Source organism: Grus americana, chromosome 20, assembly GCF_028858705.1.
Source record: "Grus americana isolate bGruAme1 chromosome 20, bGruAme1.mat, whole genome shotgun sequence".
NCBI lineage: Eukaryota > Metazoa > Chordata > Aves > Gruiformes > Gruidae > Grus > Grus americana.
The window spans coordinates 1,909,440-2,995,414 of record NC_072871.1 but is presented as its reverse complement, the minus strand read 5'-3'; the positions used below and the strand labels follow the sequence as shown (position 1 = coordinate 2,995,414).

Sequence of the window (1,085,975 nt, the reverse complement as noted above, 5' to 3'; positions counted from 1 at the left end):
GGATGAGGTTGTGCAGCAATTACTGGAGCAAGAGACTGGGTCTGACTCTGTGCTTGTCTTCAGTAAAGACAACTGAAAGTATCACAGTGCTCTTGATGTTATAGGGGGGTGATGAGAGGCAGATCTGGTCCTGAAAATGTAACAGAGCTGCATTTCACAGATGCAGAGAAGTTTGCAGAAAGTTAGCAGGATCTTTCAGTGCTTGGCAGGTTTTTGTTTTTCTCAGATGAGAATAAAATGTTTGTATTAAGATTTAACGATTTAAGCATTTTAGTTGAATGCTAATTAAAGTTTTGGAATTCAGTCCTGGAAAGTGCTCATACTTGTGCTCTCAGCAGAACACTTCAGTGTAGACCTCACTTCAAACAGGTCCTTAATTGCAACCAAAAGCTTCTAAAAATATGTGGCCACTTAAATACTTGAGCATTTTTAAGCAGAAACAGAGATAGTGCATGAGTTTAGGTACCTAAGCAATTCTGCGTCATGGCATTATATGAACAACTCAGTAATGTAGATTTGTCGAGTGTCAATATTTTTAAAGACTCACTTGAACTTTTACTTAGACTTTGATCCTTTGTTACTATACAGATTAAGGGAGTTTTAAGCTCCAAGTAACTTCAACTTAAAGGTTGAAAAACTCAACAAGCAACAAGAACTTCAGCATGCATTTTGTTTAGGTATTACATAAAGTCACTCAAAGGATAACAGTTTCCTTTAGAGGGAACTAAAGAATGAAAGAGAAAACAGTGAAACTGTGTGTGAAAAAAAGCCAAGTCATACACTCCCAAACTTAACTTGTGAGATAATTCAGATAATCTGGTTTTATACATCGTAAATATTTCTTAGAAATGATATGTTTTTACTATATGACCCAAATCCTGTCAAATGGACAAAATGAATGCATTGAACAACAGTAACTGCAACACATAATCCAGGAAATAACACTCATATCTGCTCCCGTTCCTTAGCAAAAGTTCTAGCTTCTAACAGCAAGAAAGTGTTTTCTTTAATGGTTTTTAGAAGTTCATATGCTAAAGTTGGTTTATCCTCCAGGATTCTGAAATATTCTGAGTCTACTCAGATCAAATAATGCACCCCTGTTTGATGGGGACCTGTATTACTGAGTATGGAAACTCATATCAATCATAATACTATTTTTTTTTTCTGAAAGAACAGGCTCCAATTGGGAAGAAAAATATCTGTTTCTCAACTCTGCATTAGCGATTGCTCACCAGAGAATCAAAATGAATAGATTATGTTAAAGGCAAAAGGGAATATCACATAAAAGAAACTGAAATTGATAATTTTTTTCTTTTTTTTTTTCCCCAAAGCTTGCAGGGCTCAGCCCCACAAGGAAAACCTATGTCCCAGAAAGTGCAAGCCACAAATTTTTCATCAAAGTCACATTTTTTCTCTTTCTGGAAAGTACCAGTTTCACTGAAACACTTATCAGCAGAAGTTGCTGAGACCAAGTTGGAATTTCTGGTCAAAACCACAGAAAGACCAAGACACTAATACAAAATATCCAGGGGACCTGGCTCTTCCCAGGAGAAGGCAGGAGAACATGGCTGCAAAGCCTTACACCAGGTCCCCTCTGATGGAGGAGTGCCCCAGCAGACAGCCCCAATCCCCGATGCTACACTCTCTGCTACCACCAACAAAACAGCCCCTGCTGCTCAAATTTCTGTTAGTTAATACAAGAAATTGATCCTATCGGGGTGTCCCTCTCCTTGGCTGCAGAGTAGATGCTTCCTTGCTACCAGCAGGTTATTTCTAAAAAGCACAAAAGTGCTAAGCAAGGAGCTAAGTGCTGAGGACCGAATCTGGGAGCTGCTGCTCAAGATGGCCCCGTACAACTCCTCTGCTGGAACGGCTGGTGGTGCAAAAATTACTGATTTCACCCCAGGGAATCAGTAATGCCTTATCCCTGTATCAGAGGTCTAGTAAATGGGTTTCAGTTATTTGATTTGAGGTTTTGGAGGTGATGGGAGAAGCTCTGGAGAAAGGCCTGGAGAGCTGCAAATACTTTCAACGTACAGGAGTAATTTTCAACCCAGATTCCACATTTATAGTCCATATTTGTTGGAGCCTCCTGGAAAATCCATCACTGTGTAAGTCACCAGAGGAGGAAGTACCCATCCCTTCCAGATTTTGCAAATCATCCGCTTGGAAGAGTGCCTGGAACATCATCAGTCAGCTAAAGCAGCACCAAGAGTACTCACCCTCACTCACATTCATAAGTATTTTCCAGCTATGCCTCACTCCCCTGTTGACATCAGGCTCTTATTCCTCTCTTAAAAACATAGAAAACCCCGGAAAATATGTTCCAGGTCTTTTCTTTTCTGCACAGAAAGACGCAAAGTGCGAGGTATTGACCAGTGCTTCCTCTTTCCGTTTCCTCGAGTACGTTTCTCTCCTACACTGATTTGCTTTGTGCCAGTGCTTTACAGTCTCTGCTACCTTCCTCTCTGGCTTCCTGGGGAGTCTCATGCAACTGAGAGGTACCCTGTCTCGAAAACGGAGGCAGACAGAAACTCTTTAGCAGAAGGGCACTGGGACTGGGACAACTGCCTGCTTCCTCTTTGGAGAAACTCTCGTAGGAGTTAAAGAAAGAAGAAAATTGTTTTGCAAGTTGAAAGAATGATCTTTTAACTTGCTAGAGCTCAGGATGGATTTTGGCTGGGGTTTTCCAAGGAGGTCAAAACAGTCCAGTACAGAAGGTACAGCTCAGAAATACACTGACATTTGCATAGCACTTTTTTAAAAATATCATATTCCGGTTCATTCCCAGCTCTGCCACTGGCTCAGTATGGCTGTGCCTACACCAACCTGAGGGCAGGGTTCGTCTTGGGCATGGTGCTGGCATCAGGCAATCGCAGTGTTGGATGCTGGTGGTACAACACCTGCGGGGGTTCAGGGTATAACAAATCCCATACCCAGCGGGATGCTGGGGCCATCCCAGGAAGGATTCGGGGACCAGTGATGCTGCTACAAGGCAGGCAGTGTGGCTACCCAGGCTCATCTGTAGGCAGATGATTTCCTAGCCCATATTAAGGCTTACTTTTCCTTCCCATCCCTTGCCAAATCTCACGCTATATCCTGCTGCTTATTTCTGGTTTATCTCAGACCATTGACAGCATGGGACAGCAAAGGGACAGCAAAGCTGGAGTCAGGATCCAGCTGACATCCACATTCAGCATGTAAATGCATCCTCTGCAAGCTCTGGCAAGTCAAGGGCAACCATTTAGGCTGTCTCCATTTTCACAAGCACTGCTGGAGGTGCAGCCTTTCCCTATCACAAGTGAGTCTATCACAATTCAACAGCAAGACTTTCATGGCAACTTGCACACCATGCAGGAGAGGATCCTGCGAATACATCCAAAATCTCAGTGATGGAAAGAGGCCTATGACCAAGTCTTGTGCAAGTGGAAGATGTGTTTGAACACAGGCAATGAAGAACCCTGTAGTTTCTGATATAACAACATTTGACATTACCAGAAAAGCAAAAAGTGACTAAAGAATGAGTGCATCTTATGAGACATGAGAAAGCAATTGCTATTCAGTCTGCTAATAGGTTGGTTAAATGTGTCCTCTCCTTTTCAGGCTTTACTCTGTGACAGAAGAGGCAATGATACCATATTTTCCACTTTCTTCTGAAACTGAGCAAGGAGCTCCATTGTGAAGAAAGGGGGGTTGAGAAGCACCAGAGGGAAGATCAAAAGCCCAGGAGCTAAAAGAATTTGCCTTACATTTTCCACACTCCCCTTTTATTCTTGGCTTCTTGCTCAGATTCAGATAAATCAATTCACACAGTTGTGGTGGGTTGACCCTGGCTGGGGGCAGGTGCTCACCGGAGCCACTCTGTCACTCCCCTCATTCACTAGACAGGGGAGAAAAAGTATGGTCAATACTCTAGGAGGTAAGAGAGCTGGTCAATATTCCAGCACCCCTTCCTCCTTGCTCAAGATGGGTGCGTCCCAAAGAGTAGGAAATCAAGCAAAGGAGGCAGGAGACCTGCGTGGCTGAGCAAGCAGCTCCAGGGAAAACTCAAAGGGAAGACGGAAGTTCTATCCTGTAGGCCGTGGAAAAAGGGACTGCCCACTTGGGAGGAATATAAGGATGTAGTCAGAGAATGTAGGGATGCAACAAGGAAGGCTAAGGCCCACTTGGAATTAAATCTGGCAAGGGACATCAAGGACAACAAGAAGGGCTTTTTCAACTACTACAGCAGCAGCCCGAGGAAGCCTAGGGAAAACGTGGGCCCGCTGCTGAATGAGGTGGGTGCCTTGGTGACGAAGGATACAGAGGAGGCGGAGTTACTGAATGGCATCTTTGCTTCAGTCTTCGCTGCTAAGGCCGGCCCTCAGGAATCCCAGACCCTGGAGGCAGGAGAGGAAGTCTTGAGAAAGGAAGACTTTCCCTCGGTTGAGGAGGACTGGGTCAGAGAGCATCTAGGCAAACTCAACATCCCCAAATCCATGGGCCCTGATGGGATGCACCCACGAGCGCTCAGGGAGCTGGCAGACGTTATTGCTAGGCCGCTCTCAGTCGTCTCTGAAAGGGCATGGAAAACAGGAGAGGTGCCTGAGGACTGGAGGAAAGCCAGCGTCACTCCGGTCTTCAAAAAGGGCAAGAAGGAGGACCCAGGAAACTGCAGGCCGGTCAGCCTCACCAAACTGCAATCAAAGCGCAGCAAAGTTCAGGAGCCCCCACGCAGCGGTTTGAGCTTTTGCGGCGTGTACGCGTCTGAGCCGCAGAGCTGCAAAAGCTGCCGGAGTGTGACAAGAGAGCTGAGGAGCACAGGGGCAGCGGGGCCGATGTCCAGGCCTCTGCAGACCTCCCGCCGAGCAGGACAGCAACCTGGCGTGCCAGCCTGAAGTTTGCTTTGGAAGAGGTACAGCACAGCAGAAGAGGTATAGCACGGACGGGGAGCTGTTTCCACGAGGATGAGCTCGGAGGCGAGGCCAGAGCCGGGCGAGCCGCGCTGCAGCTTCTGGAGCCCGTGCCGCTTACCCAGGCCCGTGTTCCCCCAAGGCACGTGATGATCCTTCACCCGATCAAAGGCAGGCCCGAAGCCGACGAGGGGCTTTTACCACGATCTGACTTTTACTTGGGGCTTCTTCCCCACCTATTTGGTCTCCTAAAGCGCACCTCTCCTCCGCTGTTGTGCACTTTGGTGCGCTCCTTGCCCTGGCTGAGGAGGAGCTTTTGGGCAAGAAACCGGAGGGATCTTTTGCTCAGATCCTGCGCGGGCAGTATAGAAAGTGTTCCGTCTCTCAGTCGGTGCAGGAAGGTTTCCGTCTCTCAAGAGTGGCAGAGGGAGAAAATGGTGATTCAGCTCTTGCTTTATCCGCAGGCAGAGACTGCGTCCTCTCTGGCTCTGGGCAAAGCGTAACTTCAGGCTGCTCGGGAAAGGAGCAGAGACTAACAATGATGTGGTGGGTTGACCCTGGCTGGGGGCCAGGTGCCCACCAGAGCCGCTCTCTCACTCCCCTCATTCACTAGACAGGGGAGAAAAAGTGTAACAAAAAGCTTGTGGGTGGAGATAAGGACAGGGAGAGATCACTCGCTAATTATCGTCACGAGCAAAACAGACTGATCTTAGAGAGGGCATTCATCTAATTTATTACGAAGCAAAACGGAGTAGAGGAATGAGAAATAAAATCAAATCCGAAAACACCTCCCCCCACCCCTCCCATCTTCCCAGGCTCAACTTCACTCCGGGCTTCAACCTCCGCCCCCCGCTCAGCGGCACAGGGGGACGGGGAATGGGGGTTACGGTCAGTTCATCACACGTTGTTTCTGCCGCTTCTTCCTCCTCAGGGGGAGGACTCCTCTCCTCGTTCCCCTGCTCCAACATGGAGTCCCTCTCACGGGACACAGTCCTTCACCAACTTCTCCAACGTGAGTCTCTCCCACAGGGTGCAGACCTGCAGGAGCAGACTGCTCCAGCGTAGGTCCCCCACGGGGTCACAAGTCCTGCCAGCAAGCCCGCTCCGGCGTGGGCTCCTCTCTCCATGGGTCCACAGGTCCTGCCAGGAGCTTGCTCCAGCGCGGGCTTCCCACGGGCCACAGCCTCCTTCAGGTGCCTCCACCTGCTCCGGCGTGGGGTCCTCCACGGGCTGCAGGTGGAATCGCTACACCCCCTCATCCTTCCTCCATGGGCTGCAGGGGGACAGCCTGCTTCACCATGGTCTTCACCACGGGCTGCAGGGGGATCTCTGCTCCGGCGCCTGGAGCACCTCCTGCCCCTCGTTCTGCACTGATCTGGGTGTCTGCAGAGTGTCTTACATCCTCTCACTCCTCTCTCCGGCTGCAAAAGCTCTCCCTAACTATTTTTTTCCTTCTTAAATATGTTACCACAGAGGCGCTGATTGGCTTGGCCTTGGCCAGCGGGGGGTCCGTCTTGGAGACGGCTGGCATTGGCTCTGTCAGACACAGGGGAAGCTTCTAGCAGCTTCTCCCAGAAGCCACCCCTGTAGCCCCCCCCGCACCAAAACCTTGCCATGCAAATCCAACACAACAATCTCCTAACAGCACAGTGACATGCTCATGGTGCCGATCTTGCTCATTCCTATTTCACACGTGTTTAGACATGCCTGTGAGGTACAGCATCTAACTTCTGCTGCACAACCACAGTGCCCTGAAACAGCTTCTCTCCTTTTCAAAGGGCATGAAATATTGAATAAAAAAGAATCTTCACTTCAATCAAACATGCAAAGGAATAGCCAACAGCCCACTTGACATTGCTTACGTTAATATTTTCATTTGCAATAACTCAAGGTCCTGTTATATTTCCCATCCTAGTTTCTTTCATTTGCGCCTAAATCTGCACTGTGCACATTAAGGAGCCGTGCATATGCTTCCTGCTGCTCTTGGCACTATTGCTGAGGTACTACCAGATATTGCAAAATTAATGGGACCTTGCCAGGGATCTGAATGGCTCTAGGACTTTGGCCAATCCACCAAACAATTATCCTGTTTCTGGCAGGAAGGGAAGATTGGCTTTTGGGAGAAAAACTAAGAAAAGGAAGGGTGAACATAAATAAATTACTTCACACAGCCCTTGGGTCCAGATCCATCCTAAGCAGTGTGACATAACTCAGCATGCCCTCACACTGCACCCACCAAAAAGGAAGGGGAAAAAGCAAAAGGGTATTTCAGCTATGGAGACATAGTTTTGCTGCCTCACCTGACCCTAGTGCCCCTTCTGAGCTGCCAGAAATGGCCAGCCTTTTGTATGTGTGGTTTCCTGCTGAAAAGACCTTGATTTTTGGGTAACCACAGATATGGAAGCACTGTGGGAAGGTCTGGGCTTCCACTGGTCCAGCAAACCAACCCCTCTCCTACAGCTTGACTGTGCTTTTGGAGACAACCCATTCCCAAATCTTTCCTGGGATCCCCCCAGGTCCTCACTCTCATGTGCCTAGGCTGCTGCCAAGCCACATCTGGTATGTGGACTCCTACGACATGGAAGTCCAATTGTCATCACATAGCCCACATGTTAGGTGAAGCCTCCTGCCTCCCTGGAGCTGTATCATCCTTGGGGAAGGCTGAGTGGGCTCTGCGTGTAGCTCAGTATCCACATGGTGAATGTCTCCCTTGCCCCAGAGGAGGTCAAAAGGAGGTACCCCCTGCCTTCTCAGCCCAACACACACTACAAAAGGCAGAGAAACCTCTCTTGGTCCCTGAAGGTCCTCTGCATGTACCAATGGGTCTCTGCTAGCAAGCTGTGCCGGCAGAGCTCCACCAAATCTATGTTTCTGGTGACTCACAGCAGTTGCTGTTACTCTTCCTTCTGCTTTCTCCGTCTTTGCTCATGGTCATCATTTCAGTATTAGAAAAATAAAACAATGACGTATGTAACGTGTATTGCTGCCTACCCTGCTGACCAGTATTGCTTCATTCTCATCCTTGCTCTCTCTTAATTGCATGGGGCCACCTCTCTTTTACATCAAGCAATTGTTATCAGTGCAGTTGTATCTCAAAAGACACCAAAACATCTCCCCAGAAAATCTCAGATAAAGCAAGTTACCTGGTATATAAACTTATCTGCACTGATAACTGGACCCATGCCAAACCAATAAACAGAACTACATGTTGAAAAAGCGTTGATTTGCTGGCCACTTCTCACAGTTAAGCTAAGCAAAGCTGGAGGAAGTTAGCTCAGGAAATAGTAGGAATTTGGCTACATAACTAAGGATTGTTTTTCACTTTGCACAATATCTGAGATGTGAGTAACTTGATACTACAGTGGTACTATTGAAATGTTTATTAATAACATTCCGTCTTTAATTAATCTATGTCCTTGGCTGAAAGAATTAATCATGTTTACTTAGATCTTTGGGGATCTCTAGCCCACCCTCCTGCTCAAAGCAAGACTGTCACTGGCACTAGATCAGGTTGGCCATGGCTTTCCCTAGCCAAGGTTTGAGAGCTTCCAGGGGAAGGGATTCAGACCCCTCTCTGATGGCCTGTTCCTGTGCCGTATCACTCTCTGAGTGAAAAAGGTCCTCCTAACATCCAACGTCAAGTTCCTAAAATGCAGTTCATGGCTGTGAATAGCCCCTGAGTATATTATCTGGCATTACCAAGGCTTTTTGGCTCCCCTTTGCCAACTAAACCAGCCCAGCTCCCTCAACCTCTCCTCACAGGTCATGCTACCCAGGACCCTGAGCATCTCTGTAGTCCCCATGGTGCCCTCTCTGCTTATCCACATCCATCTTGAGTCAAAATTGGACACCATAATCCAGATACAGTCTCACCCTCACTAAACGTGAGGGTCTAACAACGTCCCTCGGTCTGCTGGCCACTCTCCTCCTGACTTTTATCATGATATAAAGAAACTGTCTTGTTTTCTCATCCACACCTACAATACCACACCCTAATTTGGTGGAATGACGCCTGAGTCCAAACTTCATCAAAAGCTGTAGACTACCTTCCACTTATTTCACTGGATTGGAACCAGGCACTCATTTTACTGGCATTGCCATAAACAATGACACTGTCAGCTGCCCAGAGCATGAGTTCGAATTAGCCCTCCCTGCATATTGATGTTTTCCCCTGCCTGGGCCAAATGAACAGTGTCACCCCACGGGGATTACAGAGAACATTATCTCTCGTTGTTTCCCCTTCAAGTGCAGGTACATGGAAATAAGTTTATTTTAAAACCCTTTTCCTTTGGCAGCTACGCAGCTCCCTGCAGCTGTAACAACGCCCACGTCATTCCTCGCTGCCTCATTTGTCAGGGAGATGCAGAGTAGTTTCTCTGCATGGAGGTGGCCTTCTCGGCCGCCTCCGGACATGGTGGAGGAGAGGAAACACTTTGCAGAGGGTGTGTTGTGGCAAGCAGTGGGACTTTCATCCCATGTGGTCACATGCGTGGGCTTCCAGATTTTTACTCTTTTTTTTTTTTCTTTTTCCAGCTGCAACTTTACGCAAACCATATATAGAGATGGAAGCAGGTATTTTTCACTGGAAATGTGAATAATAGTGCAAGAGCATAAAGCTTTGCCATATTTCTAGAACTATCCTCTCCTCCCCAGAAGAAAGATTTGGAATTTTTCCACCATGGCTGAAGATTTTTGTTAATTAAACAGGGTTGCCCCTCTTTCCTAGGCTCTGCTCCATCAACAACAATGTAAGAAAACTGAATGCAGTCTTCAATCAAAAGAAAAAATAAAATTGCAATTTTTTTTATAAACATTTTCTGGCTTAATAAATTCTCTGGTATGTGTTAATCACGGACCACATCCTTATTAGGGGTCAGATGAAGTCCTAGCATGCTGTGTTTGACAGCTTTGTCCCCAGAGTGTTCCCTGCAGGAAATGTGCAAAGGGTGGCTGTTACGAAGTGTCCTCCCTGCAAAGTTCAGTTTGTTCAAAGTGACCCCAGCATCATTTCTGAGGCACTAAAGCTTCTGATTCAGCTCAGACATAACACACCCCTTCAGATGGTGTTGAATGGTGGTGGAGGGGTATTGATGTGGACTCGTGGCACCTGTATCAAGGCTGTTGAAGGGTGCTGTGATGCTGACCTGAAACACCATACAAAAGTCTCAAATGGTCTCAAAGCTGGACTGACCAGATGTCAAGATGCAACCAAGAGATGTTGGCACTCCTGGACAGCACTGTGCAGGCTGCCAGATGTGAGAGAAAGGGGTCAACACCATGTAGGAGCAGAAAAGCACAGTTTTTTCTCTTAAATTTCTCAGCAAAAGCCCTTTTGAGGACACTACGCAAAGACCAACACCTATTGGTATCAGCAGATGCACTGAGAGAGCAAGTTGTGTAGCTCTCAAAGTGCAGACCTCAGCTCAGGAGGTTGTCCCCAGCTTTGCTCGCTGCAAGCACACACTGGAGGAGTCTTCGTGCTGTTGCAGCTTGCCAAGGAGAGCAGATCTGCTGGAAATGGTCTAGGGGGAAGTACCAAAAGGTAAAGCAATCCACCTCTGCAAAATCTGGCATGTGTGGAGAATGCCTAAGCCCGATCTCAGTTCCAAGCTTTTACATTTCCACAAGTAGTAATTTCTAATCTAGGCTTTTCTGGAAGAAGTGATAGATAACCAGACGAGCAGTTAAGGCACTCACTGGGGTCCAGTCCAGCTCTCTATGGTAACCTCAGAGGACATATGGAATAGCTCAAATGGCAAATATGAACTAAGATCCATAGAAAATAACATAATGGCAACATAGATATGACTGTACCATTGGGTTTATTTCACAAACATTCTGTTGATTGCACCATATTCATACCAAATTTATCATGGAATAGCTTAAAATTCTGCTTCTATTTTTAGCACATCCCTTTTCTAAATAAATAATATAAATAAAGACACTGCACAGGAAAATAATGCACAGCTGTTTCTGACCAGTGAAATCAAGACACAGTAGACAACTCTGGAAAAGTGCTTGTGCATATTGTACACAAAATACTGTTTGTATTACAAAAAAACGTTCCTTTTCTCATGGGAACTGTCTCATGCTATGACAGCGATGGGTTTTATTTTGTCACTACCAAACTGAGATGATACTTGGAATTTCCTTTCTGTGGGCAATGTTCAGATGTTTCACTTTGTTTTCTTCCAGTATAGAATGAAAAACTAAAACCTTTTTCTTGAATAGAATTCCTTAATTTGTCAAAGATTTAACTTCAGAAGAGTGCAGGTGTTTATAATTTTGACCAAGACACAGAAAACAACTTGATTAGATAAGTTTGAAATTAAGTCAAATTAAGTCAAAATAGGACAATCAAACACTATTTAAATGAAAGTTATGGATGATTATTCTTGACAAAGGCAGTGCCATTCCTCCAAGAGTTTTCAGTTCATTCAAGCAAAATTTTCTTCCAGAGGAAAAATATTTTAATCAGAAATATTCTGGTCATGACATGGCTCAAAGTGAAATGTCAAGGGATGGTTGCACTCTGGGGTTGAAGTTTTGCATCTCACCCTCTTTGCTTAGCTCTCTGAGCCATGTAACAGCAGGCTGTGCTATGCCTTGGTCTATGGTGCTCATTTTCTCTGCTGTTTCATGTTTTTGACTTGGGTGCCAGATGAGCTGATAGTTCCAGCGCATGGCAAAGGCTGGAACTGGGCAGACTTCTCTGTTAACTCCAGTGAACGGGTTTGCAATCAGACCAATAGAAGAGACCTGTGAGCTGACTGATCTTGAGTTGCAAGAAATTTCCCTTAGCAGTGCCAGCCCAAGTTTACTTTCAGTTGCTACCACTCCTCTGTTCTGGACACTCCTCCCTCCTTTGCATCCTGATGCATTTTGTTATTTTCATATTATAATTGCACCAATCATGGTATAACCCTTTGGTGCTGCATGATTTGTGTGCACAGCACAAGACAACCTCTATTCAAATGGCCTTGCAATGGACCTGAGAGGTGATGATACATTAATTTTGTGAAGCTGAGCATTGAGGCAGAGACCATTGTGTGGCAGCTAGATTTTTAACAGCATTCCAGCACCTATTTCACTGACAAGGATCGAGCACAATTTCTAAAAGCAAATAACTATACTACATAAGAACCATTCCAGGTGAGTGTCACTGCATTGGCATTGAGGAGCAGCATCATATTAACACGGCTGGTTTCCCAATAATGTAAAATAACAGCACAAAAAAAAAAAAAAAAGAGTCCTCTGAAAAAGTTGTGTTGGCTCCCTTCTCCCCAGTCATTATGGTAGACAGCATAAGTTTTGTGTTACATGACCTGGGAAGACTTAGAAAGTATTTCCACACTATGGCTGCAACCCTTAACAGTACAGAAATTAATCTAAACAACACTGATATTACAGGTGAAAATATCATTAGCATTTAAGAAATGCCTGTTACTGAAGAAATATACTTTAATAATAATAACAATAATAACAATAGTAATACTAGTAATAATAGCAATAATAGTAATAACAGTAATAATAATAATAACAATTTCTGATGGAATCCTCAAGTGCTTCACAAATAAGAGCCCAGTATCATAGTCCATATTTTCCTATTATAAATTCAAAGCCCGGACAAGCAAAGCACCTGGCCAGTGGAGAATGCTCATTTTTAAACTGCAGGTCAGAGCTCTGTCCTTTTCCTCCTCTCAAGGGCATTTTATGTAGTAACTGTAGCCAGCTCTCAAAAAGGCTCTAATCATCTTTTAGCCACACACTTCATCTGTGTTTATGCTTTATGCCTGATGCTACTTGCATCCTCCATGCCTCTAGTAATCCTCACTGAGTTTTCCTGAAACAGGTTCAATTGGGCATGCTGCTACAGAGATGCTAGAGATATATATATGCTACAGCAGTTTATAGTTATTTCAATCTTTTCCATGGGAGCTCAATAAAAATACTTTGAAATCAAGTGTTCAGCAGCCTTGAAACACACATTGCTGACTAGCCATTTCTGAAAGTCTTTTCCAAAGATGATGGTCCCCCAAATGGCCATGCCGCAGCACGGAGATGAACTGTACACCCCAAGTGCACAAGCCAGCATTGGGCTGGCTGGGGAGCCACAGTCGTCCCAGAGCGGGAGGGCTGCCCTCGCTTCCAGACTTGCTGCATAGTATCCCCTGGCACTTCAGGAAGAGGTGGCTCATGGCATGTTTTTACGCACTGTGGGTGCCAGGGATTGTGCAACGATGGTGGTGATTTCCAGGAGCAAGATGACTTCCCTGCCATGAGAACAGCCACTACAACGAGAACAATTCACCCTGTTTATATTAGCTGGCTGCTGCGAGCAGTCAAGCACAGTTCAAACCCATGAATGAGGAAAGGGATGGATTGCTTGGTACCCACAAGCAGCCCACTTTGTACAGCAGTGTTGAGACATGCGGTCGAGCAGAGGTGCTGTAGCCTCCTGGATCGTGCCTGTGGCAGCACAGTTTGAGACAGGCATGGAAGAAAGTGAAAGAACAAACCAGACCTAGATATGAGAGAAGCCTTTCTACCTTAATTTACTAGTTTTTTGTCTACCAAAGGTCTGTGATTTCCATTAAAGTCAATAGTTACTCATTCTTTGTACTGATACCATTTGATCCCAAATGCCCTCTCATTACTCATTCTAAAAACCAGTCCTAGATGATTCATCAAGGAAGAATTTTCCCTTGAATCCTCACAACTTTAGGTAGCTCCTCCAAAATTCAGAGGGCTCAGTGGTGAGACATCATTCTGGGAGTTTGGGGTTGAGGACTGAAGAATAGAGGAAGAACACTCAGTGATGTTAAAAAAAAGGCTACTGGAATGACCCAGAGGGCAAGGGAGGAGGGATGAACAGGGAAGGGATGAATTTGAGAAGATAAGGGAAATGGTGTGACTCAAAAAAACAGTGGGAAGTTCAATGGAGAAAAAAAAGTAAATAGAGGAGCCTGCTAGCCTAGGCAGGGAGGCAGGAATAGCTTCATGATTTGATCTCATTCCCTTCCTCCCATGAGGTAAGGCAGGCAGCTCTGCTAAAGGGTAACAGGATAAAGGAAGCACAAGGACATTTTTCTTCCAGCATCTGCTTGAAATGAATGCACACAGACAATTTATTTCTATCGAGGTTGGTTTGCTGTAGAAGACAGTAAAACATATGACATAGAAGTCACTACGATGTCCCTCTCGTGGTTTTCTACAGCTTCATTACCTTAACATTATTGCCTTTTGTCAGCACACAAGATGATGTAGGATGTTTTTCCCCACTTGCTATACTTCACAATTTTAGATATCAGGTAAAGTTCTGGGAATGACATGGCAGCCTGTGTGGTATTTCTGCAAATGGAAGAGTTTTATTACACATTACAGGTAGATGTTAAAGCTTTCCACAATAATTCACCTTCCAGCAACTAAAGAGGAGAGTTTAATCAATAATAACTACAAATAAATGGGCATTAGTCCTTCAGCTACAGCCAATACCATGCAACTTGTACATGACAGAGAGACTAGAACACAGGGCAAGATTATTTTTCAGATTTGAGAGAAGCCATGTTATTCTTGCTTGATCCATCTATGATAGCATAAGGGAAGGAGAGAGGGGGTGACTTGTGACAGTTCTCTCATTCAAAGTAGTTTAGTAAGTCTTACACAACAAATCCAAGTACTTCAAACTGACCCCTAAAACTGAGTTGCTCAGATTCTCCAGGTATTTCTGAAAGTCCTGGTCCACATTCTTCAACTTGGTAGTAGTGAGACTTAAGGACAGAAAAGAAGAGGCTAAGGAAAAGAGGCTAAAATCCTTCTGCCTGCATCTTCTTTAATTTACCATGGCAGCTCGCAGTCCATCTGCGCTTCCCTCACACCTTCCACGTATCTGTCCCCTTCCCACTTGTGGAGCTGGGTGTAACCAGAAGGGAAATATCTGTCCTTGGGAAGTCACTTCTGTGCCTGGAGGAGCAGGACATGCTTGGGTCTCGGGTGCCTTCTGGAAGGCCACATCACTGCTGTCTTATAATATGGCCACTTTAAAGCATCCATGTGTAAGTTACATGATAGTTATATGTAGCAAGGTGAAATTAGGTGAGGAACATAAAATATTTCTGTCATGTTTCTTCCCTCACACCCCTGGATATTTTGTCTGCCAGAACTATTATTTTCCCCAGCCTACAGTCTCATCTTGCTTCTATTTTTAGATTACCAAGGCCAGAACTTTATTGATCATTGCAAAACCAGAAGCAATTTGCTTTTAACAATTGAATGGGGGAGAGTATCAAGGAACAGCCTTTCTTTATAAGAGACCTGCATGTCGCACCTCCTGCAAGCCTACTTATAAGACTCAAAAATAAAAAATTCTTCCTATTGTCAATGGTAGTGTGTTAATTTATAGGGTTCAAAACCCATCAGATTAGATAATAAAACATTCCAGAAGCTGAACACTTTGGCAAGCTAATGGCATGACATCCATATGTAAGTAACAATGACTTTAGATGAAAGTATCAAAACACACTGATGTTTGACCTGGCAGGTGAGATGCACCTACAGATAGGAGCTATATGACTGGGCATAATTTTGTGATAAGGCACAGACTGTGTCATTTAGTTGAGCAGCTATTTCTCAGCATTTTCCTCACATAATACCTTTCACATCAACTACTGTCCTTTAGTTTTGCCATACCACAGAGGTTGCAAGTGGGGGAAAATAACAAGCTATTAGTGAATTTTGCTTTTTCAAATAATTCTTTGATCACAGTTTAAAAAAAAAAAAAGTAACTTTTACTGCTTGATTTCTGTATAGGTTGACCTGTATCATCTTCTAGGAACTATAGCTCAGAGTTCAGCTCTACAAAAATAATGAGTTTTAATCAGTGTTATCAGGTAGTCAAAAAGTCAAAGTTTTGATTTGATAGTCACATCCTGTGTCAAGAGATAGCGATCCTTCTAAGAGCCACCACTGTACTCCAGTAACCCTATTATTTCATCCACCAGAAATCTCGGCTCCAATGCTCAGTGCAAATCGTTTCTACTCTTTCTCAGCAGCCATTGACTCACTGGCTTTGCCCTCACAACAGGGCTGGGAGATGGGGGCTGTTGTGTGACTCTTCCAGCCTCACAGACATACTGGAGCACGTGATGGCTCTACCTCTTCATTTGCATGCCCACACTTGCACGTCCCTGAGAATTCAGAGGATGGAGTGGTCCCAGCTCTTGCTCTGGCCTGCATTGTGGTCATGGACTGAGAGCACGCCTACAAACCAGGAACAGTGCATATAGCAGAGGGCTCCTCATCCCACAGATAAGATTCTTCCATGAGATCCCAGGGGAAGAGATGAGGGATACAGATCTGTTGACAAGTTTCAGGAATTGACTCATTAACTTCCTTGGCACTTGAGAAAGGCTCAATTAAGAAGCAGCAAACTTCTGACCTCAGAAAGCAGACAGAAACATTAGCCTCACAGAGAATCCTACCTGGAGCCTGCATCTGAGGCTGGGCTGTTCCAACAAGTCTCCTTCCTCACCCACTCAAGATGTAATTCAGCCTAGGAAGCTGACAGAGCAATAATGTCTTTCAGTGAATTGCCTCATTAACCACACCCCGGCAGTCTGCGCTTTTGCTGAGAGGACTCCTCTCACACTCTTCCACCATCCCAAGAAGGTAGGCTTCAGAGGTGCAACTTCATCCTAATTACACCATTACTTTCACCAAAACCTGCACAGTATCGGAGCATGGGTGCTGTAAGCCACTTTCTTGGATGTGACAGACCCACTTTCCCACCTCAGGACCCCTAAACCCAGATCTTAGTGGCCTACCAATTACCAACCCCCACCAGGTCCTTCTGCACAGGTTAAACATGAGATTTGGCCATCATATCTTCCACAGATCTGGTCTTCCCAGACGGCGCTCTCGTCCTTCTGCCACATCTACCCACAAAGCCAGATGTGTTCGTAGTTCAAGCCTGTCCCCTGCCCACCTTAAGCATTCTCCTCTTGTGACAGGAACCTCACTCATCAGTTCATACTAGCACCAGGCTCATATAGCCCCTCTACATACCCAGGTCTTGGGCAGTTCCCTTGAGTGGTCCCATCACATTATTACTCACTTTGGTAGTCTGCAGTTAGGTTTGGTGCACACAGTTATTTTCTCCCTGACCAGTACTTGGGCAGTCAACCCTCTGCATGTGCCATAATGTTGTGGCTGTATGTTGTCCCAAGTTAATAGCTAGCCAGGGTAAGCTGCAGGCATACTCTTGTAGCTTGATATACTCTTCCAACCAATCATGGAGGGAACTAATTCCCAGTTCCCCAAATGATTCCAATTATGAGTCTCAAACCAAAGCCTTAAATCAAATTATGAATCTCAAAGCAAAAAAACTCAAAGCAATTGCGTTGGAAGACATGCATGCAAACACATAACTGTGCTGATAAGAGACTTCCCTCCACACAAATGTCACATCAGAAAAACAGGAGGAATTTCCCAGCTTTACTCCAGACCAAATGGTGCATCTCAGGAATGCACCGGTTTTTCCTTCAGGGAAGCTACAGTTTTGTTCAACTTTTATGGGCATCAGTCCAAGTAAAATAGGCCTAATCTGCCCAAGAAAAGCAGATCTCAGGAACTGTTCATACAATACCTGCATTTCACAGGTGTTGAGAGGCCTGGTGAGTTAATATTGACAGAGCACTTAAGAGTCTTTCACAGTGAGAAGCCACATAAACACTCTAGATAAATGCTGCATAGAGCTAATCTGATTTTTCTGGTAATTCTATGAAACTCATATGATTTTGCTCTTCTGTTCAGATTTTCACAGATCTTTATATCATCCCTGAAACATGAATCTGTTCAGCATTAAATATAGCAAAGCTTAAGTGAGTAAACGCTTGAGTCAGTCCCTCCTTGCTCACATTTGTGTCACTTCTGCATTTGAAGCCATGACAACATATTTTGTGCAACATGAAAATAATATCCCCTCTCCCTTTGTAATTTTCTTTCCCTAGTCCCACTCACCTGTCATGCTAGTATGAGGTCGTGGCTTTCTTTGCTCACCATAAGTAGCATTTGTCCACTGATAGCAGAGGCCTGAGACCTTTACAGACTTTATGTAGTGTCTCTTGTTTTGATCTGCATGTCTTGTGCTCTGGGCTGAACCACCCTTATGAATCACAATGAACTTTATCATATATTAATTTAACAGAGCAGCTTATACATTGCAATTTCCAGGGACAAAAATCAAGGTCAGCCCTTGATGGATAGATGGAAAACAACCTTAATGCTGGCTGACAACTAGTCTCAGATCATACACCAGGTCATATAGGCAAAATTTAAGGATAGTTTTGCAAAAGATAAACATCACCCTCCATGTATCCAAATACATATCTACATACCTACCAAAGGGCTGACCCGGGGAGCAAACTGTCCCCCTAGCAAGAGATGAACATCTCCTGTATGCCTGGCAACACTCCCAGTGTTTGTTAATCGCTGCTCAGCAAAAAAGGAGAGACAGAAAGCTTTGAAGCACAAAGAAATTGACTGTGCTTTGTTGTGCACCTTACAATCTGGTGTTTCTCATCTTTACAAAGCAATATTTGGGCTCCACTATCAGGAAAGATTTGCTTTCATTAACAAATAAGGATATTTTAGACAGGAGGAAAATCAATAAACAACAAGCAAGTATCCTTCTGCAAGGTAAATTATATGAGTTCAAGCTTGGTTGATATTAGTGCCTGCATCTTTTTTCAGTGTCAGAATAATAAACTACAATTGCTTGTCTGTACTTCACATTCAACAAAAATGTACCTGTGGTGGATTTGTAATCTCTGTGTCAATAGAAGTAAAATCCCTTTGTATTAATGAAAAAATTATAAGATCATGCAGTCTCTCACAGGGCCTCTAAGAGAGGGGGACTGAAATACTAAAATCAGCCTAAAAAAATGCCATGTACAATCTTTGTGCCTTTCTCAGCCTGCTTTGCTTCCAAAATGTGTATTTGCTTCACAGATTCAGAAATTTAAAAATGGTCTTGGAAAACTTTCCCATGCTATTTCCAGCTTTCCCATGCTATTTCCTGAAATTTCTCATGATACATCATGTTTCTGAGAACACCAGTTTGAAGATCAGCTCCTGAAGAACAGAGATGGAGAAGCAAACTGACTCTCCAGCCTCTGTTGAAGTGCATTCATTTCTTAATCCCTAATTTAATTCAAGGTAGGGTAAGAGTTTTGTGTGGGCAAGCAGGTTCTTCAGAATTGCAGCCAACAGAAAGGGTGTGTTGGAGGGAGGGGAAAAGTGATACAAGCGAGGAGTCTCCCACGCCAAGTGCACAAGACAGCTGCCAGCAACCCACTTGGGGATACTCTTCCACAACCCACCTGGGAAACCATAAAGGTGTTATTCAAATTACCAGGTTTCTGGAAAGGACAAATAAGTGGGCTGAAAGGCTCAGGAAATGTGTAATAATACAGACCAAAAGAAGGAAGCAGATTGAGCGTGGCTTCCTTCAATGTGGGCACTCATCCTCTGCTGGTCATAAAGGTGTATCCACACCATTCTGCAGCTGTAGCCTCAAGACCTGGCACAGTAACTCCAGCTATTTCCTACCGTTGGAGTCGTGACCAGGCACCAGTATCAGGGAGCCACAGTGGAGTCATCTCGAGAATTGTCCCAGTGCTGCCTGCTGCCTGCAGCTGGAGATCTACCACAAGGGCATTTCCACAGGCGTGTCCCAAATCTTCCCAGCCCTGGTGCAGATGTAGATCTACAGGGCAAACATATACAATGTTCCCCAAAACATTCCCTCAGCTTCCAGCAATCAGAGGCCCAAGGACTTACTGAGACACACAAATTCTGAGTACTTAGTTCCCACAGAGAACTCCTCTTCTATAAACATATCTAATATGTTCTTGAACCCATGTAAATTTTCAGCAGCCACAATAGCATAGAATCATAGCATCACAGAATGCTTTGGGTTGGAAAGGACCTCAAAGATCATCTAGTTCCAACCCTTCTGCCATGGGCAGGGACACCCTCCACTAGCCCAGGTTGCCCAAAGCCCCATCCAACCTGGCCTTGAACACTGCCAGGGAGCCAGGGGCAGCCACAGCTTCTCTGGGCACCCTGTGCCAGGGCCTCACCACCCTCACAGGGAAGGATTTCTTTCTAACATCTAATGTAAATTGACCCTTCTTCAGCTTAAACCCGTTAGCCCTTGTCCTGTCACTACACTCCGTGATAAACAGTCCCTCACCATCTTTCCTGTAGGCCCCTTCAGGTACTGGAAGGCCACAATTAGATCTCCCTGGAGCCTTCTCTTCTCCAGGCTGAACAACCCCAACTCTCTCAGCCTGTCCTCATAGGAGAGGTGCTCCAGCCCTCTGATCAACTTCGTGGCCCTCCTCTGGACTCTCTCCAACAGCTCGATGTCTTTCTATCCTACAGAAAGGAATTCTACAGCTTAAATGTGTGTGCGTGTGGTGTGTGTGTGTTGGGTTTTTTGGACCTCTCTCTTGCTGGTTTAGATTTTCAGTAAGTGCTAGAACCCATCCTAGCATTATTTAATTGGTTCAGGTGATAGTGGCCATAAAGACCTGGCAATGAAGGCTGATCATAAAATTTATGTGCAGGTTCCTGTGATGTTCACAGAACCCAGCACAAACCAAGCTGTAGACATTCACACCAGTTAATATCACTTGTAAAATTCTGGTCTGCTGAAGACTGAGCATCCTGTCCAAAACCAGAGAGAGGACTTCACTGGGGTTTCTTCTTGTACAGTTATTAATTAAATTCTCTCCATCCAAAGAGGTGCTTTCTCGGTATCATGATGCTCACTAACAACTTTTGTACGGTGACAGGCCATAGGCCAATGCATCTCAAAACTCACAGGAGGTTAGCTGCTTCTTGACCATACCCCTGTACTAGTGATCATTACCCTGTACTCAGCACTGGTGAGGCCACACCTTGAGTACTGTCTTCAGTTTTGGGCCCCTTACTACAAGAAAGACATTGAGGTGCTGGAGTGTGTCCAGAGAAGGGCAATGAAGCTGGTGAAGGGTCTGGAGCACAAGTCTGACGAGGAGTGGCTGAGGGAACTGGGGTTGTTTAGCCTGGAGAAAAGGAGGCCGAGGGGAGACCTGATCGCTCCCTACAGCTACCTGGAAGGAGGTTGTAGCCAGGTGGGGGTCAGTCTCTTCTCCCAAGTAACAAGCGATAGGACAAGAAGAAATGGCCTCAAGTTGCTCCAGGGGAGGTTTAGATTGGATATTAGGAAAAATTTCTTCACTGAAAGGATTGTCAAGCACTGGAACAGGCCGCCCAGGGAAGTGGTGGAGTCACCATCCCTGGAGGTATTTAAAACACACGTAGATGTGGTGCTTAGGGACATGGTTTAGTGATGGACTTGGCATTGCTGGGTTAATGGTTGGACTTAATGATCTTAAAGGTCTTTTCCAACTAAAATGATTCTGTGATTCTATGATTCTCCTGGGCAAGCTGCTAGTTTTGGTGCAGTCCTTCCAACCTTTCAGCACTGAGACAAAGGCAGGTGGCTTTCCCCTCACCTCCTCTCTACCAGTCGTACAAAGAAGCACTGCAGCCCCTGAGCCCTGGTGAGCCCATGTCACCTTCCAGCCGAGCTCCCACCATCTCTCCAGTGGGGCCCTGAGGTGGCCAAGCTTGTACCAAAGGCAAGTCCTGCCTCCAAGGTCCGTGCTGGGGAGTCATGGTCTCATTGCATGCCTAATGTAAGGCTCTAATTGCTTCTCTCACACATATCCTAGGACAGCAGGGTCTGGCTCACTGCCTGGGGAAGGAGAGCTCTGAAATAAGTGCGAGCAAAGGGTACTGGCCCTGTGTTTGTTTTTTTACCTGGTGGGAAATGGTCCATAAAGCCTCTGACAAAGCAAGCCATAAAGCTATTAAAGAATGGCATGAAGGGCAAAATATTTGATAACAGAAATGTGGCAGGAGATGTGTAAATGAGGAATAAATACATCCCAATGTTCATCTAAGAGAAAAACAGGGTCAAATCAGCACTGGGAAATTGTCAGCACATAGAGAGACATTAATTACTCTCAGATGCAAAAGCTAAAGTTCACTATCTTTCCACACACGCAGAAGGACGTAGCAATCCTGAGATCAATTTGTGCTGACTTCTCTTTCTTGTTGCTGCCCTTGGCCAGGGCCTGATGCCTGGGATGAGGTTAAGTGTGACCATACCGACATACACAACGTGTTACAATATCTCAAGTAGAGTGATCCTTCCTTTTCATCCCAAATAATGATCTGTTCCCCAAAGCATAAGGACTAAGAGCCTGGATTTAATTATCTCTGCACTTACCCAGCTAGAGGGCTCTGTCTTTTGCAGAGCTATTCCCTCTGTAGCTCCACAGCTATCTCTCTGCTTGCTGTACCAATGAGCCAAGTCTGACGTCAGAACCTTTTCCTTTGTAAATAGGTTTTTAAGAACTGGAAAAAGGCTGCAGCTAAATAAGAAATACAGTGGGAGAAGTTTGGATCTGACACAAACCTTCCATCATAAACTTCCTTACAGCAGAGACCTTCGTAAATTCCTGCTTCATCATGCAAATGACTCTTTCTCATCAAGCTTTGTCTGAAAGCATCTGGGTTTTGTTTCCTAATTTTTCTCTCTTGTGAATGTGTTCCTGCATGCTTTGGCAATGCCCCTGCAGTGTGAGGGAGCAGGAGCAAGGGCAGCAGTGGAAATGGCACCCTGGCTCTGCTCAGCTCTGGCTCCGTTTGCCTGGCTGGCACGCAGCCATGCCACTTGGCACGCCAGCAGCACCCTTCCCCAGCATTTCAGCCACGCCTGGGGCTCTTTTGGCAGACTCATGTCTATGGGAGCAGCAGGCCTTGTCTGAGGAAACATGGGGCATCCCTACAGGGAAAGAAGAAAACTCCTACCCCCCAGGTTCTTACAGCATGCACTTCACGTGTCAGTGGCAGCCTAAAACTTGAAGCCCTGTCTCAAAAGTGAAACAGGCATGACACAAAAGCATGCCTTGACACACTGAGCCTCAAGGGTTTGAGGGCATATCAGGGCAACAGGAGTCAAATCCTTGAGCTAAGACTATGTCATCACTGCCCTGCTCGGGGAAATTTGGAGTCTGGAGCAAGTGAACAAGATCCCCTGATCCCATTGCTCACACTTTACAACTTCTGGGCTGCACCATTCCCTGAGAAGGCAATAGGAAAGGGAAAGTCCATCTGTGCCCAGCTGTGATGTATGAAAGGAAGGCAATGACGAAGTCATTCTTCCCCCAATTCATGCCATATAATCTTTTCTACAAAATAACCAGGAACTGCACTGTATAATCAGATTTTCTTCATTTGTTTGCATTTGCCACATAGAAACATGCATCACTGATGCTGTTTTGTGTATCCTCAGCAACCTCGCAGTGTTCAGAAAATAGTCTATCAGAAGCAAACCACAGCTAGCTAACAGGCACGTAGAGCAGGGAGGCTGATGCAGAGCAGAGTGGAAATCTCTCCTTCGTTGGATCATTGCTAGGGACTGTCAACAGCAAGGAGAAAAACAAAGCCCTGGATCATGAATGGAATTCTTTACAGAGCCAGCTTCCTTGTATGTACTGAAACAGATGGGAAAATGTCCAGCTTACCTGTCCCTGAAAATACAAATGCATTCTTGCAAAACTTGAACAAGACGTCACTCCAGCAACGGACAGGAACGAGCAGTGTCTCTGTAAATACATCTTGTACTCAATCTAGGAGAAAAACCTTATACATCTGACCTGATTATATTATTTCCTGCTGATACTGTCTGTTCCCTAAACATCCTCATGAATGAGGAGCAGAGTTCAGACTTTGCACCCATGCACAGGTACGTTGTGTGAATCTCACCTGAACAACATCCTCAACTGATGTGCACTGGTTTCACTCACTGATTTCAACTCATCTGTACCACTGTGGTCAGAAGTAGAGCATCTGCCCCACAGTATCTTCTTGAAAACCTTGCCTGGAGTTTGGCTAAGAATACTTTTCTCAGCTTTGTAATCAGTTGGGCCTGGGCTATTGCAAATGTAAATGGTAAATGGTCTTTTTGATTGACAGAACAATGTTTTCCACTGTTTTTATCATGAGCTTTCTTCCATATCTCTGCCTATTTTCTGATCCTGGGAAATTCACTGAGAGAAAAAGTATAAGGAAAAGCAGAGCGCATTATGCCTAGGAAGGAGTGAAGACAGTAAAAGGGTCTCAAATCACCAGAAATTAATTTCCAGGAAAATAAACCACCTTGTGTTGCTGAGCTGCAACAAATCGTAAGTGCGGGAAGCAAAACACCTTGGTCAAATGTAGAGAGTTCTCCTAGATGAGAACTAGGGAGCCCTGCACCTGACCTCTTCTGGTGTCAGGAGAGATTTGGAGAGACTAAGGTGCTTTTAGTCTCTCGAAGACTAGAAACTAAGGTGCTCTTCCCTTGTCGAGTTGGTTCGTCCCTGTGTCATGCTGCAATCTTATCACTCTGTCATCAAAAAGGTGTACATGTTACTTCCTCCTGGGTTCCAGTCTTGGGCAAACCAAGTAGTCTCCCTAGGGATCCACAGAACAGAGGATGAGTTCTTCAAGGGTCTGTGTGCCACAGGGACCATGCTAGATTTCAGTCTCTTTGCTCAATACATTGCATCAAATTTATTCTAGGAGACCTTGTGCCCTTACATTCCTCTCATGCCATCTCACTTTGTCCCAGTGTACTCAGTATAAGAAGTCCGGTACAGTGCAAAGCATTCTGTGTATTATTTGCCTTTCTCTCCTTGAAGTAAAGGCAGAGGGCTGAAGAAAGGTTACTTGGGCACCAGAGGAGACCAAAACTCTGGTCTGTCTGTGTCCCACCTGGGGTCTTGCTGCTGTGAAACATGTCCTGGTAGCAGTAGTAGAAGGTGAAGCAGTTCAGCCCAGCAACAAATGTGGTGCCCGGTGCAGCCACTTTAAATTCAAGAAATTCCAGGTTGTCTATGTCGTACTGACAAGCACCATGGTTTGCCACAGCATACGCAAGGGGATAGACTAGGATTTGCCCTGAGAGGCTCTTCTGGAGACCCTGTCATGGCTCAGCTCCTATCTCACAGCCCCCTGCCTCCTCCGCAGCCATGGGTGGAGACAGGGAGCAGCATCCCTTTGGGCCATGACATTCCTGCAGCTTCTGACACCACGGGAGTACCGCCCAGCTGATCATCTCGCTTCATGCGTGGGAGGGAAACGTGCTTAGAGGACATGTGCTGTATGGCAGAAGAAGGCTTTCAGCAGCAGAGAGGTGGGAGGTCACAGCAGGGACAGAGTGGCTGGAGGTGGGGAACCATCCTGCACCCTCCCACTCCTTCCTGTCACACATCATCCCCTGGCAAGGGGCAGCTCGAGGAGCTGGTCCCTGTCTCCTCTCTGGTGACAAACCCAGTCTAACTGGGTAACATTTCCACATAGTGACCAGCTACGTCCTACTTCTGCTTATTGGTGGTCAGGAGTTGTGTAAGAGTAATGACTGACCTGAAAAGCCCCTCCTGACACATACCCATACCTGACCATGCCTACGGCAAAACCCTCCCACAACCCTTGTGCACAAAGGAGGACATGGTGCTGGTCATGCTAAGATGAGCCCCCCATCCCTCTGCCTTCCCTCCAGCCCTGCTGTTCTCAGCAATCACAACCAGCAACACTTCAGTTTATTGGATGTCCACGGGCTGACCCTGCTGTAGTAGAAATTTCCACACCACTAGCACCCCCTGCTTTTTCCATTCCCCTTGCCCAGCTCAGACCACAGGCTGGCAGAAGCAGGCGTTGCCCGTTGCTCCCTGTGCAGCGAGCCAAGTGCTGGGGGGTGCGGAACGGCCACACCAAAGCACAATGGGGAACCACCACTCAGACCATGCCAGCAACTAGCAACCACAGCATCGAGGCAGCAGCAGCAAGAGGGAAGGATAAAATACCAGCCTGGGAGTCATGACCAGTGCAGAGACCAGGTCTCTAGTGGGAGACTCCAGATGACCTAGCAAAACAGCGAGCGGTAAGGATATGACGGGATTAAGAGGAGCAAATATCACATGCTGATTCTCCCTGCAGATTTCTCTAATCAGTAGAAACTAGTCAAGGATCACAGGCTGGGACATGTCTGACATGAGCAGGATAATTTACCCAACAGTCAGGGATGAGAGCTCAGCTGGGGGCAAACAGGGAGCAGCAGGAGAAATTTAAAGAGCACCATGACAGACAGCCAAGCAGGACTGCCCCTGCCGGCACCCTGCCTGCACAGGCCCAGCTCCGTTCACGAGAAAGAGGAGCCCATTGTGGTCACCGAAGGTCACCATTGCCTGTTCTGCAGCTGGGGATGGCCGGGAAACGCTCCAGGCAGGAGCACCCTGCGCAGTGCGGCACAGCCAAGGGCGGCCGGGCAGCAGGAGCCCAGCGCTGGCGTGGGAGGTTTGCAGACCTGGGTTTATTCTGGCTGCTCTAAAGCTGCCTTGCTGAGCCCTCTTGGGCAAGTCACCTCCTGGCAAATGAAAGGCACGCGGTGTGCCAGATGCTCTCTGGAGAGGAAAAAGAAATGTCTCCTTCCTTTCTTGAGATTTTTGAGAACAAATTCTCAGCGTGGCTTCACGAGCCTGTTCCCGTCTCATCTCAAGAGCCCAGCTCTCGCTGTCTGAGGCTTCAGCTACTCATCCTCATCCAGCCAAAGGTTTGCAGGTCACACACCACTGCCAGAAGTCTCAGGCCGATAAAAGCTCTTACGAGCTGTTTTAACTCAGAACCGACTCCACTGGAATTCCTTAGAAAATAATAAAAAATTAAACACCAGGGGGGTTGCTTACTTACAGGTTGGGGATATCTGTGGCTGGTTGCTTGTAAGGCACGTGCCTTGAATATACATTAAGCATTTTGTGGCACTCACAATGAAGAGAAAATTAACTTTGACACTCATGGCCAAAATATTAGTATTAGTTTTTTAGTATTTTGCCCTAGAATAAGCAACTGGGACCCCGGGGGGCGGGGGGGGGGGGGGAAGAAAAGAAGTCACATCTCTACACAGCACTTCCACAGAAATATGAGTTTTCTTTTCTAAGCAGCATCTTCCCACTCATTCTGTTAAATTTATGATCAATGGAGCAACACCTGCTCCAAAATCACATCTGGGTGTTGTAAAAACAAGGAGTAGTCCTGGTCCTCAAGGTTTTACAGCCTAAATGAAAACAAACAATGAATTAAAGAAGGAAACAAAGTCAGTCACTAGCCTAAGGTCACAAAGGAGTTACGTGGCTTGGCTGGGAATAGAACACACGTCCTTTGGAGCTTTACCAGCTCTCCTGTTCCATCTCCCTAAAACATACTGGGTTTCACTATTTCTTGCTTTCCCCTTCACACTTTCTCTTTCCCTGGCCTATTGCCTATCCAGTCTGCTGGCAAGGATCCCTGTCCCTACCACTGACAGCCTGTCATCCTTACTAAATTATACATTCTGCTCAGAGCATGACTTTTAGCTTTCTAGTATATCAAGAACTGCACTGGATTATTGTAATAGGAAGATTTCTAGTAGTGTTATCAAAGTGCAAGTGATAAGCTGAATTTTTATTTGGCTGAATTTTTATTTGGGGGGGGGGAGTTGCAGGCAGACTGGGACATGAGAAAATATTTTTCTTTCTTTGATATTCTTTTGTAATAACACAAATCTGCAATGTTTTTCATGGGGAGGCGGGGTAAAGCAAACCTTGTTGCCCTCTCACTAAGAAGTAAGTTTCCACTCTGTTTGTCTCCCCAGGGAAAAAGGAGAAGTTTCTACACATCAGTGTGTGGGTATAAATCAAAGAAAGTTTCAGTTTTGATGAGAACTATGTTTTCCCAGGAAAAAAATTTCCAGTTTCAACAATCTGGATAAGTCTATATGGCAACATCTCCACTGACGGCTCCCGCCAAGCCCTTCCTAACCCCTGCCAAGGCTGCGGATGGAGGGTGGGCTGCTGCTGTGTGGCAGGGAGCGAGTGTACAGCTAGCCTTCCCCGGGGGAGAAGGGAGCCCCTTCCAGCTGGACCTGGGCTGCTAGCTGAGCTTGTTTCTCCTAAATCAGTTGCCAATAGGCAGCAGGCCCTTTTAATCAGAAATATCAGCTATCGATGAAGTAAGATGACATAAATTTTTCCCAAGTGAAATAAGACACAGCTTTTCCCGGTAATGATAACAGGCTCCTGTGAAAGCACAATTAAATAGAGTTTGGAGAGGACAAGCCCCACAGCACTAAAACACCCTGGTTTAGGCCTGACCCCGGACTGTTCGGTGCAAAAGGTACTTTGAGCAACCTGCAGCCTGCTGCAAATTCTGCTAAAACATAGGAACGGAGCAATATTTCAGAGAATCAGACCCCTTCTGGGGGTCACTTGTGATACCCCTGCATTCCCTAAAAGGCTCGTCCCCTCTCTCCCGCGACTGTGCTGACACTGCTGGGCTCTGGGACACCGCCTGCTTGCCTCTGCTGCCCGCTCTCGCTCTACCCCTGCTTCTCACTTTCACTCCCATTGGTTTCATGTTCCCTTTGCCATGCGGAAAAGCTTTCAAGCTTATCCAGCCCAGCAGCAGGGTTTATCCTGGTTCCACCCACTGGGACTTTCCTAGCTTCCTTCTGCACAGCGAGGGGGAAAAAAAGCCAGACAGAGGCACGCAGCAGGCACCTCGGGGAGCTTGGGGAGCCGCGGTGCTCTCTTTCCCTGAGCTAGGTTTCTATTGTAGGCGGTGCATTCCTTGGGAGGGAGGGTGTGTGTGTGTTGGTGCCTTCCCACACTCGGGGCAGCTCTTATTTAATGGGGGTCTCCATGCAGGGCAGACTCCAGAAGAGATTTTGCCGTTCCCAGTTCCCATCCAGGAACAGCAGCAGCTCGCACGCCAGACGCCGGCATGGACCATGTGGCTGAGATAAACCTAGAGGAGGTGGCTCCTGGGACCAACCAAGCCTCCAGGATGCACCTCAGGGAAGATTTGCGGAGGATACGGTGCGGGGTGCTGCTGTGCCTGCTCTCCGTGCTGCTCCTGGCGCTGCCCACTGCCTACCTGCTGGTCGGAAACCTCCGAGCCCCCAGCTCCTGCGCCAGCCAGGTAAGAGACTGACGGCTGATTTCTGTCCTGCCATGCTGCGAGGAGGAGAGCACCGCGTCCCGCATCTCCAGGGTTGGGTTGGTTCTTTTATTCTCTTTATGAGTTTCTCATGTTTAAAGGAACATCAGAAACTTACTGTTATATTCCTTCTTCTTTTTGCAGACCAAATCTGCCTGGCATAAAACTTATTATTGTTTGGTCTTTTTAACTAACGGTTTCTGTTCCTCTTGTCTTAATTTCACTAAGGTCACAGTACAGTGCACAACTTTAAAACTTTTATTGACATGCTGCAGGAAATGCTTAAGAAAAATCACTAGTTGATGGAAATCGGTGTCTCTCCACTGATTCCAGACAGATTTTGACACTATGGCTCATTTTCCTCCTTTCTTTCGGGTTAACTCTGAGACTTTCCCTCCCAGTGTCCTATTTCAGCAAACATCTGCTAGCCACACCACTGATGTGTGCGGGTCAGGGACCATCATCCATCACTGGGTGGACAGCTACAGCTCTCATAATATTATTAATGCAATCTGCTGCAGAGAGATGATTTGAGCCAATTAAGGAGTCTGACCCTAAATTTCGCATCCCATTTTTTACTCCCCATGAAAACTTTCTCTAGATCCAGGGATCTTCTCAGCTCTTCTCCTTTGACAGACAGCTAAAGTTGCTTCGCTCCTAGCAACACAAGCTTACTGGTGTGGATGCTTCCACTGCTCTTCTATGCCACCCCACTCCTTCCACCAGACTGCAAACAAGTGCCTACTTCCACTGTAGACTATGAATTCAGCAGGACTGCCCCGTGCTACAAGGATACATATGTGCATATAGGTGTAAGGAATTAAGCTTTGAATTTTAACTGGAGGTCTGAAATCCCCCAACTAATTAGCCTGCTTGTTATATGCTCACTTAGGAACGGCAAAAGAAAGCAATGTTAGTAAGTGGCCTCAAAGGCAGATTTCTAACCTTGCACACTTTTAGCCTGCGGATGTTTAGAGAGTGTGACAACTGTACCACAGCTGCGCGTGTGCGCGCTCTCGGCTGCACAGAGACGTGCTGGCCCCCGTTTGACCTCAAGCCTGCACAGCCGGCATCTCGTGCCCAAGCGGTGCCAGCTTCTGGGTGCAGCATCTTCTGCGTTACCTGGTTATAACTTCATGCACAGCTAAAAGGAGATGCGGCAGCCCTGGGCAGTACCTCAGACTGTTAAATCTGCCAATTTCTTGCACATGTGAAAGTGCATGTTGTTGCGCTGAACCTGTTACTGGTATTTAGGTCACCTAGAGCAGGTGTACATGGAGTGGAGAGACTCTTTGGGCAGTCTCAGCTGCATTGCTCTTTTTTCGTGTCCTGCAAGGTTGTGCATAGCAGAACAGTTCAGTTCTTGAAACAATGTTAGAGTGAAATAGTAATAAAATGTTAACCATTCGATTGGACTAATGGGTTCCTGGCTCATGACCCTGTTGGCAGAGTTAGCGGAAAAAAGTATTTTTGTGAGTGGGTTTGGCTTCTTAAAAAGAAAAACGCAATGTAACCTATTAGATTCGGGCTAGCCTGGGCTATGCTAGTGTGTATTTCCATGCATATGCGCTGAATTATTAGCATGTAGTATTCCCACAATGATGTAACGAGGTGATCAGATGAGTTACAGCCTCTGTGAGTCCCAGTGAGGAAGAGAAAAATCATCGGGGCTGGCTGGCTGCCCGCTGCCTTCGAGCCAAGCCCGGTGGGTGGAGTGCCCAGCTGCAGTTCAACTGGATCCTGCATTTTCTGAATTTTTCATTCACTCCACTGGTGACTGACTGCATTGCCAGTGTTGTCCAGCAACAGAGCACGGATGGGTGGATTTGTCTGCCTGCGTAGCTTTCTGTTAATTCCCCAAAGAGCTGTGTCATGGGCTGAGCCCAGGTGCTCAGTCCTGCGACTCGGCACAGCTGTAGCCTGTTTCAGTCCATGGGACCATTTCTGGGCATAAAGGCTCTCGGGTAAAATGGCTTTTTGCATTTTCTTCTGCATTTGAAGTGTTAGAACTGGATTGCTAAAGGATGCCTTCTTCATGTGCCCCATTGATAGTCCAAATCAGGAGGACTAGGTTGGGACGAGACACGTGTGCCAGAGCTCTCTGTGGCACCGGTTTTGGGGTGCGGATGCCCTGGGCATACCGGGAGCAAGTGGGCAGACCTGAGTTTGCACCAGATGTGTGTTTGCTTGCTGACCCATGCAGCAGCAAGCCCATGAGAGGAGTCCTCTCATTACCCCAGGGCCGGAGCTCAGCCCACACATGCCGAATTATCAACTTCTCCTGCACTGGGGACAGTCCTGGGAGGAGGGAGGGACTTGGCAGCTGAGAAGCAGACATAGTAAATTCCTGAGCCAGTCCTTCCTGGAGCAAGGAGGAGGAGAAGGGGAGCCGGGGAAGGTTAGTGCAACAGGGGTGTGCCTCTTTGATTTGCCTGCAGGATGAGGCAGTTTATTCATCTCTGCTTCTGTGTGGGTGTACATGGGGTCATATTCTGCCTCTGAAAGGATACAAACTCACCTTTTCCTCTAGAAATGTCCCTTTCAGGAAAAAGCAGGGCAAGTTATGTCATTACAGTGACATGTGTGAGCCACCGGTTCTCTCTCTTTCATGGTATGCTACATCTAATTTGTCTGATGATGGTTTCCCTGGACACCTTCCAGGCTAGCTACACTGCTTCCCTTTTGGAAATAGAAATCACTTTCTTTTGCACTTCAAGACAGAGCGAGGTGAGGAAATAGGGTTCTTTAAGGAGTAACACATGGCTTGGATTATTAGCAGGAAATCTATAAAAGTCTCTAGAGGTGCCCTTCCAGAGGCAGGGCCAGGGTTACGGTGTGTCTTTCCCCAAAGGGAAGCCCAGTTTCAGTCTGAGTGCATAAATCTACCATGGGAACGGCACAGCAGCCAGGAGAGCATCTCTGGCTGCCTTAGCAGCCTGCTTAGCTAGCCCAATAAAGCAGAGCACCAAGTCCTGTGGCCTCGAGATGTTGGTACTTAGGCTTATTTTCATGGCATATTGGCATGGCAGGACCACAAGCAGCGTAAAGGAAAATTCTAAAAGCTGTCCAAAGGGTTGTACGTGAACTTGTGTGCCATGTCAGCCTTGCAATGGAGAAGGAAGGAAGCTTTGCAGTACAGGAGGGACTTTAGAGTCCTAGCAGCTTCACCTGGATCCCATCCGAAAGGATGAAGCCGGAAAGCTAGCAACAAAGCTCAGAAAAGGACTGCCAGAACCATAATTCATGCAGAACCAGAAGCCCTAATGGCTTGCCCAAATGGGAAAGAGAACCTGAAATGGCTTCCTGATCTGCAGGGAAGGAGAAATGCCTGGGGACGAGCAGTGAGCATCGCACCTAGCCCCAGGTGGGTGGGATTCCCCGTCCAAAAGCCAGCAGCAGTAAAACTCCTAACTGGCCATTGCTCTTGATGTACAGTGTCCTTGTGGGCAAAGAAGCCGGTGAGCACATGCCCTGGGTACCTGCTTACACTGGGCATGATAGTCCAGCTGAAATATTCCCACTGAAGCCAGTTTGTACTGGCACAGGACAAGCCCCTACCAAAAATGCCCAGCCCAGGCCATGCAGCATCTCCGGAGCTAGCAAAAGTGAGGGTGTATCTACCATGTATGACCTGCAGAGACCCTGCCCGTAAAATAGCGTCTGGTGCTAAAAATGGAATGGATGGAAGTGCTGGGGATATTTTGCTTATTAATCGCTCTGCCTGCAGTGCCAAGCTGCTTTTCCCAGGCAGTTCTCTATCGGATACCCCCGGCCCTTCCTGGAGGTGCAAGAGGCAAAGCGCAAGAACAGGAGATGTTCAGCCCTTCTTTTTGGCTTTAGCAATATATGGATATAAATGCACTGGGGTTTTTGGACATTCTTGGTATCAAAAAAAATATAGAAGCGTTTTGCATACCGCAGTCTTCAGAGTAATTAGAGCCGGCCATCCAAGACATTGTTTGCCTGCAAGTCAGCTGTAAGGTGGGATTTTCAACATCACTCAGTGCTGGTTAGTCTCTCCACAGTAACCAAAGGGAAAATTGAAGCCATGCTGTGAACTTTTCAGAATCACAGCTAAGCAAGAAAGGAAAAGAAAGAAAACCACTAATTGTGTAAATGATCTCTCTGTTGTCTCATGCTGCTTAGCTCTCCCTCACCACCTCATCTACACCATCAATGTACAACATCTGTGCCTATTTAGGACAAATATTACTAATACCTGGTCATTATGTAGCACTGTCTAGTGCTAAAATAGCTTCTATAGGAGGTTTAGATTTGTATCCTTATCAAATAGCACAATTAGGAAAAAACCTCAAACATACCTTTGCCAAGCAACAGAATAATTTCACACCTTGCAGCCCCCTGCTCTGTCTACTGCATCACACTGTCCTTTAGCATCTGTGAATGCAGCTCCTGCACCTGGAGTTTCCTTCTGACCAGTACACTGAGGTTGCATAAAAAGCTTCTCCCCGGTTTTTAGTCAAAACCATTCTGTTATTTTTTATAAAGAATCAGAATTCTTCTTGATATCCTTCCCGTTTTCCCATCACCTCTGTATCGCAACATCCAAGTTTATATAAAGTACTTCAGCAGAAGTTAGGCTTTAAATATGTAAGCAGTCCCACTGAAGTTACATGATTAAATGTAGGTTTGTGATTGATTTGTAGCTCACTGCAGTACTTAACATCGTTAGAAAATATGTCACTAGAGAAATACATAGGAAGTGTCACATAAATAATGGTGTAAATATATGCATATACACCTGGCCAAAAGCAAGGGGGAGTGTTTAAGGGAAATTCTCCACACCGATCTTGTGTTTCCCACACAGGGAAGGACAAAGTCACCTGGCTATGACTCTGTGTCAGATCAAAAGTACAGACATGTTTAGACACCACAGCAAGCAGACAGGACCTCGGAGAAAGTCATTAGTCATAGTGAAATGCCCAGACATCTCATTGACAGCGCAACACCATTTCTCTCTTGTGAGCCACACACTGAGCTTTTGCACCACCATCCCTTCTAGGTGACATTTCCTGCAGAGCAGCAGACCGCTATGGCTGGGCTATACATCTGTGTACAGGTGGGGAATGCAGGGGGGAAAAAAAAAGAGAATTTTCCCTGCAGTTTTCCTTCTCCATTTTTTTTTTCCAACTGGAGCAACTATTTCTAATTATGGCTTTCTGCAGGAGCACATGGATGTTTACTGCTAGTAAAACATTAAAATATCTTTGGGCTTACTAGAGCAGCTGGCAGTCCCCAAACCCAGGCAGCCTGACTCTTCTCCCACAAATACTCTCCTCCTCCTGGCCAATATAAGTTATCTATTTTCTACTTCTCCTGCAGTATCTGAAATTTGTGAGACAGTCACCAGGAGATAGCTTCATCATCTACATGCTAATACTATTTCAGCCTGTTTATTAAAGCAATGTGCATCAAATCCTTAGCTGCAAGCTGATTGGTGGCAGTTTATTCAATGTATTTATTGTAGCTGTCCAGGAAACACACCATACCACACCAGCGTGCTCCTCACAAACATTGTGTGATAAGGGGTTCCTGACAGCCCTGATAGTCAACCCTGACCTGGCTGCATAACCCAGACTGTCTCCTTTCTGCAGCCACACTGTTGGCCTAGACCCGCAATGAACACATAAGGGACGCTCCTCACACGCCAGGGAGGTCAGATCCAGAGTCAGCATCCCACAGCATCCTCCAGTTAGGACCCACAGGCTTTGCAGGCTGCCGTAAGAGGACCAGCACCTGGTGAGAAGCCACCGGCCATGCCCAAGTGTGATTCAGAGGGACCAGCCCCAGTAGGCATGTGGCAGGCAGACAGCAGCTTCCTTTGAAGTGCTCAGCCTATACGTCAGAACTGCTTGGCACAGCCCAGGGCCATGCCCTGCTGCCATGCAAATGCATGTTGGCACGGGAACGTGTTACGAGTGTGCTGGTGTTCAGCTCTAGAGCAAAATGTAAGAGGCAAGGAAACACAAATGTTTGCAAAACCTTGCCTTCCCTCGGTGCAGTGTCAGCGAGCCGCAGAGCTCACCTTCTGCCAGCTGCACTCTCAGACCTGCTCAGCTCCTGTCCGTCTTCCAATGAGGCAACCCAAGATTCCAGACAGACCTAAGCAACAGACTAACAGTCTGAAATCACACAGATGCAGAAAGAAAAGCAGGTGAAACAGCAGCTCTGTAGCTGATACACCTCAGTTAGTCTTTTCGCTGGTATTATGGATGCACTGAGCACCTGCAAATGCTCAGACCTGCTGAGTCTTGAGACAGGGAAGAATTGCTCGCATTGCTTTGCTTGCTCTGTTTGCTCTGCACAGATTGAGGGACAGAAGCATCTCTAAGCAGCAGAGGTGCTCCAGCAGTGCTGGATGGAGGCACCGTCACAAAGGATGGTCAACGATGGCTCATTCACTCTGGCCACTCTGCCAGTCCTCCCCCAGTTATGCCAAGGGCTTGTCAGCCTCTGAACAAGATGAGTTTAATGCAAGCACTGCCACAGGATCCCAGGTCCTGTCCCTGGCATCTTTTCTGAGACGCAGGCAGTTTCAAACAAACAGCACGAAACTTGCAATGAAGCAAAGCCCTGTCAGGACTTGTCCTTTTACATAAAAACTCTATCCGAGGTCGATAATATTACTGTAGCATATTCCATTTTCTGGGATAATGCAGACCAGACCCTCTGTGGAGGTACTGTATACCCTGGACCCCTGAGCTAACTGCTTGCAAATGTCTCCTGCAGGTCACAGAAGAGAGGGGCTCTCGCTTTCTGAAGCAACGGGCAGTACATACTGGTAAGTTTGCCATTCCTTTCCCCCATCCCCAACACCTTTGTTTACCGAGGTTTTGCAATCACTGCTGCAGCACCCTGCTGGCAGACGCCTCCCCATCTGCCTTCCTCTCTCACCACCCAAATCCTTCCCGAGCCAAACAAGCCAGGGCAGACAGAGGCAAACCTGGGCAACAAGATGCAGGGAGATAACTGGGGCCGTAGCGAAAGTGCAAGCATTTCTAACCCCAGGGCTGTGCAAGCTCGCTCCTTCTAGCGCAGGCACAGACCTTCCCAGCAGCTCTCTGAGATTGGTGTAACTCCCTGAACATGCAAAAGCATGGATTTGGGAGCCCATGCACACCACACCTCCCCTCCGTTCGCCCTCCAGCAATTTAAGACATGGCCGCAATGTGCCATGTCAACACCACAGCAGGCCTGACAAGCTCGGTCATTTCCAAAGGGATTTTATTACCTCAATGATGTCAATAAACAATCACGGCAAATAACTCCTGACTCAAACGTATGCAGAAATGGAAAGGGGCTGCACACATTTCCTCGGCAGCATAGATCGCCGCTCACATCTCAGTGACTTGAATAGTAGCAAACATCATAGAATCATAGAATAGAAACATTGAATGGTTTGGGTTGGAAGAGACCTTAAAGATCATCTAGTTCCAACCCCCCTGCTGCGGGCAGGGACACCCTCCACTAGACCACATTGCCCAAAGCCTCATCCAACCTGGTCTTAAGCACTTCCAGGGATGTGTTTAAGGGAAGTGGGATCCTTACACACTTTTTTTCTTTTTTCCCCTCAGTTACAGATACACTTTCCAGTGCAGAAAAGCCAAGAGCGCATCTGACAGGTAATGCTTGTTCAAAAATGAAGCGTTTCCCACAGGTATTACAGCAGATGTAGCAGTGCAATAACCTTGGTTTATATGGGTCTGATAGGATCAGGTATTGCAGGAAACATGGGGAAAATAATCATCAGCTTTGCCTTGTTGACCATGACAGATTTACAGCAGCCTGTGTTTGTAGAAAAGGGCCAATGAAGGAGGTAGTTGACAGAAACTTTTCTTCTTGTCACTTTTCCAAGCCATTTATTTCATTAAATGAGCAGCTTTTGTAACTGAACTTAAATATGTGCCTGGTGTATTAGTAATCTGCTGAATCCTCTAGAAAAGGCAGTGGAAAAAGCCTAAGTGAGCCCTCATGGAGCAGTGAATTGGGAAAAACTACCAGGTTTGGAGCAAAATCAGGTCAAATAAGACCAGTTTTAGGGCCCTTATTTTTCTGCAAGGTCTGACTTGTGCCACACACCTTATTGCCATCAAATAGTCTTCTGGTTTTAGTGAGATCATCTCTGACTCACATTGGAGAAAGCAAGGGAAAAGTTTGTCCAGCTGAACCCCTCCAAGGCCTTATCTTGTGTTAGGAAGGTGAGATCGCGAAGCAGGGTGGGCTGCCATACATTTCTGAGGGGCTGCCAGCATTTGCAAGGCCACCATCTCACCATCTCAGCCTTGAAGGTCTAGCTGTCATCACACCAAGGACACTGTCCTGAGCCCTTCCCCATCCTCACCACCTCCAGCCACATGGAAAATTTAGGTATTACCACAGAAGAGGAAAAAGTTCATAGCTGGTTCCCATGTGGATGGAGTTGAGTGCTGAAAGGCTCTCCAGCTGCTCTGACCGAAGGCAATTTATATCTCTCAGAAATACAGCTCACTGCAGAGGCTTCCCCAACACCCGGTGTGTTGTCCCAGGGGAGCAGTTCAGTAACTTGAAGCATACAAGAAGTGGCATGACATTTCACAGAAATTCACCTACAAGGTTAAACCAATCAGCATTTCAGGGCTGATTTCTTTCCCAGCTTAGTTTACTTTCCCTAATCCACAAGCTCCTTCCTAATGCGCATCCTTGGCCCCATCCCCTTTTGCACTCAGGTTGCTAGAGCTCCAAAACTAACCTGTCCTTGTTCAAAAATAACATCTTTGCTTAAGTGTAACTTTGCAGGAGCAAAAGGACCATGTCTGCTAGTGTAAGTGTCCCTGTTTCCCCTGAGTCCCCCCACGGCAGAGAGACCCAGAGGTGCCTGGTACAGCCGACTCGGAAGAGCAGCTGAAGCACTGGTCTGCTGATGGGAACTTCACTGGGTTGCACAAAAGTCTGGTTGCCACAGGGAAGCACCCAACAGTTGCCTTCAAAGTTCTGCAGCCCCCAGCCCCATTTGCAAAAATTCCTTCACTGTCATTCCCAAGCAATCTCCCGTCCTCCTCAGCCTGCTGTTTTGGGCCAGTCACTGTTCGCCATAGCAAGGAGCATGAAAAGGAAAAAGCTACAGTGATTTTATCACTCCTTTTCTGTACAAAAAAGCTACTCCCAGTCTGCTGTGCTACGTAGCCATCAGGGAACCTAATTTCCATGAGCTTATCTTTGGCCTTTTTTTAGCCCAAGCATATTTTTGGTGCTGTACCCTGTGGCAATGAGTTCCCGAGCTTAACAGTGCATCACAGTGAGAAAATATTTCCTGTTATTTTAAACTTGCTGTATAATAGTTTCTTGGGTGCCACCCTGGTCTTCTCAGAAACCATGGCTCATGCATAGAAAGTGAAAAAGGAATAATTATTCTTCAGATGTTTGTTACATTCCCCCACCTCAGGTACCTTTTTCAAAGCGAAGGTGGCAGACTACAAACTCTCACTTGTAGGAAATCTATTCCAGATCTCTATTCTCTCTGTCTTTTTCTAGTTTTAGGCACATATATTCAGATGGTGAGAGCACAGGAGTGAGAGGAATGAGAACTAGCCACAGTACTTTCATGGGAGTGCACCACTGAATTAACAGTAGTAGAATGACTCAATGTTTTGGTCTGTGTTCCTTCATGATGAATTTTCCACCTGTTTTTGCCCTTTTTAACACATACAGAGCATTCTGAATGTATCCAAACTGGCATCAAGGTGTCCTCTCCCAGGGTGGCTATAGCTAGTGAAGAATGGCAAAATCCATGTGAATACCAAGCTAGGACTTTTCTCCATTCCCATTCTCTCCTGTGCATTAATGTACATTTGGTGCTGACTGCGCCATGCCATGCCATCATCCCCTCTCTGACTTACGTGGTTGCACTTTGGATCAAGATGCAGACCAAGGCCTATTCCTTCTCGTCACCAGCCTGTGGCATGGCTGGATGAACTGTGATGCAGAAGCCCCATCAAGTACCTGGCTTGCATGTATCGTGTTGCCATGGTATCTGAGCACTCCACTAAATCTGGGTAGAACATCGCTTTCTGGTTCCACTTGATTGTTGGAAGTAATGACCTTTTAAGGACAGTTATTAAACTCCCAGGGCACGATCTTGAGCAACAGAGACCCTGCAGCCATGGGACTTTGCAGTACATGCTGTACAAGGGCTTTACTACAAGAGGAGACTCAGACTCTAATCTCTTGCTGAGACCAAGAGTCTGGCCTCAGCGTACAGCGTTCAGTATCAGGCTGTCACACCAGTGAGGACTAAGAATTGTAGAAACCCCACAAGTTCAGCAATATGCCACAAAATGTACCCAAAAAGTTGCCAAGCAACAGGGATTCTCCAGCAAGGGATTAAATCAAAAGGGATTTGGGGAAAAGAAAAGTAATTTCACATGTAAGGGATGCCAGAAATTTATAGTGGATGGAAAAGTTGAAGGAACTGTAGCAACAAATCCTTATTAAAAGCAGATTTTATTTAATTCAAGAATTAGCATAATATGTATATTTGCAGGAAGTATAGCTCCATATATTTATGAAATAAATAAATTACAAGTACAAAGTACAACTGCTGCTAGAAAAGGAGCTATACTGTATTCAAAGGCACTTGAACAAGCATTTTTTTCTCTTGACCTATATTGGAAGCATGGGGAAAATTAATTAACTTGAAAATAGAGAGCATCAATAGAGTGAGCTTTAACCTAAAAGGGAGGTTATAGCTTTAAAACTTAGAGTTGCCTAATTCTGAAAGTTATGAAATCATGTACTTCATTTGGGATGCCTGTTAGTTATAAAAAACATTGAAGAATTGAGTGTCATTGACATTTTAAATGCGTCATTGTATGAGGAAAAGAATATTTCACATGCAGCTTCTCTTCAATTTTTCCCCAAAATTGCCAAAATGGAAAAGAGCCCAGGACATTTTCTGGAAATATTCTAATCTTTTCTGGTCCTTCCCATCTCAAACAAGATTTCATCTGCTACCAGCTGATCTCTGAAAGGTATTACTCCAAGGTCTTGTAAACATTAGAGTGACCCAAATGCTGCTTTAATTTTTGTCAGGACTCACACCAGTCCCTAGACACCCGAGAGGTAGATGAGGATGAAGGCAGACCATGAGTACTTTCACTTTCTTTTATTCCTCTCTCTCTGTATCAGCTCCATTGGCTCTAAGCCTCATAGTCCCTATAATACTTCTATAATTTAGCTCAGCTTGCTATCACAATCCCTGTCTATCATTCTCCCGCACAGAAATACTCTCCTCATGTACTTTGCCTCCTGGGGAAAGATCAGAATGATTTGATACTTCAGCAGCACTGACAGGCAGGCTGAAAGAAAACAATTATTTTGTTGTGTTACTCAGAGAATATGCAAGAAATTGCACTCCTAATACCTTCCTGTCTCCTTACGGATCATTTATTTCCAGCAAAGAGAGGGAAATGGATGCCACTGGGAACTGAGCATATTAGTTTTTCTGAATCTCATTTCACCCGGAATAAACCTAATGGTTATTGCCAAGAGAATTTCAAAGCTTTCCCTTACCTGCATTCAGTTTCCCTCCCTACCCATGCACACACACCCCTTCCCCAAATACTGAATCAAAATCAACTTTAAACATTAACTCAAGGTCATGAAAAAGATCTCATTTCCTGGAAGTCAGTTACTTCAGTCTTTCTCAGCATTTAACATTAACTTTCCAGGTTCGTTTTAATACCTGGCAGAATCTTAATGGGTTTCATCCTCTTCCTTTTCACTGCCTCAGCTGCCGTTATACCACAACAATTTTATGTGGCAGTCAGGAAAGAGCAGAGAGAACTCTTTTGCTTCCCTGCAGAAAAATGAATAAGTACTAGGGCTTATTCTGGCTGTCCTGTGAAATTAAAAAGGCAGAGGAGAGGCAAAGGGAATAGCGCAGCAGTTCCCTGATTCTTCCCCTGAGATCCCTGCAGCCAGGGGAGCATCCTTGGCTTGGATCAGACTAACGCTGGGGTTTGGATTAGAGCTCTGCTTGTAATCGGCTAATTACGAGGCTGGGAAAAAGTCTGGAGGAAAGCTGAGGCTAACACCAAGCTTAGTGTTTTGTTCCAGCAAAGTATTTTGAAAAAAAAAATTGAGATAAAAATGGTGCTGAATATAATGTGTTGCTTTGGAAATGGGTCTTTTGAAGCACAGTGGGGTCTTCTGGGTTTTTGGTAAATTCAAATGACACTGGTAAACCAAAGGCAATTCTACAGCAAAAGATTTCATTGCAAACACTGAGGAAGAAAAGCTTGAGACAAGGGCTAACAAACCCTAACATCCTTCAGAGGAGACTTGGCAGGAGGAGAAGTTCAAGTGTCTCAGTGCTTGCTGATAGATCACGCTGATCATTGTGAAGCTTTTGCAAGCCCAGTAGTATCTGTCTAAGAAACACAATTGCAATCCATCGCTACTGAAGAAAATGATGCTTTAGTATTTCTTATTACTGTCCCAAACCATTAGGTACAGGCATGGTACCCATGCGTACAATTGTCCCAGCACTGGTTTCACTTAAGGACAAGGTTTTTACTCTGTAAATAGGTAAGACAGCACCCTGGACCTGCAGGGTAAAGCCATCTGTATTGCTCCACAATGCCATGAGACTCAGTCTTTAGGAAGGACAGTCTCATCATTCGGGATCTGACCATAACCAGGACATCCAGTCGCAGCATACCCCTTCAGGCACCCTGTACTGGCCAAGGTCTTCCAAAAGCATCCTTGGCTTTCACTCCTGATTGCTCAGATCTGGACACCCTATGGAGACCCTCCAAAAATATCACTGGACATTTGGCCTGCAGCCAATTCATCTCAGTTTTCAAGCTGTAAAATAAGAACATCTCTGTCCTAGCATTTTGATTACCCTACTATTTAAATTGCTTGCCCTTTGTAGTAGAGATCTCACATTACATTCAGCAGCATATCCCCGGCTGTAGCAAACTAATCCACCTCTTCTCCCTCTCTCTTCCTCCTGCAGTGAAGAAACAAGATCTCACCAACACCGTGGGAAACCATCTGCCAATCCTGCAGTGGGAAGACAAGCGAGGCTTGGCCTTTACCAAGAACAACTTGAGTTATTCCAGCAACGCACTGGTGATACCTGTGTCTGGGGACTACTATGTCTATGCTCAGGTCACTTTCCGAGGGCCCATTGAAAATTACAGTAAAACTAATTCTGTCACTGAGATCATCACCAAAGTCACTGACAGTTACCCTGAGCCCACCCAGCTGCTGACTGGCACCAAGACGCTCAGTGAAAAGGGAAACAGCTGGTTCCAGCCCATTTATCTGGGTGCTGTGGTCTCCTTAGAAGTAGGAGACAAGCTAATGGTCAACGTTAGCGACATCAAGCTGGTAGATTACACTAAGGAGCACAAAACTTTCTTTGGTGCCTTTTTACTGTAGGTCCCTGGCAGCAGCTGGTGGGGGCTTCCCTTCAGGGCCCTGGTGTGACCGCGTTGGACCTTGGCTTTGTGGGTGTGCGTCGGGGTGCGATCTCTGTACTGTTATCCTTCCTCTGCACTGTCATTCCCCTGCAGCTCCCTGCAGCCTTAAATTAAGGGGTAGGGAAAGCTGAAGTCGCAGGTTGAATTGAAACAAACAAACAAAAAAACCACAAAACAAAACAGAAAAATGAAAAGTCAGATTGGAGGAAAAAACATATTTTTGAAAGTAAAAACTGAGAGCTCTTCAAAACTTCGTAAGCTAGGGAGGAACAGTTTATACCTGTGGGTAGGAATATTGTTCTTGAATATTGCAGCTATGCTACATCACTAGTTCCACCTCCAATGCACAACTTCCTCAACTCAAAAAAGTGTTTTGAACTTTCTCCAGCACTTCCAGTATAGTTTTGCATGACCCTTCTTCAGATTCTCAGTTCTAAAAGGTAATTACTTTTCATCATTTCCTTATGAATAGATTTGCTCAGTACTTTGCACTAACATAAGGCTCAGATTAATCGTTAACTGCTTAATTAATCCCTTCCAACTTCCCTGTAAAGTAGATTAAAATTATATCTTGTGCTTTGCAGAAGCTACTTGAAATTTTTTTTCCCCAAGAAATTGTTTACAGTTCTTTAAGTCAACATATAGCCTCAAAACTTTATGTGAAATTTCTAGGGAACACACACAAACACTTTCTGTTTCAGCATGAAAGTGGAATCTCCCTGCCTGGTCCTAACATTAGGAAAACAGAAAAGACAAGGCAGAGAGAGACACGCAGCAAAATTTTCCACACTTTTTAATTCAACCACTGAAATTCTGAGAGTAAACCTCTGCAATATTTTGCTTTCCATTATGTTTAATGCAAAGCAAGTGCAACTAAAGAAATCACTGTCTTGGTGCTCCCCCTTGCAATCATTGTCAACGCTGGAGCGGTCCCCTGACCACAAGGGACTCCCCAGACTTTCCCTGGGTGAAGGCTGACAACCAGTAGTCCCTACACAAGACCAAAAGACCAAAGAGACAATCACGGCATGGCACAGCCAGGTGCGGAGCTCAGGAATGTTTAGTTTCCCACCTTGCACTTATTTATTTTCATAGACCTTACTGTTTCTCAGGGAAATTCCCCAGCTTTCCTTCTCCTCCCACAATAAATACATCGCTGACAATGACTCAAGTAATGTTCTCATAGATTTGGACTTTACACTCTTAACTTCCAGGAGGTCTCATGCCTGAGCACCTACCACCCAGCCGCTCTGCAATGACCAGGCTTCACTCTCTGCAAGTCTTTCTCTTTCCTGCCTCACCTTATTGGATTTCCTCCAGTTTCCACTTCTGGGCCAGAAGTGACAGCAAGGCTTGATTGCCTAGTTAACGTTTCCACTTACAGCCACGGTGGGGCCGAAAGCAAACTGTTAGTGTTGGGGAGGCACTGAGGTTGGGGAATACGTAGCACTGGGGATGGGGGATTGTAGCTGAAGAGATCAAATGGGCAGAGAAGTTCTCTGGTGGAGACAGCCTGGAGACTGTGTGTGATATTGCAGCCCAACCAGCAGTGAGACCAGGCTGTTTTGTCCACACTGAGCCTCTTCCTAGCAGGAGACAATTTATTACGATATAAAGATCTGTTTGAGCTGACAAGGAAAAGTCCGGAGCACAGAGAAAGACCAAGGCACACTGGGGGTGAAGGGAGAAGAGGAGCAGAGCAGGAGGTGGGAGATCCAAGCAACACCAGGATCTCTGCCTTTTCATGGCTTGGTGTAAGCAACTTCATGGTGACAGCATGGCTATCTATACCTCTTAAACCTAGCAGGTCTTTTATGTAGTCAATCATCTCAGAAAAGAAGGCTTTTTGGCCATCCTTCCCTATTCTGCAATTCCTGGGTCCCATAGTAGGTCTCAGTCCATCACTGTTTTATCTACACTGAAACAGCATTAAACACCTCACAAAAGCTCAGAGGATATCATCTTGTCCTGCCCTTCTTTCCTCAGTGGGTATCTGTCTTGCTTCCAGATTCTCCTTGAATCTAGTCATTGGGTGTTGATCCACTATACAACACTGTGCATCTAGGAGACCTTGCCAATGTCCCCGCATCAAAACCTCATAACAGTTTGGCTTCCCATCCTTTCTTTGACTTGTCCTTCGTTTTTCCCCACATCTCAACTGTCTTCTTGATCCCCTTCTCCCACGGGCACCTTCCTGCCTTCTTGGCCCTGTCCATTAGGTGTAAGGACACCTCTTTGTCCAAATCTCATTTTCTACATGTAACTTCTCTCTTACAATCACACAGAGAAAACTGGCACCTGAAAATAGGTCAGGATGGCAGAAAGATCCTGCTAGCAGGTGCAAATGCTCTTGGTCAGAAAGTCCCTCTCACATCTTTATTAGCTAGATTCACTTCCATCTTTAAGTCCTTACTCCTATGTTTCCTCCACCTGTTCAGCCTTTTCTTTTAAGCTGAAATTGAGACGGGAACAGTTATTCCCCATGTATCTGTTAAGCACCTAACACACATGATCTGGCCTCATTACTTCTCAGAAAGGGTGTCTGGTCATTCAGCTCCTTGGCAGGACTGTTTTTACCGCTCAGAACCACCCCCCACCACACTAAAATCTGGTGAAATTTTGCTCTCTTGGCAGTTCAAGACAAGATTACTCTCTGGGAAACCCTAAGACTTTTCTTATCTCAGATTTTCTAAAGTGTTCTCTCAACACCCCACGTTGAGTCCTTCTGAGCTTCTGATCCTTAGTTGTGTGCCCAAAATAGGATCTGAACTCATGACATTTGCAGCTCTTGCAGACCACCGCGTAGGGCACTTTAGGTCACTAGCACACGAAACAACATGGTGAATCTCATAAAGGGAAAACTTAGAAGTGGCCTGTCCAGGACAGGTGATTCTCAGCAACTAGGTAGGAAAGCTTCTGTGAAGTGTATATAGGATGAATTTGGTTTATCCTTGGAGAAAATGGGGGTGCAAATTTCTACAAATGAGATGTAGCATTCTTCTGGGGCCATAACGCAATCCTGATAGGCTTATACAGCAGATTTCCATAAAAACTATCTAAAGTCATCATCCCTTAATGCCTGGTGCACTGAATGATGGTAAATATGAGGTCTGGGGGAGAGGAGTGGTGAGTGCAGGTTTTGGCATACAATAAAAGAGCCTTCTGTGGGATATATACACATATATACATAGACATACATATATATTTGTGCATATTCCATAGAAGTTCTAGGAAGCCCATTGGCAATAATGAGTCCTTCCTACCACAAGACAAATAATTTGTGTCCACTGTACACTAATGATAAATTTCACAAGCAAAAAAATTGCCTGCTGCAGCTCCATTACAGGTGTGACTCTCTTGATCCATTATCCATGGCACAAAAATATTTATTTTCATCCAGTTAGAACAAGCTTTTGCACCCTGTCACACACACCAGCTTTTAGCACACTTAGCACACTAGCACATTTTATATGACAAAGTAATATATCTGGCATTACTTGTTTTAAAGTGGTGCAGGCATATTAATCCACACATCTATCCTAGTGGAAATTCTCTCTTTCTCTCTTTTTTTCCCCTCTCAGTGCTAATAATGTTTCTGTACCAGTGACCAGCAAATATAATAAGTGTGCAGGGGCTGATTCTGGCCCTGTTGTATATCAGATAGTCAATGTCATGAAGTCAGAGTAAAGCCACTTAAGTGAGACAGAGGTCAAGCTTAAAGGGAAATATCTCAGACTGAACCCAAGCTGTGGATTCTCAGATTTTTCCAAAGCTAAATAAGGACAGAAGTGTTCTCAGAAACTTGTGTTTATTGAATTAGAAAATTTTCTTTAACGTAAATCATTTCTGGAGATGTGAAAATGCACATGCATCAGCATTTTCAATTGAATGAGAAGATGATGAAATCCAGTCATGTGAACAAGTGACCTTTCAGTCTGTGGTCAAACTGAAAATATGCTTTGTTTTGGGTGGATGTGAAACTAAAAGAGTTATAAGAAAAAATCCAAGATGCAGAAAAAGGGTGAAATAGGCAGCTCGTGCTAAAAGAGTTAAAAATATATGATTTCAGGTTTTGACCCTTACATTTCTTGGCGGGGGGGGGAAGCACTTTTCAGAACAATACGATTGAAAGAAAAAATAACAGATTTTTTTTTTAATATGAAGTCTGATAAAAATATTTTAGTTCTTCAGAATTCTCTTCTTCCCTAATCTCTTTGATCCCCAAAAAACTAACACTCAATATATCCTAAATTCATAAAAAGATTCACTTACCTACCACTTCCTTTCCCCTTAACAAACAAAAAGTATTGGTAAATAAACATTAACTTTCTCTCCGTATACATACGGAAGCAAATTTAAATCAAGCTATAAGGATCACAGCTGCAATCTTACCATCGTATACTTGTGCTGTACTTAGTCCTGAGCATGTAGCTACAAGGGTATCATTGTAAAAGTGAGCTCAGTTTTCCTATTTGGTGTATGGGATGAGTAGAATCTATATTGCTCCAATTAAAAGTGGATAAAAAGTTTTACCTATGTTTACTCTCAACTGCATCATTATAGGAACAACCCCCCAAATCAAGGAGCGCTTACATGGACCATCTCCAGCACATGTATGTTGGCAGGATTAGAGTCTAGAGGTGGAAAGTTGAAGGTCACATTCCTTAGCAAATTATAACCCAAATGACAAAAAGGATGCTGCTGAGATGATTTTGGACATAAGAGTTCAGTGGATATTAGGATGACCCAGACCCCTGGTACAAAGGGACACTGCCAGGCTATACTGAACCGCAGCACAGACCAACTGGAATGGATTAAGGTATTCACTTGCGATTTTCAACACTGATATTTCAGAATTTTGAAGGAATCTCATTTTTCACCTCTGTATGGTATAACTGACCACACTGCGCTTAGTTTTATTAATCTCCTGAGTGGCCCATCATTTCAGATGAGAAATGAGGAGAAAGTTCATTCTTTAGAAGAATCAGAAAATGTCAAGAATTTTTGCCCAGATCTGGGTATTAGACACCAGTATAGCATTTTGCTATTGTAATGTATTTTCATATAAGTGACTGTTTATTGTCTTGTGCTTCAGTGCTGATATGTGTCTTTACCAGTAGAAGTGACTTAGCTTCTTGTTTCTAAGTTTTATGATAATAAAAATGCAAGTTAACTGTGATAACTTCTGATCCCGGTCCCCTTCCAAAAACACTAACCAAATAGCACACTTAAGAACAATCAGCTAATACAGCCAGATAATGCTGCTGCATAAGAAGCCTATTTTGTTGTGTGTTAATGTGTGAATGATTGTTATTTTATGCACAGTTAGAAGTCCCTCATCAGAGTGAGCTCATATTCAGACTTTCCCCCCAGAGACTTCTAGAGACTTGCATTTCAAAAGGCAAAACGTAAAGGTTGAGCAGATTTTCTTTTTCAATCCCTTTTCCCCTTTGCAGCGTGGGGAACAGCTGGTTCTCTCTTTTTGTTATTTCTTAGTCTATTTTGAAAAAGAAAGTCCTACGGAAAAGCAGCGCTCATCAGAAAGTGCATTCCAGCTGTACTCTCAGCCCGCTGAGTCAGGGAGTGATGCTCCCCACGGAGCACCCAAGGGAGACAGGAACCACATTACCCCAGCCACCTTTGAAAATCAATACCTGGCCAAAAAGCCAGGTTTGACCTATCTACAGCCATACATAAGAATGCCTTGGCAGCTTGGGAATCGAGCATTTCTGAATGCTCTGCTCCTGGCTGTCAGGCACTACCCAGCTAGGAAATTTTGGTCAGATGTGAGTCAAATTCTTGTTAGGAGGTAGCAGAGCTCTGGGCACCCTTAGCCCTGTTCTACAGTGAGCTTTGCTGTCCTTACACATTCAGCATAATAGCAGCATCCACTGGATATGTATTTCCTGTCTTGGGTAGTGTTATCGCTGTTGCCAAGAATGCAAATTCTTTCTTTCCGCTAGCAGAACTGAGAAACATTCTCCCACTGGGCGTATTTTTTTGTATTTCCACAATTTCTGTTGTTTTCCTGGCTTGAACTCAGAGTATCGTATTTAAATTCCTTCAGAAGAGGTTTCTGGTTAAGGGCTCTGTGCTCTGGATCAAGGAAGGTTTTCACTTGAAAACTCTGATGGAGGGCAGATGTTTATCCTGGTTTCCATCCACTTGCAAATACCCAAGATGCTTTGTTCGGCTGTGGGTGGCAGCCTCTGTGTATCAGCCAAGGGATAATTAGACAATAAGAAGAAAGCAATCTGATTCCATAACACCAAACAGATGTTGATTTTTTTTTTTTTAAATCCAATAGCTACCTCAAATATAAAAGAATAGCAAAAGTAAATTATATTTTTATTATTATTATTATCTCTTTTAACTTGAGCTAACAAGAATTCACTTGTTTTATTGCCATTTTACTCTGTGCTTTGCACATATAGGGTATTAGCTTGAGTTAACATCTCCTCTGTGGTCTCAGTACACTGGCACATACAGTCCGTCCACTCAAGCACTGTGCTTCATTTGGCCTAGCTCTAATCATACAGAAGGCATCCGTTCTTAATAAATTTCTAGGCTCCCTCTCTAGCGAGGTGGAAGAAGAGGCACATTTCTGAAAGGCTGTGAATCCTAGGGAAGGTGGTGATAACAGAGGCGCTTCTCCCCCAGGGCTGCAGAGGGATATATACAGTATTTTTCTAGCTAAAAGCAAGCAAGATGATAATAGCAGCAGTCAGTGAAAGCAATAATAGCACTGCACTCATTTTCTCAGATGTCTGGATAAAGTTGCCCAGCTATTGCCTGGGCAGACTTCCCATAGGGTTTAACGTTAACAAATATATACGTGGGCACGTATCTTGAGGGAAGGGAGAATGTCACTTTGATATGATGAAGCTGTTACTCCATGAAATTCACCCTGCAGAGTAGGACACTACTCATGAGCAGTTAATGTTCACAGCTCTCATCTGTTGGCCAAGATACCCAACCACCGCTGGATCTGCTACTTGCCAGCTTTGTTCTTGCACAAAGACCCCTCTTCCAAGCTAGGGACAAGTTCAATGTCACAGTTAATACGTCCAGCTCTTGGGAAGAGCCTTGACTTCACTCTGGCAGGGCACAAAGACTCTGTCTCCTAAGCATCTTGCAGAACGGAGCACAAACTGAGATGAAGTAGAAGTGATCTGCACTTACAGGAAGGTCCTATGCAATAAAAATTCCATCTCACACACAGGCAGCTGAATGAGGGCCGTGTTTTCTAACACACTCAGCATCTATCAGACAGGTTCTCAAAGGAAGTGAGGACTCCACTGTTGGGTTTCTTTTTGAGACCTGGTGCCAAAGCTGGGTCTTCAAAAGAGCAAAAAGAGGAGCCAAGTTTGTCAACAGTGACAGTTCCAAATTCATTTTGCGTTATAAGTATTATTGCTAAATCCCTTGGAACAGCATGGAAGACATTGCCTGAGATGTTATAACCTAATTCATTAAGCACCATAAGTCAGGAGCGTTTGGGGTTTTTGCTGAATTACGAACTAAACTAGCTTTCCAGATGCTCTCATTCTTGCACAAATCAAGCTATGTTCTTTTATTGATTGTAGAGTTTTATATTAAAACGTCAAAAGAGCACTGAAAATGTTTGCTGCATATTTATTGGTACTGTACATACAGATGTCTTAATTTTATGTAAGAAATTGTAAAAATCTTGGTATAGAGTTTAGATCTATTATACTTAACACCTATTTCTTTTAGAAAATAGCTTTGATGCCTTCTGACAATGAAGTTTATAGATAGTTCTTTAAAACATGCTTTGTGTCTTAAAGCAAAAAATAAAAGCATTTCATTTGATTCATATTTATTCCTGAGTCTTTCTTTATTCTAATAAGCATCCACCAAGTGCTCATATTTACAATTGTGAAGGGCAGACGTTTATCCATGCCAAAGTGGTTGAAGTGTGCTGCGTATTGTGTGTTATACATGTTTTTTCAGATGTGTAGGGGTTTTTTTTATATATAAGCTGTTAATCACATACAGAATACACACACAGAAAATTATTAGTTCTAACATTTCAAGAACAGGGAAATTAAGGCCTATTCATCTGAGAAGAAGTTTCAGACATTTTCATGAGCCTTTAAGGGCTTTAATTAGAGAATTTTGCTTCAGTGGCATATGATTGAATACTGGGACTGTAAGTTTCAATTCCACACAGATTTAAATTTTTTTTCTCTAAACATAGCTGAATCTGACCTTCATTTTTAAGAGTGCCCAACTCTCACTGACAACACTCCCGCCCCCAAAAAAAAAAAAACGAAACAAAAAAACCCCACTCAATGCATCCCAAAGATGATGCACCTTTCTTTAGAATGCAAGACTCCCAATTAACTGCTGTCTGCTCAACAGTAATAAGATTATTTAGTAAAACCTCACCGTGTTGCAAGATTTCTTTAGAATTTCAGAATAGTGGAGCAGAACAGCATTTGTGATTCAAAAAACAGGACTTTGTGTGGATGAGGTAAATTGCTAATTCTCACAATAGGACCATTTGACCAACCCCATAAATTGCTATTTCTGTAAAAACACCAAAGGTAAAAATAATTCTGTTTTCTACAGTAACAAATTTTGTTTGTGGGTGTCAGCTAAAATTACAGGGGTGGCTCTGACCTGCAGTCTGCAAGTCAGGTGTTAGTCTGGCTTCTTCTGAAGTCTGAGATGGGTCGACTGTCTCTCAGGGACCATCTCCCTTTATCTGTTAATTCCAAAGCACTTAGAAACATTTCAGTGCAGCCAAGGTTAAGAAGGAATCACACCCTGAACTTCATTTCCGAGCTGAACAAGTGCCTGTTTGTGCCCCCCTCAAAAGGCACCTCAGCATTTCCCAGAACCTGAAGCTGGCTACTGCACCAGCCCGTGTGGCTGTTGTCCTTCAGCAATTAACATGACAGCAAAGAATCTGGCTTTCCCCCTTCTCTCCCCGCCTTATTTGACCAGAATAAACTCGTTAGTTAAACACGGGAGCACTGTCCTGTACGCCAGGAGGGGAAGAAGTTCAGCGTTCCCTGCTGAACACCCAGCCAGTCGATAACTGTAAAGGCACATCAATATCTCCCTGCGTTTCGAGTTAATCTTTGCAGACAGGACATAGAGGCACACTTCTGCATGCAGACACCGAAGTGAAAGAGATCTATTAAGACATAATCAAGCAAACAGCTGCCAGGGCATGATTATCTGTGAAATCACACAAAAGAGATATTTGCTTACTACACTTCCCTTCTCTCATCAGTGCCTGAGAGCAAAGGATGAAAAATTACATCCTTTCAAAGCGATGGTTAGCAGCAAGTGCTTCCTATGCCCTAGCCCTTTAGCAAGATGACTTCAGTTTTGCAGAAAAGGAAGTGGGACATCTGTATGTAAATCAGGGGAATCTCTAGTGAAAAAACAAGGAGATATGAAACAACTTTTTGCTATAACAGTGGGACTGTTCCTCTTTGATACTGAATTATCTGGTGAGAAGGTAGGAAAGATATTACAGCATGTGGAAAACTCCAGTATCTGTGTACAAATCTCTAGGTCCACTGAAACTAGACAGTGCCTAGGGGTCTGCTACCACTGCCTTATGGATGGTGGCATCTCATTAGTTTACCTTCAGAGATCATCCCTTTGTACTTCTCTAATAGAGGAGTTGAGGTAGGAGGATTGAAAAGAACCTTTTCTTTACTCATAGGCTGCAGCTAATTCTCATGTAGGCTAAAAGCATAGGACTGATCTCCTGCGTATCATATTACTGACCCTCTCCAGTCATAAAGTAGACTTTGATGCTTATTCATTAGGCATGGTCTCTTGAGAAAATCTGCTATTCATTAGCCCAGCTTCTCCATTACAATCCCAATTTCAAGAAGGCATTTATGCACCCATTCAAAGCCAAGTGCATAACCACAAACCTTTTTTTTTTTTTTTTGGCAAGCATAGCTTACTATGAGAGTAGTTTCTTGCCTCAGTGGGGCACCATGGGGTCATGCTTTCAGGCTGTAATTGCAGCAATGACAACACAGTTCTTTAAAGAGGCTTCACTTCATTTATTCTTGTGGAATATTCCCAAGATATAGCGAAGCAAAGCCCACTATTTTTAGGGCAACTATATTGGGTAAAGAAAAGCGCTTGCCACAGTTGCCACAAGAAATTTCCATGTCATTTCTTCCCAGAAAAGACTTACTGCATCACAGGGCGGATCTCCTAAGCATTAAGGCAAACTATCATGCTACACCAGCACCTGCTGTATAGTTTCTGGAAAATCCCAGAGGAAGGCATGCACACTATGAGAGTGGCTGCAGTGAGTCGGCTGTGACAGCAGTGCCACCCATACCCAGGCAGCAAGGTATGCTTCCGCCCGCACCCTATTTTCCTGTATTTTCTGTAACCCAAGTCAGATCACCACACACCCAGAGCAAGGAAAAGGGGACACCAGGCAGGTCCCTGGGCCACCCCAAGCCCAGCAGTTCTGAGCTACGTCATTTCTCCACCCTCCCTTTAAGCATGTGCATTGCCAGGACACAAAGCTTCGAATGCTAGAGCTATCTGTCTTGATTTCATAATTAATGGGGTTTTATGCCCAGTTTCTGGTGGGCTAAGAAGCTAACTGATGACTTCCTATGTTGGGGCTGTGGCACCTCACAATAGTCCCTGCTCTCTACCCCCTCTACTATCCCTTGAGAAGGAACTGCATCCCCCAACTCCAAAGGTTCCCAAGGTCCCTCTGCTCTCACACAGGACACCTTTCCCTTTGCAGTAGAGGATATACATTAGACTATTTCTGGTGGAAACACATCAAGGCTCATTCATTTAGCCTAGAAATCAGCAGAAGACTGACAACTTCAGCTCACGCTTCACAAAACACCAGTCATCTCTGAAGGGGTCCAATAGCCTTTATCGGCCGCAGGAATCACTACCCCAGCGTGTGGGAGTATCCCACCTTCAGTGGCTTTCCCCAAGTTGTGGGTAAGCAACCCTCTGCCACTCAGAGGCCAAAAACTCAATGGTTTAACCTATTACAAGTACAGTACTGGTAGTGGGCAGTGCATTCAGCTCAGGATTCATCTTCAAAAATACCACTTTGGTGTGAGGAGATAGCAGCCTCAATGGAAGTTCTTGGAAAAGGTTTCTCCACTCAAAAAATGAGAGTTTTCCCTGGGGACAGACAGGATCCTCACAAAGCTGGTTCCTCTGGCACAGAGGTCCCTTCCTGAAAGGCCTAACCAGAGAGGCTCTCAGAGCCCACGACCCTTCCTCCAAGAGCTGTACCACTAGAAAAGGATTCTTCTGAGCTAGAGCTTTCTACATGACAGGAACTGCAGGAGCCAAGAGCATTGCTAAGTCTACGGACGACTGGAAAGCGCACACCAGAGTAAGACCTAGGAGGGAACCATTTCACACCCCCATCTCACCTCTGCCCTGGTCTCCAGGGGGAGGACCTCCATGCCAAGGGAGCAGGCAGGAACCACAGCGTGCTCTGCCCAGGCTCCCAGAGGGTGCACAGAGAGCACCGTGTCTCCCTTAGACAAGCCGTCCAGACAGGGCCCATGCCTCCTGACAAGCCTGTTTGGATTGATACAAGCCGTGCTGCCAGCCCGTAACCCAGACAGAGCATTCCCCCAATAAATGAAAATCTGAAGACCCTTAAAGGCGTAGGGAACATCCCAAAACATCAAACCAACAGTCCGTTGAGGCCAGCTCTTGAACAACAGTGGCAGAGGATGCTGTTTAGGGAGAACGCAGGGTCTTTCATTTCCCTCCTATCCTGTTGCATGCACACTCACATCTGCCATAGCAATGGCTTCAGAGGATGCATCTGTACCTACTCCCGTTAGCATTAAACTCATGAGTAACAGGTCCGTGAACAAACTAATCACTTTCTAAACTTTTTGGTATTATTTGCTCCTTCAGTTTCCTGCAGCAGATTCCTCAAATTCTTTGCCCGCTGCATAAGAGGACTCTTACCTGTTTCAACCTGAAGATGAGAACAGCCCTTGAGCCTGGGGCTGCAGCACTCACCTGGAGCACAGGAGATGTGAGATCAGTGTCATCCGGGACAGGTTCTCCTTTTTGGCTGACGCTTTGGAACATGACAGTTGTGTGTCAGCATTCATGGTTCCAGTTGTTTATCAGTCAGCAACCTGTACCACATGAAAGACACCTCATCAGAAACCACAATCACACCCTCTCTCCCTCCTATATGGATACAGTGGCCAACCTGTGTGTCTTGGCTACCAGACAAGTCCTGGAGCCACAGGAATTAGCGTGGATGCTAATAACCCACAGACTGGTTGGCTTACGGCTCCATGTGAGGCCATCCCTCAGTGAGCAGAGGGCTCCTTACCAGGGCCCTGTCTCAAAGGGGCTGCTAGGACATCTTTCATCAAAGAGGTCCTGAGTAAGCAATAGCATCACCTAGCTTCCGGACTCCAATAAAAAAATACCACTGAGCAAGTGTTATTTCTTTTTTACCCTGCCATGCCCCCATTCTTATATATCATTAATCTCTGCTCTGTGAGACAGAGAGAAAACAGAGATCAGCCAGGGCATCGCTAGCTTGTCACTATTTTCCCTTTTATGGGCTTTCCCATCTGGCTCTTCAGCAAAGCCAAACAGTTCTTATTTCCGTTCCCTTTTTCCCCCCTATTCCCTTTAGGGCAGGCAGTCACAGAGCCAGGGAGAGCTGGGAGCCCACCCTGCAGGGCTTTGAGAGCCATGCTCCAGGCATTAGAGAGAAGCGCAGCAGAAGGCTGCGATCTGCCACAGCTCAGCCTTCCCACACAGCTGAGATTTACAAGGAACTTCAGGAATCACGCCAATAGGCTCAGACAGTAGAACATCTCCTAACTCACTCTGTAGTCATCACTATTGATTCCTTATGTGGATAAGGACCAGAGAAAGTCTTTGGCTGAAGCAGCAAAGCACTCTCTCAACTCAGAGTCACAGGCAACAGGAAACATCATATAAGCATTAGCCTGAACTATTGCGTTACTTGAACATTTTTTACTCGAGTACTTAAAGGAGCCAGAACTAAGTAGCTAATAAATAAATAAAATTACCATAAGCAGTCAGGGTCCCCTTACAATCACCCCAAATAATACATTATGCCTCAATTTCCCTCCATACCTTCAGGGATCAGCACGTTCAGACACCTGAGCCCCACCACACACCAAAGCACCTACTGCAGACACACCCCCCCCCCCGCATCCTGCAGCAACCCACCCCCAACACAACCTCCTTCCTTTCCCACTCCCTCTATCATCTTCCTCTCCAATGCACACACCTGCAGGAGCAGAGCAAGGCAAGGCTAATGGGGCCAGTTAGCTCTCATTAACACCTTCTTGACCAAAGCAGGTGTTAGCCACCCTGTCAGCCCACCTGCATGTGTCACTGCCCTGGGAGGATTCTCCAACTCAACACAGGCTCTGTCTGGGTCTCTCTGTACTGCACCCTCCTCTTCAGGAAAATACCACAGTCAACAAAATCACACCAAAATGCTTAAGCACTGCCTTGGTGCTTTCCATAGTCTTCTGAGATGTCTAGGATCCCTCTCCCCTACTGCAGAACCAAGCCACGGGCAGGTTCCTGTTCCTATAATTACTTTTCTGCCTGCACGTTTGCTCTGATTTGTACACGGTGAAGAAGAACCTGCCATTAGACTTCTGCACCCTCCTTGCAAATGATGCCCTGATCCCCATCCACAGATGTCAAAAGTCTCTCCCTTCACAAGTGAGCTCCATGTTTTCAATAAGAATATTTACTGATTACATCAGAGAACGTATTACTTGTACGCTTTGTTTTCTCTGTCTTTACAGCCTTCCCTTTATGTATTCAAGGACCTAAAGCAGCGCCCGGTGATATAGCCAAACTACAATGTCCTATACATGACAAATTAAATTAGTTATCAAGAACGACTTCCAGACACCACCGTGAGCTCTGATGCAGTCACTCAAAATATTACTTGTTTTCTTTGGAATAGCTGATGTATTCCCAGAAAATCAGGACCTTTTCTAGCTGTTTACTCAGAGGAGGTACTGATTTAACTAGACTCAGTTGGTCTACACCAAGAGAGTAGCCGAGGCTCATTAATGTATTTGTCCTTCTATCATTCCTTTAAGTCAGGGAAAGTCCATTTTTGCAAATGTGGAACAATGGAGACACTAAATGACTCGTCTGGAGTCACACAGGAAATTTGTGGTGGGGAAAGAAAAGGGAATCAAACAGGTCTTCCAAGCCCCCCCCCCTTGTCCCCTAACCTCTTCCCTGTTCCCTGGCACCCAGTGGGGGTGTGTTGGTCAGGGGATGGTGAGAGACCCGGCTTGTATAGCCTGTCTCATAGAGGCTCTGCGGAGTTTCCCCTCCTACATAGGCTGAGTCAGTGGTGGACACTGCTGTCACCCCGCTCTGCAGCACGGGCTGTGCATCCACCCACCTCCGACACTGAAAAGCATCGCTCAAGTGAGAAGCAGGAGCAGACAGATGAAGGAGCCCAGGAAAACCAAGTGCAGCCTTCTCTGGGGCCAGCACAGAGCCTGGACTTTCACTTGGGTTCCCTGATACTCAGTCATCTGCAGTGGAACCACATTTGGAGATACAGAGCGGGAAATCTCCAGCCCAGTTCCTAGGCACCTGGATGGGGCTGGGACCTGCTGGCTCTGCAGCATGCATGGTTTTTAGACCAAATTCCCTTGGGTCTGCCTGTCGTCACTGGAAAATGCTCTCTACTGGGGGGAATACACTGCACTCAGGAAAGCTGTCATGCATCTCCCCATGCTCCTGCCCAGTTTTGGGCTTTCCCCACAGGGAAACTGGAGATAATGTTGGCAATGTTCCTCTCTGGATGAAGGAATCCATCCGCTGCTGGAAACATTGCATTGGGGGTGGGGGTAAGAAAGCAAATGAGTTTTCAAAAGTAATTTTTTCTAGCCACTAAATTCTCAGTCTAGAGGTTTCTACTTTGAATTAATATGGGCTGTCTCTGCTCTAGGATTAAAGTTATTGATCCAGTCCTTGATTACTGTCATCCGTCTTTGTTCCTGGACTTATCATCATCCATGCAGGGTGAAAGTGTCTAATTAGGGACTGCAATTTACAGTCTTACTCCAGAGAGTCACCAGCAAGGAAGCCATCAGCATGCCAGCTGGCTGCAATGTCTTCAGGCCAGCTCGAGTTAACAGGGAGCAGCACCACTCAGGAGCCTTCAGGTGGGGGGCACGTGGAGCCAGGCAGCCACCCAAAGCCTGCAGGGAGGGTGACCCTTTCAGAGCTCAGGGCTTCCCCAACATTTCCCCTGGGATCCCACAAAACCACTGGAGTCACAGGGACAGCAATAAATCCCACCTGCAGTTTCTTAGATTAATAAATATCTGTCCCAGCTTCAAGATTTGTTGTGATGCACGTGAACTTTTATGAAGCATTTATTATCTAGCAAAGTGGCTTGATTTACTTTTAGCAATACACATTTCCTCCTGGTTATCCATTGCCAGTCCCTGGGGCTGAGCCGGGAGTAGCGCAGAGCCAAGGAGATGTCAGACCACGCTGTGCGCCATGGCAGAGCCTCCAAGGAGAAAACTACTGGCATGAAACACCTTCATCAGCTGTTGTAACAAGTAGGAGAGATGTGTGCCAGTGAATAATTACCAGGGGCTGTTCAAGAAAGCCATGTGAAGTCCCCTAAATAACATTCCCATGAGTATTAAGAGGGACTGCACATCAACCACCCTTACCAGGACAGGACAGGCTGCCAGAGCCTGCATGGCCATTGCACAGAGAGAAGCCCCGATCCTCTCCCGGATCTCATGCAATCCCACTGGTGTCAGAGGAGGTTTTCACACTGATGCAGACAACTTGACGTCAGCCCATAGCTGCCCTCACCTGGGTCAGTGAGAAATGCAAACTCCAGCTGTTTCTGCTCGGTCCCGAGCATCCAGATACCCCATCTGAGGAAACCATGACGGTTTTGAGACAGTATTTATTCCTAGCTGGACTTCACCTTGGTATGATCTCAAGGCATGACTGGGTTACACCCTTGGACCCATTAATTAGACACAGTTTATGGGACAAGAAATGCAGTCATGTAGCAAAAAAAATTTGAGCCAAGTGAAGACTTGGCAACTTCTGCACTCAAGAGATCAGGGAGAAGAGCTGAATTAGCACCCCACCTTCTGCGGTCTGCCAAACCAGAGAAATCTACGTTTAACTGTGCTTGCTCCTACACACTGCACTTGTCATGCGCAGGAGAGCAGCCCCTGCAACAGGACCCACTGCAGCATCTCTGCTCCTGAGACACCACAGCCAGAGAAAGCATTTGCCTTCCTGGAGCACCACCAGAGAGGGGAGAGGGAAAATCTTTAGAGAGGAGCCTGACTTCCAGGCTTATGGCAGGACAGACTCAGCTCCTGTCCCCTAGGAGTTTTATGCAGATTATGTTCTGAATTTTCCAAATAATGGGGTTTTTTTATAGGAAGCTTCAGGATTAAGTGTCTGAAGTATATTTTTCCTTGGTGATCTTCTTTCATTTTTCCAATCTCTCTTAAAATAGAAACTACCTGAACAATGTCTGACAGATCCATAAATCCTGCACGCTTTTGGTATGATATTAAGGTTGTTATTCTTTTGGGAGTTTTGGATGTTGGACTGAAGTTCTATTTTTGGGAAGATTTGCATCAGAACAGACTGTCTAATACAGTGAGTAAAGCCTGGATGACTGCTGGAGGGCTGGCTGCACAGCAGCATGACTGCTGGCTCTGGACCATGCAAAAGGCCACCTGGACTTTAGCTTCTGCCCTGACTGCTGCACCACTGGCATCTGGGGGAGATGCAAAAGGCACCAACAGCGAAGGTCTGTCCACTGAACACTGCTCTGGGGACAGCATTGCTGAGTGATTGACAGGCTCAGTGGAGCACTGACCATGCTGTAAGAGACATGAGGGTGTGGGAAAGATTCCCGTTTTCCGTCTGGTTTTAGCCTAATTTGATCAAGTGTTCACACACAAAGGGTCTTAGGCAAAATCTCTCCTTGAGCAGCTCCTTGCTATCAGTTTTGTCCTCAAATGGACTTTTTAAAGGACAAAATATTTCTATGACTTTTTTTTTTTTAAACTCAGAGTGACTAAATAAACAAAGCATGCTGACTAAACTCACAAAAACAAGGACATGAAAACTGTGGTGCCCTCCCTGTCCATGTCCTACGCACAGACAGAAAGAATCCCTGCAGTTACCCCAGGGACTGAGCACTGTGGACATCACCAGGACCTTTCATCCAGGACCCCAGAGCATCCTTTCAAATGCTCTCCCTTCCCCAAACTATCTTAAGCAAAATTAGGGACTTGTTTGTTAATGTTGGAGCCAAGATAACTATGCAAAGGGGTGTGTTGACCTTGGCAAAGGAGGAGGAGGAGAGATGAGGTTAAGCACGACACAGAAGTGCATGGAAATGGGTGGGGGGAAAGAAATGGGGCAGCCAGTGGGCAGGAGCTGGGAGATGAAGCACAGAGAAATTAAACCTGCTTCCACTCTACAAAATAAACACATAGCAAAACCAGGAGCTGAATCTGAGTTCACGCTTCTCCTTCAAGACCATTGTCCCTGAGCACACTGGGATTTTCATCTTGGTATGTTTGGTTTGGGGTTTCTTGGGGCTTTTCTTTCAGTTCCTTGAGATGGGCAATTTCATTCAGCTAAAAACAAGTGGTTAGCAATTGCATCAGACTTTCAAAATGCAGCCTGACACCTCTGACACCTCTCCTCATGTAACTGAATTGCAGAACGTGTGGAAAGCCCGAATCCTACGATTTCTCATCGACTGAAATGCAAGAGGCTCTGGAAACCTGCGTGGCAGCACGGATGTCGGGATCGCTTTCTCACTTGAGCAGAGGGCTGGAAAGCTGAGAGCAGCAGAGAGCAGCTCTCACCTGTGAGCCACTCACCGCTTGCCCGGGGCAGGGACCTGCCAAGCAGCTGCACTCAGATCCTGGTTTCCCCATCTCTGGTGGCAGAAACAGCTGGATGGATCCTGGTGAATTCTGTAGCCGGAGTTACAGAACAGCTTTTTCTCCTGGGAAGTTACCTCTGAATCTCCCTGACATGCTCAGGGCTGGTTCTGTGTTGGTTTAGTCCAAACCTGACATTTCAGAGTTTGAGGCTTGGGAAAATGTGGTATTCACGAGTAGCTACTGAAAACCTCACTGTGCTGGCATTCAGGAATCCTACGTCCTTTCCCCACCTCTAAAAGTACTATGCCAGCTCGTATCTTACAGAGTTTGCTTGTCCTCTTTCAAACCCAACTTTGAAAAACACGGGGGGGGGGGAAAACCCCTAAAATATATACTTCTTTCTGTATTTTCTCCCCAGGTAAAAGTCCTCACAGCTTTGAAACATTTAAGCTTCAAACATGCAAATCTATTTAAGCAAGAAGGGAATGACAGGTTGAATTCTTACAAAGTAAGGTTTTTTTCTGAGCATGTTTAATGATGGGAACACTGAGAGACTTGTGGTCTCGAAGTCCTGGTTTACCACATTCGAAAACAGAACTTGTACCCCAGGGCAATTTCTGACATTTAGGGTTTCTACCTTAAAGTGGGATGAAAACTAAAAATATAGAAGTTCACTGAATAAAGACACCCAAGAATTTTTTCTTTGAAAAACATGAAATAAAAACTACTGTAATTTCTAAAGAAATGTATTTCCTTTCCAATGTTGATGTTTCCAAATGCCTCCCCCAGAAATATTCCCTTATCATAAAACCAGAAATTTTACTCCAAAAGACATTCCCATGAAAAATACCCAATTCAATGTATCACAATGTCTCATTAGGTTTATTGTTTTAGGTGAAAAGCTTTTATTCAACCCAGAGTTCAACATTAGATCCTGAACCCTAGTGAATGTTTAATAAACATTTTCAAACCACTGCACAGAAGCACCTGACGTGCCACAGAGAAATACAATTTATAATTATAATTAATTTAGTACCCTCACAGTATGTCTGTATTTCAGTACCACATCATCCAGTTCATACTGAATGACAATGAACAAACATTGCAGACATTGAAGGAAAAGGTATTACATCGTGGAGGAGGTATTTGTTAGCTTTATGCATACTTTTGCCACTGACAAGAAGCCAGAAAATGACTCACGTTATTTGTCAAGAGGAAGAAGCTTACAACTGAGAGCCCTGAGCATATAAAAAATGAAATGAGAAAATGAGAAAGAATTGGGAAACATATCAGCCAGCAAACAAATTAAAAAAACCAGAAAAACTTTTGAATTTTACAAGGTAGTTTCCTGCAGATTATCTTTTAGGTCATCAAAAAGGAAAAAAAAAAAAGAAAAAGTAGAGAAACCTTTGGAAAAGCAAAGGTGAATGAGCAGAGAGGAAAGCTACCCACAAAATCACCTGTTTTCTCTTTCTGCTTGTTTTGCATTAAGTAACATACCAACTCACAGTTGTAAATATACCACAGGTTGAAATTTTGGTTAAAACTATGAGGCGAGCATAGCCAAAACATGCAAAACCTGACAATTGGATCGATTCCAACCTCAGCAAATTATTGACGATGGCTGTAAAGTTGGGAGCATTTTCCCCCACTTTTTGAATGGCAATATTAATGTCTGCTTTGACCTTTAACAAATAACGTCTCCAGCAGCCAGCTAACCTGCAGGGACCACCAAGTGACACAGTCAAACTCATCTTTCTTTTACTGTGCTCATTTGAAGCCTGCAAGGTGGGGCTACTCCCTGGACTGAAGCCTCTACACAACCATAAATAATTACTTTGTCTCACGTTGCATTTACCAAATCTAATTGCCTTTGGCTTGCAAAGGACACGTCTCTCATTTCATTATTCCTGGCTGAGTTTTTTTGCTTAGAGTGCTGCCGTGAGATGTTTCTGTGGAAACACTACTGTAGGAAGAGGGACCTTAGGGAAAACATGGGAAGTTTGGGGTTTTTTTGCTATTTACTCTTATCCTCATCTTATCTCATCAATGAAATGGAGCAGGATGATGTATTTATAGCACATGATGATAAGAAAACATCTATCAAGTGGTTTTCAGGTGGATTTGCTTAGCAGACACGCAGGAATCTGGCAGACTCCTCCGGCCACTGGTGGGTGTGACATGAATTCAGAACATACCAGGGAAGTCCTGCATCAGTGGGAGCTAAAGGCAGGGCCACATGCACAAATGGAGAAGTGGGATGTCACAGCCAGCAACGTGCAGCATGTCAGCCCAGTGCAAGGCAGTGGAAGTGTTGAGCTGAAACCTCACCGTCAGTAAACAGAGGAAAACAGCATCATCACAGACTACTTCTTTAAAAACAATATTCATGAGATTACAAATTTGGATCATAATATGAACCAGAGATAAGACTTGAAGTGGTTTGGTTTTTTCTTTTCTTATTTTTTTTTCTCTTCTTTCATTGAAATGAAAGACTAAGGCACTCAGTACGTGATCCCAAGCCCTGCTTGCCTGCCAGGGACACATATTCCCCACCTGCCCTGCAGCACTCCATGCTGGGTATGATGTAGCTCCAGCACAGGGACTTGGAGGCACGGGGCTATGAGCAACCCTGGACACACACTCATCTTGGGTTTGTTCCTGCAGCTTCAGCCCAGGAAGTGACACAACACCAGACAGGGTCCTCAGCCACGGGCAGTCAGAGGAAAGCTGACGGGGATATTTGCCCAGGCAGTGCATTTCTCAGGAGGCACAGCCACAGGAATACAGCCCTGTCCCTCCCTGGAGAGCCCTAAAGAGGCGCTCTCCCTTGTGGGGCAGTCACTGGAGACTGAGCACATACTTTCACTGCGTGCAGAAACAGAGAACTGATTGTTTGTTGGCTTTTTTTTTTTCATTATTTACAGCAGTTCTTGCAGGTTTCCATTGAGTTAAATGCTACAACAAAAATCAGAGCTATGATTACCCTTAAGACCTTGGAAAACCAACCCATGACTTAAGATTCTGCCAGTGCTGCATGCCAAATCGGTGGCTCTTCTATAGACATCTGGTTTTAAGAAGCTAAACATCCAACACTTGCTTATCTTCAGCCAGATTTACAGGGCCTGGTGAGCTCCTTCACTGATTGCTAGTGACTTGTTCAGAGCCTAAGGAGTCAAAAATGTAAGAAACAACCAAACCAGAAGCAAAGAAGATGGTCACAGAATTCATCCATGCCAAAGCTGGATTAGCAATGAAGGCTCATGACTTGCAGGTTTAGTTTCCAGTGCCACTTTCCAGTTCTTCAACCTTTATAATATCCCTTGTTCTCCCTTTCTGCAGCTGGACCTGAACTCCACCACCATCAGCTGTGCTTCCCAAAGCTGATGGCCACCATGAAAAAGCAGTGCAAAAGCATCCCAAGAAGATCTGATAGAGATGAGTGAGGGCGAGCAGCTTTGCCCAGCTTCAGGAAGCTTTATTGCTTCAGGAATGTTGCAAAATATGAGCAGCTTTGGCCTAGAGTGAAGAGGCAGGGATTAAGGAAACCACATGTACATATGGAAACTTGACAATCTGTAGAGCCAATATCTCTCCCTCAGGAGTGTAGAAAACAAAGACAAATGTTTTCTTGGCTAGGAGAAGCCAGAACAACTTTCCAACAGCCCTTCCAGAACAGTTCATAACACTGTATTAAACAAGTGATGCAAATCTGCTATTACACTGACAATTCTTAGAAGTAAACACAAGCATCCTGACTGTGGTTTAGGTCTAAAGGGAATAAAGAGAGGGTTCACTCCCTCCTGTCTCTCTTGGACACCAATTGCTAGTTCAAAATCTTTCCAGAACAAAACTGAGTCTACCAAGAGACTGGGAAGTACTTCTCAACATTGTAGTGTTTGTGCTTTGGGGTTACTAGAGGATGCCAGACCCAGAACCACCTGTTCCCCTGTCCCCCAGAAAGGACCTCTGGATGCACAGGGGTATGACAGCCCTCAAAGCCTGTTGTCATTCCATTTCTACTCCGTGTCAGACACAGAACAATGTTTTCAAGGAACTGAGTACTTGGTCAGTCCCATCTAATTCTTAGGGAGGTCCAACTGAGTTGAATCTGCTGACCGTGGAGTTCAGGTTGCCCAAGAAAGCTAACCAAAAGAGTTGTGGTCTTTTTTGGCACAATGCGAAAATCCTTCTCAGATATCAAATTGTCTTTCATTTCTTGTAGATGCCATCAAGTGATCAGCAGAGGTTGTTCGTATCTTTGGTCAGAGACCAGAGTGATGGATGATGCTCAATTTGTCCTCCATCAGTTCCAGGAAGACACTGGTTTTCCCTCAAGTGTTCTGTTAAAACTGGATGGGAGTAGGTGACCCATTGTTCTAATTGCTAAGAAACCTAATGCAATTGCCAATTAAAATGCCAGGAAAATCAATTGCTTTCCCTCTTGATTCAAAGGTCTCACCTATCTTCAAAATGACCTCAGCGCTGCCAGCTGCTGAGTATTCTCCTGCAGAACCAACATACGTGATTTCAGAGACATGCTTACCTGCTTCAGAAACAACAAAAGAAAAATAGCGTCATTTATGCATTGCTTATTTAAATGACCCCACTATAAATACCACTGTGTAGGTAGCAGCAAGCACACCTTGCCCTGTGGGCCATCCTGTTTCCTCAACAGTATAAACTATTTCAGACAAATTACACTCAGAAACCTTAAAATGAAACATTCCCTATTCAATAGTACAATATTTACAGTCAATAGACTACATAGCCTCTCCCTTCCTGTTGCAAACAGCATCCCACATAGGGATTAATCATTCCTCAGAAATAGTACAACTGATTGCAGAGTTATTGGCACTTCTCCCATCTCATCTAAAACAGGGAACTCTTGACATAGCTTGAGTCATCTTCCTAGTACTTCTTTTCAAGCCTATACTCATCTGCTTCCAGGTGAGCGGACTTCTGATTTTCAGCTAAGATGACTTTGACTTCTCCAGCTTTGGCCAAATCAAGTAGCCTGCAGAGGAGGAAAATAGCTGGCTGTAATTTAGTACAAGCTTCACCCCACTCCAATCAGCACAGCTGATCAGGGCACAGCAAAACAAATTGATTTGCCTTGATTTGCTTTAATAGAAAATGTTATTTGTTTTCATATTGTCTGGAATTTAGCAGTATTATTCAGCAATTAAGAGTAGGAATACTAAAACCAGAGACAGCGTAAACAACAAAGATCACTGGTTGAACTGACATTCATTTTTTTTAGCACAAAAACTCCTTTCTGTGAACTTGCCTATTAAATAAAATAATTTTCTGGCCTGTGTGTCCATTTTGGATATGCACTTACAGGGAGGGCAGTGGCAAAACATTACAGCTGAAGCAACGGCACTGTCCTGGTGCTTGAACAGGAGCCACACTCCACGCTTCTCAGTTGCAAGGCATCAGGCCAAAAATTTTTTAAAAAATAGCACATTCATAATTAGAAGGGTATAACTTCACTACCTATTTTCTTTTTCCAGATGCAAAACTGTGTTTTTACTTGCATCCTAGCAAGACTTGGCTTTGTCCAAAAGAAAGGAAACCATAGTCAAACAAAAGGGAGGAATAAGAGAGAGAAATAGAGTTTCAGCAGTGCATTGAGCTGCCTGACCTTAAACACCTGAGTGCTAAAAACACTCACCTGAGCAGAATCAGACCAGAGACTGAGATCTAAACCAAGTCTGAACCCAAATATGACACAGTTGTGTGTCCTGTTCAAAAAATATGGATAGGCAGATGGACATACCTTCGCTCAGTAACTTATACCCCAGCCTTACACAAGCTAGGTATTCCCAACAACTTCTTGCAGCAAGCTAAATGCCCTTACAAGTCCCCAGATCAATTGCACTGAAACAAAACTCATGGGACATTTCTGTCAAGTACAAGCAACTGCACAGTTGAAATTAGATCCAGAGCATCTATGAACATGAAGTTGAGGTGAGAATATAAATTTGAATCCTGTTCTCAGTGAAGCTCAGTCAATGATTCACCTATGAAATGGAGTCAAAGGCACAAAGACCAAAAATAGGGATTCAGGTCAGGGACCCAAAGGCAAGTTCTGCTCACATTCATAACCTAAATCAGGATCTATAATAAAGAAAGCTCTTCCTGGTGCCATTTTTAATTTCAGAGAAAGATGGTAATTTTAAAGACTACATTGTAGAAGCAAAAATTTTTCAAAACCAGTTTGTGTCTACTCATCCCCAGTGCTCATTCACATTAAATAAGCAGTTTCCCTTGGCTTGGTCTCTCTCTTGCATTACTGATATTATGCATGAGGCAAGAGCTTGAATCACTTCCAGATGAAATTACAGAAAGCTGTGTATAATTAAATTTCTACCAACACTGAAGCAAAGGATTTAGTTTTTATTATACCTGCAGTGACTTGAAGTTCTTTACTGAAACTTAGAGACGGGAGAGGGATGGGTAGAGGAAACTTCTGATCAGCTTGAATATGTTTCTACTCAGCAAAAATGCTTGTGTCCAACTCCAGAACACACTGAATAAAGTTCACCATTCTGAAGTAATAAAGACTTTTCTTTTAGAACATAAGACTACAGTTCAGCAGCATACACAATCTCATCAGGATTTCACAAATTCACAGAACGGCAGGGGTTGGAAGGGACCTCTGGAGATCATCTAGTCCAACCCCCCTGCTAAAGGAGGATCACCCAGAGCAGGTTGCACAGGATCACATCCAGGAAGGTTTTGAATCTCTCCAAAGAATGAGACTCCACAACTTCTCTGGGCAACCTGTCCCAGTGCTCAGTCACCCTCAGAGTGAAGTTTTTTCTCACATTGAGATGGAACTTCATGTGTTCCAGTTTGTGCCCATTGTCCCTTGTCCTATCACTGGGCACCACCGAAAAGTCTGGCCCCTTCCTCTTGAACACCCGCCCTTTAGATATTTATAAGTATTGATCAGATCCCCTCTCAGTCTTCTCCAGGCTAAACAGCCCCAGCTCTCTCAGCCTTTCCTCATACCAGAGATGCTCCACTCCCCCAGGACACCATTGGCCCTCTTGGCCACGAGGGCACATTGCTGGCTCATGGAGAGCTGCTTGCCCACCGGGACTCCCAAGTCCTTCTCTGCAGCGCTGCTTCCCAGCAGGTCAACCCCTAACCTGTACTGGTGCTGGGGTTGTTCTTCCCTAGGTGCAGGACCCTACACTTGCCCTTATTGAATTTCATTTGGTTCCTCTTTTCCCAATTCTCTAGCCTGTTCAGATCTCACTGAATGGCAGCGCAGCCTTCTGGTGTGTCGGCCGCTCCTCCTAGTTTTGTATCATCAACAAATTTGCTGAGGGTACACTTTGTCCCCTCATCCAGGTCATTGATGAATACGTTGAATAAGACTGGACCAAGCACTGGCCCTTGGGGCACACCACTAGATACAGATTCCATCTATTCTTGCCTGTACAAGGTCCCATCATTTGCTTGACTCCCTGATTCTAGTAGAGCTTTGCAGCACTGCTTGAGTGTGCCACATTTTAGGGTGAGGATGTCTCAGAAGACCAGTACATGCCGTTTTCCAATCCCAAGCTGAGGTTTTGTGGTTTCTTGAATGTTAAATATATCACCAATAACAGGGGGTTTTCACACATGTAGTAACCAAAACAGGATGTCAGTTTATGGGAGGAGAGGATTTCTACCCGATATATGCCTTTGGGTCTTACATCAGATACTCTGTGGCACTCATTGTTTTTTTTTTAAATTCAGTTGCAAAGGCACATTTTATTTTCATAAAGCTATTCATGATAATTGCATAAATTTAAAACATCCTACAATGATATAATGGTGGGCTACAACAAATGAACTATTAAAACGTACAGCTTTTATTGTATGCTACAGCCTTAATTGTTCCAACATTATTAAAGACCTGCACTGTGCTTTCAAAGGGGGAAAGATTTCCAATGGCACGTGGAAGAAATGCACCAATTCTATAATCCCTCAAGAAGTTATCAGACTCTGAAAATCCAATAGATTAAGTGCTGATTTAGAATTGTTTTCTTTGTTCAACTTTTGCTACTTTTAAATCTTGCAACTATTAATTCCATCCTGCTGGAGAATTTAAAAGAAATCTGATTTTTCTTCTGTGGAAATTGCATGTAGCCAGTGGGTTTTCTTGAACAGAAACTCAGAAAATTCTGCATGCAGTAAGTGAAATTCACTCAAGAGGAGTCTAACACCCACCCCGGGTTGGAGCAGGCAGAGAACCAATGCTCCTGGACTCAATTCCTTGGGGCATTGCCCTGTGCTGGCTATGGGCTCAAGCTCAGTTCTGCTTTGGCATAATGGTAGAAAATCACATTTCTCATACTCCGTAGGGAACTTTTCCGTAATTAAATGAAAAGAAGCACCAAATCACCAAGCATGTGTCTTGTATCAGTTCTTTTGTCATTAAGACAGCTGTTCCTGTTTCAGTCCTGTAGTAAAAAGGAAGCCAAGCTCTGCTCAGTTATTGTTCTCTAAATGCTTTACCAATGCCAACAGATGTCAATGAAAAGCTTTACAGATCCTTCCTCGGGGTCCTCTTTGTACACAGCTTCTGGGAGGAATTCAGACATGAGATCAGCAGCACCGGGAATCCCCGTATCAGCTGAAGCCCAGTGGATCTTCCCCAGCAGACAGGAGATGTAGGAAGGAAGGAGGGACATGTGTCTTTGGGCTGATAGGAAGCCAGGTCCATCTTCCCAGAAATGCTTTCCACAGAGGGACAGAAGGGGGAAGAGGAAGCAGGGAGACAGGGTCAGGGAGGAAAGAGAGAGCAAAGGGTGAACAGAGAAGCCTGCATTGTCGAGAGAGCTGACTATGTCGTAATCAAAAAGCTGCCTTGCACCTTACCTTGCCCCAGTGACATCCATACCCAGTGGCGTAATTTCCATGTTCCTTTCAAATCAAGCAGGGACTTAGATCCTTGGGGTTGAGTTTGCAGGTGAAAGCTCATGGAAAATTTTAGGTTCTTGCCCATAAGTATAAAAAAACCCCAGACTTGCTTAGGGAAGGAGGGTGGAAACCAGATAAGCATGCCCAAAGCAATGAGTGATAAAGAGAATATGCACAGACAAATATTTGGAGCTTCTCAAACAGGAAAAACAGAGGAAAATCTGAAGGAAAATGATACATTTAAAATGAGGAGCCTTTTAGTGTGCCATTTAAATTATTTTCACATGATATACAATGAACTGAAGTGATATTCTCTGAAGTGATATGATAAGTCAGTATTGTATGTTTTGTTCCTTCCGCCATAGAGGAACTATGGAACAACAGTATTTGTCAGGGTCTCAGCCTCTGTTTGTTGCCATGTGGAATCAGGGTCCATTATCAAAGGCAGTGCAGAGATATGAAAAGACTGAGAGGACACAATACTAGTGCCTTCCAAAAGACAACTAAAGACAGTGTGGTGCTGGGCCAGAGCCACAACCCCTCTCTCTGGAATAATCGCTTTCCACCTTTTGGGGCCAAGGACCCCAGATCTCTGTGTGCGGTGGGAAGGGCTGAGTGTGACCCCCCTCAGCCAGAGCCAGCCTCTCCTGCCCCCCTTGCCCTAACTGCACAAGTATCTCCACAGAACAAGCACCACACCTTTGCTGCAGAAGATGAATGTACCATGGGAAAAGAATAGGGGAGTTCAAGGACATCTTTAATGCTGTGAGTCCCTAGGTGGCTTGTGCAGATCTCTCAGTAAGACCAAGATTTCAGACCCATCTAGTGCCTTAATCTCCAGTGTCCTTCTAGGTACCGGTGTCTGCGCTGATGTTGGATATGTGACAACAGCTTGCATCACTAGTATGGTCAAACATCCACTGCTACAGAGCCTGAAAAGCCAGGGTTTGCAGGCACCATGACCACATGCCTGCTGGTCTCCAGACTCACCAGGCAGCGGGACATGAGCTGGTCCTTTCCTGAGGATGTATGCCAAAACATCAAATGCAGCTAGCAACGTCCAGTCTCCCGAGCTGTCGACCAGAGCAGTGAATGAAATATCATGTCATACTTGAAGGAAACATCATCAAAGACCTTCCAGTAAACATTGAATGAATCAGAACTTCCCAACAAAAATCACCAGTTTTCTTTCCCTTTCACTCAAAATAAATGTGTGGTCTCTGGCCTTTTGAATTAACAACTGGTAGCAGAAGAATGTATACGTGAGCCATTGGTCAAAGACCCCTCAGGTTTCCCATGAACAGTCCTGGGGGAAACACAATCCTGGGAGATGGAGCCGTGCTCCTGACACAGAAAGGTCATCAGTCCACACTGACCACAGAGCAAAGTTGGACAGCTGGGAGTCTGCGATACAGATCTCAGTCATAGCATGATCTTATCTGCTCTTCTGTTAATCCTTCCAGCCATGGGCTGGTTTTGGAGCTGAGGTGGGAAGACTTTACAGGCTGCTGCAATATGTCTGAGTAATAAAAGCTGCAATTTTATGTGTCTCATACAGAGCATCTAGATATGACAGAGGTTTCCCTGAAGAATCTTAGGAAAATAGGTAGCACAGAACAATAGAAGTAATAATTCTTGAAATGGGGTCATTATTGTAACAAGATTACAAAACAACCCATCTGGTTCTTAACCTTTAATTCTAGTTGAGGGAGGAAGTGAGTCCATGATGTTTGCCTGCAGCCATGCATGTTCTGGGTTTGTGACAGGGCCCTGCCATCTGCAAAGAGATGTGCTGGAAGATGCAGGGCTGGCCACGGTCCATTCTCCTTCAGTACAAGGGTTGCCATCCTGGTATCCAGCTCACAGCAGAGCCTGGGGTAAGAGCAGGGCAAATCGCTACCGCCCGACACAGCGCTGACTTGCCAGCAGCAGGCGGCTGTCACCTTCTTCTTTATGGGGATGGAAACATGAGGAGATCAGAAAGGTCCCCAAACTTTGGTGTCATTCATTCTCAGAAGGGAGACGCCACCTTGCCTTGGCTTGTAAGCATCAGATCAAAAGACTCAGAAGTATCCTGAAGTTTCCAGGGTGTTGTTTTTGCATATGTGCACAGCCAGGCAGCCACAGCCACGTTAGCAAGTCGTCACAGACTGGGAAACCTCGAGTGTGTTTAACAGACACCAGGACTTGTAAAATAACTGATACTGGACCTGGTCCACGGTTTGACAAGGGGGTGAATTTCCCAGGCCTGCCCAGGCATAACGGACAGCATGCAAGCGAGGAGGTGTTCTGTCACCTCCCAGGTTCTGGGGGAACACCGTGACAGTGGCGCTGACCTCGTCACAGGCATCTCCAAGAGGCATTGGGAGCAGCATTGGCAGGACATGGACTGAGGGGCTCAGGCTCCCGTCAGCATTTGCAAGGGGATGTTTTGTTCCCCTTCTTCTGAATTTCAATCAGTTAATTGTGGTCTGGACCTCACGAGGCACCATTCAGCCATGTTTACATAGTTGTCCCCGAGATGTCAACATCATCTCTGATATTTCCACTGTTATTAGCCCTGTGAAGCACTGAGTTCTCCCACCATTTGGTCACAAATGTTTGCAGAGTTTCAAGGAAATTGAAGTGTTAAGCCATGACTGCTGGAAACAACCACCCCTGCTTAGATGAACTCAATTGCAACATTTTCCAGGACATCAGAACAAACCAAACAGAAATAGCATGCAGCATTTTCTGCTTTTTGAGTGCTGAAGACATAGATCTCCCAAAAATGAAAGTCCTGACATTTTAAGGTCAAGACTCCAACATGCTGCAGCTGACTGAGGATTGCAAAAACAAAATGGTGGTTTCAGAATAAAATTTTAAAAGTGCTTAGGGAACATGGATGCTTAACTCCTGTCTCCCGTGAAAATCCCAAACACACCGTTTCCAACTTACCCTTTGCTGCGCCAGCCTGCTCCCAATAAATAGACTGCCAGCTTGCAGCATCAGGACCACTCCTGGGGAATAAGCTGTCCTCCCAAGCAGGTCCATGCTCCGTGCACAGCTGAGATGGTGATCTCACAGAGCGCTGAGGCATGAGTCACATATTCACACCATGTACAGCAAGAACATCCCACAAGGAGCGGCTGGTAACTGGTGGCTGGGGGCGAACGCCAGGCAGGGTACTGGGCCCTGAGCGGTACGCCTGGACGGCAGTCTGGGAGAGCGTGGCACGTACTAGTGCATGTTATCACAAACGTATGGCATGGCTTATAGAGTCCCAGGTACGTCTTCCTGCGTCTTCAGCTCTGGAAGAATTACAGGAGAAAGACTGGAGTTTGGTTGACATTGGGATTCAGAGCAGGCAGAGTGGGAATTGCTCAAAACTCCCGTTCCCTGACACCAAAAATGCAGCAGCTCCAAAAAGCTTCAAGACTTCATTTTGATTTTGCTAAATGTCTGTATCAAAATAAGGATGGAAATAGAGGACACCTTTTAGCAATGCCTACAACTTCATGTAACCTGAAAGGAGTGGTTCCTTGTACATCCCGTTGGGGAAATTTCCTGCAGCCCAGGGCCAGGAATGATTTGTGCGCAAGAGCTATAATGTGAATAAAGGCTTACAGACAAGGATGGGTGCCAGCCACGCTCGTGGCCAGTGCTCTCAGCAGCTGGACCTTGTCCCAGTCTGCAGGAAGGAAAGATGAGAAGTAACTGCAGCAACCATAAGGAGCAGCTGTAAGGAGTCTGAGTTGCAAAACCTCTGAAGCAGAACTGCTCACTTCCCAAATGCATCTGCCAGGCAGTCAGCACGGAAAGGGGAACCTGGCTGCAGAGCAGAGACCTGGCAAACTCAGAAACACTGCAAAGAGGGGGGAGAGATGAAGCTGAGCCACGGACATCCTTACCATAACTGTCTCTGCATGCTGCTAGGGGCTTGGATGAGGAGGAATAACACAGCCTGAAAGACTTTGCAGTCAAGGTGTGGGTTAGTCTGGCCAGGACTGATCTGAGTTTTATTGCACTGGTCCAACACGTGATTGAAATGTGGGAAACATGGTGCCCTCATAGTTACCCACAGCACAGGGACAGGAGTGTTACAGGGGAGAGGTACAGCAGGAGGTGCAACTCAGCCATCCATCAGCTCTAGGGCTAAGAGAAAGCTGGTGACGCTGGATGCTCTGCAGACTAAGGAAAATTAAATTAAGTCATCTTGTTACTTGTGAAATTACTTCTTCAGCCCTGCAGGACAGACTGCATGTTACAGCAGTTTTGGTCTGAAGCAGGAGGAGTTGCTAGCAAGAGGAAACTGCTAGGAAAAGGCTGAGTAAAATCATCCCCACAGCTAAAACACAGGTCAGGCATTTTAAGGTAGTGGCTTTCCAGCTGAGCTATGAAATGTTTGAAATGTCAATGGCAAGGGTGTTGCTCAATGCCCTCTCTATTTGTCACACCTAGTCAGTGCCACTTGCCTGCAGGCAGGCGATCGAATACAGAGGCCCTCTTGCCAAGGGCACAGCCCAAGAGGAGAGCAGACCATCCTCAGACGCTGTCTCAGAGAAGCCCCCTCTGCTTAGGTGAAAAGAAAATAGAAAAGCAAACTTTGTAGCAACCAGCAATGCAAACCCTGTTGGTTTTCGACAGTCTCCTGGTAATATCCAGGCAGAAGAACCTTATGCACGGGGATAAAGTTACAGACAACTTGGTTTTAGCTCACGTGCCCGTATAGAACCCTCTAGATGCCTTCTGTGGGAAGGAAAGGAGCAGAAGTGAACCTCGTGGTTGTTTCTTGTGGGTTGAATTATACTGTATTGATTGAATCACTTTTATCTGAAATCACATTACAGCCTTTTCCTTCAGAGCTTCTTTATGGCACAAAGGAACTAAACTGCAGCAGCTCTCCCTCCCTGGCACACCCCCAGAGCAAGGGTGCACGCACAGAGGAGACCCTCGCAGCTCAAAGGACTGCAAAAGGGAAGAGAAACGAGAGGCCAAGCAGAGCAGCTGAAGCAGCACTGACAACACAGCCCTGGCAGAGAGAGGGAGTTTGGAAACAGTGAGCCAAGAAGCTAATCAGCCTTTCTTTGGCTCCTTGTAGGCTCAGAAAATCAGATTTTTATGAACAATCACCTATTTCTCCTTTTAGGAGAAGGGGGCTGGCCACGCAGGCAGAGGAGGACACACATCACCCTACGTGCCACGGCCGTACCCACTGCTGCTGCAACCACCTTCACCTCCCCTGGTCCAGGCACCGTCTGGCTTTGGGAACCTGCCCGTAGTTTCCGGTCAAACCCTACGCAGAGGGCTGCGCTGGAGTACTCCAGACTCTATAAATCCTGGAGCCCTTTATCTATCCCTCCCTCTTCGCAGTCGTTTGTGATGCTCCAGTCAAGCTCACAGCTCAGCGTGGGACATATGCATCTTGGCTGGTGTAATACTTTATTTCATTTCTTCACCTATTTAACACCAGTGCATATCTTTGAAACAACTCAGGTGGCCAAAGAAAAGCAAGGGGCTGCTGCAACTCTTTCTTCTGCTTCTGATGTTCATCTCAGCTCATAAATTGGCTGCAATAATATTTTAGTTATAAAAAATGAAAATATAGCTTTCCCATTGACCTCAGTACTATTTTGCTGAGGAACAAGCCTACTGACTGCCACTGAGCAAAAGGGAAAAGGCAATTATAAGAGATGCCTGGATGAATCTCCTGATCTGTCAATATTTCTGATTAAGATAAATTTTGTTGGTAAAAGCAAAGTTCCAGGCCTGAGAAAAAGGAGCCCAAGGCCATTAATACCAATAGAAATTGGACCACCAGACTCATACAAGGGAAGGGCTATTCAGCAGTGGGGAGGGATGAGAGGGGGAGAGGCTGGAAGAGAAGCTCCATAGGTCTGTAGAAGAAATCAAAAGAAAGGGGAGAAAGGTAGGAGGAAACTGTCTTCAAGGGAAGCATTTAGTAGGTCACTCCTCTGGGAATCAGCCCCTCATCAGACACCTGAAAAGGGATGGAGTTAATAAAGAGCAGCTGTCAGAGTTTGAAGATTGGCCCTCTTTTTGGTCAGTAACTGGCATGCAAAGGCTAGGGCTTTTATTAAGAACTCTGTGGCCAGGTAACTCCAGCCCAGCCCAGCCCCAGAGATGTTCCTGCCCTTTGGGAAAGACAGCAGATAAAGCCAAGCTGTGCAATCTCGGTTCATTCCTAACTTCAGGGAGCTCATGACAGCAAGCATAGGAGATGACTTCAGATCTCACTCCTCTGGCATGTCAGACCATCACTCTTATGGTGTGATTCCCCTGGTCTGGTTCCTCGCTGGATATTTTTTGCTGTTGTTCCTGGGAGTTTTGCCAATGAATACCAAGTGAAAACCTGTCCCGTGGCACACGGTCCTTGTTCATCATATCTTCTTGGGATGCGCCAGAGAGTAACAGGGTTAAACTGTAATGGGAAAGATATGAGCTGGGCATTAGAAAATGTCCAGGTGCAAAGAGCAAGGATAGGCTGGTACCGATTGTTTGGGCAGGATGGAGTCTCCTCGGGCAGGCTTTGAGACCCAGATTTATAAACTTACTTCAGGAATACATTGGTTTCCTCAAACCTGCCTGAAGAAGGGATAGCTGCACTTCCAACCCCATTTTCTGTGATTCTCTGGCCACTAAGGGTTGTTTCGGAGCCCTGGGTCCAGGCACGCTCTACCCTGCCCCTTACCCTCGCTAGAGGAAGGGGTTAGAGGAGAGTTTGCTCTAGTGCAAGGCTTTTTGCTTTCCTCTGCAGAGGAGCTCTCACAGCTCCTCCCTCCCTAGACAGACTCCAAAACCAGACTGGAGACAGCAGGGACATGGTGGGGAAGGCGGAAATATTTTCTCATAAACACCCCACCGCTGGCTCCTCCAGGAAAACCTTACCAGTAGGATCCACCTGAAGATGTCTAGCAGCCGTGCTCCCACCTACCAGAAGAGCAGAATGGACAAGGGCAGTGCAGTTTGGTGCTCTGTGGCCTTTTGCATGGTGCATTCAAATCCTGCGGCTGATTGGAAGGTGGATGGCTTCTTTCTGAACGCCCTTGACAAGTGCAAGTCTGTTTTTGAAGGTGACACACTGGAGACAATCCTGGGTCTCTGGCCTAAGTTTCTTCTGTATAGCTGCTAATGAACACTCACCTCCTTTCCAAGTTCCTCCCGGTTCTGCTGCGTTAGCCGGCAGAGCAGGTTGGGTTTTCTCTGGTCTGGTGGCAGTGAGATGAGCGTCATTAAGAATTTTAAATGAACTAGGTTTTGAGAAGTCCAGTGCATGGTGCTTCCTGCAAATATAGTGCAGATACACAGTGATTTCACAGCACAAAAGTGCAAAGATTTTGCAAAAAGTAGCAGGAGACTGTAGAAAAACTTGGGAGAGTTTTGCTTGAAGCTGGACTGAAGGCTGTGTGTACATCCTTGTTACTGAGAAGCAACTCAGATGGTTTCTCAAATCTAACTGTACCAAGGAAAAGATCCATTTGCTGTTCCCTATCTTCCTCCCTGACGAAGCTGCTTTGGTGACCTGAAGACCGCTCCGCTCCCTGCCTTGCAAGGTTGACACTGGACGCTGGCTTGGACAGACACCAACACCTGCAGCCTCCACCTCCAAACTGGATCCAGCCCACCCGCCCCAGCAAACAGCTCTTTCCCTCCCGTCCCCGATAGCAGCAGGAGCATCGGGTCACCCCCGTCCCTGCAGCCGCGGTCGGACTGCGCCTGGGCAGGGTGGCTGCACGCTGCCAGGATCCCCTCCTTTCCCTGCCCCTCCACGAGCCAGCGCTGGAGGTTTAGCCAGAATTACAAAAATCCATGAGAAATCTCCAGTTTTGCACCCGACTGTACTTTATTTTGCCGGTGCAGGGATCCAGCTTTACATTGTGGCACTGGGAGACAACTGCATTTGTGACTCAGTTAATAAATTTATTTTTCCGATCTGTTGTAAAATTAAGACCAAACCCATTATAAACTTTTTTCTTCTTTTTCTTCCTAAACACAAAATAGAAAATTGGGGAGGGGTGGGGGTGGTGTCAAATTAAATGTTCTCATGGGAATTAAACTTTTTATCTTTTTTTTTTTTAAATCCAAAGTTATCTAAATTTATCATTTTGAAATGTAACATTGAAACATTTTATACTGAAAAATGTTGAAAGGTAGCACTTTGGCTTCAAAAGAAAAAAAATTCAATGCAGAATATGACAGATTGTTCTGTTGACCTAAATTTGAAATTTCAATGGATAAGCTATTCATAAAAAAAACAATCTTTCTCAGTTCTAATTAGCACTAAGTGTTACCATTAGTCAGGTGAAATAATTGCAGTCTTGAGCTTTGAACAAAATGCAAAAGTGAAATAACCGCTAATGCAAACAACTTTAAACAGTCTGACAGAAGTCTCCTTGCCAGGATGTCGCAGTTTCATTAATTGTCCATCAGTTTCCCAGAGTAAAACAGAAGGCTGCTACAACACTCAAGAACACCACAATTGTTTAAAAGCCCTTTTAGACCTGCTAAAGAAGCAAGAAAGGGCACAAGTCCTCAGGCTTTCTCTTGTGTTGGTTTTTAAAGGTCTTTAGAAGTGCTGATGGAATTAGAAAACCACCAATGAACAACAAGAAACTTAAAGGAAAAGCCTAGCATTTTAACAAATTGCTTACACAGGCACATGCAATCCCACGTAGATCTTACAGAAGATAGTGCGAGTGGAAATATCACAGTTTACTTGGGTGAACTGGCTCTGTTGCAGACTCAGGGTACCTTCCCAGGCAAGGTCTCTGCACGGTGGTTCCACACATGCTGTACCCACGGGTGCCTGCCAAGCCCCTAGCTGCAAAGCCTCTGGGCATGTCGAGGTGCAAGGCTTGCACTGCTCTTTCTTGGTCATCAGCTGAAAAGTACTAACAGCAGCAAGTGTGGATGCTCTCTGAATTTAATCAGCCTTCTGTTGCTTTAGTTTAAGCAAATTTAATTAAACCTCAACTAAATTAATCAAACCCAAGCAAACCATACACCAGTTTGAAGCAGGCTGGGGAATTGAAGTAGCTGGAAATTTCAGATGTCTGGAAACATTCAGAGCACCCGTAAAGGTGGCTGTAGGGGCTGGTCAACAAACTTGTGTAAAGAAAACAAATGCTAGTTCAGGAGGGACATGCTGAGTGGGGCATCATGAGAAGGCAGTACCAGCTCCTGAGAGAAATCCCATACTAGATGGGCAGAACAACCACAGAATGGTCCTGAGGAGCAAGGAGATGTTCCTTACCAAAGTGAAGCTCTCCAGTTTCCATCCTCTCTCTAAACTAATTAATCTGGACACAGAGACTATGGTAGCTACATCGGGTATTATTTCCCACAGTACTTTCCACTGGTGTACCTGGTGTTTGCTTCTGGGTTATGTGAGATGAAGTTATTTAGATCAGACCTGTACCAGTTCCAGAAGTCCCTCTGTGTCTCTTCCAAGGCATTGCCAAGCCCTCCTGCAATTGCTCAAGACAAGACAGCGATGGGAGACCTCCAGCCTTTGCATCTGCTCAGCCTTCTGCTGAGAGAATGAACTTAGATCAAAGACCAAGCCTTATTACCAGGACATCTGGGAACAGATAGGCAATGAACCCGTTTAGATATCCTCCAGGGAAGAGAGGTGGGGATGGCCGGGAATGAAAGAGGTGAATTGCATGCAGCCCTGGAAACATTTAGGTTCATTCCTCAAATGCCAGAAAATGCATGAACCCCTCCCAGCCATTGCAAACTGTTGAGGAGATGGGTGCAGACATGAGGAATGTGTTCAGGTGAAATATGCCTGAATTTACATCAGTTTTACTCTCTGCAAACATGCCAGAGGCAGCTGTTCTTGTGCGGGGCAGCGTGCCACGTGGAGGAAACCCCCAGTGCCCCTTGCCAACCATTCACAAAACACTCAGATTCATTTTTTGAAAGTGTTTCCCTGAATGACCCTTTGGGGAACTTAGCTTTCTATTTTATATTTATTTATAATATAAATTAAATAGGTAATATCATGTCATAAAGGAGAAGAATAACCTCAGCTAACTGCCACCTGCTCGTGTGAGAGTAAATCCTTGTCCTTGATGATTAAAACTTCCATATTGTTATCAGCAGTGGTATCTCTCCAGTCCTGACAGCCCTAGCACTAACATTAGATTTCCAGCATGACAGCAAGGTGGGCAGACACGTCTCACAAACTCACCTTAAAAAGTCTTGTAAAAAAAAAAAAAACAACAAAAAAACCAAAACCCATTATTTGCTCAGCTATCCAGTTCCCTGGTGGAAGAAAACCCTTTCTGCTTCTGCTTACATGATCAAAACAGTCTGGCTCATTTTTAAACAGTAAAAATATAAAAGAAAGCCAGAATTCAGAGTGCAAAGTCCAGCTTGTGGACACCGAATGCCTGAATGCTGAGCTGAGACCCTGAGAAAATCTGCTTCACAGTTTGTTCTTGTACCAGCTGACAAACTGAACCACTGAGCTTAAAAGTGAAAAAATTTGTGCATACACTTGTTTGTGTGGGTGAGAAGGGAAAACAAAGCAGTTAACCGTACTGACCATGAAATGGCCTTAGGGGCTCGTGCTCCAGCACCTGCTGCTGTGTGAATATTCTCCACGCCTGCACCCGTCCTCACCACAGAGCGAGAAACCACCATGCAAAGATCTCCAGAGCCCGGCTGAGCACCTCGCTGGGTTTCCTGTCATCGCTTTGTTCACCGCTGATTGAGCGAGAAGGTGGTGGAACACTCCAGGATCGGGGCTACGAGAACACAGCTCTGCTCATTTACCAGCCTGGAGGGAAAAGTGGAGATAACCCCTGAAGAAATATTTTCAGAAAGCAAGGCAAGATGCTGAAGGGTTGATTATGGAAATGGAGATCCAGCCCTGAAGACCTTCACTCTGTCTACAGAGCACCAAGGGAAACTGTAAGGAGACTGCAGTGGTATTTCTGTTTTCGTTTATCTAATGGGGTTTATAGAAACAGGGCTAGCTAAACTTTTTACCATCAAGAGCTGAGGCTGGTTTTGCACCACTGCATACCCTTTGGAAGAAATGCATCTGTGCAAAACAAGTGTGAAACAGTACCAAATCAGAGCTTCCCACTTTCACTGGTGGGAGTGTTTTGCATTCACTTTCTGCTGGTACCATTCATGGCAGATGGGCAAAGTCAGGCTGAATTTTCATTTTGGGATGAATAAGTCACCGCCAAACCTGTCTAGGTCTCAGCTAGCCTGTTGCCAATGGAGAGCTCTGATTTGTGTGCTGTGGATGGCTGTGTGAATAAGTGTTTTTGTGCCCTGAATGAATGCTTGAAACCATGTAAGAAAGCTATAGTGAAATAGATGAAAGAATAGTTACTTGTGCTAATATTTGTAAAGCGTTTCCAATCTGTAGGAGCACACAGCTGTACTGCAGGAATCCATATGCCCTATCACAGCAAACTGGTGTTTTCACTTCTGACAAGGCAGGTAGAGTTTGTGCAGTTCGAGATTATTTAGTGCTCTTTCTAAGCATGGAGAGGAGACTGGCGGGGAACCTGAGAAATTCACTTCATTTTATTCTGTGCAGAAAAGTGTATTTCCAGGGAAGGTATTACCAAACTTTCCCTCCACCCTCCTGTTCTACAGCTTGGGATTTGCAAAGTGTGAGGTATTCTGTGCAACTATTTGAACAGATTGTCTTTCCTTCAGAAGAAAAATGGAAGATGTATTTCTACATATTCTAGAGAGAGAGCACGTAGTAAATAAAAACAAAGAGATATGTCTTTCCTTGGAGATACGTAGGTATATCCCAGTAAATGGAAACAATAAGAATAGGGAATCTTGTAAAAGCTGGACAATGCACCCTAGGGCTTTGTAGTTTTATACTTTGCTTACTCTGCAAATTGCATTTCCAAATGCCTGTTTCCACTCAATCGCCCATCTGAGATACTTGCATCTATTGGGGTTCAACCTTGATGGCTTTCCATGTGCCAACTGGAGAGGAGGATCAACTGTAAGATGACAAATCCTCAACATGAAACATCAGCAGAAGCATCCTGAGACAGGCAGGGAAAGCTTTGTTGGTGGCACCCACACCTGCTTTTTTGAAGCTACCAGCCTCCATGTGCACAACAACTGCCTGCACAGAGGGACCACGCCAGCAGCTTTGTTTCCAGTTGCCAAGACTGCAGAGAGGTTACCACCAACTGTACTTTTCAGAGTGACTTTGAAGTTGTTTTTACAAAGAAAAGAAAAAACAAACCAGCCTCACCGGGAACAGGCACAGGAAGATGTGACAGTGTGGGAGGCCAAGCCGAACCCAGCAGAGAGGGCATCACCAGCTCCGCGTGGCTCTCACCGGGACTGGGCTGGTCCCATCACTGTGTGACTGAGGGTGATACCAGCAAACAGCCTTGGTCCTTTTCTCCAGGCTGGGAGAGGTTCTGGCCTCAGCACCTCCTGCCCAGGCTCTGCAGAGATCAGGTAACAGCAGGGCTTTCAGAAGAAGGGGAAGCAGAAATGGTTAAAATATGGGAAGAAAATGCAAGTAGTGGTGGTTAGCTGAAGCCAGCCACACTGGGCTTTACAGATGAAGGGGAGAGCAAGAAGGGGAACAGTCAGAAAAAAGTTTAGCCAAAGTTCAGAGTAATGAAGCTGAACGTTGGGCTAGGAGCTTTATCCCAGGACAACCCCAGTTACCTTTCAGATAGGCACCACGGGGGCAGCACAGGAACCTAACTGATGACTTTGGAACTGTAGAGCAAGAAAGCTGCATCTTGGCCTCCAGCAGGTCTACCAGCACGTGGAGGAGGGTGTCCCCAGGACAGTCTAGCACAGAGGATGGAAGAAGCTGTTATTCTTGCAGATATGTAGCTGAAGAAGCGAGGGCAAGAAACCAAGAGAACTATGGGTTTGATTCTGCTTCTGTTGATATTGGTGCAAATCAGAGGCAGATCCGTGGTGCAAGAGCAGCAGAAGACCAACAAGCTCTGAATCATGGTGAAGATTAAAAAAAAAAAAAAAATTAAAAAAAAAATCAAGAACGTAATGAAAAGTTTTGCGACTTATTAAGATGGGACTTTTTCTTTGCATCCTGCTATGTGGTACCACCTGGATCATCACAGCAAAAGAGGCAGTGGTTGACAGGGATGCTCACTGAAGCAGCAAATGCCCAAGCTAGTCACTGCCAGATCTGGCTGCAAACCACCAAAGTCAGCAGAAGACCAAAGCAGCCTTGTTGCTGTGTACAAACAACTTCCCAACTGACGTTTCACTGCCCGCAGCCTCTGGGCATCTCAGCTCAAAAATTAAAACTTCCTCAGCAGATGTTTGCGAAGTGGGGCACGGCCACTTGGATTAGGAGAGTTCTGAGTCAAGGCAACAGCGGGTGCATCTTGTAATGGAAGGATATTTCTCTAATTGAAAGAGTTTCCTGGCTCTGACGTAACTGGGAGAATTATTTCTCAATGTGTCAACTTTACTGTCAAGCCACAGCCGCATGCTCACTGTAAAGGCTCAAACTTGTCTTGCTTACGCCATAAGCATAACAGTTATTTATAGCTGGCATTTACACAGCTGCCACTTCCAGAATACCTAAAACCTTCCCAATTTGAGGGTGTTCCTGCATCCTCTGTTGGGGATGCAGTCAAGGGATGGAGAGACACCAGGGCTCAGACTCGGCCCTTCACCCAGACTGTGACAAATGAATTATTTCCGTGGCAGCCACCTAAATCCCAAATGACTGCCTTAGCCTTTCATCTCTTTTTGCTGTGGCTAAAGGTAGACAGAGGTGATGGGAAATGATGAAGAGGTGCAAAGTTTTGGGCACTTTGCATGTTTACCTGAGCAGCAGAATCTTCTAGAGATTGCAAAACGAGTCCGGAAATTGCTCAATTACAAAATTTCTATTGCTTTCTACTTCCAGTCAAGCTAAAAATAAAATAAAACCTTGTGCCAGGCTCATTTCTGCTGCAACCGCACTCATCTCAGCAGAGTTAAATGCGGGCGAGCATGGGCCTTTACCATGTTGTTTTTCAGCAGCACAACTTCCAGTCACAGCCAGAACAGGGAAACGGAAACCAGTGGTGAGCCGGCCAGCCCCAGCACCACTCCTCTGCGCTCCTTACCAGGAGGTCTCCGCATCCCCAAAACTCGCCCCATCTCCTCCTGCTCAGCACCAACACCAAGGTGGCTGCAAGACAGCTATTAGCAACGTGTGTTTGAAAGACCTGAGGCCAGACCCAGTTCAATCCCACTCCTGTAAGGTCCCGGCTTTGTGTTTAGGCAGGGGCTGGATGCTGCTCAAGGAGTTTTGAAGCTCTCTTGCTTTTGCAGGGCTCTGTCCTATAGCCTTGCCCTTCCTCGACTTCTACAAAATTGGCATATTATTTTGTTTGGTTTTTTTTTGCTTGGAGATGATTCATTTCTCCTGGAAGTCCCATGCACCATGTGCTGCAATGGGGAAGAAACTCTGTTGTTTCACCCAGGGCAAGAGGCAGTGTTGATCAACATGCCGGACAAATTGTAGGTGCTTCTGCCCCCAGCAGGTTACAGCTGTAGGTGTGACAGACCTAATGCTACTCAGGTATTCCTGACCACGAGTGTGGTGCTAAGAGTCAGGAACACGGGATACCAGCCAAGATACAGGGATTCTGGCTGGACGCTCTTTTTCCAGGTATTTCTCCATTCCCATACAATGAGATCCCCCACAGTGGTATTTTTTGCACCTGGGATATGCATCCCAGCAGCCTCTCTCAGCAGAGCTTGGGGGAAAGGGCAAAGCCCCCAGCATGGGGCCCTTTTGCTGCAGCAGGTCCCACAGAAAGTGATAGGAAGGAGACTTTGACCTCTGGTAGCCCTAACTTCTCCGGGGAACAAAACACAAGCAGCACAAGGAAAGGCTGGCTGTCATCCCACGTGGCAGCTGTGTACATTACAGAAACCATGGAAGGGCCTTAAATGTCTCCTAGGAGAGTTTCTGTGGTGCTGAGAGCTGGCTGCATCACTGATGTAAGGGGAGAAGGGAACAGGTTTCAGAAAACAATGGGTCAAGTACCTTTGAGGAACTGCTTGGGTATGGCTCTTCGTTCAGAGCATCCAGTGAAGCCCTTCCTACCTACCCCTGGGCTGCCTTCCCATCCTTCAAGGATGTATCCATACATCTAAGGGATGTCAGAGAGCTACACTCAAACACAAAACCTTACAGAGTTATTTCTAAACAGACCTTTGGGAGTCCTCATGCTCTTGCTGCATGCAGTAGAAGATGCTGCCTTGGAGAAGCCTCCAGCATCGTTTGACATCCACAGCACACTCCGCAGCCACCACCACACTCACAGAAATGTCTCTGAGCACTGCAAAAGAGAAACCTCTACCAGCATCATACACCTCCAGCCTGTTTTGAACCCAGTCCTCTCCACCCACTGCCACGTGGGGATGGGCTCAGCCAAGCGGAGAGGGTTTGGGTCTCCCTGGCTGTGTTTGAGGAGGCTGCGTGCTGAGCCTTCCCCAGGGCCAAGGGCAAATGTCTAATGTGACCAGGTCCAGCAAAAGGAATCAGCCATTTACTGTTTCTAACCCAGTGGCAACCTGTTACTGTAAACCTTGAATAATTGCAACCTAAATCTTATCTGGCTTGGTGGAGGCACTTGCCTGCCTTTAGCTTTTAAAATAAGGTGAAACCACCAATATTCTGGTATCGGCGCTCAGAGCTTCAGCCAAGAGGTTTAATGGTTTGTCTGTTCCCAAAGCCACAGTCAAGCCCAGAAATAAGAGCAGTCCCACCAGACTGAGCATACCCTAGTTTCTATTTTGGGTGTGAACTTTCTGCTCTAAGTTTAGACCAAACAAAAGAGATACACCTAAACAGGATTGGACTTTCTAATGAGCATTTTGCTGAGAGGTTATTGCTCTGCACTGGGTGACAGGAGAGCGGGAACTGAGCCAATTAAATGACAAGCAAATTACTAACAAATGAATGGGAACACGTCTACATGGTCCCTGTGGTCAGCACACTGGAAGGAGGTAAGGCTCAGCTCCCACTGCAGAGATTTCATAAGAATTGAGAATTTAAACCCTTGCAACGTCTAGCAGTGGTAATTATATATCACACCTCAGATGAATAGAAAACATTCCTCGACATCTTACGGTGTATCTGACAGGGTGAACAGGAAGCTGCGCGTTCCCCTGGGACAGGATGTGCAGGTCACCTGCAAAGAAAATATTGGATAAGGTTAGAATGACATGCCCGTGCTGAAATTTCTCCAACTTTTACTTATTTTTCTAACCAGTTCTGAGTCGGGGCGGGGGGGAGAAAGAAAGAAACAAACAAAACCAAACAACAAAAAAACCAATCTTTTGAAACTAAAGGCAGGAAAAAAAGTATCTCAAGTCAGGCTCCTGCCGATGTTTACTGAGAGCGTTCTGCTGCCAGGTTGATTTTGCAGCCCTTCGGGAAGTTCCTCCGCCGGCCAGCTGGCAGCAGGGCTGAGGTCTCCATCCTTTTCCCCTGCAAAGGCTGAGGTGGAGCCGTTGCTGCTTTGAGACTTGCTGGCACCAACAGCAGAGCGTTTGTGCCAGGCCCAGAAGTTACTGCATTTGGTCTCATACCCACTTCCCAGCAGACATCTCAGTGCACGTACAGTGGGCAAGGCTTTATAGGTGGTACCAGGGGTATCAGTGTAAGGACACTTAATTTATGCATCCAAAACAATAGCGTCGTAACCTCAGGAGAGTCACATAATTGGACAGTTTCCGAGTCTGATGCCTCATACCCGTTTACCACAAATGACTTCAGCAGCCACTCATTAAATCATTTCAGAAAATGCATGGAAATATTAAGCAACAAAAAAATTCCACCGTATCTTTCCATTCAGTCAGATATACATATATACACATATTTTTGGCTGAAAAAACCAAGCAAAAATGAGTTTAAACGTCATTTGTACCTTTGCGGTCCTGGTAAAAGTCCCCCGTCCCTTCTTTGGCTCTCTCGGTTACAAGTTCACAGAGAACAGGTACAGGGGCTGAAGCTTATTCAGGAAATAAAAAATTAGGTAGAGGGGAAATTCGACAAACAATGCACGATTGTTGTTCTGAGGTTAGGTTCATCGCCGAGCCTTGGGACCGCTTCCCAGCACATCGTGCCATTTTGACCTTCAAGATAACCGCACGAGAAAGGGCTTTTCAGCACTCTGAATCCTGAAATGACTGACTCTGCTTACTCAGGCAGCATCCTCCTGGGCAAATTACTCACTTTGTCTCTCGTTCTGGTTTCTTTGCTTTCTTGTTCGCTCTGCAGCGTGACTCTGGAAGGCACCTTTGGGTCAGGCTCTGCCGTATCTTCATCACCATTGTGCTGCTCTCTGTTCAAAGAGCACATTAGTCACTTGGGTACAGAAAGGGTTAAGCCCAACACTCTGCAGGACAGTTTTGTGCAACCTGGTCTGTGTTTGCTTTTACGGGGGATTTCTCTAAAGAGGCTTTATTTTCCTGGCTATCCTTAGCAGCTCTTACTGTTCACCCTTTCCCTGAAATCCACCTGATCAGAGAAATACCTACAGACCTTGCAATAACTGCTAATAAATTTGTCCCTTCCACACCTCTGTAAAGTGTGAATCTCTCTGACATGGAAAAGGGTTTAGTGGCAGGGGAGTGCGTTTCCAGAGCAGAAATGACCCTTTTACCAGACATCCCACCCAGCCCATCCTTGGCACTGACCCAAAACCTGGGACCCACCAGGAGACTGCGAGGAGGTTCCCCTGCCGCAGCCTGAGGGAGCTCCCAGCTGTTGGGCACATCTGGATTTTGACACGGGTGTTGCTCTCGCGCCACAGGGAGGCCCAGAGCTTCACGGCACGGTCATCTCCTGCGTGCCAAAGAAGAAGTGTCCTGCCACCAAGCTCCCTCACTGCTGGAGCCTCCGGTGCCATCCCTTGCTCTGGCACACTGGGTGCTCCGCTGGCCCATCCCTAGAGCCCTTCCCCTTCTCCCTTCCATGTGGCCACCATTCAACCCGGGGATGCTTCCAGCAGACACCTTTGTTCCAGAAAGGTGAGCAATAGTTTCCAATCAGCCAACTGTGATGGCTTCATTAAGTGATTCTTATCCTTTCAAAAACGGCAGGCCTGAACCTTTTATTTGGGTTCTTGCTTTTTGTCCTGTCACTGCTCTGCCATGACTGAGCCTCGTGCTGGAAGGGTTTCAAAAATTGAAATGTATTTTTGAATATGTATCCAAAAATGTGCAGGTGCCCCCTGGTAACCTCTTGGCAAAATTATGTACAAACCATAATTAATTTATGCTGCCCTTGAGCCAGCACTGCAATGAGAGTCCTGCAGCCCGCAATTTTCCTCTCACTCAGCTTTTAAGTTCTTAAAGAAATTTTCTGAATTTGGCACTGAGCCCAAGAGAGATGTCCTGTCTCCCAAAACAGCATCTCTGGGGGGAATGCATCCCCTGAAGAGCTCTGCAGACCCCTCTCCACCAGCCTGGGCGGTGAGGTGAGCTCAGCCCCCCATGGCAGGGAAATACCTATTTCCTAACAGGTATTTCAGCTCCATCCCTAGTCCATGTTATCACTGCACTGGCACTAATATCACACAAAATGCCCATCAGCTCTCACCAGACAGCTTAAATCTACCTTGAACCTTGACTTTCCTCAAACGTCACTCATAGCCAAGGCTGCAGGTCCCCACCTGCTCAAAATCTGTTCAGACTCGTACTCTCTCCTCACTTTTACTGTAGAAAGGGCTGGTCAGGATGATCTAGTCGGTTTACCTCATCAGCCACAAGATTTTCCTAATTTTGCCGAGATTTTGAACCACCTCATGAAAGTTGATATACTTTTTTGTTTGGCACTCAGTGCAGGCTCAGATTCTCACATCAATTGCCTGCTTTAACATGAGCCAGAGGTGTCTGAATATTTGCACATGAGATACCTGAAAGGTTGATAGACAAACAGTTACTAACCTCAATCACACCTGTTTGCTTTGTTACTTGACAGTGGCAACTCTATTCATCAGCAGATCAATTATGCTAATAATGCTCATAAATAACTTTCCTGTTTATTATAATTGCATATTGGTGTGAATGTGACTTGTCTTACATGCTGATGTGCAAGATCATTCATCCAGTATGAACTTGGGCAGAGTTCTTGAACCTGATTTTTAACCTTTAGCTGATATACATCAGGGATAATTCCACCCAAGAAAATGGAACATTTTTTCATCCATTTGCCTTTGTTGCTCTGCATCTGTTTTAAGTTTTGAGAAACTTTATGAGTGCCCATTTTTACCTGTCCATTTTGGACTTTTCCCCATCCCCAAATACTGTCGTATTGTGCAGGACCCTCATTAACACGCAGGCACCACTTGTTTGCCCCCAGGAAACATGCTGTTTGAAAAGCACAGTCAGTCTAAAATACTGCATCTCACCGAGGGCCAGGACTAAAGTCCTGCTTTCATCACTGATTTCCCCCCTGAGCAAAAACTGGTTGCTCGCTCTTGGTACGCCTCGCTTTACGCACAGCTGTAAGACGGAGATGACGCATTTTTCTCACTTTGGTGATTCACATGTGATGAATCTTCTTGGGGCAGGGACCTCTGCTTGCTGACAAGGCACCGCAGACTCATCCAACCCAGCCTGTGACCTACGTGCCTGTGATGGGGAGCATGGTCACCCGTGCTCCCTCCCGACTCACAGGGACTCTCGCCACCTCCGGTGGGTGAATGGGTTTGCGGAGGATCTGACTCACCCCTTGCTCTGCCCTGCACCCCGGTGACAGTCCTGCCCTCGACTTCCCAGTGCTAAGAGTTCAGGGCCATGGAAATGGGAAGGCTCAAAAGAAAGAACCCCCTTAACAGTGTAAGGTGGCTAAGTGAAGTTGATTGACTTGTGCACAAACAGCTCTGAGAAGGCAGGCCGAGTTTTAACTTGAGTTGGCATCACCAAAACAGCTCACAGGAGATATGGTACCCGCAGTGCCCAGAGCAGCCAGACCAGACCCCAGCCGGGAGCACCGTGTCCTCCCAGAAGACCCAGAGAGTGGCAGTGCCTCCTGACAAAAAGCTTTTCTGAGCTTGGAGTACATCCCAGCAGCTGTACATAACAAAAAGAAGAAACTGCACATCCTCCTTTTGGATTTTAAACGTGCTGAACGGTCTGTTTGGAAGTACCAGTCTCTGTCCTTACCACTGCTCAGGCAGCCCTTGTACCAAAATTCGAAGCTAACCCTCTGGTACAGAGGCAAGTCTCTGCTCTTAACTCTACCCTTGCAGATACACATCTGACCGCTTTGCTAGGAGTGTTTTTCAGCAGCGTTCGTAAGGTGACTTGCAAAGGTCTGATAGGATCCACTGGCACCCTGTGCCGGTGATATTTTGTGTGACACCTTTGCACAGAGCTGACACGCCATTCTCCCACTGCCCCAACAGTACTTGCCATCTCCCTGAATCCCCCTCACCTCCCGTCTTTTCCTAAAGAGGCTGATTTTCTGCTCCTCTGGATGGACACCGTAGATCTGTGCAGAGAAGGGCTGTTTCCCCTCTCCAGCCTCCCGACGCTGCACCTTATCGGCACTCTCTTACAGTAGTCCTGACCCATATAATACACCTGGGCATCAGCAATGCTCAGTGCACTAACAATAAGGCTCATAACAGGTACTTTATGGGCTAAACACACAGGAATGTGTTTATCATTACCTCCTACAGATAAGGACCTGAAACACAGATAAACCTGGTGTGTGCTGGAAGTCCCACATGCATCACCCGCCGCCGCACGTGCGGCTTGCTCTGTTTGAGGAGTGACTCCCTAAGACAGCTTTTACTTTTTTAAAAACATCTGTATGACTCGCTGAGAGCATCCCTGAGCATTGCGTCCAGTGAAGCATCATCAGTCCCTGGAGGCACATTTCTTTTTTCGATCATCCCTCAGGGCCAAGGCCTGAGGAAAAAAAAAAAGTGTTTAAAAGGATGGCGTGCTGAAAGACAGACACTTCATCTCTGATGCAGGGCATGCAGCCTGCTTACATGAGCAGATGTGGAACAGACCTCTGCTCCAGCAGCACTTGTTTTGCCTTCAGCCTTCTCCCCTGGCTGCGTCATTAACCTGGGATTTCCACTAAAGCACAAGAGCTATAGGAAACACACCTTGTTTGCTTTTCAACTTAATAAATGAACCTCATTTTCCAAATTGCTGTTTTGGTTGGCCAAGTGGAAGCTGCTGTTTGAACAGTAAGGTGCTTATCTGAACACGTAAAGCTCTTGAATAAGCTGTTCCAGAGTAGCGAGCCCAGATCCGGTGGCCCAGGCTATTTTTAAGTTCTCTGTTTTATTTAATGCAACTAAATTTTCACGCTAGCCCAGGAACTCAGTGCTGGATCTGGGATATAAATAGAAATGAGTCTCGCAGGCTGAAAAAATAAACCAGTTTGAGATGCCTGGTTCCAGCTATCTGCATAGAGCCCTCGCTCTTGGCACCCAGACAAGCAGCCAGTTGGAAGGAAGGACACAAATGTCATGGCTAACGTGACCATCTGCTCTGCTGCTTGGCTTTGCTCACCGTAAGCAAACCCACTGTGATGAGGTCACCTGTTTATAAGGAAAAAAATGTCTTGTCCAGACCAAAAAGAGGTTTGGGAACTCATCCCCCCACGTAGCTTGGCACCCTCTTTGGGACAAAAAGGCCCATGCTTACACCAAAGTTTGCTCCATTTCTGCTGCAAGCTGCTTCGGTTTCCCAGTATCCCAATGAGAGGGACTGGGCAACTCTGGGTGTTAAAACTCCCTTCCCCCCCCCAGACCATGGATACACAGAGAAAAAGATGGGGGGAGAAAATAAAATCCAAAAGCTAAAGCAAAGCATAGGGAAGAAAATATTATATGTGTGGCACCAACAGCTACAAGAGAATTGCCAAATTTCGTTAGCTTCCCAAAAGGCCTGCCTGTTTCAGCAAGTGCGACTGCTCAGAGGATTCGTTTCCCTTTTCAAAAACTGGAGTAAACAAGGATGCTGCCAGCTGGCAACCAGGGAAAAAATCTGCACAGGGATACATCCACCCAGCAGCACCCTCCAGAAAAGCTGTTTTCTGGAGCGCATCATGGGAAACCACCACGTCATGCATGTTCTGGGCACGTTGCACCAGCAGCTGACAAGCACGTCTGCACCAGCCCTCGCCTGTGCTTCCCCAGAGCTTCCACGCTGCCCCACGAAGGTGATTTTGGGTGGGTTTGTATCAACAGTGCTGGGGTGTCCCTGGGACACCCCCTTCTGCTACGCCAGGATTAAAGTCTGGGGATGAAAGCAGCTCTGCTCCCTGCAGAAGGCACACAGCATCCATCGCTGGTTTGGTTCTGCTCCTTCTGGCACTGCCAGGAACTCCCAAGGACCAACCTCTCCCTGCTCCTTCTTTGAACTGGCATCTCCCAGCGCAGCCACAATTAGCTTTTGGCAAGGAGTTGCACAGAGTAGTAGTTAAAAATGGGGTTAAATGCTTTGTGGGTGGGATTCAGTGGGGGAGGCAGCGTGCGTGCTTCCACTTCAGCAACAGCAAACGGAGAAGACGACATTGTAGCTGTATCCCTGCAATCACCATGGGCAGAATACCAAAGCCCCCAGCTCCCACAGAGTCTCAAAACACAGGGAGAATTTTCAGAGCAACTGGCTCCATCACGGAGAAAGCCTGTGATAAAGCCTGGATGGAGCCCAAATTGCCCAGACCCCTGTAGCCACAGGACTCTGCACCCCCTGGCATCAGCAGCCTCCAATCTGCAGAGGGAAATCACACTGCTGAGTTTTCTCTGCCTTTCAAGCATGTTGCAGTAGCTTCTTGACACAGTAATTTGTAACACAGATTTTCAGTACTATCTAGGAGTTAATGCAACCCCGTCTTTAGTGCCAATGGACGAGATACAACAGAGCTGCTGGAATGGATTATGTACAGAGCTTTTTACCAGCAGACATATGGATGAATGCAAAATAAAAAAAAAACAAACCTCTATCTAGCAGCCTATCATAGGAAATGAATTCTAAAGCATCCTCCAGGAAACTACAGTGGTGGCAAAATTCATCAGAAAAATATTTAATCTCCTCAGTACTTTGTCATTTTTGTATCCCATTTCTCAATTTTTTTTTTTTTGTTGGGTTCTTACAAAAGAAGAATAAGAACACTAATAGTGTAAGGTGACCAATGGAAAATATGAGCTAGCTGGGGTTATTTCTGTGAACAACTCTAGTAATGGGCTTGAACATACAGTGAAAGCAGTGATACCATAATTCTTAATAGGTATATATTTAGTAATCCAAAGTCTGGAAGGAGATGATTAATTGCCTTTGTAGGGAATTACTTATTAAGATTTATACCAAGGAGGAAATAACATTTTCCTGGAATCAATGCATCTTTACTAATATGTTGAAAAAAAAGGTATTAATAATTTTTTGAGACCTCTCTTTTGACAAAACCTGTAACAGCCCAAGCTGCATCAGCCATTTAACTCCCAGCCGTGCCCTCTTTCCCTCTCCCACCTCCTGCCCTACCTGTTGTCACTTGTGAGCGTGACCCGGGGCGGGGGAGGGGGGGGTCAGGGCTGCGCAGGGAGCAGCAGCAGCACCCCAGGACCTCCGAGACCCTGGTGCTTGGGGTCCCGCACAGGCACGGATGAAGAAGACCCACAGCAGGGTCGTGCCGTAGGGCAGTGCGAGGCCACATGCCCTGGGAGTGAGCTGCTCCTTGCACAACTGCCCCAGGCAAGAGCTGTGACATGCTGTGTTTTTTTGTCCCATCAGCTTCCTCCAGCCTCCCTCACAGGTGGTGCTTTGCCCAAATAGAATAAAGCACGGTCTCTGCCCCCCCAAAATGCTTTAGCTAATCAGACGTGAAGGAAATGGAGAAATGAAGCCATTTGCGTAAGACCACAGTGAGAGCAGAGCCAGGAGTGGAGCTGGCATCTCCTGCCCTACCCCGGGCACCCAACTCTTGTGCCTGTTTAGGAAACCTCCCACACTATTTGTCACATCCTCCATGTCTGTCTGGTCTCATGGTGAAGGAGAAGAGCAAGGATTAAAAAAGAAGGTCAGCTCTGCGGGGGTGCTGCATGGCTCCACGCGGAAGAGCTGAGTACGGCTGGCAGGACGGTCCTGCACCGACTTGTGCATCACCAGACCGTGCCAGGTAGCAGAGGCCTTTTGGTATTTCTTTACCCCAGAAGACATCATCTGTCCCTTACAGGGGTGATTCCTGAACATCTTTTATTTCTGAATTCCCTCACTGCTGTCTGGGGAAGCTGGTTCTGGAGTAATTATCTTTGACACGGAAATCAGATAGCAGAGAGGAGAGGCTGGATGAAAACCTCTGCTTGGGAGGCTGAAAGTGCAGGCAGCAAGAGGAAGTATCCCGTGATGATAAAGCACAGATCTGGGACAGACCAAGTACAGCCCAGCCTCAAGCATGACAGCACAAGCACATCACAACACAGATCTCAGTCTTTTCACTCATCTTGCCACAATTAACTCTAGTGATGAGATTTTCACTGTCTCTATTAGACCGTTCACAGGATTGGACCTACAGAGACAGCATCTGCTGTGCAGCATGGGAATCTCTGCTTGATTTTTTCTCATTACCCCTTGATAGTTATTAATCCATTTTTCCTAGGAGCACTTTACTCAGAGACACTGGGGACAGATTTTGGGATCAGGCAGAAAGTCCTGGCTCTGTCACTCCAGCACAGAAATTGCCACAGAGATGGGACAGGCATCATCAACTGCCGTTACCTGCAAAGGAACTTTTCCTGCCATGCAACAGGGAGAGCAAGAGCAGACTCGAGCTGGCCCATGCACCAGCAGTTTTGACTTGGCAGCTGGTCCTCAGAGATCTGGAGCAACAGCACGTGTTCCCTGTACTTGCAATCAAGCATGACCGATGCATGCCTTGAGGTCTCATTTAATCCCAGTTTCCTGCTCTGGCTCAGTTAAGCAGAGCATGACTCTTGCTCAGCCCAGCTTTTCTCATGTAGCAACAAAGAGGCCCTGTTTTCTCAGGCACTGAGGTCAATCTCACACCACAAAGCTTCAGCCAAGACAAGCATCACACATCATTTTGCCCAGCCCTTCTGCAAGACCCATCATCACCTTCATGTGCAGCATTTGCAAAGAGGTGAGCGACTCCACACAGCACGGAGCAGACAACCATCAGGTCTCATCACCATGGTCACGCTCAGCACCATTGCTGCTTGTCTGGGGTCTATCTGAAATCTCTGCAAAGCCCCCGAGTTGTGACGTTCTTAGTGAATTTTCAGCACTTCCTGATTCCGGTCAGGCAGAATATCTGACGAGAAGCAGCTTTCCTGCAGTCAGCCTTTTGGTTTCAGGCACTGTGGGATCCCCAGTGATGGAGACTATGGGGCTGAGGGCATTCCTGTGCCCCATGTCCCCTCCGTGGTGCCACGTGCTGAATGTGCATCTGGGTGGGACCAGCTTCTGCCCCACAATTTTGCTCATGGACCCACCTCCTGCTGCCATGTCCCTGTGCGAAAAGGGATGCTGACTTAGCCAACCTAATTTAGAAAGTGGTTTCATCAACTTAACCTCCCTGCACTAAGGCTAACGAGTCACTTGAAAGCAGCTTTCCCCTTAGAGGGGTTAGTCAGGCCTTTTTTGGGATTTTCAAAGCCTCACAACCCACAGAAGGAGTCCCACTGGAAGGCTGTTAGGTGGTTCTGAAAATCCCACTGTTGGTCCACTCTGGGATTTCAGTATTGCAGAACCTTTGGCTGGCTGGGCTCTTTGCAAAGACATCAATTTCACCCTCTAATAGGCACAGAAAACTTGATTTCAGCCTCACTTACGATGCTGTAAATCCAGGCTAACCTTATTAAAGTCAAGGGAGCTGATGCTGGAGACTTAAAACTACCGTAAGTAAAAGTCACATCAGGTCTATGCAGTCAACAGCCTGGCCCACAGCCACCCCGGGTTGATTTGTAAAGCAGCCCACAGAAATTTTTCTATAAATGTTCCATTAATGTTAACAGCTAAATCCCTGGCCTGCTTTAAAAATCTCACCCCTGCCTATGTTAGTAACAACCGTTCTTATTTAATTTGCTCCCAAAGCTGACAGACCACACCATCAGTGGTTGCAAGCTGATGTAGTTCCTTTGAAGTCAATCAATCACATTTATTACTGTCACTACCAGGAGTATAGTTAGTGCCCTGGCTAAGGACCAAGTTTTTGCACCATTCCCCTTTCAACGTAGTGAAAAAAAATCTGATCAGAAAATACCAAAGACTTCAGTGCTACAACTCCTCCCTCAATTTTTCATCTAAAATTCACGCCATGAGTATGAATTTTGGTGGGTTATTTTCTCCTTCAGCAAACAACTTTTGAGGCTTTCTAGTATTCTCCCACCACGAGAAAGATTTTTTTAAGTAAAACGCACCCTGACGCATCAGTCCCTGGATTCTGCCCAGCACAGCGGGTATGCTGGGCAGTATTCACCAAATGATGCGGCTTATTAATAGGAAGAGAGTGGCCTTTTTTTCCTGAGCTAAAAGTACCAAGCCAACAGCTGAGCACAGCCCTGGTCCGTCCTGCACTTAATAAATCCTTTGGCACTGATTTCCCCGCGGTGCCTTGTGATGGGGAGGGAGCCCGGCGGGGCTCAGAGATGCCCGGGTAGGGTGAGCAGAGCTCAGCAAGGCACAGTTCACCCCACACCGCTTAAACTTTCCCTGGTCCCTGACTAACCATGTCCCAAACCTAATACCCAAAGCAATGGTTTCACTCAGGTGAGGAGGAATTAAATACCATTTCGTGTAAATAATAACTGGCTATTTAAACACGACAGTCTGACCCAGAGGGAATTTCTTGCCTCAGCAAGAAAGCCCCGGCATTTCCTATTTGCAGCCCAGAAGATCCTTGTCTCCTGTCTCGCCGGTCCTGCACCCTAACCACCAAACCGCATGGCCCCAGTCATAAAATAACCCAGGAGCTTCAAATGCTCAAAGGAAGAGTGCAGCCATTCATTAGTGCTATCACTGAGGGCTCTGATGCAGCTTTCTCGTTGTTTCAGCCTGAAAAAAAAAAAAAAATTGTGGTCCAACCACAGAACAACATGCAGTGTTGTCAGGCAAGACACTTCTCTTTCCATGTGCTGCTCTAGTCTCTTTTTTATTACTGGAAGCTCTGCTGTGTGTTATGAGCCACAGTTTATCGTTGGAAATGAATCTGGGGTCACAAAAAAACAGAAGTCAGAATACTCAGTCGTGAGCCAAACGTCCTTTGCTCATTTGGCTGCCCTACAGCACCGTAGCATGATTTAATCACAGATGCAATTCCTTCCTAATAAAAATCTGCATCCCATGAGATCTGTTACAAATGTAGTGGTAATATCCAAGGACTGTGGATAAAAACCTTCTGCTGGAATATTTAAGGATCCTGATACTAATTTTGGCTTCAGTCAAAACTAGCTGATGTCTTGAAGTCAGGAGCTCTCGTTCTTGGCGATAGGTGAACCCGGATGCTGGCAAGGAGGGAGGAAGAGCGTCTGCATCACGTTCTGCCATGACGTGCTCCAGGCAGCGGCTGCCGAAAGGACGGACGGCTCCCTCGCTCTCCCACGACCCGCTAAATCCAGCCTGGGGACTGCTGCATGCTGGTGTGGTTGCACTGATGCCCACGCCGAGTGAAAAACACAACCACGGCTTGTAGAGAGAAGGCAAATTTACGCTTCTAGATGGTTTCAGATCATGTGAACAGTCAGTTTTCGGTTTAGTTCATAACGTGAACTGACTGAAAATCTGAAACCGGAAAGTAATCAAAGAGAAGCAGAAGAGTGGGCAGCTCATAAAGGAAAAATAAAAGGCACAATAGCAAACTCTCCCCATGCAGAAAAATAGAAAGTGTTACGAAGAACCAGCATATTTGCAACAAGAAGTCTTTCAGAAAATCAGAATGAGCAATACAACACCTAGAAATGAGGATATGTGGGTAAATACTGTCTAAGAGTGGCATAAGTATTTAGTGATAAACTCAAACGTTGAGATGCAAACTGAGATTTAGACAGAAAGGGTTAAGAGAGACAGTAAAAAAAGGGGGTTTCTGCATTCATGAGAACTAAGAGGAGAAGGAAACACCAAGAGCCACAGGGAAGGCTACAGTATTAGATGTCCTTATTGTTTCAGTCTTCAGAGGAAAAAAAACAAGCTTAATTCTCACCAGCTGCCCAGCAATGAGCAAAAAATAAAGACTGTATATATTAAAAAAAAAAAGCATCCAATATTTGATAGCATTTAATGGGTGAAAGACTCCAAAGCGCTAACAGCAATCCCAAAATCTCCTTGAAGGCAGTGGTGACCTGGGGCCAGAGGAAGGGAAGAGCTGAGCCAGTCTCCCAGAAAGGTGGAGTACAGCGGAGCGTGGTCAGGAAGACGCAACATCAAAAGGCTGAAGAGTCTCTACATGAGCCCTCTGAGGACACTGCAATGGCAAGAGACAACCAAATAGCACTTCTCAAGAGCGAGTTGTGTCACATAACAGCCTTTCTGTCAGCTATCTGTCCGTGTGCATGAGAAGGAAGCCGATGTATCCAGTTTCACCAGGGTTTTGAGCACTGGTTTGCATGTATGCCTTTTTTGTATGGGTTTTTAAGGCTGCCCTACGTGACAGCACGCTGCTGAAGAAGATGCACACAAGTCCTTGCAGCTCTGACTTGCATGTTCACTCATTTGTATGCATCCAGAGAAGGTGCAGGGGACAGTGATCTTTATCCTGTGCTTTGTGGGCAAATTATCTCAAAATACCGTTCCTTCAGAGGTTGCCAGTAATTGCTAAAAATGCCCAGCCAAGAATGATAACCGCAGCAAGGCCAGGCCAGGCGATGGCTCCCATGCCCTTAACATGATTAGCAAGCACCAGGAGGTTAAATACACCCCGAGGGATCTCCTCCATCAGCTTTGCTGTCAGTATTTGCTCAGAGCGCCTGGGGATGAGCCAAGCTGGGCTGGCACTGCTGCCACCCTTCTGCCCTCGCTCCACGGGGGATAAACCAATCCACCGTCTCTCCCTGGGGCTCTTACAAGCCCTCCTTTCTCCTGAAACCCTCCCCACGATGGCTGGGCACTGTCCATGTCATGGTTATCAATTTCTGAGTTGCACTGGTGTCTCTCTTGCCTCTCAGCAAGGATGTCATCTTGCCAAGGGCACAGGTAAACAATTTTGGGGGTGTTTTGCCATGAAAGGCTTGCAGTCACTTTCATCTGTCCTCAGACTTGCAAATGCCAGGACCAATTATTCAGAAATATGCCTTTTGCAATTACTTCATCCAGGCTGGAGAGGAAGAGCTGGGCTGGGCCAGTGGCATGGGCCCGCCAGCAGAAATGAGCACCATGCCACAGCAAAGAGGTCAGCAAGGTGACAAGAGCCAGTCCCATCCAAGGAACATTTGATTCAACAGGAATTCCCCACCGTCAGTGCCAAGAACAAAGCATCCGGAAATACAAGATGCCAACTTTGGCTCCAGAAAAGCTTTTCCCTGTCTTGTTATCTGTAGTCATGAATAATTTGCATTGCAAGTGTCTCATCGGCTCCTGCGCACCAAGACCCCTCCGTCCCTGCATGCCGGACCTCTGGAAGAAAGCCTTGTTTGGACTTGCTGACATTTTGCTTATGCCTTGACTCCTGACGCCAATGAGGTTTTCTGACACAGTGCATCAGTCTGCCTGTGGTTGTTTTTCAGCACTTAAGTAAACAGCAGCAGCACCATGTTTACAGAAGCGCATTTTGCCTCCTTGCTGCCCCGCAGCCCACTGAGCTGCTCCAGAGCAGTGGCCATGATGCTCAGCCGGTTTGCAGTGACCCAGCCCTCTGGGTGCTAAGTATCACCCTTCCTTTCTTCTGAACTGGACCAGACCCCTAAACCCATCTCGCCTAACTTATTTCCTCCTAAGCAAGCAGGTGTTCAGAGAAAGGTGCGATGGTGCAGCTAAGCTGAAGTACTGGGAGAAGGGCAGGTGTAGCGATGCTGAGGGTAAAATCCACCAATAAAATTGTGAAAATAGTGGGAATTTAGCTGTGGCCACATCGCTCCTTGTAACAGCTCTAGTTTCATCCACACTGAAGTTATCTTCAGGTCTGTCTGCAGAATCCACAGGTCACGGAGGTGGCTACAGTGGAGATGCTCTAAAACAGAGTCAGGCTGATGGCTGGAGATGAGATCCCTCATTAACTTCACAAGTAAATGTTCTGTGGTCATGGGCAATATCAGAGATTTTCATGGATGATAGGTTGCCTGCAGCCCATGGATTAATTTGAGGACTAATTTTTTTCAGAGGTGCTTACACTTCTTGAGAAGGAGAATCAAGAGGCTGAGAAGTCTCATCCTCAGAAGAGCTCAGGTCTCATGTCAGCACTCGGATAACTGCCCTGCTTTTCGCAAAAATCCTGGAGCGTTGGGTGCTGCGCTTTACAGAAAACATGGACTCAAGTAGCCTGATACAAACTGCAAAGTGCTGAGCACTTATGACCATAATTTGCTGCTTACAAGGGGACTAAGCTGTTCTGAAAGCCCAGCCCAGATTATGGGTTTCAAACACTTGAAAATCTGTCCCTGAGCTCTTAATCCAGTTTATGGGCTCATCACAAATGGACCTGAGCCATTCTTGGAAGGAAAACTTGGCAAAAGCAGGCTTTCTCCACTGTATGAGTAGAAACAACACTCAAAGCTCAGGCCAACAAATCTAGAATGGGGAGTAATTAAAACCTGTAACAGCCTCTCTCCATGAGGGAAACGGTGATATTGGGACAGCAGCCAGAGCTGATTGCACAGGAACAGGACCAACACCAAAACTCACTTCTCAGGTTGCTCTCTATGCTGCACACCTGGATGGGAGCTGAACGCTCCTCGGCTCCAGTCGAGCTAAGCCTGCTTGTGCCAGAGAGCTGTCTTCTGCGCTCCTACCAAAACCAGCAGGTTGTGCATTGATACCTTCAGCACCAGCAAACATCTTTTACCGCTGCAGAACAAGGCACAGGACCGGAGCTCAGTTCTCCTCTCCTAACAGCATTACATCCATACAGTGCTATTGAGGCCAATAGAGTTTTTCTTCCCCACTTAGCAGGAAGAAAAACAGACCTGAATGTGGCTATTCTTTTTTAAAAGTCTCTTCTAACAATAGCTCTCTTTCACTAGCTTATTTACTGCCCATCTGTGACTCCAAAGTAAAATCTGTTCAGTTGTTGATCTAAAAGACTTCCTTTCACAGCTAAGCCTCAATGATCCTTGCTGTTCTCTGGCAGCCAGAGTTCTCTCTCGATTGCCCACATCAATAAACCATACATTATCTATGCTTGAATTTTGTTAAGATTCTGGCTAGCCCTGCATGAGATAGAAGAGGACTCAACTGATGTAGTCTTAGCTGTGCTGCTCAGTAAAACTGGTTGAAGTAGAAAAAATAGCTCAGATGGATTTTTGCCATTAAAAATCAACTTGTCTGATTTAATACATGGATGGGAACAGATGCACTGATTAAAGTCATGATTGTGGAGTCTCACACACCAGCAAGGCAAATATGAAGTAGAAGGGCCTGAGAAGTATTTGCTGCAAATAGACGCGATGAGTGCCATAGGAGAGCACCTCTACAAACGCACGGGCGCCTCGCTGGGAGCAAGCAGAGATGTTCTCGTAGGCCAGGAGGCCTCAGGCAGCGCCAGATGTGCAGAGGCAGTGCGCTGCAGGACAGCCTCTCCTCCAAGGCCTCTCGCCATCTGCCTTTTCTCTTTAGCTTAGCACCATCTAGAGGGATGCGTCTGCAAACCAGTCAGCTCTACAGCGCACATTTGGCAAAAGATAACACCCATCTGAAACACATTGGGTTTGGAGTCAAGGGGATACCAAACCATTGAAATCAAAGCCTCAGAAGAGCGCTTTACTCCTCCAGCCACCTTCGCTATTTCTTACAGCACAAGGCTGTGATGCGATCATTGCCCTTGTCCTGGTGAACTCTTCTGGTCCTCCAGAGAGGATTGGAGGGTGAGGCGGGGGGGTTTTAGGGTGGCAGGTCTGGAGGGCAATGCTCAGGGTTTGGACATTTTTTCTTGAATTTATTTTTTTTTCAAACACCTACAGATCTTGTATCACACACACCTGCAGGCTTCAGTAACATCTGATGATAAGATGGGAGTCCTCGATGGTTTAGAGCAGAGGTTGTTCTTCATGTCCAGTCAAGCCTTTGCCTTTGACTAACACCACACAGCAGCATGACAGGACACCAGCTGAACTAAAGGTTTCTATGCTGCATTTTACAGCTTTCAGCCCAGCGCATCAGAGCTTACTCAAATCTCATGACATGGAGGACCAGAGCAATACTGAGGGTGGGGTGGAGTGATGTTAGCTCCTCTCTATCTCACACACTGATCTTGCACTTTCTTCTGCAGCAGCCCAGGCTGCTGACTTGCAATGCCGTGAGACACAATACCTGCACTCCTTCAACCACATCTCTGGCCAACCTTACACAATCCCAAGGCAAGGCCATCGAAACCAAAGTCCAACCTGCCTGAATCAGCGAGTGCTTGGTTTGGAGATAGGAAGCACATTGCCCTGGTCAAAGGGCAAAGCAGAAGCTTTCAGAATTCACCTGACTTCGAGATTAAGGAACACATACCAAGCATAAACAACAGCAAGGTTTTGCAAAGGATGCACAAAATCTGCATTTCTCTAGTAGCTGGCTGCAGTGACCCCAAGGACAAAAGTCAAGCGGTGCTCTGGAGGTGGTATGGGGGAAGGACCTTGGAGAAACCAAGGCCAACGCTGCTGCCTACATCTTATCTGCTGGGGATGTCACCCTTACCTTCCCCTGCCTACAACAGGACACAGTATAAGAGGGTTTGAAGGTCTGGCTGGGGGAGGGAAGAACATTCACCTCCCTGCAGTGTTCAGATGGCAGCAGGAAAGAAAGGAAACATCCCCTTCTTCACCCCCTGCTCCACACAAACAAAGTGCACGCTGCAGCAATGCTCTCCAACTCAGCTTAGAGATTGCAGCAACGGATTTACCTCCCCACATCTCAAACCCAGGTCCTCCACCAGCCACAAAGCACCAACAGCGGTTCCTCCTGCCAAGGCCAAGCTGCCTTTTCAGCATGGTCTGCTCAAACTTCCGTGCCGCTGCCCAAAACCAATGCTCAGAGTGCTTCCACCCTCCCGGGAGGTGCAGGGATCCCACTCCCGGCACAGCACAGCCCTGCCCAGAGGCAGCACCGGGCTGACCCTGCCTCCCCGCGCGTGACCGGGTGTTGCTGGAGCAACATCACCACGGGAGAGACAGAAGGAGGAAGCCGGGCTGTACAGAAATAAAACCACTGCAGAGCTGACTGCGAGAGGAGAGAGAGGAAGAGACAGGCTGCCTGGAAAAGACAGCTTTGCTGAGCCCAGGAGAAAATGGTTTGAGTAATTATCAACGGTAAGGAAACCTCTCATTTAAGGCAAGAGAGCTTAGAGGGATATCTGCATGGTAAATACTCTGCATATTTTATGGCCTCAGCTTGTGGGGGGAGGAAGGCTGGTGCTGGAGTGGTTTGAAGCACAGCCAGGAGACCAGACACTGTAACTCCCGTTAGCCCATTAAATCCAGTCCCCTTCTTTTCCTCTGTCACTTTTGCCCATGACATGCCACGGGTCCAGCGCAATCCCCAGCCAATCCTCCTCTGCAGGACCCCCAGCTCACAAAGAGGTCCCTCTCTGGGGAGGGATATTCAGGGTAGCTGGTGTTTTGCATTGCTGCATGGAGCAGACAGGTCTCCCCTTTCCCACCAGCCTGCCGCTATGTGGCCAGGAAGATGGGGTCCCTGTGCAGCCGGGAGCACCCGCAGCCACCACCCTGCCCGGCGCAGGCAGCCCCCCGCAGCCGCCACCAAAGTAAGTCAGCAGCTCGCTGGGGACGGGGACATCCACACACCTCAGTGCCGACCGTGTGGGGATGGAGGGGCCAGGGCTTGCCTGGGCTCCCAGGGTGGGGGGCACCTCCTGTTGCTGCCTGCTCTCTCAGGCAAGCTGCCCACCGGGGAGATGCACTGAGTCCCCATCCCTCCCTGCCTGTGCTTCAGCAACCGTGGTCTTCCTCAGAGCCAGGCGCTTTGTCTGAGGAAGAACCGTAACAGGTAGAAGTTGAGAAAGTTTATTTTCTTTCCTGCTTTGTCTTCCCTCGCTGGGTTTTGCCTTTAAATGTCATGGCTGCATCCCAGCCCCTGACAGAGAGGATGAGCAAATAGCAGCCTTTGGAAGGGAGGAGGACAGACTTACTCTGGGGGTAATCAGAGTGGTGAGTGGATGTAACCTGCTGAAGCACCACTTCCCCAGAGCTACATCTCCCTGGGGCAATCTTTGTTATTTCAGGCATCCTGCTAAATTCCAAAATGCATCACCATGCACCCCAGTTGGCAGCGAGAGATTTCTGTCCTTGCTGCCAATCTTCCCCAGCCCCTTCCTGGCCCATTTAAGACACACAAATCACTATGACTTTGCAGATCACTCATGCAATATGCCTGAGAGCAGCTGCTCCTCCTGGCTGCCCCCGATTCAGCACGGCAGGTTTGGCAAGGACCTTCCTGGCTCCTCACCCCTGCCCCAGCCATGGGGGCTGCTCCTGCCAAGGAGGGCTCACCGGGGAGCTGCTCCTGCATCGCCCGGCCGTGCTGCTCAGTTGTTAAAGCTTGCTATCAAAATTAAATCATTTTTGAACAGCAAATGTAGGAATCTCAGCATGGGAAAGACCTGCCTCTCCAATACCAGTTTCACTGGTTCGGCTGAGTCACTCCTGGTTGCAGTTGTGCAAACTCGCTCAAAGCTACACCCAAGCACAAGCGCATTCCCGGGCAGCTGCCGTGGCGGTCAGGTCATGCCCTGTGGTCTCCTACCTCAGCCAGGAGCTTAGGGCTGTCACAGGAGACTCATGGGGAAGACACAGGGCTGAGCCATCGCCGCTCAGCTGCTCCCCCGTGTTGTGTGCCAGGGGAGGAAAGGGAGCTGTGTGCCAAGGGGGTCCTATAAAACCTCCAGGATATCACCTTTCCCCTAAAACAACAGCTGCATCCTTAATGGGGGGATGAGGTGAGGCAATGGGCATGTATCTCTTCATTAATGCCTTAATTAAGTGCATATGAAGGAAAAGCAGAGCATTAGTCATTTGGCCTGCAACAGGACCCAGGACTTTGCAGAGGCCTGGAATGGGAAGAGCAGGGCAGGCACTTGGGTGTATTAGTGAGAGGAATCCAACTCCTCCGTTGAGCAAAGAAGTTAAGCTCCTTCTCTGCAGTTAATTGCTGGGTGTTTAATTGCAATCAGGGGAGCTGCCCCAGTTGGCACTAGCAGAGGGTCCGGCCCTGTGTCTTTCTGGCAGGTTGGGCGCAGCAGCCCCTCAGCTGCTGTGGATGCAGGGGGCTGCACTGGTGCGAAGGTGGTCTGCACCTCTCTTTAGCAAGGAGCAGCACCCCAGGGAAAGCTGGCCCAGGACAGGGCACGAGGTGTGTACAGCTCAGCAGAGGACAGATCCGGCTGGGAAATGTGGGTGATCTGGAGGCACTTTTGGTGTCCAGGTCACAGCTTGGAAACTGCGGAGCTTTATCCCTCCTTGGAGCAAGGTGGGCTCTGCTGGAGAGCTCTCTGCGTCATAAACCTGGCCTGACTCCCTCACGCTTACCTAACATTGCTTACGGTTCCCATCAGGAGGTTTTTCCAAGCACCTTGCCAGTTCACACCCCAGCCTTGTCCCTTCAGCAATAATCCTTCCCCTTGGCTAATCCTGAATCCCCCTCTTTTCTCCGATGCTTGTGCATGTGCAGATGTAGAGGCAGACGTATCAGCAACACCCCAAGCAAGAGCCTCACTTCACAGGAACAGCGACCCCATCCAAGACCAGCCCTGCAGGTCCTGAGGGTAAAAGCCCTCGTGGTCTTTCCCTGAAGACCACGAGCTTTCTTCCCACTGATGTCTCCAGGGAATCCATTTGCCGGGAATCTTGCAGCCCAGGGATTGGAAAATATGAGCAGATCCCTCCTATATCTGCTCTCAACACAGAAGCACAATGATATAAAATGTCCTGATCAGTCTCTTGTTATCAGAATTTTCTAGCTGGCAGAAAAAGAAGATTGCCAATGTGTATCAGATGCTTCTGGCACTTTTGGGCCCTGAAGCACCAGGGGGAGAACATGAGCCACTGCATCCTAGCCAGCAAATCGGATTTTTATACTGTGAAACCAAATTGTGCTCCCAATGATATTGGTATACATTCAGAAAATTTCCATAAAGGTAAAATCAGCTCCTGAGCTAGAGTAAGGAGTCTTAGAGCTTAGGCCTGTGGGAATCCCATGATGTTTCGTACAACCCCCTTCCCCACGCCCAGTAAACTGGTGAAACTGTCCTTAGTGGGCAGCCAGCATCCCGCCGTGATGCACAGCACCCACAGAGCAGAGAGCTGCAGGGACCGCAGTCGGATCCCCCCCTCCAGCAAACCCTGCACCGTCACAGAGAGCAATGACAGCAGAATCGCAAACTCCGCAGTGCGGGGAGGAATCTGCCCGACCCCTTCCTGTGACAGCCCAAGCTGAACCAGAAATAAAGATGGATGGAAAGAGGCTGGTTGGGAGCATGGTGTTTTTTCTCCTGGAAGAGATTTCCTGTCATTGCAGTGTTTGAACAGACTGATGCTTTGGATCGTATGTTGGCAGCACCAGAGCTCACTGCTGAGGCTTGCTGCTCGTGTAGGCAGAGACGGACCTTGTCTCACCATGGCTCGTGATAGAAACAACAGGGGAGGGGGCAGAGTCATCCCACACGCCTGGCAGAGCTGGCACTAAGCTCCCAGGGTTCAGGGAGCTCAGCCTCTTGGTGCCACCCTGAGAGATGGTTTGGCCTTCCATACCAAAGACCTTTCTGGTACAATATTGCATGAAGGGGTGATGCTCGATGGAAGGATGGGATGTACACAACGGAGGGATGTGCACAAACTAGTGACCTTAATTTTAAAACCCTCCTGGCTTTGTGCAGGGCAGGTGTCCCATGCTGAGCTTTGTTAAGGTGGAAGAAGCACGAGCCTGGCCCAGGGGAATGTGGGGCTCTGTGGGAGGTGGGGCGGGAGGAAAGGTGGGCAGGCTGGGGGGTGTAGAACAGACCCGAATCTCCCATGCGTGCTCAGCCACAGCAAGGCTGGAATACACAGACCTTAGGACTCTTTATTCTGACCATTGCCACTTCCTAAGACAGCTATCCCTACCAAACTGCGTGGTTAGGTGGTCAGGTAAACATCAGTGCATGCCATCACCTGGATTTCATGGAAATGCCTGGCTCTGGGGACAGAGGAGGACACCAGCAGTTCCCAGCCCATACTGCAGTTCTCCATTCATGGGCACCACCTGAGCACACAACCTCTTGTAGGCTTACAGCACTTCATTTCCCATTCCCTCATGGACTCCATGCAAATGCAGAGGTCTCCTGCTCACCTCTGGCTCCTCTTACATGCTGTGTCCAAACCCACTGAGGGAAAAGGAAAAACGAAAGAAACTGCCCTGTCCCAAAATGCACCAGAAAGGGGAGTCTAAGAAGAGCCATGCTCCGGGATGCCCTACACAGTGCACAGTGCCTTCTTTAAGGCCTCATCCCATGGATCATCAAGATGTCCATTACCCTCCTCCCAGGGGAGGCAGCAGAAGCGGTAGGTACCGAGCACTGTCCCGAGGTGGTTCTTAAATGAAAAGTTTGCTAAGTCATTGTCTGAGACATTGTCTATGTCTGTCACAGGACAAAGCTCCGTGTCACCGACACAAACATAATCCAGAGCAAACATCACATTTACAACATGGCTACACACAAATTTTTCCCTGTCTTCCTTGTACTAAAAAAACCCCACGTACTCCATTTCGAAGGCGTGGGGCTCGCACCTGCAGGGATACCTGGCAGCTCTCCGAGGCCCCCAAGTAAAAGCAGTGGGAAATCTCCCACGGGAGCTCCAGGCTGTCCCTGGATTGTTTGGGACCCCCAGAGCAGCTCCTTCACACCAAGCCGGTGGGGAGGCAGAAAGTCTCAAAGGTAAGCAGCTTTCTGGTCAGTGTCTTGCATGTTTTATTAGAGCCCTATTTCCACTCGTTCATCCAGATAAGTCCAGGATGAGCGATTACAGCCCTCTCCTCTGCCCCACAGTTTCTTCACACAGTTGCGTACAGAGAGCTTTTATTTCAGTGTTTTCCAACCCTCTCCGGTCACCTGCCCATGAACCAGCTCTGGTGTGTGTTGAGTGCGGTGGTCTCGATGAACTGACAGAGACAGGGGACACTGCTGTGCTCCAGGTGCCCCCCTGCCACGGCCCGAGGGAGGCAGCCAGTGACCAGGAGCCGGACGTAGCATCCGCTGAAGATCACCAGGAGCTGCTGGGCCATCACCTGGAACAAGCACGAGAGGTGTCAGAGCAGAGCATCTACCTGCAGGAAGAGCGGATGATACACTAAACACCGTTTACTCCCTCGTTCAAGGACTGTCCTCGTCTGAAACAGGACAGGAGCCAATGGCATATATATAACTGTCCCAGATCCCCTTCTGGTCACAGCAGTGCGGGCACACTGTCCCCGCAGAGGAGTGACATGAAATGACCGCTTGCTGGTGGGTGGCCGGGGAGCCAGGCTGCTTGGGGACCTGCCTGCTCTGTCACTGCCTCCTGGTGCTTTTTTTTGCCTGTAGACAGCCAGAGAGCTTCAATCTGCAGGGATGTCATCTGCACCAAATTCACTTAGTAACGGTGAGTAGAAAACTGTAAAATAAATCAAAATCATCCCTTTTGAAGCTTCTTGCTGAGCGGGAATGAGGACACATTTGTTGCTCAGCATGGCACAAGTCTTTGAAGGCACGTGCCATGGAGGAGACAGAGGCAGGGCATGGTCATGTCTCATCCCCAGCCCGGACACAAGTGCTGGGTCCCTATATGGACCCTGGGGAGATGTTATCTTCCAAATAGGGACTGCCGGCCACCAGCAAGGAAAAGCCCAATCCATGAATTCCTCAAGGATTAAGCACTAGCTGCTCAGTAAGCATTAACTGCTCAGCAGTGTCAAGGCTGGAGAAGGTGTGTGTGGACCTCCAGGCTTCCAGGTGCTTCTACAGGTGAAAAATGAGGTGAACCCCATGGCTGGTGGCTGCTGGGATGGGTTTCGGAGTCGAGGTGCCTGGGGAAACGATTCGGCACCTCTGTCTGTCAGGGAGGAATATTCGTCCCTACCTCTGGTGGGCCCTCGGGAACGAGACAGAGCAGCTCGTTGCATGTCACAGGCTTTTTATTTAGGTTCACCCCGCTGGATAAAAGAGGGGAGTCTTCACGCAAAGCCTCTTCCTCTGTCCCCGGGTCGGGCCGAACCACCGCCTCCATAACCACACAGAGCTGGTCCAGGCTGCGCCGCAAGTCTGACTGGAAGAGAAAGAGATTTGGGGGATGTCCAAGGGCAGGTAGAGTGCTGTCCTGGGGACAGCCTTTAAAGGACACGATTTCCTCCTGCACGTTCTTTACTCCCAGCAGTTATCATCCCAAGAGTAAAAAAGGCAGCACTGGCCAAGAGCCGTGCCCAGCATTTGGAGCTGAGTGTCTTCATCCTGCTGCCATCAGCTGCCTCTTGTGCTGGTGACTACTCCCAGCAAGACGGTTACAGCCTGGCACGGAGAACCTTGTCTTTAAAAACTCTATGGGTTATATCAGCCAATATGTGAATTGGTGTGTAGCTGTCTATCCCCTGATCTGCATCTGTTGGGAGATGAGCAGCCCTGAGATTTTTTGGAGGGCTGTACCCCATCACCTCTCATCCCACGGCTGTGGTCAGCAAGGGCAATTCAGTGCAGGACAGCACCGTGTCTGTATAGTACACACCCGCATAAAGGAAAACATTTTCAGAAGGCCAAGAGGACAACATTTTTGTACAGTTAACCCAGTATAGTGTTTACTTATTCCTCAGGCTATCCCATTTATTTCAGGAGGACAGCTCAAGGTGTCAGCTATTTCAAGTTGTGACACATGCTTTCAAAATTTGCCCTTGATTCTTGATGACTTTCCTTTGTTAAAGTTGTACAGTTAATTATCCAGATATGCACATACCACAGGTCCTAAACATATTCCTGCTGAACTGGGCACCGACAGATGCAGTTTACCCACCTCCCAGGCTGTCCAGCTCCCAGTTCACAGCAGGGGATGCCCAGGAGGACACTCACTCAGTTCTCCTTGCCCACCTGCACCCCACGAAAGCCTGGGCGTAGGCGTGGACATGCATGTGTCACTGCGGGAGCTCGAGCTGCGTCTGCTGTCGCTTACCTCTCGTGTCCTCTGCAGGTCCGCGATGTGGGCTGACAGGGACTGGAGGCAGCGCTCTGGGCTGAAGTGCACGAACCACAGCTGGGATGGGCAGGGTTAAGGAAGGGGTCTTTCCGTGGTTGCCCCTCTGCAGCCCTCTGCCTCTGTGCGGATCGTGGTACAGTCCTCGCAGGAAGCAGAGCAAAGGCAGCTGGTGGCTATGGGATGCTCAGGACACAGTCAGGAACCAAATAACACATCTCAGGGCTGATTTTAAGCCAAGAGGGTCTGGGCCAAGACAAAACCTCAAGCTAATGGGGAAGAGAAGAGGGGTGGCAGGGAAAGGGGACATTGCCAGTCCTCCTCACACAGCCTGGGGGGGGTGACAACTGGGCTAACCCAAGGCCATTGCCATCATTCATCTCAGTGGCCTTAGATCTAAATAAACTGGTGGGTCACAGTGACTTAGCTCCCCTAAACTCCTTTCTGCTTTCTTCCCTTTGTTTCTAGGGATTCATTCCATTTATTTTTACAAAATGTACTGTACTTGGTGCTTGTCTGCAGGACGGAGGCACTGTTTGCAAAGAGTCTACCAAGAGCAACATGTTGGGGATGTGAGTCCTGCCAGCCTGGAGAGCAGCAGCCCCCCAGAAGGCAGCCAAAGGTCTGCCCTTGTATATCTACTCAAGCTGCCATCATCAAGGGGATTGAGGAACAGTGTAAAAGATAGAGAGTTGAAACAGATCTGACACCAGAACAGACAGAAAGTGTAAATCCTTGGGTTATTTTCTGCTCTCAGGCAGTTCTGGGACACGTGGGTAAAGGTGAAGGCTCGTTGGATTAGTCCTCACTTACTGAGGTGCAAAACTGCTGGCCTGAGCAAACGTGTAATTCAGGTTCTTAAGTGTTTCCTCCTCATTCTGCATGACTTCACCCCTGCCAGCCCTCCTGCCGTACTCCCTGCCGCCTTCTCTGACCCTGTGTTTCAGCCTCGCTTCCCTCTCCATTTGTACTTCATGCCTCTCTCTATCTATGGGGAGGTGTGAGGTCCACCAGCAAATCTGGGAGACAATCTCTCTCACCTTCCTGTAACACTTTAGTGTAGTTTTAAACTATCTTCTTTCCCCTAAATCTTTGTCTAGTGCAAAAGAGGTATTTCTGAAAAGCAGCAAATGAGCCCAGGGATGGGGACTCTGTTTTTCTTTGTGTTGTTTGTTTGGTTTTTTGCCATAGGCACATTGTTGTCACTCTGCTCATAATAAGAATCATCACTGTCATGTAAGTATAATACACTTTCAGAATAATTGTCTGCCCAAAGGACTAATCCCACTTCAATCTTTTAGACTCATTATTTCCAATTGCCTTTGGGTATATCTCAATCCCCACTTAGCAGGAGAATAAAAAATACCCAATCCCTCATGTCCAATAGGAGAAAAAACAAATCCTAGAAATCCCACCCTCTGGAAATCCTCATGGATCATAACATCAATAAACACCTCCACATCATTAGCTTCCCAGGAAGGATACGAAAAATTCTCTACAAAAAGGATACTTGTAGAATGTTGTGTGGCCCATCCAGGACATCTGTAATCCCCAGAATTAAACTGTGTTTGATAAAGATTTCATTGACAGCTGCCAGCCTCACATCTGTATTCATATTTATCTATTAAAAAATGCAAGAAAAAATTAATGTGCTCTACAGCAAAAGTTGGGCCAGCCTACGGCTACAAACTGCAGCTGGATAGTCCCAAATACCACATCTCTGAAAGGAAAACCGTGACAAGAGCTGTCTGCAGTCAGGGAGGATTGTCACCAGCCATCAGTATTGGCCTAGCCACCGCTAGCAGACGTCTGTGCGGACAGAAATCTCACTAAGGATTATTTCTCTTACAGACAAGATGTATGAAGTAGAATTGCCTTCCAGTATCACATTCTCTTTTCCATCCCCCAGCAGTCCCCAAGTGAAGGACTCCTCTCCTGAACCTCTGTGCACCCACACATTTGCCAGCTTTCCCCTTGGAAGAATCGTTGCACAGCTGTCATTAGAGGCTTGCTCCAAAATCCATTAAAATCAGTGCAAAAACCCCTCTGGATTTTGAATCAAGCCTTTCCAATATTATTCTTCAGATCACTCCTTCGAAGTTTCCATACCCCTGTGACTCCTGCAAACAGAAGCTGACAACAACCGAGCAGTGGATGCTGCAGGCTGGTTGCCTCTCATGCTGACATCATCTCCCTGTTACCTTCTACTGCCCAGACTACCTCGGGTTTATAATTTTATTGCAACTTCTATGGGTTAGGAGCTACCTTTTTGTTCTGGACCCATTGCCAGGCAGGTGCGGTGGGGGCCTGGACCATGACTCCAGGGCACTGCAGCGACACAAGTAAACAGTGCTGTTAATAGCAACAGGCAGACAGGTTGCAAGGACAGATGCAGGGCAGGAGCCGGCTCTGCTGGCGAGCCCTCGAGGCTTCCCACCAGCCGTGGGAACACGAACCGCGCTCTGCGAGGGTTGCTTTATCTCCAGCAACAGGCGATTTGAGCCAGCCTGCCAGGCTCCAACACCTACGTTTCAGGCGTTACGACACCTAACTTGGCTATGTAACACCCCTTGCCTGAACCCGATCTCCAACCCTGCTGTAAAAATATTCCTTCCTCCCCGGATAATTATGTTCTTCGCATGCATCTAGGAGACGGCCCGGATCCCAGCGCTTTGGTGGGAAGGAGACCTGCTCCTCACGCTCTGCATGCCCGCACGCAAGCAGCCTCCTCTTACCTTCCTCTGGTGACGATCGATAACCAGTATCACAGCTACAGTCACTGCTACGGCGGCCAGGGTCACCAGCACGCTGGCCTCCCAGTAGCGCCCGAAGGAACACAGCTGGACTGTGGAGTAGATGTTTGTCCAGAGAGACACGTAGAAAACCTGTAAAAATCCAGAGAGACTGATGATAGTCACAAAACTGTGAAAGTGAGAAAAGTCACAGGAAGAAGAAAATTACCGGTCCCTTCTCCCAGGGTAATGCCTTACCATAAATTAAGTCACATGAGATCTTCAGAGGGTGAGAAAGGACAGAAGTTCTTTCCAATAATAAATAGGGGAAAGAAAGGACTAGAAGGACTGAGTGAGCGCTGGTTTATTGTAAAAAATTACCAAAGACAGAGAGTGAATTATTAATGATGATTCATACCTAGGAAGGATTTCAGCCGAGTTCTTCCATTTAGATAAGAAATGCACTCACTGAGGCATATTGATAATCCTTCTAACAGTCTCCGTATTTAGAAAGCTCCTATGTCAAAGCACTCAAGGTGGTGCAGACACTACTCAATTGCAATAACACTCGAATGGTGGACGCTGACACTGGGCTCAAGGACTACACTAAGGGCTGACAGACTTGGCCTTTGCATACAGACAGGCAAAACTGAATTCATTTGGCCTTTATTTCAGATAGCATGCATTTGGGCGGGAGATTGCCTAGAAGCAAATATGATGTGTACCACACAGCGTGCCACGGCATCATCTTGCAATAATGTAACTCATTTGCACTAAACAGGCACCAAAACCCTCAAAACACTGAGCTCCAATTCTTACAATATTAGTGAAAGGAGGAGGAGACTTGTATAATGACTATCCAAAAAAATAAATGCAACTAAGACAAAGGAGTCAGATTTTATCACATCCTCAGCATGCTGCAAAGTATCAGCCTTACAGTAGATGCTAATGGTTGGGGTCTCTGGAGGAGCTTCTCTCACCAGAAGAAAAGCAAGACTAAGTAACCAAAGTTGACTGGTCCATTGGTCTAATTAGCATCAGGACCAGAGTATCTACAGATCTTTAAAATCAAATTAAAAAATAAAGTCTGATGGAGGTACTACTACTCCAGCCTATGCTGATTATCCAGCCACAGACAGCCCGCTTCAGTGGGACTACCAGGAAGGGGTTGGAGAAGGTGCCCTGCCCTCCATCTACAGAAATTCTGTGGACTGAGTTTTCTGAAGGAGCCCACTAGAATGTGTGAAAATCACTATCTCCTGCCACTCAAACCTCTCTCCCTCCCTGGCCACAAGAACCCCCGTGTAGGTCTTGATGCACCTCAGCAAGTCCATGTCTATGGCAAGCCTGCAAGAGACCCTGCTGTCCTTACCACAGCGATGGCTATGTGGAACGCCCTGGAGTTGTAGAACATGTACCGTCTCACTTCAGGCTTCAGGACAGCATCCTCGATTAACCTTCTCCACTGATCCGCTGCCACCTGCTCAGGGAGAAAACAGCAAACTAGGGTCACCCTCCAGTTTTGGGCTCCTAGCCCCATCAGAACCAGCCCGGGCAGTCATCATGGGGCCAGGCTGGCACTGCAACTGAAAGCTGTGTCCCGGAGCACCCTCCCACAGAGCACACCTCCGATCTCATCCATACAGCTGTCACAGACCAAAAACTTGTGTGCTTGCCTCATTTGCAGTGAGTAATATCTCCCTGAAAAGTGCAGGGAAAGTCACAAAGAGAAAACCACCTTTTTATGACAAAGGATAAGAGAAGACAGATTGTCCCAGGAACACTCCATCCCATCAGAGTGACTTTCAAGCAATTCACTCGAACCTATATTAAATGGATTTCTTCATGGAGGTTTAAGCCAAGATCATTACAGTTGACTTGCAGTCCATGGGGAATAGACTGAAGTTGAACTGAAACAAGCCACTCGAACAAAAAAAGAAAAGAAACGCTGTGAGTGATACAGGTGAAATGCAAATGACGCTAATCCAGCTAGCATTCACTCCTACAGGGTCCTCAGGGGACATTACGCATGAGGAGATTACCTGAACCCCAAGGGACTTCAGTTTCTCTGCACAAAGCTCCATGTCAAAGGAGGTGGCTGAGCAGTTGTTGTCCATGCTGAGCACCATGAGCACCTGGCCATTGAGCGGTTCTGCAAGAGCACAAAGGAGTCATGAGCATGGCTCTGGCACGGGTTTTTCTCCCAGCAGCTAAGGACCACGTGGCAAAGGGAAGGCTGAGGAATGCACACCACCCTGACATGTTGTAAATGGATCCAGAATCCCCCCTTGGACATTTCTAAGAACATCACAAAGAGCTTTGGAAGCAGCACAGCAGCCTGATGTCCCCTGTAAGGAAACAACCTACAAAAAGGGAGGTAACCCCAAACACATTCCAGGAGTGAGCAGTCAGAGATAATGTGATGCTCTGATCTTCAGCAGGATAACATCTTGCCTCACTGATCCCTAACTGAAAGGACAATGGACTCAAGCTTCTGGGTGTTCCTAATGATATCTGCCTCAGAGAGATCCCCCATCGCCTACTTACCCCTCCCACTACTAGAAAAAGCTTGAGCAATCAAAGCAAGGTGCTTTCCAACAATCATGTTGTCTGGGACGTGGCAGGGCTGCTCTGGAGCATGAGCTCCATAGGTCCTCCAGCATTCAGGTCCCTGCTCTCGCAGTGCTCCTGGGCAGCATGGCTCTGCTCAGGGCTCTCAGCTTCCCAGTTTCAGCTAGGGCTAGGATCAGAGGTGTAATCTGGAAACTCAAGTTGCAGTCAGGAGCCCAGAAAGTGTGAGGACAGCCTGCCCTAGATTTGGGGAGCCGACTGCTCGGAGCTGAGGTAGAGCAGCCTTGGAGCAACACAAGAGAGCTGTGATCTCCAGGCATCACATTTGGCATTCATCTAGAGTTTACACAAGCTGTGCTACGTCAAGAGGAAGAGCTCGAGTCTAAGGAAGTGGCGTGTTCAGATGAGATCCTGTTTCACTGAGATGTTTCACCCAGCTTTCCTTCCCCTTTGAAGATCCACGGTCAGCCAGGTGTCCCCTGGGGCTGCTCCTCCTGACACTGCCTGCTCAGTGCTCTCCCAGACTGCTGTGCCGGCCAAAACGCAGCATGTTACTTCATGTTTAGTTAATTTTGCAAATGAGGTGCTGTTAACGAGCATCTTTGAAAAATCTGTCTTCTGTTACTTTCAGGGCGCTGTACTCAGTGCTGCCTTTCTCCTTATCAAGTTGCTCACTTACCTTTTACCCACTGCAGGGATCCATCCTTTAAATCACTCTTACAATAGAGGATGGAGGAAAGTGACCCATTTTTCTCAATTCCACCAGTTTGGCTTTTATGGGCCATGCTGAAGGTGCCTCTCCTTGAGGCACTCTATGTAGTATTGTCAGGAATTCAGCACTTTTTGTGTATCCACCTTATCTTTCACTGCTAAGAAACCCCGATTCAGCCCCAAGGCAGCAGGCAGCCGATTGCTCTCCTTGGGGACCAGATTGTGAAATCTTCATTCACGCTCCCACTGACGACTTCCTTCAGATCTTGCTTTCCATGAGCGAGGAGGCATTTTCTAGCCCTGAAAAGAGGAAAAGAAAATCCCAAGTCTTGCAGATAGCAGCAAAGAGAGGGTAACAGCACAGATCACTTGGGTGTACTCTGCTCTTTGGACCCCACTCCCTGTGGGTTTTATCACCGGGTAGGTGTTAGCCAGCCGTAAGTGCAGTACGCACAGGCTCGCCTTTTGCTGCAATTACTTTTTTTTAATAGGTGGAAAAGTTCTCCTTAAATATTCCATAAATTATCCCAACAGCCTTAAATATTCATATTTTATGAACAATTAGCCCAGGAACAGGCAGGATTCCTCCTTGCAAAGCCAACAGGTTTTTTGCTACTGCTTTCAGTGGGCACTTTCAGAAGAAAGGGGAGCCGGTGTAAATGCCCTTTCCTGGAAGCAATGCACCCTGCTCAGTGACACAGCGGATAATTCCCCACCACACGAAGGAAGCAGTGCAGATAAGGAAGAAAAATGCATCCACCGAAGGCAGAGGCAAGCAGAGCTCTCACCCAGCAGCAGCAAAGCCTTTGAGGGTCTCTGCTCTCCTTTCCCCTCTCCTCTCTGCCGCGGGCGGTGCCAGAAGATGACGGGACACATCCGCGCAGCAGGCAGCATGCCCACGGGTTTTCCAGACAAACGCTGCTGACGTAGGTCTCTACCCTACTGCCAGGATCTGTGGGTGGCTATTAAAGCAAATGCTTGGAAGACTCTGAAGTTTACTTTTCAATTATCTTCTGCTCACGTGGCTCAGCTGCCTCTGTGCTGGCTTTACAAAACTGTCATTTACTTTTTAACCTCCTCTCCGTCTTACTTTTGCACCAGGCTCCTGGTGCAAGTCTCCTGGTGTTTGGTCTCTCCCGGAGCTCACCCGCTCTCCTTCCAAAGAGGATTACTTTATTTTTGACTGATGGTCGTTGCTGCAATTACCCCCTTGCACAAAGCCGGGACAGTCACCAGTTGAAGGACTGTCAGAAAGGAAATTGAGGCAAGAGAAACAACACCAAAGGTTCTTCTGATCGCAGAAAAACCCTGAAGAGGGCTGGAAACTCACACTTAAAGGAATCAAGCCATGGTACACATTGCACAAGAGGTGTGCAGTGTGTGTGTACACGGGATGGGCACAGCACCTGCTCTTCACCGACACAGGTGAGGAGCGATTCTGCTCTAGGTTGAGCACGACTCTCCAGTGCGATTTCCTTGCAGAGCATGGGCAGGCACGTGTTACACAGCACGTCTCCCAGCACCGAGAGGTGGATTCAAACAGTGAATTTTCTCACTCCTTTCCCCTTTTGCCTTCAATCCCTTCAGGTTAGCGTCAAACAGAAGGGAAAATGGAAAACAAAACAGAAAAGCCCGCACAGAACAGCAGCAAAGCAGAGAGTGAAACAAAAGGAAAACCTAATAAAAACCTACCACCCTGTTGTTGCTGCTATCGTGTGAAGTTAGAGATGAATCAAGGCTCTCTGGCTCAGAGGTTGAGAGTTTTGAGTCCCTGGAGGCCAGTCCCCAGGAGATGACGGTGAAGGGTGCGGCAGGGTCAGGGCAGCTCAGCCTTCCCCAGCGCATCTGGGGGCTGCAGGAAGGAAACAGCCTTCCCCAGCTGGGACGGGCTTATCTGCAAAAGCAGCTTTGCTTTTACCTCTTTGTGCAGCATAGACTCGTTTGGCTCTGTTGACTTTTACTGCAGAACAACTACCTGGTTTTGTAGATGGGTCCCCCCAAATCTTCTGCCTCCTCCTGTGCTAACACAAAGAGCATCCTCTCATCTCCTGCACTGCCCAGGCTCTGTGTCTCTCTACATCGCTTCTTATTCTTTATGCAATACCAACATTTCTCTGGTGACTTTGCCTCCTTCAGGCTATGGACCTTCTTTTAGGACACCTCCAAGCCCTAGCTAAACAGCAGAGAAACATTAGAAACATTCAGCAAGTCCTTCTGCTTCATTTCCAGAGCGACTGGCAGAGGCTTACCTTGTCCAGCTCACCTCCTGCTCCTGGGGAGCCAGCTCAGCTCCCACCTCCTCCTCCTCACTGTCCTTTATCTGCCATCATCCCACCGCGCTGCCCAGGCGCTGTGCAGCCCCACCGCTGAGCAGGGAGCTCTCTGGTCCCGCAGCCCCAACCTGTGCCAGGGAAGGTTGTTCTCTTCCCTGCGTCTCCCAGGGACCAGGGACTAACCAGGCACAGCTCACCCAAGGCAAGAAGCCTTCGCCCCCACGCTCCCTCTCATTACACGGAGCTGCAAGCACCAACTTGCAAAATCTCCCTTGTGCATGTGACTTTTCCCCTAGGCGCGTTTCAGAACCGTGGTTTTAACCCTCTAGAGTTCCTCAAAAGTGCTTTCCCACCGAAGACATGGCCTTGGGAGGAGGTCCCGCCACAGGAGGTAGGCTCACCTTTTGCAGGGTGGGGGTCCAAGAGCTGGAGCTGGACCCTAAAGGTCGTGAAGAGCTGAAGAGTGGCACAGACAGAAGGCTGTCCTCCTCCTCCTCCTCGATCAGCAGGGCAGGGCTCACGAAGTACAAATCCCACAGTTGCGTCAGGTTAGTTGCCATGAATATATTAGTCAAAGCCAAGCATCGATGAGGGGGCTGGAGAAATCAGAAGATGTGAACGAAGATCTCAAGGCTGAGAGCGGGTCACTGCATATTTAGCAAAAGGTCATGTTAAAGCACAGAGAACCAGGGATAACGTGCTGGGGGGAACTGTAACCCTCCTTAAAACAGGAGGCTGCGCTGATACAGAGGGCAGGTGTGAGTTTCCTCTCCAGCTGCTGGACTCGGAAGAAAAGCAGTAGGCTCAGACAGACGGTCAGACAGACCCCCCTCAGAACAGCCTCATGTGCTGGGAAAGTCATTCGCTTTCATGCAAAGAGATAATGCTGAGATACCACAGGAGAGAAGGCTCGTCAGCCTGGGTTCACATGGTTTCACCAAAAGCTAGAGGATCCATGGAGGCTAGGAACAGAGTGAATCAAGTATCTCAGCGACTGTTAGTCTTAATGAATAGTTAAAAAAAAAAAAAAAAAAAAAAAGGCAAACCAAAAAAACCCCTGCATTGCAGTACTGCAGTGCCTGTGTACCCTTCCAGGAGCAAATGACGTTCTTCTCTTGGAGGGACGAATTTCTGCAACCCTGCTTGCTCCAGACATTGCTGAGCAATGTGTTCATTACATCATGTGGCTGCATGGGGGACAGAACTGACTTCAAAACCGCTTACCCACATGGGATCTCGTTAGACTGGAAACTGGCAACTCACATAGTAACGTCGTCCAGGTATTGAGAAAAATCAGGTAAATCTTCTTGCTGTTGTTACCAGCTCAAGGCCCAGTTCAAATCCCCACCCAAGACAGGGCCATGCAAAGCTTCAGGTTCTTTTGCAAATGCTCCTCATCAAAAGCTTTGGCTTCGTTTCCTCCTCTTCTCGCCCACACAAGGATCCAGACAGAGGGAGAAGATGACGGCTAACATGCTTAGGAAGAGCACTGTCAGCTCACTGCAAAAAAATGCCTGGGGCAAAACTCTGTGGGGGCAATAAACTTGAAAGAACACTCATAATTACCTGCAGCACATCCACCGTATGCCTCTTGTTTAAGCAAGACGTGCGTGTACAGGCTGATCTTGCTCTTTTCGGGGGGGGGGGGGAGTGTAAAAAAGAAAAAGAAAAAAAGCTAATTCCAAGTTTAAAGCAATCCCACTTTTGCTGCTCTGAAACAGCAAAAAAAGCCCACACACTATTAAATCTTTAGAAACTTTTAGACTTTCTCTCTGAAGATTTCCAAAGCATCTGTTTCACACCTATCTAAGGAACTGAGGAGGAAGCTCCACAGCAGCTTACACCGATCTAAATGGAAGACAAAGTTTTCCATTTCTTTTTCTGAGATCATTTTCCACCCAGCCACCTCCCTGAACTCGCATATCTGGCCCAAAGGAGATGACGGATCTGCAGGTTGGGTTGTGTGGAGTCAAGGTCTCCTAGCCCAACTCTTCCTGACTTCAGGAGTCATCAAGCCACATGCTCAGAAACCTTTGGCAGGTGTTAGTTTTCCAAGCATCTTATTTGGTGCGTAATTTTGACACTTTTGTTAGGCAGGTGAGATCCTGCCAGGTATCTTCTCAATCCAAGCAGGTATCCTGTAGCCACAGGTCCCACAGAATAGTCTATAAAATATTCAATGATTAATATATTCCAATAAACAACACAGTTTAGATGCTAGCTGGACAATAAGCTGCTATCGTATTTGCACGTCTTTATATCTGCTGGGCTTCTGAAATGCAAAGATGTGTCTGCAACATTCCTATCCCACCTATTAGTGGCCCTACCAAAACTCGAGTATTAGAAATTTAACCCTCTTAAAGCCAACAGGGAGAACAACAAATACCAAGTCAATCAGTAAACTAGAAAGAAATTTGGAGAGAGGCAAAGGCTCACAAGAAACAGGGAACTATTTGACTGTAAAACAGAGAGAGGGCACTGGCAGGATCCCAGTGCAGACCGGAGATGCCTCTGTTTTGCAGAGCCCAGCTGACACCCTCTAAAACTGGCCCTATTTAAAAATGAAAGTCTTCCAAAAATTGAAATGTGAATGAATGAATGAAACAGAAGTGAATGAAAATGCAGACTTCTCTGCTCCAGCAAGCATCGTGTCGGCTGTACGTTCAGCTTATGCCGGCTGGCAGGGGATTTGGGGATTTGTTTTATACAAACGAGAGTTAAGGCAGCTTGAGGTTCGCCTTGAGCTTTGTTCACTGGTATCTGTGAAGAAGCAAGTCCTGACTTAACATAAACCCACGGCAAAGCTATTTGCAAAATCTCTCTCTCTCTCACTTCGCTTGCTCTTTGCCTATTTTCTAATTCCCAGTCTTACCTCTCTGATAATTAAGTGATGAGCTCCCACTGCAGCCTTCTCGCATAGGGACACTTTCACTCCACCGCCAAAGGAGACCTCGCCCGTCCTTCCAACACGATGAAACCAGCTGCCAGGGCCACGGTTATTAGGGGACAAAACCCAACCGCACGACCCCAGGACATGGGGACAGAGGACTCAAGCGGTGGCGATGCTGGAGCCTCTGCAGCCCCTCAACAGTCCTGCTAAAAAGCACTTCTAAACTAAATCTTTCCCATTTCAAATGAAGGTGATTACTTCTTCTAGCCTCAGTGAATCTGGGGAAAAATTAAACTTCTGTCCTCTTGTAAACAATCTCTAATTTATTTCAAGACTTGTCCATTCTGTGATGGACGCTCTAGACTAAATAATCCCTTACCTCCCCGTCTTCGTCGCTCTGAGCAGCATTTGCCAGACCTGCCCGGGCCCTCCGATGCTCCATTCAAACAATAACTCATTCTCACCTCTTTCAAAGCTCAGCGTCCAAACAGGACACAGAGACCTCACCACATTCATGAGCGTAACAACTCCTTCTCACCTCCATCTTACCTATCACTGTGCTGTACAGCGGTGACTTCATTTTAAAAACACCACATTTGCTGAATCTGGGGGAGTTCACCCTCATTTTCACAATTTCTGCAGTGCTGTGCAGCTGGTTATTGATTGCTTGGGTTTTGTGTATTTGATTTCACCTTTCCTAGTTCAGCGTTACGCTTCTCTTCAGGGAATCTCATGCTATTGGTTTCAGATCATTTCTCCCATTTATCAAGATAATTTTGAATTGTAATTCAGTCCTCTGTACTGTTTGTATCTCTTCCCAGCCTGCTGCCCTGGACATATATTATAGCTGCACTCCCTATGCCATTATGCTGCATTAATGAATATATTACAGGGAACCTGATTCCAGTAAAAAAAAATCTGCATTTGAAGTGCTTTCCCAGACGAACAGTAACCACCGATACCGCCTGTTCTCTGGGATAACCTCATCCTCCGTCATGTTCTCAACACCATTTCTTAGATCACTCTTCACTACCTGAAGTCCCACCCAGACGTATGCTCATCAGCCTGCTTTTTCCTATACTGACTCCCAAGATCATATTTCCTCTATATATTTACTACATGATTCAATACACTTTCTTGCAATATTTGAAACACTGATAATGCGACTGTTACTCCTGCTTTATTTGCGGTAGTCTGCGTGCAATTGCAGTTTCTCCCTACATAAGTCTTGTTTGTGGCTGCAGCGGTGAGGAGCAGCCAGCACAGGCAGATCTCATTTGCTTTTGATGAAACTGCATTTTCAGTGGATAACTGTTCTTTTTTTTTTTTTTTTTTTCCCCATTGAGCCTTAATTAGGAGAACATAGCTGTTGAAAGCCTTGTCTTGCCCTTCCCCTCTTCCTGCACACAAAGTCTTTTTCACAGACTCTGGGTTGTGTTTTGGGTTGGGTTTTTTTTGTCAAACAGCTCAGCAAAGCTGACAGATTGACAGTCATTAAATATAAAAACTTCATTTCACAATATCCTTAAATTACATATTTCAAATGAAAAATGACACTTGCTTAAGGCATAAAATGTGGTTCTTGGGGTTTTTTTCCCCTACTTCTGCCTTTTTCCTATGAAGACTTAAAGTATTATTCTTTTTATTATGGTAATGTAAAACCTCTTGTATCTCAAATTAAAATAGGGAAAGCTTGCTATGTGCCTTGGATAATGATTCAGCTATTGATCCAGCAGATGCTTTATTAGATTATTTTGAGACAGCCAAATGTAATTTAATACCTATTTATTTTCTATTCCTATGCCAGTCTGAGATACAATCTTTTCTCCATGAAATTAGTACTTTCTCCTTTCAACCTCAAAGAAAGATTACGCTATGCTCCTTTCTCGCATTAGTTTGGGGAGCTTTTTCAACAAAACATTGATCTTGAGGGTTCTCAATAGTCTTTTTTACTTTTAATACTTTGAAGCCAAAACCTCAGCTGGGCTCAGTGGGTTCTAGGCTTGTCTTTGATTATGCATTAATGCAACAACTAGTGATGTCAGATAAAAGGGAAAGATTCCAAATGAGGACAATAGAGACAAAAAGGAAAAACAAGCAGGTTTCATACAGGCAGAGAGAAGGAAGAGGAATGGCATTCCTTTCACATAGTTACAGTTGTGGAGACCAGTGACAAGTGGTGTTGCCCAGGGGCCGGGACTGGGACCAGCACTGTTTAACATCTTTGTCCGTGACATGGACGGTGGGATCAGGTGCCAGGAAAAGCTGGAGAGGGGCTGGTGCCAAGGGCAGGGAGTGACAGGCCAAGGGGAATGGCCTGAAGCTGCAGGAGGGGAGATGGAGATGGGATGTGAGGCAGAAATCCTTCCCTGTGAGGGTGCTGAGGCCCTGGCACAGGGTGCCCAGAGAAGCTGTGGCTGCCCCTGGCTCCCTGGCAGTGTTCAAGGCCAGGTTGGATGGGGCTTTGGGCAACCTGGGCTAGTGGAGGGTGTCCCTGCCCATGGCAGGGGTGGCACTGGGTGGGCTGTGAGGTCCCTTCCCACCCAAACCAGTCTGTGATGCTATGACTGGTCTGTACAAGGCACATTGACGTGACCATCTAGCAGCCATCGTGTCCCCAGAAGGCAGAACGAGGAATGGCTCGTGCACCTCCAGCAACACTGGGAAAATTCAGGGTCCTCTCTCATGGTTCTGAAACTGTCCCAGTCAAACTGCCTGGGGACCTTCTAATAAAGCACGGGCAGCCAGAATTGCTCCCCTCCTAATGAAAGCGCTCTCAAACTCCTGGACTCCAGAGAGCACTGGGGTGATTTCCCTCCTTTATTTCTCTGTTTGGACCCTGGAAAGGGAGGAAGGGACAAGGGTGGAGGGATCTCTAGAGGGGAAAATTACTTTCTCTGAAACAAACAAACAAAATTTTACAAGTTAAATATCACACAAAATGCTCCTAGAAAAGTAATTAAATGGTGATTGTTCTCATGCCACAGGAAACACCACAAACCAAACGCTGGAAGAAGCATGCTCCCCCGCTGTTCTACACTGTCTGAATGACTCTTCCGGCAGCGGTGCTGCCTTGCCCTCTGCCCAACGTCTGCAGCCCCTCGCGGGGTCCCCCAGGTTGTGAACGACTGGGAAGGACCTCCCTGCCATCACTGCACGCACCACATTTCAACCCTCCTGATCATCGCTACACCTTTCTCTTGTGCTTTTGGATTTAACTGCAACAAATGCACAGGGAATCAAACCCATAGTGGCTCTGAACTGCCCAAAAAAAAAAAAATCAAGCGTTGTTAGAGCAGAGGTGGCAGACCTGAGTGGGACCGGGGGCTTCGATTTCCCCTCTGCCTCCCCGAGGGGTGCTTAGCTCTTTAATCGCTCCTTAACAACAGGCGGCGGCGAGAAGGAGATGCCGACCTTCAGACCGAACAGCACAAGCTAAGTGGGGAGCAAGCTCTGTCAACACAAACGTGCCTTAAAAACGGAACTCTGGCTTCAAGCAGCACAAATCCATGTCCTAATTGTACCTCGTAGTGCACGTTAAGCCGTCCAGATGACACTCATATTCTGGTGTTAATAAGCCATTTGTCCATCTGGCACTCGTACAGATGACACACCTTCTCAAGGGTGTTTTACAAGTGAAATGTATCAACTCTATAAATATACAGATAACGTCCAAAAAGAAATTCCACAGAAATCAACTACAAACCCTTGTTGATGAACATAGACATGACCAGAGCCGAACGGCACTGTGTGAATCCCAACGTGCCTGTGCTGATCCCAGGAAAGCGCTTGCTTGCAGTTTTCACGGGGAAAAGCGAACAGCAGTAGCCACCCAGTTGACATTGCACAAACAAAACAAGACATGAGTGCTGACCACTTCTCACCTCCGTACAGCACCAGGGCTGCGAGTGGGCTGGCAACCGGATGGTGTTTCTAGGGGCAAGAGCTCAAATTAAGGGAATCAGACAGCAGTGTATGTGCCCAAAGCAGCTTCTGGCCCTTTCTGGGTACAAGAGCAAGCTATGGCTCGTGTACACGGGAGGATGCAGACAGACCAGCAGCAGGGAGACTTCAGAGACAATTTTGTACTAGCAGCTGAGGCAGGTTTTACTCCAATTAATCAAACTTGTAGCAGAAAGTTTAGAAAAAGCAGATTTCAGAGGCAAGAAGCCACGTGTCCAGCTCCATACCTCTGTCAGTGGAGGACTGTTCCCTGCAGAGTATTCTTCTGGCACAGTCTAGCTTAGGCACGAAGATCCCAGTAGGTGTCCCTTTCCCAAGGCATCACAGTGTAAGATGAGAACCTCAATTTAAAACAAGATGCCCCCACTGCAAAGCAAGCCAGCCTTCCTGGAGAGCAGTAATTGGAAAGACTTTCTTCTGTGCAAAGTTAGAGTCAGGTAATTCTCAACATTTAAGTTTCAGGGAAATATTACAGATAAATTTATATTCTTGCAACACATTGTTCTAAAGGGAGAGTCTTCACACCACCTTTTGCCAAGAGGAAATAATCAGGGAAGGGTTTTTCAATTTCTCCTGCCTCTTACCATTTTAGAGAGTAGGGATACAAAATCCTCACTAATAAAGGGAAACTGATGAACCAACATAAGAAAGTGGGGCATACACTGTATTTTTTTCCAGACAGAGTAGCAGTCTGTTACTGATAAACAAATGGGATGAAATTGCTAATTACAGCCTGGAGCTAGGAGGACTTTTATGAGGAGTTCCATGCTGGAGTTTGAGCACCTGTTCTCAACAGGAAGAAATGTTTCCTCTCCAAAGGACAGACTAGAATTAGCATGGCTGCAACCTTTTATGAGGCCATAGCACCGCTCCAGTCATTAGACCAGACTGATTAAAACTGCTTTGATCCTGTTCCCCTTGTACCAACCTGGCTCTTTCCCCAGCCTGGCACATTTGACTTTGCAGAAGGCTTTTGTTCCAATTTTACAACCCATTTAATAGCTTGAATTCCTAAATAGGTCCTTTCAGAACTACGGTACACTACCATAAAATATGACACCAGGAGACACCATAGCAATCTCCTCTTTCATTGCCCTGTGTGACTGCAGGCAGACGTTCATTTGTTATGACTTATCCATCCTGCTCTCCTCCCTCCCAATCACCATCAAATTCTAGAGGTCCAGGAGGCTTTTCAATGCTACGCTGAGCGCGTGTGGAAATGTTCTGAGGAACAGCATCAAGGCTTCTCACTTAGATCCCCAACTGCATGACTCTTGGGGCTGATCAGATACATGCTCATCGAGGTCCCTCTTCTGCAAAAAGTCTTAGATGGAACCCAACAAAAAAGCAAAGCTACATTTAATACTCTTCTGGTGAGAGAGGGCGAGGAAAAAACTGCTGAAGTGTGAAACCTCTTGATGTATTTGTGTGTACTTTTGATTAAAGAGATACAAAGCGATGCACAGACCACCTCAACACACTCATTTCACACTGTTCCCGGGTACAGCAGGATGCTGCAGGATACAGTATGACCTTGGTATAAACAAGCAGTGACCAGTACCTGACAACAGGAAGGATAATTACTGCCCAGCACCTGGCTATCAAACTATTTTAGTGAACTGGCAACATTTTATTTTCCCTAATGGTCAGAAGAACATTTGTTCCTGAAGGTTTTTGGAACGATCTGGCAGGTAAAGCGCATCAGACAGGAGCCAAGAGCCCTGTGATGGGTTTTTAACTTACATGCTGCGACCTTCAGACATTTGCTGTGTCTCTTACTCTTTCTTTTATCAATACTTGATACTCATTCTTCAGAGTCCAGACTCCCATGCAACACAGTGAGACCTGTCAGTATTCTCAGAACAAGTTAGCAGGAACAAGACTGACTAGAGACTTTGGAATTAAGTAAGTGTTTTTACTTTCAAATGTCATAGTGCCAGACTCGTAACTCAAGCTAACAGCAGAATATACAGAGAATATTCAATACAGAGAAACTCAAGCACCTGAAAATGATCGGCCAGCACTGTACTGCCAGAGAATTCTTCTTAAAAGGTTTGACCCCTATACAAAGGTTAACACCACACCGAAAAATGCATTTTGGTCAACATGAATACAGTTGCACAGGTCTAACAAGTACTGACACCACCTCTCCATTTAAACCTGGCCAGCATCTCTTTATTCTTCCTACTTCTCAGAGGAAAACCTCTCACTGACTACTATCCAGATAAAAAGGGAGCATTAATGACGTGCCAACTTGAATATATATTTAATAACTTAGCACAGATTTGAGACATGGCCATTTAATGTTTGAATAAGCTCTGAATTCGTGTCAAGAGAGAAGCTAACAGAACTCCAACAAGATATTGATGACCTACAACTCACTGAAATAATTTAACACATTTACAAGAACTGTTAAGGTATGGCTAAGAGCTGTACATTCCACCTGAAGCTCAGACATTACTACCAGCATTTCCAGTATGCTTATTCCTTCTTCCACTACTACCCATTGATGCGGTAATTCACATGGATTTCAGGTTTGATGTCACACACTAGTGACAACAGCTGCGAGAGGACCACCTCGCGGTTCTTCTGGAAGTTCTGCTGGATCACGCTCATCTTTTCCTGGGTCTCTTTCTCAACTTCAGTGGTGCAGCTCCCATGAGATCCAAGTGCCTACACATAGCAAAGGAAAGAGAAAGCTGACGTGGGACTAGTTTGACGAAGAAAACACTAGGCCTAGCTCTGTATTTTGTTATTCGGGACTGTCTCAGTGTATCTCAACCGTTAATCTTCGCTGAGGGAAGAACTGCATTTAAAGAAAAAAAAAAAAGTTCTGTTGGATTCGCTGCTCAGATTTCCAACTAAACTTGCCCCAATTTTATATTTCGTCCACAGCCTGTGTCTTTTATCCTCTCTTATTCTTTATCTACCAGTTTAGAGCATGAGCTTCTAAAGAATGTCTGAAATAAAGGTCCTGCTGTACTGGCAACTGGAAGTGGGAAGCCCTGAGCACTACTGTACTAGATAGTTTAAGAAAATTAACACCCATGATTTAGTTTAAGCACAGTCTTCACATCATCCCATTGCTTCTACCCTTGGAGAGCCTTTATGAACATCTCTGCCTTCCTAACACTACTGTATGCCACATGATACGCACAGCAAGGAGTCTCTCAGAGGTTACAAGGTCCTTCTCGGCCCATCATCAAGGGCAGAGAGACCAAATTCCCATTGTAAGTGTGGGGGGAAAAAAGGCACAGAAAAAATATGCTGAAGGAGAGTAGCATCGTGGGACTCCAATTCGAAGAGCTTCTCTCTCTGGAGATGGATAAATAAAACAGAACCAGATGACAGGCAGTGAGGTCCACTTTAATAGCCTGGAATGGCCTGATATCATACACCTAGGGAACCAAGCTAACAAGTGATTGCTAAAAATTAATCTTAACCTACTGACACAAAGGCTATTATGTAGGAGAACAGAGGAGGTGGAATTGTGCTAACCAGAAGATGGACAGAGGGCTGCCAGCTCATTTTCTGAAGATTTCAGAACTGACAGGGGCAGCCAGGCAGTGGAAATAACCTTGGCTAGTGAAGGGCCTCAGTTCTGTGCCTTTTGGGAACACCCTTTTTTGCTCAAAAGGAAAGGAAAACACACCCATTGGGATGCAGCAGGCAACACTGCTAAGCAGAATACAAGCCTTACAACTGCTTCAGCAAGAGACAGGCATCTACGAGGCGAGTGGTTTCCATCACACTAGCATCATAAAACCTGCTTGTCACAGAAGGAATGAGCTTGGTCTTTTTTTGACACTGCTGCATCCACCAACTTTAGGAGGCTGCCACCCATCCAGGCACCAGCCAGCACAAAAGCTTATTAAGCTAATTCACTGTCACTCAAAAGTTCTGCCTGTTGAGATGCAACACACAACGTTCTGATTCACTTCCACTGGTTTTTCCGTGACACGTGGCTGTGCCTCAGAGGAAGGCAGTTAGGGAAGTGCTCCTCAAGCAACACATCCCACCCCAAGGGCTGCTCTCAGAGCAAGTAACCCCAAGCGCAAGGCTCAGGGGCTAGGTATGTAAACAGGGAATGATCTAGAAAACAAACCGCTGCTTCCTTGGCTTTGAACTCCTTTTCCCTCTGCAGGCGGTACTGCTCAATCTCTGCCTGGGCTTCTTCTTTTGCCTGCTTCAGCCTCCGATTCTTTCCTGTTTCCAAAGGACATACCAAACAAAATAAAGAGAGAAAGCATTGAGAATGTATTTCCCCACACCTCTTCAGCTACCTGATGCAAAACAATCACTGTAGCATTTGCTACTGCAGCAGGTCCTTCTGTAGGAGGCATCAGCAGGGCACCACGCACCCTTGTGGCCCCTCCAGCTGTGTGGTGTTAGCCCACCTCAGGAGCACGAGGCTGCTCTGCATGCCACCAAACCATAGCCAAGCTCACCATGCAACAAGCTCCCACCAGCAAGAACTTGAGAGGTTCTCCAAGCCAGTGGCTGCATTAGGCAACCTGCAGGTCTGGCCTTGTTCATGTGAGTGTGCAACACCCCTGAGTGATCCCAAGGACAACAGCAGAAAGCACATTAAGTCTTAGTTTTGCCTCAGGCCAATTGTGCAATTGGGAAAAAAACAACTACTGCATCAAGTTCCCCTCTTGGACTTTCCCCCACACCTTCCCCTCCAAGGTTATCATCATTAGAATGAGCTACAACAAACCGCTTCTCACAAAACAGTCAAGGGGTAGAACCACAACACAGTGCGGCTTCATTGAAAAAAAATAATGAAATGCTCAAAGCAGAAAAATTTGTAAAGGTGGGGAGCTTTCTAACCAGGATTTCTCTCGCTTAACAGGAAAAGCTAACTTGCCTCCTCAAGGAGTTCTCTGAGCTCTACAAAACGTCTAACCTCCAACATGGAAACACACTGTTTTCATCAAGAAAAAAAAAAAGGAATTTAAAGGTAGGAAAGATGCAGACAAGCACAAGCATCCCTCAACCGAAGACCCTGCTGCCATGAAGGACAGGGGTTCGATGGTGGCCTCCCAGGGAGCAGTCCCACCGGGCCAGGAGTCACCGAGCTCCTCCGAGACCTGCACAGGCCTCTCCAGCTACCGGCACGACGGGCCCCCAGCGCTGCCAGGGCGCGTCCAACTTCCCCGCTGATCCCCTCACCCAGGAGGCAGCTTTCCAGAGGCGCAGACCACCGCTGCGCTCCCAGGCAGCCCCCCCGGCACCCACCGCTGCCCCCCGGGGCCCACAGCGCTGCCGGCGCCGCTCACGGTCCCCGAGCCAGGCAGGCACTGCACCCCCTCGCACAGCGGCCCCCACGGACCGCCCCCAGCGCTGCCGGGCGGCCCCTCAGCCTTCTCCCACCGACCGGGCCCCCGCACCAGCAGCTCCCCCTCTCCCCCGAGGCGGCCGGGCCTGAGACGCCTGAGGCGGCCTGCGGTGCCCGGTCTGGCCTAGCCAGCCCTCAGGCCCCCACAGCGGCCCGCAGGCCGCGCCGCCCCCGCGGCGGGGCAAGACCGGGCCGTACTCACGCTTGCGGGCCTCGGCCACCTTCTCGGCGGCGCGTTTCTCGGCCTGCAGCAGCTGCTGGATGCCCTGCGACTGGCTCGCCATGGCGGCACCTCCCTCACCGCCCCGCCGGCCCCGCCAACGTCACTGCGTCTGGCCAGGCCCCGCCCCGGACCCGTCTCCTCCGCCCAGGCCCCGCCCATTCCCCGCCCCGGGCTCCGAGTGCGGGGCTGGCCGGTCCGCGGCTCGTACGGCACGGCCCCGGCAGCCGGTGGAGCCCGGAGGTGGTGCCCGAGGCGCTTTGCATTGGTTTCTCCAGTGCTTGCGTTTCCCCCGGCCAGAAAATAGGTTGAAAAGCTGAAGGGAGCCTCCCTTAAAACCCTCCGGGAAGGCAATGATGGAATTTATTTGTCTTTGGTTTTATTTACGTCATTTTTTAAATCATCGGCCTTGCAGCAAACCCAGAACGCACATTGCCGTTAGCACCAGGCTCCCCCACGGGAAGCTTTGGTCCCGTGTGGGCAGTAGCATCTCCTCCCCACTGCACGGGACGTGGGGTCTCAGCCCCGAGCCCGGAGGAGCTGCCCCATGCACAGGGGAATTCATCATCACCCAGGACTGGCTTCTCTAGGGGCTCCAGGGGACCCAGGCCCCTCTTCTTCAACCACATCTACTTCACCCCAGGCCCACCCGGCCCAACCCTTGGCCACCACATCCCAGGGATGATTGAAACCCCTGAAGGCGGCTCCCCCGACACTTTTGGAGCATAAATTACAATTATCTGCACAGACAAAGCGTCAGAGCCGTGACAGTGACTCACATCACTGCAGGGAGGAACGGGGGGCTGCTGGTATGCTGCTTCTGTCCCCGGTGAGGGAAGGAACAGGAGACAATGAATCAAATGCATATTTATAGTGCAAATAGGAGTTACGAGTGTTTGGCAGGGTGACCTTCATCTGCGCCCAGTGATTAACTAAATGAGCTTAGCGGGCCTGTCCATCGAGCATTATACTCGATTCAGTAAAAGAAAGATAAAAGATGAGGAGAAGAGCTGTGATAGTAAATCTGGGTTTTGAAGCAAGCCTGGGAACTGGTGGTTTGTGCATGGGGAGCGGGAACAGCCGCTGGGTGCAAAGGGGTGACAGGCGTCCGCCGTGGCACCGGCTGCTCCCGTCGGGCGCGGGTCTGTGCTGGCAGAAGGGAAACCCAGCAAATCTGATCCTAAGTCACCTGCCACAAACAGGGCAGGTTCAGCCGAGGGGATGCGGCTCAGGCGCTGCACCGGTTATCGGTGAGCGCGGAAAGGAAAGGACAGAAAATGTTCGGATTCAAAATACACCACAGCAGCTTGAGAGGTGGTGGGGTTCAGCTGGGCCAGATCCAAGAGAAATAGCCCAAAAATGGAAGGCATCTCATCTGGCTCTGAGCCTGAGCAGCCCCCTCTCCCCTCTCCCCAAGCCACCAAGTCATTGAACTCTCCCACAGACGCCCGCAGCCCTCGGGCGATGCCTTCCTCCCATTCCCATCTACAAACTCACCATCCTCATTAGCTGCTGCCATTTTCTCCGGGATGTTCATCTGCTGCTAATTAAAGCACTTGAGCTGAACCCACAAATTACCCCGCAGCAGGGTGCTCTGAGGGCGACGCAACGCATGGAGCGGGGTTTGCAGCAAAGGGGCCAAAACGGGCTCAGCTCTCCCCTAAAGTCACCGCGGGCACCGGGGTGTTATTTTCCTCCTGGATGATTGCGATTTTCAGACTCACTGCTTCTGTCTGTAGGATAACGATGATAATGATGCCCTTCTCTGCCCCCAGAAATATCCTGGTTATGATCACACTAAGTTTTCAGACAAAAATCCCTCCCAAAGCACAGCTTCGGGTTGACCAAAAACATTTGATGAGTTTTCGGTGAATTCATTTTCATGGTTAACAAATGAGGCAAAAATAGCTTGTATTTAAACCAACCTTTTGTCTAGTTGCATCGCTTTTTAGTTTAAGATTGCTCTGAAGCTAATTGAAACCTCATGGTGTGCAGCACGTGAAACACATGTCCATCTAAAAGCTGTTTGATCAACTTTATGATTCACTTAAAATTTTGAAAAATCACTTCTCACTTGTTGCAAAAAAATGTGTTTATAATTCTCAAACCTGCATTTGCGTAAGAGACCTGCCTGTACAGCTTTCATTCTATCAGCAGTGGATTTATAATTAATTAGCATTACAAGTTCTTCTGAACTTGGCTTTTATTCCCCCAGATTCATTGTACATGAGCTTGTCGCTCGCTATTACAGAGAAAGCAGCTATTGCTGAAACTGATGCCAGCATCCCGTTATTCGTCCAGCGCTGATTTCTTAACGCTGTAAACTTGACTAACCCTAAATTTCATGTACCTCACATTCAACGAAGACTGAGGCTAGTCCTGCTCTCTCCCATGGGAAAATAAACTGCTAAAATGTTTCTGGCACAAAACTACTTCCCCTTGTGCTGCTCTGCCAGGGCTGGGGAATAACTCAGAGCACGTGAATCCTGCCCGCTCTCTGCCTTCCCCCTCACCCTGCCGAGACTCCCGTCTCTCTGGTTATACATGAAGATATTTAAGCAACATGAAAAGTTTAGTATTTTAGAAATACCGTCTCCGTATCTGCAGTCTGTTGGGATCTGAACGTCCCGATGCCCGAGGAGCGAGGAGGAGTGCTGGGCCAGGGGAGGGCTCGGGGCTCACATGCCAGCTCTTGCCAGAAAGGGAAGAGCATCCTGCAGAGCTTGAAGGAAATAAAAGCATTTTATTTTTTGTTGGCTGTTTCTGCAGATCACATTAATGAAAGTGAAACTAAGCACATTTCTTGTTTTCTTTTTTTTTCCCCAAAAAAAGTTTGTTGGGTTTTTTTTCTTGCAAGTATTAAAGACTGATTTTTATTCTGGAGTGGTGTCTTTTGCCTTTCTGCTTTTGTTCTAAACTGGGTCATAACTCTATGCATGTGTTACACTGGTTTCTGAAATATCAGAAGATGTTTCTGGAATCAGGAAGAAAAAAAAAATACAGTTTTCCTTTGTTTTTCTTTTAGTTTCCAAGCACAGAAAACATGTGCCATGTCTTATGATCCTGCAGTCATTAAGGATTCCAAGACACATTTCATAAAAATGAGATTTTAAACATAGTGTCTGGCTTCGTTCCAGATCAGGTAATTACATTTTTCCTCTCTAAATTCCCCTGCACTTTCAATTGGATACGTTATTATTCTCCATTCCCCGACTTAAACTGTTATGCTGTGCGATTGTCTACTCTTTTCACAAGGTTTTGTGTTGAACGCCTGGGTACCAAACTGGTTTCTCTCTTCTGAGGTTTAATTCATTAACACAAATCACTTTGAGGCATTGAGATGATGCAGCTGTTGGTTGTTGATAAATGATCATTGGTTGGTCGTTAAAAGACTGCCAATGAATAATTATTAATTAAAATTCATAGTTTGGAGGGATAATTTAAAGCCATAAACTGAGCGTTAGAAATCTAAGCACAACAGAGCAGTAGAATTTACGTACCAAAATCAACAAAACCTTCAAGTGCCCACGTCAGGACCCCTTGACTGTACCTGACCTGCACCGAGAATTTGGCCCAAATATCCCACAATCAGAATGAATCTTTTATTTTTTCATTTAGATTTTCTTTATGATCCAGGGCAATTTAAAGCAGAGAGTAACCCGATTACAGTGATGGAATTACACCAGAAGAATGGACTTATGTTTATATTGTAAAAATTGATTTTTTTTAAGCAGTTCAAGAAGCCATACTTCTGGTGTCAACTCTTACTATCTTTCTTTGGGAGAAAACACGCTGCTTTGGGGTGCTGCTAGGCTTGTTCCAATGGTTTGTTTGGAGGCTCCCCGAACTTCACCGACCGAGCAGGGTACTCCCCCGGGTTACCCTCTCCCACAGCCACATCTTCATCGCACCAAGCTGTGCCGCAGCCCCCTCTCCGCTGGTCTCCCAGCTGATGAGCACGTTCCCCAGCACTAACCAGCTGCTTTTGGAGCTTGGTACCAAGGACCAGGTGACGGTGGTGCCATCAGGCCATAGCACAGCCTTGCTGCAAGGCACCAGCTCCTGTCGGGCCCCATCCTTGGTACCCAGCACAAACCCACCCTTGCCTCATCACATATAGCAACAGAGAGCTCAGTTTCACATAAATCAGGGTCTTTTCATGAGGAAGGGAAGCTGGCAACTCCATTTATGTATTCTTCTGTTGTGATGAAATGTCAGTAGACCTTATTAATTCCTCACGTACCAAAAGAAATCTCCATTCACATTTCCTTGACATCTACTGGTGTCCATTCGTAATCAGAGGTCGAATGTCCTTTGCAAGGGACATGCCTGGAAACTTTAATCCGTTGTGTGATGAGTGACTGAACGCTCTCTGTGGGGCTGTTGCCTCCGAGTTACCAACTGCAAGTGCGTCCAATGTTTGTGAAGCCACTGGGGTCCCAGCATTAGGGAGCACGACCACGTGGCTGTCATGGACTCAGCCACATCCATGCAGCACCCGGGACTGGACCAGGATTTTAGATATGACAGCAAAACAAAGTCCTCTCAAACACTAGTAAGTAGCTTCTCCTGGAATGGGTAGCACCAAAGCTTTGACTGCTGAAGGTAACTATAGTCTTCCTCAGCTTCTGCAGGAACAAGAACATTGCTCCTGCTCCACTGGGAAGAAACACACAGTCCAAAATTGTTTTCCCTACTGTAAAGGATCTCTTGGATTTTCAGTTCAGCTTTCTCTGCCCCAAACCACTGAGTAATGCCATTGTGTACCACGGTACATCCACTGCTTTCAGGTGGCTGAATTTCAGTGGCGGGTGAAATAATCCCTGCACACGTAGATTGTTTGGTGCTTTGAGAGATGTTTGAATAAGCGACACACCGCAGCATAAAACTCATTAACAATATTGCTTGGAAATATCAAAAATGTCTGAGGCCTCAGTTTAATTTGGATGCTTATCATAGGCTCTAGAGAAATGGAAAAATGTGACAATAACAACACTGCAGCTGCGATGCCAACCAGCTTCAAGCCGTGGTGGAGAGCTGGTGTAGTTCTAGGCCACGAGGGAAGAAGATGTGGGCGCAGGGGGATCCTTCTCAAACACTTGTTCAAACGAAAGCGATGCTGGAAAGATTCCGAGTGACAGTGTCTGGAGCTCTAGCAAATATCCTGCTTGCCTCTGGGGCCTGATGAGATGTATAACAAGAGATGCTGATGTGCAGGTTCCTCACGGGACTGCTCATGTCAGTCAGCTACAGGACTCCTGCCTGCTAAATGAAGCAGATTTTCTCCGTAAAGAGTCAGTGGAGCAATGGACCCTTCAACCAAATGCTCCAAATCGCCCCCAGGAAGGGGGAACTTTCCTCACTCCCAGCTCAAAGTTTGGAGCCTGAAGTGAGACAAAAAACAGCTCCTCAAGTAAGGTTTTTCAGAGGTATATAAGCACTTACGCATGCAGATAACTACCTAGTGGAACTAATTTGTTTACAACATTCATGGAAAAAATCTTAATAACCAATTTCTATATTTAGTCTAAATGCATTTGGAAAATCTGAGCTCTATATCCCCGTGCTTACTGGCCCCATCCACTCATGAGGGGCTATGGGAAGAGGCCAGAAATAAACTGACAGCCAGCACGACCCTCCTGCAGTCCTGTGTTTCTGCCAAACAAGACCCAAAGGCTGCTGGTCTGCTTTGGCAATGCTGTATACCCATTTTTGACTCTTAATTATCAAAGGCACAGTTCATCACAGAATCAAGTCTACCCAGTTTACCTGAAATACCCCCTTGTTCTCTTACTGCTCTTCCCTCCCCAGATCAAAACCCTACTCCATCCCACTTGTTTCCATTGCGATTTGCCAGACAGCTCTCAGCTGCAGGGAAAAAGAAAAATCAATCTATTTTTCCACCACCTCATCCATCAGCTTCATGCTTCACCCAGCATCAAGCCTTCTGTTGCCAAGATGAGTTCTCCAGCAGCTGGCCGCCACCGAGCAAGCCCAAGGCCATTTGGTTTGCTGTATCAGAGCCACTAGCACAGAGGCTGAAATCATCTGCCCGATTGTGTTATGGGCATGGGAGACGAGTTCGGGCTCTGTGTAATGAAATCGCAGTTCAGTAGGTTTCAGGACATTAATAGTGTGATTAACCCGAAACAACCACAGTAACAAATTGATTATCAAGAACAATAAATCATCTTACACATATAGGTAGCCTGGAGGTTTTTTTGCATTGGAAAGCCGTGAATGTCTACAGGACCAAAACAACCTCCAGCACAGAGCAATACCCAGGGAAGGCCAGACAGCACTGATTAAACTATTTTGGAAATGCAGAAGAGAAAGGAGGAGAAGACTACTGGCTTTTACATCTTTAATATCGGGGCAGAAGTAATGAACAGCTTGCATCCTCATCTCCTGCCCCTCCCCACCCCTACCTACTGGCCAGTCCTTTTCAAAAGCCTTTGGGACTGACTTTATGGGGTCTGGAGCCAGGACAAGATGTGGCTGCTCTGGGCGTGAAGAACATGGGCAGGAGTGTGGCTGCTCCAGCACTGAGCAATCCAGAGCCTGCGAGATGCACTGAGCTGCTGAGAGATGGGCTGGGCCCCTGCATCCCAAACCCTGCGCTCTCTGGATTTACTCACGCAATTTTTCATGCACAGCCCTTTGAACGCCAACTCCGGGCTATTGCTAAAGGCTCAGCCCAGCTGAATCCTGCTGCCTTCCCACCAGCAGTAACAGGATTCCAGCGAGGCTCACTGTGCTGCAGTGTCTGAAGAACCTTAAAGCATCAGAGACCCAAATCTCAGTCAATGTAAGCCACAGCTAGAAAGCGAACTCTCATTTCCTTTGAAGCACAAGTGAATAACTCCTGTGCGTGGAATATAAGTCATCTGCTCACATCTCCTGATCCAGAGAGGAAACATTGAGTGAGCCCCGAGAAGGGCTCTGCTCGCACACATGGAGGATGAGTTATTGTCTTGCCTTGGTGATTGCACCTTTTGTCCGGAGAGGTTCATTAACCATCTGCTGTTGCATTGCAATGCACATATCTGCATCCAAGGAGCTGGAGGTGAGCGTGGCTAAGAGGGAACAAGGATGTGCCTCTCAGCCTCTGACACAGGCTATTTATAACATCAAGGAACACTTCAGGTGATAATTTGCAAACACCATACACAGGAACAGCGGCAGGGGAAAAGCCATTGGGCTTGGGGTTAGCAGCCAGAGCCCTCTGCTGCACCCAGTCACTACGCACGTGCCAGGAGGCAGCAGCGGGGCTTACGCTACACCGGTCCCAGGGCAGACCGGGGCTTATTTCACTTCCAGGCATCTCCTGGGTACTCTCAAGTGTACTTCAACTGTAGCACCTCTGTGGGAGGGTGCTCAGGTGTTGCTGTAACTCAGAACCCCCCATCCATGTCCCTTCCATCAACTCTGATCTGCACTGGGAAGCAGATACCAGACCTCTTCACAGCCCTTCCGCCCTGGCAGGCTCTCCAGCGCACAAGGAGTTACGCAGCTGCTCTGTGCTCCTTGTACCGAGGCTATGAGTTGAGCAGGAGTCTTCATATAGACAGATGGGACAAGAAATGCCAACTGCTGCCGTTAATAAGTCAAAGCAAGTCCAGCCATACAATTCAAATTGCTGGGCCACAGCTCACTGCTTTAATTTGAGAATAATTTACAGCCAGTGACAAAAATTAGATCTAAGCCAAGGAGATCGCTAAGGGACTAAGCCAGGGTAAGTTGGTACCACGCTGTCTGTTGACCTGTGTTGATATTGGCATCAGGGGAGAGACAGCCTGTGACCCCTTTGGGCTTTGAGACCCATTGGAAACTGCAGCAAGGCTCCCACGCTCCCCGTCCCTTACCTCCTTCCTCCCAGGAGGAGAGTTTTATAGACACATTTCTGGGCCAGGAAGAATCCAGAAAGAAATTTGGTATATGGAATCTGTTGCACATTGCAGTGGTGGTGGAGTCAGGACATGAAAAGACTGAGATGGCAGGTGGGAGAACTTGTCCTCTTCCAACCTTGGCAGCAATGCTCCCGGAGAGGTGAGGCTCACCTCTGGAAGAAGGACCAATCACTCCTTCCCATAGCATGTTTGGCAGAATAGCTTCCAGTTCCTTAATGATTCAGCTCTGCTGCCATCCCCAGAGCCACTGAGTCACTGCAGCACTTCTCCCATCAAGGAACTGGCAGGTTCAGTGGACAAAACATCTTGTGGATTCTTGGACACGTGCAGTGTAAAGGCCATAGACTTGGATCCAGTTTCCCCAGCCCCGCGAGCCTTTCCTGACAGACAGGGCTCCCTGCAGCCCCACTTTGCTGCCGGGAACAGAGGACGGAATTAGAGGAAAGAGTGATCCATTATTTTGGTCTGCCAGTGATGAGACACAGGATCCCGAGAGAGACATCACAAATTCATCTTGCAGATAATAGCATGATATATGAACACAAGCAATTACTTCGAGAAGGATGCAAGCAGTTAGAGCAACACTGGGCCATTGGCACAAGGAGCAGAATCCTTGTAGCTGCGATGTAGCATGTAGCTCTGTATTCACCCCCAGCCTGATCTAAGACCTGACAGCATGGATCAACAAACCCTATTGATTTCAGGAGGTTTCATGGCAATCCTAATGCCTGAAGCAGAACAATGCTCCTATAAAGACTTCTTTGCTTACTTAGAGCTTTAAAAGCATCACTTGGGTTTTGCCAGTATGCGTGAGCTTGCTCTTTCCTTTTCTGTTGGATTGATCTTTTCATTCCTTTTGCAATCAATACAGCCAGGCTTAGAAAGAAGATAGTTATGGAGTTCAGTGGCTAGCTCTGATGGCAGCACTGGACTACTGCTCTTTGGTTTGTATCCACCTCCATTTGTGAATGAACAGACCCAAGGGTTTGCAGGAGTGGGATTTTTCCATGGCTTTAAGAGGGTCTCTGTGGTGGTGCAGCCCCCTTGGGCCACTTTGCAATCCCAACGTTGTGTTCTTGTCTTGTTGGGACGATCAGACACTCCCCAACCATACCTGAAACTCCTGCTGCCTGGATCATAGCCCGATCTGGAAGGTACTAGAATTACCTGACAAGAATTGTAGCCCAAATAAAAAAAAAAAAACCACTGACCAAAGTCCATCATCTCACTATAAATAGCGATCCTACATGAGACCCTTTGAGCTCTCCAGGATCGCAGCGGGCTGTGAGCCAGTATCTCCCCCTGAGCTGGGACACCTCTCAGGGTAGATTTCATGAGGATTCAAAGACTGTCCACCGACAGATGCCAACAAAGGAAAAAGCAATTCACTACAATTCACAAAGAGAGAAAAATCTTGACCATAGCTTAACCTCTGCATCTGTGTTTGTGATATGATTTAGAAATCTGTCATAAGTCTTGTGTGAATCTTTTTATTTTCAAATCTTTAACTAAGTCACAAAATTGATAACAAATTTTGTTCAATCACTTTTTTTAATTGGCTGATAATTGAATGTCATTAAATATCATGCAATCTCATCTTGTGATATACCGTAACAGCGTTAATAAATCTTGATTTCCTGCTACCTTAAAATTGTGTCAAATTAATTTGCAACAAATTGGTGTAGTCTGCAGGATCCTAAATCAGGATTTGTGACAAATTGGCATAGTCAACAGGTTCCAAAATCACTGTTTGTGACAGTCTCCCACTTAGCCAAAGGGATTCAATAGTGTTAGATACCTTTGATACACTCATGTGATCTTCACAGATGCTGAAATGTTCCAACAAGGCAAAACCAGGCTTTTAAAACCATTTGTGCATCTATAGATGACACTAAGTGCCACTTGGTGAGAATCTCACTTCTGGGACTCTCAGAATAGAGTTCCTAACTCCTCATCACATACAAAGAGGTGAGAGCCTCAACCCCTTAGGCCTTGCCCATGCACCGGAGCTGCACACACTTAACCACGTGTAAATAAATCAACACCCACTCTTACTAGTACAAATACAGCTGAGATTGGCAGTAGCTAGCGCAGAATGAGCACAGAGAAGGCAATCCCTAACAGCAGAGGCATCTTTGTGCAAGTAAAACGGCATTTGCTCAGGAGCGGTACCTTGTATCAGCATCACCAAACAATCAGGGCAAGCCTCAGGTGATGGACACATGAAGTGAACCCCGAGATGCAGAACTGGAACAATGTGCATCTCAGCAGCTGCCTACAGATGAGGAGGTTGTGTCTGGGCATCCAGAGGCAGGCAGTGGGAAAAAGAAACAAAAAAATGAGGAAAGTGAAGTTGATTCATCCAGGGATAAAGTTGCCACTCCAGGTGTACAGACCCATCATGTTTAGACACCTGCCCATGTACCTGCAGCATTTTGAAGTGGTGACAACTTAGTTTGCCACATGTTAATCCACAGTCTGAATGACACCTGTATACAAGCAAAGTCTGAAACACTTACGCTTTGTACCTTGCCAAAAATCAGCCTTTTACTTCTGTGTTTAGTAACCTTTATGCCCCAGACATGATATTGGTGAGTCGCCAGTGTGACAAGACAGAAGTCTCAGCATGGTGAGACTGTCCTGTCAAGGCAAGGATGGAGTGTGGTTGAGTTATCCACATCTGTTTTAGTCAGAGCTTCTGGTGGATTTACGTAGCAAAATAGCACAATCAAGTGGAGGTCAAACATACATAAAAATGAAAATTCTTCCCAGGTTCTTCACACCTTCATTGTATACATGAAGCATTAAATGAGGACCCATCCTCCACTAGGACCTTTGGGTGCTGCAGCAGTTTTAACAGGCAAAGCTCTTTACTTCTGGTACTTGGCAACAACTTCTACATATTAATTTTCACAAGACTTCCACAGATCCATTTTGTATAAGCAAATGCACATTAGCATCTAGCACTGCTAGAATTGACATCCTTCTAGGTCTAACCCTGTGCAAGTCACACACAGAGTTTCCCTTCCAATTCCTGCAGTGCACTAAGCATTCACCTGATCTACATGGCTGCCATCCTTCAACCCTCACACTCCCCAAATTTCTGGGGAGCAGCAGACATTAGATAACAGTGACAAACCCCTGCTTTCTCAGCCACACACTTTGTAATTCAGCCCGAGCAGTAAATTAACTCTACACAGCCAGCTCTTCACTGCAAGAACCGTACCCCAGACCGAGGTCTAAGCAAGCCTTGAGTGGTGTAGGAGCCTTGAATTCCCTCCTAGGGATAAACATAGGGAGAGCCCATCCATATCCTGTGCTATCCAGCCTCTGTCTCTTTATATCCACGTCACATTGATTTCATGACCCACCTCTTGATGTAGCCTAAAGTAGTCCCTTTGGAGCAGTACATATCAAGCGTACCTGGCACCAGCAGCACAGCTCCTGCTATGCTACTTGCTAGGTTGGTTGTTCTCCCCAACATAAAACACAGTAAAGTGAATTTGCAATAAAAAGGAAAAAACATGAGAAGTTTCTCTTTGCAATCACATTCTGCTCCTGGGTAGGATTCCAGCAGAGTCCAAACTCCAGCTCCATTTCAGCTAGCCCAGCAAGGGGATTAGATCAAAGTTTGCTTGTTCCTACCACAGACACCTTGGCCATAGCTGTAGGAAACCTGGTCTTGCTACTGTTATTGATACTGAAAAATACATTTATGATGGACAAAACCATCCCTTCAGTTCTGGCCTGAGTTTATTGGTGTAGGAAGCCTAAGCCCTGGGATTTTGGTCAAGGCGAATATGGTTTGTTTGTCTACAATGCTCCAGCAGGTGAGATTCAAAGCAACAGATATGCAATTATCTGCTACATCCGTGCCTGGAGTTTTGTTTAATAATGGACAACTGAAACTCCTTGGTGGTCCTCATTTCAGGTGGTGGCAGTGTTCTGGCATAGAAGGGGGTTAGCTCCTGATTGTGTTTGTTTTCTGTGCAATTTCCTCCATTTTTAATAAATATGTTTGTTATCAACCCCAAACATTTCATATATATAGAATTTATATATACGCATACATCCCTTTCATCCTCTCCCTCTAATTTAGAGAGCATGTGTAACTGGGGGCTGACACCCTGAATGAATTGCATCTGGTTAAATGAGATACCTTATGCAGTCAGCTACATATTTCATTATAAAATGCTCAGACTTTCCTGTTTAAATCCCTTTCCCATGAATGATGACTAGTATTTAAACAGGCACATAGCATTTTCTAAAGCATTTTATCCACTTTAATTAAAAACTAATATTTATAGAGCAAGGCAGGTGTGCTACACACCAAAAGAAAATAACAGTCCCCTCTTCAGGATTGCTAGTGACTTTCTGCAGTAACTAGCATATAATCACAGTTAAACTCGACTAAGTACTATCGATTGTTGTCTCTAATAGAGGATATGATTTTAAAGAACTTGCAGTACCAGACTGTTCAAGCTCATTGTATTTATTGATTGAGACTATGAAGACTGTAATCACATGTAAAACACAAGGTTATTTGTCATCCATTGCCTATTCAGAAGGAACATCCAATGCTGCCTAAATGAAATTAAATCAGTGCAATCGCTGCTGTGGAAGGACTTTGTCACCATCCCGTGACTACAAACTGGAGTGGTGGAGAGCCCGCATGCTGCTCCAAGCATGAGCCAGCAGACAGAGCTAGCTTCTGACCTCTTCTGGGAAAACAGGAGGTCAGCAAGAGCGAAAGCCCATGTCTTGCACAAAACACCTTGCCACTAGAAGTGAGAGGGGAGACAGCATCTGACTTCTGGCGCCTGTACAGATGTACAACAAAGCAACACTCCCAGCTAACAGGCTGGTGGGTAGCATCTCATCCAACATCAAAGGCCCAGAGTTTCCTCCTCAAAACTGAATCTGGCTGTGGAGCTGGCTGCAGGCAAACACTGAGAATACAGACTTCACATAAGGGAGTGAGCCACATGTTCAGCTTTAGGATAAGAAGGAAGTTTGTGGAACACCACCTCATATTTTAACCCACTCTTTTAGCTTGCCTCTTCCTGTCTAGTGACTACCACTGTTACTCTGTCCAGCATCCCGAGTCTTACACACAAGAACACAGTTTATTGGTGATCACAATCAGATTTTTTTGCCGTACCATATTGCATACACAACCATAGAAACTAGCCACAGCGTCACAGCTATAACTTTGGTAGCAACTGCCAGGGAACAGCAAAAAGGGGGCTGTTGCACAAGGGAGGGGGAACAGGGAGCAAAGGGCAGCATCCCCACCAGGCAAGGTGCAGCATCACAGTACCCGTGCGAGAAGAGAGGAGCTCTAGGCTGACTAGCAACCCATTGACCCCCAGACAGGCCCCTAGGCAAATGGCCAAGAACCCAAAGCACAAAACAGCACACTTCATACATACAACACAACTTGAGTAAAGGGCTGAGCTTAAACACCTCACCTGAGCTTAAACACCTCACCTGAGGCAAGAGGTGAAAGCCGGTGGGTGGAGACCCCGGATGGTGCAGCCAGGTGCAGCACAGGGAGAAAGCATACCAGAGGGAGGGAGGACACTTCATCTGCACAGTCCTACCCTTTTGCCAGAGTAATTAAGTATTTAATTTGCTTATTAAGCAAAATCAGTCCTTAAAGGAACTCCATCCCTGTGCCCCTTGTGATAGGGGTGTCAGTGACCCCTGTCACTGACCATTGCCATCTCTTCTTTCACCAGATCCTCCCTCTGCTTTCTCCTTGTCTCTTTTCTTCAACTTCACTAAAAATTTCCCACCACAACCTCATTACAGATGCTTTTACCAAAGAGCACCTGCATGATTTAATGCCTTTCTGGTGTCTGTTAAATCAAGTGTCCTACTTAAAGAAGTACTAATTTATCCTTGCATGTTCCTGTCAGATCATTAGCCATGTTGACTTCTATGCTATTTTCCACTTAAATCTGGGCTTTAAGTGTTTTCTCTCTCAAATTTGTTCTAAAGCATTGTATGGCATATATCAAATAAAAGGTCCTCTTTGCTGTTCTTGTGCCCCAATACAACAGTGCTAGGGATGTCCTCCTGCACTGTCCTGAAGTGACAACGTAGAGGTGAGCTGCCGTCTGCTGTGGATTGCTGTTTATAGCCACAGCAAGCACGCAGCCTTTTGCAAAGTTGGGCTTCCTATCTGTGCCTTCAGGAGAAAGAGGTGATAAGAGTCTAGGGCTTGGGGAAAACAGAGGATCTATGGTGCAGGAGGTTGGTGGTGAAGTGTGCAACACTATGGACAATCCTTATTTTGGAGGATGTGTCCCTGATCCATGTGACCTGAATCAGGGAAATTATTTGGTTCTTGGAAGGCCAAAGGAAGTTCAGTGGTGTTTGCAATCATGGTTTTGACAAAAATAGTCCTCTACGTCTCGCTACTGGCTTGGAAGGGCATAGTCACCCATGTCAGAACAAGACACAGACAATTCTGATAGTGTGAAAGATTACTTTTTGCCTTTGTGCTTCTTGCATTTCTTGTTATAATCCTTGCAAAGTCCCCATCTGCAGCGAAATAAATAGCAGCTCAGCACTTCCAAGGTTAACAATGCTAACAGCCTCGTGGCCTATCTGTCTGCATTTTTATGTGTATCCCAAATGGATCTAATTTACCACTTAAACGCTCTGGTTTGTACCAGGAAAAAAAAAAAAAAGCTGCCTTGGTCAAATGCTAGGAAATATCTCCTAAGACACAGTGCTAAAATGCTGTGGAACAGGGCTCATTCTGCAGGGAGCGCAGCTCCTGGAGTTAGAATCATAGAATCTTTAAGGTTGGAAAAGACCTCTAAGATCATCAAGTCCAACCGTCAACCCAACACCACCATGTCTACTAAACCATGTCCCGAAGTGCCACGTCTACATGTTTTTTGAACACCTCCAGGGATGGTGACTCCACCACCTCTCTGGGCAGCCTGTTCCAATGCCTGACCACTCTTTCGGTAAAGAAATTTTTCCTACTATCCAACCTAAACCCCCCCTGGAGCAATTTGAGGCCATTTCCTCTTGTCCTATCACTTGTTACTTGGGAGAAGAGACTGACCCCCACCTGGCTACAACCTCCAGGCTAAACAACCCCAGTTCCCTCAGCCGATCCCCATCAGACTTGTGCTCCAGACCCTTCCCCACTCCGTTGCCCTTCTCTGGACACGCTCCAGCACCTCCACGTCCTTCTTGTAGTGAGGGGCCCAAAACTGAACGCAGCACTCAAGGTGTGGCCTCACCAGAGCCGAGTACAGGGGAAAAGGATGCTGCGTACAGGAGTTGCAGGATGCTGCGTTACCCAACCTGCACGGTGCCACCAAAGCTGCAGCCTCAGCTACAGCACTGACCACTCTCAAGGACAAATTCATTTAAACGGTAACTACTTGTGCCAAAACTCAGCAAACTTTCTGTCACTGGGAAGCTTGTTGTTTGAAACTAGTGCAGGGAAGGAAGGACGTGTCCTGAGCCAGCGAGGCTACGGACACTACAAGCAGGAAGGGTGGGAAGCCAAGGTGGCACTGGGCACCCTACATGTCTGTGTCCCCAACAGCACAGAAAGAGACTTGCAAGCTGCAGATGGGGACCACCCTGTCCGAGATGCTTCTGCAGCTCTGAGAGCTGCTTCCGAGCTAAATGAGCAAAGGGAACAGGAACCATATCTACATGTAGCCCAGGCCACGCAGCAATGGAGCAGCGGCCATCCAGCTGCACCAACAGCGCATTTCCATGGAATATTTTGTTTAAAGACTCGACAGCCTCAAGACACAGCACCTTCTCCTGTAGAAATCCTATGAGGGAAAGCAAGAAGGAGGTCAGGTGGTGGAAGGCTTCAAGCCCTGATGTGTATTTATTGGTAGAAGGCGAGCACCTGGGAAAGATGGACTGGGGGCTGTAAGAGGGGAGGGCAGTATTCTGCTGCTCCTGGTAGAGCTCAGGCAGGAGAGTAGTGGCTGCAGCTGCCTTGGGCTTTGTTGGCTGCAAGAGTTAAAATTTTGTAGGGAGCTCTGGTTTAAGAGTAATATCTTCTCAAAGCAGTGAGAAAATGTGGCTAGATAAAATGAATTGTTCTGTTCTTAACTTTGCTGTTCTCTCATCTGTACTGGCTTGTGCACAAGGTGTTGGAGTTGGGGAAAAGCAGCTGCTGAGTGACTGCAGAGCCTGGGGAGGTGAGCTGGGACTTGGGCAGGCCCACCAAAGGGAGGTGGGGGAGAGCAGGAGCCAAGTGTTAACACAGCCCCTCTTTGGGGATGTAAATTCAATTCATGAGTGGTGCTGGATTCCCGGTGCAGCAGTGTGGTTGTCTTTACATCCCTCCTTCTTGTGCCCAAGGGAAAGGAGGGCATCAAGCGCTGTCTGTCTGTCTCTCTCCCTGCCCGTCAGTTGGCAGCTCTCCTCCTTTATCATCCTTGCAAGTTTTATTGCCAAGTTTTTATGCAAAGTAGAAAAGCGTCATTAAGTGATGCTGAAAGCGTGCCTCTGTTGATGTTAGAATGTGACAACTATGTAAGTGAGCAAAATGTTCTGGTTGGGTTAATGCTTTGTACAAGTTAAAATTGCCTCTGTGAGGCATAGAGTGGGGAGAAATCAGGCCTGGAAAGGAAGGTGAACTGACTGAGTCTTCAAACTGGGTCTGTCTTAAAGCTGGGAAACAAGCCCAGACATCCTCGTTGTAAGTTTAATATCCAGCTACACATGCCAAATGTCCTCTGACTTCTCTTACAGAACTCCAGAGAGCAAATCCAGAAGGACAGTTGTGTTTGCTCTGGTACGTCAGCATTTCTTGCAGTCCGTGGACACGCAGAGCTTGGTTTCATGACACCGTTGGCGTTGTGCTGTTGCAGCCCTTTGGGGTCTGGTCCTCAGGCCGGATCACCAGCTGGTGTAAATCGGGCAGCTCTGTTGCAGCCAAAGGTGCTGTTGCATTTCATACCAGGTGAGATCGTCCTGCACTTCCTTGTGGCTGGAAGTCCCTCTGCCCATCACCTCCAGCAGCATCTGACCCATAGAGCATCAGCTCAGAGCAAATCCTTGTGGAAGAGAACTAGGAGCTATGTTCAGACACGACGAACAACTGGAGCAACGCTAACCATGAGCTGGGTACCCAGATGGTCTAAAGAGACCAAGGCACCCCTGGAAGAGATCTAAAGAATTGGGGCGCTAAGGGGCTTTGGCTTAGAGCTGCTAAAGAAAGCATTAAATGGAGACCACTCTTTGTGTGCAACTCCTGCCTCTGTGGTGGCTTCAGCACAGAGTTAGGATTGGGAGCAGGATTTTTTTTTAAGATCAGGTGCTTCAATTTCTTCTCCAAAAGAAGTGCTCTGCTGTTAGTGTGGTGGGAGCAGAGAGCTGGGGCAGCATGTCTGCACCTCCAGGGGAGTCTGCTCTAGCTGGGCAGTTACAGAGAGCAAGAGTTTCTTCAACTGCTAGCTGCCTCCATGGGGGGAATTTGCAAATTCTGATTCTTCAGCTCCAGATGTTAGAGGAAAAAAAAGCACTGAGATGGGGAATCACCAATTAAAGCCACATAAGGCTCTGGGCCTTGCGGTGTCAGGACCCCTTCAGCTGCTTTGTCTGGGAGGTGATTCTCCTGGGCCGGTGCCTCAATGAATCCCCAACACCTCAGAGCAGCTGCTGCCCCGAAAATGGGGTTGGACAAGGATTATAACTTGATTTTTTGTAATTCCTTTATTATGAAGGTCTCCAAAGGTTACAGAAATGGCACCTCTGCACTTGAGTCTTGCACTGGGAGCAAGGATTTGGTTGCTTCTCTTCTGCTTATGCCATGTAAAAATTGTTTTCATCTACCTGCTGATGGGCTGCGGTGGAAAGCAGAGCACAGGATGTATAACTGCAGAATTTGTCAGATAAACCAGTGCTTAAAATATCCTTCCTCGCTGCATCCCATTACATCTCTTCTCCCTGTTGCTTGTCTCATTCAGGATACTATTAACTCAATCGCTTCAGTCATAGCTCTGCTTACAGCACAGCATTAAGTCAAAATAGAGCAACAGCTGCTTGAGATGCAACAGAATTCATCTCCACTTCCTATTAGCTGGAGGTCGTGGGCCCACACTGGGAAGAAGGTAAAAAGCAATTCATATAAGAAAGCTGGAAAATTAAATCTGTTGTACTAAAGAGGAAGATTTAGGCCACACAAGAATCCATTTACTCCAGTAGTCCCTGCTGTCATTCCTGATTTCCAGCAAGGACGTGATGACAGGGAGATGTTGGCTGGAGGAGGCAATCTTCATTCAACTGCCCAGGTGAGCAGCTATTCAAAACTTACTATGAATTCAGTTATCTTAATATAGCTTAGGCTGAATGAAGATATTTTTATTCCAGGCCAAATGAGATGTTTTTAATGTCAGCTACTAAATTATCTCGTGTAATCTAGTTGCTGCCTCCTGCTGAAGCAATGACTATCTGTGCTTGGGAGAGACAGAATAATTTCCCTGTGAACATCTTCAGAGCAGCGTGATAGTGACCTTACTCTGAGACTCATTGGAAAGGTGCTGCATAGCAACCAGGAGCAGAAATCTCTTTTCCAGCCCAGGGTAGAGTCCAAGAGGCAGAATAGTCCAGGTGAGGGACTGGGATGTTGGGCTGAGACCTGTTGCTGGCTCTGCCACCAATCTGTGGAGGGATCATTTTGTCACTTAGCTTTTACCTAGCCCTTATCAGCTTTTATTTAGATGAGAATATCATTAATAGTATTTAGGGGCAGGAACTGGATGAGGTGGGCAGCTTTAGCTCAGGCTGGTCATTGAGGAAATGCTCGCTAGCTGTGCCCACAGACTGAGACCAGCTTCCACCTTCAATGTGTTGGCTCTTGATGGCAGAGGGAAAGAGGATGCTGTATTAGGAGCAAGCCTGAGGCTGAGCATCCTTTTCTCCTCTTCCCAAACAGCAGCATTTCCCTCTTCTCTCAGAGCAAGTCGCTGTGAATCGTTCCATGTGCAGCATGGAGCAGTGATTCCTGCAAGCCCTCCATCCACGCATGCCTCCAGCTGCTCGTGCATCATTGCTGCAAAGATCATGGCTGCTTTTTTTGTGTCTTCAGCTATCACAGGGCTGTTCATGTCCCCATGGGATGCGGCTGGGATAAGGGGCTTGAGCTTGCGGTTGGGTTTGGCGTCTCTGTGCCACATCTCAGGCTCTGCAGCGGAGCTGGAGTGTCCTCACACACCTGAGTGGCTGTTGTGGTAGCGCTGTGTTCAGGGTGGGTGGTTTGTATCTTCTGGATTAACCACGTTATGGTCCTGTAGCAGCTTTGCTGCCTCTTAACACCAAGTTATATCGGTGAGGGACGGAGCCCTTCTAACTCCCTCTGCTTCCACAGAGCGAGGTTGTTCTTCAGGTTAGACAAAGCCTGGCTGGCAAGTTGCTGAAAAAAGACTGGGCACGCTTTAGCCTCTGAAAGTGGCTGTTGGAAAGCGGCTTGGGCTGAGCAAACCCGGGTACTTCAGCATCTCCAAAGAGATTCAGACTGGGGTTATGCAAAGGGTGTTTAACATTCACGGCAGCGCGCTGGCTGCTGGGCTCACTGCGCTTCGTGCATGACTGCTGCTGGGAGCTCGGGGAGGGCCACAAAGCCAGCTCCTAGGAAAAGAATAACATCATTCAGTATAATAATCCTGGTGGCTTTACTTTTTGCATCTAAAACGATGAGATCAGGTGCCATCTAGTGTAAATCCATTCTCTTAATGCAGATGTGACTCCATCCAGGTTTCTGTAATTTCTTCCTTTCCCCACTTTGATATGTAAGGTCTAAAATCCACAACTGCTGTAACAAAAGCAATTCAGCCCTTCCCCTGGGAGATCCTGCAGTAAAAGCCTCTCCAAGTGCCTGCTGGTGCTGTCTGCAGGGCTAAAGGGAGGACAGCAGAAGCACAGAGGTCTCAGGCTACACCACCATCTATTTTACAGCCCGGCTGGGGAGACAAAGCAGGAATGGGATGGGATGGATGTACTGTGGGGTTGAATCTGGCTGGGGGCTAGCGAGGGCGCTCTGGGCCGTCCCTCGTGCTCCTGGACAGGTCTCTTCCCCCTGTAGCTTCTGCAAAATGATCGTGGAAATAGCTGGAAGAGTGAACGGGTCTGATCCAGCCTGCATTGAACTCAGTGGGAGACATTCCCTCCCCTTGGAGAGGAGCAGGAGCGCTTGTGAGTAGCGCTGTAAGGTAGTGCTCTGCCCCAGGGTTTCAAAGCATAAAGACTTTATTTGACGTCCCTACGCTGCTGCTGAGTAGCCACCCCGTCACCAACAGGTCACTGGGCAAGGAGGGCAGAAGGCTGAAACCCCCTCTGGGGATAGGGAGGGCTGGTATAAATACAGCCGCTACCGATTAGGGAAGGATGTGTCCATAAATATTTATTCTTGTCACTCCTGCTAGTTGACTTACAAGAAAAATTGGCTGCTTCTGCCTGCAGAAGTGTTTTATACTTATTTAACTGGAGTATGACTTGACGCACTGAGATGCGCAGCCACAGACTCGTACGTGTACCGGTGCAGTTCTTCCTCCTCATGTGAAGGTGACTGGGAAATATTCAGCTTAACTCTAGTCTGAGATGTAAAGTCATGTTGAAAATTAGGGAAGGATGAGCTGATGCCTTCGAAGCTCGTGCCAGGGGAATTCCGCTTTCCTTAGGGCACGGGGAAGGGGAGGGCTGGGGATCAGTTCACCGCTGCCACGTGCGAGAGCTTTGCTTGGAGCAAATCTGCTGGGTTCAGAGCTTCCTGGGAAAGCCAATCCAGCCTTAGGGGAAGAGAATAAATATTTTAAAATGTAATCAGAGTCATTGGGGAAATGTGACAGGATTTAAACGATGACATAACACGCTTGTCTTGTCTCTGCTGTCTGTGCTAATGAGCATGAATTGAGAGCATTAGAGATCTATCCACAGGCATTAGTGTGTGTGAGTCAGGGGATCACAGCCTTAATTAGTCTCATCCTCTACTGGCAGCCAAGCCACTTGCCCGTCCGGTGCAGCCAGAAACGCCGTCCGGTGCTCTGCAGTTACGCAGGCTCCAGCACAGCACCGTGCTGCCATCCGTCCTGTCTTGAGGCTGGACCTACACCTGGTTGTAGGGGGTTTCTTTGGTTTTCATCTCCCTAAGTTTCAGAAATGTTATGACAGCTCAGACTTTTTTGTTTTCTATTGGACATTTCTCACTTCAGGAGAACTTTCAGCATTCCAAGCAGCTTTTTTTGCTAAAGCAAATATTTGTGCCACCAAATGCTTAATTTCTACAAATAAATGAGTTTTGGGCTGGAGGCAAACAAAGCCTGCAGGGAAAGAATCCAGGATTTAAGCTTGTCCTGGCTTTCCTTCCTATCCCTCTGTGCTCCTAATTCCGCACTGTGGCCTTTCCAATGAAACCTCACAGAGCTCCATCGGCAAGATTTGGCATGGTAGTGGTATGGCTACTGATCTGTGGTGGGAGCTGGGGCTGCAGCTGCTGGGCCAGCCGAGCTCCTCAGGCTAGAGATCGGTCCTCCGGCACCTCTCAGCATTGCCCGGATGGTATGAAATTAATTCCGAAAAAGAAAATCAAATGGCTGATGTGATTGATTAGGTGTCTTTGCCTTGCTACATTTAATCCATGGTAGCGGGTATTTATTGCATTATATACTACAAATCGATACTGATTAGTACCTCATTAACCTTTTCTGTTCTTTTGATTGTCTTCTTGCAGTCTTGTAGCAACAGAGCACAGAGCATCCCTCTCCAGCCCAGCAGAGATGGATTTGTAGGCTGGAGATGATGAGTGCTGATGCTTTTGATGAGGAGTGTGACCCTGCAGCCCTATTACTTCTCTAAGTGGAGGAAACGTGGTGTAAATCATCCTCACCAGGAGAGAGATGCTCATGGGAAGGTTCACTCACCTCCAGGCTCCCACGACATAAGCCGGCAAACACCTCAACCCCGTAACGCTGTGGTAAGGGTTGAACAGGGAGCAAAACCCTCAGCAGTGCAAAACCTTGTGTGTGGTGAGTATGCCTGAGGAAGAGCGAACTGCCGGGTGCCCTGGCAGTATTTCAGGGTTGTCACAGCATGAGCGAGTTGCTCCCCGGTGAGTTTTTTTGTGTTGCATTTGCCCCTAGGACACGGGACAGCCTCTATTGTGACAGATGCAAAGAAAAGCAGAGGGTCTCGGGGAGCAGCTGTAAGGAGTAACCGTGCGTTTCTCCCCAGATGTGTTTGTTCCCCCACATCTGTGCAATCACACCTCAAAGCTGAGCCATCCCGCTTGCCGGGCCGAGTTGTGCTCCTGACGCAAACCTGCGGGGATAGCGTGTGCCACCGCAGTCAGTCAGCTGCAGCAAACGTGGTCAGCCCATAAATCCTGCTAGACTGACAGGCTTCCACAAGTAGTAGACTTAGATAAATTTATTTGAATTAGATAAATGTCTTCAAATTAGATTAGCTCTGTGTGATTTTGTCAATTCTCAGTGTGAGTGGAGCCCCTGAATTTCCCACCCGCTGGGAGGCTGAACGTGTGCAAATGAGCTCTGCGATACTCGGGTCTGTTCTGGAATTGTCAGATAATTTAGTGAGCTCTTCAGAAAGGGACTGTCCTTCCCCAGATCCATTGGGTACTCTCCAGTGAGAGTAAGCATCACAGCTCACGCATGATGGGACCGAGAGCATGTCTGTGCTGGCGAGGGGCTGCTGCGCTGGCTTGGGGGCCTCAGCTGCAGCTCCTGGAGAAGTCGAGGCTCTGGTGTGCAGACACCTAGGATGAGAATAATTGGGCCGCTGGGCTGGGGAAGTGATGTACCCAGCAGGAGGAGAATTTGGGATTGGAGGCATAAATAAGGCACCCACTGCATGCGAGTGTGGTGGTTTAACCTCGGCTGCATTGCAGGTGTCCACCAAGCTGCTCTATCACTCCTCTCCTCAGCAGGGCAGGGAAGGGAGAAAAATAAGATGGAAAAAACCAACCCCAAACTCGTGGGTCAAGATAAAGGCAGTTTAATACAGCAAAAGGCTGCGCACAAAAGCAAAAGATTATTCTCTGCTTCCCATCAGCAGGTGATGTCCGGCCACTTCCCAGGAAGCAGGGCTTCAGTATGCTCTGGAAGACAAATGTTGTTTAAAAAAAAAAATCCTCCATTCCTTCCCTTATCTCTCAGCTTCTTATTGCTGAGCAGATGTCATGTGGTATGGAATCTCCCTTTGGTCAGTTTGGGTCAGCTGTCCTGGCTGTGTCCCCTCCCAAGATCCTGCCCACCCCCTGCCCGCTGCTGAAGCGGGGAGAAATGTTGGAGAGACAGCCTTGATGTGTGCCGGCGCTGCTCAGCAGCAGCCAAAACACCGGTGCGTTATCAACGCGTTGCTGGCTACCAATACACGGCACTGTGAGGGCTGCTGTGGGGAAAATTAACTCCATCTGAGCCAGACCCAATACCGCGAGGTGGACCCCAAATCATGCATAAAGGCAACACGGAGGATAAAGAGTCTGTGCCCTCCCCTCTGTCAAAGCATCCTGTAGCTGCACGTGCAAATCAAGCTGGTCCTCCTCTGCCACCCAGCTCATCTCAGTGAGAATATTGGACTTGTTTGATAATTTCCACTGTTAATGTAATCAGCCTAGGTCCTGTGGAGCTAGTTACTCGCACCCCTAAGGCTGGTTCCTTCTGCTTGCGTTGCCTATGCCACCGCTCCAGAGACTTCACCTCTCATGCCTGAGGACAACCCACCTTCATGAACAGGCTCCGTGTCCTTTATACACCGAGCAGTGCCCAAATCAGAGACCAGGCAATGATAAAGGCTGGTGTTCCACAGCAAGTCTTTGCTTTTTCTGTCCGTAACATCCAGGCCCGCAGCGTGACTTACAGATGATTTGTGCTGGGCGTTTGAAAAAAAAAAAAGCCGGTGACGCAAGTGGCTTTTTCTTTCAGGCATTTCAAAAGGGACTGGAGAGAACGTAAGTGCAAGAAATTGCTGGAGAGGGGAGGAGGATTGCAGCTCTTAAATCGCCTGGCGTTGTGGTGCGGGGTTACACTCAGTGGTGTTGGCACAGTAGAGAGATCCCTGCGGGCAAATCTGGGTGAAACTTCTTTTAGTTGGAAGGGCTTTTTCACCAGAAAATGTAGCTTTATCTAAAGCAAATGCTTTCCCAAAATGTGATTTTATTTAAATTTGAATTGCTTTGACTTTGGGTTTTAATAAGTGTCAAAGCATTCCAATGGCATTAAACCAAAATATTTCTAGTAATATAGGTGAAACTATTGCGCTCTGATTTGATTAACTTTTTTAAACCAGGCAGTATCTAAATGCCTGATAAACTGTAATCCTGTGGTGTCCACCCTATGCAAACAGTATGCCTCCATGGTTTGAAGCTAAAATTCTCATCTTTGATCTTCTCTCACACGATGGAAAACAACAAATTCCCACCCAATTGAACCTGCTTCAGGCTGGCTTTGCTCAGTAACAGTCCGAGTGTGGCACTCAGCAACATAAGCATAGAGATTTGTAGGTACACCGAAGGATTTAAGAAGTGTGTGAGTTCCATGCCTCCTCTGCCTGCTTTAACCGAGCTCTTAAGTATCTACTGCTGGCTGTTCGCTGGGACGCGTCAAATTGAACTTGGTCTGATTAAGCGCGGCAGCGCCCATCAATTGGAAACATTCCCGTTGCGACTGGATTACATTTGTGCGCATAACTCGGAGCTTAGAAATTCCCCCTTGAAATCATGGTTTCTCACTGCTCCTAGGGCTTTTCTTTAAACCCGACTTCTGCCTGTTATACCTGGAGCTGGAGAGCTGGAGCACGCGCCTCCACTGTTTGTGCAGCACCCAGCACGGTGGGAAACTTGTGCTTGAATTGTGCTGGGTTCAGCTTTACTTCAAGACAACTGGTGAGGTGGTGCCGGAACACAGGGTACCCAGGACTTCTGTTAGAAACCCCTCATGATGCTTTTTCCTCTGCATTGGCTGTTTCTGTAGAGCACTTCACTGCAGGACTCAGCAGATTCTCGTCCGTGCTGAGGAAAGCACATGTTCGAGCCGCACAAACCAGCCCAGCCGGCCAGGGACAGAGGATTGGGAGCCAATCTGCTAAACAGGGATTTAGGCAAGAGGCAGCCATCTCCTAATACTCTCTTAAGGAGCCTAGCAGCACAGGCAGCTGCCGTTTCTTCCCTGGCTCTCCTCGCAGTTCAGCTCAGTCCTCCGACTCTGCAGCAAGGTATTTCCAACCAGAATTATGTTTCGTGGTCTTCTTGCTACACTGCCTTTTAATTAGGAGCACAGCTGCTCTGGAAACATGGAGCTCGCTTTTCAGAGAGTGCTCTGGAAAGTGATTACAGTGGATTAAAGTGGAAAGGTTAGGCAATTTATTCATCTGGCACTTAGCAAATGCATTGGATTATTTTGTGCTGCAAGGATGATTTAAAAAAGAAAATTAATAACACCTTTTCGGCTTTTGCTAGCTTTAAGGCACTCTGCTGTGCAAGCTAGGTGTTGGATCTGAAACGCTGTTTGAGAGTTGGGCTACGGTGTCCAGCTGCTCCAATTCAGCTCTGAGCTGCGTGTGAGGGTGCTGGAGCTTCATTGCCGGTGTCTGTGCAGCAAAGGTCCAGTTCAGCCAGGAGCCGCCCCAGGATTGCACACGGACCCTTGGCGTTCATTAATGTCCCCTCCAAAGGACCACTTAGCTGGGTGTTTGCAGAGTAATGTTGTTTTTCCCTGGCATTGACTTTCCATCCTGAGCACTTGCTGCCGGCTGCCCAGCTGGCAGAGCTCCCTCTCTGAGAGGACTGCTTTGATTTATGGTTGTAGGAATCTGGCCCACTGAGCCACGTAGCCCTACGCAGGTATCGCGAGCTGCTGCAAGGCATTTGTTCAGCAGTGGTACTTGTGCTGAGAATGCTTAGGGAGGTTTTATTCAGGTGTGGAAACACTCCTGTGCCCCAGAGCTGGATGAGCCCCCTCTTTCCCCTCTGGCCCAAGGCCATGTTCTGCTCTGTCTCAACTGCATGGCTTAAGCGGTTAAAGCAGTGGAAAGGATAAAGCCCCTAGAAATTAATCAGCTTCACTTCAAAGCTGAGATTCTACGAGAAGATCTCGATCCCTTTCTTCTCCAAAGGAAAAGCAGCGGGGGTCCCTGCCTGGACAGTGTAAGATGGAGATCCAACTTGCACAAAGTGTGAACAATCTAAACCTGTAAAACATCTGGGGATTAAAACTTTGTAAGTGTTCTGTGAGCAGAAACTAGAACAGGCATCGCACCCAGCCCTGCTCCAGAGGGATGTCTCGGAGTTGTCCTATGGCAAGTAGCAGCTGGCTGGGGCATCCCAAGGACGAGCAGCTTCTGCTGGCAGGGCTGTAGTAGCAGCAATAAAACACAATTATTTCCAAATGCAGCTACCTGTGTGGATCTTGTGCGTGTTTCTGCTGGGTAGCATTGGGTTGAACTCGCCATGGGAAACTGGCTTTGTGAGAGTTTCTGGAGTAGCAGTTAAAATATTGGGGACCACACGCTACGGTGGGGCAGCTTCGGTCGTGGAACATGCTGTGGCTGTGGCACTGCCGTGCTCTGCCGAGGTGGGAAGGACTGGCTGTGCTGCTCCAGCCTGGGGCTAGCGCAGGGGCAGCTCTGTCTGCATCCGCTTGTGGGGGCGCGCTTGGTGTCTTCTCACAGGATAAAGAAAGGCTGGAGATGCTCAGACACTGCGCTGTGGGAATAGTAGTACTTTAAATAGCGGAGACTTTCAGCGGGGTGCTAAGCATTAAAATTGTGTTTGAGTGCAGTTTGAAGACATGCAATACCTTGTTTGCCCTTCTCTTATTTTGTTTGGCTGATGTAGGCGTATTTCTGTTTTTACTCACTTTGCTGTCCTATATTGTCCCTTTTTCCAGTAATGTTGACTGTTCCATCTGCTTATTTATCACCCACAGTTAGAACCCGAATTTCCATTAGCAATCATCTGCTTTGTTTAGTTTTGCTTAAAACAAGGCATTGAAAGCTCCAACAAAGCTTTAATACATAAAACTACTTGTAATGCAGCTGTTAAAGCTCTTCCATCATATCCATGAACAAAATGAATTCTATTGCTATCAAGATGCATCTGATAAATTAGGCTTAATTCTCCTCTACTGCAGCGGACAGAAGACACTTTACAGAAGACAGAAAGATTTCAAATATCTGAGATGGAAAATGGTCTTTGTTCAGTGCTCCAGAGATGCAAAAGAAACTAAAAACTCACGTAGTAAGAAAGAATTCATCCAGCAACTGGAAAAGCAGTCAGTCTTGGGATTTCTGCACTGACTTCTAATCCTGATGCTTGACTTTTGGGTCTGAAGTCACAAGTTGGGGGTGTGGAGGCAGAAAAGAGGGTGGCTGGGTGTGTGGCAGCATCCCAGGCGAGAACGTGCTCCCTTGAATCGCACCAATCCGCGCTCTGGTTTGCAATCTAGACCACCGGGATCCCTCCCAGGAAGGGCCTCTCTGGGGCGGCTGGCTCGGCCAGTATTTGCTAAATGAAGGGGGGTTAATTGTGGGGAGTTTGGGTTGGACTCCGAGCCTGACATCATCAATTGCTTCAACACCCTGTCAGTAACGCCCGTGCCTGAACCCCGTTGACTTGCCATTAAAATGGAGCCTGTGCTGAAGTTCTCTGCTGAACCGCAGCTAAACGGGTGAGTTACCAGCGGTATAACTCACCGGCTGTACCTGCCAGGGCTATAGCGAGAGTCCGCCCTCCGGCACCCCGGGCAGCGGAACCGCAGCCATAGCGGGGACGGGACGGCTGTGGGCTGTTCTCCCGGGGCGCCGGCCCATTCCTCCCGGCGCGGCTGTCCCGCGTGAGGTGGTGGGTGCTGTGCGGGGTGCCCGGCCCCGCGTGGGTGTGGAAACCCTCCTGCGGGACGGACGGGCCCGGGAAAAGCGATCCGCCCCCGCGGGAGGCCCGGTCTGAGGCCGAGTGGAAGGACTTTCTGTGGCCGCCGCCCGCCCGGACCTGCCGTTCCTCCAGCGAAGCAGCTGCCGCCTCACGCCGGGGCCGGCTCCCTGAGCGAGGTGGCCGCCGTTACCGCGCGGCTCACCCCTGCGATGAGCTGCAAGCCGGCCTCAGCCCCGTGCGGTCCTGGGGGGGCTGCTCCCGCCCCGTCAAACCGGTACCCCCCCCCCCCCCGGTGGGGCGCGGTAATGAGCGGCCGCGCTAATTGCTGCTCCCGCGGGGGCGGGGCGCTGGGGCGGGGCGGGGGGGGCGCGGTCCCGCCGCCGGGGCCGCTCTGTATAACCCGTCTCCCGGCAACGGCGGGCACGTCACTTCCTGGGGAGCCGCCGCGAGGTGCCGGCGAGCGCGCGTGCAGGTGGAGTGGCGCGTGCGGTGCCGGTCGGAGCGGCGGGGTCCGGAGCGGGTCGGTCCTGGCCGGTCCTGGCCAGTGCGGCGCCATGAGCGCGGAGCTGGACGGCGTGTCGGTGCACTCCTCCTCCTCCTCGTCGGGCTCGCTGGGCTCGGCGGCGGGGCCGGTTCCGCGGCCGCTGTCGGCCAACGTGCGGCGGCTGCACCAGGCGCTGACGGCGCTGCTGAGCGAGGCGGAGCGGGAGCGCTTCATCCTCTGCCTCAACGCCTACCACGGCCGCCGCAACGTCTGCGACCTGGTGCGCTCCCTCCGCGCCCTCCTCGACGGGCCCCGCCGCCGGCAGCTCCTGCCGCTGCTCCGCCTCGTCCTGCCGCGCTCCGACCAGCTCCTCTTCGACCAGTACACGGCCGAGGGGCCCTACCTGCCGCCGCCCGGCCGCCCCCCGCCGGCCCCCGCCCCGCCGCCGGTGGTCCCCGGCGAGCTGCGGCAGGTGACCCTGCGGCGGAGCAAGGCCCACGAGGGCCTGGGCTTCAGCATCCGCGGCGGGGCCGAGCACGGCGTCGGGATCTACGTGTCCCTGGTCGAACCGGGCTCCCTGGCGGAGCGGGAGGGGTTGCGCGTCGGCGACCAGATCCTGGGTGTCAACGGCAAGTCCTTGGACAGGGTGACCCACGCCGAGGCCGTCAAGGTAAGGCGGCTCCGGACCGGGCTGCGGCTGCTGTGCCCGTCCCGTCCCGGCGTTTGGCCGCCGTGCGCTCCGTCCCGCCTCCCCCCCGCCGTCCTGGGCTCTGCTTCATCCCCGGCCCGCAGTGAGCCCCGGCCCGCTTTGCGCCTCCGGAGCCGGCGGGTGTGCGTGTGTGTGCGTGTGTGTGTCCCCGGTGCCTCCCCCCCTGCCCCGGGCGGTGTGGCTGTGCGCCCCGTCCTGCTTCACCCCCTCCGGCTCTGGTCACTGCTCCATCCCGCTTCACCCGGTGGGACGGGAGCCCCTGGGGTCCCCGTCTCCGGGACGCGGCGGTTTGAGGGGGGGGGAACCTGCACCCCCATCGCTGCGCGGAGCCGAGCGGCTCCGGGTTTGTATCGCGCCGCAGGTACCGGGCTCGTCCCGCCGGCGAACGGGCACCAGCAGTGCGTGAAGCCGAGCCGGAAAGTTTACAGCGACAATAACGGAGCCCGCCGCCGGCACGGGCGGTAATTAGCGGCCGGGGTCAGCTCGGCAGCGGCTGCAGTTCTTGACGTGGCAAGTTCGTTCCCCTGGGCCAAGCGATACTTTATTTTTTATTACAACGTCTCTGAAACGTAGCGATGCTGCTCGTGTCTTTCTTACAGTCGAGGACGCTTGTGGAAGTTGGAAATCTGCTTGAGCCAGGTTTTAAAGCATGCACTTTAGCCGCTATACCGTGTTTTCTCCTCCCAAAGGTGGAGAAACTGAGGCACGGAGAAGCAGAACACCGCTCCCCCCTCCCCAGGACTGCCTAGTGCCCAAAGCAGATCCCAGGTCCCCGCTGACTGTCTCAGGGGAGAAGGAGAACAGTTACACAACTGAAGTGCCCCCCCGGCTCTTCCCGCAGCGCGTTTCCATACGTCCCGGAGACCTGTTGTACACAATGGCTGGGGTGCTACCGATTAAAGCTTGCATGGAAGGCTGGGGGGGAGCTCCATAAACTGTGGGGTTTTCACCTGAAGCCGACTGTTTTGAGGCAAAATCCATGTCTGACTGATCCAAATCCCTCACAGATACAATCCCGTGGCTGGTGGGCTCAGCTCAGGGGGTTCCCATGGCACAGCAGTGCCAGGCACAAACCTATTGAGCTGGAGAATTGAATTTTAGGGCTGCAATTTGTAGGCAGTGCGTGGAGAGCAGGAATGTGGGGTGATGAGACTGTTTTGCAGCTGTTTGTGCTTTAATTCTTCCATAATAAGCTAAAGCACTTCTGTTGGCAGCCTGCTTCATGTGGTGCGTTCCTCCAACGGTGCATTAATCTTGCATGGCTTTGAAGAGCATCTTCACAGCCAACCTGCGTGCTCCCTGCCCCGTCTTTAAATCTGTGCCCCAGGCAAGGACACGTCTTCCAGGCTGGAAGTGAGTTCCCAGTGGTCTTGAGACCAGAGGAAAGATTTGTAGGAATTCTTTTATTGTTGTTGTTCCTAATGACAGGACAGCAATGGTGTAAGCTTTCTGAAGTTAGTCTGCAATTTTGTGCCCTGAAGATTGTAAAAAAAAAAACCAAAACAAAAACCAACACCAAAAAACCAAAAAAAACCCAAAAACCACCCTCTATTTTTGGCTACAGCATTGGGATGGGTAGAAACCAGGTGTCTCTGGTCTGCTAAATGACTTCATCTCTAATTCAACCCACTCTGCTGGGTAATTCACATCACTTTCTGTTTGTTCTCTAATACAACGTACATGATGTCTTTCTTTTAGACACCGTTAATATTGAGTGAAACTAAGTGCTTCCTGCACAGAAATAATTCCTGTAGGATGCAGTTTGCCAAGGGGTTGTTCTGTGACAACAGCTATGTTTTGCTAATGTGATCTCGATAGGAAAAAGAAGCCTAGAAATGGTCTGTTTGTGAGGTGAACTTCTTTAAACAACAGTTTCATCGCTCACCCAGCTGTGCTGGCGTCTTCTGGACCTCCTGTGCTCATGTTATGTCTGGGAAGGGTTTAGGACCCACGTAGCAGTGGTGGAAACATCTTCCTGGGGAAGAGTCGTAGAGTGATTTACAATACAGCTGTAATAATTCCTTTGGAGGTCTTAAAATGAAGCAAGTGCTCATTTGTCCTTGCATGCTGTATTTGGGAGGGGGGGAAATGAAGAGTGGATAGCCTTCAGCGATGCTGAAGGGCAGTCTTTGGAGGATTTCCCTGGGGTTAAGGTACAAACACTTCAGCCTAATGTTTTGGACATTGTGCAGGGTGTCAGAGCTGCAGGGATGAGAGGTGGTGATGTACAGGGTGGCCTGATCCTGTGTTCTCTGCTTCCCCTTGAAGCTGGGGATCTCGGGCTCAGCCTGGGTGTAAACGTTAACAGCTCTGCAGGGGCTTCTGCCCGCGGTCTGGTCCGCTCGAGCGGAGCAAACCTCACCGTGTCCTGCCGCCCTCGCTGATGTCTGTTGGTCTGCTCTGTAGTGGAGCAGGGGAGAGAGAAACGTTGGAAAAACAGGCTTGTACCAGAGCTGGGTTTGGTCCTGGAATTTGTGCATACGCTGTACTCGGGATCAAATGCAGAGAGGGGGAAAAGGTGAGCAGAGAGGGGCTTTCTTAACACAAAACCACGGCTGCATAGCTCGATCTCCCAAACGCTGTCTGCCCGCTTTAGGCGAGTAGATGTGAACTCCCTCTCTGGCAGAAGCTGTCTGATTAACGCACAGCTCCCGTTCCTGCGTGTGGAGCGATGGTCTGGCTCTCCAGCTGCCTGAGGAGGAGCACGTTCCCGTGCTGTGCGTCCATCTTGACTGTCCTGCAGCGAGAAACTGTCTGTCTAGGACAGCGTTGTTATTCATAATATGCAGAACATGGCGTTGTGAGAGAAGTTGTCAAAGCTTGTTCTTCAGGGCATAAGACGATTGCAGAGATCAGGAAGGCGCTCGCACTGCTGGCCTGGCTTGCTCCCAGGCACGTCGCTTGCTCACGGGTGAGCGTGACAAACTTACTGAACCAGAAATCAACTTTCTGTCTGTCGGGGTGCTCAGAGATGCCCAGCTGTGAATCCGAGCAGCGAGGCAGCTCTTCAGATGGAGCAGTGAATAAATACGTAGCCTTAACTTGTTTGTGCAGTCTTGTAAGAGCATTCACGCAGGAGTTACTGCATTCATTTTAGGAGCTGTGATAGCTCAGTTGTCATCTTTTTGTGCATATCTCCAGCACCCTTTGCTAGGAATGGAGAGGTGCTGCCTGTGGGGTAGGAGAAATTTCTGTCTTCTGCCTTGTTTTTTCCGGCATTGCTCAGAGCCGTGATGTACCAAAAGCAGAATTGTGGCACCAAATGAAAACTGCCATGACGCTGGGCAAAGAGGACAAAAGTACTGAGCTGCACAGTGTCCCAGCTGAAAACTGACTGGTGGCCTGTGACCAGCGCAATGGGGTTTGGAGATACTCTAGTGTAAATTAGATAAAAAGTCGGATTCTGACTTAAATGACAAGATTACTTAAGCACTCCAAATCAATTCACTTAATGACCAGCTGCTTAACCTTTATGTGAGTAGTGGTGTTTTATGCCTTGTCTGCTTCATGCTCTCTGTTTCATCCAAATCAAAATTAAATGACTCCATTACAATTATAGCTCTATCATTCCAGCATTCAAGAGTGCACTTTAGCGAAAGATCACTGTAATTTGAATTATGGTGTAAGTGGAGAAGTTTGTATTGTCTGTCATATTTTTAGAGCTTGTTTGGCGTTCATCAGCATTGCTTTATAGTACACAGTTGATACTGTAGTAGTCATGCTGAAAGTTTGCATTGATAAGCCGTAATATTTTGTCCAGAGTAATTACAATAGAGGTGATTGTGGTTTTTGACTATCAAAACATTACACAGGAAGGTATTTCCCCTCTGCTCTGGGGCTTGCGTTAAACTTGCATGTCCTTTCTCCCCTACCCCTTACTTTTGTAGCTTTGCAGTAGGTTTTTATATCCTTTAAATCATTTAGGGAGGAAGGGGACCAGAGAAAGTGTAAAGTGTCATGACTGATGGATCACTCCTGATTGAGGATTTGGCTTAATGAGCTACACCAGCCTCAAAAGAGCTGCACAGATTCCACCATTTGCCTTGCTGTGTCTCTGCTTATTCTGGGCAAATCCAGGTGAGCTTGATCAAAATAACCAAAACTAGACTAATTTGTGTGCATTGGTCTCAGGGAGCATGTTTCTTTCATCTTGGTGTAGATCTGTGGTAGCTTTGCCAAAGTCGGCGGACTCACATCGGGTTTGTTCTGAAGGAATAAGCTACTGGCAGAGTTTGAGTTTGCTGTCTTGGGTTCTTCAGAGCGGCTTTGGAGAGAAGCTGCAGGCACGGTGGGGCCAGGAGAAGGCTTGTGATGAGGCAGATCTGCTATGGACAAGGCAAAGGTCTCCAGAAGGCAGCGCCGGGCTCTGCTCCCTGCAATGGAGGGGCATCGCATCGCCAGCCACTGCGGGCTCTCCGCTCAGGCGGAGGTTTTCACTCCTTCCAAACCGGCAGCCTTTCCATCGCCTCCTCTGATAGCGTCAAGTGAGCATTTAAAAATAATTAAAAGGAGATTAAAATTCTTTTTCTGTTCTATTCATTTGGACTTTCATGACTGCAAACAAGGTGATCTCTTCAGAGACGGTAATGTTTCATACGAGGTAGAAAGGGCTCCAGCTGCTTGTGCTCTGGGCGCTAGTGGTGTTGCTAAAAGATGACCGAGAAATGACAGAAGAGATGTGCAGCCCTGAGCCTTGGAAGCATATTTAGAGCAATTTTACCTTCCGGGCAGCTTACAAGAAAGCAAATCTCATTTCATTCTTCCTTGTGATGCCCAATTAATTGATTATCATTATCTGAGACTGCTTATTTGCTGTAGTCAGTAATCACCGCTGTACTGTACAGGCATTGTAAGAGCTAGCGGGAATGAATGCAGCTTGGTTTCTTTGGTTGGTTTTTAACCCTTCCAAGTACTTGATCTTGTGGACCATCGCACGCAGTCGTGGTTGGGATGAATAGGGAGTGAAAGCAATACATCATTCCCTGATTCTTTAAAGATACCAGGCTTGTTCCTTTAAATGCCTGCTTGCTTGTCTCCGTATTTTTAGAAGCCACTGACTGATCCGGAGGCTAGAAACCTCTCCCCTTCCCAAGGGGTCTCGGTAGCTGAAGCATGGAAGAGCAGGATGTGACTAGCATCTACCTCAACAGTTACAGGAGTAAACTATTCCTTAGTCTCTGGGTTTGGTTAGAAACAACAAAAAAAAACTGTACAGGAAAAAGCACCTGCAGCTTAAAACGCAGGTGCTGTGCAATGCCACAGGCTTCTGCTCTGCTGCTTTGTCCTGCGGTTTCCATTTTAACTTCTGTAGCCAGCTGAGCTCGGAGGGAGAGGGTGGGAAGTGTAATGTCACCAGGATCTGTCCCTAGGAAAAAGGGGGAGGGAAAGAGGTCGCTCTTGGACTTGGAGTCATCTGCATTTTAAATTACTTCTAATGCTCCTTAAAGGGAAGGGTTCACAGCAGTGACAGAGCGTAGATCTGGCAAGTGATGTTCTTGGTGCGCGGTCATCAGGACCTCACCTGGTACTGAGAGCCCGACCGCGGGCTGAGCGGCAACGCTCCATTGTCACTGCGAGCTAATCTGAGCCGATCAAATTAATACCACGTGTAATTTGGCGAGGGCTGAACTTGGATGTGCAGAGAGCATCCATGGGAATGTGGGTGTTTTAGCTGTTGCCCTGGAGTTAGGAGTAGGTTCTATTTGCTGCTCTGCCACTGACTTCCCTCAGTGGGCAAGTTACTTAGTCATCTGTTTCCCTTCATTACACCAGCAAATTGCAATCAGCCCTAATGAAATCAAACGACATTATACTGATACGAAAGATTAGAATGAAGTCCTTAATCTCTCCTCATAATACAAGGATGACAGTACTTGGCATGGGTATTGGCTTGTTCGTCAGGGTTAGTATTGTTAGGGCATCCTTGAGTTCTTGGAGTATAAATGTTATTGAGTGGGCTTCTTGTAAATAAACATTTTTGCCTCAGTAGAGAAATTGATAAGATAAGCCCAAGGATAAAAGCCTGTCTTTCCTTCCAGTGTCCATTAGAAGAAAACAAAAGCATTAGTGTGCAGCATAGCTGGTGAGTTAAAATATCTTTTACTCGGTTCCTCTGTCCTCAGGGAAGATGATGGATTTTCTTGACACTTTCCTCAATGCCATGTCTGCTCGGAGAATTATTTGGCTCTAAATCCCCTCTCCTAAACTGACAATGCAGCTGCTAAAATGATTTGGCTTAGTTTCTTTTGACTGGGTGCTCTGTGAATTTTCCCTGTCACAGACCACCAAGTGCTTAATAAATACAGGCGAAGCAGGAACCTGGGCAGCCTGGAGGAACTCTGTTCCTGCCAGCTTCTTGTTGCCGGACTCAGAAACCGCATCCGAGACTCTCGGGGTAGGATGTACTGGTGGGGAAGGCTGGAAGGGTCTCTGCGTCGTGCAGGCGCTGGCTGGGTGTCCTTGGTGCTCAGTCGTGTCTAGGTGATCTCCTCACATTGATTCTTTCAAAGTTGGTTTTTTCCATCAAGTAACTAACCATATCTAGACGATATGGGTTTGGCGGTGGTTCTCAGGATATTTTTCAGCACTGGTTGGTGTGATGTGGAAAGCCAAGAGAAAATGGGGGGTAATGTATTGATCTAGATTCCCCTCACGCACCCCCCTACCCCAGACAGCACCCGGACAGCTTTCCAGGCTTGCAGTGAAATAGAGCGTCGTTCTTCTGCTCTTTTTAAAACTGTCCTGGACTTCCCTGAGGGATACACCGGGCAGTGACCAGCCTTGAGGGGGTGGGGTGTGACAGAGCTGTTGTCTTGAAGCGGGGATAGGGGGAGTCAGCCCTCGGAGGGGTTAGAGAGAAGGCCCTGGAGCTAGGATTTCATTTGACCTTTCCAGGTGAAAGGGACATGGGCTTCCTGATGCCTTGGGGCTAAATGTGCGCAATCACCATAATTATGCATCAATTTGCATGCATTTGCATAAGTGCCACTACTTGAAAGCCAAACTGCTGTCACCTTTGCCTTGGGAGAGGGGGAGAGGTTGGACCGTACCTCCTGTAATTCCCATTTATCCTCCTGCCAGGGAGGCTGCTTCACACCCTCCATCCCCTGCGCTGTGCTACCCACCGCTTGCCTCTCTGGCTCCTCTCCCCCAGCCCTCCATCTGGAGTGTCTCCGCTTCCCGTCATCCCTCCCCCCCTCTCTCTCTCCCCACCTGCCTCTGTGTCACCTTTTTCTTGTACCAGTTTTCTTCTGTTCCTGGCTGCGCGTCCTCCCCGCGCGGGGACGAGCCGTTTGCATACGTCAGTGCCGACGAGGCTCCCGGTTCCTCTGCGCGGGAGCAGTTCCCTGGTTGTCAGGCGAGATGGGGAGCGGATACACTTGTTCCAAAGCACCTTTACTGCGGTCTGGGGCAGGGGACAATCTCTCCCTATGCATTTTTATGGCACCTGGCAAACTTGGCCTTAACCAAGGTGTGTAGTGGGAGCCGTAATAGCTTTATACTTGTCCTGCCTGCAGAGGATCCCTGGAGCAAACTTCTGGGGACAGGCAGGTAGTGCCTCTGCCTCTTGTCTTCTGCTCGGTCCTTTCTGCTGGCAGAGAAACCACTTAGCTGATACGGCTCAATCAATCTCCCTGTAGAAGGTCTCGCAGCCCCCTCGCCTCCATAGTGGACACGGGGAGCCTCATCGTTCCCACTGGCACCGAGATGCTTTTGCTCAGTCTAGCTGAACCCACGAGCTTAAAACTACCTGGGTCCAGCAGGAACCCCGCAGGATAGCGCGGGAAGCAGGGGCTAGACAAACTTCTGCAAATTGTTCCCTGCATGGGTGCTGGAGCGTGCTGTAAAAGCTCCCTCTGCCTCCCTCCTGTGGTATCTCTGCATTTCTTTCCCTTTTATTTTCAAGTCCGTGCCTTACTTTTTTGGGACTTGGCGCAAAATTGCGTGATACTTCAATGATTGATAACCTCCGCACCGACCTTTGTGGTTTGCAAATGGAGCGAGCGCTTGGCTGCCCGTTATCCGAGCAGCCCAAGAAGCCAAACAGCTCTGGCAAGTCTATTATTGCCGGAAGAAAACAGCTTGCGTCTGTAGCAAGGGGGAGGATGGCTCATATTTAATGCTTCTTGTATCAAACTGTGATCTACCCACTAACGGAATGAATTGGAATAGATTGCTCATTTCATTAGCGGCAAAGGTGAGTGGGCTGTATCCGTACGAGACGCATATTTTATTCAAGCTGCCAGAAGAATACCGGTGATTAATTGCCATTGATTTGACATCTGTGTTCCTACTGGGGGAATTTTTGAAGGCCTGGAAGATGCCTTTACACAGCCTTCAACCTTTCGACGCCCTCCAGGTGGAAAGAACAAGGGGAAAATTCTGAAGGCGGGAGAGGAAAGCCTTTGGTAATGCAAGATGTGCCGGGCAAGAGTGGCCCTGCACAGGTGGGTTTCGGGAAGGGGGGCAGCTGTTGGTCCTGATCTCAGCAAAGAACGTGCTGTATTGGGCATTGCGTTGGGGTTTGGGTTTTTTTAAAAGGTAATAACTGTGGGTACATGGGATGTGCGTTTCCTTTTTTATTATTATTTTAAGCAATCTACTTCACTCTCAAAGGACCTGATAGATAATTAAATAGTGTGTTGTCAGGACATCAGTGGCCTTATGGAATCGATCTGCCCTTCTCTCTGGCACTTGCTGCTTCTAATAATATTTCTAGGCAATTGGTGACTGTTTCCCTGCTAAATGTTTTGGCATTGATCCCCAGATTCAACTAAATTATTTCCTTAAGCTTGTCTTGTAGCAGGTGTGCTTGCACGCTGTGGTGCCAGTGTTAAACCTTTCATACCACGGTCTTCAAACGCATTATAGGTGGGGCAAAGCCAAATTTTATCTTGAGTCTGGAGTGAAACACGGCAGCGCTCAACAACGTGTAGCAAGTCCCTGAAATGGCTCGAGGAAGGAAATGGAGATGCAGTTTGCACTGCCTGATGCTGCAGCGGGGATTAAGGAGGTGGAATTATTTTATTTAATGGTCCGCTGCAAATGGGTTAGGTTCAGTATGCCCATCAAATAACGTGCTTTCCCAAAGAGCTTGCAGGCTGAATATACGCTGTTGCTTTTGGGGTGGTATCTCCGCAATCGCTGGACACAAGACAGCTTGCCTGTCCGTAAGGAAGAAGTTCTCTGTTGCATTATTCCCATCCAGAGCTTATCCTTTCTCTCTGTCGGTCCCTCACTTTTTTTAGATGAAAATTCTGGCCTGAAGAGCTTTTCCTTCTGTCCCAGGGAGTTGGGGTGACCTGCTTCACGGGAAGTGTATTGTCGTGTGGGCTGGTGTTGCTTTATAAGTAGGCCTGACAGCAAAATCGAGGTCAGTGGACTCGTGCCAGCTTGCCGGTGGTGTGACACTTCACTGGGAGCGGGGAAAGGCAAAGCGCTAAACGTTCGAGCAGCAGCTAGGCTGCCAGGCACAGGGACCAGCAGCCTGAAGGAGGAGCAGGGTACGGTGGTGGAAACCTGTCAGAACCCCCCCACTGCCAAGGGGTCACTGCAGCTGGCCAAAATTTCGTGCTCGGATGGGTGTTGGGACCTTCTGCGAACATGTTCCAGGAGGCCAGGGTAGATGCACAGTGTGGGAGAAGCTGTTGTGATAGAGCTGGAAAATAAAAATTCCTGCCGATTGCTTGATGTTCAAGGAGACCAGCTGGAAAATGGGTCCTGCCCTCTGCTGTAGATATGGTCCCTGCTGGCCAAAATGCTTGTGTGATGGCAGGGAAAGATGTGTTGAAGAAGCTGCCTGTGTGGGTCCCTGCTCTGTCAGTAATGAGCACCTCTGATCTCCAGATTGTCAGTTAGCTCCTTCTCACCAGCCCTGAGAAATTAAATTAAAATGAAAGAGGAGAGAGTCGTCCTGCTTGCTGGGAGAGCTGGCAAAGATGAGGACTCTTAGGGCTGGATCTGCCCTTGGATACTGGTCTGAATCTGCCCATCCAGGACTTGTCCCAACCCATGTCCTGCGGGTCCCAGCTGGCTTAGCAGGGGGAGGTGAAGGCCAGTGGTCCTGGCAGTGCAGAGCTCCAGCCAGGGGCTGTATCTGGGCTCTGGCCGTCAGCACGGTCTGCCCAGGCTGCTCCTGGGGCATGCCAGGACTCCTCTCCACGCTGTGGCCCTGGAGAACAAGGCTCTCTCCTCTTGCTGAGGAGGGGGCTAAGGCAAGCAGTGGCTGTTGTGCTCTCCCATGCCCTGACATTGACCACCTCCTCTCCCTGTGATGAAGAGCTTTGTTGCTGCATCCTTGGCTTGAAAACCTTCCATCCTGCCCGAGCTGCTGAGTCGCCTGTTTGTAATGCAGTTGTCATTGTCCCCTAGCACCGGTGTGTCCCCAAGGGCTTGCAGAGACACCCATCGCCTCTCAGCTCAGCCCATTAGCCTTTGCTCTTGCCTCCTTAATGATTTCCATTTTTGCAGCACCTCTACACTCAAAGCACTTTCTTTTATTAGAGGCAAGATTTCCACCTCAGTTCTCATTCTGAAGCAGTTTCCTTGGGTACTCAGCACCGAGCTACAGCTGTACACTGAATTGGAGAGGAGCGGTGCTGTGAGAAGCGCTCTGCAGCCCTCTGGCTTAGCCAAGCCCAGCTTTGCTTCTGTTGTAAAGCGGGTGGTGAGATCCTGGCCCAGTGGTAGCGCAGCAGTAGGCTGCACCTCATTACTTTAGTAGCAGGCACAAATGGCCCCATTAAATCTACTCTTTATCCCAATCCTTAGCAATAAAAATTGTCAGGACCAAGATGGTGTTAAGAAATTTATGGCAAATGCTCTGTTATGGTGGTCGCTTGGATTCCTCATGGGAGCCGGTGTTGGGGCTAGAGCATCCTTTAGAGGGAGGCTTCTCCCAGAGCACTTCATAATGGACCTGAAGAACAGCTGGCAGGAGAGTCATTATCATGTGCCGCTAACTTTCCAAAGGTGCTGGATGATCACGCTCAGTGGATGGGAAAATTACCTGCAAAACTTCTTTGGGATGTCAAATCAACCTTGTCTGCTCCAGACTGAAAGCTGCTGAGAGCCTGATGGAAATGTGTATTCGCAGAACCGAAGGGATGAAATGGGGAGGAGCTGCTGAGGGCACCTGTGTCTCATGTGCCCCAAGCTGGGTGTGAGAAAGTCTTCCTGGGTTTGTCTTCTGTGCCTGGGTGGAAAAAGCAGATGAACCAGCTTGGAAGGGACTCGCTCTTGGGGTTGCCTCAGCATTCTTTCCAAAAGCGGATGATTTGTCAGCCTCAGTGCAGGGAAACTGAGGCACTGAAAAATGGGAAGATCCTATGGCAGGAGTCAGTGGCAGGATCTGTAACAGCTGGAGGTTTTTGGCTCCTGCTCTGAAGGCTGCACCCTGTCAAAGCCCAGGGATGGTAAATAGAAAAAGCCAGCGGAGGCTGATGGCTTTGCTGGCGTGGCAGCTGTGCTGGGGATCCCAAGGGCTGACCTGTAGGCTTTTGGGAGCTGGTTGGGCACAGGGGGTAAGCCCCTCAGGTCAGGGTGGTGTTGGTTTTCCATGTAGGATGGGAACAGGCCTCAGTGGAACCGGTGAGTCAAAGGCTGTGCAGTGCAGAGATGGTCCCTTTCCATGGGCTGCTGACCCAGCGTGTCCCTGCCAGACGACTGCACCACCCCAGGAAGGAATGGCCTGTTCCCAGCAGGTCCTGTTCCAGAGGTCTTCTCTATACCACCGGGACCACCAGTTTTCCTCTTTGCCCCATGAGTAACAGAGTTCATGTCCCCAGATATCAGGAGGGGCACTCTTGCAAACCAGAAGATGAACAGATGCACCAGCCTCGGTAAAGCCGGGGGGGGGGGAGAAAAACCCCAGCGAGGGAAGTGCAGCGTTTCTTCCCGTGCAAGGAAATGGGCAGTAGCTCTGTCACTTGGAGCTCACCAAAGCAGTTGATAGTGATTTCTGTCTCTGTTTGGATGTATGATGGAAGCTTCTCCCGTTTGGCTTGCCTGATGCCTCATCACTCCACAGCTCTGCATGCCAAGTGCTTTGTTAAAGTCTAGTTCAGTGTGTGGATGTACAAAGGTTTCATAGGGCTGTGCCAGATCTCGTTCCCGTGCCTTCTGTGTGCGGTCTGTTATCCGTGGGAAAACATTGCTTCTCATCTCCTGTCATAGCTCTGTCAGCTTTAGTTTAAATAGCTGGTAGCTGCCTAGTGAACGAAGGAAGCTCGGATGTTTGAACAAAACTGACTTTAGTGCTCACCGGGTTGGGGAAGCGGTTTGTGGTGACTGTCCTGTGAGTTTGACAAGACTGCGGTGGCCAGAGGGAGGACACGGGTGGTGCTGAGCAAGCCTCGTGCTCCTCAGCCTCTGACTCTCGTGCTGGGCTTCTTCCTCAGACAGGAGCTGTGCTCTGGCTTACTGGAGCAGACGTGCTTCTAGTGGAGGTTAAACACAGAGATTCCTTGGGCTATTTGTGCTTGCAGCTGGAGGATTTACCTTCTGAGCTGATACAAACCCAGGCTTATGCTAAAATTAATAAAAATAAATAATATCTTCAAATTGATGCAAGCTCTTATAAATAGACTCAGATTACAAATAATTTAGCTTACAAATGTGCCTCACTAGTTGAATTTCAGACCTTTGCTTAAGCATGTTCTAGGCAGAGGCTTAAATGTTTGCTCATTTAAGCACATGCCTGAAGGCCGTGTTGAATCAGGGCTGTGGGAGACTGTCTTCTGGGGAAAAAAAAAAAAAAAATCAGCTGATTAACACTTTTAAATGGTCCCATAGTGTTGCTGTGTCCAGTCAAACAGCTACTGCTTTTTACCTGTGTGTGTCTCCGTGGTGCCTGCAATGGTGTGTTATATATCTGCGTATGGCGTATACATCTACATGCCACTAGACACGTGTGTTCTGTGTGGTTTGGGGATGTCCAACGGCCTCTAGCTCTTCCACCAGCTCCTGGCTGGGTGAAGGGTTTGCTCATGTCATGGCCCTTCGTTATGTCATGGGTTGTAAAGCTGATGAGGAGTTTAACCGGAGGGGACGGCAGCTGTACGGAAGGTGCATGTGGTGGCGGGGGCCATCTGCTGCAGGCTGAATCAGGTGGGGCAGGGTGGGAGCAGACAGGGCTGAGGTGTAGCCTGACTTTTTTTAAAAGAGAAAAAAGGCAGGTTGGAGTTGCACTGGGAAGCACTGAGACTCAGCCACACACCCGGGCAGTGTCACCGAGTAGATGTGACACCATGCCAAGAGAGAGGGGCTCTCGCCAGCTTTCTCGGGGGTTTGTGCGGCCACCTTGGACAAGGTGTTTCCTGCCTTGCTTCTCCCCTTTCTGCCTGCTCTTTCACACTTGTGTTTCTTGAGGCAAGCACCGTCCCTTTGAGTGTGTTTAGCACCTAGCACTAGGGCAGGTAACTGGAATCCTTGCCTACTGAGGTCAGTGCCACTGGCTTGCCGTCGCTGAGCTGCAGGGATGGTCCCACTCTGCCTCACAGCAGTAAGGTAAGTCCTTTGTGGGTGCTACTGTGGTCACCCGAAAGGTGCAGTCACTTTCCAGTGCAGGTGGCTTGGAGGGCAGCAGAGCTGTCCCCTGAAGGGCTCCTAAGTGTAGGGAAGGCCCCTGGTGGGATGCCATTGCAGTCCTGCGCTAGCTCTTCAGTAGGCATTAGTGTTGGGGGACAAAGACTGCTGGGCAGGAAACTGCTTCACTCACCGAGTCCTTGAGAAGCCTCAGTAAATGTATAAAGGACTAGACAGTGTCACCACCCTGCCTGGTGCAGTTCTGCCTGCTGCTGGGAGAGACCGTCACCAGTAACGTCCCGATGGGCACCACCAGCTCCTGTTTGCTCTGTCCACTCGTGTCTCCTCTTGTGCTGCCGGGGAGCCCTGGCCCAGCCTGCTGCCTTGAGCCAGACGGCTGCTCTCGTCACCTGCCGGCTCTCTGCTGTCACCTTCATGCATAAAACATCTCCCTGTTGACTGCAATCCCATCTCCTGGTGGCCTTGTCAAGGGAGCTGCAGGGGGGACATAAAAAGCCCCTTGTAAATCTTTGGCCTCTCATCTCTGGAAATTTTACTGTGCCTCCAGAGAGCAGCTCCGCTGCAGGCCCTGCTCTTTCAGGGGATGACATTTCGCTGAGGCGCTCTGCCTGCTGCCGGCCTTCAGCAGCAACCGCTGCCCCATCCTCAGGACGGGCTGTGAACGCTCCCTGGCACGGAGCTGGGGACCCTGCCTGCACTTGCTTGCTTCTCCTCTGCCTGGTGTCTCTCCTGTGTGGTGGCAGCCCCAGTGGGTTATCTTCGGATCCCCCTCCCCTGCCAGGATGGGTGCTCTGAGGAAGGAGGAAATGGGATCCCTGCATCTGTCCTAAAGAGACCCTCATGGGAATGGGGTGACAGTGAGTGCAGGGAGAAGGAGGTGAGATTGAGATGGGGTACAGCCCCCCCAGAAACATAGCGGTCACTCTGCACTGGTAGCTCTAGAGTAGATGAGGAGTCTCCCTGCCACCCCTGACTCATTGCTCTGGAGGTCAGATCATCCTGAGCCTGTCTGCGTGGGAGCTTACGAGGGGGCTTTGGGTTGGGAAGCTGAACTGTGCCTGCAGGACGGATGGGCCCCTGCGCCGTGGTGCCCATTTGGGAAGGGGGTCCCAGGGTGGGCAGCAGGCTCAAATAGTCCAGTGAGACTTGGGCAGGTGGTAGCAAGGCTGAAGTGAGGTGAGCACCTCTGCCAGCCAGGCTGGGCTCCGTGTGCTCGCAGGGAGAGAAGAAATGCGGCAGGAGATGTGTTTGAGGGACCGGAGGAGCTAAGGGGATGGGGTATGGAGGTAGTGAGCAGCCCAGGACGTGGAAGTGCTCTTCAGTTGCTCTGATGGGGCTGCTGGTTTTGCAGTCCTCGTTTAAGCTCTCCGGGCACGTGATGACCTTGGGAGCATGTGACAAAATTGCAGCCAAATTGCTGTATGTGATGGAGGTGCTGAACTGGGAATTGGCAAGCTGGATTCTCTCTGGCTCTGCAGGGAGGGACAGGAGAGTTGCCAGGTCAGAGCTGGGATCCAGCCAGCCCAGTATTACTGGCGATATTACTCTTTACCGAAGAGCTGCCTGTATTAGTTCTTCCTGGTCATGAGCTTTGCTCAACAGCTTCTCTGCTTGGTGGGAAGAAGGGACCTTGCAGGAGTAGCTCATCAAAAGGACGTATATATGTTGGGGGGGGAAAACCCCCAACCCAAAGCACCTCTTTTCTGAGAGCAGATCTGGAGTGTTGATGTTCCTGAGGGCTCAGAAGGGCTCAGCACTTACAGCTGTCCCCAGGGAGAACTCCAATGTTAATTGAAGTTCACTATAAAGCCGATGTCAGCTTCTCACAGTGGAAGCTGGAGGAGCAATTGCAAATGGCCTTATCTGAATCTCAAGGTCATCTCGGTGTATTAAATGTATTTATTAATTATTGTGTTCATTGACTGCTTGTGCTGGGGAGGCAGCTGGTAATGAAATGCCATGGGAGGCTGAATTTCTGGGAGCGTTGTTGATGTCCACTGAAGGCATCAAGAGCCTTTCCAATGGCAGAGTTTGGGGCTGAGCTGAGGGGACCAACAGTGCCGCTGTCCTCCAGCGCTGATCCCTGTCCTGCTCTGGCTCCTCTCCAAAGCTGCAGAAACTGCTCAGTCTCAGGTTCAGCCCACACTGGGGTCCCTCCTGGCATGTCACTACCCACCTTACCTCCTGCACTCCGCTTCGCTCTGTTCTTTCCCTGGCTGATGGGGAGAGCATACTTCCTCTGTCAGCAGCAGCAGCTTTGCCTTTTAATGCTGTTGCTGTTCAGGAGAGAATAGAAAAATTCCAGCTCTTCCACTGGCTTTTTACGTAGGTCAGTCATTCAGTTGGTGGTTGCAGTGTAGCTTGAGATCTTTCAACCTCAAGGAAGAGCAAAGCTGTGTCACCCCAGTGTCCTAGGGCAGATTGTCCTTCCCCCTCTGTAGGCATTAACTCCCTCCTCTCCTTGGCTTGTCTTCCAGGTACTGAAAGGCTGCAAGAAGCTGAACCTGTCTGTACATTCAGTGGGACGCATCCCTGGGGGCTATGTCACCAACCACATCTACACCTGGGTGGACCCACAGGGCCGGAGCGTGTCCCCGCCGATGGGCCTGCCGCACCACCAGAACAGCTCCCTCCGCAAGGACAGCGAGAAGAGGAGCCACCTCCAGCTCCTGCAAGAGGGAGATGAGAAGAAGGTGAGTAAGGGGGATCAGTCACAGCCCTGGGGGCCTGTCTGTAGGTGCCAACCCTCTTCATTCCCCTCATGCTTTTTATTGGTGTGATTCTGGGCTCCGTTGGGATAGCCTGCCTTTCTTTATGAAACAGTAGATGCTGGTTTTCTCCCCTGGTCTGCAGCTTTCCCTCTGTCTCCCTCGAGGAGTCCTGTAGGACAGGATGCATTGGCTTTGTGCCCATTTGACACAACTAGCACCTGAGCTGGAGACAAGGCTTTGACCAGATGCAGACTTGTCTGGTGGTGGGGGTCCTGCCAGGAACAACGGCCAACCCAGAAGCTGCTTTTAAGGCTTTTCCCAAAGAGGTTATTGTTTTGGCTGGAGGCCCGCTGCCAACATGGTCATTGAGAGGTGGACATAGATGTTAAGTTCAGCAGGGTTCATGAATTTGGAGGGCTAGATCTCAGAGTGCTTTACTGCTGCTCTTCAGAGGTTTCAGATCTTTCCTCAAGTGTTTCTGTGAGGCTTTCTTGGGTCTCTTGGCAGTTTTGTCTAAGGTTAAAAAAAACCACACCAAAAAAACCCAAAACCAATTTTTCTCTTCTAAAAAGGCTCTAAAGTAAACCAGATGATTTTCCTTTTCTATGTGGGGAGAGGCAGGCTGAGCCAGGAAGGGCCTGGGCAATGGCTGCATAAAAAGCCCTGGCAAGTGAAAAAGGAGCGGGGAAGCGAATGGCTTTCAGAACGGGACCTGGGGGAGCTGGTGGCGTCTGGCCAGTGCCGGCCACTCCAGCAGGGCCTGGGTCTCGGGCCTTTGACAGAAAGGAAAACGTTTCGGCACATCTAATTCCCAATCCTCTTCTCTTACTGTGAGCCTGCCCTCCTTTGAAATAAGCCTTGTTGTAAGTGAAGCCAGCAGAGGATATTTTCAAGCTGCAGTATCTGATCTTGGGGATTTAGTGTCTCTTCTCCCTCGTGCTTCCCGTGCCCAAACAGGCTTAGAGACTTGTAGATGCAGAGGAATGGTGCTCAGATGCCCTTGCAGTGAGGCACAGGCTGGAGGGGCAGGCTCTGCTCGCTCTGCGGTGGTGATGGACAGGGAACCTGTTGATTCTTTACAAGCAGGACGTGGTATTGCCTCACCGGCGTTCACGGGATATCATACTACTGTCGTATGAGTGAGCAGGGCACTCACTTCCCAAAGGCACAGAGTTGCTTGGAGCCATGACATACTTCCATCCTGTTATCCAGAGATCGCCCTGGCTGCCCCCAGCACTCTGATTGTGTGCTCAAAATGTCTTCAGCTCCTCCTGGAAAGGATGTGGAGGGATCTGTAAGCTAGAGCCTCCCACCTCAGCCAGAGAGGGGAAAAAAATCTAATACAGGATGAGGCAGTTTGCTGATGAAATATTCATGTGGGCCACAAGGGAGAAGGGCCCATTATTTTTACTTTAAGGAGAAGAGCAAAGCAGCCGCTGCTGGCTTTCTGGTGTCCCCCACCCCCTGCCACTCAGTGTCACCTTGATACAGCTGGCAGCGACTCTCTGAAGCTGTAGGTAGGTGTTTCTCTGCACGCCGTTCCTTTAGTCTGTGCTGCGTAGCGACGTGAAATGCTTAGCAGCCTGCAGCTGTATGCGCCCCTGCCCAGTGCTTGAGCCTCGCGTGGCCCCAGACAGCCCCTTCCCGTCGTTCCCTAGGGAGATGGGATCGCAGGTGCCCTAGCTGTCTCTGGGCAGCCTGGCTGCTGCGTGGGCTGGCCATCAGACCACAGAACCCTCCGCTCTGTGCTGCTCCTGGTCCTGAGCTTGTCAGGGTTGGTTCCCAAGGGGTGCACAGGAAAATGAATCCAACTGAACTTTGCAAGTTAAAAGAGCTTTAATTACAGTAGCTTAATCTGCTTTGGAAGGGAATGAAGCCAAGTTGAATGAAGGCCACGTTAAACTTCGAAGAGCATCCATGCTGGGCTTGGCTGCTGCTGGAAATGCTCACTCCCAAGGTGTGAGGGGGGTCCCACCTCCAAGTTGCCCACTGTGTCACCATTCTAGCTGAGTTAGGCTGCAGGACCTTGGCTTGCAGAAGTGGCTGTCCTTGTTCTGACCTGTGCTTCCCTGGTGCTCTTGCTGTGATGCCTCTTTGCGGCAGTGCTGCACACATGAAATGCCCAGTCTTCATGGTGCTACCAGGTTGTGGCTTGCTGCCTTCAGGACCTTTTGCCCAGGTGTGAGGAGTGGTGAAGAGCCTCGCACTCCACCTGACTCTTCCAAAATCTGAGCTTGTTCTTCCATTCCTTGGTGCTGCTTCACACAGTCAGGCAGCCCTTTGACTTCTGGTAGTAGAGGATCATGCTTTGACCCCAGGGCAAGGGGTGAAGGCCCCTCTGTTGACCTGGGAAGAGCCAGCTACAGTTGCAGGAAATGTTTGAAGCTCACAGAAATGGGTGCGTGAAGAGCTGGTGCGGAGGGCAGTGCTGGCATGGTGAGAACAGGCAGTATTCAACCTTTTCCTGGCACTGCTCCTCCGTGGCATGTCAGCAGTTGACATCGGTCGCTCTGCTGTTCCCATCCTGCCCCCCTGTGCCACACTGGCATGTACCGCGCTTCTAGCAGAACCCATCAGCTGTGTGTTGTTTCAGTTGTGGGATCCCCACGTGGCTCTGCGGGTGGCCCTTAGCTCCCTCTGCTACTCCAGCCTTGACTTCTTCCGTCAGGCTCCAGTGTGCCTCCTGCCCTGCTGTTGCACAGCTCTTGGCACTGCCTGGAGGCCTTCTCCTTGCCCTGTTGATGGGTCTCCATCTTTGCTGACCACAAGCATGATGCATTTTTCTCCCTAGCCTGCTGGCTCGGTGGTTCAGAAGGATTTTCAGTGGTAGCTGTTAGCACTGATGGGACCCGAAATTGCTCAGAACAGCACCCTGACCCCTCTGCTCCTTGCACTGCCCTGAGCCTGCCTCCAAACCCAGCTCCTCATCACGGTCCTGCTCGTTGGTGTCAATGTGCAAGGCCTGGGATGCATGTTGTGATAACCTCCACTCCTGAATTCCCCTCTGTAATACCAGCAAAAGAAATTTACTGGATGCTACAACTTTTAAATGACCAAGGCCACCCAGACGCTTCTGTATCCAGAGGTGCCTTGCTTTGCCGGCTGATGGGGAAAGAAAGCCCCACCGTGATCAAAGACCGGCTGGCAGTGAGGAGAGCCTGAGCTGCCTGGCAGATTTGAGAGGGGTTATTTGGTGTGACCGCCCGTGTCATTTGTCTGAGCACGTGCTTCAGGGCATGAATGAGCTGAGTGGCTTTGTCCTGACTTACTGTGCACCATCGAGAGATGAAAACATGTCCCAGAACACGGGAACAGCCTGCCTCTAGTTTTTGCTTTTTATTTGTATGTGTAGATATATATTTAACTGTTGAAAGTGGAGTCATTCTGTTCACAAATATCATGCAAATAAATGCAACGTATCCCTGGTTAATTCAACCCAGTCACCCAGAATTGACAAGTACCCCCGAGGGCTATTTGATTTCTGGATGGTTTTACATTCCAAGGGAAGGGCTGGCCACTAGTTGGTTATTTCCCCTGCACACCCCCCCTCCTATTTCTAATCGATCTGAATGTCCTGGAATACATATGCGAAAGCTTTCAAACAGACGCTGTTTGGGAAAGTACAGCAGAAATCAGACTTCAGCCCTACAGCAGAAGGCTGAAGAGATGTAAACCAGCAAGTTTAATGCATTGCTACAGTTCAGTAAGCCTGCAATGCTACTGTGCTTAAGGTGATATTTCCAGCTTTTGCAAGGTTAAATTCAAGGTTGGTGGAAGCATCCTACATTCATCAGGCAGCAGAGATATCCCTGTCTGGCTACCTTTCCCTCCAGCACATCTGTTCTGTGTGCCTGTAAGGATGGGTTTTGTAGCATAGTTTAACAAGTTTGCTTATCTGTAGGCAGAAGCATTCATTATCAAAAGGTTTGAAATGGAAACCGCTGCTGCTGGCGTGTGTAACCGATCCGTCTGGTGGAGGAGGGATCTGGCGTGTGGCCGTGTACCTTCCTGGAGCAGGCACCCGGATGATGGGGTGAAGGCGTGGGGCAGATGGGCTGGACTGGTGTGCAGCTGGGGCGGCTGGGCTTGCAGCTGACAGGTCAGTCTGACCTCCTCAGAAAGCTTCGCTGTAGCACAGGTTCAGTGCAGAAGGCAGCCAGTGTTGCTGGCCTAGGGCTGGCACCTCCTTCCCCTTGGCTTTCTATCGTAATGTTGTGTGGACGCTGGGATTCCTTCGCTGTCAGCTGCGGAAGAAGCCATTAGAGGGCTTTGGGAAGTTACTGGTGGGCTGTCAGCTGTCTGCTGGCTTTGCTTTCACCATCCTGTTCCAGTCAGTGGTTCTGGGCCAAAATCCACCTTGCACCAAGCTTGGGTCAGAGGCTATTCTCTGTGGATGAGCAGGCAGTGAATGCTGAGATCTGGGCCAATTATTCAGTGTAGACCTGACCTAACACGAATGATATCTCGTGAGAAGGCACAAGAAGGGATGTGAGAATTAAATGGAACGGAGGGACGAAGGAGGTGCTGGCACATATGCACTTGTGGTTGTGCACATTATTGCAAATCTTTACACTTTCCATATCTGTGGTGTCTGTGGCAGGTTGAAGAGATGGCCATATTTCCCAAGTTTTGCTATTACTAGTTTTGTGCGGTAAGGGCATCCCTGTAGCTGTAATCAGTGGATCCAGTGTTTCATCAGAGCCTTGCGCCCGTCTTCCCCATAGGTGAAGTAGCCAGTGGTGGTGGTCAGTAATAAGCATGAAACAAAGGGCTTGCACTAGTGCGAAGCTCTGGTGAAACGTTCTTGGAGCCACCGGTCCCCAGGACGGACACGGCAGCAGGTCGCAGTCCCCCAGTGCCATCCCAACAGAGGATGTAGCTTTTTCTTGCTGGAAAGATGAGACCTGCTTCCAGTGGTCACCTTGTGCTTCACAGCAGTTTGATTTTTATGATCTGTCCAGGCTTAAGTCGTCTAGATTTTCTGCAACAGCAAGGACCATTTGTGCTGTGAATTGTCATTGATGCACTTCTGGGATCAACAGCTTATTTCATTAAAAGCACTTTGGAAACCATCAGCCAGCAAAAACTCGTAGGTGCTGCTGAGCTGGGAGGAAGATGAACTGTGCACAATGTTCTGTAAGTGTCGGACTGCTAATTCTCTGAGAAATGCCACTTCATCAACTGAATCGTTGCTCTGATGTGCTTATTGCCAGGGGAGCTGCTTATTCCTTTAAGCTTTTGGTGCAGCAGAAGAAAGAAAATAAACGTAAAGAAGAGAGTGTGAATGTCTCCTTGCCTTCAGGCAGTTCTGTATTCAAAAGTAGCTATAATTATTATAAAAATATATATAGAGAGAGCTGTAATAACATTGCGTGGCTTGAATGTTTGAGACACTAATGGTGACTACTTGAGCATGAAGGATAAGAGATGCAAGAGAGATAAGGAAGAATTTCTTTCTATTAGATCGTAATGACATTTTCAGTGTGAAGTGATACAGCTCCCCATGTCTCTCGCTGTTTGCTTGCTCTGACCGTGCTGGAGTTTGCTTTGGATGACAGCTGGAAGCCTCTCCAGGCTCCTTGGGGGTATGTGGTCACTCCCCGCTTGCCTGCAGGTTTCCTCTGGTGACTGGAGTAGGTGAAGCGACCCACTGGTCCCCCAGTTCCCTGGGATAAGAGGTTTCCTCCTGCCTCGGGCCATCTGTAGCACTGTCCCGGCAGACTTACCCCCAAAATGTCCCACTGTCTCAGCTCACCTCGCCTCGTGCTGGTGGGCAGCAGCGCCATCTCTGTTATTTCAGGTACGTTAAGGAGAAAAAGCACCCAAAAGTGATAATTGTGCCCCAGGGCTATGGGGCGCTGCGTGCGTCGAGCACTGCCCGGTGGGGAGGCAGCCGTTCGGCTCAACAGCAGCGTGGCCGAGCGCTGGGCAGCCCCGCCGGGATGTGGGACCGGGCCCCGTGGCAGAGGACGTGGTTCAGAGACTGTCCTGTGCCGCTTCTGTTGTGGCCCGGCTGTCCCTCTGCCCTGAGGGTCACCTCTCAGCCGTGGGAGATGCTCGCTGCCCCAGCGCACAGCTGCTACGGGAACCTGTTTGCAAATCGGCGTGCCGCGTGGGGATGTTGCATCGTCAAAGGCAGCACTGTCGCCGCACTAACACTAAACACGCTCGGAGGTGGCTGGCGTGGTGGCTGTGACAGCCGAGTCCCCTCACAAAGCCTGCCCTGCGAGGGGGGTTGATGTTGAGGCGGCTCAGGTGGCTCTGGCTCCGTTGGCAGCTCTGACTCCGCCGCTCCCAGTTCCTCAGCTGAAGGGTCGTGAGCTGGCTCACACGTTTGCAGGATGTCTAGACACAAGCCAGTGGGGTTCCCGTGGCGAGCAGGAGGAGGATGAGCCCTGCGAGCCTCCTTAAATGTTGTCTTTGTTGTATGGTCGCAGTAATGGCATGGAAATAGCTGTCGGCATGGGTGAAACCTCAGCCGCTCAGGCGGCTGTGTGCTGAATTGCAGCGATGCAGAGTAATTCTTGTCTGAAAGAGCTTTTCCTAATGGTAAAATTGAATCTGTCAACAGGTAATTTCATAAACCCAGAGACAAGAAATCCCATGCAAGAATCGACTCAGAGCAAATGCCTTACTCATGACGGCATTATTTTTCCTTCATTTTCTGCTACAGGAGGCAGCAGATGTTTCAGTGTTGAAACTGAAATTAAAATTGTGACCCTGATCTTCCAAATGCTTCTGTGTTGTACACGCAGGAGTAGCGTGGGGCTGGACGCGGCCTCGGTACGGCATAGGGGAGGAGGTGGGGACTGTACAGCGTCTGTGCCACCGTGAGCCTGGGAGTGCTGGCCCTTCTCAGCAGGGTCGGGGGGGTTACCTTGCCTGGATGTGCTCGGTTCCCCCCCCCCCAGAATAACTGCACAGCCAGGCTCGCTGCCTCTGTTTTAGGATGGCGTTAGGACAGCTGAGCTTCAGCCTGGCAGCAGAACGGGGGAGAGGGAGGAGGGAGGAAACGTGACGTGGAACCAAAATGCCCTCTTCTGGGTCAAGACTTGCACGGAAGTGTTAATCGTACGTGTACAAACGTGCTTGCCCGAGTGCAAAAGCTGAAGCAGAAGGGCTTGGTCTGGGAAACGGTGTGTCAGGGGTCTGTTCCCAGGGGGCCCGGGACCGGTGCTCTCCATCGTGGCAGGATGAAGTCATGGTGGTGGGACCCACTGGAAACAGCAGCCTGGTCACAGGGGACATATTTAGCTCCCTCCTTGGACACAGCTTGGCCTGTGCTTCACTGTCATCCCGCAGGTTCCCTCCCATCCCACGGCCCTGTCTGGAGCGTGGGCTTACGGCGTGGGAGAGGTGCCCTCGGTCGGGATGGCAGCGGGTGGGACAAGGCTGTGCTTGGGGCAGCCGGGATGATGATGCCAACCAACCCCACCTGGCACCGTCCCTGCGGTGTGTCACTGGAGACAGCCTCCTGGAGGCAGGAAGCCCTTGGGAAACAGGGATAACCGGGGAGACCATTTGGCACGCTAAGTCCTTCGCACGGAGTGACTCAGCCTTTGCTTCGTCCTGGCAATCAGCTTATCTCTGGGTTTGGCTCCTGAACGCTTTCTCTTCCCGGCTCTCTCGTCACTCCCCAGTCTGATCAAACCGAGCCCTCTGCCTGCGAGCGCTTGCTTTTTCTCAGCTATTCCCTAAATCTGCGGTTCGTCAATAAGCCGAACGCTTATTGTGGTTACTTCCTCTGGCCCCTGCTGCTGCCACGCTTTTCCCAGCCGCCTGAGTTTCTCTTGCGATTTCTGCAGGGTTTATTTGGAGAGGCGTAGGTATTAGTTGATTAAGAAATGCAATTAAGCTTTCAACAACCCAACTTTCTGGGACTGCCAGCAGCGACATATTTTTAAGTAGTGCTTAGGTGGTTTTTTTCACGCAGCTTGCGTTTGGGGGGAGGAAGGTCCGTTGGACCTTTATTGCTCGAGGCCGTATTCATTGCTTTCTGCTTCTTGAAGACCGGTACGTGCGTAAACAAACCAGCTCACGCAGCAGCACATCAGGTTTAGGGGGAGAGGGAGTATCTTTTACTCGATCTGATGATAGCGGGGTGGGGAGAGCAGCTTCTCAGCTTTCGGGATAGTGTTAAAGGGAAATGTAAATGTCTCGATACGGAGCTACCCCTCCTGTTGCTAACTCCGGTGAAGTGCCAGTATATTTGTTGTCCAGGGACTCCTAGAGAGGGGAGCGTTGCCGTTACCAGTCTGTTCTGACCCTGATCTGTGGTTGCATGCACTTGGCTGTGGTTCTGCTACTTGTATTTTTCCCGACACTGGGGAATTTTTAAAAGGTATGGCCACGGTGTGGTGAAGAAATTACAGTAGAAGGGAAACTCTAAATGTCCTTAGACAAACAGGGAGAACACAGAAGGACTTTGGAAAAGTAGAATATTTTTCTGGTTTTAAAAAAAACCTCAGTGAAATGTTCTATAAAGTAATCATTCCATGTCCAGAGCAACGTTTTCATGTAAAGACAAAATTAAACTGCCCTTGATTTTGACAGGTGAACGCTCTGTTGGGTGGGTACAATGCCCAGCTCTCCTCTCCAGCCTGAAGCGTGAAGGTCTCTTTATGGCTCCTTTATAATGCTTCAATCCTTAAATTGTTTCCAGCACTTTGTGCATCTTAAAGCAGGGGAGGGACTAACCCAGGGAACGTCACTTTTTGTAGAGCCCTAGACAAAGATGCCGATACGGGTGGTTAACGCCTTACGGTTCTCACTCTCCGGCTTTCCACGGTACAGCCGTTTCTGGAGCGCGGGGAGCAGAGGGCAGCGGTGCCGTGCTGAGAACCTGCCGCCTTGGTGGGATCACCCCGCCTTTGGCTCACAGATCCATAAAACACATGCAGCTGAGGAGGCATTAATGCAGTTACCAGCCAGTTGTAATGCCGGTATAGAAAAGTAGGAGCTGTTCTGGCATCCCTTCCTTGAAGTACAAAATTTTGCAGTGTATAGTCCTTAGGTGGATTTACGTCCTGCTGCTGGTTTCTGTCTTGCCGCTGCCCCACCACCAAGACAGAAAATGGGTTTTCAATACCAGACTCTCTAAGGCTGGGCTGAATTCCCTGCATGATGCTGTGTTCTTCAGAAAGGCAGGTTAATTAGTGACTCCAAGCTGGAAATGACTTTTCCATGCAGGTAAATGCATAAGCTTTTGATTTGACTTTGATGAAGAGTTTTAAATATAAAAGCTGTTCACAAACAGTCCGTTTCTATCAGTGTGAAACACATTTTGGCTTTTCCCATTTGTTTTTATTCCTGCTGTCTGCTTTTCTTCAGAATTGACTTAAAACTTGGGACAAAAGCAAAAAAAAAAAAAAGAAAAATACCCACCCCAGAGTTATTCATTTAGAAAATGTCGTGCAGCGAGTGAACAAAGGCCATTTTAAATTGAGACTCCTCGAGGGAGCTAAACACAGGCTTGCTCATTCACTCTAAATTCTCACCTGGACTTTCATATATCATCACGCCCTCTGAGTAGGAGAGGTTGGAAGAAGGCAGGTGGGAAGCTGGCTAATAGCTCTGGCGTACCTTGCAAAATCAGCCCCGCGGCCAGCGTTTGGTGGGGAAAACAGCTGTCCAGATGTGGCGTGGTACTTCAGCCTGTCAGGGGTTCGTGGAAAATATTATCAGCATCTGGTGGAGTATGTGCTGGCTGTTCTGGGCAGGATAGATGGAAAATCTGTCCTAGCGTTATTAATTAGAGCTAATAAGGCATATGGCTGTGCGGAGGAGTCCTGAATGCCTCCTGCGCCTTGGGCAGGCGGGGTGCTGGGTGGGGCGTCCTGCGTTGCTGCACAGACTGGTGGCTGCTGCCGGGGTGGGTGGAGGAGACGTGGTGTGAGGACCAGCCTGGGCTGTGTTGGGGTCTTTCCCCACTGCAGCCTCTGTCCTGTTGCGTGTTCTCTGTGCCCTTTCCCGAGGGGAGGAGTGCCTGCGGTGGCCCCTCGCCGCACAGAAGGGGCAGAGAAACGGAGCTGGGCTCCAGTCTGGATGGGTGTGGGTAACCACTGTGCGATCACACATTTGTCCCAGGACACGGGTGGGCAGAGGGGAAATTCGCAGCCGGTGCTGACTGGCACCGCGCTGTCAGTGTCCGTGGCGCTTTGCGGATTTCTGTCAGCCGACCATCCACCCCGGAGATGCATCTGTAAAAGGAGAGAGCTGAAAACTGCCGCAGATCAGCGTCTCCTCTGGTTTCTGGTTGTAATTCTCCCAGGCCACATGCGCTGCCCATCCTGTAGCTGAACCTCTCAGTCCTCCAGAGCTGGCCTTTCCTTCTCGTATCGCCCACCGCCTGCCCTGTCCCGCAAGAGCTGCCCTGCCTGGCCGAGGGACGTGGCGGGGGTACGGCTATCCCGTGTTCCAGCCGGCCGTGTATCCTGCCTCTCCCTTCGCTTGCACGCTCTCCTCCTCGTGTCGAGGATTGCAGAACGGGAGCAGAAGGGTCCCTTTGGTGCTGCTTTGTCACTCTGTGTCCTGTGACGCCTGGGGCTGGTGTCAGGGGAGGTGCAGTGGTCCTGAGCAGCCTGGCCTGCAGCCAGAGACCTTAACAGCAGCTCCTCTGGCCCCTGAGCGTGTTTGCCATAAACTGGAGTGAAACCTGTAGCTTGTTTTTTTCAGTTGATGTTTTTAGTTGCTAATGCTGGAGCTGACGCTGCCTCCTCTGCAGGTGAACCTGGTCCTGAATGAAGGGAAATCCCTGGGCCTCATGATCCGAGGAGGGGCTGAATATTCCCTGGGCATCTACATCACCGGTGTGGATAAAGGCTCCGAAGCAGAGAGCACTGGCTTAAAGGTAAGAGTGACCCCGGGGTGGGAGGTAGAGCTTCGCACGCTGTGGCTGCAGGGCCGTGTCGGCACGTAACTGCTGCTGGTCCTACCCCTCTGTCCCCAGCCGAGCAGGGCTCTCACTGGAGCGGTGAGCGTTGCGTTTCTGGGCACAGCTTTTCAGGGCAGGTTCTTTGGACGTTTTGGATACTTAAGCCTAGAGGGAGCAAGGTGGTTGTGCAGAGAGAAATGCGGCCTTGCAGCTTCTGGAGTGGGTTGTACTTGCCTTCTGCCTTAGCACGCCCCCGCACCTGATTTCTCCCCCTTGAGACAGCCTGGGGATGTTGGTGTGGATATCTAGGAGTGCAGCCCAGACCTGGCAGGTGAAGAAAGTCACTCTCACCTCCCTGAGCTGGCAGGGAAGAGTTTTCTATTAAAGATCCTGGTCCTGTGCCCTCTTCCTGCCTCTCGCATCCAAACCCATTACGTTTGGAGGTAATGTTTTGCGCCAGGTGCTCTGAGCCTGCCTGCAGGGAACGTGTTTGGCTGCCGCAATGAGAGGGGGCCAGGCTTGCTGCGCTGGGAGCAGGTGCGTGCTGGTTTCCTCCTGCAGCATCGGCATTCACAAGGACCGTGCCCTAACGGGCAGAAACAGCGGGATCGCCCTCGGTGACAGAGCAGAGCTGATCTGTCAGCAGCCTGGCTTGGTGTGACCTCCAGCTCCCTCCATAGTCAGACTGGTTTCTAAAGGATGCTCTGTGGTTTGGCTGGGCCCTTCGGAGGCTGCACTGGTCCAGAGTCCCACAGTTTTGCTGCGGACCTCTTGTAAAATGAGATCCTACATCTCTTTCATTCCACCGTGTACGCATGCACACACATCACCTCCGAGCTCCTCCAGCCTTCCTGCTGTACTAGGTCTTAGGAAAGGATGGGACATCCTGGGACCTCAGCTGTTCCTGGAAGAGGCATTTGGAGTTAGAATTTTATATTTTCTAGGGTGTTCACCAGTAAAATAAGTTGAAAAGGGAGCCATTGGACTTCAGGTGTATCTCTGTGCTAGTCATGAATGGGACATGTTTGAAACTCAAACTCCTCAGGCTGTGGGATTTTACTTCATCACTCAGGATTTCTTTCCTGGTGTGGTTTTTTTTTTTTTTTTCCCCTCCCTAAATGACCCAACTCCCGGCAATCACATCATGCCTCTTTTGCTTCTTCCAGTGCAATCCCATGGGCTCTGAGAGTTCTTTCCCTATTCTTTGTGTCAGTCGGGACTTGATGGATGTTAAACTCCCTAACGTTCTCTCAGTCCCCTGAAGTGGTGCTGGACGGCTGAGGATCGAGGGGTAATCTGCTCTGATCCCCTCTCTGTACTGTGAAGTGATATGTTTCTCCCTTGATCACCCCTGGGCAGTTTAGGGCTAAGCCTTCAGCTTTGCTCCTTTGGCCCCTTAAAGTCGCTTAAATCCGTTAAGTCTGGTAGAACGAAGAGGCTGGACGGTTTGGTGGAGGGGGCTGTGATTTGGGCTGGGACAGATGCCTTCCCATCCCTCAAGTTGCTTTGGCACAAAACCCCGAGCATGGGGGTCACCAGGGTTCCCTTTATAGACAGAGGGGAAAGAGGGAGACGTTTGTGGGGGGAATGCAACCACTTCTGAGCTTAGCTGTCTGCCGCAGGCTCCTGTTTCTCTCTGCTGACTCTTTTGGCCACAGAATGAAAATGCTGAACTTGGAGGTTTGGCTCAATCAGAGCCTTAATCTCTCTCTTAGGCCCTTAGCAGGGAAATGGGGTTTGGACCCTGCCGTGTGAGAGGGTCACTGGGGCACTAGGGACAAGGAGCACCCTAGGGAGATGGCTGACTCTTTCTCAGGACAGCAAGAAGTGAGAGCTGCTGCTGGAATCTCCCTGCAGACCACCCTTCTCTCCCGGAGCATCCGTTGCTCCTCGGGGCTGGCCACCTTGCAGCCACTCTGCCCGCACGCCCGGCCGGGCTGCACGGCCGTCTCCCGGGGACGTTAGCGCACGCTTGTTCGTTAGCGCACGCTTGTTCGTTAGCGCAAGGTTGTGGTGAGAGGCAGCAGGGACGGTGTGCTGGGATGTGAGGATTTCAGGACAGAGATGATAAGAGGCACAGGGCAATTTTTCTGCCTCATGGAGCAGGAGAGAGAGGGTCTGGCTCGAGCTGCCCCGGGCATCACACGGGTGACTCTGCTGAGCCAGGGGACCCGCCATCTGAAGCAAGCCTGGTTGTCCCCAGCACCTGCTGACCCTGTGCCAGAGTGACAGTCTCCATCTCACAAACACCAGAAGCCTGAAAGATTAAAGGCAGGAAAAGAAAAAGAAGTTGCGTTGTTTTCCTGAGGTTCGTTCTCTTTGTTTCATGCTCAGTGCTTCCATACTGCTCCAAATCCCTCTCTTCGCTGCACGGGGAAAATTGCTGCTTTTCTTGGCACAATCCACCGGCCGGTGAGCTCGGCACAGCTAATGTCGCACTGCAAACTCGTACACACGGAAGTCAGAGCAGGGTTACGCAAGGCTTTCTCCCTCCACCTCTCCTCTCAGAAAATAATCACACGCACGCTGTAGTCGAAGCACCCGGAGCGCTGTGCGCTGCTCCTCTCCGGCCCTGCCGAGCAAGGTCCCTGTTCCGTGGCAATTGTTTGCACATCAGAGCCTTCGCTTATTGATTCTTTATATCTCTCTCCTTGCTCTTCTGTTTTCTAGTAACTGATTTGTGCGTGCCAGCAGGCCAATGCTTTTCTGAATGTCAGGCTTTATGTGATTTCAGATACGTGCAGATGCTTCCCACCCTGATTTGTGTATGCTGCAGACCGTAAATTTAGAACTGCTTGGAGGTTTGGAGATAAAGAAAGGCCTTTTATGTTCTGCTGTTAGACGCGATCGGGTGTAAACTGCATCCACGCTGCTTCAGGTGGGGGTGGAAGGGATGTGATATCACGAGGAGGGAAGAACTGATGGGTAAATGTGATTTCCAGATAATTCATTGCTCTCTACGACAGAAAAATTGTGGATTTGTTCAATGTGGGCTCAACCCAACGTTGCTGGAGTCCATGGGAAGGCTCCTGCTGACTTCCCAGGCGGTGGATGCTTCTGTGGGTTGTTACCAGATTTGGAAGAATCAACTCGTAAACAGACTTTTCATTTTAGGGAAAACCTTCTTGCATCTATGGCACCAAATCAGAATTTTTGAATGCTTTAATAACACGGTTTACATTTCCCTTGAATTTTGATTAAAGGGTGAACAATGCGGTATTGAAACCCAGTCAAAACCGAGGAAGTTTCTCTCAGGCCCGAAAGCTAAGCTGGCTTTTGTCTGCTACAGGACCAGGGGCTGTGTCCTGAGAAGTGGGGCCCGGAGGAGATCCAGCCCCGCTGATGCGGGTTTGGGTACCCCTGCTCTGCTCCCGCCGGCCACGTGGCCACGAGGCAGAGCGCTCCGCAGGCGCCAGCGGAAAACAGGCTGGATCGCTGGAGTCAGTCAAGAATTAAATATTCACGCTCTCGGCCTTGGCCTTCTTTATGTTTATTCATTCATGAAACTTCTGACAACGTGTTCTTTGGGCGTATTTTAAAATATGCTGCCTCGGTGTAAGTTCTCAGACTGAAAAAACGCGGGTTAGCAGAGGACTGCAAAGGAGGAACGTGACCCAGTCTCGTTTGCTTTCGGCGTCTGTCCTTCCTGCCTCCTTCACGATGTTCACAGTGATGCCGTACAGGAGCTGGGCTTGTTCTGCTGGCGTTTGTGGCTCTGCTCAGCCCGATTTCTTCCTCGTTCATTTTTTCTGGTGGCGTATTTTGTCAGGATTTTTTTTTAAGCCTTTTCTTTTTCTCTCCTTGACCTTTACATCAGAAATAGCAGATTTCAGGTAGCTTTCTTTGAACAAACAACTCAGTATTGAGTTCCCTGCGCAAAGGCTGCGGTAAAATGAGGCTACCACCATCCACGTATACCCGTTTACAAGAGAAGGAGAGAAGAAGACTGTAAATAGGAAGAGGTGAATGATTTTACATCATCGGTGGCAGTCATGAAGCTGGCCTCTTGAAAACCGCCTTGTGTTTTGAGGTCCACACGTAAATAAAGATACTGAAAAACAGAAGATGATAAAAAAAGCCTTGTGGCTGCCTTGGAGGGGAATAAAGTATAGAGCGAGAAACGCGACGAGGAGGTGCGTGGTTGTGGTACGCCAGATGTAACCTTTGCACTGGTCCTTCAACGTGTCACCTTCATGGGGACGGACGTTGAATTGCTCCTCTTCTGGGCGGCTACCAGAAACCTCCCCACCGCAGCGCCAAACCCGCTGCCTGCCCCAAGAGACAATCTCCTCTCCTCGTACGCTTTCGTTTCAGTCTGTGTCTGCTTCGTTCCTCGTATCTGTACTGCAAGGTGTTTGGGGAAAAGAACATGTTTCCAGACAGCGCTTGGCACCCGCTGTTCCCTTGCTTTGCTTCCAAATCTGTCTCTGATCCTTCCAACGGGCTGTGTTGGCCTCGTTGGACGTGGATCATCTGCCCCGACCTGTTTCCCTCCTGGGGAAGCTGAGCACCTCCTTATTTTTTCTTAATTTGGCCATTTCCAAATTGATTCATTCTTTTTCCTGCCCATATTTTTGATTTTCTAAGGTCTGCTTTTGGTAATTATTTGTGCTAGAGTGAGACTCCTTCTACTTTAGTGGTAGCTGCAAGTGTAATTTAACCTCTCTTCTAGCACGTTAGTGGCATTAAATAAGACTAGTGCTGGTGCCAAACCATTTGGCATCCTATTAGCCCTGTTATTCCCAGCTCAATTTGGTGTCATTTAACATTAACTCATGTTTAAAATCTCTCACCTATTTTTCTGTCTGTGTGACTGAATTTCTCCCAGAGCCAATTTTGATTATTTTTTTTAGAGACTTTAGGTGCTCAGAACCCTTGTCTTAAGCCCAGCAAGTTTCTCTTGACTGCACCTCCCTTTCCCATGTTATTCTCTCTGTCTCCAGAAAGAGGAGCCAAGCCCGTCACCGAGGTCTGTTATTTCTGAACTCCGCTTCTTGTCCGCGGTCTGTCACCTTTTGTGTGTCATGTTCAGCCCCTGCATTTCAGGGTTGATTTTTCCCTAGGAAATGAGAATAATCCCATTTTCAGCAGTGGTCAGGCACTCAGCAGGTCCTGTTGTGTCCACCCACTGTTACCTGAGCACGACTGAAAACTGGTTCCTGAAATATCCAGGGCAATAATTTTTCTGTGTTTTATTATAACTTTTTTGTGTCTTATTATTATTACTTTTATTCTGTGCTGGTTTGGAGCTGTGCAGACAGCGAATAATTTGCCAGGGTCAACGTTTGGTTTAATAGATAGTTCTTTTGCATCTCTGCAGTCTTTTGTTACCTTCTCAGTTGACCTTGAGTTTGTTAAAAAAATAATTATCTATGTTAATTAGCAAAAAATCCTTTCCGGCTCTAATAGGAGCCTATCATCAAGATAGGCTGATTTGCAGGCATTCGGGCTGTCCAACGATTCCCTTATCTGCCCTTCACCACCAATTATTTTTGCTAGGTCTTTTTTTTTTTTTCCTCCTGCACGAGGTGCTTAAACTTACTCAAGTATTTCGTGGCTGATTGTTCTCACCCAGCAACACCAGATCGAGGTGGTCTTGTGCTGGGCACTATACTAACGGAGCACGAGAGACCAGAGAGCCGCGAAGGACTTTGGATAAATGTTGAGGCAGCGATGAAGGACAGACACGGACAGATGAAGTAGCTTGTCCAGGGCCCCTCTGGTCTCCCTGATACGACGAGGGCTTGCCAGGTTCCTTTTGATCCGCTCTTGAAAGGAGAAACTAAAGAAAGGTTATTAAATCTGTATAACGGTCTTGAACAAAAAATCATGAAAGTTTAATCCCTGATATGGAAAACTATTAAAGATTCATAATTGCAATAAAACTATCTAATCGAATTTGGATTTTCATTGTTTCAGTGCTGCAGTGAGCCCGGTGCTCCTTATTTTAGCAGCAAGATCCCTTCCAGTGGATTGCCCAGTGAATTAGAAAGACCCGAGAGATGATATTCGTTACACCTGAATGTGAGTTTCTCTTGGCAGTTTAGGCAGTCGCATTTTTCTCCCTCCCTGTTATGTTGGTGGGTCAGCAATTCTCTGATTGTTGGTTTAAAGCTGATGGAGCTCGAAAGGAACCTGAGATATTTGTGGAGTCTGATGGTTGGGAATGTGGTCGTTTGTGTCCTTTACCTTCCCTTGGGCTCCCTCCCTTCCTGTCTCTTGGTCTCTGTGGATCAGCTCAGGTGGAGCTGGCTGCCTCTGGCTCTTTCTGCAGCTGGTTCACAGAGGTGAGCTGGCTCCAGGCTGTCTTTCAAACCAGGGAAGTTTCACATCTCTAGCGTATGATTTTGGCAACCGATCTGTGCTCCGCAGTCCGCGGGGGTAGGTGTGAGTATTCCACCCTGACACAGCTCTGCTCTGTGCTCTCTCCCCCTCCAGCCCGCCAGTGCAAAGGGCCACCATCCCCTGGTCAGAACCTGCCACGTCCGACCCGTGCCCAGTGCTGTCCTTCATCCTTCCCCAGGGAAAGTCAGAGAAGGGGAAGGGCAGCCAAGAGCCAGCAGCTCCATTTGCAGGACCTGCTGCTTTGGGCATCTTACTGGAGCCAAAGCAAAAGATGGTGAAGTGGGACCTGGCCTGTGCCAGCACCAGGGCCCTGCAGTGCTGTTAGAATCATAGAATCTTTAAGGTTGGAAAAGACCTCTAAGATCATCAAGTCCAATCATCAACCCAACACCACCATGTCTACTAAACCATGTCCTGAAGTGCCACGTCTACACATTTTTTGAACACCTCCAGGGATGGTGACTCCACCACCTCTCTGGGCAGCCTGCTCCAATGCCTGACCACTCTTTCGGTGAAGAAATTTTTCCTAATACCTAATCTGAACCTCCCCCGACGCAACTTGAGTCCATTTCTTCTTGTCCTTTCACTAGTTACTTGGGAGAAGAGACCAACGCCCTCCTCACTACACCCTCCTTTGAGAGTTGTTGCGATGCATCTGGCACGTGCTCCCCCTTCCCTTTGAGCTGCAGGCTTGCATCAGCCCAGCTTGAAGGCCTTGGCTACCTTCTTGGCTGGCCAGAGGACTGTGGGTCTATCTCTTACCCACATCATCTCTTTTGCCTTCTTAGCTGTGCAGCTGCCCCGTTAACAGCGGTTATGAAGACAGCAAGCAGAGGGCATCGGCTGACCCGTGCGAGGACAAAACTCAGGGGCCTTTGACAGTGGTGTTGGTAGGGATGGGGCTCTCCTGTGCTGTCACAGCCCTTGCTGTCCCCCAGCCCTTCTGTGTGTCACAGAGGAAGAAACTGTCCCCAGAACAATGAGGCAAATCTGCTCAAGGTCGCTGGACGGAGCTGAACACAGACCGAGCTCTGCTGCCTCCAAGCTGCATCCACACTCAGTGATCTTAAAGGTCTTTTCCAACCTAAACGAGTCTATGATTCTATGTTGCTCTTGTACCAGGTCCTTTTCTCTCTCGATGATTCAGAGTGTCCTTCCAGCCTCACTGAGCATCCTCTGTCCTTTCATCAGAGGGAGGGGTAAACAGAAGCCCTTCTCTGGCTTCTCATTATTGCCAGCGTTATTTTGTATAGCTCCATCAAGCTCTCCACACATTATCTCTTCTCTAAATTTAACAGGCTTAATCTTTTTGATCTGTCCTTTCACAGGCACCTTCATCTGCCACTAATCATTTTTGTTTCCCATCTCTAGAACTTTTCTCTCCACATCTCCTTGCAGGGCAGGCAGAGATGTAACCAGGGAATGCAGTCACAGCAAGGTCACACGTTCACTTAGATATTGTCACTACTAGTTTTAGAGCTATTTTTGATAGATTTCTTACCATGGTTTCCCATCACGTTTTTTTGGTTGCAGGCTTACTTGATCATTCTCCCGTCTGCACCCTGAGCAAAGTGGTCCATGAGCTGTTGGTTATAGTCTTTCGCCTGTGTCCTCTCTGGTCATTCAAGAAGCATCGGTCACATCTTGGCCAGTGGCAAAGCCCTGCCTGGTTCTTCAGAGCACCTTTACCTGCCCCTTCTGACACCTCTAGTCTGAACTAACCCAAATAATTGAGTGTTGCTGGTAGATCTTGACTCCCTCCTGGGCTTGGTCTCACACTGCTGCTGCAGGCATCTGAGGATCTCTTCCCCACCTTCTGGATGTTCAGCAACCCTCAGGTTCTTCCATTCCTTTGCATCTCTTTATTGCTTCTCAGGGAGATCCTGAGCCATCTCTCCCTCTGCATCTATTTTTGTAAGGCCAGAGGAGCATGAAGGTCTCTATATGTGACCCTCCATGGCCCTGCAGCGGACAGGGGGGAAGCTGTCGTGCCTCCTTGGCGCTTGGAAACTCTGCCGCCGTAATCCCTTAAATAGCTCGAGCAATACTATTTGCACAAGTGCCATGCAGCGGATTTAGGGGATTTCTTCTGCCCTCCTCTGGAAAGCGGGCTGGAGCAAGTGAAGTGCTCCTGGAGCTTTGTGCTGCTCTGAGGCCGTGCCACCTCTCTGCTGTGCCTGCACGAGGCACGTGGAATTTTCTTGAAGACTCGTTTCAAAACAAAACAAAATGTTAGAATAATTAAACTGCTGCAGTCTCCCCTTGAGGGCTGCTGGGAGGACCATAATTCAAGGAAATTGTGTTTTTCCTGTGCTATTGAGCCAACTTTGCTCTACAGCAGTCTGTTTGGGAGGTGCCCTGGTGCCACGGGAATACAAAAAACCTGGCAGAAGTGGGATGCTGAGACCACAGCAGGGTACGAGAGGGGCTGGACCGTGGCCTCTGCTTTGATGGTAGCTCCCAGGCTAAAACCCTCTTGTCCGAAATGGTCACTCATGCTGCTGTTGAGACTCTGCCTTATGCTCCCGGTTGCACCCTTGGCTGGTTACACCACAGCTGGGACAGCCTCTCACCGCTGGGCCACTGTCCCTGAATGTGGCTGCTGGCAGGGTCAGACCCTGCTCACAAAACAGCCTCACGCCAGCAGGACTCTCAGGACTGGGATTTGCAGCAGTTCCAGACAGCCTGAGGTGGGTCCTGCTGCCCCTGTCACCTCTGACAGCTCTGCTAAGCCCTGTTCACTTCTGCCACCCAGGGACTCTCCACCAGCTCGCTCTTCTCCTTCTCTCTACTTGATTTCTCACGAAGGTCACCTCTCGGTGATCTGAACGGTGTCCGTCACGCCACAGACCTCAAGACAGCCAGGGTTGTGATCAGGGGTCTCTCCTGGCCCGAGCGGCAGCATTTCTCTCTGTCTTTTCTTCCCTGTTCTTGTGCTGTCTCTGCTGAGGATGTCCTCGCGGGGATGCCTGGAGGAGCCACGGTCGGGTTTTATCAGCGCTGTGTCTGACACCGTGGCACGGCCGCTCTGCCCTCGGTTCCCGCCAGCCCTTCACCAGATGCACTAGTGGAATGGAAACGTTGTCTCGGGAAGACAAAGTTAGAGCAGTGGATGCCTTGACAAGGGGTCCTGTTAACCTTGAAGCCTCGACAGTTGTTGGATCGGCCATCTGGATGCCACAGGCTAGCAGATACCAAGTGGGAGTGTGCGTGCGAGTGTGCAAGGTGCCTGCGTGTGTCAGTCCTACTGCCACAGCCCCTGGCCTTCCCTCTCAGCTGGCAATGTTGTGCCTGGAGAGTAGCTGATGTGAGCCTGGTCCTGTGCTCTTGTGAGCTTCAGCGTGGCTGTAGCATAAAACAGAGGTGATGTCCAAGTGTGGGAGCTGTGCTGTGATTTCTGGACCAGGTGCTGCCTCCTCGGACCAGCATCTGGCTTCCCCTCCGTGCTGGAGCAGTCACTGGATCTCTCGTGCTTTACGCTGAGCTGGGCTTTGCCGGAGTTGTCCCGTTGTCCACTGTTTCACCCCAGCAAAGTTCAGGGTAGCACTGGTGGAAACTTCTGTGGCAGCGCAGTCACAGCCCGCCACGTTGAGGTGGCAGCGGTTAATCGTGGCTTCTCATGGGAGTAAATGATTTTAAGAATCTGGAGCATTAATCTCAGTCCTCCGAGGCTTCCTTGACGCAGCGGCAGAATGAGATGGACTGAGGTGAAAGGATTGTTTTAACTCTCCATGTTTTTAGCCTTAGAAATCCTTCCTGCTCCCTCTTTTCTCCTCTTCTCCAGGACGGAGGTGAATTATTCAAAGGAGCGTCTCATTCTGCTTGTATTGCAGCATAAAGAAAATAAGACTGTGTTTTGACAGAGCTGAACGGAAGCCTATGGTTAAGCAAAGACACGAAATCGTTTCAGAGAGGTGGCTTATCAGAAGCAGGGTGAATTGTGGCATGGGAGTGAGGAGGAGTGGCACTGAATGCCCTAGAAACAAAGAGAAAGAGGAGCTGGGATGAAGGGGGAAATGCCAGATGAGTGCTGTGAACATGGCCAGGCTGTCAGGGAAGCTCCTGATTGCAGCAAAAGCCCTGGCCCCAAAATGAAAGCTCTCAGGAGCAGCTGTGGAGGAAATGGGAGGAGAGGAGAGATGAAATCCAGCTGTCTCAGATCCTACAGTTCACAGAGAGTTGGAGACTCTGGTGAGTTACTCAAGCTGAACCCTCCCTGTTGTACACGAAGATCCAGAGATTTGGGGCTTCCACAGATGGTTCCTGGCCTCCCAGATCAACAGGAGGCATTGGGGCTGGAGGTCTTGATGTTCTTTGGGGGCTGTTTTAACCAAGTTGCTCTACGGATCTGGTTAATGGAGGACCCTAGGCAGATTGATCTGACTTGGGATGTTAAACAGACTCATCCAGGCTTCACAGCCTGGTCCTTCACTGGCTGTCAGCTTGAGTGCTTGGCCTCCAGCCACCAGCACTTGGCCCCTCTCCCTCATTTTTCTTGATCCCTCCAATTGCTGAGTCCCTAGTTTGGTGGTGGGTTAGACTGAGTAGTTCCTCCCTGGCTGGGAGAGGAAAGCACACTCCGAACAGGAAAGCCCCCAGGGCCTGCCAGGCTCACCCCATCCTGACTCTACAGGTAGGAGACCAGATCCTGGAGGTGAACGGCAGGAGCTTCCTCAGCATCCCCCACGACGAGGCGGTGAAGCTGCTCAAGTCTTCCCGCCACCTCATCATGACGGTGAAGGACATCGGGAGGCTGCCCCACGCCCGCACCACCGTGGATGAGACCAGGTGGATAGCAAGCTCCCAGATCGGAGAGACCCTCGTCAGCTCAGTGGGGTACGTGCTTGGTACATCTCGGGCAAGCTTGAGGTGTAGGGCTGCTGACCCAGAGCTCCCGTAGGGAGATGGCATCTCTGGCCTGTAAGGTGGATCAGGTCTGGACAACAGGCTGCTGCCTCTTCCCTGTTCTTGCCCAGAGAAGCTGTGGCTGCCCCTGGCTCCCTGGCAGGGTTCAAGGCCAGGTTGGATGGGGCTTTGGGCAACCTGGGCTAGTGGAGGGTGTCCCTGCCCATGGCAGGGGTGGGACTGGATGGGCTGGGAGGTCCCTTCCAACCCAAACCAGTCTGGGATTCTGTGATTCTCTCAGGCCAGAAGCTTTTAGCTTACAGTCACAGAGAGGAGAGCACATAACAGACCTTGTGCCATGGATGGGTGATGGGCACGTGGCGCTCAGTGCTAACTGATCTTCTTCCTCCTCGCAGGGCAATGGGCAACCATGCTGCGGAGGCGACAGCCAGGGTAAGAGATATCAGGCCTTATATACGAAAGGGATGCTAGTTTTATGAGGACTGGTGGGTTTTAACTGGCTCTAGCCTTTCTCCTCCCCACCTTGTGTTGCCAGCTGCGTTTCTACCCAGTGACATAATGGGTAGCCCCTCTCCTGTGCCGCTGGTGGGTCAGTTCTGCAGCACATCTGGTGCCTTCTAGCCTGGGAATGATCGCATTAATGGGCAAGGGTCAATAATCACACAATGGGCAAAGACCATGGGGACTCCCTCCGCCCTGCAGAAGTGACCATGATGCCTTCTGCATGGTGGCTCTCTGGGGCATGACAGCTCCTGGGATCTTCCCCACCCCGAAGCAGAGCTGAGCCAGCCCTCTCCAGCACAGCAGCCCGTGACAGGGCTGCAGCAGCGGCAGGGACTTGCCCAGTGCTGTGACTGCAGCTCTGTGCCGGCATGTCTTCTCCAAACGCCTCCTTGTAAAGCACGTTTCTTTTAAATAGAAATGAAGCAGCAAGGTTTCACAGGTGGCTTTTGCTGATAATGGCTTTGCACTGTTTGCTGGCAAAACATGCTCCCCAGCCTCAACTCCTCTCGGTGTCTCCGGGATAGTCAGGGTCTTGCCTGGCTCCATATCCCTACGCTGACTGTGCCAGCACTGCCTGGGAGGGGAACAGCAAGGACTTGCTCTTAGAAATCCCTCTCAAAGAAAAAAGCCTTTTATCTGCAGCCAGACATGTCTCTCCCTGGGACTCCTCTGGTTGCCAGTGGCTCTTTCTTGCCCAAGGTCTGCTTCGAGCTTGCGGCGGGGGCAAAAGTGCCTTTTACACCAGATGGGAACCTTGCCTCTGCCAGGAGGAAATACAGCCTGCCCTTAAATCAGAGCTGGTCAAGGGACAGCATCCACGCTTGCTGAGCAGAGCTGGGAAGCTGTTTTGTTTATTCAAGCGGTGCTGCATAAACTCGTGGCAGTGACAAGTAGTGACACTAAGTGAGCAGCCGTGCTGGTGGATCCTTGGGGGTACCTGCCTCCGGGCATTTTCGGCATCCCCCTTCCAGTCCCGCTTTCCAGCTTCGCTGCAGGTAGTTGGGTGAGAGCAGTGGTCTGAAACGCCGGTGGCTTGTGCTGGTAGGCAGAGCCCAGAGCGAGGGGGCAGTTCTTGGTCCTGCCTGTGCTGCAGGAGGGACAGCTGCCCTCCTTTTTCAGCAGCTGATTCCTTGGCACCCCAGGCCAAAGCCTATCTCCTGTCTCCTGTCTTCCCCAGCCCGTGTTTTACCGGGGCCTGGCCGGCTCCCAGGTGACACTGAGCAGCATGGTGAACCAGACCCGAGTCATGCTGGAGGAACAGGCCCGGCACCTGCTGAACGAACAGGAGCGGGCGACCATGGGGTACTACCTCGATGAGTATAAGGAAGGCAACATCTCCGTGGATGCTCTGGTCATGGCGCTCTTTGAGCTACTCAACACGCATGCTAAGGTGAGGCCCACACCAAGGGCAGGGACAGCTTCTTGTGCCCGGTGGGCTGAGCAGAGCCACTGTCACAGTGTGGCTCGGTGCCTCTGAGGTTGTCTGCTCAGGGTCAAGGGTGAGGGTATGAAAGCAAAATCCAGACGTAGGAGATACTGGGGGAATCGGGCTGGCGTTCAGTGGCAGAGGAGCTTCTGGTAAAGGTTAGGACCAAAGGTCCTCGTGCGTTACCTGCTAGTACATCTCATCACCACTGTAGAAGAGCGTGGGAGGATGGGTCTTCGCCGACCCAGGAATATGGTCGTGCTCCAACCTCTCTTTGGTTGTCTGTCTGCCTGGCCCAGTTCTCACTGCTTTCAGAGGTGCGGGGTGTGATCTCCCCGCAAGACCTCGACCGCTTCGACAACCTGGTGCTGAAGAGAGAGATCGAGTCCATGAAGGCACGGCAGCCCTCGGGGCCCAGCATCGGCACCGACTCCTACTCTATGATGTCCTACAGCGACACCGTCTCTTCCTCCAGCAGCCACTTCACCGCCACAACCGTCAGCTCAGCCCGGGTGAGTCCCTCCTGGCTGTTCCGTTTTCTTTCAACACTTGCTCCTGGCAGCGCTACAACAACCTCACTTCCCTGGAGTGCTGTGAAAGCACTTCACCCCTCAGGAAACCCTGTTCAGTCTGCTTCCCCAATGGATTCCCTCAAAGCTTTTTTTTTTTGGGGGGGGTTTGTTTGTTTTTTCCTTGCCACCCAATGCCTGCCGCTATTAGCCAGCGCTGGCTGTCGCTTTTAAATCACCTCCTTAAAGACACTGGCTGCCTGTTCCCCATCCCAGTGGGGACCGCAGCGGCCAGGCCAGCTGCCATTCCTGTCCCAGCCCCTGCCCACTCTCCAGCGTTAAGCGGCAGCGCTCCCACGTCTCTCTGCCAGGCCTTCATTGCACGCACCGTCTAATTAAGTTATCGTAATCACCTCAGAGTGTGCAGGCATACAGCCCTGAAATTAATTTCCTAGCCGTAAAATGCTTTTCATCATAAATGCATTAGCAACCTTGGAAATTAAAACCTTTGTGAAAAGAACGGGTGACAATGGGCTTTCTGCTAGTTTGACAGCAAGCAAACCAGCCCACGGCCGGGGAGAGTGGGATTGTGCCGCGGAGAGCCCAGGCAACACAGCCGGCGTGGGGGAGAGGCGGGGGGCTTCCCCGGGGCCGGGTCTGCCTGTGCAGTTCTGTCCAGCCTCCCCAGAGGCCTCGGAGAGTTTCAGAGCGTCAGAGCCGTGCTTTTGTCCCGTTGACTTCACAAATACCCATAGGAAAGCCATCTGCTCTGTTCAGGATGGATTACAGCGAGATCCTTTCTGGATCAGGGTAAACAAAGCGAGTTCTGCGCTGCTCTCCGAAGGTCTGCTGGGAAAATCTTTCTGAAGTCTCAGCTGGCTGACACAGGTCTGCCAGGACTTGTGCGCTGAGCGTGACACCCTGTTCTCGTGCTGTCCCCGTGCCTGCGGCTGTACCACTTGCTTTGGGCGCACCGTGCTCTCCCTCCTGCTCCATGACACCACGTGCCAGGCATGGCTGCTTGGCCTGGGGGGTGAGCAACGGCCCAGCCCCGCCTGGCACCCGAGCCCAGAGGTCAGGGAGGGAGACTGGGATGCTGTTCTGGCACAGCACCTCTTTCCATGGGTGTGAGAACGTGCACCCCTCTGAGCTCTGCCACGGGTGGTGGGAACGCTGACGCTCGAGATGGTTGCCACCACTGCTGGCCAAAACAACTGCCAAGCAGAGAGCACCAGCTCGTGGTGGATGGTGCTTATCTCAGCTAGCAGGAGAGAGGGGAGGGGGGCAGAGCTCCCCAACTGTTTGCTCTGCCCTGCTGTTGCCCCCCCCAGCACCTCTCGCAGGGGGGCTCGTTTCAGCTGTCGCCATCGGCACTGGGTGCGGCTGGACGTGGATTCTGCTGGGTGGGTTTTGGGGGAGGAGGGACGTGTTGTGCCAGGATTTGCTTGTCTCACTCATTTGTTCTGCATCCTCCCTGATGTTATGTTTTCACTTTTGTGCTTGTTTTAATCTGCTTTTCCCCTCGCACGTCCCCAGGAGCGGCTCTTGTGGCTAATAGACCTGATGGAGGTAGGGGCTGTCAGCGAGACGGGGAGCTCGAGTACTGCGGTTGCCATAGTAGACGGGTTGAGAGTGCGTGCGAACGTGCGTCGGGTGGGAGGCGGGTACAGGCTGTCCAGGGGCCAGCATGCGACTCAGCCGCGTGAACAGCCGCCTCGTTTCACCCATCTCTGCCTTTTCTTCCCGTGGCTCTGCTGAGCCATTCCAGAGTTCCCTTCCCCAGCGTGGCTGCAGGCCCTGGTGCTGCAGTGCAGACACGTTTCAGCCTTGAGCCGAGCCCAGCTGGTACCAGCGTCCTGCTTGCGCTAAAGCAGCGTTGATGCCTGATGGACCCCAGACTGCCCTTCCTGCCCTGTTGCCTGCTCTCCCTGCTGCTGTGCTCTCTTGCTGTACGGGCACCCTGGCTAAATACCAGTAGGCTGGTCACATCCCGTCACGCATCCTCAGGGATGGGGGAGAATTTTCTTTACGGGCCTTGAGTCTGCAAAAATCTGTGCCCCGGTGCAGGAGGGGTCGGTGTACTTGCATTGGGCATGTTCAGCCTTGGAGAAATCCTCACACAGACTTTAGAGAGGGTAGACCTCAAAAATCCCTCTGCATAACAGAGCCCTTGGTCGGGAGGAGGCTGAGAAGAGCTGCAGGCTTGTGCCCCGCAGCGCAGCTCCGTGGGGCAGAGTGCGTTCCCTCCTTGTCTGGGAGGAGATCGCGGGGGTCACTGGGCTGAGCACACACAGCGAGTGGTGGGGCCGAGAGCTGCCAGTGCTGCTTTGGGAGAGGGGACCTCTGGTAGCCATGAACCTGGCCCAAAAGCCACATCCCTCTGGGAACGGCACTTGCCTAGAAGAGGGTGGCTGTAGTGTTCCCAGACACAGTTTATCGCAGGCACCCTGAACCGTGGGACACGTTTCTTTGACTACATGACCAAAGGCAGCAACGCTAGACCGGGCTCCCGTGGGTTGGTGGGTGAACTAATGCCAAAAATAAATAGTACGAGGCTGATCAGGACCTGCTATGCAGAAAGTGATTCCGTTATGGGATGCTTGGAGGTGAGACTAAGCTGTGTTTGATGGTGCCACCCACAGATGATGTGTGTCTGCCTATCTAAGTGTCACCCTCACCTCTTGTAAATCGTGGATCTCCAGATGAGTCCTGCAAAGCAGAGGTTAATTGTAGCCTGCCATAATCAGATGCGACTTGTCTGATCAGAGCAGTATGAATTTCTAATCGCTTACAAACAAGGCAGTCTAGCATTGCCTTTGTCCCTGTCCCAGCCCTCACTGTTAGGATTATGGAATCGAAATCCCTGTTGATTTCATTTTTCTCCACTGCCTCCTAGCAAAGACGCTGCCATCCACAGGTGCCTTCTCCTCCCAGGGCCTGATTCCACAGGCGCCGACTTGCTCCCAGCTCCCTGAAGCTGCAGGATTGGGCCCAGAGCAGTAACCCAGTTGAGTTGCTAGCCCCTGTCCATCTTTGGTCTCCGTTTCACAAGCAGTAGGAGTAAGGAGAGGATGGCACTGAGCAGTTCCTCTCTCTGGAAAGTGAATCTCAAGCACGAGAGCCCACAGCCTCTTTGGCAGCTGGCAGATGATCTCCGTGTCCCCAGAGGGAGAGCAGAACGAGAGCAGAGCAATGGGGGACATCATCCTCACCTATGTCCACCGTTACAGAGCTGCTCCAGCTCCCGGCTGTCCTCTGACCCCCTCCAGGACAGGCACAGACGTCCCGTGTGGAGGGTTCCCGTGCGCGTGGCACGATCCCCTCGGGCCATGAGGATAGAGGCAGAGTGAAGCCACCGCAGGGGTGTCATTGCGTCACCCTCAGAGCCCCCGAAGTCGGAGAGGTCCGTGCTCAGGCTGGGGCAGGGCCAGGGGCTCTGGGGCTCCTCCAGCCCCCCAGATGTGTTCTGGGGTGGGAGAGAGGAGGAAAGCTGGGCTTATTCTCAGACTGGTGCGGTTGTTCAAAATTTAAACCCTGCGGGAGTCAGGCTGAGTAACTCTGCAAAGCTCTTGTTAGCAGGAAGTGGAAAACAAGGGACTCGCTTGGAGCTGCGAGGTTAATTAAAGGTTGGGTTGTATTCCCCAGGGAGGTGGCAGTTTCTCCACCACTTAATCTGAGGATGGAAACTGCCTGTCTGGAAGATGCTGTCCAGCTCCATTGCTCCTGCCCTGGACTCTGTGCAAGATAGGAGGGAGGAGGATGAGGCTTTGGGCAACCTGGGCCAGTGGAGGGTGTCCCTGCCCATGGCAGGGGGTTGGAGCTAGATGATCTTTGAGGTCCCTTCCAACCCAAACCAGTCTGTGATGCTATGACAAAAGTTTTCCAGCTGCATTGTGCAGAGGGGCTGGAAGGGCCTCGCCTGGCCTCCAGTTTCTGTAACTAGAAAATAGATGGGCTAAAGGAGCAGAGAGTCGGTAGGAGGGAGCAGCCTCCTCAGTAAAAACTCATTTTTCAGAGCAGTGGCACGTGGCTTCGATGGGTCTTCCAAGGGAAATCCAGGAAAGCAGAGTCTTAAAATAGCCAATTCCTGAAAGGAAATGTGCTCAGCTTAAAAGCCATTACATTTTATAGCCCAGAGCAATTTCTATTTAATTGCTTTTGCCCCCAAAGTACTAAGCTTGGGGAAAGGCAAATCCCCTGCTTGCACACTTCAGCAGAAGAAAAGTGCCCTGAAGAGGAGGAGCAGTGTCGGTGGCCCTGGCTGCGTGGGGCGAGCAGAGCCGGGGCAGCAGGATGAGTGCTGGCAGGGAGGGCGCGGGGTGCAGCCGGCTGTGCCCACCCTCCCTTTGCCAGGAGGATTCAAGTCTCGCTGCAGACTGGTCCCAGCTACGGGGCCTGGGCTGGGACGTGGCACACGATGGGCCTGGTGTCGTGGTGATGGGCACGGGGTTCAGCAGCAGGACTGGGGGAAACGGCACTGGCAGAATTTTAGGGGGGCATCGGGCGGACTCTTCTCTCTTTAGTAGTGATGTAACCACGGCTATCTGACGGCAGGCTGCTCCCCGTCGTATCACGGGGGTCTGGTCCTCACGCGTCTGCCAGTGAACTCCTGGAGGCAGGCTGAGGCTGGCAGAGGGAAGAGCTAGGGACACCGAGATGCTCTCACGTGAGGCCAGGCTGAACTGAAATGCCACCGTCTCCGCCTTGGCTCCTCTCCTCGTGCCCGCAGCCATTTGGCTGGATTAAAGGCTCTGGGCAGCAGCTGGAGGTGGGCTGGTGCAGGGGGAGGGTTAGATACTTGGGCAGCTTTCTGCAGAACAGCTTTCTCCTTAGAGGAAACGATGGCAAAGGGAGGGAGCTCTGCGGCGAGCGCGCTGGTGCAGTTTGGTGCAGTTTGGTGCAGTTTCTTCAGCCCTGCGTTTTGGCAGGCTGAGCGTCTCTGCTCCTTGGCGTCCATGATGGCACTCGAGCTTTTTAAACTCATGGGCACTTCAGGTGAATCCGAAGTCCTACTGCTAATACGCGCACAGCCCAGAGCAGTCCATGATCCTTTTAATCAATATGAAGGCAGGTCATTTCTGAAACAGCCCAACCTGCCTCAGGCGCGTGGTATCGCCCCGTCCTTCGTGCCAGCGCTTGGATTTGCAGAGTCCTGTGGTGCGTCAGCTCTGGCCGAAGCCTGATCTTTCTGTCGCTGCTGCCGTGTGTTTCAGCCAGATCTTGTCTTCTGCCCTGGCTTGCCGCACGGTCGGTAACCCAAGAAGGGGTAGGGGACGTTTCTCTTTCAAAAGCCACCTGCCTTTACATTGGATTAATTGATGATAAAATCAGCCCTCATCAGAGGAGGGAGTGGTTTCCCAAGCTACTGCTTTCCCTGTTGCTTTCTGAACAAGCCATTTCTTTTAGTTCTCATTCTCCAGGGTTTCTTCTGAAGCCACAGAGATAAAAGCACTTTCCATCAATGTTTTTGCTGCTTCTCTAATGCTCTTAATTGTCTCCTGTGTCTATTTTGGGACGCTAACATCTCACAGGCACAGCGGCAGCCTCCAGCAGATGGGGGAAATGCAGATGCACCAACATTTCAACTAGGCAGTTGTTTACCCTGCAATAAATAACACACAGTTAAACACAAACTGTACCCTGCCCATTCCAGCACAAACACACAAACATCCCCGTGAACGTGACAGAAATGAAGTACACCCTTTGTGAGCAGCGGCAGACGCTTCTCCGGATCAGGGGTTCCTGTGGGAGGGGGGTGCTGAGTCTGGGTTTGCTCTTGCAGGGGAACCAGGCGGAGCTGGGGATGTGCACCACCGCAGCGCATCCCCCAGGAGACTACCTGGGGCAAAGCCACGGCTCTGGCCTGGACTCAGGACCAGCTGGGTTCAGCCCTGTTCAGGCCAGGCACGGCTCCCTGGGGCAGAGCTCCACACCCAGCCCCCTCCGCACCCCCCCAGCTCTGCCCTCCCTGCTGGTACGTAGCCAGGGTGCCCGTTTGCTCTGCCCGACTGTGTCCCGTGTCCTCGCCTTGGGTCCATCCTGACTGACAGCTGCCCCTGCGCAGACAGACTGACAGATTCCCGAAGCCCTTCTTGATGTCTGGAGCTTTGACGTCTTCAGAGCTGTGATGTGACATTTTCTAATGACATTTTGACTCGTCAAGAGAAGGCTGTGGCAGCGGCTTCTATTTGCATCTGAGGCTGACTGCTCTGCTTTGCAAGGGAGGGAAGTTTTAAACTTGTGCATTGCCCTTCTCCTGGGAAAGATCCAGGTATGGAACCTGCGGCCCTCAGAGCTGGTTCCTCCCCTCCCTCCAAATGAAACACGAGGAGCTGAGAGTTCATTAAGAGGAGCATGCTGCTCCGCTACAGAGGAAATTGCCCTGGTAGGTCAAGTTCACAGCGTGCTTTGAGCACGCAGCTTAGCTTGGGAGAGTCGGTTTCCCAGCCATGTTGCTTTGCTCATACGTGTGAGTCTCTAGGGAACCTCCCAGGAAACCAAAACCTTTGGGTGAAAGACTGGCCTTGCGTGGGGGGTTTGGGCAACGCCGTGTATCTCTCTGCATGTTCCCTGCCACGCTGGCACTGTGGTGGTTGCTCCTTGCTGCTGTGACCTGGTTTTCTCTTCCTTCTTTGCCCTGTTAGAACACATCAGAACTGGAGGGAGGTGGAGATGGCCACCAAAGTAGCATCAACACCCTGCCGGACATCTCCCTGGTAAGGCACTACGCTGTGCTGCTGCGCCTTGGATGGGAGCTGGAGGCAAATTGATGATACCGAGTCTTGCCTCAGCTTCTATAGCTCGTTGCTACATCACGGGCCCGTGGATGTCACTGCAGCCAATTAATCAGACCAGTTGGGAAGAAGGATGCTGGCTGGCTGGCTAAGAGTCGCATCTGTGCGAACCAGAGCAGAAGTTGGGTAGTTTGTCCTCTAATTGTCCTCACTTCTGAGTCGTGTTCTTATTGCCAGTGAGGTCAGAAAGGTGTTTCTATGAAAATCGGCTCATTTTGCCACGGTCACTGTGAGAAGGCAGGTGCAGGTGACTGTGGGCCTGGGGAAGTTCTTGCAGCAGAGCATGGTCTCCTAAAGGCTTCTGTTCTTGGTCTGGCAGGACGATCTCTCCTCCTTCCCAGACGAACCACCCAACTTCAAGCCTCCACCTCCTCCTTCAGCCCCTCAGATGCTGGACCCCTCTGCTGCCCAGCACAGGAACCCAGGGAAAGACAAGCCCAAGCGCCCTTCCTCCGAGTCCTCTCAGTCAGGCCTCTTCTTCGTGGCCCCTCGAAACCCCACGCCCCCTCCTAGCCACCCTGAGAAGGACACGGTCAGCATGACTTCCACTGCTACCACATCCACCGAGGAGTCTGCCCCAAGCGCTATCTATGCCACCATTTCCCCGGCCCTGCACAGCTCCAGGAGGCAGATGGATGCCCAGCTCTCCTTGGTCAGCCAACACCCCATCGGTCCCTTCCCCAGGGTCCAGTCCCCAACGAGGTTGAAGAGCCCACCCCCAGATGGCCCTGCAGCCGGTGGGCTTCAGAGCCCCCCTTCCCCATCCCCTCCTCCTCCCCCGTCCCACCCGGCACCCCCCCCACCGGACAAGGGCAGCCCGCAGGCCGTGGCCAACCAGCATTTCATCATGGTGGAGGTGCACCAACCCAACAGCGAGCCCGACGTCAATGAAGTGAGGCCATTGCCCCAGGCCAGAGGTGGGTGTCACGTTATCAGCCACGGGGGTGAAAAAACCCCTCTCCGGGGTGTTCCTCAAGACAGAAACAGGAGAAGAGACACGTCTCAAGGGCAGGAACTGGGGGAGTTGGAAGAGAGGGACCTGCAGCCCGAGCAGCAGACTTCGTTGCAGGGCTTTCCCTTCCTGGTGGGGATGTGGGCTGGCAGCGCCTGCCGGGGAGGCTGCAGGGGCAAACGTTACAATTTTGGTTCAAATTCCAGGTCAATGTATTGTAGGGTAAAAGCCACAGAGCCTGGATCGGTGTGGCGACGTTTGGTAGCTGTGTGTTGGGTTGCTTTTTTTTTTTTTTTTCTTCCCCAAGGTGAATTTTCAATTGCAGAAAACAGCTTGACAGCATCATGGCCAAAAAAAAAAAAAGTGAAAATCCAGGAAACACATGAAGCCCTTCACAGTGTTCTCAGCAGTAGTGGTGTTAATCTCCAAGACAAAGCCCTCGGCCCTGGGTTTTGGCATCGCTGGAAAACCTGCGAGGGCCCGGGCCAGGGCAGCCAGCTCCCCATCAGCATTCAGCACGCTCGTCACAGCCTCCCTGCGTCGCCAGCGCGATTCAGGCTGACCTTTGCTTAAAGACCGAGCTCTGTTCGGCAGTTGATTACGACTTCTCTCTTGTGTGGGCATTGCTGCGTTCATAAAAACTGCTTCCAGCGGAGTTTTTAAAAAAAAAAAAAAAAAAAAGCAATTCGGGGATTTTTCCATTAACTCCGTATTTTGGAAGGAAAAAAAAAGTCTTAACTGTGCCCACACAGAACTTGGGAGTCAGCTGGATCCTGAGCACGTCCCGGGAGAAGTGGGAGTGAGGGAGGAGCGTGCTGGGCTCCCCGGGTCCCCCGAAAGTGGCTCTGGGGGGGACCACCAGCGGGTGGGAAGGGTGGGCTGGGGCACCCCCAGCATCCCCCAGCCCCTCCGGCCCCCACGGCAGTGCCCCGTTTGCGGCCGGGCTCCGCGGGGCCCGATGCGAGGGACGTTGTCGCCCTCCTGCGGCACCGCCCCCCGCTGCAGGTCGGTGGTTAGTGCCGGGGGTGGAGGGGGGCTGCAGTGCCTGCCTCCCTGGGACCCCAACTCCTCCGCGGCCCAGAGCCCATCTCCCGCGCCTTCAGCCCTCGCCGGTGCTGTCGTACCGGTGTTCCCACGCTCGTGTCCAGAGGCAGAGGCTCGGTCTGCACCCGGGGTCCTCAGCCTCGGAGGGGACAGAGCCCCTGCCTGGCATCGCCTGCTTGCTGGGGGCTGGCTGTCTCCTCCCAAGCCCGGGGTTGAACATGGGCTGCCTCACACTGGGCTCCGGCAGGATCCCTGAGCTCGTCACCCTCTCCTTCCGTCCCAGTTCGGGATTCGGGTTGGATCCTGGACCGGGGTTTGAGGCCGCTCGTTCCTTGATGCTCCCTGTGCACAGCTCCGCTCTTCAGGAGGGGTCCGCTTGGGAACCCCGCTCTGAAGTCCAGGTCTAAATCCCAGGGAACCTGCCCAGCCCTGGGAGCGGGTGAGATGTCCTCCCTCTGGTCCGTGGCCCTGTGGGTGCTCGGCTGGCCGCAGAGCTGCGCTGCCCGACCTCTAACAGCCCTCGTCTCTCCCCAGCCTCCACGCTCTCCCAGCTGTCGGACAGCGGGCAGACCCTCAGCGAGGACAGCGGGGTGGACATCGGGGAGGTCGAGATGAGCGGCAAGGACAAGAGCCGGCAGCCGGTCCCTGGGAAAAGCCGAAGCCTCAAGGCGGCTGCGAGGAGCGAGGGGGCAGCGGAGGGGGTCTCCAAGCCGGTGAGGCTGGGTGCCCAGGGGTGCTGCCATTGGTGGGAGGTGGGCACCCAGGGCTGCCAAGGGGCAGTGCTGCTCCCCGCTGCCTCGTCCAGCCATCTGCCGGTTCTGCTCCCTCTGCCTGCAGGCAGCAACCCCTCCGATGGGTCATTTATCCTCTTGTTTAATGAGCTGAGTCAGCTCCCTGGTGGGCTGAGCTGTGGGGAAGGGAGCCAGGAGCGGCCGAGGTTGCTGTCCTGGGTAAACGCAGTCCCTCCCAGCTCCAGCGAGTGGTTACTTGGGACACGACAGAGTTCCTGGCTCTGAGGGGACATCCACAGGGCACCGTGTCCTATGAGTGAAGTCACCTGTCTCCCAGAGGGGAAGGTGACATCAGGTATCAGAAGTAAATTGAAAGGTTTCTGATGGTGGCGAGGTTGAGGGGCATAGGCAGGCAGAGAGCTGCTCCGCTGCTCCCCAAGCCCTTCCGACCTGCACACGGTTGGGATCTTGGATGTCAGGAGTCAGAGAGCGACTGCAGGCAGCGTGGCTGTCCCTTTCCCGTGGAAGCCTGCCATGGGTGACCCTGCCTGCCGTGGACTCCCGGCCAAGGGAGTGTAGCAGGCAAGCGGTGCTCGGCCTCCCTCAGCAGCGCTGCCGTCTCTCCCCGCAGCCGGGGCTCCTGGAGCCCACCTCGTGTCTGATCCGAGTGTCCAAGAGCGCACCAACCTTGGGGATCGCCATCGAGGGTGGAGCAAACACGCGGCAGCCGCTGCCCCGCATCGTCACCATCCAGGTAGGGCAGGCTGAGAATGGGAAGAACTCGATGCACATCCTGTCCCTCTCCTCCCTGGACGTCAGGAAAGCCCTTCAGCCATGGCCAGGGTGCAGTGGGCAGCCCTGCCCCGGGGTGGGGGTTGGAGGTGTGCCTTCCCCCTCGATAGCCCTGCATCTCCCTGGGCATCAGGGGCATCGTTCTGCTGTGGGGGCTTTCCTGAGGATTGCATTTGTGTCCCGTGGACGATCCCGTACCATAAAGCACGTCCTGGGAGCCAAGGGTTCGCTGCAGACGTTTCAGAGATGGTCTGGGCAGCCCCAAAAGCTTGGCTGGTGTCTCCAGATGTCTGGAAACTCCCTTTTTCTGCTCAGAGGATTGCGGGGGGGGAATGGTGGATGATAGCTGGGGGCCTGAGCCCTCGGGAGCTGTCTTGCCACACCGTTTCCTCTGCTGTTACTTGGGGCAAAATTCAAGTTATTTACAGCAAAAGGCAGAGCTGACTGCGCCTTGGTTATTCTTGGCCATCCCAGCTGGCGCTGCGCTCCAGGAGCAAGCAGGAGGGAAGCCAAATTCATCCCCTCTTTCCGAAATGTGATTTAATTTCCATCGTGTTCACCCTGACCCAGTGTTCACCAGGTCAGGGTAAACATGATGGAAATGAAGTATTTCCCATTTTCCCAAAACTGCCTGTATTTCATCCCTGGGTTGAGCCAAGGGGGATGGTGGGGGCATGAGCTGACCACCTCTCTTCTGCAGCGCGGGGGCTCGGCGCACAACTGCGGGAAGCTGAAGGTGGGCCATGTCATTTTGGAGGTGAACGGCACGGGGCTACGGGGCAAAGAGCACCGGGAAGCCGCCCGTATCATCGCTGAAGCCTTTAAGCTGAAGGAAAAGGACTACATTGATTTCTTGGTCACAGAATTCAACGTCGCCCTTTAGGAACCCGAATGGGTTTTTGGGAGCGTGGCTTGGGACAGGGAGCACCCAAATGGGGATGAAAGGCAGCGCCGAGGTGTGTAAGCAGCATCCCACCACGCAGAGCCCTCGCCCGCTGCGCCACCCTGCACGTACAGACACCCCCATCTCGTCCCCAAATGTCCCCTCACCCACCGCAGCCTCTCAGTGCCTGGGTAGGGCAGGCTGAGAACGGGCAGAAATCAGTGCACGTCCCTTAAAGTCTCCATCCCTGTCCTGTCTGGGGCAGGGGGGGCTGCCCTTCGGGGATACCCTCTCCCCCTTGGCCAGGCTGGGGAGCGGGGCAGGAAGATGGCGGAGGTCTGGGTGTCCCCACTGTCATTTGAGTGCCACACGCAGAGCAAGGTGGGCCCGCGGCTCAGGCCGGAGGGGTTTTCGGGCGGTTGATGTTCATGCCCAGGCGAGTGGCACAGCCACGGGGTGGGGATGCGGAGAGAGCAACCGGAGGCCTTGTAAATCGCTGGCAACGTCGTCGTATTTATATATACAGAGCTTGTGCTTTTAATTTTTCAATAAATCTATCAGGTTAGAAAAAGGGTGGGGTTGCGGGGGTTTCTTTGGGGCTGGGACGGGGGATGGGGGGGGGGGGCAGGGCTGCCTGCGGGGCACCCCAGCACCGGCCGGGCAGGTGGGGGTGCGATGGCGATGGGCGTCCCGGCGGGGCGAAACTGCCCCAGCCCCATCCCCTGCCAGGGCCGTGCCCGGGGACGGGATGCCGTGTCCGTGTCCGTGTCCGTGTCCGTGCCCGTGCCCGTGCCCGTGCCCGTGCCCGTGCCCGTGCCCGTGCCCGTGCCCGCGGCAGCCCCCAGCCCCGCTCCGCCCCACCAGGGGGTGCCCGTGCTGCATAAATTATGACGATGAGAGCCACCCGCCGGGGCTCTGATTGGCCGCCCGCCGCGGGCTATGCAAATGTGGGAGAGGGCTGGGTTTATGCTAACGGCCCTCTCGTTCTCCGCTCGGCGGCGCGCGCGCATTGGCGGGAAGCGGCGGGATGCTAATGAGGGCGCAGGCCCCGCCCCCCGCCGCCGGCGGCCCGCGCTATTGTCCGGCGGGGCCGGGCCGGGAGGAGGTGGCGGCCGGGGCCGGGCTGGGGCCGGGGCTGCTGTTGCCGTGCGGAGCCGCCCAGCGCCGGGCGAGGAGGGGCCGGCCGGGCCCTCCCTGCAGGTGGGCAGCCGCGGGGCGCTCGCGGGGCAGCTGTTGCATGCGGGGGGCGGGGGGCGCCCCTCCAGCGGTGCCGCCCTCGGGCCAGATGTGCTTCCCCCCCCCCCAGCTGTGTCCCGGGCGGGGGCCGGCTCAGGGCGCGGGGCCAGCGCTGCGCGGCTGCTCCCTGCTGCAGCTGGAGGGAGGGAGAGAGCCCCGGGGGCACCGCTGGACGCACAGCTGGATGCACAGCTGGGGGTGCGTGGGGCTGGGGGGTCGCATCCGGCACCCCCGGCTCTGCTGAGCCCGGCGCCGGCAGGGCTGGCTCGCAGCTGGCAGTCACTTGGGGTCTCCGGGCGGAGGGGGGGAACCCCCGCCCCGCCGGGGTCCCCGCGGCCCCGAGATGCGGCGGGAGGGTGCGGGACACGCCGCTGCGCCGCTTCTCGCCACTCCGCGTCCTCCCACGCCACCAGCGCCTCCGTGGCCGTGGGGAAACTTGTCGTAACTTTTCTTATTCTGGCGGTTCCTCCCCACCCGGGGCCGAACCCGCCCTCCGGTTCGTGCGCGGGCAGCGCTGCCCGAGGTGCCGGGGGTGGGGGGTTCATCCGGCTGCCGGGGCCGCGGGGGGCGGCACGACGCCAAGCCCGGGGCTTGCGCAGGGGCTGCGGGACGCGAGGCCGTGCCGCTGCCTGCTCCGAGGAAGTTACAAGCGCTGCCTTTAACTTCAGTTCCTTGTTTTATTTAAAGGGCAGCTGCGAACGCGCTCGGTTCCTTAAAGTCAGCGGGTGCCAGCCGGGTGTCGCGGCTTTCCCTCGCTCTGCGGCACCTTTCGGAGCGGCCCAGCCTGGGGTGTCCCTGGGGGTCCCTAAGGACTCCCCGGAAAGCGTAGAGGTCTTCGCGCTGTTTACCCAGCTCCAGCCCATCGCTGGTTCACCCCATCACACGTTCTTGCTGGCGGCTTCTTGGGGCCGGCTGCCCTCCCGTATCCCCCGCCGCCTCCCCGTGTCCTCTGCTAATAAGGGATCTCGGTGCCACCGGCTCGGCCGCGGCGGCAGCTCTCTCCAGACGGGATTAAGGCCGCCCTTGGCAGGCGTCGCGGCCGTCAGCAGCCCCCGGCTCGCCCACAGGTACGTTGGGGTTCGGCCCCGAGGTGGAAACCCGCAGCTTTCCAGGGCAGGCCCTGGGGACGTGGGGACATCGCTGTCCCCGGGGAGGACAGGGCCCTGCGTTGGGAACAGGAGGGTTCGTGTGCTGGAGGAGGTGGGAAAGCGGCTGCGGGAACAGCTCCGTGTCCCACCATGGGGCTTTGCTTTGGCGCAAGTGATGGAGAGATGCCTGCTCCACGGGGTTTTGGTACCTCTCCGTGGGGATGTGCCGCCACAGAGGGGCTGGGGGGGGATGTGGCCCCTCCAGGCAGAGGAACTGAGGGGACACGTGGGCTTTGGAGCGATGGTGTAGTAACGGGCGTGTGCGCTTTCAGAGGACGAGGAGGGTTTGTCAGGCTCTTCCTCGCTATGACGGTTCTTCCCTTGTTTTAATAGGAAATAGTGCAAACTAAGAAAGCGTTTCCGCTTCTCTGCTCTCTTTCATGCTTATAAAACGGGACTCTGTGGGCTTAAAAAAAAGGGATTCTAACCCAGGAATTCCTCCCCCCTGGAGTGCAGACGCCCCTTGCCAAGTTTCAGCCCGAGGCTGTTCTTCTGGCCTCCTTCAGAGCCCCCAGAAGAGATGCTTTGGATGGCAGCGCTGATGTGCGGTTCCTGCTAAGGGGCTGGGACAAAAAGGCGAGCTGAGGCGAGGAAGAGGAGCGTGGGGAGGCTGCGAGAGACCCACGCTTCCAAAAAGCAGCCCTCCCCAGCCCTCCCCTGCAAGTCACCAGGAGCAAACATCAGCCCCTGCTTGCTTTTAACCTCTCTTTTTAGACACTCAAGCAGAAAAATGTATATTTTTTTTTTTTTTATGCTGTGCATGCATGGGCAATACCCCCCCTGCAGAGTTCTGGGCTGCATGAGGATTCAGAGCTTTTTAGCTAAAATACCCCTGCAGTTGGAGGTCTCTGGCTGCAGGCAGGGCTGCTGGCACTGCCTGCTTGCCTTCTCGGGGTGCTGGGGTGCAGATCCCTGCGGGGATGTGGGTGCTTGGCACCTCTGGGAGATGAGTCGTTCTCTGGAGCTGAGTTTGGTTTTGGAGCTGATGGTTTAGGAAAATAAAATAAAATAAAATAAAATAAAATAAAATGGGACACGGGGGGGGGGCTTTAACCCCCCCCTCCCGGGTGAAGGATGGCTATTTTATTTTGGGTTATTCCCCATCGCTCAGGGGATGTCACCTTCACGCCACGGGGATGGAGGTGGGGGGTTCAAGCCCCCCCCCCAACCCGCCTCCTCTGCCCAGGGTTGATGAGGCAGCGAAGGCAGAGTGACAGCAGCCCTGTCCCCCGTCCCCCCCCACATGTCACCAAGCCCTGGGGCGGGAGATGCGGCGTCTCCTCTGCTGTCGCCACTGATAAACCCAGGAGCGGCGACGGGGTCGAGCGTTGCTTCGTGTCGGCCTTGACTGCGCTGCTGTTCCTCTGCCTCACGTGTGCAATGAGTTGGGCGGTCTCAGCCCTGCACCTCCCTGTCCCACAGGGGTTTGCAGAGCAGGGGGAGCAGGACAGGGACAGGCTCGCTGTGGTGGAGGGTGAAGCTGCCTGCAAAGGGGATCAGATGTTAGGAGCTGTGGGCAGGGACAGGCAGAGGCAAACCCTCCTGCCTGCTGGCTAGGCAGAGACCTGGCAGCACTCATCGCTGCCCTGAGCATCCCTTGCCTCGTCCGAGCACTTCCATCCCCCAGGCGCAATTCGGGACAGCCCTGGCAGAAGAGGGGCTGAGAGTCTCAGGCAGAGCAGAGTTCAGGGGTACAAGACGTTTTCTAGCTGAGGCTTTTAAATTTCTTTTTAGCTCTTTCTCTTATTACCCTGTGGCAAAATCCTGGCTTCCAAAGAGCAAAATTTTAAAAAAAAAAAAAAATATATGTATCTACGCACACGCACACACTTGGGATTGTTTGCATTTGCATTGTGGTTCCTGACTACGTACCCACATCATTTTTCAAGCTTTTCTGTGCTACCATAAAAGCGAGCAAGTCACTTACTTAAACAGGAAAAAAATCCAAGATTTTTCTCTCTTACCACCATGACCATTGGTGGAGGGACTTTCTGGGAAAGCGATAAACGTGGCTGGATTTGCAAGCAGATCCTGCAGACTGCGGCTGCTGCGGGCAGTGCAGCCCAGGGGCTGCTGCTCAGAGACGGGGTGATGGCCAACGGGTCTGGGCTGGGCAAGATCCGGGTACCGGCCTGCCCACACCAAGTAGGAAACGGTTTAACCCTCTTCGCCCCAAGACGACAGGACCCACGGGCTCCCTTCACCCACCGCCCACCCGCTGGCACCCCCCCCCGGCCTGATGTTTGGGGCTCCTCGTCTCTCGGGGATGCTGCAAGGCTCAAGGGGGGTTGGGGGGCACTTTGGTGCGCTGCTTCTCCAGGCCAGGATGCAGGCAAGAGCTCGGCGCTGGAAACATCCCACCTCGGCGAGGGGCTAAAGCCAAAATCGCTCTTTAGCTGCGTCGAGAAGCCACAGAGCCTGAAGCAACCCGTGAGCATCCTCCCTGGTGGCAGCACCCCGGAGGCAGGAGAAGCTGTGGAGCATCTCCAGGTGCACAAAGTGAAGTTGCCTGGCCATTGCACAGGGAAAAACCTCCTGCTAACTCCCTGGGAGGTTTGCAAAACTCTAAGGGATGCTTTGGGGTTTGCTCCGGGTTTGCTCTCAGCCCGTAAAGCCCCCAGGACGCAGGCAGGGCTGGGAACACGCTGCTCCCGGTGCAAGGACAATGTCTGAGGACCTCGATGTCGGGTGGTACTGGAAAATAACCCCCAAAACCCCACTAAAGCGGGATTTAAGCCAGGGGATTTGCAGATCTGAGGCTTTGGGATGGGTTAGAGGACTTTCCTGGAGCATGCTGCTCATCTCCACCATCCCCGTGCCAGCAGCACCCCCAAATCACCCCAGCACCCCCCTCAGCTAAACGCAACCACCCTGGGGACCGTGCCATGGTTTCCTTAGCAGCCGGGAGCTTGTGCAAGCTCTCCTCCACGTGCCACTAATTACACAGTAATGAGCTGGATTAATTGCCCACCTGCAAATATACCAGGACGCATCGGGGTGCCTGGTTACAGCCACAGCGTTCCCAGGGCTATGAGCAGCACCTTGGGGTGGGTGCCAGGCGGACCCCCCCTTGGAAATCCGGGATATGGGCGAAGCCCATATCCCGGATTTCCAAGGGGGGGTCCGCCTGGCTGAATTTTGGGGCCATATGATTGAATTTTTGGACCGAGGAACATACATACACACCCCTCCCCCCCCATTTTGCTTCAGCATTTGGCTTCAAATTGGATTAAAAAATAAAGGTTTTGTTTTAAAGCAGCGCGGGATGAAGGTTCGGCCCCCGCCGCGCAGGGCCTGATGGGGTTAAAAAATTTGCGGCCGCCTGCAAACTCACAGGAAGCACCAGAGCATGGTTTCCTACTTCTGCAAAAGCCCAGCTGCCCCGTAGGTGCAGGAAGATTTTGGGGTGCTCAGAGGGAATGCTGATTTGGGGACCCCACCAGGGATGCTGGTAGAGGGTGAGCGTACCCTGTGCGGGGCCGGTTGCTCCTCCATGCTCCGGCGTTGGGTTGGGGATGCTGCCGGTGATGCCGGCACGGTGCTTGGTACTGGTGCATGGGCAGCCGCCACCTCCAGCACCCCATGGCCAAAATTGGGTTGTGGGGGGCTCAAAACCAACCGAGGGGACGTTGCCGGGAAAACCCCGTGGCCTTTCTTGCTACCCGTGGTTGGGGTTTTGGCATCTGGCGTCTCTCGAGCTGCCGCTGCGGTTCTGGGAACCCCGGCACACCGAGGAGCGGGGCGAGGGCGCGTTCCTGCTTTTAGTTCATCTGTGGCGTGAGTGTGCCAGGCCTCTGCTGTGATCCCTCTTGCTGTCACCCCCCCCCACCCCCCAGAGCCAGAGGGGCCTCAGGGTGCTCCCACCTCCCCTGGCACCGTCCTGCGCCATGGTGGCATGGCTGACAGTCCCCAGGCCGTGGCTGCCCGGGCAGGGTGACATCCAGAGGGTGACAGCACAGCCTGGGTGTCCCCCGCTGCCCACCCCAAGGGGGGAAAGGCCTTTTAGGGTGGCCCTGGGGGGCTCCTTTCCACGGGGACCTGCGGGGGCCATTGTGGCCATGGGGGATGTGGCAGCTCTGGCTTTGTGGTGCCGATGGTGGGATGCCGGGGGGGTGAGGATGTCACCCCCCCATCGGGGGGTTAGCTCTTGTCCCCGGGGTCTGGGGACAGGGGAAGCCCCAGCAGCAGGGGGGACACACCTCGAGCAGAGCCCGCCGTGTCCTGCTGAGCATCCCCCCGTCTCCCTGGCCCCCCAGGATGTGGCGGCGATGATGGGACCCACATTCGCAGCAAGGAGGTCCCCGGCCCACAGCCACCGCCGGGCCATGAAGCGACGCAAGTGACGGGGACGCCGTGCCCGCGGGCCATGGCCAGCCCGGCACCATGGCTGCGCTGGACACAAACAGAGCTGACGCGCTGGGAGGGAGAGGAGGAGGAGGAGGAGGAGGAAGACGAAGACTTTGAAAGGCGCATGGACGAGGATGGGGTCATTGGCCTGGGGGAGGATGCCGGGAGCCCACCGTGGGGTGAGTCCTCCCCTCCCTGCTGCCCAAAGCCCCTCGTGGGGGGGACCTGGCTGTCCCTGGGGCCGGGGGGGGCTGGGGGCACCGGCTGGCTGGCGGCAGCCCCATGGTGCTGGTGTTTTGCAGGCGACGGTGAGGACCTGGAGGAAGGGTCCCTGGCAGAGGAGGGTCACTGGCATCCGCGGCGGGACCTGGAGGAGGAGGAGGAGCAGGGCAGCTCGGGGGGGGACGAGGGGCCCTGGGGAGCGGAGAGCGATGGGGAGCCCTACCCTGAGCTCTCCTACGAGGGCCAGTGGGGCTCGGGGTCCAGCGGCAGCCCCGAAGTACAGCGGGATGGCCGAGGTGTCTGCCAGCCCCGCAGCTGCAGCACGGATGGTGGTGACACCTCGGGGCTGTCGGACACCAGCCCTGGCCCCGCCACCCCGTCCCGCTGGCACCGGGGCTGGGGCACGGCCGGGGACACCGGCGGGGGGCATGGGCAGGGCTGGACCCCGAGCCGGAGCCTCCAGCTGCGCCTCTCCACCGACGACCCCCGCCATGCCACCAGCATCGAGCCCGTCCCCAAGCCCCAGCCGGCTGGGACGGGGCTGCCGGCCCCTGGCACTGCTGCCTTGGCACCCACCGGGGAGCCCTGGGGTGCTGGGACCCCCCCTGCACCCCGGCTGCACGACAGGTCCCGGGTGCCCAAGAAAGCGGTGCCCACAGCGCTGCCCCCCAAGCCCGGCTGGCATTGGTGGTCCCTGAGCCCCCAGCAGCGGCACGCGCGCGGCAAGGAGACGAGGGATCCCTCGGGATCGGGCACCAGTGCAGCCGATGGCACCCAGTACGGCCGAGGGCGGCTCAACCACCCCCTGCCCGACCTCTCCAAGGTGGAGGCGCGGGTGAAGTTCGACCAGAGCTACCGGCCGCCGCGGGGCCGAGCCCTGCCCGCCCGCCCCAGCGCCCCGGGTGGCCCCATCGGCTTCAAGTCCCCAGCCGAAATTGTCCGGGAGGTGCTGCTGAGCAGCGGGGAAGGGGTGTCCCCACAGCCCCCCGCCGCCGCTGGGGTGCCGCAGGAGTTCAGTTCCCCCAGGCAAGCCACCGAGCTGGTGCAGCAGCTCCAGGTAACCCCCAGCTTACCCAGTTCAGCCAGAGAGACCTTACTGGGAGGGTCTCTGGGGTGGGGGGGGGACCAGGGGGTGCAGGCAAACTGGGGATGTCACCAGCCCATTGGGTCGGCCCTGCATTACTGGTGGGGTTTGGGGCTGGTCACCCCTTCCCAGTTCTGCAAGGTGGAAGGACCAGGCGGGGGTGTGGGCAGTGCTCAGGGCTGGAGGCAGGGATGCAGGGGTGCTCGGGATGCAGGGATGCTCGGGATGCAGGGGTGCTCGGGATGCAGGGATGCAGGGGTGCTCAGGATGCAGGGATGCTCCGGATGCTCGTGTCCGCCCCAGGATGTTGTCCCCTGGGATGCTGCCCATCCCCTGGGAGGAGAAGGAGGCTCTCCCCGCCCCCACAGAGAAATGGGGGCCACATCTGCACCAGATGGACCAGGTGCTTGGCAGGGAGGGATGGGTTTCTGCACCCCAGGGTGTCCCCCACCCATGGGAGCCCCCCCCAGCCGTCGTCCCCACGCAGGGATGCCTCCCTCCGTGCTGCGTCCCCCTTTGCTCCCACCCCTTGGGCATCCACTGAGCCCCCATCCCCGCACTGGGTGCCGTTACCCGCTGCGTCCCCTCTCCATAGGACGACTACCACAAGCTGCTGACGAAGTACGCCGAGGCCGAGAACACCATCGACCAGCTGCGCCTGGGCGCCAGGGTGGGTGCCAGGGCCGGGATGGCTGCGGGGGGGGCGGCTTCCCACTCCGCTCCCCCCTCCCGGGGTTATTCAGGGTGTCTTCCTCCCCTGGCCTGGCTCTTCCTCCTCCCGGGGAGCTGCGGTTAAGCAAGCCCAGCCTGGAGCGGGGGGGTGAGGCTGCTGCAGCACCCAGAGCAAAGCCGGGGGCCGCCATGTGCCCCCCCCACCCGATGGGCTCCTTTCCGCACCAGGGAGGTGGCTGAGCCAAAAAGGCCCCGAAATGGCGGGGGCGGCTGCAGGGCAGGTCACCAAAATGGCAGGGCAGTGGGCGGAAGCACGTCCCGTGTCACCCTCGCCGCCTGCCGCCCTGCACCACTGCACACGTGGGGAAACTGAGGCAGGGCTGGTGTCCGGCTGTGCCCCCCGCCCAGGCTGCGCCCCCACCTTTGCCCCCCCCACCTGCCTGCTGTCCCTGTGGGGATGGGTGCCTCGGGGTGCCCGAGGGGCACGGCTGGGTGGGCAGCGCTGGGGTCAGGGTGCGGAGTGGGTGCCCAAATCCCCTCTCCCCGCCCCCAGGTGAGCCTGTACGCCGACCCGCCACGACCCAGCCGCAACCTCGCCGTGGGCACCGTGGGCACCGGCTGCCAGGTGATGGCCCTCAGCATCCCGCAGCCCAGGACGGCCACTGTCAGCTCGGCCCCGGCCCCCCCGTCCTTGCCGGGTGGAGGTGGGTGGAACCGTGCCCCCCCCCCGTCCGGCTCATCGCCCTTCTGCTCTGGTTTTGGGGGGGGGGATGTTCAGCCGAGACCCCATACCCACGGCATCCCCACAGCGTGTGGGGGGACTGGTGCTGCGGGGGGGTCCCCAGCATCACCTTGTCCTCGTGTTTTCTTGCAGCTCCAGCACCAGGACCGTCAGACCGGGGGGGATCACCCCAGCCTCCTTCCACCCCCCCACCCAGGGGGGGCTGCCCCACCTGCCCGGGGCCGTGTCGCTGCTCAGGGACGCAGCTGACACAGACGCTGGCGGGACAGACCCACAAGCTGCAGGCGCAGGCAAGCCCCGGGGTAGGGGGGGTCACACGCAGGGGGTGGGGGGCTGCAGCGGGGCTGGGCTCAGCCCTTTCTCCCACCCAGGTGGAGACCTTCGAAGGCTGGATGCGGGCAGGGACCCCCGCGCCCCGGGAGCAGCTCCAGGTGCGTCAGCCCCTTCCCGGCACCCCCACCCTGGGGATGCGTGGTGGGGCTGGGGGGGTGGCGGGGACCGGGGGCCGAGCTGGCAGGTTGGGACATCGCCGCCCTTGTGCCGCAGAGGTTTAGGAAGCTGAAGGATGCGCAGGATGCGCTGGAGCGGGCGTACCTGCGAGCCCGGCAGCAGCACCCGGGGGCCTCGGGGGACTTTGATCCCGACCGGTAGGTGTCTGGCCCTCCCGCCCCCTCCCCACCGGTGAAGCCCCAGACCCCGGTGCTGCCGGCTGCCGTGCCGCGGGGTTCCGTGTCTCCCCAGCACTGACGGTTGCTGTCTTGCAGTGCGGTGGAAGGGGAGATTTTCCGCCTGGGGCTGTGCCTGGAGGAGCTGAAGGAGCGGCTGGAGCCCGGGGCCGGGCGGCAGCTCCCCCCGCAGCACCCGGCCCAGCCCCGCTGCCCCCCGGCCCCTTCCCCACCGCTGGCCGCTGGCTCCCCGCGCCCCGAGGTGAGCTGGGCAAGGCTGCAGGGGGGCAGACGGGGCTGGGGGGTGCAAAGATGCTGGGGTGGGGACACCCTGCTGCGGCTGGGGTGGGGGTCAGGCTTCTCTGACCCCCGCTTGGTTGTGCTCTGCAGAGCCCCGCACTGGCGGAGGGTCCCCGGGGGACAGCGGGGGACAGCGAGGGGGTGACGGGGCGGTTGCCCCGGCCCCTCTGGCATAAGCAGCTCCGAGTGGAGGAGGATTTCGGTGACCTGCTGGCACAGTGAGTGCCCTCGTGGTGGGGCAGGGGAGGGGACGCAGGCAGGGGGTGGCTCCCCAAAGCCACCAACTCCTGCCTGCGGGTCCCCTCCAGGTACAAGCACTTCAAGTCCTTGCCGGAGTCGCTGAGCCTGGAGCAGCTGAGCCTGGCAGAGAGCGGGTCCCAGGAGGAGGTGGATGGACCTGCAGCAGAGGACGGTGGCCCCAGCAAGGTCCCCTGCAGGACACAGTCACTAGAGGAGGGGGCTGATCTCGAGACCTCCCGCTTGTAAGTGATGTGGGAGGACAAGTCCCCCAGGCAGGGTGAGTGGGAGGTTTTAGGTCAGGTCTCAGATTTTACATTACTGCCATTGATAGGCTTCAGAGTTAACAGCCTCCATGGGAGAGCTGGCTGCACCAGGGCATTTCCTCACATTTGGGGTTGCTCTGCCCCATCGCTCCTGTTCCATCCTCTCCCCACAGGCACCCCCCAGAGAGGAGAGCGGCGCTGCTGCCCCCCGGGGAGCCTCCACTGCCAGGGGACACGCGAGGCCACCTGTCCCTGGCCACTGCTGAGGAGCTGCCAGCCGCAGCCAAGCCCCCCCTGGGGCTCCCTGAGCCACCGCGGGCACCCCTGTCCTGTCGCAGCAGTGGGGTGGGCAGCACTGCTGCCCAGCACCGGCCCCGCAAGGTGAGTCCCCCGGGACTGTGGGTCCCCATCAGCTGGCACCTCAGACTCTGCTGGGGGGTCCTGGGAGTGCTCAGCACCAATCCTGGCCCCCCCCACATTGCATCTGCAGGAGCAGCGCATCGTGTCACCAGAGACAGACAGTGGCTTCGTGGGCTCGGAGGCCAGCAGAGTGTCACCCCCTGTGCACACCCCTGAGCACCGGCTCCCCAGCACTGGGTACGGCTTGGGGTCCCTGCCCTTGCTTGGGGTCCCTGCCCTCGCCCGGGGAGGGGAGGATATAGGGACACAGGCTGTCTGCTCTGTCTGGGGGGATTTGGGGCATCGAAGGGGAGCAGGGATGGGGGAGAGGCGGAGAGGATGTGGGGAGCAGTGACAGGGTGCCGGGGGGCTTGGAGATGTGACCCACAGCTGGGGATGAGCCGTGGGGGCTGCCTGCATGACCCATCCCATCCCCAGGATCCCCGGCTCACTGGGACCTTCCATCCCTGTCCCCTCGACCCTCCGTCTGTCATGGAAGAAAGAGGCAGCCCCGCTTCCCTCCGAGCCGGCACTGATGGGCATCTACCCCACGGGGGGGCAGGGCGGTACGGGGGGGCCCCGCCTGCCCCCCAGCACCCCCTCGCAGAGCAGCTCCCCCCCCCGCTGGGCCGAGAGCGTGGGCAGCGAGGCAGGACCCAACGGTGACGGAGGTGAGTAGGCAGCGTTTTGGGGGGGGGATGTATCCCCGGGGAGAGAAATTTGGGGAGCCCTGGCTCTGCGGGTGGAAGAGGCTCTGGTTCACGGTGTTTCCCCAGCCCCCCTGGGGTGCTGCCCTGGGGGGGGCCTCCAGCTTGCTGACTCTGCTCTCCCAGGTCTCTCCTGTGGGGGGGACACCCCCACGTCCCACACCACCAACCTCGGCTCACCATTGCCTTCCTCCTCCCCAGCTCACACGGACTCGGAGGCGGAAGGCAGGAGTTGTGCCAGCGCTGGCAGCCGCCCCCCTGCCACGGCCAGGGACCCAGCCAGCCCCCCGCCATCCCCTGAAACACAGTCCCCCACCCCACTGTCCCCCGACCCGACTCACTGTGACCTGCTGGGCTCACGTCTGGAGCGCGAGTGAGTGTCTCTGTACCCCCCCCAAACCAGGCTGACACCCCCCCCCTCCCCGGGTGACACAGGGACCCTGCCAAGCAAAGTCCCCAGAGGCACCAGTGTCTTCTGCTGGGCAGCACCGGGTTTTCCCTTCTCAGAGAGCCAGAACCTAGCTGGGGCTGAGTCCTCCAAACTCGTGACACATGTGGGCTGGCTGAGACTGGACCCCAGCCCAGGCTTGGTTTTGGGAGCGTCACAGCATGAGCTACTGGGTCCTGGCCAGTGGGATGGGGACAGGCGCGGGGTTCCGGGGGGGACGGGGCTGGTTTCCCCCCGCCAGGGTGCCCAGCATCAGCCAGCACTGTTGGGAGCCTTGCTGGCTGCGGGCGCCCCTCACCGTGGCATCTGTCCTGTGGCAGCCAGGCCATCCGGGCGCTGCGGGATGAGGTGTGGCGGCTGCGGCGGAGGCTGGAGGAGAGCCTGCACCGCTCCCGCAGCTATCCCGAGGGAAAAGCCGCCCCCCGTGCCGCCCCGGCCAGGAGGCAGCCGGTGGCCAGCAGACCATCGAGGGACACAGCACCCGCGGGGTAGGTGGCAGGAGGGACCTGGGGGGGGGGGGTGGCAGCACTGTGTCCCAAGGGCATGGGGACACCCCCAGCCCCAGCCCGTCCCATTTCTGCTGCGACCGGGGAGGGGTTGGGCTCCGGGGGGGGCCGGCAGCGTGGCTGCACCGAGGTCAGGGGGATGCCTGAGGGGACACTGGGGGGGCCGGGTGGTGACAGCACCTCTGTGCCCTCCGCAGGGAGCCGAGCCCCCCGGTGCGGGGCAGGGCGGCCCCCGGGGTCGCACCCACGAGGAGGGGGAGGTCGGCATCGCTGCGGCGGGACAGGCCGGAGCTGGACCTCGGTAAGCGGGACCCCGCCGCGGTGGGGACGGAGGGGACAGCGGGGACACGCTCCTCCCTGCACGCCGCTTCCCCTTCCCCAAACGGAGCGGGGTGCCGGGGGGGGGGGGGTGCTGCGGGACCACGGTGGCCCCGTGGGACCCAGCGGTGCTCAGCCCAGGGCCACATCCTGCAGATCTGGGGCTCGGACCCGCCGGATCCCACCCCGCTTCCCTCCCGTCTGCCGCAGCCTCCGAGTCGGATCCCTTGCCCGCCGGGCCCCCGGCCACCCCCTCCCCGCAGAAGAGCCCTGGGAGCCCCCCGGGTGCGGTGCCGTTTCGGGGGCAGCACACGGGTGGGTGCCAGCAGCGGTCGGGGCCGGGGGGCCGAGGGCGGCCGCCCCCGCGTTGGGGTCCCCGGCCGCGCTCACGGTGGCTTTTGACAGGGACGCGGTACCAGGCGGTGACGCCACGCAGCGCTGCGGCACCCCGAGAAGAGGCGGGCACCCCGGGGTGCCCCCGGTGCCGGGGGAGCCGGACAGCGTCGGGTGAGTGGCCCCGGGAGCAGCCCCCAGCCCCCTCTGGGCTTCCCTGGTGCCGCTAGCGGAGCTGCTAATGACTCGAACTCGTTAATGACGGAGGTTTGGGGGTGGGGGGAGCTGTGAGCTCTCCCCACTGCCCCTTGGCCGGACCCCCCCGCTCCTCGCTGCCTGCACCGCTGGTGTCCCGGCCCGGGGGGGCTGTGCCCGGCCCTGGCCTTCAGCTCCGGGGGAGCCCGGCCGGTCCCGGGGAGCAGCTCAGGGCCGGGCTCTGCCGTGTGCCCTGCCTGCCTGGAGCCGGGCGCAGTGCATGCAGAGTGCTTTGCAGACCCCCCCCTGTTTTGCAGACACCCCCCCCTTTTGCAGACACCCCCCCTTTTTACAGACCCCTTCTTTTGCAGACCCCCCCCCGTTTTGCAGACACCCCCCTTTTGGCAGACCCCCCCCTTTTGCAGACACCCCCTTTTTACAGACCCCTTCTTTTGCAGACACCCCCCCCTTTTGCAGCCCCTCCCTTTTCAGCCTCCCCTTTTTGCAGCCCCCCCCTTTGCAGCTGCCCTTGCATGGAAAGGCCTCTGCCTCCTGTCCCTGCACCCCCAAACCGCTCGGCTCTTTCCAAACCACCCTTGCTGGGACGTTCCCAGGGACACACTCCTCTCTCCGTAGCCGGCTCCTGGGTGGGTGATGCAGCGAGGCAGCCCCGGCACAGCACCCCGAGGAGGACACGCTGCCCCACTTGCCAGGCACCCATGGGTCCCCCCGCACCCAACAGCAGGGACGGAGCCACGCGTGGTGGGTGACAGGGGTGGCACATGCTTGGCACGGCTCGTCCCTGCGTGGGGCTGGGGTGGGGGGGGTGGGGGGGCAGGGAACACCCCTCAGAGCTCTGGCATGGCGCTGGCATGCTGCTCGGGTGCAGAAGTGACAGCCAGCAGTGCCACCACCCTCTCCCCGCGGGCACGGTGTTCCCACCCGGCAGTGGCAGCCCAGTGTGGCACCGGGGGGGGCTCACCCAGGGCTGCCACTTGCTGCACCCCATGGGGTCATCGAACACCCCTGGGAACATCTAACTCCCCTGGGGACATCTAACCGCCTTCCTCCCCACAGCAGAGCGTGGCCCCGGTGGTACGTCCCCCCCAGACCCCCACGTTGGTCCCCGAGCCGAGAAGCCGGAGCAGCCGGGACTTTGGTACCTGGCGGCCAGCCCTGCTGCCACCGCTGCCATCGGCTGCCTGGCACCTGTCCCCCTCGTGCCTTACGCGCCCTCCGTGCTGTAAGGATGCTCTGCGGTGGGGGGCCGGGGGGAGGTCAGCATCTCCTGGGGGAAGGAGGGTGAAGCCAAGAGGGGCTGTGCCCGCCCCAGCGACCTGCTGGTTTGCCCACGGAGCCCAGCACCCGGCTGGGAGTGGGGTCACGCAGCCCCCTGCTCTTTTGGGGAGTGGGGGTCTGCATGGGGGTGAGCACAGGGAGACGGGTGCTGGGGGTTGGAAGTGGATGAGGTGGGGGAGAGGGATGAAAAACAAGGCAGAGTGGAGGCACAGAGCCCCGGGGGGGCACAGCCCAGGGAGCAAAGCCCAGCCTGTGTCCCCTTCTTCTCCCCAGCTACTGCTCCCCAGCGGTACCTACCTCAGCCCCAGCTTTGGCCGGGGTCCCCCTCCAACACGCCGCGGGGCACTGGCGGGCAGAGCATCCCCCCCGGCCGCATGCCGCTGGCCACCACCGCTGCCTGACCCTGGACCTGGAGGGGTTGGAGGAGCTGAACCGGTCGCTGAGCCGGGCCGTGGAGGCTGCGCAGAGCATGAGGCTCACCACCACCCGCATGAGCCGGGCGCTGACTGCCGAGCTGAGCCGAGCACGGGACCTGCGGGGCTCCTGCCTCTTCTGAGGGTCCTGCTGGCACCTGCCAAACCCTCCCTGCCCTCGCAGGGGGCAGGAGGAGGAGGATGATCCCCCCATCAGCGTCCCCACACTGGATGCTCCCTGCCAGATCTGGGGGCACCGGGGCTGGAGGCGTCTCCACGGGGTTCTGCACCAGCTCCCATCACCACCCCGCTTGCCCTGGACCTCCTGCCTCGCCTGTCCGTCCAGCTGTCCGTTTTCAGGACCACCCAAGCTACAGGAGGGGGGTAAGACATGGGCAGAGGTCACCCAAGATCTGCACCGCCCTGCAGCACCCTGGGGTGCGAGCACAGCCCTGGCAGGAGGGCACCGTCCCCAACGGGGTGACCCCTGCATCCCCCAAGGCAGACGCAGCTGGGCACTTCTGGGGATTCTCCAACTTTGTGTAGGTCCTACTGCAACACGGGCCGAGCCCCCGTTGGCAGCTGCGTTTACCTCCGTGCCTGCGATTCCCTGTTCAACCCTTTCCCAGCCTCAGGCATCCTGCGGGGGCTCAGTGCCTGGGGCTTGACCTGTGTGCCCCCCGCCCCCGTCCTTGGACTTGAACCGAGCCAGATCCTCCCTGGGAGAGCTCTTCTTTTTGGGGGTTTTACATGAATTTTTTTTTTTCTCCAAGGTAGCTAGCAAGCAGCTAGCTTTTAGGGTTGTTTGATGATCTATAATATGTGTGTGTATGTATATATATGTATCTGTATAGATACATAGATATGGTTTGGGTTTAATTTCCAGCGTAATCCTTCAGGCATTTGAGGTGGTGTTTTGTTTTTTTTTTTTTGTCCATCCTTGGATGTGGCCACCTACAGTGTTGTCCAGGCAGAAAAATAGAAGGATTTGGAGTTTTCCTTGGAATTCCCAGGGGATCTGGGCTGGTAGAGGAAAAATTGTCCACGGAGACCAAGGCGCGGGCAGGATCGGGCCCCAAGGGGTCTGCAGAGCCCCTGCACCTCCAGGCTGGTTTTGTAATGGGTTTTCAGCAAAATAGATGTGTCGGTGCAGCCCTGGGAGAGGTCATGGCACCTTGGAGGTGGGTGCTTTGCACCCCACAAACCCTGGGGGACCCCCCCCCAGCACCAGGGGTCCCACGTGGGACCTGCACCCCATGCCCCTGGGATGGGTCTGGCCAAATCCGCCCCCCCTCCATCCCTGAGCATCTCTGCCTGCAGTGCCCCTGGCTGTGTTTATGTAGGACCTACCTAAAGTGCCCGTGTCAAATTTATTTATTTTTGAAATTTTGTTGTTGTTGTTGTACAAAGACCCACTTTGGGGGGTGGGGAATCGCTAACGCCCCCCGCGAGTTACTCAGGTCTAGAGCATCCCCACTGAGCCCCAATCCTGCAGCCAGCCCGGGGCGGGGGGCACTGGGGGGCTGCCCTGGGGGGGAGAGGGGTGGGCTGGGGGCACGCAGGGGGGATTTTAAAGAGGATTTATGTGTCCCTGGTTGCATCTGCATGTACCTGTGTCACGGCTGCGCTGGAAGCCGTGACCCCCCAGCCCAGCCGGAGCGTGCAGCGGTATTTAACTGTCCCAAATGCAACAGCCAGGAGCAAAGATGATGGGGGGGGGGGTTCCGCATCTCCTATTTTGTAATAACCAGCAGAGCCATTTCGATGGTATTTTGTACAAAGATAATTGCCTATTTTTTTGAACGAAATAAAAGCGGTTGGTTGGCTTGTGGGTTTCTCTTCCTTTCCAAAGCGGCTCCGCGGGCAGGTTTTGGCGTCGCCACACCAGGATCTCTCCCTTGGAGGCATTTTGGGGCTTGGTGAGAGTATTTCCCCACGGCCTTCCCTCGCCTGCCTGGCCCCCGAGCAAGCGGCACGGCACAGCCCGGTTGCACTAGGGATGGAGATCGCTTTTATTTAGTCACTCGAGTGCTTTAGTACAGAAGAACAGATATACAGAGATGATACATGTTTGTGCTTCAACACTTTCAAACATTTAGATTCCAGTAATTTCAAGGTAAACAAGTTCCAAGACAGACTAGATTATTTTTTTTTTTAAAGTTTTCCTTTTTGATAAATTATTTTTTATATAAATAACTGTAACAGAAAAAAAAATAATAATGTTCAACATACAAGATCCTGAAGCATTTGCATTGCTAAACCGAGAAGGAACTCAAACGGGGTGGGAGGACCAAGGAGGAACCAACAAATATCAGTGCAATGATACAGCCTTTGCCCTAAAAATATATATTTAACTTTATGGGCAAGGAACAGACGGGGAGAGAAGGGGGGGGCTAACCATCAACAAGGCAAGAAAGAGAGATTTTTGGGGAAGGAAAAGGGGGTCACAGCCTTCAGAGGGAGAGAACAAAACGATGGACCCCAAAATATTGCGGTGCACCTAATGGCAGGGGAGGGCGGGGGCAATCCTTGGGTGTAAAAATAAAAAAAACCCAACTAAAATCAGAGGTTTGGTTAAATCACTATACACCAAGCTTGTAAGAACGTCACGAGACACAGTCATTAATATACACAGAGTCCGGGGGGGGGGCCCAGAGCGGGGGGGCCTCGGCACGCGCAGAAACGCTTCACCACGGGACGACACGAGCGGAGCCGGGCACGGGGCACCCAGCTTCCGTGGGATGGATGGAGAGAGAGAAATATATATATATATAATTTTTTAATTTTTTTTTATATATATATATATGCATTTGAAGGAACACCCGGAGGAGGAGGAGGCCGGGCCGCAGCAGGGCAGGGGAGCGGCCGTGCGAGCAAACAGGCCCAATCTCCAGGTTTTGACCATTTTGGTCCCTTTTCACATGGGAATTGCCACAGCATGAAGAATCCCAGGTGTGCCCCCCCCTGCCCCCAACTCCCGCCCCAGATGTTGGCGTGCACATCTGGCAGGACCGCCTGCCGCCCCAAAAGACAAGGGGAAGGAGCCGGCAGCGGGGACACCACCCCCCGGCCGAGAGCAAGCAGCGATGCGAGAGCTGAGCCCAGCCCACGGCGCCTGCCTGAGCAGAGGCTGGAGTGATGGTGCTGCGTCCGTCCGTCCGTCCTTCCATCCACACAGGACCCCAACGAGGAGCGAAACTTTCGGAAAAAGGTTTTTTTTTTCTGGTTTTTTTTTTTTTTTTGTCGCCATCATTCGCTAGCAATGGGCAGATGGGTTACTCAGCAATGAGATCCTGGGTGCTTCAGATAGCTGCAGCTACAAATATATAGATTTTTTTTTTTTCCTTTTCCTCTTTTAAACACAATGCATCATCGGTTTTTGTAAGATTTTTTTTTTTTTTCCCGGCTGTTATCCCCTCCCTGTGGATAAAATGAGATGGGGAAGGCGTCGGGAGGGGAGAGGGGGTCAACACAAGAACAAGAGAGAAAGCTGGGCCGGGCTGGGGCCGGGAGCAGGATCGGACCCTGGGCTGGGCGCCCGGCAGGGAAGGTGAATTCGGCATCGAGTCGGTGGCAGCGTTTCCTTTTAACTGCTGCTTTCTTCCTCTGTTTTATTGAGTTTCTTCAGCGTGTCCAGCAGTTTCTGTGGGGTGAGGATGTGCGTGGACCCTGCGGGGGCAGAGGAAAAGGAAGGGGCATCAGCGATGGCTTTGGGACCCCCCCGTCACACCCCGGCCACCGGCCACCGCTGTTCCCGGTGTCCCCCCCCCCACCTCAGCGAGGCCTTACCTGGCGGCGACGGCCCCGCGCGCCGGTAGAAATGCTTGCAAGAAAATGGAAATCTATGGGGGGAGCTTGGGGGGAGCGCGGATAACAGGAAAGGAACGGAAAAGGAGAAATGGAGATGTATGGAGCTGGGGGGGGGGGGCGGGAGGTGCCCGTGCAGGGGGGTCGTGGCCAGTGGGATCACTCCCAGCCCCGTTGGGGACGCCCTGGCCCAAAAGGCAGCGGGGTGCACGGGGCAGGGGGTGCAGGCAGGCAGCAGGCAGCGGCCGGGCACCGAGGGACCTTTGGCAGGTCCCCAGGCTCTCCCCCCGCCTGCGCAGCAGAGCATCGCTGGGTCAAAGGGGTGGTCGGGGGGAACGGGGGGGAGGGAGGAGGAAAAGGGCTCTCGCCTTCTGCTGCCCCTTGCTCCGTGGTTGCCTGGCACGGTGCCAGCGGCAGCTCCCAGCCCCGCTGCCCACAGCCCGGTCCGTGCCCCGACGCCGCCGTGCCGCCCTCGCAACCTCCCCGGCTCCACGCAGACCGACACGTGGCAGCGGGGGGATGCCACAACGGGTCACACCGGTAAAACCGCTGGCAGCTTAAACCCCAGCGTGGATTTTGGGGGTCTGTAATGTCAGGGGGCTCCCGCCCGCCCAAGGGCACCAAGTGCCACGAGAGCAAACCCGAGCTTTCCCATGGACTCGGGATCTCAGCCCCATCGCAGCCCAGAGCAGGGGGGGGTCACGGCAGCGCCCAGCCTTCGCCGTGGGGGACGACAGGGGCCAGAGCTGGGACAAGCGCTGGGGTCCTCCCCGCGCACCCACCGCTGCCCGCTCTCCCCTGGGCACCGATCCCCCGGCCCTGCTCCAGCCGCCCGCCCCGGGCAGCACCCCGGGGTGCTCCGGCCCCCTGCCCGGCCCCGGGATGGCTCTGCCAGGCAGGCAGGACCCCGACCCGCCGCCCCCGGCCCCAGCGAGGGGGAACTCGTGGCATGAAGGAGCCGGCCAGGTCCGGCCGAGAGACATGGCAGAGGGATGATGGAAGCGGCGCTGGATGCTTTTCCACCTGGAAGGAGGAACTGCAAGCATTTTCGTATCGGAGAACCAAATGGAAACGAAACCCAAAATAATAATTAAAGAAAGGAGGAACGGAAGAATCAAAGAAAACCCTTCGGGGAGGAAGAGTTTCTTTTTCGTTAGTAAGCTGCCTTTACTTGGTTTCTTTGGCTCACTCCATTGCTGGAGCCTGATCCTCAAATGATACCCTAGTAGAGTCCCTGAAGTCGGGGTGCCTCAGGTCCATGAGAAATTTGGTGGGAGTGAGAATGTGAGTAGAACCTGCGGGAGAACAGAGCGGGGCTGACGGCTGCGCCAAGACACCCCCCACCCCCATTTTTCGGGGCGAGGAAGGACGCGGTTACCAGCCGGAGCATCGTAGGCGCATGCAGGGGATGGTCCCCGGAGAGACGCAGGATGAGATGGGCAAAAGGTGGGATGGAGCCGGGTGGCCGTGGTGGGTCTGGGGCAGGGGGGACACGGCCAGGGGCTGTGGGAGGTGATGGAGAGGGGGCTGCTGCCCCCAGGGGACTACAAGGAGCAGGTGAGATGCCAGCAAGAGGCTCTACCAGGTGCCTCAGGCAAGAATCCAGGGACCAGATGAGACGGTGAGGGGCTCCTGCCCCTGCCCTACAAGGTGTGTATCCAGCTGTGCTTCCCCGGGGAAACATTAGGGGACCTAAAAGCTCCTTGCTAACATCTGGCAGGGCTTCCACCATGTCCTCCATGCCTGACCCTCGGCTCCTCCAGGAGCACAGCCGGGGTGCTGAGACTGAGTACGCAATGCACGCTGCACGTGTGCAACAGGAAAACGCATCTCGTTGCATTGCGTGTGCAACAGGACACGCAGCGCATGGGCAGCGGGAAAATGCATCTCCAGTTGCACGCGCAGTGCACATCGCGGTTGGCATGCGGTGTTGCATGCCTCTTTTTACTTCATTTTTTTCTCCCTGTAACAACCCCGAGGATGAGTGTGCAACACAGGTGCGACAGGAGCAATTCGAGCTGCAAAACCCCCTTCCCTTTCACCCAGCTCTGCGGGAACAAAACCAGCCAGGGAGAGGAAAAAAATGGGAGCAAAACTGGGGATGGGTGGAGGGACATATCCTGTCCCTGGGGTGGGGGACACAGGGATGACGCCAGGTGGCAGGAGAAAACATTTCCGCAGAGTTCCAGCTCCCGCAGTCGTCTGGAGCCGGGAATTTGCGGGATGGCGGAGGGAGCATGGGATGAGCAGCCAGCGCGACGGGGCGCAGGGTCTGGCCCCGGCTCCCACTCACCTATTAGCACTTCCCACTTGCCGCTGGCTTGCGTCACCTCGTAGGCGCAGCGCATCTCGTTCATGCTGACGCCGCCCAGGATGAAGATGATGAGGCGGGGGCCGCTTCGGTACTCGCCGGGGGCCTTGTTCTTGTGCCAGTGGCCGTAGCGGGCACTAGAAAGAGGAAGAGAAGAGGGATGAAGGATGGGTAGGAGGATGCTCAGCAACAAACTGTGCGTTGAATTCACATCTTAAATAACCACACGTTAATTAGGTCCCAAATTGTTGCTAGAGCAGGTAAAGTCCAGCATCCAGCCACGAGAACTGCTCTGTTACAGGTGGGGAAACTGAGGCACGGCATGCCTGCATGGCCGCAGAGCAGCTCACACTCCTGCTGATGCGTAGGGCCCCTCCGGGCAGGCGAGGGATGGACGCTAACGGTGACATACGTACCAACGTATGGGGGCAGGGCGGGGGGCGCGGGGGACCCACCTGACGGCAGTGGTGCTGAAGGAGGCGGAGGAGCGGGTGGAGATGTACGGGTAGTGCTTGGTGTCCAGCTTGTCATCGATGGCGTCCTGCGGGCACAGAGCCCCGGGGGGGGGTCAGCAAGGAGCCGGGCACAGCCCCTGGCCCTCGAACCGCTCTGCAGGGCTGTGCCCGGGGGGATTGGCCCGACTGGGTCGGGATCCATTTGCATACATCTGCATTTGGAACGAGTCGGCCCTGTTCCCACAACAGGGTGCACTTGGGGGGAGCAGGGTGGTGCATGGTTGCTGTGGGGCAGCGTGGGGGGGCTGCAGGGCAGGGTACGGGGTGAGGCTTGCCCCCAGCACGGGGTGCCTGTGGAAGTAGGGTGAGGGGGGGAGCAAGGCTGGGTCCTCTTCTGGGAAGCTCAGGGGCGTGAGCTGAGCTGGAGGCTTCACCCCCGTGATCCACCCCCGGGGTAAGGGACCTCAGCGGTGGAGGGCCAATGCCATCGCTGAGATGGTGGTGAGATGGTGGTGAGATGGTGGTGAGATGGTGGTGCTCTGTGCAGCCCCCTCTGGTCCTGGGGATGAGGTCTGGGGGTGCCTAAAGCCATCCTGGGGGGAGTTTGCACGGACTGTGGGAGAGAAAGGCAAGAGCTGGCGTTACGTGTGCTTTTGGAACTCAAGGGAGCCGGGGCTCTGCTTGTCACCGGTGCTGGGAAGCAGAGGTGGCACTGAACTGCAGTGAACCCACTCGGGGCCAGCATGCACGTGGGGGCCAGGAAAACCTCCCAAAACATCCCAACCTTGTTGCAACTGGAGGCAGCGAGCAGCCTGGAGGGCACGTGTCGGGGAGAGGTGCCAGGGTTTGGGTGGAAGCACCCAGCTCTCTGCAGGTCCCTTCCCGGGTGGTGCTGAGGTCCCTGCTCCGTGCCCCATCCCTGTCCTTGCTGGCTCACCTCCATGATGTCCTTAATGACAGGGGTCCATCGGGAGAGCTGGTAGGTCTGCTCGCTGATCCGCTCCTTCCGCTCCGGCTTGCTCCGGCGGCGCAGGGTGGACTGGGCAGAAAGAGCACAGGGACACCCCGAGTCACGGGGGCTCCCGTGGTGGGACCAGGGCCACCCCAGAGGGGTGCTGGGGGCATCCCGAGGGGGTATATGGGTGCCATGGTCCTTCCGAGGGGCAAGGAGGGCCATGGGGAGCGGGAGGTGGACACTCACGTCTGTGATGATGGGCACCCCGAGGTGGGCCATGTTGGTGATGATCTCGCTGTCCTCTGCCGGGATCTGAGCGTGCTGGATCAGCTTGTTCAGGTTCTCCTCGGTGATACCTGGAAATGCAACGGGAAGATGGTGTCCACTTGAGAAATGTCTCCCGGCAGGGACGTGGCCCTTCCATCGTCACCTTAGGACACTTCGCTTGGTGGTGGTTGGGGAGCCAGGGCTGAGCCTTTTGATTCGGCTTATCTTGGCCAAACTCTGAGCTGTTTGCCACTCAGAGCTGCCTGCATGTCTCGCCCACCCCTGCCCAGGTGTCCTCCTCACCGTTCTTCAGGAAGATATACAGCAAGATGATGCGGATCTTGTCGTAGGTGCTGACGTTCCCATCCAGCAGGATGGGGACGATGGCCCTCATGGGGTCCTTGATCTTCTCGCCTTCAGCATCAGTGCCCATGGCCAGGTCCTGCAGAGACCGCACAGCTCATCACTCCTCCACCCATGGCTCAGTGCTGAGCTGTGGGGCAGGAGCTGCCGGCCCCAGTTGTCCCTGTGGGGATGTGTGTGGGGGGTGTGGGGCTGGGGGAGCTGGTACCTGTTCAACTCTGCAGAGCTTGTCCACCGTGCCCTGGTAGTGCTTCATGCAGTCCTCAGCCAGGTGCAGGTGGGTCGAGTACTGGGGAGACACAAGCGGTGTGGTCACCGCTGCGGTGCTGGCAGCAGCCGAAGGTCCCCGTGCCACCACCCCCCAGCCTCAGCCCCTGCCCATGGCTGGGGACTCTCCGGGCACAGCTGCCATCACCCGCTCCTGTGCAGACATCTCCTCCCCTCCTCGTACCTTGCTGAGCTCCTTCTGGTACTGCGGCATCTTCTTCAGCATCTGGGACAGGTCTCTCATGGTGGTCTGCGAGTGAAGGGGACATGGTCACTCACCCTCAGGGACTCAGGGACCATGAGCAAAGAGGGGATGCCCCCACCAAGGACTTCTGTTCCTCATGCGAGCCCCTCACGGGGGTTTGGTGACGCCTGCCGTGGCACCGCCGGGTCTCCTCTGCTGCAGCTGAGGGGCAGGGAGGGGGTCTGCCGCTCTGCAAACTGGAGTGCCAGGGAGAGAAATCCCCCCCAGACCTTCCCCTGGGACCCCCGTGCACTTGGCTGAGGCTGAGATGGTGCTTTCAGCTTCTGGCCACTTTGACATCCTATTTCCAGCGGGGTCCCCTCACTGCCACCGACTCGGGGTCTCCGCAAGGGAACCGGCCGGGGTCAGAGGCAGCTGCTGTGGGATGGGCACGGACCCTGTGCCAGGGGAAAAACGAGCCCCGTGGCGCAGTGCTCTCCCAAGGCACCACTTCCCCAGCCCCAGGCGTAGGGCTGGCACCCCACGGGCATCTCCCCCCGTCAGGGTCCTGGGCACCCTTGTCCCTTTGCAGAGGTCCCCACCAGACATCCCCCAGGAGACTCCTCCACCGTGTGCCAACCTGTGCTGAGCCCCCCGGGTGCCCACCCCCAGCTCAGCGAGCGCAGTCAGGTCACCTTATCGCCTGTGTTCATCCTCTTGCTTGAAGAAAACTCCTTCAGGGACCGGGTCACCTCCCTGGGGAGAGGAGGAGGACGCAGCCATCAGCGGGGAGGGGACCCTGACAGCGGGGTGGGGTGGCAAAGCCGAGCCGACATCCCACCCAGCCGGCAAACCGCCCCACAGGGACACTCACTGGGACACCTCGGCGATGTGTTTGTGGCGCAAGGTGACCCACAGGTCGTCGTCCTCGTCCAGGAGAACCTCCTTAATCCGGGCTTCCCCGATGCCGCTCGTCTCGTACCTGGGAAGAGGACGGGGGGCATCACGGTGGGGCTGGGGCTGGGGGGCATGTGGTCCTCTCGCTGCCTGGGCTCTAGGGAGGTGGGGGGACATGGGGGGACATGGGGCCTCTTCTTGGCTCCACCAGCAGCAGGGTGAAGTTACTTCAACTCGCTTTCACATCTCACCTTCTTGTACCCCTTCAACTGCTAAATCTTGGGAAGGGGCCAAGGGTTGAAGGCTGGAAAAGCCCTTTTTGCATCAATCCTGCCCATCACACCTCCTGCCAGGCTGCAGGCAGGAGTGGTTTCTCCCAACCAATGACTTGTGATGGATGGAGGGATGCTGAGGCTCAGACTTCATGGCTGAGCTTCCAACTCCCACTCGAGGGCTGGACTCATGGGGCCCATTGGGGTCATGGGGACGGCAGCACTGAACTCACTTGTAGACGTCGTTCTCGATGGGCAGCAGGTCGTAGCTCATTGCCTGGAAGGTCAGCTCGTGCAGCACCGGGGAAGCAGGGTCAAAGCCACGGTCCAGGATGAGGAGCTGGGAGCGAGCCTTGTCCGGACCCTACAGAGCCAGGAGGAGCCGTCAGCAGCGGGGCCGGGGGCTCCTCCAGCCCTGCAGGCGGTCAGGAGAAGCTGGGGCCATTTTGGGGTCCCCGCACGGGGTCTGCAACTGCCGCGTGGTGGAACTTGAGCGGGACTTTAGGAGTGAAGCATCACCCAAGCATCCTCCCCTGGGGCTGCTGGCACCGTCCCTGCTCACCTCGCCCATGGTGGGGTCATCAGCCTTGTAAGCGTCCAGCTTGTCCTGGATGAGCTGCGCCAGCATGGCGTTGTCCTTGTAGTCCCTGGAGGAGGCAGGAGGAGAGGTCAGCTCCCCGGGGCGGCTGGCTCTCGCCAGCATGGGATGGGGAGGAACTGCTGGTTTCCCTGTGCAACATCCTTGGCTCATGGGAGAGGAGGGACCTGAGCAAGTTTTGTTGCCCATTTCCACCTCTCCTTGGGGTGCTCTGCTTTGTCGTGGTGCCACCTGGATTTTAGGGTCCCAACCTCCCCCGCTCTGCAGAGCATCTTCAAGTCTGAGCCTGTTTTTACACTGAGCACGGGTGTCTGTCCATCCCACCGTCTCCTCCATCCCCACGCCCTCACCAGCACCAGACACAGCACGGCCCCACGCTCGGCACGGCCCCGGCTCCATCGCACTGCTGGGGCAGAGGGGGGGTTGCCGACCGCACTGCCCTTACCCCCTGTACCGCACGGCCGGGTACTCCTTCAGCGTGGCGCAGAGCGTGGCGATCTGCTCTGCCAGGCGCTCCAGGATCGGGTTCTTCATCTGGGCCTTGTGGGGGCTGTAAAAGCTTTGGAAGGAGTCAGCCGAATCCAGGGAGTAAACCTGGGAGGTGCAGCGGGAGGGAGGTTAGAGGGGATGTACTGGGGGATGTCTGGAGGAGAGAGGCCCCGCAGGACACCCTGGTGGGTTTGGAAACCAGATTCAACCCCAGACGAAGGTCCCCAGCCGAGCCTGGGACCGGGCGGCAGGAGCTCATGATGCTCAGGGCATCCCGTGGCTGCCAGCTCCGGCCCCGGCTCCGCGGTGCGGTCCCTACCCACGTGCAGCCACCCAGGGTGAGCAGAGGAGGCGGGAGAACCCCTGTCCACAGCAGCCCCCTGCTCCCAGGCAGGGAACCAGAGACCCAGGGACAACTGGGGACACACTGCTCCCTGCCCGTGCCACCAGTAAAGACCAGAAGCCAATTTGGCTGCGTGTGGGGATGCCGACAGGTCATCTTCTGCCTGTCTGTCTCCCCAGAAATGCTGAGGCTTGAAGGGTTAATGGCACCAAGCGGGTAGCACCATCTGTCCCTCCCTGTCCCCCTCGTCCCCATCAGGGGCAGATGGCACGGGGTCGGCTCCCCGCTGCCCTTGGCTGGGGGGTGCAGAGCCGGCCAATGCGGCTGCCGGCACGGGGCCAAGACGCAGCGCCTGCTAAATCCCCTGCGGCGGATCAGCCCCGAGACTAATCGAAGGAGACAGGGAGGAAGAGCTGAGCGGGAGGCGAGGAGCCGGCTGGGGGAGAGGGGTACGAGGCTGTTACACAAACCCTGACGGGCTGGAGAAGGACCCAGAGCATCCCCCATCCGTCCCATCCCCTGGACCACCCCAGTGGGGACGGTCCCCAGCCCAGCCTCACCTGGGACTCGGAGGGGAGGAAGGCAATGTTGATCTCCGTCAGGGTTTTGATGACCTTGGCAGCGCGGGATTTCACCAGCTCATTGAAGAGGGCGTCAGGGCAGGCTGCAAGGGGAGGAGGAGGGTAGAGCTCAGCATCCCCGCAGCCCTCCATCCCCACTTGCTTGCACGTGTTTTAGTGACAGGGACCCTCCCTCCCCTCCGCTGCTTTCTTGGAGGGCTGGCTGCCTGCAGCGCCTGCCCTGGGGCGCAGGGGTCCGGCCGGCCGTTTGGGAGCGGGTGATGGAAACCACCCGTTGGCACTTGGAGCCGCCCGGTGCCACGGGCAGGATGGGGCTGTCACCCCACGGTTTGCTCTTTCGCCCTCTCTGCTGCCCGGGGGATGTCAGCGGGGAACTGGGGGTCTGGGGTGCCTGGGCAATGGGGTGGGGGCCGTGACCCCCAGGTACTCACAGTCAGTGAAGAAGACGTGGGCAGCTCTGTACTTGGAGGTGGGGGGATCCTTGAAGTCGTTGATGAGGGAGTGGATGGACTGCAAGAGAGGAGGGACCGGCTGGGCTGGGCACGGTGGCACTGCGGGCGTCTCGGCAGGGTCACCCAGCGCCCTCCCTCCTGGCACAGGGGAAGCTCCGCACCTCTGGTCCACCGCCCCGGCGGCACCGCTGGCCTCGCTGGGGCCAGGATGCCATCCCAGGGTGGGCATCCCCCTGCCTCCCCCCAGCCAAAGGCAGCGCCCCACATATTCACCTTCTCGGAGGGGGTGATGAGATAGACGGCCTCCAGGCTGGGCAGCGGCTCCCGGCGCTTGTTGATGTCTTCCACGACTGGGGGGGAAAAACAGGAGCTGTGGCGGGGGGGTGCAGGCGGGGGCACTCGGCTGCGCAGGGTTGTTCGATATCCCACGGCAGCACGGGACCGGCCCTGCCAGCTGTGTCCAAAACGTCCCCAGCCGCTCGCCTCTGCACACCCGGGAGCCAGGGCAGGGGCTGTCCCCACCCTGTCCCAGCGCCGTGGTGTCCCACCGGGGCTGCATGTCTGGGTGCCCGGCAAGGTCCCGGGGGGGCAGTGGATTTGTCTGCGTGCTCCCGTGCTGCGCTCGCCTTGGTTTATTCTCACATCCCTCCGCTGGAGGGGACCACCCGGGGGTGATGCTCTGGTGGTACCCAGGCTGGGGCAAACCCCCGCTGCCCCAAACCCCTCCCGATGCACTGCCTGGGGTTTCCTTCTCCATCCTGAGTGCCGCAGCGAGCTATTTATAGGGCTGACATAAAATAACACCTGGTCTCCTCCTCAGACCGAGATACTGCCAGGACACAAGGTGTTCGGGCTCCTCCGGCCTCAGCAGGCAAGGAGGGAGGCTGTGAAACATCAGCCTGGCACCGAGACGGTCGTCCATGAGCAACGGGAGGCAGCGCGTCTCCATCCCAAGTGGGATGGGGCTGGGTGGGGGCCGTGCCGCCGCCTCGAGTGGCTTGTGCCAGCCTGGAGATGGCTTTGCGGGTCCCCTGGTACCGAGGGAGGTTTTGCCCTTCCTACAATGAGGTTTGCGAGAGATGGCTGGGACGCCGCACTCACTTGTTATCCCCTCCGTCATGATGTCGGTCATCTTGCAGCAGGAGGAGAGCATGCGCATGCTGAGCTGGTCCACCACCAGCACCTGGGGAGAGGGGCTGTGAGCCGGGGGCATGGTGGGCAGCCAGGGACCTGCCCTTCCCCACCCCTTCCCCACCCTTGGGGGGTCCCTGCCCACACCTACCCCCACCCTCCTTCTCCTCCTCCTTTCCTGCCCCGCCCCAGGGTTTGGCTCTCACCTTCCATTCGCCCTTCTTCTTCACTTTCCGGATCACATCATGCATAATCTCTGCAAGAGAGGGAGCGTGGCGGGGAGATGAGCACCCCAAGTCCCCCCCTCTGGGGTGTGAGCACCCCGGGGCCCGTCAGCAGCAGTGGGGTCTGTGCCGGGGATGCCGAACCCCCCACCCATGTGCGGGGCCACAGAGAGCCCCACTCCCCCAGTGCCTTTCCTGGGGACGTGGGGAGGAGATGGGGGGTGGGTTTGGGGTACCCAGGGAGGGGCGGTCACCCCCAGCCCCGTTTATGTCTTGGCATTAACAGACAGAGCCCATGCCGGCTGGTGGAGGGTCGGGGGGTCCCTCTGGAGAGCTGGGGGGCCACCCCACACGTCTTGGCCCTAATCCAGAGCACCAGGAAAACAACAGCGGCTTAAGAGCTCCTTTTAGAAACAAGAATCAAGCAGCCTGAGCCTGTTCCTTGTAATCCCCCTCAATCCCATTCCGCCTCCCGCAGGCACTGGGCTTACGCAACCGGCTGGGGTGGCAGCACCCGCGGGTCCCCCTGCACCCCTGGTACCCCTCAGGGCTGGGGCCACCCCGTGCCCATATTCCTGGGCACAGACACCCCACTTCTGCCCGGGGCCAGCCTGCGGGCTGCTCCACGAGGGGTGCAGGTTAAAGCCACGCGAGGAGGTGGCCCTGGCAGCGGGACGGGGATGTCACCTTTGGGGCCGAGTTGCAGGAAGGTGGTTTTGAACCTCACCAGAACAGGTACTTGCCCTCCTGCCAGGCACACGTGCTGCCTAAACATCTGTGTTGGGGGATACGAGGTGCCCCCAAACCCCTTTTGCCCTGGGGTATGAACCAGCACCCCTCGCGGAGCAGGGACATGCTGGGGAACTGCCCGGCCAAGCCCAGGGGACAGGGTCTGCATCTGCGAGCAGCCACGCCACGGCCTCCCCTTCTCTCCCTCCTGGAGGGTTTTGCTCCGACCTTCTGGTTCCAGAGACAGGGATGGAAATGCGCAGTTAAAACCCAATTAAGAAATTATTTTAAATTAGAAAATGCAAAGGTGCTGGGAGATGGTGGTGAGGGTGTCGCCCTGCCTGCCCCGGCCTTGGGACCCTTCCCCCATGGGAGTGACGCCAAGGGTGCCAGTCCCCCAGGTAAAGCTTGACTTGGGTTTATATGGGGCAGTTCGGGGCCCAGATTTGTCCCTTTTTTAGGCTTGAGAGAGGGGACTGCCCTGGGAGCACCCAGCCCTAAAAACTCCTGCTTTTGGGTGATGCTGAATTTGGGCAAACCTCCCCATGTTCCCAGCTCCCCCACCCGCTGGGGATTTGTCCAGGTACGAGTGGCTCGGGGCCAGCCGGGGCCTCGCAGCCGCCCTGCGCCGCATGGAGCATCCTCACTGGGAGAGCTGGGGCCCTGCCAGGCTGGGCATGGCCATGGCCCCCCCCCCGTGGGTTTCCCCACACTGCTGGGCTTGTTCACCGTACTAGCACCCAAATCACCCTGCGGTGAGAGGCTGTAGCCCTTCCCAGGGCACTACGGTAGAGGCTGGTGCCAGCAGGGATAAAACGGGAGCCCGCGAGCATCGCTGGTCGGTCTGTCCTGCTGTAAAACTTGGAGGCAGCCGTGCCCACGGTGGAGGACAATTCCCACTTCACATCCATCACCTTCCCAGCGACATCTGCCTCCGGGGAGCCCCAGAGTGGGGCTGGCCATGAACCTGGGGTCCTGCCTGCCCTTGGTCACATCCCATAACCTCTCCATCAGTAAAGGGGGTGCGGGGCACCTCCGGGCCAGGGAAGAGGCGATGGAGCATAACTGGGTACAGACGGTCTGTGCCCCTGAGCCCCCAAGCTGGATGCTGCTGCGGGGGGGGGAAAGCTGCTGCCTGCACCCATGTGCACTGCCCACCCGAATCCAGGTCACCCACGCAGCAAAAAAGTGAAGCGGGAATTGTCCTCCACCGTGGGCAGGAGCCGGCAGCGAGGGCTGCCTGCGTGTGCCCGGTCCTGCTCTCCGGTCCTTCACCAGTGCAGGAGTGGGGCTGTGAAGGATGTGCCAGCGCATCCCTCCTCTTCATCACCCACGTTTGGCTCCTTCCCTGGAGCAAGGCTCCAGGAATAACGGTGCTGTTTACAAGGCAGCACAGCACGCACATGCCCTCTGTCCCACACCAACAACCTCCACCGCAAACGACGGGGAGTAAAGCACAGCGGGGCCGTGACGGTGCACCACATGCCGGGCGGCGATACAGGCCGGGAAGGGGTCAGGGTCTGGCTGTGAGCAGCCAGAAAGAAACCCTGCCCCGGCGATGAAAATACCGCTTTGCTCTGGGGCCGGGAGGGGAAGGAAGGAAGGAGGCTGGGAATGAGCGTCCTGGGGCCAGGGGAAGGTGCCGTTGGCGCAAAGGTCCCCACGGCCGGCTGGCGCGGTCCTCCTGGCACCCTCCGTTGGCGGCAGTGAGAGGGAGATGGGGACCCAGGACAGGGGAGCACGGTTGGACTTGATCATCTGAGGTCTTCTCCAACCTTAAAGATTCTATGATTCTATGAAAAGGGCTCCCTGAGGAGCAGCCTTGGCCAGCCCTGAGCTGCTCCTCAGCAGGGCAGCCACTGCAGGGGACGTTTTGTGCTCAGAGCTTGGCTTTGCGGGGACTCTCTGTCCTGCGTGGGTGCGAGCTGAGCTGGATGCGTGCGACAGAGGGAGCATCTGCCCGGCCATGCACCTCCCAGCGCCAAAAGTGCGGTCACGTCCCCTGGCCTGATCCTGGCACCAAGGTGGTGGGCCTCCCAGAGCTGAAACGGGGCACCTCCGAGGGTGACAGCTCTGAGCTTGGGGCACCTTGGTCAGAGGTGGGCACACACGGGTACCAGGGGCCAGCCCTGCTCCCAGCCTGCTGCAGAGCTGCCCTTCCCTAAACCAACGTCCTCTCCTGCCTTCCCACCGGTCAGATCTGGCTGCAAAGCTAAGTGGCCTCCAGGTCAGCTCTTCCAAGCCAGCTCAGAGCCTGGGCAGGAGCAGGAAAGAGGCAGATCCACAGAGCATCCTCAAAGAGGCTCCGGGGCCCTGGCAAAGCACGGGAGAGCAGGAGACAAACCCGAGCAACAGCTTGAGATTACAGTGTCCTGTTTGGAGGAGACGTGGCCATGACCTGCACCTCCTAGGTGTCCTTGCAGCAACTATTAAATCCCCACGTTAGGGAAGAGTGGTCTGTTAGCGCTCGGGTGGACCAAGAGGGCAATGCTAAATGATGTGGGTGGCCAGGGCTGGCACGGAAAGGGGGAGGATGTGGGAATTATGAGGTCAAAATGTACAGTCCAACAGGGTACAGCTGCTCCCTGGGGCTGTTCTGGCTAATGTGGCTGCTAGCAATGGAGCTGGGGCCACAAGACCGAAAGCTTGACCAAGGCCAGAGTTGAGAAGACACCCAGACCCATCCTGAGAGCAGGGCAATTTCTCAGCAGCCTCTCTGGCAAGGGCACATCTAACCAGGAGAAGGGATGCCAGCATATACGAGTCATCCAGGATGAGCAATGCCAGGGAAGGCATCCTTGAGCCAATTCCGCACTCAGTTATAGGATCAGCAAGAGACTCCCAGGAAAAACAGCAGCTCCTCTGTTCCCCGAGGTCCTCAAGTCAAGCCTGGACACCTCCCGGGAAGCGGTGCTCTCATGTCTCCACATTAGCAGGTCAGATGTTGCTGCCCGCGTCCCCAGATGGTCTGGCCAGCCAGAGCTTTTGGGCTCTAACATCAGTTGGTGACTATCAGAGTCGAGCTTTTCATCCTGGAGATAAACCAGGTTTCAGGAGAAAAAATGCGTATGCATATCTCATCCAGTGCCTTCAATACTTGGCTTGTCTGGACCTACCATGCTGCATCTGCTTCCTTCAGGCTGGAAGAATTTTAATTACAATTTCTACCGAGAACAAGCAATACAGGCAGCTCTGGACTTATCCTCCAATGTAGAGACAACGTCGGTGCCTACGGCCAAGGAAGCACATCTCACCCACGAATGGAGGGCCTCCAGTGCTCTTGAGTAATATGGTCCTAAAAGTGCAATCATGCAGATGATGTGCTCGAGAGCAGCCACCTCCCCCAGCCCACCACCTGCAGTTTGGCTTGTTCTTGTGGTGACACGTGGCATGAAAATGACCCACTGCATTGTTTTCAAGCAGGGCCAGAAGCTGGTGACATGGTGGCCTAGTAGGACTCGAGCCCATACGTCACTCCAAGAGGCTTAGCCTGCGTTATTTATACCGAGCTGGCCGGGCAGCCTTTCTCCAAGCCTGCCTTGCCTCTCTTGCTCACGGCAAAAGCAACCAGCCCCATGTCAACTGGTTCTGGGGGAAGAGGGCACTTGTGGGCACTTGTGCCCACACCAATAAAGCCATGACCAGCTGAGACAAACTCCTTCTGGGATGTGCCATTACCCTGCTTCAGAAAGAGCCTGAAACCTCATGAGCAGCCCTGACCTCCACCGGTCAGCGGAAGCAGTAAAACCTTGGCCACCATGCCATCCTGGAGCACCAGGACGGGCAAGGGATGCTGCGGCCAGGGGATATTTCTGCTCTAGCACTGACCCAAGCCTGGCCTGTGCCAGTAGTGATGGCCAAGCCCTTCCCTCCTGGAGCAATGCAGGAGGCCAAGCTCCTGCTGCTCAGAAATGCTCCTTTGCTGCCATGTCCCAGGACCTCACGGGCTGCACACCTTGGCCTGACGTGGTAAGGGAGGATGGAGTTGCTTTATGGATGGGCAACAGGCTGCAGGAATTGCCCAAGGTCCTACAGGAGATGAGTGGTCCTAAGTGTGGGCTTTTCCCTGTCACAAGCAGGGCTCAGTCCTTTCACTCTCCTCATGTGTCCTCTGTTTTGGGTTCCAAAATCCCAGAGCAGCTCTGGAGAGCTGGATCACAGAACTCCACAGTGAGGTTTGCTCGAGACCCACTTCTAAAAAGCTGTCATGCTGCATCTCCAAGATGAAGATGTTTGGCTTTGGGTTGGCTTGGCAACTGCTTTTTTGCTGGTTCATTAAGTAATTGCTTAAGACAGTGTGAATGTTACATAGATACAACCACGTTCGAATGTAGAGCACATATCTACCTCAGAACATCCTCAGTCAGGGATCTCCAGGTGCCAGTGTACCATCTCCAAGCAGTCCCCAATAAAACAGGCTTCACGGACCAGAGGATGGCAGGAAGGTCATCAACCCCATTCAGGACATACTGAATAATTTCATTTACAGGAGGCAAAGCCTAGCTGATGTCCTTCAGTGTGGCTAAGAGCCATCTCAGGGACGATTTGAGTCTGGAGACCACTGTGTCCGTATACCAAGCATGTCTCAAACACATCCTCTCCAGCAGTCTGTGTCCCGAACACCTATTTTTCTCACTGGATTATTTCTGGTGCCTACCCGGAAGACCTCAGCCCTTCTGGAAGACACATGCCTCATGTAGGAACCTGCTGGCAGTGCAGCCCAGGTGCCATCTAGCTGTACTAAGTCCTGCATGGGCAGAATTGCTCAGGCTCAGCTTCATCCTTCCCTCCCCAACCTTGGATGAGGTGAACTTTGATATTTTCACATCCAGAGCAGCACCGCACGTCTCCCTCACGGCCGCTGGTGAAACATGCCACGTGTCGAAGCCACGCCAAGCAGTATTTGTGTTACTCTGGGGAACCACGCAGCGCTGCTTTGCTGCTGGGGCTCTAGCTTCAAGGATTAGTCATGGTAATCATAGTAACCTGTGATTAATTCCTCCTTTTCCTATTTGCACTGCTCTCATGAAGGATGTACGTATTTATACCTACCAGCCAAAGCCACGGGAAACCTGCATAGCCTAGAGAAAAGGAGGACAGAGACCTGGAGGTCTTGAACTCTTTAGAAACTGAAGAACACACCCAAAAGGAAAGAAGGGAAATGAAATGCAGGATCACACCCACGAATCACTCTCATTGACTGCGCTGGAGAAACATGGTAACAGTCATGGGGATTTTCACTGCGGCATCCCTCCTGGCACACTTTCCTTGGGTCTGTACAAGGATCTGGGAGTTGAGCAGAGCTTCTCTGTTTGGGTAGAGTCAATGGGCCAGACTACCTGGCAGACCATGCCAGGTCCCTTTTGAAGGCATCACCCTTCACTAACACTTGTCCTCTTCCACCAGGTGTTTCCATCTGCTGTAACCTGGCTGTCAGCGGCTGTAGGTGCTGTTGGTGTAGCCAATTTTGGCAGCGCTTCAGTGCCAAGAGGAGCCAAGAGGTTTCCTGCAGCAGGACAGCATGCACAGGGTGTCACAGCGTCCCAGAGGGGAGGTGACCTTCTCCCAGGGGTAAGCCACGCTCTCCTACGTCTGCGGCTGTGACTTTCTGAGCTGGTTCTTCTCTGCCTTGAACCAAGAGGGAGCGAAACACCAACAAACTGGGGCTCTTCAGGCTCGGTTCAGTGGGAATCCAGGCTGGGCTGGACTCCTGTGTCCACATGAGCTGAGCTGGTCCAACTCTGAGTGATCTTTGCTGCTCCCTTAGTGGCACAACATCAAAACATCTGCTGGGCTCCATAAATGACCCTATAGCACATGTGTTAACATGCGTGTGTACACATTCATGTGTTTGTGTGTGTACATGGGCAAAGTGGAAGCCCACAAATTAATGCACACCTTCAGCTTGATCTATTTTTGTACTCTCCAAAACATGAGAGCCAAGTTCCTTCCCGCACCATGAGTTGGTGGACACAGCATCTGCTTCTCAGTGTGCAAATAAAAGGCATGTGACGATGATTCTCTTTTTAAATGTGTTGATTTTGTGGGAAGAGGGAGGAAATCTCTTCTGGGATAATTTTCCTGAGAGGTACAGGGGAATTAGATCCAGACCTTACTTTTTTTTAAGAGGGAAAGAGTTTAAGTCCTCTACATCAGTGTTTTTTTCAACCTTCTCGCACACGCAGACACCGGTGGGTGGACAGACCTGCCAAAGTGAGGTTTGTCATTCTTGGTAACCTTCCATGGTCACCTACAGGCAAGTATTTCTCAGCCCCTGGTGTAGAGCACGGTTTGGAGACTGACATTGCTCTGCACTGTGTGGGAAGATAAGCCCTGAATTTTGCATGTATTTTTTTCAAGCTTTTCCAACACAGAGCTGATGTTGGAGGCGAGACAGACTCTGGTGACAGGGCTAAAGGCCCCAACAGAGGCTTTGCCAAGCACCCGTTCCTGTACCCACACGTCGGGCAGGCGGCACCGTGCCACCCTTGAGACTCCCCAGAGTCGGGGATTGGGAGGGTGGGCTGCCCAGGAAGCGACTGGCTTCAGGGTCTGCTCCCACCCATGGGGGACAGGGCACAGAGACCCTCTCCTCCTCACCCAGCCACTTCACCCGCACACCAAGATCCTGGCAGGGCTGGAGGCTCTGCCCCCGTGCAGGCAGGAGGATGCAACGTGCATCCCTGCAACGGTCCCACCGCAACCAGCCAGTCCCGTGCCCTTCACTGCCTCCTCTCCCTCTGCTCAGCAGAGACCTTGCCAGACCTGGCTCTGGGGCAGCACACGAGCCTTGTACCCTGGGACGGGCTTGGAGCATCCTCAACCAGCAGCATCTGGCCCTCGAAGTCTCCCTGTGCCCCTCAGCAAAGGGGTGGTGGGAGCAGTGAGGTGCCCCAAGCAGCCTGGGTGAGTCACGTACCGGCAACCCAGCAGCAGGTCCCCGGGGCCCCCGGCTGTGCCCCACGGCTGGCAGCAGGCTGGCAGCCCTGCCCGTGCCTCCTCCCTGTCCCAGAGGGGCAGCACAGCACCTGCAGCTCCGCATGAGCCTGGGTCCCCGAGTCATCACATCCCCGCAGGGGCGGACCCTTGAGAGGTACAGATGGGGACACTGAGTGACACGGTACGGCAGTGAGTGCTGTACACGGGTGCTGAGGACCCTTCAGACCTTGTGCAGGAAGGATTTAACCACGGGGCCCCTCGGTGCGGCTCTGGCAGGCAGGCACCCAGGCACAGGTCAGCTCTGCGGGACGCCGTATAGGCAAGGATGCTCCGTGGGAGGATCGGCTAGTGTCCTGGGGGAAAGGTGTCTTCTTGCTGTCTCAGGAAGGCAGCAGGGCGCTCCCTTATCCCGGGGCTGCTCTGCTTCTCCCATCTGTCTGTGACAGCAACGGGAGCAAAAGGAAGCCCTCGGGGAGGTTCCTCTCCCCTTGCAGGTGAAGGGATCCAGGGGTTTGCAGACCCAGCACCAGTACCACCGCTGTGTGCTCCCAGCCCTCCACGGTGGCAGGCACTGCACAGGTGACACCCTGCAGCATGGCCTGTCTTGCCTTGCTGGTGATGGTTCAGTGAAGTAAACCCAGCCTCCTCCTCCTCCTCTCCACTGCAGGGTGCTGCAGGAGAGCGGGGACCAGGCTGGGCAGGAGAAGCTGAGGGCAGGCTGTCCTGAGAAGATCCAAGGAGGCCTTGGGGCAAGAGAGGATGGGAGGAATATCCACGCGGCAGGGGGTTAGATGAAGATTTGGGGATGGGTGTCCTCAAAGGTGAGACCAGCTCCCACGCTTGGGTGAGATTTTTCTAACCAGCACCAGAGCAAAGCGACTGGTTGTCCAGTGGGGTTCCCTGGGAGGTGGTCACAGAGGGAGCAGAAGACACACCAGGAGGACCTGGTCCTTGAGCATCACCTCTGGGGCCGAGCACACGCAGCTCCGACCCCGGCCAGATGAAAGCGAGTCCTGGAGGGATGCAGCCATCGCTGCTGGATACTGCAGGGAGGCACAGGGACAGCCCCCCCCAGCACACACCCCACGGATCTGGGGGGTGACAATCCGGTTCTGCTCATCTCCTGCAACACTCACCCACCTTGTCCCCCTGCCCACCTCCTCCCACCTCTCCAGGGGCCTCCAAAACCTGTCTTGTTATGGCACCAGCTGGTCAGAAGAATAATCCGGGTCTGGAGGGAGGCCAGGGCAGAATGCAGCTCCGGGGGGGGGCCTGGCGGAGCGAGCCATGGCAACACGGCAGCATCCTTCCTTCCTTCCCTCCCTCCTTGGGAGGGAGCCCAGCGGAGATACCCTGCCCCGGGGTCAGCCCCAGGCTTGGACCTCTTGCTCCTTATGAGCGAGCACCTTCTCCTGCAGGTAAACCTCAGGGGAATCCCTGCCCGAGAGCAGGCTGGCGCAGCGAGGGAGAGCCGGGGAAATCTTGTGCCAGCCGCAGTGGTGCCCAGGGAAGGGGGAGGTCTGGGTACCCTGCAGACTGGTCCTAACTCTGGGGGAGCAGCTCCAGCTAAAAACAGCCCCACAAGGCAGGAACTGACCCACCAAGACCAGGAGCTTCCCAGGGCAGCCTGAGGAACACCTCCAGCCCCGGTGGGTGGGGGGCTGGACCCTGCAGGGTTGCTCCTCCGAGGGCCCCATCCCTCGCTCCTATGCAGCATTTTGCCTGCACAAACCCCGCTCTCTCCTTCCAGACACCCACGCCTCCCCAGTAGCCCTGCTATAGCACTGATGCCCAGCCACCAGTTACCATTTTCAGTCTGGAATGGTATTTTCCAGGGAAGAACAGAGCAGTTTGTTACTAAACCCTGAAGGGAAGGATTGAGCCAGATTTCCACAATGCTGCCTTGAACCTCTGTGTGTGTGTCTGTGTGTGTGTTCTCTCCCAGCCTATTCCAGCACAGAGACAATGAATGAAAATAAGGGACACGCAGTGGCGCTGGGCTCTGTCCCCCCTTTAGCCGAGGGCACTGGATGATCTGGCTGGGGCCCTGCCTGGGGGGTGCGTGGGTGGCTGGTCCAGCTCCCCCCCCCCCACCCGGCTGGGCTGGGGGCAGCCCCTCTCCCCAGTTCAGCTGCGAGACGACCAGCCCCCCCAAAAGAAAACCCAGCAAAGCACAGGAGCCAGCCTCCCCCCCTCCCCAAAGCTGATCCCGCAGCAGAGGAACACCGGGGCATTTCCCCGCCTTTTCCCTTTCATTTTGCAGCTGCCTGGGCTCTAACCCCCAATGCAGCACCCCAGGGTGCCGGGGGGGGCGCAGGGATGGCGCAGCCCCCCACCCCCGGGGCAGGGGAGGACTGGGAAGAAAGCAGGGACATCAATCCAGGGGGTATCCCCCCCCCAATCACCACCCACCCGATCACACCACCAGCCCCGGCCGCACCATCTGCAGCCTGCGCGGGAGGGTTCCACTGCACAACGCGGCGGCTGCCGGAGCCACCCCACCCGCGGGGATTTCACCCACGTACACACACCCCCCCCTCCACACACACAGAGATTATACACCAGCTCCCCCCCTCCAAAAAAACCCACCGAAAAAAACCAAAAAACCCCACCCCCCTACCCTGCCCCGGCTGGCCGCGATGCCACGGAAATAAATCATGCGAGAGGAGCGGGGAGGGACGAGAACGGCTTTTCATGGCTGCGGGGAGCCCGGGGGAAGTTTCCACCGGTTCCTGCCGTTTCTGCTGTTGATTTAGTTATTTTTATAATGCGGAGTTTTTCGCTTTAATTTTGCTACGGGGAAGGGAGCCACCACCACCACCACCACCACCCCCCCTTCAGCCTCGGGCGTTTTGGAGAACACCACCCCCCTCCCGCCATGGAGCCGTTGAAAATATCATCTTGCAACAGCCGGGGGAAGGAGGAAGCAAACCCGGGGCTGCTCCGTTCCCACCCGCCTGCCCCTCCCCACCCCGCAGCTCGGCCGCCGAAAATAGCACGGCAGATCGCGACCCCACAGGGCGCAGAAATGCCCCGGAGGGAGGGGGGGATTGCGGGGGGAGACGGGACACGGCCGCCCCGGGATCAGGGAAGCGAAGTCACGTCCGGGAAAATAAGAAAAAAAAAAAAAAAATGACCGTGAAAGCGGGATTTGCTGCAGACAAAGCCGAGAGGCGCCCGGCCTGACACCGCGGCGGTGCTGGGGGGGGGAATTCTGCACAGCCGGACATCTCTGTCCGCCCCCCCCCCCAGCTCAGACCCCCCGATGGGGGGGGGGGGGGCGATTGGGCTTTCCTGATTATGCTCTGATGGGGCGGTCGTCCTTCGGGCATTTAGGAACCAGAGGCGGAGGGGGGGCCAAGACTCGAGCGCCTGTCGCTTCCCTCTTTACCCCCCCCTCCTTCTTCCACCGCCCCCCTTCTCCTCCCCTCAGCACTGCAGAAAAATCCCAACAGCCTCAACACCCCCCGCCCCCAAATAAAACAAATAAAACCCAGAGGGAGACAGAAAGCGCCGACAGCCCCCTCAGCCCCCGGGGCCAGCTTGTCCCCACGTCCTGCCGGCTGCCCCACGGGGGTGTCGCGTCCCTGTCGTGTGTCCCCCCCCCGCCGAGCGCTGATGCCACCCCCAGGGTCCGTATTGCGCATCCGCAGCATCCCCCCACCCGCGGAAAAGGGGAGCCGGCCCCTGGTCAGTTTCACCCCCCCCAGGTCAATTTCACCCCCCCCAGGTCAGTTTCACTTCCCCCCCCTCCCCGCGGGGTGCGTAAGTAACGCGGCCGGACGCGGATCTTACTTTCTCCCACCACAGCCTTGAGTCCGATGGGGGCCATGTCTCCGTGCCGGGGGGGTCCGCAGCGGCTGGGGAAGGATATTGGGGGGGGGGGGGCACACACACGCACACACAGCCGGGCGAGGCTGCGGGTGGCGGGCGCAGCGCCGGGCGGCGCAAGGATGCGGAGGGAGGGAGCGGGGGGGAGAACGGGCGGGCCGGGGCGGGGGGGGGGAGGGCAGCGGGCTCTGGCGGCCGCGGCGGGGCTCAGCTGACTGCGCGGAGGGGAGGGGAGGGCCGGGCCGGGCCGGCGGGGGGGCGGGACGCGCGTCACTCCGCACCGCCCCCGCACCGCCCCGCTCCGCAGCGCAGTGCCCGCCCGCCGCCTCGGAGCGCCCCCTGGCACCCAGCACCCCCCCCCCCGCACCCGGCACAGCACCCCCCCCTTCCCCGCACCCCCTCACCACCCCGCGCCCCCCCAGGGCTCAGCTCTGCACCTCCGGGTTTATTTTGCCAGCGCCGAAGCAAAGCTCTGCCTGCGCCCCCCCCCGCGCTGCCACGGGGCTGTATGAAACCTGCCCCCCCCCAGGGCTGCAGCATCTGCCTGGGGGGAGAGACCCTGCCCGGGACAGCGGAGAGGGGTCCCTACACTGTCTCAGGCTGATTTTCCAGCAAAATATCCCCCCCCCCGCCAGCCACATGCAGGGGGTGCAGACACCCTGTGACCACCCACGCACGATGGTGAAAGGCCGGGGCTGTAAATCTCGGGGCAAAGGCTGCGCACTGCCCAGGCACCCGGCAGCGCAGCTCCTCGTGCCCGGGGGGTGCTGCAGGAGGGGGGGCTTTTCCTCCGAGCTGGGGTGCACGGGGTGCGCCGGGGCTGCCGGCTGCTGCGGTTGGCCCCGCGCTGGGTCCGGGGGCTGTGCCGAGGGGATTTGGGTGCTTCTGGGCTCCCCCTTCCAAGCCCGGGCAGGGTGTGATGGGGTGAAGAGGGAAAAATGGGAAGGGAGGTGGGAAATGGTGCGATGCTAGCGCAGAGCCTGAGCTAACAGCAGAGTGCTCCAGAGGCAGGCTGTGCCCGCAGGTGTGTGTATATATATATATATGTACGGCCATATAAATGTTCACCCCGTCACGTAGATGCAAGGCAGGACAGGCGGTGCCTGGGGACACAGGACAGCAAAGGAGAGTGTGGAGGGACAGCAGGGTGACAAGGACCCGCGCTCTGGCCCGGCCACGTGCATTCCCAGCAGCCCCAGGTCAGGCAGACGTGCGTCTCAATCCTTTGCTTTAAAACCTGTTCTCTTCAATGCTTCTTTAAAAATAAGCTGCAGTTGAGTTTGTCAGAGCTGCCGGACTCTCTGCCAACCACAGGCTATAAATACCAGCAGGCTGTTTAGGAGCAAGGTATTTATATTGCTTTCCCATCTCCCTGTCAATCTGCCTGGTGAGGCCGAGCATCGCCGGTCTGCAGGCAAAACCACAGCACGTGTACGGAGCCGCGGTGAGCCAGGACCTGTCTGCTGGGGGTCCCCGCAATGTTCCCCCCTCTGCCTTCAGGGACACTCGGCTCCTCGGCAGCCAGGTGCTTCTCTTGCATCCATCACATCTGGCAGAAAAAATAAATAAAGAGTGACTCTTGCTTCATTCAAAAAATCAGCAACCAAACCTTGACCATCCCAATCCGCAGGCTGCGTGGGTGCAGGCAGGGTGCCAGGCTGGGGAGGGAGGCCTTGGAGGTGAGTCCTGGGAGGGCAGGGACAGAAATGTCCTGCAGATGGTGGGGTGGAGAGAGGGCTGCCTGTGGGAAGGATGCTTTGGCATCGCCTTCCTGACAGCAGGGGCTCGGCCCCATCAAGTACGGGGAACCCACGTCCCAATGTCCAGAGACCTGCTGGCTTTGGGGCGAGATGGGGGCTGGAGGCTGGTTCCCACTTGAAGGCATCTGCTGGGGTGCAAAATGCTTCAGGACGGTGGGTTGTCCACGCAGGGACCATGGGCTGTTGGTCACAGCCCTTGGACCCTTGGAGACCACCAGGAGCCTTTCCCTCTTCTGCAAGGGGCTCTGGGTGAGGAGCCGGTGCCACGCAGCCCGGACCCCCCAGCACAGCCGAGCCACAGACAGTGTGGTCCCGATGCATGCAAGATGTCACACACAGGTAAGGGAACGGGAGCAGCATTTCCTCACCCCCCTTTCCACCGCAGGGCTGACAAGGAACGTCAGGGTGGATGGGGAGAGGTGGTGGCTGCTCCCCTTGCTCTGTTCTGTGCTGTCTTGGTCCAAGTGATGTGAATCCAGGTAGCCAGGTCTGGTGACTGGGACCTCCACAGCGAGCAGCGACTGTTGGCGTGGGATTTAATCCTGCCTGGATAACGGAGGGACCAGTCTCTGGAGCAGGAAAGCAGAGGGAGCTGGCTGAAGCTGGTTTTCCTGAAAGCCAAGTTTGAGAATGTCTGTGGCACCAAGGGGGGAGTTGATGTGGAAGACGCTTTCCTGAGCAGCCCTGGGGCCACATCCTGATCTCTCCTTGCTGGTCTCCTCCTCCTAAGGCATCTGGGCTTGGAGGCCTCACTCAGTGCTTTTACAACCCCAAAAGTTCAGTTCAAAACTGTTGAGATGCTGGAAATGTGTTTGAGTGGGAGAAATGGGGATGTCCGGCAATCCCCTGAGTCCTGGGGCTGGGGCTTGGGGTGAAATGCCAGCAGCTCCCACTGACCTCCTGCCCACCTTCCCTGGGGACCAGGCAGTCTCTGGGTGCATTTGGGAGCTCAGGGGCACCCACAGAGCAGCTGTGGGAGAGTGTGAGTGTATCCCTAGGCCCCCTCCGAATTCCCCCAGGACTGCTGGCTCACAGGCAGGGCAAGTATCTTCATGAGCCCTGGGGCTGTCCCCTCCTGCAGAGCTCCAGGGAGGGGGAACCCCCCCCCCAGGCTTCATCCCACTGGGGAATGCATCCATCCTCAGGGAGTGTGAAACAGGGACTCTGCTTCCACCCCACCCTCAGTGCAGGCAGAGGCAAACAGGTGACGATGAAGCCAAATGACTCGCCCCAAGGTCGGGAACGTGTCCCAGGGCAAGATGGCTGCAGGGACAGGGAGGGCCCAGCGTCACCTGTTGCTTTTGTCCCCGTGAGCTGCCTGGGCGAAGCTGCTCAGGGTTAATAATCTCTGAGCAGCCCGCGTTTTCGCTGGAGGCAGTGAGGGGTGATGGCTGAGCAGAGATATTTGCTCTGGGTGCAAGCAGGGCCCAGGCTTTGTGCTTTGGGTTTTCCCACTGTTCCCAGCTGTTCATCATTGCTCAAACGTATTTTCTTTTCCTTTCCCCGGTGCAAACGCCAGCGCAGCAGCTGCAGTGCCCCAGCACCAGGGCTTGCACGCTGTGATGCCCACGGTTTGGAAGTGGGGCAGAACCCACGGGTCAGAAAACTGCTCTTCACAGTTCCCCACAGCAAGGGGCAGCGCCAGGGCTGCGTCCTGGCCTGATCCACACCAGGAATAGCCACCAGAGCCAAAGGGGCTGAGACCACTGTTCCCGTGTTTATTGGCATCCAGTGCCCATCAGCGTGGGCTCCCCGGGAAAGCCGGGCAGCTGGCAGAGCCCCCAGCCCCTCCTGGGTCCCTGCAGCAGCCTGCAAGCAGCTAGAGGGGCTGGGGAGGCATTGCCTGTGCCGTGCCCGTGCCATGCCCCACGCCTGTGCCAGTGCCCGTGCCCCGTGCCCCATGCCCTGTGCCCCATACCTGTGCCACCATGTTTTGTACCCATGCGCCGTGCCGATGCCCATGCCCTGTGCCCATGCCACTGCTGGTGCCCGTTCCATGCTGGTGCCGATGCCAACGCTCGTGCTGGTGCCGGTGCCATTCCCATGTCCATTCCCATTCCCGTGCCCATGCCCATTCCCACGCCCGTGCCCGTGCCTCCAGGCTGTCGCACCCTCCGCAGGCTGCACCGGGCCGGCCCCGACTCCCCGCCAAGGCCTGGCTGGCGGCGACCAGTTATCCCAGTCCCGACCAGCAGAGGGGAATGGTGATCCACACGAGCCACCAAACTGCACCCGTGCCCTCTGCAAGCCCCGGGGGGCTGCGGTCCCCCGGCCCTGCTGGTCCGCTGGCCCTGCACGGCGGGGCGCTCGCAGGCGGGGTGGGTGCTCACCCACGGGGGTGGGTGGGGGTGACCCTCCCGGGCACACCCTGCCCCGTCTGCTGCCTGCACAGCCCCGTGGGACTGGCTTGTGGGTTTTTTGCAGGGTCCGGACCTGCTCCCAGCTGAGGCCAGGCTCGGAGCTGGTGCTCTCCATCGCTCTGCCATGAGGCTGCAGCTGGGGCCGGACGTTATTGATCCTGCCCGAGCTCTGCCCTGATTCAGCAAAAGCCGGGGTCGAGGCAGGCCTGATTCAGCACCGCTTAATCACCTTGTTATCACGGAGCGCTGCTCCGGCACAGCAAATCCCTCTGGAGTCAGTGGGACTGAGGGTGCAACAACGCACAGGGCCCATCCCTGCAGCCACGGGCACGGCTGTGCTGCCCTCGGCTTTATCAGCACAAGTTTTACTGTTGCAATTTTACAGCTGTTAATTGCACCAACACCAGTTCCTGCGAAGGTGAGCAGCCCCCGGCGCACGAGCAGGAGCACACGTTCACACCCTTGTTTGCCGGGTGCTTTTCCCTCCGGCTCAACCTTGTCTTGCTCAGAACCTGTGCCGCAGCAGAGTCCCTTAGCAAGGACAAGGCTGATTCACTTCCGAGGCCTTAGAGGTGACCCCGGGTGGGTTAGCATGTGGCTGTCCCCCCGTGGATGGGGACCTGTGCTGGCTTCCAGGGCCACCGGAGAAATGCATGCAGCTCTATTTGCACCCTGAACCCCCCCTGAGCTGCACCTCCTGCCTGCAAACACCCCCAGGCTCTTCCCCCAAAGCGATCGGGTTTCCTGGTGATCCGGCTGAGATGGAAACAGATCCTCATCCCCGGGGTCAATGAGAGTGAAAGGAAAACTCCACTGATTGCTCTTTATGTCAGAGAAAGGGAAATAAATATTTACTGGGCTGAAAGCTTTATCCTGCGACGTACTCCTGCGTGTAGTGGTTGCAGTAATTCAGCAGGTCCTGAAGGTGGTAAGTGATGGGGAACAGCCTGTTCTGGGTGCTCTGCAGGTGCATCAACCACCTTTGCTGCCCAGAGGTCAGATTTTACACCATGGTAATGACTGCATGGGAAATCCAAGGGGAGCAAGGCAGGGGTGATCCTCCCCGTGGGTACCAAATCCAGGGGGACCAGCTGAAGGGGCAGGAGGGGCAGGGAGCTGAGCACATAGACCCCGGTAGGCTTGGTTTGACTGCTGTGAGCATAAAAATACCCCAAATAATCAACTTTTTTTTTTTTAAATGCTCCCTCAAGGACATGGATTGGGGCATCAGGATCGTCCAGGAGATGTGCTGGGTCCCCGGGAGGGTGAAGCAGAGCTTTGAAGTACTTTGCTTATCGTGGTGGGCTTCTGTACCACCCTCAGGCTTCACATGCGCTTTGAGGGATTTGCTGATTCAGGGACTATCTCAGATCGCCGCTGCCATCGCTGTGGTCCCAGGCAGCTCCCTGAAACTGTAAGCACGTTTATTCTCCTAGGCAGCATTCAGAGGGAAATCCATCATTTTGAATCTGGGATAATTCAGCCAGCTCTGGACAGATAAGCATTATTTCCATCTGTTTAGTGAGATGTAATTAGCTGGGATGATTAGACCTTATCACAGTGTAATTTTTTAAAACTCCATATCTGCACAGTCCATAACGGGAGGGATGTCTGGGCTGGGTTCACTCGCAACCCCGGCACAGGGGGCAGATCTGGGGCCGGGCTTGATAAACCCATTTGAGCTTCATCAGCAGTGCAGGAGCTGCTGCCTTTGGTTTCCCTCTGCTCAGGGCTGCCGAAGGCTCCTGAACCCAGCGGGGCTCAGCTCCAGCCTCGGCAGCGGCATCACCCGGAGCAGGTGCCTTTGCAGAGGGATGCGGGGAAGGAGAGCAGGGTGCTGCCTGTGCTGCTGCGTGTCTCTGCGCCAAAGGAGTAAGCCTCCCTAGCACACAGGCAGGGTAAAGGGGGATGAATTTAAAGATACCCTCGGGGAGGATGGGGCCAGGAGAGGAGGCAGGAGAGCAGTGGGGGGCTGCGTCTGCACCCCTTGCCTGGCCACGGTGGGACGGGGCTCAGCGCTGGATCAGGGTAAGGCTGGGCTTTATCCTGCGCTGCTCCCAGAAGCTGACAGCAGGAGAGGAAGGACAAACCGTCCCCGTTCCCATCCCTGTCCCCATCCTCCTCAGGCACACAGCAGGACGGTGGGGATGGAGGAAACCCTGACCAGGACCACGTTGGGGGCAATCTCCTCTGCACGTGGGAATACATCGAGAAGCGCTCAACGTGATGCCACTGCTGAGCTTTGAGCCTCCAAACGCCTCCTATCACGACACTACCCTTCAGATAACTCCTTTCCTTTCCCCCTCCCAAGCTTGAGCAGCTGAGCCTGCCTCTGCCACCAGCCAGCGTGTGGCAAAAGCGCGGCTCTGCGTCACTGCTCGGTGCTGACTAATGGTGCCGGGATGTTGTGCTCATCTTCAGGTGGTTTGTCGAGCCCCAGAAACGGCCTCCAGTCTCTGTTGACATGCTATTTCTGCATGCCACAAATATAACCTTCCTGTTTGCAAATCAACAATATCAATGCTCTCTATTTTTTACCTCTTAGGGTTGGGGTTTTTTTATTTTATTTAAGAAATACGTCAGTGGGCAAAAGAGACAAGTCATGGCTCAGTATGTAGTGCTCCAGTGCTTACGTGGATTGATTTTTTCAAAAATAAGGGTTTTATCCCACTTGCTTGGTCTATTTAGCAGGACCGTGTGTGCACTGCCTAAATCATATTCCATACATTGCTTCCTTGAAAGGAATGAAGCTTGGTTTCTAATAATGAAGTTATTACCATGGGTAGATATTCATATTTTTTTCCGATTTGAGGGAGATAAATGCATTTTCCTCACCTTTTAAATACCATCACCCCACTAAGGCAGACTTTCAAATGAATTGAGAGCCAGACTCCTCGGGGATCAGTGCTGCAGAAAGTGTTTAAAATTCTCCAGTGGAACAATTTTCTATTGGAAATGAGATTCCGCTGTAGCTAAATTTCCCACGAGAATCCCTTGATTTCAACAGCGTTTTGGCCAGGCAAACAAACTGCAAACAAGCCCGCTGCTAAGGGTAAACTCTTCTTACGGGGCATTGCAGAGAGAAAAAGGTAAATCTTTTGGCTTTGAAATGTTTTTCCCTTTGAAACGACTTGCAGAGGTAAGGAACGTGTCAAGATGGAAAGGGCTGATGTGTGGGGAGCACCCTTGGGGGGTGACCCCAGCCCCAGCAGCCCCCGGCCGCAGCCCAGACCTGGCTGCCCTCGCTCCTGCGGGTGCTGGGGCAGATGCAGGGTGGCATCTCGATGCCAGTTGATGTCCTGATGTTCTTCAGCCTCGTGTTTGGCTTTAGCAGAGCTCAGCCTGGCGTGGGAGCACCCACATTCCTCTCCACCAGGGAGGATGCTTGCCCTGAGGGAGACAGCATCCTGGCACGGCGGGGGGGGGGGAAGGAGCCCTGGGGGGGGGGGGTGTCCCCATGTGTTAGTGCCAGGCGGGCAGTGGGCACCGTTTCGGGGCACGGCTGGTGGCAGCTGGCAGGGAGAGGTGTGAGCAGCCTCCCGTCCCCCTCCCCAGCAGCCTGCAGCCTGCCAAGAAGAGCTATTTCAGGCAGGATAAACAGGATGCCTCGCTTCAGGGCTGGCCACCTCCACTCCTCCCTCCCGCTGCCGGGTAAACAGTCCAGCCCAGGAAAAGACTCGCAGCACAACCTCAGAGCCGTCTCCATGCCGGCTGGTCTGGACCTAGCCAAGCAACCTGGCTGTGGTTGAGCTGAGCTCTGCCCAGCCCAGCCCAGCCCAGGCTCTCAGTGGTCTGGAAGCATCCGAGGACCGGAGCGATCCCAAGGCGTGGATCCACCTCGGCAGCGAGTCCCCGGAACCACCCTGCAGCTGGGAACAGCCTGAACTTTCTGGCCGTGCCGCCACGTCTTCCACCTTCCTCCTCCTCTTCCTCCCTCGGTCACACCCCAACTGCTCGCTGTGCCCAGGGGTCTGGGAACGATGCAGGCGAGGCCTTTCCTCCAGCCGGATCCTGCCCAGGCAGCGCGGAGGATCCTGCGAGGGCTGTTTCCGCCTGTTGCTCGGGGGAGAGGAGCTGCAGAACAGCAGAGGAAGGAGGAGCTTTTCCACGGCTTCCTCCAGCTCCCCAGCCCCGGCTGCTTCCCTCCCTGGTCGAGCAGCCCTGGGCCCGGGCGCTCACCCACCCGGCGCCCCACGGATGCAGCCAGGCAATCTGCAGCCCCCGAAGTGTGCGCGAGGGGATTTCGCTGGGTTGGCGGAGCGTTACTGGTTCTCGTATCCCACTTTGAGTGTGCCCTCCAGCTCCCCAGTGATGCTGGTTGATCTGGGAGATGCCAGCCCCCTCCTGGCTTCCCCCACCCTGGCACAGCGGGGCCAAACACCTCCTGGTCCAAAATCTATGGCTGGAAAGCACTTCAAGGCAACTTGGGGTTTTTCCGTCCCATTCTCCCACACGAGGAGAGCTGGGGGAGGCTGGGCAGGGAGAAGGGCCCCCCACCTGCCTCCCACGCTGCCCCACTGCCCGGCCGGCCCCCAGGGCTGCCCTCCACCTTGGCATTGAGAGGAGCTCAAGGTCGCGGCTGAGGAGGACCTGGGGTGAGGCGCAGGTAGCGAGGGAGGAGCGGGTGTTGCAATCGCCCCGTGAAGCAATGGCAGGAGCGGGGGGGGCCGCTGCCAGCACGGAGCTGGTTTGCCTGGCGCCAGCAGCCGCGGGAATTGGCGTGGGTCCCCGCGGCGTGTGCGGAGGGGGGCACAGCGATGCCGTGCGAGGATTAACACCGGGCTGAGCCGCCCCCCAGCAACCCGGCAAGGGAAGGGGCGGGGGGGGGGGCAGCCCGTTGGGGCGGCACAACCTCTCTCCTTGAGCCTCCCCCATCCCCCAGCGAGCAAATTGGAGCAACTAATTACAAGGAGGAGGGACACACACACACACGCACAGGCCGGGGGCGGCGGGCGCTGCCCCCCCCGGGCTCTGGCGCGGCTGCAGCGGGGCGGTGCGGGGGGAGTGGCCGGGGGAGGCCGGTGGAGCCGGGGCTGCCATGGGGCGCCGAGCTGCCTGACCGCCCCGGGCGCTGCCTTCCTCCTCCTCCTCCTCCTCCTCCTCCTCCTTCTCCTCCTCCTCCTGCCGCCGCCCGCCCGGCCCGGCCCGGCTCTGCTCGCCATGGGAGATGTGGTCTCCACGCACCTGGACGAGGGTCGCCGCCAGCACATCGCGGGTGAGCTCCCGGCGCGCTTCCCCGCTCCCCTTATCCCCGCCGGGCTCTCCCCAACCCTCGCTTCAGTCCGGGTGGGGACACCCCCCCCCCCGCCGTGTTCCCGGGACCCCCCCCCGCCTGCCCTTCCCTTCTCTCCCGGACTTCAAACTTCTTTTTTTCCCCCTCTTTTTTCTTTTCTTTCTTTCCACCACGTTGCAGTTTCCCTGTGTTTTCGCCTGTCCCCTTGGCTGGGCACAGCCCGGGGAGGCGGGGGAGGGGGGGGGCACCCGAGATGCCTGTCTGCTTCCCAAATGAAAGGCTGGGTTGTGCCGGGGGTGTTTGTGTTGGCTCCGGGGACCGGGGAGCGTGTTCATGCGCTGAGCTTCCCCGGGCTGTGGGAGGGAAGGGGGGGAGCTGGGCTCCGGAGAGATGCTGGCAAGCCGGGTCCTGTGCGAGGGAAACCACTGTCAACATGGGATTTGCTGGGGCTGGGCCGGCAGATGAACTTTCTCCTCCTCAGCAGTACTGGAGGATCCCTAGGGAAGCCCCCCCCTTCCCCCCAAAAGTTGTGAGGGGTGTGTGGAAGGACTGGCTGCACCCCTGGGGTACCCCGGGATGCCCCAGACCTGCCCGGGGGCAGGACACAGCAGTCCCCCCGCCACTGCTGTGGGATGGGCAAGGGTGACAATGTGGTTATTGAGAGCGCAGCCATCCCGGGGCGTCTGCCCCCGACGCAGGATGTCTGGTCAGTGCCGCCTGGGAATCGCTGAACGTGGGATTACGGCTTCTGTACAGGCACGGTTTTGTGCAAAGGAATGGCTGGGAGGGCGGTGGCGGGGGGCAGGGCTGCTAATTGGTGCCTGCGGTGACTTGACCCCCATAAGTGGGGTCACCCCTCTGTCAGGGTGCTGTGCCCCCACCCGAGCTGCCTTGCGTCACTTGTGATGCGGGCGCTTTGCTCCTCGGGGCTCCCTAGCAGACGGGACTTGACCTCTGAGCCTTTTCATGCTCTGTCTTCAGTTTCAACTCCCCAGGCTGAAAAACCCTCCTCTCCGCTGGGTTAAGCAACCCCCCCGCGAAGCCGCACCTAGTTGGGTGGCACAGAGGAGCGTGGCTTCATGCTGGACCTTGTGCGCTTTGCAGAGAGATCAAGGGCTCGGGGAGCGCTGGGGTTTTGGAGGTGGCTCTGCCGTATCTTTCCTCCATCTCCACCATAAAGCCATGGGAGTGGCTCTGAATTCCTTTTTCCCCAAGGACTTTGGGGAAAAAGCTGCCGTAGGTCCGGCACTGATGGAGCAACGTGGTACAGTGGTACAGCTGCCCCGGTACCGGCACACGGACTCAATGTGTCGTGGCATATAGTAGAGCCCATCTGCCTTGCCAGGCTGTGCCGTCCTGGGCCGGCTGGCAGGAATGCTTACGTGGTATGTGGCTCAGCAGGACGCCGGCAGGTTTGCGAGCTTTGAAGGAGAGCTTGTAACGCGCTGTAGGGTTTTCACGTTGCATAGTTAAATCTCGACGCGGCTGATCCAGGGGGCTGCGCCGGCTCGGGTCTGTGCATGACACGGTGTCGAGTCTTGCTCTCCGCAGCACGTTCGGGTCCAAAGCACTTTAACTTACTGGTTCTCCGTACAGAGACCACTCCCCGTCCAAGCCCTGTGGTCTTAATCCTGAAGAGCCTGGGAAGCATGACAAGGAAAAGCCTGGCTGGATTTCCTATGCAGGAATCTGTCTCTGCTGGGCCAGAAATTAGGTGCTTGCAAGGCCAGGGTGGATGGCTGCACCCTGGCAGGGACCGAGCTGTTACACCCGGGGGGTTCAGCTCATGCTGGGGGCTGCTGCTGAGTTTTCATGGCGAAAACAGGATTCCTGTGAAACAGGATTCTGGAGATTAGGTTGGTACGTGTCCTGTACCGTGCTGCACCTCTGAAGGTTTGAGGCGAGTAGGGGGGACCCACACCTGTCCTGGGACACCTCCCTGGGAGAGACTGGAGCCCACTGGGTTCACTAAGCACCTCTCCGCTTTCCGCCCAGGCTCCTCGCTGGGTGAAAAGCCCCCAGAGCTGGGAGGGGCCGTAACCCAACAGGCAAGGCACGACTTGCTGTCAGGCATGCAAAGCAATGCGGCGGGGAAAACTCCGGGTTTTCCTGCCTAGCTCAGCCTGTTCTCCGCTGCCGCTGCTCCTGCCGGCGCCCAGGGAGGGATCCATCCCCTCTCCAGGGCAACTTTTCCCAGCTGACCTCCCAACTTTGGGGAGTTTGGAGGAGCTGCCCAGGCTGATGTGCCCCCTTATTGCAGCAGGGACGGAAGCTCTTTGGGCTTGGCAATGCTCCCCGTGGCCGCAGCCCCCTTGCACCAACAGAACTGTGCTGGCTGGGTGTGCAGCAAGCCCTGGGGCTGTGGGGAGATGGTGAGAGCCTGGGCCAGATCCTTCCCTCCCGCTGGGAGCGCAACTCTGAGCGCTGCAAGTGGGTTAAAGGCAGGAGGGAGGTGGCAAAAAGCCTTCCCGTGGCATGCACAGTGCTGTCCCCTCTGCATCGGGACCTGTGCCATCAAAGCCGTGCTGCGAAGATCCCATGCCGTGTCCCAGCCCACTTGGTGGTGGCTGCAGTGAGGCCAACCAACCTTTCTCAGAGGTCACGAACCACACGTGCGTGAGAGACTTGTGTGTTGGTGGCTCAGGACCAGGGTCTTTCCTCCTGCTGGTGGGGCTGGACCGCTCTCCTGCTGCCTGAGCAAGGGTGCAGGCAGCACCCCTGCCAGCACTGGGGATGCTCCACTGTGCCGCAGCTGACAGGGCAGCCCAGGGGGTGTGATCTGCATCGGGGTGCTTTTCAGGCAGTGCTGTCTGCAGCTGCCTCCAGGGTCTCTACGACCGGTAAGTGCTTCCTTCTGCCGCCTTGCTTTGGACATCATCCTGGCCTGAGTCACCCAGCTTGTTTGTCAACACCCTTCGGCTGCCCTCCTCCTCCTCTTCCTCCCAAACATGGGTTGGGAATTGCTCCTGACCTGCTCCCTGCTCCCTGGAGCAGGGACTGGCTCCCCCTCCTTGCACAAGGACACCCAGCACGGGCATCATCGCTTGGCGACATGAGGGTGGCAGGCGTGGGGTGTCCTGCCAGGGCTCCCGGGAAAGCCGAGATGTCACTGGGTGCCTTGGGTTTTTGCACAGTGTCCCCTCCTGTCCAGGGCAGTAGCTGCCCTCAGCAAGGGACTGGATGAAGCTCTTCCCTCACGCTGGAATAACTGCTTCCCTAGTGTGTCCCAGCCCCATGGACCCCTTCTCCAGGGCGGTGAGGTGGGGCATGGCTGGCGGGAGCTGGGTGGTCCCGGGCAGCGGGCCCGGGGGGAGAGCCCAGGGATGCAGCAGGAGCGGCTGGGTGCCTCCACGGCCACAGGGATGGGGACGTGGGTGGCAGCACAGGGAGGGTCCCTGGGAGCTCACACCTTGTTCTGGCATCTCCAGGGAGTCGCCAGCCTGTTAATTGCTGAGAAAACCAGCTATTAATTTGGGGTGGGACTTCTACAGACACCGGCCCTGGCCCACGCAGCGGTGGCAGAGATGACACCGAGCCTCACCCCTGGAGCAGGACCCACAGCCTTTCCGCTCCAACAAGTCATGTCGGGCATTGGTGGCTGCATATCCCTGATGCCACCGAGGAGCATCCTTCTCCTGCCAGGAGGCTGGGTGCCGACGGGATGGGTTGTGGGGTCGGGTCCGGAGGTACCCGGCAAATGCCAAAAGGCGCCTGGCTGCGGTGTGCCGCAGCGGGGTACATTGCCGGCAGCGGGAAGAGGTTTGCCGTGGCTTCCTTACGCTCATTTCCTAGCCTTGGCCGCAGATCAGCTCCAGCCAGCGTGGGAGGCGGTGGCTGCTGCTGATGGGCTCTGGGGTTGGTCTTGAGGCTGAAACCCTCACCCTGCCCCGGGGGGGTGGCCGATGCAGGGAGGCTCTGAGGGATGGGCCATGTGCTGGAGATGTGGAGTGGTTTCTCATAACGAAGTGTGTGTCTTCTTTCATCGTGAAATAAATAACTCCCCTGGCATGTCAGGGCTCCCTGCCAGCAGGGAAGGGCTGGTTCTGGCAAGCCAGGGCTTACCTGCAGCCGTCATGTCGGGGCACGGGGTTTGCTCAGAGCCAGCGTGTTGGGGCAGGGGACATCTGTGGGGGCCGCTTGTGCCGGTGGCCTTCCCACGTGGGCAGGAGGTGGGAGTCCTCCCAGCCCTGCCTGTGCTCAGCCCCGGGGCAGAGCCTGTCATCCCTCCCAGGGGGGGCTTTCCCCACCTCCCCCAGCAAGGGCTTATCCAAAGGCTTTGCCTTGAGCAAGCAGGGACACGCACAGAGGGCATCCCTGCTCTGCCTGGGAGCAGGAGGGCTGGGGACAGGAGGAGCAGAGCCGGCATCACAGCTGAGAGCTCTCCTTGGGGCCTCGGGTCAGCCCAGGGAGAGAAAAGCACCCTGCAGACCAGGCCCCCCCCAGCTGCAGTGTCAGACACCCCGTGTCCCATTGCAGGGACCCAGCAAGGGAAGTGCAGCCAAGAAGTGGGATTTCCCAAGCCTTTGCCTCCCTCCTGCCCCCAAATTGCTGCAGAGGCTGGCTCTGATCCCAGGGAGGCTCAGCACACCCCATCAGCTCTGTCCCACCCTCCCGGGGACCGATGGGCTCCTGTCCTTCTGCCCAAGCCCTGTGGCAGGTTGCAATGAGCTGCTGGCTCCCACCCCTGGCTCTGCCACAGCCACGGCACTGCCGGACTGGCCCCACGCTGGGGACAGCAAAGGTGCCACGTGGGCATGGGGACAGTTACCCAAAGAGCCCAGGGCTGGGCGTGCAGACAGCCCTGGGCCGTGGGGATGCGATGGGTGGTGGGTCCCATGGACAGACCCTGCAGCCGGCCTCGTGGGCAGGAGTCTGGTCCCAGCCCATGGGGAAGGAGCAGCGTTGGACCCATCCGTCCTGTTTCCACCCCTCTTACAGCATCCTGCGACCAGGCTTTATTTCACAACGCAGCCGGCAGCTGCCCTGCCCTTGCTCGCAATGACTGGGGAGATGGGGGGAAGCAGGAAGGCTGGCTGCTCGCAGGATGGGGCTCTTGCCTCCCACACCACCAGGACCATGGGCTCAGCGTGTCTCGGAGCTTTTCAGCAGGCAGAAGGGCTGGAGGGAGCCAAAGATGCTTATCCCTGGGAGCTTGCCGGGGCGAGGTTTGAAGGCAGGTGAGCACCAGCTCTCCAGCACGAGGCTGAGCACCCGCTTTGCCCCTGCAGGACCCAGGTCTGGTCCCACCACCCAGTTTGCAGAAGGCATCACCGCACCCTTGGGCTGCAGCCCCCGGAGCCCAGCCGGTGCCCGGCCGTGAGATCCCCAAGCAGCGGCTGTGCCCTCTCCCAGCCCCGGGCTGGCCCCAGAGCCTTGCCCAGCGCCTGGATGTGCCCACCCCAGCTCCACGGAGAGCCGGGTGCCAGGGGGGCCGGGAGGGGAGGAAGGGGCAGAGCAGAGCCGCTCATGGCAAGCAGACTTCCTCTCAGCCTTCTGGACCGGAGGGGAGGAAGGAGTAAAACTCCACCTTTTCCCCCTTTTCAAAGGGAAAGGGCAGCAGCGTTCAGCGCAGGTCCCAGCTCCGTCTGGTAGAGTATGGTGCCTTTCTCCGTACCCTGCTGCCCTGCCCTGGCACGGATCTGTCCCTGCCTGCAGCCGGGCTCCCAGCCCCACTCTGGGGGGCTCAGACCCCTCTGCTATAGGAATCCCTGGGACGGGACATCCCCGTGCAGCAGGGATGGGAGGGACCCTCTGCCCTGGAGCAGGCAGGGGACCTGGGGCAGGACCTCCCTCCCCTCCTGCCACGTTGGTGGCTCCTGCGGCACAGGACGCTTGTCCTGGCTCCTTCCATCTGCCAGCTCTGCTCGGCGCTAGGCATGGTGCCCCTTGGGGGGGTTCCCTGCATGAAGGGACATGCCCCAGAGCTGGGGTGCCACTGCACGGGGCAGGAGAGCGGGGCTGCCAGCTCCCAGGCACCCAAAGCAGCGGTGGCTCAGCCGTGGGAAGCATCCTGAGCTCTGTCCTCTGATCCCAACACATGCAGGGCGTCACCTGAGACCAGGACAGAGCCTTGCCTTGGGAACGTCCCCACATTGGGAACATCCCTGCTTTGGGGACATCCCTGCCTTGCTTCTGCCTAGGAGCTGCTTTGCTCTGCCAGCTGCTGCCCACTCTCCTGGTGATGCTCCGTGCCACTGGGTGCTGGCTGCCGGCCCCACGGGGCAGGTGCCCACCAGGCCAGGGTGTCCGTGGTTCACCAGGGGCCGTGGTGCTTCTGGAGCATCCTCAGCTGTGGGACACACCGAGCCCGTGGACACCCTTGGCCAGGGCATCACCCTCAGTGGGGAGCAGGGAGCAGGCGTGGGGGGCATGGTGTGGGACGGGCACTGTGGGGCAGGTGGAGACCCTCTGTCCTGCCGCGGCCTTGCGGAGGAGCCGGGCATAGGAACCCCCCTGGCAGCAGGGCCTGCGGCAGAGCCCAGAACAGGCTCAGGGCTGTTTTGTTCAAATACCTCTTGGGTTTTGTTTTTTAGGGTGGGTTTTTTTTTTTTTTTTGGTGTACATAAAAGTCTTTGTTTGGTCTCCTCCTGCGGTGCTGGATTGGGTTTCCTGCTGGCACCGGCCAGCTCAGTGGAAGAAGAGCGTGCCAGGTTCAGCTCCTCTCCCTGGGGCTGGGCACGGAGGGGGGGCATGAGGGGGCCAGCTGCTCGTCCCCTGCTGAGCACCGAAGCATTTCCTGGGACATCCCGGAGCAAGGACCACCCACCCCCTGCTGTCCCCAGCACCCGGAGCATGAGGGATCCAGAGATGCCCAAGTTTGATCTGTCCCCTTTGCCTTGGGGACCCCCCTGGTCCTGCAGCTCCCAGGTGCCGCGGGGCCCCGTGTGGGTGCCCAAAGGACGCTGCTGCCGGTGCACCACCCCGAGCGGCACTGCCTGCGACCCGCCGTTGACTCAGCCGCGGTGGGGGTTGCGCCACGTCGGAGCGGATGCAATGCTGCCGCGCTGGTGCTGGTGGATGAGCAGGGCCTTATCTGGGGAGGGGCGATGCTGGGTCCCACCCAGCTGCAGGGAAGCACCCCCCCATGGGGGGGGAGCACCAAAGGGTTGGCAGCTCTTTTCCAGGCCGACCAGGCACTGCTGGGACCCTGGGGGACAAGGGACGTGTGGGGTGGTACGACTGCAGCCAGGATGAGGGTAGTGGGTCCTGGTCCAGCGTGAGATTTGGGGTGGTACCCAGCTTGAGCCCCACTGGGCAGGTGGCACTTTGGGCCGGGGTGGGTTTAGCCCAGCTGGGGTGCTGCGTGGACACCTGCACCCCGCGGCTTTGGAGCATCACCCCCGAAGGCAAGGCTGCTCAAAAGGGAAGGGACAAGGCAGGAGGGTCTTGCCCAGATCAGGCAGGGTTGGGTGGGCAGGAAGGATCTCCTCCTGCCCCTGTCCCTCCGAGGCTGTTTGAGCAGAGAGGTTCAGGGCAGACATCTTGCGCTGGGTTCAGTCCAGCCCCAACCGGCTTCTCTGGAGACGTTCAAAGGCCCCGAACGCTGTTTGTTCTTCACATGCACATTCCTTGCACGCAGCCCCGCAGCAGCCTTGTTCCCGGGCAGCAGCGGGAGACCGGCATCCACGCCGCGGGAAAACACCCGCCGGCACGTAGCCGGATGCTAATCCCTTGCCCGCTGGGCTGGATGTGGCCCCGAGCTGCGGGAGCAGGGCTGATGCAGGGGGCTGAGTCCGGCTTCGCGGTTGGGACTGGGGAGCAGGAGCAGCGGGTGAAGGGTGTCCGAATTGAGAGTGCTGTCGGGGTTTTTCGGTTGTTCCTATGCTGAGGAGCCGCTGCTGAATGTGCTGCTTCTTTTTCGGCCCCGTGGATTTCGTGGTCTGCTTTAGATCCTCCTGCGGCCGTGCCGGGCACGGCTCTGCTGCGGCAGGTTTGTTTGCTCTGGGCAGGGAGGGGAGCGGCGTTGTGCAACCGCCGGGGCTGGGCGCGGTGCTGGGAGACAGGGTGGGTGCTGCCACGGTGGGGACAGACCCCCCCGGGAGCATCCCCAGGGACACCCCTGAGGATACGGGGTGCTGCCGGCAGTCGGGATGGGGGATGCCACAGGGTGCTGGGTGCTGGTGAAGGATGCAGCACCTTGCAGGCAGCGAAGCGGAGCGCCGTGTCCCCGATGGGTGCCCCAGCCCTGAGCTGGCACTATGGGCGCTTCTGACTCATCCGGGGGCAGAGCCGAGCGTGGCAAAGGCAGGGCTAGAGAGGATGAACCGGTTCAGGCCTGGGCCCATCTGGTTTCTCCTCCGAGGCTCCGCCGCCTCATCCCTTCCTGCTGCTCAGCCCCCCGTCCTGCCCACCCTTCCCCGCAAAGCCGTGAGTCAGAGGGCAGCCGGCTGCTCGGCTCATCCCCGGCACTGCTGAGGGGGTGGCAGGATGCGTCCCCTTTCAACCCGGCCCGTGCCTCTGAGCTGACTTGTAGCTGCAAATATTCCCGATGGATTTTGGAGTAGTGCCGGAGCTGGGCAGCGATCCCCGTCCTGCCGGGTCTCCCGGTGCTGAGCTGTGCCCTGGGTGCAGGCAGCAGTGGAGCGCACCAGCGCTGGGGAAGGCACCGGGAGCCGCCTCTGCTCCCTCTCGGACCAGAAATGCCCTGGGCTGGTTTGGGGTGGGTTTGTGTGAAGGGTGTATTCGGGTGCAGGGAGATAAGGGGGGGAACTATCGCCGGTCTTTGCTCTCCCCCCAGTTTGTTTTTCCCTGTTTCAGCCTCCCCTGGTCTGTATGAGAGGGGAAAATACAAAGGGCTACCGGGTCAGCCCCCGGGTTTTGCTGTTATCAGGAGCAAACCCTCCTTCAGCCCCTTCTCTGCCACCCCGGGTGGGGGCTGGGACCCGACTGCCCCCAGCCCCGGCATCGCCCTGGGAGCCCACGCTGGAAACCTCCTCCCCGGGGGACGCGCAGGGGATGCTCAGCCGGGCTGAGTCAGGCCCATGGGAAGGAGTTTGTGTTTCTGGGTGGAAATGAACTCAGATTCAAATTCCAGAAACCCTGAACTGCCGGCTGGGGCTTAACCCTTTGGGTGCACCCATGGGTGCTGCGGGATGCTCACGCGGCTCCCTGCAGGGACATGCAGCGGCTCTCGGTTCTCCTCGGTGCCTCGTCGACAGCGGGATCTCTTGCACTGTCCCTTCGGCTGGTTCTCTCTGCGCCACTGATGCTCAGCCTGCCCGGAGCCATCGTGTGCTGTCATGCCGCCTTTCCTAAAACCTTGTAGGGAGAAGCCTGCGCTGAGCCGGGCCCATGCTGCGCACCCAGTCCCTCTTGTGTTGTGTGCCCCATCCCCGGGGTGCTGTGCACCCCATCCCCGGCATGCTGTGCACCCTGGGCGGGGGATGCCCAGATGCACTGTCTGCGTAGTGCCAGGGTTTGGGACATGTGAGGGCGGCCGAGGGGCAGCGAGCAGCACCCCTGGGTGCATTTGGACCAGGCAGCGGTGCAGGATTGCTGCAGCAGCCCCGTTGCGAGGGAGGAGTGAGGCACCCTTGGCCCAGCCAGTGGCATCAGCCTCCCTGGGGTGGCCTTGTCCTCGGTTTCCCTTGCTGGAAGAGCCACTCTCATTGTCCTCCCGGGCCACTGGGAAGAAGCGGAGCAGCCCGAGAACGGGATGCGAGGGGCAGGGAAGAGGCAGGGGGTCGGCATGGGAAAGCTTTGGGTGACTTTCCAGGCAGCGCGTGCACCGCGGTGCTGCCCATCCTCCCCGGCACAGGCGGGATGCTGGTGGCTCCGCTACCCCCCCGGCATGCCGGGCATGGGAACCGCCGGCGAGGTGGCTGCTCCCTGGCACACCGGGGACAGCCGGGGATGCCACGGGGCTGTCCCGGCAGGCAGTGCCCCGTCACCTCACCGCAGGCTGCCGCACCCCTGCCCGCGCCTGGGAGCCGGTGGCCGGGTGCAAACGGGCTCTTTGCGTTTTGCTGCCTTTATCTGGGTGGAAATCAGCTTCTGTCCCTTCGTACCTCCCCAGGGTGTGAGGTGGCTGCGCTGGTGCACCGCGGATGTCCCTGTCAGTGCCACCGGTTCTGGGGCTGCTGGGAGCCTGCGCTCCCCCCCAGCAACCCGCCCCCGCTTGCTAATCATTCACTCGCTAAATTAGTGATTAACTCCTTCCCTGGCAGCCTTGGCAAGCCTGGCTGTGCCAGCACACGCTGCTCACGGGTCCCCTGCCAGCCAGATGTCCTACGGGCCATTGCCACCACGCCACGGGCCACCACCACCGTGGCACGGAGGGACCTTCACTGGGGTAGGGGCACCCAGCAAAGGGACGTGATGGCATGGCCGCTGCTCAGGAAACACACACCCCCCCCCCCCGTGCCATCACCCCCTTGCTGAGCTGTCAGCGAGGGGACACGGGACTCCTGCGTGGAGGCGGGGGGAGCTGGGGCTTTCCTGCCGCCCCGCTGAGTCAGGCTGTCCCGTGGGGGCCGGGGGAAATGAGCCAGGCGAGGTTTCGTCATGAGTGCGGGGGGCCACAGCTCAGCTGGCCCGGGGGCTCTGCTTCAATGAGCTTTTTTGTCTTTTATTTTTTTTCTTATATTTTTCTGGACCGTGGTGAAAATTCCCTGCCTCCGGTGAGGCATCCCTGCGGCATCCCACAAAGGCTTCAGCACCCTGCTCCAGCTGCTGCTCCTGCTCCCACTCATCTCAGCTACATAAACCCAAGGGGGGGAAGGTTGGGATTTGAAAGGCACCTTCATCCCCCCCCAGAACATACTGAAGCAGCAGCGGGGGGATGACAGGGTCTCAGGGTGTGTCTGGCGTGAGGGACGTGGGGCTTTGGGCTTGCAAAACGGGATGTGGGCTGGAGGGAGGTTGCCGATGACTGTTCCTGCTTGGACTGGTCAGACGGTGACTTCCAGCCTCCCTGGGGTGCGCGTGTGTGTGTGCGCACAGGCGTGTGTGTTTGTGCATGAGTGTGTCGCACGGACGTGCAAGGGTGTGTATGTGCATGTGTTTGGAGTGTGCATGGGTACATGTACGTTTGTGTGTGTGTGTGTGGCTACACGTGCTGCTTCGGGCGTGAGCAGCTCAGCTGCAGAGCACCCAGCGCCCACCGTCCCCGCACCGCCCCGTCGGGTGTGTTTGGGAGAGCCCCGTCCCCCGGGGCGCAGCCGGGGTGCTCGCCCCCAGCCATGCAAGCTTGCGGTGATGCCGCCCTGCTCCGGGCTTGGGGACCAACCGCTCCCTGTCCCTCGGGGGCCGTGAGCGTGGTGGTGGCCATGCCCCGGGGGCCAGGCAGGCGAGCCTGGGGGCAGCTGGGGAGCGGGAGGCAGCTCTGCATCCCCGAAGGCACAGCTGCCAGGACCTTTGGGTGCAGAGGAGCAGTGCACCCTCCCCTACCTTTTCCCCTTAAGCTTTAACCCTTTGCTGCCCACCCCAGATCCTGCCACATCGGGAAAGGGGAAAGGACATCTCCGACCTCAGCTTAGCGGGTATCTGGGATGGGGCACGGGGGGATGCTCATCTGAAGAGCAGCTTTGCTGAGCATCCCCGGCGGAGCCTGCCCAGTGCTGGGGGAGGCCGAGCTGGTCCCCAGCCCCAGGGAGCCACCTGGGCTGAGCCATGTCCCTGTCCCCACCGGGCTCTGTCCCGCCGGGGACTTGCTGTGATGCCGCGGCAGCCCCGATCCTGCAGATACCTCCACAGGTCATGGATGAGTCGGAGGACGGCGAGCAAGAAGGGCACTACCGTTGCATGGGGGCTGAGAAAACTGTGCAGCAAAACCTGTGACCTCCCCGCTGCCAGATCTGCTGACTTTACTGGCCACGGCCTGGGCTATTTAAAGCATCACTCTCATTTTCACATGATTTTTGAGGGTAATGAGGCAAAGTAGCTCCGGCCACTTACTTGTGCTGGCAGGGCTCTCTGAGCCAGGGGCTGCCAGGATGGTGCTTCTGGAGCCCCCGTCTCCCCACTGTGGTGAAACAAATTGCAGGCAGCAAATACAGGCAGCTGGAGGGAAGGATACAGTCAAAGTGTCCATGCTGTTCTCCAGGCGATAAGGTGTCTGGGCTAGACCTGGAGCTCATCGCTCGTTTTTTCCCCTTGGCTTTGCTCTAAGAGGTGCCAGAGCTGGAGCTGGCCGTGGCCGTATGGGAGGTCAGGATAAGAGCTGGCTTCTGCCTTGGTCTGTGCACGCGTGGGGCTGCTGCTGGTGCTGGAGATGCTTCCATGGGCAGGACGCAGCCAGTCCAGGCTGCTGGACCAGCTTGGGCAGCTTGCCGTGACTTTTGGAGTCCTTCCGAGGGTGAGATCCACCTCCTGCCCTGGTTCAAAGGCACTAAAACTGGACCAGGGCTGCTCTGGCCGGGCCGTGACCTCTCAATACTCGAGGGCTGCACATGCCTTTGGGGGTGCAACCCGCATCGCCGGCGGCACCGGCTGCTCCGGGGCCGTTTCCTTCCTGGCCAGCCCGTGCCATCGTGCTGGCGCTGCTTTGGGCTCGGTGACGGCTGCGGTGGCACGACCGGTCGAGGGGGTGGGAGGGAGCAGGAGCCGCCTCTCCCGCACGGTTTCGCCCAGACAAGCCTCAGGCGTCATCCAGGACAAGGGCAAACCTGTGCTGCCTGTTTGTCCCCCTGCCAGGGTGTCCCTGGGAGCTCCTTGCCCCGCTGTGCCCGGGGTGCTGACGGGGTGGGTGTTGGGGAGGGCGTGTGGGTCCCTGGGCACCAGGCAGGGTGGTGGTGGGGGGGGGTGCGGACCTGATGTGGCGTAGCTGGATACGACTCCTTGCTCCCCGCATCCCGCCCAGCCCTGTGTCCAGCCTGGCCGGGGGGGGGGGTTGCTCGGTGGCTGGGATGCCCAGGGCCCTTTGACTCCCCCACGCCGGGCAAAGCTCTGCAGAGCCCCTTTATCGCTGCCTGCAGCCGCCACGTGCGGCTTAGTCATGGGCACGGCTGGGGAGGGAAGGAGGGGAACCCGCGGGCCGAGGAACAGATGAGGTCTGTGATCAGAGGTGCCGGCGCTGGGGCTTCTGCTGAGCCAGGCGCTAGTGTGGGTGGGTGCCGTTGGCACCCTTCTGCAGCCACAAAGCTGGTGACCCCCCCCCCCCCGCCCTGCCTTCCCAGGAACCAGAGGGATGTGCCGGAGCCTGCGCTGGCCCGGAAACCCCGGCTGCCCGGGGACCGGCAGCTCTGCACAGCACCGTTTGCAGTGTGCGGGACCCGGCGTGATAGGGACCGTGGTGGTGGCACCCAGAGCAGTGGCAAAGCACCGTCTGTAGGCGGCTGGGGACACCCGGCACCACCCTGCGAGGTCCCTGTGCGTGCAGCCAGCTTGCCAGAGCACATTGCCGTGGGTGTCCGAGCCCACACCCAGGACGGGGCGGTGGCTGGGTGGGAGCCAGCCGAGCCCCATCCCTGCCAAGCCCCACCACGGCCGGCGGGGAGTTCGGGTGCGGGGCTGGGAGGAGGCAGGGGACGCAGCTCCCCAGGACTGCCACCTGTCCCCGGACCCCTCCGGCTCAGGGCTGGACACGCAGCCGCAGCAGCTCGTAGAGGGGTGGCCGCTCGTGGGTGGCCTCGGTTGTGCAGCCGGGGAGGAGGGATGCGCTCGGTAGCCCTCAGCACTGCTGGGAGGTTTTGTTCAGCCCGGTGAAGGAGCCAGCGGGTGGTTTAGCCAGTTCCCGTGGGGGACACTGAGCCCCACGCAGGGTGCTATGGGGGTGGGGGGGTCAGGGCACCCACCGGCATCGTCAGCGTGGGCTTCCCATCCTCTGCTCTGAAGCGAAGCCCGGCTGTCCCACAGCTAGTGGTCCAGGTCTTGCTGAATCCGATGTCACTTTGTGCCACCTCCTCGCCGCACCTCTGGCCACCTCTTCCCGACCCCCCCCCCCGCCCCGTGGGTCCCTCCCGAGCCTGAGCATGGTGGCTGGTGGGGCAGCCAGGGGCCGTGCCAGTGGGCCACCGGGCAGGGAGTATCAGTGCTCCCCAGCATCGCCGCTGCACCCCGAGGGGCTTGTTGGGCTGGGGGAGATTTAATCACCTTGGATATTTCACTGCAAATCTTTTGTTTCAGTGTGTGCAAGGAATTGTTTTTTCCTTTTCCATTTACTTAAGACCTCCTAATTGGCCCCGTCGTTAATCAGGGAAGAATGAGTGACTAAGCCGTCTCGCCTGCCTGGGGACGGGGGCTCTTTTTTTCCCATGAACTGAAAGGAAATGAAACCTCAAAATGTCCTTTTAAATCTCAGCTGTCAGCATCGCTGCCCAGAGCCCTGGCCAAAATCACAGAGTTTTGTAGATGGGAGTTGCAACAGAGGTGCGGCGTGGACGCAAGCGCGGCGTGACTGCGAGCTCTTTCTTTTCCAGGACAAAATGCCAAAATCGGGGGTGAAGAATTTCTCTGCTGGGACGAGCAGGCGTCTCATTCTTTGCTGCAAAAAAAGGTTGCTGAAATTTAAAGGGATTTTCGGCCCCGGCGTGGCGAGACACTGGCCTGCGGCGTTTGCTCCTGTTGCGGTGCTGGCAGTGCCAGCATCTCTTCAGGGATGGTTTTATCTGCCCCCAGCCGCTGTCCTCTGGCGGCATTTTCCTCCGGAGCGGCTCATCCCATGGGGATTTGCAGCACCCTGCAGCAAGCTGCTCCTTTGTGCCAGCTTGGCTGCGAGTGCGGCTCCGGCGCGGCTGCCGCTGGAGGTTTTGGCTCCCGCCGAGCTGTGCCGGGGCCGGCGCGGGGGGTCTGTTTTGTCTGGGTTCGTGCCCCCAGCATGGTGCTGGCTCCTGCGCTGGGGATGCAGAGACAGCATCGTTCCTCCCCGCGCCCATCGCCAGGGCTCTGGCAGAGGCTGAGCCGTCGGAAATAGTTGGAGGCGACTCAAATTCTTTCCCTTTCACAGGCTCTGGGGCAAAGTTGAGAGTGAAATTCAAAGTAGAGGCCTCGTGTGCCAAAGGCAGCTCCGGGGAAATTGTCTCCCTGGACCTGTGATGCGATGCGATGGGGTTCTTCGTGTAGGAGCCTCACGTGGGGTTGAGCTGGGGTGGGGAGAGGGCAGGGTGCCTGTGGGGCAGGGTGCCTGTGGGGCAGGGTGCTGCGTGGGGCAGGGTGCCTGTGGGGCAGGGTGCCTGTGGGACAGGGTGCTGTGTGGGGCAAGGTGCCTGTGGGTCAGGGTGCTGTGTGGGGCAGGGTGCTGCGTGGGACAGGGTGCTGTGTGGGTCAGGGTGCTGTGTGGGTCAGGGTGCTGTGTGGGGCAGGGTGCTGCGTGGGACAGGGTGCTGTGTGGGGCAGGGTGCTGTGTGGGGCAGGGTGCCTGTGAGGCAGGGTGCCTGTGGGGCAGGGTGCTCTGTGGGGCAGGGTGCCTGTGGGGCAGGGTGCTGCCTTGGAACTGCCGTTGGGATGGAGGGGATCTCCTCTGGTGTGGGGTGCTGGGGGCTCCTGGCAGCTCAAGCTCTCCCAGCACCTCGGGCTCCCCCCAGTCTGGAGACAGGGGTCCTGGTGGGGGTCCCTGCCTCGCATGGCGGGGGGTGACATGGGGAGCGTGGTGGGGGCCGGTCTGTCCTTCCCCCTTCGAATGTCCCTGCTGCGTGCACGGCCCTGAGCACCGCTGGCTGCAGAGCCTGGAGCCACCCAGCCCCCGTGCAGGATGGCCCTTACGGGGGCACGGTGGGGCCGGGTGGGTGTGAGTGATGCTTGGGGCTCAGCGGGGGGAATTGCCCCCCAATTTCAGCTGGCCAAGGTGGTCGGAGCAGGGCTGGGGAGCTGCACAAGGCACGGGAAGCCGGCAGCATTGCCGGAATCAGCTTAATGTCAGGAATTTCCTGCTGGGGAGAAGAATCCATGGCATTAATGTGAAAGGCCAAAAAAAGATTATCCTGACCCCAAATTAGTCCCTGGGCTGGATGGGGAGGGCAGATGGCAGCGGGCTCGGCCGTGGCCCCCCACTAAACCCTGCTCCCGCGGGCGGGAGGGTGACGGGGAGGGTGGGTGGGCAGGGGGAAGGTGTCCGAGCTGGGTGCTGGGTGGGCTGCGGCAAGGAGACCCCCGAATCCAGCCCCTGCCTCACGCGGCTCTGCTCTCCCCTTGCAGAGAAGACGGGGAAGGTGCTGGGGGAGTTTTGCCGGTGCTACAAGGAGCAGTATGGCGTAGCGCTCTTCAACAGCGTCCGCTATGAGATCGAGGGCAATGGAGGGCCGCAGGCCCAGCTGCTCCACCGCAAGGTAAGAGCCCGGCTCTGCGCAAGGAGCCTGGAGCTGGCAGGGAGCTCCATCCCTGTGCCTGGCGAGCACGGACTGATGTCCTTCCCAAAGCCCGGGCACGTCTCCTCTCCCTGTTCCTCCCTGCCGGGGCAGGATGTAGCCCCCGTGCCACTGGTCCAGCCCATCCCCGTGGCGTCATGCACCGTCTGTGCAGCACCTGGGGCTCCCCAGGAAGGTTTCCTATCCCATCCCGTGCAACGAGCACACCCAGCAAGCAGAGACAGGGCTGGCTTTTGGCTGCAGCCCCCATGGATGAGCGTGCTTGGTGCCAGGGCTGGCAGGAGCTCCCGGACCCCCCCGTGCCCAGGGAAGCCCTGAGCAGGGTGTGCTGGGCTGTCACCCCCCTGCTCCTGGGTGCAAGTGATGCTCCAGCCCAGGCAAATGCCTGAGGAGGGGTAGGAAGAGGAAGAGGAGGTGGCCCCAAGTCAGATCTCCAGCACCCGCCTTTCCCTGCCCCCCCACCATGGGGCTTGTTCCCTGCGGCTCTGGCACCCACGGATGGATCCTGCCCTCCCCTCCTGCCTCTAAAGGCAGATACACGCTGGCTGGGGCTACTCACCAGCAGACAGGGTTTGGGGTGCCTCCCTGGCCGGGTCGGTGGAGTCGCTGTCCTGTGGGTGCTCCTTGAAAGCAGGAGGAGATGTGATTGCACATGGGCATGGGTTTCTGCTTTGGTCTGGGGCTTAAAGGGGTGGTTTTTTAAGAAATCTAGAAATTGCATCCATGAGATCAGACTTCAAGCCCTGGGTGCTCACAGCGGTTGTCTCCCTGGCCCGTCCGTGAAGGTGACACCTTGCCCAGGCACCTGGACGTGCCCCATCTCCTCTGAAAGCCGCCTGGGTGCTGGGTGTGTTGAGCAAAATAAAGGTGTGGAGGTTCCTGGGCAGGAGCCGAGCGCCCAATGTCCTCAACAAGGCGTCCCTTGGGTTCCTCGCAATTTGGCAGATGCCTCCACCCCCCCTGGGGGTATGTCCATCCCAAGGTTGGTTGCTTCATTAAAAAGCTCCAGCAAACAGCCCAGGAATGTCTGAGGAACGGCGGCGAGGCGAGGAGGTCAGGGACGCGGTGCAAATCTTTTAAAACACCAGTGTATAAATAGGACATTCCTCTCGCGCGATGTCCCGTCTGCTGCCCGTCCTCTGCCAGGGTCCCGGCAGTGTCACCGGGAGGTACTGGGGCTCCAGACACCGCGGGGACCTGCGTGTCTGAGGGGTGGCTCTGCAAGGGCCCAGGAAGAACATCTCCTCCAGCTGGGCTTTGTGCTCCCCAAATACACCCAAAAAGTTGTGGATGTCAAGAAGATGCAGAGTAGCGTCCTCTCTGTCCTCAGGCGGGTCCAGCTGGGATGTGGCATTTGGTTTTTAAATTCTATTTATTACTTTTTTTTTTTGCGATCTCTGTGGGGACGCGGTGCTCAGAGGCAGCTCCCGCAGTGACACCAGGGGCTGGTGACCCTCCTGGGCTGGGGGGGGGACGGCTGGGCTGGGGTCCAAAGCCCGGCTCAGTCACCTGAAATGCCAGCAAGAAGCAGCAGCGATGAGAATAAGGAATAAACATTTCTGCCTTTGGTCTCTCCAGCAGCCCAGGTGTCCCCAGCCAGCACCACCAAAAAACTGTCCCCGAGCATCCTCTCTTCTCGTAACAGCCCCTCCTGGCTCTCCCAGCCGGGCCCCAAAGTTGACATATCTGGGCTCGGATCTCGCTCCCCATCGCTCGCTGTCCCCACGGCAGGGATGCAGGCATCCTCCACCCGCGCGCTTCCCGGCCCCCTCCCTGCCCAGCCTAGCAATTTGGCACATACCTGCCTGTCCCAAATATTTGCCGGGGTTGGGTGGTGCCGCCTCGGTGCCTCCGCTTGTGCGAGGAGGGTGTGCGAGGAGGGGGCGGCTGCGCCGGGGCTCTCAGGACGCTGGTGAGCAGCCGTTCCCTGGCCGAGGGTCCCCCGGAGCCCTGTCAGAGCTCAGCCTGGATTTTATTTCGTTAGCAGCCGGGCTGTATGACCTTGGCTGCCTTGGGCAGCGGTTTGGAAGCGAGTTTATAAGGGCTGATTCTCCTTGGGTGACCCCCCCCCGGGAGATGCTGATGGGGGCTCCCAGAGCTGGCACCACGTTTCTGCCCCCATCCCCGCTGGTGGCCTTGGGGTTCGGGCTCTCACCCCTCCCGCTGGCCCCCAGCCCTGCAGGGCTTGCTTCATGCTTTCTTCTCCCCCTTCCAAGGCCTTTGGAAAGCAGTACGGAGCAGCGAGGTGCTGTCGGCCTGTTTGCTGAGCCAAGCTGCTCTCAGACCTCCCTACCACCCAAGGGGGTGCGGGGTCGGGGAGTGGTGGGGGGCTTGGGGAAGGCAGTGGGGTTCCTGTGAACCAGGAGGTGGACAGAGCAGGGAGAGGAGAGGGAAAGGTCCTGCACAAGGGTCCTGGTGCTGGAGCATGGCAGGACCCAAGCCCTGGCTGATCCCTCCTGGTGGCCACCATGGTGGATGGTGGGTGGCCACGGCAGGAGAGGCGGCTGCCGCACGCTCCTGCCCTCACGAGAGCTCTCGGCTCTTGTTTATGTTCCTTGGATCATAAAAATTCTTGGGACGAATTCTTGGCTCGCTCAGCCAGCCTGTGTTTGGGATAGCGTAAACTTGCCAGCATGTGGGCCAAAAGGTGCTGGAGAGCTGGCGAGGGGCTGCTCAGCCCGGGGGGGAGCTCAGGGGCGCGGGATGTCCTCAGCCTCTTCCTGTCGCTGGTCCTCCATGAAGTCCAGAGCATTTAAACATCGTCTGGTGCTGGGCTCTACAGAGTGGCTTCTTGTTTTTCCTCTCCCATGTCCCATCTGGAGACCATGCCAGGGCAGGGCTTGGTTCCTGCCATCTGCAGCTGGCCTCTGACCCACACCCTGGCAGGACCTTCTGGTTGATGCCACTACTGAGCAGTACCACGCATGCTCCTGCCTGCCCCAAGCCGGGGAAATCACAGTAGCTGAGATTGGAAAGAGCTGCTGGAGGGCTCTGCTCCAACCTGCCGCTCGGCCAAGTGGGGTCACGTTGCTCAGCTGAGCTTGGGGTATGTCCTGGGAAGGAGATGCCAGGGGCAGAGGTGTGACCGCCACCATGGTGAACACCACCACGTGCGACTTCACTGCTGTATGTGCAGCCCCTCTGAGGTTTTCTAGGGCTGTGCGTGTGATACCCCTCAAAGTTGTCACCCAGACACGTTATTCAGCCACCAAAATTCGCAATGCTATGGGAGATGGTGCAGTGCTGAACTTGGAGACCCTCAGCATAGCCCTAGTGCAGAAAACCCCACCCAAACCACCACGAATGGACCTTGCTGAGCTCCCCGTGCCAGGCTGTGGCTGTGGGATGGAGGGGTACCCAGCTGCCCCTCTCCCTGCCCTCCCCGTGCCACCCACTGCATGTCTCTTCCCCGCAGGTCCCGCTGGAGGACCACGTCATCTACTCGGGCAACCTCTTCCAGTACATCGAGGAGAACAAGAAGTGGAGGAACCGCTTCTGCGTGGTCCCGCACAACTATGGCTTGGTCCTCTACGAGAACAAACTGGTGAGGGGCATCACTCTTTTGCCCATCTCCAGTGGGCACAGCTCCAAAGGGGGACACCCCATTTCTGTGGTGGCATGGCCGTGCTCCCCATCATCCATGACCCATCTTTTTCTGCTCAGGCCTATGAGCGAGACCTGTCACCACGCGTGCTGGTCAACAGTGCAGGCTACAAGATCCTCACCTCCGTGGACCAGTACCTGGAGCTGGTGAACAGCAGCCTGCCTGGTGAGTGGTCCTGGTGGCTGCGGGGCAAGGAGGGATGCTTGGGGTCCCCTGCACCCTGATGCTGCTGGACATCCCTCAGGGACCTTTGGGAAGGGGTGGATTTGAGATGTAGCGTCCCTGGGGACCTTTGGGAAGGGGTAGTTTTGGGGTGTGGGGCTGTAGGGAAGGCGAACAGCCCCATTCCTACACCGTGGGGTGTAGGATGCCGTGTGTGGTGTCTGCTGCTCAGGTCCTGCCACAGACACTGGGGAAGGAAGGAAAATGTCTGCAGCTCCATGAGAGCTGCCCCAAGCTGCTGCCACCTCCCTTTCCTGGAGAGTGCTGGGCGAAGGCAGCAGCTCCCGCTCCTCCATCCAGACCCCCGGGAGGCCCAGCCGCCACCCTGCCCACCATGCTCCTGCCCCGCGTCGCTGAAGGCCAGGGCAGCCCCCAGGGAGCTGCTAAAACAGCTTGCGTAGGGCAGCAAGCCCTTCACCGGTTCAGGGCACGTGCCCGACAGCAGCGGGGTCAGGCCAGCAGCTCTGGGGAGGGTTTCACGCTGCAAATAATGATTTTTATTTTTTTGGCCCCCAATTTTCACTTCTGATTTCCTTTCTGGAAGAACGAGGCTTTTCGCTCTTTTTTTTGCCCTCTGTTTTTGATAGAACTCACAGCAAAGCTGCTGGGGAGGAGCTGAGGGGTCTTGCGTGCCCCTCTTCCGCCCCCAGCCCTGAATGCTGAGGCAGACGGACACCCCCGACCCTGCAGCATCCCCATCCCTGTCCTGCCCCACCTGCTCCTCAAAGCATCCTTCTCCCCTCCGCAGGCGTGACGCCCAAATCGGGGCACTCCCCCATCCTGAAGTGCCCCACGGATTTCCCCCTCATCCTCTGGCACCCCTACGCCCGGCATTATTACTTCTGCGTGATGACGGGCAAGGAGCAGGAGAAGTGGCGGGCAGTTTTCCAGGACTGCGTCCGGCACTGCAACAACGGTGAGCGATGCTGGTGAGGGGGGGAGACACAGGGCGGGGGGTCTGGGGTGGGGAGAGCATCATCCTCCTGCTCCGGAGAGGGTGCTGGGGACCCTGCGGTGGTTGGGTTGGGTTTTGGGCCGGAGGGGATGGTTTGGAGGTCAAGAGGAGGAATTGGGTTGGGAGTTGTTGAGCGTCATTGAGCATCTCATCCTCCCTCTGAGCGAGGGTGGGGCGGGAGGGATCCAGCCAGGATCCATCCCTGTGCCCGGCTTCATCCCGCTGCCCGTAAGGAACGCGGCGCAGGGCAGGCAGCATTTGCAGGAGCCGGCACGGAGCCTGGCTCAAGAGACGACCTGATGCCTATTTTCCACCCTGAGGCAGAAAATATTTGGTAATTAATGTCATCAAAACTGCAAGCCCCACCATCCTGCGCCTCCCTCCCTCCGCCAGCACCACCCGGGCTCCGGCGAGCGAAGGCAGAGGGGGTGCAGGGCTGCGAGGGGCCGGGGCGGAGGCAGGACCTGCCTCCCACGTCAGCGATGCTCTGGCAGGAAAACACGATTTTCCTGCCTGGCCGTGGCCCGTGCGCTCCTGGGCTGAGACCCAGGTCTCGGCGGTGCCTTGGATGGCGAGAAGTTTCCTGGGGAAGGAGGTGCCAGCGCCGAAACCTGCTGAAAATCGGGTCTTTTAGTGGGCAAAGAGCGATGCTGCCTGTTTCTTTTGTGCTTCTTTTCCCCTGGGAGCTGCACGTAACCTTGGTTTTGCCCGAGTTGCTGTTTAGGGAGCAGAGTAACGGGGTTGGACCCGGAGCCTGCGTTTCAGTGGGGGTTTCCATCCTCCCATGTTAGATTAAAGCTGAATGCTTTGCTCTTTCCCTTCCTTTTGGTGCCTCTCGCTGCAAAACACATCCGCACGCTGTCGGTGAGCTGGGGCCGTCCGGGCTGGTCAGGATGAGCGTGTCCCCGCAGCCCAAAGGGCCTGGGCTGCTTTGGCAGGGGCTGGGCGCAGTGACCCCCCCCCCCAGGCCGCTCATCCCCCCGGGATGCTGCTGAGCATCATTGCTGCACGCAGCTCAGCACCCCAGGACCCCCTGTGCTTGCCGGCTGAACCCACAAAGCCGGGGCGCTGTGAGCAAAGCTAGCTCCTAATAGAAGAGGAATCAACCTCTCATACTAACAAAGAGCTGATTTTTTAATTTATTTGTCTTTAATTCCACCCCCCTGGCTGCCGGGCGCTGCTGCGGGGGAGAGGTGTGAGCCCTTCCGCCATCCCCGCTGCCAGCCAGGGCTGTGCCATTAAATCCTCTCCTCCCTCTCAGCGTGTGATGAACGAACCCCCCGGTGGGCAGCGGCCCAGGGCAGGTCGGTGCCGGTGGGTTTCTGCATTTCCACAGCCCGGATTTCTCTGCGAGACGGTTCTTCCCTCCCGAGCACCATTTCTGCCCCTCACTACTCCTGCAAGGTCCGAGCTACTGTTTCAAATCCCATGAAAGCTCTTTTGTTGTTGTCGAGCAATTTCTTTTTTTTTTTTTTTTTCCTAAATTAGAGGCTCTGTTTCTGCCTCCGGTTGTGATTAGTGTGGGAAATTTCACCTCCCTTTTTAAGATTGTATTTTTGTAACACCAGCTCTTCTGTAAGGACCGGGGACGTGTAACATTGCTCCTCACGCAGGAGGTGTCCCCGGAGCCCGGGTGCCCTTGGCTGCTCCGAGAACGTCCCTTGCCCTGTCTGGTGGCAGCACCCACCCCGCGGGCTCTCGCCCCTCGTTGCGGTCAGGCTGCCCCGTTCACCTGTGTTTTGGGCAAAAAAAAGCGGCTTCAAATTCATGTTTCACCCTTCCCCTTGCGAGAGGAGATTATCCTGTGCCGTGAGCAGGGTGGACTTTGAAAAAATCGAGGTGTAGCATCGCTCTCCGGTGCCGGGTACCCCCATTCCTGTGGTGCACCATCACCCCGGGAGCCTTTCCAGGATAGAGTCCAGGCTTGGGTGGTTGGTTCCCATCCCTGACAAGGCGAGCTCAGATCAGTGCTTAATTAACTGCATATTAATGAAGCAAACTCATTAAATTTGCCCTGTGCAGTGGCACGGTGCCTTTTTGCAACCAGCCCTGTGTGCTCGTCCCTGGGCAGGGCGCAGGGCTGGGGACGGGTCCCCGCAGCCGGAGCCCACTGCATCCCCGGGCTCAGCCAGGGACCGCTGACCCTGCTGGGGCAGATCCAGGCGGCTTCTTGGGGGGGGGATCCTGCCCCGCTCTCTGCGTGGTTTGGAGGATGAAGTTTGGCCATAGCGGCTTCTGGAGAGGGACTGGAGCCTGTACCAGGCTGTCCCACGCGGGAGGTGATGCTGAGCTGCAAGGAGCCGTGGATGGAGAAGCACCGGCCCCTGAAAGCTCAGCCCTGCTCTGGCTCCCGCTCCCACCGAGCACTGAGAAAGGGTCAGGCTTTATTTTCTCAGCGGTTTTTTCCCCTGTATATTAATCTGCCCCTTAGGAAAAGCTGCTTAGGCTTGAAGTTAAATGTAATCATCTTAGAAAAATCTGTGTGCTTTGGAAAAGATCTGCTCACTACCCCGGGCTGGCCCTCCTGGGAAGGGAGAACCCACCCCTGGCTGCGTCTCCCCAGGACAGCGGCTTGCTGGGCGGTCCAGGGCCGTGCCCCTCCGCTGTCATCGCTGCGGGGATGCTCTGGGCGCAGGTTGGCTCAGCCATCACCAGCCACCCTGGCTGGGTCCCATCCCACCTCCCTCCTGCCAGGGGGCCGGGCGTGGGGAGGGGAGTGGGGGTGCCAGGGGGGGTTCACTCCCAGGAGTGTTTCTCTCCGGCTGGCAGGTGCCTCTGCTGCCAGACCCTGGAGAGGCTGGGACAAGGCAGGGACACGCGTGGGACGAGGCAGGGACATGCGTGGGACATGTGCCAGCAGCTCCCAGCCTGTCCCGCCTGTCCCCATCTCCTCCTCCTCCTCCTCCTGGCACGTGGCCGTGGGCTCCCAGCACCCTGCCTGTTCTCCTGATGGGTGCCGTGGGAGGGTGGGGGTGAAGTCTGAGCCCTCCTCGTGCCGCAGTGACGTCTCGGGGGCTGCCCAACCGGCCGGAGCCCAGCGTGGGTCCCGCAGGGCTGGCTCTGGGACGGGGCCCTGGCTCTTCCTCCCGGGCTGCACCGCTGCCTGCAGGGCCCCCTCCCTCCAGCCCTCCCCGGCTGCCCCCTCCTGTGGTGCTGGTGGGCTCCCCACGCAGCACCGGGGAGCACTGACCCCCCCCATACTGGCAAGTCCCTGCTCCTGCTGTGCCTTTGGGGCTCAGCAAGCCCCTGGGTCCCCGTACACCATGGGGGCTTCCTGAGCCCCCCATCCTGCTGCACCCCTGCTCCTGATGTGCCTTCAGAGCTTGCTGAGCACCTGGGGCCCTGCGCACCATTGGGGTTCACTGAGCCCCCCATCCTGCTGAGCCCCTGCTGTCCCATCAGGGCTTGCCGAGCCCGCAGGTCCCCGTGCACCATCAGGGCGTGCTGAGCACCCCCCCATCCTGCTGACCCCCTCCTCCTGCCATGCTGTCGGTGCTCACGAGGCCACTTTTGCACCATCGGGGCTTGCTGCCCCCCTGCTCCTGCTGTGCCATTGGGTCTCGGGGTCCCCACGCGCCCTCGGGGGTCACTGAGCACCCCCATCCTGCCAAGCCCCTGCTCCTGGGTGCCTCCCTGCCCTTGGTCCAGCTCTGGGGGGGATCAGTCTGTGGACAGAGTGGGGGCACCCCAGCCACCGGTGTGTGTGGGAGTCCCGGTGACAGCCCTGGGCTCCTCGTGTGTCGGAGGGTGTGGGGGATGCGAGGTACCCGCTGCAAGGATGAGTTGGGGTGCTGCAAGCAGCTGGGCTGCCCCTTGCTCCCCCGGCCAGGCTGCTCACTCGCCCCCCCCCATCCCCTCGCCAGGGATCTCTGAGGACTCCAAAGTGGAGGCTCCAGCCTTCACAGACGCTGTCCGCATGTACCGCCAGTCGAAGGAGCAGTACGGCACCTGGGACATGCTGTGCGGCAACGAAATCCAGGTGAGGACCTGTCCCCGCTCCCAGGGCTGGGGTAGGGGGGGGTGCAGGCTGAGCAGGGTCCCCAAAGCCTCCTGCCTTTGCAGGTCCTGAGCAACCTGGTGATGGAGGAGCTGCTCCCCGAGCTGAGGACCACCATCGGCCCCCGGCTGAAGGGCAAGGCTCAGGAGCGCCAGCGGACTTGGATCCAGGTGTGGGGCTGGGGCTGCCGGGGGGGGGGGGGCACACACGACATCATCGCCTGCCCTCTCCCTGCCTGCACTGCCTCTGCTTTGGGGTCCGCGCCGCCGCCTCCCTTCCCTGCCAGGCTCCGTGCCCGACAGCTTTCCTGCCCGGCGCCGCCCCCCGCGTCGCCCCTCTCCCGGCCCCCGCCAAAGAAGCTGTCTTTATTCTCCACTGTGCCTTTTTAAAGCTCCTTGTTGTGCCCCTGCGAGCAGCCCTGCCTGTCCCTGCCTGCGCTGCCTCGTCCCTGGAGCCAGGGAAGCAAACAGGAGGAAGCCCAGCCCCGGAGCAAAGCCCATCCCGGCTATATTTAGCGAGCCATTTTTAGAGCAGCACAGGCTAAATCCAGCCCAAACCCTTGCAAAAGACCGAGGGCTCTTCAAAACTGCCTCGTTAAAACCTTAAAAGCCAATAGATAATTACCACCAAGCTCATAATGTGCTACTGGAACAGCCTAAAAACGCACAAACGCTGCTTTTTCAGTAGCTGCGGTCTTAGCTGCAGAGCTGGGAAGCTCGAGGGTGGGGAGGGAAGCCCGGGGCTGGGGGGGAAAGGCTCTGCCTTCCCTTGGCCCCGAAATCACGGCGTTTGGCTGCAAAGTGAGCGTGAAGCCTCAGCGAGCAGCTCCATCCCGCTCATGGGGTTGGCTCCTGAGACCCCAGGCAGGCTGAGGGGAGCAAGGCACGGCTTTGAAATGGGGTCAGGGGCTCTTCTGCCTGGACCACCAGCATCCCCGGACCTGCAGCATCCCCAGACCTGCAGCATCCCCAGACCTGCCTGGGGCAGGTTGGCTGACAGAGGCAGCGCTTGGCTCTGTGCTCCTCAGGAACCACTTTGAAGCAGCTTCTGCACCGTCGGGGCTTCATCTCACCCAGCTGGGGGGGGTCGCTGGTGTGGAAAACCTGCTGGCAGGCTGCGAGGAGGGGTCCGGTCAGAGCACGGGCGAAGGCTCGGCAGGTCCTGCAGGCATCTGGTGCTGGAGGCGATGGTTAGTGGGGGCAGCAGGAGGTGTGGGGGGAGCTGAGCACCCCATCTCTCTCTTGCCAGATCTCGGATGCCGTCTATAGGATGGTCTATGAGCAGACCAAGGCCCAGTACGATGCAGTGATGGCCAAGTGCGAACAGGAGCGGCCCCAGATGGAAAGCACCATCCGCACAGACATGGACCAGATCATCACTTCAAAGGAGCACTTGGCCAGCAAAATCCGAGGTACAGCCCCGTGGGGAGATGCATCGACATGGATGTGTGTGGCTGTGTCCATGACCGACTCCTGGCATGGCATCACCACTGTTCCACCAAGGTGTGGCTGTTCCTGGGGTGCAGCATGGCTCCTGCCAGCATGGCCTGGAACCCCTGGGGAGATGCCAGCAGGCACAGTGGCCAGGGTGCACATCCTCACTGGCATTGTCCCAGGAGGTGGGGGACAGGGTGGGCAGTGACACCCCCCCCCAAAGCAAGGCAATGGGGCAGGACTGGGTTCAACACAGGCGGAGAGGCCCTACAAGCACCCTTGTGTTGTCCTGTAAGTCTGGGAGACCTCTCCTGGAGGGGCTCGGGGAGAGGGGCAGGTCCCCCTCCCCAGGGTGGGTTTAGGACCTGATTTGCAGAGCCAGAAGGGCAGAGGAGGAGCCTCACCATGCTTACCCCCATTCTCTGCCCAGCCTTTGTCCTCCCCAAAGCGGAGGTCTGCGTCCGTAACCACGTCCAGCCCTACATCTCCTCCATCCTGGAGGCCCTGATGACCCCCACGAGCCAGGGCTTTGCCGAGGTGCGGGAGGTGTTCTTCAAGGAGGTGACGGACATGAACATGAACATCGTCAATGAAGGTGGCCTGGAGAAGCTGGTGGAGGTGAGACCTTGCTGGCCGGTGGGCTTGGGGACAGCCGGTCCTGCTGCCATCCTCAGTGTGGACAGCGCTGGGGGACCCCAGAATGAAAATACATGGGGATGAAGCCCGTGTAGGGTGGCACGTCCCAGCCCTGAGTGTGCGGAGAGGCTGTCCTGCCCTGCTGAGCTTGGCTTTATCCCCAGTACATGGAGAAGCTTTCCCACCTGGCCTTCCACCCAGTGAAGATGCAGTCATGCTACGAGAAGATGGACCAGCTGAAACTGGAGGGTCTTCAGCAGCGGTTTGATGTCTCCAGCACGTCTGTCTTCAAGCAGCGGGCCCAGATCCACATGAGACAGGTGGGACAGGGACCGGGGTCCTCCCGTGTTCCCCTTGGGTTGAGCACAGAGCACTGGGGAGCGGAGGCAGAGCAGGGAGCCCAGGCTGGTCCAACCCAGGCACAGCTTCGGCCAGGACGTGTGTCCTGTCTCAGGGACCTTACGTCGCTGGCACTCAGCTAAGGGTGTGTGGTGGATCTGGCCATCCCCTTTGGACTGGAGCCCACAGGTGGGCAGCGGCGTGGGGCACCCTTCCAACGTGGACTCAGCACCCAGGCTTGGGCGTCCCTTTGCCAGAGCCCACTGGCACCAGCAAGGCCAGTAGCCCAGTTCTGGGGTCTGATCCAGCCAAAGCTGGAGTGACATGTGTGCAAACCAGCTTAGGGCACCCCCTGCCCCCAGCACTCTCGGTCCTCAGGGTGGGTCCCGTGGATGCCGCGCTGGGACGCTGGGGACCATGCCAGTGTGAAGGCTCATCTCAGTGTGGCAGTGCCCCAAAAGACCCCCCCCGGCCCCATCCACCTCCATGGTGGGTCCCTTTGGGTGCTCCCCCGGCCCGTGCTGACCGCCTGCCTCTGCTCACAGCAAATGGACGACGCCGTGTACACATTTGAGACGCTGCTCCATCAGGAGCTGGGGAAGCTGCAGGGCAAAGACGACTTGTGCAAGTCCATCCAGCGCATCCTCGAGAGGGTGCTCAAGGTGAGGGGTGGTGGGTCGGGGGCTTCGGTGGCCTTCAGGAGTCTGGGGAAGAGGACAGGAGTGACCTTACCGATTTTAACAAAAGCCTTCTGGGGAAATACTTCTTTATATTGAGATTTTCATGCATTTGCTGGGATGTGGGGCAGGGGAGCGGGAAACCACCTGGAGGAGCCAGGTCCCCTCTACATCTACCGGGGGTTCAGACTGACCCACAAACCCTTCTGCAGACAGCGGTGGAGGAGCCGGCTCTTACCCGGGAACTGGCTGGGTGCAAGGGGCAGGGGAACCTGCTCACGCTCGTGCAAATGGGTGGGGGTGGGCAAACCACAGGGGGTTGTGCCCGTGGGCAGGGGAGCTGCCAGCCCACAGCCCCTCGCCGACCGGGGGCTGCCCTCACTCCGCAGAAATACGACTACGACAGCAGCACCGTGCGGAAGAAGTTCTTCAGGGAGGCCCTGCTGCAGATCACCATCCCCTTCCTGCTGAAAAAGCTGGCACCGACCTGCAAGGGGGTAAGAGAGCAAAGTCGGGGTGGGGGGGAGGGAGGACCACCTCCCTCTGCAGAGGGGCTGGAGCATCCGTCCCTCCCGTGTCCCCCCCCGGCTGAGCAGCCTCTCCCCCCACGGCAGGAGTTAGCCAAATTTCAGGAGCTGATCTTTGAGGACTTCTCCAGCTTCATCCTAGTGGAGAACACCTACGAGGAGGTCGTGCTACAGTCAGTGATGAAAGACATCATGCAAGGTAGGGTCCTGCCACGCCAGGGAGCCTGGACCCACTCAGGTCTGAGCCCTGGGGGGGCTCCAGCACCCTGGGGTGGGTAGTGGGTGCTGGGTGGAGTCAGCGTAAGCCAAACCTGGGCTCAGCAGCACCTGGAGGGCCCGTGATGGGTGCTGGGGACTGCATGAGGAGGGGGTGACCCTGTGCAGGGGTGCTGGGGACCATACGGGGAGGGGGTGATCCCACGTGGGGTGCTGGGGCTGTACCAGGAGCAGCTTTCCCACCTGGCCTTCCCGCTGGCAGGGCTGAGCGGTGGGTGGGATACTGAACCCTCTGCCTGGCTCCCTGCGCCCTTCGGCCAAGGGGGGGGCTGGGCGAGGTGCCCCGTGCCCGCAGCCCATCTGACGTCTCTCTCCGTGCCCGCAGCCGTGAAGGAAGCAGCCGTGCAGCGGAAGCACAACCTGTACCGCGACAGCATGGTCATGCACAACAGCGATCCCAACCTGCACCTCCTGGGCGAGGGCATGCCCATCGACTGGGGCGAGGAGTACAGCGGGCAGCCTGAGGCCGAGCTGGCCGCCGACAAGCGCCGCAGGGCCAAGCAAGTGGTGTCGGTGATCCAAGACGACGAGGGGGTGCTGCCCTACGAGGTGGGCGCTGAGGCGCTGCTGCAGCCCGGCTCCCCGGAGCCACGGGAGCCGGAGGAGCCGGACCGTGGGGCAGCGCCCAGCTCCCCAGCTGGGGTGGAGGAGATCCGGGAGGCGCTGGCGAAGGAGAGCCTCGGGGACGGCGTCAAGGCGGAGGAGCGGCTGACAAACGGTACCGACGCCACACGGGAGAGCGGTGCCACCGAGGAGGGGGTGGTGGCGGCAGGGTCTGTCCCCGGTGGTGTCCCCCCGCAAGGTCCAACCAGCGAGGGGGCCGGGGTGCGCTGCACCACAGCGGTATCGCCTGCGCCTGGAGCTGAAGTCCCATCAGAGGCTGGTGTGCAACGCGCTGCACCGGCATCACCCGTGCCAGCATCACCCGTGCCCAGAGCCGATGTCCCATCAGGGGCCAGCGTGCAACACGCTGTGCCAGCGTCACCCAAACCCGGAGCCGATGTCCCATCAGAGCCTGAGGTGCCCCACGCTGCACCAGCATCACCCGCACCCGGAGCCGAGACTCCATCACCATCCGCCGGGACAGCTTGCCACCAGCCGAGTGACAAGGAGACGGGCGAGGAAGTGGCCCCCCCGAGCGGCGAGTGCAGCCCCCCGCAGCCCACGGGCACGACAGAAAGCAGCGAGGGGGTGCAGACTGAATTCTAGCCCCGGGCCCCCCCTCCACTGCGGACTGGCCCCAGTGATGCCGGGGGTTGGGGTAGGGGGAATAGGACCTGCTGCGCTGCCGGGGATGGAGAGCGGCGCTGCGGGAGAGGGAGGGGATGGGAAACACCAAGACCTTATTGCCTAGCTGGGGGATCCCCGCTGCTGCGCGGGGCTGGCCACAACCAAGTGGTCCTACTGGGTCAGACTGGGGGAGGCCGCCGGCCTGGCACAGGGCACCCCCGGCACTCTGCTCTGTCCTTCTTCTGCCTTATTTTCTTCTTTTCTACTGAAGAGATGCTTTAGCTGCCCCCAGCATGAGTGCCCGGGCTGGCTCGGGGGGGGCTGGCACTAGCCCTGCTGTGGGTGGGTGTGCGGGATGCTCCCGGCTGCCCCGGGGCTCATCCCCTGCCCCGGCCCGGGGGGGTTCCTGGGAGCCTGCCCACCGCCACCCCACCCAGCTGGCTCCAGGAGTGCCGGGGGGAGCGGGGACCCCGGGGGGCGATGGAAAACGGGACGGCGGCCAGCGGCACGGCAGGGATACAGCGGCACTTGACCCGCTGCCGATGGGGCGAGCGCTGGGGCAGGTGTGGGCGCACAGCACCCACGGCCACCCCTCACCCTGGGGTCTTCTAGCAGCTGTTCAAGTTCAAAGTCAGAACTTAGAGGGGAAGGTGGCACTCACACGACGTCTCCAGCTTTGCCAGGCAGGGCTGGGCCGCCTCCGGGCTCAGGCTCCCCCGTGGCGCAGGGATCCCGGCTTTTGCCCTCCGGAGCTCCCCGGCACCGTGCGCGGACGGTTTCTCCGTCTCTTGGGCTTTGCAAGTTTTGGCACCTGTGGTGACGGTCAAGCAAAGAGCTGGCACCCCCAGCAGCCCTGCCTGCCCTGGGGAGGGGGACGGCACTGGCGCAGCCCCCACTGAGAGATGCTAAAAGCCCCTGAGCTGGTGGGGGCTAGCAGGACTCGTGAGCACGAGACGCGTGTGTGTGTGCGTGTGTGCGTGTGTACACAGAGCAGGGACCAGCACCCCCACACTCACCCGTATTTTAGGTGCCGCTGTTTCTGCCTCTGAAGGGGGGTGCCCAGCCTAACCCACTCGGGGAGGCCCCCCAAAGTGCCTTGCTTTGGGAACTTAAAACCTGTCTCTTCCAGAATATTTTATTAAGAAAGTTATACAAATGTTTAAAAATATGCTTATAATAATTAATAAAATGGAAAAGCTTTATTTAAAGCCAGAGGAGACTGTCCGTATTCCTGACCCCCCCCCGGGGCTGTGCTGGAGGGGTAGGGCTGGTGCTGGGGCCCCCCCACTCCCACTGTGACTGGGGGGTGTCACATCCTGAGACCACCCTGCAGCAGCACAAGCCAGGAGCCAACCAACCGAGATGATTTTATTAAAAGGGGTGTCCCGAGGAAGCAGCAAGAGGCACCCGCAGCAGCAGCTTCCCCTCAGCACGGCCACACCGATGGCTCGGGGGCTGCTCCGACCCCATCCCTGAAGCAGTGTGCGGGGTTTGGGGGGGCAGGGGGCAGCAGGACCCCCGCCATCCCCAGAAGGCACTGTGTGAAGTGAAGAGGGGCTTGGTGCAGGGCAGCTCTGGGCAGGAGGGCAGCGGTGCCTGTCCCCAGCACGTCCCCTTCCCCAAGGTCACTGGGCCATTCCTGTTCCAGCCAGGATGAACCCCCCCCCCCCAGAAAGCAGCGGGGGTAGGAAATGCCCGGCACCCCCCCACCATCATCACCCACCCAAAGTTCCCTGAGAGCCGGAGGACAGCCGCCAGCCGAGGACGGTGGCAGTGGCAGAGCACCGGCCGTGGGGCTGCCCCCCACCACGGGGGGGGCCGGCACCGAGGGTCCCCGCAGCGAGTCCCTGGGGTGCTGCGTCCTGCATAGCGTGGGGACGAGGACAGACCCAGCAGAAGTGACAGCGGCTATTCCAGACAAAGTAGCAGGAGGTGCGGAGCACATCGTCCACCGTCGCCGGGGGGGTGCCTAGCCCCGACCGAGCAGGGGGTACACCATGAAATAGCCCAGTGCGGAGCCCGCGATGGCCCCCAGGAAGATCCAGGCGTTGTAGGACATGACGGCCAGCATCACCATGTAGCCCAGCACCACCTGCACCACGTGGAACAGCGTCTGGCCGACGTGGTACCAAAACCAGCTGTGGAAGAAGATGGGAAACCCCATCAGCGAGGGGCTGGGGCAGCCGGCATTCCCCCCCCGCCCCGCCAGCATCCCGGAGCGGCCAGAGATGGGATCGGGGAGTGGGGAGAGGGACGGGGGCTGCAAACAGCAGCGCAGGGGGAAATCCTGCTCCAAAGGAACGGGGAGGATGTTACTAAGAGGTTGGCAGTAAGAGCAGCCTCAGGCGTGGTCTGGGATTAAACACAAGAGGAAAAAGCCGGGCTTGGCTCCAACGGCTCATGTCGGGACGGAAGCGCCCAGGCCAGCCTTGCTGGGGTGCCTGAGCTGCTGCTTGTGCCCACCCTGGAACCACGAGGAACCTCCTGCACCCGCGGTGGCTCCTGGGGGAATGTGAGCATTTAAGACAGCTGAAAAACACCCTGGACATCTCCCAAAGTACCTGGGGGGGCCAGGATGTCCCCAGGGCCACCTCCCGAGTACACACACCCCTTTCCTGGGAGCCTACTACTCCACAGCCGCCTCTTCACAGCCTTTCTCCCCTCCTGCGCTGGCCCAGGGGCCGTACCCCCATCCCTGCGCGCCCCCCCGCCCCGTCCCACCAGCGGGGTGCAAAGGGGGGGTCCTGTGGTACCTGCCCTGCACAGTGCCGGTGCCCCCCTCCTCCGGCTCCACCACCGACTCCCGGCTGAGGCTGCGGGGCAGAGCCAGCAGTGCCCACCGCAGCAGCATGGCCTTGCCCATCTTGACGGCTTCGTAAAGCATGGACAGCAGCAGGATCACCAGCACTGAGAGCGCCATCCCTGCACAAGAAACAGCCCGCGCTGCCCATCGCCACCCACCGGCGGGAGACGGGGTGTGGGGGTGAAAGGGGGGGGTGGTGGGTCCTGGCATGGAGCGCTTGGGCACATCCATGGGATAAGGGGAGGTTAGGAAGGCTCCTGGGGTCTGGGTTGGGCTGGAGCGACAGGCAGCAGGTTTGTGAAGCGTTGGGAAATGGTGCATTGAGCCCAATGTCCCCTCTAAATTCCTAGGGAGTATTTTTTGGAGGGGGTTGCTCTGAAAAAAATAAGCATCTTTGCATTGACTTCACAAGAATATGAGGGTTAAAATAGGATGCTGGGACAATAATTGAAAAAAAAAAAAAGTGTAAAAGAAAACGGGAAGCTGAGCCATGAGTGAGTGACCTTGGCGGGGGTGGTTGGCAGGCCTGGGGGGAGGGATGGCTCCTGCACCTCCCTGCCCATTGCTCTCAGCTTGGGAGGATCGACCCCTACCCAGGGCATTACCAGGGCATGGCACCGCTCATCAGGGCAGGAGAGGGTCAGCCAAAAACAGGCAGTGCCCTCCGAGCTCTGGGGTGAGTGGTGTGTGGGACCCCCCAGGGCTCTGCCCCGACCCCCCCACGCAGTACGAGTCCCAGCGTTAACGGGTGGGGACCCTGCTCTCCCCCATGCCAGCCATCGCTAACGCTGCTCCTGCCAGAAACGCAAAGCCACTGCTCGTCTCTCTGCCCCGCACCCTCTTCCCCAGGCCGAGAGCACGGCTGGGGGCAGACAGACGGACGGACGGACAGATGGACAGAGGGGCGTCTCGGGCCCGGCGGGGGCTGGCAGCCTACCTGCGGGGCTGTGGACGCTCCAGAAGTCAAAGAGCAGCACCACCGTGTCCGAGAAGTAGAAAGACATCTGGAAGAGAGGCCAAGGAAAGAGCGGCGCTAGGAACCGGCTCGGGGTGATGGGGCAGACGGGGCTGGGGCACCCGCATCTCCATGTGCCCACCACCCCGCAGGGGTGAGCCCCGATGCCGATGCTCAGCTGGGGTTTTACCAAACAGTCCAATTTTTCCCCCTAACTCCTGAAACCGTAAAAGGAACTTGCACTGGAAATCAGAGTCATGCTGACTGGGTTTAACTCTTCCCTTGACTTCTAGCTGGACAATTTTCACCTCTAGCAGCAGCTCCTGCGTGTGTCTGGGCTGGCGAGAAAAAGCCAGACTTTACTTTGCGATAAAGAGAGATGAACCCAGGACTTCATTAGCCTGGATTTGAGAAGGGAAAGTCCCCGGGACACAGATGGAGGCTGGTGGACACTGTCCGTTGTGGTCGGAGCCCAGCCACCCTCCGCTCTCCTCTGTCTCCCAGGGGTTCCCCTGCCATCGCTGGGACAGGCCAAAGCACCCAGAGCCACCAGCGCGACCGCGGCTGGTCCAGCGACACCTCCCTGGCACAGAAGCGTCGGTCCAAGCACTGTCCGTCTGTCTGACCTAGGGCTGCCGGGACCTACAACGGCACCAAACCCCCCTGTGACACTGAAATAGGAGGAGCAAGGACTGCTCTTGCGTAACGAATCCACCTACAGAGCTGACACCACAGCTGCCAAGTCTTGCTCGTTTCAGCACTAAAAAGGGAATTTTGGGGGGGGTTTTCCTCCTCCCTTTGGTGAATCTCTCTAGGTAACGTTCGAGGGCTCGCCCCCTCTCCCCCACCACACCGGTCTGGCTTTGGCCATGCGTACCCGCCGTTACTGACACCAGCAGATGCAGCCGACGGGACCGGCCTTGGCCAGAAATACCATCCAATAACCGGGTGTCCACGCCGCAGACAGGTTCTAATTACACCCTTCGTCTGCGCGTTACCCAAAGCACATTAGCACGTCTAATTAGCTCATGCTTTTAAGCTTCCTTTGGCAACAGATTAATGATAATTAGTCTTTAAATGAAGTTACTTCTCCTTTGCAGGGTTCACCCACAAGTCTGCAGAACCATGTAAAGAGAAGGTAACTACGTTAGGGACAGGGGAAGTGACCGGCAGAAGAGCCCCTCACTGCACCAGGTCTCCAGACTGGGATGAAGCCACATGTCTTCGGGTACCCAGCGTGGCCCTGAGGCCAAAACGATGCTCCTTGGGGCCAACAGCCCCTTGCTCCTCTCCTATAGCGATGCTATACAGTGTTCTCCAGAGACAGCATCTTGCTGGGTGAGATGTGTTGTGCGAAGGTCAAGAGAGCAAGTCCTAAAAATCTCAGTGCTATTTGCAAGAGGGGAATTACGCGGCTGGGACGATGCGACAGGCCCAGGGATGCTGGTGGGAGGGACGCGGTCCTGTCCTCACCCACCTGCCCACACAGCAGTGATTCAGCAGGAACCCGGGTAAGGCTGCGCCCAGCTCCTCCTCTGCACCTTGCAGGTATTCGCACACGCAAATAAAGCTGCTGAAAAATATCCTGCGCTGCCTTAGCTCACGGGCGCAACACGTGCATTTAGCAGCTTAATCCACCACAGTTTTGGGGTTACTCTTTGGCATTAAGTGAAAAACCAGCGGTGCCTGCGCAGAGCAGTGTCAGGCTGCCTGGCGCATCCCCACCTGCTGCTCCGGTCCGACTGGGACGCCCGGCCCCGCACGTCGGGACGAGCCTGCCTTCCTGCAGCACACAGACCCCTCGTCTGCAAGACAGCACGACGAGCAGGACACCGCCCCGGCCAGCCCGAGCTGCAGCCCCACGCTGGGGACACAGTGGCCCGGGGAGACGTTCCCACATCGGGATGCTCCTTGGAGCCGCTCTGAGCAGCCCTCGGGATCTCGCAGGGATGCTGCTGTGGGGGGCTGGTACCAGCAAACTGGGGGGCACCCAGGAGTCTTAAACATCACGTCTGAGCTCAGAGCACGAAGAAAACCTGCTTCAGGGTGACGGTTTGAACCCTGTGCCGTGACTTGAGCTCCCGCTGCGAGTGCCTGCTGCAAGCCTGCACCCGTGACAGCCCCTCCGTGGGCAACGGGACACCTCGGCGTGGGGTAACGCGGTGGCACGGGGGTGCGAGGAGCAGGCAGGCAGGCAGGCAGACAGACAGACAGACAGCCCAACCTGTGCACGGCCCGCCGGAGCCACCGCGGGAAGCACGGGGGGAAGCACGGGGGGAAGCACGGGGGGAAACGGGAACCGGGGCGAAACGGGAACCGGGGCGAAACGGGAACCGGGGCGAAGCTGTGGCAGGAGGACGCGGTGCCGGAGGGTGAATGGCGATGTCGCAGGCTTTAAATAGCGCTTGTCCGCAGGGAGCTGCGGGGTTTCAGGGGTGATTTACGGGAGCACCCGGGCTGCGCCCAGCCCCGAACCGGAGAAGCTGCGGGGCCGTGCCCGGGACTCACACCCGCCCCCCCCCCCCCCCCCCCCCCCCCCCCCCCCCCCGGACTGCCCCGGCCCGGCTCGGCTCACCTGCATGGCGGCGGTGCGGAGCCCGTCCCGGAGCAGCTCAGCCCGTCCCGGTGCGGTGCAGCTCAGCCCAGGCCGGCTCGGCTCCGCTCAGCCCGTCCCGGTGCGGCTCAGCCCAGCTGGGCTCGGCTCCGCTCGGCCCGTCCCGGTGCGGTGCAGCTCAGCCCAGGCCAGCCCGGCTCGGCTCAGCCCGTCCCGGTGCAGCTCAGCCCGGCTCGGCTCTGCTCGGCTCAGCCCGTCCCGTCGCGGGCGGTGACGCGCGGCGCGGAGCTCCCCGGGAGTTGTAGTGCGGCGGGGCCGCGCCAGGGACACGCGTGGGCGCGGCGGGCGGGAGCACAGTCCGTGTCGTGTCCTGTCCCGTCCCTCCCCCGCACCCCCTTCCCACGCCCGCACCGTCTCCCCGGGTCAGCCCCGGCCGCGCAGCGGGGAGGGGGCTCCGCATCCCTGGGGCAAGGGGGGGGGGCCGTCCCCCGGGGGCTTCGCTCCCCCCTCGCTCCGTCCCTAACTCACTCCTCAGCAGTTCACGCTCCCTGCGCTACCACAAGGCCCCTCAAAGCGTTCACGAGTGTTTCTGCTGGTTCTCCCCACGAAAGTGGGGTATCACCGAGCGTTTGAACCCCAGCTGCCCTGCAGCTGCAAAATACAGATTTTTTAATTTTTTTTTTCCTGGAGAGAGGCAGGACAGACCGAAAGGGAACTTTACTGCCCAGCACACAGCTGCTCACTCCTGGCTGGCACATTCTGGACATCTCCGTCACAGCGGGGAGCAGGAGGAGGGAGCTGGAGCTGCCGCTCTTTCCCCAAGAGAAAGGGGAAATGGGTGCTGATGCCCTCAAAGACACCCAGTGCCTGCCAGCGCGTTTATGTGTAACGCCCTGCTTAGGAAAGAAATACGGGGTTGGGTAGTGAGTGTATTTTTCCTTATGGCCAGAGAGGTGGAATTGGAGTTATTCAGGGTGCATTTGCTGCTTGAATTAAGAAAAAATATTGGATAAACCCACCAATGTGCTACTTCTTGTTAAAATCTTTTCTCAAATGTTTCTGTCAAAAATGCACATACAATCTTGTTGGCAGCTGAAACTCCTCTGGGTTCTGGCCAGCATGGCTGGCAGGTGAGGTGTGGACTGTGCACGCCGCTTTCCTCCTCTGCAAAAATACAGTGGAAAATGCTGCTAAAATGAGCAATTTGAGAAATAAATAAATAAATAAAATTCCGCCCTGAAAAAATGTTGTGTTTGCTATCACTTAACAATCTGTTCTGCTTCTCTCCCCAGGACCTAACACGTGCCTCGAGCTGGAATTTAATTTTCCCTTTGCAATCTGCTGCATGGGGGTCTCTCACCAGCACCCAGCACCCATGGGACGTGCCAGACCCTCGGTGCTGCCTGACCCCCCGCCTGCGCTGCAGCCAGACCGGCTGCAAACGGCTCCTCTTCCTCTTTCACCTCCCTGCGGGGAAGGGAACTCTCTGCCCGGCTGGGATTGGGGTTTCAGCTGCCCCCGTGACGATGCGCCCGTGTGTCCCCACGGCTGGCTGCAGGCCAGGACGGCCGTCACACCATCGCAGGGCAGAGCAGGGGGTGGTTTCGCAGAGGCAGCTGCACCCCGTGAAAAGCTGCTACGCCAGGGAACGAGCTAGCAAAGAGCGCTACGTCTTGCACACGCAATTTGGCATTGCTTGAACTGCTCCCTAGGCACTGTGCACCCCCAAAAGCTTCATCTGCTGCTCTTCTTGATCCCCGGGGGCAGGGTACGGCCCGGCTGCCGCACCGCTCCACGGGCATCGGCATCGATGCCCGACCTCACCTGGACACGATGCGGGCAGCCTGGGCACACGTGCTGCAGGACAAGGCAGGCAAGCTCCGCGCTGGAGCCTGAGCAGTGAAGGGTGCTGAGAAAACCAGCGGTGCAGCGCTGCACAAAGCCAGCTGAGATCTGGGGGTTTGGGGGCCGTGCACCAGAGAAATGGGGGTGCTGGTAACACAGCTATGGCTCGGGTGCCACACGTAGAGCTCTGTGCCCTCGGGACTCCCCTGTACCCGCCGGGGCCGAGCAGCCCAGCGATAGCAGGGCAGTTAGGGGCAGGGGAAACGCTGCTGGGAACAACAGCCACGAGTAACGGCGCTGCAGCACGGCAGCCAAACGGCTCCGATCCCTGCCCCTGCCCGCCCACAGCGACGCTGCCTTAGCACAGTCTCGTGGGTCCTCTGACCCCCACACGAGTTACAGACCCAAAACCGAGCCAGGACTTGGGGGGTTTTTGCATTCTTCCCCCCTTGTCAGTCCCCGATGCCTGGCTGGGGCTGGTGGCAGCCGAGGGCAGCAGCCTGCAGCCGCTTCGCCCTGCGGAGAGCACGGAGCTGCCTGCCAGGGCGCTCCAGGGCCGCTGCTCAGCCCGGTCCCGGGGGGACGAGGCTCCAAGCATTTGTGCACTTCACCGAGGCAAAGAGAAGCCCCTTTCCTTCCCCTCTCCCAAGCTGGCAGTACTTTTGCTGGCTGTTTTTTTTCTTTTAGCAGACAGTTCCCAGTGGTTATAATTATACGAGCCCTCCCCAATCAGTCATTAAATTAGCACCTTCTGATATATATATATAATATATATATAATTTATAGAGAAATGACTTTTGTAAACAATATTCTTCTACTCCAGAAGGAAGTGTAGTCCGTGGCATAATGCAGCTACAAACACGTATCTCAGAAAGAGGAGAGGCAGCTCCGGGGAGTGGGTGGGAGCCCTGTGCCACCCCCAGCCTCCGCACATGTTCCCAGCGGGACAGTTCTTGGGTGGCAAGGGAACCGGCCGGCTCGGTTTGGGTGTCACCGGTTTCAGCTGAAGCAAACTGGTCCGACTGTGAAACCAAACTGGTGCGAGGCATCACCGTTGTGAAAGACGGCCAGGTCCCGCAGCGGCAGCAGGGAGAGCTCCTCCGTGGTGAACTGGAAGATGGTGTCGGTGATGGAGGACTCGTTGTCCAGCTGAAATGAGCACCAGGGGCAGCTGAGCGCACCGAAAGCCTTGGCTGGTGGCCTGAAGAACCCTCTCGGAGCACCCACTGTCCCCTTCGCAGCTCCAGTTGCTCCTTGGTGCACCCAACAGCCCTGCGGGCATGGCCTGGTCTCCATCCCCAGCCCCTCATGGCTTCTCCAGGGAGGTGGCCTCCCCCATATCCCCCAGAGCCCACCCTGTCCCCTGCCACATCCCAGCCCGCTCCCCAAGACCAGGGAGAGGGTGCTCACCATCCCCATCTCCATCCCACCGCGTGAAGCCTCATCTACCAGCTCTATCTCAAACTCTGGGGGTGCAAACATGTGCGCCAAGGGGCTCTGCAAATGTTGGGGGGCTCTTACAGGCATAGAAAAGGGTCCGGCCACGGCCAGGCTTACCACGCAGCCTTGCAGGCTGGCTGCATAGCTCTGCTCCCGGGAGTCAGCCAGGAAAAGGATTTCCTTCTCCGGCTGGGGCTGGCCCGGCTCAGGCGCTGGTCTGCAGGAGTACGAGACCTTCTGGGTGGCCAGGCGGCTGTGCAGGCGGAGGAAGCGGAGCTGCACCGGGCTGGCCCCCGCGTACTCCAGCTGCAGGGGCAACGAGAGAGGAAACCGGGTAGCGGGGGCTGCTTGGAGGGGTCTGTGCTCCCCCCAGTCGAAAACTGGGCAGGATTCAGCTGTCCGCTAAAGCACGGGTTTGGGTTTTTTTGCAGATGTCGCATCCCACTGTGCACGGCCAGCGGGACCCTGTGCCTGGGCACTGCCCCACCACAGGCACTAGGAGACCCTGACCCCATGAGATGGGCTTCGTGTCCCCTCAGCTGTCCCGGCGGGGCACTCACCAGGAAGCCCCCGGGCAGGGTGCTGAACCACTCGAAGGTGTCCTCGGAGGCGTAGGCGCTCAGCCAAGCCTTGATGGGGACCTGCGGGGAGCGGGGACCATGTCACACTGTCCCAGCAGGGGATGGTGGCACCACCAGGACAAGGAGCCAGCTACACTAACCCATGTGTGGGACCTGTCCCTGCAGCCTGGTCACACGTTGTGACCAGGATCCTCACCCCAAACTGCTCCAACAGCTCCCTGCGATGGCAGCTGTCACCATGGCAAGGGACAGGCCACACTGTGCCCTTCCAGCCACACCAACCCCTGTCCTCGCCCACTCGAGAGGCAACACAGGGCTGAAGCTGCCCCACAAAAGCCACCCCGTACCTGGTTGTGGACGGGGGCTATGCAGGTCTCACCCCCCGCTGTGAAGTTGCAGAAGGCCACCAGCGCGTCCTGGGGGCTGCCCTGGTTGGGGTCGATGTAGTATTGCCCTGGAGGGAGGCAGAGGGGAGCTCCTGGCACCTGGGTTTTGGCACAGGGAGGATGCCACGCAGTGCTGTCCCAGCTCAGCTCGTGGCACATCCCTGGCTGCAACCTCCATCCTCCTGGGATGCCGGCGGGCTGACATCCCGTTGTTCCAGGGATGCCCATGAAACCCGACTGAGCTCATCCCCCAAATCCTCATCCCATCTTAACTGCAAAGAGCTGCCCGTCCCCCCACATCACCCCCAGATCCAGCCACCCCTCCCCAACATCCCCAGGGTGGGGAGGACTGGCCAGATCCAGGGCCAATGTGGGGGGACCCCATGTGCACCCCAGTACCGTCGGGCAAGCTGGGGTAAGCCAGCAGCAGCTCCTTGCAGGTGGCCGCCGGGTTGGTTCTGGTGCCGTTGGGATGCTCTACGAGGGCTTGCAGCTCCTGGCTCAGGGTGTCCAGCAGAGCCCGGACTGCGGTGTAATTCAGGTGGTTGGAGGGATAAATTAGGTGCTGAAAGAAAAAGTGGGGGGTATAGCCAAGCTGGCATTAGCTCCCCCCTCTTGTTTTGGCCAGGAGCATCACCAGGTGCTCAGGGAAGGGATGTGACATGCAGGGGACAAGGACAAGCGTGGTGGGAGAGGGATTAACCACACCTGCTTGCTCTTTGTGCAAGGACCTTGGTCCTCGAGCACAGAGGACGTCAGCAGCAGCAGGACATGGGACAGCATTGCTGTCAGCCCCTTCCCCCCAGGGTGGCACCCACCGAAGCAGGGATGGAACCCCCTCGCCCCCAGGCAGCATCGCTTCTCCAGTGCACTCACCCGCAGCTCCTCCCTGGACAGCATCAGCGTGGGGCCGCTGGGACCGGGGGGGCCGGCAAGACCCTGGGTGACAATACAACGCTGGCGATGCTGGCTGCTGCCCACGAGCCCCCCGCCACGCTCGCAGCTCCTCCAACGGCGCCAGCAGCCAACCATCCCCGCGGCACGGCACGGCGGCACCTCGCTGCCAAATTCGGGGAAGCAAGGGACCCAAATTTTGGCACGAGGACGTTAGCGGTTCCACTTACCGGCAGGCCCGGCGCACCCCTGGGGCCCGGCAGCCCCGGGAAACCTTTCAGCCCCTGCCAAAGGAGGGAAGAAAAGCGAGGTGGCGAGATGCTGCCGTGCCGAGTGGCACCCCGGGGTGCCCCATGGGGCCACCCTGCACCCCAGGGAGAGGGCAGGAGGGGAGGGTGCCCCGCAGCAGGGCCGAGCCCAGCACCCCCAGGATCTCCCCCTGCTTACTTTGGGTCCGGACAAGCCCTGGAAGAGAAGGACAAGACCCAGCTAAGAGGGAGGCAGGCAGGACTGAAGCCCCTTCCCAGAGTAAGTCCCGTGGGACCGGGAGCGAGCCCCAAACCTGCTGGGAGGGTGAAGGACTCACCGGTGTCCCGGGGAAGCCAGGGTGTCCCCGCGGGCCAGGGGGGCCAGTGTCACCCTGCGGAGACACCGGAGGAGGTCAGGGTGCTGCACGGGGCATCCCCCAGCCCTGTGTCCTTCTACAACCCAGCCCCTTCCCCAGCTGGATTTTGCAGAGAAAGACGAGGAATTCACCCCAAATACCCATCTCGGTTCCTCCTGTTCCTCTCCACCCTGCCCTTACCTGCTGTCCTTTGGGTCCTGGCATCCCGGGGACGCCATGGGGTCCCGACTTGCCCTAGGAGACACGGCAGGGTGTCACACAGGGTGACGAGTGACCAAGGGGAGGGAGGAGTAGAGCAAAACCCTTCACGCACCTTGAAGCCATCGTCCCCTTGCTGGCCCAGGTCACCCACGCTGCCCTTCTCGCCCTAGGAGAGAGTCAGGAAGAGCTTTGGTGGCAAAAAGGAGGGCAGAACCCCCCAGGACAGCAGCCCGGGCAGGGGGCTTTGCCCAGAGGGTGGATGTTGGGACCCCTGCTCCAGTGACTCCATCGGTGGTACTGCATCGGCAGGCAGGGGAGGCGTGGGGGTTTTGCTTGCTGCCTGACCCTGGCAGGAGATACCTGCCTGGGGACGATTCCCCAGGCCAAACATCTCCTGGCCTTCAGCGAGCAGCTGGGAACGGGAAATTCCCAGTTAGGGCTGGCTGCAAAATTTCTGAGTAAACCCCTTTCGATTTGGCAGAATGACCGTACCCGTGTCGCTGGGGAAGGAGGAGGCGTGACGCAGCGTCTGCCTCCCCTGCTCGGCTGCAAAGGTAAAACTCAAAGTATTTTATCCCAGACTAAAATAACATTCAAGAAAACCTCAGAAGTTCTTAGGAAACACTTCGAGAATGTAAAGAAATTTCCTAGTGTGCTGAAATCTGGTGGAGCAGGGGAAGAAACCCCGGCAGAGCAGCTGCCCGCAGCCTTCCCTCCGCCTGCTCTCCCGCGCTCTGGCCTTGCTGAACGCCCTGGACTTTAGCTTCTGCCACCGCTCATTTAGCTTGCAATAGATTTAAAGCTTTATTTATTACCGGGGTTTCATTTTCCTGAAGGATGTGAGCAACTACCCGCCGCCAGGGACTGCTTGTCACTCTTATTTACAGCCGTGCGGCTGATGGATGGGGCCGTGAGGATGTGCTCGGCTTCCCGGGCCAAGGTTGGATCCAGCAGCTCATCGGTAACAGCACAGAGGAGGTACGCGCTCGTGCTGCGTCAGCATCAATGCTGCGAGCAGGGGATTAAAAGACTGTACACGCTGCTGCTTGCAGCTCCAGGAGGATGGAGAGGCTGGAAAAGGACCTGGTTTGGGAGAAAGTCTAAAGGTCCCATCTCCCAGCACCCAGGGACACAGAGACCAACCCCCACCAAGGGATGCTGCAGCGATCAGGGTTCAAGAAGAAGGGAATAAGTGATTGCATCCAGCAAATTAAATGCTAACCTGTGCCCGGAGTCCCCGCTGTGCCTGGGGCTCAAGTGCCCGGTATGTGTCACCTACCTTGTGTCCTTTCGGTCCAGGGTCTCCTTTCATGCCCTTCAGCCCTGGGATGCCCTAAGAGAGAAACGATGCAGCACCGCATCACTGAGGCTGAGCTGCTCCCTGGCAAGGAGGGACCTCGCCACAACTTCGGGTGCTGCAAGGATTCTGAGAATTTCAGGCAGTTTTAGCAACTTTGAGTCCTTTCTCATCAAATCTTTGATTTTTGCTTTCAGGAGGATCCCTCAGCAAACCCCATCCAAAATGCAGTCCAGGTCCCTCAGCTGGTTGTAGAACATCCCAGCTTTGTTTTGTGAAGTTTCTAAAGCTGAGATTTTTATTTTAAATAGAGAAAAAAACAATTTCCAGTAATTAAAAAAAATATTTGAGTAGGTTTTTTGGTCAATGCTGGCTGCTGCAGTGCAGCCGGTCCCTCTAGCCGTGGCAGTTCCCTGGGAACATGGGGACAGTCCTCTGCAAGCGCTCAGCACCGCCAGGCATCAGACACTTAACTGGAAGGGAAGTATTTGGCCTCTAGAACAACATGTTGGAAACGATGCGATTTGCCTGACTGCACGCGCGCTGCTGGGCTGCTCAACGGGGGGGAGCAGGCAAGATGAGAGGGATGAACCACGGATAGAAGGAACACCTAGAAACTTCGCTCGTTTTAAATGGGTCTCTGCTGCGGTTGTTCGCAGAGTGGGGTTGCACGGTGGTACCCGCGGGGGCCAAACAGGGAGCACCGGCATCGCGAAACCTCCGAGTGAATACTCACGTAGGGTCCTTGGGGGCCCTGGGGTCCTTCTGGCCCCTTGTCACCCGGGTAGCCCTGAAATGCAAAAGCGAGAGACCCTGGCTGGTGAGCAAGGCAGGAGCGATGCCCCGGTGCCTCTTGCGGGGAGAGCAGCCCCTGGGGGCTGGGGGTGCAGGAGACCCCCTCCTTGGGCTGGAAGGGCCTGGGGACCCAGAGCCCTCCAGCTACGCAATGCCCCTGTACTGGCTTATCCTTTTCTAGACCCGGGCTCGGGCAGGTGGGAGCACCCCTGGGCTCAGGAGCACCCCTGCCAAAGCAGCCCTCGGCCCGGCGGGGCAAAGCCAACCTACCTTGGGTCCGCGGGGGCCTCTCGGGGGCCGGTGGCCCACCTTGCCTCGCTTGCCCTGGGAACAACAGATTAAAGACTCAGGAGCAATTCAAGCCTGTTAAAGGCACTAAGCCGGCCGCCTCGTGTCCCCCTCACTGCCCGCCCAGGGATGCTGAGCCCCCAACAAACCGGGGCCCCTCTGCAAGACCTCCGTGGGCTCCAAGAATCAGCCCCACGGTTCCCGCTACTCTCCATGAGGACAACGGTGCCATTTACCCGTCTGCCAGCTTCTCCGGGGACCCCTTCTTCCCCTTCATGCCCCACATCGCCCTAGGGGAAGAAGAGATGGGAGCCGTGGGTCAGCAGCAGCCCAGCCGCATCCTGGACTGGGACTGGGGAAAAGGGGTTGCTGCCTGCGGGGAGATGGGGACAGAGCTCACCAGGCACTGTGGGACCCTGGGGATGCACACCAAGGCCACGGTGCAGAGCTGCCCAGCGAAGGGGAGGTCCCCTGTCCCCCCCCACAAGGGTACCTGAGCCAGGATGGAGGCAGCCCTGTGAGGCTGGAGGGGTGCTGAGCTGGGGAGACCTGCCAGCCCCTCACCCAAAAACCAGCCCAGGCAGCCCAAGGGCATCCAAGGGCTCCGTGTTTGCCAGGCACTGATACGTGGTTGCCTTGACAGTGGGGAGAAACGGGCCCCCCCAGGGCGATTCCCCTGGTTTCTCTCCACAGACCACAACTGGTGGCCGGTCCCCCTCGGGTGCCATCCGCAGAGCAGGATTTCAGAGGTACCTTTTCTCCTTTGCGACCTTTCCGCCCTTTAGGACCGGCTTGTCCCGGAGACCCCTAAAATCCCAAAGGAGAAGGAAACCCCTCTGTAAGGATGCTGCGCCAGGGATGTCCCCTCCCGGTTTCCCTCCCCGCTCTCGCCACGGTGCCCACAGGAGGATGCTCTACGCTGAAGGCTCCATTTGAGATTTTCACCCCTCTGGAGCTGGCTCGGCAGAGCGGGGCTGCGGGGTGTTTCAGGGGGAGCAGGAGATGCTGCCCGTGTGGGACCTCACCGCGGCCGGGAGACCCCAGCACCCCGCTGCCCGTGCCAGGAGCACCAGCGTGGGCTCCATCCCACTCCTCACCGTTTGCCCCGGTTTTCCCGGCTCGCCCGGCTCCCCTTTCGCACCCACCAGGCCCTAGGAAGGAAAACGAAAATCAACCCAACTCTGAAAATTAAGCTCCAGGGTTGTTCGCCCAAACGCCAGGCAGGCTGAGGGGCACAGACCTGGGCTGCGAGAAAAGCCAGAGGCGGAGAAGTGGAGAAGTGGGGCAGCAGAGGAGCCCACTCACCTCGGTGCCGCTCAGCCCCGTGGCTCCGGCTTCGCCCCATGGCCCGAGAGGACCCTGAGTTCATTTGGGGACAAAAGGGGAGACTGGCATCAGCTCCGGGTTACTCGGGGGAAGGCAGGAGGGCGAGTACGGAGCCGGATGCTTTGCCCTGGGGTCTGGGCTGGGGTTGTTCCCCCCGCAGAGCTATGCGGCGTTGGGCCACCCTGCAGGGATATCCCCTGCCCGTCCCCGTGGCACAGAGGAGTTACCTGCCGGCCCGGCTCTCCCTTGGCACCCGCCGCTCCTCTGGCTCCTTCGTGCCCGGGGTAGCCCCGGAGCCCAGGGACACCCGCGGGTCCCCAGGCACCCGCTGCACCCTGCGGGCACACAGACGGGGGCACCGGTTACACCCCAGCCCAACCCCGTCTGGAGCAGGGGCCGAGCAGCCGCCCCTCGAGGGGCTTCAACTACACTGAGCGATGGACGGCTCTCACTGCCGGCTTTGCAAATCCCCCCGGATTTTATTCCACATCCCGACCTCTGCCAGCACAAGCAATCGCCCGAGTTAAGGACACGTCTTGCCTGGGCAGAGCGGCACTGCAACATGGGAAGACTGAGATGCAAATGGGATTTATCGCGCAGCCGAGCGCAGGGCATCAGTAACGCATCTGTGGCTCTGTGCGTGTCAGGACCACGACCACAAAATGCTCCTGAACACAGGGTGGTTCCTGGAGCCCTCTGACCTTCCGGACACTCACGGATTTGGTCTGCAAAAGCAGAAGAGGGGGGAGCCAAATGCCCCGGACCTGTCTCAGGCAGAGTCCGACAGCCAAGCGTTAATTGCGCAACGGCTGCGGCGCTTTTGCATGGGTTTTAATAGCTGTATTAAAATGCCTTTAAGGAGCTTTGGCTCCAGGGAAACCACAAAAACGATGACTCGGTTACAAAGGCATTGCAGGGCAGGACCCAGGAGACACGGCCCGGCTCTCGGGCTGGCACAGCTCACTCTGTGGCCACCCCTCGGGTGACACACAGCCCCAGCCCGTGCAGCGACAGGCTCCGCTGCTTCATCACAGGACGCCACCAAACCTCTTTCCCAGGGAAGCTTTGCAGGGGCAGGGCCGGTACTCACCACTGGACCGGGCTTGCCGCTGTCTCCCTTGACTCCATCATCTCCAGCGAGTCCCTGCGGTGACGGTGGGGATTTAGAATAAGAAGAATTTAGAATAACCACATGCTTTGCGCTCAGGCCCTTCGCAAGCATTTTAAGCATCCCCTCCTCGCACCATGTTCAGCTAGCCGAGGCACGTGCCCAGGGAGCACCCGGGAACCGCGTGGGAGCGAACGCGATGCGATAGCAGGAATGGGTCTTCCACAAGGCATCCCTGGGGGCCAGACTGAAACCGTTTGATTTTGGGGCGGAGGCACGAAATTACGTCCTGGGAGTCAGTGCCAAGATGCGAGGCATTAAAAACCCCTCCTGACTCCTGAGTCCCCTGGCCTGGGCAGTTAAGGGGCAATAAATCCTTTGGGCTTTGGTTTGTATTGAAGACGGTGAAGCAATGGGAAAGTCTTCGAGAGCTCCTGGCTCTACAAGACCCCGGACATCAGTACCTCTAATCCAGCAGCACCAGCGGGTCCGTCCATGCCTCGTGGCCCTGGATCTCCCTGGGGAAGAAGGGGAAACAGCTCTGTCCCCGGCAAATCCCTTCCTTGCCTCGTTGACTTTGGATCTCAGGCAACAAGGCAGGGAGTGTCCCCACGGCAGGTCCTCCAGGTCACCACCCTGCCCAGGTCTGACCCAGCTCCTCCACCACAGCCAGCCCCACCGCAGCCCCCATCAGCCGGAGGCAGAAAGCAGAGCTTGGGAAAAGACATGGAAAAGGCGTTTCACCCGGAGATGAAGGGTTGGGAGCCATCACCCTGCCATACCTTCACTCCATCAGGACCGTCAAGCCCAGGAGGACCTCGGAGACCCGTCCCACCCTGTTCAGGGCAGAAGCAAAGGAGCCCCATTGATTCAACCTTGCCCAGTGCTCCCAGTCACAGCCACGTCCCCCCGCCCACCACGCCAGGTTCGTGATCAGCCAAAACGGGAGGAGGGACACGAGCTGACTTACAAACCGTCCTCTGGCTCCAGCAGGTCCCGCAGCTCCAGTGACACCGACCTGGCCCTGGGACGCAGAGGGAGACGTGCTCAGCAGGGCTGGAGGCAGCCTTAACCCCGACTGCCCAGCAAGCCCAAACTGTCCCTTTGTGCCAACGAGACCCAGTTTTGGCATCATGCTCGTGAGACATGAAACTCCCCAGTTATGGAGATTTGCCAATTCCTAGTATTTTCTGCAGCTCCTGAAGGCCAAGGTCTCCCACCGGGGGTGAGCCCTGCTCTTTGGCACCCAGCACCCAACGGCCAGCCTGCGGGCATGCCGGGAGCCTGGTGGGCTGAGGCAGCCCCTCGCTGTACTTGCCAGCAAACCTTCTTGGCCCTTCTCTCCTTTATGGCCTTTCTCTCCGATTTCCCCCGTGGCAGCTCCCGGGCCAGGCGCTCCAGGAAGGCCCCTGGGGCCGGCATCACCCTGCTCAGGGATGGAGACAGAGGTGTCACCGGAGAGAGGAGAAAGGAATAGCAAATAAATGAGCTTCTGCGTGGAGATGACGTGTTTCACCCTCTCGCTGGGTGCCGTGGATAGAATTTCACCCTAGGGTGCTCAGGAGAGGTGCTGATGCCAGGTCTGAGCCCCACATCTCCAACGGTCCTCAGCCATGGGGGCAGCCCTGTCCTGCTTCTGCCCCCACCACACCAAACTGAGCAGCGGAGGCTGAGCAGGCTACGGGTGTCCCCAGGGTGCTGCAAGGCGTTAGAGGCACTCCTCACCTTCTGTCCCTGCGGTCCTGGCTCGCCCGGGTCTCCAGCATCACCAGCGTCGCCCTGCCCAGAGGGGAAATATTGGCATCGGATGCAGCGGCTGCTCCCCAGCCCCGTCCCAGGGCAGGTTAAAAGCCACGCTCTGACTTCCAGGGGCTTCCCCACCCTCCTCTGGCTCGGATTTTGGTGCTGGGTAAGAGATGGCCCTGCAGCTTCACCTGCACCGGGAGGTGACCCCGGCCGTGATCCACGCTAGCCCAAAAGCCAGTGAGGACAAACTGTGGAGCACAGCCAAGCAGCAGCTCCCCCAGCACGGGGACCCCAAAGCATCAGCCCCCTCCTCCCACCGGGGCACCTCAGCCCATCTGTGGCGAAGCCGTAGCACGGGCAGATGTTCAGAGCCAGTGCAGCGGGTCCCCATCCTGTCCCCTCGCCCTGGCGGATGACACCGGTGGGCAGCCGTGACCACCCTGGTGTCACCCAACACACATACCTCCTTTCCTTGCTCCCCGGGCCTCCCCAGTGGCCCCCCTGGCCCATCGTTCCCTGGCTCCCCAGGGTCCCCTCTGATGCCCGGAGCTCCACAGGTTCCTGCATCTCCCTGGACAGGACAAAGACGACCAGGATTATTCTTGGCTGGCTTTTCCAGCTGACCCTGCCTCTGCCCTCCACCATTTTGCACCATGCAGCAGCCCCAGCTTTCCTCGTACCAGGTACCAAAGCTTTGAGGAGATCTGCACCCCCCAACCACACCCAACAATATAAATCCCCAGGCGTGAGGATGCTGGCGGGGGATTTCAAAAAGCCCCATGTGCATTTAGGTGCCGCCAGCGGTATCGCCCCAGCACCCCGCGGGAACCGACCTGCTCGCCTTTGGGCCCCGGCTGACCCTCTGCTCCCGGCGGTCCCGGCAGTCCCTGGGGAGGAAACACAGAGCCTGGCTCATTGACACCACGTTACCCAAAGCCTTTAGCTCAGCTAACGTGGGCACGGCTTTAACCTTCTGGATTAGTTAAGGATCAAGGACCACCTCCCCTCCCGTGCCCGCAGCAGGCAGGAGCAGCCCCAGCCGAGGGAAGGACGGGCTGCCCCAGCTGACCTACCTGCTCGCCATCCAGCCCGCTGACGCCGGCCTCCCCAGGATCTCCCACATCGCCCTGCCAGAGGACACCCAGACGTTAGGACAGGCAGTGGTGGTCCTCCACCCCACCGCCCTGCACCACGCACGTAAATCCCCATCCCACCAGGCAAAGCCAGTTGGCAAACTGGGAGGCACGCTTGCACCTACAGCCCAGGGGGGTGGAACCCCACTTTGGGCAAGCAGAGCGACCCCAAGGCTCTGCCTGCACGGACTCAGCTTCCCTGTCCTTACCTTCTCTCCTCTCGTCCCCGAAGGCCCTTCAGGTCCGTTTGGACCTTCCCGTCCCTGAAAACAAACCGTCCATTGTCAGCAGCAAGGCACTGCACGAACTCAGGAGCCTTCGCAGCTCCCGAGAGTGGGTGGCAGGGGGCTGCCAGCACACCACGACCCCACGGGCAGAGAAACCACTCGCAGCTTCTCGAGCCCCTTGCACCAGCTTCCCTTTTCCTTCTTTTCCTGCAGGTGCTTTTGGGATTTCCCTTAAAAGTGTTGCAAAATTGCTGCCCCGGGTCCTACGGGCAGAGAGCAAATGGCCGAGGCAGGAGGTGGTGCTGTGCATCAACGGAAGGAGCCACATCTGCACTCACCGGGTACCCAGGCGGGCCAGCAGCACCAGCCGCTCCAGGAGCCCCCGATTCTCCTGCCGAGCCAGGCTTCCCGGGGACGCCGTCCAGCCCCCGCACACCGGGAACACCCTACAAGACCGAAAGGTTGCTTAGGCACCCCGAAATGCAGCCGCACATGCAGAATTTGGGTCATTCTCTGCCCCACAACCACTCGGGGGATGAAGCTGCCTCCAGAGTGGGCACCTATCCTTCATCCCATGGGACATCACCCAACTTCAGCCTACAGAGCATCTCTGCAAGCTACAGTTCTCCCACTTACAGGCAGCCCTGGAAGCCCTCGAGGACCTGGGTCTCCCGCTCTGCCCTGAAACAAGAAGGATGCTCGGCAGGGTGGTCACGGCAAGGAGGCACAGGGGACCCCGAGCTGGGCAAGGCTTCGCTCGGACAATCCCCGTGCGCCCAGGCCACCTTAAGGGTGTCTGCAGCATCAGGACAAAACCCAGCCAGCAACAAGCGGGACCAGGGTCCTGCCTGCTCCCGCAAAGGGCTCTGGGATCCACACTGCTAAGGCTATAGGTAGCACGCGGTACATATTGCAGGGTATCGCACATCCGCAGGGGACGGCGGCAGAGGGAGCGGAGCAAGCCGGGCGCACGGGGAGCACAGCGAGTCCTACCTGGGAGCCAGGAGCGCCTCGCGGACCAGGGGGACCTGGCAGGGCCTGGGGGAGGACAGTGCCATCAGAGCCCCACGCCGCAGCCCCGACTGCTCCCCTCGCCCCAGTTCAGCCCCTTGATGCCGGTGGCAAAGATTTCCCATTTTGCCATACCCAGCCCAGCAAAGGTGACTTGCTCAGTGCTTCTCCGGGGCGCTGGAGCTGCCCAGGGCGGCAGCAAACAGTGCTCACCTTGGGACCAGCTTTTCCTGGAAATCCCGGTGGGCCTTGGGCTCCCATTTCTCCCTGTTAGGAAGCAAGAAAGATTTCCCTTCCTCTGTATGTTTTAATGCAGTAACGTCTTAAGGAGAAAAAAAAGAAAAACAAAGAATTGCTGCCTGGCATCTTATAACAAGCCACAGGAGTCCGGGCAGTTGAAGTGCTGGAGAACCACCGGTTCACCCAACGTGAGAGCCACCTCCAGCCGTTCTCCTGCCACCCCTGCAACCTCCCTGGCACGGCTGACAGAGACCGTTCGTGGACACCACCCAAACCCATCCATTGGATTCAACAGCACAACCCAAAAATGTTTCTGAAGCCTGGACTCCCACCCCGAGGCACCTCCTCACTGCCGTGCTGGATTTCCCAGCCCTACCTTGTCTCCCCTGCGCCCCGGCCTCCCGCGGTCACCAGCAGGTCCCGGGTACCCCTGGGGAGAACACAGCGTTAGGAGGCAGCCGGGGCCGCCCGGCACCTCTGGGGTTTTGGGAGACGGCGGCTGCTGAGGCTGAGCTCTCGCCGGGGGGAAAGGCGGGACCCCCGCCCCGCAGGAGCCCCGCAGGATGGCGAGTGCCTGGCTGGAGGCAGCGCTGCCCCGGCGAGCCTCCCCCAAACCCAGCCGCTGCCTGCGGGCAGGCAGGACCATACCCCCCCCACCCCGGCAGGTCTGTCACTCACATAGGTGCCGACAGGTCCCTGCGGCCCCTCCGAGCCAGGCTTGCCAGGCAGCCCCTGTCCGGTAAAACGAGGGCGTTAACGAACCTCCGCTCCTGGGGTGCGGCAGGCACCTTCCCATCCTCAGTGTCCACGCCTGAACCCACGGGATCCCCCTGGGTGTCCCACGGCAGCCAAGAGGCTCTCGGGGCTGTTCATCACCATCACTGCTCCAACCAGCCCCCCAGCGTGCTCGTGGCCCCCCCAAGCCCCAGCTCTCACCTTTGGGCCCTGGAAACCTGGGTCTCCGTCAGGTCCAGGTTGTCCCAGAGAGCCCTTTGGAAATATTTGGGGAGAAAGTGTCAGTCAAAAGGCTGAGATGTCACGAGCCCCACCGAGCCACTTCTGCTGCCCCTGTGCTCAGGACAGGCATCACCTGGTCCAAACCAGGTTGCCAGGGACAAACTCTGCCACCGTGGCCCATCCTGGTGGCTCCTGCACACCAGCACCCCATGGCTGGCTCTCCGGCAGGGCTGTCACCAGGGAAGGTGACGATACTCGCTCTCTGGGTCACCACCAAGCCCAGCTGAGAGCAGGCTCTCAGGGAGTTCTTCCGGCTGCAGGAGCTGCTCTGGGTTTCCATCCCAGCGGGCAAGGACGTGGGACTGTCCTCCCTGAACCTGTACCACCCATTTCCACCCAGGATGGAGCAAACGCTTCGATGCCCTCTCAGGACCACGCTGCTATTCGGCCACCCAGGTGGGAAGGGTTTCCACGGGCTGCCGTCCCCCAGGGAGATGCGGCTAGGCTCAGGGAAGCTGCAAAGTGCCTCGGGGAGGCTGATTCCTTGGGGAAATTATTCTGCTCTTCCCTAGCCCCAGCTATTTCTGCCACTGAGGCTTTTTTATGTCTTTTAAGAACAAGTTAAGATCAGGTCCTACAGATGCCCTGATCCCCTGCCGGTTCCCAAGGCGGGAAAGTCCCATATCCCCCACCAGTGGCACCAGTCCCGCTGACTTCCCACCTAAGAAAACACAGATTGCATGCAGAAGGAATATCTTTTTTTTTTTCCTTACTATCGATCCAGGAGGTCCTGCGTGCCCACGGCCCCCCTGCAAGCCGGCAAAACCCTGGGGAAAGGGCAGAAGATGAGCGATGGAGGGAGGGCAGAAGCAGGAGGGATGGAGAGGCTCCCCAGTCCGAGACCAACCCAAACCAGAGCATGGTGCCCGGGGCAGGCGAACGGCTCAGCCTGTCGAAGGCAGCGCTGATGCTTCCCGCTTCAAACCAGCTCTCTGGTTTCTCGCTGTTGAAGCACCGCGGCTGTGCGCGTACACGCACACAACGCCCACACGTGCGGCTAGAGCGCGCTGTGCGATGCTGACAGCAAACTCAGAGGTGCAGCTCTTTGACCCAGAGCAGAACGTTTTTCACATTATGTTTTGAGAGAAGTGCCAGATTTTTTTTTTCTTTCGCGTTTCAGAGCAAACATAAACAAATATTAGAAACCCTGCAGAAGGGAAAACTTGCTGCCAGCCCAGGTCTTGCTGCTGGACCTGTTTTGGATAGCAGCGCCAGTGATGAGAAACCATTTTGCAATAGCCAGTTCCTAAATGCATGGCCCCATTCCCTCTCCTCCACCCTTTGGCAGGATTCTCAGCAGGTCCCTGCCTGCAGCCGCACCCAGCGGAGCACCCTCCGGCTGGTCCCGTTCCATCAGGGCCACCCACCACCTGCGCCCCATCCCATGGACATGCTTTTGAGGCACATCCCCAAGGGGAGAGAGCCGAGCAGAGGGGAGGAAGGACAGAAATCAGACGGCCATGCAACTCTACTCACCGGTGGTCCCCTCCTGCCCGGGCTGCCCATGGTCCCTGGGGGACCCTGCAGGACAAGGCAGGTGATGATGAGGATGGGGAGGCAGACGCAGCCTCTCCCAGTCCCACCACGCCACCCCAGAACCAGCTGATGCACATCGTGGCAAGGTCCAACACGGTGTCAAGGGTCTTGACCGGCATGGCCATGGGGATGGTGGGGTTGGGAAGTCCCCTCCACGTTGGCCTCAGCTCCCCGTCTCGATACAACCCGCCGCCCCAGCCCTCGCCCGCAGTCAAGTACAGAGTGTAGGATGGGAACCTGTGTACCAGGCTTTCCTTCTGTGCCTTCTGCTCCCGGGACACCCCGCAAGCCCTGGAAGGAGAGTGTCATCTCAGGAAAGGAGAGCCCCACAGCAGGGTGCCCCCACCAAGGGCTCATCCATCCCCAGTGCTCCCCTCCAGTATTAAAAGCTGGCAAACCAGCAGCGGCATGGTCCCCAGGGTGCTCGTCTGGTCTGTTTTGAGCCCTGGGCTCGTTAGCGCACGGCTCATCCCCACACAGCTCCTGCAGCTCCTCCCTGCGCCAACCCACCTTTGGATGCGATCGCTGGGAAATAACACGAGTGTGGGAGGAAACTCGTTCCCACCGTGAACACCTCGATCACGGTTTTTTCCCCTCTTGCCCCAGCTATTTATTCCCGGCTCCTTCACCAAACACGACACTAAATAACAGAATTTTCTTAAAAAGTTGTTATTTCCTGAATTTTCTACGCTCAGGGTAAGAGGCAAATCGTGGTGCTGGGCAGGTGGTTTGTCAAAACACTTCATGCAACGTGCAAACGCCTGAGCTGCTTGTACCCAGCTTATTCCGTGCCCATCCCCAAGCAGAGCCCAACCCCCTGAGCCGGCCGTGTCCCGGGATGCTGCCCTCTCCGAGAGCTGGCTTCCCCGCCCCAGCACTGACGGCGCCACGCGCCAGCACGGGCACACGTGTCACCTGCTACTTACGGGCAGCCCAGGGACTCCGACCAGCCCGCGCTGACCCACGCGGCCCTGGAAAACAGCAAGCGTTAAGAAAAGCGTCTTTCTGCCAGCAACAATGCTGCAGATTTGGAGGCAAAGCTGGTGCCCGAAGATGCCACGGCTCTTGGCCCCAGCGCATCTCAAGCCACCCAAACACTCCAGGGTTCTTTCAATCTCCCACAGCCAAAGATGCTCCAAGATTCACCTACAAGTACCAGCACCCCATTAGTTACCCGGGCTCCCCGCGGTCCTGGGGTTCCCTTCGGGCCATCAGGTCCTCGTCCTCCCTAAAATTCACGCAAAGGGAAACACAGTCATTTTAGGCCACCCTGCAGGTCTCCCCCAGCCCCCCAATCCGGGCGAGCACCAGGGACTCATCCAGCCGCCACCGCGTCGGCAGGTCGGTGCGTGGCCTTAGCGGGCGCGGGGACGCCATGCACGGGGTGGGGGGGCCAAGGGGCTGGGGACCCTCCCCGGAGGGACATCGCCGCGCTGTCCCCTGGGTGCTGGGACCCGTGCTGGAGCTCACGGGGTGGGGGTGGCCGCATCCCTGCCCTCCACGCGAGGATGAGGGCAGCCCACGGGGAACCCGGGGACACGATCCCCAGCGCTGACCTTGGGTCCCTCGCTGCTGTTCAGCCCCGCCGGGCCGATCTGGCCTTCCTCCCCCTGCCAGGAGAGAGGAGAGGGGTCGGCCAGAGCAAAGGCAGCTCTGACCCTCAGCCACGGCACCCACCGGCCCCCCCGCCTCGTGCAGGGGAGAAACGCAGGGAGCGTGGCCAGAGGTGACGTTAATTAAATGGCAGTGTGACCTGGGGCGCCAGCCGAGCTTCCGTTATAAAACCGGCCAGAAAAAAAAGGCTCGGCGGGTTCGGCGTTGGCCCAAAACAGCACAGTTGAAAATTTTTATTTCCTGCTGATCAAATTAAAGGCAATTAAAGGACTGACGTGCCGAGGCTCCTGCCCACTGGGATACAGCCCTGGCAGGGCAGGCACAGCCCGGACCCCAGCTCCAGACCGATGCTGTGTGAAGGCAGCGCAGTTGGCCGGGTGGCAAAGGCACCGCGTGGCAGCGAGATGAGTCGTGCTGCATCTCCGTCTCTTGGAGAGGTGGGAGGATTCATTTCTCACCCTGAGGAGCGAATCTGAGAGCAGATCTAGGCAGGCATCCCAAAAGCCCTCTGAGGGGGGGGGCATCACATGCAAGGGGAGGCTGCAGATCAGAGAAGTGGGTGGGAAAATATAATCCCCCCTTCTCCTTTTCCTGAGAAGCTGGAAACCACTAGTGATAAGCAGCCAGCCTGGCTTCAGTTCCCAGGCAGAAATATCGATCTGCAGCTGCGTTTGTCCATCCTGACAGCCCGTTCGGAGCATGCACCGCAGGAAAAAGCACTCTAAAAATTGTGCTTTGTTTCTGTGGCTCCTTGAGCGCTGCTGTGCTCGGTTCTCGGGAGCTGGGCAGGGTCAGGGCCAGGCAGAATAGCTGGTGAGAAGCAGGGCAGCGGGCTGGACAACGGCAGCCCTCCGGAGCTGCCAGCACATGCTCCAGGAGGCAAAGGAGTCGGAGAAGAGCATCAGTTCAAGAGAGCGATCTGTAAGCCCTGTGCTCTCAAGATACCTGCAAAGGGTGCTGACCTGCAGCAGGGACTCAGTGGGAATTTGCAAAGACGCTCAGGCAGAGGCAGCTGGGGAGAGCTGCCCTCGGACCTGCTGGAAATCCCCTGCCTAAAGCTGCTCTCTCCTCGCATCACTGAACCCACCAGCTAATTTCGGGTGACTGATGGGGGCACAGCCAGAGGGGTCTGGAGCAGCCGGGTCAAAGCTCTGCCGGCGCCAAGTGCTGCGGTGCTGAGGGCACCTGCGACCCCGAGGATGGGGGCTTCGAGCGAAGCTCCCCATGGCCGAGCAGGGGCCAGCGGTGCCCGAGCAGCATGGATGGAGATGCCGTTAGAGGGCTCCCTTAGCCCGCACCAGCTCCCACCGCCCCAACGCGCAAGAAAATACCAGTACTGCTGCCAGGCGGGCGAGGGGCAGTCCAGTGCCTTCAGCCCGCAGGAGGAGGAAGAGGCTGCACAGGGTGGCAGAGATGCCCGGGATACTGGAGGGCAGCTGGGATTAGGCAGGGGGAGAAGAGGGACCCTGCAAATCTGCGGCGCTCGCGCCAGCGGCACTGCAACATGCGGCTCTTGGGCAGGCGGGAGCGCTCAGCCCGGGCAGGGCTTGGGCCAGGCAGCACTGCCCACGCTGCCTGCGTCCCTCAGGGCTGCCCCCTCCCCACACCACCCCCGTCACGGCATAACGCTGGGCACACGCGTATCCCACCACGCGACACCCCGCACCAGCCGCGGCACTCACGTCTGGTCCCCGGGGCCCCACCGCTCCTCGGGGGCCGGGAAAGCCCTGCAAGCCGACCTGCCCCCGAATCCCTGGGGGCCCTTTTGCTCCTTGTGCTCCGCAGGGACCCTGGGAGGAACGAGACACAGCACGTCACAGCCGGGCTGGCAAACAGGGGGGACAGCCGGCGCCGGGGGCTCCCCTGCCAACGTGCAGTAAGCCCCCGGAGAGCCCGCGTCTCGCTGCCCTGGCTCTCTGCACACCCAGCCGCTCTGGGTGAACACCCCACGACCCTCCTCCGAGAGCATCCCTGGGGCACCGTCCATGGGGGAATATAACATTTTTAAACAGCCAAAGCCAGACGGAGCAGGGAAGGATGGAGCAGGGGCGGCAGCGTGGTGGGATCAAACACAGCCCGAGCTGCCCGGCTCTCAGAGTCCCCAAAAACAAATGCCCGTGGGCCTCTGGACACCCACACCAAGCCCTCCACCGGCTGGAAGATAGCACATCTGAACAACAACAGAGGAATCCCCCCGCCAGCCTGGTTCGGTGGTACCTTGTCTCCTTTGGCTCCCAGGTCTCCCTTGGCTCCACCTGGACCTCGACAGCCCTGCAAGAGCAGCAGAGGTGGAGGGTACGCTCGGAAACCCACGCTATGCCACTCCTCGCAACCAAAGCGTGCTGCAGGCTGATTCTGGCACCACAGAAAGTTTTGCCCAATACAGAGCAGGGTTTTCCTCCCAACGGGCTGGGAGCAGGTAGATGCCGCATCTGCTCCTCATGGCAGAGGGGCTCCAGAGCTTCTGGGTTCATTCACCACCAAACCGTCAGCGTCCCCAGCACCCTGTGCCAACCCCGCTCCCCCTGCAGCAGCCGGCGGTGGCATCCCAGCTGCACTGTCCTCATACCAGCACATCGATGACCAGCACCTCGTCCTCATTCCTGTGCCCGTTAACCCAAGCTAAAGCGCTCCCGCTTCCCCTGCCCCTCCCCAAAGCAGACGGTATCTTAGGACACACTGTCGCGTCTGAAAGCTCTTCTTGTTACAGCAAGGCAAGCCCAAGCACAGCTCTGCCTTCCCAAACTGCAGTTGTCACCCATTCAAAGGTCAAGTCCAAACACAGGCAGAGAACACGAAGCGGGTGCTTTGGGCTGCTCTAATGCGGCTCTCCTGCATCCCAAGCAGGGATGTCGTGGGTGCCATCACTCACCCGCTCTCCTTGGGTGCCTTTTGAACCTGGCAGGCCAATAAACCCCTTCAGAGAGAGACACAAAGTGCAAGTTACAAAAAAAAAAAAAAAAACCTCACAAAGGAAAACCCCCTCATGGAGGCTGACAACGCTCCCACGGTACAGGGACGGGGAGATGCTGACAAATGGGAGACACCAGTTTAGCTCTGCAGAGCTGCTGCTGCCACGGTGGGATTTGCTCCCCAACAGGGACCAGGAGATGCAGGAGCCCTCCCAAGGCTGCCCCCACCCACGCAGCAGCCCCCAGCACAAGGATGAGGTCCTTGTTACCATCCAAAATGCACCACCCACATCCCACCCTGCATCCCTCATCCCTTTTGCAAGCGCCAGTTCTCAGCTCTGTGCGTCGGGGTTTCAGCGCCTGAGAAGCAAATGCACCAAGGGCCGTGCTCGGCTGGGACACCGGGGGTCAGGCAGGAGGAAGGTCCAGCCTGGGCCTCCTCACCCTTTGGAAAGGGCAGCTCAGCACCCCCACCCCTGGGGAAAAGGGGCGCACCGAATCACGCATCAGGGAAGGGATAGGAGGGCCGGGGCTGGGGCGTCTCTGCTGGGAAATCCGTAGGGAAAAAAAAAAATAATCAAGGTCTCTGCAAGCAGCAGAGTCAGAGGAGCTTTGGAGTTTGGAGACGAGGAGTGTGGCTATAGGGATGTGGCCGTCATCCCCACCAGCCCTTGTGCCGCAAACACCGTGGTAAGCTTGGGGTGGCGAGGGGGAGCAGGGCATTCCCCAGCAGTGCTTTGGGGGGCTACGAGGGGGTGATGAGAGCACCCCGCACCCAGCCACCCGCTCCCACGGACTTACCGCAGGGCCCTCCTGTCCCGGCTGTCCCCTCAGCCCAGGGGCACCGTCTCCACCCTGCAAGAGGAGCGCAGGATCAGCTCGTGCCACGCTGGGCAGAGAGCACCCAGCCCCACCGCATCCCCTCCCCGGGGCTGCCAGGCACCTCCAGGCTCCATTTGCAAGGTCTGCTGCAAATGCTGCCCCCCTCTCCCCTCCGAAAGCAGGGGCGCCTCACCCCACCTCTCAGGTCCCTCCTCCACGAGAAACCCTCAAGCCCGGGCTTCATCCCCACCAAGGTCAAAGCAAACCAGCAAGAAGCTCTTACGGTGTCTCCTTTGGGACCAGCGGATCCCTCGTTCCCAGCCAGACCCTGGGGAAAAGCAAAGGCACGGGAGGTTTGGGAGAAGAGGGATGCTGCTCACTGTCCCGCTCTGCGGGTGAGACCCCAGCCCGGAGCAACCCTGCCTGACCCCCCCAGGAGCTGCCTGTCACACCCTGGGGACCACCTCCCCATCAGCTCCCCCTTCCCTTCGCCCCCCCCGCTCAGAGCAGGGGCTGCAGCCAGCAGCCTGCCCATGGACACGGCCCTTCCCACCCCCCACCCGCTCCCACCCGCTCCCGGGTGGCCACAAAGACCCGCGGGGTCAAGGGCTTCGTGCCCATTTGCCAAGCACACGGGGACAGGTCCCAGCAGCTCCTTCCTCGCTCAGCAAGGAACACCCGCACCTCGGAGACAGCACCCGCTTACCTGCGTGCCCCTGGGGCCGGGGGGGCCGCGTCTCCCCTGCAAGCCCTGCGGTCCCTGCAAAGCAGCGGGGGATGAGGAGCTGCTGTTAGAATGAAATCCCTGCACGCGCCGTGCAAAACCTCTCCTGGGAAATAGCATGCTGCTGAGCTCCAGGGGACCCCCCATTGCTGCGAGGGGTACAGAAGGGATTCCCGCCCCCATCTCAGCCTCTTTGCAGATTTTGGGGTGGGTTGAGATCACAGCCCAGCTGGAGGAGATCCCCCCCGGGCTGGGTGACCCTCAGGACACCCTCCCATCCCAGCACCCCCACCAGCCGCCCCAAGACACCCCGTCACTGCGAGGTTTGCTCCTCCCTCGGTGCAGGCAGGTACCGACGTACCTTGGGGCCCCGGGGGCCGGGCAGACCAGGAGGACCCATTTCTCCCTGGGGAGAGAGCAGGGAAGGGACGGGGTGAGCGCGGCGGCTGGAGATTCCCGAAGAGCAAAGGGGGAACGCTGGGGCAGACCCACCTGGGAGCCGTTGACACCTCGGCACCCGACCGTTCCCGGCTGGCCCAGCTCTCCCTGCAACGCGAGAGCGCGCTCAGCCCTGCGGCCACGTGCACCACGCAGGAGATGGGACGGGGCCCCCAGGCACCTCCCGTGGCAGCCCCGGGCTGGTGGGGATGCTGGGGGGGGGTTTACTGGTGTGCGTGAGTTTTAACACCATTTCTCCTTTTGTAATTCCCCCCCCTCCCCTCCCAGGAGGCTGCATTTTAAGCAGATGCATCCTTTTCAGGTGTAAATCAGCAGAAGGGATGGAACTGGGCTGGACATGGTGGCACGTCCCAGCCTGCCTGTGGTGGTCCAGCCCCTCCTGCTGCGAGCCAGACGGCAGCAGCTCCCCCAGCCCAGCCACTGCCCGCGTTCCAGCAGCGGTTTGAACCAAAAGCTGTGACTTACCATGGGGCCGGCAGGGCCTGGGGGACCCACTGAGCCACCTTCTCCCTGGAGCGGGAGAGAAAAGATGCCATTCTTCTAGCCTGTCTTGCTTTGATTCTCTCCTTTTAGCCTTCACATCCCAAATTCCCTTTATCTTTGCACCAGCTACTCGAGGTCCCTTCCAATTGCCACCCAACCAGCCCCGGCTCCCCCACTCCCTTCATATTGGAAGGTGCTTCCATTCACCACCACCAAACCACTTCAGTTTTCCTTTTAAATCCCCTGCAAACCCTCCTCTGGGCTGAGATGCCTCCCAAAGATGTGGCAGCAGTGAAGCTATCGGCATGCTGAGAGCAGCACGGAAAAACCTAGGTGCTGTCAGCCTGGGATTCATCTCAGCTGAAGGTGGTCACCTAAAATAAACCACGCTGCAGTGTGCTCTGCTGAGGCCCACTGCCCGTCATCGCCAGCCAGGAGAACTCGCTGGGATGCAAATGTCCACGTGGGAGATGTCGGAGGTGAGGGGAGGCTCCTGCATCCGACATGCAGAGGGCCAACGTGCCTGGCTGCGCCAGGGCAATGTCCCCATTAATAAGAGCCGCCTCCAGGACAAAGACACTGATGCAAAAATATCATGAAGATGTAGTTTAGGTCCATCTTTCAGGAAAAAACAAGGAAAAAACAAGGAAAAAAAAGAAAAAAAAAGAAAAAAAAAGAAAAAAGAAAAAAAAAAGAAAAAAAAGAAAAAACAAGAAGGATTTTGTAAGAGCAAACCACAAAGTGGTGCCAGCGACCTGCAAAGCCCAAGCCCTCCCTCCTCGGACCCGTCCTTCCAGTGGGGAGCAGCAGGCTCCTGGAGCCGTGGTGCTGCTCAGCACCTCTCCGGGGAGGGCTGGTTACCCAGAGAAAGCAAAACCACTCACCTCCGGCCCCACGGGGCCCTGGAAGCCCATCGCACCCTTCAGACCCGACAGCCCCTGGGAGAGAAGTCGGGAGCGGGGTGTCAGCAAGATGCCCGCCCTGAGGTGCCCACCCCGAGGTGGCAGCTGCCTTTGTCCCAGGCCTTGCAGGAGGGGTCATGGAGAACACAGAGACCACGAGGGCTTTGCCCAAAGCCAGGAGAACGTGGGCTGGAGGCAGGGATAGAGCTGGGCGCCATCGCAGAGCAGCAAAGGGGTCGGCCCAGGAAAGGGGATGGAGGGAGGGAGCAATCCCGGCACGGCAGGACACGAGACACCCCCAGCTTCCCCGTTAACTCACGTGAAGCCCAGCAGGACCTGGCAAGCCGTTCTTTCCCTTCATCCCCTGGAAAAGCCAAGAGCAGCCTGAGCGATGGAGGAAGAACGTGACCTGGGGCCGTGGTGGGGAAGGAGCAACCCCCTGCCCGACCCAGGCAGGGCTGCGGGAGCAAGGACAGACATCCTCACCTTCGCTCCCTTCTCTCCTTTCTCCCCAACTGGTCCAGGGTCACCCAAGAAACCCTGAAATAGGAACAACAAGGACATGTGAGCCACGGCTGGACCATCAGGAGTGAAACGTGGCTGCTGTGCCCCAAAGGACTGTCGGTGTGCCGCAAGGGCTCTCCACGGCAGCGCTGCACCGGGTGACCGTGCCCATCACCTGTGCCTTGGAGGATGCCACGGTGCCCTGAGCTGCGCACGGCGGCAGTGGGGAAGAAAAAAAAGCTTCATGGGCCCGTGCGAGCGGCGCAAAGCTTCGTGTGTCTGCAGCTGCTGGGTGCTCAGGCACAGAGGTTGAGCCCATCTGTCCGGATGCTGGGATGATGCTCACGGGCAAGAGGGTACAAAGTACAGGTCAGAAAAGATACATGATAAACCATGTGGGATTGCTGTTTCGAAAAGAAGAAATTGGGTTTCAAACCCCCCAGATTGATCAGACCTCAGGAGCACAAAAACTCCTGGGCAGCTCTAAAAAATATAGCTAACACCTGCCTTAAGAAGACTGGGAGGGGGGAAAGGAAAAAAAAAAAAGGGCAACAAACCACTAGCGTTCACTTTTTTAATGGACTTTTTATATCCTGGCACAGCCTGGAAAGGAACCGCAGCGCCGTGCACTAGCAGCCCCCGCCGCCGCGGGCTGGGACAGCTCAGAGCACGGGGTGCAGCGGCGAGGGTGCAACAGGGTGGAGGGTGGCAACAGGACATCCCACACCGTAACACAACATCAGGCTGGCACACGCGTGCCCGCAGGCTTGGGAGACGGTGGGTACCGGGCACTGCTGGTGCAGTACCAGTGAAACCAGTAACAAAAAGCTCTTGCTGCTTGGCATTAAGTGTGCGTGCTGGGACCGGGGCTGGCACCAAATCACGCACGCGAGAGCCAGCTTACCTCTTCTCCCTTCTCGCCAACCAGTCCCCGGTCTCCCTGGAAGCCCTGCAGTCCCTGCGGAGAGTGAGGAAGGAGCAGTGGGTGCTGAGGGGCTGCCCAGCACCTCCCACCCATGTCCAGCTCCAGCCCCCCCCCCCCCCCCCCACTGCGCCGGCAGCTGCTGCCTCCTGCCCACGGCTACCCCAGCGCAGGCTCCCGGGGGGCTGCTGAGAGCCCCAAACCTCTCGGCGTGGTCCTGTCCTTGTCGCTATCCTCCAAAAGCCCCCCGAGAAAGCTCCCAGCCCAGGAGCGTCGCCCGTACTCCCCAGGGGTTGCTGCCAGGGGTCTGCATGAGGGCAGGGACCGTCCCACCGCCAAGCGACCAGCTTTAGCAGTCCATAACCGCTCCCCCTTCTTTCTTCCCCCACCCCCAGTTATTTTCTCCCGTAAAAGCAACTAGGGGGTTCGGGTGCAGAAGAGCAGCCCAGCCCTGGTGCTCGGGCCGGGCACAACGCAGGGTCTGCAGCGCTCAGGTTATCCCAGCTGCACCTTACCGCACACGCCTGATGTTTTACAGCCCCTTTTTGGGGAGAAACACGAACCCGAAGGCACTAACCCAGGACTGCCTGGCTTCACAGGCTTAGGAGGAATATTTTAGTTAAAGGAGGCAAGCGAACATTAAGAGCGGCAGCGTTAGGAGCCCCTTGTCTCCTGCCCAGGGCTTGGGGCTGCAGCTTCCCCAGCCCGACGCCGGCCATGCCATGGCCCTGCCTGCTTTCCCGCAGCTCACCTGCTCGCCCGGCAGCCCCCACGGCCCAGGCTTGCCATCCAGGCCAGGGAAGCCATCCGAGCCGGGGTAACCCGCACGTCCCGGCAAGCCTTGGAGCCCGGGTTCACCCTGGGGAGAAGAAAGCCAAGCATGGAAAATTAAAAAAATCCACATCATGGTGAAACCAATAAATCAAACTGAGCTCTGCCCGCCTCGTGCCTTTGCAGCAACACCTGCTAAACACCAAGTACCTCACAAGGGGATGGGAAGGGCTGGTGGGGGAGAAGCTTCGTGCGTCCATGCGAGCATTGGGCACGTGGATCTGCCCAGGATCTCTGACCAAAACCATGGGAGAGTCACAACCAGCGGCCGTACAGCAAGAAACAAAGCGGAAGGCAGGGAAGAAGCAATGTGTGAAGAGAAGGTAAAGCGAAAGCGCTCTGCATCTGCTTCTTGGCTCTGGGGCTTACGCTCAAAGCCATCTCTGATGCTTTCCCACACCCAAGAGCCTGAGCAGATGCTCTGGACTGGGCATCACCAGCTAAAGCTTAGGGGCAGGGTTTTTTACCCCTTAGCTCACAGGCAAACCTGAACTAAGGCAGGATAAAGAGCAGTCTGGAACAAAGAGAAGACATTTCCCTTCAAATCACTTTGGATTTCTCAAAAATTTTGGAACCTTTGGTCAAGTCCAAAAACTGGACTTCGTTTTAGTTTGTAAAGTCGGAGTTTGAAGGAAGAGCAGAAAGACGCAGCTGCCTCAGTTACTTCTCAAATGAAGAATTTGGTTGCGAAAACATAAAAGCTTGTTTTGGGGAGGTTTGCTTTTCCATCTCCCTCCTCCAAGGGCTTCAGCATCGCACAGCCAGCCCCACGCATCCCCCGTGCTCGTTAGTGGCCATGTATGCTGGGGGCACCCAGCCCAAAAGCCAGCATTTTTGCCCCATTCTACCTCCAGTCCCAGCTTTGGGGAATATTTATTGTTATTTGTAATTTTGCAAGAGAGAGACCTGGGCTGCAAGGCACCTCTGGCTGCGCTCCGTGGCAGGCGAGCCCGAGCAGATGGGCCAAATGCAAAACAGACCACGGGCAAACCCAACCCGACCGTGTGCTCAGGGGCTCATGCAGGTGGATGAAATCCCTCCTCCTCTTCCTCGCCCCTCATCATCCCACCAGCCTCCCCCAGGCAGTGGGAGCAGAGAGCCTGAACGGGCATCAAAGACCCCTTGGGCCAAGGTCTAGCAGAAACGTGAACCTTAACAAAAACCACCCCAGACTGGTCAAGGGCTGAGTCCAAAGTGGAGCTGAGTTTCCCTGCTGGAAACCTGACACACAAAACCTCTGGCAGATGCCAAAGGAGGAGCAGGAGAGCAGGGGGCCAGGGCTGCAGCTGTGACACGGCTCCCCGAACCGAAGACATCAGGCTTGCAGATGGACTGTGATGGGTGGAAAAATTCCTGTGCTAACCCCCCCGACTCCCCTCGCAGATCCTGTTTATGTGAAGATGGAGAATAACTTTGGCACCTTTTGGTTAAGCTATGCCAACAGACTCCAGTGTTTACACTCAAACGGCTTAACACAGCCAGTGACGCCTTCCAGATGCTGGCAGCTGGTAAAACACTCTCCCTGGGGTGCATCCCTGCTGCAAGGGAGCGGGGCTGGGGGTGACAGGACACCTGGCAGCAGGACGTGTGACGGAGAGCAGACGCACAGCGCCTGATGGCATAGCTGCGTTTCTTGCCCAAGATATCCACTCTTATCTTTTGCCGTGAGCTTTTGGAACTCAAAGGTTCAACAGAGCTGCCAGGAACCAGCCTGTGTCCCGCTCGCCAGCCCATCCGAATCCTCCTGCAGCATCGATCCAGATAAGCCCAGCCTGTCCCGAGCTCCTCTTCTCAAGTCGGAGGAAAAGCCACCCCAGTTTTGGAAAAGGAAGATGCGATGACAACGAAGATGGCGGGAGGAAAGGGAGGTGACTGCTGAGAGGGAGCCAAGGGGACCACGGTGCTGCAGTTAAGGTCGCCGGGGAGATGCTGTGCAGGATGGGAAACACTGGAGGGCTGAAGGAAGACGATTGCCCCAGTAGATGGGTGGGCAGGGAGATGAGGAGCAGCAGGGATGGGTGCTGCTGTCCCTTCGGAGCAGCCCAGCAGCAACCAGGACAAAGGAGCGAGAGGCAGGGGGGTGCTGGGGGACACCTGCACATCGGCTCGGTTGAGAGGGACAAGATTTGGGATGTACCAGCTCTTCCCACGAGGGGTGGGTACCAGCGAGCACGGGCGGGAGAGCAAGTAGAAAGCTCCAGCGATGCTGGGAGATCCAGACATCTGCTCTCCTTTCCTCTTACCCACGGGGCGTCCCACCCCCCCAGGCACCTGGGCTCGCTCGGCCCCGGGGGAGGTGGCCAGGTGCCGGGAGGGCACGCTGCACAGAGCTCGCACATCCCTTCGGCCAGAGCCGTGGGGAAGGAGGCGGGTGGTTTCCAGAAGGTGACAAAAGGGCAGAATGCTTTTGGGACAACCGTGCCAACTCGTGTCCACCTGCCTGGGAGGGCATCGGGTGACGCACGGCAGAGTCCAGCACCCGAAGGGCCTGTGCTGAGCTGTCACCCAGCCCATGCACCTGCTGGAGCGGGGTGCTGCAAGCACAGGGCAAGGGGCTGCAGCACGGGCTGAGACAGGGGAACGAGCCTGCGGTGAGAGCCACCCCTGCCAGCCACAGCAAGGTCCCCAGAGACAGGACCGGGGCGTCACCTCCCACGTCCCTTCAAACCAGGCACACGTTTCCTTGCACAGCGCCCAAACTGTTAGGGCTCCGCCTCACCCAGCGCCCCCGGGTTTGATCCCAGAGGAGCAGGGTCTCCGAGGGTCCCCAGGACAGCCCCGAGGGCACGCTCGACCTCTCCAGACCGGGCTCCCCTCGCAGCCAAGCCCCCCCTCGCCCCGCAGGCAGGCACCCCCACCAGCACCCCACTCACCGCGTACCCCCGCCGGCCCTTCTCGCCCGGCTCCCCCGGATCTCCGCAGGGTCCCTGCGCACAAACAGGGATCGAGTCAACGAACGCCTGCCCCGGTGCCACCCGGTGCTGAGAGCAGCCCCGCGCCCTGGGGGCTGTCACGGGGAGGACGACAGAGGCACCTCGGGAAGGGCAGAGCCGGAGGATTCGCGTCCCTCAGCACACCCCCCGCCTTCGCAGGCTCTGTGGCCAGGGCAGCTTTGGTTGCTTTGGTGCCCTTCGGGAGGTCAGGACGGGGGAGTTTTGCCTTTATTTCTTTTGCCTCGTGGCATTGAGGCAAAAGAAGACCCTGGCGACCCTCGTTCGCAGAGGCCAGGCCGGGGGGGAAGCATCACCCAGCAATCCTGGGGGCTGCGGACCCAGCAGTGCGGGGCTGGCCCCACACACGTACTGCATCAGCCGTTCTCTGGCTTGGTTTTGTGCCTCCGGGAGGGATCCACATGGTCCCCATCCAAACACGGGGGCAGGAACCCGATGCCCAGGTGAAGACAAAACGGCACCGTTCAGCTGGCAGAGGCAGAGGGGCCGGGGCTGCGTCTACCAGCTAAACCCAGGGAGTTAATATCAAACATCACCCGGCTTTCGGTGGGAAGCAGACGAGCAAACCATTAGGCTTCTCTGAAACCCAGTCCCAAGGACCTTAATTACAGCACGCCAGAAGGCACCGGGCAGCAGAGAACTTTCTGGGGCAGCCCAGGACCGTGCAGGTGCCTGGGGACAAGTGACCCAGGCCAGCCGGGGTGGCCACGGGGCCATCAGCACCCGGCCGCCGAGGGGACACCGGGGCTTTTCTTACTTACAGGTGCTCCTGCCTTCCCTGGATGTCCTGGGGGCCCGGGGGCTCCAGGTTTTCTCTGGATTAAGAAGAGAAATGTCGGTAAAACAAACCTCACTGACAAAGTGCTTGGAGAGAGGAAAATCCAGCTGACCAAGCTGAGGAAAAACCAAACCACAGAAACTCACTTAACAGCGATACTCACCGGCCAGCCTGCATGTAGAAGCTGGTAAAACGATGATTGCTGAAAGGACAATGGAGAGGAAACAAAACGTTAAAATAACCCACCCCTAAATCCCTTTTTGTTGGCATCAAAGTCTTTTTCGTGTTGCTTGGGAAGACACAGCAATGAACCAGTCCTCTAATTAATTTTTTTTTTAATACTATGTGTATGCAAGTCACGGGACAAGGCTTAATCTGAGGACTACGCGTAGGAGATAAGGAACTCCTGGCCTCATTAGCAAATGAAGACGGAGACCCCACTTCTGAAATTTGCTGAAATTCAGCTCCCCCATGGATGCCCGAGCAGCCTTGGGGCACCAGAAATGTTTTGCATGTGCAGAGGTCAGCAACATGTTGTTGGTGAGCGCAGGTACCGTCATACTTAGCCCAGATTGGACTAAACCCAGCAGTTTGCCCCAGGTGGGAACCTCGTCCCGACCAGCCCCGTCTGAAGCCCCACATGAGCAGATCCTCCAGCGGCCGTGGCCGGCAGGCTTGCTCCTCGCTGCTCCCAACAGCCAAATCTTTCATGCGCCTCCGATTTTTTAGAAGACTAGATGACCACAAAGAGGAAAAAAAACCCCACCCAAAAGCCACAGGGTGGGCTAACCCCATGGTAGTCACGACTGACCCCACCGTATTTCAAAGCCAGTGCAAAGGTCCTAAAAACTCACGGCGCAGCCTCCTCTCCACACACTTCCAAGTCTGGTTTCCCCAAGTTTTGGGAGATGCCCAGGAAACAAAACAATGTCTATCTCCAACTACCAGCCACCCTCCTGCCCTCCCAGCAGCAAAAAAACGCAGATACTCAAGAGGCAAAATTCACCTTTCCTCCTCCTCCTCCTCCTCCCCGTGGTGAGCCCAGACATACGGTCCAGGCAGCTCCTCCAAATCCCGGCTTGCATCAAAGGCTAAGAGAAGCCCCCCCTTGTTCATCACCCCAATCCCAAGCAGCTGGAGGGGCAGGATTCCCACGTGCTCTCCAACTTCAGCCTCGGGGATGCTGGGAAACCCCCTCCTGTCCCCCCCCCGATACCAGAGGAAAGCCAAGGAACTCATTAACGAAAATAAACACAGACCTTTCAACATATGGAAATATTTGTAATAATGAGCGGGGCTCTCGGGGGCAGATGACGGATGGATGGATGCGTTTAACTAGCTCTAACGCCGCACCAGGCATCTCGGGTCCTTTCAAGCTGATCCTGAATTGATTCTTGTGAGCAAACGGGTGCAGTCCTTGCCAGCCTGCAGGGCCAGGCCATGGTCCTCCTGTCCAGCGAGTTCTCATTTCCCTCAAAAGCTGCTCACAAAGACTTTTTAGGGGGGGTTGGAGCATGGCCAATGCTTTTGCCTTGTCTCGGGAATCAGTGAACTCAGATTCACTCAGGACAGGATATTATTTCATTAGGCTTCAAAAAAAAAAAATCCAACCTTTTAAAAAGGGGAAAAGAAAAATCCCACAGGAGACCTGAACTCGTATTTCAGAACACCAGATGCCAAGGAGAGGGGAGAGAAATTAATTGCCTTCTGCAATTTCAGCAGGAAATAGTCGGCACTTTGCTCGCTGCAGCTCTGGTCGGCAAGGAACGGCGTGCCGGGAACGGGGATGGAAAGCAAACAGAGGGATGGAGCCTGGGGAGTGATCGCCGTATGGATCTGTCTTCCTGCAAAACTCCAGCCTGAGAGCAGGGCAGAGAAAAGCCTTCCGACAGCTCCGCAGGGAGCAGCTCACGCCTTGCAGCCCAGTCTTGGCCTCCCTCCCCAGCCCACCCCAGGGCCATAAAGCCACGCAGACACAGAGCCGCGTTAGCTGCCGACCTTTCAGTAGCAGGAAATCCCTAAAGGTTGCCTCCTTTTTGCATGGAGCAATATTTTCTTTTGCTCTAAGGTTACCAGCTCTCATTTCCCAGCCTGACCTCTTGCTTTTAAAGGTATTGGGAGAGATAAAAAGAATGGACTCTAGCGCTGCAGATTAAACTCCCTAATAACTGCGGGAGCTCCAGTTCTCCTTCCTCCTTCCCCAGCTTCTGGGACTCCACCACTACCGAAGTCAACACTGCCAGAACAAGACAGCAACAGCTCCTGCCCCTCCAGTTACACTGAGACAATTTCTTGGCCAACCCCACGACTGTCAACATGTTGTGAACGAAAACGCAGGACGGGCTCGGGGCAGAATCGCAGTGGCCTTAAGCTGATTTCGCTCAGTTCCCATGAACAGCAAAAGCTTATTTCATCGGGAAGGAGCAGGGGAGGCTATCGAGCATCCCAACAGCCATAACTGCTCTGGGACAGTCACCCGTGTCCCTTGCTTTCCCGGTCCATCACACTGCATTACGTCCCCCGCCCCGAGAGGGGCTTCCTCTGACCTGCGTTTCCAAAGGCTGAGCCAGCAACGCACCCCAGCAGCCCAGGATGCCCCCCCTGCAGCCCCCACAGCACAAGCGCTCGGTTCCCAAGAGCAGCGCTGTCCCAAGCCACAGCATTTCTCCAGCAAGTTGTGGGGGGCCGCAGAGGCAGACAGCCCCCCCATCCTCACAGCAGCCAGCACTCAGCTTTTCAGCCCTGTGCTATCTCAGCGGAGATTAGCAAAACCCAGCCCGTGGCTTTGCACTCCCGTTTCCTGCTGCCGAGCAAAACGCCGGCGCTGCCGGGGTCATACGGCTACAGACACAATAGCCCAGCAAGGCTTTCGGGTGCCCCACGCCATCCTCGCCAGACGCTGCCTTCCCCTCGAGATCGGCACTTTGCCAAAAGCCCCGGGCCAAGCGCCAGCACGCAAACCCCCCCGGGAGCCTGCGGCCAGGGCCCCGGCAGCCCTCCGGCTTCGGCTTCCCAAACGCAGACGAGAGCGTCTGCTCCGTCCAGCATTCCCAGCGCCTAAGCACCGAAAGTGGTGGTACACCAAAGAAATCACCGTCTGCGGCAACATCCGTAGGTGTGAACGTTTCTGCCCGCAGAAGGACAAAGCCTGAGGTCCATTTCCAAACGCAGGCAGAAAAAAAAAAAAATGCAATTCTGACTGAGTGTGCAAAGAGCCCTGCGAAGTGCTGTAACCGTGCCCTGACAGCAGGACATGTCACTGCCCCTCTTCACAAATGAATGAGTTGAAGATAATTCAAATGTCCTGCCCAAGGTCATTAAAGCTTTTAGAGAGCCGGAGCACCGAGCCTGGCCTCTCGCCGGCCCGTTACTCTGCCCATTGCACCAACTTGCCCGGCATCTGCTTCGAGCGGCCGATATCCGGCCAGCTACAGTCCCATCGCAGGGACACTGCAGACGCACAGCGCAGAGAGCATCCCCGCTCAGGGAGCTCCAGCCCCCGGTGGGTAAAGCGCCGAAGGCAGTTAGAAACCCAGCGCCTCCAGCCATCGTCCTGCCTGGCTCAGGCCGGGCTCCAGAGGGAGTTTGAAATGAAGCTTAGTCCCGGCAGTGGCTGTGCTGCCGGGGAACCTGGACGAGGCTGGCTGGGTCGTTGCAGTGATCGCTCCCGTGGTGCGCGGAGCTTTGCAGCCAGCCGTGCAGCAGCCAGAGCACTTCTGCCTCCCCGCAGGTCTGCCCCCACTCCTGTGCTCCCCACAGCAGCAGGGTTCAGGTGAGGAAATATCTCGGCTCGGCAAGAAGCTTGATGGGCACAAACCCTGTGAGCCAAAGCCGTGGCACACGGCCGGGGCCCGGCAGAAAACAGGAGCAATGCTTTGTAACCGGCAGCGCCGAGGGGGAGAGGGGCTGCTTTCTGCACGGCTTGGATCTTCTCTGGCCCATGTCCTACAGAGGTAGGGCATGAACCACCCTTGGGAGGTCCATGGATGCGTGTGGACCACGGGGACCCAACATCTCCCAGTCAGTCACCAGGGCAAGAGGGATAGCTGTGTGAGCACGGCTGTGAACAGGGTGCACGCTGCTCCCATCTCACCCAAGGACAGCTGCCCGCAGAGCCGTCCCCAGCAAGGTGCACCTCTCTCCTTGGCATCCTCCCTCTGCCCTCACATGCCTCCCCCGACCCTGTCCTCCTGCCCCGCAGATCACGAGTCTCGGACCACTGCAAACCCTTCCTCCCAGCTCTCATCCCAGCAGAGCAGAGGGGCGCCTGCACGGGAGCTGTTGGGAGGTGTAAGAGGGGCTCCTCATGCGAGCTGGTGTAAGAGGGGCTCCTCGTGCGAGCTGGTGTAAGAGGGGCTCCCCGAGCGCTCGCCCACCGCGGCTGTAACTCACCGTGAACGTCTGCCAGTCCTCCCTAGAGTTCCTCCAGAGGACGATGGTGGGGACACCAGGGATGCCCGCAGGGCCTGGATCACCCGGGGGGCCCGTGCGCCCCATGGCTCCAGGGTACCCCTAGGAAGACAAGGGCAGCTCCTGAAAACCAGCCAGGGGTCTAACCGTCAGCACCGGCTGGGCACGGGCTCTGACTCAAGCCAGCCTCTGAGCGGAGCCCGGTCTAGGCACATTCCAGGGTTCAAACCAGCTCTTAAGATCTAAATAACCCTGACATCAGGGGAAGCAGAAGGCGTGAGCTTCAGACGCACGCGCCTGTGACCGGACTCATCTAAATGCCACAGGTATTGAAGCTAACGCGCACAGAAGTGGCGTGACTCAGGGGCCAACGAGTTTGCCCCTCCACAGCTTGGGAAAGACGGGAAGTGCTGCGCAGAGGGGGTTAGGAGCACTCTCCCTGGTTTACTGATGGGGGATCACCCTTAACCCAGAGCATCTCCAAGCATCTGTTGGTGCACGAGGGAACGCTGCGTGCAGCAGGACACCCAGCCGTGCCGTGCAGGCTGCTGTGCGCTGGGTTCCTGAAGCTGGAAGGGCAGCCGTGGGTCTGACCGAGGCGCTGCTGGAGGGCAGATGTCCCTCCAGGATGAGCTGGTGGAAATAGCACGGGGCTGGACTTTGGGACACGCCAGCATCCCTCCTCCAGGTGTCCTGAGCTAAAGCTGCTTCATCTCCCTGCTCTGCCGCCTCTGCAGAGCCATGAAGTGGCTCAGAGGAAAGACAGCAGCTTGTCCGCTCAGCTCAGCCCTGAGCCTGGGCTTAAAACACCCAGTGAAAACAGTTCTTTCCCCTTCCAAACGCACAGAAAGGGCCACCAGACTGCAGCTTCAGAAGCTCACGCTGCCCTCTTGATGAAAAACACCCAAACCAACCCAAACCACCCGTGGGGTTTACCCTACGCCCCACCCCGTAACTCCCCCGTTTTCCTGGATACTCACTTTGTCTCCTTTGGGTCCCACCAGACCACGTCTCCCAGGACAGCCCTGAAAGGCAAAGGAGGAGAGCTGTGTCACCCCAAAGGGGGACCCCCACAACCTGGGGAGATCCCAGGGTGGCTGGGTGACCACTGCCACGGCCATCGCGGCCCCAGGGAGGCAGGAACCGAAACAGCTGATTCAGAGCAAACCAGCAGCACCCAAAAGACCGGTGGGGTGGAAAGTGCACACTATTTTATGGGGTTTATGCTGCTCCCTTCCCAGGCATCAGAAAGCAGCTCTGCTCGGCCAGCTGAGCGGCGCAGTCCTGCGGCATCCGTCACAGGAACGCCCAGGCCATATGGCCGGGGAGCAGGAGCACATTTCCTGACACCTGGTGAGGAAAGGCAGCGTGTCAGGGGGGAAAAAAAAAAATCCCATCAAGCTGGACCACGGCCACACACTCAAACAGTAGTTTGGATGAGGACGCAAACATCTGCGGCTTCTAACTTGCGTGAGATCCGATCTAGCCATCTCTAGTTAAAAGTGCGCATTTTGGCCAAGCGGCGACCCCACTTCAGGGCTTACCGAAGCATCTGTCTGGACAGAACCAAAGTCAGATGGGAGATCCCGGCTTTTCTCGATGAAAGAAATCTACCTGGAAGATGTCGGCAGAGACCGATCACGCGCCGGGCTGCAGCACAGCGTCTGCTGCAGAGCTGCGGCTCTGATGGCTTCAATTACAGCCGCTGGTTTTGTTCTGAGCTTGCAAACAGCCTTGCCCGAGCCCAGCAGCAAGCCTGGGAATCCACCCTGAATTAACACCACGCCGGCACATGCACGACTGCAGCCCTGCAAACGCAGAGGCAGCCCCGACCTCGCTGCCTTGTGCCGACGGGATGGGTAAAAAGGCCAAGCGGCGTGTTCAGAAACAGCTCTGGCACTGAGGGATGCTTCACCAAAGGGACTGTTATCACCCCAAGTGCCCAGATCTGGAGCCCACGGGGCTCTGTGCCTCAGTTTCCCCTCCCCAGGGGCTGAGGGCCATGTTCTGCGAGCTCAGCTCAGGTACGGCACGCGTTCGTGCCAAACGGCACACACATGGTGCTGGCAACTCTGGTCTGATTGTCAAACCTTGGGTATTAGAATCATAAAATCATGGAATCATTTAGGTTGGAAAAGACCATAAGATCTTAAGATCTCTCCTAAGAGTAAACCTAACGCTGCCAGGTCCACCGCTGCCGAAGGAGGTAAAATAAAGCAATTCCTGCCCGCTGTACCCAACATTAAAACATGCACCCAAATGGGCAGGGACCCCTCCCAGGGCCTGGCAGCCCCTCTGTTCAGCCACCCAGCACCCCTCCTTTAAGGAGCTGGCTGCGTGCTGCTGAGAGGCCACTTCTGCAGGAAGGTACCCACTGGGGAGTCACTGGGATTTTACTGGGAGCACCACGTGCCCGTTGCATGGTGCCTGGGGACAGGCTCGTCCTCTCCGCCCTGGGTGCAGATATAAATTAGATCCTTCAGTAAGTCCTGCCTCCCCCTGATGCCCCTCAACAGAGCTATGGGGTCCAGTCACCACTTCTGGGTGCAGCCTCTCGCTTACGTCCTGCATGGACACCCTAGGTCCTGTGCCCTCGGTCCACAGCTGAGATATCTCAGGAGCCGATGGGGTGCTCAGCGAACCCTTCCTCCAACGCAGCTGTCAGTGCTCCACCAAGGACACTTAAATGCACCGGGAGCCTCTCTGAGATGGCCAAAGAGCCGTTCCTCCTCCTGCTCCCCCCCAGGCGCCGGCCATGGCCACCTCCAGCATGAACACCAACGTCACGAAGCCAACGCGTGCAGTCCTAGGGCAGGGTGGGGGGACAGGACCAAGCCACAGGTACAACAGCACCCCCTGAAATTTGACGGCATCTATTTCCCTCCCTTAAGCAGCTCCCAAGCCGACGCCATTTTGTGCAAACCAAAAAGAACGATTCAGAGCACCAGGAACAGCGAACCCAAGGGCTGTAACATTTCAGGAGAGAAAAACGAAAACCAATCCAAGAGATCTCATCGAGAAGGCAGCTGGTATTTTGCCCTGCAAACTGCAGGCAGCACCGCTCTGCAGCACCATCCTTCCTCCTGCAGCGTGACCCGACGGCTGCAGCCCTGGGTGCTGCCCAACAGCGGCCGGCTCCTGGGAGGAAAGCACGGAGAAGGCTTTGCGTTTGCCTGTTGCCCGAGTTCACGCCATCCCCAACACCAGATGCCTCCAGCAGGATTCAATTTAAGCTTACGAATCGAAACCACATCTCTGCTCCTAAACAGCCAGCGCTAAGTTTGAGTAACAGAAACCAAAAAAAAAAAAAAAGAAAAAGAAAAGCCTGTGGGGATGTACCGACAGCTGGGAACCCCCATGAAACACTGTCTATGAAAGCCAAGGAGCTTTTGAGTACTGGCAACACAATGAAATCCCTGCAAGGAGGATTAGCAAGATCATAAAAATCAGCAGCTTTTAAAGTAAGAAACACTTCCCACTTCTCACAACATGTTGGTTTTTTCCCCACCAATCTCTGGTGGCTTTACAGTGGATGATGACTGGGATGGGAACTGAGGACACGTGGTCTGCGGGGTCTACAGTCCAAAAACGCCCTGAACAGCATTAGGGCACGATCCGGACTTGGCAGGATGATAAACCAACCTCCATCCGTACCTCCCGACTGGAGCAGCGACTCAAAGTGTTTTTGCAAAGGCATAAAAATCTCTGCGGGTGACAAACCAGACGTACACGAACCTGCACCGAGGGAGAGGACCCCTCGCGTGGTGGGGCAGGGCCGGAGATCTGCGCCCCGCTGATCTCCCTGATCGACGCTGCCAGTGAAAGGGGAGGAGAACAACCCCACAAAAGTGAAAAGGTTGCTGCTAAAACCCCATTAACTCCAAACCTTTCCTCTAAGAATAGCGACAGGCGGCACCTTCAGCCACCCACCGTGCCTCGTGCCCAGGTCCCGGCTGCAAGGCTGCCCGAGGTCACGCAGTCAGAGGGTGAGCCACAAGCCCAGCACGCATCACCACCGCCAAAACCAGAGGAAAGGCAAAGTCCCAATCCAAAAGGAAAACCTCCAAATTCCTTTTAATGAAGTTTTCCAAGGCACAGGCACCGATTCTGTGCTTTCCCTTCCACAGGATACATTTAAACACCCAAAACATCCATCACACCTTTGCTGGCATCACCACGAGCATGGGGCATGGCATCAGCGAGGCGTGTGGGTATGAATTCAGGGTGACCGGGCTGGGCAGCAGCCCCAAAACAGGCTCTACGTGCCCAGACCCCCCCACGGCTCAGGACGGCCGAAGGGGCTCGGTGGGACGGAGCCCCAGGGGGGCAGGAGGACCTTTGGGGACCAGCAGCAAGGGCAGAGCCCACCTGCCCTCAGCCCTGGGCAGCGGTAACGAGACGTCAGGAAAGGCTGCCAGGCTCAGCACATAATTTTAGCTAAAATAATAGCTCTAACCATGCACGGCATGTGCCACTGCAGAGCTTCAAGCCTACACCCACCTGCGCCAGCATCTCAAACCCAAACTCCCAGTGTCGGGATGGAGACACTTGTACCTGTGTTTCTAGCCAGGATGCTCACGACCAAGAAAAAGCCCATCTCAAAGCTTTCCATGGGAGGGAAAAAAAAGCAATTCCCTCCTGGCTGGTCCCCTCCTCATGCTGCCTCCCCTCCCGCCGGCTGACAGCAGGGCTGTCAAACCCCGTGACGTTTCCTCCACTCCCGGGATTTTTTCATCCTTCAGCAGCATCTGTTCCTTCTGCCATTTTTTTTCTATTTTTCCAGGCAATAGCCACAGCAACAGGGAGATGGCTTGAGGGGGGGAAGCTAGCAATCCTAAATTTAACCATTTTCCTAGGAAGCCCGGCTCATATCGATGACGAATTTGGTGCCAGGTCCCTCAAACACAGCTGTAGAGCCAGCCGTGTGTGCAGACCTGCCCTGTGGCATCCAGGTGAACCCCCAGGGCAGCCCCGGGCTCAGGGCATCCCAGACGGGTTTCACATGGGGGTCTGCCCAGGGAGGAGGAGAAGGTGCCCGTGGTCACTTCTGGCAGTGGCACTGGGTAAATGAAATGCGATTTTCTGGAGGAATTGTTAAGAAAATTTAACCAAATTAGGGAAATCATTTCGGCAGAAGAAATAAACATGGGAAAATACGTAAAAACTTTTTTCAGCTACTTCTCAATGAAGGCTGATGACCTCTTTAAAGATTTATCTATGCCAAGTTTATTGGTTTTTAATTTCCCTTTTTTCATCCACTATAATGGATGAATAATCTCAAAAATAATCAAAACTTATTTCAAGACAAATTCAATGCTTTGCTTTGAACCACCACAAACTTTGGGGTGTCGCAGCAGTAGAGAAGCAAAGGACAGCGATGCCAGCGGGGCCGCGGGCTGACACCTGGGGTTTGCTGCGGGGACAAGGGCTGGAGGAGATGGCTTGGCCCCGCTCTGAGCCCCTCAGCCTGCCTCTGGGCAGGACCAGGGTGAAATGGGAACCAACAACGTGGTTAAATGACTTGAGACCATCTCCAGGGCAGGGGGGGTAAGGGAATCATCAGTTGCCTCTCCAGTTGCCAGTGAAGTTTCTTCAGGGACATCAAAAAAACCTTCTCGCAGGGCCAGGCTGGTGCACAGCCCCACGCTGCCCGCACGGAGCACGTTCCCCTGCCCAGTTTCCCCAGCAAGGTGCTGGCACCACAGCTCAGCAGCCTGCGCCCACCACCCACTCCGGAGGGGAAGATGCACCCCCGCCCATCCCTCCCCTCCTCAGCCATCGCCTCCACTCACCGGCAGCCCCGGCGGTCCCGGCAGCCCCGGTGGTCCCGGCTTCAGGTGACCCTGCTGCCCGTGTGCCAGCGGCGAGATGGGGTGTCCCGGGTGGGCGGTGCTGTCCCCGAGCCCCGGGACAGCGGGGCTGGCTGAGACCGGAGGATGCTCCGGGACACCCGCCGCTGGCCCCGTCCCCAGGGGACCTTTGGGCACGTTTCCTTTGGGGGCAGCCGCCTGACGTGCCGACGGGGAGACCTTGGCGAAGGTGGCAGGCACGTCCAGGTCAGTGACGGCATCGCCAGGTTTGCCGGGTGAGAGCCGCCGCAGGGTGCCCGCATCACCCGTCAGCTTCTCCGTGGTGACGTTCTCCTCCCGGGGGTCGGAGGCACGCTCCTTCTTGGTTGCTCTGTGTGTTTTGATGGAGGGTCCTGAGTGGATAAAAGCACCATCAAGTACCCAGGCATGGCGACGGTGTGCAGGAGAAATGGAGGAAACTACGACTAAGGACTCACCGGAGCTGCCAGCGACCCGCGGGCTGCTCCTACCAAGCCCTGGCCTGCCGGGGCCGGTGATTTTATTATAGGTGGAGTTCAACAGCTCAAAGCCTTCATCCTCAATAGAAAGGCTGTCCTCCTCCTCAGCCGACGGCATCTCGGTAGCAGAGAGCGAATTCAGGGCGCTCCCATCAGGCTGGAGGTTGAGGGTCTCCTGGGCATCCTCCCACGTCCAAGGTGGCCCCAGCGTCAAATCTGAATTGGCGAGTCTGGAGTCCTGAAAAGGAAGAAGGAAAAAAATGAAACTTGAAGTTCTCACCTTTTCCCCCCCCCTTCCCTGCTCAACACACTTGTGCTTCATTTCCCACGTGCACGAACGCTGCTGCGGGGGACAAGGCGGCTTGCGAGCCCCAGGCAGGACCCCCCGAGCTCCGGGTCAGCCGTCAGCAACGGGCAGGTCAGTTCAGCAGCTACAAAACCAAACTCGCCCTCCACGAGGGACACGAGCCAGTTGTCGGTGTGGGCCCCGCTAACATGAACCTCCTTCTCACAGTCCCCCTGCAACGATCCCCACACAAGTTCCTGTCCTGGAGGGGCACCAGGAGCCCATAGCCCGGTGACAGAAATCCAAGCTTGAGAGTAATTATTGAAGCAATTAAAGCAAGCGTATAGGGCTGCTCCGGGGATCGCTCTGCCCCTTTGGCCTTTGATTTTGCTGCTTCTGCATATTTCAAGGCTCCTGGTGGTCTCGGGGCAATGGTGCAGGCAGGTCGCAGGGGAGCTCGCAGCCCCCACCACACATCGAGCAGCTGCGGCAGTGGTGCTGGCCGAGGGTCGGGAAGGCAGCGCAGACACGGACCCTCACACGGGACTCGCACTGTCTTCAGCTGCCACGATAAATGGTCCCTGCAGGACAGCGCAGGTCGCAACGGCTCTTTCAGCCCTACAACCACCAGCGCAGCCCGGGCACCGCCCACAGATGGAGAAAAACTTGATGGAAATATCTACATTCAAGACAAAAGCGCTGAATGTGAAAAAGGAGTTAACTTTCCAGAGTGACCTGCATTTAAAATGCCCATCAATTTCACATCCAGCAGCAGTGTCAGCGCCTCAGACTGGGCTTGCACACTGAGCCACGCATGCACAGACCTAGGGTTGGGTTGGCTGGTGGGCGTGAAGGACCTTTGCCTCTCCTGGAACAGCTGGCAGCATTTCCATCAGCCCTGCACCTCCTGCTCAGGGCTTGCTCCTTGCTCCCACCGAGCTCTATGGGGCAAGGACAACCCAGCACATGGCACCCAGAAGAGCTGGATGGGACCTCAGCCCTGGCTGGTGGCTCCTTGGGGCTGGTGCCATGCAGCTGATGAAGAGATAGTCTGCAAGAAGTCACTAGAGGGAGATGCAGGCCCATGCTTGCCTTGCCGGGCTGCAGAAGGGGAGCAGAGAGGTACGAGGAGATATGGAACACCCTTCCCATCGTCCTTCCCATCTGTTGATTGAACCCATTACTTGACTGTGATTCTGCTCTGCACCACAGACCCAAGATGCATGCTTGCTTGGGAGCACCAAGGTGGATTTGCATCAACAGCAAGTAGAAAAACCCAACAATTTCACTGCCAGAACTGGTGATTCTGCAGGTAAAAACCCAATGGTATTGGTGGGTCAGGGGAGCCAGCTCCGGCCAAGCCCCACTTCTTGGAGGGCCTCAGGAAGCAGAGGAGCTCCAAAGGCAGCAGGAGGTTCTGAAGCCTTTGCTCTGCTGCTGGATGTCGTGCCATCGGATTGGAGATTTCTGAACTCTTCCCATCCCAAGTGGGGAGGAAACCTGAAAACTTTCATTTTTCAGTTTTCAAATATCAAGCTGAAATGCTTTGCTCTCAGCTGTGAAAACTTTTTTTTGGGGGGACTCTATCTTTGATATATATAATTTGTTACAATTTACTTTTGATTTCAAGGTTTCATGCACAAGCAATTTTACAAGCTAAAACACATCTCAAATCAGAAAAAATGGGGTTTTTTTAAAATATCGAAATGAAGTATTTTGACAACCTCTTTTCCTTTCCAAAATCTACAGACTCTTTCCCCATCAGAAGTTCTAACTAGGGCAAATCAGCATCCTCCTAAAGGATCAGCAGTGCCAAAACCTACTGCTGATACCAGCCACGGACACAACCCCTGGACGCCTCCACAGAGCACCTCCACCCTCACGCCCACAGGAGGAGGACGGCCAGGCCCACAAGCCACCCATTTTCATTAGTCCCTCTGGTGCTGTGGTACGTAAAAACACGAGGGATGTATCTAAGACGACGCGTAGGTACCAGGGGAACCCAGCCTGGGTCACGTCCAGCTCTCACGTTCCCTGACCCCTGTTGCTCTCTAATCCCTGCAGCTGCAACTGAGAGGGGCTTGGGGCCAACCACCCCCGGCTGCCCTTGAAGCCGTAATACTCACCACCCAAAGAGACAATATTTTTTCTCAGCCGAGACAGTCTCTTCATATAGAGAGTTTTGGAAAAACAGGAATATTCCCACTTCCTCAGCCCTTAACACAAGTTCTTCACCCTATTTGCAGGCAGAGACTTGACCCCCCCAAAGGGAGAGGCAACGGCAATGTCGGTGTGTCGGTGTTACTCCGCTCCTCTGGCCAGCGCGATGTCCCAAACCAAAGGACCAGCGTTCCTCCATCACCGGGATTTTTATGCTCCAAATGGCACCGATAGCTGTATTTTTTAAGAACGGTGTCTACAGGAGGTGTTCAGTAGGCAAGTGGCAACCTAGCACCAAGGAGGAAGGGCTGAGAAAGCTCAGGATGAGACAGAAAAGACAAAAAGCAAAGGAAATAGAGATGGCGAGTGGGAAAGCAAAGACCAGAGGTGAGCAGCCAGCCCCTCGTGCCCCAGAGCCCTCAGACGAGGACCCACGGTCCTGCCTTGCAGACTGGAACAAACCCTGGATGTAACCAAAGGGTAAAACACATAAAACAGGAGAGAAGGGAGAAGCGATTTAGCAAAGGAAAAGACAGCCCTAACTCATCGCCAGCCAGCTCCCCTTAGCCGGCTTTAGCAAGTCGATGCTCCCAGATTCTCCCTCGGGCACTACCCGGCCCACGGTTCAGTCTCCAGGCGAGCTGGAGCTCGTTACCATCGCAGCCCTGAAGAGCAAGGGAAGGTAAGGACTGCGGTTCCTAACCAGCACCCAGCGTCTGGGTAAAATTCAAGGGGATTGAGAAAAGTCAGCGGCAAAAGCTCTGCACAAAGTCATCGGAGCACAGCACCCCAAGGGGACAGGCTGCAAAGAAGCTGTTTGCACCGAGAGAAACGCTAACCTACAACAAACGAGCCTGCGGAGTTTGATACAAATTAAAACATGCTGCCAATTAAATCACAGCGGTTTTGCTGCCTTCGAGGTGGAGGGAAATCAGGCTTCAAATCACGAGAGCAGGGAAGCAGCCAGTGCCGCTCAGCCGCAGCATGGGCAGGCTGGACCTGGAGCATCACGGCAAGCTCTCGAGTGTGGCCAGCTGGCACGTCCCTGCCCTCGCCCGGGCGTCCTGGCCAGCCCGTGCCCTCTGCTCGGAGATACGGGAGCCTGGAAAGCTCCTGGCAGCGGTCGGTATGGAGAAGCATTTGCAAGCTGGGCAAAGCTCACCGTACGGGCACACTCTGCACCACGTTAGAATTGCACTGAATTTTTTTTTTTTTTGGTGCTAGAGTAGTTTTCAGGCAGATCGGGGAGCGGCACTGACCCAGCCTGCGGTGCTCAGAGCACAGCGCTGACTGCTGGGAACAGGACCCAGGGCAGGACAAGCCCCTTCCCTGCTGCCTTTAGATCAGCATCAGCTAATCAGAAATTCCATCCAGAACGTAGCAGCTTTCCACCTAACCACTCACAATTGTTAGAAAAGAACCAGGGGAAGAGCGTTCCTCCCCTGTGACAGCATCCGCACAGCCCAGAGAGCAAACCAGCCCTGCCAGCCACCTTCTCTAACCCCAGCACGCCCACAAACCTACAGCCTTCCTCATGGAGGTAAGATCCAAATCTCAAGGAAACCACAGACATCGGCTCATCAACCCCTCGGGTATTTTTTTTTGAACCCCAAAGTTGCTGGAACAGAGGTTGAAGCCATGTAGCATGTGGGGAAGGTGAGGACAGAGCTGCCAGGCATCAGCTTTACCCACTGCGAGGTCAGATTTGCAGCACCCTACGGCAGTAGAGGCTCTCAGGAGGACAAGGCAGGATCCTTTGGTGCTCTCCCATCGCGCACGTTATCAGGGACGTACCTTCCCTCTCCTTGCCCCTGGGCCCAAGGCAAAACGGGGCTGTGAAACTGGAGCCGAGGAGAGGCAGGAACCTGCCCTTGCTACAACGGGCTTTCTCCTCCATCTCCACTCCGTAGCCCCTTCGCACACAGCACAGTCATTTCTCTCCTCTTCCCTTGCCACGTAGCACTACCGACCGTCAGGGAGAGGGAGCCCCAGGGGATTAATGCTAGTTTCTATTAAAAGCAGACACTGTTCATCCAGGCTAGCCCCCACGTAGCCACACATCACCCACCCGACGCAGAGACCACCGCTGCCCCGAATTAAATTACTCTTCCCAACTATATCAGAATCAACGGATTCAATTACATGAGGGTGAAACCCTTCAGATGCTCCTTCAGTGGCACATATAAGCCAGATCTCAAACCCAGCTGAGAGCCCCCCGTCATTAGCTTTAACTTGGTTTGTGGTCCTGTTTCTGTTTAAGCAGGATGACTGTGAGCTGGCGGTGGTCAGTAAAGAGCTGTAACACACAGACTCTACAACAGCACTTTTTTTTTTTTTTTTTTTACTAATACCATTAAAAAAACCTCCCTAGTTTATTTTACAAAGTCCTTTCGGGCAAGAAATCAAATAGAGAGTTGCAGAAAAAGTGTTCTGGCTAAAACTCAACTCCATCATTTGTACATCTTAAAAACGGTTGAGCTGTTAATTATGAGCAACCACATTCCCTGCAAGGTCACCTTCCCACAGAGGATGCGAGAGGAGCCAAAGGGGAACCGAAGGGACCTGCAGCCAGCTGGTTCTCCCTCCTCAGCCCAGCGGGGCCGATTCCTTGCCCACCCCCAGCAAGGAGACCCGTGTCCACCTCGGGAAGGGACCCGCAGAGCACGGGGCAGACCTGACGACTCTGCAGTTGAGGTGCCCTCGCCTCTACCCACAAACCCCTCAACAGACCCAGGAAGCTCATGCTTGGCCATAGACCCCACTGCTGTCCACCTTCCCAGCACCCGGCTCCTGTGGCTTGTCCAGGAGGAGTTTCTGGGTAGTTTCAGATGCTAATTGCTCCTATTAATGCACTACAATTAGCAGCCACTAGCTCACTTTCCTCCCTGAACAATGCAGTCCACAGCCTGCATAATTTGTTAGCAAACCACGGCAAAACCGGTGGCAGCTCCACACCGCACACTCCAACATCTGCCCAGCAGATAAATTTAGCGTTATTTGTAAACCTCCAACTCCAACAGCTGGAAGCTCAGTGAAGAGCATCTGAAATACGAAAGGGGCTGAAAACTCATCTCGGGGGGAGGCAGAGGGAGTTCATTAACCTCCCCATCCTCCTCCTGGCACCGAGGAGGTTTGGAGACAAGGACCAGGCGTTAGATGCTCCTCCACGAGCCTCCTCCCGCAGCCACGCTCGGTAATGAAACCCTCTGCAACCCCAGCTGCATGATTCAGTTTGGGGTTTGGCACACAGTAAATCCAACAAGAAACGAGAGCTGGTGGGGGCAGGGACTTGGCCTATTCGTAAGTTCCAATTAAAATAGTTTTTAAATTTGACTCATTCCTGGTTAGCTTTGGGGTTTGTGATTTCCAGTCCTGTTTTGTAGCGGGGGTGTGGAAGACCTCTTCAGCCACCCCCAAAGCAAATTTCTTGGCTTTTTATTTTGTACCCAAACTTTTTGTTCATGAACAGACCTGCAGCAATGCAGGAAATGAAGAAAGGGGTTTTCAATCTGAAAGTGAAACGTATTTCATTTGAGACAGAACAAAAAGCAGTGCTGAACCCTGCCGCAGGCTGCTGCGACCGGGGTACCAGGATCTGCTGCAGGGTCCCATCTCCCGTGGCACCCGAGCCCCCAAACACGCAGGAAACTCCACAACAGGCACCTTCTCCTTTCATTCAATAAGGCACCAACAGCTTTTGGGGGAAAATAAGGGCCTTTCACTTCCAAGCTCCATCTTGGAGACCATGGACCTCATCACCATCTCCCACCCTAAACCCCCAAGCGGGATGCGCAGCTCCAGCTGAGCCAAGTGGGCGCCCACCGAGACGTGGGGCTGCAGGATGGTCCTGCTCTCACCTGGAGCTTCCTTCTAGCCGAGGCCTTTGCTAATAATTAACAGTAAGTCAAGGAAATAAAAGCACCCAACGGAGCCATAAACAGGAGGATTCGGGCACTAGGTCAAAAGCGTGCACTGGCGCAGGGAGCTGTGGGAAGGTGCAGAGGGCAGGAGCAGCTCCAGGCTTACCTACTGCAGGGACTCACCACTTGCACAAAGGACAAAGACGGTCAAGTTCAAGGCACGAGCTGCTGCAGCAAGAGAAAAACCTTGCTGGATGATTCCACATCCCCTGCTCACATGCAGAAGAGGTCACATGCAGAGCCAGCCGCACGCATCCATCTCCGAAACGAGCACCACGGCACCACACCCAGGTGTTGACTGCACAAGGAGCATCTCCAGGGTGAGCAGGGGCCTGTCCTGGTCCCCAGGGCCCACCGGCCAGGAGGTGCTGGCAGGTTTTTCAGGATATTTTCTCATCTGCAGCACTGGCTGCTGCCATGGAGACTGGGCTCAGGCTTCCACGTGAATGCCTGCAGCAAGAAAGCTCTTAAACTCACTGGGCTGTTATGCAGGGCTCTGGTTTGCTGTTGTGGTGGTGGTTTTTTTTTTTTTTTAATTCTGCTATTAAACTGCTAAAAAAGAGAAGCCACCTGATGCCTGGATGTACCCTGAAGTCCAGGCAGAGAGGCTGCAAAGGTCCCATCAAATCCATTAAAATAAATCAGCAGGGGCATCGCTCCCCTCAGGAAACCAGGGGTGAGGTTTCTAAACACCCTCCCTTCACCCCATCATCGCCGGTAGCAGACATACTCAAACGGTCTCCCCCAAGATGCTGGTACGTGCTTGTAAAAACTTCCTCGAAGGCGCCATAAAACCGAGTCCCTGATGCAACCAAGCCTGCCCTGACATCACCGGCCATCCACCCCCCCTCCTTAACCGGAAGGAGAGTTTGCTCGAGGTTTGGAGCCCACATGGGTGCTCATGAGCATCACCATGGTCCTCCCTGCCTGGCTGCGGTGGCGTGACCGGTGCCAAGGTCTCCCGCAAAGTCCGAGGAGCTCCTTTGGAGAGAACCTCAACAGCCCCGTTCCCCGTTGATACGCCCCAGACAAGCCCCGAAGAGGGGGACAAACGTCAGCAGAGATACGTGACCACCCGGTGACCGTCATCGCGGGACAGCAGCTCCCTTGAGGAGAGCAAGGTGGATGTTTGCTCTCTGTGCAGCAGTCCCCAGAGGGGGTAAAAACCACAGCCGTTTCTTTGAAGAAAATAAGAATTTATTTTCTTCTCTCAAAAATTAAATTGTGAAGTAGCGTGGTTTTGATGTTATGTTTCTGTTGCTTTTGGGAGTTTTCTTATTAAAAACAGCTTTCAAACATAGCTTTAACGCTGAAAAAAAAAATATAATCAAAGTACTTCAGCTTTCCAACATGACCTGTATTTCTCCCTCCAACCAACAATTTTGCCAGTTTTGATCCAAGTGCTGATTTCCTTAAAACACATTTTGCGGCAAATGAAACCACAGTATTGAAAAGTTTCAGCTACGGCTGCTCGTAAGAGAACTTGGTGCCTCAATCTGTATGTCTCAAAGAGGAAAATTAATGACAGATATCAGCACCTCTCCGCTCCACGGGGCATCGCAGGGGTTGGATCGTTAAGCCCACGGGCATCGTTAGCCAGAAATCATTTGACAGGCAGGGGGACCGACGGAGGTCTGGCTTAAGGAGATGCTGGAGGTCCTGCCTCGTGAAAACAACTCTGCAAAGCCACGAATTTAAAAGCCAGTTCCGTCAAAGTTAGGTCACCTGTGGAAAAGACATCTAGGCAGGGCTGGCAGACGGCACCGGGGAGGAAGAGTCCAGCGGGAAGCCAGGACTTACAGCCTGAGCTTTGTCCTCACTTTCCTAAAACACCAGGTTCAAACGTTCTTCTTCCCCAGATGTTATTACCCGCGAGCTGCGAGGCACGGCAGGAGCCGAAGCGTTCAGGTACTCGCCAGGCGAAGCCAGCGCAGAACAAATCCGCAGGACACGCACCAGCCATAGGATGCCAATTCCCAGCGGGAATCCGGGATCCAGCCCCGGCAGCTGCACTAACGCAGCCTTGAATTCCTACACATTGCAGACGAGCGTTTTATAATTCAACGTCAACGTCCAGCATGGGAAAGGTCTACACTGGAAACTCTCATCTGGTGAGCCCAGGGGAAACGGGTCTCGAAGCTAAAAGTTTCTGGTCTCTTAGGCACAAGTAATCACAACTGAATTATATTGGTTCTGCGTAAACAGAACAGAAAGCCAAAATCAATAACATACACGCTTGCTCCTTTAAATAGGCCAAATTTAGAGAAGAACCAGCTGAGAAAGGCAAGTTGGGAACTGCTTTAAACAGCTCAGGAGATGTCCAAAAGCATGAGAACTGAGGCAGGAGGCATGCGGGTTTAAAACCCCCAGAAATTGGATATGGGAAGTGGGGGAATGAGCACAAACTGAAAGCAGCCATTAAGGGTGCTAAAACAGAGGGGAAAAAAAGGAATCTGGCATGTGATAAGCAATGCAGAGTCTACGATTTGTAGGAAATCGACTTGGACAAGGAAAATAAAGACGGGAGAAATCTCTGACCCGGGGTCCCTATTGCGGCCCCCCGCCACGTGGAAGCAGCCGCATCGCCAGCAGCGGCGTGGGAAGACGGAGCCAGAAAAGCCACATTTCTGTCCACGTTTGGGAAAAGCCAGATGACATAACCAGATGACAATGAAATACTTTCCATTCCAGAAGTGACAAGGAGGAGGAGTTTCTCAATCCCATCCTGATAATTCAAACTAAAAAGCGTTAAAATAACAGGCTCTCCCGAACACGAGCACTGATTTTTCAATTTGGCTCAGAAAGCTGGGGAAGCTCCAGGGGACTGGGAAAAGGCTTTATGTTGTGCCAATATGCCAAAAAAAAAATAAAGGCAAACAGGAGGCCTTGAGTAATTACAGACCTCTTCCCTCAAGCCGAGCCCAAGCTAAATAACAGAGCAACTGATATGGGGCTCATTAATAAAGAAACCAGATAATGTAATTAATGCCATGGTTTTGAAAAGAGCTGCCGTGGAACTAACTCGGTTTCTTGCCTGAGGAGATTAAGAGTGTTTTGTTGACAAAGATAACAGCGTCGATGTAACTATGCTAAACTTCCATAGGGCTTTTTGGTTAGTACGACTTGATACTCTGAGCTAAAAATTCAACTGACTTCCTAGACGGCGAGCAGGTTAAAACCCAGCTTGGAGCATATCTGCCTACAGCAGCCCAGACCACTAGCGGAACGTGCTGCCCTAGTTTTCAGCTAAGTCAGGCTAGGTAAAATGTATTTCAAAGCTTAGTGTCTTCTCTCGGGAAATACATTTTTGTTAAGAGAAGCCTCTTCTATCCAACAGACAAAGGTACAATGTGATTTACAAACTCGAGATCAGAGAAAGGCAATTTTAAACTATTTTTTCCAGCACATCTAGCATCAAGCCCCTAAAAGAGGCTCAGTTATGGGAAAGTTGAAAAATCAAGGCTGGACTCCTCGCTAAGCACACCGCAGTGATTTAAAGGAGGAATAACTGCCAGGAAATCCTAGGGCTATGGTCAGCAGGAGATCAGGTCGGATACCATTACACTGCTGGATCTGCAGCCCCCACAGCACGAGGCTGAGGGAGGCGAAACCCTCCCGGTGCCCAGCACAGCCTTCCTCCGCTCGGCACCGGCCATCGCTTCCTCGGAGCGCTGCACGGGGCTGCAGCCCTCAGCTGAGGCATCGCTCTGTCCTCCGGCTGCTTCGGGGCAGAAGTGCAGGACCTCGCGCCTAGGAGACGTTTGCTTAATCGAAACTGGAATAGCTCAGCCCAGGGATCCCCCGCGTCACTCCATCGCGTAGCCAAGGGCAGCAATTTTTCCTCACAAGCGTCATAGGTGGCACCCGGGGGCTGGATTTGGGAAGCGAGTTGTAAACTTAAAGAAGATAAGTGATTCCCTTTTGGAGGACCGTATGAGATGCCTCAGCAGTGCCCTGTTTTCGCAGGGGGACGGGATGGTCAGGGCTCCCTGGTATCCTACCTAGGGACTCAAACCAGAGCAACCCAAAAGCTTGAACATCCCTGCCCGCTCCACATCCAGGGGCCACATTCAGACTGGGAAGACTCTGAAGGACTCCCCGTCACACTCCCAAACAGCACGCGTGCCTCTTCTCCAACAGCCTTTTCCAAAGGAAAAGCAGAGCTGTCCCGGTTTCAGCTGAGATAGAGTTAGTGCTCCCCGCCGGAGCCGCTACGGGGCTGTGCTTTGGACTGTAGTGCTGGCAGCAGAGATGCTGTGTCACACAGAGATGGTGTAGTTACTGCTGAGCACTGCTTACACGGAGTCAAGGGCTCTTCTGCTCCTCACCCCACCAGTGAGTAGGCTGGGGGTGCACAAGAATTTGAGGGGGGACACAGCCAGGACAGCTGACCCCAACGACCCAAGGGATATTCCAGACCATATGACGTCATGCTCAGCATATAAAGCTGGGGGAAGGAGGAGGAAGGGCGGAACGTTCAGAGTGATGGCGTTTGTCTTCCCAAGTCACGGTTACACGTGATGGAGCCCCGCTTTCCTGGGGATGGCTGAACACCTGCCTGCCGTGGGGAGCGGGGAAGGAATTCCTTGTTTTGCTTTGCTTGTGCGCGCGGCTTTTGCTTTACCTATTAAACTGCCTTTATCTCAAGCCAGGAGCTCTCCCACCTTCACTCTCCCGATTCTCTCCCCATCCCACCGGGGGAGCGTGAGTGAGCGGCTGCGTGGTGCTCAGCTCCCAGCTGGGGTAAAACCACAACAAGAGCAAACCCCATTTCTAAGTGACCCTGGGGCAGAGAGCAGCCCTGCTGGCATTGCACGCAGGAGACGTGGCCGTCCCCAGCACATGGCCATGAACCTGCAGCAGGACACGAGACACTGGTGGAAGTGCAATGTCCCATCAAGTTGCTCGAGCAGGAGCGGAGAAGCTGCCAGTCAAGCCAAGCCCGTGCTGCAATTCTTCTGGCATATGGCAAGCCATAAAAGTCAGCAAGGGTGCAAAAACTGAACCTAGGCAGAAGGTCAGATCATAAAAGGTTGAAGAGCAGCTGTAACTCTCACTAGAAGACGCCTCCTGGCTTGGTTAGATGGAGTAGCACTTTATTTCTTAAATAAAGCCACTGCGCTTCAGATCAACATATTCCTACCACTACATTTATCACACAGTGATTTGAGTTGCAGTCAGTTATTCAGAGACACCTTATCCTACCCGAGAAACTGGTTTCAGAAGTCTTCAGGTGGCTGAGATATTAGAGCTATCAGAAACGAGAACAACCATCTCCACATAACACCTGAGAGGAGCAGAGACACTGCTGGGCTCAGGCTGTCACCCACGCCTCCCCCACCAGCCTTCGCTACAAACCCACAGGGATACTCGGAATTAGCCCAGGTTATCCAAGGAGCTGGTAACCCAAGAGGTCGAGGGAACCAGCGGCAGTTCCCCCATCAGGGCTTGTCTTAGGCGGGACAGACCAAGCACAAGCCTTTCATTGACATCTAAATACTGACAGGTATTTTAAAGACCAACATCCAGAGTACATACGTCTCCCAACTTACACAAGCTTCAGACTGCTCTGATTTTAAAGAAAGGATGCCCCGGCAGTATTTCAGCTTTAGGCAAAGGTGCTAACTAGAAATTAGCAACTAAATCTCCATTTACTGCTTTCAAAAATTATTTTTAAGATGGCCCTTCCTCCTAAAGTTTAAGTAGAGCCAGCATTTCCTTTGCCACAAGAAAGTCTAAGCTTTTTTCTCTTCTTTGCAAATGAATTCTCTTAATCAAGAGCACCACGTTGTGATTTGCTTTATTCAACTGGAATGTTTCTTGGTATAAACTAAAACTAGCAAGAAAGCCCTGCAAAGTAAGATCTTTTACTCTGTATACTGGATATTTAAAAACCTCAACAAAAAAGAATTCTTAGTTAAAACACAGACTTGGTAACACACAAAACCTCACAAAAAAAAAATTTTTTTTGCCATCATCTAGGTCATAATAATGTCCAAGCTCGTTTTGCTCCATGTTCTCTGCTGCCACCAAGCATTGCCTGACCCAGCAGAAATACAGTCATGAATCGTGCCACACAGGAGCATCTCCTCCTGATTTTGCACATGCTTAAGCAGAAGCAGAGACAAGCACTTGCCCAGCACGCTCTTCTGCTTCGTTTGGCCTCCTGCTCCCTGGAAGCGTTTCTGAAAAATTACTCGCAAGGAGCTCCCCGGCTGCTGGTTTACACACGCCATAAAGCCCGACCAGTAATACCAGCCTCACCCCGCAATTTCCCTTTTGAGGTTGAAGGACAGCCTGCTGTCTGCTCGGACATTCCTCCCAGCCCATCACCATGGATTCAGGCCGTCCGGCTAACCGGAAAGATGCCACACTGCAACATCAGATTCTCGCCAAGTTCTAACAGCAGAGTCCAGGCTGAAAATTTAAAATCCTGGCAGAAGTGCTGAGATGCTAATAAGAGACCTGCCTTGGGTTTATGAAGACCACAGAGAATGGCAAGGAGGAGGAACGAGCGGTCCCCGCTGCTGAAACGCTGTATTTGAACACACAGTGACCGTGTCAGACCACTCCTGAGCTGTTACTATTTCAGGAGCTACCAGCAGCTGTAGGACTGAATGAGACCGAATGAGTAACTGCAACACCAGTTTGATTCAATAACAAATGTGAACAGAGATGCCATGAACAATCTGAGCATTTTCATAGAGATTTCAGGGCATTTTAATATCCAGAAGAAATCTCAGAAGTAGGTTGAACTGTCCAGATAATTAAAACCGTGAAATTTTATCTCTTTGGAAATCAGTGAGATTTAAGCTTTATTTGACTTTTGATTGAATGGCTTTAGGATCCCAGATTAAATTGCTTTGGCAAAAGCCATTCAGTTCAGTAATCAGCTCAGCCCTCTTGCTCACATTTAGGACAGGCAAAGAGAAGGCAAAAGGTAGGAGAAGTGGCTCAATGCCATCCATGTCTCAAACAGTTCTCATAAATTACAATCTACTCAAAAAAAAAAACCCCACAAAAGGAGTAGACTGCAATTGAGGTACACATTAGGCTACCATAAACAACTAATCTATTGCCTTCATCCACCGACATCTTCCTCCACCATCACCCTAGCCCTCCATAATTTTTTACCTCTAATTAGCAATTAAGGAATTCACCAATATATTTAGTTCTAAATGAACAAAGGCAGGGAAAGTGTAACTACAGACTATAGCTTTGGATCATCCCTGCAGCAGAGCTGATCTGCTCTTCGTATTCAAACTGTAACACATTAGCAGTGCATTTTTTTCTTTTAATAAATCCAAACGTCAAAGATTCCGAGGCGCCTCTGGTCCTGATTAAGTGCTTGAAAAATAAACTTGTCCCAAATCCAGAATATCATTAGCCTTCCCCTGTAGACCCATGAATTCCACCACTTTTCTTGTTACTGCCACATCTCACCAATTCACACCCGTTGCTGGGGGAACCGCTGCCAGCGAAGCCGGCCGGCAAACGAGCATCGGATGGGGGAGCACGTCCTCAACAGGATCCGTCGGGACTCGAGGACTAATTGCAGGGAGGTAGAGACCACCTTTCAGACATGCTCGGGACGAGTGATTTTTGCCATTTCAGTTCATCGTCACCACAACCCAACCCATGAGCAGCCACATCAGCGATCCAGCAGCACGCTCACCGGTAAAGCCTGCCTGCTGCTGCAGGGCTTGCGTCGCGATTAGACCCCGGAGCGGACGGTATGAACCCCGCTGCAAAAGGCCACTTGGTCACACATGAAGCAGAGTTTGCACAAAGGAGTTAGCAAGGCGTAGCCGGACACTTTAAGCCAGGCGTGGGAACAGATACCGTCCCCAAACGGTTAACAGCAACGCCTGGGAGGGCGAGGGGAATACAGAGAGGAGCCCGTACCGCTCAGTAACACACACACACAAATGAATCTCGATTTACATTTGCTGGCAGGTTTCCCCCTCAGGATGTCTGTTTGCATGAACTCAAACAAACAACAAACCTTGGCTAGAAATCCCAGCTACAGCAGAAACAAAGACTTGCAGCCTGCCTCGCTCGGAGCAATCCCTCACCCCGCCTGCAGCGCGCAGAGGGGCTGGAGACACGCTCCGAGCTCCTGCTGGGTCACACCAGCTCCGAGGAGGCGATGGCAGCCCCCAGCCCCACGAGCACCGGTGGGACTCAGCAGCAGCCATCCCTCTCCCGCCGCCAGACTCCCTGGGGAGCCACGCCAAGGAACACGATGCTTTGTGACCCCCAGAATCCCAACCGCCTGCTCCCCCTGCAGAGCTTCAGCCTGTCCCACCCCCTCAACGGTGGCGAGCAGCAGCAAGCCCTCCCCAGGCAGACATCCCGTCCCACGCCTGGGCAGCAGCAGCAGCCATCCAGCCTCCTGCTTTCTCCTGTACCACGCCGAGACCTGCCGCCCTGCCAGCCTCACCATTTCCTTCCCTCCACGCAAACGCGGCCGCAGGCAGATCCAAACGCACCCCTGTGCACGCAGGGCCTGACCCATCTCATCACCACCTGCATCCAGCCACCCCTCCTGGGCTCAGTGCAAACCCTCGGGAAGGTCACCTAAACCCACCTTGGCCTCTGCCAGCTCTGAGACAGGTCGAGTTACCTTCAAACCGTTACAGAGAGAGATTGCAGTAAGGAAAACTGCAACGGCTTTTTACCCAATTGCTCATTTTAGCAATTCGCTTCCTCCGGAGACATTATGGTGGTGAGACATACCAGAGGGACACGGGGAGGGGTGTCCCCTGCACATACCTCCTGCAGCAACGCAGGAGAGTCATACCTGAGCAGACGAGTCCTGGATTTCATTGGTTTCTTTTGGCACCTAGACAGTTGGAGAGAGAAAGAGGAGAAACATCACTGCCTGAGGACCTGCGCTGACTTAAGCACGTGCTTACTGTCGGCTCCAGGACTGGAGAGCGCGTGGCCTTCGACAGCACAGGAAGCATTGAGGGAACGCACACTGGGAACCAGTCTGTTCATAGCAACACGGAGGAAGAGCTTTTGATTAAACCTATCAAATCTGTGGGTGGTTTTTGCAGTTTCTTTTGGTTTTGAAGCTAATCAGTCCCGCGGAGGGGGCCAGCAAGGGACGGGAACTGACGTGATGTGGGGCAGAATTATCCCGTGGGTTCCCACTTGCAGTCAACTTACTGATGTTTAAAATAAAACCCTCTCCCCACTGGGTAAGCCGCTGGAGCCGTTCTGGTGAGTGCTCCAGGCCTACAGAGCACAGCACAACACAGTAAGAGCAGTTAAGAGGAGCCCATCACCTTGCAGGCTCAGAGGACACATCTTGTAGCTTTTAAACCAGAGATTTGTCCTTACTTCTGAGCTCTAGAGAGTGAGTCCAACTTATCCTGAAGCTACAGCCAGTACCTAGGGGCTGTCAGCATGAGAAAGGCCAGGTAGCACTCAGGGGATGACCACGGGTTACACGTGCTGGGAGCTCAGACACAGCGGTCTCCCTTAGAGCAGGCAGACAACCAGCGTGACCTGCTCCACAGTACACACTCAGCCCTCTCCGCATTTACTCCCTGGCAAAGCCAGCTCCTAGTTAATCCCTTATGATCAGTGCTGAACACTGTAATAAAAGTAAAATCCACAAAACTTCTATTTTCTAGCAATGCTGACAAAACAGAGGAGACCACCTTTGAAAGGACGATGCACCAAAGGGTGCAACGCAGCAATCTTGCTGGGGGCGAGCAAGAATTTCAAAATGATGTACAATTCCCGAGCACAGCTTTTACCCTCTCCCTCCCAAAAGCAAAGCTCCAGCTGCAGCATTACTCAACAGCTACTCCAAACTTTCCTGTGTTAAACACATGAGCGCTTACAGTCATACACACACACCCAAGCCTTCTTTGGCTCAGAAACTCTCCCTTTAACTCATTCCCCCTTTGCACCAAACCCATCTATGACTTGAAGGGAGGGTTTGGGTGGTGAAAGAACCACCACCCCATGTGCTGGCCACCATCACCTCCTCGCATCTCAACTCCAACTGGAGACCCAAGTACTTCCAGGCTGAATTAACACCCTGGGTTGGCCCCTTCCTTTGAATCGTGTTACACCAAAGAGGAGCTTGGGCCAGCAGCCCCCAGATCTGTCAGCTGCCCTCAGCCACACCTCTGGCCAGGCTGGCGAAAGCTCCCACGGGGATCCGAAACGGTTGAGGTTGAAGGAGCGTGTGCACGTTGAGTTGTAGCTCCGGCAGTGCTCGCTGGCGGCTGTTGGGTCTCCCATCATGAAGGTCAGTTGCTGCAGAGAACCCTGGAGAGGAAGACGCACAGAAACCATAGCTTACCCACGTGCTTCCTCCAGAGGAGAGGGAGAGGTCTGGAGTGGGGGTCTCCAGCCTCTCACAGCCAGGGACATCTTTACAGGATGCTTTAGGCAACCAGCATTCACTCCCCATCTTCAAGAGCTGGATGCAAAGATCCTGTGAACAAAGGCTAAGAGCCAGCAATGCGCAAGCTTCTCGAGTTAAACGGTGAATATTCAAGATGTGCTGAGCACACTGCAGGATCAGGCCCTTACTATTCACCTCCAAAAGAGCATCCTCCCCTGGCCTAGCCTGAGCAGCACCCAAAGGGACCCCTCGACAGGCTGACAACCGTGCGCCTGCAGGCAGCAAAGGCTTGCAACTCCACCGTCACCTCCCGCACTCCCGGCCCCAAAGCTCTCAGCAAGGGCTGCGCAGGCTGGGTGCTGCACAGGCTGGGTGCTGCTCTCGCACTCCAAAAGCCCTGTTGAAAACAAGGGCGCATGAGGAGAGACACCAAAGGAAAATATTCTGTACAGGAGACGATTTACAAAGAAAAGAACGAAGCACGATATTGGACTCCCAGCACAGACCACCAGACAGAGGAGGAAGGTAGACATACAGAGACGCCCGCTTGTCTGCAGAAGGCAAAACATCAACCTCCAAGGTTCTGCACTCGTCAGAATGCAAACTGACTCAAAAAGGGTTTCCCTGCCGTACTAGACTGCCACCACATTTCCTTCATTAAGCTCAGGGTGACTTAACTAATCAGTCAGCAACACGGCACCACTGACGCTGGAGCAGCCTGACACAACTAACCAGAAGGAACATCTGAGCTGGTTCCATCCACCCAGTGGTCCTCTGCCACCTCCCAGCAGCAGCAAATGCAGGGTGGAGTGTGTCCAAGCTGCCAGGTGACCTCTTCACTAAGTGAGCTGAAATCTTCCTCCCCAGGCTGGAGGTGCAGCTGGGCAGCCCACTATAAACCAGGGACAAGGAGAGAGCTACCCCACAGAAATAGTGACAAGCTTCAGATTGATGACACAAACCAGGGGTTGGCCTCAGAAATGCCACTTGGGCTTTTTCTGTAAGAGCCCTCAGCTTCTGTGTTTGGGGTTGACCATCAGATATGTTTCAACACAAAGCCTGACAGCCTTTGAACTTATCAGGCGTTTAAACAAGGCCATCTACTTTGACTCGCTGGGAATCCTTTGCTTGTAAAGTCCTCAGAGGAGGGACTATCTTCAACACATGCATGGGACAAGCTCCCCAACCAAATGCTTTGCATGCTGACTGCACAGATGACTTCTGTAACCTAGAGGTCTCTACTGCTGACCTGACTGCTGGCACTTGTGTTGCCCTGACCCAAAAGCAAGCACTTTGCACAATTCAAAGCCTTTGGAGAGCTCGCCGTCTCCATCCATGAAAATAAATGGGGTGTTTTAGGAAGAGAGGACAATGGATTCCTTCAGAGGGAGCTGCAACCTCACTTCACGCAGCTAGAGCGGACCATGTCCTCAAATACAGCCCTGACAGGTCTGCCCAGCTCTCACCTTGAAGGGGATCTCAAAGGACTCGATCAGGCCTCCGATGACGATCAGCCCCTCAGTGTTCACTCCCATCCCAAAATAATTGGACCAGCTCACTCTGTCCACCAGCCGACAGTCCACATGCAACTCCAGCCTCTCCACGGAGATGCTGAGAGCAACTTGGTGCCAGTGTCCATCGCCGAGAAAGGAAACTGGGAACCTGCGTGCCCCGGAGGGGGAAAGGAAGAGGCACAACATGAAACTTAGGTCCCACACCTTAGGCAGGACTAGACTTCACCCATATCAGCTCCCAGGGTCCCTCGTATCCATCCTGAGTACAGATGCAAAAGACAGTAGAGATACTCAGTCTACCTTATTGTCACAAGTACGCACTATCGCTTCTCTTCCAACACGGGAATGCTATTTCTATCCAACTGATTTGGGCACATCTACAACCAGTTGAGGTGTCTGGGAAATTATTGGTATTTGTGTCTCTCCCCACTTGATTTATCCCCAGGTATCTGAACCTTTTTGTTCTTTGCTGTTTTCCAGATCTGCATCATTTTGACAGAGTGGAGTTAGGCAGTGACCACCTGTGCGTGCAGTCGCACCACCAGGTCTGAGGGACCGTCACCCAGGTTGGGGGAACATGACCTTGATTCAGCTGAGGTGGCATCAGAGCAGCACTGCTCAAAGGCCCTTGTGGGAAACCTTATCTCTGGCCTCAAAAGTAGAAAAGGAAGCATGAAAAGGCATTACAAAAGGCATCTGAGCTGGAACTTACTCGTAATGTCTCCTCCTCGTGGTGACAAAGACCAGGGCGTACTGGCTAATCCTGATCTGGAAGAGCACGTGGCTCTGATGGCTAAGGATGGTCACTAGGCTGGTGTCCTCCTTCAGCGAGTACCTGAGCTTCATCAGCACGCTCAGCTCATCTGCAAACCTAGCAGAAAGCAGCAACACAGGGCATCCTGCAGCAGCTGCTGTATCACCATGAACTGCCCTCTTAGGACAAAAGAACCCCAAGCCACAGCACAAACGAATTCAACAAGAACAAAAAAGCCAAGAGCAAACAATCATTCAGGTTGTAAGGTCAGGTACTCAAAGAGAAGCAGCCAGGCCAGAATTAGTATTGCCCCCATAACCTTAATGCATCCCTTGAAGGGGCAATCTCAGCACATGCTTAGGTGGCTGTGCATGATTTTCCATGGGACTCCTGTCCCGTCCACTGCTAAGGTTGGATGGTAACCCTCTTAACAAGCAGCTCCTCAATGCTGCCTTCTCTCACCATGTCCAGTGTCCTTGCCCACAGCAAGCTATAGCCCCGTATCAAGTATGGCAAAAGTCCGACCTGGTCTATGCCTCCACAGACCAGTGCGCTGGCATCAAGCAATGCTGATAGATAGGGCTGTGTTGCCTCTTGCTCTCTCCAGTTATGTGCTGGAGCAGAGAGGTCTTCCTGATGGGAACACCAAGAAAACACATTCCTGGAAACGGTCAGTCAAGCACTGTGCTGATGTGTCTTCCCTGCACACAACCAAGAAAGATGGAAGAAAGGGAAGAAGCACTGAGCTCATAAGAGCTTAGTTGTCTCATGTGTTGTCTTCTCATTGTTATCAAATGGGGTCCTAAAGTAGCCCTTCAAACCAACAAGCATGCATGAAAAGCTTTTGAGGACTACCACCCCAGCCCCCTGAAGGCAGCCTACCTGTCCCCAAATGCCTCCCTCGTCGGGATGTTGAGGGTAGCGTACTGCCCGATCTCCAGGATGCTGCAGTTGGCTTCATCATAGCCAAAGGAAACATTGCTGAGGTCCTGCGCACGGGAAGTAATTTTGTCCAGCAAGTTCACTTCATCTGCATTGGGGGAGAAGAAAGAGATGCTCAGTAGCTGAGATACCTTCACTACAGGGCTCTGCTCTCTTCGTTCTTCCTATTAGACAACAGACAAAACCCCCAGGAATAAAAGAATGCAATTTGGGGAAATTAAAATAATTCACAAATTCAGTAAACTCGGACCAAGACAAACATTCAGATAACTTCAGAAGCAGCCAGGTGATATTTTTGAAACAGAATACGTGCTTTGAGGCCAGCGTCCCAAAGACATGAAGGGTCATTCCTACCCCAGCAGTGGTGGTACCTTTATGACCATATAGCTGGGATACTCAGGGCTGTAAAGCAGAGCCTGGGACACAAATGTCCTAAACCACAAATCCTGGATCAGCTGGGTACAGAAAATCCCGCTCAGTCCTTTCCCAAGCTTCCTTGTTGAAGTTTGCCCAATTTCAATCAAGAATTCCCCTTTCCCAGCAGGCAGAAGGCCCGCTTTCAGAACTATGCTATGAACACGCAAGATGGTTTGAACTGGGCGAGAGCCCCTGGTCTGGGCTATTTGGCAGCACCGTCACCTCAGTCTCATGAGGAGCTTTTACCTCCCTTGGTGAACAGAGACATTCCCTTTCCACGGTCATACTTTAATTAAATAATCCTTCAACTACAGAAACACCTGAACAAAAATTTGTTTAAAACCACAAGGTTTCTTGTTCCCCTCCATTCACAAAAAAAAAATAAAATTGCAGACATCTGGCTTTACCCAGACACACTGTTTCTACCCTCCAAGACATCTACAACCAGGTCCCTCCTTTCTCGTCATCCCTTTATGCTGCTGGGCAGCACGGCAATAACCCTGCCACCTGCGAGGGGTGGGGACGAGGGACCGACCCAGGGCAGCACCCATGGGCTCAGCCTTGCAGGAGGGGTCTGGATCACTCCGGACCCACAGCCCCCTTACTGGGAGGGCCTCGACAATCCCACTTGATGAGTCGTCAATGGGAATCCTGCCACTAGCATCTGCCATCACTTGGGAGGCATCCGGCCTCTGCATTCAGTCTAATTCCCACTGTCGATGAGGTGTGAGATTTATTTGAAGGCACATGAACAGCCTCAGGCATGCCGCAGCCTGACAGGAGATATACACACCGTAGAGATCCGCTGCTCTGGAAAACAAGTCATCAATCGAGCAGAGAGCTGCTTTGATTCAGTTCGGATGCTAACACAGCAGTCCCACCACCAACTCCTCAGAAGATTTTGCAAGGGAAAGAGCCCTGTGCTGGAAAGGATGGGGGTCCTGCAGGAGACGCTCCCCACACGGTCACAGCATCGACACGTTCCCAGGCAACTCTCAGCTCAGCAACATGAACGTGCAACAGCCTTTGGCAGCAGGAACATTGCAAAAATGGCACCAAGCCAGGCAGGGTGCAGGGCTGAGCCCCTCGGGGATGTGAACAGTCATAACCCCGAAGTGGTATGAGTTGGCAGAGTTCATCAGTGTCGCAAGTGATGTGCATGCACAGCGTGGGGAATTAATCTGAGACCAAACACAGCTCACTGAGGGGAGAAAAAAAAAAAAAAAAAAAAAAAAGAGTACCAGGAATGTTTGTCCCTTCTCATTCCCAAGCAGTTTTGGGGGGTGATTTCCCAGCTGCTGGCACCAATGGGTGTGCCAAGACCTGCACGTTCCATCTCCAGGGGCTGCAGCCCTCATCCCCCATCAGCTTTGCTGGTGATTACAGGCAGACAAGTGTGAATCCAGGGGATTCTATCAGGTGAAGCACCTTCCTACACAAGCTGCAGCTGGGGGTTAGTACTAGAAACAACATGCTTACACAGAAGTTTTCCTGGGCAGGCTATGGCTTTAACACACAACTTGAGGATTTGCTGAAAGTTAAACCCATGGTTCATGATAACATGTGCATCTAGGGTTAAAGTCAAGCACATGCTTGGTTCTTTCACAAATAAAGTAGCAGAGACTCCTCTCCCCGTGGTCTGAGAACTGGAGGTAGCTGGAGAGTGATCACAGGGCAGGGGTACACTGGCAGGTTTGAACAGCCAGGGTTGGTGGTAGCGTCTGGACCCCTCACCAACCCCAAGAGAAGAATTTGGCATAAAAGAAAAACAGAATTAGGAGTGAAATTAATGAGATCTCAAGGCCCAGGCAAGGGGATGGTAGGAAGCACAACCCATCACAGCCGAGGGAGCAGTGCCCACAGCGTGGAGCACCAGCACACATTGCACCTATCAGCCAAGGGAGAGACGAGCTGATCCCACTGCATGCCCAGAGGAGCTGCGCACCGCTGCAGCCTCTCCCATGGCAGCTGTCAGAGCCTGACCATCATGGGAAGGATTTAGTCGTGTTCCCGTCCCTATGGATGACCTCCCTATGAGCACCTCTCTACACGTTTGCATGCACACAGGAAGGGCAGAGCCAGAGCCAAGTACAGCCCCCGCATGATGCGGGCAGTTCAGAGGATGATGCCAAACCTCTACTGGAGACAAGCAAGGACAACCAAAAGGCAACAGGTCATTTCAATCCCCAGAGAGGGTCAGCACTTCCATCCTGGCAACCCGCTGCACAGTTATACCCTGGGCAGATCAGTCACTGCAAACACCACTCTCCTCTCCCCGGCTTCCCCCGTAAGCCAGAAGAGAAATGTTGCAGTAAACGATGCGCCTCTCGGGCGCCAGCCCTCATGCAGCCCTGGGGAAGCTGGAAAGCAGATGCCCTTCTCCCGCTTTACCAGCTCCAGACTGCAGCTCTTCCACATGCACTGCCTTTTCTTCCCACTCCCTGTTCTCCAGAAGCAGCTCTCCATGTATTTATTTTAGCCACATCTGGCTAGTTTCTGCGCCAGCGGGGCCTCAGAAACGCCTGCAGCAGAAACCCACGTTGCACGAGCCAGCAAAGCATCACATGGGATTGATCTACTACAGACACTTTGAAGACTGTCTTGCTGCAGTAGCTGCAGCCCATGGCACCACGCTCTCATCCCGGGGCAGAAGCTGATGCACTGTGAGGTTGTTTATGACACAGGATTTGGTGCTCAACCAGCCTCAACACCAACGCTTGTACTTGCAACGTCTCCCCAGGATTAACTAAGGGTCAGCTCTCCAGCCTGACACTGCTGGGTTTCTGGTTGTCACAAAAACATCAGGGATTTACTTTAAATTTCAAAGCAAGTTTATTTTCCCCTCTTTGCCTTAACCTCTGGGAGCAGACGTGCTGCTTCTCAAGGACACAGAGTATGAGTACCTGTGGAAGCGATTCTCAGCTGCAGGGCCTGAGTCACCAGCTATCGGAGATTGGGGTCACAGCCCTTCTGGGAGCAGATTGATCCCAGGCAGGTGGATGCTGAGGATGCAGTAAGTGCAGTCACTGCAGCAGAGCCAGAGACAGGACAGATGATACATCTGACACAGTAATTACATGTTTCTTTAAAAAAAAAATCTTGTTTTCTCATGAGCTTTCAGCCTTCCTAGGGCTCAGGTGCCTTATCCCCACAGGCATTCACCCCACTGCCTTGCCTCACAGCCAGCCCTCCCCATCTCCTTCCAGTGGCCATCAGCGAGCAGTTCTGCTCACAAACGCTCTTTCTACCACTGCTGAGCAACCTCCACCACCGGCATGCTCCCACCTCCACCCTAGAGGCCATGCTGCCCAGGACCCCAGCGGCAGGGCTCGCACCAAGCCGGGCTCACAGTCCAGCTGTGTTTGCATTGGGCTCTAGGCTTGTGTCCTTCCTTGCTCCCCTGCAGAAAAGCCAGGCAAGACTGCCCGTGGTGCACATTCAGCATGCCAAACCAACATCTTTGCTATTCAACCTCAACCCAAAAGCCTGCAGGATGGCTATTTCTATACTGGAGATTCCTGGAGTTCAACAGCTGCTGCCAAATTCAGCTTGCCTCTGGGCTCCCAAAGCAGCGCAGGAATCTTCCCAGGCAGCCCAGTGCCAGGGAGACTTGTGCACGGGCCAACCTCAGCAAGGACAAGCACTGGCCAGCAGAGCCAGAGCCAAGAACGTGGCACCCCAAGCTTGAAGTTAACCCGCGGTCATCAGGGTGCCGAGCATGTTCTGGGAAAAATGCTTCCAAGGATGGGGAGTGCAGCAGTCAGTGCAAAGGCAGACACTTACAAAAAAGCTATTAGGGATACAGCACGGAGCTGTTGAATCGCACCTCACCAACAAACTGTGGTGCCTCGTGTTGTGCCAGGAGGTCTCTGCCTCCGAGAGCCCAGAAACCATACCAAGAGAAACAGCCAGACTGACCTTGGGCTTTAGTACAGACATCCCAGCAATCCTAAGCTCAGGCTAGAGGAGAAAGCCAGCAGAGCCTTGCAAAGCTCAGCAAGGGAAGATGCACCCTCCAATTGTCAGCAGCGTTCCCTGGATCATCATTACCTCCACTGCCTTGGTCTGAGCACACTGGTGCACTGTAAGAGATGGTTATTTAAAAGCCTATGACATCTTGTTTGTTTCCTTTGTAAAAAAGTTAAACAGTAAATCCAAAAAAAATGCATGCACCCCTTTTTCAAAATGAAGTCACTTAGAAAAACACACAGAAAGAGGGATTAAAGACTTTACCCCACCACTGAGAAGTTATAAACAAATTCCAGCTCAAACATTAAGCACCAGCATTTCCAGGATAAAGGAGAAACGAAGGCAGAGAGGGGCTGCATACGTCCCTGCACTGCTTGGTGCCGAGGACTTTGTCAATGTGTCTCCATCAGGCCACAAGCTCCGTATTTTCAGTACAGGGTTCTCCTGCCCTCATCAGTCTTTTGGCCCCACACAGAGTTAAAATTCCCAAGGAACAAGAGGAGAAACAGGAAACAAGGGCAATGCCCTGGTCAGAATGGGGACCCAGAGGACAACCCCAACGGTAAAGCCATCCTTGGAGGAGCAGGGTGGGCAGACAGGGAACCTTGCAGAGAGGGATTTTGGTTACCCCGCAAGGCCAATTGGGAACACGCCTGGTGCACAGGCACCCACCAGCCTGGGAAGGTGCAGGGAGCACCAAGGGCCAGCTGCTCCCCAGGGGCTGGGGGACCCCAAGGGTGGTGAGCACAACAGGCAGCGCCAGCCACCGGGAGCAGGGTCCACGGGCGGCCCCAGGCAAGGCTAGCCATGGGCCAGGTCCAGGGTGCCCCACAGAGCACAGGCAAGTGCAAAGGGAGACAGGGGCTGGTCTGGAAACAAGGCTACAGCGTGGGTTCAAAGTCCACCCAAGAGACAAACATACAAGGGGTTCTACCAGCAGACAAGCAACACCCAGCACAGGTCCATGGCCCATCCAGGAGGCAGAGCTGGAGGCAAGCACCCCACACCATGGCTGAGGGCACAGGGCTGAGCTTAAATAGGGCTCCTGGGAGGAGGGTGTGGGTGGAGGGACCAGGTGAGGCTGTCAGGGCAATTAAGGCCCATTAAGGCCCATTAGTGCTCTCGGTGACCAGATTGGGTTCAGCAGTGCTCCTCCACCACCCCATCCTATCCCTGGGGCTGCATCCCAGAGGAAGGTGTTCCTGGTGGGGGGCATCCGAGGTTGCAGATACAGAAAAGCAACCATCTGTGCTTTCCTCTGGCTCGCACGCCGACGCGAAGCTTATACTCAGCTTTAGATGCTCCCCAAAGGACGGAAATGAGGGAAAGGGAATGATATTAAACAACATAAACCATAACAGGAGCCCTGGGAGAGCTCCTAACAGGGTCTGTCAGACTGAGTCACTTCCCCTGGATGCAGCACGGCTGGTTGGGACTTGAAATAACTGGGCTGGGCCAGCCCTGGTGCCTGCTGGCTGGTGAATGGAGCGTATGACCTAATGGGTCTTCTCCCTCTAATTTCTGAGTGCCTTCCGAAAATGTCCTGCCAGAAGTCTGCTTAGGATCACAAGCCATGCACTTCAAACTCTAAATTACAGAGGCTTGTACGTCATAGCTAGAATTTAATATTAAAGGTTCTCTGCATTAAGTGATGGAAAGAGAGGACTTTATACTGGGGCAAGGGTTTCCTGGCACCTCACACCCCTGACACCACCACATTAGCACAGGCGTGGTCTGTAGCCAAGCATCCAAAACAAGACAGCCCTCCCAAAACACCGATGCTCCTCTACTCCCCTCTTGATGGCTCACACTCCTCTACCCTTTGCCTCTTGAAAGATGTTTTTGGGCTTGGAGGTTGTGCTTGACCTTCTCTGGACCAAGAGGACCCAAGATGGCAGCTTTGTACTTGTTTGGACTTGCCTGATGACTCTGCACATTGAGTGGACAAAGTCAAGGACACCTCGGTAGTGTTGTGTTTGCAGGACATCAACTCTCCAGCAGCTCCTCCTGCTTCTATTTCTATCCTAGCATTGCTTGTAACGTAAATAATGTCCACAGCAGCCATCCGTGTCACCTCCTGCGCCACGTTTGTCTCCTACTGTTCCCATTTCCCTTGTCACCTAATAATTTCTTTTTAAGGGCAACACCACCAGCCACACGAGACGAGGTTTAAGCCGAAGCGCACACAGCTTGCGGTGATGGACCTGCATTCACAGGGTTATACAACAGGATTTCAACCTTCGCCTCCCTGCTCTGGAGAGCAGAGATAATTTGGTTTTGACCCAGTGGCTGCAAGTTGAAGGGGACAGATCCAAAGCAGGAAGAAAAAGCACATTTCTCACCGAGAATGTTGTACCTATTAGTGGAAGAGTGAATGCAACCACCCACCCACAGAGAGGACAGAAAACTTCAGGGAAGCGAAACCTTTTCAGAAGAAAGAGCTAGCCGTACACATTGTTTAGACAGGAAAAATCAGAGCACAGGCTTCTTTTCAAGCTCGTTACGCAGATCTGCAGGCGTGCTGCCACTCCTTTGTACGGGCCCAGCACGGGGGGCTCTGCCGGGATGGGGCTTTTGGGGACAAAGCCTGGGGAGGAGGAAGGGCCGCTGGAAGTTGAGGATGACCTCGAATAAGGATACGCTGGCTACAAGAAAAAGTAGGCCAAGTGGCAGAAAAAGAAGAGAGCCCGCGAGAGCAATGGGAGCAGGAAAACAAAGAGTTTGAGAGTTGCTAAACCCACGATGGGGGCTGCGAAACCAGAGTGGCCACGGGACTGGGGAAGTGGCCACAGTGACTGGGGTGGGCATTTAAGCCTTCAGATCATCAGGTCTCCTCTCTGCAAATGCCAACTGCCCAAGCCATGACATGGTGTGAAAATCTCATCCCATTAACTGAAAGAGCATTTCCTGCCCTGTAAGGACACGGAAAGGCTTTGCAAACACGGAGCAAATCAGTGTCCTGACAGCTGAGAAACAAGAGTCCAAAGACCCTTTTGAGGGAGGCGCTGGGAAGGCCTGGGAGGAAAGTTCACAACGGTTAGCTGCTCTGCAGGACTTGGTGGCCTCACTTGGGTTGGGCTGGTTTTGTTGGGGTTTTTTTATAAGAAAACAAAAAAGAAGCCACTTCCAACCTTCCCAAGACATGTACTGAGAGATCCCACACAGCTCCTCAACCACCTCCTTCCTGTACCAACCAAGAGAGTTAACCTCAACCCAAAGCTCCTGGTCTGTAGGAAAATGCTCTGGGGTGCTGCACATCACCCCAGCCTTGCACACCCCTCAGGTCCCGGGCCACACGCACACCTGGTGTGTCTCTGTCCCCTCTTCTCCACTTACCCTCCCCAGTTCCTCCTTTCTCTGCTCTGCGCGTGCATGTCCTGTCCCCTCCGACAGCAAATGCTATCGGGTCAAGCTCAAATCCTCACTTTACTCAGGCCAAACACTGTGAAACTGATGTTTTATCTATATTCACGGCTTAATAGGTTTAGCTAGAGGGGTATTTTTAAATGGATTTCATTTAAACCTGTGCAAATCCCCGCACAGCCACTCTTCAATCTGTTCAAGTCTGCCTCACAGCAATTAAACTTAATTACTGAATTACAGTGAATCAGCATAAACCACATCTGAATTGGTCTACAATGCCTATACAGAGGATTCTGTGGGATTAATTTAAAAACAACTAAAAAACATACTAGTAAAACTTGTGTGACACTGAGTGGGGACAGGTCCCAAAAACATTGGCCCTCACTGTCACTAGTAAATAATCTGCTTTTTGTTGCTCCATTGTCAAAGTAAATTGATAGCAAATTCTGCAAACTATCACACTCCAGGGGCTTGTTTCCAGCACCAGCTCTCCAAGAACCTCCCTCTCTGTTGTTTTGTTTTATAGGGTTGGAAGACAGACACGTAAACACACACAAAGCCACTGGAGAAAAGCAACAAAGGGATAATGGTGAAAACCTCCTCTGGGTGGGATGGCCAGCACCGAGCCCATGGCACAGCCAGAGTTTGTACCCCTGATTTTCAGCATCCTCTTGTGCTGACGGAGAGCACACGCACGTTGGTGTGCTCACACACCCCCCAAGCTCCCACAGCCAAGGCTGGGTCTGGATTTAACAGACTTCAAGGCCAGGGCTACAGGGAAGTCCCTCCAGCCCCCATCCCTGGCTCCAACAGCAGATGCTCGCAGGAGAGGACAGGAAAAGGGCAGGAAAAGAGCGAGTCTTTCCTGCTGCTTCCTCCCAGCTCCCTGCAGCGCGAGGATTTGCTGAGCCAAAGGCAGCGTCCGTGTTAGCAGCCGTCAGCGGAGACTCAACCTCAAGTCTCTCCTGTCCTGGGGAGCACGGGAGGATGTTCTGCTCAGCTGGCTGGGCTGCCCAAGAGATCCCTGAGCACACCCCGCTTGCTTTCTCTCCCTTGTGAGCTTTCACGATGTTTTGTGAAGTCTTAAACTCCTCCTAAGGCAGAATGGGATGGTTTGTTAAAATCTCAGCAACACGTTGTGGGGGGAGCAAAGCTACAAGCAGCACAGCAGCAGCCCCTTCACAGGCTACGCTCTCCGAGCAGCGGTAGGGAGGGAGGTGGAAGGGTTTGGTTCAGCTCCTAACTCTCCTGTCTTCACCAAATGACAGGAGGATCAGCAAAATACACACCAGAAGCTACAAAACTGAAATGAAGAGGTAGAAGTGAGCGAGGCAGAAAGATGTCTTGCAAAAGGAAATGCAATTTCAGAGTTTTGAATGAAGCAGCACTTCGATGGGAAATATCTACTTTTCAAATACCTCGGTCCCCTTCTCCATTACAAGTTGATCTTCACAAATGTTTCTCCAGCTTAACCTCCCATTGCCTTAGACGAGTTATTTTAAAGTCTGGCTGAGGTTCAGCTCGAGCTATTATTTCAACAATGTTGAAAGTGTCTTGAGTAACAAGGGAAACGGTCGGGTTAGTATTATCTTCTGCTGCAGACATACACATCTGGGAGAGATTACAGCCTGAGAAAATAAAAATAAATACGTCCACAGAGCCCATCCTGGGAATTCCTCTCATTTCAGCAAATAAGGGCTTGGTGCACCCCAAAACCAAACCTTTCCTCCAAACTCCCCTACTCCCGCTCCTTCCACTAGTGATGAATTGGTCCATTTGGTTTAGTCTAACGGCGATTTTAAGCTGTACGTATAACGTCACCCAAGGCTGAGAAACCAAAGCTTACACCTGATATCGCTGGCGATGTGCAAGGCAAGCCAGATCTAAGGCGATACGCCCAGATGTGACTCCCGGTGAGAGGCAACCAGAAGAAGTCTGATCGTGTGCCAGCAGCCACCCGTCACACCGCGACAAAGCACACGTTGGCTCGGGATCTCTGCGGCTCCTATTTTCCACGTTATAGTCAAAGTATCAAAAAACTGCGGGAAAGTAGCGGCAGTAAAACAGCGCAAGGTCCTTTGTGCTTTCAGAGCCAGGGCACCTCACGTTCAAACACCGACGCTGCCTCATCGGGTCAGACAGCGGCACCCACGAGTGCAGCTTCGTTCCTGGTAGCGGTCACAACCGCAGGGAGCAACAGCGGATCCGCCCAGCTGGCGTAAAAAGGAGCCTCAGGATAACAAATCCGTGCAGACCGTGCCCACGAGCATCCGCACAGCATCCACGCGGGAGCAGGGCTTGTGCCGTCCCCAGCGGTACACGCACGTCCTCGCCGACCGAGATCCCCAGGAAAAACGCCAACCGAACACAATATATCCAAACCGCTGCTGCTTCCTAACCTGCGCTGCTCGAGCACATCTACCTACGTAGTGGCTCACCCTGATGATTCAGCCCGTTCCCCAGGTTTTCATTTCCTTTTCCACATGATCACAGCTAAATCGATTTTCCTTTTGCACAGGTGAAGAAATGAAGCAGAGCTAAAGTTGGGAGGCACTGTGAAGATATGTGTTGAGATAAGTAGGATGCACATGTGCATATCCTAGTCGAAGGAAAGAGCAATAAAAACCAAAGTTTTTAATCTCAGCATTGACCAAACCGATTGCTATTTTCTTCACTGCAGCCAAAAAAAAAATCAGAGGTAGTTTTCCCTACCCTGGCTGATTTTCACCTCTCAAACTCTGCTGCCAGCAGACCCGAGGGGCAGGAGTCTCTGGCAGAGCTAGAGAGGCGCAGGCAGAAGGGCAACCCCCGTACGAGCCAGCGATATCCCGACAGCGTCCTTCCAAAGCTTTCACCTTCCGCGTGCTCGCGGGTCCTCTGCCGAGCTGCCTGCTCCGCTCCTAACATCAAGCCCTGGCAATCGCAACCCCCTCCTCCTGCTGGGTCTCACCGGATTCACCACAAACTGTTTTATCAACCTCCCTGCAGTGGCCCAGAAGACTAACTGGCCAGAGGAAGGTGAGGGAGTCAAGACAGCTTCATTTTCCAAATTTGCTAAGAGCCGATGACTTCACTCGGGGAGAAACCATCTAAAGGTTTGGCTCAGGTCACTCCCGCCTCGCTCGCCTGGGCATTAGCTTGTTATTGCATCCCTGCAAGAGGAGCTGCAGGATGGGCAACGATCCTACCCAGAATTTACTGTGCCCTTGGCCTCGCGCCCTCCAGCCCCATCACACGCTTACGCGCCCACAGAGCTGGCAAATTCACACTCGGATCAGTTTTGACTTGTACAAATTCACAAATTCAGGGATGACAAGACGCTGGAGGAGCAAACCGCAGAGGCTTTGAGCACGAGACCCCAGCGTTTGCGATGGTAGATCGTGCCCCAGCCAGAAACCCCTCGGGGGGGCAGGAGGAGGACACCTGGTTCCACGTTTAAAGCTGTGTTTGCAGCACACCAGCCTGCAGAGGAAACCTTGAAACCGTGACTCCGAAGTAATCCACGGTCCCGAAAGCGCAGGGCAAACATGACAGCTACCCCCACGAAGCGGGATGCACACCAGCACTGCCCGTCCCGCGGGCCCAGCTTTGGAGAGAAGCTGGCACTCAGGGAAGGAGCTCGAGGGCAAAAGGCAGGGGACACGCAGGGGACACGGGGCCGGATGCAAGGCTGCCAGGGACACGCTCCCGTGCTGTGCCAAGCACGACGGGCAGAGAGCCAGGGCCCCAGCCATGGCCGGGCTCCCGGGCACGGTCTGCTGCCTGCCTGGCAGCGAAGGGACCAGGGATGCTTCACAGGAGCTCGCTGGAGACGCGAGGTCCCGACTGCTGGCAGGGAAAGGCAACTCCTGGCTGTTTTTCTCGAAAGCTTGGGGTCTAATGCAAGAGACTCCCTGTTGCACAAGTGTCTGGCAAACCTGCTCCCTCTGTCCAAACCCATCCTAACTCAGGGAAAGTCTTTCCTAGCCATGCCTTCGTTCTGCAAGGTCGATTTTCCCCTTGAAAAGAACAGTTACAGGTCAGTGCACGGTTTACCTTAGCTAAAATACAGCCGCTTCATGCTGCAGTTCATCACTTTGGAGACACTGGCATTCCGTGCAAAGCAGCAAGGGTCCCAGGCTGAGGGAGAGGTGACAGACAGACACTGCTCCCATGAGCCCACGCCTGCCCCAGCCTGCGGGAGCCGGACCTGCCTGAGCTGAGCTTTGCCATCGCGCCTTGCAAGTGCCTCTGCCGGCTCCTGTTACTCAGCAAATGACTAATGCCCGAACCAAAATTAGTACAGTGCACTCAATTACAGGGAAAGTTTTCCACTGCAGGCAAGCGAAGCACACGGCGCTTTGCGGGGATCTATTTCTGCTTCCTTCACTTTCAGATATGCTGTTGCAAGGGTCTGACCTGGTGTTAAAATTCATCTGATCAGCAACGATGTTCTGGAGGTTGTATCTAGCTACCATGCATCGTCTGCCCCAGGGGACCTGCAGAAACAAAGAGGAACGAGAAAGAAGCACAAGAGCCTCCTCATGCACCAGCCAGCGCCAGCACAGCCTGGGGCAGAGCGGGACGGGAACAGCAGTCCTGACCTTCCCCGCATGCTCCCTGCAACACAGCTCACAAGAATAAAGAAAAAGTTAAAAATGAGTGTTTCCCAGACTAACAAGCTGACATTTCGCAGCCAAAAAGCATTCTGATTTTCACCTCGGGCAAAACATGTGCAGGTTTGTGACTCATTCCACACTCACGGCTGCCAATTTTCCTGCACAAACTATTGAATTGTTGCGGTTTCAACCTTTACTCAACTCCTGAATGCTCCTCCAAGTTCTTTATGCTCGGCATTTCGCAGAGCTACTCACCTCCCACCTCTCCCACTCTGCTGGTATTTTTACACCCAAAGAATCTTTGGGTGTCTGTGAGCCTTCAAGTTTTATTGCAAGCTGCTCGACGCCATGAGCTCACGATTTCCTTCACATGGAGAGAAGCTGTCAAACCCCAAACTGTGCTGGAGGCATCGATTCAGCACCCCCCAGGAGGGGCTGACCCTCTCAGCACTCCCTCGGCAGACCTTCATCCACCATGGCCGGATCCTGGGCAGAGGGCGTGAGGATGACCATGGACGTTCCACTGGGACTGAAGAAGCCTCCTGCAACTTCATTTACGGATGAGGTCCCAAGGAGGACACGATCAGGACATGGGCACAGGTCAACCTCTACAATGGAGATATCCACCCCTGTTTTCTCCCCAGGGTTCAAAATCATCTTCCTCCCTGTGAAAAGCATCCTGCCCAAAGGTTGGTCCATGCCCACTCCTGTATCTTCTACGTCTAAAGCTGCATTGGAGCATCCTACCCACTAATAATCTCTTCCCAGCTCAAATTAGGTTTTCCTTTCTCTCCATTTCTTTACTAACCTAGAGAATTTCCCAGGGAGAAAAACAGAGTTTCCTATGCAGAACAACTCATCAAAAAACAGTTTTCAAGCCTTTTTATTCATCACAAGTAAAGCTGAGAAAGGCAGAGGTCCCACACGCTCACCCATGCACGCTGCCCCTGCACAGCCCACCTCAGATAACAGTGCAGATTTTGGGAAAGCCTCAGACACAGAGTTGACAAGTCTTGTTTTAACAGCAGGGATGTATCTGCCTTGCAAAAAAAAAAAAAAAAGATTAAAAAAAAGGTGCTCTTCATTTCTCCCGCTGCCTTTGAGCAGGGGAAAAACACATTCATTAGAGATGCACCACTGCTCTGAACAGACGACACTGAGAAAATGCTGGATTTGGGATGTGGGGGAGGTCTCAGGGTTAAACGAAATTGCTGGAAAGAAAATGGTGTCAAAAAAAAATGAAGGAAAATAAGCCATTTGGAGTCAGCCTAGAAACGAAGGGTTTCATCTTTGTCTGTGGATGAGTTACCTCCTTCTTTTTTCTTTTATTCAGTGCAAGTTAACTTTAGTTAACTGAAACACAGACAGCTGATTAGAAACCAAAAGCGAAATTTTGTTTCTAAAGCCCTGAGACGTCAGGACATTTCCAAAACCAAAACAACCCCAACAAAATAAAACAACCAAACCCAAACTTTCTTTGCAAATCACCAGAAAACCAACTGTTTTAATGGGTTTGACTTTCACTCTCACTTCCCGATTTGAAATTATTCGCCCAATTAGACCCAGTTTCACAAGCCCTGCTCCATCCACCCCCTTTCTCACCACATGCACCAGGTCACCAAGCAACACCTCTCTACTACCAGGCTCCACCAAGTCCATCGAGGTCCATCAGAGCAGATCCTCAAGCTCTCCCTCCCTCAACTTCATTCTTCCTTTACCTTGAAGCAGCCAACCGGAAGAACATCCCCAAGTATATTTTTCCTCTGTGTAGACATATCTTCTGGTTTAGTGCCTCAGCACCATGTCTGATAACCTCTGTGGCAAATCATGGAATCTTAAGGTTGGAAAAGACCTCTAAGATCATCAAGTCCAACTGTCAACCCAACACCACCATGTCCCAAAGCATCTACATGTTTTTTTGAACACCTCCAGGGATGGTGACTCTACCACCTCTCTGGGCAGCCTGTTCCAATGCCTGACCACTCTTTTGGTGAAAAAATTTTTCCTAATATCTAATCTAAACCTCCCCGGCACAACTTGAGACCATAAAATACTTGGCTGCATCTCTATTCCACTTCACTTGTAAATCACCTCCAGCACAACGTACCCTGGAGTGGTCAAGAGGACCACCCAAATTACCGTCTTTATAGACACACACAGGTTAGAAGACACCAGAACTCCTCCGGTATGAACTTTACCCATAACCCACCCTGGTATCTGTTCAGCTTCACTGAAGTGAGCAGTGCACTCTACTACTGCCCTGCCACCTCTATTCAATGATGAGAAAGGAGAAGAAAAGCTGCACCCGTGAGCTAACTTCCCAGACTGAAAAAGAATGGTTTGCTAAACTAAAACAATATATCACATACCGCTCCAAAATTGCCAGGAATTATTTTTTAAGCCATATATTGTATCCAATATCACAATGGGAGAAATCCTTCTGGTGGAAGGTTTCAAGGTTTCTCTTTCCAAGACATTAAAATGTCCCCAGGTTGTGAAGGGCAATCCTTACCACCTGGTCTTGCATCTTACTGCCAGCAAGTAAGATAGCCACAACAAACTGCAGAGCAGCGGGTCTCACACGGTTCCTGGGAGCGACCCTCCAAAGGGTCTGGGCTTTGCGAGCTGCTGAAGAAATCCCTGTTCTGGGCAACCTGGAACTAGCAGCAGTGAAGCTCAAGGTCTCAGTCAACATGGACCAGCTTCTGTTGGCAAAGTGGGAGCAGGGTGAGGAAGGTAGGTAAGAAGGGAAAAGGTTTATTGCTGGAACAGGGCTGGTCAGGGCAGTCTGCTGACCCATCTACACTGGTACGTCCATCAAGGCACCGTGTGGAGGAGCTGGTGTGGCAGGACATCTTCAGGCACCCGCACAGCATCTCCGTGGGACAGGCAAATCCCTTGCACAGCTCCTGGACCAGGGTCAATGTCCAGCGCCCACAGCTGACTCGGGAAAGGCAACCCCCCATTTCCCAGCCCTAGGCTCCACCACTTTTTCTTCCCAGGCATACGCTGCAGAAGCCCAGAACAGATGTCCAGCACAGGCACAAGCAGCCAAAGCATCTGACAACAGCACCTTGTGGAGAGCACGGTCCCAAGGCAGGAGAGAAACTGGGATCCCACCAGACCTAGATCTCCTACGCTTCCAAAAACCCTCTCCACATCTCACTTGTGATCTCCTTAGACATGGACAACCCCTTGCCACAGCGCAGCTCTGCTCCTCCAGGTGCTCCCAAAAATACCCCTAACGAGGAGCACCAAAGGTACAACAAATACTTCTCTGAGGCTGGCGTGCTGCAGACACCGCGGGGTGGTTGCTCTCGCTCTCCACACCTGCATTTCCTAAGGGCAGAGAACATTGCTTTCCTGTCTAACTCCAGCGATACCTGCTAGATTTATTCCGATTGCGACGTGCAGATCGCTGCGAGCACAACTCTCGCAGGGCTCCTCCAAACTAACCGGGTGAGTTTATTTTCAAGTCCTCACGTTCAATGTCCTAGAGATCGCTGTCGCAGTCTCCCACGCTGGGCTCACAGCGGTGCTTCCAGCCTTTGCAGCGCACTTCAGCGCTCTGTGAGCAGCGGGACTACACGAAGAAGTGACTTTCCTCCTTTTTTTTTCTAGTTTGGAAGTGAAGCAAACAAAAAATAATGTAGAAATTGGAGTTGGCTTGAACTGCTGTACCTTTTACACCAAACCTCCAGCAAAATAAATACTTTAAGGAATCAGCTCAGCCCTACATACTAGATTGTATTAATTCACTATAAAATCTGAAAAACATAGGGCCAAATCACAGACCTACAAAATGAATGGAGCCGTTCCCTCCCTGCCACAGCCCAGGGAAGAGGACGCTGCCTTAAGGTGTGGGACAACCAACATTAAATACCTCTTTTCCCTAAAATATTCGATTCCTACATTTCAAGAGCCTGCCTTACCCTCCTGTCATGACTGCCTTAAGGGACAGTGAGACAGACTGCAGGCAGCTACGATGCATGGTGAAGTGCCAGTCCCTCCTGGAGAAGGAGCAACGGGCAGTTCCTTTTCCACAGAAAGCCACAGAGGAAGGAGACACGACCACCCGTCCTGGTTGAGGTCTATGGAGCCCCACGTCACGGCATTCAGCAGCAAACTGTCGATCATGCTAAAGAGAAACCCTGGCTGGGGTGGGGGGGGGCTCCTTGAGGAGCTACAGATGAAGCTTTGCTCTGCTTGACTGCAGCAGGAGCTAAAAAAGCAACAAATCCAAACACAACAGCAACCGTCACCCGGAGATGTCAGTAATCTCCTGATTATTGCACTGTGCTTTCAGCAAGCAGTTCTTGTGCTGCCTTTGATATGGCAATTGTTGATGTTACAGGCTTCAGCAGAGACAACTACTCTTTTACGCGCTTAACCCACTTTCAGGTTTGAGATCAGAAGAAAAATTTACTCATTTATCCAAGCAGAGCACCATGCATCCCTTTATGCTGTGGAAAACCTTGATGCCCATCCCTTTCTTCTGTAGAGCAGCAGTAATGGACCAAGACCTCATCGTTCCAACCCACGCACGACCCCACCAAACAGTGGCCTCCTTCAGGCTGCTTACGAGTCAGGGCTTGAACTGCACGAACCTCTGCTCTCTGCAGCAACATCTGTACACTGGTATTAAGAAAGAAAGAAAAAAAAAAAAGAGGAGCAGTTAATAGGAGCAGTTCCTGGTCAGGCAGCTCAAGCCCTCTCCAAGCAGGGAGGGAGGAGCAAGGACAGTCCCACGCTGGTTCTGCACATCAGCCGGGCTCTGCCTGTTCCATCAGGCCATTTATCTCGGTTACTTCCAGTCCTATTCTGCTTCAGATCAGCATCCCCAACCCGCTTGGCCTGGGCCCCGTGGGAATTCCAGTAAAGGCCAGCAAGGAATATAAAAATGAAAGAAAACCACATTCAGGGAGATTAAAGCAGAGAAAAGGCAGCTGTGTGCTGTGCAAAGGAGCAGGGCTCATTTTCCTGGGGGAGCGCTCGGGGTGCTCAGTGCTCGGCCAGCACCGGCCGGGAGGGCACCTCGCTGCTGCAGCCAGGTTTGAGCAAAGGAGTTATCCCACTGCTGGGGGAGACGTGCGTGTGCTGCACGTGTACGCCGCGAGCACAGAGCACGCCTACAAGCCAGAGCACGTCTGCCACCACGCCGTGAGCCACAGTCACACGGAGGAGGGAGTCCAGGGGCGCCTCTGTCATGCAAGAGTCACAAATCGGGAGCAAGTCTCCACGCAGATTATGAGAAGCTGCTTGAAAATTAGCTCTGCCACCCTTGCACCTCTTTAACGTGCAGTGAGGACCTCCATGCAGAGAGGAAGGCTGAAGAGGGCTGGCTCCCCTGGGACAACGTCAGTCCGTACTCTGCCCAGCTGCAGCAGAGACATGTTCACAACGTGCTTCTGCAAACTCCTTCTGAAGGGGGAAAATTAACACAGCAAATAATAAAAAACCCAAATGCACAAGTTATTTTAATTAGGATCAGGAAGGCATTTCAGGGTGAACGCCCCAACCGTCCCCACTTACTGTACTTCAGCTTACACTGCAGAGCGGTCTTGGACCGCACAAACGGACGCCTTTCTGGTGACACTAAGCCAGAAGAAGGGCTGCGGAGCACATTTAATGTTCTCCAACATGAAGGGTATCCGGTGGACTGAAAATCCAAGGCAAAAACCACAGAAACCCATATAGAGTGGACACGGGGGCCTTGGACCTGCTGCTCTGTGGATCTGCTTTTGGTAGAGCAAACTACTTGCTGACGCAGACAAAGCCTTAATGCTCCAGTTGCTGGACTCATTAACAGCTCTGAATCTCTCTTTAATTAACTTTCCTGAGCCTCACAGCTATAGAGAAAAGCTTGGAAAACTCGACTGCTAATGGCTCAACCATGAAAAGCTGAATGCAAAGATTCAGAGGTGATTTTTATTTATTCTTTTAAAAGAAAAGAAAAAAAAAGATGAAGTTTTAAGCCAGGAGTTTATTATCCCATCCAGAAAACCATGCAGCCCATCTCCACCCCCAGGAGGAAGCCGTTGTCCATCCACCACATCCCAGCCCTGATGAAAACTTCCATCTCCCCACAAGACTACGACCAGGTCAGTCTGGCCAGCCCCGCAGCACCCCCCATGCCGGTCTCTGCTCCCTCGTGCCCAGCCCCAAGACCTCCTCTCTGACAGCAGCAAACGCACCCATGGGTTTGTCCCACAGATGCAAGATGTAGGAACTCCCATCTGCGGTGATCTGTCCTCGAGCAACGCATCACCTTCCCCTGCTCAGGCACCTCCAAAGAGTGGTTCGGGTGAGGAACAGCCCTGGGGACACCCCCCCAGCTCACAGCAGTTGCAGAGATCATGATCCAGCCTCTCCCTGCCCAAAGCACCACCGCTGCCTCACCTCTGCCGTGCCACAAAGCACAGGGTGCCTTGGCTCCCAGCTGCTGGCACTGGCCGTGGGAAGCATCTCGGGGACCTCCTGGCTCTGTGGATGGATGAATAATCCCCACCACCCCAGGACCACCCACGGAAGAGGGGGAACTTCTTTTCCCCTTCCCCCTGCATTGGCAGGAAAGGACCACGCCACGGCCAGGGGACAAGACATCAGGGTACGTGAAGCTCAGGCCACACAACATCGTGGCTGCTGGAGGCATCAGGAAGGGATTAACCAAAACTAGCTGGTTCCCTCTTCAAAATGCCCCTGAAGAAGAGGTCCCGTTGAGCTCCCTGGCTGGGAGCCAGGAGTACACAGGAACCAAGAGGAGATCTGGCTCAGTCTTCACAGGTAGGAGTCATTCTGGATCACTCCTTGCCCTGTGACCGTCAAACCCTTGATAACCTCCAATGCAGCCACCAAACCCTTTTACTGGAGAAAACTTTTCCTGAGCAACATGAAAGGAGGAGGGATGCACAGGCCACCCCTCTTCTTGGCAATCACTTTGGAGGCAGGGTCTCCCCACCACCAGCCACCACGCCAGGACTGCAGAGCAAACACGTCCCAAAAGGGCAAGCGGGGCAAGGGAGCCTGGGGACAAGGCACAGTCTGTGTAACGTCACTGCAGCTCCACCAGCCCCACCAAGCAGCACATGCCTGCCAGATGCTTCACATTTTGGGAGGAGAGGTTCAGAGGTCAAGGTCACAAGCAATGCCTGACTCCGTTCTTTGTGAAGGGGCCGTGCAGGGGGAGAGGGAGCTGGGAGGAAATACCAGCCTGTGTGTGTAAAAACCATCCAGGGTGGGATTCATGGTCACGTTTGCACATGTTTGGCTCAGGAGAGGCAGGAAGCTGCAAGGCATGGGGGTCCCTCAGCTCAGACGAAGGGCTGGGGAGGAGGCAGAGCAGCACAACATGCCGGGACATGGGATGTTCCTTCCTGCATCGCTTTAATGCCTCCCCGAGAGCTGCAATTGCCCGGTTTAGGATCAGCCTCCAGCTATCGATGTTCCCCCTCTCTTCCTTCCCTTCTTTGTGGGAATGAAATGCTGCACTGGGAGTTGCAATTCCCACATCGACAAGGCTTGGAGCTCCCTCCGTACCCCAGGACCTCCTGGAGTGTGTCAGCCCTGTCTCCCCTTCCCTGTCCGAGTATCAGCTGGCGCCTTGTACTTGAAAGGAGAAAGCTGCAGTCTCTGACGTAACCCCAGACACTTCTTTCCAAGACTCAAGACCAAGTTAAACTAAACCAGACTGCGCTATCAGAAATAAGAGCCCAGACACAAAGGAACAGTTTCGGAAATGCCACTCATGGCTCTGCAGGAAAATGGTCACCCAGCAGTGGTCATCTCCAGGTGGCCCTTTCAATGGCCTGATCTAGATGGACTTGTATTCCATCATCTCCAGGACTGTCTTCCAACATGAATTATGCTATGACAATCTCCCACTCCTGGATGTGGGTGACACACCTCCCCTCCGCCTCCTGCTGCTGCATGTGATGTTAAACAGACCTGCAGTATCTCCACAGCCATAAAACTTGATTTCTCACAAGCCCAGCTCTTCCAGAGAGCAACAAGCAACTACTCCAGTAACACCAGTACTGCTTCTGGGGCATAGTCACATGCTGCCCAAAATCATGATTGTCTTGTATATTTTAGACTGAAAAATATAAAATCCAAACCATTAAACCACAGGAACCAAAGATATGACTTCTAAGCACTGTCTTCTAAAGCAAGCATGCCTGGGATGAACAGCGAGGCACAGCATTTTTGCTGCTTTAGTTTAATTTCAGGTCACTTGTGCCCAATCAGCATTCATCAAATGGTACAAGACTGGTCACTGAGCATGGGATCTCCTCCTATTTATGCATTTTCAAGCTAGGGAAAAAACCCACTGTGATCTGGTGTCCTACAAAGAATATGCCAAAGAAGATCTCCAGCTTAATTCCTCCTTTAAGACCAACAGCTGTGGCTGAATTTGAAAAAACATCTTTCCCTGTAGGAAAAACATCTCATCTAGATTTAAAGTCCTGCCAGCAACTGAAGCTCTACCACAACCATAACCTTGAGGTAGGCCAGGAGTGAATTAAATAATATATACAATCAACATATGGGTTGTTACAGCTAATGTGGGAGGTTACAATTAAAACTGGCAGAGCTGTGGAAGAAAATTAACAGCACTTTTACTGCAGAAGGTGTAGGATTCCCCAAAGTCCACTCATTCGGAGAGGAAAACTATGAGCAAAGCATTATAAAATGAACCCATTAATAAGGATTCAGAAAACTGCCTACCCCAGGCAGGCGCCTGATCTCCTCAGAAGGACCCACCAAAAGAAGTTTTTGCTCAAAGCGAGTTTAGCACCTTAAAGGCTTACCCTGCAAAGGAGCGAAACATCGCCGACCTCTGCCGTTAAAGCACAGGACGTGGTTTTGCAAGACCTGCCTGGTCCAAGCAGGATGACTTCTGCTTCCCCAAGTACCCGGGGAGACGGGCTCCACTCCGGTTCCTCCTCAGCAAGCCAGGAAAAGCAGCTCAGGGGTGGGCAACCAGCCCGGTAGCCCCCACCTCTTGTCCAGGTTCAAGCCAGCCCGAGGGAGCAGAGGCGAGCGCTGACCCGCCTGGCAACGGCGGCGGCCGATCGACAGCCACCAAAGCTGCCTTCAGCCCCGAGGGGTTGGATGGGGCTTTGGGCAACGTGGTCTAGTGGAGGGTGTCCCTGCCCATGGCAGGGGGGTTGGAACCAGATGATCTGTGAGGTCCCTTCCAACCCAAACCAGTCTGTGATTCCATGCCAGGAGCCGGTGCAAACGGCACAGCAACTAGAAAGGACCCGGCTGTGAACTGCAGCTTGGGGGCATTACGTACACCCTCACGCGCATGCATTTCCCACTAACAACAGGGAAGGAGCACCTACCTCCTCCGTACCGGCCCCAGAGCAGGTCTGAGGCAGTGGTGACCTGCCCCGGCTTTTGTGGCTGTGATGCATCCGTCCCCGCCACGGAGCACGGCAGTAGGAAGGCTGGGGGTAAATGCCCAGCTGCCTTTTGTTGCTGCCTGTGGAGCACAGGAGAGCTCAGCGTGGCACCTGCCATCTGCCCCAGGCTGAAATCTTGCTCAGACACTCCCATGCGAGGAACCGAGGCTGTTCTCTCCTCCCAAATGAGTACAAAACCTCCCAGCTATTGACGTGGCAAAGGAACAAACTGTGCAGTTTGTCATTTAGGTTGTGGCAGGGCCTCGATTGCCCGGGTTTGCTCCGAGGCCACAAGGTAGAAACACAATCCTTGTGAAACCAAACCGAACCTCTTCACGTGCTGCGGGGAACAGAGGTCCCTGCACCGACCGCCCTGCCCTGGAAGAAAGCAAGACCCTGCCATCAGCTGATGGCAGCCACTGAGTTCCTGCTCAGTCTCTGGCAGCCACACCGCAGAGCAGCTCTGCCGCGGTGCTGGCTGCATCCAAACCTCCCTTAGAGGATCCGTAGGGAAAACGTCACAGAGGCACCGAGGAGCGGGCTGGATGCAGGCACAGGCAGCAGTTTCCAAGTGATGGAGGAGAGCAAGGCCACCCGGCCAAAAAGCTGTTCTTTACGTCGCTCAAACCCTACATACAGGGCGTGCATCCGCTGGTTCTCCCTCTCTCTCCCTCTTCCCTTGCAGCCCACTTTAAACTCGGCACCCCGCATCCTCTAGTCACTGGCCAGGGCAAGGAGGACCACGTGGCATGATGGAGACGAGGTTCTCCGTCTCCTCTCACCCAAATCTTTCACTTTGCCACCCTCAAAATTACAACATTCAAAATGCTCCAGTAAGGGGGGGAAAAAAAAAAAAGCACAGGAGTTGTTTAAATCTGCTCACGCAAAGCTCGCTGCCAGAAAGCGAGATCCAACTTCAAAACCCCTCTGCATCGCTAATGACCTTTTAATAGCTCTCATTACAGAGCATCTCGCTCAGCACTGGTACATCCCCGCCTGCTAAAACAAAGACCAGCATTTCCGCAGGCAAAACCCAGCTGTTTAATTGATCCATTCAAGGACTTCAGAAAAGTACTAACAACGCAACTCTGTCAAACTAAAGGTTTCACTCCCGTGCGGCAGATGCCTTCGTTGGATGGCAACTCATTTAACCCGCCTCTCTCGTCAAGCATTTCCCACTCCCAGTGGAAGCTGCCATTAAAAATGTGGCTTAGAAACAAAGGCTCAGCAGCAGGAAAGCAGAAAAAGTCATAATAAAACGTACCTCTTTCACTCTGAAAGTCCATACTTAACCTGCAGCATGCGCTCCTACTCAATCTTGAGCATACACACACCTGATCGTTAGTAGAGGCATACGAGCGCCCCAAAACACCTCGGGTCTGGGTTCCACAAGGTGCTGTACACACAGAGAATTTCCCAATCAATTCTTCTCATTCCCATTCCCATCCCTGCAACTCTGTGGTCTTCATGCCTCGGGTGACTTCAAATATCTCTGCCGATTTACCCCTTTTGCATCACCCTCAGCTCTTGCACTGCAACGCTGCATTTTTCCCCAACTGGTGGGATCTGCCCCAAGAAGCCCATCGATTCCTGCTTTTCTCCGCTACGATCCAGAGTGCTCTGCTGAAACTGCAACAGCATAAACATTGGTGCTCACAGGGGTACGGAGAGAGGGAATGGATAAGCATAAGACAGAGTGAGCTGGCAAAAAAACCAGCACTTCTTCAAAACATCATGTCTAGCAGGTTTAAAAAGAAAAAAAAAAGAGAAAGTGAGGAGCTAATGGAACATAATCTACTGCCTGGCTGCATTTTGTCTTGCAAGAAATGGCTCAGAGCCATTACAGAGAGTAAAAGCACACATCTGTCTAGCACCACTCCCTGCTTTACAGACAGAAACCACGGGCAGAGAAACACAGCAGTCAGTGCAGGGCCACAGCAAAGCAGGAGATCCAGGAGCCCCATCCCACTGCTTCCCAGTTCAGCCCAGCTTCAAAGGCTACAGATGTCTCATTTCCCAGGAATCACCCACCACAAAGCCAGTTATCACACACATGTGCACAGAGCCCCTCCACCAGCAAGCTCCCACACAGGAAGAACGCTCAGTAGCTGCTTGGTCCTCAGCTCCTGCCCAGACATCTGCTCCCAGGTGCTCTCCAAGTCGGGGCACTGGGCATCTAGCATCCAGTCCTTTCCCCACCAAAAAAACCAACAAACAAACCAGGGATACTAGACTAGCTTCTGCCATCAAACACAGGCAGAAGCACTGGTGTGACCACTCCTGAGCCTCTCCCCACACTAAACCATCCCTCCCCCAGCACCCTCCCCTGGTTTCCTGCCAGCTTTAAACAGTTGGGACTGGCTGCGGCGATAAGGATCAGCTGCATCCTCCTCCTCCACAGCTGCCCGCAGTTCAGCAGCAGCAGAGATTACCCCTGCATCTGTCACGGATCATTCTGGGACTCCAAAGTGCTTTAAGATGTCTCCACAATATATTACCTACCTGCTTCTCTCATTTCTTCAAGTCCCGACGGAAATATTTTATGTTTTATCTAAACGTATCAACTTAGAATACCTCCATCTTCTGCAAGTGGGGAAGCATATCTCTGCATAATGCTAGTTGTGAGGGTAGTCAGCTTTCAACAAATAAAAGTTAATTACCTTTCTGTAGGTTGGGTTTTTTTCCTTTAAGAAAATAGAAACTGCTATTTGAATGATTTTAAAAGACCAAAAATAAAAAAAAAGAAAATTGACCTTCATTCACATGCTGTTGAAAGCAACAAAAATCAACTGTTTTCCCTGGGCTAAATCTGTTTGACCTGTGCCCAACCCCAGTCATGCCCCCCTGGAGGTTCCGGCGGGGATGAACTCTGCACGCCGGCCCTACGGAGCCGTGACACACAACAAGGAGCACCAGGTGCCGCAGCAGCAGCTCCCATCCCAAGCGCTGGGTCCCCACCACCGAGCAGAGCTCCCAAGTGAACATAAACGCAGATTATGGGGCTCCTTAGAGCAGGAGAAGAGGAGGCTGAGGGGAGACCTGATCGCTCTCCACAATTACCTCAAAGGAGGGTGTAGTGAGGTGGGGTTGGTCTCTTCTCCCAAGTAACTAGTGAAAGGACAAGAGGAAATGGCCTCAAGTTGTGTCGGGGGAGGTTCAGATTAGGTATTAGGAAAAATTTCTTCACCAAAAGAGCGGTCAGACATTGGAACAGGCTGCCCAGAGAGGTGGTGGAGTCACCATCCCTGGAGGTGTTCAAAAAATGTGTAGACGTGGTGCTTCGGGACACGGTTTAGTAGACATGGTGGTGTTGGGTTGACAGTTGGACTTGATGATCTTAGAGGTCTTTTCCAACCTTAAAGATTCTATGATTCTATAAAAAAAGGCTATATGCACACGGAAGTTTCACAGCACCCTGGGAATGAGCTAACACCCCATGGGAATGTGCTTCAGCCTCGCTCCACGACTCCGCTCTCAGCAGTAGCATCTCCTGCCCACATTTTTTCGGTGGCAGGAAGGTTACTGTGCCATTGCGTGGCAGATGCCTAGCCTCTGGGAAAAGCACCCATGTTCACTTCCCAAAGCGGTGCCGGAAGCTGTAAAAGTTACATGAGCTAAGGAGGTTTGGCCCTTCCTTTCCACGAGATGCGCTGCCCCCGCTCACCACCAGCACCAAATCCGCACGTCAGCTCTCTGCTGCCCTGCGGGACTGGCTGGGAAAATACATGAAGCACTTACGCAAGCGGCTGCAGCGATATTTCAAAGCTCACCCTTTGGGGCAGCCGGGGCCAGCGAAGGCTCAGCCCCCGCAAACCTGCTACCAGCCCCTGATGCTCAACAAACTCCAGTGAGAAATCCCAAGCCAAGGGGAGACGCCAGCATTGCCACCCATGCCTCGATGCCTGGTTGTGATCAGAGACTGAAATATCCCCGCCCCAATCCGTCTTGTCTCAGAGCAGAGAAAACCTGCTGGCAAAAAAAAAGAAAGAAAAAAAAAAAAAAAAGACGTATGTTTTAAAATAGCCAGAGAGTGATTTTGGATAAAAAAAGAAGAAATTCTGACATTCTTCCCAAGTGAAACAATTTGTATGAGATCTGTGGAAACGGACCATCGTATTTCATTTGGAGGGAGCTCAGTGATGGCCTTCATCGCCTTGTGGAGCTGTATTCATTCCCAGGATGAAGGGACCCCCTCTCCTCCCTGCTCACCCCGCTTGACCAGGACAGGGAGGGAGAAGCAGAGCGGGGCAAGGCAGCCCCCGAGGAGCCGATTTGGTATCACCTGGGCCATATGGTGACTTCTCCAAGCTGGAAGTGGTTTTACTGGGGTTGAACTGGCCTGCAGTGACATATTCTATTTCTGTTTTCTCAATGGAAAAGCTATGTATTTTTCTAAGGGAAAATATTATGTAGAAAAATCTCAGCATCTCAGTTGCAGAAAGTGCATTTTTGTGTTACAAACACACCGGAAAGACGTGGGGGAAAATGTTTCCAGCTAGCTCTGATGGTTGGGGCTAGATTCCCTTCCCAACACATCTCCGCTGTCTGCCAATTGTTTACTAATCACTCCCATCTTTCGAATAATGAACTAATTTACAAAGAACTTGACTGTATCAAAAAGAAAAAAAAAAAAAAAAAGAGCAGTGATGCCCTCACAGGCCGAGCTGCCATGGGGGATGCTGTGCACACTCGGAGCAGCGCAGGCTTTTTCAGTGCAAACATCTTTCCATCCAGGTACATTCCCACATCCCAACGGGCATCATGCCTCTAGAAAACCCCAGCTGCCTCCCCCTGCCTGGGGAGCCACAAAGCTGCACGATCTGCACTAACACCTTCCCTTTCTTAAAAAAAAAAAAAAAAAAAAAGAGAGACAGAGCTTGGTAAACCTAAAAAGCAAGCTGTGTGTGTCTAGAAGGGCACAATCACTTTTTGCTCCTCATTGCAGATGCTGAGAGGGACCTGGAGGAGAAGCACCCAAGGATGAACCTGCTCTGGGAAGGACGATGCCATGTTAACAGAGGAGTATTTGTGTTAATGCCAGTCTTAAGCTTCTGAGAAAGTCTTGTGCAAATTAACTTGATGAAGTCTTTAACGAGCTCGGTTATTCAATAAAGTTCCAGCAGCGCAAGCGAGCTGGTGCGCATCACCTGGTGAAGGCTGGCACGATAGCTGGAGCTTTCCCTGAGCCCCAGTTCTGGGAGTCATGGGAATGAGGCAGAAAGTCCTCTTCTGCTCTGAAAAGAGGATTTATGAACCTGCTTCCCGAGGAAATAAGTACAGTATCTGTGTCTCGGTACTCAGGAAATAAATATTAGATCCCTTGACAAACTCTTCAAATGTTTTGGCCTGTCAACACTGACGGAAAGACTTGACAACCTGCAAGCGGCGAGAAGGACACTTGTGTGAAGAGCGATCTTGGCGTAGCCATCACCGCTCACACGATGCCCAAGGCAATTCAGAACAGCCAGAACAACCACCCGCCCCCCCGCAGCACCCTGCACAGCTTGGCTGAATGGCCTCAGAAACCCTCCCTACCCCCCAGCAGCCCAGCCTCCCCTGAAACCTCATTAATTACCCACCCCATTACTCTCTCTTCCCAGGAGTGGATCCCCATGCAAAGGCAGGAGGGGGAACTCCACAAGCAGCTCCCCGTTTGCCCTCCCCAAAACCTCCTGCAGCAAGAATTCCCCATTGCAGCTCCCGTGGGCTTTAGAGGAGGAACCGAGCCAGATTTTAGGGCGATGGCCTCAGCAGAACACATCATCCAGCCCTGGCCACCACACAGCGGATGGGAGGGGAAGCAGAAAGTAGAGGTTTTGAAGATGATCAAAGGGCTGGAGAACCTGCCTTGTGAGGAACGACGGAAGGAGCTAGGTCTGTCCGCCCTGGAGAAAGCTCGAGGGGACCTCATCTCTGTATTCCAGTTCTTAAAGGGCAGCTACAAAGAGGACAGAGACTCTCTCTTCACAAGGAGTCACGTGGAGGTGACAAGGGGAAAGAGGTACAAGTTGCATCAGGACAGGTTTCATCTTGATACAAGAAAGAATTTTTTTCCCCCGAGAACAATCAGTCACTGGAACAACCTCCCCAGGGACGTGGTGGAGTCCCCATCGCCGGAGGTTTTCAAGATGCAACTGGACAGGGAGCTAGACAATCTCATCTAGGCTCCCTTACCCACAAAAGGTTGGACTAGATGATCTTCTGGGGTCCCTTCCAACCTGGGTTGTTCTATGATCCTGGTGTGGCAGCCACCCAAGGGTGAGCAGCACTGGCCATGCTGCATCCCCACCCCGCAGCATCCCAGGGGGAAACCCACGGAGGACATCGGGGCTGTTGGGAGCGAGCAGGGATGCGGAAGCGTTGGAGGCAACCCTGCTCCCAGAGAGCCAGCACGTCTCCTCGGGTCTCCTTGCCCACTCCCAGAAATGCTGTCCCCCAGCAGGCAGCATGGGCAGAACGGAGAGGGAAAGGAAATTTAGGGAAAAGAAATCCACCTTATGGCAGCAAATCCTGGCGCTCCTTCCCGCAGACCTGCTACAACCCATCTATGAAACCACCGCGGCAAATCCCGTGAGACAAAGAGACTCGTGGCCGCAGGGCGAGGGGCTGCTGCATCCCTCCGTCCCGCTGCCTGCCCACCATCCACCCGGCCAGCATCGGGGCCGCGCGCCCGGGCACCCTTGTCCCCGGCGGCACCAGGATCGGGGCGATGTGACCCGAGGCGGCCTTTAACCCCGCAGAAATTACACTGCCGGGAGGGATGGGCGAGCTAGGCAAAGTTCCACGTGGGTAATTAGTGCTGCACTAATTGCCATCATTGTGGGACGGAGACGCACTGTCAAGGTTGACATGCCCTAAACAGAAGCTGATTTTTGTCACTGTGTTGCTCTCTTGAGTTCTTGGAGTGGGAAAGGCAGGGGAGGTCGGTGCTTAAGTCCTCGAGAGGTTTTTTCCTTAATTGCTGACCACAGGAGAGCAAAGCTTTTCAGCCGACTGCTCCATCACAGGGGCTGCAGGTTGAATGAAGCCTTTGCACAATGAAGCGCCTATGGGAACGAGGAGTCCCTTTGCCACCAGCTGGCAGTCAGGAAGCTTGTCCCTCTGCCAATGTCACCATCTGCCCCCAGCGAAGCAGAGCCCACGGCAGGACCCGGTCTGGTCGCGCTGCTACACCGCACCGTGCGGCTGGCAGAGCCAAGGATGCTCGGCCTCTCGCTGAGCTCTCCCACGCTCGCTCTGCCACGTGAAGGAAGGGGACAGGCCCAGCCTTGCCAGCCTGGTTTGTATAAAAATAGGGAGCAAAGCACAAAAAAGAAATAGTATTCTTGCTATGCGGTGGTAGGTTGGGGTGAAGAGTCTTCTGCTCTCTTTTTAGCTGAAGGAAATGAGGTTTCTGCGCTCGTGTCTGCCCCCGAAACGCTGCTGGGCTGGACAGGCAGGAGCAGGGAGAGACCCTTTCCTCGCCTGCCTGGGCAAGAGCTGCAACACCGGCGCAGACCTTCTCAGATGCCGGAGCATCCCCGTGGAGGGGGGCTCCATCCTCACGCCCTCAGAGCCGAGCCCCGAGTCTGCACCCAGCTGGGGCCACGAGGACCGAGCCCCCGGCACCCAAGAGCCCCCAGGAGCCGCCTGATACCCATCACCTCTCCAAAGCGGCTCCTGAGCTTTCCTTCCCAAACGAGCCTCACACGAACCAAAACCCCAGAGGAACGAACGCTCCCGTACGCCGCAGCGACGAGGGGAGCGGGCTCCTCTCCGTGGAGGCTGAGCCGTCACCATGCGCAGCTACCGACAGTGGCACCCCAGCCAGCATCCCTGCACAGGCTTAGCGCCAGCCCCACGGCCCCGCAATGACTACAAGGCTTGTGAGAGGGAAGATTAATGTTATGTGTATATATAGCACATACTGAACATACACAAAGAGCTCTGGCTGCTTCGGACGGGGGTGGAACGACGTTACGTCAGCCCCCGCGGCGCAGCCGGGACCTCAACCAGGAGCAGATGGCGGCTCCCCCTGCAAGAAATTAGGAGACTTTTGGGAGCCAGCCCTGAGGCAAGGGGTGGGGACAGCCACCCCCAGCTGCTTCTCACACCAAACCCTGTGTCACCCCCCAAGACCCCTCCACCTGACTGGAGGCAAACCTAAAACCAGCCCAGCCCAGCTTAAGGGCTTGAGCGCCGGGAGCCGGAGCTGCTTGCGGGCACCAGGCTTTGCCTGGGAGAGCAGCGAGGTGTCTGTCAGTATTTTGACAAGGACAGGCACTGGTTTAGGCGTTAACAGTGCACAGCCCAGTTGAAACTGTTTATTTTTCCACGGGCGCGATGCATGTATCATCTAGCTCAACTCCCTGGCTAAGTTTATACGACCGTAAACCTGCAGCATGCAGGCTATCCATTATGCTTCTCCTCCAGAAAGATCTTCCCTTAAGGAAAGGCACTTATTCATGCTTGAAACGCTCTCCCAGCACACTGGAATTTAAATGTAATGATTTCCACCTATTACAAGCAAGAAATAGGGGCGCAAGCAGCGCTAGCATCCCTTGGTCCTTATTTGCTCTGCACAGTGCAACACGTGGGGACGTGGGCTGCCAAGTGCCGGAGCCGACCCAGGGCAGGATCCGGACCTGCTGGCACAGAGGGAGTGGGCACTTCGTAAAAAAAATCAGCAGGAAGAGAGAGTTTTTAGGGAATGAGGCTCCATCGCTTGCGAAAGGTTTGATTTTATAACTTGGTCTAATCTGGAAGGATTTCTTGTGGGGATGCTGCCAAACTTTAAGTCTGTGCTCCAGCTTACAGTACACGCTGAAGACAGGGATCTGGGAACTGCTGGACAGTTTGGGCTAAAACGTTTCAAATAATTCAGCATGAGACACATATAACAAAGCCTTTTCGATCCAAACAGCTCAAGTTTGGCAAAGTTAAACACCACAGGAAAAAGCACCATTACAGCAGCTGTCCAGATACAGCAACCCCAGGAGTGGTACCAGCTCTGTGCACACACACACCCCCACACCCCCCCCAGTGTCCCTGCACCCCAGTGTCCCTGTCCCTTACAGCTTTGCCGTAAGCATCGTGTGTCCCCCATCACCGCGGGAAGAAAGCAGTGGCAGGTGGGATGGCCACGTTTGGGGGGGACAGCGTGAAAACACCCAGCCCGTGCCACATCCCAGGTCAGTGCCTTCTGCTCCAGACACGTCGGAGGAAGTTGGGGGCATGTCCAGGCTGGGGTTCCCAAAGCACCCAAGCAAGCGGGCACCCGACCGCACTGAGTTCGGTGCAAGTGGGGATACAACCAAGCAACCAAAAGTTACCAAGGGCAAGTGACGGCATTTGTGCCACGTGCATTTGTCCGAGGGAGAGCAGCAAGGGCTCCTGCCTCCACCCACCTCCTCCCAACTCCCGGACAAAGGAACTGGAGGATTTCAGGGTGGAAAAGGGCTCTTTCATCAGCAGATAATGGCTGGAAAGTGATGCTCAGCAAACCCAGACTTCAGATGAGGGGGGTGTTTTTCAGCTACAAGGGCAACCGCTCACTGCAGCCTGCCCAGGAACGTGCCAGCTTCTCCGCTGCTCCAAGTCTTCACGCTACGACGGGACATCTTTCACATCACATAGGAAAACAGATGTGCTCCTTCAGACCCTGGTGCAAAAATCACCGCACCAAGTTCTCCAGGTTTTGGTTCTTCTTTTCGCAGGGGAGCGGAGCAGTCTGACACCCCCCCCCCCCCCCCCCCCCCCGCTCGCCATTTCTTCCCCCCCCCCGAGGAATCATCGCAGCCCTGCGGCAACCCCACCTCCATCCTTCCAGCCCTCTTCAAATGGACCCAAAGCCCAACACCCCCAGGCTGGCTCTCCCCTCCGTCCTCTGGTGCAGAAAACCTCGGCTAAGAGGAGCACACGAAAGAGCCCTGAGATAAAAGCTGCCTTGTACAATATCCTGAAGTTTTAATCGTTCGTTCTCTGCCTTCACAGAGGCAAACAGCCACAGATGCTCTGTGATGGGGATAGAGGCAGTGACCCCTGTATTTATGCCACTTTAAATGCACAATGTAGGGTCTTGGTGGGGTGTGGGGGGGAAATAATACCATATAATTGCCTGCTTGAGGACTCCAGAGTAACGTGTGTGCACTAGAGGGTCAAACGCAGGTGACATGAGGAGTCTAAATCTGGTATTTCTGGATTTTTAAGCAATTTGACTTGCAAACTAGTTAATATTACCATCACTTTCTAAGCTTTATATACACACACACGAAGGTGATCTATATCATATAAAACACATGCTACCGTACATGCACAAACAGTACTAACGCATCACAATTTATGTATGAATTTGCACATTTACATTAGGTTGACTGTTTAGTTTACAAAGTCCACGTACACATCCTAATCACAAGTACCCGATAGCGTAAGACACCAGATCCGAGGAGCCTTGCTGCACAACGCTGTATTTGACATTTAGGAGTACCAGACCTCCAGGAGGATAATTTACTGAAAGACTACTTTCACCAACCCTCGAGCAAGAAATACCATCTGCAGGAGCCAAGCGTTGCATTTTCAGATGCCACTCATCCCTTAATTAAGCAGATTTTAATTGGGCGACTCTAAGCTTTAATTAATGGCAAATTGTTCGTGCGCATTCATTTTTGGGTCACGTTCCCAGACGGGGGTTTTCTGGGTTGGTTTGGGGAGTTTTGTGTTTTGCAGGGCTGGGTTGCAATTATGGTTATTGCACTTTACGGGGGGGGGGGGGAACCCCAGCTCCCAGGAGCCCCGGAGCCACCGAACTCCCACCACACCAAGGAGGTTTCCCACTTTCCCCCTCCTCCTTCACCAGCGCATCCCCCGAGCAGTGAGGTCAGCTCAGCAAAGCCCCGGAGACATCCATGTTGTGCCCGCCGGTGCCAGCACATCTGGGCACCGGGGACACGGAGAGGGGATGCTCAGCAGCAGCCGGGGCTCACGTAACCCCATGGCACTGCGAACTCAGAGGAAGCTCCCAGTGCCCCCACCATCACGGACCCAGAGCACTGCGAGGGGTCTCGGTCAGGAATCGTTACAGCTCAGACCACCAAAAATAGGTGCGAGTTCAATAATTCAGCCTTGGGAAGGAGGCACCCGGGGCTTTGCCTACCCCGCACAAGGCACCGTGCACGCCAGCTCACATGCAGCTCCACAGCAGCAGTGTTCACGGGGAGATCAGCTCCCACCCGCTGCCTTATAATGCTCCCCTAAAAATCAACCTCTCCACCATTTCCAGGCTGGGTTGATGCGCCGGGTAATGCGTGGGTTAAGGCTCGAGGGGCGGATTTGATTCAGTGCAAACGCTGTTTGCTCAAAGGGCACGGGTGTGCTCTAAGGGAGCAGTGCCCACAGAGGACGTGACACCAGGCATCCCCATTCCCAGTGCGCCGGAGTGAATTCCCACTCGTTTCTGGCACCCTCGGCCCTCCTGAGATCCTTTTGGTAACAGCTACGAACAACAAATGGTGGCAGCCCAGTTTCCCGCCCAAGATGGATTCACCTCCTGTTTTTACAACCCGAAGCCCCAGCTGAGGCTCATGAACCTCTCCCAGGCACGAGCCACACAAACCACTCTTCCAGCCTGACACAAGGGAGGAGATGGTGCCACCCCCGTGACAGCAATACTGCAGAAATACCAACTGCTTGCTACCCTGACCCAAGCAGAGGTCCAGGAGTCATCAACAAATCATTCAATCCAGGAGGCATTGACTAAATCATCTAATCCCGACTAAACTGGAGTGAGGAAAGAAGAAGAAATGGATCCTAGTTTTCTAATGGATCCATCTAAGAAATCCTAATTTCCTTCCAGCCCTAAGGTACCACAAACACCACACGCTGTGTCCTCTCCTCTGCTGCTGCAAGGAGCAGAGGGACCACGCAACCTCAACAAGGTCCTACCAGCTTTGAACACCAACTCCCGGCTCGAGTCAATAGCTGCTCTCTCCTGGCACTCACTCCCTGCTTCAATTATTTCCCACTTGACTCGGGCTCAGCGTGCAAAGCACCTGGCCAGCCGCAGGAGTGCCCGGGGTCACTGCTCCAGCTTGCAAAGCCAAGCCCAGCTCCAAGCCTAGCTTTGCAGCCGGCTGCCCCTCACTCCCCATCCCTCTCCTTGAGGATCCCTACTGCAGCTGTGCTACACCGACCTTCCTCGGAGCAGAACTGCACCGTCAGTAGGGCCTGGCTGAAGAACAAAAGCCTCAACCCTGAAGAAGTGTCTTGTTTTATGCCAAAGCCTGAGAAACCCGCACGTTTGGAGCACCGTGCCTCATTCACTGGCAGCATCAACAATAAAACCTGAAAACCTGCCTGAGCTCACGACCTTTACCAGCCAGGGCAGCACTGGTCAAAGGGTCACACACCTCCATGATGCTCAGTCAAATCCTCCTCAGGGCTGCCCCATGACCCAAAGGAAATAAAAACATATCATGAGCACGAAGCTTCCTAATGCTGTTACAGCCAACTGGCACTTCCAGCTCTTCCCTGCCCTGCCCTGCCCTCTCCCTTCCTGCACACAGCCCAACGGAGTTACCACCCCCCAAGTTCCTCATTTCGACCCCAAACTCCCTGCACCTTATCCCCACTTGGATTTTGCTCCAGTTCCAGCCCCTGGAATGCAATTCCCCGCTCAGTCTCCCAGGCTGTGAACCGGATCACTCCAGCCTTGTTTTTGAGCCAAGGTTCAAGTGGACTTAAGCTCTACTGAGATCAATCAGTGGTTTCCCTCTCAGAAACCCATTCCCACCGATGTGGCTGTATTGAAGCCTCTGGCATACTCTAACCTCGTCTAAACACGCCTGGTTTTGGCCAGGGGTTTGCGCAGTGAACAGGAGCATGGGGTCACCGCCTCTGACTGGGACCCGTACGCATCAGCACAATGCAAACGCAGCAAGAAACGTCTTAGAAACAGTCAGCGCTTCCTTCAAAATACACATCCTTTTTTATAGTCGCTTTATCAGAGTATCGCCATCCCCCGCACAGCCCATCGCTTCCCTGTGAAGAGTCCCAGCCCCACGCCCCAAGCTTTGGAAACAGTTGGTCTTCCTGAGGCAAACCAGTGCTGCGCCCCATTTCACGGGCTGAGGGGCCTGGACCCTGCTGCGTCCGTCCCAGGGGGAGCCGGCCAGGGGCTCCTGCCACCGGGAGGGACGGGACTCGGCGTTCCCAAAAGTTTCATTACAAGTTTCAGGACAGTGACTTGGTGACCAGATGCAGAGGGGAAGGCCGAGGGCCGCGGAGACGTGCTCGGTGTCCCAGATATAAGAATAGCTCCAGCTATGGCACACACAAGCCCATTATGTTCTATCACACACCAGAGAAGCCCTGCACAAACCCCAGCAAGTCCTGCTGCTCTGTCCCCGCACGGAGAGGGACACCGTGCCCTGCTCCAGCGCTGGCCCTGCCACCGAGACCCTCATGGCACACTGAGACCCCCCCCAAAGACAGACCTTCCCTGCCAGCCCCCCACACCGCCCGCCCGCTCCCCGCAGCCCACGGGGGATGCCATTCGCAGCGGGGAAACCCCTTTTTGCCCTCAAATCAAGTGTGGCTGCCCCGCGGGAGGGGTCCCGGGACACCAGGGGGTTCCCCCCACGACCCCGCCAACCGCCGCCGCATCCCCGCCGAACCCCGGCTGCTGGCGGGGGCCGGACGCGCTCCGAGCCGCCCCCCCCCCGCCCCGCTCGGGCGGGCACCCGGCGGCAGCCCCGGGCTCACAGTGCATCCTAGCGGGGACCGCCGCACCCAGCATCCCGGCCCGGGGGCTGCGGGGAGGCGGCGGGCTCCGAGCCTGCGGGACGCCGCGATGCCCCAGCCGACCGCATGCGTGGGCGGGGGTGGCGGTGGGGGGAGAAATAATGTGAGAACACACCCCCCCCCCTTCTCCCCGGGGTCGCTCCCAGCCTCCCCCCCCCCCTCCCCCGGTGCCGGGGTGCCGTCCCGCCGCCGCGGTGCGCTCCTACCTGGGTGCAGCCCGGAGCCCGGCTCGGGGGGCTCCAGCCCCGCCGGACACAGGGGCAGGGAGCAGAGCAGCGCCAGCGCCAGCGCCCCGCAGCGCATCGTGCGCCCGGCCCCGGCCCCGCCGCATCCCGGCCCGGCCCCGCCGCCGCCGCCGGGGCAGGCACGGCCCCACCGCCCCCGCCCCCGCCCCCCTCCGCCCCGGCCCGCCCGGCGCTGCGGGGACCCCCGCACCCTGAGGGGGGGCACCCCCTTCCTTCCCTCCGCCCCCTTCCCCGGACGGACGTCCGCAAGGGTTAACGCGCCTTCCCGCGGGCGCAGTGCTGCAGGGGTTAATGCCCCTTGCCCCCCCTCCCCCCCAAATCAGACCCCCTTCCAACGTCCCCCGGCGCTGCAGGGCTTGGAGGGGGATCCCCACCCCCCGTGTGCAGAGCTGCAGGGCTCAGCACACAAACACACGCTTGGACCTCAACCGGGTTCTGCGGGGGTTAATGACACCCCCCCCCCATGTGCTGGTTTGGCCTCCATAAGCAAAGGAGACACACCACACCCCCCAAATAAAAGTTCCTGCAAGTGTTTTTCGGGGTGCTTTGTCCCCCGACCTGCTGACTCGCCCAGGGGGTACCTGACCCTGCTCCCACAGGGAGATGGGAACGTAGCAGCTTCCCGACGCGGTGTTTGGGGGTGAGTGAGGGACCCCAAGTCTCCTGTGAGAGCCGTACTGGTCCTCTGGGTTTACCCCCCGCTCTCCTTACCCAGCGTCTGGGCCAGTTCACCCCCTTCTTGGCATAACATGGGTTAAACCTCACCTTGCCCAGGTCCTGCCCAGCCCTGGAGCCACAACAGCATCACAGTGGAAGGTATCTGCAGACAGATACCCCAAAAGTGAGTTTCCCCAGTCACCATCCCAGACAGCCCCACGTCTGCACGAGTGCTGCCCCACGGCAGGCCCTGCCCTGTGCTACACGCTAAGCTCTCTGGTATCACTGGTGGCACAGACCCTGCCGCCGCGGCCACGCCGCTTCCCAGGACTGCTCTGCTCTGTGTGACAAACCCCTGGACGCTCACAGAAGCCGTTTCGGCGTTTTGACTCAGGCCCACAGAGGACGCAGGCTCACTCCCAGTCCGTGCTAGTGTTTTCTCTGCAGCAATCACTCAGAGACCCCCAAAAATATGGGAACCTTCAGCAAGGGGCATCCAGACCCACCGGCCTCCGGGTGGATGTCCCTGCCAAGCCCCCGTGGTGTCGCCCGGCTCTCATTTTGCTCAGAGGAATACGGCACCATGGCAGGGGGAAATTAGGCTTCTGTAAGCTCCTCTCTTTAAGTCCCAATCGCTGCTTGATCCTGGGGAGACGTGAGCCCAGCTGGGTGCAAAATGTGCTGCGCTCACCCCGCTCTGCCCGTTTCCAGGCCCTTCCCCTGCCACGCACTGACTCAGCTCGTAGAGGAGAGGAAGGTCAGAGACACTCAAGGAGTCATTCGCTTTGCCGTGTAGAGGACTTTATTTGTGAAGAACATGTGACACAGGTTTGGCTTTCCTTTCTCAGGTGTTGCTGAATCCCACCGATTTCCACGGCTGTGACCTTCTCTCCCAGCAGCACATCTCCCGTGGCGTCTCTTGGCTCTGTCCTGCAGCCAGGCTCTGCTGTGGGACACGCGACCGCCTCGCGGCGCGGAGACTCTGCCCTCCGCTCCTTTCACGTACCGTCATCCCACTGCAGGAGCAGGTTTTTTTAGGTGGATCACCTGCAGAACCAGGTCTTTTAAACGCACTCCACTCCATGACAAGGAAAAACACCAACCTTGTAAAAGGCATGGATTTATTCTGCCACAGTCCTGTTGGCTCAGCTCAGCATCATCTTTCTAAACACGCTACCATTTTGCTGAATCCCGTAACACACCCACATCCATGCCCCTCCCCAGCCTCCTGTGAGAAAACAGGGTTTTACACCCCTGTGGGTATTTTAGACTTTTGTGCAGGAGTAGCTGGGCAAGTACCGTGCCTCCTCCTCCTCCTCCTCCGTTTGTGCTGTGCTGGGCAGAGAAAAGGCTGCCAGAAACAGAGAAATAATAAAAACAGACACAGACAAAGCCAGTGCTAGGATATTCTGTTTCAGAGCAATGACAGAAAGTGGAGATGAGGATAAAAACGAATAAACTACGGTTATTGATACTGCTTTCTTTGACTTAACACAGCTCTGCTCCCTCAGCACGTCCCAGGCTTCTCTGCGGGCGGAGGGGCTCTGTTCTGGTGTTTCCATCGGTTCGCTCCAGAGTTGGTTTGCTCAGACCTCCCTTCTCAAACAGCCTCAGCAGCTCCTCCGTGCTGACTCACCTGCCTCAGGACTTCACCCCCACAAATATTTGCACAGCCTTATCAGAGCCACCCTTCTCCGTCACTGTGCAGAGCTCCTCACAGCTACCACCATAAATCAGTTCCCGACCTTTCATCATTTTTGTTATTGCTCCTTTGCTTTGAATTCCCGCCAACGAACCAACGCACCCGCTAGTGAGATGCTAAATTCCCAGTGTCACCTCACTAGCACACTACTAGGAGCCCGTGGATGTAAAAAAATCACGCACACGTCGGTGATTTAAAATACTGAGACACGAAGGAGGCAGAGTAACCTGCAAGAGCTCAGGAGACCTTGTCCTTGCTTCTGTGCTCGCTTGCTGGGTGACCCTGGGCAATTTAGTCCCCTTGAGGTCTCTCAGTTTCCTTTTTCTCATCACATGAAAATGCAAACCCAGCCTCTTTTGCAAAATATTTTGGAATGTGCTGAGGGACAGTGTCGACCTGAGGCTCGTTACTATGATCAGGCACTTTCTGAAAACGATGCTTTCTGCAGCCCAGAAAATACCAGATCTACTCAGGGCTGATCAAGAGGGGTGAATTCCACTGGGATGAGTAATTCATCACCTCGGAGGGCACACAGGAGTCTACGGGCACCATCTGCAGATGTGGCTGGAATGGGGACTCAGCCAGATGACGCTGGGTTTTCCTGCTCCGGGCAGTACAAAAGGCCAAATTACCTGAGCACCTCGGGCTCAGGGGTATTCAGTGCCTCACCCTGGGGTTTCTGCATCCTAAGACAAATATTTCAGGGAATGACCCTCAAAGAGTGGCAAGAGGAGATGAATCAGCCTTTTCCCATTTTTTGTTTCCCTAGAAAGTAGAAAAAGGCTGAAAATGCTTCCCCCTAACGGTAAAACGAGGCGTGGGGTGCTGTCTTCGGAAATACTGATCCGGATTGTATCCGCAGGGCTGTGAGTGGAGATACAGGGAACGGGAACGCAGCCGCATCTGCCAGCAAGATGTGCCCCTGCGGGGAAGAGACCTCGTGCAAACCCCGTTGCCTGAATGGTGTTACACCGGTCATGAGAACCAGGCAGCACTGGGGATGAGGTACAAAAATAGATCCATTTTGTGGCGTTCAGCTGAACTCAAACCAGAGCAAAGCCAAACCAGGGTGTTTCAGCTCCAGTGTCTCTGATATGGGAGATGCTTTGAGTCTGGCAGCGGGGACCCTGCTGGCTCCAGCTCCTTCGCCCTGGGACTGGGGCAGTCCCTGGAGAAGCTTTGGGTGCGTTGCTGCTGTGGCCTCGTGGACCAAAAGAATACAACTGAAATAAGCAGAAAGAAAGAAAAAAAAAAGGCAAAAAAAAAAAAAAAAAGGCAGAACGCTGCCAAAGGGCTGTTAGGATTTGAAAACACATATGGGATTGTAAACTGGTTTTGGAAGTCCTCTGTGATACACATCCAGAGGGGAGAGGTTGCTCATCTGGTCCTCCAGGCAGATTCCAGCTCCCCAGATGGTTGTGGTGGAACGAATACCACGGGGGTCTCTGCTGAAGTCAGCGTGCACACTGGTTCTCAAATTGTGCACTGCTTCTCAAACCTTCTGTTGTACACTGCTCAGACACTTCTCAGAAATCTCCATTTCTCCTGTTTGTTTGGAATATCTCAAAAATGTAATAAAAATCCTACTCTTCTCCCCTACGCTCCACTGTCGTCCCACCCAAGAAACCCAAACCCTGTACAGACCAGACTACAAGTCAAGAGAAGTTCTCCTGCTCCAAACTGCGCTAATAATGTACCCTGTGACCTCAAGCAAAACCATTTTCTTCCCGTACTACAGCCTGACCGGGTGGTCAGGAAGTGGAGGACCTTCTCCTTGCATTTCACACAATACCCGAATCTCAGGTGGGACCTTGGGTGGTCTCATCACAGAAAAGATGCAACAAGAGAGAAGAAGAAGAGTTGAATGCTAAAATAGACCTTGTGCTCTGAAGAGTACTGAAAAATGCAAAAATGCTATGGTCCTCCCTTCAGCAGTGCTCTACAGCTGCTGTTAATCTTTCTTGAACATTTTATGGAAAGTCCTTGGCATTGGCAGAAGTGTCACCCCAGCAGACCCTGGTGAAGGAGATGCACACAGTGGATTTCTCCCCCGGTAGGGAATGAGGGTGGTTCTCCATTTATCCAAAGAAATAAAAAGTTCCTTCCTCGTACACCAACAGCCCTTGGGGTTTTTCTTCTGCTCAGTGCAAGCCTTGGGAGTAGGGGCTTCAAGATACACTCAGCAAGTATTATTACGATTGATTTTTTTTTTTTTCTACAAGTGCTCTGGACACGTGGCAAACTCCTGACACCAATCCAACCCCACGTGCTGCTGATTTCCATGCCTACCTGAGGTAGCACCAAGAACACTTGCTGGGAGTGGGTTTAAGGTTTAATAAGGGTTAATGCTGACGGGAGCCGCACGGCCAACATTCACGCACACCAACAAAAGAAACATCTCTCTGTTAAAACCCTCAAAGGAATCAATCACTGCTAGGGTTTCTCGTAACCCTCAACTTAAATGATGCGATTTTGCTGCCTGTTGGACTCCAGGAACTGTAATCTCCACACTGGATCCACATTGCAAAGGCAAATTTGCAAACAGCTCCTTACTCAGCCCGAGCGTCCGTGCAACCTGTTTGGAAACACACACAGACGCGGCCAATTTCTTACAGCATCCCAATTCGGGCTAAACTAAACCCAGTTTCACACCGGATCTCACGGGCTATCGCTCAACGTGGTGGTCGAGCCAAGCTGCCTCCCGCGGGTCTCTGCTAGCCAGCCCGCCGGTCTCCCGGTCACTAGGCACACTGCACACACCATCTTTGAATTTGTAAGGTTTTTTGCTAAGTTTTTATTTTTAATTCAAGGACTTTGCTTCATACAAAATGTAATTGTAGAAACAACTGCAGAATTCAAAGTTTGGCTGATAAATATTACTCAGGCAGCAAACTAGGCAATCACAGAACCTTTTTTTTTCTTTTTTTTTTTCCCCCTTTTTTTGGGTAAAGTTCCGCTTGTGTTGCATGGTTGGAACTTTTATAATTTTTAACACTGTTTTTTTAAATATAAAGTTTTGCAACAAACCCCCAATTTATATCAAATATAATTAAAAATTAACAACTGATGAATACATTGTATCAAAAAAGTACGAAGATAAACATTTTCCATGCACATACTTTTTTATATATATGTATATATGTATATATTGTACATGCAAACATTACTTATTCAAAGTACAGCCACTACGAGACTGGTTCTGGATGCAGAAAACTGATCGGTGCAATTCAAGTTTGGCAACTCACTATGAGGATTCTCGGAAATATCATGTATGCATTGAAGAGACAGCAGAGAGGCTGTAAAAAAAGGTAGGAAAAGGGTTATGAACAACTGTGGTCAGGCTCGTCTGTCACTGTCATCGGCCCCTATGAGGCGGGTGGAGGATTAGACAACTTGAGGTTCTTCTTCGTGTTCTGCCTAAGAACTGGAGTGACCCAAGGCCATCGCTTGGCTGTGCGCTTCCGGATGGGGTGTTAGTGCAGGGCTGTGGGGTTGGGGATCTGACACGGCAGAGGAAGGGGAAGGGCGGAGTGGAGAAAAAGACAAAATTATTCAGTACAGAAAGACATCTCTCTTGCTTTCCAGGGTGGGTACAATGTTTGCATGCACTGTCAGAGAGATTGCGTTTCCCCTCTCCTTTATGTCCTGGAGTAAAATAGGAACGTATTCTTTAAAATTTCAAATAAAGTGTTTGTGCCTTCGTATAAGGAAAATGTATAAAACGTTTGGTCACAATCATGCTGAAGCCTGAAACAGGAAAAATCCAGCAGATAAAGCTACAGAATGGATGAAGGTCTTTCTGACTGTTGGTGGTTTGGATGTGTTTCCGAACGTGTCATCTTGTTGCATAGCCCTCCGTTTGCAAATTACAGCCGTTACCCATGGCGGACCTCTGGCTACCGCACTGCCTTTATTCAAAGTGCACATAAACACAGAGACAGAGATACAGACAGGAGTTATCCTTTAGCAGAATCCAGGGATGAGATTGGCCAGAGATTAGTATTTAGTAACGGGACCAAAAAAAAAAACCAAACCACAGAAGGAACCGAAAACAGGTTGAATTTCCTCAACAGAAGAGCTACAGGAGATGTGAAGAACCACCCTGCAGCAGACTGCTCCCCACCTGAGGCTGAAAGACTTTTGCTGAGAGCACAAGAGACCTCCTGAGCGTTTTGGTAGCATCCCATACCCCCCAACCAACCCAGCGACAAAACGAATCACCAGGGTCCAGCAGGATCTCCACCTGTCCCAAGCGACCGCTTCGTCTGGAGAAGTTTCACAGTTCTGGGGCTTTGGTAGATCCTCTGAAAAAATTCATCTGTCCAACCCTCTCCTCTTTCCTATCAGTTTTTTTTTAGTGATGCGCTCGCCTGGCACCTCCCACTCTTCCTTCTTTAACCTTCTGTCAGTGTACTACGAGTCCTCTGGCCGCCCTGCGCCCCAAATCAGCCCGGCGACGGTTCGTCAGACCCACGGACGCAAGGTCCTGCCCAGGCTTTTCTTTCAGCGCTCCCTCCCCACCGGCACATCGCGTTTGCCCCTTTCCCAGGCTCCAAGTGCAGAAATCCACACGTGCACAAAAGCAAGAAATCATCCAACGCAAGAGGCATTGCAAGAACACAGTAATCTCATCCCTGAGAATCAGAGTTAGAGGTTTTGCTTATTATTATTATTATTTTTTTTTAAACCTTCTCTTAACAGGCAATAAAAACAAGACTCTCTCCAACTGCCCTCAACACAAATTATGCACCGTGGAACGTGGCCAGAGCTCTCGCAGCCCAACTGCGACTTGACGTGCAGCGTGAAAGACGCTGCTTCTCCTGCAAGAGCTGTAGATGCTGTACTTTTCCACCTGCATCTCTCCCGCAGGACCTAAACACTAGTCAATGAGAAAAGGCCGGTTTTGTTTGCTGCAATAATCACTCCCCTCCCACCAATAAAAGTATATATAAAATAAAATTAAAAAAAAAAGAAGAAAAAATAATAATAAAGGCCAACAAAACCCAAACCAACCCCAAAGCATGGTTGCCTTCCCCACTATAAGCTTCCAACCTGATACTTGAATCACTGTTCATAACGCGATGCGGGGCGTTGTGTGCACCCCGGAGCGTCTGAGATGAGCGGCTCCTCCCGGCTCTGCCCTCCCTCCCCTCCTGCCCCTCCCCACGCTCGCCCAAGGCCTGATGCATCAAAGCAAGAGGTTGCATCATCGCTGTGAAAGATTTCAAAGGTTAGGCACTTAGTAGTGAACAACTGGAGCATTCGGTAGAAACGGTGGGACCTGGAATGACAATTGGACTAATTCTCTACATAAAGAGTATTTTTTTCTTTTTTTTTTTTTACTGTACAATTTACAAAAATGCACACAATGAAAAGTTAAAGTTCTATCTAATAGCTTGATATAAAACCAATAACATTTCTTCTTCTCACCCCTATGCTTTTTCCTTTTTTCTTTTTTTCCCGAATTTTTTTTTTTTTAAGTTGTTTTTTGCTAAATCAAGCTTATATTGTAAACAAGACAAAACAGTGAGGGCGTGTTGCGGTCGACAGGAGAGAGGGACGGAAAGAAAAGTCTCAGCAGCAAGGAAACAGTCCTTACAAAGTAGCTCTCTTGTGGCTTTATCGTGTGTCAGTGTGAAGGACCCGACGTCAGTGAGTAAAATAAAAGAGATCCACGCGGCAGCGGTGGCAGAGTCCCGGCTGCCGGAGCCCTCGGTCAGCTCGGAGGTGTTGCCACCGGCTCCGCTGAAAAGGATTGCTGTGGCTGAACATCAAGTCCCAATGGACTGTCCTTTGTTCTGGTCTGTGGTTCTCCTCTCCCATTTTCTTGGGTAGATCTCTTTCTTCTTAGCGGTGAACGAGATTAAAACGCGGATGCGATCTTTGTTCGTGTGTGTCCGTTTGCAACCCCCGACTCCCACCCTGACCGGGGAAAAAAAAATATAGTAAATTAATTAAGAAATAGCCCCAACAAAAACTGCGCCAATCTCAAAAAGGATCGACAGTCTGCTTTTTTCCGCCATCGAAGGTAAGGACCGCTCTTCTCTCGGCTTCTCGCGTGTTGCGGATTTGGCATCTGGTGCGTGTTTTTGAACTAGACAAGGCAGTAAGTAGGGAGGTGGGCAAGGGGGGGAAGAGTGAGATGCGCTCCCCCTGCTGCCTTCCCCCTGAGGAGGGAGCCTTCTTCCTCGATTTGTCTAGTGAAAAAAAAAAAAAAAAAAAGGAAAAAATAAAGAAAACAAGAGGAGAGAGGCTGCAGGAGTGTCTCCGGACCCAGGGGCAGAGCAGTTCTCGTGGCGGGGGCTGCCCCATGGGCCCCCTCCGGCCCCGGGCACCGCGCGCGTCGGAGCGCACAGCCTTCCAGATGATAAAACTCATCGATTTTAAACGCGCACACCTTGAAGGGTTTTGCCACGCCGCTAGCACCAGTCATCCTCATCGGCTTCGTGGTAGTAACTACGTCCTCTGGTGCCAGTCCCGGGGCCCGTGTTGAGACCCAGCGTGTAATGGTAGCCGTTGGGCACCCTGCGGATTTGGTGAGACTGGGAGGTCAAGGAGGAGACGTAAGAAGTCCTTGAGGACCGTCCCGAGTTGGTGGCCACCGCCTCCTCGAAGGTGAGGGTGTCCTCCGGCACCGCGCGGTAGGGGCTGTCGGCGTCGTCGCGGTGCCCCAGGTAGGGGTCGGAGCCGATGCGGGCCACCGCCGGCGGGGGCGGCTGCTGGTCCCCCCGCAGCAGCGCGTTGTGCTCGGACAAACCGCGGCTCAGGCGTCCAGGGGAGAAAGTGGGCAAGCCGGTTTGGAAACTGGTGAAGTGCACGGGCGAGGAGTTAGCGGTCTTGTAAGTGATGCTGGGACGTGGGGTCAGTGGAGTCTGTGGGAGCTGCCTCCGACCCCGGCATGGGGTACTAGCACCAGATGTCGACAGCAAGGGGCTCCCATTAACTGAACCACTGCCCTACATAAAAATTGGAACAAAGCAAATCAAAAAATAAAAAAGGGAAACACCAGACAAACACAAAGGCAGGCAGGTATAAAACAGAAGGAGAAGCAACAGAAGGGAGAGACAAGTCACAAGAGGAAAGAAAAGCAAAAAAGAGAGAGTTTAGACAAGCACAGTTAGGGGGAGGAGGTTCTCGAGAAATAATTCAACACGAGATGTAAAGAGCTGGAGAACTAAAGTTCTGCGAGCAGTAAATAAGAACAGAAACGATCAGAGCATCAGTAGGACGCAAACTGGCAGACGGCTCCAACAGAAGGGGACACTGTCCGGAGGGAAGGCATCCACATCATACACAGGCTCGACATGCGCCTTACCTGAACTAGGCGGGAGCGGCTCAAAAACCTACGGGTTTGTGGGGTTGGGTTTTTTTGCAAATAAAATTTTGCAAAACAGCGCACACTGCTTTGGGGCAGATTTTTGCAGAACTTCACCCGATGGTTGTGAATGCTGATGTTGGGGATCATTTCTGTGGTGAAAATTGGATTATGTGGGAGGAGGATTTGGGGGCAGACTATTTTTTTGTAGTTTTGGGAATGAAATGCATTTTGATTAAATAGCCACTGTCTGAAAAAAACAACAAAAAGCTTTTTGAATAGGCTTTAACTAACAAACTCCTTAAACAAAAATGTGTTCACCTTCTCTTTAATACTATACATTTGATTTTTGAGTGATAGAAGAATCTGGCAGCTTCCTGGGTTACTAATCGTGATGTGGGAGTAAACTAAGCTGCAGTGAGTTTAAAAAAATGTCATGAATGAGAGCAACGGGCATTTGTTTTGACATTTCATAGCATCACAGACTGGTTTGGGTGGGAAGGGACCTCACAGCCCACCCAGTGCCACCCCTGCCATGGGCAGGGACACCCTCCACTAGCCCAGGTTGCCCAAAGCCCCATCCAACCTGGCCTTGAACACTGCCAGGGAGCCAGGGGCAGCCACAGCTTCTCTGGGTACCCTGTGCCAGGGCCTCAGCACCCTCACAGGGAAGGATTTCTGCCTCACATCCCATCTCCATCTCCCCTCCTGCAGCTTCAGGCCATTCCCCTTGGCCTGTCACTCCCTGCCCTTGTCACCAGTCCTGTTTATGTTCTCCCAGGGCAGTACACGAATAGCCCTGCGAGTATGTTTTAAAAATCGCTCAGCCTTTTGTGACCTAACATTTTGAGACCAGACCTCTAATTTTTAAAGAGCAGCTTTTCCTTCCTCTAAAAACATCAGGTTGTTGCTTGTTGGGCTATCAATCAATGCTTGTTCTGCTCTGCCTGGGTTTCCCAGCACAGTTCTCAGGGCAAGCCCGGCAGTGCTGGAGGCTATCAGCCCAGAAGCTATTTTAGCTGCCGTTGCCGTGAGTCGTGCCACGTCTATCAGAAGAAGAGGCAATCCCCGCGTTATCTTGGGGTGCAGAGCAGCGTTGGGTGTCACTCACTGCAGCCCTGCTCTCCGCAAGTCATGGGGACTACTATGGCATTTGCGGCTCGTGCTGCCGGGCCAGTGACCCACGTCTTTCACAGCCTGGAAACCAAGTCTTTGCCTTTCTCTTCTTTCATTTTTGCCCTCTCCCCTCTCTGGCTGCCCCACGTTTCAGCCTTACTCTCTGCTACAGACCCATATTCCTGTACCAGGCACCTGCCTCCCGTCACCTGCCTCCCCATGGTGATGGAGGAGATGGTGACCACCACCCGGTGACCTACCATGTCCCAGCATCCAGGGGAAGATGCCCAGCTTTTTCCAGGGTCCTGAGGCTGAGCACCTCAAAATTACAATACTCATAAAAGAAACTACAATTCTTACAAAAGAAAGCAGAGCTAAATTGTTTCGATAAGTATTAAGCTGCCCAAAAATGGTTTCTGCAAGATTTTCAAACTTCTTTTATCCAGGACCAATTCAGGAAATGGTCTTGATTGTAAAAGAAAATCCAATAGGCTCCTTCCTGCTGAAGCATTTTGAAATTCCAAGAACTTTCATCTCATTTAAAAAAAATGCTTTTCCCAGATTCGTCATGAAATGGGATTTGTATTTAAAAATTCACCTGCATTGAAAAGGAAACAGTGAAATAATTTACAGAAGGTGCATAACATTTCTATGTGGGTCAAGCATTGTGAGTTGACCCAAAGTGAAATGTTCATGGCTTGGTTTTCTTGTCTCCTTTTTTTTTTTTTTTAATTAAAAAACCTCCAAAGAACTTCTTTTTGAAGCAAACCTGTTCTGATTTTTGGTTTGGCTCTAGCTGGAACAGAGCCACCTTGTTGGCAGGGGGAAGCTCAAGCCAGCCTCTCTTTTTGGTATCTGCAGGGGCCTCCAGGGACTTGGTGAAACGTGCCGGGCCAGGGCTCCTGGGAAAAGCTGCATCTCCCAAAGAGAGGGACCGACTAACAATGAAAATACTTGAGAGTTAACAAGCACCTTGTTATCGAGCCAAAATAATGCAGGAAATGGACTGACAGAGCTTCTTGCAGACACCTTATTAGGACAAGAGGTCTTCAGCTGGTTGGGACAGAAGTGATATGCAGTTGGACTGGTTTTTTAATCTGTTTTTGTTTGGTTTTGTTCGTTGTTTTTTTTTCAGAACAATCAGGGGATGTATTAGCAGCTCCACTCAAAGTCAGTAACATGTAGGTGGATAAAATACATGGACACTGAAACAGGCTTTCTCCTCCCTGCCTTACTCAACCCCCACGGGAGGTGGGGGACAATACAGACTTCACTGGCACCGGCGGAACAGGTTTATAAAAGGCAGCTGATGCTCTAACGTCCATAAACTATGGGAAGGTTTCAGTTTTTTAATTAAGACATACATGATATTTAAAGTTCTGGTAAACTGAGCATGCAAGAAAAGGAGAGGCATCACGCTAAAAATCAGTGCCATCTTCCTGTCTCTCAAACCAGAGGGAGAAATTAAGAAATGGAAAGAAAAACTCATCTGAAAAATCAGATGGAGGCCAGTCAGGGACTGCAGCAACTGGAAATGGAAAGGACTTGTTAGGCTGCAGCTCCCTCTTGCTATGGCCACACACAGTCCTGGGTGCACCAGACTTCACACCGATGTCACCTCTCCTCCCAACAGCATGACTGTGCAAAGCGTGTCCCACGCCCTGGGTGTCTCCAAAGGCTGTCAGCAGCCCCTGAGCACTCACTGCAGCACACGGTCTCCAAGGCTGCAGCCTGGATGCTGCTAAGGACCACGGCACGTGGACACGCAGGGAGGGAGAAAGGCACGGGAAAGTGTAAGGAGACAGAAAGCTGCTCCATTTTGCAGCTGCAGGGACACTACAGAACCTCTTCATTTAAATCCTTCCCCTGGGCTCTAACTCTTACCAACGCAGGATTTCCTCCCACTCCCCACAAGCTGATGTTCCTGCAGGGGTTCAGGGCTGACAGCATCGCTCATCCCTCCTGAGACACCCAGCTGGTCACACACCAAATTTAGGGATTTTGGAGAGTGGCCAGAGCCTTCCTCCCAGCTCAGTGGCTGCACATTGCTTGGAGATGTTTGCAGGGATCGTTCTGGCCCAGGACTGAGCTCTCTTCCCTTCCACCCAGGTCCTACCTTCTCCTACATTCCCCTTCTCCCTTATGATTTCTTCTCCCAGCTAGAGAGCACATTTGAAGATTGATGTGACACTAGGGAAAAAGGACTTTTTCCTCAATTTTCTAGAACATTAACCTGGTCCACAACACGGGACAACCCTGAAGCCCATGGAACAGCAGTTGGAAAATCCTGCTAACATGAGCAAACCCTGCCGAAATCACAGCTCTGGCTGCCTGGAGGCCCCATACTGTATTACATTGGCTCATACTGCAATGGCAAGGATTTCTTTGGCCATCACCCAATGTTTGTGGCACGGGGCAGCAGTAGGTGCTAGATTAACACAGCTGGCAGGGGAATGGGTCAGCTCAGTTGCCCAGGTCCCACGCCACGCTGCCAGCCTGCCTTGGCTCAGATAGACTTTCTCCACCAGCATCAAGAGCTGCCAGTTCTCAGGTCTCCCAGTTTGCTCTGCTGAAACCGTGAGCAAGGGTGTCCTTGGCTGGGGGTCTCTGTAGGTGGCTACTAAAGAGCCATCAAGTGACATTTCCATCCCTGTCCTGGATGTGAAGGACCAAGCAGGACCTCAAACGCTTTACCTCCTACTGCCCAGCCTTTCCTCTTCTGGCTCCTTTATTTTAAACAAAACATGGGAAAGGTGTGCACATCCCTGGAAGACCTTAAGGTTCTTTTCCCACCCTGCATCTCCTCACCTGTCTGTGTGGACCTTGCTCTGGCCCTCCGTTGGGTGAGGTGGGCCTGCTCTGATCGGCAGACTTGGGGTGAGAACGGTCCCGGCTGCCATAGCGGTCGCAGGAGTAGAAGCGCTGCTTTTCAGAGGAGGAGGAAGAGTGCTGCTTCCTCTCTTGGGACCGGCCACGTTCCTGCTTCTTGTCCTTGGAAGAAGACTCACCAGACTGGGCCACTGAAAGAACAACATTGGTTGAGGATCACCAACATGGGTGGAACTTTCAAGTGTGGGGCAGGGAGGTCCTGCCATGCAGATGGAACCCCAAATGACATCAGATGACCGCTGTGCATCCCGAAGGGAGGAGGACGAGGGACAAATCCTTGTTTGCAAAGCACTTACCAGCTTCTCCATCGGCCATCTGATGGGGGGACCTGTCCAAGGACTTCTGCTTCTTCTCTTTCCGCCGGTGGCAGCGGTGGTGATGATGGTGATGCCCTTGCTCTGGCGGCATGCGCTCCAGGGAGTACTCATAGAGGTGCATGGCGTGTGGGCGCTGCGGGGTCAGCGTGGAGACGGAGCGCTTCATGGGGCTTGTGTCCGGGATGGGCTGCAAGGCAGATGGAGGGACACAGAGCAGGGTGAGGGCAGGCACTGCACTGTGCTCAGCTGCTCGGTTCCCAGCATGGGGAGGGTTGTACAGCGAGAGATAGGGGCAAGGAGGGGAAGGAGAGAAGTGGTTAATTGGATATAACTGGAATGGGCAGAAGGACTTGTGGAATGGTAGAATTAGTGCTAAATTTGAGGAGCAAATGTGATCTCCGTTTGCTGAAATGGGCTTTACTTTTAGCAGAATGCCAATCCACAGGTACCATGGGCACAGAGCGGTATGCAGCACTTCACACCAAACACAGCGTCACAGGAGTCAACAGTAGATTAACAGGGGCATAGTGCAGCACAGTAGCCAAGCGTCTCACAAAGATAATTCTCCAAGACTAGTTTCACCCAAAGCTGCTTCAGGGCCTATAGTTATCCCAAAGCAACTCCAAAGAGGAAAGCATGAAAGTGTTGCTGGGCATCACATGGAGAGGGACAAAAATCAGGAATAAGTGGGCAACGTACAGGCCAAGCCATCGAGTAATTACTGCTATCTCCCTGCAATTGAAGACAACTCCTGTCAAACATTTAAACCCTCTCTCCTTGTCCCACCATTACCCCTTGAAGTCCTTGTGGCTGGGACAAGCAAGATAGCATGTACGTCCTGCAATTCTACCAGGATACCTCAAAAAATGACTACTTGGGTTTGCTATTGCTGTTTTCAAATCATCTGTGGCTTGAGAGCCAAACCTCTGTGTGCAGTAACACAGCAATGGACATTGCTGTACAAAGATGGAGAAACCATGACAAGTGGACTGCAGGACAGCTTTCTCACAGTCTTTTCCTTCCCTACTGCCCAGTAAAGGCATGAAGCTCAGAAAATGAGGACAACCCCCATGTTTTCTTGGCTCTGTGGGGGAGACAGGGCTTCATCCATCCTCTGGAGGCTTCCCTGGGTCTACCACTGCATCAAAGCTGCCCGGCAGAGGAAAGACCTTGGAGCACGGCGGTCCAGCCTGACAGGGAGGGAGCTCAGGATGTCCTCGGGTCCCTCATCTCTTGCGCTTGTTTGGATTCACAATCCAATATGTGCCTCCAACGACTGTTCTCACTGAACATTTACTTTGTTCACTGTAACCTTTCCAAAGAGCCCTGTATTATTTTTACTATCTATGCTATTTTATTTGCTCACCCTGAAATTCCGATCTCTGCTGCCCTGTGATATTTACACAGTGCAAAGCCTGTCATTTCACAGCTCTGCTCGTTATTTTGAGTGGAAAGAACCACTCTCCCTCCCAGTGGGCTGTCACGGGTGGATTATCTTGCATGCAAAGATGCAGTCTGGGCTGAATTTTTGTTTGCTGCTCTCCCTCTTGCTAGGCAGTTACCCAAATTTTTGGTGCTTCCCGCTGGAGGACAAGGTGGAGTGCTGGAGCTGGAAGGTTTGTCAGAGGCAGAAGGAAGCCACTGCTGGGCTGGGGGAGCACAGCACAGCCTGCGGCATTGGGCACCCCTGGGGTCTGCACCGGTTTAGTTAGCAGGACCATGTTGTGCTGTATTTGTCTCCTCCCGTGTTGCTTGCTGTGTGCACTTTCTGTGGGCAAGAAATTCTACTGGAGGGCTTCATGTTTGTGCTCCTTGCTTACTGTTGAGCCTGAAGATGGAGGAGGGCAGAGTGGTCCATAAACTGGACAGTCAGGTTCAGGATTTGACAGATATGGGCAAAAAAGTGAAAAGTGAAAATACTTCCCACTAAAAACACTTATCCAGATTTCCAAAATCTACACAGGAGCTACCAGACAGATGATGACAGAAATTTCCCAAAAAAAGCCTGCCAAATCACTAAGAAATTAACTTTTCTCTTTGGACTTTGGACCTGATCCTGTGCTTATCCTGTGCTGATCCTGTGGACTGAAGCCCCCACTGACACTAATAGGAAGTGGCAAAGCATTGAATACCCTTTCCATAAATCCTGACAATGCTCTCGTTACGTTAACGGAGCATGCACAAACTCCCCACAAGCCTCGGGAGACTATACCATAACCCTTCAGAGAGTTACTAATTGCTTCTTCATTACCAAACCGATTGTTTTCACTTCCTAAATTCCTGTGTAACAAGGCATACAAGAACAAATAAATAAGCAAAACAAACAAACAAAAAGTCCCTTCTATTACAGCGTGCGGCGTGCAATTGTGGATCGAGGGAACTGCAGCAAAGTGGAAAGAGATAGCAGCTGCGTTGGTGCAACATTGGACTCCAAATGAGAAGGGAAAAAAGTAAAGGGTTAAGGAAGGTTAATTATTTCTTAACATAAATTTAATAGGATACAACTTAGTGCAAACTACATACTGCTAGGTAACTCCCAGGTGACCGTGCTTTGCTCCTCTGCAAACAATTCGGACAAGATGAGAGACATTATTTGAAGCAGCCCCACAGTACAGCCATTGTCAGACATCACGGCAGATGTGCAGCAGACACGATGACGTCAAGGGAGAGGAGGTGATGGGGGAGGAGGACAGCAAAGAGGGAGGGAGGAGGTGAGATTGAAAGCATAGGATTTTTTTAAAGTGGGAACGTAAAAAGACAGAGGAATGACAGGCAAACAGAAAGGGAGATGTCCAGAAACAGAAATATTGCAAATAAGAGTTATAAAGAACTCAAAGTTTGGGGGAAGCAGAAGCAGCACGTGAGAGGGAGGGTGGAGGGCATGGAGGGGGAAGACACACACAGAAAGTACATCGGTTATTCAGCTGAAGCTACAACCACCAAAACATTGTATTATTAAATGAGGTTAGACCCACTCAGCTATTATGGGCCTGATTCATAACGAGATTAAACAGCTTACACGTGAGGCAGCTGTGCCCTGGGGAACACGAACCGTGCTTCTGCGAGAGACTCACTGCTGGAAATATCTGACTGCAAGGGAGAGGAGCCTCCCAAGGAAAGGCTCGTGCTGCCGGCCCTGCCGCTGCCAACTGCATTGCCTTGGAAGGGAAGATGCTACTTGTGCTCTAGAATAAAGGACAACTTTGTCCTGGGAAGCGGGAAGGGAGGGAGTATGGGTTTGCTTTGGTGTCTGTTTCTTTTACTGAGCATGTTGAGTAGTGTTCCTGATAAGGCAGAGGATCCCAGCTCTCATACAAAGACTGCAGTTTCTGAAGTCAGCTGGGAAATTTGCTAGCCGATGAAGTGTAGCTTGTGCCAGCCTGAGCACATTAGCAAAACCATTACATCTGTTGGAAGCATTGCTGTGTATGCAATACACAGGCTTTTGGGTTTAGGGTGCAGAATTTTTTTCACGTTCTGCTTCCCATGGAGAGCAATGGGAACAGCCCGCAACCGTGGGCTGCTCGCTCCTGACTCTATGAATCAGGCCCTTTGAATGAGAGAGACACAACTGTGAGTGGTAAGATGTTCTGACACACAGGAGGCAGGATGGTGGCTGGAGAGCACCCAGGACAACAAGCTAGCAATGAACATGTGAAATGGCCAAAAAATGATCTGTGAAAACCATGACATCCTACGCACTAAATAGTGTCCACAAGTTGCTGTAAAAGTCAACTCTAATGATGATATTTCTTTACAAGAAGTTAAACGAGAAAATTCCTCAATAACATTTTACTGACCAAAATCACAATACAGTATATGCTAAATACTATGAGAAAAGAAAAAAAACCAGGGACGATGCTTAGTGTCTCAATGCACCTTCTACGCACAGGGTCCCTGGTATTTTCTGTACCTGCTACATTGATCAAAGAGAATCACAGCACATTTTCAGCTTTTTTTATGGCCAGGGCAGAGGAACATGCCTTGACTGTCTGTCTAGATAAATGGCACACAACTGCCAATGGGAAAATTATGCCTTCCAGGAATAGAGGCTGGCAAACAATATTGGCCCTGGTTAATGAGAACAGCCACTCTTGGGTAGGTAGTCATCAGTTAGCTACCCAAACAGAGGAATTCCTCTGGATTGCTTTTTGCTGCAACCAGGGATGAATAAAACTGCAGACAGAGTGTCTACACACGAATACCTGCCATTCAAGCACAAAGACTGGGTACCTGTCTCCAGGTTCAGCAAACGTCTCTTAAAACAAATATTCACAAGCAACTTCCAACAACATGGCAAGCAGAGGGAAGATACTGAGTTCTTGACCCACTCTCAGTCTCCCACCGCCAGCAAAAAGTCCCTTGCTCACCTGAGTTTCGGCAGCCAGGCGCGGCATGGAAGCCGCCCGCCCCTGGCTCTCCAGGCCTGGTTGGTGCTCTCCGTTGGCAAGTGTGGGGCTGATTTCCCTCATTTCTACCACCTGATCAAACAAGAAATGGTTTCAGTAGCAAGAACGTGAACATCAGCTTTGAAGCCATCATCTGTGCAGGCTTCTGCTAAGTTCGATTTAATTGTGAAGAGAAGCTGGGAGGAGAAAGACTAAATTAAGAGCTGCTCAGGTTTCTCTAGCTACAGCATTGTCTTCAACAAAGACAAGAGTGGGCCAAGCTCTTCCACCAGCCATGGCAATGAGCACCAGCTGTGACCTGTGAAACCCCTCATCTGAGTTTGTACACTAGTGACAATGGGATTGGGACAATGGGACAACTAGGAAGAGATAACTTTAAGTAACCTATTGCAGCAGACATATAATTCCACAAAAAGCGGGTCCACATGTACAGCTATCAGACTGTAGAAGATATCAGATTTAGCTTTTCTCCATAACATTCCAGCAAACTTTGGGTTATAAGAGAGCGAGCAATGCTTGTCTCAAGGGACAGATCTATTGTCTACTGCATTTGACCCTGTCTTCACCTGTTTTTTCTAAAATTTCTAAAAATCTACTGCATTTCTAAAATGTACTGTATCTCACCCTGTCTTCACCTGGTTCCTTACCCGTTCAATGGGGATTTCTTCTGAGTGGCCTCGTTCAAAACCTGGTGTCCTGGTTTCATAAAACACATCCTGGGTGCGTTGGGTCCCCCAAGAACTGGACTCTTTGATCCCACCCTCTGGGGCTGGTCTGTCAGAAGGAAAAGAGGAAAAATAACTCATTTGCAAAGCGATTTTGCTGACCTTATTGTGCTGCAGGCAAAGCACTCAGGTACCCTTTGAGGTTTTACTTATGAAACGAGTTGCAGGATAGGCACAGCTGCTATATGGTGAAGCTATATGGTCCCCTGGGTTTTGCCAGGACCACTTTCTATATAGCCTGAAGATCCCATGAGCAACAAGGAAACCAAACCAGTCGGCACATTATTTTTTTTTCCAGTAACTGAGGAAATCAGCTTCTGCAGCTCAAGTTCTGATGAAGCAGAATGAATAATTTTGGAGTTCAGGCAAATTATGTATGCAAGACCAGTTAGTCAAATAGCCCTAATGCCATTCGTCAAACATCTGTGGCCATGCTGAAGTACGTTCACTGAATGTAGAGTGGTACAGATGGCGTTGGGTTTCACTGTCGAGTCTGATGTTGGTTTCCCCGTCAAGGTTATTCAGGACATTTAAACCTCAGGTGTCTATCATTAAAAATCCATAGCACTTGTGACCCAGAAGAAAGTCACCTGAAGAAGAGCAGGAAATGGAGAATCGATTAGGGATCACTGTTACTGTAACTGTTTGGTAAGCTCTCTGTGGAGGTATTGTTTTGCCCAAAGAGAAAGAGCCAGATTCTGTCCCGGAAAATCTCAAGAAGCTCCTGCTGTAACCAAGTGCTATGAGCTTGAGGGACTTCTTTGATCCCAAGGACCTTTTTACTCCTGAGAACTCACTGGTGGTTGGTAGGTTTGGGCTTGCTTGGTTGTTTTGCAATGGTCCCAAATTCCTGTAAGCAAACTCACAACTAGCCACAATGAAAAGCTCTCCAATTAAGACTCAAAGGACACCATTAAGAAAACATGCAGCTCTGAAGAACCCAACACTACCACCACGTGGATAACTGCACCTGAGGCAGCAGTGGGAAGCAGACACACAGAAGCATTTTGGTAGCCACCGGTGGGAAATTGTCCCAGCCATGGCGTGAAGGGGCTGCTGGTCTTCGTGCCACCAGCTGTGCTGCCCCATCTCCAGAGCAACTGAACCAGCAGTGGTCGGGGTTGATGCATACACCCAGCGTGCCTCTTCTCTGCGTTACGGCTTTGCTGAGGAGGTCTTGGGATACTCACAACGCGCCCCCGTTGTTGAGTGAGGCTGAGCTTTTCTGGCGAAGGAACGCCTTTGCATTGCTGAATGCTGTGGACTGGGTTTGTTCCAAAGTGGCCTTCAGCGGGTGGAAGAGTGACACCGGTCCAGGCTGCGAAGCACAAGGAAAGGTTGTCAGAGACAGAGCCATGTATGGAGGAGATGGCCTGCAGTATGTGTTCTAGTTAATCAAATGTCCACTTTGTCACCCTGAAAGATCAGCCCAGCAGAAAGCACACTCCAGCCTTCCCGTAGCTATAAGAGGCTTTCAAGGACAGTTGCTGCCCTCAGCTTTGCACAGGCCAAAATTGTGCTGCAATCCCCCTCCCCTCTCACAAAGTAGATGTCAAAAATATCAAAAGATGCGACCAATGGGGCTGTGCAATTCAGGTGGCACATCATGACACTGGGTCTGCTCAAGCCTCCCATCTGCAAGACAGACAGATAAGCCATGCTGGAGATCAGCTGGATGATCATCCTGAAGTCAGTAGGTATTTGTCCCGTCAGAAGTCTTTGGGGTTTCAATACCAAGCCAGTTGCATGGAAATATTTTCAAGAAATTGTAAAAATCTTCAAATCTATTAAAGCCAAAATGATTTTGAATAATTCCCATTTTCCAAAGCAACTTCGACATTTTAGAGCCAATCATCAGCTTTCAATAATTTGTTGGTGTCCCAAAGAAATCTTTTGGTGTTCCCCAGTCCCTAGGCCATTTCTGAAAGCAGGACTTAGACTGCCAAATCGCTTGACGTTTTTTGGAAAAGATCTTTCCAGAATACTGAAAAAGGCAACCACACCATTTTTTAAAATTTTCATTATTTTTTTTGAGAAAAAGAGACTTTCAGGAGAGGTTTCCATTTTTGAGACAGCATTTTCAAATCCTGCCTGAAGAAGCATCCTGACTTTCTAGGTGAAACGTGCCAGTGACTCTCATGAGAGCGGCGCGACGTGGGCAAAGAGGCTGCCCAAGAGGAGGACAGAGAAGGACACCTTTTGGCTGAGTACCTGGCACAGGCCTCCGGGCGGCTGGTGGACTTGTTCCCTGCTGTTCTTATTCTGCTTGTAGAAGTCGAATATCATCAGCGCTGCATAGACCTTCCCCACAGTCATCTCATCGGCTGTCACAGGACGGTGAAACACAGCAGAGACGATCAGGTGAGGAAAGGGAAAGGATGAGGAGAAGAATAAGCAAAAGAGCACAAGGAATAACAACAAATGGGCGTGAAAAACAAGTGGGAAGAAGAGGTGACATTAGAATATAGAGGCAAAACAGACACAGAAAGGTGGAGGAAAGAAAAAAGAGCAAGAAAAGTTACAACGGATGTCTTCAGATCTTTTGCCTGTTGCTGCCTTTCACATCAGAGAAGGATGGCCCTTGTCTCTAGCGCTCTGTGGCAAATATTCACAGAGACCATGTAGGGAAAAAACAGGCAGGAAAACTCTATGGCATTGTAAGCACTGCCGACAGAAGAATTGCTAAATTAATACCAGATCCACAGCCAGCTCTTTATCAACAAAGAAGCCTTATTCCTATTTCTTTGAATTACAGTCAACTGGGCCATAATGGGCTAATATACATTTAAAGAGTATTTCATTTTTCCAGATGTCTTTTTTCACCCTCACAGCCACGCTACCAGCCGTTCCCTGCACGGCAGCTGAGCACTTACTGCAGAGCAAAGAGTTAAAGCACCAGATATACAGGCATCAAGAGAGGAGAGGAGGAAAAGACTTAAGCAGTCACTCCCCATTTGTCTTAATTAACAATGCCTTTATTGCTCTGCACTGTTTCTCATTAATCAGAAACCCAGAGCCCTTGTCTTGGCCAATCAAGATAATGGCAAACTTTCCACTTTCTCAGTGCATTTGCCCAGGACATCATCAAGTAACACCAAGGCTTTCAGCCCCAAAATACCTCACTTCTGATTCTGTAAGTTCTCAGCAAACTTTAATTTTCTTCTCCCGGTTTTCTGGAGCCCAGATGGTAGAAATTGCTCTCCTGTCCTGTAAGGCACAGGCTGGAGCTATGGAAAAGCTCTGGAAAAGGCCACATGGGGCATCAGTCCCTTCTTGGCATGGGTTTTCTTTTTTTCTAAGTACAGGAAATCTACCGTAGCATAATGAAATACATGCCTAGATGTGACCTCAGTTTCCCTACTCCTTATGTGACTGTGGCATGGAGATGCAGGCTGTGAACCCCACAGAGAGGATCCCTAGGAGCTGACCTACACTTGGTTTCTTTGCTGCACTCTAGATGACTGTGCACCTAGGTGGGGCTGGGGACAGAGCAGGCAAGGAGGGAGAAGCCTGCTCTGGGCTTTTTAGGTGGCTGGGGTGGGTTGGGTGCTTGCTGATGAACCACTTACGTTTGTGAGGAGGCACCAGCAAATCCAGAGTCTTCTGGGACAGATTGGGCCAAACCAGCGAGATCTCCTTTCGCAGCTCAGCGTCACACTGGTGCTGTTTAACACCCCCTGCAGAAAAGGAGAGAAAAGGTCACATGAAGAAGAGCCAAAATCCTTGTCCTTTCAGTGCATACCACCACTTACACAGCAAGCACAGGAGAAGGCATTTCCCCCGCTCTCATTTCTTGAGAGCACCAAGCCAGCACCAGCCGCAGCAGCTGTCGCAAAGGGAACTGGTGACCTCCTCCGTGACAAAACTGTGTGAACTCAGCAGGAACCATCATCGCTTCTACTTGCTAAACCTCTGCTGTCACTTGGGGCTTAAACTTAAGCTCAGACTTATTCTACCTAACTTCTCATTTGGGGTGCTGGATAGCATCAGCCGAACGCAGCACACCTCCCGGGTGTGATGCAAAGGACCCGGTCTGAGGTGCTAGACTACGAGCAATGCCATGATCAATTATAAACCCTCTCCACCAACAACTCTTCCTGAAGTTTTTGGCAAGGAGACATAAGCACGCTGTTCTGTATCAGCAGCATCGAACAGCAGCTAGCTCACAACATAAACCAGAAAGAGCCGAACACAGCGGCATTATTCAAATGGCCAAAGTGAGGTCTCAATTCACAAGTGGAAAGTGATTAAAGTATATGTAAGCCAACAGGCCAGCTCCCAGATGAATGCACCGCACAGTAGGCAATTAAGTAGTTCATCTGAATGACAGAGATTATTTTTCTAAGAGAAAAGTAATGGGAGGAGGCTCTGGGTACTCTGCTACATGGTGGTTTGAACTCCCACACCGAAACTCATTAGGGAGGGTTTATTAAGGGCCTGTTAGTCCCATTAAAGACTCAATTAAATGTAGCACATGAAATCTATTCAAACCAAGCACATAACAACAAAACAGGTCAAAAACTCACAACCCGCAGCAGATATAAACCTTAGAAAGACTCCAGCGCTATCAGCTGAGCTCTCTTCTCTGGTTCCCTTTCAGCGTGCAGCCAAAAAAAGGTGGGGGGAGCCTTTTTCAGTCAAAAAAGGCGGTTTGAATTGTCATTTCAACTCCTGTTTGAATTGTCATTGCTGACAGGTAACTAGAGTCCTAAAATAATACAAACTTGCAGTGTCCTTATCTAGAGTTTATTACTAAAATAAGGTGCTGGCCCCTAAAATCCCAGGCAGTCCTAAATGCATCCTTAGAAATGAGTGTCTGATACCCGCTGTCACTCCCTGGGGGAGTCCCGGTGACCTCAAAATCTTGTCTTCTTCCAGCAGTGCTTACCCAAAGCATTAAAGACAAAGTTTAAGCAACATATGAGGGAGGTAATTAATACAGAGAGGTTGAATGGCTGGCCTAAAACCACTTAGAAAAAGCACAACATCCTAACCCTGCCCTGCTCTTTGCTGGTAAGAGCATTGTTACCTCCTGTTAGCTTTTAAATTAGGTATAAGTGTTTTGCCTGGTCATGCCTTCATTCTGACCCCAGCCAGCCCGATTAAATAGTGTAACGACCCAGAGAAAAGGCCAGTATATTTTTATTACATTGCAATATTTAATTGGGAAGTCAAGTAAATGCCTGATTAAACACTTAAATAATTAAATTTTATCTCAAGGCGGAATGCGGTTCACAGCACTTGGAGAGGAAGCCAGCAGACACCAATTGGAGAGGAAGGGCTGGTTTTTCCCCTTCTGCTAGAATAGTTTGGAAAAAAGTTGTGGAAACTCTCATTTGTGTTATACAGCAACGAGCACGTGCACAAGGCTTTGCCTCCAAGAGCTCCCAACCGGGATGGCCAAAGCTCTCCACATCTCATCGACAGGGATGCCAGGATGTGGCCACCCCAAAGGCAGAGGGATGCTCAGGACCCCTCTCTGTTGCCTGTCCCCAAAGCTCCCTTGTCCTCAGGTGCTGGCAGAGGGCAAGCAGGCGATGGGAAAATAAGATTTCCACCTGGGGCAGAACTGCTGTGGTTTCAGGACACCAAGCCAACAGATAAGTTGGGGTTTGAGCCCACGTGTGCTGCCAGACATCACCTCCCTCTCACCTGAGGCGAGTTTGATTTCTAGGGCAGTGCGGATCAAGGCCATCAGCGTGGACGTGAAGTGGACGGTTAAATCTTCAGGTGAGATCGGCATGTTCATCCGCACCAGGCGCTGGAGAGAGAAACGCAGTCGCTGTGAGTGTGGGTCAGGATTCCTCCCCCCTCCCTTCCCTCCCCCATCTGCGAGCCCTTAGAAGCAGCCAGATTACAAACGTGTGTTAACTTTTCGTGCACTGAGCTAAAATGCATCTTCTCCATATAGATGTCAACTCCTTTTCAGGAGCAGGTCTGAGATGTAACGGTGGCTTTAGCAGTTAAACAATTGGTGTGCCAGCATTTGTACTGCAATCCTACAAAGAGAGTTCTTCCAAAAGGAGCCCATCTCACAGCCTGGTACCCTGCTCCTGACAGTTTCCAACTATGTCTGCAGCCTCCAGATGTGTGGCTGGTACCCATCACCCCCGCCAAAGCAGCATGCTCAGGAGTTATAAACCATGAAGCCACCTCTGCCATCCTTTCCTACACCAGCTACCTTCACCTATATTCTGGTTCTACAACAGGAGCAATAGCAACAAATGGGACCTGGCACCGTTGAATGAAGTGAGATGACAGAGGATTTGTATCTACCATCCAAGGATGCAGCTCCATCCAGAAAGGGACTGCACCATGGAGCAGGATGTGCGGAAGGCACTTTCAGTAACGACAACAGGAGTTGTGTGAGTGGTCGTACAGGAGCTGTGCAGTCTCTGGAGTGGTCCCGTGATGATGCCTTTTGTACAGAGCCAAAAGCACACTTGAAAACGCTTTGGGACTGGCTGCTAATAGCTAAAGGTGAGCAATATCCTTTTTGTTGGAGACACTTGGGTTCTGTCTCTTATCTCCTTTCCCTGTAGGTATCCCAGGAGCTCTGAAGGTCTTCTCCATTCCTTCCAGTGAATGGGCTACACAGCTCCATTGGGACCTTACCCATAGGGGAAGGATTAACATGAGCAGGACTGTCATTTCCCCCAATTATGTTCTTTCAGTCTGAACACAAAATAGTTCCTCAGGATCAGTGTCTTCCAAGATCTTCAGACCTGGTAGCAACTCCTTCCCCATCACCAGTCAGGACCACCTCTGATATGGCAAACTCATCATTCCTGTAAGCAATGAAGTACTTGAGATTGCTTTGGCAAGCTGTGGCTCCCTTACCACCGCCAGCAGCAGAGCATGTAAATGCAGACAGAGAGAAGCACACTCCTTGCTGATAACCTTAGCAATGCATTTGAAGGGTGGATTTCTTCTCTTTCAGCAACCTAATGATTTCTCAGCTCCTCGGCTTTCACAAGCTGTTTAGAAACTTCCTTGGCCGGAGCCATATCAGACAAGCCTCTGTGTTTCCGTTCTCCGAGGGTACCTGCAACCCGAGGGAGTCACGGGGCGTTAATTTGTCTGAGCAGAGCCTCGCAGCAGCCGGTAAAACCAAGTGTTGGCTTGGCCTGGGCCCCTTGCTCGGGAGGGAATTTCACCCCCATCTGAAAGCTGCTTAGGCTGTTATTTTGATCCCTATCGCTGTACAGAAATCTTCTCTTTGTTTAACAACAGCCCAACGTGCTGCTAAGGAAATTTAAGTGCAGTCAGCAGTGGACTTCAGACTCACCGAGGCAGCGAGCTGCCGCAGCAGAGCGTGCACCCGCGAGGACAGATCCCACTTTGGCTCTGTACACTATCAAACTGTGCAACGTCAAGGGCTGTGAATATTTTTCAGAGATGCAGCGTTGCTGGTGCAATCCTCCCTTCAGATGTAACTGCAGTGGCTCGGGCTGCCCCATGCAACCCCGCTCACCCTCCTTGCTGGCCTGGGGAAGCTGTGCGGCAGGAGCACCTCTGCTCATGGGCAGTTTTTGCTGGTGAAGGGAAACAGAGCGTAGCCGAGAGCAGGGACCTGCCTGGAGTCTCAGGCGAGGTGAGAAGCAGAGCGCAGCAGAGGGCTCGGTGTGAGCCCTGGCTCCTTCTCCTATGCTCTACCCAAAACCAAGCCAAGGCTGGTGAATGAAGACTTGTCCGCCCTTTCCATCAGGTTAGCCTTCCTGCCTAGAGAAATCTCTGACACAGGTTCCCAGAGGTATGAGCTGAGCTGCCTTAGGCATTTTGGTGCCCTGAATGAGGTCAGACTCCAACCCCGGTACCTTCTGCCAGGCCAGCAGAAATCATTTCCCCCCAGGTGGACGTGTGCCGGTGCTGACGGAGGGCACTGGGCACTGGTCCAGCGCAAAACGTCTGCTTCTGAAGTGAGCTGACATTCAGCTGTTCGTTGAGCCCTGCCCTACAGCCTTCCAGGCAGAGGCCTCCTTATTTATCTTAATACACCTCTTCGGATCTCATTGCATGCTGCAAGGACAAGAGACTCCTGTAACAACCTACCCTGTGTCCTGAAATCTGAGACGAGCCATTGTAATCTTGAAGAGCTTTCTTAAAGCATGCCCAGAGGTTATCTTCCATGGCTGACAAGCCTCAGAGATAGGGAAATCAAAGCCAAGACTCTCCTCCCTTTATGATTCAATGACAGTATCAAATGCTGGCAAGGCCACAACAATTTTTTCTGCTCACTTGTGTCAAATGAAACAGGATTTTAATTCAGACTTCTGCCCTCAGCACACAAAAAGTTACAACAAAATTATTATATCCACCCGAGCCCACAGTTACCGCTTACAGAGATCCCTCTGAATCCCAGTTCAGTGGGAGAGTTAAGGGATGGAGAGAGAAAGAAGATGCATGGAAGTGAAGAACAAGCAGATGAGAAGTACTTCCTCCCAGGAGAGCTCTATCCTCACAAAATCTAGTGAGCAAAAAACATTTTGGGACTGAGATGTCCCAGGTCCCCCAACTGCCTTTCTGGAACAAATTACCAAAGGGAATGGATGTGGAACACAGGCCACATCACAGCAATGCCGTATGAAGGCCTTTCCTCCTAAATTTTAATCAGGGACAAAGCATTTAGAGGGAGATTGTTCCAAGGGAACACACACTTGCAGGAAGGTTGGCTGAGCAAAAACTCACCTGCAAGTGCTGAGCAGGAGTGCTGCAAACAGCCACCTGGAAGAGCCTCTCCCCAGACCATGTCCCTTCCCTCCTTCCCACACTACCCTCAGCATTTTTTTCTTCCCTATACGCAACCAGATCAACCTGGACACCTTTAAGTCATTGCAATTTCCAATCTGAGAAACCATCAGCCAACAGAAAGCGTGGTGGTTGTGCAGGTCCTTGCACATCTCGCAGCCCCTGGCTGGGGACCGCTGGCTCTAGCAGTCACGTCAGGAGAGGGGAGGCTTGGGTGGGATGTCTCCTGCTCTCCTCTCTATTGGGGTGGCAAACCAGGATGCATCTCCCTGTCCTCCCCTGGGACAGGTTGTTGGCAGCCAGTTGAGGAGCACTTGTGTTGCAAGGTGGGTTGCAAGTTGCACCTACCAGGGCAGAGCAGCTGCCCATTTCTTAGCCAAAAAAGCCATTAAATGGGACAGAAGTGCCTTATAACCTGCTGCAGCTAATCTCAATGGGCTTCAGCTACAAGCCACCCCAGATCCCTCCCGACATCAGTGAAATTGCTTTCTTGGAAGCAGAAATTGAGAAAATATGTTGCTCAAATAGATATACCACATTTCTGGGAGAGATCCTGCTGAAGATGAAGCAGTTGGGAGAAAGGAATTGATTCATCTTTGAGTCAAAATAGCTTTACCATCACACCATGTGGGGGAGGCAAGGGAGAAGATGGTTTGGTGAGACATGCTCACACCATGTCCCCGCACCACCATTGACACCCAGAGGAGCCAAGGACTCAGCCGCCCCAGAGGAGGGACTTGGCACCTGGACGTCCCTGAGCATCGTCTGGTGTGTTTTCCTAGGGCCAGAAACACAACTGAAAGACTGAAATTGCACACAAAGTCTTCATTTCCCCCCCCAGTATTATAAAACACCCTTAAACATTAAAATATTTCCTTCCAACATGTGCAGAGCAAGAACTTTCAATCCTTTCAGAGCTACTTTCTAGTTTTACCTAGATTTTAATTTGTTTACATTTCTACAATACCCATGTAAAAGGAACTGGGATCCAATTGAAATTAGTAAAATTTCCCAAAGTCAAATATTCCAATTGACCCAAAAATTGCTCTTTGAAAAATTAATGAAGAACTTCTGATTTTCATCCCTAACCAGGACAGAAGAGACAATGTCAATGTTTTTCAGACAGCATGGGCAACAACATGGTTAAAAAAGCCTGACCCAGTTGGTTAGCCTGTACACAGTTTAAAGCAAAATTAACATCTCCCCACATTTTTGCTGTTTTTCAAGCTGAAATTGCACTTCAAGGCCATGCCTTATCAGTTCCTCATGCTTTGGAATATGATGCAAAAATTTGATTAAAAAATAAATCTGATTTGAATAATTTTCCATCTTTCTAGACCCCAAAAGGAAAACATACGAGCCTGCTGATGCAGATGGCAGGGGACCCGATGCTTCCCCTTGCACTAGTAAAAAAACTTGCATCACTTGGAGTGCCCTGAGAATTGCCAGCCACAAACGAGGGCTGTTCAGGTGAGTTAATAACTGAGGACCATAAAAAAAAAAAAAAAAAAAAAGATAAAGATAAAAATCCCTCCCAGGTGCCCAGACCTGGCAGGAAAGGGATCCTCTGCTCCCCACGCTGCTCCTCATCCTCCTCTCTGCTCCGATTTCCTCCAAGAGTGTTTGAGGAAAAGCAGCCGGCAGCAGATGGAGTCCCCGCTCCTACTTCCCAACCGCGCTTGGGGAACCCTCCTCCAGCCCTTGATTTTAATTAGGTGGTTTCGGAGTCATCCCCCTCCCGAGCAAGGGGAGCTCGTTAATGTTTCTGCAGGAAAAGGCCCCAGAGGCAGGAGCTGCAATATTGTCTCTAGAGTCTCCTAATTAACTCTGTGCGGATAACGAGGTAGTAACCGATTACAGCCAGGGTTAGGGAGGCAGCGCTTTTTGCTCCAGTTACTTGTGTGGTCAGGAGGGGTGCAGACACCCCTCAGCTTCTAGCAGTGATTTAATTGCAAATAAACAAACACATCGCTAACGAGAAACCAAACCTTTGCGTCAAGCAGAATTGACAGAATTTATGCCCTTTCAGCATTTGGTTTCTACAGCTCTTCTGCTTAGAAACTTCTTGGACAATGTCAGAATAGGCAGGGAATGTGTTAGAGAAACGGGGGGAAATTCATTCTGGTGTAAAAAACCAGGATAAAAGGTCTCCTGCTGGCTCCCAGCCTGACCCAGAAAGTGAGCACTGAACAGAAATATCTGCACTGTAAATTTTATTCACTGACGCATTTGTCCCAACGTTAGCAGGAAGAGGAACATACTGAGCTACTGCCAGGAAAAGTAGCTGGCACCCCGATGGATTTGAATTATTAAGAGCACCCCATCAGCAGCTCCTGCGCAGCCTCTGGGACAAGGGCTGCTCTGGGAATGATCCCCAAATGCGAATAAATTTGGGACAATGGAGCGCTGCTTGTGGGAAATGAGGCTGAGTTTGGTGAATAAATCATTCGCTATGAATAATTCACCCCAACCTACTTGTAATTATTCTACTCTCATTTAACTCTTCCATTGGCTTCAGAGAGGCTGGCCATCGCCTTCCTCCCTCTCGTGGCCAACAGAGGATTCAGGTCTGTGCCCCGAAATGTGGGCTCTGTCTCTGGCCCACAACCAGACCTGCTGCATGGTCATCCCACCTTCAGCAGGTACAAGAGAAGAGATTTAGCAGCGTTGTAGGCATTTCCTTCTCCCATTTTTCTCTAGAGATGCACACAAAACTGGGGTGCAGAGGATGGACTGACTCCAGATGATGGAGGTAGAGTTGCCAGAGCTGCTGCTCTGCCCTTATTGCTCCTACTGAATAGCATATAACACCCCAGGACCCGTTGCTATAGACAAGCTGATTCTGCCTAAGAGGCCTCAAAGTCTCAATGGAGACTGTCGACAGCATGAAAAAAACACCACCCTCATCTGAAAATGGACCAGCGATTACATTTCAAGACATCAGAGTGAAGTCAAAGTGGGTTTTTTCCCTCTTTTCATCTCACCACATAGAAGAGGTGTTAAAATTCCTATCCTTTACCCTTTTCTCACCCTCCCAGTGCAGGATAGAGCTCTCCTGGTGCCTGAGCAACGTGGCTGGAGGATCCCACGCATGCACCTCCAGGCAAGCAGCAAGCCACGCGCGCAAAATTGCAGAGGCTGGTCACGCCGACCAAGGAGAACAGTTGAGAAAGGGGAACCAGAAAACAGCAGAAAGGAAGGACAGCAGCCAAAGAGGCTGCAAAGAGGGAAAAATCCAAACAAAACAGCAGTGTGCACATACAGAGAAGGCAACACAGACGAAGACAAGGGGAAAACACACAAAACCTTTGCAAACACAGAGAACTGAGAAAATATATATGGGAAGAAAAAGGGTGAACACATGGGGCAAAAGAGCTTTTGCCAGACAGAAAAGTTAGGTTCTTTAAAAATCTTTTGGTTTAGAGGAAGAGAGCAGAAATAGTGCAGAGAGAAAGCCCTGGCTGCTGTCGGCACTGACCGAGCTACAGCTGCAGGACGAGGGGGCTGTCCCCCACGCTGGCTCTGCGGGGAGGTGTGCGTGGATAGGGGGGGCTTGGCGTCCTCCTCAAGTCTCCCATCAACTGTGGGAGGACAGCAAGAGTGACACCGGGGGGGGGGTGGGGGGCACCCAGCGGGTGAAGGGCAGGGGGGTGCTGCGACCCACACGCAGCCGTCATCTGGGGGAAGATGCTCAGCACCAATCTGTCTCCGTGGATGTGCTGTTCCTAGTGCTGCACGTAGAAGCGGAGGAGGGAGGGAGTGAAAACTGGTGCTGCCCCCCGTGAGGGTTTAGTTTTATCAGCTGCCATAGCTGGGAGTGGGGGTCAGCCCAAGCTGCAGCCTTACACCATGGGAAAAATTCAGATCTGCTCTTAAGTCCATATTTCTGTAGTTTGGGGCTCTTTCATAATGTGCAAAATAAATCTGATCACCTCCATGCTCAGAGAAATCTGATATTTAGCCTAGGTTTGAGCTGTTTGACTTGAACCCATCTCTACTTATGGTTCAGTCATACACAGACACCTTTTAGAGGCTTCTTAATAAATGGGTAAAAATTAAAGATATAAAAAAAATCAGGAGTCTGTATTTTAAAAGGAAACCATTCATATGTACCTAAGTGCAGTGGATTTGTTCTGCAAAGATGGACAAATTAAATGATACCAGCTAACTCACAGGGAAAAGACAGGCTAGGGAAGGCACATCTGCGGTGCCTCTGCCCGGGAAAGTCTGCTCCAACAGTTGAGAACAATCACATAGAGGCAGAGAGACACAACACTATGAAAATCAGCCAAAAGGCTTGTTTAAAATGCCTATTTTAACACATCACCTTTTTCATCCCCTTTTATTTTCTTCCTTTTTTAACTGTACAAGCTTCAGGGGAAAAAGAAAAAAAAAGAAAAGCTTTACGCTTCTGGTACGCACGTGTGAGCACAGAGCAGATCTGCTTGCCCAGCTGCAAACACCTACTGCCGGGCTTTCAGCAGGACACAGCTCCATTTTAAGCCAATGGAACCTCACAGGTGCTAAAAGGAGGCATTACTTCAAAATCATTGGGTTTCTGCGTATAATTGGTACCTCTGTATAGATGTTTATCCATCTACTCCTCTATTGGCAATAGCCGAGACCTGGGAGCTGGCATGTTGATGTAGCTGGGTTTCTCAAGCTTGGTTATGGAATGGTGGGTATGAATTGCTCGTAATAGAGATGCTCTTTTCAATCAGCCACCAAAGTGGGCAGAAACAAATCAAAAGGAATATAGAAAAGAAATCTAACTGGCTAGCTTTAAGGTTACGTTTAATTTTCTTTTTACTTTAAATCCTAACACACTGAGGAAGGATCTTGTAGGAAGCTGTATCTGAACCTCTTCTTGCTCCTAAGTGCCCTACTTAAAGGTTTAGCTTGAGTCTCTTTGCAAAATCTTGCTTTCATATGGCCTTAGTGAAAAAACAAGCACTATTGGAAGGGATGTTGTGATCTGGATCCATTGCACCAAGGACACTGGGGTACAATAATTAGGCTTGGTGATGGCTGAAATGACGTCAAAAGCAAAAAAACCCACCCTGTTGAGTTTGATGGACGTTCAATTCCACCAATGCCAAACCTCTCCCTCCAAAACTGTGAGGTGTAATGGTAACAGCTTCCAAGGAACTGCCCCTGCACATGCAAATTTCCAAGCACCATGCGAGCTGTTGGGAGAGCAGCATGGCTTCAACTGGTGGGGTCTGAGTCTGCTCCGTAATTTTGGCTCTGTGTCCATCTGAGTTTCCACCGCATTCATCCAAGCAGTGTCTGAAAGGCAGCAGCTAGCAGCCTTTTAGATAGAATCCACTTTTGTGGTTCAATTAAAAAGTTTTTCAGAATAAACAATAAGTTTGAGTGATTTCTTCATCTTACTGTCTTAAATGTTTTCTGTTAAAATAATTTCTTTCACAAGGGTATTTAAGGAGCCCTTCTGGTGTTGCCTCTGTTTAATAGCTTGCTAACTCCTACAGTACTGCCTACTCTAATTACTCCAATCTAATTAAGAGGAGGAAAAAACCAACATACTACTGAAGGGCTAGTGAGAATGGATAGTCAAAGAGCTGTAGAAAGATAAATGGGGATCATATTGGTGGGGTAATCTGCTCATTAGCACCCTCCCTCCCCAAATTAGCCTAAATGGAAGCAGAATGAGAGAGGAGAGAGAGAAACACTGATAGAGATAGCAGACACATACTTAGAAAGACAAACTGATGTGCCATAGTTTCAAAGACCAAAAAAAGGTTACAAAAAAAAAAAAAAAAGAGGCAGAAGATCCAAAATCCAGTCTGCTCAGAAAGCAGAGAAAGCACCAGAAAAGTCCAGGAGAACAACACTAATGCCACAGAAAACCGGCACCCACTTCAGCCACGGCACAAAAGCTGGTGGTTTGGCAGGAGTTTCTAGAGGGGTTGGTCTACCTTATAGGCAACGCGAGCAGGGCATTTCTTTCCGAGGCCTAGAGGTGGGGACATGTGTCTCAGCATCTCATACATGTCTGTGTAACTGATGCGCCCGCTTGGAGTCAAAGGGAGGGAGGCAAAAGCAAGAGCACACAGAAATCAAACCAGAGCGGGTAAGGGGTGGAGGGGAAGGAAGGGGATGGGGGAAAAGGCAACACAACAGAGCAAATGAAAAGGAGGAGAGAGAAGGGAAAGCAGACAAGAAAACAGAGATCAGGTTAATCAGATTTCTCAGGAAAACAAAACCAAAACAAAGAGGTGGGTAAATAGAAAGGTTTCTCCGCTTCCGTTGCTGTGTTTCAGTGCCCAACGTCTCCTCCCCACTGCAGGGATGTCCCATGGCCAGAGCCGCATCTCAGCACGGGGTCCCTGCGGGGAATGATTGATGTCTCCGCTCGGGTGGAGAGGGTGTGGGGAGAGCTTGGGTTCGGCTGGGCTCTTTGTGGGGGTGGAGGGACGCCCCCCTTCTCGGCCCCCCCAAACCAGTCAATCAGGAGGCTGTATTGACCATGCCAGGGAGAGCTGGTAGGCAGAGTTATGGGACAGGGAGAGATGGGGCTTAGAGAAAATGTTCAGCTTTCCTTCAGTGAATAAAGAGTTTGGGTTTCAGGTTAGCCTGTGGGCTACGAGAGAAGCAAAAAGCCAGTTCTGGTGTGTTTGCTCAGGGGACAGACTGGGACTGCTCTGACTCCAAGCCAAGGGTGCAACTCTGCAAAACCTCAGCCAGCCTGAATTTCTCCTCCAGCCTGAACTCAGGTTTGACAAACCCAGAGCCCAGCACTCAATTGGCAGGAAGGTGGTGGAAAGGGGACCTGTTTCTCCCTTACGTTTGATGGGGCCCCTCTTTCCTCAAGCCAATATCAACTGGTTGTCTCCACCACTGAGAGCAGCTGGCTGGCCTGTGTGTTAGAGGGAACTGGGGATTGCAGAGATTTGGGAAAAGGCCCTTAGCCCAGCCCATTACTACCTTCAGCACACGGTGGCGGTAAATAAAATCCTGCCCCGAAAAGCAAGAGATGCAGAAACAGCATGGAATTCTCCTGCTTTGCCTTTTTCTGACTACTGAAACAGGGAGCATGGCTATGACAATCTCATTTTGTTCTCCCAGCGAGCTGCCTGCTTATTATATCGTGCAAATCTGTGCTGCCTGTCATCTGAGGAGACCTGAGTATATTGCAGCATGCTATTAGTTCATGTTTAACCCCCGGAAAAGCAGGACAGTATTATCATCTCCACTGTAGCAGGAGGAAAACCAAGACCTAAGCACCCCCAGGAACCCCCTTTCTCCAGCAGGACAGCTACAGCAGCGGGCACCCCCACACCAGCCCGCTGCCCTGACGTGGGGCTCAGTTCCTATGTAAAGCACTGATGCAGGAGGGGGTGGAAGAGAGAACTTACCAAGCCAAAACCATCTATTCCTGTCCTTGGTAACTAACACAGTTAAAATACCACCCGGGTTTTATAGCCCAGAGCTAATTTAAAGGCTGCTGAGAGACACAATTTGTAATTACAGCCAATGGCTTCTCCCCCCCGCCGCCCCCAGCTTCTCCCTTCTGCCCCTGCTCCCTGGCTTGGAGGTACAGGCTCCCTGCCTTCTCTGCAACGCTTGGTAACTTCATCCTCACTCAGGTGTGGGAGACACTGGGGCTGGAGTGAGAGAGAAAAGTGAGCTCCACTTCCCTCTCCTGCATTTTCTGTTCTCTGTGCACTGAGTGCAGGAAAATCCCTGCCTGGAACTGGGACCTGACTGAAGTCTGCTGTCATCCTGTGCTGATTTCTTGGCAAGATCTGTCCTTAATTCCCCACCTCAGCTCCCAAGCACAGTACACTTTTCCTGTGCCACGAGGCAGGAGGTTTCAGTGGATGTCCATCGTAGCTTACAATCTCAGAGACGTAATTTTGCTCCCAAGGCAATCTCTGGCTGTAGCACTGCAAAAAGCTCATCCCTTCATCTCTCCCCAGCCTAGGTAACCATCCCATTTTGCTGCCCAGTTAACCAGTGCCCAGATCAAATGTCTTTTCAGCTCAGGAAAGGCTCATTCAACTGGACCAACCATGCTATGAAGCCCAAACAAAATGGACTTGTTACTCCCTAGAAATCTTGGGATGACATTTCTCTCCGGTGTGTATATATGGAGAGAAAGTGCTCAGATGCTGTGCTGCTCCTCACCAACACTTCCCACCGAGACCCGGCAGGATGGAAGCTGGAGGGTTCACTGTCTCATAAAGCTGCCTGTCTCCAGCCAGCTGGGGTGTGGGAGTAGACGGGGAAGAGATGCATTGAGGAAAAAGGAGGCAGTCAGTCAATCATTCCTTTTTTTTCAGGCAAGGGGTTGTTACATTACAGTTTCTTTTCGGTACTGTTTGCATTTGCACTTTGGAGGGGGTAAAAAGAAACAAAACCAGAACTGAAAATGCTGGAGGGAGTCTCTGAAGTTCCAAACCTTGTATGCCAACCTATGAGGGCACTTCTTTCCTAAGCCCAGGGGTGGAGCAATTACACGTAACAAATTGTACATATCCTTATAATGAATCCGGCAACTGGAAAGAAAACATCAGATGTTATGACAGCAAAAACCAAGGGGAATCAGTTTTTCCCCAGGCAAACAGGAGAAGTTGGAAGGGCAAAACATGCTGAAAAGAAAGGTTAGTTTGACAGCAACTGGGCTTGCAACAAAGGAGACACTTTAACAGAGAGAGAGAGAGAGAGAGAACTTCCAACTGCTCAGCAAAATCCATATCCTTGGATTTTCTTCCGTGAAAACCTCAGGGCCACGTGCAAGGCTTTCCAACCATTGCATTTTGTTACCTTTATCACTACTGTGTCATGTCCCTGTGCCTGAGCATCTGCCTCCAGACGGCCCCTACGCACCTCCCAGGTGCTGTGGCAGCCCAACAAAACCAGCGCCTGCAGCACGCAAATAGCCCATTCAATGGATTATTACTGGGACTCAAACTAGCTGGTTCAAAAGAGCTTGGGAACCTTCCCCTTCCCCTGTTACCACCTACGTAACCCCAGCAGGGCTGCACTCTGCTTCGTGGGCAATAAGCCATTTGCTGGAAGTCCAGAAACTGCCGTCTCGAGAGCTGTCCTGGCCACTGGCACTGGGAAAATCCAGCCTTCGTTACCAGTAGGTGAAATCAGACGCCTCGAGGCGGCTTTATGGTGTCTCATTAACTCCCAACAATATTTTCAGCTAATTTAACAGCAGGATTAGCTTTCCTAATCTTTTGTAACCAACCAAATCATGTACAAAAAGAGCTGTACTGAACTTCACAATGACCTCTGAAGAAAAACGAGATGATTTGGCTTCACTGTGTTTATTTTGGTATGCTATATAAAGAAGGCTGGAATATTTTGGAATATCTCCTTCAATATTACTGCTTTTTGGACGTGAAAAATTAAGGTCTATTCAAAACCTTCACAATCAACTCAAAACTATTAATTCAGAAACAGATCAAATAGAACTGTGCAAGTCTTGGCCGCAGGCCTAATCGTGGTTATAAAAAGTATATTGGTTTAACTGAGTCAAGAAGTTTACTGAAATTTTAGAATGGTTTTGTAAAATCAGCCTGTAGAAAATCTGTATGAGCAGTTCCCTGAGCTCCCCAAGAGTCTGTGGAAGGCTTGAAAACCCAAGCCCAAATTGAATCGGAAGGTCATGGCAGCAAATTATGACAAATTAGGACAAAGAAGGATTCTTTCCCAGGTTGTTGAAATCTGTTTCAGTTTTGTTTATTTTCATCAGCATGCCGTTTTCTCGGCTAGCTAAGAAAAAGCTCTCCCTCGGGAGCACCTGCACCTCCTCCCGACCGCTGAAGGTGCTGCCAGTAACATGTCCCTCGGCTCTGGGGAGCAACTAATGGGAATGGGATGGCAAGACCAACATTTCCAGTATCCCTAAGGGGTATGCACTGGGAAGGGGGGGTATAAGAGAGATAAAGCGCTCACTTTATATATCTTGAACAAATAAAAGCTCATAGAAATCCAATTTTTTTTTCTTTCCCAGCACCATCCTTAAATTCCATGTTTTCACTCCTTTCCTGATTATTTCCCCCGGACCAAATCTCTGTGCGTGCCCCATTTCTCTCGCTCTCTCTTTTTCTGTGAGCCTAAGGCTTCTGCCACCCTTAAATCCAACAATTTCCCATACTTACCCCTCCTGAGTCTGACACGTATCTAGAACAACAGCTGCTGGCTGCTTTTTTTACTTCCTTTTAAATGTTCTTCCCCAGAAAAGCTTACAGAAAGTTGGATTTTGTAACAAACCCAAAGGTGATATTGGAAATAGGTATGTAAATACACACACATTAAGCCTATGTTTAAAATATTATCTATATAACAAAAGTATAACAACACTTATACTTTTTACCCACGCAGCATCTTTCATCAAGGGTCTCAAGCTACGGAAAGTGGACAAACACTGTAATTCCCTTTTTCTTGGGATAATCAAAGAAGAGACCTTGAGAGAGGTCATCAATTAGTGAAATATGGAAGCAGGAACCAGCTCACCTGCATCTAAGCATAACACTGCCTGGGAGTCTTCTTTCTTGCCCATTACGCTATGGTGATTATTTAGCATTCCCCTACACGTGCTCCCTACACTGGGAGCTGAAATGCTAAAAGGAGATGGCTGATATGGAAAACAAAACTTAGATCGACATTTTCTTTCAGGGAAAAAGCCCTGTGCCTTCAGATCAAAACAGGGTGTGCTGCTGGGAGCCGCACCTTGAAAGACAAGTTACTGAGTCCATGGATAGCTGTTGTGAAATACTGTGTCCAGAGCTTCACGGGGGTTCAGCCCAAATGACCAAAAGAACTGTTCTAGCCTTAAACTGTGAATGGATTTCAGATTACTTTCAAATTGCGGAAATGTTAGTCCCACTTATGAAAACATCAGTGATTTCAGCGGAACTATTCGCACATGGAAAATCCAGAACATGGATGTGTTTTAGGATCAAGCCTCGAGCATCATGTCTTGGCTGTCCTTCGGTTCGCGCTTCTGCCCCTGGTCACTCTGCCAACATCAATAGCTTCACACCAGAGCAAAACGGGAACGAGGTTAGAGAAAACCAGAATTAGGATCTGAATATGAGACGTATTTTGTGTTAACAGCTCTAGACGTGAAAAGGTTTGGCCACTGAGCGACTCACCAAATTTACCCTCTGCGCTCAGAGTTAATAGAGCAAGCAAATCTTTCTGTAAACTCTGTGCTTGTGCCTCTTATGGGTGGAGAGTTCCTGAACACATAAACATTAAAAAAGCACATTGATACTCATTTTTCCCTTCCAGGTGTGTCACTCCTCCCACGGATGCAAATCAGAGCCAAGACTATTTTTTAAGGGCACTCCCAAGTTTTCAATCTCATTGAGATTTTCTCATGGTAAGAAGAGACAGGACTGGATTTGAAAAATAAAAAAAAGAAAAAAAGCAAAAAAGCTATTTACTGCCTGCCAAATACCCACAAAGGACTTGTCTGTGTTACAGAGCACGTGGTAATGAAAATCTGCTTGGAGATTACAAGCTGCTAGTATGTGTGCAGTACATAGGCAGGCTCGTAGTATGGATGGCTTTGAGCTAGTTAAAATCACACACAGTTCAGAGAAATGCAGTCGTTTTGGAAGAGGTTTACATTTCAAGTTAGCCTAAATCAATTTAACTGAGATTTTAAAGCAGTTTAATTGCATCCTAGCAGGGAGTTTGAGATGCTGATTATATAAACGCTTTCTGCATCTGTCTCTACTGAGGGGAAACAAAAAAGAGTGGAAAGATTGGAGGAGTTGGAGGCAGCTTCATTACAAATACAGAGGAGATTCATTGCAGAGTAACTCATGGGGAGGAAAATGGATACAAAATTAGTAGGGCTTTAAATTAAAAAAAAGTCTCCCAACAGGCAAATCCCCAAGCTGCAGGATATCAAAGAAATTACTGCGACCTGTATCTCAGTGCATCTAGAAATGAAAATAACACAGTCACCAGGACTGTTGTGCAGTAACTTTCTCTGGGCAATGGAGAAAAGCAATATATTAAAGCCAGTCTTGCTCTAGAAGTGATCACTGGTCAGAGCCGTTCCCTCATTTTTAAAAAAATTCCTTGGGTCTGCCACAGCACAGTGCCACTCCTCCGCTGCAGTAGTACTTAAGCCCAGGACGTGCAGCTTTCCCTGTGAGTGTCTTTGAATAAGAAAAACAAAGAAATAAACCCATAAACCCAAACACCTCACCGTCTGGCTGTGAGAAACCCATTTCCTCCTTTAACACACATATATCAGGAACATTTTATCAGAGGCTTGCTGAGAACTGAAATGCTTCCAAAGTTAGGCTTAATGCATTTTCTTCTTACTATTTCACACATCTTATGTTTCAACTGCAAGTCCACAAGGTAAAATATTACTTAGAAGAACAAAATTCCCCTCTACAATTTGATGTCATTAGAAGGAGGCTTCCAAGATCAAAACATTGGGTTTGATGAGAAATTTCTGTTTAAAATAATCACGTTTTCAGCAAACGTCCCTTACGTTGAGAAACATCGTGTCAGTCCCTGCTGCCTCACAGGAGGGCGAAAGCAAACGATGAATTCTGAGCCTGCAGCACTTGACTCAGATGCAAAGCAATGGGGTAGATCCCTGTAAGGGAGAGATGGAACGTTGAAAACTTGAATTTTTGGGTTTTCGTGGCCTCAGGTCTCTGCACAGGATTTGTGAAACCATTGAGGCAGTTCTGAGCTAGGAGAGAAACGCTGCACGAGTGGGATGCAGCGAGGCTGAGCCCCACAAGTTACCCAGAGTGCTGCCAATGGCAAGACATTCAGCGTATTTTTATCTCCAAACTGGGATGCAGAAACCAAATGCAATCAACGCTGCTTTTGGAAATGCTCAACATCTTTCCACTAGGACATTTAGCCAAGAACATTTGAATTTACCCTATTAATTTTGGGCCGTGTGTGTGTGGGGAGGAGGGGGCGTTTGCTTTCTTGATTTGTTGGTTTGTGTCCATCTCGTGTCTATTCGAAGGAAATGCCCTTGTAATGACATCAGGTTCGTTCATCTCCAGTGCGCAGTGAATTGAACTTGAAGCATTTACCACCAATGTTACCTCAAGCTGTGGAACTGTTTTCCTTCTGGAGCTGTACTCACATTAAAACAGGCTGTCTGTGTGTATAGGTATGGTATTTATACACAGTGTATAGCTTTTCTTCCACATACGAGTATAACAGCGTACATACCAGGCAGCTGGGTCATATTCAGCCCAGACACGAACAAACTCATCCAAATGATGGGGCCCAAGGATGGAGGAGTCTCTCGTCAGGTATTCGAAGTTGTCCATAATCACAGCCACAAAGAGGTTTAACATCTGCAGAGAGGAAGCGATAACGCAGTTAGGGAGAAAAGAAAAAAAAAAAAAAAGCTGGAAGGGGAGAGGGTACGATTCCCTTAGTGGGGTGTGTGGTTTCTATAAGAACCAGCTGCACCCTGGAGAAGAAACTCCACAAACCGAGCCCTGGGGACCCTGCTGTCACCTCCTCCTCCCAGCTCTGCAATACGTGGCAGGTTTGCCATGGCTTTTGACTGGGGACAGTTTGGCCGCCTCCCCATCAGTGTTGACGCCCTCCAGCACAACCCATCCCAGAGCCCGATGGGCTCAGCACCTCTCCCTTGCCCCTTCCTCACCCTACGCCAGCACAGACCAGCACACGGGCTGCGGCAGCCGCTTCACCAACTGGGTGGTGCGAACTCTTCCAGCACGTTCTTATCAAGGCACATCAAGACAAGAACAGCTAGAAAAAAACCATTCTTCAGCCTGAATGTCCTATTTTAGACTCATAACAATTCAAACCTTCAAAGGTCCCCAGAAAGATGAGGGACAGCGAAACACAAAGGCTCCTAACACAGACCCCGGCAAACGCTTCTGGCATATAAAGATTCTCTTATTAAAGCCAACGGAAGAGTCACAAGGATTTCAATGGGAAAAGATCAAGCTGCAGCCAGCAGAATGGAAGAGCAGGAGGCAGGCAGGGACAGATGCTCCTGTGTCGGATAAAGACCTGAGTGGCACAAGGCCCCTTTCTACCTCTGTTGTGGCTTTTGTAGGGAGGCTGGGCTGCTGCCGCGAGCGCTGCTCCTCTGCACCACGCTGAGCAAGGAGACCCACGGTGAAGAGCCTGTGAGCTCTCGCACTGGGCTGAATGGAATTAAACAGAATATGGACGTCCCTGGCTGGTCTGCTGGTCGTTAGAAGAAAATCAGGCAGAGGAGTTTGGGGGTTGTGTAGTTTTAAATAATTCATATTCCTGTGTGATCTGGAGGGAGGAAGGGGTCTTGGCTCTTGCTGGGACACACAATTCACCAGTACAGATAAGCAGAGTCCGTAACAAATCCCCATGTCACCACCAACTGCTGATCAGGAACTTCCCAGATACATAGTCCATCTATTTCTTAGAACCCACCCCAACAGAAAGCGGGGATCCGAACCCAGCCCCCAACACATCAATGTCCTACACCAGGGCACCGGGGTTCCTTACACCACCCAAGGGTCTTCTCCAGGCCACGCTGTACAGCACACGGCTGCAAACAAGACTTCTGCCTCTGCAGCAACGTGCGTGAATTCACTCCTGCGGCTGAGCGTGAAGGCTCGAATGCAGCACTACACCAAACAGCTCTGCGGCGTTTGGGGAACCTGGCCAGTACTTTGTGTCCCCCCGGGGTCTTGGATGCTGCAGGGTCTGTGTGCAACCCAGCCAAGACAAGCCCTGGGATCTCGGTGCGGTGCACCATGCGGTGCGGGACAGGGATGTCCAACCCAGCTCTCAGTAAGCTGCTCAAAGGCTGGAAGCACTGTAACCATGTCGGCAGGGCTCACTCCTGTGCTGCGGGTACCCCACGTGTAACACGGTACCCCCAGAGCAAAAGAGACAGCAAAACTTTTGCGAGTTTGCCCTTGCTCCCGAGCCCTTTCCGTTACTCCCAGCTCCAGCTGTGGCTCAGTACAGTTTTCCCTTGCGGACAGCAGTTTCTGAAGTTCCTGGTTTAAATTTTCAATTTATATTTTTCAACAGTGTAAATTACAGGAGGAAAATTATGTCAGGCTGGATATCTATGAAAAGCCAGAAACAACATTTAAAAACAAATCAGTTTTATCCAACTGCCCCCCGATCTACAGTGTAACAGCATCGAACAAACCATAAAAACGTGCCCTCCTGGCAAGACTGCAGCTCTAATGCTTTAATCGCTTGTGGGGAACCACATGTTTCATTGCAATGAAGTGCTGAATGCATTTTAAGAAACGAGTTACAGCCCTGTCCCGGAACAGTCCAGCTGCTTGGCTTTCCGCTCCCTATTTTTGGAGCCTGCCCTCCCTGCCTTTGCTCTTCGCGAGGGCTCTCCCCACTCTCTGCCAGCAAGCCCGGAGTGTGGTTTCATGGGGTTTTCCCGGAGCGTTGGGCCCGGGACAAAGCTCATGCAAAGCTGTATTTTGCACAGATGTGCTCCAGCCTCCAATACTGCTACTGCATTTTGAGCAGGATGGCTGATATGAGCCAGGGAATGTGAGTCTAGGGAGGTGGTGTTTGTTTTTTTTTTTTAAAAAGAGAAAGATTTAGGAACAATAATGCACTTGAAAATAATAATGAGAATGTCTGATGTTGGGTTAGGGATTTGTACAAGGAAAAAAATTTGCTTTACAATACAGAGTGCTGAAGGAATCAGTAAATGGAGCATTAACTTTGTATAAGCTTTCAGGGCTCCATGTTTTTTAATATATGCAGAAGAAATAAACCACGGGATGTCAAAGGGGCAATGGCAGTTGGACAAAGGATCTCAGTAGAGGGCATTGAAGTTGGTCTATCTATAGCCAGCAAACTGCCACGTGTACCTCTTTTTCCTGGTTAAAGGTCTCTGATGGTAGCAGGGATTAGCTGCACAAAGCATCAAATCTTACATTTTAAAGCAAACTGCACGTAGGCTTGATCCGTTGCTTTTTGGTACATTTCAGAGCCGCGACTTTCATCTCATCCTGCTTGAAGTTTAATTGGCTCCCTGTCCCTGGTTTTCCGTTCCTCTGTCCCAGTGATGCAGGAAAGTGAACCAAGCCCCAAGAGCAGAGAGCTTTTTATGCGTGCAGGTGCTCAGAAAGACACTGGCACCTATTAAAGCTTAGACCCAGCCCCGTATGATGGCCAACGGCACGAATCAAGTACAACAGTTCTGCGTGCTTTCATGTCTAAATCTTTCCTGGCACCATTGCAGAAGAAAATGATCATTGCATTTATTTGACAAAAAAACCTCTCCAACAAAACCAACCCAAAACTCAAGGCATCAAATAAGTGTGATGCTCCCAGCTGCCTGCTGCAAGCACTTCTGAACCAATGTTATCTTGGCCATTCTCACCCTGCCCTCCCCAATCCCCTGCTTCAAAGGGCCATGTTACAAATCAAGACAAAACAGATTAATGCTTAATTCCAAATATTAGACCCCCTGAGGGAAGAAAGATAAAAACCTTCCCTCTAAACTAATGACTAAATAATCTCTTTGGGGATTAAAGGGATTTTATCACCAGGATGATAAATGGTTTTTAGTGCAGCTGCCTTGTAATGTTGTATAAATCATAATCGGGAAGAAGGAGGAAGCAAGGGGGTGGGGAGGGAAGGGCTAGGGGGGAACCACACCGTCACCTCCACTTTGGGAGAGATCGGGACCCACTTACCAGGAAGGAGCACAGGAAGATGAACGACACGAAGTAGAAGTACGCGAAGTCGCTGCCACATTCGTTTTTGGTGAGGCCAGAGAGTGGGTCGCAGGCTCTGTTGCTGAGGCACGACAGCATGATCTCGTGCCAGGCTTCCCCCGTGGCACTCCTGCAGACGGGGAGGGCAGAGGGTGAGCTCATCCGGCCCCCTCCCAGGGGGGCATCCACCTCACATTACCACTGTGCCCAATTAACTCATTTAATTAGAAGGAAGGTTGTCTTCAGGTGGAGACTATATTTACATTAGGAATCTGAACAGCTGACATGGAAAAGAAAGGAGGAGGAACATCTCCCTCTGTCACAGGGGGGTAAAGGGAACCGAGCAGGCTCAGGTAGGCCAGGCCTCATTGGTTTTACAGAGAGTAAAGCCAGACTGATTTAAACATGTCAAGTGCAAAGGGCAAATGTAAGTAAAACAGAGTTGAGATTGTTTCCTCTTGAAGCAGCTAGCATTTCTGTCACAGCGCTGGCTGCATACACAATGGAGATGATGGGAAACGAAGCCAGGCTTTTTGACTTGAACCTCTTATTTCCTTTATCAAGCAGATATAGAAATACCAGGATGGGCTGGTTGGGGGGTACCATTTTCATGACAGTCTCCTGGGTTTTCTTAATCATTTCCCTCCTCCCCCTGTAACTTCTACTTCTACTGTAGGAAGAAGAAGGGCCAAAAGGAAAAACTTTGGAGTCCCAGAGGGTCTGTCCTCAAAATAAACCACCCTCTGCAACGTGCACGCATGGATCAGAAGCCGGGGGATCCCCATGTTTGCTTAGTCTGACTTCCTACATAACCTCAGATTTTCACCTGTGATTTCTACTCTGAGGTGCTTTTAGGGGCATCCCTCCGCAGTGCCATGAACAGCCCATCCTGTTCCAGGCTTGTTCGCAGCCATGCAAATTTGTACACAGAGCTGACTCACAAGCTTTCCTCCTGATCTTTCAGAAAACTTGATGCTTACTGTAAACTGAAATAGCTTCCAGGCTACTCAGAATGATAATTCCCTTGTGCAGAAACCCGCTGCCCCATTGCAGTCCTGCTGCCTCTGCCCTCTCTGTCCCACTGCAGCTGCTGCATGGGGCCGGAAAGGGACCAAAAGGTCTGGACACGAGACTGAATAATTATCCAGTTTTATTAAAATTCAGAGTTTTGAGTCGAGTGATTATCCTGAGCTAGAGAGGGCTAATTTAATTTCCAGCTGGCTTCACAGAAACTATGCAAACCAAATCCCAGGCAAGATATCCAGTTGCAAGCACTGCGTAATCTGCAGCACCCAGCCTCGGCGCGGCCGTCAGGTGCTCGCGGGCCAGAGCAGTCATTAACTGCTGTGTCTCCACACCACACATCCAGATAAGTGAAACCTTCCCCAAGCTGCCCCAATTTGGAGCAAGGCCTGCACTTCGTTTTGGCTGGCTCTGAAAATGAAAATCTGTCATTTCATTGATTTTTTTTTTTCTTTCATTTGAAAATGCTTTGTTTCCAGGCAGAATGAACGCAGATGGAAACACTTTCCCTCTCACGCAGAGGTGGCATTGACATATGAAATGTTAGCTTGTTGGCAATACAAAAATGACCGACTAAAGGAATTCTCACTTTAAAAAAAGAGTAAAAAATAATAGTAAGCTTCACAACAGGAACCACATCGATCAGTTAAACCAGGAGGTTTCTGTCTTATATTAAGCTTCTGCCTGAGTTGACGTGGGGTGTCACAGCGCTGGGTGTCACTTTGTGGAGATGCTGGGGTGTTGAATCAGATCTCTCATGTTCGGAGATGTGCCAGGCCAACTTTTAATGCCGAGCAGGAGGAAGCAGGAATGGATGTTTTACTCCAAATACCTCCCTTAGAGGATGCCTAAGTCTCAGCAGCTAAACTGGCATATGGGAAAATAAGGATTTATTTATTGCTCACATGCAAGTCTTATGGTATTTTATACTCTACTTACCTGAACAAAAGCATCAGGGCTTGGAGGAAGGTACGGAAGTTATTGTGCCGATTAATGGAGGTTTCATCATCTAGTGCGATGTTTCCAAATACCTGCCACAGAAAACAGAAGCGATTCAGGCCAAAGGCATCCTCGCGTGGACATTGTCAGTAAAGGTAGATTGAGTGGACTTGGGAGAAAAGCAGGAAAATAATTTTTCCTGGTTCAAGGGATCTCAAAAACTAGAATAATTTCTGTGCTGAAGAGAGAGAGATAAGAATATGTTGTGGAAGATCAAATGGGGAAAAAAAATCAGTTTAATGTGCTGCTTCTTCGCCAGACCCTTTCCAAAACCACAGTTCAGCTCCAGCTCAGGCCAAGAAAACTGTCTCATTTCTTTTCAGAAAAACTTCTCATTTCTCCCTGCTCTCAGCCTCTTGACATCCCTTTTATGTGCTTCCAATTTAGCTGGCACTGGACTTTTGCCCCATCCTAAGTCAGGTGTTGCTCTTGCCGCACCGGCAATAACCCATTTGCACCCTGAACCAGCGGGACAAAACCAGGCTACTTATGCTCAGTATTAAAGCTAAAATTTTACCTGCATGCCAATAATGGCATAGATGAAGAAGAGCATTGCAATGAGGAGACACACATAAGGCAAGGCCTGTGGAAAAGGAGAAGGAGGTATTAATGCCAGCAAATGCATATGTCAGCCGGTAGCATTTAATTCCTAGGCAGCACTCTGTTTTGTAGCATTTGTCCTTCAGATGAAGGAGCTGGGAAGAGAATATGAACAATTCTGGCAGTCTTCAGAAAACGAACCCCTGGAGCCTGGTATTCATGGATCAGAAAACAGTCTGGGCTTTCCAAGGGCTCCCTGTACATCCTTGCAAGCAGATAAGCAGTAAGCAGGGAAAACACAATAAGAAGCTCCGCAGCAAGCACTGAAGGTACCGGCAGGCACTGGCACTTTCTATGCATAATTGCATGAACATTAATTTTTAATGACCTTGCTGCAAATTTAGTATGAGGAAAAAAAAAATATGTTCAAGAAACAAGTTCCTGCTCTGAAACGGGCACAGACTGCAATCCCAGAAGGACAAAAAGATTCTGTTTTAGCAAGAAATCAGCGAAGGCTACAATGTAATTATGTCACCCAAGCTGAGAGTAATAGCTACTTTCCGCTCAGGCTAAATGAATGGGTAATTAATGCCTCTTAATTAGTAATAGCTGAAAAAATGAGAAGTCTTGTGCTAGGGCTAGACTGCGTGACACTCAGGGCAGGAGAGGGGTTTTGCAGCCCCCGGGGAGCCCAGTAGGAAACACGGTGCAAAGGGCTGGCGTGGTTTCTGCTGGACACCCCTGCACAAGGGACACGGACCGAGCGCTCAGCGCTGGGGGCACAGACAGACATGCAGCTCCCCGTGCAGCCCAGGAACCATCCCGGCTCCGCTTCAGGGGCAGTGCTCTGCACACACACTTTGCAAAGGGTCGGGATTGTACTGAAAAGGGCCTTGGCTGAGCCCCTCTCCCACCATCCAGCCAAGACTACAGAGTCCGAGGACACTCTCCTGAGTGGGAACATCTTATTATACCTGCAGACCCCACATCTCAGCCTCTGGTAGAGGCATCTCCTGGCTGCAGGGTTCCTCACGAGTTACAAGGTGAGAGCAGGAGCAACACCACCTCCATCCACCCTCGAGGAAAACACGATCTAACAAATCTAAGGCGCTGCAGCCCCCCACTTCACAGTCCCTTTAGCTGCTTGATGGTTGAGTGAAAGCGTAACACAGAAGCTGGATGCAAGAGCACCAGCTGCCTGTCTGGTGTCTCCCAAACGGACGTACGGTGTAACAACACTCACTCCCAGCCCTGGCCATGGGATAACAGCATGGATGCCTGAAGCTCTTCTCCAGGTCACTTGGAGAAAGAAGCAATCGCTATGTTCCCATCTCCACCCTCCAAAAAGGTTTTGCCTCTATAGTCTAAAAGGTCTAATAGAAACTTCCCTCTCAACCAGCTCTGGCGCAGAGCAATAGCCACGCTCATGCTCTGCTGAAACCAGTTCTCCATCCCAGTTGTCTGGCAGCCGGCACGGGGCTGACCAGCACTCCCAGCCTGGGGTGGGCAGAGCCACCCAGCATCTGTCTCCAACTGCAGGACAGAAATGCCTTTCTTCTCTTAAGTCTCTTCCATTTTTGGAGAGAGCACACTCCTCCCCACAGTTTTATCACCTAAAATAACCTCTCTGCATCGTTTTGACTCAGACACCACGCTCTGCATCCCACCGCACCCTGCGTCGTTAAATACCAATTGCCGCCATAACGCCTTCCAGAAAGCGCCATGCAAAATACCCTGCCATGGCACTGACCTGCAGACAAGCTCCTCTGAGCTTGCGACAGCACCCAGGACATAAACCATCACCTGCAGACCTCAGAGCTCAGCCCAGACGGCGGCGAGACCCTGTGCAGAGCCAGAGGCATGGTCCCTGGGCTCACCATGTGCAGCGCAGCACCCCGCCAGCGAGTGGGAGATGAAGTTTGCTGGCTGCAGGCTAGTGAACAGACCCATCGTCAGCCACCCCCTGATCTCGGTGTGCTGTGCTTTCCCACATCACCTCTCTGCTTGCATTTCTCTGAGAGTCCTGCGAGATCTCCGGAGCCAGGGAGTGCGAGTGCTTTCTGGGCGAGGGTCCACGTGTGATGGGGACTGGGGGTCTGCACCCTGCAGCTGCGCAGTCAATAAATACTAGTGTGCTAGGGCTCAGTATTAGTGCTACAAAAGTCTGATTTCAGATTAATGATCTCCTCTCTGCACTGCAGAACGTGAGCATGCCCCATAACCAGAATTAAAACACAACAAGCTGTGGAAAAGGGCCGCAACCCAGCTGAGAGCTGTTAAAAAATAACCAGTTTGGGGGCACGTGGGCCCTTATTTAGATGTAGAAAACAGCTATCTCAAAGCTAAGTGCAAGTTAAGAACTAAGCTGCTGTAAGGCAGTTGTTTGATGGTCACTCGGTTCAGAAGTCCCCTGCGCCACAACGTACCAGCTGCCATGACACGCTGAGGCTTGCTGGGAGGGAAGGCAGGGGTAAAGGAAAGCGGGGAAAGCAACTCTCTCGACTTTAGAACAAAAAATCCACATGATAAAAACACAACCCTGTGTTATACAGGTTCACAGCTTATATTCCCAAAATACAATGGCTTGGGTTTCACTTCTATCAAAGTCTACCAAGAGTGAAACCCAGTGCAAGCAATTTAATCTGGCACTCGCTGCAGGCACATAGCAGGCATTAAGGTACTTATTAGTCAGACTACCGTTTCCCTATGCTAATAGCTGAGTCTTGAGATTTTGCCATAGGGATTTCATGGTAGCTTTGTGCACTTGCTGCGAGTCTGCATCGGTAGCCATCCAGCTTTCAGACTCCCAAAATGCTCAGCACCTGCAGTGTTTGGGGGATGTTCAGTGCAAATCAGTTAGCATTTCTGCAGAATTAATATTCCTCTAATTGCTTTGCAGAGGTGCAGAGAAGCTGTTCCCCTGGCAAGGGGAAGAAGCTCTTTGGTACTCAATGGATGGTGCTGCAGTTGGGCCAAGCGTTACCATCTCCCCACGTCTCTTCCCTGCCTCCCACCTGCCTAACACTCACCTTAAAAGACTGCACAAATGTCCAGAGCAAGATGCGGATAGTGTAACCCTGGCGAAGGAGCTTGATAAGTCTCGCTGCCCTGAAGAGCCGCAGGAAGCTGAGGTTGATGAAGTTGTCCTGCGGAAAGTAAAGGTTTTGTGTCCTTCAGAAATTAACGCGATTAGAAACCACAGCCCGCAAAAAAGAAATTAAAATTACCAGCTTCACGATCTAAGCAGCAAATCGGCCACCAGAAAACCTTCCAAAAGAAACATTCGTCAGTGCAGATCACTCCACATGCAGCAAGTATGAGAAAATCCCTCTCCACAAGAGCCCTCCCCTCTGCTACTGGGTCAATGATAGAAAAGGAAAAGGCCCTTTCACGCTGTCCATGGAGGTCTTGTTTTCTTTGAGTAAGGCAGATTTTTCTCCCCCTAAAGACTCAGGGAGAGGTATTGGTGCCACATTTTCATTTTGTAAAGAACGAGGTTGTTTTGAAGTCTTGGTCAGCTCGCTTTCTACAATGAATTGAACTTAAGCCAAGACAGTTGCAAGGGATTGTGTATATAGCCTCTACCGTAACAAAGAAAGGCATTGTCCAGTGAAGAATAAAACATCCTTGAAAGAATGAGGATGTTTTCTAACCTGGAGGTTTTAAATGTTTATACAACATGTGACTGGACAGGCTCATCAAGGAGAAATGGCACCAGCAAGACCGTTTGGAAGATGGATCAATGGCAGCAAATCAATTGGGGACGCTGAGCGTTCAACAGCAGGAGGGTGCCTTAGGAACCTGCTGGTTTTTTAATTATTATTAAATGTGCCTTCGCAGGTGGATCAAAGAACTGCTGGAGACAGATTCTGATTTCCATTTGTTTTGTGTGATTCTTCCCACCCCCCCCCCCCCCTTTTTTTTTTGTCCTTCAGGGAAAAGAGGTTTCTTGCCCCAATGAGCTAATCTAGAGAGGGTTCTTTCCAAAACAAAACATGCAAAAGCCAGATCCCTCTTGCCCTCCTATTTTAAGGAGATAAAAAATATCCCCCCTTTCCCTACTGATTCCAATTCACTTATTTGTGAATCTCTGTTCACAGCCACGTATTTGACTGAGTTAGCTAAAGAGAGAAAGCATCCCACTTTAAACTATCAAGCAGTAGAGTGGAAAATATAATCATAAGGAGCTCTTGTCGGTAAAGATGAGCAAAAACAGTCTTTCCCTTGTATTATCATTTTACCGGAAGACACCCAGTCATATTGAACTGACCCACGTTTCTTGCTCATTTGGCTACAGAGCTCATGCTGAATTTGGGGGGCTTGTTGGATCTATTAATTTATTTAAATGCCAGCTCAGTTTTGGGGCCATTAGCATCACATTCCACCAATCCCATCAAAGAGTTCAAGAAATCAGTCTCAGGCATGCACTCGGTTTCTCTCATGTTAAAAACGCAAGCAGCTCAGAGTTAGGCACAGACCGTATATCAGACTCAATCCTCAAATAAAGAGAAAAGAGAAAAGCACAGGTATGTTCAATGAAAGAGCAGACGACACTGAGCTCATTCAAGTCAGCAACAGAAATCAGCTCTGGCAGGCAAAACACAAGCGAGGATTCCCCTGGGTTGTTCAAGGTCAGTAAAACAGGCGCTAAAAATTCAACATTTGTGTCTCCATCAGCTTCTGGTTTATTTACCACATCGCTTACGTTCCCTTCACAAAATACTGAACCTACCTAGGTAGGTAAGGGCCATCTAAGGCCAGGGGGGCAGAGCAGGATAACCGGGTGCCATCCCTAATCCGGTCCTTCGGAAGCTGTTCCCCTGCGCTGGCAGCGGGGCCGGCCGATGCACCTCCACAGAGCAGTGGCAGGGGGGGTCAGCACAGGGCAGAGGTTTAACCCAGAGCCCATTTTAATCATGGAAAGTTTGGATCAGAGCTTATGTGTAATGTTCATGGCGCTGGGGCGTCAGGCCTGCAAGTCTGACGAGTTATTACCTCCAGAGCAACGCTCAAGCCAGATCTTTCCTGTGCGCAAGCCTAACGCTCCTCCAAGGAGCACGTGCACGGGCAGTGTCTGCAGGATCCATCTCTCCGCAACTGAACCTGCCTTACCTCCCTCTTCCCACGTTACTGCAGCTTAACAGCAAGAACATTGTTTTGCTCAGACTTTGCTATAATCTCATAATCGCAGCTGACGTGATGCTTAACGTCTGCTTTGGTCGAGGCTGACTGCAAGGGCACGCTTCGTACAGGCTGTCCCTGTGCTGCAGGAGGCTTTACACAGGACATTCTGTATACATGCAATATGAAACAGGGGCCCAAAACTCTGCAACTGTGTCTATACCCCCCTACTCCCTGCAACTTGGAGGGACATGCACTCCGTAACCTTTTATTTTTTTCCCCAGCCCCAAACCCTCCCTGTTTGACTCATGCACTGCCATTTTCTACAGCTCTGCGGGGAATCACTCGCAACCCAGGAAAATCCACCATCACCACCACTCACAGACCGTTCGAAGGACCGTTCTCTGCGCTGTTCGTAGGCGAGGCAAAATTGCACACGCTTGTGATGTATGGAAGGGCTCCGCGTGTGTAACCCTCGGCACACCGCGTAGAAAACCCGTCCTTCGACAACTCAACTGTCCAGGCAGGTATTAGAATTGCATGCAGTTAAAGGGGAAACTCCACATTGCAATATTTCTTGGCTATAACAGTCTTACACCAATTTTCCTCACACTTAGCCACCTCTGTAACGTGACACAGACATGATCAACTTCTGGGTTATCGAGGTCTGTCTTTCTGTGGTTTTGTTTGCATTTCTGTTGCACAGATGCTAAAGGCTGACTGGTGCTTCACAAGAGCCACCATAGCTTTATGATTTTATAATCCACCTGAGGATGAGCAAATTATGTCTGAAAAACATTTCCCCTGGCCTGCCACTATTTTCCTAAAAGAGGGGGTGCTGGTACCGATGGCACCCCGCCACCCGGCAGGCCCTGGGGGTCTGGGCACAGCCAGCCATCACCACCGCTTCCCACAACACTGAAGCTCAGCCGGGCAATGCATCCCTGGAGCAAACTGCAAAGCAGGAGGGAAACAGGGAGAAGAGACATCACGGATAAAGAACTGGCCTTGACTGCTGTCCTGCCATGGGCAGCCATTTACCCTTTGTTAGGGTGCTTTCCATACTAAAAAGCAGAAAAAGCATGAAGAATAGGGAATAGGGCATAGGGCCATTGCCCAGATCTGTTCCTCCAGCATCTTCAGCAGCAGAGTGGTTTCTTCCCCAGCACAGGAGCTGTGCCTGCCGTCCGCTGGGATGCAGAATGAGCTCCACCAGCTCAGTAGATTTAGTGCTTTGCATTTTTAAACTCTCAATGGGAATATGAGGTTTTTATGCCATGGCTGGACGTGCTCTGCAGGATTTAGCGAAGGAGGCTATGTTACACTGCCACAACGCAATAAACTCAGCAGAAGTTGGGCTGCTCATCTCTGCTTCTTCCTGCAGCCCAGCTGCAGAACACAACCGCCCCCCAGACTTGAAACTTCAGGCTTCTGTCCCAAAAATGAAGAGCTCACCCAAAGTTGCAAAGAGCTGTGGGAAGAGGAGTCTGACCAAGGCAAGAATGGGATCACTCAGGAAGCTTTGGCAGTTCGCTTCATCTGGCATCAACAAGAATTAATCCAGTCTGCTAAGGAACTACCATGGAGGAAATGGTTGTGTTCCCATTTAAATGTCCGTGGCATTGCCAGTTCTGAAGAAGAGCTACTGAGTCTTGCACAGCGTCTTGGCTTCCTCTGAAGCTTAGGGAAAACCCTTGCTGATTTGAAGAGGCTGAAGATTTTTGCCATACTTGTCTGTGTCGTGCGGAATCTGCCGTTACAGGCATGTCACATCATGTCCTTTCATCCTGAGCCAGGAACACTGGAAAATGATTTTATAAATGCGTGATGCTCAGATCTCTCCTTGTTCCCTACTACCTTTCAACTTTAGTGCTTCATTGTAGGCTCCCGTCATCTGCAGCGGAAGGAGGAAGGCAGCTCCAGAGGGCACCTTGGTGCTCCAAAGATCTAACTTGGATGCCTTGGATGCTGAGTGATGGAAGGAGCCTGGACCTGCACATACGACCACAGAGACAAACTGCAAGATGAGCATTTAAACCTTTAACCTGCAACATGGACGGCAACAAGGCCAAAATCCGGCCAAATGGAGATAACCTGATTTATCCAGTATATTTTCATATGCACAGCTGATACCAGAACACTTATCTCTGCTGCCTGGGCCAGGGGTGCTCCAAGGTGGGTTGTCTGAAGATGTCCTCACAGCTCCCGCACATCTGTAATGCTTCCAGCCACTGCCGCACACGCAGAGGATTCCCTTCTCAGATTGCACTATGCAAACTTTTAACTTATACATTGTCATTTTCTTCTTCGCTATTTCCTAGGAGAAAATTTCTCCCTGTAACCCTCCATGGAGCTTAGTTGCAGTCTGTCATGAAGATTCACTCTGATTTGTTTCTTAACAGCAACTGTGCAACAGAAAGTCCAGATGTTAACACAGATCTAAGAGCTGTTGTCAGGTGGCCAGGCAAGTATTTTTGATAAGCTTATGGTCTCATTTGTATTATTAACCATAGCCAAGACAACTAAGAGTGGAAATATATATATATTTTTTTTTTTTTAGATTGTATTTTTTTTATTCATCCTCCTTTGCTTAATTTATGATTTGCAAAGACAGAGGCCAGTATTTCCAAAGGCATCTTTGGAATCAGGCACTAAATTCCCAGTGGGATCTGGTTCCCAGTACTTTTCAGCCCTGTTCATAACATGGCTTATGCATTTTACTTGAGATGTTTGCTTTTGCATCCAGGGACTCTGTGTCCACTGTGGTGGCAAAATGCTTCTATATGCTGGTATCACAAAAAGTTTTCAAACTGAATAAAAATCACTCTTTCCTAGGATTTCTCTTTTGAGGGAAGCAAGTTTGTAAACGCCTCAGTAATTTTTTTTGCCTTACAATATAGTGTAAACCATGGGCTTAAAATATCTGTAAGGCAGGCCTCTTAAACGTACCGCTTCCCTGTGCGGAAAGCTCAACACACCTCATTGTAAAAAAAAAAAAACCCACCAAACTGATTTCCAAGAACTGAATTTGGTACCACCACTTACAAAACGAAGGGTTTTCCCAGCCAGCCAATCTTCTCTACTCCGGGTCATCCAGAAGCATCCTTCCCTCCTATTCTCATTCAATTTTCCACCAAAATAAAGCAAGTGTCAGTCTCCCCTTTATCATTGCCAGGTGTAACAAACAGCGGAGAACAGGCTATTGGTAACTGCATTTGCCTCACGTCACCAATTAGCCAAGGGGAAGAAGATGCAGAACAGAAGCCAGTTTTGAGGCACGCTGCAGTGAGGCTTTTTCACCAGTGCAATCGGAAATCTCATCAAAACGAATTAAATTAAAGAAAAACGAGAGAAAATAAAAGCAGAGAATTTAAATAATTGTTTAAATTCAATGAAACCAACCGTGTCCTATATGTGATGTTTTCATGGATGGATATTTGCAAGATTATTTACAAATTTATTTTTTTGAGCAGCAGGTGCACAACATACAGACGGAGACATGGTTTTCGCATTGTATGTTGATTGGATGGCGTGATTCAGCAGGTAGATAAGGAAAATAAAGAACAAAACAGGAAACAAAAGAGAAAATGAGTAATCAGGACAAGCAAAAAGGAAACTCTGAAAATTTCACTGGAAAAAAACTGTTGGGCTTTTGGGGGTGTTATTTTATGATAATTATATAAATAAAAAATGCTTCAAACCAAAACAGATTCTGAGATCCTAAAGGTAACACAGACGGTGCAGTAGTTATTTGCATTTCATTTTGTAATGCAAATTGGGAGACAATTCACAAACACTTCTCAGTATGTTTTTTATATTTCCAGGCATAGAAATAGATGTCAGTTTGCCATACACCCATTCGGCCTCCTGAGGCCAGCCGTGTCTGCAAGGACACCTTCTCCTTGATGCCACCTATTTTACTACTTTACTTCCATTATTGGGAGGGTAAAAAACTGACATACGTAGTTTTGCCTAAGGAAATAAAAAAAATATATATTCCACTGCATTCACAATGTAAATTACATATGACATGACTACAAAATCAAAATAAAGCAATTAATCAACACTTTTCTTTTCCTTTTATCTTTACTTTTCAGTGGGTTAAAAGTACCAGTGCAACAAGGCTGGTGGAAGCCTAGTCTCTCAAGATGAGACCGCCCAGGTGAGCAGGTTTATTTACCTTGGAGAACATGTATAGCTTGAAAACACAGGCATGGAGAAAAACGGTGCTCCTGCAACTATTTGTGAGCCTGATCTCCAAGTCATGCCCAGAAAGCATCCCCTCTCTGCAAGGAGCTGGAGGGCTCCAGGGGTGGCTGTTACGGGGACAGACGCTGACAGTCGAGTTCACATTGTGGCTGTGTGAAGGGGTAATATCAGGGCTGAATGCACGGGGAAGGACTAACGGGGCTGCCACCCAAACATCCCCACGGCTGCCCATCAGCCGAGGAGAGCCTGGAGCTGAGGAAAGCAAACGGAGAAGAGAGCATCCTCCGTTGGGGATGCAGCTCTGAGTTGTGATGAGTAAAGACCTGCTCTCCTCTTTGGTTATACTCAACTCCATAACGGTGCAGAGAGCTGCTGCACCCCCGGGCATGCACCGAGCCAGAAAGTTGAAGTGGGGTTAAGCATTTTGTGTGGAGGGGATGTTCATCCCGGTCCTTAGCTACTATTCTCTCCTGCCTGGAAAAGTAAAGGGCAGAAAATGACAGGGCAGAGGCAGCCGGATTAAAGACTCAAGGCCGTACACCTGATCTGTGCTCTGCAAACGAGGCACCCACCAGTCCCTCACCTTGGTCCCTGCTGTTTGCAAAAGGCATGCTTGCTATCACTGCATCAGGTTTGTCAGCCCTTTTCTAAATTTTTTAATTGGTGCTGAATTCCAGAAGTATTTGAGTGAGTTAGGTGCAATTCCAGTTGATCAAAATAGCAGGTTATGTATTAAAAAGATGGTTTAAAGTGTAACTCTTCCAGGTTATACATGCACCGTGCCACTGTCCAGGCAGCAAAACAGTCCTGGCGTTTCCCAGGCAGCCTTGGGACGCTTTGGGTTTCCTCTTACGCACTGTGGGTCAGAATAACACACGTTGCAACCTATTGCGGAGCCAACAAAACGGGACCAGAGCAGAGCGCTGGAGCCTTCTGCGTGTTTTCCACCCTACGTGCCATAGCCTGTCTGCAGGACTGGAAGGAGAAGGCGGCTTGGAGTGACAGTGGAGATCCTGCTACAAGACTACCTCCACCACATGCCACTGGATGAAGCAAATGAACTGCTCCGTGAAAGACATCCTGAAAGCCATTAACAATTCTGTTATAAATGTAATCTTTGGGGCACCATTGCAAATTCCCACTCGTGTCACTAAACATTGATTCTGAGATTTGTGCATCAATGTCACCTTTAAGCAAACTAAACTCCTAATGCCTTTTCAGGAGGCCGTGCACGATGCATTTGAACTCTCAGCCTGTGGTCCCTGTCCAAGGCCAAGAGGTGGATGTGAGCAGCTTAAGGAAGCGTACACCGGTGGCTACAAAAGCCCTTCGGTGCGCATGAACGTGCTGCTGCAGATGGGCGCGGGCTGGAGAGAGATCAGAGAGGAGCTGTATGACAGAATTTTTGAAACACAAGTCTAGCAAGAAGGTGTGTGTGTGAGGAACCTCTGGGCACTCTCTGTCTGCAGGGGAAAGGAGACATGATGGCTATACTGAAACGCTGCAGAAGGGGAAGATTCAGAGAGCGCAGCGCTCGAGTAGGTCTATGGATGGACACAGAGGACCAAGAGTTCAAGGCTGGAGTGGTACATATGGCTCTTGTAAAGACATGTTTGTGAGCAGCTTTGTGTTGGACACACTGCCAGAGGAAGCTGCTGAACTACATGAGAAAGTCCTCTCTGAGGTTTGACTTAATGGATCTAGTTACTCATAACCCAAAACCCTCTCCATTACCACCTGGGAGGATAATGGAAGGAGTATAGGTGCTTGGGAGCTTGACCCTATTGGAGTTTACTGACTGGTTTTAGAGGTAATTCAAACTGCTCTCCAAAGGCATCCCCAAATTGCTGCTATCTGATGCTGGAAACCAGAGAAATTACTGCAGAGCGGAAGGGGGATGCCATCACTCCCAGCACCCTTGAGGTTACTGCGTCAGTGCCTGCCAATTCACACGAGGGTACATGGGAGAACATTTACTCTCCAGCCCAAAGACCAGGAGAGGGATGGGGAACTTCTGCCTACGCACTAACTCTCCTACCCCTAATAGCTGGCCAGCAGCACCAAGGGACAGCTGCTGCTTCCAAAAAGCTGGGGATGTGCGTGTACAGCCCCAGAAGTGCTGTGGCTTTGTCTTAAATTCGGTGACGTATCACAGCCCAACCTGATCAATCCGTAGCCAATTCCCCAGGTGCCAGACAGCCTTGCCGAGGCTGGGCCACCCCTGTGGGAGCTGGAGGGAGACGCAATGGCCTGTTAACCGGGCAGGGACCGCTACCTGCCGAGCAGGGAATGCGCAGCACCGATGGCTGCTCTCTGCCTGAAAAAATAGCTGTACAAAGGAGGATTTAAAAAGAGGCATGTGGGCTTCATTTTGCAAAGGAGACACCTTCCTGAAGGAGAAGATACCAATCTCGGAGAGACCACGGGCTCCCTTACCATGTGCAAGATGGATGCGTTGCTTCCTCCCAGTAAAAGCAGCCAAAGGAGGGGTGGAAGAGAAGCGTCGATCTCTGCTTGTGGCTGACTTGCAAATGTTTTCATAAATTTTCAAACCAAGGCAAAGGTTTGAGTGCCTGACTTTGGCAAGCAAGCGCATCCCATGACAGAGGGAGCGGAGGCAAGCACCCAGTACCTGCCTATGGTGCAATAAGTCTCCTAAGCACTCAGAGAAGTGGTAGCCAGACCTTGCGTTTGATCTGAGTGACTTTACCCTGGCTGTAAGCCATGCAAAGAAAACAAAAGGTAATCCAAAGTCTACGAGATAGGATTCACCGACTGTTAAATGAACACCATTCGTGCAGGGAGTAAAACTTTGGGGGTTGGTTTGTTTGTACCAAGGAGGTTAGGTAATAATATATTTTGTTAGAAACAGTAATATGGTCTTCACCACCAGCTGAATGTCCTGTAAAGAAGTCTGGGGAGCATAGTTCTTAGCACACACAAAACAGATCTATAAGCAAATCCCAGGAACTGAGAAAAAAAAAATGGTAAAGTTCAAATTCATCACATACAGATACAGCATCATCAGCTAAAACATGCATTGGGAGAGGAGAGGAGCAATTTATAAACTGGATAATATCAGGCTGTCAAGGCTTGAGTCAGACATTTGCTGCCCTTATGGAAAAATCCTCTAGAATTTAATAGCAAGTTTGTACACTTGTAATCTACAGGACTCGTTAGCAGGGAGAGAGCAGTCATTCTACAGTTGTTTGTTTTAATAATTGCCCTGGCAAAACTTTTGTGCATATAACAGAAATGCACCGTGGTCCCCCCAGTGCAGACTGTGCAGGCTGATGAGTTTCTGGTTGTTTCTATGTTCCCATCACCTCTCCCCTTCTCACTCCTCTTATCACCTTCACTCTGCCCCATGACCAAGATTGGGTAAAAGCCCCAAGGGACAGACGTGTGTGTGTGCCCTGCAAAGCACCTCACACTATCAAACAGCAGTCTTCACCAGAATCCTTTTGATCTTTTCCCTCTATTAAATTCAACAGGATTTTTCCATTAGTAGGCAAAACCATCTCGGGGTTAGAGTCGTTTGTTGAATGAGAAAGAGAGATTGTTTCCCGGCAGAGTCACTAGCACTGGTGTTCCCATCGTGGCTTTTTGCGTGAAAGTCTTTGGGGCAGACAGCCGTGCTCAGCTCCATGGAAGGAGCAGAGCTAATGGAAACAGGCTGCCGGGTCACCCAAGGACATCATCACACGATGAATCCCAGAGGCAGCTCTAGGGAATAAGGCTGGTAGGGAGAAGGTGCAATGTCTTGACAGGGTACAGCTTTGTTGGTAAATGAAGCAAATTGAGCAAACTGTACTTACCGCAATCTCTGTTACTAAAATATCAGTAATACTTCCCAACACTGTTACAAAATCAAAGACATTCCAGGCATCTCGGAAATAATTCTGCCAAATGAAAACACAAGTGGGACAGAAAGATCCAGGGGTTATTTTTTGTTTGGTTGCTTTGAAATGCACATCATGAAATTCAAGCATTTCAGGTAGAGAGGAAACAGTTGAAAGTAAACGAGGAAGGCACATACCAGCACACCAAAGGCAATGATCTTCAGCACACATTCCATTGAAAACATAGATGTAAACACAATATTCAGGCATTTCAACATTTCTTCGTATGCTTCTGGAGCATCATAGAACTAAACCAGGATGGAAGAAAGGCTGTTACTGGAAGATCAGTTACAGAATAAAACTTTCCCAACTGACTTGCCTGACTGCAAGACTCTTGCCCTTTTTTAGTGCCAGATGTTGTGCTCACTTCAAGCAAGACTTGGGGTTACAGTATGATTATTCGTGCCAGTCCAGAAGCACACCATTGCCTACACGTTATCTTAATGGGGTAGCTGGGGATACACCCAGGATGGGGAGACCATTGCGGGTGTACATCTCACTGTGAGCAAAGCATGGACCAGGAGGGAGAAAAGGCATTTTCAAAACCAGAGGACAAGTGCAGAACTGTGTTTCTTTCCAGCAGACCCTAAGAATATGGCAAGCCCAGTTCCCATCCCACTGGCCATACGCTGAAAGGGCTATGAGCCAAACCAGCGCTGTGCAGGGCAATCCAATTCACGGTATCTCATCACAACTAAACCACCTCCCTTTGGGGACTGAAGGAATCCCAAAAGGCCTCTATAAACCAACATCAGGGAGATGAGAAGTGGCGATTGCTCCTGCTGATCCCCCCCCAGCTCCCACGGCGAGAGTACAAGGCCTCTCCAGCAAACACCACATTGGCTAGCCCAAAATAGCAAAGATTCAGTAACAGCCCACTAACCTTCATCATTAGGACAATGGTATTGAGTGCAATCATGACCATGATAAAATACTCAAAGGGAGGGGACACCACAAATTTCCACATCTTGTACTGAAAAGATTGCTTGTTCTGAGGCATGTAGCGGGTCAGTGGCTTGGCACTTATGGCGAAGTCTATGCAGGCCCTCTACAAAACAGAAATGGGATGAAAAGAATACAAAAAAAAGGCCTGGCAGTCTCTATCACTTGGGATATTGTTGGTAGAGTGAGCGGAGCATTTAGTGGAGGATGGTATTTCCAGTGTTTCTCACGATGCAAGTACTGACTACCCCTTAAAATGCAGCACAGGACCCCCAAATTGTAACCACTTCTGGACACTTGCTGAAATATTAAACCCCACAACGCTCCTATGGCCCCCTGCAATCCTAGGAGACAGCCTTCCACATCCCAGCAGGTCCCAGTCCCTTCCCACTTAGGGAAAGGAGTTACAAATCCACAGGATCACTTCAGAAAACACTCTGCCAGTTCCTCCTGATATGTAATTGTAGAAGCTGGAGGACGGGTAAAGATGTTATCTGTATTTTTAAAAAAAGTATTGTGAAACCCAGGTATGTTCTCACACACAGCAAAACCTGTCCAGCTAATAACATTTCATAAAATGTGAACTGAACTCAAACAATAAGTTATCCAACAAATATTACTGGGTGAACTCTCGAAGACCCCCTTAGTTGGCTATTTCTGTTCACATTATTATGAGTAAAAAACCGCATTAAAAATTGGTTTCTACCCACAAGACATTTTGATTCTGGAGCATTTTCTCATCTTGGATTTAGATAAGAATTCAAAGTCTTAACTTAGTGCAAAAATATTTTCTGCTCAGTAGAAAAATAATGTGGGTAAAGCATCTCTAAATATTCTGCTTTATTTTGGACTTTTTGTTCATAGAGACAAACAATGCACTAACTAATAATTGATTAAGAAGTAATCTCTTTTCATCAAAAATCAGGTTCCAGTTTCAAAATAAATGAAAAGAGATGGTTCTTCGCACAACAGGTCATTGAGGCTGTGGGGCCCCAGAGGAAGGATGCTGCGGATGCTAAAAATCTGCATGGATTCAGGAGGAAACTGGATACATTCATGGTAAAAAGATACACAGATGCCGCTAACTACAGAAAAAACATGTCCAATTCAGGAGGTTCCTGAGCTGAAAACTATAGTATTTGCTAGGACATTAAATAAAAGCCTGATATGTGCTTGCCCTGGTTTTACACTCTTCCCAAGGCATCTACTTGCTGTCAGGAGGACATCATCTCAGCCAGACACAAAACTGGCCTGGCAAGAGAAGTTTTCCTTTGGGGAGCTGTAGCAATTGTAGCTCAGTTTGCTTTCCGATGGCTGGCCTCTAAAAGGCCAAAGATTTCTGCTTCCTTTCACACCTACATGCTTGAGCTAACATGCAAGTCAATATTCACTTTGAAGAGCAGGTGTGGTCCGCAGGGACGTGTGACCGTGCTTAGTAACATGCAGCATTCGGGGGCTCTTCCCTGGTTTTGTTTTTATGCAAAAGCTGAAACAGTCTGTAATTTGTTTGGTCTCTGCACCACACACCCTCAGGTAACGACTGCTCTAAAGCCCCCCACGGCATGGGAGGGACGAGGAGTGGGATTCCACCAGTACCAAGGTACTCTGAGACCCCAGGTGCTAACTCCGGATTCAGAAGACGCAGGTACCTCGTTTTTCTCGAGGCTGCACTCTGACATCACTTTATCTCCTTGCTCTTGGAAGGTGATGATGATTAACGCCACAAAGATGTTCACAAAGAAAAAAGGGAAGACGACAAAATACACCACGTAAAAGATAGACATTTCCATTCGGTAGCCAGGGCTGGGACCCTGTTCCTCGTAGGTAGCATCCACCGAGTGCTTCAGCACACTGCAATCAAGCGCAAAGAGAGAAGAAAAGTCAATGAAATCAATGTGAAGCACCAATGACACCCTGACAGTCACTCACTGGCCTTCACTCAACGTGGAGGGTTTTCCAGATATGCTCAGGTCAAACTCACTCCCATCTCTATGGCTGGGAAGAAGTTTTTCTTGAGGATATTTTTAGGGAAACCCTTGCTGTTTTCACCATTCTGCAGAATGATGGAGATTTGCTACATACAGATCCACTTATCCCCCTGGCCAAGGGGGGAGGATACAGTTAGATCTGGCTTCTCTTCTCTGGTCAACAGGGATGAAGTAAGGGTGGGAAAAGAAAGGTGTTGATGATCTCCAAGTAAGGGGACACAGTGAGGGACTGGAGAAGGGAGATTGATGCTGTATGTTTTATTCTCTATTTTATGAAATAGCTGAATGTGGAGGACAGGGAAGGCCTGCCATGGAGAAACCCTGACCGTGAGTTGTACTCCACGTGTCCCTGCAGAAAAGTGTGCCAAAATAAAGTCATGTGCTGAACAGTAAATATAATTTTGGGACTGTCATACCCAGTGTACTTTCAGCATAGGTCACAATACTTTTTCTCCTCATTTTCTTACATTACCGTTATCAATTTTATACCCAAGAACAGCGTGCAAGTCCAAAAGACTGGAGCAAATAAGCTGTTAAGTACTGAAAACTGCCCTAAGCATCCTTGTGCAAGCTCAGAAGAACGTCGAGAAAAATGCAGAGCCCTGCCTGCTGATTCACCCAATAATCACACAAGGGGAAGTAAAAGCTTAGCTGATAAAAGACTTTTCTTATTTCACAGGTCACCTGCCATTTACGTGTCCCTCAGAGCTGTGGAAAGCTGCCGTTACCTCCACGATCACTGACCCTCCAGTCCCGTGTACTCACGTTGGCCACCCTTCGCCTGTGGAGACGGTGAAGAGCGTGAGCAGAGCCCAGAGCACGTTGTCGTAGTGGAACTCATATTTTTTCCATTCCCTGGGCTGTGCCTCCACCTCATTTTTTTCATAATCAAGGTACTGACCCCTAGGAAAAACAGAGATTCAGACCAAATGAGAGAATTAAAGCAAATCAGCCATTTCATATAACTCACTGAGGAGCATCGAAAAGCCCCAGTAGCAGAGCCCGACTGTGCTGTGTGTTAAAGACAAATCAAGAGACAGCCCCTAGGTTTGTAACAGAAGTAAAGGCCATTTTTGAGCCATTTTGAGTGACAGGAACTGGACCTGCCATCTAGAAATGAAAGAAATTGTAATCGGGACATTCATCCATCAGGCAAAGATGGCAATTAACAGTATGCTGGCCCCCAAATTGTCTGACCCCACAGAAAACTGCTGCTTGATGGGGAAAATCTCTGGCTCCTACTTCAGAGTTGGATCTAACTTCTAACTGGGTCCTGCACTGAGGGGCTGAGGGACCTGGCATCTGGAGAGTTCCTCTCCAACCTACACTTTTCCGTGATTTCACATTTCTGTCTGTACTGTATCTGTGGTATTGCAAGGAAGAACTGCAGCGACAGCCTCCGTGGCTGCTGCATGCATGTGGTCCCACCAAGGACGTGCCCTGTGCTCGCAAGGCGGCAGGAGAGGGGTAACACAGGCAGACCTGGACAGTAGTGAGGATGCGCTTTGGGTGCCAAGAAAAAAGGTGAGAAATATGCACATTGTGGTGAGTAAAGCACCTTGACAGTCTGCTGCAAAGGACACAGCATGACAGGGCTTTTAAGATATTCAAATACTGGCCCCTTTTCTAGCTAATTAGGAGCTCTTTAACTTCCTACTGATTCAATTCTGATTATTTATTCATTTATTTATTTATTATTTATTTATTATTTATTATTTATTATTTATTTATTATTTATTTATTCATTTATTTATTCATTATGTTTTTCTATATGAGCCCTAAGAATCAAGGCAGCAGGTAGAAAAAGGAGTCACACCATGCCTTCAAAAACCCTCTACCTTCAAATCACACCCAGCCCTCCCTGGGAAAAGGAGCCCACTCCCCTGTGTCATTAAGCACTTGGGTAATCATTTGCTAGATCAGAGTAAGGAACGGTGCAGGTATTGAAACACCTCCAGGGTGATTGTGCTGAAGCATTGCTTTTACTTACAGGAGACTCATCAAGCTCAGCCGATACCCAACTGATGCAGCTTTGGGACAGCCAAGGGAGCTGCTGCTGCTGGAGGAGGAAGGCCAGGGTCCCCCCCGCAGCCCCTGCCCCAGGCCATACCTGCAGTCCTTCTCCAGCTCCTTTGACTCATCAGTGCAGTAGAAGAATCTGCCTTTGAAGAGCTGCACGGCAATGACGGCAAAAATGAACATGAAGAGCATGTAAACTATGAGGATATTGAGGACGTTCTTCAGGGAATTCACCACGCAGTCAAAGACAGCCTGGGGATGGAGGAGAACAAGGTTAAGGGGTTGAAAAAAAGAAAAGTGCATCTAACATCTTGCCATCTAATATCTACGAACACTTGGGAGTAATTACCCAACCTACGACCCAAGCATGGTTTCATGGACTTGCACACCAAGGGTTTGACCAAAAGTCATACTCCAGCTGTGAGAAACAACACTGGCTTCCTGCATGTCTCTCTTTCTTGGTGAGTGTGGCTGCACCACTGAATTGTCTGGTGCTGCCCATAAAATTTATAAAGGCAATCGCAGCTTGTGGAGATAAATATTAGTCCTCAGCAAATATTTCCATGGGCAATTATAAAATGAAAAATGTACTTGTGTTTAATTTATTCCCAGTGGATCGGGAAAAACTCATCAAATATGTTACTTGTTGACTGTTATTTGAACTGTTTGAATAATAAGGAAAATATACCAGATACAAAACTACCAAATGCTTCGAATAATATTTTTCTAATGAATTGTCTATCAAAATTAAGTGTGACTAATCTAGTCAGCATATGTCACTTCTGAACTCCCTGCAAAGAAATTCTCAAATACATTTATTATTTGGTTATTAGTCACTGATTCGTTGTTACAAGTAATTCTCAGTTTAATTTTAGTGTGGGAAGTTTGTCATAATAATAGAAATTGAGCAGTCTTACTGCCCAAGTGCAGGGTTCGTACAATACTGTTCCTGTTTCTCTGAATGGAAGCGAATAATTCACAAAATTATGCTCCTGATGCAACCCAGAAATCCTGAATTAAAACACTGGAAATATCTCTAAATCACCCCATTAATCTTGCTGATTGTTGCATACTAGACCACATCCAGAGGAAAAAAAAAAAAGAAAGAATTTTGAAGACAAACCATATGAATATGACTCCTGCTTCACGAAAAGATTTCTGAATAGTTCTTTAGAAGTGGTAAAATTACTCTGTAAAATGGCTTGAAAATAAGACAGACGTTCAATAAAAAGCAAGCATTCGGCATCCTGCTGTAGGACTGAGCTACTGTTGACTGTTTTATGACCCAGGAGCTGTGCATTTCACATTTCTAAACAAATAAAGACCATTTTCTACATTGTTCAACATTGCTCTTCCTTATCTTTTGAGGTAAATTTAGTATGCATAAAAATGCATAAAATCAAAATTATTTAAGCATGAATTGTGGGTAAGGACAAAAGCAAATCTATATAACAGCTGACCCTGATTTTTATGTGCCAATATGTGAAAACAGGAATTGTCAGACATCATTTCACCATTGCAAAAGCACCCATCGTTTTTTCCTCATCTCTCACAGAAAAGAGCCTGCAAGCAGCAATGCCACATGAAGATGTTCTACAATAGGTACTCAAGAGCTCCCAAAACTCAGAAATGATTAAATTTTGTAACTCCTTCCATTCTCTGCTTCCAGGGGTTGGCTGTATCTCAGCATTCTTAAAATGGTGTTGAATAAGTAACCACAGGCCATTACGTTCATTTTACTTTGTAACTTGGTATTCTAGAGATGAAAGGGTACTGCTATAAACCCCTGCACTATATATTCTTTAACAGAAAAGATGAACAGACTAAAAGTCCTCATACAGCAATGACATTTCACTTTAGACAGACTGGAAAATCTTGCAATACTCATATCAAGTTCTCTAGGGAAAGTCAAACACTCCAAAATCTATTTTCTCCTGTGTCATTTCTAAGAGCATCACACTTATGAACTGTAATTTAATTTATTTGCATTTTTTCTTTTCTTTTTTTAGAAGTTTGATTTTAATGTGGATTCACAATAATTCATAATATTGCACACAATGTTTGCAAAAGAAACAAGTGTTTGACATTTGCTAAACATCTGCACAGCTATTTTTATAAATGTGGCAAAAAGATTAATTGCAACAAAATAAAAGGAACAGAAATAACTTGGATTAAGTTCAGTCCATCAGCTTCCACTCAGATCGGTTGCAAACCTCCAGAGAAGGAAAAATTTGTGGTTATTCTCTAACCTTTAGTTTTGGCAGCCGTTTAATGGTCTTCAGCGGTCTTAGGACTCGCAGAACTCGCAGTGACTTGATTGTGTTGATGTCCTTGCCTTTGGTTCCTCTGCAAGGGATAAAAGGCACAAGAACAACAGAGGGAATAGTTTGGTCCTCAGGTCACTAACTAGAATATCTATAGGTACCCAGTGTGGTTTTGGTTGTGGGATTGTTTTGGGGGTTGTTTTTTACAGGTTTTGGGTGCCCTCCTCACCACGGATGCCGACTAGTGAGGGCACCAGATGAATGCTCACTTGAGATGCGTTAATCACAGCACAGGAGGAAGGCTGTGGGCAGGACGAGGTCCTTGCAGCGTTCAGCCACATGCCCTCTCCAGCCTTCACTCACTTCCTAGCTACTCACCGAGCATCGCCCAGGAACTGGTGACCTTCCTGCCCCAGCTCCCCACCCAGGCAATGGTCACAGCCAGGGCAGCAGCACACCAAGGCTCAGTACAGTCATCCCAGCCCCAGGCAGAAGTGAGAAAGTCACACTTGGCTCTCCTCCCTCCCAGACAGGAGGATGTTTCTCCATGTGCTTCTTGCACTTCTCTGGCAGGGACGTTGTATCTAGACAAGCAGACAGTGACCAGAGGGAACTGGAGCCTTCACGGTGAGGGACAGAGCTCTCCCAGGGACCAGAGCTGCTCCATGCCCGTACCCTCATCCTCGAGTCTCTCTTGGAAGACATGCTACCAACCCCATGCGGGAACATGTAATATGACGGCATATTACATGCTTGGAACAGTGCTAGGGCAACTTCCCACTTACGCATGCAGGTGCTGTAAGTCACATTCTGGTTTTAGTTTTTAGTAAAACTGAGTGCAAGACACGAGACTGTTCCTCTTGTTACCATTGAGGGGTTTTGGGGGAAGGACATAGTTCCTTTCCTCGTGCAATTCCAAAATAAATAAAAAATAATTATTTCCCCCCCTCCCCCTCCAGGACATAGTTACATCTTCTTCCAACCCAACAGCAAAACAATGACATTCCCCTTCATTTCATATGAAGTGAAAAATGGGATGAAAATCTTTAACAGAGTTTTATTGATGACTAAACGTTTGGGTCTGAGACTGCACTGAAGTAACACAGGTGTGAATGAATAACACGTTGAGCAGATGCTGATATACCTATTCTATGCTTTTCCAGTTTCCTAAACGTTTCTCTTTGACAGGAAAGCAATAGAAACACAAGTAACTGGAGAGACCCACAAGAAGTATGTGCAGGTAGTGGACTGCAAAGCTTCCCCCACACCCTGCTAGCAGCCAGCCCGATGCACCATCCTAAGGGACAAGCACTGAGAGGGGAGGAAACTACCTGGTTTCGTGGCTGGCTGACCTTGCTCAGCCCTGGAAAGTGTCTTTTTGCAATCTATCCACTTCTAAAAGACTAATAACTCGATACTAATACTATACTACTCCATACCAACACTGGACTGGAATCTGCAACCTAGAAACACACGTTCCTGTCTCCAAACAGTCACTGCAGATGTCCTGAAATGCAATAAGCAGTGACACACGTGGAATTTTTGGAGAGCCGTGGGTTGTATCCCAATGACATTGAACACCAGTTGCCTTTGCACAAGATTTAACAGAAATGGAGAAGAGGGGGAACAGAATGGAGATTTACCTTTCCTCTCCCTATCTCCTCTTTCAGGGCTGCTTCAGAGCCATTTTCATCAGCCACACATGGATCCTGACTGTTGGCACAGCTCTAAATCCAGGTGGTTGAGATGCAGCTCATGGAGTTACAGGACCAATTTAATGCCACAGAAGAACTATTATATATTTGAAAGAAATCGGGTTTTTATTGTCATTAAAGACCCTGTAATCTGGTCTGGATAAAGCAGACACTGCCAACATAGCTTTTACTGGCTTTCTCTTTAGGTTTTAGCATAACTGAAGATCTGTCCCATGTTTGGCTTCACATACTTGCTTTCAAATCACCAACTCAAGCAACAATCCTGCCACTGTCACTGCAGCCTTGTCACCATAGCCTGCAGATGAGCCAGCCAAACCGGAGCTCACCTCCTCCCTGGGCATCCTTAGCAATGCCCTGGATGCAAAACAATTTGTTCAGCCTCCTGAGGAGGACAGTCAGTGGCAGAAGGGAAGGAGAAGTTGAAATAGGTTACGAGGAAGGAGATACTACCAGGCTTGGCCAGCCAGCTCACCCCCGTGGCTGATGGTCACCCAGCATATGCCCATCACCTCGGCTGCCCCTGTTGCTCCCTCTGCCTTCTCCACTCTGGAAGGCCAAGGAAATCACTTGGGTTGCTCCATGTCTCCCAGCCATTTGGTGTTTAACTGGGTGAGGAAGACAGGGCAGAAGGGGATGAAGAGAGAGGAACTGAGGAAAGCAGAGGTGAGAGAAAAGTGAGAGGATTGAGGGACATGTGGTTGGGGCAGTAGGAGAAGGAAGAAAAAAGGTGGGATACTTTGGCCCAGAACTATATTCAATTCTTGATCATTTGTGGCCACGTTTCTGGTTTGTAGATTAACACACAGAGCCCAGCTTAGCAGCACAGCCACTGGCAGGAGGCAGCTGAACTAATAAACATCCACAGTCCTCACCGGGGTTCAAGCAGAACCAGAGAGTATTTCTGCACGGTGCCTCCCAGCACTCCCGATTCCAGATCTAAACACCTATTTACTACCCTGCCAGGCATTTGCGCTAAATAACAACTGTACTAATAAGATCTCCTGGAAGTGAAGTTCAAGATGAGAACAGACACTTGTTGGCTCAGAAGGATCTAGCTCAGGTCTCGCAGGGCTGGCTCCAAGCCTGAAGCAACATCCTCTGTGGACTTCGTATTTCTGGGAAGGTTAAGCAGACCTGCTGGGCACTAGTGAATAGCTGGGGCAGAGCAAACCCTTCTGCCCGGCTCTGAGAGGGAAAAAGCTGGTTTTCCCTCGCACGGGGAGGCGTGCGGATGACTGCACTGATAGCTGGGAGGTGAAGGGCAGGCAGCTCCAGTCCTACAAAATTCCTTCTGCCTGAATGGAGGACACTAAGAAGAGTTGGTTTTTTTTTTTTTAAGACTGTGAGCCAATTAAATATTAATGTTATTTATGATCTAAGTCATATAGAGAATCCTGAAAAGTCATACTTTTTTCTTGTCACAGTAAGGTTCCTGCTATAGGAGAAAGCTTTTTCAACAAACTAGTACTCTGAACTAGAGCGATGCAAATTGCATTTTAATTAAATGGAACTTCTGCAACTATTTCAGCCTGTCAAATAAAACCTTGAGGGTTGTTTTCGGTGTTTTTACGAACCCCCTCTGCCAATATTGGTTTTTTACACCGCTAATACAAAGCCAGATGTCCCACAAAATAAAAGGTCCAGATGGAACTAGAATTCAGTCAAAAGGTGTATACAAATACACATCTGACCAGAAGATTTCTCACAACAAAAATTAATTGCTATGGAAGGATAAGATTTTAGGTGACTACAGAATAACAGCTACAAAATTCAAAAGAGCTACAGAAGAGCAAGTAGGATAAAGACAGACAGCAAACAGAAGCCCAGTGACTTAAAAAAAACAAACAAACAAAAAAACCGAAAAACCAAAACAACAAAAAACCAAACAAACACCACAAGAAAAAAAAAACGCATTAGGTCAATTCTGTTTGCATTAGGCCAGTTCTGTTTTTTCTGGGGCTGTTTGTTGCTCATTTACTTAAAACATTAAAAATATTTTAAAAGAGCTTGGCATGGTCTTTTTTCCTTTAAAAAATAAAAGATCCTTTAAAAAATTAATAGTTCTTTAAAATGAAAGCTTCTTGTTTCTGTAGCTCCTGCCAGCAGCTCTGATTTCATGTAACATGGGCCTCAGAGTCATGTCATCAAATATTCAGAGTAGGGTGGAGTCACCGCCTTCTGCAATTGCCTGAAACCCCCAAGGCAGAAAGCGAATTCCTCCACCGCAGAGTAAATGAGGTCACGCAACTCTGCCCAAGCACAGAGCCCCCTCTTCCAGGGTCTAAACGATCTGGTTTCCTAGAGAGAAGAAAGAATCAAGTACCCAATTTCCTGGACGACATCAAAGACCTTTCCTTCCATTCTCTTCAGTGCATCTCCGGGTTATCTGCTGTGGAGGAGCCCTCCTGAGCTCCTGCCCTGCTCGGAGCTGCGGCACGAGACGATGCAGCTCTGCCTCCCCCTCCATCCCCAAAGCAAAGCTGCGCTGTACCGCACCAACAACAAAACCGCCGCCTCCTTGCAGATGGTTAAATGCAACTTTTGCTACCTCCTTCTTTACAAATTGCCCCTGCCAACATCTCAAAGAGCTCTCTATGCTCTGTTCTGATGTCAAGGACTTTTCACCAATGTCAGGGGCTGACAACCTGAATCCCAGCTGGGTCGCATTGCCCAGAGGGCACAAAATTAGTCCTGAAGCTTCCAGCACTGCTGATGTAGTTTAGAGGTGCAACCCTCAGAATAACACTAAAACTGCTTCTTTAAACCTAGTTATAAAGATTTTCACAAATTGCAACTCTCACATTAACAATGTACCTGCTAAATTATCCCTTCAAACCTTTTTGGTACAAATATATCTGCTTATCATAGTTTCTGACTCTCTGGTCTACTTGGCTTTCTAGTCTGCTTCTATCCTCTGCTTAAAGAAAATCAGCATGAATGAGGACTGTTAAGGGAAAATACATTTCACTGAATAATGAGCAATAAAGGGACAAAGGAGTCAATGCAATGGGTGTAACATGGTTCGTTTCCACAGTGGCAAGTGTGTGTACACACGTTTGACAGGCATAACAGTGCAGCAAGAGACAGGAATAACATATTACCCCATGAAACTCCTAGAGAGAGATTCCAGCAAGAAGAAGACAAAGAAAGAGCAGAGTCAATGACAAACAGAAACATAAGGCTATACAGTGCACCCCATGCACATACAGATATGTGCTGGCAGATAATCCCATCCCCTGTCCCACACCCACCAACTCAATATTCGTAAAAATAAACAAGCAAGGAAGCAACAGATTGGCTATACAGCATATACCCACACATTCCCCCACAGCGCATCAGCCCTTCGACTGACAAGCAGACAGGGCAAATATACTTTCATCCTCCTGACACTTTCGGAGGTAATAACTTTGATTGTTTGGCAAATGGCTATTTGCTTTTTCAAAGAGGAGCATGAAGTTCTGTGCATCTCAGCCACCTTTCTCTTGCTGAAAATGTAAAAATGCAATCTCTTTGCTGCTATTCATCAGCTATTTCTATTGAATAAGTAGATTTTACACCTGGGGCTGGTAAATTTTGATGACAAATTTACGAGCCTGCTTTAAGCTTCTCTACCTTTATTTCCCTAAAGACTAAAACATGTCCGTGTGTTTGTGGCATGTTTATCTCTAGAAAAAGAGAGTAATTTCCCTTTGAAATACATTGCTAAATGGAAGACATTATTACCATCATCATCATCAGTATTATTAATATTTCTAGCATCTCACTGGGGCTCTTGCTTTAATTTTTTTTTTTTTTAACTGCAATAGCTTCTGAAGGGCTACAGGCAGAAGGTAGACTGATGGCTGGTTTGAGAGGCTGAGGTGGATTTTATGTCCCTTGCAGCAACGACCGATACCATCTCATATGCCTAAACAAACATAGACTGTTGCGATATTCCAGATGGAAGGGTTTCAGGGAGCTCTGTTTTTCCCAGGTTTTCAGTGACATGTCTATTCAGCAAGAGGTTGATTCACGTCACCTTCACTGGACACCAACAAAGTCAAGAACGTTCATGAATTAAATCACACCCACTGAGTGGCAATCATGTATTCTTGCATAGAGACACTGGTAACAGCCACTTTAAATACATTTTTACAGTGACACTGATGATAAGTGACAGGACTGCAGTGTTTGCTAGAAAAAGCCCACTAACAAAACAATGAAGATTACCCAGTTTATTCTCCAAAAGCTCATTTTCAGGATTATCAAAATTCAGTAGACTCCGTGCGTCTGTCTGGTTTAACCAAACAACTCGGTTGAGCTAAGGACATGACTATCCAATTTTCATCTGAACAGTCTGAGACTTGTTAGTATTCATAACTGGACTAGCGGGAACAGAGAGCAAGTTATCTTCTATGAATGACTGGATTTCCTGCTCTCAGATTAGACCAGAGATACTGCAAGTATTCTCTGAATTGGATGTCAATGCTCTCACTGCCAGCTGAAACATGGACATGCAGAGGTTGCAGTCATAATAAAAAAAAAAATCACAGAAAAAATTCAAATTTTTCCAAGTCTCAGAAATAAGTTTGACTTTCTTTAATCTGGGAGACAGTAAATAGGCAGGTAGGTTTTGTGCATTTGCTTTTTGTAAATCCCTGCTCAATACTTACTCAAAGAACATGTAAAATAGAAGCAGCTTGGGGCATGCTATTATGAAGCACAGTCAGGGAAGGTACAAGCAATTTACTTAGAAGCCGATGAGGTGCTGTTAGATATTCATGGCCCAACGCGAGCAATAGAAAACCTGAGCACAAAAAGACTCAGAAGGATTAAAAATTATTCATTTTAATCCATAACTTGTCCAAAAGAAAATCGTGTTCAAAGAGATGATGTTTTAAAGGCAAACCCTGATGTTTGTTCTCACAGCGCATGGAGCTGCTCTGAAGGGCTCACAAAATGCCCCTTCTCCCAGTCTGCCTTGAAAGCTTGAATTCTTAATGACAAAGGGAAATTCTCAGTCAACCACAGACTTGAGTAATATTGTTTTGCAAACTATTACTTGTGACTAATATTATTTTACTTTTATACCTCTCTTCAATTCAGAGGAGCTCTGTTAACTTGCTAAACTTTTTTTTAGTAAGTTTTTGCTTAACTCAGTCTGATCACATCCAGTTCTGAAAGGCGTTATGCTAATCTATACGCAGGGAAACTAAGCCACACACATGCCTAGTCAAACTTAAAGAGCAAGCTGGTTTTGGATGCCAAATTTTAGGTAAGCAAGACATTCACCAGACCAGCTGACAACCTTGCTTACAACAGAGCGTTCAGTTCCTCTGAAGAGCAAATTTCTAAGGAATAGTGACAAAGAAGGGTAGCATGATGTTGAAAAACTTAAATTGGGCATGACTTGGTCCAAGGTCAAAACAATTCTTCGGTGTAGGATTGGGTGCAGAAAGCCCAGACCTCAAAAAATTGCCACTGTCACCTCCACTGAAGGACAGTAAATGATGTAGTTTGATCATCTAATCATTTACAGGAAGGATCTGGTCACGGCTGACCAAAAAAAAAAAGAAGTACAGGACTAAAGAATTTGAGTATATGTCTTAAGGTGCATTTCCCCTGTTCCATCTTTAATACAATCTATTTGGAAAAAGGGGAAAAAGAGAATGGTCGCTCCTCAGCTGGCTCAAAAATCATACCAACAATGACAATCCTATCTCCTTCCGTTCAAGTGCTCCATGGTCAAACTAGCTTAGATGGTTCTTATCCAGAATTTGCTATGAAGAATGGAAGATCTAAAATAGACATCTCACAGCCCTGATGTGAACGGAACTTTGACACCTCAGAAAACTCCTGAGAAGTATTCCAGACCACCCTTACCAGAAAGGTCTCAGTAATTTTTTATGCTGTGAGGGACATGGCAATAATTTTCATCAGCAGAGCACCTAAGAAGAGCAGCGGCTATGGCTGTCTGCCTAAAAATTACTGTCAATTTAAATATACAAGATATGCTTCCGCAGTTCCTTGACAAAGGTGAATGCTTTTTTCTCATTAGCAAGTAAAACACTGCTAATTTGTTCGGCTTCTCTAATCATCACGTCAACAAACAGGTGACTGGGGTTTGGGCATGGGCTGCTAAATGTTCACGGTCATTACTCAAGGCTAATTTAGCAGAAGATGAACCGGCCAAGTCCTGTAGACTGTTTCCAGGTCACCTCCTAGAATTTCTAAGGAAAACATTTGCAATACAATTATATGATTATTCTGTGGTCCAGCACTACAAGTGAAAAATTTTTTTCCACCATCCTGAGCTCCCCAAATTCTGAAGAACCCGCATTGTTCTTCCTTTGGTCTCTTCTGAGAAAAATGCTCAAACTAAAAGCTAATCTTCATTTTTAAAAAGCAATTCCTCTGTTGCTCAAAATCCTCCATAACATTAAAGCAGCACATGGAACATTATTTAATGTCATAAATAGAGAGCAGTGATTGAGGGAGGGAGCAATTAGGCTTAGAAGTGAAACTCTCTGGAAATGCAAGTACCCTGAATGAGAGAGGAGGAAGAGGAGAGAGAAATATCAGAGGTATATGAACCAGAAATATCTATGACTCTAGAAATAATGTTTTGTAAAGAGTTCACTGAGCTATCAGCTGATTTCATTTACTATTTTTTCAAGTAAGAACAAATTTTAAAACAATTGCCTGAAGACAGAAGACTGCCACAAACTGTTATAATGTGTCCTTGAAAAGAAGTTGGCCAGAGGGTCACAAAAATCTCTGTTCAGTGTTTGACTGAACAGTGAATAGACTCACTCTAAAGCTGGGAGAATTTTCAAGACATTCTACTACACAGATTTAGGGATTTTTTTTTTTTTCTTTCGCCCAGCTATGAGATGAGATAAAGGACAGAAACTGAACATTTCGCTGAGAAATGGAGCCACAAACACTAGCTCTGTGCCAGGATCCTGCCTCTGCAACTTATTTCCTAGAAATTGGGATGTTAAGGAAAATGTACTTACGAGAAGGCAAAGGCCACCAAGGCCCCACTGACCACAATGAAGTCCAGGATATTCCACAGGTCACGGAAGTAGGAGCCAGGGTGGAGTAACAGCCCCAAGTCAATCATCTTCAGAGGAAACACATCAAAAGAAAGAGTTTCAATAAAACAACTGCTAAATCAGCACTACCGAGGTACACAGGTATGTCCTTGATCAAATGACCCTTCACAAACTCTTCTTCAGGGCTTCACAGCAGCAGGGTAACATCTAGAGGCTTAGTCAAGCTGCTCATCTCTAAAAGGCGCAGGGAGCTCTGTCCAAACTAGAGCTGACGTCAACAAACCATAACCAAAAGCATGAGAGACAAACGTACTAAGTGCTACGTAGGATTCTTTGCACAGACATGCATTAATTTATGGGAACAGCAGTCTGTGTGTGAAACGTTCAAATAGTTTAAGTTTATTCTACCCCAGTCCTACCAGACATTAGTCAGAGGTAACAATTGGCACAGGATATTATGCAATAAAACACAAAGAGAAGATGGGAAGACCCACAGCCACATGCAAGAGTCAAAGGAATACACCTGCCCCAGAGCACTTGCTGGAGGATGCTGCTCAGCGTGGAAGCCTGGCCGGCATCTGCACGCAACTGAGCCTCTCCTTATGCTGCTGCTAAAGATCTTCTAGACTTGAGTCTCAAAGTGCGTGCTAGACATTTTATCTGCTTTTCCGAGAGCTCTACAGCTACCCAGGTAAGGTTGCTTTCCTCACACAGCTTCTAATCCTTCTACTGAACAAACAAGGGAAAAAGTGGGTTTTATTCTGCACCCCTTTTGCATCTTGCTCTGACAGTAAAAACTAACTCCACCATTACCTCAAGAATAAATCCTGACATTATAAGAATTGTGCTTTCTGGAGAGTTACTGCCCCACAGTTTTAGCAAAGCCCATTACCCTGCTGAGTAAAATAAAAAGATAAATTCTCAATTTTTTGAAACATGACAAATCAAGAATTAGTGGCTATTAATATTCCCGGATCAGCATCAAGGGAAAAGGGAAGAATCAGACATGTCTCAGTAAGGTCTATCGGCTCCTGTGTCCTTAAGCCACGCACGGACATTTCTGCATCAGGCAATCGCATTTCTTACCCTCCTCCACAATCACAGCTACTAAAGATATCCTTACATTTCTCCATAAAACGTGACATTAAGGAAACCAGGAGAGCTGCTACAGAAAGGCCTCTGTAGTGCACTGACTGCTTCCGAGTGCTGTTCCTGAGTTGGAGCTCTCCATCCCCACCGCCTCTCCAGGCGCCCCAGGGAGATCTGTCATGCTCCGCTCTCTTTCTCCAGCTTCCCAGAGTAGGTGAGTGTAAATCTGAAAGGGGAGGTGAACCTTTCTGCTTGGAAAAATTCTTACCTTGATCACCATCTCAAAGGTAAAGACACCCGTGAATATATAATCCAAGTATTTCAGAGCCTAAATGGGAAAGAGGAATGTGTATTAGAGGAGACTACACACTGAAATAATCTGCTCATGAGCAAAGAGTAAAAAGTCTGTTCTAGCAATGGTCTATTTGCTACAATGGGTAAATATCATCTGATGGGAGGCTTTCAAATAGTTTAGGCACAAACTTGAATCATCAGATTTAAACAGCAACATTTTTTCCAGTCCTTGCCAGACTGCAGTATGCATCCCCATGGGATGCTTCAGTGCACCTGCAGATATGGCAGGTCTAATAAGGCAAAATGGATATTTCAAATAGAAATATTTGAATACCCTTTCCTAAAGAGTTTATTTGCCAGCACCTGAGTAGCAGCCTGGGTTTCTCTTCTGCTGTAGCTGATGATAGTATTATTAAAGACCTTGGGAGAGTAAGAGAGTGATAAAATCCTTTTTGTAAAGCTGATTCCATAGTTATTAAGGATGAGGAAGAGAGATTGCTCGTAGCTACTTCAGCTTATTACTGATATAGAGATTCATGGATCCTCTTCAGGAAAAAGCTAATACTGACCAGATTCAGAAGCAGGAGGCCAGGCCAGGCAATTCCTGCTCTGCCCTGCTCTGCTGACTTGTGCTCTGAAGCAATTCAGTTCCTTAATCTGTTTAAGGGGTGGATGAACACGGACTCCTCAGTACACATCCTGGTAAAGACAATACCAGGCCATTAGAATATCTATAGATCTCCTAAAATTTAACATAATTCTGTGGATGGGATGCACCTATTCAGAATCAGATTCATATGATTATACATAGTGAATGGATATAAAGTCAATATAAATATCACGATATCCACAAACTGCAACTATCTACATTGATGAGTCCAAAATTAGGCAACTGTGTTCTTGCAATTTCTATACTTAATCTTCAGTTCTGTAGAGGCCCTGTTGTCCATGTAACTGTAACCAGCTGTGTGCCAATGTCCTCATGTGAATGTGCTTGAAAAGAGACACCAGCAATCTGCTGCATGAATGCTCCTGGGCTCCATGGTCTCATGTAAAAGGCGGCACACTCCTACTTCTGCTCGTAACAGTATCCATCTATGAAATCTCCAGGTTTGGTATGACATGGATAAGCAATTTTTTTACTAATTCTAGGAGACTGCTACCATGCCCCACCAAGATAAAGAGCCATATCTGTTTTTGCTTCCTCAGGCTCTGCTCTAACAGGAGCAGGGGATCTCAGGACAATCTGAGCCCTGGCTTGTGACTGGGGAAGCCTTTCCCATTGCTGAATGGTGTGTAAGCTTTGCAGGCTTCTTCCATGCAAGTCACACCAGCCAAACAACCAGTGATTTCCAAGTTCTCAAACTCAGATGTGGTTGAAGCAGCAGAAAGGGACAGGAATTGCGAGCATTTTGATAGTGGAACAAGCTAATTTGAGTATGTTATTAAAGAAAGCTCCAGCTTTGCACTTCCAGTGCACCATGTTATCCTTTGGAGATGGGAATGGACGTGCCACGTGCATAACTGCTGGGAGAAGCAGAACAACTTTATTCTGGCCATGTCGGTTGACACTCACATCGTTCCTTGGTGACTCGGCTTGGACAGGGTCTTCTGCAGCCAGGGCAATGCTGCTGAGGGCTATCACTATGAGGATGACCATCTCGAAATAGCGCAGGTTAACGATGTAGTGGAACAGACGCCGAATCCTACAAACAACATAAGCACATAGGAGGGCTATTGCAGGTTCTGCAAGTCAAGTACTGTGGTATGAAAGACTGGCAGAAGGACGACATTCATCAGGAATATCACCTTTAGGATTCCTAATACAAAAATGGTAAGGAAATAAAAACTAGGATCAACGTCTTTAAACTCCAGATTGCAACAGATCTATGGTGAGATTTAAAGAAAGACATTTAACATCTCTGCACTGCTCTCTAGCCCTCTGCAAAGTAATGGCACCTATCAAAAGGGCATTGAGAACTTTCAAGCATTCAGACTCAATCCTACAAATTATATTTATATATGCCCCAATCCTTTTCACTTTGAACTCGCAGGCTAAAGTCCTGTGAGTTCAAAACTAGTTTTGAAATCCTTTTAATATCAACTAATCCCTTTAAAATTGAGATATATGCTATGCACTCTGAGACTCTTAGCTGAAACTGGCTTTGTAACTATGAGTATTACTTCTAGCAATCTCTCTCTTGCCAAATAACTCTGCCTGTACTTTATTTTAAGATATGCTTTATAAGCTGCACAAATACTTTACAGTAATATATTTGATTACTTTAACTTAATTTTTTTCTTCATAAATTGTGTCCAAGAAAAGTGACAAATGCCTCAATTTCTAAGCAATGCAAAACTATTCACAAATTTCAGCTAATAACTCTATCTGATCACAATTCACAAATACTTAACTGCACAGAGAATTCTACGTTTGGACCATATTTGTCAGCTGAATAAAGGACTTAGGTTCTGCCTGAAAATCAAATTGTGTGCGTAACTTGCCAACAACCTTGTTATCTGAGAATGTAATTCAGTTACTATATCACATTTTCTCAAAGCAAATATCTGAACAGTTATAATTAAAATTTATTTTTCACATCTACTTATATATTCCTTTTCTCTGGATTTCTAATGGAATCAGAATGAAAAAGATTTACAAATACCAAGGAAACAGATTTGATATAAAATAACATGAAGAAAAGTGCTTTTGTGGATCCCTTAACTCTGGTTATCAATCTGACAGAAAAGGATTATCATCTTTGTGCTCTATGCATCCATGGAAGTGAAAGGCAACATTTTCAATAACATTTATAACTGTAATTCATGCATCAAACTCAATTCATCAAAGAAATAACAAGTCCCTATTTTTAGATCTTCATCATTCATAACCAGCACTGAAATACGGGAGCATTTGTAAACTGCCAGTGGTGCTTGAGAAATCATTTTAAATGCATATCTGTTTTAAGAGGGTGGGTGGCACTTGGAAAATAATACATTTAATTTATGTTTCTCAGAACTGTTTTGCCCACTAGCAGCACCTGGATCATGTGTCCCCAGTGGGGCTTGGAAGGGAGATAGTTAGCAATAGATGTGGTGAAAACCTTCATACCCAGAAAGCAGAAAGACCTCTCTTGAGAAGTTAGCACCAGCCAAAACACCTGAGGGCATCCAGCTGGGCCTGCATCTTGCCCAGAGGAGGAAAAACAAGTTGCTGACATTCCTAGAGTTTGGTCTTCGTCTTGTTATTTCCCCTTCGCCCGGTGTTACGATACCTCTCTCCCTGTGAACTTTGTTTTTTCAATGGTCTTTCAGTACAGTTTTTGAGAGAGTGTGTACATGTGCTGGAGAAAACTGCAAGATGACTGAAACTACATACTAAATCCTGGACTATGAGGCTCAGGTCATAAATGTAGGATGAGGTGAGACAAGACAGCATACATATGAAAGAAAAAAGTCTTGCTGCTTCTCTGTCTGCCCAGTCCACTCCTCAGCTCAGACCCTTTTGGGCTTGGGACCATCTAGCTTCCCACTCTGCCATGCCACCTTTGGCATTTTGCAGCTAACACACTTTTGGTGGTCACTCCACAACAAAAAGACTCAAGCCAGACCACGGCTTCCACCACAGATGCATTTCTGATGTCAAAGATGAACACACAGAGCAGCCCATTTTGTTCCAGGATGTCGCAGTCCCAAGTGGCAGGAGGTGTAGGAGCATTCATTCTTCTCTTGAATCAAGTTCCCAAAGGAAGGGCCCAAGTCACAGAATCACAGAATGGTAGGGGTTGAAAGGGACCTCTGGAGATCATCTAGTCCGACCCCCCACTAAAGGAGGATCACCCAGAGCAGGTTGTACAGGACTGTGTCCAAGTGGGTTTTGAATCTCTCCAGAGAAGGAGACTCCACAACCTCTCTGGGCAGCCTGTCCCAGTGCTCAGTCACCCTCAGAGTGAAAAGCTTTTCCTTGTATTGAGATGGAACTTCCTGTGTTCCAGTTTGTGTCCATTGCTCCTTGTCCTGTCACTGGGCACCACTGAGAAGAGTCATAGAATCACAGAATGGTTTGGGTTGGAAGGGACCTCAAAGATCATCTAGTTCCAACCCTTCTGCCATGGGCAGGGACACCCTCCACTAGCCCAGGTTGCCCCAAGCCCCATCCAACCTGGCCTTGAACACTGCCAGGGAGCCAGGGGCAGCCACAGCTTCTCTGGGCAACCTGTGCCAGGGCCTCACCACCCTCACGGGGAAGAATTTCTGCCTCACATCTCATCTCCATCTCCCCTCTTTTAATTTAAACCCATTCCCCCTTGTCCTGTCACTACACTCCCTGACAAACAGTCCCTCTCCATCTTTCCTGTAGGCCCCCTCAGGTATTGGAAGGCCGCAATTAGATCTCCCCGGAGCCTTCTCTTCTCCAGGCTGAACAACCCCAACTCTCTCAGTCTGTCCTCACAGCAGAGGTGCTGACCCCTTCCTTTTGACACCCACCCTTTTGATATTTGTAACTATTGATGAGATCCCCTCTCAGTCTTCTCTTCTCCAGGCTAAACAGGCCCAGCTCTCTCAGCCTTTCCTCATACCAGAGATGCTCCAGTCCGCTCATCATCCACCTTCGCTGGACTCTCCCCAGTAGTTCCCTGTCTGTCTTGATCTGGGGAGCCCAGAACTGGACACAGAACTCCAGATGTGGCCTCACCAGGGCAGAGCAGAGGGCAGGAGAACCTCCCTCGACCTGCTGACCACGTTCTTCTTAATGCACCCCAGGACTCCACCTTAGGTATCTGAGCGTGCAGAGTACAAACATCTAGGATCTGCAACAAGTCTACCTGAGCCAGAGAGAAACGATCATATCTGCACCTAGCAGATCTCTGGGTTGGCAGAATTTTCAAACGCCCTCCGTTGCCCTGCTGAAAATGACTCACAGGCCTTCATGCTACAATTATTACAACCCCTGCTGCTCTTGTCTCGTCCTGCAGCCCTTCAGAGCAACACATTCAGTATTTACAGGCTTTGAGCACAAAGCTCCCCATGAGGCAGAAATGCCTGAAGCAGAAGAAATGCTGTAATCCCAACAGATCCCACAAGCTGTACTCTCAGCCTTGGCAAATAAAAAATATTCATATTTTCCCAGAAGTTCAAAGTTTTTAGTGATGCAAGGGTACTAGTAGAGAAAGAACACGAATTCCAGCTAAGGAACCTGCAAGAATTTGTTGACATGAAAAGCAGCCCTCAACCTGCTTCTCCTGATAATATCTTCTCCCAGTGACAGTCTGTACTCCCACCCTTTAGTGATCTACAACTGAGCAAATAGCTGCCCACCTGACCATCAGCAGGGCAGTTTAGGAAGGTTCTGCCTAAAGCGTCATCTTTTCCCTATACTGGCAATCTATTCCCCCAGGAAAGCCCAGCTGAAAGGCAGCATCTGGTCCGCAACCTACATAAGCTTTTATTTAATTTCCCAATGTGTTTGACTGGCAGAGATGAAGATCAAGCTAACGTTATTGCTCTGAATACCCACACTCGAAACACCTGTAACCCGTAAGTGGCATTACAGAGGCAGAGGACTTACGGATTTGTAGGACTTAGGATGAACATGGAACTGTAAGGCAAGATTGGTTTAGGCCCATTCTTTGTCAAGTCATCAACGTCTTTCTTCTCCTCTGTTTTGCTTTCAAATTCAACGTTGTTCACTGAAACGTGAATTTAAGGAAACAGAAATGAGAGTGTTAAAAACGTATCCGCAGTCTTCACACAGCAGGCTGCCTGCAACAGCTGGATATGCAAACAACGCAGCTGGGATAGCAAACAGCCTTTGAATATGTTGATTAAATGTGATGAACAATCATTTGATTATTATCAGCACTATTTACTACAGTATGATGTACACTGCAATTATACTCCTTAACTGCTGCACTGATGAGCAATGTATCAGAAACGGCCAGGAAATGAAGATGCCCAGTGCAGACAAATCTTACACTTATTTATACAAGAGCTGCCAAACTGAGGATGGAAATCCCATTCCAAAATATGATAAATGATTAGGGAGCGAGGATCAGCTAGGGATCCATGGAAAGAAAGATGGTAAGTCTAACCAACCGCATAATTCTGTACCTTTTCCTACAGATCGGTAGCAGGGTTGTCTTTGGAAGGTGTAAAAGAGCAAATTCATAGATGAGCTTTAAGAATTTTGGGGCTAAAACTGCTGAATTTCCCAGCGTTAGGAACAGAGACTTGGAAGGGGCTTCTTGGACTTCCCAGCTCTGCACCTGCATAGTGCACCCCAGTTTTGGCAGAGCTCCCCATGTATAAAGGTGTTGAGCTCCATCTCACATCAGGTTTTTAACTTACACGATCCCTTTTTAGAAGATTGTTCTGAACTTCGCTCCCAAAGGTTAGAAATACATTCTTTAATTTCCATCATAACTTTACTTGCAATGGGTTTATAGGATAATTTATTTAAGCTAATTTCCAATATATGAACTGGAAAACATTTTATGCTGCAAATTCTCTTCTTAGACAGATATCTATACTTGTCTATTAATTCACAGAATCTAGAATCAAAAAACTCCACCCACTTATGTGTTAGGTGAAAGTTTTTTATTACTTTTTATTTTATTTTGCAGCAAAATGACATTTCATTGTGTGTGAGTGACATATTCAATAAACTCTTTACTGTATCTCAAGCCAGATACACAGGAAATGGCCAGGAAAGAGAGAGGTTGATAAATTGTGATTGACAGGAACTCAGTATTGCAATATAGTAAAATTACCATTTTAGAAAAAAGAAGAAAGAAAAAAAAAAAAGGACAAGTCTTGTGTGGCTGACAACATGGTGAAAAAGCATGTAGAGAAACAGCTAGCTTTGGCTGAGCCTCTTAGAAAGCAGAGTCCTGACAGCCTGTGACCTAACGTGGATCTCTTGGATTTCATACTGCACCTCTCCTTGGCACCCCCAGCTCTCAACACTTCTCCAGGCTGTGCCTACACTGCCAGGGATGAGCCACAAGCTGGTCAGAACAGGCTGGGTGGCTGCAGAGCAGATCATGGGCACAATGGTCTTGGGACTGTTTGCAAAACGGTGTAAATCTACACTGACAGACCCAAGGCTCTGGAAAAGGACAAGCTAGGATGGATCTACTGAAACTGAGAGGTGGTGGATTGCAAGAAGCTCTAAAATTACACAGTGTGCAGGAACCTGAAGCAGCAGGGTCACACCAGGGACGCTGTGCAGCCATGAAAGACCTGCTGCTCCACAGTGGGGTCAGCAATAAGACAAGAAGTGTGAATTCAGTCTGTGGGCTTGAATGCAATGCCACTGCTTCCTCTGTCCTTTGCTGAGGGGTCTGTGGCCAGTCAGGCCCCTGGGACACCAGGGGAACTGTAGCACAGCACTGCTGGGATGACAGCTTGCAGCATGGCAGCAGAGGAAGGTGATAAAGCAGGGGACCTACTCCTGAGCTCACAACAAGCTCTTGACTGGTTTGCTGCAGAAGTTGCTTATTTTGCTGCACAGCTCTCAGTTACTACATTTTGTTGTTTTTCTTGCTCTTCCTTATGGAAAGATACATGGACGTGCTCTGGTGAGCCACCTCCAGGGAACCTTACATAGTGTTTTCCAGAGCCACCAGCTGACTCTCACATTTTTGAGTTCCTGCAGGCTGCATGAACTGTATAGCCTATATCAACATCAAATTCTCCCGTCCATCTACTGCAAGGATGCTGGTGGCCAGGAGAGCCCCCATCACCCAGTGTGTGCTGCTAGATCCTTGGAAAGTTAGCTCTTTTCTGGCAATTTCATAGCAAAAAGCAAAGGCACTCACTTGGTATGACAGTGGTTTCCCCCGGTGGGGCAGTGATAGTGACAGGGATGTTCACAGTGGTGGTTTTGTCCAGAGGTGGCTGAATCATCCGCGTCACATTTTTCTGGTTGTCAGCATCTTCTGGCTGCTCCGGGACTTTCTGCAGATAGGTGCTGGGAAGGGTGTGCACAGGGACACTCACACTTCCACTAGCCTCAATCTCACACTGGTTCTCCCTAAGGCAGAAAACCAGATTTTATTAAATATGATCCAAGAAGGATTCGTAGAACATACGTACCCTGATGCTGCACCTCTTGCTAGGTTTCATAGAGTGTTTTCTTCATGGAAGTCCTTTGCAGAAAAGTCACAGACTGCAGGACAACTTACTGATAACACTTTCTCCTCTGAGACCTTCTGAACCAACATCCAAGCACAACATTAAGAGGAATGGTGCCACTCAACATCACTTTATTCAATTTAATGAGACTCGGAACTGAGGTTCATAAGCAAGGACCACTTGGCACTTGCATGTAACAGTGACATTAGCTTTCCAGCATCAGCTGGTTTCTGAATGAAGTCTGACATTCTGCTTCTTAATGTTCTCCTGAGGGATTATTTAAATCTGGTGATTCTCTTTTCCAGTCCTAAACTGCTCTGTAACGTTGCTGTTAAGTTGCTAAATAGCTTCTGCGTTCCTCTGCAGCAGTGGCTATATTTCAGTGAGGAGGAAAGCGAGCTTGTGCACATGATCAAACTAAACAGTATGCAAAGTGTTTTGAAAACCATCTGAAAGGAAGATAATATAGACAGGAAAATTATTATCTCAGTGCCACTCACAGCTCTCCATGGTGACATGAACTCTGTTCTAAAGAATCCCAGTGAAATTTCTTTTCCATCATACTAATAAAGCTGAAAAGGCAATCTATCCTTCTTTATTAACTACTCTAAATGCTTCATGAGTACTATTTTTCTCACTTGACTTACATAAGAATTAAACCAAATGAGGTACATCATTGTTCTTAATGGAAGAAGCCACATGCTGTAACAACTGGTGATGTAGCTGACCATCTCACCATAGAAAAGGAAAACCATAGGGCTATAAAAGCAAGACTGCACGCCATTTAAAAATGCATCCCTCAAACATCTTTCAGAGGCTGTGAAATTCACTCTTCCACGTTATGTCCTAAAGGGCCTGTTGGTATTTACACCAAGGATAATTCCTTCCTTAAACCTGAGATATTCTGTGGGCCATCATGGACCAAAATCATCTTTGGGAGCTTCTGTCAATACTGATTTAAGCAAAATGGAACTTCAGGTTACGGTGGTAGATGATGTGAGTGCAAGAACAGCAGAGAATACCATGGGAAGGGGAATAAGTCATTTCCTAAAAGGTGTTTGGGGTCTCGTGCCCTCCGGGCTGTCTCAGGGACACGTCTGGCCACGCAGCGCTCACTTACTTGGGCTGATGATTCCGGTGCTCCTTCTCGCCAGCCTCCCCTTCCTTCTCCCCATTCTCCTTCTCCACCGAATCGTACGTCGACAGCGCCCTGTTCCTGAACCTGTGCCGTCTGTGAGGCTCTTCTCCGTTCTCACCCTTGGACCCAGGCTCTCCTTCCCTGTTCCCAGACCTCGACCCTCCCCGGTGCCGGGAACGCCGCTCGCTCCTGGCCCCATTGATTGTCCCGTTGCCTTCCTTGCCTTGCCGTTCGGCAGAGTGACGGTGAGTCCGATGCCTACGGTGCTCCTTCTCGACACCTTCTTCCACCGACCCTCGGCGATGGTGCCTCTTTCCCCCTTCCTGGCCCCTGCTGCGATCACTTTTCCCTTCCTTACTCCCCGCTTCCACCTCCTTGCTGCGGCTCCTGTGCTGCCTGTGTCGCTCCTCCTTATTGTTGATGCCAGATTCCCCATTCTCATCCTTGGTCACATCACCCTTCTCTTGCTCTCCCAGTTTGTCCTTATCCCGATGCCGGTGGTGCTTTCGTGGAGCTTCTGCCCCATCAGTAGAGCTGACTTTGGTCTGCTCCACCTCCTGCACATCCACAGGGCTCAGCTTGCTGATGTTGTTCCTCCCGTCGCCTCTCGGCTCTACCACCAACGGCCGATCCAAATGAGTCTTCATGTCTGGCCTGATGTGAAGGGTGGTAGCGTAACGCACCCGCTCCTCCGGATCCAGCTCGTTGTACAGCGCCTCGCAGCTGGCTCGGAAATTGTGCATCCGGATCTGGCTGGTCCTCTGCTCCCAAACGGACTTGGATTTGGAGGAGTTCTGCTGCTTGCTAAGGAGGGGAGGAAGGTGAAAAGTTAGTATCCAACTTTGCATGAATTCCCTAAAAAGCAACCAATAAAAAAAAAAAAGAGGAAATTTTCAGCTGAGATGGGGGATTAGAGGGTTTAGCCAAAGAAACTACAGGAATGGAGAGAGAATGGCTGGCGGAGAACATGAGCAGGGAAAGCCAGCAGGATCAGTGTTAGTTTGCCCCCACATATGTTAGACAGTATGAAACAGGCCCTCTGGAAAGGAGTTACCTTGATTTCTAAAACGTAACCATCCCCCTTAGAAGCCTCAGGTATGGCCTGAAGGGTTAAAGTCTCTTGCGCACAGAAACCGTACAGGACAGCCAGAGCTTTCAAACAGCCTACAAGGCTCCCCCATGATTTACCGCACCTTTGTCCCCACCTGGAAATATCTGGATGAGCAACTTAGTGGCAAGTAAAAGAAGTTAGATTGGCAGGAGGAGCAAGGGGAAATTAAATCTGCCCCTGAGGATTTCAGCCTGAGCACCCTGGCACGAGCCCCCTCCCCTGACAGCCAGCCAGAGGGGTCACTTCTCAGGCTGCGCTGCCCCGTCGGCTAATGGCCTGGGAGAGCCGTTGTCCTAAACCCACAGCATCCTTCCGAGGTGAGGATGGACCACCCAGCCCACAGCATCACCAGAGTCCGGAAAAGTACAAGTAAGAAAGGAAACTTGTTCTGTGTACTGTGAAAAGACCCCAGGGACTCAGGGTGTCATGCGTAGATACAGATGTGATGACAGCATCTTTATTCCCTGGAGAAACCTGCTCTTTTCTGCCTCTGTCATCTATTATGATGAGGATACCTCCATTGGCATCGCCTTAACGCCTTGATTTTTCAGCACAGCGCTTGGTTTCTGATGACCACATGCAAATGGGTCACCTACCTAGTCACTGTAGGAAGGGAAGGCTTTTTTCCTTTCCTCCTAAAGATTGCAAGTCAAATTCTGCTTTTGCATAAAACCAAAGTAAACCAGGCTTCCAGGTCGGAGTCCTGGATTTACCTGGTAGAGGTCAGCACCCATTTTCTTCCTTAATGAAACAACTTCTAACAAAGAAGAAAATAATTTTCCTTCCACCAGCCTGCTCAGATGTCTCCATTTGCTACACGTTACCCTGACCTCTGCAGCGCACAGACCTCCAGCACTTAACACACAAGGCTGTGGAAACAGGGAGACAGACGCATTTTTCCTTACGCGCTTTCTGGGCTCCCCTGACAATAGAAGAAAGCTTTTGCGTGTGTACGTGCTGATTTGGGCTGTCAGGGTCCGTCGCCGTGCACAAACCCTGGGGGGAGGCAGCGTTCAGACGGGCTCCCGCCGCGCAGTGGGAGCTGTCGGAAAGGGTTTCCATCGCCGAGCTCTGCAAGGGGATCAGTTCTTTACGGAGGGTGCTGCTGCTGCCTGGTTCTGCTAAAGAGGCAAAAACCTACTTAAATGGTCACTGCAGATGGGATGAGCGCACCCAGGGAGATATGAAGGATCTGATTTAATCCAGAAATCAGAGTGAGCACAGCTAATCACCAAAACTAAAAAATCTATATACCCCGTTCCCAAAAGGCACATTCTGGACCAATTTTCCAGCAGCTGAGTGCCCCATTTACACCCCAGCAGAATGAGTGACAAAAATCACAGTTCTAAACGTAAATGATACCAGAAGGTACTGGGGACATAGCTTAGAGCCCTACTCACCAAAAATCTCACATCTGCTATCACTCTTCAGCAAATTTACTTGGTTTTAGAAGGAATTAAAGGGTAACATGCAAAGCCTCCTCCGACTGCCTGGACCTGCCACCCCGTACAAGGATTTCCCATGGGAAGCCACGTGCTCTGCCTCTGCAGCTCTCCATAGTCAGCAGAATCACAGAGAGATGGAGCTGCCTGGGACGGTGCCCCAGGACGTCGTGCGCATCCTCCAGGATGGACGGGGCACCTCGCTCTGCAGTGGTCCAGATCTAGATCTGCTAAACCAAACTGGGCTACAAAAAGGAACCTCCTCTTCAGCACACCGGCTCAGGGAAACAAGACAGCTTACAGACGTGTATGCGCATGTCTGAGTGCTGCCTTGGTGCACGCCACCAAATGCATTAGTTCTTGGGGGACATTTCTCACTTCATAATGAAAGTCCTCAGGGCAGGGACCGGCTTCTATTTTGTGCATTGAACAGTGAGAGTGAGCTGTCAACACTGAAGTGATAACTAGTAATAACGGGTTGGAGTTGGGTAGCTGCCCTTACGCTGACTGAAGCCTTCAATTTATCTGCAAACCAAGAGCGCAGAGAAGTGCACAGCCGCCTACTCCCCATGCACCATCCTGTGTTCCATTTCCATGGGACACGCACTGCGCAGATGGGACACGAAGCCTCAGCCTCCCTGCAGAGAGCCTCCAAAGCAAACCCCACAATAGATCATCAGGCAACTTTCACAGATGCAGCCTCTCCATCAGTGCCTGCACTGAGCCCATCAAAGCCAAGATGTAAAGAAAAATCTAAATCACCCTGGATGCAGTAAGGAGGAAGGTTGAAGATGCAGGGCTGGTACTCTTCACACAGTGCAGAGGAGACTCTCAGAATCTGCTAGCTCTGACACAAGATGTATCGCTTCAGGAGGAGTTTTTTAGTTGTATTTCAGTTATACCAAGAACATAAATCAGCCTTTAAATTATCTCTGAGGTGCTAAAGCTTCCACTACAACACACAGCCGCCCACTGGCTTTGGTTGCTAACAAGTCAAAGAGCAGGAGGTTCAGAAGTAATGACTGCATCCCTTCCTCCTTCTGCATGAAAAGACACAGACACACAAAAAGAAGAAAACAGAAAATATATAAAGTGCAGTAAAAACACAATCAGAAAATGTGAAGCCTGCCTGCAAGCTCATTATCATACTCAAACCAGTCAAGAACATCAGGAGCAAGTGACAGTGCGCATAACGTCTGCTGTAGGAAACAGAACTGAGCACGTCAGTCCCTCTGGGGACAGTGTTTAGGGTTTTCAGAGCCAAAGTGGCAGCAACTGGAGGGAATGTGTCGTCTGCTTGTCTAATTAAATTTATCTGACTCTCGCTTTCTACAACTTCACGCAGCAACTGAACACGGACATACGTGACAGCTTCTCCTCTCCTGTTGCTCTGCTGTACTTCTTCGCAGAGGAGAGCTTTTGAACTTATTTATGGCACAACAGGAACGTCACCTCAAAACAACACACAGTTTCATTACAACTGCCCGCCTATGAGGGAACGGTGCCTATACACACAACACGGAGAACTGCAGAAGATACAGACAGGGCAAAATCATTTCCTCTGCTTCCTCCAGCGTTTGGTCCAGTTAATTATTGAGAGCTGTATGAATTGGGGCAGACACTAACCATCTACAGTACGAGCATGACATGCCGCAGCATAGCATCGCTTGTCCAAACTGATAAAAAAATGAGCCTTTGTGATAACAAATTTTTTTTCCATAAGAGAAAACTATTTATGAAGCCAACTGCTTATGTGAAATCCTGTTCAGTGTTGGCTTCTTAAAATCCTTCTGAATCCATTAAGAAAATTGCAATAATCACTTCTGATTTACAGATATAGTACAAAGATTAATGTTAATTCACTTTCTTTACAATTACTTCCCATCCCTGTTTTCTGTCTACAGAATATTGCAAAGTCTTTGAAGGGTACTGCCTATATACTCAGTTTTCAGGTCCTCTGTGCTTGAAACATTGTAGTAGATATTGCTGCTAGTACACTTCTCTGAGTAGCTCCACTGGTTTTGCTGGATTAAGAAGCCAGCAGTCAAAAAACTCCTGCCTGTGGCTAGAAAGAAAACCATACAACTCATGAAGAATCAAATAAAATTCATATTAATGAATCAGTGACTAATGTTGGTATAAATAAAAAATACAACCAGTCAGATTGTGTAGATTGTTCAAGAAAGGAAAGCATATTTTTAGTCATATTCTAATCTTAGGGTATTCCTTAATGATCAAAGTTTTTGTTATCATAACCTTTTAAAACACTGCTTCAGCTAATGGCACTTTGCTTCCCAGAACTACTGGTTTAATCAGCTACATAAATGCAATCCTTAAATTTTGCTTTAGTAAATAATGAATGAAAGCTGACTATGAACATAATAATTTGATGTTAAAAATACCTACATAATAGATTGTGGGTATGAAAGAATATGTTCCGATTACAGACGAAAGAGAATTTCTTGTTAAAATACAGTTTCAACAAAAAATGCAACGTGAAAAACCTTTCCACTAAAATCATATTTTCTGTTCATAAACTTGGAGAAGCTCTCTCCACATTTCAATTTTCCACTTGGAAAATACAATGAGGCATTTTAGTTTGGGGTAGGCATGCACAAAGCAGAATGTTTTATCTCTGTTTGGTTTGATAAAACAATTTTCTTCCAGATGAACTCACCACTACTGTTTAAATTTGCTTTGCCAGTGACCCCGGGAGTTGCCGCATGGATGCTTTAGCACCTTTTCTTCTTTATGAGCTACGTCTCCCGCCTGAGCTCTGTCAAGAGATGCACGGTGCTCTCCCACTGAGCTGGTGCAACGGTGTGCATCACAGAAACGCCATTACCAAGGACTGCTGCAGAAAATGCTGCCCAGTCTCTTCCAATATTATTCTTAAATTTGATTTTTTTTTTAATATATATATTAGAATTTTTGATATTGCAGTTTCTCAGAAAGAAGACGTTTGCTTTCATAATATTTCTCCTAACACCCATTAGCTAGAAACTCTAAATATAGAATGTGGTCTAAGCCTAATATAATACTGGCCATATATCACATACTTATGTTCAGAAACTCGCTACTGAAATTTGAAATGCCTTTCAAACCATCACAGATGCCAACTGCTTAGATCAAGAAAGTTCACTAAACACCACATTTTGCATTTAGTGCATATTATCATCCTCAGATTGAATTTCCGCTCCCTTTACCTGCTCTTTTGGGGAATTCGGAGAACTGCAGATACAGGACTTGCTGACCGCAGGTAACTGGTCTCAGCAGGAGGAAGGAGCTGAGACGCCAGAGGGGACAGAGCTGAGCACCACTGCAGATCTTTTGGGAGCCGCTGAGCCCATGGGCACACACGGCTCCACAGCTGCAAGCCCTTTGGCTGGTGCCTTTGGCCAACGTAGAGCCAGAAAGTTTCCAAGGTGTGTACCAGAACAGAACTTAGGAAAGCTCTAGCGTTCAGTTACCACTCCCACGAGGTGTCCGTGGCCACTTAAGAGGAGTGGAAATCATTATATGCTGCTGCTTAGAGTTTGAAGACAGCTGCGTCACTTGTTTTTGTACAGATCTGAAGTGATGCAAAGTTCAGCCAAGCCAAAGCTTCCTGGCGTTAATGTAGAAAACCTTTTACTGCTTTCAGCTTGAAGGTTTTTTCCGACAAGAGCAGCAGAATGATTTCACTCAACCATAACTCACCATCCTACTCCTTATTGCTCTAATAAGAAGAATTTTCTAATTGTTTTCAGTAAAAGTACATCGCATACTAATTGCAGAAGTATAAATATGAGGCTTAGGTTTTACGCACATTCTGATCTTAAGAAAATGCCATAAAATATTTATTCCGTCTCAAGTTATATTGCTATCATTGGTCACAAGATCCATTTTCAGACCTCAAGATTTGTTTTCTATTTCAGTTATGAATTGTGATCAAGTAATTGCACGCTCAGTAATAAATAACAAGGTGAGAGAGTTAAAACAGAAAAATGAAAGTTAAAAGCCACATTGCTATGGCCTGATTTAACAAAAAACACACGGATGTTAAATATGTGGAACCATTACCTTCTTCTAAAATCCAGTCAAATTACTTTTACTTTAGAGTATTTTTTCCTTCTGCAGTGTTCATGCCACACTCTCCAGATGATGTTCTGGCAATTACACTGCAATGGCCCAGACCAGACTCTGTTATGGACAAAGTCTCACCATGAGCTCCAGGTTTTGATAAAAACCAAGACAAAACACATCAGGGAATGAAATCACAGCCCCCTTTTTTTCACTACGAGGATGGAAATAAAGCAGATGGCCCAGACAGTGAATATACAAAAGCAAGCGATAGAGATCAAGAACAACTTGGGTTCTTGGATGGCAAATGACAAATTCATCCTGGTAGAAGATATTTAAGCTTTTTCATTTCCCTCTGTATGCTATCAGCTTGTCTACAGCTGGAAGGATGCAGCAGAGACATGCTGTGATGGTTGGGGTGGGAAAGAGCTGCTCAAAGAAAACCAAGTTTTGTTCTGGAAAACGAAACAAAACAAAACTATCTGTGGCAGGTGCAGGTGTTCAGCACTTCTGGAAAAAAAAAATTCTCCAACTTTTGCTTTTTGCTTTATTTACCATTCTAGAAAGAGCCTTAAGAACATGTCATTTTTCATGTCCAAGCAATGACTGACACCTCTGGATCCTATTAGGAATAAACAATAGCAATACAAAGAAAACCTCAAGTTACCAAATGCAGCGGTTTGGATTTCATCAGCCATTGTGATATGAGAAGGATTCATATGAAAATTCAACACCCCAGAACTCTTAAATGGAAAAATACAACATAATTATGCATTTAGCTGTATGCCATCACCTATGTACATATAAATCAGTTGCCAGTTTCAGTATGTATTTTAGATAAATGCTGATCTACTTAAAGAAATACAGCATATCTGTATTTAATTACCTCTCCTCAGTGAATTAAAAATGGATTTCATACTGCTTGCATTACTTCTATCATAAATTTGTTATAGCACAAAAGCTTGGAATTAGCACAAGAAAATTACTCACTTTGAATTTTTTTTAATTATTTTTTAAATTTATTTTTAAGAAACTAGCTCGTTTTTGTCCTCAGTTTCTTACCAATTTAGAATTTATTTTTTTAAGAAAAATAATCAAAGAGAGAATATGGGGAAAAAACCCAACCCTCTGTATCTCAAAAGATTTTTGAATAAGATTTGTCCTTTCAGAACGGATGACCATGATTTTGCAGATCTGGTTCTTACCGATATTACTGATATTTTATGCTGTTTGAGCAACTTAAGGAAGAAAAAGGAACAGGGATTTTTTTGTACCTTTTAAAAGCTCTTTTATATTAGTAGATAACTGTTCACTTTTCATCTGTGCACAAAAATGAGACCACTTATCTTTCAGTATAATTACAGCAGTAGCACTCACACGGGGTAGAAACAGAGTGATATGAAAGCATCCTGAACCCATACCAATATTCATCCAGGGAATGGGAGTCCACAGTACCTGCATGTCCCTGAGAGGAATTGTTCCAGTTAATCTATTTGAATTTAAATTAAAAAACACATTTCTAACAATGACATTTATACTGAGTAAACAAGAACTTCAGATATCTTTACACTTCAGGGGGGCTCTACTGATGCTCTGGGATGGCTGCTACTTTTATATATTGCATACTGTTACGGGGTCCAGTAATTTATTTAATCAAAACAAGGGATTTATGCTGTGGAAATGCTCTTTAGATACCCACAGAGAAGAAAATGCACACTCAGCTCATCTGTCAAAACCGGTCCTGGTTTGCATAGGAAATCACAAATTACTGCCCAGACGGTGCATAGAAATGTTAAAGAGGATGAGAACCCTCAGTTACAGCTTTTTGCAGTAAAAATTTATTCTGTTCAGAGAACAGATGTGAGTCATATCAGCAAAAGAAGCCTCTATCATACCTTCTCTATTGCTGGTGGGGAGTTAGCAACAGACCTCAATGGCAAATGCCTCCTTCCAAAGGAGTTTTACCTGCAATTTGATTTCATCCTTCTAAAAGACAGCTCTGTCTCTGGAAGTTTGGAAAAGGGGCCTAATTCTTCATTCTGTCAGGCGTTATTCCTACCTGTGCAAACACTGCCTCGGACTGGTTTGGTGCAACTCCTCCTGGAGTGAACTGAAGTGCTGGGGAGATGGCAGCTCTCCTTCATCACCACCTTTAACCATCCCCTCCCTCCTGCCAGGCGTAAGGCAGGGTGAAGAGATACCCAAAGGGCAGCAGACCTCTCTCCACACCTTTCTGCCTGTCAAGACTCCCAGCAGCCAGGAAATCCAACCGGAGAAATGAGCCAAACACTGCCTCGGTCTAGTCTACTCCCCTAATTTTCACTGTCCCACCCCTGTGAGATCTCAGACCTTAGCACAGACATGTCGCACCTATTCAAACATCATGTGAGCTAGTCACAAAAGTTCAGTCTTGGTCACAGAAGCTAAAGTCACACATCATATCAACATATTTTTAATACAAACATGTCTAAGATCCATCAATGGACAGGGACCCCCAAAACACCCAAGGAAAAAGGAAGACACCAGGAAGCTGGTGGAAAAACCTCCTTTGGTACCTGCTACAGTGCACGTAAGGATAAACCCATGCGTGTTTGAATTGCACTTACTTGTCTCTCCAAAAGCATTAAAGAAGAAAGATAACATCAAACGGTAAAAGGATAACCCAAAGCAAAGACACTAAGATGAGTTGATGACAAGCTGATGACAAGTTTTATTGTATTAGTTGGCAGGGAACAACGGTCTTTTCTACAAACCTGCATCGGTGTCAAAGCACACCCGTGATTCACAGCAAAGCCAGCAAGATTTGTTTGTTAGGAAGTGTGTGGAGTGAATGGAAGGTCTACCACTGTGTTTGCTCAACCACGGGTACATAGGAGCTTGCCGAGTGCCTCATTTTCACAATATCTGTAGCTTTAAGCTCCAGCTCGAGAAGGTTAGAGAGCACAGGCATAACCAATGCCCTCATGAGTATAAGTTTCCCAAGGATGTTTTCCAATTTGGTCTCAGTTGGGCCCTGTTTCCAGAAGTTTCTTTTAAAGTCCTTCTCCAGCTTTCGTTTAAAGAATGCACTCATGGTGGGCCCCCGTTCTCCTATTGAACCATAAGTGCAAACACTGGTGGAACATCAAAGCCATCAGCCCAGCACATAATAAACACAGAGAACAAAAATACAAGTGAGAACAAGACGAACCATCAAATGAGGGCAGAGGGGTAAAGAGGGAAAATAGTTAAGGAAGGAACAAAGGAAAATAATTAAAGGGGATGGGAGAAAAACAAAGGAAGGAAGGGGAGGGAATAAGTCACAGTCAATGTACAAAACACTACAGAGTTGCTCACAATCAAATCAAAAGCATTATGTGGCAATGTCGCACACCTTCCAGTCCTTCCACCATATGTTGGTCTGGAGGCTTTCCACAATGATGGGAATGATTTTTGGAAAAAACAAGGGGGGAGTGAAGGCATCAGGAGAAGGGGAAATAGGGAGGTTTATAAATATAGAGATATATATCATAAATCCATTTATTGAATATCGTAACAGAGAGCAACTCACGGTGAATTTACGCTGGAGACTGACGAGCTGCGAGATACAGTACCTCGAGTTTGCTTTACAAAACTGCACATGCAAAAACAAAACAAACAAAGAAAACAAAAAGTGAGAAAAGAAAAAAATAAAAGAGGAGAAGAGAAACCATAAAAGACATTGGGAGGAGACTCATACAGGCTGTGTCCTATCGAATGCAGACTGCAGCGTGCATCTTGGTAGGAGACCAGGCAAGCTTCAGAAAGTGTGGAAGCCACAGACACACCACCTTCTAGTTAACAGGGAAACAACCAAAGAATCAAAAATGGAACCAAAAGGGAAAAAAATTAAAAGGTGAATCAAAAGCCACACGATGATATTAGGACTTTATGCCTCCATATGCTATACTCACACAATGAAAGTCCTCCGCAGAAGCCATCTTTAGGACCTCAGGGTAGAGGTCTTTGTAGAAACAGGTGGTGAATGCTTTTACAGCTGTGCTGCAAATAATTATTTCCAAGTGGGAGCAGGATGCTAATTCCCACTCTGGCCCTGTGACATGAGGAAGAAGCCTTAGCACGGAGAAGAGCACGGGCTGGAGGGAGGAGCCTGGGCCACATCCAGAGAACCAAAATCCACCTTAGCCCCAGCAGCTGGTGCCAGGCTGGTTCTGCTCGGTCCCTACCTCGGATTTGCTCTTCAGAGGAACCTACCTCTCTCCTCTGACAGGCACAGGGATATGCCTGAGCTCAGACCATCTGAATGTGGCTCACCGGGTCTAAAAACCATAGGTCTGCTACAGCTTAGGCAGGGGATCACACATTATTGAAAGGAGCTTGTTTCAGTTCAGAAGTAATTTTGTAGATTCTCCTCCATCCGATGTTTGTATAAACACCGTTCTACGTGTGTGTGTGGGGTTCTAAATACGGAAATTGCTGAATTACACAGAAAAAGAGTTTATTCTTCCTTTGGCAGGGAATCTACAGAAAAACAGGATTCTAAATATCTTGACAGATCTTGGCTTGAGGCGCTAATTTCTTCATAGTTATAAACAATATTTTTTATAAATCTACACCATCCGAGGAACCCTCCCCAAGACTGAAAATAAAATCCCTTCATCTCCTGCATTTGCCTTTTCAATTGCAGCATTTTTTTTCTCCTGCTTCCATGAGAGTTTTAATCTGTTAACAATCAATATTAGCAAGCCAGAAGGTCCAATTAAAAATCTAATGTTCTTTGGATATCATATAAGTAGAGTTTTAAATATACATTTACTTAAAATTGATGGATTATTCTGAACAGAAATGTTGGCCCAGGTAAAGCATATAACACAACAATCCAGAGGTCAAGCAACCTGGAATGAATATAAGAGAAATTATGGAAGACATCGTAAAAGTTTTGCTTGGAGCAAATAATCTGCTGAACAGTCAGGTATTTTGCCTAAACTTCAGTATTTCTACATTTGTACCGTGCCAAATGAAATGGGAGCAGGAGTCAAAGTGGGGTTGGCATGCCCAGCTTGTTTGCCAGGAAAATTATTGTTTCCAGGTTTCTCAAGCTGGGGATCCCTTTACTCTTTGGCTGGATGCTGAACCCCCAGGATGTCACCTAAAACCTGCAGAGAACAAGCCCTTGGCTGCACAAATGCCTCAAGTGTAGGTAAGAAATTTCTTGGGCAAAACAAATGGAAAACTTGCAATGGAGGAGAATGTACTGGGCTGCCCTAATTTACCTGAGAGTCAGCACCAACACGGTGTGATACCTGTGGAAATTTTGCTTTTAACTGCTGAAAGCAGATCTCGACATCCCTCGGCAGGAGGCTTGAATGAACCTTTGTGATTATCCCTGCCTCGTTTGGTGCAGTGCAGGACAGAGGCCATGCTCTCATCCTGCCAAGTATCCTTGTAACTTGGCCAGCCAACATTATGCAAGTCCTGCAGCACTCCAGGTCCTCTCGTCTGCTCCCGTTGCCAGAGTCTGCTTTTTCAAAACCGTGAATTTGACTAAATTTGCACTGGAACTGCAGGGTGTAAAGCCACAAAGCAAAGACAGCCTCCTTTTCCAAATCGAGATGACGAAGTATTTGAGCTTTACTCATTGCTACTTACCATCCGTGAGGGACAGAGTACAAGAGAGTGTCTTTAGGTGCAGCTGAGTCACCGTTACACCAACAGCAAGGGCAAAAAGGTAAGCTAACGGGAGGAATCACAGTACCTCACACATCAACACACTTCGGGGAAAAAAGAAAGGGAAGAAATCACAAGCCAGCAAGAGAAAAAAGAACACCTCTTCTAGTCTACACATCACCCAACACAGGACGTTTCATGGGCTGGGTGTTCAGGCACACTTCTTGCTGGGTCCTGTTGGGTACTGACAGCCCAACAGGCATTTGGAAACAGATCACAGTATTCCCAAGACAGAAGGAAAATATGGAGCCTCTGAGATGGAAAATGTCCTGGAGAAACAGAGCAACTCCCCCACCTTCATCCCCAGACCTGTACAAAAGGGACAGACACCTCTGAGAAGTCACAGTGAAATGAAGTGCCACCTGCATTTGCTCTTGGCACATTTCTAATTGATAGTCAACTCCTTGACATTTACAGGCAGTACCCACCTGTGGGCACGCAATTAAAATGTAAACTGCTTTGAACAACCATGTGAGGGACCAGCAGAAACCAGTCAGAGCCTGGAGAGAGGAAGAGGTCTTTAGAGGTTGGAAGGTTGTCCTGGGAAGCACGTGTAACTTTGAAAACCAGTAGTGGGCAATTCTATAGACACTGTTTAGCTCTGGTGTCCACATTGCATGAACTGCCTCTGCCACTTTCTACAAAGTTTCATCCACTGTATTGGGAAGTTCTCCCATCCAGAACTCACACTCAATAACCTGTGCTTAAATAACCTCCCTGGGTCTGGTGTAACTGTAACCCATTACTACGTGGAGTTAAACCCCCAAAACATAAGTAATAAATGCAGAACATTTCACTTGGCATGACTTCAGCATAACTGCTTAGCAAGTTCCTACAAATTTAGCATTTGCTTGCTGTTGTGATAGCTATTTTAAGACTTTTCCCAAGAAAAGGTGAAGAGGCCATTAGAAAATACATGGGCTCTGGGTGCCTGGGTGAGCCACAGGCTGTGTCCTCTCCGGCTGGTCTGCTGGCCCGTGCTGGGCCAGGTGTGCTTATCGCAGCCCCTTTTGTACGGGCCATTGGTGCATCTCCGGCTGCAATACAAAAGGCGGAGGAGGAAACCAAACGTGGGGAGTTCAGGCTTCAGGTTAGGCAAATACAGCAAATAAAACCGTGTTTGCACTGGGCTCTTCATGCCACCCAGGGGAATGAGCCTGACTGTTCTCCCTTCCACCGACACCTTTCCAGTGGGATTGCAAAGTGCTTTGTGCATCTGTCGTCTGTGTAATTGTGCCCTTCCCCCCCGCCTCTGTTCTCGCCGCCAAGGAAGCTGCACCAATGGTTTGCTCTAAAGACCCATCGGTCTGCCCAGTCGCTCAGTTCAAGAGGCTGAGTGGTTTAAATGTTGCACGAAACAGAGGGTCTTAAAGACAATGCTGGGCAAACTGAACAAACCCAGAAACTCACCTCCAGAAACAACAAAGCAAGGAAAATGCTAAACAGAAAACACACACACACACAAAAAAAATCACAAAAATAAGAGTGAAACAATGGACTCAAATTAAAATGCAATAACACATGTTAAACAGCTGTTCTGTTTTAAACCAAACATTGCAACAATAACAAAAACAACGTATCATCCTAGCTTTTAATCCTGAAAAACCACAAAAGAAAAAGGCTCATTCAGGATAGAGTTCACCAGGTGAAAAAACAAACTACAGTTGGACAAATCTGTTCACATTAAGTTCCTTTGGTGGAGCAGAAGACAAACCTGGGAGATTGATGAAGTAGGTGCTACAAACCAAATGCAGGTAGAATATTGCAATAAAGCATTTTGAGACAGTTGCAAGGCAGATGACATCTCGACACCACTGTAATAATGAGTATATTATTACAAGAAATCCCCATGACACTGTAGCACTTCACCATCTATCAACCACAGAACAATTCGTGGCTCACGCAGCAGCCTATTGCACATGTAAAGGTGAAGGTACCACTTTGGACCCTCCAACCAGGCTGACACACTAAATAAGCAACCAGTTTCTTAAGCCTAGGAAATTACATTTTGCAACTGATGCAATAAATTGAACATTTCCTGGAGCTCAATTATGAAGAGAGGCTGGAATGGCAGAGGAGAGAAGAAGAACTGGTGCAGATAAACTGCAGGCACAGGAGCGTACAAACCACACGTGCACATTGTATTCACACAGGAAAAGACGCCGGAGGCGGAGGAGCAGATACAACGCTACAGAGTATGCAATGGTCTGGAAGGAGGCTTAGGGGAAGACACACACTCACAGTCCGTTGACGTAGGACTGACAAGGGAAAGAAGCAAAACAGCAAGCACAGCACCTTGCCGGTGAAACAGCAGAACAACCGATATGACTTTTCACCAGACTCGGCCCCAGGACAACTTTATCACCTCTGCGGGAGGTGGACAAGCACACTGGGAACATGAACATCATGACTAAGGAAATGCAAGTCATGGTGCCCCCTGCTAACACCTGAGAGACCTGTTTTGATTGATGCAGGTGGAGAAAATGTTGATGTTTTCATAACACTGATCCATGCTATAGCTGCCTATTGTTTCAAAACTTATGAAAATAAAATAAAATTACAAATCCACAAAAATTATTCCTTAGGAGAAAATAAAAATATAAACTGATAGGTAGTCCCACCTTTGCAGCAGGCCTTTGGTAGCTTAGTCCCAGTTTTTCCCAGCCCCTGCTCACCACCCGCTCAGGGGTACAAAAGCTCTACAAGTGTTTGCTTTTTGCAGTGACATTTCCGTATGCCAAGAATCCCATTTTCAAGCATGCCCAGCACTTTTTTATTCTCATTGTATCCAGCTCTGAATTGCATCAGAGGCTCGATCTGACAGGTCTCGCCATCAACACGGCATCTGCTCCATCTTCAGGACCACCGTGTATCTTAAGACCACAAGAAATGAAGTAATGGGGTGCATCTGGCTGTCAACCATGGGTCCCTATCATCAGCTCTACTGTACTGGATCGAGATACCTAAGGGATAGGTGCGACAAATCTGAAAGCTGTAGCTGCTAGGCCCCTTGTGAGTTCACTATGGATGTATTTATGTATTAAACAAATTGCTTCAGCATGCATTCATTAAATATCTTTTGGATCATCAGCCAGCAATCCATCCATACACCGATTTCTCTCTGCCAAAACATCTAACTTTCTCCCTTGCCTTCTCTATGTCATTATCCATTCGGTCGTCAACCTATCGACCTCAACGCATTCTTTTTCCAGACTAAAGTCCTGTGAGCTTTATGAGTGACCTTGTAAGCACCTTGCTGGCAGAGATAACGAGAAGTCACGCGATGGTTGTTAGATGGTGGCTCCCACACAGCGTGCACGATGTTGCCGTGGTTAGTAGATGTGGAAGTGATTGACTGCACTTTCAAATGCGTTCATTTGTAAGCCTAATTATCTGCCTGTACAAATGTGGCAGGTACAGATCTAGGCAGATACATTTGAGATAACACAAGCAGAAATCCACAATTTTGTACTCACTTTCAATTGTGGTCACAAAACTGGCCCTGTGATATTGAAAACCAGGTGAAAGCTTGGTGAAAAATCACGGAATAAGGTTATTTTAAGCAACCAACAATGTGGTGTGAAATCTTAGCTCCGTTAAAGTGGCTTTTTTCCCCTCATTTCTAAGAAATCTTCACATGCACTATGCTTTTGATTAAAAAAGAAGAAAATAAGCATCATTATCTTGCATTTTAAAATAACAGTGCCAGGAAATTCATCAAAGAACAAGAGCAAATATCCTCATTTGACTTCTTTTTGACACTGGACAGGAAATCATTGTAAGAAAAGGATTATATTCAAAACCAACAAACAGACATGGCATACATAGGAGCTGATTAAAGCAGTAATTGCAAAATAAAATGGTAAGATGAATAAAATAGTCAAATTAATAATATTCTTTTCCTTCACATATAATGAACTGGCTCCATTTGGCGTATTGTCTTTGATGTAGTGGATTAAACTCCTACTAACAAGGGTCTCAAGAGCTTTACAATGAAGGATCAAACAGGGATCCTGCTGTATTTCAGATACTTTGGAATAAAATTGAACAGGAAATTTCTTTTTCTATGCCTCAGCTTCTCCAGCTTTTGAAGGTTTCCCCTGCAAAAGGGAGCTGGAAAATATCAGCAGCTCTCAGTAAAACGCACAATCAAATTTTTTTGATGCTGGAAGTCCTGATGCTAAAATTCCAGAAGAGGCAAATGAACCTTTAAGAAGAACATGCTTTTTAGTAAATCCATTCAAGGTAGGCATGTCTCAAACACAGGCCCATAATCCCATGCAGGCAGAACTCTGCACTGACCTCAGCAACATCCAGACAAGTATTTCCACCTACATAGCAACTTTTCACTTCAGTTTAGACCAGTGTATATGAAAAGGTGAGCCCCAAGGCAACATTTTCTAAGGATTCCAATATCACAGAATCTGTGCATATGTCCACATCCACGCAGAAAAGCCTGCATCTGAAAATGCAAATTGATATTTCTAGCTACAAAGCAGCAACTGTTCGCATACGTGATTTTATTCAACCCAGCACTCTTTCAAACAGAAAAAGAAAAAGAGCATTCAAGCATATTTTTCAGTCTGATATTTAGGAGGATGCCTGACACTTAAATTCTCAAAGCAGAGATCATTAAAGAATAGTTAATACATTATATGCACACATACCTCTCGTAATTAAAAATCCAAAGTGAAATGTTAACACTTCACCTGGTGAAATCTATCCTAGGACAGCTTAAAAAAATCCTTCTAAAATACAGTTATAGCAATGCAAAAGGTGATGCATTACAAAGAAAAACAAACTAAAAGGAATACTTAATTAAATTCATGGTTAAGCGATCAGCACTGAAGTATTCAGTCAACCTAAAGCCCTGTCAGTAACAGAGATGGTATAGAAGGGCTCACAGAGTACTATGGGATGCTCCACTTGAATAGACATATGTCGACACTGAAAACCAGAAACCAAATGATAAAGTTCCCAAATAATAAAATAATGCTTACGCGGCTATGGAAATGTTAGCTGCAGACATGGGGCTGACTTCTGCCACTTCCTTGGCCTTTTGCAGGGCGAGCTTTTGGTTGGTGGCTTCCTCCATCTCCTCTTCGTCCTGGTGCAGAAAACCAAGAGAAATCAGAGCATGCATCATGTAACAACAATAACCAGAGCTCCCCGCGGCACGAGTCATACGTGACTGTCACCCCCACGCTGCAAAAACAGTGGAAACTCATTAAAACAAGGCAAAATTTCATAACTTCTTGCAAGGACCCCCGAGCAGGGCCTTGGTGCCGGCAACAGCAGGCCAAGATGAGAAATGCAAGGTATGGTCAAGTGCTTGGTGCATTGTTACCAAGAACACATCTCCCTTGCAAAGCTTTTTTACCTCTCTTGGGTCTCCTCTTGTCACTTAGCATTCGGGTAGGAGACCACAACAGAGCAGGGAGAGACCTGACCACAAACGTGACATTTCTGGGGTGAAGTGAGCCCCATTTATCTTGGTCTTGTATGTATAAAAACACTCTAAAGCTTACATCCTACTGAAATGTATGAGACAGGCTCCTAAATCACCTCCTGTGAGGACAGGCTGAGAGAGTTGGGGTTGTTCAGCCTGGAGAAGAGAAGGCTCCAGGGAGACCTAATTGCGGCCTGCCAGTCCCTGAAGGGGCCTACAGGAAAGATGGAGAGGCACTGTTTATCAGGGAGTGTAGTGACAGGACAAGGGGGAATGGGCTGAAGCTGCAGGAGGGGAGATGGAGATGAGATCTGAGGCAGAAATCCTTCCCTGTGAGGGTGCTGAGGCCCTGGCACAGGGTGCCCAGAGAAGCTGTGGCTGCCCCTGGCTCCCTGGCAGTGTTCAAGGCCAGGTTGGATGGGGCTTTGGGCAACCTGGGCTAGTGGAGGGTGTCCCTGCCCATGGCAGGGGTGGCACTGGGTGGGCTTTGAGGTGTTTTCTAATCTAAACCAGTCTGTGATGCTATGATTCTATAAATCCTTCATGACTTCTGGCCAATGTGACTTTTCTGAAAGTTTCAGGATTTAACTGGTCCTGCTTACACCAGTTTTACCCCAGATATTTCCACTTATTTCAGTTGAATCACTGAGGACTCACAGGGTGAAAAGAGGAAGGAGGAGACAAAATGTAGTCTGTGGACTTGAGTATAGATCAGAAGGATGGTTATGTTCGTGCTTTCTGTATATGCCCAGATCAAGTGGATTTTTAACCTCTATTGGCATTGCAAGTTCCCACAAAGTATAACTGTGATTTACTTCCTCCTACCTGGTGTAATGACAAAAGAAACACTGCTCAAATGCTACTTCAAAAACTACAGGATCTTAAGCAACAAGATGAGGACAAAAGGCAAAGAAACAGCCTGGTTCATCTTCAATGGTCATCTAGGTTAAACTTCTTTTAAACTCAGCACTGTCAGCATCACACAAATTCAAGGAATAACCACACGTCAAGATGACAGCAGTCACAGGTTCTTCTGTCAAACCTTATGAAATGCCATAGGTCTACTTCTGCTCTTCAAAGGTAATGCTGTGAAAGAGTTATGCTTAAAATAATGAAAGCAGACAGTAAGACATCTAGCTTTCAAATAGGAAGTCATATAGATTTATCCATCCTGAATACCATATGCATAAGTAATTCCTTGCTCTGACTTTGGTGTTATATGCTTAAACTGAGTTAATTTTGAAAGTAATTTCCTTTTCTCCTTTTGAAGAAAAAAGCAATTATAGGAAATTAATTTAAAAAATCTGCTACCAATCAAGTTGTTTTTTTTTCCTTTCCAAATATTAGCAAATCCATAACAAGTAAATTCATACTTTAGTGAATAAAGAACCTGAAACAGGCCATGAAAAAAGCCCTTCTGAACAATTACACAAAGTCAATATTTCTCAACTGCAAACTTCCTGTAAATTTATCAATAATTTGGAAGCCTATTATAAATAAAGGGTATCTGCAGAATATGAATCTTTTGAGGAATAAGGCCCCCAATAAGAAGGCTTTCAAGGTTTTCCTTTCATTCTGCAGGTATCTTCAAGTTGTTTCTTCTCTTGAGGACTCTCGAGCAGTGTTAAAATCACATACATTCAAAGGGTCTTGATTTTCCTTTCTGTGCACCCAAAGCACCAGGTGCAGTTTTTACCATCTCTTTAAAATTTGTAGCTTCAACTCCATTCTCCCCGGTGCATCCGTAATTCTTCTGGATTCGATATCTCAAAGTAACAGCAGAAAATATCCTTTGTCATTATAAACGCAGCCGTCCCTAACTCAGAACAAGAACAGTCTTTAGCAGATGACTGCTTAATAACATTTCTGTAACTCCTTCCATCCAGAGATTGCAGATCACTACAAAAATTAATTAATTTTTTGCCTGATATTTACAGTGTGAGGTCTCACTGGGGCACAGGCTCACCTTGCTCTGCTTGAAGTGTGACGGTGCACGACTGAAGCCAGCTCTGAGCAGCGATGGCAACATCCATCCATCCATCCATCCATCCATCCATCCATCCATCCATCCCACCTCCCACCAACAGCCCAGACTGTCACTGTCATTATATAGGGTCAAGTGCATATAAAGGCCCTGCCTATAAGGTCATCTCTCTCTCATGTTTCCTTCCTGTTTTCTAGAGCTCTCAATCTTCCTTTAAACCACACAGTTCATCACATGGTAAAACCCATCTTCGGTGCTACCCATAACGATGCGCATAGTTAACGCTGACTGTTCTTTATTAAGTTCACCCAATTAAAGCCCTCTCCATTGGGGAGGAGGAGGAGGGGTCTTCATGGCTGTTAAGACTCTTGTTCTTGCTGCTCACTTCGGTCCATTCTTTCTGGGGAGTTCTCAACTTTTTAAAATGTTTTTGTATATTTTTATGTAATTTCACACATCCTTCCTATCCCACATTGCTTGTTTTTATGCTGCTTTCTCGGGGATTGCCGGCAGTGCGCAGAGGTCAGAGAACACACTTTGTGCTTTAGGATATTTAGGAAAATAAAGGGTCACTTGTGGTGGCTTTACATGCCAGTTTAATGAGGATGAAGAACGAACTGCTGCGTGTCACTGGAGACATTGTGGAATGGTCAGCGGAGAGAAGATTTTAAAAGCAAATTTTGGGGGCAATTTTAGATTCCACTCTGAATAAGTGAACAAGAAGAAAAACCTGCCAATATATGGGAAAAAAACTAGAGGGTAGGCAACCCAAAAAGATTCAAGACAGTTCTGAGAAATCAGTAGAAATGAAGTTGGCAGAGTTTAAGTCAGTGGTAAGGGAGAACGAGCACAGGAAGAGGAGGAGAGAGACCTGGGGACAGCGAGGTGGAGGCTGGAGAACAGATTCTTTCTATACTCAAAGCAAAGATGATCATTTCCCCCCCCCCCCAAAATGAGTCATTCCAAAGTACCGGTGAGTTTTGTAACAGACATTGGATGATCAAGTTAAATATAGTTACAATTCTTATAACTTTTGTTACAGGTCACAAGGCCCAGCTAAGGCTACTGAGAAATGTTCAAATGCCATGATAAAAGAAGTCCAAATTAGCATCCAGAAGTGGAAATGTTGGTTGAAATGTTTCGGTCCTGAAGGTTAGCTGGAAAGTTCTGTCTTTCCAAAATAGAGGCAGTTGCAAACTGCTTATGGTTTTCCCACATTATATGCAGTACTGATCTCAATTAGTTTTACAGCATAAATGTCAAGAATCTCCTGAGATCAACTGACTCCTGAGTAACTTAATTATATCTCTGGGCCATTTTTGGTTTTGCATGATCATATTTACTTAGCAATAAATCCCTCATTCTGCAGGTATGCTATGTAATTGAATTACTTTTATCTTTTTTCCTCTTCTTTTGAAAGCCCTAGTGATTTTTGGGGATCATAAATAAAATTAAAGTAAAAAAGAGTTTCTCAAGGAGCTTTATGATTTGTCAATGCTGCTGAATCCATCCATATTTAATTATATCTTTTAAACATCAACATCGTCAGGTTTCTAACCGTCCCAGTCAGCTGCTGAAATATTCACAAGAAAGCACTAAAAGAATTAAGAAAGAAGTAGGATGAGCTTCGTTATCCAAGAATTGTGATCCTCCCTCTCAGTACACGCAAGGGATGCCTGTAAACCTCCTGAACAGGCGGGGAAGATGCATGCCTCCAGGCTGGAGATTTCTGTGGGCTTTAGGAAGCACAGAAACAGCTGAACTGCTGTAAGGGAAAAACTTCCCAGAAAAAAAAAAAGCCACTGAGAGGCATAAACACATCCCTGAGCTGCATTATAAGAGAGGAGGGATGCAGAACAGGGTCTCAGAGACATAGGAACATTTATAAAACACCAGAGAGCCGCCAGCCTTCTTGTACAGTCTGTGCTGGGTATCAGCTGCCAGCGAACAAGGCTCCAGCCAAAGCTGGAAGCTGAAGCCAGTCACACAGCTCCACAGCAGAGAAGGAGAGCAGGTAAAGAGAAGCTCAGCTGCGACAGAGACGTGGATTTTAACTGGGAACGGTTGGCTGCTTTGGGCTTCAGCAGCTGGAGTGGGGTAGGAAACTCCTAGAAATCCCTGTGCTCCTGAGCTTGGTGTTGCATCGCGTATCCCCGAACTACTGCACCTTCCTACAGCTCTAACAAGAGAAAGCATCCTTGCCAGCTGCTGCATAAGCACGTGGTTAGCAATCCTCTTACCCTGTAAGGAGTATATAAGCTAAAGCTTGTAAAATATAACGGCTATGATGGATACGGTGCTTCTTTTGCCACTAGCAGGTCCCTGTGACTTACAGCGATGGCAGCAGCACAGCCACGGGGTGCGCATGTTTTTATTCACTCAGTGAGAACAAGCTAGAAATGTGCAAACAGAACCTAATGCTGCCTCATAAATACAACTGACTATGCTACAATGAGAAGTGAAAAGTATGTAATAATATGAATACAAACTGCAGCACTTGCAATCCTTCCTGTGCGATACTGAGGCTGTAAGAGTTTCTCTATAGGGAATGCTCCGATATAAATCTGCGCATACAGTAAAGTTACATCGGTGTCATTTCCATCTCGTGGCAGGACCTGGCTTTCTGCCTGCGCTTGGGCTGGTGCTTCAGATTTCTCTTGCACCTGGTGAGAGGCAGGAAGGTTATAACATCTTCACTGAATATTCACAATAGCCCCTGCAAGTTGTTTTCCAGGGAGTTGATTGGAGAACGTCAATTCTTTGATTCATTCCGAAACTCAGCAAGGTATGAAACATTAGTGTGAGACAGCAAAAGCAGCAATACAACACCTGCGTTTCCCCATGTCTAAGCTTCAAGTCAGCCAAAACCTGTTAATTGCTTCGCCTCTGCTCTTGAAAACAGCAAATGCTACGAATGCCTGTGCACGTCCGTGCAGCAGCGAGATGAGCAATGCCCACTGCCCACTCTGTGATAAAAGGAAACTAAGGAACACAAAAGAGTTCACGGAGACAAGCCTGAGTGAGAATAAACCCCCAGGTCCCTAACAGGGGTCTGTGCAATACAAACTGGTACACAGAGGTATGGCATGAACAGGCTCTGGAGGAAACCTCAGGGTGTCTGGAAGGGTCAGTAAGATGCGCTCTAGATCTGAGGTCCAAGTTTGAAGAAAGAGAAGTCTCACACATACCTTGGTCAGCTCTTGGGCATTTGCCAGGTTGTCAACAGCGATAGCCAAGAAGACATTCAGGAGCGTATCTTTTGGGGAGCAGCTAAGGAAAAAAATCTTCACACAGCAAATACAATGAACGGTTCCCCTTCTGCTGCCACTACTCTTCTTTCCCCACTTGCAATCATCGGTCTATTATGGATCGACCCCCCCGCACCACCGCTTTGTCTTCATTTTTAGCTCACCCGCTTCTGCTGGGAGCCAGCTCTGCAGCACAGCAGGTGCTGGACATCCATTTCTCTCTTCCCCAGCACATATCCCTGGTGGGATGCACACGTGTGCTGAGCAGATGGGCTTTACAACACTATAGGTGCAAACGGTACAGGACCCCACAGTGGTCCTAGAGACACAACAGCCCCTGCTTTTTCTTTCCAGAAGATCCACACCTACACTCCTGCCCGTACACACATGCACAGAGGACTTCACCTTCATTTTTCCCTCTTGTTTAAAAGGACAACCAGTAGAGCTCTGGAAACTGGTCCTTTTAAAGCCACCATTTGCATAATATAAACATATAGCTATATAAAGGCATTGGGTACCATGAAAAAGTTACGCTTAGATTACGTACTGTTGGGAGGAAACTATCATGACGTATCACACTGAAGTCGATATGACAATTAAACCACCGTGGACATCCTCTATCTTGAATGCTGCATCATCATGCAGAGCACAGCTACAGAAGAGCCTGTTAGCAGGACACCCAGCCCGAGCTAATGAGCTCTGCCGGGACACGGGCCGTTAGCCCAGGCCGAATTGCACATACCCCAGCTAAACAACCGCCAGTGCCCACGCTAGCCTGGGTCTCTCTGCAGAGCACTGCATTATATCACTAAGACATAACATTTCCCTATAGTTATTTATTCATATTTTATTTTCATTTTTCCACTTAATGATTTCAGCTATTACTTGTCCCTTCATAAATTTTATTGTTGTTATTCCGGCTACGCATCTGCAAAACAGTCCCAAAACAATTGTAAATCAGATACCTTTGCATATGAAAGGGGAGCAAGCAAAGCAAAACCAAGCCTCTCCAAGAAGAAAATGCATTTTGCTCTCGCACATTACCTGGTGACAGGAGAGTCACTCACTCCATAGCTGCGTAAACCTACGATTGCTCCTCTAAATATGAACATACACAAGCATGAAGTTGATCTCACGAGTCTTTATCCTCTGGAGATTCACAAAGGCTTTAACAGCAACGCGCTGCTACCGTCTTTGTATTGCACTGTCCTCACCGGAGCCAAATATGAGTCTGGGACCAGATGCGGGTCCCCATAAACTGAGTGAAATGATCACAGGAGCTTTAGGCAGCTAATTAACCCAACAGAAAATGACTGGATGTGTCCCCTGCTTTGCTCTGTGTGTTGGAAGCAAGGCCCAAAGCGACGCTGCAGCGACGGCAGGACTGCGGGACGGGGGCAGCGTCCTGGATGCGATCACTCAAGCAAGGGGAGGAGAGGCGAGGCGTGAGCTCCCAGCGTGCTGGCAAGCCTGCAAGGAGATTTTGGGAAACCCTGGCCTCGGTGCTCCTTTGATTGTTTTTCATTTCTCAGAAGGATGCCTGGAGGATGCATCTGAGGTTTCTCTATAAACAGAGGAGCCAGGAGTGGTGAAAGGCTGATTCATCGGCTGCAGTTGTCTCTGCTGAACAGGAGCGTGCCCAGAAATCCTCGTGCTCCAGCACGCTGGCTGCGGGCACTGCTGGCTGCGGAGCCATTGCCACACATTGGCACGGCTTCAGGAGACTTCCCAGGGCAGCCAGGGACCAAAGCTGGTCCAAACAACCAGCTCAAGGCCGCTTTGCTTTCCCTCTCAAGAGCTTTCACCAAACATAATTCAGCCAAGACTTCAGAACCAGACGCTCATGTCTCTAATTCCCATTGAGACGGGCGTCTCCAGAGCCTGAATGCCTATCAAAACTGGAGACTGTGCTTGTGACAGTGGAAAGCAGGAGTTGTATTTAATCTCTTCGGATGCATCTGCATCCAGACTACCAACCCCCACAGGGGATGGAACGCAGAACCCTGGGGTTTCTCCAGGCAAAGGCCAGGTCATCCATCAGGTTTTCTCTGTGTCACATAACACAGGATGGAGGTTTTTATCATGTGAAGATGTTCCCTCTGGGACAGACAGAGGTTTGAAACGTGACGGCCATCAATCGCTCCTTCCTCTGTTCCAGCAGGACCGCAAGGAGCGTGGGGTGGGAGCACCTCAATCCCACAGAGCCCAGCAGATAAAGAACAAGAAAAAGGGAAAGATGGTGCTGAAATTATCACCTCCCTCCCACGCTGGAGTCAGAGCTCAACCAACTTTTCATCTGCAAAGACACTAATTTCCCCATTTCCTTTTAACCGAGGGTTGGCAAGAGGGGACTGTCACTCCAGGGGGGCTGGGGGTGCAGGCAGGGGGGCTGGGGCGCTTCTGCCCATGGCACCGTCGGGATGCCGGCACTTTGGGTTTCTTCCTCTGGGGTGCTTGCAACACACTGGAAATGCTTCCAAGCCTCCTGTTCTGGGAATAAGCGTCTCAGTAATAAAACTGTCTTCCTACCCTGCCTCCTACACACATGCTGAAAATGTCTTGTGTAACATAATCAACCACTGGAAATATAATTAATTTTTTAACAGATCAGGCTGGTTTGATCCATCTCCAAGCAGACACAATCTGGCAGAATGGGGTGTTTCTGCCCCAAGAAAGGTCCCTCAGCCCTTTCTGCAGAGCTCAGGGATTCCCAAATATCACCCACCTCCAGCCCCCGGTCCAGGCTGTAGAACCCGGGCAGACCCACGGAGCTCGCTGGCCCCCAAGCCGGCGGCTGGTGCTGAGAACGGCTCTCCTGCCCGGCAGCTAAGGGCACGGGGAAGGGCAGCAAGCTCCAGGCGTTCGCAGCTTCTCATTTCAGGCTCCTCTGCAGTTTTTCATGGTTTTTTTCCTTTTCTTTCCTCAACAGATGCATCAATTTATCAATTAACCAGATAACAATGAACACAGGCATGGTGTAATTTCCTAGAAAATGGGCCAAATCCTGCTGTTACTCTAATCATACTACTTTCATTAAACCATTTCTGGCTCCACACAGACTCTCTGGAGCTGGGAACGTAACGTGAGAGACTTCTGACTTACAAAAACAAAGTTTCTGGATCTTTTGCTTGCAATAGTCCCTTGAAAAAGTAAATGGATTCAAAGAAACAACTGAGTGCAGCAAGAAGCAAGGGAAGCTGGCACCCAACCACCATTCTTCTCTGTGAAACAGAAAAATTACAATGCTCCAAGCAGCTTTGGGAAAGGAAAGGAGTCCCTTGTGGTTAAAAAGAGCAGGTTTTGCAAGCTGACCCAAATTACCAATGCTGGTTCTCTAACAAGATTTGATCCAGTTCATCTAAAGTCTTAAAAATGAACTTGACAAATGCCAATGTTCAGAAATCTTTTTTATCCAAAAATAAAACCAGTCCCAGCAGAGGAATCGAAGTGCCTTTCGCTTGGCGACTGATCAGCCTCCGGAGTGGGTTAAGACCAATTTCAATGGTAGTGATACAAAAAAAATGACACCAAAAAGTCCCACGTAAGAAATTCAGCCACGGTGAAGGTCTGGTGCAGAGAGGGCTGGTGGCAAATCCACACTTGACAAATGAAAAAAAAAAAAAAAATCCTCTGCATAAACAAGCACGTTTTTAAAGATTTTGGAGGGAGTTCTGCATTGCAGAGGGGGGAAATCTTTGTGAAAGGGAGCGTGACTGTAATGTTCAAGTCTCAAGTCAGAGCTGAAAAGACAGTTCCTATTAATCTAATCTATAATCAAGCTAATCAACAACTTGGACTGCTCTCTCTAGGGTGTCCTCTTGGGCTGTGGGGCTCTCCTTGGGAAGGTGAACTCGAGACTCAGACACGTACCTCACCCTGCACACTGTCTTTAACAGTACAGTGCAGCATCATTAACATTGGTAACTATTTTACTTCCCACAAAAAGGCAGGACTGGTCTTTTCTGGTAAACTAAACTTTATTTTCAGACATTTCTGGTTATGTTTTGACAGCTAGTGATAACTGAAGTCCCTGGTAAGTCACACAGTTCAGCTTTTCCCCAGAGATAAATGACTGCCTGCTGCTTGCTCTCAGCATCAAAACCGTAGCTAGTGAAAAGCAGGGGTAGCAGTGACCTTACCGAAATACTGTTTGAAATATCAGTGCAAGCATTAGCGGGCTTACTGCTGCAATTCCCACGGTAAATAGGCAAGGAAATATTTAACCCCTCATCCTCCACCACAACCTCCAGCACTGGATCTCCCCACCTGCCCATGGTGTGTGAAGGTGAACAGGTACACGTGCGATGCCGAGAGGCTCTTACAAGCTCTCTGTGAAAGCAGCTGATGCTCTCAGACTAAGTTTCTACAGAGACAATCTGATCCAGGTCTCTAATTCTGCAACAGGGATGAAAAATCTCCATAGAAATTAATAGATTTCCTTCAGGTTCATAACTCTGATCACTAGTCGCTGGTGAAAGAAGTCCTCTAGGACACTGTAAAAGGGTTTCTGAGTGTTGTTACTGTTCATGTCTCTGCACGTTGTGCTCACAGAAACCCACCTCCACGAAACTCACCCCCATCTGCGGGATTCAGGGAGAATTAGAGAATCACACCTGACGCATCCTCCTTGCTAAACGCAGAGATAGTGCCCCAAAGAGTGCTCCGGTTGTGCTAAACCTGTGCCGCCAGCATGGACTGGGGGCAAAGGGGATGAGGGGGGCAGTGGAGAGGGTCCCGGGGAAGCAGCCAGGAAAGCCACCTCCCAGCTCTCCTCGGCAGCAGCACGGCAGAAGGGAAAGCAACACAGCTGGTCTCTGCCAGAACGATATTTGGGGAGAATGTGGGTAAGGTTTTGACTCACCACTCTGCCAGGGCAAGCAGAGGTAAGTACCAAATTCGTGGCAGTAGGTGAAGCTGGTCCTTATTCCCTCCTCTTCAGCATCCCCTGCTCTTTCCCTTTAAAGAAAACCAAAGGACAAGGGAGAAGCCCCCTCTTTGGATTAAAGGTGCAAGAAGGGAATTTATATCCTGTTCCTCAAAAATGCTGGATCTTAGCTGCTCTAAGGTTAAAAGTCTCTCTCTCAGCCCTGCTGTCAAGCCTGATTATAGCTTAATCTCATTTTCAAATGCCAAGCCCTGAGGATTTAGAGATCTCCCTCCCTCCCGGCTCTCCACTGACCCAGTTTTCCACAGCCTCGTGTTTCTGGAAGGGGCCATGCTGCCCACCACGAGGTGCATGGCTGAGCATAGCTGCCGAGCCAGCCCAGGCTCACGGCTGCTCTGGTCTGACAGTGCATGTCAATGGGATAAAGCTGCAGAGACACGCTTGTGTGACAAGCACCGCTCGCATGTTGCCTGCTCCGCTGTTCCTTGTCTTGGTTCCTCATGCTAACAGGGAGATTTCAGACAGAGCAAAGGGACGGAGCCCTGCCACGTACGCGCTGACGTCCCATCTCTTCTCATCCTGACCCCCAGCTGAAAGGGTCTATGTCTATAACAACTCCACGTCTCTAGCACAAGTACTGCCCCCCACATACCCCTCCCTTTCTCCTAGGTACCCAGCCGATTCTGCCAGCCCACACAGGACTCCTAGGAAAAGACCAGTGCTGGGACTGTAGCTAGCAAGAAGGTTCACACTGCTGGGAAACCCTCCAGAGAGCTCTCAAGCAGAGCGGCAACGCTCAGTGTTATTATCCCCATTTTACAGAACAAACAAACCAGCCGGGCTGCCTCATATATGCAACAGTTTTTAAGTTTCCATTTTTAAGGATGCTCTGTTGATGATGACTCCGCACAGCTTGTCGCTGCAGCCAACAAACATCTCACACCAACAATTTTGTACCTAGTTAATGTGAGCAATGCTACGCAACATCAGCCCATCAGCAGCCTCCATCATGAAGCAGGGACAGAGCCATCACAACTACTCTGCTCTGCTGGGTCTTCTAATCACACCCAGCTGTTAGGTCAGAGAATCTCTTTGCTCATTTCTGTATAAAATACAGCCTCCCTTTCCAAATCCCATCTCCATGTGAATGTTACGTTCTTCCCTCCTTAGACGTCTCTGGGGACATAACACACGTCAGAGCGCTGCTGGCTCCCCAGAAGACGTTTGCGGGGGGACACAAGCTCCCAGTTTCCTATTCTTCTCAAGAGATTTTCATGACTAAAAGAACAAAACATCTTCAGTGACTTCATGTGTCAGGCCATAAGGAGGGGAGATTTAGACATCAGGAAGAAATTCTTCCCTGTGAGGGTGCTGAGGCCCTGGCACAGGGTGCCCAGAGAAGCTGTGGCTGCCCCTGGCTCCCTGGCAGTGTTCAAGGCCAGGTTGGATGGGGCTTTGGGCAACCTGGGCTAGTGGAGGGTGTCCCTGCCCATGGCAGGGGTGGCACTGGGTGGGCTGTGAGGTCCCTTCCCACCCAAACCAGTCTGGGATTCTGTGTTTTCCCACAACATAAATTAACTCATAATAGGCCATTTTTAAGGTAAAACATGAAAATTAAAATGAATTAAGACTATGCTCACATTGCCATCAGAAAAGTGACACCAACATGGACAACTTACCTACACCTCTTACCCTGGGTGCTGCAAGAAGCAAAGTTATAGCAATGATTTGGTTTTAAAAAGTGTAAGTAAGGGTGTGAGAATTTAAACAAAATTAGATATTTCTACCACCCCAGGAAGGGTGTGTGTAAGGATACAGTTACCAAACAACGTCAGGACGATGAAGTAAATGGAGGAGAACATCCCCGAACGAACGCCACCCTGCGATTCTATCCCGTGGTACATCACCGCATTCCAGTCTTCCCCCGTCAGGATCTGCACAGGGATATTCAAGAGAGAAGAAGAAAGGGTGACTCAAAGGAAAGACAAAGTAGGTGAGGTCTGGGGGAGGTAGGCAGCTTGATGCAATCCAGGACTGGTGTCTGGGAGGAACACGGATGAGCACATTAGTGTGTCAGACTGCAGTGCTGGACATCAAACCCCCAGCCCTGGGCGGTCTCACCCCGGGCTGGGGGCAGCTTTCTCCTCTGGCATGGGCTGAGGAGTGAGGACCACTGCCCCATTCCTGCCCCCTCTTGGTTACGTGCTGCCCACCTCTGACCGTAGGCTCTCGTGCAGGCAGAGGAAGTAAAAGCCACATTCCAACGCTTCACCCCCAGCAAAATTTCTCCCCCCTCTCCATTTTTAAGTCATGCAGAGATACCAGGTGTCAGCAGCTCCATGCGTGGCATTTCCCACAGACGTAACAGAACTCTGACCTCTAAGCCCAGTGCCCTGAGTGGGACCTCTGCCAGCACCAACTCCTTTCCTTCACTTCATCCAGAAAGGGTTTGCTCAGCTCCCCCCCGACCCACACACTCTGTACGCACCGAGTGACTGCGCATCAGGAGGACAAACTCCTGCAACTCCCTTCCCCTGTTCCTCTGTTGCTCAGGGCTGCAGACAGCCTTGCTGCAGCTGGTGCATGCGTGAGCATGACTCCAAATGCCAGGCACACCTGCAAGGTTTGCCAGGGGTCTGCACCGCAACGGGTTCTTCTCCAGGATTCCTGCTTGCCAAGGACCCCCAGCCACCCAGATGGCCACAAACCACAAAAAAACCCCACACAACCCCTAAGCAGAAGCAATAACCAAATGCGTGTGAGTGAGGACAGATGAGGGGAGGTTGAAGGGGAGACTGTTCCTCCTGCGTCCTTGCACAGAGGCGAGCACAACCGCAGCCTGGCTCTGCAGAGCTGTCCTGGCTGCGGGCTCTGGATACTGACCCAAGGCTAATTAGCAAACACATGAATAATAGAAAAACTAATCATAAGAAGTGAAAACACCTAAGACTCAAATAAGCCTTGTCATGCTAGATGCTAATTTTGCACCAGCCTGAATTGCCTGCCATTGCTGGTTTTCACCAATGACTGTAACACAGCAACATTTTGGGCAGATCAGCACTTCATCTGCCTGCCATGGCAGAGTCGAACGATAGTTAGTTTTAGTACATTAAAACAGGCCCACTGGGATGTGAAGCTCAAATTCCTAAATAGGAAGTTGTCTTTGTGTTCAGTAGAAGAAAAAAAAAAACCACAAACCCAAAAAAACCCCCAAAAAAGCCCAAAGCATGCTGTGTATTGTAGTAATCAAGTCCCATGTGCGTGCAGTATGCTCGAAACAATTGCAAATTCCAGGCTAGTCATCAGCTGCTGATAGAGGGAAAATTTCTTGCTTCAGGGTTGGTGCTGATGACAGGAATAGGCTAAGGGCAAGTATAGACACAAGGACATACAGTGCATACACAAACTTCATTCCTAAATGCACAATCTGGTCTCAAATAATTCAGAGACCAGAATTCAGCCTAACTCACACCACTGGAGTTACTCTGGATTTACACCAGAGAACATGAACCAGGGCACGGGGCTTTTAACTCTGGCACTCAATTATGCGAAATACTGTTCACAAACTTCCATTCACATCATTTCCATGAATTCACAACTGTTCCTGCTTTCTGGGAACAACCATAAAGTGATCTCTGTTCACACAAACATTTGTGGAAATGGAAACTGGTGGGAACACTTCCATGCCCTGCAGAAGCCCAGGAGCTGCAGGTATCACAAATTACAGGCTGCACGTAAACAAGTCCAGCAGGTCGGGGTCTGGGTTCAAAAATCCAATTGGATTATTTTGGAAGCGGAAGAAAAACTTAAAGGGGAAAAAAAAAAGAAATGTTTTATGGAACTTTTGCAGAGATATAAATAGTCTAAACTAACCAGCCTGCCTGGGCAGGACTGAGGATGCTCTCCAAGGCCCTGGCAAGAGGACAGACACCTTGACCTTCCCACTGTTTGCATTGTCACCCATCAGCTGGAGGAATTACTTAAGCAATTAGGTAGCAGCCCTCAAGGACCAGAGCACGTGCAGTGAATAAAAGTTTTTCTGCTCTATAAAGTCTCCGTTTAGGGATGCTGTAAGAACTTCTTGCTACAGGTGAGAAAAGGAGCATTGCAGAGGGAAGGGCACAAGTGATGAGGACTTTGGAGTAAGGTGAAGCCCATTTTGTTTTTCCCTGGGCCCAAAACCACTTTTGGCTGTCCCAAATGAACGTTTTGTCCAGTGCATCTCAGTATTCAATACCTAGGCTTGGCTGAGGAGCCATCAGGCGATGGAATAAAAGCAGCTGTCAAGAGCTGTTGGGAAATCTTAATGAACTAATGAGCACATTAATGGTGGGAGACACTCAGCTGCAGAGGAGCAGTACCACACCATTTCAAAGGGCTGTCCTGACAGTGAGATGTTTTCCTGAAGAAGGGCTGAGTAAATGCAAAATCACATCAGCTCCGTGTCATATCTTGCAGACAGGCCAGTGAGGGCAGCCCAGGCACCTGGACATCAAACCGAAGCCAGGTCTGCTCCCCAAGCCTCGGCAGAGCTGAGGTTTGGTCCCATCCTGCCTCCACGACTCCTCATCTCCTCCAGCCGTCACCGGTGCTCTGCTTCTTAGCAGCCGGCAGCGTGTAATTATTTACAGAGCATGTATAGTGAACACAGGTCTTTCTGCTTTATAGAGTCTCTGTGCTTATGGATGTCGTACACGCTCCCGGCTCAATGATTGCTGCAATAGGGAGATGCAACTCGCTATTTTTCATGTGTATATACATAATATATACTTTCTTGGGAGCCAGGAGCTGGAGAAAAACACATGATGCTCTTCCAAGGGAATTTAGGGAGAGTGGGGCTCAGTTGCACCCAGCACTGAGTTCAGCCAGCTGCTGGGCAGACAAAACGTGTCCTGGGAGTCGCATGACAGAGGACCGTGACCCAGCCAGGTCTGCTGAAATAAGATGGGCTAAGGCAGGCTGCAGCAGACTTTGTTTAAGAGTGCTTCTTAAAGAATCTCCAAAGGGGTTAGGGACGGACAGGGCGTATCTGGCTTTATTATATGTTCAAGACATTGAACGCATTCACTGAATGATGCCACTCTGCTCACTAGAGCAGCAGCCACACAAGCCTGCTGGCTCCCCTGAGTTTACGGAAGACGAGGTTAGAAGAGAATCCAAAGCCCACACTGAAGAAACGTTGACACGGTATTTGCAATTCAGGGGAGCGGTGGGGATGGACTGGGAGCAGAGGTTATTGAAATGCCTTTGCGAGGCTGGACTGAGTTAATTCAGCGCTGATGGTTTTGCTGGTTTTAATTCATAGCTCTGACGTTTCAGACAAATGTCATAAAACCAACAGTGTTTTCCTTCATCCCACAGCCACTATGTTACAGGGGTATTTATCTCAGGAGTAGAAAGGAAATATTTCAGCTAAGTATTCTCAAGAGACAGCTATAGTCCCAAAGCAAAATAACATCAAAATTTCCAGATGCTCATATCCGGAGCCCGACTCAGGTGCAGTTCCGGCTCTGTGGCAATACCTTTCTGTTTCTTTAAGCCTTTTCTTTGATGAGTACTAAAATACTATGCAAATATTAACTTACCATGATTTGCAATATCCTGTGAGGTACTGAACCTGCTTCACATCTGGAGAGAAGCAATATCCATATGAAGCTGCTTAAGCAGAGGTCACAGCACTCATTGTCTTTTAGACTCTTTTTCTGTTTTAATCCAAAAATTGTCATCAAACCTTTGGGGTTTTGGGTTGGTTTGGTTTCTTCCTTTCCTGCAAGTCTTGGCTTGAGCCCACATCAAAAATTTGTGTAGGACAACGCTACAAGTGCCAGGCAGTCTTTCATGGACCTGCGTTACCTGCACGCGGAGCAGGGTGCAGCATCCCTAACTCTCTACTGACACATCTGAAATAACTGTTTTTAAAAAAGGCATGCAGAGAACAGCTGCAAAATTAGGATCCTAAATCTGAACATTGCATCTGCCAGAACTGAGACTTCTTCCTGCCATCACAGGAACTCGCCCAAGGCTGATGCCTCTTTCTGTGCTCCCCCATTGATTGTAATTCTTATCCAGCATTATCTTATCTTGAGCTATTACTGTGCAAAATGCTACATTATTTCCCTACCGCCTGGAGCTAGCTCAGGCTTCTCTCTTCATTAAATTACGGCAACCGCAGGAGAAAGTGAGACAGGTCACCCACTCGCTGGCTGTAGGATTTCTGACGGGCAGGGGCCTTGGAAGACGTCAGCCTGGGCACGCACAGCCTTTGTGCTCGGCACAGAAACGTCTATTTTATCAATATTTTATCAATATTTTTTTCCTAGCAAAAAGTCTTTTGTTCTAATTTCCCTTAATTCTATGGCATTGATTTTTAAAGATGCTTTGATTAGTCAGTGTAGCAAAATACCTGAGAAGGAAGGATGACTTCTATCCTAAATTCCACGGGGGTTTTGGGGACCTCTTTGCTCCCCATAAGCAGGAAGAGATGCTCAGTAATTTATTGTCTAATGCTGACTCGGGACAAGGGATGGCTTTACCTGGAATACTGTGAGGATGGCGGCAGGGAAGGTATCGAAATTTGTGGTTGGTGTTTCATCTTGGAAATTGAATCTAGAGAGAAGAAATAAAAACAAGAGCAATAAGGGACAAGCAACGCTCCTGCAGTCTCATAATACCTTGTAACCGGAGTCGGAGAGCAACATTTGTTCCACCTGGCAATAACACCCCAGGCAAGCACAGCGGGGAACACGGCGTCTGCGAAGATGCTTAACAGAACTATTAGCAGAAACTCAATTTTATTCCCGGAGAAAATTCTGATGCTTTGAAATTCATTTTCATCCACAATTAAAATGAACGATCAAAATCTCAAATACTTTTTGTGGAACAAACCATTCCAAGAAGTTTTTGTTCTCAAGCGTAGAAGTCAGTTGAAATGGCCCTCTTAGTAGGTCATTGAATTTTAAATTTTTTGAGATAAAATAGTGGTTGATTTAAAAAAAAAAGTTATTTCATTTCAAAAAATACACTTGAGTTTGAATGGTGATATTGTGATTGTTCTTTTCATCACAACTGACATTTCTTGGTGAAAAACAAACAGATTCAACAAAACTATGTTTTCCAGCAGAAAAATATTCTAAGTAAAAAAAAAAAAAATCCTGTTGCCCTGGCTCTGAGGAAAATAATTTGCCTTTCCCCTCCCAGCAGAAGTGCTGCCTCCCTCAGTCCTGTTTCAGGGGTCTGGGTGTCCATGGGGCCTATAGAACGATACAGGAACTTTGAATTATAGCAAGTAGAAAGAGTTTCAGACAAAAACACCAGAACAGGAACAATTCTCCTATAAACCAGAAATCACACCTCAGCAGCCCGGAAAGACCGACGTCTGCACCCCGGATGGGGCTGTGAGGAGCCCTGCAGCCCCCCTCCCCCTGGGTAGTGCAGGTGATTGCTTTCAGATAACCCCTGACGGGACGACGATTGATTAGACTTACTGTCCTCCAAAGAGCTGCATCCCCAGCAAAGCAAACACCACGATGAACAGGAACAGCAGGAAGAGCAAACTGATGATGGACTTCATGGAGTTCAGCAAGGAGACCACCAGATTCCTCAGGGAATTCCAGTACCTGCATTGGAGATCAGAGCAGCCAAGAGATAACGGGAGCGGGAGAAGAGCCTTCAGTGAGAAACTAAAACGATCTATTTTCTTATTATAAAAAAAGGAAAAGAATGGCAAGGATTATCAGCATCTTTAAACTCCCCTCTATGATTGGAAAATACAACTGAGTGGCAAAATCTCAGGTGGTCACCTCGGTGCACATGTACCCGTCTGCAGTGAAAGGGTTCGGTTTAGTTTCTCAGTAACCCCTTTCCTGGTGTAGATTTCGACCTTTTTGCCTCTTCCCATCCAGCATGGCAGTCAGCAGGGGTGTCAAAACCAGGGATGTACGGATATCGTCAGGGTGAGACTGAACGTGAGGACAGTGAACCCCTTTGTAAGACATGAATCAGGAGTAAACAGCCCATTTCCACCGGGACGCCTTTGCTGTGTGTCCTTCCAACTTATCGAATGCCAGTACCCACAAGCGGACTTAAACTCACCCATGCTCAAACGTTTCTGCAGACGTTTAACACACATATTCATGCACAGCCACACCTTCAGCGTGGGGCAATTCAGCCACACACTTTAAGCATCCAGGACTAAGCAACTGCCTCAGAGGATGAAAACAAGTCCAGGACATTAACTCCAACACGGCAAGAGGGAACGGCTCAGCCGGAATGCTGACACATCCAAGTTGCATCTGGCCAGATACTGAAGTCAGTTTGTTTTTATCTCCCCCGTCCCCCGAGACGGCTCCTGGCACACTCGCCAGCTCCGGGCACATCTAGTGACAGCGTGCCAGGGAGGGTGCTCAGAAACAGCTCTCTCTCCTGGCTTTATTGCCCTGCTGAGAACAGGCAGGGAGCATTTATATTAGGAAAACTAATGAATCGGAAAATGCGGAAAGAGCTATGAAGCAGAGGAGCTCTTTGACGATCTCCTTTTGGGCAGACAGGCACACAGAACGAGGGGGCTGGAGCGGGCAGTAGGGAACGAGTGATGTAGAGCCATTTCCTGTGTCCTCTGTTGAAAGTTTTGAGTCTGACACCATGGGGGGAAATCTTTCTCTCTTTTTTCCTCCAGTGACTTGTCTCGTTTCCACTGCCCGGCGCTGGGAGCTGCCATGCAGAGGTCACACTCCGCAGCAGATGCTCTGTCCTCCTGCCCTGCGTGTCCTCCGGCTGCAGTTTTGGGGACAGACCCATGCACTGAGCTCCTTCCTGCAGTGCAGCTGTGGGTATCCACCAGAAGGAAGCCCATGGATTTGTCTATCTGCTGATGGGGGGAGCAGCTCAAAGCTTGAGTCAGAAGAGCAGAAACACCATCTTTTCTCTTCTCTTTGTCTTCATTTTCCTCCTCTGCCTTCCCCCAGGTGTAGCTCTGAACCACCCCACGTTTCTCTGTGCTGAGGATCACGCAGGCACATCGACCCCAGGAGAAGAAGGATCTTGCACTCCCTTTGCACCCATTCCAAGAAAAGTTACGTCCATAATACAGTGACAGAGGTTTCAGGGGTAACTTTGGTCTCTTGGGAGGATATCTTCAATTGAAAATGTTGCAACCAAACCTACTCAGGGTTAGCCCCTAAGCAAAAGGGGCTGAGCTGCTCTCCTGGGAGAAGGAGGAAGGTTTGCTGATCACACAGCTCTCCCCAGCTTGACACAACGGCTTCAGGCAAAATCTGCCCCAAGCAAGGGGTTCGCAACTCACAGTTATCACAACCGGACACAAAATATATGTGGAGGCTCTGTCTTGTCCTGGAATAGCTCAGCACCAAACCCTGCCTGGCTACAGGGTGCCAGGATGTAATGAGGAGTTGCATTTCTACAGGTGCCACTCCCATGCAGTTCTGTCCTGACACGTGAAGCTGTTTTCTCCTTGTCCTCCTTGAATTTTAATCCCCCTTTGGCTGCATCCCCTAGTAGTGTCACCTTTCAGGCCAGCTGTAATTTAACTTTTTAACTATTGCACCGCTCTGCTGTCTCCAGTCACTCTGATTTGGGACACGTGAATCAAAAGGTCTAATGCCATCGATTATTCAAAGCAGGTGGACTGCAACTGGCTTCTGTTAAACACGGGGGGGGGGAAACCCAACCAACCAACCAACCAAAGCAGAGAGCTTCAGAGAAAAATTGCTATGAAAGAGATGGAAAAAGGGAAGAAAAAGGGAAAAAAAAGGAAAAAAAGAGGGTCAGGATGTTTTCACGGTAAAGACTAATGAGTAGCAATCCGTGCCTGGTGCCATCACTTTGGTCGCTCTGCACGAGCGATGCTGAGCTGTGCAGCTCAGGCGCTGGGATAACGTACGGCCGAGTGAGCTGGGGGGAAACTGGCTCCTGGTAACGCAATGAACACATTTCTGTCACATCAGGTGGAAAATCCACATAATTAGGTCATCAGTGGGGTGAGAATTTCACTCGCTGTCCTGAGAAGGGGGAGAGCACTCAGCTTGCTCCCTGATATGCTTTGCTAAGTTAAATTGAAGGCTTCATCTTTTTAGTATGTTGGCTAAAATCCTGACTACTCAAAATTTGCAAAAAGATTATTTTTTACTTGCAAAAAATCTCAAAATTTTTTACAAGTCCAACATGCAATCAAATACACTAAATCTCAGTAGCTCTGGACAAAGTTAACTGCTGACAATTAATTACTATGAATTTGCTACAAAACCTGGAGTTTTCCATAAATAAGATTAGTACAGTAACATTTTGGGGGCAGGCGCCCATCTATTTTGCTGGACATTTACTGAATTTTATATTTCCAACCCCTTTGTCCCACAGTACAACAAACCACAGTTTCTCACACGGATCTTGGATCTGCGTAATTAGCAGATACAAATCAGCAGACCCTACTGAGTCAACAAAACCCGTGCAGCTTGAATAACTGCAGAAGTACCTAGTTACTTCAAATGACTGTTTTCCTCAAATGTGATAACCTGTGCTTTATCTATTTGAGGTGGTTGGGGTTTTTTTTGGAGGGGAGGTGCTATTCCTCCTTTTGTTGCTTCAAACCAAGAACAAGGAAGAGAGTGATGGAAAGAGGGGAGATCTGAGGAGGTAATGGTGTAAAAAAAAAAAAAAAAAAAGGTGGAAAACAGCAGCAAGAGCGCCTGAATACGTCATCAATTTCCACGCCACAATCTTGAAATCCTGCAGAAATTGCTCTAGATGGATTTATAAATCGCACAGGAGCCGTTTGCTAATGCCAGCACACATTAACACAACACATGAGCATGAAAACAACTGGAGAGCTGTGGCAACCCAGCTCTAGTGGAAATTCAACTTCACGGGAGTGAAAATTCAACTTCACAGGCTCAAGACTGAAAACCTCAGACATTCCCAGACCAGACACAGCACAAGCAGCAGCATCACACTTCATAGTTGTGTCAACACAGCGGTCCAGGCACCAGGATTTAGGATCTAGCAATAACCAGGGTATTTCGGTTTTCCAGCACCTAAATACTTAAGGAACTATCACCAGATTAACAGCAGATAAAGACAGTGGGCGGTTGATGTGGCTTAGAAAGTAAATAACAAACTTTTTTCTCTCTTACCACAAGACACAAGGGATCAATCACCTCACAAGATTTTTGTTTTAAGCAAGCTTAAAAGCAGAGAAAAGGAGGATGCTCTCGTGCAGCCCATCACTACGTCGTGGAGCCCTCTGCCTAAGGGTAGACAAATCTGGACATAAGGCTGGGAAAAGGGCTGTTAAAAGGCCTTGTGGATAGAAATACAGGTTCAGGAGCTCCCGAAACTTTCAGCTGCCAGAACCCCAAATTACCCAGCCAAGGAAAGGGCAATTCTGCACCTGCAGTTTTCTTCTGCTCCTGCCCCCCATAGGGTGAGTGCAGACATAGGACGTTAGAACAGACAAGACCTTTGTGCCAGCTGGCACAGGGGGGTTTGAGTTTGTTTTCTGGGGTTTCAATTTTTTTTTTTTTTTTTTACAAGTGTGGAAAGCCCTACTGCTTGCTGTGGGGCTGTTGATACAGATTTCATATATTTCATATGGTGCTAAAAGTCTAATGTGAGCAGAAAGGGAGCTGGGCTTACTTTGTTACTTTGAAAATCCGGAGCAGTCGAAGCGCTCGCAATACGCTGATGCCAAACGAGGTGCCTGGTTTCACTGCAGCCCAAATAACTTCAAATATACTTCCCACGATGACCTGCAAGAAGAGTCCATTTTACATAAGGCAAAACTTTCGCTTAGTTCTTTGTGGTGCTTCTAGAGAGGCTGAGGACAGAACAAGAATCAGAGCGTGGGCTGTGATAGTTTTCTTATGAAGGCTTCAGCAAAATTATGAATTAGCCAACAGCACTAAAAGACCTAGAAGTGGGACAGACACATAGGAGATCACAGATAGGAAATTGTTGCTTTCTTTTCTAGCAAGCAAACTGCCTTAAAATAACCTTTTTTGAAGGACACCATACTTTGTTTGTTTTTACACTGGCTCAACTGCAAATGTCAACACTTCATTTTCCCACCCCACGCAGTCGGTCCGTACAGCCTGCAGAGATGCAGGGGGACGCTGCCCCGTCCTCCCCTTCCCATCAGAACCACCGAAACTGCAGTACAGCAAAGCATTAGCTCTGGGCAAGATCTACCAGAAACTTCTAACAACTGAGAGTCTTTAGGAGAGCGATTAACGTAATAGCAATTAAGAGATCCTGCAAAGCCTGTAGCACGCACATCCAACCATCTGCCAGGCCCGCAGCCTCAGGTTATTGAAAAATTGTCCCCGATCAAGTGGTTTTTTAAGTTTTGTTTTGTCTGTTTGTTTTAAAGTTGGCAGAGAATTATCCTCAAGTGATAAACAAATCTTCCCTGAAATCCTTTATTACTAAAAGGACAAAATACTAATGGGTTAAGCACAACTGGAAAGGGCAATTATATCCACACAGGTTACTGCACAGTTAATAAGAGAAGACAGGCATTTCGCTGCCAATCGCTGTTATTACTTGCATTAACCCAACATTTCAGAGCTCCCACGGACCATGCTCCCCAGTTGCGCAAAGCACACCATAAACACGTTATCACCGGACTCTAGCGAGCAGCTGCTTTGTGCTGTGAGAGAGAGTGTTAACGGGAAGTCAGGGCAAGCATACCTGAGTACCCGAGCAGTGTTGGGTACCCCGAGCAGCTTGGAAACCCCTTTCATAAACAGAAACCTGGAGGTCTTAAAAATCAGCAAATGTAGTGGGAAAGGGAGACATACAACAGTTGCTCATCCAGTCACTCCCATCACAAAAAGAAGGAACTAAAATTTCTCTCCCACAGTCTATGACTCTTGGGAATCCCTCAGCAAAAACCTTTCCTTAAACCCTCCACTTGTTACACTGATAATTAATTTTCCTGGCATCTCAACATGGCCTCCTGGGAGTTGTTGCACATGAGACCCCACTGGACCATTTCTCCCAAGACCGATGTTGCCCTGATTTGTTGTTTCACTTTTTGCATTTGAACAGTTTCATCTTGATGGTTTGTCAAACTAAACTGACTACAGATCTGTGTGATGTTCCAGTGGGGGTGAAGTAGTTGAATTAATTCTGGGGGCTGGAAGGTGGGTGAGGAGGAAGAAACATAGCTAGAAGTAGGATCCCAGTGGATTCTCTAAAGAAGGAAAAATTAAAAACAGATCAAGAGCTTTACCTCCTGGGAAACACTCGGCAAAGCTTATTGCCAGTGCTGCACTCACCATAGCAGGACACAAAGCAGAGACACCTGGTAGGTTTATCTCTTGCTTAACGCAAGCTCCTAAATCACCCATCCCTGACCAGCAGGCACAAGCTCTTCTTGTTGTGGAAGGAGCATCCTGGATAAAGAATCCAGGGAAATTGGCAGCCAGTGTGGGGGCGAGCTGGCTGCAGTTCGGAGTCTATTTGATGTATTGGTGAAGGACGACAACCTAGTGTCTGTCACTAGGCAATGCAAACAAGGCGATGCTACCCTTCACAGTCTAACTAGGCAACACCAATTCAACGAAAGCCGGGTGACAGCCCCCTTGTATTCTGTGGGCACACGCTTCATTCCAGCCTTTGCAGGACACCTTGCCAGTACAGTTAGAGTTCTCCACCAGTTGGCTGCCTTCAGTTGAGGAGAGCCTCTCTGCCCCTCTGCCAACTCTGAACGTGCAGACTTACATGTTCTGCGTTATCTTACATCATCTGTGTTATTTGTGCTCCAGTTTCCTCTCGTGACAGTTACAGTCTGTGCACTGTCCTTTGGGCTACGCAGCCAGAAAGAGCGGCACGATGCATTTCCATGCTCTGAGCACCACCAGCTGCAATGGACACCCCAGAGAGGAGAGCCCCACACTCGGTGCAGCCTGATGCAACACCTCAGTCTGTTGGACACAGGTCATTCTTGGGCTGGATGGTTTAATCTCGAAGTCTACTTAGCTCTGAGCATTCCTGCTGAAACTGCCAAAAAGAGAAGTTGGCTCTACCTGTAGTCTTGGATTTAGAAGTGGTCACATACCAAAGGTAAGAATACCTCCTCCTGCCTTGCAGAAGCAGAGCTGAAGCAGGGAATTTTGCTCCATGAGGGAAAAGAATCACTCCCAGAATTTTGGCAGGTAAAGACTAGAAACAACAGACTAAATCTTGGAGACAAGGGCTGGGTGATGCATACAGTGACCTGAACTCTTTTCTCCTTGCCTGTGCCTGCATCATAAGCTTCATATCTGGTTTGTTAAAGAAACCTTATAGACCGATTCCCGCTCTGGGATGCGGTGCTCAGCTCACACTAAAGGTAAGAGAAGCAGAGTTAACCTCTGTGAGGACAGATTACAGCCCAATAGCTTTTAGTGAACAAATTAACATCTGCATGCAATGTTCTTGGTTAAATGGAGTCAAAACCGGCCCCACTCTTCACACTTCAAAACTACAGTTTTAGCACGAAGGAGAGAGCCTGTACTTCTGCAATACAGGGGTGTGAGTTATTGCCTTTCTGTCACCTAATCACGTATTTAGACTTCTACTTCTGGGCACTCATGTCTGAAAAGTGCTGCCTATGTATCTTGAGGTAAAGGCCATTAAATAGATGATAGGGGAGGCGAGCAATAAGATGTGTGGGGGTTTTTGTCCTTCAATCACCTCGTTTAAATGGGAGCAAGAATCTCTCGGTAATCAGAGCATTTACTGGCGCTGATGCTGCGAACACCCTGTAGCTTGCCAAGGAAATGAAATCCCCAGCTATCACATTTCTTCAAAAAGGATGATAACGAGGGGAAGCTTAATGTGTTTCACTGCAGCTAATTTATACAATGACTGCTCCCCGCAGAAGACACACTTACAGCAGCATTTCCCATACGCACCCTTAAACACCCAACCCCATACGATAACGGGAGAGCCACGCACTTTGTCCACACAGCTGAAGCCTACTCACCCCAAAGTCAAAGCAGTTGAATGAAGAGTGGAAGTAATTTCTTGGCCCCAGTCCATACATCTTCAGAGACATCTCAGTAAGGAACAGACCCAGAAAAACAAACTCTGCGAAATCTAGAAACAGGAAAAGAGATTAAATTAGTCCACAAGACCTTAGTAGGCAGATCTCTTCATGTGGGGAACAATGGCAATTTTTCACAACACAGACTGCCTCCTGCCAGAAGAAAATCCCTTTGCAATGGCAAACAAGACCCTGAGGACAGTTTCATGTAATTATTTCTATATGCACATGAGCTGTATTCAGCTTTCAAGAACTGTGAAGGCAATGTTTCATGTGTACTGTGGGAAGGCTGGTACGAGCATTAAATAATGTTCTCATCATCTTTGTAAAGGAATTTCAAAAGAAGGCTCTGGATCTAATATTCTAAAGGTCTAATTTAATTGCACAGATAATGTTTTGCAAATATGTGTTTGGGACTTCCGTACCTACATGAGACAGGCACTTTTGGGAGCAGAGTGTAAGCTTTTGTAACATCCTCTCATGATAAAAATACCTTCATACCCAACAGAACTGCTGCTTCTGAAAGCTCATATTCAGAGGTGTTGTATCTACTGTTAGCACATAGCCACATTTATTTTTATTATGCCTGTATAACCATATAATTATGGAAGAGCAAGTTCTGTTTCCTTCTGCTTCACATATCATAGGCAAATAGGCTGTGAAGCTTTTGATGGGAAAATCTATCACCTATGATGAAACAAAGGGCAAAAAGAACATAGCTGGAGACTCCAATTTCCAGATCAAGTTTTTAGGACTTGAAGCTACAGAAAACACTGCCTCTGGCATTTTAAGTCATGCAAGTTTAGATCTGGAGTCCAATAAGCAACAGAAACAATGGAATGTTAAAAACAAACACAAAAAAGGGCAAAAAAACCTCCACACTACCAAAACAAACCAGGCAGCATAAGGCAAACCTCTCCTTCTAGAGAAAAGATGAGGAAAAGAATCAAACTTCAAAGGGCAGAGATTAATCGCATTGCTTAGTGCACTGCAGAAGGTCCTGTGCAGATGCTGCAGGAAAGTCGCCTTCCGTAATTTCATTTTTTCGATTCCAGGAATGATAAAGACAAGGTGGTATCAAACTTTTCTCAAACATGCACTCGGACAGACAAGGGGCAATGGGTACAATCTGTAACAAGGAAAATTGCAGCTAGATAATCCTGAATCCCAGGTGCTTTGTACACCTCCTGCAATATGTGGCTTCAGCTTAACGAGTGTGGGGCGAGAGAGCAGAGGCAACGAGGGTCCTTTCAAACTGCATGGCTTTCACTCCATTCAGAGCCTTGCACATTCATATGGAGCGAGCGTGGTTCGCCCAGATCCATCTCACATTGCTGCTTGTCTTTTGAAATTGCTTGAAAAATACAGCTTCAATTATCAAAAAATAAAAAGGGGTTTTAAATTTTAAATGAAAGACAGTCATGAAATATCATGGGCATAATGTTAACTGAAATCCAGGAAGCATTAACTAGATGAGAAAGGTTTTATTAACACTTCAATGAGGAGCCTACAAGGACACTTCTGCCAACATTTGCAAAAGGGGAAGAAATACCAAGAGGGTATTAATTTTAACATATGACCCACTCTCCTTGAAAATAAGAGCAATATCATTAAAGGAGATTATCAAGGGCAAAGTGTTCACATTTGAGAAATAAGGGGACAAAGCACGAGGTCTGCAGGCTTCTCAACCTTTTTCTACCAAGAGGTAGGCTCCATCCGCTGGATCTCAGTGCTCAGGGGATGGCATGCTCACATGAAGGAGCAGCACACCTCCATCGCCCTTCGAGCCTGGAACTTGCTAGGAGAAGCATGTTCACACCTGCACCATGCTACAGCTTTTCTCTCCTTTCTGACATCAGACGCAACAGCTCAGTAAGCAAATAGTTGTTTCCAACACAAGGGATCCCAGAGTAGGGAGTTATCCGCAGTTACATTGGCAATCCATCTGACTATACGAGTGCAGAGGGTGCTAGAAATGCACCAGGTGAACCAATGTCAGGCATAAAATGAGATGGCTGACAAGTCCAATATCAAAATACAGAAACTTAAAAACCGCATGTTCAGTGGTATTGAATTTCCTTGCACATAATTAAAAAGATCACAGTTGTGGAGTAGTAAGAATGTTTAAATTCTTAATTATTAATAGCTGGCCCTGTAAATCAGAAGCTTAAACCACCTTCAGGCCAGATCTTGAACTTCCATTCTGCACCCTACGTACTTTGCAAATACTAAGAAACAGAAGGCAAAACTCCCCCAATAAAGCAGATGCATCTTCTCTGGGCGTGGAAGAATTCGCGCTGCTGCTGTCACCTATTTCAGTCATTAGCCCAGAGGGAAAGTTTGCACCAGCATTTGTGCTGACAAGAGTCTCTGCCTTGCTGGGAAGTTATCGCTCCCATCTTCGGTTTCACGCTCAGCAGAGCTCAGCAAGCCCGATGGCGCTTATTGGAATGACTTCAGTGTAAGGTCTCCCTATCACAAGGATTGATATCAAACCAACGCTTTGAAACTGGTGGCCTGCTTAGCAGACAAAACTTTAAATTGTAGGGAGGGGTTGTAGATCAGACCTACAGAAAGCATTGCACAGCCCCCACTTGCATCATATCTCACTCTGGAAGGGAGATTCTTATCCTCTTATCTATCCACCAGACTCACCTTTCAGGTACACCCTGTATTCTTTCACAGAATAACAAAAATACTAGGTAGGGGTTTTTTACTGTAATTTTCACCAACAGATCTCAGTACACTTTGCCAAGACAATTACCACCCTTTCAAAAGAAGAAAAAGGAGGAAAGAAACAAGGATTAATGCTCAGTCATCCATCCAGCAGAAGCACGGGCAAAAACCAGGTATCAAGTGCAATGTTCCATCATCGGACTGGCACATCCTGCAAACACGTGTGCAAAACTAGAATATCATAGGAGAAAAAGCAAAAGCACTAGAAAATGCCATCTCTAAGTAACAGAGAATCAAGAATTATTTTTTTTAAAAAAAAGCAAACAACAGGAAACATTAGAAACTCAGAACATCCAAGAAACAACATCCTTCTGCTGCTCTTGAAAGAACCACCCAACTTGTCCTTTCACAGCTGATGACTTCCATCTAGATCAGAGTTCAGAACAGGCAGCAATAGCTGTATTTTAGCAGGTACCAGATGCTACAAATCATAGCACTGTGAGGACAAGGGATGGAGGCAAAGAAAATATGGCCATAGTGAACTCCTTGGGCAGAAGGCATTGACTCTGAATGAATCAGCTTCTCCAGTGGACAGACCAGAAACACAATTTCTTCTGACATGGCCCTGCCCATATAATTGAAAATGCAATTTCATTGTTTGGATCTCCTGGTATTCAGACCCCACATGTAATTTAATCTGCCTTAAGCAGAAGCATTTTGTAATGTGATTTAAGGAAAAAAAGTTTGATACAAATACTCTTATTTAATTTCAAATTTGTGCTATTGGCAAAGGCTGTGTTAGCATCTTTTTGCCCCATACATTTGAATTAAATAGTTAGCGGCTCTTTTTTGTCAATCACCCATGGATTAATTCCATTTCTGCCCCATCTCCAAGTCCAATGTCATTAGGAGCAGGTGTCGAGCCTGATGCTTTGGCTTCCTCTCCTCATCCTCCTCGCACATTGAACCAACCAGGAGGAGAACCTTGGCGAAGTACAACTTCCTCCTCTTTGACAAAGCAGATGTGAAATGTTCAACAGACATAAATAAATATGCTCGGTTCAGAAAGCCTTTTCCTTGCAATTGCAAATGTTGCATATTTATGTCAGGGAGCTGGCTATCTGCTTCAAAGGCAAACACAATATCACCAAAAAAGGCCTAATTGGACCAAACACATGGTTCAGCATTGCACGGCATGCAGGAAAGACATTCTTAGGCCATAATGGCTAAAATACTGTTTTCAAATATTGTATTTATCAGAAAGAAGACATTCTGGATCTTGTTTTTAGATAGATATAAATTTAAGAGCAAGTTAAGGATCACTGTAGCGTTAGCTGGAGAAACATGGAGAGCGCTGTTTCGTGAAGGGCAGCCACAGCAGAAGGGAAGACCGACGAGAGGGCTCCCGAGTGAAACCTTACTGATCCAGTCCCAAAACGTTCTCACCAAGGTCCCTAAAGCCCACCCCACAGAGGGCAGAGCGCTCTGGCTCCAGCCTTCTTCCACAGCTTTATGAAGAGGAGACCACCACCAGCACCATCTCTGCTGGCCTCCTGCATAGCACAGGGCACACAAAAGCATTCTGCTGTTTCCACATCAGGTTTGCAACTTCTGTTTGAGCTACAGCACGTATTTTACAAGGGCACAGTCCTGACTGAAAATCCCTTAACGCTGCACCTGTGCTCAGTGCCCACATTACGGATTTCGTTGGTCTGTTGCCCTCAGTCGAAGATGCATTTTGCTGCTACTAGATCTCAGTAATGCTTTTCTCGGCTAGATTACAGAGCTGTCTTCTGACAGAAGTCTCTTCTTTCTGAGAATACTGGCAACGCTGGAAATTAACGCTAACAGATGACAATTATAGGTGGCTGCATGAAATATAGAGTTTTATAGGGAACTGCAACTTATGTAACTGAAGGTCTATGCTTCAGTGAGCAGAACATGCCATGTGTCCATGTGCAGTATGAGAAAACTCCTATTGCAATTTGGCACTGGAGTCCTTTCCATGCAGAGAAGGAAAATCTCTGATCTAATTTGGGGATAATTACAGGGGCATAAAGTATGACCTGTTATTCATCATATCCCAAGAATTCAAATAATTTTTCATCAACTCTTTCAATAAGACTAAAGAAATCCCAAGCCACTTTCTAAAGCTCCTACAGTTCCTTTTCCAAAGCAGTTGCAGCAATATGGAATATCAAGCAGAGAAAGCTAATCAGAACAATTCAAGAACAGAAAAGTTGAAAGAAAAGACCAAGGGAAAAATAAATCAATGCAGACCCGTAGGCTTTTACCAACAATTCTTTAAGTAAAATTAATTTGTAATGTAATTAAACTTTTCCCTGGAGGGACAGGTATAATTGAATTAGAGGTGCCTGGACAGAGTTTCAGGGTTTAGTGGATCCTCCCAGACTTTACCACGCTCCTCTCCCACTGCTACTGTTCACAAAACTCCTCAGCTCATTTCTAAGCACCTTCCATGAAACAACAAAATCAGAATCAGCTACTTCTCTCTTGCTCTACATCAGCCTAGCCACGTCCTGCTCCTTTGTAGCAAGGTTCACTCATCACAGATTAACTTTAAAGCCATTTTTAAACTCTGTCACTCATACAGTTAAAGGATTTTGCCAAGTATTTCCAGGAGCTGTTTAAAATCCCCTGGTTTTATGGTATCTTGTTCTGCCTATACCTAATGGATTTGTGCACAAATCTTGGGCAGAACAGGGCTTTCAAGCAGCGCTCCTTGAGGGCTAAACCGCAGCAAGGCTCGTTCACAAATGTGTTTACTACAGGGTTGATCAGGCTGGCTGCTGATCAGTGCACTCAGGAGCGAGAGGGGCCAAGTCCACTCTTACCATGATTGCAATAACAAAACAACCAGTTAGTCCACACAAGGAGTAAAATATTCCCTGCGTTCACTATTAAACTTTAGATTAGTAGGAAAGATTCTGCTGCGAAAACTGTACCATCCCTCAGGAAAGCAGACAGAAACCTTTAGTTCATTACCAATGCAAAGACAGGCGTGAATACAATACTACAGCTCATCACCCTGAAAAGTTGGGAGGGTTTATAAGTAGGGGACTTTTCTAATTTAAGAGGTTGAACTAGTAAGCCTTTTCAGTGGATAGTTCTCAGAAGTTCTTTGTTCAAAATTATGTTTAAATAGGTTTCTTCCCAGAGTTTCCATTACACTATACTGTAAGACAGACCAGAGACAATCCTCCCCAGAATGAGCCCACGGCACCTCTGCTTCTCGTCTTGGAGAAAACTATCCATGGAAAAAATGGAAGAAAACAAAAATTCTCTTGAACATCTTAGAATTTCCATGACGACCATTCATTCTGCATATTTGGCTTTTATTCTTTATGTCACAGTAGTTAATCTTGTACCACTCCGTTTAAAGACCCAATGCTTATACATATATGAGGACATCCACAAAACCTATGATTCCTCCGACATTCTAGTTTTGTCTGTGACCCACCTCCGTGTTGCCGCTCACCAATTACAGTGTTCTTTCTAGCAGTGTTTATCTGCAGCCACTAGTATTTCTTCTAGTGAATCTAAGAGATTGATTTGTTAAACACCTGCCCAGGTGTTTCCTTATCGACAAAGGGCATACTCAAGTCTTACAGCAAAAGGCAGAGCAATGGTGCAAAGACATTTAGAGCGCAGAGGAGACACAGGACAGCACCTATGGCTGGGGGACGCTGAGGATTTAACTCCCAAGAACACACAGTTCTTTGGTGCTTTTCTGACTTTCCCATTAAAAATAACCCAGTGGGATGACTCGTTCTTAGCTAGGTGGTACCCTAGCGCCAAGAAATTAAAATATGCTACCCAAGTTTTTCTGTAATTAATTCACAGTACTATTCCCTATTTTTTTTTTGTCTTCAGCTGAGGTAGGTTGGGACTCTAATTTGTGGCATCTGTCCCAGATATGTTTCCCACCTGGAGATGTACCTTTAATTCCAATCAACAGAAACATCCCTTCCAGCTGTCATATGAGCATTAAGTAGAAGTTGCTGGCTCACGGATTTCTTCATGTTTTCTCAGAAAAGTTACCACATCAAGTGTTCCTGAAACTGAGTTTGGAAATCTGAACTCGTCTTTTTTTTTTTTTTTGAGTTGAAAGACTTAAAGTGGTTTTTCTAGATGTTTAGTCCTAAATCAAGAGGAAATCCTAAGCCTCAAACTTCTAATTAATCTGCCAATCTAGCTTATTATTTCCTCTGTTAAATTTAGGAAATGAATATGCAAGACTGACTCCTCTGTGTAGTCTCTGTCTCTTTTCAGTCTAAATCTTGCAAAAAAACCCCCAAAACCTGGAGTTGAAAGAAGTTTCTGTCCTTCTTATTGATCTCTCATTATAGTTCCAGTTACCTGGTGGTATTAAATATTTCAGGAAACATTAATAGGGAGGTTTTTGAAGTCAGAGCAGCTAGTATTCTTGACCTCTTAGTTCTGTAAAAAAAAAAACAAACTTCAAAAGTTTGCTTCCTTATAATAAGGTAAGACCTGAGGATCTGAGGCTAGAAATATTTAAGTATCTAATTTATACAGAAATCAAGGAAAATTAGCTAGGTAAGTATCTTTAATGATCTAAGACAAAATTATTAAGTCAGACTGTTTGAAATATTTTGGGGTTTTTTTTCCTCATCTTCTGTTCTCTTGCTTCAGAAGTTTTACTTAACAAATTCTGAACTAGCCACATCTGAATATCAAGTACTGAACAAAAGATTTGTTCCTGGCTGTTTCATAGATTCAGAAGTGGCCAAAGCAATGGCTCTGTCTTCAGAAACAAACTCTCCATCCCTTCCCTTCAGAAGGAAAAACTTGCAGTGTCCCACTTTCAGTGTCACCATATTCTTACCTTACCAATTTCTACAAGTTTTCCGGCTCTAGAGTCATAGCCTACAACCTTCATTAAAATAAACTAAAAAGCTCTCTCACCTTCCGTATTTTTTTAAAACTGACTCCATGAGCAAGTCTGCAGCCTCAGTGTGACACTGGGATGTGATGGCTCTGATTGCAGAAAGTTGTCTCCATTTATTATCCGTCATAGGACAAAACAATATGCAATTTTAAAAACAAAACCATACTTCAAAAACACTTATAAGACTATCTGAAGTATAAACTGATAGGTGACCACAGGAACCAAGCTAAAATAAAGCTTTGCACAAATACAGTATAATCTTCTATACGGTATTATTTCTGTCACTACTGCACGTATTTTCACAGAAGGGCATCATGACATCTATTCCATCGAATCACACACCATTATTAAGGAAGACACGATTATCAAAAAAGACCTTCTGTAAAGTTGCAACCTTTTAAAGAATATGACAATAATTGCTACAACCGTAGTGAGTTACTGTATGACTCTATAAGCACAGACAGACATTTTTATCTCCCAAGTAGCAGTGGCCATTGCACATGTGCTATCCCAGGGACATCAGAGCTGGCAGAGCTTTACGCATGTCCACAGCAGAAATTACCCACGGATGCAGATCAGCTGCAAAGTGGCAGGAATTCCACAGTTCCCCGGGCAGATGCTGATTAGAGAGAGAAACCTGCCTTTATCCAAGAGCTGTTCCCCCTCCTTTCATAAAGCCTGCTGCAGAACAAGTCCTCCTGCCCTGTTACAAGATTTAAATGTGGTTGAATCTGAACTTTCAGATAATGTTTAGGATGACATTCCCATTTCAAACCAGTATCACGTCCTGGTGGATTTTTTCTGAATTGTATGACTCAATTACTCTTGAGTTACTAGAACTACTCATACAATGCATTTCTGACTCTCCTCTGAGGGAGGCGTAGGAACTCGAAAACCAGACCTCACGGAGATGTGACAGCAGTGCTCATAGCAATCAAAAATGCAAGACCTCATTAGAGGAAAGGTGGAGTCCCTGGTACTCACACAGCGCAGTGGTGAGCTTCTCCGGCTGGTCGTAGTGCACCATCGCGACGCAGAGCGTGTTGAGGGCAACCACGCAGAGGACGATCCAGTAGAAGCTCTGAGCTTTCACCATGCGCCGAATGAAGAACCGGAACATTTTCTCTTTCCTCCTGAAGTAGGACGAGCTCTCATTCTTCCCACTCTTCAAACTGGCACGGGCAAAAGGAGACCCTGGGACAGAAAGAAGATGTCACCACACCACATCCTGACAGGTGAAAGGCTTGGAGGATGTTCCTGGGCACACAGACCCTCTTCCAAGCACCAGAAACACTGCGGAGCAGAAAGCCGGGCACATTGACTATGGGCTGAGCAAGGGCATCTTGCTTGCAATGACATCGTGAGGGATGAAGACTGAGATTTTAAAACTTCATGAATGAATGCCCAGCTCCACCATCTAAAGAAACTGGGCTTCCAACCCTTTTAAGTAATCCTGGTTGTCCCAGTTTAACTCATGACTTTTGGGCTCCTGGTTGACTGGAGGGACACAAAGTACCAGGCACAGTGCTATTTTTGCCCGTGGTGTGGAGCTCATCCTCTTGGAGCTGGGTAGCTGGCAACAGGACAGCTGGTCCCTATTTCTCCTGCTCCAAGGACCAGGCAAAGACTTAGCCCTTACTACTGAGTTTGAGTGAAGCCTCCTCATTTTACTGTCCAATTTCATGTATTTCTACAGCAGAGGGCTCAATCTGTCTCTATGCAACATATTTTGGACGCAGCTACTCGTTTGTGTCTATTCTGCCTAGATCAGCTACATTTCGACTCTGGTCTGAAACCCTGGAAGAGAGTCAAATGTTTTAACAATAGGAAGCTGACGGAAGAAATGATTTCTAATGTAAGCTCTCCCCCTGTGGTAGCAGGGACTGTTCAAACAATGAAAAGGCAATCTCCGGCCAGTGCTGAGGCAGGAGAAATCAGCACACGTTAGTAATAAACGCATGCATCCGTTGGAGTTCCTCAGCAACAGCCGCAGACACTGTTGCAAGCAGGGCAAATCGTGATTGCCGCAGGCTGTCCACTACCTGTTTCACGCTGTGCTGGCACCCCTCAGAAATTGCTAGCGAACCTTGTTTTGAGATGGTTTGTGGCAAGGTAATGTGCTATCGCCCTTCCGCACCATGGGATGAAGCCTCCCAGCAGAGTAGGGCTGACCAGGACACACACCGTCCTGTCTTGGACCAAGCACTGTGAGAGCAGGTGACTTGCATGGGCTGTCGTTGGAGATGGCTGAGTTACACGAACAAAGTGTTCTGGCTGCAGGAGCCAAATTTTTGAGTGTGCTCGCTTACATTTCAACACTTGGAAGAGGTGGGAATCTCACCCCATTTCATCCTGCAATAAAATCGAACACAGCACCCGTAGAATGGATGAAGCATCCAGATGTGACGGCAATGGGTTCTCCAAGCCTCACAGCTACACAAAAGCATGCTGTGCCGTCTCCCCAATAGATAGAAAGCTCTCTGCTTCATTTCACATTTCTGGCCATCCACCAACACGCCAAATGCAGAGCTGGCCCTGGCCAGGCTTTGAACAAACTCCTTGCGGAAACGCTCGGTGTGCTGCTGCTCTGTTAGTTTGATAATCCTCCCTTTGGCAGTTTGAAAAAAAAATAAGCAGCATAGTGCTCATCTACTGCTTTTAGACAATAAAATGAAGTACGGGTTAAGATACAGGCTGCACCATATCGTAATACTGTTTAGAAGGTTAAGACCTTTTGGATATTAAAGCCAGTCTCTGCTCTCAGATTTGCATGAGAATAGTCTGCTGCCCTTTTGACCCCTCTCTACTGATCTTCCAGAAAAGAAAAGCAGCAGTATTTAAACTGATCTAAATGGAGAAAACATCCACTTCTCCAGACTTCTCTGTCTGAAATTCAAGACAGTGTGCTGTGTCTGGTATAGCATAGAGGGTGGGAAGCCAGAAGGAGCCAGCATCTACTGCTGCATGCTTATTAGTGCAGAAAGAAAGGCTGAGAGTTAGGAGGAAAGAAAAGAATAAATGTTAAGAACAACTCCAGAGAACACACTGGGAAATGTTCACCACTATAGAGCTTTATAATGCAATTATAAGGCTCATTGAGGTACTTGTGTTTGAATTAAAAGTGCAACGTGTTCAGTCAACGGCCAGCAAGAGACCTGTCAAAGTCTCTACCACTCTGGTCTGCATCTTCATGTTGCACTCAGTAATTATATTGTTAGTTCTTCTACAGTCCTTATGCTCCCATCAGCAAGACATTATAGGAAACCATCCAAAAAAACCTTTTCTCAAAAACATATTCTTCATGCATAATTGCCCATATGATCTGATTGTTTATGTTATGCAGAGTTTCAGCCTTTTCAGGAGCCTGCAGAAGGATCTGCTTTATCCATTTCTTGTTTTCTGCCTTGTTTCATGAATCAAAATCAAAAACACTTTTCCCAAGTAGGTGAGCCACTCGCAGAAGGTGGAAAGCACTGCTGTTATTTTCCCTGCCATATGCTCCCGAGACAGTTCCCAGCTCTGCATCAGATTATCCACGAGTTCAGATGCTCCGTCATCCGTTGCCACCTGAAATGCTGAATTCAAAGATCTGTTTGCGTGGCATGGGTGCCCAGAGCCTGGAGGGACTTGGATATGAATGCAAAGATCTCATAATTATTGCAAACATGAACAAATGTTCCAAAAATGACCCATTCCTTGTTATCCATGCAGGCATTTGAGCTGCCCAAAATAAAACAAAACAAAAATTCACACAGTTTCTGCATTTTTGCTCTCTTTCAGCAACAAATCTCTCATGGAAGTGTCAGCAGTTTAGCCACAAAACCTGCAGCCTGCTCAGCCTGGGGGATTGTGGCAGTTCAACAGTGGGTGATGGTGTCAGTAACGTGCTAAGCAACATTCATTTCCTGCAACCAGGTCTTCATTTAAAGAGGGGAAAAAAAAAAAAAAACCAGCAGCAGCTGTAATCTCTTAAAATGTTAATGCCAAATTTCCAAAGAGCATTTGAGGCTCTCATGCTTGCAAGCATATATGGACATGTACTCTCAAATGTACTGTTTGTGCTGCTACTCGTATGCATCCAGGATTTGCTGCTTTGTGGTAACTGGGGTGCCAAGACATTTCTTTGGAAGATAATGAGAACATCTGCTGCTTCAGCAGCAAAACAAAATACAGACTCAGACAACAGGGACAGGAATAAGCAAAATAGCTAACTCCAAAGCAGACAGAAAGATGTCACCCCAGACAGCAAGTAAAAACCCACGACTGAAAGGTCTTTCTGCTGATGTCCGAAGAGCTCCCGTTAGACGGGGCGCTGTGTGCTCAGAGCCTGCCCCCCATTGCCAGCCCCTGAGCTGCCTCTGCCTCTCCACCTGGCAACATCTCAGGAGGGAACTGGCTCCCTGTTAACCGCAGAACAAGCAGTACCTCTGTAGCCTGGTGGTATCTTATTCTCCAGAGCTGAAGGTACCAAATTCGCACCATCAATGCTACGCTGTGAAGGGTGCCACGCTCTGCATCAGCGGTATGTGGGGCATTGCATGCACATGGGCGTTTATCTCTGTATCTGGCTTTTAAAACGTGGAGAATTGCTTTAAGACCTTCTTCTCAGGCAAGAATGAGAGAACTAGTGCCACTGCCCAGCATTTCCCAGTAACCATTCACACGGCAAAGGCTGCAAAACCATAGGCTGTGCATGAGTGGCAGATGTGACTTAAGTGTCCACTTCCTCTCCTCCCTGCAGCAGATGAGGCTTAGCAGTATTGTTTGATGTATTTGGGCTTCATTAGCATAAACGAGCATGTTCCAAGCAGAATCACAGTATGGCCAACACAGCATGGATTCTCCAAGCGTTTTGGCAGGGCTCTTTTAAAGGGTGCAACATGCAACAGTTCAGCAGGGCAGCGTGGGGGAGAGGGTGAAGCCACGAAGCCATTTGCTTTGGTAAGTTGAGTGCTGCTGCAGGAGCAGCGATAGTTCTCCTTGAAACCACAGCTTCTGGAGCCGCTCAGAGGAAACGTGGCATGAACAAGTTTAGGTGGAGATCTGAACCTCAGGGAATGCAAAGCCAGTACTCACCAACGGAGCAAATGTCTGTGAAATGGTCCTCACCTTCTTCAGCATGAATCAGGTCATTTTTGCTCTTCTTTATTGCAGCTCTTTTCAACACTGTGTGCAAATTAAAGAGAAAATGCCCCGTGAGCATTCAGAGTGGATTCCCTCTCCCCCTCCCTTCACTCTCCAGGGCCAGCATTTACTTCCCAATGCCAGCTTAAACCTCTCACACAAGGGTAAGTTGGAGCAAATCAGACAACCTACAACCTTGCAGGGCCTCTGCGGGCTTCGTCGGCAGGGTCGTTTATTTATTTAACCTTCTAGATCTTGAAGGTTTGCCAGGCGCAGGTCTGCACACTTACACTTCACCCCAGCAGATGCAGGAGGGTGGGGGAGTCCCTGCAGCTGCTGGACCTTTTAGCACAGCAGAAAGGCTGGGCAGGGTCACTGCATCTTTCCGAGCCCCAGTGGGTTATGAGATGAGTGCTTCTATCCATTAAAAACATTAACTCTGTTTACAGTCTGCACCATTAAGAAGTTAGCATTTATGGTGCTCGGATACAGTTTACCACGGAGCAATGCCTTAAGCAGCAGAGATGCTATGTCGAAAGCAACTGCCACAAATCAGTGAACATACTCTTAGCAGCACTCCCTGGACAATTCCTTCCCTCTGGGGATGTCGTAACTCTTTGAAAACACACTTTGTCCAACAGCATCTTTTGTGGGGAGGGTAAATGTCGCTACACCATGTTACTCGACAGGGAAAGAGAACTGCAGCCTAAGGCTCGGAGAGGTCTGCACCATTCACCCGGTGCACGAGAGGTAACGCAGAAACAGTGTGGACGCCGGGCCCACGACCACCTACCTGCAAACCTTGAGAACTAGCAGAAAAAAATATGTTGATACAGTTTTGTAACAGCTTCAAGACATACAGTAACTAAGCACCATTTGCTATCAGCAGTAAGACACCCCACGGTGTGGTGATACATACTGTTCAGTAGGCACACACAGCAAACCCACTCACTCTGCAGCGACTGCCCTGGGGGTAGGTTTGTACAGGAGGATCCCCTCACCCTACACAAATTTCCCTGCCTTGACAGAGAAACGGATGCACTTCTTCCTCCGCAGCTAAGGCAAGCGTTAGTGCTTTTGTCGCTTCAAAGAAACACCCAGATCATCGCCCAGGTTCGGAGAGGCTCGAAGAGGAGAGGATGCTCTGAACCTGTGGTCTGGATCCCAGGTTTTTTTGGTTTTGTTTTTTTTTTTTTTTTTTTTTTGCAAATAACCACTTTTGCTCTTTTCTTCCCCACCCAGCAGTAGGTTGAATCCTCAGTCCCAGCAATACCAGCTTTTGGGTCCTCAGGCCGCATCTGTCCCAGTACACTTCAGCATATCCAGGGCCATCCCAGCACTGGAACATAACCAGCCCTGGGAGCAGTTTTACAACACTCCCTGGCATGAATTGAGCACCTTCTTCCTTATCTTCCCTCCCCAAAAAACTCTGAGTGTGTTTAGCAATTACGTCGTGCCATCTCTACAGGCACCTTGGATGCGATGTCCCCCTGTTTTGGAGACTGAGGGCAGTTTACCAGCATGGGTGTGGGCTGCTCCACACCAGGTGGCTTCAAGGCTGGGAACATTGCCGGGCTCCTTTAGCTTACTGGTATAGAGGAGCCTTGGTATACCTGGGTCTTTACTCCATGGCCTGCACCCACCTCTAGTTCACTTCCACCACTCAGCTTTTTGGACTACTCTTCCAAACACTCGTTTCAGCTTGACGCTAACAGCCCTGGCTGCACCCACGTGCCGGACAAACTTCCCCAGCGCACACACACCCGCACACACACACGAAGATTTGCCAAGCGCACCTCAGCCCTGACCTTCTGCAGCCCCAGCTCTTCCATCCCCGAGTCCTCCCCAAGCACAGGTCACCAGGTTGGCCACGGTGGGCTAGCAGCCGGACGTCTGATGCCCCAAGGAGCCGCGTGGCTCGGAGCAAGGTGTAAAAACCACCCGGGAAGCATCGCCGGTGACCTGGGCGCGTGGGGCTGCGGGGGAGAAGCACTGCCCCGCTGTGCCGCCTAAGCCCCTGGTGATTTGCAATCCACTCACTGTTGTAGCTGCTGCCGCTGCTAGTCTCTGCCGGTGCCGTGCCTTGTTGAATCGGCCCTTCCGAGGCGGCCCTCCCTGACAGTGAATGGGAGGAGAAAAAAAAAGAGGAAGGAAAGGGAGGGGAGGGGAAAGGAGGAGACATGGGAGGACGAAAGATGGTCAGAAAAGGGAGAGGGAAGAATCTTTAACTGAACTTTGACTGGCTGTCGCATCCTAAGAGCTCATTGGTCTGGAGGCACAGGGAGAGCGGTCCCCGTAGCCTCGCTGCACCTGCGTCCGAAGCTCGGTACCTCCAGCCGTCCTGCAACGCTAGGGTCACACGTCGGAAGATAGGATCACCACACCCTGTTATGTCTTACTGCTTACAAGTAACAGGGGTCTTAGTCTCTTTGTCAAATCCGTTTGGAAACCTCGGTTTAGAGCCCTGCCTTCTCTCGGTCAATGCATTTCTCTTCTGGCATCCGCTCTGCAGCCTACCCCCGCCACAACCTGTGTGTAGACACGGCCAGCCATGCTCGGCAGAGGCTGACGGCTGTCCCTGTCACGCTGCGGTCCCACAGGCAGCGTAGGGACCGACCGACCCCAAGGGCAGATCCCCATCCCAGTGTGGCGTGTCACATAACTGCTCATCATTCACCTGCAACCTCAAAAAGACCCGATACGGGAAAAGGGACTCTTTAGCCCAACTTATGCCAAGTGCATGCAAGAGCGTGTTCCTCACACCCTCCTGGTTACAATGGAAAGCCATGTCAGTGTACAGCAGGTGAACCTCTCACATATCACAGGAGGAAAACTGCACAGCAAAACTACCTACCGTCCAGAGGAGATTTCTCTTCTGCATTCTTGTCCTCCTCTGCCAGCATGACCTCCTCTGTAAAAGGAAAAACAGCGAGGTTCAACCTCAGGTTTACCACATCCCAACTCTAAAACCAGCTGAGCTGGATGCAGCTCACCAGCCTCCTCCATTGCATCACCCAGTTACACCAAATCCATGGAGGAAGGGATGGCTCAGAGAGCCGTGTTTCCTGCCCTATGCCACCCTGGCACAGGGGAAGGAGGCCAGACAAACCACTGAAGACTGTAGCGCTTCCTCCATGATTTCCCTCTTCGCAATGAACCACCCACTATAGTTTCTTTACCCAGCTATCTGGAGAGCAAGAACTTCCTTCAGACCCGAGCAAGACCACAAGGCTCCACAACCAAGAGCATGGTCCCTCACGCTCAGGCATGTTGGAGACACTGTTTGAAGAGTGAAACATGCTCTGCACCCAGTGCTGCTCTTTTCTCTCCATCAAGAAGACCAGGGCTCCAGCCCAGGGGAAACAAATCTCATGGCACAGGGTAAGACAAGCAGGGCTGGCTGCTGCACGTCAGCTGTGCCACATCACAGGGCACAGAACGTCACCAAGCAGCCACTTGATCAAATCTTTGTCCAAATAAAATCCACAAGTAGCCATGTGGGAGTTCTGGCTAGTGCTGTTCAGACTGTGCAATACATGCAAGACCACCACCGTTGGTTTTCCATTGCTGTATAACTCATCTCCAAAATACAAGTTCTTACTTTTCTATAGTAAAAGAATTCAGAAAACACTGAGAAAACCAACCCCCCCAAACAGACTCATTTTTATTTACATGAAAGAGAACCAAATCTCCTGAGGTTTCACAATGCAAATGTCATCACCCGAGTCAATTTGCAGTACACACCACACTGCGACAATACTTGAAACTATGCAGTTCATACAGTCTGAACCACAGATTTTAGCTTGTTGTTGTAAAATTATGTAAGGATTTTCTTCTAAAGGACAATCTAAAGAAAACAAAATATTGAGTTGGCAGCTGGTAAACTGCACACTTCCTTGTATTATTATAAATGATAAATTCTTTCACATGTCTGGCATAGATGTAATTTGGGATCTTACTAAATCATCTGACATTGTGTTCCCAAAAAATTTTGCTTTAAAGTCCATTTAAGCCAGCTTAGATAGAAGGCTAACTTAAAAACAAACAAACAAACAAAAACCCGCAAACAAACAAAAAACAAATCACAGGCCAAACATCAAAGTGTGTAGCTGAAAGCCGTCTGGAAGAATACTAGAGGGATCAGCACAAGCCTTATGTAATCTCTTTATTAATCATCTGGGAGAGAGAGTGAACGATACATTAATAAGACAACAAACTGAGAAGGCTGAAAAATAATATTCAGGACTGAGGAAGACTTGAAAACCAAGCAGAGGATAACACAACAAGAAAATGCAAGCCAGTGCACCAGAGACATGGAAGAGGGTAAGGAAAGCAATGGCACTCAGAGAGGGTTAAAAAGCGTCAGGTGAGCTAACAACTTTAAAACGCATTAAATCCTTCCCAAAACCCACAAGCCAATACAATTCAGGTGTTCTCCAAGGCTCCTTAAAACAGATCAGAAAACTGAAGTGGGCTTTTTTGATAGTTCAAGAGAGAGATCTCTCAAACAGGCACCTCGGAAACCCAAAGGTTCTTCCAAAGTCTTGTCTTGGGAAAAGCTACACTGGTGTTTTGGGGCTAAAAATATAGAAGGAGTCAAACAACAATTAATAATGAATATGGCCGGCCTAAAACTCGTAGAAGGGATGGTTTAGATATGGAGACCTCTTCCCCACAGCAGCTGGACAAAGGGCCTGCAAATGTGAAACGCAAAGCGAACCTGTGCTGGCAGGAGCACGAGCTCAGGATGCTAATACAGCAGGCATTTTCCTGTAGATTTTTTTAAAGCCTACATTGCTTATGGAGTATGATTTTAAAAGCTTTATGACATATCTGAAGATGATATACCCACATCGCTGCGCAGGACTATGCATAAAAATGAGCGTAGGTCCCAGTACCAGCAGAGTCAATAGCGCCACGCAGATGCGTCTGCACTGTTTTGGATCCGGGGATTAGTTCGGTCACCAGTGCTTTGGGGTTCTGCATTTTGAGCTCCTCTGTACAACGCAGATATGGGTTTTTTCCTACACTACATTCCAGCAAAATGCAGTAAAAACTAAAACCATTTGGAGTGGAGTGTACATTTAGGTCTTGTGACAAAGAGCAAGCAGGGAAAGCAAACCCATCCCAGAGGAGCTCTTCTGCCACCCCCAGAAAGAGGAGCTGACTTTTAGACAGCATTTGGTAATTAAATGGACTAATACAAGCTACTGCAGGCAGCAGACACACTGCCATGGAGGTGGTGAGCAAGGAAAGCAATGAGCCAGCAAAGGTCAGAAGACAGGCAGCTGTTCTTCAGGGGCTACACCCAGGCAAGTGCAATGCAAGAGAGCCGTGTCTGCAGAAGGAAGATCTCAGCCAGACCCAGCACACTTACTAGGCAATGCTCTGAGGATTGTTGGTTTCAAACAAGTCTTGTTTAAAAAAAAATAAAACACTTTAGGAAAAAAAGACCCTATTCACTTAGCTGGAAGCTCAGTTCTGCACTCGATTCCTATCAGTGCAGGAAGAAAATCATTGTGCTGGTTCCTTTCAAAGACCTCTAAGTAGGAAAAGAAATTCTTCTTTTCCCCTGTTTATGAGTGGCCCCTTGTTTTGCATGTTCCTGTAATAATTAGTCATGACTCTCCACTGTCCTTTGGGCAGCATGGGAAGAGCAGTCCCAAGTCCCCAGATCACCTCTGTATGAATACATAATCATTGGGGTTTGCCATGGGGTACAGGTGCCATCTGATGTTCCAGTGCCACCCATAGCCCCACTGCCAGACTGAGGTTTCAGAAACCAGTGTGATAAATGTCAGTGGGACCTCAGAATTTGTCAGGTGTGAGAATTGGATATCAACGTATCTTCACCTACAAAGCACCAGCTCTTTTGAGACAACTCTGCAAGCCAGCTGAGCCTTTGCCCCAAATTCAGGGCTCTGAATTGATGCCCAGACATATTTCCATCCATAGATATACCCCACCAGGGCCCAGTTTTACTGTTCCCTTAAAATAAACAAAACCCAGGTTTCACCTGTGCAATTCCCTCAAGCTTGACTCTCCTCCACCATTGCTCCCCAGTTGTCTCCCTCGAGAGAACTCCTGTCTGTCTTGTATCCTCTGGGAATCCGAAGGACCACATCTACCCTAGTGAGGCTTTACACGGTTTTTAAAGCCTGCAAAGAGACAGCTCAGCAGACCAGTCATCATTGCTAGGATTTTTTGTATTTTTTTTTTTAGCATAAGCAGAGGATCAGAAGTTGCATTGCCTTTAGTCATCACTGTAACACAGAGAGTGAAAAAGATAATTAGAATGCCTGAAGAAAACCAGACGGTGCCTCTACATTAGAAGAAATGTTCAATAAAGAGTATCAGATCAGCAACTTCTAGCCTCCAAACAAAGGCGCAGGGTCTTCGCTAGGATGTCAGAGATAGGTGTCTCAGCAGTAAGATTAATTACTGGTCATTAAGTACTGACAACACACAGCATGTTACAGGACTGGAAATAAAGGCAACTTATACTGAGGAACTGGCAAGCTGAACAAAACAGGCAAAGTAGCAGAGAAACATGGTGCCTCTTTGGCATGGGGAGATAGGACATCGTGGTCTCAAAAGTAGAAATAACTCACGTTCAACAGGCAACGGAAGTTAGAAAAAAAAGGAAGAACTGGATTTAACTGCTGAAGCTTCAGACTTGCTAAATAGGAAAAGCAAATAAAAATGCATCCCTTAGAAGAAGCCGTCACACTCTCACAGGGACTCTAATTTGTCTTTCTGGCAATTATCCTCCCTTGCTATCTCACACACATTGCTGCCCTTTTTCATTAATGTAGGTGTCTTTTCCCACAAGGGGCCTGTTGCTCTGTTTCTACAGAGAGCTGAAACCTGAGGTTCACAGAACTTCGTTGTCTCAAGGAATGGCATTCAAGATACAGAGAGCTGGAAGAGAGAGGTTAAACCCATTCCCAAAGCCTGCTTACTCCAGGAGAAAAGAAACACTCAGAATCAGTGCTGTGTGAAAGAGATGGTCTCGGAAAGAATTAAAATGCAAAAGACATGCAACTTGATTAGCTCTGAACTGAAAGACTTCAGTCTCTGAGCAAAGTGTTTTCAAAATGATGTATGTCCTTGTAAGATAAGAGATTCATCTTCAAAAAAGAATATTTGTGGGCTTATAAGCGCTTTGCTCTGTGCAGAGAACTTCTAGTTCTCGGCGCTCTGTTGGAAATGCAGCATGACAGCCTAACAGTTGCTACGGTTTGGAGGAGTTTATTGGAGAGAGCAGTGGTGGCAAAATCATTTGCACAGATTACATTGCTCGGCTTCACCATTTTTTAATTCCTCAGAAAGGCACAATTTCCAATTGACTTGCTACCGCCTTTACACAGAGCCCAAGGAAAATACGAAACGAAGAGTAGAGCCTGTCCCAGCATGCAGCAGGTGGAACAGGACAGGGTTTGCTCGCCACCAACAAGACTTTATTTGACATTGGCTGGACTGAAGAAGAGGCATTTGGGGAAGAGAACTGTTGTCTTGTGCCTAGAGGAGCAACACAATGCAAAGCTTTGCTTTTTACACGGGTATCAGCTGATTTCTAATGGTGGGAAAAGTTGGTCCCTTTAAAGAATTTACTAAAAAAAAAAAAGAAAAGAAAAAGAAAGATAGTTGATTTTTTCCTTCAAGATTAAATTTAAGATTACAGGTCTGTTTCTAACTGATCCATACAGTTCACTTCTAAATGGTACAGAGAGTCGATGCTTATGAGCTTGACATGGCAACTACCATATGAGTTTTTAGCCTAACTTTTGTGAGATGCAAGAAATGATAGGCTCTGATCGTTGCTTCAGGACTGTAACTTGCACTAGTTTTATAAGACTGAAAATCTTACAGATTTGAAGACACAGATTTATAAGTCATTTAAGGTGGAATGATATTTCTTCTTGACATCCTCAGAAAGATTCTACTCAGTTACAATTTTCCTTCTTAATCTTGGCCTCATGATACAGGAATTTTACATGAAATCACTTGTTATCTCATTCGAAAGATTTAAACCCTCCTGCCTACCCTATGTATTCATTCTTCAACCTGCACCTGAGAAATAAATCTAGAAACTTCATACCTGGCCTCTGTATAATCCTAAGTGAAGACAGTCAATTCAAACTCTAAAGAAATTGGCCAGACCGTGGGCTGATTTTTTTCTTTCAAGTCATGCATGTCAAAATTCAGCACTTCAGCACATTATCTGTGTTATAATTTTCTCTTTCATTCCCCAACCCTTTGTTAAGAAGTCATTTGTTAAGCACTTCCTCAATTAAGGCTTCCTGTATTAAGTACAACTCACACAAGTATTTGCACATTAAGATTGTCACTGTTTAAAACACCTTGCTATAGATCCCTCAAGCAGATATGCTGCTGACTGTATCAAACAATCCACATTTAAAACAGCCTGAGCCATGTTTGCTTCAGTTTCTACCACAGCAGCACTTCTGGTGATTTATCAACAGCGAGCCGGCACCAAAAATCTGTCAGCTGTGCCAAGGTACCTCCTTGAAAACTGCACAAGTACTTTTTATTAATATTTTCTTCCTTTTTTATACTCTTATTTTACCACTAGAAAAGATTTAAAAGTACCACCAGGAAAAAAAAAAAAGAAAAATGTCAGAGTCAGTTATTCAAGAGCCAGGCTATTAAAGAAGTTTCATTCTTACAACACAAATCTAAGACAAGTCATCAGACCAGGTCTGGAACACGCTCCAGTCAGACAGCACTCAAGAGGTAGAAAACAAAGACCCATTGTTCTCTTCTGAAGGACTAAACAGGCTACAATTTCAGTATAAGCAAGGGTTGATAGTAAACAACTCCAAAATTCTATCTGAAACACCTTTTTAATGCAATATGTACAGCAAGAGATAATATAACATCATTCAGGTTAGGAGTAGAGAAGGCTGTGAGAAACATTAAAGACTCTCAAGAATCATCAATAAATGATGAGCACAATGTTAAATTAAAATCATTGTTGACAAGTAGGAGGTAGTGTACAGATGGAGGATTGATTTTAGCCACTCCAATACTTTCCTTGGTCCTAAACCAGTTACCGCCCTGGAGGTAAAAACTTGAGCACTCCCGAGAGCAAGGAAACCTCCTTTCCAGCTCCAGCAACTACTCTGAGTACGTAAAACATTACAGAGCAAACCCAATCAGATTGTGTATTAAGATGCCACTTTCTGAATCACTGGAATACAGCTTTCCACTCTTCCTACCTCCTATCAAAAATAAATGAGAAAAAAAGGAACAAACAAAATGCTCAGGGAGGAGACTATAAATGTTAGAAGCCTGGAGAGCCTTCCATGGGAAGAGAGGGGATTGAGCAGATTGGTTCTGCATCCTTTAGAGCAGACAAAATAAGATGAAACAAGGGAGAGCAGAGAAAGAAAAGTAATAAAAAGAAATACGAAGTGCACTCCTGAGCTCTTCCTCTCACCACAGAAAGGCAACATATTTAAAATCAAAGCCAGGACATCCTGTTTGGTGGGTTGGTTTGTTCTTTTAAAATCAAACCAGCTGTTGACATGTGGAACTCCTTTCTACAAGACTCAGTGATGTTAAGCATGCTAGAAGGATTTAAAAACAATTAGATATTTGCATGAATAATAACAAAATCCTCCAGAGTTACATTACAGCGGAATACCAAGAGCTTTTGCTCTTTTTTTTTTTTTAATGCAAACAGGTTATTACATCTCACTGCCCAGGGCTGCTGCAAGAGATTTCTGTACAGGCTGGACTGTCTGTGACCGTCCTCCCTGGGTGCCTTCCTGCCCCCACCCAAGCCGCTTGCCTTGGCCAGTGTCCCACACACAGTCCTGGACAAGGAAGACTGATTATCCAGTTTGGAAATTCATGATCCTTTCATAGCTGAAATCCTGGCCTCTAAAACAGAAATGGGAAATCCCTGTCGACACCATGGTCCCAAATTTCAGCGCCTGAATCTTTAATACTTGATTCTCTGTTTTAGTTGGCCTTCATGCTACCTTTTGTATTCAAAGATTTACTAACACTGCTAAGTTGATTTTAATTATTGCTATTATTCAGCTGTACTAGGAAGCTTTTTTAATATTCCTATTGTATTTTCAACAATGCCTTTAGAGAATGTTTTTATTATTCCCTGATTCAGCTATTTTGCATATACTTTCCTGTTCTAGAAAACCTTCTTCATCTTATGTTATTTGGCGAAATAAAAAGATGGGCATTTTACAGCAGTTTCACTCTATACTGATGTGGCATTTATTCAGCACTGGCAGCACAGAAATAGAATAGCCAGCCATTCCCACAGGGATGCAACGCTGGAGCAGAGATTGGCTGTATGTTTTATAACTTCTCCACCTCAACTTTCAGACAAGTTCAGCTAATGACCTCTGCATAGCTCTTCTTGGCAGAACAAAATGAAATGAAGCAACCCACATCCCTGCAAGGGAATTCTTGTCTTTATTTTACTGATGGGGAGACCAGGAGTTAGAGATGGAGAAATCCCAAAAGCCTTAAAAGCAAGATGGCACTAGAGCCAAGGAAGAACCACGGTGCGCTCTGCTCCAGCCACTGGATAAACCATTAATTAATTTGAATTTGAGGTAGCACAAAAGCTGTAAACAAATGGGAAGACAAATTAGAAATGGAAAGGAAGGTGAATTTTTTTTTTTTTTTTTGGATCCTACAGAACCACAGAATGAAGTGTAACCACACTGAGAACAGTTGCTGTTGGGCAGTCACAGTGAATAAAAGTCCATCAATACAACTGGCACTCAATTGTCACTCTGTATAGCGCTACGGGAAATAACGGGTTCGAGCCACAATATAAACCGATGCTACTTTTTTCCTATTTTACATTTCAATGCTTCAGGCTTTGTCCTCTCTGGCCAGGTTGTCAAAACTCACATCCAGACCACTGCCCTCCTGGGAGGTACCGCAGCCGCCCCTGCAGTGCTCCCTCCCTGCCAGGGGACCTGCAGCAGGGCAGAGCCCCGCTCCCCTGGGAACAAGGGCTGGCAGAGCGCTTCAAAGGAGAAAGAAGCAGCAAAGCAGCGGGAGCCATGTGAAAATGCTCTTCCAAATACTGGCACCCGGGCAGTGCACGTAAAACAGAAGCTATAAATCCAGACAAAGAGCCACTTATATGCAGAATAGCACCAGGATGCTCTGGCCCCTGGCTTGTTCACAGCTTAGGCACGTGCAACGCCGCAGTGAGTTCTGCAATGAGTTGCTGTGAGCATACAATTACTTGCTTGCACAAGCACATTTTAGCACATCAGGCCTCTAGCATCAGTATGGATTTCCAAGCAAGGAACGACGACATGGCTTTCAGTGTGGTGCCAGCCCATGGTCTAGGAGCACCACAGAGTGCCAGTTCTGGCACCGGTCTATCGGCTGACGTCGGGTGAGTCACTATATAACGTTGTACCTCAGTTTCCCCATTTGTAAAGGGCAAGCATGAAGCTGACTTGCCTAGAAAGGCACTTGAAAAATCTATTTGGGAAACCATCACTTCTTTTGCTCCTCATCATTGTTTGAAAAGGCATTTTCACTTTACTCAGATGTTTCGGCTTCTCAGAAAAGCAAGCACAGAAGCACATTAGCCCCAGAAGTTTTCTTGGTGCTATGTGAATGAATTACATTGTGGTTCTGTCAATATATATATCAGCTACTCTATAACGCAGAAAGGTTATTGGTAATCTTTACTGTCTGATAAAAAGGAAAAGAAAAGCATGCTATTTTTTGTTAAATTAGTGCATTTGGGTCCTTGTTAAAGTTGCTCACGGCTTGCAATAAAGTGCAATGTTCAGTTATAATAGTTATAAACCAACGTTAATATGTGCTGGGGTGAGTTTCATACAAGTGATCTCTGTAGCTCATAAAAATGACACTCCAGTGTATTTTACCATCACAGCAAGAGAGGCTTATAAAACAGCTGTGGTGGAAAGTAAATAAAATATATATGACTCGTATAAGGGAACAGTTTCCCCACTGTGGAGACTTTGGGCACTGTATCACTTTTTATATTATACTGTATTAAAACAATTGCTTTGATCTCAACAATAAAGAAAGTTGGCCCAGCTCCTTAATTTTTGGTTAACCAAACTGGGATCTTTTGCAATAACTTTAGTGTGACTGCTCAGAAACCAGCCCAACAAAAACAACTCGTGCCGGCTGGGCCCTTCCTTGTCTTGGGTTACCTCAATGACCAGCAACACCGGGGACTAGTTCTGGGGCCCTCGTCCTCTGCCATCACCAGACTCTACTTGCCACAAAACATACTGAACCAAGATCAAGAGATTTCTCGCCTTACCTGCTTTGAAGATCCACTCCAAGTATCCGTTTAGTTCCCGTTCAATTTGCTGCTGCCTACGGAGTTTCAGGAAAGCTCGACGATTTTCTACCCTCTCTCGTTCTTTGGCAAATTCACTGTGGAGAGAGAAGAATAAGAAAGCACGTGTCACGAGTGGTCAGGGAAAAATACGCAGCCCTTCTTTTGCCTTTCAGACTGTATTCACAAAGCTTATGAAGTCGATGGCAGCAGTAGTGAGTGGAAACCACAGCACACCACATGTTGTTGTCCAACAAACTACTACTTTGTGTAGCTCAGCTGTTTCTCCACCTCTCTCATCCTGAAAGAGGACTGCAGACTGCCATGCCCACACACTTCTTTTGTCCTAGGGCTATTACGAGATCCTGATGCACAACCACATACACCTGTCCAGTCATGCAGTACAAATTATTATCCCCAACACCAAAACCTGTCCTCTGTCTCTCTCCACACCATTCATTCCACAGCAGAATTTCCTCCGGAAGCACAATATTATGTTACAGAGACACCATCACTCTTTTGGTGTTGGAAGAGATCTACTCTTCCCTCTAAGCCTTTCTTCAAGTTTTCCCAGGCTTAAGATGACTTTGACAAACGAGAGCTGCAAGTGAGGATGGGTACTCTGGGGTCAAGGTGAAATAGCCCAGATGCTCTGGGTTGAGGGTAACAATGATCCTGCTATTTGCTAAAATCACACGGAAAGTAAGTATCTTGATATCAAACCATTAGAACAGGACTGTACAGGAGAGCCAGAAAGTAATGTTCATCCAATCATCGCAAAAATCCTGTCCAAGTACATCCTACTGCCTAGTTTGAAATGGTGCTGAGACAACAGTGCAGCCACCACCCTAAGACACCCATCTACTGTTTATGGAGCTCTGAACCAGCCTCTGCAGCCCCTCACTTTGAGCACACACTGGTGTGACTCCCAACAGAAGTTTAATCTATATGGTTAAATGTGGGATGGGGCTTTTGTCCCTCATGTACACCAGCAGTTCATTCATTCTCTCATTTGACATCTTAACTCTGCTGTGTCCTTCAAATCTTCAGTTAACTGTTAATTGTTGCAAACCTGTAGTTAACCACTTTTCTTGACTAATATATCACCTAATTACCTGTTCGTTACCCACACATGTTCCTCAAAAGCCAACAAGAAGCAGGAGATGGGAGGAAGGTGGAAGAATGGAGGGGGAAAGGAGCTGCAAGTGCCAGACAGCTTTATATTCAGTCTACACTTTACCCTTCGAGGCTGACATTTTTGCTTCATTTGGCAGGACTGTCTGACCCACGGAGCAGGGACTGCGGGGAGAACTTGGCTCAGCACTGCGACGCACACCGGTACCAGCCACTGATGTGAGATCTGTCATCAGCAGAACCGTTATCTTGATTTTGGCAGCGCATCCCAATCTCCTGACTCCCCTTCTCCTGTCCCCCACCTGACAACACAGCCCATGACCCCATCCTTGAAACAGAGGAAGCCAAAACATCTCTCCAAACCAACAGCTCCTCCTTGGCATTCGGCATGTGTCTGCCGGGCGATTCAGGATCCTGCGCGTGTCAGCTGGATTGCCGATTTTCTCCCTCTTCCTTTTTAATGTTCTCATTTCTGGTTCAGTGCCCCATGGTTGGGGCCACGGACCTCCTCTCAGTTTTGATTTCTTCCTGGAGAGGGAGGAATGAGATCAGACAGCACAAGGTGACAACATGCATTTAAATTGCCAGACGTGGAGGGGCCACGCTTCCCGCGTTACAGGCTCGCGTCACCGCAAATTTCCCAGAGCTGGGCTGTGCTGGATGGGAGCAGGAGGCAACACACGGCGGGGAGTTTCATGAAGGACTGGAGAGGGCAGGAAGGACAGCAGATGAGCCATGGCACTGCTCCCTCAGCCCTCGGGAGCGACCAAGGGAAAGTTTTCCTTGCAAAGCCTTTCGTCCTCTGCCAGGTCCTATCTGGCCTAAGGAAAGTAAAAGCTACCTAGGACTTGTCCCTTTAATCTCAAATTTAAACACATCAGAAAACGAGGGAGAAACTGTGCCAAGTTGCAAATCTTCAGTAGTTTTTGTACAGCCATGCACGCTTTTCACAAGACATGAGTGAGGAATGTTGCTGAGGTTAAAGCCACCTGCACCCTCCTGTTCCCTGGAGCTGGCAGGTTTGGCCCTGCTGTAGAAGCTGGGGAGGAAACTTCCAGGAGAAGACAGTACCTTGGGTCTCTGCTCATGGAATGCCTTCTGAGTACTACAGAGGTGTAGCAAAATCATCCAGGTTGAAGTCTGGAGGGTCTTGATGTATGGTCTTCTTGGCAGAGGAATGCACCACTTGCTCTTTGCCCTATCTCCAGGAGAGAGCTCTGATGAAGCTGGAACTTGTCAAAAGATTGTGTTTTTCTTTATGAAATGTATTAATAAAAGCATGTGTGTCTCTTCCACTACATTCATCACCATTCAGGAACTGAAACACTCCCCGTTTGCAGCAACTGGAAAACTCCCAGAATTTCTGTTTGAGAGCTTTTCAACAAAATTTTAGAACATATTCAAAGAAAAGGGGGGAAAATTGTATCAAAATGTCATATTTCATCTAAAAACATTTCAGCTGAAGTTTTCCTGTCAGATCTAAATGAAAACACAGAAAGTCCCATGGGAACATTTGGTAGCAGTAAATAAGTTTCCTCTCTTATTCAGCATAATTTCTATTTATGCCACTGACTTGCAAAAATCTCCCAAATCACCAGAAAGGAAACCTGAGCAGGAAATATGCTGCCTTCCATCCAGCTTTACCTCTCTAGGACTTTCATCATAGCTGGTCCTCCACACTTTGGCCAATTCTGGAATGAGTAATAACGTTCACCCGTTCTCATCCTTGGCTGTTGTCAACCACCACGTGCCCCAAAAGCCCTCCAAAATATTAATCTTTCAGCAGTGTCCAGATAGGCATTCAGAGGAGAAAAGCTGAAAGGTCGGTACTCCTACACACAGCACGGCAAGAAGAGACACGGCTTTGGAGGAAGCCGTCCTCTGCCTGGGTAGATGACTACTATGCATTTTAGTTACAACATGACAGTTGTGAATAACTGATTCTATAGAGACAGCAGGAACAAACAGAAATCAAAGAAAGGGCATTCATCATGGAAACCACATGCCATCCAGTCAAGCTCAATGTGTCACATTTTTCATCTCAAGAGTGGTCGGTGCTTAAAGTCACCAGGAAAATGGATGATTGTTGCCTGTCACCTTGGTGGGTGGAAGAGTAAAATAAATCTTGGTGTAAATATGCACTGGAATAGCCACTTCAGGGAAATTCAAGAGCCCCCTCCCAGCCACAAGACAGACAAGGTCAATTCATAAGTAACCACCAGGGCCAGTAACAGACTACAAACCAATGAAATTCTCACAAGTACTTTATCCACGCAGGTCTTAAATTAAAAACACTGTCACAGCAACCAAAAAGTAAACAAAACCTCCCCCACCAACAAAAAAACCTCACAACCTTCATCCCCCGAGTCTCTGATTAACCTTCCCATAGGACAGCAGAGAGCTGAGATGAAGCATCACGTAATGCGTCTCCTGGTCTCGGGTTTCACGGCACACTCCCAGGGCCAGCGACAGCAGACCTGCTGCAAGACTAATCACACCATTAAACCTCTGCAATTCAGGTTTTCTGCTTAGAAAGCAGACAGAAATGCTTCCCACTCACAGGGAAGAGGCAGAGAGAGATGATATAGCGTCACTGTCATTGCTACCACTAATAGTGCTGATGATTAGCAATTCGAAATAACAACGGAGGTAATTAGCTCCTCATTCAGAATAATACCACTGAGCTACACATGATCTCATGAAACCTCAGATCTTAAAATGGGAGAACACCCTTCATCTACTGAATCTAACGCACTGTTCAGCGTGAGCACAAAGAAGCACAGATCTCAGAAGAACTACACCAAGGACTCCTGGAAAGCAGCTGTAAAGAACTTTTGGAATTTTAAGTCTAAAACAAAACAAAGCAATCAGTTTTAGGATTAGCTTCATGTCCAGTCCAAGTACATCAAAGGAACGAGTAAAGTTGAGCCTGGATGGCCTGTGACATCAAGAGACATAGTCCTGCCTGGAGAAATGCAGCCCTCAAGAATGGAGAGGAGCCAGATAATTCAAGTGGGTGAGCTGCTGGCGAAGGAACCAGCCAGGAGTGCAGATGTTTGACTGAGTTACTCACAGGCCAAAACAAATTCTCCAGGTGGAGAAACAAAATTAGCCAAGACAGGAGGCTTAATTTGTAAGCTTTGTTGCTTGAATGTGGAGCAGTGCCCAAGAACAGATTTTATACTTGTCAGCAGCCTGTTAAGCAGCCCACATCACTTGGGAGCAGAGAGGGACAGGCTGGAGGTAGAAGATGGAAAACACCAACTCCTCTGGCTGCCTGACATGCGAGTCGGAGGAGCATCAGTGCGGGAAACGTGCTGGAAGAGTAGCAGTGGTACAAAATCATAGGTGTTGTGCTACTCAGCGGCTGCCTGGATGAGGAGAGGTGAAGCGTTAAAAATTCCTCACTGTTTCAGTCCACCCCTTTTACAATCAGCAAGGAAGGAACCTCAGAAGAACCTTGGTGCCCATTATCCACCTAACTTTCAGTAAGCTTTCAGCAAGAGCAACACCGAGGCAGGAATTTCTGTAAGAGGCTGCAAAAACACTGCAGAACATTATTGCAGAGATAAGAACGTGCACCTGTAGCACCCCAGACATATGAGCATGCTGGATGATAAGAGAGCTAAGATAAATGCAATACTATTTGCATTTTTCCGTAAACCCAAATCTCTTGTGCTCTTGGCAGGCTGCAACCACTTGCTCAGGGGCAATGCATCACTTATGAGATCCTCCAGAGTGCCTTAGGGTAACTTCTCAGCACAGGGACCGCACACAACCCCAAGCCTCCCAGCATCCTGAGAGCATCCACATGCAAGCAGAAGCACTTAATTGCATTTTAAGTGTGGAAGTCCATTTCCTACCATTTCTTTTGCTTAATCAACTGTGAGAAGGAAATAGAGAAAGAGCCTTCAGTTAATTTTTCCTTTCCCTCCCAGGTCTGCTTTTGGTGCTGCGGTTTACCGCCTTGTCCTAATCCAACCAAATCCCAACCGCCTGGATGAAGCCGGTTACAATAACATGGAAGGCAGATTCCTGCTGAGCCAACTCTCCTTGTGCTCCTGCCATTCTGTAGACCCTGCAACACTTGTGTGATTGAGTTTGCTACCTCATACACACAGACCTGCAAAGACCCTCGCGGCTTACTTCACCAGGGTCTGATCCAGTTAATACTCCTAACACTTCATTCACTAACCGTATCAGCATCCATGTGTTTATAGAAAAGCAGATTCTTGCTCCAGGGAAAGAATTTGTTCTGCAGGTTCATATCTCTGTCTTTTGTCTTCCTGGAGAACAGTAAATCTTTGATAAGGGGAAGACTCTGCTGGATGCAACAAAAAAGCCCAACACCTCTATGACTGTAACTGTTTATACAACTAAGGACACAAAGCCTCGGCTATGCTAAACATTTATTTTACCTTCTGCAAACCTGTTCTTTGAGAGGCAGAGGCAGCAAGGGACTCCTAGCAGAAAGAAAAAGAGAGAGCCCATGGAGAGTGAGCAGGAGCGAGATAGACAGTGGGGAGTGGAAAGAGAAAAGCAGATGTTCGGTGTCCTGGATGCAGAGGCAGGAAGAGCCTGGGGACCTGCTGAGCATCCTCACCCCTCCTGCGGGTGCTGATTTAGGGCAGCACAGAGGGAGGCAGGCAGGACACCACATAGGAAGGAGGGTATCTGAAGCATAACAAAGCTCAGGATCTGAGCAGGGACACCATCCTCCCTCGATTCCTGAAGCATTTTGCTTCAGCAGGGTGCACTGTCACTAGGGAACCATCATCAACAGCAGCACCAGTGACTCTTTGAACTCTCTTAGAGATTAAAGGACCCACCTCAGCCCACAACACATCTCCAAGAGCCTGAAAGGGGCTTCCAGGGAGGCAGCAGCAGGAGAACAGCAATCTTGCAGGCATGACGCCCTGAAGGCAAGCCACCTCAAAGGCACTAAACTTCGGTGTTTCTCACAAAAGCTCCTCTAGGAGAGGAGGAAAGGCAGCCACAGCAGGGGCTGAATTATTCACAGCAGCACACAGGAGGCGAAGGGAAGGGACAGGGGAGAAGAGAGAGAGAGCATCATTGCCTTCAGTGCACTAACCTGGGTGGATGCTGGTGAGTTAGAAATATAGGTGGAGGGTAGAATCAAATTTGGCTTAGGAAAGAAAAATATGAAGACAAGTGTAGGGTCCCAGACCCAGGGAGGAATAATTCCAAGCACCAGTACAGGTTGGGGGTTGACCTGCACAGAAGGACCTGGGAGTCTTGGTGGACAACAAGTTCTCCATGACCAGCAGTGTGCCCTCGTGGCCAAGAAGGCCAATGGTACCTGGGGTGCATTAAGAAGAACGTGGCCAGCAGGTCGAGGGAGGTTCTCCTCCCCCTCTGCTCTGCCCTGGTGAGGCCACATCTGGAGTTCTGTGTCCAGCTCTGGGCTCCCCAGGTCAAGACAGACAGGGAACTACTGGGGAGAGTCCAGCGGAGGGCTACAAGGATGATGAGGGGACTGGAGCATCTCTGGTATGAGGAAAGGCTGAGAGAGCTGGGGCTGTTTAGCCTGGAGAAGAGAAGACTGAGAGGGGGCCTTATCAACGCATATAAATATCTAAAGGGCAGGTGTCAAGAGGATGGGGCCAGACTCTTCTCAGTGGTGCCCAGTGACAGGACAAGGGGCAATGAGCACAAACTGGAACACAGGAAATTCCATCTGAATATGAGGAAAAACTTCTTCACTCTGAGGGTGACTGAGCACTGGGACAGGCTGCCCAGAGAGGTTGTGGAGTCTCCTTCTCTGGAGAGATTCAAAACCTGCCTGGATGTGATCCGGTGCAACCTGCTCTGGGTGATCCTAATCTAACAGGGTGGTTGGACTAGATGATCTCCAGAGGTCCCTTCCAACCCCTGCCATTCTGTGATTCCGTGACGAAATAAATGCAGGAGTAAACAGAGAAGCAGTGCAATTTCCGGCTGCCTGGACAAGAGGTGTCATGGCCTGTAGCTCTGAAGATTCAGACTCGAGAGGACATGGCTCAGCTGTGTCCATAGCAGGCACCTCACACCCAGAAGGGCCACAAACAAAATGAGATATCAGCAAGGACATCAGTTTCTATACCACAGCATCAGATATCTTTACCACAGTAAGCCCCAGGAAGACTTTAGGATGCACCAAGGTATGGTTATTCTCATTCACAGACAAAATCCTTAAGTGGGAAAACTAAAAATAATGTGATGCCTCTGCCTGTTTTCTGATTTGAAAATGTGAATATAAAGGCATGTAGGGTATTGTTAAATCACTGGTTTTAAATACCTCTAAAAATCAGGCCCAGGTCACCACTGAACATAGGCAAAGTGTATTGATTAGAAAGTCCATTTGGAACAAGAAGAAAAAGGATGGAAATGTATCTCATTTGAGCAAGAAGAAAATCTGAGGGAGGTGAAAGCAAGTACCTCCCAGGGGCACAGAGAGATCACACGAGAAAGTGCTGGAACAAGTTGAACCCAAGCAACTGATTCACCTGGAAAACCATCAGTAAGAATTTCTTTATGCTGGTGACATTTGATACCTGTAAGACTTTGTTTTCCTATCCATAAAGGTACTTTGCTGAGAAGTCAGATTTTTGAACCTTGTTATTAAACAAGGAAAGCCCAGAGGAATACTGAGATTTCTCAGAGCTGAAGATGACAAAGGTCTGTGGTTCATCATCCACCTCAGGTTGTCCCATCAACTGCACAAAATCCCAAAGACACACAGTGTTACATGGTTTTACCTCACCTGGAGCTACAGCCAGCCAAGATCACACTGGGCATGGTTTGAGGACGCATATTCATCTCTCCCAGACTGAGTCCAGACATATAGACCCAGCTGGCTGAGCTGCTTAACCCGTCCTAATATCCACTGCTTGGGAGTGAAGACTGGCTCAATCAATCCTGCACAGCTAGAGCTCCTTCTGCTTCCTCCTCATTGCTCTAAAGAGGGTGAAAACATAGCTCTCCTCAACCAGCTGATAAAGGATCAAAATATCACGGAGAGATTGATCTCTCAGCACCGAGCCAGGCTTCACAGTCACTTTTATCACTGAACATAACAGGAAGATGCTTCAAATGCAAGTCAGATATGGGATACATCTTGCATTTCTAGAAAGAGAAGAGGAACAGCACAGAGGTGAAGCCTTCAATGCATCTTCCTTCCTTTTGTCTTTACATTCAGCTTGTTCGGATTTCACTTTGATTCCATCTAATCCGATTTGAAATGCTGTGAGTGCCACAGCTGGGCAAACCTAGCTCGAAGGAGGCAATAACAAAGAGAGAAAAAGGAATTAAAAAGCACCATTTATCTCAGAATCGGCCTACTGCAATTGCTGGATGAACCTCTGGCTCTGTTCATCAAGTCTTCACCCTGGAGTCAAAGCAGAGGCCCCAGGAAATTCAAATTTAGGTCTCCTATGTATCATTCCTATACCACAGGCTTTAATTTCCATTGCGGCTTAACAGAAGGGCAAATAAAGGTAGTCCATCTCTCCTATACTAACCAAAAACACAGAAGGAACAAAGGATCCACATTCAATAGGACATTCAGCTTGATGAGACGAAGCTCATGTGGCAAGTCATTGCTCCCTGGCCCCTTCTGCAAGAAACACACGTGCTTCTCCCACATTTCTTGTTTGCAATGACAGCTTTGTCAAAAAGGGTGATGAGCAAGGAACAACAGGAGAGAACATTTTTTTTTGCACTGTCTTTCCCCTCCTTTTTATGCACAGGGTGGGGAAAGACTAAAAGCAATGAGAAAGCAAGCAGAATCTCATATCTTTTCATGATGCAGTTCTGCTGCTGCAAATAATTAACACCAGCCAAAGTCAGATCACAGCAGGTAACAGTGAACTTGGAACAAATTTGCAGGGAAAATGAATGATTGTCTCTGTAATGAGGGAGAAGGAGGACAGAAGAACACTTTGCCATTATGACAAATTAATCAGCCTGATTCTTCTCCAGCCTCTGCACATCTTGCAGCCTGAAGTTTTATGATCTCAATCTGGCAAAAATCCTCAGGATAGGAAAACATGTCATGAAACTCAGCAGAGCAAGTCACCGAGACAGCCAGTTCAACGGGGCTGTGCTTCCTCCCAGGGAGCTGTTCTAACAGCACAAAAACCTCAGGGACCCAAGGTACAGTGATCAGAAACAGAAATCCCCTGGGGAGTGTGAGCACACGACGGGGAGTGTTTAACGGGCCTCTGCCCAGACAGCATCACCCCACACTGCAGACTGCTCAAAACAGGGTGCAGCAGTGAAGAATTAAAGCACCGTTTACCCTGACCCTCATTTGCCTGCAAGGTGCCAGCACGGTCTGTAGCTGTATCCCTTGCCAGGCTCCTGCTGTCACAAAGATGCTGCATCCGTTCAAAACATCTCCCTGCAGTTCTTACACCAGGTGGTCTCATACAACAAGAGGCAGGTGTTGCACATCTCAGGACAGAGCAGGTCTGGACCATGTTATGGTAATACTTTAGCAGGGAAGATGCAAACCGGCCACTGCGGTGCCTCTCCACGCTTGGTTATTGCAGCCAGATGAGTAAACCTCAGGAAAGATCATTACTCTTCACTGGCTGGTCTGGAAATTCCTCAGGCTTCACCATAAATATTTGAGGACATGACAAGCAGCATTTTTCACACTCAAGAGACACAGACTTTCGGTATTCAAATGCATCATTCACAGTGCACTGCCCCTCTGGCCAGCACTCCTGCTGTCTCGCCACCCTCAGCACTCCCCGCCACTGCGTGAAACAGTGCCAGAAAGCACTTAGCCTTGAAATAAGTTAAATCATCTTCCTCACAGCATCCCATGATAACGTTTATCCTCTTTGCATTGTGTAATCAAAACAGTCACAAATGTATTGTACAGAGTCATCCGGCTCGTTACCAGGCAAAATTAATACTCAACAACAGCCAAGCAGTAGAAAACTCCATAGTCGCACCAGCCCACCAAGAAAGGTGCTAGCTGGGCTGAGAAGAGACTGAGGGCTGGCAGAACAGCAGCAGGAGAAAACCAGCATTGGTTATCACTGCTAAGGGATGGATTCTCCCCCTCCACTCTCGTGAGACCCACCTGGAGTACTGCATCCAGCTCGGGGGTCCCCAACATGAGGAGGACATGGAGCTGTTGGAGCGAGTCCAGAGGAGGCCACAGAGATGATCTGAGGGCTGGAGCACCTCTGCTATGGAGACAGGCTGAGAGAGTTGGGGTGGTTCAGCCTGGAGAAGAGAAGGCTCCGGGGAGACCTTAGAGCCCCTTCCAGTCCCTGAAGGGGCTACAGGAAAGCTGGAGAGGGACTGGTGACAAGGGCAGGGAGTGACAGGCCAAGGGGAATGGCCTGAAGCTGCAGGAGGGGAGATGGAGATGGGATGTGAGGCAGAAATCCTTCCCTGTGAGGGTGCTGAGGCCCTGGCACAGGTTGCCCAGAGAAGCTGTGGCTGCCCCTGGCTCCCTGGCAGTGTTCAAGGCCAGGTTGGATGGGGCTTGGGGCAACCTGGGCTAGTGGAGGGTGTCCCTGCCCATGGCAGGGGTGGGACTAGATGGGCTTTCAGGTCCCTTCCAACCCAAACCATTCTGTGATTCTACAGAACACCAGGAAATAAGGTGTATATGGAGATGGCTTCCCATTTCTTGGTGCCAACACCTGCCAGAGCAGGACGGCAGAGGGCTGCAGCCTGCTAGCAAGAAAACAGTATAAAGGTAGAAAAAGAATGAGTGTTGGTCAGGACTTCTCATGTTAATGGGGAGTTATTTTTGCCTCCTCACCGTAAACTGCAGAACCATGTGCAGAGTTCAATAAAAAAATTTATCAGGCTCATCATAGGGCCAGAACTGGAGCCAAATCCCATGACATCCCAAGTGGCAAACAACCCTGTGTTCAGGGAAAACTGAAAGGCATCTGAGGTCAACCCTTCCTGGCATGACTTGGAGCCAGAACATTCCCATGGTGCCACCAGAGGCAGCCAATCTCTTTTTCTATGGAAAGGTTGTATTCCCTGTGATGGATGCTTTTTTTGCTACCTAAGTCACAAAGAGTTTACAAATAATCTAGTAGTAAGAATAACCACCCACCTCAGTCAATGCAGAAAGATGTTTCAAGAGAAATATATTATGGATACAAATTCCTAAACGTTTTCATTACTGCTGTTGCTCCACTCTGCATTGGAAACCTTGCAAAATGGTACCCCAATTTCTGGGAACCAAGGTGCACGACTTTCTGAAACAAGATTGGCATGAATAAAACTTTGTTTGTCTTTTGGGTGGATGGATGGTTCAGCAGAACTTTAACCAGCTGTCTAATCTTCCCCCCCCGCCCCATGTCTTTTTTCCCCTTTTTTTGTGTCTGTGGTATCAGGCTTGGGCAGTCACCCCAAGATGCTGCCCGGCACATGGATGGGCAGAACACATCCTGTGTCTGCCCATCTTAAGTAGGCAGACTTCTACAGTTCATGTGAAGAAGCAAATGAGCCTACCAAATGTCTTAATGCTATCAAAGGAGAGAGAAACCTCTCCTCCTGCTTCTGCTCTCCTGCCCCTATACAGTCCTGATCTTCTCTTGAATCAGCTATGACGCTCAGTAAAAGCTCCTCCAGAAGAAAATAATCTGTGTTTTTCTGCTCTATCAGTTTCTGCAGGGCTGTTGAGCTTTATCAGCTCATGGAGGGATCAAGCATCAGAGAGGGAAAGCAGAAAGCAGGAGGAATACATAGCGAGGAGTAGAGAGGAAAATGCCCGACAAGGGACACAAACCCACATTACCACTGCTCCACAGCAAACGGGATGCTGTGCTCCTGCTGGAGAACCCCGCATCCTCTGTAAACAAGCACAGGCAGTTCCTGGATTGTTTCAATTGCGGTTCACCTGTATATCTATGACCACTGCAGTACTCCAGGAAAACTCTAAATCCTACCTTATTCACAGCTAGAGAACAGCACAGTCTGTCTTTGCATGTGAGGTGCAACCTGGCAAGGGGGAGCTGCTACCTATTTCCCCAGTCAGAGACCCACCTTCAGCACTGAGGTGAGCAGGTATGGCACAGCATCCACTGCAACATGCACCTTTTCTAAAGACATAGGAGAGCTCAACATCCCCATTGCACCATCAGAAATAAGGCGTTTGCAATACCTCCACACCCGTGTCCTAGGATCATCGGGGAAATCTAGATATTCGGTGGCACAAGCAGAGCCGAGCTCCGGCGCTGGCAGCCTGGCCCCCAGTGCTTCCATCAGGGAGGGGAAAGGAACAGAAGGCACGGCGCATCATTTGGGGAGGGTTTTAAATATTAACCGATTACAAGGGCATTGGCAGTGCTTTGATCAGCACGCGTGAGGAAGATGCACTGTACAGCAAGCAGAGTCTCATTTAATCTGAATTAAGGAGTCAACATGTTTTTAGTTATATCTTTAGCCAGGTACTCAGAGGTTTTTGTCCTATCAACTGTGGCCCAAGATTGTAGGTTATTTTTATACCAAGTTTTTACCAACACTTAGAGATTTCCGCATCTCCCTGTCACTTCCCTGCCTTTGCTTTTATTATAATTCCAAAAGAATCAGCAGAGGGGAAAGGTTGTTTGCTTTTTATTTTAAAACAGGTATCATCTCTTCTGTAGAATTCTGTAGACATTTTGCTAGCAGATGAGACTCAGGATCCTAACCGGGTCAATCTATCTACACTTGCTCAAACAGACAAACCCTGGAGCTAAGCCCACTCATATTAGCTATCTGCCCAGTGTTGACACGGGTTCACAAATAACTACAGAAAGCCAGAAACTTCTATTAAAAGTTACGGCAAAACTCTGTATGATCTAGTGTCAGTAGGAAGCTCAATAACTTGTTGCCATTTCAGACTATTTATATTGCCATAATCCATGACAGCATCTGCATGCCTACTTCAGAAATTTGTAGCTTCCTTATTGCCCAAAACTAACAGCAATGAAAAATACTCAGGTAAAAGCTTTTTCTGTGGCTTTCCAAGGTACAGACAGTGGCATGCTGCAGCTTAACCCCCTAATGCTGATGATATATGTGGCAAAGTATTGGAAAATAACATACAACCTGAGCAACAGGGGCTCAGCAATGACGATCACACACAAGCCTAGGAAAGCAGTGACCTAACCTCAGCTTTGCAATAGTTTCCAGGGGTTATTACATCCCCTCTTTCTAACCCGTTGCTCCCTCTCCGTAATGCACGGAGAAGGAGAGCAGAGCACTGCCTCGCTCCCACCCAGGATAATATTAAAGGCTGTGAGGTGCACAGATCATGAAAATAAGAAGCAGCTGAGTGATTGCTGAGTTAACCCAGTTCACGGGCTATTTGTAGAACCCCTAACCCCAAATCAACTTTGTTTTATTGAAACAGGAATGTGGGATATTGCCAAGAGTGTCTGCTGCAGGAGCCACTAGCTGACACCGTCACTGACACTGGATGGCATAATGTCCTCGAGCAAGACTGTACCCTATGGGACTCAACGTGCATTTGCCAATGACCCCTTCTCCATGCTCAGACAGCTGTGCAAATAATCACCTCCAGCAGAAAATTTCTTTCTTTTTTTTCTGCAGTGCTGTCTGGGGCTTTTGGCTAGAGAATAATGGCAACAGCGTCTGCCTTCAGAGGGGCTTTCCATCTTTCTGGTGCCTTCTTATCGCCAGTCCATTCAGCTATACCCAGTTTCCTTCATCGCTCAATAGCTGCAAGCCCTCCAGCAGCCTGCTGAGCAGTGTGGTCAAAACCTGTGCTACGATGTTTATTTTCTTCAGCCTCTCCCCAGGAATTATTCCAGCCAAGGACGTCAAAACACTATGCAAAATAGAGTTTAAAAGCTTCCCTCTGTGAAGAAGATATCATCCTTACCACTAACAAAGGGAAACCTGATGCACAGAGCTGCATTTTTTATAGAAGATACACATTTATATAATAGTCATATTTTGCCCCAAGCATCAAGAGAATTTCAGGAGAGCCAGACAGAGGTCTCCATCTTTTGGTCACCAAACACGTTTGAATCCAGCACAAAGGAACAGGAGCCTGCAGGCTTCTGAGTTTTGTTTTAAATCACAAGTATCGCTACAGCCAACGTGGGCTGACCCCGCTGTGGAACGAGGAAGATGAACTACCTAACGAACCACACTCAGCCCTGGCGCTGGCGCTCGCTTTAAATCATACGTCAGACAAGCGCGGTCACGAAGCTCTCCTTTACAAAGCCTCTGCTGCAATAGGATGTCTGACGAATGGCTTTGATCAGTTATTGATCATGACCATTATTCTTGGACTGAAGGAACAGCAAAGTGCACGACATGGCCTTCTCCGTGACCCTCTCTTGGCAGCACATCTCCCAGACCTCGAACAAAACTGCACTGCTGCCTCCATGCTCCTGCCCCCAGCGTGTGCTTTGAGGACAAGGATCCTTACCAAAATAATGAAATTGAGCATGAGTCTATTCTTTGGAAAACATTTTTCTTTCTCTAGTAACTTAAAGAGAAAGAGCAAAGGTGCAGCACTGAAGGGCTTTTACCACTCGGCAGCATTAACTCTTTTCTCTCTTCCCGTGCTGCCAAGAGCCAGAAATAAATCTACATCTTGATAAATCTATATAATCTAGATCACCTGGATAGGCTAAGAAGAAACTATGTGCAAAATGAGGTGCCAAAGTCTAAGAGCTTGCAAACCATTAAGATGAGTTAGGGTGTTAATTCCAGATCAAATTTCCACAGACGCTGGGGACGTTCCAGCTAGGCTTCAAACTTGGCAGCTTGATCTCTACAATGGCCTGAACCCAAAACTCATATGCAAGAAACACCGAATCCTTGGCTGACCCCCAGGATTTAAACATCAAGAGACCAGTGTGTCCCCAAAATCCAGACATTGGCTTAAAGAGCTAGAGATTTAAAACAAAAACTAAAAACTAAAAACAACCACCTGAGATCCTTTAATTGCCATTTGAGCTTCACATTTCTGCGGGCTGCACAGTTAGACCAAATGCACTATGAACACTTTGATGTCCAGCTCCAGCACTGCAGTATTTATACTGGCATCAGTGGGCTCCTCATGGGTTTTCAAGACAACGCAGAAGTGCCAGCTGCACAGACCCAAGTCAGTGGAATTACAGGGAGTTCACTCAACTCTCGGGTCTGCATTCAGAATCATCTCAATGAATGGTTTTTCACTAGCCTATCCCTCATCCTGTGGCTCTATAGTCTTATAACAATACCCCACTGCAAGAAAAGGACAGGGTAGGAAATGTGTGAAGGGGGGCAGCATACAGTGCGATGTATCACCCCATTTTCTCTTTTTCAGAGACATCCTTGCACAGTGCTAAAACCAACACATCTTCCCTTTTCGTATCCGGGTGGAGACAAACAAGTCATCAGTGCCTTACCCTGATAAGACGCCCAGCACCAAGTTGAGCATGAAGAAAGAGCCAATGATGATGAGAGGGATGAAGTAAAGCCAGTTCCAGGTATTTCCTGCAGCATCATTTGTCTGGAAACCAAAAGAAAGGGAGAGAGAAAAAAAAATATTAATCAGCTTCAGAAACAAAGTACCATACAGAAAGTGCAGGGCAGAGGGCAGGGGAGATTCCCCTCAGATTTCCATAGGGCTGTCCACCACTGATGTACTGGTTAGTTCTGTTATGTTCACTGGTTCAAATGCAAAAGAACTGATGAACCAGCTGATTGTCCCACCATGCACACCAGAGTTTGTTGTCAGCTCCAGCGAAAAGGTTCATCAGCTCCAGGCTGAAACTGCTGCAGGGCCAAAACATGCTTTTAAGTGACCTGCCTTTGTGCAGGCTTTCTACCTCAGCCTCCTCCCTCCCCACCTCAACTCCAACTTCCCATGTGCTGAGCATCAGGGCCGTATTTACATCTGAATTGAGACACACAACAACGGGAGGGAACCACAGCCTTCCGTTACTCTGTGCTGCAATTAAGGCAGAGCGTGGCACCATGCCCGGAATCTGTGCATACACACAGAGCAGGAGAAGACAAGAAGTCTGCAAGAAAACAAGGCATCTTCAGAGTGATTGCAATTCCACATCTGCTTACTCAGCATTTTGGGCTTCTGTCATCAAAACCCATCTGAGGCTCCCTGAGTAAGCAGCAGTCTAGATTAAGGGGAGGGAAGGGTGGTTTATTTTATGACAAAGTTTCTGCATTCATCAACCACAAGGGAGCTCTTTAAGGAAGTGCTGAGAAGTAAAATGCCACATGGCCATTTACCGAAGCCAAGTGCTGAAAAAATGCAAATTCTTCTCTTGTGAGTGCAGAATGCAGCAATTTGAGAATTTTATGTTGGGCGTAAGGGAGGGGGAAAGGCAAGCAAAAAGTAAAGAAAAGGCCCAAAGACATTCTCCTCCTGCAGAGGGTAAAGAATAACACAAACACAGAGCTCACCTGCCTGCCCAACCGCAGAGGTGGCAGAGACGACGAAGAAGCTCTCTCAAACATCAACTTGCACAAAATGCATTAATTCTAACTGATATCGGTGCCTTTTACTTATTATCTCTACTTTTTGGTCATCAATCATATTTGCAAGTGTAATTTTGCTTGCAGAAGGATTTACAGAAAGAGGAAGGGCTTGAAATGCACCCATGAACGTTTCAGCCATGCGGCTGCTTGATGCCACCTCGAAATGTCACTGCATAAGCAGAAGTGACTCAAACAAGCAAAACCAGCGTGTGATGTGAGTGACCAATGTCATAGGTAATAACACTTAGAGCACCAATGTAAGTAAATACCTTCTGAGACGTTTTTATTATGGTGCATATCTGCACACATTCTTCCTCAAGGAACATACTCCGGATCAAACACATGACAAGCATTTCTCCAAATAGAAAACATCTTCAGAAATATCTATGTCAGTTGATCAGTGACTCACCCAGGAGGAACAGGGACTAACTAACCTCGCCACAACCCACCCCTGCTAAAGGCAAAATCAGCGCATGACAGACAAATGAATTTGAAAAGAAAACAGGCTGGGAAAATGAGAGCAGAAAGACAGGGAAAATGCTGTGCAGCCCAATCTCTCATTACAATTTTTTAATGCCTTTTGCAATACCTGTCACCCCACCCCAGCAGCACCCACTTCTTCATTCACTGTTTTGTCTTTCCGTTCCTCTCTGCTTTTAGCTATTTCCTTTCCCCGTTCTCCTCACCGTGTCTCTACAGACGGGTTTGGAGGGAATGAGGACGCTCGTCCTCAGTGCTGCTTCTGCAACACATGGGGAAAGCGCCTGGTACAGCCCTCGCCTGCTCTCCTGGGACTACAGAGCAAAACCCAGGGTTTATATTTAGAGGCTGTTCTCCAATTCTCATTTCATCGACCGAGGTGACAGCCCTCATGCCTCCGGTTGGAGCAAGTGCATCCCATTCAGCCAGGCTGGGGACTGCCATCAGCCAGGCAAGGGGGGCTGGAGAGCCAACCCACAAGGAAGAGCTCGAGGAAGGGAACAGATGGGAGAAGGGAAACCACATAAACATGCAAAGAGAGTGCAGTAGGTTCATTGCTGCCAAATGATCGTTTATCATTTATTTATTCATTTGAAGCCCAAACTTGGCGACAGATCCACAATTCCATGCCACAATCAAAGCCCTTAAAAATGAAATGTGCTGAAATACAACTAATTAACCACCCTCCTCTGAGCATTTGCTAGACTACCTTATGCTCAGGGCAGGGCAGTGACTCGCTCTGTTTGCCACACAGAGATCCAGGACAAACTAGAGAGCAAAACACCAGGCAAAAGGACTGACAGAAAACCTTTCCTGAGAAAGCAGAGCCCTTACGGACATGCAGCATCTTTCCCAGTGCTCCCAAGCATGCTTGAACCCAGTCACAGTTTATGGCACTGGCTCTGCCATGGTGAGATGCTTTAATGAATCAAACCTGTTTGCTGCCAGGAAAACCGAACTCCTCTCCTCCAAGGAAATGAAACTCCTCTCCCCAGGGACCTCTGACCGTGCTGAGCAGGAGAGGCAGCCCTCCATCTGCAGAGCCACTGGGGCTTGGGCTGCGGCCCAGCTCTAGGCTTGCTCGTTAAGCAGGATGAGCCAAGAGATCAAATCAATTTTTGTGTTCCAGCTAAAACATTTCGCTGGTGTAACACCTGGCTGACTGTCAGTGCGACTTGATCCTAACCACAGGTCTAATCCATCAGGGAAGAAGGAGAAGCAAAATACTTGTTGCAACATGCCAGAATTACATCCAAATACAATAAGGGCTTACGGGAGGGCTCCCTTGCTGCTCAGGAGCCGAGGAGCTCACCGGTTTGCAACAGCCGCAGGGCTCTTCACAAGCACCTGAACGGTGCCCACATCAAGCTGAAGTCTTGTTCCAGGAGCGCCCTGGGCATCGAGCAGTTCACGTCCCAGCGGGAGAGGCGCTGCACAGCGGGAAATTGAGGCACAGGAAGATAAACAGACCTTTTCAGGGTCACAGTGGAGACCCAGAGATCTGTACCTCAGGCACCTAAAGCCCAAACGAACCCTCCAGCCCCTAGCGTGCTTTTCCCAACAAGCCCGGCTGCCACAGCCCCCTCTGCCTAACCTCTGCCCAGCTCCGAGCTGCTTAGCTGCTTCTACCCCCTGACCTGGCACTTGTATCAAGATGCACCCGCTATGTCAATTCACAGCTGGTGCCTCCTTTTCCCTTCATCTTTTTTTTTTTTTTCCTCCTCCCTAAAAGTCTAACCTAAATCCCCAACAGCATCCTTCCAGCCTCTTCCATGTGACTCTGCTTCATCATCCACCCTGGGCCCTGATGCCACTGCTCAGCAGGAGTGCCCAGGTCACATAAAGGTTGTCCTTTGGCATCCAGCTCCGTTGGCTCTCTGCACAGTTGGCTTTAAGCACCTGGGGGCTCTCTCCTCCCTTTCACGCAGCACGGAGCGCATTGCCGGGATCCCCCAGCAGTGACACGGCCATCTCTCTGCAGCGGCAGGTGGGTGAATACTGGCATCTAGAACAAATGCAGAAGCTAAAAGGCTTCTGTCATGCAGGGAGATTAATGCCCTGAGCTCCCAATACAGCTGAAGAGAACGGAATGTACTCCAGCAAAGCACAAGATACTTCCCCACAACCAAGCCTTTTGTGACTTGTCCAACACCAGAGAAAGGCCGGTATTAATGCTCACTTTTGTCTCTCAGACAGAGCGAGCTGTTAGGCCACTGCTTCATTATGTTAACAAGATGGCAGCTGTGTCTAATTATTAATTCATTTAAAGATATTTTTTGAAACAATTGACTTGAAAGCAGCCTACTGCTGCTTGCAATGTGCTACAGAGACCAGAAATGCTTTAATATTACCTTTCATCTTCCTTTCTGCAGCCCTGGCCATGGCCCGCATTCCCAGGGCATGCAGGGAGGCAGAGCCCTTGTACCTGGCTGCCCCGAGATGAGTTTCTCGTGTTGCTGGAGGTTCTTGCTGCTGCAACACCAGAAGCAGCTCTGCTCCAGCCAGCCCCATCCCATCACCATGAAAAGGTCAGCAAAGCCCTGCCTGCTCCGACATCCTTCTCCCAGCCCACCCCCATCCCGGCAGCACAACGCCGGCTCTCCAGGGACCCCACCTACTTTCAGCTCGGTGTTCCCTGCGGCTGGGGCATCACCAGGGGAGCCTCGCAGCCTGCCAGCCTCACGGCCAAATCCCACACGCTGCTGACTTCAGTCAGGGCTGATCAAAGGGAGCAGGAGCTGGTTTGGTAGGGGAAGGAGAATGTAAATACTCTGCAGCACTTCCTTGCCAGCGAGGCTCTCATCAGCAGTAGGAAATTATTGGGAAAACTATGACAGCCCCTGCAGAAAAAGACCCAGCAGCCCCAAGGAAGGGAAGCCTGTGCAGTTTCTACCAAGGTTGCTTGATCACGGTTTGCATCAGTGACGGGATCCTGGTTCTGAAATCCCAAAATAGCAAACATGAAATTAAGTTAAATTTGGTTTACACACAGCCTTGCGAACAGGCAAGCGACTGCCTCTGTTCAGTGAGTGGAGGTATCAGGACATTTAGAGACTGCAAGTCAAACACAGAATAATCCCCAAAATCCTGCCCCCCCCTCTTTTCTCTAAGCAGACAGCACAGCTGCCCACAACCTCCCACTCTCCTCCGGCTTCTGCAGCACACCCTAAATCTCTACTTCATGTGGCGAGAGGGACGGGGATTCCCACGTACCCAGGCGTGGGTGCCACTGACCAGCAGCCAGCAAACGGCGTGCTGAGGCCATGCCGCAGGGAGGAACCTGAGACCCAATGGATCTGCAATCCAGAGCAGCAAACAGAAGACCTGCCACCACTCCGCAGTGCCCGCAACCCCATTCAGTGTATGCCAAGGACCAAACAAGCCAGGCAGTGGTAGCACATGTTTAAATAACATATTCAAATAACCTATTAAACGCTGCTGAGCCTGATTAAATCCTCTTGGGAAATACAAAAGTGGCAGAACAAAGACCTTTGCTACAGGAAAATGCCGGGTGGTGCACGGCAGGGACTGAATGCCCTGATCAGAGACTGTTGTCCTGCAATGAACCTAAGCAAAAAAATCTCACGTTTCAGCTCCCAATTTCCAGGTTTCTGATCAAAACACCACCATTCTCTTTGCCCTTCTCCAAAAATCATCGCTGTCTCCACCTGCAGTCCCTTTATTCCTGTACTGGGACGGATCTCCATGCACAAAGCTACACCAGTTCAACTCTATCACCACAGACCCACATGTGAACACCCTGACTTCACAGTAAGCCTATAATTAACACAAATTATACAGACTTCCTGATGCCTGACTTGCACTCAGGAAGCTGCTGCACAGGGTGGAATGTCAGTGCAGGCAGCTGCCAGGCACTGCCCATGCAGGGGGGACTAACCCTCCACGGCAGAGCCACTTCTGCACCTCCACAGGTACAGCCACCATGATGCAAACTCACTCCTGCTCGCAGCTGGAGCTAAGGAGATGCACTCCAAGCTTTGTGGCTCAGGGATGAATTCCCTTCTGCTACTGCTACGGGTGGCAGGCACCCGTCGAAGAGAGGAGCCGTACAGCAGCCTTCACCAGAGCTCCTCTGCCAGCGCCTAAAGGCTGCCAAAATGCCTTTATAGGTGTTCGTTTGTCAACTTTGGAGCTTCAAATGAGGCCTTAAGGGCAGCGCCTATGGAACTGCAGTCACAGAACATCCTACCATGTACCAGTACCGACTTGGGCACCAGACCCTAGGACAAGGTCTAGGCTGGTCCTGTGCAAAGATGCTGCTTTTGGCTCTCAAGCTGTTAGAAACCCATTTAGGCTTAGAGTTACTTCACTTTTCTACCAGGAGAGGAAAAAAAATTACTCTCTTTGCCTCTGAACAAGGAGTCGTTCTGCTGCTCACATGAGTTTCTTCTTTCAGCCACTTTTGACTGGAGTAGCAGCCCTGAGGCAGTTGCCCTGGATCGCCAAGGAAGAAATTTTGCCATCGCTTTGCTCAGCGCATTGCCCATCAATGGGGGGGGGGGAGGCAATTAATGGGCCAACACGTAATCCTTTGGAAACATTTCCAGAGTGGGGTTCAATAAGGAAGGGATCTAATTTGACAGATACAGCCAAAGCTTAAACACCACAGACCATTAGCTCTCTGCTACATTCTTAATCAAAATGTATAGTACACATAGAGTTTACTCACTTTAATCTAATCAGTGGCAGAGCCTGACTTCTTTGGGGCAATTAAAGTGTAATCTTCCCTTAGATAAGCGCTTTTGCACTGGGGAAAACTCTCTCAGCTGTCTCTGAGAGATGAACTCTATTTACCCTTCATCTGATTTTTCACAATTTTCTCCTCGCCACTTCTGTTAATTAGCAACACTATTTATGGTTGATTTATTTCTATCTGTTCCTATTCTTAGGATTAGGTGAACACAGAAATTACCAAGAACGGACCCAAATATATTAAAAGAATTTACAATGAGCACATGGAGCCCTGCCTTACCCAGCACATTTTCTCTAGGCACCAAGTAACTCCTGCTGAGCTCTTCATCAGAGTCAGACAGACCTTGCACACAAAGGTATAAGGACAGAAAATCCAAATTTGCTGAGAAAAGCCATTCTGACTTCAATCTGTGGAATCAATGACGACCTACTTTATTCACAAAACAGCAACAGACTCAGATGGCATTTAAACTGGTCACTTCTCTGGGATGTTACACACTCCACATTACCATAATATCCCAAAGTGTCGATCTTCACTTCTGGGAAGTGCAAAGTGCTTTCACAGAGAGAGAATGAGGTATGCAGGCTTTTATGAACTTAATGGGTTCAAGTCCAAATCTAACTCACATCTGAAGTCCCTGAATGCATAGCTGTGGTCAAGCATAAGCTTCGCCTATTCTAATTAAGAAATACTCATTATTATTTGCACTGTATTTGTAGGCAAAAATCCCTGGTGGAAAGTCTGGACCCCATTCTGCTGAAAGCCCTGAAGAAAATACCTCTGCCCCAAAATTCCAACTTAATGGAATGTAGGCCAATGTATTTGGCAGATTAGAGCATGACACACTTGGCTTCCCCCCTAAAAAGGTAACCTCAAACCTAAAATCTAGCAGGACATTGAATAGCTTTATTGTATTTCAGGTTTTATTTCAAAGAAAGATGACCACAAAAGGGGGCTGGAGGGATTTTTGTAAACTTCTTACAATATTGCAACCTTCAGAAATAAGTCCAGGAGTCTAGGAGATAATGAAGGGGCCTCAGTCTCCCATCAATAACATACTGGGAAGAGCTGAGGAGTACAGCATCTTCCTCACCTCCCTCAGAAAGTCATACCTTAACATCTCATTCAGTAGAGCTGTGAAATACTTTCTCTCTATTCCATTTATTCTATTACCAAAAAGGTATTAAAAAATATTACTTTTCAAAAGTATTCATTTTTCTCCTTTTTTTTTCCTACTTTTTTCCACACATCTCTTTGTATCAACTGAAAACACAAGAAAGAAAAAAAACAATTTTTTTTAAAAAGGTTTTCATCTTTTAAGCTTTGTATAGTGTTTTTCTGCCAGAAACACCACCAAGCCCTGCACTGAGGAGGTCTCTGTTGCTATCCCCAGCTTTACAGAAGGTGAAATTGGGTCACAGACAGATCAGAGTGCTGCTTCCACCTTTCCCAACAGACCAGCAAGAGAAGCCTCATGTCTCCAGTCCTGACCCAATGTGCTGGCTTATACAAAATACCAGAATCTGCAAAAAAGCCTTTCCTCCCCCACCCCCCAGCTGAAATACAATCTTGTCATAAAGTCAGTCCAATAACTTTGGTTACTGACTTTCAGATGTTACAGTCCATTTGCAGAGAGCATCTGGTGTTCAGCTCTGCAGGGATGTGACAGCCGGGGATGGGGGAGTGCTGGCGATTGACCCTTCTGAGCAAAATTAAACTGGCAGAGAAATGTATTTCCGATTGATGCTCAGGGGTTGTACCACCCGCGGGAGGGAGATGACAGAGCACCTGCCTGGTGTGCTCATCTGTGTGAAGGATAAAACTAAAATGGGTTGGTTAATGAAATTAGCGGTCAGCCCAAATCACACTCCTGCATGTTGATGGGCACAGCGAGACAGGATTGGACTGGGGTTCAGATGCCCCCGCTTGAGCATCCCTCCTTTTGGGATCAGCGGGTTCAGGTCCGTTCACAGCAGGTGCCCTTGTATGTAGAAAGGGTGAACTGGAAGAGCCCCAGTCCAGCAACCTGCATGGAAATTGGAGTCAAGCTTAAACACTACATATTGTGGTTTTGTCTGCTTACACATTCATTGAGGAAAACTCTATAGCTGGAGGGTTCCATGTGTAGCCTGGGACAGACAGGATCTCAGGAAGCTCTAAGGTCCATCTGAGGTCCAGCTAACAACTGAAGATTGAAGGATCTCCTGATCTCTTCCTAGAGCACATTATAATTGTGCCTCCTGTGCCTTTATGGTAGGTTCCAAGTGGGTTTTGGACACTAAGATGCATTTTGTAGCAGAGGGTGTTTTCTGGAGGCCCTTTGGGATGGGGTACCTGTTGTCCTAAGGATCAGCATTTGTAAGAAAACTGTTCAGAAAGCCCACTGGCCTCTGCACTCCTTTATTACAGCAAAACTTGGCCAAAGGCAACCAAGTATTCAGTTTGAGCAGGCATAGCGCTGAGCTCTCTGGAAGAGGTGCTCTAAACTCTTGGCACATTTACACTCAAATCAGTGTTTTTGAGAAGATCCTCTGTCTTTACAGATGGTCTTTGAGCTATTCCACTCTTCCTTTTTTCACCTTCAGGGTAGAGTTCAGTCCACTTCACTGCTGTAATAACAATTCACCTTGTACAAATACCTCCAGCTACTCCTTGGACCCATCTATAACTCCTGGTTCCCAAGTGGGCATCACATGAAAAAGATGCACAAAAATACTTGGAGTCTCACAACACTGAGGTTGATGCCGTTTTGAAACAAAGCCACTTGCTGTTTAGAGGAGCAGAACACAGAGCTGTTCACTACCAGGATCAAAAACAAATCCAGAGTATTTCACATCCTGCAAGCAAAAAGCAAACTACTCCTGGCCTGAGACCACACACAACCCTCTACTGCAGACTCTAAAAGGCAGAACCAGCTACGGATAAGGGGTGAGACACCAGGCCTGGCATTAGCTCTTATCCCCTTGGGCCAAGGGCCCAGCCAAATCTGTAATAAGCCTGGGGTGCTAAAGTTAAAGCATCCCTTCGGTGGTTGGGACCTGCATCAGGGCCGGTCCAGAGAGCAAAGGGCAGCGGCCACAGCGCAGCCACGTTCAACGCAGCAGCAACTCGTACCTGAGTAGGAGGCAAGAGGAGTTAAGCCTGATTTCAGAAAATCACCCTGAAAGCATAACTTAATTTGCATTCACTTTATATTCTCAGAAGCCACTGTCTTACTGTCACTGGCATTATCATCACACCAGAAAGAGTAATTGGGAAAGGTAATTTCCCCCCACCACCACTTCTAAACATGCCTAAAGCAGGAAACACTGTGAAGTCCTGCCTGCCCTGTGCCTTCATGTCAGGCAGCGGTGCCCATCCGCACCGTGCAGCAGCGCAGCTCTGAGAGTCCTGTCCCACGTTCTGCAGAGAAACCACTGCTTTCCAGACAGAGCCAGCGCTCTGTAGAGATGATAATGCAGATCTTGCTGCTTGTCCATAGGGCTGGTTATCCTCTGCCCTGACACAGCCATGCTGCTTCTAGCCCAAGAGCTCCCCCGCTCCACATGCTCATCCCCGTACCCTGCCCTGACACCCAAGGTCCCAGAACCACCACCACAGCACATTTGAATACACAAACACACCATACTCAGGTAACAAGTGTGATACAAGTGCCTTATGCTTCCCCAGTGGACATACAGGTAGCCTAAACATAAGGTGGAGCACATCTACCCCCATCGCAAACCAGAACAACGTGCATCCTCTGCTCTGGGAAGAGAAATCCCTTTCGCATAGCAGGCAGTCAAAACGGAGCAGCAAGGGCAGCTCAGGAGGTATCTTCACATCAGAGATGAGAGGGCAAAGCTCCCATCAGTTTCCATGGGGCAGGAAATCCAGGTGGAAGCTTCAAGCAGAGGAGATCATTGTTTGAAAAAGTAAATACATGCAACAGGAAAAATAAATTAATACACTTAGGTAAGTACCCCTTTGGGTTTTGATACTTTAAGATTCACATTTTCTATCTTGTCTTTCCAATGACAAGAGTTAGAAAGTCCCAAATAAGAGAGGAAGGGAGCTACAATTCTCTCCAGCACATAAATCCACTATCCGGGCTTTCAGAGGAAAGCATCCAAATGCATAAAATCAACCCAAATAGCAGAAGACTCTCAGTAAAATCCTAGAAGCTGGCAGCATTTTAATCTTGCTACAATACTACTAGCTGTGTATGAACACGTTTTAACCATAGTCGTTGCATGCAGTAATAATGTTAATTCAGCCAAGTTTAAATAGAAGCTAAATCCCTCCCTTTTTTCCTCCCTTTCTCTAGCCTTACAGAGCTGGGGAGACTGAAAAAGCGAAAAAGCAAAACCACTGATATTTTATGCCTTGATCTGAAGGCTTATGGCACCAATAAATCAATACGTAAATATGCTAACAGGATTTCTTGATAAAAAATTCATTCTTTCCCCAGGTAGTGTGGACTCACTCAGCTGCTTTATTCATGAGTGTGCCTGCCTGGCACTGTGAAAGCTCTTTCATTGTCAAAAATTACAGCCTGGCCAAGGGACTCTACTTTTTTTTTTTTTGTTATCTCTCCTCCTCTTTATTTTTGAATAGCTGTGGACTTCAATTATGAATGTAAATTTGGTCTAGGCAATTCCTATTGGAAATAGGCAATACACATTCATGATAAGGAAGGTCAGACCTATGGTGGAGGTACTCAGGAGAAAGCATTACCCCAGCAAACACCGTCCTGTGAACCCCACCGGGCAGTCATGGCAGTCAAGCTGTCTGGAACGTGCATTTTACATACATGAGCACATTCTGCAAGGTCATGTAGTAATATAATGGCACAATGACAAACCCAGAAAGACCAAAGTTGTAACCAGAGACACCCAAAAGCAACTCATGGGCTACTTGCAACCCCAAGACCTGTTGTTTAGCTACTAGTCTTCAGCTGTGACAGTGGATGTCGTGGTTTAGGCCCAGCCGGTAGCTGGGTGCCACGTGGCCGCTCACTCACCCCTCCCCCAGCGGGATGGGGAGGAGAAGTCTAACAAAAGGCTTGGGTCGAGATAAGGACAGCAAGAGATCACTCACTAATTACCGTCACGAGCAAAACAGACTGAATGTAGAGAGGAGATTCATCTAATTTATTACTAGGCAAAACAGGGTAGAGCAATGAGAAAATACAATCAAGTCTTAAAACACCTCCCCCCACCCCTCCCATCTTCCCGGGCTCAACTTCACTCCGGGGGTTACGGTCAGTTCATCACACGGTGTTTCTGCCGCTTCTTCCTCCTCAGGGGGAGGACTCCTCTCCTCGTTCCCCTGCTCCAGCGTGGAGTCCCTCTCACGGGAGACAGTCCCTCACGAACTGCTCCAACGTGAGTTTCTCCCACAGGGTGCAGACCTTCAGGAGCAAACTGCTCCAGCGTAGGTCCCCCACGGGGTCACAAGTCCTGCCAGCAAACCTGCCCTGGTGTGGGCTCCTCTCTCCACGGGTCCACAGGTCCTGCCAGGAGCTTGCTCCAGCGCGGGCTTCCCACGGGCCACAGCCTCCTTCAGGTGCCTCCACCTGCTCTGGCGTGGGGTCCTGCACGGGCTGCAGGGGGAATCTCTACACCCCCTCACCCTTCCGCTATGGGCTGCAGGGGGACAGCCTGCTTCACCATGGTCTTCACCACGGGCTGCAGGGGGATCTCTGCTCCGGCGCCTGGAGCACCTCCTGCCCCTCCTTCTGCACTGACCTGGGTGTCTGCAGAGTGTCTTACATCCTCTCACTCCTCTCTCCGGCTGCAAAAGCTTTTTTAACTCTTTTGTTTTCCTTCTTAAATATGTTATCACAGAGGCGCTGATTGGCTTGGCCTTGGCCAGGGGCGGATCCATCTTGGAGACGGCTGGCATTGGCTCTATCAGACACAGGGGAAGCTTCTAGCAGCTTCTCACAGAAGCCACCCCTGTAGCCCCCCCCGCTACCAAAACCTTGCCATGCAAACCCAACACAGTGGACTGAGACACTGCCTTGGTGATGACCACAGCGCTCTGCCCACAGCCACCCAGCAGTGCCATGGGAGCATCTGCACCAAGCCAGACCCATTTATCTCATCACTCTCAAAAGCAATGTCTAACAAATAGCAAACCTCCCCTACCTGAATTAAATATCCATCATAAATCTAAAAGCCAAATAGCTAGCAAGACCAAGTAATTCAAATAGTTTCACCTAAATATGACTCAAACTGAGATGCTAAGGGGGCAGCCAATTGATCCAGCTAAGCTCCAAGATATTCTACAATTCAACCCTGCACCGCAGGTGCCTCATATAGTTATCGTCAAGTCTCTTTTCTCTGAGCATGCAACTGAGTTCTGTTTTCTGAGAAGGGGGAGAGAGCACTGCCAGGTCCCCACGCAAGGTTAGCGCAGAGGCTGGTTGGGTTGGGTTGTGCAGAGTTTGAGGAAGGGTTGATCAAGCGCTGCTTTTGAGTTTGAAATTCTTGGAAAGCAAGAGTGCTTTACATGTCATTCATTGCTTGCAAAGACTCATGTGTGAGTCAAGTTATACTTAGAATAAATTTGATGCTCTCTTGATATGCTTTTTTTATACTGCAATGCCAACCAGCAAGGCTTCAGGTATCTGCTATCTCTCACTGAAGAGCCAAAGCTGTCCCCAAATGTAGTCCCAAAGCTGTAAGGAGGGAGGAATACACACACTTATGTGTACACACAGACACACGTATTTAGACCTCTGTTCAGTTTGGTTGCTCACAGATATATGCAGTATTTACATAAGGATAAGGATGCAGTCAGAGCAAAATATAGGTTTTGTTGGTCTAGTGAGTAGATGCAGAATAAACTTTTCCTCCCACTCAGCAGCCCTGTGGCCTGCAGCCCCTAACTCAGCAAGACAGAGCCAGTCATATGGACTGATTCCCAGAACACTGAAGCAATCCAATACTCAATCGTTTTCTGACTTTGAACACAGGAAATTGTGGATCAATGCCCAAAATCATTGCAAATAATGACAGTCCTAAGAATAACGTGCAAGCTTCCTTATCGTCTTAAATGCAGATCTCAATTCTTCCTGAAAGAATAAAGCCTATACACCTCAAGCACTGATTTTCCCCTCCAAACATTGCAGGCAAAAGCTTCCCAAGAAATTTTCAATAGCTGAAAACTGTTTAAATGAATTGATTCCATTATATAAAATTATAACAATGGGCTATTACATGCATGCGTTCTTCAGCAGAGAACTGGGATTGTGCAGAGTATCGATCTATTTAGGTTGAGCCACCTTCTCGTTTTGTCCTCTAATGAGACTACCTCCAGCGGTACAGCTTCTCTCCCAGTCAATTATAAACAGAAAATATCCTCGTAGATACATCTACCACTCACAGAACTAGCTGGAGCTGGGAGCTTGATCACACAAACTTCAGAGCATGGCAAAGCCCCCGAGTCCTTTGTCAATGCAAACACAAGTCCACAGCTATTTTATCACTACCATTTTCCTGTTTCAGACAAACCAAAAAACAGTTGGTCATTATCCTCTCAGCTCCATCTAAAGATGTTTCACAGGGGTTATTAAGACATTTTAAATAGAAAAGGACTGCCTGCTAAAGGAAAGAAAATATTTTTCTTAACCACAAGTCTTGCCAAATTGTTTGAAATTTGAATGAAAACTGTCTGCAAAATTCCAAATTTTAAGTGTGAAAATATTTACTATAGTATAAATTCATTAAGTCTGCAGAAAATTATGAGACTGGCCCAGAGCTGCTCTTCTCTGTATTCCAAGAGTCTTCGCCGGGAGGGACACTGCCAAACAACAAAAGGTTTTGCCATGGACCATGTGAATAAAGAAACTAACCCTAAAAACAGGGGGTTTTTTTGTTCTGTTGATGAGCAGGTGATTTAACTGTTATTAAAACACAGTTTCAAATGCTTCGAATTACACCTGCTTCCACCATGATAGCCAGTGGAAGTTCTCCAGCTGCTTGGGCTGTATCCTGAGCTCTTACACGGCTACAAACCCATGCAGATGAACTCTCACTTTTGCATGACTTTTCAGTCTGGACACTAGACAAGGTGACTTTGATCTAGAGTTTCTCTTGTTTCATGAGCAGTGATCCTGATTTGTGCAGTTACTGGGCAATTTTCCTCCTACAAGGGATTTGCAGAGCATTTCCTGGATTTTGACACAAAAAACCACAAGAAAGAATAAGAAAACATTGCGGGGGGGGGGTGTGGGAATCTGAATTAAAAATTTCCTACTTGAAAATCTCTATAGTGCTGGGAATTTTATCTGTTGGAGGAAAAACAACAGGTTGCCCAGAAAGGTGGTGCCCCATCCCTGAAAATATTCAAGGCCAGGCTGGACAGAGCTCTGAGCAACCTGATCTAGTTGAAGATCAGGCAGGGGAGTAGGACTAGATGATCTTTAAAGGTCCCTTCCAACCCAAACCATTCTGTGATTCTATAAAAAGAAGGAGGGAGCCTTGCATGTCACCAGTGCTGACCCTGAAGGCAGGCAAAGGAGAACGATGGCACCTTCTGCCAAAGAGCAGCTTCAACTTCCACCTTGTTGTAGCACCCTCAACAGATTGACCACAGCAGACCTCTGCCCCAGCAGACTGTGCCCTGCCTCTCCACTGCCAACACAGCACAGAACACAGCCCTCACACCACCCATCTCTGGAGTTCTCCAAGCCCAGCGCCCCCTGAGCTGCCTTGCACCCGCACACCGACCATCCCGCTCGTCCCACCACCACATCACCCAAACACACCACCACACCAACACACCAATATTGTACCCGTTACAGCAGCTTAACTTTGTTCCCCTCCTGTACCCCAGGGCATGTGGTCTGTGGATTAAAGAGCAGAGACTTTCTCCCAGAGCCCACGCACAGCCAGCCTCTTCTGTCGGGACAACCTAGCAGCAGGTATTTTGGGTTGTTGTAGGAACTATAAGAGCAAATAAAGTCTTCACTTCTGGTTTTCGTAGAAGCGTTCTTTTGTTCTCTTCCACTCCAGCCACAGAGGTAGCAGTCATGGCATAAGCAGGCTGGCATACTTCTGAAAGCACACAGCTGCCTTTTTCATCCTGCGTAGGAAAGCAATTGTTGGGCATGCAAGAGAGCTGCTTGTACCCTCGATGCTATAATGTTGCCAAGCTGCAAGTGAATTTCTTCAGCTGGAGTTTTCACTTCCTGGCAAGCGCTGATGATTAAGCTGCTGTTTGGTGAGATTTTCTTTTCTTTTCAGAGAGCAATTGCTCTGTTGAAGGGGCTCTTGAAGTTTGTATGATATATGTCACTCTCCTGCTGTATATCTTAAACGTCTCCTATTAAACCTGGAGGAGGCCACCCCACAGTCATTTTGAATATACCTTCACTGAGACATTAAATAAAATGCAGAAGATTCAGTGAGGCACTGAAACTCTTGCTCAGCTTTACACAAGTGCTTTTCTGAACAGAGTAATTTGCTGAATCAAGGCTGAAATGTCCCAATCCTGTTAGCCTTAGAGAGAATGTCCATGCGGGCACAGGGTCAGTCTGTCTTTCCAGACAGATGGAGACCCAGGCATGGTCAGATACATGCATCACACCCATCTTGGCATCTAAATATTTCAAAGCGATTTTTGCCTTAGGCATGCTCCACGTTTTCTATTACAGTCTCTTTGGATTTCTGCAAAACCTTCCAGATGAGGAAGTATGCAACGCCTGCCATGCAGTAACACTGCATCCCTAAAAGATCCGGGAGTTCAGCCCTCTGGCCCTCCGAAATCCAGGAGGAAAGCAAGAATAAATGGATATCAGCCAAGGCAGAATCTAGACTGGTATAAGATTGTTGTACTGACAGCTCGTCATTCCACGCAGGATCCATCAGTTGTACAGATTCCTCCATTTACTGTGTGTTTCTCTCTCACAGGGGCCAGCAGAGCAGCTCAGCTAGGCACAGGAAACTTGTGCTGCTTGTTCAGTGATCTCCAAGGCATTGGTCACCCCTAAGTCAGTCTCTGCCTTCTGCAGACTTCCAGTACCTGTTCTGCAAAAGCACCAATCCATAGTCTAGGCTCTTCCCTTCTTCTCCCCCAGCTGTTCACTATCGCACCAATCCTGGCCTCAAAGCTGCTGCCAGACTCTTGGCTGTCTGCTCCTAATCCTGCCATTGCTGCCCAACATTCCCGTAAGTGACTGGGGATAACCGAAACACAAGAAATCAACATTAGCCCCACAGCAGCAGCGAGAAACTGGGAATTATCTATGACCTTTGTGTGCACGTATAAGATGGCTGATTCTTATTAGCAAATTAAAGTCACCCTAACTCAATAGTGAATGCAATTTAACATTAACAACATTAGGGGATTTCCTTTTCTTTATGAAACTGCAGGGAGAAAGAGAGCACAATTACATCCATGGAGCGCCTTCGCACAGCACAGGAGCTCAGGTCCCATCTCCATCATGAGTGCACGACACTAACACACTACACGTGCACTGCTGGCTCCGTAACGCAGCACCTGGTCCCAGCCGTCTCCTTCAGCACTCAGTGCATTTCCAAGAGCAAACGCACAGTGACAAGACAAGTTCAGCACTGGTGAACACCAGGTCCCAAGGGTGATCTCTGCCCAAGACAGGGCTATAGGAAATTTTACGCTATATATGTAACCCAGCTGTCAGGCAGATGCTCTGTGCTCTTGGCTCTAAGACACTCTAAAAACCTGAGAGGTCAGAACAGGCTCTTTGCTACGGACAAGGCGGTGGTGGCACATTTCTTCACACACCTTTAAGCATTGCTTGCTTTACCATTGCTATTTTTTTTCATCTGTTTCCTCCTTACTTCCCACAGTGTGCTGCATTATTAGATCTCCAGCAGGGCTATGCCCACCTCTTTGAAGACCCAGGTAAATCTTGAGGCCCTGGCCACACGCTGTGTTCCCAGAGAGCATTTCAGCTCATGCAACACTACCAGGAATTCTAACTGAAAGCAGAGCACCCTTGTTTCCATGCTGCTTTTGTGCAGCTCTTAATGCCAAACGCAGTATCAGTCCCCTGGTCTGTTTTGGTGGTACCGATCTCTTTCAGCCCTGCGTCCTGACACCCCACGTTCAAACGGAGCAAAGCTTGCCCCTGGGACACGACAGAGAATGCAGCGTGAAAGAAAGAAACCTCATCAGAAATGTGTTGTGTGATTCAGAGTGGCAAGACAAAACTTTTCCTTGTGCTTACTCTTCCTGTTAACATAATGTAAGGAAAGCACTTCAGCCAATTTTTTCCCCTTTTCCTGTCTGCTCACGCTTTTGCTGGCTAAACAGTTTTGTTCCTCAATATGTTAATTCAGAACAAGGAGAGCTGATACACACACACGCACACAAACAGCAATCAGAGGAGACTGAACCCATCCTAAAGCCCCTCCAGCCACTAACACGGCAGGCTGCCAGCCCCAGGACACACAAATATCACTCTAAACAAAACTTCACTTATTCTCATCCATCTCAATATCTAGCAATTATGGATTTGTGCTTTAGTGGACTGGCTTCAGGTCACTTCTAACAGACAGCAGCACATTAGGTGTATTAGGAGAGAAGAGCAATTTCAAAGCCACCTTCATAGAGTCCCACAGGCTTTGCTATTGCATTTACTGCTATACCAAAGTAGGCATGACGGTCACACATTAGGAAAGCCAAGTGCATAACCTCACGGGAAACCAAAACTATGAGCAAAGGGCCAGCAAAAAGCCACTTAAGTCACCTTTAAGCTTAACTGGAAGGTTTAAAAGGTGCTGAAAGCGTGGGGGCTCTTGAGCCCAGGAGGAATCTCACAGGCAAGCAGTGAGTCAAGAGAAACCTTAATCCAAGTCCCTGAGATGAGAGGATGCTGCTTTATGTTATTTATTTCCCTTCTGCTTTCTGTTGCATATTCACCTGCACCCTTCCTCCACCTTTCAGGAGGGTTTTGCACTGGATACCATCTCATGGTCCAGGCAGGTGGTGTTAGTCACATCCAAATTCCTCCTGAGGAACATCACCTTTGATCCCTAAACTTGCAGTTATGACTGATGAAGACCCAACATCGATGGTTCAATCTTTATAGATAAATGCCCCCATAAAGGGATATGTGACCTCTCCAAACAACTGGCTCAAACAGATTCTCTTCTGCCCCTACAAGCGCTGACACATCCACCATTGGGCTGGAAATGGAACAGCAATTATATCCCAACCTTCCATTTCTGATTTTATGGAAATCAAGAAATTCAAAGACACAAAGGGGAACAAAAAATACCAAATGAATCATAAGCTATTCTAAATTCAGCGAGGGTAAAGTTCTAGTTGGGATCCAATTTAGGGTAGACTTACATTTTATTTGAACTGTTCATTCCTACTCACAAGCATATTAGGTCATGCCCAGTCCACAGTTTTGAAATACCCACCGGACACTAATATTTGTCAGTAGAAAATAGAAGAAACATGAAAATCTCTTGCCATTAAGATCAAAAGAGAGTGAGCGTACACTTTGACATTTCTCCTTTCCTGCAAGGAGTCCCTATTTTGCAAAGCAAATTCCACCATGTAGCTTTGAACTCCTGTAGAGAACAGATAAAAGGTGAAAACCCAGCTCTTTGAAAGTCAACATCAAGACTTCTGCCAACTTCAGATGAATCAGGTTTGACCTGTGATTTTCTGTAGGAGAACTGGGACCACAAACCACACTCCTCAGCTCTTTGGAAGCTCATCATGCACCTCCACTGCAAAGGCATGACTACAACTCATGGAGGGGTATAGACCAGCTAGGTCAAACAGTGCTGGCTGTATAACAACCACAGCAAGGAGCTCAAAAACCTTCCTAATTCACTGAGTATACAATGGAAAGCATTACTCTCCAAGCTAACCACAGCTACAGTGCTAGGTCTACCCGAGCTATCTCATTAAAGGCTACCAGTGTGTCTCTACTCTGGTTACAGGCTTTGTAATGAATGCTTCTACTTAGCATAGTAAAAGAATTGTTTGAACTAAGAAATTCATGGGCAGGCACAAGACTTTTCAGGCTCTTCTCACTTTGCAAAACAAGGGGAGCTTCTCATGGTAATCAGGATAGAAGGCAGGGGAGTGTTTTACCATGGACAATAACGTTCTTGCATGGGAAAAACTGAGAATTACTGCTATAGAAGAGGAAACCAGGAGTTATACTATTGCCTCTTCAAAAAGTTTCACACCTCCAAATAGCCTATATTACCAATATGCAACAGATGAAGCACTGTCATTCACAAACACTAAGCATGTAAACAAGATGATCTAAAACACCATTGTATAATTTGAAAACTAGATTTGGAGGAAGATCAGGCCTCAGAAGGATTCATATCCCAGGACATCAGTTTCTCTTACTGAGCATCTGCATTACTTCCTCACATCTCTGTATTTGTCCCCAATACTCAGCCTCAGTTTTCTTTACCCAGACTCTGCACCTTAGTTTGCCAAGAACTTGGAGGCCATCACTGGAAATGTTCTCCTCCCTCAGCAGTGCTACCATCCTCAAGCTCCAGCAGCCACTGGTTATTGTCCGACAGCTATGCTTAAAGCCTGATAACAAGTGCAGCATGGTAACACTTAGCATATTAAAATACTTTATGGGAACTAATAAATAAATTTACATAATGGTGCCAAGACATAATCTGATCACCAGTTACCACTTACCTCAGTAATGGCTTGCTCATGCACAAGCGAAGTGGACGCAGCAACCCTTGCTGCCTCACATCACCCCCAACCCAGTGTGATGCTCCAGGTGAACACTACTGACTGCAGAAAGTGCCCACCCTGAGCAGCAGAGCCCAGAGCAGAGACTGTCAGCACCACCAAACCAGGATGCAGAATGGTTGCATCAACCTGATGCAGGAGTTGGTTCACATTGCTGAGAGGCACAACTCCTGTCACGGGACCAGCCTGGGACTAAACTAGTCCCAGCTGCAGAGGAGTCAGGTTTGCTACTCTAGGACATGTTGTACTTCTGCAGCGTTGCTGGCCACAGTGAGCTGGTGCTCTAGGTAGGTTTGTCCTTAATTTCACAGTCCAGAAGATGATCTGCCAGTACTGCAGGGATCTCTGATCTGTCTGCACTGGATTAGACTTAAAAACTGTTCCCAACACCAGACTGTGACACCGAGTCCTCCCACACCAAGGAAAACAGTTTAGTTACTCTATATTAATGCACTCCCAGATTGCGTTGAAGCCTCATATTAACAGGAGGTAAGTGCACTCCATTTGTTGGAGAAAAGATTCTTTCCTGTCCTCAGGACACAGCAACTTCCCTAAATGACCTGTTGCTCCTTGGACCTTTCCGAGCAGAAACAGGCCACAGCTGACAAATCTGCAGCTCACAGAAGTGCTGGTTTGGAACAATTGCTCTGATGCTGTTGTGCTGCTGATTCAGGAAGGAGTTTTCCCCAGCTTATTCTTAAAGCATTTCACCCAATTGATGAGTCAGTCTTTTTGCTTCAAGCATAAATCACCTTCCAGATAAAGTCTTGCTAGAAAGCTTTCATTGGCCCTAATTAAAATGAAACTCTGTGAAAGTATAAACAGTGGATCAGCAAGGAAAAATTGGGCTGAGATTTGTGAACTTGCATTCCCCCTGCCCTCCTAACTCCTCAATTTATCACAGGAGGAGTAGAGAATATTTACAAGTAGATTACTTACTGCAAAGCCTAGCCTTTGATGCTATTTTTCTCTAACTCTGTAGGAAGGCTGCATCTGGACCACATATAAAGTCATCTCAATCTTTTGGAAGTGACTGAATAGCCCATCACAACGAACCTCTCGCTTTGGAAAGACCTGAGCCAAACCATCAAACTCAAGCCCAGGCTCCTTGTTTCCTGAACCTCACTTTACACCAAACTCTTCAGCTTGCCTGATGCCACCACAGACCAAAGCAGCTTTCAGGACAGAGCAAACTCTCTCCCTTGGTTAAATTAATGCTGAACCAGTAAAGCACGTCTCACCCTGTGACTGACCCCAGTCATCACCACTGCAAACTAAAAAAACCTAACTCTTCTGAACACCCCACAGCAAATGTAGTAGCAGGAAAAGAGGAGCAATAACAAAGCTCTATTGATGCGGAGCAATCAATCAATCACCATTTTTCAGAAGGAAATGAATGGCCCATTAAGGAAGCAGTCTTAACCTCAGCTTCCCCGTAATGGGTCTTGGTCCTAGACTGCCTGGCATCAAAGACATTTCAGCCCTAAGAAGGGACCTCAGTGAGGCTGTCTGCTTTAACAGCAGGAAGGCAGAGGGTTTGCACAAGCAAGGCAACAAACGTACCCCAACCAAACCCAACATGTGGCAATGGGCACACAAAGGGAGGGGTGAAGGAACAGCAGCCTTCCCTGCTTTCTAATTAGTTAGTGGGAGAAAAATCACCAGCCTTTTTTCTTACTAATGCATAATCACAGTTTAGATAGACTGCACCTTGCCTCTTGTGGTCCCACAGCCTTTTACAAATCTTAATTAAGAAAAACATTGAAAGTAGGTTCACAGCTCGGTTCTGATGAGTATCCTGCATCAGGGGAACACTGGTTTCCTCGAGGAGACCAGAGGCTGGGGCTGGCAGGGAAACTAGCTCCACCACTGCAAAATTTTCCTGGCCCAGAACATTCTCCTCAGCAATGGAGAGCCCAAATGGTGAATCAAAGCTCCCTGAACAAGTAGTAACCTCTGACACTCACCTGCTGCCTGAGCCTAAATATGCTGGCTTACTTCCTCTCCTCCACAAACCATGGAGAAGGAGATATGTTTGCTTACCCCACTGTTCAAGTTCTGGATGCAAGAGGCAACATCTTCTAGCTTCTTCCCATATCAACCCAGCATGGGTCCAGTAGGGATCCAGCTGATACAGGCAGCATTAATGTGCGGTTACCAAACTGACTGGTGCTGGATGGACAGACTGATTGCATCTCTGTTACCTCTGCACAGTCTGACAACTGCATCCGCAAACACCCACCATGCTGGGCTTTCAGTCACTGCTGCAGTGTAGTTTGGGCTTTTGTTTCATTTTTAAATTTGATGAACTTAGAGTAGGCACAGAAGAAACCAAGACGAAAGCCAAGCGGCCAGAAAACAGCAGATGACTGAAACTGTGAAAAAGTTAAGGGCTGCACAGAGTGGATCATCTCCACCCACACCTTTTCTCAGCTCCTAACCTACAAAAGCACAGCCATCTCCTCAGCAAGCAGAACAGCACGGGGAGGGGCGACACAGCACGCGGGGCAGGGCCAAGGGAGAGGGGGCAGAGATGGCTGCTGGCACTAGTTACACGAACACCGTCTGCCGAGTGGTCCTGTGGCACGACACACACCACTTGCTCTCCACCCAACAAGCAAACCACCCACAGACCCTCATATCTATCAGAGACATGAACCCACCAAGCATTAAAACCTGAGCTGGGGTCTCAGACAAGGCTTGACATTACACAACAAATACTCAACTGCATCTCACCCAGATGTCTGCTTCCAATTAGATTAATGGCTATCTAGAATGATACTATAATAGTTTTCAAAGCAACCCCCGAAATCAATACCCCAATAGTTAGTTCTGGTTTTTGCATGCAGTACAAAAGGCAGTTTGGGAAAAGATGATCTAATACACCACGTATTGATTAATCAATTCCGCCAGGATGCTAATGGGCTTTTCTTACAACAGTTGGCACTAGAAGGACAGAGCAGGATTGCTGAATGAAAATGGGAGAAACTGGTTGTGTGATGAACTTTCAGGGTGAGGGGAGGGCATGAGTGGGGAAATGGGCCCTTCTAGAGATCGCTCTAAGTGGGAGGAGACTAGGAAGAAATGGAGGAACTGAGCAATGAATGGAGAAGGTAATAAAACAGATATATTGGCTTCAAACACAGCAGAATTGTACCTTGCAATTTACTGTGGTTGATAATAATAATACTTTCCTGTTGCTACAGAAACCCTCACAGGAAGGTCTGCGAAAGAGCCCAGCATGGGTCTAGAGTCTATAATGAAGGAGACTGAACACTTTGTAGTCCTACCGGCCAGTGAAATGGTCTGGAGGCATTATTAATGCCTACCTTAGTTATTTTTCCACATTGGCACATCTTGCTAGGACAGACCATATATGCACAGCTGTCAGATTGTCCTTCCTTCTGCAGTCAATGGAAAGAAACAGCCAGCGTAGCCATACGTTGTTAATCATCACCACTCGCTCTCTCCTTCCTGCCCCTGTACTTGGTAAAGTTCTTTACTACCATAGAGAATGGAAGTACAAAACAGCTGGACCATCCTCCAGACCCAAACCATAGTGCTTTACACCCACTGTAGAAACATGTGAAGATCTAAGCAAACCACAAAGCTGGGGAGAACAGGTCTGCAACAGATACAGATCCCTTACAGCTCCCAAAGAGCATCTGTCACACATATTTGCAAGGACGTATGATACAGATGCTGGAAACAAGCTGAAGGGCTCTATTCCCAGCCTGTTAGCAAGGGTTAGGTGCTTGCCTCAAGACAGGACACCTCAAAAGGGTAGGTATAAATTACAGACACAAGAGAATCACACTGCCTGAAAGACAGCAGAGTCGTTCAGTTGTTGCTAATCGGGTGAGGTTGCTCTAATCTTTGTAAAATTTGAAATAGTAAAACTGACCAAGAGGTTTTGACCTTGAGTGGCTGTGACAGTCATGGTGCTGGCTGGCAGGAGGCACAGCCAGCAGAGACCCTAGCAAGGAAATTCAGCCTGGTGTATCTTCTCCAGAGCCAACAGAGTCATGGCAGGCATAAACATGACTGACAGGGCTTTGTAAGATCGTATTGGAGTTCCCAAAACTAGTGCTGGATCTCGGTGCTAACATCCAGCTGATGCTGTTCATTGGTGTAGATTATGAATTTGATCCTGAAGGCTAGACCCAGTCAAGAGATGAAACTTTTAAGTTACAAAATATTAATGGAGTCACTGGTTTTGCCACCCTACATTGTGCAATTTGGTAACTGATTATCCGTGGCACATTGTGAGAACATGTTCCTGCTCACCCCCCCATTCCTACAGCAGAGCACACCAGCATCTTGGAGCAACGTACACCAATTCTTACCCATGGCAACACCACACTGACACAAGACATCATGTTCCAGGTAAGTAAATCTACAGCTTCAAACAACCACCGCAGGCCACGATAGTAGTTCAAAGGCTCTTACAGGACCTGCAGCACAAGTCTCAAGAAAATAGGAACAACCTTCCTAAAAAGCTGGATGAAGTGCTAATCAATAGGGGAAAAACGCACAAACTAAATTACTTTTTTTCCAGAACAAACTTTTCCAAACTAAGTCAACGCATAACAGCACCCCAGGAGTCCTACAGCCCCATCAGTGGACTCACATTGTAGAGGATGTCGGTCCATCCCTCCATGGTGATGCACTGGAAGACGGTGAGCACAGCAAAGAGGATGTTGTCAAAGTTGGTGATGCCGTAGTTGGGCCCTTGCCAGTACTCCCTGCAGGTGGTCCCACTCTCACACTGCCTGGCAGGAGGCTCCTCTCCGCAAGGAAAATCTCCCACCTCGTCACCTGCACAGAAGAACAGCAGGGAGAAAAGTTACCGACTGAAGCCAGTCAAGCAGTCAGTGCTGCTGCATCCTCCTTGCGCCACTGCATGAATATAATTTGCATTTCAGGCTTCCTTGTGCCACTATGGGCACGTAAAAGACATTACACTCATGTAATCATTTTTATACTGCTGAGACAATTTAGTGGCAGGATGGAGCAGAGCCATTCCTGAAGTGCCCGTAATTTATAGTTTGCCCCACTGTTCAGTCATGTCACATATGAGAAACGCCACAAAAAACCCCAGTGCAGTAAAAGCAAGGGCCTGGGAACGGTGCACACTTCAAGCACTGTGAGCCAACGATACACCCTCATACAGCATAGCTGAGTGCTAAATACTGGCACTATAACCTGAAAGCAAAAAGGCAGGTTCTTCACCAGTGCCCTAAGTAAGAGCTGCTTGTGGGTAGCCCCCAAATTGTCCAGATACAGGTGTTAGAGCACAGCTGCATGAGGAGCCAGCCCCTGGCTTCCTCACAAGGCGGTACCACCACAGCAGCCTGCGAGGTGGAGTAAGAGCTCCAGCCCCGCTGTGAGCTTCGCATTTCTGCCCCAAAGGACAATGCTGCGGAGCGCAGGTACACGTGGCAGGGAAAGCATCCAACCGTCAGATTATCTGCAGCAGGGATAGATTTTCTCTGCTGAGTTTCATTTCAGACCCAGAGAAGGCAAAGGAGGATGAGTCTGTCATAGTTAAGGACCACAGGGGATGACCAGAAGGGTGGCCAGCATCTTCCAGGGTTAGCTGTGAAACCTGAAGCGTTGCAGCCCTCCGGAGACGTTGTGACCACCAACAGAGAGCAGTCTGGAAAACTCAAGTGCTGGGTTTTCAAAGTAAATAGGTATACTAAGTAATATTCCTATTTACACAGAGATGCAATTCGGGAAATATTAAAGGGTTTTAAAAGTGACACGTTATGGTAATGGAGGAGCAAACTGCACAAAATCAAATTCACCAGGGGGAAAAGAAGATCAGCACTAACAATAATAAGAAATAATCATTCCATAGAGCAAAGCCTGCAGGAAGAAAACAAGATTGCCACTGTGGCTCCAAGATATATATATATATATACACACACACACACACGTGTGTGACGTTTTCCTGTTGACTCAACACCTCAATGCGGGGCATCTCTCTCCAGCTCCCATATGGGTCACCACAGGCTTTCACAAGGGCTTAGTGAGACAAGCCTGCAAAAAGAGAATACCGAATCTGGCTCTTGCAGACCATTTGTGACCGTGCCTTAACATAGAATCCAGTTTTCTCTCTGGCCTTTTGTTGCCACGTAATGCTCTGAAAATACAATGCGCATCTACTACAAAGTGTTAGAGATGGGTTTTTGGTTTTGGGAGGGGGGGGTGGGGGGGGTGTTTGTTGGTTTGGGGGGGGGTTGTTGTTTTGTTGTTTGGTTTTTTTCTTTTTTAAAGATAGACTGGAACTGGTGCCTACCCCCATAGCTGGGGAAGAGAGAGAAAAGGGGAGTCTCAAGGAAAAATGGGAAACCAATGTGATGTCCTCCTCTCCTGGAGCAGCTTCAGGGCACTTGGGCTGGGTCAGCTGCAGAGGGTGGCTGCTTAAAAATAATCCTGTGTCAGCAGAACAGGACAGCATGGAGGATGCAGGGATAGGAAAACAAGTAAGGCATCCACTGGAGCATGTGCTGCCGTTAATATTTACCCATTTTTCATTCAAATAGAGAAATGTTTCCACTAGCTCAGAATAGTCTGTCAGGCGGAGTGGCAAAGGCCTTGAATAACCCTTTTGCCATATTTTGGTCCCCAGCATCCCTCTTCATTGCAGTTTATTGCTGACCTACCCAGGGATTAGCAGGGCTATAGCAACATTTGCTGTTGACACCTCTGCTCGGTTCCCTCCCCAACGCACTGAAGTAACAGCTGGTGCCTCTCATCTGGCTCCTGATTCCAGGAAAAATCCCAGGAGTTTGCTCACTTTGGGGATTTGGAACAGAAACAAGCATGAGCAACTCCTCCTCCAATTTGCTACCCTCTGACAGAGGCATCTCTTTAATGAGGTTCACATTTCCACACTTAATCCAGGCTTTGGAGCCCGTGGTATCAGACCTGGGCTTGTTAATGCACCTCTCTGGAGATGATGAGCACTTAGGTTTTAAAAGGCTCGGCTGATGGCTTTGTGGGATGCTCTGCTGCTCCACTCACAAGGGACCGCAGCGCCCGGAAACCTCACCGCTCTCTGCCTTTCCAGAAACACCATCGCGCCATTTCCCGACAAGCAGGTGGAATCGATCCCCATAATTCATCTGACAACCAGCTCGTTAGCCCTTGAGAAAAGCAGGGGCCGGTGCCTGTAAACACAGGCGCCTTCCCACACCGCACGGCGAGTTGATTCGGGGGGAGATGAGCCCGGCCGCGCCGTGTCCTCCCACCGAGATGCCAGGTGCTGTGATGCAGAGATATGCAACACACAACAGTTTTTGGCTGCGCTCCCAATTCCTAGCTGGGAGCCACCCAGCAAGCAAGAGTCACTTACACACGACATTACACGTGACAAAAATCTGTTCTTGGTCCCCAAGCCTGGCAGAGAGATCCCTCAGTCACCACTGATGTCAGAGAGTTGTCTGCAGAGAACGCAAACAGCTTTGGGTTTTATTTTTCCCTTTTACATTAACTAGTTTCCATGCGAAGAGGGGAGAAAAAAAAAAATCACTCTTCTCTCTAGCCCACTGGCTAAAGTCAGCCCATTGGCGAGAGCGCCTCAGAGCTCAGCCTGCAGCCGCTACCTGCGAGGGATGCAAAAAATCACCCACCTTGGTAACAATTTAACAGTCCTGAAAATGCTCCTAAAAAATGCAAACCTGTTCATAATTGCTTGCTCCCCGCCATCTCACCAAGAACGCCTCTGCTCCCTACGCACCTGTATGGTCACCGTTGTTACCCCTCTAATTGCTGCGGGAGCCCCAGAGACATTGCAGTGGGCTGAGACCTGCTCTGCTTGGCATGAACACACATGCCCCACAAAAAGATCTTCCTGGCCCACAAATCCAGCCCAAAGATTCATTTCTTCCAGGAAACGTCGTGCTTCGCTCACAAGTCACACCACCTGGCTGTCCTTTGCAAGTCGTGTTACGTTTTTCTAACATTACATAGGAATACAAGCAAGGAAACAATTTCACCCTGCTCTTGCAAAGCTCTGTGTAAACTGAATATATTAAACTGTTTCCCTGTTGCTGTTCGAAAGTGAAGGATGCCCAGAGATTTGGCAGGGATGTCATTTTATTACCATTTGAATGCATATAAATAAATCAGTATTAAGACCTATTAGTGATAATCACTGAAAATACAAGACTGTGTTTTAAAGACAGTCAATTGTACCTTAAATTGCAATCTTTTGGAGACAAGAACAATATTTTCATCTGTGGATAGCCCAGATAACCAACATGTATTAGCACTGCTATAAAGGAATATTAAAAAATTGTAGGGGAAAAATTGGCTTTTCTTGTGTTTTGTGGAGTTTTTTTGTTTGTTTGGGGTTTTTGGATATTTTGGTTGGTTGGGTTTTTTTAAATTGGAATGAGTTCTGAGCCAGGGACGAGCAGCTGGCTTTGCCATGGCAGCCAGTCCCAGCCAGGGGTCTCTGGGCATTACTCCCCTCTGCCTCCATCTTCCAGGGTTTATCACTCACTCACAGGCAGACACATCATTTACTCTGCAGTGCCCAATTTCCCTTGCCCTGCTCTGTTTGAAGGACATTTTTATCCTTTCACCATCAAAGAGCTCCTTGCTTTCCATCTATTGTCCTTTTTTTTTTTTTTTTCCCTTTTTTTTTGGTTGCTCCCAGTCTTTCCAACCTTACTATTTCACACTGATATTCTCTCATATCCACGCAACTTGCTCCAGAAACCTTGCAAGGAAATTCAGCATTTAGCAGCTGAATTTAGAGCTAAACCCAACGAAAATGCAAATAGAGACCAATGAATCAAAAAAAATAACAACAAAACCCCCACGGAACAACAGGAATTCGGTTCTGTATTTCTACTATTAAAAAATTCTCCCATAAGAGGAGGCCCTAAGCACCTTCATCTCACTCTTGTGTAGACTGAGAGCAACCCAGTAGCATCAGGGGTGCAAGTAGGGTGAGCACAAAAGTCTGTTAACTCTTGGACTAGGTGGGAAAACAGGGAGAGAATCCAATAAATGAGGAAGAGGAAAAGGAAAAGCAACAGAAGAGCAGGATGGAAAGCACCCCCATTAGATGAAGGGGACTAGAAGTGTTGTGCCCATAAGCTGGGAGGGGACCAAAGCTCAAAGCTCACCTGTCTCGTTAGAGAAGCAGGTTTTGTGAAACTTCCCCATGTAAAACTCCAGTCCGATGATGGCAAACATCACGATGGCGAAGAAGAGGAGCAGCCCGATCTGAAGCAAGGGCACCATCGCCTTCATGATGGACTTGAGGACAACCTGCAAGCCTGTAGGGACAAGGAAAAACACGTAATCAGTGAGGGAAGGAAAACAAGGGTTTGGGGGTGAGGGCAAGGTAGGAGAGAGGGAGTGTCTAAGGGAGAGTTTAGGATTGGCAACACCAAGCAATGCTGATTTTCCCAGCAAAAGATGCTACAGCCATAATGCAGGAGAGTTATCTTTTTCTGACCCCTTTTCTTCAGATCACAGACCCAAAGCTCTCTCCAGCTTCTGAGACCCAAAAAGGACTTTGCGTGAAGCCAGTGGAGTCCTGAGACTCAGCCTGGTCCTGGACCAGGTCCTTAAGGCAGATCCTGTGACAGAGCAGATGCAGCAGCGGAGCTGGGCACTGCTGTGGTACCCCACTGTCCAAGCTGCGCGGGAGCTGCCTCTCCCTCCGCAATGCACAGAAAAACCGCGATGCTGCTGTGCCTATCGCACCCCGCTTCTGGAGAAACAAAACCCCATTTTCAGGGCTATCCATCCATAGCTTTTTCACTGGCACTAAAACTCATTTCCAATTAAAACCAAGGGAGATAAGGCAAGAGAGGCTGGAGAGATGGAAGTGTCAGATAATGTCATGCAGACGAGCATAAAAAGAAAAATACAGCGATAAGCAGCAGCTGAAAGCCACCTTGGTGGCCTGTACAAAGGTACGCAGAATGAAGGATCATCATTGTCTTGCCACCTTGTACAGAGATTGATACGGGTGCAGGGAGAAAAAAAGCATGAAGATGTGTTGGAGGGGAAAAATACTGGGAGTGCAGAAGAAAAGCATATACCATGTTTGTGTGTGAATGCACCTTGAGGTTGGACATTTACTATGGGGAAATAAATCACAGCACACTCAGCTTTCACAGCATCACTAAAAACATGAGAGCAAATGATGCACTGTGGGAAAATATTGTGCTGGTCCAGGACACGTCACTGGGTGGGAGAGCACGTCATCACCGGGTGGGAGAGCACGTCCTCCCCGGGGGGAACATGCGACCCACGCAAGGACAGAGACACCCCTGCGGGGCCACAGCAGTGGGCGACCACCGCTGGGAGCAGGACCCCCCTAAGGGACTGCTGCCCCAGTGAAGGGGCACTGGGTCTACTGTTTATGTGAGCATTTGAGTCCTTTTCCTCAATACCCAAATCAGCGAGCAGAAGTTTGTGTTGGTTGGCAATAATTTAATTCAAAATTCCCCAACTTGAGGCCCATTTGCTCATAACGATCAGCAGCAGAAGCAATAGCTTTCATTGGAACAACCGACATGTGTGGAGAAAACGGACTGAATTTCAGGGGCACAAGGCACATCCTGAGCTACCTTAGTTAAGAAAAATACGACCACCTCCCCAGACCTTACCTCTCTGACATCCTCAGACTATCACTACCACGACACCATACTGTCTCGCACAAACAAGAAATCCATGAAAGACAGCCAGCAGCATCTCTTTATTAGAGATCCTGCTAATGAACCAAGCCTAGCCAAGGATCTCTCCTGCATGGGCATTCAGACTCTAGCCCTGCCCATGAAAGGATACTGATATCAGGACTTTTTGGTGCTGTTATTCCGAAGTATGTCTCTACAGCACCAGCACTTCGGTCCCGAGGCAGCCAGGGAGGTGGCAGAGCTGATGTCCAGGGAGGAGAGGGAGCTGCCGGGCTGCCAAGGGGTTAATGCAGAAAAGAGCAGAGCATCCCACAGAGTGAGAGGTTCCCTTTCACTGGGTCTTGCTGGGGGGGGAAAAACCCTCTCTGTTCCACATTCAGAAATGAAATACACTCCTGACTGCGAACCCCTGCTAGCGGGCAGAGCAGCTGGTGAACAGCAACAAATAAAAAGGCAGTAAGCAGCGGCGTGGGGACTTTGATGGTTTCGGGGCATCAGCAAGGCATGACGCAGCTCCTCACCAGAGCATTCAGACCCTTCACGTTAGCTTTTAAAATGTATCAATTTGCCCATTGAGTAGGCAACATCAAGTCCTACCTGCTCCTTCCCTTCAGGTTTTCTTTTCCCCTTATTAAAGGGTAAAGTTCCCAGTGCAAGATGCTCAGCTAGTAAAAACTGTCAGAAGATCTAAGCTCAGGGCTGGGGCCCTGAAAGCTGCAAAATTTGGGTCTCAGGTCTTCACCCCCCAGAGAATTAATTCAGCTCCAAAGGCAAAGGAGTCCTAGGACAAATCCCTGCTGCTCACCTGCAAATTTGAAAGCGCAGTGCTGAAATCAGCTGGCTGTACCCAAAACGGCATGACAGAAAATCAGAACCTAGCGAGGGCAGGAGCCACGGATGACGACGAAGCAGGGGAAGAAAATATTGCTCAGAAATGCATGTAACACCACAAAAGCTATAGAGCACCTCTGGCTGTGAAGACGACATTATCACGACACTCACTTGGGATTCCCGACACAAGCTTCAGGGGTCGTAACACTCGGACGGCTCGTAGGGTCCGCAGGTCAAAATCAGTCCCAGCAGTTGCTAGAATCCTGATTGGAAAAAGGGAAAGAGGGGAAAAATTGAGAATAAATGGTAATTCCTCTTTCCAAAGCATGGCTAAGTGTCGTGTAAAACTAGCAAATATTCAAGCTGCTTTAAACTTTGTACATGTGATCACATTGCAAATTGTATCCACTGAAAACCATGAATTAACACACTCCTCCAGGGCTGCTGAGCCTGGCTCTGGCCATTAAAGAGCAGCACCCTGTGCTTATAGGAAAGCGTGCACCATTTTTCAGGAGACGGTAAGAGGGAAATAAATCCCTCAGCTATGCTAGAAATTACCTGCCAGAGTTTTTCCCTATAATAAATTCAGAAATCTCTCAAGTACTGATGTCTGGTGTTTCCTAATATCTGAAGCAGTTTCTAGTTATACAGTTTACTCTGTGTGCAAAATTAATTTTTGTTCAGAGCATTTTATTTGAGAATATCCAAAGAGCAGGGTGCAAGTATTTCCTCTGATACACTGCAGTAACTCTGATAAGAAATACAGTCCCCAAACCAGAATGATTCTTAAAAATTTAAGTGCTCTGCACAGAAAATGAAATGGCTTCACTGTTTTAGGGCACAGCAAAGGAAGAAATATTGTCACAGCGTCCACAAGCCACAATGATGCACACACCTTAAACAAAGGCCCTGCAAGGCACCCTACCCCACAGAGCGCATGGTAAAACTGTGTTCTTTAATTACTGCAGCACTTCCTATGATGCTTCAACAAAAATATTCTTGATTTGATACAGGGCTCCTCTAACGCAAGCCAACTCTACAGTTAGTCCAGAGCAAAAACCTTCTCAACCAGCTCCCCATCGACTGCACCATTTAAAGTGACTCTAGGCGACTGCCACTAGGCTTTTGCTAGGTTTGTCCCCAGGCTGTTTTTCCAAGGTGGAAGTGGCTGAGCAACCAGCCCGCCAGTGGGGCCTGCAAGCCCCCAACCACCCGGTACCAAACGTAGATGCCGCCGCCACCGCTTTGTTAACCAACACTGCCGAAAGTGCTGCCCACGTAGACCCAACCTTGACCATAATCTGACGCTTCGCCAACCCTTCCCCAAGTGCTACGGCAGCAACAGGGACTTGCAAACCTGGCTGAAAAGCGGGATCCCAGAGCTGCCGTAGGCCACGGGCGGAGCTGGAAGGAGGCTGCCAGACTCAGGCAGTTCCCTGGGAATTAAGCGCTCGGACACAGCAAGTGTCCCGTGCTCTGAGACACTCTGAGAGATGCAGAGCACCCACAGCGTGTGTCCACAATTTATCTGTACCCAGGAGCCCTTCTTCTCCATTCCTGATAACATGCTGCTGAGCATTCACCAAAGTGGCCAGCTACGATAAAAAAATATGAGAAAAAGCAGAGTTTTTCAAAGCGAGACATATAATTTTACTACGTAACATGCATTATGCAGGATGTCTGGCAAACTCGGCAGCGGAGGACGTGGCTGTGTAGGGAGTGCGCACAGCACAGCTACACTCAGCTACAAACCCTGTCCTTGACTTACTGACTGACTTCGCACTGCTGCCAAGTGCGGGCCAGGGAAGAGCAGGACCAGCATTGCTGTGCAGAAAGGGCCAGACTCCATCAGCAGGAGGTGCTGGAGATCAGGAAAAAAGCACGCTGAGATGTTGGATGGCAAGAGAGGCAGCGGTAAGCCAGGACCTGAGGAGCAGAGTATCTATTCTATAGGACACCTGTTCCTGCATTTTCACCACCAGAAAATTCACATTATGTCAGCTCTATCGATGCAGTTTGAGCATAAGCAACGGGAGACAATTTAAACCAAGAACCATTGCAGTCAGAGACTGCCAATTCAGACTTCTGCACCCATGCCAATGATTTCATTCCTCTTCTCCCTTCTCTCCATCCCCACAACTTAATTGCTCACTTATAAACCTCTGTGCAGTCTGGGAACAGCACACACTTCAAGTCAAAAGATAATCTTAAACATCCACCATGGATGTTGCTACTAACGGCACAATTAGTCTCCAGGGAGCTAAGATGGATTTGTGCTGTCATCAGGCAGAGCCCTGGTTCCTGGTACAAGCCGAAAGGAGAGGTGCTTGATACACTCATCATTTGTTTCTAAATTCAAAGAGAAAATGGGAGTGAATGGGGGACACCATCAATTAGTCCCATAGTGCCAGTATATGTTCCGGTGGCTGGACGTCTTTATTCCAGTCCTGTCTTTCTAATAGGCTTGATGCTAAAAACAGTCTGCTCAAACTATGGCAACCCTCCCCCAGTTAAAACACCCCATCATTCATTAATTCCCACATCACGAGCACTGCAATCCCCCAGCTAACCTACACAGGGCACCCTGCAGCCCACCATCTCCCATGGCTGGAGAGCTGGGCCATGGATGGTATAAAATCACAGTCGAATTGTGCAAACCATCCATGCCCGTACAGCTGAGCTGTCACCACTGCCTCTGCCCATGAACCAGCCGCTCTTGAAAAACAATACAACCCTGGCCAGATTTTGCCTAGAGAGGGAAAAAAAAAAGCCCAAAACCTCAAAAAAACCCAACAGCTCCATCCTATATAAAGTCACTTTTGGTGGAATAAAGAGAAAACAGAGGGGATGAGGTGGTAGCTCTAGGTCTAAAAATCCACATTTGAGCCTTGCAGGTAAATGAGGGAGGTGGTGAGAAAACCCAGGTGGGCATCCAACGTGTGTCCTGCACTAGTCGAAGGGGGAGGGCTGGATGCTGCAGCTTTCTCACGCTGTGTGCTCACAACCGTGGCTCTGCAGCCCCAGGCAGGCTGTCCAAACAGTGGGACCAGGGGAAAGAGGGGCCCAGGGCATTCAGAAGTGTTATGGGGTCAGCGTCCACCCCAGGAGCCCTGGCACATGGGCTCTTACTGCTCCGAAGGACCGGCTGGCAGAAGGCTGGTGCTTGGTAATTGCGAGGGAAGAGCTGAGCGGCAGCTTCCGTCAGCTGGAGCCCAGCAAAGCAGCTCGGGAGGGGGAGCCAGGGCAGAGACGGTGCCTTTTCTCCCTACAAAACCAAAGCTAACTTACAGCTGCTCAGCAGTCTATTCCCCTAAACCGTTCACAGACATGCATGGAAAATGCCCCAGTGAGGGAAAGGCTTTAATTAACTCTGTGGCATTTGCCTAAGTGCCATCTTTCTGTTTTACTTTTTCCCCCCACTCCAGCTGAAAGCTCGCAGAAGCCACTGTGACTTATGCCAGAACAAGTCAGAAATTATCATTAAAAATAAGAGCAATAGAGAGATCAAAGGAGCCAGCTGACAAGCATGTCCCGACAACCCTGCCGAAGCATCCCTGGCTGCACAGCGAACAGCTGAGAACAAAGCAAAGGTGACGGGCGAGCCAGTGCCGGAAGAGAAAATCAGCTGCGAAAGGTAAAAAAATAGCAGAAGAGAAGATTTTAGGAGATAACCTCACAGAGAAGATCTACTTGATCTACAGCCCTCTTTGTATCTTAACAGGCTGTACAGAAACACTGAGATTTGATAGGCTTTGGATGTTGTCTTCGATAGCACTTCAAGTGTTTAAGTGCCACAAAACCTCATTAAATAAGTTCCTCCGTGTAATTTACCTTTTTTACAAGCAGGATGGACAGCCATCAAACCTTCATTGGTCATAAGCTGCTGTGGAGGATCCGGGCACACATCCTGCCAGCCCGGCCATGCTCAGGACCGCTACACTTGTCCTCACTTCCATGATAGCTTGGTTAGACGCTGCTTTCAGTATCACCACCTCCACTAACAAGCTCTGACTGACATCTGTTCCCAGAGACAGAGGCCAAATTTGTGATAAATACTTGATAACTTTTGTTCTAGCAAAGCCTAGAATAAATTATAAAAGCAGCTTATTCCTTTGGGTATAAAAGAAAGAAAAGAATGAAAGGAAAGTTCCTTTCCTGACTATTATGCTAACATAAATAATTAGCAATCTGTTTCTTAAAGTACCTCGGAGCTCAGGATTTCTGTGTGCTGGTTCAGCAAGACACACGCTGTCGTACAGCGCTGCACTTTTCGGAGCTACCCGGTAATGAATCTCCTTACTCCCTGACCAAAGAAAATGCCTCAAAACTCCTTCAAGCTTAGCCCCAGATCTCTAAATCCCAAGGACTGGAGTGGGGAAAAGCTACCCCTGCTCCTCAGGATCATCCCCACCTTGTCCTCCTCCTCCTACCTTAATGGCCTTTTGGTGGATTTATTTCAGCTTTTCCAGATGATCTCTTGGGGAGCAGGTGACAGAGGTGCTTTGCATCTCCCCCAAGGCAGGAGGAGGAACAGAAATACGGGAGACGTCCCAAGTGAGAGCTAAGAATAGACAAGCAAAAATAGGGGGGTTTCTATACGCGTCTGCTTATAGGAGCAACCACACCTTGGGTCCAGCAAAGAGCAGCCGCCGGCGAGGCCATGCTCAGCACAAGTATATCTGCACGCGATGAAGCACGTTTTCTGCCCCGTCTCCTGGCATCGCTGTCTATAAATCACAGCAGAGATGACTTGACATGTGCAGGAGAGAACTGGAACTGGCTGCCAGTCCAGCAGCTTCAGCGTGTCTGCTTGTGAGCAGATAACATACAGCTCAAACATACAGCAAAAAGCAGCAAGATTAATGACTGAGAACCATTAACGCTTCCAAGGGGATCTTGCCACGGGACAACACTGGTGCCAGAGCAGGTTCTGCTAGGGGAGGAATGGCTGGCATAAATTGTAAGCATTTTTAATGTAACCTTGCTATTTATTATAAGCTCTAGTCCTAGAAAGTAAGTGGAAACAGCGATTTTTTTCAGAGACTTTATCCTAAGCACCTGGTTCCTAAGAACCGAATTAATCTCTTCAGCGGAATTAGGAGAGAGGCTAAATACCCAGCAGACAGCTTCCCTCAAAAAAAGATAAAACTCCCCAGCAGCACAGCAGCTGTCTTACGAAAAGAAACAGCAGCCGTCACTTCTTACCCACAGATTCAACCCCCCCTAACACAGGCACCTTGGCAGCATCGGCCCCGAAATCTCCAACAGAAGCAGGAGCACAGAAAACTCCGGTAAATCACCCCAATTCCCAGAGCCTGACTTTGGGCACAGGCTGCTGATGCTCAACAAGCCCCAGTGACCTCCAGGAACTAAAAACCAATGGGCAAAATAAATAAATATCTTCATAATTATTGGCTGACTAGTTTAAAGATGTTTCCCCCATCTATGGGCAGACCGTCCCCTCTATCTGTGCTACCTGCTAGCTCTGACCCTCGCCCACCCAACTCCTCCTCCGCTGCCCGGGGGGCGCAGAAGGTCCCCAACCCCACGGGTGGTGGCTGGGGACCCAAGGGGAGAACCCACAAGGTCTTCCCAGTCCCACACCATTGTGGGAAGGCTTGGGAATTTTACAGTAAAAATTAAGTGGAAAAAAATAATTCTTTTAAAATGAGAGATTCTATAGAAAAGATTCATTACTCTCAAAGTAATGAAATTACTCTCAAAGTCCATAAAATTCATCTTATGTAGCTGGGCTTTTTAACTGGTGTTTCCCCTTCAAAAGCATATGCAGAGCATTAAAAATTTACAAAAATATATATTCTCCATTTCTTCCCCCCCCCCCGCCCCAAAACCATTGGCCATGGGAGGCTGCTCTGCCTGCTGCTTTCCTGAACAACTGAAGCATTTTAACCCCAAACTGGCAGGCAGCACGCTTCTGGCCAGAGGTGGCAACACTTTCCAGGATCAGGAATACCAGCAGCGCACCAACCAGCGCAGGACAGCCACTAACCTCACCACACACGTCCCAGCCTTTGAATTAACAATCTCTATTTAGAAATGCCAACTTCTCCAGTGTCCACCGTGCACAGCAGCTAGGAACCATCACACCCAACCAGGAGAGCCTGGGATGAGTGGTGGTGGCCACACAGAGAGCTTCCTATCCAGGAAGCTGCTGCCTAGCTGGAACGCTGCAAAGTCTGTACCCCACGCTCCTGGGTGAAGGAGGGTGCAAGACCCATCTGTGCAAGGTGAGCTCTGGTGGAGTTGGGCAGCAGGTGTAGGAGCTGCAGGAGGAAAGCAGCACGTTATGCTTTATTAGGGCGGAGGAACAAGGAATAGAATATTATTCAAGGCATTGCAAGAATACATTGTAGGGCCCCATGGCACTGACCTCCAAGGACTGTCAAAGAGCATCAACAACAAACAGACAGCGCCATGGAGAAGGCGGCACTATGGTCTCTGGTCACTTGTTACAAGAGGGCATCACTCGCCCCTCTTTCCTTGTACCAACCAGCGACAAATAACAAAGTCTTGGCAGTGGATGAAGCCAATGAGCAAGACTCACAGGGAGAAACTGTACCAGTTGCACACACTAAAAGGATGCAGCGAGTGCTGATAGTGGGCATCTCTCTGCTGAGAGGCACTCCAGCTGCACCGCAAATCAAAATGAATGTTTTTCACCTTCTTAACCCCAGAGCGCACACTGAAGGCATTGCTCAGTCATACGCTGGTGACGTGGTCTGGCTGGTTTCCTTGCCTGGGACTTGAGGGCAAGTCAGCGGAGGCAACTGGCCAAGGAATGCCCGTGAGCCAGCCCCTCAGCTGCTGGCAGCCGTTTTGTTGTGTGCAAGCCTGGCTTATGTTTGAACTGTGGTGACACGACCATCAGTCCCACCACCCCCTTGTTCTCCCAGCCGCAGCACAAACCCGCACGCAAGTGGTGACTGGAGCAGTTGGAAAGATGTCCCTTTTCACTCAGTGTGATTTCATGGTGTGTGAACTTGATCTTGACTACCAAAGACACACCGTTGACATCGGGTCTGAGCCGATAAGTAGATCTGGCGTGCTAATTGCACCGTTTAATTTATGGCATTACCAGGTTCATCTGTTGGCTCCATCACTCCACGTTGGTGACTTCCCCACCAGCTGTCTCTCCTTTGGGTGACCAACACCAACTCTAAGCTTCCAGGTGGACATCCGCATATTGCATCTAAGCCTACTCCTTCCCTTCAAAGCACATCTACGACACAGTGTACCAGGTCCCAACCCTTTCCTTACCACCAGCCTATTCAGAGCAACTCAGGCTGATCTCCTTGCTCAGATAAACGTGTTTGTCCCAAAACTGACTGTACCCATCAAAACAGCCTCACTCTGGTGAGGGATAAACCTCTCTAGCTATAACGTAAAGGGAACAGAGGGCAAAATAAAATACACCAAGGAAATAACAATGTTCAACAGCACGGGGTTGCTCTGCTTCAGAGGCACGGACAGCAAATTCATTCCTTGGTCTCACACCACGCGGGTGCATTTCTGAGCCTTTTGGAACCAGCACGACATTCACCAGCCTTCTGCATACAGAGAGCTGCCTGGACACGAACGCAAACTCTTTCCTCCTCTTTGCATGGCAGAAATGCTCCAGGGTGCTGGGAGGAGACAGAGCAAAATGAGGACAGAATCCCTCCCCAAAACCACCTGCAACCTACTTTTCTGACTGTAATTCCTGAGCCAGGCTGCAGGGAGAAGACAGGGAGAGGAGCATCCGTAGACAGACTCTCCTCCGCTACAGCAAGACACACGGCTACCGAGCAGTGTGCGACGCTCAAACAAAACAAATGAGGTTTTGCAGAGTGCTGAGGGCTTGGCTTCTGCCCAGAATGAAGGAAAATATTCTGATTATGAGGCAATTGCTCAAATAAGTCCTTGTTGGTTCTAAGCAGGAGAGACATGAACATACCAAGCCACAGAGTAGCAAAAGAGGCTGATTTGCAATAAGCAATGACAGCTGGCAGGAAAACCCACGTGTCCAAAATATTTTAGTGAGCTCACACTGGGGAAACTGAGCACAGAGGAGTTAAAACCATCCTGCACTTCATTGTGGCTGGAAAGTAGGTCATACCTTGAGTCTCACTACATTAACATTACAAAGGAGAGACGGCTGCTTTCTGTCCTTGGAAATGGGCATCCCAGAATTTTGTTCCTGGCATCAGAGGATGCAGAGAGCAGGAGCTGGGAGCACAAAGCACTTTCCTGGAGACGTCTAGTGTCACACACCCCACTCCATGGTCTCTTGTGTCTGGGCAAGCTATGGCAGGGTTTAGCTCGGTAGCAGACAAGATTCTTAAAGAGGAGAGGGGAATTTCAGGGTCAGCAAAACATTTCAAGTATTTTTACTTTACATGGAGGAAAAAAAAATGAGCATGCAATGAAACATCATTTGGGATTGTTTCTTTCATTTGTCAAGTTCTAAAATGAAGTATTCTGACTTCTAATGTGCTTTCCTTTTTAGTTAAAGCAATTCACGTCAAGTCTGCAAATATTTTTTACTTGATTTAAAGCTGCCATTTTCCTGAAAAATACAAACCCCTAAATCCTGCGTGCATGAAAAACGTCACCCAAACTAGACGCTACATTTCATTGCTATGCCAGAAAGTCCAGAGGAGCGTGACTTTGCTCTCTACTAGCTGGCCATTTGAATTTGGGCAAAGGACACAGGACAGCTGGTAGGTGGATGGGGGATGTATTTTTCTGCCAGGTGGGCTAGCAGGGCAGCACAGACACTGCAGGAGGTAAGAGGTCCGAGTCACTAAAAGCACATCTCAACCCTCCTCCCTTATAGTACCCACCAAACGAGAGCCCCTTGCCAGCCTGGGAGCGGTGATGAAATCTGCGTTATTTGGAACCAGAACCACATCGCCCTCTGCATTTGGCCAGTCCCCAGAAGTAGTTGTTCATGAGTTGAGCAGAAAATGTCATCACTATCAAATTACACTAGTGTGTAAAAGCAAACCGAATCAAAACGGTTCAGAACAGAGCTCAGCCGTCCCTCCTGGGGTGCTGAACTGGTGCTGCTGGAGCTGGTGAGGAGCAGCGGCCGATGAGGGGCTGGCGCAAAGGAGAAGGAAAAATCTCTCAATGCTGGGCACATCAGTCAGGATGGGAAGGAGAGCAGGATGGAAAAGGAGGGTTTGCTTCTGAATGCTCTGAGTAAGCAGAGAGATGCACGTGTTCCTCGTACACCTCCTGTCCAATTCTGCTGCCTCAACGGACCCAAGACCCAAGTGTTTTCCACCCTGCAGCCCTGCAGCAGGTGCCCCTTGCTCAGAGATGCAGTATTGCCAGCAGTCACACTCTGGAAACAAGTAGGCAGCCCCAAAATCAACAAGGCTGCATTAAAAGTCATGAGACCACTTAAAAAAAAAAAAAAGTAATATTAGGCATATTTGTCTTGTGATTCCTCAGCTTTTGTAGGCAGCTTGGGTCACGTTTCCAAGCTTTAGTCTGTATGCCACAAAACATATATACTTTCAAATAAAAGCTGAAACTCTCCCCTTGTCACAGGGATTAATATAAGGCATCAGATATCATAAGACTTGCAATATATCTCTTTTTTAATGCACACCTCATTGTCACTCCCAAAAGATATCATTCTCCCTCTTTCTTAGAATTTTTTTTTTTTTTGCCAGAACTGTCACAGCAAACATGCAATGTTGTTCTAAGGAAAACACAGTTTGCCAAGACGTCTAAAATATTGTGTATTCCCTCCATCTGCTTCTGCTAAATAAACCCAGGGCCTTATCTAATATAATGAGTAGATGTTGGCAATAATTGCATAGCCATCTGTACCATGCTTTAAACCTGTTGCAAGCTGGGCTGTGGACACAAGAAAGTCAGAATTTATTCCTTCCATACTGAAAACAGAAATTGTAACTTCCCTCCTTCTGTTTTTAAGGATAATGTAGCTATATCCGTTCCTCTGCTTTGTGCTTAGGGAACAATATTTCATGCACGTGACAGATAAAACCCCTCTTTTCCCTAGCTTGTATAGATAAAGCTCAAGTTCTGCAGCTGACGAGGTTCAGAGCAGTCCCAGGTGAGCGTGTTTGCAGCACAGCAGCCTCAAAGAGCTGTTTCTGCCCAGCATGGTGCAACCACGACACAATATGTTTCAGCAACGACTAAACCACGCCAGTGCTTTGCCTCTGCCCGAGCCCTGCTGAGGATGACCATGGCAGAGGAGACTTCCCAGAAACTTTAAGGCTTAATTAGAAAGTCTCTTCTGGCTGCACTCAGCTGCTAGAACCACGGCACGCAAGTTACTATCACCCAAATTTGCTGGGGAGTTACTCACCTGATCATCCCCAAACTGAGCCTATACCAATTCAAGCAATTCTTTTCTTTTTTTCTTCCTTTTTTTAAAAAAAAAAAAACAAAACCAAAACCTTGTTCTTGCCCTCTTTAACTCAAAAGGAGCCAGCTCCTCACTGACAAAGCTGGGGAAATAAGGACCAAGCTGCAGCATACGGGACCACGCAGCAGCAGGCTGGCAGATGTGCAGCAAGAGGAGGACATTTGACTGAATTTACCCTCCGCAGGACATGACTCAAAGTGTCTGTAGGAGAGCAGTAGTGCTCAGGTACTTTGCAGAGGAGACAAGAAACACCAAGGCCCTTGGATAAAAAAAAGGTGGAGAAACAACAGCTTGTTGCCTATGAAATCTAGTTAACTAGGTGCACCCAGGTACACGTTGGCCTGGAGTCGAGGTGTTCAGAGAACACAGTATAGCTTCTGCGTGCTCCGGAGGAAACATTAAACGACCACAGGGATCGCCACCAATGCCAATACGAAACGTACCCATGATCGTGCCCTCTCAGAGCATTGGTTTGCCAGTCCTGCTTTCCTCCTCCACCCCACGCTGCAGTTGCCCACTCATTCCCCACTTTGCCCGTCCCTTTTCACCCACCACAGCACCACGATCCCCTCCCCAAAGCCAACACAAGCGCACAAACACCTGCTAGTCAGTGATGCCAGCGGGCAGCGCGGCCAGGTCCCACCGAGCAGAGCTTGAGGGACACGAGTGGCCAGAGCAATGTCACTGGTGCAGAGAAGTGACATCTTTATAACAGAATAGGGGAACGCGCTTAAATTAATTGGCAGTTCAGATAACGGAGGCTTTCGCTCTCCACTGGGCTGTTAAGAACGCTGGAATTGCTGCAGATAAAAGTCTGGCAGCATTTTCATCATAAGCTCAATGTTTCCGGGCTGTATAATCCAGCCATTAAAAAATACATGCTCTGGGCTGAAACCTGACATACCAGGTCCCAGCACAGCAGCAAATGTTTGTGTTTTCCAAATTTCCAGAGCTGTCCCTTTGGGTCCATCGGGCAGTTACAAGCCAGCAGAGCAAAGACGGAAGTTGCAGTTTTCCAGGGGAGGTTGCATTTGCATCAGTCGTGGGTTTCAGAGCTTCGTTTCACTCCACTGACCAGGCAGGCACGTTTGTCCGCGTGCTGCAGCCATCTGAAGCACAGACAGCAGCATCCAGCAGAGAAGACCCTACGTTCATTGGCGCCGCTGATTTGCTGCGGCAAGTTTTCCCTGTGGCGTGAAGATAGACCTGAATTATGGCGCAGGAGAGAGAGATTTGTTGGGAATTTCTTAGACAGCTGCAGGTGAGGTGAGAAGTATCCAGTGGTGCACAGCAGCTTTCCGACAGGCAGCACACGAGAATATAGCACTGAGGACTTCGGGATGTAGGCCAACAGCATCAGATGCTTTTTGTTGATGAAGCCTTTTGCTGTGAAATGGTCCAGAAATCCCCCCTAGCCTTTCAGCACGGGAGTTAAGTGTTTCATTAGGAGCTAAATCACCTCAGGCTTACCTCTACAGCCAACAGAGAAAAATATAAGAAGAGAAAAAGAAACTAAAAGCAGCGCTGGCAATCTCTGGTGTCCTAAATGCATGAGTCAGGTTCAACAAGGAGCAAGAGTGGCTTTAAGATCCATTAAGTGAGCAAGACAAGTCACTGTTTCACTCCATGCTGCTGTTTTCTCTTTATAACATACCTCTCCTGCTTAAGCTGTGATTTTTAGGAAGCAGATGCTTCGTATTTGACTGGGTTTAAATCTTAGGGGGCTGGTAGTACCCAGCTCTATTTTCTGCCCATTCAGTTCCTTTCCTGGCCATGACACCCCTCTCTGTTAAATCACCTGATGCACTACTGTCCGAGCAGAAAAAAGCCCCAGAAAGACAGCTCTGGGGCTGCACCCGCCTGTGCCGAGGCAGGGAGGGACCTCTGAGCACTTTTCCAGTCTATCGGCATTACGTTAATTGAGAGTTTGCACAGAGCAGACCATCGTCTAGACAGCGTTAAGCTCCAACCGGGGAAGGTGCGGGGAGGATGCAGCGTGGTTTCCAGAGTAAGCGTTTCTGACATTTGCTTAGTCATCGCCTTCCCTCTGGTTTGGTACCGTGAGCGATTCCTTCCTCTGGTAGCCCTGGAAACGGTGGGAGGAGGCAGCTCCAGATGTGTACGTGGCAACTCCAGGCGTGGGCTGCTGCTGCAAGGTGGCACTGGGAGGAATCTGGGCTCCCGCTCTGTCCCCCCCTCCCTGCCATCCTCGCCTCCACCCAGCCCATCTTCCCAAAGCACACAGGTAACGACTTGATTTGGTAATTCATGCATCAAACCTCCAGGCAGATGCTGATAGAGAGCTGGGGATGAAACGCACCCAAGGCATTGAGGTCTGGGGAGACACCAGCAGTGAGAAACACCTAAAAAAATTCAAGTTGTTCTTCCATGAGAACCCCAGCTTGTTTTGGGGTCTTCAGCAAATTGCTTTGTTCTCTTCCTGCTCCAATTCTGCTTTCCCCAGCTTCGTTGGACTGGTCCACAACTCAGGCCAGACACTGCCAACAGCTCTGCACCACTCCAGCACAATGGCATTACCATCATGTTTCAGGGCTCTAAGCACTACCTCAATTAAGAGAAACAGCAGAAGAAAGCACAAAAAGTAGCATTGTGTAACTCCTACATTAAAAGCAGCCCCAGCAAAATGCAAATAGGTGGCATCTTAGTGGCAATAACTCAAGCAAATCAAGAAGTATTGCTAGTTTTTAGAAAAAGCACTCAGCAAAGAAGGTTTTTGTGCTGAAGAATGCCTTTTTTCCCCACCAAAAATGTTTGTTTTCAGGGAAACATCAATTTCAGTTTTCCAGTGGGAAATAACAAAACATTTTGGTTTCGTTTAAACTTCAAATATGACTTCAGATTTTATTTTTATTTGGCTGTTTTTAATTGCAATGATATTGTAAAGCTGGCTGAAAGTAGGCATTTTCACTTAAAATCATGTTGAAACCTCCCAGGGGAAACTTTACCTTTTGAAACAAAACTTTTGGAACTAGAATTGTTCCTCCACTGTTTCTCATTGGGGAAAAATCTGGATTTCTGGCCAGCCATCCCTCAAACCTGGAGGGATACTGCCCTTGCCCAAGTCAGTTCATACCTCCTGCCCATCAGGATATGGTTGTGCTGAGCATTTGAGATGGAAGCAGATGCTCTACTGCATCTCCCCAACGCTGAGTTCACCTTCAGAGCCACGTGGGCCCCAGGAGAGCTGGGGGCAGCAGGTCCCCCCACAACCTGCGTGCCAAAAGTGGTCATGCACAGCCATTTCCAGCTCGATGGCTCAGGGAAACCCACTCGCCTCTTCAGCTGCTGATGGCTCAGATGACTGATTGCACCTTGATATTTGTACGAGCACACTGCTTGTCACAGTGGTCTTCAGTAGACCACATTTTTGACAGGCAAGGAAACTCCTTCAGTTCCTTGCAACTCACAGAGAAGCAATGGATTTAGGGTGGCCCTTTGCTTGTCACGTTCCCTGTGGTATGGGGGCAAAGGCAAGAAAGCTCAAACAAATACAGGTTGCTGAGGAAGAGCAGAGGTTCAATGTGGGCTCTGCACCATCGGATTGAGGAGGAGGTGGGGAGTGAATGCAACGCTGAAGGCAAACAAGATCCACCTCAGAAGGAACAAGCTTGGTAAGAAGCATCCTCCTTCTGGAGGACAGGTCTTGGGGCCATGAAGGATACATCTCTGGCAAAGTATCCAGCAAAGGAGGACAAATCAAGTTGTGGGAGAGGGAGAAAAGCAGGGGAGTAAAGAGGGAGGCTGGAAGATGCCAAGCAACATCCATCGCATGGCTTTGCCAAGAGCGCAGGATGGAGCTGGAGTGATAAAGTTTGCATCTGGGTTTTGCAGATGACAAAATTTACAGGCTGGGGTAGGAGTCAGGATTTGGCATTTATCTCAGGCCCTGCTGCTCTTCAAAAGAAAGGAGCATTTTAGCCTGGAATTCCCAAATTGAGCAAGGGAGATGCTTGGATGAGATCAGCAGGCAGCTCTCTGGGGGACATGGGTACACCCTTTCCATTTATGCATCTTGCTTTAGAAAGGAGACCCGGGCTCTGCTTGGATAGACCTCCTCACTACTGGCGATAGCTTTTTCACTGTGATTTGAGTGCAGAGGTATACACATACAACTCTGATCACATCTCCTGCAGCTCTTGCAAAGCCCAAATCATCCAGTTTGGTCACCCCTTCTATTGCAGACCCATGGCAGCAGGTCACCCAGTTAGTGCACATCAGCGCTGTCCCACCGTGCTTCACACAGCCCTATCGCCCCTTTTAGAAGCAACCCTGATGCATGTGTATCCTGGCCATCACTGTCCCAGTCCTCAGCATCTCGCACACGTCTCCCTGAGCCAGCAACTCATCCTCACATCATGATATTCCAGCTTACATCATGTCAGACTGACATCTCTCCCCATTCCCGACATCTCTCCCCATTCCCAACATCTCTCGGATTCCAAGTGCAAGCTCTGCTAAAGACCAAGGTGGTGAACCTAAAATGGGGAGAAAGCTGAGGCTACCACATTCATTACACTAGTGACTGTCCCTGGAGCAGGATTTTAACTCCTTGACATAGAAATGAGAGGCCAGACCTGCACATGCAGTTATATCAAGCCCCTGGAATTCACATCTAAGTACAATAATAAAACTTGCACCGTTTCCATTCCCCTGACTCGACTGCAGGAGGGAAGACTTTTTTCCCCCTTTTCATTTTCCTCTCATTACAATTTTCTCCTTGTTACATGAATGAGACAGCAGAATTTTAATGCCTCTCATGTTCTGTGAAAGATAACAGCAAACGGTACCACTCTGACCTTTTCAGTGTTTTATTATTCAATCAGATGTCCAGACCCACTCTTCCCTTCTCCGTGCTCAGCCGGGGAGAGCAGAGCGGAGGGGACGGCCGGTGAGAGCACCACGTTGCTCAGAGGAAAACAGCAACGGGGCTTTCCTGGTGAGAGAGGACTGAGGAGATGTCTTTTCTGTAGGATCAGCCCTTTGCGTGGGACCAGCCGAGGGGCAGAGGGTGGCTGACACCAGTCCCTGCATCCCATAGATGACACCAGGGTGGGGAGGAGAGTGCGATGTCCCAGGGGTACAGTTTTGTCTTTCAAAAGCCTGAGGAAGATGGTGATGGAAAAACACTCCTGTGCTGCTAACGGGGAGAGGGCGGTTAGCCCGCAGCGCAGAAAACGGGTTCCCTTGGTCTCACCAGCTGGGAGATGAAGATGCAGTGAAGTCCGGTGCCTCACACAGCACCACAGAGACCAGCTAAGACCCAAACCCATGACCCCAGGGTATTCCCCAAACACTGAAGTGGCTGGGGAGGGGGACAGGGAGCCCTGCCTTCTGCTTCGCTGCTCTAACACAGAGGTTTGCCACCTCCTTCCCAGGCTCCTCTCCCCATCCGAGCAGGGACCTGCCCTTCCCATCCCTTCGCAGAAGGGACTGCTCAAAGAAGAGCACCAACAGGCAGGGACACACAGCGGCCTCGGGGGGAAATCGCTTATGGCACACATCAACCAGACCGGACCGTCTCCATGCTCCAGATCCAGAGCTCGAGTCACGTTGGGCCGTGGCACCTCGGCCGTGCACGGGGCCATCTCCAGACAGAAGCTCACACACGGGATGGTGCATCTGCCTCCAAACTGCTTAAACAGCACAAAGGGTTTCTCCCCAGCTCCTTCATCTTCCAAAATCATCCTCTTCCCCAAACGTTTAACCTGAAATCTCCTCTAACAAACTCCTCCCCACTGTGAGGAGAAAACGGCTCTGGCTGCCATAGGCGAGTGATAACCTAGTAAATTTTAATCCTTGCCTGTTATTGTATTACCACCAGAAGTACACGGATTGAGATAAAAGGCTCACCAGCCCAGCCATAATTATATTAGAAAGGTAATTATCTCCTCTTCCACCCGACTTTGTGCTTTCTTTCTGTAACGAAGTTTCCAGCTAATGTTTGCAGCGACGGGGCCAGCCACCACAAAATCACTGGGAAATGTAAAAGCTAATTGTACAGCGCGTGAGAACCAGCGGATGAGGCTGTGGAGAAGATGAAAGGAGCAGGGGAGCCCTGAGTCGGGAGCAAATCAGACTCCTGCCTGCTGCCAATGCCCGTGTCCCACCACAGAGCTGGTCCTGCAGGCACCCTCAGGCTTTCAGCTGTAGACACAAGCACCCCAAAAATCACAGCAGCACTATCTCAAATACACATTTGCTTCAAGGCACCTGCCCCATGGATCCCGCTCTTTCGGACTGTTTCTGAACCATCAGAAGGGATAAGAGAACGTTAAAATAAAAAGACATTTTCACTTTTTCAAACCCACTGACTAATGCAGTAAGGAGAGTGCCATCCCATCATGACCAAACCAGCTCACCGTGTTGCTAGCTGTAGATGGCAGGTTACAAATGAAAAGGGAAACTGAGTCACAGAGCAGGAGAAGGACTTCAGTGCATCCTACAAGACCATGGGTGCCCCCAGCCCTCACCCATGTTCAACGCGCTGTGTGAATTTGGACCAAAGCTGCTTTTGGCCCACGAGCCACCTTCCCTCGTGTTTCTAAGTGCAGAAGCAACACAAGGGTTCTTCTCCCGCAGACAATAAATTAACCAGAATTGAATGAGCTAAGTATAACTTTAAACAAGCACACATTGTACAGATCACAACGCGAAGATGTTGGCTTACATATGTTGGGTGCATTGTTTCATAGAGGGTTTTTTTGTGCTTTGTACTATTACTGAGTAGAATAAAATTACCATTCGAGACACTTAATTGTACTAATTATAATCTTTTGGGGAACATTTTGAAAAATTACTGACCATATGATGGCCTCTATAGTATTACCACCAGAGTTTCTTGTATCTTTCCAAATTAAGAGGTAGGACAGTACTTTGCAAAAGCTCCCAGAAGGATCAATTCCCACCCAGCACAGCCGCTTGCGCTCTTTGTCTCATGCAATTGCAGAAGATGATGGTTTTTTCCCTTAATGGTAAGTGATGCTCTAATGATCTGGAAAGGTATCCTAAAAAGCCAAAAAGTGAAAACACATTTCAGCTGAGTTTATGCAACATCAAAATTTGCTATAATTTTGCTAGGACTAAAAGTTTGGTGAGTGTGGGCCACAGCTCCCCACTTCCAGTGCTTTCCATTGTAAGATGGACCTAAACTATCCCAGGACTTTGGTCCCAGCCCTCAGAAACCATCCAGCACCCAACAACTCCAGACAGCACAGAAGAACCAGCACAAACATTGGCCTACACCTCCACCAGTGCTTTGCTGGGCACCAGCAGATGACCATTCCCGATCTCTTCCCACACAGTAGTACTCAGGACCTACCCAGCAACACAGGGTTTAATTTTCCCCTTGTGCTATTATACATCTCGGCACTTCAGACCTCTGCGTCCCTGCATCTTCACAGTGAAACGCAGAGTCCTCGCACAGCATCAGAGCTTTTCTGTGCTTGGCACCAACCCTCCCAACTCCAAGGACACAGCGCCCATCCCAAACAGCTTATAACATCCTTGCTGTGCACCGATGACCCTCCTGAGGACACCTGATGCAGCAAGGGGACATTTGGAGGAGTTACTGCTCCCTGATGGATGATTGTGTGAAAGCTGCAGGTTTCAAGCAGCATCACCAGGGCAGGGCAGAGGGAAGAAGGATGATTGCATTGCGGGAGGACGCAGTGGGAAGCAAGCGCCTGCCACGTCCCACACCTGCCCTTCCAGCAGCATCTCCTGACAGCACACGACTCCAGCAACAGCGTTTTACAGCTCTGCGGGATGTGCTTCCCAACCACCCAGCCAGCTCATTCCAGAAGCTGCCTGGGAAGGAGCCTGCCACCAGCTACACATAGAGAAGGGGCAACTGGGAGAGGGGTTTTGGCAGAGGGTAGTGCTTTATTAGGTTTGAAACTTGCAGTCTGTAAACAACTCTCCCCAGGTAGTTGCTGGGTGCAGCTGGATGAATCTGGATGAAGCAGAGGGGAAGAAGGAAAGGCAGATAAAATCAGTTGTGCCATCCGACATGATGTTCCCTCCACCTACCCTCACTGCTCCCCTCTGCCTTCAAATGCAGCATTTTAGAGAGCCCCATGTGCTTACAGAAATACCTCTCTAATGCTTCATTTATCCGAGAGATCAGTCCCACTCATCATTTCCTTGGGGGCACCAGCAGCGGCACAGGAATCGCAGAGCAGCAGAATTTATCCGCTTCTCGTTTGGGCAATGCAGAGCTCCTAGGCTCATCTGGAGCTGCACACGGGGCGACGTGACCCTGCCAGCTCCAGCTCCCCGTTGGCATTGCCGTCTTGTCGGCACCATCTCATGGAGCTCTGCACTGACACCAGAGCCAGGGCCAGGGCCAGACACTTGAAAGGCTGATGAGACTTCACCAAACTAAAAACGCATATAATAAATTACTTCTCTAAGAACCCTTATCCCCCAGCTCCATACCTAAGCAAAAGCCATGAGGGAGTTGGCGCCTCCCGGCAGCACAGCCAGTTTCAGTACCTCCACCACCACCACGCGAAAAGCAATTCTGGAAGAGCAAACAAGTAGCAACCGCTCACTGTGCCATCCCTCCTGGGACAGGCGCTCCGCTATCACCGTCCCTGCAAGATTCTCCCCTCCAGCCAGCTCGAGCCACAGCAGCGCTTTTCCAGGCTCCCCACCTCAATGACGGATTGTCTTCCATTGCAATATCCAGCCTCTCGGTAGGGTGCAAGGTCAGCAAATCCTCCTCCACGGCTCAGCCTGCGTTTGCCTGCAGCCCAGATAATTGACTCATCTGTAGCCTTTCATCTCCTCCCTGGGCTGGGAAGATGAAGTCAAATTGCACCTTCAAAATTCAAGCTGCCTCGTGCCACCCTTGCCAGTCAATAAATCCCTACTACCCTCACCCCGTGGTTTTCAGTGCAGCTATGAAAAGATCAGGCCAAAGCACTTGTGGAAATCTCCCCTCTCTGTCACAGAGCTTGCTCTGAAACATGAGCATCCTTTAACCTGCATTTACTTATTTATTTAAGCAGGAAAGAAGGGAGAAAAACATCCCAGACCAGCCTGTGTCAGCAATTAGGAGCATGAAATATCTGGCAAGAAAAGCTTCATAATTAGAGCTCTACCCTGTCCTTCTCTTCTCCCCCAGCCAAAAAGAAATCACTGCAGACCAGCCACGTCTGCAAGGCTGTGCTGCTCACAGGGGGCCTCGGAGGACGAACGAGTTGGGGCACCGAACCCGCTGGTTTCACGCTCCCATCGGACACAGGGAGTGCAAGGACTGCAGGCAGGACGTGGACCAAGAGACCTGTGCCACGGGATTTTTCTTTTGGCTGACCTGAAGCCTTTTACCCCTCCAACATGGGGCAACCTGCTAATCACGCCCTTCCCATGCACCAGTACCAGCACTCGAGTTTTTCACACCTTCCCCAGTGCCGTCAGGCCATGCACACATACACACTGCACATCTCCAGCCCGACACTATGTACCACATTGCCCCCCAATCCCTCGGAAAACTGTCATCCGAAAAGACACACACATGGCCCTCACCCATGCTCAGCTCTGTGTGAATTTGGACCAAAGCTGCTTTTGGCCCATGCCAAAAGAGCAATAATTTACACAGCAGAAGAGCAGTACTAGCTGTTTTACTCGGTGGACGGAGAGGAGCGATGCAGAGGGTCCTAAGCTGAACGAGGTTACCTCTGTGGCCCACGCCAGGCATTGCCGTTAGGAGCCACGTGCTGGTCTCCCCCCTCCAGGCTGTAACGGCCAATGCCCCTTATAAATTATATTACTCCAGTTGAGCAGTTGCCTTTGCTCCAAAGCTTCCAGCTCCAGATATTAACAGCATGAGGAGCATAATGAGGAGCAGCTGATGCCCGTTCATATTTCGCTTCCAAGCAGTACATAGCAAAAGGGCTCTGGGGTTGGCAAGGACCTGCTCACTGCGAGGACCCAAGCCTCCTGCCTGCCCCCCAGCAGAGGTTGTCCCCTGGCCGTCACGGAGGAGGATGTTAGCCCAGAAGAACAGAAAGGTGATCCCCACAGCCCATTCATCAGGCACTGGAGGTTAGGAAGAGGCACAAAACAATCTAAGGAGAGGTAGACTGGTATTGCCATCTCTTCGAGTTGATCGCAAGCGTTTCTAAGAAGGCTGACCCACAGATGCCATTTCCCTCCTTCATCTGGGAGAAACCCTTAAAGGTACAACTCACTTTTGTGCCCTCTAATCTCCAGGACATGCTGTCCTTCCTGCTGCACATCTGATGCCTGGACCCGGGGGAAAGCTGCACTATCCCCAGACACAGCCCAGCTTCACACAAATCCCATCACTGCCCTGAGCCCCTCCAAATTCTCTTGCAGAAGCAATGTGTAACCCAGCGGGATAAAAGTTTTCAAGACATGCCCTCGAACCCTGCACATCAAGTCAGCGATATCACGCATTTCCCCTCGCCAAACCCCTTGCTTCCCCGATTAGCAGGATGGCACACAGCTGCAGTGATCTAAGAGAGCTTTTTCATCTTTAAAAGGCATGAAGGAGAACAAAAGGCAGATATACGTACATAGCACACGCATATATGACAGGGCTAATAAGAACTCCAGCTCCTGGGCTTGCAAGCCAGCACATTACTGAAATCGCTCTGTAATTCATTACCCCTAAGCAAGCCAATACATTTCAGGAGCAGCTGGATTCACGTGCAGCATCTGGGGCCGGTGGCTGACCTGCAAAGAAACCCCACGGACTGATACAGGGAATTACAGAGCAGACGGGGAAGGGGCTGCTGCAGCTCGAGGGGACACATCCTGCACTGGGGGAGGCTGACGCACAACCACTCTCCCCAGCCCTTCTCCCTGTTGAGCGATGCGACAGGGACCCATGGGGACCCGTGTCAGGGTGTTCACACGCCGCAGGTTGCAATGAACGAGGTTGCACTGAGAGGAACAGGGAGATGCCAAAATTGTCTACCCTTGCCTCAGCCGTGCGTGAGCACTGACAAGTTGCAAATCAATTCTTTAGCAGGGCTAATCAAGGTGACACGAGAATATTTCTGCTGAATATTTAGACAGGAGAGCAGGTCTGGCTGCCTGAAGCGCAGAGATATCCCTGCCAAGACAAAACCCCTGCCCACTCCAGAAACAGGTAACGACTTAACACACAGTTTTCTGCCTTGCACCAAAAAAAACCCCAAAAAATCTGCGCAGAGGCTAGTAACTGCTAGTGTCTTTGGAGATTCGTAGCATTTGTGTGGTAAGTGGATTTCAATTAAAGCCATCCATAAAGAGAGAGGGCCTCGCTTTCTGTCTAAATCACAGCAGCACATCAGAAGGAGCAGAAAATGTATTTTTAAATTATATACCTCAGATGGTGGAGAGCACCATCCTCTTACACTGAGGAGAAAAACAAATTAATTGATACAGGTCAAACCAGAGCAAGACTCTCAATTATTCTGCAGTAATTACCCTAATAAAAATTTAAACACACATGAGCCAACTTGGTAAGGTTTTGCCTCAGTATTAGCTACATGAGAAACTCATCTTCTACAGCTGCCCAAGGGAAAATTAAGAGTCAGCTACCAATATCCAGACCCCCAGACAGGTCTCCTTCATACCAACATCCATTTGGGGCACACAAGAATATATGTCACCGGCATACGCACGTGCAAAAACAGCTATCACTTCAGGAAAATAAAATCTGTAGACAATATATTACAGCATTGTCAATCCACACACACAATTTCCCTTACAAAAGCACTGGTGTGCATCCTAAATAAGATGAGTTTCCCATTCAACACCCTCTGAGGATGAGAAATATTATTTTCATTCTCATTTTAAATGCTGGGAATGGAAGAGAGCCGAGCAAACTCCTTCTGGAAAATACTTTATCAAAGGAAAATGCATGTGGAGTGAAACCAAAAGTGCTGGCTAATTTGGGCTGAATATAGTAAATAGCCTCAGCCAGGAAAAATGAAGAGCTGAAGGAGTAATCAAACATTTCCTTTCGGTGTTTGCTAAATTAGCTGGTTCAAAATGGTGTTTTAACTTCAGTAATTCTCCATATGTCAGCATAAACTAGCTTTAAAATATACATATAAAAACAGTAAAATGGAGCAACACATCTTATTTTCACATCCTGTGAGAAAAAACAATGAGAAAATTACCTAGGGTCCACCAAGCATGCTGGAGCTTATTTTTCTCAAATGGAAAATAATAGACCAAGCTCTAGGAACCAGGCTCAGAAGGATGTCTTGAAGCCCCTGGACCACTCAGTCCACCTCATGACAGCCCATGCCTGGACCTTCAGGTGAGCTGTACTGTGGTGGCAGGGGCTCCAAGACGATGGACACCCTGAGGAAGGTGCCCTCACTGCCACTTGGATTAGCAGCTGGTCTTACCTAAGGTGGCAGTTTCCCCATGGCCAAAGTGATGAGACCAGTCTGCAAAGCTGCTCCCTGCTCTGCAGCCAGAGCTGCCGACACATGTCTCCATCTCTCCCCAAACCCAGGGCTTTCACCATGCAGGTGGTAAGTCTGGTGGTTCTGTTCTTGCCGGGGGTGAGCAGAGATGAAAAGGCTCAGAGAAGAGAGAAGGGTGTTTTATGAGTTACTAGCCATGCCTCCTCCTCCTCCCTTTTTCATTGATTCTTTATGGACCTGGTTCCTCTCACCTGTAATGTGACCACAGTTCCTCAGGAGCTAATGTTTTAATAGGGAAAACGTGTAAAACCAGTCTTCAGCAGATTTGGGTGATGAATTTTGGAGTACCTTTGCCTAGAAGAATGCACCCTTAATAAGCTCCCAATTAGGTTCAGTCATGTTCACTGACTCTCAGGTCAGATATTTTGGTGCTTAGGAAAAAGATGAGATTGGGAAGAAGGGGGCTAAATTCAGACCCACACCAGAGAAGGACGAAGCACTGATGCCACCCCTCTCTCCCCAAGATCTCAAGGTTGGCATGCTTGCTCTGGGCATTGGGAGGCCACATCTTCCCCACACACATGAGCAGATCTGGGCTCACTTCTGCCAAAACAGGGTCCTTGTTTCATGGGGCGGTTCTCAATTCCCCCTGTTGAAGCTGCTTCACTGGGTGCAGATGAACCTGTGCCGGGCAGGAAGCAGAAGGCAGGTGGCCACTGTCAGCACGGGTGCCCGAAGCACCCACTGAGGGATCCTCCCCACTCCCTGCCTCTACAGCTGCTTACATCATGTCTGTAGAGTAGAAGAGCTACTCCACCAGAAGGGATTCAAAATGCCCAGCAGCCTGATGATTACTCATTAAAAATGCAACACTGCTTTCGATTCCTGTCCTAAAATCAAGCAGAGCTTAGCACTGAAGTTTGCTCTCCTGAATCCAAAAGCTCTGAGCACAATATTGCAAGCAGCTCTTGGGCAAGCTGTGCCTCTTCACTTGGAGCTGCTCCACTTGATGTAAATATCCTTAAACCATCAGGGAGGCTATCAAAGCGAGCAGTTACGGTTTCACCTATACGGTAAGACACACATATTCCTCTTTACCAAATGTACCATTTGATTAAACACCAAGCCAGATCAGGTCAAGGAGAGTCTTAAAAACAGGACAAGATGTTCTCATTTTGTTACTCTAAGACACAAAACCTTCAACTGTCCATTCTGGTTGCCCAAACCAGAAACTACTCCTAATCTCCAGGCTGGTCTCAGACTGGGGAAAGGTCATTCTGTTCCATCATTCCTCCCACCAGCAACAACCCTGGAGATAGTCAGAAGGTACATCCTGCAGAGGCACGCTGCAGCATACACGTGTATCACTCCACGCTATCCCGTTGCTTACTGATGTTTAAACAGCTGCACTGGGAGCACTGGGAAATGAGATGAGCGTTAGCACAGCACCAACGCATCCTTCCACCTCAGCTGATGGCAGGTGAGCACATGCAGATTAGGAGTGCTACTTTTGGACTGATGTGTCCTGGGGAAGCCACAGCCCAGGGATTTCATGCCTGTTGGAAGCTCTGCCTGTGCAAGGGGATGACTGTGCCATCACACAACCAGGAGCGTGCACCGCTCACAGGCAAGCCAGCTTTGCTGCGCTGGGTAAAGACACTGCTGCCCTCAGGCAGTTCGGATCCCCCCCGCTACACACGTAACTCCCCGGTGTGTGTTTTATACTCCTCCTCAGCGCCTGAACCAGGGGGCCAGGAGTCTGTTAAGGCCACAATTAAAATGGCAAACTCTGGTATTTCTCATGTTACAGAAGAACTCTTCAATTCCTGACAGACAACAGGTAGGAGCAGTAATGTTTCCTATTAGGCCCTCTGGGAAAACCGAGCGGCTTTCAGGAATTCATTTGCCATTAGATGACTACTAAAAAAAAATAAATAAAAAAATTGATGTGTGTTTTCTTGCAGCTGTATCATTTGGTCTAAGAGGAGACTACACCTACCAAAACAGCTGCCTCCCTACCCCCACGCTGCTTAAACAGCCTCCACTGCTCAGCTCCAGCCTTGGAAATTGGTGCTTTTAGCTCAGAAGGTCACCAGGCTCAGATTTTATATTTCAGGCAAAACACTGTAAGAATTACTCAAACCTCATCCCTTTTCCAGGTCACTCTGCTCCCCATCACCACCCCAAAGAGATGCTCCCAGCAATCCCACTGCACCCCACAGCGCCAGAGATCACTTGGGGCTCATTTCACACCAACCCTTCGAGATCTCATGTATCGCTCGACACCCCGGCACGCACAGGCAACTTTCTTCCCTGCAGAAGGAGCTGAGGACTGAAAGGGCTGTAAGGTCTGCTGCTAGCAGAGATGCAGAGCCTGCCTGTCCCTGCCTACGTGCCTCAGGGCTTGACCCAGCTGTGGTACCAGCACCATCAGCTGAGGATGGAGGCAGGCAGGCAGCTGGCGTAAGCCCTCTCGCTGTGTCACCTCCTGGGATTTCCCAGCCTGGTTTCCAGCAGCACGGGGCAGAGGCAGAGCTGGACTCCAGATGCCTGTAACTGGGCCAGGGTGTTCACGCTGCCAGACCAGCATCAAAAACCCTCTCTGGAATGAAGGATCAAAGACAGGAAGGGAATTTAGTGAGCACAAAAGTTCCCATTGACTCCTGCAACTGCTTCCACATGCAAAGATCCAGGCTCCACTTCCACTCAAATCCTCTGCTCTTTAGCAAAGCTACAGCTCTTCAGTGCATCCCCTTGCAGAGAGATGCTGGTGCAAGCCTCGCTGGCCAGCACACACCTTTTGCTCCCCTTTCCTCGCCTTGCCAGGCGCTGCCATCACCACGCTGGGCAGCACCCAGCCTGCAAACCTGCCAAGTACGTGCAACGTGATTGCTCCAAGCTGCTACGGAGGCTTTGCATAGGATACCAGGAAGGATGCATTGAAAGATTTAAGTCCAGGCAGGGTGCAGCAGCAGGGACCAGACAAGGGTCAGAGAGCAGCAGATCTTCTCTGGTGGCTTCATGCAAGAGAGGCAAATTCGGCTGAGCTCAGCAGGCTGTGGAGGAGGTGGCTCAGAGGCAGGAAGGGGGTTATGAAGCTTCCTCTTCAGGTGCAATTTAGTTAAATTATGTCACAAAGAGTAGGAAAAACATTACAATGAAGTGCACCAGGACATTCATTTCCAAGGATGCCCAGGGCACAAGAAAGGAAAATATTGATAAGAAGTAGCTGCAAATTTTCTTGAAGAACACTGTCTCACTTGGTAGTTTGGGGTTGGTTTTTTAAAGCTATTGGCTGCAAATGATGGCAAGATCCTGTTCCAGGAGACTGGAGATCCTCTGGCAAAATCCCTCCATCTCCAGCAGACCCGCCTGTCCCCATGGGATGGGTGGCAGTGAGTGCCCTGATTTTTCTGAGCAGGGACATGCCATGGGAGCATTGGGGGTCTCGGTCTTCCAGATGTTGCCAACAGTAGAGCAAAACACCGTGGCGTTAATAGTAACAAAACCTAAGCAAAATACCTGAGGACGAGAGTCACAACAGTATTTATGCATCTAACTGCTACAGATTTCAAAGCAAGCCAGGAACCAAATCCTTTGTGGATCCAGGCCAGGGATATTATTTCTCACACCTGCTCTGTCCTCTCTGTTCTTTTCCCTGTTTTTCATTTTTTCCCCTCACTCCTGTCATCACACAGTTTATTTCATTCACCATCGCCTTTGCCTCGTTCCCTTGGTACTCTGAAGGCATTCGTTTATTTTCCATTTTTCAGAAATTAAAAGCATTTATTTTGAATCCTGGTGCCTTCAGCACATGAAATCAGCCTCAGCTGCACTCAAAAAACACCAGCCTGATCTCGTTATACGCCTGTTCCTCATACAGTATTAAGACAGAGGGGGGAACCTAGCTGCCTTTCAAATAACCCTGTTCATTATGCATACTCCCAAGTTCAAAAGCTGAATGCAGAGGACACACCGCCGGGTCCAAACCCCACTGCTCGCACTGCATCCCTTCTGCTGGCTGGGTTTTGGAGACAGACAGGAGTGGTGAAGTCTGCACTGAATTTTTTCTAGCACTATATTTTAAAAGTGGCCGTGGAGCAACCGAGAAGGATGGAACCAGGGGCTTCCAGAGCAGAGGAGACAGGGCGCACCCGTATCTCGACCAGGTCCCACTGAGCCACCACCTCATCTCCCCAGGACAGACGTGTTCTTGTGGATCTTGCTGGAACAAGGTAGGAAACTCCTGCCCCGGTTGGAGGCAATCATCCCACCTCAGGGATGCGGCTCTTAATGCAGCTCAGCTCAAACCGCTGTTGAGACAGAACTAAGCCAACCTGCTCTGCTTTGCCTGCAGCAAGCCAGGACCAAGCTTTGGATCTGGGTTTGGGTGACCTTATTTCACGTCCTTCAGTTCCCCCTTAAAGACCTGGTGCTTTAATCATTTTCCTATGATCTTCCCTAACCTTACCTCCCCAAGGGGGAATGGGAACCTGCTGTTGAGGGCAGTAATTTCTCACGCCAGCCCACCCCGATCAGCAGAAGCATGTCTGCCACACTTGGCACAAGGCAGCTTGCCGTACGCACGCAGCTTCAGCACCTTGCTCTATCTTACAGAATAAACGTATCCACCACCATCTCAAGAAGCTCGTGCCATACAGCCAGGCTCTGCAGCGAGTAAATCGCATGGAGCCGTGCCCCAGGCAGAGCCGGGGATGGATCTCACCCCACTCCTCGTGGCTCACCACCGCAGGGACTCACACACCAAGCATCATAAGCAGTTTATAATCTGGGCAATGTAAGCACCACCACGCTAAACCCACTCCCTGCTTTGTTCACCAGTGCTGAGTGCGAATTCCATCGTAATGCAAGCAGCGGCGTGAGTAAGACCCGACTTAGCACGGCTCCAGGGAAGCAGACGGCACCTATGTTATACATACAATAAACCCAGCCAGCTTTTGCGGGCTTTGTCATTCAGATTGCTCAGCAGTGGTATTTCCCTTGTGCATGCACTAACACACACAAGCTGCATGGCCCTTTGGTCCTTGCTTATCCCAGCAGCTTTACAGGTCGATTAGGATTTGGGGTATTTCTTAGCCTTTATCCTAAAGTGAAAAAGTACCCAACCAAAAAAAAAACAAACCCCAAAATCATTAGACTGAGAACTATCAGTAGTGGTTAACAAAGAGAAAAACAACAAATGAACTCCCAAAACACACGAGCCAGGAACAATACAGGGTAGCTCTTTGAAAAGAAAGCTTTTCATGAGCCTCAGCATGGCATCGAGCCATTCCCCTGATACATCATTTCCCTTGTCTGACACACAAAACACCCTGTTGTGAGGTTTATTTCCACTAACAACCAACAAACTTTTATCATTAAAAATAAAGCAGGATAATCTACTGTTAATACGGTCTGGATGGAGAGCAGCAAGCAGACGCTGCCAGAGCTGTGGGGTCATACCCACGGCCCCCCCAGGTGCCAAGCCGAGCACATGGTTGTGGTTTCGCCAACAGCTCCCGCAGCACTTGGCATCGCTGCGGGTGGATCGGTGTCAGCTCCTCTCTCCCAACCAGGCAGACAACCTGGAGAGACATTAACTGCCTTGCCCAGGGTCACATAACAAAGCCACTGGAAACCTGGGAGAAGGAGCCCAGGGACACTTGACTCCTTTCCCTATATTTTTCCCACTAGATCACAGTGCCTCATTCACTCCCAGCCCACGCCGCATCCACTTGTGTGTCCCCATGGGCTTGCTCTCCTCCCTGGGAGAGTGCTCTGCAAAGCACTTGTGCTCAAAGGCTTAACAGGGAGGTACTGAAGGAGTTGATCAAGTGCAAATGCTTCACAGAATAACAAGGAGATACAGGCTAATGCAGCATATAACCACTGGAGAGTCCGTAAGGTCTCGCACAGCCTAAGAGCAATAAGGGTCTGCTCAGCTCCCATATCCCTTCCCTCCCCGGGGAACATGGTTGAAGCTGTCCAGACATGGGAGAGCTGGAGCCTTCAAACCAAAGATCAAAATCCCCCCGCCTGGATCCTGCACCCATCTCCAAGCTCCCTCTACTGTTCCCAAGTGCATGTTACAGTCCCTGATTCCTCTCTTACAAGCAAGCAAGACCACAGCAGAACTGATGTCCTACTGCCACCAAAAGATACTTCCACCTAGGTGGGTCTATCAGAAAGATCAGTGGCAGCTGCACCAGGAGCAGGAAACAGAGCAGCGAATACCTTTGGAGGCTTTATCTGGGAGGAAGGTGATGAAATGAGAAAAAGCAGAAACACTTGGGATGAAATAAAGGGGAGGAGGAGGAGATCACCCTGCTGCAAAGGGATCAGATGTTTTGCTGAAAAGCAACCACATTAAATAAGTGTCTGAGCTGCAGATAACTGTCCCACTCAGGGTTCCTCTGCCTCTCTGCTTCCTCCAAGGTGTTACCCAATTCTTCCCTTACTCTTACAGTAATATTGCCATCAGCAAAACCCTCCAGCAAATGCCCAAGGAGGAACTCTAGTTCTCCTGCAGGTCCTCGATCTCAAACCCATCTCAGTGGGTTACAGTGACCAGCTTGTCCCTGGTTCAGAGACAGCACAGGAGGGTGACCAACACTGCTGTCGGTATCCCACGTGATGAGCAGTGCTCCCAGCTCGCCTCTGCCCTGGCCACCTCACAGCACACTCCGCTTGGCTTTCTCCTGGCCATGGGGGAAGATACCACACACCCCAGAAGATTGGCAGAGTCTGGCCTGACTAGTATAGCAGGAGCTACGACAACCCTCCAAGGTACCCTTTCAGCAAAGACTTAGCAGAAAATGAGTTACATCAGAATACCCTGTATTCCTGTGGTTTTCCAGACTCTTTAGAGTTGATTTCATGCAAACTTAACCCAAATGACACTCATTGTCCCTAAGCAGTTTACAATCCACCAGGCACTTGGACCAGCCTCATAAATTTCAATCTGTTTTTTAGAGGAAATGAAAGAATGTAGCTAGTATAGCTTAAAGACAAAGAGATGTTTACTTAGATCATTTGTCTCCTGAGTGGGTTGCAACTGCATCTTCGCATGTGGAGTGGCACAAAAGGAAGCCACAGGTCCTTATTATTGAGGAGACTGAAGACAGCACACCCCTGCTGCATGGCATCCCCCGGCTACGCAGGCTTCTACCAGCGCCTGCCTGAACTGGTAAATGATTCATCTCAATCTCTGGAGGATTTTTCTGGTAATTGCTGCAGATCCACCTTGGGATGACAGAGCAAAACTAGCAGAAAACCAACCTCGTCACTTCTTTTTTTTCCCCGCCGAAAAGACATAATTTCAAGATTGGGATATCAGAATCAAAGGTAAAGACGATCTGGTTCCTTACACAGAGATTTTTTTTAAACTGATTTTCAGCTGACAACATTAAAGCTGCTGCCCATAGATTTATTGGTGAAATTTATGAGCCAGTGAGGAAAGCCACCAAAAGTGGAAGAAGCAGAATTAATTCCAGATCTCGGGACAAGAAACATGTTTCAGTGGGATTCAAAGGTGTTAAAGTCAGTAAGCCAGAGGGAAAGAAGCACGAAATAAATACATATACCCTCTAATCCCTAAGATACTTTGTCTGGAGGACACCAAGCACTGTGCTGCAAACTAAAAGCAGTAACTCCTAAAGGACAACCAGGTCCTGTTACAAGACAGACAAGAAATGAGGATGAAAGCAAGAAAGAAGCATGACAAGTTAAATACATACAAAACCCTGTGTCATAGCATTTTTAAGGGGGGAAAAATAGGAAGAACAGTTTTCCTTGACTGGAGCTTTATCAAAATTGACCCAATGGAGGCTGTTCCCCACGTCCCCTCGGGCGATGGCTACGCTGCCCACAGGAGTGGGGCCAGGGATCGCAGCGCTGCCTCCTCAGCACACGTTTAAGGTGCCCAGCACGTCCCCAGCTGCCTGCACAGCACCAGCCTCCCCACGAGGAGCCCACTGGCTTTTCAACTTGACCTTCTCTCACGTGCTACTGGGAGGAGGACTCGGCTGGGCATGCACAGCCACAGCTGGCCTGCCCCGTCCCCACCAGTGCTGTTCGTCCCCACCACCACGTCCCAGTGTTCAACAACCCACCCACACCTAGCAAGGTTTCATGCCCTGACACAGACCACACAAGCTGTTCTGGTTTAGACGTGGCACCAGAGGTGCCTTCCTCAAAGTCCACCTCCAAAGCAGGAATGAGAAACTCACGAAGCATTCTATGTCCACGTGTGAAGGAAAGAGCAGTGGTTGCCACCACCTAAACCTGCCTCCCTTTTGTTCAGCGGCTGACCCTGGAGATAATGTCCTCCTGCAGCTGTGACAAGGAATACGCTCACCCCTGTCCTCCCACAGCCATCTGAGAGGCAAACCTCTGCCTCCAAACTCACCTCGGCAGGGCCACAGACCAATGACAAAGAGAAAAAGGAAGGAACAAGGCTCCAAAAGTGTTTGAGAGAAGCATATTTCCAGTTTCTCAGATTTTATACATGTGTGTATATATCCATACATACATATATATATCTCACATCATTTTTTACATAAGCCCCTTTTCATTCAGCACCTGGGGAAAACAGGAGGTTTATTCTTTATTCTGAGTCATTTCTCTCTTCAGTATGAACACGGAGCTCAGCAAGACCCGGTCTGCTGGATATACTGAGCTACAGACAGACAGCACTTCCTCTGCAAAGGCCTCCTCCTCCTCCTGAAAATCCATTTAGAAATTCCCCAAAAGAATCATTTGCTAAAGAAAAAGGAAATTTGAGGTCACAGCGAGAGGGCCATGGTTATCAGAAAGGCAGAGATGGGCCAGGGCAGATGTGCTCCTCTGGGTGGAGGATGCGAGGACTAAGCAAACGTTACCTCAGCCACCGAGTGCACGTTATCCAGGAAACCACGCCAGCATCGCTTTGATAATCCAAACCATTTACCCTAGTCTGTGAGAACAGAGCACTGATGGAAGAAGCTGGCAGGAGGCAGAGTTGGGGCCAAGTGAGAAATAAGAACCAGAACACCTGGCTGCAGAAATGGTCTAAAACATCCCAAAATAATTAGGTCCTCAGCATAATTCATTTATCCCTTGCAGCAGGAATGAATGAAAATGAGTCTGTATTTAACCAGCAACTTGGAGCCTTTAATACAGAAATATTTTCAAGCTGGTAAGGTGGGGCATAGCTCCAAATTTCCGCCAAGTTCTCAGGGGCTAGATTAACAGAGCAGTAACAAATAAAAAAAAAAAGAAAATAAAAATAAAAATGGGTTGAACTTGAAACTCCAAATCAAGAGAATTTATGGGAATATTTTTAAGGTTCAGCTCAGTTTTAGTTCCAGCAATGGGCAATGCAGAGAGGTTATTGCTTCTGGCCTGACCCGTAGATGAAAAACAATTCGTGAGGTCGCAGGCTGGCAGGGTGACTGAGAGCGGGGGCGGACAGCAGCTGAGCAGGGCTGGAGACAAGGAGGGATGGCCAGTGCTGAGCAGAGATTGGGACAGAGACTGTACCGGACTCACTCAGCCCCACTCGATGGGGCCAGATGCACCAAACCACACACACAAAGAAATCACGATGGTGAGGGACACGATGGACAGAGAAGTGGAGCACGGCTTTCTCTTGCAGCACCATGCTGGTCCTGTGGGATTTGCACCTGGCAGCATGTAAAGCTTAAATTCATTTTGGAAATGCTTCCAGCAGTTCTCCAAACCAGTCCAAGTCCTTCAATCACTTGCTCTTCACATTTTTTGCCTTTATCAGAAGGAAATTGCCCACAGCTACCTCTGCAAAAGCAATCTTCAAATGAACCCTCAAATTTTCCCCTATCCTAGGAAACCATCTGTGGAAGATCCTCCAATATCCACCACCAAGGCATCCCTCACCAGAGCATCCTCACCTGGAGAGAGCTGGCTGGGGCAGGAGCACTCAAACTACAGTTGAGATTAAAATCCCAACAAGGGGAAAGGAAAGACCAGGGGACAATTAATAGAGAGGTATTAGTTTCTTTAGTGGTTCCAGTTCCATCAGGCATGAAAGTTTAGGATGCTCTCGGGGGAGGGAAGATTCTCATCTCAAGGCAAACTGGCCTACTCGCTCTATTTATAGACAAGAGGCAGCATTTTAGCCCTGCTGCGGCTCAGCAGAGCCCACTTAGATGCTCTGCACATTATGCAAGTGCTCCAGAGCTAGGCTGGTCCCCTGGCCCAGCTCCACGTGTGGGTGGCTACCAGGAGCATGAGGAGATGGGCATCCAGGGCAGGAGCGCCCATCCGGCATGGGGGTGGCAGAGCTGATCTCCCACTGCAGGCATCATGCTGCAATGTGGGGATGACGATGAGAAAGACGGAAGCACAAGACATCCTTCTCCACTGGCATAAATTGGGCTCGGAAAAGCAAAGTAGTGCAGAGAACTGAGAGTCCTGCAAGCAGGACTTTGGCCTTCAAGGTGGTGTCTGTGCTTTTGGGTCCAAAACAGCCACTTTGGTCACGAGACACAACATTCCACGTGAGGCAGATGTCAAGTAGTCACCATGACGCAGCCAAATTAACTAATCCTCATCCATCTTCTCCTTATTTTTCCAGAGCAAATTTAGCCTTCTCTTTGCAAGTTGCCTATCTCAGCTATTAACAATAAGAATAACTAAGGGAGCCATCAACAGAAATTTAATCCTGGTCTTTTAGGATGGGCTCACAAGCATTTGTAGGGATAAGTCTCAGGAATCCAGCCTGCTCCCCATTCACCATCAACTAGCATGAGAAGGTCACATTTAACAACAAAATCTTACAAATCTCATACTAGTGGAAGCCCTCAAGACTAAATATTTGTGTTCTTATAAGCAAACCCCAAACTTAGGTACAGTATACATAAATAAACACCAAGCCCTTCCTTATGTCCATTGGCCCTGCCCCTCGGGAGCTTGCCATGGGACCAGTCAGGGATGGGATCAAACCAAAGGGCCGTGAGGGTGAGCTGGTGCCCAGCAGTGAAACAGGAACAGTCTGACTTTCCACAGCATCTCCCACTTTGCCCAGCACAAGGGACTGAAATAAAGTCACCAGAGAAAAATATATAAATCTCAATGGGATAAATTACTGGTCAGAGTCAACTCCCGCAGAGACAGTGGCGCTTAGCACACCGAGCAGTGGTTAGAGCTGAGCTTGCTAAACACAACACAGTATAATGTTTTCTAGAGATAATTCACCAAGACCCAGGCATTTCCTGGACATCTCTCATCACCCCACCAGTGCACCTCATTACTTATAATCCTCACTTAATATTAACCTTTGAGAATCTGTTTAATACTCCAAATCCAAATGCCACAAGAGTTCATCCTGTGATAATCATAATCTTTGGGCCAGAGGGGACAATCAAGGCACATCATTCCGGAGCTTGTTGTTAACCTTGACCTTCAGCATGAACAGAGCAAGATTCGTAGTTGCATCCAGCAGCTACTGGATGGATCTGCAAGGAGTCAGCCTTCTCCAGCATGGCTTGTAACACCTGCAGAGATATTTTAAAATTTACTTTCTAGACGTGGCCCCAGCTAAATTTCTCCAACATCACCACGGTGCATCCTGTGGCATGGGATGCCAAGAAGCAAGAGGGCAGCCAAGCTTGCTAGGGCTGAACGATGCTTCCCCATACCACACCACACTATCCAGTGTGGCTCCAGAGCCAAAAACACCATCAGCACATGAGCACAAATCTTCGCCTGAGCCAGCCGCCTTTGCTGGAGCAGGGGCATCTCAGCCAGGGCAGAATGACACTGCAGGTGACACCCAGGCTATTGCCCCTGGTAGGTATCACACTGGTGTGGTCATACACAGCTCATACCCTGCCGGCTTGGGTCCCTCCAGCACAGCATCGCATCCTGCAACGTCGAAATATCCCCCTTCTGGTGCCTTGGGCTTCTGCTTCCAGACCCTCCAGCTGAACAAACAGGCCCGATGCCTCCTACACATAGTGAGCCTAATTAAAGGGGAAATGTGCTGTGCTGCTGCTCACTACAGGCACACGAAGAGAGAAACATCAGACAGCTCCATGGGAGACCCCCTGCTGTCAGCCGGTCTGATGTAGCAGGAGAGGAGAGGCTGCAGCAAAGGGAACGGCTTGGATCAAACACAAATAACCCGATGCACCAAGGGATTGACCCAGACTGCAACGGAACCAGCAATTAACACATGCTCTTCATTATTCTTCATTAAACTGATCTACCAACAGTTACTAGAGACAGCGAAACTAACTTTTAGTCCTTGCTGAAGGCCAAGAAATGGTTGATGTAGGTGTCAGGCTGGCATTTCGGGCCGCCCCAGAGGGGAGCAGTGGTCTGGGGTTTGCCAGGCCGCCCAGGTTGCGTGTCCCCACAACAAACCCGCAGGCAGGCTGGTGCATGCGATGGGTTGAAGGAAGATGCTTGGGAATGGTCCATGCATAAAAGCATGGATACGCTGCAGGAGCCTGGCTGGAGCTCTGCTGGTTTTGGTCTGGCCTTGGGGTGGGAGATTCAAAGAAAACAAAAGCACGAGCATCGGCTCTGGATGTGGGAAGGGGTACAGATGGCTGAGACTGACACTTCAGGGAGGAACGTGGGATCTTAGCAGGTTCCTGAAATACTACCTTTGTCTGCCTAACCAGAACTGGGTGAGAGCTGAACGTGGCCCAGAATAAAAGCTCTTAATGAGAGTGCTAGCAGAGTCAGGGAAAGCTCTAGCGTACCAGATAGACTGAAAAGAAAATGAGGACCCTAGTCTGCAAGCACATCTGCACACCAAGATAAGAGTCACAGGTCAAATTTTAATATTTGACAGTTCATTGCCTCTGTTTGTGTCAGGCTCTGTCACAACAACACAATGAATATGGCATCAGTCCTAGCATGGGGGTGACACCAAGTGACAGCCAGCCATTATTTACCATCCCCCAGAGTGCAAAATCCACTATTGACTTCAGGGCGGAGAGGAGGAAGGAAGGAAATCTGATAGCAGTTCAGTGATTTAGAGCAGGGGCTCCACACGCAGGATCTTGGAGGCATTTAGCCCGTGTGTGCCTCAATTTCCCCATGGGTACAAACACGGATTAGCAATAGTACTCATCAAACTTCCAGGAATTCTTGCAAGGCTGAGTTAATATGTTCAGATATTCCAGAAAAGGAAGTTAAAAGCATGTAGCATTGTTCACTTAACACTTGAATACATTTGCCATATAACTACAGTGAAGAAGAGCTATTCTGTAGGAAACAAAGCTGTCCTCCATGTCTAGAGAGAAATGACCCTCTCTTGGAAGGTGGGATGTAGCAAAGCAGCATTGTCAGTGTCTGTCCTCACTCCTCCTTCCTACACAAGGGCAAAAGCTTTTAATGTGAAAAATTAATAGAACAATGCTGAATATCAAGGATAATGCCAAGTACGTTGTCTATAAGATACTGGCAATGCAGCTGCCTTCTCTGCAGTCCCCTGAGTTGCTCCATCAAGAAATACCCAGATCGCCACTGCACCAGTGTTATCCTCCTGTGGGTTAACCACACCTTGGGCAGAAGGCAAGGTAACTGCCACTTCCATCTGGGAAAGCTGAGTGCATATCAGCTGGCACAGCTCAGGAAGTCTTCCTCCATCTATCCCCTTACCCCCTTCTCCCTAGGCTTGCTCAAAGTGTTTCTCATCTGGGAAGGCAGCAAATGTCCACAGACAAACATGGGCTGCACTGGCTGGTTGAAGCTATGGCGAGAGAGTCTGGCTTTCTCATGGTTACAGGGGGAACAGGCTGCTAAGAAAGCAAGTGAAAAAGCAAAACAATTTCTTTTTTGTTCTCTTAAAGATCAACTGCTTTGGGTGAGAACATGACAGTTTCCCCAAAGCTCTAAACGCACTTGATTCCTTTTAGATGTTAGGACAGAGGATCCCTCAGAGACCCACTGAACCCAGTTTTGCCAGTCAAGTGGTATCTGCACACCAGCTCTGTCCTAGCATGTCCACTGGCAGCACATGCCTGGGGGGGGTGGGAGGAGAGACTTCCCAGTGAGACTGTACCAATAATTAGGCTGCTTCTCACAGTCTCCCCTGTCTAGGAGTTACCATACAAACTGGCTTCTGGCCAAGCCGACTCAGTTTGTGATTCTTCCCTCCTCGTTTCAGGGGCTTTAGACTACCTTAAATCACTTCCAGGCTGCTCTCAGGGACTTTATTCACGATCATTTGCTAGGTGGTGCTAATGAGCCCAGCACAGTACACAATATCCTCCTGTGTTCCTGCCTTCCACAACAACCCCTCCAATCCTTAGGGCTCCACCAGCCAGGAGCTCAGAAAAGCTTCAATTCCAAAAGCAAAGCTTTCCTTGGTCTCCATGCCCCATCTAATATTGCCCGGGAGAGAAACAAACATATTTTAGTGCTTTTTCTGCAATGAGTTGCATAGGCACAGAGGGTACCATGCTTATCCAGCATCCAGGAGAGCCAGGAGGACACTCTGTTCCCCAAAGGCCATCAGCTCCAGTAACATCTAAGGTTACTAAGCAGTGTCTCTTGGGAACACAGGTTAGCCACAGGTCCTGTTCCCTTCCAGAAAACCTAATTATTCACCTAATGGGTAATTTGCTGCCATCTGGACATTCAGAACTTGACCTGCGATATGCCAGACATCCCAATGAAGTCAGTATTTGGCACCAGCAGGGTGCTACCACTGCCGGCACTACTGGAGAAGTGGATGCTGATGAGCACGACAGTGCAAATCAAATGAGCGTCAGAGCTTTCAGATGGATATTCTCAGTCTGCTTAGCAAGCGCTCATCCTCTTCCCTTCAAGATGAATATAGTTTGAGATACAGGTGTTGGGCCGAGCAGAGTGTGGGAGGGGAGCCTCTTCTCCTTTCTCTCCAGAGTTAGCATCAGCTCCCAACTTTCATGGGCAACCAAGTTACACTGCTAAATGTCATTTTGCTCTCCTGCAGGCTGAAAAGAGCCCAAAGCTTTTGGCCCTGAGCAGTTCTCTGGGAGAGTCAGTCCTTGGCACTCGCACAGGATTTTCACCAGCAATAGAGTACCTCAAGGTTGTTCCAGCAAAGATCAAGTCTACTTCAGCATCAGGTGTTAATCACTGAGAACATCAAGGAAAGGAGATGGCTGTGAAAGCACCATTGTCAACAAATCCTCCCCTCCTTTGGCTGCTTGAGTTACACCTGTAAGATCTCAGTCAGGATTCCCTGCAAAGAATCAGGACTCTGAATCAAAACTCCCTGCCAAGGCCCCGCAACCAAAGACAGAAGCACTGCTCTAATAAAGGAGCACAAAACATGCCACTAATTTGATTTTATTAGCTCTCGGAGAACACAGAGTCCCACTAACCTCTTTCCCTTTCAGTAGCTGACCGGTGACAACGTGCATCCATACGAAGCTGCGCTGATATAAAGACTGTAGAGAGGCACAAAAATTATGGGGATTTCATTATCCTGCTTTTTGACACCAAGGCGGAGCCGAGGCAAAGGATGTGAATGAGCGTGTGCATGTAAGCTGGGATGACTGAGCCTGGTGCCGGTAACCATGTGGAGGAGCGAGTACGTCTGAGTGAACAAGTGGGCTAGAGACGTGCATGCTACGACAGCAGCGCTATGCGTACCTAACTGCTCCCTGCTAATCTTTCATCCCAAATTCAACACAGGCTCATTTTCAAGTTATGAATTGCAAAGGACCCACAATCACACTCAACCAGGCAAAAAAAGAAAAGAAAAGAAAAGAAAAGAAAAGAAAAGAAAAGAAAAGAAAAGAAAAGAAAAGAAAAGAAAAGAAAAGAAAAGAAAAGAAAAGAAAAGAAAAGAAAAGAAAAGAAAAGAAAAGAAAAGAAATCAGACATGGGAAAGGAGGACCAGGGAACAGGAAGCCAAACACAGAACTATTTCCAGGAGGAATAACAGCCATATGGAAAAAGTTACCAAGATGATGAATTCTGCCTTCAATATGTTCAAGAAAGAAACTACATCAGACCCAGTCTGGGGGTGGCCAGATCCTTTAAGAGGGGGAAAAAAAAAAAAAAAAACCTGCCACCCCAGCTTGAACTTGAACATTTGGTGTTTCATTTGCATCTTGGAATGAGGCAACTGTTATCATTCAAACTTTGCATTCTCCTCTTGGATCTCTGCCTTCCCGGGTCACATTTGTGGCTCTCACATAACCAGGAATCCCCCCACTGCAATATGCTTCTCCTGGCTCGGCCCTGAAACCAAATTCCAGAGCAGCTGACATGGAAATTTACCCATCAAACAACTATTAAAGTTTTACCTCAGGCTGTAAAAACTGGTTTATGTGCTCTGCATAAAAAATGTAAATATGCACTCGTCTCACGTGCTCTGTGGCAGCATGCCACAGAGCTTCACGCTGCAGTCTCCTCAGATTTTGGAAACCAGGCCAGAGAAGCGTAGGGATAGTAATTGAAGCCCCAACCCTACAAGTCTGCAACTCCCTGTGTAAGGCCAGAGACTTGCTGGCTGCATTGCAAATTGCAACATCCACCTGAACAAGCCAAGGCTATTTTCAACCATTAATTCGCTGGTGATCCCCACCTCATCCAGGCCTCTCCCTCTGACTCTGCCACATCCAGTTTTATTACCCCACTTGAAAGACTGGGGGAAAGCAAAGCACAGCAGAGCCGTGGAGGGTTTGCACAAAGACAAATCAGGGGAGAGTAACCCAGCAGCACACCAGTTGCTCGTGGACGGTCTTATTTCTGTCTCCCCAACGCACAATGCGGAACTACCCCATAGAGACTTTTCTCTCTAATGCCTTATCTTCTAATGCAGGTACCTCATTCAAGTACTTAAAGTTAACTGGGATGAATCCAAGCTTCTCTCCAATTAATGGCAATTTCTTTTTCTATTTTGCATCCCAACTTCATCTTATTTCTTCCTTTCCATGCAAATCACCACCCACTTGCCTCCAAGGGTGGACAGTCTTTGCCAATACAAGTACCCAGCAGAGAATTGAAGCTAGAAACTATTAACCATTGTTGGGTTTTTTCCATCACCATCAAGCTCAAAATCCTCTTCTATTCAAGCTACAAGTGGGCTGATGTATATCTTCTGCAGATGTCTGTGTTCAAGGGAAAAAAAACAACAGCAACAAAATCCTCTTTTGGCTAATAAACAGAAAGTAATTGCAGTTTGTTTCTTTGCTGCAAAAGGAACTGTGCTATTGATGGCATTGGCTGAGAATGCCTAATTTGTATCAGCAACTTGTATCATTAGCTTTACATTCTCCTGCTGGTAACCTGTTTTGCCCACTCCACACCTAGGCAATGATGGCAAGGATTGTTTTTCTTTCCCATTCCTTACTATATCACACAATACTGTGGGATCAAGCTTCTTTTTTCTAATTCCTACTCACTACAGAATAGAAAATATAAGCATAATTAGACATTCTCCAAGTGCAGCAATAGTCACAACTGCGTGCTAGACAATGAGCCCCATGTATGAAATGTAAGGGAAGTTATTTTGCCCAAGATGCAGAAGTGATTCTGCAGCAATGAGGAATCCAAAGAGATTTTGCCATAAGCAAGGTTAAACCACTGCTCCTTCCTTTCTCCTCTATAAAGCAACCCACTGATTAATTCGGAAGCAAGGTAAACAATAAACAGTGATTATGTGCATAGGGGTGATGATTCAGCCAAAGAAGCAGATCAGCATCTGAGTAACAGGCTACAAACATGTGCTTTATTTTCTCAATGATGATTCTCCAGTGAGCAATGGAACAAGATGTCTTATGCAGCCACCAGGCAACAGCATAGTCCCAATGTCAAGAGCTAATCACGTGACCACTAACCCAAAGGACCGATGTTAAAGCTTAAAAAAAAAAAATCAGCCCCATAGGGAATCATACATTCTAAGACCAATTTTTTACATCCAGGCAGCAGGAAACACAGACCAGCTGGGACATTTCAACTAGCAATAGCATGGCAGTGCCTAAGAGAACGTGCTGTGTCAAAAAGATCTTCTGGAAAAGTGAAAATGTATCAGGACACCTGCAAAACAGCTACTTTTCCCCTGCATAACCAAGCTCTGCAAAATGTAAATGGGTAATGAGAAAAAAAAAAAACGCAAACACAAAAACATGCTGGGGAAAGTTCTCTTACAAAGCCGTAAAACCCTGAGCCACAGAGGGGAAGAAGGAAATCATGAAGGAAGTCATTTGTGCTTCTGTTTTATGCCTCATATTTTCATTTTGCCTCATCACAGCCCTGATTTGATCATGTCTGTTACTTGGATAAAGAGAAGATGGAAATGCTTTCTGTTGCATCAACAAAAAACAGCATGAAAAAGAACTGCAAAGGCAGCGAGCCAACTCCAAGGTAGCTGTAGGTCAATGTGGCTCTGCAGCAGTCAACAAAACTGTGTGGACTTGCAAAGAGTGAGATTTTGACCTCCTCAGATCTGTGATCAGAGTGATCTGTACTTAAAGCAGTTAGCTTGTGAGACCATAATATTCCTTTCAAATGCAATTACCTGTATGTGGATAGGAAAGGAGACAACGGCCGCATCTGCAGCTGGTCCTTTGAGACTGTTGCTGGGCAGCTGCGAGTTGTACGAGGACGTCACTAGAATCGAAGGCACATGAGGATGAGTCTGGTAGATTCATCTCCGCATCCATGGCTCGTTCCCTACCTGAGCATACCTGGCACGTTCAGCAGCACAGCCTGGCAGACCCACTTTGCCTGCTTAAACTCACCTGCCACCAACACAGCAGGCATCTTCTAATAACACCTGAAAGGTTTATTATATTAGCAGCAACCAAGTGGTTAACTAATCTAAGAAATATATCCACTGTACTTAAGCAAAGCAAAGCAGCAAGGGGGCCCCGTGGTGTTGACAACTCTAACAGCAAATTAAGAAGCTAAAATAAAATGCACCATCAAGCAAGCAGCTGGAGTGAGGCCAAAAATCAGAAATAGATGTAAAGAAAACTGTATTGAGAAATCAGCTCCAAGCAGGCTCATTGAGCTCAATTAGTAGAAATTAGAAAAGGAAATGGAAAAATTCATATTGTAAGGACACAATGCATTATGTGGCATCATGACGGCTGCTCTGCTTATTGTTTTTGTCCTAATCATGTTTTTATGGCATGGGATTTGCAATACCAGATCGGAGTGATATTGATACAGGAGGACAGCCTGCCACTTCCAGGCAGAAATTCACAGCTTACATTTAAGGCATCAAACCAGAAGTGAAATTCAGCGGCCGGGGTCTGTGCCTGTAACCCCGCTGACATTGCCATGTGCTCACATCTCAGCACTCAGCCCCACTCACAAGGCTGGAGACAGGCTGACGAAGCCAGAGAGTTTTCCAGAAAAGTTCCAAAAAGGACTCCTCTTCTACATTTTGAGCCAGTACAGTTCTGCTTTGAAACTCTATGCTGCAGCCACAAGCAGTAGGAGAGAAGAGACATTTATATAAAAGGAAAGAAAACCAAGCAAACAACTCATGGGCAGCCATGCAAGTCCAAAGAAAACAACGGGAAGGAAAAACTACAGAAAGTTTGAGCAGCCACAGTTATAAGAGCTGGCAATGCCGCAGCCAGTGAGCAGACAAGATGCCAAGTATCAATGCCCACACTGAAGAAATTTGGGGTCATATATTATCCAGAAGCATTGAGGCCTCCAAGCACAGCTCGCGGCGGCCTCCCCTCCCTGCCCGTGGTGCCAGCTCGGGGCTCTCCTTTCTCAGGACCTCTCCTGCCCATCTCCTCCCTCCTCCTCCGAGCCTCTGGACCAGGGCAAATCACTTGCTCTCTCAGCAGTGACCCATGATAACGATTACCCCTCTTGAGCTCTGGAGGGAGGGAACAAGGTAGGCACAGATTTATTCTTCCATCCCTACCTTCCCCTTGTAACCAGACTGAGTTACAGCACCCGGCAGGCACCTCGCCGCTCAGGTAGCGTCAGGACCGGGAACCAGTCCACGTCTTGCTCCGAGCTGTCACTTAGTGCAGCACAATATGGCAAACCAAACACGTGCTCAGCTGAAAACCAGCCAGGATCATGTGGCGGCAAGTGCCAGATCAAACACAACCCATGGCTAGCTCAATTCGTCACTGTCCCGGCACAAAGCGTTACCCATCTGATGCTGTAATATTTTCCTTTCCTTTAAACTACAGTAAATGACTCTTCAAGTCACAGGAATAGGCACAAACTGTAAGCTTAGCCTGCTGAACAGAACCTGAAAATATTTTAAGAGAACAAATCCTCTTTGGCTGCAGTCAGTGGGACCTAGAAAGATGCCACTAATCAGACAGAAAACCCACGTTCTCTTGAAGAAAGCTGCTGGCAGCACTTTGAGTTTGGTTGATGAGATGCAGAAATGCGTGGACAAAGAAAGAAAAAGCCCACGTTGCCCATGTATCACCAAACTCACTCATCTGGCTCAACAGAGCGCTGGAGCAGGTAATCTTGCTCGATCTGCTTTCATGACACATGGACCTTTCTCTCCAGATGTCCCAGAGACAGGGAGGTCAGGAACATCACTGAAGTCTAAAGGTCTTTGTGCTTCCAGCACTGCCAGCAGTGTCCCACCCTTCCCAGGCACTGTCCCCTCACCTGCTGGACACAGTCCATTAGACCTCCTAGGAAAAGGGCTACAAGAGATGAAAAAGAAAGCCTATTATATGGGAAACTGAGGAGGCTGCATCTCCTGTCCAGGGAACCAGGAACTGAGAGAGCTTGAAAGCAGCTGCCTTGACCTGCTAAGTGCCATGAGTCCACATAAAGCCACTTGCTATGGCTGAAGCTCTCCTTAATGTTTGGGGGAATGTGTCCTCAATTCCTGAAATCCTTTGCCCAAAACCAAACACCCACCAGAAGGGCCTTAGCTTTGTAATTCCTCATTCACAGTTTCCCTTCAGCTCTCCTGCTGCAGCTCTACCTCTGTCCCTTGTGTCCATTTACCACCTTACCCCTTGTGCTCAGAGGCCGCAGGCACAGAAATTCATCCACACAAGAGAAAGTGCTCCTCCTGAAACAGGAGCAGGACCACGGAAGGTCCCCAGAAGGACAGCTCAGACTTGTCACCAGATCTGAGCAATCCCCATCCCATATTGCAGTGCATGACAGTGTTCAGAAACAGGTACCCCCTGCCCCCCAGCTTGGGGAGCAGCCCCAGAGGCCACCTTGAGCTGGACACCAGCCTTGTTCTCACTTCATCTCACCATAATTTTCATTCAGCTTTCTCCTGGCAGAGATGGAGATGGACTGAGGAGCTGCAGAAAGAGCTCTCTCTCCAACACACTGTTTAAATTGACTTAATTTCTTCAAAATGTTTCTTTTATTGGATTCAGGGGGCACGGGGGCCGAGGGGGAGGAAATCCTGTGTGCAGTCACACAAGCAAAAGTAGAGAGACTGATCCCTGGGTTTGCTTGTTTAGATGGCTTATTGGTGTATATGTCTAGAAGTTTACTCCTTCAAAGCACTCTGTTCATTGGGGTCATATTCTTACAACAAATTTCATCTATTCTTCCAAACTGCACTTGGAGGCCTCCAGTGCACTCAGAAGCTAAAAAGCTTACAAAATAACTCTGTCCTCCAAGGATGTCTAGTCTCAATATAGGCATTTGTTTAAGTGAGTTTTATTGTATTGACATTCTCTATCCCTAAGGAAGGGCAAGGCCAAAAATATCACCTTGATGCTTCCATGCCGTGCAGGTCCGCATGCAGCAGTCCAGCACGTGTCTACCTGCAAGTGCCCAGCGTCCCGGATAGTTCAGGGGCTACTGCAGCCTGGCAGGCATTTGCCCAGCCCACAAGGTGCTGGTCCGAGTCCAGCCCAGAGCAGCAGGGATGCAGAACCACCATCTGACGGCTGCTTGGTGGTTTGCGTGAAGTGAGTGGGTTTGGTCCAGGTATCCATGTGTCTCAGACCCACTACCTGCAAGGAGAAACCTGGGCGGACGCCAAGCACGAGCAGGATGGGGTCCTCTGAGGTCTGCTGGCGGGGAGGCACGCGGGCACCTGCCCCGTGGTCAGACGCTGTGCTCCCAGTCTGGCACTAGCACTGAGAAAGCCATAGCTTCGCATCCCCTTTGGGTGATGTAGTTTCCCCATTGCATCCCCTTTCTGTGCCCACCAGACCCATAAGACACCCGAGCTGCACAGCAAAGAGCCCCAAAGCCGCAGCCATCCCAGCGCCCTTCCCACCGGCAGATCAGGAAGGTGGTGGAGGGCTCTACAGCAAAGCAAGCTGCTGGGGCTTTCACAGACCATTTTTCTTAAGCAAAGGGAAGGGGGTTTTTTTCCCACAGGAAGGCCATAGCATGGAAGAGAAATGAAGAAGGTTGCGTAGGCCTGAAGCACCACAGAAGGCATCAGGGTCCATCAAGAACAGGAGAGAAGCTGTGAAGAAGGAGGCAATGAACACCCCAGCAAGAGAGACTGCAGGTGAGCAGGGGTAGGTGCTGGAGATGCTGGGCAAGCTGCTGAAGGGGTGGAGTATTGTCAAAAAAATTTAAGCAAGAAGGGATTCTGGGTGTACAACTTGGGACTTGGTAAAGCAGCCCTGATTTTCAGAGGGGAAAGGGGAGTAAATGCCTTTGAACTGGCACAAAAATCCCAGTCTGCCCAGGCCAGGGTTTACTAAGGGGGCTGGGATTCATCTGACACCACCAGGGCAGAAGGAAGGTTTCAGAGGGAGAGAGGAAAGTGTCAAGCACCGAGGAGAGCCAGTCGGGTCTGTCTTACAAAGCCAACAGCAGCTCTGCACCCAGCCTGTACAAGAACCACAGCCCCAAGAGGCACCGAGGCGATGTGGGGCGGTGGGATTTTGTCCATGCCCAGCCGAAAGCCTTATCAGCTTGACCAGCTTCCTGCAGGGAGTGGGCACCTCTGTGCAGGAATTTGAGCTTTGATGCTTGCAGCAGCGCAGGATGACAGCATCGCTCCTGAGTGGGCGGTGCAGCCTCATCCTTCATGAATGAAAATTTAAAATTAAAAAAAAAAATATAAGAAAGAATCACACCACCCACTAGCAGGTATGCTATAAATACCGTGGCAGGGGGTGTCTGCAGAGGAACTGGAGGTATTGACTTCATGGCGTACTTACAGAGCCACATATGCAACTTAATTACCATGTAGAGCACTTTGCTGAAGACGTTAAGCCCTGCTGCGTAGGTCTGAGCTAACAGAATCGGTCTGGCTGTTCTGCTTTGGCCATGCAGCCCCACAGCAGAGCAGGAAAACCTAGAGCAAGCCCAATTCCTTTTCCTAGAGAACAGGCAAATAGTTGCACTTGTACTACAGTGGCACCTACAGGCATCCCAACCCTGGAGAGACTTTGCAACACTATAAACTCTGCTTGTAAGATCCTGGACAAAAACACAACAGCCCGAATCCTTCCTCAAGCATTTGAGATCTGTTGAGCTGAAGAAAGTTGGTGCAGGTAGATGCTGACCTTCGCTTCAGTATGGAACATGCTGAGCTTTGCAACAGCTAGCTTAGGGCAAAATTAAAATATTTGGCAAGCTTCAGCTGAGATCACCTACCTGATGTGCTCGCTAGGCAGAGAGAAAAGAGGAATCCCAGCAGAACCCTTCATAGGAATCAACTTGGGGTAGAAAGTCATTGCTCTGTGGCTGAATCAATGCCAGTCAGGGGCCGAATCTAGTCTGAGCTGCACATAAATCACAAGACTGGCTCATTTCTGGATCCACAGAGCCTATATAACCGTGATCAGACCCCCATCCTTTAATTCTCAAACATCCCTGCAAAAAACTCCTATAATGCAGACTGTTCATTTACAAACTAAAAAACCCCACAAAAACAAATCACATAACGGCACAAAGAGACCTGTCTGTTAAGAAAAATGTTTGGTTTTACTGTTGCAGAGAAAGAACATTGTTACCTGGAGAACAAGCCTAGAGGAAGAGCTGAAATAATGGGAGCTGCGGGCAGAGGGAGGGGAAGGGCACGATGGATGGCTCACAGCAGGCAAAACAGGCACAGGCAGAACCTGCTTGCAAGGGGCCCTGGAGTCACTTTTGCCAATATCCTTAAATAATGAAGGAGAGCCTCGTGGACTCTGCCGTGGTGGTGGCTGCGTGCAGCAAGTCTCAGCTTTGCCCTGCAGCAGCAAAGCAAAAGGAGAAAGGAAACATGGTCCATCTCCCAGGACAATGCCTGGATGCTCATCGGCCTTGCATTTAGCCTGCGGCTGCCCCAGAAGTACAAAAGAGCTCTGCTTCTCTGGCACATAAGGTAAAACAACCTCAAGTCACCAAGAATAACAGTCTGGCTCACAGCGAGCAAGTGTGGCACAGCCAGAAGCAAAGGCTGACCAGAGGACCAGGACTAGCCGAGCCCGAACCAGCGCCTGGAGCCACCAGAGAATTTTTCTCACCATCTGACTTGGTGGTAAGAGCTGGCGCTGGGAGCCCCACGGATATTACCTCAGTGCTCTGCAAACACGGTATTCATGGTATTACATGACGTCTAAGAACCTTACTTATGGGCTTATACGCTCAGCACAGCCAAAGCTTTAGCAAGTCCCCAGACTGCTTTAAGGGGAAACAATTAAAGAGCTCTAAAGCTACCTGTAGAAACATGTCTCTCCTGCATTATCTTCAAGTTTTAACTTGCAGTATTAAGATGCTCATGTACTTTAGCTTACTATTGAGCGCTAATGGGATGAAACTTGTGATTTAGTCCTTCTGAGCACAACGCACCTTGCAATCACAGCTGCTCAATCCTCCAACTGCCTACAAAGGCAGGCGCGTGTTCCCCTTAGTGCAAGCAAGCACTTTACCACGGCAACAGTGGTACCAAGTGCCAAAGCGCAGGTTGCTGCTCTTCCCACCCAGCCCGCAGAATAGTCAACCCGAATATGCCACAACTCCTCCAAATTCACCCTTCCAAGAGAGAGTTGAATATGGCAAAACTTATTAAAAAGAGGCGTACACAAAATTTCAGTGTCAGCCCATGGAGCTGAGCTCCGTGGCCAGGTCTCAAGACAGTCAAATACTTTATGTCGGAAAAATAAACCAGAGCTAGAGCTGTCTAGCAGCTAAGAACCAGTGCTAAGAGTTTTGATTTTCTCTCACCTCTGCTCTGTGTCATGGAGACAGTGGACTCAAATATCAAACTACCAGCTGTAAAAAACAGGATAATAATAATTACCAGACTCTAACCCAGGGTCTGAGTACCATTAAATTCATTAACCCCCAGTGAGACAGCACCCACAACATTTCCCCTCTTGTTGCTTTCTGTCAGGGCTGAACGCACCGATACACAGAAACGCAGGGCAAGAGCAAAGCCCTCCCAGCAGGCAGCACTGCCTGTGCCCTGGGGCTGACAGCAGGCAGGACCTGCCCTCCCCAAAACTCCTTCTCTTTGCTTTTATGACCTCTGCCAAGTGCCAGGACCTGGCACCCTCTCCCTGCGCGGGGACGCCTGTCCCATCCCCAGCCCTGCCGCAGCGGTTGTGAAGGCAGGAACTTCCCTTGCAGACATCCGTGGGTTCATCCTCATAAGGATGTAAGAGGTGAGGTCTGTGGTTATTGCCCTGGGGCAGTGGGGAGAAGCCACCCCAGAGGTACCCATCTCCTGGGGTGCACAGCCCCCCACATGCAGCCTCGCTCCGTTCTGGGCTCCTGGTCCCACCGCCCGTCCCATCCCCCCCCTTCTCTGACCAACATTTCAAGCATGTTTATCTCATACAAAATCTAAAAGCACCATTCAGTCATTTAGCAGGGTGGATGCTTAGGACCACAACATCAGGAGATCCATGGCATAACCATGGCTGGGGCCAGCCTCAGCTGCTTTTGGTGCTTGTGGAGCTTGTCTTTTTGTGCAGTTACACCTTGGATTAATTCCCACACAAGCTCTCCGTGTGCCTCGTGTCATGGGAAAGGTCACAGCTCCATCAGCCCTACAGAAAGTTTATGGCTTAATCCAGCACTGGCTGCATCAGGCAGGCAGGCATGGCTAAAATGCCAGCCATCAACATACCTGGGTCTGAACTAGAGACTTTCAGAGCAGAACACAAGAGCTCTGTAATTGCGCTGTAATTCACATCCTCTATGGACCGGGCACAAAAAGGGACAAACATAACTAACCAGTTACCGAGAGCAATGTCTTGATGATGCCAGATCCAAAGGATAGCATCTCAGTCTCACTTTTCCAACATAAATTATTGCCCAAAGAGCAACACAGTAGAGAATGACGTTCCTGTTGGAGACCAAAACAAACAAACCTTCCCCTATACTCACAGTCTGGCCCAGTTTGAACTGCCTTTCTAGATCTTCTTTCTCTAACTGAAAAAGAAAGGAAGGGAAAAAAAAAAATTGCTTACCAAGATGATTAAATAAAATGTTAGCTATTCCAGCTACCCACTGGCTCTGGGTTTGACGTCAGTGCTGAATGCATTAACTATATTTGTCGCTCAAGATCTAAAAATATCTAAGGCATTAAAAAAAAAAAAATAGGGCAGTGCTGGGAGAACTGTAGGTCCTTAAGAGGCACAAAGCCCCTCCAAGCCTTCGTGGGGTTCACCGTGCCCCAGCAGCTGCCCACGTTGTTGCACAGCCCATAGGACCGGGATGTTGCAGAAAAGCTACCGGTGACAAACAGCCAAAGGGAAGGAAATGGGATGCTGCTACGTGTCTGCCGTTCAGACTGTTGAATTGCCAGGAATGCCCAAGGTGTTTGAAGCATTTTCCCTCTTACCCAGCTTCCTAGGCTGATGAACAATGTAGCTGGTATGTTGGAACTCATAATCCGTATTTTTAGGGGTAACTAGAGGAAAGAAAATTCTCTTTAAATGATGTAAAAGAACTGTGTGTTGAGTTTGGAAGCCAGCTTTGTTCTTTTCCAGTCCCTTCCAATGTTTTTCTTCTCTCAGCAAGCTCAGTCTGCTCTCAAAGGATACTATAGACACTATAGGTGCCATTTCAAAAAGAAAGCAGTCAAAGCAGAACAAATAAGAGAGTAAAGCCTAAAAAAGCTATTTACTTTTGTTCCTTATCAGAGAGAGCACATCCTTCACTCTTTTCTTCACAGACTGCTACTTAAACAAGGAATTACTACAGGGGTTGTTGCAGGGTAGCGAATATCTAAGCAGGGAAATCAGCTGCACAGAGTCTGGACTGTTGTGAGTTGCTCCAGGGTAGATGCAACAGAACAAAGTGAAAGAGCCAGAAAACTTTGGCTACAAGACAAAACCGAGAGGAAATAAGTCTGGGTTTAGTTTAAAGTTATGGAAAGCAATCTACATTGACAATTTTCATTTCTACTGTTACTATTTGTGCAGGCCCTGATCCAACGAAGCCTGTAAGCATGAACTTAACCGCAGGAATAAATCCTGCTGGCGTAAGCATGTTACTAATGTTTCACTGATTAGGGACAGAGTCAAGCATGTGCTTTGGACTCGTTACAGAGACCTGGCTTAGCGCATAGTGAATTATGATAAAGAGGAGCTCAGGTCACCTGAAGTCCCTTCCTGTTGCTGTTTCTGTGGCACCTGAGGAGGGTTTGCTTCACTAGTATTTTACAACAGGTTTACTTCTTACTCTGCCAGAATTTGCATGGGAAAAATAGTGGCAGAAAACACAAACCAGAGTACTTGACCCCTGCACTTGGAGGGACCATTATAACAGTGTGTTCTGATAGTATCCAGCAACACAATGCAGTGATTCTGCAAACTCTCACAGCCAAAGTCCTGGCAAGCGATGGTGAGGAGTAGCTGATGCATGCACATGGACACCATGGGGAAATGTCTTCCCCTGTAGGGCTGGAAAGGGCACAGAGACTTGGGAGATTCTCCCCTCCACGGAACCGCTGCGGGTTCTGCAGCCGGAGTCACAGCGGTTTGTGCATCTATAGCCAGAGGTTCTAGGTACAGGCTCCAGGGAGAAGCAAATCAGACGTGTTGTTAAGCACACATACCTGATGAATGACATGAAGCAGAGACCAGCAAGTCAAAATCAATTTCCCGGCTCTGTAAGCTAGCACGCAGGTCGTGCAATGAGAAACACACCACCCATCTCCGGCCCTTGCGTTACAACCCTTCGAATTTTGCCCAGGGGAATACGAGCCCCTGTTGCTTCAAATGTGGTGTGGTGCATGCACAGGCAAAACCCTACCGGGTCGTCCCTGGGAGACAAGGTGCCCTCCCACAATATAGTTTCTCCAGCATGTCAGACACAAGCCAATCAAGGAGCAGAAACATCACAGGTCTTAAAGTGACTTATTAGTCTGCAGTAATAGAGAACAAACATAATCGGGTTGAAATGTCAACAGCGACAAGATGGAGAGCAAAATCTATTTCCACAAAAACATGGATGATTTAAGGTCACAAAGCACCTGACGTGGAAAGCTTTAATGGAAGATTAGATGATAAAAGATATTTATATTGCCATCTGGAATATTTAATTTTGTAAGAGCAGCTGTGAGCCTGCAAACTGCTGAATCCCCTAACCTGAGCCCTAGTAGAGCCGTGGTTACCTCCTCCAGCAGGACCGCAGCTCGTTCACCTCCTCCTGACACTTCTTCTTCTCTATTGCGCAAGATTAACATATGTCCAATCTGTGGAGGGTTATGGAAGGAATTTCTCACTAAGAAAGGTTAATAAACAAAGAAGTCCTGCAGTAACAATACAACCACTGTGTGAAAACTTAATTGGATCAGTAATACATCAAATATGCCAACACAGGGACAAACCTGCAAAATGGTTGTTTAATCTTGGCCCTAGGTCATGGTTTCAGTGAGCGCCTTGCAACAGAGACTGCTTTTAACTGCACCAAGAAGTAGGTTACAATATGTTGGAAATAAAAGCTGTTGGTAGCTGTGTCTTCTTTTTTTAAAGCAAAAAGTTATTTCTTTAGAGATTTAAACAACCCAGACAAATATCAACTGTAATCTTCTTTAAAACAATGCATTTTAGGGAAGAAAGGCTTTTTTTAAAACCAAAACCAATACTTAATTCAATGTCAGTCTGTTTACAATCAGATTAGACTGATGAGTACAGGAATAAAACCACCAAACCAGGGACAGCAGAGAGAAGATCTTGAGACCACCCACCTCAATCCCCATCATCCTCCCACAAGATAACAGGGGACACTCAACCCACAAAGTCCAACATTAAAAATTTTACATTTTCAAAACAATTGTGAATTACTTGTTTTTTCTTGGAAAGGAACAGGAAGCCAACGTACTCCAGGAAAGCTGTCAGCATTGTCCAGTGAAGTTGCACTAGTGTTTAACTTAAGAGTAAAATTTCTATCGGCTCTCATTCGACGTGAGCAACCCCTGTAGTACACAATTCACAGCATTACTTACAAGAACCCAACCTCACTTTGAAGCATAATAGATTATCCTCATCAAAGCAACTAATTTCTACAAAGGGGAGCAAGCTGCTAAAAAATGTTTCGGGGTGTCTTGATTGTAATAAGGAAAATTTTAAAAATTAAGAGGAGCTAACACTCGCAACCTGATGACGTACCATGAGCACATCTGCTTTAGGTAAATAGATACCATGCTGTATTTACTAAAAGGGCCAAAGTCATATAGCCATCTCAAGCAAAGGACGTTTTAAAAGTTACCACAGGAGGAAGAAAAAAGCACAGGAAATGTCATTCCCCTCCTGAATGTATGGAGAAGTATAAATTTTATAGTGACTAGGGAGAGAGTCTTTTTCTATTTTTTTGCTATCTCTGTGGTTTACTCCATATCTGGGAAGGAAATCCATTTTGATACGGTATAAGCAAAATGGCAGCTTCCCCTGGGAGAAACCATTCACAGTTACAAATACCAGAGCGGTGGCATTTCTCATCAAATCACTCCTCTGAGAGTTGAGAATAGGAATAATGAGTTGCAGTAGGAAGAAGCCGGTGAAATCTTGTGCATCGAGCATGCTCGGCGAGCCAGACGCTGTTCCCAGGTACGTCCGTGCAGCACAGGCACAGCTCCCTCAAGACCAGGGCAAATCTTTAATCACCAGCATAGATACTCAAGGACCAGAAGCGTGGTGTAAGCATGACCTCTGCATGCGTATATACCCAAGCACAGCATAGCTTAAATATTTCCGTTGTCTCAAGGCATCATGAAATGCCAGCAGGAACCCAGGCCATAGCCTTGCACACCAGAAGACCACCCCGCACCATCAACGCCTCTGTCTGTCCACGTGTCAGGTCATGTAGCAACATTGATTTGGCTTACTCTCCTACCAGCCTTGCCCCATTCGGAAACACCAGACTGTTTTCCACGTGCTGGAGGGATGTCAGCAAGACCCCAGTGCACAAGATTCAAGATCCAGGTTTGTTAAAGCTGCAAAAGGTCAGAGGTTTGGAAGCCTGAGGGTGCACCTACTGTGGGGCTACTGAGACTACAGTGCTACAAGCATCCGATGCTGCTGTGGACAGACAGATCCCACCATCCCTGATGCTTTCTGCCTGGCACGTACATAGTCTGTCCCAAAGGGGATGGTGTCATTGTCCCACAGATTCCCTCTGTTGTGCAGCTCTTCATTATTTAACCCTCTCAAAAGGCTTGTCCAGAATCGTTCCTAAGCTCACCCTCATTCGCTCGCTCTGGTTCCCAGCGAATCTCACCTGGAGATGGCAAGGTTCCATCGGAAACCCACCCCACACTTCCCCTGGCTCGTCCCAGCATGTGTGGTCCATCAGGGATGTGACATTTCACCTGCTAGCCCCACCGCTGCCTCTTCTGCACAAACACTGCCCTGTGCTTCCCCGTCTCACCCTGCCCTGGGTGAGCGCACTCCTCTTCGGGGACAGACCTTTAAAGACATTCAGGGCACAAATTCCTGAAGGCCAGCTGCCTGTTAAGCAACATGGTCCAAACACAACCAACACTGGGAAGAAAAGACAGAGCAGAAGGCACAGGCTGGGTACAGAAGGGAAAGTGAGGTGGGGAACGCCTGGTCCTGGTTGTGATTTAAGTTCAAGTCAGGGAGAACCAGAGTCAATGAGGATTTTCTCCCTTGTGGGGTGTTGTGTGCCCAAACACTGCTGATCACAACCGGCCTCTCTCTGCACCACCCACCCCTTCCCCTGTAGCATGTCCCCTGCATCCTCAGGCTGGGGAGAGGTGACCCAGTTCCCTCCAGGGACAGCACTGCCCTCCCTTTTGTGTCTGTACCAGTGGATATGCCCCCACCAACACACACACCACTGCCTGACCCCCTCCCTTCCCCAGTCCATGGCCATTGCAGGATTGTTACCGCTCCCCTCTTCCTACCACCTCCCTTCTCCCAGCCATGAGAGCACTCATCCTCCCTCTTCCATCTTTCAGCCTAAATTATTCATCGATGTCAGCAGTGGTGCAGAAGTACAGACAGAGAAGAAACCTGGTGCGGAGACACTTCGGGAAGCTGTCGCCCCACTCCTGGCTGTGCAGCCGCTGACAGTCCCCCAGGGCTGGGCTCCATCTGCTGTAACAAGCTCCGGAGGCCACCGCAGCATTCAAGCCTCCAGCCCCAGGCACCAACCCCAGGAGGAAAGGAAACAGCACAAGAGCAGTTCTCTAATGGTGCAGCACATAGACAGTGATCAAAAACTCCTGCTGAATATGGAGGAGAGGAGATATATGCTTGCACATAAAACATAAATGCTGTCACGCATCAATATTGATGTTTCCTTGCTCCCACAGACCCAGACCAAGGATAATTACATGCAATTTTTATGCTGCCTCTGACATACTTCAGTCTCTGAACATCAAAGCACTGGTAGGTAATGCTACAAGTTGCCAAGAGTAGCATGGATCAAAATGGAGCTTGTGGAGAGAAGCAATGGGTGGCAAGGTGGGTAATTGCAGCAGCCTTTCAACGCTGCAGATGGTGCCTGTGGTTACAAAGGGAATAAAGCAGGTGATCACAGGCCGGGCCCAATTATTTGCCGTATACAACCCCAGCACCGTTGTTGAAGCCTGGAAGGTCAAGGCAAGCTGGCTGAGCGCCTGGTGGAATATCAGCAAAGCTGTGCGTGGCTCCGGAGCTAAGCGGAGGGAAACACCTTCAGGAAACACCGAAGTGCCAAGGAGGAAGAGCAGGATGCCTGACCTGGAGGCGAGATCCCTTCCTTCTCAGCCTCCCGTCCCCAGCACGCTGCAGTGCCTCCAGGGAGCCCTGCTGAAAGCTTTTATGGGGCTGGCACATTTCCACACCACCTCCATCCTGGAGAGAGGCACACCCCCATCTTCAGACCGTAAATGCCTCTAAATCAGACGCTGGGAAGCATTTTCTACAGCCTTGGGAAGCAAAAGTAGACTCTTCTTGTCAACACTGCTGATAAACAAGCCCTTGCTTTCTTCAGGCCATGAGAGCATCTTCACCTGTGGCTGCATAAAAGCAGGGATCACACACAACACCGCTCTGACACCACGTCCTGCTCCGTGCAACTAACTAGCACACAACAGCTTTTGGGGAAGCATTGAGGGATGCAATCAGACACAGCTTGGACCAACTGCCCCCTCCAGCTGCTTCTGCTGGCCTCTCTCTTCCTTTCAAGACAAGGCAAATTCACAACCAGCAGCATCCAAATTTCTCCATCCCAGAGACATGGATATAAGCTGCATCCGTAGTTACAATACGTGGTGAAACTGAACGCACAATTTAACGTTTTTTCTTGAATGACAGTTTTAATGAAAGACATTTCAGCGCTTAGAAAATCAGCATAAATGATCAGTTGCTAATCTTGTTGTCCCAGTAACTCTGGGAAGTCAAAAATAGACGAGGCAGAATAAACTGGGGGCTGAAAACGGAGGTGGGGATGGAAGCGGGGGTATGTTTTGCTCCTCTTTCTGAGAAATCACATAGCAATTGCCACTGATTAAAAACCCACTTTTTTTTTTACAAAAGACACAATTTACTGTGCCACCGGTGTTGTGCAATAGTCAAGGCTGTCTCTGGGCTCAGCAGAGGGAACAGGGTAAGCCACTTTTTGTGCATGTCCCCAGTCCCTAGCCTTTTACACCCCCAGCACAGCTTACAGACCCCATACGTTCCTGCTATCACACATCAGTGAATGCACAGCGAGGACAACACAGCCTTTATCACAACCTGGGAGACCACTGGTGCTCAGCAGCCGTAGCTCTGGAAATCCTTGGGCAAGAAACTTCGCAGGACAGGAATGGCTAGGATCAAGGACAGTTGAGTGGATGACACAGATTTTCTACCTCTAAATAAACAGAATGCCATGAGATCCCCAGTTCAAGACAAATACCAAGACAACATCTTTGCATTCACTGGGCAGAGCTTTTGTGTGCACACACAAGCACGGGGGTTACAGCGCTGTACTCTGTTCATTAATGCTTCAGGCTAAAAAAGTTATTGTGTTCACTTCTTTGGCCCCAGATGGCACAGAGGAGGATGGCAGGTACATAACGAAGAGCTGTGCCCAGCCCCAGTGGGACCCTATTCGCTTTAGGGCTGCAGGGACCTGCTCTGGTCCAGGCTGATACAGCGGGTGACGTCCCTCACTTTGAGAGGTCGACAAGGCATCCTTTGCTTTGACTTCACTCTTTCCATCTGTCCTGTTCTACTCAAAATCTTTCCCTCGTCCTGTCACCATGGTATCTGAGCTCCCAGTGGCAAAGTATTAATCTTTACAGCATAAGAAGAGACAGTTTTGACATCAATATATGGCTTGTAGCAGCTGCTATCATCATGATGGTGCCTTTTTAGTAGTTCATTTCTATACTTTTTTATGAGGCTATTTTCCTTATTAGTGCATTTTTATTGCTTGTGCAACACCTTAAGCACCTCCAAGAAGATACTTTACAAATAAAATTGTTAATAAGCTTAAGGATTTAACTTCAAGAAAAAAAAACAGTTTGCAAAGTTATGAATCCCATGGCCACTGTTACATGCCCTTCTTGTTTGTGCAGGTCCTGGTAGAGCCACCAGGTTATTAGTTTTGGTTCTGGCAAAGCAGTTGGAGTCTCAGCAGATCTCTGCGTTTCAGATACATAACTAACAAAGCTTTTGGAAATATTATATTTCTTGTTCTCTGTGTAATTCAGATATCAGTTCCAGAACTGTAATGGGCTTTTTTTAGGTTTTATATCACTTTCTAGAGGCTTTTTAAAATTTTAATAGTTCTTGAGCCACCAATTATCTGTAGCCAACAGGACAGAGAAGAAATACAGCCCATCATGCCAGAAGGTCCCGGGATATATAAATGTGCTGCTCCTATGGCTACTTTATTTTCAAGTGCAGCAGACAAACAGGAAAAATTTGGGAAAACTAGGGCTGGATGACCCTAGATCACTAAGTTATTACACGTGCAGCTATAGTGTAAATCAAGAAATACCAGACAGGGATCTGAGCCTGCCCCTCCTTCTCCAACATGCCCTCTCAAATTAAAGGGGACTTGAGGCCTGGCTCAAGTGAAACTCTGGTTCTGTGAGGAAATACAGCTCTTGTTTGGTTTAATCCAGGAGACAAGGTCTTTAACAGTGAAGTCTCAAACTCAGTCACCATCCTCAGCAGGCATGCCTGGCACTTCTGCCCTCTTCCCTGTATCACCTAGCATGCAGCTTTCACAGCCCACCATTAAGGATACCAGCAGAGCTTTTGTTCTCTTTCCAAGGGGGCTTCATAAGCTTCATCGATCAAATGGTCATATCTATGACACTATGGGAAACCACCAGGCAGTTTCAATCAAAGTGATGCACGGGAACAGCAGCCTGAGGTTCAGAAACCAACCACCTTCCAACAGTGCATCATGCAACACCACAACAGCCCTAGCAAACTCAACTTGGCCAACACCGCACCACACCTCATACAAACACTGACTTTTACATACAGAAGACATGAACCTAGCCCCAAGAAACCTGCATTCTCAAGAGACACAACACAGACCTAGACCAGACATGTGCTATTACTGTCTTTTCGCAGAGGAGGAATTCAGGAGCAAGCACATCTTCAGCCCTAAAGGTGATGGCATACCCCAGATCTCAGCTCAGCTTCCTTCCGTGCCTGAGCCTCAGCCAGCATCAACCTCTCTCCTTGGCACCAGGGGAGTGGCTCATCATCCTCTGCCCTTTTAAGCCTTCCCCTCACTCACCTGCTCCCAGGACTACAATTAGGGTTTGAGCCACCTGGCAAAGATCAGCTCCAGGCTATTACCCACCTGGTAAACCAGCTGGGTTGAAGGTGGCTCAAAGCCTTCAAACAAAATCTCTCCTGTTAAACTCAGTGATGTTTCATTTTTCCCTTCAGTGCTCCCAATACTCTTAAGAATTTACCTAATGAAGGGCCTCTTTCACCGGGATCCCCAGGGAAATGGGGCAGGTGCTGCAATGACAAAATAAATTCTTCTCTGAAACAATCTCTGCATGTGGAGTCTGCTTATTGAGCTGAGAGAAGGTGTGTTACAGCACTACAGGGGCCAAGTTTTCAGGACAAATATATTGCTTGGGTTTTGCAGGAGGCCAAATGGAAAGCATGGCCAGGGCAGCAGCATCTCATGGGTGGTGGCACCCTGGGAACAGCTCAGTGCCTGAACAGAGGCAGCACGTTCCTTCTCCACAAACACTTTTAGCTCCTCTGTACTACTCTTCTGTGAAGTCCTACTTCAGCTCTGAATCCAGAATTTTCCCAGAGCCTGAAGATAAAGTTTCTCTGCTTCTCTGAATCCACCTTCCAAGCCCCATGAAATGAGCCATCAGGGTATCAGGAGCAAAGACCTTTGGCCCATAGAGTCCATTTCCAGTGGTAGCCCATAACTGCTTGTTGGAAAAAAACACCATCCACCCACATTGCATTAATCAGTGTTATTCACAAAAGAAAAACAATTTCTTCCAGATCCCTTCAGGTAATTATATTTTGCCCTGAAGCATGAGATTTTATTATGTTTAGTCCCATTTTATTTAGAGCCTGAAGAAAAACCATGAAGTCTCAGATAGGAGCGATAAAAGGAGATGATGCTCATCCCAGCCTTTTGCAAGTCAGCATCTGACCTAAGTTAAAATCATTCAAGCATGATGGCGGTGGGGGGGAAGTCCTTCAGATTTTAATCTATTTGAAGAGGGCAGAAATGCTGGCTGAATCATGAACTCTGGGGAATATGAATGCCTCCCGAAGGAAAGAGGGCTTTCTTGTCAATGTTCTTTAAAAAGAAAAGAATGTTTCATGTGGGTGTGTGCTGTTGTTTTTTTCCACTGTAGAGCAAGTGTCCCATCTTATTTCTCAAATGGTCTTTTCTTTGTTGATGCCTCATCTATTAATAATCCTTCACTGGAAGGGGAAAAGAAAAAGCAAGCTTCTGTCAGACATACAAGCTGTTAGTCTGAGATGGACAAAAATAAACCAAAGCAGTACAATTAGCTGCAACACAGGTCAGTTGTCTGTAGTTGCTGAGTGGCTGTAACTATAACCATACTAAACTTTCCTTATAAAACATGGAGCTGGACAGTGCTTTGGATCCATAAGTATCCTGGAGACTTGGAATAAGTTTAGAAGGTTTCCTGAACTGTCCAACCCCACCTGCTACATCAATATCTTCTATTTGGGTCCAAGAAGATATTTTGTTCTTAAAAACAGAGAGGAATGAGATCACGCCTGTACTGCCTATGGAGTCAGGACATTCAGGGAGCTGCCCTGGGACCAAGTGCCTCTTTGAGGCGTGCTGTGGTCTCTCCATAACATTCATTGCAAGTAGGCGCTGAGCCCATCAGAAACAGTGGTGGTTTTCCCCAAATCCCTTCTCCAACCTGGGGCAGGATTACCTCCTCCCTCACACAGACAGGGTCCCTGGCTGCCAAAGTTGGCCGAGGAGCTGAGGGTTGATCACAGGTGGTGGGAGTTGAGCCCATGGTTTGATGACACTCCACCCTCAGTCACCTCAACTGTGGCAGGTGGGCAGCATCTTCAGGGGGAGCCTGGGACGAGCTTAAATTTGCAACTTACTAAGCAAAATCTTCATTTGTTTTCACAGGTCTTCTCTAAACCATGGCCCTTTGAAAAGGAACAGAATTTGCTGGAAACGTCAGCCCAGAGCTTTGGTGGTGGGTACGTTAAAATGCCACTGGTGAGATCAGTCATACTTCTGAGAGGTGTGAAGTGTATCAGGGAAGCAGCCAACTACCTGCGTCACATTGCAGGAGACTTGATGGTGCCACCACATTTCCTGCAAAGGCACAGATGCCGTCTGAGCCCACAACAGACCTGCTTTCTTGCCTGCTCACACAGCACCCGCGGGAAGAGTCAGCATTACTGAGACTCCAAGACACTTCTCAAGATGGCAGCCCTCGAAGCAGGCTTTAGCCTGGGTGCACAGAGGTGTAGAAGTGAGAATAAGAAAGACGTGAGCTGAGAGTCCAACGATCACCACGGCAAAGCAAGGTGGCTCTCAATATATTATCACTTTACAAGGTCTCGGCTGCATTGCCAGCTCCATGATGCACTGCAAGGTCCCTGGTCCTCAGGGCGCTGCCCCAGCGCTTGGGAATGCCTGTCCTCTTTTTCCTGCTGGGCAGGAATATTCCTGCTCAGAGCAAAACCGTGATCATCAGCATTGCTCTGCCATGAGCTCTGCTGCCATATTCCCAGTCTTCCTCTTCCCCCCAGGTTACCCACCCATGGAAAATGATATTAAATCATTAAAATAATTGTCTGTACTTTTCAGGTCCTTTCAGAGGTCACAGTCTGGCTTGCTGGGTTGGGGGGTTTCCATTTTCTCCCCAAGTCTATTTGCATCCTTCTGCAGCAAACATGCCGGTGTGACCCAGGTAGGTGAGCCTCAGTAAACATGTCTGGCAGGAACAAACCACTGCACACAACGAAAGGGAGAGACTACTCCTGTCACAGCAACAGTGCTTGTGCAAAGGCAAGTTCGGAACCGTATTTTCTTTAGAGAAGGCTAAAGAGAACAGCTCCATTCCCAAATAGCACCACAGTCAAAGCTGAGCTGCTGCGCAACCCTCTACAGTACGTGGTGCACCAAGAAGTGGGACTGAGCCTTCTTCTGTGGGATGTGAGTGAAGGACAAGGTCCTTGGGGATCTCAATGATTGACAGTTTCTACAGGGATGGATGAGCTATAGCCCTGTCAGACAGCGTAAGGGAAGGTGTTCTGCAAGCAGCCTGGACTGGGACTGCACCAGCCCCAAAAGCAGCAAGAGAGTGATCCCCATTGCCCTCCTTGCACATGGAGAGACATTCATCACCTTCCCTTGCCAGCACCCAAAGCATTCAGGCCATGTTGGAGAAAAATGCAGCTGGGTTTACGCCCAAAGACGTTCTAGGTAGACTGGGGATGGGAATGGTGGCAGCCCCTTCATGGAGGGAAAGGGTGAGAATTACTCACCTGGAGCCAACATAGATCTAACCAGCCTGAACATCCTTAGCACAGCCCCTTTCCCACTGCTTCCAACACCCTCTCTCACACATTTTTCCTCCCACATCACACACTATTTCAGCCATCGCCAAGCTGGAGCTGGCGGTCCCTGAGCTTTCTGCACCAGGGAGCACAGAGGAAGAACATGAGAATGCACATTTCCATGTGCTTCCCAGCCTTCCAGCTTAGGGTGTCAAACAGCAGCAATAAACAATCAAAATATTATTTTACGAGATAATGCCAGCTATTGCCAAAGCCAGCATGAAATACGTTCTACCTAGAGCCATTTAATTTCAGTGGTACGAACCCTCGGCTTGTTGCCAAGATATAGAGCCCAGGCTGCGGTATATTAGCATAGGCTGCCTTATCTGCAGGGAAATAAACTCAGACCTGCTGAAAACAGTTGAGTGGAATATCACCATAGAAACTAGGCGAGGAAATGGGTGAAGTGTCTCTCCCCAGCTAATTTCAATGTGACAGCAACCAGAGAGGCCAACCACTTTGGACCGAGGCGGGGTAGGCGAGAAGGATGCCTGGAGCAGCACCAGGCTGAGAGCAGATGTGTGCCGGTGGGGAGATCCCCCACCCGCCCCTGGGCTTTATTTTCAGCCACAGGCAGGCTTCCTCCCCAGCCACCCACCACCCCTCTGCGACGCAGCATCCCCCGTGATGCTGCCGTTGTGCCGCGCTGCCTGATCCTGCACACCTCCGCCACACGCGCATGCACCCACTGCAGTTGCAGAGCACGCAGCAGGGACAAAGCACCTTTTTCCTTTTCATCTGCACATTTCAATGGTGGAGGAAGGGAAAGATCCAGGAGCAGATCACAGAGCCCCTGGACCTTCTACCTACAGCACAAATTTAAATCCATCCCCAGCCTGGAACAATCTTGTATGCAACAAGGCCATTCTGGAGAGAGAAGTCCCAGAGAATCCATCTTCAACTGTAGCCTGGATCAAATGCTTTGGAGAAAAGGCAGGAAACCCTAGGTGTTTCCCGATCTCCTTCCCTCCCTTCCAGGTGCCATGAAACACAACCATGACACCATGTGTTTAATGCAGCACCAGCAATGCTGAACTGTCTTGAGATGTCACATACACAGGTCCTCAGCCTTGATAATACCTAGAGACTAAGCTCCCCAGCTCATGACCTCCATAAAAAGTACAAACATGTACTTGCATGTGGGTTTTCATTATTACTATTTTCGGTGGTTACATGGAATTTCTACTTGTGCTTCATGAGTAAAAAAAGGAGCCACCGATTCACTGGACTATCATTTCTTATTTTTTACATCTCTCATATCCCCATTTAATCATCTCTTTACATTAAATGACCCTAGACTTTTCATTAATATTGCTTTAGTTCTACTCTTTTTCATCTTGACAGCTTCTATTTCTACTCCATATACTCCATTAGATGCAAGGATCAGAGAGTAGCTTAGAAAAGGGTCTTTCACTGATGACACACTTTTTTTTAATCCTGCTGTAATGCTAACATGTTTATTACTATTTTCACTATTGCCATGCATTGAGTAGATTTTCTACTCGCTCTCCACAGCGTCACCCAGACCTACCTCACCCCCCCCTTCCCTGCCAGTTACCATTCACTTAGGGTGGAGTTATACCAGAAGCTCAAATTATCCCTTCTGTGGCTGTCAGCACTGACTTCCACCTGCTATCATGCTGCCCATCCTGCTAGCTTGGTGCCCACCTCCTGAAATCCTTCAGTCTTGGCTAATCTCACTAATTACGTGAGATTTTGACCCTTGCATCTTCACAACCCACTTTTCTGGACCATTAACAAATACATTATACATCAGTGCTAAAACAGATGCTGCTAGTGTTTCCTGCTAGCGGAGATGCAACAATTATGGTCTTACATGCAATCTTAATTTCTTCTGAATCCCATTCCCAAAATATAGATGTGTAGTTATTGTACTGGAGAAAGTAGCTATATTGTCTGGCAAACCAGAGATTAATGACTGACCTACATGTTGAAATTGAGCCTCTAATTGGTTTCAGACCCAATTTATATTTGTATAGGACCTAGTACAATGCAGTCCTGGATTATCTATGGGCTCTTTGCAAATGCAGATAAATAGGTTAATAAAATGAAATGGTATGTAATAATTTCTTAAATTAAAATATTTTGGGCATGATGATTGGAAGCTAAGATTATCCATGATTGAGCCCCGCTTCTATTGAAAAACTGTAACAAGAAATTCACTTAAATTAAAAGCACTTTTCAGATGCTTTGAATTTAGGAACACTGGAAGAAAGCACTTCAGTTCAAAGATATCTGTATGTGTGGGGGGTGGCAGAGGGAGGAGTATTGTATGTGTACATATATATATAAAAACATACTTTTCCACCTCAACAGCTCTAGAAATGACTCCTCTTTGGAAGATCCAACATGAAATGAAAGAAGCACTTGGTCACCAATGGGGTACACAACTGACTAAACCCTGAAAAAAGAATTACTGAAAAAAACTCTCAACAAGATTTTAGGTTCCTCCTCCCAAGTTGGATGAAACCTGCCCTGGTCCTGACTGTGCTGAGGGGTGAAACTGGTGGGACAAGCACCAGGAGATAAGAGACCCTGAGAAATAAGGGTATGAATATATCAAACCTCCCAGCTCAAAACAAAGAAATATTTAAAAATGTACGTAAAAAAAAAAAAAAATATATATATATATATATGAACACACACTTGAGGTCAGAAGAAATCCCAGGTAGAGGTTTGGAGGATGGACTGCTCAGCTCTTCTGCCTTAGGGCTTCCAGGACTGGCCTACAACTGGACCAGGGCCATCTCGGGCAAATTGTTTTATAGACGAGTGTGCAAACAGGCTGTAAGACAATCCTGTCACTGCACACAGCTCGGATCCTAAAAAAGACCAGACAAAAGGAGACAAGCATACGGCGCATTCGGGGCGGTGATTGGCAGGCGACACACTCGATCCAGGAATTTGTTTTGAAAACTGTGTGATCATTTTTCACTCAGCTTCAGCTCCTTTTCCCTCTCGGGGAGAGGCAGAGGTGACACGTGAATCCTTGGTTTGAGAGAGGGGGTGGTTATTGAATGTTCCCCCCCCCCATGAAGCTCGTTTTTCCCCTTCCTCACCAGAGCCCCATTTTATGAACGTGCAGCTTGTCACAGAGATCATTAAACCTTCAAAGCATTTTGTGAAAATAAAATGAAAAGAAGGCTGCTTTCGTATGACTTCGCTGAAATCCAGAGAAAACTGGGGACCCCTCCACCCCCATCAATGCAGAGGCTGAAGACAATGAGGGAGGTGGAGGGAAATTGGAATGGAATCTTCAAATGCCTCTTCAGCAATTCATCTATCCTGGCAAGAACAAGGAGGTCTAACAGTATAAACTGTCTTTCTTCTAAACCTCTCAGACTTGAAATAATCAAGTTTTTTTAAAAAACTTTCCCAATGAAACCTGAGAAAATAAAAGGCTTTTGTCCCTATGGGGCAAGAGCCACCTATGCTTTCATATCCAGGCAACTCTGCTTAGAGATGCGTCTTTCTGACTCTTGCCTGGATTGGGTACATCTTCTACGTGCCTGCAGCCCTTCCTGATTGCCAGTGTTTGAAGACTGTCCAACCTTCTCTTTGATGTACAAAAGCACCTGTAACACTCCGTGTTTTCCAGGAAAACGCTGGTAGGAGATCCTTAACTTTTCAGCATTTCTTTTTTGTTTCCTTCTAAGGTCTGAACCATTTCAGTAGACCCTTCAGATGTTTTAAACTGAATTTAACAGCCAAGACCTGCCACTAGCAATACCCAAATGCCACATGGAGGAATCTTCCCCCCCCATGTATTTCTTCTGTTATTACAGACTATAGAAAACCAGAGACACGTTGCTTCTTTGCGTACCAGAATATTCTTCCTATCAACGTGTTTCCTCAACAGAGGTTTCAAATCAGTTCAGATAAACAGAATAAAAACTTCTTTTTCATATCATTCTAGACCATTTCTTTCTATAGAACATCCTGTCAGGGCTTGGCACAAGGAAGCAATCAGAAACATTATCCCAATTTCTTCGTTCTCCTATATTTACTTTGTTCTGTTACCTTGTCAGGTTTAAGTACTTCCCACGCCAGCAGGCAGGTCCCTTCAAGAGGGGTGCATTTCACAGGGGACTAGCAATGGAAAATCCTGATTGCAGATATTTCCCTGGGGGGAAATCAGATTTCTGAGTGTAGAAACAACAGAAAAAAATAATTATTGCCACCTGGAGTTGGACAAGGGAACTTTTCAGTTTGATGATCCAAATGAAGAACTTGAGAAAAAAAGTTTGCAAGACAATGTTTCAAGTGTTTTCCTAGGGAAAAGCATCTGAAAGAAGCCATGTTAGGTCAACCAAATAGTTAGTTTGACCAGAAAGTAATGGATTTATGATGTCTGAGTCATTTAATTAATTTTTATTTACGGTTTAAATCAGTGCTATTTCAAAGCATAAAGTCAAAGAATATAATTTCAAATACGTAAAAGCAATATAGTTAGGGTCATCCAAAATGAATCATTTTAAATTTTCTTCCCCATTTTTGGGTTGAAACTCCCATCTTTCGATAAATGTATTAATAGATAAAAAAAGAAATCTCATGTCTTCATTTATTTCTTCTTTCCCTATGTATGCTCTTAACTGTCTCTTAGGCCTTCTGAAGAGCCTTTTTGTTCGGCACAACGGGTAAACGTTGCTTGCACTGGAACAAGTTTGAAACAGCTCTTACAAACACGTCAGAACCAGAGTTTTGAAAATGAGGATGAAGGAGACCTTGTGTGCCCCAGCCCTTGAAGCATGGTTAAACCACAGCTAGGAGACTTCATGCTGCCTTTTCTAGGTAAGAGTCCAGGTGGCCAACAGCCTTATAACAACCTCTTGTCAAACTCACCAAGCACCCAAACTTGTCAAACATGATTTCTTGCAAAACCAACTCTTTTCCTACCAAATTTTCCTGAAGCTGGCAAAGACAATAACTTCTTTCTCCTTGCAGCCCCTGTTTTTACAAGACGCTTTAGCTGAGAAAGCTCAGCAGGCAGCCTTGCCCACCCACTTTTATCCAGCACTATGAACATAAGAAAGGACAGTAACACTGCCCATAAGCAGAGGTCCTGTTATTTTTCAGTTGTGCCAGGTTCAGCCACCAGGATCATCTGAATAATCTGACACCAAAAGCAATTCTAATATCCAGTTTCCATCCCTTCCCTTCCAGCCTGTCTGGATGAACCAGACTCTGCAGCATCGAAGAAAATGTGTTGGTCCCAACAATCTTGAGCCCTTCAGAACAAGCCCTGAGCACCTCTACATGCCTTTCTCTGTCCCACACACAAAGTTGCCATCCCTTTTGTCACTTCACATCAACATTTTCCCCCTTCAACTCAACAAGATTTTTCTGAGGGTTTGTCAGACATCTTGTCTGTGCAAAGAGGCAGAAAGTACCACCTAGGCCGTGAGGAAAACCACTTACAGCCTAAAACCTGCATGAAGAAGCTTGTTCCAAATGAGCTCTACAATCTCAGGGAGATCTCCGACTTCCTTTGAAGAAAAGGATCATTAAATATTTGGTCCAAACTAACTGAAATTAATTGCAATACAGGAAAACAAGGCTCTCTGTGACCGTACCCTCATCCAGGTGGGTGACAAGATTCTCTTGACAGCAATGACTTGCACCAGGAAACAAGACCAGAATCACATCTGGTATTTCTGCCTGACTAGGAGTGCATTCAAGGTTCAAGAAAATAGCATCATCCAGGAAGAATAAGTGAATCAACTGATTGTGGAAGAAACAGTCACTTCCAGGAAGGCAAACATAAAATCTCCAACACTGATACAAAATAACAGCATCAGTATTTGCCATTGTCATCTATCCATTTTAAATGTGCTTTTTTGGGGCTTGCTTTTTTTTTTTTCCCCTTCTTCATTTTTACAAGCTGGGAAGGGGTCAGGAAGCTCACTCAGGAAATATTGGAGATGCTCCCTGCCGTGTTTGAGACCCCCAGAGGACGCTATTGTTCACATACACAATGACCGTAAAGAAATAAAGTAGTTTTCCATCAGAAACCACATTTCCACTTCTTTACTTCATCTGTCAGATTTCCAGATTTACATAACAAGTAGCTCCCAGTGACAGCACTGAGCTTTTATAAGAGCCAGGGATTCTTCATCCAGCCTGCAATGGGTCATTTTTCTCATCATTCAGATAGTAATTGGTTTTATGTAAAACTGAACTGTGCAGGTAAGACACCCTAGACTTAATAATCATGATCCTAAACACATACAGCACCTCTCAGTAAATGATGGAATGTTTCACAAGCTCTAAGAGTCACTTCACGTAGCACACGGATGCAACCACTGGGATGGATGGCAGGGAGCTATTTCACAATGTACAATGGTCCAGCCAGGAAGCTAAGAACAAACCATATGCAATTAAAGGTGCAAGGAAGATTTACAGAGGCAGATGTTAAGATGTGTCATTGTCAGGATGCTAGGACTTAAAAAAAAAAAAAGAAAAAAGACCAAAAAACCAGCTCAGCTAGAAGTGCCTTGTAGGCTCAGTGACCTTGCTGGGTTGAGGTCTCACTCTTATATATGCACTAGGAAGATCTGCAATGAACCTCACACCGAGCTCTAGAAGAGGAATTTAGTATGCTCTGTAGCAGCTCCCCTTCCTGGTCTTAAAAAAAAGCAGGCAGCTGCCTAAATCAAACATCAAGGCAACTGCATTTTTGTTCTGTTGCTTTATTACTATTCTCCTACCTCCCTCCTTCATTTCCTCTCCTAGAAGATGGGTAATAGTTATGTTTCTCTCTCATCTTTCATGAGATATTTGATAAGTCTCTGCTTGCCAGCTGCTGCAAGCTCCTCGTTGAAAGATGCACGGAAGCTGGAAGCATGACCATCTCCATCAAGCCTCATGAAGACTTGCCTCAGGGGACATCTTTGTGGAGCCATTTTGACTTGGTACATGGCTCACGCAAAGGATTTCAGACTAGGGAAAAAACGCCTCAATTCTTAGCCCGTTACATGAAAGTTTCCACTTACCAAAGACCATTAGTAGTGCAGAATCATTGGGGTAGGTGCTGTGAACAAAAAGGTGATCTCTGCCCTCCAGAGCAAGCTGTTTTATAAGGCACTAACTCCAACCTTAACTCATGACGCAATAGATTTCCATTTTTACAGATGGGGAAATAGAGGAAATTTGGCCCGAGGTCAGCTGTTATAATGGAGGAGTTCTTGCCTCGCAGCACCTCATTCATCCCATTTCGTCAGCCACTTAATCATAATTTAATCCAAGGATACTCATTCATTCTGGATTCTCACAGCCCTGCGGGGAGTCTTTCACAGTGTCATCCGAGATATTTAAAGCTGGGCGGCTGGCAAGGACAGCTTGGAGGATGGCATCAATTGTCTGCATCAAGTTCCTTGACCCTTACTTTGAAGGGCTCCCTTGCACCAGCGGAAAAAATAGAAGAGTGCTAAATGGCCCTTATGAAGATGAAATGGCCCAACAGCAGCACATTCATTTACTTAGATCATCGGGGCCATCTCGCTTGTGATCCCAAGCATAAGAGAGAGAAGTTAAATCTTCTTTGAAAACATCTCTTAGAAGACCCAATGCAGATCTTCAGCCTCCAGAAATTCATGCAGAGACGCCCAAGAGATTATATTTAAACTTTTGAATAGCTCTGGTTGATTGGGTCAGTCCCTGTTTAGTGACACAGACCGATGGTCATTCGGGTTGGGGTTGATTTTTCCTGAAGTTTCTGGCACCAAGTAGTTATTATACAATGAGGTAATTATGGAGCAGAGTCGTTAGCACACAAACAGGTTTAGGCCTCACCAACACATTGCCCAGCCTTTAACATCCTCAGAGGCTCTAGAGTGGGATAGAGAGAACTTGTCTGCATGATCTTTGTTTCAAATGATAAGAAGGTGCAAAGAGACCAATCACAGGGTTCAGATTTATACAGAAGAAATTGAATAATACTATAAAAATTAACAAATTGAAAATATAACAGTGCAAACCATAAAAGAAGAAACAAGGGAAAATCTGATTCTTAGCCTGTAAGACAGGGGTATTGTGGAGATATATTCATGTTGCTAAGGCTCCTTTCAGACACCAGAGTCAGTCCCTCATCTATAACCAAGACAGCAATTTTAGAATTCAGCAAGATCAATCACAAAGCACTGGTGAAGTGGGAGAAAAGACTTTCCTGGAAGAGAGCAGATTGAAATTTCCAGACACTCAGTGACACCAGTTGTTTCTTTCAGTTGCACATGAAATAACTGGGGCCAGATTCTCCTTCATTGTGCTGCAGGCACTGAGAAACAGAAGCAAACCTGACACACAGAAGGACATGAGATATGTTGATTTGTACCTCGGGTTGGAGTTTTTCCTCTCCTTTCATCAGCAAAAATTCTGCCATGAGAGGTTCCTAGAAGCATCTATTCACAGCCACAAGAACAGGATAGAACATATTTGCAACAAAAGATGACCTCAACTATTTGTTATTTGTTCCAAAAGGGTCAAGAATAAGCTGAAAGATTGGCATGCTGTTCAGCAGACCTAAAAATCAACAGGGCTACTGCAAATCACACTGGTGTCCAGGACAAAGTCATCCAGAGATGTGCTCCAGCCACACTCCCAGCCTCAAATAGTTCTACAAAACCAATTAAAAGGGCTGAAAAATTATTGGGACCTGGAGTCTATGTATAGTTTAGGTTCAGACCAGCTTGAAAGGGACAGTTTGAAGGACTTTGTGGCATGAGGGGCTGGAAAGCCTTATTCAGAGGTACAAAGGATTAGTTTATGGGACAGTAATTACTCTGCAGTAAAGGACATTAATTTGAAGTTACTAGGGTTCAAGATATTTCATTATTCATCCTGCACCCCATTTGCAATGATATCATTTCAAAGTGATGGATTCGAATTTATGCAAGTGATGCTGGAATAGGACAGAGAATATACTTTCTATGTTTTATGAGCATAGAGAGATCTATAAATTTTGAGTAAAAAAAGTCATTACAAAGACAAAAAATATTTTAGCTGTCAATCTGACTCTCTTTATTGCTGAGGGAATAATTCGGCAGGATACAGGAGCCCTGCAGACCCAACCATCCTTGCTGAGTGCCCTACAGGCAGCAGCTGGACGGTCCCCACCAGCAATGTTGTACCTTCCCACCTCCTGCCCATAGGGTCCACCCTGTGTACAGGGGATACACCTGAATGGCACAGCCGTGCCCCAACCTGTGCACATCAGTCTGTGACAACAGGGAAGGACATGGTGAGCAAAACGAGCCCTGGGACAGGAGGGCCCATCTCTTTGCATTGTATAAATGCGACACCCTTCTACCTTCACCCCCTCAAACCCATGAGAAGCCAGTGGGACCTCCGCCAGCAGTTGCTGGGAATTCAGTACTGCAACATGGTCAAAAGATTTCGGGACTGATCTGAAAGCCACTGAAGCTGGCAACAAGAGCATTAAGGACCTACCACCTACAGCAAACTGCTAAATTCTAAACACAAAACCTCTGCCTTTCCTGCTGGCAAAAGGAAAGGCACTTTCCAAAGATGCATGCGACTCACCTGAAGAAACAGCTATAGAAGGTTAGGAGGGGTCTCAGCCAGAGTACCATCACAAGAGACTGCAGCAAGGATGCACATATTGAAAAGCCTCTTGTGTACACAAGAGGAACATTTTTGAGCTAGGAAAGAGGAGGATCACTGGGAGCTCCCTCACTTTCCAATCACTCATCTTTCCGCAGAACCCAACACACCAAAATCCTCAGAACCGTAGGTCCCAGCAATGCTCACACAGAAACCACACTGCAGGAACAGCACCATACACCTATAGGTCCCAAACCATTATAATGTCTTTAGAAAGGCTGAATAAAGGGAAGAAAGAATAAAACCTCTGCTTGGATTTATACCAGAATTGAATTCATCTGTCAATCACACAAATCAGCCCAAGTCAGCTGGGGTTTGCATCTCCCCTTTGGAGCAAGAAGCATCCAAGCATTAACATAAAACAACCACAGTTTGCAGGATCGCGTGGCTAAGAATGTGTTGCCTCTCCAAAAAAGGTCTCAAAACCAGCATTAGACTTGCTATTAAAGCAACATGGAGAACACGATCCCACCTCAGCAAGAAAAAAGCAGCTATTTACTCCTAACAACTCCATTCCAAGAAAGCTAGTTTGAATATACGTTTAATGTTTCAGACAGCTTTTCCTATGCCTGCTAAGCACTTCTGCTTGAAACAAATATAATAGTAATTTAATTTTATATATACCAACAAAATGCAAATTACAAGAGCAATAGTCTGGAGTCTTCATCCTTTATTTCATCTGTATCCCAGTCTCCCCACTTGCAAACTATGAATGTCTGCTCATGGGGGTTTTTTTTTTCCAAACATGCAGCCAAATAACTTATGCCACATTGTGTTTCTTTCCTTCAATATAAATAATGTTCACTTAACAGTGAATGCATTAGAGAACTACGTTTCCATTGAGTTGTCATTTCCAGAAATATTCTTCTTTTGGGTAGAAATTTTCCATTCTCAGCTAAAAGGCAATTTTTCTCCCCATTTATTTCCATCTTTTCAGTGTGTCTTGCTCTTATTTTTAATTTTAAAGTAACAGCAATATCTCCCAGTAAGAAATGAAGTGAAAACACAGACTTCTTCCCAACCTGCAACTATGGCTTAACTTGGAGACTATTTATAACCTGACAAATGGTTGAATTTTTGAGAGCAGGTCAATACTATTAAGGTGCATCCTTCACTGTAACCAGGGCAAAGCACCAGGAATGGCACAGGGGATAGGATGGGAGGGGAAAGCACCCACAAAGCTGCCAAGATATTCACATTGTGGCAGCTGGGAAAGGAGGAAGTGACTACTGCCCAGGTAAACAGGCATCACATATTTTATCTTTGAACAGTTTAGCCTTGTTTCCCCAAAGGAATATCAGGCAGAGGGTGGTGGCAGGCTGGGTTAATTTTCAGATTCAATTAACAGATGAATCTCCCCCCTTCTTGTTGCCAGCTGGCCAAAAGTGTAAACTTTTGAGGCAGCAGCTACAACCACTGATGTGCTTAACTAGTTGGAGGTCACAACCAACCTTGTAGAGCTGTTGTCTCAAACTTACATTGGACCACCTGGTGCATGTAGCACCTGGCACAGATGGGGCTGTGGAACCCCAGACACTGCAATAAAGCTGATGAAGATCAGCATCTCTCGTTGCAGGTTTACAGACAGCCAGGAGCATCAACAGGGATGTGGCAATGCTAGCCCACCCCATCCCCTCTCTCAGGTGGGCACCAGCCAACTCCCCTGTGTTATACCATGCAACGTACCCATTTTTGTCCTGTTGAAACAAAAAGGGCCAGAGCAGCCTTTGAGTCCCAGGGCACGACACCATCTGAAACAGCTCTGGCCCAAATGGGGCTCTGGGGGACTCTCTCACCAGGCAGCTCACAGCTCCTGACCATGGGTATAACCCAGGGACTGAGTGGAGGAAGAGATGGAGAGGGAGAGAGAGAGAGAAGGTCTACCCTTACTTTATTTGCATTTTTTTTTTCTTTTTTAAAAGTATATTTAGTTCAGACAGTTTTCAGTTTGGACAACTGAAATGAAACCAGTTTCAAAAAGAGGGAAAGGATTTTATTCAAAGTTTCTGCACAACTCCTTCCTTACTTTTTGCACCCACAACTGAAACAATTCAACATGAATACAAACTGGTTTTGGCAGCCTAAACAAACATGAGAAATCCCCCCCATCGCACAAAGACACACTCCACTTATGATTATTTTCTTCCTTGTTCCTCCTGGAAGGAGTACACAATCTAGGCCAGCAGCTTCATCCCCTTTCCAGTCCTAAAAATAAACAGTGTTTGTTCCTTGCCCCTTTTGCTTCACAAGATCTCAGATGTTAAATATTCAAACAATCCACATATAGAAAACTGATTCATCTCAATTATTCTTGGACATTTTCCTCCTAAAGTACATATATACCAAGTAAAGAAATAATACCACTAAGGTTTTTTCCTCCACAGTACAGCTATATCACCAACAACTTTAAAAACCACTTTTCACTAACAGATGGCAAACAGGGCTAAATGATGGGATGAGTGGTAGAAGGTTTCAGATGAGCATTCAGTACAAGTTGCATAAACTGTCATCTTTAAGCTAAAACGTCCACTAAGACGTTCTTTACCACCATCACCTACGTGATTTTTTTTCTTCCTGTATGCGTCTACGCATCATGAGACGCAAAGTACACAAAGTTACCAACAGACTTAAAGCCAAACACTCCCACCTCTTTTTATTGTTTATAGTTTTCTACTTTTAGGTGAAGTTTTCTAGGTGTCTGAGCATTCTTCAGTAACTGATGAAGTGGCAGAGCCCCTTCCTAAGTCAAGGAGAACTGTAAGAAAACTCCATTGATGTTATGAGAAGCCCCAGAAATCTTTTCTTTTTGGATTGGTGCCCTGAAACTTGACAGGGAACAAGCCCATACAAGAAAAATGAGCCTACCACTGTTCCCAAAAACATGCTTTGAAAGTATTAAGTGAAAATTAATAGTTACTTTTGTCTTTCATATTCCTATACCTTCCTTTCCACTGTAAAATAAGAAACATCAAAGTCTATCTCACAGGGGTGTCGTGAAAGCGAATTAATGTTTGTGTGAAGCACTCATACTATAGCAATCAGGTCCATAAAAAAGGCCTAGCAGGAGATGAAGATTCCCTTCTTCAGCCCACGGTTTGAACGGTGAGCTGTAAATAAGACCCAGGGCTATGCATGGAACAATAAAGACAGAATATGACATTAGCATGGTCCCTTCTGAAGCCTCAAACAAAACTGGAGCCCAGCAGAGAAGCATGGGGGTGATCAAAGACCAGCTCAGTGCAGACACACTGCCAGAGTTAATTCCAACATTTCTCCATTTCTGACCAATTGTGCACTGAGCAGAAAATGGTTTGGGGCAGCCTGGAGATAGACCATGTGCCTGGCAAGGTGTCTCTGCTCCTAGAAGCACCCCCACCAAGCATTTCTGTGATCCCAGGAAGGCCACCTCTTCTCCTACCATGACATGGGTGCAGCTGGGACAAGGCAGACCCAAAGCCTTCCTCCCTGCCGTGCTGCACCCCACAGGAGCAAAGCACTGAGAGCAAACAGAGCTGTGATGCCACCCATAATGTGTGTGCTGCACACATGGGTTGTAAAAGGCTCCAGGGGCAGGTGTGCTGTAGAGAAGCAAGTTAATATTCGACAGAGCAAGGAGACCATCTGTGCCCCAACAGCACAGCGTGTACCATCCCACCAGCTGCCCGGGCTGATGCTCACCTGCTCTACGCACTCCATTGCAGGCATCTCATGCCCCTTCACTTCACTGATGAGCATGAGCAACGGCTTTCCATCGGGGAAGGGCAGAGCAGGGTGGCTCCTTGGGAGATGGAGACTCGTAAAACATCAAAACAACTCCAAGGACCTGCTGGTGTGCAGCCCTAAAATTAGCCCAAGCAGGCTGAAGTTCAACTTCTGTAGGCTGGGCTATCACTCCACACCAGCAAGCACAGAGCAATCGGGGACACTCATTAACAGAGGAGACATTTCAGCAAAAGGCTGCATCTTTAAGGATGCTCTGACTGTCTGCTGGACCCATCTGCCCAGGAACTAAGTATCACAGCAGCACAAGAGAAATTTTTTACTGGATAATTTTTTTTTATTCCTGCCCCTCCATAGATTTAGGTCAACCACATCACTTCAGTAACTCAAGCCAAGTTTGCCAAAACATTTCCTTGAAGGAAAGGAACATGGAGAACATTTTGTATGTCATCATTGTTAAATTGAAACCTTTCGAGTTTGGACTTTTCTACTTAGAAGGATGTTACTTTTTAATTTCACGGTTAAAACTCAAGTTATTGAGAACATTAAAAACTCAAAAAAATTTCTTAATCCAGATTAGACAAAAACATTACTCCTCATTTTACCCAATTGTCTTGCCTTTTTAATCGGCTTTTCATCTGAAACTCAGTTCTTTCAGTGCTTGTGCATGGCATGAAACAATTTCCTTGATTTTTCAGAGCTACAAGCAAGCCAAAATAACAGTTATTTGCACAACCAAAGTGGTTGCGCCACATACATTTCCATACCTATCAGACAGCTAAATTTAACTGCTTAATTGGGGGGGGGGGGGGGCGGGCAGGGGGGAAGAGAGGAACAGTAAGAAAGGCTGCACCTGGCAGCAAACAACCATCTCTCATTGCTTCGGGAGCAGCACTGGAGCCCTCTGAATAGTCTCTTCATCCTTTCATTCCCGGGCTCAATGCTGGAACAGGATGTCAGATCTCAGCTTGTACATTTTGTCCCCATCTTAAATCTACGTTTGAAGAACTACAATAAGTCTAAAAAGGAGAAAGCTGAGAGGTTTAATTACTTTTATCCATGTTTGAGAGGTGCTCTCATGTATATCTAGGGTTCCTGGAATTGCAGCCCCTGTGCCAGGGAGAAAATGAACAGCAAGAGACAGGCTAAAAAAATCCCTGGCTCCCGGATATTTGCCTGAAACACAGCTCACTTCCAAGAACACTGCACTGCTCGTCTGGCTGGGGCTGGTCCTGAGCAGCGCCCTTTCCATCTCTCTGCTACAAGGTTACACTCATATTAAACTCATGGATTTAGCAATCCTCCTCACTCACGCACACAAACCAGACTTGGGGCTGGATGAGGTGGGAAGTGGCAAGAGGTGGGTTTTGCACTGCTGAATTTGCTTTAATCAAAGCACAAGGGAAGAGGATCTGCATCCGGCACAGCCTGCAGCTTAGCCCCACACACTGCAGGAACAGGCTACCTAACGCCCGAGCTTCCGCAACACTCGTTTGCGGCTCACGGAAGGTATGCCGCAGTTATCCCGTCTCAAATTGCACAAGCAAAGCCCAAACATTCAGGTAGTCATTTCCACCGAGTCACCTTCCCGTGGTCTGCAGCATCTTAAGTACACTGAGCTCTGGCCGATCCGCAGGCTGCACGAGGTGGCAGGCAGCAGTGCCAAGGGAGGGGAGGGAGCCCGAGGAGCTCACATGCCATCTTAGATTTCAGCCCTGAGATATTAAGGATGATAACACACTGACTGAAGCCCTCGCACAGGATGTAGCTCTGTTGAAGCATACCAGATCAGCAGTTTTCTACCTATCACCCTACGTCAATGCTTTAGCTAAGGTAATAGATGGCTCTTTTTAGCTGCACCTTGTAAGTCCTTCAATCAAGGCACACAGAGCAACCACGTGGGTCCTCACCCCATTTCTGCCAGAATTTTAAAGATTTTATTGGCTGTTCTGGTTTTGCTCAAGTCCCTCATTCCTAAAGAGGAAAGCAGACATAAGTATGACCCATGGTTCCTGGTGGAGATGAGCACTCAATAACAGCCACAAATTTCTTACGGACAAGAGGTGGTACTCAAGACTGCTAGGCTTTCCCTGCACCTCACGCAGACACCCATACACTCCCCGACACTCGGCTGCAAACCCCATGGGACTCTGCCTCATGGCCGAGTCCCTCAGACCACCTGCCTGCAGCTGAGCTGCCCACACACCATTTGGAAATGCTGGCACGAGGCAGCTGGATTTCACAGATCTCCTCCCTTCCTACAAACACTCCTGCAAAAAGAGCCAGCAGTCTCAAAGTAAGATGGAAAGTACCCAGCAGGGACGTACACAAAGGAGTTGTTTCTGTTCTGGTCAGGGTGCTCTGTCCCTCTCCCATGCTTTCTTCACCCCAGGTCACTGTGGCTACTGCAGACTCCTTCCCAGCCCCACCTCAATCCATCTGCCACAAAGCTCCAGGTAAGGAGCTTTCCCCAGCACATTGACTGCAATCCCAGCTGCAGTCCTGCTTCCTACGCCAGCAGCAGGGCCAAAGCAATGCCACCACTGACAGAAACAAGCTACACGGGGAAGCAAGGGGCTCTCTGATCCCCCAGCACAGCCCCGGTGCGGGCACCCATTAAATCACACCCCATGGAAGTGGCAGTGGAGGTTGTCCACTCAGTCCCTTTGTTATACGAGGTCCTGATTAACCTCACAACAAGGTGCCCCGTGGTTCACCTTTCCATGCCACACACGCTGCCTGCACCACTCCTGCAAGGACATCAAGCCTCGCTTTATTGCAGCCTTCTTTCCATGGGAAAGGATCCTCTTTCACAAATTGTGTTGCAATGATTTTTAACAACCTAGCCATGGGCAGAAGGTTGTTTTTCTCTATCCTCTCATACTTCTGGAGCAGCAGGCTGGAGAGATACCATCTCCTGATGTCTGAGAGAGCTTCTTTACAACCATCTCAGAGCTCTCAGAAGTTGTTTCCAGTTTTTAAACAAAAAGATTCACTAGCCAGTAAAAAACCAGGCTTTTTAAAAGGAAGAATAGGCAGATAAGCTATGTTTCATATGTTTTCCATGTAAAAAAATAGTAGCTCACAGTTGCGCATAAAGTGAGATTTGAGAGGATGGTGAATTGCAAACTAGGAATTAGAGGTGAAGATGTTGTTCAGAGTAGGCAGGCTGCGGACAGCATTACTTATCTGGCCACTTCAGAAAGCCACACAGCCTCCCTTACTAGAGGATGCAATTATTAATGATGTTCCAACGCACTCATCCTCTCAACACCCTTACACACTTGGACAGTGCTGTTATTTCCCACATGGGGCCAAGTGACCCTGCCTGTGTTGGCCATCATGCAGTAAAGCTGACCCCAATTCACCCAGGCTGGTGCCCAGCCAACCAATAGTCCTTCTGTTTGGAACCAGAGTGAGAACATGGACCATTTGCCACACGATGACATGGTAAGCTCATGGATGTGCTGCAACATCAGCAGCAAGGAGTACTGGACATCTGCTGTACCGTTAGAGTTGGATGATCCAGGCCTGAAGGAGCTCCTTGAGCTGACAGCGATGCTGGGGTAATTTTAGGCAAGCAGCCCAACTATATTGTTAGGTCATCATCTATAATAGGGCAAGATAATTACTCCCTCCTAACCTCACTGGCAATGGGTTTACACCATGTTGTATGACATTTACCACTTGTTCCTGAACAGCTAGGTTGGCTTCTGCAGAGCTGACAAAAAGATCAGATTTGGTCCATGCATATGACCAGGAAGATGAAGCAGAGCAAATGTCTCAGCACCAAGGGCCCTGTTTTGCAAAGTCACTGTTCTTGATCCTATCCATGTTTCAGAACATCTCCAACTGAGCCCCATTAATGTAATTGATTTTTAATGGCATTAGCAAAGAAACGATATGAAGATTTTAACGGGCTATTAGACTGAAATTAAGCCTCACCCAAACCTTCCTCCCTAGGAACAAAGGTTTCCAAAGATCAGGGGGGCTATTCCATTCCTGCTAAATGGGCAAGGAAGCACTACAGTGACCTGGGGAAAAGGGACACTAATTCCCCGTATTCCACCCCACACGGCATTGATCCCACCACTGCTAGAGACCAGAGGTTTGTAATTACAAAGGAAGGTTTTCTCATCCTTCCCACACAAGCAAGACCAGAGGGCAATCCTAGAGGGATCACAAGCAGAAATACTGTTTGATGAGCTGGAGGTCTTCCAGGTTTCAAAAAGAAGAAAAGTAAAATACATAGCCTGCTTGCTTTTCTTCTCTGGGTTCCCTTCATGCCAAGCAGGCATTGGCTGATTTCTCAAATCAGGCCTTTGAAACCCAAACAGCTAAACCTGGCAAGTGGTTATGGTCGATGGCTTCAGCAGTGCTGCTTTCCCAGTGAGGCTTCTGCTGCAGTAAACCATTACAGCCTCCATCCTTCTTCTGTGGAAAGAGACACCAGGCAAGGACTTCCAACTTCTCACTTTTATTCATTCCATGTGTGAACCATAAGCATTATCTTTTCAAAAATCTACCCATGGTTCAAGCAATTTAAAGCCAGGATGTTATCCCAAGACTGACTTTGCCATGGATGACATTCCTTTCTCTCTTCAGTCACTTCTGCTCCAGCAAAAGTGGAGCCACTCCTCTTTTTTTTTATTCTCTAGCAAATTGGTGACAATACTTCTGGACATTTTGACTCAAAGCATGTCACCTCCCCCAAAGGTCCAATCTTTCCTCAGGTTAAAATCTGACAGACACCCACATTTGCAATTTCCCCTGTGTGGCACGCCATCATTTTAACACATTCCCCGTGGTACACGAACACTGAGCTCCATGCAAGATTCTCCCACTCACTGTGAGTGAGCATCTGCATTTCTAGAAGATTATGCTGTTACCATCTATTTTACTTCTGATTCAAATTCTCCTCACTTGATTTCAAGATTTTTAGAGACTTATTTTTACTTCTTTTGAGACATTTTAAACTCATTTCTTTTCAATACTGTCAACCAGCTTTTTTCACTAGTACATTACAAATTTGGGTACCATTATTATCTTCATTTTTAAAGAGGTAGAAATGTGGACACAAAAAAGAAAAGCAATGGCCTAAAATCCTTTATTAGCCCATGACATGGGCAGAAAACAGGACACCCAAAATCCCACTCCATTGCTCAATCTGCTAGACAAGAGAACTGAAACTGTATTATCCTGGATCTCTCTCAGACATAACATTATCTGCTGCTATAGCCTCACGTTCTTCCATGCCTTCCAATTAAGGCAAGGAAATTGGATCATGCTGAGCTTCCTTTGTCCTTTTCACCTCTTGTGAAAGTCAGGGGTTACCATAATTTTATACCTGTTATAATTAGCTTTAATATTGTAACCTGGGAGGGAAAAAAAATACAGTATTCTTTTAATAATAGACTTAGTGGATCATGGAGTAGTCTTATCTTTTCCACAACTGGTAGCCAAATTTAGTATTTCCATTGTACCTAACAAATTTAAGTACTCTATTCATTACTATAGAAAAAGAAAATTAAACTGTGCAACAAGCTCAGGATTCACCGAGCCAGTCCAAGCTAGGAGATAAGTCTGACCACAGAACTTCAGGATTTTGTAGTGCTTCTGCCCAGAAAGCAGGTAAACAAGTCTGGGATTTACCTTTCTTGTTTTCTGATGCCAATTTTTTTTTTTTGTTTAGCACATGTTTCTCAGGGTGTCTCAGAGAAAATCTGCATAGATCACTGATGAGGATATAGATGTTATCAGCTAAATGTTTTTGGACTGAAACAGCATCATTTACTTGGAGCACATGGTTATGAGCTTTTGAAAAGAATGGGATTAATAAAAGACATTTAAAGAGTTTGCTGGACTTCAATCTTTGTCTTGTATCCAGAGCAGCCAGGATACAATGGTACGTGTCTTTATCAAGCCAAGACTTGACGCTTTTATCTCATCTTTTCTCCAGACCTACTTCTGATGACCATCAAGAGAGGTGCTACCCATCTACCACCAAATGCACCAGCCAACACTGCATATTTCTTCACAGTGCAGAAATATCTCACTGCCACCTCACACAGCTTTTGGCTACCACCCTTCACCCAACACTGGAGCAGGGATTTATCTTAGGCATTGGGAATGAGGTTTGTTAACACTCCTACCCAGCATGAGAGCTTTGATGCCCAACTTCTGGCAGCTGGATGTGTTTTCAGGTCTGACTGAAGCCTCATTCAGGACAGGGTCACTCTCTGACAAGATAATTTCACCTGCTAGACTCTTCTTCCATGATCAAAATCCTGCAAAGGTTGGAGAGCACAGCAAGAAGAGCCCTCTCCTCCAGAAGCAAGGTCAAGGCTGCGTTCTACCATGGAAGAGAGCAGTAACACTTCTACAGCACCTGGCCTGACGATGCCAGACCTCACTCCTCTACAAAACCAGAACTTCTTTATCAAAGTGTCATCTACATTATTAGAAACTACCTCGGATTCATCTTAAATGAGTGACAATTTTCAAACCCAGATCTTTCCCTGAAGCTTAAACTTGCAGGTTTTGAGGGCACATTTAACACAGCACTGGAGTATTGAAGTTTCTCTCTAAGCTGTAGCACAGCTTGCAAAAAGACATTTGATCTTTAAATCAGACATTAAGTGATGGAATACCACTACTCCTATTGATATTGTTTCACATATAAAAAGACAAAGTTTAGCCTTGACATATACTGCTGTATTTCACAGGTCATGCTGTAACAGACTGGATCGCTGCTCTGGAGTCAGGTCTCCGGCATGATTCAGAAGAAATTACAAGATAAAGAAAAGGACAATTATGAAACAGCTTGTTCACATTTCCACCTAACTTATTTCAGGGAGCACCAGGAAGTAAAAGGGCCTAATCATCTTCCTTCAAAAATCCATTTCCTCTCTGATGAATCTGTAGATGATCTCTAGGCTCCTTTGGTCTCAAGACCCAAAACAGACCATTTCAGCTGAAGCTATGATGAGTTCCATGAGCTAATTACATTTCCATTACTAAAGAAGTTCTAAAACTTCAATTTCTTTACTGATGCTTTCTGAATCCTGCCAAAATAGATAGGGAAACATGATTTCCTCTCTTTTTTTCTTTATCTTTCTCAACCTTATGAGACTTTCCTCTTAATTTTAGCTCTCTCAGCCTTTTCATTTCTCCCTAAATGGACGCTCTTCAACCCTTTAATCATTTTCACAGCCTTCCTCCTAAGCTCCCATGCCCAAACTTTATTCAAGGATGCTGGTTCAGGATGTTTGAGATGGGGAACTAAGCCAAAAGACAGTTCAATTTCAGTCTTCCTTTTTTCTTTTCTTTTTTTTTTTTTTTTTAACTGGAAAATAAGCTGAGAACTCCAATTTAAGTTCTTTTAAGTCCTCTTTGAACCGGAACCAACCTACATCCAACTAAGTATTTCTGATTATCAGTTTAGTTTAAGAGCTCTTCAGCACATGAACAGCTGAAAGTGTCTTAGTCTCCTCCAAGCAGCTCATTTCTGTCCTTCAGTCCTTTACCTCTACATCACCCCATGGACTATCAGCATGCTCCTAAACCCTTAGTCTGACACTGGGTGCTTCCTGTTTTGCAGATCCTTACAGGGAATTTTTACATGTTTAAAGGAGCAAAGGGCGGGAATCAACTTTAGCCTCTCTCCAGAAACATCCATAAGGAACAACCTTCACAGCATCTGCAAATGGATTTATGGCATAGGCGTGACATGCTGAGAGCAGCCCTCTCCTCTTTTGAGAGCCCCAGGTACAATTTCTATTCCCAGTGAAGCTCAACACCGCTCCAATCTCTACTTCTGATCGTTTCCTTGATTAAATCTTTCACAGCCCAATACAAACTGACTTGAACTGAACCAACAGCTAAACCCATTATTGGCTAAAAGCTGGGGTTTAACTCAGGAATGACCTGAACTTCTTACTCCAGAGGGATGTTTTTAGAAGTCTATAGCTGATCATGAGAACCACCTACGCATACACACCCACCCCTGTAGCCAGCTCTTAAAACCAAGACATCTTCTCCAGCACTGACAGAATAAGAATATCCACCAGAAAAATCTGACCTGTTTCCTCAATATTCCATCATGAGATCACTAAGCATATCAATCTGTTTCATTTTATTAATCAAAAAAACAATAAAGGTGATTTTCCTGACCAGCAGCATACAGGAAAATGGAGGAGGGAGGAGACCCAATGCCTTATATTCATTGTCAGCCATTGATTTAGACAATGTTGACCATGCCAGGAAGGAAAGATTTCTTATATGTATTTGAAGAGCACTGCTTAGGTGGCCATGCTCCTTTGTGAGGATCAGGCAACTTTCCAAACCCTCTAGCTCACACTACAGGTTTGACACATGCCACACATAGGAAGCAGGACTCCTTTCTCAGCCTAAGCTGCCAGGCTTCCCCATGGCACAAAGTAGCCTTCCCATGCAGTGAGGAGTTCATGCAATGCACATGCATCCTGCAGCCACTGGTACTACTGAACTCGTTCACAGAGGATCCCTTCCCTCCATCCCAATTCAGTCAGATCCTTCAGCACAGAGAAGATCCAAGACAGCTGAAGTTAAGCAAAGAGCCCAACCTTGGTGTCAAAGGGCATCTCCAGGTACCCAAATGCCAGGTGCTGACCCTAGAGTTTGGATTACCTGTACAGAGACCTGGAGCCACTCATCCTCCTGGTTCCAGCTTCCAGCACTGAAGCCTTGCCCTGGCCAGAGCATCACACACACCTTGCTGGTCTTCAGCAAGAACGAAATGGAAGATCAATTTTCCACCTCCACTAAGTTTCCCTGATGTTTTCAGAGAGCCCTGAGGAAGGCAAAGGTCCCAAAGCACCCTAAACCTTTGGGGTGAGTTGTGGACCCAAGGATGCATGTGCAAATGTGACACTGTTGCTCCTAGCATTCAGGATTAGATTACAATTAAAACTTTCTATATCCTCATTCTTTTCAACAATCTGTAGTGGTTCAGCCCCAGGCAGATCTGAGCACCACGAGGCCACTCACTCCCCCATCTTCCCCCTGGGACAGGGAGGAGAATCACAAGAAAAAGGTAAAACTCATGGGTTGGGATAAGGAGAATTTCCTGGGACAGCAAAGGGAGAGGAAATAGCAACAGTACTTACAACAGAATATACAAAACAGGTGATACACAATGCAATTTCTCACCCAACCAGACACTCAGCCCATCCTGGAGCTGCTGTTCCATCCACCAGCCCCCTTTATATGCTGAGCATGACAACATATATGGTACAGAATACCCCTTTAGCTAGTTTGGGTCACCTGTCCTGGCTGTGTCCCCTCCCAGCTTCTGGTGAAAATTAACTTTATCCTAGCCACAAACCAGGACATGATCACAGTCAGGTCTTTATCTCAGATGAGCAGGCACTTTGCCATCAAACCTGGCCACTTGGGAACTGGGACACAGCAGCAGAAGCAACATTTGAGAAACCAGAGCCTGAGAAATCCTGAACACTCCTCATCTGATCATGAGCGAGCACTCGACACCACACAGAGGACTTGGTGGGTTGGGGGGGGGGGGGTGTGTGTGTGTGTGTGTATTTGATTTTGTTTTTAAACTAGGAAGCATTAAGAAAATTAATATTAGAGCACTTCATAGCTGCAATTTTATTTGTTGTTTTGGTTTTGAATTCCTATTATTCATATCCAGCTATGATAGCACCTAGATATGCAATGTTTTCCACCTATAGAAAAGAGCAAGCAGTCAAGCAGATGCCCACACTACATGACTGCCAGGGTACAATCAGACATTAGGGACAGATCACAAGGTTCAGCGTCCTCTTCCCACTCGCAGTCTCCACAATCGCCTTTGCATGGTACAGCTGGTCCCTTCACAAGAGCCATTATTTCCCTGCCACCAGTCTCCCTTGGAGAGCCATAAAAAGCTAAAAATGCTGTCTGGACTCTCAACTAATGATCCTGCCTGGCTTTGATAAAGCCCTGTCTGATGAGAAAGCATACCTCCCTTTCACTTGGGATGGCCACTTTTATTTTACAGCTGCCCAACTTCAGGGCCTGCAGGCCAGGGAGATGTAAACACCCTCAGATAGTGTCCAACACACTCCTCTCTACGAACAAAAAGCTTCAAAGAAGCCTGAATAGGCACAGAACATGGAAAGCAGCACAAGATGGACAACTGAAGAAATGCTTTTGTTTCCTCTCCAGAGAAAAGCTATTTGTCTGTGCCTCAACTTTCTGCCTTCTAGTTGTGTGCTACCATCATTTATCAGTTCACATATCAGATATTCAATACCTTGCAGTCACTTCTAATAAAGCAAGTGAGAAGCATGTCGATCTCATTATCTATTTGCCCTTGAGAAGTATTCTGACCTGAAATGTTTGGTTTGCCACAACCAGAGCAGAGCCATGCTTCAAGGATAACTTCTGCCAGGGAAAGGCCATCCTCACCTGCAGGTCCTCTGAGGGTCTGTGGCCATCTGCAGCCTTCCTCTAAGCACAGCCCTGAGTCCTCCTCTGCTCAGGGAAGTCTCCTTCTAATTTAGCAGCCAGCTACACAATTACACACCCACCTGCTTAACTCAACCTGCCTCTACCCACCCCCACCAAAATCAACGCACAAAAGCCATTATAAGTAACAGAAAAGAGACCAGCCCTAATTAACACTCCAACAGACTCAGTATGGCCTGGGACCCCCTTTGCTAGATGAAACAAGCCCAGAGGGAAAGCAAGCTCCAGACCCAAGGAAACTGCTGCCCCACTGGGCAAAAGTGGCTCTAACCATGCATAAAAGGAGTCAGGGACATTTGCCAAGGTGGGTCTAGAGCCCAGAAATCCTTCCTCCCTGTCCGGCATCTTCTCCTTTGAAGGAAACTGCTTCTTCAGCTCCCCAAGAGCCCAGATAGTCAAGGGAAAGAAAACAGAAAAACTTCAAATTATTTTAGACTGTTCCAACTGAGATCTCACATGCCCTCTTCCCCTTCCAGTTACAAACCATTCATTTTCTTTGCCTAAAGAAAAAAAAAATAAAAAAAATTTGGTTACCTGCCTTTCTCCATCACTGCCCCTATACACCAGCCAGATCTCTGGTTAACACCTTGCATTCAGGAAAACAGGTGAATTCCCTTTGCCTTGTCCCATTATTTTTTTTTTAATCTGATTTAATTTCAGAAGGTACCCTTAGCTTTTCTGAGCCAGCAAGTATCCATCCATCATTGGAGCATAAAAGAAATTGAAAACAAGGATCAGCTTCATTAAAATCTATAGAGGCTTTGCTCTTAGCATGACTCATGCACAATGCTAATAGCAATCAGCCTTAGTCCATCACCACCCATACTGTATAACCATGCAAAGAGACTTACTCTCTTGTAATAACTGATGACCTATCATGTGATAACTAATCAAGATGAAGCTTGTGCATCTTAAAATATCCATTTTCCCAACTCCTGTTGCTGCTTAGCTCTGCTTTCTAGCAAGGAAGTGCCAAAAGTTCCATGTTGAAAAAGCAGAGAGAAATCTGTATTTCCTTGCTCCTACCCCCTTTATTCCCTAGGTATCTAAATCTAAAGCTTATAAACAAAGCACTAAGCATACTGTCTAAAATGATGCTGGAAGACCATCCAATGGTTTTTATTTCATTTTAATTTTGCTTTTCAAATTACTATATTCTATGGTTATTTAGGAAGATTGAGGTGTTTGGGGGAGTAGGCAAGAGCCAGTCACATAGAACCCCATAATTCAGACATCCTAGTCAAAGTGCTTTTGAATGCACAGGAACATGCATGTGGAAGAAAAAAATGCTAAAGACTACAGGCATCTATGTATATTTGACAGCTTTAAGGATCCCAGCCCTCAACCAGACATTCACTTCTCAAATATTTCATGGTCACATCACACCCCTCACTCTGTCTAGGAGGTATGTCCACCTTGAATTGAAAGATCAGAGGACCATAGCCTGCTGCGCAGACCAGGCTCGATGGTTCTTATGCCTCCTCCTTTGACAGTCATCACTGCAACCAAGGCTGCCGCTGCTCCTCGTACACTGCACCAGGAATAGCATCTCTGACTGCCCACATACTAAGATGATCCTGGTAACTAACAAAGCTAATATCAAGGATGAACAGGTCTTTGTTATGCTACTAAATGAGTTACCTTCCAAATTATTAGCATCACCAGGAGCTAGGAGCACATTTCTCAGTCATCCAGACAATCAAGATAATTCTAGCTTTTGTAATTTGTTCCCGACAGCCTGAGACATCAGTAACAGCACAGAGACTTTGTGCACATCATTTGGCAGCTCCAGGCCTGGCACACGCTGTCTCTGCCAGTCCCACCCAGAGATCCAGACAGCTGATCCAACTGGCTCAAGAAGCTACCAGGACTCTTCGAGAGTGTTCAATCCAGGCTGATTGAAAGCCAAAAAAAATTAACTCTGCTCATAAAGGACAGAGCATGATCCTGTCAAGTGCTCCATTTATTTATATCAGTTTTTAGCAACTCTTGGTTCTGCACAAACTCTGCCTGTGGTTGTGGTCACTGCTTCCAAGAGGATATGATAGAACCAGGAAAGGACCCGAGCAACAGCATACGTCAGTGGTGCACAGACAAGGTCTGTCAAGGGAGGTTGAGTAGCATAAATATCTGTTCAGGGAAATGCTGGAGACTCATAAAACCATAACCATGCAAAAAAAGGAATGATTGTTCTCCAGATCTTACTATACAAAATCTAGAAGGAATGGAAATCTCAGGTAGCTAGTGGTGAAAAAAGGGATAAACAGCACCTTTTCTTGTGGTATGTAATTAAACCATGAGATCCATTACCGAGGATATGATGAAGCCAAAAGTGTAAAGTGGCTTCAAAACACAGTCAAGGAGGATAGTCCCCTTGGACCACACAGTTTAAAAGCCATCAGACCCATATATTTTCCTCAAAAATCCCTAGACATCTGAATTTTGGGAATCAGGAAGATAAGGATCATTTTATCCATGCCTCATTCTCCATTCTTCCCCTTAGCAGCCACCCTATTACACCAGCACCAGCTAGAGAGGGTGTTTGTAGCTTAACTCAGTACAACAGTTCTTCAGGCTATTGTATCCAAAGCCCAGGACACCAGGAGAATCTTCTCATGAACTCCAACAGGAACAGGTCTGAACCTTTGAAGCCCAGAATCCAGGCTCATAGCTCCATCCGCTGCTGTCTGATGGATTTCGATGTAGGGAGGACTTTGTTCCCAAGACAGCTATGGATTTCTGTGGTTTCCACCCCAAGACAGGTTGTAGCAATAGAGTAAAAAGTCCCTTTCCTCCTGCTTTGAGAAAAGTGCATTAAGATCATATAGGCCCAGGCCAGTTAAGAAATTACATTTTTGTGTTATTTAGAGCTGCTAATGGGTGATGTCATCACTGGAGCAAATGTAATCCCATAAAAATGTGAAAATAAAACAAGCAGGACCTATAAAATATACATGTCTCTCCACAATAGCAACAGGCATATCACAGCAGGGCAGCTTTCCTCGATACTCATCTACAACTGGAGGAGTTTACAAGAAATAACTAAAAAAAAAAAATTACAGAGGAAACAAAATCTTTCAAGGAGCAGCAGTCTATTATTTTCCCAGGCCTTTATTAACAGCAAATCAGCATGCTTCCTTGAAAGTAAATGAGAAAAGGGCACAACAGCTTTGCTGTGGAAAGAAACCGAAGGAGTGTTTTCTGGAACAACAAACCAAGCCATTTTGGGCCACTATCTGTTAGACTCCAGTTTAGCTCAATAGGATATTGATCCTGGCTGCATATAACACAGCCCTGATTTATTTTCTGATTAACAAGTTCTACTGCCTGATTTTGACAAACAAAATGTCCATCATTGCAGGTAAATTTAAAAAAAAAATATGTATTTATCAATAATATCAGTGTGCAGGCATTGAGTACAAAAAAAAGGGGGGGGCAGAAAAAACAGGTGGAAAGGGTTACTGCATGATCACTGTAATATTTACATAAGGGTAAGTTCAATAAATGCAGAGTCTTCCCCCACAGCCTCCTCCAAAACACACCCAGACACTGCCTGGCCTTCCTCCTATGGAAACGGCTAACGAGAGCAAAGCTGCTCTTTGCTTTTATGGGTTTTAGCTAAAAGCTGCAAATAAGATCAGAGTTTCTGACATTCACCATTTCCCTTAATAAAAATGTGCACTCAACAGGATTAGCAGGTATACAACTCTGTGTGCGGTATCATGAAATGCATTTTCACGATCTTTCATGCTTACGAAAAAAAAAGATAACTCAAAATCCCTTTATAATATTGAAGATCAATGTGAAACTGAGCTCAGGAACTGAACGCTGATCACTGCCTGGGAAACGTGAAGTAACATTTTCAAGTAGAAATCTTGCACATATGGCCAAGGAAAGCTTTGATAGAGCAGTAAAATGATATTTCAAAAACTAATGTCCTACCTATCTATATTTATAAGAACACATTAAGTACGAGTTTAGCACTGTCCTTTTCTATTATTCTCTAATAAATTACAGGGCCTGCTTGATCTTTTTTTGAGACACACAGATCCGAGACTACCTTCCACCAAAACGAAAATTAAAGTCCCACTTGTGTCACCACCTCGCAGCCCCTCCCTGGAGAAACAGCCGGGTCTGTCAGTAGTAAACGTTCTTCCTCAGCAACCTGCCTTTACAGTCTCAATGCAGACATGCCAGGAGGATGTCTGCCTCTAATAAATGGCCTTGCTCAGATTTCCCCTTGTTAACCGAGCTAGGGCAGGCGATGGGCAGATGAAAGGGTTTCTGGCCAACGAGGGAAGCCCAAGGAAGAGGAGCTCCTGCTTTCTAGCACAGACCCATGGCAACACAGGAGTGAGCTAAGAACATAATAAGGATCTACAAAATTCAGAGCAAAACACAACAGGCTAGAAAGAAAACATTAATTCCATCCCCTGTGTGAAGCTGCAGATCTTTCAACGTTATTTCTCTACTATAGGTCCCTCCACCTCATTACGGGGTTTGGAAATACAGCCCCAGATTCAGGAAAGCATTTATCTAACCAAGCACACCAGGAACCCTGTTATTTTCAGTAGCCCCCCTCCCCCTCTCCCAGACACCAAAAATTTGGCACAAGCTCAAGCGCCTTGCTAAATCCAGCCCTCGAATTACAGGATTAGAGGTCTGTGGATTTCCTCAGTGGAGATGACTCTTGGACTTAATGTCGATCAATTTACACTCGCCTTCCCTGCATTGCCTGCCTGGTGGGAAGTCCATGTACAAGACAATTTCAATACAGCCCAGCTAGTATCACCATTGGAAACCAGCAGCTTTGACGTTAACAGGATTGTACTTCAAAAGAATACGCATGTTTGCAGATAGCAACAGGGTTCCTTATTACAGCTGTCTAATCAAGCCGATATTCCGCAATTATGCTCAGAGATCAAACAGCGCTGCAAACAGCACTCACAATAAAACCGGCACCAGAAAGATGCCGGTGTCACGCCTATAGCGTCGCACATTCGGTTGTGATTCCACAAGCACAGCACGCACATGCGATGTTTCAGCTACTGTTGCAAAACTTTGAACATCTCAGATGTAGATAGGCAGTTTAAAAAAAAAAATCTCTTTTGATTCTTGGCCTCTGTTTGTGGAAAAAAAAAACCCCACAAATCTAAAACATGCCTAAACAAATAGAAATATGGCTGTAATTCAGGAAAGCTTTTATGTATAACCTTAACTTTAAGTACAGAATCACCGGAGTCAGCTGAATTCCAACGTGTACTTGAATGCTTTGCTGAAGGATAAATTAAACCACATGCCAAAGTCCTTTCCAGAATCAGGGCCTTGATTTTATACAGATATGGGGGGGGGGGGTGTTAAACACACAAAAGGGCATGGTGCTAACTAGGAATCAGAACATACCATCGGTGCAAATAATTGTAGCATCTGTGCTAATACTCTTTTCATCCCAGCACCCTCTATGCTTCCAGGTATGTAAATCTGATTCTCCTTGTGGCTCCTCTGAAGTTTCTATTGATTAAATACGCGGCCCCAGCAGCAGGAGAATCAAGCCCTGCATGTTTATTTTCTTCCTCTCAATACATAAAGAATTCCCTTTGGCCTCTCAATTGCTATATCACATGGTACACTGAATGCAAATAGAATTACAGTGCTAATGTATCTAATGAATACATTTGTATATGTATGCAAGCATTTGCTTAACAGCATCCTACTCTACGCTGCTAACCAAACCAAAGAATATATATGTTCGTCACACACAGTAGCAGAGAAGGTGTGTGAAATGAGTAGATATTAATAACAAGAGCCAGACTGCAGTCTTCTGGGGGAAAAACTAACTGAAATCCTTCCAAGAGGAAGGCTGCAAGATCAGGACCTCATGCAGACCTTTGGAACATTTCCTTTGGAGCTTTAAAGCACAATTTGTAGACCGTAAGTGTTACTTTAATGTTTGTGTTTTCATTATCCACTAGCGTCACACTACATTTATATAAATAGATTTAGAAAGTGTTGCAACGTATAACATAAAAATATTGTAAGCATTTCCAAGAAAGAAATCAGTGATAGCATTTCAAACCAGGGTACAAAGTGAACAGGTAACATTTTCAGCTCCGTCCTTTATAAAACACACACCCTCTTTGAATTATTTTTAGAAAAGTTATTTTATAGCAGACCAAATTCATTCCTGCAGAAACTTCACTGATTTCGGAGTCCTAATAGCTTAAAAATTGGATGCATTTAGTTTGTTAGCTCATGCCATGTTGACTTTTAAAGTCTTCCCATAACATCAGAAGATAGATTGATTTAAATCAGGTTCAAGTACCTAGTGGCAATTAGAACTTGCAAAGTCCGAGAAATGTCAGTAAGCAGCTGGATAAGATACATGCCAGCATAGATACAAATAAATATCCTCAAACCTCTCTTTTTAGTTAGTTCAAACGCCACTTTAAAGGTGACTCATTTAGCACAATAGCCATTATTTAAATGCAGTAAGGCCAGAAGTACAGTTTTTTAGTACTATTTCACTAAAATCACTCCCACCCCAACGTTAAAAAACGACACAAATCAAAGCAAGAGTCCCCCTTAAACTCAGGGCCAGAGGAGGGCACTTACCCTGTGAGGACTACGACAAAATCCATCACGTTCCAACCATTTCGGAGGTAAGAGCCTTTATGAAAAACAAACCCCAGAGCGATGATTTTTATACCAGCTTCGAAACAAAATATTCCAATAAAGTACGGCTCAGTGTCATCCTGAAAAAGAATAAAAATCAAAGGTGTCAAGGAGATACCTATGCTTCTGCACTGATAGCAAGAGTCATATAAACAAGTATGTGCATCAACTTCATGCCCTTTTCAGCTCTCTGAACAGAGTTGAAACCAAAAGGTTTAAGTTTACTGGAACTAAGCACAGAGAAGAATTTCATTATTACTTCTCTGAAGATAAATTTGTTTTTTCACATTGGAAATTCTATTTGCCTTTATTCTGCTCATTTCCCCCCACACTTTCCACCTGTACTCAATATTCTGGAGGGAATTTTAATACTGAAATTTTGCTCTAAGGGTATATTTAAACTTGAGATCGCATATTTCTGTAGTCATTGACATGTGCTTTACAATTCATCCAGGAAACTGAAAGGAGAGGATATCTTGGGGAGTAACAGTCAGCCCAGCAAGCTTGCAAACACTGGCAGGAAGTTATTTATCTATCTATCTATCATTTATTCCATCAGTTCTTCCTTCACTCTTTCTTCACCATTTTCTCAGTTTCCACAGCTGCAGTCTCATTTATTTTCTTTTCGCTATGTATCTGATTCAGGAAGAATTCCCCACCCCCTCCCATTAACTGCAGAAGCAGTAAGGTTTGTCTCTCGGGCCCATGATGCAGACTAAAGCATACCACCAAATCACAGCTTCATGTCCTAGCTCCCTAGAGAGAAAAACCAAGCTTAGTCTTTACAGTTTTACTGACCTTTTTCATCCATGGCACCAGATCCCTCAGTATTACACTTTATCAATAAGAGTTTCAACACAAACTCAATGCCAAATGGAAGCATTCACATTTGGAAGGAAGATGTGAGCAAAAAACGGGAACAAAGCAGGAGGTGAAAGCAATGGGCATCAATTTCAAGAACATGTTAATTAGCTTTGGCACCTGTAACCAATTTTCAAATGTGCCTTAGCTCCATGATTTCAGCTGAAGTCAATGGAAGTAAAGTAGCCCTACCCAAAAGGAAGCAAACTCCCAAATTAAGAGATTAGAAATCTTTGTTCTAGTGGCTTCGGCATTTCTGACCGTTAGAGGCAAAGAGTTGAGCTGCTGTTTGATGCACAGTTGTTTGCATTTTGCAATTCTACTAATGACAAAAGGTGATTTTAGTTCTCTTCTGCAGAAAGAGCATGAGTGTCAAATCTTGTGGCCACAGAACAAAGAAAGAAGAAATTTTGATATAAGAATTTATTTTACAAGCATGGCAACTCTTGCTCAACTCTGACCCGGTGCTGGCACACAGACCCATGCTTTAGGCATAGTACATGTTACAGGAAGCCAGGTTTTTCACACCTAGAAGACCAATATAATGCATACCCCTCTCAAAGAGGCTTACGCACTTAGCATGTCAATGTATATCCAACTCGAAGTCAACCACAAAGCAGTAATCACTTAAGGTGCCTCCAAGCTATTGGAAATTACTGCTTCTGGACAGGCTTTTCCATCAGTAGCTGCATTAAAGTTTTGTTTCCAACAAAGGAGCAACCCACATCCCTACACACCTTGGTGACCCCAGCTCTTCTGTATACTTCATCTTTCATGCTATGTCATATCCACTCCCCTCCACCTTTTCTGACCTCACAGCCCCAGCAACTCCATCTCCCATTCCCTTATGGCCAGGCAAGATGACCAGACACCTGCAGATCACACACACATACTGACTCACCAGACAGCAAAACAGAGCAGGTGACCGTTGAGCTCACACCATAGACTTTTGGCTGAAACAGAGGGGGAAAAAACAAACCCCAAACTAACTTCTCCAGCCAAGGAGTTGTTTCCACAAACAGCAGCACCTCCAAGCCCTCTTCCCCTCCACAGAGCCTTACTGATGCTGCTCAGAAGGTACAGAAGCTATCACTGACAGACTGAGAAACTACAGCTACCCACCTCATGCTGTTTACCCACAGGGAAACAAGAACAAGGCAAGGCCATCAGACCTTTTATGACCTTCAACAGAAATTCTATATTAAGAGTCTTCTTCCAGCAGTTTCTCCACAGCAAGAGCTAGAGGCATCCCAGGACACCAACTCAGTACAGAAAACAAGGAAGAAGGAAGAGGGGGTCAGAAGTCATCCTACGTGATTTCAGGAGATGTTACCTTACTGCTCCTCTGCTTTCCCTTTTGCACACAGGAGTACTCTAACAGCCTAGTCTGCCTGCTCATCAATCCCACAACACCTTCTAGTTCAACAAGTATATAAAATCTGCAAACAAAGACCTCCTAGCCCATCCTATATTTCAATCTCATAACCACTAGCATGCCTCTAAAAATAGCTCTTCTAACACACACACAAATATACCTTTACCCACGTACACTCTCCCTCACTTCCTGGAAGCTTCGTATCTACTCTGCTACCAGTCGTTTGCTCAATCTAGGTCAGGTACCTTGCAATTACAGCTCTCAGCTTTAAAGAGCCAGGCTTCAGGTACTCAAGGGTTTGATAGAATATGCTCTTCCCAAAGCTAGGACTACACAGACGTCTTAAGTGGGTCAAAGAAGTTCTTGTCAGCTTCTGGAGAAGCAGGACAGCTCACAGATGGGCTTGGATATTTATTACAAAGGAAAACTGGAATTGATAGGGTTGGCAGTGAGTCGCTGGGGAAATAAGAGGGGATAGAAAGAGGGTCTTTTCTAAAGCCTGTCTCAATTTACACTAATGTAGTCTAGGAATCAGGGCAGTAAAAACAACAGGATGAAAAATAAAATTTATGCCCCATTAGGTAGTGGGGCCTGCTGCTGAAAAAAAAGGATTTGCATGACTTTGTGACAGAAGGAGCTGGAGAGCAAGACACGGGTGACATGCCCTGTGCAGCACTGAAATGGCACTGCTGTCGGCTCAAAAATTCTGCTGTCAGGGCATCCTGCAGCCCCCTTCAGACAGGAGGCTGTGTTGCTGCTGGGGTTCAAGAGTGGCAAAGCAGGTGATAGTGTGCGTGCTTGGAAGGAGGGTGGAGAATTTGGGCAGCAGCCAAAACTGTGCCAGCAGGTTGTTTGCTGTGGACAGAGCAAAGCTTGAGACTGGGCCAAACACACGTTTAATCAATATGTTTCAGATCAGAAACAGGTCCTAAGTCTGGAAAGTCATTACTATTCCTAGTCCATGTCCTACTGTCTTTTCTTGGCCTTTGGATGTGACAGCCTTGATAGGTTTGTGTGTGTGCGTAAGGCTTTGTTCATGCAAAGGTTAATATGAACAGCTCGCATATGACTGCACGAAGTGCCTGTGGATAGGATAAAGAATTAAATCCATTAGTAAAGTGCAAGAGCTGTCAGGCTGAATATCTGAGAAAACAGTTATATTCTGCCCTCACATCAGAACCACCCAGGGGAGCCAAACACTCAGAGCCCTGCAGTGGCATGCAGATGAACATCCTACAGGCCCGCTGGTGTCTTCAAAGAGGGCGTGCCCCAGAGCGGGGCAGAAAATAGATTTCCTGTCCTGCAAATTCTGATATTATCTCTGTCAGGCTGGGAGAAATCCATGGTCTACTGAAGCTTCTCCTAAAAAAAACTGAGATATTAGGAAAGAGACAGGAAGAGAATGAGCATACCTCAGCCTGGACAGCCAAGGGCATCATGAACAAGACATCCACCCGCAAAGCCATTCAGGGCTTGGATATGAAGCTCACATTCCCACATTTGGAGCTCTCACCACCAGGCCTCTGGGCCACTCAGTACAACTTCCTTAGCATCTTTTCAGCTGGCATCGCCCCAGTGTGTACAAACAATGCAATATTTATTGGGACAGAGAGCAACTGTCTCTACAACCTATTGGCTAAGGCACTCAGCTCAGATGGACAATAGCAAGTTTGTAGCATCTCTGTTCCAGTGGACAATTACTGATGTGAAGTAAACACTTCCAGCAGCCAAAGCATGTGAGACCCCCAGCTCAGAGCAGGCAAAAGCCTCAAGGATAGGTCATTCTCCTGTTAGTGGAAGAATGATCTTATTTCTCTTGTCTGAAGAGCAAGGACTTGAAGCCAATGCTCCAGTTCACTGCTGAATGCTTTGACCACCAGACTGGTGGTTTTTTCAGTGCCCTGGTTTTGACCAGACTTTCCATCCTAGAGCCAAGTAATACTTGTCTGTGCTACAACCGTTATACAGAAAATGGACAGAGAAAGATTACTTCTAACATAGCCACATAGCCATTCCAGTTCTTGAAATATCTTGAAAAAGACATCACTTGCTCTTCCCATGTGCTTAATTAACCCTGCTTGACAAGTAACATGAGTGCAGAAAACAGCCAAGAGAGATTGCTCTGCAGGTTCATATCTTGGGTCTCTGGGGAGATACATAAAGGAAAATTTTCATCAGAAGAGAAAAAATCATTAAAATGTTTGTATGGATTCCTCCCTCTTTTTCTCAGCTTTAACGGACAGACAATATTAAAGTTTTTGTCTTTGTATCTATGGCACAAGGTATCTGGGCAGCTTTGGTTTTCCTTCAACACCTCTGTCTACATCTTCCAGTCATAAAAGACTTGTGATGTGTATGTCATATCCTTAAGATCCGATTAACTCTTCAGTGATGAGCCCTCACTCCAATTTGGAGATTTTAATGAACCCAGGAGAAGGAAAGGCATATCCATAAATCATTAACCAAAAAAAGGGCAATTCCATTCCTGCCAAAGACAGCAATAAAGCACCTGCTGTTCTGCATGAACTTATAATTTGGCTCAACGAACCTGTAAATGTATGGGAATGCTTGCCCACTCTGGTTTAGCATGGATTTGTAACATTTTCAGTGAAACAACTTATAGTTTGTGGAAATGGCAGAAGCATTCTAAGGAGGTTTCACTTTGAAAATTAGAAGACAGTTTTTCTTATTCACAACGCTTAATCTTTCCAGCGTGTGTTGAAAACAGAAAATATTTCATGACTTGTAAAGACTCTCAGTGTTATTCTATGATAAACCCCTTTATACTTCAGAGCTACAAATGTGTTGTAATTAAAATGGCTTTACAATATCTGGATCAAAGACAATGCTGCACAGCAATGTTTGGGACAAAAATCAGGGGTTAATTCTTCTTTCATCACCAAGGCAGAGCTAACAAGCTGGAAAGTGTGCATTTAACTCATTCAGTTACCTTACACGATTCAGAGATAATGCCAGTGCCCCCCTTTGGAATGATTTGGGCAGGACCTGAAGATGTGTGCGCAGTACTCAGTGCTCTAAAATTGAATTAATTTTGGGGAAAAGAACCAATAAAAAAACCTTTAGGAACTCCTTACAAATCTAGGGATACAGAGGAACATAGAAATAATGTGTTACCCATACTTACTGCTGCTTAAAATAACATATCACCAAAAGGTTACCAAGCCAGAACATCCACAAAACTACTTTTCCCTTTCAGTAGTCCATATGTTCATAACTCTGGAAGGCATTTCCCCAGCTCAGTCATTACCCGGGGTCTAAACCTATGCTTTGCTCACAAACTCAGGCTTGCCTTGCTAGACGATCCCAAAACATACAGACATGTTTAATGGCAGAAAGATCAACATACATACATGAACCTAATTTTTTCCTCATCTCTTCTTGATTAGAAATAATTCAAACAGAAAGAGACTAAGTAAACACAAACTAAGTGGGCAGCCAGCATCAGTGGATACATTTCCAAACAGTATCAACTAGCTGACCCTGAAGCTCTTTCTAGATCTATCACTTACACACTTTTTCCTGTTTCTGAAGAATGAGATTGTGAGCGTTGCGCACTGGTATGGACCAACCTTGGAAACTGTAGCAACCAGCATTCAGAGGCTCCAGCTTTTGGCAGCAAGCCTAATATTATCTTTGTTTGCATAATTTAGTATCTACATGTAAACCACATATGGATCCATATTTATTCATCCTTTGAACATGCACCAGGATTAATGCATTTAGGCATGAAAGATGTTCCAGATAGTTAACAGCAGGAGAAAAATCAAACCAAATACTACCCATTTTTCCTGCAGTGATGATAAATGGAAGAATGATTTTAAAGCTACTGTATTTTCTTTTGAAATAAGGTAATTGGGCTCATTACCATAAAGCCTGTGGGTAAATTATTTTCTTCTGTAAGCTGTTTTTGGTTTTTTTGTTGGTTTGTTTTGTTGTTTGGTTTGGGGTTTTTTTGGAAGGGAAGGGTAATCATCTAAACCCAAAGTTTGCTTTGTAGGGTCCTTGATAGATGCTGTAGCAGGAAGAAAGTTGAAAGACATACAAACCTAAAAGGTTACTTTGTTCTACCACTTCCTGGGAAAATATCACAGAAGTTCATTTGATTCTACAGATAATTCTGAGCATTTGGCAGTCCCTTCCCGTCTTGGTTTATAGACAACCTAAGTTTGTTGCCCTTCTGATCCTAATGTAAGGTCCATCTCTTCTGCAATTGGGCAGGGCTGGCTAGAGTGATGAAGCATTCTTATGAAGGATTGGGAGGTTAGAGTTATACTTATTGTCACTGACTTACATTTTCAAAAAAGGACAATGCCTGTTTGTTTATGTGTGGATCTTTGAAATAGATACAAGCCTTCGTAAGACTGGGTGGGTGACTGCTTTTTGCATTAGACCAGAAACAAAAAAAATGTAAATAAATACAACTCACCAATCTCTCTGACATAGGTGTCTTGTCTCCATCTGGCAGATGTTGTTCCAGAGCCAGCACAATACAGTTGGCTATGATTGTAGCTAAAATCATGTATTCAAATGGAGTGGGGACCAGAAGTTAAAGAAGACACTAGACATGCAAGGAGAACCTCATCCAAATCCCATTTCTACCTAAACAGTTACATTAGTTGAGCATTCTAAGATCTCTCATCTTTTTTGAACACATGTAGTCTCCTTGACTTCCTCAGTTCTTTCTAGGGTGTCTTGGGAAGAAAAGTAGGAAATTGGGTCTCTTCTTTGAGAGACACAGGATCTGAGCTGCTCAAAGAATTTGGGGCAAGAAAGCAAAAGGTCCAAAGGAAACAAAAAGCTATTAATAATTTTTATTTTAAAATAAGACCAATAAGCTAAACTGGCCCAAAACAGTTGATACATCTGAATGCCATCTGCTGAATGGATCTTCAGAAATTCCCTGTCATGTAACTTGAGCACATAGTGTAAATAAGCTACAAAAGTTCAATTTAGAGTCTCTGCACAGGTCTAAAACACGAATTACTGCTAGCTTGCAATGCCCGCTCCCGGTGAGAATAAAATCATCAGCACCCTATCGGGATGTACAAGGGAAGCGATCTCACGGGAAAGAAGGCAAACCCGTCACTAGGTACTCCGCTTTCCCCGTCGTCTCTAGCCCTGAGCCGTGCCGAGCCTCTGCTCTCCCAGGGCGGAGCCGCGGGCGGTGGCGGGGCCCCAGGGCGGTGGAGAGCTCGGTTCAGCACCGCGGAGAGCTCCGCTCAGCACGGCGGACGGCTCGGTTCAGCACCGCGGAGAGCTCTGCTCAGCACCGCGGACAGCGTCCTGCCCCGGCCGCCCCCGGCCGCCAGCTCGCCCCACCGGTCCGGCGTGGGGAAGGGCTGGTGGCCCTGCTGAACCCGCTGACTCCGCAGCGCTGTGGGTCCCCTCCCCACACTTCACGAGAAAGACGCAGACAAGTCGCCCAAGAGACAGGAGAGGGATAGACTGTGTCTAGTCGTGCAGGAAATGCGATGCTCCGACTGCCACGGGAGCTTTGGAGCTTGTTTATTCAGACTCGAATGCAGGGAAGGAGGAATGGATGAGGAAGTACAGCGATCCCTGTGATTTTATAATATGGACAGAAATATCAATACGTGTATGTGTGTTCAGGGGCAAGGGAAGTGCATTCACTCTACTGGTGTATTTTTTTTTCCTGTTAGCCCCTCAGGAAGTGAAAACTGGGGAAGCCTGAACAGGAGCTGGCCTCTGTGGCAATTGAAAGTGTTGCTAGGAGGCTGGGAGGAGGCCTTGCTGCTGTTAGCTGAGGATTAATAGGTGTGTGATATCAAATGAAAAGAAAACAACCAGCTCCCTTGAGATAACCAGTGTAATGCACTCCTGTATACACACACATGCATGCGCAAACACACACTATATCTACTCCCTGGTAACCTCAAGTAGGCTGCTTCCCTTCTCTCATGGCTTACAACCCCACTGTGTGCCTCTTTATAAGCAAAGCCCCCTTCTGAGGAAGATCTCTGCAGCTCACTTGGCCTAGAGCTGGTTCTGAGACAGAAAGCATCTGCCCCTTTCACAATACAGCAGATGATCCTTCTCCCCACTTACTGCCTCCCTCTGCCACAAAGCTTTTCTTTTTTATTTTTATTTTTTTTTTTAGTACAGCCTAAGCTTAGGCTACACACCTAATCAAAGTGACAAGATTCATGTAGATTCTAATGGATTCAGGAGGTGATGTACTAAAAACCTAGCTGCAATGATTGTATTAAAGGAATTTACAAGGCACCTTGGCTATCAATGTCCCTACTACCAAGGCAGCTTTAATGTTAAGGTGTCACCATTTTTATCCACATTCCTTCTTCTATTTAGAGTGAGAAAGAAGAGTTGAAAGGCTCTAACATGGAAATAAGAATCAGGATTAATTAGCATGAATCTCACAGAACCGTTTGCATTTGGCTTAAATTGTAGGAAATGTAAACCTATGCAGTTGTGTATCTCACACCTAACCACACACTGAAATGCACGTATGTCTTACACACACCCCTGGCATAGTCAAAAGCACACTCTGCCATTCCTACAGAAGCAATTTCCTATGATACCCAGCCGTACATTATGTCGGACACACAGCTCCATGTCACACACACCCATTACACACATTGAATCACACATGCAAGTCTACATTAGCACCAGACACTCATCGTTAGCTGACGGGGGGGGGGGTGTCTCTTCCCCCCAGTCTCCCTCTCCCCCTCCCCACCTTCCCCACCGTGCCCACACACCCTCCCTGAAAGGATATGGCCATTCTGTTATTCTCTTGGCGTATTTCCGTATAACATTATCTTCACTGAAGATGAAGAGGGATCTGTTGACTGTGAAGCAGTTCTGTTTGACAGGGATGGGATTGTAGAGAGCCATAGTCCTGGCCCTCTGAGCCATCGACTGCTTATACATCCTTTGGCCGGCCTGGGGGCCACCTTGCCGGCTGCTCCCTCTTCCAGCCCCGGCCGGCCCTCCACCTCCATAGCGGGTTGGCAGATCATCCCCAAACCGAGCCATTCTCTCAGTGCACGGAGCCGGGCGCTACAATCCAAACTGGCAGCCGAGGCGAGAGGAAGACGCATCACAGCGCGCAGCACTTCTCCCTCCGGGGGCTTCAGTTGCGGGATCGGGATTGATCGCAGCAAAATATGTAGATATATTTAATGTGTGTATATATATATATATATCTACCTCCCTTTCCCTTCATCCAACGCCTCCTCTTCCCCGCTGCCCGGGGGTAGGAGGAAGGCGCCGGGGCTCCGCTCACCTCCCCGCACAGGTGCCGTCTCTCCGGCCCGACCTCATGGCCGGGGCGGCGGGGGGGGATGCCCAGCAGGGCGGGCGGGCGCGGTCCCTTCCGCGGTGTCCGGCGGGGCGCTGGGCTGGGAAGGGGCTGCGCTGCTGCCGTGTGCCCGCCGCGGGAGCGCTCCGCCGTGCCCAGCCCAGCCCGGCCCGGCCCCGGCTCCGGCCCGGCCCCGCCGCATGTGATGCCCGGAGCCAATCGGCCGCCGCGGCTCCGCCCGCTCCAGTCGCCGGCACCGGGAGGCGGGCAGGGAGGGAGGGATGGAGGGAGGGAAGGATGGAGCCGACCCGGCCCGGCCGCCGTCGCCCACCCCGATAAATACGGCGGAGCTGCGGCCACTCCCCGGGGCCGCGGGGAAGGAGGGATCGAGTTCCCCGCCCCCTGCGCAGAGCTCCGCGGGCGCGCAAAGCCCCGGCCCGGGGGTGCCGCCGTCTGCCGGGGCGGGGGGGGGGGGGGGAGGAGGGGGAAATAGGCGAGGCGGCCCCCGCGCCTGCGCGCCGCTGCCCAGATGTGCGCTGCCCAGATGTGCATTGCCCAGCTGCTGCACCCATGGGTGCTCCCAGCCGCGGCGGGGGGGCTCCGGGGGCGCGGGCAGCGCTGGGCATCGGAGCTGCCGTCACCCCTGTCTGTGGCATCAGGAGCCCCGGAGAAGGCTGGGGGCAATGGCGGGGGGGGGGTGCTGTGTGGAATGGGGGCGCAAGGGGGGACTGGGGGTGCTCATTTCAGATCCGGACCATGGGGCACCGCCATGGCAGGGACAGATGTCGGTGGAGGGGGGGGATGCAACTCCCACACCCGCACGCACGGATAAGGTGGTGCAGGGACGTGTGTGCACAGGCTGGCTTGAAACAGAGAGCTGCGCCCTTCTGGACAACTTATTTTGTTTCTCCTTGGTTTGAATGACTCCTGCAGAACACTGGATACCTTTAATCCTGTATTTATGGATAAAATCCTTTAATCCTGTTTATTCCAACACCCTCTGTTGCTTTCATCCACCACAAGTCAGAAAGCTAACTCCTCCTTGTTCCTGGAGCGCCTCACGTCAACAGTCTCTGCAGTAGCTGGTGAGGATATGCTTTTGCATTTAGGCTAAAGTTGGGGTACAAACTATTAACTTTTAGAAGGGACCCTCCAGAGAAGTCAGGACTGTCATCAAGGGGACATTTTCATTTCCCCCACAGTAAGGAAACCCTGGACTCTGCTGCTAATGTGTTTTTTGCCTTAGTCATCCAAGCTGTCTCAGTTCAACACCAACCCACCAACTAGGCAAGTCTGTAGCAATAACATCTGCTGGCTTCAGGAGACAGCAAGAGGCTGGCAACATCCACAAAAGGCACAAATAAGGGCTGGCAATATGCAAAGGGTGGCTCTCCGGAAGAAACTGGCTTCTTACCCAGGGGTTTGGTATCTGAAGGGCTTTCTCACACTGCAGCACAGCCAGAAGATACCCTCGGAGGCAGCACCGGCTGCCGAGGTGAGCCAGGAGCAGCACTAACTCAAGCAGCTATAGAAGGAAGCAGAAAGGGAGGAAGGTGCATCACATCCTGCTGCCTTGAAGGTCAGGCACAGCAACAGCCACCAACCACCCTGACACGGACATTGCCACCCGATTTCTGCAGGCTCTGGGGACACGGTCAATGAGAAGGAGCTCCAGTCTGTAGGGTGCCTTCCCATGCAGGTGCTGGGAAGCCATAAGACCAGCTGGTAGATGAAAGAGGACTTTTCCTCCACCCCCAGCTTTGGATAATTTGCAGATTAAACCAAATGCTGGAGTCATTGGGAAAAACTTTGCCTGGAGAAGGAAGCTGAAGTCTTTGGGAAAGACCGTGCACTTTGGCTGCCACCAGGCTGCTCCAGCTCCCACTGGCTCAGGATGCCTCTTACATACAAACAGAGATTAAAATCGGTGTTTCCTCCTATGAGCCTTCACCCCCCAGCAATGCTGAGCTTATCCACACAACTGGGTCACCAGGGAAGCAGTTTCTTTATCTTATGGAGGGAGAAGGAAGGTGCAGGGAGGTCACAGCTGAACAGGACAGGAGAATGCTCGTTTCTCTTTCAAGTTTCCCCTAAAAACATTTTCATTTTCATCCTTGCTCCAATTTTTCTATAATGAATTTATCTTTTCATCTGAAAAGCAAGTTTCCCCCAGCTGATTTATTTAGTTGTCTAAATTTTTCACTTCTCTGCTTCTGGTCACTAAATCTAATATATTCTGCAATCTTATGTTTTTCAGTGGAAAAAGTCTGGCTCTTTTTATCAGTAGCCACTAGAAGGGGAAATGCCATTTTCAATAAACCCCCACCTCTTCTGATGGAAATCAGCATCTGAAAACAAGAAATACATTGGTTTCCACAAATCTTCATGTCTGCATCCTCCTGTGCTTACAAGATGGGGGAGGCGGGCGGCCCTGAAAAGTCAAAAAAAAAAAAAAAAGTGCTGTTTTTTGCATCAGATGGTGTTGAGAATCAGGTAAAACTCTAACCCCCCCACATCCACTTCTCTCCTCCCAGAGCCACCAAACCATCCTGCCCTTCCCAGGAACAAACTCCCCACCAACAGTGCTGCAAGTGAAGTCAGTAGACGGGGTGGTGGGGGTGTTTATGACAGTGAGAAAATGATGCAAGGATGTCGTGGGGATGGTCTATTAAACCACAGTTTGCCCTTTTCTCAATCTGCATGCTCAGGACTTTTTTTTTTTCTTTTCACACCATAGGGAAGATCACACAGATCTTAAGCATTGAAAGCTTTAAACCTGAGAAAGAGATTGCAATTGCAAGGATTATTTAGCTTTGAGAGGGGAAGCGTCAGGATTTAGTTGGGCTTTTGAGATTATGGAAAGAGCAGGGGAGTTAAGAGAAAGCAAAAAAATTTAAAGCACTGAAACAGGTCAGACATCTATAATCTACCACTACAGGAGGGCAAAGAGCATTTCATGGCAAATTCTAAAAATGGATTCGGTCATGAGTAACTCCTCCTGGTAACCCCAAAGACAGAGGTGAGCAAATCACACTGTGCTCCAGCACTGGCTGTTTTGGTTCCAGCAAGGAGCCTTCCTCCTCCCCGAGCAGCTTTGCCAGGCAACCAAGTGTTTCCCTGGACTTTCACCTCCATCCCAAGCACCAAGCCTGAGGCAGGTGACTGGGCTTAATGGAGCAGCGCTTCCATCTGGAAAGGCGAAGCCTGCCTTGCTGAGACAGCGCAGAGTAAATGGTACAATATCGCAGGTCTGTGCGTGTCAGATGACTGGGACACCTGGACCATGGCAAGTACTAGGGGCACTATTTATTTGCTCTGGCAAAGCAGCTCACAGGGACTCCTGGGACAGTCTGGATCCACCTCTGGGAGGGTTTCTTTTTGCGCCACATGGAAGTGGCCTTCCAGCGTGCTCTGCTCCAGAGACATGAGCATTCATGTCCTATATGTGGGATGGTGGTTAAAACTCAGGGACACAACCCCAACATCCCCTCAGCTGTCATCCCCAACCGAGCAGGTTAGGAGGACACGTTTGCAGAAACAGCAGCAGGAAAGTAAAAGATTTCTTCCTTTAAGAGAGGAAGGGATGCCCACCATGCTCTGACTCCCCTGGGTCCTGGCGGACACCTTGAGCGGCTCAGAGGGCAGGTCAAGGTTTCCTGGCACACCTTGTGCCCAGGTGAGCTCAGGGGTCAGAGAACTGCAGGTAGGCTGTTATTTGCCTCTCAAAATTTGCAAGGTTGGGGAACAAAGCAGCCATTTCAATCTCATACATCATGAAGCTCTGGACCCAGGCTGTTGCCAAACAGAGCAGCTCCCAAGAGCATATTTCCTTTAAAAAATAACCACCACCACAGACTGCACATCACCTTCCAGCCCACAGGAAGGTCCACAGCTCCAGGCCAAAAAAAGCAGCTTACTGAGGCGTTCCCGGCCAGCGATTTCTGCTCTCCTCACATGCATGTGCGCATTTTGCACCAGCTGTGCTAGAGGAAAATCCCACTGCGATACAGGTAGAGAAAATTGTTAAAGATTGTGCTCAAGTCTGCCAGATGATGCAGAATGGCATTATGCAAAAAACAGCGAGGGGAGGGCAGTGAGGAAGGTGTTCTGTTACTTTTTATTGAGAATAAAAGGAAAAAAGAGTGAACAAAGGGAAGGAAAAGCCTCATGAAGATCGAGCTCCTCTTATGCACGTGTCATGATGGTGGTGCTGCCTGTAACCCAAACAGTACCCTGAGCCGCTGGGGCCGATTACCCTCAGCCGTTCTACAAACGCAGAGTAAGAGAGACCCTGCCCCTGAGAGCTCATCGGCTGGGCTGGGAGTGTTGATGGCAAAGCCCCTGGGTTGTGTCTGGCACAGCAATTTCATCTCTGCACAGAGGGGTGCACAAACCTCCAAGCTAGCACCGTCCCAAGACCACAACACCACACAGCTCTTCCAGCCCAGGAGGTTGGATCAAGCTTACTATTTACAAGAGCTTAGTCTAAACAGTCAAAATGGAGGAAAGGGAAACTGAGGCACAGTGCTTACAGCCACAGAGCAGGTCAGGAAGGGAAATCAGGTACCATGAGTCCCAGCTCACCATCTTCTCCACATCACCTCTCCACCTTGAGTGAATCCCAGGAGACCAAGAGCAGTTGCACTCGTTCTGTTTCTCTTTAGCTTAATTCCTTTGTAAATGGACCATGACATGAAACCCAGCAGCCATTCCTTGGCAGTGGAAGAAGTCAGCTGCATGAAGCCTGCTGGCATCTTTGCTTCACATCCCAGGTAGCTAAATAACCAGGCAGTCAGCTCAGAAAGTCCTTCAACTACTAGGACTAAAGTCTGAATAATAACACACTAGAAAATTCACAGCAATGGGTAACTACTAAGCGGCAGGACACAACGAAGCAAGGCTGTCCATGTGTCCAAGACAGACAAGAAACCTTCTGCCTGATGCCCAGCGTCCCACGTACAGTGTCCCTGTACCGCATCCGAGCCCCAGCAGCACCGTAACAGTGTTTGCTCTGTGGAAAAGCAACCTGCTTGCACACAACCAGTGCTCGTGGCAGGGGAACTGTGATAAGGTGATGGATAAGAAGTACTAACTATTGTTACATCAGGCTTCATATTTTTATTCTCCTTAGTATTTCCAAGATAATTTCTATACCACTGCTCTCCAAAACTGGCCAGTCAGTGGGGAAAGGCAACAAACTCACACCTCCTCTTCCATTGCTGTGGAACCTCTATTTAACTGAGGACTTGATCACCAGAGAGGGGAATTTGGTGAGCCTTAGCCTGTCTTTCAGTGCGTGTCTGTCTGTGGTACAAAAATGATTAGACATCTAATCCTCATTAAGATTTGGGTCTGTCCTCTGCTTAGGCTCTTCTGAAAATCTGCCTAGATGCTTCTCAATATCTAGATGTCAAAACACCTTTTCAAATCTGACTTTAGACAAACTAGAGTAACGTATAAGCTCAGCTCTGGGTGAGCATCACTCTTGAAATCCAAGACTGAGAAGCATCATAAGAACTGATAGAGCACCAGGACTCTTCTGGTCCAGATCAGGAGCTAGATGGGTTGGCAAAGGAAAGTCAGAGAACTTTGGGAATTTCATCAGTGCCCAAATATTAATGCAAGTTGAAGACAGCCTGCTCCCAGGTTCCTTGCCACATAAGCCCAGCAGTGTCTGTACTTGGCCCCTGCAGACATCTGCTATATATTATGCAAAGCTTCCAGTGCATCAGGTGCATGTCAAATCACACTGCAAACGGCATCACACTTTGCCTGGATTATTTTCAGCATTATTATTGAATACAGATTGATCAAGGAGCAAGGGCTTGTCATCTTCTTGGTGATGGGCAAGAGAAGCTATTGAGGCATAAAGAGAGAAAATACAGAGAAATGAACATGCAAGAAAATGGCTCCAAGTTTACAGTAGCCAAGTTTTGGGTTGAGATGCCCCATGACAAGATGTAGGAGGGCCAGGTTCCCAAGGTCCTCTAAGGTTTTGAAGACCGGTTGGGGACTGAAGAACAATGTTACACAGTGAGGGTGAACCACTGCAAAGCCCTCTTCTTCCTCAGTTGTAGGATGGCTGTTGCCGTGACAGTTTGTATTCTAAAAATAAGGGAGATGATGGTTTGATTTCTGGATACCTGCAGCTTCAGTGGGTGTTTCTGCACCTAACATTTGCAAAGATTTGGCACTTGTGCACGCAACATCATTAATTAGGCACTTGCATGTGCAGTGTGACTGAGGAAGGGTATGTAAGGAGGAACAGGTAACCGCCACAGTATTTTCATGTACTAAAAAAAGAGACTTTGCTCTGGAACAGCTGGAAACAGCTGTCTGGGCAAGCTTATCTCCCAGAAGGCATCACTATGGAGCAAAGAAGCAATATGGAGTAATGACAGCATCTCAAGCGCTGCAGTTGTTCTAAGTCAGAGTTCACCTTCATCCTTTACAGACAGGAAATCCTGACGAAGCTAGAACCAGCTTAGTGGCACTCACCTTACATATCACATCCTCTTGCAGAACACTGTTGCAGGGAAATGGTCCTCAAAGTATCTCTGAACTTTTTCACCAGCACATCCCAAATCTTCCCAGTTTCAAGATGGTTTTAGTCCTTTTAACCCAGGAAAAGTAATAGGTTTTAGGGACATGTGCTCGGATGATAGAAAACAAGGATTAATTTCCTATAGGGGGTCTTCAGTTCATATGGCACGAGATAAAGTAATAAAGGATATAGAAAAGTGGATAGAAGCTGTCTTAAAATTTGGGCATTTAACTCATTTTGACTAAATTAGATTGCAGATATGTATTCAGCCACACATCAGATATACAGGCAGAGTCAAAGCCACCGCAGCGGTAGCTTCTCCCCCTTCCCAAAACCCAGCAGATGCAGGAGTTCTTTTGGCCAACATGCAATGAATGTTACTGTCTGCTGGCAAAGTGCTGATCCAGAGCCAGGAGACACGGCGTCCACTAAGGCTTTGCTCCAACCACTCTTAATGATCGTGGGCACATGGACACACCTAGAGCATTTAAATCACTCTGTTTCCCCCATCTTGAAACAGGCATCAAGCCATCCTTTGCTTACCTTTCCCCTGTTTCAGTTACTCTCGCCACAATCCTGGGATGCTCTTTCCTCTGCAGAGTGCTCAGCTCAGCAAAGCTTCAAACCCACTCGGGACCTCAAATCCAGCTAATACATAAATTTAAGAGACAGACCGAAGGGCTGATGAAATGCTCAATGAGCTACAGTTAATGGTGGATGTGCTGTTACTCTGTCTAGGACCAGATCGAGAACCATACAGCAAACAAGAATAATAGGAATTAAAAAAAAAGCAATGCACGCTCCACAGCCTGCTAAGATCTGAAAGGTTAATGCACACAGAGAGGGAGAAACACAATAAAAAGCTCTGGAGCTGCAGATTAACTTTCACTTCTCAGAATCTATTATTGTTATTAAGGAAGATATTGAAAGGCAGAAATAGGCGCTAGATGCCCTACTTCCACTGCCTTGCACTGGGAGCTGGGGTTTTGTTTTCTTCTACGCCTGCCTTTCAATATCTTCCCCATTTTTTTTTTTCCAACCTGCAGTGAAATGCAAATGACGACGACTTTGATAAGCAGCCTGAAAGTCGAATAATATTGACAGGCAGGGAATCCCCCAGGCGTAAGGCAGGTTGGTGCATTGTAAAGCAGCTCCCCCTTACAAAAAAAAAAAAAAAAAAAAAAAAAAAAAAGCTCTTTTGTATCTGTTGGCCATCCCAATCCAGGCAGAGAGCAGCCCATCGCCTCTGCCAGGAGATAGCTCCATTTATAACGGTACACCTATTAGGCATCCAATCCGTTTAGCTTGGGTGATCATTGTTTATTGAGCTAATGGTGAAAGTTATGTCCACATTCTAGTGTAAATTAAGTATTCAGCTATTTTACAGGCACAGTAAGTCGGTCAGCCCTAGCCTCAGTAATTAGGGCTTACTGTTTAATTAATCTCTTGTGGTCACACACGCGATACAGCAATCCCTATCGCACGCTCTCTGTTGGCTTATGCGGTAAAGAGAGGCTAAGGAAAAGGAGGAGTTAATCCTTTAAGCATATCACTTATCCCCATCGCACAAACATTAAATGAAGGAGCGGGGGGGGGGGGGGAGGTGTGCTCTCGCTCACCGGTGGGAGAAGATTTGGGTTAGGAGCCAGCAAAACCACTCAGGACATTAGCTCATCGCCCAGGAGACCCCTCACACCTACAGACGGGGGGCAAAGCAAAACCCCCGGGGACTTGCTCCTCGTAAACGGGAAGGAGAGAGCTGCTGCACCGTTGGCTTGAGAAATGCTGAGCCAACAGGGCTACGCTTCCCCCTTGCCACAAGCCTCCAGCCTCCGAGCCGCTCCAGCCCCGGGGGGGATGCCCACGGACCACGGCAGCGGGGGTGGGGGGACACCCGGGAAGCCCCAGCCCTGGCAGTGCCAGCTCTGTGGATGGGGGAGCGTGAAGGAGTCGGAGCCCCCATGAAGATGGCGGGGGGGGGGGGGTGCAGCCAAACAGAAGTGTGGTAAAGCCTGAAAATCAACCCCCAGGGTCACAAGAAAGGGGAAAAAACAGTCATTGGACCGAGATTACTGCACTGAAGGGGTAAATAAGCAATCTGAAGATTTTCTTCAGGCAATAGAGCCAGCACAGAGGGGTTAAGAGGGTGCAAACTAGTGTCAATGCCAAATACAAAAGCAGGTGATCATCAGCATTTTAAGGTGCTTCTCCCTTTGGCGCTGAGCATCGGCTGCTTGGAGCTAATTCAGGATGCCAGGGAAGGGAGGCTGCCTCTGAACACCCAGCTATCTAAAGCGACTAACAATTCACTAAAGTTCGGGTATAAATTGAAGTTTCAGTAACAGTTGGAACCGTTGCTTTCCATTCTCGCTTGTGCTCGGTCCTTGCTTGTAGGCAGAACTATGAAAACAGAACTGAATGCCAAATTACATGTGCGATCTGGAGTTAGAAGTGCACCGAGTCAGGACTTTCTGGCTTGCTTAAACTCAGATCACATTTTATCCTGGGATGTTTTATCATCTTACCATGACCTCCCTCTGAATTGTAACTAGTCAGGTTTTAGGGATGATTTATTTTAGGAATATTCCATTTCATATTAACCTCATGTTAAGACTTTTGGAGCCAGGGCCCCCGGGAAGAGACAGGAGCACACACTGCACCTGACCTGGTGGCCAAGGGGCAGAAACCCCAACCGGGATCTGGCCTCCTCAGACTGCCCAGAGCTGCTGGGAAGAAGGTGGGAACCTGCCTCGGAGTAAAACCATCCACCTACAGCCTCAGCTCCTTCCCCGGCCCCACGCTGCCGTGACAGATATCACCCATGACAGCCAGCCTTCGCGAGGGGGAAAATTGCCCATCACCATCATAAATCTCAACGAGCAGGTTAATCCCGCAGAAGCCACCCTGCAGCCATGGGACAGCGGTGGCTATGCCAGCACGGCGTGGGTTCCCCTTCCCACGGGGTCGCTCGGCCCTTGTGCAGGTGGCAGCGGGAGCTGGGGGATGCAGGAGCTGGGGGATCCGGCAGCCGCTCGCTACAGCCTCGGGATTTTTCTCGGGCTCCAGCGCCCTCTGTTCCAGCATGGACAGAATTGAAACTCCTCTCACCCTGCACCGCATCCCAGACGGGGCTGCGTGTACCACCGACCCGCACCCACGGGCGCAGGAGGGCTTCCCACGCCTCTGCAGTCAGGTATCACCCTGTTTGTCACCTCTGCCTTTGGCTCTCCCTGCTCATCAGCCAGCACAACCCCTGGCCCTCAGCAGGGTGGCCTTTTAAATTAAGCAGGTCTCTGCTTATACAGTACTTTTGAAACACTAATGATCTGCAAAGGTAATTGCTGGGGGAGGTTTACAACCACCTGCCCAGCCCAGGCACATCAGCTCTTCTGGGCATCAGGAGCATCTCTGCAGACAGCTCTGCCTATGGCCCCATCAGGAACACAAGACACAGCCTCAGGGCTGGCTCTGGATTTAAGCCGCTGCCAGTATCATGCTACACAGCTCCTCTGTCCTCAGCACAGGCACATGTGGCTTCTTCAGATATTTGGCCACTCCTTGACAATTCCCACAAGCAGAGCACCTACTGCCCACCACGAGCTCTTCCTCCGGTGATGCTCATCTCAGGGAAGCCAGAGCCCAGCCAGGGTTCTCATCCCTGCAGAAAGGTCCAGCTTCCCCACCATGACCTGGGAGATCCTTCTCCTCCTTCCCTGGGATCGGCCAATATGAGAACCTGGTCTGCGTGACAGACGGATGCTCCTATAGCACAGAGCCACTCCTGCGGCTCCTTTCCACGCTCATATGCCAGACTCCGTTAAACGGGCCAGACTAAACAAGCCAGTCTGTCTCAGCAGAGGGAAGCTGCTAGCATTCATTCAGAAAAGCTTACAGCCCAGCCTCCCAAAGCAACAAGCCCCCCCTGCTCTGCATAACAGAGGTTTCTTCTCAAAAGAGGAGGGCAATGACTTTGCCCCATAGTGGGTCCATTCAGTCACTCACAGGGACGAAGGGAGGATTTTCCTCCATGTCCTGGTTTCCAGCACTGGAATCCACTGTAGGTAATTGGAACTTCATCTGCAAAATGAGACATTTCTACAATTTTTAAGGAGTCTAGCTCTTTTATAGAGCAGCTCTCAGAAATGCACATGGGTGAAGCCACTTACTCGGGGATACCTGCTCTGCCCCTTGCTGTTGCAGAGATGAGCATCTCCACTCAAAGCTGCAAAATCCCTGCCCAGCTGCTCCCTAACCTTGGAAGCACCTCAAGTCTTTAAGGTTCCAACTTTCCACCAGAAAATTTTCCCATATGTGTCTAAACAGCCACTTCTGGTCATGCCTGAAACTATCCAAGTCTTTGCAATGCCAAGTCAATAAGCCACATGCTCACACAACCAGCAAGCATCATGGATAAGGAACTTCTCTTCCAGAGTGATGCACCCTGATAGGAGCTCCTAATGCTCTCATCACTGGGGTACTGTGTAACAGAGGCACCACCACCTTCTCCGACCCAGAAAGTCTTCTAAAACAACCCATCTCAAGGAGAGAGCATACAGGCTACAACTCAAGGAATAGGTATGAAAGAAACCATTTAGAATCCAACAGCTATGTCCTGTTGGATAGTTAGTGGAAAAGTTGCACTTTTCTCCATGATATTTCCCCCAGTTGCCGTTTGGGAATTCATTTCTTAGGTGCTTGTCTCTTCCCTTATACCAGGTAGGTGCCCACATGCTCAGTATGAGCTCCCAAAGCTCTAACAGCAAAACAAACAAAGAAAAAAAAAAAATCAAATGTTGCTATCTGCATGGATATTTATATATATTAAAACCATACATAAATAAATATAAATGCATATATATATTTATATTTATATCATAGCACTGGAGTCTGTCGGGCCAGGTTTGTATGCTTCCACCTCAGTACAGATGGAGGGATGGCAGCATTGCTCTCCATGATGGGTGTATTTGGAGGAGAGACAGTCAAAAATCCTGAGATGCTTCATTCCTGTTATAAAGGGGTTACATAAAACAATAACAGGTCACAGCCAGGCATCGAGGACACCACAGCGTCACCAGACTCTTCAGGCAGTGGCATTACAGGTGGCATAAGGGGTCAGCGGGTGATCTGTACATAACACACGATAAAACCCTGCCGTAATCATTCAGCATCAGGACACAAGGAGGTGGCATCTCAGGAACACAACTCTGATTATTTATGATGCACTCAGGACTCTCCAAAGGCATTATTTATTTGCATTACTGAGAGGACTTAATTATTCCTCCTCACATTAGAGAAGATACTGAAAGCTTCTATTACCGAGAAAATAATTTTAATCAGCAGACAGAGCACATCCACAACCAAACATTTATCGCAAGGAAAGTCAGATGGCTGAAGAGTTTGTATTTCAAACCCTCACTGCATACAGCTGCATGTGTGTGAACTACACAGGTCAACCCATAAACAAGAGAAACTGCCTAAACGTAGCAAAGCTGAGCAAGCTTTCCAGTGGGTAGTGCTGCAGAAGAGGCCCAGCAATGCCAGACAGTGGGAAATTAGAGGAAGAAACTGCAGCTAGCAATTTCACATTGCAAGAGCTGGCAAGAACAGGGGTTAAAAACAATAAATAAAATAAAGCAAAGCAGATTTAGGACCAGGAGGTCCATTTTCTTGTCTGACTTTTAGTAGCAAGTGGAGTCCAGTGATGAGAAGAGGGATCTTGAAGGTATCTGGCAACTCTTCACAAGCACTAAACCTATTGCCAGCTTCTGGAAAAGAAGCACACCGTAAACATCTATAAAGCATTTCTATTTTTAAAAATTACTTTAAGGCAAAGTTTCAAAAAGTGTTTATAGCCCAGTGGGATTCTCATAAGCACCTCAGCAACACCCACCCCATTCCTGATGAAGTCAGCACTTAACTTACTGCAACATCTCTAAGAACAACTGACAGCGTGGTGGGGCATGCCTGCTGATGGTGCTGTAGTTCCTAAAGGTGACAGTGACACCAAAGACACAGTGATGGGCACCATCCAACTTGGACAGGGACCACGTCTGCTACTTCCGGGCTGAGGCAGTCCAGAAGGCAATGTCCCATCACCAAACAACACAGCACCCAAAGGTGACAACAACCCTTCAAGTGCTGCTGGTTGCTTCCTTCCCTGGGAGCTCATCAGTTAGACTAATGCGGAGCTTCAAGTCTTTTTTTTTCCCCCATGACTGCAGTTGAAGTTTTTTGCAAGACAAAAACTAATGTCATTAAGAAAACCTGTGGGAATCCAAAAGGAGGTCACATATATTTTTAAAAAATTATCCAATCCCATGGTTGCATTATTCCTAGCAAGCAAACACTCTTGTACCATCACTTGGTTTTCTGGACTCAGTCAAATTGCTTATGGTCTTAAAATAATATAAAATCTTCCATGATCTGAACAAAAAAAAAAAAATCCAAACCCCACAGTCTCTCTCTCGTTGGAAGTTACCCCATCTCAATCTGCTGCAGGACTTGGACCTTTCATGGAGAAAGAAAACCGCAAAACTCAGGGACAACTGGTATTCAACGCCCAGCTGAGGAAGGCGGGTTGGGTGGAGGCAAGGCCATCCAGCATGAGCAGTCTGCCTTTCATGTCCAGCTGTTTGATGTTTAACATCTAAGAAGCCTGTGTGATCATCAGATCAAATGCTTCTTCAGTTAACTAATCCAGGACCTTTAGATGCAACCAGGACTGCTCCTCTCCCCAGGTCAGTTTTCTTCCATGAGCACAGCAACACGATGGCCTCTTCCCCCACCCTCCCAGCGAAGAGGCGAGTCCCCATGTTCCTGTCAAATGATGGTGTTCGCTATTCAAGTTACTCCTTGGCGAAACACAAATGCACAGCCAGCGTTTTAAATACTGGCATCTCTACAAGTTAAACACAGTAATTACGGCTCTCAGGCATTCAGGGGAGGGACACGTTTCTCTGCCAGTGAATGGGGCATTCAGTATCCGCTTGACATCATCTCCTGGAACATGAAAATTAGAGGGATCATCACTTGGGTGGAATAGAAATGTGCATTAATGCCGGTGAGCTGAATGGTCAGCTCAGCTCCTAGCACTGTTGCCACCCTGCAACCCCACGGGGCCATTCGCTTGAAGCTGCGGAACAGCCCAATGAGGGCTGAAGGCCAGGACGACCAGGATCAGGAGTCACTCGATGGCCAGAAGTGGTTGGTGTGTAGTAGACTGAGCTCTCTACACTTTTGAGCAATAAGAGTTAAGAGCAGCAGGAGTTACTGCGGGAGCAGGACTTGACTCGTTGGGTATCTGAGCTGAGCCAGGTTGATGGTACCTCCTGTGTGGGCAGCAAGGTTGTGGCAGTGGCTTCAAGGCATCCCTGACAAGGTCACCCCTTGTTTTTGTGGCCTGAGCTAAGTGGGAACAAAGGGGAATGGTACATCCTTGTGCTCAGGAAGCTGCCAGGACCACGACCTGCTCTAAATAGCCCCCTAGCCATCACAGGCAACAGGGTTGGAGGGGACAACAGCCCAGCTGAGCCTGTTGAACCACTCTCCTGGACCCAGCAGGGACAGGTCCACCAGCCATTTCTGGGGAGGAAGAGTGGGCCACATAACTTGAGCAGGTAGCCATAACCACATAGGTTGATGCTTCTATCCAGAAAACATGCAGAGGAACAGTACACCTTGTAGAAGAGGTGGTTCTCAAAAGCAAGGAGGGCCCAGAGGCATGTAAATAAAAGCCTGGCTTTCTGCTCAGATACCAACAGCAGCAGAGGGCATGAACGGGGGAAAAGTTACAACTGAAACAAATCACATCTAAATCAGCAAGCCTCGCTGCGACTGATTTACACTATCTGGGAAGAGAAAATCTGGAAGGAGCATGGCTATTTTGCCCACTTTGAGGTCTCACCTCCCTGCCAGGATGGAGGAACAGCCCCGCAGGGTAGCTCTGCTCTTCAGTTTACTCCCAGCTCTGTCCGTCTCCCCAGCTAAGTCAGCCTGCAAGCACCCAGCCCAGCACCGCACTCATGCTGCCAGGTTTGGTCTTCATCCATCCATTTTCCAACCTTTCCAAGTACCTCGTTCATTTTATATGCAACCACAATAGAAATTCAATATTTTAATCAGAAACTGGTTCTTTGCTTTAGTTCTAAAACATCCGAGAACACACAATAACCGAGTAGTCCAGTTCACTGTTTAGAATATTTCTCTTTACTGAGGTCTTTACTGTTCCTATTTCAGACAGTTTAATAAAGGATTAGTTCTTGGGAATGGTTGCATTTTTCACTTCGCTGAGACATAAACACATCAAGCTCATTTTGCTTTGCCAGTGGCATAAAAGCAAAAGAGCTCAATACTTTCCAAGAGAAGTGTTATGCACTCTTGGTGTTCCTCCTCATCCCACCTTGGAGCCCTATAAACCCTCTCCTCACTCAGAAGGTGATCCTCTCCCTGCACAAAACATGTACAGCAGTTTGGGAGTTGCGCAGACTAACCCCAAATCTGTGCAACTCTGAGCAGCAGCTCCCAAAGCTGGAGAACCATTAGACTGCATCCTCATTGCTTCGCTCGTTGCTTTCTCCTCTTGTTCTCTACTGAGGACACAACTGAAAATAACATTTAATAAGGCTGCTGGGTTGTCGGTGGCCTGCAGGACACAGCCTGTGCAAGACTGCAATCCAGCAAGTGTTTGGCGTCTCTGTTCTAGGGGGCCTTTCTCCTGGGACGTGAATAAAAACATCTTCTTAATTAAGTCCTGGGCATTGATTTCATTTTCATCCTGTTAACTGCTTTGCCCTACGTGTATTTGCGCACTCCGTAGGATTCCCCTTGCCCCCACCCTGTATACATACAAATGGCAAAGATAAAACAGCTTCATTAGTCCTATCTACTCTTCAGGCACCAGTTTCTTTTTTTTTTTTTTTTTTTTTTTTTTTTTTTTTTTTGCTTTAAAGTGCTCATAAAAGAGCTTCCTTGACAGTTTCCAGGCCTGCAACTCTCCAGCAGAGCTGAGATGCATGAACCAACATCAAGAGCTCTGCTACTTTTGAAAGAGAAGGAGAAAAAACTCCGTGCAGCCCATGAAGAAACCCATCTTCTGGGCACATCTAGCACGGGGTAGGCAATGGGAGCTAGAGGGGTCAGAAAAGCAAAATCCCTGGAGCTAATTCCACACGTTGATCCTCTATTATTTTTTGTAGAACAGTAGCAACAGTTTGTCCTTAAACACTGAGCCTCAGCAGAGTCTGAGCAGCACAAGGTCAGGTCACCCTGTGTGGGAGCTGTTCTTCCTGTTAAGAGGAAAATAAATGCTTTTTTTTGTTGGTGGTGTTTCCCCCCTACATCAACAGATATGGGAGAAAGCCTCACCAGGGAGAGGAGTGAGACGAGTGACAGGTTAGAGAATGAAAATGTGGAAAAACGGAAAAGAACAGAAAGACAATAGATTGAGGAGAGCAAGCAGAAAACCTAGCATTTTCCACTGAGAGATCTGAGAGTTTATACTGCATCCTCTGAGGCTATTTGCATCAGTAACCACGCGGTTCATGAACTTATGCAACCACATGGTCTTTGACCCAAAGAATTCATAATCAAAATTAAGACTTTGCACAAGAAAGGAAAACAACTGGAAGACATATTTAGACAAGTGAATAGGGGAGGCATGTAAACATTTTTTTTAAAAAAGAAGCTATTTTTAACTCTTCATTGTCATTTCTTTAGGATGTCAAAGAAGGAGTGAGAGTTGGCTGGGAAGCTCAGGGAAGATGTGCCCTGCAGAAATTAGAACTGGCAGAGATACAGTGAGGATAAAGCCCAGACAGGTAGGTCAGGGCTTTACTGCACTTCCCGACCTCCATGTGTTTGAGGTCCCTTTGATTTTGAGCTGAAATCCCAGGAATTTCTAGCACTCACAACCATGAGTAAATATTTCTGTCATCCAGATCTAGGAATCAGCCCCTGAAGTGCAGCTGGGTAAGGAAAGCAGCCTGACACTCGTTGGTCTCTTAATACCAAGGGCAACTACTTAAAAGGTCAACGGAGAATAATCAATAATCTGACCAGTGAATTTCGCTTTCTCTAGCATGAATACCTGCTGGCTTTCAAAAGCACGGTTGATTGCCAAAGACTTCTGGTGAAGCTTCACATTTGAATCTGGGCTGTTTTTCCAAAGCAGAACAGAGTTAGATAATACGCCTAGTTCTAGGCAGTACTTGGATGTTTACACTCATTTAAGAATTAGCTTGAAAATTGCAGTATGTGCCAAGTTAAGTGGCAGCAAGGACTGACTGCATAAGAAGTATCTGGACTCTATTTCACGGTCCAGATTTTTCTTTCTCTGTTTTGCTTCAAGAAATAAGGCTCAATAACATTAAACCAGCATGTCCTTAGGTCCAGCCCTCAGCTGGAAGAAGTCATTGTAGACGTCGCCGAAGCTGCATTTGCTGATGCTGCGAGTGGATCTCAGGTCTGCAGATCTGTAGACCAGGCAGCACTTATTTCAACTGAATTAGCAAGAAAGGTCTGGAATGGTTAATTGAAATTATTTAGCCATAATGTTTTGCCCTTCTCCTCCTCTCCCTGGCATAATGTTTCCTAAATTGAATTCCTTTAACAGAATCCAATATGCAGCAAAACTGTTGTTCTAGAGAAATGTAACATTTCAGGTCTGGCTGATCGCCTCCCTCACAGCTTGGGGAGGCGGCAGCTCCCAGCAACCCCTTTGCTGTCCCCAGCCTCTGCCCAGCATCAGCAGGGGACGGGCACCGCAGAAGCGAGTTTCCTTTGGTCCGGGTCCACGGGGCAGCGATGACACCGGGATCACGCAGGCAGCGCGGCTGCAAGGAGGGCTCAGCACCAGGAGCTGCCCTGGGGAAGCTCATTGCTCTGGGCAGCTGCATCTTCCTCCCCGTGCGGGAGGACGGGGGAAATCTGTGCTTAACCAAGCCGCGCACCCCTTGTCTGACTCTTTTTTTGCATGCAATTTATGAAGAATTATGGAGACATTGCAAATAACCAGAAAAAACTGATTTTGCATAGGCCAGTAGACCTTGAGATCCAGGCTTCATCCAAAACAACGTGCATTTTTATCCACAGCAGAGGTTTCCACACATCGTCAGGGCAAATGCAGAGGCAGCAGACAGCAGCTCGGTGCAACAGCAGAAGGTCTGGGAAGTGCTTTTCCGGGAAACAGAGCTGCAATACCAGCAAAGGGCTCCCAGCGACGGTGCAGGGACAGGGCGCTGTTAGGTGGCTAGGAGCCCCGACGTGAGCGGGGCTGTGCGACGGGCGCTGAGGGAGGTTTCAGGCCAGAAACGCCTTTCAGTGCTGGCACCTTTCGTCTGGGAGCAGGCGCTGGACGTTTTCAGTTTTGCAGCTGGACTCTGGTAGACAGCAAGAGATGCGTAGGGCACTGTCAGGAGTCACCTTCCAGGCATACAGAAACACAACCCTCGTAGAAAGCGCAGCGCATCAATCTGCATAAAACTGAAATTTTGCACTGAAACCACTTAGAGTATCATGCCCTGAAGCTGAGCTCACTGGATTTGGGGAGATGGCTTGTCTGTAACAGCAGACGTTGCGCTGCTGGGTCTCCTGCTACGGGAGAGCTGGAGAGCCGTTCCGGGAGGTCTCTGTGTCCTGGGAGGTGCCTGGCGCAGCAGCACGGGAGGCTGCGCGTTATCACAGAGATAGATATGTATCCAGCAGCCAGACCGCTGAATTCAGAGCACACTCAGCCTGTGGGTTTAACGCCACCTTTACCAGCAGATACGTCGCATGGAGAGACAAGGATGGAACGTCTGCAGGTCATTTGGTATTTTCTTTCCTTCTCTGCAGTAAGTTAAGGAAGTTTGCAATAGTGCTTTCACAGAAAAAAAAAATTAACTAAAAGTACATATCTGCCCAAACAACTGAGTATGTTTTCCAGGCTAGTTTTACAGAAGAAACTTGGTCCTCTTAAAACCCAGTATTATACTAGACTCCATTGCCCCCAATATCTTTGCAAGTTTTGCCCCAAATCCCTGGCTTTCTATTCTATTTGTCTTCAGGTAAGAGCAGGAGGGTCTCCCCTCTCACGGGCACGTACGGGACCCAGCAACCTCCGTAGCTGTTAAGGACTTGGGGTGAGGTTTGCAAATGCCCACAGGCAAGGCAGGAGCAGAGAGGACCACACAAGTTTTATTCCCATTTCACTGATGGGAAACTGAGGCAAAGAGATATCTCCCAGCTACTGGGAAGATGCACTGCGTAGAGGGGTGGGTAGGAGGATCCATGCCACTACTTCACGTGCGCGAACTCCTTAAAACGTACAAAGCCTTCGTATGGGGTAAGAGGCAAGGCAGGGGATTGCTCATCCACCACCAAACGCAACCCACCCTGGGGCAGAGCAGGGCACGTTCATGTCTCAGAGCCGAGCAGTTTAGCAACATTTGAGTTCAAGAAGAGCATTCATACCCAAAGGAAACGCAGGGGGAAGCTGAGGCAGGAAGCGCATCAGCACAAAGCTGCCTAAACTCATTTTTACCTCCCATTTGAAACCAGCAGCTTGGCACTTCCCTGTGCATACACTGGGTGCTGATGCTGAGCATCACGTATCTGTCCACTGAGTCATCAACTCCTGCTCTTTCTCTACCCCGAAGTGTACGGCTCCAACATCCCATCGGGCACCTACTCGACCCGCTCTCCCTAGAAGGGCTGCAGCTGCTCGGGGAGATTTGCACCGTGGGCAGAAAAGCAGGTCCCTGCCACGGCAGGGGGGAAAGCACAGACAACCGTCAGCAAAACAAAATGCTTTTGTGCCACAAAAGTTCCTGAACTTCTTCCAACCCAAGTCTGTGTCAAAGGGATGTTCATGATATTAATAAGAATCTTCTCCCCAACCCTTTTTTACTCATTTATACTGTAATTTTGCTAATGTTGCAGGCCACGTTTGCTGTTCACAAATTCCCAGGCAATTTATTCCAGCTATTTTCCTCCAACAGCTGCACAACTAGAGAGAAATTCTCTTCCCAGCAGAGGCAGAAGAAAAAGGATATTCATCTTATTATGTCTGGGTAAAGCTTATCTGCTTATTTGCTGTTCAGAATTATATTTACAGAGCACAACAAAGACAAAGCCAAGTGCACTAATTGCTGTTGCTCAGGTGGAATATTTTCTGCCTACCCTGAGCCCCGCACCAGTGGGACTTTACACTTTATCTAGTACAAGGGAGCCACATAGAAGGCTTTTATTATTTACCCATCACTGCTATTTCATTGCCACTGTATTTTCTGAAAGAAGGAAGAAAAACCTCAGTGATTTCTTGCATGTTGTTCTGCTTTTCAAACAAGTATTGCTGATTTTTTTTTTTTTTAAGCTTATTACACATCACAAACAAATACACCACCACTTAAATCAACCTCACTCTGAAAACACAGGTGGAGGCTCCTTCAGAGGACAGGGGAAGCTCTTCATAATCAGGTGCTTTACATCCTCGGCACAGTGGGCTCCAGACACCCACCTTCCTGGGCTCTCAAAGGACAGGCACGGCACAGCAAGCAACTCCCCAGCAGACAGGACTTCCAGCCCAAGAAAAAAAGTCTTCATATTTTCCACCTTATCAACACCACAAATCCTCATCTTACCTCTGCTCCAGCTTATTTAGCTACAGAGCGTCCCGCTGACCCTGCGTTCACACAGCAGAGCCCAGGTCGGGCACCAGCAGGCAGCTCCCCAGCGCTGGTGTTTGGAAGCATCCCCGAAGGGCGGCAGCAGCCGGGGATGGGAATTGCTCGGGCGGTAAAGAGGGCCAGCTGGTAGCACTTACCCTTTCCCCCCTTTCCTTGGGGAAGGGAAAACCATCCCAAATGCAAAACGCAGCTGTAGATCCTTTGGTGTCCCCACAGCTCCCCATCCCCCCCCTGCTCCCCAGCCGCCTCCTTCAGATTAACTCAGCCCAGGACACACTTGGCTCTGCCTGGGCTCAGAGGCATTTTATGCCTTTTGCAAACCCACCCTCGGTGGTTAACTGGGCGCGTAGGATCCGTGTGTCCAAAGCTTTCTATTCCTGCAGCAGCATTAAAGACTTCTGCAGCCAGGAAAGTTGGCAAATGGATCCCTCTTAAAATAGCCAGCCTTTTTCCTAATGTAATCTCTTGTCATTCTTGTTAGATAGCAGAGCTCCAAGTATTTAAACAAAGTCTTGGCTTACCGTGCTGGTGCCCTGCTCCTACCAGGTCAGCTGGAGAAGTTTGCTGTAACGATGAATTTAATCCCAGCCAAACGTCAGGCTGTGATGGCTTCCCAGCAGCACTGACAGCCTTGGGGCGTGAACCCCCTGGTCCCAGCAGGTCTAGGGAGGGGGCCAGGACCTTCACCTTCAGTACCTGGAAACCCTTCAGGCCTCCAAGAGAAAGGATGGCGAAGAGCTGCTTAACAAACCCCAAGTGTTTCGGCCACCTTTGCTAGTGCGGAGCACGTGCTGACCAGGGTGTAACGTGGTCGGGACGCTCTTATTGCCCGAGTTTCCTTCCTTCCACTTCCCCACCCATCCCGGAGGGGCTGGAGGGCATTTATTCATTATAAACACAAATTTTCCGGGCACAGGCATGGGCAAGGGCTGCCGAGGTCCCTCTGATGCTGCAGTAAGAGCAGAGGTAGCCCAAGGGTTCGGCTCTGCCCCAGCTCTCGGAGCAGCGAGGCTCGCCAGGCTGGGTACGAGGCGCTGGGTCTCGACGGGGTGAGCCGCATCCTGCGCGGGAGCAGCAGATTGCACCGTGGGCTCCCTGGCACAGGGCCGGGGGCTTTGGTTTCTCTGGCACGGCACTGTTCTCCCCCTGACAGGCGCTGCCACCTTCCACGGCACGCAGATGCATCCAGCAAGACGTCGTCCTGCCGCGTCTTCCGCCCAGCACCACCGGCAAAGTGGGAGCCCCAGCAGTTGCTTAATGCAGTCGTCAGGTTCCGAGTCTTCTTTAATGACTCTCGCATTGGTTAAACAGAAATTAAAAGGCAGAGTCGAGCAGGAAAACTCAGACGCGGGGCTGACCCTGTTCAGCCTCCCCCTCCCAGTTAAAACGGCAGCACCGCACCTCCGCTCACAGGTAGCGTTAAGCAATATTTGGTTTTTCTGGGCATTTAGTCAATTAGTGCTATTGCCTGGGGAAGGGACCAGGGGGCTGAGCCCAACCTGTCCTGGCATCAGCACCTCTCCCCTCTCCTGCTCCATTGCTCCCAGCCCATCTGCAGACTTTAAACTTGAACCTCAGCCTGGTGCGAGGCGCTCGTAGCCAGCAGCCGGGACACCAAGGCCGCTCCCTGCCAACAGCGATAGTGCCTGTGGCTTTTCATCCTGCCCCGTAGCACTAGAAAGGAAATTAAAAGGGCGATAAGGGAGCTCTTTCGGCAGATGAGGGAATATTCTGTGCTATCAGCGAGATAAACTAATATTTCTTCCAGCCCTGGCAAAGGCTCAGCAATGACACGTGGGGTGAAATCGTGCATTTATGGAGATTTTATAACTCTCACCTGCTGCTCCCGGGCTGTGGGATAACCATCACCCTCACTCACATTTCCTTGGTGAGGGAGGTGACCGCTGCGGGACGAAGGGAGAGACAGAGTCTATGAAGAGGAGAAGCCGGATCAGCTCCAGTATTTCAGGGTCATTTTATGGCTTTGCTGGCCCAGCTCAGCTGCAGGGTGACGGATGCTGCCTTTCGGGTGCCTTTCTAACACCCCCCCCACGTCCAGCAGCCCCCGGAGAGACGAGCCGGCACGAGCTCACCAGCTCCGCGACCCGCTTGGTGCGTAGAGGGTTTGCACGGGGAAATGCCGTGTGATCCCGAGCAGCTGGATTCGATCCAGCCGCGTCTCATCCGTCGGCCCCGCAGCAGGTGACCAGCCCCCGTAGGACGCTCCCCTGTAGCTGTAGGGGAGCTGATGCCCACTGGGAGCGGGGTGCAGGAGGAAGGGCTGCACGAAGGAGCCCGGCTCAGTGCGACAGCCCGGCCCCCCCCGACAAGGCACCCCAAACTGCCCGGCTCTGCTCCTGCAGTGCATTAGCACACCACCCCCCCACCCCCCCCCCCCCACGTGCCCTGAGTTGTGAGTGCGGTGCAGCACCCCAAAAAGGGCCGTCGCACCCCGTCCCGCAGTGCCAGCACTGTGCGCGGGACCCAGCTTGGTACAGACCCACCGCACACCCCCACCTTGGCCCGGGGGTCCCCGACCTTCACTGGGGGGGGGTCCAGGGGGAAGAAGAAGGGGAGCAGGGATGTCCCCTGTGTGGCGTCTCCTCCAGCTCTGTGAAATGGGGGGGTTTGCCCTGTTACCCTCCTCCCAGCCGTGCGGGCCAGGGTGGGATGCTGCAGGGTGCACAACATCCCCCCACAGCTCAGCCCCGCGCCCTGCCTGAGCTTGGCACCCAAACCCAGCAGCCAGCCCCCATCCCGCTCCCCGGGGCAGCTGAGGGACCGTGGGGACGCCCCAAAGCATCGCACGGCAAACGCCAAAATCCCCAGGAAAAGGCAAATGAATGATTTCTTTGCCTGCTGAGGCTCCCGGCCCTGCGCAGGATGGGTGCAAGGCCTCGCATCTCATGTGGGCAAAAAGGCAAAGAAATCCTCCTGTGCTGGTAACTGCCGCGAGCAAAGCGACTGCCGGCTGCTCGAGAGCAAAACCCCGAGCAGATGCTCTTGGTGCATTAAATGAAAAGAAAGCTCTCTCTTACACAAAAGCAGAATCGGAGCTACAGACGCCTCCTCGGGCAGCCCGGGCTGTGCGCAGCGAAGGGCTGGCACCAGCAGTCGGTGAGGAGCCATCGGCGACAGAGCAGCTTCAGGGAAAATACGTGAAAATTGGTGCATCCCTGGAAACGAACCATCTCACCAAGCCGCTGCCCTCGGTCGAGCGGGGTCAGCAAAGCGGCCGAGGGGGCTTCGCCCGCGTACCCAGAGCCCCCAGCTCCACGCCGGCTGTTTCGGGAGAGCTCGGGGCAGCGACGACCCTTTTGCCTCCCCTGTCCCCGGAGCTGCCGGGGCCCCGCTGGCCTTGCGGGGGTTCCTGTTAAACCAGCCAGCCCTTCTCGGCTCGCCCTCACCTCTGGAAATGCGGTGGGGCGTTAAATGTGGGTATCTGTCTGATTTGCAGTTATTTGCACAGAAAAGCAAAGGCATCACCCAGCAGCGCTGCGGGTTACCTGTGACTACGTGCAAGCCGGCGGTGTTCAACCCTCTCTGCAGCCGGGACCAGCATCGCGTGACCCCACGCGCCGCCGAAAACACGAGTGTCTCCCACCTCAACCCCAGGAAAATAACTGATTTGGGGAAAGTTACGTTCAGAGTTTAGATTTCTCTGGGGTTTTTTCTACTTCTCACCTCCAGTTAAAGCATATTATTTTCATTATAATGTTTAATTATACAATATTGGGACATATTATTATAATTAGTATTAGCCCGTAGTTAAACGGTTTTGACGTGCAAGGGCACACGGGTGACTTGAAGGGTCCCGCTCGCTTTCCCCATCAGCTCCGGCTCTTCCTATCGGCACCCTTCGCAATTCCAGCGGCAAACCCGGCATTTCTCAGCGAACCAACCCAACCTCGAGACGTCGCATTTTACGGACCAACTGCCCTCGAGCCGCCCGACTTGTCAGCGAGGGTGACGAGGGCATCTCCGGGACTCTGCGGGCGACGAAGGCTCCTGCCGGGTGGGCGAGAGGTGGGCGAGCGTGCGGGGCCGTGGCCGAAGCCCTCCCCGCTCCTCCCACCCTCGCCTGGCACCGGGCCGGGCTTTTCCTACCCTTTATGAATATTTTTATGAGCTATTGACTGGCAGTGACTCAGAGAGTCGCTTATTTTCCCGATGCAGGTTGACGGCGAGGACGCGCGGTGGCTGTGCTTAGTCACGCAGCCCCTGCCCGCCCCAGGACACCGCTCCCCCCCGCCCCGGGGACGTGCACCCCATGCACCCCACAGCAGCCCCCAAAGCCAGCCCCTGCCCCGCGCGGCGCTGCTGGCCCAGCCAAAAACCCGCAGAGCCCCGCGGTTCCTCCCTGCCGCCTCCTCCCGTCGCAGGGAAGCACCCCAGGGTTTGCTCCCAAGTGGGAGAGCCTCCCCCTCGCCCCCTTTCCTTGGCCTTTTTTATTTTATTTTTATCCATTTGCCTCCATGCAGGTGCCGGGGAGGCGTCACGGGTCCCTCGCAGCCTGCGCTGAGCCCCGCAGGGCGCTGGGTACCGGCACTGCCAGCCCCGCAGCGAGAGCCCAGCCTCCCCAGTTGGATGACTTTACATCGGAACAATTACACAAAATCTAAAAAAAACCCAACCCCAAACCCCCCAGAAACAAAAAGCAAATAGTCAGGCTGCCTTATCCTTCCTTTCTTATCATTTTTGCTTTCTTCATTTTCCTTTCAAGCCCAAGGATGAGCAGCTCACCCCCGGCCAGAGCCACCAGCACCGGCCCCCCACGATGTCACCCGCCCCGTCCCACGGCATCGCGGCAGGCAGATAAAAAGGCCAAACTCCTTTTAAAGCACTTTTTTTTCTTTTTTTTTTTTATTGATTTCATTGAAAACAGAACAAGAAAATGATCAGAGCCAAAAGACTGCTCCTTTAAAACTGTCAAAAACATTAACAGAAAAAAAATAATAATAATAAACATGACGGCATTATGAATGTTCTAGAAGAGATGAACAAAAAAAACCTGTTACTGCACTAATTACAGTATTTAAAGATATATGCAAAAAAAAAAAAATTAAGATAATGACCTGCCCAGCCACCACACAAAAGGTGATGGCAAATTTATTCACACTACAATACTAACAATTTAAAAAAAGTTTTGTGTTTTTTCCTGCGTTTTTATACTAAAATCACTTTGTTCTTTTTATACAATTGATAGTTTATATTCACGTGGTGAGCAAAAATCACACCAGAATCAGCACCGTTTTGTTTTGTGGTTTCTTTTTGTTGTTGTTTTTTGTGGTTTTTTGTGGTTTTTTTTTCTTTTTCTTTTTAATGCTAGTCCCCAATGTTTTGGAAATGGTAAAAAATAAATCAGTTTATTGAAACCTCATAGCATGTGGCTTAAAAATTAATCGAAGGTGCCCAGCGTTGAGAAAAGTGATGGGAAGAGACGAGCTGGTGGCATCTGGGATCTTCTTGCCGTGACATGTCCTGTCCCCTGTTCGCCCCAGCCGGCGGACGCGAGGAGTCGAGGTTCTCTATAATATATATATCGTTTGCTTTATTTTTTTTTTTTTTTAAAAAAAACCAAAACTGATTTTCTTAAGAAGTTAGTGTCTTGTACAATCCCCTTCAACCTTCCCTTTCTAAAACCGCTAATGCGACGGGGAGAGGGAAATCCTTCCATGGATGAACCGAACACTGAGACAGTAACACGGCCGAGCGGCGCAGACGAGAGCTGGTTTGTAACGGAGAAAGCCCGGGAGGGAGCAGGGTCTCAGGGGAAGCATCTCTGGACAGCCAGGGACCAAAGGGATTGCAAGGACTGTGGGTTTCTTCTCATCGGAAGACAAAAAAGAAAAAGCCGGTGGATTTGGTACCAAGGAGGGCATTTGTTAGAAATGCCCTCCAGCTCCTAGAGAAAAGGCCCCACCACAATGTTCTGCAAGATGTGGGAGAAATTCATGATTAAAAAAAAAACCCCAACAAAAAAAACAACCTACAACCAAAAAACCAAACAAACCAACAAAAACCAACCAGCAGAACCTGCCCCGGGGCTGTGCCAAGCAAACCCAAACGCCAGCACCTCCCTCCCCCTCCCCGCTCCCCCCGGCTTTTAGAAAGAAAGTCCCATCAAGTATTCAAAGTTTATTACAAGTGAACTGGAGATGACTTGGCATGAGCGATCCATTCAATTAACAATATTCGGAGGACGGGCGGCTCTCCCTTGGCTCTGACAACACTTAGCACATTAAGAGACGGAGGCCAGGACAGCTCGCATGGGAAAAAAAAAACGCAACAGCCACCCCTCCACACGCAACTGTGAAAACCAGCAGCTTTCCAGGACCGGGGAGGGGAGAACAACATCACGGAGGTGGGATTTGCTTTTACTTATTCCTCAAGTAACAGTCGGTGGCACAGCCCTAAGTGTCACGAACCCTTGGTTTTCCTTGAGTGGGTTGGTTTTTTTTTTCTCTTTTTTTTTTTTTTTTATATTTAAATGGAAATTCAGACAGTATGTGATTCTATAGGGTTAAAACAAGTCAGTCTCTGGGGAGCGGAGCCTCAAAAGGGGCCGGCTGCTGTGGCAGAGCTGGTGTCGGGGAGCCCGTTTTCCTGCGTGTCCTGGGACGAGGTGCTTGCCTGCCGCTGGGCCAGCGCTGAGCTCGAGTGTTTGCACTTGGGTGAACCGCACTGACAGCTGAAGTATTTGCCTTTGATGTCCCAGAACCTGTCTCCGTAGTCAAAGCTGCAAGAGAGAGACAGAGACGGGGTCACTGCAAAGCAGAACGCGGGAGCAAAAGGGATCGTGCATCGGCGCAAGACGCCGGGATCGGCAGTCCTCGGTGCTGCCACAATTTGGGTTTTTGCGAGGTTTCAGGGGACAGAGCACATTTGTGGGATCCCCAGGAACCCTGGGGACACAGCCCGGAGAGCGGCAGAGCTTTAGTCCCTCTCCAGCCGGTCCCTCCCCCGCGAGGCGATGGCTCCCTGTGGGAAATGCAGCCCCAGGGACAGCACCTACCCGATTTCTTCTCCAGCTTCTATATGCCTCGTGCTGAAAAAGGCGATCCTGGGAAAGCGGAGGTCCTGATGCGACATGAAGACTCGCACCGGGATGAGGTTTGGCTCGCAGAGGTGGTTTATAAAGCGGCTGATGTTGCCATAGAAACGGGCATCTATGCAGTACACCTCTCCGTCCTGGAGGAGAAACATTGCAGCTTTCATTAGATGAGGTTGGGTTTAATATTATTACTGCTACTTGTTTAAATAAAACAAATGACTGAACTGTTGGTCATTCCACTCTGGAGAGCTTCGACAAGAACAACAACCAGGGCAGGACACTCGCTGCAGGTTTAAGAGGACTAAACACACATGCTTTTATATTCAACAGTACCCGGAAAACAGAGTTTGCCGCACGGCACTCTGCCCCCACGAGCCCAAAGATCTTTTAAAATGCCCGTGGCACTGGCTGGCACGTCAGCTCCCCCAGCCCTGCTCTGCTAAAGCACCGGTTTGGAGTGGTGGGATTGATGTTTGGTGCAGACACCTTATGGGTAAAAGCCACTGGATCGGGGAACAGGCATCTGTTCTGTCCTCTAATTGAACATGACAGCTAGGAAACACAAAGCCAGAGCCTCGAGAAAACACAGGTTTTTGCAGATAAAAGTCAAAGTGAGAACACGGATATTCCCTTTCCAGAGAGCCCACAGAGCAGTAATATTTTGTTTTCCTTGAAAATAAAAGAACTCCCCTCAGGGCTTTTTTATTCCAGCAGAGAATGACTGTGCAAAGCAGAGACTTTAATTACAGTAGCTAATTTCAGTTGCAAAGAGGCCAAAAGCAAAAGGATCCATTAGCGGTGCTCAAACTCCCTTTTGGGCAAGCACCTTGCAATCGTTAATGGATGAGCTGTGCCAGATCACACCACCCAACTGGTACAGGAGCCCAGGGAAGACGTCCCAACGACTGGGGGAGGCATCACCCCACATGGTCCCACATCACACACAGTGTTACTGGCTCTAATTTCAATTTTAAGTAATTCCCATCACCCTCTTGCTTTTAACCATGGAAATATCATGGTTGGTGAGGACAGCATCACCCACTACCACGTCTAGCGACCATCTGGAAATATCCGAGCTCTCCACCACAGAAGTCAAGATGTGTTTCTCGAGGAACGAGCCTCCTGCCTGGACCACCACAGGCAGCATCCTCACTGTGAAGCTGCTGAGGAGGACAAGTCTCAAAGCAAACTGCTTCCCTCCTTGCTACAAGGGTTTCGGGAACCAAGAGTCACATGGTGGCAAGTAGAGAGGAAGAAGAGAAACCAGGAACCTGCTCTGGTGCGAGATGAGGCTCCTTCTCAAGAGAGAGGAGACTGCGAAAGGGCTATGCAGAAGATGTCCACGTTCCCCTCTTACACCTAAAATCTTCAGTGCTTCAAGTGGAAGGACGTTATGACATTAGGATTTCAGATAGCTTTTAACGATCACCAACCATGACACGAAGGGTTACCAGAAGGCAATTCAGGACATCGTGAGCACTGGGGTTTCTCAAAAGGGAGGATGCCCCGAGAAAGCCCTTCTTGCCTGCAGAAGGTCACACGCAGAGAGCCCCGACCACTGCCTCTCCTCCATGGACACAGCAGGGCCCCGTGCACGAGCAAGGACTGCAGAGGATGGGTCTGCAGCGGGAAGGAGTGGCTTAACACCAACAGAAAGCAGCCACAGCAGCTGAAACTCAGCCTTGTCTTTCCCAGAAATAGCACGGTCTTCTCCAGCTCTCCAGTACAGAGACAAGAAAACTATTCCTTTAATGAGCTGAAGAGATACCAGAGAGTATCTGCTGTGCCATGTCTCCTGCTTGGAGACCCAGCAATGGCAGTAAGTTTTGGCTGTTCAATGTTCGCCCCCGTTCAGACACAGGACGGGATGCAACTACAGGACCTGAACGATTCACCACGCACATGGCCTCGAGTGACAACTCAGGGTACAGGGACATCGGAAATGACGTCCTCACCACTCTCTTTCAGTACAGCACAAACCACTTCTTCAAGACACACCAGGACCCCAAGGCTGCCCCTCCCAGGGTTGGGGTTCCCACCTTTAATAACTCCCCATCACTCAGGCGGCCACAGGACCCATCTGGCTCTGCCCTGCCCCCCTCCACCCATCCCCATGGGCTGCTTCTAACAGTCACTCAACGACTCGGAGCCTGGTTTTCTACAGATGCACCACTTTGAAGATACCATGAAAAAAGGTGCCGTGCTTGTGCCTGTACGTAGGTCTCCCTCCTTGTTTCACTGAAGGCTTGGAAGAGCAAAGGCAGAGGCTAAGCTAAAGGCAAGGCACGGCCCAGGCAGGCAACAAACCAGGTTGAAGTCCCTGCTGCTTTTCAACTTCTTAATTACGGTTTGTTCCCTCTGTTTTCAGACTGACTACAAGACGCATTGCTTATCTTTTTTTTCAGTTGTTGAATCTGTGTCGCTTTAAAAAAAAAAGGCAAAAAAATAAAGCAAAGCTTCTTTGTCACTAGCTGATGACAGAAACAAGACAGACTGTTTTACAGCTTTCCTTGGAAGCCACCCCACTTCTCGGAGTCCCCAACTCACCTTTCTCCTCTTCTCCTTTCCCAAGGCAAGTTTGAAGTGATGGCCTTGCTTAAAAGCTTTAGATCACACTTTTCAAAGCAACCTTTCTGCTCTGAGACCAGCCCTGCGCAGAGCAGCGCAGGATGACTACCAAGTCCCTGCCAGGGTATCTGATGGATCCCTTTATAAGTGAACAGGGGTTTTTTTTTCAGTCTTTCAGCTCATCTTTTTATGAGGAACTTACAGAGCTGCCAATCAGCACAGCTGCAAGCCTGCATATACACACCTGAGTGTCAAAACCTGAACGACTGAACTCAGGATAACCAAATGGTTTTGACAGAAAAGCATCTTGCATCAAAACCGGTGTGGGCAGCACGCACCGTGGTGGCCCAGGGCTGCTGGGCTCTGTTATCGTTTTAACAAGCCCTAAGCCTTACCTCAACCACTCTACATTTTGACTAAAACACAGCGAGGATGCAGTCCTCCTCTTTGCAGGCTTTCAGGTCGTGCTGTACATCAAGATGAGATAAATATTCTCTCTACTCTTCTGGAGAGGCAAGACCTCGGGTTTGTCTCGTTAGACACCTTCAGATACAGTACCTTGTTGTCAAGGTCGAAGAGGTAGGAGTCCTCTTCACGGACGTCTGCCTCGGAATCAGATATCAGCTCACCAACGTACCTGCGGACAAAGAGGAAAGGCAGAAATAAGATGCTCATGCAATCACAAGCTTGAGGTTAAACACCTCTTTCTGGGAAGAGGGAAAGAAAGGGATACAGCCCAGCTGCAGATGGTGACCCACAGCCTTAGCAGTGCACGTAGGTCGTCTCAGAGCCACCCGACAAACTCAGCTTTGCCAACTTAGAGCAGCTAGATTCTGGCTCCAAACTCCATCTTTCCAGGGCCACACTTTTAATATTAGAAATGGAATCTTACTTCCAACAAAATTTACTTTTTCCTGAGGACTATGTTTCCTTTTGCAAATCTCTTTTCTGGCCAAGATCAACCCATTAATCCAATTCTTCCTATGTTCATGATCAGACTCACGTCCTGGCTCTCCCATACACCACTGCAATGCTTGTGCTGTTTACACCCCAAAGCAAAATGTTTGTATCTGTCCTTCCTGTATTTTCCAGGGTATTCTGACTGACTACATTGGCTACATACCTTAAAAAGTTTTGTTTTAGAAGTCTTAGGTCTAACCTAACCTGGCAGGCTCTAGGCTTCTTTCTCAATCCCTCCTGAAGCAGAATAAATCAGAGCTGTGATCCCAGTAACAACCACCTTGTTGTAAAACCAGGTGCAAGGCACATCCTCCGAGCACCGCGAAGCACGTGCTGCTTGGCCTGGCTTGCTGGGAAGGACTAAATCCACACAGCACCTTTCACACCCCAGACAGATGCTGGTTTTGATGCAAATCCCCTTGTTGTAGGAGTCCCCGTTGCACCGCTGTTCCCACATTTGTCTCCCCGTCTCCATCTTAAACAGTTTTGGACTGTGAAGGTTCAACATCTCCTGCCCTGGCTTGCTTGCAGTCAAAGTAAGAGACACAAGGAGAGGTACTGAGCCAGAGGGAGGATACGAGAAAGAAGCACCAGCAGAGTAGATTCTGCTATGTAAGTCTTCCCGGCCTGCAATGCAACGCTAATTAATTATAAGCAAAGGATTCACGATACGAATAAATAATCTTCTCAGCATCAACAGAGACTTCCCTGCTCAGCAGCCATTATCACAGCGTTCCTCTGCAGCTCTCAAGGCATTTTCAAAGCGTTAACCAACCGTATCCATTTCCCCCTGTGGCTCAAGGCAGCATTTAACTCCAGGGCCAGGGAAGAGGAGAGCCACGAAACATGAACCTGGAGAGGACCCACGCACGCCGTGACAAGGGATCATTTGGCTGCAGTTCCCAAATCCGAGCGATCTGGCCAAGTTGCTTTGCCAGAGCAAGAGGCTGCCGCCGCGTGTGATCCTCCTGTTTGCCCCCGCTGCATTCTGTTATTTATTAAGAAGCGCTCCTGTAAGGCTGCGGCATTACTGGAAATCACACGCTCGTTGGTGACCTAAAGCGATAGGAAGATGATGGCCAGAGAGGGAGAGAAATTGCTGTAGCATGGCACAGTAGCCAGAGCAGCTGAGAAACAGCTGAATAATGCTGCACGGAGAGGCACTCTGCTCAGGGACAGACACTTCAGGTTTACTACTCAGTGAAACAAAAAAACCACAATCTAACTAAAAATTGTTGTTTTGATGTTCCTTTAAAGACTATTCCTGTAACTCATTTCCTTTCCAGGACCGCTTACAGATACAAACGCTTCCCTAACTTCCCAGGCCAAAAGTTATGGAAGGATGTGCAAGAGGTACATGTTCCTACCAAAAAAAAGAGCAGGAGCATCAGCTCCTTCATTCAAGAACTCCAAAAGTCAAGCCAGCATCTTTTTTCTCAGCAAGATGTTCAGCACACTGATGGCAAGTAACTACATCTCAGAGCTTCACGCTGCCACTCATCACGGCAAGATCAGAGCACACTCCATGCAGAAGTTGGGAGCAACAAGCAGTCCCTAGCACAGGCTCCAGCATTTTCCACAGGGTGTGGGAGACAGGACGCCTGGGGCTCCTCTGGCTGAAGGTGTGGCTAAAATAACCTGGCTCGATGCAGATGGTATCTTACTGGAGCATCACTATTTTGTACAGAAATTAAATATTTGAAAACCACGTAATGGACATGCACCAAAAGGAACAGATCAGATCCTCACAAACCTCTGGTTTCTGCATCCCACTAATTCACAGCCCCTCCGATAAAAGCCCTTACCCAGCTGTGCCCTTTCCAGAACGAGCAGTTACACCGTCTGACAACCAAACATGAACAGAACAGATTCATAACAACCCACAGCAACGTCAGCACGGGGTGAGCAACAGCAGCTTCTGAGAACCAACAAATTCGGAGGTCGGGGAGAAACCTGCACCAAGGACACGGGTCTCCCAAGCATCTGTGAGCGGCAGAGCCTAAAAACTCCCCAGGAGCCCAGTGGGGCAGGGAGGACGATGCTGCTGCGTCTCCCCTCACTAAGCTTCCAGGACCATGCTGAAGGTACTGGAGGCTGCCAGTAGGAGGGTCGGGAGGAGCTGAAACATCTGGAGCAGCTGGGGTCTGGGGAGCCCTGGAGAGGACAGAGGGAGGGCTGGCTGGCCACCGCGCTGGCAGAGCCTCGCTCCCAGCTGCCAAACTGCTCTGAGCACTGCTAAATGCTCCTTGCAGAAGCTGCTGCGGGTTGCCAGAGGGACAGTCTGCGAGCAGAAACGGGAAGGAAAACCATTTTTGGTGTGATTAGAGAGAAAAGTTGTAAGGTATGTGAAGTACAGAGCAGGCTGAAAAGCAGTATGTCTGTAAAAAAGGCATTTACACCCAGAAACAGTCGGGACCTGCAGTTTTGCAAAATAAAAGCATCATGAGAACTATTCCAGACTTGCCCCTCATGCGGGCATACATGAAAAATTATGAAATAAAAGTTATCCTTACACCAATACAACTATCATCCTTCCAAAGCAGAGTAATAACCTCTGTGCAAAGCAACTACCTGCTCAGGGCTCTAATCCAGATGTTTAACATAAAATGCTCTTCCGTGAGAGTCCATCCTGGGAGCTGCTGTGTGCAAGCAGCCCCCGAGCACCGCTGGCAGCAGGCTTTCTTTGCCAGAGATGAGGAAAAGAAGAAACCAAGTCTACAGACTGCCCATAAAGAATCACAGGACGGGCACCAGTGCAGCTGGCTTGAGGAGCAGGACTGGAGTCGGTCAGTTGAGTAAATAATGTCTGTGTGTGAGTGATGGAGACAAGGAGGAATGTGCATGGGCAAGACATAAATTAGCTCAGTTTTTTAGTATGCAGCTCATTTAGATAATGAGGAAGATAGTGCCTGCCACTGAAACAGTGTCAGCAGCTCCTGGCAAGGGTGGAGGGAAGAGTTAAGCATGGTTGTGGTATCTGCACCCCATCAGCTCTGATGTGCTCTACAACACACCCCGTCTGTGTTTAATTACACCGTTGCGCAGGGCTGCCCCATTTCCTTGGGCTGTTCACCATTGCTTACTCCTCCCGCGTGTTAGCATTCCAGTAGGATTTGGTAAAGTCAGTGCCTTTTTTCTTTGGGAGCAGTTTACTCGCAGGCTCTGGCTCATCTCTGGGTGCTGACCCAGGACACGGGGACCTTCAGTACTTGACAGGAAGCCCCACCTGAGGACAGCCTTGAGACACTCCCCACAAACAGCAGTTTTAAGCTTTGCCTCTGAAAAAAACCCATTTTATCGTCTGGCAGCTCCTAGCATGGAAGAAATACTTGGCCGATTCACTGCAGATTTTTCTTTTCCTTCATTTTTCTAAAAAATTCTGCAATAATGTTCCTCAATTCCCCACCTCAATTCTATAAACCATCAATAACTAGTTCTAACAACCCATGAAGCACACGAGTCCAGCCTTATTTAAAAGGTCTTAACTCACTGTAGTATTGCAATGAAGAAAACACTTTCCAAAATATTTAATAAAGTACAGATACTACTTTAAAGTCTAAAAACCATGGGGCTCGACAGGCGGTTTTTTCACTTGACATAAATCTGAACATTTTTGTTCTTAAGTACTTTATTGAATCGGGGCCGAAACATGTGCTTAACGCCAAGTGTTTTACTGTTTTGCTGAATCAGATTAAAGCCAGAGCTGTGACACTGGAAAACCTCTTGAGAGGTCAGTATTGAAACAGAAAAAGATCCGTATAAAAAAGCTCTTCCATACTGCCTTGGCCTTAAGTGTCCCATATCCACGGCGAACACGAGTTGAGCACATTTGCAGCACAACCCAAACGCATTTTTCCCCCATTGCCTGTGTTTCAGAAGGGCAAGAGAGCTGAGCACAGATCCCAGCAAGACAGAGAGGGGTGGGGAAACTCCACACTATGAGGAAAAGGACAAACAGAACAGGAAATGGAATCAGGAAACCTCTGACTGAGGGCAAGCAGCTCGGCTCAATGCCAATTTGATTTGTGTGAGAGGAGCAAACCACCCCGGCCCTCGGGAAGCGATGCTTTTGCGTGAGCTAACGAACGCTGAGTAACTTACTCGCACACAAAGGTTCCCAGTGGAATGTCTTGCATTGTTCGCACACCCCAGCCCATCTTTTGTGTCCGATAAAGCTGCAATCGAGTCCTGCAAGAGAGGAAACGAAGTCATGTTAATGGCACCATTCCACAGAAAGACAAAGGATTTTTGGAGAGATGAGCAAAAAAACCAGCAACCTTCCACCAGCAAAAACTCACAGGTGTTTTCAGTATTCAACCCCCCCAGTTCTCATGCTGGCACCACTGTGGGTACGCTCCATGCCCACTGCTGCTCTGAGCGTGCGGGCAGATGCTCGGATGGAAACTGCCTGGGGACAAGGGACGGGTGCCCATCAATCCCTTCTCCCTGCCCTGCTCCACCTTGCAAGGTGCGCACCTAGGGACTGGGGAGGAGGGTATGGGACTGGATGCTCTGTGTGGTTACGCCATTGATGATTTACACGTAGGGTACCAGAATCCCACCACCAGCACTTCTCTTCCCTTCCATGCGCACACCCTGCGCTCGGGGAAGGCAGGGACGGTGGAAGGGGACTTAAGGCAGCGTAGCTCTGCAGGGAGGGGTGCTGCAGGGGGAAGGCAGGGAGCTTATGGTGAATTAAGAACACCTTCAGCTAAGTGCTCTGATCCCTTTGCCCTCTGCTCAGGCCAGTGCATTTAGCTACTCCATCACATCCAGCTCCCTGGCTGAAAGACAAGGAAGAAACGCTGCAACTTGAAACTTCTTGGTGTAATAGCTGCTCTGTGGAATTTTACTGATGGAGTTTATAGGCAGAGAAACAATACTGTAAGTCATTCTGCCTCCTGCTCAGCCAGAACTTGAGTTAAGTGCAGGATGAACAGTCTCCAGGGCTAGGGAAGGCTCGCTCTGTACCCAAGGGAACTAAAACCCTCTCTCAGCAATGCTGTTATCGGAATAAAGAGAAATCCGATGCTCACCTTAACTTCACCCTGTTGCTTTTTCCAGTACGTCTCTTCCCCCCACCCATTCCCTCCTCGCACCGTCAGCTCAAATCAGGACCTGTGCGTTTTCTTCTATTTGCTCACAGGTCCTGGAGCCTTCACTAGGGCAAAATATGACTTCATGATAACGATGGCTCTCAGAGAAACCAGTTTTTTATATATATATGTGTATATATATATATAAAAAAAAGTATTCCAGGCTTGAGGAAGCTTCCCCATGTTTTGCCCCATCCATCACAGCAGAGCAGAGAGCCGAGCTCGGGTTCAGGCTCTGCTGTTGGGGCTGACGCTGGCAGCAGCGGGACCGTAGCTCCAATCTCAGCTTCCTGGCCGAGCTGGTTCAGCCTGCCAGATGGAAACATGTGCGCTGCCGAGCAGAGTTAATTTGGAGCAAATCTGATAAAGGAAGCACTGAAAATGGAGCAGGAGCACCCATGTGTCACGCTGCAGCCCAAGCGCTGGAGGTTTCCTCCGCTGCTTCCCCAGGGACCTCAAGCACAGCTCTGCCAAGCACCTGACCTGACTGTCAGCTTCCCAACAGAGCCGCTCTCATGGTTAGGTTCCCAAACCCTTCCCATCTTTCAGAAAAACACTTTAGCAAGGCAAAAATGCAAAAGCAACAGCTCTAGCTGTACAGCTCCTAAATAAACACCCACGTAGACACCGGAGCTCTGGAGCTTGGCAAGGAAAACCAGAGAGGGGTAAAGTTCTGTTGAAACACATCGAGCTTCTTCCTTACTTATTTTTAACATTGAAAAATGTCATTGAAACTACAAAGCTTGCAAAAAAAAGTGTTGTCAGTACTACAAAAAATTTGCAGAAGTCTTTTTTCCAGTGGGACTCCTTTGAAGTTTGTCCTGATACATTTAGTGCAGTGGCAAACTTCTCCATAGCAGAGGTCCAAAACAAACCATTTACATTTTTAGTCTGGCACCAAAACCCTAACAGCCTCGCAGCACCAAGGCCAACAGGTATTCAGGTATCCAATTCAGGGGAAGTCATGCCAGTAATTCGGAAATTTTAAGCAGCCAAGTCTGGGCATGCTGGCCTATATTTCTAATATAGGCTGCTAACTTACAAGATCTTCCAAATTAAAGCTTTGCAGTTTCCGTTGCTGTTGTTTTCTTCACAGATCTCCACATGAGAAGTTACATCTAAGCTGTTCGTGCAAACCCACAAGCCATTTGTATGGTTTATGGTCAGGCTGATGAAAGAATGCTGCAGTTCCCACATGATGGTGGCAGGAGCAGGGTGCAAATATTAACTGAGCTCATCAACCCGCTGCCACTTCATTCCCACCGGCAGCACACAGGAACCCACTTGCATCCCACCACTGCGTGGTGGCACCTGCCTCAACTTCCGTATCACCTCGGGAAGTCCTGGGTTTTGTGGGTTTATGGGTGAGCTGAGACTAGAGAGCCAGGAAGCTCCTGGGTTTGGTGTTGGTCTTGCCAAGATAAGCTGCGTTTGGATCCTCCTTCTCACCTGAGCCCATTCTGCACCACCCGGTTCCTACAGGTTCGCCAGCACGAGCACGCGTGATTACACTCGAAGATCAGCGGCGGCTCAGCCATGTTGAATTCAGGCAGGAGTCGGCCGTCCTGAAGAGTAGAGGCATTCAAGGCTGGGTTAGTTATCTGTTCCTGTGACCCCTCCAAACCAGAGGCAGGCCAAGAGCAGAAATTCCCCCAAGTGTAAAACCAGGCCAGAGAACCCCAAGGTGGAGGCATGCCCCGACCTCCCCAAAACCAGCATCAGACCTCAACTTCTGCAGTGGTTTTGCTCTGCTCTGACAGCGGCACACTCGCCACTATCACTGACAGCTGACAAACAGCGAGAAACAGTCTAGAGTTTTGCTGCCTAGCATCAGCCTATGCGCCACCAAAAATAATATCTTACAGTGCTGTGCAAAAAAAAAATAATGGTGTGCATCATCATTATTATCGTTTTGCAGTGCTGGAAGGGAGAAGCAGATGCTTAGTCTGTCTCTGGAATAAAGCCTAAACTTCCAGAGTACAAGGCCAGTACAACCAAGTTTTGTGAACATTATCTTCCCAAGTAACACTCCCAAAAAAGCTACAAGCCAATTATTTACCAACCATATAGGATTAAGGAAGCGATAGACGCAGTTCATCATATTTAACAAATTTGGCTTTTAAGGCTTGAAAGATGTAATCACCTATTAAAGTGTAAATAAAATGGCTACAAAGCAAAGAAAGATGCCAATATTCCCCCTGGGAGAAACTTGCAGAGATTTACAGAACTTCTGATCTTACAGAACCTGTCCAAATACTAACCTCAAAACCTCCCTGGAGGACTGAAGCATACTTACCCAAAACAAACCAGGTTTCTGGCAAAGTTGCAGTTAAAACATCTTTACTTTGCCTTCATCCGGAAAGATCACAATAAATAAAAGCAGGCAAAAAAAAATCTCTCTACTACCCTTCCCGTGTTTACATCCTACAGCATTGTCTACGTTGCTCTGAAACGGAAGCTGATTTCACGCATGGATTATTAAACGCTTTCTATCACACGGGCATAATTAATGGCTCAGTTGGCATGACAGTAACACAAATAAATAACACTAGAAAAGCTTCCCTGAGTACGCATTTTGTTATTATCACGTACACCTCAAAGCTGACACTACAACTTGAGGCATTTTAAAACAAAAAGTAGAGGACTTGTGCAAGGAACTGTAGTTAAGGTACTATCAGAAACCCTGAATTGTACAAAGTTCAGCTCGCAAACACAGGTCTAACCCAAGAGGAGGTTCTGTGTCCTCACCTTATCATACCAGCAGCGCATACTGAGTTGGCCACACATGCAGTTACTGGAGGAGCAGTCGTCTATACATACACAATACTGGAAGAGAAGAAGAGAGGTTAACTCCGCTCCACTCACACGTAACTGAAAGAGCAACTTCTGCGACTGGGTCACAGAGGAAACCACAAGTCTTCGCCTTCTCCTGCTGCAGCTTGTTACTCAGAAGGATAACCAGCCTCATCGGTTCTTTGGCATTCATAAATAATGGAGTAAAAATGCCACTGGACTCCGGCTTTCAGGAAAGGCTCATACTGAGCCACCTCCGTGTCCCATGAGAGGATGTCCCCCCTCTGTTACAAACCTTCCTCCATGCTCTAGGAGCTGTACTCCACACTTGAGGACAAGAAAAGCTCCAAGGAGGGACCAGAGCTGGGAGATGATACAACATGGTGTCTCAGCCCTCCCCTGCTGCTTCTTCCCACACGGGTGCTCCAGCCAGCTGCCTCCTCAGCACTCCCCAAGCCAACACAGTCCCACCACCAGCTGCTGTACAACAGGGCTTGGGCATGGGAAGTTCACTTCAGCCATCTGAGAGCTGTGCCCAAAGAGGGGTCACCCTCACCCTACGCTTCCCCACCTCTGCTTTCATGACCCAGCCTTTCAAGGACTTCCAGTATCACAATGAAGACCTTGGCATGGATGCTGCAGTGAGAGGAAGACAGCATGAGGAGGGTCTCCCAACAACTCACTAACTTTCCAACTACAGAACAGAGGAAAAGGATAAACAGGAGCCACATCAGCCAGCACCAGATGGCTGATGCTACAGCACACAGCTGAACGAAGAGGTTAGATTAAGTCTTGTAAGTGAAGCAAAGCAGAGTCCCATCTCCTAGAGCAAGAGTTTAGGACTACAGCCTTAGCTGGAATTTGATGGCAATATTAGGAGCAGACATTCCCAGTTTGAATGCAAAACCTGCTCTGAGGTGCAGTGCACCGTAACATCTCTGAATGCACACACCAGCACAGGAAAAACCATGTGGACGCACACAATCCCTCACCTGTAAATGAGTGATGTTTCTATCAATGTCCATTGGGGAGGTGACGCAGTTCTGTGAAACATATTTGTAGTTGCTAGGACAAGGCTCGCTGTCCACTGAATTGACGCAGGGAATCGGGATCCGCTCATAACCCCGGGCGATGTCTCTGTCATTGGGAGAAAGAACTGTCACAGAAGAAAAGCTCCCCCGAGCAAGGGGCCATTCAAATGCCATCCTGGGGCAGAACTGCTGTCTTTGATCACTGAGCATTCAAAGCCTGAAAGCAATTCAGGCTAGAACAGAGTTCAGTTTTTTCCACCCTGCCTTAGAGATTGTTCTTTGTGCTTGCAAATATTCCCATTTGGAGGATGAATTTAAAAACCACAGTCTGAATCAGCATGTGCTTAGTTCTTGCTAAGCTCAGACTGACCTTCACACCAGTTTAGAAAGCTAAGCATGCACTTACAGTCCGTTCTTAAACCCAGCGCCCAGCCACCCACATGCAGGGGCTCTATATCATGACCCATGAGTAAAGCCAGCCATGTTCTCACCTGCTCACGACCTTCTCTATCTGGGCAGGCTTGTCAGTAGATGATTCTTTCAGAGTCTTGTTCATCTGTAGGGCCACCCAGACCTGAGAGTTAAGGCTGGAGCACTGGAGTGGAGTCTCACCCTCCTTGTTCTTTAAAGTGACATCCGAGCCACGGGAAAGAAAGAGACTGCAAAACAGCAAGAAAGGATAAGCATCCCCCAAGAGAAACCGTGCAAGGGGAAAATGAGCTGAATCACATCCTCCAGCCAGCCCTTAAGGGACAAGGAAGAACGTGTAGTAGTGAATAATCACCTGAGTTTTCTTTATTAAGCATGGTTCAGTGAATCCTTCTACAGGAAGGCGCTGGCAGAAGCCACAGACTGGAGCTCTGGGCACTCACAAGAGCTGTGGGCAAATCTCACCTTGCTTCGGGCATGACAAGTACCTTGCTGGTACCAGCCTAACTTCAGACAGGCTTGAAACTCTCTCTGGCAGGTCACAGAAACCACTGGAGGAGTTTGAGCTGCTTCAGAAGTGGCTGGCACTGAAGCAGGGCTCTGCTTGGCACCGCGACTGCCCGATAGAGTTAATTTTCCTCATAGTAGCTGGTATGGGGCTGCGCTTTGGATTTGTGCTGGAAACACCACAGAGATAGTGTAGTTACTGCTGAGCACTGCTTACACGGAGTCAAGGGCTTTTCTGTTCCTCACCCCACCAGTGAGTAGGCTGGGGGTGCACAAGAATTTGAGGGGGGACGCAGCCAGGACAGCTGACCCCAACGACCCAAGGGATATTCCAGACCATATGACGTCATGCTCAGCATATAAAGCTGGGGGAAGGAGGAGGAAGGGCGGAACGTTCAGAGTGATGGCGTTTGTCTTCCCAAGTCATGGTTACACGTGATGGAGCCCCGCTTTCCTGGGGATGGCTGAACACCTGCCTGCCGTGGGGAGCGGGGAAGGAATTCCTTGTTTTGCTTTGCTTGTGCGCGCGGCTTTTGCTTTACCTATTAAACTGCCTTTATCTCAAGCCAGGAGACTTCTCACTTTTACCCTTCTGATTCTCTCCCAACCCACCGGGGCAGTGTGAGTGGCTAGGTGCCGGCTGGGGTTAAACCACGACACAGGGAAAGATATGGGGTGGGAAAGTAGGCTGGAAATGGAAGTGCCGCACAGGAAACTGGTGTTGGACTTGGCCCTTGTTTATACTCACCAGCTTTTCGTGAGTACACATGATGACTTTATTCATAACAGTGATGAAGCAAAGGAAAAGCCCTGTTACCATATTATGCCACGCTAATTGCAAAAAAAAAAAAACAAACCAAAAAAACTTTAATCAAGGATGCCTGAGGCCTTTGTGCTGAGAAGCCCAGGCTGAGCACAGCCCCTCTGTCCAAGACTCCAGGACCGCTCCACATTTTCTGATCTTTTTTACACCGGCTCTGGCAGCAGCTAGTATTTTGTATTTCAGACCCACCGCCTCTAGAAGCAGGGCAAAGGAGAAACAAGCCCTCCATCCCAATTTCGTTTTGTGCTTAAATGCCAAAGGCATTTCAAAGGATCTCTCGAGCTTGGCAGCCAGCACTCAGAGAAAGGGGTGACCAGGGGAAGGGAGGGAAGCGGCAGGGCTGGAGCCGTACTTACACGACACACTCGTAGCGGTTCTCTCTGGCTGCAATATGCAGGGGTGAGTCCCCGTGAATATTCACTGCATGTAAATCACACTTAGCAGCCAGCAGTATCTCTGCTATGTCAACACAGCCAGAAAAAGCAGCCCAGTGCAAACAAATATTTTCCTCCTGGAGGGAAAGAAAACAGAGTAGAGGCTGTTTAGTGTATTAAAACCCTATCGCTTTGGGACTTCACCATCCTTAGCTCTACATCTGCAGCATTCAACATGTGGCTTGCCGTCTCCTTCCCCACATCGCTCCTTCTGGCTAGGATTAGCAGGGTGGGCAGGGAAACCTCCGCGCAGACAAGCAGGGAGTTCTCACTCCAGCCGCCTCCGCGCACCAAAGATGGGGAAGGCTGCACATGAAGCGGTCCATCGCCTTCCTTATACACGCAGGCAAATCGTCTGTCTCTAAGCCACAAAACAATCTGGATCGATCCACGAGAGAAGTGACAGACATGAACAAACATGCTGGAAAAGGCTAGAAGCTGAGCTTCCCCAACCCAGACACACAGCAAAGCTAGCATGTCTCCCAGTGCTACAAAATTAAAGAGAAAAAGAGCACAGCGCAAGCTATAGGGTATATGAAGGTGCTAGAAAGCGAACCACGAGCCACAGAGAAAGCAATCAATTCGACTTCAGGCATCTCTTAAATAATGTACGTACTCATCTCTCACTAGAAGCACTGTAAATAGCTGAACACTCATCTTTTTGATGGAGATATTTTAAGCGATGATGCTCTGTTTTCTGTTACAGCACAATTTGCAGCACACTTCGAACCTTTCCCCGTGACAAGCTCTAAAGACATCGATTACAACAGTGCAATGATAGTAATGATCACCTAACTTTTCTCTTTTTTTTTTTTAAAGCAAAAATAAAGCACATCTTTTAGTTATCGCAACTTAACTTAGATCATTCCTTAAATGGGGAGGCTACTGACATACACCAGGGAGTGGGGAGACCTCTTTCTATAGGGCTTCTGCCTCCCACTATGGTAACATCTAGAAAAAAAAACCTCATCAGCATCACGTACCAATCTACAGAAAAAATTCGTCCTGCCAATTGCACACCGCTGCTCAGACAGGTCGCAGACACCTCGACTCGCTACTTTACCTTGTCTTGGCTACTGCCTAACAGCAGCGTAATTACAATCAAAAGCATTTCTCCTGGAATATGATGTTTCCCAGCATAAGTGACATTGCTTCTTAATGACTGCAATCAGGAGACACCAAGTGTAGGTACAGTAACGGATATGTGATATATACATCTGCTAAGAGGGTATTTTTCTTTCAAGTAAATCGTTGACTGAGCTGATTTGATTTTCATCGTTTAATTTGTGATCTTGTAACTGGTAGCCAAAGTCTTCTGCGACAGATCGAACTAGTCAGTTGTGTTCAGAGTCAGTGCTCTGAAGCAACGCAGCAACCCAAAAAGCCCCCTCTCGCCTGGACTTTTGCTTTTAGGAACAGTATCAGAACTGGACCAGCCTGGGAACTATCTAAGCTACCAAGGAAACAGAGGCTCCCACCGAGAAGGTGCTTTCAGACTGGGGCCAGCAACTCCTCAGGAACAGCTGGAGCCTTTCTGAGCCCCATGAACGTGCCAACACCTACCCCTGCGAGCACCCAAGACACAAAACGAGGCATTTGGGGAGACAAATACAAACCAGCTGATTATATTCCTTGGATTCAGAAAAGCATTAGCGGCCTTGGACAAGAAAATATCATGAGGTATGCTGGAAGGTGAACTGATGGCGGGGTAGGTACTTTGCTGTAACAACTCTGTGCAGAAAGCAGGGAAGCCAGTTACCCCTCATTTATCAACTATCTCACATATAGAAGCCCAAGTGCCCCAGTTCACATCCAAGCTTGCCTTGCAGGCACTTCGGGGGTTTCAATATCCTCAGAGACCAGAAAAAAATGAGAAATGCACTATTAAGAAAAAAGAGGAGCAGTGCTGATATGATGAGTCTCCGGAACAGAAGCCTGGATGCTCTCTCCTTTTTTTCCCCATTATCGCCCTTGTAACTTCACTGTTTACTTGAAAATCCCCATGAAACCGGCTGGCACAGCCCGACATGAGCACTGCTGGGCCCAGGGAGCTCCCAGGTACTCCACCTGGAGCCTCACTCCCTCAAGTACGCAGTACGTCCCACTCGAGTAGGATGTATGGAGGTGAAGAGCAGACCAAGAGCCAGCTCCAGCACGCTGAGCCACCAGCCTGGGCACGCTCTGTCCTCATCAGTGGCTTCGTGCCTGTTACGCCTAGGAAAAGCCAGGCTTGCGATACTTGCCGGCAGAGTGTCTGCCCAATCCATCTGGAAAACAAGATTGTGCCCCACAAAAGGCACGCAGGATGCCCCATAACCATGCCCAACGCACACCGGCCTGTGGCCAAGGTGGAGCTGGTAAGTCTGGACTCACAGGGGATCTGCCCGGTGCAGTGTCCAAGTGGCAGCACGGTGGACCCAGGTGGATTAGAAGCAGTGAGGTAGAGAGCTGACTACAGCCTGCGGCATGACGTACAGCATCATTGAATCGTTTTGGTTGGAAAAGAGCTTTAAGATCATCAAGTCCAACCGTTAACCCAGCACTGCCAAGGCCACCACTAAACCATGTCCCTAAGCACCACACCTACGCATCTTTTAAATCCCTCCAGGTGACTCCACCATCCCTGGGCAGCCTGTTCCAGTGCCTGACAACCCTTTCAGTGAACAAATTTTCCTAATATCCAATCGAAACCTCCCCTGGTGCAACTTGAGGCCATTTCTTCTTGTCCTATCGTTTGTTACTTGGGAGAAGAGACCAACCCCCACCTGACTACAACCTCCTCTCAGGCAGTTGTAGAGAGTGATCAGGTCTCCCCTCAGCCTCCTCTTCTCCAGGCTAAACAACCTCAATTCCCTCAACTGCTCCTCATCAGACTTGTGCTCCAGACTCTTCACCAGGTTCATTGCCCTTCTCTGGACACACTCCAGCACCTTCACGTCCTTCTTGTAGTGAGGGGCCCAAAACTGAACGCAGCACTTGAGGTGCGGCCTCACCAGCGCCGAGTACAGGGGGACGGTCACTGCCCTGGTCCTGATGGCCACACTGATACAAGCCAGGATGCTGCTGGCCTTCTTGGCCACCTGGGCACACTGCTGCCTTATATTCAGCTGGCTGTCAACCAACACCCCCAGGTCCTTTTCCTTACAGGCTATGTCAGAAGAGCTGGAGGAAAAGGACTTCTTGCCAGCTTGTAAACTTCTTTGCAGAATATGGAGGAAAGTTCTCCCACCAAACACTGCCCCAAACCACCTGTGTCAAGGGATCACCACACCTCCCTTCACTGAGCCCAAAATCTGCCTCCTTGGGCTTGTTTGTTTAAAAACCAGAGATTGTGGCTAATTTCTGAAATGGATTCCAGGAAGAATCTCACATTGTCACGGATGTTGATGTCCGACCCCTTTGCAAGCAGCAACTTCACCAGCTCAATATGCTTGTACTCAGTGGCCCAGATCATCGGCGTCCAGCCTCCGTCATCCTGGGGAGGGAAAGCAAAGGGTGAGGCGTGCAGAACAGTCAAAATACGGTCTCCTGCTGGCTTCACAAGCCCCTTGGCAGCCACAGCCGGGTGCACCTTGCCTGGAAGCCACAGACCCCTTCCCTCCCCACGTCTGTCTCATCACTCTCCTTCGATCTATGCTGCTGCAGGGAGAGGTCCCTCAGGGTCCTGCAGAGCCCAGCGTGATTCCATTCAACACGCCTCAGCAGGCTGGAGTTTATTTGCAGCTCAGCGCACTGGCAATGGATCTCCAGGGCGTTCAAATCCAGCTGACTGTCCAAATCGCACAAAACACCCAGTTCACGTAAAAGCTCTTACAAAGCTCCCTGAGCAGCCTGGGGGAGCTCGTCTTCTGCCTTCCCCCCGAATGAGGAACCCCAATGCAGCCCTGCCCTGCCTCGCCCCACAGCAATGGATAAGCTCTGCGATGGCGAGGGCCACGCTCAACCCTTCCCACCACATCCATCATCCCACCACCCCCCTGCTAGGAGGAGCACAGGGACACCCTGCAGCAACAGGCTCCACCAGCAAATTCAGGGTCAAGGAAAAACTGCAAATCAAGACACACGGAAGGAGTTTCCATGAGGTCAGCGGAGGGGATCGCCTCCTCTGGCAGGCCGGGATGCCCACGGCACTGTTGCCCTATAATGTTTGTCAGGTCCCCCGCAGCAGCAGGGCTGTGTTTGAACACCCACTGCGCAGACAGCACGCTGCTGAGACTTGGGTCCCTGACCTGAGGAAAGCAGCTTCTGCCCCTCGCAGAAAGGCCTCACCTGGCAGTTGACATCCATCTTCCCGTTGGAGAGGAGGTACTGAACAACGTCGTAGTGCCCCTTCTTGGCAGCCAAGTGCAGACACGTGGAGCCCTCCGCGTCCTGGACACAACCACAGAACCAACACTCAGAGGACAGCCTTTCCCAGCGTTCCCCATGTCTGCAGGACACCAGTGGCGCTTAGGAACAGCAGAGAAGTTCACAGATGGAGCAGAGGACTCCAAAAGCCCCCGGCCCACTGCCAGGAGGGAGGAGAGCAGTGGCAACCAACGCCAGCAGAGAGCTTCACGCAAAGCTCAGAGGTACAACCTGAGCAGATTAGGAGGCTGTGAGTGCAAAGGCTACGGGAAGAGACGCCTTTGTGAAGCCCAGGGAAGGTTCCAGCCCCCAAACCCTGGCACATTGATGCTCCTGTTCCCCAGAAGACCCTCTCCAACTCTTCTTCATATGCTGGAGAGCCAAGGGGAGGCAGAAATTCCTTACAGAGGCAGAGCTTGCACTTCATGTCAGAAAAGTAGCCTTGACTCAACCTGAAATGCTCCGTTTATACAGTTTTTGTGCTGTGTTTTATTAGCACAAGGACTTATCCCAGCACCTGGCAGCAGGGCAAAGGGGTGTCCTGCACAGGGACTAGGAGCCCCCGAGAGACCAAGTCCCCAGCGTGCCCACAGCCGTCTGCCAAGATAGGAGATAAAAAACGATTGTAAAGGTTGAAAGGAAAAATGCCTTTGGGAGCTGAGAATACAGGGTCTGGTGGCGATGGACAGGCTGTGAGTCATGACACAGACACTCCCACACTAACACCAAAGATCTTGGCTGGAGCCTGATTTTTATCAGGCGTTTATATCCCAAGAGCTTAGCACACAGCAAGGCCCAGAGATCAGGAAATAAAGAGGAGGAAATGAAAGACTGAAAACCCAAAGTGACTCTTTCCTGCTAAGCCCCTGGAAGCAACATTGGAGGTGAGAGCTTTCGGATGGTGCCAAGCAGAGAGCATGGCACAGGGCCAGGGAGCAACCCTCCAAGCAAGGAGGGGACATCTCAGGTCAGGGATTACACTGAGTGGGCTTCTTGGGGTACAGAAGGGGTTTCTGCTGCCCGTAAGTGCCTGCCACTTCTCAGTAACACCACAGCTTTCCCCTGAGATTAGTACGAGCCAAGTGCAGCTTCTGAACCCTACGGAGAGCAGGCATATTTTACTATAAAGTTTCTGAAGGTTCTGAGTGGGACTTTTACGTTCTATTATCAGGATCAAGAGCTTCGGCCACCCCAGCACTGTCCTCGGCATTCCCTCCGCGCGGCAGCGCACTGTCCTCGGCATTCCCTCCGTGCGGCAGCCCTGCAGGGCCGGGCAGGCTCAGGACACACCCGCAGCAGTTACTGTCCGGATTTCTCATCAAAATGGCTGGAGATGATTTTAAACTGCAATGTTGCTGCTTTCAAAAAGATGACTAATTTGGTGCGAGAAACAAATTAACATAATAAACTAGTCTAGACTTCAGACGTGATCTCAGGCTTCTAATTTGCTTTTGCAAGCTCAGGATTTTTTTCCTTCCCTTTACCTTTAGAAGCAAAACCCCTCTTTTCTCCTACACATGAATAAATCAGGTGAGAGACACCTGGATTGCTCCAAGATGCTCGGAACAGTGGCCAGTATGAACCTGCACGTGCCTGTCCTGTCCTTTCCCCCTTCCTGGCTCTGAACCAGGCTCCCAAGGATCTGTTTAGGGCTTGGGGTGGGCAGCACTCGATATCCTGTGCAATCCTCCTGGCCCTGCAAGCTCCTTCACAAAAAGAGCATCCCAGCCCTGCCGTACTCCCCAGCAACAGCAGAGGAGCGTGCCAACAGCAGCAGGTTATAACAATAAGAAGTTCATGTGGGGAGGGATCCTGCGCTCCAAATAGCATCTGATTTATGGGACTTATAAGCGATTTGTATATTTTCCAAGATTGCAAAGCAACCAGAGCATGCTAAAGGCAAACAGACAGCTGCATTTTATTGTATTTGTTTAAATTAAAGGGTAGAGTTTAAAGACGGGGTCCAATTTTGCCACTGCGGCGTGATTGCAAGAAACCGCGCATCAGGCCTTTGGAAAGCAAAGCTTCCTCTGTCATTTTTGCTGGCTTGGCGAGCACCTAATTACCAGTCCATTTTAAAATGTCACCTCAAAAGTCTCACTATTAGAGTCTACAGAGAAGGAAACTCTGAAATCAATCTCCAAACTCACTGCAATGCATTTGTGACTTAGTGGCCCCACATGAAATCAAACAGCCCCTACGTTTGGTGCCACAAACTAACGTAGCAAGTGGCAGCACTCGCCCCAAACTGCTCGCAGCCAGGACGCCGCGTCACTAAAATGATACTACTGATAACCACGGCCTTGCCAAGCCTTCGCGCCCAAGACAAGTAAGTCCGTTTCCCCACTGCCTGTGCGCTTCCACCCAAGACTTAAAACCTATCAAGAAAGAAATGGTGGACAGAGGCTTCTTCAGGAGAAAAACGTTAAGGAATAAACTGTTACCTTAGGATCTACCAGTGCTCCAGCCTTGATAAGGTATTTCACAGTTTCCAGATGGTTGTTTTCTGCTGCTTCCATCAGTGGGGTCCTCTGGTCTTCAGAGCAGGTGTCTATATTAGCACCAGCCTGTTAAGAGGCCAAGGCAAACACAAGGACAATTATAACCATTACTGGTTAGCAGAGGAAGGATGTGGGAGTAGAGATTTAGTAGCAAGTTTTGAAGGCAGTCCAACTTCACCTGTTTTGGAAAGCAGCGAACTGCCTGCCCTCTCTCCTGCCTTCTACAGCCAGTAACCGGGGCATAAGGAAGCCAACAGCCAGTATTCACTAACTTTTGTTATTAATGCATTCTGTACTGTTACTTTCAGGATATTGTTTGTGTAACAATTTGGAAAAGCCAGCCTCCTCCTTTTTCCAGCAGCTTTGTTTTGGGTCTATCATTTCTAGGGACACAATGAACACAACAACCAGCTCTTCCCAACGTCACAGCAGGAGCTGTAAAAAACCTCTGGAGATTGGATAACTATTCCTGCTGAAGTCACCGGTAACATTTCTACAGAGGTCTCTGAGCAAACGTTCAGTTCAACATGGAGCGCCCTGGACCAAAACCTTACTCTTTTCCAAAACACTACTGTGTCACGAATCTTGCCTGCTTTAAGTCTTTGGCTTAGCTCAGTAACCCACCCAGTATTTAAACCGAAAGGACATCTCAGAGACAGCACCGCTCTTGGCAGGCCACGCACGCACATACACGTGCGAAGCACAGGCGCGTTGGCAGCAGCGGCACGCTGACTCAGGTTCACCTGGCACAAGAAGTTGGTCCCATTGCTTCCAGGTGACTCCCACTAAATGCATCTGGTTTGATTATTTTTTAAATAGCTAGAGCTATTTAAACAAGACCAGAGAAGAGGCATTTCAATTTTAACAAGCTGGGGACATTCCCAGACAAATACTGTGCTACTGCAGTAGCCAGATATCAGGGAAGAGACAAGATGATGAAGGATTTTGGAGACAAACCAACCCGACTGATACTCAATTCTAATTGTTTGTAATATCTCGCAAATTTTGCTCCTTTTACTTGTACGAGTCATTCCGTTGTCTTCATGCACGGTAACTTAAGTGAGCGAGAGCAGCAGGGTAGGCCCATAGCTGCATCTTCAAACAGCACTTTGAAAGCCTCCGACTCCAGATGCTGAAACGCAACATCCCAGCAGGCTCATTTTCAAAGACGTGTCACTGCTGCTTTCTCAAAAGCCCTTTAAGGTTTCCCAGTCACACAGGGTAAACAAAACATACTTCCCGTCACTGCAGACAACGTATGCCAGTACAAAAAAGAAAAAATGTAACTTTTTAAATCCTTCTTTTTCCTTCACATCATTTTAGAGTGGGTTCAACGAGAGCACCCGTATGTCTTTGTCCATCTTCCCTCAATTAGAATCCAAATCTCGGACAATAAAGTAAACTTGCATCTTTCCTTCTCTCCTGTTCACACGTGGGACATCTATGCTGCAGAGGAAAATCCTGCTAGAGCTACTCTCCACCACTCCTCCCTCAGCAAACCCTGAGAATAAGGAGGTTTTTATAGGAGAGATGTTTCAGTGCTGATTTCCAAGTGTACTTTAGCCATGTGGGGCAGGAGACCAAAAACCACAGAAAATTGCTTGTACAGAAGAACATAAGTGGAGACAGACCTGAATCAGCATATGGCAGATGTCCACGTGGCCAGACTCGGCGGCAGCATGGAGAGGGGTTCTCTTACTCTGATGCTCCATTTTAAAATTAGGGTCAATTCCATCCACTGAAAAACAGAGCAGGGACGCTTTGAACCATGATTCAGATTAGAGAAAAGCATAACGAGAGAACTAGGTCTCAACTAAAGGCTTTTAATGGACGGGTTCCCAGCCCATCCTCAGTCCTTCTCACAACTCACTACACATTCGAGCCAGAAAGCTCTCAGGGTAATCCCATGGACATTCGACATGCAACAGCCCTCAAAGCAAAAGCTTCAGAAACACAATGGAATTTAATACCTTTAAGGCGTTACCATTTCTGCACAGGCCATCTCCCTCAGATTCACAATTCCCTATCTCTGAGTGCGACAAAACCAAACACCACTGGTGCTAGGACTTGTAGCAATAGGACAAGGGGTAATGGTTTTAAACTCAAAGAGTATAGATTCAGATTAGATGTAAGGAAGAAATTTTTTATGATGATGGTGGTGAAACACTGGCACAGGTTGCCGAGAGAGGTGATGCCCCATCCCTGGAAACATTCAAGGTCAGGCTGGTCAGGGCTCTGAGCACCCTGATCCAGTAGACACTGTCCCTGCTCATTGCAGAGGGTTTAAACTAGATGATCTTTAATGGTCCCTTCCAACCTAAACCATTCTATGAGCACCATAAAAGGATAAAAAGGAAAAAAATGCTGTTTAAAGCAACACAGAAGTTGAAAACAACAAAGAGTCAGTACTACCTGGCCTTATTGTCTCATCACTATTAACTGCAATTAATATTAGCAAACCTCATTGCATCTCAGCAAACACAGGGCTACAAAGTGGATGGAGCTTCTCCTAACACAAGCTCGGGATCTGGCCAGAGATTCTCACAGCTGTGCAAAGACTGACAGATGATGATGACAGCTAGACAAAGATGTCTGGGCATGATAACATGTTGCATATGCTGAGGCCATAGTTAAATATCAGTGAATAACATTTTTGTGCTATTGAAGCCATGAACAATGAAGCTAACACTTGCTAGAAGAAAAAAGAAGAATCTGATAAACGAAAAGAACAGAAAGCATCCAAAAATGTACTGCAAAGTACTGCAGTGGAAAGGAAATGATCCCAAGGAAACATTGTGCCCTTCAAAGGGGGAGATTCCTCAGGAATGTTTGTTGGTAAAAACAAGCTCAGCAGCTCAAAGTCATCTGGTGACAGACAGCCATGTACCCCCAAAACAAACCCTGTGTATTGAAGGGCTCTTCCTTCCTGCTGTCTTGCTGATGGGTCTCAGCTTAAGCCAACTCCGATCTTTTTACCTCTCTACTGGATGCAAATACCCAACTAACCCATTGCATGGAGAGGAAAAGTTCTGTCAGACTGGAAAAATCACATGTAGGTCATCTGGGGACAGAAACAGCTTCTCTGGATAAAACCGTGCCCAAATACAGAAACAAGTTGGGAGCAGGTCCACGTTTCACAGAAAGATGAAGCCATTTCCAATGACACATCACTTGCAAAAGTGGCTTTCTCCTCCTACTCCACTCACAAGGGGCAGTGGGGAATATGACGTGCTGCCATGCTGGGAACTGGCCTCTGGCAGCTGCCTGGCAGGAGCTGGGAGTACTGCCAGCCACGCAATGTCCTGGGAAGGAGCCACCTACCCAACATAAGCAGGACTTTTTGCAGCTCTCCTTGCCTCGCAGAGAAGTACAACTGCTTTGGATGGAACCGTAACTTCTTGGGTCTGCAGCAGCAAGGAAAAGAGGCATAATTAATACTCACCGAAGAACACTCCCGACATTTCACCCCACCCCACTGCTACCTCATGTGCATGACAAAGTCTGTTCCTATGGTACAGCCCTGGAGTGCCAGCAAAACACAAGAACAACAAGTTTCCAGGAGGAGGTCTTAAAACTTCCAGCTCCAACCACAGCCAGCCTGGTTTTAATGAGGGCCATATCGATTCAGTGCTGCTCACCAACAAATTCTGAGTCTTACTACCATAAAACAAGAGCCCCTAGTAGTTACAGCTGTGGTTGCAGGGCCAGCAAAAAAACAAATCCTCCAGACAAATGGGTAAGACATTTAAAGCTACAACTGTTCTCTTGAATCAGTCATCTGTTGAGGGTGACAAATGACTGAACATAAAAAGGTCTGAGTGGGGCCAAAACCCAAAGAAGCTAAATCTCAGTTTTCTCTAGGCTAAGCAACTTTGCTGGGGACTGGAGAGACCCAGCGGTCTTTTTCTTACTTTTCGGAGTCCAGAGCAATCAGGGCACTTTCCAGAGTTTCTTTAACTGGTCCCTGGGTCAGGCTAGTAGTAGGCTTTGGAAAAACTGAAGACCCAGCCATGTCAAACCCCTCAGCTGCCGAACTTTCTGGCTTGTCTTCCTCCGACAACCGCGTCCCAGTGCCACTGAAGAGAAAAAATGAGAGACGGCCAAAGCACAACCATTAAAAATACACAACAGTGTGTATCTTATGCCAAAGGAGGAAAGGAAATGCATTTTAAATACAGATAAGCGTAAGTGAAATCAAAACACAAACCAATATATTTTACAGCCTTTTCGGTAAGAACTTGCCCCGAAAAGGAGTTGCACTGCCCTATGATTACATTTTGATGTACTCTATGCTACAGGAAACCCAGGAACATGGGGCAAGTCATAAAAGCCACCAGAACAGGATCAGATCGGATCGGAAGTCAGAGCACTGTTCAATGCAGGGATGACTTAATTTGTGTTTTCCTCTGCATTTTCATCCTCTCTTTACACTTGTGCCCATTGGTGCAAGTCACGAGCTACAGGTAGGTACTGCATGAATTTCCGCGTCACTTAGCAGACGTGGCAACATCAACTCATTCCACTATTATTCCTTTCCTAACAATAAGAGGAAGGAATGGTTTTAACTCCTGAACCCCTCCTGTCTTCACAGCCTCTGCCCCAGCTCACCCCGTGGCTGCTGCGCTCTTTTCCGACACAGTGAGCAACACAAAACACACTTGCAGATTCCAGCAGCCAAGTTTGACGTGTCAGAGCAGAACCAGAAAGTGCTTTGCTCCATCGGGAGGAGCACACGCATTCCAATGCAAAGCACGGTCTGGCATGAGGTTTGAGATCACCACACACTCCCAAGCTCACCTCCCTGTCGTGGTGTCGGCCCTTCCCTCCACAGCTGCTGGTTTCTGTTGCTCGTAGGTCAGCGACACCGTCGAGGTTGTGTCTGCTTTTGCTATTGTCACCTCCTTTGCCTTGGAGGCCTCTTCCCCGCAGTGTGGGCAGTAGCTCATGTCATTGACCTGGGAGGCACAGTTCTTGTGGAAACGGTGGGAGATGCTGCTCTCCGGCTGACACTCCATGAAAGTGCCCTGAAAAAACCACGGAGAAGAAATTTACACCTTGGTCACTACGTGCCTTACGCCTTCTACACGCTTCATCCGCAGATCTCTTAAATACTTCATTCATCACCACTCTTGTCCAATACAGTAAGCAAGCACTGCCACTTCTTTAGAAGAGAACAAAACCAAGGTAACGGGGAAAAAACTCACTTGGTTAGGGACAGCAAAGCAAGTTTTTTAATTGCGCTTGGAAAACAGAACCAAGAAGTCCCAATTTCCAGCTCTTTCCTCTAATGCTTGAAGTTCTTGCTTAAGTTTCTAGAAGTGCCAGTGTACTGTAAGGACGCCCCCAAAACTGCAAAAGAAAACTTCAGACTTGCCTGCTGAGCCAGCATTAAAACTACCTAACAAAGCTGCGCACAAACCATTCAATGACCTACATGAATATAATTACATCAGCCGTTAACCCCAATGTAACCTAAAGCATGCGACTTGGACCAGCCCCGGATGCTGTTTAACCCCAATAATGTGTCTGACTGCTGATTCAACAAACTCGGGCAGCTTTTCTTTAAAATTCCTTTTCCTTTTCCAGCAAAGTCCTCCGATCTGAAGTGAAGGCACCCCAGAATTCATCCCCTGTGCTATTAGTGCTACCTGAAGCCCTACTGTGCTCTGTGTTATTAGTGATGGATAGCACAGACAAACACTCCCAGGCTCACCTGTGTAAACTATGGCACGTCACTCGGAGATGTAAGAGCATGTAAGGAAAGGCTAGTTAAAACCCACTCTTCTCCTGAATTCACAGTCCTCCCAAGCAGTCTAATTAACTCTGTTTCAGCTTTGCAAAACGCCTTTAAGGGTTTTGAGGATTTTATCTTTTGAATGATCTTTGACTCAGCATGAAAACCCAGGATGGCTCCATTTACACTAGTAATGCTTGAGACTACTGTAGCATCGTTCATCGAGTCATCTTGAAGAACGCTAGCATCAGACAATGAAGCCTCCTCATCACCTCAGTAGGTGTTTTTCAGCTTTACCAACAGGGAAACTAGGACGACTTAAAGGACTGGACCAATGCTATTAAAAGCCTCGGTGGCAGAGGTGGAAGAAGTAGCAGGAGAGCTCAAACAATGCCTTGTTCCAGTGCCATCACTCATGTTCCCCGTCTAAACCGTCATGAGCAGGTGGGGGGACACACAGATATGTACACAGATTCATTTACAAACCAAGCTAATACAGTTTTTGAGGCGATTGATCTGTACAGAGAAAGAAAAAAAAACAACCCTTGTTCCAAAGAAATTCCTAAGGCAAGACTTCCACCATGTGAAATCCCAGTGAAAACCCTTCCGTAACATCCCTTGGGGTCTCCAGGAAGATAAAGGTGACGATTGCAACTACCCTCACACACATTCCTGTTGAAAACACCACCTGACGTGCTGTGGAACAAGGTGGAGCTGATGCCAGGAAGTCAGTAAACCCCTTTAGGTACCATCTCCACCTTCAGCTCTTCCAGCTACTGCGACAGGTACCCCCTTCCCTAGATTGAGAGCACGGACTTACTGCAGTGCAAAAGTATCCACAGCCAGGGCAACACTGGTGTTTCACCATCCTCCCTCTATGGTCCTCACACAGCACCAAAAGTTGGACTTTGTTAGACGGGCGCATCAGTTCATACTTAACCACACTGTTTGTGCATCGGCCCAGCTGGAACAGGAGAAATTAAAGGAAATGAAATTACTGGAGACCAAAACACTCTCTGTGCTTGTGCGGAGGAAGATTTTGCACACTGCCTTGATGAGCCCTGGCTTTTTCACAGTAATTCAGACGTGTGCCAGATAGCATTAGCAGTGCAGCAGGAAGCTGTGAAAGCTGCTCTCACAGGAAGAAATGCATCATTTACTAACTAACATGCTTGCGGACCCCAAGTCATTCGTTCCTTGCAAGAAAAAAAATAATTGTAACTGGAAATAGGCAACAGCCAAGCAGCCGCAGAAGGGGCAGTCCCATGGGCCTGACTCACACAACATACGCTCTCCTTTTGCCAGGAAGAGCGGGTGTCGGTGACCAAGAGAACAAGACCATACGCACTAAATCTTGTTACTGTTCAAAAGTATAAGTCACAGGAAGATAAAGGGAAAAATAATTGCTCTTTGTTGCCAGCGAAGTTATCGTCTGTACTGTTTCCAGCACTGGCCCCTGCCCAGACCACAGGGATGAACAGCCAGGCTTTCACGAGAGCTCAGCTCAAGTCACATTTTGAGCACGTTTTCCAAAGGATTACACCAATGTATAGCTCTGGGCTTAAAAAGCCGTCGCCTTGTGCACCACCTTGTTCTGTTAATGACAGCAGGCTCCGTAATTGGGGTTCACTTTTCCCCATCAGTGTTACTCACTCTGCTGCATCAGAAGGATCAGCGCTTCCTTCTGCTGCCCCCGTTCATACATCTACGACATTTTCACATCCCAGTTGCCACCTGCTAGCATGACGCAACGCTGTTTGGGTTCTGCAAGTTCCTCTTGATAATAACCCTGCCTTCCCCAGATGCTTGGCAAAGGACGTTTATAAACTAGAAATATAAATGTGAAAGGCTGCTACAAGGAAATGTCCCTACCGAAATCTGTGCATGGTTTACTGTGCGCTGCCACTACGAGCAGAGGAGTCAGTCAGGAACACAGCGCCTGCTCATCACCCACAAACTGTCCCTCTGGTCTAGCTGAGATTTGATTTGCTGCTTTTTCTCAACACAACTAGACTTTCTCTCTAATTTTTTTTAAACTCCACTCCTCCTGCAGAATCAACACCCCTACAGAAAAAGAGAACGGGTTTTAACCTAGGCGCTTCAGTCACCCCTAGCAGCTCTGATCCTACTTACCCAACTTCCAGCTGCAAAGTCTACCTGTGGTGGTGACACCCTGGCTAAACTGATCACCGTTAACACACAGACAGACCCCAGGGGCTGCAGGGGTGGCAAGAGAGGACCATTGCATTGATTTTTACTTGTGAGCTGAGGAAATTTGATGAACACGTGAAAAGCTGCATTGTCCATGTGAGGAAGTCCCTGCATTATTATGTCACACTATATTATTTGTTAGAAACTCTGAAAAAGTACGAAATGATTAATTGCTATTTTCCAACCATTAGAGAGTGCAGCAGGGTGCTCATAATTATTTATACCATTCTCCAAGGACGTGACAGTCTGGAGAACCCACTATTCACACGTATAATATCCTTATAACATCTATGAGTCACTTATCCCATTATGAAAAAGAATCTAACATAAAGCATGGCCTTTGCTATTCCCCTCTCTGATTTATCCAGGGACAGAACCGTCAAGCCACCATACACACGAGAAGGTACTCTTTCATATATCTGCTGTTTATTTAGAAACCCCGGGGTCCTCCTCTCTCCTGTAAGTCTCCAGGGCATTCTCTCTTTAATGAATCAATTTTGCCATGCTTTGGAAATTCCTTTCTCTGTAGGTACCAGCACGTACTAACAGAAGCAGAGCTCGGCTGCAAATCTGATTATCCCTTTCTCCCTCCATCCATCCTTCTCCTGGGATCCTACAGGAGAACTAGGGATATTCTCACTCCTTGTCCTACCACCAGCAAGTATGAGAATGCTGCAGTGTGACTGCGGCTCAGCTGAAGCTTAAAAGAAGCCCAAGTGCTTCCCAGTAAAAGGAGGATCTACCAGGTGTGTTCCTGTCCTGCAGTCTCACTTCCAGACTCTGGGAGGGAGTCACTTCTGCCACTGACTTCCACGCTTCTGGAACCAGTAGAGCCCACCTAGCCCAGCTGCGATCGACTGAAAGGCATCAAGTGTGATCGTTTTCAGTCAGCCCGACCTGGGGGCTGCGCAGGGCTGCCAGGACATAGGAAGCTTCATAACAGAAGTCTCTTGGAGGAGGAGGAGAGAGGAAGGCTGGGGCACACTGAGCCGGCGGAGGGCATGACAAGTTCCCGAAACTCAAGAGCTGGCTACAGAAAGGTTTGCATCAGCTCCTTCATAGTCAAGGAAAACCAGCTCCAGGCTTCCTCTGATTGGATTTTCTCAGTTTGATGCATGCTCGTGTATTTTAACCCACTTGGCCTGAAGTGCGTCTGTTACATCAACTTGACCCAGACGCACAGGCCAGGACAAGCAGGAGAGATCCACCCAGTGCCTCTCCAACCGCAGACCGCACCACCTCCTCCCTTCCGAGTGGCTTCGACCTGACTGTGCGATACACACAGAGTGCCAGAGCCTTCAGCTTAGCGAGATGTTTGCCCTGCCATTCCCGCACAGCAGTGGGTTCCCAGCCTAGCAGGCTGCAGAGCCCCTGCATGACCCGACACATGTTCCTGGCACAGCTTTTTATTCCTTATGTCTTTGTGCTCAGCAGAAGTCTGCGAGAAGCTGAAAGACAGACTCCTACCTCATTATCCACACTCTCCGTGGCCATGCACTGGTTGTTGGCTAGTGTGGTGATCTCTCTGCTTTTGGGGGTTTCCATTCGACAGCTACAGAGGGGGACTTCCTGGAGACCATCTACTTCCATTGCTTCAGGACCATTGGAAAGACCTGGAGTACAGAAGACCAATAAATCAACTCTGAAATTCTCTTCCAGGAGAATCAGTCCATCCACACCACCCACATCCTGTGGCATCTTCCCATTCCATGTCCTGAAATGCTTTCAAGGCATTATCTAAAACCTGTAAAAAAAGACCCCTTTCTTATATCAGCTGGAGTTTGCAAAAGCATCCTGTACTTTTCTAAGTCCAGCCACACTACAGATGACTGTGCTGAAATCAAGAATAGTGAGTTAAGAACAGTTTACTCTGAGAAAATCTCAACAAGGAAAAGCAACGATGAGGTAAAGATTTTTATCAGCCTGTCTGTCTCTCCTCCCCACCTGCCCCAAAACACTGTGCTCTGGCACCAGAAAATTTGTAGGAAACCACCTGGAGTTGGAAATCTGAATGGTTAGTGGAGTGATAAATGGAGAAGATCAGGAAAGCAAAAACTTCTATTTGCAGAGGCTTATTACACAGATGGGAAAACAAAATTCCTGGGACTATTTGGTCTCAGCCAACCATGAATTATTTATTTTGGAAAGAGAACAAACCAGGGAAAAGAAAGCAGCAAGATGCTCAGATGTTCTTGCCTCCTCATGTCTTTCTCTCAGATTTTGAACATTTTCAAACCTATTTAAAGGTGGATAATGGCTTAGGGGGGCTCTCCGTCAGGTCTGGGGGCATAGCGTGAAAGTTCTTGTGGCTTCAATGGATTCAACTCAATCGCAAGGTTACCAGTGACTGCAAAACACTGGCCTAACAACAAAGGGGTTGCTTCTAGTCCTACACTCCTGTTCCAATCCTACACAGTCGTAACACATCTCTTTGCAACGTTGTCAATACAGAAGCGAACTCTCAAACATTTGCCTTTGGGTTGGTTCACCCTGAAGTGTCCCAAGCTTTCCCTACCGAAGCCTGCTATGGGATTGAGTCCCAGTGAGAAGGAAGCGTGCTGCTGTTTTTTAAGCTTTTGAAAGGCCAGTTATTTTGCTGGAAAGTTTCAAAGATTAACTTCATTCCTGAGGGAGACGCCTCTTGAGCTGCCCTGGCAATGGCAGCGCTCCCCCCGCAGCACCCTGCCTGTGGCTACGTCCCTATCAGCCCAGCACAAGCCCCTTTTCATCTTTTAAGGGGTTTCCTGCAGCCAACAAGTTGCAAGACCAAGCCTAGAGAAGGGATGGGATATTTCAAGCTATACAAGCACAGGGAAAATCCTTGTAGTTTTCATGTAAAATCCTGTCAAGATCTTAAAGGTTTAAGAGCTTTTTCTAGGACCACAACTCACAAAGCTCATTCCTCGCCTTCCAAGTTGTCACTTTCATAATCTTTCTGACATCCAGAGGCTCTGGTGAAAGCATCCCTCATCCATCCTGACCCTCCCTTGGTGGCAAACACTCCCACCCGCTCTTTGATGTGCCTCTATCAAAAGAGCCAGACAACCTTTGAAAGCGGAAGAGCAACGGGGGACAGACAGACGGATCCAGGTCAGCGAGGAGGCGCTGGATCTGAGGCAAGTTCAGCACTGGGAACAGCAGCCGCTCAGCTGGAGGTGAGCGCCCAGGAACCAGCGCTACCCCCTCCTCTGCCCGGGGCTGAACAGGAGGATCCCGGGGGGGCCCTGGCGAGATGCTAAATCAGCATCCTTCAAGGAATGGAGGGGAGCTTCCGAGCACGAGGCGGGCTGGGACAGCACCTTGGACCCCTTGCTGGGCGTTTTCCTGAGCCACCCCAGCCTGGCTCCCCCATCCCCATCACCCCTACCACCCCCACCATCCCCACCCCGAGGGTCCCGGTGGCGGGTGGGTGCTCTGCGGCCAGGCCGGCCCCCGCAGCCGCCAGGGGGCAGCCGGGCCCCCGCACGCCACCCCCGCTGCGCCCGTGGAACAAAGCCCTGGGCAGGCGGCGCCCACTCACCTCCCGCCGGCGAGGAGAGGATCCCCTTCACCCGGAGATCCAGGGAATCCAGGGGCACCTCCATATACTCCATGCTGTTCTCCTGGCCAGGAACCTCTCTGCCTCCCAAAGATGGTTTATAGGCTTCGGCACCTAGATGGAAACACATGCGTATTTACATGGCTAAAAATAATAATAATAATATAAATGAATTGCGCGCAAAACACATAAAGGCCGTATTTAAGCGAGCAGGCTGTATGCAGGCTCCTCAGAGAGGCCATGAGTACAGATGCACATAGAATTATGAAAATGCAACATCTGGGCATATATGGCACGACTGATCTCTTATTTCCTTCCCGGTCTGATCAGGCAGATTTTCGACTTCCATGTAGGTAGGTAACCACAAAACAAAAAGAATAAATTTGACAAATAAGTTCTGCCTCTGAAAGGCACATCTGCTTGCTGCCGTACTGCATCAGCAGCAGAAGCTTAAATGGCACAAGGAAGGGATGAAACCAGGGCTCAGCGCATCCTCCTGTCTCCGACCTGCTGCAAAGGGCTCCTGGTACACTCCGGCCAGGCAGAGCAATCCGGCTAATCATGTACATCGTGAAGAGGACGAGACAGGTGACATTCAGCTTAATGGGAGGGGAAAAACATAAAAGCCAAGTTCTGGCTCTAAGTGAACAAAGCTGCTGCTGGGAAAAGATTGCATGGGGATCCCTCACTGGAAAGATTGTGTGGGGAACCTTCAGAGCCTTCATGGGAATTGTTGATCTCTTTGTGCTCCCTTGGCTTCGCTTTCTCTCCTGGTTTGCTTTTCCCACACTTCTTGGCCACTTCTCCTGGCCAAGAGACTTGCATTAACCTGAAGGACTGGCTGCCACCTTTATTGAAGCAGTGGAAAACCTGCCTGCATCTGAAATTAAGAATTAGCTATTTGCTCTGAAAGGCATCAGTGGCCCCCACTTCTTGAGAAAAGGGCTGCCTTGGGAGGAAGAGGAGCAAGCCAGATGACTGACAAACCCCAGGCACAAACAGAGGCTGAAACATGGTCATTTAGCTCAGAAGCAGGCACAAATCTGCTGATAAAAAAAAAGTGGCCTGTTTGCAAAGAATTAGCAAGCACAGAATAATAAACCCTTTGATGGCAATGGATGTGTGAAACCTTAATAAGGAAGCTGAAGGCACAGCTTCACTTCAAAGACTATGCACTTTTTTTTTACCCATCTTGTTACCTTTCCTGAAGAAGAATCAGATCCAGCCTGCACTCCCGGCTCTCCCCACCCCTCAGCTTGCAGAGGACAAAGGACATTGAAACCTGCTTTTGAGTGCTGGGTAACTTAGGTCAAACAAGAATGGCCACCTGAACGATGTCCACGCCACAAGATGGGACAGACGTAGCTAACTACATTGTGGTGCTTTCAGAACAAGCAAAGACAACCTGCACATTCCATTCAGCTGGACAAACATCCATACAAAAGCAACTGCGCATCACTCTGGGTTGGTTCCTCCTTTCCCTTCTGCATCTAACCACATTCCCAGAGCTCCAGGGACATGTGTCTACATGGACATGAGTCCATAAGGTCTTTTTTGGATACTCTAAAATAAAAGGAGTTCACGAACAAAATAACATTCCTCCAGCTTGCCAAGGGTAAAGCCACCTTATGTGTATCCTGCTGCTTAAGCGTGCAGCTACTGTCAGTGAAATGCAAGTTCACACCCTGGTTTATCATACAGCCCATCCTTGTGAAGGGGGAGCAAGCTCTGTAGGAAGCCACGGCTTTATGGGCCTCAGGTCCTCACCCCTCCACCTGGAAGGCTAATTCCTGTGTAATTAAGGAACAAAATACAATTAGTTACCTAGCACACTGGCTTGTTTCTTTTTATTCCTCCGTCTCCTCTTGCGGGTGGGTTTCAGCCATGGACTGTCCGTCTTTCCTTTCCTCTTCAGCAGCTTCTTCTTGATGCTGGACTCCGAGCTCTGAATAACCAGAGAGGCCACGTGCATGTAAGGCATGCTGCCATCAGCGTCCCAGCAGTCCTCTGCACCCATGCGAAAGAGCCTTTTCGCAGCTTGAGTTACACGAAAAGGCCTTAAGGACTGGGGGTTTGAAATCAAGTGGTGCTAAGATGTCTTTATAGTGCCAAAAAGGAAACATAAGCACATGTGTGGGTGTATTTCCTGTCATTTCAATAGTGCACGCTTCACTTTCTCTTCCATGTAGGCTCTTACACCACACTCATCACAGTAGTAGCTGAGCACAACCGTGCAGCAGTGCAAGTATGCAGGCACATGCACACTTTTAGCTCTTCCCCAGAAAAGCTGGGTTTTTTTCAAACTAAAATACTCACATTGCTCCACAGACTTGCGAGAAAATGCCAACAAAAACCTGTCTTGCACTTGAAGAGCCACCTTACAGGGTTGGGATAGAACTCTACAGTAGCAAACCAGCCCCCTCCCTGAGCAAGGTACAGGGTGGCACGGACTGATCGAATAGCAAATAGTCTGACACGTATATGACTCTAAACAGGGTTTGGTTTTAAAAAAATACAGTTGTCTGGGGTGGGTTTTCAAAGTCAACATCGTAATGGGGAACTGGGCACCCCAACCCTGTAAGGCAGTCTCCAACGCGCTAATCATAAAACTCACGTTCGAACAGAAACTGCCAGCTCCTGATGCTTATCCATCTCCCACCGAAGCCTATGAAAAACCTCCTGCCACCATTAACTGCGGCTGGATCAGGCCCTACCTTCATGGCCTACCTTGAGAGGAAGCTGATGCTGCACCATGCCCTGTTATCACAGTGAGCGAAGCCGGGCAAAGGTGCTGCTGAGCCTTGGCTCTCCGGGGTAGCTCTGCGGCGTGTCTACACTGCCCCTGATAACTGTCCCCGAGCGTGGGCTTGGTTGTGCCCTGCCACGTGGCTTACACCAATTGCATCACACTGCTTGCGGGGGAGAGGTTTGCATTTGAGCCAGTCCCTGTCTGGGGAACCGACTGACTCATCAGATATGAGCAGAGCAAAAACCACCGTCTAGGATGTGGAGATATGACTTGGGAGTTTGGACTTGACTGCAAGCTCAAGCCTTGGTCTCAGCTAATGCTACAGACTGGCATCAGCCACCCAAAGAAAGGGGCAGGTTACACAGCCCCGCTGCTTGGTCCTCATTGGCTTCTGTAGTGTCAGAGCACAAGGAACAAGACTCTACAGAACTTCAGATTCATTTGGTATAGTCACTTCTACCTTCAGCTCAAAACATCAAGAAAATGAAGCCAAGAATTTTCTCAAGGTGACTGAAGAGTTGGGGTGCCTTAAATGCCGGCTCCTCAACTTGAGATGCTGTGGAAAGGGAGCAAAATTTTAAAGTAAAGGGGAGGGTGGGGGACAGAAACAATCAATGAACAACAATTTAAATTAAAAAAAAAAAAAAAAAAAGAGGTTCTCTTCACCAGCCATCTAAAAATAAAAAGTAAAAATCACCAGCAGCTAGTGAAAGTCTTGCCCTAGCACTACAGAGACAACCTCCCAGGGAGAGCGTGTCTCTGTCTGTGTGCTGTTTGTACGTCTCCCTGACAAGAGCTGCTCATCTGGTACCATGAGGTGGCATGTCAGGTCAGTGGGAATTTAGGCTCTGGGCTGGGCCAACGGATTTGTGAACAACTCCAGCCCAGCTCCCAAAAGCCATGCTATAAAAAAAAAAAAAAACCATGGCTGGCTCCTACCACTTGCCAAGTCTGCATCTGAATTTAAGCACCCTTAAATATTTCCACTAACATTCCAATGATTAAAAGCAGTCAACACCTTGTTGAAAACAACAAACAAAAGCCCATTAATTAGCATCAGAAAGCAATTAATTGTATCACAGATCAAGGTTAAGCACCTTGTGGAAAACAATACTCTGTGCGTGGGTGGTTTCAGAGAGTGAGTTTTGTCAAAGAGACATGAAACTACACCGCTTCGCTCGCTCTCTTTCTGGCAGCAGTGCAAACGGGAAATTATTATCAAAAGGACAAAGGCCGAAAGACAGATTTAGCAGCTACTCACCAAGTCAGACTCATCTCCATCTTCCTCCTCCTCCCCAGACTCTCCAGACTCCTGTTCCTCCTCGGACTCGCCATCATCAATCTGCAGCCGCCATTTGCCCAAGAACAGAAAGGGTCGGTCAGGTCAGGTCTCTCAAAGCAGAGCATCCCCCCATCATCCTGCTGCGCCCAGCACCCAGCCCTGGCCTGCCTGGGCACTAACACCATTTCCTCTCCAGCACAAGAACTCCAAGGCTGTTAATGCACATCATCATACATCCATAGGGATGGTACAAGGAAAAAAAAAAAAATTCGGCACGTATACTGGACCACAGGCTTATATAGCAAGGCTGAAACTGGGGGTAGGTGGGGAGATGCTCATGGGTGCGATGGGGAGCAGGAAAAAGCCATCAAAAGCCTCACTTCCACTGCTGTGCTTTCTGCCATCTTGCAGGCTAAGAAAACCCAGAAATGGCCTCAATGCGTGCCACTCCTATCCCACGGGTACAAGCAGTGTCCCATGTTGCTCCAAGTCCTGCACAGGGCATGTGAATACCTTTCTGGCATTGTCTGCATCGGACGCGCTGTCTTTAGAGGTCCTGTTATCATCTGCAGGAAACACAGCTGCCTGTTCTGCTCCATGATCATCCTCCTCTTCCAACTCATCAGAGTCTTCCTCTTCAGAGTCTACATCTATGCTTTCCCCGTTCACGTGAGGGCTGGCATCACCTAGGTCCTTTTCACTCTGAAAGTCATCCAAGCACACGAGCCACAAAGACAACATTAATTCATGGGACAGAGCAGCTGAATCCACCCCAGACTGCCTCCGTGCTGAGCCATAAAGCTGCCAGGGGAAGGCTGGCTACATGTCCCTCCAGCGCTCTTCAATGCTGCCAGCAAAGCCAGCCCGAGAGCCTGCCACGCGTCACCTAACCATCGACCTGGGAACGAGGAGGCACGAGGAGTCATTCCAGACTCCTGGCTGTACATGGCATTAAGGGGAAGAGGGCTGCTGGGCGGGAGCCTTCAGACAGACCCCTGCGAACTAATTCAAATGTGGAGGCTGCATGGTGCTTAGTTACCAGCTGAGGTTAAAGCATGACAGGGGCGTACCAAGGGTGTAAGAAGGTTTCTAGGGAATGGAAAGAGAAGTTAAATTGGAGAGAGGGATTTATGTTTTCCTTGAATTCAAAGACCAAAAATTCAGGGCAGGGGTGCAGCAGAGCAGAATTTGATCAGGAGTGAGTCTAAAGCTTTTAAAGTAACCAGTAATTTTGCGGTATAGTCTCAAGCGGCAACACTAGACAGTTATCCTGAGGACTCTGAAACAAAAAGGTTGCAACATGGGGTATGCTTGAAATCTCTCCAGTTCCACAGGACTCACGGGATGGAAGGGGAACATTCACTGGAAAATGTTCGTTTAAGAGTTGGTATCTGAACAGCCACTCTCAAAGAGCCATTTCAAAGCAGCAAGGCTACTACAGGCAGGATGCTGTCACCAGAGAGAAGATGTAGACTCAGAATGGAAGATGCTGATGGCAACAAGCCAGCATGTTCCTGCCCCTATACATGGGGTTGGTGTGCCAGGACAAGGGACATGTATGATGACAACAAACATGTCCAGTGGGTTCAGCGCTCTCCTCACCTTGGCACCCGCAGAGGAATGAGTTATGCTCTTAAACATCTCAATCATTGTTCTCTGTTTTAACACTTTGGTCTTTTTCTTGGGAACCAGGCTATAGGTTCCCATTCTCCGTTTCTTCTTCCGAGATACTGCAGCAGCTGGAAAAGAGAAGCAAAAAAACCCCCAAGTTTGTCCAGGAATGAAAAGAAGAAGGGATAGAGAGCAGAGGCTGTACTGGGGGAAACCACACTTGAGGGCACGATTTGAGTTCCCACTCCAACTAGTTTATTTACAAGTCAACCAAAAGATAACACATGCATATGTGCAAAGGCACGAAGAGCTTTCTGCCAGTGCTGCAAACCCACCCAAATTCTGAGTATCCTCTCCACGCTCCTTCTGGCCCCTACATCACCACACACAATATCAAATCCTTAAATTAGCCTGTGTTTGGCAGTATTGCTGATGCCGTAGGAGGCTGAATAGAATCCAACTTGCTCAAATAGATACTGCAAGGTTAATAATACCAACTTACAATGAAAGCGATCGTACAAAAACTGAAGAACACACAGGGAAAAGGTACCTTAAATAAAGAGCCGTTTGCCATTTAACCTCATTTCACACCTACTGTGGAAGTTTGTTTGATTCCTGTCACTACTTTGATCGGGTCTTAATTTGTTAAGTCTCCCTCCTGGCCTTCTAATCAAATCAGTTATCACACCTCACTGCCTGATGCTGTCTTTGGTGAATACACATCAGAGGGATGCTTAGCGCAGGCTCTTTTAAGAATAGCGTGCAGCAGGGAACAGCCAGCTTCAGCACCAGTGTTACCGTTTGCAGCTGTACAGCCTGCTCCTTGAAAGCATTCCTTCATCTCCCACTATGATGAAATTTCACCAAAAACGTATGAAGAGACCTCTCAGAAAAATTTTGTTAACCCAATTAATTTTATTTATACAGCTGTAGTTCACGGTAAGCAGTTGCTGCGGTGATATACAAAGTCCTCATAGTCTGAAGATGTGTCTATCAGTTCTCACATGGGAAGATGGGATGAAAGTGTCTCCTCTAACAAAAACTTTTAGCAGAAGAGCGATCCTCGGTGTGGTGGTGCTGGTGGAGCATGCCTACCTGCCCATGCCGCCTGGGAGGGACCTGCACCCCAGGAAGGACTGCATGGCAGGTGCTCCCCACAAAGCAGAGAGCTGGTGGACTCCACCTGGGAGGCTGCTTTAACAGGGGACTGCAAGAGTGTCCCTGTACAGCATCCAGAGGTGACCAGAAGGGAGTCAGAGCACACAAGCAGCACGCTTGCGGTGCAATGGCCACTTGCAGAGAAGCGGCTAGATGAAACAGCATCTGTCAAAAAACAAGGTCTGCGGCAGCAGTCGTACCGAGGCCAGCAGGAAAGGAAACCCTGAAGGAGATGCAGTGGGGAAAAAAGGTACTAACAGAGGCTTCAGTCCTTGCTAACCTCCCACTCAACCACACACACACATGTTTGGGAGGTGGGTGCTGTTAAGAATTTTAACTCTGTTCTTTTTACCCGTCTGTGACTTTGTGGTGGCCACATAGCTCTGGTTCTGAGGTAGTGACTGGTGAAGGCCTGGGAGAGAGGGCAACGGCAATGGCTTCCCAAACTCCAGGACATTTTTGTTTCCTTCCTCCTTGGATTCTTTTTGATCTCTGCTGTCTCTCCCATCTTTGGGGTCTTTACTTGCATGCTGGAAAACAAAATGCAGTTAAATTCAGCCTCTGTATTAAAAAAAATAAAGTCAAGAACATAAATTTAATTCCTTTCTCTCAAACATAACCACTTTCATTCAAAGATAGGACCACACATTCAAAGCAAAAGCACACAGCCCCTCCTCTAGCACGTAACGTTACTTTGCCTAAAGTTGCAAGAACACTCCCAGGCTGCTGCTCCTTCACTTGCTGAAGGCTGTAGCCTTTGAAGGTGAAGGGCTACCTCGCAGAGGCAGAGCGACAGATCCACAGCAACTGCAGAAAATGAAAAGGACCAGACACTATTTACACAGGCATTTGGCCGGCTCCGGAGAAGGCAAATGAATGCAACAAATGCACCTATTCCCTGAAACAAGCCCCGAGCGCGGCTGTCACATCAAGCATGCACGAGAACAGTCTTGCAGAGATGTTTCGGAAGAGCAGGCAGCAACGGGAAGGGATCCTTCCTTTCGGACAGCGTTTGGCACGATCAAGGCTTCGCAAAGGCTGTGGTCTCCCACCTCTAGCCTAGCTCACAACAAAAGACGAGCAAAGAAGGCATTTGCTTGACATTGTAGGTTCATCTAGTGCTGCCACTGCCGCAGCAAACACCTGCCCAAGCTCACCTTCAACCAGCTAGCACAGGTTCTGCCGACGTAGCTGTTGCAACACCAAACACAGGGTGGGCTACAAGCTCCTACTGAAAACCTGATCAAGGTTCAAGAGAATTTTGTAGCTGCTCCTGCAACTCCCTGTCACCGGAGCCAGGCTCCCAGGCCCTAAGGCAGCTTCTACCCATTCTGATTCGAGCTTGTACTCAATGCAAAGTCTCATCCAGCACCTTTGGGCACGAAAGCAGGTCCCTACAGCCCATTGTCCCACAGCACCACAACTTTTGTGGCAACCACTGTAACAGCAGAGACTGGGGTAAATGCTGCCACTCTGATTTGACATCTTACACTGAATTTGCCCTCTTATGCATTTAACAGATGATCTAGCTGCACCCACACCTCTCCATACATCTGTCCACTCAACTGTCAAGGAGGAGGCAGGTTTGGCAGAGACACTGCAGAAAACCAAGAGCACAGTTAGCAGATTACAAGCTCGGCAGTTGCAATGTTTTAGTGCTGCTCCACTTGCAGGAAAATACTTCTTATGGGACTTCTGAAGCAACAGCTGAAATACCAAAAATGAAAGAGGAATCCAGGCTAAAGAAAGAAAGGGGAAAAAAGCAGCGAGTAATAAAAAGTCCAGGTTCAGATAGGCACTCTGAGACACTGCTTTCAAATAATGTGACCTTGTGAACAAATGGGGAAGCGACTGATTCTCCTAATTACAGCTCTGCCATGCGCACACTGCTGGCAGAAAGCGAGGACTCGGTTGCAGACAGAAAAGCTATAATGATAATCAAAAATGACCTGCATAAAGAGGCCATCAAATTGCCAATGATTCCTGCATCAAGCCCATAACTTATGGCTGAATTGCCACGTCTTTTCTTAAAAGGCATCTAGTCTTGGATTAACGATTTCAAAGATGACAAATCTACCATATCCTTTGATACATTGTTCCAATGCTTAATTGCTCTCACTGTCAAATAATTAAATGCATTATGCTTTTTCAACTAAATTAAAAAGCCCTGTATCATCAGGAATTCCTGCTCCACGTAGATACTTATGGCCAATGATCAACTTTTTTTTTTTTAAAAAAAAACCCCTTTCTCTTCAATAAGTTTAATAGAATGAGTAAATTAAGTGTCCATAGGATAACTTACTGGACATTGGATCACTCCAGAGACTGCTCCCAGTTGTTCTACCCCCTAAAAAATGCACAGCACGAGTGCTGGGCACAGTATGCCAATAATAGTCACAACAATCCTATTTATACCTCTTAGCAGTTCCTAGTTTATAGATCTAAAGGTTAACGGTAACTCTTGGCTACAGGATTATTCTGAGAATTCCCAAGTCCCCTGGAGCATCCACTGCTTTCCATTTCTAACTTAAAATTAGGAAATAAGCTTGGGAGAGACAGATTTGACGCAAAGCTGCCTGCAACAAGTGTACACAAGGGCTGCATTTTTTGTCCTTTAAGCGCAGGTTATTGCAACTGGTCTCTGATAAAACGTGCTGGTACTTCCAAACATCAAGAATTCACATTCAGACCGTGCCAGACTGTTTGGAAGTACATAATCAAATTTTAAATGAAAAAGCAGTATGTTATTAGCTTGGGGTTTTTCTCTCCCCCTGTAATTACAATATGGAAATAAATTAAAAATCTTCAATTGGGCTGCATGACAACTATTAAATGTGACTTTTTCATGGCAATTCTGGTAGAACAGTTTTTAAAATCAAATTAAGCCTTGTGAGATTGGAGGCATATGCAGCAATACTAAAGAACAAGAATTCCCGCAGAGAGGTGACCAGATCTCTCAGGAAGCCTGATGGCAGGCCAGCAGTAAAACATATAAATATATACGTGTGTGTGCGTGTGCATATCACACACATATATAAACAATCCTAAATCTAAGGATTACAATAAAAAGGAGCAGTAAAGATTTGAAAGCACACACAGTTGTCTCACCATCTTTCTCCTTTTTTAGCTAGATAAAACTGTTATATCTTTGCTGCTTATTAAATTTTACCCTTCTAGCAAGTAGAGTGTTTAGTGGACGAAACTTTATTCTTTTCCCATTTCAGATATCTCTGAATTATGCCAGTTCCTTAACTCGAGCACATAGGTACAACCCATCCTGGTCTCCTACAGTGAGTTTTTACGCTCTGCTCTACCTGCTCCAGATGTAACCACTCCCAGAAAAGAGGCTTTGGTAATCTAGCACACTGGTCTGCTGGGAAATTTCTTCTTCCTTAAAATCCCATCACACTGGCTAAAGCATACCTGAGCCCTTCCTCGCAAAGATATTCTGCATCCTTCGCTGCCCAGGTAACACCCAGCGCCTGACACCTCTCCGCAGGTTCAAATAAAAGAAGCAAAGGCAAAAGACGGACTGTGCACGTGGGAGCGGGGCGAGTGGGTGCTACACTACTTGGGGCACAACAGACTCCTATCGAAGCAAAACAGAAACAAAGACTTACAGTGAACTATTTAAACACAAAGCTCACAGATCCAGCTGCAAACCCCCAGCACCATCAGAGAACGTCTCAAAATGCTGCACACCCGTTTAGCTCCAGCAAGTTTCCTGCTAGGGAAAAGGCTGTCCCAAGGAAAACCTCGGAGGAAGGTTTCTCCTGCAGAACAGGCAGGGCAAGGCAGGGCAGCTTCCTCCAGCCCTGCCACCCCAGCCCAGGGTTGGTAGGACCCAGCTCTAAGCCACCTCCGTGGTCACAGGCTGAGTTGATTGCAATTAATGCTCCTGTCATGTGCCACTTTCTTTCAGTTTGGTGACGATGGTTCCTCCTGCCCTTGTGCTCCTAGCACAAGGCACAGCATCAAGCAGGCAGCTATAAAACTGCCTGCAGCCCAGTATCCATCCAAGCAAACTCCTGCTTCTGGGCTTACGGCCTCTCTTACCTTCCCCCAGCAGAGGACACTCGTGCTGGCAAAGCACAGACAAAGGGGGTTGTAAATAGCAGGCGCTTCAAAGACCCCAATGGAGCTGATCGCTACTCAACATCTGCTCATCTGCTTTGCTGTGACAAATCCTAACACGTTCTTGCTTCGCTTCAAGATCCAGAGTCCTCTGTTAAAGGTGGAAAATGCCAGCCTGGCAATGCTGGAGCAGAAATGACCACGCTGGGAAAGCGATGTACAGCTTCAGTGATCTGTTGGGCACGGATTGATCCGCTACGAATACTAACAAGGGTACGCACACTTTGAGTTGCCTGCATTTTTAACTAAGCGGACTCTTCCGCTCAGAAACTGGATGAAGATCATCCTCCTTCACTTAAACCAACAAAAAAATTCAAGAGAGTAGAGGTGCTTTCATCTAACATCTACATGGACTCCACTGCAAACAGCAAAATTAGAGGCGAGAAGCACCATTCCTGACCCTAAATAAACTCCATTGCTGTAAGTTATCCCTGTCCAAAACAGCCGTGCCTTTTTCTTTTTTTTCCCCAATTACACTTAGATTTTTAACAGTCAAGCACAGTTCTGTTTTCATCTACAGATTTAGAGAAGTTCAGTGAGGAGAATCCTGTGCAAAAGGAACTCCAGGACACAAGTAAGAGCAACCTGCGTTCCAACGTTGTCCTAACCATCACGTGCGGATCACTGGAGGCCAAGAAAGGACCAAAAATTCTAGAGAAAGAAATTGCATTGCTAACGTCTTAATTTCTTGCAGCTTCTCACGTGGTATCAGCTCACCCTACGCAAAAGGCTGTAAAGTCACTATTTCATGTTGGACATTGCAAGGAATAGTCAAGAAGCTGAAGGCAGCTATTCCAAGGCTCAGGTCAACATTTCCAGAGATGCTTGTGCCTGGAAACAGCAAAAATGGGACAACTATATCCGACACCATTGTGAGGAAAATAGTAAAAAACACTGCTTAGACTGGGACAAGAACACAGTATTTTACATGTTTATAATTAAACTCGAGTGCCTTCTACATTTTAATGGGATCAGCCATGTTTCTGTTATTGGCACAGAAGTCCCCTACAGCAGCAGGGAGAAGTTACTAAAAATGGCAAAAGACAGAATATCCTCCTCTTTTTTTTTTTTTTTAATTCCAAAAGCAAATATACAGAAGAAACAAACCTTACTAATTGAACCCCTCGTTGGTTCGACAGACTGCACACAGCATTCTTCCCGCAGCCCGGCAATTAAGAGGTCCTTCCATTACCAAAGCAAGCAAGCTAGCAAGGACCGAAGAGAAACCAGCCCAGAACTCCATCCGTGTGTTGGGGCAAGGACGCTGGCAAAGGTCCTGCAGGTCCTGCTTCGGAGCAGGGCAGCTTTGAAGAGCACCGCAGGACTGCCCGTTCTCTTTCAACGCCTGAGTGCAAACATCTCCAGCTTAGACATACGAAGTGTTTTATTTCTCTTGCTTTAAGGACTTTCATCTCCAGCACAGTACGAGCTTGAGACCAAAGCCAACTAGCCAGGAGGACTAAACTAACCACCACTGCCACCAGGCATCTGTCGTAGAGCAACCCTCTTCTCTCCATCCATCAGTCGGATGTGGAGGGGTAACGAGATTTGTACCAAGGCGCTGCCTTTGAACAGCACAAAGCAGCAGCTCCCAGGGGTATTCGCCTCTAACAACTGGTGAATTGATATTTAAGCAAGAAATACCAGTCTGCTATAAAAAATTTATCACAAGCAGATGACAATGCCTGTAGGAGCTGTGGTGGTGCTACTCTTCCTTTCCTCTGCTACTGCAGAATTATAGTTTTCACTACAGCTGCCAGGGGAACCTGACCCCTGCCTAAGCCTTACCTTGGAGCAACAAAAAGAAACCTGCAGGGCGTTGGTCTTAATCTAGATCAGACAAACTGCAAGGCTGATCCACCTATTAACACCCTTTTAATCTGCAGATTAACACGTGCCAGTTTAGAAGAGCGATTCCAGTGTGACTTTCTTACAATTGCACTGATTTGGGTGCGGTGTAAACTGAGCTAACAAACCTGCATTTCATGGGTTTCAGAACTGGCGTCGTTCAGAGGGGCAAACACTGCCAGGTCAGGGGACACCTCACTCCTTGCCCCATCCCCTCCTAGATGGAGCAGCTCCAGGAGAAGGGAGTGCCACACATCAGTCAAAACGAAACAGGGTAGCTCAAACCAGTTTCGATAGCAAGCCTCCTGACAGAAACAGGTCTGCTGGGGACCTGGGACTGGGACGGTTATTTCTGCGGGCTGTGGTCGGCAGCTGGGGCAGACACCTTCAGCCAGCACGACCGTGTCAGCAGCGCGAGCACAACCAGTTAAATACGAAATTAAAAGTACTGCACGGTACCTTCACTTTCTACCTCCCTCTGCAGTAAATCTCTCTAGAAGTAGTCCCATGGTAGTCTATGGCCTCGTCACTCCCAAAGGTGATTTCCCATAGGGAATATTTAACTGTGGCCAAGCTTGCACACGTGGACTTCACACTTTCAGCCTGCCCGTGCACAGCTAAGTACCGCTCTGGTGAGGTCCTCGATGCGTGTACCTTCCAGGTTCAGACAAGCTGACAGCAGCAGTTGCAATCAGATGGAGAGCTCTATTTCACTATGACCTGTACTCTTCTTTTTATTTAATTATTCCCCCCTCCAAGGAGACAATATCCCCATCCTCATCAGAACCTGCCCTTTGTTTTCTGCATATTAGAGGGTCTGAGCCTGCTGAGCAATCCCGGACGCTTGCAAACCACCAACTGCCACTTGCCTGGCCCCAAGAGATGAACACAAGATGTTCTTAGGCCAGGAGCTCCTGTGGAGCAACCCACAGACCACGTCAGCACACTGCCGCAGTACTGCTGGGCACTGACACAGAAAATAACACTTTACAGCAACAGCAACACCTGTGTGCACACAGAAAGAAAGCAGCTTACCAGTCCTGGGATCAGACATTTCGTGGCAACACTGCTTAAAGGTATAGTTTGATGAATATTGGTAGAAACACCAACATAAGCAAAGAATCTTCTGCTCCAAGCTCCTCCTTTCTGCCCAATCTCTGTCTCCCCCAGTTAAAACTGGTACCCTACATTTTGGGCTCCCATTGTGAAGCAGGCTGAGATATTAATTTGACAGATTTTTGCACCATTTCTTCCTACAGTTCAGTTCCCCTGACCTGGTCCTCTGCACAGCATAAGAAAATACCACCAGAGACACACACGTCAAACTACAGCCTCATGGTCATCAAGTAATGAACAGAAACATAACCTGGGATTCCCAACTCAGGCATCTGCTCCTCCTATTCAAGAGATAGCTATGGGATGCTTTCACTACCTACCATCCTTTATCCCTTCCAGACACGTCTTAGTGATATCAAGCTCAGGAACTGGAGTTTCTGAGCAGGAGGGGCCTTCTCCAAGCTCAGGACACACACACACGCACACGTGCGCTTGCCTTTCAGTCTGTTGCCTGGTCCTGAAAACTTTTGGGTTCTTAACAGGGTTATAAACACATTAAGAAGGAAAGAAGTAAATTCTTCTAAAGGTGCAGCGTTTGTATTACTGCACTAATCAGATGGGGAGCAGAAATGATGCTGTCAACAACTCTTCTGAGGTCTCTGTTCAAAAACCACCTTAACATGCGACAACATCAATTAAAATTATCACCTGTTTCAGATTCAGCTTCGATCCCAATTCAGGAAGCAACTCCTAAACAGAGAAAAAGCTGGTTAAATTTGTGAGAAAACTATTTTCTTTCTTTCAAAGACCAATCCACATATGAAGGAAAAGCTACCAAGGTCCCCTGACAACTACTGGATTACAGAAAATAATTTTTTGGCCCCAGCAGGTTTCTGCAGGAGCTGGGGCAAACAAACGTTTATACTCTGCAGGCAACAAAATACCTTCCTCCCCCTCCTTCTCCCAGGCAGCACACGTCCGCAAGAACAGTCTACCAAGGAAACAACAAAGCTCTAAAAAATATTAGCAAACTACTGTCTCCTGTAACATCAACTTCTGGGTGATTTCCGCAATTTATTTCCTGGAATACCACACCTGCTATCATGGTGTTTTTGAAGGGGAAAAGGTGTGAATGCAGAGGCTGGTGCATGAAAAGTTACTGCAAGGCTGTGCTGATGAGCATCTTGTAAGCGGCTCAACAAAGAAATAAATCAGGACAGAAAAATGACAACTAGCAAGGACTCTGCTACTCAAAAAGAAAACAGCATGCAAATTCAAAAGACAATGGGGAAAAATTAGGTAGTAATTATCAGGAAGGCTGAACAAAACAGATGTTTTATTGTCTTGCAGAAATGAGATCAAATCTTGGGCCCACATTCAGATGCAGAGGCTTGAGCAGAGAACGCATGAACAGCCTCTTCTCACCACCCTTCTTGTGAATTTTGTTTCTCTCCCTATTTTAAGCCCAAGGGAAACGGCCAGAGGTGCTGAGGACAGGCTATGCACTTTCTAGAGCGGCCGAACAACTGCAGGCTTTGCTTTTTGAAGCTGCTGCTTCTGTGTGAGCAAATAACGATCAACAGCACCATCACAGCAACTCGTGTAATGGAGCGCTGCAAGCATTCGCAAACATCGCGTGCAGCTTTCTAGAGAGAAACCTTGAAGCCCAAGGGGTTGCGTAAAAATATTCTTTTGATGTATCATAAAATATGAATGAGGAAAACACTCCCTCCTAACCTAGCAGTCATCTTTTAGAAGGGAATTGCCTCTTTCAATTGCGCAGCCCCAAGGGATCTCTCCCTGTCAAATTCCACAAGGGTCCGGGGGTTTGCCCGACCTCATTTAAGTGCACAACAGGCTGCTGGAGAAAAGCTGCGAGGCAGTTTTGGTTGCAAAGCCTTGTTTGGGTAAGAGACAGCCTTATGCGAGATTTTCATCGGGCTGCATGTATTGCATCTGGGCTTCCCCTGCTTGCTAGCCAGAAAACACAGCAGGGGTACAAGAGCGAGAGAATTCAAACGCAATCAGGGGAAGACAGAGGGGAAATTAGCGGTTTGGGAGAATGGTTGGGAAATCATGGCAGGCGTGGTTTCTACTGTTGAGGCTGGGTGCCCATGAGGTTTGTAATCTTGATGTGCTCTTTGGACTCCCACCTGCTTCCGGAGGCACAGGTGGCTAGGTGCAACCCATCTTTTTTTTTTTTTTTTTTAAATCTCTCTTCCCCTGCTCCAGACCACAGCGATTCCCAGCTTTGAGACCTTCACAGCATGTCATTGCTGTGCTGCAACACATGGGTGACATTTGAGAATAACTTTACATTTGCTTGTCTGTAAAACGCTGGTAGGTTACAGCAATCCATGGCACCAACCTTTACAAAGCTGCAGAAGCTTCCCATTTATTTCTGGGTGTGACTCACAGTGCCAAGCAGGGCTCGCAATCCTTTCCTTGACCTAGGTGCAGGATAGCTAAAGGCTAGTCTGTCTCCATCATTAGACATAGCACGAGAGGATCCAGCTCATCATAGTTAAATATAAAGCATCTCAAGGCTGGAGACCAAGTGCTCGTAGTGGAGACCTGTCTGTTCAGGTATCTATTCCCTACCTTTGGCAAAAGAATCAAACTAAGAACCAAAAGAATCAAACTTGGCCAATGACGAAGAAAGGCCCGTTTCTGTTCACCCCACTATAACATGAACACAGCAGATGACTTCGCATCTCCTTTTGCCTCCTAAAAAAAGGCAGAGCTCTGTTTTATTAAGTGTCGGCAAATCCACCCCTAAGGATTCTGGAGGGAAGGTTTCTGAACGAGTTGCGTTACTGCAGCCAACACACAGAGAGAAAGAAAATATCATCTGGTTTACTACTGTAATGATATGGCAATGCAATCAAGTTGCCCAACTATCAGCTTCTTGACAGCTTCCAAGCTTAGGAGAAGCCTCAAGTTAACATGGAATGCTTAATTTCCTTTGGGTCAAACTTATAAGAAATCTAATTTGTTTCACAAGCAGCTCTGGATTTCAGCAGACGGCTGATGAGCAATAGAGCCGAGAGAGAAAGGCCATTTAGTGTCTCACATAGATCTGTTGGAGAAAGCAATTGATCAATTATATATTTAGAAATACACTGGGGAAGAGAGCTGATGGTGGCCATGTGACTATTTTAACACCTCTGTCTCTCTGTAGGAAGAGAAAAAAATAAAATATATATGTGTATATATATAAAAATAAATCACTCCACTCAGTGAGACACCTCCAAATTACACAAGGTCTCCCTCTCCCGCACTCAAAGAAAGCCAAGAGCAATCGCAGCAGCAGCAGCACTGACTGCTGGGCATATACATTACCAGGCTAGGGGTGGGTTTAGGCATTGTCTTCCGTGCTCTGTGGACCTTGACTTCAGCGTTAGCAGCGGTGGCTTTTTTAGCATCCATGTCCTTACTGCCCTCCCCGAGCTTGGTTGGCATTGTGGCTTGCATCTGAGAAAAGGAGCCCACAGTTCTCCCTTTGCTTGCTCCTCCTGGAAGAGTTTTTGCAGCATGGCCGGTGAGAGAAGCAAAGGTGCTGGTAGTCCTTAGAGGTTGCTCCTGTGCCATCTGCTTGGTTAGAATATATCCATTGCTCCCCGTTACAGAAGTCTGTGTGAAGTCATTAGCTTTCATATGGTTTTGCTTCCCAGTCTCGCCATCTCGTTCAGAAATGCCATTTTCTGCTATCCTATTTAATTTAGTACTAGAGTCCTGCTGGCTCACTTTCGTATTGTCCTGAGTGTTTTTAGCTGGGTTTGGGTGGCTACCAGCTTCGCTGTGCTCACAGGAACCGTTGGTTTCACCGTCTACTGCCATTTTTGGTTCCCCCGCTTGCTTTTCTGTAGCACTTTCATCTGCAGCCATGGCATTAAACCCTGGAGAAAGAGGGAGAAGGAGGAAGAGAGGAGAAAGAAAAGGGTCATAAGCAGTATCACAACTCCAGAGAAGGTACAGCTTCTTACAGTGGCTAATGAAGAGCAAACCTCTCCCCCAGAAAATTGCTTGCTATATATATCCATTTAGGTTGCTCATTCACCTACCTGACTGGCTTGGCTGGATCCGCAGATGGTGAAAATTGGGGTGGCTCAGTTGAAAGCAGTGCACTCATTCTCACTTGCCTCAGCTGCACATGTGGCCATTTATTCCCAACTATGGATTTTTCAAGGTAAATATTATCTTTAGCTTTTCCAATAACTACATTTATTGGACCATATGTCAACACCTCGCATGTCAAACAAAACGTTGCCCAATCTTGCACTCAGATCTCTGGCAAAGCCCTTCACAATGCCAGACTGACACAAGAAAAGCTTGCTGGTAGGGCTGTATGGGTAAGCTTTTGTGGCACAGACACAGCTCAGCAGCCAAGCGTCTACATCAGGGCTCTGCTGCTAAACGAAATGTCGCAAGGAGTAACTCCCTGGCAATCACAGCTCCCCTGGAAATGTTGTCCAGTGGAGAATGGCTCTTTCGCCGGGATGAAGCGGCACAGGAGCAGGATTCACAGTGTCATTTCAGAGGCAATAGCCAGAGTAAACACAGGGGTGAAGGAAGTATGTTAAATGGAATTTTAGGCTAAAATAATTACATGATGCAAATGCAGCGAGATTTTTGCAGAGTGACTAGAAGTTCACGCACAGATAAAACAGGAGTGTTCACATAAGGTTTTTCCCCTTCCCTTCCAAACATTTCCATGCTCCCCCTATCAATGAATTTGTCCCATCAGAGATTTCAGACCTGAGCTGAATAAAGTGTGAATGCCATGTACTTGCAGAAAGGTTTCCAACATGACAAACTAGCAGCTCCCCAGGCAACCAGGAGTGATAACAATTCACTGGCACGTTCAGCAAAATGATTAAATCAACCTGCTGTTAGGGATTCCTTGTATTGTTTTCCTTCCAGAGGCCAGACAGTTATGAAAAGCATGACAAGAAGTACCAGCAAAAGCTTTGTCCAAGTGGGCTGTCAAAGCAGGTAGGATTGATTTACAACCAGCTCGAATCAAAGCAATTTTCACCTACAGTATTCAGAAGAGCCCAGAGTCAAACCGGAGGACAACTTTGCAAGCCAGACCAGCACGCTGGGTATCAGCATCTCATTTCACGCTGCTCTTGAAGCCCAAACACTCAAGGAAAACAGTATCTTGAATGTTTCTGCTGACCTGGCAAAAATCTGATGCAAGGCTAAAGCATGAAGAACCACCAAGATCCTGGATCCCAGGATGTCAAGTCCAATATACCTGGGCTGATTGTTTAAAGCTGAGCTCTGTGGGGCTCTGTTGCGTGTCCCCGAGCACTTGCAGCTCAAACGTCAGCAGGGAGGAGAAGCAGCGCTGCATGGATGACTGGAACAGCTCTTCCCAAAAAGCACCAAATTCCCTTTGCAGTTAGAGGCAATTAGGAAACAAATCTCTCCGCAACTATTTGAGGGCCTACCTACCCCTTTGTTTCTACCCCTTTTTAACGCATTCACTCAGCCCATCCTCACCACTGGGTTGACCTAAAAGGTTTTGATACAGATTTCTGCACAGACAGCAGTTGCAGATCTAGTCTCTAAAAGCAATGCATTCCAGCACCTGAAACAGCGTATTATTCCCCAAACTTCCTGGGTTTTGGTGCTCACAGAGATTTAAAGACAAACATTTCCGGCATCAAACTGAAAGCCATCTTAAAACTGGCCAGTACACTTCGACCATCCAATCTAACCTCCACCCTGATGCACAGTCAACGCTGAAGTCTGATCAGGTTGGTCGGGGCTCTGCCCAGGTGGGTCTCAAAGACCTGCTGCAGCACTCAACTTGCTCCAGCCTAGTCCTACCCATAAATTACAAGGGGGACAGTTCTAGTCCTGCTCCTTATTTCAAACTGAAACCCGCAGGTGTTGGGCACTAAGCATCTTACTGGAAAGTGTCTTCAAACCCTGATGATGAGCGGTATAACTCCTCCACAGCGTTCAACTCTGGCCATTTTTCCTGATGAGACGTCTGCACTAAGCAGTCCACTCCCCTCAAGCCCAGGCAGCTCAGCCTGTGATTGCCTCCCACATGGACTCTGCTGGCTCAGAGTCTCCAAAAAGAGCTCCAAAAAGAGCTCGCCGATGCTTGCTGGAGCACACGGAGAGGGGCAGAGGCAGAAACCCCAGCTCCAGTGGGCAGCAACTGAGTGACTCTCCAAGTACGATTCAAAGTGATAACCTCCATCTGCTGCCCTCTCACGCCACCCAAACCACCTTCTGTGTACTGAGAACTCTGATAAGACACACAAGGGTTTGTTTCAGAGAGCAATGACGCTGGGAGAAGATAAAGTGCTATTTTTTTCACTGTTATTTAACTACTTGAAAAGTCTTGGGCAGAGGGAGCCAACAGCGATGCCCTTATTCTTTCAATCCTTGTTCCTCTTTCTGCATTTGTTGTCTTTAAAAGACCATGCTGTGGCCACTTAAACAATTATTTCAGCAAAGTCAGTGCCAGAAGAAAACAAAAAACGAGCTCCCTAACCACAGATGGCAGTTTCTAGTGCTCAGCACTAAGCACCTGGCCGAATGAAGCCTTCAATATCCGTTGATTTAAATACTGTGCACTCCCACCAGAGCAGTCAAATAACTTCAGTGGCTGACTATTAGATAAACTGAATAAGCAGAAGGCAAGAATTGCTCTACCTGCCGTGAAGACAACCAAAACAAGGTAAATTAGAGCACTGCCCTTGGGGAAGGAATAACTGCATTACCCCAGAAAATGTCATGGACTTTATGAAAAATCCAGGAGGCTAAAATTAAAATCCCACATACAGTTTCCCCCACGCACGTACTCCTATTAAGTGTGCAAAGTGCAAGCTGATTGACTGTGGAAGTGCCATCAATCCCCTATAAACAGGCACCAAAATTCCAAATCTGTATGACTAGAGATTTGACAAAACAAAGATATGAAATTTCATAGTCCCTGAAGTTGCACAGAACTGGAGAACCCGAGAGCAGTCATCAGGGCTTTGGTTTTGATTTAACGGAGTTACGCACCCACTCTGCCCTGCCATGACTGCACGTGTTGCAGGGCAAAGCAGGTCCCGGGGCTTCCAGCTCCAGCCCCGACCATCAGTGCTGCCATTGCTCAGCAGGATGAGCAAAATGCGTTGTGGGGTGTCACAACTCGCTGACAACTAACGACACGCATCCCCACAACAAAAGGTGTTATGGCAATTGTCACCACACGGCTCGCTGGCTGGCAAGAATCAGCAGAGGCCAAGGACTGAATGGGAAGAGAGACTACGACAGGTCTGAGACACCACAGGTAAGACTGTCCTGAGCTGCTGGGACAGGCTTCTTTGGGGAAAGATCATCCCCATCCTCCTGCTCCCTTTTCTGGCAGCACTAAAACAAATTCATACATAGTTTGGAATAACATTGTTTTCTACAAACTGAGTTCCTGTACAGCACAGGGCTCCTCCAAGAAGCACCACAGCCAACACACCGACTGTGGGAGCTTGTCATCCCAGGGTCCTACCTGAATGTCGAATAAGAGACCCCCACAAAGAACTCGTTTACATCAGGGGCTACATGGCTTAATAAGATGTAGTAACTCAAGTAAGCTAGTCTGGTTTTCACAACCAAAATACTTGTTCTGGTAATAGGAAAATAGGAGTCGCCATCCCAGCTATCGCTCCATTTGCCAGGATGCTCTGCCCCTGACTCGGTGCTCCGTCCTCGTGTAACAGGACACGTCTGCAAGCCTGACCACGTTCAGCAAGTCTTAGGTACACGCTCGCAGTGCTGCACATTTACAAGCATTGCTGAACCGACACAATTCAGTATATATTTACACTTTTGCTGAAATACAGCCTATAGATGGGGATGGGAACATAAACTAGAGACAGCAGGAACCTCACAATGGAGAAATACTGAATAAAACAGCCTACAGAAGCTCTTCCACAGCACCAGACAGCTAAAGAAACACTTGTTCCTAACATGACTTTTTCATCTCCCCTTTTCCATTATTAAAAAAAGAAAAAATCACTGCAAACCTGCTAAAATCTTGATTTCAAATACATCTCACCACAGTGAGTTCTCTTCTTGAAAATGCTGTTCAACAGCTTTTCTGCTCTTGTGCACTGAAAGTGCAAGTGAATAAAAACATAAGATTGGTATTTCTCTAAAACTTTACAACTTGACAGTATTCATTCCTCCTAAATAGAGCAAAACTAGGTTTCCTCCGTATTCACTTTTCTCTCCAAGTCCCTCATTGTTCCTTAATCTACAACCATTCTTTAATTAAAAAATTTAAAAAAAAGGTAGAAAGACATAGCCTATGTCCACGGAAGCATAACCTCATTTACTGGAAGCATCCTAGTATTTTCAGAGCTCCCTTATGCATCCCCCATGCCATATGCAGCAGTAAAAACTTGTCACACTGACCGCAACACTGCCTGCATCCCGATCCAAGCATTTGGTATTAATTTAAAATCCAGCAATGTGTAGGACGGGTAACTTGCCCAAGTGATTTATTTTCTGTTATGCTGCCTGTTTTCCCAGGTCAATACCAAGTTGAAACAAACTTCAGTAAAGGTGTATCTGCTAGGAGCTGGCTACATTTTAGTAACACAAGGACTTTAAGACTAAGAAAACCATGCAGATAGATACATTATCCCCGTGATAACATGGCAAAGAATAAACAGTAATATATATTTAAAGCGCTTCTCTGAATTAACAACTCATTGAGAGCAAGGAAGAGTTCCCAGCCCTCCCACCTCTCCCCAGGCTCGAGCAGAAGTTTCATTCTTAAGCTTTCTTCTCAATATCACACGCCGCCATTCAAAACAGCATTAAAATCCCCACGAAGAGAACAGAATCTTAGGAAAGTAGGGGAGAAGCTAAGCCAGAGAAGATGAGGACATGTCATCTCATTTCAGGTGTCTAAAAGGTATCTCAAACTCCAGGGTGCCCCTAAGCCACCACTGCAAGCAACAGAAAGAAAACGACAGCTCAGGAAACACAGTCTGACTTCAGGCATCTACCTTTGGATAAACTAATCACTGCCTGGATGTGCCTACCACGTGTAGGCAGAAATGAGCTGGACAAGTTCAGAATTAGAATGATAACTTCAACAAAACCCCTAAATTAGGCAAAACAAAATGCACCGCTGCTCTCCCAGCCCAAACTCCTGCAATGCTGGTTCCTCTCCGCTGCCTTTGCCTGTTGGGTTGCCAGCCCTTGCAGCAGAGCCAGACCTGGCTCCAGTCCCGCCCCGGGGCTCGGTTCAGCCTGCCAAGACCTGCCCGCGGGCAGCGCCTAACAGATGCACCGCGGTCCCTGCCAGCCGTCCCGGCCGCAGCCAGGGGGAACCGAATCGCCTCTGCGGACACCGAAGGGGATGAGTAGCCACCAGAAGCTTTCCGTATGCAGGCAGCCAGATGATCAGCTCAAACCTCTGTTACTTTTGAGAATGGTCTAGGGAAAAAAAAAAAAAAGTCTTAAATATATTTTTTTAAATTCAGATCTCACTGCTCAGTGAGACAAAGTGAGAAAAATATGCAAATATTATGAGCCTTTATACTCCAGGCCAACATGCAATCATCACTAGGTCTGAGGAAAAAAAGAAAAGAAATAAATAAATTTAAAAAATCCTACAAGCGAATGCACTATTATCTGATCTGGAACTTTTACACATTTTTCTGAACATCTTGGTGCTGAGACACCCAACTGCCCATGGCTTGCACGATATTTTCCACGCATTTCAAGTGCCCCCAGCACAGGGCAGCTCCACGTCTGCAGCTGAGCCACAAGGCTTCAGCTGCTGCAAGAGAAACACCAAACTCTGAACTAAGTAAAGACAGAGTTGAAATGAAAAGCTCACGAATTTGAACAGCAGTACAAGTTAAGTACCACGTACATTTGTATTTATATATACACACATCTCACAGATTTTTTTACCTTAAGCACTTTGAAGATCATCTTTAAAACACCACAGATACCACAGTCATTTATTCAATACCCGACTGTCCCACTGGATAAACTTTTAAAAGCGAGAAATCCACCTGCTTATAATCCTTGTGTTGTAACAATTCCCTTCCCCCTTCTTCCTCCAAGTGGAAAAAAAAAAAAGAAAATTGTGAAGCAGAGAGAAGCCCAGCTGACATAAAAAAGGATGCCAAAGGGATGGGGGCTGAAACCATACAGGCTAGGGAGAGCTTGTGGTGTGAGATCCTGCATCCATGGGAAGGGAAAGCACCACCTCTATCATTGGTGCCAAAAAGCAGAACATTTTGAAGCCAAGAAACTATGAAGAAATTATGTTTTCAGGCCAAAGTTACTCTCTGGGGTAAGTTATTGATGGTGTCTTCTTCCCCCCACCCCCTTTTAAACCCATGAAGGCGGGTGACATCCATCCCCGAGCCTGGCCCTGTATTTCCCAAACACAAGCACCATTCCTCCCAGTGCCCTGGAGCACTGTCCCCCGGCGGCAGCATCACCGCTTCTCATCTCCTGTCAGACACGCTGAGAGACAAAACAGGAAAAGAAAGAAAAAAAGAAAAGAAAACCCAAGAACAACAACTGCTGTGAATGCTCAATACTGAGATTACACAGGTCGGGATTCAGCACCTCGCCGGTGGCTGCCTCTGAATACCAGCGGTGACTCAAAGCAGTTTAACAGCCTGCATGAAAATAATTTATTCCTTTGTCATGGAATCCGGTCCATGGTGTTACAGCGCTGGGCACAAGGCCCCGAGCCCATTCAGGACCAAGGGATGTTCCTGCTCTGGGGCTGCTGGGCTCCGAGCACATTTCTTCTGCTGCCACAGCCTCTCTGCCGCAGGGCGCAGTCTCCCCGGAGCAGGGGTCTCGAACACGGGGAACACCTGGGTGCACATCTGGATGAACATCTGAAATACCTAAGCAACATTTTGCTCTGCCTGGTCTCCTGGCTGTCAGTCTCAGCAGGGGATCCCAGCGCTGAGTACCACGAGGCCAAGAGATTATTCTTTCTCTCCTTTTCAAGCTGCCGTCTCTTGCACCTGGGAATGCAAAGGTTGCCACTGCTCAGTGGAAAGCAGCACTTTCTCCACTCATGGCAGCTCCCTATCTGCAATAAGCAGGGAAAAAATTAAAAAAAAAAAAAAAAGGAAAAAAAAAAAGGAGAAAAAAGATCCCTCCAGGAATTTCAAACCCTGACACTCTCTAAAAGGAGTTTTAAGTTCATTTGAGAGCAAAGTGACTGTGCACATCTCATCCAGCACCATGGCTCTTGTAAAACAGCTGCCTTGGGTGAAGTCTCAGAAACACCGAGGCTAATGGAGAACTTCATTACTGACTCCCCTTCCTGCTCCTTCATGCCGCTGCTTTAGTGGAACTTTCCATATCTGGGGCTGGGGAATCAGAAAGGGAGCGGTTTGCCTTGAAAGGTCAAGCGAGATGCAGCACAGAGTTAGGAGCTATGTACATTAGGAGGAGAACTGAAATTGCCTGCAATTCTTGCAAATAAACCACTTTTTAATTAGTTTCTGAGTCAGACTAAAGACAATATGGCCTAAAAAAATACAAGAGCGACTTTTTTCCGCACATCTCTTCCGTCTCCCTGCCCCTGTCCCCTCCTTGTCAAAGGCAAAGATGGACCTAAACTCACACCCACATGTAAAAATGAACTGGAACATTTCCCCATGGACAACATCACACAGTCTCATCCATAGCTTTTTTTTTTTTTTTTTTCTATCTGCATTGAGCAATTTTACACAAAAGGGGACACCGAGTCCAGTGAGTAACTTACACTGGGCTTTAAGCAGGCTGGTACTCAACCCCAGAACTGGAAATTAAAGTGCTGGGAACACACAAAGATCTCATTCCTACAGCTGTACATTAAATTTATAGTTCAATTACTTCTCTTTATCAGTGCCAGGATGAAGCCATAAGAGGACATCTCCGCTGGTAACAACAGCACATCTCTGCAATACCTTCCACTTGAGGAACAAAGAACAAACCACCACTGCCCACCCAAGGACCCCCACCTCCAGGCTGCTCCCCAAGAGCACCCACCCAGCTCCCTGCCCTCGTCCGACAGCACCGACACCTCGTCCCCGGCGCAGCAGCTACTCAGTTGTCACAAATAACAGGCTGGCACGCTGAGGACAACCAAGAAAGGGGACGCGCTGCCTCAAAACAGCGGATTATAAACTGGGGCAGCTCAGCTATTGCCCCACAAGAGTATGAGCCTTCCCTGCAACAGGAGATCTTCGTAGAGATCTCCAACATCATGGTCTTCATCAGTGGTGGAGCCAGACAGCAGACACAGGCATTACTGCAGCGGTGGCGGTGTGCCTTGCTTGGGAAAGAGACCCCTAAATCTCATTCAAGGCTGCAAGCTACCTGAATTTCCTGGCTCATCTTGGACACAGAGAAAGCAAAGGTTTGTACACAGAGGTGTAACTTGTAAAAGGCCATTCGGAGAGGCAGCAGCAGGGCTATGGTACATGCTAACACGGTTCAAATGAGGATCTGATACTGACCTCAGTACCAGTACCCTTCTGAGTCAAGGGGGAGTAAAAAGAGGGGAAAACACATAAGTCACACTAAGTCTTTAGCCCAAACAGCACCTTTAGTCAGTCTTTGGATCTTCAAGTTCAAGCCTCTGAAAGTTTTAGATCCCAGGTTCAATACTGACAGATAACCTGCCAAGGGGATTTTCCCAAAGAGAACAAAATCCAGAACAGAACTAGTCTTATGTTGCAGGCCATGGCTCCCATCAAACACACAACCAGTCTGCTGCAGCAGCTCCACCTAAACTAGAACCCAGAAGCACCAGCAGACTTGTGCGGATTCCCATTCCCACACATCGCAGAATGGTTTGGGCTGGAAGGGACCTTTGAGGACCACCTAGTCCAACCCCTCTGCAGTGAGCAGGGACACTTCTACTAGATGAGGTTGCTCAGAGCTCTGTCCAACCTGGCCTTGAATGTTTCCAGGGATGGGGCATCTACCAGCTCTCTGGGCAACCTGTGCCAGTGTTTTACCATCCTCACTCACAGCAAAAAAATTCTTCCTTTTATCTAGTCTGAATCTACCTTATTTTAGTTTAAAACCATTACCCTTGTCCTATTACTACAGGCCCTACTAAAATGTCTGTCCCCATCTTTCTTATAAGCCCCCCTTAGGGACTGGAAGGGGCTCTAAGGTCTCCCCGCAGCCTTCTCTTCTCCAGGCTGAACAACCCCAACTCTCTCAGCCTGTCTCCATAGCAGAGGTGCTCCAGCCCTCAGATCATCTCCGTGGCCTCCTCTGGACTCACTCCAACAGCTCCATGTCCTTCTTGTCCTGGGGACCCCCGAGCTGGAAGCAGCACTGCAGGGGGGTCTCACCAGAGCAGAGCAGAGAGGCAGAATCCCCTCCCTCAACCTGCTGGTCACGCTGCTGGGGATGCAGCCCAGGACATGGTCGGCTTTCTGGGCTGCACGTGCACATTGCCAGCTCATGTCCAGCTTTTCAGCCACCAGTAGCCCCAGGTCCTTCTCCTCAGGGCTGCTCTCAATCCCTTCCTCCTCCAGCCTGTATTGATACCGAGGGTTTTCCTGACCCAGGTGTAGGACGTTGCACTTGGCCTTGTTAAACTTCATGAGGTTCACACGGGGCCATTTCTCGAGCTTGTCCAAGTCCCACTGGATGGCAACTTGTGCCTCAGGCTTATCAACCGCACCACACAGCTTGGTGTCATCTGCAAATGTGCTGAGGGTGCACTCGATCCCACTATGTTGTTGATTAAGATATTCAACGGTATCGGTCCCATCCTCCTCGTTGAAGCAAAACAACTGTTCAAGCTAACTTAGAGACACAGGGTGCTTTTCCAGTCCATACTTCCCAGCTCCATACACTGTTGCCCATCCCTCAAAGAAACTATTTCATGCCATCTTGCAAGTCTGCTGTAATGATTTCATGTTCAAGCAACGCTCAAAAATGTAAATTCTCTGCCAACGCTAAACACTGTTATTAACAGGATTTAGGGACATCAACTAATTGAACTGCTATGACAATCACAGCTGGGTAACGAAGGTCAGCAAAGAACAACACATACAGCACAACGACCGTGCAAACCATTGTCTTTTACAAACATGGTATGCTTGGCAAGAGAAGAATACAATCTGAACGTTACCACAAGAATGGAGACTATGCAATTCAGATTTTAGGACTCTTCTTTCCCCAGTAACAGAACTGGACAATAAGCTGAAGTGGTTGGAAATTGAAGCCTTGAGATTGCTCCTGCACAGGGAGGGTTCTCAGCTTCCTTTTGACATGCAGTATTTGCTTTAAGTCAAAATCAGTCAAGACATACAAGGCGCAGAATTGTCTCTCTTCCCATTCTCCTTCTGGATTTTTACCTCCATAGACTCTTGACACTTACCTTAAGACCAACCAAGACTTAAAACGAAATAAAACTAAATAAACTAAACTCGTGAGCCAAGCAAGGCAAAGGATCAAAGCGAGAGTCTCCTCCTAGAGCAATGTGACCTCAGACTTCATCTCTGCTCTGCCCAGACCAGAGGTCCATACGCAACCGGTAGCAGCAGCAGCACTCACGTGCTCCCAGTTAATATGCAAGCATCGCGGCCACATCTGACACAGCATTCGATATTCTGCCTGTTCTGAGCTTTCTTTCCAACTAGAACAGCTTGACAAAACATTATGCTGGACAGAAGAGAAAGAAAAAGCCATGCTGTACTCACACACATCTGAACTAAGCCCAAAATTTTGTTTCTAAGCTAAGACTAGGTATTTTAATGGGGCCTCTTCAGTGCTTTTCTAATGCTGTTATGGAAAGGAGAACAAAAATACACCAAATCTCTACAGAGCTATGAGAAGTAACTAGTCAAGGAATAATAAAGCCATGGAAAGAAAGGAGCAGGGGGGAAGATAAAGGGTAGTGGGGCTTTTTTTTCCCTAATCCCACTGACACATTTATTAAGCCCTCAGATTTGTGCGCATGCAACTCACAGACAACTATGCAGGAAAGACTTCATCAAATTAACATATGCGCTGCATCCTGCAAAGTAAAAACAAGCAGAAACAACGCAGAAGCCACGAAGCATCCTGCAACGGCACGAGGTGTGGAGTGTCTAACCCCACCGGCCATCCTGCAGCGATCAGTGCCTGTTCTGGAGCAAAGAGAAACTCACAGGAAAACAGAAAGTTAACTTTAATAGAGGGAGGAAAAGGGCTAGGTCATCGTGTGGTGCAGATCAGAGTTCAGTTAAAACCAGTCACACAGACGAGGTTCAAAGTAACTCCTGTGAGCTTCACAGTCACACCAAAGCAGAAGTGAAAATGAGATATAATTCTTTAGGTGGGTGGAGATGGATGGACTGAAAAGCAAATTTGCATCTTCTGGGGAAGATCTCTGCTCAGAATAAATACGGGAGGAGAACGGAGCCACTCTGTTCATGGGAGCACACCTGAGACCCTCGGGGGACAGAGCACATCTCCAAGCCCCCAGTTTTGTTCCCATCATGTGCCAACCTCATGAGCGAGGTCTGGCCCTCAACCGATGCAGGTGCTCACCTTCCTCTTTGTTGTTGGTGATATCTTTCAGCAGCTCAGTCTTCATGCAGGCGTCTTTCCTTGTCTCTCCCTTACTCAGCACTGTTCGCTAAGGGTGGGGAGAGAAGAGACAGGGGAGGGAAAAAAAAAGAAATATCACTGTTTAGCTCAATGTTTATACACACGTTGCATTTAAAGCAAGAGAAAATCATGGACACATCCTGTTTACATCACGGGCAAACCTCATTCTGCAAAATAACGCTGCCAGGAAACTGCCACCAAGGCACAGGTCAAAGATAAAAGAGGGCAAGTCTTGCCCCAGCTGACAGCCCGTCTGCCTGAGAAGCAGAGGGGCTTCGAGCTGTGCCTGGGCTGAGACCTCACAGCTCTTTGGGTAAGATGCAGCCAGACAGATTTCTGAGTGTAACGTGCTTGGGAATCCAGCTGAGTGTGTCTGTACAGGCACGGCTGGAAACAGTCGGGAAAGGCATCACACGGAGGTGACCCTTACTGCCCAAAACTTCCTAGGTTTAGGGTGGGGGGAGGCAGATCTATCCACCTTCTCATTACATGTCATTTATCAACATCTACAGCCCAAGCATGCTTCTGGTGGTTTTGCTTTTTTTGTAGTTCATTCAAATGTAACTTATAAAATGCAAACCATCAGTTTGCTACAGCTAACTCATCATTCATAACATCCATGTTTATTAAAGTTAATGAGTTCTATTTTTAATTCTATAGAAAGTAATTTTTCTTTTTCCCCCTCTTCTTTATTTTTTTTTTTTTTGCAAAAAGGGAACACCTGCTCTTCTCCTCTGCCTTTCACACGCCTGGAGTCACGTTGCTAGATCAGGTTTGCAGCCTTAATACCTCCTCTTTCTCTTTTTTTTTTCTGAAGTGGCAAGACAAAAAAAAAAAAAAAGCTACCGAGAAAGAACAAAAGGAAAAAGGTATTAAAAAAACCAACCCCAAACACACACACAAGAGAAGGGGTCCTGTGACACAGCTCTGTGTTTAAGGAGACAAGCTGGTCTGAAAAGTAAACATGGCGACTGCCTTGCAAAGCTGCGGTGAGATCAGGGAGGCAGCGATGGCCGGACCCGGCTGGCGAAGGGTTCGGCACACGCTGCCTGCGTCGCAGGACAAGAATGAGCCCAGGTCAAACCAACTGCTGAAGGCCAGCACCCAGAGCAGACGATGCCTGCAGCCATGCAAATCACAAGGTTTAAAGCATGCTGAGTGATAAAGAGAGAAAACAACCTGTCCATCTCCCATAAAGCAAGCAAAAGAGATAAGACGCACACATGAAGTCTGGCATACCGGCTCCAAAACCATTCTCAGCAGCAGCTCACCCTTCCCCACATCGGTTTCTGTCCGAAGGTAGCACGGGAGATGAGCCTTGGTGTTGCTACTACCAACCACCCTGACATTTTTGTTTCCATGTGAATTCAGCTGCAATGCCAGGTGCCGGCAGGTATTGCAGAGCAGAGTCTTCCCTCACCCCAATTTCAGCAGCCCCCCATCCCATACAGCCAGCAAGGGCTCATCCAGCACCGGGTCCCTGCCCCTGGGCCACTGCAGTACTGTGGGACCACCCTGCCCTGCACCTAAATGCCATCATGTGCAAAGCAACACACTGCTGATAGGAAGGAAGAAAAATCAAGGGACGCCAGCTGGGCGCAGGCTGCTTGGGAAAACCTCCACCGCCTGCCAGACCTGCCCGCGCAGAGCTAAGGGCACCTTCAAGGATTGCTCCTCTAGCGAGGAGGAAGGTGGTCATGGGTGGTTGCCTGCCCCCGAACGCAAGCAAACACCAAACACGGCCACGTCTAGATGCTCTCAGCAAGAGGGAACTCGTGCCTCCAGCACACCACCTTCAGATTTTCAAACCAAAAAGCAAGCTGTAAGCGTTAGAAACCTCCGCTCAGCCAACCGATCAGATAGCCTGAAACAGAACATACCTCCAGCAGACACTGGCCAACAGCTTCCTTCAAGAAATGATCATAAAAACACAGCCCAAAGTTTGAACATAGATCAGCTTTTTTTTAATTTATTTGCTAAGCCAATAATATATATCCTTGCTGCAAACAATCTCCTTGTAAACCCTACCTCTCCTCTACTTGGACTTCTTGTAAACTGGGAATAACTTCATTTTTCTCATGGACTTAACCCGCTGCAAGACTAATGCAAAGAGAACTGCAGAGAACTGGGGCTCAAGTGCAGCCCCACGGCCCCCACCATTGGAAGGGGCACTCAGGCCCTTGCTACAGACACGTGGAGCAGCCCATCTAACAGGGACTAGCTTGTTTTCCCAACCTCTCCTGCAACAAAGAAAGGTCTTGATATTCCTGCTATTAAACTGACTCATACTGGAAGCCCCAGGATTTCCAGCAGGTCATTTTTGCCCATTCGATTCTCAGTTTTTCTTTATTTTATAAGCAGCAACCGCACTCCACAAATCATCCAAGCTCTCCCTTCCACAGAGGTGTTGCTGCTGCTCAGCCCACGCCTGAAAAAAAGCCACCGTAGGAACCCTGGAGTCAATCAGCCCTCGGCAGCTAACGACCACCCTCCCTCCTCGCTGCAATTACCAGGAGTTCGGGCCGCCAGCGGCGGGAGCTCTCAAAGCAGAAGTTCCAGTGCCAAGCGGGGCCAGAGAGAAACCATCACTTTTTGTCCTGTGAGAGTAACAAAAAGCTGGGTGCCAAGGCAAGGCTAACCAAGGTGGCACCTGACGGGCTCTCCTGGTCCCTGTCTCAGGGACACATCCCTCGCTAGCAGCGGCGGCGGCTTTACAACTTCCATGCCTTGCTCTGAAACAAACAAAAACTCAGCATCAAGGTAGAAAAGAAAATAATAATAATAATTAAAAAAAGCCAACTGTGAATTTTGAAGCATTTTGATCAAAAAGAAGCTACAGGAAACCCCTGCGAAGCTCTCGAAGCCTCTTCCCCCCAGGCCAGCGCTCGCCCCTCCTTGCTCCATCACCCCTCGGCAGATGCAGCAGCCGGCACCCAGCACCGACGGGCACCCACCGGGCATCCACCTCCAGCCGGGCAGCGCTGCCCATTCATTCCCACCGGCCCACAACTCCACCCAGCCAACTTAGCAACAACTTCACCGCAAGTGTCAATACCTCCATTTTTTTTTTTTGGTGTGTGTTGTTTTTTTGTTTTTCCCCCCCCCCTCCCCTCTCTTAACTTCAGAGCAAACTTCCCTTTCTGCTCACACTCCCCATGCCCCAATCCGCCGGCTCCCGATTGGCAAGGAAATCCTATACCCACCCTCCCCGCCGAGAAATGTCTGCTCTTGCAGCAGTCCCAACAAAGCCAACTGCCAAGCACAGGCTGCTTCACAATAAAAGTCTCACTCTCTCCATTTTTTTTTTTTTTTTTTTTCCCCTCCTTCCCCCCTTTCCCGCAGCGGTCCGCCTCCATTCCCTCGCCGACCCCAAGACTGATTATTAACCTTCGGTGGCTGGAGAGCCTCCATAAAGAGTACACACACCACCAGCAATGAAGTATTATTTCCCCTTCTTTTTATTTTTAGGTTTCAAGGGGAAGAAAAAAATTACTGCATCTTAAGAAAGACTGATTAGGTCTTTGAAAGGGCTTTAAAAGCCATGAGGATCTAAGCAGAGGAGCTAGTGCTGGTTTAGTTTTTCCTCTCCACCTCTATTTACAAGAAAACAGGCTTCCTCTTCTCTATGAGGTCTTTGGAGGGGATGGAAGATGGGTCAGACCAGCCAAGGAAAGGCTCTGCAGCATTTCCAAACAGACGACAACTAGAAACTACAGTGGTGCCTTTAAAACAAAAAAAAAAAAAAAAAAAAGCCCACAAAAAAAAAAGAAAAAAAAAAAAAGCAAAGCTGGGAAACACAGAAAGAGCTTTCTCAGCCTCCTCCTTGGCATTTTCATCAGCCATCCGGGTGCCCTTCGCAAAAGTCCAAACAGGTTTTATAGGCAAAGACAATACATGCACAGCAAAACTCCAACATATTGCAGCTTACCAAGCCCAAGAGACCAGGGAGTTACATCATGAACCAGAGCTCTCTCCAGGCAGACCAGGAAGGAGCGGAGGTTGATGTGCTAAGATGTCTACCTTCACCAGGGTCTTTTTTTTTTTTTTTTTTTTTTTTTGTCTTAAAAATCAACAGTCTAGGAACCTGAGGCTTTGCAGCAGCGTTATTCTGATCGGAGCCATGCAGCTAAAGCAGGTCAATGTGAAAGAGGGCTGGGCGCAGGGGACCCCTCTGAAACTGTGCTCGCTCCCGTTCGGGGCAGCAGCTGCATCCACACATCTGCCTACAGACCCGGCGGGACAGACAGGACTGATCCTGCCCGGCCCGTGAAGCCTCCAGCCAGGAGCTGGACACCAACTCCTCAGAGGTGACGCCACTGGGCCAGCTCCCTGATGGAGCCGGGGCTCCAGCAAGGCTCTCACCAGCCCTTCAGGATTTCACCTCCTGTGGAAGGCGGTGGCGAGGTTTGCAACACGCACTGTGGCAAGGTAGAGAGGCAAAGCTCTCAGTAAATGATGCAAGCCCAGCAGCAGCAGCAGATTCTCATTCACTCATTTTTTTCCCTCCCTTTTTCTCCTAAAAAAAATAAATAGTAAAAATAACACAACCCAAACCAACTCGCTTGTAATAACCTTTGCCTTAAAGAGAAGACAAACATTTTGTACTTAATTATACAGGAAGTAATGATGAAGAAAATGCTTGTGGAAAGAGAGTGTTTCTTTTGTAGGCATGTGAAGGCTGCTCATTTCAGATCTCGGCGCTGCTCAGGTCCTGCTGTGCTCGCCAAGGTCTGGGATCACTGCTCGTGGGGACGCTGACCACGGGCCTGTCATTAGAAGCAGCAGAAGCATTTGATCTGGAGAAGGAAGGAAGCGTAACCACCAGCGTACCTGGCCTACAAAGCAGTCACCAGTCTCAAAGCTCTTTTTTCTCAGGTTAAGGCCACTTCCTCATAAGCCTCGTGCAATCATGTGAACGTGGAATTTTATCTGCAGCTCACAACAAGCACTGCCCTCAGCCTGAAGTTTGTCCCCAAATCAAATTCTTTGCAATTCTTTTGTCTCCTGGATTCCTTTCATCCAGACTCTTCCTAAAAGAAAAGAAACACGTCCTTCCCTACCCCCCATGTCCTCTCTCCTATTCCAGAGGCACAAATCAACTCCCGAAACAGGGGGAAGGGTAGAAATGAGGTGCAAGTCCCTGCACGCAACAGCTGGGAACAAGGAGACACGTGCATGAAACACAACAGGACTTAAAGCAACTCCTCGTAAGACAACGCGATCCGCAATGGCGTGCAGGCTTCAGGCAAGGGGGGGTTTGCAGAGCCCGAGCCCCTCCTGTACAGGGGAGGCCGATCGATCAGACAACAGCCCTAGCATGGATGCAGCTACGCTTCCTCGCCACTTCCATGCTGGGAAGCATCGTACCCATCTAGCTGTGTCCCAGTACAGTTAAAGCCAGTGCATCTTGTATGTGCAGGCAAGTGTAAACCCAGAGCAGACAAAGGCATCTCCTCCTTCCACGGACTGAGGTTAGCAAGGAGTACAGCTGCCGCATGCCTTCTCCTAGCACCCGGGAGGGGAGGGAGGGAAGAAAGCCCTAAAATGGAGACCAAGATTCATCGCTATCTCTAGCAAAAGCAAACCTGCCATTTCAGAAACACCCAGTCCCCAGGAAGGCTTAGCCAGCATAAACCCATAGCACCAAGAGCAGCCTGAAGCAAGGAGGCTGCAGCAGCCCAGGGCAGGGGAGCTGGAAGGCCCCTCGCCCCCATCAATGGGCCTCAGGCACCTCTTCAGCCTCCACGCTCCTCTTCCTCCCACCCCCAAACCACTGCAGCCAGCGGAGCAGCTCCCTCTCCCCCTGCCCATCCCAATGGCGCCTGGCAGAAGGGCTGGTCGGGGCAGCAGCGGAGGGGAAGCCCCGCGTGGGCTTCCCTGGGGACCTGGAGGACCTCGCTCAGCTGCCCACACCACCTCCGCCTTGGTCACCTCCAGCCACCCAGAGGCCAGCAGCAAGACAGCGACGCCTGCGAGCCGGGAAAACAGACAGGGAGAGGGGAGAAAAAGAAAAAAAGCAAAAAAAAAAAAAAATAATCACACTTGCACCCTCGGGCCTGTCCCTCTAATAACTACAGCAAAACCTCACCAAGGCTTTACTCTCCTGGAGGGTGAGAAAGCGACACAGTGCTGCCCAGCACCCGAAGTCCTAGAGGTGGGAGATCCTCACACCCTCTCCTCCATGGCCTACGGGCTTCGTCCCCGGCGTGGGGCCTGTGTTATTTTTTTTCTGCTCTGTCATTAAGAGTGGAGCCTGGTCTTTTCCTTCAATCCCAAGAATTGCACTGAATTAGATCATCTTTCCCGGCTCACTTCCCCCTACAGGCAGCTCCCGAGCATGCTCAGCGCGGCCGGCGCTGCCATTTCATAACTGCATTGTTTACAGACACACACTGACCTGCCATTTTTTGACAGGAGGAGAGGAGCCAGCGTTTGCCTCCCGACCACTCGCGGGCCCCCAGCCCCTCGTCATAAAAATCCCCTTTGGAGAAGGGAAATTGCAGGCTGTGGGTTTGTGGTGGTGGTTTTGTTGTTTTTTGCCCTTTTTTTTTTTTCTGTCTTCCTTTTCCCTCCTTGATTTAGGTCAAAATCCACCTGCTTTGGAGGAGATGTTAACCCCTTTGGGGGTTGGGAGGACAGGTCTTGCAGAGCTCGATGCAAAATGCCAGCCATGATATTTTGCTTCTTCAAATCACAACCGTGCTTCAATGTCACCTAAAAATATAATATCCAGCCCAGTCTGCCATCCTCCGTCAAGCCTTCCTCTGTGAGAGAAAGAGTTGGAAATATGGTATTTCCCTTGAATAAACAAGTTGGCTTAGTCCCAGCACATACAGTTTTCTCCTTTAAATGAAAACCAGAGTATTTTTGCAGGCACACAGGAAAACGAGGAGAGGAGGAGGGGAAAAGTTCCTCATTTAACACCAAGAGCTCCATGAAAAGCCTTGCAAGGTTTCTCCGAGCCCCTCTCCGTTCCAGCCCTCTCCCTGTCTGTGCTGATCATACTTTACAGGTGAAAGCGGCTCTGACTTATGACGGAGAGAAAATGCCAGAAGAGCTGGAGGTTTCCTCATCCTTGGAACAAGGACAAGTTGTGAAAAGCTTCCTTTGCAAGAGGCAGTGTGCTGCTCCAACACAGTATGGCAGCGTTGCACGGAGGACGCTTGCACGCCAGATCATCTTAACCCCCACTGCCTCAACCCTACTCCCCCATGTCCACCAGCCTTCCCCCTCCTGATGGGGACTGAAGGAAAAAGATAAATAAATTACCTGGTTTGGAGGAAGCAAGCTGTTATGTTGGATCCCAGAATATTTTTTTTTTAAAAATGCTTGCTCTACATTTTTTCCCCTCTAATTTCTTTTTCTTTTTTAAGGATACTTTCCAGTTAGCTCGTACAGTTTGTGAGCTTCATTCCTGCTGCTTTCCTGACTACTGTAAATCCTGGCAGGCAACGCTGCCCGTCCTCCTGCTCTGCCCCCCTCCAGGACCAGCGCCACCGTACAGCAAAGCCAGACATTTCCTCCTCCACCCAAGAGACCAAGGAGCTCACATCGGCACGGGGAGGGACGGATCCCACGGGACCAAGGGAAACACAAGGGGACATGAGGGTCTTCTCTGCAAAGAGTTTGACTTCACAGGAGTCAAAAATAACTGGCTGAAAATGGTAGTTAAGGGTTATAAATTCATTTCCCAATCAGTGACATTATGTGTCACTGCAGGAACATATGGTCCCCCAAGCCTTTCAGCTGAACCAAGAGAAAGGTAGCTGTCCTGCTGCAGCCATTCCTTGACCGCTCTCAGCTTCAGGAGCGGGAAGGGGAGAAGAAAAAAAACTTCAGGGAAAAGCAGCAAAAGGACAACAAAGAGGAGCAGCAGGAATCAAGCCAGCCCTCCCCCAAACCAGCTGGCCAGGAGGGCAAAGCCCCTTAAAACTCCTAGTTTACCTGAATAAAATAGCTCCCTGCCATGGCACGAGATGCGCGCGGTCCTCTTTCGTTAGGAAATGGCACCGCGTGGGAGAGGTCGGGGGAGCCGGGCTCCAGTGCTGGCAAAAGGAGTCCCAGGACAACCTCCGCAGCCCGAGCCCCCAGGTCGTGGGCCCAATCCTGCCCCCGCCGTTGCCAGGCCCACGGTTTGCCTAACGGGGGCTGATCAGTAAGAAATATGCCCCGTGCGTGCTGCAGAGCCCAGCTCTGTCCAAACGTATTCTTGGGAAGAGGGGAAGAGCTCGTGCTGGCACTTCAGAGCCAGTTAAATACATGAAGGGGGAAAAATCCAAGACCCCAGGGCCCTACTTTGGGGCTCTTAACCCTTGCTGAAAAGCAGCGACGTCCAGACCTTGGGTTTCTCTCTTCCCTCCAAAGTAGGTCAGGCTTTTCAGCGTCTCTCTGCAGATACTTTCAAAGGGCATCAGCCGGCAGGGATGGAGCATTAGGTGTTTTTGGCCAGCTGTCACACCAGTGTCATCGTGGTCACCACCACACAGGAGCACACATTCCACACCTCAGCGTTTTTCTGGTTGCTTGTTTCCTCAGCCTTCATCAAAGCCAAAGCACATTTCTTCCCCTGGATGGGAGCCGATCAGGCAGCACGTCAAGGCCTCTGCTCTTCACTGTTAAAAAGAAATCTTGTTTCTCTCCTTCTGACTTCTTCTGATGCCTTTTCCTTTAGCACACATCTTCTAGATGACGAATAATGAGTGTATTTATAGTCCAGCGGAGACACGATAGATATTTAGATTAGCTATCACAGCCTGTCCTGTAAGCTCCCTAATCTTTTAAATGCCATCTTCACATCTCACTCCTCGATTGAAAATTCAATATTGTGTCTGCACAGCAGCTTCAGGGGTCTTCCCCAAGCCCAGGCCAGTGTTTTGCCCCCTGGCAGGGGTGCCTGGACCCCCCATGGCTCTGGGACCTCCGGCGTCTGCCCCAAGTCCCTCTGAGGTCTGTGGCAGCCCACAGAGCTGTCTGCATGTAACACAAACGACAGCAAAAAAAAAAAAAAAACCCAAACCCAAGAGCACGGCAGGGCCAGGGGTCTGAATTTTAGGCAACTTTTTAAATAAGCTGCAGACATGGGCCTCCTGCCATGAAATCAACCATGGATGTTTCGGTTTAATCAGCTGCTCCCTTGCATTGCAAGCTACTATTAAAAAGAAAAAAGAAAAGGAGAGAGAGGGGAGGAAACCACCCAAAATAAAAAGGATTGTTTCTTCCTGGTAAAATAATGTTCTCTCTTGCCTCCACCCGAAGAAGTGAGCTGTAGGCTTGCTTGATGCAAGCAGAGGCTGTCAAAGGAGACCTAGCGAGGAGGTGCCATGTGGCCACAGGCCCTCTCCTCCCCTTTGGAAGTTCAATCTTCGAGCAGCTCAGACACCCCAGGGTTTGCTCTTCTTGCTTACAAGAGCTGCAAGCAGAGAGAGCTCCTGGGAGACCCAAATTTTCCAGAAACTTCACACTTTAAAAATGTTTTTAAAAAGCACCAAAAAAACCCCCACCAACACCCAAAAACCCAACCCCAAACAAGCCTCCCCACCCCAGAAGACAAATAAAAGACCACCCAGATGCAAGGAAACAAAGCCCAAGCTTCCCCGGAGCCAGGCGACGTCGGATGCCGAAGTAACCTGCAAGCCCATGGCACAGCACAAGGCAACAACACTCACCCCAGCACAGAGGGAGCCCGGCCAGCCTCCTCCAGCCGGCCCCCAGCACCCCCCGTGCCCACCCGCCCTCCCGCGCACGGGGCAGGAAAATAAATGTATAGAGAAGCAAATAAATAAATAACTCCCAGCCATGATTCCCTGAACTGTCTTCCTCTTCTCCGAGGTTTCTCCTTCCCCAGTGGCAGACAGCCTGCCTGTGGCCAGGGCCGGCGGGGAGCCGCTCTTTGCGAGGCACGGGAGGTGGACCCTGCTGTACCTGCAGACATCTGTTGTCTTCTCCTGGTGAAGACTCAAAGAGTTGCATATTCCAGATCCTCATGAGCAGTGATTCAGTTTCTGCTCATGTGATAAAAGCTCCCTCTACAGAGTGAGCATGCCCAGAGGAGACCATTTCACTGCTCCCTCCAAGCTGCAGCCATTTCACAGAGAACCTGCCGGCTCCAGGGCGTCCATTGGAGCGCGATTATCCCGGGCATCCCGGGGACGCACCGGTAATGCAGATCATCTGTCAACTTTCTGACAGGGTGCCAGGCCTCAAAACTGATCGCTCGCCTGAAAAAAAAAAAAGCCTTTTAAACCATAGAGCGAAGTGTTCTGACTCGGTGGCCTTCAAGAGTAGCCCTTGCCCGCAGGAAAAGGAGAGGCAGGAGGGACAGGGAGGGATGCTGCATGGCTTGGGGACGCTCCCGTGCTGATTTTCTTCTGCTTAATAAAGCGGCCGACCTCCGAGCTCTGGGATGAAGGCACACGGGTTAAACTGGTTCAGTGTGCAGTGTCCAACTGCAAGTGCATTCGAGATCCGATCTGCTGAGCTGAAGGGGAGCTATTTTTCACTTTGGGGATTAATAAGACAACCCGACCTGGTACAACCAACCTTAAAAGGGTATCTTAAATGCAGTCATTAAAAAGAGGGGGGGGGGAATGGCACAAGGGGGGAAAACCCTAATGAAGTGATAGTGCACTACTAGGTGCAGGAGCTCTGAGCTCAGCCTATGTCAATCCATATGATACAGCTGGCCCAGCCAGCAAGAGAGAAGAAGAAATTTTAGCTTCAAAATAAAAGTAGTTTGTTCCACTTAACAATTAAGCATAAACTCTTGGCAACCTTCATATCTGCTCAAGCTCCCAGTAAAACTGCCGGAGCAACTCGCAGGAACATCTGTAAGCAGAGATCGGCTGGAAGGGATTCAAGCGCAAGACTGGCATTTATCAGAGCAGGAGGCTGCTGGAGCGGGGTGTCGCGCTGGAGAACCTCCCACCCAAGCAGGGGGAGGGCGGCCGGCAACCCCGGAGAAGAGGCCAGAAGGAAGAGGAAACTCAGAAATGGACTGTGGCACCACCCGCTTGTTCTTGGCCAAAGAAAAAACAGTTTTCAAAAAAAAAAAAAAAAAAAAAGAGCACAGAAGATAGTTCTCTTGAAGAGGAGAAATTAAAATGAAGAGGAGCTGAGTGTAATGTGTTACAGTGGGCTGGGGGGGAAGGAGCAGCCTGCACTGTAGGGAGAAAAAAAAAGCCATCGAAATGCATAGTGAGGTTTTGAGGAGCCCAAGGATTTTGTTTGCCTGGCACCAAAAGCAGGTGTGCAAACTCAGGCCTTCAGCACATGCACGAAGCCATCGCCTGCTCCGCTCTCCCCGTCCCCTCCTCTGCCGAGCATTGCATGTCCTGCCATAGCATTATCGCAGGCTGGAAACGCCAACAAGACACGTTTTCTCCAGCCCAAGCAGCTATTTCACCACAATGTCCAGGCACATTTGCAAAGCAGCCATAGTTAAAGCAGCAGCAGAGCCTGCTACGGATCTGCCTCTGCTAGGAGGACATTGTTTTTCTCTCCACGCTCTGGAGAAGATTCCCTACTAAACAGTTAAAACACACAAGGCTAAATTGAGATGACTGAAATTCATAGAGAAGGAATATTTAAGGTGACAGTATAAAGCAAGGATCTCTCTTTCACCCACTGGGTTTTGTTTGATGTAAATCTTAAGTTTTAATGTACACAAAACGAGATTATCCTGGCCTATCAGTCACCGAGAGGTGTAGAGGTAACTCATTTAGGACATACTCAAAAATCCCCAAACAAAAGCAACAAAAACTGACTACATAGATAGAAGTTGTATTATCCACTGCATCAAAAGATTACTGTAGTTCAAAGATGTCTTTAAAACGGTTGACACATTGCCCTTCTTTGCAGCACGAAATTACCAAGCTTTCATTAAAAACACAGAAATAGAAAGAATGATATTAACAAACACCGTGTCAATGAACCACCACGGCCAACATCCCCTTTCAGAGATAAAATAATGATGGAGAACCACGCTGCAGCCTCAGCCCTCCTGCACACGCAGAAGGGCAGCACTCCCCACTGCATCTCAACACCAGGCATGTTTTTACTGCTGAGGTTAAATATACACTGAGAGCAGAAGCTACCACAAACGCTTTTAACATCTCATGGCCATCCTTGAAAGCACTAAACAGTTTAAAAAAAAATAAAAAACAAAGCTGATCAGAGTATTGCAGATGCTTCAACAACCAGCTCAAGAGAAGCAACTGATGGGCATCGTACCAGTATCTCTGCACAGCGCCGCATTCGCAGGGGATGCTTGTGCGTTGATTAATCAAGACCTTCAATTTATGCCATCCAAAAGAAGAAAGAAGCTTCCAGACCACCCCGGCGTTGCTCCGCCTGGCAGTGCCAGCACTGTGCCCGGGCAGGGTCCATCGGCTGTCGGAGCAGTGCCTCCTGCCCCGGCACCCCAGGCCCCCCATCTGCCCCAGTCTGCAGAGGTCGGGTGCTGCACGAGCACAGGCTCCTTTCTACCCAGCTGGTTAGAGACTCATCTCCAGGCTGGCCAAGGAAGCGTTTTTTCTAGTGATGTAGGACAAGAACAAGCCTGTGCCCTGTGAAGCTGTCCCCATTATTTAACCCAAGTACTCTCCAGCAGTTTCCCCACCAAGCCGGTACCAGACAGCACCCTCCTTTCAAAACATTTTCTACCAGGGACCATAAAACTACAAGGTATTTTTACTCCGGGGCGCTCTCGCCTCCGTCCTCTGATTCCAGGCTTAAATATCCCTTTCAGAAATCTCACATTTTCAGGAGGAAAGCTGCAGCACAACAACCTCCCTTCACAAAGGACACCGGATTCCTCAGGGCTTTTGCTTAATTACACCATTACGTATGACATTTTCACAGCTCCCTTACAGAGGAAGCTCAAGTGGGAGGCAAGGGGAGATTTTTCTTTCTCTAGGATGAACAGTATTTAGCTCTGCAAAATATAGGGGGGTTTCCTTATTTCCATCAGGCTCCTTTTCTTCCAGAGCCTCCAGTTGCTCAAATCTGAAGCTCTTCTTCAGTTCTTTTCCCAAAAGCACAATAAGCTGAAGGGACTTTTGATACAAGATGAGCATTTTTGCTGGAATCCTGATTTGCTTCTGCACTGCTGAGAACCGCTCCCCAGCTCCGCCGCAAGCTGTTAACATGCCTCCTTCCCTCCTCAGCCATTTTGTACGACATTTCCTAACCGGAATGCCCATTCCCAGGACACGCTGAGCATCCTCAGCATCCTCCGTGGGAACCCAAATGTTCACCTCCACGCTCAGGTAATGGTCTGGAAGGAGCAGGCGGTCATTAATGCACATTTCTGGAATCACAGCTTTCGCCACCTTTCAAAACCTGCTTTTTTCCCCCAAGAGTTTCCAAACCATCTCCCTCCCTCCCCCTCTTTCCCCAGCAAAGTTGAAAATGCTTTTACTTAATAGGAAACATGAAATGTTCTCTGGGACACTGTGTTGAGTAAATCACACAAACCAAGAAGAAGAAAAAAAACAAAAAAACAGGGAAAAAATAAAAAAAAAAAGATGCTGTTGCGACAGATGTTGAGAAGTAAGCTCTCTGGGAGATGTTGCTATGTTTTGATAAGAATATGTGTTGAGTATTTCATTTACAGGGCAATCCTAGAACTTTATTTAGAAGCATATTGGCCAGACAGCTGTAATTTAGAACATACTGTATTCCTAACAGTTCCCAATTAGAAACTCCTTCAGCTTTAACTTATAGTAACCACGGCTCCTTCTATTTTGGAAATCTAGAAACACCATTTCTCCCCCTTCATTCAGCTATTGCATATCAAGAGCTTCTACCGTACAAACACAGCCTTGCTCGAGAAGAGTCCTAAATACAGCATCCCTTGCAAAGCCCAGCGAGCAAGCTCATTGTTTTAACCACACTCACCGTTTGCTCCACGGGCAAATGTTTTATTGTTTTATTTGGGGGACGGTAGATGGGGTGGGAATCAGACCCATGTCAGTGCAAAGCCATCCTGCTTATTAGTAGTCTTCTGCCAGTGAAGCCGGCTGTAAAAATGGCTGCTCACATTCAATCTCGCTTCTGCTGCAACACTGCTGTAATGCTGGAGCTCGGGCGTAGATCCTGCCAATGAGCCTCACGTGTTCAACGTGTCCCTGTTCTTTGACCTCACACCTATTTTTCTTAAGGATTAGGGCATTCACGTGAAAATAAGCAAGTTCTTCACTGGAGGAGAATCAGTGCTTCATGATGCTTTTATAGATCTCCCCAAATCATGAGCTCGCCTATGAAATATCACAGTTGATGGCTCTACAAGCAATTCCGCTGACATTATAAATTTCTGCAAGGAACAGAAGGAGCAGATGAACTCTTTAAAAACAAAGCTCCTGCCTTCATGCAAATATCACTAGTTGTTAAGAGCGGAGTAATAAAGCAAGCATGATGTGTATACAGAATTGGCTCTAAAGAGGCTGCTTTTCAGCAACTGCCATAAGGTGGCAGTGGGTCTTTAAGGCTACCTTACACCTTTCACACAAGCACAATAGGAAATTATCACACGAGTGGTTTTCCAGCATCTGAAACTGTTTAAGTCAAATTTCCTCATTAAGGGAGCCAGACCATACATGAAAACTTGGGGCTGAGATCACCTCAACACCAGAGTCGCACAAGGAGAAAAAAGCCACCACGATCAGTTCTGAAAAGTCATAAACGCAGCCCCCATCTGAGCCAAAGAAAATCAAAACCTTTTCCTTTCAGTGCACAATTGCAATGCCGTTTATTTTACATAAATGCTTTTCTTTGTGCATTCATCCAACCATAAACAAGCCAGCATCCATAAAGGGTAAGAGAAGTTCTGCATGGCCAGCAAGCTGGGGCTCCAGCAGACTTTTATGCAGGGACTGTAAAAGCAACACCAGTAAGCAAGCTGGTCACTGACTTAGTGCAGGGCTGACGTATCAAACAGGCTCAGAAAATGCTGTGGAAGCGTTGGGTACGCAAGAAATGCAGAACCAAGCAATAAATAGGCAAGTTACTTTAGGTAATAAAATGACTCACCATGCAGATTGACCCAACTCTATGAGACTGTCACTTGGGCCGGAGCAATAAAATAAAAATCTGTGTTTTGCTCTTCACCAATCACCCCCTGAACTGCGCTATGGAAAGCGGGCAGAGTTGCCCTGAAGAAAGAGCCGGTCTATCTTACTGCATGCAGGCTAAAGATAGACCGCGATCGCAGAGATTTCTGTTAATAAAGTTAAACACAGTAACTTTGTAATACCGACGTATTGACAGCGCCCCAAGTAGAGCAAACCTCTTGCCTTACCTTCACTTACAGCCAGGCTGAAAGAAGCGTGGGCACCCAATAACACACATGGGAGACGGGGTCTGCGAGGGCTGAGGCTCGCGGCCGACTTCTCCCCCCCTGTTCCAGACAAAGTCAGATCTTCCCTACACCTCACTAATACAAACATCGAGAGCCAATGTAAATGTTTTATTGGCACTTTACCATGCAGCTTGCTTGTACGACAACTGGAGTCAATCGGCTCATGCAGCACATACCTGCTGGTGCTTACACATTCCTTGTAAAACACTGGCAACTACAGACGAAAACCAAAAGCCCAACCTAGCACAACTCACAGAGTCCCCTTCCTTCCCCCAAAGCCACTCGCCAACGCGTTAAACCCCTGCAAGAAGCACAGAAAACCCCTCAGCCAAAGGAATAAACATATCCATATTCCCTCCTCTCCTTGCCAGTTTGGAGGACCTGATGTGGCAAGGTTTGTTTGCAATCCTTGGAATGCAAAATAAGCCCGAAAAAGGGAGCTTGAGTTTTACATTCTTTCGCCCTCCCACAATCACAGACGGATCTAGATTTAAACTGCGGAGCAGGTCTGCGCCCTGCAAGGCTTCCCATTAATAATAATTAGCGACCGAGCCGCGCAGCCCACGACTGAGACGCGATCACATGCCTTCCAATATGAAGGCACAACCCAGCGAGTCCCCGCAGCCCTCGCTGCCAGCCCCTGCCTGCTGTCGCTTTATGTCACCACCCTAACATTAGACAGGTCTGTTCTTTATATAGGTTCGCCAGTCAGTAAAGGTCAGTATTTTAAAACCCCTCCCCGCTGATCCGCAGGAAACGGTTTGAAGCCATCTCGTGTCAGTGGTTAACTATGCTGCTTTTGAATCAATTCCAACAGTTTTTACTTCATCCGGTCTCCTCGCTCCCCCAGCCCGGGGGCACGGGAAGGAATCGGCCGGATTTGCCCTACCTCCGTCCCGTCTGCAGGGAGCTGCTGGGTCCTTCCAGATCCTGACTCCAGGCCTATCACTCCTCCAGCCACAAATCCATCTCACTCTATGGGTGCAGCCTCCACCCCGGAGCATGCTCAGTACCGGCTGATCTTCAGCCATTTCAGAGCTTTAATGAAATGTAAGCATAAGGAAGTGTCATTAGCAAAAAAAAAAAAAAAAAAAAAAAAGAGGTGCGGGATTCATCCTGATCTGGCCAACCTTCTTGTTTCCATCCTCTGTCAAGGAGGTGAAGCTCTCACTGCGGGGATTGCAGGCATTTTTAGGCAGCAAGCATCTCGGTTTAGAACAAAAGCAAGGAAAATCCTGTCTCAGGCAAGCCTTGTGCAAAAAGGAGCATTTCCTAGTGACACTCAAACCAGCAGATTTTGAAATCTGGGCCTTCCACAAATTACAATATTTTCATGAAATGCCATTAATATTATTTTTTCCCCCCAATGGGCTTCAACTGAGGCTTTTAGCTCGCAATGCAAATAGTGCTTCCCATCCATCTTAAAGCTAAACCTACCCCAGCCTACCCTCGATCACCTTGAAGGTTATTTTAACTCCATTTGCAAGGAAGTTAAAAAGCAGGATGAAAGAGGGAGGAAAAGAGACTACAATATAGCACACTTCATGCTATGTTTTCCTAAGGACCTGAATTTTAAGAAAGGTTTGTTTTTCACTAGTCAGCCCTGAAATTACTCCATCGTTACCTTGTCTCCTCAATGCAGTAAGACCATTTCAGAGAAAAATTCATAGCGGATTTTTTTTTTTTTATCCTTTCCAGTTTTCCAAGCAACAAAATATGCAAAGACACACAATGCTGAAGTCCACCAGGCACTGTCAGTGCCAGAGGACAACAGCCCTGCACACTGCGAGCGATCAGCGCATGGAAGTTGACTGTTCCTTAAAAACTTGTATTTCCCTTTGCATAGCCCCTACAGATCCCCTACCAGCTCACAGAACTGCTCCAGAAAGCAAAGACAGTTGTTGCAGAACTAAAGCTTTACAGGCCAGGGCAAACATTGGTTATTTAATCCCAACACAGTTTTAATGTATACCCTATTCCTCCTGTTGGGCCCAAGCCAAAAAAAAGCTCTGGATGTTCAAATCCGCTAATTGTGTGTGCACTCTGCCGAGCGATGCTTGTTTCCTGTGCACGCATGGCTAATATTTCTGCCATGTATCTACAGTGTCAGCTTCAATGCTGAAGTTTTGATTCTTCAAAGAAGATTTAAAAATAAAATTAAGTTACTTTATCAACGCAGCATTTCAGAAAAAAAAAAAAAAGGTGACAGATGAATGCCAAACCCCAGCTTTCTTCCTAAACTAAACTTGCAAGGTAATCACACAAATACTAAAAGACTTTCTGTACAATGCAAAAAGCCAAGTTAAAGTCAAGATTTTCATCAACCCATAGCATTCATGTCAGATGCACTACGCAAAAACAAGTCCTAATTTCCTAATTTTGTTCTCTCATCTCTTCCCTGATACATTCAGCCCAGTCCTGAACATCAAGCTACAGCTTTTCAGCAAATTATTTGGGATAGTATTCACATTTGACTCCTGAACGCCAGGCAGCCTTTCACACCGAGCGCCAGTGAGTTGCACTTTACTAAAATATTTTTAGAGCACAAAATATTTGGTAAAGCGACCCAGGATAAACCATAATAATTTGGCACAGAAAGCATGTGCTTAGCTCCCCTCAGACCTCTATTTCTGCTGAAGGATTTCACCGAAGCCCCGGGACCGGTGCCCTGCGGTAGCCGTTGGCCCCAGGCTGCCCCTTCTCTGGGGACGTTCATTAGGGACCTCCGTTTTCAGGCCAGGATGCAATTCTCTCTACACCACATTAGACAACTCTAAGATACCGCACAGTGCTTTCATTAAGCACAGATTGGTAAACCCTGCCGACAAATTCTATTCTCGTCCTCTCCCTTGCCTTTAAATTGGAGGTAGTTTAAAAATAATATTCAGACCATATAATCCCGAGGCATGTCTGCTGAATCTAGCAGTGTTTGCATCTAGCACAGCTCAAGCATGTCAAGTTTGTTTCCTTGGAAACAAAGACCAATTTGCAAGCATTGCTTTCTTCCTCTTTTTTTTTTTAATGTAACGAAGACATACCTGCAGCTCTTGTTGATACAAAGGAATTAAAGCTGATTCACTTACCAACCAGGTTCATAAGAGAATTATTAATATATTTCACTAATGAACAACTGGCTTGCTGCACTAAGGGAAAACCACAGTTGTTCACTATTTAAAAATCCCTTTTTCCCCTCAATAGATACACACTCAAGGCATGGCATTTGTATTTCTTCCTTGGGGACAGGTAGGGGGGGAAAAAAAAAAAGGCAAAGCCGGAATCATTTGCTTACCCTAGGCTAGGTACGCTGGTTCCAGTGGAGGAACAATCTAAATCCTGTATTGCTCCTACCACATCGCTCCAAAAGATACACTAGTACAGCTCAAAACACACCTGCTATCAACACAGACTGAAGAGTCAACACGAGCTTAATACAAAAGAAAGCAATAACATCTTCCAGATACGCTCTGCCAGTTTTAAGCCCAACTTATTCCCATCGAGGGCATGCATTAGGGCTTAAGTGGGAAGCCAGCCTTTCTCTGCAGCCGTAACTCTTCTCCTAGAGCCTGCTCACATCAAAGGTCCTCATGCTGAAGGCAGTAAATCCTACGGCGACGACACACAACCTTTCTGCGCAGGCAAGGAAGAGAAGGGAGGGCAAAAAGTGTCGGAGCTGAGTTATCCATAGCCTCATTTGCAAAGGCAGTCAGGACCTCCACCCTCAAGAGCCTTCCTCAGGAATTATAAGAGCTCAGCACCCCTCAAAAATCTGTCAGATAAGGAGTAAAATGGACACACATGAGAACAGCATATAAAATTATGGCTCCTTAAACATGCGCTGCCGGAGGCTGACTCAGCACAGAGTTCATTTCCCAACATGCTTGGGCTGAAGCTGGGTTGCAATCTCTACTTGAGAAGATTATCTTCATATCCAAGGGAGCAGAGCCCCAATCTTCTCTTGTTTGCATCAGCATCACAATGTTAAAAAAAAGCCAGGAGACCTGCACCAACAGAAGCTGATGGGAGCAAGAAAATCCTCTGTCCTCCACAGAATGGACAAAGCCTCGCAATTCCCTGCACCTGGAGAATCCCAGAGTCATTGCTAGAGCCACCAGTGTCCAGCACTAAAGCTGATGTGAACCCTGGATGCTTCACGCTTGTGAAAGTCAGGCCTTGGACTCCAGCACACCAGATACTCCAAAGAGGTTCAGGGCTTGCAAATGCCACTTTACTGACAGAGCTGCCCTGCTGTCCTCTTGACCAATGCAGTCACCTGGAGGGTAAACTGTAAAAAAAAAAAAAAAAAAAAAAAAAAAAGCACCAAAAAAACCCCAAACCCTGCAAACATCCAGCAGAACTGCCAGAGGGTCTCGCCCTAGAGCTTGAAAAATTCATCTCTTTTCAGTACACTGACTTTTCAAATGTGGCTGAAGAGTGTTCAACAGGACGAATGCAGGTTTCCATTCCTCCTGCAATCAAATAATCCTGGAAGCAAATCCCACAGCGTACACCCTGCAACGGTGTGCACCCTTTACCAAGTGTTGTAATTACTTAGTTTTATTCCAACCAGTGCCATGGTCTTAAGGAGTTTTGGAGACTGTTCTAGCCACCATGAATTCTGGGGGAAGAGCAAGGAAAACAATCTAGTTCTTCCTGATCAAAAGCAGAGCATATACTGAAGAAGCATCTAAACATCACCTTGTAAAAAAGAACCAGATACATTGTGATTTGCTTAAATGCACTGCGACAATAAAAATACTTAGGACTTTTTATAAAGCAATTTATAATAAGAGAAGGGAATAGTAGGCAATATTAATATTTCCATTTTACAGATGGGAAAAATCGAGGCTTGGAGAATTAACTGCCAAAAATTTCTGGAGTGGTCCTTCACAAATGTATGGAGCAGAGGGACACGATATAGGAGACCTAGATGTGAAGTCATGCTCTGCTGCCGATTTACTGAGTCACCTCGGTTGGCCAAGTTGGGGCAGCAAAGAATGTGTTGGGACAGCCCGTTTGGGATGAGTCCACTATGAATCTCAGTCAAGTTTGAGCACTTTAAGTTGCCTTTTGAAAAAAAATTTCATCCTCTGTTATTTAAAAACAGGAACAACAAAACCAAAACACATCCATGTAAATAACAAACTTATCAGTATTTTCTCCCTCTGTATAATATTCCCTGTAACTAACATATTTTTGGAGGGGAGGAGAATTATTGATCCAAAACAGCAAACTTGCCATGACTAAGGAGCTTTTTATGCCCATTGCCAAGTTTGAAAGCAGGTGGATGCCATGTGGGTGAATCCGTGACACCAGGACACAGTCCAGACTCATAGAAGAAGTCAGTCCCATCTGAATCAACCAACAGGAACATAAATTCAGAGAAGGTACTTCGGAATTTTTTGTTGGATAACTGGGCTGCAAGTCAAAGCCCCTGGGGCAAGGGTAATGAGCTCCGTTACGGTTTCTTAATGGAGATGCATTAAACACCTGGCAAACGCTTAGGTGAAAATATTATATCGAAATAGAAGCAAATGAGGAGATCGAGTGAGATTACACCACTTACTAACGAATTTAACTATTGCTTCCGTTCCCTTTCTGTTCCCCTCCAGCCTGGCAGTCACGCGGCATGCTGCTTGCAGGTACCAGAGGAACAAAGAGCCGATGGATGCCGTGAGCCACATGTATTCCTGGAGATTTCTGAACACAGATTTATATTTGGGATGATAGTCATGGGATTTATTTTAATGCCCAAATCATTAAACCATCCTATTTGCTTGGGTTCCCAGAGCTGCACTGATACAGATTTGCTGTATTATGGAGGACAAATGTGAGGATAGTACTGAGCTCAAGTCTAAGACTGACAAGTTCATTCTGATGCTTTCCCACAGCAAAGCTCTGTAGAAAAAAACCCCAAATTTAAAATCAAGAGTCACACGCTGATTTTGGGTGGCCAGCTCAGACAGAGTTTTTCAAACCTGATGAAAGCCTGCATTTCTAGAGATGTAGAGACGCTACAGCAAGATGCAAACGGTCAGTACACTTGAAAATTAAGCACTGGTTTCACATCAAAAATTAAACCACTCAAAAAATGACTTCCCTCAAATTCTCCCACCTTCTCCCTCCCACCCCCCATGTATAATACCCACTTACTAGCCTTGCGAGGAGGCACAGAGCTTAATTTTGTTAACATTTTAAACAGAAGGACTCAAAATAAAGCAAAACACTAGGGAAAAAAAACCTCACAAAATGCTGCAATAACGTAACCGGCTCTCAGAGGCGCAAACCAGAGAATGGGGGAAAGATGAACATTGCAAAACACCGGCAATTGCGCACAGCAGCCCCTCTCCTCCTTTGCCACAGTGGCCAAAATCTGTTTTGGAGGCAAAGCAGGGGCAGGCAGGAGTCTACTGGGGAGAAGCTCTGCATGCTGAAAAAAGACCATTTGCACTATTTTTATTATACAAGGAATGGGAGAGGGCTTCACCCTTCCAGTGCTCTGTGCAGAGCCCAGACTCTCCTTCTCAGTGCTGATCTCCTGAATTCAAATGTGCATCAAAAGCATCATGGACCTTTGGAAGTTTCTCCTCCGCTCTCATGCAGCCTTACCTCAGAGAAAAAGCAAGCAGAAGTGGTTGGTTCTGGTTCTGTAATTCTACCAAAAATAAAAGTGCACAGGCAATAGGAAAAAAACCGAAAAATTTCTGAGTATTTTTCTTCTGCAACAGGAAGCCAAATGCCAGCCTTCGGCAGCCACTTGATCACTCTCGGGCTTCAATTAAACAAACTCAAGGACTGCTGAAGTCAGCTTCCTTTCCTCGAGCAGTTTTGTAAGACATTTGCTTGGTAGCAGAAAGCTCTGGAGTTTCACATGAAACTTATTAGCAGCTGGATCATCCCTGTCACTGACTTCAAAACCCAGAACCAGAGTATCGCACCAAGACAGCTCATTCCCGTGTGCCTTTGATTAATGACTCCTGCTGCGCTTGGGGAACTGAATTTCGGCATTGTTTTCATGCACAAGCCAAGAAAAACAGCCAGCCAGGCAGAATATGGCCCTCCAGGAAAGATTTCCAGGATTCCCTGCTAGTGAGCAGCTGACAATATACAGCCAGACACCGTCAGTGGAGGGAGGGTGTTGCACAGCGTTACCATGGCACGTTCGTTCTGCCTCGCACAGTCTGCGGGATGATCCTTCCCCAGACGGGTGAGAGTCAAGCGAAGAGCTGCTGCATCACCTGGCGAACATCACGGAGCTGTTTTATTGCCTCCTCGGCGCATCCAGCTCTCGCGAGAGAGCGATGTCGATGTGGGGGCTGCGGCTCTGGTCTGGCAAAGCACCTGGGAGCCGCAGGTACGGGGCTTGCTCCTGAGACCCATCCTCCAAAACAGTCCCTGCTGAAATGCATGGAATTGCTTCAAAACAAATGTGCCCTCGTTTTAGGCTTAGTGAAATATTGCTTCAAACACCCTGAGAGGAAGTAAAATCCCATGCAATCTTTTGCGTGCAGATGTGCCCTGCACCATTCTTCTGCCCACAATATAATTTCAGCCCAAACAGGACTGACTTCAAGCAAGGTCCTGAGCCTGCAAGAGAGGGACCTTCCCAGCCAGACCGGAGTACCGTCGGTCTGCAGCCTGCCTTGGAGACAGCTGTCCTGTCTTCTCCTTGCCAGATCAGGTGTAAGGTGTCAGCAGACACCCGATACAAAACACAAATGCTTCCAAGCCTTGACTGCGGGCAGACAATATTCTCATCCTAGCAGGAGGATTGCTCAGTGGGTTTTTTCCCTCCGCTTTAAGAAAGGGGGAGGGAAAGGCCCACTCAGATCATGATAATAATGACATTAGCCCAGATGGTTGTAATGGGAACATCCCTCGGGTACTGCCGTCATCACAGTAATATTTTTGATATTCCCCTTTCCTGACATGCCTCAGATGTTGGCGTGAAAACCTGCAAGGGTGGATATTTACAGGTCAATATGCTGTGACGTGCCTGGAGCACCAATGGGTCGGGTTTTTTCTAAGTCCTTCTTTAGAAGGAACAGAGTAAAGGACCAGCTGTAAAGCAGCCCAAAACGCCTGTCATTTCAAACTGCATTTAACACTCTTCTTCCTCTCCATACTGAAAAAAAGCATTACAGAAGTTCCTGTAAAGCCCTGCATATCCCACTGCTAATCTAAATATGCCCCATTCCCAGGGAGACTGAATGGATGTCATAAATCAAAGTTTGACTTTAAACTATAAAAACTCAAGAAGAGGCTGCATCCACTGCAATGCACAAGCAACAACAAAAGAAGAGAAACGTGGTTCAACACAAATGCACACAAATTTTCCTGCAGCAGTGTAGTTCATACACACCAACCTAAATAAATGCCAGTCTCATGTGTTTATACAGCAAGACTAACTCTGCAGGGAGGGATGCCAATAAGTGGGACCTTCTGTTCAGATCTAAGTGATGGAGGGAGGACACCAAGCTGTATATAAAGTAACTAAGTCCAGTAATTTGAGGGATTCGTATCTATTTATTTTTACCAGGTTCTCATCCGTCATTTCTTATCCCTGTAACGCTGCCCTGCACTCATCAGTTAACTTTACCTTCAGGAGTCTGTCAATCTGCTTGGGAAGAAGGAAGATTGCTGCCATCATTTTGTGTTAAAGAGCTACATCCCAAGGGATCCAGCTGTGTTGATTTGCACAGCTGCATTACAACAAGCTCCTTACAGAATTAAGGTCAACTCAGCCTGTATCTCATCACAAAAATTCACCAAATATTTTGCCAGATATATATAATGCAGGTGAAAGCCAAACTTCTTGGTAAGAAGCAAACTCCACTGAGCTCACACCTTTCAGATTTGCAATGTCTATCCGTAACACAATTAATTTCCTTCTCTCCATGTAATTGATAATGAAATGGAAGATCTATCTTCACTGCAAAAGCCAGTGCACGTCTGTGTTAGAAGGGCTACTTGAAGATAGCTTACATGAAGGTTAAAATTATATTACCTTGCCTTTACTAGTAAAGATACATAGGATGAAATTGCAAATTAACTTAAACTAGCTATAGAGGTCAAAAAATCCTTTGTTTTGTCTTCACCAGGCTGCAGTGCTGGAACAGTCACCTGTCCTGATGCAAACATGGCACTTTTGGCACTGTGGACAGTGCAAGACTGCGACACACATGTGGGAAATGTGACTAACACGATTTCTTCATCCATTAGCCAGGTACACTTGTGCTCAATTTCCTCTCCCTTCAACCATTCACGGGTTTTGTGGGAGACCTTCAAAATGAGAAGGTTTCTCAGCCTGGTAGAGCACTGCCTTCTCCAGCCTCTCCTAAATGATGGGAACCAGAGACCCTCTGAGATGGTCCCTGTGGAGAATGGAAGGGTCAGTCCTTCCCGCTCCTCACTCCATCCATATTCAGGGCTCAAGGGACTTCTTTCTATCACTTTTTAGTCACTGGCATAAAGGACTATTAAAGCAAATACTTTGCAGCCTGCTGCAGAGACAATGATCAGCACTTGCCTCTCAATCCCTCATTTTGTTTGCCATCTTCACCTGTTGCCCATCTTCCTGCCTATATATCCAAGTGCCTTTCCATTAACCTTGCTTTGGGATCAGAGTTTTTTCTGTCTGCATTTGTTCACACGCACAGATGCCCAACCCCTCATGTTTTAAAGTTTCATCATCCATGCCATTTTTTCTCTTCTGTTTTGAACTCCCTTCCCCTAATTTTAATTTCTCCTCTGTTTCTAATTTATTCTCTCCATCCCACTTCTGTCTTTCTAATCTTTTCTTACTATCCTCTTGGGGCAGGTTTTAAACCAAAGATCCTGCTGCTGCTGACCTCGAGGTGCGGGCAGCAACGAGGCTTAACTGCTTTATTCTGCAGACTCTGAAAGTGAGCAAACCAACATGGAAGCAACCAAAACCCAAAAAACCCTGCTAAGATCTCTGCTTTAGTCTCAAAACCCACCAAATTAACTCCAAATATATACAAACACTCCACTGACCCAACAGATAGGAAGGTGCTGCTGCCGCAGGAACAGTCTCTGGTATCCTAATATAACCTAAGGATAAACCTAAATACTCTTCCCCATTAACGCCTGACCAATGAGAAGTGATAATGTGTATAACTGAGCGCAGGAAAACTCTTCCTTGTATTTCCACATACGTGGATGTGTGCCCATATGAGTTAACTCCTTTATTTAAGATTTTTCTACAGGCTTGGCCTACCTTGTCCTGCCCTGCTAATGATGCTGCTCTATTAAATGCATATCGGATCCTGGCTGAAAATTCAGGTTTTAAACGGCTGCTCCACCCCACTCATAAGGTGAACTGTTAAACAAGTATTAGTGCAGCAAAAATGTGAACCCAGTCCAACAATGAAGAGAAAACATCCCTTGGCAAATAAAATTGGTGGGTGAAACAAGTGGTGGAACTGAAGGCTCCCCTGGCACGCCACAGCCCATCCTGCCACACCGCGGCAGCTTTGCAAGCCCACAGTTTTTAGCCAAAGGCTTAGGCGATATCAGATACCCCCTCTCATACAACACTCATAACTGGAGGTAACCCAGGCTTTACTGCTTAATCAAACCTCCCAAAGTTCATGCTTGCTCTGGAAAAGTGAGGACCGCATAGGTGCAGAAGGTCTGGGCAGCTGGGACTGGGGAAGGGGTCTCGACCAGCCCTGCACAGCTAACACACAAATCAGGGGAAGAGCGTGCCTCAGCCTCTCCCATGTATCATAGCCTCAACGACAGCATAAAAAAACCTGCATAAAAAACCCTGCTTAAATAAACTAAGCACCTGCTTGAAGTTAATTTGTGCTATGGGGTCCCTACAGCAAAGCTGACAAAGACAAGAGTGGGACAATGGGATGAGCCATCAAAGGAGCAAGCAGTGATGGAGCCATCAGAGCTCCTCCCAGGGACCTTGCTGGGGCTTGGACCCTCCACACAGTGCTTTTCACAGCCACAAAAACTAGCCAAAAGAAGGGTTGATGCTGATTTCTCTTCTGACTCTGGACCTTTGCCTCCCCTCCCCAGCATGCTTTTCCTGAGGACGTTTACAGCGATGACCTCCATTCCATTAAGCCTTAGATTTTCACTTGCTTTCTTCCATCATGAATCATTAACAATCCCCATTTATCATCATATAGTTATTGTTTAAAATAAAATAATAAAGGAAATTGCACTGAAGCTTCAGGGGTTTTTGTTGTTTTTTTTTTTTTAAAAACCAACCCCAAGTATCCCACAGAAAAGTATGCACTTTATATGAAAGAAGAAAAGAAAAAAAAATAACAAAGCATAGTTGAATTTTGAGCCTACCAACCTTCTACACTGCCCTTTTTATGTCTGACAACAAAGAGGCGTGAATGCTATCAAGTCACACACAGGTACTGGCAACACGATCCTGCTTCGTACCACTTTCCAGCTAGGTGCTCATTTTAATACAACACAAGCTGCCACGCAATTAAAAAGGCCCCAAAACAAAAGCCTGTAGAAAAACCTGCTAATATACCCAACTACCCTCATTTTTAACCTTAAACAACAAACAAGGCACCGATATAGAACTACTTGTGCGATGTGTCAAATTTAAAAACAAACAGTCTCCCACACCCCATTAAAAACCCGCCCAGCAGTGATATTTTCTACATCCTATATATTATGAATGTGTCCCACGGCACTGCAGACTGTGAGCAGCATTTCATGGCTTTGCCATCCGCTCCGACATTCACAACAGCGAAGCCCTTCCTCGGCACAGCTGCATTTAAAGCAGGGAAAACAAAAAAGGGGGCCCGTCTTACCACGAGAAAATTAATTGGGGAATTAAATAAATAAATAAATACTTGGCAAGACGAAGTGCCTTTGCAGTCCGTGGCCTTTACCTGCCGGGAAGGCAGAGGCGCAGAGGGAGCAGCACCCTCGGCACGGCCCTTTGCAGGGCACAGCTGGCGAGCAGAGAGGCTCCATGCTGCCGGAGCCTCCGGCACGGGGGACAAACTAACCGGGGAGACAACCCGCTGCTACATGTCACTGAGCCATTTAAGTTTAGAGGCGGTTTTGTCCGAGGCAATCTTTAGGAAACCCCAACAGAGTGAAGAATCAGCAGTAAAAATCTCTTAAGGAAAGCCTAGCGTGATGCATACCTCTGTTTGGCCGTGCTGGCTTTTTTAGATTCCCGTCAAGGATTTCGGAGGCCTACACCAGTGTGTCCACGCGCTCCGCACCACGGGAGGTGGCGAGGAGCATGCTCAAAGGGAGCAGCATCCTCCCTGCACGGCTCCATCCCATCGTGGCCCCCGCGCTGGAAGGGGAAGCGAGAAGCTGGGATGCTGCGGAGCCTGGCGGGGGAGAAGGAGGCAAATCGAGGAGAGCGGGGACAGTTTTTAAGCGCTCTTGATCATTCCTCGGAATAAAATATAAAAAAAATTACTCATCGAGCGATTAAAATGTGCAAACATTTTGCTTGGTGTTCTGACTGCCACATTTAATATTTCAAACAACATCCAGGCCAATATTGTTGCTTAATTTAACATAACTGGATCCCGAATGCATTTCTAACAGATTAAACCACAGAAATATCCACATGTTTTAATGAGCATTTGGCACTACTCGGAGCCAAACAGATTTTAGCAATATTTTTGGACTACGATTTCTTTCAGAAGAAAAGAAAGCCCACTGGTAATGGATCTGTGTTCCCTACATTTCAAGGTTTTTTTGGATTTAAGTGGAAATTGAAAAACCTAAATATTTAGTGCCATTATAATTCGAGCAACATCTGGACAATTTTCTTTGCCTCGTAAAAGATTTTAGCCAGCTTTGCAGAGGCTCAGTCCATGTTGCTCAGGCAGAATGGCTCCTTTTACATTTGCATGCTTCACTCAGATTCTGTAGTTTCTATGCCAACAAGCATTTGTAACTCTTTAAAAAAGCACATTTGGAAGTGGGGGGAGAAGGAAAATTTTAAATGTTATAAAGATTTATTTTTTTTGTTGGGGGATTTGTTGTTGTTCCCCCAAATCTAAATCATCCATTCCTCATTTTTTTCCTGAGCCCTGGAAACCTCCAAAAGGCCCAATAAGCATCATCTCAACCAGCGCAACTCTTCCACGTGCTTCAAAATGCAACAGTGACTCAGAAAGAGAAGAGTTTCTCCAGTCAATTTCCTGTGTAAAAATATATAGATACTCACATAAAAAAATAAATATATATTTATCTCTCCAGACAAAGAATCAATAGCGAATGTCTATCGGTGTCTCTTCAGACAATAGCTCTGTGGGGAAAGCAACAAATCTGCAGTGCTGAGAAATGAGCCCTCCAGATGTGCCCCAGCCCAACCCCAGCAGGCTAGTGAAACTCTGTGCAAATTTACGTGTCCATCTACTACTGCAGGCGACAGGGCCTGTGCTGGTTTCCAAATCCCAAGGAAAAGTAAACAGAGACAAGCAGCTACTACTGAACTGTCACTCAAAATCCAGCAGTTTGATTTTTAACCAGATTTTTGGAAGCAACGCCTCCCCTTCCTCCCCACCCCCTGTCCCAGACCTCATGGATGGCTCTAATTTTATAGTTCACATTTGTGCTCAGCACTGTGATGTTATAGGTGCACGGAGACAAAGAAAATGACAACCACAAAAAAGAAAATAAAACATGCAAAGCAAACAATACTACCAATCTTACAAAAATAAGAGAAAAAGATACGTTTCTTTACGCAGCCTACTAAACGCATGGTCATTGTGAATTCCTCTTCCACCTGAAGTTCACACGAGGGACCTAGCGATGGCTTTGGAGCTACCATCTCGGGAACACCAGCTCATCATGAAGGTGCCCAACAGAAAAACCAGTCAGCCCAGGCTGCTTCACAACAAGGACAGTCAAAACAAGTTGTTCCTTCCAAAAGGCAGGGCTCCAAGGGTGTTTCTTGGGGGAGCTGCTCACTGGGAGGAGCTGAACAGGCAGGGTAGCACCTACCATCGCCTGCTTCTCATCATTTTCTTGTCCACGAGCTCCAGAGGATGAAAGACCAGAACACACAGTGATACTGCCAGCACTAAACGTTCATTTACAGGCTCATCGTTAACGACAGAGATCTATTAGCCCCTTCAATCCACTTCCTGTGCACGTGTAATATATAACCTGAAGTGCTGGGAGGGGAGAGGAAGGAAAGGCTCTTGATGCCGTGCAACAATCAATCCTAACCACAAGACCAAGAGAAAATACTCTTGAGGACCCAGATATGGTAAACTTCTCTTACTTCAGCTAGAGAGGGGATACAGAGAAGGGAAGATGGGACACCCTCAGCCGAGGCAAAACGTTTAATGCGCTGCTGTTCTGGCAGGGCACCGGTTCCTTCCCTCCCTGCACAATCATAGATGACGCAGTGCATCAGACAACTGATTTCATCAGCAACCCGGGATTTGTTTTCGCAAGCAGGGATCAGGATCAGATCCAGGAAGGGCAAAAACTCCCTTGGGGAACAGGAGACAAAAGGACAGGATTATCAGTATAGTGGCTAAAAAAAAATTATTAATTTTCAAAAGCGGTATTGTCTCACGGGACTAGTAACAGCCCCCAGCTAACAAACACAGTTACTCCTGCAAAGAGCCATCAAAAGATCAGGAGGAAAGGCCAGTCTGTAAAACTCTTCTCATTTGAGAAAGGCCTACAGGTCACTGCCTAGCACATGAAATGCCTGGAGCATGAGGAAGGTGCCTTTGCAAAATACAGGCAGTAACACCCACTTTTCCAGTCTTTGCTGTGCTGTAGAAGGGGCATGCGTCCTCCTCTAGCCCAGCGCCTGTCCTCTCATGTTCCTTGCCACGATTTCATAACCTTTGCCATTTCAAAAGCCCTTCTGGCAACCATGCCAGCAAGCATGGAGCTAGCTGCCTACAGATCAGGACTGTAACTGCTGTAAATTCGAGTAGTTTCACCTACTTCAATGAACTGTATGGGTTTGTACTCGCTGGAAATACAGCTCCATCTGTGATTTAAGAGACTGAGCCTAAAATACTGAAATCAAGGGTAGCTTTTGACAGACAGGAGGTGGCTACCTGAGTGTTCTCTGTCTGGGATAACTTCTTCCATGCTATGCGCAACAAGCCAAGTACACCAACAGCAAGAAATAGCAATCCATACCAGCTACAGAATGAATAAAACTGGGCGGTTTTATGCTGCAGCCTACACCTACACCCTCCCCGGACCTTCTGAACAGGGAGGAGAGAGAGAGATCTCCTAAGAGTAGGGAGAGTGATTCAAAATCAATCTTTGGCAAAATCAAAGTCTGTCGGGACTCGTGTTAATGAATTCTGCTGCCAAGTTTATGATGTTTAACAGAAAACAAAAGACTGTTGTATGCATAGCATAGCAGGTGAGACCTGAGGAGGATATTCACACACCTGGTTTTATGTTCCCTAAGCTCGCTCTAACCAGGAGAGAGTCCCCCTCCCGCCCCTGTGCCAAGGGACATCTGGGCGATGGACTGCTATCTCACCTGGGTATGGCACGCTCCCAGACTTGGGTGGTATTAAGATACCTCCATTGTTCTTCTGCTTGAGATAGCAGCACAAAACTCAGGCTGTAAATGCAACAGATGATCACATGTGCTCTTCATCTAATGGAAATACCTGGGGGCCACGGGTCCTTTGTGCCGAGCCTTCTCCCAGTGGGTCCCTTATGGGATTACTGCAGCAGCCAAGTAAGACAAATTACTATTAGCTGGACTAAGTGCTACAGAAAGATCATGAAAATGAATTAACTCCTACCCTTCTTTCTTCCATGATGGATTACATTCTGCTCCTTTGGAGCAATTTCGCATAAGGGGAGAGGGAAACGTACAACAGATATGAGGAATTTATTGCCATGTGGTTCCTTGTGTTGAAACACAGCACTGAAACTGTCCCCAACGCCTCCGGTCATGCTGCGAGATGAGGAAAGAGCCAGGGCCACATCCAGGTCTGGTGCCAGCACCTTCTCCCTGAATACGGTGGAGATGAGCTCCACCTTGGCTGTCCCTACACCTGGAAGCCCACACCTGGATGTGCAACGCTTACAGGGATGTGAATGACTGGGCAAACAAACCCTTTTCGTTAGGCAAGACTCTTGTTTTTAACACGTCATGCTTTTTCTCTTCGCCTGCCCTCAGTGTAATCCCCCATTGGAAGCACGGCCATCCGCAGCTCCACGTCTTTATGTGTTTCTCAAAGCTTGTTGGAATAAAACTGGAAAGCAAAGAGGAGGGCAGATTCACCACTCCTCTGGCGCTGGTCTAGATCTGGAGCTGTGCCACTGCTTCCACGCCGGCTTCGCCGGTGTGCCTGGCTAGTCAGGAGCCCTGAGCGCGTAGCCTGGTATAAAAAATAAATGTGTGAGCTGATAAAATATGAAACTCCCTTCCTCAACCAACGCACTGACAAAAGTCCTAATTTAGCCCTCAGATTCATCACTGAATATTACATCACTTTTGAGCCTTTTAAGGAAGCACTCCAGCATTTTCCCAAATTAATCAGGTAACTTTTTTTTTTTTCAGTCAGAAAAGTTAAAAATAACCAAGAGGCAAGTATCAGTGAAAAGCTCTTGCAGGGACACCTGTAAGGAAAGAGGTCCTTGCCCATCTCCAGGCACTGAAATGCAGCAAAGCCACCTTCCCAGCGAACAAGCACAATGAAGCCCAAGGACAACGCTCCCCATTAATGCCGGATAATTTTAGGGCTTCAATTGCAGGCAGTCCATATTGCTAGCAAAATCCTACATAAGACTTGCATTATCTACCACAGCAGGCTTGACCCCATTTACATATGCAGAAGAAAAAAAAACACCCTCATAATCCTACAGAACACAGAGCAAATAGCACTCTCTGGGACTACTTGAATACCACCCTATTAAAATACAAACATGTTCCTCAATGATTTTAAACATTCACCATCTTTTCATTTCAGGTTTTAAGCACTTTGCCTGGCAACTGTCTGAAGGGCAAATCATTATGGAAATAGGAAGACAATTAATTTTCCTTTATTCTGGAAGAGAGGATTATTGGAATAAATAAAATAATCAGCTTAGACAAGAGTATAATTCACAACTTATGAAAAACAGAAGACTTTTTTTTCATTTTTCTTTCCAAAGAAAAGATTTTCTTGGATGGAGTTTGCAAGGCAAGCGCAGAAGTTTTGGAGTTAACCTTGGACTGCTAACTCACAAATAACTCCCCATATGCCATCAACAGGAGGAAGGCTGCCATTTCAGGCACTCTTAGAGCCACTTTTTAAAAATTATTTAATATAGCAACTTCGAACACCCAAAAAAAAAAAAAAGATACAAAGGCCACTTCCCAATGTCATTCTGTCCAGAGGTAAATCTGAAGCAGCCCCAGGCCTGATGCAGCCCTATCCCAGTGGGAAAGGTCTCACCGGAGTAAGAGCAGCCACAGCACCGGGCAGTGACAGCAGGTCACTGGTTTAGGGTTCCCTCCCCACGCAAGGCTCTGCCCCCAGTAAATCCACATTGAGTCTGTTGAGAGGAATGAATTTAGCTGGATTTCAAGCACTGTGGAAGATATTGGAACCTGTTTCAAAATCAAGCAACAGAAGGTTATATGCTAATGTTCGCTGATGAATGCAAAGGAGAAGAGCGACTGTCTAATCAATGCCACTACTTGACGCCAGCCTGTAGCACTAGGTGCTCAGCATCATGATTAATACAGTTAAAGGAATATCTGATACACTGTGGCATGCATGTATACATATATGAATAAAGTTAAAGGTAAAGCATTTAACTCCCAAACCCCAGTGGGAGAAATGAACAAGAGGAAAAGGAGAACCTTCAAGTTCATATTAGCAAGAGATGAAGTTGTTATTTACTGAGAAAATTTTGGGATATCTTGGTAAGAACTGTACAGTTATTTCTGAAGGACTCCTCTAATAAGCGGTGTGAGTTTTAAAAATAGTATGGAAACCATGTTTCAAGGTTGCTACAGCCTCGAAAAAGAAACAGAGATAACTGATGGAGACACAGATTCCCGGGAACACTAAGGACTGTAAAAGTACTTAGAAATCAAATTGATGATCTGGAAAATAAGATGAGATTAAGAATGATCAGGTTAGTGGGGGCTCCTGAAGGAGCAGAAGTGGGAGAAAGCAGACTTTTAGTTTGCAATGGATTATTAGGGAGGTTAGGGATGAATAATTTCTACTGTTCCTATCGAGTCCTGGTGACCCATGTCCCCAGACAGGTCAGTTACGTAGTGCCCTGCGCCCCTCCAGGGAAGGAGCTCGCTCATGCATCAAGGAGCCCACGTGTTTAAACCAGCTTGTAAATCTGAGCCTGGTTCAAGGATCCGGCACTGTCTCCCTCCACCGCTGTGACACCAGAGGGAAATGCGTGACACAAAGCTACTCCCTTTGCTTTCTCCAGCAGCGGCTCTGCAAACCCAAGGTGCCCGGGTGCAGCCACATCGCAGCAGCTGGAGAAAGCACCACTAGAAAGAGCTCCCGCGTGGATCGGCACCCCTGCCCTGCCCACAGGGAACAGCCATTTCTTCTGTTTGCTCCTCTAGCTGCATATCACTGTGGCAGCAAGTAGGTCACAGCCTAGATGGCGCTTGAAGAATCACCTGCAGTTCATTTGCTCTTCTTTTCATTTTTTTTTTTTATTTTTTTGGTGTGGGGTTTTTTTTTTGGGGGGGGGGTTGGTTTTTTTTAGGAGTCACCAAGTCACTTCACCACCACCTTTAAAAACAGCCTTCTCCATCTGTCCCTCCCAGTCCTCTCCTCCTCCAACGGCCATGCTCACAGCCCTGTGTCCTGCGTTTCTGCTCTCTCCCTGCTCTGTTTATTCCATCTTTCCCCTGCAGGTGGATGCACGTCTGTAAAGCAGGATTATTCTTCCATCTTCCCTTTCACCACAGACTATATTTTCCCTAAGCATAACATACCACATTGTATTGCTTCTCTAACACTCAGAAGCTCAAACATACATCCTCCACACTAATCAATTCATAAAGCCTCATCCACCACGGGAATGGAGTTATTCTACTAATTTCACAGCCAGGTTAAAAAAAAATGCAGCTCTTTTCCCCCGTGCCCAGAACTTCACTTATTAATCCTCAGGGAGAAGGGGGTAGGGAGTCTCCTCTTGCCAGCTGCTGCTTTCAGGCTTGTTCCAGTCCGTCTCAAAGCAGGGCTCCACCAGCCTCCCAGGAGCACAGGGCTCCCACGGGGGCTGCTGGGGAGATGCCGCAAGGTCCTTCCCTGCTTCGCCCGGGATGTGCAGAAGACCTGGCAGCCCGGCAGGAGGGCTCGGGGCAGAGGGAGAGCGCTGCAAAAAGGCCTGAAGCAAGGCTGCAGCAGCGAGAAGCTAGATCAGGGCACTAAGGAAGCTGAAACGCTGGCATAAGCTGGATTTCAAAATGGTCAGGAAGGCAGGAGAGCAGGAGATAAAACTCCTCCTCTGAAGTGAATCTTGGTAAGGCATGAAGGCGGAGAAATGTTGTGCATTACAGAAAACCCTTCTACGCAGCTTCACAGCAGAAAGAGGATTAATCACAGCAAATAATTACAAGGCTTATATCATAATGTCTGGTTTTAAAGTCATTGCCAATTGACTAAAGGTTGGCCGAAGCAGTTAGAAGGGAGAGAAGCAAAGACACCGAGCTTTGAAGTGGCCATCATTTGATTATTAAAGACTGGGACTTTGATGCAATACTCAGCACAGTAACTTTCTCCTCCCTGTCATTGCCAGGGTTGCATAAGGTTTCTTTAGATACACCTGTGAGATTCAGTTCCATTTTGTTCTGTTTTGAATACAGTCCTTGGCTGCTACAACACCCGAGAGGTGAGCAAGTCCCAAATTCAGGTTTCGTTTCCTCCTCTGAACAAAATTATGCTGATGGAAAAGAGACAAAAATGGCCATACGGCCAGAATTTTTCACAGAAATCTAAAGAGAGCAGCCTGCAAATTCAGGCAATGAATCCTCCTGAAAAGCCTGAGTTACTCATCTCAATAAAAGCATGCAGGAGTTCCCTGCGCTGCATTTCCTGCACGCACCGCAGCCCGCACAGCCCCACGGGACACGCGAGTTAAACACCCGGGATAATGTTTTGGGGTGGGATGACACCTCTGCTCTCCCTAGGTGACTCCAGCCCGAGTGCTGGCTGTTGCCTCCCCCACTGACACCCCGGTTCCCTGCAGGCTGCTGCTCCTACAGCCAGCACAGAAGCAGACATGCCCCATCCCCTCGGGCGCTGGGGTTCACAGCCTGCCTCGCAGCAGACATCGCGCCCATTTCAGCAGGCTGCGAGCTGCCCAGGCTGAAGAACCAACCTCTGCTCAGTTCGGCCACACCGGAGGGCTGGGGGGCTCACACGGGGAGCGAGGTGCCCGCTCCGCAGGAACACTCCAGAGGGGATCTGCAGAGCTCCTCCGGCAGAGCCCGAGAGCACATCTGCAAACTTTAAACCAAACAGAAATTAAATTTGGACGTAGCTATTTTTTTCCTTTCAGACTTATCAGTTCCAGGGCTTGCTGGAGAGGAGCTGAACGTCTTCTTGGCACAGAAGGGAAGCAGCCGTGGGCTGAGGCTCTCACAAAAGCTGCTCCGATCCAGAGGCACAAAGTCCCCAGGCCTCCAAAGGCCTGGTAAGGCTGAAGCACAGTGCTCCATGCTAGGGGCTCTCCTCAGCCACTGAAAATAGCTCCTTTCCCCCATTTTTCTCTAAAACAAGAAGAGGAGGAGGGCTTTACTCTTTGGCTTCAAGCCAAAAGGCATGGCACTAAGGAAACAGTCTCACTTTTGTCCTTTTGCTGAGCCTTTCCCCCGTTTTCTGGGGCCAGAGATGCCCACCCTGGTACTGGAGACCGAAGAAAAAAGTTTAAAGCTGGTCCAAACCATTTTAGGGATGAATTTGATTCCCTTTCCCAGTGATGCTGCAATAAAGAATGAGATGACGGATACAGGCTCCCTAAAATCACCCACTGCAAAAGGGAAAGGCAGCGATGACCTGCACTGGGGGAGAGCCAGGGACAAGCACCTCGTTTCTGCCTACGGCCCAGTCCTGGGGTCCTGTACTGGTAACGCAGCTCCCCTCATACACACTTTAGGTTAAAGATGCATTTTTGTAACACCCTGATCAGAAATCAGTTTTGAAGTATATTTTAACTCTCTTGCTTTCACCTTTGCTTTTCAAAAAAACTTCGGCCCTTCAACCAAATGCACTTTCACCAGAATTTGATTGTTTTCCTCTGAACTGAAAAGCCCTTGTCGTGGTGACAGATACGGCGCTGGCATAAGATAAAAACACAAAATAGAAACCACTCATCCACCACTGAGAAACATGCAAGACCGCTGGATCCCGACAGAACCACAGTCCTCCAAGAGACAAGTCTTTGTTCTCACCATTTCCAAAACACTATTCTGAAAACAACATCCCTCCCTATATAGATTTATATTGCTATATCTCTATCATTTTCCTTACACCCATCAAAACGAAGATATAATTAACCCATCCTCAATAGAAATTACAATGATTTTGAAACAGCAAGAAACAATCTATTTGCATTTGGTCGCTAATTATTCCCCCTACGCACACAGCCATCAATGTTCCCTAAAACCATCCACAGAACAGACAATCTGTGCTAGCCAGAGCTTCTGGAAAGGAGGGACTATGCAAAAAAACCTCAATATTGGGGTGGCAAAATCTTCTTCAAATACGCAGCACCTCGAGCTCAGCCAAGTCTGTAATAGAATTGTCCTTCTGAACTCATCCAACAGCATTAGCATCCACCTGTGTATCGCATGTAAGCTGACAGCTACCACAGGACGAATCTAGTGGGAGCCACTGACATTTGCAAAATTATTGAATTATTATTTCCTTCTTCACACCACTCCAAGGAAATACGAAGCCATTTTCCAATACACAACATTGCAAACAGATCCTGCTGCTGTTGGACATACATTTAACACCGGGTAACACCAGGACGACTGTCACAGCCATGCAACACACAGATTTTCAGTGGCGCAGGCAGAGCTGCATCTATTATTATTTACTCCTCAAAGGAGGAACAGTGTGCCCTTCTTCCACTCGTACGGAGTCCTGGAGACTTGGTGAGGAGTGGTACCTCACAACTCCAGCTCAAGGGCTGCGATTTATTCCAGTTAGATACATAACGCCCAAAACGATGCCCCTTCCCCACCCCCACCCCCCCCCCAAGCCAGGCAAGTTTTGCTGACAGTTCACCTCCATTTCCTCATCATTCAGAAGGATTAGCTAGATGTTTTTAAGAGGTAAAGACGCAAGCCGTGGTTAGTGAGCACTGCCTCTCCCAGCTCAAGCACTGCGTTGAAGCAGCCTGAGAAAAATCAAGCCACCCGAGTATTTCTGCTTGACATCCTGGGAGCCCCCAGGTTGGCCCTCCATCACTTGAGCTGTAAGTATTTGGAGGAAGCTGATATAAAGCATCAAGGGCAATAAATCACATCCTCCTTCACCCACACTTTCTGGAGGTGAGTAGATAAAACGCCATTCACTCACTAGGAACTAACAGAGGTTTTCCTTCCTCCAGGATGCACCCGCAAAGCAGCAACTGGGAAGGAGGGAGCTCGGTTTCACCTTGACGCAACCCGTGTGCCTGCAACACTTACCTTGCTGGCAAGGCATTCTCTCCTCAACATGCGAAAAGTGATCATCCTTCAAAGTAAAGCCAAAATATCTCAACAGTTATTTTTCTTCCCCCATCTGACACAGGTTTGCAGTTCCTCAGGCATGAGGAGGAGGGGGAGCAAAGTAAATTAAAAAACAAACAAACAAAAAAAAAAGACTATAATTCTGTAGGCAATCAAAGCTAATCCCTTTACACATTTTCTTTCCAACAGAAGCATGATATATCAAGTCCCACTGGGTTCTGATCACAACTAAACAGGACTAGGTGTTTTCAGCTCCCTTCTGCCAACACAGCTCAACGTGCAGCAGGCCTCACCTCGTATAATCATTTAACTCAACACGAAGTCACCCTGGTGCTCTACCCCAGCTCTAGAAAGTCAGCCCGTGCCTCAGTATGGCCTTGCACGGAAATAGGATTACTTTGGCCTGGAGGAAAAAAAGAAACCACAACATGAAGGTCACCCATAAAATCATTACACAGATCCCTCTTCCCCAGCTCTTAGAGAAAAACCTTTATCAAACCCTCAACCTTAAAGTAGAAACACAAAAAGATATGTACATTAATCCCATATACCTCCGTCAATTTTTTTCCTCGTGTCTTTAGAGCAGTTGTTTACTGCAGCCAACTGCAGAGAAATTACAGTAGCTTAACTCTCCAACTCCCTCTAAAGGATTAATCTTCCAGTGAGCATGCTCACGCGAGATCTTTTTTCAGCAGTTGCATCCATTTCATGAAATGAGGGCTGCTGCAGACATGAGGAAATGCCATTTCAGGACTACAGGCAAAGTTAAACAGCCCCCAAAATAAGGGCTAATCCCTTCCTAGAGCCCCAGAAAGGATCTCTGCCCAACCCTCTACCTCCAACGAGGTTAAAAGATTTCACGTTAATGTGCCCTTTCAGGAAGAGGGGGGGGCTAGTGGTTTCCCTGCGACACACGTTTTAAATGTCTGATCTTGGCTTTTCTCTACAAGCTGGTGGACAGTTCATCCACAGAATCTTAAATCAAAAATAGCTTCTTCTCACTGGCAGATTTTTCTTTTGTATCACTTGTTGGCTCATCCTTGCTTTCAAAAATATCCGGAAGATAATTTGGGGTTGGGGGGGGAGGGGGAACATTCAAATAAAAATGAACAGCTTTAAAAATCTAGTTCTCAACTCTGCAGCACAGTAGATAACAGATCCTGAGACACATTTAACTCCACAGATTAAGGACCCATGCAAATGAGGATTTGCTAGTAGACAACAAATCCAGTATCTAAACAAGGCTGTTCAAGTAATTGTGTCCATTCTCTCCTAGACCTCTGTAGATTAAACTGCTCTATTTCAGGAATTTCTCCCTCACCCCAAACAGTGCACCCTGAAGCAGAGCTTTCACTGGTGAAAATAAAGCTCTAAAACAAAAGACAAATTTTTATACTTTAGAAGTAGATTCTTCCATTTTCATCTTCCCATATTACCAGGGTACTGCTGTTCCCCTTCCCATTTATCTATTTTATGTCCTGTTGCTTAATTGCTCTTTGTAGCTGATAGAGATCCAAGCCTCCCCCTCCCCCACGAAAGGCTCTTATTTCAAGTTTTAAACCCTGCTTGTAGAGACCAGCCTGCAACCCCTGAGCACTGGGGAAAATCTGGAGTGGGCTACAGCCGAAGGTGTGACACTGCTTCGCAAATCCAGTTGCCAGACTTCACCCCAGCCAGTACAAAGATCTAAACATTTAAAAAAAAAGGAAAAAAAAAAAAGTCTTGAATGCCTTTGATGCCATGAAGCCCCTTTTATGTTTTATGCCCTACACGTGAATCATGTCATGATAGTGTTAAATAAGGGCTATGTCTGCTTTTTAAAACGAACGCTCACCATAGCGACAGTCTCCGTAAGGAATGATAAAACGTATGGTGACACTGGATATTTTGTTCTGTTGTCACCTAAATAGAATCACCCACAGAAAGGAAATCTCTGTTACCATGCATTAAAATAGGCGCTTTGTTTTATTTATAAAGCATCCAAACTGGTTGGTTTGGATGTGTCATAGCACAGGCTGTTCATCCACCCCTCCCTGCTCTATCCTTTGGGACTTCACGAATGATGCCCGCACTCATCCTGCCCTCACCTCCCACTCATGGCAGGTGGGGCTGAGACCGCCCCAGCTTCCTGGAGGAAGGTTTGGAGCCAGGATGGGATTTGTCCCTGAAAATCCCTGCAAAGAAAAATCCCAGACTTTAAAGCCAGCAGATGTGAAAGCCTCGATGCAGGAAGATCATGTCCTGCACTTCCTCCTCCATTGCAGGATTACACCCAAACATGAAGTTGGGTTATCAGATATGGAGTTATCCTGACCTGTCATTCCCAATTTGGAAACCAGTCATACTCCCTGAGAGTTTAGACTTTCAAGATTGACTGCCATTGATTCTTCTTCAAGCAAACAGCCCGAGCTGGCAATCAGTCAATAATAAGCAATTACTCGACAGCCTCTTATCTCCAGATGCCAGCCCAGACAGCTCGATTCATAGAGGCAGCAGGTCAATAAATCAAAGCTGCTCTCAAATTTTAAAATATCATCATTTAAAAACCCACCCAGCCTTGAACCTGGCTGAAAAAGCAGCCAGGACAGAGACATTCCCGCAGAAAAGTATGGTGGCGTATTACTAATTTACCGAATGGGAGATAGTACGTGATGCGGTGAAATCCACCTCTGACACTCCTCGTTTGTCATGACTAGTATGAAAGTTGCAGCTGGATGAAGATGATGAGAGAGAAGGGAGGAAGCGAATCCCTTCTCCTTCAAACAATTACTCGTAGGGAAGAAGCAGAGCAGGGGAGCCTTCCTTAAACACCGTTCCCGGCTGGCTCACTGCGACCCACCTCACTGTTCACGGGGAGCCTCAGAAATACCAACAAAAGTGTGTTTAACAACACCGTGAGAGTAAATTGGTGGCACCTTTCTAATATCCCTGCTGTGACCTCTATACCCCGGGTATACAATTAATCATTCCATCCTAGGTACCGCACTTCCTTGCTCTTTCATGGACTAAACATGATATGAGGCTCCTCATGCATTTTGGTCTGACCCAGAGGCGATGCTGTTAAGTCCAGTGGTGCCAACACAGTGCAACAGAGACAAAAATCCGCCTTGCCGAAAACTCATGTAGGCATTTTTTACTCTCAGTGCAGACTCCCTTTAAAGACTCATTTGTATGAAAAGAGCTAAGAATTGCCTATATAATTTGCAGCTGGAATACAAGCCTGATGCAATGGCAACCATCTGTCTAGTACTGCAGAACCTGGAAACTCTGGTACCTTGTCTCATTATCCATGAGTTCTCGCAGAAGTCATGGAAACAGCCTAAAAGTACCAGCAGAACAGAGCAATACTTAAATAATTCTGCTTTTGCTGCTAGAGGAGGTAGGTGGCCTACAGGATGCTGTATACTCCACATCAGGTGTGTCCCCTGGCACAGGAGGAGGTACACAAGGTACCAACAAGCTGCACAAGCACAGTAAATCCAAGACCCTCAGAGCCCGTGAAGCTTTCTGCTCACGCTGCAGAAGTGTCCCAGGTTTATCAGGCTCGGGGCAGCTCCACCAACATACTGCAGTGTAGCTACGACCCCATCTAGGCAGGCTGCCAGGGGTCTGAACAATGCCAAGTACAGAAGAAAACCAAGAGAAGGCAGCGACATGACTCGGGAAAGTGGTATCTCTAAGTATGGGGGGGACCAGCAGCTCCCAATGAACACAGAGGCTTCTTGCTTTGTTTGACATGGCCACTGGTCCCAGGAAGAAACATATTTGTATGATGATGACTGAATCTCGCAGACTGAGCATCTTCATTCACACTAGCTTGAAAAAATAAGATTTTGAGCCCCGTATCTAAACAAAAATGAGTGACCCACTGGAAGCACGGCTGGCGTTCACTCTTCACACTCCATTTGCCACAAAATGCAGGCCCATCTGAGGACATGGTCTAAACGTCCTCAGTCTTCAACACCTTTCAGAGGTCTGAGAGGGATGGTCAGATGAAAGGCAGCAGATAATGAATTACTTCAATTGTACTGGCCAGTTGGGTCAGACTTCTTGTGGAGGAGTCTACTGAGGTTTTCACCTCTAGCTGCATACAGTGCACTCGGTTCTTTGTGTCATCAGTGGCTGGGACAGCAGGAAGCTGTGGGAATGTATGCCCAAAATCTGAAAAGGATTTATCCTCTTTTTACCCACAGAGCATCTGCAGGTGGCTTTTACTCTGTCAGTCTAGTCTGCAACATCGTGGCAAAGCATGGAAGAGCACTCAGAAGGAGAGAAAAAAAAAAAAGTGTTAATGCATAGTACTGTATCGCTATCACCATTTATAGTAAAGCCACAAAATGCCAAACCAGCTGACAGGATCCCACAAACCACACTGCAGAGCAACAGCGGGCTCCTGAGTTTTGCAGCCTACCAGAATTATTTTCACACAATACCTGCGTTTTTCCGGTATAAATTACCGTGCCCTTTTTCTCTTCCCCTCCAAATGTACAGCTGAGGGGCAGGTCAGCTCATCCACGCTGTAAGGACAGTCTAGTGGTAGCACAGCTGTAAAGAGAAGCCTGCACAACTGCTGGAGTTGCTGACCACTGAAACAGCTATTTATTTCCCCACAAAAGAGAGCAACCATGCTGCCTGCTATTGGCATGGCTTCAATGGATGCACAGCCTCAGCTAACCTGTGCTGTCATCATCCCCGCTCCGCAAAAGGAAAATAATACAGCAACATTACAAACCATAAATGCGGCAGTAACACAAGATTATTTCTCATCTCCTACGATGAAAACAACGCCAGTCCCAAGACAACTAGATATTACAACCTGCCATTCATCATTCCCATCTCAAGGCGTGACCATTTAATACAAAAGCTGGTAATCATCTGTCGTGCTCTGCTTCCTTCTTTTAAACTGTAGCATTGTGTTAACACCAGGATCCCGCTGCTTTGGGTCTGAAAATGTTGCTAGAGCAGCAAATGCTAGAAACTGGGGCAAGGACGAAAGGCCTCCGTGGTCCCACCAAGGATGTTATCAAGGAGATAGCAGTTCCCAGCTCTGAGAGAGGTGTCTTGGTCCAATTTTACATTCTTGCTATCTCCAATATTTTTGGTAGGCAGAATGATAATTTAGCAAGTGCATCATCTCAGTAAGAAATTACAGCAGCTCAGCCCCATGTCTGCTTCTTATCAGGAGCCCCACGACTGACCAAGCCATTGCTCCCCTTCATGATCCATTATTTCGTGCCCAGCATGAACATGCCATTGCAGCCCGAGACCTCACGGCTGACCTTGGTGCAGAGAGGCAGGAATTAGGGACAGATTTTTCCATAAAGGCAAAGTAAATCCCTGCTTGCATGTCTAGCAGGTTGCCTTTGCAGGAGGAGACGCGGTCAGCGTACCTCTCACTGGACAAATCCAGTTTAAGTTAAATTCCAGAAGTTCATTGGTAAGGGTAGACAAAATTAGTCTCTTAATGGGATCTCACTGTATTCCAGACACTTTTCAAGGCTTATCAGTGGCCCACGTGGTTGCAATGAATATGGATGCTTTAGAAAATAATCCTCAAAGAAGACTGATTCAGGGACTTTGCTTTGCCCTTCTAGCACCTTCAGCACAGAGACACTACACCAAAGATGTGTGCACAGTGCCCTAATTGTAAATATTACCCACGGGAGCGTGAGGAGGGGGAGGAGAGTAAACAGCAGGCTTCTGTGTGATTGCAACCCACTGTCAAAATCAATCCATAGTGGTTTATGTTCGCTGCATCACACTGTCTGCAGCACCAGTTTCGATACTGGAGAACTTGGAAGAGCTCAGAAGATCCTCATACTTCACACGCACATGGATTCATTTTGCTCCACGCTGGTTGCAAGGATCTGACTAACTCTGATTTGTCTCTCAAGATAAACAAACACTGTTTAAGGGGGTCCTTTTTCATTTAGACGTGTTAGCAGAAACTCTCCCTCTGCACCTGGTCCTTCTATCACCTATACCAGTGGCTTTCAACCTTTGGTTGGCTAACTCCCTTCAGAAGGCTCTGAGAGGTAGCTAAGAAAAGCAAGCCACCTGTGGTAGTCATATTTGCTATATAGACATTTACACCCTGCTGGCACAGGATTAAAAACCACTTGGACAAACTAAGCAGAAGTAACAGAGAGGAAGTCCTGGAGGCGTCTGGCTTTAAATATGAAAGCCAAAAAAAATTTTTTTTTTTTCCCAAAGCTTAAGAGAATGGTTTAAAGATGCTGACAAAGACAAAAATTCTCCTGGTGGCTTACGAAAATGAGTATGATGGCTAGCAAAGGCAGTACCAGCTTCAAGGAAATAAGGCTCAAAGCCTGGCTCTGAGCTGGCCTCACGTCCGGCTTGTAACACCCGTACAGGTTACAAACCAAGCAGTGAAGAGGATCAACATTATTTCTCAGGCTTAAAATTCAAAGGTGGAGAAGTTACATGAACTGCTGAGGATCACAGCACCAGGAGACTGCCTTGCTCTGGGAACAGATGGCCAAGCCCCACGCTCACCAGCCTGCTGTAATGCATGGTGAGAAACCAGAGCTCGGGAAAGCTAAAGGATTTTGCTGCAACTTAATCCAAAGGCCCTGATAGCACAAGACTGTGACTGTAAGCTTCCAAAACAGCCAGGTATCAATGCTCAGATGCCTCCTGGTGTGCCTGCTCACAACTCTGGGACAATCATTGCCTCCTCCATGCTCTGAGCCTTCCTCTGTTTTGCTCAACAACACGTTCCACATGGCATGCAAAGCAAACGAGCAGTGGGATACGTCCAGCCTCACCTTGACTGGCATCTACGTTTCAGCTTTTCATTTGCAAAATAGTTTTTTCCCCATTTGACTCATTAAAAAAAACCAAACAAAAACACTAAACCCCAAACACAGGTAAATACAAACACTGAAATAGTATAATGTAAAAAAAAAAAAAAAGTAAATTAATTCAAGGACCTGATTACTAGTCCATCCACAATTTTTGCATCTTTTTAGTATTCCTTGATAGAGGCATCCTTTATAGCATGATAGTTCTGTTGAGACAATTCAAAGCAGATTCAAAGTTATACCAACACAAATGCGCTTCCCTCAACATGACTTTGGTCAACACGCTTACATGACATGGAGTACAGTCATGTTTACACCAGTGTAAACGTGCTTATATCGATATGGCTAAGCCCTGTGTCTTCACACAAATTAGCTATACCAATACAGAAGTGCTAACTTTAACTGTCTTAATTGGGATTTGTAGAGGTTCAGTCTGTATATGCTGAGAGCTGTATGTAAATGAGCTCTCACAGTACAGTCTTAATTAACAGTCATAGCTTTCAACATGCAAAGGAACTGCCCTGATCCTCCTGTCAACAGTTATTTCTACAAATCCAATGGCTGAAAACCTGCAACTGCTGTCTAAAACACCCCACCATCATCTCCTGCTTCCTGGCTTATCTGCTGAGGAGGGCTGTGATGAACCCACCTCTGCGGGAGCCCTTAGCCAAGAGGACTTTCTGCCATGGAAGTACCTCGTTTCACTCCAGAGGGCTTATTTTGCCAGCGAAGCTGCATCCACACTCAAGCAGTACAAGACGCCTGCGTAGCCTAACCCAGGAAGCATTCCTAGGATGGAGGCATGGCTCACACCTATCCACACATCTAGGGCTTAGACGTGCAACCCTATATCCAAGGCGCAGCTAGCATCCGAGCCATTATGTCACTGATGAACGGCTCTCCCTGTAACGCTGAATACTATGGCATATTAGTAATTATTACTCAGATGTGTAAATGCTTGCAAGATCAAAACCTACCTGTCTAGCCGCGTTATGTAATTACAGAGCAGAGCACTCAGCAGCACACAGTTGCGCTCCTCTTCTGTCTGATCTGGATATGCAACGTACCATTACAAGAGGCACCATGGGCTCATTCCCACATTGAGCTGCATTCGTGTAAATAACCTATGCCACTGGTATACTCATGGGGGGCTGTCAGGACAGGAAAGGGGTTTTATTTGATTTTAGGCACCACATCCCTGGAGAAGCTGATGCCGTCACATAAGCAACTCACAGGATCTAGTAGAAGAGATAGAGATTTTAACTAGTCCTCCCATATACTGCGCAGCCCAGAAGGCAGCAATGCGATAGAGCATTCTCATGTCAAGAGAGACAAGCGTGCATAATACCACAGTGCAGCTGGTGAGTTAAGAGGAGGGGATGTATCACCAAGATAATGGCAGCGTCTGCATGAAGATTAGCTCTAAAACTAAGCTTGAGAAAACAGCCCCTGAATTCATACGGATAACAACAGAATTTCTGATTCACGTATTCCTGTAGAGAGGGGAAATGACTGTATTCTTGGAAATTCATTTGCAGAGGTGGCCTACCTCTAACAGTCCCCAGACAACAATGCTGAAAGAGCAATCTGTTGAGACACGCATGGCTGAAAACCCCAAGAACTGGTAGTATCATCTGGCAGAGGCAGGAAACCCTTTCCTCCTGCCTCTACTCCTCTGGTGACGTAAGAGGCAGCGATATTTACAGTTAACAGAAACTGTAGCCTGCATTGGCCAAACCTTCACAAAGCTCTGATAATGCAGTGAAAAAACAATACTGGTTGATTTTCCTTCCATGCAATTTAACTTCTAGTACTCAATATTACACGCTCCTTCCCACTCTTGTGCCCAGAGCCAAACAAAGTGGATCTGCCAGAGAGTGAGGTTTAAGTAGGATTTAAGATATGCCTTGAACTTCTGATGGCAGTCCACAAAGAAGTGGATCCTACCCAGGCTGAGCAAGAGACTGTAACCACATGGTTTTGTCACACACAAAATAAGAGAAAGCATTGTGAATTACTGCCAAAATATTAAGGGCTTTTTCTCATTCAAAAAAAGGCTGAATCAACCAACAGAGCAGAGCTTTTCCCAGTGCTTTTGCAAGGTCAGATGCAACCGCAGCCAAACCGTGGCTGGGAGGAACCTGCACTGGCGATGGGTGCTCCTGGGCTATGACACATTCCACCGCAGAGGATGTGGATGGGGGGCTCCAGCCCTTTTAGTCCCCTCTCTGCTTTCCCCCACTTACCTGCACTGTGAAACTAGGCCTGAACCTCCAGCTGCAACCACTCCACTCTTTGAAAACCATGTCAAAAAACCAGATGGAAATAAACCAACAGGAAAGGTTGCCCAAGTGACACTTTTCTACTCAACGTTTTGCTTTAGAAAAGTCAGTGACAGGTTATCAAAGTGGATTTGTTTTTTAAAAGTTGATCTTTCCTAGCAAGGGGCACAGAATGACTGTACAGTAGATGCTATAATTACATAGGCTTGTTAATAATTGCATAGGCCGGAATAGGATACATTAGCCTAATTCAAGAATGCAATAAGAGAACATGAGAAAGACTACAGATCACATTTTCAAGGCAAAGTCCGATGTTGCTATCAGAAGTCCAAAGAAGAAGTGCTGGACATTTGGAGTCATACTGGCTTTGATCACAAATATGTTACAAAATGCTTCTAGAAGAAGTTTTCTATTTCTCTTAATCAGCTCTGCCCATGATCTCAAGGAATGAAGCCAGAAACCAGAGCACAGAAACCAGAGCATATAAAATAGTGAACATTTTGACTATGTAACTTGCTGTCTCTTACCCAGTAAAGATAAACTGTACATTTAAAGATTAGCATTCTGCATTTCTACAACACATCCAGTTAAAGGCTTCTAGCACCAAGTCAAGCTTTCTAACTTTGTAAAAAGATTATAAAAGCATCACAGGGAACAAAACATCAACCAGCCTGTCCCAGGGACAAGGCCTGGAGAGCAGCACAGGCTGCAGAACCCAGCCATGGTGTTCAACTGGGCCATTTAAGGGTGGGAGCCTCATGCTGGAGGATACTACCAGCACAAAAGGGACCGAGCAATGTGCTAGGATGAAGAGGCCACCTCGCAGACCTCACAAGAAAGCAAACCCTGTACAGACCCACACATCTAATCTCAGGGACTTCCAAACACACAGATCCCAAACTGATCTGAAATAGCAAATTCAGAGATGGCAGCGCACCCTTTCTCCTGCAGATACACTGGCACCGGCAGCGCACAGCTGCACCTTTAAGGCACGCAGGCTGCTGACAGCAAGGACACTGCATTTGCAGTAGACAAAGCATCACAATGGCGATGCTACGCCAATTAGCAGAATTTCAATTAATTGGCATTTAACAAGACTACAAAGTCGTCTTGGGCACAGCAGCTTTTCAGCAGGGACAAATTCTAAATCTCATAATCAGACTCCGCCAACCAGCCTCGCTTGGACAGGTCTTTAAATTCTTTTGTTTAAATTGCTGACTGCCCCATCGTTTGGGTACACTGCAAGCAAGCCACTCTCACCGAAGCTGATGGCAAAGCCCTCCCCGATTTCTGTGGTTTTGGATCAGGTCCCAAGACTCTTTTTAATGTAATACTCTAGTCTATGCAATCTACTGTCTTATGGAGGGCCAATGTTGCAAACTCTCCTTGCACTTAAATCCTATTACCTGTCTGCACTAAGTCTGCATACAGGGCATTTACAGGTCCTTAGCTATCTGCTCATACAGTTCCATATTCACCAGCCCCAGTCAGCCATGAAGCCCTGCATCTGCTAAGTAAGAGGGGAAAAAGAAAACAAAACCCAGAGATTTACCTTACTTCAATATTTAACCTCACAGTCAGTTTTTCCAATACTCTCATTTTGCACATGGCACAACACATACTTCAGAAACTCTGGGAAACAAGCAGGTTATGTTCTGTGCTTGCAAAGCAGCACCATCTACACTTACAGGGCAATAAAAATTAGCTTAATTAATAATACATCAGCAAGAAAATGTTAATGAGCACCCAGCAGGGAAAAGGACTGTTGTCTAATCTCCTTGTGTGGACTCCTCGCTTTGGCAGCAATCAGCAACTGCATCAGCATTACCATCCCAGTGCAAGCTAAGATATCTGACTCATCAGGGAATGCATGCAGGAACCACAGGGCCTCGTGTCACCATTTACATTTCTCTTTAAAAGCAGACACTGTTGCATCAGGAGCAGCTCTTGCCAGGTCCACACCAACTTCCACTTGTGGAGTTTTTGTCATTTAAAGAAGAATTTAGAATATCCCTGGGCACCCAATGTATAAATACACAGATGACGGGGCCTCCTGCAATCGGCTCTTTGGCCACAGCTGCAAAATACACGGCTCTGCTGACAGAGCCTGCATCGGCTTCAAGCTGCTGACACAACCGTGCTGCTGGATCACAAGCACGTTGGGGGGACACACACCGTATCAAACCTCCCTACTCCTCACTGAGAATATCCAAGCCATTTCCTTGGGACCTGCCTGCCCTCACTGAGCCAAGAGGCACCGCGCGAGCTCAAACCGGTGTGCCGCCAGATGTCTCGGCTAGGTGCATTTCAAGGCAGATAATGGAAACCCCCTCTCCCAGCTGTTTTTCCTCCGTACTGCCTCCCAACTGCAGGAGGCTGTTTTGGCAGGAGCCAGCACCCCATGAGTAAGAGCCTGGGGCTCGCAGCTGCCAACGCAGCTCTGCCACTGGAACGCATCCACACTGGCACTCGGCCGCAGCGCATGTGCTGCATGGGGAGGTGGTTTCCTGCAGCCAATGGAGGAGCTGCCATTTCTGCCTTTCATCAGAAGCGTGGCTGGAAACAAAGGCCCGGTGAAGAAAGGCAAGTTGGCTGGTAAAACTTCCTAGCACTAGCCAAACCTCAGACTTGACAAATCACCCTCATTCCTCATCACCTCCTGACCTCCTCCGCAGCCAGGCTGCCTCTGGGATCACACCGTATTTAAGCCCGCACGCTGGCTGGGGGCGAGGAGGATCTTTGTGTCCTATGTCATTGCTGATGGCAGCCTCGAGCCACAACTCCAGAACAAACAGCAGCAACAGCAATATAACGTGCATCGTGTAATTGCATAAAGCACCAGCATTTGCATCCGCAGCGGTAGGTAAAAACTTTAGTCTGCTGTCACACAGGGGCAGAAGATAAATTATGTCTATAAAACAGCCTCCATGAGGATAGTCTAGAGGCATGGATTTGAGAAGATATCAAACCGATCAGTTTTTAATAAAAGCCATAAATGATTAAGACCAACATGATATCAACATAGAGCTGCATGAGGAAAGGTGCTAAACTCTTAGAAACCCAAGAACAGAACCATATCACCAGTATGAAGGGGACTCTCAATAGGGAAGACTATAAAATTTGCAGACAAAGAAATTCCAAAAACATGGGAGTTCAGCACAGAGTGCACTGTGTGTGACAGACACCTGGTCTAAATCTAAAAAAAAGATGGGAAATACAACTTGCAGTGACTGGAAAACACAGTGGAAATAACCAAGACAGAATATGATCCCCCCTCGCTGGCCTTTTCAAATGATGCTAGCCGGAGGCTGTGCTAACCTCTCCCCACTGTAAATTCTCAGAAGTCAAAGCAGACGAATCTTCGGCAAATGTGCTCAGTAGCAGTTTGTTTGCTCACTGGTGGCGTCTCCCTGGTACAGGGAGAAGTTGATTAAAAGACAGCATGGCTCTTCACCTCGTCTCTCCACACACGCTCTGAAAGCTACAGGATCTGGCACTACAGCAAGAGTAAATATTACATCTCATCCAAAGGCCATCTTTAAAGGAACATTCGTTGTTTCTCCTCAAAGTATGGTAAAAAAGGTTAAATATGCCAGATGTCGTCTCCGGGTCCTATAGGACACCTGCTTATAAACAATCATCTTTGCATAAAAAAAGGAGACATTAAAGCACCAATTTGAAACAATGCATACTTAACAGTACTAGAAAATACCCTTCCTAATCCAAAGAACAAAAGGATTTCAAATGTATGAAATTCATGGATCCTCAACATTTAAAACTCAGAGTTGACAAAAGCTATTACAAACAAGTTTGCAATTAAAAACACCTAATGTCTTGGTTACCAGTTCAGCAGTGGTGCTTTTTGCAAAGCCTTCTGGGTGTTGATTTAATCTATCAAATATTAATAATGCTCCTCAATTAATAAAATATTTAGACTCATGCTTTATGTTCTCATAATCTGGAGGTTTATGTTCAAACTTGCAGGCCAACAGGATACTAGATGGAATCATATAACCCAGCTCACTGCCTGACTGTTAATGCTTTCATCTCCCAAATACTGATACTCTCTTCTTTACACTGATAAAACCATATTTGACAGGGTGTAAATTTGCTACCTACTCCCATGGCAATAAGAAATGCATCAAAAAACCTAATTTAATTCCTCAGGTCCCAAAAATGCAAGGCATGCAGAGCCGACACGAGCTGCACAGCGCTGCCAGCCCCCTGTGCCTTCCCTCAAGTCCCTTCCACGCACCTAAAGCAAAACTCCTGGGGAACAAACTTCAGCCAAGGGCAGCATAAAAACATGCCTTGGGTAACGCCCCAGGAACTGAGATAATCAAGAGAGGATAAATTAAACTACAGGGAAGAAATAATAAAAACTACACATGGCTTTGCTGCCCAGCTGCTCACACCTGGGCTGAGCTAACCCAGCACCAAAACCTTCAGTCAGTTTGGAGGCAGGGCATGGCTTTGAAGTGAAAGGCCTTTGGGCATTTGCATTCACCAGACACCGACTAATGTCACGTTTCAATAACTACCTCCTGATCCTGCAGCAGACTTTCAATTCCCAAATCAACAGCTGGATGAAGCTTGTAATTTTGAAACCCATTAATCCCTTCTAAGTCTTCTACCATGTGCATGTTTAATTTCCCACTTCTTGAAACAGTATTATGATTTTTGAGAGAGAACCTGACTATAGCTTCTGAATGCTCTGGGTCAGCGGTATGAAACATCCCCAACTACCACTGAAGTTGGAAAATAAAAAAAAAGGGTAGTTTGCCTTCTGCCTTTGAGCTTTTGGGAGAAATTACCTATTAAAACTTTCTTTAAAACTGAAAGGATTAGAAATGTGTGACTGGAGAGGAAGAAGGTAGCTGAGATTCTCAAGAATTCAGAAGCTCACACTTAAAAAGGAAAAGGAGGAGGAAAAAAAAGTATTTCACAGCACTCAGGACTGTATTCAAATGCATCAGCAGGTCATGGCCAATAGTCCTGGGGAGACCAGGGTTCCCTTTTGCCAGTTAACATGCTAAAATACATCTGTCCACACCTACACTTGAGTTCTAAAATTAATTAAAAGCTGAAGTAGCACTCTGAACAACACATAGACTTTTTCTCTTAACCTAACCAAGGCCAAAGCACAGCATACTTCAGTTCAGACACCTGGACTGCAATTCTCTCTCCACAGAGGTGCCCGAGCTCTCGTGCTGTGTTCCCTTCAGCTCTATGGATGGCTGAAGCCATCAGATCCATCCTGGCTGCCCTCTGTTCTCAGAAGGAATAAGCACCACCTTCCTCTTCTTTTTGGCAACGAGGCAAGCACAAGCAGGCATGTTTTTCCGCAGCATCACAAGCCTCCTGGACTTCGCTGCGGTGTAGTCTTTGGGCACCACTACTATCTCCACTCACCTCAATTTGCTTATTTCCCAGTTCTCCCCTGTTGCCACAGCAAGCTCCTAACCATCTCCTGGGTCACCCAAGCTGACCCAAGACGCTATAATCACTTTGATTATTTTTATCCCTGTTTGCATGATTTTACATTTCCCTGTAACAAATGGAATAAGTCACTTACTTACCTGGCTTTATTTTGAGTTTATCCATGTCAGCTCGGTTATATTTACTTCCTCCCCAGCTGCACCACCTGCAAATTTCCTGCCTCTCCCGCGCGCTGTCTCTGCAGGATGATTAGCCGTATGCAAACGGAAATGGACCTGAATTTTCTGCTCTACCAGTCCGTCCCACTCACCATTCTCCCTGTCCTAAACTGACACTGCTCACCACTGCCTTGGAGAGCTCTCCCTTGAGGAGCTATGACACTAAAAAGGATGGATTTAGTATTTAATAGCCCACCTCCACCCCAAGCCAGTCCCTTGCACACATAAGTAGCTCAGCCCTACACCACGTCGGCTCACCTTGCTCAGCAGCTGCCTGCAGTTTATGTCAGGCAGCGTGTTTGAACAGTGACTCCTCCGTGGAGCCAAACTATCTTAAATGTAAACTCGGGCAAAACAAGCTGGTGTGGAGGCAGATGGCAAGACAGTGGTGGGGATCAGGCTGGGCACTAAGGAAACACGAATCCTCTTGGAAGAACATTTCCTACTTGAAAAGAAGATACCCTGGATGTCCTTGATACTTTGCCTAGGCTAGAAAGTTTTAATTAAAAGCAGGAAAGCCTTTCTATTTTAGATGCAGCAATACCAGCATTGAGCACTTTTATAAGTACAGTTTATTCTGGGTTTATTATGCATTTCACAGAGCTTGGCAGTCAAGCTAAGCCAGCACTCTTCCACTCCCCATCAGATTTACTTTACCACTTCAACCAGTCACCTGCCATCACCGACGGGACATGTTTGCCCACGCACTGAGGGAGGACGGACTCACACGACTTCTTCCTAATCCACCTGAGACACAGACAGCTAGGTGAGCCTTTGGCTTCCACGACAGTCAAGAAGGGGGAAATCTCCAGCAAAACTTGTGTGGAAGCACTGAGAGAGACCCCTTGAAACTCTCACAGTCCTGCATGAAACGTAACCCACTTTCACCTCCTCTTTTTCCGGGACACAGTGATCCAAACCACAGGCACCAGCTCTGCTTCAAGCACTTTGCTAGGGTAATGCAAGAGGAATATGGCTTGCTGCCAGCCCCTCCACAGCCCCGCTTCTGGTGCGGAAAAGCCGCGCAGGCAGCATTGCCCCAGCTTCAGGAGGGGAAGAGACAGATCACAAAATGCCAGGCAAGCTGATAAAGAGCAAGGCCCCAGATTAACATTTCAGATCAGTAGCAACGCAACAGTATCAGTCCCTAATCATTTCAATATAAGCTGCTCTCATGCATGTTTGGAAGTGTGATACCCCAGGGTACCGGTACGTCGCTCTCCGCTAGTGGCAATGAACCACTAAGGGATGCTAATGCCTCCATCAGCTGGCACAGCTGTTTGCAAGGTGAGTACCCATCCAGCTCTATCTGCCAGCACAGCTCGAATCAGTTCCTTCCACAGAAAAGCTGTTTGTTTGTTTTTCTTGGTTTTGTCGGCGTTTTTGCTGGTAATTGCATCTCTACCTGAACTTCTGCTGACACAGCTATGGTGGAGGGGACAGCAATTTCTTTGCATTCGTGGACAGATAACTAGGTCGGCAAAACTTCTCAAATGTTGACCAAGCCTTTGCTTTGGAAAGCAAAAAATAAGCTACCCTGGTCTAAAATCACCTCTAAACTAATACAGCTACATACACAGCAAGGACTTTTATTAGTACGACTATTTCAACAAGGAAAAATGAAAAATCATCCTCTCCAGCCAGCATAATTAAACTGGAAGAGGTTTTTTTTTAAAAGTATAAACCAGGCCTTTGAGTCTGCCTTCACTGACAAAATGTTCTTCAGATGCCTTCTTTAGTCACGTTGGCTCAGCCACATTAGCTTAACACAACTGAAGGACACTTTTAAGGCTTTCTTAAAACTTCAGAAGTCATATTTGCCCATTCTGTTATTATTTAAAGTTTGCCTTGGAAGAAAAGTATGAGTTCCCAAGCAGTCTTTGCTAGCCCATGGCTTGATCAGCATGTGAGAATTCACATTAGGAAAATAAATCACAGAATCACAGACTGGTTTGGGTTGGAAGGGACCTCCCAGCCCATCCAGTCCCACCCCTGCCATGGGCAGGGACACCCTCCACCAGCCCAGGTTGCCCAAAGCCCCATCCAACCTGGCCTTGAACACTGCCAGGGAGCCAGGGGCAGCCACAGCTTCTCTGGGCAACCTGTGCCAGGGCCTCACCACCCTCACAAGGAGGAATTTCTTCCTGATATCTAACCTAAATCTACTGTCTACGTTAGCGTCCATTTGACACAGGGTAAAATTCTGTCACAGGCAGGGCAGTGTACAATTTTAACAAGTTAATAAAGTAACCCTTGTGCCAAAGCCCCTAACTGATAAAGTTAAAAACTCTCCTTACTGGGGGAGTTTAGTATCAGAGAGGGGAAAAAACTCCTTTCTTCGTACAAAGATGCAGCTAAGTTGTTGAAAACTGTGTTAAGGCTGGTACTCCAGAAAAAAAATCTAGCACAACAACTGGAAACACACACCTTTTTCCTGTGTTCATGTCAATGTAGTGTCAACATACCTCACTGCACTAAGATGACCGAGGAAAACAGCCATCAAAACATGCAGGCTTCCAGACAGCTCACAAAGGAGGAAAGATGATGGGGTTTAAAATGCACCAAGTTTTCCTGATGTAGCTTACTGAGACAGACTCCGTATTAAAAGCAACGGCCCTGGGAAAGCAAAGCCCTCTCCTCGCTTGCGATACCAGCTGGCAGGAGTAAATGAGAGAGGAGGAAGGGCAGGGCAGGCCTGAAAGGAGCACTGGATTTCACGTCACCTGCAAAACAGAAAATGGGAAACTGAAGAAATCATCTACGTGCTGACTGCTCAAAGGCACTGCTCATTAGGTCCTGGCTTTTCCTATTATCACTCCTGCACTCGGTGGCCTATTACAGCAACCTCCTTCCAGCCAGGGACCAGTGAATAGGAAGCGCTTTGACATGAGTGAATGTTGCCCCTTAATCCAGTAGGGAGTTCATTGAACAGGCGGAGGGCTGCCTACAGAGCTCCCGGCACCAGCTGGCGGAGGGGATGAGACCAAGGATCAAAGCCAGGGCAAAGCCTTAGCACCACGAGCCTGATTTGTGAAACTGCTCAGCCTGTTAAGTCCTCGCCTTTAAAACACGGGGAGCTGCTGGGTGCTGAACTCATCGGAGATCCGGCCTCAGCTGAGGGTGCTGAGCAGTGGGGAAATCTGTCCTCTATGTGGCTTGCACACCGTCTCTTCACTTTAAAGATCAAAGCTGCATCTCCAGAAAAAAAAGATGTTACAGATCAGAACAGATAGGAGGAAAAAAAAAAGGATGAAAAATGCCGTATGACTTCTGAAGAGAACCACTTCATTCAAAGCCACACACACACCTTACTTCCTGCTTAGCATGCAGGCACCAGCCTTCCTGAGGTTAGCACGAGCCTGAGGAAAAGCATCGTGGCTCGAAACCTCCCTTTTCAAGCTCACACCAAACGATCGTTTTAGGAAACACACAAACACAAGGTCAGCTGATTCTCCTCACTAAACTGATGCAAACTGGAGTAGCAGCATCAAATTCAGTGAACCTGCACTATCACAAAACTAGCTGAGCAAGACAAACTCAATTCCTTAAACTTTAATCTTTAGCACTGCATTCGCAGTAGGTCTAAAAATAAGTAAAAGCACCAAACCAGACTGGATGTAAGAAACCTGGTAAAGAAAACCAGCAGCAGAACCAGTGTTCTCTGCAGCGATGTGGTTATTGCACCTGACTGCAGCACGGCTACTTACCTGGCAGCTCAACCATTTCCCAAAGAACAGTTTGCTTGGGGCAGCCTCCAAGTAAGGCAGCCAAAAGAGAATAACCACCGAAGTTCAGAGCTCAGAAGACATGAAGATCTTGGTGCTAAAGATTTTCTCTCACTCACCAACACTAAGATTTGGCAAGGAGCTATTCTATACTGGAAACTTTTGTCTTGAGTGAACTGACTGCCAACAACTTTGTCTGCAGAGGCGGTGTGGACACTCCCTGGAGACACACAGCACTCTTCCAACCCACCTGCTCCCACCCAGCTCTTTGCTCACAGCAAATATCTCCTCCCAGGAACACACCTCTGCACCTCTCTTGACCAAGTGAAATAATCCCTCATTTCTGCTCCATCTTGCACATGGTAGAACACCACGGTTGTGGGATGTCAGTCCTTGCTCTTCCTCACCAGCCCTGGGGAAGCAAAGAGCATCTCCTCCAGTCTTTAAATTCTAGCCTGATTTATACCAACTTCCTCCCCTCTGGCCTCAGAGGGGTATAAGCAAAAGCAGATCTGGCCTCAGATTTAACTGAGTTTATGGGGGAGGGGAGGAATTAAACTCCAAATGAGTCACCCTTCCCTCCTCATAATCCATGGCAACATCTGTGGATATTAAGCCTAATTCTAAGAGCAATGTTTCTTAATACTTCGCATACAGAGCAGACCCAGCCAGGACTCCTGGGAGATGCTTCCCAAAATAAAAGGTGTGCATCTGTAGCGTTAAGACTAACCTGTGCATTGAGAATTGATGAGTTATGAGCCAACACCTGCCCCAGTTACAGCCATGCCATCCTCCTGAATCACACCCAGGTAGCTGAAGGCAAAACCAGACCATGGAGTCACAGAAGCACCCGAGGGCTGATTCCTCTATCGCAGGCAGGATTAACACCTGATCCTCTTCAAAAGCACAAGGGAAGGGCAGCACGATCAGGCCTTGAGATACAGTGGTGATGGAACAGAAAGCATAAGGAAAACCTTCGACAAAACTCCCACCAAAGATGACGGGAATCTCACCCGAGTAATAAATTTGAGTTGTCTTTGCAGCACTTAAAAAAGAACTGCTGTTGCCACCTGCATGGCTGTGCTACAAACTTCATCCCAAACAAGGCAGAGGTTCCCTGCTGCAGCACAACCCTCAGAACGTGGTGTTTCAGTCGGAAAGCTGGGAACGGCTGCAGCGCAGCCTGTCACACCTGAAGGGCGAGGTGTAACCCAGCAGCAGGGAGATGCTGGTCGGTAACTGCATCTGGCTACAGTTATGGAGCATCCACTCATCTCCAGCTCTTACATAGTTTGTATGTGAACATACACCTCTATTACTATCTCAGTGCTCTCTTTGCGCACATGAAGGCTCAGCAGCCTGCACGCTGCAATCTAGTGTTTACCTGAGGGCAAACACTTATAAAAGTTTATATACTCCAACAAAACCAGGGAAAATGTTTCAGCCTGGCATAAAGAAACTCCGCCAGTGCAATAGGTATTTCAGCTCCGTGTGCCACTCGCATAATTTTATGGGGTAGTTGAGCTGTTGTACTCTTTGGGGACATTTACGGATCCGGCTAATTACAGCTAATTGTCATTACATGCCAAACTTCATTTTCTTTGGGGATTTTGGCTGCGATTCCGTTATTTCCTCAAACCTCGTGCTCCGTGCGTTCACAATCACTACACCAATACTGGGAACAACCCGCTGTGGCTGCCGGCACCTTCGCAGTCCAGGCTGGCTGCCGAACGCCGAGGAGGAGCCGCTGCATCTCCAGCCGCTGCAGAGCACACCGCAGCCGTCCCCTCGCCCTCCGGCCCCCCTCGGTTCGCCAACACGGGCGACTTTTTCTGCTCGGCCGAGGACCACGGGCGGTTTCTGGGCCTACTTCGGCGCGCTGCACCGAGGGAAAGCCGGAGAGCCAGCCCGGGCTGAGCAAAGGGCAGTCGAGCTGCCGTCCTGGGCCGCTCGGCGCCTGAGGAAACTCGGAGAGTTTTCTGAGGTAAAACTCGGGGTTTTCCTCTCCCAAGGCAACTCCCCCGCCTCCCCGCAGCCCTCCCGCGCCCCGTCTCGGCCGCCGTTTCCTAGAAAGCCCGAGGCTGCAGCCGCGGCGGCCCCCCCCCACCACACCACACCCCGGGAAGCGGCCGTAGGCACAGCCCGCCTTACGGCGCGCTTCCCGCCCGCGGGGCCACCGCGCTCTGGGGGCAGCGCTGCGGGGCGCAGGACTCCGGCCCGGGCTCGGGCGGGGCCGCCCGCCAGCTCCTCCCGCCGCGCGGGGCCAGGCTACCGGGGGCGGGCCGGGGGCCGGGCCGGGGCCGCCCCGCGGGCCCGGGGCCCTGCATGCCTCATGCCTGCCCCCGCACGGGCGCGTGCCCGCCGCCCGGGACCCTGCATGGCTCATAGCGGCGGCCCGGCCGCTACCGCCGCGCCCGGCCGGCCCTGGACTCTGGATGGAGCCGCGCCAGCGCCGCCCGGCGTCCCGCCGCATGGGGGGCCCCGGAACATGGATGGCGCCCTCGCCGCTCCCCCCGCCTCCGCCACACGCACTCGCTCCCATTGGGGGGAACCCCGGAACCTGTATGGCCCATACCACTGACTCACCGTGGAGGGGTGTTACTTATACAGAGTCCCGGGCCCCCCTACACACAATGGCAGCAGCTCCCACATTCTTCCCCTCAGAGGAGTTGGACTGAACCATGGGGCGGCGGGGGCACGGCCCCCCTCCCGGCCTCCGACAGAACCCGCCTGGCCCTGGGCGATACCACTCCACGCTCCCCCATCTTCCTTCCCCCCGCCCGGGTAGATGGACGCCGCCGCTCTCACTCACCTCGGCATCCACTGTGGCCATGGCCGGAGCCCCGGAGCGTAGCCCCGCCCCCTCGGCGGCTCCTCACGCCTTGGCTCCGCCCCTTTCCCCTCATTCTTCTCAATGGAGACGCTCCGCCGGCCACTGCGCATGCGCGCGACAGCATGGCGGCCCCCGCGGGGCCCCTTTGGCCGTACGGCGCCATGGCGGCGCCCGTCAGGAGGGTGCCGTACAGCTGGAGCAGGGCTGGGGGTGGGCTGAGGATGGGGTGAGGCGGGGACAGAGGGGGGATGGGGACAGGGCCCCTCGCTTCCCCCCCTCCCGGCGTCACCAGCACCCCCCAAACCACGGACTCTTTACTATTTGCACCGAGAGCCCCTGGGGCGGCAGCTCCGGCCCCTCGCACCGTGGGTTTTATCCCACCGCCCGCGGCAGCAGCTCGGCGCCCACCCGGCGCGGCGCGGGGGGAAGAGCACCGGGCATCCCTCATCGAGAAGATAACGAGTTTCCCAAACTTTCAGCAGTACCCCGTGACAAAGGTGCTCAGCGGCAGCGCTTTTCCCAAAACCTAAACGAAATCCGTGCAGGAAGATCCCAGAGGCGTCCCACAGGAGTCCCGCCAGAAAACGACCCTTTGAAAACCATCTCCCGGCGGAACTTCTCCCACTTTTGTGTTATTTTTATGCGTCCAAGCTACCAGGTGTCTGTCCTAGCTAAAGACCGGGACGGATGCGCCGGCGGGAGGGAGCAGCTCCCCCGGTCCTGCCCCGGGGGGTCGTTTCCAGCCGCTCCTCTCCCTTCCCGCACCCCCAGCACCCCAACAGCTGCTTTCGCCCTCCCCGACCCCACGGGGCCCCCACTAATGTCCGGGCCTGGCAATCCAGGGTTGCAAACCGCTTAGCTCTTCCGCAGCTCTTGAGTAAAGCAGGAGATACACCCCAAGGGGCGGGGGAGAGACCAGACAGACAGACAGACACCCCCACCCCCCCACCGGCTCCTCGGCCCCGCAGCTGCTCCGGGTGCCACCCGGGGAAATCACAGCGGCACCGGGGGGACGCGGGGACGGGCAGACGCCGCTGCACCAGCCCCCCCGAGCAGGAGAGCGCTTGTCCCTTGGAGGGAAACGGGAGCCTTCGAGCGCCATGACGTCAATTTACACATTTTTTATCAGCTCTCCCGAGGAACAACGTTCCCTCCCTCGGCCCACGGGCCGACTCCCCGCTCCCCTCGGCGGGCGGGCAGGCATGCAGGCAGTCGCACGGGGTTTGCAGCGAGGCGTGCGGCGCCGCGGGCACCATCTGCTTCTGCAGGCTTCGTGCGGGGAGCCCCGGGGCTGCTGCCGGGCTTACGCCGGGGCCGGCTGCACCCAGTGACGCCCCGGGGACCCGGAGCACAGCAGGGAGCGGCGGCGCCCGCACAAACCCGGGTGACCCAGGGCTCGGCCCGAAGCTTTGACCGTAACAAAGCGACCTCGGCGCTGCCAGACGACCCGCACCGGCAGCACAGCGCGGCCCGCGCGCTGCCCTCACTCATCCATCGCCCCCCCCCCCGGGCCGACACCACTGAGCCCGAGCCCGGGGCCCCGGGCACTGCCGCCCTCCGGAGCGGGCACCGGGGCCTCCCGGCAGCCCCGCCCGGCCCCAAGCTCAACCCGGCTGCTGCTGCTGCCCCCGCCCGGCCGCGCCGCGGTCAAAATAAGAGTCCCCGGGCTGGAGGCGGGACCCGCCGCTGGCGAGACCCCGCCCCCCGCCCCGCTCCACCCCGTCAGAGCAGCCCCTGCCCCGACTTAGCAGCAGTTAATTAATTAACCTCCCAGGAATCAATCCCCCGTGCACCGGCAGGGCCAAGGTAACATGCCCCCCCCCCCGCCGAGCCCCCGCCATGGCCCCTCCGGTGCCTCCCGCAGCGTGGGGACCCAGAGGGGTCCTGGGGGTCCCTCAGGCAGCAGAGAGGAGCTGAGCCGGCTGAGGAGGGTGGTGGCAGGGGTGGGTGTCCTTCCCCCCCCCCCAGCATGGAGTGACTGTCCCCTGCACAAAGAGGAACCACCAGCATCTCAAAATGGCCCATCAGGAAAGCCCGGCCTCCAGCAAGGGCCATCGCCCCAGAACATCACCACCATCCCGCACCGGGGATGCTCAACTTGACATGGGAGGGAAGGGAATCACCTGCCTTCATCCCTGCTCCTACAACCACCACGCACCCAGGTCCCAGCACCCGCAGGGGCTCTCACACCTTCGGGACAGGGGTGAGGGAGGTTGGCAGGGCAGGGCGGCCGATCACGCCGGTGGGTCTGGTGGCACCTTGCATGTGCTGGGGCTCCATCTTTCTCTGCTGGAGCTGGGGACGCTGCAGCCGCTGGGACAAACCTCCCTGGGCCATCAGGAAGGGAAGAGGCTCTCCAAGAAGCAGAAATAACTGGGAACACACAGAGCCTTCACAGCCCATCGCTGCCTGCCACAGCTCTCCTCCTGTGTGGAACCCTGCAGCTCCACCAGTTTAGCTTCAAGTGCTAATTAACATGAGTGGGGTGAGGACGAGCTCTGTTTTGCCACAAACTCCCCATTTTCCTTAAGCAGCTCCTGTGAGTCCTGAGAGGAACCGCAGAGCCCAGGGTAGGAGGCGCAGGGCCCATGGCAGGGGGTGCAGGGCCCGGGACTGGGGGTGCGGAGCCGGGGGCAGGGGGTGCAGAGCCCAGGACTGGGGGTGCAGGGCCCGGGACTGGGGGTGCGGAGCCCGGGGCAGGGGGTGCAGAGCCCAGGGTAGGAGGCGCAGGGCCCATGGCAGGGGGTGCAGGGCCCGGGACTGGGGGTGCAGAGCCCATGGCAGGGGGTGCGGAGCCCGGGACTGGGGGTGCAGGGCCCGGGGCAGGGAGCACAGGGCCCAGGGCAGGGGTTGCGGAGCCCGGGGCAGGGACTCAGCCCCGGAGCACGGAGCCAACAAACAGCTCGGCCGCGGCAGCTCCGGCTCCAGCCGGGCTGACATCGCCCTCTCCCGCACCGAGCGGGGCGAGCAGGGCCGGACCTCCCCACCCCGGGTTCCTGCCAGCAGGAAGAGAAAAACCCGACCGGCCCAGCGCTTCCTCCGGCCGGGAGCACGGCTCCTGCAGCGGGACCTTCCTCCATCAGGGAGCAAGGGACAGCTGAGCTCACCCCGCCAGCGGCTGCCCGCCCCAAGGCTTCCCCCGCTAAGTTGGAGGAGATGCGGCTTTGCTTCAGCCTTGGCTATAAATCAGCTTTTGAGAGGCGGATGCCTCCTCTGAAAGCCCAGATCCGCTTCTCGCCGCGTACGGACAAGCGTTCATCACACGTTTAACCCCAGCAAAAGCACACGTGGTCTTAAAAAAGGAGCTCTTTATTTACATTTTTCAGTTCTTTACATTTGGTGGTTTAAAACCTGGGACAAAAATATTCCCCAGAAGCCGTGGTAAACATGTAAAACGGCTAGTTTACGTTTTAAAACCCAATAATAAATTGACACAGAAGTCTTAGGTTGTACAGAGCCATCACAAATATTGTTGTATAAAACGCCAAAATCTGTAAAGAGAACCACAGGAATAAAGAATTACAGCCACGAGTATTGGTACAAGAAAGGGCACAAGTGTTGAGGGTTTTACCCCACCAGTCTCTCTTGGGGAGGAGGGATGGGACATTCCTGTTGCAGATAGCTGGAAATATTTTAAAATACAGAATAAAACCCAAATGGACCCCAGAAAACCCTTTATCTCCTCTCTTGTGCTGGCTCCACAGGAAAACTTCCTAGCAGAAAATATTTACTTTTACAAAACTACTTAAAGTTCAGTGGAAAGGTAAAAAAAGAATCATTGTCCAACAAAAAGAAGAGCCTTCACAGCCCCTGTCTCCCCTTTCCCCATCTCCTGGCAGTGGGACGACAGGTGCCAAAGCGGAGTTTAGTAGGACACAAACAACACTGAAAAAGCCAAAAATATGGAGGCGGCACATGTGGAGAGCGGGACAAGAACAAAACCATGAAGGATAAAAAAGCAGCAGCAGCAGCGAAAAAAAACCCCAGATGATATTTTTGGTGTTTTGCATCAAATGCCAAGTTTGGAAACAATTAGCTCACAAGCTTCACTTGCACCCCCCCACTTCCCTTCCCATTTCTAACAAAACCGAAAAACAATGACTTAAAAAAATTGAGCCAGGAATTTGAATGAATTGCTGTGCGCTGAAGTTTTTAACCCAGAGCTGGATTTGGAAAAAATCGACTTTTTTTCCTCTTCATTCCAGAGTTCAGAAAGAGGGGATAGGGATGACCCAGGGCCTACAGGAACTTCCAAGGACTTCAAGAGGTTGAAGCCAGAGGGGCTGCAGAGAAGAGAGACAGCAGCGAGGCAGAGGACAGAGGGATTGTCCCCTCACCCTCTCCAGAGGGGACATACTCGCACCCAAACATGGGTTTAGCCCCACCGTGCTCACCCACGTATACCCCGAGGACCTTGCTGCCACAGCGCCCTGGGGCCACAGCTGCGGGTAGGTTTAAGAAGAGCTGGACCAACTCCTCCATCCTGCAGTCCTGGACCATTTCAAAGGGGTCCATGAAACGTGAACAAGGCTCTTCGTGTCAGGCTTCGATTCCCTGCCGCAGCGCTGGGGGACAGGCACAGCTGGGCAGGAACGTCGAAAACCACAGCGCTTTGCCAGTTATTTCTGTCCGCTTGCACAAGAGCGAGGTTGTTCCAAGACAAGCTTAGGGTGATACCCTGCTGCATCCTGGCCACAGCCACCTCCATGCCCTGAGAGGCCTCTCCCTGCAGGAGCTGTGCGTGCTCAACCCGAGCGTCCAAAAGAACAAGGACCACGAGGTCTAGCTCCAACTCCTCCCTGCTCACTCCACAGCAGGCAGTGGAGATGGACACTCCTCACCAGCGAAGAAGAGCGTGCCCACGTGCTCCCTGCTTTGCAAAGGGGACTCCACGTACAGCAAGAGGTGCTGAAGAACCAGTCTGCAGCAAATAGAATTTGGGAGAGCAAGCTCAGGTGCACGGGAGCGCTGCAGAGAAGCAAGGCACAACACAGGAGCTGTGTGAGATACAGCTGTCCCTCCCCTCCACAGTCTCCACCATGAACGGTGCATTCCCAACTCCAAAGGTTAAAGGAGGAGGGCAGACACTGGCTGGGGGTCTAGAAGGGCACCCCAGGGGCTCCAGCCACAGTAACCGAACAGCATTTGAGTTTTCCAGCCAAAGAACATGGGCTGGACAACAAGGAACCAGGAACCCAGACCCAGACCTCCAGACCCCAGCTGGGTCAGGAACCTGTACCCCAACCCAGCATGGCCAGAAGCACTGACAGCTCACAGGAATTTTTTCAGAGGCGTGGAAGGGATTTGGGTTGAGGGAAAGGAGGGATACATACTGCCAACAGCAGAGGCCACAGGAGCTACAAGCTGAGCTGGGCAAAGCAGGTTCAACTAACAGGGAGGAAGAGGAAGATGAAGAGCACCAGGGAAGAGATGTACCATTAAGAATGAACAAGCACCTGCCTTTGACCCCCTGCGTATCAAGAATGCTTTTCACGGCAGGCACAGGCCACCAGGCAAAGGGGAGAGTCCTAAACAATAAAAGCCGGGCAGAAGCATAAGTTGAGCAGAGGGTGAAGAAGGATCCTCGTGTCTGAGACACGCCTCAGGCTACTTGCAGGGACAACATCTAGGCAACACCTGCATGCTTCAGACATGGCATCACCGAACTGTGGGTGTGGGGAGGAGCCGTCTTCCCTTCTCAATAAGTTTCTTCCAAACAGCTCTTTAACAGAGGGCATGGGCTGGTGGCCTCCAGCCCCTGGCTGTTCCATCTCCACGCTCCTGAAGGGAGAGTCCACTCTCCCCTTCCTCCCCACCAGCCTACCTCCTCCTTTCCGACCTGAAACTGGACAGCACAGAGCACTGCCTGAGACCAAACCACGGCTTCGGGACACAGGGAAGCAGCAGTGCAGTGGGTGCTCTCTCCGGAACCGAGCCCACGTGGTGCCAAACTCCATCCAGCCACCTGGAACTACAGCCCAGCACCGTGGTCGGGCTGCACCACGCTTGTGTTCCCAGAGCCGTCCTGGCAGAAGTCACCTTCACGGTGAGAGCAAAAAAACTTGCTTCATTTTGTAAGAAATCAGCAAGGTGCATTCCTGGATTTGGCATGAACAGGCACATGGATAAGCATCAGAAATGGATGAAAAAGCACAGCATTTCTCTTAGAATAATTTATTAAATACAGCATTAAAATTTGTATTTATGAATTCAATCATTAAAAACAAAACTTCATCTCATATATATATATATATTCAGGGACAATAACAATCATTCTATCAACATCGGTGCATGTTGTGCCAGCACTGCTCAGAACGGCACCTTCTCTACACTATCCTTAAAGCAGTTCAACACTTAAAAAAAATAAAATAAAATGTATTTGCAAAGAAAGAGTGCAAAGCAGGGCTTGTCCCCAGCTGCCTGCCAGGGGTGTGCAGAGCCAGGCTAAAATGAGGAGGCAGAGGCTGCAGTGCTCCTAACAGGTTTGTTAGATATTGCCCACCCAGCGTGAGGCAGCATGGAGACCAATTCTCAGAGGTGCCAAAGGTCTGCAGTCCACTATTTCAGCCGTGGCTGGATGCCTGCAGCTCTTAAGTATCTGGTTTGTGGTTTCCTCAGCTTGGGCAGTCAATACTAAAACAGCTAAACAAGGGAAAAAAAAAAAAAAAAAAAAGCAGAAAATAAAAATGTTGGTTTTACATCCACCAGCTTCTTCCCTCGACCTGCCAGGTCCAGCGGAGGCTGCAAATGAGGCGTAGCGTTCGTGCTCCCACTCACTCATTTTCACAACCTGCCGTGGCTTGGCTCAGGAGACGAGCAGTAAACCAGTACCAGCTCGCAGAGAGAACAGCCCCCAGGCCAAGCGCCATCACACATCGCACGCTGGCTTGGCAGCGTGGACCGCTCCTGCGAGAGACACCGGGCTGAGCCTCGAGGGAGGGTTGTCCCGGAGGGAAGGGCTTCCACGGACAGGGCCCTTGGGCAGACTCAGAGGTAGCATCGGACAAACTTTTGTAACTTGATTGTCATGCAATTCTGGCCTGCCGAAGGCAGTGGCAGCTGGGATGGAGAGGGGACCCTGAAGGGTGGGAGATGGGACACGGGGGATCGGGTCCCCCTCGCTTGCAGACTGACCAGCGCTGCGGTGGAGCAGCGAGCAAGGCTGGACTTTCCTACAGGGCTGTTCAGAGAAAAGTCACCCTTGCTGAAAAAGGCCAGAAGCTGGCTGGTGGGCACCCCACGGTAACACCGGGCTCTCCCTCCACAGCTCACCAGGGTCTCTTGGGTTATGAGCAAGCGCCCCAGCGAGCTCCCCGCTGCCAGAGCCTGCTCTCCTCTCACCACAGGCAGACAGCAGTGCAGCCTGCTGCGAGAGGACCAAAGGCTGCCGGTCACTCACCCCACAACACAGGTATAGCGAGGGCTTGTGCTTTTGGCTTTTTAAGAGTCCCTGACCTTCCGAACCTGCTTACTCCAAGAAACCTCTTATTCCAGCTACCCTTAGGACCTATGAGGACAAGGAGGAAGGGCTGTCAAAACCATTTCTGGAGAACGCACGGCCCACAAAAAAGAAAAGAGAGTCCACACAGCCCAGCCTTCACCTACAGCAGACACATGCCAAGTCAGGAGCATTTCAGATAAGGCATCGCAGGTGCTTTGACAGTAAAGCAGTTAGTTTTTACTACAGTACTTTAAACACAGGCTGCTGCAGAGGGCATCCCTGGGGCAAAACCAGTTCTCCAGCACTTGGTGCAGCAGCAGGAGACGGTTCAGTTTCCCAGACCTCTCCTACGCACACACACACAGGCTGCTCTGGCTGCCCTTTTTGGTTTTTTTTCCCCCTCCCTAGAAAGAGACTTCAAAAGCCCAGGCTGGGATGTGCCATTTACCCCATCAAGCAGCCAGAGAGATAAAGAGACGCCTTGCGCTGTACCAGACTTTGCAGTAGGTAGGTTGGTGAACCGTGGCGCCCGGGGGTGGGCAGCGCCAGCGGGACTCGAAGCAGGGGAGGCTAGTTGCCGTTGCTGATGCTGGAGTTGGCACTGCTGCAGCTCTGCTCATAGGATGGAGGCGCCTCTGTGGGGGAAAGAAAGAATAAGAGCAGTTACAGTGGGTATTTGGGAGGTTCCCTTCACCCCAGTCGATGTAACTTGGTGCTGAGCAAAGCAAACTGCAAACACGCACACGTGTCACGCATGCAGGCACTCTCTCTCCAGGACCCTACAACCCGCCCCGCTGAAATATATGCAGTTTGCATGTGCACACGCAGATTCTGAGCCAGCCAGTCCCATCCCTGTCCTGATGCCTACAGGGGTTAAAATCAGCACCTTAAAGTCCTGTTCCGTTCCTCCCCTTCTTTCACAAGCATCCTCACGCACTCCAACACCCCCAGATCACAGGTGACCCGTGCCCTGCGTGCCCCAAGCCAGCGCTGAAGTGACACATCGAGTGTCTCATTACCCCAGTGCTAACAGATGTGTTTATTTGGGTAGGACTGTGCTAACAGACACCGCTGGTCCCTGCCACCCCGGCCGCCTGGGACAAGTACGGCTCCAGGATTCCAGCGTGCTGGGATTTCCCCAAGCTCTTCCACCCTGGACAGCCTCTCACTCCCACCCCCACAGCTTGTGTCTTCAGACCAGCTGCAGGCCCACTCCAAGTCAGACAGAAGATTTCAGTTACATCATGTTCCTGGCTCTGCTCCCACCAGCCTCCCCACTAGCCAAGAAGTTTTTCTATCAGTGGGAGGCTGAAAGCTCATTTAAGAACAGGGAGATCCTCTCACAACGAGCCCAGGGCAGGCACGGGTGTAGATGTGGGAACGGACAGCCGGCTTTTACAGCTGTAAGAAGGGACTCCTCCGGAGGCTACAGCAGGCAGAGAGATCTCACGATCCCCTCTGACACCAGCCCCCCCGCAGGCTGACATGCCTACATTCCCACCCAGAGGTAGCAAACTCTTGTAGGAGACACGTAGCCCGTTTAGATCTCGGGAGCAGACTGCTCACCGTATGGGTAGCCCCACGTGCTGTACTCCGGAGGCAGAATGAGAGAGCTGGCCGTGGGGACGGGCACCACATTCCCCTCGGCGTAGTAAGGGACAGTGGCTCCCGTTGACAGGCAAAGCGTGGGATGGTTTGGGGAGCCCGTCTGCTCCGAGTCCACCCTGATCTCCTGGAAGCTCAGTCCTGGGGCGTAGCTAAATGGCTGCTGCTGGGAATGGCTTTTGGTGGGGATCGAGACATTGTCCATCGGGTGATAACCACTGGCAGCCTCCTCTTCCTCTGGGGGGGCACTGGGTACCACTACAGATGGTATGTGCTGGATGGACCGGGAGGGGCTCAGAGGGACCCTGTTCACAGCAATGTTCCCAATATAAATGGGGAGAGTAACCGAAACCTCTGGCGACTTGATGGAAACCTGGAAGAGAAGGAAAAACATCCTCTTCAGCATACATTGTGGCATCCTCTTCAGTATACATTGCACTGGGAAGCTTCACCTGATGCGAGGGCCGCCCGCACCATGCAGCGACAGAGTTCAGCGATGGAGCTTAACCCAGAAGGGAGCACAGAAGTTGCAGCACAGCCCACCGGAGCTCCCCAGCAGCACCGATGTACTCACTTGGATGTAGTAGTCGATATGTATGAGGCTACAGCCCTGCAGAATGGACTGGGGCAGTGCTGGAACAAGGATCTGCTCCTTCCATTCTGCATGTTTCCAGGCTTTCACTCCTGAGCCTTCCACCTCCGCGATGGTCCTCAGGTCGTAAATCCAGCGCTTGGATTTATAAGCCACTTTCTGTACAGAGAGGAGAAAATACAGCTAGCAGAAAGATTGCAGGTGGTCTTCTGTCTCCCACCAACGTATGTCAAGACATGAAACCACCCAACTGCTTTGTCAAACAAGCATGAGCATGAACCTAACATGCATATTACAGAGCAGAAATATGCATCGTTATAGGATAGACTGAGTTGGTATAAGCAAGACAAGTTCTACCACCTCTTTCCCCAGGAAGGTAGAGAGAAACAGAGTTAGCCAGAGGTCTGGACTCCTCGCTGCCACCTTGCCTCGCAGCCACATTGGTGAGAACTGCCCCAGTTTCATAGAGGCCTCGGGGGGTGGAGTACCAGCACAAGGTGAAGAATCACCCTTTCAGATGCTTACCTGGAGCAGACTGGCTACCACAGCCCCGGTGTCCCGGCCCGATTTGTTCTCTATGTCCGTGCGGAGCTGGATTGCTTGCCCCACGATGTACCCTTTCAGATCCGAGGTGGCGGTCAAGATAATGTTGCCACTTTTCACAAGCTTGTAGTTGAACTTCTTGGTGATTGACATAGTGTTGGGTTGCTGTAGGACAGCAGAGAGACAGAGATGTTGGCTCAAGAGAGTTAGAGAGCCTCCAGGAAAACACTCAGAGATTCAAAACAAGCAAGCAGGAATACCTGGTCTAAGAGGATGCAAAGAACCAGCAACACAGCACTGCCGCAGACAACAGGTCTCACTTCTCCATCCCCCCAGTTTTACTGTCCTATTAGTCACTCTTCCCTCCAAACCAAGTTCCCCAAACCCCGGTCTCTACAAGTATCTGGTGCTATTGGCCAACACCTCTCTGCGTACTGAAAATTCACCTACATCTTTCAAAGCAACACGTCAAAGAGTCAAAAATCACTTGGAGCAGGGACTGATGGCAAGGCAGGACAGATGAGGAGTCCCTGTCCTGCTCTTGCACAGTCAGGGCATGCCGTCAGAGAGTTGTCCAACCACACAATTATTCCCCAGACAGCACGCAGGACAAGGACAAGTGGTGAAGCCTTGGCACTTCCCAGCTACACTCCTCCTTGTTCTTACCTCGATTTCAGGGATGTCGTTCAAGTTGAGAGGGCAGAGAACGTAGAAGATCTTGTTGCACTTGTAGTCCTTGGAGAAGCGAGGTGTGTCTATCACAGCTTTCACCTGATGGAGGACCTTGCCAAAAGGGCCTTCAAACGATGTAGGAGCAGAGGCTGGAGTTGAAAGAGAAAGAAAAGGATTGTAAGGCTGAGTCAGGCCAAGTATTCCTGAACTGGAAGAACAGTCCCTTTAAACAGCTTTCCTTTTCACCTGAGGAGTTCTGCAAGTACCTGAGAGACAGAGCACATGGGGATACCCCAAAAATGAGCTGGGGCTGAACACTTGGGTCACTCAGAGACCTTGCTGCAACCTCCTTCCAGAAGGTATTCTCTGCAACCGGCAACTGCAGGTGCAATAGCAGGGATCCTCTCTCTGAGCACACTGTGTGTGGGACGGCTGGCTAGCCACAGGCCAGGACCCCTGCGCACACGCAGAGAGCTCACAGGGTTACGCTTGGAGAGGCGTCAGCGACAGCTCGGACCTGGCTTTGCACCAATGCAGAAGGTACCCGCTTGTCTAAGCTCCTCTGCTGTCTGTGGCTGACCTTACACTCCCTCTGGCATCTTCTCTAGCTTGCCTCTGCCACGCAGCCCAAGTCCTGCTCAGCACAGCTCGAGAGGCTGCAAAAGCCAAGGCTTACATGGTAGTGCCTTCAGCCATTTATCTGCACCATACCTGGCAGCAGGAACTGGAAGGGAAAGTTGTGCTCTCCAGCTGTCAGGACCCCTGCAGGAAGCAAGAGTAAAAGGTAAGTGGGAGAGGCCATTGCCTTGGAATGGTCTGATCTTCTGTAGAGCGTGATCTTCTGAAGAGAGAGGCCACCACCTGGGGAACAACTTGTTCAGCTGCCTACAGTCCACTGGACAACTCCAGATCCAACGAGCAGCGCTTGAGTCAACAGGAGCATCTGCTGCCACCCACCTCTCCTCGGGACAAGTGATGTCTCCATTCCCAATGCCTGGTTCTACATCCACCCTGAAAATAAGGTAGTTTGGGGCAGGGTGTAGGGGTTCCCAGTGCCACAGCAAGGGGTTAGCCCCAGACTACTGACACAGGGCATGGAGAAGGGATGCTGTGTGTTTATCTTTCCTCACGCAGGCTACAGCCAGTCAGGGGGAAGGCGAGAAAGCACAGGCACTGTCTGAGGGTGGTAAGGAGGTCTGGTGGGCATCAAGTCACTACAGCCTTAGCCACACACCAAGCCCCATGCAGACTGCACAGTGTTCAGGAGCTGGAACCAGAGATCCATCTCCCAGGCCTAAATCCAGCCCTGGTCACAAGAAGGGACCTGCAGTACCTCAGCCCAGCTGCTTAGACAACAGGAGCCAAGAAAAAGATTTCCCCAACATTAAAACCTCAACTCTGGTTTTCTTCAGCCATATCCTGCTCTGCAACGGCATCCTGGAGGGTGCAGATCAGAGCCAAGACCCAGCGCACAGCTAAAACAACAGCTACAGACTGAGACTCCCTGACCCCGTCCACCCTCTGGCACTCCCATCCAGATTCCGAATTCCCTCCCAGGGCAACGTGATGGCTGAACTGGACCCGCAGTGTGATCCAGTCACGTCAGGCAGCTCCCAAAGTTGCTTTCAGTAAGAAAAGCACTAAGGTTTATCCACATTTGTTAAATATGTGCAAACATGAGAGGGGTTTTGCTTTTAAAGTGGGAGTGCTGAGAGGAGACCTGGATACCTGTTAAACCAAGCTGTGCTTATTCTGCTTTGTAGGATCATTGCTGGAGGTACCAAGACTCTAGCTCTTTTGTGGATGCAAGATGGAGGAGGCAGCAATATCGACTCTGCAGAGCTGACAGTAACAGAGCCCTGTCATCAGGGGATTAAGCAGATTACGTGACAGGGGAAGGTGGGGAAGATAGAAGGGTAAATCCCCCCACCTGCCACTGCGATCCAGGTAGGAGGCATGGGAGGTGGCGTTTGACTTGGTGCATCCTTCACGTTATGAAAAGCTGCATCTCTGCCCCTCTGCTCGCTCAGCCACCCCACAAGGACCTAAGGACACCCCGGTTAGCATGCATCCCGCCTGCAGCGCAAAGGCAGGCAGAATAAATAATATGACAAGCATCCCATCACGTATTGCTACAAAGGCAAGTCAGGAGAAAACTAAGAGATGTCAATTCATACGCTTTGTCCTTACAGAGAGGGCAAGATTTGCTCGTACCCATCACCCCACCCAGAACACCTCCCTGGTGATTTCCCTCCCCGTCCCCCAAATAAAACCGAATTATGTAGGCTAAAATGCAACACCCGGTGCTGTCACCAGGTGGAGGCACAAAGCCAGCCACTGCCTCGCTGCCAGGCCTGACGCAGGGACAGGCACCGCGGTGTGGGCAGCTTCTCCTATTCCCTTCTTGGGAAGCCTCGCTCGGAAAAGGAAGCGGTTTGAGATGTAGCAGGTGCCTCTGCTTGTTGGTTACGGGGTAAAGCTTGGCTAATACGAATGACTCAACTAACCCAGTGCTTGTTCACTGCTCCAAGGGTTTCTGCCTTTTATTGGGCATCATTCAACGTTGATCTTACGCCCGTTACCCTCACTTTTGGAAAGCGAATCGATAAACTGGAATGCATCAACTCTCCTGAGCAGCTTCTGCATTGGAGTAGGGGGATTTGCTCCATCTGAAAGGGAGAGGGAGCCAGTCCTGTTACTGCAATGCAGGAGGGAGGGATATGGGAGTCCCAGAGGGTAGCGGCTACTGAGTGTCCACCAAGACCTGGAGACGTTGCCGCTGTCTGACCCACAGAGCCCCAGCTGAACGTGCAGTGATTTCAAGTCTCCTGCTAGCAGCATGAAACTTCGCAGCCTTTCCAGGACCCTTAGGAAGAGCTCACAGACCCCACAAGGTGAAAGTCCCTCTTCTACATTACAGGCGGCATGATCTAACGAGTCATTTTGGTCAAGCTCCTGCCCAGCTCAGGTGCACCGACAGAAAGCCAGGCTGGAAGTGAACCTGTGTGTTCACAGTTCCCAACACCCTGCAGAAACCCAGGGGCCCTGAAGGCTGCTCCCAACGGCAGCGCCAAGCAAGGCCACGTGCTCTCCCAGCAACGCGCGTGGCCAGCATCACTCGCAGAGGATGCGGTTGAGCTCTTGGAGCCGCTACATGACTTGGTGGCACTGACACAGTTTCCACATGGGTAGCCCGGCCTCCAAGTAAGTCACCAGATGAGAACTGCCCCCAGGTCAGGGTTGACCACTCAGATAGCTCAGCCCAAGCGCCCAGAGATCTGTTGGCTCACAGCAGACTCAGACTTGCTGTGACCCCCACCTGGGGCCGGGAGCAGCCTGCAAATCCCTCCTGCAGCTCCTGCCTGCAACAAGCTGCCCACGAGGGCTGGAAAAGGCCGTTCCTGCTCTTCACGGCCAGTGATGAGTTCCAATACCAGCTATCCCAGACCGAAGCTGTGCCCCATTGCAGTTCACACAGACTGAGGGCATCGCAGCACTGCTTGGCTCGTGGCCACGAGAGCCCAGACCTCAGCCCTGTGCCGAGCAGGGAGCCAGAGAAAGGCAGTGAGCTTTATTCTCCACTCCATTAAGCAGAGAGATGCTGCAGGCAATTAGCAGTAGCTCTTGTTTTCAGACCTGCTCCTTCCAGTCCACGCTCTCCTTCCCCCAAAGAGAAAGAAGCATCTTTATTCCAGCCCTGAGATCCTCCATGTACAGGGAATTTTCCAGCAGGCTGGACCAAGCATCCAGGTCCTACCCACAGGAACAGACGCCACTGCACACGGCTTCATTTACTAGCACAGCTAACAAACAGGCGGTTGCTCCCGAAGCCCCAGCTTCCACTTGAACGCCTGCATTTCTTGCCCTTATTGCAAGCACAGGGGCTGTTTGGGCAGGTCACTGGCGGAGGGGCTACGAGGCGCAGCAGCAGCACCCTCAGCCCCCGCTGCAGGAGCCCTTGGCAGCCTGGAGGAGATATTTTGAGGACCCCACTGGTGAAGAAAGTGGAAGGGGTGTGGAAGTTCAGTGCCAGAGCTATTTCAGAGACAAGAGTTAATAAAAATAGCTGAAGACAGACAGATGATCCTGACCAAGACGGTAGACTCCTGCGAAAGCACAGGCATGATCCAGAGCGCCTGACTTAGCAACAAGGCAGCAGAGACCACAGGCAAGCTCAGGTCCTGCCTGCCTCCCGCTGCGAGCAGGAGGAGAGGCGGATATTTAGCAGTAACCCCACACCGCGTTGCTCTCCAGGCTCCTGCTTGCCCCTCCTGGCAGGAGCTCCTCCCGCACATACACAGTGGAGGCTCCGTGTCCGACGTGCCTGGGATTACAAAGCCATTTTCGGTCTTTTGCCACGCGTCTGGTGCCTTTGGCAGGTGGAAAGTTGGCGAGTCCTGAGCCGAGTCTCCCCTTACAATGGGAAAAGAGGTGGCAACTCTCCTCCTAAAGGCTGAGCTTCCATTTCCAAATGCTGACTAGTCTTAACATAATGGAGAAAATCTACAATTTCCCTTATCCTAGCCAGCCCGTGAGCATGGGCAAGACACAGACTGACCTTGCCCCAACACCCAGGTACCTCTCACACAGAAAACAGCAGCAAAAGCCACCTCGGCACCCTGCAAGGAACACTCACGGTGCTCGCCTGTCCCATGCAGCCACCACGACAGCAGGACAGGGCAACACATGCCCTGCTAGCCACACATGTGCCTTGGAGAGATCCCCAGACCACGACAGGGGAGACGTGGCACCGTGCACAGAACGCAGAGCTGTTCTGCCTGCCCGGCCACATCCACTGTACAACACCAGCATCCAAGCAACAAGGGGGACACAAAGCCCATGGAAAGCCACTCGCTGCCCCTGTCCCCCCAGCCCTGAGAGCTTCAAGTAAAAATCCAGGACATTTAATGTGCTAATTCCACCTGCAAGTTGACTTTGCAACAGAGACGGCTGTTGGCAGCAGGCAGAGGCGAGAAGGTTTCCTCTGATGGCCACCAACACACAGATACCCAGGAGGAGCTGCGCCTTCTGAAAGCTCCTTTCTGAGCCGCTCCTGAACCAGAAGCTTTGCCAAAGCAAGCCGCAGACTGTGCACGGGTGAAAGCAGGTCAGCAGGAGTTCAGTGTCGCTCGAAGGGTCTCTGAGAGCCCCACGCAGCAGGCTGCAACGCTCCCAAGCAGCCTGCAAACGCACTGCGAGGGGAAGGGCTGTGCAAGCCACTGCAGCCGCGCTGAACCATTACCTCCCCCCATTCCCAGAAGCCTGAACAAAGGCCACAGTGTGCTCAGCCGCAAAAAAGCTTTTCCTGAAGTCTACGTGCGGCTAAAAATACCTTGAGAAAGTCATTAGGCAGCAGAGGCAGCTGGATTAGCAGGGTTCTGCTGTGGGGCCATACCTGCAGCAGCCTTTCCTCCCGATAGGAGCAGAGCCAGCAGAGATCAGCCACCCCCACGTGGCCTTTGGAAACATCCTCCCTAAAAATTCCTGGAGGGAAAGGAGCTGCTGCCCCAGACAGCCTGGAAAGAAACAAACCCGGACAGCTGAAGCAGCAACAATACACTAACAGTGCGGAAGAGCCGTCTTACAGTGCAAAGCGGAGAGCGACCTTGGAGACTTCCCTGAACGCAGTGGAGATTTGTCTGGAAGCAAACAGACTCTGCCGTTCACGGTTCAGCCGCTCCCCTCCGCTCCACACCAGGACGGGGGGGTTGTTCACTCATACCAGCGGACATGGGGGAGGCCTGGGAGGACTCATCATGTGCAGAAAGGAAACGCCTTGATCCAGAGGGCTGATGGCGAGTCCTCTGCCGCGTCCCTGGGAGGTAACCTGGTGATGCAGCCAGGCTCAGGTGAGGCTCCCCTGGGTGAGCAGAGCCTGCGAAGCATTGCCAGCGACGGGGAGCACAGACCCGAGCCCAGCCCTGCATGAGACAACAGACCTCGGTGCTGCAGCACCATCCCACTCTGGGCATCTGCGGTCACACTGATGTGCGGCAGAAGGACAGAAATTAATGGGTTTTCCCAGGGTTGTACGGGCTTCCCATGCAAAGCTCAAGCTGACCGTGACCCCGAGCCCACCCAGCCACTGGACGCACCGTTCTCTCCCCGCAGACAGCTCTGCTTTGATCCACGAAGGTTCGGTTTCCCCATGCTCACCGCAAACTAGCACATGCCACTGCACAACCACATGGGAAAACACGACACTATAGTAACCGCGTGTGGGTGAAATGACCACATGTCTGTATTTACACTGCTAAACAAATGATCCAAGTCGAGCTTACTGTGCCACAGCTCAGGTGCTGAAAGGGTTTGGACTCATTTCTGAGCAGTGCAGCTTCCCTGGCCAGCGCTGCCAGGCCACTGCCCAGGCGGAGCCGGCAGCCAGAGGAAGTCACCAGCCCTTCAATGCCATCATCCCTCCAAGAGCGAGGGGAAGCTGCCTGCCCACACCCTGCCCTGCCAGCAGCCAGCCCGGGGCTGGGAAAGGTTCTCTGGCAGCCTCTGCCCCAGCACGAGGGCAGGGCAGGGCTGGGGTTCAGGAGGAACCAAGCACACGCGAACAAGGACACTCAGCCCTACCTACTATGTCCCGCCTGGGCTTCCCGGGGCTGTTCTGCAGCTTTCTTGGTTAGTGGCCCATGCAAACAGGCCAGGCTTACAGTACTGGTGGGGCCAGATCTGCCTGGGCTGCACGTTCAAACAGGGACATCTGCCAAACGCCTCCTCTCAGGTTGGCTCCTCCAGCCCCAGCGTCTCCATCCCTGGGGAGCTGGAAGCCACAGGCGGTCACAGCCGTCTCTCTGTGAGGCTGATGGCCCCCACAACAAAGCCAGGACCTCCAGGTTGGTGCCAGCGGGGAAAGGCATTGGAAAGAAGCCAGAAGAGGGTTGGGAGATGCCTTGGTCACTGATGCACCAACACGACAGACTCAGCCGAGCCTTATTACTCACCCCTGTGAAATCTCACACTCTGGCGCGCTGGGAGACACAGCCCAGACATCTGAGCACACAGCAGGCTGCAGGGCCAGGCGACTGCAGCACGTGGTGCAACACACACCTCTGCCTTGCCAGACTTCATCCACAGCTAGACTAGGGTGAAAACGAATATTCTGCGCATCACTCCCTCCATCCCTTGAAGAGGGGGGATGCTATTTGCTCTGCAGCCACAACTAGGAGCCTGGAAGGTGTCCCTGCACCCCAGGCACAGGAGCCAGGGAGTGGCCGAAATGGGGCTCCTCTGCCCCGACCTCCGGCTCTCCTGGCTGGTACCTGCCAAGCAGACGGCAGTGGCTCTGCTCCCTCCTGCTGCACTCACGTATGCTAGAGCAGGAACAGGCTGCGCCTTTGGAGTACACATAGGTTTTGGTTCTTCTAGTAGAGGAACAGCAGGCTGGGCCATATGGCAATTTCTCGCTGGCTACTTAGCGAGTGATGCATTAACTGTGCTGGCGAAATCAAGTAGTATGGAAAGGTACCTGGTGCCTGCTGGTCCCCCTGCCATCGCTTGTAGCAATATAGTCTTCCTGTTGTCTAAAATCAGCCCTCCCACTCCCCTGGGGAAGGCAAGCTCCTTCGAAGGTGCTGAGTTAGCCTGATACCAGTGTTGGTGATGCACAGCCTGGGTACTCTCCTCTAGAGGCTCTCCAGGCAGAGAGCAGGAAAGCAGTGGGTTTGTGCTTTCCACCTTCGGGTAGAGAAACAGGCAGCGCTGCAGGACAGTGATTGCCCAGCTACGGGAAGAGCCGTCACTCTCGCTGCAGTCCTGACAGCCAGCACCCTGCTCACCCCTGCCCTCCTGTCTCTCCTCATCCACCTTTGCAGCTCAAAGTTGAATACTAGATGTAAGCAAAAATGTCAGAGCTCTCCTAACTCACAGGAGGCTGTATCAGAGAAGTCAGATGGGAAGTGTTAATTTTGTCTGTGCCAGGGCACTTCAGGCGATGCCGGGCCATTGCAGCTTTAGCATGAGGACTCCAACTCAGCCTCTGGTGGATTAAGCTAATACATGGGATTACAAACTGCAACAACTGAGGATAAATGCACACATTTGCTTGTGCCATGCCTGCAGCAGACACAGGTGCCTCAGAGGGAGCAACCAACAGGCAGAAGAACAACCTGCCAGCAAGCACAGCCAGACCTGCCAGGGAAAGACTCGGTGTTTCGCTCAGCTTAGTTTTGCTCGAATGAGAGCTCTCCTGCTCCCGAGCAGCACTTCAGCACAGCAGAGCTGCCGTACGGCAGCAGGGGAGCACAGTCCCCAGCAGGCTCCACGCTCTCCTTCACGCCGGATTTGCATGCACGCAAACACACAGGAGGAACAACCTCCCAGTGCTCAGATACGGCTAGTGCTGCCTAGATAAACCTTTCTGTAACACAGGAGGTACAGAGAGAGGAAGAAAGCACACCAGAAAGCCCAGCACTGAGGCTAGGGCTCCACCGCTCACAAATCTCTGTGTCAGCAGTTTTCAGTGACATTTTCAATGAATGAGCAGGATCTGGTGGTATGGCAATGCTGCAAAAAAACTTCAAGGATTAACAGTGATCTATTGAGGCAAGAAATTGGGAAATGCTGAGGAAGCTGTTGTGACCCAAGGCAACTGCAGCCCCTTCTACATGGTTTTCTTGGGCTGAACCTGCAATTACTGCTCCTGAACCCAGCAGCACAGTGCGGCCAGGAGCTGGCACCAGCACACCCTTAACAGCTCACCACTGTCCACTGGGACCCTCCTGCTCTCACCTGGCCAGGGGCTGCCAGGAGCATGACCCGCTGCTTCGCTACCTCCTGCTCGCAGAGCGATTCCTGAGCACAGAATGAGACCTAAATCTCTCAATGCCTCCTTAGTCAGGTCACTAAGCTTTTTAAATTCAGCAGGAAGACAGGATCTTCACCCTGTGCCAACCATTGGCCGTGAAGGTGTTGTGCCAGGCTGGCAGAGAACCACCCCAGGGAAGAGGTGATGCACAGCTGCCCCTTTTTAGCTCTTTGTGCAAGAAATCTGCCAGCAGAGGAAGCGCGTGGAGCAGCCAGGAATTCCCCGCAGCGCTTTCTAGCTAACTAGCAAGCTGCCAAAAGTAAGGTCAGCTGGAAATTACAGTCAGCTCTCTGCACGGGTTCAACTCAGGTACAAGTAGGATTTAAAGGGAATGAAAAAAAACCCAGAAGTCTACCTTTGCACGCACAACCCATCCACAGGGCAAGAGCTGTGTGTGCAGCCAGAGATACAGGGTGTCCAAAGAAATCAGCCCCATGTGGGTACAGGCGCATGATGGACCTGCTCCTCTCCAGCTGAATAAGGCCAGAGCTGCAGCAGGGGAGGGGGAGAGGAGTAGGAGGCCTCCGCAGAGCTGAATTACTCCATTATATTGGATCAAAAGAAGCATCTCTCTGTCTGAGAGCGGTGGGTACAAGCAGTGCTATTTTGTACTCACTGCAACTGGGGTACTTGATCTCCTGCGCTGCTGACACCTAGAGAAACCCAACACCACCTGCACTTGCAAGGTTCCTCCCACTCCTATTGCATGTCTTTGCAAAGAGAGGACCCAAGAAAAACCAGCACCAGGGAGCAAGTGTTCAAGTCAAACCCAGGCCAAGGGGAAAAAGCAAATCCTGCCTTGGCCTCCCCTCCAGGAAGCAAATAATGAGCCTCCCCCGAGAGCCCGGTGCTGCACTGCACCCTCCAGCAAATAGAGCGGCGAGGGGCTCCAAGACCAGCTGGTAGGCTCAGCACTTTCAGGAGCTTTTATGTAAAGAGCCCGAGTTCATTAAACCGCTGACCTGCGTGTTATTGCCAAGGCTACAGCACAGCCCTGCACAACCCCCCGGCAGCTCGTGGGTACCCGCTGCCTCCAGCTTGCTGCTTGGCCCCGGCCAGTCCCAGCGAGAGGCTTTCCCGGACACTGCACTGTTCAAGTGGGGACAAGCACCGCGCCAGCACAGATGCAAGCAGGGTCCTCTGCAGCAAAAACACCAGCCACCAACCTGCGGATGGTCCAGCAGCAAGGCTGAGCCCTCTGCACCCCGGATGCTGCTCCGAGGAGGGGCAAAAAGGGAAATTAAGGATGAGGCCAGTGCCTTAAATAAGTGCCTTACATTGCAAAGCAGGCATCTGGGTTATTTCAGGGCCTGCCTCCTTTCTCATTCAATGTACACCCTTAAAAAAACACCACCATGTAATACAAGCAATAGCTGATGCTACGGAGGACAAGCTGCCCCCTCACTTATTTCAAAGCAAAGAGGTGTGGGTGGAGAAGTGCGGAGTAGCTCTTAGATGCTTAAAGAGCAATCCAAGCCTCTCTAGTTTTGCAAACCTCCTCCTCCCTTCCCCCACGTGTCCCCAAAGAGCACAGCTCGCTGTTATTTGAAGTTACTGCTCAGGATGTGGGAAGGCAAGAGAGCGAGGCGGGTTGTTTTTCAGGCTGAGCCTGCCTCCCTGCACCATACCCCCAGGTGCCAGCACCCTGTGGCTCTGCCGCAGCACGAGCTGGGATGGGCGAGACGGATACGCTTTGGCTGTGTGGCCTTGGGGACACCTGGGATCCTCCCTCAACCCCAGCCGACGCTATCGGGCTGCGCTGAGCCCTCTGTAAGAGGGCTGGGGACCGTGCTGGCGTGGGGAGCCTGGCATCACCCCCTCCCCCAGCAGTGCCCCAGGGCGCAGCCTGGCTGCTGGCCCCCCCAAGTACAGCAGGGACACGCTGCTCCCCCTCACTTTGCTGCAGCCTGTCCCTGCGAAACACTCTTTCCTCGGGTCGCATGAAAAAGGACAGCTCTACTTTGAGCAGAGCAGGCATCAAGGGACGGTCTGTCTGTCTGAAGCTCCTTTACCCTCTGTTCAGGAAAGGCCGGGGCAGCTGAGAGATATTCCTGGGGAGCCTAAAAACGCCACGGCTGAGTCAGCGCCGAGGCCCTGCCTGCACGAGGCCATTGCACAACTCACCTAGCAAACCCCTAGCCGCTGCCTCGCTGCAGGGCTGTGCCGTGCCGTGCCAGGACGCTGCCAGCAGCGCCTGCAGAGAAGGCAGACAGACAGGGACAGGCACGCGCGGAGGCAGAGACATGGAGAAGAAGCTTGGCTTCCCTGCTGCTCCACTGGCCCCAACATGCATCAACGTCATGGCGAGGGCTGCGACGGCAGACAGTTATTTCGCTTCCCTGCAACACAGGCTGGAGCAGCGCCAGCCCCCAGGCCTGTTGTTTCCATATCTGCACGGGCCAGCGCAGCAATTGCGAGTTTCAAAGCCATCTCTGCTGGAGGAGTTGGGTCCAAAGGCAGCATTGACCATTGACACTGCCTCCCCCCCATACATCCCATCGCTCGCTCCCCTATATCCTCGCGGGGGCCCAGCCGTCCTGCCTGAAGACGGACATGGGACAAACACGGCAAGTCCAGGACAATAACTCCCGAGCTGGTACCAGTCGCACAAAGAGCAAATGCCCCACGAGTGCTGCCCTTGGCTGCGATCCCGTGCACAGGGACTGCCCGCCCTCTCCATACCCACTTCTCTGCAGCTGGGAGCTCCCAGCGGTTGTGTCCACTTTGACACAAAAAGCAGAAGAGCCCAGGTCAGTGACCGTAAGTACCTGGCACGCTGCTCCAGATTGATTGCAAGAAGCTCAGACTGGGCTTTTCCCTGTAATTACACTGTAGCTTTGCAAGACAGGACAGCAATGACGCTGCAACACACCTCAGCTTTCAGGCGCAGGACTCCAGTCCTACGGGACAGATTTTCCCTTCAGTTCATTAGGGCTCTGATAAGTCATGCACTACCATTTCTTGCCTCACTTGCCTGGAGCCGCAGCAGCTCTGCAGGACTTCAACTGGCCCGTTGTGTCCCGATCGCACCCCAGACAACGCAGCTGGGCAGCTGCCAGCCCCACGGCCGGCTCCAGCGCAGAGCGAGCAGCCCAGCCCTGCCGCCCCGGCCCCAGGCGCCCGCTCAAGCCTTAGGCTGGCAGAGTCTGCAATACCAGCAGCTGATGGAGAGCAGCACTGTGCTGGGAGATACACAAGAGTCTGGGTCCCAGAAAATTAAGAGCCAAAAGACTAGGGCTTTCCATCAACGGTTTAAGAGCTGGGAATACCAGATTTTGGCAATCTTTGGAATTCAGGCCTTCAAAGGGGACACTTCAGAGCCATGAAAGCATGTAGCCATCAATGCATTTTCCTTCCACCCTTCTGAGTCCACACTGGTCCCAGTTGTCAAGGGGATGGCTTCCAAGGGCAACCTCACAAGAACCGACTGCTGAAGCAGCTATCAAAATCTCCCAGGGGCTCCAAAACCAACAAACCCACCTCTTCCCACTCCTCCTGGCTGGCTGTTGCCACTGCTCTTCTTTACCAGGACAGAACCAACCACAATATCACAGCTCTCCCTTGAATCATTAAATATTGGAAACAGAAGTCAAAAGGTGCATTTTTCAGCGCAGTTGCAGGTTTAAATCTCTCCAGAAGTCCACAAACATTTGCAGCCTCCAGCTCCCAACTCAAAGCTCAATGGCCTGCAGCACCTTATAAAACCTCTGGGATTTTGCTAACCCGACATTCACAGCTGGGCTCTCTGGCTGCACTCAGCACTGCATCCAAAATCCAGCATGAACATTTCTCATTGCCCTCCCAGGCAGTTTACCTCCAACTACAGCCCCTGGGCTACGAGCCAAGCCAAGGGGTAAGCCAGCCAACTGTCTCCCTTCTCTGGGACCTGAAAGCAAGCAGCACTCTCTCCAGTTGCTGCAAGGATGACATCAGACTCCCCTCAACGCTAAAAGCTCTGCTTTGCTGAGGTAGGAGAAACTGCTACTTCAGTTTTACCCATTTCCTGCTATTAGATAAAAGAGCACCACAGAGCTGAGCTCCTGGGCTTTTGCCACGTTACATCTACCGCTACAGCCACTGCCTTCAGCAGGTGAACATTGGCACATCTAGATTTCAACAGGAGCCAGGGCACAGCATGAATTATTTGTGGTAAGGCTGACCTATTTAACAGCAGAAAGACAGCATTCATTCCAGCCCAGATTCCCCAGAGGCTGCTGGTGTCACTTTACCCCACAGGTTAATACAACCCCGGCGCTATCTCTGGGCATCTCGGCTTGCAGGGGTGGTGGTGGTAACTGTCCCAGGCTGTTCTGCCATGCTCTTGGAGGAGAAGTGACACCTCCACATCCCTTTTGATATAAACTACTCCTGGCCTGCAACTGGCTTCTGTTGATCAGCTTCGATCAGTGTTTTGTGACCACCATAGACAATACGTGTAGGAAGGGGAGCAGGATGAACCCACAGGGCCTTGAAACAGCAGAGAAGCTGCTGCTGGCTGCCCCGTTTCAGGCAGACCAGGGCCAGAGGATGCAGGCAGTGTTTGCATCCAAGTTCTGGATGCCAAGTTCTGCAGCTATTCAGAATGCCTCTCTGCACAGCTCCATCTAAGCTCTTGTAGCCTCTAATATCGGTTCCCATCCTCTGTGCACAGGTCAAGGCAGCCTGTGAAGGGGTATTTCACATCGAGAAGATGCTTAAGTCTTGGTGATACATTTCCGTAGACCATCTCAGAATCACAGAACTCCACCACGCCTTTGTGGACCTTACCTTTGTCTGCCAGAGACAGCGTGCTGTTAAAGTACTGCTCCTCCACGGTCCATGCTGTGTCATTGATCTTGTTAGACACCCCACAGGATCCAACGCAGCTCACCTTGATGGCTGTGAAGAGAAAGCACATCCGTAAGCACTGGGAGAAAGCAAAACCTCAGGTTCAGACTTGCTTCAGGCACTGTATGTTGACTTGTGCAGGAGCCGTGCCTCATGAAAACACACACAGGGTGGAAAAATGGAGCAAAGGAATCAGGTCACACTTTCCTTTCAGAAGCACGTTTTCCCCTTACTCTCAGCACTGTTGCACACTCTCTGCTACCCCAGTGCTACTCTCAGCTGTTACCACCATTGAGGACCTCCTGCTGGCCTCCTTGGACTCTGAAAGCTCTTAACAGCAGTGATTTCGGCTCCCCAAGGGGTAACACTCTCTCTAGTTTTCTCCCAAGTGAACCAACATCCCCTCCCAATATGTGCATCAGCTCCTGCACTCAGGCTGACAGCAGAGACCTTTGCAGCAGCGATGCTCTCCCATGCACTGGGGTGTCCCTGTCCAGACAGGGATGAGTGGCAGAAGGCTTTCCCGCCTCCCACCCCACAAGGAGCTGAGCATCCCACCAGCCACCCTGCCAGCCTGGGGAGGAGAGCACTGTTTGGCACAAACCCATTACCCAGCTAAACAAGGTGTACAGCCCTGTCTGCAGCAGTGAGCTGGACCCTCCAGTGCAGCATGAACAAGCCCAGCTGCTGCTCAGGTTCACAGCCCACCCACCCTCCTGGACATCCCCGTGTCCCGGGGTCGGTTCCTGCTTCAATGGAGTACGGTAGAAGCACTTTGCGTGTTAACATTTGTCCTGCATCAGGGCTTCTGATTGTATTTGATAAGCACATTGCTTCTCAGAAGCCCACTTTGAGTGGCTTCCTCCTCCTGTTAGAGACGCAGAGCTCACAGCAAAGCCATGCAGCAAGGTCTGGAAGCATTTGAGATGCCGTTTGACCTTCCCAAAGCAAGGAGAGGAATTTGAGCCATGTTTGTGCCTTGCCTTGGGAAAGCAGTCACCCCAGAGCTTGCCCTGCATGCACCGTGGCTTTCAGAAGGGCTACCCACAAGACATTTTCAGTTAGTCTGGGCTAACTCGCAGCACGTTGAAATCAAGCTCTGATGTCGACACTGGACCACAGAGACAGAAAAACATGACAGACTGGCTTGTTGCACAGCAGGAGATGATCTTTGGTGCTACCCACACACAGACCTATCGCAGCACAAACTAGGTCTTCAGGTTAGTCCCAGCCTGAAAATCTCCTGTCCTGATTCTCACCAGGTTTTGCAATAGCTTTAATGGATCCCACAGAACTCCCTCACTGAATTTGTCAGGTGAATAGTTCTGCTGGCAGGAAGGTAGCAGGAGCTACAAGACAGACTCTTTTCCTGTTTCACCCATCTGCTCCTCCCCTGTATTGAAGCCGCATCTCACAGGAAGCGTCTCCCTGGGAGGCAGGTGGCCAATTTGCATTGGCTTAAGAGCTCTCCCCCTCCACAAGCCTTCTCAGCCATGCTGATCTCACCACCTCCACACACCTACCGAAACACTGAGGGCTGCAACTGATGCTGCTTGCAACCACCTCAAACAGCTCTCCAGAGCACCTGCCTGGCCAGCGTGACCACATCCTCCATGCCAACTCAAGACATGGTGAAAAGAAAACCCAAACCCAGCCCTCTCTGCAGGGGGAATGTATTGTTCTTACCCCAGCCCCCTTACCTGTGCTTTGCTACATGCATTCAGGTAGAATGGGCTCCTCGGGGCTTAAAGTCTCTAAACCCACCACAAAGAACAGCCTCTCCCCATCAGATCTGCTGCAATACCTTCACAGCCTGCTCATGACTTTGAGCAACCAGGCCCGTTCAAGTGCTGTTTTATACTCAAGAGCAAGGGATAAGCAGCTTCAGATGCCAACTCTCATTAACCAAACATCGATATAGCAGCAAGGCTGACACATCGGCTCGCTTGTTTGTGTTTGCGATGCGCATCGGCACTTCCGAGGCAGTGATGAACAGGAAAGCATGGCCTGCAACGGGAGCTGCCTGCACCACAGCACACCGGGTCTGAGCTGACACCGGTCTCCTCCCGAAGCAAAGCATGACACTGAACCGCCCTGCACACCCCCGGGTGACATCCAGTCCTCTCTTTTGCCAGATGTCTGAGCCAAAGCCACAGAGGGGTTTCAACATCAGAAGGAGTAGAGAGCGGTTTTAGCAGGGTGGCATCCTGCATACCCAGGTGTTGGTACCAACTCTTATGCCCCCACCTTGGACATACTGCTACGTCTAACTGTCGTGAGCCCACGTAACTCGGATGGCTCAAGTCAAATCAAGCCCAGGCTCAAATGCTCCACTCCCGCATTTTCACACAGGAGATGTGAACGAGAAAAGCCCAACTAAGCCCAACATATCCTTCAGGAGCAACAGCCCCTGAACAGGCTCCCCCTCAGCCTTCCTTCACCACAGAAGTTTATAGATCACCACCATCTGTTGCAACACCCAGATAAGGGGATGATGGTCTTTAATTCAAGCCTGCTTGCTGCATTGCGGTGCTGAGGCACTCCTGTTCCGGGAGGCGGGTGGGTGGGCATGTTCAAGCACATACACGCTGTGGCCCATCTCCCTTCCCACAGCAGACAGACTCAGCAACCAAAGGGTTTTGCAGGCTGACACTCAGAGCCAACCCTTGACTGGTGGTCCTTGCTGCGATGGTGGACCCCCCTATAACCCATCATTAGGGCTAAAGTCAGACCGCATCTTAAAGTCTCACTGCAGCTAGCTAAGGAGTTCTCCATCGCAGGCACAGGAGCTGTCAGCTCCAAGGCTTCTCAATTAGCCACTGACATCCCCAACTGGCCTGGCCACAGCCAGCCTGTGCCCATAGAGGAGGGATGGTTCCCAGAGGGAGAGCTCCGGGGCTCTCAGGTGTCCCAGGTCCCAGTCCCACGTCCCCACCGAGGGCAGCCCTCTCCAGCCACATTCCTGACCATCACACACCCTGGGGCTGCCATTCCAGGTGCATGAGGGCAACCGAAGGGGCAGAAAGCAACATTTCAAGCTGAAAAGCTCAAAGGCAATTTCACAGCAACAGAGAAACTCTCCCCTTTCCTCTACGCTCTCCAAAGCTGCCAAAGCTACCAGGCACGCCAAGTCACTAGATGTTGGACAGGTCTCAGAGCAGTTCAGGAGGCAGAGGATTTGTTATGGAGCACCTTTGCAACCTACTCCAGAAACATGAGCTCCCCCTCGCCTCGCTGGGGGAGAAATGGGGGCGGACAACAGCTCTGAGCAGATGCATTGCCCTGTGGCTGAGAGTGGGGCTGTGGCTGGATATGGGGATCGCATGTCCCAGCTCATCCCCCAGGCTCCTGGAGGAGCCACCAGATCCTCAGGCCCCCACAAGGTGGGCGATGCTGGGGGCAGCAGGTCCAGAGCAGCCAGAGAGCCCCCCCATTTCATCCTCACAGCCACAGAACAAACCCCAGCAGGAAAACCTGGCAGCTGCAGGGCTCTCGTTCCCCCCAGGTTATCTAGCAGTTTTCAGGGGCACATGGTTCAACAGCTCAAACCATTTGTCTTATTCCTAACCAGGATTTGGAGCATCTAACCATGAAATCAGCCTCTCCATGAGCATCCCATGGGCAGAGGAAGATACTGGGGACTTGCCCGGCTGTCGTGTACAGGCTCCTGCCCACAGGCGGGAGGAGGGACAGGGGCCAGCTGACAGGCACAACTCGGGCACGTGGCACCGGGGGCAGCTGCAAGCTAAAAACAGCGTCGGCGGGACAGGTCTGGCAAACTGGCACCATCGGAGCTGCTTCAACTGGAGCCACCTGAGGTGCAAAGCTTGTCAGCCTGACTGTCAGGAAGCGAAATGCACAGTCTGAGCCTTTCCAAGGAAATCTCTGTGCCATGCTGCAGATACAGCAAGTAAGAAAAGTTTCTACATTAGAACAGGCCAGTTCCAGTTACAAGAAACCCATCAAAAATGCCTCTGGAATCCAGCGCTACCAGCGGTCCCAGTTACCACACTCCTGCTCTCTGTTTACCCAAGCTGCTTTGAATAAATACAGGGGAAAAAAAAAAAAAGTCCAAAAACTGTAAGGGAAGTAGAAGGGGGAGGCAAAGAGCAGCAAACAGAGAAGAAATGAATTATGAAGCCATGCAGAAAACAAGAGCCCTTCACCCCTGCAGTCCCTCAGGGATTCAGGGAAACGGGCAGCTTTGCATCCAGCCAGACACATCTTTAGCAATGCACTACAGCACATGCCAAACGCTGGAAATAAAAGGAGACAGCTCAGCCATATCCATCTCTGCACAAAGTAAAAATAGAGATGCCAGGAGCTGGGCACGTCTGCCTTCTTCCAAGGTGATTTAAGGAGAGCAGCCACAGTCTTCAAATTACTTTTTCTAGTGACCTAGTGAGATGCCCTCCTCAGGAAAGCTGGCATTGCATCTTGAGCAAGAGGAAAGCAGAGGACACACATCCCCCTCCCCTGCCAGTGGCAGGTTGTATATGCACATCCCTATGTCCAAAATCCAGGCACATGCTGAGCAAGCAGATTCTCACCGTCCACCCTGCATTTAGCAGCAGCAGGGCCAGCCCCAGTCCCAAGCGACCCCCTCCAGCTTCAAGTCCCACCTGTGCCACACACAGGTACGGGCAGCAGACAGCAGCGGAGGGAAGGAGATGCCAACAGCTTGGTTGGTTTCAGTTTTCTGGGGTAGGGAAGCAGCAAAAACTTCCCCAGTTGGGGGTGGTGGCCATTGGATTTGGCAGCAGCTTACGCAGGACAAATGGACTGTCCCGTCATTCCCCCTCCTCTGCAAGGATGGCCGAAGAGCTGGGACTGAGCTCTGAAATGCACTTACCAACAGCCCTGGGTTTTTGCCAGCTGAAGCCTACTCGAGTCAGCACATGGCCTTGGCTGTGTCTGTTGGATCTGGAGGCTCCAGCCGTCCCTGCTGCAGGGAAGGGGGTGCTCGGCCTTGTGAGCGTGGGATGAGATGTATGGCAAAGCCACGCTGTGCATCTGCAGCGACCGCACATTCCTGACGGGATCAGCGGGTACCCGAGGACTGAGCTACGCCTTGGAAAACTTGTGCACGCCTGGATCCAGATAACAGGGGAGCAGAGGGGGAAAAAGTGCTGTGGGAGACGAGCAAGTCTGCATCTCATAAGTGTTCATTTCATGGAAACCAGCCACGGGAAGCCAGAGCCCCCTTTCCTCATCCCTCTCCATCAGAGCCGCAGCAGGCAGCTATCACCACATTTTAATTAGATTCCCTCAAGCTGCCGTCTGTACACCCAGAGCTGCAGGGACCGAGAGCATCTCATGAGTTGGGAATCGAGGTGGTGGATCACCCTGAGCCCCGACCACTCCCCCAGTGATGGCAGCGGGGACCTGCCCTTGACAGATGGACGGGCTGTCACAACGGCAGCAGGAGATCACCTCCACACACAGCACCACAGCTCCACCTTGGAGTGAAACCTCTGGGTTCAACAACAATCCTAAGTTTTGGTATGCCCTGAGATCTTCTGGCCCTGTAAAGCCCCTGCCCTGGGTCTGGATGAAGATGATGGGTTTGGGGTTACCCAGACTGCCAGCAGAGCAGGACCAGGTGGTGCTGGGAAAATGGAAAGCCTGGGAAACAGCAGGAACCACAGACAGAACAAGTTTCTCTCAACCAGTTTGTAAAGATTGGGTAATTCCTAGAAAAAGTCCATGAAAAGTGAACACCGAGGAAGCCAAGACCCCAAAAAGGAGCAGGATAAGACCTTTGTACTGATGGCCTTTACACAGAAACACACCAGTACAACTTCAGACACAAAGAGCTTATGTCCTCTAAGTAGGAAGGCTGGAAGCTCACAATATAATGCTACTCCCTCAGCGCCCAGCCCTCATGCATGAATATAGTGAGACACTACTAATTAAACCAACAGCTCCTAATTAATTCTCAGCTGTCCCCATCCTTCTGGGTCCATCCTGTCAGTTCTTCAGACACAAATAGTCCTGGGCATTTCAGAAACCAGTGAGGCAAGAGCAGAGCTTACACCAAAAGCTGGAGGCAGCGACGGGTTTGGCACGAGGTTAAGGATTGTCTGGGGAGGTTTTTATCTTCTTCCTTCCCAAGAGCCCAGTGCAGGGGCAGGAAGGGGATTCAGCCTCTAATGTGGAAGGAGAGTTGTCAAGTAGTTCGTGCTTTCCCTCTCAACTCAAACCCAAGCCCATAGCTGGGCCCCAGGAGGTGACTTGTCTGGAGCTGACACACATCGAGCAGCATCTCCCATGCCAGCAGCGGCCTCCAGCACATGGAGGATTCGGCTGCTGCTGCCCGTGCCCACGGGGACATGCCGCCTCCCGCAGCCTGCGAGCCCATCGCACAAGTCACACCCAATGCAGCTCTCTGCTCGGAGGCTGTGGACATGCTCCTAGTGAAATACCGAGTCGCTGCTACAGTTTGACCCGTCTTTGTCCCTGTGCTGCTGCCAATGCCATGCTCCTGCCATGCACAAGCCCGGCTGGGGCAAAGGACCACCCTGCAGCCCTCTCTGCAGTGGCACAAGCTTTAGCATCATTTAGCCTCTGGGAGCAAGATCTGCTGCTCAGCCATTCCTCCCCCAGCTTGGCACTTGCCCTCTGCACCCTGTGAGAGGCTGGACCAGCCAAATCACTCACAGCAGTGGAAGGGACAGTCCCTCCTTTCCTGGCCTTGATTTTTTGATGAGCTGATTTCCAGGGCAGCAAAGCCAGCCCTGCAAACCCAAGCTCAGCAAAACCCATCCTAAGGACCAAAAGTGCCTGTTCTCCCCAGCTGTAGCAACAGGGCTGTATTTACCTCCTCTCAAGCTAAGGCAGGAGGACCCAGCTGGGTCTCCCACACAACCTGCAAGAAGCCCGGACCCACCCAAGACAGCCCCACGCCACAGGAAGGCCAGACCAGCTCCTCAACGCAGCCTGTAAAAACACCTGTAGCAACAACAGGAGAGTGACAGCTCTGCTACACGGGCAAAGCGACCCAGAGCCATTATTTCGGCTACGTGTGAGTTACTTTAGCCAGAGTCCAGCCCAGCGTGAGGAGGGGTATGTTTACGCAGGTAGTATCGACACACGGAGGACATCCTCATTCTAGCAAATGCGGAAGTCTCCAAAGGGAGACTGCGCAGGTGTATGCCTGTAGAAAAGCAGAGTAGCAAATCTTCTCCAAGCCCTTTCCCAGGCAGGTCGATCCTCTCCCCTCTGCAAGCACTTTCTTCCATCAAGTTGAGAGCAACAGGGGAACCTACATTTTTCAGCTCCTCCCCAAAATCAAGGGTCAATGTACATCCCAAGAAGAAGAAAGCAAACTCTTGGGCTCCTGTTTAGAACAAACTCCTGTTCAAACCAAAGGCTTTTCTCCCTTGTAGAGCTGACAGGTTTATTTATAGCATCACAGTGTTTTATCAGCATGCCAGCTGCCCTCGGAGGAAGGGGGTCATCTCGAACATCTGGAATGAAATCCCCGGTTGAGCATGTTTAACAAGCCTGTCTTTGCACATGTCAGGCCGCGGGTGGAAAACTCACCAGCAAACAAGGCCACAGGGGCTGCAGGAGGGGCACAACCACATGCCACAAAGCCTGTGCCTTGGATCTGCCAGTCCTGCTGCCAAAGGCAACCACAGCTCCTTAGCAACAGGCACAAAACACCGCAGCATCCGTGTGCAGGGTGACTGATGGGCTGCACCCCGTCCAGTCCTTAACCCCGATCCCCACCGCGCTTCTGCCGCCACAACCACTTCACTGCTCACCAAACATCCTCCAGAAAGGACTCCCCCAGCATCGCCTTTCTCCAAAACTGCCTCTTGCAACAACAACAACAACAACAAAAAGACAAGTTGGGGTCTTTTTTAAGCTTCAGATTGATGTAGGTCCCAGTGCTGTGCCACCCAAACAGCCTGGTGTTTGGGAGGAATGGGGTTACTCTGCCTAGAGAGCCAACAAGGTTGGCTCCATAACAGCCAGGCAGTGCAGAGTCCATGCACGCCGTCTCACAGGGGTGTACAGCCGCACAACTATCGCTGCCCGCACCGTGCCGCCTACCCTGGCCTCCCTGCTAGGGGCACCGGAGCCAGGCTGCCCACCAACACACCCACGGGCTCCCTGCAGGAACAGCCCAGGCTGGGCCTGGGACAGGCAACAGCCCTCAATGGTGGCCACGGGGGAAGCAGGGAATGAGAAAGTTGTACCTGGGACCACTTTTGGGAGCCCAAACACTTGCCCCATCCCAAACAGGTGAACTGCTCCATGCAATGCCTGCTGCCACACACGGTGCAGGGGTCGGTGATGCCAGCCCTCAGGTCCTTGTGAAAGGAGCGTGACTGAGCACCACCATAGCATGCTGAGGGACCGGCCTCTTCCTCCCAAGCCAGGACGGCAGATGGAGACACTCCTGAGTGCTGGGAACAGCCAGATCAGACAACAGCACAGGAGGCACTGCGGGAAACTAAGTATTTGGCAGAGAGAGGCAGATCTCACGGCTCACTACAACTATCTGCGTGCCAGCCACCCACCTCAGCCGCACTGCCAGCATTCACAGCTTCCTCTCCTAATATTCACCCCTCTGAGTATCAGAGGGGAAATGCAAAGACATTGCAGAGGAGCAGAAGGCTGGAGGAGACAGCAGCAGCATTTCACGTGGATCTTCAACTGCTCTGGTGTGTGAAGCCAACTCTCAGTCTCAGGAAACTTTTTTCCTTTCTACTTCCCTGATAGAAATTCAGAAAGGGATAGACTGATCTGTTTGGAGACTAGTGTGCCTGTCCTCCTTCTAGAGCTATGCTCAAGACTCGCTTCCATTTGCCCCATCCATGAAAAAGCAGGCTGAGCTTTTACTAGGATGGGACCAGGCTCCAAGCAGGGCTCGCATCAAGTTTCACGCTGGCTAAGAGCAGCTCTGCTTGTTACCCAGCAGATCCCAAGAAATAACACGACCTCTGTCACCACCTGTGTTCTCTCTTCCTCATCCTCCTTTCTGCACAGAGCTCAGTACAGTCCAGCTCCACGTCTCACCCTTGCCCCGAGCAGTTACACTCAGCTCTGCGGAACTGAGGAACCGGCACCTCCGAGCAGCAGATGCTGCCAGCTTGGTACAGAAACACTTCATATTTAAGATCTTGGTGAGGTCCAGGCAAGATTTACTCACGATTCTCTGAACAAGACGGATCCTAATTTACTACCATCCTTCTAAGGGGACCTGGGCAACTTAAACTTGCTTTTGTGGGCCCTGGGCAACCTGAATTTAAGCAAGCTATGTTCTTCAAAGCAAAACGAGGCCGTACATACATAAGCAGTCAGAGCATCCTAATCTTCAGTGTTTGGCCCCTAGAACAGCCCTGTGGGAGGGGAATGCAAGTCCCAGATGCCCAATGTGCAGCCAGACAAGTGGAGCAGAGCCAGCAGCTCACCCCGGCTCACAGGAATGCTGACGGATGCCAGGACCTGCCAGCATTCAACACTTCAGCCAGCCAGGGACCACAGCCACCCTTCCTCAGGCTGAGCAGCACTGAAACAGAAGAGAGGAACCTCTTTTTTAATAGCTTACCCAAACTGAAATAGGTTTCCACCCAGCACTTAGCACTACTTTAGGCTAAAGCAGTTAAGATATTCTGGTACACTTGACTTGGCTGTCTAAAAAAGGAATAACCAGGCAAGAAACCCCACCGCAGTCTACCACACAGCACTGCAGGTCCCAGGAGGCATTTGCTGGGTGCTTTAAGACCAGTCAGGTCCACGCTGTAACAAACTGCCCCTTTAAACTCATTAACAAACTCGATTGTCCTTTCCCAGCAAGTGCAAAGCCAGGTACCTTCTCCCATCTCACTGGCAGAACAAGCCAGGCATTCACCCGACACAAGGAGCAGCCAGGGAGAGGCTGAGCATTCTGATGTCCTGGGAACACACCTCTGTTTGCGACCACCACCAGCTCTTCCCACACCCCGGAGCAGGTTTAACAGCTCTCCCCCCCCAGACAGGCCCTCTGCCCCCTCCGCGTTGGGTGCAAAAGCCACTGCAGGCAGATAAACAGCCGACTGATCAGGTTTCTCTACTTACCACAAAGGGGTTGATTCACCAGAGCCTACTCCCTTTTCAGGCTCTTTCTAAATAAAGGCTTCAAAGAGTTCTGGAAATTCATGCTTAACAGGCTTACTGTAACGCCAGAGCACAAGGGCTCCTGTGGGCCAGACTCTGCTGCGGGACTGCGTCACGCTCATTTTCTTCCAAGACTCTCGGATACACTTGTCTAGGAGTTAAGGCTAGAACAAGTCCTCTTGGCTGATGCTCATTTTGGCAGATCCTCACTGCCACCCAAAACACGGCCTGACACCAGCCGCTTGGTCTTCTCAGCAACGGCCAGCCCTGCAGATGGAATGCAGATGCTCAGGAGAGGAGCTCATCCTCCTCCATCACCTCCTGGGGCTCCAGGGATGCTCCTGGGCATGAACTCCTCAGCACTTGCTCCCTGTCCTCAGAGAGGACCACTCGCAAAGTCAGCTCAGCACCTGATCGGCCAGAAAAAGGCCTGTTTCAGGCTGACACCCCCCAGCACACGCACCTGGGGCTGAAAGGATTCAGCACAGACAGTATTGCCATGACCAGGCGTCCTGAGCGAGCCTCTGTCTCCAAGGCACTGAGAAGGACTAGAGCAGCAAGTTCAGGACTGCTCAGCCATCCTGGAAACACCAGTTGTAATGTGCGGGGTTGGAGCCCGCATACCAGGAGAGAAGAGAAGAGCACGGGGGACAACCAACCACACGTAACTGCACTAAGGCTCACCCACCCTGCCGCTCTGCACCAGGTGCTGAACTCGCAAGTCAGCAGCTAGAATTTGCTGAGACACCTCCAAGTGATTTAGCACTGCTGCTGCAACTCCCAGGCACAAGCCCGGAGCCAGCTCACCTCCTCCTAGCAGGGGAGGTTTCTAGTGCCTTTTCCTGAAAAGCCTTATTTATAAGCAGCAAAGCAACCCTGCATTTAGTGACTCCTCGTTCCGCCCGGGTACTGGCACAGGCAGGTTCTCTGATGGGGAGGCAGGAAGGCGCAGCGTGGGACGGTGTGATGGGAGATCCCAGCCGCCTCGCCTCACCTGCTCCTTGCTGAAGATTTCATGCGCCACAGCGAGCTCTCGAGCATTGCTTTCGCATGTCTCTGTTGTCAAGAAATCCCCCTCCCCCAGCGTCTTCAGAGAAAGCAGCCAGAATCCACTTCATTCTGCCTAAGAACTGCTCCTATGATTTTCTTTGATGCCATTCAATGCAAGCAGCTGGATTCTCTATTTATAGCAAGATCATTAGTTTGGAAAAACGACTTATGTTCTTGTTATTATCAGAGCACAAGATACATAACAAATTCCCACTATGCTAGGAGTGCTACAAGTTGGTAAGACAGTCCTCATGGTCAGGCTGGACACCTGCAGAGGTCCATGCAGACAGAAAGCGGAGCATTTAGGACTGAGACCAAAACCCCTGGACCTGACATTCAGTCTCATGCTGACACTCCTCATCAAGAAGGCACCAACTCATACCTACACACTGAGCTTTCCTCCCTGGAGATGTTGCTTTCCGAGCCAGTTTTATTCAAGTCTTATTGCAGGGAGCGTTTGGAATTAAGGCAGGCGCGTTTGGGAGGGATGGACAGCAAGTTGCTGCAGCATTGATACCTCTGGCCTGAGCTGCTGGAGCCAGAACGACCAAGAGCACGGTTCCGTCAGCAAAAACAAAGGGTTGGAAGTTATAAGCATTAGCGCTCCAGAAATGATTCATGCTTCTTGGAAACAGCTTTTTTTGCTACGGATATTTGATAAGCTCCGGTTTTTAATCAAGACTAAGGTGGTCAAAGGTCGGGGTGTTTTTACACTAGGTCTCTGAATAATTCCAGACTGGCACTAGCTTGCCACCCTCACCTTGTTGAGCTGCAGCATCCATCCTTACCTCAGGACACCCCCATATCCTCACCACCACCATAATCCAGCACCTCAGGGTCCCGATACACCTGCAGGAGTTTGCTGAAGCCATTCGATTTAACCACATGGCATTGACCACCCTTCTGAATGCAGTACCCGATGCTGGACAAAGCGGTACCCAGCCACAGCTAAGCACTTTCTGGTGAAAAGCCTCCATCCACAAGCTTATTCACAGCAAAACACCCAGCTCACACTTGACACTAGCACCCCTTTGGATAGTTTTAATTGGCCAAAGAGAGTTGGGAGATGTGGAGTTACTGTTTAAAAGCCATCACAAGGAGGCAGAAGCCTGCACATCTTTCTGGTCTGAAGCGATTTCACCTCCCATGTCAGATCCTAAACACGACCCAGGGACTTGGAGCACACGCAGGCACATCTGTGCACAAGACAAAAATCCGCTGACTGGCAGCAGTCTGGTCCTTTGCTCATTTTCTCCTCTCCTAAGCACTTTGCACTTCCACACGAGAGATTTGAAGAGCAGCAGATTTTAAGAGCAGCACAAAGAGGTAATTAACTTTCACAACAATACATGTCACCAGACTTCAGAGGTCACAACAGTAGCCTAAAGGCTGTACATTGGGTATCTCGGCAATCAGCCCTCAAGAGAGGAGGCACCAAACCAAAACCCAGCCCGTGGTGTGCTTGCCAGGCTGTTTCAAGAGCACGTGCCCTGAGCAGGAAGAGGAAAGACTTGCCCCAATGCCTGGCAGAGCACCTTTCTCTCTGCTTGTGCACAGGCCAGGTCTGCAGCAGCCTCGCAGCACAACCCAACCACCCCATTGCCCTTCTTCTCTTGGAAGAGTCCGAGCATCTCCTTCTCCAGACAGCAGACGATGCACATCCGTCCTACTCTTCCTGGCCCTGACAGCCTCTAGCAAGACTTCAAGTCAAGTGGCAGCTATGCGGCCTCTACAGACGTACTTCTTCCTCAAAGATGACCTTCAGCAAAAGGTATTCCACCACACGCTGAGCGGAGCACGCCCATCCGTGCACCCACACCTCCCTTGGCAGAGGGGCTAGCCTGAACCACTGCCCTCCCCGGCCGCTCCCCCTCGCCCGACCCTGCCCGCGGGGCTGTGCTAGGGGTGGGGAACTGCCTCGGGAGGAGAGGGATGTAAACCCACAGGCTCCTTCCTCCCAGCCAGGGAGCCTCCCTGCTGCCTACCTGACTCCAGCCCCGAAAGACAAGCTACATCTCTGCCAGCTTTGCAGTGCTCCAGGGAAGGAATAAGCACTCACACCCCATTTGTCACACTTGGAAGCAAATCAGACAGACAGAACTCCGCTCCACTTGTTCTCCCATTTTGTTAAACAAGCGAGGGGAGGCCACAGCACGTCTCCTCGCCAAGGAAAGCAGCAGAGTTTTTCAGATGAGCACAAGTGGTGTGCAGGCGGGGGGAGCAGCACAGAGAGCCACACACTGCAGTGACGAGACACAAAACAATCTCATGATTAGTTATTGACTCCAGAGGAGTTGGAGCTCTAGCAGCAAGCCAGCCAGGAGAGCAAAAATCCCTCTTTTGTTCCACAGCCTCAGACAGACTTGGCCACACAGCTCTCTGCTGTCTCACTCCAGACAATGAGAAAAGAAAGTTAATCCACTTCCCCTATAGCAGGAGCCATCCAGCCTGATGGAGTGATGCTGCAGAACGATATACGAGCATTCCTGCGCATCAGTGCCAGCCTCGCCTCGGCCTGGCGCCCACCGCCGCTAGCGGATGCCAGACGGTTCGAGGACCTCACCAGGCACTGCCGGTATCGCCAGGGACAGCAACAGCTTTGGATCCACTCCTGCCTTCCAAAGGCACCGGGCCCTCGCTTAGCTCTGCCCTGCCGGCACCGTGCTCCCTTGCCACACTGCACCCCAAAGCAGAGACCAGCCATGGGGTCTCTCCCACCCTGATGATTTATAAGTGACACATGCTGCCAAGCACAGAAATTTCAAATCCACCTTTAGAGAAGATAGACTTCCATCTTGGGATAGAGCAAGCTTCAGACTGCTAACCGGGGACAGAATCCATCCTTTTAACATCACTTCCCTGAGCAGCTCACAGCCTTTCTGCAGGAACAACGTTTTCCTCTGTTTCAGAGGTCAAGTGGTGCAGAGGATCGTGGCCAACACAGTCCTTCAGTGTCGCCTCTTTCCCCCAGGAAGGGCACAGGTTACATGCGCATCAGAACCACCTTACACATTAGCCAAATCCAAACTTCTTCCCAATGCCCTCCTAGGGAAACAAAAGTCATCTTTTAGTTTGGACACATGACTCAGGATTCAAATGACCTGCTTTTCAACCCCTTTCTTCACCATCAGCTTTCTCCATTCTCCATATGAGAAGTAAGAATATTTACTACATTTAAGATTAGAGAAGGAAATTATGATTCACAAGGCTCTCTGCTCCGCAGAAATGGGAATTATGTACCTGGGTACGTCTAGAGCATGAACAGACGTAGGTACTTGTGTCTGGAGCTTTGTAGTTCAAGGGCGTGATTTTAAAGTCAAGTCATCACAGCATAAACCTGGACAGCTAAATAATAGAGTAGAGAATAGCAAAGTGCTGAAATCTGCTCTGGAAAGCACTTGCAGTTTCTTTACTCTTAGCGACCCGGGAGAGAGGGCTGTTATTTTAACATTACACTTCTGCCCGCGAGAAGCCTCGCTGAATGGCAGGCAGCAGGACCGAAATAATCTGCAAGGCCCCTGGAAGCCGCTGAGTTGAGAGGAAAGTGCTCCAGCATCCCCGAGCAGCGCAAGCCTTTGTTCCAGCACGCTCCTGCCAGCGACCGGGACTGCCTGCCCTGCTCTGAACAAACTTATTTCCCTCCTCACAAATTAACTCCATCTCCAGCTGTCCCAGCGCCAGCTTCCTGTTAAGATTAATTATTCTTTGTACACCCGTGTTTGATGATTTACCCAGCAAGCCAGACACAATGATTAGGAATTCTGCATTCCCATTAGCGCTCTCCCTCGAGGCTCAGAAGTTTTCAGGGAAGGACCTTCACCCTGGCCCAGCCACGGGGAGAAGTGTGCCTCCCCAGAAGGTCTGCGTTGGTCACCAAATGCCAGTCGTCATTTGTGACGCTGCCACAGGGTCAGCTGAAGAAGATGTGCTGCTGAACAGCCATTACTGCTAGTTAGCAGGGCTGGCACAGAAGACAGCGTAGGTGGGAGCACTTATGATCCCAAAAGGTGTGTCTCCAGTTATGCTTTCCTATGACACAAGATTTCTGGCACGTTTAGCAAGGCAGAATGAGCTTTGTTTGTTTGTATTGTCCACCTTTCAGAAGGTGCAATTTCCAAGAGCCATAAAACAAGTTATCATGTGAAGTAGTCATTTACACGCTTGTTTGCATTTGTGATCTCCAAAACCACAACACTGAGAGAAGCTGACACACCAGATCGGTCCAGCTCAGGAAATGGAAAGCACCAAACCTCAGTGCTGCGGGCCAGGCTGCAGTGGGAGAGGACTTCGGGTCTTCTCCTGGGAGCTGCTTATTAGTCTGAAAAGTCATTGCTAGTCACAGGAGGTATAGGTGTGCATACTATATAACACAAGTTGATGCCACCCACGTCTCCTCACGCCCCAGGAGAAACCCACAGCACGTCAGAGGTTGTATGATCCCTCCGCTGCTGAGTCCATGGAGCTCAACAGGGCTGAATACTCCCTTTAAGGTCTCTTTCCAGCAAGTAGTTGCCTGCTGTCACACCAAGAAGGATGTTTCAGCAGCTACACAAGCCTCCTCCTCTGACAGCGAGACATTTTCTTCAGCCAGAAGGCGCCCATCCGAGAGATCCCCAGCCCCAACGTGGAAGGTTTAAACACCAGAGACCGTAAGATACAGAGCAGCAAGGAGGACACACAACAAAAAGTCACCTTGCGCTCTGCAGACATTGGTGTCACATCCCAACATGACTTACTTGGGCAGGTTCAGACACCAGGTATGGAAAGTTTCCACCCCAGCTGGTGAAGCCAATTTGCAGGGACCTCAGCCCAAAACAGCCGCTCAGGTCACCTCTGCATAGAAGCAGAAGGAACAGCCACACACAGCCCACCTCAGATTTTGGCTTGATGCTTCTGCCAGCTCTCCTAGAGCCCTGCTCTGCTGCCCCAAAATCCCTGCAGTAGCATAAAACACCAGATCCAAGAGCAAAACCTCTCCTGGCTTCAGGACCAACACTTACATCCGACCCCAAAGTTTCAGAGTCAAAGCAATAAGGAAGCAGAAAGAAGGTCCAAAACAAAGAGACACCTTCCTCCTTCCCCACAACAACCAGCTGCAGCACACCAGGAAGCAAAGGAGATCTGGCGTAGAGGAGAACCTAGCAGTTCTTCTCCAAGATGGGAGTTGAACAGGCAACAGCAAGGTGTAACCGTGGCCAGCCCCAGGCAGCTGGCAGTGCAAGGGGCCAGCACAACCAAGCCCTCTGAGGCCAAACGCTCTCATCTCACACAAGAGGCGCCTGCAGGAACAGGGGTGGAAGTCAATGGGATGGGCTGAGGATGGAAGTCAGCCACCCTTCATTAAGAACGTCTTTGTTGGAAGAAGTACAGCTGGGAGTACCCTCCAAACAGATAAACACTGGAGGTGCAACTGTTTTGCTCTGACAGGAGTTAAACAGGCTACAAGTCTGCACTTGTCCTAGATATTTTTTTTCCCGAGAAAGCTTCCAAAAAGCTATTGCAGACAACTGGGACAGGTGCTCGCAAAAACAAGACATAGGCAAGCATAGGCACCAGCATCCAGGCTGACATATCTGTTCAACCGACTTTCATTTTACACTCTTTGGTCTTTTTTTTTCTCCTCAATAATTTGTTATAAAGAAGCAGCATGCACGTAGGAGAAGCAAGCAAGACAACCTCAGGGAAAACAGCAAATGAGTTTGCATTTCCATGGCACTGAGCACAAAACTAACTTGTAAATGCAAATGACTTCTCTAGAATAGGGGAGCAAGCTCCCAGTTCAGAAGATCTGAACTGAGCAGCTCGCCTCCCCCCCAGTCCATTCCCATCCCTCCGTCCTGACCAGCCACCAATGGGGCCTGGGTCTCACTTGGGGTAACAGCCACCCACGTACCCCATACCTCCTGCACCACGAACACGGCAGAGACACCGCTGCCTGCAGCTGCCAGCCCCGCAGGCAGGCACACTCTCCCCCGCCCGGCACACACAGGACCACGTACTCAGCCTGGACATCTCCCAAACTGATACTTCCACAACTCAAAACGTCCACCTTCATTCAAGACGTTACAAAACACTTGCCGCAGACCGTGCTTGCAAACGGGCGGGCACCCCTCCTGCACCGGGACACCGCATCGCTCATCTCCTCCCGGCCTCCTCCCATCGCCCTGCCATAAAAAAATGGGGATTTCGGGGCTCCGTCAGACCCAGGAGCACAAGGGCCCGGTGTTCAGGGGCCACGCCACGGCGGTGCCGGCAGCCCAGGGAGGCCGCGGGGCTCCGGGAAAGGCTGGGCGTGGGGGCCTGGCTCCTCTGGCCACCTCCCGGTGCCACCGCCCTGGGCACCCGCCAGCTTCGGCGGCTCCTGAGAAACAAGCCCGTACTGGCTGCGGGGGGGGGGGGGAGTTTGGTTGGGTTTTTTGTGGGATGGGAGGAAAAAGTCAGAGGAAGCAGAGGAGGAAATAATTCAGCAGGCTGCTCCTACCAGCCCCGCCGCTGCTCTCCCCGGACCGCCTCATCGAGGAAGGGGGAGAAGCGAGGTGCAAACCCCGAAGTACCCGGTCCCCAGCGCCGGGGGAGGGGGGGGACACACACGACACCCGGCTCCTCCCCGCCGTCCCCCCCGGCACCAGCCCCCCGGGCCAGGGGACCCCGCACACCCCACGGGGCACCCGCACCGCCCTTGGGCCCCGCGGGCAGCGGTGACCCGGCTCGGCCCACCCCGGCCCCGCTGCCCGGGGGAGAGGGGCGGGGAGCACCCACCAACCCGGGAGGCGGCGGGCAGGCCGCGGGCTCACCTCGGTACTGCAGCGAGCCCGAGAGGCGCACGGTGACGGTGCCGGCCAGCGGCTCTCCGGGGCTGTAGACGACGCGGCTCTCACCCAGGCGGATCTCGAACAGCTGCACCTTCCCCATGGCCGCGCCGAACGGACCGGCCCGGCCCAGCCCAGCCCGGCCCGCTCCGCCGGCAGCGCTACCTGCCACCCGCGCCGCGCCGCGCCGTCCCTGCCCCGGCGGGCAGGCTCCGCCCCGCCCCGCCTCCTCTCGCCCCGGCCCGGCCCCGCTGTGAGGCCGGGGCGGGCCCTGAGGCAACGGCCGAGCGCTGGAGCCGGTTGTGGGGCTGAGCGGGAGGGGGAAGAGGCATCTGGTGGGTCCAGGCTGTGCTGTGAGGGGAAGCAGCCGGTTGTGGGGCAGGCTGTGAGGGAAGGGGCAGCTGGTGGGAACCGGGCTGTGAGGGGAGCAGCCGGTTGTGGGGCAGGCTGTGAGGGAAGGAGCTGGCTGCCCCAGCATGGGGCCATCTTGCCTCCTGGTGCTCCCTGCTCCAGATCTAATCTGATCTCCTCCCTGTCATTCTCCTGGCCCAGCTGTCACCTCTCCCCGCTCCTATTTTTACAACCCCAGTTGCTTTAAGTGTCCAGCAAGAGGCAAATACAGGGTCCTGACGGCTGCCTGGGATGGGGGCTGAGGGGTGAACGACAGCCCCGCACTCCCCATGGGTCATCAGGGTGAAGGTGGCTGACCTGGCTGGGATGTCCCAGGGAGCTGGGGGGCCAGCAGCAGGTTCCCTCCACCACACTTGCCGTGTCCCCCCTCAGCACTGCATGTCTGAATAAAACCCACCTGTAAAACCCGCAGCATGCCCAGCGCTGGGGAAAGGCACCTCCTGGCCAGGCCTCCTGGCCGCTGACAAGCGGGCTGCGTACACAGGCAGAATGAATAAGTATAAAACAAGCTGTTTATCTGCAGAATGCACCCAGCCTGGACCCAGTCGGACAGACAGACATCCTTCCACAGACCTGCAGTGACGCCAGCCTGGGCAGACGGGGCTGCGGGACCCTCCGTGCCACAACATAAAACCCCTCATAAAGCACCAAAGGACTTTATGTATTCTGAGTGCACAGAGCTCCTGCTGGAAAGCTCTTCCAGGCTCTCCCTCCTCCGGTGTTTAAAAGCTACCTCTTATTTTTCCAGCCTGCGTGTAGTCACAGGCAACATACAGCCCTACAGTCTTGTGCCAAAGCTTTCGGCAGCTCATCTCCTCCCGTGGGGTGTACCCTGGGATGCATCCATACTCCACTCTCCTTGTGCTGCCCTTAGCTTTTGTTTTGCCAGGCTGCACACCCCAATTTTCTCCAGCCTCTTTCACCTGACTCTGCAGCTTCTTTTCAGCTCTGCCAGCAAAAACAAACAAATGGGGGGGGGGGGGGGGGGGAGGAGGTCAAAAACACCCTGCACTACAGCAGATTTTACTGAACCCCCTTTCCTCATGGAAAGCAGCCGAAGGCTCAGGGCTTTGTGCACTGTTGGGGCCACCCCATTGCTGGGGCCACACCAGCACCCTCGGCCCAGAGGGACACTCGAGGTGAAAAAACCCCTTCACCAAAACTAAGCTCCTCATGCTTCACCACAGCTCTCCTGACGCAGAGAGATTTACACGCCTTGTTTGCAGAAAAGTTAATTTTAAGCACGGCAAAGCTGCTCGCCCAAGGTCACGACGTGAATAAAAAGGATTCCTGCGCCAGGAGCTGAACAAAGGCGCCCGGGCTCTGGCCGCGGCTCTGCTCGCTGTGGCACAGCTACAGTACTGCAAGACAGGCACTGTGTGCTTCGACACAAATACTTCTCGTGACACGGCCGGCAGAGATGCCACAGCATTAATCCATCCCCCGGACCACAGCTACACCATGCTTCGCAGTTTCTAAGACGTAACTGGATGGGAATAATTCAATACATTTGATGCCTGCGGTAGCAGGGCACCTGCTGATGCCCGTACATGGCCTGGTGGAGCTCAGTTCAGGAGGGGTTTACTCATTGGAGTCAAACATGTATTTGCATTCCTGCCTCCCTGCTCACCTGCACGTGCCCCGGAATCACCCCTGTTATCTAATTGTATGCAGAGTCACTGGCCCTGAAATTCAGAGCAGGTTAAAAAAAAAAGCTGAGGATGTTTGGTAAACTGCAAAAGACTCACTTTCCTGCTATTTTGGATTATTGCTTTGCTTTAAAAAAAATTGTTTTGAAGGGTTTGTGGTGGTGGTGGGAAATCTCACTTCCTCTGGGTTCTGTCTGCTCTCCCTTCCTCCTTTTTCCCATATTAAAAGGGAAATTCAAAAAGAAAAAAAAAGAGAAACAAACATCCACCCCATTTTAGAAAAAACAATTTCCTTTCAGATGTCATCACATTCCCCTAACTTCAAGGAACATGAAATATCTTGACAAAGAACAAAGTATTTATTAAGAAACCCCCCATGTATTAATAAAACACCCCCAGGGCACCTGAGCCATGCTCTGCCCGCAGCACAGACGAGCTTTGGCCCCAGGCCCTGGGAGAGCGGCTGTGAGCGTTCTCAGACCTGTGCAAAATATGCCCACGAAGGGGGCAGCTGCAGGTCTTGTACTACCTATACATGTATTGTTATAGATATGCAAAAGACTTCACAATTAAGTCGGAGGCATGGTCTTGTGACTTAAATCTGTTCCTCTCAACCTTCCAGGTATTGTCCTGCAGCTGTGCCCAGTGACATGGACAAGGGACAGCCCCACCTGACCGTGCCTCAGTTTCCCTCATGCTGGACACAATCATCTCACCTGGCAGGGACGGAGCTGAGCAAGAGAATACCTGAGCCATGACTGATACAGGGTTTAATGATGTCAATGCTTCTGGTGAGGCAGCAGCACATTACTCCTGGGGCAATTTGTATTTCATTTCCACCCGCTCTGTCGTTTCCAGATATGTGGGTGCTGGGGAGACGGGCCAGCCTCGCAGGGGGTGCTGCTGGCCTCCTGCTCTCTGGCCCCTCTGTTATGAGAGGATGAGGCATCTTCCTCTCAACCCAAGAGTCTTCTTGCTTTTGCTCTCCCAACCTCTGCCCCATCCTGCTGGAGGGAGCAAGCGAGCGACGGGGAAGGGGCTTCGCTGCTGTCCGGGTCAGCTGCCGCACCCCGTAAGGGCACCAGGGCGGCTGTGACCAGGGGAGAGATAAAGCAGCAGAGCAGCACAGCCAAGGAAGCTGGCTGTTAGGTTTCTTAAGCTTACCTTGGACACACAAACGAACAGTTATACAATCTACACCACCAGTAACTGTTCTATATACCTGTGTATGTATATAAAATCCATAGCACCGATATATTTGTATTACACTTGTGTTTAGTACCTTCTCAAATCACTTCCCTGCTTCACTCAGTACCTCACCACTTCTCAGCTGATCAGTCAACCACGTCATCCGATACCAACAGCAACAACAATTACTCATTTGTTTCGGGCTGACACCTTTCACCAGTTCACACGTAGGTAGGACTGTTCAGCCACACCTTCCTGCACACACATCCACCCTCTCCTCGCCAAGAGGCCACAGCCAAGGTCCCCGTCTCTGTTCAGTTAGTTCGCAGGCTTGACCAAAGACCAGCAAGGCAGCTCACAAACAGGGCACGTGGTGACATTGGAGCTAAGCGTCCCACTAGTGGTGTATGAAGTTCTGGGATCTTGATGTCCTGGGGCTCTGCAGCAGCTCCCAGCTGCTTCTGGAACTACATCTCCCTAATACACTCCATAGTTGCACCAAGTCTCCCAGACATGAGTGCCACCAGCCCCACCACAGCCCCGTTCCTGGGCTCGACAAGAAGAGAGCAGTAAATGACCGGGGCTCTGTGAGGGGGCAAGGCAGCAGCTCGGGCTCCATCCCATGGGTGCTTCCTGACCCTGTGTCCTGAGTTGATGCCCCAGGCCTCATTCAAGGAGCAAGGGGAAGAGAAAAAAATTAAGGGGCTATAATAGCATAATAAATATCAGCTGCTTACCCTCATACAGTGCCTGATTAAAAAATATATTGGCTGAGGCATCACAACCAGAGAGACAGGACTACCCTTCACCAAGGGACAGAAAAACCCTGCCGTGCGGTTTGCTTCCACTACTCATCCCTTTTGCTGCTAATGCCTGCTGTTTAGTCTGACTTTGGCAGGCTTCAGCCGCTGGTTCTTGTTCTGTCTTTCTCTGACAGTAAAGAGTCCTTTAGTGGCAAGTAATTTCTCCTTCTGATGGTACTTACACACTGAAAATCAAGACACCTCTCAATTTCCTTGATAAACTGAGCAATTTGAGCTCTTCAAGTCTCTCCCTGTAAACCGTTTTCTCCAGCCTTTGTGTTATTGTGCTGGTTTGTGTCTACACAAGCCCACGTACTGGCATTTGTGCGCCGATGGAAATCTGCATGCAGGAGCAGCCTCCCATGAACAGACACGTGCACATCCAGGAATTGATGCATTAGGGTGTATTTGTCCCCAAATGCACACAGAGGTACGCGCAAGCCCTCTAGCTCACATCACTGGAGCGCAGCCGAGCAGCCCCCCGTAACACATAGGTGCTCCTGGCCTGTTTTTCCCTTCCCCACAGATTAACCCTCACCCCTGGGAGAAGGGGACTGATTCAGGGCCATCCCTCCTAAGCCAGCTCCTCCTTTTTAATCTTCCCCCCAAGCCATGGAGGAAGATGAGGGCAGGGAGAGCAAGCCCCCAGCTGAGCCACTGCGATCCCATGACCCAGCCGGCACCCACCCCCTTCACATGGGTGCTATTGCTTTAAGTAGTTAATGCCCAGCCAGCACCTGGCAAGCCTCACTAGAAAATCCTTAGAGAGAGGCAAGGCATTAATTACTATTATTATAATTCTAATTGCGCTGCCTGGATTTCTGATCTCCTCCTCTGCTGGAAGAGCCTCTGTTGCTCAGCATGGGACCGGGGAGGAGGATCGGATGGTGGGATGCCTGTCCTCCCTTCCCCATGGGGTTCAGCATCCATGCACAGGCAGAACGGGGACGATGGCTTGTTTGCGCTCGCCTACAGGTTCTGGGAACAGGAGGATCCACTCACTCACCCTCCTAATCCCAGCAGGACCTGAGAAAAGGGCCAAATTGAAACCAAGGGCTGGACTCTCCTATGCCCCAGCACCTTCACTGCTCAGTTCTTGCACATCCCTTTTCTGCTGTGACAGCTTCATCTAATGACATCACAGCGTGAACAACCTGCCACAACCCCAGCCAACAGCTCTTCCCACAGTCCTGACCTTTGATACCTTCCCTCTGGTAGAGATCACTGCCTTACCACAGACTCACCATCAGGGATGTGACATCTCCTCAGCCACTCCCATGCAAAGTCCACCATCTCACCTCCTGCAGCACTTTCACCTAAATCCATTGAATCCCCCCCAAGAAATGGCTGAGGAGCACTCCCACATTGCCAGGCATGGTTAGATAACCTCCAGCAGAGAGGCGATGACAAACAGCCAGGACAGAAGGCAGCAATGGTGATATCTGAGACCACCACAGCTGCCAACTAGAGGAGTGGACCTCTGTGTGCTCAGCAGCCCCCTGCTAGGATTAATTTGCTCAATGAGCCCAGATGTCCCACTTCTAGCTGTAAAAAGCTGTGGGATGGACCCTGCCCTAGATGCCAGATACAAAAGTCACCAAGAAGTCCCCCAATCCTCCATGCAGCTCAGGAGGAGGCATCGGGGAGAGGGGATAGTGCACCAAGGGTCATGTCAGCAACCCAGCTTGAGACCCCTGGGGTGGGGGCACCCCATGACACCCATGCTCTTCTCCCACACCTGGCTGCTCTTGCAAACTCATGGAGAATCCTACTCCCTCTCTCAGCACATATCTCCCTCTCCCACTGCTGAGAGAAACACTTCATTATCCTGCTCGTCATCAGTCACTCCATGTGTCCAAAGCAAAAAACATCAATCCCCAGCATGGGGAAACATGTCCCAGCAGCTGCTCCCGCAGGAACGCAGAGAGCAACCCTCTTGGCACCTGCTGAGTGGGATGTCTGAGCCAAACCATGGCTTGGTGCAGAGGCAGACACATCCAGAGGACCAAAGCTCACCATGACACTGACCCTCCCCACCTGCTGCTGCGGGTGGCTCCAGTGGAGTGAGCAGCCCAACACCTGGTGACACTGCTCAGGGTCCCCTTCTGAACAAAACCACACCCCCATAGCATAAGGCTACTCCGTAGCATAAGGCTACCTGACGTGCAGAGCCCCTTCCCCATCACCCAGGGCCTGGGTAAGGGCCAGGACGGCACCCAGCAGTGCTGACCCCAAGGACACCCCATGGGGTGGGCCAGAAAGACACCCAGGCATGCAGGGGAAGGAGTTAATCTCCCAGCTCAAGCTGCTGCTAGAGCAGCTCTCTGCCTGAGGGCACCATCAGCTGCTGAACATTTTTCTTTGTGATGTAATGCTTTCCAAAAGAGTTTGCTGGCTGGCTGCATTGTGGGTGGATAAGCAGGGAGGCATGGGTGCCCCTCACAACAGCACCTTGCTGTTCCTATCCCTGCTCTTCCCAGCTCTTACCTCCTGCCCACAGTCCCCTTTCCCCAGTCACAGTCGATTTGGGTTGCCATGAGCTAATACACAAGACTCAAAGGTCGCTGGTCTGAGGCCAGCCAGACTTGTTACACAGCAGGTGAGTCACATCTGATAAACCTACCTTGGCCAGAGCAGGAGGCATCATTAAAGAGTCCTCCACTGCCGTGACACGAGCGCCGTCTACCCCAGCCACACTTCAGGACAGTGCTGCTCACAGGAGGAGCTGATGGAGGCTCTGCCCATGCTAGAGCCATGTGCTGGACGTCTACCAGCCCATGTCACTGCCAGCTGAGCTGGTGGCAAGTAAAGCAGCTGAAGGTGGGTCTGCAACTCATTTTCACCAAGTGACCAGGCAGCGATGATGCTTGTGCAGCCAGTTGCTTTGTGGCCCTGGTATTGGGCCAGTTGGCCAAATCAAACCCACCGTCCCCAGGGGGACACAAGCAGAGGACAGAGCAGCTCGTGACAGGTTCTAGGAGCAGCTCCTGGGACACTGCTCCTGCCAGCAACCCCAGCTCTCTGCAGAGGATAACTGCCCAGCCCACCTACACAAGTCCATTGGGGGTGCAGGGTGGTGACAAAAAAATAGACACGATTTTGGCATGGCCCATGGCTGGACCTGGGTGCAGAGCTGCCCTGGGGACGCAGCCAGCACCTGCCACCATGGGGTACCTGAGGGCAAAAAGCTCCTTGCTGCTCTGCCTGCCTCCACACCTCCCACGCTGGTGGGAGCTGAGCATGATGAGCTCCAGCAGGTCCATGTCCACTCCCGCCACACTGCCTCTGCGGGGAAAACCTGCCAAGCTACAGTCACACCACTGGGACAGTGCGAGCTGAAGCCACTGTGCCACCCCAGGGACCTGTCCTGGCATGGGGTCCCAAAGGGGCTGAGGCAAGCAGCACATCAGAGGCAGTGGCAAGAGCCTGCAGCACCCAGGGGAGGTATAAGGGTGCAGCCTGGCAGGAAAGAGGCAGAGAAACAGCCAGTGGGTGCAGCCAGGAGGGCAGAGCACACGCCTTGGAGAGCCACACACGGAGATCTAAGAGCTTTACCCGTTAAACTGAAAGCCAAGAGCAGGTCAGGGTGTTACAACAGCACGAGCAGTCAGAAAGCACAGAAAGGCAGCTCAGGGCAGACCGGCAGTGAGCCATGTACGACACCCAATAGCCTTTCCCTTCCACAGAAGGTTGGAGAGATGGGAGAAGGACATGATAGGAACTGAAGAGCTGGTGTAACAAGCCATGGGACCCTTGTCTGAGGACAAGGGGGGAGAAGACATGGTATGCCTGATTTAATACAGCCAGCATGACTGTTAACAGCATGCTTCAATTCCCTGTGAATATGTGGGTGAGGTGGAAACATCCCAGGCACAGTGTGGGTTCATGTCCTGATAAGACAGTCATCCTAGCTAAATCTCCCCAGCCTGATCTTATTTCACAATTCTCCTTGGGGCTGGAGTTTGCCTTACAGATCAGGTGCTGCCAGATCTGTCAAAACTTCTCTTACATTCCACAGTTGTATTTCTCCATCTTCCCTGTATCCTGTGAGCTTGAGATGGTTTAAGATTAAGCCAGTTCTTTCACCAGCAGCTGTTTCCCAACAGCATCTACCACTTTGCACACTCCTCCCATGGGCAAATATTCCAAGCCCACCCCGATCTACAGCTATTTTTACAGAGTCCTCCTAAAATCTGCCTTGCATCGACATTTCAGCCATGATGTGAAAAAACAACTGCATTTGATTTGTGTTATCACAGTCATCAAGCTAGAGCAGCACCAGAAGAAATCACTTCATTTGGGTTTGAACCATCTCTCCACCAGACACCTGCCTGACTACAGCACAGCTACAGCTCAACCTGTCCCTCCTTCTCCTAGCAAGCTCCGACTTTATCATTTCACTGCTTGCCTTTCTTGCTGCAATCCAAGCACCTGCAGGAGCTGCAAAGAGCTTAAATGAAATAGGGTTGAAAAAGAGAAAGACATTACAGCAGTTACATTTCATCATCCTCTGCAGATATGTTCCTGCTCATGGCATCCCATCACCAGCATCACCTCTCAGCAGCTGCAGGAAGTAAGGATTGAAGAAGCAATTAAATTCCCCAGACCTGGTCTGCCACTGCCTGTCCCCATGCAGAGTCAGGGGGCTTCTTTGGTGTGAACACTCTGTGGGTCCCAGCTCCTGGTTTCCCAGCTCCCCACATGGGTGCCTGTGCACAAAGCATCACCATGGGGAGCTGACCCCACACTGGAAATGTGGCCATCTCCGTGTCACAACACAGCCCTGCAAGGACTGTCATTGTGGCAGTGCAGAGCACACGTCCTCATCTTCCCACCCCAAGGGCAGCCAGAGGAAGTTTAGGGCTGCCATCCCTCTCTTAAGCCTCACAAGTACCACATCCTAGAAGCCTTCAACCAAAAAAATGCACAGTGATGTTTCAAAAGGCAGCACAGAGACAGATACCAGCAAGGAACCTGGTCCTGCACCCCCAAGTGCAAAGCCTACACGCCCCTCCACCAGCAGGGCCTGAGAAGTCAGCTGCAGCTCCACAGCTCAACTATTCCTGCACAGCTTAATACATCACCTCCCTCCTCCACACCAGGCACCCATGTGTGGGTACCACCAGCCTCCAAGGACCTTGCACTGAAGAAGTATTGGCAAGCACTCAAGGGGCACCACAGAGGAGATTGTCCTATCCCATCCCAGCAGAGACTGCCCTGTAACACCTGTACCCCACAGCCCCCCTCTCCCAACACTGTATTTTCTCCTGTAGCCCTCTGTACACCCCCCCCCCCCCATCAGGGCACAGCAAAGGCCAGGGGCTCCCAAAGGTCCAGGAAGCCAGAAGAGACACCACAGCTATAGGGCAGAGTCTCACCAGCAAGGGCCCACATCCATCTGCTCCCAAGCATGGCAGATCCAGAGATGGTAGAAGTGTTCAACCAGGACTCCAGATCATCATGAAAGTTCCCCTATAATGAGACAGGTCTAAAATCAAGCCAGAAAGCTAACCTGCAGTTCAGGCTCAGTAAGGGCAATCAGGGTGAGACACATCCTGGTGATCTTCTAGCAGGTCTACAGCAATAAGACAGATCAAGCTGAGAAATCACTCCATGGGTTAAGGTCTGCAAGACCAACATTCCTCAACACAACCCAGGCAGGAACTGATACCCCCAGCAGAGCTTAAATGGACCCTGAGGACCCATGGGCTGGGGCTCCAGGTGAGGCTGGTCAGGACCACCAAAGCCTATTAGTGCCCTGACACCTTGTATGGCTCCTGCCCTCCACACAGCTCCCACACAGCCCCCAGCCTGGAGCTGGTAGGGTGCTTTTGATAGCTTATCTGGCCCTGCTCACCCATCACTAGGACGGGGTGCTGGGGTCAGCAGAGGTGGCTGCTGCAGGTTGTTAAGGACTCATTTGTGGAGACTGCTCTAGGGACACCTGGGGGAGCTGGATTCTTTACAGACCTTCTCAAGCCAACCATGAAACCACTGTCGTGGGCTTCACAGCACTGCTCTGCAAAACAGTCTTGTCTGTGCAAAGCAGGAGCCCCGGCTGCAGCGGGGAGCACCAAGGCAAACCCTGCCCCATCCTTGCCAGGGAACCGGAAACTCTGCCTGTCCCAGCATGGCTGAGACGAGCAGGGATGGTCCAGCCCTGTGAGGCTGATGGGGACATGGGGCTGATCTGCTCTGCAGTTACAGCCTCTGCTGCTTCCTCTCCCAGGAGGAGGAGGAGGGGGGCAGACCTGTTGGCTTCTCTTACACCCAGGTGCAAGTCCCAGTTTTCCCCCCCAACCGCTTCACCATGAAGTCATCCGTCCCCAGTGCCCCTACAAACAACCCCCCAAGCTTTGGGTGCTGCCACAGGGCAGCGGGTTGCTCCTAATTGTGTTGCATTGCATCATCCAGATGCAAAGCAGGCGGGAGGTATAATTGCAACTGCTGGGCTCATCTAACCCCCCAGACTAAATCCCCCTTGTTCTGTGGGTGAGGTAAATGACCATCTACTCCCAGTGCCCTGCCATGGTAATGAGCTTTCCGGGAAAGTCTAATTGCTCTATCTTCCCAGCAGTGAGTGAGCAGCAGGTCGCTGGCAGCCTGCGTGACCCCTTCCCTGCACAGCACCCATGATCGAGCCCCACGTTCAGATGTGGAGAGGGTTTTTAGCAGTGGCGATATCACACGGGTTGGTCACATACATGAGAAAACCTATCGTGCGTCACCCTCTCAGCAAAACACTACTGTCACCCAGGGCATCCCTGAGGACTCCCAAAACAGCCCACCTGGAGCTAACGTTGGGCTGCTGGGGCTCTTTCATCCCCTATTTTTAGGAATCGAACTGAGTCGCGAACCCAGGACAGCCTGGTGGAGGTTGACCACCTACTGCCAGCCAGGCTCCCTGGGAGCAAGGCTTGGTCCAGGAGAGCTGCACAGGGCTAGTGGGAGCCAGGACCAAGCACCCCCCCGGCCAAACCTCTCCCTAATTCTTCTCCTGGCACGTTGGGTGCCGCTGCGTGATGCCTGTCCCCCTCCAGTTGCGGCTGCATCTCTAATAGCAGCGAATTGCTGGTAATGAGCTGTGTCTCTCTATGAGCTGAGAGCCTTCGAGATCAAAGATGCTCTTATACAAAACCAAAATATTATCACTGGCCTTTAAAGGCCAGACTAAGCTTCTGAGGGAAAAAAATTCAATTTTCTGTAGATCTAATTTGAAACCATTTTAATGCTCATTAAGATAGAGAGACCCAAGCAGATTGTGCAGGCTGGAAGACAGGGAGGGGAAAAAAGAAGTTGTTATTGACATTTTAGTTTAGGTCTTTATTCTACCCAGAGCTGCCCATTTCTGGCCAGCGGCTTTGAGTAATGCTATTGTTAGCATCAGAATTGTAATTCTAATGTCCTTTTTATAACTGGCTTGGAAAAAAAATAATCTTAGGCCTTGACTGAATTTCAAGTAATGGAATTCATAGCGATGAAAAGAGATCTGAAGATGGAGAAATCTGCAAGCTCCCGCACTGTCGCTCCCTATCACAGGGCGGTCACGATGCTCGCCCGCCCTGGGTGTCCCTCTGCAGTGCCTTCCCAGGGTGCTCAGGGTGGGAGGCGACGGAGGAGACCGCAGTGGCCTCCTGGTCCTCGTGTGTCCCAGCTTGGCAGCCCACCGCAGCCATCCACCGGAGCCACTGGTCCGTCTGCTGGGTCACAGCCCCGGGGAGAACTGTCCCGTGGGGTAACGCAGTGGGGAGGCCCAGTGCCATGCTTCCAGCCGAGGGGCGGGAAGGGGGCAGGAAGGAGCCCCAAGGGGTATTTATTTGCCGCTCTCTGAGCGCTCTGGGGAAGCGCAAGGTTGGGTACAGGTGGGTGCGTCTGTCCAGCGGGCGAGGATGAAGGGTGGTCCTGGGGGAGGTGGGCACGGCCAGAGCAGGAATGAGGAGCTTGCATTGAAGAGCTTCCCGGCCTCGCCCACCCGCCCACCGCCTCCTCCGCACTCTCCCCGCAGAGCCCCGGGGGGAGCGGGGCAAAGCCGGGGGCTGCAGAGCCGGCCCGAGCCCCCCCCCGCCCCGCTGCCGGGCTGGCGGCGAGCGCGGCTCCGTGTTATTTGTGTCTGCGCCTGCGGAGGGCAGCAAACGCCCAAGAAGCGCGTCAGAGCCCAGCTAACCCTCCTGCTGCCCGGCATCCGCCACCCCCGCAGGCTGCGCAGGATGCGGCCCGGCCCCAGCCCGGAGCCCCAGCGAGGGGTCTCGGTGGATCCTCCGCCCCCCCCGCCCCCCCCCCCCCCGGGCACAGTCTCCTTGGGGTGCTCCGTCGGGAAAGCCCTGGAAAACGATGACCCAAAGTGCAGCAGCCTGCACCCCCAGCAGCCTGGGTCTGTGGTGGATTCCACCTGGGGTCCTGGCACCGCTTCCACCCATCATGGTCACCGGGTAATGCTGGGTGCATCTCCTCCCGGCACTGTCCAACCCTTGGATGGGGACAGGGATGCTGTCATCATATCCTGCCCCCCCCCCCCCATGGCCTGAAGCCCCCACCCGAGGGCTGTCTCCATCCCCAGCACCTGCTCAGCTGGCTGAACCCAACAACCCCCTTCAACAGAAGCAGGCACACCAGAATTCCAAGAAAAGCTCTTGCGGGAACTTGCCAGTGTCCCTGTTTCCCCTGTGCTGGGTGGGAATCACTCCTGCTTCAGGGAAAAAAACCCTGACATATGGTTTCTGGCCCATTTTGACCTCAAAAAGTACAAGCAAGATCCGTGTTTTGGCAAAGGATAGCATGAAAGCGTCCAAGCACACAGCAGCTCCAGCCACGCTGGGAACATCAGGCAGCATCCCCAGCGAATGGTGGCCAGGGCTGATCCGGGCTCGGGGAAAAGCCCCAACTGTGGCTTTACTGTCCTCTGCTGGAGAGGACGGTCCTCTATCAGAGGGGAATCGCGGGGTGAGACCCAGGAACAGGTACAAAGTGTTTGGATGTACCACAGTGCTGTGTCCGGCCAAAGATATTTGCATGTTAGCAATGCAGTCATACGATTCCCCAAATTTAGCAAGGGCTGTACAGCACAGCACGATGAAAGCTGAAGTACTCTAAGCCACTGGTACAGTTAGGGAAACAAATATGAGTCTTCGTGCTCCAGATTTAGTTCTTTATTGATTTTCCAGCTGCATCCAGCAGTCGCTTGTCCCAGTGCTCAAATTACCCATTAAAGACATCATAGGAATGAGACAGTGTTGTGGTTTTGGTGAAAAACATTAAGCATCCCAAACAGCAATTTCTGGAAGGAAAATTTATCATTCTTAGGGTGGGGACCAGGCTACATTTATTCTTCAACAGCTCAGAGACACTGAGCGCTCCGGTCCAGGGCACGGCCCCCTCCCCGGCTGCCACTGCCCTCGCTCCCCGCTCTGCTGGCAGCACCATGACCTGCAGGAGGGACTCGGGGTTCTCCATTTCACCTTGTCACCTGCGTTAGATTCAAAGAGAAAGGTAAAACCAGTTTCAAAATCCCCGTGAGTGCACTGGAGTGGACATGATGTCCCCTGTCTGTGCTACTGGTACCACTCACCTCCAGGTAACCCTCTCCTTGGTGACTGCAGCTGGGTCGCATCCTGCAGGTCTGTCCCAGGGACCTGCCTGCTCACAGTGTCCCTGGGACCAGAGAGCTGTCCCCTCTGCCCACGTCTGACTCCTCCCCACAGCTGTGGCATGGAGGGACCCCACGGGCCTGGCCCTTAGAGATGCTGTTGACACCCCATCTACATGGAAATGCCCTGCCTGGGGGTTTTGCTCCATGAATACCATCTATGACCCCCCTCTTTAAAGACGCTCCAACACAAGGAGCCACACCGTGTCCCTGTGGTTCAGCAGGGTGCTGCCCTGGGGTGCAGCAGGGGGATGTCCCCAGGCTCCCCTCCCTCACCCAAAGGCGTCCCCAGAGGAGACAGCTGCCGCTCGCTGTGCCCAGCGCCGGGCCGGCTTCGCTGACTCAGCGGCGCACACCCTATGTAAACGCCTGCCAGCTGCTGCCCCAGCCGCTGTTTGCTCGGGCTGCGTCACTCTGTTTGCCTTTCAGGGGATCACGATGGAGGGAGATGGCCTTTTGGCCACCGGCAAATGGGGCAAGGCAGCTCCAGGCACCTGCCCCAAGGATCTTCCAGCATCTCTGTTCCTCCAGCCCCTGCCTGGGGCCGATGCAGGCTGCTCAGTGGCTGCAACCCTCCAGCAAGACCCAGATTAAATCCTCCACAGAGCTCTAGGAGCTACATAAAAATGCACCCGCCGCAGCATAACCCGGCTGCCACGCAGCCAGGAAAATTATTTATTATCATTTCCTTGCAACAGAGATACGGAAAAAAGCACCCGCCCTCCCCAGGTGCAAACAGCAGCAGCTGCAGCTTCCACGTAGGGATCTATGTACATCACAGTGTAAAGTCCATCGGAAAAAAAATTCAATCCAAGTTTTAAAAAAAAAACCTCCCCGCATACAACCTAAAACCAGGAACCAGAAAAAAAAGTGGTTGAGAAAATAAGTTGGGCCCCTCCCTGTTACTATAAAATATATATATTTCTAAGGCGACGTTTCACAAAACCAGAAGCGAGGTTCCTAAAGAGTCTGAGCTTGCAGCTGAGGACACCACACGGGCACAAATCCCACGTGAGAAGCTAGTGTAGAAACAAAAACCTCCACCCACCCCACAGCCTCAGTGGTCAGTATAGTCCTTGGTCTCCACCCCGGTCTCGTTGAGCACCGTTGTCCTCATGATGGCCTCAGTGACCGCGTAGGGGTCGCAGTTGGCTGCTGGCCGCCGATCCTCGAAGTAGCCGTAGCCATCTTGGCCAACCTGGCGCGGGATGCGGATGCTGGCACCTCGGTTGGCCACGCCGGCGGAGAACTCAAAGATGTTGGATGTCTCGTGGTGGCCAGTGAGCCGCCGGGAATTGTCCCTGCCGCCCCGCGGGTCGTAGACACAGATGTGGTAGTCGTGCCGCTTGCTCAGCTTCTCGATGGCGGCTTCGATGTGTCTGTGGGAGAGGAGAACAGGGTTGGGGTTGTTAGTAGGTCCATTTGGGGGGTGTTCCCATGGCCAGGAAGGCTGTCACCCCCTCCTGTGCAGGGATGAGGACAGCCCTGGAGACACTCTCATATCACCAGCGGATTTTAAAGTAAAATGAGCCGGGACGGCCCCAGCCCTGCCCGGTGCAGCCACCCAGGTATGGAGACATGCGCGCTACGGGGAGCTGCCACATGGCCAAGGACACCCCAAACCTCCCGGGTACATCCCAGAGAGCCCCCCAGGACTCACTTAAGACCCCCTTCTCTCCGCATCTCCTCAGTGCTGTAGTTGGTGTGACACCCAGCGCCATTCCAGTTGCCGGTCATCGGTTTGGGGTCCAGAGTAGCCACAACCCCAAAGTCCTCGCAGACGCGGTGGAGGATAAACCGAGCCATCCAAAGGTGATCACCCATCTCGATGCCTTCGCATGGGCCCACCTGGAATTCCCACTGGAAGGGGCGAGTGGATGCACCGGTGAGGACAAGCAGGTTCGTGCCTCCCCAGCAGTCCCGAGGGCTGCCAGCCTGGGGTACGGCTGAGCTTTACCTCTCGAGAAACAGCAATGGGGACGAGGAGCATTGAATTAAGCAACAGGACAGCTTTGGCATGCAAAAAAACCACCGGAATAAATTGCTGATAACTAATTACAGCAAACTGGGGGGGCGTTAATCAAAATGGAAGTAAATAAGCACCACATCTGCCTTTGAGGCTGGTGCTGGAGCTGCTGGTGTGCTGATCCCCCAACTCACACTGCTAACAAGGCACGGGACTCACGAGGAGCCTGTTAGTCCTTCCCAGGGCTGATCCCTCCCCGGCTGGAGTCAGGGTTGCGCCACCCACGGTGACTAAGCAGGGGGTGACACATTTACGGCTGCTGGCATGGCCTGGCCGAGACTGAGCCCAGGATGCAGAAAGCAGCCAAGAAGGACCCTGAAGAAGTCAGGGCAAACAGCAGGGTCATTAAAAGTCCTGCCTCAGCGACACCGCAGATAAGCCCCCTGCTTATCACCGCCACATCAGCGGCAGGAGAGTCAGCGATTCGCAGCTGCAGGGCCAAATCGCCGTCGGTCAGTCTGGCCACCCGCCTAATGCAATCAGGGACTGCCTCTGGCTAACTCCTAAATCAACCCAAATCCCCCCAGCTGCTTCCCAAGGCCATGTCCCACCCGAGCTTCCTGGCTCCCAGGGTAGGGGAGCAGGACGCAGAGCCCCAACGCTCCACGTGCTGCTCCTGCAGCCTGCCCCGGCTCACACCATCCCCTGCATCCCTGCTCCGTGGGGGAAGGAAAGCACACGGGAGCACCCGGCTCCGCACAGGCTGCCAGAGCTCAGGCTGAGCTGTGCAAGGAGCTCACCTGCCATTTGGCCCAGCTGCAATTTCACTTGCCCGCCCCAAAAAGCGGGGATTTACATGCCAGAGTCAGTTAGGAGAAAATCAAACATGCACGTTTTCATCCTAGCTGTGCGAGTACTCCCATCTAGACAAAACCAGTGCAGAGAGTCACTGGCTTCAGCAACCCGGAGGAGCGGGGAGTTGCTGGGTTAGTCCAGCCTCACACTAACTCACATCCATCCCTGGAAACAGGGGCTGCGTGGGGCCATCCACACGTACCTGGGAGGGCATCACCTCTGCGTTGGTGCCACAGATCTTCACCCCCGCATAGAGGCATGCCTTGTAGTGGGACTCCACGATATCACGCCCGTACACCTTATCTGCTCCAACCCCGCAGTAATAGGGGCCTGGAAAGGAAAGAGGAGTCACCACTCAAGTAAAGCTTTTGGGAGCAACAATAGCACTGCAGTGTAATCCCACCACTCCCAGGTACCAGCCATCATCTGGCAGAGCATTTATGGGAATTAAATGGTGCTGCCCTCCACGGGGGGGGGGGGGGGGGGGGGGGGGGGGGGCACCGAGCCACCCACCCCTACTCCAGGACCAGCAGCGTGAGCAATTCATCTGTGCAACCTCAGCCTTATCTAGGCAGTTAAACAGGACTCGTTATGCATCAACTGGGAGGTGGCCAGGAGATAAGGAAAGCTTGGCTTGGTCTGCCCCGAGGCACCTCGCTGACCCTCGGAGCACGTCAAGCATCCGAGATTGTTCTGACAACAGCCGATATTGTTCATGGCTAGAAAGTTAAACTCGCAGGGGTTTTATATGGCTCTTCCTCATTCAAGCAGGTCAGACGAAGATCTTCTTCCCGCCTGGGGGAAGGGAGATGTTGAAAGTGGCTGGTCCCCACAAAAGGCTGATTAAGTCAGGTTGGGAAACCCCTGGCCCTCTCCCAGGGCTCACTCGCACTGCAGGAGGGCAGATGTGCCGGACCTTTCCCGAACAGCCACGGGGAGGAGGTTTTTCCAGCCCTTGCCAAACAAGTCGTGCAGCTGAGCTGTTTGTGCAACCGGGGTCCGGCGGGAGCGGCACTGCCGGCCGGCTCACGTGAGCCACGGGGCACCCGTCGCTCTCGGCAAACAGCTCCTGCCCTCATTCTGGCTCCTGCCCGGTGTCAGCCGCGATGGGAAAGCTGTGCCCAAGGCCGGGGATGGGATGCCTGCTGCCGGGCAGCGGCAGGTGGGAGCCGAGGGGAGCACTTGGGTTGTGGAAGGGAGGGAGCACTTACCCTGTGGGCCAGGGAAGCCGTTGTCGGGCCAGCCGTAGGGGTGGCCGTTGATGCCCAGCAGCGTGTACTCCTGCTCCATCCCGAACCAGGGATGGCTGTCCTTAACCAAGTCCATGACTTTCTTGCACGTGTGTCTCAGGTTGGTCTCTGGGAGCAGAGAGGTCCAGGTTAGACGCGTACCGTGGGAAGGCACCCCCCACGCTCTGCTCCATCCCACTCAGAGGTCGAGACTCCACCGCTGCCAAGCGCTTCCTACAGAAGCCTTAAGGAAACCAGTGAGAGGATCCCCGCTTCCTGCAACGCGCTCTGCTCACCAGTTTCCTCCCTGCAGAGCTACTCCATTGCCACAGCAGCAGGCCACAGGCCAAAGGGTTTAATTAGCCTAAAACCACCGCCGATGGCCCACGAACATCCTCCTCCTCCTCTTATACACCGAGACACCAGGAGCCATACCTCAGCCCTGTCCTGTGGGCACCCGGCAGATCTTGGGAACAGGGGCTATCCATCTCCCATCACTACTTCACTCCCATCCTCTTTCTACCTACCTCAGCTTAATTATCCTTATCTTTCTCCTGCTCCATGATTTTGGTTAGCATCCAGGCTGGCTGGCCCTGACTTGGCCCTTCGTGGTGGCAGGGGTGCTCAGAGCAACCGGGGCTTTGCCAGGAAGAGACAGAAATCAAAGAACCATCCTGACATGGGACAACGTGCCAGGCAAGTGGAGTGAGAGTTTGGACTGCAACAGCAGGGCTAAAAAACTGTGGTCACAGGACAGGCAGCAAATTCTACTTTTAAGTAGCAAGAAAGGACCCCAGAGCAGCTACGACATAAAGCTCAGGGTGTGGGACTGGACAGGAGCAGTGACATCTCCCTTGCACTGGTGGGAGAAGGGGGGGGAGGCAGTTTGCCCCCCCCGGAGCCCACACAGCCCTGAACATCCACACAGACCCACCCTGGGAAGAGCTGGAGGGTGCACCCCCTCATCTGCAGGGTGCCGCAGGGCTCTGGGCTGAGCTCTGGGCCCCAGCTCCAGCCCTGGGAACTCCAGGGCCAGGGACTCTCCTTAGAAATTGCTCCGGCGGAGGAGCTGCTGGGCAGGAATCTCAACCAAGACACTTCCCCTGCGGCTGAAAGGCATGACGCTGGTTGAAGAGGAACCAGCCCCGTCTTTCACCATCGCTGCCCACAGCCTCTCCTCTCCCAGGCAGATGTGTGCATCACCCCGCAGATGCCGCCTCCCTCCCCCCACGCACCCAGCGGGGACGTGGCCCTGCTTTACTGGCAAATAACCGGCTATTTGCTGGCAAATAACCCCTCCGGGAGCCCCTCAGCATGTCCCTGCAATCCAGCTCCCCCTGTTCTGTCTGGGGCTTTATCAGACAGACAGGACAGACACCGGGACTGCAGACTTCTGCCCGCAGCGATAAGACTGAGAGCCAGTGCGCTCCGGGGCTGCTTACAAAAGGTCACCCCAAGCCAGCCCGTGCTGCCCCAGACCCATCTCCCTCCTTTACTCCAGCCATCCATCAATGAGGAGAGCGGCCACGAACCCAGCGCGTTAAAACCCGTGCCGCTTCCAGCTCCCCAGCTGTAACCCCGCAGCCCCAGGGGCTGGGTGCACTCAGGCTCAAAAACCGGGTGACGCCTTCGGCACACTCGAGTTGGCAAGCGCCACAAGCTCCACATCTCACTGCTTTACTCCTCACCCTGTGCAACTAAAACAGGTTCCTGCAAACAACCACCTCCACCAGCGCTTGAATTTCGGAGCCTTGGGCCAAGTGCTCGGTGCTGAGCTGGTCTCTGGGGCCAGCGGTCCAGAGCGAGCGGCCCCTGGGAGGGACAGCACCCTAAATAATAAGGGGTGACCCTCGGGAGCTGAGGGGTGTACGCCAGAGATGTTCACCTGCGGGTTTCCTGTTGTACTTCAGCACTTCGCAGAGCACCAGCTTGTTGGGGTCCAGGCAAAAAGGGTCCCTGAACATGCGGACGGGCACCAGGAACATGTCGCTGTTGGAGCCCTCTGCCTGCGCCGTGCTGGAGCCATCGAAATTCCACTCGGGGACATCTGTGAGGCAGGGAATGGGGTTGAGAAAAGGTCTCTCTCATATGGATCGTGCCAAGTGCTGGAGGCTTAGACCCAGGACGGAGCACCCGGAAGGCTCCGAGTGCCGCGGGACGATGGCCACAAAGGTTTTCTTGCACATTCCCAGAGCCCAGCGGTGCTCCCTGAGCACCAGTGTGTTCACCCTCCCCAGCACCATCAGGGCACAGGCAGGATCAGCCCCAGCCACTTCACCTCCCTCTGCCAAACCCCATCCAGATGCCAACACATCTCCATGCCTGTTTGCCCGGTGGAAAGGGGCGAGGACCTCATCCTCCCCTTCCCACCCAGCGCTAATGACAGAGATTACGGATTAAGCAAACCGCAGCAACGCAGGCCAGATATTTACTCTGCCGCTTGATATAACCCCATGAGACAACTGCAGCAGCAGGTATCACTGGTGCCATGCAACCAGGGGGAGCAAGCACCAACTCCCACCACTCAAAGCACCCCAAAACTTTTCCCCGATGATGCTCAGGGCCCTCCACCACACCAACCACCATCCGGAGCGGCGTTACCTTCGATACTCTTGGGCTCCTTGTCAAGGGTCCTGCTTTTGCAGCGCACACCCTCACCACTACCATCAATCCAGACGTAGGTGACCTGCACCAACCCATCCTGGGGCAGCCTCACGTACTGCTCCCGCACCAGCTTGTTCAGCCTGGAGCTGTGCGACACCGACATGGCGACAGCCCTGCAAGAGCATGCAGGTGAGCATGGCATCACCCCCTGCCCATTTCCCTCCCTTTATTTTAAAAACAACCCTCCGCCCCCCCCCAAAATAAACCACCCCGACCCCCCTCCCTCCCGGCGCTGCACCGGCAGCTCGTCCCCACCGCCAAGCGGAGCGTTCCCCCCCCGCGGGACTCGAACCCGCGGTCCCGCCGCTCACCGGCCCCAGCACTGCCCCCGGCCGCGCCCGCCGCCCTTTATAAGCGCCCGCGGCCAGCTCGCGCGGGGAGGCGGGGCGAGGGTGGCCCCGCCCCGGGGCGGTGACGGCAGCGCGGCGGGCCCCGCCCCCGTCACTGATTGGAAAGGTTTCGTGTGATTTTCTCCCTTATTAAAATAGCAGTTATTAAAAACAATAACTATCACGTTGTTAAAATATCGCTCTAGTAATAAATAACAACGCATTCGCTAAATCACTTGTCGTTCATGAAAGACCAACAGTGAAAACGCGATTGGCCGCCCCCTGCCCCCCGCCGCGCGTGCTCCCCGCGCTTTGTTTGTGTAGGGTCGCCCTGTCACGTGCGGGCAGGTGCTCTGTCCCCCAGCCCCGCTCCGGGGTGCGGAGCCGGTGAGGCCGGCGTGGTGTGCTCCCCCCCCCGGGGCACCCCAAAAACCTCGCCGGGACCGTGCCCCGCGGAGCTGCCGGTCCTGGAACGGACGGGGTGCCCGGCTGGCCCTGGGGACACGGGCAGCCCATGGCTGGGGGGACACGGGCAGCCAGACCCCTGGGGGGACAGGGGCAGCCCCATCGCTGGGGGGACACGGGCAGCCAGACCCCTGGGGGGACAGGGGCAGCCCCATCACTGGGGGGACACGGGCAGCCAGACCCCTGGGGACAGGGGCAGCCAGATGCCTGACAACCCTAACACGACCCCCGTCCCCCCACCCTGCCCTGGACCCCCCAGGGACGGCTCCTGCCCACCCAGCTTCAGCCCCTCGGGTCTCTGTGCCTTGAAGGAATGAAAGGGTGAGGGCTGCAGGGAGAGCTGCTGGGAAAACACTGGAATCACCCTCTTCAGCCCCTTACATCTACAAACTGTTGAGCTAAAGTACAATTTTTTACATTTTTAAGCACCGGAGCATAGTTAAGTACCTTTAAAATCCAAACCTATCCACACGCAGCAATGGCTCTGGTCCAATTTACAGTCAGCTAAAAAACCGAAGCCAGCAGGTGTGAACTTGAGTGGGGTATTTCAATACAGCAGCAATTTCCAGCTATCGAGCCGAACCCAAATCTCAATTAGATTAATTAAACGGGCTGCTGCCTTTTCTGTTTTCCATAGATATGGCGTTACAGGGTTCACATTTGTTAGAGCAGACAGATGCAAAACGTGCCAGCGCACAATCGGGTGCGAACGCAGACACAGCACAAGCAGCTCGTGCCGGTGCCTCCCGGGTGTTACCTCAAATACTCCGGTATTTTTTTTCTGGGAGGATTTCAAATAAACCCCCAGAAAACTCAGCCAGGTGAGCACACTGTGACTCTCCAGCCTCAGTTTTTAAGCAGTTTTTCAGCAGTTTTTCAATGTTACAAGAGGAGAAAAGCCCCTGAAGCATGACCGGGCTCCGAAGCAGTTTGGGGGTTTGTTAATTCCCCCGGTCTTTAAGGCAGACTCATGCTTGTGGCTGCCTGACTCACCCCCAGGAATGTTTTTCTGCAAAACAGTAAAACATCTGCACTGGTGCAGCTAAAAAAACACCTTCATGGTTGATGCACCCCCCCCTCAGGACACTTCCTTGCCAGGCACGGACCCACAAACTGCCCCCCCCCCCAGCACACCCCCCCCCAGCACTGACCCCAGACCCCCAGCTCTGTTTCTCTTCTGAAGGTGTTTTGGTCCCACAGGCAGATAAGCAACCACCGGGAAGAAACCTGAAAGCATCTGCAGTTGCATAAGAACCAGGAAATGAGATTGGCAGAGAGAGAAACAAAACTTAATTAGCAATTTTGGTCCCTGAGCAGTGACATCAGTGGCAGCGGGCTGCGGGCAGGCCAAACGTCACCCGCCCCACCGCCTGCAGGCACTGCCCCGAGCAGAGCCCGTGCAAAGGGGGCTGGCACCCAGGGGTGTGCCCGAGGGTCCCCAAGCAGCGGTGACAGAGCCGCACCGGTCTCCTCTGTGTCACCTGCGTCCTTGAAGCCGCCCGGGTGACGTGCAGGGTCTCCTGTAGCTGAAACTGGGGTGCAGCTCCAAAGCAGCCACCTCCCTCTCTGGGGTATTTTAGGGACACATCCACGAATGTGGTTGCAAAGCTCAGCATTTCCTCATTCCTGTTTGGAAATCATCCCGAGCGGGGCAGCAGCGCAGGAGGAAACATACCCCTGGGTGTGCAACCCAGTGGCAGCGTTTCCTGGAGGCGTTGCAACACGTGGCCGAGCCAGCGCGAGTGATGGTTGTGGCAGCAGCTCTGCCAGGTCCCTTGGCTCTGTGCACCCATCTCCATCCTGCTCGCGGAGCTGGAGCCCGCAGGACCAGCCTGGGGCTGGCAAAGCAGGGGCTGATGCTGAGCTTTCAGGAAAAGCAGGGAGGACAGAGATGGACCTGCATCCCTTGGGAAGCATCGCAAACCCAACCCGGGGAGAGGCGAGCCACCTCTCCGGAGCCTGATGGGTTGCATCCTTTACGGCAGACAGCAGGACCAGCAACAGCGTTTTCATGTGAGATGCAACGGTCTGGCCAAGAGCCTGCACCTCCCCAAGTCAGCTGGGTACGGGAGAGCCTCATTTTATTCCCAAAGAAAGCCCTGGCTTCCCCCTGGATGTGCCCAGTTGTGCAGAAACACCTCAAAGCACGAGTGGGCTCAAAACCATGGAGAAACAAAACCAAATTCAGGCTGTGTTAATGCTCCCTAGGAATCTGGTTTGGGGAGCAGAGCTCCTCTTTGAACGGCTGGAACCACTGAGCACCACAAAATCCCCAAACGGGGCAGACAGAATAAACACCGATAATCCCTCATCTGGTCAAAGCCCACCCGGCCCCGCGAGGGCAAACACTGTGTTTACGGCTGTTGGGGGGCAGAGGGGACGACACCAGCCTGCGGGCACGTGGCCAGGGTCCCATCCCTGCCCAAACACCGCAAATGAGGCAGCTCCCCAAATATATGATGGATGCCAAATTATTCCACGTCAAAAGGGATTTTAGTAAGCAGGAAATTTATTCCTGCCATACAGGGTTGGGGACCTGCTTATTGGTTTTTTCTTGGGATCAGATCTTACCTCACCACAGTCTAATTCCAGCCATTTCCATAACATCAGCTCTATGTTACACTAATAGCACCGAACACAAGTCGCACCTGGATCCTCCAACCTCTTGAATAATATTTTATCCCCCAAGCGAGCCCACACTCTTTGCAATCAGCGGGTTCCCGCCCGCTCCCCTCCGCGCCAGGTACAGTAAATATTAACCACCACGAGGCACCCGCCTCCGGGAATCAGTGACTGCCCAAGGTCAGGCGACTGGAGCAGCTGAAGGCAGGAAGGGAGCAGGGATGTCCTTGCAGCAGTAAAAGGTCACAGATTAAATCCCCAGAGGACTTTGCTGAAGACCGTTTTGAGCTGCAGCATGGCACAGAGGGGCTTCTTGAGATACGGGACTGCAGGAAGAGAAGCTGATTCCTGATTTATTGCTACAGCGCAGACCAGCCATCGCCTCTGTCGCAGCGGTTGAGGTGCCATCCCGGTACCCACAGGGATCGCTGGCAGCTGCACGCGATGTTGCAGGATGCGGTGGGGCTGTTCCCTTTCCCAGCACCTTTTTTTTTTTTGGTGACAGCCATCAAGCTGCAGCCAGTGATGCCCAGAGAGCTCTCCTGGGGAGACCTGACCAAGGCCTAAATACTTTGAGTTTTTATCTCTCTGACTTTGAGGCTTTATCAGCCTGAGCACTTTCCAGCCTTGCCAAGATACACCAAAGCCTTTGATTTAATAATAATAAAAGCCTTAGCAAATTTTCCAGGCTGAAAAACTTCAGTAACATGACATGCTTTACCAAGAAGGGGTTAACCACGGACTAACTTACCTCCTGGGGTGACTTTTAACACCTTCACCCCAGCTCCAAGTTGGTGCTACAGCAGGGTAGGGGCTCAGGCTGGGGACCCTGCAGCCTTGGCTGTCACATCCCTCCCCACACCTGCCTGGGAGGGATCGCCCCTGGGCACAGGGAAAAGCAGAGGCATTGGGATGGAGAGTTTGGTTTTTAGTCTGTATTATTCTCTAGGGCTCAGGACGCTGCTCAGAACCGAGGGGGTTTCACCCTGGTTGTCCCTCTCCTCACGTGCCGTGGGTTAAATCCCATACAGCATCTCCCGGAGCCCTGGACCACGAAACCCCAGGCAGGAGCGTTTCCTCTCCCTGGGTAGAACAACCCATGGTGGTTTGTCTCCTGCCCAAACTGTTTGATGGGGAGATTAGAGGGAAGGCAAAGAGCAGGGTCGGTGCGAGGGAGCCCGGCACAAACACCATAAAGGGATTAGAGGGGCTGGGGGGGGGAGCGGGTGGGAATTTTCCTGTGTGCACCATGGGGAAGAGGCGGTTTTCTCTAACTGAGGAAATGCGAGGGGACGCCAGGAGGAAAGGCCGGCCGGCGGGTGTGCGTGGCCCAGCAGGTCTGCAATAACGGGCTGGGGATGCTGCTGGGATGTGGCAGGAGGTGGCCAAGGTGGGTCAGATCGGTGCTGAAGGGTTTAGCAGAGCCCACCCAGCACCGTGCTCGGGGGGGCTGCGCTGGCATTTCCCTGTCCCCAATGCACACCTGCTTTTACACTTTTCCTACTAAACAGCTGAACTGACGGTTTCTCTTTACAGTTAAAACACATTTAAGCAACAACAAATCTCCTTATGTCTAGATGTTTGCACCCAAACCACTTCTCCTCATTCAAGTAGTACTGCTATACCTTCTTCTGTACATGTACGCACATATAGCTATATATATGCATATACATAATTCTTTATGTCTGTCATACCAGAACATGCCTGAGCAACCCACAGTCCCAACTCAAACAGTACTTTGGTGGCCACCGAAGTGCCCAGCCCCAGCCCACGCCCCTCCTGTAAAGCTGGGATCCTCCTGCTCAGGCTCATCCCACCCATTGCCCCCCATGCTGGCAGCAGAGCCCAGCCAGCTCACCGCTCCCTCCTACCCTGAGGGGCACCCGGGAGATCCCAAACTGTGATTTTCCTCCTCCGTCCCCTTGGGAGGGCTTCAACCCACCAGTGGCTCCAGATCCACCGGAGCCAGCCCAGTCCAGGCAGGGGAAGCCCACAGCAGGGGCTGTCCCTGGGCATGGTGGAGGCTTTAAACCCTACTCGAACCTGGTGAGGAGGGATTTCAAGCAGGTCCCTGCTGTCCTTCAGCCTTCACGTGCACGCAAGGGGATATTTGGCCCGGGGCAAGTGTAGCTGCTTCTCCACCTTCATAGCCAGAGATAAAGCGCTCATCCTGGAGTAGCTCAATGCCAAGGTGGCAAAGGTTTGCCCCTTCCTCCATGTGCCACCCCAGCTGGTTTTGGCAGCTCCTTGCTCAGCTGGTTTGGGAGGACACCCTCCCATGCTCACACCTCTCCCGAGCAGCTGCTGCAGGAGATGAGGTCTCCTCTCTGCAAGAGGGAAGATAACACCTTGCAAGAGCTACTGACTTTGAGGAGCAAGGAGCTTGCTCAAGGTTGTAGAGAAACCCCATTGCGAAGCCAGTGATTCCCCTCCAGCCTCGCAGGTCTGGTGTGAGCTGCAATAAAAGCCCAAGCTCCCTCACAGTGCAGACAATGCATTAAGGTCTGTTTGCAGGAAGCTCTTATAAATTTTTTTGGAGGTTATTTTCAGCTTCGGGGATGTGTGTGCATTTGTTAGGGTAAGGGTGCTCTCAATAGGCAGCAGAAAGGGCTCACGGAGCAGGGGCACAGGGCATGGGCTGCCCTGAGCATCCCCCTTCCTCCAGCCCACAGACAGAATACAACCCAGGTATAAACCCCAAGCAGTTTCCCTCTACAAGGTTTTTGTTTGAATTTACTTTTTAATCCTCTGGCTGTCACTTCAGTCTGTAGGCAAAGAAATTGGGGGAAAATAAGGGGGCACACGGGACATGCACAACCTCAGGAAGCCAAAGCAAAAGGGGCCGATCTCTGGCCAAGCAGCTCCCGTTTGCAGATTGCCGGTGCAGGAAAAGCAGCACAGGATGGCTTGGCACGAGTAGGAACACAAAACCCGTTAGATAGGTGAATGGCTGCGCTAAATTCCACCTGAGCCTTCCCCTGGGCACCCGCAGCCCAGAGCCGGGGAGGAAAGGCTGCCTGCAGGAGCTGCAAACCAGGGCTGCCCCAGCTCGCTGGGGAACAGGCATGGGGCCAGGGTGCCCGAGGGTTCCTTGGCCATCGAGAAGGACCAATTTGCCTGTGATCTCTGCTGAGACAGACCCAAAAGCTGTGACTCACAGGAAGAAGTTCCTGCTCGTCACTTTAAAGAAAGAAATCACGAGTCAGAGCTCCCCACATTGCAGCCGGGAGCCCCATCCCACCGGCGTCTCGCCGAGCTCGCAGCTTTTTCTGCAGCTCTTTGCTTCAGGGACAGGCCTGAGGATCCCATTGCCGCCCTGTGAAATCCCTCCCCGGGCTCCAGCCAGCCTCGCAGGATGCAAAGCCAGAGGATTTTTGACCGACAGCATTTATTCTAGCAAAACTAAATCTCAAAGCTCATAAAAACTCCCGTAGCAGCAAAGTGCTCTGAGCAGAGTCTCTAAATAAGCAGTGAACCACCAAAAAGATTAACTACCATTTATTGTAAATAGAATTACAAGCACCAGCAAAACGATGCACCCGAGCAAGACGGCCAGCTCGCCGCAACCTCCTCACCCAGCTGGTTTCCCAGCCTATATCCTGTTTGGCAACCCAATTTTGCAGTCTTACACAAATGCAAAGCTTTTTCACTTCCCTCGCTGCTCACATCAAGCCCTTGCTGATACCAGCCTGGGCGTTCAAACCAGCGTGACTTCGTTTGCTGGAGTCATGAGGGTTTTTTCCCCCAAAGAAAATAGGAGGAGGCTCTTTGTTCGTGGTTTTTGTTTTCTCAGTGCTTACCCAAACGCAGTGCTTTCCTCTGTAGAAACAATGTCATCTCCTTGCAATCACATGCTTTCAGGAGCTGGAACTTTAAAGAGGAAAAAAAATTAAGTGCTTTTAAGGCAATTCTTACAGCTTGAAGGATTTGGCCTTAGATACACAGAATAAAGCTGCCTCGAAGAGGTGCTGTGTAGTGTCTGAGGCCATTAGTGCAGCTGGGTAGGCATTTTGGGGGCAAAAGCTTTGTTTGTTTGTTTGTTTGTTTTTAAAAAAACACCTTCTTGCCAGCTTATTGCAGCCTTTTGCACAAACAAAAGGCAAATTCTGGCAAAAGTTGGCTTTGAGTTAACCCAGAGCAAAGCAGCCAGGTCCGCTCAAACACTTTGGGTATCATGGTTTGAACTTGCCGGATCTGTAACTCATTTCTTATCCTACAAAGCTAAAACCAGAAGTCCACTCAGGAGGGCTTTAATGTGAATTTAAAACAAACTTGCCAGCCCTAGAAACTCCCTTGTTCTGGGGAAAAATGCCCACTAAGCACTTCAGTTTGGTCTCATTTAACCCATTTTGCAAGGAGATCAATTTAAAAGGAATTACTTTTGTTCCCCAGCAGAGCATCCCCATCCACATTGGCTTTCCTCCTCCTGGCAGGGATGATGCTGATGCAAGTTTGCTCTTCTGCGATAGCAGCAGCCATCCCACAGTTATTGCTCCATTCGGGTGCTCATCACGCGCCCCCAACACAAGCCCCCTCCGAACGCTCCCAAGACAGAAACGCAGCTTCTTTCATTGCCCAAATCTTGGGAACCTCTCCCAGCACCGCCCTGGGGTGAGCTGGTGATACAACCCCCATCGTCACCCGCCCCTCGGGGCTTTTGCTGACCAACACGACCGGGGACATTATTGTGCCCATGGATTTACCCTGCCTTAGCCGATGAGTAGCCAAAACCAAAAAGCCAAACCAATGGCACAAGGCAGAGAGCCCCGAGGCCAGACTGGGCACAGCCACACACATGGCAGCCCCCAGGTGTGCGTGGGCAGGGGGGCTGCACCCCCAGGTCTGAGCCTTCAGCCCAGCCAGGTGGGCTCCAACACCCCAACATGGCTGGAGACACCCCAACACATCTGGAGCCGGTCCCTGGGATCCTCCGTGTGCTGGCTGGAGCAGGCAGCACAGCCAGCCCCAAACCCCCCTGAGCCATCACCCTGGGCCACCCCTGCCCCTCTCTGCAGCCCCATCCCCTTCCCCTGTTTTACTCCCTGGGATGGGGCAAAACACCCCTCCAGCACCTTTCTCTTCAGCTACCCTGAAACCAGGCAAAATCCCCGTGCGAGGAACTGATTTGTCTCTGCTACCCCCTTCATCTGACATCTCCAAGGCTGATGGCCACTGCGCTGCTTCCTGCATGGTCAGAGCCAGGCTGTTACACCTTAAATCAACCCCCTCCTTCCACCCTCCCGCCTCCTGAGGCTGCAAAGTCACTAATTACTCCTGCAGTGCTCCCTAACAGGCTGCTCATGCCCCAGTGCAGCAGCAGGGATGGTTTAATTACAGGTGTAATTTCCCACCGTGCCCATCCCCAGCCGCTGCTGAAGCCAGGGGCTCTGCTGCTCTCTCTTAGCTAAAGGCTTAGGTGGCCACCGGACAAATCAGAGAAGAAAGTCACTGAGGAAAGTCAAATTTGGCATCCTGCAGGACAGAGAGCCTGCCTCAGCCCTGGACAAACCCTCTGGGTGTTTTTCTTCCCCTTTTAGTCAGACCCCAACCCGCACACACATCTCTCCCCTGAGCCTCTCCAGCTGCTCCATCGCCTGCTTTGGCTGACAGCACCTCAGGGACTTCAGGGGACACCAGCCCCCAGGGAGGGTGACAGCAATGCTACTCCAGGAACAGCTCTGTATGAGCACAGAAGGGCCCCGTCTCCTTCCCGCAGCACCCAGCCCAGCCTCCTTCCCCCAAACCTAGGGACATCCTGATTGTCCTTGAGGACTCCTTCAGTCTCCTTCTGCCTGGGAATCCCTCCATCCCATTGCACCTTTAGGGAAACAATCCCTGGTTTTCCATGCTGGGAAGGTGAGGAGAATTAATGGAGATAATAAAGCAGCCCCTAACACAAGGCGTTTTACTGCCCATGGGGGAAGCCTGCTGCTGTGAGAGCAGGGACATGGCAGAGGGATGTGGGGACAGGCAGCTCCCCAGCTCAAGCAAAAGGCTTTGCTCTGCACCAATTTTCTTTCCAGTACTTGCTGGATGGGCAACAGAAGGTCCTGCCCAGGGCCAAACACCGGCCAAGGAGCTGCAGGAGACTGGGCCGTGGTGATGCACAGCAGTGACCAGGGGGAAAGGAGAGAAACAGCACAGCCAAGTAAAGCACCGCTTCTGCATCAACAGGATTTTCTCTGTGCTTGGCCAGGGTAAGACAACAAGAGCCCATCCATGCAGTGGACACAGGTCCTGGCATCATTGGGCAGGCTTGGGAACCAGAGAGCAAGTTTTCTTGGCAAAAACAGCATCACAGATGCACAGGATTCCCGTCCAGCCCCATTTTATTCACAGGACGCTTTGGTGATGCCCAGGGAGCCACCCCAACAGGGCTTTGCGGGAAAAGGGCTTCAGAGCTGGCACACAAGCTCCAGCATCACCAGTGCCCCATGGAAACGACTCGGTGCAGCACCCGTGGCCCAGCAAAGGGCCTTTGCTGAGTGTGATGGACCCAGGAGGCAAAAATAAACAGGGGAAGTTTTTGACATTTTCCCCCCAATTTCAAAGCCTCCTTTGCAGAGGTGAACTTCAGCTACTTCTGTTTCCACTGGTAACACACGCAGAGCAGGGCTAACGAGCGAGAGCAGGAGAGGGGCCCTGTGGCGCTGCAGCCAGTGGACACCCCCCTGCACAAGGCAGCTTTTGCATGGAGGGGGAAATCGAGGCACAGCGCTGAGCAAGCTGGGCGGCCAGCACAATCAGCAGCAGCCAGCTGGCCCAAGCTGCCCCAAGAACCACAGTGCTTTGTTACCTGTCACTATTTTTAAGTAGCTCCGGCTGCCTGGGGACTGCCAGCATCTGGGGAGCAGGATGGTGCTGATGCAGGATCCGGCCCAAAGACAGCTGGTGGGGGGATGGGGAAGGCACCCTGAGGCCCAGCCTTCCCCTCTCCCCCCGAGACTGAATGCATGGAGCAGGAAAGCCACAGCCCCGTTCCAGCATGCCGCTGAGCGGAACGGGCATAATTATAACATCAGGGTAAATGGGAGCTCCCCGCCAGCCCTGTCCTCCCCAGGCAGCGGCTCTGCAGGGATCAGCCCTGTCCCCAAGCAACCCCAGCCAGCAGAGCCGTGTCCCGCTTGGCGTGGGGACAGGGACACACCCAGAGCTGTGGTGTCTCCAGCATCCCCTACCTCTGGTCTTACCTTGCAGCAGGGTGGGAAGGACACAGCTCCTCATTTAATCACACTGAAGTAAATACATGCTCAGGTTGCCCTGGCCGGAGTGACCAGCCTGGGTGGTGGCAGCCCTTGGGGGTGCAGAGGGTCCCCTGTGTGCAGATCCAGACCTGCTTCAGCCTCCCAGGGGCCAGGCAGGAGGAAGAAGAAAGTGGCCCAGAGGGATGGATGCAGGAGCCAGGGCATCTTGAGGAAGAGCAACACCCCCATCCCACAGTGGCAGTGTCATCTTTACCCCTTGGGGGTCTGCACACACACACCCCCCCCCCGCCCCCAAACACTAGAACACAATGAGCCCAGTCCAGAGCAGGGCCCACAGCCCTGTGCCTGCCCGTGGGGATCCCCTGGGGTGCCCACCCAAAGCCAGTGGAGCTCATACCACCACCCATGGTGGGGTTTGCACCATCTGTCCCAACCGGGCAGGGTGGAAACCTGTTCCCGGCAGTGCCCCAGGCAGGGGCATGTGGCTGCCTGTTCCTTGCAGCCGGCTGGACGTGTTTGCTCACACCTGACCCAGCTATGGGCAGGAGGGAGCAGGGATGGAGGGAAGGTGAGAACAAAGCAGCCCCTGCCCCAGCAGGGCCAGTGCAGCCCAGTCTCCCACCAGGAGAGCCCAGGAAAGCACACCATAACACAGGGGAACTTGCAGGCTGTAGCATCACCACCAGTGGGATCTCCACTCAGAAATGTCATCCCCACATTGGCCATAGTGATACCACTCATGGCATCCTACTGAGGAAGGGACGCTCCGCAGCCATCAATACATGCCACCAAGCCTGGACCCACCAGGTTTAGAGGGACCTTTGCCAGGGTGCTCCAAATTGTGTGAGACCGATGGGGTGAGCCCTGGATGGGGACTCACCTCTTGGTCCCTCACCCATCCACTTTCCATCTCCAATGGCCTCACCAGCCTCCACCTGGGAGGGAGCCTAGAAAAACAAGGGAGGCTGGAGGCCAGGAACCAGCACCTCACTGCAGGCTGTGCTGGGTGGCCCCACAGAGCTCAGCCACCACCTGGAGCCAGTGCTGAGACACCCACACCAAGGACAGAGGGACAGCACCAGTCCCCTGGGGTACTGCTGGCTGAGCCCCAGCTGTCCCACAAGCACCCCCTGTGACCCCCCCCCCCTCCACATCACCCTCCTCTGCAGAAAGCCAAAATAGCACCATGTTTGGCCCTTACCAGGCAGGTCCTGGTGCTCACAGCAAGGATCCCACAGCCCTGCCCAGCTCCAGGCAGCATCCTGGGCTAGCCAGGACTGGTCCCTCCCCTGACGCTTTATTGCCCTTGGGCAGCACCTCCTGCCTCCATCTGCAGGGGATGATCACCTTCCATCCCACACTCATACCTTCCCCAGCAGCTGGGGAGGGGAGCAGTTTGATACAGCCCTGGGGAGTGGGGAATAGCCTGGGATGGGATCAGGACCCCCAACCCTGAAGCTTTCCTAAGAAGAGGGAGAAATCCCTCCCCCAGCTCTCCATCCTCAGGGTGGGTGACAATCTTCAGCAGATGAGGGCAGGGAGGAAAACAGAGGCATGGCAGGATGAGGCCTTGCAGCCGGCTGGGGGAGGTGCTGGGGCCACAGTGGTGTTTCATGCCTCTCCTCCTCTCTGAGCTGGATTCCCCCCGGCCGGGGCGAGCTCTCCCAGGCAGCCGGCACTAAACAGAGTCCCAGGAGCTGCACAACACCTGCTTGGCCTTTGCTCCCCTCCAGCTCCTTGGTGTGGTTACAAAAATACATTTCTTCATTATTTCCTTCTTAGGCAGACAACTAACTCCCTCCAGGTACAAACACGGCTGCTGTTGGTCCTCTGTTTTCCCTTTCCACAGGCGCAGCCTGTTTTCTCCAGCCATGCGGGTGCCTGAGCAGAGATCACGTTGCAGCACTAGGCTTGGGCAAGGGATGCCCTCAGCTGCTCCTTGGTGCAGGCAAGAGGCAGCACGTCTCTGCCCCTTGACTAGACAGTGCCCCAGGGCTTCGCCCTGCTGCTGCTCAGGAGGGATGTCCCCCGGGGGACCTGCGTGCTAATCTCATGATGGTGGCTGGCACTGATTTTTTTGACTAATCCTTCTTAGCTGGGCTGGGCTTGGAAAGGTCGGTACCTGACTTGCGGCAGTGAGGTGCTGGGGAGGCCATCGGTGTGGACCAGCCATTGCGTGCTCCATGCATGTCGGGGTGATGCTGCTCCCCGCAGGACCATGCTGATGTGCAGCACACACCGGCCCCAACCTGGACCCGAGCGGGTGCACAGGGTGCAGCTGCATCTGATAACAGGGAGCAAATAAATGTTGTCTTCTAGAAAGAAACTGAGGTGCAAGGCAACCAGTGATTGCTCTTTTCTCAGCAGCAATGGATTTGGGTCAGTTTTGTGCTAGTTTTGGTGGAACTGACCCCCATGAGCCAACCCAGCGTGCAGCTGAACAGAGGCTGGTGGGGCAGGTTTCAGTGAATGTTGTTGTTTTTTTTAAACGAAGAATGCTGCCTGGAACATTCAAAGGCACCTTTTCACACAAATCCCTCTTGCAAATGTTTATTCTGCATGAGCATCCATCAGCAAGCAGCCCCGGAGGTGCTGGCATACTCAAGAGTCCTCTCACCAGGACTGGAGCTTTTAAAGCCACTTTTGTTTGTGTTCAAAACAGGAAAAAACTACTACAAAGCTCCTGGTTTGCAGGTCTCAAGGGACATGGCATTTCAGTTTCCAGCCTCTGGCTCCCTGTAAGTCGCCCTCAATGACCGACCTGCAGCTTTTCCTAAGTCCATTTTCCAGCTGTTCTGGGTACAGAGACAAAGTTGAAAATGCAGCTGATTCCCTCCATCATTTTAAAACTGATTTAGTGATTTGGAGCCCTAGCTCTTGAGTTTTCAGCTATTGGATGAGCTGTTGGGACTGAATCAGTAGAGGCAGAGGTGGACTGAAAACTGACTGAATGGTTGGGCCCAAAGGGTGGTGATCAGTGGTACGAAGTCTCGTTGGAGCCAGTGACTAGTTGTGTGCCCCAGGGGTTGATCCTGGGAACCCTGGGTCCAGTCCTGTTTAAGATCTTCATTAATGAGCTGGACGATGGGGCAGAGTGTACTCTCAGCAATTACTGCTGATGATACCAAACTGGGAGAAGTGGCTGATATGCCAGAGGGTCATGCTGCCATCCATACGGACCTGGACAGGCAGGAGACACGGGCACACGGGAACCTCCTGAAGTTCAAGGAGAAGTGCAAAGACTTACTTCCTGGGGAAGAAAAAACCCCAAGCCCAAATATATACTGGGAGCCACCCAGATGGAAAGCAGATGGTCAGAAAAGGACCTGGGGCAGCTGGAGGTCCCCAAGTTGAATATGAACCACCAGTATGCCCTTGCAGGAAAGGGGGCTAAGTGCAACGTGGGCTGCATTAAGAAAAGTATTGCCAGTAGGTCAGAGGAGGTGATACGCAAAGTGATTCAGCAGTGGTGAGGCAACACCTGGACTGCTCTATGCTGGGCTCCTTGTTCTTGTGCTGGGCTGCCCAGGACGAGCGAGACGTGGGCATACCGGAGAGAGCGCAAGGGCGGGCCACGAAGGCGGCAAAGGGACTGCAGCGTGTGATGTTTGAGGAGAGGCTGGGGGAGCTGGGACTGTTCAGCCTGGAGGAGAGAAGGCTGATGGGCATCTCATCAATGTCTAGAACTATTTGGCAGAGGCTTCATAGCGGCCAGATCCAGGCTTTTTTCAGTGGTGCCCAGATTTTTTACAAGAGCCTATTCAGCAGTGGGCCCACTGCTGAATGGGATTCTCCCAAGCAGCACTTTGAAGAGGCCAAAGTTAGCTCTCCTGAAGTTCAGGATTGTTATCCTGCTTATTGCTCTGCTCCTTCCACGCAGGATCCTGAATTCCACCATCTCATGGTCACTGCAGCCAAGGCTGCCCCCAACCTTCATATCCACAACCAATCCTTCTTTGTTTACAGTGAATGTGACAGAGGACTGGCATAGCTTGCCCATGGAGGTTGTGGATTCTCCATCCTTTCAGATGCTCAAATCCAGCCAGACGTGGTCCATCTCAGGGTGACCCTGCTTGAGCAGGGGGGTTTGAGCAGATGACCTCCAGAGGTCCCTTCCCACCTGAACCATTCCATGCAAAAAGAATGCTTTCATAATAGCACCAAGTCAAGGTAGCATCCAATAAATGCCGTCAGAGGGGAATGATCTAAGCTTTGGCACGGCATGTTCATCCAGGCTATGGTTAGGTTTTATCATCTCATAAACAGGAAGCACATTTGCCAGTCACCAGCTAAAAATGTGGGTCAGTGGCCATCATTCCTGCCAGGCAAGCAGGCTCTGTCAGCGTGGGCTGCCCAGCAGGATCCTAATGCAGTGCATGCGCTGCCGGGATCCTAATGCAATGGATGAAATAGATCCTCAGCCCTGCGTAGTGCCGTAAAGCTGAGGGCTTTCCCCAACCCTACGTCAGCAGCCAGCTGGCCCCAGGGATTCCTTCCTCCCACAGAAATTCTTTCCTCCCACTGGAAATGCTCAGAAGGGCTCTGACATCATGAGAAAAACCTCTCAATAGCTCATCGTCCAGCATCTTGTTTAATATGCAAATAAGCTGATATTTCCCTGGGGGACGAAGGGTTGTGGGAAAACCAGGGAATCTGCAGAATGAAGTGTTTGCACCCAAAGTGATAGCTTTCTGCTGAAACATTGAAGTTGTGCTCTCCAGCCTCTGGGGTAGGACCTGTTTATAACACCCCTGCTCCCATGTGTGCCCTGAACTGCAGTACTATACGACATAAACCTCAATGCAATGCACCATACAGTGCAAAACTATACAGTGCAAACCTCGGCAGAGTGCTGTTGCACTTTGTAAAACTTGACACATGGTTTGGGTTTGATGTTATCTGGGAACAAACCACTAGCTTAATCCAAAGGTTGAACGAAGCTGCACCATGGAAAGGCACTATCTGCCTGTGCTCCAAGACATTTCCATGGTTTACAGTCTCTTAACAAGCTTCTCTCCCACAGCACCACCTTCACTGTGCTGCTCAGTCAACTTAAATACCAAAATCTACAATAAAAGTTGGTGGATCAACATGGGACCGGGACCTCCAGGTTGCCAGATCACACAGGGGGACTTGATGCTGTAATGGTTTTCTGGGTCTGGGTTCACCAGGGCTTTTCCAGAAGGAACATCATGCTCTACAGAAAACCAGCTGCAACGCTCCAGTCAAATTTTGTGTATTTGCCTGTATCTCACTTGTGAGTGCAAGGACTCATGGCACTGAAATGACACCACATGTGCTCCCACAGCTGTGCTGCAGTGGGCTCCCAGCCTGAGCCCAGTTGAGGTCCATCACAGCACCACCAACAGCCATTCTCTAAACAGTCAAGAGGATTTAGGAGAGCAGTAATAAATCCTGTTCCCTTCGTCACCACCATTCACGAGAGCTCAGCCAGTAACTGAGCTCTTTACAGTCTGTCCTATTAAAGCTCTGCCATGTGCATGGTGAGTGAGGACCTGATGGCTCTTCCCTGCCTCACAAAAAAAATATCCCTCTAGGGAATATTATTGGAAATCACAAGTTACTTCTGCTCATTTTTAACAGAAGGGTTCTCACATTGTGGCCCTATGAAAGGGTCAGCAACCTCCATGGTGCTCACACATGCTGGTCTGTGCAGAACAGGCGATGGTAATCCACCTCCTTGGATGGGTGAAGGATCGGTCAGCCTGGGACAGTGACTTCCACATGTGAACCAACCTGGAGATCATCACTGGCTGTAGCCTGTAATGTTCCTGCTGGGCTTGGGCTTCCCCCTCCCTTCTGCCCAGCTATGGAGACTTAGTTGATCCTCATTTTCCAATGTCAGCCCTTGGCTGCGTTTCAGGCATGAACCAGGGCTTGGGGCTGGGGGGTTAACCAACGTCAGTTTAAACCAAGTTGGAAAAGATGGTGTCAAGCTCTGGAACCCTGAAAGTGGCAGAGGTCAGTCATCCGAAGCCATCATATCTTCATCTGTGCTCGAAGCTAGAAACCAACTGTGTTTGCCTTGTGAACCAAACCTTCGGCACTCTGGGCAAGTGATCTGTCTTGTTCCTTCAGGGCGAGGGGCCAGATCCAGTAGAGATGCAGCTATTGAGCAGTGATAATCTGGATTTAACCAAGTAATGGTATGGTCATGCTCCTTATAAGCACATGGGTTCATCTCAGAAAGGCATAAGAAAAAAAATCACCTTAAAATATTAAAAGCTTAAAACCATTTTCCTCATAGCAAATGCATAGGGACCATATTCCCAAAAGTTTCTTCAAATCAAATATGTCTGGACTGGGATGACTTTACTGGAGTTACTAAATAGTAACTGCGAAGAAAAGACAATAGGATTCATGGTGGTGCTTAAGGTAGATTTTGGGTTTTAAATGTAGGATGAGATACAGTTGCTTGCAGGACTGCAGCTACGTTTTAGTTCCTGAACATTTGCCGTATCTGTACTTGCCTGAACAACTATTGGTTTTAAAGCCAGTTGTCCTGAGTGAATTACTAACTGGCAGTTAGTTAAGAATAGAAGGGTGAATGTTGACCCAGGGAAGTGTTTAGATCAAAATCATTAGAGTTATGCTCCCTGGTGGAATAAAAAGGGATTGTCCTGATTCGGTTCCTCCCCATCACTTCCTCAGCTGGGTTTGAAATATGAGGTTTCATCTTTTTGCTGAGCACTTTTGCAAATGCTGTGATGGGGACAGGGACAGCCACCTTTTCCACAGGCATATACAAATGCATCAAATCAATAACACAAAAGTATTTCCTCCTCTAAGTAAGAACCTGAAACCAAGCTGCTGTTTGCTGCCACCCACATGCATATGTGAGGCAGGGCTCTGGAGCCTGCCTGGGTTTTGCAACAGGATTTATTCAACAAGAGTGTTACTAAACGCAGGGAACAATACCTTTCCTCTGAGCTTGCAGGGTGCATTATAGACACAAAGTTAATTAAGCTTCACAGCCAACCCCCCGTGAGGGAGACAGGCAGGGATTAGTGAAAGAATTAATTAGTAGAGAGAAGCCAAGTTAGAAAACGAGTCTCTCAGTCACTTCTACCCTGCCCTTGATACCGATTTCTAGGATAAACACATTAGTTGTTGGGTTACATTAGAGCAGAACCCTGCAAACTGCCTTTCTGCACCTACCACTGCACTAGAAACCTCCCATATAGTCGCTCTCCCTGACCCTGCTTTGGTGCCATCAGCACGATGGGTGCTGGGGAAGGGCACTGCACCCCTCCTCACAGGGGGCACGAACATGGTACCCACCACACCTGCCTGAAGGAACCTTGCTGGCACAGGCTGCATTTGCAGAGGTGGCCATGGAGGCAGATCCAACAGCCAAGATACCCAAATCCAAACTGAAGTGGAGCACTAGGAAGCAAAACCTTTATGAAAATCCCAGCTACAGCCCAGCTCCTCTTAGGAGATGAGGACTTTCTCCCTATCATCCTAATAGCAGCACTTATTACAGCATTCTCCAGAAAACCCAGACAAAACCAAGATCTCTGTGTCTGGCTTTGCTGATACGTAAAGCAAATTACAGCTACTATCTGTAACTGTAGGTTTTCCTGTTGAAAGAGGCAAAAAAAAATGGGCACGGGCTTTGCATTTAATCTCCAGGTTTCTGCATCCTTCACCCATACTCTTGCAAGATGCCTGGTTCTTTCCTCGCTGCCACCCAGGGCGGAATGGAGGTAGCTCCTTGCAGGCTTTCAGACTGATGTTTCTGGGGATAAGGCTAGACTCCTGATTCTCAGGACTTCCCAACAGACTAAATTCAGGTTTCCTACAAGGCTGATAAAGCACCTTTCCCCATCCATGCATCTCCCTCCTGTACTGCTCGTCCACAGCCCAACGTTTGCCACCTTTTACTTTCATCTGGAAAGAGCTGACTGATGGCTAAGAGTGTGTCTGGTCCCATCACAACGGCACTCAGGTTGGGATTGCCTCCAGGGCTGGGGAGCAGCAGACTTCTTGGTGGCCAAGGGACAACCAGGTGTCTGGACGTAGGTTATTTTCCACTGTGTCAGGGTGCTGGACTCAGACCTGCACACTCCTCAGCTCAGCGCTCACACAGGCCCTGCTCCTGATGGAAAAGAAAAAAACCCAAAATATTCATGGGCAGGAAATTCACAGCAGTTTTCACTGGGTTTTTCTCATGATTTATGACTTGAGGTGTAAATTCTCCCCCTACTTCTCCCTTGTGCCAAACAGGGTTTGGCCACTTCAGCAGTGGCTGCATTTGGGAGATCCAGCCATCAGGGTACTGGCAGGAGCAGCACCTAGTTGGAGCTTCCTTACGGACCAGGGAGTCCCTGCCTGCAGGAACAACCCCTTGATAACACTGAAGGAACACAAAGAAATCCTGAAACTCCTGCAGCGCTGCTACCAGTAGCTCTGGGAACCTGGGACAGAACAGGAGGAGGAGGAAGCTCGGGGTCTGGACCTTCAGCAGCTGCCCCACGGAATCCTCTGGGAAGTTCTGGGGTGGCTCCAGGACCTTTCACACTCACTTGCTGCCCCGGCGTTTGCAAAAGGAGTCAGCAAAGCTCCTCTTAAACTTGTCATTAGCAAACACATAAATCAAGGGATCCAGATGGGTGTTTACCATGGTGAACACCCAGCTGACGTAGTAGGCAACTTCTCTTGGTGCAAGAGCTTTTAAGACATGCCATAGTGGTTGACAATGACGCCAATGGTCCTGCAGATGTGCAGCAGGCCAAAGCAGACAGTAAAAATCACCAGAGACACTTTTATCATCTGCAGAGACCTGGTCTTCATCTTCTTGCCTCTGCAGCTTTTCTCTGCCACTTTAGCAATGGCAGCTCCCAACAGAGCTCCACGAATCAATGAAATGGCAAAGGGCAGGAGGAAAGAGAGCACAACCAAAACCATGTTGTAGAAGAAGTAAACAGAGGACAGCTCTGATGAATATTTAGGCATTTGCTGAGCCATCTATAACTGAAGTCTTGAGGAGGAAGAAGAAAGGCAGCCCTTGGACAAAGAAGATAAGCCAAACAAACAAGCACAGCTATCTCAAGAAGCTCCTCTTCTTCCAGAGGGACTTGCTTTTGTACCGTACAACAAAATGAATCTGGTGAATGCAGATGAGCATCAGGAAATATATGCTGCTGTACACATGGGCACTGTGCAGGAAGACTTCAAACTGGCAGAGAAACTGTCCAAACTGGTTGCCAAGGCTGAGGTAGGAAATCCTGAGTGGAGCAAGAGGGATGATCAGGACATCTCCCAGGACCAGGCTGAACTGCAGAATCATGCCTGAACCCCACTGCTTGATGCGGAAGCAGAGCACCCACCCATTCAGCAGGATGCAGCCCAGCAGGAGAAGGGTCCCCAGGGCAGGGCTGGTGGGGTACAGCCCCTGGGGCACACAGTCCACCCTGGTATTCTAGAAGGTGAGGGAGGCCAGCAGCTCCAAGGACTTAGGAGAATCGTCTGTGCTGACCTGCAAGGGGTGAGGTGGAAAAAGAGAAAGCAGGAAAACCACCTGCGCTGATCATCTTAAGGCTGAGCTGGATCAGAGGCAACAGTGGCTGAAGCAGCAGAGGCAAGTTTTCAAATGATCCCTGATCCTGAAGATCTTTGGCCAAAAGCTCACCACTATTTACCCTCCTCCACAGGAGGAGACCTGGCAGGTGCAAGGGGCCAAGTCTTGCTTTTCACACACAAATATACAACCTCATGGGAATCAGACTCAAACCTGCCACGCTCAGCTTGACTTTCTCTGATTGTGCTCAAAGGAAAGAGAACTGGCTAAAAAGGGACGGCAGGAGCAGCTTAAAAGTTCACCACTACTAACTGCTGATGGGGGAAGATGAAATAGATGATGCTGTTACTGCTTGGCTCCGAAAGCCTCTGCATTTACAATCACTAGTGAAATCCCAGCATCACCCACACTACAGTTATTTCAGCTGGTTTTGTTAAGTGCAGTTGGCAAATGGCTCACCGACCTACTCCCTCTCCCGCTGCCAGACGTCCCAGCCCTGCAGACAGAGCAGCCCCTGTGCACCCTCCATCTGCCTTGCTCAGCTGCTGTACCTGAACTTCTCCCACTGCAGACACTCCATTGGGGATGAGGTGCTGCTGTTTATTCACAGCCTGGAGAAGGGAGAATCTCTGCTGTGTGAGCTGGGTCTCTCTCCTGGAGGGAGAACCACAGGGCAGGTGGCTGATGCTGTTCCCTCCACCCACACCAGTTCACGCCCTTTAGGTATCTCTTCATTGCCAGTGGCACCAACAGCTGGGAGGCTGGTTGGGGGCACAGCATCCTCCAAAACGGCTCTTTCCATTGAGCACAATTGTAACCATGGATGACCCAAAATTGTGCCAGGCTCCTGTTGGCAAGAGCAACGGCAGGGCAAAGAGTGAGACCATCATGGCAGCACTGAGCTCTGCCTGGCAGGCACCGAGCCTGTCCCTTTTTGGGACGCAACTTTTAAACTCATTGGTGTCTCACCAGCTGTAAAACATTTCCCTGGCCGTTTGGGAGCCTCACATCCATACATGGATGATTCTGAAATCAGACACTTTTGATTATGTTTAAACACTTGGATTTACACCCTGGCTCTTCCACTGGTCATCGCTCACTCTGCCTTTGGGATATGACCATGTCCCATCCCAGCATCTCCCCAAAATGCTCAGGGCCACTTTGGGATAAAGGGTCTGAGTAATGAGCCATTTCCAAGAAGATGCTCTCAGCCTGCTCTGCCACTGTCACCGCTTGCAGCTCTGCATCGCATCCCGAGGGAAGCGGGACAGGTCCTGGGGAGAAAATGGGCTTGAAGGCATTTTTAGGGCTGATGTGTTTTTAGACAGAGGCACCTTTGATCTCTCCTGGCTTTGGTCAGCCAGAGAAACTTGCAATTAAATTGCCCCTTCCTTGTGTGCTCCAGGGTGGCTGAATGTGGCAGCTGATGAAGGAGCGTGGCTTGAACAGCTCAGGAGGGGTCAAGAACCAGTTCATCCTCACCAGGGCTTCCCCAAGCCTGGCTGAAACAGGGTGTCATTTCCTAAATCTTTAACTCCCATTTTGGTAAAACTGGGAGTCTAACCCAGGGGGCTGGGGAATGCTGATTATTATTTGATAAGCCATCAGGTAAAGACAGTGGCTTCTAATACAGAGAGGTCTACGGCTATTGCAGCCATTAACCCTTTGCTTTCCTCTATCTTTCACTATTTTTGCCCAAAAGTGAACCTTTCCAAATCAAGGACTTTTAAATAACATTTTTTTGCTGCCTTCTGGCATCATCATCCACAAAGCTCCAGAAATCCCATCCCGTTGCAGAGAGCAGCCACGCCAGCAGCAAGTGGGATCCTTTCTTTTCTACCCAAAGCAGAACTGCGGTGGTGGCAACAATCAGCTCAGCTCTAAGGGTAACGAAAATCCACAAGGTCATGGGCTTCATTTTCCCCACACTAGCTGTGACCTGGGTTTGACGGCCACTCTGTAGAAAGCAAGTTTAAATATATGCAATAATTTCTTAATGAAAGAGCCAGAGAATCTGTACTCTGAGTGAGAGGAGAAATTTTGATTGCTAAGAAGAAAACACCTAAGAATTACACAAAAATTTGAAATCTGCTTTAACTTAACAAGGCAAAGCAGGAAAAAAAAGAGTTAATTTTCACTTAGCTTGAAGGTGAATCACACAAGCCATTAGCCACACACTTAACTGGAAAACAGCAGTAGAGTTAGAGGTAATCCGGATGTGAAGGAGGGGAATCAGGAGCAGCATCCAGCCCTGGTCTCTGAGCACTACAGGGATTTTTTTCGCTCTTCATGTAAAAAACCACTCACCTGTTTCAGCCCTTATGAAACCTCAACAGCATTGCATGGGATTACCTCAGCTGCGACATTTAAATCCAGCAGTTTTGGGGTGCTGTTTACTCTTTTGGCTCAGTAAAAGCTACAGATTTGGTGGGACCATAAGATCTGGATGGGGGGGCATGCCCCTGAGTCACACCAAATACCCCAAACAAGCATCCTCTGTAGGTCAGAAAATATGAATTTCTGAAACTGTCTCCCTGCTTCTTTCTCAAGCAAAAGAAAACCCCCAAGGGCTTTTCAAGATATTCAGAAGATGATGTCTGATCTGTTGACTCCAGCAGTCTTCTGATCCAAGCCCAACTCGTGAAACTGCCACCAGCTCTATCTTGTACAAACCCTTTGCTTCCTAAGGCAGGACAACATCCACAGCTGAGATGATTAAAAACCCAGAGAGTGAAATCCTGATGCTCCATCGCAGAGAACTCTTTGGGACCAGACAGAATCTGTCCCTGCAGGAAGGTTACTCCATGGATGGTCAAAACTCGACACTTGAAATCCTCCCTGAACGCTCCCGCTAGCAGCCAGCACCGAGCTCTGCACCATTTCAAGCCAAAAGGGAAGTTTCTAAGAAAAATGTGGTTTTGCCTATAGCCTACAGCCCACAGAGTCTATTTAGAGCAGAGCCAACAGCCCCCACAGCCTCCCGCCCCGGGACGTCATCTAACACGGTCTGAAGCCACACAAGGTGACATCCTTCCATTGCACTGTGCAGCACTCAGGAGAAGCACTGCACATCATGGCCTGGGGCGAGGGGCTGCGGTGGGGCTTGCATGAAGTGCTGAGCTCATTTCTTTTTTTTTTTTTTTGGGGGGGGGGGCAGAATTGTTCCTTTATTTTATAAGAAAGAGCATGGCTCAGTACAGAGCTCTGAGCTCTGTGCTCATTTTGTGTCAGAGACGTTGCTGTCTACAGTGCATGGGGTGTCTTCCTGGGAGTTCCTGTTTGGAGTCATTTCCTGTGTACCATGACATCACGGCCCTTCTTCGCTGACTCGTCACCCGCCTTCCCTGCACAGGGGTAAATGTGTGTCCAAGGCTGCTATGGGGGAACAGCGGGGTGAGAGTGCAGAATCAGACCCAAACCCCACAGGGGACTTAAATTACCTCAGCAGACAGATGCAAGCTGGCTGCCCTTGACTGCATCCTTCTTAGCCTGGACCTTTGGTCAACCCAGTTAATTGCGTAAATACCAAGGTGAAGGAGAGCCCCCGCAGGAGTCTGGACTCAGGCTGTCAGGTTGCATCGCTCCCTCAGGTCTCTGGGGATCCACACCACTGAAGATTGGTGGATCCCGAGCTCTCCACCATCATCGGCACCCACCATGAGATGCGTTTCTTGGGCAGGACTTTCTGCAACAGAGCTGTAGAGCAACTTGAATATTTGGAAAAAAAAAACAAACAAAAAACCCCACCAAAAATCAAAGCAAAGCCTACAACCATCCGAAACAAGACTCTAGTTTGCAGTCACGTGTTCCTCTGCATAAAGGATGAGAGAACAAACATTTGCGCTATAAGTTCAGCTTCAAAGATGCTTTTAGCCGTGCTGGAGCACCCCTCACACCACCAGCTGTCCCTCTGGGGTGGCTTCTAGCCACCACCTTTGCTGGCTTCCCAAGCTGGGAAGCAAAGGGGATGCAAAGCCTGAATGAGAACAGAGACAATCTAAACACCACATATGTAAAAGAGTTTATTGGAAGTAACCACAATGATATTTACAGGCATAAATCCAGCATGTGATCAGCAGAGCAAGGCATTCCTGCCCCTTCCCCATTCCTTAGGGGTGCAGCAGTCAGGACATCTGCCGTCCCTGTTCAGGTCCATCTGTCCCGTTGGGGCTGGGAGCCCAGCCCATGCAGTGAGGCCAATCCTATCCTGCACCACTTCAGTAATTAATTTAAATGCTTTTTGCACAGCAATTGTCCCCAGCAAATTCACACACAGTCTGGCAGAAAAGCAGGGAGAACATCCAGCTGCACATCCCTCCTAAGACCAGGGCAGACTCAACTCTAGGGAAGCAAAGTTCCCCACCACCCAGAAACACTTTCTGAATGTTTTTCCTCCTGATACCTTCGCCATTTGTTGCTCTGTTACTCGTGGATGTACCTACATGTATTGGGATAGGCAGTGGGTGCCTTGGGAAATAGCCACAGTGTCACAGAGCTGAGGCACAGCTTTGCAGAGAGTTTATGCTTTGAGATGTGCAGAAAGTGTTAATTCCTACTTCTATCTCCTTTTTCAAAAATATCCAAACACGAGGCATGAACTTCATCTCCCAAAGCAAAAACTTAATCTCCTCTAACAGTAGAGTTCTACATCTGAGTTACTTATCCAGCCTGCCTGGGAGAGAGGACTGGGCACTTCAAGAGCACCGTTCAGCCAGTTTTCTTCTGATGTTTAATTTTGGAGGAGACAAATCACAGCCCCTCATGTGCCCCTCTTTGCAGCGCAGGGGTCTGGATGCCTAGCTCAGGTGCAGAGCTCTACCTCGGGCTGGGTGATCCTGCTGTGGGTGACTGAACAAACACAGCGTCAACCGACAGGAACAATTTGCAAACAACTGAGCAGCAGACAAATGTGCAAATGTATCTGGTGGCTACTTCTGGATAATGAATGCATAATCTATTCTGACTCCCTTCCCTATCTACTTCTGGATAATGCGCCTGTGAGCCTGAGTCAGGTTTATAAATGGTTGGCAACGAGAAAAACAGGCTGCATTTGAGCCAAACATTATGTTCAGCAAATAAGGCAGGCAGTTTGGCCATGGACATTTGCTGTTAGGAGCTCAGTGTCAGAATCCCTCCAGCGCTCAGCAATTCCCAGTCCTGCATATGACTGCAGGATGCGACAACTGACTTTTGCCTCTGAAAATCTAATTTTATGCCTAAATCACAGACTCTCATAAAAGAGCAATATTGTTTTCCTTTCCCATCTATCTGCTCATTAAAAAGTCGCTCTTACATTTGGCTCGACTGCTAGGAATGCTTCAAAGAAATCTAATTACAAGGTCATTGCAGTAAATTGCGTTTGGTGGCATAACTCTGAGTCACTGGTTCAGGGCACTTTCCCCTTCCACCCTGGAGTAACTCATTTAACAAGGGTTAAGAAAAGCAGAAAAAACCCCATACAGACTCCCAGTGAAGGAGACTTAATGGGAAGCCAGCATTTCCAAAGTGTCCTGACTTCTGGGTGCCCCAGTGGAGGCAAGTTCTACTGGGAACGGTGACAAACTGGACACCAAAGACATTCCAGTCACTTTGGGAAATGCTGCTTACCAGCCATGCAGTCCTTGGGTGGAAGGAGAGGACACCAAAATCATTAGGATACTTCCCGGGGTTGCCTATGCAGGAGCAAATTTTGTTCTTCCCCCAAGAAATCTACTCTCCATCTACTCAACCCTTTGGGAAGAAGAAAGAAAAGTCACTTTGCTGTGTTGGGTGGCAAAAGCCTCGTCCCATCTCCAGTGATCCCGCTGCTGGCTGAGGTGTCTTCACCCCGGCTCCTCACCATGCAGGAACGGGTTCCCAGGAGGAAGGGGCTCGTTCCTTCTCGGTCGCACCAGGCTCAGTGCAAAGGAGAAAGCTGCAGGTTGCAGATCACGGTGCCCGGAGGATGGTCTCATGCCGGTTGCTGCTGAGAGGTGGTAAGTCAGTGCAGACCTCATGAGGGATGGTTGCCTCTGGCTCAGTAATCTCTCCCCATGCTCCCCAACAGATGCATCCTCATGCTTTCCGGATGATCCGCCCTGGTTTCCTCCAATCCCGGTATCTCTCCCTGCGCACTGAGTGGACCAGAGGCCTGGAGAAGCTGGAGTGGTTTGATCGGGTGGCGTTGCTAGTGAGAAACAAAGTGAGACATCGTTACTGGTGTGGGTCAGAGCAGGGACACATCTGCTTCCAGTGGAGGCTCCTGAAAGGACAGGGAATTTTGGTCATCAAAATGGGGTTCACCACCGCTGCTGCTGCCAAGAGCAGGGCCAGTGCTGGATCCTGCTGCAGTCCCTGATGCTCAACGTGCCCGGACTGCAGAGACCCAGGGGTGAGCCTCTCCCGTGCACCTGAAGTGGCGATGGGGACCCTCCCTGTCCCAGCTACTGGAGGTCTTGGAAACAGCAGCTGAACTACAAGTGCACAACTGTGAGCTCAGGACCCCATAAACAGCCTGTCAGAGCCCCCAGGACCATCCCCTCTGGCCAGATGGGTCACTGAAACCAAGCCCCTTGGCTCTTCAGAACTTCCACTGCCAATACCTTTGAGCAGTTTTTCTTAAAACCACTAAACCCAGCATCATGCACACCTAGCAGTTCTTTAGGCTTCTGTCACCCTTGTTACAGTCCGTGTTCCCTCGGGGGGTTATGCAGGGTGTGGACCAGCCACACCACAACCAGCCACGCCATGAACGGAGACGCCATGAGCAGAGACACCCCGGACAGTCCAGCAGAGCTGGCTCAGCTGCAGGAGCAGCAGGGCTGCAATCACCTAGAGCTCTTCTGGGATGACTTAATGCTCAGGCCCACTTGCCCTGGGCAGTTCTACTCTCCCTGGGTGCTGCGTCCCAGGCTCTCCTCTCCTTCTGGCTAGCACCTTCACTACCCGTTCTAATATCTAGCTTTTGCAAAGATTGGAAAAGACTGTAACGGTGAATGTGCGTGTTCTGTCAGTGCAGAGGGTGATGTGGGGCACGACAGTGTCTGTAGGAATTCACAGTGAAATTCATACGGGGTGAAGCGCATCCCCTCCCCATCTCTGCAAAAACAGCGGTGCAGTGGTGATCACAGGGTCTGGCGATTAGAGATCTCTCCTCTTTCTAGACCCTGCTCAGTCGTTCCTCCTGTGATCCCCAGTGGCTTTGTCAATAAATATCACCCAGATATCACTTCCCCCCGTGCCCGTAAGCGGTGGAGGGAAGGCTGGTGGAGAGCAGAAGTGATATGGGATGCCGGAAGCGGCTGATGAATGGAGGCAGGGAGTGGGGGAGCCGCCAGCCACTCCAGGAGCGGAGGAAGGGAGAGCTGGGGAAAAGCTGTGAATGTGAGAAAAAGCTGATTTACAACAGAGCTTGTTACTATTCAACATCCATAAAAGGAGGAGGAGCCCTGAAATCCCTGCCTGTGCTGAGGGTACAGTCAAGAGACAGTTCTCTCATGTCCTAATTAGCTTGCTGCTTTATAACTTCATTTCCTAATTGGTTTTCAAGTTAATTACTTTTAACAAACAGGCTGGGGAGGTGGCAGCTCAGGCCCTGTGGCAGGAGATGAAGCTTCACCTCTACGGCGCTGGCCCAATTCCAGGCTGTGCTGGGAAGCAAGGTGGCCTTACATCCATCTCTTCCAGGGAGATCCACCTTGCTGTTATCTCAGGTTTAAGCTCTTATGGGAAGGTTTTGGGTGACTTCCTCGGCAATGCCTGCAAATCCTTCCTAAAAGTCAATGCTCCTGGGATCTCAGATCACACCAGCCCCTCACTCCCATTCCTCCCAGCTGGAGATGGTACCCGGCAGCGCTGCCTGTGCTGTGGGAGCAGCCATCATGCTCCACCGCTGCTCACACCAGGGCTGAGCACGGCTGGGTGCCCAGATCCATACATTCAATTTGGTGCAGGTGTGGGCGTACAGTCATTTTCTGTCAATTAAATCAAAGCTTATATTGCTACTTGCTTTATGCTTTCATGCTGGTGCTGTATCAGCTGCAAGAGGACAGGTGACTCTCAGGCTGGGAAGCCATGGAGGGATGGTGCCTGGTCCAGCATTAAACCAACTGGTGTGAACCTCACTTCTGAGCTGGCTTTGTGCTGTGGTGCTCCTGATGTAATGCAAGGCATGAGGAAGCTGTCTTGCACTGCTGAGCCATGGCTTGAACTCTTTGGAGAACCAGGCTACAGATGTGGCAAGCATTTCTGAGCATTTTCTAAGCCCAGGCCTATACTGAAGGGTGACCATCTGGCTCCAGCTGTGCTCTCTGAGCACTGGGAAACCTGCCCTCGAGGTCCCATCACTCAGGAAAGCTTCAGCATTGTCACAGGGGGGTGTACGAGCCCAGACTACTCCAGAATCAGGGTGTCCACGCAGGACAATCTTAATTCCACTAAGAGGATCCCAATTTGTCCTGTAATTTTCCAGTTCTTTGGGCCACAGAGCTTCACTTGTTTATGGTGCAATCTGTGAACAGACCCGGTGGCTCTACTTTCCCAAACTGGCTGGAGTCAGTAGAGGGGCCGCAGGAGCGGGCATTAGGGCAGGACAGCATGTGACAGCAGGCAGGGTGGGCTGCGTGCTCAGCTGGGATGCTCCCAGGGTGTGGGGCCCTGCACAAATCATCCTGCTTGGTCTCACCTCCCCAAATGAGGCTGGGTTAGACACCAGGCTCCAGAGATTTTTGGGTTTTGATGGCATACCTAATTTCCTTAGGTTCTCTTAAAAACCAAAATAAAATCAGTCCTATGACATTATCCTGGCTGCTTGATACAAGTTGTTTGTTAGTATCTAGTAAATAAAATTATTCCATTAGGTTTTCTGCATTGCATCCTTTTGCTAGCATTTGCACCTCAGACCTCAGTGCAAGTTATTTTCCGATGCCTCCCTGCACTCCTCCTTGAAGACAGCGAGGAAATCTGCCTCTAACCTCAATTATAATCCACCCAGCCCCATTGCTTTCAAGCTATTTCTGCACTGGAGCTGTCTCCACCCATGGCTGTGTTCCCAGTGCAAATCATTTTACGTGTACAACTAGATGGTGCAAGGTGCAGTTCAGCTTTGCTGGTCTGGAAATTCAGCCAGTGAATTTATGCCTGAACTGCAGACAAACAGACCGGTATCTGCTGGCTACTGATTTTCAGCAAGCCATGGGTGCATCCTTGAGCCACTGCTTTCTCTTGGTGGTCTCATCCATCGAGACACCTTTGCACACTGGGGTTGTAATTGCAGCCGGGATTGCTGCACGTCAGAGGATTAGGATAAGGAGTGAGCTGTGAGCTCATTTCACTCATGCTGCAGCTGTCAGACCTAGAGCAAACTGGGTCACAGGCATCTTTTTAGGTCCAAAGCTGCAAGGTGTTTGTGAGCCATTGCCTGAGATCTGGCAGGAGGTGAATTTTGGGCTCTGGGGTGCAAGTCTCTAACCATATAGCTGATGGACAGCTGTCAAGATATCTTTCATTGTAAGACCCCAACCACATTAAGACTATGATTACCCCAAACATTATTACAAGTGAACAATACATGAACAACATCGGCAGAAACATATCTGAATTTTAAGGACATGCGGCATTTCTTTTTTACATCCTTATTTCTACAGCTCATTTTTGTTGTTGGGCAGAAAACACGGAAGGGATTAGTGTAGTGGGCACAGCCCAGAGAGTGGGAGGAGACGGCGAGATAGTGACATGCACGCTAGTGATTTACCATGAAATACTCCGATTGCAAGGCGTCTCTAGAGGTTTGTGCCTCATTGATGAATATCATGCGTGAAGTGTAGCTCCTTGTGCTACCCACATTTTTCTCTCCCAGGTATGTTGATTGGGAACTTGAGTCACAGGAATATGCTGAGTTACAGCACATTTCCACAAAAAAAACCCCAACAAATCACGGGGATATTTATCTGCAAGTGTGTCAAATGCACAGTATGTTCAGACAATACAGGCTCAAAAGATTAACAGACCTTAATCCTACCTCTGTGCATTAATACACAACAGATGATACACACACACATCTATAAGGACCGATGTACGTACACAAAAGGCCATTTTCCCCATCAAAACATAGCTGAGCTATTCACCTTTTGGAAACATAATAGGCATTAACTCACCTAGAAGACCAAACTGGACCCGCCTGCTTCTTCGGCTTGGCTATCTGCTTCTGGTACTCCATCCAGCCACTCACCAGCTCATGAAGGATCATCATGTAGAGAAGGAAAATAAGAATCCTGGGATCCATTCGTGGCACTTCAGGGTCTGCTTCATTGGGTACAGGTGACATTTGATTGAGAGCAGCGGGAGGTCAGCCAGAGGGGTGCAGCTCCTGCAGGCAGGGCTCTCGGGAACGGGGGGAGCTGGAGGGATGAAAAGGTCGCTGCTGAAGAGGAGCCTTGCAGGCTGGGTTTTGTGCAGAGTGAATTAATGCCGTAAAAATCTCCTGGGGGGATGAGAGGCTTTGTGCCTATTGTGGGAAGCAGCATAAACACAGCTGCAGAGGCTACGGACGTTTCCTTTAAACGGGGTGGATCACATCTTCTGGGACTCCATCCCCTTTGTCTCCCTCTCACTCATGCTTTGTCTGCATTACTCTGCAGCCATGAGCTTCCTACACTTCCATCGCAGAAGCAGCCCCGCTTCGGCAGCGCCCCTTTGGCTGCGGGGGGGGGAAGAGTTGGCTGCCGTGCCCGCAAGCCGGCAACGGGAGCACTGTCTGGCTGCAAAGAATAAATTAAAACCCCCAGTCAATGACTAGGGAATCTCTGAGCTGTGTCTTCCCAGTGTCTCAGGATTTTGGGCTGTGCTGAGCCAATATTGATTGGGAGTGTTACCGAGTATTTTGCAGCTGAGAAATCTTTTCTTACGCTCACTTTCCTCACACTCTTATTTTGTTCTCCTCATTATTATTCCTTTCCTAAATCTTCAGCTGCTGTTTCCCCAGTGGCAAAGCTCCTGGGGGTACCTGATCCGCAGGAAAGTCCTGGTGCCACAGCTTCCAGTCTTTTCCACACCATGGTGCCTCTCCCAGCCCCTCGACCTCTTTCCGTTTGGCAGCATAGAATCTTGCTCAACTGAGATCTGGTTGTGACACGAGATCCTCTCGGCCTCTCCCTTCCTTCCCCCATGGAGAGTCCCTCAGACACAATGCCTGGTATTTCTAGCAGGATAAAAGCATAACCCAGTCTTGTTTAGAAACTTGTATAATCAAATAAAACAAACAAAAAAAGCCCCCCAAAATGTGTTTCTAAGACCACTTTACTCAAAATTCATGTTATTTCAGTGAAATCTTTCTGTAAGTGAAACAGCAAGCCCTCAACAACTGTTTATTTATCAGGATCATCCAGAAGTAAGAAGGCAGATTGAACAAGGTACCTTTACTTAATGGAGCCATGCCAATTCAGTACAGAAGAGCAGGCCCAGATTAGGGGCAAATACAGCGACCCTCGAGATCTTTAACTCCACAGCTCCTACGTAAACACATGGACCGCCAGGCTTGCCATCTAACGCGGTGCGGGGTCTGACATGCTGGTCACTGCGATTCTTCAAGGACAAGCGTGACAGCCCCGTAACATACAATCTCACGATAAACTTACCATGAGGAAGTTTCTTCTCCACTAACTCAGGTTACGTAACCTGTGGGTTTAACACTTGAGGTTAGATGTTTCTTAAAAATTTTTGCCCTTTGGTCTATAACTGCAGACAAGTGTGCAGAAGCCAAGGATTTTGATAGTTTTATATTAAATACAAATTTAATGCACATTAGGTGATGCTAACTACACAGTACGCCTGCATGTTGAATAAACCCAATGGCAGTAGCGACGTCCCAGTGCACCTCAAAGTGCTGTGTGACTTTTCCTCAGCTAACTAATGTTCTTTCATTTATGAGTCCAGAAGTGCTGAGAAATTCTGTAAATTGGGAGGAGAAGATCTCGTGGATGGGAGTGAGCAAGTGAATGAAACAAGCAAGGGCTGGAGGTGTTCTAGCAGCTACGAAAATGGGAATACTTGAAGTTCTCCATGAAAGGATAGTGGAGCCGTTCCTATAGCAACAGAGACAGTTGCCAAGCTGCGGGAGATGGGCCCTGATGTATGGTACAAGTCATACATGGTGAGGGATTTTAGACTAAAGACAACACTGATATTTTATACATATGTAATTTTTAAATGAGTAAAGACAGCGTGACTCCTTTGTTCCAGGGGAGAGCAGCTTTTTTCACAAAATCAAAGAGAGAAATTACGGGGGTAAGCGTGGCAGGATAACTCATTGCAACTTACTCCTAGTTTTGTATTAGGTGCTCCATCTTATGAATACAAAATTATTTTTTAAAAAAATCTATTTGTTGCTGAACATTACAACTCGATTGACTAATGCTCCTTTTAAAACCCCAGCAGACTGCAGACTGCCTCTGCCCTTTTACCATCCTCAATGCTGAAGCAAACATCGCCTAGGTCTGAAAAATCTTTCTGAGTCTTTAAAAAGTTATCTGCACTTTAACACACAAGTTTTTGTTAAAAATTTCACCAATTCATCCTTAATACTACGTAAGGTAGAAAAACCAATAACCTGTGAGTTAGTGCCAGAGCCAACAGCTCTTAATACGGCAGCTGGTTTCCAGACAGCTCGGTGACAGTCACAAGCTGTAAGTTCTTTGATAATTGATTCAGAAAAGGAACGGGAAAGGCTGATTTGAGAGTGATGAAAGGCCAATTTGGAAGGGCAGGGCGGGGCATGGGAACTAGCCGTGGTGCTGAAGGGCCCCTCCGGCTGCTGCAGGGTACGGGGGTACAGGATGCTCCCCACGGCAGCGGGGCACCCCGAGTCCCCCCCATGAAGCTGCGGGTGTTTCCCCCCTGCCCCCCCCCCCAGCCCGCACTGGTGCATATATTCAGCCCAAGGGCACAGCCTTGGCGTTGTCCTGGAGAGGTTTGGTGGGAGCAGAAGCACCTGCGTGGGTCCTTCAATTTGTGCAAATGCTCTCAGCAGAGTGAAGAAGCAGTTAGCAAACTCACAGGGGACTCCTAAGGGCTTGGAACAATTAACAACTGAGCTGTTGCACACTGATAGTCATCAGGACAAGACAGATATGCCAATAAAATGCCTATACAAGGCTACCGCATAACGTAGGCGCCCGAGTGCTGAAACAGGCCTTACCTGCAGACCAGAGCCTCCATCTGCTTCTTGAGTTGTCCATTGTTCTGCAAATGGTTTTAATTAAGAGCCAGTGCTCCTCAGATATATCATCTCTCCTGCTGTTTTCAGACAACTCTGTACAAAAATGACAAGGTCATGTATGGATGAAGGTTGTGTGAAAGAAGTGGCATGGAAAAAAGTTCTCCAAGCCTGAAGCGAGGGAGGAGCAGGACCTAAGACAACAGGAGGGAGCCTGGGACTCAGGCAGACTCTGAAGAACAGAAGGAAATGAAAAGCAGACTCTGGGGTGCAAAGCAGCCTGCCCCAGTTTTGGTGGGGCAGAAACACATGCAGAGGACAACTCTTTCAGCTCACAGTTTAAGCAGATGCAAAAGGAATGGCAAGATAACCGAGCCGCTGACACACTGACAAAATCTCATTCTGAAGCTGTGGAAGCAGCAGCACGTGCAGGTTTGCAGTTCCTTTGTGAAACCAGGGTGCAAACAAGGCCAGCTCGTGTCCAAGGCACTCAGTCCAGCTAGTTCGGCTGGAAGAAAAAGACAGAATACTTGAGTAGTCACCGAGCCCTTCATTCCTTGCAAGTGGCACGAAGGACCTACCAGCCTGATCGCTGCAACATTCCTATTCTTTTGGGTTATGTAGTGTTGGAGCAAAGGCATGGAGGAACTATGTCATTCTGCTACTCAGGGCCTATTTCCCTCTTTGTTGGATGACAGTTTTAAAAAACAGAGGTGGAAGGTGCCAGTTCGTATTTATATTCATTGCAGCCCCAAGGGCACACTGCAACACCAAAGATCACCTTCCTTCAGGCTCCTTGGAAGCACCCATCGCCTCATTCTTCCACTTGGAAGGTGGTGCCACCGACTAACAAACCAGAAAACCCCCATGCACTTCCTGAGGCTCACCATTGATCCAGAACTCACACAATCCCCAAACTGCATCACAGAAAGGCAGCAATAATTGTTTTGGGACAGTAAATCAGGGTTGACCTAAACTGTGTGTTTGACATTTTGTAATTATTGGCTTTTTAGAAGGAACTTCTGAGCTTCACTGAAAAGACAGTGATCCACATTCCCCTCGTACAGGGCCTGAAGGCTGCAGGGATTCCTCTAGCTAACAGGATAGACAGGGACTGGAAACATCAAACCTCCCACACACAAGCCAAACTGAAAAATCAGGCCAAGCAGCTCCTACAGCAGACCACAGGGTCACGGTCCAAAATTCCTGTGGAGTCCAGAGGATACAGAGATCCCCCACAGGCAGCAGTCTGCAAGCATCTGCGAGTGGAAGTACCTCCACCTGGATACAGTGCTAGCAAAGGTGAATCTGAGGTGTGAGGCTCTGATGTCTTCAAATACCCCAAGCAGCACCCAGTCAGCTGCAGGGGTGCTTCCCGCACCTCCCACGCACTTGTCCTCAGCCAAAGCCCATGAATGCCATTCTGCCAGGGCAGGTGAGGTGGAAAACAGATTCCTTTCTCTGCCCTTTGGCCTCTCTTCAAGCAACCTGCTTGTAAAAAGCCCTCTATAATTATATGACAGTTCATTAGAGATTAAACAGAGACCACGGTGCTCATTTGGAGTAGGTGACAAACCTGGCTATGACCTACTGAACCAGATGTTTTGTTGTTGCTACCCAGGCTTCGTTTCACAAGCCAGTAATGACTCTGGCCCAGTGACTGACATCTCGAATGAGGCTTCATGTGCAGTTCAGGGGAATAAACATCACCTGCAGACACATTTCTTTCCTCTCTCATTCATATCAGTGCTTCCTTCCTAAGCTCACAAGAAGTCAAACAGATCTGGAACCAGAGAGGAAATACAACTGCCAACAGAGCCAGAAGAGAGCAGGTCTCAGCCTTCACAGCAGAAAGGAAAATGGATTTTCAGAGTTAAAAAGAGGTACTGCAGAATCTGTCAGCACCTTCCATAGCCTCATACGAGTCAACAGTTAATAAAAGACAAAGAACAGATGCTCTGAGACATATTTCTTCTGAAGATTTTTAATTGCTTCTACCTACAAATGTGGTTGAAAAAGAGGCAATATGAAACTTGCACTCTTAATCATCAGATTGCTTTGCATCAGATTGCTAATGACTCATCACTAGGATTTTATAAACATTTCACCACTTTTTAATTCTGTTAACCCTGATCAGACAACACAGCTATGGCACAGCAAATTGATGCTAATCTGAGGGAAAAAATAATATTAAAAACTGCGAGTAACAATTATTGTCTCCTGAGTTCTGGACCTTTTATCTATGACAATGGCACAAGAACCAGCAAGGGTTCAGTCTGCCTCAAGCTGGGTGGCTGGTTACAGGAATTATCTTTCTTTTTACCGTAGAACTGGCATTTGCAGAACCTGGAGAGCAAGGAAAGACAGCAATACTCACTTCTGGGCTGCTGCCGTCAACGCAGGCAGACGCAGAAGCTGTGGTCTAATACTGATACTTTTCCTCTTTCCTGAGCACAGGCTGAGCCCCACTGATCGGGAGAAGCAGCGACATGGACTCAGTGCAGCCGTCTGTAAGCCCAGGTGAGATACCTTTACCCCTTGTGCAATTGTTTTGCAAGAAAAGGAAGCTGGTTTCACTGCATCCAGTTGTTCAGCCTTGTCCTTCTCAAACTCCCCTTGCAGGTCCCAGAGGCCAAAACCCGCCCACACAGATGGCTTAATTGCTTTCTGTGAAGTTATCCTTCAAGCTGGACTGACCTCGTTATCTTTAGTATGGTCTCTACATGCTAATGGATGCTCCTCTGGTCACTGATGGTCCTGCTTGCACTGCAGAGGATGGTATTAGCCAGGTTTTAATTCTAAATTCCCCTAGAAAGCAAGAAACTTTCCAACATCAGTGCCACCTGCCAGAAAAATCTCCTTATTAGGGGCTGACATATAAACCCAGCACAAAACTAGAGGCAGTTTGTAAGTGAATTCGCAGCACACAAGGGTGACAAGAGGCAAGGCCAAGCTGCTCACAACGTGAGAGCGCCCCAGGTTCCTGAACACCCCAAGCTGAGCTTTGCCCCCAGGCAGAGGCCACCAAGCTGTAAACACAGGGAGAGCTGAGCACACAGAGCCACACGTCACCCCTCTCTGCCCAGCCAAGCCACCAACACCGTCTGGCTGAATGTCCTGCCACCCTGGGTCAGCCTCCCTTGGGAACCCAGCTGGAGGAAAGGGTTAAGGTGCTTGCCCTCACCTAGGTGGGAAAGATCTCTGCCATTCACACTGCCTTGTCTGCTGGGATCAGAGAAGGGAGAGGAGACAGCAGCAGAGAAGACAACAGAGCTGAAGATGATGGCACTAAGTGCCAAGTGCCCCAGGGCAAGAAGTAGAGGAGAGAACCTGGGAAGAAGCAGTGAATGCAGAGCATGTCCATGAACAGCAAAGTCTGGAGCAACCATAGAGCTGAAACCCTGTCTGAGGGGTCCTCAACACTGACAGTGACCTGAACTTGGGTGGAGCTGCCCTTAATCCCTGTTTCACACCCACAGGAAGCTCCGAGAAGCTGACTTGCCGCTTGTTTTTAATGCGGAGCCTGGCTCTGGTGGAGGGACAGTGCTGGCAAGGATACCAAGAGCATGTCTATGGGTTGAGAGTCATGGGGACGGAGCTCGGACCAGTCCTCCAGCCCTGCTGGGCTCAGCCCTTATTAACATAACAGCCTGGAGGGAAAATAAAGGTGAGAAAGCAAGCTGGAGAATGCAGAGAGCTCTGTGGTCACAGTGGGATCTATCAGAGCTGCAAAGACAGTTGCAGAAATACTTACTCCTCCTGAAAAGCTGCTCCATCAAGACATCTCTCCAGAGAGACAGCTGTATTAATAATGGCATTCGTATGCCAGGACAGACTTCGTACCGCTCTGCAAAAGAAAACATAAAGCAGCATCTGTGTGTCATCCATCAAAATTGCAAGAAAGGCCAGAAACTCTCTAAATCACCCCGTGCTGTTCAGTCTCCGCTTCTGGGAGAGACTCAGAGCACTCAGGTACAGGCTGCAGCACAGCTCCTGCCCCACACAGCCCTGCTGCTGGCCACCTCCATCCAAACACCACCTCCCTTGGGCTGAGACACAACACCAGCAGAAGGAGATCTAAAATAGTGTTTAGAGCAGTTAGAAGTACCTTTATATACACCCACAGGCAAAATCTGTGTTGTTCTCCATCCTCAAATGGCTGAACTATTCTGAAAAAGCTATCAACAAGACTATTTTCATGTCACTTTGTTTTCTGGGCTAGATGCAACTCTTCCAAAGTCAAAGCAAGACATTCATCCCAAGGAAGCTGGATAAGGGGATCCTGGCTTACAGGGAAAGTCACATACCTACTCTCCCACCATGCACAACTCATCTGAATTAACCTAAGGGTGACTGTAAAGCCTGAACCATATAGCAGCTCTACCAGAAAAGTATCTTAGCGAGCGATAATTCAGTTTTCTGCTCTGCAGCATCTGCTCCAGACTTTGTTAGACACTTCTTTTAAAAGTCCATCTTCCCTCCAGCCATCTGCATCACAACCCATTGTTCCCAACCATTTTTCCAATGGATCCAACTGCCCACAGCTCTAAGGAGAACAGGGTGTTCTGCCAACAAGCCGACGTTTTTGAGCATTCAGATTTGCGAAGATGCATGACAACGCCTTCCAATTGCTGGGTCCCCACCTCTTATTTTTCTTTAAGTCACAGCCTAGCAGAACCCGCCCTTACAAGGGTCCCAGCTGTGGCTTTTGTGGGACTATTTGGGAAATAGTGTCAATGGGTTGGAAACCAGAAGTTGGCAACCAGTGCTCTCTAGGAGGATAACTTCATGGCTATTCTTTCCCATCAATTTAGGTTTAATCCAGAGAAGCACAGGAGCTGCAGGCTATCTGAATCCAGACCTCTTTTTGAACTAGAGGCTTCCTCTTATGGGTGGAAATTGGTGCAATGAAGTTTCTCACTGCACCCTAATGATCCTACTGTGGCCTTAGCACAACCAAAGGGTTCTTCAAAAGAAAGGCTTCTGAATACTCACAGTAGCTATACCCTATCTGCCAAGCTTCCCTGTTTCCTTGGTGTCTTCCGGCTGCTTTGGAGCAAAGGAGGCATGAGAGATAAAACATCTAAATCTCTGAGACTTCTCCTAAAGGCACTGGGTGGACACACATGGTGCCTTGTCAAAAGGCCAAGGTTTAAACACCTTAATTGGATGGACCCCAGCGGGAAATCAGATGCCTTAGTAATAGGGAAGTACTAAAATACCTTTTTATTTTTTAAGGTAAAATGCTCATGTTCTTTTTGAGCATGTTCCAGCCAAACAGGACCTGGGTAGACGTTGCAAATGCACTGGAACAGCATCAGCAAGAACCACACCACTGTCTTCTTTCTGTGGTGTGGCTCTGCAGACAAGGAGTGTGCTGCTGTCCCACCACTCCTCTCTCCTCCTGGAGAAATCCACTCAGCAACAGAGCTGGTGAGCTGCAGGAAGATTTTTCAGGGTGAGACACATCTCACAGCACATCTGAGCCGATACACCATGTCAGCAAGCTGACACTGGTCAGTGAAAGGCTGTGCATCTGCCCAGTGAAGGACTTGCCCTTCCCCAAAAAGAGAGCAGTAAACCAAAGACAGAGGTGTCACCCCAGCCTCAGGGAGCTCCAGGGAAGCAGGAACAGACTTGCTGAACTGCAGACAAAGCCAGGATGGTTAGGAACCCAACAGCACAGGGTGGCCAACAACAGGACAACCAGGGTGATGGTCACATTGTACCCTGGTTTGACCTCCCACTCACACCAAAGGTGCACATTGGGAACTAGTACCTATTGTGCAGTTTTGCACTTCTCTACAGCAGAAGTCTGTTCAGACCAGGAAGACACATCTACCTGCTTCCACCACACACTGTCCCAGCAGCCAACCTTTGAAATCATAGCCAGAACGATTTGGTGGGTCTCCCGGAGCTCCAGTAGTACGAGAAAGGATCAAAAAGGCTGTTTACTCTGGGACTGACAAGCTCCACCCCTTCCCAGGGAACCCCTCAGGACCAGCAGTCCTCCTTCCATTGTCCGGCGATGAACAGGTACAGCACAGGAGGTAACAAAGGACACATAATGGGAAAACACTGCTTCTCTGTCGTCCCGTGGCTGCTAAAATTAAGATCAAAAACCTTTATTTTTTGAAGCTTTAAATGTTCAAGAAAGGAAGTGCTGTGATTTTTGTATTGTCAGTAACTTCTCTGACCAGGTTCACTTTGATGTATTTTCAGACCCATTCCCTGAAGTGCTACTGGTAAGGAACATGCTGGGACAGTGTTTGGGACAGCACAGAGCCTACCTGCAGGAACCCACCTCTGCCACTCCAGACTGCTTTTGGGAAGCAGAGCCAGCCACTTGTAAGGCTGATGCCCTGCTCCTTGCTTTGGCCAAACTTTACTTGAGGCAGCACAGTGGGCTGAGACATGAAATTAAAACAATTCTTCATTATGAGGGTGGTGAGGCCCTGGCACAGGTTGCCCAGAGAAGCTGTGGCTGCCCCTGGCTCCCTGGCAGTGTTCAAGGCCAGGTTGGATGGGGCTTTGGGCAACCTGGGCTAGTGGAGGGTGTCCCTGCCCATGGCAGGGGGCTGGAACTAGATGGGCTTTCAGGTCTCTTCCAACCCAAACCAGGCTGTGATTCTATTATAAGAACAAGAGGGGATTGGTATTTGCTTCTAGCTTTACAGGTAAAAGACATGATGGGCTCAAGTTTAAGGCAGGGAAGATGACTGTAAAGTATCATCTCCCTTATGCAGGGCTATGCAAAGGCCTGCTCAGCCTCCGAGGGTGAAAGCTGGTCCCTGGCGATTGCTGACAATTCTCCATCTGCAAAGAACCAGCTGCTCCGCTGGCAAGGCAGAGCCACACTGCCTAGGGAGCGGTGGGGGAGCTGGCAGCAGTGACTGGTTCATCCATCCCAGCAGAGCAGACCCCAGCTGGCCTGCTGGGACCTGTGCTCCAGAGTCAGATGGACAGGGACCACAGGGCAAAGTTCAGGACAGCTTGAGTTTTGTGTACACCTCTGCAAGAAGACAGGCCAGATGTGGAGGCAACATCTTCCCAGACTAAACCACTATAGCTCAGCAAAGCAATCAAACAGATCTTGTGCAGGATGTGTGCTGCCCCTTCCTCCCCTCGCTGTACTCACTGCTGGAATCCTCTTTTGGTCTTGTGGAGGAAGCCTCTAAGGTCTCCCTCACGCCTGGTCTCTCTTTTGGTTCAACGCCCAAGCCACAGCCATTTCTGAGGTTGGACTAACACCTTTCTTTGCCCTGTTGGTTAAGAAATTCCACTGCTCTGGATTGCAGGTACATGCACAGAAATTGAGGAAAAATATATTTCCTCTGGATTTCAGCCATTTTCTTTCTTAACATGCTTGCAAGAGAGTCAAGACAATAAATCCCCAATATCCCAGAGCTGGAAGTTCAGCCCAACCCATCACCTTGCTTTGGGAACAGACATTCTCACACACCAGTGTCACGTTCCCAACGGAGCAGAGCGCAGACACCCCAGGCCAGCATGGTGAACTGCAACCAGGTTCCTGAACCAAACACGCTACTGCTTTCAGCAGGAAGAGTCTAATCAGCTCTGCACGTGCACATTAACTTCTTATAATTCAATTATCTTCAAAGTTAACGCTATGGCAGGTTTCCTTCACGCTGTTGTATAGAGAAGGCCAACAATCACCTGAAAATCAAACGGTTCCCAGCAAAACAGCGAGGACTTGCAATAGCTGAGGGGCATCCAGGGGGTCTTCGTATTTTGTCTGGCCAAGCAGATTTGTCTGGTCTCCTTTTATCTCTGTCCACAAAGAGCTATTATCCTACATCAAATCAAGATGTCAAGTGGAATCTGGCTGTGTTTTGAAATGATGCTAGGCATGCATTGGCTGTTGGGTAGTTTGGCAGTAAATACTATTTCACTCTAGTAAGTTTTCCACTAATTTTCTATAAAACCTAGTTCCTCTGCTACCACAGGCCTCAGTAACTAGCTACTTCTATCAACTCTTGCAGTTAGAGTGCTCTATCAATCTTCTAATGTAGCTCAATCCAAATTTGTTTCACAGCTCAATGTAAAATTTCGGTTAAATGTTAACCATCCAAAAAGCCTGAGGAGCATCTCTGGGCTGTTAGCTACTCTGATCTCTCAGGAAACGCACACAGAAAGGACCAGATTGCTCAAGCTAATTAGATTTCATTGTAAAAATTCATTCTCCAGTCAGGCACGTCAGGTTTGGAGACAACACACATTTTTTCGTATCCCAGGTATCACACCCCTGTTGTAAAGACAAACTGTGACCTCAGCGTAAACAGGGAGCGATTCCAGCTCCCTGTGCCACGCCAAGCCGGGAGGGATTTCAAGCTGCAGCATGTTTCGGGAAGGACAGGCAGGGCAGGCGGTGGTGCACTACCCTCTAGTGTGCACCCACTGCAGCGCACGCTGCACAGCATCTCAGCTGGTGTCATTTCCACAGGGCTACGTACAGAGGCACCATAAAAAATGATTAAAAAAAAAGAATTCTCTTACACAGCCCAGCTGTACTTCACCTGGTAGTTGTGCTACAGGACAGCACCATCCGATACAACAGCATCTGGAGGAGCAGAAGAGTGAGCCTCTCCGAGCGGGAACCCCAGCGCAGAACCCAGAGATGCCCCGGCCCCAGCCCAGGCGGAAAGCGAGCATCCTGCACGCAGGCTGTGCGGAGGTTTACACATACAACAGGACTCTGTGTAATTTCTGGCACTGGAGTGAAACCATTCTCATCTCAAACAATGGAAACAGACCAAGATGTTCACTACTACAACAATGTTTTCTGAAAAGTGTCTCTTCTCTTATCACATCTTGGTGCAAATGGCAGGCCAGGAGAGCAGGGGCTGGCGGGCACTCTCATTCACAGCTGCCCACCAATTTCAGCTCCTCAGACGAAGCATAACGGCCAGTTTGTGCTCTGGGATTCAATCTCTTTGTGGATCTAAAATCCTGGAAAAAAATCACCAGCAGCGTATTGTAGTACTGTGGGTACAGGTTGAAACACAAGAGGGTTTTTACCAAGTAGTAAATCACAGAGCCTCGATTAAAAGAAGTTGGCGCTGCAGGACAGTACCAAGTGAGCATGCGGTATAAGGGAAACCTTTAGTGACAGAGAGAATCCCTAACACAAACCCAAAATAACCTTCGAGTCTGAGCAGAGCACAGACCCGAGTAGCTTCATTGCGAAAGGTTCACCCACAGCGTGGGATGTTATTTTCTGTAAGTTACCATGACAATTTAAACGGTTTAAAAACAAAACTTTGCAAGAAAGACCCGATTGTTATACCCAGTTCCTGTTTCCAAGTCTGATGCCAGAACTGCCAAGAGCCTGCCAAAGGCAATAGAGACCCTGGGAGCTGAGGTGCACAAAGGCAGTGTGGACTAGAGGGCAGTGCCCCGTCTCAGACACAAACCTAACCCGCCTTCCCAGTGCTCCCAAGAGACACAGACAAGTCCCTGCATTAACAGAGAAATAAAGCACCAAGGTGATGAAGACAGGTGACGCTCAATTTCCTCAGGCAGCACTTGAGAACTCAGGAGGAAGAAAACCACGCAAAGAGGGAGTCAGCAGCACTGGGGAGGGATTTCCACTGCTACTTAACTAGTGTCTGCTTTTTTCTCTTTGTTTTGGATACAGCTTCAGGAAATGGAAAAGTCTCATCAGCATGACTTGGCACTGGGAGTGCTCAGGTCCCAGGAAACAAGGGCTGATGGGGAAAAAACCAAAACCATCATATTCAGAAACACAACGGTCAAGAAAGTGACAAGGCATGGCCAGCATGGAGGGTGACTTCCAAGGGTTAATTGTGCCTGACAAACCCAATAACCTTCCTCAAAGAGATGCCCGGCTTGGTGGACGGGGGAAGCGCAGTGGGTAGCTTACCTTGACTTTAAGCAGCTTTTGGCACAACTGCCTGAATGCATACAGCCAAATCATTTTCATACATTCAGATGCTGCGTGGAAAAGTGGCAGGACACCGGGCTCACATGGTTGTGATCAACAGCACAAAGTCCAACTGGCAGCCCGTTACTCTCGGCATTCCTCAGGCGTCATTAACAGGGCTGATACTGTTTAATGTCTCGATTTACAACCTGGAGACAGTTCACACCCTCAGCAAGTTTGCAAATGATACCAAGTTACAGGCATGGCTGATACAGGGGCAGGGCTGCCAGCCAAAGGGACCCCCCTCATCAGGCTGCGGAAACAGCCTGATGGGAACCTCAGGAACCTCCAGGAAGGCAAAGTCCTGCTCTTGCGCAGCCTCGCCTAGGCTGGTCCTGCTATGAGTCAGGGGGTGGACCGCAGACCCTCAGAGGTGCCTGCAACTCAGAGTAATTCATGTAGGCAGCTTCCTGCTTACAGGAGACTGGGAAGATTCTTTTCAGGCTTACTGTATCTGCTGAAAGCAGTGTGAAGTCCACTGTAAACTCACACAACTCATTCTTGTCCCGTGCCCATCTTCCTGCACACTCTACATTGAGGCAGCAATAAAAGCAAAACAGGAACTAACTGTAACAGTACAGACAGTGACACAAATGAGCCATGAAGAACAGGCTATTTTTTCAAAGACAGAATTTCACTCCACCTACACTCAAACCCTATTGTCATTGGGGAATATTCTAGTCTTGGTTTGGGGTTTTTTTTTTTCCACTGGCTCCAGGACTCATTTCAAGCTACTCCTTTGGAGAAAAGTGGGGAAAAAAGGGGAGAGAATGATTCAATTTCTGGCCTTCTTTGTAAGAGCCTAGCTGAGAAGATGGCTGGTCACTGCTGCTTGGTCTAGTGACAGTAGTGGACATCTCTGACTAATGCAGCATGTCTTACCATGTACCAAAAGAGCTAAAACCTCAAACAGGAAATTGTATCAGCAGAGCTTAACTCCTCTGACATCTCCTTCTGTTGAGCATCTTCTCCGAAGACCCAGAGGAGCAAACCAATGGCCGAAGAAAGCTCTGGTTAGCCTTCAGGAGTTCGCAGGTACCATAATGGAGTTAAACACTCATTGATCAGTTCTTAAAGTAGAGTTTAAAAATACAAGATGCCAAGCTTAAAAATATGCATTTTCTTTTTGGGGGAAAAAAAAAAGTACAGTCAGATTTTAAGTGGATCTACAAGATGACATTCAGCTACCTTTAAGAAAAGTAAACCTTTGCAATGTACTGCATACAGAGTTTTCTAACCAGCAAGAGCCAGTGAGTTGGGCCAACTGCAGTGTTTCCTGAAAGAGCTTCAGTGGCTTTTTTTTGTTGTTTCCACCCTGTAGGCAGAGACACTTGAAAGGCAGTACAGTGCCTTCATGCTGCAGAACACTAGGTTATTTCTTCTCCTGTCTCACTCTTGCACTACAGACATAGCTCAGCGCGAGGCTGGTGTGGGCACAGTGGGCAAGGGCAGTTCCATGGAGGGAGTCTCAGTTGCTTCGGCTGGACTTGGCTTACGGAGCTCCAGTTTCTCAGTGAGTTGGTTATAAAGCTCCTTCACAGCTTCCCCACTCTGCAGAATGAGAAGTAGGGAGGGGAAAAACAGAAGAGTCATACTTCATTCTAGCTGCTACCAGCTAGAACACTAAGCATGCAATTAGCCTGTGTGTTTTAACACAAACCAACACAGAAAGAGGAAGTTACAAGGTAATTAAGACACAACTTAGTACACTTGGAAAACAGAGCTCACGTTCCATTAGGCAACGTCTGGAAAGGCAGCTGCTTTACTTTGCAATTAATTTTCCCTTTCTCATGCTTCCCTTCTTACCTGCTTGGTGGGTTCCAAAGCCTTCTGGAGAGACTCTAATTTGGTAGGCGCCACTTTGTGATGCAGATGAAGCAGCAGTCTTAGCACATGTCTATGTACGTTCTCCTTTCTGCAAAAAGCAATTTTAAAACAGAGTAACCGATATAAACAAACACCATCTTGACAACAAACAAGCTACAGCAGCAACAGTAACAGAATAATTCACACACCCACAGACTGGCAGCTTTGTTATAATTTTCCAAAACACCTGAGAATTGTAGCCTGTGTGCTACAAAGTGCTAACCCCATCTTAAGACTTTCAAGCAATTCATGTAATTATTCAAGAGGAGTGGACTAACTGCAGCAACCATGAGGAAGAAGGGGGAGATTTTAAGCACAGACTATAGCAAGTGGCAGCAGCTGGTCTCTCTGTTGGACAGGCCAGATGCAGGAGGATGTTTGTCCCTCCGTATGTGTGGAGGAAGTGGTAGCAGCAGCAGCACATGCTGCTATGCCTGAACAGCAGTTACAGTCACTTCTGAGGAAGCCTCCTGGGGGTTAGATCTGGTCTGCAGGCCACCAGTTGAACCGCACGGACTTAACAGAATTAACAGATACCAACAGATTTTCTGTGTGCAGCTGATATTGCAAAGAGCTGAAGATAACTCTTCATATCCAGAGCTACTGCAAAGCATGAAGGCTACTGTCTTTTGCAACTCCAACTTATCAATAATCAATTACAGTTTAGGTAATAATTTATAATCGACACTTAACAATTTTGCTGATAAAAACTTGATCACAAATTATAAGCCTTTCCTTAAAGAAAAAAAGCATCAGGCTACTATTTCCACTATATGTGAAGAGTGTGCTGAACTATTATTAAACTATAGTTCAAAGTAGCACAACCTCTCTGAGCTATCCTGTCAACTCACTTCCCCTGAGGAAAATCAGATTTACCTTGAGCAGGCAGTGAGAAAGAAGCCATCAAAGAGACTGGTACAGAACTCCTCAAGTGAAAATTCATCACCCAGCAACGTGAGGTTACCAGTAAGGAGATGCAGAAAAATATCACTGAAGGCCAAGTCACTGAATGTCTCAACTGTACAACATGAAAGAAAAGGTAAAAGATTGAGACTGACGAGGAAGTGCCAAAACCCTGACTACACAGCAGATGTTCCTGCTGAAAACTTTGCAGTGAGATTTCCTTAGTGGCTTTGATCTTCCAGACATAAAAGATTAGGAGCAGAGGGGTGAGAAGAATACATAGAAAGCCCGCATCTCCACCAAGGCTGAAGTCACAGAGTAGCTTGCTTCTGCCAAAATCACGAAGTCCCCTACTACCCTTCTCCACCATCATGGCCATATCCACCTCCTTGCACTCCCCAGACCTTGTAGTGAGGAGATACAAATCATTTACCCATCGAAAACTCACCCATGTAAATGAGCTGACAGTTCAGCAAAGGGTTCAAAGAACACCAGAGCTGGGGTGAGGGAGTGGGAAGTGAACCACCGCCACTGTTACTGGGAGCTGCAATTCCCAAGATTGCTTCAGAGCTGTCATGCAACTTACCCCAGAAAAGTCAGTGAAGAAGGTAATCCCAGGGAAGAATTTAAGGCTGTGTTCAGTCCTGTTTTGTTACAGGTTTTTTCACCACACAAAGCCAATTCCCAAGAATTCTGGCCACATGCAATTACTATCAGCAGTAGCAGAATTAAGCCTCCTGCTCTTTTATCATTCAGCTTCATTCCAAACAGTTCTCAACTAATCTCATCATTAATACCGCCTTTGATCTAAGGAACTACTGACCTTCAGTCACTACCCCTAAATTCTTCGATCAGCAGAAAAGTATCCTAACTGCAGACAAAACCACACACTTCTGCAGGGCCTTACAACTAAGGCACCAGAAGAGTCAAAGGCAGAACATTATGTCTTTGTCTTTGAAATCACTTTCACTCCAGGTTTACTTGCCTCCTGGGTGTCCCGTACAAGGCAAACAGCTATAGAATAGAAGACAAGACAAAAACATACCTAGTGCCGGCAGGAGCCTAAGGAAAGCATTCTTGTTCCTCTGTTTAGTGATGTGAAGGATGTAATACAGGCCAATCTCACACGCTATTCTGTTCTCCTGCAAGAATCTGTTATGGCAGAAGCAAAGTTTCTTAATAAATAAAGCTAAACCAGATTATTATTTGTTTTTAAAGAGGGTTAGAGGGTTTAAAATACTGTTGGACAGCAATCAAGCTCTTACAGCAGTGGCTAACCTCAAACCCACTGAAGAGCAGCTAGCTACTCAGTGACTGATCATCACTATATCCACCACTATGGTTCAGAAAAATTTGCCATTCAGCAAACATTGCACTGTCTCACAATCAAACAGTTGGTATTAATAAGTGCTCATTCAGAATGGGTTTTAGAAGAAGCTCAAATACTCAAAAACGACATAAAGTCCAATATTGTTTTGTTTTAGTTTCCCAAAGGTCAAATATCAACACTGTCACAGAGGAGAGTACAACTACCGGATACAGTACTCCACATTCTGGCATACAGATAAGAATTGTGCTGTGTGAGATCTGAATACAACGTAGCATGTAGAGGTTTTATTTATCTTTTTGACGTCCCTGAAGCGATAGGTTATCAACAGAGAATGAGTGTCTGTGTGACAAAAATGCAAACGGTACGATTTACAACAGCACTCTTCAGAAGCCAGCAGGGGCACCTGTCCAGCTGCACCCAAATATCACTCAAACACTCATCATTCACTGCTTGGGAAGCCACACAAGAGGCATAGTTGAAAGCAGTAATACCAAATACTTTCATATTCTATCTGCCAAAAGAATGATCATTACAAGAAATAAAATTTATCTACAAAAAATAGTATTTGAGGAAACCTGTTCTGCTAAAGGAAAAGTTCAGGCTTAATTAACCAGGATTAAATCTTGCTCCAAGAAAGCTTTCATTTTACCACATATAGTGTTTTCTCCTGTCAGTACTGGCTGGCTCCTCGATGTTTTATTTTGGTAACAAGACTGTATGTACGAAGTTGGTAAGGCAGATTACGTACTTGGTGAAAGCTTCAGGAATGGTGCTGGGATAGGGAATTGGCCCCTTCTCCTCTGAGGGCAGTTTCTGATCGACATTGAAGGTGTGGTCATCCACCACAAAGGACATCAGCATAGGCAAGAACTTTGTGATCAACTCAGCTTCCTTAAGGGACGGAAGAACAGAGGGAAAAGAACAATGCTTTCATCAATCAGTTCATGCCATGTAATGGTCCCAGAGTACCGTAACAAATAGTGAGGCAATATTATGAGCCCCATTCTATACTTAGGAAAACAAGCTTTCAGACATCCAGTTCCAGTACAAATTCTCAAATAATTCACTTCTACCTGTTCCACTGGTAATTAGGAAAACTGTACCTCCCCTCACCTACAGAAATACTCCTGCTCAAATTCTTTCTTTTGACAATTACATAGCATTTCTTCTGAGAGACCTTTCCCAATACTGCTGCAAGCACTGCATGTTAAGAATGGTACCAAACTGCTTTTATCAACAATTACAAATCATTTCCCTAAACCGAGTGATCCCTCTCTAGAATAGCAACAATAAAGAGCATCTCCTTGCACAAGGCAGATCAACCAATGTATCAGATACAAGTTACAGCCTGTGGAAACCACAAATAAAACAGATTTTAAATACATATTTGGAGATTCCCTTTAGGAAAAATGTTGGCAGTTTCTTTCTAAGAGATTCACAAGGGTACCTCTGCAAGTCAAATCACAGTGCTACTCTTGGATTTTTGGTCACCCTCGCTGTTACAATCTGAGTATTAATGCACACCCTTTCTGTGGTGCATTTAAAGATGCAATCAGCCAGTAATATATATTTTGGAGACTTCAAATGTCCCTCTAGGTAGACATTTGCTGCTTTATAGTTCAGAACAGAAACAGCAAATTTCTCTCGAGAAACAGTCCCACTGTGCAACACCATGGTTAGCCTTCCAGCCATCAGCTGAATGTATCTGCTCCCAAACTCCACTAGGGCTGCCTGTAATACTGGGCAAAGTATTTCCAAAGCATGGAAAGATTGTAGCTGAATGTGGCACTACACAAAATTGCTACAATAGACAGCCAGAAGGGCAAAACATTTCTCATGTGAATGAAAAGCTGCTACACTGCTACCAGAGTTTCCAACCAGCCTCTAAAATCCTGCATTCCTCATACAAGATGTGTTTTACAAGCTCGTTAGTTGTGTAAAAGATCCCAGGAACAATGAGCAACCAGCACAGAATTTAACAGAGGTACAGTCTGATTTTAAAACAGTAAGGGCCAGGCATTCATGTAAAGAAAAAAAGGAGGTGAGCAAAGCTTACAGCATGTCCACTTGAGCTGTTGCTCTGCGACCACTTACATGTTTTTTCTAAGAAAGCTACAATGAGAGGTACGCAGAATGAAAGTTAAATCAGGGATGCAATAAAATAATAAACAAGTCTAAATTTGTTTAATTAAATGTGTTAAATTCTAACCATCAAAATGGCTCACCATTTTTGGTTCCTTGAAGACTTGACTGTCAATCATGTCCCAGGCCCCCTGTCCCAAAGACAGCATCCTAAGGAGCAGCAGCAGATCTGGGCTTTCCTCGAATTTTAAGGGAAAGAGAAAAACAGCTATTTTGATCTTCCACAACTTGTACATATAGATATTTATTTGAAGGTAGTGATTTATATTCAAAGCTCTCCTGGATTAGCAGCTTTATCAAAGACTGCTAGTCTCTGTTCTCTGATTTAATTGACAACTGATTCCTCAAATGGGAATCAAATAACAGACACACCTGAGGGTTTGTGGTTTTGTAACATTTTAAAAATGTTTTTGTAACATTTTATAATGTGCCAAGAGATATGGCAGCCGGTCTGATCATGACATTGTTTTTACATGTGTCAAATCAAATTAATACACTGAAATATGTGTGACAGGATAAATCTAGTCACCCCAACAGAAATAAGAAAGAGAAAGCATGTGTAAGAATGACTTTTTTTTTTTATATTGTGCCCTGAAACCAAAACAATTTTCAGTCTTAAACTGTCACGAGGGAGTTACTCAATCCAACAATAAAATTTAACAACTCAGGGATAAAACCAGCAAACACCTCACACTGTTCAGACACCTGTAAGGCTACCCTCCATCAACATTTAAGCACCTTCTGCAGATACTACTTGCAGGAACTGTATCATATCGCAGCCAACAGACCAGAACAGTGTAAACTAATCCATCACATTTACTGTGGCAGGGAAAAAAGGCTGCTGCTGTTAGGCAAACTGATAGAAGGACAAAGCAGGGAGGCACATATTCTATATACGATACTATACATGCATAGCCGTTAGTATAGAATGAGCCATGTAAATTCGTTGTCGGAGCACTCCAAAATGCCTGTTTCCAAACAGTGCTGCTGCAGAGCTCACAGGTATGTGCTACACATAGATAGGTAGTATCACATTTCCCTTATTTCAATTTACACATGCATTTGAGAACTTAATCGTACTTCTACAGTGCCAGCCCTCTGTTGATGAATGCTGTTCAGTTAAGACTATTGTTCAGATTAGGTACACAAGCTGCAACACTCACCCTGGGTAAGGTGTCCTGCCCAACCAGGTCTTGCAGGTGCCTTATGGTACTCAAGGCTAAGGTGTTAATGGCAAAGGGATCGCACAAGATCATTGATAAATCCCTGAGAAGCAAAACCAAAATACATGTGATACATAACAAACAACCCCACTGCACAGTTTCATATCCAGCTGTAGGACACCAGTGTGTTTCACTACAGTAAGATATTTGAGTATATTCTTTATTGTAATCCTGCCAACTATCAGACGTAACATCAAAGTAGCACATGCGTGTGTACACTATTTTTATAAACACACACACTGCTGTCTTTAAGAAGAAAGGTAGACAGAGGACAAGTACTGTAACAATACCTTTAGCATGATAACGTAAAACCTGAAATTCTGTCTTTTGTTACCTGACAAACCGACAAACCTTCTTCTGCCTTGTGAAAACATCGTGAATGTTATTTCTTTGGCCTGAAAGAGCATGCTATACAAAAACAATTACTAAAGGTCTTCTGCACTGAAACCAAGCGGATCCCCCCCAGTCAGTTACCAGGTGATGGGGCAGACTCAAGGGTGGTAACTTAGGCAGTACAAGCTACGTCACCAGAACATGCCCGGCCATGCCCTGCTGCATTAATGCTCATGAATGTACCGGATTTGACCACGCAGAAGAGCTAGTGGCTGTTAGCTGGCTCTGGGAAGAATTAACACCTATAATAGCTGTCAGATGTTGTGACTGCCAGGAACCCATTTTAGGTTTCTCAATAAACAGCCCAAGTGCCTTACCCCAACACTTGTTCTTGTCCTTTCTTCACTCCATCCAGAAACCCTTGCAATTCCCGAGCTCTCTTGTTGTCCACAAACTTCTCCCGAATGCAAGCATCAAGGCACCAGGTGAACTGTTTACAAAAAAGGAGAAAGCTTTATGAACCACAGCAACTCATTAAACCAGCAATAAAATATATGATATCAGAGAAAACAGGTTCAGAATGACCTCCAAATATCTGGAATTAATAAGTTTTGTTACTATACTCAGGTATAGTAGCAAGCTGGTCACAAATACAGAGCTCATAAATATAAACGTTCCAAAAGAAGGTCAGAGATATCAATAACCTGGTAACGCTGCTTCCTCCCCTCCCAAGAAAGGCATTCCCTGGCAATTAAGGAGCAGGCATGCTTAAAATATACTGCTGCCCAGCACCCCTGATCAACGTGGATTTAAACAAGTAGGAGGCTCACACAGAAGCAGCATCACTTAGCAAAAATAATATGGGATATTTTAGCCATTGCAATACCATTCCCACCCTCTGAGTAGGGGATATTAACAGTAGAGGTGGTTCTGCTTTAGAGTTGTAGTAGCAAAATGGAAAAAGACAGTTCAGTGAAACACTGTATTTGGCCCAAACTTAAGGGCTTTTTCCCCTTTCAGAAAACAACATATATTTCCTCCCAACATTTCAGCTGTCAAAAAAGAATGACTTGCTGGATTTCTGAGACGCTTTCATCATGGCTTACTGTCCTTGCAGCAGTCACTGCATTTTGCAGTGGCAAAATGAGGTTGCTGAAAATGATCTGTAACTTGAACAAGAATTGCCCTTTTCTATTCAGTCACTGTCTGTAAACTGATTTTGGGACTCTTGATCAGAAGACATTAAAAAACATGCAGTAACATTTATCATCACTCTACGATTTCTATAAGCAGAATACACATAAAGCAAGATTATTTAAGAGAAAAAGCCTCATTCTAGATCAGAGTGATGCTAACCATGGACAAAGGACCAGTAACAAGATCCAGGTGTGACATTAACACATCTGTCACCCCCCAATATTTTAATAGTTTAATGCTTTGTTAGAATTCAAGATCCAGAGTATTTAATGTTACACACACAGCTTACTGACAGATGGAGCATACCACACCAGGCACACCAGGGAGGGAAGCAAGCTTCGATTAAGAACCTGGGGCTAGCTAATGTTTTTTATTATTTTATGCAGCATCTACACAGGTCAGATTAGACATTGTTTTTAACACTGCACAAGTACCATAAATTTGAATGATTTATGGGTTATGAAATGGAAGCAAGCTGCCGGTTAACCAAGATGAAATTTTCACCTGAAGTTCCAAGGCATATAAGATGACTTTTGGATTCAAGGTCTGAACTCTCTTCACAGAGAGGAGTCATCTTCTCTGGGCTGAAGTCCTGCAGGGCAGCAGGTATGCACAGGAGTGGGCGAAACAGAAAATTCTCCAGTAATACTCCTATCTGTCCCACATGATTAATACCTTATGACAGGGGTCAACGGTGCAGATTTCACTGATTTCCAGGTCATGCAGTGACATCAGGAGCTCTGCCCGTAGCGTGCAGTAATGAACATTCCTTGTCCGAAGGAACAAGGTTCTCAGAAACTGCAACACCATATCGTAGAGTTTCACGTTCTTCCCAATCATCTGGGTCAGCTTCTGAACCACCTAAACTCAAAGTGGAAAAAAAATACATTCAGTACCAAGAGATACTGTTATTTCACACACACAAAACATAAATTCATTATTTTACATGATTTATCAGGATTAAAACATCTGCATTGACATGAGTTCCTGAAAGGAACTATTTATACCAAGACTTCCAAGAGCGTTTGTTCAAGAGATGTTCACCAAATCTTTCATAGCCATAATGGAAGAATAAAGAATGTCAAGAAAAGGCTCTCTTGCAAAAGGAAAGTTGAAGCATTTGTAAAATAAGGTGCTCAGCTATGTGAAACAGCTAAGAAGCAGTACCTGGTATTGATGGATATAATTTACAATTACTGTTAACATGAATGAAACTCACTTTTCTTTGGAAGTCTTTTTGTATTTCTATCTACCTTCAGGCTATGGGCATGAGAATGAAGGTGAAGGCTTCTGCTGGCTTTGGCTGGGATACAGTTAAATTTCTTCACAGTAGTTCATATGGGGCTGTGCTTTGGATTTGTGCTGGAAACGGTGTTGAAAACACAGGGATGGTTTAGTTACTGCTGCACCGTGAGGTCAAGGCCTTTTCTGCTCCTCACACCACCCCACCAGTGAGTAGGTTGGGGGCACACAAGGAGTTGGGAGGGGACATGGCTGGGACAGCTGACCCCGATGACCAAAGGGATATTCCAGACCATATGGCATTGTGCTCAGCAATAAAACTGGGAGTGGAGGTTGGCAGCGGGGGCTGCTGCTCAGGGACTGGCTGGGCATTGGTTGGTTGGTGTTTGAAAACAGCAATTGTTTTCATCTGCATCGCTTGTCTGTCTTGGGTTTTATTTTCCTCTCTGTTGTTTTCTTCCTTACAAATTTCTTTTTTAAAATTTCTCTTTAATTATTAAACCGTTTCCATCTCAACCCATGAGTTTCTTTCTTTTACCCTTCCGATTCATCCCCATCCCACCAGGAATGAGTGAGCAAGTAAATGTGTGGTGCTTAGTTGCCAGCCAGGGCTAAACCACATCTGCAATATAAACCTGAAGTAAATTGCACCAGAGCACTTACACTAAACGGGCTTTTGAAAGCAAACCAGACCCAAACCAATCCCCCCATGTAACAGACATGCTACTCTCTCTGAAATTAAAGCTTTATATTGCCTTATCACTGCAATTCGTTAGCGTTCTTGATAGCAAGGTCCTTACAGAAACTCTGATAGTCCCTTTTGGAGCAAAAGAGTCCTGAGGTAAAGCGCCATATTACAGCAGACACACTGTAATGGCTTGCTGTTGCCAAGAAGAGGAAAGCCCCACTCCTCCTAACGCCTGTGCCACTGCTCCCTCCCCCCTCGGTCCTGCCTGTGTGATCCAGCCCATCTCCTTGCAGCAGCTTTGGTGCCAGCTGATCTCTTCTTTGAGCAGATCCAACTCACTGTCTTAGAAAACTACTTATTGGGTTTATTTGCTAGAGTTTCTGTAGCAATTACTGAGCTGAGTCAACTCATGGAAGGGTCTGAAAATCACCAGAGCTACAGGGAGGGAGGGAAGGAGCAGCACCTGCCCTTCCCGTGGCTGAGTGTTGGATCAGCTCAGCCACCTCAGGTAATTTCATTCAAAGAGCAACTTTTCTGAATGCCAGCTTAGGTACAACTTTCAATGTTCCTTTCCATTTTTACAAAAACAAAAAAAAAAGCAAAGCCAAAAAAAAAGTTTCTTGGGCTATGTCCTGCTAAGACAAAGTCCCAAGAAAAGAAATTTAAGATATTCAAACTGATTTGATAAAGATGCTCATCATTCAGAACAGCTGAGGGGTATTAAAGCCAGACTGAGCAATAAAGGAAAAAATTTGGCCTTGCTATTTTTTAAAAGCACATAAACAGTTTAGAACATTAATCAATTATTACACAGTGTTGAGTAGCTATTAAAATAATTCCTGTTGCTTTCATCATGATACGTAGGAGAAAACAGCCTGGAATTTCTTGCAAATACTTTGTCTAGCCAAACAACTTCAGGAGTGGGTGAAATGGACACTCTGTTAATCAGCGAGGTTGACTGCAAGCCAATGAATTCCATCCACGAGCAGGTAGTAAGAGGTTTCCTTGTCCTTACCTCTCCTTGACGTCTTGTTTTGGGAGACGGACTGAAGAAATTGTGCAAGACAGAAATATCATTGCTGAAGAGAATATTTTCTTTCTCCAGGATATATTGCTTCAGAAGCGGAGATACCTCATCACCAAACAGAGCCTGGTTATCCTGCCAAATCTGGCGCTTCACCTCCACTGCACATGCTTTATACAAATCCTTATCGGCCATTACTAACTTCAGCTTCTTTTCAGGGACCTGCGATCAACAGAGCAGTTACCGAAGTGCAGAGCAGCTTACCTGCTGCCTGTCCAAGTAATAAGTAACCGACTACAGAAGACGTCTTAAGTCCTGATCTCAGGCAGTCTGGTAATTTACGCAATAATTCAATTAAACAACAGGTAGTATCACAGACTCATCTATTGCCTTCCCTACTCCTGTAACAGTAAGCCAGTCCTAAGACACTTAAGACTTCCTTTAAAACTATGATGCTAAGGTTTGGGGTGATGTTTCAAAACTCGGTAACTTATAAAAGTTCTAGTAGCAGTTTTGAATCCATTACCTTAAATACAATAGGATGCTTTTAATAAGGCTACTCCTAGAGATTTTCGTTTCGCAGATCTGAATCTCACTCCTGTCTACTTCTAGTTGCATTCTTCAAATCTTAATTTCCACTCATCATATATTTTTAAATCAGCTGTGGAAAAATTCACCTATCAGTGAACTTGACTACTTTTAGGAAGCTGTATGTATTGAATAAAACAGGGCAACAGTCTCATCCAATTATGAAAATGTAACATACTTTTTGAATTTCTCTACTAAGTTGTTAACAGATACAAGAACATAGTAAATCTTCAGTCAGTTCCTAACACTGCATGACAAACTTGCAGAAGGTCTGCAGATGGAGCATGCAGCCCAGCCCACAGCACAGCTAAAAGAAGATGTAACGGAACAGGCCAATCGGCGAAGCGGTCTTACCTTGGGCAAGTGCTTCATGACACACATTACCACAGGCTGTATGGAAGGCATCTTGACCAGGGAAAAGCTCTTCTCTAGAAGATCTTCCAGCTTCTTGTATCTGAAAAGACATAAGAGCAAGAGACTAAGTACCATGTTACAGCAAGGGACCAAAGTGTCTCATCTTAAAGCCACTGGAACTCAATCCCCCAGGAACCCAACTCTCCTTTGCAGAAGTCGCTTGCCCGCTATAACTAATTTTCACACAAAATTCCCAGCTCTCTCCAAATATCCAACAAGACTGCCGACAAACCTCTCCTCAACCTTCCCTTCCAAAGCGATGGCAGAGACCCTCTCCAACAGCTTCTCCCTCAGCTCGTCAAAAACCGACTGGTGGAACTCCAACCGGGGGGTGCCGTGCAGGTCCAGGAAGGGCAGGGCGGACTGCAGCGAGGGCAGGAGCACTCCATTTTCCGTCTGCCAACACAAACACCGGACAGGGGTGGAGGGGGGTGGCGTGGGGGGAGGTTAGCCGGCTCCGCTAGCCAGCAGACAACAGCAGAGACTGCTAAAGACATGCTGCTTAAAAAATAAAAAGAGAAAAAAACCGACAAAACTGACCCCACTTCGGGCCTTCGCGTGCGCCCCACCACCCCAGAGCTCCGGCCTCTCACGGGCGGCCCGGGCCCCGGTGCACCCCCGCCGCCCCCACCTGGAACTGCTCGATGGCCTTCAGCGGCTCCGTGCAGTTGGTCAGCGTCTCCTTCAGGTCCTCGCCGTTGGCCACCCCCAGCTCCTGCAGCCCCGCGTACATGGCGGCCTGGCCGGGCCCCGCCGGGCCCGCTCCCGCTACAGCTCCCCCCCGCTCCCGGGTCCCCCAGCACAGCGCAGTCCGGCGCTCTTCCCCGCCCCGCGGAACCCGCTCCGCCGCACAAAGGTTCCGCCACTATTGCCGTGGGGAAAAAAAAAATCCGACTTTGTCCTTCGTGAGATCTGCAGCCAGGCGCCAGGATCGAATGGAGCTGCGTCAGTCCAGCCCATCGCAGAAACCCCTTTGGCGTCTGCCCACCAGTTAGTATAACTATGGAGGCAAAACCTATGTGATTTAGAGCCCCTCAAACCACTCAGGTCTGCCTACAGATCCCCATGAACCCCAACATCCAGGTGAGAGAATGGATGCGCTCTGCTATTCCCAGCCATAAGCTGCTGCAACGCCTTTAGGTGCCTCATTTCCCCTCTCCTCCCAGGTGCAAAACCAACCCCTGTGCAGATGGAGGTGCACGCTGCTCTGCTGGCAAGTGGTTTCTACGAGAGTGGAGCAGGACTGGCCTGACCATGGCAGGATCTGGCAGCTCCTCCATAGCTGCTGGATATCCCTAGGTGTCAATATATCGGATATTGGTATAAACTACCATGACCAGCCCACAGGCATGAGCACTCGGCCAACCACCCTGGTGTGAGCAGCCACTCCACGTATCCCACATGCAGTGTTTCTTTCAGACAGGAGGACAGCTGGGGCACTTGTTTTGTTTGCGGCACTGCAGCAAGCTGAACTGCTGCACGAATCCTCACCAGCAAAGTGCGTGAAAGCCTGCGTGTCCTCCGGGCAGCCGGGAGAGCAGAGGGAGGAGGACTGTCAGCACTCTGGCAATTTAATCTATGTCCCTGTTGCAAAGAGCATTGTCATCCCACACGTAAGCAAAACAAAGAATCACAGAATGGTTTGGGTTGGAAGGGACCTTCACAGATCACCTAGTCCAACCCCCTGCCATGGGCAGGGACATCTTTCACTAGATCAGGTTGCTCCAAGTCCCATCCAACCTGGCCTTGAACACTTCCAACGATGGGACATTCACAGCTTCTCAGGGCAACTTGTTCCCTCATCGTAAAAAATTTCTTCCTTATGTGCAATCTAAACTTACCTTCTTTCAGTTTAAAACCTTTGCCCCTTGTCCTGTCACTACAGGACATCTGCGGATGCGTTCTAGCTGCTGACCAGCATAATTTGAACTGGAGTCTAAAGTCTGCAGGAAGGTGAGGGAATTCTGGCACTTCACTTAAAACAACTCTAAGACAGAGAGATGCATCTTCAAATACCCTGCAAGACCAAGAAGGTGTCATTCCTTTAGCTCTGCACACAGAGGCCTGGCTGGTGAAGTCCCCTGGTGGGAACAAGATGACCTCACCAATAAATGGTCCAGCCCACACAAACAAAAACATTTCTTTAAAGGAGTTGCACTTTTATTCCTAGACCCAGTCACTGGGAAACAGATGGGGACAGCCCGAAAGAAGCACCACTCCTGGGACTAAGATATTTTTCTTCAGAAATTCTGGTTTCAGGGACGCGTCTTTGTGGCACCAGAAAGGAGAAAGCAGGCACATGTTTTGTAAAGTCTGGGGGGTGACTATCTTTCATGGGGAGGCTGTTGGGAAGGGGAATACAGATACCTACACTGACTCTGGACTCCTGGGGGAAAAAGACAGGAGCAGCCCCCGCCATCTGCCCCTCACAGCAAAGACCAAACCAGCCAGAGTCTCCTGGGGGTGGAAACCCAAACATGCAGATGTTTTCCTGTCCCAGGTGCTCTCTGAGAGCGAACGAGGAGACAGGAGCAGTCTGAAGGAACCCAATAGGGAAGCATCCCAGGTCCACCCTGGAGCCCTCAGATATAAAGTAAACCCAGCGTCAAGGAGTTTCCCCACTTCTAATTTTGGCAGCTAGCACTGCCAGGCACAGAATACCAAACAGATGAGTTTTGCCTGCTTTCTGCTTATTACACAGCTGACTTAACCCCACATTTCTGTTTACCTCAACCCCCGTCGCCTGGGGCAGTTTCGAGGTTGCACCAATGCCTTTGCAAAGCTAGCACTGGAACAGGAATGAAGCTGTCATTTTATTTATTGCGTGGAGCGATGGAAGGGAGAACTGCTTGATGCATCGTAGCCTGGCCCACGCACTCCTTGTGGCTGGGCTGAAGTCAGAGCCTGGCCCCAGCCCCGCCTTTCTCCTCTTTTTAAAGGTTGTAAAAAGCAGCCACTGTCAGTTTGCTGCTCCGCTGCTTCCTCTTTTGACTCTTTGTTAAAGGAGAAAGCGCCTCATGTCTTGGCGTGAACTCCTTCCCCCTTGGCTGGTGATTGTAGCGGGACTGACGGGCATTGTGCTCCTTTGCGTCTCCACTCAAGATGTGCCCATCACCCCTCCCAGGATCAAGGTAAGGGCATCTGGCTGCCCAAGGGGTGGCCAAGCCGGGGGTCAAGTAGGGCAGTAAGCAAAGGACCTTCTCTTCACCTGTGGGGCTGCTTCTTAAGGAGAACTTGCTTGTTTCCTTGTGCAAGCCAAGCATTCAAACTAAAACCCGATGTGTTTTGTTGCTTTTTACATTCATTGCACTACTGACTTAGTTACTAGCCCGAAACAACAAACTGAGGAAGGGACTAGAACAAGACTGTGAAGAAGGGTTTGTATCCTTCAACATGCTGTAGCTTTTCAAATCAAAAACAAGCCAACCCCTTTGGCTGGTCAGCGAAATACAGCTGGATATCATCCGGCAGAGATGCTTGCCACAGGCTGAGGAGAGGCAGCCCATGTCAGTAGCTACCCCAGAGTGGCAAGGGACCAGCGATGTCAGTGGAGGGAAAGACCTAGGTCCCTCTTGTTCAGGCCCTGAACTGCTGCATCTCTCAAAAAAAAGTTACCTTCCATGCCTTTTCCTCTTCTGTCCTCTCTTGATTTTAACCGAAGAGCCAACCTGCTCTATGAAGTGGGATCTGATCCGCCCAGTGACCAGGGGGTTAATGCCCATCCGCTCTGCCTCTTGATGCACCACTGCTGAGGTGAGATCATTGGCACGCTATGGTTTACTCAAACAGAACTAGGTTAACCTGTGTGTTTAGAGATACTACCCCTCCTCCACACTCCTCTCAGAAACAAAATTGGATTAAAAAAACCCTTATTGCTCCATGCTCTGCCCAGCGAGCACTCTACCCTTTCCTGGTGTTGAGCTGCAGCAGAAAACCAGTGATCCCTTCTCCTCCCTTGTGCTCCCAGCAGCAGCCCCTCATTTTGTGAAAGAGGAAAAAAAAAAAATCCAGGTTTCTCTGCCAATACCATTCGGTTTTTCCTCTTCTGTAGCAGCCAACATGTCCTGCAAGAAATACAAGCTGTCACTCGTGTGGGAGGATACCAGCAGGCTCAGGCAGGGACCTCCTTCCGCATTTCTGCTCCAGCTCCAGTCCCACCAGCTCCTGGCCTGGCTGTGTCTGGTGCAGCTGCGAGCTCCCAGGAAGGCAGCAGGCAGCCAGCTTCGCTCGGAGGCTGAGGCCAGGCTCTGCCTTGTGCTAAACCCCTTCTGATGGTGTTAACCTCAACCTCTGAGGAGGTTTCTCTTCCCACTCAGTCACAGCTACAACTACTTCCGTGCAAGACCATGCACTACCACATACCTCCCAGATCTCACAAGTTTCTTTCCCATCTGTGTAGATGTCCCAGCTTGGGGGTCATGTAACAGTGGGGAGAGGAGATGACCGCAGGCTAGCACCAGGGCTATTTTGGGTCTGGAGACATCCAAAACAGCCGCAGAGCCATGCTGCTGCAGGGTACTCCAGCGGCTTCTCATTTCCTACCCTCACACATGATGTGCAGCTCAGCAAGGCTCAGTCAGCAGCAAATAGACCAGACGCTGGGCTGCAAAGAGACTAAAGAAAGCCCTCGCCTCAGTGCTGGGCAACAGAACGGTCAGTGGACAAGGTGTTGAGAAACCTCACCATCGTTGCTGCTGTTTCTGCCAAGATGTTATCCTCCTCAGGGCTGCTGCACTAGACAGTGTACGTGCTGGTTAGTCCCAGCGTGCTGCAGCTCCCACAAGTCTGACACGTATCAGGGCAAACCCAGCCTGTGTCGCACCATCTCTGCAGTGGGGCAAACAGATGTGGGAGCAGATCTTGGATTCCTCAGAAGCAGGAAGAAACCACAGCTCTCCAATTCCTGCATGAAGCTCTTACCTCTTTAGCAAACCAATCCAGCAGCAGTTTGAGTCCCAGAATCAGTCGAGAGCCTGTAAAGTGTCATCTCCCATTGCTTTAGGACCTGTTTTTCCTGAGCTCCAGGTGGCTCAGGTCTCAGTGGAAGCCCTCTGCCTGGTTTAAGGAACAGCTACAGAGCATGTCACTGGAGGTCTGATGTATTAGTGTTTCTCCACTCCTGCTGCTCCTCCTGTATATTCAGAAATGCAGATGGTTCCCTGCAAATCCACATCATCTTCTGGCTTCACCCTTTCTTTGAATGTAAAAAGCTAACTCAAATACTGCAGTGCAGGCCCATGGGTTACCCAGAACACCTACGTAATGCTGAGTAACCCTACAATAACAAAGCAGCATGCATTCAGTTGTGTTTATCTAGAATGTTTTGGGTTTTTTCCCAGTATGGCATTGTTCTGGATGCTGGCCCATCCCACACCATCCTGTTCATCTACCAGTGGACCACCACCAACGCAAACAAGACCGGGTTGATCAGGGAATGTAGTTCCTGTCCTGAGCAAGGTAAGGTGCCAAATTCACACTTGGTGCTCTGTGGGACTGGCATGGGATGGATGGAAACCCAGAGATCTGGGCATGGACCCTTGCCACAATTTCCTTGGCTCCTGTGTCATCTAGCTGTACATTGAAATAGTGGTGATAGTAAAGCACAAGCTGCTTATTTTCAGCATGGGTCTTCTTAACAGGGGCAGATTTAGCCACACACAGCTGGATGTCAGAGCACTTGGCAGGAGCAGGTGACAGGTTTTTTTGGCCTGCTGCAGGCAGGGAAGCACACAGAGAGGATGGAGCTGGTCCTGATGTCCATGTGGATCAGTGGCAGAGCCAAGGCTCCTGAGCTTCTCACCCAGGCAAGACAGTGAACAGCAACAGAGACAAATCTGGCTGCAGGCTGACTCTTCGTATCTTCTGCCTTCTTCTGACTGTACTCTGTGCACTTAGTGGTGTAGCTCCCAGACAAGAGAGGTACAAAGACTCCACACCTCCTACGTGCAGTTTGACAGCACAAGCATGAGTTCAACTTGGGTTTAGGTGTCACATTTTGGAGAATATTGGGAATCTTCCTTACTAGTTTGAATCTGTTTGACCCTGCCAAAGTCAGCTGAAAGCGTTTCATGCATTAATGCTTGGGGTTTTCCTTCCCTGTCTCTCAATACTGCTTTGATGTTGAAGCCTGGTTATAGCAGCATGCTGGGAAACCCTGAACTCTCAGTAGCAGTGTGCTGTGGGAGGGCAGCTGCACAACAAGCAGGGAAGAAAGTTTGTGCCCTTGCAGACTGTAAGCAACACGAACCACACACAGAAGATGAAATAAGGGCTTCCTGAAACCTTGTACACATTCCTTGAGTGCTGCCACGTTCACTGGCTGGGTTAAAAACAGCAACTGTAGCTCAGTGCTTGAAGACTTATTTGAACCTTCTGCTGCAACAGTGCGTCAGCAGCACAAGAGGTCCAGGCAGGTGCCTCTCCCAGATGAAGTAGACTTTGGTATTATGGTCACAGCCTTTGAGTGGCTGTAGCCAAGCTGCAGCTCAGCCCTGTACAGGGCCCAGGAGAGCAAAGCTCATGGTGAGGGAGTCACACAGCCAGGAAGACAAGTGGGCCAGAGGATGGGGAAAGTGAAGCTCTTTCCGGGTAACAGTTCAAAACCAGCATTTAAGACCCCATTGAATCTTGCTGGGAAAGAGGAGTCAAAGCGTGCACACAACTTCTCTCCGCACAGCACCAGCTTCCTCTAGAGCAGAGGCGTCTTGCTTGCCGGTGCAGGGCTCAGAAGCCACCTCCACCAACACAAGAGGAAGTGGCTGGAGGAGAAGCTGACTCATCAGTCTGAGCTCTATCTGCATGGCAATGTGTCCTTTTGCTTATATTTTATAGTGGCTAAAGCCACACTTCTTCCTCTGTGGGCTCAGACAGCCTCAGCTGGTGCACCAGTCACATGGCTGATACGTCGTCATTTATGGGGTGCCTCAGCAGCAGAGCTAGGGTTCTCTGTGTGTGATTTGGGATTTACATCCATGTGCTGTTTTGCTCCCTGTACCAGGACAGCTACCTAGACGAACTCTCATTCCACCTGTGACAGGTGCTGTCTTTAACCATGCCTGAGGACAGCAACCTCTCAGCTAACAGCTCTCACACTTCTCCCATATCTTTCCCTTATAAAATTTCATTCTTTCCCCTGGTCCTCAGGTCCGGGAATATCCAGCTACTCAGATTCTCCTCAGAAAGTAGGGAAGACCTTGGAGTCATGTTTGACATGGGCCCAGAAAGAGATCCCGGCAGAACAGCACAGCCAAACCCCCCTCTACTTGGGAGCAACTACCAACATGAGGCAGCCGAAGTGAGTGAATGTTGCAAACCCACACCCAGAGATCAGCACACGTCACGTGGATCATTCTGTAAATGCATCTCACCCTGTTTGCTCTGCAGTGTGTTTCATCCCTAATCTGCTAGTCAGGTAAACCTTCTTCAGGTCCCCACACACTCGAGGGGTGTACAGCATGGCTGTGTCTCCATACTGTCCCCCAAGCAGCCGTGAGGATGACAATCTTGCTACTGCTACCAATCTCTGTAAAATCACCTTCACCATTAGTGCTTGGAAAAACATCTGTCAGTCTGGAAGCTGAAGTGTTTTCAGTTTATGTGATAACCCACATGGCCTTGCAGAGGTCGTGCTTTGTCAGCAGGTTGGGAGCGGTGGTGGGAAGATCCACCTTATCGTACATGCTTTTGTGGACCCTGTTCTCAGTCACCTCATTACTGGGACCATTATCTCTTTTTAGCCACTGTGGAAAAGTAAGATCTGGAGAGGGTCAGGCTACATGATCCCTCAGGGGCAGAGAGTACCGAACGCCTAAATTCTTGAATGGCTTCACAACCGCTCAAATTATCCCTCTGCTGTTCTTGCCCCCAGTGCTGTGCGAGGGGAGAGGGAAGTAGCAGCAGGAGTGGGACTGTCGTTGTGTCTCTGTGCTACTACCCAAAGTAGCCTTGCAGCTGTGCCCCCACTGCAGGCTGCTCCGCAAGGTCCTGTAACAAATGTGCCTTCTTTTTCTTTTTTGTTTAGCCTCACCCATCCCACCCTCTCTGACGATCTCCTTGCAGCCCTGAGGTCATCCCCCTTTGACTTTCAAGGGGCACGAATCCTGTCCAATCCAGAAAAGGAAGCATTCAACTGGGTTGCTGTTAATTATGTCCTGGAGAACTTCTTTAAGGTAAAGGACAACCCTGCCTGGGGAGTACAGAACTGAGCTAAGCAACTCTCATTAGCAAACAGCCACAAAGACACATGGAGGGATCATTAAAGCCCTGTACTTTAAACAATGCTTAAGCACAACTTCCACTGTCTTTCAGAGAAGGCAGGTTATATCCAGTACCAGCTGGCTGGGGGACATAATGTTAGATGGCTAAACCTAGGCTGAAGGACCAAACCTCTAATATAGCTTTTCATGGACATGGTCATGCAGTTGCCCTAACAGATGTGAGGCTTTCTGGACAGAACAGCCAGGATGCTCACACAGATAACCTTGCATAGCCTGATCCTGGGGTGTCAGCACAAGCTCCACTGCCCTGAGTCACTGCAGGTCTAGCTCAGCACCACTGTCAAACAGGCGATGCTGCTATGTCTGTGGGGTGCTGTGGGATTGCCACTGGAGTCCAGCTGTCCCACGGGACATCCTGTGGATGGTGGACAGAGAAGCAGAGTCTTTTGCTGCCAAAGGAAAAGGCCATCAAATTTCCTCTCACTGAGAAGCTAGCAAGAGTATAGCTGGGTGTCCCCAGCACAGAGGCCTGGTCTGGATTCAGAAGGCAGTTGCTAAACAAAAAGAATACATTTAAGTGTCCTTGCTCTACTCATGGCTTCTCAAGCCAAAGGGTCTCAAGAAGAACTCAAAGGGCAAGAGAAGGTGGATTACTCCGAGCTATTCCACATCAGGGAAGTGAAAGGCAGTTCTGATAACCAGCAGCAAGCATGCACTTGTTCAGAAACTGCTGGCCCTGTTGGCAGCAACACAGCCTCCCCTAGCCAGGGACAGAGCGCTTACACCCTGTAAACTTTCCTGCCTGTACTGCTAACTTCAGTCAAAATCAGTTCTGCAAGACTGCAGGAGATGAAACCACAGGGTTCTTTCAACAGGAAGATCACTTCAGCATCAAGGCAGCACTTGAAGCCCATATTTGCCCACCTGGAAACCTCCTTCCCATTCCCCACCACCACCCCCTCTCCTCTCTCCCCTGCTCCTACCTGCCAAGACCAGTTCCTTGAACAGCCATCCAGGGCTGTGTGCCCTGTTTGCTCTCGCTGGCTGTGGGGAGCTCTCTGCACAGATGGCAGTGCTTGTACAATGGCTCCTCTGTTCCCTCCAAAGCCACCAGTTCAGCATCCTCATGTCCTGTGGGCAACAAAAAAAAAAAAAAAAAGTTGGGCTGTACTGCACCAGAGCTGCTTTCTCTCTCTGTGTAATACTTGCATCTGACTGTGACCCAGATGTAGAAGTCTTAAGAACTGACCTCTGTGGTTCTTTTCGGATCAGTACGACTGGCGAGGACAGTTGGTCCCCCCTGAGAAGGGGTTGGCAGGAGTTCTGTCCGTGGGAGGAACCTCAGCACAGCTCACTTCCAAGGTGGAAGAAGGGACCCAGGCACCAAAAGAGGGAGTGAGGCTGCAGCTGTATGGACAGACGCACAATGTGTACACTCATCACTGCCACTGCCATGGCACGGACCAGCTCCGCAACAGGCTGCTCTCTATGCTCATTCAAGTGAGTATCTGCCTGAGAAGGGCATTTGCAAGGTTCTTGGATACAATATCAACCCTCTGCACTGAACGACTGTTGCATAAGGCATAGCTGCTAATGGGCAAAATGTCAATCACTGTCTTTAATAGAAGGCATTTACATATATCTAAAAAAGCCCAGTGCGCTTGTCAAATGTACTCTCTATGCCTAAATCAATGTCCTCCAAGCAGGCACACAGCTCACCCATTCCAGAGTTTCCTACTTGCAGGCTCTATTTGGCTTCTTACTTAACACACACAGGCACAAAGTTGCACTCCAGAAGATCACCTTAGGGTGGAGCAAGGCAAAAATTTCCCTTGTTTCCTCTGAACTGCTCCTCCATCCTAGAGGGGGAGCCTAAGCAACAGTACCCAGGAACCAACTGGGACCTTTCATTTGGGATATTTCTGTCCTTTGCTGACTTTAACCTTGGAGCAGTCTTCAAAAGAACAATATTTCATTTTGAAAACATACAGCTGTTTTGGTTCATCCAAACTTTATTTCACTTGAACGGGGATGTGGCAGGATCTGATGCAAAGTCTCCACCAAAACTGAATTTCTCAGAAATAAACTGCTCACTGCCCATCCATTTGCCTCCCTATAAACCACCCCTGCCCTTATTTGAGACCCGAATGTCCCACATGGACACCCACTTCACCCCAGCTGTATTGGGGAATTCCTAGAGATGAGAAACACTGATTCTCAAGGGCTTGAGCCATTTGGAAGGCAGACCAGAACAGCCTCTTTCTTGCAACTAGAAAGAGTGCAGGAATCATTGAAATTTTATTTCTGGCCTAGGGGAGAGTAGGTAGGGCTGGGACTCCTCGGCCTCTCACCACAGGTCCAGGCATTGCAGCTTACCCTGGCTGGGAGCCTGCCGCAGCAGCCTGGGCCTTGCAGATGGCTAGCTGAGATAAGGTTTGGCAAACCTTTTGCAGCCTGATTGCTCATTTACAACATTGTGGTGCCAGAGAAAAACTGTTCTTCATTGTGTTGCATTTTGTCTTCTTTTGTGAAGCCCTGGGATGCCAATCTCCTCTCTTGCTGCCCGCACCCCTGTTTTATTCTGCCTCTCTAGGAACAGAGAAGTGCCAAGACCGTGTCTAATCCCTGCTGGCCCCTCACCTACTCCCGGGAATTGCAGTGGCATTCAGTGCATGCTGGGCCTTGTGCTGTCAGTGATGACACATCGGACATCCCCAACCCTGATGAAGTCTTCAACATCACTGGCTCCAGCAATCCCACCGCCTGCATGAGACTTGTGCAAAGCCTGCTCAACTCTTCCTCTTCCTGCAGCTTCTTCAAGCATTCCTTCAGCAATATTTTCAAGCCCCTCTGGACCAGGTTTCTGGTGGGTTCTCATTTACACTGGGGTAGACAACTGGTATGGAGAACCCATGAAATGGGACTGGTTTGGTCGTTAATACATACAGTTGCAACAGCCACGCTGTGCCCTCTGCTAGCCAAGAGGGCCAGTGCTCTGGCTAATGCTCCATACACAGTGCTAATGCTGTACACATGCACTCCTGCCCTCTCCCCCTCACGTGCACACAGCTGTTCCAATATGGATCACAGGCTTCCCACCAATGACTGCGGTAGGGCTTTCTTCATCCATGTCTCATCAACGTCTGCTTGTGAGACAAACTTTGGGGCTCCAGAGCCGTAAAGGAGCTCACATGAGCCAGCAAGAATCAGGAAGTCAGGAGGTGCATTCTGAGCAGGTCTTCCCACACCAAGGACATGGTAAAGCTGAAGATCCTCTGTCACTCTGAGCAAACATCTGGGCATGCTCCACCACAAGCATGCTTATACCTGAGATCCTGGATCTGGTGTCCAGAGTCTCTGGGACATTAAGCCAGGACCATCTCAAGATCCTAGGAGAAGCTGAGTGCATTTCAGTGAAGGAATGCAGAGGGAAGAAATTCAGAAGTCTTCCCAGCTCCTGAGAGCCTCCCACGGACACTGTGCCAAGGAGCATAAGGCCCTGCCTGCTTCGGCAGACAGGTCAGGAAGACTGCTGCAGGCAAGCTAGAAGCAGTCCCGTTTCTATCTCTGGACAGTAACAGATCTACTTGTTTTCCTTGCGCACATCAGAGACCCTCTGACCACCAACACAAGTACACAGAAAGGGCATGCTGGCAATGTGCCCCACAGTTACTGCCACTTCCTTTCCTATAGGCACTGTACGCAGCGCAAGGATGCAGAGCACGGTCCAACCTGATGATTATTTCTGCTGCCGTTGTAGGTGATTTCTGAAGCCATTGACTTCGTGAGAAAAACCATACCCTCTCCTGACTTGGGTCAGGCAGTCTACAGGCTTTGTGGAATGTCCGTCAAAGAGGTAACTGGAATAACTGTGTGCAGGGAGAGAGGGAAGCAAGGAACAGTCTGCTGTAAAAGCCCATGCGGCGCAGACTGACAGAGCTGTAACTTACTGGCTCCCTCAAGGAAAAACTTGGATTTGCCTGGTTTTTTGGTTTTGGCTTTTTGTAGGGTTTTTTTTGTTTGGCTGGGTTTGGGGTTTTTTGATGGTTTTGTTTTGGTTTTTTTACTTTGAGGAAACAGGCTCCACTTATTTTCCTTCCTCTCAAATCCCAGCTGCTGCTGCTGGCAACACCTGGACTTAATTAAATGAAAAGCCACAAGTACCTTTTACTGCATATTAAGGAGTAAACAGGAAGGCTGTCTACTCAGTCCTGTACATCACCTTGGTCTTCCTGTTATCCTCCTCTCCTTAAGTGCAAGGAACATGTCCGCTCAGACTCCAGGGGCTTTCCCACTTCACCAGTGCCCATGGAAACCAAGCCGGGGGAATTTGCAAGTTCTTTCCCTCAGTTGGTGGCTTATGAGGTCGCCCTCATTTGCGCCTACACTGACTGAGCATCCACAGTAACATTCCAATTGGACAATTTCTACAGGGGTAGCAAAGCCCATAAGCAGTTCCCTAAAGCTTTCTCTTCTGCATAGAGGAGAAAGATCTAGTTAGTGCTCCTATTGAGAGAGAGGCTGCAGCATTAGCTCAAGCTAATTAGAGAGCAGAGAATCATACCAAGCAGTTCACCTGCAAGGCAGCTGTAGGAGACCTGCCTGCCAGTCCTGCTGATCTTGGAACTGCCTGGTCTTTAATAAGATGGGAACAAAGGCACCAAGAGATGACCCTGATTCCCAGACCACAGTCCTGTAGGTGCGGGAAACACAGTTTCAGTCTGCATAGGACACAAACCCCTCCTCGTGTCCCAGAGCAGGAAAGGAGAGGTCATAGCAGGCCTGAAATTCAACTACTGAATGTTTACTTCTTTTATTCCCCTCCCCCCCCATCTTCTTTTGGAAATGACACCAGCTAGTCAAGGAGTCCCAAACAAGCCTGGATACACTTGCTGATTACTGCGTCGTGTCCACCTTCATCTTTCATCTCAGTACAAAGGGATACACAGTTGACTTTGACAGGTCTGTTTGGACTGCATTCCAGAAGGTCAGTTACCTACAGCATGGTATTTCCAATTACAAGAGAGGGTTGGTTTCAGCAAAGCCAGCCTGTCCTCACTCCTACAAGCCCTAACCAGCTAGGTTTCTCCAGAAAGATGTTTTTGCAAAATAAATTCACAATCGTGATAAGCAAGAAAACCAGTGTCAGAAAACTAGAGATTACACTTGTCCCCACTGAAAAACCATATCTGGAGCAATACCATCTTTAAGAGTCTATGCCCAATAGGGAATGGTCACCACTAAATGCTAAGGACAAATTGGTGATAATATTTCCTGAGCTAAGAGATATGTCCTACATCTTTGCAATCACCTTATATTAGTGAGGGTTTATAACTGACTTATAAGGTCTGAAATTGCTACAGGATGTGGAGCCCCTAAGGAAAGGGGGATTTGATTCAGGTCCTCCCCTTCACAAAATAAAAGAAAGCCTATTCCCAGGCCTCTTCTCAACTTACCAGCAAAGGCACAGTCCCACTGAGCAGGGCCACATCAGTGATAGCAGTTCAGTCAGCCACGTTGGGATCATCAGACTCAGGCAAGGTGATAAAGTAGGTCCAGGGTCCATCCCAGGAGCCCAGCTGGGAAAGCCAGAGCCAAGCCACCTACAACATAGGCCTGAGGTTCAGCCAGGCAGCAGGACCAGAGGCAGAACTATCCACCACGTAGACCTGAGGTCCATCTGGGAGAACCAGTCAGTAATTGCAGGAGAAGGGACAGCACACACCTACAGCACAGCTCAAGAAAGGTAGCTGCCTAGGCCAAAGCTTAAATGGAGCTCCCATGGCCACGGGCAGAGGGGTGGGTGGAAGCCCCAGGTGAGGCTGGTCAGGGCAACTATGGCCTATTAGTGCACTGAGACCAGAAGAGGTCCTTGTGTCTAAGCCCAGTCCTTGGATCAGTCTCAAATAAAGTATATATGCCTTAGGTGTGTGCGCAGGAACACAGTGGGGGTCTAGGCTGTCTCCTTCTCTTCTGACCTCTCCTTTCTGTTTCAATAGATGGGTGACAGATCGTCTGGCTGGACTCTTGGGTACCTGCTGAATCTGACCACCACCATCCCCCAGGGCAGCCCAAGCTTCCTCAAGGGGATTGAACCAGGGGTCTGGTCATTGCTCCTTATCCTCTTTGTCGTGCTGCTCACTGGCTCTTTCATGCGCATCTCATACCGGGTGATGGTCAAGGAAAACAGCTTCAGTAACAGGAACAGCAGCGTTTTTGATGACAACTGATAGTTATTCTGGGACTCGATACTCTTGCCAGAGGGCAGTTAATAGGGTACAAACAGAAATCACACAGGTGTAAGTCACTGGAGGATGCAAGTGATTTTCCTGCAGGACTCACAGAGCCCCAGTGCCTTATTTCAACTTCCCAGCACCTGCACTACTGTATTTTGAGACTCCACAGGAAGCCCATGATTCCTGGTGGATGGCAAGCTATTCGTTCTCCAAATGAGAGAGCAGCCTGCACAGATCTTGCTTGGGCTGCAGCTGAGATCATTGGTGTCAGCCTAATGAAATGATGCCTCTGAGCAGGCAGGCCCTGAGCTATTGTAAAGTTAATAGTGAATAATCCTGTCTAATCAGGAGAGGTGGTGTCTGAAAAAGGTGCTCTGTCCTCTTCTGTGCCAACAAGAGAGATGATACTTGCAGTATTGCCACTAGTGAAGACTGGAACAGCATTAAAATATAGTCAGAATATAACAGCCAACTTGCTCCCATGTTCTAGGGGAAAAGCAGGTATTTTCTGCCTGCTACTACTGATCTGTCTGTTCTTCCATCTCAGTGACATCCCTTCCAGTAAATGCTCCTGCTGACCAAAAGCAATGCTTTTTTAGTCTTGGTCTCTACAAAATGTGCAGAGCATCAAAGGAGAAACAAAGGGCACCGATGCGCAGCTCAGTTCCTGTCTCTCAGCTGAGTCATGGCAATGCAGGGTTAAAATTGCCAATTTAAACTCTTTAACCAGGACTTAAATGAACACATTTCATTACACATCTACTAAAATCGGGTGCATGCTGGGCTGAAGTTCACCAGTTCATTCATTTGCACTGACCTGCTTGTCTCACTGACTCTGAAAGTGAAGTATCTCATCCAATATTGTCCTTTAGACATGAGCAGGCCCATAAACAGCAGCTTTCCTAATTGTCAGTCCAATCACTTTCATATTAGACTGTGAACAGAGTTACTTTACAATCTAATACTCAGGATTCCTCTGGGACTTGGCAGTCATTCCAGCTCCTCTGGTCTGGTCTGCTCATCTAAAAGATGAAGTGCTGTACAAATTCCCTGTGTTATTGTGAAGAAAAGGGATGGATTCAGACAAACACTGTCCTTTGACTGAAGCATTGAGAGTTGAATTCTCCAATTGCTTTGGAGACCTAAACACACAGGCTGCACAAGGGACAAGTGTCTCCAACTCATTGCAGACCACTTTAAACAGAAATTTAAATGCTCGCAGATGCAGTGATGTGCCTTGCAGGATTTTTAAAGCGACCATGGCAGCTGAATCCTTTCAAATCTGATTATTGATCTCTTGTGCTCCCAATGCATATGTAGGACACACCCCCTCCCCCATAATATTGGGGTATTCATCAATTTTCAGGTCAATTAATGAAGGTTTGGAACCTGTCAGTCAAGTTTGGAGGGGCATGGAAACAGATTTAAACAAGCTTCATATTCATTTCTTTGAGCTGCATGTTAGATATTTTTAATTATATCATGTTATTAAAGATGTTTTAATAGACTGTCTGTGTTATTCTTGGCAAGAGATCAAAGCGGGGGTTTTATTGTGAATACAAAGTGTTTCAGTGAGGAGGTTGGGGGATGCTGATTTTGCCTCTGTTTACTCAAGACCTGCTATGCTGTGTACTTTCGGGGTACACAATGAGAACCCCTGAAGGCACTTTCTTCCCGGTGGCAGGCAGGCAGCAAATGACTTCAGATAACCTGGCTGCTGGTATTTAGTTGATGAGAGATGTGTTTATACCTTTGATGTGTTCTTTGCTCAAACCATCTGAAGAAGGTAGGAGGGATTCAGGCAAGCCTGCATAGGGAAAGAAAGAAAAAAAAAAGAAGGAGGTTATCAGGGAGTCAGTGATGTCAGGGAAATTCCTGAGACTTCATTCCTCCCGCATCTGGAAATTTAATCATTCAACAGACCTCTGGCTGTGGGATCTGTCAGCACATAGGAGAACCGTGGGATTTGCAACCTGCCCAAGAGGAATCCTAGCACTGCCAGAAATGGAAAGAAGCCTGGGAGGTGGTAGGAACCCCGGCACTCCAGGTGTTCTGGCCTGCTCAGTCATGACACCTTCTTGATTGTGAATACTAGATCACAGGGTCCAAGAGAAAGGACATTGGTTGGAACTTCCCTAAGCTCTTGTTCAGAAGCTTTGGGACTTCCATGCAGGTAAGAAGTGAGCAATTAGGCAAGAAGCTCAGCATTTCTCCCCACACGCCACTGAGCTGTAGTGAGTGATGGCACATACAGATGGCCTAACTTCCCCCATTAAATCCATGACACTTGACCCACCATTTGACCTCGAACCACTGCTCTGCGATGCAAAAACAACCCACAACCACTTGATTTAGAGCAGATCCTAAACTCTTGAGCTAAAAGCTGCTGTTCTTAGCAAAGGCACAGTGAGACATTTCCATGGTTGAAGTTCTTCCCATGGTGGTCCACATACTGCAGGCAGCAGCTCCACTCCCTCCTTTCCCATCACTCCTTCCAAATGCTGCCACCACTGTCTCCTCCTGTAGGCAGGTCATGGGGGCAGGCAGGGGCATGCGGATCTGTTCTCATATGACTGTGCTGCCCGTCCCAAGCCACAGCCCCCAGCAGCGAGAGTTACCAGGTGAACTGGGCTTGGAATAGGCAGTACTGATGGTGCAGATCATTCTCTTTCTATCTGGCGGAAAAAACCCCCAACTACTTATAGATGTATTTACTAGACAATGATCTAGCTTGGTATTTTAAAAGCCCTGAAGTGTGTTTTTAGTTATAAAAAAGACAAAAAAAAATTGGAAGCTATGAGAAGAATGGAAACTAATAAAAGTAACATATTCCTTTCTCCCAGCTCTCTATAGAAGCAGCCCCTTCATGTCTGCACTACGTAAATTTGCAGAATTAATCCCCAGATTACGTGGACAGCAGAAATCCACTTAAAAGGAGATTCTAGATTAACTCACTCACTTTGAAACGAAGATGCTTGCAGCCCTTTGGTTACAGTGCAATTGTGGAAATGATTAATAATGAGGATTTTCTAACTGTCCATAAATTCTTTATACATAGCTCCCTCGCTCCTCACTCAGGCTGAACCATGGGAGAGCTGTTCTGGCAGATAATGTCTGCTCACATGAAATCGCAGTTCTGCTGCTGTCAGCAAGTATCAATAAGAAAGAAATCAAAAGTATTAAATATAAATATTGACACCAGAAAGCAGTTTCTGTATTTTAGCTACAGAAACACAATAGGTTAGCTGACCTGCTGCTGGCTAGAGTGGCCAAAATGTCATTTCAGCATGTTGTAGGACCATATTAGTTCCTGTCTTTCTTCCAGTTTATACCATTTCCAAAGCATCATGGATGAACAACCAGTACATCCCACCTGGGTTGTACCAATGAATTCCCATAAAAATTGAGAGAAATAAGGCTTTATTGCCTGCAGTCCTGTTCTGCAGTACAAAGTGCACCACCAAAGGACCAGAGTTGTTTCTTTCTTCCCATTCTGATGCACCCCGGCTCCCTGCAGTTGTAGGAGAAACACCTAAGCTGAGTCCTAACCTCTCTGTCAGTACCTGGCTGTACCCGTGGCTGTGGATGTGCTGCGTTTTGAGATTCAGGTATTCCACAGGACGCTAGTGGATGAATAAGTTCACCGGGATCTCACAGAGCTGGACTCTCTACCAGGCGCTGTCACAGACTTCCTAGCTTATTCGGCAAGTCGTGAGAAGGTCATGCATGCTTCAAGGGCTTTGTAAAACTTGTCATAATGGCTGATCTGCAGCTTCCCATTAGTAATGCGGTGATTGTAACTTCTCCTCTCCTTGAGGTAGTTCTGCCTGTGGAGATATCCAGTTCAGTGGTTAAGGGAAGGCCTCTGGAATAGCAAGTGTAGAAACAACACACAGCACCAGGCGCTGCAGCACTTGAGCTCATTTCAGTTGTTTGGGGCTGTTATAATAATGAAATAATTTGTAATCCACAATTATTAGTGGAGCAAATCCAGCAGAACACGAGAGGAATGCCTTTTAGGATGGCTGGATTTAGAGATCGATCACTACATTTTGATTTTGTTTTTATACCATGCCCATGATCATGTATCTGAATATCTTCCAGAGAAGTAGGAAGCCGTATGATGTTTATATCCTACCTCAGGGACTGTCACTCCCACTTCAAGAGCTAATTCAGAACACAGTGAAGTAGATGGAAATGCTATCAAAAGAACAAGCCCAAAAGAATACTGGGATCAGTAAACCCCCTATTTTTGCCACAGCTCTCAATATAAAAGTCCTTTAAAAATGCCATCAAACACAGGCAAGTCAAAGTGTTTTGATGTTTTGCAAGTGCAAACATCACTGTGTACTCGCACACCATGGAGAGCAGGCAGAAGAGGTGTCTTTGACCTGGTTTCCACCATGCCCTCGATATGAGATATTCAGAGCCTTCTTGCAGTAGGGTGATTTTAGATCTCCTGTTCAAGTCAGATAAACGCAGAGCATAAGCTGTTGCTCCCCTGAGTGTGTAATGACAGGGATTAGTCACAAGAGGGAGGCTGGCAGAACAGTGCCTGGAGCCTTAGGAAATCTCTGACACGGCTAGTAGCTGATCCCACCACAAATCAAATAAATTAGCAAGCAGGCTTGTCTAGAAACTTGTCAAGGAGACTCCTGATGTGGACACTGAGGAAAGGCACACTGCAGTACGGAAGATGTCTAGGTGTGGGATGGGAAAGCAGCTCTAATCAGAGATTTAAGAAGCCATGGCATTAGTGGAAGGTAGCCTCTATGCAGGGAGATGGGCACTAGCATGGAGTATGGATGAAGGCTCTTTTGGAAACAAGAGGGAGAAAGAATAACCCCCAATAGGAAGAGAGCTGCACTGGGAACGAAGAAGAGGAGGTTTGAGAGACACAGAGGAATGATCAAATCAACTTTTCTGTGAAGGAAAGCTTATTTTTGTTCACAGCAGGGGGTGTTACCATATGTGCACCTTGTGATCAAATTAGTCACCCCTTTGTGGTGGAAATTCTCCAGAGAAACAGATATCGTGAGTAAAAGGCAGCGATACCTATAGGGCTTATCACTGGACAATGTACAGCAGTAGAGCTGTGGACCTGAATGAGGGAAACTTTACGGGAACAGTGTTCAAAGTTCGCTGGTTTTAAACATGAGGGAGATGTAAACTGACAATTAATACTGAGCCTTACATCTAGTAAAATCTGGTTTAGCATTACTTTCTGTTTTGTGGTAATCACTGACAATGTTTAAGACTTGTTAAGTGTTGAAGGCACAGGCTCATGGCCGCCTTCTGAGCAGCTCAGTGGAAATCATCAAACCAAATGGAAGCTCTTCCTCCACACAGCTTGTGATTAAACTGTGGGACTCATCATGACAGGAGTTTACTTGGCTGCAAAAGGTGATTAGATAAATTCAAAATACCCCATTGGGGCTACAAAACAAAAAGTTACTTGCTTCTGGCCAAAGAATTGCCTGAACCACCTGCCACGCCAGTGTATGTTTGCCTTGTTCTTCTTTGGCAACTGCTGCTGATCATTAGTGACAAGATACTGTCCTGGATGGACCTGTGGCTTGATCCCACTCAGCTGTCCCTGTTTCTCTCAAGCAGGAATCCCACAGCTGCACATCTCACACACCAGTCTCTGGAAGCAGTCCCTCACCTTCAAAAACTTCAATCTCTCAGGAGCAATAATTTCTAGAAAACAAAGTATGGTTTATCCTCAGAAGTAACAATCAGAAAGACTGGAATGACAAAAGGTCTGCCCATACCCACATCATACTTCAGTTTTACCATAAACCTGGAACAACCCCAACACCAAAAGCTTTTCGGTTCTGGAGGCAGGCTTCCACCCACATTTGTTCTGCTGTGTCCCTCTCCTGAACTCAGGGCTTCAGATTTTTACCTGTATAAACAGAATTAGTTCTGTGATTTTTGCTTGGGCTCCTGCCAGCCCTAACATTGTCCCAGCCCCAGGTACTGGGCTCAGTTCAGACTGGGATGATATTTCAGAGACACAGACTGCTATCTTGCTGGTTAGGTATCAAGAGAAGAATGACAGCCCTTGTCTGCCTGCCTGCCGAGGGGACGAGTCATCTCTATGTTACCCAGAGCGCACAGAGCCATAGTTCAGCAAAAGCAGAATGCAATATTCAAAAGTTAAAGAAGGTATCTCCCCACTCTGCTCAATTGTATTCACAGTAAAAAGTTTCCATGCCAAAAGCGGTACAGGTAGTTAAAACACCTCTACTACAAAAAAAAGTTAATAAATAAATAATATATAGTTCGACAAAACAGAAATGCAATTTCCAAGTTAGTTTTAACTTCACTGACATGCTTTTCTCTGGATTATACCCAGGGACTTTGGCCTGGTAATTGCAGTCCCTCATGTTTTCTGGTATCCCTGTTACAGCCATTCATCGATACAGCAAACTTACAGGTGAGAAATTCAGAAGCCCCTAAATGAGGTGAAACCTCCTTAACTTGTCACTTGCAGCAAGGGCTGAGGAGAGCTTCCAAAGAAATCAAATACCAGATAAAACAGATGCCTTCAATGAAAACATGACATGGGAGCCATGCACCTCCCCACCTCGGTCGAGCTGTTCCCTTCTCTGCTACCCCAATTGCTTTCCAACTGCTCCCCGCTCCCCTGCCCCAGGAATCTGCAGCAGGGTCTCTGTGCAGGCTGTCCACTAAACCAATGACATTTAAAAACACATTTTGCTCAGGCAGGACCACGGAATGTGCAATTTCTTTTTCTCCCAGAATTTGCCAAATCCTCAGTGTTTTGTACAGATGGCTTGCCTTTGAAGGAATGCTTCGTGTGAGACAAGGTTCTGGCAGAAACCTGCCTTGTTACTTGCCAGCTCACCTTCTGGTACGTGCTAATTAGGTTGCTGGGCTGCCACGGCATTAGAAGTCGCAGGGCTAAGATGGTCAGCAGCTCCAGCAGCTCTCCATGGAGATTCCTGGCAGCTTGGCTGAGTTCCTCCTCACAGAGAGCTTAGAAATACTGGCATTTTACTTTAATTTAAAAAATGCAAAAATATTTAAAATAGAATTGTCATTTCCTGTGGATCTGCATGTAGCTAAGAACAGAAGTACTGGTTGACTGGAATAGAATTAGCAAAAAAAAAAGTTGCATGAATAATTTGAAATGCCTCCTAACCTGTAGATCTTTAGGTGGTTAAATCTCCCAGGGAAACCTCTGGAGGCTCAATCACAGGAGCAAAGGTTTAGTACCCCCAGGGTACTATCCCCTGCTCCACTGGGTGCGATCCTGCTAGCATTGTGGAGATAGACATTGGAAGTCTTAACAGAGTATTTCCATTTTCTTGCTGTCACTGAGAACACTGGGGGTGGCAACGATTTCTCACCTACACATTACAGAACAGCTTCCCAAACATTAAAGGCAGTGAGGGCTGAAGCACAACCACAAGCAGTGAGAAACACCAGCTACAAAGGCTCATGATTTCTAACAAAGTGCGGAAATAGATCTTTGTCACTGATGCGCAGTCCTTTGCTTTCTGGCCCTGGCTGAAAAAAAGCAAAACACCTGTATCTGCATTAAATACAAGCCACACTTGTAGCAGCGAACCTCCCACTAAGCCCTGCAGTGTCTCCCCCTGCTCCATTTTCGCGCTGGTTTTCTAGGGCTCCATGAGCGCAGAAGCTTGCTAATGCTGTTGAGTACGCCTCAGTGAGAATTTATGCTGAATGTACTTTCCTAGACAGCAGAACACAGGCAAGACAGTCTCCATCCTCTCTTTTTAATCAGAAAGAGGGCAGTATTCATTTTTTATGTTACTCTGAAGAGATGGCATCACATCCTGGAGAAAAAGCTGTCTTTCCTGGTTATTATGGCCTTGTATGAAATCTTGAGCAAGTGGGATCTGGATCCATCCCAGCTGCCTTTGATACTTAAATGGTACTGAGATTTTGGATTTGGCCACCTCAAACACCATTACAGAGAAGAAAGGTGCAGTCAGAGGGCTATTCGGAGCTGGAGCCGAGCCATCCCTTTCCACTGACTGTGGTGTGAACGCAGTCCAGAGTTAGCTATTCAAATCAATGTCTGTAATCAGGTGGGATAAATCCAGACCCTAATGCCTTTGCATTACTCAGCTGTCTCGAAGTAAACTGCATAAACCTCCTGCATTCTGGCTTTGAATGTGGAGGATGAGCTTTGTGTGCGTCTTTCTAGTCGTGTCTGGGCACCTTGGGGGTTGATGAAGGTCTCTCCTAGGGCCTCCTGGAGCTGCCTGGGATCCTCTCCAGTCACTCTGGATGCTCTGGGGCTCATCCCAGGGTGACCAAGGCTGCTACCAGTGCTCCTGGGTTCCTTCCAGCATCGCTGGGGGAATATATTGTTTACACACCAGAAATATCAATCACCATAACCTTTGTATTAAGCCAACTACCAGAGGCTATTCAATCTCCAGCAAAAGTCTTCACAGTGCTATTCTTCTCCTGCTCACCTCCTCACCTGACCCAGTCACAGCAGCAGTTGGATTATTGTTACCCAAGCACAGATCACGGTACGTATACAAGCCACAACGCACCTCCGTCTCACATGAATGCCTGAACGACATGGAATGCCAGCCCGATGTGCTCTGTTTGTGTAGAAAGAATTGAGGTCACCTGCTGCTTTTGCCTCAGTCCACGCCCACATCAACGCAGCACTTCGAGACTAGCTAGGTTTGGAGAACTCAATTAGGAGCCTCTTTCAAGTTTTAGCTATGGTATGAAGCAAGAAGAGATGCTAGGACTTGCAGGCTTTGCTGGCATCCTAATGAATATGTACAATCATAAAAAGACTTTGCTAAAACAATAAAGTACACTCAGTAGAAGCTGTGACCAACAGATGAACTGTCTATGCAAGAATGTGCTAACAAAGTTGGATAGTAGAAGGCGAACGGTATGGCAGAGTAAGAGAGAGAAGGCAAGCGAGGGAGACATTTATCCAGCCTGGGATGCTTGGCTGCCTCATGGCGGGGCTGTGACACGAACAGAGATGTCTCCTAACATAGAGCTGCTCTGCTCGCCCTAGGAAAGACGGGGTGAACCCACCGCCCGCCTCGAGGCCCGTGAGAGGACATCACCTCACACGGGCTCGCTCCCAGGGGGACGCCACCTCACACCAGAGCTCCCCTGGCAGCGCAGGGCCTCCCCGCAAAGGAGCTGTCGCCAAGCTGCTCTCCGCGGCCGCCGCCCCCGAGCCCACACAGGCTGCCCGAAGCAGAGAACGGGCCGTCGCCGCCGCCATCCCCCCACCACCGCCGCCGCAGGCCGTGCCCCGGCCTAACCCCTTCCCGCCGCTCGGTGCGGAGCGTGGTTGCCATAACAACGGCCGCCCGGCCCCGCTGCCCCAGGCGGCTGCGCGCCAGAAAGTGCTAGAAAGGCGCCGCAGCCCGCGCGTGCGCAGACGGGCTCCCTGCCCCCCACGGCGCCGGTGCAGCGCCGCGGGACCAACGGAGGGCGGGGGAAGGGGATGGCGGGGGGGACGGGCGAGGGAGGCCCTCCCGGGGAAGCGGAGGCGAGAGGCGGCGGAGAGGGGGAGGGGGAGGGGGGGGGTGTGCTCGGGACCCGCAGGGGAAACGGCCCGGCCAGGTTTCCCCGGAAACCGCCCCCCCTCCCTCTCCCGCAGTAAGGAGGAGCCGCCGCCTACGCTGCGCAAAGTGCGCACACGGCTTCGGGAATAGGCGGCTGCGCGAGCCACCGCCCAGGGTCTGCTGCGGAGTCATTGCGACGGTTACTAGGACACTTTGTTTTCATCCAATCAAATGGCGTTAGCTCATCTCTGAGGCCGACCGCCAATCATGCTCGGCATCAATCATTCAATTAAGCCAATCGGGAGTGTCCTGAGCGAGTAGGGCGGGCATTCGTGGGTCCCGGTTGCCTAACAGTAAAATCAACAGACATATGGGCGGAGCAAGTAGGAGCCGCTGATTTGAATGACAGCGCCCCGACCAACCAGATTTCCTCATTTATAGAGCCTCGTTATGAGTAGCCAATAGCTCCTGTGGATGGCTGCCTGGGCGGGGAAAAAAGGCTGCGCGCGCATTCCGCTGCTATATAAGGCTTGGCGGTTGCTTCACGCAGTCAGTGTCGGTTGGGGAAAAGAGTGGCATTGGGTGAGGGTGAACTGTGCCGCCGCCATCATGAGGGAGATCGTGCACCTGCAGGCCGGGCAGTGCGGAAACCAGATCGGGGCCAAGGTCTGGGCGGTGGGCAGGGGGCGGTGGCGGGGGGAGAGACGGGAGAGGTGGGGGCACGCCCGGCCCAGCCGCCCCTGATGCCATTTTCTCCGGCAGTTTTGGGAGGTCATCAGCGACGAGCATGGCATCGACCCAACCGGTACCTACCACGGAGACAGCGACCTGCAGCTGGAGCGCATTAACGTCTACTACAACGAGGCCACAGGTAGGGCCCGGCGCGCCGCCCGCCCCCTCCCCGGGCTGCCCCCGGCGCCGCAATCACGGCTTCTCCCTGTTTTGCAGGTGGCAAGTACGTGCCCCGCGCCGTGCTGGTGGACCTGGAACCCGGCACCATGGACTCGGTGCGCTCCGGGCCCTTCGGCCAGATATTCAGGCCAGACAACTTCGTGTTCGGTGAGTGCGCCGGGAGCGGGGGAGGGACCTGTCGTGTAACCGGCTCGGGGTGGGGTGGGCAGGGCAGGGACGCTGCACTGCGGGCTTCCCCGGCGCACATGCTCCTGAGGCAAGCGCGGCCCCGGGAGGGGGGTTAATCCTGGCGCTTCATGACGGGCATGAAATACCGGGGATCTGCGGATGGTGGCTGCCGGCAGCTGCTGGCCAAGAACAGGTCCGAGGAGGCATAAGAGGTCGTTGCTCTTCCGATTCTCATTACCTCCTGCTGCTGTATCGTTGGTAATGAATGTTTTCCGTGTGCCTACCGAGCCATTTCAAAGGTGCTTGTGTGCAACCACAGCTCTGCGCTTGATAAAATGAAAGCTTTTGTGGGGTTTCTCTGTAGCCTGATGCTCCTAAGCCTTGCTTGCAAGCAATAAGCAGGAAGCAGTGACCGTAATCTAATACGAAAATGGCTCTCTTCCAGGTCAGAGCGGAGCAGGAAACAACTGGGCAAAGGGCCATTATACGGAAGGTGCTGAATTAGTTGATTCTGTGTTAGATGTTGTGAGAAAGGAGGCAGAAAGCTGTGATTGTCTCCAGGGCTTTCAGCTTACTCACTCCCTTGGTGGTGGCACAGGCTCTGGCATGGGTACTCTTCTCATCAGCAAAATTCGTGAAGAGTACCCAGACCGAATTATGAATACTTTCAGTGTTGTACCCTCCCCTAAAGTATCAGATACTGTAGTAGAGCCCTACAATGCCACGCTCTCGGTGCACCAGCTTGTGGAGAACACAGATGAAACCTACTGTATTGATAACGAAGCCCTCTACGACATATGCTTCAGAACACTGAAGTTAACTACTCCAACGTACGGTGATCTGAACCATTTAGTGTCGGCAACCATGAGCGGTGTTACCACCTGCCTGCGATTCCCAGGCCAGCTTAATGCTGACCTGCGGAAGCTGGCAGTCAACATGGTTCCCTTCCCCCGTTTGCACTTTTTCATGCCTGGTTTTGCCCCGCTCACGAGCCGTGGGAGCCAGCAGTATCGTGCTTTAACTGTGCCAGAGCTAACACAGCAGATGTTTGATGCAAAGAATATGATGGCTGCGTGTGACCCACGTCACGGCCGCTATCTGACCGTAGCTGCTGTTTTTAGAGGCCGTATGTCAATGAAAGAGGTCGATGAGCAAATGCTGAACGTTCAGAACAAAAATAGCAGCTATTTTGTTGAATGGATTCCTAATAACGTTAAAACAGCGGTCTGTGACATTCCACCTCGTGGCCTGAAAATGTCTGCCACCTTCATTGGTAACAGCACAGCCATCCAGGAGCTGTTCAAACGCATTTCTGAGCAGTTCACCGCCATGTTCCGCCGAAAGGCTTTCCTGCACTGGTACACTGGCGAGGGCATGGACGAGATGGAGTTCACAGAGGCTGAGAGCAACATGAATGACCTGGTGTCTGAGTATCAGCAGTACCAGGATGCCACAGCTGAGGAAGAGGGGGAGTTTGAGGAGGAGGCTGAGGAAGAAGCAGAGTAAAAGCTATGCAGATGACCACCTGTAAATTTTGTTTAAAGCTGTATGAACTCTTTCATTCAAAACTTCTCTGTCTGTGTTGTGTTCCTCTTCCTGTCTCAAAGTCACTTCAAATGCTGTACAGGCACCATTAAAGCATTTTTCACAGTGCACAAGCTCGTCTCCTTTGTTCCTTTCGGTAAGCTTTTCGGGTGCTGTTTCCAAAAGTAAGTGCATAGGTGTGTCGGAGTTCTGGAAAAGAAAAATGGGGACTAGGCGTGAGCCCTGCCACCTTGCCCAAGGCAACCACACTTCTCCCTGCCTCCTCGTGTCACTGGATGTGGCGGCAGACCTGCTGGTGTGGGAATTGAAGAAATACTCGGGTATGGCTTTATATTCAAGGGTACTGGCGGAGGGGGGATATGCTTCACAGGGAGGATGGAATTCAGCTCCATCTAAATTTAGGTACCTGCCTGCAGACTCCTGTTACAGGGAGCTGAGCAGCTCTGAGCCCAGCAGCCATGAGGCGTCTGTAAGCTACAGCTTCCCCAGCTGCCTGGGCAACCAAACCATGCAGGCAAGTAGCCCCTCTGGTAGAGGTGGGTGGTTGTCTCTGGGCACTGCAGCCCTTCAGCAGTGTGCACCCAGCAGGTAACTGCAGGCTGTCACAGGAGCCTTGGGGGCAGCTGTGACAACTGAGGACAAATGACACCAAAGAGCTCCCTGTATGCAGCCCTGCTGCAGTCACGTTTTGTAAAATGGGTATATGGAGGCTTTAAATCTATCAGATGTTACTGCCCTGTATTAGCAAAACAAATTTTTACTGTGGAAACAGTTAATATGTTTGGTGTTACGTAAAGTGACAAACCTGTCACTCTGAATAGCTGGCCAGGAGACAGCAGGCTGCTTTCCTGCTGAAGACAGATTCTGCTCCGTGTTCCTAATTGTAACTGATTTTTAAGACAGACAAACATAACACAAAATAAGTTTCTCCTTCCAGAGTTGGACTGGTTGGAGTAGTGAAAATTGTGGTGGCTCCTGGGGCAGGGGAAATCAGTCTGGGCACAGAAACCGGTGACCAGCTTCAAACTTACCCAGCAGAATGGTGCTGTAGGTGAAAAGGCAGCAACAGATGTTTGAAGCGTGAGGTAACGCTTCAAACTGATTTTTGTCCTTGATTTTAGGGTGGGTTTTTCTTTCCTCCTTGTCCTCTGGCCTGCTGGTTATCCAGGGCAGGACAGTGCTGTGTCCCCCCAGCACCCTTTTGGGCACATTAGTCACCCTCCCCTGAAGAGCTCCGGCTGCTCTCCCCCTGCTGTCTGCAGGCTTGTGGAGGGGTCAAAGCACACGGACCGGCGTTAACACTGGGGTCTGGTTTACCCTTTGGTTCCTAACAGCCTTTCTCCAGGGAGCTCGAGCTTGCAGGCTACAGCTGTGCGACTGCAGCCCTCCCCAAGCAATCCAGCGCAGAGGAAACTGCTGGAGCAGTTGGGGCTTTGCCGCGGGACACCCCAGCGCTCCTGCATGGAGGAAGGGGACGGAGGGGTGAGTGTCACGCGCCGGGGACAGCAGCTGCTGCGTTTGCCACCTGCCCCGGGGCAGGAGCGTGGTGACACAGGCCAAAGCGAACATCCGTTTCTTCGTCTTGGAGCAGAAGGCCTGTCCAGCCTCACCTGTCGCCATCAGGGTGTAAAATGCTGCCAACCTTCAAGCTCCTGCCCACCAGCCCAGTGTTAAACTTTGCCTTTTCTGCGTCCTTTCCCCTGCCCCCAGTACAACTCTTGCTAGAGCCACATTCTCTGCCTCAACCTTCTAGGCTCGGCAGAGACAGTGTCTGTAGCAGCTGCAGTCCAACACTGCCGAGATACTTTCCCACTCTTTGCTTTCATTTCTGCCACATATTCTGTCTTCTACTATTTTCCTCCTCTTTATCACATTAAGTACAAGCTGTTAGTCTGTTTCTTTTGAGCTTATCTCCATGATTCCACATCCACCATTACTGAGCTGCGGGCTTTTGACTTTGCCGTGGCCAAAGATAGCAATATTAATTGCAGATTTGTTGCAATTTTAGCCTGATATCCTAATGCTCTGCATGGGCAGAGCTCCCCCTTAACCTTCACAAAACTACTTTCTCCAGACCTCCTCTTTTACACAACCCCAATATCTGACAAGGATCAGGTAGCCACAACCTGTCCTGATGGCCGATACCCTTTCATTGCTTCTTTTTGTGCTTTCCCAATCCCTTTGTATCATCTACCTTTTGGGTTGTTTGTTTTTGGTTTTTTTTAATCAGACTTTAAGCTTTTTAGAACTGAATCACTCTCCTGACGAAGAAATTGCGACACACGAGGTGTTACTGAGCCTCCTCTGCTTTAGCAGGGGGTTGGCAGCTGGAAACCAGGGGAACGTCCTGCACGAGTCCAGGCTGGCAGCGAGGACGATGGGCTCTCCCACAGAAATGCAGAGGATGCCACAGACTGGGGGGAAAAAATCTACTACCCATGTAGGACATTCCAGTAACTGTTCACTACTATGCCACTACAGCTAATAACAGTGTTACTTAATGACAGTAATTAGTATTAGTGACTTTCATTTTCACTCAGCTGATAAACTTACCCGGTACGAAGCCCGTGTAGAAAGGTATCAGTCCAGCACTGGTGTAAATCCTGTTGTTAGGCCAGTGTGTTTGGGGAAATCTCTTGCCAAAGCTGCAAGCTGGATTTCTCTGCAACAACTGGAAAACAAACCAACAAAACCCCCAACTACACGGTACAGTTCATTTTAAACTGTATTGCTGTTACCCAAGTCATGTGCTTTGACTCCATGTTAGAGAAAATAGTTAAGCCAATGCACAGCAATTCTCTTTCCAGTTCTATTTCCTTCTAATTAGGAGCTTCCTTGCATCCTCCCCGTTTTCCTCCTGACAGGAGTTGGCAGCAGCCCTCGGCAGCGCTGCCTCCGCTAGCTCGTACCCCAGGTGCACAGAGGATCAGGATCTCTACAGACTGGACCCCATTCACCACCGCTGGGCATCATCCGCAAGTCCCAAGCACCTCATGCTCCTACGTTTGATAGACTGTGAGGCTGGAGGCAGGTACGTGCCCTGTCTGCTCCTGTGCTATGGACACATCTGGGTTTTGCTTTGACCCCCTTCAACCGGTTTTGGTTTTCCATGAGTCCCACCGACGTCGATTAGCCAGTAATTCCCAGGCTAGGAGGAACAGGAAGGCTTAGGGAGCGTTAACTGAAGGGAGAGTGTAAATCATCTCCCGGAACCGTCCCTGCCCTCCGAGGTCAGAATCGGGGCTGTGCTGGAGGATGGATATTGCAGCTCTGCACATCGCAGCAGCAAAAACCCCTAAAGATGTCACTAAAGCTGCGGTGTCCTGCTCGGTGGTGAAGGGACAGGCTTCATGGAGCCCAGCAAACCGTGGGGCCATCAAAGCATTTTGTGGCTGATGATGGAGCGATCACTGCAATTCCTCAAGCGCAGCACTGAAGCGAGAGGATTGCATTATTGTGCCTGATGCAGACAGTAAGCAATGATCCATGGCACATCCCAGTATGTAACCTAGGGCAACAGAGATTTAGGGCAGAAGATTAGTGGCTTGAAGTCAGAAGCCATCTTAGAAACGTGGTGTGATTTTTTTTTTTTTTTAGCGTGCTTATATTCCTTCAGTGCCTGACGTGCTGCAGCTAACCTCTGCGAGCCTGGATTCTGCTGAATCCTGCACTGGAGAAACACCTCCCTCGCCGATTTACTGCGCGGCAGACCTTCCTTAAGAAATCGGGGGCAGAAAGGCTTTGCAAACAGTACATTTTGGGTTGATAATGTCTGGGGTTTGTTCTGCTTGCCTCATTTCAATGCCTATTAACATCAGAAGGAAAGGATAAGGAAGCCAGCGCAGGGAAATACATTTCAGCCGAAGCATCAGGCTGCCGTGAGCACTGTCAGCCCTGCGGCTCTCCCTGCTGAGTCATTTCATCCCAGCTGAGTTTCTCTGAGCTGGGAATCCTCAACCTTGGATTTTCTCTCCATCAGACCCATAGGCTCTGGGACAAAGGCACCGCAGTGAATCCTGGTGAACCAGAAAGGGCTGGAAATGTTGTAACCTGCTTCCACTGAGCTGATCAGCCCTCACCGTCACCGGACCAGCGGGATGGCTGCGTCCCAGGGATCTCACTCTGTCCTGGTAGCAGGAAGAAACAAGTAGCTTTGAATGCAAACTATTAAGTACCGTGGGAGGGATCTCATTTTCCCGTGTAGGAGGATTATATGGCATTATATGAGAGCTCTTACAGCAAGGGGACGAAATATTTTTTTCAGTAGGGATATTTCTGCATCCTTCCCAAAAGGAGAAGAAGGAAGCTCTAGATTCCTTTTAAGACAAATTATATTAGTAAAGGAAAAAGCCCTACAACCAATTAAAAGGGAGAGATATCCATCCAAGCAGCCCAGGCAGCCAGCCAGCGCTGCCACCCAGGTAGAGAAGACCCATTGCGTAAGGGAAGCGCAGATAGTTGCGTCCTGTGTTTCTGCACTCAGAGCAACATTTTTAATAGCCACTCTTGAACCAACCCTCAATAGATTTGCTTAATCCTTTTATGAACTCGTTTATTCTCCTTTAATGTCCCAAGGAAACAAGTTACAGAATTTAATTGCTCATGATTTTTTCAACATGTTACCTAACAGCGTTTTCTTTTGCTTGTACTTATAACCCCAGTTCTAATGCTACTACAGTAAGTGAAACCGCTTTTGGTGTGGCAGATGAATCAATACCAACGTTATATTCCTGAAATAAGATTTGTGGCTATAATCTACCTGATGTCGATCAAATTCGTTCATGGCTTCCTTCACAGCTTGGACGTAATTCACGCCATTAATCCAGGCGAGGTGGGGGACGAATCCAGTGTACCCTTGGGATGAAGACAAGAGACAACATACATATCAGATAAGGATCAACCAGTCTGGAAGTGGAAGAGACTGGGATAAATATAAAACCTTGGCAGAGTCCAGGAAGGAAAAATTCGTCCATTTAAATTGTAAAATTAACTCTTACATGTGAAGCATCTTTTTTCTGAAAGAGTCTTTTTTGATTCCCAAGGAAAACTCAATGGGCTGAACTGATCTTTGCTGGTCTCCATGAGGTATGGAAGAAACATTTCATTTTCTTACAGTCTTTTCCTTACACCAACAGCTCTGTCATGTTCTGTCCCAGTTTAATACACATTCAGGGGCTAACAACCAGGTGTGCAACCTTTCTTCCTCATTTCCCCTGCCCATCCAACAAATTTGCACTAATTATAAGAGAGAAACTATAGAAAGTCTATACATAAAACAGAGAGGTACAACCTAAAAGCAGCCAGAACTCCTTTTTCCAAAGAGAAGCTTTGGAGAAAGCAAAATTTGTCTTCTGCATCCTAAAACATCGATGCTCTTTCACTCGGTCTGAAATATTTTGGCGTGCAACTCCTGCATTTGCTGTGGCTCGCCGCAGAGCGCAGTATCCCTCCTTCTAAGACAGAGTTTCATCTACTTGTGACAGTGCCACACAACACTAATTGTTGATTTGATGATTCAGAAAAGCATCTTATTTCTACATGAGAAAGAGCTCCCTCAGTGGTAGCAGATGCTTATCAGGCTGCTGGCGGTGCAGAGCCCACGACCCACCTCTCCTTGCTCTCTGGAGCATTTTCTAGCCTGGCCCTGCCGCCGCGGGGAACTGAGGTGGCTCCTGAATCCCTTCCACCTGTCCATGGGCGTGTGTCCCTCAGCACGAGATGAAAACCAAAGAAACTCCCTTGCATGGAGAGGAGCAGGGGCATTTTCCATCCCAAAGCGTTCAAACGAGCTGGAGCGACTGGCCAACGTCTCTGAGACTTCCCCAGGGGCAGAAGGGTGACACGATCTCTTCCGAGGTGGACTCGTGCTGTGCACGACCTCCCTCTTTTTTACCTGAAATGACTTTCTGTTGGATCGTGTTTGGTACAGCCAGTTTTGGTAACCGATAATCTTGCTCCACATCCGTGGTTTCAGCCACTCCTGGCAGAGTCACACCTTCAATTTTTATGGGCTTAAAATAAAAGCAGAAATAAAATAAACACCAGTAAAACCCGCTTCCTCCTCTGGCTCCATTGCTTAAATCACTGCCAGAACCTGTGAATGGCAGCTGCCATTTCCATTTCTTCCTGGCTTTACACTAAGAGCTACTCCAAGAACTTCTGGTAAAGTCAAATTACTAGATGAGCTCTCTGTACGCAGAGGTTTTGTAAAATCCCCAGGGGGGATGAGGGGAGCTTTGGGCGCTGAAATCCTTCACGACTCTGCTTCTCAGAGCAAGGAGCAGGAATGCCCCTTCTTGGGATTTATATCCAAGCCAGCTTTTGACTCGATACGTCAAATCTCTAATCTCTGCCTTCAGGGGATTTGCAGAGCCCCGGCTGGCTGTGACGTGACAAATGCCATCTCTGGCTCCGGAAGAAATAAGGGGCTCAAACACGTTGGTCCCGGGTGACGCCGGCTGTGCCGTGCAAAACAGCACCCAGCTCCGCAGGCAAATCCCAATGCTTGTGTTTCGACAAGGGGTAACGACGGCGGGAAAGTCAGGCGGGCGCAGTTAAGGGGTCACAAACCCGGGACGTAAGCAGAGATGCCAGGCCTGCTCTGTTTTCTGGGGGGCAGCGACGGGGGGCTCAGTTGATACGAAGGAAACACAAGCCCGGTTGCATATCACAGCGTAACACAAGACCTTAGTAACGGGGTTTTGAAGCTAAAACTCAACTAAATGAGGAGTTAATCCTTTTTGATTAAGAGGAGTAATTAATCATGGCTGCTGCTAGAAACATTTGTGTGGGTTTGCTATTTCTCTACACGACGCTCTAAACCTCGTCCTTGCCATCCACACCTGTATGAAATTCCCTCTTTGCACACCCGTGAACCGAGGACATCCCTTCCACACCCACCGGTCCCCGAAATGCCCACCCCTCCGCAGCAGCATCCCTCACCACGCGTCTCCCCCACCCAAAGCCACTCACCGGTTTGCTTCCTGCCAAGTCACCGCTGAGCTGGCTGGGTCCCCACCTTTTCTCCTGTCCACAAGCCGGCGTTAGCTTGGGCAGTCGCCACTCTTGCCCCTCAGAGGCGGGATGGCGTGAAATCCTCCACAGGTACCTATGTGGCAGCGGTGTCCTCGGGACGTACTCGCCGGGGTGGTGCTGGGGCACGGGGTCCATGCGCATCATCATCAGCTCGTCCTCCGCTGGCCTTGGCCGAGGGGGTTTTGGCCCAAGGACTGGTTCAGGAAAGTTTGTTGCAGCCCCGGCTTTCTCAGAGGGAAGGTACCCTGCGGGACAGACGCTGCGTTAAGGGAAAGGAGTGGCCGAAGGAGGATGAGGGATTCCCATCGCGCTGGACCTCAGCCCCCACACTCCCCTCTGGAGCGAAGGAAAGGAGCCTGGAGGTCAAGAGCATCCCACGGGCCGGGAGAGCATCCTGCAAGTGCCACCAGCCCACCCAACAAACCCGCCCGCACTGAGGAACTGCACAAGTATTAGTTTGATAACTTTTATTCTAATTTATTCTAAGTGACACCCAAACTGTAAAATATCATCAGCCAAGCTGTAAAAAAGTGAAGGGAAAAACCCCACCCCATATTCTTTTCTCCACCTGGCTGCATCAGCACACCCCACACACAGACCGACCCCGCCACGGTATCCAACAAGGAATTCCTGCCCTGGCTTCGTTGCTGCTCATAGAGGAAAGGGTCTGCTGTGACACTGGCTGAGAGAAAAAACATCGAGCAGCCAGCTAAATATCTCCGCTGTGAACTAGGGACGGAGCCCTGCAGCTTGAGACTCCGCAGGGACAGCCGAGCTTGGCAACTCGTCTGACTTTCCTTTAAAAATATCCCGTGACGTGGCTCCCCAGGCTGCCCCGGCCCCGTACGACATCTCCAGCCCGGGTGCTTCCTTGTGCTCTGTGCCAGGAGCGAAGCCAATTTCTCCCTCCCTCAGTGGTTATGAGGGTGATTGATCGCTCTTACACCCCGCAACAACTTTTTCCTTATTGGAAAACCGTTACTATGTCAATCTTGTCTCTTTAAAACAAACCAAATTCCTTCCATTTTGGTTCTCATAGGTCATTTTCTTTCGGCCCTCTGGTCTCTACTGCCTTCCCCTGACCTCCTCGTGTTGGGTGGACATCTGTATCGCAGCGCAAAGCCCCGCGGACGAGACACCATCTTCCAGCCAGGGCTTCATCTGCAGAGTCCCCAGGACATTACAACCTGTCCTGGCCCAAACAGCACAGAGCAAAATTTGCCCCTTTTTGCAAGAGCATAAAACTTCTGATGGGCATTTAGGTTTGTAATACAATTATAAGCAGATTGCAAAGTATATATACTGTATATAACTTTATACAGTATACAAACTCTATGTAACTGAACTCTATGTATATAAACTCTATGTATCAAGTCTTCTCCAGGCTAGCAACAAAATAAAGAAAAATCCTTGATGAAAGTGATTTTTCAATCCAGTGTGCAAATTTTGAAACAGGTTTGTCTTAGTATTTCCTTCATTATTAATGAAAGTATTGCATCTACTCTCTTTATCCAACAAACCAAAGGAAAAGGAAAAATGAAGTTGTTTTGTACTTGACAAATCCATATGGGCTCCTTTTTATGACCCTGGGTTTTGCAGACTTGTTGATTCAGAAAGGCTGCACAGAAAGGCACTAAATTAAAAGCCAGAATGCTTTTTACCAGAATCAACTGCACTGTGCATTTGATTTGAGTAAACATCTACATGTTTTCAGTCCAGGTCCCTGGGGAGCGGGTGCCTGCACGCTTGACCTGTGCCATAACCCCCTCAACGCCAACGTGGCCACCCCTGCAGATCCAGCATAACCCTGGTTGATGTCCCCAGCCAACAGAGCCTGACCTCACTTCCAGCAAGAAAACAACGTGGGATTCAACTGATAGAAAACAGCAAAATACTTGGTGCCCATCAACGAGGCTTTATCAAAAAGAGACCTTGAGAAAAAGTCTTCAGAATGAGTTTGCTAAAGGCAACCACACCGACCCAACACTGCCGTGAGCTCTTTGAGCTCCATCATGTAAACCACCCAGAAGGATGCCAGGCAGTTCTAATGAAGTTTGCAGTGAAGGGTTTAAGGAATTGCTCACAACTCGACAGCAGGAGCTGTCAATGAAGAGTTACCAGCACAGCAAGGTGCTCCCCGTGGCCATGTTCTGCAGCAGTTCACCAACGAGCAGCAAGTGTGAGCTCCCAGCTGCAAACGTTGGCAGATGATGTAAAGGTTGGTGAGGGGAGAAGAATAATGAGAACAGGATAATGAGAGAGAACAACTAGGTCAACTGGTTAGTTGGGTCCATCCAAACTACATTTTAGTCCAAGGAAATGCAAATTTAAATGTCCAGGAGTGAAGCCTGTGAACACCACCTGTGTAGTGGAGACCTGGATCCTGGAAAACAGGGTTAGGATGAACAGAAACGCCAAAAGTTTGCAAGAAGCTACACGGCACAAATTTCCACCATGAATGGGAAAATATCACTTTGGTGTGGGCATTCCCAGGGAAAAGAAGACCCAGATCCCACCTGGGCACGTAACCCCTGTGTTCAGCCAGGAGAGAACTCGCCTCCACTGAACAGCACATCCACAGCAGCTACGGCTTCGACACCTGATATGGTACATGGCAAACATGTCTCCAAAGGACAGCCCGTCCCCAAGAGGGGCTGATGGGGATCACGGTGCGGCTGCTGCGGCCTGATTTGGGTCTGCTCAACAGGCACCAGGTACTTTGCCCAGAGAGGCTGGGGAGGAGGTTCCTGCAAATTCCCGGTGTTGGGAATCGATGTGAGCATGTGGCTGATGGAGGAGATGGGGCCTGTTAGCAGAAGAGGGAAGGGCAATGGGAAGGGCAATGGGAAGGGCAACGGGAAGGGCAACGGGAAGGGCACATGCGCCCTTCTGCTGAGCTGCGGTAGGAGCAGCAAGATGCAACGTGAACCACAAGCTGTGAGTAAGAGCTCTGAGCAGAACGAGCTCTGCACCAGGCGGGTCAGTGGGAAAGGGTCGGAGGTGGCAGAGCCGACCTTCCCGGGAGAGACGGATTTTCGCCTGTGGACTTGTGCTGGTTTTGGCTGGGACAGAGTTAATTTTCCTCACAGTAGCTGGTATGGGGCTGCGCTTTGGATTTGTGCTGGAAACAGTGCTGATAACACAGAGATGGTGTAGTTACTGTTGAGCAGTGCTTACACAGAGTCGAGGGCTTTTCTGCTCCCCACCCCACCAGTGAGTAGGCTAGGGGTGCACAAGAATTTGAGAGGGGACACAACCGGGACCAGAGGGATATTCCAGACCATATGGCGTTGTGCTCTGCACTAAAACTGGGGGGGAGGTTGGTGAGGGGGCCGCTGCTCGGGGACTGGCTGGACATCAGTCCGTTAGTGGGGAGCAACTGTTTTCATCTGCATCGCTGGTCTTTCTTGGGTTTTATTTCTCTCTTTTTATTTTCTTTTTCATTACAATTTTTTATTATTATTATTATTATTTTATTTCAGTTATTAAACTGTTTTTATCTCAACCCATGAGTTTTCTCACTTTTACCCTTCCGATTCTCTCCCCCACCGCCTGGGGAGGGGTGAGGTGTGAGGCCATGTGGTGCTTTGTTGCCGGCCGGGGTTAAACCACAACGGGAGTATGGAAGAGTTGGGAAGTGAGTTCATACCATGCCATAAAATCATTTATCTTCATCTAACTGAAGATAACCTGGGAATTAAAATTCTCCTTTCCTCTCCACCAGACGCCAGTGTGAGAAGCTGAGGCTCCCCGGGTCTCTGTGCTCCTACGCCAGAGCTACGATTGCTCCCTGGAGAACATCCCACTTCACCCCAGGAGCCTGTCGAGGACGGGCACAGACCCACTGCTCGTGACTGACCCCGTGCTCGTTAGCAGAGCCCATTCTGACGAAGGGATGAACCCCGGGGTCTGCTCACCTGGACGCCCCGGGAGATAACCCTGCACACCGTGCTTCGTCCCACTGAAGTCCTTGATGAACTTCTGCTTGTGCAGCGGTGCCAGCAAAGGGCGAGGGCTCTTCGTAACAGTGGGATCCGTCAGCAGGCGGTACGTGGTTTTGCCAAAAGTCTCTCCAAACTGATAGTTGTACTGAGGGATGAAGCCCCGGTAGCTGAGGGGGAAACAGAGAGCAGTCACTGAGATGGCATTGGATGGTGTCCACCGGTGGGATAACCTGCTCAGGAGGCGTCGCACGCTGGAAAGGCCATGGCCAGGAGCACACGTGGCTTTGAGTAGGTGAGCCCAGGGAATGCGATTGCCCAGGGCTGTGCCTGGGAGCACAAACGCTTTTGTTAATGCCGCTGGAGCAGCAGCGCGAGGGGAGCACCGGGAAGATGCACGCGGTTACGCGTGAAGTCAGGTGGGGAGTGTGTGTTCACATGCGTGTTTTTACATGAGTGTGGAAACTGCCTCATGATTTCCAGGCGTGTATAGGCACAGGCTTGTGCTTTGGTTCATGGAGGGATGGGGGAACCCATCAGGGACCATGGCCGGAGCAGCACCCGTGGATGAAAAACAGCAGGAACACAGCGTGGGCTGCGGGCACTTTGACAGCATTGACATCCACAGCCCTCAAGTTAAAATATTATTTCCAGTTAAACATGCCTCCGTTTTAAACTTTGCAATCCCTCTCACTGTTCCAAAACACAGTGAGTTACTGGGAATTTCCCAGTATCCCTTGTTCAATATTGAAACTCAAAAACCAGAAAAATTGCATGCTTGCACCCGCCAAACCTCTCTGCTCCGTACCCTTGCGGCGAGCAGCGAGACCGGGCTCACAAACCCACCCCGGCGCTGCGTTGCGTGGGAGAGGCACGGCCGGGCGGCCGCTCAGCCCCAGTAACAAACACCGCTCGACTTTTTGGGGACCTTTGCACGGGGTGCGTAGCGACACACTGCTTCTCCACTCCCCCGAGCCTGGGGCGGGCAGTTGGACTTTATGGTGGCTCAGGGTAGGGCCGGTGCTGGAGCTCTGGCTCCGCTCCAGAGTCCACCAGTATGTACCAGAGACTTTAGCTATTCCCAGCATCAAATTCCCTCTAAGTGATGCGATTCCACCGCTGAAGAAGAAAGGCAGAGCTGCCAGTTGCAATGTACAGACAGAAATATTCAATCAATGATCCCACTGCGTATCTGGGGATAAAGCCGGATGATGCATGAGGATCATAAGATGATGAGTAAGTACTTTCCCTTCCAAATACTTTAAACAACAGCAAGCAGAGCCGTGCATTTACTCTTGGCAAGTTTTCCCACTTTGCATGCAGGATCTCTCACCAGCAGCTGCCGGAGCAGCTCAGTGGCTCATCCCCATTGATTTTCAATAAGTCTTGCAACATGGGGAAGCTACGCCGGGACAATAAAGCTGAGCAAGAGCACAAATGACATAGCCTGAATAATTACAGGATGGCCGGAGGGATTTTGGTCATGAATAAAATAATGGTAGGGCTGAGAAAGGATTCAATTCACAAGCAATTAAAAGCGAGGTAATCTGAGGAGCTCGGGCGAGTCAGTCTGGGTTTACAGCGAAGGGATCTGCCGCAGAAGTGAGTTACAAGTGCTGCCGATACAAGCCGTGGCACTTGGGGAAGGCACCGGTCTCAGCAGGGCTGTTTGACTTTCTCCTGCTTGATATTTTGATCAAGAGACCAGGGAGATCTCCCCTTTCTGTAGCTGCTGATCCCAAACCTCGCTGGCAAGCAGCGAGTAACCCGCTTTCCCAAGGCTGAGCCCCATTTCACTTTTCTCTTACTCAGCCGTATCTCTTTGATCACCACTCCCCAGGCTGCGTCACCTAAACCTGCTCAGCCTTCCTGATCGCCAGGGAAAAGCTTTGGCCCTGGGCCCGTCCTCGCTCCGCTCCGCACCCTTCCCAGCTCCGCCAAGCCGGGACAGGGCGGGCAGGGCTGCGCCCGGTGACCAGGATTCATGAATTTACCCCTTCTCGGTGCACCAAGTCCTTCCTGAACCATCCCACACGTTGGGTTTGGCTTCCCAACGCTCTTGAGCACTGCGGCAGCATTTTCAAAGCCCTGGCTGTGACCATTGCCCAACCTGCGTGACAGCAACCAGCTCTAATGCCCTCCTTGGTTTTGCGGATTCACCAGCACAGCACACGGGACAACTGGTGAGATGCTGCGACGCAGCATCTTCCTCCTCCTCCTGCCAGCACGGGGTGCACCATCTGCAGGCAGCAGAGCCCGGGCTCTGGGACGCCCTTCAGGCAGCTCCTCCTTGTGCTCAGCCACCCAAACCAGATGCAAAGCAGCACCCTCACCACCCACGGGGGCTTCCTCTGGGGCTTGGGTGACACCAGAAGCCTGCACATCACTGCCGAAGGCGGTGACAGAATTTGGTTCCTCCTCTTCCTGCCTCCAGTGACCGAAGCAGCAGCCCGGAGAGAAGCAGCCCCGGCTGCTGTGGTGGTATTAGGGCTCAGAGCTGCTTCTGGGGGGGCTGTCGCAGGCAGGAGTGAGCAGGGGGGGGTTGAGACTTTTGGAGGTGCAAACCCAGCCACAGCTCCCTCGTTGCTGTTACTCATCTTTCCCAAGCTGCTGTCAGTGCACAGCTTTGACAGGGTGACAGCACGCACGGAGTAACACATCACATCGTTCCGACATCCACAGCAATGCAAAAATGTGTTAAAAACCCCCAACCCCAGAGCTTACATAAGTTTGGAAGATACAGAGACCAGTACTGGACAAGTCCGGCACGTGGCTCTAATGGGAAGGACTGGTGGGATCGTCACCGCGGGAGCATCGTTACAGAAGGCAGCGTGCTCCACCCGTTACCTGCAGCTCGGGATCTGCCTCCTGCCCATATCGGTGCTGCACCCGCGGCCGTGCGGGACACAGCGAGTTTCCTCTGTGCCGAGGTTCGCAGCCTGGGCTGCCACCAGCCCTGACACCCTTCCGAGTTAACCTCAGGCTGGGCTAACGCGAGTGGATTTCGTACCAACAGAAGCTCCTTTTCCCTCGGCGGCCATCCAGCCCTTTCCGGCCCAGTCACACGTGTCACGGACACGTCTCCCAGCACGGGTCACCAGGGGACCCCACACACAACTTCTCTACTCCCCCACGAAGCCTATCCACTCATTTCTGCCGCTCCTGTCTTACCTTTTAACCAATAACTCATTACCTCTTACCCATGACAGCTTGGTTTCTTCTTTCCAAGCCTTTAGAGGAGAATGTTACAAAAAGCTTTGAAAAAAACCTGTAACTACACATCAACAAGATCCCAGCATCCACCGTCACCGACTTCTTCAAAGAGCTCAGATCTGGCAGCAGCATCGTGCTCCAACCAATTTGACAAGAGCATATCATGCCAATGCAAATATTTATTCAGAGATCTTCAAACATCCTTGATGCAAAAGTTATGACAGTTTGGAAGGCAAACCCTGCACAGCAGCCCTAGTAACATTTGGTAGCTTAAAACATGAAAAAAAGGGGGGAAAAAAACCCCCAAAAACCAATTTCAACTTCACCCTTAATGAGCTATGGCATAGTCTTTAATTACACCCTGTTAGGTGGTGGTGGTGCTTCTTATCCTGGAGCCCTGTCTCCTTCAGTGCATTGTTGCTTGGAATATTTAGTAGCGTCTTTTAAAAAAACCCCAAAATATCATGAATTGTAAGTAGTACGTGATCCCAACTGGAGCTATTTGTGTTGGAAATGAACAGACATTGTGGATGAACTTCAGAACTTACCCGGGGATATAGTAGAGATTGGGAGGGAAGAAGCTATTTTCCTTCGGGGCTGCCATGGCAATGTGGCAGCTCCCGGTGGTGGGTGTGGGAGGAAGGAGATGCAGCGTGATCCGGTCGCCCAGGAAACCTCTGTGATGCTGCCAGGAGCGATGTTGGTACCTGACAGCGCTTCCAGCTCCAGCATACAGCTTGTCAGGTTTTTCTGGACACAGCTTCCCCCCCCCCCCCCCCCCCCCCGGAAATTTTGGATGAGCACAGAGATTTTATGGCATTTGTCAGGTAGCCCTCGGGACAGTAGCGCCAGATGTTCCCCATTAGCAGCCCCAGCACAAATACGCGTTCACAGCACAGTTCACCTCTAACACACACAACTCGGGAGAGCCTGGCTGCGCGTGCCCTGGTCACTGGTACAGCCCAGGCACGGCCAGGCCAGCGCTGCCTGCACACACACGGCCACGCGCACACCTTCAGTGAGGAAACCACAAAGCAGAGGTTCAGAGATTCATCGTGCTGTGGTGGAAGTCTCAACCCTCCTCTCCCTGCTCCCCGCTGCCCTCCCAGTCTGGCTGTTGGAGAACACAATCCTTTGCCGCCTTGCTTTGTGCAGGATAAAGGTTGTTCCCATTCCCATCGTATGGTCATGTTGACTTGTGTGTGGTGGGTTGCACATTCTCCAGCTGAAGGCAGGCCCAGGACACAGGTCTCCTGGTTACTGAACAGCCACCGCGGCCAGCAGGTCCTCAAGTCAAAGACCTGTTAGCACCAGCATTGTTTCCACCAACTACAATACCAGCAGCAAGCCTGCTTCACTGCAGAGTCCCTCTATGGCCCTGAAGACCTCGGCCACGTGGCTGGCAGAATCATTTTAGGGTTTCAAAGCTACTAACCAGAAATCATTCTGAGGGCTGTTCTCATCTGTTTAGGTGACTATACTCCACCCAAAATTGTATCTGAGGAGATAAAAATGCTGCTTTGACTCTTGCCCTTGGTGCCTAAACACTTTTGGAAAGATCTGGAATTTCCAGCTTTTATAAGTATGTTTGAGTTTGCCCAAATACCTGAACTCTAACTGAGGGCAGACATCTCCAGCAGCACCAGGTCTGCAGGGTGGACGGGTTTGTGAGGGGCAGGTGGCTCTCCTCAGGGAGAAGGTTCTCCCCCACAGGAGAGGCACAGCCCTGGCACGTGGTGGCATCTCCATTCTCGGAGATCTTCAAAGCGCAGCTGGGGAACACCCAGAGCGCCCCGACGCAGCTTGGAAGTTAGCTCAGCCTGCAGTGGACAATTGGATTAGAGAACTACAAAGGTCACTCCTAGCCTAGATGTTCCTCTGAGTTTAATAAGAGCATAAAAAAAACCTTGCTTACTGAAATGCAGCACTGTATTCATGGCCCCAAACAACAATCCCAGGCTGTTCCAGGTCCCATCATCCCCCCCAGCTCCTGAGGCGGCTCAGGCCAGCATCTGCCCAGCGTTCTCAGAAACTCCCTTCACAGCTCACTCCTTACATAGCCAGTGGCTGCTCCTTCCAAACCTGGGGGCCACAGACTTACCAGAGCGCTACTGAATAGTCAGACCAAAATATCTGTCCTCAGTGCAGACATCTGGGTAAAGAAGTAGAAATTCACTTTTGTCAAGGTTATCATTAGAATTTATTGATATGAGAGAAACTTCGTATGTCAACATGTCAACGGAGGAACAGCACATCCTGACGTAACAGAAGTACAAAGCCCATCCGGGTGACGTTACAGTGCTCTGGTACCTCTGAACTCTGAAGTACAGGAGATCACGCACACGGCTGTGTGTTACTTGGCTACATTTTCTGGGACAGGATAGAAATGCTCCAGAAATACAATCGACGTGCGGTTTGCCAGCCACCAGTGCCCGCCAGGCTGCAGCAGGGACCGCGCCGGCTTTGCCTCCCATCGCCCGGCTCCAGACAGACAGTGCACACGTGTAACGGTGGCTCACCCTGGGCCCCTCTAGTCAAAGGAGAAAAAAAACCCCACCTATTTGGGGGTGAGATTCAGCTCAGCCCATGTAGCCCTCGCAGGGAGATGAGATGACTTGGACCCTCCGGCTCCTCAGCACGTAAAGGGGGCTCAGAGGACCAGCCCGGATGGAGACACCCCGGCGCAGGCAGGACAACCTGGGCATGGGCCTATCAAGTGAGCTGCAACTGGGAAACTTCACGACGGAGTTTGCTCTGCCATGGCCATGCCACGCTCCGTCCTGGCGTCTGCCAACTTATAAGTGATTTTTTTTCTTTCAACATAACAGTCAATTATCCTCGTATTATAACTGGACATTCCCTCTCTCAGCAGTGCCCCTTCACAGAGCTCACAGCACAGACAGCCCTTCACACTATGCTTGTGGCTAAGACAAAAATTATCTTTCTGATCTTTACTGGAAATATATGCTACGCTGAATGCTGTTTAAAAAAAGCCAAGTGCTGAGATTTCGTCTTCTCCCAGCTTATGAAATATTTGGTTTGGTCCTAAGTATCTTGCTAAACCAGTAGAAAGGGAATAGCAGAGTATTCCCCAGGCACCTGGTAAATCCACAATGGATTTATTGTAGAAACGAGCTGAATTCTCTAACTCACTCCAAATGGATCTCAGAGCCCTCTAAAACCCTCCAGAGAATGAGCCATCTGTGACACGACAAACAAAAACCAATCCCAAGTTCAATGAGTAGATTGTTTGATGTTGTGCAGGGAGCATCCAAAAATCAAAGGCAAACCCAAACTAAGGGGACGGGGCTGTCCTGCCTCCCGATGCCAGATTTGATCACAGCAATAAAGGAGCCTGGGCCAAAGTGCATCTGCCTGGCCGACAGCACCAACCCTGCTGCAGACCTGAAGAGGAACCGCCGATGCTAGACACACGTATCCAAACGTGCGTGCACATGCGCGTGCCGGGGGACGACCCGTACTCTGCTCCTTCTCTCGCATGAGCTATGACAAGTGACATAGCGGGTTCTGCTCTCAGCCATTCGGTTTCACCAAATCTAAGTTCCCTCTGCACATGTAACAGCATTGACTTAGAGATCTCATATTAATGGGTACTTATACAGGATTAATTGCACATCAGTCCATTGTGGCTACAAGTTCATTAGGCTAATAAATCTACATAGTGACAGTAGTACAGTATCAGCTACTTTTCAATACAAACTCCCTACCCTAGCCTTAATTTGTAGGTCAAAAGAAGATCTTCTACCATAGTGACCTTCCTATGACCTTTAACATTCATTTGAAAACATTTTTTTTCTAGAAAAAAAATCCAGTGTGGGGAAAATGCACATATATAACAAAAGCAGTGCTTAACAACCACAGGAAAAAAGAACATGATCTTGGACTCTTCTATCAGCGTCCTCCGTAGACCCTGGTAGCATTACTTCCAAAGGGTTGCTAAATCCAGCTCCGTCACTTCTCAAGTCCATTAAACCATTCCCTAGCTCTAAACGTTTCTAGTCTCTCACTATACATATTGTCTGCAGCAAGAGCATACAGAAACACTTGCTAATGTGCACAAGACTTCCATTTGATTCAATGGAATTGTTTTAGAAGACTGAAGTCTTTACTTCTAGAATCTGTTCTTGAGTGGTAGTGCTCTCACCGACTGGTAGCTTTCTATTCCACCCAGGAGAGAGCTCCAAGTCCCTCGTAAAGTTTTACTCATTCATTTTGCCCAAAGGTGTACGGGTATCTAATAAAACCCCTCTCACAGTATTCCCAGGAAGTGATTCAGAAGAGGAGATGATTTTTCAACCAAATGAGATCCTCTGGTCCTGCGTGTCAGACCATGGCCAATAGAATGAGCAGCTGCCATGGACATCTCAACTTAAATACGGAACAGTCAAGGGAGGAGAGCAAGGTGGCCTGACCATCTTCCCGTGAGGTACAGGCAAAGAGACACCAAAGTCACTCTGTTCTCAACAGTTTGTCTCTTTTTTCCTGGAGTCAAATGTTTGATTCCATTTGTTCTAGCAGGAAGTGGTGAATCATGTCAAAAGTGGGACGATCTTTTATATCCCTGCTCCAACATTTCAGCATCAGGTCAAACACAGGGTTAGGACACAGAGGAGTCTGGGAGAGATAGATCTGAAAGGAAGAAAAATACAGCTATTTCAGTGAAGTTTTCATAAAAGAACTGAACCTTTACTAAATTAACACCAAGAGGACAGTTTCATTGTGGGTTTACAGGACAGCCATCATGCAATGTTTGAAATCCATTAAGCACGAATCTGGCAGTGAGGTCTGGATAGAGCTTTGACGCCATCTCAAATGGCACCGTGGACACTTTGCCAACTTGTCTGATGAGCTGGTCACAAAACAGTCCTTTGTCCCCCAGGAAACATGAATGCTTCAGAGAGATTCGTCTTCCAAGTGACAGCAAAACACAAACCAAACCCGAATTTACCACAATAAAATCCAAATACTTTCACTCACCGTAGACAACACATGAGGCTTTCTAAGCATCGTGACAGCTTGTCAGCAGAAACAGAAAAAACACCTTTTAGAGCTTATCTAAAGCACAGCTTGGCAGAAATATTGTTCCCCCCCTCTCATTTCAATACACATCTTTTAGGCTCTTCACTAAATCATTAGTATTCGGGAGACGGTGAATAAAACCTCCTATTATTTTATTCCCCTTAATCCTTTAACTTGTTTGATGCTAAAGGTGAATTTTGGGAGAACAGCAAACAACTGGCACTCCACTTTTTTGGGTACAGTGATGCTCAGTACTGAGGGGCTGGATTGCCCTGCTCTATTTAGCATCGTCACTGGTACCTATTGAAGGTAGCAGTAGTGGAGTGCAGTCTTGTCTGGGGGTTAGTAAGAGAGGATAAATGACACAGAAAAAGCCTTCAGCAACTAGAGATGGCCAAAGGTTTTTCAGCACATGTGGAAATACTACAGGGAGTATCTAAACCCTGGCCACTAACAACTCCTCCTTCCCTACCTCAGTAAGTGGTTCCTCATCTTGCAGAGAAGATGCTAGTGGGAAAGAGCTCCGCAAAGAGAGCAAAGATTGTGTAGGAGAGCCCAGAAAAGCTAAGGAGAACAGTGCATCAAGGGCAGATTGAAACAGAAGTGGCTTATAAGGAAGAAGCACTGGAAAGGGCCAAGAGCCTCATCCAGTGAGACTCCAAAAGGGGAAAGCAATGAGTCCACAGGAAGGGGAAGAGAGGCGGGACACGCTTGACGAGATGAGTAATAGAAGCAGCAGTTTCTGCAGATGTTAGGCCAGCAGAAAGGCTCTGTGGAGATCCACCTGGATGTGATCAGGTCAAGTGAAGGAAGGAGAGGTCGCGTTTGCTTTCTCACCTGCCTGCCCTGGCTCCGGAAGAATTCTCCTGTATTCTCGATGACTTGCTCATCTGAGAGGAGGCTGTATGGTTGCTCTTTACACAGTATGAACATCTCCCAGAGGGTGACCCCAAACGCCCAGACATCACTGGCTGTGGTGAACTTGCCCTGTGAACAGAAAGGATGTTGTAAGCCCAGCTTGCTCATAGTGCACATTCAGCAAAAACCATTTCAGTCTACACCCTCTGCAGCTGAACACAAGGATGCACAACTCATACCTGAGAAAATGCTCTCAAAAAGAGACAGCAGAGCTCTCGGCAAGCACAAAGGGACAAAGTCTCAGAGAAAGCCAGATACTATTGACCCTCCTGAGAAAATCTGTATTGGTCTGCAGCAGGAGGAAAATGGACTGTGGCAGGGGGGCAGAGAGCTGCTGCCTACCTCTGCCCGAAACACAGCAGTGCAGCACAGAAAAGCCTTTGAAGAGGAAGCAAAGCCCTCGGGGTGAAAGCAGAGCCAAAGCAGACTCCAGACTCCTAGAGAAAGACCAAGATAATTTTGATCTTTGCACATGTTAGAAGTCGGTGACAGTCTGTTTGCTGTCCCTGTTTTCTGTCTTTGAAAAATGTGCCCAAACAGGCCGTGTTTGGAACAATGTGTTTCTGGAGAAGTGAAAAGAAGCTAAAGCTCAGAAAATAACAGAAAACAATTGGGGGCTGGAGGCCCTGTTTGGGCAGAAAACATCCAAGACCCAGATTGCCCAGGCTTATCTGGCAACCCTTGCAGTCTGTAAATGTTTGGAAGACGTTCGCACAAGGAAGATGGAGCGATTAATGGTTTAGATGCAGCTGTAACCAGGAAAATAGGGTGAATTTAGAAAAGCTTAGGCCTATAGACCAGTACAGCAGAGGTAATTAATTTCTGGGTACTCGGAGAGGGTGTTGTAAGAAAGTATAACCAGGTGATCTCACTGACTAGTCTGAGAAAGAAATACAGGGCTGAATACTAAGGAACTGCCTCCAGACTGGATGTGTTTGGGCTGTTGAACAGTCTCCTAAGGGGAGACAGCAGGACCCTTAAACAGAAAACAAAACCCCAACTTTAAAACCAGACTTGGCACTTGAAACTCATGAAGTTCTGTCCCTGTCCCTCTCAGCTTCACAGCTGGGGAAATAAGCACCGAAAGGCAATTTCCTTATGACTCAAGCAGGAATCCTGAAAGCCAGGCACAGAACAGGAATTATGCCCCAGATGATCCGTGCTGTAGTTGCAAGGACACGCTCCTTTTCCAAGATCTGAGTTACATCCAACGTGACCTTACGGACATCTCACCTGGGGCCATATATTTTGATGCTATAAGGACCATTACACATATACGTGTTAACTATTTCAGAAGCACAGTGAAAAATCAGAAGGGAGAGAGAATGGTGTTGTGCAGTCCCTACCAGGAGGATGCTTTCCCAAGCCATCCAACGTATGGGCAGTACGGCTCTTCCCTGGATACGGTAGTAATCCCCACTGTAAAGGTTCCTGCTCATGCCAAAGTCCGCAATCTTGATGGTGTAGTTGTTCCCCACCAGGCAGTTGCGAGTTGCCAGATCTCTGTGCACAAAATTCAGAGATGCTAAATACTTCATTCCAGAGGCAATCTGGGTGGCCATGTACAGCAGGTTAGAGTAGCTGCATTAAAAGAAAACAAAACGAGGGAAAAAAAAAAAATCAATAGAGTTCCCTGCACTCAATCCTCCTCGCATTCGATGCATTACAGTGACCTGTCATTTTATTTTTTGCCGTAACAGTGAAACTAAACTGTCTAGTTTTCAGGGCACTAACACCCCCACCTGCCAGGTTAAGCCAGGCTCCTGTGCTGACTAAGCAAGAACAGACAAGCTGTCCCTGAAATTCTGGGCCCTTAGAATTTGACATCTCTTAGATGTTTTTAATATCAAGCATTAATCTCAAGATTTTCAAAGAGTTTACGCATCAAAGCACTAACTTTTTGCAGAGAGACATGAAAAATTAAGCCGTACAATCTCAGAATCTCACATCTAAAACTGCTTAGCTTGGTATTTCAAACACTGCCACTATTGCATGCTTATATTAATGTAAGTATGCCACTTAACCTTAAAGAGACATTACTTTAATATGTTTAATATTACTGAAAATATAAATGGATGCATTTTCCATCTAATATAATTTTAATTCCCCCATTAGCAAGAGGAAGATAATTATTAATAAAGTTGCACGATACACAGACAGAACTTGGACCATCTGACTTTCATCGTTCTTCACACGCTACTACTCCGTGATGCTCGGCTTGGTTCCCACTGTGCGTGCTCAAACGCTTCACACAACCAAGCATTTGTCACAACAAATCTATAAACTGTTCACAGTTAGTATTTCTGATAAAGCTCAGAAAAAGAAAGTCTTAGTCTCGTCCTCTTTGTGTTCTGGAGGCAATGAGAAAGGCACTACCATGTTATCTACATTAAGGTAACACTTCTAATGAGAATATAGCCAGTCTGTTCTAAGAGACTGAAAGGCAGCCCCTGGCAGGGGGTCTGGGCACCACCGCCCTCCCAGCCTTTCAGCACGGCGACCACCACAACTCAGCTAGGTGACGCCTGGCCCAGTCCCACAGCCAGCCCAATGTTTCTCCTGATCTGGGTGGACCTGTTGCGTCCCCGGATCAGGAACTCTGCCGCCCCCTTGTACCTCTCGTTAACCTGGTTGCTGGCTTTTCACATAGGAGCACGTATAGCCTCCAGACCCGACCTTCTCCCTTCCTGCAGTTGTCTCCCAGCCTGGGGCTGTTGCTCTTCCCATTCAAGGAGCCCGGTCCCTCCTGTCCCACCTGCACCCTGGCAGGGTCCCATCAGCACCTATCTTTTCCCCCCTGCCCCTCCGCTCAGCGAGCTCTGCAGGGTTTGCTGCGTGTGGCTCTGCATAGAGGGGCAGGACAGGAGACACCTCTCAGCAGACTCATCTTCGTGATTTGCTAGATAGCCAGAGACACAGTCTTTTGCATTTCAAATACCAGAGAGCCACAGGGAGTTAAAAATGCATCATTTCTCTGCAGGAAAGGGCTGGTCACCACATTTGGTGCACCAAGGATTGAGCTTGAGAGGCGGGTGCAACGGTTGGACCTTGCCCTGTCACCCACAGGCACCAGCAGAGACAAGCTGCACCCTTTGGCAGGGGGATTCAGTTCACTACCAGTAAACAACTCCTGTACAGATACCTGAGCTGGTCACACCAGCTTCCTTTAATGGGAAACTATCTGGCTGGAAGGGACAAAAGGAGAGGCTGAAGGATCAGCCAGAGAGAAAGAAAAACTAGGGGTAGAGCCAAGTAATGGAAACAAAGAATAATAATGTGAGTGACAGTGCTGAAGTCAGATGAGAGGTGAGGAGGAGATAAACAAGAAAGGATAGTTTGAGGCTTTGGCCAGGAACAAAAATTGCAAATCTGAAGATGAAAGCTGTTTCAGAAGTGCAGAAGGGACAGGAGACTGGAGCACGCTGCAATATGTTTCTGCACTCAGATGCAAACCCTGTCCCATCCTACAGCTCCTGGTGTGCCATGACTCTGCAGGATGCCAGTTCAACACTCCTCGACAGGACCACTGACCACCACCAGCTACTGGCAGAAACATCACTGTTGTCTCGACATGGCAAGACCCAGCCACCTCCTGCCCAGTCCATCAGCAGAACTTGCTCTGCCTAACTACCCTGCTCTAACGATAAATAAATCTAATCCTTTGTACATGCCAAAGGCTAAGCAATGCAGTGATTTCTGATCGGTGCAGGTTTCTTTATCAAGCAGAATACATGTTAGTCCTACACACAACTCTCCCGAGGAAAGGATTTCTGCAATAGCAGAGATGCTTTTATGTTAGATTTAATCCTTCCATAGAGGAGGGAGATAAGTGCCACCACTGACAGAAAATGGTTTTCTTTGCCAAATATTCTCCGTTGGCTGATGAAATCTTTCCTACACTCAACTCCCCTTGTGTAATATTTTTGAGACATCCAGAGAACATATGAACATTCTTAAAAGCTTAAGAGACATTCTTGATTTTCATCCCAAAATTCCTGCTGTAATGCAACTGGCTTCCCATATTAATGAAATATTTGATGCAAACCCACTAACACAGACAGATGGCTACATCGGTAAACAATACATCTAAGATGGTCACCGTGACCAGAACATCCCACAGTCAGGGACACTTCATGGGAACACAGACCTCCAGAGGACTCAGGAACAAACGCCCATGCAAAGCAGGACTAGCATCCACAGCGTGTGCCGTGGCCAGGCTGAACGAAGGTCACTGTCTGGACGGCACAGCAGATTAAACTGGGAGCTCTGGATTGCTGATTTGTCCCAAACACGGGCAGTTCCTCTTACCTGACACAGGGAATATTGTTTGAAATGGCAAATTTGCTGTAGATCTCCCTCTGTGACAGGAACTGATTGAGGTCTCCGTTTTCCATGTACTCTGTGATCATGCACAGCGGGTCATCACGCACACACACCCCCAGAAGCCGGATGATATTTGGGTTCTTCAGCCGTGACATGATCTTGATCTCCTTCAGGAAATCATTTCTTATAAAACAGAAAACACAGGTTCAAATCCTAAACTATTCCTTTGTCTAAGGAAAGCAGAACTGTCTCAGTTCAGAGACATTTATGCTTCTGCATACAGTAAGTCTGAAAGCTGGTCCTGTGCTTGTGTTCAACACTGACCTCTTCCCCAGTGAACAGGATTAATACCGTGTTTCAGTTTGACATTATGTCTATTCTTATCCCCCACTCCCTGCTTGTGTCCTGTTCCTTACGACAACACACAGAACATACACCAGAGACACATGACGTTCTCTTACAGAAGTCACCAGGGTTAACTTTTGTGAAACTCTTGCTTGGAGAGTATTTGCTTTCCTTCCCAGAGGGTTGGCACTGTGGATGCACTCACCTGGCTGTTTTGTTGACATCTGATCTCAGCATTTTCACTGCTACCAGCACTGGCTGGTGAGTGAATTCTGTAGATGAGACTCCCAGGAATTCCAGCAGGCCATCGGCTTCACAAAGGTGCACCTGTGGGGCAGAGGCATCTATGAGAGCACGCACGGGCCAAAAACCAGAGGGATACGACGTCACATTGAGGTCATCAGTTTGGTGACCACTGGCAGAATGACCAAGTGATCTAACCAAAGTGACACTGTTCTGATCAGAACTAGCCCATAGGTTGGCCCTAGATCCTGGACAAAATGCATACATGCACTATATAGCCCACGACATAGGAGAGGATGTGGATTGCAGACTGTAGCTCCCCAAGGCACCAAATTTACTGCACATGTGCAGATTGGCACAGCAGACTACTGGGGCGGTCCAGTTTGCCCAGCAAGTGCTGGAGATGCTCAGGAAGGTCACTGTGCCTGGAGTTGTCTGCTTTACTCCACAGGTGCATGCAAACAGCACGGCTGCAGCAGGTTTGGCATGCACAGCACATCACACCAGCTGGACACGTACGGAACTGTCCTGCAGCCTGGCTTGAGCGCACAGAATGCAAAGTTTCTTCAGATAAATAAATGAAGGCATAAAATTACTGCCAGGGTTGCGTAAGAAAGGGGGTGATGAGACATTTGCTTAAGAAGTTATCAGAACCCATATTCAACCGGAGAACTGGGCAAGAGATGCTGGGGTGGGGAAAGGACCCAAGTGTGTGGGAAAGGAAAAAGGACTGGAGGAAGGGAGCAGACTGGATGTGTCAGTCAGACTTGCAGCAGAGAGGAGAATGTAATGGGAGCTTAATTAATTTTATATGTAAAAAGCATAAGAACTTACGTGACGAGAAAAAGGAGACAGGACTAGGAAAGAGTAAGCACATATATTACGAGTGGAGGTAATGTGTCACTTAGTCCGGGGAGTGGAAGGTTAGGAGCAAGGAAGAAAAAAGACTGAAAGGGAAGGAAGCTGAGTGGAGAGGTAAAAAAACCCAATGAGCTATATGTTGCTAGAAGCAAGACTGAACACCAGGCCAGAGAAGTGGAGCAGAGCATACAATGATGACCAGTTTGGTAAGAGGTGAGAAGGAGAGAAGGGAGAATGTGATGCAGCACATTTGCAAACGTGAGGGAAGGAACAGGCTCTGCATCAATCTCCAAGGAAAATGGAGATGGAGAGCCTGGCTGCTGCTGTTTGACAACACACAGGAGGAGGAGCAGAAAGCTTTGACAGTTCTTAGAAGAACAGGAACAAGAGGGAAGGAGAAACCAGAAGCAAAACAATGAGAAGAGAGCCTCTGTTTCACTTTTGGAGCACAGCCTAAGACAGGGCAGGATCCAGGCAACAGCAGAAGGGACTGCACCGACAGCTGGAGAAGGAGGTGGAGGATGTCAGTGCTTTTCCAATACGCTGACTGATCCAGAAAGAAGTGAGGGGGACAGGGAAGGTGTGCTGTCACAGGGGAGGAACTATAATGGGCCCATCACCGATGAGGAAGCAGTGAGTAAAGGGCTGTGCTTTGCCAAAACGTAGCAGACAGGTAGAATTTAAGGCTGTGAATGACAAAAGCTGGGAAGGAAAGACACAGTGGGAGCAGGTGAGGGGAAGACTTGGCTCAGTATCAAACCAGGGATAGTATGGAAACAAAGCAGGAAGAGAAGAAAAGGAGAGGTGAAAACATTCACAGCTCAAAAGCAGCTCAAGGAGTAAAGAGAAAGCTTGGCAGATGACAGATGTATGTATCATGCTGCTGGAGGCTTCTGACACAAACTGGGGCTTGAGCAAGCAGCAATGCTAGAGAATATGTGAGGGCACCACAGTGCTTGGGAAACATCCACCTTTGCTTAGGCCAGCGTGCAGAGCCCCAGCGGAACCTCCAGCTGTTAATGTGAAAGCTGTTTTTACAGCTAGGATCAGCCTGCCTTGGCTGGAATCACTGCTACACTTTTCAGTCTCACTGGTGACAGCCACCACGTGTTTGAGATGTCCATGGACGACCATGAAGCAGTCTGAATTTCCACCCCTAGGCCTTTTCTGTAGGATCATAAATGGGGATATAGACAGCAAGCAGATGAAGTTTGCAAAGCTCATCTGTTGAGAAAGACTCGCATGGTACTAAGCAGCAGCCTCACAGGTGCAGAAGGGGCTCTCTGAAGCCTGTCCTGAGGGACATCAGCTTTCCCCAACAGCAAAGACATGTATTCATTGAAATATCGCTATTGCAGGTCCCTCAGCCCCCAAATATGAAGCATTGCCAGAGAGGCAGCTCAGGAGTTTCACTGCACCAGGCATCTCCTTTCTGTTGGAGGAAGTGTGGAAGAGAACGGCTGTACCTCTCCAAACTGTCCTTCTCCCAGCTTCTCCTTGAGTCGTAGCTGCTGCCGTGGGAATTCACCCACTGAGATGTCCTTCTTGGTAAGCGAATCCACAGTGAGGGCTGGGACCGCGTACATGTTGTTGCCAGTCACACCTTGCAGGTGGACGATATCTGTTTCGGCGTAGTGAGGAACATTGTTCTGAAAGCCTTGGTGAGGAGTGGACTTGGTCAGGTCGGGCTCAGCATAGTCCCCACTGCACACTAAGGGGAAACCAAAGACAGGTGGAGTCGGACACACTCACTCCCATAAAACCAGTATGGCCTGGCTTCCACTCCTCTTGATCCTGCAGACCTCTGGGAATCCAGCCTAGCTGCACGCCTACTGCCTTGTACCAAGGTACACCCAGATGGAAGACTCTGCTTTAACTAGGACTTAAACCAGAACAAGCTGCACTTCTGTGGACACCAGAATACCTGCGAGGTGCCAGTGAATTCGTGTTGCCTGCTCTATTCAGTTATGAGAGCTAAAATTCTTGCCCAGACACGGAGGCATGAGTCCGAAGTGATTTCCTGCTTCTGATTGATCTTAAATATGATCTGTTGCCCCTACCCAACACAGGGAATGTTGTTCGCAACATCCAACTTGCTCTGGATTCTATCCTGCAACAAGAACTGATCAAGGTCTCTGTTTTCCATGTACTCTCTTAGCATGCTACGCTACCTCTTACAGCTTATTCACATAAATATCACAGCATAACTCTTTATACCGACCATACCGGGAGTTAATTATAAGACAGACCTTTTGCTCTGCTTCAAACTCGCATCCTGACTCAATCCAAATCAGTCTCCCTGTGTAGTATAGTGCTGGATCTTAGCAACTTGTCGGTGCTTGAGGAATGCAGCACTGCCCTTCCATTCACTAATCAGCACTGCCATCACTGAGTACAGAACACTGTTGGAAACGTTCCCTTCTGTGCGAGTCCAAAAGCTCCCCAGGGGCTGGAAGCCAGGGCACCACTCAATTCTCTGCTGCATTCCCCTCTGCTCTAAGGGAACTTCAAGGAGCCCTTGCTGCAGGAGAAGGTGCTTCTCCACCAGCCAGACTGGACAGCCCAGGAGTGCTGCAGGTAGTGACTCCACTGCCAAGGGGCTGATGAGACAAACGATGTGTGGTTGCTGTGATTGCTAAAACCGGCTCCTAAAAGATGACCTGGCTAAAGTATAAACACAGTCTTCAAAGAGAACAATAAAAGGCCACCACCCTCTAGTGGGACTGGTGCTCCATCTGCCAGAGTTACATGCTGAAAAGTTTCAGAGCTCCAGAATATTGTCTTAGGTCCCTGGGTTAGTATTCTATTGCATACGAACCAGAGAAGATTACTCAGACACTGAGAAGGGGCACATTTTAAAATCCGAGAGAAATAGTAAAAGAATAAACACATAACTTCTGGAGACCGACAATTACATTACCTGAATCCTCTGCACTTTGGGAGAGCTCTGGAAGCTTTTGCAGCAATGTAGCCGGCTGGTGATATTCCAGATCCAGTGGGAAAGCACGTTCATAGGTGGGATTTGACTGGTGGATCTGGGTCTGGTTGTTGGCAATGGTGTAGCTGTAGAAGGAGAGGCGAACTGTGGCATCCTCCTCCAGGATTCGACGTGGGGCCTGCAAAAGAGAAGAAAAAAAAATGCTGAGGCAATGCTCAGTTGTTAAGTAACATATTGGCTGCAAGCACAGCAATTTCCAGTAACATCTTGGATAGAGCTGGCATCCTCCCCTGCTGTGAGAACAGAGTTTTAGCTGCTCTGTAGAGCTGGGGAAACCCTGTGCTTTCCACGTAATTCTGAGCTCATTAGGGTTAATGCTTAGTATTGGATTTGGGTCTGCAAAACACTCCATTGTATTACCTTTTCCAGCCTTTTTTGAACATATTGCTTCCAAAGAATAATGATTATAATCATCAGGAGCAGAAGAATAATAGCTACAAGGCAGCCCACGAGGATGGAGGTATTGGAGTCATCTGCCTTCTCTCCGATCCAGGTGCTGGTTACAGAAGATGTGGTTTCTGCAATCAGAGAGGAACAAAGATGACTCCAGAGTTAACAAAGCACAGGTTGTTATCTGTCCTGGCTAACTTCCTGCGTGTCCCCTCCTACAGTCTGGTACAGAAAAGATTGTAGGCAGCTTCCCGAGCATTAACATTCGCTGTGTTCACATTTTGCTCTTAGCAGAAATCCTCATTTTGGAGGCTTGCAGCTAAGAATTGTACAGAGGACTTCTGCAATCAAAGACTGCTATTAACATTGGAACAGATTCCTGCCATGGATCCACATTAGAGCAGACAGTTTTCAGGGTTTCACTGGCTGCACGTATGCCTTCAGCCCACTTGCTCTGAGACAGCCTTGGCCAGCTGAGGGAAAAAGACATAGGCAAGGCTCAGAGGACTGCAAGATGTAGCCCTGTGCACGAGGGCAATAACTAGGCCATACCTGGATCTCCAGAAATGAGGGAGAGACCACGTTAACTAGGGTGTTACTGTGAAATCCCCTGTCACTTAGCCGTGCCAACGGCAAAGTGTCAGAAGTCCTTACCCCAGGCCCCCTCAGTAACGTTGCACTCTGGTTCCAGGAGATCCGTTGTGCTTGTGGCTACTGTAACGAAATTGGGATTCACGGTCTCCATGTCTGTGGAAGGCAAGGGAAGGGAAGGTGTCAGTCCAACAACCTCCCTGCTCCTGCCAGCGGTCAGCATGATCCCAACCACTCCTGCCTTCCCAAGCAGGACTGGGCTGAGACCCACGGAGCAGGTCAGGAACAGCACGAGCAGAGATACCTGCTCACTCAGCACTTCCCAGCACATCCACAGGAACAAGCCTCTACGTTGAGCAGCACATACATCCCAACCACAGCAACCCTCCAGTGTGTGCGGGATGCTTTCCTGAGCTCAGAAAGGCACAGGGGACTGGAGCAAGAGCTTACAAGAGCCTTTTTTTCCATTTTAGCATAAGAATCGCCATCCCAGGCTAGACCAAGAGTCTGCCTAGTCCCACGTGTGATGGAGGGTAGCCAGGGGGGACTGCCATCAACACGATAAGCAGCAAGCTGCAATCAGAGTGCTCCTTCCCCTAGAATGTCCTCTCACTACAGCAATTAGGGACCTTCAGGTGGGAAGCTACAGCCAGATCATTTCACCGTCAGTGCTGGTGGTTTTCTCCAAGACTCCTGCCCATTCCCTTTAGAACCTTTTAAAGCACCTCATGGTACTGACTTCCGCATCATAGTTAAGACTTGAGAAAAAAACATCAGCCTCTTATTTTTCATAACAAAATACTTGGTAAAAAGTAGTAAAAATCAACCCCATAAGCAGACAACTGCCTCAAGAAGAAGAAATGCTCTTATAGTCCAATTTTTGGTTGCTCTGGTTGTGCTTCTGCACCTGTGCATCAATATCAGCCTGAAAAGAATCCACTGTAGACTGGACCTTTCTGCCCCTTCCAACCCTCTCAGTGCTTCCACTGCCTCCTCCTTCCTATCATGTAGCCCCACAGTGCCCTACACTCGTGTTAACCCCACATGTCCCGCACCATCTCTTTTGCTCCCTGTGTTTCCCCAGATCTGCTTGACTGGAGGGATACTCACCTGACTGGAAGGAAATCTCGCTCATCATCATCCAGGTGTCAGCAAAGTAGAAGCGGCAAAGTATGGCTTTACCTACACGCTGATTGAGGGGGACAGTCACAAACCTAGCGCTGGGGTTTTTGTCGTCTAAGACAGTTGCCACTCCAACAGGTTCAGACTCCCAGTCTGCAATCAGGCGCGGTTTGAACAGACATTCCACCTTCTGGAAGATCTTCACCCCCTTGGAAAACATGTTGTTACAATGCACCTAGAAGAGGAGAACAGGTCAATCAGACAGGAAGAAGATTTACTGAAACCTAAATCAAGCCTCAGGGATTTTCTGTTCATGAAGATTTGCTAATATCTCCCTGTGTGAATACTTCTAACCCAGCATGAGTGACTTGTTCCATTGCACTCGCAGTGTGCAATGAAAACTTTTGTGCAAAAAGTGATTCTGAAATAGCTCCTAACTTTACGTAGAAAAGCTACGTTAATGGTCAAGTTTTGGCAGGCTCTTCAAAAGGCCCATATAAAAATCAAACCCTGTACTAATGTAAAGCCTCACAGACCAATTCTCCTTGAACATATATCCTGAGGGGAAAGAAAAACAACACCTAGGCACTAGCCTCTTTTAGAAAGCCTTCAGCATCTGCAGTCTAAGCTAATTTCTTCCAAAAAGAAGATAGTCCCCTGACATACAGCAGCTCTTCTGCTGTGCTTGCACCTTGAAGACAACTGAGGATCTAAGTTTTCTTAAAACCATCATGTAAGCCTGTATCCATCAACCTCTCTGGGTGGCTCATCATCAGGTTGTCCCTGCTGCAATGGCACCACTGGTTTAGCAAATGACGCTGGGATTTAAACTGCAATCACTGTGCCATCAAGCTAACACCTCACAAAAACAAAGGCACCCTCTCTCATCTCTGAGTTACAGCTCCACATAGTCCACTTGCAGACTAAGCTGTTCACAACCTGCTTTCAGGCTGACTTCACACCTTTGTATTTGGAAGGTTTGTTTTACCCTCCCAAGAGCTGGAAGCAATTTTCTCCCTTCCTCCTCTTGAGCTGCACCCAAACTGAGAGGCTCCAGCATAAAAGTGACATCTCCTCCATCTTCCTGGGTTGCAGCGCTGCAGACCCATCAACATCAAACCCCTGGCACTCTCCCAAGCGTCCAGCACTTCCAAGGAAGCGGGCTGCGCAAAGAGGGACAAGGCTTGCAAGGATCCTTTACACTGTTCCACTTTCTTCAGTGCATATCTCTCCCTGCGCCTTTTTAAACAAACAAACATGACAGTTTAAGTCCATGCAGCCCTGAAGATCTGGACCACAGTATCTTGGCACTGTGGCCAGTGGCCAGGAACCAGAAGGAATAAGGTGACCCTTAAAATCTTCGGCATCCCTTAGTTTACTCCATTTTCATAGCCATGGTGGTCCGACCTTCCCTAGCGACTCTAGAAATTATTTCCTAATGACTGTGGAGTATTAGCAATTGTGACAACAAGAGCTTCCAAACTAAGTGCAGCTTTGAACCCTATTAATTGCTTGGCCTCTGTGAGGTCTTGCAGTGAATAGCAGTGAAGCAGTAATGAGGACAACAGGCCTGATGAGCAGTAAAAAGACAAAAGAAGGGTATTTGCATATAACTAGGAACAGATGAAGCTGAGACGTTATTCAATAAGGAGGTATAGTCATCCATAGCAAGGCAGGAAAGCCTGATGCCTGCAGTATACAATTTGTGCCATACTGGGACAGGAGTTGGCTATGTTTGCATCTCTGACTGATACAGAGACACTTTCTATTCCAAACACCGCCTAATGTCCAATTTTACAATACGCAAGCCTAAGTAATTTGCAATGCAGTCACAGCATTTGCTAACGTTTATTTTTAATACTTTCTTGGATATTGGGGAAGCTCAGAAAATTGGAATAAAGCTAACAGGTATGAAGATACAAAAAGGTATTTATGGATCACCTAGCCTGTACAAAATAAATGCAAAGCTGTAACAGGCAACATTCAATAAAGAAGAATAATTTATGCTAATCAATGCAGCTTTATAATGAAATACTAAAGGAAGTATTTTATAAGCTTTTTGTTTGGTTGATCAGGATGGTTGTTTATATGACAGATTTTTATAAGGCATTTGATTTACTCATTATAATATCTGACTCCACTTAGCATAGTATGAAATTATGAATTATATTAATTTGATTAAAAATTGTCAACTAGTAAGTCTTACAAATTTTAGGGCACAAATCATTCTTCTGTAGGTGTTTTTCTAACAGGAGTGTATTCCTAGCTCAAGGTTATTTGCTACCTTTTTTCCATGATCTGAAAGAGACAGCAGAATCACTAGCAACAAAATAAATTAAATGGGGACAAAAAATAAATTAAAGTTGCCTAAAATAACCTGAAGTTTTCAGGACTGACTCATTTCAGGGTAGTAAACTCAGGAACAAAACGTAAGCAACGCTTTCTACCCTCGACTTTTATCCCAGACACCACTGACTTTGAACTGACTTTTAGCACGATACCGAAGTCTTAACACTGGCTCCCTATCCGTTGGCTGGGAGGACTATGATCACAAGATTCATAAACAAAGAAGAATCATCCTAAAGCAGGAAACTGGTACCATTCCTTTTATGAAGTTGGATGGAAAGCCTGCATCCAGTTTTTATACCTCCAAAAAAAGTACTGGCAAAGAAAGAGACAATTGGAAGATAGCTACAAAAATGACCCTGGATCTCACAGGAAGGCATTGAGAAGTTCAGCCAACTTAGTTTATTGAAACAAAGATTAAGAGAGTGGTTTAATCACAGTGCAGAAGCAGGAAAATTTCTGAGAAGGCAGGATTCTCATTTTTGCCAGCGAAAGCAGGCAAAAAGCCAATGGCTGCAAGTTAAAAATAGACAAAATAAAACTAGGGTAAGTAACCACCAAAACAATTTACTTAAGGATGTGGTGGGTTCTCCTTCATTTGAAATCTCTACAAGAAAAGCCACCAATCCTTTTTAAAAGACGCGGCTGTTTACTACAGACTGAAAAAGTTCAGCTCATCCTTTTCCTGTGTGTTTAAGTAATTTCCCACAGCACGAGCACGGATTGAGGCATCCAAAGAAATTTTTTTGGTCAAAATGGAAGCACAACCACATTGCTTTACCTCAAGGGTCACACATGCCTTAGACAGTAAGCAGCCTAAATCTGTCTCAGTTCCCCACATGGGCTGCTTAACCACTGCTTCAGGTGTCTGCTTTTTACTCCTTTAAACCAAATACTGAACGGAGAGTGTCTTGAGCTCTGGAAAGACAAGTGCTCCTCTGTTTTACCTTTCTAAATCAGCAAACTTGGGACATCTCCTGCTAAAGCTCTGCCTCTGGTGGGATCTGCTGTTGGGCACCTTATATCCTCCTGCTTTGGGAAGGGCACCCAAAGGGGTAACCTGGAAGCACCCAGACCCAAAGCCTGCTGGAGAGGGACAACGCTGACTACCTTCATGGAGGTGAAGTTCCGTGGTCGGTCAAACTGGAACTCCATTTCAACAGAGCCTGTGCTGAAGCTCTCGTTCTTCCAGCCAACATAGTCATAGCCTGGCCACACACGGTACTGGTGGCTCTGTGTGAAGTCATCCAGCCCTAGCACACCATCCGTCAGCTGGCCCAGGCCGCCATACAAGTGCCTAGCAAGAAAAAAAACAACAGTTAGGCAGAATACCAGCCAGGAGAGCTCAAATGTGAAAGTACATGGGCCCTTCAACTGGTACCAGAAAACATTAATTTATTTACTCTTAACTCATCCTGGACAAGGACTCATTCCCTGTTCTTATGCAGCATCACCTTTATTTTGTTTGGACTGGGCTTTTAAAACCTTTCCCTACTTGGGAAAAAGGCAGAAGTTTTTGCATTGATATTGAGCACTGACAGCAAAGCCAAGCTACAAGCAGTCTCTTGAGAACGAAAACTGAGCCTACAGAAAATGACACTGTATGCTCTCCAAACGGAGAGCTTTAATTGCAGCATTTCACCATGGAGCTGCATGGGAGGAACACTGCTCCATCCTGTCCTGGGAGAACCAGTGGGGGAAGTTTTGCAGGCACAGAAAAGCAGGAAAAAGAGCAGCAAGACCACGGGCAGCTCACCCAGCCACAGCCAGTCCTAACTGAGATCATTTCTGGCATTGCTCCTTGTGCAAGAGGAGAGAGTAGAGCATTATCGGCTCCGTTTCCAAGGCCTATCAGACTCTTTGCCTAGGACCCTGTCTCATTCCACTTCCCATCTGAGAGTACGGAGCCCACTATACAGTTTTCCAGCAGAAGGTGCCAGATGTGGTACACTCCTGACCCATCCCTTGTCCTGTAGCAGGGAAAGGGTAAACAGTTCAGCTGTATTAGTGCCTGAACCTGCTCCCTGGACCCGCTGCATTCAGCTGCCTCTAGGCAGTCTTTGTAACCTGTGCTGGGGTGCTGCACCACACACAGAAGGTCCCCAAGTCCGTTCCAGGTGAGCCCTCCGGTCACTACGACTTGCACAGGTATGCATGCCTTTGAACCAAAACAGGATTAGCAGCTGGAGAGGCACACTCCCGCTTCCAGGCCAGTTGGGCACACGACCTAGAGGTTAAGTAATCTGAAAGACTCCTCGCTTAGCACACTGGGTCTTGCCCCTGCATCTGCAGCTCCCTGACACTCCCCAGCAAGCCCAGCTTCCTGAGTTAGTGCTGGACAGCTAAGTGCAACACCTACATCTTTCTGCACGTAAACCCCTTTTTTTCCTTTTCTTTTTAATATCCAATCCCTACTATATCAATGCAGCTTGAAAGCATCAGATACTAACATATAAAGACATTGTTACCCAGTATCTTGCAACATCCTACAAGCATGAAGAATGTACTTTATGCCCCCTTATTTTAACCTCCAGCACAACAGAACACAAATAAGCTTATAAAAATCACCTCTAAGCATAAAAAAAATTTTAGGCAACAGTAAAAATTTTCAGGAAGTTAATGACACCCAAACAGGACATATAATAAAAGCACCTTAAGTCAATGGATGACACCAGGTCACTGAAGAGACACTGTCAGACCGCTTAATAGGCACATTCCTGCACAGGCAGGGATATGCTGCCTCAAGAGAATACTCATGCCCAAGTTTGAGGTTTCAAGCAGTTGAAACACACTCAAAGCTGTATTTATAGCAAAGAAAGTGGTCACACTAAATGTCTGAAAGTTTAACCAGTTATTTAACGTTTCAGATACAGACTCTTAATGAACTTTCCTTCCACGAGAGTCAACTATTGGGTAAACCAGAGACACCTCAAAGCATCAGTAACATGCCACATACCTAATCTAAGTGATGTGAAAAATTAACAGACCTTGTAATGAGCTGTCAAAATCCAGTTACTTTAGGCTTTTTGACTCCAAATTGGAAAAGCATCATACCCAAGAAATCTTTACAGTGAGCAATCAGCCACCTTCCTCTCATACCACATTGGCAGTGGTGCCTCTGCTGACCTGGAGCTTCTCACAGGGAGTGATGGAGTTTTCCAAGTTGTTTCAAGTCAATCAGAGCTTTGTTTTCAAAAACAATATCTCAAATCTGTCCAGAAACTCACAGATATCAAGTGCAGGCCTAGAGTTCAGGTGTTGCGCACTTTCTCGGATGCCCCGTTTACCCTGGAGACCTCCTGCAACAGTTTAAGATGCAGTCTGCTAGAGAATGCATTTCTGATATCAAACTGCAGAAGCAAAGGCGATGAAGAGGGGAAGGACCTTCATCTGCTCCAGGGACACTGGGACTGCACAGGTAGAAGGTCCAGCCAGCTCTCCCACTCCAATCTGGGGCAACAGAAGAGTAGTAGCACCTTATGATCTGCAGTATCAACGACAGCTTAAGGCTGTACCCGAACCAACAAAGAAATCAGTGCAATGAAAACGGTCACAATTAGAGACCAAGAGCAATGAGGGCTTTAAGGCAGACGCATCGGGACTGTGTCACATCATGTAAAGATGGACGCTATGAACAAAGACAGCACTTCACTGTATAAGGACACACTCCTCTCTTTAAAGAGAAGCAACAACTTCCAATAACAAGAAAATTATTTTTTTTCCTGCCAGCCTTTGCCAGCTGGGGGAAATTAATCTGATGCATCCTGAGCCCGTCCCCTCCTTTAAAAGAGCAACTAACAACATGTCATCAAAGGGCCTGGAACAACAAAGTCACAATGCTTTGGAGAACTAGTAGGCTAGCTTGCAGCTCTGGAGGTCTCAAAGAAGTGTTTGGGATACAAGATACTAGTGACAGGGTAAGTAGGAAAGAAGAGATAATTTGCACAGTGACCGAGAGAACAGGACGACTTCTCCCACCTGCGCTCCTGGTAGCCATCATAGGTCGAGTCATTCAGATAAACGATGGGGAAGCCAGGAGCCGCTATTGTCCCTCCTTCAGGGATGCTATAGGATGCCAAACCATCTAAAAAAGAAGGCCATATAGCTCAGAAATACAGCAGCAGCAGCCTTCCATCACCTCTGTCCATATGATCCTTTTATTTACGACGTGGACCAACAGAAGCAGTTCCGTGGGCCTGGGATTCCCTCTGCCTACGTGGGGACGCAGGTGAGTCCCAGTCAGTGTTGGTAAGGACTATTTTCCAGTGACAGGCATGGAAATTGCTACTTACCATACCAGACACAGCCATAGAGCTCCACCCTCATACAGACAGTCATTGGCATCTCCGTCACAGGAATCACCCGGATAAAACGTGCAATGATGGGAGGCCGAAGATCCTTCAAGACCACATCATAAGTATCAATGTTGCCTTGGATCACCTGGAGAAGAGAGATCCTTACCAGCAACTTCTCCCTGTTGTGCTGTTCGTTCATACAGTGGTGTACTTGTACCCCATCATTTGAGACTGGGGAGCCTTCCTATGCACTATCTGCAGAGGATTAGCTGCTGCTCCCCTCCTACCACCTGGCACATGGCTTACAGGGTGCTGCCATTTCACCTCCTGTCCACTGCAGACCCACACATGGCAGTATTCTGAGGGAGAGGAGAAAGGCAGGTGGGAGATGAATGTACATGTGGACTATACATTGCAGAAAGCCCCAGTTACTAGTATGTAACCTTCTTTCTTGAAGTGAGTTTCCATGTACACTCCAACAGCAGGTAACTGAGCACTTGCCCTCATCACTGGTTACCTGGCGGAGGGTCCTGATGTCCTTTTTCGATGAGCCAACAAAACTCCAGAGGTGCTGCAGTGTTTGGGGGATGAAGGTGCAAGCAGCTGCACGGCAGATGTCTTGAACTAAAGTGTTCAGCACTGCCACAGACACCCCATCGTGCTGAAGTGCAGCCCGATAAGGTGGGGACTTTCACCCTCTCCTTCCCTCAGTTCCACCACTGTTTTGGGAACAGTCCACTATTTATTTTGACAGTCAATGTGTGGAAACAGCTGAAGCTGTCAAGCCCCCAGCAGTGGACACAAAGTGCCTAAGAGATTTTATTTTTTGAAAGAATTTGGACCCATGGAAACAGAATAAGAACATTTTTGATATCAAAAGTATGAATTACAAGTGTGAGGGCTCCTGTTCAAAGATGCTGTTGGTGCGAAGGATGAATCGGACGCTGAGGTTACTCAAAAGACTGCATGGATTGTGACTGTTGATGTACAGGCAATTTAAAAGACAAGGGAGGCCAATAAGGGAGCAGAAAGGTGTCTTCCTCTTCATGGCAACAGGGGGGATTTCCTGAGAGAGAGCGTGGCTGGAGAGTCCATCGAGAAGTGAAAGACTTTATTGTACCACAAAAGGAAGCCACTCAGAAGACTGCATCTCCCTGAAGAGGAGCCAGTCACATCTGGTGGTCTTCTGGATTGCACCAGGATAATTCTGAAACAACTTCCTGCACCTGGTTGGACAGGTCTATAAAGGCGCACAGTCCCAGGAGCTGACCAAAGAAAACCGAAGGATACCAAAAAGTAAGCTCATTTCCTCATCCTCTTCAGCTCCTCAACAGGCTTTTAATCTGCAGCCTCTTAATATCTCTCTTCCTAGGAGAAACACCCATGACTTCTTACTTACACATAAGTAATCCATGTCTTCAGGAACCAAGTGACAGCAATTAACCCTTTCAGCTGTCACATGGCCTAAGACAGGAGACCTGGAAGCCACCTAGACTGGCTCCGCAAATCCTTGCTGATCAGAGATAAAACCCAAGAGGATACAGCATATGGCAGAATATCTCACATCTTCACCATGGAAGTTGGACAAATCCCCTGGAGTTGACCATTTGTCAGAGAATCTGAGGCAGCGGATACGTCAAGCCAAAAAGTCTTAGATGGACACAGTGCTGGGCAGAGGGAGAAAGCTTCAGCCATTCCCCTCAGAAGAAGGTACCTTTGCACCAGCTCTGTATTGGAAGAGCTGACATTTTTGCCTGTCCTGAACAGACATCTGGAGAGAAGCAAAAAGAGAAGATGCACTTCGCGTAGCACCTCCACAAGGTGGGGTTGCTGCTATTGAGCACAGAGTTTCTCAGGGCCAAAAAACCCCAAAGTGAATGAGCTGTGTGCAGAACAAACTCAGCACCAGCTTCCAGTCCTGGCCGCTACTGATGCCAATGTTCCCAACATCAAGAATGAAGTGGTGCTGCTGGCAAACTCTAAGTGACTGATACCAGAAGTTGATGAGGGACCAGGACTCAACAGCACTGCACCACGTGACATTAGAGCCAGTGGAGAGCTGCATCCTCAACTGGTGTCAGAGACAAGGGGACTTCAACTTGACCCTTTGCCTTTATGGAGCAAATTAAAGCTGGAGGTGACTTTCCTAGCAAGACACAGCATGTGCTACACGTCTGATGACCCAACATCTTGTGAGATTTGAAACTTCGCAGCACAGTGAAGGGATTTGTTGGGGTTGGTTTTTTTTTTAACTGAATCCATTTGTGCGATCTCCTTGGACAGAGACATGCCAAGATGGGCTCACACAGTCACACTCAAATATCAGTGATTGGGCATTATCAACTGCAGGACTGGAAAAGGCCCTCCTAATGCATACAAATAAGTAGATTAGGATCTTGCACCAAGGCTTGAATCATTTTACAGGATTTTTTTTACCAAATTATTTGACTAGACAGCAGTGCTTTTGCAATATGAATTCACTAATGGAATATGCCTCTTACTGGTGACACATTTTGAAAGATACGTTTTATGGAAAGTCATTTTTCAGAGGAGCTGAAATGGCAGGAATTGCACCCCATTGCCTATGTCATGTCCAGAACAGCAAGAGCAGAGGAGCAGAAGCATCTTCTCTAAGGATACCAGGAGGAAAAACTTTTTTGTCTCAGGCGATGGGGAACAGGTACACACACTTGCGGAATATATGTGGACTTCCACATATACAGAATAGAGGATGGCTAAAATTGTGGCATCATACACAGCTGAATACATGCTCATTACCTTATTATGGCCTAAGAGGAAGATCTTGCAAAAATTGACCCATCCTAAATTGTAACACCTGACAAACACAGTCCTGAGTGCCCAAGAACACTGCTCTGCACAGGACAAGAAGCATTTAGCTACCTGTGGACAGTGTAACCAACTAAATTCTGATATAAAATTGAGATGCAGACAGACTTCACCTAAAAAAGTACTGACGAAGAACAATTAGCTTTGTGGAGTTTAAACTTCCCCTCCCATCCCGCAAACACAGCATTTGTAGCACACACCAAAATGTGAGGGATGGACAAGATAACGGTAACAGCCAAATAGCTGATCAAAGGTCTAAGTGAGCGAATAATTCATTAACAAGCTAGAAGCTATTACTTAACACTGCAACACAGACCCCACTGTGACTTCCAAAGCACCCCCAGTGCTGGAAAACATCACCACACCCAGTACCTTTTCTAGTCTGGCTTAGGTCTTCAGATTCCACAAGCCAGCCTGAGGCACGGTGATCAGGTCAGGCGAGCTGCAGATGAGAGAAGGGGTTTCCTTCCCAGGGGAAGTTTAAGAAAGGTGTATGAACATTACCAGAGCACAGCTAGTGCTGAGCTGCTTGCTCATGTCTGGAGACAGCGGGAGACAACTGTTGAGTGGGAAAGCCTCTTTGAGTGTGTGCGTGCTCAGCACATTTCCTGTCCTCTAAACTCCTCCCTCCTCCTTGCTCCCTACATTAAACACCACTATCAGACATCCAGAAACTCATCTCCATTCCCTGCCACCTCCTCTCTTTTTTTTAGTCACAAAAGAGGCATGTGCTTTGCAGCTTCTAATTTAGAAGCAAGTGTCTGGCTGGCAGAGGTTCATTCACATGATGTTTTGAACATGGCCAGAAAGATAGTAAAGAACCACAGTTTTCAGTCACAGCAATGCTTGGATTTGGGCGATCAGGTCAGGGGAATAACAGTCCAACATCACAGCAAACACAGGACCAAGGCAGAGGACACTGAATGCCTGACAGAGAAGGGTCACGATAAGATACGATGCACTAGGCAGTACATAGACAACGTGCCTTCTACAGGCTAGTTCTCTATGACTTGACTTCTGCGTGCTCCATGATTCAGTTCCTACTACAACTCACCTTCCTGCCCTGACGATCCTTCCAGGAGATCCAGCGCTCTCCATTGCGGCTATAGTCAATTCGGTAAGCACGGGCAAATTCTTTGCCTGTGGCACGGGCATGCCGTCCCTGAGTCCCAATCAAGGTGATGAAAAAGAGCTTGTGCAGGTCAATTTGAAGGAACTGAACATCTTCTGGTTGCAACAAGCCAGCTGGGCACCAGGCTCCATCCCCCTCTTCCCTTTGTAACCTGAGGGAAAAACCACACACATTAAAAAATGTCACTTCCAAGGATTCAGCCTTCCCAGTAACTGAGGAAACACCTTGAAACTTTGGGAATTGGGGAAAAAAACCCACCAATTCAACAAGTGAGACCCGACAGCTGGCTACCAAATACCCCTCCCTTTTGGGGTGATGGTCGACTGAGACTTAGAGTCCTGTCACCAGTTTTGCCCTGTTCAGAACAACTCCCCCAGTTTCACCTATCTTTCATTAACTGTTAGAAGTAATTTCTTTCCCAGACACATACTTTCACATTGATTGGAAACAACTATGCTTCTCAGTAGGTAATTGCATACTGCATGGTTTTTAGCACCTTGCTGGTAAAATGCATACTCACTTCTCCTAAACCCCATGCAGTAAGGCCTGAACCTCTGCTTGACCACCTCCTACTGCTCTAACAGGCATAAAAAGGAGCTTATCTTAAAAATACGTTTTAGAAAGAAAAGCTCTGCCCATCTACAAATTATTCTAGGTCATCTCAACACATCTTCCACCTCTCCTTCATTCAGCACAGTTGCTTGTGGAGGACACTGCTAGGTGTACGATGTGAAGGTCTCTGCTTCAAAGGTGAACACTGTGGCACCAGCTGCAAAGATTAAGGCTTTTCTCCTTGGAGATGGCAATGCTGAGCAGAGCAATTGGCAGGTGGAGCCAACACTGCCTTACTACACCTCTGTAGGCTCAGCTGGGCAAGTCACAAGGTGGTGGGTGTTTTAAATGTGAAAAGGTTATCCAGACACAGAAAGATCATGCGGGCTGTTCGGCAACTTTCTTAGCAAATAGCAAACTCTTGAAGTACCCTTGCCTTTCAGACAGCTATCCCATCTCTAAACGATGTTAGAGATGATGGGATCGGTGAGTGCCAACCCCCATGCATCAAGGAAGGTAGCACCCAGAAGCAGAGACAGAAGGTCAAGGCACAGGCTAGAGAAGATTTTTGTCTCAGGCTGGTCAGCTGTTTGTGTTCTTATGGTGAAGTGGCAAGTAAAAGAAGTTTAAGAAAGGCAGGAGGGGGTGACTGAAGTGACAGGAACAGACATCTGCGTAGGACAACTACAACCTCTAACAACATGAAGTCAGCTAGAGGGTGCCTTCACGCCTTCGCCCTGTGGACGTCCAGCTGTCCTGGCAAAGAGATGATGGTAACAGATGGCAAGTGATGCCTGAAGTATTTGCAGAACTAGAGATAAGCCATACCTTGGAGAACAAAATAAGGCTTCCAGCTTTCAGACTCACAGGCTTATTCAAACTCCATTGAAACACACAACACTTAGCATCTTTGCTCTACCACAGACTAAGAAAAAATAATAATCAAGCACTACAAGAATTTTATGATTTTGGACTGCCCAAATTCATCATAAAAATAGAAGTATCATAGTTAACCTGAAATTCATATCTGACTTGCATTGAAACTGTAGGAATGTTTGATAACGTCATTATAAACAGTTCTAAGGAAACTTACATCCATAAGTATTTTGTGAATCACCAGTTAGTAGCTTCAAGAGAAGTGAAATCACAAAAAAAATTCTTATAAGAAAGACTGTAGTACTGCTTGACATTGAAAGAAAATCCTTTAGCTCCTTTTTAACAATTTCTCAACTTTGCAGTTTCCAGGTTTTTGAGTCAAAGTGGACACAGCCCATTTCCTCAATATGATGCTGTTGAAAAGTTCATCCTCATCAATGATTTCCTACAATTTAGTTTAAAGTGCTCTACAAGAATCCCAGGGGCACTGTCCCCAGCTGACCCATAAGTCATAAATCCATCAGAGATTTATTCACGGAACTATAGGAAGACCAGGGTCAGAAGCAACCTCTGGAAGTCTCTAGTCCAATCTCCTGCTCACAGTAGGGCTAACTACAAAGCTACAATATGTTGCTCAAGGACTTGTACAGCCACGTCCTGAAAATCTCCCAACACTGAAACATCACCACATCTCTGCATACCTGTCAGAGCTCCACCACTTCATCCCCATGGGAAAGGTTGGGTTTTTTCTTAACATTGATTCAGAATTTCCTATTTACAGCTTGTGACCATGACTTCTGCCTCTTGGTCTTCCACTATGCACTAATTAGATTTAACATGGGAGCAGTGAACAAGCTAAGCAAACTTAAGGTTGCTTTAAGGGTGAAGGAACTTCTTCCTTAATCACATACTATATACCTAGAAGAAAAAAAGGGTTACGTTTTTTTGCCAGAGATAAACCTACCGTGCGTACTGGGGTCCTGTGGAATCATACCACTGGCTGGAAGCAGTGATGTCTTCATCCCGTATTGTCCCTTCATGCATACCCAAAGGGTAACGGCATATAGCTGAAAATGGGAACAAAACCAAGTAAAAAAAATCAGTACCAATTCTTTCTAAATCAGCAGACAAGTTTAATTAAAAGGCTATCAATGACTAGGGAATAAACATGGTAATGATAAAATAGAGAATGCAAATAAAGATGATGATTACCATCAACTGAAATAAGTAATGAAATACACTCAGAGTTAGGATCATTCAGCAGAGTCCTGGCAAGGCAAAAAACTTCAGAAAGAAACATTTTAAGAACATGAAAGCCAAAACCATACTAGTGTTACTGGTTGTATGGACCTATTTTACAATGAAAAATTATGTTGCATCATTATTGATAAATAAAAAGGAAGAATTTGCTAAAGATTTTTCTTCTTCTGGAATAAACTAGATGTTCGACTTGCATTCAAATGAGAACAATTACTATTATTTCCACCAGTCCAGTAACAAGTGAGAAGTTAAACAGCTTCTATTACAGATGACTAGATAGCTTATGGAAACATCTGCTCCGTCATGTCACTGCAGGTTACAGCTTACCTTGGAGCCCAAGCCCCCGCCCCATCTTGGTCTGTTCCCTGCTTCTAGCCTCAAGTGCAGCAAGAATTTCTCTCCAGGCATGAGAAAACTCTGAAACTTGGTGCCTCCAGGGAGCACAGACACAACTGGCTCAAGCCATGGAGCTCTACAAGTTTGATACAGCTCAATACATGAAAGACAAGCAGATGTAGCTTACAAATCCAAGCTGGCCAAGCTTTCTCCCCAACACAAGTTTTTAAACACGTCTTGGAATATTAGAGATGTTTCAGAAAACTCAAAGTCTTAATATATTCAGTAAGGCTCAGTATTCAAAACAGGCAAGCAAGATATTTTTGTCAAACTGACATCAAAAGCAGATTAAAAAGAAAGTTATATGAGATTAAATTGTTAAACAATCAAAAGACAAACACATAGTCAACAGCAAGTCCCAGAAAAAAAGGAAATGCACTTCCCCATAGACTTTTGGTCTTTGTCCTCTGAGCTCACAGCAGCCCCATCACAACAGCCCCAGCTCCTCCCCTGTCTGCAGTGACACAGGCAAGCGCCAGCACATGCTCCAGTCACTCCAGCAGCACGCATGTTGGTTGGCACCCTCACTGCTACGCTGCCATATCAGCAGTTCTGCCTGTCTTTCCCTCAGCAAGGGCACTGCCTTGGGCATCCTCCTCGTTCCTGTATCTCAGGACTGCTACCCTTGTACCAAACCTGGACAAAGCTCTTCACCAGGTTCAGAAGCTATGAGAAAAGACAAGAGGCATGAAACCCACCTTGTTGTTACCATCATGCAGAATAAACAACCGCAGGCAGAGTAACTACCTGAGGGATTTCAATGTAGAAATGTTTGCAGAGGTTCTTTCGATAGGGTTGGGCTGCAGCTGTTGTTAGGCACAGTATCAATGAATGTGTGATGTTCTATAAATTCCTAAATAGTCTTGTAAAGGAGAAGGGGGGGTGAGGCGACAGTGTTTGCTGATAACACCAGATTATTTAGTATAGAAAAAAGCAGGTTATGGGAATACATACAAAACGAACTAGAAAACACCATTACACTACTGTCTGTATTCTTGGTCACATGCCAGTCAGATGTGGAATAGAGCTCTTACTCCTTCCTTCTCCCATCAAAAGGCAGAGAAGGCAACACAGATGATGCAAAAGGAAAGATCAGCAGCCTCATCCTTACAAAAGAGATTACTGAAGTATAACAAAGATAATTTTTATCCTGAACAATTACTCGCTGTCTCTGAAAATAGCAGAAACAAGAGGCATCAAGAGATCAGGTAGCAGACTTCAAAAATAACATGCACATCCTTACTCTGTTAAACACTCTGAATGCCAAAGGCTCACATGGGTTCAAAAGTCAGATGGACAAACTCACAGCTACCACAGGCAAACACGCAAGTGCTACCTCAGAAAGCTCCGAAGCAGCAGACTGCAGCAAGCCGAGAGCGTACCTGGGGTAAAGCACTGCTGCGTGCCTGCCCATCGTGCACTCTTCCAGAACCAGGAGGGATGGGACCCTGCTGGAGTCAGGACACCAAGCTGAATGGGCCTCCAGTCTCACCCAGAACATTCAGTCATGTGTCCGAGGTTTCTCGAGAGGCCTGTTTACAGAAGACCTCACTGGGAGGCAGCTGGTGGCTGGCTAGGATCAAGCATGACAACTGGTTGCTGAAAGCCAACCGAGAGCTCTAACCCTGTCCTGATAGTAAACCAAACTACCCTTGACCATCTTCACTCCTACCTGTCCCACCACAGACCAGTACAATCTGACCTATTGCTGGAAAGCCAGTATGTTGCTGAACTATGGGTATCTGCAGAGTTTCCAAAAGGGTGGGGGCATCAGCTGAAAGCAGAAAGTGGTTTTTGTGTTTCTGCAGTGGAACTCCTGTCTGATCACACCTTATTTAAAGGTCAAGTGCACACCCTACAGCAATGCCAGAAGGAGAGTTAACTAGTTGGGAAGGACGCTGGGGGACTGGGACTTACTGCAGTCCTTAAAACTCATTTGTTCACAAACCCAGGGCCGGCAGGTGGAAGCCAGAGCATCCCTGGCCACTCTCATGGTGGCCACGGCTCTCACCAAAATGCACATCCTCTCGAGAAAAACCAACCTTGGGTTCTGTTTAGGTACCACCAGGACTCCTGCTCAGATATCCCTAACCCTTTACTACTCAGGGACACTCACCTGCCATGCAGACAGGATCCACTGAGGCTCAGAAAAGTGCCACAGCTCACCTCTGTCAGTGAGGTCAAACAACTGATGCTAGGCAGAAGGACTCCACAGAATCTTTCCTACATAAGTCCGAAATCATCCACAAAGCAGCCCCTTTGGTTTAGAAGGCAATGCAGGAAGTGCTTCAGACCACTCCTGAAGCAGATCAGGAAGTCGAGATACTCAATGGAGCCTGTGGACATCACAGCATCAGCTGGGCTCTGGGTGTGCTGGGGTCTGGCTGGGAACAACAGGGCATGGCCCCCTGGGGCAGAGGCAGCCGAGCAGCTATGGGAGCTGAGAAAGCAAAGCTGCTTGAGGAAGTCACAGACAGACCTGAGAAGTATGAACAAAGCTACATGCTTATTTCTTGGTGGAAAAGATTACTGCAGGAGGGTGGGACCACAGCCCTGTGCTCAGAACCCACCCCACCTCCCAGGATCTGGTGGGGGGAATTATTCCTGCACATTTGGGAGTGCTAACTTCTGTGCTTACCACCACCAAAAGGAATCTGCGCATGACTGACCCTCTAGCTGCCGTCTTCCCTCTTCTTCCACTAGGTTTTAACCATTGGAACCAGACAGCAACCCTGGTTCAAAGTTGGGCATGTCGGGGGGTGTACCATGCAGAGAACGGCTGGGTAACAGGGACCCCAGGAGTGTCTGCTGAGCTCCCCACAGGCCTCACTTCACTTCTGGCTGGTTGCAGCACAACCTCAAACCTCTGCAGAGATCCACAGGCCAGAGCCAGATACAGTCAAAGGGCTCCAAACGAGCCAGATCCGACACAGCGAACGAAGGCCCTCAGGGTAGCACTGCTGCCTCACCACACCTTCAGCCACGCTGGGAAAGGATTAGACTTATTTATTTCACAGACTGTCTCCAGCTCAAACCACCTCATTACAGGGATTTTTGCAATATATTGCAGACCATTACCTTACCCAACTGCATCATGATTGTAACTTGCCAGATCCCACAGGATAAGAGGTGATGCCCTTCACAGGGACTCACAGGCTCATATCCCTGCCTCCACCCCAGCTTTCTGCCAGGTAGGGTTTTCTACCTTTCCTTCCACACTTCTCTCTCCAGAACCCCTCCTGCTGGCTGGAGAGCTGTGGCTTATGCTTTGCTAACTGGTAAATTGCTTTCCACAATGAGCACGGTATCTCTGAGCCAGTCTAGAGCCAGGTTTGTTCTGCGGGCCACATGGTCAAAGCAATGACGGGCTAATCAGAGCTCAAGACAGGTCTGCTGAGAGCACAGACCACCTGGGTGGGCAGAGAAAGGAGTATATCCATGTGCCTGAGCCCTCCTGGGACTGTCAGGAGAGGTGTCCCACTCCAGGACAGCTGCCAAGGAAGACTGGCCATCTCAGTCCAGAGGACATTCAGGACCTATGTTAGTGATCATATTTACATGCATTTGTTACATTTATATGCATTCACCATAAGAGGCAAAGAAAGGCTGGGAACGAGCACATGAAAGGTGGGAGATCAGAGTCCTCTCCCAGCCTGGCAGCTCCCTACCAGGGTTGACTTCGGTGCCAGATGGCTCAGGCAGTGAGGCCAACAGCAGCATGCAGAAGATCATGGTAGCAATCGGAGGTGCTGCGCAGGGTCAGATGGGCGTGAGTCCTTCAAAGACAGCAGCTGCCATCTACATTTCTGAAAGACAAAGCAAAGAGAAAAGGTGAGAGTCCTCCAAAGACAGGACTTCTCCGTGCTGCAAGCTTGCATTACCGTCATTGCCTCATGATGGGTTGGGCAACCTTCCATGCCTTCAAGAGTGTCCTTGCCTCAGCCCTGCTCTGACCCATCACCAGATCAGAGGCTTAGTGAAGAACCAATGACCGCCTGACTACCCATACCATCTCTAGAGCTATTAACATAATTCAGCTTTTAGGAGCTCAGCTGCCATGACTGCTATGCGGACATACTCTCCTAACTGCTCTTAAACAAGTCCAGTGCAAAGTAATCTCTCCCCCATTGATTCTTCACTTTCCTTATTATATTAATAAGTACTGAAGCTGCATCTACAATGAATCTGGACGGTCCAACCAGGCTGCCCAAGCGGTGCTTATCCACTTGATGCACACCTCTATTGCACCGGCTGTGTACTCCAAGTAGCCAAGTGGGCACTCAGGAACTTGTCACACAACCTTAAGATAAATGTCTAAACCAGGGCAAGAATAATCTCTCCCTACACGTCCGCATTGCTGCCAAAAGAGCATGTGCATTCACACATGCAAGCACACTTAATTTCCTGTTTGGAAACAAGGAAAATAGCAAAGGGCTTAAATGCTGGCAATTTCAGTGGAAAGCCATGATAACACCTAAAGGAACACAAGGTTGTATCAGCAGTTATGCGAATTTTTTGTGTCCACATTTACTACAAGGCGCCTCAGGAGGCTCCCATCCTGGAAGATAGCTTTACAGAAGGCAGGTTAGAGGCTTTGTCTCATATTGAAATGTCAGGCAAAAAGAAAAGAGAACGAATCAATAAACAAAAAGTTGCCAGGACTAGAGAGTGGTTGCTCAAGAATCCTCAGAGTGGTAGTAAAAAGACAAAACTGAATGTTAGGATTTGTTAGTAAAGGAAGAGAGGATATAAAAGGGACCATCATCATGCCAGTGCATACAAGCGTGCAAGAACATCAGATGCCATTAGTGCAAAGATTTTTAACAAAAGGCTGGTTTTTTCCACCCAACATAATTAAACCATACAAGTCACAGCCATGAGTTGCCGTGGATACCAAAACCATTGGATATATTCACAACAGAAATACACCACGGCTTCTTAAATCCAAAGGTAAAACCTTTGGCTCAGGAAATCCCCCAGCCGCAGATTGCTAGACGCCCAGAAGCTAAATCAGGGTTAGAATCACTGAAGCTTGCCCTGTTTTTATTCTCTTTCCTAAGGATTTGCTACTGGCCATTGTCCCTGCTGGATTCCGTCAGAAAAGATGGCTCCGAGCCTGAAAAACAACTAAGGGCCTTCTTGGGAAGAGCGCCAAACATGCATGCAGGAGGGGAAACTAATGATTGGTGGATGCTGCCCAGCGGTGCTGTGCCCAGCCACGCAACAATGCGAGCAAACAAAAAAAAAGACCTTAAAATCACCAGGACCCCTCCTGCTTCAGCCACCTCTTGTGTTCCACGTGAGCACCCTGGCCAGGGCTGGGAGGAGGCCAACAACAAGGGTCTGTGATTTTTGTGGCATCTCAGGTGGCGAGTGTGCAAAAGCAAAGCACTGGAGAGAAAAGGCAGCCCATATCTCAGCAGGAGGGTCTGGCAATCAGAAAAAGAGGTTTTGACCAAGCACTCTCAAGCTGTGTGTGTATCCAAGGTCATCTTTCCCCCCCTGAAATCAAGGGGGGTGATCTCTGATGCAAACACACCAGTTCCGACCATCCTATGACAGACTGCAAGTACCATGGAACAGAGACTTCTTGCAGCCATGCGGAGGGAGATTTTCGTAAAGACATTTTTGGAGCAGAGTTTGAAGATAGACCTGGTGGATGTGAAGCTATGCTGGTGATTTCCTAGGGTGCCCCAAAGGCTCCCAAAGCAGGAGTCATATCAGGAGCTGTGGAGAGTTCAGCACTAGAGGAGACTGTCCTCCCACAGGACGTGAGAAAGGAAAGTGTCATGAACATTAAAGCTTTAACTTTAACCACGTTCCTGGAGGAGGTAATGGGAAACACAGCAGAGCACTGTTTGGTGCTATATGGGGTGCCCTGACCATGGTCCAGATGTTTGCCCAGACCAGCTGCACTATGTGGCCACAGCCTGGGCTAGAGAAGATCCTTACGGTGGGTCCCCATGCTGGAACAGCTACTGAACGGAGCTGCAAGTTGCTGAGGAGGTCCTGGCAGGAGAACAGCAGCTTGGAGATATCTCCCAGGTGACATAGCCAGAGGTTTAAAAGCTGCCAGCTGTACCAGAGCCCTCAGACAGCAGAGGCCAAGCACACATATGTTCCATGCCCTCACCACCCCCTTCACAGCCTAGAAACAGAGCCTGGCAAACAGGCATCTGTAAAGACACAGGCTAGCACCACCAAACCACCCTGGGATTTCCATCTGTAACATGGCCAGGCTCAAGGGAAAGGGTGGCCAGAGAGTACTGAAATAGCAATTGTACAGGGCTAGGCAAGGACCAGAGCCTGCTGTTGGAGCAAAAAAAGAAATGAGACATCACTGTAAGTGTTGAGATGCCTTGGCTTCCCATTTGATCCAAAAGCCCAGCAAAGGAGGAGCAACAGCAGGGAGGCAGATGCCCAGACATCTGCCTGCAGCGGAGCACTGGGGGGAAAGAGCACCCATCCCCTGCCATCAGCACAGCGCTCACAGCCCAGCCGGGATCAGCTACTACCCCAAGAGAAAGGTACTAAGCTGAAACGTAGCATAAGGATTTTGGCTTTTGACCATAGAGTAGTTGTGCTAAGTTTCTCTCATCCTCTCAAAATGAGATGTGAGCAAGTCATGACAACAGCTGCCAATGTGACAGCAATATCATAATGTGCTAACACAAACAGCAACATTATCTCGTTTGACCAGGTACAGACCAAACACCATAATTTAAATGCTTTGCTTTATGCAAAGCTCACACCGTGTTCTAAATCACATCTGTTGCATTGCCGCATAGCCAGTCACATCATTTAACCGCTTGAATGCAGCGATCAGAATGTAAAAGATAACAGAGGGGAAGAAGGAATGGGGTGGAGGGTGGGCAAGGAAAGTCGCACAGAAATGCCCAAGCACCATGTCAGCTCCTGCTGCTGAGCCAGCGGCCAGCGCTGGAGGAAAGGTATGGGTTGGGGGGGCTTGGTTGTCTGGCCCACCCTATCCTGCAGGCAGTACCCAGTGAACTGGGGGCTTCCTAGGACTTGATGGGTACGTGGAGCTCAGCAGGTCACATGAAAATAGCATGGCTTGGGGGAGCTGCAAGCCAAAACTGGAAGATATGGCCATGGAGGTCAGCATGGCCTCCAGGAGAGAAAAGGAAACCTTCTGAGCTGGCTCTAGTTCGCTTGTCTGGAGCTCTATGCCTGTGAAAGCTGGCTTTGAATTTGGCGCTTGCCTAAACAGTGTCCATGACAAGCAGGATGAATCCTCTCCGGATGTGTCTATCCCCACTAATGACAAAGGAAACCTAAATGGCCTGGACTAGCCTCAGCACTCCCAGGTGGCCACAGTTTGGTGAGACAAATCCTCACCTTTGAACGTGGCAGTGATGAACTATTTCCAGCAGTTCAGCCCGACGCAGGGACCCCAGAAGCTGGGTTCAGGCTGTGCTGGGTTTGCTCTTCCCAGCACACTTGGTTTCCAGTCCTGGACCACCGAAGTGCATGTTTGGGAGTCCCAGGAGAGGTGCTCCACACAGGGAGCAGTGTCACTTCTAATCTAGCGCTCTACAGCAGCTGCTGTTCCCTTGAGCAAGGACACCAAGAGTGTTTTTCACTCCCATCTTGTAATTTAGAGGCGCCTCAGCTCCACTCAGGAGCTCATACTACCAGAAATCGCTGTTTGAAGAACTACTGATGTTCATTTCTGCTGAGTCTGAATCTCAGCTAGTAGTAGATTGGATTCCCAAACTGCACACTTCCAAGTGCTAGAAGACACTGAAATATACTACTAAATACAAGCCTCTATGCAAACTGCTTGGAAATCATCTTCCTAATGATTTTTTTTCTACATAAACTGCTTGATACTTTTCTTTGCAGCTCTTTCAGCTGCATTAGACTCCCTTGCTGTACTCACGCCTTTCTTCCTGACCTGCCCACACATACACAGAAAGTGCCAAAACTACAGCGCAAGCTCAAAACCAGCAAAAACAGGATTAGCAACATCCTCACAGAGGCAAGAAAGTGTTAAACTCTGTTCTTGGGACTGAATGGATCAAGTTGCTAATTGCTAACAGCTGGCTGTAGGAGAATAAAATCCTGTTACAATCATTGTGAGAGTGGAAAAAAAAAATCTACTTGCTGAAAAACTCACTAAGAAATGCAAAAGAGGGCAGTTTTTCCCAATATACCCAGCAGATACCATGTCTAAAGAGCCAATCCATCTCTCCGCAGAGAAACAGCTCACTGTGACCCAGCGCAGCAAGGGGCCTGTGAGCAAAAGCGCTGGGCACAGCGGGTGCAGGAGGGAGCTATTCTTTAGTGATGTGCATGAAGAAGGTGGGACTTGGAGCTCCTCCAGGTACTGTTCTCCCTCCAGAGATCCATTATGGAGGTCTGGCATGTTTGCAAGCCTCTCTAGATCCCAACTGAAACAGGCATTTGTTTTAACTGGTTCCTTCACAGATCATTACCTTGGAGTGGGACCTTAGGGTTGGCTGCAGGAATCCCATTACAGATGCCCAGCACCATGCCAAGAAACTCCACAGTCAGGATCAAGACTCATAGCTATGTGTATGATGCACTCTATGTATTACAAGAGGATCCGTCCTATATCAGGTACCCTCAGAAGAGGTTCAGGAACAGTCAGAAGGACTGGATGGTATCTCCTAGCATTCCTAAGGGAATTCAAGGAAGAAACAGCAAATCTACTAACCAGGACAATATCTGAAGCCTGAAGAAAGAGAGGCTGGAAAGTGTGATTTCCATTTTTCTGATTCCAGAATGATGGTGGAACATGTCTCTTCACCTCAGAATTTCTCAGAGATACCCCGAATCCCACAGTCTTCCTCTGGAGCACACACAGCCCCATGCAGCTCCAGTGTGGATCAAACAGAATTCACTGATGAAAATGCTTAGCAGAAAGGATTCTGATCACTTAAAACATTTTGCTTAGTTAACAATTCAAATACTTCTTGCTGCTAGTATCAATTTTGGTTTAAGAGGGCTTTTAAGCCCCAGACATCTGCTCCCTATACATTCCTATTTACCATTAACAAAGATTCTGCCTTTGCAACTCGGCCAGCATCATGCTAAGAGTGCTCAGGGACAACAATCTTAAGGAAAGGAAACATCTTCTAATGAAACCAACTGCTGTCAGATTGGAAAAAGCAGAGCAGGGCTGCTGGCCTGAGATGGCCACCCACTCCAGCACAGCCGCTGGAGGGTGGATGGATGGGAGCAGTATAAAGACAGCCATGCCGCACATGTGGGTGCCCTGCGAGAAGGCGGCAACAAGTTTTCCCTTAGGTGAACTTGGAGTGTGGTCTCTATGGCCATCCCTAGATTCAAGCTGGTAGCATGGGGAGAGGTCTCTGCATGACACATGGGTGGCACCTGGACAAACCAAGTGCAAACAGTGACACCAAAAACCAACACATGAGACAGTAACAGGGGAGCTGGGCAGGCCCAGCAAGATCCTGGCATGAAGCACAAGGCTGCAACAGGAGTTGTTCCATGTGGGCATCGACAGAGATGGCCAGAAAGAGCATAAACCCATGGCAATGCTAGGAACATGGTGGGGGACGTAGGGCAGAACAATGACACCACAAAGTGATGGCCAGAGTAGGAACATCTCTGGACACATAAAAGCAACCAGATTTTAGGTGAAAGGGTTGGGTTAATCAAGATGCATGAGAGAGCTAAGACACAGCAATAAGAAAAGTGGGGCAGGAATAGGCTCCAGAGTGATCTCTGAGGTGGTATTAGGAGACTTGTCATCACAAGAGACTCAAAAGAACACACGGGGCCAAGAAAGGGCCCACAACAAGGGGGAGTGGCACATGGGGTGGGGACAGGAACACCCCAGAGCTGGGTTCAAGGCAGCAGCAGCAGAATGGGAACATCGAGGTCTGGGTGTACTTTGTCATTGCTACAGATGGGCGATAGGACTGGCCTGAGGCTGACGAGGGTTTGAACCTCGTTTTCCACGTTGCAGCCAAACATCTAATGGGGCTATTATGAAAAAAGTGACACCTCACTCTTGCTTAGATTTTAGGAGAAAAACAGTATTCCAATCAGCCATGACATAACCATTTAACACTGGGAGAAGGTTCAGCCCATGGACCCAAGCATGGAGGAGTGCCTTACCTACAGCCCAGAGAGGTGCAGGTGTTTTTGCAAAGTAGTTGGAGACCCATAAATCCTCCAGCATTTTCCCACTGCCTGTTGGCCAGTCCCACAGGAGCAGGGTGTCCTCAGTTTGTGAAACTGAACAGAGCACTTTTGTCACAAAACCAGACTCGGGGATAAATGAACAAATGTAATTCAATCCATCAAAGCAACCAGGCCAAAATTAGAAACCATTAGAAAGGCAAAACCAAAGATAAGGAAATGCAAATTCATTGTACTAACCATTAGCTCAGCTAATCCAAAAACATAGCTACCCTTCCCCACCGACCCCAGGGCAGGGGTACTCGATCTAACTGAGGAACCTGGAGGTTCCCACAACCCAGGCAGACCTGCCAGGCACACCTGCCAGGCACACTGCAACTCTGCACAGACATGAACGCGTACCATTCCCCAGGAACCCTAAACCCAGCAGCAGGGGCAGGGGGTAGTCTCGTGCACTCCAGCAAGCTCTCCAAAACACAGGTCCCCTCAGGTGAGGGGCAGAAACTCCCGCTGTTTCTGTATGACAGAAGTGGCAGAACAGAAGACATGCACGAACAAAAAGTTCTGATTACCTCCTTTCTCCCTGCCCAAGCAGCAGCGATCACTGTCCCTTATCAGATCTCCCTTCCCACGCAGAACAGGCACCAGAGAGCAGCTGACACGTTCACATTTTCACTCTATTCCTTGCACTGGCATCTCTCTCCAGCTTGCCTTTTTTTTTTTTTTTTTTTTTTTTGAGGAGTCTGCTTATTATTTTCTTTAAACTATCCTTAAAACATATCAACTACAAGTTAGCAATAGTCCTCTCAAGACCTACAATCTTCCACTGCGAGAGTCTCACATAGCAACCATATATATGACATGTTAACCACACAGATGACAGATGGAGTATTAAGAGCACTCAATCTAAACCACCTTCCTCCCTCCCCATTCTCAAGGGGCTCCACCATAATCTTTTACTTAACTGTACTCAAACTTGCATTCAGAAGGAGATCAGGTTACTGAGTCGCAGAATTAGTTGGGCTGGAGGAGATCCTCAGGAGAGCATCTAATACCACCTCCTGCTCAAAGCAGGGTTAGCACCAATTTCAGAGTAGCCTGCGCAGAACTTTGTCCAGCTGGGTCTTAAAAACCTCCAAGGACGGAGGCTCCCCCACCTCTCTGGACAGCCTCTTCCACTGCTTGACTGTCCGCAGAGGGAGGACTTCACCCCACCTTGTGCCAAGGCAGAACCTCCTGTTATTTCAGCCGATGATCACTGTCAACCCTCAGTAAAGAGCCTGTTTGTCATCTTGTTAGGTATCCCAAAGCCTTCTCTTGTCCTGACTAAACCACCCTGGCTTCATCAACCTCCTCAGTGAAACTAAACTGCAGTATTGAGTTACTTAATATTTTCTCCCAAGTCACCACTGGTGAGACCAAGGCTCTGTCCAGGCTGTGGAACAGCTCTGGTCAGATTTTGCTATGGCTCCCATTGGTTTCTTCATGGGCAAACTAGGGAATAACCGAGTTTGTCTCACACTGACACCAGAGCATGGCTGAGCAGCACTCCATGGCCCTCTCTTTAGGGACTGCATGGATCACATTCCCACTGGTAACTATTTTTGAGAGGTATCGGGTGGCACTTTCTAAATCAACTTATTCAACATAGTACTGATCAGCAAAATGGCAACTGAGATACTGCCACCCTTAGCACAGCGAGAGGACAGGGACTGGTTACACTAACAGCAAATAAAGACCAGATACCACCAAAACTGCTCAGGAAGGTGTTTCTCAGCTCAGACGCCCCCCAGCTACCAGGAGTGGTGAGGTGCCCTCTAGAACATGAAAGATATGCCAGAGATCAGACCCTACCCAGGGCAAGGGGGACCTGCCTTCACCCCTCTGCCCAGGAACTGCCTGGGGACCCGACACACTCCAGCTCCCAAAGCAGCAGTGTTTGGTCAACAGCAGGGAAATTAAGTCAAGATCCAGGTATATGATGTCAATGCAGGTTTTTTTGGCAACTGGCACAGGATCTTTATTAAAAACCACAATCTGAAGACTTTTCAGACGTGATCTGCTTTCCATCAGAGCACATGGATCACTGAGCATGTTCTTTCTTTAATTTGACATTGATTTGGTAATGCACCAGCTTCCCCCAATCTCACTCTGGATGAGGTTAGTCTCAACTGCCTCTTATTTACCTGCTCCCACTCCATTTTAAAACATTGCCACAACATTTATGTTTTCCCAAATCTCTGGAACTCTTTGGTCTTCCCAGATTCATTACACAGCAGCAGCCAGGATTCAGAAAGCTGCTTTGCCAATTTGTTTTAAACAAACAGGGTCCAATCTTGCTCAATTTTCAAAGACTTTAAAATGTTATCTTCTGTTGAACACCCTCCCTCGTTACCAGTGCAACGGAAGGTATTTCGATAGCCTCAAAGGAGAGTACATCATCCAGCTTCTCCCCAAACACAGGAAACATTTTACTTCTCAGTATTGTTATCAGCAGTCAGTTGGTTTTTTTAACCTTTCCCAACAACGTAAACACCATTGATTAAATTTATTTTGTTACACAGGTATTAAAATATTTCTCACTGCCCTGAGATATATTTGCTATGCTTCTTCCATCTTCTTTAGCTTTCCTTATTAATTGCCTACCTTCCAAAAATACCTACTTTCCAGTAACAGCTACTTATCTCCAACTGTTTTGTGGGGGTTTTTTTGTTTTTGTTTTTTGCAAATTGCTCCTAGCAGATTCTTTTTAAAAGATAAAACATTATTACTGGGATAGACTCTTTGCAAAACCAGAAGGGAAGCAAAGTCGCGTACAGCAGCACATCTTACCCAGCACCAAGCCGAGAAGCTGCTGGGTTTTTTGCAAGGGTGGAAGCCAAACTCTAAGAGATGGTTCAGTGAAAATCAAACCAGAAACACTATTTCAAAACATCTACTAATTTAGTTGGCAATCTAGTTTCCATCAAACCACTGCAGAAATGCTGATATTACCAAAAGCTTTACGAGTTTTGTAAAATGTCTCTTCATAACACAAAAGTTCAGTGCACCTGTCACTGGGACATGGACCCTGCCCTTAGCTCAAGAAGCACTACTGGCTCTGCTTTAACCTTACCAAAAAATGTTTGTAAGAGTGAAAAGCCATGCCATGCATCTACAAAAAGATACCAAACTGAAGGAAACTTTTCCAATATCAGAAAGAAGCAAAAATTATCATCACTTATGGCATTCCACAGAACAAAGTAACTCCAAATACCAAAATTCAGCAAGTGGAAGATGTCACTGCCCTCCCACCGCACACTGGCCTGATCCAGAGGGGACAAGGCAGTTTGTCTCCTCGGTGAGTATCGCTTCTTCAGAGCCCGAGCAGAGTGTGCATCAGTGCACCCAACTCAAAGCAAAATCTGGGTACACTCGGCTGTTACATTCTGCTTGAGCAAACTTTGTCTACTACACAAAGTGGTTTTAAAGTTTAATTTATGAAGTGCCTGGCAAAGATGGGAGCAGTGAGTGGCAATACTTACGGACCAGCTGAAATTGCTGTGTCAAGCCTGGAGACTCCAGTGAGGATTTCCAGGCAGGTCTAACCATGTTCTGCTGGGTTTCCTATTTCCTAGCACAACTCTACAAGATAAAATTTAACTTCTCATTTACAGAGATGAAATTTCAATTAACTAAGTGTTCCAGCAAAATACCTAGCATAACTATGGACAGTTCAGAGAAGATCTTTGCTTACCACAATGTAAGTCAAGCAATCAAACCAAATATTTTGCTTATAAACAAAGGAAAGAACACTGAAAAAGCTCTAGCAGTATTTCACAGCTATGGAAAGCCAGAATGGCTGATTCGGATTAAATTTTCTCAAGACAGGCCAGAAAACAGGAGCCCCTAGAGAAGTAATAAGATTTAGCAATTACCCAGAAAGCAGGTAGCTGCAGGAAAATCCTGGGATTGTTTGAGGCAAAGAGAAGACAGGAAACAGGAGAGATGAGGGGAAAAAAAAGAAGTATGTGAAATAATGATCCCTAGACCAAAAAAAGGATCCCGTTTACCTCTTTTCCATATTGAAAATGAACTGAAATTAAAAAACAACAAATTAAAACCGAGGAAATGAAATTCCACGGCATACCATGTGCACTAAGTCTCTGGGACATATTGCCACAGAGCAACGTGGGAGTAATTCAATAAAATACTGAAAGTGGATCTACATAATAAGAACATCTGCAATTCTATTAGCAGAGTAAAAGAAGCAGTACACTGGATATAAATTTTCATCCAGCCAGGCATAAGCAAACCAGTAATTAATGTGACTAGACGGTTATCTCCTACACAGGCAGGTTATTCCACATTTGTCTACATTCAAGTTCCTGGGCTTTCATGTGCAATGTGCCAAGCAGCCGCTGCCTGAGATAAGATGGGTGCCTGAGTAGGTGGGCTGTGATCTAATCCAGTTTGGCAAGCTTCAAGTCTGTGTATAAAGATCACATTTCAGTTTTCGGCAGCTTATTGTGCAGCTTCTCAAAAAAAGAAACAACACTACCGACCTTTTTTTTTTTTTAAAGCAGAGATTATCCTCAGTGAGACAAAAAGGGCAGATGAAATTTCAGCCAAACCTATTAAATAAATACCTGCAGAGCAGTGAGTGACCCTGGAATGCTCTGGTGGAAACACACAGCTATTTTGGAAAGTTCTCAGCACCTGAAAAAATGGGTTTACTGGGGAAATAATCAGATTTTATCTGGAAGGGCTGCTACTGGAAAGCCCCATGTTTAACCCTAACGACAAGGACTCTCAGGAGCAGCTTCCTGCATATTCACACTCCTGTTTTAGGCTAAATGCGAGTCCGAGAAAGTTTGACGGTGACAAAAATTGCAGTAGGTGTATCCAGAGGGGACAGGGAGGTCTGCAACTCCTCGGGAGAAAAGGTGAGTGAACGTAGGCGATGCGCAGCCACAAAACTCGCAAGGGCAGGAGCCGCTGGGGCTCGGAGGCCGGGAGCACATCCCCCCCCACTTTCCCACCATCCACAAGCAACTCACTGCCAGCACCAGTTTTAGCATATCTGACTCAGCCCTAGCCCTGAAACATTTCGGCAAGCATGTCTGATCGAGAGCCCAAACACCATGGGCTTCCCAGAGAGCCGCAGCCCCAAAAACCACTTCTGTCCAGGGGAAAGACACTATCCAGCTTCACATTTCTACCCAACAAAAGATCCCGTGGGTCCCAGAGGGCCCCGGGCATGCAACGCTGCGGGAATACCCGTGATCTGTGAACCCTCCCACAGAAAAACGGCGCAAAGAACCACCATCTCCCTGCCAGCCAGGGAGGAAAGCCTTCACCTCCCAGCGCTGCCACCTCTACAAACCCCCCTCCATTTCCAGCAAGTCTCCAAGGCGTTTGTGCTTTAGCCAAGGACAGAAACGCGTGGAGAGGGGAACTGATTGCAAGCTGAGAGCCATGTTACGCTGGAAGGACCCTACCTGCCTTGCCCAGGGCCTGATGAGCACAGGGAACAACTGCCATGTCTCTTTTGAACTCCATAGCTTGAGCCAGGCTGTAGTTTCGACATTCCTTGCAACTTTCCACCAGCACACGATATGTTCAAACTTGAGTAACTCCTCCCTCCTCCCTCCCTCCGCACACACAGACAGGCCCGGGAGATGGCCCTGCCTCTATCATCCCAGTTCCTATAGCAACTCCTGACTGAGCAGATGGAAACAGAGCTGTTTTCTAGGCAAATCTGCCTTCTTGGATTCCTCCGCTCTTCCCTGCTGTTGGCCCCTCCTTGCTCCAGTGCTCTCCCCAGGGGCTGCTCCGCTGGCACTTGGCCCAGACTTTGCCTGGAGGAAGGCCAAGCTTTGAATTCATTTAGTAAAACCACAACATAAAGCAGCTCTCCTGCTCAGGAAGCAGGGCCCGTGTAGTCCCAGGGGCAAGCCAGGCCCCGGCACGGCACCGCAGAGCCAGCTTGCACCTTCTTGTTTAACACAGCTGACTGCGCTCGCAGGAGAAATCCCGGCACCGTGCTCCTTGCATTCAGCCTTTGCCAGCCTGTGGCGTCCATGGGGAAAGGCAAAAAGCAAAGACAGAACTAGTCGTTTATTAAGCAAGGCTGGCCGATGGGACACTTCTCAGATATTTGGACTTTTGCTTCCCAAGTCTTTCCTGGAAGACAGAGCGCCCAGCAGTGGCACTGGGGCTCAACACGTGTTCATCACAACAGCTCACCCCTATTGCTTTCCTCGGGTTGGGGTCCCGCAGCAGTGAAGATCACTGATACAGCTGTCAGACAGCTGTGTGACATCACATTCACTTCCTTTTCACTTAAAAATACAGAAATAGAGGGAAAATACAAAATTCAGTACCAGAATGTGGCACTTGGGGGGAGATAATTACCAAGGGTGACAGTGGGAACCTCACAGACAGGTGACATTGCTGAGGCTCCACGGTGGTAGGACAAGCAGGACCACAGCAGACTGAGCCACAGGAGGCACCAACATGGCCAAGGGGACCAGCAGGCTGCAGGCACCTCGGGGAGACCACCCACACATCGGTAAGGCACAGCCATGGGGCTGCAAAACCGCTCCTCGACCGCACAGCCCTTCCACCTCTGCAGCAGAGCTCGGCCATGGTACAAAAGCTACTGCTGTGGCTGCTGGAGAGCCTTGAGCGTGGCAGCCTGGGGCCATGCTCACCTGGGTGACAGGGCCACTGGGATTTGAGAGGAACATCACCTGCAGTCACTGGTATAAGGCCCCGGTTAGGGGATCAGCAGCAGGAACCACAACAGCAGAGGGAGACTGAAGAGCAGAAGTACTTTGCTACTTGCCCATTGGGAAACGCAGGTGATGGCCTGCCTCCCACAAGAAGCCTGCTGGACAAGGGAAGGGCTGTGATGCCCCGTTTGGACACCCCAGCAGGGGTAGTGTCCTCCTGGGGCCAGCAGTGCAGGGCTGTGACAGCAGTGCCAGGGTGGGAAGTGGATGATGTCCAGAAGTGACACTCATGGGGACTCCACAGCAGGAAGCTGAGAAGCGGAGACGGCAGCAATTCAGGTATTTGAAAGAAAAAAAAGGAAGCAGACATGAACCACACTGTGCCCACAGTAAGCCCCAACTGGAAAATACAGCTGTGAGCTATAAGACATGAACACATGTACAGTCAGATGCCACCTTGCTTCCATCTTCCTCCCTGCCTCCTTACCCCATCTCAGCCACACAATCTTCTTCTGTACCAACAACAGAAAACTATTTACTTCCCCCCCCGCTTTGGGTAATTTTTCCATGTTCGAGTGTGTTAATCAGCTCAGAGCGATGGGACAATCCCTGAGGCTCATACAGGGTTTGGGACAGAAACACGAGTAGGGTGGAGGTGGAAAGACATGACTACTCTCCCTGCTTGTGAAGCCCTACTCCAAGAGGGTGTCACTGATTCAGATAACACACTCACAAGGCCCTCTCCTGCCAAAATAAGGATGCCTGCCCTCTCAATATAACGATGCATGGGGACCAAGCTGGATCACAGGCCTCCGGAGTAAACTGGGATCAAAGGATTCCCTTTGGAGGACACAGGGCAGTTTGTGGTGGCAGAAGGGACCTCTGGACATACGAGAACAGGGAGCCCAGGAGGGACATCGATAAAAGCATCAAAGCAGGTAGATGCATGTCACAGAAGCGACATCAAGGCTCTAGAGAAAGCTCCCCATTCCCCCACAGCATCGGGAAGAGCAATGGCCCAACTTGCAAATGGCTTTGAGGAGTTCCTTTCCCTGGGGAAGGACGGTGCGGTGGAGGCACAAAGCACTGCTAGAAAACTGCTGATCCTGCAGTTACTCACTGTTGCCTTCAGCACAGAAATAGGCTCTCTGCTGGACGCCCTCTGAAATGTAACTCGATCCCACGGTATACATTCACTAATCAATCTAGGCATAAAGCAAAGCAGAAAACAGTCCTTTTTTTCACTGGAACGAGCCCAAATATGCACAATAACAGATCCCACTCAGAGCTATTACAAACTGAAGTACTTCAGAGAGCTTTGCATCTCACATCGCAGAGGGAGCATACTTCTGCAATAGCATCATCAGTGCTCAAATTGTATATTTGAGAGATTTCCTAATGACCTCATAGCAGCACATGTGACCAGTAAGTCATCTTCTCAAAGGACTAGAAATAACATCAACAGACCCTGTTTTGGTTCTCCACAGAACAGCTTTCTGCAGCACGAGCAGGTTTCCAAACGGCGAGGGAGCAGAACCAGCTCGGGCCAGGGCTGGCATTTTTATAATTCCTCCAACAGATTGTGTTTGGCTTCAGAAAAGATCAGATCAATTAATAAATGAAGAGCCATTAGCAGATACTAAATTCCATATACAAATTTAGAAATGAAAGCTTGTTTATCCCAGTGCAGGATAATTTGGCTGGTTTTAAGGCATCTATATAGTATCCTGAATTCCAGAAATATTTCAGAAGCATTGTAAGAGGAGATAAGAGGTGGTCGCACAAAACAGAAAAAAAAAGCTGTGGAAGTGTAGTTAATTGTTTACAAACCAGACATGTTTCAAGGGGCTTAAAACCAGCTTTTTCTTTCAGTGCTTAAAAATAGCCTCTATACTTGGGTGAAGCTAAGCAGTAAAGCAGAAATTTGAAATTTGTGGGTGATGAACTGGTGAACAGTTCACACCGAAATCCCGAAGTTGCCTTTTGCTGTACCAGAGCCACTATGTGATCAGGTGGCACTGGGAGAAATAAATGAAAACACACCGATGAGCATGTTGAAGGCAACTGAACAAACAGCTAAAGACAGACTGATGGCCTTGAACTTCTGAGCAGATCCCTCCTCTGTACCGAGCACAAGGTTCTTGCAGAGGAAAAGCTACATCATCGCATTGTAGAAATGGATGTCAAGAGACACACACAGATCTGTGTCTTGTGGCCAGAGAGCTGCCCCAGTTACCAACGGTGAGATGGGAATACACGTCTAAATGAGAATAAGGAAAAAACTAATTAGAATAGCAGCTAAAAGTTTTTTCTGCCAGGCCTCTCCTGCAGCAGCACTACAGGTCACCCCAGCGATACCACCAGGCCACCCATCCCTCTACAGTGGCTCTGCCCCATGGTCCTTATTCTCCTTGCCTTCTAGATGCCTGCCTAGCCCAGCTATGGCAGGACCTCTTCACACCTTTACCAGAGAAGGCCACAGCTGGTCTCGATGACCCCAGTAAGCACCAATGCCTCATGTCAGACAGGACCAGGAAATCACCTAAGCAGTCTCCGGCTAAGCAAGGACAAAGGAGTTGAAGAGCCCAGTCCCACTAAGGAGGCTGGACTTGTACACATTCAAGCTTTCATTCTTTCAGTGATAGGCTGTGAAAACCAGGTCCCACCTTCACCTTTCTAGGAACTTTTGATGCAATGCAGAAGCCTGCTGTAAGAGTGCTTTGTTTACACCGTACAGCCGTCTTCTGTCCTCACCCGTAGCAAGAGAACACGTTCACTCCCACCCTACCCCAGCTCAAACATCTGCTCAGCCTAGCTCTGCTAGTACCATCCTTCCACTGCAAAGAAAGCCACCCCACACCTGGGAAAAGAGGGAAGCAGGACAGAGCTCAGCGCAGTGGGGAAGGCAAGTTTGGGAAGTGTGTGTGACATCCTCCGAGAAATATCGACAAACCACCCTTACAGACAAGGTGCTGACCAGAGCTGCACTGAGAGAGGAAGGCTCAGAGATGACCAAATAGCACATGTGGTGACATACACAGACACCTGATATGGGACAGACCCTCCCCAAGCAGTGTAAGAGACAACAGGGGGTTTGGGGCACAGGAGAAGTGCTCGTCCTCCACCACACACCTCCCACCCCATGCCAAGGAAGCCCTTCCTGCTCTGAAGAGAAATGACGAGAGTCCTCAAGAGGACAAGTACCACAGCAATACAGTGTCTCCTTTGCCCCTCAGTGACTTCCTAAATCACTAAAACAAGCACAACCTCTGGCCCAGCCATGGGATAAATACATCCTCATGCCCTCAACAGACAAAGTTCTGCAGCTGAGCCAAGCTGCTCGTTTCTGGGTGCACAGGCAGCTGCTCAGTGAAGCCCCGTCCCACTGGGACACCGGAGCAGAGGAGGCCTCAGCACTACTTTGCCACAACTCACTCTCCCAGGGATGAGAATGGCTGGGAAGGTTGCAACAGAGGAACAATGACTCCTCCCCAGCCCCTAAAATCTCACTCGGAGCTTTAGTACTACCAGGAAAGATCCAAACAGCAGCAGCCTCCCATTTGTCCTGTCTTTTAAACAACACGGTCCCCAGGTGCTACATCGTGGACTACCTCAAAGATGGGGATGAGAGCAGAAGGAAGGATAGTAGTACTCACACCCCCAGGTCAGAACAAGTGGACCGAGATCAATTTAGCTTTAGTTGTTGTAATGACAAAGCCCCAGCAAACGCGTCATCTAGATGAGGAGTAAACTCCTGGCACAGAGCACTTCTCAGCAAGGACACACTTGTAAACACTCTCCCTGGCCATCTTTGCTGATGCAACTGTGAGAAAGGGGCAGAGAAAACCATTGTCTGCAAACAGACATCCCTCCCTATCCCTGGACACTGGGACCAGCCCAAGCAGGACATCTCCAACCTCTCTGCCTTACTCTCATCTGCACGATGAGCCAATTACCCTCTGGTGTTCTACAACAGTGAGCGCTGCAGATGAGAATTGCTGTCACTCCAAGGGTGGGCTCAACTCCCATGGGCTAGTGAGCCTCTGCTCTGGGCTTCCGACACTAGTCCCTGGACGCAGCTGATACATTCAGCAGGCACAAGGCCTCTTTCAAAGCTGACCTTTCTTCTTGAATCACTAGATAATACCAAAAGTTCTGAGCATTGTCCTTCACGTGTTCCTCCCCCAGCACTGCATCAGGCCAGCTCTTTCTGCCCTCCATCCCTGAAATGAGTTTGGAGTAAGGAAGGTGGCGTAAGGAGAGCTCTGACAAGCAGAGCTGCACAGGTCCCAGGACTGCTAGGGACAAAGCCCTGCTGTCTCACCTACAATGATACTTCCCCAAGACTGTTCCTCTCTCCCAGAAGTTGGCCAGGTGAATCTGTGTTGCCATATTTCACCTCAAAAACTACAAGCTGTAGGGACCTGAGAAGACCAATGTCTGAGTATTAATTCCAAATCCAACTCAGAGAAAAACTAATTAGCTTCCTTCACTGGAGATTTTATTCCAGAGTCATGGAGAATATGAGCAGAAAGCCAAAGCAAACCATAAGCACTGACTATATGCTTCAGCAAGGGGGAACAGCACGTGGGAAGGGAGAGATTTGGCACCAGCCATTTGCTCTTCCCAGCAGGCGACACTGAACCAACTGAACCACCAAACGGGCAGAGCTCAGCTTGTGGCAGCGATGCTGTTACAGCTCCTCTACCAGCAACGCATAAAGACAGACCCCTGCAAAAATAAGTGGTGCATGGAAGAACTGGTGAGCAAGCAAGAGCTGTCAGTACAGCTGCTGCTCCAGGACCCTCTGGCCATACAACCCCAAACCTGCCCTCTGCACTTTCGTCCAAAGCTACCACGCAGAGAGCAGCTGACAACAGTAGTTGCCACATTTCTGTGATTCCTCAGCAAGGACTATCATCCTCAAATAACCAGGAGTGCAGAAGCCCACACTCCCAGCCCTTTTTTCCTGGCTCTGGTATGGAGACAAAAGGCAGGAGCGTGCTCTTGGGTGTGCAGTTCAGACGGGCAGGATACCAAAGGGCCCCTCTGCATGGCATGAGTGAGAATTCATAACCCACTCAAGGACACTGCTGCTCCCTCCACACCACCAGACTCATCGACACAGCGGCTGGTTTGCACTCTACAACAGGAATCTCCAGAGCAAAAGGCAGTGCCAAGCAAGATCACAACCAGCCCACAGGAGCTCTCATTTTCAGTGCCAGTGAAGCACGCACATCCTTTCTGAATCTCCCCATTACATGATGGGATGCAGAGTCCAGGGATGCAGCCAGATTTGAGTCCAGCAACAAGGCCTTGGCTAGGAAAGCTTCCACCTCCTCAGCAGCTCCTTGCACCTCAGCCATTTCCCTTCCAAGCAAGGCCTCCTGGCCTAAGTAAGCATAAGGGTGTTGCAATCTGCAGTTTTGTCTGAAGAAATCCAGCCCAGCCCAGACGCAGCAGCAGGCCTCTGCTCGGGCCTGACTACGTGCCATTCATGGACACCCACTGCGTCCAGAAGCTTGTGGCATTTCTGAAGGCATGTTTACTTCCCAGATGTAGAGAGCTGTTCTGCTCCCATTAATACTCAGGACCACGATGGGCAACTTAGATGTGTAGTCCAACAGGCACACTCATCTCATGACCCGGTATTTTTTCTGAAATCAATGCAGCAGACTCTGCGGTAAACCCTCTCCTCCCATTGCGAGGGGCTGAGGAGGGTAAAATAAAAGGCGACTGCATGCCTTGTGTATGTGTGGCCTCAGCCTGGGCACGCAGCTGGCTGGCACCCAATCCCACACTCGGCCTTGGGGCGAGGGATGCTCGCAGTCCTCATCCTGCACCTCCTGATGAGCCTCACTCGTATCTGGGCAAACGCCACGGCTAATACTGAGCGGAAAACACCCATGTGCTCATTCCAACAACAGGACACGTCCTACAAGTGCTGCTATACCCCGTGCAAACATGAGAACACCATTTAACAGGATCCCTGCCTTTTCCTGCAGAAACAGCACTAGGGTTTGCTCATATTTCCTATACTAGCACAGAAAAGACAGAAGAATTCAGATACATTACACATTACATTATTAGCCCTACCGGGACATTTCCTAACAGTTCACTTAAATGTTTTTAAACCTGCAGGATGAGGTAATTCGAACCTAAATGCATAACCCACACTGTAAGGTGGTTCACTAGGTACAGCTCTCAAGCAAAAACAAACAAAAGCTGATCCGGCATGGTACACTGCTCCATCCTTGGATGTTTTCAAGACTTGGCCAGACAAAGCCATGGCTGAGTTGATCACATACTGGAGACAGTCCCACTTCAAGCAGGAGGTCAGGCTGAAGACCTCCAGATGTCCTTTCCAACCAGTATTTCCATCACTCTGTGATAGCAAATGAGAACAGGCAGAATAATTATTGCCAACAGTTTTATGAAAGACTCATTTTGAGTTTCTCTGAAGAGATCTTTCTAGATGCTATTAAAAGTTTGGTTAACAAAGACATCGGCACTGACATGATCAGGGCTCATTCTGTACTGGCAGAGACACTGGAGTACCAGTATCCGTGCCTTGATGTATTGCACAGGTCTCAAAGGGTCAGTACACTGCGTCAGACTGTCCTTGAACAAATTAACACCCGCCGTAAGAGATTTCTTTTGGGCATTTAACTTCAGCTATGTATTCAAATGCAAAAGCTTGCAATAATTCCAAGAATACAGGTTAAAAGCAAGACAGCCAATAGCTCTCAATACATTAGAAGCAACTAGAAAAATAATTTCCCACTATAAGTCTTCACTCTAGGGAGGTCTCAGAAGCACTGCTGCTATTTGGTGTCCTTCCAGTACTGGGATGAGGCCAAAAAATGCCGTAGCAGAGACTGAACCACATCTAATCACTGGTGGATTCAGTCCTCAGGAAGAAGGCAGCATGTCTACATGAGGTGCTCTGTCTGGAGGGTGATGGGGAAGCAGCCACAGGCACCAAGATGAGAGAGGGTCATTGGCCACCTGAGAAACTGCCATCAGTGCCGATCCTCCCAGCTGTCTGCCCACCGTGCTGCCGGGATTGACCCATGGCATCTCCACATGGCACTGGCCAGCAAAGCTCATTTTCCCAGGATAAAGCCACATCCAGGTTGTCCCAAAGCACGAGAGAAAATGTAAGATTGCTGCTGAGTATGTAGATGGATGGCATCAAACCAACGGAAAGACATTTTGGGAAGTTGGGTTATTTGAATAATATCCATCGCAATCCAGACAAATGCAAAACACATGCACTTAAAAACAAAGTCCATGAGATAAATTTACAGCATTGGGACCCTTGTCCAGGGAAACAGCAAGGGAACTTACTGCATGGCTAGCTCTGCTAGCCTGCCGATTTGTTCTCTTCGGCAGCTGAATCATAGCGCACATGGCCAACACCTCATCCCAAACAATAACATGGCGTTGGAGGCTCAGGCTGCACATGTTCTCACAAGCACCCCCAGCTCAGCTCCACTATAAAAGCAGAAATGAAAGATAAACATTCCTGGAAGATCACATTACCCAGCATGAAGATGTGACAGCTTGTCAGGAACAGCAGAAACAGCCCTGAGCTTAGTGAAAAGCACTCATTATAGGCTGACATTTTCATATTAGAGAAAACTAGTACCCCAGCTATTTCTGCTACAGGTTGGGGGGGGAGGGAGGTGGTGGTGCTTTTTGTGGGTTTTTTTGTTGTTGTTGTGTTTTTTCATTTTATTTTTACTTTTTGACAGGCAGAAACAAATGAACATAAGTGAAATAACACAGCACTAATACAGACAGACAACAAAACCTGATGCTTGACTAGTTTAGCTCCCCATAAGAAGGCAACACAAATAACTGATACCACTACCAAATCATACATGCAACAAAACCATGCCCAGATTCTCATCCTTCAAGGAAAAAGAGCTGCAAACACGGTCTGCACTGCAGGCCCTGTCTCTGTATTTGCTCGTTCTTCAGCAGCTCTTCGTTGTTGATGGGTGGGACTTTTTTTACACCTTAAATACTATTCCCAGAGAAACCAAACTAACTTCTCATTTTCACTGCATATATTCATCTGGTTGGAAGAAAATACCCCACCCTATTCTCCTGGCCTCCAAATTGCAGCTGGCAGACTCAGGACGTACGACAGTCCTGGGGAAGAAACACAACTGTTTACTTCGTCCGTCTGTCTGTCTCTCCTCTTGTCCTCTCACCCTCTCCATCTCCCACGGCACATATGAGCTGATCATCTTCCGACCATCTCTTGACAGGAGCAGACTTGTTTCAGGTTCATCAGGCACCAGAGCTCTGCACTGCAGAGTTTTGCAGACAGTTTGGGCACAATATCCAAGCATCAAGAAAGGAAAGTCAAATCAGGTCAGGAGAGCATCATCCATGCCGGGAGCCCTTCCAAGCAAACACCCAGAGAGCGGCTGTGTTAGGAGCAGACAGGCCCCAAATCCAAATTTTGGAACAACTCCACCCAGTTTAATTCCTTGCTCATGCATTCTGCAAGCATTAGTTCTGAGTGGGCTGGTGTTTTAACAGCTCCATACTTGAAGCTTCATGTACAAAACAAGATTTAGGCAACACTCTGCAGGGTACAGATCATCACCTCCCATGTGTACGCACAGCTCGACCCAGCCAGCAGCCCCGGGGCGACCATCAGCCAGTCTCCAGGTGGACAGCCAGCCTGTGAACAGAGCCAGCAGGATCCCATCCAGGAGCAGCATGAAGAATAAAACGGTTGAGCTGCTACGAAAAATATACAACCTCACCGCAATCCGTCAGAGCAACAAGTGTTTTACCAGTCCTTTTCATTAAAAGAAGGATCCTGGGATTATTAGCCAGTGAGTAAGGGCATGGAATCAAACCAACCTATGTTCACAACTATTTTATCTTGGGAATAAAATAATACGATACAGAAAGTAGATATTTTAACTTGCATTGTACTGCACACTCACAAGGACGCCAAAGTTTGAGGAACCCGCATATAGGTGCTGTCCACTTGTATGCTTGACTCTCCACCTCCATAAAATGCCTGTGTGAAGTTATGCATTGGAAAGAGCTTCTGATAAGCATGTCTGCTCCATGGGAGTTTAAGTGACAGGAAAAAAAAAAATACCACCAAGTCTGGGTTCAGCTGTAAGATTTACTTTCAACTATTTGTTTCAGAAAGCAAGCTCACAGGAACATCCCGCAGAATCCACTCCAGGCAGAAGAACATTGAGGTGGAGCGGTAGGAGGTTTTAACGCATCTCGCTTTATACATTCCTGTCTTCAAGTTGCATAAAATGTTGGCAGAGCAGACTGCAGGTTTGGGATTTTAAATTTTCCCCACCCAGTCTGACTCAATTTTTTTTTTTTAAAAGAGAGATTGGGAACAAGTGGCTCCTATTTCTATATTATTAGTAAAAATCCCCCTCCCCCCAAAAAAATATCTATTTTTGCATAATGAATGCCTTCTCAATTTGGAAGAAGTAATAATTTTAGGCAGAAAGAGGCCCTGGCATCAGGAAGGTGCCCTTCTACCTTGCCTGTGAGAACGAGTTGTACTTTAAAGCTATCGGCAACAAAACCTTTTAGCTTGTTCCCCTACATTGGGAACACCACCCAATGTCACCTCAGAACAGCTTTGCTTAATTTTCAACATTCTTAAACAATAGCTGTGATTATTTTGGAAGAAGAGGCCTTTCATTAAGGACACCTTAACCCAGTTGCCATTGAGAGAAATGGAGAACAGCATCCCTTTTGAGAGGGACCAGACTGGTGGGATCCTCCGCAGCAGAACATTAGCATCAAGTCTTTCCTGCTCAGAATGTTCTCATGCATTAACAGCAGAAATATCATCATTCTACATAAATTCCTTTGCTGAAGCCAGCAGAAAAATGTCTGTGGAATTAAGGCAGATGAGAGCCTTCCCTCGCCTGGGCTTATCCCAACACCACACACACTAAAGAGAGAAACAGAGCTAAAGAAAGATGAAATACTTCCTTGCTATCTTGTGTTGCTGTCCAAGCAACAGGACCCAGCACTTGAGAGCATCCCTTGGTATTCTTTATATTCAGAAAGCTCTCGCTGGAGCACAAAGCCGCCCTGAGAATGGATGCTTTCGCAGTCTCCAGTGTTTTGTATGTGCCATGAGGACACTGGGCATGTGACTTGTGTGTTAAAACTTTCTGGCTCACCAGTCTAAGTTCAGATTTTTTTCCCTGCAAAACACACTGCATGATCTCATCTGCAAGCAATCAGCCTGAGAAATCAGCTTGTTAAAGGAAGCTTCTAGGAAAGGAGAGATGTCTCTGGAGAATTTGGGGGCCTATATAATTTTAACCAGTTTGTTAAACCCCAGCTGCTCTTCTCCCCATTGGGGTCGCACAACCAAGAAATCATTTCTCCTCCCACACAACTCCAGACAGCACGACACTTTGCCAACACCTAACTAGAGCATCACATTCTCCACAGCCTGAAAGCACTCACATTTTCATGCAAACTCATTTTAAGCAGGCGTTGGAAGAGTGCAAGAACAAACTCAAGAGCTGCAAGTTGAGTAGCAGCCGGAAAAGCAATCCATTCAACATGCAATGGTGGTGACCTGAATGCATAAGACAGAGTTTCTTAATTTCTGGATATGTATTTCAGCATCTCCCCGCAATCATTACTTGGGCCCTGGACAAGTACCCAAAGAGAGGAATAACAAGTACAGTGGGAGCTCTGAAGAGGAGTAAGGGAACAAACAATAAGCTCCCTGGAAAGCCAGCTTTACACTCAGATTGCTTAAAGTAACATAACCAAATTTTACCTAAGTTTCTGGTGATGCTGCAGAAGCATCTGGAAGCCCTACACTCCTCCCCGTGCTACATCCCCACCAGGAAACATCCCTCCCTTCCCGGTGAAAGCCTCGGGAAAGTATGCACACTGCAAAGAGTGTAGGAAATGAAGTGCAGCGTTTGATTCCCAGATTAAACTATCAGTTCGTCTTTGCAGGGCCAGCCACACCTTGTTCCTTTAGGAGCACTGCCATGAGTAGAACAAGCAGCGCAACTCTTGTGCCCACCAACTCAGTCACATTTGCATCCTCTAAGCTTTCAGAAGAAGGACCGCCATTCTTGCACCCCAGAGGGGAGGCAGGGCAGATCAAATCACGATCCTGCCTTTCTTCACTTTCTTCCATGAAAGCCGTCACACCCTGCATTAGCCGCTCTCAACAGCATCTCCCAGGCAACCCTTTCTTAGCTGCCCCTAGTTGGTCATTCAAGTACTTTGAAAGGCTTTCCTAAAAATTCTTGCATAGAAATCACTGTTCATTGTTCAACACAGCATACAGGAGGGGAAAAAAAAAGGAAAAAAAGCAGCTAGCCTGTCTCTAACAAAAGAGATCAGGAGGACTGAAACCTTGGCTCTTCCCAGCCATGGATTATTCAAAGTGAAGTGAGTATTCACCACTTCCAGCACCTATTTTCAGTTCAACTTGCAAAAGTAACTGTTACGAAACAAACAGAAGGAAGCAAAGATCGGAGTGGAAAGGCAACACATTTATTATCATGAGAGCAGAGGATCAAGTTAACCGCACTGGGTTCTCCCTCAATTTGTCTCTTCACTAAAGCTACTTACTACTTTTTAAAAAGATTACCTACGCCTCAACCCATAGTTCTTGAACCCACTATGAGAATCACCGTGAGGGACTTGGCTCTGTACAAAGCAGGATGACAGTCATGGTAAAACTGTTTTGGTCAACAGTGGCACCTTCTAGCTCCAAACGCAACTCTGAACCTCACAGGAATTTGAAATATTGCCCTAAAAAAGCTTTTTGCTGTCTCTTTAAAAAAAGAAACACATAGCGCTCTGACTGCAAACATTCAGGCTAAACAAAATGCTATGAGAAAAAAGTCTCCTTCAAGCTTTTCACTCCCTAGCCAAGTTCCTAATTTTACTTGATTAAGAGCAGAAAAAGAAAATCAAGGTACAGGACAACTGCCCCCAAATCCCTGGCAAACCACATCTCAGAAAATTCAAAGCTGGGGGGCAATACTGAAGGGCTCAGCTGCTACCTCCTATGGTGCAGTTTCTCAACCAAATCATGAAGGGAAAGAAGAAAAAGGAGACTTTCCGGCTCAAGTTCCAACTCCTTTTTAAAAATCAGTTTATAACCACTAAAATAAACACAGTAAGAACAACTGTGCAGTAACTGGGAACCTGCAAAAACAGCTGCAGTTTAAGAGCAGCTCAGGCAATGTCTGGCCAACACCAGCAGACACTAACGGCCCAAGGGGATGGCAGGACATTGGGGAAGGAAACAGCAAATTTCACCCACGGGCTCATAGAGAATCTGCCTAAAGTTGATCCAACCGGGACGTGTAGGGCAGTAGCAGATATTCTGTCTGTCCTGTCTACCACCATGGTGGGTATTTGCTCCCTGTTACATCTGCCTCTTTCCTGAATTATTCTCTCCTCCCGATGCGCAGGCCTCTCCCGCGCCCCTGACTGCTCCGTGCTGTCTCAGCCCAGCCGAGAGTGTCCCAGTGCACATCGTTTGCCAAAGGGAGAGTTTCAGAGCGCAGCCACACCGTTCCCCAAGTACCCTACCTGGGTGGGCACGCTGCTCTCTGTGCTGGTCTCCCACTCGGCAGGGGCTCTAGGCTATTACTGTTACCCAAAAGCCATCTCATGGGACATCGCCTGTCCCTCCAGGACACAGACCCCCACTGCAGCCAAACTTCCCAGGAAAACAGGCACCTAAAAGGGAAAAGCAGGAAGCATGGAACACACAGAGTATTCCAAGAACATTTCAAGTTCTGAAATCACTCTAGGACATCTTCGGGGAAGAACAGCAACCAGCAACCACATCAGATGGTACAGAACTGCAGCAGCAAGTAGCACCTCCAGAGAAAAATCACCCAGTTCTGCTGTCATTCCACCTTCGGACTGCAGCCAAGATAACTCCCCAGTATTCGGACGCTCAGGAGACTTTTTGCCAGTTTCTCCTCAATGACTACTTAGAACTGGAAGATCCAAATCTCCACAGGGTGTTATCCAAGGAACTATCTCAAGCCTCAAGTAGACAACCACATGCTTTAAATGTCCTATTTTGCTGCAAAGTTGATAGTTTTCAATTATACCCAGTTCTAGTTGTTCTTGGCTCTCCCTCCCTCACCACAGACCTGTGCTCTCCGTGGCCAGACTTGTCACTGTGCATTAAAACCAAATTCAGGAAAGATGCAACAAATAACATCTTCCTGGACAGTGAATTGAATGAGAAAGATGAAAGCTCCTGGGAAAGGCAAGGAGCCAGCTCTGGGGGAGGAGGCAGGTCGCCTGGGCAATTCCCAAGGGAGGAAAAGGCCAGAGAGCCTCAGGGTCTCACAGGGATAGCTCCTGAAAGTTTAAGATGCTGTGATTTTCAAACTGTAGCCTACGACCGTCAAAAGGCCACAGATCACTTGCTAGCAGCAAAATACAGCTCACCTCCCCAACATCTACCCAGGGGACAAGCACACACCTGGGTAAGAGATTTAGGTCTTCTTCAAATACAATTACTTTCCTTAATTATACACCAGAGGCCAGAATCTACAGGCTGAGCAAGCCACAAGCGGCACAGCAGCTAATTCACAAAGAGCCTCTCTTGATTTCAACAGCCCGCATTACCCAGACAATCAGACTAAACGGACATCGGAGCCTTTCTAATTTTATGGTCCGCAGAGAGAAGGCAGGAACGGCTGATGGAAGAGCAGCAAGGCCTCTCTGCCCACACACACCACTACTTCTGGCTCCAAAACTGGAGAACTGCTGCTGCTTTTTTTTTTTAAAGAACTTTTTTTTTTTTTAATGGAGCCAGCTGAAGAGAAATAGAAGAGCTCGGCATTTTAAACTGAAACATTTAAAAATGTTGGTTTATCTTTCAACCTCAAAAGAAGATAAATATAAGTGAAATAAAATCTTACTCCCTCTTAATATTTTTCCTTTTCTGCCTCCAACAAAGCAAAGCACCCTGAGCTCCACTCGATCACTTTTACTTTCCTCTTCCCTTTTAGCTTACAAGATTCCACTAGAGAAGCTGACACAAAATAGTCCCCAGATTCTCATATTTTAGCTTTTCCCAATTCACACACATCCCCCTTCCTCCAATTAAAGAACATTTAGAAGCCAGACTAGCCAAAGTAACAAAAAAAAGCACATCCAGCACAAAAAGGAAAAAAGGGAAAAGCGCCAACAAACAAGAAATTGAAATACTGAATGAAATACTGATTATCAACTAGCAAAGGCCAAAATAAAAGTTTAAAAGCAAAGTTTTCCCACAGAGGTCTGGTTAAGAAAAAAAAATGGAAAACTCTTTCTTTCATAAAGGGAAAAAACACCCAAGCAAGTGAAACCATCAGCCAGCACGAGTGTCTAACTTTCAAGCTTGAGAGGAAAAACCGGATCTCAGGACTCGAGTGTAACTAACACTGTTGTTCCACACCATGGCAGCGGAGTTTACTCCGACCTCGCACAGCCCCAACAGCTGCTGGTACAGTCACAAAGAACCTGCCCAGAAGCTGATCCAGCTGCAGGAAAGAAAAAGAACAACAAAAAGGCCCGGTGCGTTCACAGCTGGCTGCAGTCTCTGCTCTGCATCGGTCCTTGGCCACAGGGACGGCGGTGCCAGCAGCCCAGAGCAGCCGGGCAGGGACAACCCGCACGGCACGGAGAGGGGAAACATCACCTTCTTCAACAACTTCAAAAATTTCAAAGTTCACCCAACATCACCTTGTACCTGCGGAGAGAGCCCAGGCTTGGGCGGGAGCGGTGCTGGAGCCTTGACCATGCAGGCAAAAAGGCCTAACAAAGAGAGTACACCCCGTCAGGGCTGCTGGCAGCGTTAATTAAAAAGCTCTCTCGCTGCCTGTTACTGCCTTAAAACACTGAACTGTCCAGAGCAGCGTCTCAACAAGTTTACGGGCTCTTGCACACACAAGTGAGTAAACCCCAGTGCTGGAACTCGCAGCAATAAGCGCTGCCAAGCCCAAAACAGGGTGCCCCGGTTTTGCGGGGACTCACCAGCCCTGTCCCGCCTGCGCCGAGCGGCCCCTGCCCACCGCGGGCTGCAGGACCCGGCCCGGCCCCGGGGCGAGCGGCGCCTGGGCCCCAGGGACCCCGCGGAGCCCTCCTCGCTCGGGCGCTGGTCCCCAACACCCGCGGGAAGCCGAGACCCCGCGGGGTTCACCGAAAGCCGCCTGGGAGCGGCCCCGAGCTCCTCCCGCACCTGCGCCCGCCCGTGGCGGAACCGCGACGGCCCCGCCGCCCCCAGACCCGCCGCGCCGCCGGCCAGGCCCGCGGGCACCCAGCGGGGCGGGGACACCGCCCCGGGCAGCGCCTCCCCCGGTGGTGGCGGCGGAGGCGACGGCGGGCGAGCGGGGTGGGACCGAGCGAGCCGCCGCGCTTACCTGAGAAAACGAGCGGCGGCGGTGGGCGCGGGCGGGCGCGCTGCATCACGGCCCCCTTCCGGCCGCCGGGCGGGGGCGGGGGCGGCCGCGGCCTCGGCGCTCTTAAAGCGACAGCTCTCCGGGGCGGCGGGGCCGGCGATGGCGGGGTGTGGCGCTCCCGGCCGCGCTGCGGGGAGGTCGCCGCTGCGGGGCCCGCCGGGTGGCGTCGCTATGGCAACGCGGCACGGAGGGCGGGAGCGGCGGCTCGTCCAGCGCTGGGGCCCGACCTGGGCCGGGCGGCCTGTGGCCAGCGCCGTGTTCCTCGTGTGCCTCAGGGTCCCGCCGTGTCCCTCCGTCCCTCGTGCTTCTCAGGGTCCTGCCATGTCCCCTCGTCCCTTGTGTGCCTCGGAGTCCTGCTATGTTCCGCGTGTGCCTTGGGGTCCTGCCGTGTTCCCTTGTCCCTCCTGTGCCTCAGGACCCTGCCGTGTCCCCATGTCCCCTGTGTGCCGCTTTCAGGGCCCCCCCATGTCCCTGCGTGCTCAGGGCTGAGTCATGTTCCAGTGAACCCCTCGGTACCTCCAGGCCGAGCAGTGTCTCCATGTGCCACCCCACCCCACCATGTCCTCATGTACCTCAGGGCCCCGCCATGGCCATGTGCCTCAGGGCTGAGCTGTGTCCTCCCTGTGCCACAGGGCCCCACCATGTTCCCAGATGACCCCACATGCCTCAGGACCGTGTTGTGTCCCCGTGTCCCCTCATATAGCTCAGGGCCGTTCCATGTTCCCAGGTTACCTCATGTACCTCAGGGCCCTGCCATGTCCCCCTGTTCCCCCATGTACTTCAGGCCACCACCATGTTCCTGGGCCACCACTGTGCACCCCATGCATCCCAGTCACTGCCGCCTAGCCCAGGTCCCCGCCACATCCCCTCGGGTCCCATCACCGCCATGGTGCCAACGGGTCCCTCCCTGCCACCCCCAGCACCTGTGATGGCACTCGGCATTGTTGGGCCACCGGCCGGCGTGTGCTGGTGGTGGCCTCAGAGGACGCATGGAGGCTCAGTGACAACGGCCTCGCCCACACGTGCCTCTTTTTAACAAACTTGACATCATTTCAGCTGCTTTTCATGACAGTGTCAAGGAAGATGGGCCCTTCCCTGGGCCTGTCCAGACACATGGCCACGAAGAAGCTGAAGAAAGTGAAGGTGAGTGGGAAAGTCTCCCAGGCAGGAGAAAGGAAAGGAAGGAAAACCCTGGTTATCAGGAAAAGGGTGTGCTCAGAGGAGATTTTCAATACACCAGGTGAAAACATAGCCAAAACATTAGACTAGCGACCAGCTGGATGGAGCTATACAGTCTCTGAGTGTAAAGCACATGGACTTTTTGAAGACGTTGTGTAAGAGGAAATAATGGTGAAGAACATTGCTTTGCTCCAGGAAGCAGAAATGCTGAGTGTTCGGGTAATCCCATAGTCCTTATAATCAAACTTTCTGTTTCCCATAAAAAATTTTCACTCATTTTTTGCTGTGTGAGCAAACATGAGCCAATTTTCAGTGTCATGGCTTTGAGCTCTGTGGAATGGCTCTCTAACGCTGTGAGGCAAGGAGAGGTACAGACCCTGGTATGTCTTCACTAGATTGCTCATTGGTTTATTGATTTCTTTATCATCTCCCTCGACTTTTGTCTAAGTCTTATTTACAGTAGTCTTTTCAGACTCCCATTTTCCAGACATCCAGTTGCACGATAGAGTAGTGCAGCACTAATAGCTAGGTGAGGCAGTGCAATGAAAAACCATTTTAATATTTTCTCCATTATGCTCCTGAGACACCATCAGTCCAACTTAGAGTGAGCCAGAGGGTGAATAATGTGCCTGAAAGCAGCTGTGTTTATAATTCCCATGGCACGCCTCCGTGGGGAGCCGCCTCGGTGCCCCTTGTGTCGCAGTGAGGGGAAGCGGTGCTGGCTCCTACATTTGGTGGAGAGCCGAGACGCTGCCGCAGAGCTTTCTCTGCTAGTGAGGTTATGACCAGCCATCTTACAGCTCCCTTGGAAAAAGTACTGAGCAGCTCTGTGTCTGCTCTGGATGGGCATGGGGTCAGGGGGCAAGCATTCATGTAGGATCAGGGAAATGTGGCAAGAGATTCCCCTTTAGGAGCATCTTCGGAGTGCTGCGTCTCACAGTCCCATAGGACACATTGATAGCACTAAATTAGGCCACTCCTTGGGACACTGCTGGGTACAGGAATGTGACCATCTGTAATGACAAACTGCCATGGGTTCGGGGTGGTGTATCCGTCACGCTCCCCAGGGTCTGTTCCCAGGCAAGGCACATAGTGGGAACGTCCCAGGAGCTGCTCCCAGTACACATCTGGATGCTGTTTGCAGAGAGATTTTACCGGCAGGGCTGTGTCCTGGAACAAAGGACTGCGTGCCCAGCGGCAGGGCTGGGGGACCCTGGGGCAGCAGGAAGGGTGCAAGAAGACTTGGATAAGCAAAGAGGTTGGAAGGAGGAGTGGTACGAGGAAAGAAGGGGCTGGGGCTGTAGCACAGACCTGGAAGGCTCTGGAGTGGGCAGGGCAGGGAACTGGGAGCTCTGGGAGAGGAAGGAGTGAGACACAGGCTTTGGCCCAGGGACTGCAGCCAGGGTGCAAGAGGCTCCCCACGCAGAAAACGCAACTACTAGCAGGAGCCACAAGCCCTGCATAGGGCGGGAAATGCAAGCGCAGGACTGGGTCCTGGCATGTCCCAGCTACAGAGCCTGTCTGGATACACCACTCTGCCGACTGTGGTGTAGCACAGGCGCGTTATCCCTCCGGGGCACCACAGTGCTCCTAAAGCCGTCCCGCCAGGCTGCCTCATCCCTGTGAGCTCGGCTGGTGCTGGTACACATGTCTCTAAACTGCCCTGGTGATGTACGGGCCTGGGAGTAGCTACAACAGGGCTGGGTGAGGGTCGGCTGTGCGACAGCGCTCACAGCACCGTGCTGTGGAGCAGGGATGTCCTCTCCTGGCAGTGTCCTTCACTCCTGCCCTCGGCCTGAGCTGATCCTCTCCGTGTTACATCCTGCCAAAAGAAAGTGTTTGCAGCAAACAGGAACGTAACAGATAGGAGTACGGTTGGCCACCATATGAAACGCTAGACTTCACGCAGCAGACTGATTGTAACGGTCCTTTTTGTATTTAGCTCATTCAGGCTACCAGCTCTGAAACGAATTTTCAGTGGTTGCATTGGCCGAAGCTGTCAATATCTGGCTTAGAAGTTGGTTGATGGCGGCCTCTGTTATATCTGCATTACGGTATACCTCAGCTCACCGTCCTGCGCCGTATGGAATAATAAAACATCTCACCTCTAAGACTCAGTGATGCGGGTTTTATATTTAAGGTGTCTGTATCTAGCACGCTAGTTTATTTTGACAGATTCTGTTTTCCCACCACCACATCAGCTCTCTGCAAGGCACTGACAGCATCCTCAGCAATTTCTTGTATATGCGCCATTGCGGTTTCTTACTTGGGTGCCTGACACAATGCAGGCTTCTGGGTCCTGCTCAGCTCCTGTCTCTGCTGCCCTCTCGTGATGCCTTTGGGGTATGATGGGCTTTGGGGAAGTCCTTGCTCACCAGGTTTACAATCAACTCTGAAAGATTTCCACACCAACACCTACGTCTTTTTATTTTCAACAATCTTTACAATTCCAGAATTTTACAAAATTCTACATTCAGTTATTCCTTGTGATTGCATCCCCTACACAAGGGATGCAGAGTCCCTCCGAAGGGCTCATCCTGGACCACCACTCACAGAAGTCGTGTCCCAGCTGCTCCTTACTCCATCCCCGGCTGCGCATGGACAGATTGCTCCCCACCCCCCCAGTGGAAATTAAGTAGCTAAATTCTGTTAGTGATTCAGCTTTTTCAGCTACTTTTTTTTTTTTTTTTTTTTGAGATAAGCAGGTCTCTAATTGCTGTGGGCTGCAGCTCCCTGCTCTTCTCTGTTTTGGCCTGCTCGGCTTTTCCACACCTTTTCTGCAATCACTATACATGCAATCCAGCTTCCTTCCATCCCTGGGTCATGTGCGGCTGCTTTAGGTCATTACAAAACATTTGAATTCTGTTCTTATCAGGGCCTGAGGAACTAATTGCTGTTGCCATGAAAAGACCTGCTTTCTGAGACACGTTGCTCAGTGAACAGCTATAAGAGGCACACCAGCTCTCTGTCATCATGTGGCAAGGAAAAGATCTGAATTAAGTCCCAGGCAAGTGTAAGAGGTTGGCCAAGGAGGTGGTGAAATCTCCATGCTTGGAGATTTTAAAAGTTGGGTTGGCCACGGCCATGTGCAAACAGGCAAAAGTTGGAAATTGTTCCAAAAAAATGGAAGTTCAAAAGTGGAAGGTTGGACTGGAGACCTGAAGGGCAAAGCGGGGGGCTGCAAAGGCATAGAGTGGCCTTTTGGGACTGACCTTCATGGGAGGGAGCCCTGATACATGAGATACGTGAATCCGGAGCACGAGCATGGCTTTGAGAAGGTTTTCCAGGTAGCCTTTCCCCAGGCAGGTTCTTCCCAATGTGCTGGGCTGGGGAAATCCCAGGCAGAGTTACTCAGACTTTCCTCAGGATGCCTAAATTAGGGCAGCTGAATCCCAGCCTCAGGGGCTGGCTGATGAAACAGCCCAGGAAATTTAAGCAGCTCAAAAATATCATCCACTGAAAATCCTGGACTCTGCCTTTCCAGCAAGGAGCCATGAGCGGCTCTTTGCAATAAGCCCCATGGCTGGACAAGGAGCAGAAGCAGATCCTGAGCCAGGTTTGTTTAGTCCTAGCTCAGGCAGCCTGCTCATGGCTGGGAGGCAGCAGCCCAGCTCTGAGCTGCACCTTGCTACGTACCCCTGGACACCATCACATTCCCTCTGTTCAAAAACCCTGCAGGCATGCTGCCCTGGATCGTACTGCCCGTATTTCATGCACAGAACCACAAAGCGCTGCTAAACTCCCAGTAACCCCCGGTACAGATAGAACTGGTAGAAGTGCTGGTTAGAAGGGACCACTGGTGATCTCTAGTTCAACCTCCCCCCGTGACCAACCCTCTTTCCCAGCATGTCCCATGGTTTCCTTTAGGGGCCTCCCAGCTTTTTCCCAAGAAGATCTCTTATCCCGGTCCTGTGGTTCATGTTGTGCCCCATCTCCCCAACCAGAGCCGTAGCGCCTGACCCAGATCTGCAAACTCTTTCCCCATGCTGGGCACCAGCATGTCGGTGTCCGGGTCCTGCTGTGGCTCTGACCCCACTATTCTTGCTGGTTGGACAGTTTTATTTCCCCAGGATGGTCAGCACTTTTCAGCATGCAGCAGAGCAGCAAACAATTTTAAAATCTCGGATGCAAGATGTTGTGAAAGTCTGATCTTAGCAGTTTTATTCTTACAGTGTTACAGAGGGAGAAAAGCACACAGAATCTTTGCACTCTCATCGCTTCAAGAGCTGAGCTACTTTCTTCTAATTTGGGAGAACTGACAGTAAATTACAACATGCAAAAGGACGCACTAAAAAAAAAAAAATGCAACAGTGACAGACAGGTTAGCACAGTACAAACCCGACCCAGGAGTGTAAATCTAATTCCTGCAGCCTTTTGTTACCCCAATCTCTAATCACAGTCACAAATGATTCAGCAGTAAAACCCACACAGCTCTTGCTGCAGCCCTGGGCTTTCTTCAATGCTTCTTCTGGCCACCGCTGGCCCCATGTCACCATCCAGAGTCCTTGTGTCCCCTCAGAGGGGTGCAGGAGTTCACAGACCACCTTTGCTGCCGACACTGCTCCAGCAGCTGATGTCCAAAAGCAGGAATAGGAAGACAGCTTCTCACACACAATTTAGTGCTCTGCACGGGAGAAACTGGTCAAGCACTGCCTGCAGAAGGCATGCGGATGTCTCCTTGCTTGTTGTGGCACATCTGCTGTGGTTTGCCTGAGAGGCTGGTGCCTGTAAGCTGATGAGAAAATGATTACCGGGGCCTCTGAAATAGCTCTGTCTTCTCTGGAGCCGTTCCCTGCAGCCCCGAGCCGTGCAGCCGTCAGTGTTGCTGGTGCAGAGAGCGGCTGCTCTCTAAGGCTTTTTTCCCCAGCCAGTCTCTCTTGCTCAGGATCCTCAGTTAAGACCTGCATGAGGACGATGCCAGCAAAGAAAAGCAGCCACCGCTTGACTAGGTCTTTCTCCTGACGTGGCAAATATTTTCTCACCTGGGCTGGGTACAGCACCTTCCTGGCTTTTCTGCTTCGCTTTGTTGGAAGGCCTGGAGGTCTCCCGACAGTTCGGACAGCAAACATTGGCCCGGACGGGCTTTCTGAATTGTTTTTCAGCATTTCTGTGGTGGAGAAAATATTTTCTCTGGTGTAAAACAGCATGTCCTTAGCAGCCTGCCGGGGTAGCTCTGAAAGCTGGGAGAACTCTATGGAAATATCTCTTTGCTCAAAGATGATTTTAATTCAAAAAGCAGACCGATGAAATAATATTAAGAAATATTAGTAAGAACAACAGCGTGTTTATTCATTCCCGTTAAAGCAAAAAAATACAGAACCCCAGAGCTGAACTCTTGGAGTGATTTATGCCTCTTTCTGGGAAGCTCGTCTTTGATTTCTCTCCCTACTCCTACCTGTGCTATAAATACTTGCTTTGATGAGTGAAGTTGTGATGGGAGGAGCTCGGCTGACTCACAAACTGCTCTGGAATGTCTCTACCCCCAGCACCAGGTATCTGTATCTGCCCACGGGCACTCGCTGCTAACAGGAGTGTGAGAGCAGGCTCCAAATTTTCTCCTCCCCAGCTCTGTTCTCCTTTATTACAGCTGCCTATCACAAGACTTCGCCTTGAGTCATTTCGGTGCTTTTGAGAGTGTATCCTTCATTAAAATTCACCTATCCGCTGCAAAGAACAGAACCAGAGTCAGAGGACAGGCACGCTCTCACCTTCCTCCCTGCCTTCCCTACCACCCGTATCTCTGGCCTTGAGCTGGAGGGATGGAGGTGGGAGACCCCAGTTTCTGTTTACAACCCTGTGCAATCTCAGCACTATGCCCCAGAAAATGAGAAACCTCAGCACTTGCTCTGGCAAGCTCAATCTCAGATATGCCCAGAAAAGGAAAAAAACCAATGCTCACATTCAAATTCTTTGTGCCTTATGATGACTAAACAGAGCCTGAAAGGGCTGAGTGCCCACAAACCTGCTGGAGAGTCTCCAGCCCTCCCTGGGGTCTTTGCCATGAAGTTAGAAGAGTTAGCTGCAAACTTCATCTATGTTTGTCGGTGTGGGGCACCTCACACCCACACCGAGCAGGTAGGAATGAGAGGTGAATTCCTGCAAAATGTCTTTGGCAACCAGCTATGGATGGCTAATGTAAAATCAAATATAACTTGATCTCTCCAAAGCCTTCTCAGGCAGTCTTTAGCTACCACAAAGCAGCAGCAAAGGCAAAAAAAAAAAAAAAAATCAAATTTTAGAACTATTCTTTGATATCTCCTCTTGCCCTTTGGGCTCCCTAACATGGCTTGCTTTCTGCTTCTTGGAAGAACAAAATGGTGCTGGCTTGAAGTCACAAAGCACCAAACTTCTGTGCTTTGTAAATCCCCATCACATCACTGCTGTCCTGATGTGAATGCTCCCAGGCATCAGGCTTATCCCACTGAAAACTAAGTCTTGGGCAGAAACTAAACGCAGCTACTAAGGCAATGACTACAATACGCAGAGCCCTGTTCCTAGGTCTGTGCCACCCAGCACCTCCAAGGTGATCAGTCATTAATTTTATGTTGCAACACTGCTTGTGGCTTTTGCAATCGTCCCTCATCCCCATTTAAACCAAGTGCTGGAGCCAGTGACTCACCTCATGACATTTGCTGCTGAAAAACACCTTCCTCCAGGCAGCCTCTTACACTGCCCAGATGAGTGCTTAAACCTGAGACACAGATGGGGTGTAAAGACAGAATTTTGATGGTCTTTGGTCATCTTTTTCCCTCCCTACAAGTCCGGAGGGCTGGGAGACAAAGTGCTGTTTCCAAAATCACCTAATCGTTGTCAGCTCATGGCAAGGCAACTCCTAAGATGTAAGGAACTGGCTCAAGCAGCGTCTTTACTCACCGTCTCTCATGGAAGCTGGGCAGAGTGGGGTAAAATGGTTTGTCCCTTATCTCTCATGGCGAAAGCTCTGCTCAGTGGCAGCATCCTAGCTGCGCTCCCTGCCAGGCATCCGCCTCCCACGACTAGTGCAATATCATCAGGCAGCACCTAAATCACGTAAGTGACTTCGAAGGAGCACGCGATAAGAAAATAATTCATGTGGATTACTACTGCTTTGCCCTGTGGTGTCTGAGCCCTCAGACCCGCCCTGGTCCCAACACGCGAATGAGTCAGGCTGGGGATTAGTAATGAACCCTCCCAGGCCATGGGTTTCAGGCTGGCTCGGCTCTGTTCGGAGGGGAAGGTGCCCCAGGCAGCTGCCCAGACTGGACAGCAGATACTGGATGTTAAGTGAACAGTGGCTGTTAAAGGCCAAACATCAAACATTCAGTATTACACTTAACCATCCCCTTTATTTCAACCGGGGTCACATCCAAGGAAAGAGACGGATTAATTTAGTGTCTTCCAGCTGTCCCATCATGAGCTGTGTCTGTCTCGGTGCAGTTAATGGGCAGCTCCCGATGGACAGGCATGCAGCCTGTCAGAAGTTGACTCCAGCTCTGGCACCAATGGCATCACCTTGTGTTAATCACGTAGAGGTTTCTCAGTCAAGTTCCACATCTTGCACCACTCATCTGCCTAACCCATCTCGGCAGCATTGCTCAGCACCTGGCTGTAGGGAGGCGAGTAATAACCCAACCTCAAAACAAGCCCCAGGAAGGGGGGTCTCTACCTGTAGGGACAAATCCTGTTCTTATTGGCAAATCATCATTACCCATTAGCTTATTGTCATGTGAGTATTACACAAGGATATATTTATAACTCCCAGGTGAGCTTGTCCAAGCAGGTCACTGGATCTTCCTCAAGTGAGGAGAGCTAAGATGAGTCAGCACTGCAAGAAGTAGATCTACTGCCCACCAGGTGCAAGGAGAAAAACAACAATTTCTGTTGAGCTGGATCCAAAGAATTGAATTTCATCAACCCCCTCTAACCCAGAGATTTCAGTGCATTTCACCAGTAGATCACCAAAGCCAAAAAAACCTGAGCCTGGGATGTATCAGGAGCAGCATTCAGAGGTGGAGGTGCTGAATCTTTGGCATAAGGGTGCAACCTGAAAGGACTTGGCATGGGTCATGGGACTAACAGAATCAGCATGGACTGGCTTTTGCAACTGAAGATGACGGAGCCCGCAGCACTGATGGAGCTGAGGACACTGGGTCATGTCAGGCCAAGGTACTCTGCAACATTCAGCACAGTGTTCTGACCTCGAGCCGTCCAAGAATCCCAGTGCTGTTTGTGCTAAAGGAATCTGCAGGGAGGGGCAGAAATGCTCATTACATCATCCAAAATAGTTGGAGCAAACCCAAGGCGCACAAGCCCTTTTTCACATTGGAGGGAGAAGCAACAACCTTGAAGCCAAGGATCAGCTTATGCTCAAAGTGAAAGCTCAGAACTGACTTCCCAAGACCGCCGCAGCAGCCAGAGGGATGGCAGGACCTCGAAGGCAAAGCAAGCCTGTGACTCAGAAACCTTGATCCCACGGGAGGAATTATGAAGTCATCACAGGAAGAACTGGGCGGTTTGCTGTGATGTATCAAAACCAGCACGCGATAGTAACGCCAAGTCGTGCCAGCTAATAGGGTACATACCTTTTTGGTGGCAGCCTTGGAAAAGCTACTGGGAAACTGAGAGTGGTGTTGTGAAAGTGTGGAAGCTGAGGATGGCTGGGTGAGCACGCAGCACCAAATTCCCTGATTTTGGAGAGTCATGCCTCCAACTCCTTTTGTACCTGCACACAGCTTGTGTTGGGTTGCTCAGAGAGTTTAAAAGGAAACTAAGTTCTGGGGATATCTTTCTCCAGGATTTTTTTTTTTTTCTCCCCACTTAAAAGAACAGACCCACACGGGTCTGGTTTGAATGAGACCGTCTGGATAGTGCAGCACATTACAGGAGCAGGAGAGGGGCAAAGGTACAGGTGAAAGCAGAGGGTTTGGCTGCAGTTAATGCTTTACCTTTTCTTTCACAAAAATACACACACATCTCATGGGGGTCTGGTGCCAGGATGGGCTCCTGAGGGCTGGATCCTTTATGCCCCTCTGGTGAAGCTAGGGCTGATGCCAAAAGTTAAAGAAAATTAAAACGATGGGGAGCTGGTGCCCCAAGCTGGAGCAGTGAGGCCAGGAGATGGGCATGGAGAGAACACGGTGGCCCCTCCAGGCACATCCCCAGGGTAAAGTCCCAGCAGAGAGATGCACCATTAGCAATAAGAGTCAAATGCAGGGCAAGATGCACCCACAAAGATGTTCCGTAGCTCAGGGCAGCAGAGCAATTGCTTCCACGCGTGTAGCAGCAGACTAAGCAGGGCTTGGCCCACAACATGAACTCACGCTGTCCTAGGCAGAAGATGTCAGTTGAGGATGGCTGGGTATCATGGCAGGGTAGCCAGGAGTGGGATGCGGTGGCTTCCATCAGCAGCACGCTGACAGCTGAAGCTGTTGCATCAAGGATGCCAGAGCTGCAACGGGCTGGAATAACCTGGGGGCTGCACGGGCACCGCATGGCCCCAGGGGTCCAACCCTGCCCAGGGAGCCCACAGCACGAGTGGTGGCTCAGGGAGGGTTTTCTGAGCAGCTTTTCCCCAGGCCTGGGTTCCTGGGCAGGCTCTTTCCAGGAGGTAGAGATGGGGAAATCCCAGGCAGACTTACTCAGACTTCCTCAAGGTGCCGAAATTAGGGCAGCTGAATCCCAGCCCGTGGGATCAGTTGATAGCACAGGAAATGCAGTGTCAGTAAACCCAAAATACCATCCACAGAAGATCCTGGACTGCGTGTGTCCTGCACAGAGCTGTGAGAGGCTCTTTGCAGTGATCCCCACGGCCGGAGGAGGAGCTGATGCAGAGTCCCACACTGCAGAGCTCCGCTCCTGCACAGTGACACAGGGAGTCACCGACCAGCGCTACGTCTGTAATCGGAGACATCAAACCGTGCAGGGGAGGTCTGCTCCTTCTGCAGGTGCTTCCTGGAGATGGCTACAGGTCCTTCGAGGTAGCTCTAGATGCAGACCCTTAAATCATATCTAATAATTATTAATAAACTGAATCAATAAGGGAAAGTGTCAAGGGGAAGTAAATGGGGTTCTAGATTACTTATAATATTAAGCTCTCCTGAATACTCTAGTTTCAGTGCTGGCCGATTCCCTTGTCTCACCTGGGAAATCAGTTCATTAGGGGAGTTACTTGCTGATCTCACCACACTTCCCCAGGCTGACAGTTTTCAGATGCAGGTGCCTGAACCTTTGCACCTAAATCCAGGTATTTTAGGAACTGAAACAAACCCATGACAGAGGAATAATGTTAATTGGTGTGATCTCTGTGAAGACTAAGCCCGGCAAGTAAGACCAGCTGTGTGCTGGGCAGGAGAAAGTGAGACCACCGAGGCAGATCCTGTGGCTCTGGCTAAACCATCGTCTTCTGTCCCCAGGTTCAGTGGCAGCAATTCTGCAGCCGCTCTAATCAATCCATTTTGGTCCTTCACTGCTGCAGCTACAGCAATCTTCCTGAAGTTTAACCTAAATCTCACTCTCTGGAGCCAACTCCACGCCCTGCCCAAGGAGGACCAGACGAACCAAGCACCGCTGTCTCCCTTCTACCGGTCTTTTGCGTATTTGAAACCTCTTATCCTGCTCCACCTGAAACTTTCCCCAGGCTGCACAAACCCCCCTCGCTCGCTCCCCTCCCGGAGCTCACTTCTGCAGGCGAGATGGCTGGTGCGGTGCAGTGCCAAGGGCTCCCTCCCCGGGAGGGTGCCCAAATATGGCCACAGCGCTCCAGCGAGGCACTGCGCGTGGCCCCGCATTACTTCATCCCTTGTACATGCAACACACCTATTTATACATTTTAATGGGATGTTTGCCTTTCTCGCAGCCCCGTGGTATTATTCCTCATGTGGAGTGTGAGCGCTGCGATCCCCCCAAGGCTTGTTTTCCTTCCAGCCCTGCGCCCTCCCCGTCCTGGAACGTGCGTGTGCTCACTCCCACCCTCCTCTGCAGCACCTTCTTTCAGACCTTTCCTCCAATTTATGCTTTTCATCCCAAGCCTGTCTTCTGCAGTACTTGCACACCGCCCAGCTCCCTATGCCCTCCAAATTCAACGGGTGGGCAAGCTCCCACCTTCTTCAATATTGGTGAATATTGAATTTCCCCAGCTCTGGAAAATTCCTTCCAGTTCATCCCAGTAACTATTAACAGCTATTCATTGAATATCCTTTCAGAGGAGGAAATTAGACTCTATGGTCACAATTTAACTCAGACAATGTTGGAGGGCTTGTCTTCCCTCCACCTTTCAGAGGCTCACCCCATCTCCACGTGGTCTGAAAAGCCATTGTAGACCGATCCCTTTGCACCCTCAGATGAATTGCATCATTCACAGCTGTTAGGAAACCTCTAACTTACCTGAGCTGTCCTTGCTCTTTTCTCCCCTACTGCAGCCCATGATCTTCCCCTGCTGTCACTGATATTAAAATTTGCTTTCCTGGTTGCAGCTTGTCTGTTTAGTGATGACTACGGGAGTTGAAAATAAAAAGCAACAAAGCACTTAACCTTGTAGAGATCATCAGTAAGGGCACACGCCCTGTGCGTAAGGGTACATCGTTAGCATACATGGAGATGGGCTTACTGTCACCCTTGCACCCCTGTAAGTGGTACCCCAATTTGCATCTATCTGCAAACACTGCTCAGGTGCCCCAGGCCGATGTCACACACCCTCCATGGTTCTTGGTAGAGCCATCATGGCCAGAGGCACCAGCCAGCGAGGACGAGGTCCCGCTGGGTAGGCACGCTGCAGTGGGAGCAGCCCCAGCAGCACTCGGGGACCGGGCAAGCCCAGCGAGGCTGGCACGACGGTGTGGTGTGTAACAGAGCAGCTCTGGTCTGGTACTGCGCCATCACTGCAGCATCTTCCCATGGCAGAAGGAAATCCCAGGGAAGACTCAGCCTCGCAGCCAGGCTGACCACACCAGCCAGCACCCACCTCTGGGGGCAACTTCAGACAGGCTTGCTTTGATTAACAGAGGCAGCTTGGATTAGCTCCTTTTTAGGAACATTTAAATACAAGCCTGTCTTCCTGGAGGCAGCTGAAGTTTGCCAGAGCTCACACAGAATGTGCGTGTGCACCTGCGTTCCTCTGGCTGGAGCTGGGCCACGTCCATGGAGAAACACAGGGCAAATCCTGTTCGTACTCCCGCAGCCCCAGACCTCACGGAGGCAGCAGCCACGTCCCTGGTACAGGGGTGTCCTGAGAACCCCGGCCACAGTGCTCCTGCCTGGAGTGCTGCAAGCCCATGAGCTTGGTGAAAGCAGTTCATTATCAATGTTCGTATGAAAGAAAAACCTCCCAACTCACATGTAGGAGCAATTTGAGGGTCAGCTAGTCTCCAGCTTTCAGCCCTTTCTCAGGAACCACTAGGGATCCTGGCAACTGGAAAATGGGAGACTCTGGCCCAGAGGTTGTCCCTGATGAAGCCCCTACAGGTGACCAGGGCTGCGGGCACAGAGTAGAGCAGCGACGCCACCCCAGCCCCAAAGGTTGCAAAGTGATGGAGCCCGGCAGCTGAGCAGTGACTGGGGCAACACCCATAGGTGTCAGGAGAGACACCAGCAAAGGCATCACGTGCCTCAGTGCCGATCCCAGCAGGGAGGACTTCGCTGTTTCCATATCTCAGCAGCCCGTGTTTTGTCCAGGCATCAGGGATCCCACACATGGCATCCATCCTGAAGCGCCCACAGGCGTGACCCCCAGTGCCACCCTCTGCCAGTTGATGTGGTAGGGACAAGCGTGTGCCCAGCGGCCCCTGGGGCTGGATGGAGCAGCTTCAGCCCACACGTGGGCACAAGGCACAGCGGTGAGTTATCTGTCAGGAACCAGGCACAGCTCAGGAGGATCATCTCCAACACCAGCATGGAAAAGAGATGACATTGGGATGGAGCAGGGCCAGGCAGTATGGGGTGGGTCTGCAGCTGCATGCTGGGGTGCACACCCACCCCAAGGTACCCCACAGGCGACACCTTCACCAGCCAGGTTGCTCACATGCTGCATCGCCCCAAGCTGCTCCCTTCTCTGGGTAGCACCAGCACTTTGTCCTGCAACTCAAAACAAAGCTGCGTTGGCAGGGAAGGGGGTGCAGGTGTTGGGAACCACAGGTCCCCCAGCTCGGGGGCTCTTCTGGTGCCATGGGGGGGGGGTCTGCCAAGCTGGGCCATTCCCCAGACACAGCTGGCACCAAAGGGAGGGATGTCACCTTCCACTCTAGCTTTAGGCACCATGGGGAGAAGGCAATGGGTGCCTTGGCCACAAGGTCCCCTTCAGTGTTCTCCACCAGCTGCACTCTTGGCCTGATGGCCTTTCCTGGCCTCCCACACCAAGGATCCCCCATATTAGGGGACAGCAAGAGCATGGCTGCTCCCTCAGGTAGGGGGGAGCAAGTGGGACCCCAGGTCCAGCAGGATCCATCCCACAGTACCTGCATGGAAGACGGGGACAGGTCTGAGACAGTGTTCAGGTCCAACCAAGAGTCCAGAGCAACTCAAAAGTGCAGATCCAGCAACACCACAATGATGAGATGGGTCCAGTGTGAAATCAGGAAGACAAGTCACAGGTCAGGGCCATGTCCATCAGTAGTGAGGCAGGTCCATGGTGATGGGGCAAGACAAAGTGTTAGGCTACAGGCTGAGCTCTTGGATCAGCAGAGCTCATAGCCAGGCACAGATAGAACTAAGCTAAACTCCAGAACTGGTGGCTCCAGCTGAGCTTAAATAGGGTTCCTGAGCATGCTTAGAAAATTCTTCCCATGCAGGGAAGGCTCCTGGGTGTAGGGAGCTGTCAGGTGAGGCTGATATGCAGAAGACTAATTAGTGCCTTCAGAGTTGG

At 50.0% G+C, this 1,085,975-nt stretch overlaps 18 protein-coding genes and 2 long non-coding RNA genes across 82 annotated transcripts; 7 read left to right on the top strand and 13 right to left on the bottom strand.

The window, feature by feature from the left end:
* Positions 1 to 28,558: 28,558 nt before the first annotated feature.
* TNFSF15 (TNF superfamily member 15) lies at positions 28,559 to 47,690 on the top strand. Of its 2 annotated transcripts, XM_054849125.1 has the most exons (4): positions 28,559 to 29,003; positions 35,772 to 35,823; positions 36,617 to 36,664; positions 42,040 to 47,690. In XM_054849125.1, the coding sequence occupies exons 1-4, from the start codon at positions 28,806 to 28,808 to the stop codon at positions 42,465 to 42,467; spliced, it is 726 nt and encodes a 241-aa protein (XP_054705100.1). In that variant the 5' UTR covers positions 28,559 to 28,805; the 3' UTR covers positions 42,468 to 47,690. The 2 variants fall into 2 exon arrangements, with proteins under 2 accessions (XP_054705100.1, XP_054705101.1); XM_054849126.1 differs by lacking the exon at positions 36,617 to 36,664.
* A 54,830-nt stretch (positions 47,691 to 102,520) lies between these two features.
* Positions 102,521 to 105,960, top strand: LOC129215613 (uncharacterized). Its single transcript, XR_008580046.1, has 3 exons — positions 102,521 to 102,791; positions 103,145 to 103,246; positions 105,169 to 105,960. It is a non-coding gene; the product is annotated as an uncharacterized LOC129215613 (long non-coding RNA).
* Positions 105,961 to 107,430: 1,470 nt separating this feature from the next.
* On the bottom strand, positions 107,431 to 117,388 carry TMEM268 (transmembrane protein 268). Its single transcript, XM_054849097.1, has 9 exons — positions 116,491 to 117,388; positions 115,671 to 116,002; positions 114,463 to 114,572; positions 113,793 to 113,900; positions 112,424 to 112,573; positions 111,199 to 111,309; positions 109,668 to 109,748; positions 108,591 to 108,776; positions 107,431 to 107,760 (listed from the first exon to the last, which is right to left on the bottom strand). Exons 2-9 carry the CDS (start codon positions 115,774 to 115,776, stop codon positions 107,581 to 107,583), a joined length of 1,032 nt encoding a protein of 343 aa, XP_054705072.1. The 5' UTR covers positions 115,777 to 116,002; positions 116,491 to 117,388; the 3' UTR covers positions 107,431 to 107,580.
* A 9,334-nt stretch (positions 117,389 to 126,722) lies between these two features.
* On the bottom strand, positions 126,723 to 130,506 carry ATP6V1G1 (ATPase H+ transporting V1 subunit G1). The gene is made up of 3 exons (XM_054848977.1): positions 130,372 to 130,506; positions 128,934 to 129,034; positions 126,723 to 127,501 (listed from the first exon to the last, which is right to left on the bottom strand). The coding sequence occupies exons 1-3, from the start codon at positions 130,451 to 130,453 to the stop codon at positions 127,328 to 127,330; spliced, it is 357 nt and encodes a 118-aa protein (XP_054704952.1). The 5' UTR covers positions 130,454 to 130,506; the 3' UTR covers positions 126,723 to 127,327.
* A 28,101-nt stretch (positions 130,507 to 158,607) lies between these two features.
* Positions 158,608 to 211,914, top strand: WHRN (whirlin). 5 transcript variants are annotated; one of them, XM_054849202.1, is made up of 13 exons: positions 158,608 to 159,329; positions 175,391 to 175,606; positions 186,348 to 186,473; positions 197,476 to 197,678; positions 198,104 to 198,140; positions 199,390 to 199,602; positions 199,938 to 200,150; positions 201,684 to 201,716; positions 206,792 to 206,863; positions 207,261 to 207,858; positions 209,472 to 209,650; positions 210,300 to 210,422; positions 211,161 to 211,914. In XM_054849202.1, the coding sequence occupies exons 1-13, from the start codon at positions 158,730 to 158,732 to the stop codon at positions 211,341 to 211,343; spliced, it is 2,796 nt and encodes a 931-aa protein (XP_054705177.1). In that variant the 5' UTR covers positions 158,608 to 158,729; the 3' UTR covers positions 211,344 to 211,914. The 5 variants fall into 5 exon arrangements, with proteins under 5 accessions (XP_054705177.1, XP_054705175.1, XP_054705176.1 ...); XM_054849204.1 differs by lacking the exon at positions 201,684 to 201,716 and having other exon boundaries at positions 158,609 to 158,647; XM_054849203.1 differs by lacking the exon at positions 201,684 to 201,716 and having other exon boundaries at positions 158,662 to 159,329; positions 211,161 to 211,848.
* A 507-nt stretch (positions 211,915 to 212,421) lies between these two features.
* Positions 212,422 to 228,413, top strand: AKNA (AT-hook transcription factor). 16 transcript variants are annotated; one of them, XM_054849135.1, is made up of 22 exons: positions 212,422 to 212,543; positions 217,984 to 218,253; positions 218,377 to 219,353; positions 219,976 to 220,050; positions 220,606 to 220,756; positions 220,927 to 221,084; positions 221,166 to 221,225; positions 221,341 to 221,441; positions 221,559 to 221,721; positions 221,850 to 221,977; positions 222,068 to 222,241; positions 222,436 to 222,643; positions 222,753 to 222,859; positions 223,100 to 223,332; positions 223,570 to 223,741; positions 224,137 to 224,304; positions 224,520 to 224,623; positions 224,797 to 224,955; positions 225,046 to 225,147; positions 225,805 to 225,930; positions 226,246 to 226,411; positions 226,741 to 228,413. In XM_054849135.1, the coding sequence occupies exons 2-22, from the start codon at positions 218,094 to 218,096 to the stop codon at positions 227,021 to 227,023; spliced, it is 3,975 nt and encodes a 1,324-aa protein (XP_054705110.1). In that variant the 5' UTR covers positions 212,422 to 212,543; positions 217,984 to 218,093; the 3' UTR covers positions 227,024 to 228,413. The 16 variants fall into 16 exon arrangements, 10 of the variants coding, with proteins under 10 accessions (XP_054705110.1, XP_054705112.1, XP_054705108.1 ...); XM_054849137.1 differs by lacking the exon at positions 212,422 to 212,543 and adding an exon at positions 216,136 to 216,217; XM_054849133.1 differs by lacking the exon at positions 212,422 to 212,543 and adding an exon at positions 217,065 to 217,185 and having other exon boundaries at positions 224,141 to 224,304; positions 224,851 to 224,955; positions 225,060 to 225,147.
* Positions 228,414 to 229,639: 1,226 nt separating this feature from the next.
* STXBP1 (syntaxin binding protein 1) lies at positions 229,640 to 252,190 on the bottom strand. 2 transcript variants are annotated; one of them, XM_054848791.1, is made up of 20 exons: positions 251,940 to 252,099; positions 240,459 to 240,508; positions 240,223 to 240,304; positions 239,395 to 239,471; positions 239,101 to 239,179; positions 238,649 to 238,752; positions 237,702 to 237,850; positions 237,221 to 237,305; positions 236,892 to 237,022; positions 236,364 to 236,471; positions 236,185 to 236,245; positions 235,490 to 235,555; positions 235,247 to 235,327; positions 234,979 to 235,117; positions 234,655 to 234,764; positions 234,391 to 234,492; positions 233,454 to 233,539; positions 232,981 to 233,135; positions 231,859 to 231,982; positions 229,640 to 230,549 (listed from the first exon to the last, which is right to left on the bottom strand). In XM_054848791.1, the coding sequence occupies exons 1-19, from the start codon at positions 251,974 to 251,976 to the stop codon at positions 231,873 to 231,875; spliced, it is 1,812 nt and encodes a 603-aa protein (XP_054704766.1). In that variant the 5' UTR covers positions 251,977 to 252,099; the 3' UTR covers positions 229,640 to 230,549; positions 231,859 to 231,872. The 2 variants fall into 2 exon arrangements, with proteins under 2 accessions (XP_054704766.1, XP_054704767.1); XM_054848792.1 differs by lacking the exon at positions 231,859 to 231,982 and having other exon boundaries at positions 251,940 to 252,190.
* Positions 252,191 to 261,082: 8,892 nt separating this feature from the next.
* Positions 261,083 to 292,673, top strand: NIBAN2 (niban apoptosis regulator 2). Of its 2 annotated transcripts, none has more exons than XM_054848944.1 (14): positions 261,083 to 261,310; positions 277,400 to 277,530; positions 280,985 to 281,113; positions 281,233 to 281,338; positions 282,144 to 282,311; positions 286,214 to 286,329; positions 286,413 to 286,517; positions 287,596 to 287,758; positions 288,211 to 288,398; positions 288,581 to 288,736; positions 289,301 to 289,417; positions 289,822 to 289,929; positions 290,047 to 290,158; positions 290,561 to 292,673. In XM_054848944.1, the coding sequence occupies exons 1-14, from the start codon at positions 261,256 to 261,258 to the stop codon at positions 291,442 to 291,444; spliced, it is 2,538 nt and encodes an 845-aa protein (XP_054704919.1). In that variant the 5' UTR covers positions 261,083 to 261,255; the 3' UTR covers positions 291,445 to 292,673. The 2 variants fall into 2 exon arrangements, with proteins under 2 accessions (XP_054704919.1, XP_054704918.1); XM_054848943.1 differs by lacking the exon at positions 261,083 to 261,310 and adding an exon at positions 268,961 to 269,258.
* A 132-nt stretch (positions 292,674 to 292,805) lies between these two features.
* SLC31A2 (solute carrier family 31 member 2) lies at positions 292,806 to 298,032 on the bottom strand. Of its 4 annotated transcripts, none has more exons than XM_054848949.1 (5): positions 297,998 to 298,020; positions 297,799 to 297,852; positions 295,206 to 295,272; positions 294,219 to 294,387; positions 292,806 to 293,603 (listed from the first exon to the last, which is right to left on the bottom strand). In XM_054848949.1, exons 2-5 carry the CDS (start codon positions 297,802 to 297,804, stop codon positions 293,435 to 293,437), a joined length of 411 nt encoding a protein of 136 aa, XP_054704924.1. In that variant the 5' UTR covers positions 297,805 to 297,852; positions 297,998 to 298,020; the 3' UTR covers positions 292,806 to 293,434. The 4 variants fall into 4 exon arrangements, with proteins under 4 accessions (XP_054704924.1, XP_054704922.1, XP_054704923.1 ...); XM_054848947.1 differs by lacking the exon at positions 297,998 to 298,020 and adding an exon at positions 297,905 to 297,986 and having other exon boundaries at positions 297,799 to 297,854; XM_054848948.1 differs by lacking the exon at positions 297,998 to 298,020 and adding an exon at positions 297,950 to 297,984 and having other exon boundaries at positions 297,799 to 297,904.
* Positions 298,033 to 300,422: 2,390 nt separating this feature from the next.
* Positions 300,423 to 395,886, bottom strand: COL27A1 (collagen type XXVII alpha 1 chain). 5 transcript variants are annotated; one of them, XM_054849224.1, is made up of 69 exons: positions 395,774 to 395,886; positions 359,978 to 360,125; positions 359,054 to 359,212; positions 358,294 to 358,489; positions 356,605 to 356,748; positions 355,262 to 355,303; positions 340,072 to 340,330; positions 339,578 to 339,987; positions 334,766 to 334,810; positions 333,768 to 333,887; positions 329,539 to 329,577; positions 329,359 to 329,412; positions 328,520 to 328,573; positions 325,567 to 325,674; positions 324,798 to 324,851; positions 323,876 to 323,929; positions 323,709 to 323,753; positions 323,372 to 323,425; positions 322,470 to 322,514; positions 322,038 to 322,091; positions 321,907 to 321,951; positions 321,528 to 321,581; positions 321,105 to 321,149; positions 320,801 to 320,854; positions 319,960 to 320,004; positions 319,305 to 319,358; positions 318,770 to 318,877; positions 317,030 to 317,083; positions 316,648 to 316,701; positions 316,400 to 316,444; positions 315,711 to 315,764; positions 315,414 to 315,458; positions 314,651 to 314,704; positions 313,857 to 313,910; positions 313,599 to 313,652; positions 313,297 to 313,350; positions 312,894 to 312,947; positions 312,663 to 312,707; positions 312,306 to 312,350; positions 312,008 to 312,115; positions 311,652 to 311,705; positions 311,383 to 311,436; positions 311,143 to 311,196; positions 310,773 to 310,880; positions 310,289 to 310,342; positions 309,882 to 309,989; positions 309,534 to 309,587; positions 309,346 to 309,399; positions 309,028 to 309,081; positions 308,546 to 308,599; positions 307,683 to 307,790; positions 307,435 to 307,488; positions 307,227 to 307,280; positions 306,883 to 306,936; positions 306,366 to 306,419; positions 306,112 to 306,165; positions 305,783 to 305,836; positions 305,029 to 305,082; positions 303,862 to 303,915; positions 303,729 to 303,782; positions 303,510 to 303,563; positions 303,371 to 303,388; positions 303,154 to 303,207; positions 302,906 to 302,968; positions 302,429 to 302,594; positions 301,991 to 302,097; positions 301,623 to 301,703; positions 301,180 to 301,368; positions 300,423 to 300,771 (listed from the first exon to the last, which is right to left on the bottom strand). In XM_054849224.1, exons 1-69 carry the CDS (start codon positions 395,868 to 395,870, stop codon positions 300,622 to 300,624), a joined length of 5,430 nt encoding a protein of 1,809 aa, XP_054705199.1. In that variant the 5' UTR covers positions 395,871 to 395,886; the 3' UTR covers positions 300,423 to 300,621. The 5 variants fall into 5 exon arrangements, with proteins under 5 accessions (XP_054705199.1, XP_054705200.1, XP_054705201.1 ...); XM_054849225.1 differs by having other exon boundaries at positions 334,766 to 334,811; positions 339,597 to 339,987; XM_054849226.1 differs by lacking the exon at positions 309,882 to 309,989.
* A 5,082-nt stretch (positions 395,887 to 400,968) lies between these two features.
* On the bottom strand, positions 400,969 to 699,250 carry CACNA1B (calcium voltage-gated channel subunit alpha1 B). Of its 7 annotated transcripts, none has more exons than XM_054848973.1 (47): positions 698,570 to 699,250; positions 696,242 to 696,347; positions 689,499 to 689,638; positions 598,012 to 598,103; positions 595,486 to 595,638; positions 590,970 to 591,157; positions 566,334 to 566,437; positions 550,789 to 550,904; positions 541,324 to 541,380; positions 540,510 to 540,584; positions 538,422 to 538,511; positions 534,330 to 534,539; positions 525,677 to 525,789; positions 522,343 to 522,455; positions 518,181 to 518,312; positions 517,230 to 517,302; positions 512,513 to 512,630; positions 505,752 to 505,819; positions 500,131 to 500,237; positions 482,792 to 483,613; positions 481,356 to 481,570; positions 479,105 to 479,225; positions 475,112 to 475,241; positions 473,510 to 473,569; positions 472,114 to 472,220; positions 463,386 to 463,482; positions 461,228 to 461,388; positions 459,883 to 460,020; positions 458,779 to 458,980; positions 457,071 to 457,235; positions 456,325 to 456,435; positions 456,104 to 456,187; positions 445,985 to 446,101; positions 442,933 to 442,998; positions 442,356 to 442,447; positions 440,373 to 440,523; positions 436,897 to 437,024; positions 432,116 to 432,212; positions 420,595 to 420,703; positions 418,512 to 418,619; positions 417,154 to 417,266; positions 416,133 to 416,260; positions 414,865 to 414,991; positions 414,179 to 414,289; positions 409,788 to 409,995; positions 409,411 to 409,622; positions 403,338 to 405,127 (listed from the first exon to the last, which is right to left on the bottom strand). In XM_054848973.1, the coding sequence occupies exons 1-47, from the start codon at positions 698,827 to 698,829 to the stop codon at positions 404,591 to 404,593; spliced, it is 7,032 nt and encodes a 2,343-aa protein (XP_054704948.1). In that variant the 5' UTR covers positions 698,830 to 699,250; the 3' UTR covers positions 403,338 to 404,590. The 7 variants fall into 7 exon arrangements, 6 of the variants coding, with proteins under 6 accessions (XP_054704945.1, XP_054704948.1, XP_054704942.1 ...); XR_008580034.1 differs by lacking the exons at positions 432,116 to 432,212; positions 698,570 to 699,250 and adding exons at positions 405,487 to 405,638; positions 429,630 to 429,726 and having other exon boundaries at positions 405,079 to 405,127; positions 696,242 to 696,342; XM_054848970.1 differs by lacking the exons at positions 403,338 to 405,127; positions 432,116 to 432,212; positions 698,570 to 699,250 and adding exons at positions 400,969 to 401,467; positions 429,630 to 429,726 and having other exon boundaries at positions 696,242 to 696,342.
* Positions 699,251 to 724,212: 24,962 nt separating this feature from the next.
* Positions 724,213 to 848,172, bottom strand: EHMT1 (euchromatic histone lysine methyltransferase 1). Of its 17 annotated transcripts, XM_054848642.1 has the most exons (29): positions 827,357 to 827,468; positions 827,099 to 827,208; positions 788,710 to 788,797; positions 776,506 to 777,062; positions 773,872 to 773,913; positions 766,478 to 766,655; positions 764,959 to 765,095; positions 763,870 to 764,058; positions 763,336 to 763,416; positions 761,150 to 761,270; positions 759,308 to 759,439; positions 757,255 to 757,400; positions 754,397 to 754,540; positions 752,640 to 752,866; positions 751,754 to 751,918; positions 751,164 to 751,246; positions 749,474 to 749,580; positions 747,786 to 747,908; positions 745,264 to 745,365; positions 744,365 to 744,469; positions 740,917 to 741,071; positions 739,293 to 739,460; positions 738,763 to 738,907; positions 737,726 to 737,803; positions 736,427 to 736,542; positions 733,983 to 734,069; positions 729,480 to 729,558; positions 726,315 to 726,490; positions 724,213 to 726,038 (listed from the first exon to the last, which is right to left on the bottom strand). In XM_054848642.1, the coding sequence occupies exons 3-29, from the start codon at positions 788,753 to 788,755 to the stop codon at positions 725,855 to 725,857; spliced, it is 3,873 nt and encodes a 1,290-aa protein (XP_054704617.1). In that variant the 5' UTR covers positions 788,756 to 788,797; positions 827,099 to 827,208; positions 827,357 to 827,468; the 3' UTR covers positions 724,213 to 725,854. The 17 variants fall into 17 exon arrangements, with proteins under 17 accessions (XP_054704617.1, XP_054704609.1, XP_054704616.1 ...); XM_054848634.1 differs by lacking the exons at positions 827,099 to 827,208; positions 827,357 to 827,468 and adding an exon at positions 848,106 to 848,171; XM_054848641.1 differs by lacking the exons at positions 827,099 to 827,208; positions 827,357 to 827,468 and adding an exon at positions 844,034 to 844,053.
* Positions 848,173 to 851,419: 3,247 nt separating this feature from the next.
* Positions 851,420 to 890,785, bottom strand: ARRDC1 (arrestin domain containing 1). 2 transcript variants are annotated; one of them, XM_054849046.1, is made up of 8 exons: positions 890,573 to 890,785; positions 872,559 to 872,669; positions 859,691 to 859,741; positions 858,974 to 859,128; positions 858,290 to 858,472; positions 857,747 to 857,923; positions 857,134 to 857,545; positions 851,420 to 856,202 (listed from the first exon to the last, which is right to left on the bottom strand). In XM_054849046.1, the coding sequence occupies exons 1-8, from the start codon at positions 890,688 to 890,690 to the stop codon at positions 856,138 to 856,140; spliced, it is 1,272 nt and encodes a 423-aa protein (XP_054705021.1). In that variant the 5' UTR covers positions 890,691 to 890,785; the 3' UTR covers positions 851,420 to 856,137. The 2 variants fall into 2 exon arrangements, with proteins under 2 accessions (XP_054705021.1, XP_054705022.1); XM_054849047.1 differs by lacking the exon at positions 859,691 to 859,741.
* A 12,984-nt stretch (positions 890,786 to 903,769) lies between these two features.
* Positions 903,770 to 911,325, bottom strand: LOC129215584 (glutamine synthetase). 4 transcript variants are annotated; one of them, XM_054848989.1, is made up of 7 exons: positions 911,307 to 911,325; positions 910,933 to 911,108; positions 910,217 to 910,378; positions 908,314 to 908,460; positions 907,305 to 907,432; positions 905,942 to 906,141; positions 903,770 to 905,660 (listed from the first exon to the last, which is right to left on the bottom strand). In XM_054848989.1, the coding sequence occupies exons 2-7, from the start codon at positions 911,096 to 911,098 to the stop codon at positions 905,339 to 905,341; spliced, it is 1,125 nt and encodes a 374-aa protein (XP_054704964.1). In that variant the 5' UTR covers positions 911,099 to 911,108; positions 911,307 to 911,325; the 3' UTR covers positions 903,770 to 905,338. The 4 variants fall into 4 exon arrangements, with proteins under 4 accessions (XP_054704964.1, XP_054704965.1, XP_054704967.1 ...); XM_054848990.1 differs by lacking the exon at positions 911,307 to 911,325 and adding an exon at positions 911,288 to 911,295; XM_054848992.1 differs by lacking the exon at positions 911,307 to 911,325 and having other exon boundaries at positions 903,770 to 904,101; positions 905,330 to 905,660.
* A 23,849-nt stretch (positions 911,326 to 935,174) lies between these two features.
* Positions 935,175 to 942,869, bottom strand: LOC129215586 (uncharacterized). Of its 2 annotated transcripts, XR_008580036.1 has the most exons (3): positions 942,552 to 942,869; positions 941,294 to 941,536; positions 935,175 to 937,326 (listed from the first exon to the last, which is right to left on the bottom strand). It is a non-coding gene; the product is annotated as an uncharacterized LOC129215586 (long non-coding RNA). The 2 variants fall into 2 exon arrangements; XR_008580035.1 differs by lacking the exon at positions 942,552 to 942,869 and having other exon boundaries at positions 941,294 to 942,131.
* Positions 942,870 to 955,377: 12,508 nt separating this feature from the next.
* On the bottom strand, positions 955,378 to 968,071 carry NELFB (negative elongation factor complex member B). 2 transcript variants are annotated; one of them, XM_054848984.1, is made up of 13 exons: positions 967,895 to 968,071; positions 967,496 to 967,659; positions 967,204 to 967,303; positions 966,253 to 966,483; positions 963,983 to 964,168; positions 962,488 to 962,600; positions 961,718 to 961,820; positions 960,638 to 960,733; positions 959,161 to 959,303; positions 958,128 to 958,234; positions 957,056 to 957,197; positions 956,120 to 956,228; positions 955,378 to 955,864 (listed from the first exon to the last, which is right to left on the bottom strand). In XM_054848984.1, the coding sequence occupies exons 1-13, from the start codon at positions 967,994 to 967,996 to the stop codon at positions 955,727 to 955,729; spliced, it is 1,734 nt and encodes a 577-aa protein (XP_054704959.1). In that variant the 5' UTR covers positions 967,997 to 968,071; the 3' UTR covers positions 955,378 to 955,726. The 2 variants fall into 2 exon arrangements, with proteins under 2 accessions (XP_054704959.1, XP_054704960.1); XM_054848985.1 differs by lacking the exon at positions 967,496 to 967,659 and having other exon boundaries at positions 967,895 to 968,032.
* A 2,175-nt stretch (positions 968,072 to 970,246) lies between these two features.
* LOC129215582 (ectonucleoside triphosphate diphosphohydrolase 2-like) lies at positions 970,247 to 983,167 on the top strand. Of its 2 annotated transcripts, XM_054848986.1 has the most exons (9): positions 970,247 to 970,394; positions 972,603 to 972,720; positions 974,407 to 974,557; positions 975,284 to 975,431; positions 976,752 to 976,979; positions 978,073 to 978,345; positions 979,240 to 979,335; positions 980,335 to 980,466; positions 981,479 to 983,167. In XM_054848986.1, the coding sequence occupies exons 1-9, from the start codon at positions 970,281 to 970,283 to the stop codon at positions 981,707 to 981,709; spliced, it is 1,491 nt and encodes a 496-aa protein (XP_054704961.1). In that variant the 5' UTR covers positions 970,247 to 970,280; the 3' UTR covers positions 981,710 to 983,167. The 2 variants fall into 2 exon arrangements, with proteins under 2 accessions (XP_054704961.1, XP_054704962.1); XM_054848987.1 differs by lacking the exon at positions 980,335 to 980,466.
* An 8,643-nt stretch (positions 983,168 to 991,810) lies between these two features.
* On the top strand, positions 991,811 to 994,004 carry TUBB4B (tubulin beta 4B class IVb). The gene is made up of 4 exons (XM_054848988.1): positions 991,811 to 991,935; positions 992,032 to 992,140; positions 992,218 to 992,328; positions 992,795 to 994,004. Exons 1-4 carry the CDS (start codon positions 991,879 to 991,881, stop codon positions 993,853 to 993,855), a joined length of 1,338 nt encoding a protein of 445 aa, XP_054704963.1. The 5' UTR covers positions 991,811 to 991,878; the 3' UTR covers positions 993,856 to 994,004.
* Positions 992,939 to 1,008,687, bottom strand: FAM166A (family with sequence similarity 166 member A). The gene is made up of 7 exons (XM_054848994.1): positions 1,008,632 to 1,008,687; positions 1,004,847 to 1,005,040; positions 1,000,867 to 1,001,174; positions 999,788 to 999,905; positions 998,654 to 998,748; positions 996,448 to 996,565; positions 992,939 to 994,083 (listed from the first exon to the last, which is right to left on the bottom strand). The coding sequence occupies exons 1-7, from the start codon at positions 1,008,685 to 1,008,687 to the stop codon at positions 993,995 to 993,997; spliced, it is 978 nt and encodes a 325-aa protein (XP_054704969.1). The 3' UTR covers positions 992,939 to 993,994.
* Positions 1,008,688 to 1,010,259: 1,572 nt separating this feature from the next.
* LOC129215580 (discoidin domain-containing receptor 2-like) lies at positions 1,010,260 to 1,071,075 on the bottom strand. 5 transcript variants are annotated; one of them, XM_054848983.1, is made up of 18 exons: positions 1,070,924 to 1,071,075; positions 1,042,287 to 1,042,424; positions 1,037,927 to 1,038,029; positions 1,035,457 to 1,035,685; positions 1,031,553 to 1,031,700; positions 1,031,239 to 1,031,344; positions 1,028,371 to 1,028,557; positions 1,024,903 to 1,025,149; positions 1,023,856 to 1,023,948; positions 1,023,172 to 1,023,329; positions 1,022,734 to 1,022,929; positions 1,021,280 to 1,021,524; positions 1,018,915 to 1,019,036; positions 1,018,350 to 1,018,547; positions 1,015,388 to 1,015,622; positions 1,013,961 to 1,014,110; positions 1,013,082 to 1,013,119; positions 1,010,260 to 1,012,733 (listed from the first exon to the last, which is right to left on the bottom strand). In XM_054848983.1, the coding sequence occupies exons 2-18, from the start codon at positions 1,042,348 to 1,042,350 to the stop codon at positions 1,012,685 to 1,012,687; spliced, it is 2,568 nt and encodes an 855-aa protein (XP_054704958.1). In that variant the 5' UTR covers positions 1,042,351 to 1,042,424; positions 1,070,924 to 1,071,075; the 3' UTR covers positions 1,010,260 to 1,012,684. The 5 variants fall into 5 exon arrangements, with proteins under 5 accessions (XP_054704958.1, XP_054704953.1, XP_054704956.1 ...); XM_054848978.1 differs by lacking the exon at positions 1,013,082 to 1,013,119 and having other exon boundaries at positions 1,070,924 to 1,071,074; XM_054848981.1 differs by lacking the exons at positions 1,013,082 to 1,013,119; positions 1,070,924 to 1,071,075 and adding an exon at positions 1,062,843 to 1,062,957.
* Positions 1,071,076 to 1,085,975: the final 14,900 nt, after the last annotated feature.

Bases quoted from the DNA above. Each gene is read 5' to 3' on its own strand.
- TNFSF15 (XM_054849125.1), top strand. From the start codon at position 28,806: ATGGACCATGTGGCTGAGATAAACCTAGAGGAGGTGGCTCCTGGGACC. The intron at 29,004-35,771 runs GTAAGAGACTGA...TGTCTCCTGCAG, and splicing joins CCAGCTCCTGCGCCAGCCAG to GTCACAGAAGAGAGGGGCTC. The intron at 36,665-42,039 runs GTAATGCTTGTT...TTCCTCCTGCAG, and splicing joins GCCAAGAGCGCATCTGACAG to TGAAGAAACAAGATCTCACC.
- TMEM268 (XM_054849097.1), bottom strand. From the start codon at position 115,776: ATGGCCCATAAAAGCCAAACTGGTGGAATTGAGAAAAATGGGTCACTT. The intron at 114,573-115,670 runs GTAAGTGAGCAA...GTGCTCTTGCAG, and splicing joins ATCCCTGCAGTGGGTAAAAG to AACCGCTCAATGGCCAGGTG. The intron at 112,574-113,792 runs GTAAGGACAGCA...GGATTTTTACAG, and splicing joins TCCACATAGCCATCGCTGTG to GTTTTCTACGTGTCTCTCTG.
- ATP6V1G1 (XM_054848977.1), bottom strand. From the start codon at position 130,453: ATGGCGAGCCAGTCGCAGGGCATCCAGCAGCTGCTGCAGGCCGAGAAA. The intron at 129,035-130,371 runs GTGAGTACGGCC...CTTTGGAAACAG, and splicing joins GGTGGCCGAGGCCCGCAAGC to GAAAGAATCGGAGGCTGAAG. The intron at 127,502-128,933 runs GTTTGTTTTCTA...TGCTATGTGTAG, and splicing joins TCAAAGCCAAGGAAGCAGCG to GCACTTGGATCTCATGGGAG.
- WHRN (XM_054849200.1), top strand. From the start codon at position 158,730: ATGAGCGCGGAGCTGGACGGCGTGTCGGTGCACTCCTCCTCCTCCTCG. The intron at 186,474-197,475 runs GTAAGAGTGACC...CTGACTCTACAG, and splicing joins CAGAGAGCACTGGCTTAAAG to GTAGGAGACCAGATCCTGGA. The intron at 201,717-206,791 runs GTAGGGGCTGTC...TTGCCCTGTTAG, and splicing joins GGCTAATAGACCTGATGGAG to AACACATCAGAACTGGAGGG.
- AKNA (XM_054849129.1), top strand. The intron at 222,242-222,435 runs GTAAGTGATGTG...CTCTCCCCACAG, and splicing joins GATCTCGAGACCTCCCGCTT to GCACCCCCCAGAGAGGAGAG. The intron at 226,412-226,740 runs GTAAGGATGCTC...TCTTCTCCCCAG, and splicing joins CCTTACGCGCCCTCCGTGCT to CTACTGCTCCCCAGCGGTAC.
- STXBP1 (XM_054848791.1), bottom strand. From the start codon at position 251,976: ATGGCCCCCATCGGACTCAAGGCTGTGGTGGGAGAAA. The intron at 238,753-239,100 runs GTGAGTACCTGG...CTCCCCTTGCAG, and splicing joins CCACGTCTTCTTCACTGACT to CCTGCCCTGACGCCCTCTTC. The intron at 236,472-236,891 runs GTGAGTTCAGTG...TCCTCTTCCCAG, and splicing joins ATCGAGAACGACGTCTACAA to GTACGAGACGAGCGGCATCG.
- NIBAN2 (XM_054848943.1), top strand. From the start codon at position 269,171: ATGTGCTGCTTCTTTTTCGGCCCCGTGGATTTCGTGGTCTGCTTTAGA. The intron at 281,114-281,232 runs GTGAGGGGCATC...TTTTCTGCTCAG, and splicing joins TCCTCTACGAGAACAAACTG to GCCTATGAGCGAGACCTGTC. The intron at 286,518-287,595 runs GTGTGGGGCTGG...CTCTCTTGCCAG, and splicing joins GCCAGCGGACTTGGATCCAG to ATCTCGGATGCCGTCTATAG.
- SLC31A2 (XM_054848946.1), bottom strand. The intron at 294,388-295,205 runs GTAGGCTGCCAG...TTTCTTGTGCAG, and splicing joins GAGCGTCCACAGCCCCGCAG to GGATGGCGCTCTCAGTGCTG. The intron at 293,604-294,218 runs GTACCACAGGAC...CTTCTTCCACAG, and splicing joins ACCGGCACTGTGCAGGGCAG to CTGGTTTTGGTACCACGTCG.
- COL27A1 (XM_054849224.1), bottom strand. From the start codon at position 395,870: ATGCGCTGCGGGGCGCTGGCGCTGGCGCTGCTCTGCTCCCTGCCCCTG. The intron at 334,811-339,577 runs GTGAGTGGAGGC...TTTGCCTTTCAG, and splicing joins CGGGACCGCCGGGGCTGCCG to GGCTGTCCTGGGAGACGTGG. The intron at 316,702-317,029 runs GTCAGCGCTGGG...CGTGAATTTTAG, and splicing joins ACAGCAGCGAGGGACCCAAG to GGAGGACGAGGACCTGATGG.
- CACNA1B (XM_054848973.1), bottom strand. From the start codon at position 698,829: ATGGCTCGGTTTGGGGATGATCTGCCAACCCGCTATGGAGGTGGAGGG. The intron at 500,238-505,751 runs GTATGTGTGAGA...TTTCTGCACCAG, and splicing joins ATGCCCAAGAGCTGACCAAG to GACGAAGAGGAGATGGAGGA. The intron at 437,025-440,372 runs GTAAGTGGGTCC...TCCTCTCTGCAG, and splicing joins TCTTCCTGTGCTCCTTCCTG to ATGTTAAACCTCTTTGTGGC.
- EHMT1 (XM_054848632.1), bottom strand. From the start codon at position 798,753: ATGAGGATCTGGAATATGCAACTCTTTGAGTCTTCACCAGGAGAAGAC. The intron at 764,059-764,958 runs GTGAGGAGAGCG...GATGACTTTCAG, and splicing joins ATTCCTCTGCGGGTGCCAAG to AGTGAAAAGGACCTAGGTGA. The intron at 751,247-751,753 runs GTAAGAAAAAGA...TTGCTGCTGCAG, and splicing joins ATTGCTCTGGACTCCGAAAA to ACCCAAGAAGTTACGGTTCC.
- ARRDC1 (XM_054849046.1), bottom strand. From the start codon at position 890,690: ATGGGGAAGGTGCAGCTGTTCGAGATCCGCCTGGGTGAGAGCCGCGTC. The intron at 872,670-890,572 runs GTGAGCCCGCGG...TTCTCTTCACAG, and splicing joins GGGCTCGCTGCAGTACCGAG to CCATCAAGGTGAGCTGCGTT. The intron at 859,742-872,558 runs GTAAGGTCCACA...TGCTTCCTGCAG, and splicing joins GCTGTCTCTGGCAGACAAAG to GGGTCCTGACAGCTGGAGAG.
- LOC129215584 (XM_054848989.1), bottom strand. From the start codon at position 911,098: ATGTCGGTGTCGCACAGCTCCAGGCTGAACAAGCTGGTGCGGGAGCAG. The intron at 910,379-910,932 runs GTAACGCCGCTC...CCTGCCTCACAG, and splicing joins GGAGCCCAAGAGTATCGAAG to ATGTCCCCGAGTGGAATTTC. The intron at 906,142-907,304 runs GTACGTGTGGAT...CGCCCCTTCCAG, and splicing joins CAGAGGTGATGCCCTCCCAG to TGGGAATTCCAGGTGGGCCC.
- NELFB (XM_054848984.1), bottom strand. From the start codon at position 967,996: ATGTACGCGGGGCTGCAGGAGCTGGGGGTGGCCAACGGCGAGGACCTG. The intron at 962,601-963,982 runs GTATTAATCATG...TTTTGTAAACAG, and splicing joins CCGTTGACCCCTGTCATAAG to TTCACCTGGTGCCTTGATGC. The intron at 960,734-961,717 runs GTGAGTGTTGCA...TTAAAATTCGAG, and splicing joins GGCAGGACACCTTACCCAGG to GAAAGCCCAGATCTGCTGCT.
- LOC129215582 (XM_054848986.1), top strand. From the start codon at position 970,281: ATGTCTTGGCGTGAACTCCTTCCCCCTTGGCTGGTGATTGTAGCGGGA. The intron at 970,395-972,602 runs GTAAGGGCATCT...GTTTTTTCCCAG, and splicing joins TCACCCCTCCCAGGATCAAG to TATGGCATTGTTCTGGATGC. The intron at 976,980-978,072 runs GTGAGTATCTGC...CTGCCTCTCTAG, and splicing joins TGCTCTCTATGCTCATTCAA to GAACAGAGAAGTGCCAAGAC.
- TUBB4B (XM_054848988.1), top strand. From the start codon at position 991,879: ATGAGGGAGATCGTGCACCTGCAGGCCGGGCAGTGCGGAAACCAGATC. The intron at 992,141-992,217 runs GTAGGGCCCGGC...CCTGTTTTGCAG, and splicing joins CTACTACAACGAGGCCACAG to GTGGCAAGTACGTGCCCCGC. The intron at 992,329-992,794 runs GTGAGTGCGCCG...GCTCTCTTCCAG, and splicing joins GCCAGACAACTTCGTGTTCG to GTCAGAGCGGAGCAGGAAAC.
- FAM166A (XM_054848994.1), bottom strand. From the start codon at position 1,008,687: ATGGCAGCCCCGAAGGAAAATAGCTTCTTCCCTCCCAATCTCTACTAT. The intron at 1,001,175-1,004,846 runs GTGAGCAGACCC...TCTGTCCCGCAG, and splicing joins TTATCTCCCGGGGCGTCCAG to GGTACCTTCCCTCTGAGAAA. The intron at 996,566-998,653 runs GTAGATTATAGC...TTTGTTTTCCAG, and splicing joins ACGAATTTGATCGACATCAG to TTGTTGCAGAGAAATCCAGC.
- LOC129215580 (XM_054848978.1), bottom strand. From the start codon at position 1,042,350: ATGATCTTCTGCATGCTGCTGTTGGCCTCACTGCCTGAGCCATCTGGC. The intron at 1,038,030-1,042,286 runs GTAGGGAGCTGC...TCCCATTTTCAG, and splicing joins TGGCACCGAAGTCAACCCTG to CTATATGCCGTTACCCTTTG. The intron at 1,012,734-1,013,960 runs GTGAGAAAGCAA...TCTTCCTTTCAG, and splicing joins TCCGGAGCCAGGGCAGGCAG to ATCTATCTCTCCCAGACTCC.